Below are 1,153,433 nucleotides of genomic sequence, written 5' to 3'. Positions count from 1 at the left end.
ATGGAGGTCCGCTTTCAGCTCTTTTTCTGACCATTTAAAGAGGAAAAGATTGCCGAGTCGCTCCTCTTGACTCGTTAAACGTTAATAAGGGGCGGTCGTTTTAAGTTCTTTTTTTCGACCATTAAAACATAAAAAGATTACCGGGTTTTTGTCGTTTCAAACTCGTTAATGGTTACGAAACGACGTGATTTTGATCGCTTTTTTACTTTTTCAGGTCGAAATCACTATTTATGAAAAGTACTCCTCGATCGTAATGGTCGGGCGGTTCTTTCGGGCATTATTTTATACTTTTTCGGGCCCGAGAGACACAACTTTACGAAAAAGGACACCCCTGGAGTTTCCTTTTCTGCTGTCTTTTCAAACTCTCTAAACATGAAAAGACGCCGAGTTCTTCCTTTGTCAGACTCGTTAAAACCTGATGACATCGGATTTTGTCGAAATGAAACACCACAAGCATATTCTATCCCCATCAAGCTTGTTAAAAATAACTGGGGTACTCACCAGAAATGGTGGGGGAAAAGAAAATTTTGGAACCATAATTATTATCGTGTCGGCAGTATGTCGCTCTTGAACATGGCATTTTTCTGCTTTCGTGTCCAGGGTGGGGATATCTCATCTCATATTTTTCACTTGCTTCCATGGACTTGGGTACCCTATTTGACCTCTCATCTACTCATTGCCTCGTCATCATGACCTTTGATACATTGATGTTAAATACTGCCAATTCCATTAATGTGCCGCTGATATGTTCAAGAGAAGTTGACCTCTAAAAAGAAACAACCTCCATCTGATAGTTCACATAATCTTGATTCACGACAATATCTCTCTGTCTCGTGTCAATGATGTGGGAAACATTATGGCCCACCTTCGATCAAGGTCACTTCCTGTCGACTTCAGCTCATTATCCAGGAAGCTGATCTAGAGACTCCCTTCCGGTGGCTTGGAGCCTGCATGCCTCAATGGCAGGTTCTTCGCGTTCGACGTGAGGTTTTCATCATTGGCCTCCGATCGAATGATTCTACGGGTGTTCGATGCCAGCTCATTAATTCGCACGCCGTAGATTGTACCTATAGTACCTTGAGGGCCATTGTCATTATTGGTGGTACCTCTCGCGTCTGTTAACAGTTTCCACTATTGACTGGTAATCAGACGATGTTCATGCATGTTTGACTTCAGCTCATATATTCGCATGCTTGAACTTGTACTCTTGTTCGGGCTGAGATGGAGCGCAAGACCCTGGATTGTGTCTGTTGTAATCCAGGCGTGATTCTTGATACATGACTCATTCACTGGATGGCTGCGACCATGCCTGAGTCTAGTCATTGATCCTAACTAGATGGCTGCGTCCATACTATGGATCTCGATTATTTATGTACTCTCTTATGGATGGCTGCGACCATACCACTTACATCATGTAATTGAACTATCAGTCGTGTCTCTCAATGCAGATCCTCGGCGGCAGCTATATGTGTGTTCTTGTGTGTTCCTATAAAGAATTTCACCCCTCTCTCTCCCTCTCGGACTTCATGCTTTAGGGGGCATCTGTTACACAGTAATTTGTCACCATTGGTCACCGTCCCTATCGCCCCGTTTCCATACATTGGAGGACGCATTCCGGGACCTGTGAGCAGTGACATAACCCAACAGCACTTGCATTATGTTCCCCTGAGTATGTACTTCATGTTCCCTGAAGACACCTTCTGCAAATTATCCCTGGAAAGTACTCTTTTTCCATTGGCACAGGTCCACAGTATCTTACCCACGCCAATCACTGAGATCCTCAAAAGAGGGCGCGACCATTGGCGCTCTGTCATAGAACAACACCCGCGCCAGCCCAGTTTGGTAATGATTTTTGACAAACGCACGCCCATCTGCTTTTTCCTTTCAGATCACGAAGTCTTTTGAGGGTAAAATCCATCTGATAGAGGTCGAGAGTCATCATCTATCCTTGACATCTATCCACAGTGGCTTTTCAGAGATAATGCCAATCCACAATGGGTGTCCTCGTTCATCGAATCTTTCTCCCTTGTCCATCTATAAATATCTGTCCTCATGCATTAGACAAGCTAGTTGTTGAGTTCTAAAGTTTTTGAAGGAATGCTAGTTGTGGTTACACTTGTCGTGAGTGATAGTGAAGCATAGAGAGGTTATGCTGCCGGAGACGAGGTACATTGCAAGACACATATAGTTGCTCGCCCAGCCAGAGGAGAGGTTCAACGTCAGAACCTTGGTTGTAACTTTTCTTGTCTATTATTCATTAATGAACGACTGCTATTATAGTTCCAATCTCATTGTCTATTATAGTGATGTTTGATTTATTTCCTTTCTGACTGAAATGTAGTTGTGCTTTGGTGGATTTTATGCTTGTATCTGTTTCTTCCTTTGCATGTGCAGGTGTCCGTTTGCAAGGATTGAAAGGATTGTGACCTGCCGGAGCGAGGGAGTGGGAATACCAACTCTGCTTCAACTATAGCGTTGGATTCCAGGTTGGTCTTCTTAATTCACCTTTAATGTACAACTAGGAACTTGCGTGGCAGCGTGAATTGATTGTGGCTAGTTCTGTTTTAGGCTAGTGGGATCGCCTCTATCCGCAGAGGGGATTTACCTATCCAACAACGGGTTATCCGCTTTAGAGAATGCAGAGATCAAGAAGCAGGTACAAGAGCTGCTCGAGAAAGGGTTCATAAGACCAAGAACATCACCATGTGGATCTCCAATCGTGTTAGTGAGGAAGAAAGATGGTTCATGGAGGATGTGCATTGATTATAGAGCACTGAATAAAATAATGATCAAGAATCATTATCCCCTTCCTCGCATTGATGATCTATTAGATTAGCTGAAAGAAGTTGTTTACTTTTCCAAGTTGGACATGCGTAGTGGTTACCACCAGGTCAGAGTAGCAGAGCAAGATGCATGGAAGTCTGCTTTCAAAACAAAGCAAGGGTTGTATGAAAGGCTAGTTATTCCTTTTGGCTTAACTAATTCTCCTGCCACTTTCATGAGAGTTATGAATGATGTACTCAGGCCTTCTATTGATGATTTTGTAATTGTATATTTGGATGACATTCTTGTTTTCAATAAAACATGGGAAGAACATTTGAAGCATGTAAAGCAGACTCTAGATGTTTTGAAGAAAGAAAATATCTATGTTAAATTATCAAAATGTGAATTTGGTAAAACATCTTTGAATTATTTGGGCCATATTGTAGGGGGTGGTGAATTGAAGATAGATCCCTCTAAGGTTGCAGTCATTGTAAACCAGCCTAAACCCAAATCTGCTGCAAAAGTTAGAAGCTTCTTAGGAGCAACATAGTATTGGAGAAAATTTATTGCTAACTTTTCCTTAATTGCAACTCCCTTACATGCTTTAACAGGATTGAACAAGGTGTTTCAGTGGGGAGGCAAATAGCAGAAAGCCTTCAACACCTTGAAAGAAAAAATTAGTACAACACCAGTACTAGCATTACCAAATCTTCAACAACCATTTGAGATCGAAACCAATGCCAGTGACTATGCCATGGGAGCAGTGTTGATGCAACATGGTAAACCCATATGCTACCATTCTGAGACTTTTAATTCTGCAGTAGTTAATTATCCTACATATGATAAACATCTGTATGCATTAGTCCAGAGTGTGAAAAAGTGGAAACATTACTTAATGGGCAAAGAAACAATTATACATACTAATCATCAGCCACTTCAGTATTTTCACTCACAAACTAAATTGCAGCAATCAAGACACTATAGGTGGATGGGTTTCCTACAGCAGTTTCATTTAGTCATTAGATATAAAAAGGGCATACATAATAAAGTTGCAGATATGTTGTCCAAAGCAATCATAAATCCATCTACTATACTTAAGCATAACTCAGTCATGCATGAAAGCTACATTGAACAATATGCTCAAGATATAGACTTTAAAGATGTATATGCAGCTTTAAGTAATGGCAGAAAGATAGAAGAATTGGATTACTATGTTAAATACCAACTCTTGTATCATTTGGGAAAGCTATGCATTCCCCAAACTAAAAGAGTCAACATAATTAGGGAAGCACATACTTCTTTGATATCAGGTCATTTTGGTGTAAGTAAAACAGTTGCACAGCTGCAAAGATACTGCTATTGGCCAAGGATGCATTAAACAGTTTCTAGATATGTAAGAGGGTGTACCATGTGTGCTAAAAGTAAGCCAAGCAATAGAAAACTAGGCTTGTACACTCCATTACTAGTTCCTTCCCGTCCTTGGGAAAGTGTTTCCATGGACTTTGATGGGGGATTGCCAAAATACAGAAAGGGACATCACTATTTATATGTTATTGTGGACAAGTTCAGCAAAATGTGTATTTTAATACCTTGTAATAAGCAGATTACAGCTGAACAAATAACGAAGTTGTTCTTTCAGCATGTGTTGGGTGCATTTTGGATTACCCACTTCCATAGTATCTGATCGAGACTCCCAATTTGTTGGGAAGTTTTGGTCAAGTCTGTGGGAATTGATGGACACCAGACTGAAGAAGAGCACAACCTTTCACCCACAAACCGATAGCCAAATAGAGGTAGTCAACAGGACAGTGATCCAGTTGCTTAGGGGTTATTGTAGCAAGCATCCCAAGCTTTGGGATGAACATTTATGTTATGTGCAGCATGATTACAATTGTGCTAAACATTCTTCTACACAGAGATCTCCTTTTGAGACCTGTTTTGGTTTTATACAAAGGTCTCCCTTGGATTTTGTCTTTGAAAAAGAAATAGCAGTTGCTGGACACAGTGATGTGGGCAAAGCAACTAGATTCATTGAACAGATCCAATAAATTCACCAGGCAGTGTAGGAACAGTTGGAAAAGAGCCAAGCCAAATACAAGGCAAGGCATGATAAACATCAGGTGGAGCACAGCTTCCAAGTTGGTGATCAAGTCTGGCTGTATATCAGCAAGGACAAAATGCAAGGTGAGAGAAAGAAACTGAAGACAATAAGGTATGGGTCTTTTAAGGTACTCGAGAAAATTGGTGAGAATGCTTTCCACCTTGATTTGCCAGCATACATGCACATCTATTTAGTAGTAAATGTATAAAATTTAAGCCTGTTTGAACCTTCATTAATTGAAGATCCCGAAGAGCAAAGTCAATTGCCTTCTATTGATGATATGTTGCCTGAATATCTCAATGAGTTGCAAGAAGATAGAGTTCTGGACAGGAAGGTGAGAACTACGCGCAGAGGGAATGCTGAGTACCTAAGAATTGGACTCAAAGGTTCAAAACCCAGCAGTGCAAAATGGATAGAGATTGGGCACGTGAGGTAGTTGTATCCTCACTTAAGCAATGCTTGAAAACCAACTTTTTGTGGTCCAAAATCCTTTTTTAGAGGGAAGGCGTGATCCAAATGGATCCAAGAACACTCTCTAAGTCTTGAAATCTCTGAAAAACATGCCAAAGATCAAAACCATCGCATGCCAAGAGCCCTTCGAATGGCTGAAAAACACTATTGGGAGGTAAAAACCAGAGAAAACCATGAATAAAATAGAGTTTGGAGGCGTAGAACAATGGATGCACAACAGCCATCAGATCTGGCCGATCAACAGTCCAAATCTGATCGGCAATCACAGTTGGCATAGGCAGACAGTGGGTATCGTCATAGACCACATGACACTTGTGACGGCGATTGGTGGAGTTAATTTGGACCGTCGATCAAGCGCGCAGATCGATGGCCCATATTACATCGTAGGATCACTATCAGGGGTTGCAAGAGTGCTTACAACGTCTCGGGGGTTATTGCGATAAGTGATTGCAATATCGCAATCAAAGCAACCATTATGTGCGATCCGATGAACCGGACCTGACGAGTTTATCAGTAATATTTCATAAGATTTGAGGTCCATGGAAAAGCCAGTTTTAATGTATTTTCGCAGTTTCGGTTATTAAATGAAATGCGAAGGATGAAGGTCGATGCAATAAGCAGACCCGAAAGGGTCCCTTAAGGCTATTATATATTGTTTCAAGTCTAGAGAAAGGCCATTTTAATGCATTTTCACGATTTTTAACATATTTCAAAAATACAAAGGGGAACCTTGGAGCAAGGCCGAAGCGACTTGCGATAGCGATGGAGGGCGGACCCGATAGGGGAATAGACCATGTTTAAGGACTTTTGAAGTCCGAAATGAATTATGTTTGGTGGCATTTCACAGTTATGCATGCATTTTCCTATGTTAAGTAGAAAATGACCGCGTTCGGGATTCTGAAGGATTTTAAGGGCCGAGGCACTCTTATGTTGCGAATAGGTGGCCACCTCCCCTTTAGGCATTATGCCATGATTATGTAATGCTAAAAGAGGGATTTGAATGGACAGAGGTCTGGGAGACAGAAAGCCAAGAAGGAGAAACGAACAGGAAGCTCTATTTTGGCTTTAAAGCCATAGCAAACAAAAGAGAGGGTAGGCAGTGCCGAGAGAGAGTTGACACAGAGACAAAGAGTGATTTGGAGAGTCTGTGTACTCAGAGAAAACTTGAGAGGTTCAAGCAAACTCTTACTATTCCATCTGTTGTGTATTGAGTCTCAAACTAAGCTCGTAGTATTGTAAAAACTTTGGTTGAAGACATAATAGAGAGGCCACCACTGAAGGATGGACCAGGAGACGTAGCCCAGGAGTATTGGGTGAACTCCTTATTAAATTTGTCGTGTTATGCATTGTCTATTATGTTTTGTTTATTGCTTCATTGTCTGTGTTTTTCGCAATCTTATCGATCCATTGCATAAAATAACATAGACAAATCCATGCACATGAGTCTGTGAAACCTTATTAATTGTCTTAGATCTCATTAACAGATCAAGTGTAGCACACTCGTTCGGCTGGGTCTAGCGGAACTACTACGCGTAGGGACTTTTTCTCGAATATCATCTTCCGCTTCTTCAGGTTGATCACTCCATTCATATCACTGGCCCAGTCTATTCCTAGCAACACGAGATAAGGATTGTTGTCATCAACAATCTCTATCACTTCAAAGTCTGTCTGTGTGCTCGTGCCTTCGATATCAACTATTACCCCTTGCAACCTCCCCATGGGAAAAATCTTCTGTTGGTTTGCCATTCGTAACTGGATAGGGGACCATTACAATGCGGGCCTGCCCATGCGTTCCCATGTCTGCTTTATTAACACATTCACGTTTGAACCCAGGCCTAGGATTACCTGATCCATTTCATATTCGCCATTCTACGTCGTCAATCTCATTTCCCTCCCGTTGTGCAATGCATGCTTTCCCAGTTTTCGGACTAGGTGCGGTTCCCCTATTCCTGCGCACCTAGTTATCAACTCTTGTAGTCCTTTAACAACCCTATTGTTGCGCAGTGATTTCATGCAAGTCTCTAAAAAGGTAGTTAGCATAGAAGGATCCATTCCTGGCTTTGGTTGATCCTTACTACCTGAAGTAGAGGCCTCCATGAAGCTCTTCTTAGATTCCATAAATGTCTCCTTTGTGCATTCCAAGTCAAACTCAGGTTCCTTTGTAGGAGCCTTGCGAACCCATGTATCTTCCTCAGGCTGCTTCCCCTTATCTTCCCCTGTGGTTGCGCCACTTCTGAGCATCATGTTCACGTTGGGGTCTTCTTCGCGCAGTTCAGACCTCATCATTTGGATATTCTGAGTCAGAGTAGGCTGTAGTACCCCTTTCTCATGCATCTGTGCGATCAATGTAGGACAATCTATCCTTTCGTGATCAATTTGAGAACAATACGAACAAGATATTCTTGTTTGGTTGGTACAATTGCAAGCGTAGTGCCCCGGTCCTCCGCAATTGTAACAGATTAACTAACCTCGGCCCCTTCCTAGCCCCATTCCTCCCCGTCCTCGACCTCAGCCCTGAAATCTAGCATGCGCCATCCCAACAGCTGGGTCAAGGCCTTGCATTTCTATCTGCATTCTATATGCTAGGGTCTGCTCCATCATTAACTTGTAGCTGTGACAAGTACGCTCGTTGTGGCCCACCGATCTACAAAAATTGCAAAACAGTTGTTGGGGAGTCTGTGTATACTTCTACAACAAATGACAATTATCCTTCATGTGCTTTCCTCCTATCTGATAGATCGCGCACCATAGCGTGGGCGCCGCACTTGGCCCTGCCTGTGCCTCTAGTCTCAACAGCATTAGCCCCCCTCTTGCCAAGTAGTTCGCGAATACTGGACAGTGGTCTTTGTCATGGCCCTCGCCTTTTCATTTTATGCACCACACTTCTTTGCATGCCTCTGGCCGTGGCGCCCTATCCTGCTTCAAACTCTGCATCTCCAAGCATAGATTCTGCAATTGTGCGTGGATCTGTTGGACTCCCAATCACGGATCCTGTATCGGTGCTTCATGAAACCTCATCGCCATTTCCAATGCTTCAGCCTGGGTTGAAAGCTTCTGTTGTGATAATGTCATTCTCAGGGGTGGTGTTAAAGATGCCACAAACCATGCGCGGTGTTGTGCATCCATTAGTGTCATATTAGCCTCGTGGATCGTACTCTTCAGCCTCTGATCCAGGTCCCAGGGGGTCTTGCCTCGAAGCATCACGATTTTCTTAAATGTGATGATGGACTGTGTCTCTGATTTTGGCCGGCCAAATTCTCTATTCAGCGTATTTTTGATCTCTGCTATTCCTGCATTTGGGTGATCATTAGAGTGCTTGATATACCATGTTAGCATACGATCCTGCAATGCGCTTACCAATGTGACCTTCTTAATGTTGTCATCCATGACCCCTTGTGCTTCCCACACTACTCTTACCACAAATGAGAATTGGTCCGGATCCTCATTCCCTACTCCTCTAACTACGGGCAGCTTGATTGCGCTTGCCATGCTGAACTGTGGGGGTGGTGGAGGTGGGGTGGGTGAAGATGGAGGTGAAGGAGGTGAAGTGGGTGATGGCATAAGTGGAGGTGATAACTGTGGAATGTGCTGCCTTATCAAATTGACCATACTTCTCAGAGAAACCCGAGCGCTCTCTTCCTCGCTCTCTCACGAAGGTGAAATTAAAGGACTACTCCCTAATCCCTCGGTGCCTTTGTAGATCTTTCCGCTCCGCATCATTTTGAACATTAATGTATTTGCATCACCCATTTTTCACATAACGACATCTTAATCCAGGTATTCAGGGATTTAATGTACCTGCCTCTTGGTCCCTTGAGAAAACGTCTCTCTGCTTCACTATAGCTCATTGTCGCGTCTACCACGAACTCAGTGATAAATCCCCCTATTATCCAGTTGAGCCAATGGTCCATGGCCTGTGTGATCTTATCTTCTGATGCCTCTAGTTTGCGCACTAACTCTGGAGTCCACACTAATGGTTGATCGAGCTTGTACCTTCCCTGGCTATCGGCTAACCTCGCGATCCACTCATACAGTTCAAAAGAGAAGGACACGAAGAAGATCTCGTGGATTTCCATATATATGTAGCGATTCAGCCACCTTTTCTCAGATATCTACAGAGTTCTATTTTCCTATGTCACGAACTCATGAAGCTTATGATCCAACCAATCTTCAGTTTCCTTCTTCGTAGGATTCCAGTGTTTTGACATCAAACATCCCTTAGGCAGATCCCAGTCTCGGCAACTGAACCATTCGTTGGCTTGTTGGGGCCTGACCTAGGTTCAAAAGTGATTTAGCCAAACAAATCCCGAAACTACTGGCCCTTTCAGCAACAGTCCACGATGCTGGACTGAGGTCTCACCTGAGGTAGTATGGGAGGGTGCTGGAACCAAGTTTCCGCACCCTAGGGATGTCTTGATGAAGGCTGGGAAGTTCGCAAACCAATCATGCGCACTTGTGCTACTCCGTGCAGCTGTCGAACCTTCAAGTAGCTCTGTAATGAGCGCGAAGAGGCATTGTCTAGATCCCTTGTCCTTACTGTGTTATTATTATAGATCTGACTTAATTTTGTGGGCCCAGTATTCTCATCAATCATTCATTATTCATAACAAGTACGCGCAATCATAAACTGTAAATAGATGAATAAAAATATTACAGAAGCATAAACACCCAGATCTACGAGCAGATGCCCAATATTTCAGAATCAACTTATCTTTTATTAAACCTCTGTTCAGTTACAATCCCAACTCTACCCTTCGCACTCAATTGCAGGGGTCCACGCACACAACTGCGGACTCTACCAGGCCTCTGTGCACACAGCTACAGAGCCTCTCCTTACTACTACAACCCAAGACTCATACTTACAGACTCAGAACGAAATCCTTATTCAAAAACCCATAATACTAATGATCAATACTACCAAAAACTTACTTCTACACTTAGAGCCTCGCTCTATTTATACATTCCCATGGTCCGCGGACCATGGGTAGGCTGACACATTCTATATTAAATTACAACATGTTAGGGCAGACAAGCCTAGACTCTCATGCTTCGCGCCTGCATTTTGTGGGGTCTTTACATTATATTGACCAAAACTCGACTTTAAACCCCAAAAACCCACTATGGGGGGATCCGCTACCTAACATCAACACCATCTCATTATCACATGATTGAGAATCATACACTTGATGGTCCAGTGATCCAGATGATTGTGCCAGTGATTCCTGGGTGTGTGTGAGATGTTCTAGACCTCATGAGGAGGTGTCGCTTCAGGCAACCTCCCACATGCTCAGATGTCTGCAAATGTTGATCCAACCTCAAATGCAGTTTCACAGATTTGATGGGTTTGGTTTCATTCTCTTGCAGCACCCACAACATGCATGTCTCATTTAGATGATCCATTCAGATCTTCAGAGCCCCTTCATGTTCAACAATGCTTCTTTGGTTGTGATCCCCCCCTTGCATGTCAGCTTGAGGGGCATTTTGTCTCATGTACTAAGATATTATTGTATAAAGTCTTGGCCTCTCTTTTTCCAGGCACATTATGTATATGGGATTCATTATATTATCTTTTGGCCCATTAATACCAACGTATGATGTATCATGTACTTTGTATATCAGTCCCACATTGTTGGGTTCACCATTATTCTTTGTACTTAGTTATCTTGGCAGGTATGGGTATGCATCCCCCACCTCATTTGAGATTATGTACTCCAAAATAAAAAAAGTCTTATATCAGTTTAGTAGCTCTCGCCCCCTTCATTTTGTCCTTCCTTGCATTACTTCAACTGTATCTCTCTCTCTCTCTCTCTCTCTCTCTCTCTCTCACTCTCTCTCTGACTCCCCTTTGGTGTCTCATGGAAGTGTAAACTACAACGTATTTCGGTCATATGATTTTCTCTAACACTCATACATTAAGGGGAAATCTCTTATCACCAAAAAATGATCACCTAGCCATTTCTAACTAGGTGGATCGAAATACACCATGTAGGATTAATTTTACCATAGTAAAATTATTTTCACCATGGGAAATAATTTAATAAACCATTTTTATTAAATGATTTCTGATTAAAATTAGAAAACCCCATGGGAGTAATTGAATAAATCATTATTTATTTAATTTTATCTAGGAATAATTATTAAATCATTATTTGATAATTATTCCTTGTCACATTTGACTAAATCAACTAGGAATAATTAAATAAATCATTATTTATTTATTATTCCTTAATTCTCTTATTGGAATAATTGTTAAATTATTATTTAATAATTATTTCAATTTCACACAATTCTTGATCCTCGTGAAATAATTAATAAATCATTTTATTTGTTAATTATTTCTAAATAAAGATATTTGACCATTTTAAATATATTTTCCCTCTCCAAAAAATATAATAAAGTATTCCTAAAGGTTAGATCTTGATGTGGTCAATATTATTTTATTATTCTTTGTTTTCGAGATCAAGCTAATACTTTGTTATAAATAAGAGGGTTTTCCATTCATTCTTCACCATGATCATTATCATAGTCACCACTATCATCTTCTTGCATTTGAGCTCCCACTTGAATTTTTCTCAATGTTTCTAATTTTTCACATATTGAGAGAGAGAACTGATCACTTAAGCGTCAAGGACATCAAAGGACCCATCCTACGGAGGGGGATTTGTTGAGATATTTAATAGGTGTATTAATTCTCCCACATCTATATGTCAATCCGGGCTCGTAAACACGAGTTGTACTGCACTTTCTAAATTTAGTTCTTGGTCAGAGTTCTAATGGTTTCCTTTATGAAATGATTTAACTGAATCTAACACACAATTAATCAAACCCTAGCTAGCAGAATCAATAATCAAATTCTAACATGAAACTCTTAATGAATCTATACTTAAATGAAATCCCAACCTGAATCACAAGACATATGCTAAGCGAAAACTTCCAATTAAAACACTTTATCGAATAACTCAAATCCCATTAAAACCCTAACAAACCCTAATTCTATTACCTATGCTACTCTTAAATGAAAAGTTGCAAATTCTAATCTATTTCAAGCATGTTTAGAAGGCAAGTAAACTTGAAACTAAACTTTCCAAAGGTAAGTTCAAATCTGTGGTAAGCTTCACTCTTGGACACAACTCAGAAGAATCTCTGACTAAAAACCTATTCAATCCTCTTGCTTGTTTAACTAAGTACAAATCTAAATCCTCTAATTGAAATTAAAATAAACAATTACTTCAAATCAAAATACAATCTTCTAGCATTCAATCATTATGAAAGGAAAACTTAACTCAATGAACTACCAACTCTCCTTGTCAAACCAATGAAAGCTTGTCTGTAAACTGATAAACTTAAACCTATACTCTATTTCACACCCTTAACCAGGCAACTTGATCTCTCACACTAATACATATTCCTAATCTATCATAACCTTAAGAACAAACTTCAAGCCTTAACTCTATTCTTAAGAATGACAACAAATAAAACAACTATAAATTGGTATCAGGCACACAAAACTGTACTCAGGAAACTATCCTACAGTTGCATAAATCTCAAGCAAACTTATTCAAAATCTCAGCAAACCAACACTCTGCAACCTAACTTCAAAATCAAATCAAGCACACCTTTGATGGAAACTACCTTAGGCTGGAAGCTCAACACTCAAAACGAAGGGAAATCACACTGGAAACTAAAACTAAATCGTTTACCAAAATCGATCTTTGATTTTATTAAGGAACTGAGAATCTATTTGAGAAACAAGACAAAATCAAACGATGTTAAGCTAACTTAATTAATCAATCTGGAAAGCAATATTTCTATGGCACATGCATCTATGAAAATAATCTAGCAAGAAACCAACCAATTTGATCACTGAAAGAAATAAGCAGATGTGATTTATTTGGAATCAAATGAAATCCACTTCAATGCATAACTAAACTCAAACCATACCAATCCTAATTACTTAATGGGTTATCTCGACTTCAGCATCTAAGGATTGTTCTACGTTTCCAATGGATTTATAATGTGATTAAGACAAATTTTTATATAACTATGACAGCACAATTAGGGCAATACGGTTTGTGGCTCTAGAGCACATAATATGACTCTTCCTTAGAAGTAGGAGCGCCAATCACATGAGAACCATACATTCAAATTGCTGAAGTAAAGGATCTGAAAATGCATCACATAGTCGGCATACCAAAATCATTTCAAATTCAATAGAAACCTCACACAACATATAAACAGTTGAAAAACCAAAGATAAACAAAAAGCAGTTATGACTATCACATAGCTATGTTCCTAAGAAATGATACAAAGTTGATCCCAGAAAGTGGTGGGCCCAGCCACACCTAGGGAGATACTCACCTCCAAGAAATGAAAAGTTTCAATCACAGCTAATTCATGAATTCATAGTGAACCATCCAACAAATTGATCTAAACTCAATACATTGCCATCATAATAGTCTTTTAATCAAGAATATATGTCTAGAGATAAAGGATACAAATGGTAGTATATCCCTCTATTCCCTACCTTCCTAATTATTATAGAGCAACCTTTATAGGCATCGACTTGGTTAAAAACAAACTGAACCATACATAGCAAATTTAACAGCTTGGCTAAATCGATCTTCCAGATTAGATTGCTGGAACAACTTGTTCTATTTAGCATGAAAAATCCTCAACTAATCCCAACATAGGACAAGAACCTTATCAAACCATAACTGTGGCACAAAAATAGGCATATCCGAATTTGATTGTTAAGTACAAATCTGACTATTTTATATAAACTGGCCTTAGATAACTCCACATATCTTCCAAACCGTAAGGAATTTTAGAAAATTGTTTCACGGTTAGTAAAATGGATATATGGGGACCAAAACCCATGTGCCATATTTTCTTCATTCACATTCACCTACACGGAAATTGAACTGGAAGTGGGAAGTTCGAAAATTATTGCAGATTTGGGCAAATTTGTGAATTTCCTTCTATAGACCCATATGAGTGACCTGGGTGCAATCCAAGTTATGGAAAGGTATTAAAAAATTATTTCTGACAGTAACCTCTCTCGGTTTCTCCAGATGCATGCTGAAAGTGTCAAAGCCCCAAATTGGTCATTTTCGTACTGTACTGGATTGTGAAGAAACTCGACGCTAGAACCTTGTGAAAATGAGCTTAGCAAAACCGTTGTTAGTAAATCATGGCATCATAGAAAATATAATAAAACTAATGATAATAAACCATGAGGCATAAGATGTGATATGGCGATAAATGATGGAATTATGATGTGAAATGAGTATGCTGGTGTCGAAATTTAGGTTATAAATGGCGGTTTTGTATGATGGAAAAATGAGCATATTCGAGACCCAACACCCCCCCATGCCTGAGAGTTTTCATGTCCTCATATAAACAAATCTGTTTCTCTTTGATAGGTTCTTGTGGGACAACATTACTTGGATATTTGAAGGTGCTAGTTCTTATTGAGCAGCACTTACTTGAATGTTTGGAGGTGTTGGTTCTTGTGGTGCAACACTCTTCATACTTAATAGGTCACACTAATTTACTGAGCAATATAAATTGAGGAAAAGAAAGGGATGATTGAAGGAGATATGAGTGATGGAGATGGTGAAAGGGCAATTGATACTTCGTCTGTGTAAGACCAGTGTTTATAGGCAATTTCCTTTATCATTTCATGGTAGTAATGACTTCATCTAATGTTTTTCATCATGGAAGGAGAAGACATCACAGAGGCTACTTTATCAATTCACCATAAGGTTTTTTCTCTTAACATGTTCTTGTAATCAGAGTATATGCGGAGTTTGTTATCACCTGGATTAAACCTCAGGCTAAAGGAAGGAAATGCCACGGTAACCACAAACCACGCTTAGCCAAGTGCTAGCCCTACTAGGTCGGGAGAGGGCTCTCTCCGTAAGGATCTTAGCCAAGATGACTGGATTAGGAAAAGGATTTTAGGCTAGGTACAGTAGCACAAAGTTTTGATTGGATTTTGAAGGGGTTTTGCTGGATCGGGAGGAGCTCGACAGTTTAGGGCTAGGGAATTAGGTCAAAATTGCAGGGTGTTCAACGGGGCAAGATAGGCATAAGTCTTAGCACTCTATGGCTTGATGGGTGAGGTGTTTTAAGACTGGTGAGAGGCTAGGAAGAGCATGTGATTACCATGGATCCTTCCCAAACTGTAGAAAACATATAATGGTGAATATTTCCCCAAAGCAGAGTAGTGATGTAATGAATTCTGCCTATCAACTTGAAAACATTCACTTAGAAGCAATGAAATGATTAACAAAATACTAAAAACATACTAACATATTATCGCAAGAGAAGAAACTATACTAAAACTCCATACCACATGGATCCTAGAAAAATAGCTACAATTCTTATTAATCTCCTGCTAAACTGCTACAAAATGATGTACAATCAAGGTATGAGCATCCAGCTGAGTCCAACCCTCTACAATGAGAAAGAAGAAGAAGATATAGGCATTGTTTCAACCTCCTCCCATCCTCAAGGGTCAAATCCCTAAGATGAGGAGCTAATCTAACGAACACCAAACAAGAAACAGGAATATAGGCATCTTAACAACTTGCCTCTAAAAGTGAAAAACTGATTCATTTGAGCTCAAATTGATTTTGAATGTAATGAATCTACCCTCTACTACTAATTACCTATCATATTTACAAGCCAAGTGATCATTTACATCAGTAAAACATCCTCCATGAGATAAAATCCACGAACACAGTCAAAACATAGAAAAATAGCCATCCTGTGCAAAATTTGCCCTACATGCAGTGCCACTAGCCCAATGCGTAGTGCCACTTTCAGGTCCTTTTTGAAAACCTTCCCAGCATCCAAATTGAGCTCCTAATAGCTCATTGGAAATTTCTTCAAGTCTAGTTTCCAAAACAACTAGAATTTCTTCATTTGAAGCTCATTTTACCCCTCAAAAGTTGATTCTCCCAAGACTGCTTTTGTGTGTCCAAAAAGTGGCAGAAAGGTCATTTTTAGGGTGTTGTTTGACCTTTTGGTGGACCAGTTCTGCCCCAAAAACTTAGCAAATCCATAGGATGCATGTACTCATCGCTCTGAATCCAAAAATTCAAGCCATTTTTCCATTAGATGCCCCTAGGAAAAGCGCAGTGCCAGTGGCACTGTGCGTTGAGCTAAATTTTCTGTGTGTGCAATTTCCAAAATTTGCAAAAAGAAAAATCTCCTCCAAACCTAACCAAAATTGGTGAGCAGCACCACCATCAAGCATCTTGATGAGCCAAGGAAGCTTCAGCAAGAAAACTAAGCCTATCCTCCTCTTTTTTTCCCTTTAGAGCCCGCCTTAGCCTAGCTTTCATCTTTTTGACCCTCATGTTGCAAATTTTGTTTCGGGTCCTATAATGGTAGGCTATGTGCCTGATCATCTGATTGTCCATATTGGCCTTTTGCAACAACTTTTCTAGGTGAAAATTGACTCCCGCAATCCAAGTCTCTCTATCATCCTCAATTTCCTTCTCAATAGGAAACAAAGTGATGATGCCTCCTTGTCATTTTGTCGTTTTACCTTGAGAAGTTCCAGCTCCATGAAGACCTATTTGTCATTCAACTGATTGTTCTCTTGTTCCAAATATGTGATGACATACTTGGCTCTCTCCAAATTTTCCATTAATTCTTGGACTTGAGCCTCCTTTTCCCATATGATGATGTCTTTTATTGTTTCTTTATCCTGAGCCTCTAAGTCAATTGTTTGAGTATAATGCTGCTCCAGCTCATCGTGCTCTGTCAAAACAAAGTCTCTCTCTTCCTCCTCATCATCAAAACTTTCCTCTGGCATCTTTTCTTTCCCTTTTTGCAGTTGCTGCACCTAGTGCTGTGTTGACGAAGAAGGCAAAGCCCCTTCCACATCCTGTGGAGCTAGCATTTGCCTATGAGTTGATGAAGAAGGCAAGGTCCCTTCCACATCCTGTGGAGAAAACACTTGCCTATCAGCTGCAAACAATCTCCTTGTGCCCCTCTAATATGTCATGTAGGTCTTGGGCACCTCAATAGCTCTAGTCTCTTTGGCTTTCTCAGTTGTCTTCACCTGAGAACTGCTAGAAGGTCCCCCTGATTCTTGAGACACTGGTGGAGGAATTTGAGGACCCCTGAAGATGTCATGAGCAATAAATGTCTCCCAAGAGATGTTGAGGAGGCTAAGATGATGAAGCACAATCATCTTGATCAGGGAATAATGATAGAGACTGCTCATCTACTGAGGGTATGGCTTTTTTTGCACAAAATGGGCCATCTTCTCAATATTCTTGAATAAGAAATAAGGGAGGTTTAACATCCTCACCCTGGTAAAATGCATGAGAAGCTTGATGTGATACGTGTACAACCTGGAAAATTTGCCCTCACAAGTAAAATATTTCATGATGATTTTCATCATGGGGGCATACTTGTCCTCAAGGAATCTGAAAGGAAAAAGTATTTTCGCCTCATTTCTGTACTTGGGTTTGATATAAGGCTCATAATAATGTTCATCTAGGTCCTGTGCCTTGTACCATTTCTCCCCTACATCCAGAATCCTGGTTGCATCTGCAATAATGGAGGGTGAGACTGTGAATGTCACCCCAGCAAGAGTCACCCTGTTGTCCTGAAGATTGGCTACAAAGAGCCTGGTGAGCTCAGGATGGTGTTGAACTCTCTCTACCTGCTCACAGAACTCATAGCACCCTAGATGTCTGAAACAAGTGACAGTTAACTAAGAGGCCTGCAATTCTCTGAGGTTTGATGGCTCTTCCCTAATAATTCTACCTCCATTGTGTGGTTTTCTCTGATGCCGAGGTCTATTTGTTGAACTGTCACTGCTTGTTTTTTCCTCCTCCTCATAGTATCAGTCTTCTCTATCCATTTTTGCAAGATTTGAGGCTTTACACTCCAAGAAGAGGGATAAAGGGAATGAGTAAGAGTGATTTAGGAGTGAGGGAATGGGAGATGACCTTGTGAGGTATTTTGGTAGGCTAGAAAATGAAGGGAAGGATATGAATTATGAAAGTGAGGGAGAGGGGTTTGAGCCCTTTTTGAAATATAACTTGTGGGATGAAGGATGAGGGGATATAGATGTTATGGAGTGATGTAGGGAATGCGTTTAGGGTTTAGTGATAGGTGGTGGGAAAAATAGAGGGGATTAGGGTTTCTAGAATGTCATTGAGGGAAAAACTAGGGTTTTACATTTGTCATGGTAAATTCCTTCAAAGCCTGCAACTGCAAATTTAATGATGAGGTAGAGGGAGTTCACTTACTTGTTTAAGAGATGAGACAGTTGTTTGGAAGCTTTTACGAAGTTTGGACGCTTTCTAGTCTTTCTGCTCAACACGCAACGCCAACCATAGATGCGCATCACCACCTCTCAATGCACAACGCAAACCTCCAAATGTGTAGCGCTGAGCTCATATGCACAGCGCCACCTCTCAACGCGCAACACCAACTCTCTTGCCTGAAATGCATAGCGCCAGACTGTAGAAGTGCAACGTCACTTCACCACTGCTCCAAACGTGCAACGCCAACCTCCAAAAGTGTAGCGCCACTTCTCCTTTGCCCAAAGCTCACTCAACCTTTCCTCTTTTCCTCACTTTTTGACTCCTTCTTTGCCAAATGAGAATGATGAACTTGAAAATGAAATGTGACACCTTATATAGGAGTAGATTTTGATTTTTCACTAGAAAAACCCACTTTCTAATGTTTCTTGACCTTTTTCAAAACTCTATTTTTAATGCCTTTCCTTCTTTGTTTCTTTTCAGGTGGATAATGCTCAACTTGAACTGATTTTTGTAGTGTTTCTTTGTCTTGCGGCAAGGAGAGATGCATTTTTGTAGCTGGGATCATTTATTACATAAAGTGACTTAAAATTACATAATAAATACAAATTAACTCAAAATACTCTGTTTTCACCTCAAAAACAAGTTTTTTGAGGTGAAAATTACATTAGTTTAAAAGATAATTATATAATGACTATGACTTATTAGCCATCATGCTTGACTTATTTATCATCCTCATACCCTTGCTGCCCTCTATTTACACTTTTAAATCATGCTATTGACCTTGGAAATGAAACCCTAAGACCTAATGAAACATGCCCTATGACCTAAGGAAAGCATGATTGCAAATTGACCGTGAAACCATAACTGAAGACAACCTGAAGAAGGGTCAGCAAGTACACTCTATGAGGGAGAAATTAGATTTTTTGAAGAGAATACAACCATAAGTGGATCAGTTTGACATTACCTAATGAAATGATGTAAAAATTCCAGTATGGGACGCCTAAAATTAAAATGCAAAGAGAAAATTTGATCCCTGATGGAAGTATGCAAATATTGACACTAACAGAGTGAATGGAAGGATAATAAAAGGATGATGGTTTATGAAAGATGAAATGCATGGAAGGAGAGGTGGTGAATCATTAAGTTTCTTTAACCTTCTAATGAATGAGAGAATCATAAGCCAAATTTACCTCAAGTTTTACCTTTATCACTGATGTGCCCAGTGTTGCAAGATGAAGTGGAAGATGAATCGAAACATGACTGAAATTTGGAGTTGGAATGACTGTTGCTGATGTGTATATGGATCTGCTAAAGAAGGTTGAACTAGAGATAGTAAAGGAGGCTAAAAAATGAAGGTCCCCTTCTCCCCCATGCTTGAGGAGTTTTATGTCCCCAAACAAAGAAGGAATATGACTGTTGAAAATGATGCTCAAGCTGCTATATGGCAACCTTTATTTCAACAAGATGACTACTACAGGAAAAGGAAATGCTACTACAAATGTCCATACTACTGCAAATCTATGCTGAGATCACAAAACCATATAGTCTTCAACTGCTACACACTGTGTGTAATCCTGCTTATGTGAATAAACGGTGTCGATCTTGAACATAAGCAAGAATCATTGGATTACCGACCATTGACGAGATCGTTAACCAATGTGAGATATCCCACCTTTGATGTTAATGGGAATCAAGGCACCAGGTACATTCTACTAGCCATGAATGAATTTGTCGAAGTCGAATGGACTGCAGAATTCATCCACCAAGAAACATTGATGTATTTCCTTAGTAGAGGACAAGGATACCTGCCATTAAGGCATGCAGGCTCCTAGGTACCTTATCTAACCCTAACCTTGGTCCCAGATGATGTGCTGATGTCGATGGGACAAGGCTCATTGGTAGGTGGGCCTTAAGGAATCCCACATCAACTAACTCGAGTACAAACATAATGACTTGAAAGATACATGATTTAAAGAACTCATACAAATTTACAAACTTTATTTGGAACTTTGCCTGCCAGTTACTTGGTTTTCAAGCAAAGTCTCTGTCCAATTGCTCCAGACACGTAGGTTTTCACAAAAGGACTTATTTTTCTCTTTACTATTTTCATTTGTTTATTTACAATACTAACTTTACTACTATATTGCATAGAATATGTCTTCCTTCAAGTGAAAGAGAACTTCCAATGAAGCCATGTGCAGATCAAGTACAAAGATATAATCATGCCCAGATTTAACATATAAACTCTAGATGGTACATGAGCATGAACAATCAGCAGCTTTGAAAGATATGATGCAAAGAGTATTTGAAGATGAGAGTGGTACTTTGACTGAATTGTAACTTGGAACCAATGCTCGATGTAATCCTGGTGGTATTGGCTCATTTCTTCATTTGGACCACTCTGAAAGTCCTCCTCAGTTGTGCCAGGAAAACTTGAATAATTGGTCTCTGGAATGCATACAAGGCTTGTTGCTGGACATGGTGAAAGTTCTTCGATCTCAGGTTTAGCTAGATGCTCCCCATCATATTTGGTATATGATTCATTGATCTCCTTGGTAGATAGGCAAGAGGAATCAAGGGAGGCTTCCAAATCATTTTCTGGTTGTGGAGAGGTAGATAATTTCTTGAATGTGGTGAAGATGAACTCTTCCTGAGAGGTAGATATCCCAGCTACTGCTAGGATTTGAGAAATTATTTCGAGGGACATTCATCAAGTTCTTAGTCATTCTTGAACTTCTCCTGTTGGTTGATGATCCCTATCTCACAACATGGATTAGTAAAAAAAAAGGGGGGGGTTCTTACAGCACCCCAAAAATGTTTTGTCATTCAAAGCTTGAATTAAAAACTGCTAATTGCAAGAAAACTAGCACTAGAAATGAACCTACCTTTACTATTCCTGGGTCTACCTTTGCATAAAGAAAAAGGAAATAAAAACTCAAGAACAAGTAGTAATAGGTTAGACTTTGGAGCAACCCCACAAAAGTGGATGCATGGCTCTTCACTCACGTCTTACCTTACACTCCCTGCCCTCTGACAGCCCTGGATGATCCTTAAACTCTGATAATAGTTACCTGAATAAAAAATTACAACTCCCTGGCAACGACGCCAAAATGTTCAGAGATTTAGTAGGTGTATTAAATCTCCTTCATCTATATGTCAATCTGGGCACATAAACACAAGTTGTACTACACTTTCTAATATCAGTTCTTGTTCAGAGTTCTAATGGTTTCCTTTATGAAATGAGTTAGTTGAATCTAGCACACAATTCATCAAACCCTAGCTAGCAGAACAATAATCAAATTCTAACTTGAAACTCTTAATGAATCTATACTTAAATGAAATCCCAATCTAAATCACAACACATATGCTAAGCAAAAACTTGCAATTAAAGCACCTTATCGAATAACTCAAATCTCATGAAAACCTTAAGAAACCCTAATTCTGTTACCTATGCTACTCTTGAATGAAAAATTGCAAATTCTAATATATTTCAAGCATGTTTGGAAGGCAAGTAAACTTGAAACTAAACTTTCCAAAAGTAACTTCAAATTTGTGATAAGCTTCATTCTTGGACACAACTCGAAAGAATCTCTGACTAAAAACCTATTCAATCCTCTTGCTTGTTTAACTAAGTACAAATCTAAACCCTGTACCTGAAATTAAAAGACACAATAACTTCAAATCAAATACAACCTTCTAGCATTCAATCATTATGAAAGGAAAACTTAACTCAATGAAATACCAATTGTCCTTGTCATACCAATGAAAGCTTGTCTGTAAACTGATAAACTTAAACCTATACTCTATTTTACAGCCTTAACCCGGCAACTTGATTTCTCACACTAATACATATTCCTACTCTATCATAGTCTTAAGAACAAACTTCAAGCCTTAATTCTATTCTTAAGAATGACAACAAATAAAACAACTATAAGTTGGTATTAGGCACACAAAATCGTACTCAAGAAACTTATCCTACATTTGCATAAATCTCAAGCAAACTTTTAAAAATCTCAGCAAACCAACACTCTACAACCTAACTTCAAAACCAAATCAAGCACACCTTTGATGGAAACTAACTTAGGCTGGAAGCTCAGCACTCAAAATGAAGTAAGGGAAATCACACTGGAAACTAAAACTTAATTGTTTACCAAAATCAATATTTGATTTTATTAAGGAACTGAGAATCTATTTGAGAAACAAGAAAAAATAAAATGATGTCAAGTTGACTTAATCAATCAATCTTGAAAGAAATATTTCTATGGCACACACATCTATGAAAATAATCTAGAAAGAAACCAACCAATTTGATCACTGAAAGAAATAAGAAAATGCGATTTATTCAGAATTAAATGAAATCCACTTCAATGCATAATTAAACTCAAACCATACCAATCCTAATTGCTCAATGGGTTATCTTGACTTCGACATCCGAGGATTGTTCTGTGTTTCCAATGGATTTATAATGTGATTAAGACAAGTTTTTATATAACTACGACAACACAATCAGGGAAATATGGTTTGTGGCTCTATAGAATAGAGTATGACTCTACCTTAGAAGTAGGAGTGCCAATCACACGAGAACCATACATTCGAATTGCTGAAGTAAAGGATCTGAAAACGCATCACATAGTCAGCATACCAAAATCATTTCAAATTCAATAGAAACCTCACACAACATATAAACAATTGAAAAACCAGAGATAAATGAAAAGAAGTTATGACTATCACACAACTATGTTCCTAAGAAATGATACAAAGCTGATCCCAGATAGTGGTGGGCCCGGCCACACCTGGGGAGCTTACTTACCTACAAGAAACGAAAAGCTTCAATCACAGCTAATTCATGAATTCACAGTGAACCATCCAACAAATTGATCTAAACTCAATACATCGCCATCATAACAGTATTTTAATTAAAAATATATGTCTGGAGATAAAAGATACAAATGACAGTATATCCCTTTATTCGCTACCTTCCTAGTTATTACAAAGAAGCCTTTATAAGCATCGACTTGGTTAAAAACAAACTAAACCATACATAGCAAATTTAATAGCTTGGCTAAATCAATCTTCCAGATTGGATTGCTGGAACAACTTATTCTATTTAGCATAAAAAATCATCAACTAATCCCAACATAGGATAAGAATGTATCAAACCGTAACTGTGGCGTAAAAATAGGCAGATCTGAATTTCACTGTTAAGTACAAATTTGGCTATTTTATATAAACTAGCCTCAGGGAACTCCGCAGATCTTCCACACCATAAGGAATTTTAGAAAACTCTTTTAGGGTTAGTAAATTAGATATATTGGGACCAAAACCCATGTGCAATATTTTCTTCATTTTCCTTCACTTGCACGGAAATTGAGGCAGAAGTGGGCGGTTTGAAAATTATTGTAGATTTGGGCAAATTTGTGAATTTCCTTCTAGAGACACAAATGAGTGACCTGGGTGCAATCCAGGTTATGGAAAGGTATTAAAACATTATTTTTGACAATAACCTCTCTCGGTTTCTCCGGAAGCATGTCGAAAGTGTCAAAGCCCCAAATTGGTCATTTCCGTACTCTACTGGCTTGTGAAGAAACTCGGCGATGGAACCCTGTGAAAATGAGCTTAGCGAAACCGTCATTAGTAAATCATGACATAATCATCTTTAATCATATAAAATCTAATAAAACTAACAATAATCAACCACAAGGCATAGGATGTGATTTGGCAATAAATGATGGAATTATGACGTGAAATGAGTATGCTGGTGTCGAAATTTTGGTTATAAATGGTGGTTTTGTATGATGGAAAAATGGGCATATTCGTGGCCCAACAGGATTTGTAGACCCTTTTGTAGATATCCTTCATTAGGTGTTATCAATAAATATTATTATTCATTTAAAAGTCTTTCCATATTGGGTTATTACATTAGATTTCTATTGTTGTTTGCTCTTTTGGATCACATATATCTTTTTATCGCAAATTTTTCTCGTTTTATTATTGCAGATATGAAGTGTAAGCAGGGACAAACTGTTGTTAGGGTCACTTTTCATGAGTGACTTAAGTGAAGTATTTTTGGTACACCTTCAAAGAAATTTCATACCAACAATACATATCCCGAACAGTCATCTACTCTCTGCTCATTCTTCTTAATCTTCAACAATACTCCACTCAACACTCTTCCCACTATTTCTCTCATAGCCACACTCAGCAATTCATACTCACTACAACATACACAACACTTGGCTCTCGATCCTCATACAATCTATATATCATCTTTTGGCCTTGGTTGTTCCACAAGCTCCCTTGACCTCTCTCAGCAATTATCTACATCACACTTGTTGAACACTTTGTTGCATTCCCACTTTGCACTACTACAATCCATGGTTTTGTTCATCTGCTACACAAATAATGATGTTCGAACTTATGAACATCACTCTTTGCGAGTTTGCTCTCACCATGGCTCACCATTATGTTGATATGTACTGTTTCTTAGCCACTACAGGTAAATTAAATCAAAGAATGGGCTTCAAAGTGTTTTCTGATGCTGAGAGATAAATCTTCTTCCACCTTCACACTCAAGGAGTATGACCATTAAATTCACCCCATTTAATCATAAAACATCTGTATGAATCAACATTGCTGCTCTTTAAGGCACCTAGGTCTCAAAATGTACTCTAGCATGGATCATTGAGCTTTAGTCTCATCACAATACTCCTAGGACCATTTTCTGATTTATCTCTTTGTGACATGAGGAGCACTTAGGTTTGACTTGTTCAATTTGATCCTCGTAATCCATTAATTCTATTTGTAAATCACAGTCCTTCATGTTGGTCTAGAAATAACCACTGAGACATTTTTCCTATTTTAGTTGTTGGATTTGGAACTTGATTATCTTCCTGATTCAAAGGTCTTATTTTAGCCATGTTTAGATCCATATCCCCGAAAAGGGGGGGGGAGGAGTGTGGGAGGGCTTCCCTCCCCCACCCCCCCCCATTGTTGCCTAGGGGTCCCCGGGGGGTTCGGGGGGCAATTGCATGTTTGGAGCCCCCCCCTAGTGGGGGTTTAGGGGAAGCGCCCCCGAAGCTAAAAATAGATGAAAAGTTGCCTTGTAAAATATTGTAATTTCGTGATCAATATAGGTCATTCATTAGGTGGAAGATCTGACGGTAGAAGTTATGTTTAATTTAGGTTTTTTTCCCTAGAAGGAAACCCTTTAGTTTATATGAGGGAATTGTATTGCATATGTGGATTATTATTTTGAGAGAGAAAGAGAGAAGAGACTATGTGAGAGTGAAGAGGAAATTACAGGCGATCTATTATAAGTTATATCTCTTCATTTTGTTGGTTAATATAAAGGGAAGGATTGGTTGTTTCTCTATGGACATAGCCAAAATTAGGTGAACCACGTATATCTGTGTCTCTCTTATTCTAGGCATTTTTGTATTTGTGGTTCCGTAATATTTTGTGTATTTCATTGCTCCGTTAATTAATTTCTAACATTAGCAATTCAAACATGCTACAGGATTTAGAGGAGGCTCTATATTTAACTTGTTGATGAATTTGGAGAAATCCCTCAAATATGGCTCCTACACTAAAACTATTGTCAACCCATTCATTCTCCTTTTAACTCCAAGGATGGTGGAAAACCAATTTTGGCATAGCTACCAAATATGCCACATAGTTCTAAAGTAGTAGTCGATCTGTTCATTCCTCATTAAACATAAGCCCATAAGCCTAAGCTGTCTACAAATATTTGCCTACAATGCCTTTTTGAATGACTCTTCTATATAATAACCTAAAGGCCCTTAGTTACTTAACACATAAAAAATTTTCAAACGAAACTCTTGGGCACGCCTACTAATACCTTATAGAACTTTAATGGATGGGAAATTATCTATCTCTTTCCCATCTCACTAGAGATTTCCAATGGAGCACCTTAAAAACATTTTAGGGTATAACCACCAGGGTGATGTGTCAAGGTGGGAACTCTATTGGAAGCACTGAGGTGATGTGTCCTATGGGGTCCCACCTACAAAATTCCTCCTAAACTTTTACACTACACCACATGTATGTTGGTGGGTCCTAGATGGCATCGTGCTTGTCACCATGTCCCACTGCTCCATCACCCCATAAATTCAAACTTGAGTTGCAATGGAAAATGTCAAGGGATAAATATCGAGGTGATGTGTCCCATGAGACCATGAGGAATTTGACATGCACCAATCACCTATTGTCGACCTTTTCCATAGTGTGCCACCTCATCCCCCCGGAGATTTAGGCTTGAGTCCCCTTGGGAACTTTCAAGAAAATATTAGCTAGTGATGTGTCCCATGGGGTCTAGCCACTACAAGCATGTGCCAACCAAAAAAATCGTCGGGGTGACTATACATGCTACCATGTCTACCGATTATGCACAATTGTCTACAACTAGTTCCTACTGCATTGTCTCACTTTGTAGGTGGTCCACATCACCTCGATATTTTGTACTACTGATTCCATCCCAAGCCCTTTCAACTACTTATGTCACAGCTACGTCACCATGCTGACTAAGCATGCAAATTGTCTACCACCTGTACCAACTGTCATTTGTCAAGCTCTGAGTCATGCCACATGTCACCTATTTTCGCCTCACTTGGCCACCTGAAAACCCCAAATATGCATGCCACATGTCTTCATCCTTTCATATGCTGACATCATGTTGCCAATGTATTCTATCAGCCAATAAAAGTGCACCATGTGGCCTTACGCCATGTCACCAATACAAAGCAGGAGGGGGTTTGAGCCTTTCTTTTCATGATTTTTTTGTTATAATTTTTTGTCCGAGATGAGAAATCCGTCTGGAAATATATAGGGATTTTCCTATTTCTCTGAAGTCGTCTCCTTAGAACATTTCACATGAGCTTCCTTTGAAATCGTTGAGGCAAAGATTACAGGGTGATGTGTCCCTATGGGACCACCTGCACCATCTCTCCTGAGCTTTGATTGGTCCAACTCTATGCCACCTGTATGCTGAAAATCCTACGAGGTCCATCCACCAACTTTAGGGAAACTCTAAACTAATTCCAGTTTTGGAGACCACCAAAACTATCACCAAACTTGACTTGAACCTTTGACCCTTTTCGTATGCAAACTTTGAATGGAAATAAATTTTGATCCAGGGGGGGCTTTTCCAAACTTCAACATACCATTGAAAAGATCTTTTAGATCACTATCCAACTATTCCATTTATAGAAGCATTTGAGCTAATCTCCTAAGGCACACATTCCCTCAATTCCTGGGCCATTTAACCACCATAGTTATAATAATTATAACTTCTTCACTTAACATGCTACTATGATGGTTCTTTATTAAAGATTGAAGCTACCAGAGCACTCCCCCCTATTATCCTAGCACTAGTTGACAGGCTACAAGTCCAACTAAAATAGGAAACAAGCCTCATCAATGCCCCATCACCATGACATAGCCATCTCATCCATGCACTAGGGCTGCACTCAGGTTGTCATCAATGCCTATCACACCAATGCATCAAGTTGGCATCAATGCCAACATACTGATGCCAACACACTGATACCATATTCCATCCTAACAAAGACAATAGTTCAAGATGGGGTATGAAGCCTTATCTGTTAATGATGGCTTATTAGGCTAAAATCAAATTTAAATTTTCCATGCATATCAATACAAAAATTTCTTCACTACTCCCTGGGGTATATTCATGTATAGAGTAGTGCCTTTTGGCCTTAAAAATTATGGCAACAATGTCAATTAATCCATGAATTATATTGTTATTGATCTATGTCATATTATTATCACCTATTTCAATGACCTCACATCTTGTTCCAAACAACAATCTCAACACCTCGAGGATCTCCACACTGTATTCCAGTGGTATCAATAGCACAAAATCCACTTGAACCCTCTCAAGTGCATATTTCGTGTCTTTGCTAGATGCTTGCTTGGATTCATCGTTTCCTAGAAAGGAATTATGATGGACCCCTTTAAGGTCCAAACCATCTAGGAGATCCCCCCACCGAAAAATATACACTAATTACATAGTCTTCAAGGAAAGGCCAACTTCTTACATTGCTTCATCACAAACTATGCTACTTGTGCTCATGGGTTCCTTCTTCTTCTTTGTCAAGATATCCCTTTTCAATGAGATGACTAAGTGCAACAAGATTTTGATGCTTTGAAGGATGCCTTATCAAACAAACCATTTATCAGTCCTTCTGATTACCACAAAGAATACACCCTCTACTTATCATCTTTTGGGGTAGCCATTGTTGAGGTGCTAGTCCAACATGAAGATGACAAACGAGAACACATGATCTATTACATAATTTTTTTTATTGGGGCTTTCTCTTAATTATGAGTGAGAGGGAAGAAAAAGTCCCTTGCATTAGTGCATGCAGTACAAATATTATAGCATTATATCATCCTCAAGACTACAAAAGTAGTTGCAAGTTCAAACCCCATGTGGTACTTGCTCACTTATAGGATGAAAAATCATAAGTTTTCTCAATGGATAGTCATTCTCTAGGAGTTCGACCTTGAGTCTGCTTCACCCAAAGCAAGAAGGCCCTAATACTTATATATTTCATTGTTGACCTACCATAAGCTACCAAAGATACAATATTATAACACTTTCAATATTTTCCATTTTTGTGCTACTTTCACTTAGGGTTTCCAGCCCATGGTTTCAAGATACATCTTCAACCTGTCACAACTCCTCGAATACAAGGCAACAAACTCACACTTAAGGTATCATTTTTTTAACTAGAATGATATATTCTCCCTCCGAGATATTTGCATAAACCAATTCACTACCCTTTATCTCACCATAAGAACCCCATATCATGACCATGTTCATCCACACCTTCCTCTTGTAATAGGTGAATGTTCACACATGGTCGGTAGTTCTTTCATCCTCATGGATTTCCCCACATAGTAGTATCCTTTGCATTACTGACATCCATGCTATCATACCTCACTCAATAATCACATGTTTTATGACTTGAACCATGGCCCCATTCCCCTTTCTTGGCTCATTGCTTATTAACCCTCTACACTCTCATATACCCATCATTTTGATTATTATTAGTGTTCCACCAAATTTACATTTGGCCTATTACACCTCCACAATGTAGTAAATCATTTGCATATCACCATCCACTCATTCCACCCACACCAAGGCCAGCTAATGGGACCCCCACTCTTTGTAGTTATTCCCCTGCACCATCACACATGTTATCGCACATTGGGGCACCCATCTCTATGTTTGTACATCCCAAACCATTATCACATTCTTTTGGAAAGTGTACAATGATTCTTCTTAGAAGCAAAAAAATCACTCATTTTCTATAACTACTACTTGGAAATAATCCCATGTTGATCTTGATTGGAGCACACATTTTACATCATGTCTACTTAGTATTGGCTTCATGTGGTGACCCTATGCCACTTCTAGCTAGCATATCGTATTATTGCAAACCCAATCCACCTAGTCAAAGCAACCATTTGCCACTCCCTCGAATGTCCTCCCTGCCCCAGGGTCTTTCCTACCTTAGGTTGTTTTTCCTGTTGCCACTAGCATCATGCTCCAACCTCAAGAATTATATAATATACATATCATTATGTTGACCTCACTCATCATGCATTTTTTCATTATTCCATGGTTTTTTATCTATATTAGCTTCAAGTGGATTTCTTGGGGAACCTCCTTTTCTGGACAATCGTGTCTTCCTTCCTGTAGACGTCAACTTTCATTTTACAGGAAAGAAGAAGTATCTTGGTTCTCATTCCCATTTAATGTGGACGTCAGATGCAACAATGGATTCATCATTTCCCATTTATTTCATTGACACCCCCACCCACCATTCAATGTCAACATTGTTTCACATTGGGAAATGGCATACTTTGTTACAGTTGTACTTTTGCATTTTGGTCAAAGACTCATTTACCGAGCCACACCTCCACTAGTTGTATCATCATCACTTATCATACCTAGTACATTTGGGCATGTGCATTGGCCATACTACCTTCTATTAGAGATGCTCCCAAGGGCGAAGCAGTCATACACTTTAGCAGCAACAATTGTGTTACTAGCATTCTTGAAAATATTCTTCTTCGTACCAATATAACCATCTTTGTCAAAGTCACAACCACGAGCATGGGACATGCTCGACTTGTATGTTTATTGTAAATAATTCCTATCAATAGTGGATTCTATTGTCTCCCATTCAAGCCCCCCTCTACTCTCCCCTATCAATATATCTCTCCCAAGAAGTACGAAAGACTCATCATCAAGTAGAAAATCATGATGTACTTCATCTATGCAGTTTCTCCTAACCTCACACATCAGGGGGCAACTTTGATCATGGAAAAATCATGCACCTAAATGCACTAGCCAGGGCACTCAATACTGAAGAATGGGTTATGCAAATGCACTAGTGATTGTTGGAAAACATAAAAAATCAAGAAAAAAAATTAAAGATTCATAAGGTTTCCATTTAAAAAATCAAACTGCACAAAGTCACCAAAATAGTTTTGCATGGATCACCACGATTGTTTCTTTGATAGCCGTGAAGATCCATAGAAGTGACATCTCAGTAGTCTATGAGCTAAAACAACTTAAATGTGAAACCACAAAGGGAAGGGATACGGTCAAGGATCCCAGTCTTAAGCCACTACACCATTGAATTTGAGTTAAGGAACCTCCAAAGGACTCCTTTTGTCTCCCACAGATTCACTAAAAAATCAAATCTCATTAATGAGCCAAGGGGAGGCAATGCATGAGCTTGCACTTATAAATACCATTGCATTTGGTACCATTAGAAAAAGGAAGTTTAAAGAAAGGCTATGTTTCCAAATTGTCTCATAATTGACACAACTTTGTGTTCTTAGAGTTTGCCATTAGAGAGCTATCAAAGGACTTTCTAAAGAGAAATCATTCTTGCAAAGAAAGGGGGAAAGGGACCCCTTTAGGAGAGTCATAGGGTTAATGTCCCTATCAATTCCATTTAGTGTTTCTAAGAAAATATTATAACTCTTTTCATCAAGCAATACAAAAATTTCTTGCTTTTGAAACCCATTACTTGTTTTCTTTGTTTTACAGAGAAAACTTATAATCTTGTTTAAATAAAATTACATTCATTTATTTATAGATGGTATAATTAGATTTAAAGACCAGAAGCAGAAAGTATAAAAAGATTTGACATATACCCGGAAAAATTAGATAGCATTCAATTAATAGCAAAATGTCCAAGCGCTGAGTTAAAACATTCCTTTTCAAATTTTAAATGTTGTAAGCAGAACTTCGGCGAAAATCACATGAGGAAAGACCTTTGTCGACGCGTTTCGAACCAACCAGTGTGGTTCATCGTCAGGACAACTTGTCCTGACGATGAACCACACTGGTTGGTTCGAAACGCGTCGACAAAGGTCTTTCCTCATGTGATTTTCGCCGAAGTTCTGCTTACAACTATTATGGATCACAGAAGCCTCAATTCAATAATTTTAAATGTTATCATGGTTTGCATTTTTCTTTTTCGGTGAATGGCAAAAAAAATAAAATGTATGTTTCCATGATAATTTTATGGTGGTTTCTATAATTGTTTATTTATTAATAAAATAATCCCGATATAAACATAATAAAATGTATAATTTTAAATTTAAGTGAATTTAGGACATGGTTATGAAAATGGCTTTACTTTAATAAGTTTTTCTTAATATTATATTTTAAGATAAATGTATGAACTATATTAGCATGTTGGAAAATAATTTTCGGAATAATTTTAAGTTGTTTTAAAACTTTGATAAAATTTATTTATTATTTTAATTTTAATTTTAATTTTAATTTATAGTTTTAAATAAAAAGGTATATTTTTATTATTTTTTATATTAAGAAAATGGATTTTCAAATATTATTTAGCTTAGTAATATAAATTTAATGGTTAATAAATGTTGATAAATATCAATCCATAATAAATATCAAAATATTTACTATATTATATATTTCATGTTCTTAAAGTAAAATAAAAAAATCATAAAAAACTAATTAATTTATAGCTTTTATTATTATTATTATGCATGGTATTACACATTCAGTTTTTCCTTCACTGCCTATTAGTTTGTCTTTGACCAAAAAATTATGCCACTTATTCATAGTTTAACCTTGGGAATTCATTTTCTGTTATTTTTTATTATTATTTAAATTGATTTATTTATAAGGTGATTGGTTGAGGCCTTATTATGGACTTTTTAGTAACTTCCATTTCTATTAGTTACTGTTTTTTATGTCTTTTTTATTTAACCTTTTAGATTTATTATTTTTTATTATTTCCATTTTCAGGAATTATAGTTTTTTCTCCACATTTTCAATTTAAAATAACAAATTTTAAAAAGGAAAAAATAATTTAAAAAATCCAATAATTATTTTTTAAGTATATTGTTTTTTTTTTAATCTTTTTTATGTTTTTGTTTTAAGATGACAAATTTTAAAGACAAAAAAATAACTAAATAGAATTTTCTAATTTCTATGTTTTTTAAGTTTTGTTACTTTTTAATTTGACTTATACTAATTTGTGTCATTTTCTATTTTTTTCTTCTCTATTTTTAATTCCAATTACATTAATTGTAATTTTCTTTTCTTGTTTACACATAGCCTTTATAATTAATAAGTATTATGATAATTAGTCATTAGTTTTTAGAATTGTGCACATTTCTTTCCTAATTTTTTTAAGAAAGTTTTATTGATGTATAGTTACTAATTTTTAGGATCTAGTGAGCACTTTTTTCCTAACTTTGTTGAATTTGTTTTATTTACGCATAGTTTTTATAATTCCTGCCTCCAAGCATATCTAGAATTCACGAAATTGATTTTATAACAAGAAATTGTTGGAAATAATACTGAGAGGGGGGGGGGGGGGGTGAATCAGTATTATCTAATTCTTTTGATCAATCTTCCTTATTTGTTCTTTGAATTATTTTTGCATGTCAGTACCATAAAATAATGAGCATGAACAAAGAAAAAACAGATAGTCACACCAAAGAACACAAGATGTAAGGTGGAAACCCAATGTGGGTGAAAACCACCTGCTGCAATATGTCTCTATCTTCTTTCAACTTAGAAACTTCTTTTACAATGGTTTTGTACTGGTGCAGTCCTTTACCAATACGCAGGCTGCAACCTGCAGAGAGCTACAACTCTCTCTCTCTCTCGTTTTCCAGTCTCTCCTAGAAGGAAGCTACAACCCCCTACTTCTTTTCATAAAGCATCAAATGATCATCAAGTACATAAAGGTTACAGTCCACTACAGTTATCAGATCAGCAATAACAGAACTAACCCAGAACACTTTATCAACAGAAAATTTCAGTCAACAGAACATTTTAATACAAATACGCAGTTTTCCCTTCTCTGGCCTGTGTCGCTACGCTGTTCACCTTCTGCTTTCCTGCGTATACCCGCAGGAATCCTTCTGCCGAACTGCGTGCCCACGCACTGTACCTTGAACCGCGCTGCGTATTATTACTGCAGGGACGCACCCAGAGACATTATCGCGCCGCGTACTGTTACTGCAGGGACGCACCCAAAAATACTATCACGCCGCGTACGGACGCACCTGGAAATACTATCGCATTGCGTACTTTTACTGCACGGACGCACCTGAACCTTAGTCAATCTGCGTACCCACACAGGTCTCCTTCTTCTGCTCTACGTACCGACGTAGGTCTCTTGTTTCTGCTCTGCGTCCCCACGTAGATCTCCTGTTTCTGAACTGCGTACCCACGCAGCTCTTCTGTTAAACACCTGCGTCCTTCTGATTAGGGCCGAATAGGCAGTCCACCAGAGTGGCACAGTTGCTCAGATCTGATCATGCGCTCGAGAGATCATCCTTCACAGATTCGCCTTCAACTTCCCTTTCATATAGATCAAACTTTTAAGACCATAACCCAATATTTCAGATCTAAAGATATTCAATTGCAAAGATGCTTAGCCAAGTGATCTCCTTTGCTTTATATAGGCAAGCTCCTCCTCAAATCATGGAACAATACCACAAGCCGACACCATAATAACACAATATCGTCGGCTAGATACCAAGAGTAAAACATAAGAAACCCCCACGTGTGCTTTTCTCTGCCTTGAAATGTGTGCACTGGGGGTACGCACCTCCTGAACGGCTGGCCTGCGTATCTGGACGCGGTCCCTGCATGGTGTACCTGCGTGTACGCACCTTTTGAACTGCTTTCCTGCGTACTTCTTAATTTTCAACAAATTGAGAGCCTTGCCACAGGAGTTGCCATCAAGTACAACATCTGTAACATATAGCCATACCAGAAACATAATGCCAACAATCTCCCCCTTTGGACTTGATGGCAACCTCACAAACTTCAGCTTCATTCTCCCCCTTTGACATCAAGGGCAAAGGGGTATGCTCCCCCTGAAAAATGAACCAGATCTGCAACAAAGAACCATAATCCACCATGAAAGAGATAGAGACATATTGCAGCTATTTCCAAGATCTCCTTCTGACCATCCTCCATAATGCCAACAATGCATTATATGCTCCCCCTGAACCTGTACCATCAATCAGAAAAGGTTCAACAATAAGATGATGCATCAACAACTCCCAGCTTTTGCCTGAGGTATTCAAAAGTGTCCCTGGGCAATGGTTTGGTGAGAATATCAGCAACTTGTTCCTTAGAAGGAACATACTCCAACTTGACCTTCTGTTCAAGTACTTGTTCCCGGAGAAAATGGTACTTGATTGGTATGTGCTTGGTTTTTGAATGCATAACCGGATTCTTTGAGATGCTGATTGCACTTGTGTTATCACATAAGATGGGGATAGGTGGAGTACAAGTGATTTGAAAATCCTGCAAAGTCTGCATCATCCAAAGGAGTTGAGTGCAACAAGATGCAGCAGCAACATATTCCGCTTCAGCTGTAGACAAGGCAATCGAACTCTGTTTCTTGCTGAACCAAGATACCAGTCTGGAACCCATAAAGAACGCACCACCACTTGTGCTTTTCCTGTCATCCACGCTTCCGGCCCAATCTGCATCTGTATAAGCATGAAGTGTAAGATCTGTATCTCTAGGATACCATAAGCCATAATTTTGAGTCCCTTGAAGATATTTGAAAATTCTCTTCACTGCCTGAAGATGAGTCTCCTTCGGATTTGCCTGAAATCTTCCAACTATTCCAACTGCATGCATGATGTTCGGTCGGGTACCTGTCAAATAAAGTAAGCTTCCAATCATAGATCTGTAGGTTGGTTGATGTACTGCTGCAGATTCATCATTTGCACTGAGGCTACATCCTGTGACCATGGGTGTACATACTGGTTTTGCATCTTCCATACCATATTTCTTCAAAATCTGTTTGAGATACTTGGTTTGAGATAAAAAGATTCCTCCTTCTTTTTGTTGGATTTGCAAACCAAGGAAATATGTCAGTTCTCCTAGCAAAGACATTTCAAATTCTTTCTGCATTACCGAGGCAAAGCTTTGACTCATAACTTCTTCATTGCTCCCAAAAATAATGTCATCTACATACACAACCAGTATTAGCAATTTGTCATTTTCAACTTTTATATAAAGATTGCTATCCGTTGATCCTTTTGAAAAACCTTGTTGATGAAGATATTTGTCCAAACGGTAGTACCAAGCTCTTGGAGCTTGTTTGAGACCATAGAGAGCCTTTTTCAATCTGCATACAAGATTTGGATCATTTCCAAGAATGAACCCATCTGGCTGTTCAATGTATACTTCTTCTTCCAGGTCTCCATTCAGAAAGGCTGATTTCACGTCCATTTGAAATACTTTGAAGTTTTGAAAACTTGAGAGAGCAAGGAACATTCGGATGGCCTCAAGTCTTGCAACCGGAGCAAAGGTTTCTTCAAAGTCTATTCCTTCTTGCTGCGCATACCCTTTACAAACAAGTCTGGCTTTGTTTCTAATTACTTCTCCATTTTCATTCAATTTGTTTTTGAAGACCCATTTTGTTCCGATAACATTCTTATCCTTTGGTCTAGGAACCAGCTCCCAAGTGTTATTCTTTTCGATTTGCTCAAGTTCTTCATCCATTGCTTTCACCCAACATTCATCTTTGCATGCCTCTTTCACACTTTGTGGTTCAGTAGAGGAGAGTAATGCCAAATAGCTTGAAGCTTCTGCAACTGTTCTTCTTGTTTGTACACCTGCTTCTTTCTGCCCCATAATCTGAGATTCTGGATGATTCTTCTGAACATATCTGGATGGAGTCTTTTCTTCTATTCTTGTCTGCTCCTCTGGTTCTTCTTGAGGTTCTTCTTGAGGTTCTTCTTCTTCATCATTCTGTCTTTGAGGGTAGCCTTCATCTTCTTCGATGTCTTCATGATGTACTTGCCTGGGAATGTATCCTTTCTCATCAACCACTACGTCAATACTGTCAACAATTCTGCCAAGTCTTTTATTGTAGCATTTGTATACTTTGCTATGTGAAGAGTAACCAAGAAGAATGCCTTCATCTGCTCTAGGTTCAAGTTTGCCAAGCTGCTCATCAGTATTCTTGATATAGCATTTGCTCCCAAAGATTTTGAAGTGCTTTACCGAAGGAATCTTACCACTCCAGAGCTCATGAGGAGTTTGAGTGCTGTTCACCCGGACATTTGTTTTGTTAAGAATAACAACTGCAGCATGTGCAGCGTCACCCCAGAAAGTTGCGGGAGTTCCTGATTCATCAAGCATAGCACAAGCCATTTGTTGGACTGTTCTGTTCATTCTTTCCACAACTCAATTTTGCTGAGGAGTTCTAGCTGTAGAGAATTCTCTTCTTATCCCATGTTCTTCACAGAAATCGAAAAATTCATTTGAGGTAAACTCCCCACCTCTGTCGGATCTGAGGCACTTAATTTTGTGACCTGATTCATTTTCAACCAAGGCTTTGAAGGACTTGAATTTTTCGAATGCTTCATCTTTGTGCTTCATAAGTCCTAGCCAGACAAACCTGGAGAAATCGTCAATGAATAGTATCAAGTATTCTTCTCCTCTAGGTGTTCTTTTCCTGAATGGACCGCATGTATCTGTATGTACTAGCTCGAGAGGCATGCTAGCTGATCCTTCCTTCTCTGGAAAGTTAGTTCTGGTTTGTTTTCCAAACTGACATGATTTGCATATGGTGTTGTCAGGAATTTTGATATCTGGAAGATCGTGAACTGCCTGATATTTGCATGCTTTCCTTATTTGTGAAAAGCTTAGATGCCCCAACCTCTGATGCCATAACTAGTGCTCATCATCCTTGCTCAGATAGCATTGTTGTTGTCCTTCTTCAAATATGTACAGATTATTTGGAGTTCTTTTGCCTTTGATCACTGTTTTACCTGTATCAAGATCACGAACAAGACATCCATTTGATCTGAATATAACCTCGGTTCTTTGATCACACATCTGGCTGACACTTAGAAGATTATGCTTCAATCCATCAACATACAAAACATTTCCAGCCTTGACTTTTTCTTTTAACTGAGCAATGCCCTTTCCTTTTATAATTGTAGGAGTATCATTTCCAAAAGAGACTTTCTTTCCCTTTTCTAGAGCAGAATAAGACTCTAGTTTTTCTTTATCACCTGTCATATGCTTCGAACATCCACTGTCAATGTACCATAGATTTTCCTGTCCCTCTGCATAAAATGCTATCCCACATCTTTCTGTTTGAGGTTCCTTTATTCTCCATGTTTTGGTGCTTGAGGCTTGTTCCTTTTTCTGCTGAAACCTGCTCCTGCATTCAGAGTCTTCATGACCAAAGTTATTGCAAATAGAACATTCAACTTCATTTTCAAGAACCGAAAAGTTGTTATAGGTCCCTTTTGTAATCCCTGTCATACTTCTTTGTTTTTGAGCTTCCCTAGTCATGATCGTTTTATATGCAACACATTGAGCTGCTTTGTGACCAAAGTTATGGCAAGAAAAACATTGTCCATTGAAGAAACTTCTTCGGTTATTGAATCTACCAGCCAACTGATTGTAATTTCTATTTTCATCTATTCTTGAACCAAATTGAGAAGATTTTACCTGTGGCTGGTTGTAGCTTTTGTTCACCCTTAAGATGGATTGCCCTTGATAGTTTCTGTTTGTAATTCGTTCCTGCTTTACCTGTTGATCTTCATTGTTCTTTTGCTCATTTCTTCTTGCTGCATCAAGATAACTTTTTGAGGTGGATGCTTGAGAAGTTTCTCCATTATAGCCCAGACCTGTCTTGTTTAGAGGAGACCGCTGCACATTGATAATCTCATCCAAAGTTTCAGATCCTTTGACAAACTTGAGATTAATAGCTTTTGTTTTCTCAATCTCTTTTCTAAGACCAACAATTTCACCTTCTAATTTTTCAAGATGTTTTTCCTTTTCATCAATTTGAAATTGTAGAGTATCAATGATCATGTTCTTTTCTTCTATACATCTCTTGAGTCTAGTAATTTCATCATAAAGGTTATCCACATCTACAGCATCCATATAATCATCATCTTCAAATGCCATTAACAACTTATATTCATTACCTTGTTCATCTTCATCACTGTTTGATAAACCATCACTATCTTCATGAGTGTAGTAGCTTTTCTTATTTGCGTTCTGTTTCTTGTTCCAACTAGCAGGTTCCTTTCCTTTATCCTTATAAGGACATTTTGCAGCATAATGACCTACTCTTCCACAAGCAAAGCATTTAAAAGGTAACTTACCTCTGAACCTTCCAGAACCCCTTTGAAGATTTCTGACAAAATTTGATTCTTCTTCCTCTTCTTCTGGGACGTGGCTTGCTTCATAATAATCTCCTTTGCTTGATGCCTTGAAAGCAGCTTCTCTTCTGTCTGATGGACCTCCCTTTCTCATTTCATAAGCAGTTAGAATTCCATGTAGCTGAGACATAGTAAGAATTCGTAGATTTTCCTTTTCTTCTATTGCAGATACTTTAGATTCAAACTTGGGGGACAATGATCTTAGAACCTTTTCAACCACAATAGCCTCTTTTATTTCTTCACCCAAATTTTTCATACAATTAACAACCTCATCTACCCGAAGAAAATAGTTAGCCACACTTTCATCATTATACATTTTGAGAGTCTCATACTGAATTCTGAGAGTTTGAAGTTTAGCACGCTTTACCTGTTCATCTCCTTCATAGCTCGTGACAATTTTGTCCCATATCTCTTTTGCGGATTTATAGTGCATTACCTTCATGAATTCTGATTGAGATATACATCCTAATAGAGTACTGACTGCTTTCGCATTTGTTTCATACTTCTTTTTCTCGGCTGCATCTGTAGGAGTAGCTGAAGGAAAAGCATAGCCTGTCTCTACGATGTCCCAAACTTCTGTACCAAGAGATTGAAGATAGGCAGTAACTCTTACCTTCCAATAATTGAAGTTTGTCCCATCAAAAACCGGTGGCCTGATTGATGCTTCTCTCTCGTAGTTGCTCATGATGAACGATCTACCTTCAAGCGATCAAGCTTCTCTGAAGGACCTGCTTTGATACCAATTGTTGGAAATAATACTGAGAGGGGGGGGTGAATCAGTATTATCTAATTCTTTTGATCAATCTTCCTTATTTGTTCTTTGAATTATTTTTGCATGTCAGTACCATAAAATAATGAGCATGAACAAAGAAAAAACAGATAGTCACACCAAAGAACACAAGATGTAAGGTGGAAACCCAATGTGGGTGAAAACCACCTGCTGCAATATGTCTCTATCTTCTTTCAACTTAGAAACTTCTTTTACAATGGTTTTGTACTGGTGCAGTCCTTTACCAGTACGCAGGCTGCAACCTGCAGAGAGCTACAACTCTCTCTCTCTCGTTTTCCAGTCTCTCCTGGAAGGGAGCTACAACCCCCTACTTCTTTTCATAAAGCATCAAATCATCATCAAGTACATAAAGGTTACAGTCCACTACAGTTATCAGATCAGCAATAACAGAACTAACCCAGAACACTTTATCAACAGATAATTTCAGTCAACATAACATTTTAATACAAATACGCAATTTTCCCTTCTGTGGCCTGCGTCGCTACGCTGTTCACCTTCTGCTTTCCTGCGTATACCCGCAGGAATCCTTCTACCGAACTACGTGCCCACGCACTGTACCTTGAACCGCGCTGCGTATTATTACTGCAGGGACGCACCTAGAGACATTATCGTGCCGCGTACTGTTACTGCAGGGACGCACCCAAAAATACTATCGCGCCGCATACGGACGCACCTGGAAATACTATCGCGCCGCGTACTTTTACTGCACGGACGCACCTGAACCTTAGTCGCTCTGCGTACCCACGCAGGTCTCCTTCTTCTGCTCTGCGTACCGACGCAGGTCTCCTGTTTCTGCTCTGCGTCCCCACGCAGATCTCCTGTTTCTGAACTGCGTACCCACGCAGCTCTTTTGTTAAACACCTGCGTCCTTCTGATTAGGGCCGAATAGGCAGTCCACTAGAGTGGCACAGTTGCTCAGATCTGATCATGCGCTCGAGAGATCATCCTTCACAGATTCGCCTTCAACTTCCCTTTCATATAGATCAAACTTTTAATACCATAACCAAATATTTCAGATCTAAAGATATTCAATTGCAAAGATGCTTAGCCAAGTGATCTCCTTTGCTTTATATAGGCAAGCTCCTCCTCAAATCATGGAACAATACCACGAGCCGACACCATAATAACACAATACCGTCGGCTAGATACCAAGAGTAAAACATAAGAAACCCCCACGTGTGCTTTTCTCTGCCTTGAAATGTGTGCACTGGGGGTACGCACCTCCTGAACGGCTGGCCTGCGTATCTGGACGCGGTCCCTGCATGGTGTACCTGCGTGTACGCACCTTTTGAACTGCTTTCCTCCGTACTTCTTAATTTTCAACAAATTGAGAGCCTTGCCACGGGAGTTGCCATCAAGTACAACATCTGTAACATATAGCCATACCAGAAACATAATGCCAACAGAAATTGAATTCAAGAATTCAAGAAATTGATCTTGTTGAATTCAAGAATTCATTTTTTTAAATCACTTTGTGTGTCTATGTTTAATGATTAATGTATGTTGTTCTGGCATGTTAAATGATTTGTTTGAAGTTATGGGACATTAGCCTTCAATTTCTCATCTGTTTCAATTGGCTTTTTAAAGTTGTTTTATCTCTTTCTTTGAACCAAACATAGAAGATTGGTCTCAGTTACCATGCAAAAAGTTAATGTGTGAATTTTGTTAAAGCACTTTATTCTTGGCTTTATTCAAAGTGACTGTGTCAAATTCATCCATTTTAATACTAAATCACAAATCATAGACAAAAGTATAATATTTAGAAAATATTTGAAAATGGCTATATCTATATATATATATATATATATATATATAATATATATATATATATTATTTTATAATTTTTTTCACTATACAAAATGTTTTAGGAACTAAGTATTTTGATTAGAAATTAAGTGTTTTGATATATGTCTATAGTTACTAGTGATTTAATTTATACAACTATGCTAGTCATAATTTAGTTGTTAAATTAATAGTAAAACAATTGTTATTACGAATTATTGATAAATATCAATTAACTTGTTTTTACAATTTAATTTAAAAATTTATTTAATACTAAATCATAAATAATAGATCATCCTAACTTCGAAGAAAGTCATGTTTACAACGGGATGTCATTTGAGAGATAACATTAAAAGTTTTGTTCCATATTCCCATGCCTTCACTGCCACAAACACAATTGCATTCAACTCTATATCAATCATGTACAACATGAACTTTGTAGGAGACAATTGGTTGTACAAAATAAGTTTCTTGGAATTGACATCTCATTGAGTTGAAACTAAATTTCTCCATATCAATTTGAACCAAACACTACCAAAGAAATAAAGTTATAAAGCTTCATTACAACCAATGAAGTAGAGCGCTCACCAAAAAACAACATTTTAGCACAACATTTTCACTTTCATTTCTATTTTTTTATGAAGGCTTTAATTGATCATCTCACATCATGTCAGCAGTTCATACTCCAATTAGCTATATTTAAACTAAGCGGCAGGTACTAGCTACTACGTAACACTTGTTATTATAAAAAAATCAATATATATAAGCTAAACATTTATACATTTAAAAAACATGGAACAAGATTCTTAATCAAGGAAATCTATCCCCACTTTATTATGGAGATTTTTAATCTGTAAATAGGTTTTGTTACAATACTATGGGTCAATACCATGGCTTATCAATAACACATGCCCAAAAAATCATAGCTCACTTCAATGACACTTGATCATGTGAGATTTTTTTGTTAATTGATCAATTTAATTAAAAAAAGACATAACTACTTTGATGATAAATCTAGTGAAGATTAAATCCCTACTATTCCTCTAATAAATATTAATATTTAAATTAAAATTCTAAAAATCCTATTTCAAAATAGATAACCCTATTAGTATAACTAACTTACTTCTCTAAAATCTATATTTATTTTTCCACATTTACCTAATAAAAAATAAATTTAATAATATTTATTTTTTATAAATTTATTTTATTTTTTAATTAATTATTTAAAGTGCAAAATTCTATAAAATTTAGATATTTCCCTCTCAAATCTTTTTCCTACCATTTAAAAATAATACTTTATAAAAACTAAATTCCACACAAATCAATAATATAAAAACTAAATTCCACACAAATCAATAAAATATTATCTTATGTATAAATCTATTATCGACTTAATAATATATTAAACTAATCAACTTTATTTTCCTAAGACAATCTAACAATGTGAAAGGCTACCAACTCCATTTCTATTCATATCTGTTGATAAACTTTTTACTGTACTTCATATCTGTTGACGAATCTTTCACTGTACTTCATGTGTAAAGTTCGCTTTGGGATTTGTAAGCATCTGTGGACCCTTAAAAAATTGTACACCCTACTGTTAAAATACATTAATTTGTAACATTTTAAATGATGTCTGTTTCTAAGAGTGTTTGATATTTGTCTTTTCAAGAGGAGTTTATTTATTTATATTTTTTTGAAGGTTTTTGTGAAGCCAGTAATATTTGATTTAATATTTTTCATTTTATTACATTATGTTTTTGAGTACAATTTTTTTTATTTTATTTTATTTTTTTTTTATTTTTTTATTTTTTTTTCCGAAGGTGGCAAAACCTATCAAACTCAGGTGTCAAACCAACAGTGAGGACAGCCATCTCTGGCTGCTATCCGCGAATGTCGGTTTGACTCATCACTGTTATCAAGGAAAACCACGCCACCTGTAATAACCCGCTGGTGGTCCGTAAGGGAGCAGGCTTTCACTCCTGCCAGATGCCTCTGGGTCTTGGGCCGTTAACCTGTTTCCTTATGTCCGAGGAAGACGAGCTCTTAGCCAAGCAGAAGCAGTTTTACGGCATACTCTAGGCCGGATTTTTGAGTACAATTTTGTTTATTAAAATGTTTATTGAAAAATATAATAGGATAAAATAAAAAAACATTAAATCAAAAAAAAATATTTCACAATCAAATTCATTTATATATTTATACACATCAAAATTATATAAAAATATAATAATAATTGATCTATACATTATTTTTATAAATTATTATATATATATATATATATACATATAATTGTTGTAATTATTATTATATATTTAATGTTATTGTTTTTAAGATATAAAATTATTATAGAGAAATATTTTTTTATAAAGTGTTTTGATGGAATTGTGTGATTTATTTTATGATATTTTTAATAATTAACATAGATTTATCTTAATATTAGATTTAGCAAGAAATTAAGGGGATCAAATGCTTTCACTTTGAGAGATTTGATTCCTCTGATTGTTTGATAGATCCTTAGTTAAAATAAATGTATGCTTATTGTTAATAATGTTATTTAAATTATATAAATTTCACATCTCTCTATATAAAATTATTATCATTTTTACTTTTATTAAGACCTTGATTTAATCTCTATGGAATATCGAAAGGTTAAAGGGTTTAATATATCTCAAAGTAATTATAACATTTTTGTTTTTACAATTAATGTAACATACCAAAGTCACACACACCAAGGTTAAAAAGAATGGATCATTTTTTTTAAACTTCATAATTAATAACCTTCCCAAACATATGACTCACTCATCACCCTTGTGGTGACATTATTTATGATTAAACAAATTTAACTGCATTGACGACATTTTCTTACCCATTTATTGCTCGTTGAATATGGTTATGATTTATTGAGGGTTTCTTTTATGTTAACAAACTTTGGCGTATAGTTGTTATGAATGGCTTTACTATAACTCACATTGCAATCGGGAGCTCCTCTACCTGAGTCGACTGAATCTTCTAGATATGGGCTAATCACTTGCCAAGTGGCATGGTTTCTCCTCGGGATTACCATAGTTAGGAATCTATAGCTACCTAAGTACAAGGTTTGATCGATGACTAAGAGAAGAGATGGTAGGGTAACCTCTCTCCCCTTTGGTGCTAGGCAGGAGTGTCTCATTCTATTGGGTTTCTCTACGACTGGGGAGGGTTCTTCCACATTGGCGACTAAGGTTTTACCTGTTAGATGATACATCTATATCTGGGTAAAGTAAACTCTGGTCTAAAACCCTCCTTATTCAGCTTATTTACTGGTATGAAATACTACACTTTCATCAATTGGAAACTCATTGTGTTTTGGTAAGCCTTCCAGAGGATACGACTACAATCAGGTCTTCAATGAGTTCATCGTGCCACTCTCATCATAGTTTTCACTGGAGACTTATTTCACTTGGCTCGCTGCACAATCCAGTAAGAATCTAGCCTTTCTGGTAGACTAATTCTAGATTCTGTTAAGGTTCCTTTCTTTTTAGCTTTTAAACATGAAAGGTTTTGGTTGCATGATACAGATGTCGAAATAAGATCTAAGGGTTCTCGTTGATGAGCCCTAGTATTGCACCAAGAGTGTTACAACTGCTAGAGGCTCCTCAACTCTATTTATCAACTTGGGGTTCGTACAAACTTCAAGGTGACAGTGTTGCATAAACAGTAGATGGAATTCTACTCATGCCACCCTCAACTAGGTCATTTGATCATTAGGGTTCCAAGACCATTCTTCTACTAAATTAGGGGGAATTAACTACTGAAAGTGCAATTCAAAAGCTATCCCTAGTGTAGAAAAAGTAAATGCTTTTCAAATCCAACTTGTAAAAGCTATCCACTTGTAAATGTTATTGAAACAATTCATGAAAAAAACACAAGAGTTATGCTACCTATAAAAAGGAAAGTACACTAATTGCAATCAACCATCTAGCTATCAAATTCACTTGAAAGCAAAAGATTATTATTATTATTCTATCAACTCACAACTCAAGATTTCATGCATCATTTATCTAATTCACACTTGCATATTAAGTAATGTCCTATTTGCCAAATTTGTGATGAAGAAACTAATGTTATTTTCTCTTGCAGTGAAGGAAAAGGAATGGAGGGAATGGCCTAGGTGGTACCTCTAATCATGGAGTCCAAGATGGGGGGTCAACCCACTCCTAAGATAAGCTACACTGGCATTATAGGTCAAAACAAGGGAAAAATAGGCTGCTACAAGCATGATATAAGAAGCTGCTACATGATTCTTGTATTGCTACAAGAAGTCTTGTAATGCTACATGAAGTTTTCCGAGAGGATTTAGAGGGTAAGGATGATGGGATAAAATGATGGCAAGATGGATGAAGCTTTTGGTGGATGGATGGAAGGTGACCAACACCTTCAACCAAGCTCAACACTTCAGGAAGGGAAGCTTTGGACTAAGAGGGTTGCTCATGGTGACCAAAAACTAGAGATCAAGAAAATTGTTGGGATTCATCAAAAGAGAGTGGAGAAGTCCTAAATGGAGATGGTGAAAAGGTCCCTTGCCTACAAGTCCAATAGTCCCGCAACATCACATGCACCTATTCTTCTTTTCATTTGCAAAATATTATAACCAATGGTGGAAAAGATGAGTTGAATTCAGAAACTATCTAATTGATGCTAAAAAAATCTGATTTATGCAATTAATTAACCTCTAAGCTACAACAAGATAACTAATGTAGATCTTTTCCAAGAAATCATAAGAAATAAATCATCACATGATGTTTTTCGGTTGTGATTATGGATTCCTCTAGTGAGGCTCCCATGAGAGAGATGAGATAGAGGCACAATCACAAGCTTTTTGAGGAATTATATTCTACTAAAATGCAACAACTAATAAACATTCTAAGCTAAAGAAGAATATCAATACACAAGAGGGACCTAAGCTATTGGGGTTGGGCCCAAACCCAAGAGCCTCAGCCCTATGAACTAACTCAATGATGGATCAATAAGAAACTTCTCATTATCATTACAGAAATGTCAAATACATCACATAATAAGTCAAAAATAGTAGTCACAAGTGCTTGATCTCAATAGCTTCTTAGCTGCAAACAAAATTCGAATCCTAATGAGTTCCATGACATGTTAATTTATACAAAAGGGTAGCTACCAAAAACTCCCTATAAAATAGAGATGTCTGTCTCCCAAAACTTGAGAAAGGTAGATCTAGATCTTCCTTGAACTGCACTAGCTTGGCTACGAATGACCTCGTCCTGCTTTGCTGCCAATGAATCCGAGTTGATGAGAGACAAAGTGGTGATCTTGGCTAATTGAAGGAGTTAAGGAGGTAGATAACCTCCTAGAATATCTCCATGTTGTCTACTCCAAGCTCCTGTATTGAAATTATCTCAAAATTGTCCCAATTCTTGCATTTAAACTATGTTAGGCCACATATCATAGCAACACATATTTTATCCTCCTTAGTAAGCATAATATAGAAAAAATTGTAAATAAATGTGAGAAAGAGATTGTTCTAAATCTGGAGGATGAAATTAAGACCCTTGTGATATACCTATTGATGAGCCTAATCAACACCCCCTACTGAAGTTGTTGCTCATCCTATGAGAAACTAAGTCATCTATGTCCATGTCTTTCATGGCCTTGGTGGCCTCTCTAACATCCCAAGGATCTTCAGATGGTGTGCCTTCTTGAGAATAGGAGCATGCATCCTTTTCTATGTATGTCCACTTATTCCTCTCCTCTTCCTCATCCCTTCCTTCCTGTAGGCCTAACAACAAAGGTGGATTGAGCTTGAGTCTAATCCAGTTGATTTTTAAACTTTGCATGATTATTTTGTACAGGGGTGTCCTTTAAAATGTATTCCTCAACCTTTCAGGAGAGTGATACTCCCTGATATGGAGACTGTGGGATAAGGAATTCCATCTTCTTTGGTATGCTTGCTAGTTTTTTGTCCCTAACAGTCTGAGTGTGTCTTCAAAATGTGAGATGGCATGCTCTTGGGTGGCAAGGTATTTGGGTGCTAGATTAGCATAATTGGAGATGATGCTATGATTACTAATGACAACCACTAGGCTTATCTACTCTGCCCTAATATATAGTGGTTATTTTTCTTCCTTTGCCATTACTTCCTTTACCTCATCGTCTATGACCTATTCATGAGTCATCCAAGATGCTAGGGCCATCAGTTGCATGTTCCCCAACTTTGCATTGGGGTCCCAAACATTCATATCAATTAAGGTGAGGTTATGCATCTAGAACTCAACCAATTTCTCTTTGTCTTCTATGCTACTTTGGTCATAAAATTCAGTGAATTGTTTGTAGTCTTGAAATGGCATGGATCCATGTTGTGCTAGGGTCTTGATTTTGAATTGCATCCATTTCTCTTTGAGAAAGAGTGCATAAGACTTGGATGGTTGTCTGCACTGTAATGCCTCCATGGGGAGGCTTGCCATTGTGGCTAGTTGGGTTTCCTTCTCCTATATCTTCTCCCTCAACCATCTGTTCTCTGCCTATAGTTATTCCCTCATTGTGGTCTCTCTCTCTCCTAGATCACTCAACTCTTTGCCCATTTCAAGGACCTTATCTTCCATGAGGCCCACATCTTCCACCTTTTTGGACTTAGTGATTGACATCCATTTGTTGGTTCTTCCTCTTTCTGCTTCAAGTTCAAAGAAAAGTGGGATTGCAAATTTTTGGGGAATAACTCTCCCTCCTTCAACTAATTTATAATAAGAGCTCAAATTAGGTTGTGGACTAGGCTCTTATAGCTCTGGGAAGTCCTTCTCAAATGTTTTTGGGGAAGTTTCCCCCTCCTATAGCACCTTCTGTTTTTCCTGTAGCACCTTTTGTTCTTCTTGTGGCACACATTAGTTTTCCTGTAGCACACTCTATTTTTCCTATAGCATGCTCTATTTTTCCTATAGCTTATGCTTTCCTTTTTGTTCAAGGGTGGTAGGTGTCTTAGGTTCTTTAGAGGAGGTTGATCTAGTGGTGGGCCTCCTTAAATATGCTATCGGAGTCTTTGAGATGTTTTCTGGAGAGGTGACCTCCTCAACTTTCCTTTCAGTGGGCCCTACCTCCTCCTTTTTACTTGGGGACTCTTCAATTGTGATAGGGGCCTTTGTGGGAGTTTGAAGCCTTCCTTGCTTAATCCTAGTGCTTTTCCTCATCTTAAATTAGAGGGCATCTTGCATTTTCCTTTTAGTTTTTGGTTTGACTGGAGTGCTCGAGGTGGCTAAGGTGGAAGCTACCTCTATTTCACTAGACCCTGGAGATAGAATAGTTTGCTCTGGGGATAACCCTTCTTCTCTATATTTAGCTATTTTCTGAGGGCTTGGTTTTTCCTGTTGCTTCCACTCTTCCTATTCATCTTGCTCTTCCTCTACTTCTTCCTCTGGTTCTTCCTCTGTCTTCTTTTCCTTTGTCTCCCTTTCCTCTTTCGCATCTGCCTCTCCTTCACAGGAGATGTATTTTATGATATGGTAGGCCACCTCATTCTAGGGATAGGGTAGGCTTTCCCTCCTAACTCCATTCTTATCTTCAATAAATTTTTCAGTGGCAATGAAGAATTTATTTTTAGCAATGGCACTGGTGGTTTTCTCTTCTCCTTTCCATTGGACCCCTAGGGGAAGGGTTGTCACCCTGCTAATTAACTCAATATTGATTGAAATAGCTAATCCCTTCACTATAGTGGTGCCACTGACTTTTGTCTGAGAGATTAGGGCCATGGAAAATTCATATGCAATGTCATCATCATATCCCCTTAACAGTTCAAAGAATCCTAGCCACTGATGTCTTCTAAAAATGTCTAATATAGGAGGGTGAAGATGAATTATTTTAGTGTCTGAGGGTTCCCTTCTATTGAATCCTCCCCCCATCTCTTTTCTCTATTTTCAACTAAGTGAAGGAGGGATTCTTCCTGTAATAGCTCTGATGTGTAATTCAGTGGAAGTAGAGGGTTGAAATCTCTAGTTGATGACAATTTTCTATATTCCCTCTAATCTATAGCCATAAAAGTTCTTGCAATCCACAATTTGACTGATATTTCCTATAGACTTTAGGGTGCACTAGCATACAAGTTATGGACAAATGAGGGAGAGGATGCACTTACTTTTACCACATGGCCTGGGATAAATATGAAAAATTGGAGATCAATTCGACCCTTGGTGGTGTTCTTTCACTCTTTCAAGCTTCCTGTAGCAGTTCCTCAAGCTTCCTGTAGCTTTTGCAGGCTTCCTGTAACTTTTTGTAGCTTCATGTAGCTTCCTCCTATAGAAATGTCAGAGCGGGGTTTGATTCTCCTTGATGGCTCCCTAAGCTCATCCTCACATTAACTATTTTTTAAATGAGTGTAAATGTAAGAGAATTCGAGCCCCGGTACAATATATGCCATTTTTGGCTTGGGCTTGGAGCATTGTGATGACATGGTAGAGGCACGAGGTTTCTTCTTTTGTACCATTGTCCCCACCTGAAATAATCATTCCCTCATACCTCGTAACCAATACCCACTCTCTGTGATCATATCTTGACTGATGTGACACACCCACATTGGATGAGGGATCATAATCAATTATTGTTTACTGATCGAGGGTGGCCAAGTTAATTGGCCACCTCCAACTTATAAAATACCTCCTCTCGACATTCATACATTTTTCATTATTTACACTTAGGGAGGATATGAGAGGTTGCCATACCTGTGCCTACCTCGTGATCAACTGATGCATGGATGTGCATGCTGGAGTGCTGAACCTTTGTATTATCACCAAGGGAGTTGTATTGTTGTGTTTTTCCTATTCCTGTGTATATCTTCTCTGCCCCTCATGGTATTTGACTGTTGTTGCTATGTGTTCAAGTCCTTTGTTGATGCCCAAGGTGGTGTTGTTGTTGGTGGAGAGTCCTACTTGGAGTGATAGAGTGCCTCATGAGTTGGTATCATACCCTATACTTGATAGGCAAGGGAAAAAAATAGGATTATGGCTTTCTGTAATGGTTTCATAGGCTCCTACAGGATGATGTTTTCTTCCTGTAGTAGTCTTTTCCTTCTCTTTTAGGGTATTTTAGCTGCATGGGAGTGATGAGAAAGGATGTAGAGGGTTTGGAGGATGATGCTAGGGCTATGAGGGAGTAGTGTAGGTTTTTGAAAATGGATAGGATGTGCTATTTGTGTTTTTAAAGAAATTTTTAAGGGTGAGACAAAGTGGAGGGTTTGTTATTGAAAAATATTAATTTTTATTGTGAACTAGGATGGATGAATGATGGATAGAAGGTGGACCATGGTGTGATAACCTTATTTACCTTTGTTTTGATGGTGTTGGACCCACCAACATTCAGGGGATCACCCCGATATGAAGTCCCAACTAGACCTCACACTATTTGGTGTGGGAGTCCCATCTGGTATGATGGCCCGGTTTCCATTGTCTTAAGTATTTGCCTCAACTCTTGCTTATCAGCACAGTAGAGTGGTTTGCTTTGTCTTCAAGAAGTGACGTTCACATGCTTGGTGAGTGTAAGTGTCACTTGTGTCAATGGTTCTTTCACTGTCTAGGGAGAGGGTAAGAGTGAGTTCCAGGTCGATTGGGAGCAGTCCCAACAATGTTGGGAACACACAACACAATAGGACATGCATAGCTTCCGAAGGAGCAGTCCAAATGGACGTGGCAGTCACAACATACAAGGTAAGATAACATGTAAAACACTCAATGGATCAGTCTGAACAGGTGTAATGGTTGTTACAACAAGCTTCATGTGAAAGGTTTGTCTGATGTCCGGGAGAGCTGTCTACATGGGCGAGACAACATTAATAGCATATAAAATAAATTTCCATTAATAGATTATGAATTACAACAAATGAAGTAGTTCATATGTAGAATACAGGTTAAAGCAACATGCATTACAAGTGCTAAAGATCAGTCTTACAACAGATACAATACATGTGTGAAAACATGTTGTCTTGTTAGCAGGATTTTGAATTAAGCAAAAGTTCCAAGACACATCGTTACACCATACATCACTAACCTCGAGTGTGGGGTGTTGGAGCCACTACTTACTCCTCAAAGAAAAGGTTACATACTCTCTTGACTATATGGGAGGAGTTGAGGTGAAAAGTCCATGTACAAATGAGGGGGTATTTATAGCCAAGGGTGAAATTGACCCCTGTGGCTATTCAACTACCCTCATGAACATTTTACTTCCATGACGTTTCGACTTACATGACTCTTTATTCAACAAGTGGGTCTCTTGGACTTCCATGTTACATCACATTGATTGACAACAAGCCCATAGCGGAGATGTGGGTGACATGACTCATAATGTGACTCGACATGACTTGACATGACAGTGCTGGTACATTCGTGTTGCTGCTATAGTGCATGTCGAGCTATAGTGATGCTAGGTGATGGATGTCTTCATGGTGTATCATAGCTTCACCTCTGCATGGCGAATTGCGTGGAGTCTTTGATGGTACTTGGTTTGCTTGATGAAGCTTTAACATGTTGTTCCTTGCTTGCATGATGGAAGGTTTGACAGGCTCATCTTTTTGCAAAGGTGCATGTTCATCGCATTCGTCCATTTCGCATGCATCATTCGTTCATCTATTGGTGAACCTGTCTTTCTTCATGTGCTCCCTTCGTTCATCCCATTCGTTTTCTTGCCATGTTTGTTGGTGTACCTATACCTGTTGTCACTCATGACGAGATAACATCAAATCCAAAACCTCCTAGTCTACTATGACACATGATTATTTCGGATGCAGGTGACCAGGAGAGGCAGCAAGGTTGTGAAGCGAGATGATGGCTCTAGGCACCGCTGATGAAAACTGTGCAAGAGTCATTGAGTGATGGAGATGGAGAGTTTGAGTCGACAGTGACTGTCTGCGAGGTCTGGCTTGGCTGGGAGGAAAAACTGCACAAATTTTGGGAGGGACAGTCCGAGCTACTAGAAGGAAAGGTAGGCATGCTTTGTGCATTTTTTAGAATGAATGGGCAATGGGGGCTGGAAAAACCAAATTTGCACAATTTTCCAGAGGAACAGCTCAAGCTACATGAAGGGTTAGCAGGCAGGGATTGCACATTTTTTGGGGGAACTGCCCAAGAGATTGGCAGCCAAAACTGTGCAATTCCTAGAGGGAATTGGTAGCTGGCTGCTAGGATCACTGGCAGCCAAAATTGCACAATTCCAAGAGGGAACTGCCAGTTCGCTGTTGGAGACACTAGTAGCAGAAACTGTGCAGTTCCTGGAGGGAACTGGAAATTTGCTGCTAAGGGTTGCTGGCAAGGGAAATTGAACTGAGGCTGGGAGGTTGGCCTGTTGATCATCTCTACACAATTTCTTAGCTAAGTTGACTGATGGTCAGCAGAAGGCTTGGTCATGAACATTGCACAATTTCCGAGATGAACAGTCGGTCGACTGTTGGGATGATTGACTGGGGAAACTACACAATTTTCTGAGGGAGACAGGGATGGGCACTTCATGTTTGTCTGTCTTGTTTGCACAATTTTCTCAGTTAGTTGAACGAGTAAGGTCAGTGGCCTCTATGCAATTTTTGAGGGTAGTAAGTCCTGGGGTGACTGTCAGGTCAGACTGTCCAGGTGGTCAGCATGGAAGTTGATTTGATTTCTTGTAGGTAGCACATCTTGAAAAGACTAACTTAGCGCTTCTGCGTTGTTCTGGTTGACAGTCAATCGAGTCGAAAGTGGGGTGAGGGTCTTGTTAGCCTTGCTGGCGAAAGGCCCACAAATGGATCCATATAGGCTCTTAGAGTCTCCAAATTTGCTTAAAATCATGCCAATGGATCCATTAATGCTCTTGAAATCTTCAATTTTTTCTTAAAGATCATCCAATGATCAAAATTCGCGCAAGAGGAGAGCCCTTGGAAGGGCGGAAATACACTATTGGGAGGCAAAAATTCTTAAAAAACCATGAAAAACCCACAAACGTAGGCTTAAACAGTGAAATAACAGTTGTCGTTAGATCTGGCCAATCAACGGCCCAGATCTAAGCAGCTAATCGCATCGGCAGTGGCCATCGGAGGTAGTTGGAGCAAATTCGTAATGATATCAAGCCGAGCGATATGTCGATCATTGATATCGGTGATATCACTATTGGCAGGGAGCATGTGACATGTATTATGAAGGCCCGGGCATTGAGCGATTAGTGAATGCAATTTATTACATCGCTAATATCGCATCGGCGCTATACCAAGGGGCGAGTCCTATGCACATACATATGGGCGACACGATAGCCGGACCCGACGGCATTATAGTTGGGAATTCATAAATTTTGAGATCCGCACCCAAGAAATTTTCAACGTTTTCTGTGTATTTTTGGTGTTTCAACGAAATACAAAGGGAATGGGGGACAGTGCTGATGCGATAAAACCCAGGATCGAAAGGGTTTCAAAATAAAAATATATATATTTTGAAGTCCGCAAAAGCCCATTTTTAATGTATTTCACGTATTTTTGTTGTTTTAACGAAATACAAAGGGAATCAAGGAACAAGCCGAATGCGACTTGCGACGGTGACAAGGGTAGACCCGATGGGTTTCAAAATGAAATTGTATACATTTTCAAATCTGAAGAAAGCCATTTTTAATGTTTTTTGGTGTTTTTCACGTATTTCATAAATACAAAGAAATACACAGGGCCAGGCCAAATGCGACTTATGATAGCAACGAGGGCGGACCTGATGGATAATTAAACCATATTTTAGGACTTTTGAAGTCAAAAATACATAGAGAAGGATAGATTTATCAGTAATGGCTATGTTTTCTGTTTAAAATAGAAATATACATTGTTTTCAATAGAGGTCCACCATAGGGTAGCACTATTCTGCTATAACAGAGGCATGCATTGTTAAATCATTGAAAGGGCCATAGCACACTTAGCTCCTCCCCAAATCGACATAGAGGCTGAGAAGAAGCACAACGCATCAATAGCCTAGCACATATCATCAAAAAAACATCATGGAGCATCTCTGGCACAAGAGAACTCCCAGACAGTGCAACAAGCTACCAAAAATATCTGAAAGCAGTTACTCTGATGTCAAAAGAAGAAAACTTTGATCCCATGCTTGCCTAGAGGGCATCAAATTAGTTAACAATGCATATCAGGCAAATTAAGACTTCGAGCCCCTTAGAGCTCAGGAGCATTGTAAATAGGTTATAAATAGCTGAAAGTAAGATGTAATAGAGGTTCAACTTCTGGATATTATTCCTCCTCTATTCCTTCAAGCTTCTCATCTTCATTCTAGAAATATAAGCTTCTTTTGCCATTATATGTTCAATGTCCATTCTCTTTGCTGTTTTATGCTTGTAGTTGAACAATTTGTTCATGTTTTCTTCATGTCTAAGGCTAGATAACTATCATCTTATCTCTGCTTTGATAAATTATATTTGCAAGCTTCTTTGCTGCCTGTAGCTAGCCATCCATATGTGGTCATATATGCATCTTCCAGTACAGTTAATATTCTCTTTTGCTTCTTGTAGCTAGCCATTGACTTATGTTTATGTATGCAATCTGCTGGTATAGTCAGTATTCTCCATCTATCCACTGAATTTGTAACTTATTGAGCATTAGTGGTCTAAATCCTTGTATTGGTGAGAGCGTTCATGCATGCCTTGAGTGAAAACAAAGCTGAAATGGTTATCTAAATTGATCCAAACCATCATTTATTCCAATAGTTTAGAGAACAATATTGAAGATTATATGTTACCAGGCATCTTCGAACTACAACCTAGGAGAGTTTCCTGGAGTGATAACATAATTGGCGCCATTTCCAAGGACAAGAAACTAAAGCTCAGCTTCCCTGGGAAACGACACAGATCCAACTTTGATGATAGACAATGTCTAGGCACATTTTTGGTTGTAATCATCTATCTAGCGACTCTACTGGAGGCCAAACCTCTTAGTGACTCCACTTCATAGTTCTGGCTCAGTTTGTGAGGCATACTTGGAGAAATCCTCAAAAGTCAGAAGCTGACCCAATACTTGACCCTGAAAAGATCATCAAAGAAAGAAAGGTATTGCAGAAAGGAGCATCAGGTTCAGGTAAACCTAAACAATCTTCTATATCTCTTCAAGAAAGGCTTGTAATAGAAAAAATACATGTTGAGAGTATAGCATCTAATACTAGCAGTGAAGAACAACTCTCAGAGATTCATAAAGCTCCTTATTCTTTAGGTTATCCTTTTGATGTAAGCCCAAAGGAAACCTCACCTCCTATCCATCATAATCCTTTAGTCTTATCAATCACTCCTTAGCCCTCTATCATTTATACTGCCAGTGCTTTTTTAGCCACCACAACTATGGCAGGCCCACAAGCACCAACCAAAATGGAAAGAATCATAGTTGCTAGGTATGGACCTCTAATACTACCCACTTCTATGAATGCCATGCCTACTGGAGAATATCAGAAATATAGGCCTAAGTTCACTAGGACTGAAGGTGTTAATACTGAAGAACATCTTAAGTCATTTATAGCTATGCTGATAATCTGGACATTAGTGAAGATGATGTGTGGATGAGAGTATTTGTCCAAAGCCTAGATGGAGGGGCTAGAAAATGGTTCAGAGAACTAACCCCAAGATCTATAACAGATATTGAAGCTTTAGATGATGCATTCCTAAAGCATTGGGGGGGTAATAAGGATCTTCTCTACTACCATACTGAGTTTGGGAACTTAAAGAGGGAAAATGGTGAGTTGCTGTCTGATTTTAATAAGAGGTTTAACCATATGTACAACAAGATACCAGCTGAAGTAAAACTCACTACTACCTCTGCTAAACTCACTTATGCCAGTGATTTTGATTCTGACTTCTTCCTACTGTTGAAAGAGAGGCGATGTGCTACTTTGGCTAACATGTAGGATGCAGCCTTGGAAGTGGAATCAAACATCATGGCTGTAGAGAAGCTCAAGGGAAATGTTGATAGAAGAAGACAAAGGGGCAAGTCTTCATCATCCTCTGATCCTAAGATAGATAAAATGACCAAAATGATCGAGTCATTAGCCTCTGAAATCTCTAAATTGAAGGTTGAGCAACACTCGGGGAAAGGAAGAGTGCCTAATACCTTTGCTCCTAGAAATCCAAATCCAAATCCATATAGAAGAACAAATGAGCAGTTGCAGATTTTGCAAAGAAACAAAGATGCTAATGAAGACCAAAGGTTGAAGGCTCCTTTTCAAAATACAGTCATGGAAGAAGAGTGGTTTGAAGAAGATGATGAGATCCATTGTTTGGAAGACAAAGGCAATGCTTCCTTTTTAACCTCAACTGCCTATGAAAAGTCATTATGCAATGACCAGATCAGCCAAGAATGGGATGATGAAGTTATTCTACAAACTGTAGATCAACAAAGATATAATTTGAGGTCAAAGATAAATAATTCCAAGGAAACTCCTATTCAAAGAGTTGTTGTCCCTGCAGTATAGCAAGCTAATAAGCAAAAACAACTAGTAGTTGATCCCATCATCCTCAAAGCTCTAGCTCATGAGGTAAGAGGCTTTGATAAGTCTCCTTCTCCTTTCAGTTTTCAATCAGAAATTCAGAAGCTAAGAATACCTATGCCTCTGATTGAACTAGTGAAGAATGAGTCCTTCAAAAGATCCATCCTCGAGGCCATTGAGCCTAAATCCATCCAAGCCTCCACTGACTATGTAAATCTACAAAATGACAAGCTAGTTGTTATTCTTAGCCCAATGATTGAAAATTGTGAAGACAACTCCCCATCATTCTATGTCTCTCTGACTATTCATGAAAAAATCCTGCACAACTGCCTTTTGGACACTGGATCCAGCCATAATCTAATGCCCAAGGCTGTCATGGATGAGTTGGGTCTTGACATCACTAAGCCTTATCATGACCTGTTTTCTTTTGACTCTAGAAAAGTGAAATGTCTAGGATTAATCAAGGACCTAGCCATCACTTTGTCTGAGCTGCCTATGAAAAGCATGATCATGGATATTGTGGTAGCTGATGTACCCCCCAAGTTTGGCATGTTACATTCCAGAGGTTGGATCAAGAGATTAGGTGTATCATTACAAAATGATTTGTCCTATGCTATTGTCCTAGTTTTCAGAGGTGAGAGCAAGAGATTATACAGAGAGGTGCAGTTGGATTATATCATCAGCGATGAGAAGAAACCTATTAATCATCCCATCTATGCTGCTGACATTGATTTTGGAGCATGTATTCTTCATATTGAAGAATCCCAGTTGGCCTCGACACAGTTTAAAAATCCAGTTTGCCAAATCGTTAAAGAAGAAGGCCCACAGATTTGGGACATGTTCTTCGATGGAGCTTGTTCTAAAGAAGCTATAGGGGCAGGTGTATTCCTTGTGTCCCCAGCACAGGAATATATTCATTTATCTTTCAAATTAACCTTTCAGGTCACAAACAACATAGCAGAGTACGAAGCTTTGATTCTGGGCTTAAACACTGCTAAAGAAATGAGTATCAAAGGCCTGAAAGTGTTTGGTGATGCAAACCTCATTATTCAACAGGTCAATAAAACTTTCCAAGCTAAGCATCCAAGGCTGAAAGCATACAGAGATGAGGTATGGAGGCTTAAGGATTCTTTTAATGATTTCAACATTTCTTATATTCCAAGAATGAAGAATCAGCTTGCTGACTCCCTTGTTGTGTCTGCTAGCATGTTTATTCCTCCCTTGCCTCCTAAATTGACATATGAAGTTTAGGTAAAAAACAAATCATCTCTGCCTGACAATGTCAAATATTGGAGAGTTTTTGAAGATGATGAGGAAATTTACAGGTTTTTGCAAGTCATTGAGGAATTTTCTGAAACGCACATAGATCAGGAAAATGAAGCCATGGGAGAATGCAACCAGCCCAAGTTAAAAAACAAGATTGGCTGAGGAAGCATCGTCCAGCTGCCTAGTAACCATATACCAAAGGGATTAGTGCCTCTAGAGAAGCTGTTCGACCAAATCGATGTGCCATATAAGCCCGTCGAAACAGAAAATGAGTCTATTGTTCGTAAACACAATATAGGGAGCCCAACCCATTCGAAATACATAAATCTGTCCACTCAATTGTCCTCTGCCTAGAATTCCGAGTATTGCACCTTCATGAAGCAATTCACTGATATTTTTTCCTGGGAATATAGTGATCTCAAAACCACCCCTTTTAAGCAGAAATTAAGACCTATCAGCCCTCTCTTATTGCCTTTTATTGAGAAAGAAATCAAGAAGCTGTTGGATGCCAAAATCATAGTTCCCCTAAGGTATTCAAAGTGGATAGCTAACATCGTGGTAGTAAGAAAGAAAAATGGAGAAATTAGGCTTTGTGTTGACTTCAAAAATCTGAACAAGTTCTCTAAAAAAGAGAACTATCCCCTACCTAAGATGGAACACTTGCTGCAAAGAGTTTCAGGGGCTAGAGTAATGTCTTTCTTAGATGTATTTTTAGGTTACAATCAAATTGTTGTACATCCTGAAGATTAGGAAATGACTGCCTTCACTACTCCTTGGGGCACTTTCATTTACTCCAAGATGCCTTTCGGACTGATGAATGTTGGGGCTACTTTTCAGAGGGCCATGGACATAGCCTTCATGGGAGAGAAGGAAAAGTTTGTCCTTATTTATCTTGATGACATAACAGTCTTCTCTAGCAGCTACAAAGACCATTTATAACATTTGAAAAAGGTCTTCCTAAAGTGCAGATAGTTTGGAATTTCAGTGAAACTGTTGCACTAAAAATTGTCACCTTGACATTCTGCAATATGTGTGAGTCCATTATCACTCATACTTTCCTCCTTTACAAGTCTAAAGCCTTAGTTCTTCATATCAGGCCTTGAAAGTAAGAGAAAAGCCCTAAAAGTCTCTAAAACTCTGGTCCTGCACTTTCTCTTTGTATTACTTGCGGTCCCGCACCTAATGGTCATGTCCCCCGTGCACCTGACCGCTCTGTCTCTGTGTTATGGGTGCAGACCCCTATAAAAGTTAAAAAGGCATGAGTTTATTCTGAAAAACTCACTTTCAGTCATTTCTAGAAGCTTCAGGAAGGAATCTTGAGGTGGCAAGTTTGCTCTCTTAAGGTTCATGCATCCCATACCTTAAGGAGCTAACCCCTTGATGTAAGGAGCTTATCCCTTTGAAGGAGGATTCTATCCCTTCATAGATGGACCTGTAACCTCCTCCTCTGCATTATAAAATGAAGCATTGCGCTGGTTACTAAGGAGGTTGAAAGCTAAATATTTTTGAGGTGAAATGTTGCTGGAACTTAGTCTTCTTAGTTGAGCTTTTATGAGGAGAGATTACATACCTCTAAGATCTCGTTTGGAAGAGTGCAAGGCTTGTCAAAGTAAAGGAAATTCCTGTTTCGGACCCCAGGAAGAGCTTGTTCAACATCAAGGCTGAAAAGGTTGTAAGCTTCTTCTACTTCAAAGTTAATACAAATAAGTTTGTTTTTCTCAATAAGCTATTCATTTATGGTTTATATTATGGATTCCTTGATCACCATAATAGACATGATTTATGATATTTGCTATGCAGGTGCTATTTGATGTTTGCTTGTTTATGATTGCAGGTCTTAAAAGATAACTCTTTCGGACGATTGAGGGATGACTACAACGAAAAAGCGTTGGATCTAAGGTAGGATCGTAATGCCTCTATAGTCTTTATTTGTAAATTGTATATGTCTAGAGAAAGATAGATTCATTTGTCTATTTGTTGCTAGATTATCTTGTGATACTATGGAGATCGGTCTTGTCCACAAGAATGATTTATCCAGCCAACAAATTGGCGACTCCGCTGGGGAATAGATTTGGTGTTTGGTTTTCCATTGTTTTGACTTGAGAAAAGTGTTTTCATTTCTAGTTTTTGATTGATGTATACTGGCTTGGGTAGTTTTTACATCTGGGAGTATTTTTTTTTTTCGAAGTTTTCAAGGGATCGCACTTTCTCTTCACAGATAGTGTAGGCATCTCCACACTTTTCCTTTAGTAAACAAAGCAGGACTGCATCTATTATTTCTAGAGCCTGCGTACCTTGTGAAATTTTTTGAAAAAGCTAAAATACCTTTTTCCATTTAGGTTTAGGTTTGATTTATAAGCTTTAGGGTCTACCCAGATTTATGTTTTCCCTGTCAAAAACCTCTTGTGAGTGAGTTCCGATAGTATTTTTGTTTTGGATGATTTTCTAAGAAGTTTGCATGCTTGGAATGGTTTTCACTTGGTCTCTATAGTGACTCAAAGATCAGAAGCCTGAGAAACCTTAAATCACCCTGGTGTCTTTCTGTCTTCTTGATGAGTCTAACTTGGTTGTGAAATCTATCCTTTGTGAGAAATAGATTCAATTTTCTCATTGCAAATCTTTGAACAAACTTTTTCATAAGTTTTGAATTTCATTTTTACAAAAGAAAACATATCTAGATGTTTTTAGGTTGATTTGTTATTCTAAAAAAATGAATCCTTAGTTTGCTGAACAACTAATTAAAACGTCCTCAAAAAGACTTGAAGCTTTCATTTATTTAGATTTTAAATTTTTTAGATCTCAAAATTTGTTTTTGTAGTTTTGAGTGCTTTTCTAGAACTTATAGATCTCTTTTGAAAGGAAAATTGTTTTTCTTGTAGTTTCGAGTTTTGAAAAAGTGAAAGGGATTTATTGTGAGCATTAATTATTAGTCTCATTTTGAGTTCTTATTGAAAAATACAAAAATATTTTCTTTTCATTCTCATGTTGAAAGAAAGATTTGTTTCTTAAAGAATTGCATTCTCGAACTCTTTCTTTTAGCTAGAATTTCATTGAAAGAAAAATGAATTGCTTATCATTTTAGGTGCATCTTTTATTGTTTGGAGTCGAGTCTTCACACCATCAAAGTTTCATTTCCATACCTATTGACTTAAGGAACAACACTTAAAAGCAACGCTTAACTAAAATTGATCTAGCAATCCTTTTTATTTCTAGGGCTCTTATCACCAATATAGCTTAGGCTAGTATCTTGGAGTAGGGAGTAATTAACTCTCCAAGATAGTTAAAACAAACAAGTAGATATATCTTGTGGTAGGAAATAAATCCAATTGTAATTGATACATTCTGGGAAGCTTCTCTTAAAGGAGTTAATCATGAGATCATGTCCGAACCATTGAGACAATCAAGTCTGTTTCATTGGGAAAGATAGAAGATTTGCGCGTATTATAAACGGTAAACCTTGGATTAACCATTGTCAAGGAGCCTGGGGTCACTTGTTGGTAAACCTTGGATTGATCATGTCGAGGAGCCTTCAAGGGGATTGAGCTTTGTTACTCTACCCTTGCACGTAGATCGTATCGTCGACTATTCCCCCAGTTGTATTTGTTGTTGTTGGTAACCTTAGTGTCCATAAAATTAAGATTATTTCCTAAGGTGACGGTGAAGGACGGGTCTCACTGTACCTGGAGTAGACGTAGACTAGACTCACTTGGACTCTCTGGGGGGTTCTCTTCACTCGAGATGGTTTTGTGAAGAAACTTATGCCAGTCTATTTCATTAAGCAGGTTGTTGGGGTAACTGTTCCAACTGCCCTTTCTGTATTAAACTTCTACTACATTGGATTTCATCACCAACTAGTGTTTTTAGTACAGGAAGTTACTGTTTGTGTGTGGTTTGAACTCTTAGATTTTTTAGGCGTGTGATTCATTTGTTTGTTTCTTTAGAGACTTTGGGTGGTTTTATTGAAATTTTCTTTGGTTGCATGTGAGTAATTAATATTTAATCGTGGCTGAATTACTGAGACAATCTCGTAGACTTCAGGGGAAGCCTCCTGAATATTCACCAAGCCAGCTTGAAGGGCTACGAGCTCTTGTATCACCTAGTGACAGTAGGGTTGGATCACTAGAAGCCAGAGAGTCATCTTTAATTGTTCATCCTGATTACCAAATACAAGCAACAGAGTATATTCAAGAGCCAATTTCATTTTCCAAAGTTACTGGTAGTATTTCTCCTTCTAGTGAATTAGCTGAATAACCTGAAATTTCTGAGCCTGACACTGAACTTGCTGTTACTCCAACTTTAGGATTTGCTTCTCCAGCCTCTAGTAATCCTGGTTCACCTAGGGTAAGCAATATCATTACTCAAAATCTTCCTTCTAGCCTCATTTCTATTGAAGAACTTGTTAATCCAGAAGAAGACGTAACTTTTCCCGCAAACCAACAGATTTTAAATCTTAGGGAGTGTGAATCAATATTCTATAGTCCTTTTAGGAGTGATGCTTGGTATGTTTCATTGACAATTTTTTTAGAAAACTCGGGTCTTATTTTTCACCACCTCAAATTCCTTTTCATCCTACACCAAGAGGTTATTATCCATCATCCATTATGTCAAGACAGTCATCCATGTTTTCCCAAACACCGGAGACATTTTTATCTAGTGGTCCTTCTGTTCCTACGAGGTACCAGTCACTCTCTGGTACTTCTTCAGGAGCATCTCCTCGACCGATTAAACAAGTGTTATCATCTGGAAATAATGGAACTCAACCATTGAACGCAGAACAAATTGTTATGATGTCTAGTAGTATTCCAAATCCTCAACCTCAAGGTAGTTAGTTACCGCTTGGGGGACAACCTCAAGGTAGTCAGTTACTGCTTGGGGGGCAACCCCAAGGTAGTCAGTTACCACCTAGGGGGAAACCCCAAGGTAGTTAGTTATCGCCTGAAGGGCTACCTCAAGGTTTTCAACCTTCAGGACAGTACATACCCCAAGGTCAACCTCAGACTCAATACATACCCCAATGTCAACCCCAGTTTCAATACATACCTCAAGGTCAACCCCAGTTTCAGTACGTGCCTCAAGGTTATCAACCCCAAGGTGAGTACCCAACTCAAGGTTTCCAACCGCCTTTTGGTCAACATTTTTTTCAAGGAGCTGGAAATTTACCGCCTAATTATCAACCTTACGTTCAACCAGGTTATGGTCCTCCATATGCACAACCTTTTGTGGGTCCATACTCCGGAATGAACATGGTGTGGGATCCATCTCAAACTCAACAGACTTTGCAACCTAATGTGTAGTTAGTTAATCAACCTGGGCAACCTTTGGTTTTTGGTCCAACCCAGCAACCTGTCCAACCTACTATTCAAACCCCTGCATCTGGTACAATTCAGCAACTTGGTCCTAGTTCACCTCGTACTCCACCCCAAACTGCTACAACTACTGCAACCTCTGTTCAACCTACAACACCTGTTTCTGGAGTATCAGCAGCTCTGGTTTCTACTACTCCTGCATCAGTGCAAATTCCTCAAGTCTCTGTGCCTCAGTCAGGACCTACGGTTTAGACTTCGGTCCAAATGCCTGCGGGACAAGCTAGTACGATTGCTACAATTGCCACAAGTCAACCACAATTTACGTATCAACCGTACTAGTGACAGTATCAATTCGGTCCTACTGTAAAAAATCCAGTTTATCAGTATCAATTGTACCCTGGCTATACTTATCAACAGCCTCAATAACCCCAGTGTGGTCTAGTTAATCATGATTTCCTAGGAGGTTATAACATTCCTAATGCAAATCTGATTCCAGGTTATCCTGGATATCCTTCTCTTGGAACTGGTCTCACTACTCAAGGTTTTCGCGACCCTAACCATTAATTACCATTTATTGCAACTTTGGATTTACCTGATTTGTCGTGCCTTACAAACAACTTGATTTATTATATTCCGTATTGGCCGCCAATGCCTAATAAGTTGCCTAGTGATATCCCGAAATTCGAAGGTAAGTCAGGAGAGGATTCATCAAATCATGTTATGACTTATCACCTCTGGTGTGCATCTAATTCCATCATTGATGATTCAATTCGATTGCATCTTTTTCAACGAACTCTTATTGGTCTTGCTGCCAAATGGTACATTTAGTTACCATGAGCCTCTTTTTATAATTTCAATCAGTTAGCCACTGCTTTCTTAACTCATTTTTAGTTTCATGTTAGATATGATAATGGCACAAAACTGTTAACTTCACTAAAACAATCCATGTCTGTTGGAAATAATACTGAGAGGGGGGGGTGAATCAGTATTATCACATTAATAAAACTTTTTCATTTCCATAATCAGATTCATATATGCTACTTCCACAACTTCTTATGATTAAGTTAATTGATCTTCAATGAGTGCATTAGAACATTATCAACCATATTATCAGTTAACAGATGCAGTAACATAGAATAGATCATCACACATAAGGCACACACATGAACACCATGATATAAGGTGGAAACCCAATGCGGGAGAAAACAACCTGCTGCAAGTCATCTCAATCTTCTTCTTAATAAGAAAATCCTTTTACAATATTTGTACTGGTGCAGTATTATACCAGTACGGGAGCTACAACCCCCTTTGCTCTTGTACTAGCCGATCCATTTACTAGTACGCAGGCTACTACCTGCTACAATGCTCCAAAGATTTCCTTTAGCTCTTGTACTAGCTTAGATACTAGTACGTAGGTGCTGACCTACAATCTTCTCTCCTCCAGGTACCACGTTTCATCAATTTTCAGACTGGATACACTGAAGCACAACACATAATCTGAAAGGCCACTTTTCATCCAATTTTCATACTGGACCCAACAACATTGAAGCTCATAATCAAACAACCTTCTGAATTACCCAAGCACTAGATCAATACATATACAAGTGAGTCATCAATCAGATCTAGTCCATTAGATCACATAGAATGAGTCAATAAGAACCTGATCCATTCATCCATCAATGTATAAACATTTAATCAATCACTGCTGTTATCAGAACTTAATACCAGAAACCAGACATCACTTCAAAACCCAGAACACAGCAATGATAAATATGGACAGCTAAGTAGATTTCATGAGAAGTACGCAGCTTCACCCATATAACACCTGCGTAGAAGTACGCACTGCTTCCAACTGAGTTCCTGCGTACCCACGCGCTCTGTCTGACAGACTTCCTACGTACCTGCGTTCTGTGTCCAATGAACTGCCTGCGCCCTCCGCACCTGCAGCGCTTCTGAGCCTGCGTATCTGCGCACCTGCAGCGCTTCTGCGCCTGCGTATCTCCGCACTTTTCTTTCACTGTACTTGCATACCTGCAGGTATAGATAATTTCAAGACTTCAAGATTAACCCAAACTGTCAGATCTACAGATCTGAACATGCGCCGAGGAGATATCAACCCATTAGTAGATCCAACTTGTAGTTCTCATGTTTCTCCTGATTTAGATCTAGCTTTCTCTCATGAACCCATCACTAGAATTTCAGATCTAGCTTCTCTTAAGATCTTCTTATTTCTCACAAGTGTCTAGCCAAATGATCTCCTTTGCTTTATATAGGCAAGCTCTTCCTAAAATCATGGATCAATAGGGGCTCAATAATAATAATATAATAATATAAAACAATACCACGGGCCAAAACCATAGAATCAAGATCGGCGGGCTAAATACGACAGGCCAAACATAAGAAACCCCACGTGAGCGTACTTCTCTGCCTTGAAGTAAGTGAACTGGGGGTACGCACCTCTTACACGGGATGCCTGCATGTATGTACGCACCTTATGTATGACATGCCTGCGTGTACGCACCTTTTGAAAGGTGTACCTGTGTACCTCTTGTTTTCTTCATTATTTGTGAGCTAATCATCAATCTCTGCTACTGACCTGTTGGACAGTGATCCATCACTTGTATGAGTTGCCATCAAGGACAACACTTTAGCCATAATGCCAACAATCTCCCCCTTTGAACTTGATGGCAAAGCTTACTAAGAACTTGCCATTTGATTCCTTTGAACTGTCCTGCATCTATGTATTATGTCACATCTGATATCTCTTCTGTAGATTCATCTGAATGTATATAAGTGAGATGATCTTCTATGAGAGGGTTGCCATCAAGTACAACACATGCATCATAATGCCAACAATGTCCACATATATTTCTCATCATATTCATGAATGGCGACGTAGAAGGTGTTTAGTGAAATTTTTCATTCTAGATCAAATTTTAGTGGAATGGTTCATTAAATCATTATTACCCAAAATAACCGAAGATGTAGCTAAGGGAGGAGTTTTTATTGAAGAGCAAGTAATTGCTCAAGCCCAGTACCTTGACTTCGCCTATACGCAGTGAGGTACTTTACATGAAAAAATTCCTGATCTTCCAAAACACGATCAAATAACTGCAACTCCTTCAGGGTCTCATGCCGTTGGTGGTATGATTGGTACAGTTAGCACTAAAAGTAAGAAGAAATATTCAAATAATTCTTCTCCTATAATAACTTTACCTGATTCCCTGACAGGAGAATCTTCCGCTGAAATTTCTGCCGACATTCATATCGTAGAATCATCTATGGCCAAATCAAAATTCGGTAGTAAAAATAAGGGGAAGAAGAAAAGTAAACAAAATTCAAAAGATGAAACAGATAAAAATGAATCTACTGATGAAAAACGAAAACCTCGTTATCCTTGTTTCATTTGCGACGAGGATAATTTTACCAAAGACTGCCCACATCGAGTAGAGGTTTCAAAAATCGTTAAAGGTTCTCAAACGCCTACTGTCTTAAAGGATCCTTTTCCTACTCAAGATAGTAAGATGATTGGTTCTTCCTCGAATGCTTCAGAAGAACCCATTATGATGATGTCTCATGTCAGGATTGCGACGCGATTGCAAGATTATGGTAGTAAAAATCCTGTTGGTGGTAAAGAAGAAGAATCTTCTAATTCAAACACATCAACTACATCTCCTTCTGGTTCTGGTCCATTACAGATCGAGAAACCAAACCCTGACTTAGTAATCAAACCGCCTGCTAAAGGTATACTTCGGAAATCAGCTTTCAATCCACATGCGAGAGCTACTCAGAATTATAGCATTGTTGAATACTTAGCTATTTCCCCTTCAGTAATGTCAACTTTGGAAGTGTTGTAATTGTGCCCAACACAGCGTAAATTGCTATTGTATGCTATAGGAGCTATTGATATTCAGGATTCGAACCTAATAATCTTTGATTTAGAGAATAGTACACCTCGTCTCCCTCATCAAATGGCTTTCTAGATTCCAATGTTAGTAAAAAACAAACCTTGTTTTAGGACTGTGATTGATGAAGGGGCTTCTACGTGTATTATGTCGATCTAGTGTTGGAAATCACTTGGTTCTCCCACACTCAATCAGTCTCCGACAATTCTAAAGGCTTTTGATGGCCGCGGGTTCCATCCTTTTGGCATTTTGCAGGATTTACCTATAGGGGTCGAAGGAAAAACCATAAATCTAGATGTGGAGGTGGTTGATGCCCCTCTAGATTACAACCTTCTCCTGGGTCACAGTTGGTCTTATGCTATGATTGCTATTGTTTCATCGGTCTTTCGGCTTATCAAGTTTCCTCATAACGGAAAGATCGTTACAATAGACCAACTGACTTATTTCTCATTTGACCCAGCCTCTACAGATAGTATTCGACACATTGGTAAAACGACTATCCCTTACAAGGATGTTGGTGTAGGTTTGATCAAATATTCTAGTTTATTAGGAACTTTTTCCTTCCCTCCTCCTAACATATCGCCTCCTATTGCAACTATTCATATGATTTCATCGAATACTCTTACTTTTGATGATCCTTGGATCGTACCTTCCGATTCTGAGGTGGATTCATTTGGTGGCGCGAAGCCTCTGAGTCCCTTTGAAATTGCATATCAGGTTGTACAGTCGTTTTCTGATCCCTATTCAACCGAAATTGATCCAATGAATGTGGTCCAAGGGGAATCACTTTCAATATTGAACTCAGCTTTATCAACACTTTCTAATTCTATTCATTTTGAAGAGCAGATTCGTGAACTATTGTCTGTTGATGATTTACCATGGGAAGAACTACATCACCAATCTTCGTTTTTACCTGAGCTTGATCATTTTGAAAATGATTTTTCTTCTATTTTTATGACTGACTATGTCAAAGAACCGTAGAATCCATTACAACATTCTGATTCTAAGTTAAATTCGGAAAATATTTCTCAAATGGTTCCTATTCACATTTTAGTTAAGCCTGGACTTATTGAAAACATTCATATAGGTTCTTGTTGTACAGATGATGAAATCCAAACTTATAAAGCCCTATTTCAACAATTCCGTGAAGTGTTTGCCTGGTCATACGAAGAAATGTCGGGAATTGATCTGTCAATTGTTGTCCATGAAATTAAAACATACCCGGATGCTAAGCCTGTCCAACAATGCTTATGTCAGATACATCCGTGAAAAGTTGCTGCTATCAAAGCCGAAATTGAGAAATTACTTCGCGCGGGTTTCATTTATCCAATTCCTTTAACTGATTGGGTATCGAATATTGTTCCTGTCAACAAAAAACAAGGAACAATAAGAGTATGTATTGATTATAGGGATATTAAACGAGCTTGTCCTAAAGACAATTATCCAACCCCCTATATCGATCAAATTATTGATGATTGTGCCAGCAGTGAAATGTTCTCCTTTATGGATGGTTTTTCTGGTTACAATCAAATAAACATACTCCCTTCTGATCAAGCTAAAAAAACTTTCATTTGTCCATGGGGGACATTTTCTTATTTCAAATTACCTTTTGGATTGAAGAACACTGGAGCAACTTTTCAACTGGCTATGTCTTATGCATTTCATGACATCAAGCACATTGTGCAGCCTTATCTCAATGATTTACCTGCCCATTCATTACGTAGAGCTAATCAACTCATTCATTTACGAGCTATCTTTATGAGATGTAAGCATTATCGAATTCGGTTGAATCCACACAAATGTTTATTTTGTGTAGAAATGGGTCGCTTACTAGGATTTATCGTATCAAAGGCAAGCATTCATGTCGACCCTCGAAGGTGGAAGCTATCGTCAATCTACCTCCTCCTTCGACTCTTCGCCAACTCCAAAGTTTGCAAGGGAAAGAAAATTTTTTATGTCGTTTCATTCCTAACTATGCTGAGATAATGAAAGGTTTCACCAGGTTGTTAAAACAAAACATTCCATTCTTTTGGGATGAGATCACTGATCAATCCTTGTATGCACTCAAACACGTGTTGACCCATGCACCGTTACTGCATCCTCCCAATTACAACCAGGATTACTTTTTGTACCTCATCGCTTCTCATTCCACCATTGGCATGGTTTTAGTTCAGGAAGATGAATTCAACAGTGAACATGTGATTTACTATCTTAGTCGAACTTTGTATCCCACTGAGATTAAATATTCGCATGTGGAGAAATTGGCCTTGGCAGCTGTTCAAGCTGTCCAAATATTTTGTCACTACATCTTATTACACAAAACCACGGTAATTTTTGACTGTAACCCTATGATGTATATCTTGACCAAAAAATTGCTTAGGGGCAAGTATTCCAAATGGATAGTTATCCTGTAGGAATTTGACTTGGAATTTGAAAAATCCAAGGTAAAGAAATCTTTGGTTTTTGCTGAACTAATGTGCGATTTCCCACGTACTGATACTGAAACTTTGTCAGAAGAGCCCATTGTGGATGAATCCTTGTTTCTTATCAGTACTCTTGATCCATGGTAGAGAGATATAATTGTTTATCTCCAAACCCAATATTTTCGGCCTAAAATCTCACGATCTCAACGACGGAAAATACGTTTCCAATCCCAACAATACAATATTATTGGTGATACACTTTATTGTCGTTGAGAAGATTCTGTTTTCCGATGTTATTTAACTCATGAAGAAACTGAAAAGGTTCAGAATGACTGTCACTCTGGAGCATGTGGCAGTCATCTGTCTAGGTATGCCACAGTCCAAAAGATATTGCACGTTGGTTATTTTTGGCCATCCTTATTCAAATATTGTATCTATGCAGTCTGGAAATGCCACAATTGTCAAATTTTTGATCGTAAGATGCGTGCTCCACCCACTCCTCTTCACCCTATAATTGTTGTCGGTCCTTTCGCAAAGTGGGGCATTGACTTTATTACATGTAACCCTCACTTGGCCAGGGGGCATGCGTATATTATCCTAGCGGTAGATTATTTTACTAAGTGGGCCGAGGCGATGCCTACATTTTTGGCAGACGGCAAAACTGCTGCAACTTTCGTATTCAATCATATAATTGCTAGATTCGGTGTTCCTCAAGCTATTATTACTGATCATGGAAGTCACTTTCGAAACATCATGATGACTGAACTGACAGATCAACTTGGCCTGTGCCATGATAGTTCTACTCTATATTACCCACAGGCTAATGGTCTGGTTGAAGCTATCAATAAAGTTTTAGTCACTATGATCAGATGAATCATTGGTATTCATACGTTGAATTGGCATACCATGTTATTTTTAGCGCTTTGGGCATATCAGACCTCAGTAAAGACATCAATTGGTTTCCCTCCTTTTCAACTGGTCTATGGCTTGGAAGCAGTGTTACCTATTGAATGCAAAATTCCGTTATTGCAATTAGCCATAGAATTACTCCTAGCTACTTCTGAAGAGGAAAAACAATTTTTGTACTTAGCTCAGCTAGATGATAATCAATGCACTGCTGCAATAGCAAATGAGACTCATCTGAAATGAGTGAAAGCTCAGTACGATAGAAATGTTACACCTCGCAATTTTTCGGAAGGAGACCTAGTCTTACTATATGATCAAGAAAACGATAAGCTAGGGGCTGAAAAATTTGTACCTATGTGGCATGGTCCTTACATTGTTAAGCGAAAGCTGGCAAAAGGGGCTTATGAATTGATATATTTTGATGGTGTCTCTTTGGGTAAACCCAGAAATGGACTTTATCTGAAGAGATATTATGCTTAAATTTGGTGTGGATATTTTTTTGTTAGATTAGCTTCTTTACTGCTGGTGTGTTTTAGATTAAAAAAGTGTGCCTAGTTTAGAGAGTGCTCTTATCATTATTCCTGCTTATCTTGATTTTACTCTTGATATTGCAGATATCGACGTCTCTTCAAACATACATTGGTTTTGTTGATGGTGCTTGTTGTAATACACAGAACATTTCTTCCGCAACTTGGGTTATCTACTCACCCTTTGATGAGTTAGTATCTATGCATGGGGTAAGCTTGGTCAAATAACAAATAACATTGTAGAGTATAGTGCAGTGATTGAGTTATTATCTGAATCTATTTCATTTAGGATTTGGAGTTTGATTGTTAGGTTGGATTTTGAACTCGTTGTGTTACAGCTTAATAGGATTTATGCCATTAGAAATCCAATGTTATTAAGGTTATTTTTGAGAGTTCATCTCTTGGAACGTGAATTTGACTACATTGAATATCAACATATTCCATGACATTTAAATACATTAGTAGATGTAATTGCTTCTAGTATGATAAATAGACATTTGCGATAATCAAAACAATAAATTTAAAAACATTCGATAACATGTTACATGAGATAGCCAGTAATAATGATATATCATAGCATAGAAGTAGTGTTTCAAAATATACATCGTCTTCGATCATAGGTTGAAAAACACCTTATGATCGGCAAAAATGATAATACAAAAGTAAAAAATGTCATGAGTCTATAAAGTCAATCATCCTATCCCTGGCGATGATCACGATAAGAAACCATTACTCGGGCCACCCTACATAGGAACCTCCTAAAAGGTCTTGGGACCCCAATCACATATCTCTGTAACCTAAGTGGAATATCATCTATGTAGGAATTTACAGGGTAAGTTCCTCAGAAAGAATACCAAAAGGACACCGCTCACAACCAGATCACAGATCAATACACCAGTATTTTTGACGTGGTTAAAACCTTCAAAGAGGGAAACAGTCCACGGCCTGTCCCAACGTGGGTACTACAGGCAATTTATTAATCAAAGAATGAAAATTTACATAAGCTTCTCTCATGCACGGATTACCCGAACAATGACCCTCCATGCGCTTTAAATAGAACTCATGGACCAATCGGGTGTCAAGCCACGGATCAAGTGTCGGTAATACCGAGGAGAGAATGAACCGTCGGATCACTACATATCGTGACCGTCGGATTGTAAGTTACAAAATGTACAACGGTAAAACACACTTTACCTAACTCTATACCTAACTCTACTCTAGACCAAGTTGAACTTAACTATATCCTATGTGTCGGAATATCCTAACATCCCCCCTTAAGAATAACTTGGGATAGGATTGAAGGATTTACAAATATGACACAATAGGAGAAGGAAGGAGGCACTAGAGCCTATCCCCCCTTAGTGACAACTTCCTGAACTCCAAGCATATATCGAAGTTTAGTGAACTTCGCCTCTGTGAGAGCCTTTGTGAAGATGTCTGCAACCTGATCATCTGTTGGACAATATTGCACTTCAAGAACATGGTCATGAATGAGCTTTCTGATGAAGTGCATGTGTAGTTCAATGTGTTTGCTGCGCTGATGCTGGATTGGATCTTTGCATAGCTGAATGGCACTTTGATTATCACACCAAAGTGTGGTTGGATGCTGCTGCTCAAAGCCAAACTCTGATAGGATCTGACGAAGCCACAAGGCTTCCTTACTAGCTTCCACGGCACCACGATACTCTGCTTTTGCTGAAGAAAGAGAAATGGTAGCCTGTTTCTTACAAGCCCATGTAATAGGTCCTGAACCAAGAGTGAAGACATAACCGGCAGTAGACTTCCGATCATCAGGGTCACCAGCCCAATCAGAATCAGTGAAACCAACTAACAGAGGAGCTGCTTTGGCACTGTAATGAATCCCAAACTGTACTGTACCTCGAACATAACGAAGTATTCTTTTAGCTGCTTTCCAATGACTTTCACGGGGGTTTTGCATAAAACGAGCAACAAGGCCAACAGCAAAGGAAATATCAGGACGAGTATGGGTTAAATACAAGAGTTTTCCTACAAGTTGACGGTATAAGGTAGCATCAACTTCAGGAGAAGTACAAGAGACTGAAAGTTTGACTCCAGACTGAAAGGGAGAAGGGGCTGGCTTACAGTCTTCCATGTGAAAATGACGAAGAATATCACAAGCATAGTTGGACTGGGAAAGGAAAATACCCTCCTTGGATTGCAAGACTTGAAGACCGAGAAAATAGTGTAAGTGTCCTAAGTCTGTCATTTCAAATTTCTTTTTAAGGCTGGACTTCACATGGTTTATAAGGTTGGGATCACTACCAGTAAGAATAAGATCATCAACATAAAGAACAAGGATGATAAGAGAGTTGCCCACTTTCTTGGTGTAGACAGTATTGTCAGAATGACACCTAGAAAAGCCAGATTCTAAAAGAAAGCTATCCATTTTGGCATACCAAGCCCGAGGAGCTTGCTTGAGGCCATAAAGGGATTTCTTAAGTCGATAAACAAGGCTGGAGTCTGTTTGTATGAAGCCAATGGGTTGTTCCATATAGATTTCTTCCTGCAAGTCCCCATGCAAGAAGGCAGATTTAACATCCATCTGATGGACTTCCCATTTTAAAGAGGCAGCAAGGGAAAGAACAAGGCGGATAGAGTTCATTTTGGCAACAGGGGAGAAGGTTTCAGTGTAGTCAATGCCTTTAACCTGTGAAAAGCCCTTAGCAACAAGACGAGCTTTATGTTTATCAACTTTCCCATCTGGTCCATACTTTGTTCTGTAAACCCATTTACATCTAACAAGTTTGCGTCCCTTTGGTAGAGGAACAAGATCCCATGTATCATTTGTCATCAATGAATGATATTATTCATTCATAGCTGCTTCCCAATGTGGATGGCCTGAAGCTTCTGCAAAAGTGTCAGGATCATGATTTACTGGAGCTTGAGCCAGTAAAGAAGAGGCTCTTTCAAACTGAGAACGTGTACGTCGCTGATCTGTAGGATCACCGGCAAGATCACCTGCTGCATCCCGAGTAGCACGGACCCATCTTGGAAGTTGAGGATCCTGAGAAGGTGGGGGAGGATTATCATCCTCGCTTTCATCATCTGAAGAAGAAATGTTTTCAAAAGTAGAAGAGATGGGAAGAGGTGGCACATCCGCCGGACTAGGCTCGCAGGCCGATTTATTTTCATCAAATTTTACATCTCTTCTAATGATAACATTTTTGGACTTAAATGGAATAAGTCTATAACCTTTTACATCTTCAGAATATCCAACAAAAGTACATTTCTCACTCTTAGGTTCTAAAGCTTTATGCTTTTCATCTGGAATATGGGCCCATGCTTCACTTCCAAACACACGAAAGTGACTTACATCTGGTTTAATGGAACTCCAAGCTTCTTCTGGAGTGATATTCTCTAGAACCTTAGTAGGAGTGCGATTTATTATATAATTTGCACAATTAATTGCTTCGGCCCAAAAACTAAGACTGAGTCCTTTAGATTGCAGCATACAATTAGCCATTTCCTTTAAGGTGCGATTTTTCCTTTCAGCTACACCATTTTGTTGTGGAGTGTATGGAACAGTATGTTGCATTTGAATTCCATTTTCGGTGCAAAAGTTGATGAATGTGTTTTTAACATATTCTCCACCATTATCAGTTCTTAGCTTAAGAATTTGATGTCCAGATTGTTTTTCAACAAAGGCTTTGAAGGCCAAAAATGTGTTAAATACTTCGCTCTTGAGTTTTAAGAAGTATACCCAAGTGCGTCTGGAGAAATCATCAATGAAAGTTAAGAAGTACTTGCAGCCAGAGAATGAAGCAACAGGAAGAGGACCACATAAATCACTGTGCACAAGCTGTAAAGGGGCTGAGGCATGCCAAGAGGCACGTTTGTCAAAACTGTCCCGATGATGTTTTCCGAGTACACATCCGGAACAAACACCATCTCTGCAAGATACCATAAGAAGACCTGTCGCCATATTTTCTTTACATAGATGCTGAAGGGAGCGATAGTTTAAGTGACCAAATCGCTCATGCCAAAGTTTGCTCACTTCATCATTATGAGCAACAAATACTGAGGGAAGATTTGATGACCCAAAGTTGTGAAACTTATACAACCTTGTGGAATCATCAGCAAGACCAGTAGCTAGAATCTGTTTAGGATCTTTTAGATCCTTGATTACAACATCATGAGGTGAAAATTCAACAATTTTACCTTCACCTGAATGAGTTATCTGATAGACAGATAGAAGGTTGCAGGATAAGGTTGGAACACATAATACATCATTAAACTGACCATTGTCTAGATGAACAGTTCCAGTCCCTACAACATTAAGAGATCTATCATCACCAACATATATATTTTTGGTGTTACAATCATTTAAAGAAGAAAACATGGCTTGGTTTTTGGCCATGTGATAAGAGGCTCCAGAATCAATGAGCCACTCATGAGAATGAGAAGAAGAAGAAGATACATTTAATGCATAACCAGACTGAGATGATTGACAACGACATGCAGAAAGTGCCATTCCGGAAGTTGAAGTTGAAGTAGGCTCCACATGGATGTTATGTTTCTTCATTGCGGCTTCCATCTTCTTAAAGCATTTAGATTCTAAGTGGCCATCTCAATTACAAAAGTTACAATGTCTATCAGTCTTCTTCCATTTGTTTTTATTGGTCTTATCATTTTGCTGAAATGATCTTTCATTTTGAGGCTGAGTTGGTTTAGGACCATTCTTTTGAGGATATGACTTCTTAGGATTCTTTGAATTTGGTTGCTGCTGGGCGGCTAACGCTTTCGTGGAAGAGTTTCCAAGATTAAGAAGACCAAGGTGTAAGAGTTTTTCTTGTTCTCTTATTAAGGAATCACAAAAGGAGTCAAAGGAAGGGGCCTTGTAGTCTTTTCCTTGACAAATGAAAGCTTCCCTTGTAGAATGGAAAGTGGAAACAAATACAGAGTAGGCTGGTCCCAACTTAGTAAGGATGGAATAAATAAGGTTACCATCTTCTTTCTTAACTTTAACACCTTCCAAGAGATATCTAAGGGTCTTGAATTTGGACAAGAAATCTTCAATGCAAGAAAAATTATTAGGATCCAAAGTAAGTAACTCATTTTCAAGTTGATGGGCTCTAATTTCATTTTTAATCCTAAAAACTTTAGCGAGTTTTTCTAATGCTTCATGAGGAGTCTCAAGTTCTGCAATGTGGAATCTAAGATCAGGAGAAATAGACATCCCTATCAAACCACGTGCTTGATCTTGTCTATTTTCCCATTTTGCAGCCTTGTCTTCATCTTTTGGTTTCTTCTCTTGGTCTGTGGCTATTCTGAAGAGACCTTTACTTCTAAGTAAATATTCCATGTAGGCTACCCATTGGAAGTAGTTAGTGCTGTCAAGAATGACTTGGCATGGACTTTCCATTTTTTAAAAAAAAAACTGAAGTTGAAGATGCTGAAAGTAAGTGTTCCAATGGATAGATCTCGAAAAAATAGGCGGTTTTAAAAAAAACGGCTCTGAAAAAGGCTTCCGGATGAAGAAGTTATGGCTTTTTGAAAAAAAATTGTTGACGTTGCCGGCAAAGTGCGCAAATGTGCGGGAATGAAAAAAAAATCGGCCCCCACAAAATGGAGACTTGAACCCAAGACCTCTACTCTCTTAAAATAGCTTTGAACCAATTGATCTATACAAAAAATTTGAGAGAGAGAGAGAGAGAGAGAGAGAGAGAGAGAGAGGGGGGGAGCCTTGGTTTGCGTGCTTGCCTTGAGAAAGCTCTTTTTCCCTACAAAACACAACACACAAAACCCAACACGAATATGCAAAGAAAAACGAACCTTGCAGCTCGAAGTTAGCTTTAGCCAAAAAACTAGAAATTTAAAAAAAAATCTCAAAGTTAGCTTTAGCCGAAAAACTAAATATTTTTCTCAATGTTTCTGATTTTCCGAGATCACACTAAGGTGCAGGGAAAAGAGCATACACATGAGAAAAATCCTTCCTTTCTGTTTCTAATTTGCCCAGATAGCACAGAGTCACAGGGCAAAGAGCATACGCAGAAATGAAAGGTATAGATCCGGTTAAAAAAAAGGCTAAATAAACCGAAACCGAAATAAGCAGAGAGAAAATAACAGTAAACTGCAAAAAACACTGTATACCTCCCGATCTGAAAAATGACGCAGCTAGGGCTACCGGAAACCTTTTCGCGTGAAACGAAAGGGGTTTCTCACTGGAACAGATGCTCCGAATGCAACAGAGCAGTCCTCTCGGCCCGAAAGCAGTCAGAAACAGCAGATCTAGGAAACGACAGCCGCATGCAGTTCTACCGGCTTCAGATTTGGATCACCAACGGACGCGGCCCTCAAATAGCTCTGATACCATGTAGGAATTTACAGGGTAAGTTCCTCAGAAAGAATACCAAAAGGACACCGCTCACAACCAGATCACAGATCAATACACCAGTGTTTTTGACGTGGTTAAAACCCTCAAAGAGGGAAACAGTCCATGGCCTGTCCCAACGTGGGTACTACAGGCAATTTATTAATCAAAGAATGAAAATTTACATAAGCTTCTCTCATGCACGGATTACCCGAACAATGACCCTCCATGCGCTTTAAATAGAACTCATGGACCAATCGGGTGTCAAGCCACGGATCAAGTGTCGGTAATACCGAGGAGAGAATGAACCGTCGGATCACTACATATCGTGACCGTCGGATTGTAAGTTACAAAATGTACAACGGTAAAACACACTTTACCTAACTCTATACCTAACTCTACTCTAGACCAAGTTGAACTTAACTATATCCTATGTGTCGGAATATCCTAACAATCTATGCCAGTCTCTGGAATATCTACTGTCAAGTGCTCTAGATGATGCTCCAAGTCAGCCAGGATCTCTGTTGATTGGTCATGTGGGGCTAGTGCTGCTACAGCTGGGTGTCTCCTCTCGAAAGGCTGGAGAGTGGCTGGTCGTCGTGGACCCACATCTACATTTAAACTTTTGATTATCAGTTTTGGACGATTTAAAAATAAAAAAAATTAGAACTTAGAAAGTGTTGAAAATGATTTTACTTGAATCATCCCATTGTTCTCCTAGTGGGAGAATCATGTCTGGGTCACCACGATAATCCATCCCAGCATATTGAAAATCCTGAATCGCAAAATGTTGGTTGTTCAACCAACGAAAGTACTCGGGCAGAAATCGAACAACCTCTATACCCTCCTCAGGGTGGCGGGCCATCAAAGCAACCCAGCGAACTATCCTAGGTTCTCGAGGAAGACCAGCATCAACAGGAAGATGTTGCGGGGCTAGCATGGGGATCCTCTCTAGAGCAAAGCTGACCACGATGAATCCATATCCAAAATTTTTCAGCTATCCGTTCTTTGCTCTGGTTAGTTGGCCTTTCACATTTGCCAACACAACCTCGCACCAGTTGAATATTCTCCCTTGAAAATCGTCTACTGCCATCTACATTTGGGATCCTGTAGCCACATGCAATGCTGCACTCCCGCATAACCTGGTAACAGTGAACGCAATGACGTTGAGCTTAGGACTGTTGATAGTTTTAATGTCAATCCGTTTGTCCTTCGTTTGATCATCGCAAAACTCTAATCGGAGACTAGCAACAGACTGGCCACCTGGCCTAGTCCTGAAAAGAGATAATTTTTCACCCCTCTTGGACAAACCAGTCAAAAAATAGATGTCCTTTAGCTCTATTTCAAGCCGGTGGCCACCAATGATGAAACACTGGGCCTTTATGTTCCAACTGTCTACCAACCATTGCAAGAGGTCTACTTGGGCCCGCATACCCTGTATGCCCCAGAACTTTAGGAATCCGCATGCTTTCAATGCTTGCATTGTGGGCATATGATTTAATGCGGAAAAATCTACATCCTCATGCTCGCAATGTTGCCAAATAAACATTTTGAATGTCCTGCAATGCATAAAAGACATATTAGAACCAGCCAGTTCAAAAAATTTTGGGCAAAAGTGGAGAAAAATTGATTTTAAAATTAGTTTTCGCGGGGTTCGCACCCATCAGTTACAGACAGTGCATAGGTCTGCACGAGCTATGAACAACAGGTGCAGACCCATGACTTTTTTCTTTGTAGAAAAAATTCGGGGTCCGTAGGGTCCGCATGTTGCGCTTGCGGACCCCCGTGAGCAAATTTTTAAACCAAATTTTCCCTTCAAATTTAAATCTAAAGCCTAAAATCAAAATGTAAATGGATAGAATGCAAGATAAGGAGGTCATGGATTACTTGGAGCTAACAATTTTCGATTTCGACGGACGGATTTTCCAGAATCTTCATAGGAACTTTCTTACCCAAAAGCTCTCACTTTTCACTCTGAACTCAAATGGTAAAAATGAAGTTAGAAATCCCCTTTTTATAATTTTTTTCGAATAAATGAATTTTTAATTTATTTATTTTTCTCTTTAAAAAGGTAATTTTTAAAATCATTTTTATTTATCTTAAACAGGTATGTGTAATGTTTTGAGTTTTTGTGCAAAATATTGGATTTTTCAGGAAAATTGTTCATTTTTCAACAAAGAGCATACTTTTATCACTTTTTCGGACTCTTTCAAAAATTTACGAAAAAGAGAAACATTGGAGTCCTCTTTAAGCTCTTTTCAGACTCTCGAAAATTGAAAAGATTGCCGAGCACTTTATTGTTCAAACTCGTTAAAATAAATGAATAATCGTCCCTTCAGTATAAGTTTACCCTTTTACGCACTGTAATGGACTATTTACGAAAAAGGTACACATTGACTAATTACGGTCAATACAAGTCCTCTTTAAACCCTTTTCAGGCTCATTAAATATGAAAATATTGTCGAGTGCTTGTCTTTTTCAAGTCGTTAAAGTATCGAAAAGTCATCCCTTTTGTATTATTTTATCCTTTTTTGGGCCTAAGGGATTATTTTATGAAAAAGTACCCCTATGGAGTTTTCTTAAGTTTTTCTTCTAACTCCCTAAAATTGAAAAACACCGAGTTTTTCCTATACTGGACTCGTTAAAATTTAACAATAAAGGACTTGTTCAATTTCAAACAGGAACGAACCACTCCTTCTTAGGGTTCGAATTTTAAACTAAGTTGCACTCATCCGAAGGATGAACTTATAAACAAGAAAATGTTATCCTCCTCAAGCTTGTCAAAAATAAAGAGGTACTTTCCAGAAATGGTGGGGGAAAAGAGAGAAAAATGAACCTGTTTGTTACACTTTGTTTTATAAAAAACCCGTCAACCACTCTTGAACACGACACTTTTTGTTCACCTAGGTTGGGAAAATCCTTTGCCTAACAGTTAATCAAACCACATTGAAAGTCTTCAGCCGGTTTTTGGGTATTAGCTTTGGGTCAATTGTCACCAAACCATCTGCAGTGTCATTATGTGTTCAAGAGAATAGTTCAAACAAACCATTCATCTGAAAAATATCTGTCATCTATTTTGATCATCCCTGAGTCAGTCTTTGCAAATATATTTTTTCAAAACTTGATCTATGATTTCGTGTTGTGGGCTTGCCTACGATGGATCACTTTCTATCGACTTCAACTCATTATCTGGGAAGTTGATCTAGAAATTGTCAGTACCTTGAAAGTTGCATGCCCTAATGGCAGTTTTATCACCTTCAACGATAGGTTGCATCATTGACATTTGATTGAATAATTCCGTGAAATGTTTGACTTCGACTCATTTATTCACATTTCATGGATTGTACTAGATAGTTTGAGGGCCGTTGACATTACTGGTGATTTCTCTCACACTTGTTAACAGTTCACATCATTGACTGGTAATCGAGTGGTTTCTACCATGTTCGACTTCAACACATTCATTGACATGGATAGAATCGTACTAGTTCGGGAAGTGGAAATCAAGACCCTGGATCTAGTTTCTACCATCCAAGTTGCGAGGAATTTTGTTATTCATTATGCAGTGGACTATTCATAAATAGATGGCTGCATCCATACTGTGTCTACACATGTCTATACTCTTGATGTATTACAAAAATCATTCCTGTATCAGAACAGTTTAGTCAGTTTTCTAGTCAGTTTTGATCTGAGTATGGGAATGCCTACCTCAGTGATGATATGTCTATATATATATATTTTGCATTGAATGTTTTTACAGGTTCCGACTGGGGTGTCCACAGGATGATCCTTGAAATGATAAAGTACTTCACTCTTCATACATGAAAGACTTCATCTTCATCTATTACAGACTTTGCACTTTAGGGGGCAATCTGTTGCACTAAAAATTGTCACGTTGACATTCTGCAATCTGTGTGAGTCCATTATCACTCATACTTTCCTCCTTTGCAAGTCTAAATCCTTAGTTCTTCATATTAGGCCTTGAAAGTAAGAGGAAAGCCCTAAAAGTCTCTAAAACTCTGGTTCCACACTTTCTCTTTGTATTACCTATAGTCCCACACCTAATGGTAATGTCCCCCGTGCACCTGACCGCTATGTCTCCGTGTTATGGGTGCAGACCCCTATAAAAGTTAAAAAGGCACGAGTTTATTCTAAAAAACTCACTTTTAGTCATTTCTAGAAGCTTCTGGAAGGAATCTTGAGGTGGCAAGTTCGCTCTCTTAAGGTTCATACATCCCATACCTTAAGGATCTAACCCCTTGATGTGAGGAGCTTATCCCTTTGAAGGAGGATTATATCCCTTCATAGATGGACCTGTAACCTCCTTCTCTGCACTATAAAATGAAGCATTGGGATGGTTACTAAGGAGGTTGAAAGCTGAATATTTTTGAGGTGAAATGCTGTTGGAACTTAGTCTTCTTAGTTGAGCTTTTATGAGGAGAGATTACATACCTCTAAGATCTCATTTGGAAGAGTGCAAGGCTTGTCAAAGTAAAGGAAATTCCTGTTTCGGACCCCAGGAAGAGCTTGTTCAACATCAAGGCTGAAAAGGTTGTAAGCTTCTTCTACTTCAAAGTTAATACAAATAAGTTTGTTTTTCTCAATAAGCTATTCATTTATGGTTTATTTTATGGATTCCTTGATCACCATAATAGACATGATTTATGATATTGCTATGTAGGTGCTATTTGATGTTTGCTTGTTTGTAATTGCAAGTCTTAAAAGATAAATCTTTTGGACGATCGAGGGATGACTACAATGAACAAGCGTTGGATATAAGGTAGGATCGTAACACCTCTATAGCCTTTATTTGTAAATTGTATATGTCTAGAGGAAGATAGATTCATTTGTCTATTTGTTGCTAGATTATCTTGTGATACTAGGGAGATCGGTCTTGTCCACAAGAATGATTTATCCGGCCAACAGAACCCAAAGAAGTCACAGTTTGCTCTAGAAGAAGGCAAACTTCTGGGACATATTGAAGATTGATCCAGCAAGAGTTCAAGCCATTCCGACATTGTCCATCCCAGTGTCAAAAAGGGACATTCAATCCTTCTTGGCTAAGATTAACTTCGTAAGGAGGTTCATTCAAAACTTTTCAGAGCTTGTAAAGCACATCACTTCCATGCTGAAGAAATGATCAAAAATAAAATGGATAGATGCTTCAAGAAGCTCTTTTGAAGCCATTAATCAAGCTATCATGGAAGTGCCCACTCTAATCAGGCCAGATTACACTAAGGAGTTTTGTATCTTCTCTTTTGCCTCTTATGATACACTTGCAATAGTTCTGTTGCAGAAAAATGATGAAGGCATAGAGCACCCCATGGCCTTTTTCAGCAAAACTTTAAGGGATGTTGAACTAAGGTATGACCTTATTGAAAAACAAACTTATTCTCTCATAAAGTATTTAAAGGCATTCAGAATTTATATTCTCTATTCCAAAGTAGTTGCATATGTACCTTCAGCCTCAGTAAAAGATGTCTTAACTCAACCAGATATCGATGGGAAGAGAGCTAAATGGATTGCAAAATTCATAGAGTTTAACATATAGGTGAAGCCTACTAAGCTCATTAAAGGCTAGGGCTTGGCTAAACTTATGGCTGAATAAAATTGCAGCTTGTTAGACCTAAATTCTATGGGTCTAAATTCGCATGATGAGCAGACAAAGGGAGCAGCAGAAGAGCAAAAGAAGAATCAGTCTTTGGCTGAAAATCTAGCCACATGTGAATTGTATTTTAGCATAGTTCATTTTTGCAAAAGCTAGAAGTCCCTCCAAGGCTTAGCTCAAGTCAAGCTCATGCCATTAAACTCAGATCAACCAAATTCTACATTAATAAAAATATGCTTTATTGGAAAGACCCAATAGGAATCCCCTTGAGGTGTCTAGATAAAGAACAATCTGTGGAAGTCATACACCAATTCCATTCTAGCATCTGTGGAGGGCATCATTATTGGAAAACCACAGCTCACAAAATCTTGAGGGCTGGATATTATTGGCCTATTCTGTTCTCTGATGTGTTTTCTTTTGTAAAAGCTTGTGACAAGTGTCAGAGGTTTGCAGGAAGACAATAGCTAAAATCTCTGCCCTTGAAGCCAATACATGTCAATGGTCCCTTCGAGCAGTGGGGCTTGGACTTTATAGGTGAGATCAACCCACATTCCAGTGGCCAACACAAATGGATCTTGGTAGCCACTAATTATTTCACCAAGTGGATCGAGGCTATACCCACTAAGAATGCCAATCATGATTCATCAAGTTGTCATAAAGTTCTTGAATGAGAATATTTTCACTAGATTTGGTTTCCCAACCAAACTAGTCACTGATAATGCAACAGCTTTCAAGGCAAAAGAATTGATGGACATGACTAAATCCATGGGCATTCAATTGGTGCATTCTACCTCATATTATCCTCAAGGCAATGGCCTAGCAGAATCATCTAACAAGAGTCTGGTAAGCATAATAAAAAAACTATTAGAGGACAATAAACAGAGCAAGGATTCCAAGTTGAAGTTTGCACTATGGGCTGATAGAGTTACCATCAAAAAGTCCATAGGGAATTCTCCATTCAAACTGGTTTATGGCACTGATGTTGTTTTCCCCATCTAGCTGATTCTCCCTGTGGCTAAGTTCTTGCAAGAAGAATAAGATGAAGAGAATGATATGGTAAGAAGAATGAATAACCTCATTGAACTACAACAGATCAGAGAGAAGCTGGTTAAGAAGTCAAAATCTCATCAGAAGAAAATCAAAGAAACCTTTTACAGGAAGGAAAAAGTGGACAATTTCCAAGTTGGTGACTGGGTGCTTAAATGGGATGCATTTAAGGAAAAGAAAGGTAATCATGGCAAGTTTGAATCCTTATGGATATGTCCGTTTGTCATTGCTTAAATTCAACAGAACAATACATTCATTCTGCACAATCTGGAAGGAGGAGTTACTCTTGGTAGCCCAATAAATGGGCGGTTCTTGAAACTTTATTTCATTTAAGGCTTTAAAGCCTTCTAATTGTAAATATGTTTTTCCAGTTTCTATTTTCATTACAAAATAGACTCCATGCCCAATGGAACACTAGAAGGAAGATTTGGCTTTGTTTTCTTAGGAAAGGCATTGATTTGTGATCCTTGAAACCTCACAGGGAGGATTTCATCCCCAGAAGGAGCCATTGTTAGCCTTGCTGGCAAAAGGCCCACAAATGGATCCATATAGGCTCTTAGAGTCTCCATTTTTTCTTAAAATCTTGCCAATGGATCCATTAGTGCTCTTGAAATCTTCAATTTTTTCTTAAAGATCATCCAATGATCAAAATCCGCGCAAGAGGAGAGCCCTTGGAAGGGCCGAAATACACTATCGAGAGGCAAAAATGCTTAAAAAACCATGAAAAACCCACAAACACAAGCTTAAACAGTGAAAGAACAGTCGTTGTTAGATCTGGTCAATCAACAACCCAGATCTAAGCGGCTAATCGCATCGGCCATGGCCATCAGAGGCAGTCGGAGTAGAGTCATGATGATATCGGGCCGAGTGATATGTCGATCGCCGATATCGACGATATCACTATTGGCAGGGAGCATGTGCCATGTATTATGAAAGGCTCGGGCATTAAGCGATTAGCGATTGCGATTTAACGCATCGCTAATATCACATCGACGCTATACTAAGGGGCGGGACCTATGCACATACATATGGACGACCCGATAGCCGGACCCAACGACATTATAGTTGGGAATTCATAAATTTTGAGATTTGCGCCCAAGCAATTTTCAATGTTTTTAGTGTATTTTCGTTGTTTCAACGAAATACAAAGGGAACAGAGGACAATGCCGATGCGATAAAACCCAGACCCGAAAGGGCTTCAGAATAAAAGTATATATATTTTCAAGTCCGCAAAAGCCCATTTTTAATGTATTTCATGTATTTTCGTTGTTTTAATGAAATACAAAGGGAAGCAGGGAACATGCCGAATGTGACTTGCGGCAGTGACAAGGGCAGACCCAATGGGTTTCAAAATGTAATTGTATACATTTTAAAATCTGAAGAAAGCCATTTTTAATGTTTTTTGGTGTTTTTCATGTATTTCAGAAATATAAAGAAATACACAGGGCCAGGCCAAATGTGACTTGCGATAGCGATGAGGGCGGACTTGATGGATAATTAAATCATATTTTAGGACTTTTGAAGTCCAAAATACACAGAGAAGGTTGGATTTATCAGTGATGGCTGTGTTTTCTGTTTAAAATAGAAATATACATTGTTTCCTTAACAGAGGTCCACCATAGGGTAATGTTGTTTTGCTATAACAGAGGCATGCATCGTTAAATCATTGAAAGGGCCATAGCACACGCAGCTCCTCCCCAAACTGACATAGAGGCCGAGAAGAAGCATAGCGCATCAATATCCTAGTGCAACTCATCAAACAAACATCATGGAGCATCTCTAGCACAGGAGAACTCCCAGACAGTGCAACATGCTACCAAAAATATCTGAAAGCAGTTACTTTGTTGTCAAAAGCGGAAAACTCTGATCCCATGCTTGCCTAGAGAGCATCAAATTAGTTAACAATGCATATCAGGAAAATTAAGTCTCTAAGCCTCTTAGAGCTCAGGAGCATTATAAACAAGCTACAAATAGATGAAAGTAAGATGTAATAGAGGTTCAACTTCTGGAGATTATTCCTCCTCTGTTCCTTCAAGCTTCTCATATTCATTCTAGCAATATAAGCTTATTTTTCCATTATATGTTCAATGTCCATTCTCTTTGTTGTTCTATGCTTGCACTTGAATAGTTTGTTCATTTTTTCTTCATGTCTAAGGCCAGATAACTATCATCTTATCTCTGCTTTGATAAATTAGATTTGCAAGCTTGTTATCAGGAAAACTAGTGTCCATTCAGAGTTGCTAGTCCCACTAAGATGGGTAGCTATCTTAGAAACAAACAAACTAAAGTTACTTGTGTTTTCCTTTATGAGAGATAGATGAGAGAGAAGCAGAGACTACCAACCTCAGTCTTTCGCTAGTCTCCTTGCTTGTTTCCTCTCTCCTTTGATAGAGCTTTCACCATGCCTTTCTCACTTGTCCCGCTTCAAAGAACACCTGTAAAGTCAAGGTAGAAAAATACCATCAAAGCATAGAGATCTATAACCATAAACAATGTAGGATCAGATGTACATTAACCATATAAATGCATATACAAATACAAGATTCATAGATATACAAACATATGGAGGAAAACTCAAATAGCTTTATTGATAGAAGTAGTAGAAGAGAGGATTACAACCAAGCTGTCTAATCCAGCATCATCCTCCCAGCATGAAAGCCCTCTTCACCTCATACAAAGCAATATCACCCAACAATGTCTTCAAAGAGAAACCAACAACACTTCCTTGCAAATTACAAAATTCCAGCCTTTGGATCTCTTGGATGAGGGATCCATATATAGATGTTTATAGGAGAGTGAGTCAGCTTCTAAGATTTTGATTAGTTTCATTTCACTGATAGTTCTTGGTTCCACTTGGAGATTTTAGATCTCTTACTCATCCCTGGGCGAATTCAGAGAGGCAAGTGTCATATGAGCAGTTTCTAGAAGATTCTCTGGGTTTCCACCTAGCAAACTGCTTCTGCCATTTGTCTGCTCTTGCTCATTGCAACCTACAGAAGGGCTTTCTAATATGCATCACACCCCCCATGTGTAATAGGTGAGATGCATCGCACCCTATGTATGGAGCAGTCTGTATGGTCCAGTTTTGACCAGTTCTAAGTAGTTTTTCATGGAGAACTTCTGGGAGATGATGTAATCAGCTGACCTTGTTCCTTTAGGGTATGAAACAATACTTTTAGGGGTTTAGAAGCCTTTGGTTTATGGACATATGTGATTGGGGTTGCAGTGCCCAAATATGTCTATAACAATTGCCCCGTAAAGCATGAGGTCGTAAATCTTTTGATGTCGGGTGAAATGCTTTATAATGAGGATCCGAGGTTTTTCAAACTGTTAGGTGACCTGTAATAAGATACAATACAATACATTATCTTCACAATATTTTCATGATCTAACTGAGGTGGGAATTCCCATGCTCAACTTTATAAATTCATATTCATGTACATAAGACAGACAATCGTCTATGTGGTAGACTGATGATTCTGGTAGAGCCATCATCCTTTAGTTTGGATGATTATCTGTGCAACAATGATGTACCTTTGATGCCTTTATTTTCCTGAATATATCACAGTCTGGATGGATGAAACTAGATCTGGGGTCTTCAAACTCGTTCAATCTTCGCTCGAAGTACAAGTCGATCCATGTGAGAAGATGTTCTGATGTTGAACATGGAAAGACATCGCCTGATTACCAGCCAATGATGTAAGCTATTAATAGGCACGAGAAGAATCACTGATAATGATAATGACCCTCAAGGTACTACAGTACAATTCACGTGGTGTGAATACATGAGTTGATGTTGAACACCACGCAAAATCTTTTGGTCAAAGGCCATTGATGTAAACCTATCACCGGAAGTGAGAAACTTGCCATTGAGGCATGCAAGCTTCAAAGTACTAAAAGGGTTGTTCCTAAGTCAACTTCTTGGATAATGAGCTGATGTCGACAAGAAGTGACCCGTCATCGGAAGACCTTAATGAATCCCACATCTACGACACAGAACGAAGCAAATGATTTTGTGGAGGTGAAAATGATCTGTTGATACAAGGTTCAGGGTGGTGCTCATGAAAAATGGAGAGTGAAGGTATTGCAGCAGATGAAGCGTTAGCTAGGTTGGTGAATTCTCTGAGCGACTTCTCTTGAATATACTGGTGACATTGAAATGGATTGGTAGCGTTAACCCCAAGGTGGATGGTACGTGGACCAATGGTGATATGATCGGTGAACGAAATAACCCAACCTGACTCAATCATGGTGACGGAGTGAAAGTGTCATGTTCAAGAGCAACCTGCTACCAATGAAGCTATTCAAGTTTTCTTCCCTTTTTCCCCAGTCATTGCTGACCAGTACCTCTTTATTTTTGTCAAGCTTGAGGAGGATAACATATGCTTGTTCTATAATTTTCCCTTCGGGCAAACCTGTCGCTATGTTTTAACGAGCCTAGCGACAGTGAAACTCGCTCTTTTCTGCATGGACAAGTTTGTCGCTATTGTTTTAACGAGTTTAACGACAAAGATAACTCAGTCCTTTTCAATTTTAGAGAGTCTAAAAAGGGATGGAAAGGAAACTCTAGTGGTCCTTTTTCATAATGTAATCCCTTAAGTCTGAAAAAGTGTAAAACAATACGAAAGGGATGACTTTTCGATAGTTTTAACGAGCCGAACAAGACAAGCGCTCGATCTTTTTGTGTAATAATCCCTTAGGTCCAAAAAGATTAAAATCTAGAGGAGGGATGGCACTTCCGATCACTTTAACGAGCTGGAGAGGCCAATTGCTCGGAAATATTTTCATATTTTATGAGTCAGATGAAAAGAGCTTAAAGGAGACTCATTTTTTGAGGAATGAGTGATGTTTTTGGATAGCAACTGGTTCCAGGTAAGGTTTGGAACTTTTCAATCACAGTAGTGTAAAGTAGGTGGCTAATAGAATCACTCATCGCAATTGTTCCTCAAAAGGGTAAACAATCAAATGGAGGCGTATGATCGGCTAAAAAAGAGTGGAGGTGATGGTAAGAACACGACCAAGGTTCAAAAGCTGATAATTACGTGATTGTAATGGTTATTTACCAAAGGTGGGGTTCATTTTTTAATGAGCTTAAACTCTATGGGAACACTTTCTCATTGCTAGGTTTATTTTTTAACAAGCTTGAACTTTGCATAAAACTGCTCATGGTGAGGTTTATTTTTTAACGAGCTTGAACTTTGTGTAAAACTGCTCGTGGCGAGGTTTATTTTTTAACGAGCTTGAACTTTGCGTAAAACTACTCATGGCAAGGTTTATTTTTTAACGAGCTTGAACTTTGTGTAAAACTACTCGTGCCAGTAGTATAATAAGGATGTCTCATCAGTAGGTTCATTTTTTAGGGAGCTTGCCCCATGCGCAACTTTGCTCCGAAGCCTTTCGTTATGTAAGCTAGGAATGACCAACCTACGAGTTTAAAGGGTTAAGAGCCTACAAACTAAGAAAATAAATGGTCACTTTTCACTTGCATGCCAAAAGGTTTGCATGCCCCCAGGTATAAAGTAGAGTTTCCAGGTCACCATATGGAAGTTCTTGTATTAACAAGGTTGTTCCATCTGCGTTGCAGACGAAACACGTCCTTGGCAATGTCCATCGAAATGGACAAAGGTGACTGTTGTTAGTCCTAATCACATAACCTTTGACGAGGGAATCTTTTTCCAGTCCAAATCCATTTTGCTAAATGGACAGGGTTATCAGACTAGTCATATTCCTACACGGAAACCTACCTTATATCTGGGGTTTTCCTGCTAAAGCAGACCAGGGCGCATGCCTCCTGGGTTTCAGTCACAATCACCGAATCACTCGTGATCATCAGGTGGACAAACTAGAGATTGATTAGACATTCCTTATGCAAAAAGACTAGTTAGGGATGGTATTTGACTAATAGTTGTGTTTGAACAGGGAATGAAAGTTGATCAACTAGGTGGACCACTTTTCCTTCATGTGGAAAACACATCACTCAGAAGAGTGAGGAAACGATAGCTCCCATGCTATAAATGTAGTCATGCCCAAGGAGTAGATTGTAATATAGAGGTCCTTAGACTACCATCACGTTTAGATGAACAGTTTTCCTTCTCAAAGTTATAGGCAAATTTGGAAGGATCCCTAATGGTCGATTGGTTCCTTTATTGAAGCCTGTCAGATTTTGAATCTCAGGCAAAAGCGATGGTGAACCAAGCGCTTTCCAAGTAGTTGAGGAAAGCATGCTCACAGAAGCCCTTCATCTATAATAGTACCAACCATGATCATTCTGTAAGCTTGTACTATGGTTCAGAATGGTACATTAGATGGTAGGCGAGGTCTGCCTAGTAGATTCGAATCGAAGGAAACGACTAGATTGCTTGGAGGTGGGACCGAATAAACGACCAGATAAATCTCTGAAAAAATTCCTTCCTATGGTAAAGGAATGGGTATATTGCCCCCATGTTCATCGGAGTCTGTGTTTACGAAGAGTTTTTGAACGGTGTCATTCTCATTCTCTTTGGTGACAGTATCATCTGAAGGTGGACCCTCTTAAGACAAGATTGGGTCCACTACCATCTCGACTTGTTGACTTTGGTCTGGTGTGGACTCATAGGGTTTATCTTCAATGATAGGTGCTTCAACCAACAACAAAGGTGTGTCAGTTGGATTTTCAACTAGCGATGGACTCGGCAAGAGTTTCTTGTATCCGGGAGGAAGTCACTACGTTGAAGTAGGACGGTTATCCAAGACTTTCTTAGCTTCATCTAGGAAGGGACAACGGTGGAGGGCATGATCGCCCTCACACGGTCTATAAGGAAATTTGGATTTTCCTTTTTGTCCATTGACTTCGTTTTCACTAGTTGATGGTGTGCTCTCAACATGATCGTTAGCGGTTGAAGACACTAGATTGTGCAAGTGGGGAGACCAGTCCCTCAAGATCCATGGGATGTAGGGACAATCTCGATGATAGCGGTCTCCCTTGCAAATGACACATGGAGATTTAGGTTTGGAAGCTAGAGTGTGTGGATTTTCACCAGATGATGCACAGTTGCCCCCTCTTGCTGTTGCATTCTTCTTCTTCTTCTCCTTCCCTTTCTTCTTCTTCTTAGTTACTTGGTTTTTAGCGTTGCTAGCTTCACCAAGTGAAGAGGAAGAAGGAGAGGGAGAAACAAACGAAGTAGAAGGTTTGGGAGAAACTTCATCTAGTTGTTGATCGGATTGCTGAGGAATTACAGTGTTTTGAACAATAAAGGTCGAGAAAAGCCAAACTAGCAGGCCAATTGTGAGTCCTGGAAGGGACATGTAGCCATATGTGTAGCACCAACATCTCCCCAAGAAGAGAAGGGACTAGGATTTCCCCCAAAGGGAAATCCTTTATTGGTAGACTCCATTTCTCAACCTAAAGACCATGAGGGAACAGTGAAGTTATTCTGATTAAAATAAATTTTATGATGCTTTGACACAACTTGCTTTTTCAATTTTTAAGAGTCAAGAAAAAGCTAAAGATGACTCTAGTTGCCTTCGATTTTTAATGAGCCTGAAGTGACAAGTGCTCATATGGACCTTTTCTTTTAAGGAGTCTGAAAAGGAATGAAAGTGACTACTCTGGAAATCTAGATAGAGGGGATTACCAAACCAATCGCAAAACTGCAGAATACTTTTTATGGTACGACAGTCAGTCTTTCCGAATGTTGTGTTCAGTGCATTGCGATTGATAGGGCGGTAGACACGGCTTCCTAAGGATAAAGGATGTAGCCTATTGTGGTCTCCCAATATATACTCGACGGTACGTGGGAGCACAAGTCTGTACTGGCACTTGTCGTCTCAAAGAGGAGGAATCACCCAACCTATGATGAAAGCGATAGTTACCAGGCTTTACGATGCCGGAATACGTCTCTAGCCTAGACTTCTAAATGTTGTGCGTTAGGTTCCAAACCGTTTTTATGTTCGTTGAAGTTTATTTTACAGTTGATATTTCTTAAGAAGTTTTCCTTTAAGGTTCACCATGTGATGTAGATATACAACTCCTAAATATGCAATCTAAGATGATAAACAATCATTTATTTTCTTTTTGCAATGAGAATCCTAGCTACTAAGGAAAGAGAAATGAAATTCTTTCAACATAGAGCAGAGAGCACACACTAGATGCACTTTTCCTAAATCAACTTCAGCATGTAGTCTTAATGCAAATGCACATGCATGTATTGTTTTTTAGTTTCCTTAATGTGAGAATGACAAAAAGAAAACAAAGTATAGATCTGAACTATCTTCTTTCAAAGCGATAGAACTAACAATTTTATTTTCAAAAAACAAAAGTAAAGCCAAGACAACACTTTGTGATTTCGAATTTAAAATTGCTTTCGACACTTGAAATACTAATGATTCAAATCAGATACAATGGTAAAAGTGTAATCGACTATCTAAAAGAGGAATGCTTTGTGACACTCTTTTTCTTGACTGAAAACAACACTTATGACACTTTCAAATCAAAGGACCATAGTTCGATTAAGCTACTATTTGCAAAGGAGAACTGTAAATAATGAAAAATACATAAAAAACATTCACAATTCCTTCTGCTAGAGGCTAAACAATGCAAATGAAGATGGTTTCAACAGAGATATACTGATCATAGACAACAAAACTACTAAATAAAGCTGAAGACAATGAAGAAAAAACCAAAATTTGGAGGCAGAAACAGTCTCATTCAATCATCGCACCTATAACATAGGGAAACAGGGATGCATCTCACCTGCAACACACGAGAGATGTGATGCATCCAAGTTGCCAAGAAGAGACAATGCGATGGTCCAGGGACGAGACTGTGCTTGGTTTTCACTCACAATTTTCATCTAATTTCAGGGATTTAGGCTGACCTAATGATTGTCAGTAAACACAAAGTATAGGAGTTGATCTAATGAGGTTATTTGAGCTACCACCAAGGCACTTAGGATGTTTTCAAGCTAGATGTTTAGTTCATAAACCAACCCAGAGATTGACTGAAGCAGCATTGATCTACTTTGTAGTTGCATAACAAAAGTAGTTCGAAGGCTAGTTGGCTTAACTTCAGGCTTCGTTTGTGGTTTATAAAGCAAACAATAGTAACAAAACAAACAAACTATTCACTCCCCAGTGGAGTCTCCATTTTGTTATCGGGAAAAATAGTGTCCATTCAGAGCTGCTAGTCCCACTAAGATGGGTAGCTATCTTAGAAACAAACAAACTAAAGTTACCTATGTTTTCCTTTATGAGAGATAGATGAGATAGAAGCAGAGAGTACCAACCTCAGTCTTTCGCTAGTCTCTTTTCTTGTTCCCTCTCTCCTTTGATAGAGCTTTTGCCACTCCTTTCTCACTTGTCCCACTTCAAAGAACACCTCTAAAGTAAAGGCAGCAAAATACCATCAAAGCATAGAATTCTATAACCATAAACAATGTAGGATCAGATGTACATTAACCATATAAATGCATATACAAATACAAGATTCAGAGATATACAAGCATATGGAGGAAAACTCAAATAGCTTTATTGATAGAAGTAGTAGAAGAGAGGATTACAACCAAGCTGTCTGATCCAGCATCATCCTTCCAGCATGAAAGCCCTTTTCACCTCATACAAACCAAGATCACCCAACAATGTCTTCAAAGAGAAACCAATAGCACTTCCTTGCAAATTACAAAATTCCAGCCTTTGGATATCTTGGATGAGGGATCCATATATAGATGTTTACAGGAGAGTAAGTCAGCTTCTGGCATTTTGATTAGTGTCATTTCACTGATAGTTCTTGGTTCCACTTGGAGATTTCAAATCTCTTACTCATCCCTGGGCGAATTTAGAGAGGCAAGTGTCATATGAGCAATTTCTAGAAGATTCTCTGGGTTTCCACCTAGCAAACTACTTCTTCCATTTGTCTTCTCTCGCTCATCGCACCCTACAAAAGGGCTTTCCAGTATGCATCACACCCCCTGTGTGTAAAAGGTGAGATGCATCACACCCTATGTATGGAGCAGTCTGTATGGTCTAGTTTTGACCAGTTCTAAGTAGTTTTTCATGGAGAACTTCTGGGAGATGATGTAATCAGCCGACCTTGTTCCTTTAGGGTATGAAACAATACTTTTAGGGGTTTAGAAGCCCTTGGTTTATGGACATATTTGATTGGGGTTGCAGTGCCCAAATATGTCTATAACAAAGCTTCTTTGCTGCTTGTAGCTAGCCATCCATATGTGGTCATATATGCATCTACCAGTGTAGTCAATATTCTCTTTTACTACCTATATCTTGCCATTGATTTATGTTTATGTATGCAATCTGTTGGTATAGTCAGTATTCTCCATCTATCCATTGAATTTGTAACTTATTGAGCATTAGTGGTCTAAAGCCTTGTATTGGTGAGAGCGTTCATGCATGCGTTGAGTGAAAACAGAGATGAAATGGTTATCTAACTTGATCCAAACCATCATTTATTCCAATAGTTCAGAGAAAAATATTGAAGATTGTTAGAGCCTAGGTTTACCTCAGGCTGAAAAGGTAGGATCCAGGACCAACATCAAACCATGCTCAGCCTCGTAGCTAGCCCTACGAGGACAGGAGAGGGCTCTCTCCGGGTCAATCTCAGCAAATGATGATCGATTAGGGCTTGAGATGACTAAAATATCTTCTGATGTTAGGCTAGGTATGAAGTGCAAGGATTTGATTTGATTTTTTGGGAGTTTTGTTGGAATCAAGGGAAAGACAATTTTGGGTCCGGGGATGAAGGCCAGTTTTGTAGAATTATGATTGGGGCAAGAAAGGCAATCACTTTGATGCTTTGATTTGTAAAGGTGGAGGGTTCAGACCAGTGAGAAGCTAAAGAGGGCAAGAGGGTACCAAGAATCCTCTTCAAACAGAAGAAAACATTGAAAATTAAACAAAACCAACAGGCAGAGCACAACAAGCTAATGAATTCTACCTTTTGTCACTCATTTGTTTAATTTCAGAAGCAAAAGAGAAAAGGAAATGATGCACATAAATGTCAGTGAACTCACAAATTACATAGAGAGGAACACCATCAAAACACAGAGCCACAGGAATCCCAAAAAGTGCTACAAAACCTTGGTCTTTCCTTTGCCAAAAATGCAGAAATCAGATGTACAATGGAGTGCCCAGCAATCCCAAGTGTCCAACCCTGAAAATGACTGAGAAATTACATGATATAGAAAAAATTAACTTCTTCCCATGCCTTTAGGGGTCGAGCTCATTATTCTAGGAGTTGTTTCAACCATATCTAAACAAGGAACTGAAAAGTAGGCAATGAAACAACTTGCCTCTAAATAAAAGGAAACTGATTCATTCACTATCTTTTCACCTTTTAGTGAATGAATCTACATGGATGAGTATCAATGTTCCAAAATTACATCAAATTCATGAATTTACATCAAGATAAGTCAAAAGTTACATGAAAAAGTGAAACTAGTCAAAACTGGGTGAAATTCTGAGCTGCTAAGTGAAAAATAGGCCAAATTCCCCTATGCGTCGCGCCTGAAACCTGTATGCATAACACAACTTTGAGGCTGATTTTGAGGGTTTTCCCGAAGTCCAAATTGAGCTAAAGATAGCTTGCTAGAAAGCCCTGCCCGTCTACTTTCCAACCCCAATGGAATTTCTGGATTTGGTGTCCATTTTCCCCTCCAAAAATCCAATCTCCCAACACTGCTTCCTGTGGGTGCAAAAGGTGGCAGAGAGGTCATTTTTTGTGTGTTTTTGACCCTTTAGGCAACCCAGAACTTGATGAAATCATTAGGTAATTCATGAGCATGCATAAATTTTCATAAAAAATCCAAAAATATAAATTTTTCCTCCAGAGGATCTCCCAATTACAAGCGCGCGCCAAGTGGCGCTATGCGTTGGGTAAGAAAATCTGTTTTGAAGCCAAAAAATTCAAAATTGACAAAATTTTCTCCAAATTTGTTGAAATTTGGACTGAAGGTCCATCATCAAGTATCATGCTCAGCCAAAGAAGCTTCAGCCAAGATTTGGAGCCTATCATGCCTTTTGCGTCGTTTTAGTGCCCTCCTTAGTCTTGCCTTCAAGATTTTGATCCTTGCTTTGCAAACATGAGTTCATGCCCGATAATGATTTTTATGTGCCTGAGCATGCTCTTGTCTTTGTTTGCCTTCACCAATAGCTTCTCAAGATGAATATTGACCCTCTCAAGCCAAGTCTCTCGATCAACCTCTATCTCCTGCTCCAATGAAGTGAACTCTATCCTCCTCCTTTGGGCAGCTTGGCGGTTTTGCCGAATGTTTTGTAACTCCATCACTGTATGTTGATCCTCCACTTGTTTTTTTTGCTACTCCAAATAGTTTATGACCCATTGAGCTCTCTGTAACTTGTTGGTCAATGCATCTATCTCAAATTTTTGCTCCTGAATGACCTCCCTCAGCTTTGAGCTAGGAGATCTCACATCATCATCGATGAGTATGAAATCAGTGTCTAGGCCTCCTGAAGGGCCCTCATGCTGCATAGGCTTCCTTCCTCTGTCTAGTACCTGTACTACTGATGACGACAACGAGACCCCTTCCACCCTAGGTGGAGATAGTACTCGTCGGGCTGCTGCAAACAATCCTCTCATGCCTCTCTCATAGGTGACATATGTTGGCACACTAGTAGTCTCTGCCTCCCAACCTCCATGCTGATGTGAAGGTTCATCTGCATGATGGACAACCTCCTGATAAGCTGCTGAAGCTGTGAAAACTCACAGGAAATGAAGTCTTCCCATGTGATACCCTACAAGCTAAGTTGATATACAACAATGATCTTGATGAGTGCATAATGGTAAATGATATTGTACTGCTGTTCAGGAGTCTTCTTTTTCACAAGAGTAGTCATCCTCTCGATGTTTCGGCACATGAAATATGGAATGTTCATCATCTTCACTCTCATGAAATGCATCAAGAATTTGATATGGTATGCATAGAGGCATGAGAAGCAGCCCTCACAACTGAAGTATCTAATAATGAGTCTCATCAACGGTGCATAGGATTCTTTCAAAAACCGGAATGGGAACACCCTGCTGAGCTGTTTCACATAGCTGGGCCTGATGTATGGTTCATAATGTACTTTTTCTACCTGCATTCTTTTGTTCCACTCCTCACCTACATTCGGTATTCCTGTTTCTTGAGAAATGGTCTCTGGTGTCAAGGTGAAATTTACACCAGCAAGAGTTACCTGACCATCATGCAAATGCAAAACAAATAACCGAGCCAACTCCTGATGATGCTGAATCTGAGCAATCATTTCGCAATACTGAAAGCATGACTGTTGTTGGAAACATGCCATGGCAAGTGGGTAGGCTTGCAGTTCAGTCAAAGAGGTGGGCTCTTCTCTAACATGTTTGCCTCCTTTACGAGGCCTTCTCGGTGCATGAAGCTCTGTGGTAGAATCACTATCTTGTTCATATGATGAATCAGTGTCCATTTCCATAATGTTTCAAGCAAGTTGTATGTTTGTTTTGTTGAGAATGACTAATTGGTGACTTTGTTTTCAATGCCAAATGTGCCAAAGGGAAATGAGGGACTGTGAGGAATATGAAACAGTGGGAAAAGTGGAGTTTGTCAAGTGAAATTAAGGTGTGCAATAACAATCACTTGACTGTCGGGAATTGGGGATTTAGGGATTTTGCAAATGATATGGGGAAAGGGATAATGATAAGAAATGGTGGTGTTTAGGGATAGGAAAAAAAAAACAAAATGGGGACAAATGATATGAATGATTTTAGAATATAGGGGAGAAGGTGAGGGACTGTATAATGACGTGACAGTGAGGGGAAAGGAATTACAGGTAGGAAATGATAGTAAGACAATGAGTATTCAGCATGAAAATGACTTTTTAAAACACCATTTGAAACCCTAAGGAGTAGCTTCAACAAAAGGATAGGGTTTATGTTTTCACCATTCAAACCTTATATTCTTCTCTTTAAATCACAATAAACACCATTTAATAGCAATGGCAAAGGGTCACACACTTACTTGGATCATAGAAGACTGAGTCGATTTGAATAAATTTGGAAGCAGTGATGAAATTTCAGTTGGCAGCTCTGTGCGCCGCGCGCACAACCCAGTGCGTTGTGACAGTTATAAATTACACAGTGAAAAACCTCTGTATGTGCCACACTGTCTATGTGCACTGCGCCTTCCTCCCAATGTGTCGTGCAAGCAATTCAACACATAATTAGCCTTCAAAATCACAATTCCACCCTTCCACAATCTAACTTGACTTCTTGCTGTCTCCTTGTGTGCAAATGAATTGTTTGGACACCAAAATATCTTGTATAACCATTGGACTTAAATTTTTGATCTCAATAACCCACTTTCTAATGTTTCCACTTTGGCACTTTTCACTTTCTAATACAAACTCTGTTTTTTTGTTGTTTCCTTTGACTTTTGACAGAAATGATGAAAGTCTTGGCAATTTTTTGCAGGGATGATGGCCTTGGATTTTGGCAAAGGATGATCAGGGCTACACTGAAGAACTGTAGAACTTGAAAAACTTTAAAAATTACATATTTATTACAAAAAATAAATTTAACTATTTCTTCTTCAAAACAGAGTTTTGAAGAAGAATCATTCTTAAGGATTATTGATAATGAAAATTTTGGAATGACAACTTATTAGGGACATCCTCATGTGCCTGCTAGCATTATTGGACACTTTGAAGACAAAATTTGCGAAACCCTAGACCTAATGACTGAAATGACTCTTCGCTGACCAAAAGACCATCCATAATGACTGTAAAATTGATTTGATGAACTTTGATGATCAGACACAAACTAGCAGGTACATGACATGAGGGAAGTATGGAGACAAGACCCTTCCGTCAGAATATCGATGCTCCTAATGGAATGCAGATGATCGAGCTGAATGAGACACCTAAAATGAAATGCAATAAAAGAGGTTTTGATCTCTGATGGAGGGCTCAACAGACTGACTCTAACAATGATTATATGTTACCAGGCATCTCTAAGCTACAATCTAGGAGAGTTTCTTGGAGTGATAACAGGTCTGGCTATCAGAGGGGAGTCTGGTAGTCAGAACTTCAACAAAAATGACTAAGTTTGTGAACGATTGAAAGATGCATAGGTGATCATGCAAACACACACTCACATGACTCAACAATGAAACGACTCAAACCATCCAAACACACATGTTCAACATGACTGACTGATGGTGCAAGTGAGAAGTATGACACTCTTGATTGACCATTCGTTGATAGAGATGATGCTTGCATGACAATGAATGGGACTCTGTGTGTGAGTGCAATAGATTCTTTCATAGCGAACACAACAAGCACATACGAAGCGAAGACTTTGAGCATAACCAGAACATGGTCGCAAGCATGACTTAGACACCAACATGCAGAAACTTGAATGAAATGAACAAGCAAGGTGGATGCGAGGAATCACATGCGCTCACGGAGTGAACCTGTGTTTGTGTAGTCATCAAGTGAAACTCTCAAGGGAGGCTTCGAAATTGGTGCAGGACAAAATTTTGGAGGGTGGTTGTAGTTGCTACAACACTTGGTGACACACTGGTAGAACTCCAGCTTCTCTGTTTTGGTTCATTGCTAGCACAAGACCTTGGTCTTTTTGGGAATATTGAATCATTGTGTGGGTACTTTAGCTTTTGTGCTTACCCCATGGTCATACATAGTTCACCCTTTTCCAACTCAGTCAAACACAATCAAACATTCAACGTAGATCTCAGTGTTTCAAATTCAGGAAGGGTTGTTAAGCTCACGCGTTGAAGATTTTTAGAGTATAAGTTTTCATCTCTGGTGTTGCTCCACTGCCAGTCGGCCTGGACAGTACCTCGGCGGAGTCACACAAGAACACACACAATCCTCCACTACCAGCGAGCCTGGTTAGTACCCCGATGGAGTTGCATGCTTCACCTCTCTGTGCAGGAAGCCTTTCTCTTCTTTCGCCTTTGTATTTTTCAAGAGGACTGTGCATAGGCACTTATTTATTTTTGGGGTGGAAGAGGGATCCCAACTTATTGAGAGCAGAAGAGGTTGTTCCTTTAGAGAAGCATGTAAGACCTTTGACATAGGCATTTAGATTTTCCCCTTCTCTGTTTCTACTAGTTGGATGAGCTTAAACACACAAAGCAGAAGGTTCGGTACAGGCATGGGGCTTCCCAGTGTGGACATAGGTTCACGGTTGGACTGAGACTTCCCTTGCAGATGGTTCTTATTTTTTGTTAGGACTTCATCGGCTGAAGGTTACAACCAAGCATAGAGAAGGTGGACACAAAACTGGCCAAGTTCTACAGTGTCACAAGTTTTCCTCAAATTTGGTCACTAGGCATTAGGTCTAGGGTTTGCTTTTACTCCTATCAAAGTTGTCCAAATGTCGATCCATGTCACCATTCAGCCGAGTGTACCATCATTCAGAGGGTTGTCATCATCATGTCAGGTTCCAATGGGTCATTTTACACCTTGTTCATGCTTCAGTTGCGCCTAGCTACGGTCATTTCCCTCTCCTAGGGTTTTGAAGGCAATTTCTCTTGGACGGTCAAATCATTAGCAAACCTTGTATCCTGATGTTCATACACCTTCCCCAATCCTTAATATACCTTATTAAACACTTCCCATCACTGAGATCCCCCAAATTCCTCATTTTCGCACAAACCCTAGTTTCTTGCTACAAACTCTATTTTCAAGGCTAGGCCTGTGTTTTTCCCTTTTGGACCCCTTCCCCTCACTCAATTTCAGAGATTACACTTTCTCCTACTTCCTAACATCCCTCCCCACTTCCAAAAATTTTCTCAAGAATTTAGAAGTTTCCTATCCCCTTCATTTCGCTTCATTTCGACAAATCTCTTGTTCCACACATCGGGGTAGGTTTTACTAAAATGATGTTTCTGAGCAATAAAAGAAGAATTTGGAAAAATTGAGAATTTTTTTTTTCCACAATAGGCCAAGGAAGAAAAACCTCCTTCACTTTTTACACAGGTGTCATGGTTTTAGATAAATTTCAAAAATACAATTGCCTCGGGAGAATTGATGCACCTCTAAAGTGACCTTGGGAAAATCAAGTTTTCTCCTAGCTTCGTTGGCCAAATGACTTGGATGATGAGTCCAATGATAACTAGATACAAATAGCTTTCCAATGAGCTATCCTAAGCTCAATTTGGAGTTGAGGAAGACATTTAAAAGTTTACTGCAACAACACTCTGCCTTGAGGCAGCCTCATTTGGCACATTTTGACCAGTCTTGGGAGATTCGATTTTTGATAGGGCAAATGAACTCCAAATTGGAAAATTATAGTTGGGTTGGAAAGTAGACTCAAATAAATTTCCAACGAGCTATATTACGCCCAATTTGGACACCGGGAAGGCCTCCAAAAGGCTCCTGCAAAAAGGCATGGCGTACTGGGGAGGCGCGGCGCACTGGGAGAAATTTTCCAGTGTAAATTTACATTGGCGCGGCGCACTGGGGAGGCACGGCGCATTGGGCTAAAAGGCATAAAATTCATTAAAATATTCCTCCAAATTGAAAATTATTCATTCCACAAGTAGGTAGAGCCTCCATTTTTGTGTTTCATCCATTCTTGTGCTGAGTGATGGTGGTTTATGGATGCTAATGATTGAAACAAAAATTCAAACCCTTTCATTTTGAATTCCTCACATGCAAGCTGCTGCCTAGGGTTTCAAAACTTCATTGCCACCAAAGTTACTCTTTTCCATTATTTATCTTGTCCTTAATTCCCTTTTTTCCTTGACTCTATTATTTCCCATCCCCTAAAGTTACTAAACCCCTATCCTAAATTCCCTTTCCCAAAACTTTCAAAGGTGAAACCCTAAACCCTATCCCACACATAAAACCCCTCAAACCCTCCTACATTTCCCTAATAAAATTTGTCCCAATAGTCCCTAATCCCTCACTATTTTTCCCTCCCCTTACTGTCCCTCATGTCATTGTTTTCTCTTGGTGACAAAGGTCAAGCACATCATCAAAGGCATTACAAGACAGTGTGACATATCAACACCTATTTGTCCAAGACAGTTTGTCCACTAGCAGACATGACATCTGATCCATCATATGATCATGAAGAAGAGACACAGAGATTCACCACTAGAGGCACATGCACCCAGGAGGCCTCATAGAGGTGGCAAAACATCCGTGAAGACCAGCAGGCTGCCCAACGAAGCCTAAATGAGAGGACACCCATTCAGCAAGAGATAGAGGCTGATCGGGACGCTTGGCTCGAGAGAGTCAACATTCACTTGGAGGGACTGCTGGACAAGGCCGATAAGGACCTTGCATTGCTGAGACACATGGCTTTTCACTACATAGCACGGAATAAGGTATGCAAGGCATGAATCAGGAATTTAAAGGCAAAATTGAGGAAGGCAATAAGGAAGCAAAAGAGGCAAAGGGAGCTTGATCGTCTTCAGATATTGACCGAAGCCTCTTTAGCCCGGCATAACACTTAATGAAGAAGCTCCAGATTTTTTACATTTTGACAAATTTTGGTACAAAAAACAGGGTTTTTCTCCTTGTGCGCCTCGCCACCAGTCACGCGCTTTTGATAGGAAGCTCCAAACTGTAAAAAGTTTATATTTTTGGATTTTTCAAGAAAAATTATGATTTCTGGTGCATGGCCAAGAAGTTTTGGCAAGTTTTGAGTCCCCAGGAGGTCAAAAAAACTCAAAAAATGACCTTTCTACCCCTATTTTGACACACAGGAAGTAGTCTTGGGAGATTGAAGTTTTGGAGGGAAAAATGAGCACCAAATTCAGAAATTCAACTTGGGTGGAAAGTAGACAGGTAGGGCTTTCCATAAAGCACACTTGAGCTCAATTTGGACTTCAGGAAGTCCCTCAAACTCAGCCTCAAAGTGGCACAATGCACAGAGAAATTAGCGCGGCGCACAGAGGATTTTTGCTCAATTTTTCACCTTCCAGCTCAGAAATTCGGCTAGTTTGACTAATTTTGCTTCTTGATGTAATTTTTGATCTATCTTGATGTAATTGGATAAACATGATATAATTTTGGCACTTATTTACTTGTTCTAGAGGATTCATTCACTAAAAAGTGAAAATTTAATGAATGAATCAGTTTCCTACCTTATAGAGGCAAGTTGTTTTGATTGCCTAGATTTTAGTGCTTTGTTTAGAATTGTTTGAAACAACTTAGAATGATGAGCTCGACCCATAAAGGCAAGGAAATAGGTTTGGCTTTCCTATATCATGTAATTCCTAAGTCATTTTCAGTGTTGGACACTAGGGATTTCTTTGGCATATCATTGTATATTCTATCTCTGCATTTTTGGCTAAGGAAAAACCAGGGTTTTGCAACACTGTTTGGGATCCATGTGGCTTTATGTTTTGATGGTGTGCTTCTATAAGTAATTGTAAGTTCATTAGTGTTATTTGTATCATTTTCCTATCTTTTCTTCTGAATTTGAACAAATGAGTGATTAAGGTGGAATCCATTAACTGTTATGCTCTGCCTTTGAATTTGTTTAAATTTCCATGTTTTCATCTGTTTAAGGAGAATTCTTGAGACTCTCTTGCTCTCCTTAGCTCCTCTCCAGTACGATCTATTCATTCACTCAAATTAAAGCATCAAAACGATTGCCTTCCTTGCCCCAATCAGAACTCTACAGAAATTGTGCCTCATCCCCGAGCCCAATTTACCTTTCCCTGTTTCCAACACAAAACCCCCAAAAAAATCAAATCAAACCCTTATACTTCATACCTAGCCTAAGATTAGCTTTTATTATAGTCATCTCGAGCCCCATCGATTATCTTTTGCCAAGATTGACCCGGAGAGAGCCCTCTCCTGTCCTCGTAGGGCTAGCTACGAGGCTGAGCATGGTTTGATGTGGACCTAGAACCTTGTCTTTTCAGCCTGAGACAAATCTAGGCTCTAACATAGTGGCGACCGTACTGGGGAAGAAAACGGTTTTCTTGTTGATGTCATTTGTTTTATAGCTATAGACGGAGCCTGAAGTTATGCCAGGTAGCCTTCGAAACGCTTTTGCTTTGCATTAGCAGAAGTAGATAAACGTCGCTTCAGTCAATCTCCAGTCTAGCTTGTAAACGTGACATCTAACTTGTTAATTTGCCTAGTACATGTATCAAGTTCAGATCTGATTGTTGATGGTGGACAAAGATTAGACACTAGAAAGCCTGAAATCATTCACCTGGCGATTCCAAATCATTTTCGATATCAGATCCAAAGACTCCACTGGATGATGAACCTGGAAAGCAGAAACATGAAAAGACAATATGGACAGATTAGGTATTCAAGTTGGAGTTTCATCCAAGACATTTTGTTCTTTGTTCTAAATTATTTCTTCTCTTTTCCTGAGAATGTTAACAAGGCTTTGCAAAGTATACTATGCTTGAGAAAAGATCCCAGGCCTGCATTTGATCCCTTCCCTTTGAAGATGGTAAATACCAAAGATTTGCATGCCTTTGAGCTTGATCAAGACCCTTCTTCTGAATCTTGTGATGACCCTCTTCAGAGTGATGAACCTAAAGAAAACAAAACTAATCCTATAGCACTTGTATATACTCCTACACCTTTTATAATCCCAGATAGGTATAAACCTCTTGTTTTACCTTATGTTCTTCATGCTTTCCCCAAAAACTATGATCTATACTTGACAAGGTTTGATGGTGAATGTAAGAATGTCAACGCTAAGCAACATGTGCAGAATGTTGAGAATTTTCTAGATCTTTTTGAAGTTGATGAAGAAGATGTCAGTATTAGGCTTTTTGCTCTTTCTTTGCAAGGCAAAGTCAAGAGTTGGTTCAAAACCCTGCCTGATGCAAGCATCTCAGATTTCCAGCAGCTCGTCAAAGTTTTCCTCGAGAGGTGGATGATCAGAAAGAACCTTTTCTTGATTATGGAAGAGTATAACCATCTGAAAAGATTGCCAGGGGAGATAGTACAACAGTTTTCAGCCATATTTAATCAAGTTTATTATTCAATTCCAGTTGATATAAGACCTCCTCCTAGATCTGCTCTCTTGCACTATCCGGGTGCCTTTGATCAGGAAATGGAGTTTCAACTGAGAGAACAGAATCTTGCAACACTTGAGGAAATGCAGAAAAGTGCAGTAAATGTAGAGGCTCATCTGCTGATCCGAAGGGCAAGGTTGAAAGAAGAAGAGATTAAAAATATAGATCTGGAGGAATCGACATCTCTAGAGGTAAAGCTTGACATTTGGTAAGTGCAGTGGAAGGGATGATGCAAAGGATCACCACAAGGAATGAGAATAATGTTTAAGCCCATGGCTCGTTGATTGAAGAAGAACAAGTTGCTGATTCAAAACATTTTCTTTCTTATCCCAGTTGTTACAGATCTAATAATGATTGTCTTATAGATCATCTTGGAGAAGAGAGATCTGTTGATATGACATGTATGCTTGATGATGTCTTTTATAGTGATGATTTGCCTCAGTTTGATCAGTATGATGATGATTATGTCCTCCAAACAGAAGATAATCTTGCAGACAAATTAGCAGCTAGTTTGTGGGAGGAGGAGGTTCACTTACAACAACTCGAATACAATGTTTAGCCGATGCATATCAGTTATGACAATGACGAGGAAAGTGCAGCAAATTTTAAAGTAAGTGAAGGATCTTTGCCTTTTTGTTTTGCTTCGTTTCAGTTCATCAGAGACAACATTCATGCACTCAGAAATCAATTGTCCACAAGTCTTGATCTGGACCACCTTGAGAGTAATGAAAACCTTGTTCAAGGCTTCTCATATTCAGATATCCAGCCCCCAAATGCCATTGATTGTCAAGTTGCACATGAAGACTTGGAAGCTGGAACATATGCTCAGATGATGCAATATGATTCCATACCATTTTGTTTCAAATCATTTTAGTTTTTGAAGGGTAAATTGCACAGTAAATCTTCGAAAGAGCAGCCTGTAGGAAATCAACAATCTCTCAGCTTTAATGTTGAGGATAAAGGTCAGATTACAGATGAAGTTGTGGTAGCTAAAATACATTATCTAATGATGCAAGAGGATTCTGTACCCTTTTGTTTCGAAACATTTCAGTTTATAAGGCAGAATCTTCGTAATATCTCTCAAGAAAATGATGAACAACCAATAGGATGTCATACAGTTTTAATGGACACATTGCAGCAGTCTTTTCAAGTTTTTGATGATCCTATTGCTCATGTGTTGGATGATGTTTGTTGTAAAAGTTCTTCTCCATTAGCTAACCATGTGACAGAAGAGAATGTTGATAATAATCTAATTCAAAAGTCGCCTTCATTGTATTGTTTGACAAATTTTTCATTACAAAGCTCAGATCAAAGTTTGCAGTCATATGAGGAGATTGATAAAGGAGACTTTTGTTTTGTTTGGAATCAGCAACAGAGTTTGGTTATTCACGAAATTCAGGATCCTTTTATCAGTTTGTTGCAATCATCAGAGAAAGATAGTATAGATGTGAGGAAAAGTTTAATATCCAGCTATGAAGATTACTTGGACTAGAGCAGTAATGTGTTATTGGAAATCAATAGTGATGCTTATGAAGATCCTTTCGCAGTATTCTTAAAGTCATCCAGTCAATTCATGCTTTGCAAGTTTATCAGCAGCCAACTTGATTCCGACTTTCCATGGGAGTTGCTGTTCAGTAGTTTTATCTTGTTTTTCCTAAGCGAGCACTTGCAGAGAATTCAAATAACAGCCAAGATGTTAACATGGTTGCATTGGCTATTTCATTTCACTTGATCTGGCAGTGAAATAGAACTGTTAGAGTAGGTTTGATGAATAAGCTCAACCTTGAGCATCATTTCCAGTTTGTCGGTTGTGTTTAAGTATCGAGTCAGCTTTTAGTTGAGTGAGAGTCAATTTTTGTTGTCAACTCGTCAGTTTTCAGTCATGCATTTCAGCTTGAGTTTTTGACTCCATTGCCCAATGGATGAAGGCACTTGTCTGCTCTTCCAAAGATCTGTAGTTCTTGGCACCTCCAAGGAGCTACCATCCCCATTTAGGCCAATGTTAGTGTCAGTATTTGCAACCTTCCTCCAGTGATCAAACATGCTCTTACAAAATGATTTTAAGGTGTCAAGGTCAAATTTTGTCATTTCAGTGAGTCTTCAAGCAAAATTTGGTCACTAGGCATTAGGTCTAGGGTTTTCTTTTAAAGGAAAAATTGAGGAAGGAAATAAGGAAGCAAAAGAGGCAAAGAGCCCAGCATAACACTTAATGATGAAGCTCTAGCCCAAATTTCAAGAAATTTGGGACATTTTTTTCATTTTGACAAATTTTGGTACAAAAAACAGGGTTTTTCTCCCTGTGCGTCGCGCCACCTGGCGCGCGCTTTTGATAGGAAGCTCCAAATTGCAAAAAGTTTATATTTTTGGATTTTTCATGAAAAATTATGACTGCTGGTGCATGGCCAAGAAGTTTGGGCAAGTTTTGTGTTATATACCTAGGGGGGATAATATGGGGTACCAAGGGAGGTACCCAAGGTAATAATGTAATAATGGGATGGGCCATAGTAATAAATAAGGTGGTTAACCCATATCATGTAAGGGACCACAATTAGTTAATAATAATGTAATGGGCCCATGGTATTAGTTGATGGTATGAGGGAACCATGGTAATGACCCATGGTATTGTATGTATGAGGCCTATATAGAGGCTAGAGACTCCATGTCAAGGAATATTGTGTCAAGGATTATTGTATGAACAGGCATATGTCTTGTGGAGTGCTCTCCTTCCTTAAGGAGTGAATGTATGGTGTTGCCCTACCTTAAGGGTTTGATCAATAAAGTGAATCATTTCTATCTATTTTGATCTTGTTATTCTTGGGTTATTCTCCATTCTCATATATTTTTGGATTAGATCTATAACAAGTGGTATCAGAGCTATAACAATCCCTATTATGACCTATTTTCGGAAATGGAACAACCGTTCTGCATCTGCCCATGTGATAGAAGTCTTGATCCAGACACTGGAATTTCAGATCTGCGCTGCTACTCTCCCACCGTCACCACAATTTCTGCAAAAAAGAACTGATTTTAAATCAGCGATATCTCCCTCATCCGGACTCTGATTCGACCGATTTTTTTTTTGAAATCGGGTATTTTTTCACATAGAATCCAGATCTACAATTAGATTTTGCAGATCTTGCACCTAGATGTCCAGATCTGTGCCACAAATTCGCTGCCCCGAAAAATTGTCTGCAACACCCTGATTTTTAGATCAGTGATATCTCCTTCATCCGGACTCCGATTCAGCTGCTTTTTTTTTGAAATCGAGTATTTTTTCACCAAGAATCCAGATCTACAATTATATTTTGCAGATCTTGTACTAGGATGTCTAGATCTGCATCGCAAACTCGCTGCTCTGAAAAATTGTCTGCAACCCCACTGATTTTTAGATCAGCAATATCTCCTTCATCCGGATTCCGATTCAACCAATTTTTTTTTGAAATCAGCGATTTTTTCACAAAAGATCCAGATCTACAATTAGATTTTGTAGATCTTGCACCAAAACATATAGATCTGATCTGCAAACTCACCACCCCCGAAATCCTGCAAAAAATAAAAAAAATTTCCCCACTTTTGCCCAAGAAAGTGCTCTAATACCACTTGTTATAGCTCTGATACCACTTGTTATAGATCTAATCCAAAAATATATGAGAATAGAGAATAACCCAACAATAACAAGATCAAAATAGATAGAAATGATTCACTTTATTGATCAAACCCTTAAGGTAGGGCAACACCATACATTCACTCCTTAAGGAAGGAGAGCACTCCACAAGCCATATGCCTATTCATACAATAATCCTTGACACAATATTCCTTGACATGGAGTCTCTAGCCTCTATATAAGCCTCATACATACAATACCATGGGTCATTACCATGGTTCCCTCATACCATCAACTAATACCATGGGCCCATTACATTATTATTAACTACTTGTGGTCCCTTACATGATATGGGTTAACCACCTTATTTATTACTATGGCTCATCCCATTATTACATTATTACCTTGGGTACCTCCCTTGGTACCCCATATTATCCCCCCTAGGTATATAACATTTTGAGTCCCCAAGAGGTCAAAAGCACTCAAAAAATGACCTTTCTGCCCCTATTTTGACACATAGGAAGCAGTCTTAGGAGATTGAAGTTTTGGAGGGGCAAATGAGCACCAAATTCATAAATTCCACTTAGGTTGGAAAGTAGACAGGAAAGGATTTCCAACAAGCACACTTTCGCTCAATTTGGACTTTAGGAAGTGCCTCAAACTTAGCCTCAAAGTGGTGCGACACACAGAGAAATTGGCGCGGCGCACAGAGGATTTTTGCTCAATTTTTCACCTTCCAGCTTAGAAATTTGGCCAGTTTGACTAGTTTTGCTTCTTTATGTAATTGGATAAACATGACATAATTTTGGCACTTATTTACTTGTTCTAGAGGATTCATTCACTAAAAAGTGAAAATTTAATGAATGAATCAGTTTCCTACCATATAGAGGTAAGTTGTTTTGATTGCCTAGATTTTAGTGCTTTGTTTAGAATTAGTTGAAACAGCTCCTAGAATGATGAGCTCGACCCCTAGAGGCAAGGAAATAGGTTTGGCTTTCCTATATCATGTAATTCCTAAGTCATTTTTAGTGTTGGACACTAGGGATTGCTTTGGCATATCATTGTACATTCTATCTCTGCATTTTTGGCTAAGGAAAGACCAGGGTTTTGCAGCACTGTTTGGGATCCATGTGGCTTTATGTTTTGATGGTGTGCTTCTATAAGTAATTGTAATTTCATTAGTGTTATGTGTATCATTTTCCTATCTTTTCTTCTGAATTTGAAGAAATGAGTGATTAAGGTGGAATCCATTAACTGTTATGCTCTGCCTTTGAATTTGTTTAAATTTCCATGTTTTCATCTGTTTAAGGAGAATTCTTGAGACTCTTGCTCTCTTTAGCTTCTCACCAGTCTGATCTATTCATTCACTCAATTTAAAGCATCAAAATGATTGCCTTCCTTGCCCCAATCAGAACTCTGCAGAAACTGTGCCTCATCCTTGAGCCCAATTTACCTTTCCCTGTTTCCAACACAAAACCCCCAAAAAACTCAAATCAAACCCTTATACTTCATACCTAGCCTAATATTAGCTTTTATTATAGTCATCTTGAGCCCCATCGATTATCTTTTGCCAAGATTGACCCAGAGAGAGCCCTCTCCTGTCCTCGTAGAGCTAGCTATGAGGCTGAGCGTGGTTTGATGTGGACCTAGAACCTTGTCTTTTCAGCCTGAGACAAATCTAGGCTCTAAAACAACCTTAGGACAGCGAGGGCCTAACATAACCATCAGCTCGGGTTGAAGTGCCTCGACAGTCTGGGAGGTTTTGACCTCATTGACAGATAGATCATCGTAGACCAGTGCCTTGGATAGATTAACAACGGTTGGATCAATATCGTGATCGGATGAGGAAGTGAATAGATCACGAAAACCAAGATCAAAATATTCAGGATGTTTGTTGGCATCCTCATGATTTGATGAATCAGGCATAGGGGTAGATGAGAAGCAAAGATGTTCACCCTCTGTGTTTTCAAGAAAGATAAACGACAGATTGAATGGATTTTCCAAGGAAGATGTGTCCTCTCCGCATTGTAATGACAGACTAACATCTGAGATGTCTTGTGAATGATTGGAAGTAGAAACATCCAGAAATGGGTTTTCACAGGAGAAATTAGCAATTGCAGAATCACAAGAGATGTCAGGATGAAGCGGATGAGGCATGGCTAGAGGGGAGTTGTCCTTCACCGTGGGCTCTTCTTTAGATTCCCGTACACACTCATCATGAATGATGGCATAGGTTGGTTGCATAACACCAACTCTATCGACATCTTGATCCTCGTTCACAAAAGGTGAGGAGTCCAGCATGGGAGAACACATGACAGTGCATTCCGGAGGATCAACAGAATGCGAGGACAGAGGTCGAGGGAATGAGTCCACTTGACAACCAATAGGTTTGCAATCCAAATATGCACAAATCTTAGGAGCAGGTGGGGTGGGAGGATGTGACAGTCCAATAGAGGTGTGTGCATGATCTCCCACATCACTCTGCGGTGGTGGAGCTATTTGATGAGGTGAAGGTGGACAGTGACTTGTGACAACAACTATGGCTGCCTGTGATTGTACAGCTCCATCACCAAAGTTTGTTGATTCATCGAGTGCTTTCTGTAATTTTAGAATTTCTTTGTTGAGTGCTAGACGGTCAAAGTGATTGAAAGCATGGTCTATCTCTGTGACTAGATGATCAAGAGAATTAACAGATTTTTCAGGCAGCGTGGCACACCAGTGCATTGGGTGCCTTGAAGCATGTAGACGAACAACGCACAACTCATGTATTCTTCAAAGAATCCATGTCTTTCACATGAGCCTACAATGTTGACCATGTGCCTAACCAAGGCTACGTAGCCTCCACCATCAAATGTTTTATGGGACAAGTTATCTAGAGCTTTTCCGAGATGATGAAATCTTTTCCATAAGACATACATTCCAGGAGAGCAACTTGGTAGTTAGCCATGATAGATGTGTAGAGATTCAAAACAGATGTGAGGACTCAACTTGTCATCTGGCCCTCCTTCTAGTGCTAGAAATGTTGACATTGCTGGACCCGCCGACATTCAGGGGATCACCCTGGTATGAAGTCCCAACTAGACCTCACACCGTTTGGTGTGGGAGTCCCATCTGGTATGATGGTCCGGTTTCCATTGTCTTAAGGATCTGCCTCAACTCTTTCTTTTCAGCACAGGAGAGTGGTTTTCTTTGTCTTTGAGAAGTGAGGTTCACGTGCCTGGTGAGTGTAAGTGTCACTTGTGTCAATGGTTCTTTAATTGTTGAGGGAGATGGTGAGAGTGAGTTCTAGGTTGATTGGGGGCAGTCCCAACACTACTAGGAACACACAACACAGCATGACATGCACAGCTTCTGGAGGAGCAGTCCACATGGATGTGGCAGTCACAACATAGAAGGCAAGATAACACGTACAACACTCAATGGATCAGTCCGAATGAGTGCAATAGTTGTTATAGCAAGCTTCATGTGAAAGGTTTGTCTGATGTCCGGGAGAGAGGTCTACACAGGCGAGACAGTGTTAACAACATATACGACACATTTCCATTAATAGATTATGCATTACAACAAATGGAGCAGTTCAGATGTAGAAAATAGGTTAAACCAACATGCATTACAAGTGTTAAAGACCAGTATTACAGCAGGTACAATACATGTGTGAAAACGTGTTGTCTTGTTAGTAGGCTTCTGAATTAAGTGAAAGTTCCAAGACACATCGTTACACCATACATCACTAACCTTGAGTGCGGGGTGTTGGAGCCACTACTTACTCCTCAAAGAAAAGGTTACAAAATCTCTTGGCTATATGGGAGGAGCTGAGGTGAAAAGTCCTTTACATGCACAAATGAGGGGGTATTTATAGCCGAGGGTGAAACTGACCCTTGTGGTTGTTTGACTACCCTCATGACCGTTTGACTTCCATGACTTTTTGACTTACATGATTCTTTGTTCAACATGTGGGTCTCTTGGACTTCCACGTTACATCACATTGATTGACAACAAGCCCATATTGGAGATGTGGGCGACACGACTCATGACGCGATTTGACATGACTTGACATGACATTGCTGGTACATTCATGCTGCTGCTGGAGTGCATGTTGAGCTACAATGTTGTTGGATGATGGATGTCTTCATAGTGTATCATAGCTTCACCTCCGCATTGCAAAGTGTGCGAAGTCTTTGATGGTCCTTGGTTCACTTGATGAAGCTTTAACATGTTGTTCCTTGCTTGCATGATGGAAGGCTTAACAGGCTCATTTGTTCGTGAAGGTGCATGTTCGTCTCGTTTTTCCATTTCGCATGCATCATTCCTTCATCCGTTGGTGAACCTATCTTTCTGCATGTGCTCCCTTCGTTCATCCCATTCATCTTCTTGCCATGTTTGTTTGTGTACCTGTACCTGTAGTCACTCATGACGAGATGGCATTAAATCCAAAACCTCCTAGTCTACCATGACACAAGATTATTTTGGATGCAGGTGACCAGGAGAGGTAGCAAGGTTGTGAAGTAGGATGATGGCTCTAGGCACTGCTGATGAAAACTACACAAGAGTCACTGAGTGATGGAGACGGGAAACCTGAGTTGACAGTGACTGTGTGTGAGGTCTGGCTCAACTCTGAGGTAAAATTGCGCAAATTTTGGGAGGGGGACTCTGGGCTACTGGAAGGGAAGGCAGGCATGCTCTACGAATTTTTCAAAATGAACAGGTAGTGGGGGTTGGACAACCATATTTGCACAATTTTCCAGAAGATCAGGTCGGGCTGCATGAAGGGTCAACAGGCAGAGATTGCACAACTTTTTGGGGGAACTGCCCAGGAGGCTGGTAGCCAAAACTACACAATTCCTAGAGGGAACTGGCAGCTAGCTGTTGGGATCATTGGTAGACAAAACTGTGTAATTCCCAGAGGAAACTACCAGTTGGCTTCTGGAGACACTGGCAGTAGAAACTGCACAATTCTTGGAGGGAACTAGCAGTCTGTTACTAGGGGTTGTTGGCAAGGGAAACTACACTGAGGCCAAGAGGCCGCCCTGCTGATCATCTATGCACAATTTCTATGCTGAGCTGACCAATGGGCAGTTGAAGGCCTGCTCATGAACACTGTGCAATTTCTGAGATGAACAGTTGGGATGACTGACTAGGAAAACTATGTAATTTTCTGAGGGAGATAGGGATGGGCACTTGGTGTCTGTCCGGCCTGTCTGCGCAATTTCTTCAGTCAGTTGAGCGAGTAAGGTTAGTGGCCTCTACACAATTTTTGAGGGGATTTAATCCCAGGGTGATTGTCGGGTCAGACTGTCTGGGTGGTTAGCATGGAAGTTTTTTTTCTTGTAGGCAGTGCAACTTGAAAAGACTAGCTTAGTGCTTTTGCGCTGTTTTGGTTGACAGTCGATCGAGTCAAAGGCGGGGTGAGGGTCCAGCTGTCAGAGGGGAGTATTTTCATCAGAACTTTAGCAAAAATGACTAAGTGTTTGAACGATCAAAAGATGCATAGGTGATCATGCAAACACACACTCACATGACTCGACAATGAAATGACTCAAACCATCTAGACACACATGTTCAACATCACTGACTGATAGTGCAAGTGACAAGCATGACACTCGTGATTGACCATTCATTGATTGAGATGACACTTGCACGATAGTGAATGGGACTTTGTGTGTGAGTGCGACAGATGCTTTCATAGTGAACACAACAAGCACATACGAAGCGAAGACTCTGAGAATAACCAGAACATGGTCACAAACATGACTTAGACACTAGCATGCAGAAACTTGAATGAAATGAACAAGAAAGGTGGATGAGAGGACTCACACAAGCTCACAAAGTGAACCCGCGTGTGTGCAGTCATCAGGTGAAACTCTCAATGGAGGCTCCGAAATTGGTGCAGGCCAAAATTTTGGAGGGTGGTTTTAGCCACTACTACAATTTGGCAAGGTCATGTTGGGTGGTCTTTTCATTCCTATTTTCTTCATGTAGCTTTTTGGAGCCCTCCTATAGTGCTACAAGATCTTCTTGTAGCAATTATAGTCTTCCTGTAATAATCCAGAGAGGGGTTGAAATTTGTTTTTTTAGCTACTAAGATGATGAAGAGTGGTGAGCACATGAGTTTGGATGGTGGATATGAAGTGGATGCAGGGAGAGGTGAAGAGAATATTGAGTATGTCAACCCTGTAGTTTTGGAATCCGCCATTGCCTTCAAACCTGCAAAATGACAAAAGAAATTAACAAACATTCTATGGATCCATGTCCTAGGCTTTCTCTTTGTTTCCTTCATTGTTTTTTTTTGAGACACACAAGCTGCCTCACGAGAGGTTTTCAACCTGTGTGCCTACCCTTAGTGCCTCAAGAGAGGTTTTCACCCAGGGACATTTTTTCTTTTCCTTTACTCACGGGCTACCTCAAGGAGGTTTTTAACCCAAGATTTGGCCTTAGATGCCTCATCAAGGTTTTCATCCATACCTTTTATTATTTTTCCCTCTCTCTTTTTTTTTAACAGTATCTAGGAATGTTGTGACCTAGAATCTAAGACAATTCCAATCACATTAACCTCTTTGTTGATGGTGCTAATGAATTCTTCCTTAGACATAGGCTTCAAATATACCTTCAATCTGTAGCCATTGATAAGAAAGGGAATCCCTTCCTCATCAATGGTCATGATTTGAACAACTCCATTTTCATGACATTTCTCTATCAGGTATGGTCCTAACCATCTTGTCATCAATTTTCCCTTGAAATCCTTGAACCTAGAGTCATATAGTAAGGCCCAACCCCCTTCCTTAAATTCTTTGTCCTTGATATGCCTATCACACTAGACCTTGCTTTGTAATTTTATAACTTCAGTGTGTAGGAGGGCCTGCATTCTGAACTCATCCAATCCATTTAACTGGAGCAACCTCTCCTATTGTGCTTGTGTGACATCTAAATCCAATTGGGATGCCATTCTAAAAGTATTATACTCAAACTCAATAGAAAGCAAAGCTTTCTTTCCATAAACCAGATCATATGGAGTAAAACTAGTAGTTGTTTTCCAAGTTGTCTTATAGGCCCAATTTGCTTCAACTAATCTGTCTACCGAATCCCTCCTGTTGTTGCTCAAAACCTTGGTGAGGATGCCTTCTAATGCTATATTTCTAACCTCTACTTGTGCATTGGCCTGAGGGTGATAGGAAGTAGATTTTATGTGTTTGATATGATGTTTCCTTAATAGATTCTTGATCAGATGTGATGTGAATTGAGCTCCTATATATGGTGTTGGACCCGCCAACATGTCAAGGGGATCTCCCTAGTAAGGGGTCCCAATTAGACCTCAGACCGTTTGGTGTAGGAGTCCGAGCAGTGGGTTGTAAGGTAATGCCTTGACAGCGATGTCGCACAAAGGTAAGTAAGATAACTCTGTCACTAGTGAGGGTGTGACTACTGAGTGAGTCAAGGAAGGTAAATGAGAGGTTCTAACACATGGGGGGTGAGATGAGTGCACCTCTTGGCAACTTGTAGCATTACTCAGCTGAGAAAGGAACACACGAGTGAAGATGCATCACAAGATGGAAGGCATATCATTTAGCAATCCAAAGTGATGGTTAAACCAATAGAACATCTGCAACAAGATTTATATAATCGCATACGAAGCAGTTCATACACAACTACGTAAGTTAAACAACATATATTGCTAAGAAACCAGAGCATTCCAACTACAATAACAACATATGCATGAAAATGTGTTGGCTCTTATTATGTAAAGAATTATAATTCCCAATCATACAATACATCCATGTAAACATGCTAGCCCCAACAGTGGAATGTTACAGCCACATCCACCTGCTCCTCCAAAGAGATGAACTAGCTCCGTGCAGTGGAGAAGCTAATGCTCATTACAATATTGTCCAAGATTTCTCCAACATAGTCTTATCAGAAGTTTGGCTGACCAAAATCCTCTACAATGAGTTATAAGAGACTATTTATAGCAAAGGGTGGGATGGCCCTTGACATTCCCCTTTGTGATTGTTCAACTACCCTCATGACTCTTTGCCTACTCTATGACTGTTACATCCACTATTGACACTTGAATTACACTTGACATGACTCAACATTACAATGCACATGTACCCATGTGAACACAATGGCTTGAGTAAGCCAAACTAGACATCACTCTGACCTAGACAACTATAGAAGTCCAACTGCTCAACATCTTCATGTTGATCAATAGTAACATATTGATGCCAAGCTCTCTAGTCTCTAATAGTGTCCGTGTGCTCCGCGTTGACATCCATCTGAAACTTGACCTTCACCTCCATAGCATATGAGTACACTACTCAGGCTCCTCTGTCCAACTCATCTAAAAGCCTGCGAATCATTGTCTTCAATGCGGCTGGACCAACAACATACTTGTGCATGATGTCTGCACTGATAGGCAAGTCTGGGCCAGTGGCGATGCACATCAACTCGTCAAAGTATGAGTCAAGCTCTAGTCAGACCTGCTTCTTGGTCTTCACCTGGGTGAGAGTCCCAAGTGATGGGATTGCATGTTTGCGCACCACAACATCCATGGTCTTGAATACTCATACATGGGAAGCCTGTATTCTAGTGATGAGTTGCAGGAGGTCCTCATAGTTCCAGATCCGACTCCGGTTACATGCTTTCAGCTCGACCACATTTGGCCCCATCATCTTTGGCAAGTGAAGTGGCGTTCCCTTGTCCTTCATCGTCCACGTTTGCATGTCATCAACAACAACATGTATGTTTGTCATGATGCGTGCTCTCCTAGCACATCGCTGATACCATCCATTGAGATGAACGACTGCCTTGTGCATGGTACCAAACTCAAAGTACAATGCTCGCATAATTGTGTCAAGGGACAATACTTCATCTAGTATTGCCTTCTTTAGTTCAGCTTGGGCGGACATTGTCACCAAGTCTCCTCCTTTCTTGGCCACCTGTAGTTCCTTCACTATTCACTCATTCTCAGCTATAATAAAATGAACACTTGAGCTAGTGGCTTCGGCATACACTCTGGTTACATCAGCCAAGGCAGCTGGATGTTTGTGCACATCAGTCATGATCACTCATTCTTCAACTTGCGTAGGAGATGCTTGATCCTCCGGAGTTGACAATCTGTGAGACTGCACAACTCTATGTTGGGATTCATCAAATATTATGTTGTGTATCTCTTCTTCTGGCTAATCACTAAGGATCTCAGTGCCTCCTTGGTCATCTAAGACTTTCTCTTCTTCTGGATGCATTGAAGCGGGTGAGTCGACCTCTTTGTGGTGAGGCATGAGATTGGTGTCCTATTCCAATTCTTACTGCTCCATGTCTGCATCCAACTGTTGAAGTGCCTGTTCTATCTCATGAGAAAAGTCTTGCCCCTACGATGGTTCACCATGTTCACCTGATGCTCATTGTTCAGATGAATCAACTACTTGTATGGGCACTGCTTTGTCTGTTTGCACATGATGCGCTCCATGCTGTATCTGTTGTTGTTGTGCTTCCCTCTCATGTTTGCACAGCTCTTGTTCCCTTTGGAGTTGCTCTTTCATCTCATGCAACTCCTTCTTTGCTTCTTCCATTCTCTTCTTCTCCTTCTGCCTGCACACGATTTGATTTTCATGTTGCTGCCTCTTTGCCTCTATAGCCATAGTTGCTTTCTCTACAAGTGGATCTGCTCGAAACTTGCAGCTTTGCTCCTCCTCCATGCGATCGACAATCTTCCTCTTCCCTTTGTCACGCACTAGTATGCTCGGCTCTGCTGCCACTGCTGCTACTACTGGTGCTCTCCATGATGCTGCTTCATGTTGCTTCACTAATCACTCCACAACGAATCTGACTGGTTCATTAGGTCTGGAGAAACTATAACAATATCTCCATGGGTCCTCCTCGGTCCAATGAAATGCCCCGTAGATCCATTTGAACTGAACTCTTGTGCAGTGATCCTTCATAATGAAATGTGGGTCATACGGATTGTAGCTTCGGAGGTCGAACAAGTACTTCTTCATTTGTTCTACTTCAACATCCGCTTGCTTGATACTCCGGATCTCATGCAACCAAATCTGCAATAGAAGAGTGGGCCAAGGTGCCTTCTTCTTCCGCTGCAATCTAGCTATTAATCTTGCCAAGATGTGATAGGCTACTTCTTGTATGATAAATATGTCTAAGGCAAACTTTGGCAGAACATGCAGAGGCTTCTCCGCACTGAACATTTCGATGAAAGTGCTGGATGGTGAGACATACCAATCTGCAATGCCTATCAATGCCTCCAACAATTCCTTTGACATGGAGGGTGGATCTTTCTCAAATATAATATTGTACAAAGGGACAACAAAATGATCGGAAAAACCATGTGATTACTCCTTTGAAGCTACATTCGAACAACAACCTGAAATATGTCTTCACAGTAGTCTCTGCCGATGACCGTGCCCACTCCAAGCCTGGGAAATCATGTTGGGCATAGACTGCATCCAGGATGTAGGGAAACATGTAAATCTCTGCATACATACCTCTGGGTCACTATCGAGCCTTCGTGACTTGCTCCTTCAGCTGATGAGCCAGTATGCCGAACCAGTTACATGGTTTTCCTTCTCTAGCTACTTGGTCCAGTGTAACCACCCAACTATGTGGGAAGGTTTTTGTGCTTGCTTGGCCATACAGTTGAAAAGAAAATATGATCAAGTATTGGTACGCGTTCCTCAGTATCTTTGTCTTGTAGACTTGGTTGGGTGTCATCCCGAAACGAGCTCGCTCCTTTACCCAATCCTTCAAAATGTATCTAGAGTTAGCACTGCTGTTGGGTAAGCTGAATGGAGTCTCCATGATAGTCACGGGCTTTGAAATCTAATAAATTTGATCATAATCATGTTCCCAGAAGGTCGCAAACTTCATCCCACTGACACTGCTCAAGGTCATCATCTCGGGATTAGTGTGAGACACGATCCAGTGTATCATGTCTGTGCAAGGGAACACATGATATTTGCATGCAATCTGGTATAAGGACTTGTGAATATACACATACACTTGAAGGTCTTCGAGGTGTTCCCCAAAAGTTCCTACCAATGTTTCATTGACTTCTTTCCACTTTAGCTTGATGTCCTTGTCTAGATACATATTTGTATCTTCATAGATCGATAAACTAGAGGACACTTGTTCAACTACCGCTCCAGCTACATTTCCATCAGTGTCCTGAGATCCTATTCTCTTGGAATCCATTGAGATAGATGAACACCTGAAATATTTGGAGAAAACCACAATGCATGGCAAGAAATCTGTTAGTGAAAACAAAGAAAATTCAGGGGAATGACACAACACATACCTGGGAAACTGATGGGCAAGATTGTGCAATTTATTCTAAGAGGCTAGGTGACTGGCTGCCAAAACTGTGGAAAAGGTAGTTTGGGTTGTCTAGGAGGCAAGACTGGTTGTTGGATCTGTGCAATGTGCAATCCAGACTGGCTGCTAGCTGTTGGGATTGTGTAACGCGCAATTTTCGCTGGGAAGGACTATAGGCCCAAGGACTGAATTACACAATTTCCTGGGCCAGTAGTCACTATCCTCCAGAAATGTGAAAAACAACCCTAGAGGCTATTCCTTGGCAAAAATGTGCATTTCTAGAGAGGAAGACAAAGCCTTCCTTCACAAGATTTCACAATGAAGTCTCAGTGAGGGCAGAGTCTAGGCCAAGGTTGGCTTAACTCGCTGATGGGCAACTGAAAGAAAATAAGACAGTGAATGCATGGTGACACTAAGTGATAGCAGAAGTGATTGAAAGTGCATGAAAAAAATGAATGAAAGATTCAACAGACATATCAACATGCATGTGGGTGAAGCAGTTCGCTGGTTGGGCGAAGATTCGTTCAAAACAGTTTCATGCATTCAACAACAGTGAGATAGCAACGAAAATTGAAACAGAGCTAGGAAAAGCTAGTATACATATAAACGATAGGAAGCATTCAAAGAAATCAAGAGAACAACGCTCACACAAGCGAATACACAAAAAGTGACAGAAATGCTGAAAAATACAAGTTGAGACCACTTACTCGTGAATAGCTGAGTCGAATGTGTTGAATAGTCTTGGATGTTCTATGGGATGTCAGAGCTCCAAGATTGATGTGAATGAATGAGCTCTGATGTTTTGAATAAATAAGTTTGGGCTCACGACGTGCATGCCACAAATCTAGGAAAAAGTGACACTTGGAGAGAAACTTCTAAAACAACTTTGCATGTAACCTCCGGCTACTAAAAATAGCTCCCTGAATCATGGGATGCATTTTACATGTTACCTTTTGGTATTCTAGGAAGAGCAAGTCATGCATGCATGCAAGTCAAGCATGCATGCAAGTCAAGTTTCCTTGGTCTCGAGTAGAACTGGTCAACCAGACTGCTCATGCATGTAGCTTCTTAACTGCTTGAGAAAAATGCACATTTCTGGCTAGGAGTTGGGCTGACTGCCCAGGAGTTTGCGCAATTTGTGGGTAGAGAAGTTGACTTCTACCCAGATTTGTGAAAATTTTGGGCTGAGTAGCCCTGCTAGGGAAATTTGTGCAATTTCTGCTGGGAGTGTTGGCTGGAAGAATTGCGCAATTTTGGAGCCCAGCAGGCTGCCAAATAGAATTGCACAATTTCTGGAGGGAAGATTGGTTACCCTCCAAAAATGAACAATTTCTTGGGGAAGCTACTCAGCCTGTAGCTGGACCAAGTCTGGATGAACAACCTGTGAGGGAAGGGATCAAGCTATGATCAACAGGCTACCTTTGTGCATGGAAAACACTAAAGCTTGTGTACTTGATGAAGCAAGACAAAGTGCTATGAAAGGTTGGTAGGGAGTCTCCAAAACAGGCTAAGGAAGTTGTAGCCGCTACAACACCTGGTGACGCACTTGTAGAACTCCATCTCTCTGAATGGGCCTTGTTCGTGAAAAGCAAGTGTAACACCTCTGGAAGTATTGTTCAGTTCTCAGCTCATCTTGATTTCACATTGGCTTGGTTGTAAGATGTAGCATCTGCCAAGCTCTTGGTCAATTCACACGCATTCCAAGCCAAGGAAACATAGTTGTTTCGATTGGGGTTGAGGGGTATATTGATGCACAAGCAGTATAGTCATCAGAGTCATAGTTTTATCTTTGGTGTTGCTCCACTACCAGCAGGCATGGACAGTACCCTAGTGGAGTCACATAGGAACAAAAGCATGGCTCCACTAGCAGCAAGCCTGGTTAGTACCTCGACGAAGTTACTTGCATTACCTCCCTGTGCAGGAAGCCTTTCTCCTCTTTTACCTTATTCATTTTTCATTTTTCATTTTTTCAACTGTGCATAGTAGTTATTCATTTTAGAGGTGGAAGAGGGATCCCAACTTATTGAGAGCAGAAGAGGTTGTTCTAGTAGGGAAGTATTTCATTATATCTCTGACATGCCTTTTAAGGTTTTCCCCCTCACATTACTCTACTTGACTGAGCTGATAAGAGTTAACCCAAAAACAACCAACTAGAGAAGGTGACACTAATTAGCATGCAAGCATTGTGTTTTCACCAAGGTTCACTTCGAACAGTACGTATTTTCCTTCGACATATCACAGACTAAAAGTAACAAGCTCTTCATACATAGGCAAGATGACAGATAGCCAAGTAGTGATAGTTGTACAAGCCCTCTTATACTTCACCCAGATCGTTTCAAGAGTCAACATGGTTTCATGCAACACTAACCTACGAACAAAACAAACGAACTACAAAGATCAAAGCAAAGCAAAAGTAGAAGCAAAAGTGAAAGCAAAGAAAGTAAGCAGAAAATCAACCAAACAAACATGCAAGCAAACTGACTGAAAGAAAACACTACTCCTACTCCTACACTAACGGTGCATGGGCCTGATCACGTGAAGTGATATTTCCACTTCAGCTATTGGTGCATTGGTAGACCCATGTTGGTGAAGACTTGGTCCGCGAGCAACCCAGTTGTGCGAACCAGAAAGAAAGAAAGATATAACAATGAAGACAACCACTCTTTGTGTCTAATAGTGCCCACAGGACATAAGTGAGTGCAAGTGCATGACAAGCAGTTCATGGACTTATCATGGTGTTGTGTGACACTATGTGCAACTTTGAAGTACAAGCACACTCTTGACTGAGACATATAAGAAAACGAAAGAAACAAAGATAACTTGTGTCGTACACGTGTGCTTGCAATATAAGATTCCTCTAATGCATGAGTGATGGGATCGTGTAGTTTGAGTGGAGGAAGTGTGATATGTGTGTGAGATGGATCTTCAATGCATACAGATGAGTGATGAGGAGCCTTGGGTGATTGAACAATTTCCTGATCAGAAGTGAGACTAACCCCAAGAGAGCGAGGGCCTGATATAACCATCAACTCGGGCTGAACAACCTTGATAGTCTTGGGTGTTTCAACTTCATCATTAGGTAGATCATCATAAATCAGTGGCTTCGAAAGATCAACTGTGATAGAATCATGATCGTGATCAAATATAGAAACAAATGGATCGCGACTACCACGATCAGAGAAATAAATGGTTTCATTGGCATCCTCATGATCAGATGAATCAAACAGAGGGGTAGATGAAAAGTGAACAAATGCATCCTTTGTGTTTTCAAAAAAGACAGATGAAAGATCAAGTGGATTTTCAATGAATAGCTTATCCTCTCCATTGTCGAATGGTGGAAAATCATCCGGTGAGTCCTGCGAGTGATCAACAATGGGTGCATTCTTGGATGAAGACATACATGCAAAATCATGGATGGTAGGTTCACCAAAGATGTTAGGAAGGAATGGAGGGGGCTCAGATGGAAGGGAGTCATCCTTCCCCAAGTGTTGATGCTCAAGCTCCCACTCATACTCTTCATGAATGACAATGCATGTTGGTTGTGCAACACCACTCCATCAATGGGTTGTTCCTTGTTGACAACAAGTGAAGAGTTTGAAATGGATGAACACAAGACAACATCATCTGGATGAACACCCGAGTGTGAAGATGGAGGTTTGTAGAATAGAATGCATATGAGAACTCAAAGGACTTACAACCAAATCTACACGAAAATTGAGTGAAGTGATGTTGGGAGAATGTGAAAGCTGAACAGGCGTGTGAGCATGATATTTAGCATCACTTGGTAGTGGTGGAGCTGTTGAATGAGAGGAAGGCAGATAATCAGTAGAGACAGTGACTACATCCACATAATATTGCATAGCTCCATCAATGAAGAATGTTGAGTGAGGCTTGATTTCAAACTTCTTCTTGGGATGGGCAGATTTCTTAAGGCAATACTCGAACCAGTCCTAAAGACAAGAAAATTTCATCCAGCTCCTCAAAGGTTGAAATTGCAAGTCACGGAAGCGCTGCCAAAAATCAATAACGGATTCATGCAGAGCCTTCCATTGCTGTAACAATTTTCGGTCAATATGGTCTGGATCAAAATGATAGAAAGTGTCTTCAATAAGATCACAGAAGTGCTCAAGTGAGTGCACGCTGTCAGTTGGTAGGCTGAGAAGCCATCTACATGGAGATTCACGAAGTGTGTGTGCAAGCCAAAAGTTGTCATGTTCGTTAGAACACCCATCTTCCCCATGAAGCATGGAAAGAAAGTCATGTAAGTACTCAGGCCAGGCCACTTCACCTTCACCATCATACGTGAAAGTGGACAAGAGATCGAAAAACTCCCCCGTGATGGAGACATCTTGACGATTCAAAAAAAATCACAGGGGGAGAAGAGTGCAAGAATCCATGAAAGGTATGTAGAGGTTCAAAGTTAGATGAGAGGACATAGCTTGTCATTTGGCCCTCCTTCTAGCACTAGAAATGTTGACGGTGTTGGACCCGCCAACATGTCATGGGGATCTCCCTGGTAAGAAGTCCAAATTAGACCTCAGACCATTTGGTGTAGGAGTCCCAACAATGGGTCATAAGGTAATGCCTTGACCACGATGTCACACAGAGGAAAGTAAGATAGCTTTTTTAGTAGTGAGGGTGTGACCATTGTAGTGAGTCAAGGAAGGTGAATGAGAGGTTCTAACACATGGGGGGTGAGATGAGTGTGCCCCTTGGAAACCTGTAGTAGTACTCAGCTAAGAAGGGAACACACGAGCGAAGATGCATCGAAAGCTGGAAAGAATATCAGTCAGCAATCCAAAGTGATGGTTAAACCAAGAACACATCTGCAAAAAGATTCATATAATCGCATATGAAGTAGTTCATACACAACTACGTAAGTTAAACAACATATATTGTTAAGAAACCAGAGCATTCCAACTACAATAACAACATATGCATGACAATGTGTTGGTTCTTATTATATAAAGAAGTGTAAGTCCCAATCATACAATACGTCCATGTAAACCTGCTCGCCCCAACAGTGGAACGTTATAGCCACATAAGCCCGCTCCTCCAAAGAGATGAACTAGCTTCATGCAGTGGAGAAGCCAAGGCACGCTACAATATTGTCCAAGCCTTCTCCAAGATAGTCTTATCAGAAGCTTGGCTGAACAAAAGCCTCTACAATGAGTTATGAGGGGCTATTTATAGCAAAGGGTGGGGTGTGTTAGGGTCCTATAATAATAGGATTCATAATTTTTGAATTGGCTATGATTAGTCTTGTAATATTGTACATACTTTTGCTTTCTGTAAAATGTTTTCCCATATTAAAAATAAAAAATGTAAAGAGGGTAAGTCCTAAAAGAAAAATAAAAGGACTAAAAGAAAAGGATCAAAAAAGAAAATAAGATATGAACCCCACCAAAAAGAGATAAAAAATAGATTCTGAAAGTGATGCAAATTCAAATGCCACTACTTTTTACTTTGCCTTGCAAAAATAAGATTGTGTGCAGCTTGTCAAAAATGCCACAATCCATGATGGTCAAATAGTTTAATCTTGATTCATTCATGCTTTAAATTTCATGTTGATAGATAGAGAAGAAAGATCTAGCCAAACTGTTTAATCTTGGCAGATCAATAGTTAGGTAGAGAATAATAAGGAGCTCATTAGTTTAATATGAGCCCTTGGAAGTTATAAGGTTAGAATTAGATAGTTTGCTTATCAAAGAAAAAGAAATCAAGGGTCAGCAAGCTCAAATGCACCCAATAAATGAAGAGAAAATGCTAGGGTAAATAAAGGGTAGGTAGAAGAGGTTTTGAAATACACAAGGTTGCTAGCTCAAATGCACCTTCATCATGCTTAAATCCTATGTTTCATGTGCAGGAGGAACTATCAAAGGAAAGAGGACATTCACAAAAATTGTGTATTACTTGGGGTATTTACCCTAAAAAGTTCTATATGATTTTAGGCCTAAATACTAAAGCTCATTCACTAATTTCCCCTCATTTCACTCAAACCCTTACATGTCTAAATTTCCCTCCATTACCCCTTCATTACTTTTCATTCACTAATTTCCCCTTCTTGATTCCAAAGGACCCTTCCCTTTCACTTCCTCTTATTTTAACACATTCCCATTGTAAAAACCCTTTCCCTTCATTTTAACCCTTTTTCCCCTTGATTTCACACTTTTCCCTAGACATTACCCTTTAAAAATAATTTTCCCCTTATTAATTTCCCTTTTTCCATTAAAAACCCACTAAACCCCCTTATCCTAAGTTATTCCTAACCTATATTCCAACTTTATGTATATTAACCCCCCACTATATAAATACCCAACATTCACTAAACCTTTGATTATATGTAACCCGCCGCATTATTTATCCTCGGGCCCCGCCAACCACACCCCGACTCTGCCCTCACAACTCCACTACGCGATAGCCCTCTAATCGCTCACCTCCAGATCCGATGGCCCATACTCATATCGTGCACTCCCATTGTTTGACAGTTAAAATCCCAAATGCACACGAGATTTGTGGTTTTGCCTGAGCGCCCTTTTGCTACATGGTAGCCCCACGTTATATCGCATGCTCTCAAAAAACACTGCCCTCCACTCAAAGGTGGTGCGATATGCGATAAAACCACCTCCCTGTGTAAAATAAAATCGTCCACTGTGCGTTTATTAATCCCACGCCCAAATTTAACCACTGTTGGTTAAAAACAAAAAAAGCCACCTTTTCACTTTTTTCACTGATATTTCGTTACAAACACCTCTGTCAACCAATTCTAACACCAAGGAACCCTGCTCAACCATTTTTTACCCATTTACAACATGAAGACCCTACAGACTCCAAATTGAAGTAGCAAACAGACAATTGAAGCCTCAGAAGCCTCCGCTGCTACCATAGAACCCTGTCTGCACACCAAATCTCTATTTTTCCAAGTTTTCTTAAAGAACCAAATCGGCCCTCTACTTGAGCTTTGCACAGTAATTATAAAAGGTTAATTAATTGAATTAACTGAAAACCTTGCCAAGCTGAAGAAACCCTCTGTGCATTCGAAGAAATCATTTTCTACAGACTATATTCACCCTTCCCACCTTTCCTGAAGTCCTAAGCTTACTCCTTAAGCTAGATAAACAATAATTCAATAGGATTAACCAAATTATGGCTTCCCAAAGAATTCTAAATGAGAAACCCCTGCAAACCCCCCACCTGGATGTTGACCATCTCCCATTGGCTGACAGAGATTTCCAAATCAAAGACATAGTTTCCCCTAGCCATCTATTGAAACTCCACTGCTGGAGTAAAGATAGATTCCTGAACCAAAATGATGGCATTCATCTATGGGAATCAAATTTTCCAAAGTACTTGTTCCCACAGGTATATCAACTCCCTGAAATCAACCATCTATGCCAAAAATTCTATATCCCAAGCCAAAGAGCCATAGTCTCTCCCAACCAGTAGATTTTGTTTACAATCATGACATAGTCAATAAACCAAATGCTGCAAATCCAGCCAAACCCAAATGAAACCCCATTTTCCATTGAAAACCTACTTGAACTCTACTTGAAGCTGGACCTTCCCAAGAGGACTCAAATCTTTCAGAATTTCATCCTAGAAGAGTCTCATACTCCTACAGACAATCCTCCATACTTTGCCACCATTTTCTTTGAGAGGGCTAGAAAAATTGTAACCATGCTCTCTTGTATTCTAGGATACACCACTGATGAGCATGTGGATGAGCCTATACTTTCTTTCCTCTCTATTTTTTGCCCAGGCAAGCCTCCAGCTGCAATTTTCAATTTTGCCTAGTTCGTGGTAGACAGAATCCATGATCAATTGATCAGATTGCCAAATGAAAGAGCATTCAAATAATCTTCTGTATTGTTCCACATGTTCCTATATTTCTAGTCAGACAAGTTTCCAGTAAATATCCAAAATCTTGACACTAAGGGCCATCCCAAATCAGTCATCTTTTAGACACCCTTAATCCAAAAGTATTCCACTATTTTTAGTTACAAAGAGTTCATTGATTCCTTTGTTCATCCAGTTGTAAATATGCTAACCAGTAGAAATCGACCTAGGATCAATGAGGAGATAAAGAGAGTTTTACATCTGTCTAAAAAGAGTAGAAATGGAGACTGGTATCTATACTAGGACTACACTGAAATTATAATATATGGATGCCATATCACTCCTATAAGCTGCCCAAATATCTTCCCATGAGGATATTTGCATTAGAATATATAGGCAAATTATAAACTAAGATGATGTGAATTTCCTATCAACTAGGAAGAAAACCCAGTTCAAGATAAAAAACCAGCTTGGTCCTTTTATCTGTAATAATAGGGAGGTTGGAGAATAAGTAGAGAAGTGTTTACAGGAAATGAAGTTTAGTAGTAGTTTTAAATGGCAGTATGACCCTTTAGGAGTCATAAACAAACTAAGGCTCAAATTCAAATTGAGCCCTTTTATGCATGAGTCCAGGGTAGACATTGAAAAATATGCCAACCAATCAGAGTGGTTGGAAAATACCTTGATAGATATGGAGAAACAGATGGATACTAGTTCCATTCTACATACTCCAGCCCTGCAAGACAAAAGTACAAAAAGGACCAGGGAAGAGTGTTATTGGGAAATCTAGTGTCTATGGAGAGCTCCTAGTCCCACTAAGGCTAGTAGCTACCTTAGAAACAAATAAACTAAAACCACTTTCATTTTCCTTTATGAGAAGTAGATAAGAGGGGAAAGAAGGAGACCAACCTCTGTCTTGTGCTTGGTTCCTTGCTTGATTCCTCTCCCTTTTGATGGATCTTTGCCACTTGCTTCCGCTTCTACCCAGCTTCAAAGAGCACCTGTAGAATCAAAGCAGCATAACACTATCCAAGAACAAAGATCTACTATCATAAACAATATAGGACCTAATATATATTGACCACAAAAATATATATATCATCAATCATACAAGAATGTGGAGGAAAACTTGAATAGATTTATTAATAATCAAGAAAAGCAAAGAGGATTACAACCAATTGTTCTAACCCAGCATCATCCTCCTAGCAAGAGAGCCCTTCTTCACCTCATGAAAAGCTTAGATCACCCAACACTATGATGTTACACCAAGAAACCAGTAGCACTTCCTTACAAGATACAAAATTCCAGCCTCTGGATCTCTCGGATGAGGGATCCATATATAGATGTTTGCAAGGGGGGTGAGTCAGCTTTTGAGTTTTGATTAGTGTCCTCTCTCTGATAGTTCTTGATTCCACTTGGATATTGATGATCTCTTACTCATCCCTGGGCGAATGCAGAGAGGCAAGTGTCATAGGAGAAGTTTCTGGAAGATTCCATGATCCTCCACCTTGTAGATTGACCCTGCCATTTGTCCACTCTCACCAATCGCACCCCATAGAAGGGCTTTTCAAGATGCATCTCACCTCCCGTGTGTATTTAGGTGGGGTGCAGCGCACTTTGACCATGGAGCAGGTGAGATGGTCCAGTTTTGACCAGTTCTGAGTAGTTTTTCATGGAGAACTTTTGGGAGAAGATGTAATCAGTTGACCTTGTTCTTTTGGGGGTTGGAACAACACTTTTAGGGACTTAAGAGCCCTTGGTTTATGGACATTTATGATTGGGGTTATAGTGCCCAAAAATGTCTATAATAGTTGCCCCCTAAAGCATGAGGTCGTTAATCTTTTTTGATGTCAGGTGAAATGCTTTATCATGAGGATCCGAAGTTTTTTCAAGCTAGAAGGCGACCTGTAATAAGATACAATACAATACATTATCTTCATAATATTTTCATGATCTAGCTGAGGTGGGCATTCCCATGCTCAGCTTTATAAATTCATTTTCATGTACATAAGACAAACAATCGTCTGAGTGTAGACTGATGATTCTGGTAGAGCCATCATCCCTTGGATTGGATGATTATCTGTGCAGCAATGATGTACATTTGATGTCTTTATATTCCTGAATGTATATCGTAGCCTGGATAGATGAAACTAGATCCGGGGTCTTCAATCTTGTTCGATCTTCACTCAAAGTACAAGTCGATCCATGTGAGAGATGTTCTGGAGTTGAACATGGAAAGACATCACCTGATTACCAGCCAATGATGTAAGCTGTTAACAGGTGCGAGAGGAATCCCCAATAATGATGATGACCCTCAAGGTACTACAGTACAATTCACATGGTGTGAATAAGGGACTTGGCGTCAAACATCGCGCAAAATCTTTCGGTCGAAGGCCATTGATGTAAACCTGTCATCGGAAGTGAGAAACTTGCCATTGAGGCATGCAAGCTTCAAAGTACTGAAAGGGTTGTTCCTAGATCGACTTCTTGGATAATGAGCTGATGTCGACAAGAAGCGATCCATCATAGGAGGGCCTTAGTGAATCCCACATCAATGACATGGAACAGAGAAAATGATGTTAATGGAGGTGAAAACGATCTGATGACACAAGGTTCAGGATGGCAGTCATGAAAGAATGGAGCGTAAATGTATTGCAGTGGATGAGACACAGGTGAATTCTCTGAGTGACTTCTCTTGAACATACCGACGACACTGACATGATGGATTGGTAGCATTAACCCCAAATATGGATGGTGTGATAGAACCATGGTGATATGACCAGTGAATGGAACAATTCAACTTGACTCGGATGCAGAGTGAAAGTGTCATGTTCAAGAGCGACTTGCTACCAATAAAGTTTCTTCAAGTTTTCTTCCCAATTTTTCCCCAGTCATTGCTGACCAGTACCTCTTTATTTTTTTCAATCTTGAGGAGGATAACATATGCTTGTTCTATAATTTTCCCTTCGGGAAAACCCATCGCTATGTTTTAACGAGCCTAGCGATAGTGAAACTCGTTCTTGTCTGTATGGACAAGTTTGTCGCTATTCGGTTTTAACGAGTTTAACGACAAGGATAACTCGGTCCTTTTCAATTTTAGAGAGTCTGAAAAAGGGACGTAAAGAAAACTCCAACAATCCTTTTTCGTCATATAATTCCTTGAGTCCAAAAAAGTATGAAATAATACAAAAGGGATGAAATTTCGGTATTTTTAACGAGTCGAAAAAACAAGCGCTCGATCTTTTTGTGTAATAATCCCTCAGGTCCAGAAAGATTAAAATCTAAAGGAGGGATAGCACTTCTGGTCACTTTAACAAGCTGGAGAGGCCAATCGCTCAGCAATCTTTTCATATTTTACGAGTCAGTTGAAAAGAGCTTAAAGGAGACTTGTTTTTTGAGGAACGAGTGATAAATTTGGGTAGCAGCTAATTCTAGGTAAGGTTTGGAATTTTCCAATCACGGTAGTGTCACAAGGATGGCTAACAGGATCAATCTTCGCAAATTTTCCTCAAAAGGGTAAACAATCAAATGGAGGCGAATGATCAGCCAATATAGAGTGGAGGTGATGATGAGAACACGACCAAGGCTTCAAAGGCTAATGATAATACATTCACGATGGTTATTTACCGGAAATTGGTTCATTTTTTAATGAGCTTAAACTCTGGGGAAACATTTGCTCATTGCTCATGTTTATTTTTTAACAAGCTTGAATTCCGCGTTAAAACTGCTCGATCCAGTCGTATAATAAGGATGTCTCATATAAAAATGGCATTTTTTCAAAGCTTTGCCCCGCATCCTTTCTTTATGCAAGTTAGGAAACGACCAATCCTACAAGTTTAAGGGTTAGAGGACCTACAAATTTAAAAAATAAATGGTCGCTCTTCGCTTGCATGCCAAAAGGTTTGCATGCCCCCAGGCATAGTGAAGTAGAGTTCCTAGGTTACCCCTCAATTTGCAGACAAAACATTTGTTTTATCGGGAAAGGCCTACCTTATAACAGAGGTATCTTATTTCGGTCTAACCCCATTTCCCTAAATGGACGGGTGTATCAGCCAGTCATATATCCTTTGCGGAAACCTACCGTATACCCAAGGTTTTCCTGTCGAAACAGGCTAGGGTGCATTCCCCCTAGGTTTCAGTCATATCGTCCGAATCACTCGCGCTCATCAGGAGGATGGACTGGGGATTGATGAGACATTCCTTGCGTGAAAAGACCATTCAGGGTTGGTATATGACTATTTGCTATGTGTGAACTGGGGAATGAAAGTTGGTCTACGAGCTTGACCACTCTTCCTTCATGTGGAAAACACATTACTCTAAAGAGTGAGGAGACAACGGCTCCCATGCAATAAATATAGTCGCGTCCAAGGAGTAGATTATAATCCAGGGGTCCTTGGACTACCATTACGTTCATGTGAACGGTTTTCCTTCTCAATGTTATCGGCACATTGGGAAGGATACCTAACAGTCAAATGGTTCCTTTGTCAAAGGCTGTTAGATTTCTCATTTCAGGCAAAAGCGATGGCAAACCAAGCGCTTTCCAAGCGGTTGAGGAAAGGATACTCACAGAAGCCCCTTCATCTATGATGGTACTGGCCATGACCATTCTGTATATTTGAGCAATGATTCGAAATGGTACACTAGCCAGTAAGCGGGGTTTGCCTAGTAGATTCCAATCGAAGGAAACAACTAGGTTGCTTGGAGGTGGGACCGAATAGACGGCCAAATATGACTCTGACGAACTTCTTTCCTGCGGTAAAGGAACGGGTATACTGCCCCCATGTTCATTGGAGTCTGTGCTTACGAAGAGAATTTGAACGGTGTCATTTTTGTTCTCTTCGGTGACTGTATCATCTGAAGATGGATCCTCTGAAGGCAAGACCGGGTCAACTGCCGCCTCGACCTTTTGACTTTCGTGTGGTGTGGATTCAAATGGTTTATCTTCAATGATAGACACTTCGGCTGACCACAATGGCGTGTCAGCCGAATTCTCAACTAGTGATGGACTCAGCAAGAGTTTCTTATATGCAGGAGGAAACCGTAACGGTGAAACCGGACGGTCGTCCAAAACTCTTTTAGCCTCGTCTAAGAAGGGACAACGGTGGACGGCGTGATCGCCTTCACACAGTTTACAAGGAAATTTGCATTTTCCTTTTTGTCCAGGGGCTTCACTTTCACTAGTTGACAGTGTATTTTCAACATGATCATCAGAGGTTGGTAACACCGGATTGTGCAAACGAGGAGACCAGCCCCTTAAGATCCGAGGGATGCAAGGATAATCTTGATGATAGTGGTCTCCTTTGCAAATGACACATGGCGATTTATGCCTGGACGGGTGTGTGGATTTTCACTAGATGATGCTTGGTTGCCCCTTTTCACCTTTGGCTCCTTCTTCTTCTTTTATTTCTTCTTCTTCTCCTTCTTCTTCTCGGTTACTTGATTTTTGGCTTTACCACCTTCATCAAGCGAAGAGGAAGGAGGAGAGGAAGAATCAGACGAAGTAGAAGGTTTGGGGGTAACTCTGGTATCGTTTAGCTACTGACTTGATTGTTCAGGAATCACGGTGTTCTGAATGATAGAGGTTGATAAGAGCCATACGGGCAAGCCGATTTTCAATCCAGGAAGTGACAATGTGGCCATATGGGGTGCACCAACATCTCCCCAAGAGGAGAAAGGACCAGGATTTCCCCCAAGGGGAACTCCTTGGTTAGTGGACTCCATTTTTCTCAACCTAAGACCAATGTATGAAAGGTGATGTTTATTCCGATTAAAATAAATTTTAGATGCTTTAACACAACTTGTTTTTTCAATTTTTAAGAGTCGAGAAAAAACAAAAGATGACTCTAGTCGCCTTTGATTTTTAATGAGCCTGAAGTGACAAGTGCTCAGATGGACCTTTTCCTTTAAGGAGTCTGAAAAAGAATGAAAGAGACTACTCTAGAAATCTAGACAGAGGGATTACCAAACCAATCGCAAAACTGCAGAATACTTTTTACAGTATGGCAGTCAATCTTCCCGAATGCTGTGTTCAGTGCATTGCGATTGATAGGGCGACAGACATGGGTTCCTATGGATAAAGGATAAAGCCTATTGTGGTCTCCCAATATATACTCGACGGTACGTGGGAGCACAAGTCCGTACTGGCACTTATCGTCTCAAAGTGGAGGAATCACCTAACCAGTAATGAAAACAACAGTTACCAGGCTTTACGACACTGGAATATGTCTCTAGCCTAGACTTCTAAATGTTGTGCGTTAGGTTCCAAAGAATTTTTAGATTCATTAAATTTATTTTACAGTTGATCTTGTTTAAGAAATTTGTCTTTCAGGTTCACTGTGTGATGTAGATGTACAATTCCTAAAATGCAATCTAAGATGATAAACAATCGTTTAATCTTCTTTTTGCAATGAAAATCCTAGCTACTAAGGAAAGAGAGATGATATTCTTTCAACATAGAGCAGAGAGCACACACTATATGCACTGTCCTAAATCAAACCAACAAACAGTCTAAATGCAAATGCACATGCATGTATTTGTTTTCAACCTTCTTAATGTGTGAATGGTAAAAAGAAAGCTAAGTGCAAATTTGAATTATTTTTCAAAGTGACATTACTCACAAGTTTCTTTTCAAGACAAAATGAAGACAATGACGACACTTTGCGATTTGGAATTGAAAACTTGCTTTCGACACTTGAAAAACTACTAATTCAAATCAAATACAAGAGTAACAGGGTAATTGACTATCAAGAACAATCGGATTCTCTTCTATGACTGAAAACGACACTTGCGACACTTTCAAATCAAGAAACGACAGTTCAATTACGCTACTTCTTTGTAAAAGAGAATTGAAAATGGCTCAAAATACATAAAAAATTTACAGTTCTTTGCACAATAGAGGTGAAATAATGGCAAGGAAGGGGGTTTCAACAGAGGTATACTGACTACAGACAACAAAACACCTGAATAGAGCTGAAAAGAGTGAACACAAAAACAAAAAACTAAGAGCAAGAGAGGCCTTGTCTAATCAGCGCACCTGTAACACAGGGTAAGCGAGATGCAGCGCACCTACCACACTTGGGAAGTGCAATGCATCCAGATTCCAGAGAAGAGACAGTGTGATGATCTAGGGACGAGACTTCAACTGGGTTCCGGGTGACTGTTTGCAGCTCAGTTCAGGGATTTAGGCCGAGCAAGTGGTAATCAGTAAATAAATCACAGGGGTATATCTAAGGAGGTTACTAGAGCCACCAAAAGGGCAATTAGAGAGCTTGTAAATCAATTGTTTAGTTTATAAACAAAACCTGGAGATAGACTAAAGCAGTGTTGATTTACTTTGCACTTTCATAGCAAATGCAGTTCGAAGGCTAGCTGGCTTGACTTCAGGCTCCGTCTGTAAGTTTATAAAGCAAACAAATATAGACAAACAAACAATCTATTCGCTCCCCAGTGGAGTCGCCATTTTTTTATCAGGAAATCTAGTTTCTATGCAGAGCTGCTAGTCCCACTAAGGCTGGTAGCTACCTTAGAAACAAACAAACTAAAACCACTTTCGTTTTCCTTTATGAGAAGTAGATAAGAGGGGAAAGAAGGAGACCAACCTCTGTCTTGTGCTTGGTTCCTTTCTTGATTCCTCTCCCTTCTGATGGATCTTTTCCCCTTGCTTCCTCTTCTACCAAGCTTCAAAGAGAACCTGTAGAATCAAAGCAGCATAACACTATCCAAGAACAAAGATCTACTATCATAAACAATATAGGACCAGATATATATTGACCACAAAAATGCATATATCATCAATCATACAAGAATGTGGAGGAAAACGTGAATAGCTTTATTAATAATCAAGAAAATAAAAGAGGATTACAACCAATTGTTCTAACCCAGCTTCATCCTCCCAGCAAGAGAGCCCTTCTTCACCTCATGAAAAGCTTAGATCACCCAACACTATGATGTTACACCAAGAAACCAGCAGCACTTCCTTACAAGATACAAAATTCCAGCCTCTGGATCTCTGGGATGAGGGATCCATATATAGATGTTTGCAAGGGGGGTGAGTCAGCTTTTGAGATTTGATTAGTGTCCTCTCTCTGATAGTTCTTGATTCCACTTGGAGATTGATGATCTCTTACTCATCCCTGGGCGAAGGTAGAGAGGCAAGTGTCACAAGATAAGTTTCTAGAAGATTCCATGATCCTCCACCTTGCAGATTGACCTTGCCATTTGTCCACTCTCGCCCATCAGACCCCATAGAAGGGCTTTTCAAGATGCATCGCACCTCCCGTGTGTATTTAGGTGGGATGTAGTGCACTTTGACCATGGAGCAGGTGAGATGGTCCAGTTTTGACTAGTTCTGAGTAGTTTTTCATGGAGAACTTCTGGGAGAAGATGTAATCAGTTGACCTTGTTCTTTTGGGGGTTGGAACAACACTTTTAGGGACTTAAGAGCCCTTGGTTTATGGACATTTATGATTGGGGTTGTAGTGCCCAAAAATGTCTATAACAAAGAGGGTTCTTGCTCATGTATAGATACAACACATGGCAGATTTGAAATCATGTACAAGAAGAAGCCCAAGCTAAATCCTGTCAATGAGAAAGAAGAGCAAGCAGAGATAGTTGGGATAGTTGAGACACTTCAAATCATTGATAGAGAAACAGTAATCAAAGAAAATACGACTCCATTGGTTTAAGAGGAAACTCATCAACCTTCCACCTCTAATACTCAGAGCATTCAGAAACATCTTAGCATTGAGGTCTCATCATCAAGAAAACCAGTGGATAAGGAAAAAGACATAAAGGAGAAGTATAAAGAGATAAAATTAAGAAATGAGGCATTAAAAGCTGAAACATATGCCCAATATTTCAAATAGACTCCTAGCAATCAGAATAGGTTAATGTCATCTTTTGACATTAAAACTAGCAAAATGCAAATGACCTTTTTGCAGCCGACAATCTAGCAGCCTAAGTCATCAGCAGATTACAAGAAAACAAAATTTGAATTTTTGGTTAGGGATGTTCACCCTATTGATTAAATTCAATTTCATAACCAGGTAGGAGAGATGATCAACTCAACGATGACCAACAAGGCCATGAGTGTTTAGAAACTTCAAAATTCTCTAGACAACATCACAACATAGTTTAAGCTAGAGAAAGCATCATCACAGGCAAAAGATAATAGAATCAAGTCACTGGAAGACTTGGTTATTGAGATTGGATATAGTCCAAATGATACCAAGGCTGCAAAAAAGCTCATAAAGAAGAAAAATGAAGACATTGATGCACTAAAGAAGCAACTGAAGTTGCCTCCTTCTGAACATCCATAGACCAAGGAGGATATAGAAAGCCAAAGCCAGAAAGATGAAATGATGGACCTCGTTCTCTAGCTAAATTCTCAATTAAAATAAATGGAGAATGAATTGGAAAATTTAATACAGATGAAACAGGTCAGCATTGGGACAGCTACTTCCACTGAAATTCCTACAGTTACTACAGTAGCTCCTTCAACTTTGGCAGCTTCATTGGCCCCAACAGCTCTGGTAGCTACAACACTTCTAGCTGCAACAACAACTACATCAGCAACAGGTTCAACAACAGCAATACCTCTATTAGGTCCCTATACTACTAGTGTAACCACTTATTGTTATTAGTACAACCCCCTTATTATATTGTTGTGCCCATGTAGTCCCCATATTGTTATTATTGTGCCCCATAGAAGCCCACTACTATTATTATTGTGCCCTTACATTATTATTGTTATGTCGGCGCTGATTATATTATGACCCCTTAAACTCCTATATATAGAAAGGAAGTCTTTTCAATTGTATCATCTAAGAATTGTTCATTTGTGTAATGTAAAGAGGGTTTCCCCCTAGAAGAGGCTTATTTCTAAGGCATTCATCTGTATTTTCTATCTTTTTGTGAGCTAGTTTCATAACATTTGGTATCAGAGCTTTGGATTCTAGGGTTTCACTGCTCTAAACAGGTAATTGTGGAATATTTGCTATAACCTTCTTTCTGTGACGTTTTAGAAGCTAAAAAAAAACTCATTTGAGACGAAATCACGTTGAACCTCCGGTCCGAATTTCAAATCTCGTATCGCTATATGTTACGAGATATAATCTGAGGAAGTTGGGATTTGTGTAGACCCCCGAATTACATTCCAAACAGGTCACCTTGGGAAAATCATCATAACGTTCTCTCTGAGCATAAGATTGAAATTTCGTAAGAAGTTAGAGAAAGAGGATAGACTTTATTTTGTTTTGGCACAATTTTTAAAACCTAAGGTTGAAACAGTGACACGTGGCATGTCGTACAAGTTCACTCTACTGAACTAGTCTATGATTAGGTCATCGCAGGAGATTAGGAATAGATATTTCTTCAGGAATCCAATTGTGATCAAAATTGTGGAGATAGAAAGAGGACTCAGAGGGATATTATAGACCTAAATTTCAAAACATAAAGATCCGAAAGTAAAGAGTTATAGTCGTTTCAAGATCGAGTTCCTAAAATCAAGAAAAAGCGAGATGAGGAAGTTTGATGGCAAGGATCCAGTAAATTGGATTCTACAGATGGAGAAATATTTTGATCTACATGGTGTACCACTATTACAAAAGGTACGTTTTTCATCTAATTATTTAGAACCAAATCAATTTTTATGGTATAAAGGGCTTTGTTCTCATAAACCACTTGTCACGTGGTCTATTTTCACGGAGGAAATGATAGCACATTATGAGGATACAAAGAGAAACACCTTCTTTAGCCAATTGATAAATCTCAAACAAAAAGGTTCAATGGTGTTAGAGTCGGTCTGTTTAGCCCTCGGTCAGAGATCAAAACCTCTTTGTTGCATTTCATTTTAGGTGTGTCATTCAACTCGATCATCTACATTCCATTAGGAGCATCGATCTTCTGATGAAAGGGTCTTGTCTCCATACTTTCCTCATGTCATGTACCTGTTGGTTTGTGTCTGATCATAAAAGTTCATCAAATCAATTTTACAGTCATTATGGATGGTCTTTTGGTCAGCCAAGAGTCATTTCAGTCATTAGGTCTAGGGTTTCACAAATTTTGTCTTCAAAGTGTCCAATAATGCCAACAAGCTCATGAGGATGTCTCTAATAAGTTTTTCATTCTGAAATTTTCATTATCAATAATGCTTGAGAATGATTCTTCTTCAAAACTCTGTTTTGAAGAAGAAATTGTCAAATGTATTTTTTGTAATAAATATGTAATTTTTAAGTTTTTTCAAAGTTCTACAGTTCTTCAGTGCAGCGCTGGTCATCCTTTGCTGAAATCCAAAGCCATCATCCCTGCAAAAATTTGCCAAAAGTTTCATCATTTCAGTCAAAAACTCAAAATGGGAACCAAAACAGAGTTTGTATTAAAAAGTGGAAAGTGCCAAATTCCAAACATAAGAAAGTGGGTTTTTTCAAAATAAAATTCAAATCCATGACTGTACAAGATATTTTCACCATTCAAATTTCATTTGCACACAAGAGGTTGTCAAAGACCCAAAGGAAAATCGTGGAGGAGCGAATTTTGTGTTTGAAGTCGAGACTGTGTGTTGGAATGTTGCGCGACACATTGGGAGGTAGTCGTGGCGCATAGAGCCTCCATTCACAGTGCAAATTTGAACATGCACGACGCACTCACCTGGCATGGCACACTGGGTTGTGTGCGCGGTGCATAGGGCCGATACTCCAATTTTTTCACTGCCTTCAACGAAATCCCAAATTTCTTGGTTCTTCTGCTCCAAGTAAGTAAAATTGTCTTGTAAGTTGCCATTGATCAGTTTTGGGTGTGGTTTCAAAGATTGGTTGAAGATCTTGAATGCTAAACTACAAACCCTATCCTCTTATTTAAGCTGCTCCTTAGGGTTTTACAATTGGTGGTTTAAAAACAATTTTGTGCCAAGAATTTCATTACTCACTGGATTCTCCCTCACTGTTATACTATCATCATACAGTCCCTTCCCTTATTCCCTCACATCCCAAATCATTTATTCCTATCCTTATTCCTAAACCCTACAATATCCCATCCCTATCACTTTCCATGTCATTTGCAAAAAATCCCTAAATCCCAATTTCCAAACACAGTCAAGTGACTATCCTCACCTTCACTTGATTGAACCATACTTTTCCCACAGTCCACTATACCCACTGTCCCTATTTATCACAGTCTGTCATTTCCCTTTGGCACATTTGGCATTGAAAACAAAACACTCATTTATCATTTTCAAACCAAACCAAACACATACTTGACATACACCCTTGCAGCACCATGACAGACACTGATTCATCATATGAACAAGACAGTGATTCTACCACAGAGCTTCATGCACCGAGGGGGCCTCGTAAGGGTTGCAGACATCTAAGAGAAGAGTCCACCTCTTTGACTGAACTGCAAGCCTGCCCATTTGCCATGGCATGTTTCCAACAACAGTCATGCTTTCACTATTGCGAAATGGTTGCTCAAATTCAACATCATCAGGAGTTGGCTTAGTTATTTGTTTTGCATTTGCATGATGGTCAGGTAACTCTTGCTGGTGTAAATTTCACCTTGACACCAGAGACCATTTCTTAAGCAATAGGAATATCGAATGTAGGTGAGGAGTGGAACAAAAGAATGCAGGTAGAAAGAGTACATTATGAGCCATATATCAGGCCTAGCTATGTGAGATAGATCAACAGGGTGTTCCCTTTCCAGGTTTTGAAAGAATCCTATGCACCGTTGATGAGACTCATTATCAGATATTTTAGTTGTGAATGCCGCTTCTCATGCCTCTATGCATACCATATTAGGTTATTAATGCATTTCACGAGAGTGAAGATGATGAACATTCCATATTTCATGTGCCAAAATATTGAAAGGATGACTACTCTTGTGCAAAAGAAGACTCCTGAACAGCAGTACAACAACACTTATCACTACGCGCTCATGAAGATCATTGTTGTGCATCAAATTGGTTTGCAGGGTATCACATGGGAAGAATTCATTTCTCGTGAGTTCTTCACAGCTTCAACAACTCATCAGGAGGTTGTCCATCATATAGGTGAACCTTCATATCAGCATGGAGGTCGGGAGGCAAAGACTACTAGTGTGCCGACATATGTCACCTATCAGAGAGGCATGAGAGGATTGTTTGCAGCAGCTCGACAGGTACTATCTCCACCTTGGGTGGATGGGGTCTCATTGCCATTATCAGCAGCACAGGTATAGGTATAGGATAGAGGCAAGAGGCCTATGAAGGATGAGGGCCCTTTAGTAGGCCTAGACACTGATTTTATACTCATCGATGATGATGTGAGCTCTCCTAGCTCAAAGCTGAGGGAGGTAATTTAGGAGTAGAAAGCTGAGATAGATGCATTGACCAACAAGTTGCAGAGAGCTCAATGGGTCATAAACTATTTGGAGAAATGAAACAAACCACTAGAGGATTAGCATACAGTCATGGAGTTACAAAACATTCGGCAAAACCGCCAAGCTGCCCAAAGGAGGAGAATAGAGTTCACTTCATTGGAGCAAGAGATAGAGGCTGATCGAGAGACTTGGCTCAAGAGGGTCAACATTCATCTTGAGAAGCTGTTGGAGAAGGAAAAAAAAGACAAGGACATGCTCAAGAACATGAAAAATCAGTATTGGGCACGAACTCATGTTTGCAACGCAAGGATCAAAATCCTGAAGGTAAGACTAAGGAGGGCACTAAAACGACGCAAAAGGCATGATAGGCTCCAAATATTAGCTGAAGATTCTTTGGCTGAGAATGATACTTGATGATGGACCTTCAGTCCAAGTTTCAACAAATTTGGAGAAAATTTTGTCAATTTTGAATTTTTTGGCTTCAAAACAGATTTTCCTACCCAACGCGTAGCGCCACTTGGCGCGCGCTTATAATTGGGAGATCCTCTGGAGGAAAACTTTACATTTTTAGATTTTTCATCAAAATTTATGCATGCTCATGGATTACCTAAGGATTTCATCAAGTTCTGGGTTGCCTAAAGGGTCAAAAACACCCTAAAAATGACCTCTCTGCCGCCTTTTGCACCCATAGGAAGCCGTCCTGGGAGATTGAATTTTTGGAGGGGCAAATGACATCCAAATCTAGAAATTCCACTTAGGTTGGAAAGTAGACGGGTAGGGATTTCCAACGAGCTATCATGTGCTCAATTTGGACTTCGGGAAGTGCCTCAAAATCAGCTTCAAATTTGTGCTATGCATACAGGTTTTGGGCACGGCGCATAGAGAATTTTGGCCTATTTTTCACTCAGCAGCTCAGAATTTCGCCCAGTGTTGAATAGTTTCACTTTTTCATGTAACTCTTGATCTGCCTTGATGTAATTTCATGAACATGATGTAATTTTGGCACACATTTACTTGTTTTAGTAGATTCATTCACTAAAAAGTGAAAAACAACTGAATGAATTAGTTTCCTAACATATAGAGGCAAGTTGTTTCATTGCCTATTTTTCAGTTCCTTGTTTAGATATGGTTGAAACAGCTCCTAGAATGATGAGCTCGACCACTAGAGGCATGGGAATGAGTTAAGCTTGCCTATATCATGTTATTTCTCAGTCATTTTTAGGGTTGGACACTTGGGATTGCTTGGCACTCCATTGTACATCTCATTTCTGCATTTTTGGCAAAGGAAAGACTAGGGTTTTGCAGCACTCTTTGGGATTCTTGTGGCTCTGTGTTTTGTGGTGTTCCTCTATATGTAATTTGTGAGTTCACTGATATTTATGTGCATCATTTCCTTTTCTCTTTTCTTCTAAAATTAAACAAATGAGTGATAAAGCTAGAATTCATTAGCTTATTGTGCTCTGCCTGTTAGTTTTGTTTAATTTTCAATGTTTTCTTCAGTTTGAAGAGGATTCTTGGTACCCTCTCGCCCTCTTCAGCTTCTCACTGGTTTGAGCCCTCCATATTTACAAATCAAAGCATCAAAATGTTTGCCTTTCTTGCCCCAATCAGAACTCTGCAAAACTGGCCTTCATCCCCGGACCCAAATTTTCCTTTCCCTTGATTCCAACAAAACTCCCAAAAAATCAAATCAAATCCTTGCACTTCATACCTAGCCTAAAATCAGCTTTTATTTTAGTAATCTCAAGCCCCATAGATCATCATTTGCTGAGATTGACCCGGAGAGAGCCCTCTCCTGTCCTCGTAGGGCTAGCTACGAGGCTGAGCGTGGTTTGATGTTGGCCATGGATCCTACCTTTTCAACCTGAGGTAAATCTAGGCACTAACATAGTGGTGACCATACTGGGGAATAAATTATTTGTTTGTTGGTATTCTTCATTTTATAAACTACATATGGAGCCTGAAGATTAGCCAAGTAGCCTTCGAAACGCTTTTGCTTTGCATTAGCGCAATTAGATAAACACTACTTCAGTCAATCTCTGGTCTAGTCTTATAAACGAAGTATCTAACTTGCAGATCACCCCAGTACATCTGAGAATTCTAAGCTTTTGGATGATAAGTTTAGAATTTGATAAGCTGAACGAGTTGTTAATTTCCATTTGATTTCTTGAAATAATAACACACTGGGTTGCAGAAGACATACCAGATAAAATCCGGATCCTGATCCTCCTCCTGTCTACAAAAATACCAATATTATTCGAAGAATCGTCCACCAAGGAAGCTCTATCATTCCCGTGTTCAAAGCTCAATCGTGTCCTGTTGGTTTTGAGTATCTTGAGGATCAAGAATTTGATGAGTAGTTTGAGTTGTCTTTGTTTGAAACCAAATCTGAAAGCACTGTCACTTCCACTGTCTTAAATCCTGAGTTTGTTTGAAACCTTGAAACTGAAAGGGCCAATAAATCCATTAATGATTATATCCTAAATCGGCTCCAAAATTCCATTGTGGCTTCTAATATCTCTCATTTTTTAGAGACTGCTTTTGCAACCCTTGGGTCCTCCGTAATTGCATCTAGTTCAATAATTCCCACCAAACCTACTTTCATTCCTACCCTTCCCCCGCAGCCTTCTATCTCTGATCAAAAATCTGCAGTCGTATCACCTCCATCTACTCCTTCTACTCCTAAAATAGCCAATATTGCTTCACCCCCACATACACCTCATACTCCCCATACATCAGCTCCACCTACTCTCCCAACATCACCAAGACTGATTACAAATCCACCAAGAGCAATGGCTGCTCATTTTGCACGTCTTGTACTGCCTCAAAATTTGGATGATATTCCCGCCGACTACCAAAGCAAAATTCCTTTGTTTGATGGCACTCCTCATGGCATCACAGCTCAGCAACATGTGGACAGAATGATGGATTTCTTCGATCTTCATGAGATTGATGCAGAAAATGTAACCATGAGACTGTTTGTACAAACATTTTGGGGTGAAGTAAGGAAATGGTTCAGGGCCTTGCCGGCTGCAAGCGTCACTACATTGGCCGATCTGCAGAGATAGTTTTTGAACTGCTAGGAAGTGAAGAAAAATCCTTTGCAGATCCTTTCTGAGTATGAGCACATCAAGTGGAACGCTGGTGAGTCTGTTCAAGATTATTGCATAAGATTCAATTCAGTTTATAATGCAATCCCTAATCACTAAAGCCACCCATGGGGCTAGCCTTGATAAAGTTTCCGGATGGTTTTGACACTGATATGGCTTACCAATTAAGAGAAAGAGATCTAGCTACTTTAGAAGACATGTAGAAAATCGCGGTTAGCGTGGAAGCTAATCTGCTGGCCAAAAGAGCTAGAGCAAGAGCTGAAAAGAGAGTCACAATAAAAGAAGAATCTTCCTCATCAGATCAAGTGCTTCGAAAGGTGGAACATATGTTAAATAGACTGAAACTTGACAAGCCTGAACCGCAGATCAGAAATCCTAACTTTCGTGGCCAACAACAGCCCTAATACAGGATCAAACAAAGAGAGCAACGAGCCCAAGATCAAACAGCGCAGCAGCAAGTGCAGACACCTCTCTAACAAAATGTTGTACTTGGTCCGGAATCAGAAGAGGAGGAGAATGTGATTGGAGAAGAAAATCATTTCTTTACACCCAATGACATGCCAATTTACATCACTGAAGATGAGGAGTATTCCGAGAATCCAGCTGAACGAAGGGATGAAAATTTTATTTTGGCAAATGAGACAGTGCTTGAGGAAGAGTTCGATGATTACCAAAGAGGATACATGAATGCTTTGTCAGCTCATCAGTGGCAATATTCACTTCGAAACAGAGATGTGCCTATAAATCCAATTCAGAAAAGGAAGGAAAGAGCAGCTTCAAAGAATGATCCTCCTAATGTGTAGAAAAAGGGAAAAGAGATAACTGATCCTAGCAGCAGCAAATCGACATCAGTAAGTGAAAGACCAAATCAGTCCAATGTGTCAAAGGAGAAAGTAGAAAAGAAAAATGTTCCAGCAAAAGTGGTAGATAAAGTTTCAGTGTTTAATTTAGAAAATGAAATTTCTAAGTTGAAAATATCCATTCCTTTGATCGAGCTGATGAAGAACAACAATTATAAAAGTCAGGTGTCTAAAATTTTGAGCTTAGATCCATCATCAGACATGGTAAATGTGGAGGATGATAGTCCCGAGTTGATCTTTGGGCCAGCGTTGGAAGGTCAGTCCCAAGATAGTGATGTTGCTCCTTTCTATATCAGTCTCAGGGTGCATGACTTTGTTTTACATAATGCTATGTTTGATTCCGGAGCTTCTCATAATCTTATGCCGAAAGCCATCATGGAGAAATTGGGATTGGACATCACTAGAAAATACCATGACCTTTACTCTTTTGATTCCGGTAGAGTAAGGTGCATCGGGCTTATCAAATATTTGGTGGTCAGTTTGGATCAGATTCCGGCTAAAAATGTTTTGATGGACGTGGTGGTGGCAGATATACCTCCTAGATTTGGCATGCTTCTTTCCAGATCTTGGGGAGAAAAGATTAAAGGGAGAATGCAACTTGACTTCTCCTATGTTATGATTCCCGTGTTCGGTCAGATGAGGAAATTATACTGGGAGCAGAAAATGAAGTACATGATCACTAGCAAGGAGAAACCTGTAAATCATCCGATCAACTATGTACATACTGATCTAGAGTCATTTGTTTTGTATTCAGATAGTTTTATTGATGTAAATATCCAATTAGTGTAAGTAGAAGACATTCCTGAGATTACTGAAAATTTTAGAGAATTTTTGAGAAAAGAACGACAAAGACTTGATGGCACCGATGAAAAATCAGTAGTCCGACAGCAGCAACATATTGCTGGACAGCAAGGGAAAGAAAAAGAGTTTCAGCATTTGGAAGAGGATGAAACAGGCCTATGGAGTATGGAATTTGATGGCGCTATAGGAAGGGAAGGTGCTGGAATTGGCATTTGGATACACAGCCCGGTTTTCATCTCAAACAAAGTGCCGAGTAATGTAAGGGTCTGCTATTATAAATTAGCTTTTGATTGTTCAAACAATGAGGCTGAATATGAAGCTTTGATTGCTGGCTTGAAAGTTCTTAGAAAATTGAATGCTAAAAGGATTTCAGTGTATGGCGACTCTGAGTTAGTCATCAAGCAGGTGAAAGGCAAGTACCAAGGAAAGAATCCTCGAATGCGGGCCTATCGCAATGCAGTGTTGGATATCTTGAAGGTGTTTTCTGATTATACTATCACTTGTGTGCCCCGTGCTCAGATTGTCATTGCAGACTCACTTGCAACAGCAGCAAGCAACTTTAAGATTCCTATGAACTCAAACAATAAGTTCGAGATTCACATGAAGCATCACCCAGCTATGCCTGACAATCAAAGGTATTGGCAAGTGTTCCAAGATGATGATGAGATCGATGAATTTCTACAAAACAAAGGTAAATTCAAGGACATTTCTATTGATATGGAGTATGATGATGGTGATGAGAATATAGAAGTCAATTAGATGGAAGTTTTGCAGCTCAAAGACAACATCAATCCAAAAGGTCTAATAGCTTTAGAGGAGCTCTTTGATCAAGACGATGTGGCTAGAAAACCAACCTTGCTACCAACTGAAAAAGGATTTGAGGAAGTGAACATTGGATCAGCTGAAAATCCCAAGATGGTGAAATTATCAAAGGCACTTCCCCCACAGGTGAGAGAAAATTTTATCAGTTTGTTGTCCTCTTTTACTGATGTATTCGCTTGGGATTATTCAGATTTGAAGGCTTATGACACAAGCATAATTCAACATGTGATCTCGATCAAGCCAAATCAAAAAACTTTCCACCAAAAGATAAGAAGAATCAATCCAAAGCTACTGCCCTCAATCGAAAAGGAGGTGAACAGGTTGTATAAAGCTGGTATCATAGTCCCTATCCGATTTTCAGATTGGATATCAAACTTGGTTCCCATCCGCAAGAAGACAGGTGAGATTCGGTTATGCATTGATTTTAGAAATCTGAACAAAGTCTCCTTGAAAGACAATTATCCATTGCCCAAGATGGATCACATACTTCAGCGAGTAGTTGGAGCATCATGGATGTCACTACTTGATGGTTATTCAGGTTATAACCAAATTTTGGTCCATGAGGATGATCGTGACAAGACAGTGTTCACCACTCCGTGGGGCACTTTTCATTATGCAAAGATGCTGTTTGGATTGAAAAATGTTGGTGCAACCTTTCAGCGGGCGATGGATATAGCATTTGCCAATGAAAAAGATGTTTTTCTTGTTGTTTATCTTGATGACTTAACAGTTTTCTCCAATACAGATGAAGAGCACCTCTATCATTTGAAGATTGTCTTTCAGCGGTGTAGGAAGTATGGCATCTCGCTCAATCCAAAGAAAAGCTTGTTTGCCATGGATGAAGGCAAGCTTCTCAAGCATATAATCTCAAAGGAGGGCATCCGAATCGATCCAGCTCAGGTGGAGGCCATTCAAAAGATTGATCTCCCACGAAGTAAGAAAGAAATCCAATCCTTCAATGGTAAGATAAATTTCCTACGTCGTTTTGTTCCCAATCTTGTAGAACACTTAAGAGAGATCACAAATATGCTGAAAAAGGATAGTGCAGTAAGATGGACAGAGGAAGTGGTTAAGTCTTTTAACTTGGTGAAATTATCTCTTTCTTCAGCTCCGGTTTTGATCAGCTCGGACTATACTCAGGATTTTATTTTGTTTTCCTTTGCCTCAGATCATACTTTGGCAGCGGTCTTGATGCAGAAAAGAGACCAGCTTGAAAAACCAATTGCATTCTTCAGTAGAACCATAAGGGATGCGGCATTGAAGTATAATACTATTGAAAAATAGGCCCTTACATTGGTAAAAGCATTGAAAGATTTTTGGGTTTATATTTTGCATTCTCACATCCTTGCCTATGTTCCTAATGCTGCTGTAAAAAATGTCCTAGTGCAAACAGATCCAGAGGGAAGGAGAGGGAAATGGATTGCTGCCTTGCTGGAATATAATGTAGAAATCAAACCGACAAAGCTCATTAAAGGATAGGGGCTGGCAAAACTTATGGCTGAGTCAAACCTCCACGCCTTGGACATTAATTTAATTGCTGCTATGTCTGAGGAAGATGAAGAAAATCTGCCCACTCAGGTCTCAAAAATTTTCCTCCTTTCTCCTTGGTATTCAACATTGTTTTTGTGCTTCACAATTTGTCATCACCTCCCGGAATGGCCAAGAAAAAAAGTAGAACATTGAAGTTGAAAGCTGCTAAGTTTTGTATTTTGAATTCTACACTTTATTGGAAAGATCCTGGTGGTGTTTTGTTGAATTGTTTGGTGGAAGAAGAAGCTAATCAGGTCATGGAGGATTTCCATAAAGGAGATTGTGGGGGTCACCATTTTTGGAAAACAACGGCCAACAAGATTTTGAGAGCTGGATACTATTGGCCGACACTTTTTGCTGATGTGTATAAGATTGTCAAGAGCTGTCATAAATGTCAGATTTTTGAAGGAAGATAGAAATTACAGCCTTTGCCACTTAAACCTATTGAGGTAAGCGCCCCTTTTCAGCAGTGGGGTTTGGATTTCATTGGTGAGATCCATCCTCCTTCCTCAGCTTAGCACAGGTGGATCCTCATAGTGACTGATTATTTCATGAAATGGATCGAAGCAATTCCCACCAGGCAGGCTACGGATGTGGTAATAATTTCATTCCTTGAGAATAACATTTTGTCTCGTTTTGGTTGCCTGAATAAGTTAATCACTGATAATGTAGCAGCTTTCAAATCAAAAAGGATGGTTGATTTTTGTCATAAGTATCACATCACTTTGGGACACTCAACCGCTTATCATCCACAAGGCAATGGATTGGTGGAGTCTTCCAACAAATCTTTGGTTAACATCATTAAAAAGTTGCTGGAAATAAATAAGAAAGGTTGGCATAAGAAATTAGTTAATGCACTTTGGGCAGACCGAGTGAGTCAGAAGAAATCCATTGGTATGTCCCCCTTTGAGTTAGTATATGGAGTTGACACAATGTTCCCTACCTCTCTCGCAGCTCCGGTAGTCAAACTTCTTCAGGAAGCTGGCAGTGAAGAAGATCATATGCAGTGGAGATTAAATCAAATGATTCATTTGCAGCAAATGAGAGAAGAGGTTTTCCAAAACACATTCAAGCTACAGGAGAGAATTAAGAAAATCTATGACAAAAAAGCAAAGGCGGACAAGTTCCAATTGGAGGACGTGGTGCTGAAATGGGATGCAAGGAATGAGGAAAAGGGTAAGCACGGTAAGTTCGAGAATCTCTGGAAAGGTCCCTTCAAAATTGCTACATATCGGGGTCAGAATGCTTTTCTTCTGAAGGAGATGAACGGGGAAGACTATCCAGGAGGGCCGGTCAATGGTCGGCTGCTCAAGCGGTATAATTTTTGAGATGTTTTCTGCTGATTACATTGTCATTGTATATACCATTTTATTTCAGTTTCATTGCAAGAGTGTGCTGTGATATTTTCTTTAGTTTGGGGCCCAAAGTGAAGGCTATAATTTTGAAGAATGATTTCAGCTTTGGTTTGAGTGTGTCGAGTCATGTGTTTAAGTAATTTTGGTTTCAAAAGTCAGTTTGAGTCAAATTTTAGTCAATAAATGAGTCAAAGGTCTTCTATCAGTTTGTTAAGTTATCGACTCCATAGCCCAATGGACGAAGGAACTGTCTATCTCTCCCAGAGATCTGTAGTTCTTGGCACCTCCAAGGAGCTACCATCCCCATTGGAGCCACTATTAGAGTCGGTCTGTTCAGCCCTCCGTTAGAGATCAAAACCTCTTTGTTGCATTTCATTTTAGGTGTCTCATTCAATTCGATTATCTGCATTCCATTAGGAGCATTGAACTTCTAACGAAAGGGTCTTGTCTCCATACTTCCCTCATGTCATGTACATGCTGGTTTGTGTCTGATCATCAAAGTTCATCAAATCAATTTTATAGTCATTATGGATGGTCTTTCGGTCAGCCAAGAGTCATTTCAGTCATTAGGTCTAGGGTTTCACAAATTTTGTCTTCAAAGTGGCCAATAATGCCAGCAGGCTCATGAGGATGTCTCTAATCAGTTTTTCATTCCGAAATTTTCATTATCAATAATGCTTGAGAATGATTCTTCTTCAAAACTCTGTTTTGAAGAAGAAATCGTCAAATGCATTTTTTGTAATAAATATGTAATTTTTAAGGTTTTTCAAAGTTCTACAGTTCTTCAGTGCAGCCCTGGTCATCCTTTGCCAAAATCCAAAGCCATCATCCATGCAAAAAATTGCCAAGAGTTTCATCATTTCAATCAAAAACTCAAAATGGGAACCAAAACAGAGTTTGTATTAAAAAGTGGAAAGTGCCAAATTCCAAACATAAGAAAGTGGGTTTTTGCAAAATAAAAATCAAATCCATGACTGTACAAGATATTTTCACCGTTCAAATGTCATTTGCACACAAGAGGTTGTCAAAGACACAAAGGAAAATCATGGAGGAGAGAATTTTGTGTTTGAAGTCGAGACTGTGTGTTGGAATGTTGCGCGGCGCATTGGGAGGTAGTTGTGGCACACCGGGAGGCCATGGTGCATAGAGTCACTGTTCACAGTGCAAATTTGAACGTGCATGGTGCACTCACCAGGCGCAACGCACTGGGTTGCGGCGCACAGGGCCGATACTCCAATTTTTTCACTGCCTTCAACGAAATCCCAAATTTCTTGGCTCTTCTGCTCCAAGTAAGTTGAATTGTCTTGTAAGTTGCCATTGATCAGTTTTGGGTGTGGTTTCAAAGATTGGTTGAAGATATTGAATGCTAAACTACAAACCCTATCCTCTTATTTAAGCTGCTTCTTAGGGTTTTACAATTGGTGGTTTAAAAAACAATTTTCTGCCAAGAATTTCATTACTCACTAGATTCTCCCTCGCTGTTATACTATCATCATACAATCCCTTCCCTTATTCCCTCACATTGTTGTTGGGAAAAGTATCCAATACGGAATGACCCTATCCCACTCTAAGGGTGATAGTACCTCAGCAACAACCGAAGCAAAGCTATCTAAGATTTCTTCTTTATGAAAGTAAAATAGGGGAGAAAGAGATCCACTAACCGATGTCTTTCGCTAATGGTTGATCCAATCTTCTCTCCTTGCTAGTTGCTCCCAGCTCTTTGCTCTTTCGCTGGCCCAGCTACACCAAGATCCTGCAAAATTGCAAGAGAGGGAAACTACAAGAAGCATACATTCATAATTGATTCAAGGATTAGAATAAATCAAATACACAAGTATGACAATACATCATTGAGACACATGCATATAGAAGAACCTCAAATGCTTTATTAATGGAAGAAGTAAAGTTCAGGAAGTGATACAACCATAAGAGGCCCAATCCAGCATCACCTTCCCAGCAGAAAGAAATCTCCTCTTCACCTCCTTCAAAGCAAATCACCCAATAGTTCTAAACTCAAACCAACAACACTTCCTTACATTCACAAGATTTCAGCCTCTGGATCTCATAGGGTAGAGATCCTTATATAGAGTTTTGGAGAGAGCATGAGTCAGCTTGATGTGTGACTAGTGTCCTCTCTAACTCCAGTTATTCTTCAGTTCTTGAGTCCACTTGGAGGTTCTTGCTTCCACTTGGAGATCTAGACCCTCTTACTCATCACCAGGCGAATTCCTTGATCCAAGTGTCATTTTGGAAGCTTCCTGGGTGCTGACACCTTGAGGAATGACTGTGCCACTTGTCCAAGTACGCTCAGCGCAGGTGGCCTTCTTTGCAGTTGACATTCAGCGCAGGTACAGAGTGGAGCACTTGACATTCAGCACAGATGCTCAGTGGAGCAGTTGACATGATCCAGAATTTGCTTGTTTCTGAGTGTTTTCAGGTGGAGAACTGTTATTCAGTGCTGTGGTTTGCTGACCTTGTTCCTCTAGGGGTAGGAACAACATGTTTAGGGACTTTGGATCCCTTAGATTATGGACATTTCATGCTTCATGCTGTAAGGCACAAAAATGTCTATAACAGTTGCCCCCTAAAGTATGAGGTCGTTTATCGGGTGAAATGATTTATCAGGAGGATCCGAAGTTCATTCAATCGCTGAGAGGTGACCTGTAATAAAATACAATACAATACATTATTTTTCATTCTGCTTTCATGATCTAGCTGAGGCGGGCATTCCCATGCTCAGCTTTATAAATTCATTTTGGTACATAGAACAGACGATCGTCTGATGGTAGACTGATAATTCTCTGCTGAAATTATCATCCTTTGAGTAGGATGATCATCTGCTGCAATGATGTACATGTCAAATGTCTTTATATTTCCTGAATATATATCGCAGCCCGGATGGATGAAACTAGATCCGGGGTCTTCAAACTCGTTCGATCTTCACTCTAAGTACAAGTCGATCCATGTGAGAATTGCGCTAAAGTCGAACATGGAAAGACATCGCTTGATTACCGGTCAATGATGTAAACCGTTAACAAGCGCGAGAGGAATCACCGATAATGATAATGACCCTCAAGGTACTGCAGTACAATTCACGTGGTGTGAATAAAGGACTTGGCGTCGAACACCACATAAAATCTTTCGGTCGAAGGTCATTGATGTATACCTGTCGCCGGAAGTGAGAAACTTGCCATTGAGGCATGCAAGCTTCAAAGTACTGGGGGTTTTGTTCCTAGATCAACTCCTTGGATAATGAGCTGAAGTCGACAAGAAGCGATCCATCAAAGGAGGGCCTTAATGAATCCCACATCAGTGACACGGAACGAAGCTAATGATTTTAGTGGAGGTGAAAACAATCTGTGACATATGATTCAGGGAGGCGGTCATGAATGGATGAAGGATAATGTATGGCAGTGGATGGGACACGGTTGACTCTTTCTGAACGACATCTCTTGAACATATAACGACACTGATGCAATGGATCAGTAGCATTACCCCAAATGTGGATGGTTTGGCGAGACCATGGTGATGAGATCGGTGAATGAAACAACCCAACCCGATGTAGTACGGAGGAAAAGTGTCATGTTCAAGAGCGACTTGCTACCATTAAAGCTTTGAGGTTCTCCCAATTTTTCCCCAGTCATTTCTGACCAGTACCTCTTTATTTTTGTCAAGCTTGAGGAGGATAACATATGCTTGTTCTATAACCTGCCCTTCGGGCAAGCCCATCGCTATGTTTTAACGAGCCTAGCGATAGGGAAACTCGTTCTCGTCTAAAGACAAGTTTGTCGCTATTTAATCATTTTAACGAGTCTAACGACAAGGAAAACTCGGTCCTTTTCATTTTTAGAGAGTCTGAAAAGGTACAGAAAGTTAACTCCGAAATTCCTTTTTCATCATCTAATCCCTTAAGTCCGAAAAAGTGTCAAACAATACAGAAGGGATGAGTTTTCGATAACTTTAACGAGCCGAATAAAACAAGCGCTCGACCTTTTTATGCAATAATCCCTCAGGTCCAAAAAGATTAAAATCTAGAGGAGGGATAGCTCTTCCGGTCACTTTAACGAGCTGGAAGGCCAAAACTCGGCAAACTTTTCATATTTTACGAGTCAGATGAAAAGAGCTTAAAGAAGACTCGTCTTTTGAGGGACGAGTGATAAACAACTGATTCCAGGTACAGGTTGGAATTTTCCAATCACGGCAGTGTCACAGGGATGGCTAGGTGAAATCACTCTTCGCAGCTGTTCCTCAAAATGGGTAAACAATCATATGGAGGTGAACGATCGGCCAAATGACGGTGGAGGTGGCAGGTGCAAACACGACCAAGGCTTTTATGGTTGATCAGGTTACATACTCAATAGTTATTTACCGGTATGGGTTCATTTTTTAACGAGCTTGAATGCGCCAAAACACTGCTCAACCTTATGTTTATTTTTTAACGAGCATGAACTATGTGCTAAAACTGCTCGGATCTTGCGTTTATTTTTTAACGAGCATGAACTTTATGCTAAAACTGCTCGATTATACCAGTCATAAGATAAGAATGTCTACTGTGAGATAGCTATTTTTTATGGAGCTTTATCTCACGAAGCTATGCTACTCATCCTTTCTTTATGCAAGTTCGGAAACGGCTAATCCAAGAAAAAGATAAATAACCGCTCTTTTATTGCACTCCAAAAGGTTTGCATGCCCCCAGGTATAAAATACAATTTCAAGGCTGCCCCTCCTCCTTCCCACCCCTGTTTTTCTTTGGGTGTTCACAGCTACTTGTCATCTTTCCAGTCTAATGTTAACGATACTTGTCTTCTCGTTATTTTTAACGGGTCTTACGCGATACTTGTCTTCTCGTCAGCCCAACTTTTAACAGATCTTTTGCAAGATCGCAAGAGAACAGCTACTTGCGACAAGAGAGCAACTACTTACGACAAGAGAAGAACACTACTCAAAGACAAAACATTTGTGTTATTGAGGGAGGCTTACCTCTTTCTAGTTACCCAAAGATTGTCTCGTTAATATTTCAAACAAAACACTTCCTCGGCAATGTCTACCGAAATAGACAAAGGTGAGAGACTCCGTCTGTCAACTCACATAACTTTGACAAAAGAATCTTATTCCAGAACAACCCCTCTTCCATCCACGGATGGGGTACGGACTAGTCATATTCCCTCGCGGAAATTCTACCTTATACCCAGGGTTTTTTCTGCCTGAAGCAGACCAGGATGCATGCCCCCTGGGTTCCAGTCCCATCTTTCCGAATCACTCGCACTCATCGGGAAGGAGGACTGGGGGTGGAGACATTTCTTGATTGAATAGACCATTCAGGGTTGGTATGTGAGTATTTGCGATGCGTGATCCCGAAATGAAAGTTGGTCTACGAGCTTGACCATTCTTCCTTCGTGTGGAAAACACATTACTCTAAAGAGTGAGGAGACTATTGCTCCCATGCAATATATATAGTCTCGTCCAAGGAGTAGGTTATAATCCAAGGGTCCTTGAACGACCATCACGTTCATTTGAACGGCCTTCCCTTTCAATGTAATGGGCACATTAGGGAGGATCCCTAATGGTCGACTGGTTCCTTTATTGAAACCCGAGAGATTTCTTATCTTAGGCAAAAGCGCCGGGGAACCCAGTGCTTTCCAAGCAACAGAGGAAAGGATACTCACAGATGCCCCTTCATCAATGATTGTGCCAGCCATTACCATTCTGTATATTTGGACTATGATTCTGAATGGTATACTGGCTGGCAACCGGGGTCTGCCTAGTTGGTTCCAATCAAAGGACACAACCAGGTTGCTTGGTGGTGGGACCGAATACACGGCCGGATATGACCTTGACGATGTTCCTTCCTGCGATAAAGGAATGGGCGCATTGCCCTGATGCTCATCAGAGTCTGTGTTGATGAAAAGAATCTGGATGGTGTCATCCTTATTCTCTTCAGTGAGGGTGTCATTTGAAGATGAGTCTTCAGTGACGGTGTCATTTGAAGATGAAACTTTTGAAGGGAGAACTGAGTCAACTGCCGTTTCGACCTTTGGACTTTCGTCCGGTCTGGATTCAGTAGGTTCATTTTCAGTGACTGACGCTTCAGCCGACCACTTGAGCGGGCCAGCTGTATTCTCAACCAACGAAGGACTTGGCACAAGTTTTTTGTATCCAGGAGGAAGTCTCAACGGTGAAACCGGATGATCTTCCAAAACTCTCTTCGCTTCGTCTAAGAAGGGACAACGGTGGATGGCGTGATCGCCCTCACACAGTCTGCAGGGGGATCTTACTCCCCCTCTTTGTCTTGAACCTTCACTTTCGCTGGTTGACGGTAAGCATTCAACATGGCTATCAGAGGTTGATGCTCCCGAATTGTGCAAACGTGGGGACCAGTCCCTTAGTATCCGGGGAATACAGGGACAATCTCTATGGAAGTGGTCTCCTCTACATATGACACATGGCGATTTAGGCCCGGTCTGTGCTGTGTGTGGATTTTTGTCAGATGTCTTTTGCTTGCCCCCAGTCGCCTTAGGCTCCTTCTTCTTCTTCTCTCTCTTCTTCTTCTCTTTCTTCTCCATGGGAGCTTGGCTTTTGTCGGCTCTACCTTGCGAAGATGAGGGATTGGAGGAAGAATTATAGGAAGTAGAAGGTTGGTGGGCAGCTCTAGACTGATCTAACTGTTGACTCGACTGTTCAGGAACCATGGTGTTCTGAACTACATTGGTTGAGAATAGCCAAATTGGCAGGCCAATTGTCAGTCCTGGAAGCGACAATGTGGCCATGTGGGGCGCACCAACTTCTCCCCAAGAGGAGAAAGGACTAGGATTTCCATTATGGGGAATTCCTTGGTTGGGGCGTTCCATGTTCTCAACCTACAGATCAACGCAGGAATAGGAGGTGATTATGTTCTGTTTAAAATAAATTTTATAACGACGCTTTAGACACAACTTGCTTTTTCACTTTTTAAGAGTCGAGAAAAAGCTAAAGATGACTCTAGTCTCCTTCGATGTTTTAACGAGCCCGAAGTGACAAATGCTCCGATGGACTTTTTCAGTTATAGAGTTTGAAAAAGGCCAAAAGAAACTGCTCTGGAGATCTAGGCAGAGGGTGTGCCAAACCTTTCGCAAAACCACAGAATACGTTTTACGGTATGAGTGGTCGATCTTCGTGAATGCTGTGTTCACTGCATTGCGATCAGTAGGGCGGCCGACACGGCTTCCTATGGATAAAGGCTTTGTTCTTATAGGGGTCTCCCAATATATACGCGACGGTACGTGGGAGCACAAGTCCGTATTGATACTTATCGCTTCACCGTGGAGGAATCACCCAACCACTCAACGCTAAGATATCACGTTTAACGATGCCGGAACACGTCTCTAGCTTAGACCTCTATGTGTTTGCGTTATGTTTCAAAGCATTGTTATGTAAATTCAATTCATTTTAAGTTGATCTTGTTTAGCAGTTTGCCTTTATGGATCACCACGAGATGTATAATACAACTTCCTAAATGCAGTCTAAGATGATAAGCAAGCTTTTCAATCTTTCAACTTTGAAAATCTTAACTACTGAGGGAAAAGAAAGACATCATCTTTTCACACAGATCATAGAGCACACACTAATGCACTTTTCCCTAAATTAACATACAAATTGTCAAAATGCACATGCACAATGCAGGTATTTCTTTTCTCTTTCTTAATGTTGATGTATTACAAAAAGAAAGCTGTTGTATAATTTTGAATTCAATTTCAAGTGAAAGCAAACAAGCTTTGTCCAAAATCAAAAGACACCTTAAGATTTACTTGTTTCAACACTAGAAATACATAAATTCAAACCATATGACGAAAGCAAAAGCTCAATCAGCTATGAACAGCAAATAAACTAACTCTTAAGATCAATACGACACTTATCACAGGTCTAGATCTAAGAGGCCACAGCAAGACTAGTTCACTTTTCGTTATGGGAAACTGCAAATGATATAAGAAATACAAAGAACAAATACAGTTTCTTTATACAACCGAGGCGGAATAGTGGCAAGGAAAGATGGTTTCAGATAGGTACATTGACTGATAACAGGCTGCAAAAACAAGGATGAAAACAGGGCAATAAACAGCAGGGAACCCCAGTTGCACAAGGCAAAACTGGTTCAGCGCAGGTAGTACACTGTCAGTTTGACATTCAGTGCAGGTAGCCCCTTCGGGACCTACGATGAAATGTAGACTGCCTTCACAGTGCCTGCAATGAAGAGAGAAACTCTCGTTTCTCTTGGTTTCCGGGTCACAGATTGCTCAAAAATTCACAGTTTTTGGCCAAATCAAAAGCTATCAATCAAGTACACACTAAAGGGTAATTAGGAGGATGAAAAGCTATCACTAAGAGCTGTTCAGAGTCCTTGTGGATCAGCTCTTCAAATCATAAACATGCCCAGAAACTGAGCTAGAGTAGCTACCCTCTACTTTGCATTTGAAAGATCCAAATGCAGTTCGATTCGGTACTCCCTGTGTTTATGAAATGAATAGCAAAAACACGAACAACCAACAAGATACGTTCCCCAGTGGAGTCGCCAATTTGTTGTTGGGAAAAGTATCCAATACGGAATGACCCTATCCCACTCTAAGGGTGATAGTACCTCAGCAACAACTGAAGCAAAGCTATCTAAGATTTCTTCTTTATGAAAGTAAAATAGGGGAGAAAGAGATCCACTAACCGATGTCTTTCGCTAATGGTTGATCCAATCTTCTCTCCTTGCTGCTTGCTCCCAGCTCTTTGCTCTTTCGCTGGCCCAGCTACACCAAGATCCTGCAAAATGGCAAGAGAGGGAAACTACAAGAAGCATACATTCATAATTGATTCAAGGATTAGAATAAATCAAATACACAAGTATGACAATACATCATTGAGACACATGCATATAGAAGAACCTCAAATGCTTTATTAATGGAAGAAGTAAAGTTAAAGAAGTGATACAACCATAAGAGGCCCAATCCAGCATCACCTTCCCAGTAGAAAGAAATCTCCTCTTCACCTCCTTCAAAGCAAATCACCCAATAGTTCTAAACTCAAACCAACAGCACTTCCTTACATTCACAAGATTCCAGCCTCTGGATCTCATAGGGTAGAGATCCTTATATAGAGTTTTGGAGAGAGCATGAGTCAGCTTGATGTGTGACTAGTGTCCTCTCTAACTCCAGTTATTCTTCAGTTCTTGAGTCCACTTGGAGGTTCTTGCTTCCACTTGGAGATCTAGACCCTCTTACTCATCACCAGGTGAATTCCTTGATCCAAGTGTCATTTTGGAAGCTTCCTGCGCGCTGACACCTTGAGGAATGACTGTGCCACTTGTCCAAGTACGCTCAGCGCAGGTGGCCTTCTTTGCAGTTGACATTCAGCGTAGGTACAGAGTGGAGCACTTGACATTCAGCGCAGATGCTCAGTGGAGCAGTTGACATGATCCAGAATTTGCTTGTTTCTGAGTGTTTTCAGGTGGAGAACTGTTATTCAGTGCTGTGGTTTGCTGACCTTGTTCCTCTAGGGATAGGAACAACATGTTTAGGGACTTTGGATCCCTTAGATTATGGACATTTCATGCTTCATGCTGTAAGGCACAAAAATGTCTATAACACACATCCCAAATCATTTATTCCTATCCTTATTCCTAAACCCTACAATATCCCATCCCTATCACTTTCCATGTCATTTGCAAAAAATCCCTAAATCCCAATTTCCAAACACAGTCAAGTGATTGTCCTCACCTTTAGTTGATTGAACCATATTTCTCCCATAGTCCACTATACCCATTGTCCCTATTTATCACAGCCCCTCATTTCCCTTTGGCACATTTGGCATTGAAAACAAAACACTCATTTATCATTTTCAAACCAAACCAAACACATACTTGACATACACCCTTGCAGCACCATGACAGACACTGATTCATCATATGAACAAGACAATGATTCTACCACAGAGCTTCATGCACTGAGGAGGCCTCGTAAGGGTGGCAGACATGTTAGAGAAGAGCCCACCTCTTTGACTGAACTGCAAGCCTGCCCATTTGCCATGGCATTTTTCCAACAATAGTCATGCTTTCAGTATTGCGAAATGATTGCTCAGATTCAGCATCATCAGGAGTTGGCTCAGTTATTTGTTTTGCATTTGCATGATGGTCAAGTAACTCTTGCTGGTGTAAATTTCACCTTGACACCAGAGACCATTTCTCAAGCAACAGAAATACCAAATGTAGGTGAGGAGTGGAACAAAAGAATGCAGGTAGAAAGAGTACATTATGAACCATATATCAGGCCTAGCTATGTGAGACAGCTCAGTAGGGTGTTCCCTTTCCGGTTTTTGAAAGAATCCTATGCGCCGTAGATGAGACTCATTATCAGATATTTCAGTTGTGAAGGCCGCTTCTCATGACTCTATGCATACCATATCAGGTTATTGATGCATTTCACAAGAGTGAAGATGATGAACATTCCATATTTCATGTGCCGAAACATTGAAAGGATGACTACTCTTGTGCAAAAGAAGACTCCTGAATAGCAGTACAACAACATTTATCACTACGCGCTCATCAAGATCATTGTTGTGCATCAGCTTGGTTTGCAGGGTATCACATGGGAAGATTTCATTTCCCGTGAGTTCTTCACAGCTTCAGCAACTCATGAGGAGGTTGTCCATCATACAGGTGAACCTTCATATTAGCATGGAGGTCGGGAGGCAGAGACTACTAGTGTGCCGACATATCTCACCTATCAGAGAGGCATGAGAGGATTGTTTGCAGTAGCCCGACAGGTACTATCTCCACCTGGGATGGAAGGGGTCTCGTTGCCATCATCAGCAGCACAGGTACAGGTACAGGATAGAGGCAAGAGGCCTGTGTAGGATGAGGGCCCTTCAGGAGGCCTAGACACTGATTTTATACTCATCGATGATAATGTGAGCTCTCCTAGGTCAAAGTTGAGGGAGGTCATTCAGGAGCAGAAAGCCAAGATAGATGAATTGAAAAACAAGTTGCAGAGAGCTCAATGGGTCATAAACAATTTGGAGCAAAGAAACAAACAACTAGAGGATCAACGTACAGTCATGGAGTTACAAAACATTCGGCAAAACTGTCAAGCTGCCCAAAGGAGGAGAATAGAGTTCACTTCATTAGAGTAGGAGATAGAGGCTGATCGAGAGACTTGGCTCGAGAGGGTCAACATCCATATTGAGAAGTTGTTGGCAAAGGAAAACAAAGACAAGGACATGCTCAAGCACATGAAAAATCATTATTGGGCACGAACTCATGTTTGCAACGCAAGGATCAAAATCCTGAAGGCAATACTAAGGAGGGCACTAAAATGACGCAAAAGGCATGATAGGCTCCAAATCTTGGCTGAAGCTTCTTTGGCTAAGAATGATACTTGATGATGGACCTTCAGTCCAAGTTTCAACAAATTTGGAGAAAATTTTGTCAATTTTGAATTTTTTGGCTTCAAAACAGATTTTCCTGCCCAACGCATAGTGCCACTTGGCGTGGGCTTATAATTGGGAGATCCTCTGGAGGAAAACTTTAAATTTTTGGATTTTTCATCAAAATTTATGCATGCTCATGGATTACCTAAGGATTTCATCAAGTTCTGGGTTGCCTAAAGGGTCAAAAACACCCTAAAAATGACCTCTCTGCCACCTTTTGCACCCACAGGAAGCAGTCTTGGGAGATTGAAGTTTTGGAGGGGAAAATGACATCCAAATCTAGAAATTCCACTTGGGTTGGAAAGTAGACAGGCAGGGCTTTCCAACGAGCTATCATGTGCTCAATTTGGACTTCGAGAAGTGCCTCCAAATCAGCTCCAAAGTTGTGCTACGCATACATGTTTTGGGCACGGCGCATAGAGAATTTTGGCCTATTTTTCACTCAGCAGCTCAGAATTTCGTCCAGTTTTGACTAGTTTCACTTTTTCATGTAACTCTTGATCTACATTGATGTAATTTAATGAAAATTATGTAATTTTGGCACATATTTACATGTTTTAGTAGATTCATTCACTAAAAAGTGAAAAACAACTGAATGAATCAATTTCCTAACATATAGAGGCAAGTTGTTTCATTGCCTATTTTTCAGTTCCTTGTTTAGATATGGTTGAAACAGCTCCTAGAATGATGAGCTCGACCCCTAGAGGCATGGGAATGAGTTAAGCTTGCCTATATCATGTAATTTATCAGTCATTTTCAGGGTTGGACACTTGGGATTTCTTGGCACTCCATTATATATCTCATTTCTGCATTTTTGGCAAAGGAAAGACTAGGGTTTTGCAGCACTCTTTGGGATTCCTGTGGCTCTGTGTTTTGATGGTGTTCCTCTCTATGTAATTTTTGAGTTCACTGATATTTATGTGCATCATTTCCTTTTCTCTTTGCTTCTGAAATTAAACAAATGAGTGATAAAGCTAGAATTCATTAGCTTGTGCTCTGCCTGTTAGTTTTGTTTAATTTTCAATGTTTTCTTCAGTTTGAAGAGGATTCTTGGTACCCTCTCGCCCTCTTTACCTTCTCACCAGTCTGAGCCCTCCATCTTTACAAATCAAAGCATCAAAATGATTGCCTTTCTTGCCCCAATTAGAACTCTGCAAAACTAACCTTCATCCCCGGACCCAAATTTGCCTTTCCCTTGATTCCAACAAAACTCCCAAAAAATCAAATCAAATCCTTGCACTTCATACCTAACCTAAAATCAACTTTTATTTCAGTCATCTCAAGCCCCATAGATCATCATTTGCTTAGATCGACCTGGAGAGAGCCCTCTCCTATCCTCGTAGGGCTAGCTACGAGGCTGAGCATGGTTTGATGTTGGCCCTGGATCCTACCTTTTCAGCGTGAGGTAAATCTAGGCACTAACAAATGGCAGAGAACATTGAGGACTTCCAAAAATTGAATATAAGGGTAAATGATATTGCAGAGAAGAAAATGGTTGATGTCTTCATAGGGACTTTAAAGCATAACATTCAACATGAGGTCCGTCTTTGGGAACTTGATTCATTGGAGAAGGCATTCAGGTGGGCAAGAAAAATTGAAAGTGAAATTATGGAAACAAGGCCCACCACTCACAACTATAATTATGGAAGTGTTTTTTTCTCCTAGCCTTCCACAACCTACAAGGTTTACACCACAACAATTGGAAGAAAAAAGATAAAAAAGGGATTTGTTACAATTGTGATAACAAATACACTAAAGGTCATGAATGTGCTGAGAAGAAATTATTTTACATAGATTATGAAGAGGAGGAAGAAAAGGATCAAGAAGCATCAAAAGAAGAGGATATACACCAGGAACCCACCCCAGATAAAGAAGAAATGAATCTGACCATATCTTGTAAAGCATTGGAAAGAATTACCACTCCTCAAACTCTCAAGATAGAAGGACATATCAAGAAGAAAAAGGTTCAAGAAGTGAAAGATCACATCGAGAAAGAAGAAATGAATCTGAGCATATCTTGTAATGCATTGGTTGGAATTACACTCCTCAAACTATCAATAAAGAAGGACATATCAAGAAGAAAAATGCTCAAGAATTGAAAGATCACATCGAGCATTAAGAAATGAATCTGACCATATCTTGTAATACATTGGAACAAATTACCACTCCTCAAACTATCAAGATAGAAGGACATATCAAGAAGAAAAAGGCAATAGTGTTGATTGATTCGGGCAGTACCCATAATTTTATTCATTGTAAGATAGCCAAGGAATTGAATTGCTTCCTATATCCAGCACTAGAGTGTCAAGTGATGGTTGCAAGTGGAGGAACCATAAATTTCTCTAGAAAGTGCCATAATATCAAGCTATCCATGGGAGAATATGTATTGAATAGCCCAATGCTTTCCATTCCAATGGGTGGTGCTGATATTTTACTAGGCGTCCAATGGCTGCAATCTTTGGGTATGATAGCTTTTAATTTTCAAGAACTTTTCTTGAGATTTGTTTGGGAAGGAAAGGAAGTTGAATTGAGGGGTATCGAAGGGAAACCTAGAAAGATAATCAACTCTAACAACATGATAAATCTTATCAATAAAGAAAAACGTGGCATAATTGCACAATTATGTTCACTAGAGGATCCCACATCGAAATCATGTATTTCTCCATATCTCCAAAACGTTTTGTACAATCATTCCAAGGTATCTGAGACTCCCAAAGGCCTCCCACCGATTCTTGATCACACTCATGCTATTCATTTGATTCTAGGAAGTGTTCCTCCAAACATTAGGCCTTACAGATATCCATATGCCAAAAGGAGTGGGAACTCATTCAAAAGTTGCAGAAGATCCTAGTTTAAACAGTATTGTGAGAACTTGACAATTAAGGAAAAATAATATTGGAACCTGAAGCAATCACAGAACCGAGAAATTGACAGCTACAAAATAGATCAATTTCATAGTATCTCATCAAGTGGAAGAACTTACCCATTGAAGATTCCACATGGGAGGACAAGAATTTATACATAAGCATCAAGAACTACTCAAGCATTGAGGACAACACTTTTTGAAGGAGAGGGGCATGTTAGGTCCCTATACTACTAGTCTAACCCCTTATTGTTATTAGTACAACCCCCTTATTATATTATTGTGCCCATGTAGTCCCCATATTGTTATTATTGTGCCCCATAGAAGCCCACTATTGTTATTATTGTGCCCTTACATTATTATTGCTATGTCGACTTTGATTATATTATGACCCCTTAGACTCCTATATATAGAAAGGAGGTCTTGTCATTTGTATCATCCAAGAATTGTTCATTTGTGTAATGTAAAGGAGGTTGCCCCCTCGAAGAGGCTTATTTATAAGGCATTCATCTATCTTTTCTATCTTTTTGTGAGTTGGTTTCATAACAAGCTCATCCTAGTGACGAAGTAACTAAACTGGTCAAAGCCATGGAAGATATGTCCATCCAAACCACTGAAATAAATAGACTTAAGGAACAAATAAAAAGTCTAGAGGATGAGAAGAAACTAGCTCAAATTATGCATAAGAATGAAGTTCAGAAGACAAACAGGTTGAATGAAAGGTTACAGAACTTAGAGAAAGAATTGACACTCAAAGAGCCACTAGCCCAATCAAAACAAATTTTATGGGCCAATATCATTGACTCAGTCTATGATATTTGGCCATCTATATAGGTGATATTTGAGCAAAATGACTTGGTCAAAGAGGCTGGTGAGGAAATTCAAAGGGTTAGCGCTGAACTTGGAAATATGCCAGAAGAAGCCTCAAGAATAATCCAATTCCTTAACTCAAAGAACAAATATGAATTGCAAGAGCTTGGAATAGCTAACAGAACTGGGACCATACTAGAAGTGAAGAAGGTAATCACCAAGAGGAACCTGATGACACAACTTGAGGATAAATGCCATACAATGGAGCAATCAATAGCCAAGTTCAGGTCATATTTGATACTTTGAGGTAGAAAGGTCTACCTAATCCACTGGGGATTAATGACAGATTAATGCCACATGAAGACTATGATAAGAGAATCAGAGAAGTGGCAAAGGAGTAAGCCAATGTTTCCTCCATGAAAGGGATGCCTACAGGAAAAGTCCTTTACCAGACTTTTGAGAACCTCTTTTACCTCCAGCATGAGGTAAAACATCTTTTTGTAAACAAGCCTACCTTTGCAAAATACATAGAAACAAATGAAGTCTACAGAAGAATGGTAAAAATTATGTTACCAGATATAGAGACTTGGGAAAAGTTGAATGATTTCTGTGAAAATGCAAGGTAAATAGTGAATATAGAGCAGTGAAAGAAAAGTAGCATATCAACTAAGTCAAAGAGTATCAGTCAAAAGGAAAAGTAAAAGAATAGCCAGCGTAGAGCAAAAACAAAGGAGAGAAAGCAGCAAAAGATCAAAGAACAAAACAACAAAATCAGTAAAAGAAGGGACAACTAGCCTGTTAGTTTCCTAGGTGTCTCTATCTTCTTGCATGAAGATATTTATTTTCCTTGAATAATTCCTAAAATAGTTTAGGATATTTTGTAACTATTTTTTTTTTTATAAATATTTCATAATTCGAAGTATAGAGTGTGGATTGCTAAACATTTCTATAGTTACATTGATATGAAAACCTGAGGGTTTATTGTAAACATTTTCAAGTCAGTAAACTGGACTGAGTAATAAAGGCATTGCATTACAAGATTCATGTGTTGGGTCACTTCAGTGAAGTATCTTTCATTTGTCAAATTGTTATTTTCTTAAGTATTTCACAAACATACATGTGTTTCCAATTTGAATGAAATAACTGGAATTTTACTTCAGAATTTTTCTAAGTACACTCTGTCTTGAATAGTTATTCATTTTAATGTTTTCTTTTGATATCCAAATTAGGGAATTATTCATTGCTCCCTAGTTTCAATTGACCTCTTCCATTTCCTTCATTATCTGGTTTGAGGAATCCTCGATTGCTCCTTGACCCTGATTGAAAAACCACTTCACCATCCAGCCTAAAAGATCTGAAATTACTCAGCTACCTTGCCCTGTGAACACTATCTTTAGAACTTGATTCAGTTTAGTTTTCTTGACATTTGGACTCCATGGCTCAATGGTAAAAATACATCTATCTATCCATCTAAATTAGTGATTCCACCACCAAATCAAATCAAAAACCAACCAAGATTAAAGAACTATCCTAAAATCAATTAACTCAACAAAGTTAAATCATTAATAGAGAGCCCTCTCTGAGCATTAGGAAGGCTAGATCCTGATCTCGAAAGTAGGTTTGTGGTTACCTCTATTATTTCTTTCATGAAATCCCTAGGGAAATTTTAGAGTGATAACATAGTGGTGACCATATTGGGGAATCAGTCCTCGGTTTAATAAACCTTAAAGGAAATCCTAAATCTCATCTTTTCACCTTAAGGCCATTTTAGGCTTGTTAAAAGGTTTCATTAAAAACTTAAAATTCTGGCTTCCAAAAGAACATACTATACCAGGGTACACCCAAATCCAAACCCTGCTATAATTGTTGATAATCCAGACAAAATCTTAAGAAAAGACAATAAAGTAGAAATTCAAGAGAGCATTAGTCAGCTAAGCAAAGAAATATCACTTCCTAAAGAGTTATCAAACTTAGAGGATCTTCCATTTGATTTATCATTTGAGCATTCATTGTTTCGTACCAAATCTAAAACTTCATTCCATGATACTGTAATAGACCCTACTTTTATTCAATTTATTTAATCAAAGAAGACTACTATACATCCTAATTTAGATCAACATATTCTAGACACTTTTGACAAACTTGATGCTTTAACCTCAAATTTGATAAGACACATAGATGAAGCATATTTTCAACAGTCTGCTGAATTAGCTACCCTAATTGCTGCTACTCCTAAACCTTCTACCATTCCTTCAGAGTCTGTAAATTCATCTTTATTTAGTACCACCTCATCTATTATTTCCACTACACCTCATTCCACATAATCATTCATCCCCAAGCTTCTTCTTCAGCCTAGAGTTTTATTTCCATCAGTAAGCCCTTCAAGTTCATCTTCAAGCATTACCAATTTACCTCCTAGCCAAGCTAGAATCTTAGCCATGGCTGCTAGATATGCTCCTTTGACCTTACCAACTCAAGTACATGCCATGCCCCAAGACTATCAGAGTAAAATCTTTCAGTTTGATGGTACAGGTCAATATACTGCACAACAACATGTAAATAAAATGAATGATTACATTGAATTACATGAAATTGATGAAGAATATGTACAAATGAGATTATTTGCACAAACACTAGCAGGAGATGTCAAGAAATGATTTAAAGGTTTACCTACTAGTCATATTGTTGATTTACCTGCTTTCCATAGACTGTTTATCAATAGATGGGAAAGAAAGAAAAATCCTTTACAAATATTATCTGAATATGAAAACATTAGAAGAGCTCCTAATGAATCTGTTCAGGACTATTGTACTAGGTTTAACAATATTTATAATGCAATCCTTGCAAATATCAAACCTCCACAGACTTGGCACTATTCAAATTCCCTGATGGTTTTGACACTGATATGTCTTGCCAATTGAGAGAAAGAAACCCTCCAACTCTAGAACAAATGCAACGTGATGCAGTTAGTGTAGAAGCTAACTTGTTGGCTAAAAGAGCTAGGATGATAAATGAAAGTAGAGTTACCATTAAGGAGGAACCATCCACTTCAGATGTTAAGATAGATACTTTGGCTAAAAATTTAGAAAATTTAGTGGATAGATTATAAATTATGGAAAGAAAACTAGAATGGGATAATCAACAACAAGGCCCTCAAATAAGAAATCCAAACTTTAAGAAGAATCCCAATACTGGTAAGCCTAGGTAAGGGCCACCTGATCAACAGATTAGACCACCTTTCCAAAAAAACTATGCTAAAAGGTCTCACCAAAATGAAGAAGATCAAGACACTCAGATTAATCTAATGGGAATAAATGATGGTAATACTATTTTTCTTACCCAAGAAGAATAGGAATTATGCATGTTACAACAATTACGGTTACAATCTAGAGAGTCTTTTAATTATAAACAAGGTTATGAGTTTGCCATTAATGAAGTTCGTAAGCAATATAACCTTAGGAGTATGAAAAACATAGAAGCCCCTACTAATAAAACTATCCAAAATTAGACCAAGAAAACAGTGGGAGCTCCTGCAACCAATGTGCTGCAAATTCTCTCTAGGGAAACCCAAAAAACTTTCACTCCAAAGATTGCAGCCAGTCCAAAAATTGTAGACATCATAGATACTACTGTCAAAACTTCAGCTGATATTCAAAAATCGGTTGCTGTGAAAACTTCAAAGGATGACCAAAAATCAACTGATCCTCAAGCTTCAAAAGCTATTCAGATTTCAACTGCTTCCCAAACTATTCCAAATCAAAGAATTGAAAATAGTAAAGTAGTAGACACCCAAACAAAAACTGAATTACCAATTGAAAATAAGAAAGAAAAAACTACACAAACTCCAATTGCCAAGGAAGAAGTCATTCAATTAGGCAAAACACAGACTCCATTTAATATCCAAAATGAAATTGCCAAATTAAAAATATCAGTTCCTTTAACAGAATTGATAAGAAATGATTCCTACAAAGCCCAAATCACTGAAACACTAAATATAGATGAAGGAGAAGACTCTGTTAATCTAAATGATGACCAACTAGAGTTAATATTTGGTCCTAAGGTAAATGGAAAACATGAACAAAGTGGTATTCCTCCATTCTACATTAGCTTGACTATTCATGATCAAATCTTACACAATGCTATGTTAGATTCAGGAGCATCTCACAATTTAATGCCAAAAGCAATCATGGAGACATTGGATTTAGATATAACCAAACCATACAAAGATCTTTTCTCTTTTGATTCTAGTAAAGTCAAATGCCTGGGCCTAATAAAAGACTTGTGTGTTACTCTAGTTCAATACCCAGGTAAGAGTATAATCATGGATATTGTAGTTGCTGACATCCCTCCAAATTATGGAATGCTATTATTTCGCTCATGGGGAGAAAAATTGCAGGGATATCTACAATTATACATGTCTTATAACACAATTTCGGTATTTGGCCAACCCAAAAAGCTTTATAGAGAAACTTTAATGAAATACATGGTCAGTAGTACAAATAAACCACAAAACTATCCTATTTATTATGTACATTCTGATATGGATTCTTTCATTTTATGTAATTTAGACACTGAAAAGGACAATAACACAGTTGTCAAACAAGAACATAAAGAACCTGACAGTGAAAATATATTTCATGAATCTAGGTGGCACTTAGACTTTGATGGTTCAGTGAACAGATTAGGAGTAGGTGCAGGAGTTTGGATTCATAACATGGAAAATAATCATTCTGAAGGTCATGCCTTTAGATTAAACTTTAAATGCACAAACAACATGGCAGAATATGAAGCTTTGATCTTAGGATTGCAAATTGTAAGAAACCTTGGAGCCAAGAGAGTTTCTATCATGGGAGACTTTGAATTGATCATAAAACAAATTAGAGGAGAGTATTTTGTGAATAATCCAAGACTTAGCCAATACAGAGAAACTGTTCTAGATCTGATTAAAGAACTTCTTGAAATTGATTTTGTTGTTATTCCTAGGAAACAGAACATGCAAGCTCATAGTTTGGCCACTTTTTCTAGCACTTGCAGATTGCCTTTTCAGCCCAATCACCAGTACACTGCAAATGTAAGACACGGGCCTATTATACTTGATAATTTGAAATATTGGTAGATTTTTTCACAAGATTCTCAAATCTATGATTTCATGAATGCTGAAGGAAAATTCCAAAACTGTAACATAGATACTGACTGTACAATAGATGACACTATGGATAGTGAAATAGATATAAATTCTTTAGATGTAAATAAACCCACTAAATTCACTAAAGCAGAAATAGATAACTTAGATAAAGTAGAAATAGATAACTTAGAAAAAGTAGAAATAGAAGAATTAGTTAATGATAATTATGAGATTTTAAACCTTAAAAATAACTTTTTGCCTAAGGGATTAGTCCCATTAGAAGATCTATTTGATTCAAATGATGTAGCTAGGAAACCAAAGATGGAGCATTTAAGATCAGACATAGAAGAATGCAACCTAGGAACAGAAGAAAAACATAAGCTTCTTAAGTTATCCAAAGCATTACCTCCAACTGAAAAGCTAAAATACATAAGTCTGTTTAAAGAATTTCAAGATGTATTTGTCTGGAGTTATGAAGACCTTAAGTCTTATGACTCCAGCATTATTCAACATAAGACACCCATAAAAGAAGATTAGAAACCCTTTAAAAAAAAGCTTAGGAGAATTAATCCAGTTCTTATGCCATTAATTGAAAAATAAGTAAAAAGGATGTATGAGGCACAAATCATAGCACCTATTAGATATTCAGATTGGGTCTCTAATTTAGTCACTACAAGAAAGAAAATGGGAGAAATCAGACTCTGTGTTGATTTCAGAAACTTAAACAAAATATCACTAAAGGATAACTATCCCCTCCCTAAAATGGACCATATTCTCCAGAGGGTAGTAGGGTCATCTAGAATTTCATTACTTGATGGATTCTCTGGATACAACCAAATCCTTGTTCAGCCAGAGGATCAAGCAAAGACTGCATTTACCACTCCCTGGGGTACTTTCATGTATTTGAAAATGCCTTTTGGATTGATGAATGCTGGAGCAACATTCTAAAGAGTAATGGACATAGATTTTGCAAAAGAAATCCTTGACTTTCTAGTTGTTTACCAAGATGATATCACAATCTTTTCCAAATCAGATAATGAACATCTAGATCACCTAAGAACAATATTCATAAAATGTAGAAAATTTGGTATTTCTTTGAATCCCAAGAAGACACTCTTTGGTTTAGAAGAAGGTAAACTATTAGGACACATAATTTCAAAAGAGGGCATTAGAATTGATCCAGCTAGAATAGAGGCAATCCTAAACATTAGTCACCCTAGAAACATTAAAGACTTGCAATCATTCTTAGGAAAAATAATTTTTCTTAGAAGATTCATTTCTAACTTAGCAGAACTAATCAGAGAATTGAATAACATGTTAAAGAAAGACTCAACACTTAAGTGGATAGTAGAGGCTAAGCAGTCTTTTGAGGCAATCAAAGAAGCCCTTACTAAAACACCTATCCTCATAAGTCCTGATTTCAAAAAATATTTTATAATTTTTTCCTTTGCTTCAGAACACACTATTGCAGCAGTCTTGTTGCAAAAGAATGATCAGGGTTATGAGCAGCCTATTGCATTTTTCAGCAAATCTTTAAGAGATGCTACACTAAAGTATAATATAATGGAAAAAAAAGCACTTGCTTTAGTGAAGGCTATTAAAGATTTTAGAGTGTACATTTTATACTCACACATCACTGCATATGTTCCAAATTCAGTGGTAAAGGACATTCTAACATAGAATCGACCTGAAGGAAAGAAAGGCAAATGGATTGGCACTATTTTGGAATATGATATTGAAATAAACCCCACAAAACTAATCAAAGGCCAAGGTTTAGCCAAACTCATGGCTGAATCAAACTGTCAGGCCTTAGATATAAATTTCATTGGTGCTCTAGATGATCAAGCAGAGATGGTGACTCAACAGATTAGTGAATCTTTTTTAGATTCACCTTGCTATACAAATATCATATTTGTTTTACTAAATTTACAAGCTCCTCTTAGTTTATCTAGAACTAAAGGTAGATTCTTGAAAATGAAATCAATGAAATATTGTATCATAGACAATGCTTTATTTTGGAAATATAATGGTGGCATTTTGTTGAATTGTTTATTATAGGATGAAGCTGACAAAATTATGCAAGAATTTCATGCAGGAGATTGTGGAGGACACCTATACTGGAAAACAATTGCTGATAAGATTTTAAGGGCAGGTTTTTACTAGCCCACCCTTTTTGCAGATGTCAAGAAATATGTGACCTCCTGTCATAAAAGCCAAATATTTGAAGGCAAGAAGAAACTCTTACCTTTACCCCTCAAACACATCTCCACTGAGATCCCATTTTAGCAATGAGGTCTAGACTTCATTGGTGAAATTCACCCATCCTCATCAGCCCAACATAAATGGATTTTGAAAACCACTTACTAAATGGATAGAAGCCATCCCTTCTAGACAAGATACTAATTCTGACATCATCTCATTCCTTGAAAACAATATCCTTTCAAGATTTGGATGCCCACAAAAGCTCATTATTGATAATGCAATTGCCTTCAAATCCAAGAAAATGGTAGACTTTTGTAACCGATACCACATTACCCTTGGCCATTCCACAGCCTATTACCCTCAAGGTAATGGACTTGCAGAATCCTCAAACAAAAGCCTTGTTAATATCATCAAGAAATTGTTAGAAGACAACAAGAAGACCTGGAACAAAAAGTTGGTTAATGCCTTATGGGCAGACATAATCACTACAAAAAGGTCCATTGATACATCTCCTTATCAACTAGTATATGGAATGGATACTATTTTTCCATCCTCTTTAGGAGTGCTAGCAATGAAAATGATTCAAGAACTACAAGTGGAATCAAATGATATCCAAAGGAGGATAAATCAGATAATACATTTGAAACAAAGCAGGGAAGAAGTCTATGTCAAATCCCAAGTGATCCAAGATAAAATAAAAAATATTTTTGAGAAGAAAACCAAAGCTAATGAATTTTACATAGGTGACAAAGTACTAAAATGGAAGAGAAGAAAAGCGTTAACATGGGAAATTTGATTTCCTATGGTAAGGTCCTTATATCATTTATTGTTATAAAGGTAACAATGCATTTTTCTTGAAGCAGTTAGATGGAACAAATCTACCAGGTGGACCAATTAATGGTAGAATGTTGGAGCATTAATTATCCCTAGATTAACATTAGTTCAGTTGTTTACTTTGCTCATTGTACATAACATTGCAAAGTTTACATTGGATTGGATGATTATCTTTTGAAGTTGAAGCCCGAAGAGAAGGCCCTAAGCTTTGAAAGGTGTATCATCATATGTATGAATAAAGCAGATCACAAAGAAGCAGTTACTAGGCAACCATAGTCAAAGTTTCAATGGCTACTGATCTTAAAATTCTTGACATTTCACCTGGAAATTCCATCCCCATGTGGAGCCACTGTTAGGGTCCTATAATAATAGGATTCATAATTTTTGAATTGGCTATGATTAGTCTTGTAATATGGTACATACTTTTTCTTTCTACAAAATGTTTTCCCCAATACTTTTCATTCACTAATTTCCCTTTCTTGATTCCAAAGGCCCCTTCCCTTTCACTTCCTCCTATTTTAACACATTCCCATTATAAAAACCCTTTCCCTTCATTTTAACCCTTTTTCCCCTTGATTTCAAACTTTTCCCTAGACATTACCCTTTAAAAATCATTTTCCCCTTATTAATTTCCTTTTTTCCCTTAAAAACCCACTAAACCCCCTTATCCTAAGTTATTTCCTAACCTATAGTCCCACTTTATGTATATTAACCCCCCATTATATAAATCCCTAACCTTCACTAAACCTTTGATTATATGTAACCCGCCGCATTATTTATCCCCACACCCTGCCAACCACACCTCGACTCCACCTTCACAACTCCGCTGCACGATAGCCCTCTGATCACTCACCTACAGATCTGATGGCCCATACTCATATCATGCTCTCCCATAATCCAACAATTAAAATACCAAAAGCACGCGAGATTCGTGGTTTTGCCCGAGCGCCCTTTTTCTATGTGGCAGCCCCACATTATATCGCGTGCTCTCAAAAAATACCGCCCTCCACTCAAAGGCAGTGTGATATTCCATAAAACTCCCTCCCCATGTAAAATAAAACCATCCACTGTTCATTTATTAATCCCGCGCCCAAATTTAACCACTGTTGGTTATAAACCAAGAAAGCTCCCTTTTCACTCTCTTCACTGACATTTCGTTGCAAACACCTTTGTCAACCAATTCTAACGCCCGGGAACCCTGCTCAACCGGTTTTTACCCATTTACAACCTGAAGACCCTATAGACTCCAAATTGAAGCAACAAACAAACAATTGAAGCCTCAGAAAGCTCCGTTGTTACCAGTCTGCACACCAAATCTCCATTTTTCCAAGTATTCTTGAAAGAACTAGAATGACCCTCTACTTAAGATTTTCATAGTAATTATAAAAGCTTAATTAATTGAATTAACTAAAAACCTTTCCAAAGTGAAGAAACCCTCTGTGCATCCGAAGAAACCCTTTTCTGCAGACTATATTCACCCTTCCCACTTTTACAGAAGTCCTGAGCTTACTCCTTAAGCCAGATAAACGATAATTCAATAGGATTAACCAAATTATTACTTCCCAAAGCATTCTAAATGAGAAACCCTTGCGAACCCCTCACCTGGATGTTGACCATCTCCCATTGGCCAACAGATATTTCCAAATCAAAGACACAGTTTCCCCTAGCCATCTATTGAAACTCCACTGCTAGAGTAAAGATAAATTCCTGAACCAAAATGATGACATTCATCTATGGGAATCAAATTTTCCCAAGTACTTGTTCCCACAGGTATATCGGTTCCCTAAAATCATCCATCTATGCAAAACCTGCTATATCCCAAGCCAAAGAGCCATAGTCTCTCCCACCTAGTAGATTTTGTTCACAATCACAGTAGATTCAATAAACCAAATGCTGCAAATCCAGCTAAAGCCAAACGAAACCCCATTTTCCATTGAAAACCTACTTGAACTCTACTTGAAGCTAGACCTTCCTAAGTGGACTCAAATCTTTTATAATCTCATCCTAGAAGAGTATCAAACTCCTACAAACAGTCCTCCATACTCTGCCACCATTTTCTCTGAGAGGGCTAGACAAATTGTAACTATGCTCTCTTGTATTCTAGGATACAACACTGATGAGCATGTGGATGAGCTTATACTTGCTTTCCTCTATATTTTTTTTCCGAGGCAAGCCTCCAACTGCAATTTTCAATTTTGCCTAGTTCTTGGCAGACAGAATCCATGATCAATTGATCAGATTGCCAACTGAAAGAGTATTCAGATACTCTTCTGTATTGTTCCACATGTTCCTATATTTCTAGTCAGACAAGTTTCCAGTCAATATCCAAAAGCTGGACACTAAGGGCCATCCTAGATCAGTCATCTTTTGGACACCCTTAATCCAAAAGTATTCCACTATTTTCAGTTACAAAGAGTTCATTGATTCCTTTGTTCATCTAGTTGTAAATATTCTAACCAGTAGGAATCAACCTAGGATCAATGAGTATATAAAGAGAGTTTTACAACTATCTAAAAACAATAGAATAGGAGACTGGTATCTATACCAGGACCACACTGAAATTAGAATATATGGATGCCAGCTCACTCCCTATAAGCTGCCCAAATATCTTCCCATGAGGATATTTGCATTAGAATATATCAAGCAGATTATAAACTCAGATGATGTGAATTTCCTATCAGCTAGGAAGAAAACACAGTTCAAGATAAAAAACCAGCTTGGTCCTTTTATCTGTAATAATAGGGAGGCTGGAGAAGAAGAAGAGAAGTGTTTACAGGAAATGAAGTTTAGTAGCAGTTTTAAATGGCAGTATGACCCTTTAGGAGTCATAAACAAACTAAGGCTCAAATTCAAATTGAGCCCTTTTATGCATGAGTCCAAGGTAGACATTGAAAAATATGCCAACCAGTTAGAGTGGTTGGAAAATACCTTGATAGATATGGAGAAACAGATGGATACTAGTTCCATTCTACATACTCCAGCCCTGCAGGACAAAAGTACAAAAAGGACCAGGGAAGAGGGTTCTTGCTCAAGCATAGATACAACACATGACAGATTTGAAATCATGTACAGGAAGAAGCCCAAGCTAAATCTTGTCAATGAGCAAGAAGAGCAAGAAGAGATAGTTGGGACAATTGAGACACTTCAAATCATTGATAGAGAAACAATGGTCAGAGAAAATACAACTCCATTAGTTTCAGAGGAAACTCATCAACCTTCCACCTCTAATACTCAGAGCATTCAGAAACAGCTTAGCATTGAGGTCTCATCATCAAGAAAACTAGTGGATAAGGAAAAAGACATAAAGGAGAAGTATAAAGAGATAAAACTAAGAAATGAGGCATTAAAAGTTGAAACATATGCCTAGCATTTCAAATAGACTCCTAGCAATCAGAATAGGTTAATGTCAACTTTTGACATTAAAAATGGAAAAATGCAAATGACCTTTTTATCATCCTATAGTCCAGTAGCCTAAGTCATCAGCAGATTACAAGAAAACAAAATTTGAAGTTTTGGCCAGGGATGTTCACCCTATTGATAAAATTGAATTTCATAAGTAGGTAGGAGAGATGATCTACTCAACAATGACCAACAGGGCCATGAGTGTTCAGAAACTTCAAAATTCTCTAGACAACATCACAACACAATTTAAGCTAGAGAAAGCATCCTCATAGGTAAAAGATAATAGAATCAAGTCACTGGAAGACTTGGTTATTAAGATTGGATATAATCCAAATCATATCAAGGCCGCAGAAAAGCTCATAAAGAATAAAATTGAAGACATTGATGCACTAAAGAAGCAACTGAAGTTGCATCCTTGTGAATATCCATAGACCAAGGAGGTTTTAGAAAGCCAAAGCCAGAAACATTTGACCCCGATTGACAAACCACTTCACCATCCAGCCTAAAAGATATGAAATTACTCAGCTACCTTGGCCTGTGAACACTAGCTTTAGAACTTGATTCAGTCATGTTTTCTTGACATTTGGACTCCATGTTCCAATGGTAAAAAGGAATCTATCTATCCATCTAAATCAGTGATTCCACCACCAAGTCAAATAAAAAACAACCAAGCTTAAATAACTATCCTAAAATCAATTAACTCAACAAAGTTAAATCATTAAGAGAGAGCCCTCTCTAAGCATTAGGAAGGCTAGATCCTGATCTCAAAAGTAGCTTTGTGGTTACCTCTATTATTTCTTTCATGACAACCCTAGGGAAATTTTAGCATGATAACATGGTGGCCCTTGACATTCCCTTTTGTGACTGTCAACTACCCTCACGACTCTTTGCCTACTCTATGACTGTTACATCCACTATGGACACTTGACTTACACTTGACATGACTCAACATTACAATGCACATGTACCCATGTGAACACAATGACTTGAGTAAGCCAAACTAGACGTCACTCTGACTTAGACAACTATAGAATTCCAACTCCTCAACATCCTCATGTTGATCAACAGTAACATCTTGATGCCAAGCTCTGTAGTCTCTGATAGTGTCCATGTGCTCCATGGTGACATCCATTTGAAACCTCAGCTTCACCTCCATAGAATCCAGGTACACTTCTCGGGCTCCTCTGTCCAAATCGTCTGAAGGCATGCACATCATTGTCTTTAATGTGGCCAAACCAGCAACATACTTATGCATGATGTTTGCACTGATAGGTGAGTCTGGGTTGGTGGTGATGCACATCAACTTGTCGAAGTATGACTCAAGCTCTAGTCAGACCTGCTTCTTGGTCCTCACCTCGGTGAGAGTCCCAAGTCATGGGATCACATGTGTGAGCACCACAACATCCATGCTCTTGAATACTCATGAATGGTAAGCCTGTATGCTAGTGATGAGTTGCGGGAGGTCCTCATAGTTCCAGATCTGACTCCAGATACGTGCCTTCAGCTCAACCACATTTGGTCTCATCATCTTTGGCAAGTGAAGTGGGGTTCCCTTGTCCTTCATCATCCACGTTTGCATGTCATCAACAACAACATGTATGTTTGTCAAGATGCATGCTCTCCTAACACATCGCTGCTGCCATCCATTAAGATGGATGACCGCCTTATGCATGGTACCAAACATGGAGTACAGTGCTCACATAGCTGTGTCAGAGGACAATACTTCATCTAGTATTGCCTTCTTCAGTTCAGCTCAAGTGGACATTATCACCAAGTCTCCTCCTTGCTTGGCCACCTGTAGTTCCTTTGCCATTCACTCATTCTCAGCTATAGTAAAATGAACACTTGAGATAGTGGCTTCAGCATACACTCTGGAAGCATCAGCCAAGGCAGCTGCATGTTTGCACACATCAGTCATGATCACTTGTTATTCAACTTATGTAGGAGATGTTTTATCCTCTGAAGTTGACACTCTACAAGACTACACAAATCTATGTTTGGATTCATCAAATGAGATGTTGTGCATCTCTTATTTTGTCTGATCACCAAGGATCTCAGTGCCTCCTTGGTCATCCAAGAATTTCTCTTCTTCTAGATGCATTGAAGCAGGTGATTCGACCTCTTTGTGGTGAGGCATGAGGTCGGTGTCCTATTCCAAATCCTGTTGCTTCATGTGTGCATCCAACTATTGAAGTGCCTATTCTATCTCATGAGAAAAGTATTTCCCTTGCAATGGTTCACCCTGTTTGCCTGATGCCAGATGTTTAGATGAATCAACTACTTATACAGGTGCTGCTTCATCTGTTTTCACATGATGTGCCCCTTGCTATATCTGTTGCTGCTATGCTTCCCTCTCCTGTTTATGCAGCTCTTGTTCCCTTTGAAGTTGCTCTCTTAGCTCATGCAAATCCTTCTTTGATTCTTCCATTCTCTTCTTCTCCTTCTGCCTGCATGAGATTCGATTGTCGCACTGATGCCTCTTTGCCTCTATAGCCATAACTGCTTTCTCTAGAAGTGGATCTGCTCGAAACTTGCAGCTTTGCTCCTCCTCCATGCGATTGACAATCTTCCTCTTCCCTTTATCACGCACTGGTATGGTTGGCTCTAATGCCACTACTACTACTGCTGGTGCTCTCCGTGATGCTGCTTCACGCTCCTTCGCTAACCACTCCACAACGAATCTGACTGGTTCATTGGGTCTAGAGAAACTACAACAATATCTCCATGGGTCCTCCTCGGCCCAATGAAATTCCTTGTAGATCTAGTTGAAATGAACTCTCGTGCAGTGATCCTTCACAATGTAATGTGGGTCATACAGATTTTAGCTTCGGAGGTCGAATGGGTACTTCTTCATCTATTCTTCTTCGACATCTGCCTGCTTGATACTCCGTATTTCATATAACCCAATCTGCAACGGAAGAGTGGGCCAAGGTGCCTTCTTCTTCCACTGTAGTCTAGTTATTAATCATGTCAAGATGTGATAGGCTACTTCCTACACGACAAGTACGTCCAAGGCAAACTTTAACAGAACATATGAAGGCTTCTCGGCACTGAACATTTATATGAAAGTGTCGGATGGTGAGGCATACCAATCTGCAATGCCTATCAATTCCTCCATCACTTTAACATGGAGGGTGGATCTTGTTCGAATCTCATCTTGTACAAAGGGATGAAAAAATGATCAGACAGTTGTTTGATTACTCCTTTGAAGCTACATTCAGACAACAACTTGAAATATGTGTTCACAACAGTGTTTGCCAGTGACCATGCCCACTCGAAGCTTGGGAACTCGTGTAGGAAACACACTGCATCTAGGATGTAGGCAGACATACATCTCTGCATGCATACCTTCGAGCGACTATCGAGCCTTTGTGACTTGCTCCTTCAGCTGATGAGCCAGTATGCCAGATCAGTTACATGGTTTTCCTTCTCTAGACACTTGGTAGTGAAATCACCCAACTCTGTGGGAAGGTTTCCATGCTTGCTTGGCCATACAGTCGACAAGAAAATATGATCAAGTATTTGTATGCCTTCCACAGTATCTTTGTCTTGTAGACCTGGTCGGGTGTCATCCTGAAACAAGATGGCTCCTTTACCCAATCCTTCAGAATGTCTTTGGAGTTAGCACTGCTGTTGGGTAAGCTAAATGGAGTCTCCATGACAATCATGGGCTTTGACACCTGATACATCTCATCATAATCCTATTCCCAGAAGGTCACAAGCTTCATCCCACTGACATTGCTCAAGGTCATCGTCTCGAGATTAGTGTGAGAGACAATCCAATGTATCATGTTTGTGGATGGGAACAAAGGATATCTGCATGCAATTTGGTATAAGCTGGAGTTGTGAATGTTCACGTACACCTGATAATCCTCGAGGTGTTCCCCAAGAGTTCCTAAAAATGTTTCATTGGCTTCTTGCCACTTCAGCTTGATCTCCTTGTCTAGATAAAACTTTGTATCTTCATAGATCAACAAACTAGAGGACACTTGCTCAACTGCTGCTCCAGCTACATTTCCATCAGTGTCCTGTGATCCTTTTCTCTTGGAATCCATTGAGATAGATGACCACCTGAAAGATCTGGAGACAAGAAACATGCATGGCAAGAAATCTGTCAGCGAAAACAAATCAAATTCCGGGGAATGACACAACACATACCTGGGAAACTGATGGGCAAGATCGCGTAATTTCTTCTAGAAGGCTGGGTGACTGGCTACCATAACTATGAAAAAGGAAGTTTGGGCTATATGGGAGGTAGGACTGGCTGCTGGATCTGCGTAATGCGCAATGAAGACTGGTTGTTGGCTGCTGGAAGTAGGCAATGCGTAATTCCAGCTGGGAAGGACTACAGGCCCAGGGACTGAATTGCACAATTTCCTGGGCCAGCAGTCACTAAAATTTAGAACTGTGCTAAACAACCTTGGAGCTGAGTGTTAGTAAAAAATGCACATTTCTAGAGAGGAAGGTAGAGCCTTCCTTCACCAGATTACACAATGCAATTTCAATGAGGGCAGAGTCTGGGCAAAGGTTGGCTCGACTTGCCGATGGGAAACTAAAAGAAAATAAGACAGTGAATTCATGGTGACACTAAGTGATAATAGAAGTGATTGATAGTGCATGCAAAACATGGATGAAAGATTCAACAAACAGATCAACATGCATGTGGGTGAAGCGGTTCACCAGTTGGGCGACCGTTCGTGTAAAACAGTTTCATGCATGCGACAACGGCGAGATAACAACAAAAATTGAAACAAAGCTAGGAATAGCTAGTATACATGTAAATGATAGCAAGCGTTCAAAGAAATAAAGAAAATAACACTCACGCAAGCGAATACACAAAAAAGCGACAAAAATGCTAAAAAAGACAAGTTGAGACCACTTACCCGTGAATAGCTAAGCCAAATGTGTCGAAAATTCCTAGATGTGCTATGGGATGTCAGAGCTCCAAGATCGATATGAAAGAATGACCTCTGATGCATCAAATAGATAAGTTTGGGCTCATGACGCGCATGCCACAAATCTAGGAAAAAGCGACACTTGGAGGGAAACTTCTAAAACAACTTTGCATGTAACCTCCTGCTGCTAAAAATAGCTTCTTGAATCATGGGATGCCTTTTTCATGTTGTCTTTTGCTATTCTAGGAAGAGCAAGTCATGCATGCATGCAAGTCAAGTTTCCTTAGTCCCGGGTGGAACTAGTTAACTAGACTGCTCATGCATGCAGCTGCTCAACTGCTTGAGAAAAAAGCGCATTTCTGGCTGGGAGCTGGGCTAACTGCCCAGGATTTTTGCGCAATTTCTGGGAAGAGAAGCTAACTACCACCTAGATGTGTGCAAATTATGGGCTGAGTAGCCTTGCCATGGAAATTTGTGCAATTTCTGCTGGGAGTGTTGGCTAGTAGAATTGCACAATTCTAGAGCCCAGCAGGCTGTTAGACAGAATTGCGCAATTTCTAGAGGTAAGGCTGGTTTCCCTCCAGAAATGCGCAATTTCTTGGGGAAGCTACTCAGCCTACATCTAGACCAAGTCAAGGTGAATAGCCTATGATGGAAGGGATCAAGATGTGATTGACAAGCTACCTTTGTGCATGAAAAATGCTGAAGCTTGTGTACTATGAAGCAAGACAAAGTGTTGTGAAAGGTTGGTAGGGAGGCTCCAAAATGGGCTAAGGAAAATTTTTGGAGGGTGGTTGTAGCCGCTACAACAACTCCCTAATTAGCAACTATCTCTCTGGGGTAAACAAATTTGTAGAACACTTTCTCCCTTAAGAACTCAACCACTTTATCCTATGTTGCTACCTTGACAACGTTTGTCTCAACCCACTTTGTCAAATAATTAGTGCACATAATTATGTACCTTTTTTGCCCTTATGGTGGATCAATTGGATCAACGAAATCCATGCCTCACATGTAAAATGACTCCAAATCCACCTAGGGTTGTAGGGGAACTTCATCCTTGGGTGTGGGTTTCCCCATCCTCTAGCACTGATCAGATTTGCTGGTATACCTTCTTGCATCTTGGTGGAGAGTGGGTGAATAATAAACAGCTTGTAGAGCTTTGAAAGTTTCTCTCTTGGCAGAAAAATGACCTCCACAAGGCCCATCATGATAGGTTGAGAGGATTTCACATACTTCCTCTTCCCTTACACACCTCCTTAAAATCTTATCTAGTCCCAACTTGAAGAGATTACCCCCTAATCCAAGTGAAAGGGGTCCTCTTCCTTACAATTCTTCTCTTCTCCCTAGATGATATATTTGGAGAAAATCTTGCAGCTGCTAGGTATTTTTCTATGTCAGAAAACCATGGGGAGGGCACTGAGATAGCAAATAAGTGCTCATCTGGAATCTGATCATCGACCATCCCTTCATCACCTGCAGGCAAAGCAAGTCTAGACAGAAAATTTGCAACTACATTTTCTTTTCCTGGCTTGTCAATGGTAGTTAAATCAAATTGTTGTAACAATAGCAACCATCTAATGATTCTAGCATTCACATCAGGCTTGTTCATCAAGTATTTGATAGCTACATGGTCAATATGCACAAAATTTTTGTATCTAGTGATGTAGTGTCCGAATTTGTTCAAAGAGTGTACAACAACTAGGAGTTCTTTCTTAGTTATAGTGTAGTTCAATTCATCCTTACACATATTCTTACTAATGAGGTAAACGACATAAGGTAAATTACCATCTATTTTTCCTAAAGCTTCCCCCACACCTTTGTTGGATGCATCAGCATGGATATGGAAAGGCAGAGCCCGATTTGGGCCTATAAGTATGGGTGCAATGGTTGATTTCTATTTCAAGATGTCAATGGCCTCTTGGCATTTATCTATCCAATAGAATTCAGAGCCCTTGGCCATGGTGAATCCACTTCGCTGAAGTCCTTGATAAACATCCTATAGTATCTAGCTCGGCCCAAGAAACTCCTAACATCCCTCTTCTTTTGGCGTGTAGGGACCTATTGACGGTGCTGGACCCGCCAACATGTCAAGGGATCTCCTTCGTAAGAAGTCCCACCTAGACCTCAGACCGTTTAGAGTAGGAGTCCCAGCAGTGGGTAGTATAGTATCACCTTGACTGTGATTGCGCACAAAGGTAAGTAAGATGTCCTTGTTGGAAGCAAGGGTGTGACCTTGCAACAAGTTAGGGAAGATGCATGGAAAGGTTATAACACACAAAAGGGGAGAGGAGTTGTTACACAGTAATTTGTCACCGTTGGTCACCGTCCCTATCGCCCCGTTTCCATACATTGGAGGACGCATTCCGGGACCTGTGAGCAGTGACATAACCCAAAAACACTTGCATTATGTTCCCCTGAGTATGTACTTCATATTCCCTGAAGACACCTTCTGCAAATTATCCCTGGAAAGTACCCTTTTTCCATTGGCGCAGGTCCACAGTATCTTACCCGCGCCAATCACTGAGATCCTCAAAAGAGGGCGCGACCATTGGCGCTCTGTCACAGAACAACACCCGCGCCAGCCCAGTTTGTTAATGATTTTTGACAAACGCACGCCCATCTGCTTTTTCCTTTCAGATCACGAAGTCTTTTGAGGGTAAAATCCATCTGATAGAGGTCGAGAGTCATCATCTATCCTTGACATCTATCCATAGTGGCTTTTCAGAGATAATGCCAATCCACAATGAGTGTCCTGGTTCATCGAATCTTTCTCCCTTGTCCATCTATAAATATCTGTCCTCATGCATTAGACAAGCTAGTTGTTGAGTTCTAAAGTTTTTGGAGGAATGCTAGTTGTGATTACGCTTGTCGTGAGTGATAGTGAAGCATAGAGAGGTTATGCTGCTGGAGAGGAGGTACATTGCAAGACACATATAGTTGCTCGCCCAGCCAGAGGAGAGGTTCAACGTCAGAACCTTGGTTGTAACTTTTCCTGTCTATTATTTATTAATGAACGACTGCTATTATAGTTCCAATCTCATTGTCTATTATAGTGATGTTTGATTTATTTCCTTTCTGACTGAAATATAGTTGTGCCTTGGTGGATTTTATGCTTGTATTTGTTTCTTCCTTTGCATGTGTAGGTGTCCGTTTGCAAGGATTGCAAGGATTGTGACCTGCCGGAGCGAGGGAGCGGGAATACCAACTCTGCTTCAACTATAGCGTTGGATTCCAGGTTGGTCTTCTTAATTCACCTTTAATGTACAACTAGGAACTTGCGTGGCAGCGTGAATTGATTGTGGCTAGTTCTGTTTTAGGCTAGTGGGATGGCCTCTGTCCGCAGAGGGGATTTACCTATCCAACAATGTGGCGACTCCACTGGGGAAAAGCTATTTGGAGTTTGTCTTGCATGTCAATTTTCTCTTTCTTGCTTGAGTGAATGAGCTTTCTGGGTCAGTTTCGAGATTGTTATTTACTATTTGATCCATCTGAACACTGTCGGCCCGACCTGGGGTCGTGTTATTTTTTTTTTTTTAAGCCGGCAAGCTTTGTTGGCGCGGTTTTTTATCTGACAGTCGCGCCAGTTGGCGCGTGTTGCCTGATAGACGCTCGCGCCAGTCGACTGTTAGGGCAAGTTTCAGGCTGACAGTCGTGCCAACCCTGTGAACTTGTTCATTTTGCTTGTTTACAGCCTCCCAAGCTTGGGTTTCCTGTTTTGCTCAAACATCTGAATGTATCAGAGTCTTTTTTGACTGGTTTTGAGTCTTTTTCTGGAAAATTATTAATTTGATTTCCTTTGATCATTACTTGGAGGTTTGTCTCGATCTTTGCACAATTTTGCATCTTTTTGCTTTTGTTTTTGCAAAAAAATTTCCCCCTCATTCGCCGGGGGGGGGCTAAATTGTGTATGAGTGTTAATCGCCTTTGAGTGTTTTTAGTTTATGATCTTTGGAACTCTCACCCATTTTCTTGGTTTGCACTTGATTGGTTCCTAGATTACATTAGAATCATCGTGTGTTTGAGAATTCTCTTGCATAGATCACACTTGCATAATTAGAATTCTCATTTTCAGGATATGAATGGAAAGTGTGCATAGATTACATTTGCATACTTTGGGTGTTTGCCAGTTTCTGTTTTGGTCTTCTCTTAACCCAGTCAACTTTTTGGATACTCTTTTGCATTTGTTTGGTGGTTGTTAAAGCTTGGTATTCTATGCTTCGAGTGATTCACTTCTAGCTTGTTTGAATTTTGCTTGACTTCATTTGAACTTAGATCACATGGTTCATTGAAAGTCTTTATGTTTTTCCTTGCTTGGACAGTTCATCCTGGTGTTTCAGAATTGGTTCTATTTCCATTGAGTGAATTTTGTTTGTTTATTCTTGTGAATATCTCTTAAGATTTGTTTAAATGCATCATGCCATCTTAAAAGAAAAAAAAACAAAAGATCTTTTTGCATCATATTAGTTAGCATTTATTGTTATTTGTTGCTTTTAAAAAGAAAAGAAAAAATTTATTTCTTGTTATTAGCTGCATTGGGATCTTTGTTGATTGCTTTTTGATCATTTTGTTTGTGTAAAAATCTCAACCTTCCCGTAGATAGAATTCATTGAATGAAATGATATAGTTTTGGCATATAGTTTGCATTTAGGAAGCTTTGAGATATCACATGCGGTAGGACCAAAAACTGAAACATAATTGAAGATAAACTTTAAAATCAACTGAATGAACATAACAATGCATTGGAACCTAACGCAAACATTCTAGAGGTCTAGGTTAGAGACGTGTTCCGGCGTCTTTAAACCTGGTAGCTTACCGCCGAGTGGTTGGGTGATTCCTCCACGGTGAAACGATAGGTGCCAGTACAGATTGTGCTCCCACGTACCGTCGTGTATACATTGGGAGACCCCTATAGGATTAAAACCTTTTATCCATAGGAAGCCGAGTCTGCCGCCTTACAAGCCGTAATGCACTGAACACAGCATTCGGGAAGATTGACTGCCGTACGGGAAGTCCTTGGTTTTCATCTGATTGCCAAGGTGTATAAGCAGTTTTACAGATTGTTTGGTAAACCTCTTGCCTAGTTCTCCAGAGTAGTCACTTTTGATCCTTTTCGGACTCTCTAAAAGAAAAGGTGCCAGTGAGCTTCTTGTCACTTCGTGCTCATTAAACATTCGAAGGAGACTAGAGTCATCTTTTGTCATTTTCTGGACTCTTAAAACATGAAAAGGTCAAGTCGTGTCTTTGCGTCTTAAAATTTATTTGGTCACGATAACATTTACCCAATTAGATTTTGTTTGCGTTAGCTTGAGTAGGATTCTTTCTCGCTCAATGGCACCCTTCCCTGAGTCCACCGGCCAAGGTGTTCCCCCTGATGGAAACCCTAGTCCATTTCCTTCTGTTGGAAATGTCGGTGTTCAGTATATCGCAACTTTGTCTTTGCCTGGGTTAACCATCGGTTTGCCCGTATGGTTGTTTTCAACCTCGGTGGTCCCGAGTGTGATGACTCATGTTCCACCATCTCCTCCGCCTGAACAACATCATGTTGATTCCAAGGTGGACCTCTCCCCTTCTTCGCCTGTTTCTGCGTCCTCATCTTCTACTTCACCTGGCAAAAGTCTGGATTCAAGTAACCAGGTGGCTAAGAAGAAGAAGAAGAAGACGAAGAAGAAGAAGTCTCCTAAACAAGAGGTTAAAAGTATAACTCAAGTCGAGCCACCTTGTGCTCCTCCGCGGACGGTCAAATTTCCTTGTAAATTGTGCAAGGAAGACCATCTTCTTCGCGATTGTCCTGGCATTCCCAGGGTTCTAGAAGTATGGTCTCACGATCCGGATCGCCCTACATCGTCCTCTGGAGATCATGGCAATGTTACCTTATCACCTGTAAGTGTTAAGGGAAAAGGGAAGATTCGATTCCCCTGTAAACTTTGTGAAGGCAATCATCCCCTTCACCTTTTTCCATTCATGGATAGAGCCTCCATTGTCTTGGGAAGTCTTACAGCTCCCCCACCCCAGGTTCCTGTTGGTTATCAACGTCTTTCTGCACCCGCAGAACGTTCCCCTGCTGACAAAGAAATCAACCAAGGTTCCTCTCTTGTCCAGCCTCCTCTTCCTGAATCTGGCTCTGCCAAGCCTGTTCCAGACCAATCATTGGTCGGAAAGAGTGTCGACTCGAGTTCACCACCCGCCGACCACTCTATTTCAGAAGAGCATCATTCTCATGTTCTTCTCGTCTCCTCAGATTCTCCTACGTCTGGAAATACCCCTACACCTGAGAGTCCTACTACGCTCTCTACCGAGCAGGGGGGCAATCATACGATTCCCCCATCAAGTAGTTCAGTCGCTTCCTTCGACTGGAGACGTTTGACTACCTTCCGCCTCCCATCTCATGTGCCTTTTTGGGTCACGGTACACGCCTATGACAAGGCAATACCTGGCACTGTTTTGGATGAGGGTGCATCTATTAGTCTTATGTCTGCCACTACTTGGCAAGATTTGGGTTCCCCACAGCTTGTGCCCATAGCATCGAATCTGACTGCTTTTGACGGAGGAACTAGCCCACCATTAGGGCTCCTTCCAAAGTTACCTCTTACTTTGGGAGGTAAAACCATCTATATAGACGTAATGGTTACCCAAGGTGCTTTAGATTTCAGTCTTCTCCTTGGCTGCGACTATGTTTATGCCATGGGGGCCCTTATTTCTTCACTTTTCCGTGTGGTTTGCTTTCCACACGATGGAAGAATTGTGACTATCGATCAATTATCGTTCGTTCGTCCACGGGTCCCCCCTGCGCAGTCGTCATCCCCTCTTGGTTTACATCCACCAGTTGCATCTGCCCCACCGCAAGTCAACTATGTGGGCACCCATCCCGTGCCTGTAACCAGCGATGCCACCGTCGTGCATAGTGTCCTGGGCGCATTGGGCGCTGATTTCCAAGATGTTGGCCTTCCCTCCAGAGCGACACTCTTGGAAGTCCCGACTTCCTATTCATTATGATGAAGGTCGGGCGGAGCATAGTTCCTTTCTTGTGTCAAGCTCCTTAAAAAATGAAACTAGGTGCCCGAGGATAGTTTTGATTTGTGGCGACCTCGTTAAAAAATGAAACAAGGGTTATGAGGATAGTTCTTTTACTGCGTCAACCTCATTAAAAAATGAAACAACTCCCTTTCCAAATCGAGTTTTTTGCTTAAGATCTCGTAAAATACAAGTCGAGTCTTTCATCGATCTCGAGAGTGAACCTTCATTCCATCCACTTTGTTGAATGCAATGAAGCTTGGGGGGCATGCACCTCGATTTGCGTCATTATGCTGGGGGCATGCGAGCTTATAACAAGCATAGTTTTTCGTTTCAAGCTTGTGTAAACATGAAACCGAATCCAAGCAGAGTTCTCCATGGTTCAAGCTTGTGTAAAAATGAACCCATACCTAATTTACATCTCGTGATTGCCTTTTATCTGCTAAATTCTGCTAGATGAGCCTTGGTTGTTTCATTCCATCACCTCCATCTCTTTGGCCGATCATATGCTTTCACTTGGTTGTTTTCCTTTCCTGAGGAACCGCAGCGATGAGTGGTTTCTATTAACCAGCCTCTGGACCATTACGTGTTTTGAGCAGTTCCACCATTACCGGAACCAGTTGCTACCCTTTATACCACTCGTTCCTCTAGGACGAGTCACCTTTAAGCTCTTTTCTAACTCGTAAAATATGAAAAGATTGCCGAGTATTTTTTCCTTTTTGACTCGTTAAAGAGAATAAAAATGGAGGTCCGCTTTCAGCTCTTTTTCTGACCATTTAAAGAGGAAAAGATTGCCGAGTCGCTCCTCTTGACTCGTTAAACGTTAATAAGGGGCGGTCGTTTTAAGTTCTTTTTGTCGACCGTTAAAACATAAAAAGATTACCAGGTTTTTGTCGTTTCAAACTCGTTAATGGTTATGGAACGACGTGATTTTGATCACTTTTTTACTTTTTCAGGTCGAAATTACTATTCATGAAAAGTACTCCTCGATCGTAATGGTCGGGCGGTTCTTTCGAGCATTATTTTATACTTTTTCGGGCCCGAGAGACACAACTTTACTAAAAAGGACACCCCTCGAGTTTCCTTTTCTGCTGTCTTTTCAATCTCTCTAAACATGAAAAGACGCCGAGTTCTTCCTTTTTCAGACTCGTTAAAACCTGATGACATTGGATTTTGTTGAAATGATGCACCACAAGCATATGCTATCCCCATCAAGCTTGTTAAAAATAACTGGGGTACTCGCCAGAAATGGTGGGGGAAAAGAAAATTTTGGAACCATAATTATTATCGTGTCGGCAGTATGTCGCTCTTGAACATGGCACTTCTTTGCTTTCGTGTCTGGGTGGGGATATCTCATCTCATTTTTCACTGGCCTCCATGGATTGGGTAATCCTATTTGACCTCTCATCTACTCATTGCCTCGTCATCATGACCTTTGATACATTGATGTCAAATACTGCCAATTCCATTAATGTGCCGCCGATATGTTCAAGAGAAGTTGACCTCTGAAAAGAAACAACCTCCATCTGATAGTTCACATGATCTTGATTCACAACATTATCTCTCTGTCTCGTGTCGATGATGTGGGAAACATTATGGCCCACCTTCGATCAAGGTCACTTCCTGTCGACTTCAGCTCATTATCCAAGAAGTTGATCTAGAGACTCCCTTCTGGTGCCTTAGAGCCTGCATGCCTTAATGGCAGGTTCTTCGTGTTCGACGTGAGGTTTTCATCATTGGCCTCCGATCGAATGATTCTACAGGTGTTCGACTTCAAATCACTAATTCACACACCGTAGATTGTACCTATAGTACCTTGAGGGCCATTGTCATTATTGATGGTACCTCTCGCGTCTGTTAACAGTTTCCAATATTGACTGGTAATCAGACAATGTTCATGCATGTTCGACTTCAGCTTACATGTTCACATGCTTGAACTTGTACTTCTGTTCGGGTCGAGATGGAGCGCAAGACCCTGGATTGTGTCTGTTGTAATCCAGGCGTGATTCTTGATATATGACTCATTCACTGGATGGCTGCGACCATGCCTGAGTCTACTCATTGATCCTAACCAGATGGTTGCGTCCATACTATGGATCTAGATTATTTATGTACTCTCTTATGGATGGCTGCGACCATACCACGTACATCATGTAATTGAACTATCAGTCGTGTCTCTCAATGCAGATCCTCGGTGGTAGCTATGTGTGTTCTTGTAAAGCATTTCACCCCTCTCTCTCCCTCTCGGACTTCATGCTTTAGGGGGCATCTGTTACACAGTAATTTGTCACCGTTGGTCACTGTCCCTATCGCCCCGTTTCCATACATTGGAGGACATATTCCGGGACCTGTGAGCAGTGACATAACCCAAAAACACTTGCATTATGTTCCCCTGATTATGTACTTCATATTCCCTGAAGACACCTTCTGCAAATTATCCCTGGAAAGTACTCTTTTTCCATTGGCGCAAGTCCACAGTATCTTACCCGCGCCAATCACTGAGATCCTCAAAAGAGGGCGCGACCATTGGCGCTCTGTCACAGAACAACACCCGCGCCAGCCCAGTTTGGTAATGATTTTTGACAAACGCACGCCCATCTGCTTTTTCCTTTCAGATCACGAAGTCTTTTGAGGGTAAAATCCATCTGATAGAGGTCGAGAGTCATCATCTATCCTTGACATCTATCCACAGTGGCTTTTCAGAGATAATGCCAATCCACAATGAGTGTCTTGGTTCATCGAATCTTTCTCCCTTGTCCATCTATAAATATCTGTCCTCATGCATTAGACAAGCTAGTTGTTGAGTTCTAAAGTTTTTGGAGGAATGCTAGTTGTGATTACGCTTGTCGTGAGTGATAGTGAAGCATAGAGAGGTTATGATGCTGGAGAGGAGGTACATTGCAAGACACATATAGTTGCTCGCCCAGCCAGAGGAGAGGTTCAACGTCAGAACCTTGGTTGTAACTTTTCCTGTCTATTATTTATTAATGAACGACTTCTATTATAGTTCCAATCTCATTGTCTATTATAGTGATGTTTGATTTATTTCCTTTCTGACTGAAATATAGTTGTGCCTTGGTGGATTTTATGCTTGTATTTGTTTCTTCCTTTGCATGTGTAGGTGTCCGTTTGCAAGGATTGTGACCTGCCGGAGCGAGGGAGCGGGAATACCAACTCTGCTTCAACTATAGCGTTGGATTCCAGGTTGGTCTTCTTAATTCACCTTTAATGTACAACTAGGAACTTGCGTGGCAGCGTGAATTGATTGTGGCTAGTTCTGTTTTAGGCTAGTGGGATCGCCTCTGTCCGCAGAGGGGATTTACCTATCCAACAGGAGTGCACCCCTCAGAAGCCTATAATAGTATGCAACTTGAAAGGGAACACATGAGCTAAAAGACATCACAACATGGAAAGTAGAATAGTCGACAATCCAAAGTGATGAGTTAAACCAACAACATGCTTTGATAAGATTCATACAAACACATATGGAATAGTCCATACATACATGCATAAGTTACAACTACATACATTGTTAGAGTAACCAGAATAGTTGAACTACAATAACAATACATGCATGAAACATGTTCGTTCTGTTATATTAAAAGAGTGAAAGATCCAATCATACATACAACCACAACAACCACTAGTCCCAATAGTGGAATGTTACAGTCGATGTTGCTTGCTCCTCCAAAGAGATGTACTCACTCTACACTATGGAGAATCCAAGGCTCATTACAATACACTCCAAGATTTCTCTATGTTTAGACCTATCAAAATCTTGGCTCCCAAAATCCTGTATAATGAGTTATGAGGTTCTATATATAGCAAAGGGTGAGGTGACCCTTGACATTCCTCTTTGTGACTCTTCAACTACCCTCATGACTCTTCAAATTACACATGAATGTTTACATTCTACTATTGACACATGGTCTTTCACTTTACAACATGTTTACAATACATTCTGCACATGTACCCATGTGAGACAAAAATGGGCTTGAGTAAGCCATGCAAGATGTCACTGAGACTCAGATAGTTGTGGGAAGACTAACTTGTTGAGATCCTCTTGGTGATTGATGGTGGTGAACTGATGCCAAGCTTGGTAGTCTACTATGGTGTCCGTGTGCTCCGTGGTGACATCCTTCTAAAAGAAAACTCTTGCCTTTGTTGCATACGGGTACACTAACTTGGTACCTTTGTCCAACTCGTCATATAGCATGTGCATCATGTTCTTGAGTGCAGCCACACCAAGTACATACTGTTGCATAGTGTCTACACTTATCTGGAAATCTACGTTGGTGGCTATGCACATCAATTGCTCGAAGTACATGTCTAGCTCCAGTTGGACTTGGTTCTTTTTTTTTTTCTTAGGTGAGTATGCCAATGGATGGGATCAAATTCGTGTGCACAACAATATCCATGCTCCTGAACACTTGTGCATGTGAAGCCTGTAAGATGGTGATGAGCTGTGGGGGTTCCCCATAGTTCCGTATCTGACTCCAGATGTGTGCCTTCAACTCCACTGTCTTTGGCTTCATCATCTTTAGCAAGTACAATGGGGCTCCCTTGTACCTCATTGTCCATATTTGCATGTGATCGAAAATAGTGTGTATGTCTATTAAGATGTGTGCTCTCCTAGCACACCATTGATTCCAACCATTAAGATGGAAAACTAACTTATGCACAGTGACGAACCTGAATTACAACTTCCTCATGATTGTCTCGAGAGATGATACTTCATTAAGTATCGCTTTCTTCAACCCTACTCTGGTGGATGTTGTAGCTTGCTCTTCTCTATGCTTGCCCACTTGAAATTCCTTAGCCATGCGCTTGTTCTCAACTATCTAGAATCTCACACTTGAGCTAGTGGCCTCGGCATATGCCTTTGTACCATCTGTTATCACTCAGGTTGTCCTTAAGCTCCGGAAAAGGATATGGCCGAGGTAACCACAAACCAACTTTGGACTACAGGTTCTAGCCCACCTGCAGTCAGAGAGGGCTCTCTCTTTTTGATTTAGCTTTGTTGATAATGATTTTAGGCTAGCTATTGAGATCAGGGGTTTTGTTTATGCTTTGGTGGGAAGGAGAATGTACTCAAAGTAGGGAGGCAAAGTATAGTCTGGTAAGTTTCAAACCATTGGGCGTGGAGTCATGGAGTAAGACTGTAGGTGCGTTTTCTTGGTCACAAGACAAACATGGAGCCAGATAGCAGCATATGGAACAATCTTTCAAACTAAAGGATGGAGTGAAAGCTAAGGCATGTGAGGCAATGAAGAATCTCTCAAACATATTTAGCAGAGGGAAGATGAATGAGCTCTGCCTAGGAGCAATTAAGAATTCCTAGTTAACAGTCATTCATATGTGAAATAGGTTAAACATGAGCCATAAAGGAATTCATATTCATGCCTGAATCAAGAGGAAAACATTAAGAAACCACAGAAACTGAGCATAGAGTGCAGATATGCAAATTCTAAACCAACCTTTATTTCTGTGATTTGAGCATATATGTAGATGAAGTAACAGAGATATAGAACACTTATTGTTTCATATAGCCACGCAAGAATTCCACATTCAATCCTTCAGAAACCAGTAATAACAAATCATAGTCATTTATCCAAGCTTGTAAGCAGTCTCTGATTATAGAAAAGTATCAGACATACAGTGCGAGTCTCTCTTGCGATACATAAGCCGACCAACCCTTTAAACAATGCAGAGGGCGGTATTTATACAAAATTGAACACAAAAAATATCTAGACGAGAAGTTAATAGCTGATAACTTCTCTACCAACTCTTAAGGAGTGGTTGATGAAAAGTAAATGCTGAAATAAATACAAGTGCAACAGCTGTTCTCTTCTGGCAGTAAATGTTGACTTTTGAGTCGGCTGGGCTGCGTTCTTAGAAATCCACGCTCTTAGGTTCGCCATCTCAACGCTTTTGCTTTGTGACTGCCTCAACCGGTTCTGCGTGCTCTGTAACTGCTCTGTCCGGTGCATTCTGCGCCTTATCCTATGCTTCTTGCTGACTTGTACCTGACATAGATTTTGAAATGAACAAAAAGAGGCAAAAACTGAAATCACCTGGGCAATACGGCTAGCATTGCCTGCCACCAATTCTCAAAAGGCCACTGATGTCTTTGTATTTTGACAAGTGTTTCATCAGCCTCTGTGTACTTGTAATAACTAGGTGGCATCTCAAACAAATGATTGACCTCATGCTCTAGGTAAAATAGGCTTTCCAGTTTGTCGTAGAGCGTCTGTCCTGTAGGCGGCCCTGCCTCTGCTGTAGAACTTGATGCAGCAGTAAGCTGATTAGTGACAAAATTATTGAGCCTGGTAGAATACTGGTCACATGTCAATAGTTTTCCAGCACTGGTCAACAGGCTGGGCAATCCTCTAATTTGTAGTGCTGCAAGCTTTACGTCAAAATTGTCCACATCCCTTTGTATATCCCGGCATCTTGCCTCCAAAGTCTGCACAAAGCTTCTCAATGTAAGCACACTTTTTGCTGTCAGTATGGCATCTGTTTTGTTCATGATATGGAGTGCTGCCAGCTCTTCCCTAGTCTGATGATTCAGAAAATTGATCATTCTGTTGGCCTGGTCAGGCATATTTCCTAATGCTGCCTTGGCTCTATGAGTTTCAAACTTAGCACGGCCAAGCAGTTCCACCTGTTCATATATTGCCTGAATTGACCTCCATTGGCCAGTGATTGACTGATTTATTTTGGCCCACAGAATTCTCTTTATTTCAGTCAAGGTCTTGTCCAATGCCAGCTCTTTCTCCAATGTTTTAATTTTGTCCTTCAGGGTCTTGATTTCCCTTGATTGCTCACCCACTGTCATTTTGGACTTGTCATATTTTTCTTCCAATTTGGCCAGCGTTTCTTTGGCCTCTTTTATTTCTGTTGCCTGAAGTTTAAGTTTATTGACAGCTTCTGTCAAATCATCCACGCTCATGCTTGCTTCAGGGGCTGCTGCTGTTGATTTTGTAGCTTCCGTGGCTGTAGTGGTTGCTGGAATAATTGGGGGTGGCACTGCTACTTGTATAGGTGGAATAGTGGCAACAGTTGGAGCTGTTTGGGGTGGCTGGGAGGTCGACTCTCCCTGCCTACCCTGCAGTGCTTTCTCCAATTCTCCCTCCAAATCAATTACCCTCTGGTTTAATTTCATCAACAAGTCCAATTGATCTTCAGCTTCTTTTTCTTTCTGCAGTTCTCCTGTTTGAGGATGCTCAGTAGGAAGCAACCTCAATCTCTTCTTTAATGCAGCAATGTCATCGTCTTTCTTTTTCATAAGGGTCCTCACACCCTTAGGATCTTTAGGATCATGACCTAAGTCCACAATAATCTCCTCCAGTGTTTTAATTCTATTATCTTTGGCCGTGGAGGACAGTCTTTCAAAATCCAGCTGAGTGTTGGTATTCTTCAATGATTCTTTTAACTCATGGGCCAATGTGGCCTTTTCAGCAAGTGTAGCATAAAGCATTTCAGCCGTTTGCTTGTGTAATTCTATTTGATCCATTGGGTGGATGTCTTTGGATAGGACCTCCAACCTCGTTTTAACAAAATCTGCAGCCGACTGTGGCTGCTGAACCTTGGGCTTGAAGTGGGTCAGAAACATCTTTTCTTGCTTTATATAAAATGCTGCCATCAGTCTTTCCTGTTTGGCAGGTGTTGCCATCAGGAAATTCTCATACAATTGCACTCTTAGAAGCTCATTTTGAGCTTTGATTTCTTTGAAGCTGGCCTTGGTGCTCGCTGGTTTCTTGCCTTTTTGTGTGGAGGAAGACACCTCCATGCCTTGTTGTCTATCTTGCTCTTGCTGTCTCTGTTGCTCTTGCTGAAAAGAGCTTGTTGGTGTATGCAGGCTTGCTTCCCTTCTTGGGCTTTCTATAACTTCTTCACTGACCTCCTCCTCAATTGGAGAGTCCCCTCTTTGCCTTTTTGACTCAGGCTGCTGTGTAGACCCACTGGCAGGTGTGGAGTCTTCCCGGTCTCTTTTCCTGCCTCTCTCTTCATGGGCAGGAGTCTGCAAAATTGGTATTTGGGCTGCCTCTGTTTGTTGTGGAAGGGCTTGCCCTTGAGTTTGTTCCATTGAGGTGACCGACTGTTCTGTAACTATCTCTTGCTCTGTCTCCATCGGCTCCTTTCCCTTGGCTGTTCCTGCTTCTAATGTAGATGTCCGCTGGGTAGCTTGTGAAGATGCAGTTGTAGATGGGCCCTCTTCCACTTGGTAAGGCAGCTTGAAATTTACCTGGTCATCAGAATCCAAGTCAAGAGTTTTTTCAAGATCTCTAGCAGTTTGTTCCAAAATTTCCTCTTGAGTTAATTCTTCAACCAAAGTTCCTTGTGCCCATGCATCTTGATTAGCATATGGTTCAACTTGAGGGTTTTTGCAGTGGTCATATGGTGTCAATCTATACTTGACCCTTCTGGCATTAATAAAACCAAGCGGGTCATAAGGGACCCACCAGAAACTCCTCTTCAACTTAAATTGATCTTTGAGTATCAGGTCAGCATCTTGCCAACCATCCTTCTTATTCATGATGAAGGGGCCTAGGCGGTCTCTGAATTTCAGTTGTGCCCTTTTCTTAGTGCTGTGGAAGTGAGTCAAATATGAATTTATAAGTTGCCTGTAGTATTCTAATGCAAACAACCTCATTGGCACATATCTCGGAAGCCTGTAAGGACACAGCTCACAACCATAAATTCTGATGACAGTATGGTTTTGATATAGGTACCAATCACCTAATTTGAAATTCTTAGACAGCTGTAATATTTTTTGCATCTCATAGGTTATTCTGGGGGGAGGAACCTTCATCAAGAGGCAAGACACAGGATATACAAACTAGTCAATGAACTCACAGTATGAATAAGGAGAGTGCTGGACTTGATGAAACACGGACGACCAAAAGACGACAGACCTCCTTTTTCCCTTTGAATCCAGTTTCTTGATAGGGCATTGGAAGATCTCAGATTGATAAAACATGAACAAATGATAGATGTAGGAGGAATATTTGAAAATTCCATGCCTATCTAATCTTGTGAGCTGGTCATGGAGTTTGTCTGATATGAACCTGGCATAATTATACTTGATAGCAGGAGGCTGTCCTTGGCTGAAAGAAGACAATATAACCAGCACTGTCTCGTCTACAAGTTTAGTTGATGTGAATCCCAACACATAGGATATCATATCTACCAGTAATTTGCCCACCTCATTGAAATGGTCATAAGGAAATGGAGGTGGTTCCTTTGGTTGGCAATCTGCCCTCATAAATGTCTCAGCAATCATTTCAATCTTGGTTCCAGGGAACCAAGAGGCCTCTTCCAGCAAATTATTTATGGAGAAGGGCAAAAGTGTCTCAGTCTTTTTGAAGTTCAACATCTGGTTGATGGAGTCGGGAGTGGTGTAGAAAAGTATGCTTCCAGATGAAGACTTGACAGCCCTCTGACTTGGTTCATAATTTGCAGCACAGAGATGAATAATCTCAGGAAAAATATTCACAGAAGGGAGGAAATAATGGGGCAGATTGGACTCCCATATGCAATACTTGTCAGTTTTGTCTATGAAACAGTTTCTCAGCTGGCAGTAGGTGCGTAGATGATTCCTTTTGGCAACAAAGTCTTGAATCAGATAATCTGTATCGGCCAAGGGCATGGACTCAAGCTCTTTACTTGGCGGGTCGATGGGGGTAATGTTCAGAGCAGACGGAGTGGCCATTATGCAACTTTGGATGTTTAAACTGAAAGGAGGCCAACGCAACAATGGGCTATCAATCTTGCTGGGAATAATCAGCAAATAGCGGGCAAACTGAACTCGAATGTAACCGCAACTAGACAGTTTTAGAGCTTATGCTGTAAGGGACCAATTTTACGGAGCCTTGGGTCAACTTCCCCTTTTTTCAGTGAATTTTCTGGAGCTTAGAGACAGTGAGGACCAATGCAGAGGAGCAGATGACAAATGTGGTTTCAGTGGATGGATTTAAATTAGCGGAATAGGGAAAAATAGGGAGATACCGTGCTACTGGGAAATTTTTGCTGGGGCCGAGCTTTGAACAGAATTTGCCAGTAAAATTGCAAATGGGCACAAGGTTTCCAAGGCTTTTCTGAAGTGAAGGGTTTCCAGTAGGCTTAATGGAGTCTCAGGCGCAGCACAACTACGAATTGGGGAACTTCACGGGTTTACAGTGAGTGCAGTGGATAAAATGAATGAATAGGAGTGAAAAAGAGGAAGATATGACAAATACCTGGTTTAACAGCGCCGAGAATGGCCGAACTGGTGCGCAGGTAGGCAATGAAGTCGAAACGCAGGCCGCAGCAGCTTAGTTGCTCACTCTGAAGCTTTGGGAGTGAGAAAATGGATGAAATAGGGGACCAGAGCGTTCAAATGAACCAATAAAATGAAATGTAACAGTCATTAGCATGCTTCTTTTAAGCAAAAATGGACATTTTGGCATTTTTGACGCTTTTTTTTGGATGACGTCAGCATGACGTCATCGGCGGGTCTCGGGGTACGGATGGATGATGTGGCGGGATGACGTCATTATGTACGGATGAGTGACGTGGCAGTGCGGTGGCAGGGACACGCTGGCAGTGCCACGGTGGCAGGGCGCAGGTTCAAAAGGGAGGAGGTGGCAACGACGTGGCACGGCAGCGGAACGCGGAAGGTGATGTCATAGGGGAGGACGTGGTGCTGACGTCACAGAGGCAAGGGTGGTAAATGGTTTTGGGCGCACCGCCTTAGCGCCTGGGCGGTTTTGGAGGGAGGAGCTCCGCCACACCCGAGAGCTTGACGCGTGGCGGGAGTACGACGACAAAACCGCCGAAATCCCGGACGCCAAGCCTCGGGCAGTTGGCATGTGAAAAGGCCCGCCCACCGTAGATCTGGGGCGGGCCAGATCTAACGGCTGGCGGGGAGGGTAAGGTGATGGAGGGTTATGAACGGGCCCCGCGCGTTATTATATTTGATTATTGATACGGCGGGGGGGGGGGGGGGGGTGGTAAACATTAATAAAATGGGTTTTTTTGGTTTTATACAGCGCGCGGGGTTTAAACGGTGATTTTAATGCCTTAACAAAGGATTTAGACATTTAACCTTTGGAAATAATGACTGCGGAGGGGAATGAAATGGTTATCAGTTCGCCAGAGGTTAACTGATCCCAGGGGAAACGAAGAAAGGCTAAATATAAGTCCCAGATGGACTTAATATTTCCCTAAATTTAGAACATATGGCTATAATGCCTAGGGAAGGGGGATATTAATTCTTCTTTGGGATTTTTATATAGTTTTTTGCAGTAAATAGGGATAGGGGAATGATTTAGGGAGCTACATAGTAAAATTAGGAGTTAATATGGATTGTGAGGTGAAAGAAGATCAAAGGGCTAAGTTTCAACAGTAAAACTTAGATATAGGGGCAATGAAAGTGAAAAAGTGATTTTTAGACAAGAAATGTGGCTTCTTTTCATTTAAGAAATCCCACTTTACCTTGATGCTTCACAGAAATGGAGTGGAACCAGGATTTTTTGGGCGAATCCCAAGGTCCTTTAAGGGGATGTTAGTAAGGAACTTTGAGGGGGAGTGAAGGGAAATTAGACATATACCCAGATTCCTGTCATTACAACACTGCTTTGGTACCTCTGCCACTGATAGGATGATCTTTCTTTGTCGAAGCTAAAACTGCAGGTGATCCTGCTTCTGCAACTCCAAGCTACCTACCCAGCCTAATATATCTAGCATTTTTTGTTACTTCAGGAAGGGTGCACTTAGACTTGCAAACCCTGATTACTCTTTTCTTTTAAACTACCTTCCTAACTAAAAACTACCCTTATTTCTGCCACGGGCTCAGCTTAAACTGTTGAGCTCCCAAGATTCTCTACCTATCTGCACATCTGCCAAGCTTGAACTGTTTGGACAGATATTATTCTCTATATTCTAAGACAAGCAATTTAAACCTAGGGAAACCAAGCTTAGGCTGTTTGGCTTTCCTTTAACTGAGCAATCTTTCAAAAATGGAACTTTTGCAGTGTGGAAAAGATGAACATTTTTGGTACTTCCACTGTCAATCATGAAATATGAAACCTGTTGCAATAGGAGGCTAACACCATCGACCAATGAAGCTAGATGTCTGCGTACATTAGCCATGATCACTTGTTCTCGAACTTGCATAGGATATGCACGGTCATCCAGAGTGGGAACTCTGCGCAACTTCACAGCTCTGTGTTGTGACTCATCAAAGGATATGTTGTGCACATCTGCTTTCGGATTGTCCTCAAGGATTTTAGTGTCTCCTTGATCACTTGGAACTTTCTCTGCTCCTAGATCTGGTGAAGCCAGTGGAGTGACCTCTGGGCTTTTGGGCATGAGATATGTATCTTGATCCTGCACTGGATGAACCACATCAGTGTCCATCTGCTCCAACACCAGTTTAATCTCTTGAGAAAAGCCCTACTCCTACGACTGCTCATCCTGTTTTCTAACTACCATATATTCTAATTCAATAACCTGTATTTGCACAGTTTCATCAATGTGTACACACTGCACTTCCTACTACGTTTCCTTATCCTTTTTGCGCAACTCTCGTTCTTCCCTTAGTTGTTGCTTCACCTCCTGTAACTTATTCTCTGCCTCTTCCAGCTTCTACTTCTCCCTCTATCTTTGTACAATCCTTCTGTTGTGTTGTTGCTTCTTTGCTTCAATCTCCAAAGATGCTCTTAACACAAGTGGATCTGCCTTGAACTTGCAGCTTTTCTCTACCTTTGCACTGTCGGAAGCCTTCCTCTTGCCTTTTTCATGTGTAGATATGCTACCCTCTATTGTTGTTGATGTTGTTGCCCTGTCAAGTGATGTTTCCTTGTGCGCTGCTAACCATTCTACAACCACTCTTACTAGTTCATTAAGCCTTGAGTAGTTGTAGCAATATCTCCATGGGTCTTCCTCAGGCCAATGACATGCCTCGTGGATCCAAGGATGATACACTCTCACACAATGGTCCTTCACTAAGTAGTTCGGGTCGTATGGATTGAAACTGCTGGTGCCGAAGGTGAACATCTTGAATTCCTCCATCTTGGCCTCCACATGCTTGAGATTATGGATCTCATACAACCCGATCCACAAAGGAGGAGTGGGCCAAGGTGCCTTCTTTTTCTTGTGTAGTCTCACTGAAAACCCTATCGAGATGTAGTATGCAACCTCTTGCAAGACCAACTTTTCCATGGAAAAATTAGGTAACACATGCAGAGGCTTTTCCACGATGTAAATCCGGATGAAAGTGCCAAGGGGTGAGGCATACCAACCTGCTATGTTAACTAATGCCTCCATCATTTCCTACGACATGCAAGGTAGATCCTACTCAAAGATCGTCCTGTACACCAGGGTGACGAAGTGGTGTAATAACTATAGTATAACTCCACTGAAGTTGCACTCAGAGAACAACCTGCAATAGATATGCACATAGGTTTCTGAAGGTGTCCATGCCCAACCCAAGCTAGGGAACTATTCGCAGGCACAGATTACATCAAGAATGTAGGTGGAAATGAATAGATTTTCTTGTTGGCCCTTGGGTGGATGAAGGGAATTTGTTACTTAACCCTTCAGCTAGAGAGACAACATGTCATACCAATTGAAAGATCTTCCTTTGTTCACTAGCTGATCCAACATAATCACCCAACTCTGCGGGAAGGTTCTTTTACTCTCCTGACCATACAAGCAGCATGTGAAGATGACCAAGAACTAATAAGCCTTCCGTAGTGTCTTTGTCTTGTATACCTGGTTGGGTGTTGTATTGAACTTAAATGGCTATCTCACCCATCTCTTCAAGATGTCTCTTGATTTTGCACTATTGTTGGGATGGGTGAAAAGTGAATCCATTTTGTTTACTGGATGCGGTAAGTAATGCATCTCCTGAAATTAATTTGCCATGAAGGTAGCAAGTTATGTTCCACTGACACTGCTCAACATTATTGTCTCTGGATTAGTATGTGAGACAATTCAGTGGATCATGTTTGCACATGGAAATGTGGGATACCTGCATGCAACCCAGTACAAGCTAGACTTGCGTATGTTGACATAGACTTTGCGGTCCTCCAGATTCTCCTCAAAGGTGCCTGAGAAGATGTCATTGATGTCCTACCATGTGATCTTGATCTCCTTATCTATAAAAACCTTGGTATCTTCATAAATGGGCAATATCATAGACACTTTCTCGACCACATCTCCATTTGTTCTCTCAATGGTGTCCTTCGACCCTACTCTCTTAGAAGCCATTGTACCGATACTGTTGAGAGACTAATGAACACCTATGATACCTAGAGGCATAGCAACACTCATGGCAAGAAAAATGTCAGTTGAAAACCAAAAGAAACTTGAGGACTAACATGCAACACACCTGATTGATTAACTGGGAAAATTGCCCAGTTTTCTTTGGGAGAGGCTGGGAGACTGACTACTGACACTGCAAAGAGCACAGTCGAGGCTTCAAGTGAGCTAACTAATTACTGAAAATACGCAGAGCACTATCCAACTTAGCCTGTTGAGGATCAGAACTATGCAATGCATAGTTTCAATCAGCGTGACTGCAACCTAGGAAATTGTACTGCGCAATCCTGGGTGCCAACTAAGGCACTGCCACTCAAAATTGTGTAGAGCATATCTTGGGAGGCCAGTATGGGGCAACCTCTATGCAATTCCTGGGAGCAAGGCAAGCCCTTCAATCCCATAAATGTGCAGTGTAAGCTAGGTAAGTAAAGGTTCGGGCCAAGGCAGCTCAGACCTGCCGATGGGCGACTAAAAATAGTAAGGAATGAATGCATGTGTAGATATGGTGCAGACATAAGTGAATGAACATGCATGTGATTACAATCAGTGCAGGATTCAAAAAAAGGGAAAACAATGGAGTGTGTGAAGTGAGTCGCCATAATAGTGACTGTTAGTCTAAAAACAGTGTCATGCATGCGATAGTAAGGAAATGCAAAGAAAAACTTGAAACAATGCTTCTACAAGCTAACACACATTGAAATGATAGCAAGCATTCAATAAAACCAAGAAAAAAACATTCACACAAACTGAAATATGAAAAGTGACAGAAAAGAAACAAAGGACATGAGAAGCGGACTTACCAAGAAAACATTGTGATGAGCATGACGAAAGTTCCTAGATGTGTTGGGAATGAAAAAGCTCCAATATTGAAAGTGAGGAATGAGCTCTAAGGCGTCGAATAAATAATTTTGACAAGATCGAGGCTTATGACGTGCATACCACAAATCTACGAAAAAGCAACACTTGGCGGGAGGTTTCTAAAACGACTTTTGCATGTAACCCCTAGCTTCTAAAAATAGATTCCTAAAATCTAGGTATGTTTTTTGTTTTTTTTCTTTTTCCTTTTTCGAGAAAAGTTTCCCATGCATGCAAGGCAAGATTGCATAGTCCTGGAGGGAACCTGTCAACTTGTGAGCACATGCAATGGTTAGCAAGCCTTGGGATGACTTCTGTGTAGTTTCTGGGTTGAGTAGCTTTGGCTGCCCCTCAAGCTCTGTGCAATTTCTAAACTGAAGCTAAGGCTTCTAGCCAGAACTACACAAATTCTGAGAGGAAGCCCGATAATGGGCTACTCTACGTAGTTTTCTTGGCAAAGGTAGCCTGCCTACTCTGCACAATTCTGGAGAGCACTGTTGGCTGCCAGGATGCACTGCAAAATTCCAAAGAGCAAGGCTGGTTGCCCTCCATTGTTGTGTAGTTTTCCAATTCAGCACAAGAACCAGTTTGAGACCAAGTAATGGGAGGTCAGCTTGTAGGTGAAAGCCAAATAGGTTAGCAAACCCAAGCTATTTTACCAAAGAAACTCAGCTGAAAGCATAAGTACCTAGGTAGTGCAAGACATGCTGCTATGGATGGTTGGTAGGGAGGCTCTAAAATGAAGCTAAGGAAAAATTTTGGAGTATGTTTGTAGCCGCTACAACATTTGCGACAGACTGGTAGGATTCCAACTCTGTAAATGGACCTTGTTTCATGAAAAGAAAGTCTAACTCGTTTGAAAGTATTGCTCAATTCTTCGATCATCATGTTTTCCACACTAGCTTGAGTGAAAGATGTAGCACCTGCCATTTTCTTGATTAGCCAGCACACATTCCAAGCCAAGTCAACTTAGTTGTTTCAATTGGGGATGAAGGGTATATTGGTGCACAATTAATATGACTGTCATAGTTTAAGTTTCATCTCTAGTGTTGCCCCACTGCCAGCAGGCCTGGACAGTACCCCGACAAAGTCACGCAAGAACACAAGCATCGCTCTGCTGCCAGCGAGCCTAGTCAATACCCTGATGGAGTTACTTGCATCACCTCTCTGTGTAGGATTCATTTCTCTTCTTTCAGCTTATTCATTTTTCATTTTTTTATTTTTTCCATTTTCAAAAACCTTGTGCATAGGCACTTATTTATTTCATAGGAAAAAGAGGGATCCCAACTTATTGAGAGAAGAAGAGGTTGTTCCTTCAGAGAAGTATGTTATATATACCTCTGGCATACTTGCTAATGTTTTCCCCCTTACCTTACCCTACTTAACTGAGATGACAAGGATTAACCCCAAAACGACTGACTAGAGTAGGTGGTACTAGTTAGAATGCAAGTGTTGTGTTTTCACCAAGATTCACTTCGAACATAACATATTTTCCATTAGTGTATCATTGACTAAAGACAACAAGTTCTACATAAAGAGAGAGGACAACAGATAACCAAGTGTTGATAGTTGTACAAGTCCTCTTTCACTTTACCTTGCTTGTCTTAAGAGTCGCACACGGTTTCATGCGAAACTAACCTATGTACGTAAAAAAGAAAACAAAACAAAAAAGAAAAGAGTAGAAGCAAATGAAAAAGAGAAGCAAGTATGAAATGCAAGAAAGCAAGAAAACAAACAAATTAAAAAATCAAACATGCATGCAAGCAAACAAGACACAAAGAAAACACTACTCCTACTCCTAAGCTCACAATGCATGGGCTTGGTCATGTTAAGTGATATTTCCAATGCTGCCACTGGCACATTGGTTGACCCATGTTGGTGAAGGCATGGTTCATGAAAAGGATAGTCATACGAACCAACAAACATGAAATATATAACAATGAATACCAACACACTCTAATTTTGAATGCATCCACAGAAAAGAAAAGAGTGAAAGCGCATGACAAGAATTTTGCGGACTTAACATGGTGGTGTGATACACTACGTGCAGATGGTAAGCATGCACACTCTCTTGACTATGATAAACAAGAAAACATGAAAAAGAGAGAAAAATTATGCCTTTTAAGTGTGCTTGCTATGTATGAGTCCTCCAATGCATGAACGATGGGATCATGTGATTATAGTGAAGGAAGCAAAATCTGTGTATTGGATTTATCTTTAATGCATATAGATGAGTGATGAGGAGCCTTGGGTGTTTCAAAAATTTCCTGATCATAAGTGAAACTAACCTCAGGACAATGAGGGCTTGACATAACCATCAGCTAGGGCTGAAGTGCCTCGATAGCCTGGGGGGTTTTGACTTCATCGACAGATAGATCATCATAAACATGTGGACTTGAAAGATCAACAACGATTGAATCAACTTCGTAATCGAACATAGGAGTAAAGAGATCATGACAACTATGATCCAAAAAATCAATGAGTTCATTGACATCCTCATGGTATGATGAATCATATAGAGGGGTAGATGAGAAGAAAGAATGTTCACTGTCTGCGTTTCCGGAAAATGTAGATGCAAAATCGAGTGGATTCTCAATGAAAAATTTGTCCTCTCTACTATCGAATGATGGAATGACATAGGGTGTAATCTGAGAATGATCAGAAGTAGATGCATCCATGGATGGATTTACACAAGGAAAATCAGAGATAGCAGAATCACCAAAGATGTGAGGAAAAAGCAAAGGAGGCGCAGACAGAAGGAGATCATCCTTCACCGCAGGTTCATGTTCATATTCCCAGTCATACTCATCGTAAATGACAACGCAAGTTGGTTGTGCAACATAAACTACGTCGATAGCTTGATCCTCGTTCACAATAAGTGTGGAGTCCAGAATGGAAGAACATAAGAAATTGCAATTCAGACGATCAATAGAATGTGGGGACAGAGGTTGAGGTAAAAAGTGCATATGACAACCCATGGACTTCCCAACCAAATATGCACAAAAATTGAGATTAGTGGGCATGGGGGGATGTGATAGTTGAACAAACATATGTGCACTCTCTCCCACATCACTCTTATGGGGTGGACATGTTTGATGAGGGGAAGGTAGACAGTTACTTGTGACAGTAACTGTGTCCACTTGTGATTGCGTAGCTCCATCACCAAAGTATATTGAGTGGGGTTTGAGCGTTTTCTTCACTTTTGGATAAAGTGATTTGATACAGACATGCTGATATCTTTCAAAAAGATATTGGAACTTCATCTTACTTTTCGGAGCTTCAAAAGAGAGAAGACAAAAGTGCTCCCAAAATTCCAATAGAGATTCATGCAGGGCCTTCTGTTGTTGTAACATTTTCTTATCAAGTGCTTCAGGATCAAAATGTTGAAAAAAATATTCTATTAGATCACTGAACGATTTGAATGAGTGCACAAAGTTATGAGGAAGCATGGCACAACATAGCAATGGGTAGTCACAAAGTGTGTGTGCAAGCAGTATACAGGCATGTGTTTTAGTGGGACCTTCCAACCTCCATGAGTGCATGGAAGTCATCTAAGTGGTCATGCCAGGCTACCTCACCTTCACCATCATACGTGGTTTCTGACCAGTTATTCCAGAACTCACTCTCGACTTCAAAGATACGTTTGTTGGAAAAACATTTCCAAGGGTGAACTGTAACAAACTCCATGATAGATGTGCGAATATTCAAAAAATATTGTGAGGACTCATATTTTCAACTAGCCCTCCTTCTAGCACCATCAATGTTGACGGTGTTGGACTTGCCAACATGTCAGGGGATCTCCCTGGTAAGAAGTCCCAACTAGACCTCAGATTGTTTGGAGTAGGAGTCCCAACAATGGGTAGTACAATATTGCCTTGACCGCGGTTGCATGTAGAGGTAAGTAAGATGTCCTTGTTGGAAGCAAGGGTGTGACCTTGCAGCAAGTTAGGGAAGATGCATGGAAAGGCTCTAATTCACAGAAGGGGAGAGCATTGTGCCCCTTAGAATCCCGTAATAGTACACAACTTGAAAGGGAACACACATGCTGAAAGACATCACAAGATGGAAAGCATAATAGTCAACAATCCAAAGTGATGAGTTAAACCAACAACACGCTTCGATAAGATTCATACAAACACATAAGGAATAGTCCATACATACATGCATAAGTTACAACTACATACATTGTTAGAGTAACCTAAATAGTCGAACTACAATAACAGTACATGCATGAAACGTGTTGGCGCTGGTATATTAAAAGAGTGAAATATCCAATCATACATACAACCATGACAACCACTAGCCCCAATAGTGGAATGTTATAGTCACTGCCGCCTTCTCCTCCAAAGAGATGTATTCGATCTGCACTGTAGGAGAAGCTAAGGCTCATTACAATACACTCCAAGCTTTCTTTAAGTTTACACCTATCAGAAGCTTGGCTCCTAAAGCTTGTATAATGAGTTATGAGGTTTTATATATAGCAAAGGGTGGGGTGACCCTTGACATTCCACTTTGTGACTCTTGAGATACCCTCATGACTCTTCAACTTACACATGACTATTTACATTCTCCTATTGACACTTGGTCTTTCACTTACAACATGTTTATAATACATTCTACACATGTATCTTTTAGCCTTGCTGGCACTAGGCCCACAAAGGGATCCATATAGGCTCTTTAAGTCTCTAAATTTGCTTAGAAGCATGCCATTGGATCCATTAATGGGCTTGAAATCTTCAATTTTTTCTCAAAGATCATCCAATGATCAAAATCCGCACAAGAGGAGAGCCCTTGGAAGGGAAGAAATTCACTATTGGGAGGCTAAAATGCTTAAAAACCCATGAAAAACCCACAAACACAGGCTTAAATAGTGAATGAATAACCACCGTTAGATCTGGCCGATCAATGGCCCAGATCTAGGTGGATAATCGCAATCAGCTGAGAAGAGGGGACAGTCTAAAGGCGCGAGCATGACACTATTGATTAGCGATCTCCGATGATTGGATCGGCGGGTTGCATCGGTGGGGGGGCATAGGTTATGTTATATAAAGGACCCGAGCACTGGCTAGTAGCAATTGCGATTTATCGAATTGTCGATATCGCATCAGCGCTATATCGAGGGTTGGGGCCTATGCACATACATATTTGCGATGCGATAACTAGACCCGACAGTTGTGTAATACAATATTTGATAATATTTGAAGTCTGCGCCCAGGCCATTTTTAATGTATTTTCCTGTGTATTTCGTTATGTAATGAAATACAAAGGGAAACAGGGACAACGCTGATGTGATAAAACCCGGACCCGAAAGGGTTTCGAGAAGCAAAATGGATATATTTTCAAGTCCGTGGAAGGCCCATTTTTAATGTATTTCATGTATTTTCGTTGTATAACAAAAATATGAAGGGAGCATTGGCCAGTGCAATTGCGATGAGCCCCAGACCCGAAAGGGTCTGGGAAGTGGAATATATGATATTTGAAATCCGCCAGGGCCATTTTTCATAAATTTTCAATGTTTCGACATATTTCCAATATGAAGGAAAAATCACAAAATAGGCAGGATTTCGGGTGGGCCATGGGCGGTAAGTGGTTTAGGCCGAGCTCCGCCCGATGCCATACAGCTACTGCCATGTGTCTAAGACGAGGAGATAGAAAACTACCCTCATCAGGTGGTTAACTCCAGTACAAAAGAGGCACCCGAAATGGATCATCACCATTGGATCTGGGACTCCCAGATCAATGGTGGATATGTGTTGTCACTGCAAAGGCGGACCCAGGAGGAGAATAAGCCATTTCTTAGGATTTCTTAAGTCTGAAAAGGATAAAGGTGGGCGAGATTTCCACAGTGTCACTTCGTTTTTTGTTTAAAACAGAAAATAGTCATGTATTAGCAGAAAGGGGCCATTTAAAGGGATTATAAGGGCCCGAAGACCCATTCCACCATATAACAGAGCCCGAGAGACATATTGCCAGGAAACAGGAGCTCGGAAAGGGAAAGAGAAGGGCCACAACATGCTGCAACCCGAATCAAACAAGATCAGGGAGCATCAATAGTGCAACATAGCCAAATCAAACAAGATCAGGGAGCATCAATAGCTCAACACAACCAAATCAAAGAAGATCAAGGAGCATCAACAACATAGGCAGTGCAATAGCCACACCCAAAAACGTTATGGAGCATCTTTGGCATAGGATAACTCCCAGATAGTGCAACAAGCCACCAAAAACATCTAAAAGCGGTTACTCTGTTGTCAAAAGTAGAAAACTCCGATCCCATGCTTGCCTAGAGGGCATCAAATTAGTTAACAATGCATATTAGGTAGATTAAGGCTCCGAGCCTTCTAGAGAGCTCAGGAGCATTGTAAACAGGCTATAAATAGCTGAAAGTGATATGTAATAAAGGTTCAACTTTTGGAGATTATTCCTCCTCTGTTCATTCAAGCTTCTCATCTTTACTCTAGCAATATAAGCTTCTTTTGCCATTATATGTTCAATGTCCATTCTCTTTGTTGTTCTATGCTTGCACTTGAATAGTTTGTTCATGTTTTCTGTGTGTCTAAGCCTAGATAACTGTCATCTTATCTCTGCTTTGATAAAATAGATTTGCAAGCTTCTTTGTTGCCTGTAGCTAGCCATTCATATGTGGTCATATATGCATCTGCCGTTATAGTCAGTTCTCTTTTGCTGCCTGTAGCTAGCCATTCATTTATGTTTATGTATGCAATCTACTTGTACAGTCAGTATTCTCTATCTACCCATTGAATCTATAAATTATTAAGCATTAGTGGTCTAAAACCTTGTATTGTTGAGAGTGTTCATGCATGTCTTGAGTGAGAATAGAGTTGAAATGGTTATCTAACTTGATCCAAACCATCATTTATTCCAATAGTTCAGAGAACAATATTGAAGATTATATGTTACCAGGCATCTCCGAGCTACAACCTAGGAGAGTTTCTTGGAGTGATAACATAGTTGGCGCCGCTACCAGGGAGAGGAAACTAAAGCTCAGCTTCCCTAGGAAATGACATAGATCCATCTTTGATGATAGACAAAGTCTAGGCACCTTTTTAGTTGTAATCATCTATCTGGCAACTCTACTTGAGGCCGAACCTCTTGGCAACTCCACTTCATAGTTTTGGCTCAGTTTGTGAGGCATACTCGGAGAAATCCTCAAAAGCTACAAGCTAGCCCAGTACCTAACCCTGAAAAAATCATCAAAGAGAGAAAGGTATTTCAGAAAGGAACATTAGGTTCAGGTAAACCTAAACAATCTCCTATATCTCTTCAAGAAAGGCTTGTAATAGAACAAATACATGTTGAAAGTATAGAATCTAATACTAGCAGTGAAGAAAAACTCTAAGAGATTCATAAAGCTCCTTATTCTTTTTGTTCTCCTTTTGCTTTAAGCCCAAAGGAAACCTCACTTCCTACCCACCATACTCCTTTAGTCCTGTCAGTCAGTCCTTAGCCATCTATCATTCAGACTGCCAGCACTCTTTTAGCCATCACAGCTATGGCAGGTCCACAAGCACCTACCAAAATGGAAAGAATCATAGCTGCTAGGTATGGACCTCTAATACTGCCCACTCCTTTGAATGCCATTCCTACTGGAGAATATCAAAAATATATGCCTAAGTTCACTGGAACTGAAGGTGTTTCAGCTGGAGAACATCTTGAGTCATTCTATAGCTATGCTAATAACCTGGACATTAGTGAAGATGATGTCTAGATGAGAGTCTTTGTCCAAAGCCTAGATGGAGAGGTTAGAAAATGGTTCAGGGAATTGACCCCAGCATCTATAGCAAATATTGAGGCCTTAGATGGTGCATTCCTAAAGCATTGGGGGGATAAGAAGGATCTCCTTTACTACCACACTGAGTTTGGGAACTTACAGAGGGAAAATGGTGAGCTGCTATCTAATTTCAATAAGATATTTAACCGCATGTAGAACAAGATACTAGCTCAAGTAAAACCCACCACTACCTCTGCTAGACTCATCTATGCCAATGCCTTTGATTCTAACTTCTGTTTGCTGTTGAGGGAGAGGCAATGTGCTTCTTTGGCTGATATGAAAGATGTAGCCCTAGAAGTAGAATCAAACATCATGGCTACAGAAAAGCTCAATGGTAATGTTGATAGAAGAAGACAGAGGGGCGAGCCTTCATCATCTTCAGATCCTAAGATAGATAAAATGACCAAAATGATTGAGTCATTAGCCTCTGAAATATCTAAATTGAAGTTTGAGCAGCACCTAGGGAAAGGAAGAATGCCTAATACCTTTGCCCCAAGAAATCTAATTCCAAATCCATATAGAAGAACAAATGAGCAGTTGTAGATTTTGCAAAGAAACAAAGATGCAAATGAATACCAAAGGGTGAAGGCTCCTTTTTAGAATGCATTCGTGGAAGAAGAGCAGTTTGAAGAAGATGATGAGATCCATTGTCTAGAAGACAAAGGCAATGCTTCCTTTTTGACCTCAGCTACCTATGAAAAGTCATTATGCAATGACCAAATCAAACAGGAATGGGATGGTGAAGCTATTCTACACACTGTATATTAGCAAAGATATAATTTGAGGTAAAAGATAAATAATTCCAAGGAAACTCCTATTCAAAGACTGGTTGTCCCTTCAATACAGCAAGCTAATAAATAAAAACAATTGGCAGTTGATCCCATCATCCTCAAAGCTCCAGCTCATGAGGTAAGAGGCCTTGACAAGTCTCCTTCTCCTTTCATTTTTTAATAAAAAATTCAGAAGCTAAGAATACCTATGCCTCTGATTGAACTAGTGAAGAATGAGTCCTTCAAAAGATCCATCCTCGAGGCCCTTGAGCCTAAAACCATCCAAGCTTCCACTGACTATGTAAATTTGCAAGATGACCAACCAACTGTTATTCTCAACCCAATGATTGAAAATTGTGAAGATAGCTCCCCATCATTCTATGTTTCTCTATCTATTCATGATGAAATCCTTCATAATTGTCTTCTAGACACTAGAGGAAGCCATAATCCAATGCCCAAGGCTATCATGGATAAGCTCGTTCTTGACATTACCAAGCTTGATAAGTTGGTCTCTACACAACTTAAAAAGCTAGTTTGCCAAATCACAGAGGAAGAAGGCCCACAGATTTGGGACATGATCCTTGATGGGGCTTGCTCTAAGGAAACTGTAGGAATAGGTGAAGTCCTTGTGTCCCCCATAGAGGAATACATTGATTCATCTTTTATATTAACTTTTTAGGTTCACAAATGACACACTCTAGTATAAAGCAGACTTTATCATTTAGTGGGTGTACAAAACCTTGCAAGCAAAACATACAAGGCTGAAAGCATACAGAGATGAAGTGAAATATAGACCATCTTTGCCTGATAATGTCAAATGCTGGAAAGTTTTTGAAGGAGAGGATAAAATCAATAGGCTTTTGCAAGTCTTTGAAGAATTGGCTGATATGCACATTGACCAAGAGAAAGAAACCTTTCATAGAAAGGTAAAAGGGGTCAATTTTAAGTTTGATGGTTGTTTTCTCAAAAGGAATGCATTAAAGGAAGGAGGACATGTTTTTGATGGCCCATTCAATGGGCTGTTCTTCTAACTTTATTTCAATTAAGGCTTTCAAGCCTTGGTATTGTAAATATGTTGTTTCTGAATGTTTATTTCATGCTAAATATACTTCATGCCCAATGCAACACGAGAAGGAAGATCTGACTTTGTTTTTTCAAGAAAGGCATTGATCTGTGATCTGAAACCTCATATGGAGGATTTCATCCCCAGAAGGAGCCAGTGTTAGCCTTGCTGGCACTAGGCCCACAAAGGGATCCATATAGGCTCTTGAAGTCTCCAAATTTACTTAGAAACATGCCAATGGATCCATTAATGGGCTTGAAATCTTCAATTTTTGCTCAAAGATCATCCAATGATCAAAATCCACACAAGAGGAGATCCCTTGGAAGGCAAGAAATGCACTATCGGGAGGCTAAAATGCTTAAAAACCCATGAAAAACCCACAAAAGAATGAACAGCCACCGTTAGATCTGGCAGATCAATAGCCCAGATCTAGATGGCTAATCGCAATTGGCCGAGCAAAGGGGACAGTCTAAAGGTCCAAGCATGACACCACCAATCAGCTATCGTCGATGATCAGATCGGCGGGTCACATTGGGGGGGGGGGGCATAGGTTATGTTATATAAAGAACCCGAGCACTGGCCAGCAGCGATTGCAATTTATCGCATCGCTGATATCGTATCGGCGCTATACCGAGGGTCGGGGCCTATGCACATATGTATTGTGATGAGATAACTGGACCCGACGGTTGTGTAATACAATATTTGATAATATTTGAAGTACGTGCCTAGGCCATTTTTAATTCATTTTCCCGTGTATTTAGTTATGTAATGAAATACAAAGGGAAACAGGGACAGCACCGATGCGATAAAACTCAGACCCGAAAGGGTTTCAGGAAGAAAAATGGATATATTTTCAAGTCCATGGAAGGCCCATTTTTAATGTATTTCATGTATTTTCGTTGTATAACGAAAATATGAAGGGAGCATTGACCTGTGCAATTATGGAATATATGATATTTGAAATCCGCCAGGGCCATTATTCATAAATTTTCAATGTTCCGACATATTTCCAATATGAAGGAAAAATCACAAAACAAGTAGGATTTCAGGCGGGTCGTGGGTGGTAAGTGGTTTAGGCTGAGCTCCACCCGATGCCATACAGCTGCTGCCACGTGTCCAAGATGAGGAGAGAGAAAACTGCCCGAACTCCAGTACAAAAGAGGTGCCTGAAATGGATCATCACCGTTGTATCTGGGACTCCCAGATCAATGGTGGAGATGTGTTGTCACTGTAAAGGCAGACCCAAGAGGAGAATAAGCCATTTCTTAGGATTTCTTAAGTCCGAAAAGGATAGAGGTGGGCAGGATTTTCATAGTGTCACTATGTTTTTTGTTTAAAACAGAAAATAGTCATGTATTAATAGAAAGGGGCCATTTAAAGGGATTATAAGGGCCCGAAGACCCATTCCACCATATAACAGAGCCTAGGAGACATATTGCTAGGAAACATGAGCTCGGAAAGGGAAAGAGAAGGACCACAACATGTTGCAACCCGAATCAAACAAGATCATGGAGCATCAACAACTCAACACAACCAAATCAAGCAAGATCAGGGAGCATCAACAGCACAGACAATGCAACAGCCACACCAACAAACGTTATGGAGCATCTCTGGCACAAGATAACTCCCATACAGTGCAACAAGCCACCAAAAATATCTAAAAGCAGTTACTCTACTGTCAAAAGTAGAAAACTCTGATCCCATGCTTGCCTAGAGGGCATCAAATTAGTTAACAATGCATATCAGGCAGATTAAGGATCCGAGCCTTCTAGAGAGCTCAGGAGCATTGTAAATAGGCTATAAATAGCTGAAAGTGATATGTAAGAAAGGTTCAACTTTTGGAGATTATTCCTCCTTTATTCATTCAAGCTTCTCATCTTCATTCTAGCAATATAAGCTTCTTTTGCCATTATATGTTCAATGTCCATTCTCTTTGCTATTTTATGCTTGCACTTGAACGATTTGTTCATGTTTTCTGTGTGTCTAAAGCCAGATAACTGTCATCTTATCTCTGCTTTGATAAAATAGTTTTACAAGCTTCTTTGTTGCCTGTAGCTAGCCATTCATATGTGGTCATATATGCATCTGCCGGTACAGTCAGTATTCTCTTTTCCTACCTGTAGCTAGCCATTCATTTATGTTTATGTATCCAATCTGCTGGTACGGTCAGTATTCTCCATCTACCCATTGAATCTATAAATTATTGAGCATTAGTGGTCTAAAGCCTTATATTGTTAAGAGTGTTCATGCATGTCTTGAGGGAGAATAGAGCTGAAATGGTTATCTAACTTGATCCAAACCATCATTTATTGCAATAGTTCGGAGAAAAATATTGAAGATTATATGTTACCAAGCATCTCCGAGCTACAACCTAGGATAGTTTCTTAGAGTGATAATAGTACCCATGTGAGACAAAAATGGGCTTGAGTAAGCCATGAAATACATCACTGAGACTCAGAAAACTTGGGGAAGACAACTCGTCGACATCCTCTTGGGGATCGATGGTGGCAAATTGATGCTAAGCTTGGCAGTCTATTATGGTGTCTGCGTACTCCATGGTGACATCCTTCTGAAAGTGAACTCTTACCTTTGTTGCATCTAGGTACACTGATTTTGTATCTATGTGCAACTCATCATATAGCATGTGCATCATTATCTTGAGTGCAGACAGACTAGCTACATACTGGTGCATAGTGTATGTGCTCATCTGCAAATCTGCGTTGGTGGCTATGCACATCAACTGCCCAAAGTACATGTCTAGCTCCAGTCTGACTTGGTTCTTTTCTTTTGGCTCAGTGAGTGTGGCAGTGGATGGGATCACATCCATGCACATAATGATATCCATGCCCTTGAAAACCTGTGCGTGTGAAGCCTGTAAGCTGGTGATGAGTTGTGGGAGTTCCTCGTAGTTCCAGATCTGACTATGGATGTGTGCCTTCAACTCCACTTCCTTTGGCTTCATCATCTTTGGAAAGTAAAATGGGGCTCCCTTGTACCTCATTTTCGATATTTGCATTTGATCGACAAAAGTGTGTATGTCTGTCAAGATGCATGCTCTCCTAGCACATCACTGCCGCCAACCATTAAGATTGACAACTGACTTATGTACAGTGATGAACCTAAAGTACATCTTCTGCATGATTGTCTCGAGAGACGATACTTCATCAAGTATCACTTTCTTAAACTCTTCTCTAGTGGATTTTGTAGCTTTCTCTTCTCTCTTCTTGGCTGCTTGCAATTCCTTAGCCATGCGCTCATTCTCAGCTATCAAGAATCTCACACTTGAGCTGGTGGCTTCGGCATATGATTTTGTAGCATCAGCCAATGTAGCTGGATGTCTACGCACATCGAATACGATCACTCATTCTCGAAACTGTGCAAGAGATGCATGGTCATCTGGAGTGGGAACTCTGTGTGACTGCACAACTCTGTGTTGTGACTCGTCAAAGGATATGTTGTGCACATATGCTTCTAGATTGTCCTTAAGGATTTCATTGTCTCCTTGATCACTTGGGACTTTCTCTGCTCCTATATCTACTGAAGTCGGTGGAGTGACCTCTGGGCCTTTTGGAATGAGATCTATATCCTGATCCTGCTCTGGCTAAAGCACATTCATGTCCATCTACTCCAATACTTGTTCAATCTCTTAAGAAAAGTCCTACTCCTACTCCTGCTCATCCTATTTTCAATCTACCAGCTAGTCTAATTCAATAATTTGTATTTGCATAGTTTCATCATTGTGTACACATTGCGCTTCTTACTATTCATGTTCCTACTGTGCTTCCTTCTCCTTTCTGCGTAGCTCTTGTTCTTCCCTTAGTTTTTGCTTCACCTCCTACAACTTATTCTCTGCCTCCTCCAGTTTCTGCTTCTCCCTTTGTCTTTTCACAATCCTTCTGTTGTGTTGTCACCTCTTTTCTTCAATCTCCAAAGCTTCTCTTAATACAAGTGGATCTTCCTTGAACTTGCAGCTTTTATCTGCCTTTGCATTGTCAGAAACCTTCCTCTTTCCTTTGTCATGCGTAGGTCTATTGCCCTCTACTGCTGCTAATGTTGCTTCCCTGTCAAGTGCTGCTACCTTGTGCGCTGTTAACCATTCTATAGCCACTCTGACTGGTTCATTGAGCCTGGAGGATTTGTAGCAATATCTCCATGGGTCTTCCTCAAGCCAATGACATGCCCCGTGGATCCAAGGATGATACACTCTCGCACATTGGTCCTTCACTAAGTAGTGCAGGTCATATGGATTGAAACTTCTAGTGTCGAAGGGGAACCTCTTGAATTCCCTTGTCTCAACCTCAGCATGCTTGAGATTCTAGATCTCATACAACTCGATTCGCAAAGGAAGAGCAGGCCAAGGGTCTTCTTCTTCCTATGTAGTCTTGCTGAAAACCTTGTCGAGATGTGGTGTGCAACCTCTTGCATGACCAGCTTGTCCATGGAAAACTTTGGTAACACATGCGAATCCTTCTCCATGTTGTACATTCGGATGAAGGTGCCAAGGCGTGAGGCATAACAGTCTACTATGTTAACCAATGCCTCCATCTTTTGCTACGACATGTAAGGCAGATCTTACTAAAAGATCATCCTATACACTAGGGTGACGAAGTGGTCTGATGGTTGTAGTATAACTCCACGGAAGATGCACTCAGAGAACAACCTGCAATAGATATGCACAGAGGTTTCTGAAGGTGTCCATGCCCAACCCAAGCTAGGGAACTATTGATGGGCACAAATTGCATCAAGAATGTAGGTGGACATGAATAGCTTTGCTCAATGACCCTTGGAGGGATGTCAATCATTTGTTACTTGCCCCTTCAGCTGGAGAGCTAACATGTCTGACCAATTGAAAGATCCCCAGGTAGACCCATAAACCAGTGCAAAGCTGCATCGTTAAGGGTAGATGGTAATAACTTCAGCTTCTAGTCATCAAAGGTACAATCATAGGTCCTACAAACAACAACAAACTCAAACATAAAAATATCAGTGTTCTCAGAAGTTAATCCATGGAAGTGAGGAAGAGAAGTAGGGCTTATATTCTTCATTTTGGCCTCTCCATTAGTTTCTTTGATAGGGAAAAACTCCTTATTCCTATTTTTAGACATGGTTTGGGAAGGTGAAATGGGTTCTTGTTCTTCCCCAATAAGTTCTTCAAAAATCTCAGATTGTTCACCTAAGTGGTCTTTTAACTCCCCTGTAGTCAGAGGGGGAAGTTGGCAGTCACCAAAGAAGAGTGAAGGTTGACTGTTTGATGGTGTGGGGGTGTTTGGTAAGAATTTTCCTCGTGTATCTCTACTCCTACGAGGCATGAAAGAAAAATTTTATTTTATGTGATTTTTTCGAAATTGAATGCAATACAGAAAGAAATTCTTAAGAAGAAATAACATCTACCTAGACACCTCCCTGACAACGATGCAAAAAAGTGGTGAGCATTGGTATTGTACCAAGAGTGCTACAACTTCCAGAGGCTCCTCAACTCTATTTATCAACCCAGGATTTGTAAAAACATCGAGGTGACAATTTTGTATACACAGTAGATGGAATTATACTCATGCCACCCTTGACTAGGCAATTTGATCATTATGGTTCCAAGACTATTCTTCTACAGAATTAGGGGGAATTAACTAATGAAAGTGCAATTCAAAAACTAGCCCTAGTGTATAAAAAGTAAATTATTTTCAAATCCAACTTGTAAAAGTTATCCACTTGTAAATGCTACTGAATCAATTCATGAAAAAAGCATAAGAGTTATGCTATCCCCAGAAACGAAACTACACTAATTGCAATCAACCATCTAGCTATCAAATTCACTTGAAAACAAAATATTATTCTACCAACTCACAACTCAATATTTCATGCATCATTTATCTAAGTCACACTTGCATATTAACTAATGTCCTATTTTCCAAATCTATGATGAAGAAACCAATGTTATTTTCTCTTGCAGTGAAGGAAAATGAATGGAGAGAATGGCATAGGACGTACCTCTAATCATGGAGTCCAAGTTGGGGTGTCAACATACTCCTAAACTAATCTACACTGGCATTATAGTTCAAAAAAAGGAAAAATAGGTTGCTACAACCATGCTAAAGGAAGCTGCTACAGAATTCATGTATTGCTACAGGAAGTTTTCCGAGAGGGTTTGGAGGGTAAGGATGATGGGATAAAGTGATGGCAATATGGATGAAGGTTGTGGTGGATGGATGGAAGGTGGCCAACACCCTGAGCTAAGGTCAACACTTCAAGAAGGCTAGCTTTGGACTAAGAGGGTTGTTCATGGTGACAAAAAAATAGAGATCAAGACAATGGTTGGGATTCATCAAAAGAGTGTGGAGAAGTCTTGGATGACATGGTGAAAAGGTCCCTTGTCTACAAGTCCAACAGTCCCACAACATCACATGCACCCATTCTTCTTTTTTTTTGAAAAGTATTATAACCAATGGTGGAAAAGATGAGTTGAATTTGGAAACTATCTAACTGATGCAAAAAATTTTGATCTATGCAATGAATTAACTTCTAAGATACAACAAGATAGCTAATGTAGATTTTTTCCAAGAAATGATAAGAAATAAATCATCACATAATACTTGTGGTCTGTGATTGTGGATTCCTATAGTCAGGCTCCCATGAGAGAGATGAGATAAAGGCATTATCACATGATTTTTGAGGAATTATATTCTACTAAAATGAAGCAACTAATAAACATTCTAAGCTAAAGAAGATTATCAATACACAAGAAGGACCTAAGCTATTGGCGTTGGCCCAAACCCAAAAGCTTCATCCCTCTGAACTAGTTGAGCGATGGATCAATAAGAAACTTCTCATTATCATTACATAAATGTCAAATAAATCACATAATAAGTCAAAAATAGAAGTCACAAGTTCTTGAGCTCAATAGCTTCTTAGCTGGAAACAAAATTCGAATCCTAATGAGTTCCCTGACATGTTTATTTATACAAAAGGGTAGCTACAAACAACTCCCTATAAAATAGAGATGTTTGTCTCCCAAAACTCGAGAAAGGTAGATCTAGATCTTCCTTGAACTGCACTGACTTGGCTGCTAATGACCTCATCCTTCTTGGTTGCCAATGACTACGAGTTGATGAGAGACAAAGTGGTGATCTTGGCTGATTGAAGGAATTAAGGAGGTATACAACCTCCTATAATCTCTCCATATCTACTACTCTTGGCTCTTGCATTGAAATTATCTCAAAATTGCCCCAATTTCTGCATGTAAACCATGTTAGGCCACATTTCATAGCAACACATATTTTATCCTCCTCATTAAGCATAAAATAAAAAAAATTGTAAATAAATGTGAGAAAGAGATAATTCTAAAGTTGGAGGATGGAATTATGACCCTTATGATATACCTATTGATGAGCCTCATCACTCGCCACAGGTAATAATTTTTTTTTTTTTATTCTAAGCATGCTTGGGAATTGCTTTTCCTTTCACCCTCAATCTCTTACTAACTCAAAGAGTTAACTGGGCTAATTCCTATGTAGGTGAGCTAGATTCCTCAATTTATATTATGAAAATATTTAGTCCTCAAGAAGGGAAAACATATTCTTAGTTGATTATATGGTTTATGACTGGCTTCATTCTTACATGTGCTCACCATTAATTCACTGCTTTACTCATGGGGTTTATCCCAAGCTCTTTGTATTAGACTTACAGAAAGGAAAACCTAGTTTTTTCATTAACCCAACCTAGGGTTTTGTTGATGGTGTTGGACCCATCACCATTCAAGAGATCTTCCCAGTATGAAGTCCCAATAAGACCTAACATTATTTGATGTAGGAGTCCCATATGTATAAAGGCCCAGTTGCCAAATCCTTAAATATTTTCCTTGGATATAGCTGTTAGCATGTTAGGCTCCTATACTACTAGTGTAACCCCTTATTGTTATTAGTAAAACCCACTTATTATATTGATGTACCCATGTAGTGCCCATATTGTTACTATTGTTCCACATAGAAACCCACTATTGTTATTACTGTGCCCTTACATTATTATTGTTATGTCGGCTCTGATTATGTTATGACCCCTTAGACTCCTATATATAGAAAGGAGGTCTTTTCATTTGTATCATCCAAGAGTTGTTCATTTATGTAATGTAAATGAGGTTTCCCCCTCGAAGAGGCTGAATTCTAAGGCGTTGATCTATCTTTTCTATCTTTTCTTGAACTGGTTTCATAATATTTTGTATCAGAGCTTTGGATTCTAGGGTTTCGCTGCTCCAAACAGGTCATCGTGGAAGTTTCACTATAACTTTTTTTTTCTGTGATGTTTCAGATGCTATAAAAAAACCCATTTGAGAAGAATTCGCGCTGAATCTCGGGTCCGAATTTTAGAGCTTTTTGCACTATATTTGTGGAGATATGATCTGAGGAAGTTGGTCTTTTTGCAAACTCCTGAATTACATTCCAAACAGGTGACCTGGGGAAAATCGTCATAACTTTCTCTCTGAGAATCGGATTGAAATGTCGTAAGAAGGTACAGAAAGAAGACAGACTGTAGTTTCTTGTATATATTTCTCAAAGCCAAAGGTAAAAAAAGTGACTCGTGGCATGTCGTACAAGTTCGCTCTACTGAACTAGTCTATAATCAGGTCACTGTGGGAGATTTCTCATAGCTCTTCCTTGGAGAACCCAATTTGGATAGACTGGTGGCATTGGAAAGAGGACACAGAGGGCTACTACAGGTCACAGTTTCAGAACTTAAAGATTTGAAAGTACAGAGTTACAGTCGTTTCAAGATTGAGATCCTAAAATCAAGAAAAAGCAAGATGAGGAAGTTTGATGGCAAGGATCCGGTAAATTGGATACTTCAGATGGAGCAATATTTTGATCTACATGGTGTACCACTGTTACAAAAGGTATGTATTGCATCTTCATATTTAGAACTGGATCAATTTTTATGGTATGAAGGGCTTTGTTCTCGTAAACAACTTGTTACGTGGTCAATTTTCACGGAGGAAATGATAGCACATTATGAGGATACAAAGAACAACACCTTCTTTAGAGCAACACCACAATAATTGGAAAGAGTAAAAGGGATTTGTGACATAGTGGAAAGCAAAATTATGGAAGCCAGGAAGCATAGCCCTCACAACTATAAAGATGGAAGTGTTGTTTCTCCCAGCCTTCCACAACCTACAAGGGTTACACCACAACAATTGGAAGAAAAAAGAGAAAAAGGGCTTTGTTAAAATTGTGATAGCAAATGCACTAAAGGTCATAAGTGTGCCGAGAAGAAATTATTTTATATAGAATATGAAGAGGAGGAAGAAAAGGATCAAGAAACATCAAAAGAAGAGGATATACGCCAGGACCCCACCCCAGAGAAAGAAGAAATGAATCAGACCATATCTTGTAAAGCATTGGCAAGAATTACCACTCCTCAAACTCTCAAGATAGAAGGACATATCAAGAAGAAAAAGGTGCAAGAAGTGAAAGATCACATCAAGAAATAAGAAATGAATCCAACCATATCTTGTAATTCATTGGTCGAAATTACCACTCCTCAAACTATCAAGATAGGAGGACATACCAAGAAGAAAAATGTTCAAGAAGTGAAAGATCACATCGAGCATCAAGAAATGAATCCGACCATATCTTGTAAAGGATTGGAAGAAATTACCACTCCTCAAACTCTAGAGATAGAAGGACATATCAAGAAGAAAAAGGTTCAAACAGAGAAATATCACATCGAGCATCAACAACAAGTTCTCCAACTTTTAAAGGATAACGCCACTTCAGCGCAAAATCAAATGAAACAACAGGTGGATCAACATCATAGTGAAAAATGTTTTGATGTAGCTGATTGGGTATTTTTATTGCTACATATCAAGCAAGCTATTTATGAGAATGAAATGTTGGCAATACTACATACACTTAAAAAATGGCGACCTTACTGTTGTGGGGAAAAGTGTCTATTCAGAACGACCCTATCCCACTAAGGTGTGACAGTGCCTTAGCAACAAACAGAGAAAACTACTTTTGTATTCTTCTTTATGAACTATAAACGAAGAGGAATAGGATGAACCAACCTGTGTCTTGCGCTAGTCCTTTGATCCAATCTCTCTTCTCTTTGACAGCTTCCAGCTATCTGCTCCCTTACTTGCCCAGCTTCACCAAGTTCCTGTAAGATCACAGAAGAAGAAAACTACACAAAGACATGGATTTATATTCATAAATAGCTTAGGATCAGATTTAAGCTAAACATACAAATGTAACAAACATCAATGATACGCAAGCATGTAGGAGAAACTCAAATAGTTTTATTGATATAATAAGAAGATCCAGGAGGAGATACAACCAATGATTCCCGATCCAGCATCAACCTCCCAGCAAAGGAATCCCTTCTTCACCTCCAACAAAGCATAAATCACCCAATACTCTGATATCAATCTCAAAACCAACAACAATTCTCTGCAAAATACAAAATTCCAGCCTCTGGATCTCTGGGATGAGGGATCCATTTATAGATGTATGCAAAGAAGATGAGTCAGCTTGTCATCTGACTAGTGTCTTCTCTCTGTCAGTTCTTGCTTCCACTTGGAGACTGAGAGCCTCTTACTCATCCTTGGTCGAACTCAGTGAGGCAAGTGTGATTGGGGAAGATTCTGGAAGCTTCCATTGTCTGTCCACCTCGCAGAATGACACTGCCATTTGTCATTTCCCGCTCAGCGCACCCTGGTAGTGCATTTAGGTGCGTTGCAATGCACCTAGCTAGTGTGCTGGGGTGCTATGCAACGCAGGTAGCTAGTGGAGCAGCTGAAATGATCCTGATTTGACTGATTCTGAGCAGTTTCTGGTGGAGAACTTCTGGGAGAAGCTGTAATTTGTTGACCTTGTTCCTTTAGGGGAAGGAACAACACTTTTAGGGACTTTGGATCCCTTGGTTTATGGACATTTCATGCTTAAAGCTGTAAGGCACAAAAATGTCTATAACAGTTGCCCCCTAAAGTATGAGGCCGTTTATCGGGTGAAATGCTTTATTAGGAGGATCCGAAGTTATTTCAATGCTGGGAGGAGACCTGTAATAAGATACAATACAATACATTATCTTCATACTGTTTTCATGATCTAGCTGAGGCGGGCATTCCCATGCTCAGCTTTATAAATTCATTTTTATGTACACAGGACAGACAATCGTCTGATGGTAGACTAATGATTTTGATGAAGTCATCATCCTTTTGGTAGGATTATTATCTGTGTTGCAATGCTGTACATGTCAATGTCTTTATTTTTCCTGAATATATATCACAGCATGGATGGATGAAACTAGATCCAGGGTCTTCAATCTCGTCCGATATTCACTCGAAGTACAAGTCGATCCATGTGAGAAATGTTTTGAAGTCGAACATGGAAAGACATCGCTTGATTACCAGTCGATGATGTAAATTGTTAACAAGCGCGAGAGGAATCACCGATAATGATGATGACCCTCAAGGTACTGCAGTACAATTCACGTGGTGTGAATAAAGGACTTGGCGTCGAACACCACACAAAATCTTTCGGTCGAAGGTCATTGATGTATACCTGTCGCCGGAAGTGAGAAACTTGCCATTGAGGCATGCAAGCTTCAAAGTACTGAATGGGGTGTTCCTAGATCAACTTCTTGGATAATGAGCTAGTGTCGACAAGAAGCGACCCGTCAAAGGAGGGCCCTAATGAATCCGACATCAATGACATAGAACGGAGCAAATGATTTTGATGGAGGTGAAAACGATCTGATGATATATGGTTCAGGATGGCGGTCATGAAGGAATGAAGTATAATGTATGGTAGTGGATGGAACACGGGTGACTTCTCTGGATGACTTCTCTTGAACATGTCGGCGACACTTATGTGATGGATTGGTAGCATTTACCCCAAATGTGGATGGTATGGCGTGACCATGGTGATGTGACCGGTGAATGAAACAACCCAACCCGACTCAGGCACAGAGTGGAAGTGTCATGTTCAAGAGCGACTTGCTACCAATAAAGATTCTTTGAGTTTTTCCCAATTTTTTCCCAGTCATTGCTAACCAGTACCTCTTTATTTTTGTCAAGCTTGAGGAGGATAACATATGCTTGTTCTACAATTTGCCCTTCGGGCAAACCCATCGCTATGTTTTAACGAGCCTAGCGATAGTGAAACTCGTTCTCGTCTAAAGACAAGTTTGTCGCTATTAATGTTTTTAACGAGTCTAACGACAAAGATAACTCGGTCCTTTTCATTTTTAGAGAGTTTGAAAAGGTACGTAAAGTTAACTCCGGAATTCCTTTTTCGTCATCTAATCCCTTAAGTCCGAAAAAGTATAAAATAATACAGAAGGGATGAATTTTCGATAGTTTTAACGAGCCGAACAAAACAAGCGCTCGATCTTTTTGTGCAATAATCCCTCAGGTCCAAAAAGATTAAAATCTAGAGGAGGGATAGCACTTCCGATCGCTTTTACGAGCTGGAAGGCCAAAACTCGGCAATCTTTTCATATTTTACGAGTCAGATGAAAAGAGCTTAAAGAAGACTCGTCTTTTGAGAAATGAGTGATAAAACGGGTAGCAACTGATTCCAGGTAAGGTTTGGAATTTTCCAATCACGGCAGTGTCACAAGGATGGCTAGTGAAATCACTCTTCGTCGCTGTTCCTCAAAATGGGTAAACAATCAAATGGAGGTGAATGATCGGCCAATGAAAAGTGGAGGTGACGGTGCAAACACGACCAAGGCTTTAATGGCTGATAATGCTACATTCACGGTGGTTATTTACCGGAGGATAGTTCATTTTTTAACGAGCTTAAATGCGGATTGAAACACTTGCTCGGTCTTATGTTTATTTTTTAACGAGCTTGAACTATGTGCTAAAACTGCTCGATTAATTCAGTCATATGATAAGAAAGTCTCATATAAAATGGCAAAATTTAGATTTTTTCCCCACATCCTTCCTTTATGCAAGTTAGGAAACGACTAATCCAAAAAATAGATAAATAACCGCTCTTTGCTTGCACTCCAAAAGGTTTGCATGCCCCTAGGTATAAAATATGGTTTCAAGGTTACCCCTCAATTTGCAGACAAAACATTTGTTCTATCAGGAAAGGCCTACTTTTTACAGGTTACCAAAGATTGTCTCATTCGCGTTATAAATAAAACACTTCCTCGGCGATGTCTACCGAAATAAACAAAGGTGAGCAGAGACGCGCGCCACTCACATAACTTTGACAAAAGAATCTTATTCTAGAATAACCCTCTTCCAGCATGGGTGGGGTACAGACTAGTCATATTCTCCCGTGGAAACCTACCCTATACCCGAAGTTTTCCTGCCGAAGCAGACCAGGACGCATGCCCCCCGGGTTTCAGTCATATCCCTCCGAATTACTCGCGCTCATCGGGAGGATGGACTGGGGGTTGAGACATTTCTTGTGTGAAGAGACCATTTAGGGATGGTATATGACTATTTGCGATGCGTGATCCGGGAAATGAAAGCTGGTCCATGAGCTTGAGCACTCTTCCTTCGTGCGGAAAACACATTACTCTAAAGAGTGAGGAGACGATGGCTCCTATGCAATAAATATAGTCTCGTCCAAGGAGTAGGTTATAATCCAAGGGTCCTTGAACAACCATTACGTTCATTTGAACTGTCTTCCCCCTCAATGTTATGGGCACATTGGGAAGGATCCCTAAAGGTCGACTGGTTCCTTTATCAAAGCTTGTCAGATTTCTCATCTCAGGCAGAAGCGATGGTGAACCAAGCGCTTTCCAAGCAGTAGAGGAAAGGATACTCACAGAAGCCCCCTCATCTATGATGGTACCAGCCATGACCATTCTATATATTTGGACGATAATTCTGAATGGTATGCTTGCTAGTAAACGGGGTCTGCCTAGTTGATTCCAGTCAAAGGAGACAACTAGGTTGCTTGGAGGTGGGACCGAGTAGACGGCCGGGTATGGCTCTGATGAACTTCCCTCCTGCGGTAAGGGAATGGGTAGATTGCCCCCATGTTCGTCAGAGTCTTTGTTGATGAAGAGAATTTGGACAGTGTCATCCTTGTTCTCTTCAGTGACTGTATCATTCGAAGATAAAACCTCTGAAGGCAAGACCGGGTCAACTGCCGCCTCGACCCTTTGACTTTCGTCTGGTATGGATTCAGCTGGTTTATTTTCAATGATAGACACTTCAGCCGACCACTTGAGTGGGCCAGATGGATTCTCAACTAACGATGGACTCGGCAAGAGTTTTTTATATCCAGGAGGAAGTCGTAACGGTGAAACCGGATGATCATCCAAAACTCTTTTAGCTTCGTCTAAGAAGGGACAACGGTGGATGGCATGATCGCCTTCGCACAGTTTACAGGGAGATCTAGCTCTCCCTTTTTGTCCTGGGGCTTCACTTTCGCTAGTTGATGGTGTGCTTTCAACATGATTATCAAAGGTTGACGACACTGGATTGTGCAAATGGGGAGACCAGTCTCTTAGTATCCGGGGGATGCAAGGACAATCTCTGTGAAAGTGGTCTCCCTTGCAAATGACACATGGTGATTTAGGCCTGGTCAGTGCAGTGTGTGGATTTTCGTTAGACGACACTTGTTTTCCCCCATTCGCCTTTGGCTCCTTCTTCTTCTTCTCTTTCTTCTTCTTTCCCTTCTTCTCCTTAGTAACTTGACTTTTGGCTTTGCCAGCCCCATCAAGCAAAGAGGAAGGAGGAGAAGAAGAATTAGAGGAAGTAGAAGGTTGGTGGGTAACTCTGGATTTGTCTAATTGCCGATTCGATTGTTCAGGAATAGTGGTGTTCTAAATGACATTGGTTGAGAAGAGCCATACCGGCAAGCCAATTGTCAGTCCTGGAAGCGACAATGTGGCCATATGGGGTGCACCAACATCTCCCCAAGAGGAGAAGGGACTAGGATTTCCACCAAGGGGAATTCCTTGGTTGGTAGACTCCATTTTCTCAACCTAAAGATCAACGTAGGAAAAGGGTGATGAATATTTCGTTTAAAATAAATTTTTAGACGCTTTAGACACAACTTGTTCTTTCAATTTTAAAGAGTCGAGAAAAAACAAAAGATGACTCTAGTCTCCTTCGATTTTTAATGAGCCTGAAGTGACAAGTGCTCAGATGGACCTTTTCTGTTAAGGAGTCTGAAAAGGAACGAAAGGGACTGCTCTGGAGATCTAGGTAGAGGGAGTACCAAACCAATCACAAAACTGCAGAATATGTTTTACGGTACGACAGTCAATCTTCCCGAATGCTGTGTTCGGTGCATTGCGATCAGTAGGGCGGCCGACATGGCTTCCTATGGATAAAAGGTTTTAAGCCTATAGGGGTCTCCCAATATATACTCGACGGTACGTGGGAGCACAAGTCCGTGCTGGCACTTATTGTCTCACAGTGGAGGAATCACCCAACCATCAGTGAGGACAACAATTACTAGGTTTTACGACGCCGGAACACGTCTCTAGCCTAGACCTCTATGTTGTGCGTTAAGTTACAATGCGTTGTTAGATTCATTCAATTTATTTTAAGTTGATCTTTCTTAGAAGTTTTCCTTTTGGGATCACCACGAGATGTAGATGTAATTCCTAAAATGCAATCTAAAGATGATAAGCAAGCTTTTATCTCTTTTCAGCAATGAAAATCCTAGCTACAAGGGGAAAAGAAAGACACAATCTTTTCTCAAAGAGAAAAGAGCACACTGTAAATGCACTTTTCCTAAATCAAGCCATACAAACTATCAATATGCAAATGCACAAGTGCATGTATTTGTTTTCCACTTTCTTAATATTGATGCCTAAAAAGAAAGTTGATGTGCAAATCTGAATTCGCTTTCAAATGACAAACACAAACAAGCTTCTTTTCGAAATCAAAAGGTATAGATGATTACGACACTTTATGATTTTGAAATAAACACTCGTTTCGACACTAGAAAGTCACAAATTCAAACCAAAGGCAAAAGTAAAAGCATAATCTACTGTCAAAAGCAAATGAACTTTCTCCTAAGATCAAAATCGACACTTACGACAGATCTAAATCCAAGGACGACAGTATGATTATTCTACTCTTTCAATGGAAAACTGTAAATGATGTAACAAACACACAAAGAACATCTACAGTCTTTTTGTACAAAGGAGGCGGAATTAAGGCAAAGAAAAGGAGTTTTCAGACAGGTACACACACTGATCACAGACTGCAAAAATCAGAGACAAAACTGGACAAAATGAAGCAAAGAACCTCAGCTGCATAAGGCAAGGCTGATCAGCGCACCTGTTGCACAGAGAAACTGAATTGCAGCGCAGGTAGCCCTCTCAGGAACTGCGTTGAAATGCAGAACCTCTTCACAGAGCCTGCGCTGGGGCAGAAACGAGACTTCTATCCGGGTTCTGGGTCACGGTTTGCAGTTTAATCTATGGTTTTTGGCCGAGTAAAAGCAATCAGTATGGTACAATCAGAGGGATGATTTAAAGGAGGACTAAGAGCTATCACAAAGGGCAATCAGATCATTTGTGAATCCACTGTTCAAATCATAAACAGATCCAGTGAATGGATTGAAGTAGCAGGTGTCTACTTTGCATTTGTAAATGGCAAATGCAGTTCGATTGCTACTTCTAAGTCTATGAAACAAATAGCAAGAGAAACACAAATAAACTAATTAGACAATCTTCCCCAGTCGAGTCACCATTTTGTTGTGGGGAAAAGTGTCTATTCAGAACGACCCTATCCCACTAAGGTGTGACAGTGCCTTAGCAACAAACAAAGAAAACTACTTTTGTATTCTTCTTTATGAACTATAAACGAAGAGGAATAGGATGAACCAACCTGTGTCTTGCGCTAGTCCTTTGATCCAATCTCTCTTCTCTTTGACAGCTTCCAACTATCTGCTCCCTTACTTGCCCAGCTTCACCAAGTTCCTATAAGATCACAGAAGAAGAAAAATACACAAAGACATGGATTTATATTCATAAATAGCTTAGGATCAGATTTAAGCTAAACATACAAATGTAACAAATATCAATGATACACAAGCATGTAGGAGAAACTCAAATAGTTTTATTGATATAACAAGAAGATCTAGGAGGAGATACAACCAATGATTCCCGATCCAGCATCAACCTCCTAGCAAAGGAATCCATTCTTCACCTCCAACAAAGCATAAATCACCCAATACTCTGATATCAATCTCAAAACCAACAGCAATTCTCTTCAAAATACAAAATTCCAGCCTCTGGATCTCTGGGATGAGGGATCCATATATAGATGTATGCAAAGAAGATGAGTCAGCTTGTCATCTGACTAGTGTCTTCTCTCTGTCGGTTCTTGCTTCCACTTGGAGACTGAGAGCCTCTTACTCATCCTTGGTCGAACTCAGTGAGGCAAGTGTCATTGGGGAAGATTCTGGAAGCTTCCATTGTCTGTCCACCTCGTGGAATGACACTGCCATTTGTCATTTCCCACTCAGCGCACCCTGGTAGTGCATTTAGGTGCGTTGCAACGCACCTAGCTAGTGTGCTGGGGTGCTATGCAACGCAGGTAACTAGTGGAGCAGCTGAAATGATCCTGATTTGACTGATTCTGAGCAGTTTCTGGTGGAGAACTTCTGGGAGAAGCTGTAATTTGTTGACCTTGTTCCTTTAGGGGCAGGAACAACACTTTTAGGGACTTTGGATCCCTTGGTTTATGGACATTTCATGCTTAGAGCTGTAAGGCACAAAAATGTCTATAACACTTACCGAATGGGAAGACTCTTCAAGGATGAGGATGTGGAAGCATTGTTCTGTGCTATTTCTATTATCCAACCAGATTGGATAAATGAATCAAGGGATGAATGGAAGAAGGACGAAGATGTATGGCCACTTATTCAAAAGTTGCAAAAGATCCCAATTCAAACAATATTGCCAGAAATTGAAGAGGAAGGAAAAATCATATTGGAACTGGAGCAGTCACAGAAATAAGAACCCAACAACTATGAAATCGATCAATTTCAGAGTATCTCATCAAGTGGAAGAACTTACCCGCTGAAGATTCCACATGGGAGGACAAGAATTTTATACAGAAGCATCAAGAACTACTCAAGCGTTGAGGACAACGCTTTTTGAAGGAGAGGGGAATGTTAGGCTCCTATACTACTAGTGTAACCCCTTATTGTTATTAGTACAACCCACTTATTATATTGATGTACCCATGTAGTGCCCATATTGTTACTATTGTGCCACATAGAAACCCACTATTGTTATTATTGTGCCCTTACATTATTATTGTTATGTTGGCTCTGATTATGTTATGACCCCTTAGACTCCTATATATAGAAAGGAGGTCTTTTCATTTGTATCATCCAAGAGTTGTTCATTTATGTAATGTAAAGGAGGTTGCCCCCTCGAAGAGGCTGAAATCTAAGGCATTGATCTATCTTTTCTATCTTTTCTTGAGCTGGTTTCATAACACAGCACGAGAGAGGGACACATTGGTATCTTCAAAAACAAGGGAGGTGTGCTTGGTGAGTGTTCAGTTGCAACTGTGTCAAGGTTCTTCTATTGCAAATGGGGGCAGAAATGTGAGCCTATAAGTGAGAGGTAATATTACCATCTAGGAAGAGACACACATGAACTATAAGGATCCATCTAAAATCCAGTGGAATAGTCAGCAATGGATGTGATGGTCATTACAACCAACAAACAGAGAAGGATCTATTTAACATCCAGTGGAATAGTCCACAATGGATGTGACTGGAATTACAACCAAAAAATAGAGAAGGAATTGTCTAATATCCCCTGGAATAGTCCACAAAGATGGGACAACAATAAAAACCATTACAACACATTCTTAATAAGATAAGCACTAAAATAAATTAAATAGTTCAACTATCTTAGCACATGTGAAAGAAAATATGAAATACAAGCGTCAACAGAATATTCTTACAAACATTCATAGTCCATGCATGAAGAACCTGTTGGCCTTAAAGGCTTCTGTTATTAAGAAAAAGTCCCAAGACACGTGTTTATAATGTACATCACTAGCCCCAATAGTGGAACATTGGAGCCACTCCTTGCTCAAAGAACTAGATGATGTCTCTAATGCCTTGTGGGAGGAGCCAAGCTGAAAAGTCTTTTGCTTATACAATGAAGGGGTATATATAACCAAGTGGTGATGCTCCCCCTTTGTGACTCTTTGACTACCCTCATGATTGTCCAACATCCTATGACATTTCAACTTACATGACTCTCCATATTCATGTGTGGACTTTGGAATTCCTTTTACAATACATTTGAATACAATATACAAGGTCCAAAATAGTGATGTCGCATATGACCACTCACGACATGACATGAGATGAAACTGCTAACATGGACTGCTCGGTGATGTGGCAATGTCAAGTCACTATTTTTGTTGAGTGCTAGATTTCTTCCTAGATATGCTTTCTCTTCACCTCCGCATGGCTTGGTGATGCGAAGTCCTCAGTGATCTTCAACCTTGGATGGTAGTTGCAAACTTGTGTCCCTTTGATTTATCTTGATTGATCCACTTGTGAGTTCAACTACATGAAAGTCTTTAGGCATGCTTCCCTCCTTCTTCTCCTTCTTCATCATCTCTCCATGACATGATAGTGTACATGTTCCAGAAATTCACTCATGACAGGACAACATCAATATGAAAACCCCTTAGTCTAAGATGATGCATTCTTATCCATCAACTGAGCCTGGGACAAGTGACATACTGGCAAAGGGGCTCAGTGACTGTGCATTGTGCAATTCCAGCAGTCAGGGGGAGATCTTGGGCTCTGATAATGTGCAATGCACAACTCAAGGAGGCTTGAAGGACATAACTGTGCAGTTTCTAGAGGCAGTGGGGTCTGGCTGAGGGAAAGGATAGTGGGAGAATCATCTACATAGTTTTGGATGCCAAAGGAGGTTGGGATTTTGTGAATTGTGCAGTTCCATCATACAAGGGAAAATATTTAGGGTTTGAGATGTGAAGTGCGCAGTTCAAGGTAGACTCGGAGACACAATTGTGAAATTCTGGGGGTTAAGATTGAGAGCTGTGAACAAGAATTACACAAACAAGTAGCCTTGGGGGATAGGGACTATGAATTGTGTAGTTCCAAGTAGCAAGGTCACAACTTAGAGGGATGAGACTGCACAGTGTACAGTTCAGTTGGGGCCCAGTGAAGCTAAGTTTCTTGGTCGGTAGGAATCTCCAAAAATGGTTAAGTGTGGGATGGGTAATGAACTATGATGAACTTTGACTGTGATCACACACTAGCATACTTTTATGACACAACTGTAGGTTTTAACCCCGTACAGAAATTAACTGCATACGAATTCTAAAACACAGAAAATAAACAATGCAAGAGCATAACACATAAAACACATATACATAGAGATTTTCCCCTGGATCCCAAAACCAGGACTACTAGCTTGATTTTTCATTATATTCCTTTCAATGTTACAATAAATATTTATACATGCTGAAACATCCAATACCATGGACCAAAAAACCATCACATCCAAAACCATGGACCGAAAACCATGTGCGAAAACCATGCACAAAACCATAGGTAGGTCTGCCCAACCTAGTCGTGGAAAGAATGTAACACAATCCAACATTCTCCCACTTATTGTTTTATTTCCACAGGGGACCACAGGAGAGCTTAGTCATTTATCCAACACTGCAATGCCCATTATTTCTCTACACCAAGAGAACACATCAGAGGTCACAAATTTTGTCAATGCATCTACAATATTCTTCAAAGTGTCCACCTTTACCAGCAACACCTTTTTGTCTTCTATCATATCCCTCACAAAGTGATACTGAACATCGATTTTCTTTGTCTTTGAATGGTAAGCAGGGTTCTTTGCCAAGAAAATTGCACTTTGGCTGTCACAGTCTATCCTTATAGTTCCCTATACTAACCCCATACTTGAACACAATCTTTGCAACCAAACTACTTCCTTGCTTGCATGAGTGGCTACCATGTATTCTACCTCTGTAGTTGATAGTGCCACTACAGATTGTTTCTTACTCATCCAACTGACTGCACCTCCAAATAGGTTAAACACATACCCACTCATAGATATTCTCTGATCCAGATCTCCAGCCCAATCCACATCTACAAAGTGACAGATATCCAAAACTCTATCCAATCCTGGTCTTCCTTGGTAGCACAAACCATAATCACTAGTGCCACACAAATACCTAAAAACCCGCTTCACTGTTGTCCAGTGCTCCTTGCCTGGTTTTGACATAAACTTGCTCAATACTATAGAAATTGTGAATAATATGACACATATTCACAGATATTATCCCAATTATACACTATTGCAGAATACATGCATAATACATAACCTCCTCTACGTTGACCATCAATTTAGCAGCATCAAAAACAATGAAACATCAATCGCATGCACACATTAACACAGTATGTAACCCGGGGAAAGCTTACAGCTGAAAACCCCACACTATCTGTATATTAATGATTGAGAACATGTAACATTACATAGTACAATACTCCTCACAAGTATCCAGCACTATCTCCACCTGTTACACATAATACAGCTCAGATCTGATCTCCAAATCTCCTCCGCTGCTTGCCTGCCTCCACTGCATAATCCTGCAAGAGGATGAATGAATCCAAACTCGTTCCAAGTTCTATTTACCTTGGAGAATCACTCACACTGGAAATCACGTGAGCACAGGCTATATCACTGGGCATATGCAATTCTCATGGGCATACTCAATCCTTTGATTGTGCAAGATCTTATGCACAACTATAGTCACAACTGATAGCAATCTCAACCTCTAACACCTGTCTCCACTGAACTATACATGCACTGAGTTAACTAATGTATTCTTCAGTTGCATTATGAGTTAATAATTAGTGAATTAATTAATAACTAATTCACACAACTCATCACTTAGTCTATTGGCCAGTTAGACTAAATACAACTAGTTTAACAAAGTCAAACTGAACACAACTCCATCAACTCAACATCCAACTCCACAGAACTCACATGCATGAGTTCTAACTAATGTCCTGCATGCAATAGCTCAACTGACTCATAAAGAAAGCGTATTTCCTTCTGATAGCTACATGTGCCACATCTGTAGCTCAAACTGAAGTGCTCCAAGAGGATAAGATAAAGTTTATAGTCTAAATATTATTATGAGACAATAATATTTGACTTTTCTATTTTTGACTAGCAATCTAAAAATAGACTCTGATCACTCCTACTGTGATCCAAAAATAGAAGTCCATCTATTTTTCCCAACATGACCAATCATCCATAAACAGAAAACTGCAACTCATAGACCATGATCCATATGTCTAAAAATAGACATAGTCTAAAAATAGACTTTGCGCCAAAACTTGCCTACGGGACCACTTAGTGAAGGCGACTCCTTTCCACTAAGCTCCATCATCTTGTTGCATTCTCAACAAGCATTTCTTGTTGCACACTTTTCAACACTCCCTCTCAACAAGAAAGGCTTCCTCTCAAACCTGATCCTATAACTCTAGAATGTTCTGCATGCAACACATCTGCCCGGTCCAGTTGCTCCAACAATACTTGGAACAAAAACACTCCCAACTGACCACTCTGTTGGGCTAGGAGCATACTCTAATGCTGAGACTCTACCTGCTGCTGACAAGTGCTCCCTCTCTGACATCTATGCTATTGCAACATCTCCATGCATCTCGCATCATTGCACACCTCTCTGTGCCACCTAGCACTATGCAAAACACTTGTGCCTCTCGCATTGCTAAAGCCTGCATGTTATGTGTTGTCCTGGGATTCCTTGCAATTTCGTTCTCTCTGCTGCTCCATCCGCATCTGTCTCTACCCAATCAATCAATTCCTTCTACTCCACATCGAGGCTCCCGTAGCAAGGTCTCATCCAAGAGGTTGGGTACCTCAAGGATCTTGCCCCTCCTCCTTGGGACGATCACTCTATATCACCCCACCTCCTACCTGGAGGTATGGCTGCATGCAATCCCTCAGCCCACCTGGCTCAAAGTTTCCCCCTACTGTAGGTCTCTACATGAGTAGATTTCTCTACTCGATCTCCACTCAGCTTCCCTTGTTGTGGCTGCTCCACAACCTCCTGAAGCTGTTGCACCAATTGTGGCTCCTCCACAATTGTCTGAGACTTCTTCTGGCTCTGCATGTCGAGAGGTAATATATGCTCCCTCTCAACCACCAAGTCTCCATCAGTTGCCTCACTGCTCAAGGCTTTGCATGCATCTTGAACCTCAAGAGCATACAGGTTCTTGACCCGTGAACCAATCTGCTTCACCTGTCTAGTGACGATGTGTCTAAGGAAAACCTTTCCCTTACTGAAGACTACATCATAGCCTCTATCTTACAGCACTGCGATCGACACCAAGTTTCTCTTCAGTCCTGGTACATACTTGACATCGGTCAAGGTAAGGCGAGCTCCATGCTTCCTCTGAAAAATAACCGTGCCTACACCTGAGACACTATACTTCTCATCATTACCCATCGCTATGAATATCTGGAGATCTTTCTCCTCCAAAGTACTGAACAAACTTTTGTCACCGGTCATGTGGAAAGAAGCTCCACTGTCAAGAAACCAACCACTCCCCATCATGGATGAAACCATGCATGCGAAGAGTGTGAAATACAACTCAAATTTTGAAGCAAGTGCCTCACCTTCATATCCTTCCCCGGATCCCTTCTTGGACTTCTTCTTTGGGCAATTAGTAGCATAATGGCCCAACTCATGACAACGAAAGCATCGCACCTTCGACTTGTCAACCTTCTTCCCATCATTGGAAGAACCGGATTTGGAAAGAGAACCCTTCTCCTTCCCCTTCTTCGCCTTAATCGCTAAGGCACATTTCTCCTCATCATGCATAGATGAAGAACTGTCTCTGGTGCGCCGTCTAATCTCCTCTTGCACAAGATCTGACCAAAGTCTCTCCATCCTGGCAATTTCTCCCTTCCATTCACCGAGTCCTGGTAGCTATGCCAACTCTTAGGAAGGCCAAGGAGTTCTAGGCTCACCATATCCTCATCCTCAACAGTTACCCCCACACTTCCCAGCTCATCCCGACATTGGGTGAACTTCGTGAGATACTGGGGCATACTATCTCCATTCTCACACCTAATGTTTCTGAGTTTATCCTTGAGTGCCAACTTCCTCTGGTCGCTCTTGCTTTGGAATAATCTTGTCAATGTTTTCCACATCAAATATGGAGAAGCCTTTCCATGGAGGCTGGACACAATGTGATCCCTCATGCCCTCCAACAAAATCCTTCGACACTTTGCTATCTTCTTTTGCCAATCCCCGACTTGAGTAGCATCAGTAGGTTTTGGGACATCCGCATCTATGAAATCCTTCAACCCATTATCATCTAACACTACCTCCATCCTATCCTTCCATGCAATATAGTTCGAGCTGCCCTCAAGGGCATACTCCAATCGTAATCTGTTGAAAGACATTTCAACTTTGACACCAAGAAAACACTGCTGCAAATTCGAATTCCACCAGCTCAAAAAAAACTCAACCGCTTCTAATCTAAAATTCGTGAGAACAAAGTATTTCTCGTATAGAGATCAACTGTATGGGCATTCACCAGATATCTCACCTTCCAAAAGAAGGATGAATCCAGAGGCTACCTGACCCGATCATAGACTCTGCCTGAAGAAATAAAATGTAAACACTTTATGAATAATAGATCTGATAATCAATACAGCTCTGATACCATGTAGAAATTTTGAATAATATGACACATATTCACAGAGATTATCCTGATTATACACTATTATAGAATACATGCATAATACATAACCTCCTCTACGTTGATCATCAATTTAGCAGCATCAAAAACAATGAAACATCAATCGCATGCACACATTAACACAGTATGTAACCCGGAGAAAGTTTATAGCTAAAAACCCCACACTATCTGTATATTACTGATTGAGAACATGTAACATTACATAATACAACACTCCTCACAAGTATCCAGCACTATCTCCACCTGTTACACACAATACAGCTCAGATTTGATCTCCAAATCTCCTTCGCTGCTTGCCTGCCTCCACTGCACAATCCTGCAAGAGGATGAATGAATCCAAACTCGTTTCAAGTTCTATTTACCTTGGAGAATCACTCACACTAGAAATCACGTGAGCACAGGCTATATCACTGGGCATATGTAATTCTCATGGTCATACTCAATCCTTTGATTGTGCAAGATCTCATGCACAACTGTATTCATAACTGATAGCAAGCTCAACTTCTAACACCTGTCTCCACTAAATTGTACATGCACTGAGTTAACTGATGTATTCTTCAGTTGCATTATGGGTTAATAATTAGTGAATTAATTAATAACTAATTCACACAACTCATCACTTAGTCTATTGGCCAGTTAGACTAAATACAACTAGTTTAACAAAGTCAAACTGAACACAACTCCATCAACTCAACATCCAACTCCACAGAACTCACATGCATGAGTTCTAACTGATGTCCTGCATGCAATAGCTGAACTGACTCATAAAGAAAGCATATTTCCTTTTGACAGCTGCATGTGCCACATCTGTAGCTCAAACTAAAGTGCTCCAAGAGGATAAGATAAAGTTTATAGTCTAAATATTATTATGAGACAATAATATTTGACTTTTCTTTTTTTGACTAGTAGTCTAAAAATAGACTCTGATCACTCCTGCTGTGATCCAAAAATAGAAGTCCATCTATTTTTCCCAACATGACCAATCATCCATAAACAACAAACTGCAACTCATAGACCATGATCCATATGTCTAAAAAAAGACATAGTCTAAAAATAGACTTTGAGCCAAAACTTGCCTACGGGACCACTTAGTGAAGGCGACTCCTTTCCACTAAGCTCCATCATCTTGTTACATTCTCAACAAGAATTTCTTGTTGCACACTTTTCAACAAATACTCCCACTGCATGTGCAATGTCAGGTCTAGTACAGACCATTGCATACATCAGACTACCGACTGCACTTGCATATGGAACATGAGACATCTCCTCTTCCTCTTCTTGTGTCATGGGACACTATTCGACAGATAACTTTACACCTACAGGAATAGGAATCTTCACCGGTTTACTATCCTGCATATTAAACATCTGCAATATTGTCTCAACATAATGCCTCTAGTTTAACCAGAGCTTCCTCTTTTCCCGATCTATTTTAATTTCCATGCCCAAAATATAGTTTACAGCACCAAGATCTTTCATGTTTAATTTGGAGGACAATTCGGTCTTCAAATCCTAGATAATTTCTTTGTCGTTTCCAACCAGCAACATATCATCCACATACAAGACTAGATAAATAACACAGTCACCAATTAATTTAAAATACACACAGTGATATCCTTTTAGTCTGGTGAAGCCAAGTCCCCGTATAAATGTATCAAATTTCTTATACCACATCCTTGGTGACTGTTTTAACCCATACAGATACTTCTTTAACTTGCATACCAGTTCTTTCTTACCCTTCACTGCAAAGCCTTAAGGTTGCTTCATGTAGATCTCCTCTTCCAGATCCCCATGAAGAAATGTTGTCTTGACATCCATCTGTTCTACCTCAAAATCAAAAGTAGCAGCAATAGGAAAAAGTAATCTAATAGAAGCTGCCTTGGTAACAGGAGAAAAAATATCACCAAAATCAATTCCCGGCCCCTAGGAATAACCTTTTTCTACCAATCGAGCTTTGTATTTCTCCACCTTTCCTTCTACATTTGTATTCTTCTTGAACACCCATTTGTTTCCAATGGGTTTCCTTCGAGCCAACAACTCCACTAGATCCCATGCCTCATTTTGTGCAAAGATGCCATTTCTTCAACCATGGTCACTTTCCAGAGTTTTCCATCCTCTGAATCTACTGCTTCCTTCACAGTTCTAGGATCATCATCAGTATTAGATAAAGAAAAATTTGAACAGAAAGCATATGGACTATACCTTTCTGGCTGCTTTCTTTCTTGAACTGATCTTCTCACACCTAGAGTTTGTGGCTCTTCATCTTCTGATTCCTCCTCTACTGTAGAGTCTGATTCTTCCTCCTTAAGCTCAAACTCTATCTTCTCAAGTTCCTTTGGTTGGACTTCATGTTTAATAACATCTTTAACCTCTCTGAACACCACATCTCGGCTATACACAACCTTCCTTGTTACTGGGTTCCAAATCTTATAACCCTTTAAACCATCCTTATACCTAATAAAGATGCACTTTTCAGATTTACTATCCAACTTTGTTCTTTTCTCCTTTGGAACATGTACATATTCATCACATCCAAATATCCTGAGATGTGAATGAGAGGGTTTCTTACCAGTCCATACCTCTTGTGGAGTCTTATCCTCCAACACTGATGAAGGTGACCTTTTGACCAGGTAACATGCAGTCTCCACTGCCTCTGCCTAGAATTCATGTCCTAACCCGACACCACTGAGCATGATTCTTGCCCTTTCCATCAACGTCTTGTTCATTCTTTCTGCAACTTCATTTTGCTGAGGTGTATATGGAGTATTCCTATACCGTGCTATACCACACTTCTAACAGAATTCTTAAAATTACTTACTACAAAACTCTCCACCATTATCTGTCCTCAGCACTTTTATCTTCTTCTCTGTCCGGTTTCCCACCAGAGCCTTAAATTCTTTAAACTTGTCAAAGAATTCTAATTTCTTCTTAAGGAAATATATCCATGTATTCCTTGAGAAGTCATCTATAAATGATACATAGTACATAGACTTACCCAATGATGGAACCTTCATAGGTCCAAACACATCACTATGCACAAGCTCTAATATATGTTTCACCCTCTTACCACCAGGGGGGGAACTCACCCAATTCTACTTCCCATATACACAATTTTCACAGAAATCAAAATCCAAAGAGCTATTACTCATACCTTCTACCATAACTTTACCATGAAGTATTTGAAGGCCCTTCTCTCCAAAATGTCCAAGCCTTTGATGCCACAGCATGGTCTTCTCTCCAGAGACTACTAGATTTTCTACTCCACTTTCAGGAACCACATAATTGTTGCACCCATCAACAACAGTGCTACCTTGCATCTTGTACAGAGTTCCAATCCGAACTCCGTGCATCAATACCAGTGCTCCCTGAACCATCTTGCAGGTATCCTTCTCAAACACTATTTTTACACCTGCATCATCCAGCTTGCTTACAGAAATCAGATTTCTAGCCAATGCAGGAATATGTAGAACACCCAGAAGTGTTCTAACCCTTCCACCTTGCAACATCAACTTGACTTTTCTGCGGCCAACGATTCTAGCCTTCCTATCATCCCCTAAGAAGACATTACCACCATCGTATTTCTCATACTCGCAGAACCACTCTCTATGGGGAGCAAAGTGAAAGGATGCACCTGAGTCAATCAACCATGCCTCATGATCTACATGTGTACTTGAATAAGCCAAGTACACATCCCCACCTTCATCTGAGGTGGTTTTCGCCTCTACAGAAGGAGCATCATCAGATCCCTTTCCTTTTTCAAGAGCTTTAGAATTACAGTCCCTTTTGTAGTGCCCTTCCTTTCCGCATTTCTGGCACACCACCTTTATAGGTTTTCCTAGAGATTTAGATCTCCCTCTAGATTTGGATCTCCCACTCGATGACTTATTTTTGTTTCTGTTCTGGGACCGTCCTCATATAGACAAGGCATCACCATTCTGGCTCTCCATATTTTTCCATCTCATCTCCTCCGTCAGCAAGGATGAGACTATTTCATCAAACTGCAAGGCAGTTGCATTGCTACCTATTGTAATAACCAAACTATTCCACAAATCTGGTAGAGAACACAACAAACTAATGCACTTATCTTCATTTGAAATTTTGATTTCAACAGATGATAACTAACTTACCACAGTATTAAACGCATCAGATGCTCTATCACCGAGTCTCCATCTTTCATCCTCAGGTTATACAACATTTTCCGTAGGAACAGTTTATTCACCAGAGACTTAGATTGGTACAAAGTCCCTAACTTGTCCCACAAAGCCTTCGCCGTAACTTCCCCTGATACATTCAGCAATACTTAATCTGAGACACACAATCGTATTGTGCTCTTTGCCTTCTGATCCAACTTCTTCCATTCTTCATTAGACACTCATGTTGGTTTAGTACCCAGATCTACCGCGATCCACTGATCTTTATCCACCAACAGATCCTCCATCTTGAGTTTCCACAACTCAAAACTCTGACCATTAAATTTCTCGATCTCTATCTTTCCACTGCTCGCCATCTTCTTTCACCACCAGAATCAATCTTGTAGATCTCCCACTGAACAGGGTCTACCATAGGCCCAAGCGAAACCCCTCAGCAATAAAGTCGTCCCCTTGAAGCCAAAACAGCTCTAATACCAAATGCAGGTTTTAACACCATACATAAATTACCTGCATATGAATTCTAAAACACAGAAAATAAATAATGCGAGAGCATAACACATAAAACACATATACACAGAGATTTTCCCCTAGATCCCAAAATCGGGACTACCAGCTTGATTTTTCATTATATTCCTTTCAATGTTACAATACATATCTATACATGTCGAAGCATCCAATACCATGGACCGAAAAACCATCACATCCAAAACCATGGACCGAAAACCATGTGCGAAAACCATGCACAAAACCATAGATAGGTCCGCCCAACCTAATATAGGGTCCAAAAACGTATGCTAGTCATGGAAAGAATATGACACAACCCAACAACAACAATAACATAGATCATCAGAACACAGGAACAAAGGATTTCCCTCTGTTTGATTGCCTCACAAAAAGATACGACAAGTGCGACACTTAAGATAGGATTTAGGACGACCGTGATGACACTTGTGTGACAGTGCTCAAGACTTTTTGTACGAATGTGAAAGATGTTTACATGGTTGGGAAAAATCACATACACAAAGACTGACCTTAGAAACCATCATAAAAATCTTGCATTCATTGTACAACAACCAAACATGCCAAAAGACGACAACCAACCCAACATGCCAAAGGGACCAAAGCACTATAAGAAAGCTCATGAAATGAGCTCTGGTGTTTGCAACAATAATATAAAAGACGAAGGAAGGCTCTGAAATTGAGTGCAAGCCAAAATTTTGGAGGGTGTTGTAGAAATTACAATAGGTTTCTAAAGGATAAGTGGAACAATGTTATTTCTTGTGTAATTACTATGACTCTTCCCTCCTTTGAGTGGTTTTATAGTGAATACTACTACCCATTATCTGGTTGTAACTTGGTGCGTAATAATCGACCAAAATATTGTGGATCTTGAAAGGAAATATTTACCATAATGTTTATGGCTTCTAAATAGTTTGTCAGCAATGACAGTGTTATGATATTTAGACAATAGCGATCATAGGCCCCCTATTATATATGATCACTTTCACTTCATTTTGGTTTCAAGTTATGATATTAATTACATGGTTTAGAATTATGTTTCTCCCTTTCTTCATATGTATCGTTATATTTTAGCATAGGATAATTTTGTTGTTTTCTGTGAATTGTATTTAGTTTTCTGTAATGTTTGATGAAAAATGTCATTGTATGTGCTATTCATGAACTATATTTCAATTTTTTGTATTATAGAATAATAGTAATTTGTTTTTCTCTCTTTTTTTCCTTTTATTTTACTGAAAGGTTTGCCTATGGAAAAAATATTCCTTAACCCGTGGGAGCTGAGGGACTGTCTAGGGCTGCTAAAACTTAGCTTGGCCCCGGACTAACCCCAAGCCTCCCAAGCTTAAGAAAAAACATTTCTTTGATAAATGTTATGGGCAGGGTATACCTCATTTCTTCCAACATGACACTAAGAGGTCAATAGAGTTTGTCATATCTTAGTGTATACTTTTCTTTTTCCTACAGACAGTTCCACACTGCTTGGTTTCTCCAATTTATTTATTTTGGACAGAGGAACTGGCCTTAGATTGTTTGGGGAATTAACCTAGACACTAACTCGAATTCTGAAAGGGAGGCAATCATATTAGACTTATGCCTACACATGTGTATATGTATGACTTATTGTTTATTTCCTTTTTAAAGCACAAAACTCATTAATCTGTAGCGAAAGAAACATTCTACTTTACCAGAGTCCTATCTGAATTAGCCTATCTTATGAGCAAAGACACTGCACTCATCTGTTATCCCTTTAGTACTCATTTGTGGAACCACAAACCCATAAGAAAGCAATGCCCCACCCAACCTCTGAGACCAGTCATTACTGTGTCTCCCCATCAGCCAACTTCATACCTTGTGGTTTGGAAATTTTTTCTCTGCAATTTCAAGACTATCTAGATCTAACCAGACATAGCCTTGCACACTCAATCACGTACCCAGCTGAATTATAATTCCAATAGTTCTTCCAGCTCAAAAAATCATTGTAGGTTTGTACTTCATTCGTTGTTCTTCCCTTAGACAACCTTAAATTCCTTAACCCTCTTGCCCTCTTCCTCCTTTTTTAAAAGAGGTCCCTTTCCCCAGGGAGGTTTGGGCAAGTAACCACCTTTCCCATAAATGTTCCAACTTCCTCTGGTGTGAGCCCTCTAAGCATAGCTTTCACTGTGGATTTTGTGACTTGGCTACATACAATATCACACATATAAAAATAAATATTTCATTAAATAAATATAACCAACCAAATATTTTTCCCTTATCAATAGTAAAAGTAAAAACAAAAGACTTGCCTTGATGTCACAAGCCTCTTCCAATGGTATCCAATCTTCTCCTTAGATGAAAAGCCTTCTAGCAATATTTCAGCAGCATAAGTTAACCTTCAGTAGTCCTCCCTAACCCTCTAGTCTTCGTTTCATTTATAGGCCAAGAGGAGGAGGTTTTAAATCATCTTCTCAAGGGATGAGATTCTCAAAAGGAGGGATTAGGGTTCCACAAAGAGAGGTAATTAGCTCCATGAACAAATGGATTAGGCTCGAGTAAGCATAAGCTCGAAGATTTAATTTTGGAAATATTCACTCAACAAAGCTTCTAGAATTTACTTTTTTATTTTTACTTTCATTTAGTCATGTGTGTAGTTCATAGTGAAAGACAAAGTGCAAATTTGTGTTGGCTTTAATGGTGAAATATGCGTATGCACATAATCTAGCTAGGGAATAGTGCATGTACTCAAAAATAGGTTTTTGGACCATATAATAAAAAATTCTCATTCTCTTTCGGATTGTTTATCTTCTAGCCTTGCAATAGAGTGCTTTGGAACACTTTGATGGATAGCGAAAGATCTGGATTGACATTCATTTGCCTAATGGTGGAAAAAAGACGTGTAGCAAAGAGGGTTCGACATTGTATGTGCAACAAACACCTTCCTCTTCCTAGTATGACTCCCCTTGATGCAAGTGAAAGAAGGAAATTAAACAACTTCAAACTAGAGAAGATCTAAGAAAGTCATCTATCTTAAGTTGTAAAAGGTAAATAACAATAAGAAAACCTATTGTACTTTTGTTGGAAAGTAAATGACAGAAAATAAATCTATTCTATTTGAAAAAAATTAAAACACAATGACAACCAAGGAAATATAATCTATCTTTCAGGAAAGGAAATGGAATTAAAGAAAATCTACTCTATTTTGTAGGAAAGAAAAGTCCTAGATTTCTTTTGCAAGAAGGAAAGCACATTTTGCCGAAAGTAAATTGTGGAAAGGAAATCTAGACTAATTCCATAAATCAACATTCAAGAAGAAAACGATGTAAGAGCTAAATGATGACTTAACCAAGCCTAAGATAAAACAAAGTGGTCTCATAGCATTCATAGGCTATAAATATACTTCTACCATGAATTTAGGGTTAATATGGGCAAGGAATATCTCGAAAACAAATTGCTACAAGATTGCTATAAGATTGTTGTTTCTTGAGTTAACTTGCCAAATGCATAAGAAAATCAAATGAAATTATCTAGGGTAATTTTTCTATTAATTAGGATGTCCTAGGATTCCAATCAGAGTGGAATCACTGAAAAATACAATTGTTAACATGTGTTAAAATTTGGCAGAAAATTACTATTCTAAAAACTAGAAATTCAAGAATTAGTGAGCTAGTTAACCTATCAAATGCCTGACCTGATCAAGTGAAAATGATACAGAGTGAATATTTTTATTAAGTAGGATTTTTTTAGGACTCAATCCAAGTGGAACCAACTCAAAAGAGCTTCGTTAACACATGCTAAAATTCAGCAGAAAATTACTACTAAAAACCAGAAATTTCAGAGCAATGAACTAGTGAGCTTATCTAAGTGCCCAAATGCCTAAGCCAATCAAGTGAAAAATTTGTGGGATAATTTTTGTTATTAATTTGAATTTTTTTAAGCTTAAATCCAAGTGGAATCAACTCAAAATAATATCATTAGCATGTGCTCAACTTTAGCATAAAATCATGACTATTTTGCTACAAGATACTTCTAGGAATTCTAGAATTGTGAACTAGTAAGCCAATCCAAGTAGCTCAATGATGAACAGGACTTTGCAAGGATGATATGAAGATGTATCATACTTGCAACTATATAAATGAATTTAAAAACAACTTATTTCAATCATTTAACCAATCTAACCTACAACAAATGAAACATGAATATTAAGTGCAAAAATAGGAAATGCAAGAAGAAGAAATGCAAGTGAATAAGAAATGCAAAGAAGATAAAGAAATTCTACAGCATGGCTCTAAGGCTCTTTGGATGGCCAAGACCAAGTATACTCAAGGTACTATAAAGGAAACTAATATTTAGAAGCTAAAAATGGCACCAAACTTCATTATTAGAGTCAATCCAAGTACATCCATACTAGAAATGAAAGTAAAGCTGCTAAATGACAAGTTTTCTTCACAAGAAGACTAAGAAAACCATGCCCCCAAAGAAAAATTCGAATTGGTACTTATATAAATTGACAGGGAAGGATCCTCCTTGAAAGGAGGCAAGTTTCCTCTCCAAAGTCCTCAAAAAGTGGATTTGGTTCTCAATAATAGGAATCTGCATTAAATTATAGGGAGCACATTCCTATATTTTCTCAATTATTTGAGCTACAAATTTGTTCAATAATTTCATAATATCATGTTCATTTATTATCCAATCTTGATCCATCCTGTAGAAGGGAGAAATTCCCTATATTATCTCATTCAAAATTTACTCAATATTCTCTCAAAATTTTGCAAAAATAAATAATATTAGGCACATAATATGCAATTATATCCAAACCTTCCTTAAATGTGTTGAAGGATGGTTAAATGGGACTTAAATTATATCTAATTTAGAGTCCCATCAGGCATGATATTGAAACATCCAAGATAAATTGTGTAACATCATGAGATGTTGAATAAGTTATGTTTAAAGCACTAGCTCCTCAAGCTTCCTACAAAGTGTTTTGGCTGTTGACGAACAACACCAAGTGAAAAATGATATGAAGACCAACTGTTAAAGATAAGTCATGCTCTGTTGTCACATCTACCATACCATTGCTAAAAAGAGAAGTCTTCTCAAGAGAACAATCATTCATCCTTCTTATTCACCATGGTATGTCTTTTTATATTCCTTCTTCTGATCTTAATAATCCATCCATGTTGAAGTCCAAATTTTCATTTCTACTACTACCAAAATATGACTTCAACCCATTTTTCCTTTACAATATTTCCATGCCTTCCTTATCCATCCACCACTAACTCATGAATAAAGTTACTTAGTTCACTTACATGCTAAGTCACCTATCTATGCTTTTCGAATGCCAAATAAACTCTTGGTTGATAGTGAACATCTTTCATCTATGGTTCTTCAAATCATTTGGTTCTATGCTCGATTTGGATGATGTGGGATTTCTTAAGGCTCTCTTTCTAACAAATATTGTCCCATTGACATCAAAACATTATCTGGGATCAATATTAGAGATATCTTATAGTACCTTGGGACTTGCATACCTTAATGGTAGGTCTCCTCATTGTCAACAATGTAAATTCATCAATGTCTCATGATTGATAGATTTTGTAGGTGACTCGACTTCAACACATATATTCATATGTGTTAATATGTACTATGGTATATTAATGCTCATTTCCATTAATGGTGATTTATCTCACATTGGTTAACTATATCTATTAGTGATTGGTAATCCAACGAATTCTTCCCGTGTTCGACTTCAGCATATTCATTCACATGGATGGAATTGTACTACATATTTGGATATGATTAAAGAATTTATGGTTTCATATAGCTAAAAATAGTTTGCAACTCTCGTATTATTTTCCAAACAAAATTTCATCTCCAATAGACTAGTTGTGGCAGTAAGAAGATCCATGATCTAGTAGTAACAACCAAAAGATTCATACTTTATCACAAGATCTCTCATACGCATAATTCATGGACTTCTTAGGTAGGTGCAAGTATGTTGTTTTCTAATTTTTAATCAGTAATTTCTTATATTCTCAAAGAAATTCACTTGGAAAATCTCCATGCCTATATGCTCTTTTTGATGTCCCCATATGCCTTTCCCTCTTTGTCAAGTTTTTCTAAGGACAAGAAACACCTTCAATTTGGGGGTTTTGGGGGGTGAGGGAGGGGGAAGGTGTGGAAGGGGAGGAAGGGGTAGTAATCATTAATCATTTCTTTTAAAGACAATTTATTAATGTGCATTCAATGCCTTAACTCCTTGGAGGATTCCCATGTACAATTTTTCTTCCACACATATTTGTTGTTGCTACAGGAAATTTAGCGCCTTATTGGTTTGTATATGAGCATAACTCTAAATTCAAATTTGGTGGTTGGATGTTATTTCACATGACAAATACATAAATTCAAATATTGAAATAAATTCAAACTGGTTGATCAAGGGGAGGCTAGTCAATGTTAATTCAAAAACAAGTCTATAACTACCGAAATTCCTATAGAATAGTCAAGACATTTTTCAAGGCACCTTTTGCACATCATTTGCAAGCATGTAATGTCAAATTAAGAAAATTTGAGACATGGGTTTTGTGCATAATATAACCATTTATGTAAGACTCAATGAAATTCTCAAAAAATGCACTTTTAGGAATATTTGAGTAGGTTTTAAAGAAAACTTCTTGTAACATTCTTGACCCCCAGTCAGGCAACACTACCACACCCACACTGCTTAAATTTGAATAAATTTATTGTAGAAGTGAGAAAAATCTAATAATTACATAATTTCTCTTATACTTGGAAGTTCCAGTTAGCATGAATGTAGTTCTAAATGCCATTACTGTAGTATTCACACATATATTTTATGTACACATGAATGCACAACAAAAAATACAAGCTAATAAAAAACAACGAACATAGAACCATGAAACTAGGGTGTTTCAACATAAATTAAATGTAAAACATAACAAATAAATATAAGTCAATACACATGAATATAGACACTTATCTTGTAAAATAAATCCAACTATTTGTGGTCTCTCCATGTTCCACCCAACCATAGACCACATGGTTCATAAATTTCAACCATTAATCACCCTCGAGTTGGGACTGCAACTCTAGAGGCAACAATTTGTAAACCAAGAATCATATAACATCTATTGGAAAAGGAACGAAACCCAACAACCTTAGTCGTCAGCTAGAAGCTCACATTCCCATCACCTGCACCCAAGTGGCACAACCCGAGTCAACAAACAGTGCCCACCTTTTAGGGTGGCTTACAGTTAGCCAAAAATGGTCTTAGCCTACAACTCTAAGAGATTTGTTTCTCTCTAGGGGTCTAGGATCCCTACAAACAAAACCAAATAACCCTTAATCAGTATCAGAGTCTGAGCCTAGGACTCACCGACTATCTCCAAAATGATTTTCTCCAAAACTCCATGTCTATCCAATCCATAAACTAGAGCCACCAAGCTCTTAGAGCCTCTAGGGCCCACAAACTGGGATGCATCCAATTCAGTGTGATTAACTGAATAACCACACCTTAGTCAGTTGTAAATTCCAACCCCAGGACTCCCTCACTAAACTAATCATCCAACCATGAATGGCTAAATGATTCTCATCACTCCCCTCATAGGAAAAAAATACACTTCTTATAAATGCGTGGCTTTGACTAACCATATGGCACTCAAGAGCCATGTGGGCCCTAGGTGTCTTTTCACCAAAACACCACACAATTATTGTCCTTGTCCATCGAGTGGCACCCGCATACTCTTTTTCGTGGAGTTTACTTTGCAACTAGTCATTATTTTATTAATATATGTATATGTATCATATTTACATCACAATTACATCTATGGGCTCTCCGGTATCACATTTATTAAAGGCATATCTACCTAAGAAAATTGGCCCCAAAACATGTATACATATATACATGGGCATGCAGGCCCCTAAAATAACCATAGCTGAATATCCTCGTAGTCACATCCATATGACTCACAAACCTAATATCATATCCACACATATTTATACTATCATAAATAGATAAGGGTATTACATTCCTCCCCCCCTTATTTAAGAATTGTCCTCAGTGCATCATATATACATGCATATACAACACATTAGTTAAAAAGATGAGGGTATTACTCTCTCATTACATATTCCTTCACTGAGGTCACATCCTGGGGACTGAGGGTGGTCCATTGCACCTTAACATACCAATGGCTCAATTTCAGAGCACTTTGACCTTCCTATCCAAAATCTGCACCAGCTGGACCTAGAAGTCTCCCTCGGGCTCCACCTAAATCATGTGCCAATCAATTACATGATTAGTACGAGGAACATACCTTTTAAGCACAGAAATATGTAATACAAAATGAAAATGAATAGAGGCAAGCAATGCAAACCTATATGAAATTGGTTCAGCTCTCTCTATGATCTCAAATGGCCCATAGTATCTTGTTGTGACCTTGGCACAATTTCCCAATTTCACTGCGCTCTTATTTTCTTTCACTTTTAAGAATACATGGTCCATGATATTGAATTCTCTATTAATTTTGTGCTTATCTGCATAACATTTCTACTTGTCCTAGGTAGCTTTCAAATTCTTCTTATTTTTCATCACCTTCTCTTCCATATCCCTAAGAAATTCTTGATCAACCATCATCATCTCCACCAAATTACTCCAACTCACAGGAGTATTACATCTCCTACCAACAAGGCCTCAAACAAGATATTTTTCAACGATGTTTGATACCTATTGTTATATGTGAACTCTACTGTCGAGCTATAAAAAGGGTCTCTTTCACCTCTAATTACCTCACATTAGTTTGTCAATCCAGGAACGTTTTGTTATTTCAAAGAGTGTCTCAGTCTGAGGCTATCATTTGCCAGAGTAATGGTAGTAGTACAGTGCTCAAAAACACAAGAGTAAATGGATGCCAGCTTACAACAAACTACTTTGAAAGACCAAACCACACATTCAGAAAACTAAGCAATTTATCAGTCAAGGGTTCAGTAGCAGTAACTCATCCCTTTGTAAACTGATGGGGTCAAAGGAAATCAGAGAACAGATCATGGATCTGGGGACCAGAAAGTAAATGTCAACGCCCGCTACAGTCTTAGATCATTCTTCACACCCAAAATAACAATAATGCAAATGACAAGAAATGGAACGACAGATAAGAAATGGAACAACAAATAAGAAATAGAACAACAAACCTGAAATGGAACAACAAACAGGAAACTGTAACAGCAATTGAGTCTAATAAACAACAACACCTTAGTCTACAAGATCAAATGCAATAATCGTGTCCTACAGGAATCAAATGGCAATCCTTCACTTTTAACACGCAAAAATGGAACAACACTAATTAATGATGGATTATAGAACAACGCTCGAAAACCATACATATATGCACACGGCACACCTTAATAGTAACCCGATCTTGGTAAACCAATTATCAATCTCAGTTATAAAGATTACGACTGTATTTCAGAATGGAACAACAATGTCTATAGATTCAAAAATCGCAAAGAACATAATTCCTAAGATGAGTTCAGTAATACCAATGAAATAAATGTATAGCACAGATACTATGTAATTGAACAGCAACAGTATTCTGTAAAGATCAGCAATATCATATCAACACTTAAAGAGACAGTAATACGTTGCAAAGTTAATACAATGGTTCTGTCTTCAGAAACTTTAGTAAATCGAACATAACAGAGGGTGTGATGTAAACTAACAAAACATATCAGATTAACGAATAATGCTGATAAGCAAACCACGCATAAACAAAAAGTAATAGTACATGAGCAAGTGTCGTCTAGGGTTGGGCCCTTAGCCTCCAGGGGTACACTGCTTGAAGTTATTCCAGACTCAGAGATGAAATAGCAACTGAGTTTGTATTAATGCATAAGACAAAATTATAGGAGATCAGTTCTCAATGAGACTCGATGATCAAAGTTTCAATCTTAGGAGAAATTACATAAAACAACATAATAGACTCGACCGACCCCTCGGGCTAACAGTGCTGCCCCTTTTATAATGGTGAAGGCAGAGATGTCTAGGTGCAAAAATAGTTAAAGCAACGATCCCTCAGGATCAAAGGATCCTGAGGGATTCGCCGAACCATTAGTCCTCAGTTATCCCTTTTCTTTCTTGCGCCGAGCCGATATCTCCACTTCCTTTCCAGGGCTGATACGCTTTGATTTGGTTTGCCTTGTTTGCATATGGTTCCCCGTCAAAGGGATAGCGGTTAACCCATCCTTGTCCTTTCCTTTGGAACGACAGTTTTTTGTTTTTCCTTCTTCCTGCATAAGAAAATGACAATTGTCAGCATTTTTGATCTGCACATTAATCTTACAGGTTTTATTACAATTCCTTATCATTTACCTAGTTCATGATGCAAAAGGTTTGTAAGTTCTAATGAAAAGATGCTGAAACAATTACCAAAAATATACCTTCTTTAGTACTCCACACACCCCCTGCTTACCCTTTTTCATGCCCTCATGAAAAAATTGTAGTTGACATGTAAGGCAGTGAGAGAGTAGGCTGGAGATGGAATCTCATGTGGAGGTCTACAGCCATGATACATAACTAGGTGTTCAAAGAAATGGCCTGTTTGACCCTCAGGCATCTCATACAGGGCTTGGTATCTAGGTGCAGGGTGCCAAATGATTGGACTCTGGAACCTATATCCTAACCAGGATGGCCCTGCCCTCAAAATGACTTCGCCATAGAGGTGCAAGCGGTTGGCGGCTAACTTAAAATTTTCATACTTAAATGGTTCCCTAAGTTGGATATTTGGATTAGAGATCTGATATCGAAATTTAGTTGCATCAATGGCAAGGTCTTTAATAGTGAGAAAGTATTCTATTCCTTGTCGATTGAGTGTTGTATGAATGGGTCCTAATGCTTCAAGTACACCTGGAGTCTTCATGAGGTTCTTATGTTCTCTCCACAACTATACTGGATCCCTAGGCTCAGCTCTTACCCACAAATCTAATCCGTTTTCTTGCCTTTGGAAAGCATTATAGGCTTTAAGACATTTAATTTTATTAACCCCAAATGAAATAAATGCCTGTAATTGGATATCCCCAACAAAAGGGCCAGGGTTTAGCTCAGCCTCCTGGTCTAATACAAGGTTATGTGAATAAAACTCACATAGTAGTCTTTGAACTTTTACCCCGTAGTTCTTACAGTAGTTTATAAAATCATCGATGGTATTAATTTGTATAGGAGCACCTGCTTTAACAGCCTTTATTTTCAATTTCAAATATCGTTCCATTAAAAACAAGGCATAATTCTTAGCAGGGGCTCTACATGCTAGGACGTCATTGTACAAAGAACATAAGGTATCCATCTGCTTGATAAATATATCTAACCTACGAGTTACCTTCGTGACTTTTTCTTCTTCCCTTTGCCACCCTTCAAAGGCTTGGCTTTCGGATAGATTGACGTTCCTTAGCTGTTGCTGTAGCTCTTCATACCTTTCTCGAGGGACCGTTTTCTCTATGAGCTTTTCTGCTGCTTGCTGAGCTTGTGTCAAACCCTCTTGTAGGGTTACTATTCTTGGATCACTTTCCCATACGGTGGTGGAGACCAGGAGATTTACCTGAATTTTCCTATTGCGTTGTCTTGCGTTCATGGCCCGTATCACTCCCAAGGGTGGTGCCTCTATCTGAATTTCTTTATCGCAGGTCAATATATCATCCATTTGTATTTCAACATGGGTAATAGTCAACTGCTATTCCTTTTGATTTTGAACAGCAGACTGTTCCTCAACAACATTTGGAACAACAGCCTGCTTTTCAATAGGGTTTTGAATAGCAGGATGGACTCTGGTCCCCCGATCTTTTGTTTTGAGGGGTTTTGCTGGAGTGGTTGCATGTTTCCCTCCCAAAGTCCTTTTTACCCTTTTCCTTGCTTTCAAAATCCTGATCTGTTGTCGAAGCTGAACTATTACATTCAGTAGTCTTTGTTGTTCTTTCCGTAATTTCTTAATTTCCTCAATTTCCTTAGAAGGAACAACAGACTGTTCACTGCGGCCTGGACTATGACCTGGATCAATTCCCTAATTTTCTCTTTGGGGTGCTTCTTTGTTGCTCTGCTCTGGTTGCTCCTGGGCAAGAACCCTAACCCGTTCTATTATTTCTTGGGTGACTTCCTTTTCTGCCCCCCCCTTTTTCCGGAATTTCTTCTGGTGTCGTCTGGCTAGGAACAGATTGTTCCTGTTCTGCATCACTTCCTTCTCTTGTCATACTTTCATCATGAACAGGCTGACTCTCCTCTTTTGCCTCCTCGGTATGTAATTCTTCAGGTGCATTTCTATCCTGAGCAAAGTGTTCTTTTGGTTCTTCTTCATCATGGAGATCTGGTGGGCTAGAGAGTTGGCCATATTCGTCCATATTGGCCAAGATTTTGGCCAATTCGTCTTCTCTCAATGGATTCTGCAATGTGCTACCTTCCTGTTGTTCCGTTTCCTCCTCCTGCTTAGGTTGTTCAATTTCTTCCTCCGTTTCTCCTTCCTCGTTTTCCTGCATTTCTTCTTCCTCATTTTCCTGCAATTCTTCTTCCTCATTTTCCTGCATTTCTTCTTCCTCATTTTCCTGCATTCCTTTCTCATTTTCCTCTCCTTCTAATTGTGGGGGTTGTTCATCCCCTATATCATCTATCTCTATAGGTTTGTTGGTGTCTCCTTGGGAATTTTCTAGCCTCCCTTTTAGCCGTGCTAGTCGGACCGATTTCCTTCGTTTTTCTGGACGCTCAAGTGTATTGGTGGCATGTTTACATTTTGGGGATGGTGTGGGCAATCCTCCATCTATCATGGAAATTAGCTCTTCCCAGCTACTCTGCTGCTGGGTTAGGCTATGGATAACTATTAACCATATCAACCCATGATGACTAACAACTGATTCTACATGTTGTGCCCTTTTCATGCTCCGTGCAACGTCATGAAGTAATGAATTAAAAAGTGTAGGCAAATTTACAGAGAATTTTTGCTTTAATACAGCTAAAATTTTAAGGTGTCGTGGTCTTACCACATCTTTTCTTCCTTCACAGGTGATGTAGCTTTGAATGGTCTTTGCCAATTCTGCCCAAGGTTCTCCTAATGCTGCTGGTAGAACCCCCTTTCCTCTAATTGTCAGGCTCTGGCCTTCCTCCTGGAAGGTTTTTATGATCTTCTACAATCTCTCCTTCTTTAACGTCCATACAGGTCCACCGGCTGGTAGTCCCGAGACCTCTGTGATTATGTCATCGATGACTGCTATGTGTCTCCCCCTCACTGTGGAGTGATCCTCTTGCAAGTTCTGCAATAATTCAATTGCTACAGTTTCGTTGGATTTTTGTAAGCGATTGAGATAAGTTAGCCACCCTGCTCTTGCCAGGATTTCCCGTGCAGCATCAGAGACTTTTAACACCTGCAGTTCTCTCTGAATCGATCTTCCTCCCATGTTTATGGTTTTGCTGTAAAATCTTAGAATTTGACAATGGAACAGTAGCTGCTAAAACACAGAGAGGCTGACAAACGCAGGACTTTGCTCAAAATCTAAAGGGTTTTACTAATGCCGCAGAGCATACTATGGAAATGGTTTAGGAATAGCAAGCCATGCAAAAATAAAAAATAGTATACCATTGAGCCGTGCTATTCCCAAGTACGCAATTTCCCGAATAGCGGTCTGACACGTAATCCAAGAAATGATGAGGTTAACCTCCCCCCCCGCAATGTGATAGGCCATCCCGGTCGTCAAATAAAGGAGCGGCGTGCCATTCTGTTCTGAAGCAGAGTCATAAAGGAACAACGTATGGCAATATGCCATGTTTACAAAAGTAGCAGATTACCGAAATCAAGGTGTAAAGTTGGATCGCTTAATACGTAAGAGACTGCTGTGATATGATTGGAGACTGGGAGGATAGGACATTTGCTGTGCATACCGAATCTCATGCGGTCATTATCAATTGTTCTATCATGATTGGTGATAATAGATTTTCATGCGTTGTATGGTTCGGGAAATAATATACATTTATGTGATTTATTACTAAGGTATAAGAAACAGAAGGGTGCTGATACCTACCTATTGGTGTAAATAATGTGACTTCAATACCATTAACAGTGCTCTACTGTCGACAGGTGTCCATAACCTTGGCAGAGTTGTTTATTTCACCCATGGAACCATGATCCTTTGTGTATGCTTAGGAAATGTTGTGTGATGTCAAAATGTAGGCCATTATGCTGGCTTGGTGACCAGTTAGCCATAATGCCATTCACGAGGAAGGAGCGAAAAGTGGGCAGGCCGGCTCATGATGAGACCTCCTGTTCCAAGGGTTCTTTTATTTGATATACCTTTTGGACCATATCCCTGGTGTGGTGGCCATAGTGGGAATGCCACTTCACTTTCTTCCTCATGATCATGGTAGGATGGCTCTTGATGAGACCCCCTATCCTGCATTTGAAAACTTATATAAACAAGTCAGTTTGCTCTTTTTTCTTTCTTTTTCATAAAATACTTTCCGATTTATACACAAAGGGTGGTTCAACACTCCTTAAGAGTAGGAATGGTGGAAGAAGTCTTAACATCTCAATAGGAAGATATAAACCCTTTGCTCTTATTCCTGAATAATAATCAAAGAGGATTAAAAAGAACCAACATGATAAAGATGACCAATCAGAGCAGAGTTAGTGGAATAACGACAACAAAAGATAATGGGTAAGTGTGTTCTTCCCTCTGTCCTCTTACCAATTTAGAGCAATTTCTTATAAAAATAGCGATTTTATAATTCACCGATTTCAGTATGTTGTGATTTTGTATCCATTGCATAAGTGCATAGCTGTATTCCAAAAGACTTGAAAGAACAAGAACAGTAAGCATCCTTAATTTAGAACAACAAGGGGAGGAAGCATAAGTAAAAGGAATACGAGGATGTTGCTATTTCAAAAAGGAAGAGCAAAAGAATACAAGCGGTGTTCCTTTTGGAAAAAAGAAGAGTAGAAAGCATAAATTCCGTTCCTTTGGAAAATGAACAACAAAAAATCGAAAAAGTTGTTCCTTTGGAAAAGGAACAGCAGAAACCCAAATGTCGTTCCTTTGGAAAGGGAACAACGAAAATTGAAAATGATGTTCTTTTGGAAAAGGAACAGCAAACACACAAATGCCGTTCCTTTGGAAAAGGAACAGCAAAAATTGAAAATGTTGTTCCTTTGGAAAAGGAACAACAGAACACACAAATGCCATTCCTTCGGAAAAGGAACAACAAAAATCGAAAATGTTGTTCCTTTGAAAAAGGAACAGCAGAACACACAAATGTCATTCCTTTAGAAATGGAATAGCAAAAATCGAAAATGTTGTTCGTTTGGAAAAGGAACAGCAGAACACACAAATGCCGTTCCTTTAGAAAAAGAACAGCAAAAATAAAAAATGTTGTTCCTTTGGAAAAGGAACAACAGAACACACAAATGTCGTTCCTTTGGAAAATGAACAACAAAAAGCAAAAATGATGTTCCTTTGGAAAAGGAACAACAAAAAGCACAAAGTAAGGAAAAAGAACAAAATTAAAGCAAGATGAACGGCTGATCCAAAAGGTGTTGTTCCTTTGAAAAAGGAACAACAAGACGGAAATGTTGTCCCTTTGAGAAAGGGAACAACAAAAAAAAATAATAAAATTGCTGATGCTCGGAAAAGTAACAACAAGGTGTTAATACATAAATAATTCAACAAAACAAAGAAATTATGTACAAAGTGTAAAAAGAAGTAAATGACTTAATGAATCATAGGTGAGGAAAATTTCTCTCCCTCCCCCACAATTTCCATATCAGAGTCTTGGCGTAGCTGCTGACAGAAGGACTCCCGAGTGAGTGGTTTGCGATAAAGACGAACTCGGTGGCCATTTGCCTTGAAGGCATATCCAGAACCATCAATAGTGATTAGAGTAAGAGTACCATTGTCGTGTACCTTCTGGATTTCGTATGGTCCCAACCAATGAGTCTGGAGTTTCCCAGGAAAGTCCTGAAACCTAGAATCGTACAAAAGTGCCTAGTCTCGTTCGTGGAAGGCTTTATTTTTAATGAGAGCATCATGCCATTTAGCTCGCTACTGTTGGATCAGTGCAGTGTTTTGGAGTGCAGAGAGCCTGATTTCATCGAGCTCATTGATCTGTTGTAATCGATTAATCTGTGCCTTAGTTAGATCCAAGCCAACTTCCTGTGCTATTCGCAATGTTTGGATTTCGAATTCTATGGGAAAAATAGGTTGCTTTCCAAACACTAATTGATAAGGTGAGTAACCAGTGGTGCTTCTCCATGTTGTTCTGTAAGCCCACAGTGCTTCTGGTAGTCTGGCAGCCCAATCACGTCTATGTGACACAATGGTTTTTGTTAGGATTGCTTCTATTATTTTATTGCTCCTTTCTACCTGACCATTTTCCTGTCGGTGGTATGGAGTAGTGATTTTATGCTGGACATGGTAGTTTTTTAGTGTTGCAGATATTTTGTTCCCAGTAAACTGTGGTCCACCGTCTATAATTATATCTCTTGGAAGGCCATAATGCACAAATATGTGGAACAAGAACTATATGACAGAATCTTCTGTAGCTCTCGGCAATGCCTCTGCTTCGACCCATTTGGTGACATATTCTGTTGCCACCAAAATATATGTTTTCTGGTTCGAGGGTGGGTTAATTGGTCCAACGAAATCAAGGGCCCATCATTCGAATGGTTCAATGACTAGCTATGGGTTCAGGGGCATCTCATCGGACTGACCAGGGCGTCCTACTCTCTGGCAACTGTCACAAGCTTGGACGAATTTCTTTGCATCTTTGAAAATTGTAGGCCAATAATACCCTGTTTGCAGCACCTTGTGTCCAGTTCTGCGATCGGCGAAATGTCTGCCACATGGTCCGTCATGGCAGGCTTTTAAAATGTCAAAGATTTCATCTTCGCGAACGCATCTTCTGATATGCATATCTGCCCCTGTGTGGAACAGGTAGCCTCCAACCTAAGAGAATTGAGCACTCCGCTGAAAAATCTGTTTCTGCTCATTAGGGGTTAGATGTTTCAGTAGTTTACCTACTGCTAGGTAATTGGCAACATCAGCATACCAAGGTGTTTTAACAGCAACAACAAACAGATGCTCATCTGGAAATTGATCTTCAATTGTTGCTGCATCAATTAGCTTTGGCATTCTTGAGAGAAAATCGGCTACAAAATTTTCTCTTCCAGGTCAATCCTTGATTGTAATATCAAATTCCTGCAATAAAATCAACCATCTAGTTATTCTGCCATTCGTGATAGGCTTGTTTGCTAAATATTTTATGGCAGAATGATCTGTATACAAGATAACAGGATATCCAGTAATGTAATGTCTGAACTTATTGACAGCATGTATTACAGCTAGAAATTATTTTTCAGTAACAGTGTAATTTAGTTTAGCAGGGGATAAGTTTTTGCTAATATTATAAATTGCATATGGTTTTTTATCCTCTTCCTGCCCAAGGACTGCTCCAATCGCTATATCTGAGGCGTCAGGTGATATCTGAAATGGAAAATCCCAATTTGGTCCTCGAAGGACTGGGGCTGTGGACACAAGCTTCTTCAGATCCTAGAAAGCACGTTCACATTTTTCTGTCCAAAGAAAATCAACATTACCTATTAGTGCATACAAGGGTGCAGCAATATGCGAAAAATGTTCTATAAACCTCCTATAATAACAAGAAAATCCAAGAAAACTGCGTACCTCCATTTGAGTGGTAGGGGTAGGAATAAGCAAAATTATTTGGATTTTGGCTGGGTCTACCTGAATGCCAGCTGCTGAAATATAGTATCGTAGAATAAGTCCTTCAGTCATCATCATATAGAATTTTTCATGGCTTAAACAAAGCCTGGTAGCGATGCAGCATTGTAGGACTTTTTCCAGTGTATCCAATGCTGGATCGAAATCGTCTCCATATGGTGTAAAGTCATCCATGTATACTTCAAGTCCTTCATTTATTAAATCTACAAAAATGCTGAGGATAGCCCTTTGGAATGTTGCAGGAGCATTGCATAAGCCAAAAGGTAGAACTTTGTAGGCAAATGTTCCCCAAGGACAAGTAAAAGTGGTTTTGTCTTGGTCTTCAGGGGCAATTTGAATCTGATTGTATCCACTGAAGCCATCTAGGAAAGAAAAGAATTTCTTTCTTGCCAAAGTGTCTAATACTTGATCGATGAATGGGAGAGGGAAGTGGTCTTTTTGTGTTGCTTTATTTAGTTCTCTGTAGTCCACACAAATTCTCCATTTCCCATTCTTTTTTGGTACCACCACAAGCGGAGAGACCCATTTACTATCAGAGATAGGATAGATGAAATTGACATCTAAAAGTTTTTGAAGTTCAGCTTTTACCACATCTTTTAGATGAGGGTTAAGTCTCCTTTGAGGTTGGTGAATAGGTCTCGCATCTTTTTCTATGTAAATGTGGTGTGTACATAATTGGGGGTCAATTCCTTTCATATCAGGGTAGTCCCATGCAAATGCTTCTTTATATTTCCTCAATAAATGGATGAGCTTCATTTCTTGTTCGGAGGTGAGGTTGGCATTAATGTTTAAGGTTTTTCCCGGTTCAATTTCCACAACTTTACTATTTGCAACAGAGGTAACAGGTATTGTTTGATCATGTGTATCTTTAAGAGGATCTTCTTCTAATTCATTATCGAATGCTGCCTCTATCATGTGACATTGTGTGCGGGATCTGAGTTCAGTTTGACTAATAAAATTATTAATGGCATCGTCTTCTGTCTGGTCTTTAAAATCAAGTGCCTCTTGTATAGTTAATGGAGATCTAATGTTATCAGTAAGGTATGATACAGGGTGCTTATTAGTTTTGATTATTGTGACACTTGGCTGTGCTGGAGGATATAAAGCTAAGTTCTTGATATTTTCTCCTCTCGTTATGGTCATATTCCCTTGTCGGCAGCCAATATAGGCATTGGCAGTTGCAAGCCAAGGTCTACCTAAAATCAATGGGTGTCCATCAAGTCGGCTTTTGGGATTTATTATCAGAAAATCGGTCGGATATTCCCAGGAGTCAACAGATACCATGACATCATGTAGTGTGCCCTCTGGCCTAACCACAAATCGGTCAACCAGTTCTAGTAAGGTAGAGGTGGTTCTACAAATGTAATGCCTAGCTTTTGGCAAGTAGTAGTTCTTAAGATGTTAATTGCTGCTCCTAGATCAACTAAGGCATTGGGGAAGGTTTGACCATAAATTTGTAGGGTGACTGTTGGATTTCCTGGGTCTTCGTATTTAATGGGTGTTTCTTTTCCTAATAATAAGTCAGATAGAGTGCCAACTACTTGGAATCTTGGATTTTTTGCTATATTCCTCCTTGGTTTCTTTACACACAATTCTTTGATAGTCTTTGCATATATCGGAATGTCTTGAATTGCTTGGAGGAATGGAATTTTTATGTACAAATTTTGTAATTCTCCTAGAATGTCAAAATCAGGATATTGTGTAGGCCGAGGTATGATTAATTGTTCTGGGAATGGGGGAGAGGATGTGGTAGCTTGGTTATGAGTTTGTTGTTTGCTCACATCCTTTTCTTATGACCATTGTTCTCTGGGTAACTGATTTTCAACATGGGCTGTCTTATCTCCCTCAGTTTCGATAATATGCCTAGATCTTAGCTGAAGATCATTACACTCCCTCAGATCGGCTCCTATTTATGATGTTTCTACTATTTGGATAGATTGGACCGGTCTGTTATTTGGATTGGGGTTGGGTTGGGCTAGGAGTTGCGGTCTCAGATTAGACTGGGGATTTTGTTGTAAGGCTGGCAGTGTAGGTTGAGGGAGTGGAATGGTTCCTACTGGCTGATGCATCGGTCTTTGCCAGTTTGTCTGCCAGGCTGGACTTTGTGAAGTAGGGGGAGTCCATTGTGGTGGGTATGCATTACTTTGCCAATATGGTGGGGCATAGGGAAAATTCGGCCAACTAGATTGGCTTGCCTGATTCGGCCACGGGGTTGATGAAGGAAACGACTGTGGTGACCAATTTGGAAATGGAGGTTGATTTTGCCACATATTATATTATTGAGAATTATACTGTGGATACTAAAAAGAAGAAGTTGGGTCCGAAAACATACCAGACTGTCGTGGTTGCCACTGACCGTGCTGGTTGAGCAGATACACCGATTCTAGCTCTTCTTCTGCTTCCTTATGTACTGCTTTTAATCCAGGAAGTGAGGGACAACTTTCCGTAAGGTGATCTTTTGTGTAGATGGCGCATGTTTGGGCTACATCTAGTAGACATTCCTTATGGCTATGTTTCTTCCTGCATCGGGGATAGAAGATCACCAAATTCTGTTCTGCCTCCATTTGCTTCTGTTTGGCCTGCATAATATCAAGTTGTGTAGTTAGTGTCCCTAGTATATCAGTTTTAAAATTTTCCAATAAATTTCCAATTTCTGCACGCGTTACTCCTTCTGTTGAAATTTTATTATCTCTTACAAACTGATCATGTTCTGCCGGTTTTAATCTTGTGCTACCTCTCGAGCTCCTGATACATAAATCAATAATGTCAGCAAAATTTTCCTGATAAATATCTCCTTTTCCCATAATGTTTAATGTTTCAATCCATTGTTCCTTCATGCCCCTAATTAATGTTGTTTTCAACACATTATCAGGTAAAGGTAGTGATGCATAAGGAGATCTTTGAAGATTATACTGAAAACGTTCCACATACTCCTCTAATGTTTCATTTGGTCTAGCTACCATTTGGAATATTTCGTCCTTCAGTTCTCTAGACTTGCAATAGTCCTGATATTTTTTTAGAAAAGATTCTTTCATTTGATCCTAGTTATTTATAACCCTGCCACCTAATCCCATAAACCATCTTAAGGCAACCCCTTTTAATGTAGAGGGAAATAATTTTAGTTTCTGGGGGTCGGTGGTGTAATCATATCCCCTACATAGCACATCAAACTCAAATAGAAATGCATCCGGATCTTCTGATGTAAGACCGTGGAATGTAGGGATATGTTGAAGAGGGATTGCTTTCATAGGCGCATTTGCTGCAGTATCCACTATGGGGTATTGCAATGTAGAGGTTTGGGTGTTTGGCTGGTTTTGAGCCATTTGGTCAAATATATGCCAATAACCTTCTGGGATATCTAGGAGGGTATTCCTAGGTTGAGAGGGAATGGCTTTAACAGGAATGGTTTTGATAGCACTTCCTCTATCTGGGATAATGAGAGTGCCTAATGTTTGAGGAGCTTGAGTTTCTTCCAAAATGATTTTTGCAGCACTTCCCTTGTCTGGGCTGTTCAATGGTTGAGTTGACCCAAGAGGAGACCTTGGTTCCTCAGTTTCCCCTATCTCTCCTCCTCCTTCACAAAGATTGCTGAAATTCCCTTCTTGCAATAGTTCTAGAGTAGAATTTTCAATTTCTTGAAAGTCCTGCTCTTCAGTTTGACTATGCACCTCAACAAAGGCTACAGATGGTGATCCTATGGCCTGAAGGGAACTAGTAGGCTGTCTAGAGATAACTTTTATGGGTCCTACTAAAGGCTGAGATTATGATTTCTTGAAGATTTCGTCTATGAAGGTTGATCGGCCAAGGGTCACCGGCCCCTTAGCTTTTTCTGGCTTGGGTAGAGGTTTGGGATTCTTTTTTGGCTGTTTCTGCTTAGTCATGCACACAAATCAACTGCTATGTTCTATCAAAACAAAACAACAACAAATCCGTAGGAAAGCAGGCAGGGGAGCAGGGCTGTTACCTTCCGTTTTTAAAAACCAATTCTTCCCTAGCAGGTTCTTACACTACTCTGAAAAGGAACAAATGGCTACACTCTTTCCCCGGCAACGACGCCAAAATGTCAAGCTATAAAAAGGGTCTCTTTCACCTCTAATTACCTCACATTAGTTTGTCAATCTAGGAACGTTTTGTTATTTCAAAGAGTGTCTCAGTCTGAGGCTATAATTTGCCAGAGTAATACTAGTAGTACAGTGCTCAAAAACACAAGAGTAAATGGATGCTAGCTTACAACAAACTACTTTGAAAGACCAAACCACACATTCAGAAAACTAAGCAATTTATCAGTCAAGGGTTTAGTAGCAGTAACTCGTCCCTTTGTAAACTGATGGGGTCAAAGGAAATCAGAGAACAGATCATGGATCTAGGGACCAAACAGTAAATGTCAACGCCCGCTACAGTCTTAGATCGTTCTTCACACCCAAAATAACAATAATGCAAATGACAAGAAATGGAACGGCAGATAAGAAATGGAACAGCAAATGGGAAATAGAACAGCAAACCTAAAATGGAACAGAGAACAGGAAACTGTAACAGCAATTGAGTCTAATAAACAACAACACCTTAGTCTACAAGATCAAATGCAATAATCGTGTCCTACAGGAATCAAATGGAAATCCTTCACTTTTAACACGCAAAAATGGAACAACGCTGATTAATGATGGATTATAGAACAGTGCTTGAAAACCGTACATATATGCACACGACACACCTTAATAGTAACCCGATCTTGGTAAACCAGTTATCAATCTCAGTTTAAATATTACGACTGTATTTCAGAATGGAACAACATTGTCTATAGACTCAACAATTGCAAAGAACATAATTCCTAAGATGAGTTCAGTAATACCAATGAAATAAATGTACATCACAGATACTCTGTAATTGAACAGCAACAGTATTCTGTAAAGACCGGCAATATCATATCAACACTTAAAGAGATAGTGATATGTTACAAAGTTAATACAATGGTTCTGTCTTCAGAAACTTGAGTAAATCGAACATAACAGACCGTGTGATGTAAACTAAAAAAACATATCAGATTACCGAATAATGTTGATAAGCAAACCACGCATAAACCAAAAGTAATAGTACAGGAGCAAGTGTCCTCCAGGGCCGGGCCCTTAGCCTCCAGGGGTACACTGCTTGAAGTTATTCCAGACTCAGAGATGAAATAGCAACCGAGTTTGTATTAATGCATAAGACAAAATTACAATAGATTAGTTCTCAACGAGACTCGATGATCAAAGTTTCAATCTTAGGAGAAATTACATAAAACAACATAACAAACTCGACCGACCCCTCAGGCTAACAGTGCTGCCCCTTTTATAATGGTGAAGGCGGAGATGTCTAGGTGCAAAAATAGTTAAAGTAGCGATTCCTCGGGATCAAAGGATCCTGAGGGATTTGCCGAACCGTTAGTCCTCAGTTATCCCTTTTCTTTCTTGTGCCAAGCCGATATCTCCACTTCCTTTCCAGGGATGATACGCTTTGATTTGGTTTGCCTTGTTTTCATACGGTTCCCCATCAAAGGGATAGCGGTTAACCCGTCCTTGTCCTTTCCTTTGGAACGACAGTTTTTTGTTTTTCCTTCTTCCTGCATAAGAAAATGACAATTGTCAGCGTTTTTGATCTGCACATTAATCTTACAAGTTTTATTACAATTCCTTATCATTTACCTAGTTCATGATGCAAAAAGTTTGTAAGTTCTAATGAAAAGATGCTGAAACAATTACCAAAAACATACCTTCTTTAGTACTCCACATCTACCAAATGTAGGTAGTCCTCCCATCTTAATGGCTTGTCCATCACATACATCCACAACATATCCTCAATTATCTAATTAATCCACTCTGTTTGTCCATCAGACTCTAGGTGGCATGTTGTGCTAAAATTTAAATTGGTACCCACATCTTTAAATAACCCCATCCATAAATTAGATGTTAACTTCATATCTCTATCTAAAATAATTTCCCTAGGAACTCAGTGAAGCCTAGCAATTTCCCAAGTATAAATTTTAGCTATATTAGTTGCCTTATGTACTTAATTTACTAGAATAAAATGGGAAACTTAGGTGATTTTATCCACCACCACCATTATAATTCCATGCCCTTTCATTGTTTTGGGAAAAATGGTAATAAATTCAATTGATACCACATCCCATTTCCACTCATGAATGGGGATTGGTTGTAGCAAGCCAACTAGGTGCTTGTGCTCATCCTTAAGCCAAGGACATTCTAAGCATACAGATATGTAATTATCCACTTCTCTCTTTAAACATGGCCAAAAATATTGCTTTTAATTGTTGTAAGATATTTTTGGTAACTTGCGTGACCAACATATGGTACTACCCTATGCACTTCCTTTAAAATTAATTCTTTCATTGTTGGTACATCTAGCACATAAAATTCAACTTTATAGAGACAAATCACATCTTTTTCTAACTCATAATCCTGGTAACTTGACTGTATATTACTTTGTTGTAGGTTACTTTTAATTTCCACATAATGATGGTCTAAATTCTAGAATGCTACTCATTAAATTGACCCTACAAATACTTATAATTGTAGCATGCATGGTGTTATAGACATATTTGGGCACTTCAACCCAAATCTTATATGTCAATAAACTAGGGCTCATCAACCACTAAAAGAGTGGTTTCATACCCTAAAAGAACATGGTCATCTGATTACATCATTCCCCAAAAGTTCCACCTAAAAAACCATCAAGAAATGGCCTAAACTGAACCATATTGGCTGCTACACTGGCCAGGTATGATGCATACTGAGTGATACACTACTCAGGTGTGATGCATACTATTTGGGCCTTCTATAGGGTGCGATGGGTGAGGATGGACAAATTTTTGAGACAGTTTGCTAGGTGGTTGCTCATGGAATCTTCTAGAAACCTCTCCTATGACACTTGCCTCTCTGAATTCGCCTAGGGATGAGTAAGAGATCCAAGAAATCTCCAAGTAGAACCAATTGTAACAACTGGAATGACACTAATAAAAACCCCAGAGATAACTTACACCCTTGCACACATCTATAAATTGATCCCTCATCTAAGAGATCCAAAGGCTGGAATATTGTGAATTGCAAGGAAGTGCTGATAGTTTGTATTTGAGGAAAGAGCATTGTATTGTTGGTGTGATCTTGCTATTTCATGAGGTGAAGAGGTATTGATGCTAGGAGGATGATGCTAGATCAAACAACTGGGTTGTAATTCTCACTTCTATTTAATAAAGTTCTTCAAGTTTTCTTCCATATGATTGTGCAATTGTGAATGTTATCATTTGTGAATGCTATTGTATGTTCATTATATATCTGATTTTGTAATGTTTATGATATAATAGATCAAGATGCTTTTATGGTTCTTTGCTACTATGTTTCTACAGGTACTCTCCAAGCAAGATATGTACGGGTAGGAGTTACAAGCTCTGTCAAGGGGGAGAGAGATCAAGCAAGGGATCCCCAACGGAGTTGCCAATTTGTTTCTGGGAAAACTAGTGTCTTTTTGAATGACTAGCCCTCTAGGTTTGGCAGCTACCCTAGAAACAACAGTTTAAAGCAATTCATGATTTCTTCTATGTATAAGATAATAGGACCAACCTGGAACTTCTGCTTAATCCATTGCTTGATCTCTCTCCCCCTTGACAAAGCTTGCAACTCCTCCCCATACATATCTTGCTTGGAGAATTACAACCCAGTTGTTTGATCTAGCATCATCCTCCCAGGATCAAGACCTCTTCACCTCATGAAATAGCAAGATCACACCAACAATACAATGCTCTTTCCTCAATTACAAACTATTAGCACTTCCTTGCAATTCATAATATTCCAGCCTCTGGATCTCTTAGATGAGGGATCCATTTATAGATGTGTGAGATGGTGTGAGTCATCTCTGGGATTTGATTAGTGTCATTCCACTTGTTACATTTGGTTCCACAAGTGAAGAGATAACTGAAGTTTAGATCTCTTACTCATCCTGGGGCGAATTCAGAGAGGCAAAGGGTAGAGGGGAAGTTTCTAGAAGATTCTATGAGCATCCACTTAGCAAACTATCCCAGACATTTGTGCATCCTTGCACATCGCACCCTATAGAAGGCCTAATTAGTATGCATTGCACCTGATCAATGTAGCACTTAGTATGCATCACACCTGGCCAGTGTAGCAATCAATATGGTTCAGTTTAGGCCATTTTTGGATGGTTTTTCAGGTGGAACTTTTGGGGAATGATGTAATCATATGACCATGTTCTTTTAGGGTATGAAACAAATATTTTAGGGGTTGATGAGCCCTAGTTTATCAACATATAAGTTTGGGGTTGAAGTGCCCAAATATGTCTATAATAGTTGCCCCCTAAAGCATGAAGTTGTAAATATTGATGTCGGGAGAAATGCTTTATCATGAGGATCCGAGGTTTCGAAACTTGAAGGTGACCTGCATAAGTTACAATACAATGCATTATCATATAATAATTTTCATGAGCTAGCTGAGGCGGTCATTTCCATGCTCAGCTTTATAAATTCATTTCATGTACATAGATCAGATAGTCGTCGGCAGATGCAGACTCGTGATTCTTCAGATGTAGAGTCATCATCCTTGGTTTGGATGACCATCTGTGCAGCGTCTTTGTACATTTGATGTTTTTTTTACATCCCTGAATATATTGTAGCTCGGATGGATGAAACTAGATCCGGGGTCTTCAAACTCGTTCAATCTTCACCCGATGTACAAGTCAATCCATGTGAAGAGATGTTATGAAGTCGAACATGGAAAGACATCGCCTAATTACCAACCAATAATGTGAGCTGTTAACATACGCGAGAGGAATCACCGATAATGATGATGACCCTCAAGGTACTATAGTACAATTCACGTGGTGTGAATATATGATCTGATGTCAAACACCGTGCAAAATCTTTCAGTCGAAGGCCATTGATGTCAACCTATCACCAAAAGTGAGAAACTTGCCATTGAGGCATGCAAGCTTCAAAGCAGTGAAAGGGTTGTTTCTAAGTCAACTTATGATGTTGACAAGAAGTAACTCATCGTAGGAGGGCCTTGATGTATCCCACATCTACGACATGAAACGAAGAAAATGATTTTCTGGAGGTGAAAACAATCTGACGACACAAGGTTCAGGAATGGCAGTCATGAAAAATGAAGGTTGAAGGTATTGCAGTGGATGAGACATTAACTGGATTATGGTTTCTCAACTAAATGACTTCTCTTGAACATGTCAGTGACACTGAGATGGATTGGTAGCGTTAACCCCAAAAGATGGATGGTGTAAAAGACCAATGGTGAGATGACCGGTGAACGGAATAACCCAACTCAACTCAATAATGGTGATGGAGTGAAAGTGTCATGTTCAAGAGCAACCTGCTACCATAAAGTTTTCAAGTTTTCTTCCCTTTTTCCCCAGTCATTACTGACTAGTACCTCTTTATTTTTGTCAAGCTTGAGGAGGATAACATATGCTTGTTCTATAATTTTCCCTTTGGGCAAACCTGTCACTATGTTTTAACGAGTCTAGCGACAATGAAACTCGTTCTTGTCTAGAATGGACAAGTTTGTCGCTATTGTTTTAACGAGTTTAATGACAAGGATAACTCGGTCCTTTTCATGTTTAGAGAGTTTGAAAAGGGACGAAAAGAAAACTCCAAAAGTTCTTTTTCATAGAATGATCCCTTAGGTCCGAAAAATGATAAAATAATACGAAAGGGATGACTTTTTTGATCACTTTAACGAGCCTAAAAAGACAAGCGCTCGAAATTTTTCATGAGATAATCCCTCAGGTCTGAAAAAGATTAAAATATACAGGAGGGATGACACTTCCAATCACTTTAACGAGTCGGAAAGGTCAATTGCTCGACAATCTTTTCATTTTTAACGAGTCTAAAAAGGGTTTAAAGGAGACTCAATTTGAGGAACAAGTGGTGTCTAGGGTAGCAACTGGTTTCGGTGAATTTGGAACTTCTCAAAACATGGTGGTTTTTGTGAAGAGGTTGGCTAATAAGACCACTCATCGCAATTGTTCCTCAAAAGGGGTAAACAACCAATTGGAAGCGTGTGATCAGCCAAAAGAATGGAGGTGATGGGAGGTACACAACCAAGGCTCAAAAGGCTAATAGAACGACAATCACAAAGGGTATTTACTCCAAGGTGGGTTCATTTTTTAATGAGCTTGAACCCTGGGGGAACTATGCTCAATGGGTTTTAGCTAGAAACAACAAAACTAAAAAGCTAGAAACGTCAAAACTAAAAGCTAGAAATGTCAAAACTAAAAAGCTAGAAACGACAAAACTAAAAATTAAAATGAAATTGAAAAAAAAAGGTTTGCATGCCCCCAGCATGATGAAAAGGAGGGTCTCCTATAACCATAAGGAAACTACTGAGTTTAGGCAGGACATTTTGTCCGCAGAATAGACAAAACACTTCCTTGGCTTCGTTTGCAGAATAGAAAAAGGTGAATGGTGTGTCAGACCAATCACATAACCTATAGGGAAACTTATCTTTTCAGCTGGGTTCATCCGCAAAATAGACAAGGGTCCATGCCCCCTAAGCTTTGTTACATTCACCAGACTACTCATGGCAATTAGGTGGATGGAATGAAGGTTCAAGAGATACTGCTGATATAAAAGGACCATTTAGGGATGATGATTGACTTGGAGCTATGCCTGAACCAAGAAATGAAAGCTGGTCAATGGTGACAATCTTGCCTTCATACGAGAAACACATCACTTGGAAAAGTGTTGAAACCATAGCCTCCATGTTATAAACATAGTCACGTCCAAGGAGTGGATTGTTATCTAACAGTCCTGGGACTACCATCACATTTAGGTGAAAGGTTTTCCTTCTCAAAGTGATCAGTAACTTAGGAAGGATCCCTAACGGTTGACTGGTTCCTTTGTTAAAGCCTAACAGATTCTATGTGCATAAGCAATGGCGAACCAAGTGCTTTTCAAGCAGTTGAGGAAAGGATACTCACTAATGCCCCTTCATCTATGATAGTGCCAGATACGATCATTTTGTAAACTTGTACTATGATCTAGAAAGGGACATAAGATGGAAGGCGGAATCTTGCTAGTCGATTCCAATCAAAGGAAGTGACTAGACTACTTGGAGGGGGTACTGAATAAATGGGAGAAATAACCCCTTGAGTTTCAAGAACTGGAGGATTTTCCTCTTGTTGCGAAGGAACAGGTGGATTTCCCCCAAGTTCATTGGACTCTAAAGTAACAAAAAGAATTTGAACAATATCATTCTCACTCTCTTTGGGAAGGGTGCGATTTTTTGAAGGTAAAACCAAGTCAATTGTCACCTCGACCTGTTGATTTTGGTCAGGTATGGACTCATAAGATTCACTTTCAGAGAGAGTGGTTTCGACCAAAGGTTGATTTAAGTCAATTGGTTTTTCAACTAGTAAAGGACTTGGGGAGAGTTTCTGGTAACCAAATGGAAGCCGCTGTGGTGAGGTAGGACGGTTATCCAACACTCTTTTGGCTTCATCCAAAAAAGGACAATGGTGAAGGGAATGATTACCTTCACATAACCTACATGGAACTTTGATCTTTCCCTTCTATTCGTGAACTTCACTATCACTAGTTGATGGTGTATTACCAACATGATCACCAGAGGTTGATGACACCAAGTGGTGCGAAAGGGGGGACCATTCTCTCAAGATCCAAGGAAAGCAGGGACAATCTCGATGAAAATGGTCTCCTCTACAAATTATGCAAGGAAATTTGTGTTTAGGAGCTTTAATGTGTAGATTTTCACCAGATGATGCATTCAAAGCAATGGTTGCTTGGTTGCCCCCTTGCTAAATTGACTTCTTCTTCTCCTTCCATTTCATCTTCTTCTCAGCCACCTGGTTATTAGCATCACTACTTTCACCAAGTGAAGAGGAAGAAGGGGAGGGAGAAACAAACGAATAAGAAGGCGAAGGGTCAATTTCAGTATCAACTAGATGTTGTTTCAATTGCGAAGGAATCACAGTATTTTGAACCACAGAGGCTGAGAACAACCATACTGGCAAGCCAATGGTAAGTCCCGGGAGGGACAATGTGGCCATATGAGGAGCACCAATATTTTCCCAAGAAGTAAAAGGACTAGGATTCCCCTCAAAAGGGATTCCCGGGTTGGTGGACTCCATATATCTCAACCTAAGATCAACTAAGGAACAGGGATGTTATTCCGAATTCAATTAATTTTAATGACGATTTGGCACAACTTTGCTTTTTCAGCTTTTAAGAGTTGAGAAAAAGCTAAAGATGACTCTAGTCCCCTTCGATTTTTAATGAGCCTGAAGTGACAAGTGCTCAGATGGACCTTTTCTTTTAAAGAGTCGAAAAGGAACGAAAGTGACTACTCTGGAAAATCTAGACAGAGGGATTACCAAACCAATTGCAAAACTACAAAATACACCTTGGTGATGAATTAAAGAGAAATTACCAAGGACTTATGTACGACAGTCAATCTTCCCGAATGCTGTTTTTAGTGCATTACGATCAATAAGGCGGTAGACTTAGCTTCCTATGGATAAAGGATATAAGCCTATTGTGGTCTCCCAATATATACGCGATGGTACGGGGAGCACAAGTCCGTGCTAGCACTTGTCGTATCAAGGAGGAGGAATCACCCAACCTTCGATGAAAACGATAGTTACTAGTTTTTACGACGTCGGAACACATCTCTAGCCTAGACCTCTAGATGTGTTGCGTTAAGTTCCAAAGCGTTGTTAGATTCATTGAAATTTATTTTAGAGTTGATCTTGTTTAAATTTTTCCTTTCAATGGTTCACCATGTGATGTTGATTTGAAATTCCTAAAATGCAATCTACAATGATAAACAATCTTTGTTTATTTTGATCAATGAAAATCCTAGCTACTAGGGAAAGAAGATTACAATTCTTTCAAACAAAGAGCAAAGAGCACACACTAGTGCATTTTCCTAAATCATTTTTCGCACACAAACTAAAAAATGAAAAATGCAAATGCATGTATTTGTTTTCATTCTTCTTAATGTGAAAAATGCCAAAAAATAAAACTAAATGCAGCAAAGATCTGAAATATTTCTTTCAAAGTGACATTTTCGACAATTTCTTCTTCAAAAGAGAAAGGAAGACTAAACGACACTTTTCAATTTTGAATAAAAACAGTGCTTTCGACACTTCGAATATCAAAAAATCAAACCAAATACATGACGAAAAGTTCAATCGACTATTCAGGGAAGGAAGAATCCATGACACTTCTCTTTTCAACACAAAATGATAGTTACGACACTTTTTGCATCAAAGCGACAAATCGATTTAAACAACTTTTCGACAAAGGATTGTAAATGATGAACAAATACAAAAAACATTCACTAATCCTAATCAATGGAGGTTGATCTATGTGATGCAAGTAGGCTTCAGTAAGGAGGCACTGTTCATAAGCAGCAAAACAACTAAACAAAACTAAAAACAAGGACAAAACCCCCAAATTTCTAGAATGGAAATAGGTTCAGTCAGTCATCGCACCTGGGCTTCATAGAAACAGGGATGCATCACACTTTACACACTTGGGAGGTGCGATTCATACTGGTTTACAGTGACAGACAGTGCGATGGGCCAGGGAGCGCAACTGAAGTGGGTTTTGGCTCAGATGTGTAGCTATTTTCAATGAGTTAAGATGAGCTATGATGGACAGTAAAGAGAAAAGTATAGAGGAATGTCTTGAGAGGTTACTGAGTTACCAAAAGGGCATCTAGAATGCTTGTAAGTCAAATGTTTAATTCATAAACTAAACCAAAGATTGACTGAAACAACATTCATCTACTATGAAATTGCAAAGTAAGAGCAGTTCGAAGGCTACCTGGCTGACTTTAGGCTCTGTCTATAGTTTATAAAACAAATAATAACAACAAACAAACATCTATTTGATCCCCAGTGGGAGGAAGAAATCCATCATGACATATGAATACTCTGCAAATACCATCTCCTGACAGTGGAACCACTCAAAAAAGGCATCAGAGAAGGAAATCTATGACTGGTCGGCATGTCTGGCCATAAGATCAACCCATCTCTGCATCAGTGGTTCCCTCGGTGCTGGCAATCCCAGTGAAATGTTTTGAGGCTACATTAGTGGAATCCTCTCCAAAGAAAAAGTAGTCAATATGGATCTGTAGCCAAAATTCTTGGTACTTCCATTTTTTACTTTGGAGAGTTGTTCTTTTATGACAGGAAGTATTGCCTCACACCAATTGAACACCTTTAGTTCTAGGCATTCCAGGGCATGTTGCATGTAAAATATGTTTACCAAGTGTAAGGCCGCACTGCCAGCCAATCTAGCAAAGGTAAATTAAATGGTCCTCAAGGGTCAATCAATGACATCCCGGATATTGATCTTGCCATCTCTACTGGGCTGAGATCCATCCATGCAGAACTGACGAATGTAATCTTTCATGGATTCACCCCCATGAGCGAATCCTGATAGTGAAAGAGGGGCACGACACCTCGACAATGATCGTCGAAAGAATCTGATGTGCTAAACAGTGAATTGAACATCTTTGACCACTTATTCAAGAATAATTTGTTCATTTGAAGCTTGTGTAAAAATGAAACTAAAACCGAGCATAGTTCCCCTAGGGTTCAAGCTCGTTAAAAAATGAACCCACCTTCGAGTAAATACCCTTTGTGATTGTCGTTCTATCAGCCTTTTGAGCCTTGTTTGTGTACCTCCCATCACCTCCATTCTTTTGGCTGATCATACGCTTCCACTTGGTTGTTTACCCTTTTGAGGAACAGTTGCAACGAGTGGTCTTATTAGCCAACCTCTTCACAAAAACCACCATGTTTTGAGAAGTTCCAAATTCATCGAAACCAGTTGCTACCGTAGACACCACTCGTTCCTCAAAACCAAGTCTCCTTTAAACCCTTTTCAGACTCATTAAATATGAAAAGATCGTCGAGCAATTGGCCTTTCTAGCTCATTAAAGTGATTGGAAGTGCCATCCCTCCTATATATTTTAATCTGTTTTGGACCCGAGGGATTACCTCATGAAAACGTTCGAGCGCTTGTATTTTCGGCTCGTTAAAGTGATCGGAAAAGTCATCCCTTTTGTATTATTTTATCCTTTTTCAGACCTAAGGGATTATTTTACGAAAAAGAACTTCTGGAGTTTCCTTTTCGTCCCTTTTCAAACTCTCTAAACATGAAAAGGACCGAGTTATCCTTGTCATTAAACTCGTTAAAACAATAGTGACAAACTTGTCCATTCTAGACAAGACCAAGTTTCACTATCGTTAGACTCGTTAAAACATAGCGACAGGTTTGCCTGAAGGGCAAATTATAGAACAAGCATATGTTATCCTCCTCAAGCTTGACGAAAATAAAGGGGTACTGGTCAGCAATGAATGGGGAAAAAGGGAAGAAAACTTGAAGAATTTATGGTAGTAGGTCGCTCTTGAACATGACACTTTCACTCCATCACCATTATTGAGTCGGGTTGGGTTATTCCATTCACCAGTCATCTCACCATTGGTCTTCCACACCATCCAATTTTGGGGTTAACGCTACCAATCCATCTCAGTGTTTCCGACATGTTCAAGAGAAGTCATTCAGTTGAGAAATCACAATCTAGTTAATGCCACATCCACTGCAATACCTTCAACCTTTATTTTCCATGACCGTTGTTATCACTCAGGTTGTTCCCTTTGACTCCTAAGGGAATACGGCCAAGGTAACCATAGACCAATCTTTGGATTGCAGGTCCTAGCCTACCTGCAATCAGAGAGGGCTCTCTCTTTATGATTTAGCTTTGTTTTAGGGGTGATTTTAGGCTAGATATGATGTGCATGGGTTTGTTTTAAGTTTGGTGGGATGGGTGGTGTTTTCAAACAGAGATGGCATGCAAAGTGTGAGAAGTTCAAACCATTGGGCATGGAGTCAACGATAAGGGCTGCTGGTGCGTTTTCTTAGTCACAAGAGGAATACAGAGCAGGATAGCTACACATGGCACAATGTTAAATGCTGGAATTAAGATGAAATGGATGTCAGGGGATGAGAGGCAATTAAGGATCTCTCATCCAGCCAAAGAGGGAAAATGGATGAAGGCTAAATAGGAGCAATGAAGGATTCTTAGACAGCATTCAGAAATGAGAGAAATAGCTTAAACATGATCAATTAAGTATGCGTATTCATCACTAATTCAGAGTAAAAAATATAAAACTACAGAAATTGAACACAGATCATATAGAAAGAGTTCTGAGCTATTATTTCTTTCTATAGCTTAGATTGTGATATATAGATGATACAGACACATATAAACTAAAAAACAGAGGTAGGAAAGACTTATTGAACCATGAGGAAGCACGAGAATTCCATATTAAGCTCTTCAGCCATTAAAACCACAACCAGCCAGTTCAGAAGCAAATATTCCAGCAATCTTTGATTATAGAAACTCTCAGGCTTACAACGCAAGTCTAGAATGAGAAAACAACCAACCAACCAACCCTTAATACATTGCTCAGGGTGGTTTATATAGGCAAAATATCTACAAAACAGATCTGATAAAAGATCTAGAGCAATAACTCTGATTAACCTAACTTATCCTACATTTAAAGCAAAAATATCTATTTTGAGCTGCGTTGGAGGCAGCTGCATCAAAATTGAGGCTTGAAGGTGTCCTTTAGCTGTGTGCTGGCCATTTTACAATAACTGCACTTTTAAACTCTTATCTGCACTTCTTAGTCAGTTCTGCTACTCTTGGTGGGTTTTAATGTGCATTAAACTGATCTGATGTAGCTTTAAAGTATTCACTGATACTCTTTGACCTACGGGGATCCTCTTTAATGCTTTGCTTTGGCTTTTACGCCCACTGATACACTTTTCGCTGAATCGGGACTCTTTTGCCTCACTGATACTCTTTGCCGCTACTCTGATACTCTTTAACTGCAAAATCACACTTGGCTGCCACTTTATGGCAAGATTTGACTGCTGCTGTGCTTTCCGCGGCCTTTAGAACTGTATCGGCGCTTGGCCGATCAAAATATTATAAAAAAAAGGAGGAATACTCATAATGGCTGAGGTTTTGCAAAATGATGACTGTGTTGAGGCCGAGCTCATTGTTCGGAGCTATTCTGGGCTGAAGCGATCAAAGAATGGTTGAAGAATGACTTGCATCCTTTGAAGACGAAGCACGCACAGGCGCCGAATTGAAAACATGAGAAAATGGCCCTTTTCCTCATATCAAGCGAAAAATCACTTTACACAGAAAAATCGATGAAAAATACGGCGGGAGCGACACTGTAGCACAGAATAAATCAGGGCCGTTGGATCTAGTGATGGTAGATCCAATGGTTGTGCTTTAATCGCAATATCGCTATCAGCGGGGATCGGAGGATGAGTAGACGGTGGTAAGCGGTTTTATTGGATCGCTTATTGTACGGGGGCGGTAAATGGCAGAGGAGACCCGATGCAATAAAAACAGGGCATGTGTCCCTGTGTACGGCGGCAAAACCACCCTCCATCGGATGCTAACGCACTGCCAGCTCACTGGTTCCGTCCACCGTCGGATTGGGGAGAGCGAATCGGACGGCTGAGATTAAATCGGTGATATCGCATCGGGGGGGGGGGCGATCGAAGCGGAGGCTTTTATATATGCGATGATGAAATGGGGGTTGTGACACAATGTGGACCATTGATTTGAGGGCAGATCGGACGGTAGCGATTAAATCGGCGATCGACTATCGGTGGGGTGGAGGGTTTATATATATGTGTGATGTGATATGGCGATCCCTGATATCGCTATCGGCGATCGGCTATCGGGGAAGGAGTGTTATATTATAGCGATGGAGCGATGCGATGGGAGCGATGCGACGAGATCTGGGCTGTTGATCTAAGCGGGGGCGATCGGACGGCTGATATTGAATCGCAATATCGCTATCGGGGGAAACCCGGGGGCGGGCCTTTTTATTATTATGCGATATTTGGAAATGCAGGCTTTTGCGATAAAACTTAGGTTATAACAAGAAAGCAGGTTTATATATAAAAAGGCAGATATATAAAAAAAAGGGAAAATATGATGGGGGGGGCTTCCGATAGCGATATCGAATCGGAGGAAGGGGAATGGAGGCATATATGTAAAAGGGCCAATATTGCTGCCACCTCCGACAGCGATATCACGTCGGAGGGGGGGAATTCCAATCGGAGGAGGGTTTTTGAAGGAAAATGAGGGATTTTTACATCGGAGGAAGGGTTTAGCGTATTAAAAAAGGTTTTTAATGCATCGGAAGGGTTTCCAAAGGATGGAAGAGGGTTGTTAATGCATTGGAAGGGGTCCAATGCATGAAAAAGAGGGTTTTATGAAATAATAAAGGGGTTTTGTTCTTTTGGAAGGGGTCCAAAGCATTGGAAGATGGTTTAAGGAGGAAAATGAGGGTTCTTACTAAGTTTCAAGTAAACTTAGTAATTCCCAAGGCATATTTATGGTTATATTTCAACCAGAGGGAGGGGATATGTATATAAAGGGGATTTATAACATATTTTTAGTAGGGGAAGGGGAAACAGATAGGGATTTACATAATAGAGTTAGAAATTAATATGGACTTTGTGAAGAAAGCGCTAAGTATAGAAATCTTAGGCTACAAAGGGGAATTAGGACTTTAGAAGAAATATGAGCACTCCTAAGTAAAGCAGATCTTTACTTAGGCAAATGTTTATGAATATGATGATTTTTTAGAGATGTCAAGCAGATCTTAACATATTTAGGGGAAGTTAGTGAATGATTTAGGGAAAAGGAAGAAGGGGAAGTTAATCATGCCTCGTTTGATCTGCTCCAAGGGAAAAATTGCCTTGCACATGTGATCTGAAGTAGGTTTAACACTTTGTAACACAAAATTGATCACAATTCTTCATTTTGCAACCTCAAAACTGCCTACCCAGCCTACTTACCTAACATTTTTTCTTCTTTTTGTTTGGGTGCACTTGAACTAGCATACCCAGCTTTCATCTTTTCTTTTGGCTATCCTCTTATCTAAATTTACCCTTATACCTTCCTGGGGCTCAGATTAAGCTATTGAGCACCCTTGATTCTCTACCTATCTACTAATCTGCCAAGATTAAATAGTTTGGACAGATTTTTATTTTCTATCTCTACAACAAGCAATTTAAACCTAGGGAGGCCAATATTAAGCCGTTTGGCCTTCCCTTAACTGAGACATCCTTCAAAAATGAAACTTTTGCAGCATGGAAAAGATGAACATTTTTGGCACTTCCACTTTCAATCATGAAATATGAAACCTATTGCAATAGGAGGCTAACAACTGCCATTCCTGAACCTTGTGTCGTCAGATCATTTTCACCTCCAAAAAATCATTTGCTTCATTTCGTGTCGTAGATGTGGGATACATTAAAGCCCTCCTACGATGAGTCACTTCTTGTTGACATCATCTCATTATCCAAGAAGTTGACTTAGAAACACCCCTTTTAGTGCTTTGAAGCTTGCATGCCTCATTGGCAAGTTTCTCACTTCCAGCGACAGGTTGACATCAATGGCCTTCGATCGAAAGATTTTGTGTGGTGTTCAACATCGGATCATATATTCACACCACGTGAAGTGTACTATAGTACCTTGAGGGTCATTATCATTATCAGTGATTCCTCTCATGTCTGTTAACAACTCACATTATTGGCTGATAATCAAGCCACGTCTTTCCATGTTCGACTTCAAAACATCTCTTCACATGGATTGACTTGTACATCGAGCGAAGATTGAATGAGTTTGAAGACCCTAGATCTAGTTTCATCCATCCGAGCTGCAATATATTTAGGGATATAAAAACATCAAATGTACAAAGATGCTACAAAGATGGTCATCCAAACCAAGGATGATGACTCTACATTTGAAGAATCATCAGTCTGCATTTGTCGATGATTATCTGATCTATGTACATGAAATGAATTTATAAAGTTGAGCATGGGAATGCCTGCCTCAGCTAGATCATGAAAAAATATATTATGATGATGTATTGTATTGTATCTTATACAGGTCACCTTCCAGTTCGAAACCTCAGATCCTCATGATAAAGCATTTCACCCGACATCAAGATTTACGACTTCATGCTTTAGGGGGCAACTGTTATAGACATATTTGGGCACTTCAACCCCAATCTTATATGTCGATAAACTAGGGCTCATCAACCCCTAAAAGAGTTGTTTCATACCCTAAAAGAACATGGTCATCTGATTACATCATTCCCCAAAAGTTCCACCTGAAAAACCATCTAGAAATGGCCTAAACTGAACCATACTGGCTGCTACACTTGCCAGGTGCGAGGCATACTATTTGGGCCTTCTATAGGTTGAGATGGGCGAGGATGGACAAATGTCCGAGACAGTTTGCTAGGTGGTTGCTCATGGAATCTTCTAGAAACCTCTCCTATGACACTTGCCCCTCTGAATTCGCCCAAGGATGAGTAAGAGATCCAAGAAATCTCCAAGTGGAATGACACTAATCAAAACACCGGAGATGACTCACACCCTTGCACACATCTATAAATGGATTCCTCATCTAAGAGATCTAGAGGCTGGAATATTGTGAATTGCAAGGAATTGCTGATAGTTTGTATTTGAGGAAAGAGCATTGTATTGTTGGTGTGATCTTGCTATTTCATGATGTGAAGAGGGATTAATGCTGGGAGGATGATGCTGGATCAGACAACTGGGTTGTAATTCTCCCTTCTATTTAATAAAGTTCTTCAAGTTTTCTTCCATATGATTATGCAATTGTGAATGTTATCATTTGTGAATGCTATTGAATGTTATCTGATTCTGTAATGTTTATGATATAATAGATCAAGATGCTTTGATGGTTCTTTGCTACTATGTTTCTACAGGTACTCTCCAAGCGAGATAAGTACGGGGAGGAGTTGCAAGCTTTGTCAATGGGGAGAGAGATCAAGCAAGGGATTAAGTGGAAGTTCTAGGTTGGTTCCATTGTCTTCCTCTTATCTATTATACATAGAAGAAATCGTGAATTGCTTTAAACTGTTGTTTCTAGGGTAGCTGCCAAACCTAGAGGGCTAGTCGTTTGAAAATACACTAGTTTTCCCAGAAACACATGGTGTGCACTCTCTCGCTGTGTTATCACAATTATAGTCAATAATTTTAAAGTGCTGATAGTTTCAACATCATAACCGATTTAAAAATAATTAAATAAATAAATAAAATAAAATAAAAATTAAAGCACTAACAGTTCTAGTGTCAATGTCGATTTGTAAAAAACAAGGTTAAAGCGTTGAAAACCAGAGTAATAACACAATTTTGTAAAAATGGGCAGTTAAACACTAACAACTGGAGTATTAGTGCCAAATGAAAAAATTCAAATTTTTTATGTGCAAAGAAAAGTGTTTATAGAGCACACATCAACAAAGGAGCGATAATCTATCAAATGAGTGTTGACTAAGCAGATGTCAGCAAAAAAATTTGTTTTACTCTATTTTTTCCTATAAAAAGCAGTAATTCTAGGCACGGTTTCCGAACAGATGGAAACAAAGTTTCCAAATCTGAAATAGTATTTTGTCAAAAATGGATACATTAACAAAAACCTCTCTCATTTTTTACGCAAGTGTAATGGTTTGAGAGATACGAAGGAATATTTGAGGCCTAGTTTTCCAAATTTTTCAATTCATTTTTTTTCTTGTTTTAGTCACTGTTTTAAAAATATGTTTCCAAACAACTGGGGATGAATTTTTGAAAACCCAAAGACATTTTGGAAGGAACGAACCCATTAACAAAAACCTCTTTTAGTTTCTGCACAGATATCATGGTTTGAGAGTTTTGAATGGATATTTGAAGCCTATTTTTTAGGAATTTTCTCTAATTAATTTTTCTACTTTTAGAAAGAAAAAAAATTCCCAAATAGTTGGAAAGCCGCCTCATCAATTTGACTTGGGGTTAGATATTATCTCCTTGATTATTTGATTTATTAAGATATAGATAGATTAAGAGGTTTGAGATTGATTATTTTTGGATCTTGAATAGCCTGTAAATAGTCTATAAAGACTATCATTTTGTAATGAACAAAGGTTGGTTTTTGATCAAAAACTTATTGTGCTCTACGTATTTTCTGAAATTTTAGTAAAGGAAGACAAATTCTGTAGCAGCAATTATCGTGTTGAGAGATTTTGGATATGTATTTTCCTATTTTTTTTTCCTTTTACGTTTTCATATGTGTATTATTCTATGATTGATAAGAGTAAATAAATAGAAATCATATTTACTATGCTTTGTTTATATGATCAGTGATTCACAGATTTTTGACTTAGGCTTTATGGAATTCATCCTTGCGGTGCTCTTATAAGTATATCATTGCCTTATTATTTTGCATTCCATCTCAACAATTTTAAATCTCAGAGTATCTCAGATACCCTACCTCTGTGAAGGTTTTAGTTTGCTTCCTTGTTAAGCCAATTATTTGACTTTGTGCCCAATGGAAATCTATCAAACCCTTCCGCAATTTTGAAGCTTTGTTACAACAGACCTAGTCAGTGTATTAAGTACATAACCAATCATTTTTACTGAGTTATAGAAGGTGTCCCCCTTTTGATTGAAAGGGCTATCTTTCAATTCAAGAGATTGGTTAGAGGTTACCTCAGTTATTTCCTTCCACAAACAGGGAAATTTTTTAGTGATAACATTTTGGGGTTGTTGCAGGGGAGGAAAATGCTTCAAGAAAATATTTCGGAACAATGAAAATAATCAGATTTGATTGCTAATGGTGAACAATATTTAGAAACCATTGAGGTTTACATCATTCACCTTGCGACTCCATTGTCAAACAGTCTAGAGTTTAGAACATCCATGGAGACTCCACTGCCCAAAGACTTAGTATCCTGAAGATTTTCTTGGTGAATCCAATGCTTCAAGATGGATCATGGATCTACATGGTATTCTCCAATGAATCACTCTCACATTCCTAGTTTTCCAAATCATTTTCCTCATATAGATTGACAGACCTATTTTCCAAGATTTAAAGGTTAGAACGATGATGATGTTGCTCTTCATTTGATTAGATTTCATATGCATGTTGAAAGCTAGGGGTTGAATTTCATGAAGACTGCCTGATGAAAATGTTTATGGCAACCTTATAGGAAAAGGCAAGATGCTAGTATGAAAGGTTGCCACCTGCTAGTCCTTGTTCTCTTAAAAAATTTCATACCGTTTTCTATAAGAATTATAAGGAATGCTCCCAATCTTCATCACTTTTTGGGAACTATTGTGAATATTTCAAAATATTTATTCATTATGTGGGAATTGACATTGATAATGAGTATTTAATGGATGAAGAAATCAAAGAAGCCCTGTTTGAAATGTATTTTCATCAGGAAGAACTAGTAGATACTAGCTGCCATAAATCTTAGGAGTGTTTTCAGTGAAAAGTAACCTATCCCTTAGCTAAAAATTAAATTGAGAAAAATGTTAATGATGGCAGTAATATGCCATCCCATGAGTTTAATTAAAATGTATAGCAACCTTGCTAGTATTTGTGTGACCAAGATAGAGATCAAGATAGTTAGTAGTTTTTTCAACATTGTTCAAATAGTCAAGAAAATGATAGGGAAAACCATCTAGATATATTTTTAAATCAACCATTTTCTAGGTTTTTGTCTCGTGATGAAACTAGTGAAAATTAGAATTTTAAAAGTGCACACATGGAAACTCTAAGCAGTGAATCCAGTCATGAGGATAGCTACCTAGATTTGGAAACTCCTTGAATGACACTGAAACTACTCTTGATTTTACATCCTTGGAAATGGAAAAATCATAAATTTTTAAAGGCAAAGATAATAGTCTCATTGAATCACAAGAAAGGGAAATTTTAAATGTTTTGGATGCACATGATGTGTTTGTTTCGTTTGAACTTGTTCAAGAATGTATAGAGGTTTTTTCTTATGCGAATGGTGAACCTGCTCCCATATTTTTTGAGAATGATGTTGAGAATAAATATATAAAACAAGAACAATTAGCATCTAATCATGAAAATAATGTTTTTTTCTTGGTAGATCATTGAGGTGAATTTGCATGTTTTCTATTATCCTTTGGCTAGCCTATTAGAGTCATCAGTGTAGGAAAAGTTTCTATTGTCCATGGACCATGGGTTTCAGTTTCAGCTGGAGTTTGAGTTGCCATTTTCCAAGTTTTTCTTTTTTCAGAATAATAAAAACAAAGTCTAGTCATTAAGCTAGTTGCTTGCATGGTTGCATTGGGTTTTTTCTTTCACCTGATCAGCAGTTCGTTTAGCACTTAGAGTAGTTTGGAGGTGTGGATAAACATTTTGAAGGACTTGAAGCCCAAGGAGAAGGCCCTAAAGTTCTGATAAATGGTTATCAGAGAATAAAAGTTGTTTTACTTTATTTATTTTATCTTCTAGTTCCAAAAGTGTTTGTAAATGAATACGCTTGAGAAAGTGGTTTTCTTATCAAAATAGAGTCAGTCAAAGTGTTACTTTAAGCAAATCTATTGTAATAAATAGATTGCTCGTCTATGGGGTTCTTATCGCCATCTATGATCGACAACATCCTCATGGAGCCAACTGTTATCACAATTTTAGTCAATAGTTTTAAAGCACTGACAATTTCAGCATCAACGCTGATTTGTAAAAAACAATTAAAGCGCAGAAAATTTAAGTGTCAGCACCAATTTGTAAAAATCAGGGTTAAAGAATTGACAACCACAACAACAACGCCTTTTTGTAAAAATGGTCAGTTAAACACTAACAACCAGAGTATTAATGATAAATGAAAAAATTCAAAAATTTTATTTCCAAAGCAAAGTTTTGATGCAACAAACATTAGCAAAGGAGTGATAATCTTTTAAACGAGCATTGACTAAGCAGATGTCAGGAAAAAATTTGTTTTACTCTGTATTTTCCTACAAAAGGGAGTAACTTTAGTGTTATAGACATTTTTGGGCACTGCAACCCCAATCATATATGTCCATAAACCAAGGGATCCTAAGTCCCTAAAAGTGTTGTTCCAACCCCTAAAAGAACAAGGTCAGCTGATTACATCATCTCCCAGAAGTTCTCCATGAAAAACTACTCAAAACTGGTCAAAACTAGACCATCTCACCTGCTCCATGGTCAAAGTGCGATGCATCCCACCTAATGCACACGAGAGGTGCGATGCATACTGAAAAGCCCTTCTATGGGGTGTGATGGGCAAGAGTGGACAAATGGCAGAGTGAATTTGCAAGGTGGATGATCATGGAATCTTCTAGAAACTTCTCCTGTGACACTTGCCTCTCTGAATTTGCCCAGGGATGAGTAAGAGATCATCAATCTCCAAGTGGAATCAAGAACTATCAGAGAGAGGACACTAATCAAATCTCAGAAGTTGACTCACCTCCCTGCAATCATCTATATATGGATCCCTCATCCCAAAGATCCGGAGGCTGGAATTTTGTATCTTGTAAGGAAGTGCTACTGGTTTCTTGGTGTAACATCATAGTGTTGGGTGATCTAAGCTTTTCATGAGGTGAAGAAGGGCTTTCTTGCTGAGAGGATGACACTGGGTCAGAACAATTGGTTGTAATCCTCTTTGCTATTCTTGATATTAATAAAGCTATTCAAGTTTTCCTCCACATTCTTGTATGATTGATGATATATGCATTTGTGTGGTTAATATATATCTGGTCCTATATTGTTTGTGATAGTAGATCTTTGTTCTTGGATAGTGTTATGCTGCTTTGATTCCACAGGTGCTCTTTGAAGCTGGGTAGACGAGGAAGCAAGTGGCAAAGATCTATCAAAAGGGAGAGGAATCAAGCAAGGAACCAAGCACAAGACAGAGGTTGGTCTCCTTTGTTCCTCTCTTATCTACTTCTCATAAAGGAAAACGAAAGTAGTTTTAGTTTGTTTGTTTCTAAGATAGCTACCAGTCTTAGTGGGACTAGCAGCTCTGCATAGACACTAGATTTCCCGATAACAAAATGGAGACTCCATTGGGGAGTGAATATCTTGTTTTCTTTTCTATACTTGTTTGTTTTATAAACTTACAGACGGAGCCTGAAGTCAAGCCAGCTAGCCTTCGAACTGTATTTGCTATGCAAGTGCAAAGTAGATCAACTTGCTTAAGTCTATCTCCGAGTTTTGTTTATAAACTGAACAGTTGATTTGTAAACATCCTAATTGCCCTTGTGGTGGCTCTGGTAACCTCTTTAGATCTACCCCTGTGATTTATTTACTGATTATCACTTGCTCGGCCTAAATCCCTGAACTGTGCTGCAAACTGTGATCAAGAACTAGACCAAAAGTCTCGCACTATACCATCGCACCCTCTCTTCAAGGATATCAGTATGCATCACACTTCCTGTGTGCTATAGGTGGGATGCATACTGGAATCCCTGTGTAAAAGGTGTGATGGTCAGAGAAGGCTAATTTTGCCTCCAGAATTTGGTTTTTCTTCACTCTTTTCAGCTCTATTCAGGAGTTTTGCCGTCTATAGTCAGTATACCTCTGTGGAAACCCCCTTCCTTGCCATTATTCCACCTCCATTGTGAAAAGAACTGTAAATGTTTTTATGTATTGTGAGCCATTTTCAGTTCTCTTTTACAAAGAAGTAGCGTAATTGAACTGTCGTTTCTTGATTTAGAAGTGTCACAAGTGTCATTTTCAGTCATAGAAGAGAATCCAATTATTCTTTATATTCGATTACACTGTTACTCTTGTATTTGATTTGAATTAGTAGTTTTTCAAGTGTCGAAAGCAAGTTTTCAATTCCAAATCGCAAAGTGTCGTCATTGTCTTCATTTTGTCTTGAAAAGAAGCTTGTTAGTAATATCACTTTGAAAAATAATTCAGATTTGCACTTAGCTTTCTTTTTATCATTCACACATTACGAAGGCTGAAAACAAATACATGCATGTGCATTTGCATTTAGACTGTTTGTTGGTTTGATTTAGGACTGTGCATATAGTGTGTGCTCTTTGCTCTATGTTGAAAGAATGTCATCTCTCTTTCTTTAGTAGCTAGATTTTCATTGCAAAAAGAAGATTAAACGATTGTTTATCATCTTAGATTGCATTTTAGGAATTGTATATCTACATCACGCGGTGAACCTGAAAGGAAAATTTCTTAAACAAGATCAACTGTAAAATAAATTTAATGAATCTAAAAATGCTTTGGAACCTAACGTACAACATTTAGAAGTCTAGGCTAGAGACGTATTCCGGTGTCGTAAAGCCTGGTAACTATTGTTTTCATTGCTGGTTGGGTGATTCCTCCACTTTGAGACGACAAGTGCTAGTACGGACTTGTGCTCCCACGTACTGTCGAATATATATTGGGAGACCACAATAGGCTATATCCTTCATCCATAGGAAGCTGTGTCTTCCGCCCTATTGATCGCAATGCACTGAACACAGCATTCGGGAAGATTGACTGTCCTACCATAAAAAGTATTCTGCAGTTTTGCGATTGGTTTGGTAATCCCTCTGTCTAGATTTCCAGAGTAGTCTCTTTCATTCCTTTTCAGACTCCTTAAAGGAAAATGTCCATCTGAGTGCTTGTCACTTCAAGCTCATTAAAAATCGAAGGCGACTAGAGTCATCTTTTGTTTTTTCTTGACTCTTAAAAATTGAAAAACAAGTTGTGTCAAAGCATCTAAAATTCATCTAATTTGGAAACATATTTCCCCTTAATTTTTAGTTGATCGAGTAATCCATAATCATGGAAGAAAGTCAATTAAAACCCCATCATTCATGGAGGCTTACGAGTCAACCGTCTTTGTCTCTAGAATCAAAACTGTTACGGACAAAGTGAACTCATTTGACCGGTTCAAAATCCCCTGGTAAAGTTGGAACAAGTGTTCCGACCCCATCGGAGACTCCAGTTACTCCAAACATTTCTGGTATCCCTACCTTTATAGAAGAAGTTCCGTAGCCACCAAAGGACAGTAGAGCTGATCCTAGTGTGAAGATAAACACTTGTATTACTGAACCAGCTCCATCTACAGCTGATTCAGAAGGTGTTATTCCCCAAACATCTGTCGTTGCAGAATCTATACCTTCTTCGACACTAGAAATATTTTATGGACCTGACGGTCTACCTCTTCCACCCAGTCTGATTGCTATAGAAGAGATTGTGGAGGATCCTCCGTCTAGTACTCCATCACAATTAGGAGTCGGGATCACCCTATATCCTTCTTCATCAGAAATTAGTCTACCGTTATCGGAAGCTCCTGTAGAATTGCTAGGAAATCTTTTGGATAGACTAGAAATGTCTGAACAGCCGTCGATATCTAGGACTGTGTCATCTGACACAGCGATGGCAGAACTTCCTACTATCACTCCAACAATGTTTGCCGGCATACCATCTGTCCCAACTAACTCTCAATCGCTAGATGGGGCCCACTCAGGGGCTATTTCGACAGTATGGTCCGTTCCCGTTTGTTCGTCTGGAATAATATCCGAGAACTCTTATGTTGAGTCTCAGCAAATTGATCCTTCATGGTGTCAATTTAGGCAGTCCGGTCCTCAAGGACAAATCATTCCTTTGAGTACCAGATTACCACCGTATGGGGGAAATATACCCTTTCATTGTCTCCTTCGGGAGAACAAACATACGAGAATTCACAACAAAATTCAAGTTATGCTGGAATTACGTCTAGCGGTTGGGTGCCAATACTGCCTCAACAACCAAGAGTTGTATACTCGATGCAACAATGTTTACCTATGTCAAATGTATTAACTACGTCGGCTATTGTGATGGTGTCACAAGTACAAGTGTTTCCTGTTGTATGTCAACCTCAGGTTACTCAGGTCGTAATGCAACAGCCTCTTATCCCTGCGACTCAACCACAATCGCCAAATAGTGGAATGACACAGGCCCAAACAGGTACAATTACCCCTCATCTTGGTCAAACAGCTAGTATTGGACAACAGCACATGGCTTCACAACCATGGCTGGTGCAATATCAAAAACCATAATTCCAACAAGTTTACCAAGGATTTGAGCAACAAATATTTGCAAATAATGGGCAGCTATATATTCGAAACGGTCAAAATCAACCATTCTATAATGGTTATGCCCATCAACCTTACCAAAGTTACCAACATCAAATCCATTATGCTGGTATGCAAAGACCAACTGCTCAGGCAATTCCATCTTATCCTGGGTATGCTTCGCCAAACCTGAATCAACAGTTACCCTTCATGGTGACTTTAGAGTTACCGGATCTAAATCGGCTAACAAATGATCCAATTGCTTATGCCCCTTGGTGGCCAGCTATTCCGCATAAAATTTCGTCAGATATTCCTAAATTTAATGGAAATCCGAGTGAAGATCTGTCGAATCATGTGATGACCTTTCATCTGTGGTGCTCATCAAACACCCTAAATGATGATTCGATTAGGCTTCACCTTTTTCAGAGAACGTTAACTGGTTCAGCAGCAAAATGGTATATCGAATTACCTAGAGCTTCGTTTGATAACTTCAGTACCCTAGCCACAACCTTTTTAACCCATTTTCAGTTACCCATAAGGTACGAAACGGGAATAGAACTTCTTACCAATTTTAAGCAAACAACGGCCACTCACATATCCGATCATATTCATGAGTGGTGACGTCATTGTAGAATGGTAAAAATGTACGTTCCTGATCAGCTTTTAGTTGAATGGTTTATTAAGTCATTATTACCTTCCATTATAGAAGATGTTGCAAAGGGAGGAGTCATCACTGGAGAGCAAGTTATTGCTCGTACGCAATATTTAGACTTGATTTATACTCAATCTGGCATGCTCTACGATAAAATCCTTGATGCTCCCAGACAGGAATTTTCCTTTCCTCCTCCTCCTAAATCAAACAATGACTCTGATGCCGGCGATGGCATGATTGGTACGACAGACACGAAATCAACAAAGGCTACATCTAAAAAGGCCCGTAAGATTTCTAGTCAAAATGCAAATGAGGAACTTCTTGCCTCGGAAGTAAATGCTGTCTCAACTGACAAAGGCAAAGAAACCAAGCAACCAGGAGGCAAGAAGAAAAACAAAGGGAAGAAGAAGAAATAGGAGGAACCATCACCTGAAAAATCTTCTGCAAACCCTTTTGGAGATAAGAAATCAAATCGTCCATGTCTTATATGTGATGAGGATCATTGGATAAGAGATTGTCCATATAAAGCTGAGCTTAAAAAATTCTTCAAGAATTCAAAAACCTTGGCGGTATTAACTGATCCGTTTCCAAATCCAGGAACAAATCTGGTTTCTAGTGACAATGCTTCCCCGTCCCAAGTGCTGATGTTGTCGGTTTCGAAGCAGCAAAATGATGCTTTGATAACGACAAGGAATAAATATTACGGGAATCCACAGCTATCGAACAACAAGGATAAAGATCAACCTAGTAGTTCGACAACAACTTTGACAGAAGTTGTGTTGCCCATCATTCCAGAGCTAACAATAAAACCGCCAAAGGGAGTAGTACACAAGTCGACATTTAATCCTCATGCCAGAGCAGCACAGCATTATAATATAGTGGAAGATCTGGCCCAATCGCCATCCGCTATGTTGACGCTTGAGGTACTGCAAAATTTCCCCTCCCAAAAGCAAGCTTTATTATCAGCAATAGGTGGGATTGACCCAAAGGATTCTAATATTGTGTCCTTTAATCACAAAGGATATGATCCTTAGTTACCAGCTCAACTAGCTTTCCTCATTCAAGTGAAAGCCCTCAACAAAACTGTTCATCGAACAATTATTGATGAGGGGGCATCTACATGTATTATGTCAATGAGTTGCTGGAAAACTTTAGGATCTCCAACCTTGTCGCGATCTTCGACAACATTAAAAGCATTTGATGGATGAACATATACCCCATATGGGATTTTAAGTAACTTGCAAGTTGAACTGGGGGGGAACTAGTAGAAATAGATGTTGAAGTAATCGACGGAAACCTCAATTACAACATCCTACTAGGAAGGCCCTGGATATATGCTATGGCTGCGGTTGTTTCGACCTACTTCAAGAAGATTGCATTTCCCTTTCAAGGGGGAATTACAATCGTTGACCAACAAACATTTCTCCCCAATAGTTCCCAAGTTACGGGAAGCATTCCGATGATCCATGGAAGCCCCCATTCACTTCAAAATATTGGAGTAGGCCTACTAAAAGACCCTATATTAATGGGGACTTTTGCCCTCCCACCTCCAATCAATCTGGCGGAAGTGGCAACGGTAGGAACCTGCAATATGATATCTTCTATTCAAAAGATCTCAGAAAACGATATTAGCATGGATCATCTGCAGGTATTGCCTCCAAGCCCAATAGAAATATTGTAGCAATCAATGTTTTTGGCATGGGAGGCAAACCCAAATCAATGCTCATCAAGCATTTGGATAGATAGGTCTAAGGAATATGGCACCCCTTCAGATCCTTGGTCGCGAGTACATTACAAAGACGAAGGAATTGTTCAGTCAATGATAATTGCCAGGGCGCCATGGGAATATTACCACCATCGTTCCCATCTTCCGGATTGTCAAGAAGATACTCCTGATGACCTTCATCATCCTTCAGTTTTTGATTTCCTATCAAATACTGTAAAAACGGTGGATTCCGAGAGAAACTTGTCCAATATCGAAGAGACTATCGCCATAAATATCTCGACCAAAATAGATGTTGTAGAGAATATTTATGTTGGCAAATGTTGTTCTCCTTCAGAACTGGAAATATACGAAGTTCGTTTTCGCGAATTCAGAGATGTCTTTGCTTGGTCATATGATGAAATTCTAGGCATTGAATCGAGTATAGTTGAACACGAAATAAAGATGTATCCAGATGTCAAACCAGTACGACAACGGCTACGGCAGGTGCACCCCAAGAAAGCCGCTGCCATCAAGGATGTGAAATGCGCCAGATGTGAAATCTTTTCATTCATGGATGGATTCTCTGGGTATAATCAAATAAATATCCGCCCACAGGACCAGTCAAAGACTGCATTTATTTGTTCGTGGGGCACATTTGCATATCGCAAGTTACCCTTTGGTTTAAAGAACACAGGGGTGACATTTTAAAGGGCAATGAATTATGCCTTCCATGACATTAAAAACATCGTTCAACCATATCTCGATGATCTTCCGGCTCATTCATGAAAGCGGACCGATCATCCGCAGCATTGGAGAGCGATATTTCTATGTTGCCGACACTACAAGATATGACTCAATCCACACAAATGTGTGTTCTGTGTCAGTTTTGGTTGTTTGCTTGGCTTTGTAGTCTCAAAGGATGAGATTCGTCTTGACCCATGTAAGGTTCAGGCAATCATAAATTTGCCTCCACCTTCAAATTTGCTTCAGATTCAGAAACTCCAAGAGAAAGCAAATTTTCTGAGGAGGTTCATTCCAAGTTACGCCGAACTTTCTAAAGGTTATACGTGTCTATTGAAAAAAGAAGTATCCTTCGTCTGGCATCAGGTAGCGTAAGCTTCCTTTGATGCTTTAAAGGAATCCCTAATAAAAGCATCATTAATGTACGCTCCTGATTATCAAAAAGACTTTAACCTGTATCTGGCTGCAGCGGATACAACCATCGCAATGGTTTTAGTTCAAGAAGACAATGGAATTGAACATCCTATATATTATTTGAGTAGAAACTTAAATGATACAGAAAGCAAGTATTCCTACATTGAAAAGATGGCTCTCGTAGCTGTTCAAGCGATACATAGATTTTGACACTATATCCTCTTTCGAAAAACTATCATTTTGTCAGATTGCAACCCCATGACTTATATATTTTCCCGACAGTTGCTGGGGGGAAAATATTCAAAATGGATAGCAATTCTTCAAGAGTTTGATCTAGAATTTGTAAAATCCAAATCGAAGAAATCTCTGGTTTTCGCGGAATTACTATGCGATCTCCCATCGTCATCCAACGATGAAACATACGAAGAAACCATCGTGGATGAATCTTTGTTTCTGATATCTTCAAGCAATCCGTGGTATGGGGATATAATAATCTATCTCCAAACCAAAAAATATAGGTCTAATACCTCTCGCTCGAAACAAAGACGTATTCGATACCAATCAAAAGACTACATGATCGTCGGTGATACGCTTTACTATCGTGGTGTCGATACAATTCTGAGGAGGTGCCTCACCCATGAGGACGCCAAAAAAGTCCTGAATGATTGCCATTCAGGCGAGTGTGGGGGGAATCAATCTGGTTACGCTACGGCGCAAATTTTTTTATGAGCGGGATACTTTTGGCCAACAATGTTCAAAGATTGCATAACCGCAGTCAGAAGTTGCCATGCATGTCAAATTTTCGATAGCAAAACCAGAAGACCACCCACACCCCTGCAACTAGTATTTGTTGATAGGCCATTCGCCAAATGGGGCATAGATTTCATGACATGTAACCCCATCTTGACCGGGGGGCATGGGTATATCATAGTCGCGGTAGACTATTTTACCAAATGGGCCGAGGCGATGCCTACATTAAACAACACTGGCGAAATGGCTGCCCTTTTCTTTTTCAATCATGTAGTCGCCAGATTCGGCGTTCCATAGGCCATAGTCACAGATCATGGATCACATTTTCGCAATCACATGATGGTTGAATTGGCTGCCAAATTAGGGTTGTCCCACGACAGCTCTACTCCATATTACCCACAGGCCAATGGACAAGTTGAAGCAATCAACAAGGTCCTGAAGCGGATGCTGCAAAGGATGATTGGAGTCCACAAAAGGAGTTGGCACCTGATCCTATACTCAGCCTTGTGGGCATACCTAACATCGGTAAGGAATGCAACTGGGTTTACACCCTTTCAACTGGTGTATGGCCTAGAAGCAATCTTACCAATTCAGTGTGAAATCTCGTCCCTCAAACTCACGGTTGACCTTCTCCCTGGAACTTCAGAAGAGGAGGCTTGTTTCTTGGAACTAATCCAATTGGATGAAACCCGTCGTGATGTCGCTTTGGCTAATGAAGCCCATAAGAAATGAGTCAAGGCGCAGTTCGATAAGAATGTCAAACCCCGTGTCTTCTCAGAAGGTGCTTTGGTCTTACTTTATGACCAGGAATCCGATAAATTGGGAGTAGGTAAATTCAAGTCTTTGTGGATGGACCCCTATATTGTTAAATGTGTATTAGCAAAAGGGGCCTACGCGTTAGTGGATTATGATGGGATTCCACTGGCGTAACCCCGTAATGGGTTGTATCTTAAGCATTACTAGGCATGATTCAGTGTAGTAACCCCTATGCTTTTGTTAAATTTTTGTTTTCTCTAAGGGTAACTATTTTGGTCAGGTAATCCATTTTTTACATTTGTTGTTGATGTCGAACCTATTGGAATCATTTGTTGGATATGCCAACGGAGCGAGTCATAGTTTGCGGAACCTATCTTCTACGGCCTGGGCCATTTTTTTATCCAAGCGGCAAGTTAGTAAGTTTCAGAGGGGTATGTATTGGTCGGTCAACAAATAACATCGTTGAATATAGCGCGTTGATAGAAATCCTCTCTGATGCCATCACACATGGCATACACTGACTTGTCGTCAGGCTAGAATCACAACTCGTCATCCTACAACTCACTGGTATCTACTCCATTCGAAATCCAGCTATCTATCACATGTTCCTAAGGGTCAAGATTTTGGAAAGACAGTTTGATTCTATTCAATATCAGCATATTTCCAAAACCTTAAACATATTAACAGACTCATTGGCAAATTATGTGTTAGATAGACATTTACAACATTTATAAAAGAAGCATTTCATCAATATGTGCATCAGGATCATGTAACTTAACCAAAATAAAACTCCGAAAATCAAAAATATATATATAACTGTTTGTGGTTTACACATGATGTTCTGTAACTAAGACAAAATTGGTCAGATGACCCAAAACTCAAAATGCTAGGGGGCACCCTAGTCTAATGGTGCTGATGATAACAAGTCGCCGCATGTGCAATCATGCGTAAAAGCCGAGTCCATCGACTTGGCACGCCAGTAGTATGTTGCTGCAGCCTAAGAGGCAGCTCGTCGATCCTCACATCCGGAATGCCAAGAGTGAGACCCTCGACCTGATCCTGTAATGCTAAAAGAGTCTCGGCCACATCAAGGTCATGAAGGATAGCCCTCCCCACAGCCTCTCTTGTCGGAGTGGCAGCTGGTGCTCTCGGACGTACTGTTGGTCGAACTGGTCCAATGTCTGCATGAGCGCATAAGTTTTGATTAGTCTTGAGTAAAGAAAATATAAGAACATCATGAAAAGAAATAAACAAGAATTTGGTCATAGAATTTACATATGCCACCCCACTACTCACCAGCCGGCAATGCCAAATCTGGATCACCCCGGAAATCCATACTAGCATATGGACACTCGACAAAAACCATCTGCTGATAGTTGAACCACTCAAAGAAGGTATCAAAGAAAGAAATCCGGGATTGACCCGCATGTCAGGCCATGAAGTCAACCCATCTCTACAACTATGGCTCAGTTGGTGGAGGTAAACCAAGTGGAATATACTGTGGCTGCATCAATGGATCTTTTCCAAGGCAAAAGCGGTCAAAATAGAACCGTAACCAAAGTTCTTCAATCTTCCGTTTTTTACCTTGGTCAATTGTTCTTTCATCACAGAGAGTACTGCATCACACTAGTTGAACACCTTTGGTTTAAGGCATTCCAAGGCATACTTCATGTAAGACCTGTTGGCCACATGAAGAGCCGCACTACCAGCCAGTCTAGAAAAAGTGAATTGAATGGTCCTCAAGGACCTGTCAGTGATGTCTCAGATATTGATCTTGCCGTCCTTACTCAGCTGAGATCCCTCTCTGCAATACCGGCAAATGTAATCTCTCACAGATTCACCCCCTACGGGCCGAACCTAATAATGAGATAGGGGCACCATGCCTCGATAAATCGGTCAAAAAATAGATGTCCACGATAGTCAAGGGGATGGATTTGCCCCTAATCTGGAACACCTGGTCGGTAGGATCCCATGCATCGAGAAAATATTGCAACAAGTTGATTTGTTACCACATGCTAGAGATGCGAAAAAACTTCAGCAGGCCATAGTTCCGCAGTGCAGTTACCGTACCCAGATCATGTAAAGCAAGAATGTCCTCTTCTTCATGTTCACATTCTCACCATGTAACAGGCATTTTGCTCCGATGAATCTCTGAAAACAAACAAGAGAAGAGTCAGGATCCTGATTTGGTGAAAAAAAGGCAAAAAATTCCCTGAAAAACTGTGCACAAGTTTCCCTCCTTGCGCCCATCACACCCCCAGCAATGTACTGGGTGGGATGCATGCTGACTGGCCAATGGCCAGGCCAGTATGCATCGCACTTTTCGATATAGGAAAGGTGCGATGGAGCCAGGGTGAATTCTTCAAACCCTAGGGGCTCAGAAAAACCAGGAAACATGCTCAAAATTCAAAAAGGAAAGAATGAAACTGAAGAGCTCAGGTTTAGCTCTTACCTGGTCCAGACGGTGCCGAGAATCATCCACAGAATCTCCTGGAATTAGCTAGTGAAAATCAAGGGGGAAAGCACCTCCAAAGCTCCAAAAAACCAAAGTTCAAATTAAATGGTAAAATGAGAGGTAAAAACCACTTTTAAATTACTTTTCACGTAATTCAAGTAAAATATTAGTGTTTTGACTCATTTTTCAAGCATATATTATTCGTTTCTAACTAATTTGATGAAGCAATTGAATAGGCAGTACAACCTTTGAAGGAACAAAGTTGTCAATGGTAGGATCAAGGTAATCAATGACCATTATATCAAGTAGTTTTTATGTGGAGTTCAAGCTCGTTAAAAATTAAAGATAAGCAATGAGCAAATGTTTCCCCCAGAGTTTAAGCTCATTCATTAAAAAATGAACCAATTTCCGGTAAATAACCATCGTGAATGCATTATCATCAAACTTTGAGCCTTGGTCGTGTTCTCATCATCACCTCCACTCTGTTTTGGCCGATCATTCACCTCCATTTGATTGTTTACCCTTTTTGAGGAACAGCTGCGAAGAGTGATCCTGTTAGCCATCCTTGTGACACTGTCGTGATTGGAAAATTCCAAACCTTACCTGGAATTAGCTGCTACCCGAATTTATCACTTGTTCCTCAAAAAACGAGTCTCCTTTAAGCTCTTTTCATCTGACTCGTAAAATATGAAAAGATTGCCGAGTAATTGGCCTCTCCAGCTCGTTAAAGTGACCGAAAGTGCTATCCCTCCTTTAGATTTTAATATTTTTGGGCCTGAGGGATTATTACACAAAAAGATTGAGCGCTTGTTTTGTTCGGCTCGTTAAAATTACTAAAAATTCATCCATTTTGTATTATTTTATACTTTTTCGGACTTAAGGGATTATATGACGAAAAAGGATTGTTGGAGTTTTCTTTACGTCCCTTTCAAACTCTCTAAAATTGAAAAGGACCAAGTTATCTTTGTCGTTAAACTCGTTGAAACCGAATAGCGACAAACTTGTCCATACAGACAAGAATGAGTTTCATTATCGCTAGGCTCGTTAAAACATAGCGATGGGTTTGCCCGAAGGGAAATTTATAGAACAAGCATATGTTATCCTCCTCAAGCTTGACAAAAATAAAGAGGTACTGGTCAACAATGACTGGGGAAAAATTGGGAAGAAAACTTGAAGAAACTTTATTGGTAGCAAGTCGCTCTTGAACATGACACTTTCACTCCACATCCAAGTCGGGTTGGGTTGTTCCGTTCACTGGTCATATCACCATTGGTCCATCACACCATCCATATTTGGGGTTAACACTACCAATCCATCATGTCAGTGTCACCGATATGTTTAAGAGAAGTCACTCAGAGAATTCACCTGTGTCTCATCCACTGCAATACATTCACGCTCCATTCTTTCATGACCGCCACCCTGAACCCTGTATCATCAGACCGTTTTCACCTCCAAAATATTTACTCCATTCCGTTCCGTAGATGTGTGATTCATTAAGGCCCTCCTACGACGGATCGCTTCTTGTTGAAATCAGCTCATTATCCACGAAGTCGACTTAGGGACAACCCTTTCAGTACTTTGAAGCTTGCATGCCTCAATGGCAAGTTTCTCACTTCCGGCGACAGGTTTACATCAATGGCCTTCGACCAAAAGATTTTGCATGGTGTTCGATGCCAAGTCCCTTATTCACACCACGTGAATTGTACTATAGTACCTTGAGGGTCATCATCATTATCGGTGATTCCTCTCGTGCCTGTTAACAACTTACATCATTGGCTGGTAATCAGGCGATGTCTTTCCATGTTCGACTCCAGAACATCTCTCACATGGATCGACTTGTACTTTGAGTGAAGATCGAACGAGATTGAAGACCCCGGATCTAGTTTCATCCATCCGAACTGCGATATATATTCACGAAAGTAAAGACATAAAATGTACATCATTGATGCACAGATAATCATCCAATCTAAGGGATGATGGCTCTACCAGAATCATCAGTCTGCACATAGACGATTATCTGTCTTATGTACATGAAAATGAATTTATAAATCTGAGCATGGGAATGCCCACCTCAGCTAGATCATGAAAATATTATGAAGATAATGTATTGTATTGTATCTTATTACAGGTCACCTTCTAGCTCGAAAAAACTTCGGATCCTCATGATAAAGCATTTCACCTGACATCAAAAGATTAACGACCTCATGCTTTAGGGGGCAACTGTTATAGAAATTTTTGGGCACTACAACCCCAATCATATATGTCCATAAACCAAGGGCTCCTAAGTCCCTAAAAGTGTTGTTCCAACCCCTAAAAGAATAAGGTCAGCTGATTACATCATCTCCCAGAAGTTCTCCATGAAAAACTAATCAGAACTGGTCAAAACTGGACCATCTCACCTGCTCCATGGTCAAAGTGCAATGCATCCCACCTAATGCACATGGGAGGTGCGATGCATACTGAAAAGCCCTTCTATGGGGTGTGATGGGTGAGAGTGGACAAATGGCAGAGTCAATTTGCGAGGTGGATGATCATGGAATCTTCCAGAAACTTCTCCTGTGACACTTGCCTCTCTGAATTCGCCCAGGGATGAGTAAGAGATCATCAATCTCCAAGTGGAATCAAGAACTATCAGAGAGAGGACACTAATCAAATCTCAGAAGCTGACTCACCTCCCTGCAATCATCTATATATGGATCCCTCATCCCAAAGATCCGGAGGCTGGAATTTTGTATGTTGTAAGGAAGTGCTGCTAGTTTCTTGGTGTAACATCATAGTGTTGGGTGATCTAAGCTTTTCATGAGGTGAAGAAGGGATTTCTTGCTGAGAGGATGACGCTGGGTCAGAACAATTGGTTGTAATTCTCTTTGCTATTCTTGATATTAATAAAGCTATTCAAGTTTTCCTCCACATTCTTGTATGATTGATGATATATGCATTTGTGTGGTCAATATATATCTGGTCCTATATTGTTTGTGATAGTAGATCTCTGTTCTTGGATAGTGTTATGCTGCTTTGATTCCACAGGTGCTCTTTGAAGCTGGGTAGACGAGGAAGTGAGTGGAAAAGATCTATTAGAAGGGAGAGGAATCAAGCAAGGAACCAAGCACAAGACAGAGGTTGGTCTCCTTTGTTCCTCTTTTATCTACTTCTCATAAAGGAAAATGAAAGTAGTTTTAGTTTGTTTGTTTCTAAGATAGCTACCAGTCTTAGTGGGACTAGCAGCTCTGCATAGACACTAGATTTCCTGATAACATTTAGGCACGATTTTTGAATAGCTGGAAATGAATTTTTCAAATATGAAAGAGGATTTTGTCAAAAATGGGTCCATTAACAAAAAAATCTCTTCGTTTTTACACAACTGTAATGGTTTGAGAGATTCAAAGGAATATTTGAGGCATAATTTTCCCAATTTTGCAATTCAGTTTTTTTCTTGTTTTAGTCAATGTTTTAAAAATTGGTTTCCAAACAACTGGAGATGAATTTGTTAGGTCCTTATAATACTAGCGTATTCCCTCATTGTTATTTTCATTCTATCCCCCTTATTGTTATTTTTGTGCCCATGTAGTCCCCATATTGTTATTATTGTGCCGCATAGAAGCCCACTAATGTTATTTTTGTACCCTTACATTATTATTGTTATGTCGTATCTAATTATGTTGTGACCCCTTAGACTCTAATATACAGAAAAGAGGTTTTGTATTTGAATCATCCAAGAATTATTCATTTGTGTAATGTAAAGGAGGTTTCCCCATTGAAGAGGCTAATTTTGAAGTCGCTGATCTATCTCGTCTTTTATTTTGTGAGTTGGTTCCATAACATTTGGTATAAGAGCTTGGGATTCTAGGGTTTCACTTCTTCAAATAGGTCATCTTGGAATTTTTGCTATAGTGTTTCTTCTACAAGCCTTCAGAAGTTGAATTGTTTACCATGTGGAACCAAAATCTTGGTGAACTTCGTGTAAAAATTTTAGATCTTGGTTCGCTACATTTTTTGAGATATGATCAAAGGAAGTTAGGGTTTTTGTAGACATCAAAATTCTGTCTCAAACAGGTGACCTAGGGAAAATCGTCAGAAATATTTTTTAAGGCATCAGATTTGGATTATGTAAAAAGTGGCTAAAAGTGCACAGAATATAGTTTTTCATGAAACAATTTTAGGGTAGAAAGTCGAAATAGTGACACATGGCACTCCATACAATTTCCCTCTACTAAACTAGTCTATAATCATGTCATTGTGGGAGATTGGGCATAAGGCTTTCCTAAAGACTCCAATCTTATGTTGACTTGTGGGGTTGGAAAGAAGATGCAAAGAGCTACCGTAGGATGAAATTTCAGACCTTAGAGATCCTAAATTATAGAGGTACAATAGATTCAATATCGAGCTCCTATAAAGAGAAAAAAAGGTGTGTAGTTTTTAAAATTTGCATAAGTTTTGTTTGAAAAATTAGTTTGAAGTGATTTAAAGGACATAGTGAAGCATAAGTATCATTAATTGATTCCTTGAAGAAAGAAAATGGAAACACCTAGTAAGAAACCTGAAAGCTCTACTATGACACATGAAGAAGAGTAAGAAATGAAACATGATATATCAAAATTACAAGACCAACTGCAACAAATTTCGCTCTCATAAAAAGTAATATAAGCTAAGATGGATGGTTTGAAGAAATACATGGAAGGTTTGAAGGAAGGTTTGACAAAGTTGCTACAAGAAATGATTCCTAATGGCGAAAAGGTAGTAGAGGAAACTCATTATGAGAATAAAATAAATGTTAATCGTGATTTCATAGACTCTAATGTTGGATTGAATACCAACCATATTCCAAAGATCGATATGAGGAAGTTTGATGGCAAGGAGCTTGTAACATGGATACTACAAATGGAGAAATATTTTATCTCCATAACTGCCAAAACACACAAAAGGTATGCATTACAACTTTATATTTAGAACCCAATCAATTTATATGGCATCGACATCTTTTCTCTCATAAATGAGTTGTCACTTGGTCAATTTTTACAAAGGAAATGATTGCACATTATGAGGATACAAAGAGAAACACCTTCTTTAGCCAATTGATAAATATCAGACAAAAGGGTTCAATGGTAGAGCACATTGAGGACTTACAAAAATTGAATAAAAGGGTATATGATATTCTAGAGGAGCATAGGATTGATGTCTTCATAGGAAATTTAAAGGATAACATCCAACATGAGGTTCGCCTTTGGGAAATTGATTCATTGGAGAATGCATTCAGGTTGGAAAGAAAAATTGAAATCAAAATTATGGCAACAAGGAAGCCTACCACTCATAACTATAAAGATGGAAGTGTTGTTTCTCCTATCCTTCCACAACCTACAAGGTTTACACAACAACAATCGGAAGAAAAAATAGAAAACTGGCTTTGTTAGAGTTGTGATAGCAAATACACTAAAGGTCATAAGTGTGCTGAAAAAAATTATTTTATATAGATTGTGAAGAGGAGGAAGAAAAGGAACAAGAAACTGATGAGCCTCAGTATTGCAGCAAGGATGCTGCAACTCTTAGGGCTACCAATTTTACTTTATTAACCCAAGGTTTAGTACAAAATTGGAGGTGATAGTGCTATATACACAACAAATGCAACATTCTACTCATGTCACTTCTCAACTGGGGTGCTAGACCACTAGGGTTCTATATCAATCTTCTATTGACTAGGAGTATGATCATTGACAGTGAATGTAAAGCTAGTTATAATGCAGGAAAGTAAATGCTTGCCTATTTAGGAAATGAAAGTTGTTGAATGATAAATGCTATCAAATGCCACAAATGATCTAGCTCAGAAATAACACAAATTACTTGCAAAAAATAACTAGGCTAACTGTGAAATTGATCATCTAGCTATTTGGACTATTTGGACATGGGAAGTTGTTCTATAATTCTATTATTTACATATGCATGCACTAACTATTTCATTTTGTATTTGCATAAAAAGAGTCTTTTAATTTCTAAATTCATAAATGTAAATGCTATGCTTATTTTGTTTGATCTTGCAGGGGGGGAGGTATGGGAGAGATGATCTTAGGTGGAAATGATAGGCTGGAATCCAAGATGAGAGCCTAACCTACTCTCATACTAGCATTTATGGTCAAAATAGGGTCAAACACACTGCTATAGGAAACTACTATAGGATGTCTTAGTTTGCTACAAGATGTCCTTGTTTTCTACATGAAGTTAGATGAAAGATTTAGGAGGGCAAGAATTGTGGAATGAGGTTATGGAGAGATGTATGACAGTGAGAGGAGGTGTAGGGAAGGTGCATATTTACCAAGGCTAATCCCAAGACTTCAGGGAGTTTGGATTTTCCTAATGTGGCTGCAAAACAGAGATTTGGACTATGGGCTAGTATGCCTTGGTAGAAAGCGGAGAAGACTTAGGTGAAGATGGTTGGATGAGTTCCTCCTTATAGATCAACGATATCTACAACAAAACTTGTTTTCATCTTCATTTATGCATCTCTACATATCAACATGGTAAATATGAATTGAATTGAGAAATATGATCTATCTATTTCTAATGACTAGATCTATGAAATGGAATTACTTTTTAAGCTATAGAAAACTCATGAAACAAAACAACAACTGTAGGTCTTTCCAAGAAATCATGAAAAATGATCTATCTAAAAATGAACCCTAAGTTATGGAATGACCCAAGGCCAACTATGTTTTTGGGGTTGTGAGAATGGGAACATCTAATCCTGATCCCACGAGGGTGATGAGGAAGAGGCCACTGTCACAAGATTTTCTGGAGTACCTTCCTTCACTACTGCACTTCTGATCTACTTCTTCAAACTAATGGAAACAAGATTAAGCAATCATTCAATTACTTGTTAAGCAAAATTAAGCATAAACAAATTCAATAGCTAACTATCATTTTAATCTAAGAATACAAATACAAAAAGAGGAACTTCTGCTACTAGGGTGGGGCCCTAACCCAAGAGCTTCAGCCCTCTAATTCAACTCAATGGTGAATCAAGGTAAAATTTCACATTATCATCAAAATGTAAAATACAACAATATAATAACAATCACAATGTTTTAGTTCAAATTGCCTCTTGGATACATCAAAAAATTGAATCCTAATGAGTCCCTTAGCTCTCTTATTTATACAAAACTGGAGCTCCCAACAACTCCCTGGAAAATAGGAAGACTTGTATCCCTAACTCGAGAATGACTCTTTCTTAATTATCATTGGCTTGGCTTCCAATGGATTCAACTTGCTTGGCTTCTAGTAACTCCGAGTTGATGAGATATGGTGGTGGAATCTTTGAATGATTTGAGGAGTTAAGGAGGGAGACCAATCTCCTAAAATCTCTCTTTCTTTCCCACTTCGAGTTCCTGCACTTAAGTCAACCCAAAACTGCTCCAATTCCTGCATTTAATACATATTAGGCCACATGATATAGTAACTCACCTTCACCCTTCTCACTAAGAAAAATATAACAAAATATGTAAATAAATGTGAGAAAAGTCAATTTTAATAAGCTGGAGAGTGGCAATGTGACCCATATAGTTTACTTATTGATGGGCCTCATCATCACCCCCCTACTTAAAGTGTTTCTCATCCTATGAGAAACTTAGTCTATATCCATATATTTCATAACTCTTGTGGCCTCTTTGACATCATAAGCCTCTATTGATGGAATTTCCTCTTGAGGATATAACCCTGCATTTTTCTCTATCTCTTCCCACTACTTTCTTTCCTCTTCTTCCTTCCTACCTTCTAACAGACCCAACAGCAAGGGTGGATTGAGTTTTAGTCTAATCCAATTGATATTTAGTTTATACATGGCACTCTTATACAAGGGGGTCCTTTCCATTAATTTCTCAACCTCTCAGGGTTGTGGTACTCTCTGATCCTTAGATAGTGTGGCAAGTTGCTCTATCTCCTCTGGCATGCTTCTTGCCTTTCACTCCTTATCAATCTTAAAGTGTTATCAAAATGGGACATGGCATGTTATTGTGTAGCAAGGTATCTTGGTGAAAGTTGGGCATCATTGGAAATGATGTTGTGGTTACTAATGACAACCATGGAATTTATCTATTCCTCTCTAATGTAGAGGGGCTCTCTTTCCTCTTTCTCTACTATTCTCTTTACTTCCTCATCCCCAGACTTCTCATGACCCATCCATGATTCAAGGGCCATCAGTTGCAAGTCCCCCAACTTTGCATTGGGGTCCCACACATTAAAAGTTGTCAAGGCAAAGTTGTGTTGGTAAAATTTAGATATTTTCGCCTTATCTTCCAGGGTGCTCTTGTCACATAGTTCTATGAATTGTCTATATTCTTGGAATGGCATGGTCCCCTGTTGTGCTAATGTATTCATTTGAAACTGTAGCCATTGATCCTTGAGGTATAGTGCATATGATTTGCATGGAATCCTACACTGAAGTTCCTCCATGGAGATGTGTTCCATGGTGGCCAATTGGTTCTCCTTTTCTTGATCTGCCTCCTCAGCCATGTGTTTTCTGCCTGTAATTGAGATTTCATGATATGTTTTTTATCTCTCAACTCACTCAACTCCCTTCCCATATCTAAGAGTTTTTCTTCCATATGGCCCTATTGATGCCTCGAAAATCATAGCACCAACATTGGGGGATAACCAACCAGTCCGGATCTTAGTGCAGTTCCTTATCCATTTGGTATGGTGGCTCTGACTGGATATTATGGGACTAGTTTCCCATTAAAGTATGATTTTATGAATGGGTGTTTTAAATATGTAAAAAGATGATAGGTGGTTTAATATTTATTCTCTAAAATATACAGATATATCTATATAACTCAGGTGGTCTCATAATAATGCAATTCTTGATGATTTCTAGCAGACAAATAATAATATAGATTATTTACTTATCTATAGAAAGATGCATTTAAATAATGATTACTTTGTTTAAGAAATTAAACAAAGTAATATGAAAGTATATTGCATAACATACTAATATTTATCACTAACATATGTATATAATATAACAATTCTAATCATTCAAAAGTAAAATAATACAGAGTTGTTTGAAAACATGTGAATACATCAACAATAGCAAATCAATGGAATTTTAATTACATAAAACAAGACAAAAGAACAGCGATAGAAGTACCAAATGCATTTAAATCTCATTTATGCAAGTAACACTTTGATTCAATCTTCTTATTTTGGAAACTCCAAGGAGATACAAAAATGCAAGTCTTTATGAATCTCTTTCACAAAAAGTCTGAACCTCAATCCATGACATATAACAAATAAATTAAGAAGCGCAAAAGTGCAAACTTCTCAAGTCTAGTTTTATACAAATTCAGGACCCTTTCTAAAGTGACATGAAAGGGTCTTTATAGTAAAATTAAAAACCAACTGTCCATAAAAATTGCTGAGTTGTTGGAACTTCCTTTATCAAAATATGGGATTTGTATTTCAAAAATAGAATTGTGATAAGCTTTGAAGAGATTCATCGCATCTAGGCTTTCTCTTGCATCTTTAACCGACAAATTGAGAGCATGCTTTGGATCTCTGGAGGATGACTCATCCTGGAGTGTAACTGTCCTGTGTATGTGGCATCTGAGAGCTCGGGCATCATGCGATCAATGGCATCAACAAGGCACTTGATAGTCATCTGTTGGCTATGCGGATTGACCAGAAAGGACCAATGCACATCCCAGTTAAGACCTTGTATTATGTTAGGCCGCTCTTCCTTGGTGTCCAAATCTTGCTTCCATTGCTTCTCTAAAAATTTCGCCTTCGGAAGTTTTCCTGGGGAACAATCAGAAATTAAATTGGCACCATATAAGTTATCATTTACCAACTCAATAACATTATTCATTATAGCCTTGGCCCTGGAGGTAGCTCTTTCTGCTTTTATCAAATGTGTTTCCAATTCTAAAAACAATATCTCTTTATGAGACTCTTTAATCTTAGGTAATTTAGTAGCTCTTCCATCTTCTGTGCTTTGCCAGGAGAGAAAATTTGTGACTTTATCATCCGCATCTTTAAATTCTAACCTAGTATTAACTTCTTTGTCAATCAGTGATGTTGTTATGATGCATAATGGATTAATAAAATATATCTTCTAGCAGAGTAGATTCAGCTATTGAGATAAAACCCTACTTACCTCTAAGGCTTCCTTTTTGAACTCTTCAACCTTGGGATAATATTTGAATTGTCCCAAGGAGAATTGTAGCAGTGTGATTTTCTTTTCTTTAGACTTAATCTCTTGCTGATGCATAATTTTAAGCTACTCGAGCTCTTGAGATAGTTGGTGTCGTCTTTGCATGGCCTACGGGTCAATTTTCTATTTTTATAGATTTAATTGTTCTTCGAGCTGCTCATTCTTCTATTTCTCTGTTGTTAACTATTCCTCAAGCCGATTAACCTTTTGCTGCTCTGTTGCCCACTGTTTTTCAAGCTTATTAATCTTTTGATCCTTTTCTTTGATCAATTGATTCACTTTAGTTGCCTTATCAATTGTAGCAGCTGTGTATGCGCCTGCAAATTGAGATAACTTAGTCAAATCCTCAGAAGGATTGACCTTTGAATCTTTCCATATGGCATTCATAAATTCAGATTGAGGAGCTGTGGATGATGTTTGATCTATTTTTCTCTTTTTCCTCTGCCTCTTGACTACAGCCCTGTTGATGAGCCCCATAAATGGGTAATTATATGGGCTCATTTTTCCTCTTAATTTGACTTAATCCACCATTCTCATTAGTTTATTGCATGTTTTTTAATATATTTATGCTAATAGAGTGAATTGGGTTAGTCATTTTGCCATGTAGTCTAATGTGTGCTTTATGAAGATTTTTTGGTCAATTTTGGACAAATTCAAGGGATTTATGAGCAAATGGCAGCAAATACTCGAGGGAAATAGGGAAGAGGATTTGTAGTGGGGTGTCTCCTTCATCTATGAACCCTTTACTCGAATCCTCCATTAGCAACTCGGAGCGCAAAGGTCCACATTCCAAGGGGTATCCGAGCAAGTAAAGAAGGACTGTTGTTTATCTCAAGTTCTGGGAAGCCGAGCTCCTTGATTTTAGGAGGATTACTGGAGGAATCCATTTGTATAAATAAGGGGGCTTAGAGAATCAGTAGGTTAGCCAGTCATTATTAGAATTTTTACACTTTTGTGTAGTACTTGTTCAGCTTATTTTCGAGCTTCTTTTTTAGAACAATTCATGTAATGTGACTATTATTTTTGATAATGAAGATGAAACAGTTTTTGGGCCAGCACTGATCTCTTTCAGAGGGCTGAAGCTCTTGGGTTAGGGTCCAACACAAGCTTCCCAGTACCTCTTTCCTTGTACTTATATGTTTTTGCTTCAGTTCATGAGTTAATTTCTGTTACATAGATTCATTTTGCTTTGTTAGAGTAGGTTGCTTTTGATGGTTTGCATAGCTGTTTTTGTTTCAGTTTCTCAAGTAGGTTAATGCAGTGACAGAATAAGATTCAAAAAGGCCAACAGTAGGCCCTGATCTCCTTTCTCCCTTTCTGAGACTATGATTTGAGGTCAAGGCACTACTGCTGCCACCAAAAACATAGTTTTGCTCTTCCATGCAATTTCTAGTGTGATGACTTGATTTGACAGTTAAATGTGTTGCTTTAGATTTAGTTGCCAAGATCATTTCCTATTATCCAATAGATCTCTTTGCATGTTTTTCTGTTCATAGGTTATTGTTCAACATTTTCTGTTTCTAGGTCAGGAATTAGGTTAAGTAGAGATATTTTTGTTTTCGTAAGTACAACTAGTTTTTTTCCGCTCAGTTTTGATGAGTAGATGCGCAGATCTCTCGCAAGACACCTTAGATCACCAACCATCCATAAAGCAGTCAGCATCAGCTCACTTCTCCCAAATTTCCCAAGTCATTCGCAACATTTTTCCAATCTGCCCTAATTTTTGTGTTTCTCCATAAACTGCCCTCTTGCCATTTGAACAAATCCAACCATCATGTTCCCTCTTGATCTTCCTTGATAAGCTCCAGACACCTCAACACCTTCATCTAGCCTTCAGTTACCCTTTTCCATCATTTTTCCACCTTCAAAACTTCCAAAAATAGCTCTCAGCCTCCTCCTGTAGATCCTCTTGTAGATCCCCTACAGCCTCCTATAGAATTCCCTGTAAGTGGTTTTTGGAAATCCAATTGCAATGGAAGTCTTCAGCAGGGTACTAGGGGCTCCTTAGGACCTCTCCACACCTTCCTCCACCTCTGCAAAAACCAAGTCCATCTTCCTTCTCCACCAAACCTCTACACAGTCACAACTAGATAAATTACAAGCATAATAATTTCACATAAAAACACTCAAAAGCACAAAAAGATGTTTTCTTCTCATTTCTTTTCAGAAGTAGCTTGAATAAATGCAATTTACCTTTTCAATAGACAATGGCACTCATTTCAATAGTTTTCATCTCTTTTCCTACAAAAGTAGGGTTAGTGGGTAAATTAGGGTTTGCTAGGGTTTGCTTTTATATTCTAGTCTTCTTTCTTTTTCTGCAAGTAGAATAGTCCTCGTAGAGTTAGCTTTCTTTCATCACAGTTAAAAGGTTCTTCTGAGAATTCATAGAAGTTGGCTTAAGCTCCTAGTGACCTTGTGCCAGCTAACCAAGTGACAACCTGCAGTAAGAGCGAGTACTTGTGCATACAGCACTGTCGCTTCCAAGTTTGTTACGAATTACCGGGTTGATAAAAGTAAAGTAGGAAGCCCTAGGAGTTGCAGCATTATTGCTGCAATACTAGTACTCACCACTTGTTGGTGCCGTTGCTGAGGAAGTGTCAGAGTATTTTATGATTACTACTTTCTTCTTTTTTCTACTGCAACATTATGCTAAGTAGTTTATTTAAGCAAAAGTAGAGTAGTTGTTTCATTTCAATTCTGCAAAAGTAGATTAGGCATTTCCTGCTTTCATTTCAATTCTATAATTTCCATTTCAGCAAAGTAGATTAGGCATTTCCTACTTTCATTTCAATTCTGCAATTTCCATTTCAGCAAAAGTAGATTAGTCATTTCCTTGCTTTCAATTCAATTTTGCAATTTCCATTTCAACAAAGGTAAATTAGTCATTTCCTCGCTTTCATTTCAATTCTATAATTTCCATTCTAGCAAAGTAGATTAGTCATTTCCTTGCTTTCTTTTCAATTCTGCAATTTCATTTCAGCAAGTTCATTTCAGTTAGCTGCAATTTGTTGTTCAATCCATTTCAGTTTTGTAGGTACAAGCAGAGAAAAAAACAAAAATCACCCAAAAAGAGATTTCCTTTCATGCCTCATAGGAACAGAGATAATTCAAGAAAATTCCTTCCCAACACCCCCACCACATCACAAAGTCACCCTTCTCTCTTCTTCAGTGGCAGTGATCCAGAAGAACATATAGGCGAACCACCAGAGATATACAAAGATCCTATAGCAGAAGAAGAGCAAGAAACCATCCCTCCTGAGACCATGGTTGAAAATAGAAACATTAGAGGGAATGGGGAAAGATAGAGGGTACCTTTCCCATCCGAGAGACCAATGGGGACATTAAAATGAAGAACATAAGTCCTTCAGCCTTACCTCACTTCCATGGGTGGACTACTGAAGATCCTGATACCTTTTTGTTTGAATTTGTTGTTATCTGTCAAACCTATGACTATGTAGAAGATGAGCAGAAGTTGAAACTGTTTCCTTCTACTCTCAAGGATGTAGCATTGCGCTGGTTCATGGGGTTACCTGGCAACAACATCACAGCCTGGGCTCAGATGCAGCAAGCATTTAATAACAAATATCGGGACTACTGTAGGTCAAAGGATACCAAGGAAGAAAACTTCCAAATGACCATGGGAAGCAATGAACCCTTGGAAGATTATGAAGAGAGGTTTCAGCTCAGTTATAAAAGGGCCAGGTGCACACTTGACCCTGAATCTCTAAAGTTGGTCTTGCTCAGAGGAGTCCCGAAAAACTTTCTAGATACCCTCCATTTGCTAGCTGGGGGGGACATCTACCAACTACCTTATGAAGACATAAAGACTGTGTTTAGAAACCATTCTAGGACAACCAGAAAGAGAGGTAAGGGAAGTCAACCCCTAGCTAGTACATCCTCATCCAGTTCATCCCTTAGAGGTGAATTTGGAAATCTGCTGGAAGATTTCAAGAGTGAGATGATGCAGACTCTTGCCATGCAAATGGATACCTTGCATATCAAAATAAAACAAGAGGAAGCAGAGAGGGCTTTGGCCATTTTTTGCCCTAGATTCACCAGAAGGCACCCTAGGAATGAATTTCCATTGAACTCTATAGAAGTGTGTTCAGTCTGTGAAGAAGACCATTCTACGAATCAGTGCCCTTCCTTGCCCGGACTTAAAGCTGCATACCAGGGGGCCGAAGGAGTCACTGGACCACTCTATTTCATGAACCAAAGGAGGCCACATGGGCCCAAACCTTACCAACAGGGAATACAAGGGACATCCCAAATATATTACAACCCAAATCAAGCCACTTCCATGCCTTCTTGGGGTCCCCCTGCTCATCCTTCCTGGTCCACACCTCCTCCTTGGTCATATCCATCTCAATACCATGCTCAACTAGCTGCTCATTCATTTCACTCTTATGTTCAGCCTCAGCCTCAGTGGAATGCACCTCATCAGGGGTGGAGGACCTAGTACAACTCTCCTCTCGCTCTTTTGCCTCCACCACCTGCTCAACCACAACCATTGCCTCCTGCTCCACCAAGGCAACCCCAAATACCTGCTCAACCGAACTCGAACCCGAATAACAGACAGGCCCAGCAAGTATATAGTGGGGAACCATCATGCTCGACCTACACTGTGGAGATTCAGGAGATTAGCCTATGATCTGGGAAGGTTCTCCCAAATAACCAACCGCCCCCTAAGGAGGATGAGGAAGAAAAAGAGGGAAGTGAACCAAAAGCCACTCCACCCTTTCCTGAGAGATTAACTGGAACAACACAACCTACCCCAGAAGAAACTGAACTTCTAGGAGAATTGAAACAATTACGTGTAAAGATACCACTTCTCCAAGCCATAAAGGATGTGCCTATCTACAACAAGATGATCAAGGAGAAGTGCTTCAGGCACCCAGGTAGGCATAGGAGAGATGCTCCAACTATCAATGTCATAGGAAAACTATCCGACCTAATGTTGGGGCAAGTAATCTGTCTGAAATATCTAGACCCTAGAAGCCCTATAGTCAATGTCGACATCAATGGCACTATAATCCCCCATACCTTGATTGATCTAGGGGCTGCCATTAATGTGATGACCAAGGACACTATGCTCAAGCTCAACCTTTAGGGATCCCTGAGAAAGACCACAACAGTACTACAGTTAGCAAACTGCTCCACCATGACCCCTGAAGGGATTGTGGAATATGTAATGGTCTCCATCGATTCTTGGGAGTACCCTACTGATTTCCTAGTTCTCCAACCGAAGGCAAAGCTCACTGGGTGTCCTCTCATCTTGGGAAGACCCCGGTTGGCTACTGTAGATGCTTACATCAGTTGTCGAGCTGGGAATATGACAATCAAGAATGGGCATATGTCCAAGCAGTTAGTCCTATATCCTCCTACCCAACCTTTGTTAGAACATGATTTACCTCTCTGGTTAGAGGAGGAAGATGAGGATGAATTCTATTCCACACCACTGTGTGCAATGGAAGCTACCTTAGGGGGGCCCACAAACCAAGGATGATCTTATTGAAAAATTCATTCAGAATCCACCCCCCAGTGTGTTGCCATTAGAAGAGCTGGTGGAAGAAAACCAAGCCAATCCTTTAGTTGATCTTTGTGTGGCTGACCTGACCTCTCTCCATGTTAAGAATATATTCGGCCCAGAAAGAACCTTGAAAATCGACTCATCCCTATCCACCTCTCAGGAGAAAGAACTGTGTAGCTTATTAAGAAACCACTTGGATGCTTTTGCTTGGAGCTATAAGGAGATGAAGGGAGTGCACCCTTCAGTCTGTACTCATCACATTTACATTAAGGAAGATTGAAAACCAGTCAGGCAGCCTCAAAGGAGGATGAATCCAGCCCATAAGGACATTGTCAAAGAAGAACTGCAAAAGTTACTGGAAGCAGGATTCATCTACCCTATCTCTGACAGCGAATGGGTCTCTCCTTTGGTGCTAGTGCCAAAGACAAATGGGAAGTGGAGAATATGTGTTGATTATCGAGAACTAACCAAGGCCACCAAGAAGGACCATTTTCCTTTGCCTTTCATAGATCAAGTGTTAGATGGCCTAGCAGGGAAGAAGTTTTTCTCCTTCCTAGACGGATTTAGTGGGTACAACCAGATCCAAATCAGCCCAAAAGACCAAGATAAGACCACTTTCACTTTTCCTTGGGGTACCTTTGCATATTGGGTCCTCCCTTTCAGATTGTGCAATGCTCCCGCCACTTCCAAAGAGCAGTATTGAGTATATTTTCTGAACTGGTTCATGATGCAGTGGAAATCTATATGGATGACTTTACCCCTTATGGTTCTAACTTCCAGGAAGATTTGTCTAACCTGGGAAAAGTTTTGGACAAGTGTATTGAAATGAACCTGTCCCTCAGTCCTGGAAAATGTGAATTCTTGATGACTGAAGGGACCATGCTAGGTCATGCAATCTCTCAGCAAGGATTACAGGTGGACCCCAACAAAATTGCCATCATCCAAAGGGTCCCACCTCCTCAAAAGGTCAGAGATGTTCAAAGTTTCCTAGGTTTAGCAGGGTATTATAAAAGATTCATTAAGGATTTCAGTAAGCTAGCCTCTCCATTGTTTGGTCTTTTGGGAAAAGATGATGAGTTCATATGGACTGACAACTCTTAAGAGGCTCTGGATACCTTGAAAAGTAAACTGTGACTGCCCCAATTTTGAGAGGTCCAAACTAGGCCCTACCTTTCCACATTCATACATATGCCTTGAACAAACCGATAGGAGTAGCCTTAGGGCAAGATGATGAGAAGCTTCCTTATGCCATATATTTTGTAAGTAAAAACTTATCCAAGGAAAAATTAAACTACACTGTAATTGAAAAGGAGCTCCTAGCTATAGTCCATTCCCTAAGTAAGTTTAGACACTACATCACCGGCTATCAAAAATTTGTACACACTGATCATGCTACAATTAGGTATTTAATGAACAAACCAGATGTAAATTCTCACATTATTAGATGGTTTCTTTTATTGCAGCAATTTGATTTAACCATTATTGATAAGCCGGGTAAGGAAAATGTTGTTGCTGATTTTTTGTCTAGAATAGATCTGCCTGCAGGTGAAGAAGGAATGGTGGATGATCAAATGCCAGATGAACACCTATTTGCTATCTCAGTACTCTCTCCATGGTTTGCTGATATAGCAAATTACTTGGTTTTCGCACAATTCCCGCCACACCTGTCCTTAAAAGAGAAGAGCAAGATCGTGAGGAAAAGTGCCCCTTTCACCTAGATTGGGCGCAATCTCTTCAAACTTTACCTAGATCAGGTTTTGAGGAGATGTGTCAGGGAGGAGGAAGTTTTTGACATTCTCCTAACCTATCATGATGGGCCCTGTGGGGGCCATTTTGCAGCAAAGAGGATTGCCTTCAAAATCTTGCAAGCAGGTTACTATTGGCCCACTCTTCATCAAGATGTAAGGAGATATATCAGCCAATGTGATCGATGTCAAAGGATGGGGAAACCTACTCCAAGGGATGAGATGCCCCTGCAACCTCAAGTGACTTTCAAGCCATTTGAGAAGTGGGGCATGGAATTTTCAGGTCCTATCAACCCTCCTTCAAAGCAGAAATATTACATCATTGTGTGCACTAATTATCTGACAAAATGGGTAGAAACGAAGGTGATCAAGGCAAAAATATAAGAAAAAGTAGCTGAGTTTTTGAGAGAGAATATATTCTACAAGTTTGGATATCTAAGAGAATTAGTCACAGATCAAGGGAGTCAGTTTACCTCCAATCTGATTGAATACCTACTCACACATCACAAAATTAAGCATAGAACTTCCACCCCTTATCATCCACAAGAAAATGGATAGGTGGAAGTCACTAACAGAGCTTTGGAAGGGATTTTGACCAAGGTCGTGAGCAGCAGCAGAAAAGATTAGGCAGATCAATTGGTTGAGGCCACTTGGGCCTATAACACCACCTGGAAGACCACCACAGGGTTCACACCCTATGAGCTAGTCTATGGGAAGAAGGTTTTGCTGTCAATAGAATTTGAATATAACACACTAAGGATGGTAGCTCAGCTAGACCTAGATCTCAGCCATGCACAAAAGGAAAGGTTACTTTAGCTAAATGGATTGGATGAACAAAGATTGCAGGCCCTTCTCCACTCAAAGGTAGTCCAGCTTCAAAGGAAAATATGGCATGATAGACAGCTCAAAGAGAAACAATTCCAGGAAGGAGATTGGGCACTGATGTATGATTCAAGGTATAAAGATTTCAAGGGAAAACTAAGGACAAGATGGCTGGGACCGTACACAGTAGAAAGGTGCAATGAAAATGGTTCAGTTCTGATCAGGACCATCGATGAAGAAGCCATCCCCATGCTTGTCAATGGGCATAGGTTGAAAATCTACAGGAAGCCCCTCTCCAAGCAAGAATTCATTGAGAATTTGAGTAAAATAGTATTGCTAGCAGAGCAAGTCTCTTCCTCCACTCCACCCACACCCTAAAAAAAAAAAAACAGAAAAGAAAAATGAGGAGAATAAAAGATCCCTAGGTGAAAACCTCCCCTTGGAGGTGCCACAATTGTCTCTATCAAAAAAAAAAAAACAAGAAGAGAAAATTAACTTCTTTTGAATGCATTGCAGATTGCAGGAGGGTCATAGAATAAAAAGGGACATGGCCAAGCTGAACACACCTCTGATAGATCATTTCTCCAATGCCATTATCTTTTCCCAGTCCCCGGTCTCACTTGTTCTGGAAAACTATGCATCCTACAGGAGGCTCTGTGCATTCTACAGGAGGCTCCTGTAGAAATCATAGAGAGCTCAAAATCAAGTCCAGAAAAGGATTAGAGGGCTAGAAACTTGTCCAGAAGACCTGTGGACCCCCTACCACCATTCATCCTCCTAACTCTCCATTCCATACTTGCACCACTGCATTTCCACTCGCTTCTTTCCTCCCTGCACATAAAACACATAAATCCTGTTTCTTTTGTTTTTTTTTTTTTTTTTTTTTTAAATGAAGAATAAACAAGCAGCATCCCTAACTTAACTCTTACCTAGTGCATACTAGCTACTTTCCTCGACTGATAGAACCTTCCTTAGCTATCTCTCCAGCCCCTGCTCAAGCCTTAGCCAAAAGTTTTAGAGGGAGAAGCAGTTACAAGAAATCCTGCAGGATTCCTGTAGCAGCTGATCCCCTTAAAATTCAAGCTCCAGAGGCAGGGTCAGTGCAGCCACAGATGTATAAAACGCGCAAGGAGCTAGTCCTGATTAGAGATCACTAGTATGAGGTAGCCAAGCCACCAATTCAGAAGCCACAGGCACCAGCAGCAGCAATCCATGAATAGAATGCCAAAGTCTAAGCATTCAACAACACAGTAGTGACTAATAGGTAAGCGACTAAACCCGTTCCTCTGTTGCATGAGTATAATTTAAAAACTGCATGGACAAGTGAGATGGTTGCGATTAAACGAGATCGGTGGCTAGCTAACTGGCCACCCTCGTCTAGTTCAAACAACACCCCTCGTCCAGTTCAAATAGCACCTCGTCCAGTTCAAACAGCACCCCTCGTCCAGTTCAAATAGTGCCTCATCCAGTTCAAATAGCGCTCAGTGGGTGCAATCAGCACGTGTGATTAGTCCACTTGAGAAAATCTCAAAACAGTAAGGGTGGCATCTAACAGGAATGATTGAAATAATTATGGCAGGCGGCATAAAGGTTTCATCATGACACTGAAGTAGGGACCAACAGTCTGAATGAGGGTAATGTACCCTTCCTGCCACCTCACCTCGTCACCGTAGATCACTCCTGTAAGCTTAAGTACGCTGCAGTCGACCACCTCCACCACCTTTTTTTTCATTTTATTGACGAGCTCTTGGCTGTAGCAACCTACCTACCACCTCCAGAGCCTTGAAACAGTCGCTCTCTGTTAGTTTCATAACCCTTCCGCTTGTTGGGCTCTACAGGAGCATTATCGGACTCTACAGGGGTGGAAACACAGTCCTACAGGAGCCTTTCTACAGGAGGGCCAGTGAGCAGCATCGCAGAGGAAAATTCAGGATTTCTAGTAAATTCGAGCTTGAAGAGGTAGGCTTTGTGTAGACCCTCTCTGCATTTCCGTCTCTATAAAGGGTGGTGTGATTCGAAGCAAAGTATTGAATTGAAAAAGGGAAGGAAAGTGAGAACGAAGTCTGTCTGTGTTTATATATATATATATATATACAATTTCTCCATTTACTCTTTGCACTGAAATACTATTTCATTCTCCTCCATGGTATTCTCCTCGATAAAGAGATGATGCAGCTCTAGAAAATTAAGCCTAAAAAAAAAGAGTGAACTCGCATTGGGTAGTCTGCTTATTTTGTGAAAGGGAAAAAACATTGTTCTGTATACTCTATTTTTTTAAGATATTGTTTCCCTCAAATAGACCGAGAAGTAATGTAAGTTTAAGAACAAAGTTTAGGAGGAAGGAAAGTTGCAATTTATTTTTGTTAAAAAGGAAGAACATGAAAAACTCTCTCTCTAGTTCCAGAAAGAAAACCTCAGCTATTCCTCTGTTTCCGGGTTTGAAATTTGTTTCCTTCCTCCTCACCTGAGACATTTCAGCAGTCTCTGAACATCATGATAGGGGGTTTTATGAGTAATGACCCTTTGAATTCAACTAAGTTGCGTGAACATCCAAAAGTGGTAGCCCTCTCCAACAGGGAAAATTGGATGCCTTTCTTTGAAAAATTTCATGGGTATGATGAGGAAGTCACAGAGGAATTTTTATTGTCTTTAAAACCTCACTCAAAAATCCATGCCACTGTCAGTTTCAGGGGTCTAACCATAGAACTCACACTAGAATTCATCAGTAGGGTCACCGGTCTCCCACTTGGGCTACCCTGGAGCAAAGAAGAAAAACGATTGGGTCAAGTTGCCAAGAAGACCTTTTTCCAGCCTAATGAACATCCTGTGGAGGATAAGAATGGCATCAAGAGGACAAGTATACCTTATCCCTAGGGTGAGGTCAGTTATCAGATCATGAAATACATCTCCTGTGAAGGAAGATACAACATCATTTATGGGTACCATTTCAGACTGTTACATGAACTAATATATGGCATGGACCTTTCTGCATCTAGAAAACTCAGTGTTCCATATTTTCTCCTCCAATCCTTGATAGAGTATAGCACCAAATTGAAGACAGGGGTTCCAGACCAATTAGCTCACCATGGGCTAATTAAATTGCTGGTGGAGGATGCCCTCCACACTTACACAATTCCCATAGCCTGAGAGATTTTCGGGAACATGATTAAAGAGGATGATATAAAAACTCTCATCGAGGACCTTAGCCCATCTAGAAATGAAGAGAAGGAACAAAAAGGGGAAGCTAAGAAGGGAATCCATGAAGAATAAAAGAACACTCAATTGGAAGAAGAGGAACCCCACACATAAGAAGAAGGAAACCTGATAGGAGAGGAGAGACATGACACCATCAAAGATGAGCCTAAAGTAGAAAAGAAGAAAGAACCAAAAGCAGAAAAGGGTAAAACCACAGCAGAGAAGAAGAAGAGACCAAGAACTAAAAGGAAGAAGCCTAAGACAATGCAGAAAAAGGTTGCCATAAGAAAGGCAGAAAAGCAAGCAGAGGAGAAAACAAAATCAGAGATAGCAGAAACAAAACCAATAGAAATAGGAAAAACAGCTAATGAAGAAGAAGAAGCAAAGAAAGAGGAAGTGTCTCCTGAGACACTGGAAAGAGAGGCAGCAACTATTCTTGCTGCACTTAGTACTCCAGCCAAGCCCAAAGGAAAAAGGAAGAGACAACCATCTATGTACTTCAAAGCTTGAAAGAGCACCAGAATAAAGATGGGGAAGCCTTAGCCACCTTCAAAGGAGCACATCATCATTGAGGATGTCCCTAATACAACAAAGGAGGAATCTCCATCCAAAACCCCCATCACTTATGAAAGAGGAAGTCCTAAGACCTCTACCTGGAAAGAAAGGATCGAACTGATGGACTCTAAAACAGTCCTACAGGAGGCGTAGACCTCTCTACAGGAGACATTGGCAAAGCTCCAAGAGACTAAAAAGCTTGAAAAGAAGGCAGAAGAACAGACCAAGGAGGAAGACAAGGCAAAAGAGATACCAGAGCCTGGACCTTAGCCTAAGTTAGGCTCTTACTACAACCTTCTGGAAGGGGGGAAGATCATTCCACAAAAGTTTGCAGTCCCTCTTTTCTTTGAGCTGGAAAAGGAAAGAGTAAGGACCCATACATGGATGCAGATTGCAAAATCAAGAGGGGTGGAAGACATTGGGCACATGGAAAACAAATTGAGGGAAATGGGCAAAGAATTGAGCATGGTCAGACATACAGAAAGCATCAGAAGAGCTCAATTGGAGGCAGAAAATGACATGTTAAAGAAGCAACTGCAGGAAAGGGAACCCCAGGGAGGAAATGAGCTGTCAATATTAAAAAGACAACAACAGGAAGAGGAACCCCAGACAGTGAGACATTAATAAGACAGCAACAGGAAAGGGAATCCCAAGCAGAAAGTGAGGTGTTGATCTTGAGAAGACAGCTATAGGAAAAGGAAGCCCAATTAGCCTACATGGCTAGCTAGGCTATGGAGGCATTACAATGTAGGCAGCTAGTCAAATCATAGGCAGTGTACCTCAAGGATCAGTGGCTCCAATTTCAGATCAAGACACTGGCCCAGAGGGGCACAATACCTTTCCAGGATTATGGCCAATTCCTACATCCATGTGATCATAGGTCAGCTGAGGACAAAGCGAAGCTAGCAAAATTTTACTTGCACAACATGGCCCTTGCTTATATGAACCTATGGGATCCCAATGCTATGTTGGGAGACTTGCAGCTGATGGCCATGGCATCTTGGATGAGCCATGAAGAGAAAAGGGCAACAAAGATCTAGAAAATGATGGAAAAAGAGCCGAATCAACCCCTGATGGTAAGAGAAAAACCAATAGACCCCATGGCTCTCATCTATGCCCACCAACACCTTGCAACTAATCCTCAAGTTGTCCCCAACTATGTTGACAAGCAGGCCCAGGCTATTGCACATTTCGAGGACATGGAGAGATTGTTTGGAGATGACTACATTCATGTCTGCATGAGAAGGTGGAACACATTGCCACACAACCTATGAATTAGGGAGTATCACTCCCCAAATAGGATGAGGGAAGCCATGAGGAGAGTGCCACTATATTTAGTCCTCCACTGCTGCTAGGACTATTGGAAGGAGTGAAAGAGGAGGAAGAACAGAAACAGTGGGAGGAGATGGATAGAAAGGCAGGATTCCATTATAAAGAGGAAGACATCACATCAGAAGCATGGGATGTCAGGGAATCTATCAAAGCCATAAAGGATGAAGAGTTAGACTATTTGCTCAGAGGATGAGCAACCCATTCAGTAGGGGGGTGATGATGAGCCCCAGAAATGGGTAATTATATGGGCTCATTTTGCCGCTTAATTTGACTTAATCCACCATTCTCATTATTTTATTGCATGTTTTTGAATATATTTATGCTAATAGAGTGAATTGGGTTAGTCATTTTTCCATGTAGTCTAATGTGTGCTTTATGCAGATTTTTTGGTCAATTTTGAACAAAGTCAAGGGATTTATGAGCAAATGGTAGCAAATACTCGAGGGAAACAGGGAAGAGGATTTGTAGGGGGGTGTCTCCTTCATTTATGACCCCTTTCCTCGAATCCTCCTGTCGGCCAGATAAGTTGTTCTTACGGACAAGACCGACCTCCCTAGTATCTAATGATATCTAGCGACAAGCAAACCAAACAAATTCTATCTTTCTCTAAATATGAAATTTATAAATAAAGGCAAACAAGTGTTTTAGGCCTACCTTGGGTCCAATGCAAGTTTGTGGAAGCCTCGCTCCATTGATCCAAATGAGCTCCCTTGTAGAGAATCTGCAAACACAAACAAGCATACACATTAAATAGCACTTGAAAAGCCAATATAATAAAGCATACTTATCATGATGATCAAGGAATTCATGAAACAAATCACATAAGACAATTTGTTGAGAAAAATGAATATGATTGTATTAACTTAAATCAAAGAAGAACTTTACAACCTGTGCCTTGATGCTGTACAAGCTCCTCCCAAGGTCCAGCAAGAAGTCTCCTCTACTTTGACAAGTTTCACTCTCTTCCCAATGAAGCCCAAAGGTATGTAAACTCTCCTCTCAAGCTTAACTAGGAAGTCTCAATTCCAACAGCGTTTACCCTAAAAAATGTTTAGCTTCTAACCTCCCTAGCAACCTGTTATCACAAAACCCGTACTAGGGACTGCAACCAAGCAAGGTCTCATGTAACTGTTTCAGACCATACTTTAGATTAGGAATTAGCCTTCCTAATCAGAGAGGGCTCTCTCACGACTCTTGACAAAATCCTTCAAACACTAGAGGGCTAACTCTTCACACATTTATAAAAATATAACTGGCTGGACATACATCAAATTAGTCTTCATTGGGCTATGGAGTCTCTCACAGTTAATAAACCAAATCACAGTCATCTCATGGAAGCCAAGGCTCTTTGCATCATCAGATGTTCAAACATAATTTACCTAAATCAAAGCCTGCTGAACATACAGGAAGTCAGAGCATTAAAAAAAATGAATTCTGAGTGATGTTCTAACATGCTTCACCAAAACCCACAGCTTGTCAAGCACACAGGAAGTCAGAGCATATAATATGAATTCTGAGGGATTGTGCCATAACAAGGCTGTAAAAAGAACATTAAGAAACTAAAACCACCATCACATTTGAACAAAAAGATGCATTGAGAATCTTGGGAAGAAAAAACTCTGTTTGCCATTACTGTAACAGTCTTTTCATAAGCTCTAAAAAACTCTGTTTTTGTATATACAGTCCAACCCTTTTTACATTCTGATCTGATCCCTATATAGGCAAGCAAACTCACCCACCTCGAGCTTCCTCCTCCAGCATGAGGGGAGCCTCGAAGGTGGCTATTCATTATCCCTATCTATTGCATAACTAATCTATTAATTACATAATGGCTAAACTGAAATCACAAATGGTTTTCATTTAATCAAAATCCTAAATCTTTGCTCCTTGTCGCATGATGCTTTTCTGGCTTTTGACACATGTCCTTTGGCTGTTTAGGTTGAAGTATCTTTGAAGGAAAGTACACAGAACGAACTAGCTTTGGATTCTAGTTACGTGTATGCTTATTAATTGATCAAGAGGAATGCTCTGTTTTCACGGTCTTTGTCTCCCACATTTTCCCAAAGTATAGCAGCATGTTCTCAAATCTTTTAATCACCCCATGCATGGAATGCTGCCATGTTTTAGATGTGCTGTAAGTAATATTAATAGACAGGTGCTTCTCTTCCTTAACTCCCGCTCACAGTATCACACTAGCTGCGCTGCACTTTAAACTCATCACCTACAGCAGTTTCGTAGCGCGCTACGAAACTGCTGTGTGATTTAAATAAACCACAGTCTCCCTCACTGGTTTTCTGCTAACACTGTGCTACATTTATTAATGATCTTCCTCATTCCAACAAATGAACAACAACTTGCAAATAATCCTGTTTAGCTGCCAGGCTTCAATGTCAATAGCTTTTCTTAAAAACAAACTCAAACAGCATGCTCGGATTCCTCTGCTTTCTGGAGATACTTTTAGGCCTGCCGAAAGGTTCTTGTAAAACTTATGAAATTCCAAGGTATCACCTCCAGCCTTGCGGACTTCAACCATAAAAAGAGAAGAAGCTACTTCAAATACCTCTGTAGCTACATTCAAATGACCCTTTCTTCCAGTCTTTGGACCTTGCATCTTCATCTTGTAATTTCTCTTTTGCACCGGAAGAAAACCATGAAGGGCATGTAAAATCTGATTTATATATCTTTTTATACAATGTCATAAGGCTTGGATCATCAAAAGGCAAGTAACCTGCTATTAAAACAAATAGGATGACACCACATGACCACAAGTCTGCAGTTGCCCCATTGTATATCTACCCTTTTTCCAGCCACTATAGTGAGCAAATGACTTCAAATCTGAGATCAACATGAAAATATCAGTCCCTAAGACAGATTTTTGGCCCACTAGTTGTAGTAAATTCGACCACAAGTTCAGCTCCACATTTTGAAGATAGACTTGGCACAAATTCTTGAAATGCAAGTAAATCATTTGTCCTCCTCTAGGGTGTAATTAGCTGATCGAAACCTTGCTTTGAAAGGCAGCAATATGGACAAATATTCCAGAACTTGGCTGAGCGAATGATTTCTAGGAATACCCTACACGGTCTCTCCAAAATTGGCACAACAATTCAACCTCAACTCCCTAAAAATGCACTTCAACTTCAACTACAGGAATATTACTTCATTCTCGGCTGTTGTACAAGCCCAACCTTGTCTTTCAAATTTTCACAAAGCAATCGAAGTGCCTTTTCGCAGACATTTGCATCTGAGTGTTTCAACAAGGATGTGATGCCCTTAGAGTAAGCTGATGGAACCATCAGTTTTGTGACAGTATTCAATAAACTATATGCAGCTTCTCTTGCATCATTCTTGAGACCAGAAGGAACAATTGGTTTTTTAGTTTTTCTATCAATAATCTGCAATTGTAAGACTACTTGTTCCATAAGAGCTCCTAGTGCTTCCTGCAAAGCTGTCTGATCATGTGCAATTTCAAGCTCAAAAGCCAATTCAGAATTTCTCAGGTAATTTGTAATAAAACTTGTAGCTTCAATTTGTAAGGTCCATAAAAATGAATCATCTCCTTTGCACTCTGGTTGAAGTAGGTCCAGAATATATACATCTGTTCTTGCTCCTTGCAAAAGGCTTAACTAAAGCTAGAAGCCATATTCTAGATGTGTATTGCCCACTCAGTTGTACAAAAAACTCAATTTCCCATTTTGAATCCAACGGTATGCCTTCAAGATTTTGTGCTTTCTGAGAGGATATTAAAGTTCTTGAAACCATCATCTCAATTAGTAATAACAGAAGGACAGGCAAACTTGGTTCTTCACCTACAACCCCTAGCAGATGTTTCATGATAGCCAATCTGCGATGCTGTGACATTTGTGGCAATGCATTGACGAAAACCTTCAACAACTTTTTAGGATCTTTAGTAGTCATTAACCAGCATGTAAACTTTGAGCTCGAAATCTGATGAAGCCTTGCTTATAGCTTGAGAAGTTTCTTGGTCGCCAGCTGGAGCATGTAACCGGCACGTTACCCCGTTTGTAGAAGACAGCATCTAAATAATACCATCCACCTTGACAAAAGAAATTTCATCTATTTCGAACTCTGCCACTTTGCGCCATCCTTCTTTTATTTCTATTTAATGCGCACTCACCCTTTTAACGACACCAGTTAACCTAAAACCAGCTCTTGTGCCACTAATAATGGCGGCCTTGTAGCATATAAAACTACTCGACACTTGGCATTAATCACCGTATTTGATAAGAGCACTTTCATGTCTTTAATACATACATTAATAATGAAACAGCGTGCTTAACAACGTTCACGACATTTCATTTATATCAGTCATTTTATAAGCCCGTGTGCCTTGAAGAAACAACTGCCATGTATTTCGCATAAGCCATGAGAGAGAAGTTGTTTGATTTTTTAGATAGCACAGTGTGACTTAAATCACAGATAAATCCCTTTTCTAGCAAAAGCTTGGCTCGCAAATTCTTAAACAATACCGCTCGCCCTTCAAGAATTCAATTACTAAACTCTTGAATAAAGGATACAGCAGCTCCAATTCCTCTGTAGTGTCAACAGGTGCCCACCGCCTCATCTAATTCAGCGCCTGCTTGTCTTCCTTATCATATAATGAATATATCATTTCCACTGACAAATTGTCCAGCAACCAAAATAAATAGATAACATGGCTTCTGTCTCGGTTCTGGACCACCGCGGGGAACTACACCATCGAGTGCATTGAGAGAATTAACAATCAACCCTTTCCAAACAATGAGAGTCACGAGAGGATGAATTTAGCATGTTTAGCGAAAGCGCGAACACAGTCATGAAAACCCATATGACATATGAGGCATTTCTCGATCAAATGTTGAACCATGCGAATGTACATGAGGCGCTGTTTGTATTTTCATGATGACGAGCTCTCCCTTAAATAAAATTCTTGTTCTTCTGCACTTTCTCCATGGCTTTGACCTACAATCCCCTCTTCAATCTCAATCATGCCATTAGTTTGAACTCTCATTTTCCCAACTTCGTTGCATGATTGATGGAGACGCTTTATGAAGAAATTAAGTAGAAGATGACGATGACAGTATATATTGGACAGACGACAGTAGGGAGAAACTCATTTGTTGATGAGGAGGATAAGATGAGGTGAATGGATGGAGAACAGAGCACATGGTGAAGTGGCATCCGTATGTAGTGACCTTGATGCATGTATGAGATTCTTCGTGACATGTCATTCTATCTCTGCTCTTCTCTCGTTATATCATCCATCTTTGGATATTTTGAGTTCATAATGCCTAAGCACAATGTTCTCTAGAAGTAGCTATTGCAAGGAACGATGATATAACCCAGCTAAAACTCAAAACTTTTATCAAATTAACCCATGAGAGTTTCAAGTTTTCTTTCATTGAACCTGTTTTGCAAAATCCATAGATAAGAACATTGTATGCAACAACACCAGAGTTATATCCTTTAATCAACATTAGACCTTTAAGCACATCAACCTCATCCACAGCAGTTGTAGTCAGTGTACAACAGACATGCTATGATTCGGGCCTCCACTGAAAACTCGAACAAATCCCCAGTTTCGTAGCACGCTACGAAACCACTCAAACAGGTAGCGCTGCGAAACTGCTAAAAAGAATTCTGGCGCTGCGAAAATACCCTGACTTTAAGCCAAGCTAAAAAAATTTTAACTACAGCATTTTCAGTGATAACAGTGGCTCCACTTGGGATAGTGTGCCCCTGTGGTGCACTAAGAACATGCAGCTCCAGTGCCTTATCCATTTGTGACAAACAAAAATTTGCTTGACAAGCATGACTGTAGGAGAAAGAAACTACTGCTACTGAAAAATAAATGCTCAGCCAACCTTGAGCTTATTTGCAATCTACCTACCTACCTACCCTAACAATTCAAACTCTTCAGCTCAATCAATATGAAACTTCCAATGCAGCCAATTATTTGCTTTATCTGACATTTGACTTCTTTGCCTGTCCCGGAGTTCAGCGCCAATGTGATAGTGAGATGACAGCTGCCACTGAAACTGTCTCTGATCTTCATAGGTAAGCTGAAACACTGGAGAATAAAACTCTTCCATGTAATCAGCTATAGGATCCCAAAACACATGATCAGCTTGTCTTTTCTCGAAACTTTCCAGCTGTACAAACTGATCTTCAACCACCGTGTTCAGTTCCTCAATCGTGAAAGAGAAAGGAACCACCGTAGTCTCCTTGTGTTCTGTCATAGAAAACTGCTGAAAATAATGATCATGATAACACTCTTCATTTTCAGGCCCCTGATTCTCAACCACACAAGACTCCTCTGATGTACTATCCACTTTTCTATTTGACAAGCTATCCAGTTGCTTTTCTGAATCATTCCAACAAACAATGGAATTTTCCTCACTATTATGATTATTATTTGGGGTAAGCTGCTGCAAGGAATTACAAAATTGAGCAAGCTTTTCCTCTGCCTGAGGGTCATAGAAAATTTCCTCCAATATTTCTTCTTGCTGAGTGCAATTAATTCCGTCTTCATTATGATCTGAAGCCTGACAAATTTGCTGCATCTCTACATCAATATCAAAGGATAAAACATGGTTTTCACAGGTAAACTCTTGTTGCTCTTCATGCGGCGCTTCATGGAGTGTTATACCTTCTTCTTGGTGCTGAAAAACATTGTCATGAAGAGCCTCTAAAATTTCTTCATCTGTAAATTCATCATCACCATAATAATCCTCCAAGCACTGAATAAGATTCAAAGAATGCCTACAGCAATCTTTGAGCAGCAACAAAGAAGGATAACATTCTTTAAACATTTCACAGAACGCATCATGGAAATCAGCAAGAGAAGATAATGAATCATTTTCCAAACCTTTATACCAAGACCATGCCTCTCCTTCTAAAGTAGCCATAAACATCCTCATGAGACAATCTTCAGGGAAATGAACCTTAAGACTGCGTACATGTAAGTGAAACTTAACCAAATGGAGAGCAGCATCATCCTTCTTTTCATCTTTGAATATTGGAAGATCATCCACCCAATCAACCTTTGGCATAGGATTTGGAAAACCAGGGATGTGAGACCGATTCATAGGAGCATACCTGGCATTCTTTCTTGCAGTGGAATCCATCTTGAAACTTCATCAAGCTACTGATCTTCTAGCAGTGGAGTCACCTTCTAATTTGTTCTTTGCTGTGTGGAGTCGCCAAGGTAGTTTTGCAGCCTTTAAAATCATTTGAACTCCTGCTACCTTCAGAAATCCAATCTTAAGCTCCCGGCAGACGCACCAAAATGTTATCACAAAACCCGTACTAGGGACTGCAACCAAGCAAGGTCTCATGTAACTGTTTCAGACCATACTTTAGATTAGGAATTAGCCTTCCTAATCAGAGAGGGCTCTCTCACGACTCTTGACAAAATCCTTCAAACACTAGAGGGCTAACTCTTCACACATTTATAAAAATATAACTGGCTGGACATACATCAAATTAGTCTTCATTGGGCTATGGAGTCTCTCACAGTTAATAAACCAAATCACAGTCATCTCATGGAAGCCAAGGCTCTTTGCATCATCAGATGTTCAAACATAATTTACCTAAATCAAAGCCTGCTGAACATACAGGAAGTCAGAGCATTAAAAAAAATGAATTCTGAGTGATGTTCTAACATGCTTCACCAAAACCCACAGCTTGTCAAGCACACAGGAAGTCAGAGCATATAATATGAATTCTGAGGGATTGTGCCATAACAAGGCTGTAAAAAGAACATTAAGAAACTAAAACCACCATCACATTTGAACAAAAAGATGCATTGAGAATCTTGGGAAGAAAAACTCTGTTTGCCATTACTGTAACAGTCTTTTCATAAGCTCTAAAAAACTCTGTTTTTGTATATACAGTCCAACCCTTTTTACATTCTGATCTGATCCCTATATAGGCAAGCAAACTCACCCACCTCGAGCTTCCTCCTCCAGCATGAGGGGAGCCTCGAAGGTGGCTATTCATTATCCCTATCTATTGCATAACTAATCTATTAATTACATAATGGCTAAACTGAAATCACAAATGGTTTTCATTTAATCAAAATCCTAAATCTTTGCTCCTTGTCGCATGATGCTTTTCTGGCTTTTGACACATGTCCTTTGGCTGTTTAGGTTGAAGTATCTTTGAAGGAAAGTACACAGAACGAACTAGCTTTGGATTCTAGTTACGTGTATGCTTATTAATTGATCAAGAGGAATGCTCTGTTTTCACGGTCTTTGTCTCCCACATTTTCCCAAAGTATAGCAGCATGTTCTCAAATCTTTTAATCACCCCATGCATGGAATGCTGCCATGTTTTAGATGTGCTGTAAGTAATATTAATAGACAGGTGCTTCTCTTCCTTAACTCCCGCTCACAGTATCACACTAGTTGCGCTGCACTTTAAACTCATCACCTACAGCAGTTTCGTAGTGCGCTACGAAACTGCTGTGTGATTTAAATAAACCACAGTCTCCCTCACTGGTTTTCTGCTAACACTGTGCTACATTTATTAATGATCTTCCTCATTCCAACAAATGAACAACAATTTGCAAATAATCCTGTTTAGCTGCCAGGCTTCAATGTCAATAGCTTTTCTTAAAAACAAACTCAAACAGCATGCTCGGATTCCTCTGCTTTCTGGAGATACTTTTAGGCCTGCCGAAAGGTTCTTGTAAAACTTATGAAATTCCAAGGTATCACCTCCAGCCTTGCGGACTTCAACCATAAAAAGAGAAGAAGCTACTTCAAATACCTCTGTAGCTACATTCAAATGACCCTTTCTTCCAGTCTTTGGACCTTGCATCTTCATCTTGTAATTTCTCTTTTGCACCGGAAGAAAACCATGAAGGGCATGTAAAATCTGATTTATATATCTTTTTATACAATGTCATAAGGCTTGGATCATCAAAAGGCAAGTAACCTGCTATTAAAACAAATAGGATGACACCACATGACCACAAGTCTGCAGTTGCCCCATTGTATATCTACCCTTTTTCCAGCCACTATAGTGAGCAAATGACTTCAAATCTGAGATCAACATGAAAATATCAGTCCCTAAGACAGATTTTTGGCCCACTAGTTGTAGTAAATTCGACCACAAGTTCAGCTCCACATTTTGAAGATAGACTTGGCACAAATTCTTGAAATGCAAGTAAATCATTTGTCCTCCTCTAGGGTGTAATTAGCTGATCGAAACCTTGCTTTGAAAGGCAGCAATATGGACAAATATTCCAGAACTTGGCTGAGCGAATGATTTCTAGGAATACCCTACACGGTCTCTCCAAAATTGGCACAACAATTCAACCTCAACTCCCTAAAAATGCACTTCAACTTCAACTACAGGAATATTACTTCATTCTCGGCTGTTGTACAAGCCCAACCTTGTCTTTCAAATTTTCACAAAGCAATCGAAGTGCCTTTTCGCAGACATTTGCATCTGAGTGTTTCAACAAGGATGTGATGCCCTTAGAGTAAGCTGATGGAACCATCAGTTTTGTGACAGTATTCAATAAACTATATGCAGCTTCTCTTGCATCATTCTTGAGACCAGAAGGAACAATTGGTTTTTTAGTTTTTCTATCAATAATCTGCAATTGTAAGACTACTTGTTCCATAAGAGCTCCTAGTGCTTCCTGCAAAGCTGTCTGATCATGTGCAATTTCAAGCTCAAAAGCCAATTCAGAATTTCTCAGGTAATTTGTAATAAAACTTGTAGCTTCAATTTGTAAGGTCCATAAAAATGAATCATCTCCTTTGCACTCTGGTTGAAGTAGGTCCAGAATATATACATCTGTTCTTGCTCCTTGCAAAAGGCTTAACTAAAGCTGGAAGCCATATTCTAGATGTGTATTGCCCACTCAGTTGTACAGAAAACTCAATTTCCCATTTTGAATCCAACGGTATGCCTTCAAGATTTTGTGCTTTCTGAGAGGATATTAAAGTTCTTGAAACCATCATCTCAATTAGTAATAACAGAAGGACAGGCAAACTTGCTTCTTCACCTACAACCCCTAGCAGATGTTTCATGATAGCCAATCTGCGATGCTGTGACATTTGTGGCAATGCATTGACGAAAACCTTCAACAACTTTTTAGGATCTTTAGTAGTCATTAACCAGCATGTAAACTTTGAGCTCGAAATCTGATGAAGCCTTGCTTACAGCTTGAGAAGTTTCTTGGTCGCCAGCTGGAGCATGTAACCGGCACGTTACCCCGTTTGTAGAAGACAGCATCTAAATAATACCATCCACCTTGACAAAAGAAATTTCATCTATTTCGAACTCTGCCACTTTGCGCCATCCTTCTTTTATTTCTATTTAATGCGCACTCACCCTTTTAACGACACCAGTTAACCTAAAACCAGCTCTTGTGCCACTAATAATGGCGGCCTTGTAGCATATAAAACTACTCGACACTTGGCATTAATCACCGTATTTGATAAGAGCACTTTCATGTCTTTAATACATACATTAATAATGAAACAGCGTGCTTAACAACGTTCACGACATTTCATTTATATCAGTCATTTTATAAGCCCGTGTGCCTTGAAGAAACAACTGCCATGTATTTCGCATAAGCCATGAGAGAGAAGTTGTTTGATTTTTTAGATAGCACAGTGTGACTTAAATCACAGATAAATCCCTTTTCTAGCAAAAGCTTGGCTCGCAAATTCTTAAACAATACCGCTCGCCCTTCAAGAATTCAATTACTAAACTCTTGAATAAAGGATACAGCAGCTCCAATTCCTCTGTAGTGTCAACAGGTGCCCACCGCCTCATCTAATTCAGCGCCTGCTTGTCTTCCTTATCATATAATGAATATATCATTTCCACTGACAAATTGTCCAGCAACCAAAATAAATAGATAACATGGCTTCTGTCTCGGTTCTGGACCACCGCGGGGAACTACACCATCGAGTGCATTGAGAGAATTAACAATCAACCCTTTCCAAACAATGAGAGTCACGAGAGGATGAATTTTAGCATGTTTAGCGAAAGCGCGAACACAGTCATGAAAACCCATATGACATATGAGGCATTTCTCGATCAAATGTTGAACCATGCGAATGTACATGAGGCGCTGTTTGTATTTTCATGATGACGAGCTCTCCCTTAAATAAAATTCTTGTTCTTCTGCACTTTCTCCATGGCTTTGACCTACAATCCCCTCTTCAATCTCAATCATGCCATTAGTTTGAACTCTCATTTTCCCAACTTCGTTGCATGATTGATGGAGACGCTTTATGAAGAAATTAAGTAGAAGATGACGATGACAGTATATATTGGACAGACGACAGTAGGGAGAAACTCATTCGTTGATGAGGAGGATAAGATGAGGTGAATGGATGGAGAACAGAGCACATGGTGAAGTGGCATCCGTATGTAGTGACCTTGATGCATGTATGAGATTCTTCGTGACATGTCATTCTATCTCTGCTCTTCTCTCGTTATATCATCCATCTTTGGATATTTTGAGTTCATAATGCCTAAGCACAATGTTCTCTAGAAGTAGCTATTGCAAGGAACGATGATATAACCCAGCTAAAACTCAAAACTTTTATCAAATTAACCCATGAGAGTTTCAAGTTTTCTTTCATTGAACCTGTTTTGCAAAATCCATAGATAAGAACATTGTATGCGACAACACCAGAGTTATATCCTTTAATCAACATTAGACCTTTAAGCACATCAACCTCATCCACAGCAGTTGTAGTCAGTGTACAACAGACATGCTATGATTCGGGCCTCCACTGAAAACTCGAACAAATCCCCAGTTTCGTAGCACGCTACGAAACCACTCAAACAGGTAGCGCTGCGAAACTGCTAAAAAGAATTCTGGCGCTGCGAAAATACCCTGACTTTAAGCCAAGCTAAAATTTTTTTAACTACAGCATTTTCAGTGATAACACAACCAGCCCAATGTCTTAATTTATAGTGCAATGGAGGGAAGTTACTAGGTCCTCCTTCAAAGGGATAAAGCCCTCCTTCAAAGGGATAAGCTCCTCTCATCAAGGAATTAGCTCCTTCACTTTTGGGATGCATGAACCACCTAGGAGCGAACCATCCACGTCAAGATTCCTTCTAGAATCATCTAGAATTAACCCAAAGTGAGTCTTTAAGAATAAACTTGCACCTTTTTGACTTTCATAGGGGTCCGCACCCACTCCTTTACACACAGAGCGAGCAGGTTCACATGTAACATGAACAGGGGGTGCGGGACCGCAGGCAACAGTGAGAGAAAGTGCGGAACTAGAGCTTTATTGATTTTTAAGGCCTTTCTCTCATTTTCAAAGCTTGACATGAAGAGCTGAGGTTTGAGACTTGCTAAGGAGGACAGTATGAATGATGATAGACCCATACTGACTGCAAATAGTCATGGTGACAATATTTTGTGTAACACCTCCATCAGCAACTCGAAGCACAAAGGTCCACATTCCAAGGGGCAGTCAAGCAAGTAAAGAAGGACTGTTGTTTATCTCCAGTTCTGGGAAGTCGAGCTCCTTGATTTTAGGAGGACTGTTGGAGGACTCCATTTGTATAAATAAGGGGGCTTAGAGTGTCAATAGGTTAGCCAGTCATTAGTAGAATTTTTCACTTTTATGCAGTACTTGTCCAGCTTATTTTCGAGCTTCTTTTTTAGAACAGTTCATGTAATGTGACTATTATTTTTGATAATGAAGATGAAACAGTTTTTGAGCCAGCATTGATCTCTTTCATAGGGCTGAACCTCTTGGGTTAGGGCCCAACCCAAGCTACCCAACACCTCTTGCTTTGTACTTATATGTTTTTTCTTCAATTCATGAGTTAATTTCTGTTACATAAATTCATTTTACTTTGTTAGATTAGGTTTCTTTTGATGGTTTGCATAGTTGTTTTTGTTTCAGTTGCTCAAGTAGGTTAATGCAGTGATAGAATAAGATTCAAAAAGGCTAATAGCAAGCCCTAATCTCCTTTCTCCCTTTCTGGGACTATGATTTGATGTCAAGGCACTATTTCTACCACCAAAAACACAGTTTTGCTCTTCCATGAAATTTCTAGTGTGATGACATGATTTGACAGTTAAATGTGTTGCTTCAGATTTAGTTGCCAAGATTATTTCCTATTTTTCCAATAGATCTCTTTGCATGTTTTTCTGTTCATAGGTTATTGTTCAACATTTTCTGTTTCTAGGTCAGGAATTAGGTTAACTAGAGATATTTCTATTTTCATAAGTACAACTAGTTTTTTTCCTCTCAGTTTTGATAAGTAGATGTGCAGATCTCTCACAGGACACCTCAGCTCACCATCCATCCAGCATCAGCTCACTTCTCCCATATTTCCCAATTCATTCGCAACATTTCGCCAATCTGCCCTAATTTCTGTGTTTCTCCATAAGCTTCCCTCTTGCCATTTGAACAAATCCAACCATCATGTTCCCTCTTGATCTTCCTTGACAAGCTCCAGACACCTCAACACCTTCATCTAGCCTTAATTTACCCTTTTCCATCATTTTTCCACCTTCAAAACTTCCAAAAATAGCTCCCGACCTCCTCCTGTAGATCCCCTGCAGCCTCCTGTAGAATTCCCTGTAAGTGGTTTTTCGAAATATGATTGCAATGGAAGTATTCAAAAGGGTACTAGGGGCTCCTTAGGGCCCCTCCACACCTTCCTCCACCTCTGCAAAAACCAAGTCCATCTTCCTTCGCCACCAAACCTCTACACAATCACAACCAGATAAATTACATGCATAATAATCACATAAAAACACTCAAAACCAAAAAAAGATGTTTTATTCTCATTTCTTTTCAGAAGTAGCTTGTATAAATGCAATTTACCTTTTCAGTAGACAATGGCACTCATTTCATCAGTTTTCATCTCTTTTCGTGCAAAAGTAGGGTTAGTGGGTAAATTAGGGTTTGCTTTTATATTCCAATCTTCTTTCTCTTTTTGCAAGTAGAATAGTCCTCATAGAGTTAGATTTCTTTCATCACAGTTAAATGCTTCTTCTGAGAATTCATAGAAGTTGGCTTAAGCTCCTAGTGACCTTGCACCAGCTGACCAAGTGACAGCCTGTAGTAAGAGCAAGTACTTGTGCATACAACACCATCGCTTCCAAGTTTGTTACGAACTATCGGGTTCATAAAAGTAAAGTAGGAAGCCCCATGAGTTGCAGCATTATTGCTGCAATACTGGTGCTCACCACTTATGTTTTGGGTTGTAAAACACATCCAAGGGTGGAATCTCCTCGATATTCAATGTAATCTCTCCCGAAGTATTTTTAGGGATTATTTCTATCTCTTTTCTAGCTGTTTCTTTGTTGGGTGTCTCTTCAATCACAATATCAGGAATAATGTTTCGAGGATCATTTTGACTTTTGATCTGTTGATCAAATTGCTCCCACTCTTTAATCAATATGGGATCAATGTGAACATCAGTATTTAGTTGTTCAATGGCCTTATCACTTGTCTCAACTTCTTCAGAAACCTTCTCAATTACCTGCTCTCCGTTGTGTTCTGCTTGCTGAATGATTGTTGTAGTACTTAACAAATCTAGAGGTACCGTCAGTAACCTTTGTGTCCTATATTCAATGAATTTGCCTATTTTCTCAACACTCAATTTGAATTTTTCCAAATGACTTACTGTTGAGAATAATTCTGCTGAAGCAAACAAGTCATCGAACTCATCTTCCTCATGCAAGAATTTATTAACTTTCGTCTGAGTGGTGAAATTGAAAGCAACCTTCTTTGGCTCATATTGTCTTTTAGGGATAACTTCTAGACTCAGATCCTTTGTCTTTTCTACTTCTTTCTCAACATGTTTAAAATCGTGTAATGAGTAAGTGATGTAGCGAAGAAGAAAGGCAAGCCACAAATGCTTCTTGGAGTCTTTAAGATTTCTAGTCATCTCTTTTTCTATTATCTGGTAGGATACCTCCCTGGCTAAAAGCTTATCTGGGATGTAAAGTGGAAGGACACGAGGATCTGTAATATTGCAAAAAACCCTAACAAAGGTAAACATCTCTTCCCTGAACCAACTGCCGATTGAGGTTAAATCAATGGTAGCCTCGTCAAACAGTTGAGGAACAGGTTTATTAAAGATGGCTTGATGGACAAGCAAAATAAAACCATTGCAAATCTTGTATAAATGATTCTTGTATTCAGACTTCTATAAGTATTTATGTTAAATATGAATGAGGGTTGGGTCCTGAACAGTCCATTTCCAACCTAGTATGGGAAAGTCAGAATTAAAACAAATTGTGTCAACTATGAAAGCACTCATATAGAATGGGGGCATGACTCGAGTAGTGACAAATATGTTCTTTCTATAATCCAGTATTTGACTAGCTATTTTGTCCAATAGGATAGTTTCCTAGTCCATGACAAAGGATTTTATTTCTGCTTCTATTAATGGAACCATCTCAATAGAAAACCTAGCAGAATCGGGGCTTCCGAAGAGTCTACACATCATAGCAACAACATAATAATATGGAGATGCCAAGGAGTCCACAGAATACATACCAGATGATTCATGTTTGTGCTTGTTAGGAAAATGTCTCCATTGCTTGATAGGGTCTGATTCAATGTCATTCTCCTTGGTGAAATCTTCCAGGAATGCTTTGTTGTAGTGTCATTGGGGATCTGGCAGATGATACATTCTCTTGACATCTTCTGGCTTGAAGGATCCAAACATCCTTCCATCAGCTATGAAGAAACATCTATCCGTTATGTTAATTCTCTCAATTACCCATCTTACCATATCATTATATGGTAAAATATTTACACGGGTCGCTATTCGATGGAGGAAAGAGTTGTCTAAATCATTGAGCGTGTTTTCTAATTTATCAGTTCCATCAGTTGTTGCTTCTTCCTCTATCTCCTTCAGATCTTCATTTTCAAGAAAAGTATATATGCCTTCCCACGAGGTCTTGCCAAAGCCTAGACAAGTGGTATTTGAGATTAACGTCAATTTTCCTTGTCCTTCTTCCATTGTAAGTGGAACCTTTGTCTTTCGAGTTCTCTTAGACATCTTAACTACCTGCGTGATTCTGGATTTACACTGCAAAATGAGAAAGAGGAGAGTGATAGGCAAAAAACTTTGAGAGGAGCCAATATTACTAATTACAGACTAAAAGCAGTTATGCGCATCAAAAGATAGTACATAGTCACAAAGGATGAAATCCTTAAAGGATTGTAACCATAACTACCTTGAAATGCATTACCGTATCCTCATAACGTGAACTTTAATGCCAAATTAATATATCTCGCATCGCAAGTTTTCCAGTTGTCCTTTTAGAACAGGTGTCACAACTCTGCGATTTTGCGATTAGCGATTGTATTATTTTAATACGTGCAAAGCCATTGCATATCGCAAATCAAGAGTTACAAGTGCTATGTCCGAAAGAATTCCTTGTATTGTTGAAATTGCGATGAGTAGTGAGCTGCCATGTACAGTTGGCAGGTTGGTTTTAAACTTGGAAAATCATGTTTTTCTTTATACTTGGTTTAGCTTTATATCATGAGTGCACATAGTATATGGTACTCATTTCTATTGGGAGCATGGTATGTGATATGCGATTGCGATAGTCACATCGCATCGCAAAGTTTCAACAGAATCATTTCAACATTTTCCTATGGATTGGCACAATGTGATATGCGATTGCGATATCGCATCGCAAGGTTTCAACAAAAAGCCCTAACTTATTCCTTAGAATTACTGATATGCGAAATGTGATAGTTATATCACATCGCATGTTTATAAATGGATTTTTCAATTTAAAACTTTTGATGAGGCATTTGTGATGACTTTGATCGCATCGCAACTTTTCAAACGAATGTTCATTGGTCTTAAGCAATTGCGATTTGTGATGAGCGATTCCAAACATTTGTAAAACAACTTTTATATGAAAAGTATGGAAAATCTATTTTACTCAAAAGGTTTTATTGCTTTTTATATCCTAAAGGGGACCTATTTCTTATTTAGCATCTTTATACTAAGATTAAAATTTTGAAATGGGGGGGTTGTTGTATATCACAACAATTGGCATTCACTGGAAGAACTAGTTATCTCTGAATAAAATAATGAAATTTCTAATGCTTTCCTAAGTAGAATCAATTGAGGAAAAGGGAACTATCTTGGAATTGTTTAGATAAAAATTTTACTCTGAATAAAACAAAGAGATCAATTTTGCAGTTTCTTCTACAAACCCTTATCATAAATAAAAACATTTTTTGCTTTCTTCAAGCTTTGATTGGTTGTTAAAGATAAAGTAGGAGGCTCCTCCAACTTAGCTTTTAAATTTACTCTTTTGTCATAGGTAGTGCCACTGCTGCCAGCAAACATCTATAGTCTTCACAGGGTTACCTTTTATCCTTCAATTATTCATTGTCCCATCCATCTAAGAGTACAATCTTTTAAAGATAAATTCAGAAAGATATATCGACATATATATATTTTTTCATATTCTATTTTATTATTTGATTAAAAGCCATTGCCCTGGTTTGGTAGCCAGAAGATGACAACACCATTCACTAGTTGTAATTAAACTAAACAAGCTGGCTCGTGATGAGACCCCTTGTCTTTTGATTTTAAGCCATTACCCTGTGTTGGTATGCAATATTGCTAATGTCAGCTTAACTAACTCCCTATGATCATGGTAAGCAGGCTCATAATGAGACCTCTTATCTTTTAAATCAGATATATTTTAGAATTACACTGAAAAATCATAAACCTAGTGGATGGGGTGAATGTTTGACTCCTTAAGAGTTTACAGATGACAATTAGAGAGTTGTAGATGCTTAGTTGGAGGATGTTTGAAAGATTTCACAAATTTAAAGATGATTTCAGAGTTTCCTGTTTTTTATCTAATTTCCAAAACTGTAATCATTTCCTTAAAAGTTTCTAGTTTTTAAAAGCAAGAAGTCACAATATTCTTTCAAAGATCTTTTCAATAGTATAAAGCTAATGGTAGACTATTTACAATCTTATTTCTAAAAGAAACCAAAATTTGCATAAAGAATATGTACAGGTAAGAAGGGGTTACCTCCTTAGGAAAATAATTTCTTTAAGATAAGCCCATTCACAAGAAGAGAATCTCTCTTTCCTGATAGGTCTTGTAGTAGAAACATTGATGAGCCTATCTTTTCAATGATCTAAAATGGTCCAAGCCACATCTTCTGAAATTTGGTATGCTTACCTTTGTCTTCATGTGCTTTGTCCCATTTCAAAACGAGATCACCAATTTGTAACATTTTTGAACTGGCTGAACTTGCATCAAAAGAGGATTTAATGACTTGATGTTTAGCATGAGTAATTTTTGCCTTTTCCCTTTCCTCATCCAATTTAATAATTTGATCAAACCTTAATTGAATAGAGGAAGAAGGAGTTTCTTCAATAAATTTTACTAGAGCTAGAGATGGGAGGGCTAAATTTGGTGGAATTACAACTTCTTTCCCATAGACTAAGTTAAAAGGAGAAATACCTATTGAGGCCTTCTAAGTTATACGATTTGCCCATAATGAAAATATTATAGATTTATGCCAATTCTTTTGGTTTTGATCAACAGTTCTTTTAATAATCTTGATGAGATTTTTGTTAGTTGACTCTGCTAAGACATTTACTTGAGGATAGTAATTTGCAGAGTATTTTAACTTAAAACCTCTCTTAAGAGCAAATTCAACTATATTATTTCCATAAAAATAAGATGCATTGTCAAAGATAAGCGCGTTAGGTAAACCAAACCTTGTAATGATGAACTGATCAATAAATTCGATAATCGCATCAGAATTGGCTACCTTTAGTGGAATTTCTTCTACCCACTTTGTGAAGTAGTCTATGGTTGTGAGGATGTATTTGTGTTGCTTGGAAGAATGTGGAATGATCTCTACTATAATATCAATCCCCCACTGTTCAAATGGTTGCTCAATGTTAATTGGTTGTGAAGGAAAAGCTAGTTTCCTTTGTCTCCCACTAGCAGTTTGGCATATCGTACATTTCCTCACGTAGTCATGGGAATTGTTGAACAAAGTCAGCCAATAATACCCAACATGTAGTATTTTGTGGGTTGCAGTGTCTCCTCCAAAATGTCCACCTGCTGGGCCATCATGTAGTTCCTGCAAAACCTTCTGTGCTTTAGATTTTTCAAGGCATCTTAATAGAACAGAATCATAATTTCTTTTGAATAACACATCATCAATGATTTCATAGTGTTTGGAATTTAACCTTAAGGAACATTTTTTTTGTAGCTGAATTCAGGGGGAGCATATCCATTTTCTAAGTAAAAGATCAGATTAGAATATTGAGATTCAAAATCAATGATACTTATCTCATTTACTTGTGCAGTACTATCTGAATCTTCATGATTTGGTATATTGGAGGCTCCTGTCAATAACCTGCAAAAACCTTTCCCTCTAACAATTTTTGTTGGTTTAATATCAATATCATACTCTTGTAAGGCTGTTACCCAGTTAGCTCTTTTCTCTCCTACTTCTCTTTGAACTAGCAATTGTCTCACTGCAGGGAATGGGACTATTACTTTAGTGTGTGTTTTTAGGAGGAATGGTCTAAAATGTTTAACAGACTTAAACACAATGAATGCTTGTTTTTCAACTTCAGAATAATTAAGCTCAGCACCCTACAAATTATAACTAAATAATGATATTGGTGCTTCTACATGTTGATCGTTGATTTGTGTTAAAACAACAGCATAAGATGTTTCAGTGGCCAAAGTATACAAAATAAAATGACTAGAAAAATTCAGCGTACTCAATGCAGGAGCATTAATGATCGGTTGTTTGATCGAGTCAAAAGCCTCTTTTTTGTTATGCCCCCATTTGAACACTAAATTTTTCTTAATCATGGATTGCAAGGGTAGAACAATATGAGAAAAATCAAGAACAAACCTTTTTACAAAATTTATCTATCCCAAGAATGATTGCATAGACTTTTTATTATGTGGCAAAGGGATATCAGAAATTTCTTTTATCTTGTCAGGGTCAATGTATATGCCATTTTTGGATACAATAAACCCTAAAATTTTACCTTCATCAAGAGCAAAGAATGATTTCTTGGGATTTAAGGAAATCCCATATTTTTTGCAACGTTCAAAGATCTACTTTAAATCATGTAGATGATTTCTCTTTTTCTTAGAATAGACAATTATATCATCTAAGTAGACAACGATCGTCCTATTGATCAAACCTTTGAAAGCTATGTCCATAGCTCTTTGGAAAGTAGCTCCAGTGTTTATCAAACCAAAAGGCATTTTCTAATAAGCATATGTTGCCCATTTGGTTCTGAATGTCGTCTTTAATCTATCATTTGGATGTACCAAGATCTGATTATATCCTGAAAAACCATCAAGAAAAGACATTAACTCTGAGCCTGCTACTGATTGAAGTATTTGCTCCATTGTTGGTAATGGGAAATTATCTTTCTGACATGCTTTGTTGAGATTTCTAAAATCTATGCAAATCCTAATATCACCATTCCTTTTCCTTACAGGTACTAAATTTGAGGCCCATTTAGAATATCTGACAAGAAAGATTATTTTGGCTTTAAGGAGTTTATTCAATTCTGCTTTGATTTGGCTTTCAAGATTTGGGTGAATTTTCCTTAGTTTCTGTTGTACAGGTTTCTCATCAGAAATCATTGGAATTGTGTGTTGAATGATAGAGGTATCATAAGTTTTCAGATCTTCATAATTCCAAGAAAAAACATTTTTGTATTTCTTCAATAAACTGATGAAAGAAAATCTTTCAGGTGATGAAAGTCCAAGTCCAAGATTGAAATTTTGTGGTTTGGCATCAGTGCCAAGATTTACTAATTCAAACCTTAAAGTTGAACTTTGAAGTTTTGCATTAGTGACCTTTTTGAATCTATCCTTAATATCATAAAGATCTTCTAGCTTGACCACAAATTTAGGAATAGGATTTTCATTGAGTCTCTGCTTTAATTGAAGATCATGATCACTTTCATCAGTAATTTTTTCGCCATAAGATCCTTAAGATGTCAAGAAATTTAGGGTATCCTCATCATGATTGAACACATGCCAATTGGTAACATTATCTGGGACAGATGGTTGAAAAATTAATTCAATAGAAAATCTATCTGGACTATAATCTTCGGATGGAAGGAGTTTAGAAGCAACATTAGCCAAAAGATCTACTACTGCATTCTGTGATCCAGGAATAGGAGAAATCTCAAATGCCAGAAAATGAGTTATGAGATCTTGAACAAGTGAGAGATAATGTTTCAAATGTCTCGAAAGACAATGGATAGTATTTCTCACTTGTTTAATGGCAATTTCAGAATCACCAAATACTTTCAAATATTGGATATTCAGGCCTATTGATTTATAGAGACCTTGAATTAATGCTTCATATTCTGCAGTATTGTTGGTACATTCAAATTCTAATATACATGATAGCATCATTTTTTCTCCTTCAGGAATGACTAAAATACATCCTGCTCCTACACCGTCATTAGATTTAGATCCATCAAAATACAAAGGCCAAAATAAAGGCTTATTTATAGGTTTATCTACAAGTTCATTTACAACACTAACACACTTAGAAGTATCGGTACTGGAGAAATTTTCGACTTGTGATATCACACTATTAATAGGAAACGAGGATTGTTGAGCATTGAAATTCCCAAAAATGATTCAGCCGAATAGTTTCCAAGAATGTTATTATTGAAGGCTACAGGTTGATTTTCTTCTTCAAAATCAGTTACTGTGTGAGTCAAATGTTTTTCACAATCAATTCTGATTTGATTTGGTTTCCCATTATAGGGAAGCCACATGTGAGAACAATCAGTTGAAATATAACCATGAAGTTTTTCAAACCAATCTCTACTTAGGATCAAACCATAAGACTCAGGGATGTCAGCAATTAATATATCAATTCTTTGGACAACCCTGGGATCAACAGATAATCTGATAGTAATTGAATTTATTTCTCCTAAAACTTGAACCTTAGTTTGATCTAATTGAACAAAATGAACTGCAGATTTTTGAGGTTCAATATTTAATTTGGAGCAAACTGATGCTAGCATTATATTTGATGAAGCCCTGAATCGATCAAGTATTTATGAAAATTTCTATTGTAGATCTCATAAGTCAAGAGAAAAGGAGGAGTATGAGAATTTTACCTATCCCCAATCAAAACGGCATCAATAGCATCTACCTTATTAGATGGTGGCTTACCTAATCCTCTAGCATCCTTTGATAATACAGTAGTTGGAAGAGGAGAAGAAGGTACTACATGTAATTCTTTAAGCAACAACTTTTGTTGATGTTTGAGCTTGCTAAGTTCATGCAGAGAAATATTTGCTCAAGTCTTCTTCATATATTCCACGATGTTATAATCCATGGAATCTGAAACTACTAGCGTTTTAGACGATGAGGGAGGGTTGGAGGATGATGGTTGATTGTGGGGAGATACAACCAGAGCTTTCTTTGTGGGAACTTTCTCTTTAGTAACAGGATTTGAGTTTTTCTTCTTTTGATTTGCTTGACTAGGCTTTACTATACTTTTACTTCTGGTATTTACTGGAAGAGCTTCCTGTTCACTTTCATTATCAGAGTTGGGTAAGATAAAGTCCCACATTCCATGACATTCAACTGTTTCATCTTCTTCCGTTTCTTCAGTTGATAAAACTATATCTTCTTCTTCTTCATCATCGAGGTCAAATTTTGCATTAGATATAGCATTGGGTGGTTTGGGATCAGTAGGCTGATTTCCTTTAAATTTCCTAAATGGTCTTTTCGTAAAAATTTTAGCTACTTGCTTTTTTATTTCAACCATTTCATTAGACATAGTTTTAAGAAATTTTTGTAAGCCTTCCATATCATATGGATCCTTGGTTGCCTTCTTCTTTGAATCATCTCTAAAGGTAACTTTCTTGGATTTCCTTTCTTTTAGAGCGTTTTTCTTTTCCAAAGCAAGGATGCATTTTTCAACAGCTATTGCTTCCTTCATATTTTCTGCTAATGTTGGTTTGGCAGCCCTATCAACAAAGATGTCTATGTTTGAAGGAAGAGCATAAATGTACCATTAATTTTGGACCACTTCACTAGGCTTGGATGGCGTAGGTATTTTATTCAACAACTTATTGAAGCATGAGTTGAAGTCCTTAATGGGTTCTTTTGATTCGGCTTTCAGGTTGGAGAGGTCATTAATGAAAGTTGTTGTAGAGCTATCGTCTCCAAACTTAGTTAGAAATTGCTCTTGGAAAGCATCCCAGCTATTGATAGAACCTGATGGTAACGAAAAGTACCATGATCTTGTTGCTCCTTGTAGAGTATATGGAAATAGTCTAACAACAACATCTTCTTCCATTACTGCATTCAAGTTAATTGATAACATGAAATTGTTTATGTGTTCTTCCGCTAACAGGCCATTGTCAGGATTAAATTTAAGTAGCCATTTTTCAGGATGTGTTGGCAATTAGGTCAAAGGTGCAGGCATTCTAATAGCTCCTGCGTTGGTCCATGGCCTTGGTTGAAGTTGATTATGTGCCATTGTTGAGCTAATAGCAAAAGAGGGTGTCAAAGGAGTTGAAAGTGATTGGGTAGAGGATGTTGAAGTTCTCGTACCTGTTTGGACTATGATCTAAAGTTGGGAAACGGATGGATGACCTTGCAATGGTATGGATGGAATGGAAGATGAGGAGGATAAAGTCTCATTGCGAGATTCCGATGGTGTCTTTCTAGCCCTTTTTTGACTTGGTAAAGGGAATTCAACTGGTGGAATGCCAAGCTTTTCACTCTTTGCCCTAGTAAGCAGCTGCGATGCGATATATTGGGAAGTAACACTACCTTGGGATAACTCAGACTCTTCTTTGAATAATGATATCCCCTGGAGTTTATGAATCAAAGATTGTACTTCAAGAGGTTTAGGAGAATAGTTGTCTAGCGTGTTTAGGATTTCAGTAGTGGGTTTCATATGTTTCTTTTCAACTTCTTGCTTAGGAATAGGGGATTTAGAATGTGAAGGAGAAGTTGGTGATGGTGAGGGGGAATTACTCTTGGAATGGCCTGTAGATTTAGATTTACTCGCCATTCACAGTTTGGCCCTCCTTCTAGTGCCAAAAATGTTGATGCCTCTAAAATTGTAGCACCAAAATTGGGGGATAGCCACTCGGTCCAGACCTTAGTGCAGTTTCTTATCCATTTCGTATGGTGGCTCTGACTAGATATTATGGGACCAGTTTCCCAATAAAGTATGATTTGATGAATGGGTGTCTTAAATATGTAAAAAGATGATAGGTGGTTTAATCTATCAGCTCTAGAATATACAGATATATCTATATAACCCAAGTAATCTCATAATAATGTGATTCTTGATGATTTCTAGCAGACAAATAATAATATATATTATTTACTTATCTACAAAAAGATGCATTTAGATAATGATTACTTTGTTTAAGAAATTAAAAAAAGTAATATGAAATCATATCGCATAACATACTAATATTTATCACTGGCATATGTATATAATATAACAATTCTAAATCATTCAGAAGTGAAATAATACAGAGTTGTTTGAAAACATGTGAATACATCAACAATAGCAAATCAATGGAATGTTAATTACATAAAAAAAGACAAAAGAACAATGATAGATGTACCAAATGCATTTGAATCTCATTTATGCAAGTAACACTCTGGTTCAATCTTCTTATTCTGGAAAGTGCTGTAGTGAAGAGGAAAGGCAGGCCACAAATGCTTCTTGGATTCTTTAAGATTTCTAGTCATCCCTTTTTCTATTATCTAGTAGGCTACCTCCCTGGCTAAAAGCTTATCTAGAATGTAAAGTGGAAGGACATGAGGATCTATAATACTACCAAAAATCCTAACATAGGTAAACATCTCTTCCCCGAACCAACTGTCGATTGAGGTTAAATCAATGCTAGCTTCGTCAGACAACCGAGGAGCAAGTTTATTAAAGATGGCTTGATGGACAGGTAAAATAAAACCATGGCAAATCTTTTATAAATGATTCTTGTATTCATACTTCCATTAGTATTTATGGTAAATATGAATGGGGGTTGGGTCTTGAACAGTCCATTTCCAACCTAGTATGGGAAATTCGGAATTAAAACAAATTGTGTCAACTATGTAAGCATTCATATGGAATGGGGGCACGACTCGGGTAGTGACAAATCTACTCTTTCTATAATCCAGTATTTGACTAGCTATTTTGTCCGATAGGATAGTTGCCCAGTCCATGACAAAGGAGTTTATTGCTACTTCTATCAATGGAACCATCTCAATAGAAAATCTAGCAAAATCGGGGCTTCCGAAGAGTCTACACATCATAGCAGCAACATAACAATATGGAGATGCCAAGGAGTCCACGAAATACATACCATATGATTCATGTTTGTGCTTTTTAGGAAAATGTCTCCATTGCTTGATAGGGTATGATTCAATGTCATTCTCCTTGGCGAAATCTTCCAGGAATGCTTTGTTGTAGTGTTGTTGGGTATCTAGCAAGTGATATATTCTCTTAACATCTTCTGGTTTGAAGGATCCAAACATCCTTCCATCAGCTGTGAAGAAAGCTCTATCTGTTATGTTAATGCTCTCAATTACCCATCTTACCATATCATTATATGGTAAAATCTTTGCACGGGCTGCTATTCGATGGAGGAAAGAGTTGGCTAAATCATTGAGCGTGTTTTCTGATTTATCAGTTCTGTCAGCTATTGCTTCTTCCTCTATCTCTTTCGGATCTTCATTTTCAAGCAAAGTATATATGCCTTTCCACGAGGTCTTGCCAAAGCCTAGACAGGTGGTATCTAAGATTAACACCAATTTTCCTTGTCCTTCTTCCACTATAAGGGGAGCCTTTGCCTTTCGGGTTGTCTTAGACATCTTAACTACCTGTGTGATTATGGATTTACACTGCAAAATGAGAAAGAGGAGTGTGATAGGAAAAAAAACCTGAGAGGAGCCAATATTACTAATTACAGACTAAAAGCAGTTATGCACATCAAAAGATAGTACATAGTCGCAAAGGATGAAATCCTTAAAGGATTGTAACCATAATTGCCTCTAAATGCATTACCATATCCTCATAACGTGAACTTTAATGCCAAATTAATATATCTCGCATCGCAAGTTTTCCAATGGTCCTTTTAGAACAAGTGTCACAACTCTATGATTTTGCGATTAGCGATTGTATTATTTTAATGCGTGCAAAGCCATCGCATATCGCAAATTGGGAGTTACAAGCGCTATGTCCGAAAGAATTCCTTGTATTGTTGCGATTGTGATGAGTAATAAGCTGGCATGCAGAGTTGGCGGGTTGGTTTTCAACTTGGCGAATCATGTTTTTCTTTATACTTGGTTTAGCTTTATATCATGAGTGCACATAGTATATGGTACTTATTTCTATTGGGAGCGCAGTATGAAATTTGCGATTGTGATAGTCACATCACATCTCAAAGTTTCAACGGAATCGTTTCAATGTTTTCCTATGGATTGGCGCGATGCGATATCGCATTGCAAGGTTTCAATGGAAAGCCCTAACTTATTCCTCAGAATTACCGATATGCAAAGTGCAATAGTTATATCACATTGCATGTTTATAAATGGATTTTTCAATTTAAAACTTTGCGATGAGGCATTTGTGATGACTTTGATCGCATCGCAACTTTTCAAACAAATGTTTATTGGTCTTAAGCAATTGCGATTCGTGATGAGCGATTCCAAACACTCGTAAAGCAACTTTTATATGAAAAGTATGGAAAATCTATTTTACTCAAAAGGTTTTATTGCCTTTTATATCCTAAAGGGGACCTATTTCTTATTTAGCATCTTTATACTAAGATTAAAATTTTGAATTGGGGGGGGGGGTGTTTGTATAGCACAATAGGCCCACATCTTCTACTTTCTTTGACTTGGTAGTCTACATCCAGTGACATGTTCTTTCCCTTTCTTTTTCAAGCACAAAGAAGAGAGGGATTACAAATTTCTGTGGTATTACTCTACCTCTCTCAATTAACTTGTAGTAAGAACTTAGATTTGGTTGTGAGCTAGGCTCCTGCAACTCTAGAAAATCTCCCTCAGATGCTTTTGGAGAAGTTTCCTCCTCCTGCACCTGTGGTGTTTCTCCCCTTCCTTCTTTCTATCCCTGTTGTCCTTCATGTATCTTTTTCTATGTTTCCTGTAGCATTAATATTGTTTCTTGTAGCACTGTTTGAGGATCCTGTAGCAGGATTTTTCCTTTCTATAAGAGGGTCACAGGTGCCTTGGTTTGATTTTTTGATGTTAATGTGGTGGTGACTAGCCTCCTAACATTGGTGATGGGAGCCTTTAGGGTTGCTTGTTGTGATGTGCCTTCCTCACTTTTCATTCCCAAGAAACCTAGCCCTTCCTGCTTGCTTGGTGACTCTTCAATTAGAATGGGAGTTTTTATAGGTGTTTGTGGCTTCCCCTGCTTGATCCTAATGCTTCTTCTTGTTTTAAAATAAAGGGGAGTTTGCCTCTATCTTTTTCCTTTAGACTTGATGGGTGTGCTTAAGGTAGCCAAGGTAGCCAATGCCTCCTTTTCAGTGTGCTCATGTGATAATCTTGAAAATTTCTTCCCTTCTTTGGTATGTTCCTCAAGGCTGGTCTCTGCCTTCTGCTCCTCCTCCTCTTCTCCCTCTTCTTCCTTTTCTTCTTCCTCTCCTTCTTCCTCCTCTTCTTTGTCTATTATTGCCTCCTCTTCTTTTAATGCTTCTTCTTCTTCCTCTTCTCTTTCTCCCTCTTCATCACTAACGGTTGGGTTCCCACCATATTCAAGGGCTTAGATTTCATGGACAACCTCTCAGTCCATGTCTCTAAATTTGGACCAAAGAATAGGAATTCTCAAAATTTGGCTCAAGACATCCTCCAATATCAATTTAATGAGTCCATGATGTGCCAATTGCTGCTGTTTCCCTTCTTGTACCTTCTGGATCATGTTTATCATTGACTAAAATAGGAGATAAGGCACATTGAGCCTTTGGTTTATGGGTAAATCCTCTCCAAATCTCAACTCATGGAGGAGTATGAATTGGTAGCCATAGACTACACTGAGCCTCCCTTCACAAGAAATGTATTTTTGGATGTGGTAGCTCATCTTATCCTAAGGATAGGGAAGGCCCTCCCTCCTGACCCCATTTTTGTCTTCAATTGGCTCTTCATTATTTAGGAAGAAATTTTTCTTAGCAAAGGTGATGCTAGGCTTGTCCTCCCTTCTCCATTTTACCCCTTGAGGAAGTGTGGTTACTGTGTTGATCACCTCAAGGTTAATTGTAATTAACAAACCTCTCACCACAATGGCAACACTTGTTCTTTCCTGAGGCTTGAGTTCTATGGAAAAATCATGGGCTATATCATCATCGTACCCCCCTGATCAACTCAAAGAAGCCTAACTAGTGATGCCTCCTAAATATATCTGCCACAGGGGGATGTAGGTGAATCCTTGATGTATCTGTGGGTTCTCTTCTATTTAATCCTGCTCCCATTTATTTTCTTTGATTAGCTAAATGTGGGAAATTATGTAAGCTAGATTAAGTATGAGTTCAGGATGGCTGAGAGTTTAAAATATTTTTGGGAGATGATTGCAATTTATACCCTGTACTATATCCACACAATTCTCTTAAATTCCCAAATTTTTGTCTAAATCTCAAGCCCGCTGTAATTGCTAGAAGATTTTATAGTCTTTTCCTTTTTTTTTCCTTTCTTTAGTTATTAAATCATGAACACGAGAGAGATGGGCCACTTACTTTTCACTGTGATGCTTGGGATGATGATAATTACTAACCAATTTGTCCCTAGTCATCCCCTTGCAGACTTCCTTTAGAATTCTAGTGCTTCCTATAACTTTCTATTTTTCTTGTAGCTTCCTATCACTCTATTTCCTATAGGGTGGCCAAAATAGGGTTTGCTTCTCTGATGGCTCTCCAAGGTGGTCCCAATCTCTTTTGACATTGAAATGAACAACTATTGCATGAAATTTTGGAATTTTATGTTATTTATGGTCAATTTTTTTGGAGCATTGTGTTGGCTAGTAGTGGTATGGGATTCCCTCATTGGGACCATTGGCCCACTGTTGGTGATCATGCACTCTCCCTCATAATCATCACCCACTCTCACATAACTAAATAAACCACCTTTTTTATTGATGCTCATTGATTTGACACTCCAACGTGGCATGCTAACTAGCAGTTCACTTTTTGATCTTGACCTAAGGGTGGCCAAGTTAACTGGCCACCTCCAACTTATAAAAAAGAACTTTTTCAACATTCATAAATTTTTATGATATCGTTACTCGAGGAAGACTTGGATGAGGTTCCATACCTATGCCTACCTTTGCTGATCAATGCATGATGGAGGATGATTTGTTGTTCTGCTTGCTTAGGTAAGTGTTCCTATTTGGTCATTTTTTTGTTGATTTCCTCCTGCTTATGTAGTTGTCTGCTTGTTGTTTCATATGTGTAGGTGCTTGGTGTTACCCTTATGCTGCAGAGCTCTATTGAGGAGAAATAAGGTATTCAAAGATGTTGGAGCTCCTTTTTTATTTGATTATGAAGGATGATGCATTCTTAGCTTGGTTGCAGTGATGCCATAGGCTGCTACAGGAGATCTTGTAGCTACTATAGGAAACCTTGTAGCTACCTTTTTCTTCATTATCTATTGATTTTTTTCTTAGAGGGAGGTTGGGTAGTGGTGTACGAGTTGATGATGGTGATGAAGGCTCACATGGAATGGTGGATGGTTAAGGCCAGTGAGGACATGTCCTTTGGACCCTTTTTTTAATTTTTTTACATTTTCCTGTGTTTCGTTTTGATGGACACAGAGGTAGGTATGAATATGACTTGATTTTGGGTGAGAGATGGTGAGGTGTAGGGTCCCAAATTAACCTAGAATAGGCATGCATAGTTGTTTTCCTATCGGGATCCCTTTCTTATAGTATTTTAGGACATCTTGTAGTGCTATAGGATCTTCTTGTAGCAGCTACATGGCATTCTATAGCAAGCTAGAAAATTCCCAAAAAAATTGATGCCTAGAAGTGGAAATGAGTGATGGGGACATGGTAGGAATTAATGAGATGGAGTAGATGGAGGAATAAGTGAGGTGATACTTGGCATGATGTCCTTGTAACTTTGAGTTCTTTATTTGCTTCAAAAATCTGCAAAATCACAGAATTTATTAGTGGGTAGGTTTGAGGTCCCTGCCATTGCATTTTTGGTTTTTTTTTTCTCTTTTTTATTCTTGAAAGACACACAGGTTGCCCCAAAGGATGTTTTCACCCAGGGATCTTTTTATTTTCCTTTCTTCATTTGCAGGCTACATCAAGGAGGTTTTCAACCCAAGAGTTGGTCTCAAATGCCTCATAGAGGTTTTCACCTAGGCCCCTTGTTATTTTTTTCTCCTTTTTTTTCTTTTTTTTCAAAAATAAAAATAGTCTTCAAGAATTGTGTGATCTAGAAGCTAAGACACTTCCAATCACATTTACTTCCTCATTTATGGTACTCGTGAACTCCTCCCTTAACAGAGGTCTTTTGTAGGATTTCATTCTATATCCATTGACAAGCAAGGGAATACCTTCCTCGTTAATGGTCCTGATTTGAATAGCCCCATTGTCATGGCACTTCTCTATCAAATATGGGCCCAGCCACTTGGTCATTAATTCACCTTTGAAATCCTTGAACCTAGAGTCATATAGCAGAGCCCAATCCCCTTCTTGAAAAACCTTGTCCTTTATGTTCTTGTCATGTCAAACCTTCCTCTCTACTTGAATAACTTCAGTGTGTAGGAGGGCTTGCATCTTGAATTCATCCAAACCATTGAGCTAGAGAAACCTATCTTATTGAGCCTTTGTAACATCCAAGTCCAACTGTGTTTCCATTATCAAAGTACTATATTCAAACTCAATGGAGATCATAGACTTCTTTCCATAGAACAAGTCATAAGGGGTGAAGCGAGTGGTTCTCTTCCAGGTTGTATTATAGGCCCAAGTGGCATCCACAAGTCTGTTAGCCCAATATTTTTTTATTTTTCTCACAACTTTGGTGAGGATTCCTTCCAATGCTCTATTAGCGACTTCTACTTGTCCATTGGCCTGAGGATGATAGGCAGTTGACTTCCTGTGTTTGATCTTATGTTGACTCAACAAATTGTCAATTAGATGTGATATGAATTGAGATCCCTAATCGATGACCAGTTCTCTAGGGTACCCAAACTTGTAGAATACATTCTCCCTTAACAACTTAGTCACTTTCTCTTTTGTTGCTACCTTAACAACCTTGGTCTCATCCCACTTTGTCAAATCCATGCCCCACTTGTCAAATGGATCTAGAGTAACCTGAGATTGCAAGGGAATTTAACACTTGGGAGTAGGTATCCCCATTATCTGGCACTTATCACATCGACTGGTGTATCTTCTTTCATCTTGGTGGAGAGTGGGCTAGTAGTAGCCAACTTGCAGTACCTTGAAGGTTGTCCTCTTAGTTGCAAAGTGGCCTCCACAAGGCCCATCATGACAGGCCATAGGGATTTCAAAGACTTACTCCTCCATGACACATCTCCTCAAAATTTGATCTGGGCCTAGCTTCAAAATATTTCCCCCAATCCAAGTGAATGGGGTACTCTTCCTTACAATTCTACTATTTTCCTTCGATGAAAAATTTGGAGGGAACTGTGCAACAAATAGGTAGTTGGCTATGTCAGCAAACCACGGGGTGAGAGCTAAAATAACAAATAAATTCTCATCTGGAAGTTGATCATCAACCATTCCTTCCTCAGCGGTAGGCAAAACAAGTATAGGAAAAAATCTGCAACTACATTTTCCCTACTTGGCTTATCAATGTTAGTTAAATCAAACTAATGTAATAAAAGAAACCATCTAATAATTTTGGCATTCACATCAGGTTTGTTCATTAATTATTTGATGGCAACATGATCAGCATGCAAAAATTTTTGACAACCAATGATGTAGTGTCTAAATTTGTTCAAGGAGTGGACAACAACTAGGATTTCCTTTTCAGTCACAATGTAGTTTAATTCAACATTGGACATATTTTTGCTAATGAAGTAAATGGCATAAGACAACTTGTCATCTATATAGCCTATATTTTCTCCTATAGCTTTTTCAGAGGCATCAACATGGATGTGGAAAGGAAGAGCCCAATTTGGGCGTTAGAGTATGGGTGCAGTAGTGAACTTGTCCTTCAAGATTTCTAGGGCCTCTTGGCAAATTTCTGACCAACAAAATTCAGAGTCTTTGGCTAGGAGTCCAAACAATGGTGAGGCTAATTTGTTGAATTCTTTGATAAACCTACTATATTATCCTACCATGCCCAAGAAACTCTTGAAATCCCTCTACTTTTGAGGAGTAAGGACCTTTTTTATGATATAAATTTTCTTTGGATCCACTTGTAGTCCTTCCTGGGATACTGAGTGACCTAGAGTAGTCCCTACATTCATCAAGAACTCACACTTCTCAGGACTAAGGGATAGGTTCATTTCAATGCACTTATTTAATAATTTCCCCAAGTTAGAGAGAGCCTCTAGGAAATCACACCCATAGGGAGTGAAATCATCCATATAGATTTCTACAAAGTCATGGACTAGCTCAACAAAGATGCTCAGAACTTCCCTTTGAAAAGTGGCAGGGGCATTACATAATCCAAAAGGAAGGACAATATAAGCAAAGTTACCCCAAGGAAAAGTGAATGTGGTTTTATATTGGTCCTCTAGGCTGATATGGATCTGATTCTAACCACTGAATCCATCCAGGAAAGAGAAAAAATTCTTCCCTACAAGACCATCCAGGACTTGATCAATGATAGGTAGAGGGAAATGGTCTTTTTTAGTGGCTTTGTTTAACTCTTTGTAATCCACACAAATCCTCCATTTTCCATTCTTCTTTGGGACCAGAACTAGAGGAGACACCCACTCACTATCTAAGATGGGGCAAATGAATCCCACATCCAACAACTTCTGCAGTTCTTCTTTGACTATGTCTCTCAGGGCTGGGTTCATTCTCCTCTAAGGTTGGCACACTAGTTTTCAGCCTTCCTTGATGTAGATGTGGTGAGTACACACCGAAGGGTGCACTCCCTTCATTTCCTTATAGCTCGAGGTAAAAGCATCCAAATGCTCTCTCATCATGTTGCACAACTTATCTTCCTGATGGGATGAGAACAAGGAGTTGATTTTCAATTTTTTAGATGGACCAAATTCTACCATTTTTATATGAGAAAGACTTGAGTCAACTACGCATAAATCAGTCCAAGGGTTATCTTCATATTTGTTCACTAGCTCATCAAGAGGCATGGTGTTAGGGGTTGGTTCTGGAGGATTTGATCAATTAGGTCATCTTCATCAGGTTTCCCTCCTCCTATAATAGTATCTAGGGTACATATTTTGTAGGATATGGTATGGTACACTTCATATTCCTCTTCCTCTTCCAACCATAATGGTAAGTTATTCTCTAAGGATGGTTGAGAAGGAGGATACAAGACCAACTATTTTGACAAATGCCTATTCTTAATGGTCATGTTCCCAACCCTGCAACTTATGTAGGCATCAACAGTGGCTAGCCATGGCCTTCCAAGGATGAGAGGACAACCATTGAACTTGGTCTTGGGCTGGAGAAATAAGAAGTTAGCAGGGTACTCCGAGGAATGAATAGAGGCCATCACATCCTCAACAACTCCCTCAGGAGCTACTGTGTATATGTCTGCAAGTTGCAATACTGTTGTGGTCTTCCTCAATGATCCTTGGAGATTCCGTTTGAGCATGGTCTCCTTAGTCATGACATTGATGGCAGCCCCAAGATAAATCAAGGTGTGTGGGACAATGATGCCATCAATGTGCACATCTACTACAGGAATTCCAAGGTATAGATACTTTGGGCAAATCACTCTCCCCAACATTAAGTCAGACAAATGTCCAATGACATTAATGGTGGGGGTGTCTTTATTTCTCCTCCCAGGACTTTTGAAGTATTTCTCCATGATTAGCTTGTTGTAGATGGGGACATTCTTGATATCTTAGAGGAGTCAGATTTTAACACACAAGTTTTTCAATTCTCCCAAAAGTTCAGTCTCTTCTTAGGTGTGCTTACTAGAATGGATCAATCTTTCAGGAAAAGGAGGTGGATTGGCTTTAGGAACAATCTCTTCCTTTTCCTCTTCAATCTCCTCAGGTGGAGATGGAGGTTTTTTATCTAGAAGCACTCTTCCAGACCTAAGCTTGATTTCTTGAATTTCCATAGCATAGGTAGGGTAGGATGTCTCTCCACTATAGACATGTTGTGTATGTTTTTTTTTCCAAGTTCGGATTTGGTTAAGAAGGAATCTGAGGTTTCTTAGGTGGAGCAAGATGAAGGAGTTGTGGTTAATATGGGGGTGGACATAGTAAGGCTAGGGATTGGTTGAATTGGGGCCTCCACCCCTATAAAGGGGTATTCCATTGAGGATGTGGGGGAGCATATGGCTTAAATGACTGATTGGCAGGTTGAGAAGGGTATTGAGGTGCATAAGACCAAGGAGAAGGTGTCAACCATGAAGGATGATCAAGAGAACACCAAGGGGGAAGGGATGCATTCTGATTTGGATTGTAATATGAATAGGATTCCCCTTTCATTCCCTTCTAGTATGGTTGAGGTCCTTGAGACCTCCTTTGGTTGATATAACAGAGTTGTTCATCCCTACCTTCAGTTCCTTGATATACATCTTTCAATCCAGGCAAAGAAGGGCACTTATCTGTGGAGTGGTTTTCCTCATAGACCGAGCAAAGCTCTATATCATTCAATGGACATTCATTTCTAAGGTGCCTTCCGGTGCATCTAAAGAAAAAGATAGTTAAGGCTCTCTCTGATTCCTCTTACTTCCTCTTGATCTACATGGTGTCCATTTGCAGAGAAAGGGTATGCAACATTTCACTTTTAAAGTCTTCAAACATGTTTCCAATTTCACTTTTGATAGATGTGTTGGAGGAAGAGGAATTAGCCAAAGCTTGACTGACCCTACCCTTCTTTTTGGTAGCCCTAGAGTGATTTTTGAAAACTGTCTTGATATCATCATAAGATAGTTGATAGATGTCCCCTCCAAATAAAATGTTTAGGATTTCTATGATATCTTCCCTGATCCCTCTAAGAAGGACTAACTTGAGTGATTTAGGATCAAGGGTGCATCTGTCCCTTTTATAGCTGAGTTAGAACCTTTCCTCATAATCCTCCAAGGATTCATCATGTCCCAAGGTCATTCTAAATATTTCCTCTTTGGTGTCCTTGGACCTACAGTAGTCCCTATACTTGTCATTGAAGGATTGTTGCATTTGAGCCCAAGTAGTGATGTTGTCCCCAGGTACAGCCATGAACTAGTGTAAGGCTGCATCCTTAAGGGTGGATGGGAACAACTTCAACTTCTGGTCATCAAAGGTATAATCATAAGTTCTGCAGATGACATCAAACTCAAACAAAAAGGTATTAGGGTCTTCTGAGGTTAAGCCAAGGAAGTGAGGAAGGGCAGAGGGACTTATGTTTTTCATCCTAACATCTCTATTAGTCTATCTAATGGGAAAAGCACATTCATTTCTATTTTTATCTCTATTTCTTTTTTTAGCCATGGCGTCAGTGTGTGGAATGGTTTCTTCTTCTTGTTCTTCTTCCCCAATAGGCTCTTCAAAGATCTCTAGTTGCTCAGCTAATGGGTCCTCTAACTCCTCCGCAGTCAGAGAGGGAAGCTGACAACCACCAAAGAAGAGGGAAGGTTGAGTGTCTAATGGTGTGGGGGTATTTGGCAAAAATTTCCATAAATTATCTCTACTCCTACGAGGCATGAAAGGAATTTTTTCCTTTTATGTGTTTTTTTCAGAATTAATTGTAAAACAAAAAGGAAAGCATAATAACATCTACCTATTGAATGTAAATTAGGAAGAAAGGAAAATTAAATACACCTAGACACCTCCCCACAACGGCTCCAAAAATTGATGAGCCTTATTATTGCAACAAGGATGTTGCAACTCCTAGGGCTACCAACTTTAATTTATCAACACGGGGTTTCATACAAACTTGGAGGTGGCAGTGCTATATACACAACAGATGCAACATTCTACTCATGTAACTTCTCAACTAGAGCGTTGGACCACTAGGGTTCTAGATCAATATTCTATTGACTAGAAGGAGTTTGACCACTGACAGTGAATGTAAAGCTAGTTCTAATGTAGGAAAGTAAATGCTTGCCTATTTAGGAAATGAAAGTTGTTGAATGATAAATTCTATCAAATTCCATAAATCATCTAGCTAGGAAATAACACAAATTAATTGTAGAAAAGAACTAGGCTAACTTTGCAATTGATCATCTATCTATTTGGACTATTTGGGCATAGGAAGTTGTTCTATCATTCTATGATTTAAATATGCATGCACTAAATATTTCATTTTGTATTTGCAGAAAAAGAGTTTTAATTTCTAAATTCAGAAATGTAAATGTTATGCTTATTCTATTTGATCTTGCAGGGGGGAAAGGTATGGGAGAGTTGATCTCAGGTGGAAATGATAGGCATGGAATCCAAGATGAGGGCCTAACCTACTCTCATACTAGCATTTCTGGTCAAAAGAAGGTCAAACATGCTGCTACAGGATGTTCTAGGTTGCTACAGGATGTCCTGGTTTTCTACAAGTTAGCTGAAAGTTTTAGGAGGGAAAGAATGGTGGAATGAGGTGTTGGAGAGATGTATGACATTGAGAGGAGGTGTAGGTAAGGTGCACATTGCCCAAGACTAAGGCCAACACTTCAGGGAGGTTGGTTTTTTTGAGGTGGTTGCTCACAGTGACTGCAAAATAGAGATTTGGACTATGGGTTGGTATGCCATGGTAGAAGGTGGAGAAGACTTAGGTGAAGTTGGTTGGATGAGTTCCTCCCTACAGATCAACAATACCTACAAAAAACTTGTGCTTCTCTTCATTTATGCATCGCTACATATCAACATGGAAAAGATGAATTGAATTTGAGAAAGCTGATCTATCTATTTCTAATGACTAGATCTATGAAATGGAATGCCTTTTTAAGCTATAGAAAACTCAAGAAACAAAAAAACAACTACAAGTTCTTCTAAGAAATCACAAATAGTGATCTATCTAAAAATGAATCCTAAGATATGCAATGACCAAAATACAACTTTTTTTTTGGGGTTGTGAGAATGGGGCCCTCTAATCATGATCCCATGAGGGAGATGAGGAAGAGGCCATTGTCACAAGATTTTCTGGAGCACCCTCCTTCACTACTGCACTTCTAATCTACTTCTTCAAACTAATGGAAAAAATATTAGGAAATCATTCAATTACTTGTTAAGATAAACAAAACATAAACAACTTCAGCAGCTAACTATCATTTTACTCTAATGAAACAGATACAAAAAGAGGAATTTCTGCTGTTAAGGTTGGTCTCTAACCCAAGAGCTTCAGCCCTTTGAGTCAACTCAGTGATGAATCAAGGTAAAATTTCTCATTATCATCAAAATGTCAAATACAACAATAAAATAACAATCACAATATTTCAGTTCAAATTGCCTCTTGGCTACTGTTGTGGTATTCAACAACCCCCCATTTGTTAATAATAGTAGTTAACGTTACATTAACTAAATGGGGACCCTTTAAAAATTTTCATTCAAAAAAAAAACTTAGCATTTAGTCATTTCTTTTATTTTTTGAATAAAGCAAAGATAACAATCAAAAACCTTTTTGGGAACTACTAAAGACTTACCTTTTCATATATAACATGTCTAAAACCCACTAAAGGACCTTTCTAAAAAACCTCCAAAATCAAGAAAAGCGTTTAAAATAAGGGCTCCATGGTCTAAATTATCATAAAATCTGATGAAAACGAAAGTCCTTAAGCTTTTTAGGCTTAAGTCTCGCATCGCATATCACGACCCATAAAAGAGCTCTCTCTTAAATACGATATAGCAAGATTTGCATGTTCCAGAACCACGATGGTTCTTTGGCTTGTATCGCATTGTATTTCAGGTATTCAAGCAAACACTTTGCACTTACCATAAGTCAATATTGCAAAATGCGATTCGCACCCGGACCCACACCTTAGAGTATTAAAAGAAAATATTTCGAGTCTATCAAGTCTATTACATAGGATGAACCTAGCAATTAACCATACATAAAATAGCTAATGGATGACTCACATCTCACATCTCGCAGACACACAACAGGAGGCAAGAATGATAAAAGGCACATATTGCGATATTGCGATCTATGATATTGCTTTGCAAATCGCACAATCGCTATCATGGCAGTGTAATGGCTCGCCACCCTAGAAGATTTCATCCCGTTTTTCGATGCAAGCATTTATGAGCAATAAAGCTAAGGCATAATGAATCATTAGTGGGCATTAGTGGGAAATAACTGCATTGATGTGTGAAAATCCATTTAGCTTGATATGATATCTTGTTACATGCATCTGAATAATGCTTCTTTTACCACCTTTACAAGCTATCTTCATTATTTCATTTTTACGTTCATCTTTGAGTGTCCAATAGATGTTGTTCTACATTTCATGAAAAACCCACAGAGCAGAGCATTAAGAAAAATGGGGAAGAAAGGTAATATTGTAGCCTCTGAAAAGACAGAGATGACTTCCCTATTCGCAAACACCACATGCAGCAGAGAGGGAGGAACCTCTACGTGGGAGACTATGTACAACATACTGGAGGAGGAACAACTAAGGATTATGGAAACAAATGTTATATTTGACGGACAAGATTCCTCAGACACTTCCATGTTAGAGACAGCTTGCTCGTTTTTGCACCGTATAGCCACTCAACTGAAGATAATCCCTTATACCAACATGGTAAAATGGGTTATTGATGAAGTAGACATCTCAGATAGGGAATTCAAAACAAGAAGCCAAGGAGTCATCGAATCTTTTACCCCAGACAATTTATGGGTTGTGTACCACCTACAAGAGCCACAAGTCATCTACAACAGGCAATTCGTATAAAATTTTGCTAAAGAGAATAGCGACCAAGCGGATTGCACCCGTGCTTGGTCGAATAATCAAGAGAAAATCAAAAAAGACAAAAATCGTATGTACATTACTGCATCTATTTGTCCCCCTTATAGTTTTGTTGTGACTATGTTGTGTAGTCTATTTGGAAGACCTGATAGTACCAAGTTCTCCCGGGAGTTGTTGTCATTAATAGACGTAGTCGTTAACGCAACTATTATGAATTGGGCCCAAATCTTGTTAGGCAATTTAGAAAAAATAATTATCGAGTATAGAAGGAGAAGAAGTATTGCTTTGAGGGTTTACCCTCCATTTTTTATGAGCACCTATGGAATGGACGCTATTTGTTTTAGTTCAAAGTTCCCCATCATGGGCTGGAAATGGACTATTCGAAATCTGCTCCCCATTCACATGTACCACAAGGTCATGTAGGAATCCAGTTTTCAACCACATTTTTTCAGGATTTGCCATGGAGTTATGCTCCCTATGTACAAGCAGTTGTATAATCGAGACCCCCCCAGGTTTTCCCAAGAAGTTGAAGTTGAAATCCTCCCAGTGGCTAGATGGTTTAGGGAGGAAACATTTACATATATCAGAGTTTTTGGCAGCATCACCTCCCCCCACATGCTCCCATACTTTGTTCCAAATAAATTGATGGCTAGGGAGATAGCCTACCAGACAGCTATTGAGGGAGGAATGATCCATACATTGAAAGAGTCAAAGAAGGCCATTTGGCTTGAATTCCCTGTACAATGTGGGGAATTTTCACTACACAACCTGGGACATGCATTCAAAGAAATAGATAACATGCTATCTCTACAATTACCCAAATTCCATGGATGACAGTATGACCCATTTGGCACTATCAAAAATTTCACCACTTTGGTGAAAATAAAAGTATTCACCAATGAGGAGGAATTTTTTGATGATATCTTTTTGTAGAAAAACACCTTTGCAGAGGTGAAGCATATGGCACAACTACTTTTTGACCAAGAAGATCTGGAAAAGTTTTACAGTTACAGAGAAAGAAGGCTAGCAATGGTCCCATTGGACCAATTGTTAATTGAACCAATAAGGGAGCCTACTCCTAGTGTGACTATAGAAGGTGACTCCAAAGAAAACTCCAAATCTGATTTTGGAGTAGAGTCTCAAGAAAAATCTATCAAGGAATCACAACATTCATCACAGAATGGAAAAAACAGGAGCATTGAGGATATGGCCCAATCTACACAAAAGATAGCTAAAGAAGCTTCAACTAGCAAGCAAGTTGAAATCCCTACTACCTCTGCACAACCAATAAAACCCACAATAATTGATTTAGAGGAAGAGTGGGATAATTTTAATAAAAGTCTTAATATAGAGGAACAAGTACCAGAGTCGCAAACTCCTCAAAAGAAAAAAGCTCTGGAAATTACAGTCGAAGAAACTGAAAAAGAACCAGAAGTAGAGCATATCCCTGTTACCCCCACCTCCGAAATAATTCTGAAGATTGAAGAAATACCCCCTCTCGATGTATTCTATAGCCCAAAGCATTAGGCCGTGGTGAAAAGCAAAGAAAGAAAAGAAAATTGGACTTTATAGCTGCTACTACCCCTGAAAATGGATTAATGGATGTTCTATGGAAGGACTCACCTGTTGATCCATCCGCCAACTTAACTAGACTTTCGCAGTTTGCAGGTGCTTATGCTACAATGACCATAGACAAAGAAACAGAAATCCAAATGTTGCTTAGAGAAAAGGAAAATAAAATAATGTCGCTTGAGCAACAATTACAGTAGGTCAAATCCAACCAACAGGCAGAGATACAGTTGGCCAAGCTTCAACAGGAATTTGAACGGATGCAAATAGAACTTCGAAATAGCTTAGACAAGAGGAAGCACAGGTGTAGGCAATAACTGATCTTCATAAAGATGATCCAAAAATTGATTAGTTTATTACCGAAGCACTCAGATTTAATTCCCAGTTGACACATCAGGTAGAATTACTATGCCAAAAGATTTCACACTAGAAATCTTATTGCGAAACAAGTGATAAACTAACAAGTCAAGTCATAGAAATGCGACTTGAATATGATGAGATCTTTAAAAAGGTCTCTGATCACATCACCTGGAAAAATACAAAGGAAGGGAGAAAATCCGACCTGCCCAAGCTAGAAGAATCAAATAAGGAAATTATGTTTGAAAGCTGGGATTCTCAGCTAAAAGAAGTAGACAAGGAAATAGTGGACGTGGCGGCAATAGAAAACATTATCATAGAAAATATCAATGAGAATTTGCATGGTGTTGATCTAGTAGCAGAGTCCATTCCAGGGTTCCTTCTAGATGTGAAACAACTCGAACAACAATAGAAATAGGCAGTGGAGGAAAAAGTGGAAGTAATAAGGAAAATGGCCAAGCTAGACTGGGAGGCATATTGGCAACATTTGGTCAAGCCTCATAGCCAATGGATGACCCTGCGATGCCTAACCACTTCTACCGAGAAAATGGCGCCAACACTAACTGATGTCGTATTCGATGGACAGTTGAAAGTTGAAGTTGGCCAGCCTACACAGCTGAAGCCTATGGTGGATATTTATGATCTGAAGGATCGAATGCAACATAGTTAGTCACCTTGTTTACTTTAATTTTGATTTTATTTTTGCATAAATTGAGGCAGGTCGTTTAAACCTCCTCAACTATTTTTGTAATAATCTATTTTTAGTTTTATAGTTTTAGTATTTAAACCCCTCTCATGCATTTAGAGAGGGGTCCAGAATTTTATCAAAAACTCTCTTCAAAACATGCACTTCTATCCCTTTGAGGAAGTTCTGGTGAAATATATGGAACAAGATTTTTTTTTATCTGACTTAGCATCTTCTACTGAAATTTCACTTTTTCACTCTTAGATGATGTTGAATGGATTGAAGATAGATCAATATTGTTGAAACACATGAGTAGGACGTATTATAAATGGTACTTTTATCTCATAATCATTTTTACTTATGTATTAAGCAATCTTTTCTTTTCAAATTATTTATGTATGAAAGTCTGAATTTTTATTATAGTTATTGCACTTTTGTATGATGATGATCTTTATTTTATGCTAAATATATGAATAACTCTGTATGTGATATATTTCTCACAATCGTTTCAACTAAATTTTTATACGAAATGATTATTGTTAAAACAGATTCACTTCTAATCGTAATTTAATGATATTTATTACAAATTGATTTTAGTAGTTATTGTAGATCACATACATCAAGTTTATCCCAGGTATATTATGATTAGATAGCTTTTAGAAATTAGAAGTTAAATGCATTTGCGATTGATTAGTTTATACTAGATTACCGTTAGCTTAAAACGTTACTCTAAACACATCACACATCACCCCATTTAGCACAAGTATTAAACAGATTAAGAAATTGGTCCCATTATCCCCAATCAAAGCCACTACTCTAAACGGAAAAGGCACTGCTTTAAGGTCCAGACCAGGTGCTTTTCCCCCATGTTGAGGTAGCGATTTTCGAGGCTTCAACATTTTGGTGCTAGAAGGAGGGAATGAACTGTGAATGGCAAGTAAATCCAAATTAATAGGCCATTCTAAGAGTAAAACTCCCTCACCCTCTCCTCCAACTTCTCGAAAGTCTTCTAAATCCCCTAACCCCAATTGAGAAGTTGCATAGGATATTATACAACCCATTACTGAAAACCCAATCGATCTAAAGATTTCTTCTCTTACCAAAGCCCTTGAAGTTCAATCTTTGATTCACAAATTACAAGGGATTTCTCTATCACAAGAAGGATCTGAGATATCTTAGGATAGTGTTACTTCTCAGTTCACTCCATCTCAGCCATTAACTAGAGCACAGAGTGAAAAGTTCAAAATACCTTTATTCAAATTTCCTCTTCCAAGTCATAAGAAAGCTAAGAAGACACCATCTGAATCTCACAACGAGGTTTTATAATCATCTTCATCCATCCCATCTATACCCTCACAAGATCAATCATCCATCTCACCACTCCAAATAATGATTCACACAAGTACATGAGCTATATCTTCCTCTACCTAATCACCTTCAAAACCTACAACAACACCTTCCCCTACCCACATACCAGCAATGGCACATAATCCCCCAAAAAATCCTCCAAGGCCATGGAAAAACCGAGGGGCTATTAGGATGGCTACTCCTTTACATCAATTACCAACGCATCTAGAAAAATGGCTACCCAAATTCAATCATGATAATGGCCTATTGGCTGAGGAACATATAAATAATTTTATGTTATCCATTAACTTGAATCAAGTAGACGAGGAAGACACAGTTGTAAGACTATTCCCATATACTTTGTAGGGAGCAGCAAGATCATGGTACTTTTCATTACCATCAGGTTCTATTAACAGTTGGGATGCTTTTCAAGAGAAATTTTTAACGAAGTTTGGAGATGATAGATCTACAACTACCTTAATTAATTATCTCTCCAATTTGAAAGCTGACCCAAGAGAACCTATCAAGGACTTCAACTCTCACTTCAATAAACTATTGAATAAAATACTAGCGGCATCTAAGCCTAGAAATGAGGTCCAATATTAGTGGTACATCTCTGCTCTGCCCTCAAACACAGCTATTTTTGTCGATAGAGTTGGCAAACCAACCTTGGCAGAAAATATGAAAGAGGCAATAGCTGTAGAAAAACGCATCCTAGCTGTTGAAAAATGAAATGCCTTAGAATAATGGAAATCTAAGAAAGTAACCTTCAGAGATGACTCTAAGAATAAACCACCAAAATATCCTTTTGATCTTGAAGGATTACAAAAAGCTCTCAAAACCATGTCTAATGAAATGATTGATATTAAGAAATAGGTAGCAGAGGCTTCCTCTAAAAAATCTTTCAGACCATTCAAAAGGAATTCCCCTGCTGATCCTAAGCCTCCAAATGCCATATCAAATGCTCAGTCAGATGAGGATGAAGTTTCACCTAGCAAAGAACAAACAAACGAGGAGGAAGTAGCAGAGTTACAAGGGATGTGGTATTTTATACTTCCCGATGAAGAAACTCAAGAAGCCTTACCTGTCACTACCTGAAGCAAAAATCTTGTCGAAATGTCACAAACAAATCCAAAGCAGAAGGCTTCAATGCCACCCCCTAGGGATAAAGCAATAGGTAAGAAATCTGTATCAAATCCACTCAGACAACACCTACTCAATTGGATCCTTCTCCTTCATCTAAAACTTTGAACATTTCTGATGAAATGGAATATAACATTATCGATGATATGAAGAAAATTGGGGCAAACATTACATTTCATGAGCTTAGCAAATTGAAACATCAACAAAGTTACTTCTGAAAGAACTTAAAGAAGTACCTGCTACACCACCTCTTGCTGCTGTAATCTCGCAAGCTGCCCAAGAAATGGGAAGACCCCCTAATGATTCTTTGAATAAAATCGATCCAACTGATATAGCTTTAATTGGAGGAAGAAAAAATCACACACTCCTCCCTTTCTTCTTACTTTCGAAATCTTTAATAAAAACTTACACAATTGTCTGGTTGATTCCGGAGCTTCATCTAACATATTGCTGAGAATAGTTTGTGAGAAGTTGAATGTTCAGCCTCAGAAATTTGTTGTATGAATAGTTCAGCTAGATCGCTCTAAAGTCAAAGTTGTCAGGGAACTTAATCAAGTAACCATTAGACTTTCATCAAACCCCAAAAGTTTTCCAAGTCATCGACATACTCGTAGCTGACATTCCTAAGTTCTATGGTTTAATCCTTAGTAGAGACTAGTCAGAAAAACTTCATGGTTATTTTGCAACTAACTGGTCTCACCTATGGCTTCCCTATAATGGTAAACCAAATCAAATAAGGGTTGATCACGAGAAACATCATAAGTTAATAGTGACAGAATTAGAAGGAGAAAGTGAACCAATTGTGTATAGCAACAATATCATCGGAAATTATTCTGTAGAATCATTTCTAGGGAATTGCAATGCTCATACTTCACATTTCTTAGAAAACTCTGTTGTCTCTCAAATTGAAAAAAATTTCCCAAACAGACACTTCTAAATGTGTAAATTTTGTAGATAAACCTATAGTTAAATCTTTATTTTGGAAATTATTTTTTGATGGATCAGGAGCAAGTTGCATCTTAGTTAGCCCAGAGGGGGAGAAAGTTATGCTAGCATGCAAACTTGAATTTGATTGCACCAACAATACTGCAGAATATGAGGCACTACTTCAAGGTCTGTATAAGGCAATTGACCTTAATGTAAAATATCTCCAAGTGTTCGGGGATTCAAAAATTTTCATAAAATAGGTAAGAAATACTATACATTGTTTATCATGACACTTGAAACATTATCAGCCATTAGTTCAAGATCTGACTCTCCACTTTACTGCGTTTAATATTTCCCCTATCCCAAGAATCCAGAATGCTAGTGCCGATCTTCTAGCTAATGTTGCTTCCAAGCTTATCCCTCCAGAAGATTATAGCCCAGATCGATTCTCCATCGAATTAATCTTTAGGCCTTAAATCCCTGATCATATCACCAGCTAGAGAGTCTTTAATAACGATCCGAATATCATAAGCTTCCTGACCTCAAAAGGTTCATACGATGACCAAATAGTTGATGAAGACTAGCATGATAACCAACTTAAACAAGAAACTATCATTAATGCTATACCAAAGTCTGTAATTAAGTTGGAAGACTTATATGACCTCAGAGATAGATTTAAACGATCTACTAATTCAAACTTTAGAGTTCAACTCTGAGATTTGAATTGATCAATCTTGGGACTGATTTAAAACCTCAAAACATTAACTTAGGTCTAAGTATTACGTCAGACGAAAAATCATCTTTTATAAGTTTGTTGAAAAGATATAAGAGTATCTTTTCATCGAACTATGAAGATCTCATGACATACAACACCTCTATTATCCAACACACTATTCCTATGATATCTGATGAAAGACCTATCCAGCAGAAATTGAGGAAAATCCATCCTAATTTAGAATTTCAAATTAAATCAGAGTTGAATAAACTGCTGAAAGCCAAAATTGTTTTTCCTATCAGACACTCCCGATGGGTTTCCAATCTTGTCCCAGTCAAGAAAAAGAACAGCGATATTTGGATATGTATAGATTTCCACAACCTCGATAAAGCTTTCCAAAAGGACAATTTCCCATTACCTCCTATGGAGCATATTTTGCAATCAGTAGCCGGCTCTGAACTAATGTCTTTCCTGGATGGATTATCAGGTTATAACCAAATTTTAGTACATCTAGATGACCAGCTGAAAACTACATTCAGGACAAAATGGGCCACTTATGCTTATCAGAAGATTCCATTTGGGTTGATCAAGGTTGGTGCTACTTTCTAGAGAGCCATGGATATAGCCTTCAAAGGTTTGGTAAATAAATCAGTAGTGATCTACTTAGATGATATAATAGTATACTCCAACAAGCACAGTAATCATCTAAGAGACTTGAAATAAATCTTTGAACGTTGCCAAAGGTATTGAATTTCTTTGAACCCCAAAAATTATTTTTTCACATTAAGTGAAGTGTTGGCTTGTTGGGACCTGACCCAAGTTCAGAAGTGATTTAGCCAAACAAATCCCGAAACTACTGGCCCTTTCGGCAACAGTCGCAGTGTGCAGATTGAGGTCTCACCTGAGGTAGTATGAGAGGGTGCTAGAACCAGGTTTCCACACCCTAGGGATGTCTTGATGAAGTCTGGGAATTTCGCGAACCGATCCTACACGTTGGCGTTGCTCCGCACAACTGTCTGACCTTCGCGTAGCTCTATAAAGAGTGCGAAGAGGCACTGTCTAGATCCTTTATCCTTAATGTGTTATTATTATAGATCCTAACTTAATTTTGTGGGCCCAATATTCTCATTAATCATTCAACATTCATAACAAGTACGTGCAATCATAAATTGTAAAGAGATGCATAAGAATATAATAGAAGCATAAACACACAGATCTATGAGCAGATGCACAATGTTTCAGAATCAACTTATCTTTTATTAAACCTCTGTTTAGTTACAATCCCAACTCTGGCCTGCGCACTCAACTGCAAGGGTCCGAGCACACAGCTGTGGACTCTACGAAGCCTCTGCACACACAGTTGTAGAGCCTCTCCTTACTACTACAACCCAAGACTCAGAACGAAATCCTTATCCCAAAACCATATTACTTCAAATCAAGACTGAAAACTAACTTCTACTCTTAGAACCTCACTCTATTTATACAATCCCATGGTCTGGTAGATCGACACTTTCTATATTAAATTACATTATTTTATGGTGGACAACCCTAGACTCTAGTGCTCTGCACCCACATTTTACTGGGTCTTTACATTACATTGACTAAAACTTGGCTTTAAGCCCCAAAAACCTGCTATGGGGGGATCCACTGCCCAACAGGCCCCCAACACAATCATCGTGACTCATCCCAAGTCACTCGACTGGTGTGGTGATCTTTGCTCAGAGTCCATCCAGCAACTTCTACGCTTCGCTGACATCTGCCACACATTCCTCCGTTGTCTGTTGTATCAGTTGTGTTCGACTCTCTGATGCATCATTGCCAGAGGCACCTTCTTGCCTTAGCGCATATGTATCCTACATCTGGGCCAACTTCCCCTCGATTATGGTGGTGACCGTGAACACGTCCTCGAGCCAAGGTTGGATGCATGCTTTAAGCCCTACTTCTTTCTAGCATGCAGCATCCACATGTTCCTTCAGGGCCTAGGCCTCCCTCATCTTGGCCAATCGCTGAGTAAGGGCAACTGTCTACATGGTCCCCTAGACATTGCCATAGCCCTGCTGCAACTCCCGCACTTCTGTCTCTAACTACTGTAGCGTTGGGTATTCTTGTAGTGAAGTGAGCATGAAGAGGGATTGATCCAACAATCCCATGCAGTCCTATACAGCGTGCTCTATCACTTCCAACCCTGATCGAATGGCACGGTGGTGTTGCTCTCTGACTTCCGGGGGTGTAGAGGGTTGTGCCTTCAGTCACAGCTCTGCGATCTACAAGTTCAGCTCCAACTGAACCTTCGTGGCCTCCTCTTGGGTCTTGCGGACTCTAGCTGCTAATTGGTGAATCTTTTCCGCAGTGGGGAGTGTTGCCGGCATGGCCAACTCCAATATGCTACTATAGGCCTCCTCCACAACCTGTTCTAATCCCTCGTTTTGTGCAACCAGGTTGTCACGCTGCAGGCTAAGCTGTTCAAAATTTAACTTCTACTCACTCAAGACTTAGAGGGTGCACCCCTCCCTGGCGCAGAGCTCAGCAGTTACCCCATCCTACAGCTAGTATAGGGTTTCTCTGGGAAGGGCGGCCAAATTCAACCCCCAGCCCCTCATGTCACCTTCGGCTTCTACTAAGACTGCACCTTCTGGTAACACCAAAGTGTTCATTGTGCAAGCGTGCAACATCTGCTCAGCTTCGGATGCACCTTCCACAAGGTGCGGTGTCATCATTTCTGGGGGTTGCACCTATAATGCCTGCAATTGTGCTCTGAGCACCCCCAAAACAATTGTCTACTCCATCATTAATTCTTCAAGATCATCCTTAGTGACATCGTGAACTAGTTCGCCACTATTAAGAAGGGCTCCCTTAGAGGTCTTCGTTGCCTTTGTCTTTTTCCGTGTAGTTGGCTTCTCCTGGATGGACGGCCTCTTGAGTTGTGTCGATTTTGTTGTAGGGTCTGTGTGTTCCTCTGTCTCAGCCTCCCCCTGTATGTCCTATTCCGTGGAAGTTTCCCTACCTTCCTTGGTCTCTTCGATGGGCATGGATGTGGTTTGTGCCATCTGCGCTGTCATTACTACCTTAGCTGCCTTCCATTGCATGGCCACTTCCTGTTCCTGGCGCTTTCTCTCCGCCAGCTTCAAGATGCACAACTTGGTTTCCTTCTTTCGCTGTTGTGTTGCAATCTTTTCCAGTTCTACCAAGTATGGAGTGCGCCACTCCAGAGACCTTGCCACCATTATATTGAAAATTGCATCATCCATTGCAATTAATAGAAGCTTCACCCATGTTCGGGCTAGATCCTTTCGTGCCCGGATATACAAATTATGCATATCTTCCTTGAATTCTGCCGCGCTTTGCAAACTGTTATAGACTGTCGGGGACAACCGCAACCTACAGTTGATCCATGTTTAGATGCTAACCTCCATGAACACCCAAAACACCTTGATCTCGCAAACCCTCATCGCGTCTTTCGTTGCCCAGAGCGAGGTGTACCTCGTGCCTTTAGGTAGGTTTCTCTCAATGGTGGGAAATTGGCTATCCTCCGGAAGCTCCCCTACAACCAACAGGATAGATAAGAGAAACCACGCGTAGTGGAAGGTCTTACTCTGCTCCTGGACCTCCCTATAATTTGTCAAAAACTCATCGCAGAGAAACTGTGCCCAGTTGAACTGGACCCCCTCTGCACACTGCTCTGCCAACACAATTACAGATGCTAGTACCTCGTCTGTGCAGCGTTTCCTCATGAGCTTGTTGGCTAGTAGCTAAGTGTCTATGCACACCCCTTGGTCCTTGATGCTCGTTATTACATACCCTTGCTTCCTCAACTCCAGCTTATATTTGGCCTTCATATCTTCTGCAAGGGCCAAGTCACTGCTCTTTCCTGCTATGGCTGTGGGATTGTTTCCTTTGATGGGTAGCTGAGAAATCTGGTGAATTAAATCATCCATGATGGGAATCGGCTCCTCCAACCAGAGATACCCATCATGTACTAGACATAGTAGCTACCAGATGAAAAAAATTGTGATGGGTGCGCGGTGGTAGTGTGGTATCCACCGCAGATGGAGTAACCCAGCCTTCTCCACACCGCGTAACCATTTATGATGCACTGATTTCTCCATGGCCAACTGTGGGAACTTCTCACTGTTTGCGAGGTCCCAGTCTTCAAAATTTATATTAGGTACCCGTCCCAGTGGTGGACCTTCAAACCTTATTTCATCCAGAAGAAGCGGGGTCTCAAGCACACTCTTCGTGGCCTCCAGGTCCTTCGGTATCTTGGCAGTCCCTTTCCACGGGGGGATGTAGGGTAGTAAATTTATCACCGAAGGTACTTGGGAAACATTCTCCACCTCATCGTCCTGTGCTTCAATTTGGGTGATCAGGGCTTGCAAATCTTCCTCCTCCTCCTCTGTTTCAATAGTGACAGCTTTGCCCTTCTTTGCCATTGACAATTTACTAAATTGTGGGTTTCGTGGTGATACTCGGACTGGCCCCATTGTCTGCTTGTATTTTTATGGTCGCAGCATGCATGGGGACCTTGGAACCTCTAGTGAAGCTGTCACCTCTCCAAGCTCCTCTTGGGTCACACGGTGTTCTGGGGTAACTTCCACAAATCGCACTCTGGTTCTCGCAATCGTCATCATTTCTACATTGGATCCATTTGGTCGTGTACTCATGGGTGGCAAGGTAGCTTGGTGCTCAATGCTTTGTACTGGCTCAAATATTAAACAACCAAGTGTTGCCTCATGGGTCCACCAAGGGATTTTATAGTAACGTTTAAATTTGAATTCGACCATTCCTTCCACTTATGAGTCATTAATACCTTCTCGGTGGAAGATCGTCCATGGTAGTAGGGTCGCAACTTCTTCTAATGTAGTAGGAGGGTTGTCTAGACTTTTTTCCATCATGCTTAGTTTCTCGGCACGGCCTACTTGCATGACTTCGGAGTTCAGTTTGTTGATTTCTTCATCCAATGTCATGCTTTTCTTCCTCAGTCGTGCCCAATCTTTGTCGAGTTCGCAAAGTTTCAAGCTCCCTCGCCGAATGGCTTCCTGTAACTACCTAATTCCTTTACCCAGGTCCTCACGTCCTATCCCAACTGTGGGAGCTGTGGTCTGGGGATTCTTCTCTACTCTCCTAGTTTCATCTCTTCTTGTCAATGTTGGGGTCATTTCCATGCTCCGGTTTTTGCTTATGGTCCTATAGGCCCATTGAACCACTGGTATGCGCAGGTCCCAATCAGTTCATCTCACCTGGTGAATGCTATTCATGACTCTGCATAACTTTTTGAATGCTCCACCACGGAATATTTGTGGAGTGCGTTGCCTTCCCTACTTCATGTCAGGTTCTGATTTTCGATCCTTAGTCTAGGAGGTGCTTGCACAACACTCGTTTGCACCCATTGACACAAGTGGGCACGCAAACTACTTCGTCCTAGTTGCCCAGCTCGTGTTCGTCACTTGGGACTTCCAAATCGTAAGCGCATCCGTGTTCTAAATTCACACCAATTTCCAATATTCTTCTAGTGTGTATTCCACCATCGTGCAAGTGTCGCATGCAATGCCCATTCTAGCGCACTGTACCACTGTTGTTCCGGTACTGCACTTTCAAATTTGTCTAAGAATTCATCCACTCCTATTACCCCATCATATGTTTGCAATTTCTTTGCTTCAGTTGTCATGCACCATAGTGATCTAATCATCATGTTTCATTTCAGCGTTGTTACTTCGTGCAATCGGTTCTGCCAATGTTCTATTTCTTCATCTGAATCCAAAGTAGAGGAACTGTCGCACTCCCATGAGATTCTCCCATCTATAGTCAGGTTCACCCGGTCCTAGTCTTACGCCATTATCTGGTAAATGCAATCCAGCTCATCTTCGCTGTCATCGTTGCGCATAGGTTCAGTGTAGTGTGCTCCTTCAGCTGGATCTAGCGGAACTACTATGCGTAGAGACTTCTTCTTGAATATCATCTTCTGCTTCTTCAGGTTGATGACTCCATTCATATCCGTGGCCCAGTCTATTCCTAGAAATGCGGGGTAAGGGTTGTTGTCATCCACAATCTCTATTACCTCAAAGTCCATTTGCGTGCTCGTGCCTTCGATATCCACTGTTACCCCTTGCAACCTCCCCTTGGGCAAGATCTTTTGTTGGTTCACCATCCATAATTGAATAGGGGACCACTGTAATGTGGGCTTGCTCATGCGTTCCCATGTCTGCTTTGGTAATACATTCACGTCTGAACCTAGGTCTAGGATTACCTGATCCATTTCATATTTTCCAATCTATGCCGTTAATCTCATTTCCCTTCCGGTGTGCAATGTATGCTTTCCTAGTTTCCAGACTACGCGGTTCACCTGACCCTACGCACCTAGTTATCAGCTCCTATAGTCCTTTAAGTGCCTTATGATCGTGCAACAGCTTCATGCATTTTTCTACAAAGGTAGTAAGCATAGAAGGATCCATTCCTGGCTCTGGTTGATCCTTACTACCTGAAGTAGAATCCTCCACAAAGCTCTTCTTAGCTTCCATAAATGTCTCCTTTGCGCATTCCAAGTCAAACTCAAGTTCCTTTGTAGGCACCTTGCGAACCCATGTATCTCCCTTGGGATACTTCCCCTTATCTTCCCCTATAGTCACGCCACTTCAAAGCACCATATTCACATTTGGGTCTTCTTCGCGCGGTTCAGACCTCATCACTTGAATATTCTACATCAGAGTAGGCTAAAGTACCCATTTCTCGTGCATCTGTGTGATCAAGGTAGGACAATCTATTGCTTCATGATTAAATTGAGCATAGTATGAAAAAGATAGTCTCATCGGATTGGTACAATCGCGAGTGTAGTTCCTTGGTCCTCCATAATTGTAGCAAATTAACTGTCAGCACCCCTTCCTGGCCCCATTCCCCCTCGTCCTCGACCTCGCCCTTGAAATCCACCATGTGCCATTCCTGCCGCTGGGTCGAGGGCTCTCATTTTTGTCTACATTCAATAGGCTAGGGTCCAATCCATCATTAACTCATAGCTTCGACAAGTACGCTCATCGTGGCCCACCGATCTACAAAAATTACAAAATAGTTGTTGGGGGGTCTGTGTATACTTCTGCAACAAGTGACAGTTATCCGTCGTGTGCTTTCCTCCTATCTAACAGATTGCACACCATAGTGCAGGCACCGCACTTGGCCCTGCCTATGCCTCTAGTCTCAATGGCATTGGCCCCCCTCCTGCCAAGTAGTTCACGAATATTGGACAACGGTCTTTGTCATGGCCCTGGCCTTTGCATTTTGTGCACCACACTTCTTCGTGCTCCTCTGGCCATGGCACCCTATCCTACTTCAAACTCTGCATCTCCAAGCATAGATTCTACAGTTGCATGTGGATCTGTTAGACTCCCAATCCTAGATCCTGTATCGGTGTTTCATGCAACCTCATCGCCATTTCCAATGCTTTGGCCTGGGTTGAAAGCTTCTGCTGTGACAGCGCCATCCTCAGGTGTGGTGTCAAAGACGCCACAAACCATGCGCGGTGTTGTGCATCCATTAACATCATATTAGCCTCGTGGATCGTACTCTTCAGCCTCTAATCCAGATCCCATGGGGTCTCACCAGGAAGCATCGTGATCTCTTTAAATCTGATGATTGACTGTGTCTCTAATTTTGGCCGGTTAAAGTCTCTGTTCAACACATTATGGATCTCTGTTATTCCTGTGTTTGGGTGATCATTCGAGTGCTTGATATACCATGTTAGCGCGCGATCCTGCAGCGCGCTTACCATTGTGGCCTTCTTAATCTTGTCATCCGTGACTCCTTGTGCTTCCCACACTACTCTTACCATGAACTAGAACTAGTTCAGATCCTCATTCCCTACTCCTTTGAATACGAGTAGCTTGATCGTGCTCGCCATGCTAAACTATGGGGGTGGTGGAGGTGGGGTGGGTGAAGATGGAGGTGAAGTAGGTGAAGCGAGTGAAGGCGTAAGTGGAGGTGATAATTGCAGAATGCACTGCCTTATCAAACTAACCACACTTCTCAGGGAAACCTGAGCACGCTCTTCCTCGCTCTCTCGCAAAGGTGAAATTAAAGGACTATTTTCTAATCCTTTGATACCTTTGTAGATCTTTCTGCTCCGCATTGTTCCAAACATCAATGTATTCGCATAACTCGCTTTTCACATAACAACATCTTAATCTAGGTATTCAGGGATTTGATGTACCCACCTCGCAGTCCCTTGAGAAAACATTGTTCTGCTTCGCTATAGTTCACAGTTGTGTCTACCACGAACTCAATGATAAACCCCCCTATTATTCGGTCAAGGCAATGGTCCATAGCTCGTGCAATCTTATCTTCTGATGCCTCTAGTCTGCACACTAACTTTGGAGTCCACACTATCGGTTGATCAAGCTTGTACCTTCCCTGGCTATCGGATATCCTTGCTATCCTCTAGTACAGTTTAGAAGAGAAGGACATGAAGAAGATCTCATGGATTTCTGTATATACGTAATGATCCAGCCACCTTTTCTCGGATATCTGCGGAGTTATGTTTTCCTATGTCACGAACTCGTGAAGCTTCTGATCCAACCACTCTTCAATTTCCTTCTTTGTGGGGTTCAAATGTTCTAACATCAAACATCTCTTAGGCAGATCACAGTCCCAGAAACGAAACCATTTGTTGGCTTGTTGGGGCCTGAACTAGGTTCAGAAGTGATTTAGCCAAACAAATCCTGAAACTACTAGCCCTTTCGGCAACAGTCCGCTGTGCGTGGACTGAGGTCTCACCTAAGATAGTATGGGAGGGTGCTGGAACTAGGTTTCTACACCCTAGGGATGTCTTGATGAAGTCTAGGAAGTTCACAAGCCAATCCTGTGCACTGGTGCTGCTCTGTGCAACTGTCTAACCTTCGCGTAGCTCCGTAAAGAGCGCGAAGAGGTGCTGTCTAGATCCTTTATCCTTACTGTGTTATTATTATAGATCTTAACTTAATTTTTTGGGCACAATATTCTCATTAATCATTCAACATTCATAACAAGTGCGTGCAATCATAAACTGTAAAGAGATGCATAAGAATATAACAGGAGCATAAACACACATATCTACGAGCAGATGCACAATATTTCAAAATCAACTTATCTTTTATTAAACCTCTGTTCAGTTACAATCCCAACTCCACCCTACACACTCAACTGCAAGGGTTCGCACACAAAGCTGCAGACTCTTCTAGGCCTCTGCGCACGCAGCTGCAAAGCCTCTCCTTACTACTACAACCCAAGACTCGGACTTACAGACTCAGAACGAAATCCTTATCCCAAAACCATATTACTTTAGATCAAGACTAAAAATTGAAGGAAAGCTCCTTGGATTCATTGTTTCCAAGGTAGGAATTCATATTGACCCTGACAGAATTAGAGAAATTTCTGAAATACCTTTACCACATAACAAGAAATCAATGCAATCTTTCCTAGGTCAAATAAATTTTGTTAAAAGATTTGTCCCTGACTTCTCAAGAATTGTTTTACCTCTTCAATCCATGATAAAGAAAAATTCTTTGTTTAAATGGGGACATTCGGAACATGAAGCTTTTGGCTTGATAAAACAAGCAATTATTAACGCCCCATCTCTAGCAACCCTGAATTTTCCAATCATTTCATTTTATATACTTTCACTTCCAAGAAATCATATGCAACCATATTGACACAAGCAAATCAAGATAAGGTTGAAGCTCCAATCTCTTTCTTTAGCTCCAATTTGCAAGGAGCTGAATTAAATTACTCAGATGTTGAAAAACAGGCTTTTGCTATTTTCAAATCTATAAAACACTTCAGACCTTTTCTCCTCAAGACGCACACTAAAGTCATAGTACCCTTCTCAGCAGTAAGAAATATTTTAATACAAAGGGATGTAGGAGAAAAGAGAGCAAATTGGGTCACTGACCTGCAAGAATATGACATAGAAATTAAACCAGCTAAAATTGTAAAAGGTCAAGGTTTTTGCAGGATGTTGGCGGGCACTTCAAATCTATCAGAGTTGCAGCATTCAGGTGATGATGTACAAATATATGAGGTAAGCCTCAATGACACAGAATCAAGGTATGCTGATATCATATTTTACTTGAAAAATGGATATGCACTAGCCCAATTGAATTACACAAAGAAAAGAACCCTAAGATTAAAAGAAAGGCAATATCGGATTGTCAACAATGTGCTTTTTAGAAGAAATTATGATTCTATTTTACTTAGATGTCTTGAAAACCCTGAGGTAGAGAAGGTTCTACAGGAACTTCATGATGGACCGGCTGATGGTCACTTTGGAGGTGACACTACAATACATAAAATCCTACATGTCGACTATTACTAGCCAACTTTGTTCAAAGATGCACACAATTATGTAAGAAGATGTAAGGATTGTCAAACAGTTGTTGGAAGACAAAGAAAACCCGTGCTACCATTACAACCCATCAACATCAACCAACCATTTGAACAATGGGGATTGGATGTAATAGGTGAGATCGTTCCTCATTCTTCTAAACAACATAGATACATTCTTATAGCCACTGATTATTTCACCAAATTGGTAGAGGCAATCCCACTAAAGGTAGCCAATTCGGAAAACATTATTGAATTTATAGAACAATTTATCATCACCAGATTTGGCTTACCATCTTCTTTAATGTTTGATAATGCATCTTATTTTTCAGGCAATGCCATGATAGAATTTGCTCTTAAAAGAGGTTTTAAGCTTAAGTATTCGGCAAATTATTATCCGCAAGAAAATCGACTAGTTGAATCCACAAACAAAAATCTCATCAGGATCATTAAACATACTGTTGACCAAGGCCAAAAGAACTGGCATAAGTCTTTAGTGTTTGCTCTATCGGTAAATTGAATAACTCAGAAAGCCGCCATCGACACTTCTCCTTTTAATTTGGTCTATGGGAAAGAAGCAGTCTTACCAATAAGCGTAGCCATTACCTCCTTAGCCTTAGTTCAATTCATTGGAGAAACCCCTTCCTCATCTATGCAGGCTAGACAATTACAAATTCTTAAGCTTGAAGAGGACAGGGAAAAATCCAGGACCACGCATGCACATCATCAACAATTAGTCAAAGCCTCCTTTGATTCAAATTTTGTAGCTTCAAAATCTTTCCAACTCGGAGACCTAGTATTAAAATGGGATAATTCCCATGAAGAGAAAGGTCATACCAAGTTCCAACAAATGTGGCTCGATCCATTTCAAATTGTGGAACAGTTAGGCCCGTCAACTTTTCTGCTACAAGATTTATCAGGTAAGAGAGAATCTCTACCTGTTAATGGACAGGTCCCAAAGAAATACTTTCCATAGAAGACGATTTCTTCTATTCATTGTATATTATTTCCCATTAGTTAAAAAATTTTCCTTTATAAATAATAATACCAATTCAAAAGCATTCACTTTTGGTCTAAAAAAGAAAAGTCTCTTTTCAATTTTGACTTTTCGCTTGTATAAGTAAAGATTTTTATGAAAGTAATTTTCACATATGAAATGTATAGTTAAGTTTGATTACTTTTAAATTGACTGTCTTCCTCCTTAATTATCTAATTTTGATGAAGCTTAACTTTAAAAGAGAAACTACTCCTCTATATTAGTCTAGAAAAGTATCTATACAAAACAAATTCTCTTTCCAGAAAGGCATCTCTAAAAACTCTACAACTGTCGTCCACAAGATCTTAAGGGGCCAATGATCCTCCCCTCTTAGTCAGTTTTCATTTTTAGAGTGTAATTCTAAAATATACCTAAACTTAAAGGATAAGAGGTCTCATCAAGAGCTGGCTTACCATGATCATAATATTATAATTGAACTGACATTACCAAAACTGCATATCAAAACAAGGTAATGGCTTATGATTATAATAATCAAAAGACAAGGGGTCTCATCACGAGCCAACTTGTTCAGTTAAGTTATGAATCAAGTGAATGGCATTGTCAATGTTGGTTGCAAAACCAAGACATTGTCCTTTAGGAAATACAGATGAAAAGCTGAAGCAACAAATGAATTACTTCAGAAAATATAAAGAGAAATAAGTATACTTACGAGCTTATCTTTAAAATTGCATTATGATTTAAATGGAATACTGGGTCATTTCTGCTTAAAAGGTAACCCTGTCAAGGTTATGAACGTCTGCTAGCATCAGAGCCTCTACCTACGACAACGGAGTAAACCAAAAACCAATCTGGGGAGAGACTCATGGCTTTTATCTTTAAAAAGCCAAGTAAAGACTGATGTAGAAAATGTTACTTTTTATAAGAAAAGAATAGTCAAAAGAATGGTAGTTAGGCAGATGATTGTTTTATTATGAAAGCAATAATTCTTCCCTTATATTCCATATAATTTGTTTTATTTTCAAAACTATCTTTATTTCGGAAGTTTTAGAAATTTCAAAAAACTCTCAGAGATAATTGGTTCTTCCAAGTGAATTGCCAATTGTTGTGGTATTCAACAACCCCCCATTTGTTAATAATAGTAGTTAACGTTACATTAACTAAATGGGGACCCTTTAAAATTTTTCATTCAAAAAATAAAACTTAGCGTTTAGTCATTTCTTTTATTTTTTCAATAAAGAAAAGATAACAATCAAAAACCTTTTTGGGAACTACTAAATACTTGCCTTTCATATATAGCATGTCTAAAACCCACTAAAGGACCTTTCTAAAAAGCCTTCAAAATCAAGTGAAGCATTTAAAATAAGGGCTTCATGGTCTAAATTATCATAAAATCCAACAAAAACGGAAGTCCTTAAGCTTTTTAGGCTTAAATCTCACATCTCATATCATGACCCATAAAAGAGATCTCTCTTAAATACGATATAACAAGATTTGTGAGTTCTGAAACCACGATAGCACTTTGACTTTTATCTCATCGCATTTCGAGTATTTAAGCAAACACTTTGCACTTACCATAAGCAGATATTGTGAAATGTGATTCACACCCAAACCCACACCTTAGAGTATTAAAAGAAAATATTTCAAGTTCGTCAAGTCTATTGCGTAGGATGAACCTAGCAATTAACCATACGTAAAACAACTAATGGACGGCTTGCATCTCGCAGACACATAGCAGGAAGTAAGAATGCTAAAAGGCACGTCTTGTGATATTTCTTCGCAATCGCACAATCGCTATCATCGCAGTATAGTGGCTCGCCACCCTAGAAGCTTTCATCACGTTTCTCGACGAAAACATTTATGAGCAATAAAGCTAAGGGATAACATATCATTAGTGGGCATTAGTGGGAAATAACTGCATTTATGTGTGAAAATCTATTTAGATTGATACAATATCTTGTTATGTGCGTTTGAATAATAATTCTTTTATCACCTTTACAAGCTATCTGCATTATTTCATTTTTACGTTCATCTTTGAGTGTTCGATAGTTGTTGCTCTTGATTTCAGGAAAAACCCACAGAGCAGAGTGTTGAGAACAATAGGGAAGAAAGGCAAGGTTGTAGCCTCTAAAAAGACAGAGATGAATCCCCTGTTCACATACACCACATGCATCAAAGAGGGAGGAACCTCTACATGGGAGACTATGTACAACATACTAGACGAGGAAAAACCGAGGATTATGGAAACAAATGTTACAGTTGACGGATGAGATTACTCAGACACTTCCATGTTAGAGACGGCTTGCTCGTTCTTGCACTGCATCGCTACTCAGCTGAAGATAATCCCTTATACCGATATGGTAAAATAGGTTATCGATGAAGCAAACATGTCAGACAGGGAATTCAAGATGAGAAGCCAAGGGGTCATCGGATCTTTTACCCCGGAGAATTTACAGCTTATGTACCACCTACCAAAGCCACAGGTCATCTACAATAGGCAATTCATAGAAACATTTTCTAAAGAGAACAGCGACCCAGCGGATTGCACCCGTGCCTGGTCGAATAATGAAGATAAAATCAAGAAAGACAAAAATGGCATGTACAATACTGCATCTATTTGTCCCCCTTATAGTTTTGTTGTGGCTATGTTGTGTAGACTGTTTGGTAGACCTAATAGTACTAAGTTCTCCCCAAAGTGGTTACCGTTAATAGATGCAGTCATTAACACAACTATTATGAATTGGGCCCAAATCTTGTTAGACAATTTAGCAAAAATAATTATCGAGTATATAAGGAGAAGAAGCATTTCTTCGAGGGTTTACCCTCCATTTTTTATGAGCACCTATGTCATGGACACTATTTGTTTTAGTTTAAAGTTCCCCATCATGGGATGGAAATGGACTGTTCGAAATCCATTCCCCATTCATGTGTACCACAAGGTCATGTGGGAATCCAATTTTCAACCACATTTTTTCAAGAGTTTCCATGGAGTTATGCTCCCTATTTACAAGCGGCTGTATAATCGAGAACCCCCCAAGGTTTTCCCAAGAAGCTGAAGTTGACATCTTCCAAGTGGCCAGATGGTTCGGGGAGGAAACATTTACATATCTCAGAGTTTTTGGTAGCATCACCTCCCCCCACATCCTCCCATACTATGTCCCAGATAAATTGATGGCTAGGGAGATAGCCTACCAAATAGCTAGTGAGGGAGGAATGAGTCATACATTGAAAGAGTCAAAGAAGGCCATATGGCCTACATTCCCTGTATAGTGTAGAGAATTTTCACTACACGACTTGGGATACACATTCAAAGAAGCAGAGAACATGCTATCTCTGCAATTACCCAAATTCCCTGGATGACAGTATGACCCGTTTGGCACTATCAGGAATTTCACCACTTTGGTGAAAATAAAAGTATTCACCAATGAGGAGGATGTTTTTTATGATACCTTTTTGTAGAAAAACACCTTTGCAGAGGTGAAGCATATGGCACAACTACTTTTTGACCAATAAGATCTGGAAAAGTTTTACAGTTACAGAGAAAGAAGGTTGGCAATGGTCCCATTGGACCAATTGTTAATTGAACCAATAAGGGAGCCTACTCCCAGTATTACTATAGAAGGTGACTCCAAAAAAAAATCCAAATCCGATTCTAGAGCAGAGTCTCAAGAAAAATCTATTAGGAATCACGACATTCATCATAGAATGGAAAAAGCAGGAGCATCGAGGATACGGCCCAATCTACACAAAAGATAGTTGAAGAAGCTTCAACTAGCAAGCAGGTTGAAATCCCTACTACCTCTACAAAACCAATAAAACCCACGACAATTGATTTAGAAGAAGAGTGGGATAATTTTAATAAAATTCTTAATATAGATAAACAGGTGCTAGAGCCGTAAACTCCTCAAAAGGAAAAATATCTGGAAATTACAATCGAAGAAACTGCAAAACAACTAGAAGTAGAGCATATCCCTATTACCCCCACCTCCGAAATAATTCTGAAGATTGAAGAAATACCCCCCTCTGGATTTATTTTATAGCCCACAGCATAAGGCCGTGGTGAAAAGGCAAAGTAAGAAAAGAAAATTGGACATTGTAGCTGCTACTACCCCTGAAAATGAATTAATGGATGTTCTATGGAAGGACTCGCCTATCGATCCATCCGCCAACTTAACTAGACTCTCGCAGTTTGCAGGTGCTTATGCTACAATGACCATAGACAAAGCAACATAAGTCCAAATGTTTCTTAGACAAAAGGAAAATAAAATAATGCCGCCTGAGTAACAATTACAGCAGGTCAAATCCGACCATCTGGCAGAGATACAATTGGCCAAGCTTCAACAGGAATTTGAACAGATGCAAATAGAACATTGAATTAGCTTAGCCAAGAAGGAAGCATAGGTGTAGGCAATAATTGATCTTCGTAAAGATGATCCAAAAATTGATTAGTTTATTGCCAAAGCACTCGGACTTAATTCCCAGTTGACACATCAGGTAGAATTACTGTGCCATAAGATTTCACACTGGAAATCTTATTGCGAAACAAGTGATAAACTAACAAGTCAAGTCGTAGAAATGCGACTTGAATATGATGAGATCTTTAAAAATGTATCTGATCACATCGCCTGGCAAAATACAGAGGAAGGGAGAAAAGCTGACCTGCCTAAGCTAGAAGAATCACATAAGGAAATTTTGTTTGCAAGCTAGTATTCTCGGCTAAAAGAAGAAAAAAACGCAACAACGGATGCAGCGGCAGCAGCAAACATTATCATAGAAAATATCAATGAGAATTTGCATGGTGCCAATCTAGTAGCAGAGTCCATTCCAGGGTTCCTTCCAGATGTGAAATAGCTTGAACAACAATGGAAATAGACAGCAAAGGAAAATTCGGATGTAATAAGGCAAATGACTAGGCTAGACTGGGAGGCATATTGGTAACATTTGTTCAAGCCTCATAGCCAATGGATGACCCTGCAATGCCTAACCACTTCTACTGAAAAAATGGCGCCAACGCTGACTGATGTTGTATTCGATGGATAGTTGAAAGCTGAAGTCGATTGGCCTACATAGCTTAAGCCTATGGTGGATATTTGCAATCTGAAGGATCGAATGAAGCATAGTTAGTCACCCTGTTTACTTTAATTTTGATTTTATTTTGCATAAATTGAGGCAAGTTGTTTAAACCTCCTCAACTATTTTTGTAATAATCTATTTTTAGTTTTATAGTTTTAGTATTTAAACCCCTCTCATACATTTAGAGAGGGATCTAGAATTTTATGAGAAACTCTCTTCAAAACATGCACTTTTGTCCCTTTGAGGAAGTTCTGGTGAAATATATGGAACAAGATTTATTTTTATCTGACTTAGAATCTTCTACTAAAATTTCACTTTTGTACTCTTAGATGATGTTGAATGGATTGAAGATAGATCAATATTGCTGAAACACATGAGTAAGACATCTTATAACTGGAACTTTTATCTCGTAACCCTTTTTACTTATGTATTAAGCAATCTTTTCTTTTCAAATTATTTATGTATGAAAGTCTGAATTTTGATTAGCATTATTGCACTTCTGTATGATGATGATCTTTATTTTATGTTGAATATATGAATAACTCTTTATGCGATATATTTCTCACAATCGTTTCAGCTAACTTTTTATACGAAACGATTATTGTTAAAAATGATTTCACTTATAATCATAATTGAATGATCTTTATTACCATTTGCTTTTAGAAATTATTGTAGATTGCATACATCAAGTTTATCCCAGGTATATTATGATTAGATAGATTTTAGAAATTAGTATTTAAATGCATTTGTGATTTATTAGTTTAGACTAGATTATTGTTAGTTTAAAACGTTACTCTAAACACATCACACATCACCCCATTTAGCACTAGTATGAAATAGATTGGGAAACTGGTCCCATTATCTCCAGTCATAACCGCTACTCCAAATGGAAAAGGAGTTTCTTTAAGGTCCGGACTGGGTGGTTTTTCCCCCATGTTGAGGCAATTATTTTTTAGGCTTCAACAGCTACATCAAAAACTCAAATCATAATGAGTCCCTTGGGTCTCTTATTTATACAAAACTGGAGCTCCTAGTAGCTCCCTAGAAAATAGGGAGACTTGTCTCCCTAACTCAAGAATGAATGTTTCTTAACTGTCACTGTCTTGTCTACCAATGGACTTGGCTAGCTTGGCTACTAGTAACTCTGAGCTAATGAGATATGGTGGTGGAATCTTCAAATTATTTGAGGAGTTAAGGAGGGAGACCAATCTCCTAAAATCTCTCGTGCTTGCCCACTTCGAGTTCTTGCACTTAGGTCAACCTAAAACTGCTCCAATTCCTACATTTATGATATGAACTTAAACATGAACAAAAAAAATTACATATATAATCATAAATGCAAAGATGCAACAGAAAAAACACTTCATTTGATTAATAGAAAAATACTGAACTATGCTTACAAACAGAATGGAAATAAGATAGCTCGAGTGATGGTAGCTTATCTCTGAAAAGAGATGTGGTGGTTACATGCCTCTGAACTGTGTTACAATGAGGCTCAAGGACCTATTTGTTATTGGAAAACCTGAGAAAGCCCTAAAAAACCAAAACCATAACCCCAAGAGATGTAACACCAAGAGTTTGTGGACCTCGTTGGGTTTAGTTGGGCAGCCAACTTCCCGAGGTCGTAACTTGGTCATATTATCTCCGTTTGGTGTGTACAATACCTTGTTGGAATGGTCTCGTTGAGTACTATAGGTTTAACCATGGGCCCCTTCCTAAGGCTATGGGCTTGCCACAGACCCTAAATAATGATGTCTAGGGGGTCACAACTGCTCCAGAAGTTTAGGACTCAAAAAACTATTAAAAATAGTAAATGCTTAAATGAATAAGGAAACAACTGAAACTGACTAGAGGGTCTAGGTGGAATAGGTGGGTGACCACCAATATCTACCCAGAGCATTCCTCCCCCCTTAGGAAGCAATGGTCCCCATTACATGCAGAGCCTCCATGAGGTGAGGAAATTTCTGTTGAACCTGGTCCCTGGTGAACCACTTACCCCGGTGAAGGAATTGGCCTGTTTTGAAACTCAATATAATTATATCCTCTATTAGAAAGTGTTCTTGATATGTGTGTCCATGATCTGATTAGTTGTGGCCTGTTCCATGCGGTCTGGGTTGAGCTTTGTTGGTGTGAGCTGTTCTACAATGTCATATGTGTCTAACAATGGTGGAAAGTCTCGCCAAAGGCGATCTACATTGAATACTAGGTGCAGACCAAGGAACGATGGGATGTTGAGCTCGAAAGAATTGTCACCGATGGACTTGGTCATTGTGTATGGCCCATATCGGAGCGAGTGAAGCTTGCGGTGGGGTCCAAAAAGGCGCTCCTTCTACAATTATAGCCAAACTTTGTCGCCCACCTGGAACTTGTGTGGCACTTGATGTTGATCATGGCGTTGCTTGTACTTAGCATTAGCTTTTTCCAACATGTCATGGACCTATTGGCGGATGTGTTGAATGCACTCAATGAAGCTGTTAGCCCTTTTAGCTTTAGACTGAACGTGAGTCGAATCTACCTGAGTGGCTGCAAATCATATAGCCACATCAATGGGGCATAATGTTGAAATCTCATCCCTACCTGAAAGGGGTTGTGGCCTGTTGGGCTATGGAGAGCTTTGTTGTAGTTGTGTTGGACATAGGGGAGACTTTCATGCCATGTGTGTGGATGCTTCAAGTTGTACATGTGCAAAATGTGTACGATCATATTTTTGACAACCTCTGTTTGGCCATCATTTTGAGGATCAAAAGTCATGGACTTAGTAAGTTTTGTATCCAGCATCGAATAGAGACTTGACCAAAATGAACTCAACAATGTATTGTCCCAATCTGAGACAATGGACTGTGGGATCCCAAAGTGTACCCACACTCGCTCAAAGAAGAGTTTAGCAGTGGCCTCTATTGTGATACTCTTCTTGCAGGCTACCATGATGGTCATCTTAGAGTATCTGTCAATGACCACGAAAACACAATCATTGTCGTGCTTAGTAGAATGAAGGCCCGATATTTAATTCATGGAGAGAGATTCCTAAGGCTGGCTAGGAGTTGGTAGAGGAGTATACATGCCTTGCTTATTGATGGTTGGTTTGGAAATGGTGCAGGTGGTGCAGGATCTAATGTACTTACCAACATCCCGACGAAGTTTCAGCCAATAAAAATTCTTCTGCAATACCTCCACTATTTTCTCTACTCCAAAATGTCTAGTGACCCGACTATAGTGCGCCTCCCAAATAATCTTGGCACGCTCACTTGAAGGAACACATATGTGTCCCAGGTGGCATAATAATGCATCCTAAAGGTGAAAATTTGGAATTCTAGGAGTGTCTGGTATATGTTGTCAAATTATGGATCACTCTTGTAAAGATGTAGCCAACCTGATGTCTCGTGCCCACAAGAGTCGAGCATAGTGATCAGCGCCATGACCAGTGGTTGGCTAAGGCAACCAACGATGTTATTGGTGCTACCCTTATTATACTTAATTTTCAAATGGAACTGTTGCATATAGGTGGACCATTTTTTATAGCGATTTTTCTACAACTTCCATTGTGTCTGTATGAACTTGTTGACTATGGCGGACCTACCAACATGTCAGGGGATCTCCCCGGTAAGAAGTACCAATTAGACCTCAGACCATTTGGTGTAGGAGTCCCAGCAGTGGGTTGTACAGTAATGCCTTGACCACAGTTTTTCACAAAGGAAAGTAAGATGTCCCTGTTGGTAGCAAGGGTGTGACAGTTGCAGTAAGCCAAGGAAGGTGCATGAGTGGTTCTAACACATGAAGGATGAGGTGAGTGTGCCCCTTGGAAACCTGTGATAGCACGGAGTTAAGAAAGGAACACATGATTAAAGATGCATCACAACATGGTAGGCAAGTTAGCTAGCAATCCAAAGTGATGGTTAAACCAACAACGCATTTCAAAAAGATACATACATACATATATAGAAAGCTACACATGCATGCGTAAGCAAATAGATACATATATCATTTAGAGTACTCAAGATAGTTGAAATACAATACAACATATGCATGAAACATGTTGGCTCTGTTATATTAAGAAGTGTAAGTTCCAGTCATACAATACATCCATGTCCAACCACTAGTTCCAACAATGAAACGTTATAACCACAACTACCTGCTCCTCCAAAGAGATATACTAGCTCTGCATAGTGGAGAAGCCAAGGCGTGTTATAATACTGTCCAAGCTCTCTCTAAGATAGTCTTATTGGAAGCTTGGCTGACCAAAATCCTATACAATGAGTTATGAGGGATGACTTATAGAAAAGGGTGGGGTGGCCCTTAACATTCACCTTTCTAATAGTTGCTATGGGGTAAAATGCACCGTGTATGGAGAATGAAAACTACCCTCAAAGGCCTTCCTAGGACCTTCGACAGACTGTAAGATTATCCATAGAAGCTACCAAGTTATACACATGTTCATCTATCGAATATAAGTTGAAAAAGTATGGAAAGAGGATTACCTCAAGTCTCCTTCTAGATTTGTTTGGAGACACTATGCAGCCAAGAAGAACTCCTTCAAAACTGACTCAAAGACAATTCCTGCACAAAGGAAAGGCAAACACAATCACAGCATACAATATTGAAAACTAATATAAGAATGCACAATGAACATATACTTGTATACAACTTAAACTACTCAACTCAACAAGTATCGAAATGAACAACTCAATGAACAATGTTACCGACACTATGGAGTAGGGAACACAACTACAGTTCTGTATTTATAATGGAAGAGTGATTACAACCATCTATTGTATTAGCCTTCCCTTGCCCCTTCTTCTTCTCTCTCTCTCTCTCTTTCAGCTCACTTCTTCAAGTGTATGATAGTTCACAATAGCTTAGTGGGTTATCCTTTCAAATGTTGTGACCCCTTTCACAATGGCCCTCTCGCTACTTATGTAATAATCAAATTAGGGCTGCCAAGCTCCTCCTAGAGTTCATTAGGTCAAAAGCCATGAACCTGCCCTGTTTTTAATATTTTTCCCATTTGCCTTCATTCTCAAATTGGAATTTCCCCAAATAGTTCGATTTTTGAGACTTTCCCTGCTTCTCTTGAGCAAATGTAGGGATAAATATCTAGATATTTGTGATCAGATTCATTGGCTTGACCCATTGATTATCTCTTAGTTTCACTAACGCTCCCCCTGGTCTAACAACTTGAGTTAGTAGGGTGACTAATGCTCCTCTATGCTTGGTAACAAGCTTTATAAAGCAGGTTAGCAGTAAAAAACTAGCGTTAGTGTGGATTCAAGGCCTGCAATTGTGGTCTATGCTTTAGTCATGCTGTCTTTCACTTCTGAGTTGATGAGGAGGTCATTTTGTCCTATAACAACAGTTCATCTACCCTCATAACTCTTCATCTACTCTATGACTGTTACATCCAACTATCGACACTTGAACTTACAATTGACAAGATGTTACATTACAATGCACATGTACCCATGTGAGACAAAATGGCTTGAGCAAGCTATGCAAGACATCACTATGACTTGGACAACTATTGGAAGACCAACTCTTCGACATCCTCACAGTGGTCGACCGTAGCAAACTGATGCCAAGTTCGATAGTCCACGATGGTGTCCATGTACTCTAAGGTTAAATATTTCTAAAACCTGACTCTTGCCACCATAGCATTCAGGTACACTGCTCGGGTTCCTCTGTCAACTTGTCTGATAGCATATGCATCATTTGTTGGAAATAATACTGAGAGGGGGGGGTGAATCAGTATTATCAGATCAATCAAACTTTTCAATGCTCAGAAACATATACGCTACTTCAGTTAAGTGAACCAGCGTGTACACGCTACTGTGACTAAGTAAAACAGCGTATAAGAAGAAAACTCAAAATTTAGTTAGCTTATTCTTCAGTTAAGTGCATCAGGACATTATTCATCACATTAACAGTAAACATGTGCAGTATAACAGAACAGATCAAAAGCCACACACATGAACACCAAGATATAAGGTGGAAACCCAATGTGGGTGAAAACCACCTGCTGCAAGTTGTCTCTATCTTTCTTTAATATGAAACTTCAGTTTACAATCTTTTGTACTGGTGCAGCCTTATACCAGTACGCAGGCTACAACCTGCAGAAGGCTACAACCTTCTCTCGTTCTCCAAACTTCCTTGGAAGGGAGCTCCAACCCCCTTTGCTCTTGTACTAGCCAAGATACTAGTACGTAGGTGCTGACCTACAATCTTCTTTCTTTCAGGTATCACTTTTCATACATTTTCAGACTTGGATATCCCTGAAGCACAACATTACAATCTGAAGACCACAATTCATTCAATTTCCACAACAGATCATTGAAGCATAAAACAACCAAACTTTGAATCACTGAACCACTGAACCCTGTTAATCACCAGTTACCAGAACACAGAGCAGACTACAGAACTCTGCAATAACAGTCAGACCCCACTGTAAACCCAAAATCAAGCTTCAAAAGATATACGCTACTTCAATGAGCAAAACCCGCGTATACACGCGCTTTTACCGAAGCCAACCTGCGTACAGATCTAAAAACAAACTTTCTCAATTTGCAGCTGTACCAGACATTAGTTAGACCCAGAACATAACATTGTGACAATATGCAGATCTAGAAATACGCATAATCAACCATATCATGATAGTGCATTTCAAACCATTAGATCCCGATCTATCCTTAGATCTAGTCTTCCATCAACCGATGTGATCTCTCCTTGGCTTAGATCAAGCAACCCAGAACCTGCATATCAGATCTCTTTCTCTCTTAGATATTCAAGCCTTGTCGAAAGATATCTTTGCCTAATGATCTTCTTCTCCTTATATAGCCTTAGGCCTTGCTCAATACCAAGAGCCAAAACCATAGTAACACAATACCATCAACTTCAAAACTAGGGATCGACACGCCCGTCGAGACACAATGGTCCGAAATCATAGGCACAACTTCCAAGGACTAACCACCATGGACCAAAAGGTACTTTTCCACATACACGCGCTTTTTCTGAATCCAACTAGCGTGTACACGCGACTTGGGCTTAACGAACATGCGTATATGAACTTCCTTGGCATGCTGTACTAAGATCTGTCTTCTGATTAAGTTGCCATCACCTGTACCAACCTCTGAGCACCTGTACCAACCTCTGAGTGAGTTGCCATCAAGGACAACACTTGAATCATAATGCCAACAATCTCCCCCTTTGGACTTGATGGCAACCACCACACCAAGTCACTCTCCCCCTTTGACATCAAGGGCAAAGGGCTGTGCTCCCCCTGAGGACATGCTGATACCTCTGCTTGGCTGTGCTGCAAAAGATGTGCTTCAACAAGAACCAAGACTTATACACCATAAGGGACCTTCCTATCACCAAAAAACTCAATACATACATCCATACTCCCTACCAAGAGGGGATATAACAGAAACAACCAATTATATTACAGCATTCATCCCAGGCATAGTGGGGAAACCAACATAGGCCGTTACATGACCTTGACACCATAAAAGAGACATCGCAAGAGAGATACATGACATAGAGACAACAGATCTAGACCAAGACTTATGAAAGTCACCAGCAGCATATGATAAACATCTTTTTAGATCAGCAACCAGGATTTCTTTCTGAGCTCCTTTTCCTGAAATCAACAACCAAAACATCTGAATGCCAACAATGCTTTATGAGACTTTTAAGCTGCTCCCCCTGAACCTGTGCCTGCTGCACCCCCTGAAACCGTGCCTGAAGAATTCTGACATACCCATTGTTGTTCAGAACTCCAGAGTTTGCCCTTGCTGTTCAGAACTTCATATACGCGATTTCTCCTGCATGAAACAGCGTATGTACGCGGATATAATCTCTGCAACAAGCGTACACCGTACACGCGACTTTCTCACCATAAATCCGCGTGTATACGCGGATATACCTTTCGTAACTTGCGTATACTAACTTTTCTGTAGAACAGACAAGCTTCAACAGCAGGATGAAGCATCAACTACTCCCAGCTTTTGTCTGAGATGTTCAAAAGTTTCCCTGGGCAGTGGTTTTGTGAGAATATCAGCAACTTGTTCCTTAGAAGGAACATACTCCAACTTGACCTTCTGCTCAAGCACTTGTTCCCGGAGAAAATGGTACTTGATTGGTATGTGCTTGGTCTTTGAGTGCATGACTGGATTCTTTGAAATGCTGATTGCACTAGTATTATCACATAAGATAGAAACTGGTGGAGTGCAAGTGATTTGAAAGTCCTGCAAGGTCTGCATCATCCAAAGAAGTTGTGTGCAACAAGATGCCGCAGCCACATATTCTGCTTCAGCTGTAGATAAGGCAATCGAACTCTGTTTCTTGCTGAACCAAGATACTAATCTGGAACCCATGAAGAAAGCACCACCACTTGTGCTTTTCCTATCATCCACACTTCCAGCCCAATCTGCATCTGTGTAAGCATGAAGAGTGAGATCTGTATTTCTAGGATACCATAAGCCATAGTTTTGGGTCCCTTGCAGATATTTGAAGATTCTTTTGACTGCCTAAAGATGAGTTTCCTTTGGGTTGGCTTGAAATCTTCCAACCATTCCTACTGCATGTGTAATATCTGGTCGAGTACCTGTCAAATAAAGCAAACTCCCAATCATGGATCTATAAGTGGGTTGGTGAACTGCTGCTGATTCATCATTAGCACTGAGGCTGCATCCTGTAACCATGGGTGTACAAACTGGCTTTGACTCTTCCATGCCATACTTCTTCAAGATCTGCTTGAGGTATTTGGTTTGAGACAAGAAGATACCTCCTTCATTTTGTTGGATTTGCAATCCAAGAAAATATGTCAATTCTCCAAGAAGTGACATTTCGAATTCTTTCTGCATAACCAAGGCAAAGTTTTGACTCATAGTCTCTTCATTGCTGCCAAAAATAATATCATCTACATAAACAACAAGAATTAGCAATTTGTTATTTTCAACTTTTATATAGAGATTGCTATCTGCTGATCCTTTTGAAAAGCCTTGTTGGTGAAGATATTTGTCCAACCGATAGTACCAAGCCCTTGGAGCTTGTTTGAGCCCATAGAGTGCCTTTTTCAATCTGCATACAAGGTTTGGATCATTCCCAAGAATGAAACCATCTGGCTGCTCAATATATACTTCTTCTTCTAAGTCTCCATTCAGGAAGGCTGATTTCACGTCCATTTGAAATACCTTGAAGTTTTGAAAGCTTGAGAGAGCAAGGAACATTCGGATGGCCTCTAGTCTTGCCACAGGAGCAAAGGTCTCTTCAAAATCTATTCCTTCTTGCTGTGCATACCCTTTACAAACAAGTCTGGCCTTGTTTCTAATTACTTCTCCATTTTCATTTAATTTATTCTTGAAGACCCATTTTGTTCCTATTACATTCTTATCTTTTGGTCTAGGAACTAATTCCCAAGTGTTGTTCTTTTCGATTTGCTCAAGTTCTTCATCCATTGCTTTGACCCAACATTCATCTTTGCATGCTTCTTTCACATTTTGTGGTTCAATGGAGGAGAGTAGAGCCAAGTAGCTTGAAGCTTCTGCAAGTGTCCTTCTTGTTTGTACTCCTGCTTCTTTCTGCCCCACAATCTGAGTTTCTGGATGATTCTTTTGGACATATCTGGATGGAGTCTTCTCTTCTATTCTTGTCTGCTCCTCTGGTTCTTCTTGAGATTCTTCTTCTTCTTGAGGTTCTTCTTCTTCATCATTTCGCCTTTGAGAGTAACCTTCATCTTCTTCAATGTCTTCATGATGAACTTGCCTAGGAATATATCCCTTCTCATCAACCACTATATCAATACTGTCAACAATTCTGCCAAGTCTTTTATTGTAGCACTTGTATGCTTTGCTATGTGGAGAATAACCAAGAAGAATGCCCTCATCTGCTCTAGGTTCAAGTTTGCCAAGTTGCTCATCAGTATTCTTAATATAACATTTGCTCCCAAAGATTTTGAAATGCTTCACGGAAGGAGTTTTACCACTCCAAAGCTCATGAGGTGTTTGAGTGCTGTTTACTCGGACATTTGTTTTGTTAAGAATGATAACAGCAGCATGTGCAGCTTCACCCCAGAAGGTTGCAGGAGTACCTGATTCATCGAGCATAGCACGAGCCATTTGTTGGATAGTTCTGTTCATTCTTTCCACAACCCCATTTTGCTGAGGATTTCTAGCTGTAGAGAATTCTCTTCTTATCCCATGTTCATCACAGAAATCGAAAAATTCATTTGATGTGAACTCCCCACCTCTGTCAGATCTGAGGCACTTAATTTTGTGTCCTGATTCATTTTCAGCCAATGCTTTGAAGGATTTGAATTTTTCGAATGCTTCATCTTTGTGCTTCATAAGCCCTAACCAAACAAACCTTGAGAAATCATCAATGAATAATATCAGATATTCTTCTCCTCGAGGTGTCCTTTTCCTAAATGGACCACATACATCTGTATGGACTAGCTCAAGAGGCAAGCTAGCAGATCCTTCCTTCTCTGGAAAGTTAGTTCTGGTTTGCTTTCCAAACTGACAAGATTTGCATATGGTGTTGTCTGGAATTTTGATATCTGGAAGATCGCGAACTGCCTGATATTTGCATGCTTTCCTTATTTGTGAGAAGCTTAGATGTCCCAACCTTCGATGCCATAACCAGTGCTCTTCATCCTTGCTAAGATAGCATTGTTGTTGTCCTTCTTCAAATATGTACAGATTATTTGGAGTTCTTTTGCCTTTGAGAACTGTTTTACCTGTATCAAGATCACGAACAAGACATCCATTCGATCTGAAAATAACCTCGGTTTTTTGATCACACATCTGGCTGACACTTAGTAGATTATGCTTCAATCCATCAACATACAAAACATTTCCAGCCTTGACCTTTTCCTTCAAAGGAGCAATACCTTTTCCTTTTATAGTTGCAGGAGTATCATTTCCAAAAGAAACTTTCTTTCCCTTTTCTAAAGTAGAATAAGATTCAAGTTTTTCTTTATCACCTGTCATATGTTTCGAACATCCACTGTCAATGTACCATAGATTTTCCTGTCCTTCTGCATAAAAAGCTATCCCACATCTTTCTGTCTGAGGTTCCTTTATTCTCCATTTTTTGGTGCTCGTGGCTTGTTCCTTTTTCTCCTGAAACCTGCTCCTGCATTCAGATTCTTTATGACCAAAATTATTGCAAATAGAACATTCAACTTCATTTTCAAGAACCGAAAAGTTGTTATAGGTCCTCTTTGTAATCCCTGTCATACTTCTTTGTTTTTGAGCTTCCCTAGTCATGATTGTTTTATATGCAACACATTGAGCTGCTTTGTGACCAAAGTTATGGCAAGAAAAGCATTGTCCATTGAAGAGCTTCTGCGGTTATTGAATCTACCAGCCAACTGATTGTAATTTCTATTTTCATCTATTCTTGTGCCAAACTGAGAAGATTTTACCTGTGGTTGGTTGTAGCTTTTGTTCACCCTTAAGAAGGATTGTCCCTGATAGTTTCTGTTTGTAATTCGTCCCTGCTTTACCTGATTATCTTCATTGTTCTTCTGCTCATTTCTTCTTGCTGCATCAAGATAACTTTTTGAGGTGGATGCTTGAGAGGTTTCTCCATTATAGCCCAAACCTGTCTTGTTTAGAGGAGACCGCTGCACATTGATAATCTCATCCAAAGTTTCAGATCCTTTGACAAACTTAAGATTAATAGCTTTTGTTTTTTCAATTTCTTTTCTGAGACCAACAATTTCACCTTCTAGTTTTTCAAGATGTTTTTCCTTTTCATCAATTTGAAATTGCAAAGTATCAATGATCACACTCTTTTCTTCTATGCATCTCTTGAGTCTAGTAATTTCATTATAGAGATTATCCACATCTACAGCATCCTCATAATCATCATCTTCAAATGCCATTAACAGCTTATATTTATTACCTTGTTCATCTTCATCACTGTTTGATAAGCCATCACTATCTTCATGGGTGTAGTAGCTTTTCTTATTTGCACTTTGTTTCTTGTTCCATCTAGCAGGTTCTTTTCCTTTATCCTTATAAGGACATTTTGCAGCATAATGACCTACTCTTCCACAAGCAAAGCATTTGAAAGGTAGCTTACCTCTGAACCTTCCAGCACCCCTTTGAAGATTTCTGACAAAATTTGATTCTTCTTCCTCTTCTTCTGGAACATGGCTTGCTTCATAGTAATCTTCTTTTCCTGATGCCTTAAAAGCAGCTTCCCTTCTGTCTGATGGACCTCCCTTTCTCATTTCATAAGCAGTTAGAATTCCATGTAGCTGAGACATAGTGAGAACTTTGAGATTTTCCTTTTCTTCTATTGCAGATACTTTAGATTCAAACTTGGGGGATAATGATCTTAGAATCTTTTGAACTACTATAGTCTCTTTTATTTCTTCACCCAAATTTTTCATACAATTAACAATCTCATCTACCCGAAGAAAATAATTAGCCACACTTTCATCATTATACATCTTGAGAGTCTCATATTGAATCCTGAGAGTTTGAAGTTTAGCTTGCTTTACCTGTTCATCTCCTTCATAGCTAGTGATCATTTTGTCCCATATCTCTTTTGTTGATTTGAAGTGCATGACCTTCATGAATTCTGTTTGGGATATACTTCCTAATAGAGTACTGACTGCTTTTGCATTTGTTTCATATGTCTTTTTCTCAGCTGGATCTGTAGGAGTAGCTGAAGGAAAAGCATAGCCTATTTCTACAATGTTCCAAACTTCTGTACCAAGAGATTGAAGATATGCAGTAACTCTTACCTTCCAATAATTGAAATTTGTTCCATCAAAAACCGGTGGCCTGATTGATGCTTCTTTCTCGTAGTTGCTCATGATGAATGATCTACCTTCAAGCGATCAAGCTTCTCTGAAGGACCTGCTCTGATACCAATTGTTGGAAATAATACTGAGAGGGGGGGCTGAATCAGTATTATCAGATCAATCAAACTTTTCAATGCTCAGAAACATATACGCTACTTCAGTTAAGTGAACCAGCGTGTACACGCTACTGTGACTAAGTAAAACAGCGTATAAGAAGAAAACTCAAAATTTAGTTAGCTTATTCTTCAGTTAAGTGCATCAGGACATTATTCATCACATTAACAGTAAACATGTGCAGTATAACAGAACAGATCAAAAGCCACACACATGAACACCAAGATATAAGGTGGAAACCCAATGTGGGTGAAAACCACCTGCTGCAAGTTGTCTCTATCTTTCTTTAATATGAAACTTCAGTTTACAATCTTTTGTACTGGTGCAGCCTTATACCAGTACGTAGGCTACAACCTGCAGAAGGCTACAACCTTCTCTCGTTCTCCAAACTTCCTTGGAAGGGAGCTCCAACCCCCTTTGCTCTTGTACTAGCCAAGATACTAGTACGTAGGTGCTGACCTACAATCTTCTTTCTTTCAGGTATCACTTTTCATACATTTTCAGACTTGGATATTCCTGAAGCACAACATTACAATCTGAAGACCACAATTCATTCAATTTCCACAACAGATCATTGAAGCATAAAACAACCAAACTTTGAATCACTGAACCACTGAACCCTGTCAATCACCAGTTACCAGAACACAGAGCAGACTACAGAACTCTGCAATAACAGTCAGACCCCACTGTAAACCCAAAATCAAGCTTCAAAAGATATACGCTACTTCAATGAGCAAAACCCGCGTATACACGCGCTTTTACCGAAGCCAACCTGCGTACAGATCTAAAAACAAACTTTCTCAATTTGCAGCTGTACCAGACATTAGTTAGACCTAGAACATAACATTGCGACAATATGCAGATCTAGAAATACGCATAATCAACCATATCATGATAGTGCATTTCAAACCATTAGATCCCGATCTATCCTTAGATCTAGTCTTCCATCAACCGATGTGATCTATCCTTGGCTTAGATCAAGCAACCCAGAACCTGCATATCAGATCTCTTTCTCTCTTAGATATTCAAGCCTTGTCGAAAGATATCTTTGCCTAATGATCTTCTTCTCCTTATATAGCCTTAGGCCTTGCTCAATACCAAGAGCCAAAACCATAGTAACACAATACCATCAACTTCAAAACTAGGGATCGACACGCCCGTCGAGACACAATGGTCCGAAATCATAGGCACAACTTCCAAGGACTAACCACCATGGACCAAAAGGTATTTTCCACATACACGCGCTTTTTCTGAATCCAACTAGCGTGTACACGCGACTTGGGCTTAACGAACATGCGTATATGAACTTCCTTGGCATGCTGTACTAAGATCTGTCTTCTGATTAAGTTGCCATCACCTGTACCAACCTCTGAGCACCTGTACCAACCTCTGAGTGAGTTGCCATCAAGGACAACACTTGAATCATAATGCCAACATCATTGTCTTGAGTGCGGCCAGACCAGCAACATACTTGTGCATGGTGTCTGCACTGATTGACAAGTCTGGGCTGGTGGCTATGTGCATCAACTCATCAAAGTACAAGTCAAGATCTAGTCATACATGTGCCTTTGTCTTCACCTGGGTGAGTGTCCCAATAGATGGGATCACATGTGTGCATACAACAACATCCATACTCTTGAATACACATGCCTGGGAAGCCTGTAGACTAGTGATGAGTTGCAGGAGCTTGTCATAGTTTTGGATCTAACTCCAGATGTGTGCCTTTAGCTCGAATGCTCTAGTCTTCATCATATTAGGCAAGTGAAGCGAGGCTCCCTTGTATCTCATCATCCATGTTTGCATGTAATCAATGACATCATGCACATTCGACAAGATACACGCTCTTCTAACACATCATTGTTGCCATCCGTTGAGATGGACAACTACCTTATGCACGGTACCAAACTTGGAATACAATGCCCACATGACTGTGTCAAGGGACAATACTTCATCCAGTATTGTCTTCTTCAATTCTGCTCGGGCAGATGTTGTAACCAATTCTCCTCCCTACTTCGCCATCCATAGCTCCTTAACCATTCACTCATTCTCAGCTATCAGGAAGTGAACACTCAAGCTAGTGTCTTCAGCATATGATCTGGTATCATCAGCCAATTCTATTGGATGTTTGCATATATCAGACACAATCACTCATTCCTTGAACTCTGCAAGATAAGTATGATCATCCGGAGTCAAAACTCCACGAGATTGCACAACTCTATGTTGAGACTCGTTGAATGAGATGCTGTGCATCTCCTCCTCCGGATTGTCTCCAAGGATTTCTATGTCTCCTTGGTTGCTTAGGACTTGCTCCTCTTCTGGACACGCTGAATCTAGTGGATTGACCTCTTAGTGATGAGGAATGAGGTCGAAGTCTTGCTCCAACTCCTGTTGCTACATATCAGTATCCATTTGTTCAAGCACTTGCCATATCTCCTGAGCGAAGTCCTGCTCCTGCAATGGTTCACCCTGTTTGCCTGATGCCAACTGTTCTGATGAGTCCACTACCTATACAGGTGCAGTTTCATTTGTATGTACAAGTTACTCCCCCTGTTGTACCTATTCCTATTGCACTTCCTTATCCTGTCTGCATAGCTCCTATTCCTTCTGGAGTTGCTCCTTCAACTCATGTAACTCCTTCTTTATTTCCTCCCTTCTCCATTTCTCTCTCTTCCTTTGCACATTTCTCTTGTCACGCTATTGCCTCTTCACCTCTATGGGCAAAGATGCTTTCTGCACAAGTGGGTCTTCTTGGAAATTGCAACTTTGCTCTTCCTCCATGTGGTCGACAATCTTCCTCTTGCCCTTGTCGCGCACTGGTATGTTCACCTCAGCTGCTTCTAGTGCTCTCTGAGATGTTGCTTCACGCTACTTTTCTATCAATTCCATAGCAAGGTCGACCAATTCATTGATTCTGGAGGAGTTGTAACAATATCTCCATGGGTCTTCCTTCGCCCAATGACATGCCCTGTGGATCCAGTTGAACTGTACTCTTGCGCAGTGATCTTTCACAAGACAATGTGGGTCATATGGATTGTAACTTCGGAGGTCAAATGGATTCTTCTTCATCTGCTCTACTTCAACATCTGCATGCTTGAAACTCTGTATCTCATATAACCCAATGCTCAAGGGAAGAGCGGGCCAAGGTGCCTTCTTCTTCCGGTATAGCCTAGCTATCAATCCTGCCAAGATGTGATATGATACTTCCTGCATGATGAGCTTGTCCAAGGCAAACTTCAGTGGAACATGCGGAGGCTTCTCCGTGTTGTACATTCATATGGAGGTGCTAAATGGTGAGGCATACCAATTAGCTATGTCAATCAATGCCTCCATTGCTACCTTTGACATGCAGGGTGGATCCTATTCGAATATCATCTTGTAAACCAAGGTGACAAAATGATTAGACAACTGTGAGATAACTCCTATGAAGCTGCATTCAGACAAAATCTTACAATAAGTGTTCACAACAGTCTGTACCAGTTTCCATGCCCACTTCAAGCCCAAGAACTCCTAATGGGCACAAATTTCATCCAAGATGTAGGTGGACATGTAGATTTCTGCTTGCATACCTCTGGGTAGCTGGCGAGCCCTTGTTACCTATTCCTTCAGTTGATGAGCCAACATGTCAGACCAGTTGCATGCTTTGCCTTCTCTGGCTAGTTGGTCCAATGCGATCACCCAACTCTATGGGAAGGTTTCCATGCTTTCTTAGCCATACATTCGACATGCAAAGATGACCAAGTATTGATATTCCTTCCACAATATCTTCGTCTTGTAGACTGGTTGGGTGTCATCCTGAATTTAGCTGACTCCTTCACCCAGTTCTTCAAAATGTCTCTAGTGTTGGCATTGTTGTTGGGTATGCTGAAGGGAGTCTCCATGATGATCACAGCTCCAACATCTGATACATCTCATCATAACCCTGTGCCCTGAAGGTAGCAATTTTCGTCCCACTAACACTGCTCAATGTCATCGTCTTAGGATGAGTGTGCGAGATGATCCATTGTATCATGTTCGTGAATGGGAGCACGGGATACCTGCATGCAATCTAGTACAAGACGGATTGTGGATGTTCACATAGACTTGGCGATATTCGAGGCCTTCCCCAAATGTGCCTATACATGCATCATTGACCTCTTTCCGTTTCAGCTTGATGTCCTTGTCTACAATGATCTTGTTATCTTCATAAATCAACAAACTTGTAGACACTCACTCAACTATTGCTCCAGTTGCACTTCTGTCAGTGTCCTTTGATCCTGCTCTCTTGGAGGCCATTGATCTTGAACTGCTAAGAGGTGGATGAACACTTTCTAGATCTGGAGACAAAGAGACATGCATGGCAAGAAATCTATCAGCGAAAACCAAAGAAAACTTGAGGAACGAGAGGCAACAGACTTGGGGATTTACTGGCAGGGATTGTGCAAATTTTTATGGGAGGCTAGGAGACTGGCTGCTAGAATTGCACAAAAGGAAGTTTGGGTTGTATGGGGAGGCTGGCTGGCTACTGCAACTGCACGATGTGCAATCCAAGCTAGCCTATAGGTTGTTGGAACTGTGCAATGCGCAATTTCAACTGGCAGTTGTTGCAGGCCCAGTGATTGCATTGTGTAATTTTCTGGGCCAGCAGTCACTGTCCCTTAGAACTGCGTAATGCAAGACTGGAGGATAGTCACTGGGTAGAAATAAACATTTACTAAGGGGAATACATAGCCTTCCTTCTCAGGATTGCGCAATGCTATCTTGGTGAGGCATAGTCTAGGCCAAGGCTATCCAGACCCGCCGACAGGCAACTAAAAGAAAATGTGAATATGAATGCATGGAAATACTAAGTGTAAGTAGGAGTGAATGATCGTGAATGCAAACAGTGAATGAAAGATTTAGAAAATGGAACAACATGCATGTGGGTGAAGCAAGTCACCGAATTGGCGACCGTTCGTGCAAAACAGTTTCATGCATGTGACAAGAGTGAAATGCTAATGAAAACTAAAACAATGCTAGTACAAGCTAGTATGCATGTAAATGATAGCAAGCATTCACAGAAATCAAGCAAACAACACTCACACAAGTGAAAACACAAAAAGCGATAGAAATGTTGCAAAATACAAGTTAAGTCGAGTTACCCGTGAATAGCTAAGTTGGATGTGTCGAAGACTCCTGGATGTGATGTGGGATGTCAGAGCTCCAACATCGATGTGAATAAGTACGCTATGAAGAATCGAATAAATAAGTTGAGGCTCATGACACGCATGCCACAAATCTAGGAAAAAGTGACACTTGGAGGAAAGATTCTAAAACAATCTTTGCATGTACCTCTAGCTACTAAAAATATCTCCCTAAAATCTAAGGATGCTTTTTGCATGTTTCTTTATCTATTCTGGGAAAAAGCAGCCCATGCATGCAAGTCAAGTTTTCTTGGTCACGGTGGAACCAGTCAACCCAACTGCACATGCAATAGTATACTCAGCTGAGGGGGAAAAATGCTTATTTCTAGGAGGGAGCTGGGCTGGCTGCCTAGAGGGATTAGGCAATTTCTGGGCAGAGCAGCTAACTACTGCCCAGAATTACATAATTTCTGGATTGAGAAACTCTGCTGGGAGGAATTGCACAATCTTCTCAATGAACAATGACAGGCAGATTTGTGCAATTCTAGAGCCCAGCAGGCTGCTAAACAAAATTGCGCAATTTCTGGAGGGAAATTTGGTTTCCCTCCATAATTGCACAATTTCTTAAGGGATCTGCTAAGCCTGCAGTTGGACCAAGTCCAAAGAAACAACCTGTGAGGGGGACGCAACAAGATTTGATGGACAGGCTATCATTCTACAAGAAAATCATTGAACATTGTGTACTTGACAAGGCAAGACATGCTCCTATGAAAGTTTAGTAGGGAGGCTCCAAAATGAAGGTAAGGAAAAATTTTGGAGGGTGGTTGTAGCCACTACAATAGAACTATAGAGGTCAATGGTCTGTGTGGATGACTGTTTCCTTCCCCAGAATGTAAGGCTTCCATTAATGGCAAGCCTACACAATAGAATACATTTCTTTGTCGTAAGTGGGGTACTTTCGGACTATGTCTGAAAGTGTCTCACTGTGGTAAGCCACTAGATGCTCATGCTAAGTAAGAACCACACCAATAGCATAGTCAGAGGCATCTGTCTCAATCTCAAATGGTTGTTGCAGGTCTAGTAATGTGAGCACTGGTGTAGGACAGAGACGATTCTTCAACTCAGAGAATGATTTTTGTTGTGTTTCCGACCAAAAAATAATTGCTTTCACTCCACCCTTGGTGACTTGACTTAAAGGCCAAGTGATGTGAGAGAACCCCGACATGAACATATGGTAGAAATTGGTAAGACCCAAAAAGTTGCGATGTTTTGTTAGAGTGGTTAGGGTTGGCCAACCCCGAATGACTTGTATCTTGGATGGGTCCACATGTATACCCTTCTCACCAATGATGTATCCTAGATATTGAACCTAGGTCAAGCCAAAGGTGCATTTCTCCAAGTTAGCACACAGCTTGTGTTATCGCAGGGTTTGAAGGGCCTGTTGAATATGGTGGAGGTGCTCTTCCCAACTATGGCTAAAGATCTAGATGTCATCTAAATACATCACCACGAATGCATTGGTGAAGTGTCGTAAGATGTCGTCCATCAGTCTCATGAAGGTTATAGGGGCATTCATCAATTTGAATGGCATGACCAACCATTTGAAAAGGCCCTCCTTGGATTTGAAGGCAATATTCCACACATCAGAGGGTTCAATAGGCACTTGGTGATAACCTGACTTCAAGTCAATCTTGTTGAAATATTTGGCCCCTTTGAGTTGGTCCAAAAGGTCATCGATACGTGGGATTGGGTACCTATTCTGGTCAGTGATCTTGTTCAGCACCCGATAGTCAATATAGAGCCTTGGAGTCCCATATTTATTCTATACCAATATAATTGGGCTCCCACAAGGTGATGATATTGGCATGATGTGCCATTCCTACAATAGTTCCTAAATCTACCTCTTGATCTCATCGTTCTCTAGAATGGAGCATCGATAGATCAGTCCATTGGGCAACAACGTGCCCGGGGTCAGATTAATGCAGTGCTTGACCTAACATTGTAGAGGTACCCCTGTGGGTGAGGTGGAAATATCCCTGTACTCCACGACCTTGTCCATCTATTGTTGTTGTACAGAGGAGCCTTGCTTGGAAGTCATGGCCACAACCTTCTTCTTGCCCTGGGGACGAATCATAAGGAAAACAAATTTCCTGGTATGGGAAATGATCTTACTGCATTGCTTTGCAGTAATCAAAGAGACATCAATAGGCGGGGTTACCTATGGTATCCTATAAAACTTATTAGCCAAAGTAATAATCACAAAGTGAGGTCTAGACTCATATACAACATGTGACTTCCACAAGTATGGCTTTCCTAACAATACATCACAAACTTCAAGATGAGAAATGTCACACAGTACCTCATCCATGAAGGGCTTGTTGTTGTAGGGAAGGAGGCATTACTGGCTGATGCGAAGATCTCATCCTTGGTGAAGCCACCTGATGGTATATGGTTATGCATGCGTTGTAGTCTTTAGGCCCAACTGCTTCATGAACTTTGCTTAAATGAGGTTCTTTTGGCTCCCACTATTCACAATGAACTGCAGCGAAGAACCCTTCACCCACATCTGTGAGTGGAAGAGTCATTCCCCCTCCTCTGGATCTTCAAGCTCAATCATCTGGATCTTAGTGGTGGCCATGGTGGCACTGCGATCCTCATCAATGATCTACTTCCCTTTGTTAGTTCCCTTATTAGGTTTTGATTTAGAGTTGAAACCTGTGTCTAACTTGAAAGCCTTCATCTCAGCCACCAGTGACTGCTTGGCCCAACACTCACTTGTATTGTGAGTGGAGCTCTTATGGAACTCACACCATTTTCCTGTGTCCTTCTTCATGTTCATAGTGTTTTTCTTTTCTTGTAGCTTCAGCAGGCTATCCTGTGTAGCCCCACCTTGGCTTGGTCCTTTGTTCTATGGTTTGGGGGTGCCTTTTCCTTGCTTTGGATTTGTAGATCCAAAGTCCCACTTCTTCTATTTAAAATTCTTCTCAATCTTGACAACGTATTGATATGTTGTGTCGAGCGAGGAAATTTCTAGGAACTCCATCTCATCCTGGATGTAATTATGTATATAGTTTCCATACTTGAGCACCAAATGTCACTCAGTGTCCTTGATACCTAGTGTTGTGCGAAGGGTATGGAAAATATTTGTGAACTCTAGCACATACTGGTCCCTTCCCTACCATAGCATGTTCCACTTTATGTATTTGTCTTCATAGCTCCCAACAGGGTAATATTATTCCTTGATGGCATCTCAGAAATAATTCCAAGTGGGTGCAGCCTAAAACAATGAGGGTTCACTCTCTTCCTTTTGTTCATAGAAGGTTTCCCACTAGTCCTTGATGTGTGGGGTGACTTTGAGAAGTGCAAAAGTAATATTTTCCCAATTGGAAAGGTCATGAACTAAAAAATATCCTTCCAACAATTTAACCATTTATCTATGGCATTTGCATCTATTAGGCCTTCGAATATGGGAATATAGAAGTTAGCTTGTACCTTAAAAGGATTGGCACCTCCAGAGTGGCTATTGGATGAAGATGCATCACCTGTGGCTAACTGTTGAAGGAACTGGGCAAAGTTATCCATCATCGCGTCCCTTTGTCGCTCAAGGGCTTCCTCAAGCAACATTTTTAAAGGATCTCCTAACCCTTCGCCTTTATTTTCTTTCACCATGGGATTTCATCAGGTTTTGTGATGTTGATCTTGAAGTGGTTCAACTAGATTAAGCCCTAACTCCTTATACCCTGACCTCATTGGGGACATGCAAAGAAAAACAAAGAAATATCGGACTGCTTTGATACCACTGATCCAAAATTAAATAAGAATGCAACAACTTATAGATATAATCATAAACAAAGAGATGCAGCAGAAAAAACATTCCATTTGATTAATAGAAAAATATTGAACTATGCTTATGAACAGAATGGAAATAAGATAGCTCGGGCGATGTTAGCCTATCTCTGAGAAGATATGTGGTGGCTACTGTTGGAGATCAGATGCACAGCAGAATTAAATCAAATACACAACAGCTGAATCAAGCACATAAAGACACAGAGAATTAACGTGGTTCACCCAACCAATCTGGGCTACGTCCACCAAACTAAGGCATCGGCAATATTATTAATCAAACAGGAGATTACATCAATTCTCACACACACTACACCCAGCTATCCGTATGACCACCTATTTTATAGCAAGGAGAATCTAACTGCTTCTCACATCAGATTTAGGATGCATTAAATCTCTCCCAACAACCTGGAGATAATCCAGCAACAGATTTTCTATTGTTGTCACACACTGGGATTTTGCCTATTTTGACTAAAACAGAAAAATCTCAACAATCTCCACCTTGACAATAATTAGCCTGATGCCCGGTTTGTTTATTATTTTCATCTTTTCTGCAAGCCAAGAGAAGCCAAACACCAACGTAGCTTCTCTAACAAAACTGGTTTCGTGAACATGTCTGCACAGTTTTCCTTTGTATGCACCTTTTCAAGAGAAACTCCCCTTTCAGTGATAACCTGTCTTACAAAATGATATTTGATTGGAATATGCTTTTATTTACTATGATAGGCCGGATTCTTAGCCAAATGTATTGCACTTTGACTGTCACAAAGTAACCTGATGTTGTCCTGTAACCTACCAAATTCACCAAGCAAACCTTTCAACCAAACCGCCTCTTTGCAAGCATGCGAAGCAGCAATGTATTCTGCTTCAGTAGTGGATAAAGCAACAATGTTTTGTAGCTTTGACATCCAGCTAATAGCTCCACCTGCAAGAGTAAAGACATACCCTGAAGTTGACCTTCTCTTATCCAAATCACCTGCAAAATCATAATCAACATATCCGCAAACAGATTCACTACTCTTATTGTAAGAAATACAATAATTACTTGTGCCTCTCATATACCGAAGCACCCATTTTACTGCTGACCAGTGCTCTTTACCAAGATTTTCCATGTACCTGCTGACAACCCCAACTGCATGTGAAATATCTGGTCGCGTACACACCATCGCATACATCAAACATCCTACTATATTGGCATATGGAATTCGAGACATATAATCCTTTTCTTCATTTGTATTAGGACATAAACTGGAAGAAAGCTTGAAATGGGAAGCTAAAGGGACTGACACAGGCTTCACATTATTCATACCAAACCTCAAAAGTATTTTCTCAACATACTTCTATTGTGATAGCCAGAGCTTACCATTATTCTTGTCTCTGAAAATCTCCATGCCCAAAATCTGTCTTGCCGCTCCTAGATCTTTCATATCAAACGTCCTTGCCGTCTGAGTCTTCAACCTGTTGATTTCTTCAATGCTTTTGCTTGCTAAAAGCATATCATCAACATACAACACTAAGATAATGAACATGCCATTATTTAACTGCTTAAAGTAAACACAATGATCATATTCACTTCTTACATATTTCTGACTCAACATGAAAGAATCAAACTTCTTATACCACTGCCGAGGCGACTGCTTCAGGCCATATAATGACTTCTTGAGCCTGCAGACAAATTTCTCATTGCGATGCTGAACAAACCCTTCCGGTTGTTCCATATATATTTCCTCATCTAAGTCTCCATGTAGAAATGCAGTCTTAACATCTAATTCCTGCAACTCTAAATCAAGCAAAGCCACTAATGCTAACACAATTCTAATTGAAACAATTTTAACCACTGGTGAAAATATCTCATGAAAGTCTATGCCAGCTTTCTGAGAAAACCCTTTAGCAACCAGTCTCGCTTTGTACCTGTCTTCCGTATCATTCACACCCCGTTTCACCTTGAACACCCACTTGCATCCCACAGTTTTCCTGCCTCTGGGAAGTTCAACCAGATCCCATGTGCCATTCTTACCTAAGGCCATCATTTCTTCCTTCATGGCTGCTTTCCATTTGTCACTATTTGAACCTTCTACAGCTTCCTGATAACACAAAGGTTCATCATCATTAGCAGTCAAAGCAACTGAAGTAACATAATCATCATACCTTCTCGGAGGACGTTTGATCCTTGTAGACCTCCTTAAGGATATTTCTGGTGCTTCCACAATTGGCTGTCTATCATCTGTAGGAACTTCTTCATGATCGCCATCTGAGACCTGTCCATGTCCTCCATCTGAACCCTGTTCAAAATCTGATTCTGAAACCTGTTCATGACTAGAATCTGAACTATGATCATCACGACTATCATCAGAAGTGTTGTCAAACTGAATGTGCTAGAAATCAGATACATCATCATGTTTCAATCTACTATCTACATCTAACTGTACAAGAAAGGATTCATTAAACTTTACATCCCTGTTGATGATGATTTTGCGGGTAGTAGGATCCCACAATCTATATCCCTTTGTTCCGTCACCATACCCAACAAAGACATACCTTTTCAATTTCGGATCTAGTTTAGTTCGCTGATGTTTAGGCACTAGAGCATATGCATCACAACCAAACACTCTGAGTTTAGAATAGTCACAAGGGTGTCCTTTCCATACCTCTTGAGGAATCTTGCAGCCTATCGCCGTTGATGGAGATCGGTTTATCACATAACAAGTTGTTGCCACCGCTTCCGTCCACAACTCCTTCTGCAACCCGGTGTTACTCAGCATACACCTTGCTCTCTCTAGAAGAGTCCTGTTCATGCGTTCAGCAACTCCATTTTGCTGAGGAGTATAAACCGTGGTCTTATGTCTCTCGATCCCTGCATCCTTGCAATAGCTGTCAAAATCCTTGGAAGTAAACTCACCACCATTTTCAGTTCTTAAACATTTTATAGTTCTACCAGTGCTGTTTTCTACCAATGCTCTAAACTACTTGAAAACTGTAAAAACATCAGATTTCTTTTTCAACATGTAGACCCATACTTTCCTAGAAAAGTCATCAATAAGCGACACAAAATACGACAAGCCACCATATGACGCTGTAGGGGCTGGACCCCAAACATCTGAATGAATATAATCAAGTATCCCTTTACTAGTATGTTTGCCTGTTTTAAACTTTTGTTTACTTTGTTTTCCAAACAAGCAATGTTTGCAGAAATCTAACTTTCCAGATCTTAGATTAGGAAGTAACTTGCGATCAGCCAAAATTTTCAACCCTCGTTCGCTCATATGGCCCAACCTTTGATGCCATAGGCGAATGGAACTACTGTCCTGTTCAGACACCGACACATGATCTGACCCAGTTCTACCTTCTAATTGAAAAAGATTTCCTACCTTCTTAGCCTTCATTACTAGTAAGATACCTTTATAAATTTTCATAACTCCACCTTGAATTACAGTTTTATATCCATTCGTATCCAGTGCTCCTAATGAAATTAGATTTTTTCTTAGATCTAGGACATGTCTCACATCAGTTAACAATTTGGTTGTACCATCTAACATTTGCAGTTGTATACTTCCTATTCCAACAATATTGCAAGTAACATCATTACCCATGTACACGACTCCATCATCAACCGATCTATATGTCTTAAACCAGTCTCTATGTAAACACATGTGGTTAGATGCCCCGGAATCTAACAACCAATGTTGATCATGTTTTGAAACATTAACAGACAATACCTCATCACTCATACCTGAACCTGTATCTGTGGTGTTGGCTTCCTTCTTTTCTGTCGAAGAGCCTTCTTTAGCAACATGCTTTCGCTTCCAGCAATCCTTTTTCAGATGTCCAGCCTTGCCACAATGCCAGCACTTCACTTTTGTCTTCTTTCCTTTGGACTTTGAACGAGAGTCGCTATGCTTTCCCCCGGAGTGTCTCTCTCTTGAGCGACCTCTGGCCATCATTACCTCTGATGTAGAGGTGTCTGCATTCGACCTCTTCCTCGTCTCCTCAGCCAACAAGGCTCCAACAACATCGTCAAACTCAAGGATGTCTGTTGTACTAAAGCTTATGGAAGTAACAAAGTGATCCCAGGATTCGGGCAATGAACACAATAGAGTTATTGCCTTATCCTCTGAATCAAATTTCACATCTAGACTGTCTAATTGCACCAGTAAGGTATTAAAAACATTCAGGTGATCAGTAATTGAGGTACCTTCTTTCATCCGCAAACCATAAAGCTGTCGTTTCAGGAGAATCCGATTTGTCAAAGATTTCGTCATATAGAGCTTCTCAAGCTTCGACCACAGGCCTGCGGCGGTTTTCTCTGACACAATGTTGAACAGAACATCGTCCGCCAGACATAACCAAATTGCGCTCAGAGCTCTATCGTCCATCTCATCCCATTCATCCTCCGTCATGGAAGGAGGCCTTTTGTTTTTCCCCAACAGTGCTTTCGCCACACCTTGTTGAACCAGCAGATCGTGCATCTTCACCTTCCAGATCTCAAAATTATTCTTCCCATTAAATTTCTCTATTTCAAAATGGGCACTTTGAGTTTTCGCCATTTTGTATCAGCAAAAACAAAGAATCTCCAATTTTAAATAAAAAACAAAATTGAATCTGAATAAATGCCTTTGCCTCACAAACCTCTGTGCTTTGCTGTATAAAACTCAGATTAGCATGTAAAATACAAATGGCGCTTGCTAATAATTACAAGGACCGCGCCAATTAAAAAACGCTTTAAGGGATGACAAATTGGCGTGTTTATACCTTTAAAATCCGCGCTAACCAGAGAATTGGCGCATTGGCGCCCTTAAATAATTAGTTTCCGCGCTATTTCAGTTTGTTGGCGTGACTGCTTTTGCATTACCCGCGCCAATCCCAAAACAAAACAATAAAAAAAAATATATCGGTTCTGCGCATGAAGGTTCAGTCCACCCGGGTTTAACAACAAACACATTTAAAATTTACGTGACACGAAGCTGTTTAACACCCACGCTGGTATAATATATATCCACGCTGGTCATAAATTCATCACACCGTTTGTAAATATGTATCAACGCTTTTTCAAAGATATATATTCACGCTGTTTGGTCATATATATTCACGCTGGTCATATATATCCATGTATATTCACGCCTTTTTTTTTTTTTTAAATAATTCACACCGTTTGTAAAATATATTCATGCTGTTTTTAAATACATACCCACGCCATTTTTTTTAAAAATATATATCAATGGTTTAACAAGTAGAGCAATGCCTCGATCATCGAGCAGCACCTCTTGTTATATAAAACACGCATTCATGCATGGAAACGCAGGTATATTAGCGCTCACGCAGGTCCACGGTGTCTCCCTTCATTTAGCACACCGGTAGCAATACAGCAGGCAATTCAAAACAGCAATCCAGTGCATTCCATATGCTCCACCACGTACTCAAACCAGCTCCACCTCCAGTATGCAAGTCTAATCTTGCCTCCAACATGCTCTGATACCAATTGTTGGAGATCAGATGCACAGCAGAATTAAATCAAATACACAACAGCTGAATCAAGCACATAAAGACATAGAGAATTAACGTGGTTCACCCAACCAATCTGGGCTACGTCCACCAAACTAAGGCATCGGCAATATTATTAATCAAACAGGAGATTACATCAATTCTCACACACACTACACCTAGCTATCTGTATGACCACCTATTTTATAGCAAGGAGAATCTAACTGCTTCTCACATCAGATTTAGGATGCATTAAATCTCTCCCAACAACCTGGAGATAATCCAGCAACAAATTTTCTATTGTTGTCACACACTGGGATTTTGCCTATTTTGACTAAAACAGAAAAATCTCAACAGCTACATGCCTCTGAACTGTGTTACAATGAGGTTGAAGGGCCTATTTATTATTAGAAAACATGAGAAAACCCTAAACAACTAAAACCCTAACCCGAGGAGATGTAACACCAAGAGTTTGTGGGCCCGTTGGGGTTATTTGGGCAACCAACTTCTCGGGGTCGTACCTTGGTCATATTATCTTGGTTTGGCGCATACGATACCCTTTTGGAAATGTCTCACCGAGTACTACAGGTTTCACTGCAGGCCCCTACCTAAGGCTACGAGGCTACCACAAACCCCAAAAAAAATCCGTTTAGGGGGTCAAAACTGCTCTGGAATTTCAGGACACAAAAAACTTCTAAAAATAGTAAATGTTGAAATGAACAAGGAAACAGCTGAAACTGACTTGGGGGTCTAGGTGGAATAGGTGGGTTGCCACCAATATTCACCTGGATAAATTTACTACATATTAGGCCACATAACATAGTAACTCACCTTCACCCTTCTCACTAAGAAAAATATAACATAATATGTAAATAAATGTGAGAAAAGTCAATTTTAATAAGTTGGAGAGTGGCATTGTGACCCATATAGTTTACCTATTGATGAGCGTCATCATGAATGTCAAAAGAAGAGGATATACACGAGGAACCAACCCTAGAGAATGAAGAAATGAATCCGACCATATCTAGTAATGCATTGGTAGGAATTACCACTCCTCAAACTCTCAAGATAGAAGGCCATATCAAGAAGAAAAATGTAATAGTGTTGATTGATTTGGGTAGTACCCATAATTTCATCCATTGTAAGATAGCCAAGGAATTGAATTGTTTCCTATATCCAACACCAGAGTGTCAAGTGATGGTTGTAAATGGAGGAACCATAAATTTCTCTAAAAAGTTCCATAATATAGAGCTATACATGGGAGAAGATGTATTGAATATTACAATGCTTTCCATTCCAATGGGTGGTACTGATTTTGTACTAGGAGTCCAATGGTTACAATCTTTGGGTAAGATAGCTTATAATTTTCAAGAACTTTTCTTGATATTTTTTGGGAAGGAAAGGAAGTTGAATTAAGGGGTATCGCAGGGAAACCAGGAAAGATAATCGGCTCTAATGGCATGACAAAGCATATGAATAAAGAACAATGGGGTGTAATTGCACAATTATGTTCACTAGAGGTTCAAACACCGAACTCATCTATTTCTCCAGATCTCAAAAAAGTCTTGGACAATCATTCCAAGGTATGCGAGACTCCCAAAGGCCTCCCACCTATTCGTGATCCTGATCATGCTATTCATTTGATTCCATGAAGTGTTCCTCCAAACATCAATCCTTACAAATATCCCCATGCCCAAAAGAGTGAAATTGAATGTATGGTTGTAGAAATGATATAGGTTGGTATAATTCAACCTAGTCAAATTTCTTTCTCTGCTCTAGTAGTATTGGTGCACAAGAAGGATGGATCATGGCACATGTGTCTAGATTACAGGGAGCTCAAAAATCTCACTATTAAAGATAAATTTCCCATTCTTGTCATTGATGAATTATTGGATGAATTACATGGAGAAATTTACTTCACCAAGTTGGATCTTTGTTCAGGATATCATCAAATAAGAATGAAGACTGAAGACATTATGAAAGCAACATTTAGAATTCATGAGGGTCATTATGAATTTTTGGTCATGCCTTTTGCCCTTACCAATGCACCTTCTACATTTCAAGGTTTGATGAAATCCAATTTCAAACCCTTACTTAGAAAATTTGTGTTAGTATTTTTTGATGATATACTAATCTATAGAAAGTCTTGGAAGGATCATGTTCAACATGTTGACAAGGTGCTCAAATTATTGGAGGAGAAGCAATTATATGTGAAAACCTCCAAATGTTTCTGTTAGCCTCCTATTGCAATAGGTTTCATATTTCATGATTGACTATTTTAAATGCCAAATATGTCATCTTTTTCATGCTGCAAAGGTTCCATATTTCCAAGAAAACTCAGAAAAATTTAAAAAATGTAAAGAGGGTATGCCCTAAAAGAATAATCAAAGGTTAAAAAGAATGAATTGGCCAAAGAAAAAAATGAAAGAAATGAACCCCAAACAAAAGGCCAGGAAAGTGTGCAAGCTCAAATGCCACTACTTGTTCCATTTTTGATGAATTGTTGCATTTTTTAAGAGTTTTTCAGTTAAGGGAAGGCCAAATAGCTTAATCTTGGCTTCCCTAGGTTTAAATTGCTTGTTTTAGAAGATAGAGAATGAATATCTATCCAAACTGCTTAATCTTGGTAGATTTGTAGATAAGTAGAGAAGCAAGGGCACTCAACAGCTTAATCTGAGCCCTTGGAAGAAATAAGGATCGATTTAGATAGGAGGATAGCCAAAAGAAAAGTTGAAAAGCTGGGTTTGCTAGTTCAAGTGCACCCAAACCAAAAAGAAGAGAAAATGCTAGGCAAGTAGGCCGGGTAGGTAGTTCTGAGGTGGCAGAATAATGATTTGTGATCCATTTCATGTTTTCAAGTGTTATATCTATTCAAATCACAATTGCAAGGCAAAAATCCATTTGGAGTAGCTCAAGCGAGGCATGTCTAACTTCCCCTTCTTCTTTGTCCCCAAATCATTCACTAACTTCCCCTAAAGAGGTCAAGATCTGCTTGACATCTCTTAATTTCATCATTTTTCATGACTTTTGCCTAAGTAAAGATCTGCTTTACTTGGGAGTGCTCACATTTCCTCTATAAGTCCTATTTCCCCTTTTAAACCTAAGATTTCTAAACTTAGCGCTTTCTTCACCAGTTTCATATTAACTTCTAACATTATTATGTAAATCCCTTCTTATTTCCCCTTCCCCTTACTAAAATATGTTATAAATCCCTTTTATATACATATCCCCTCCCTCTGGTTGAAAAATAACCATAAGTACGCTTGGGAATTACTAAGTTTGCCTGAAACTTAGTAAGAACCCTTAGTTTTTCCCCTTAACCATATTCCAAATGCTTTGGACCCCTTCCAAAAGCATCAACACCCCTTCCAAATGCAAAAACAACCCTCATCCACCCTTTGAAAATCCTTCTGATGCATTGAAAACCCTTTTAAATGCACTAAAATCCTTTCTCCGATGTAAAAATCCCTCATTTTTCCTTCAAAACCCTCCTCCGATCAGAGAGGCCTTCCTCCGATTGCAATAACCCTTGGCCAAATTAAAAAGCATGCCTCCGATTGGAAATCCCCCCCTCGGACACGATATCGCTATCGGAGGTCGCAGTGAGCATTGTTGGCCCCCTTTTATATACCTCCAATCCATTCCCCGGCGATGTGATTTCGCAATCGGCGTATTACAACTCATATGTGCACATATATATGCCCCTGACCCCTTCCGCCGATGCGATATTTCTATCGGGAGCCTTCATATCACATTTTCCCATATGTCCTGCAATATATGCTTTCTATCGCAAATCCCCTTTTATTTGTTTTATCATTTAAACTTAAGTTTTTTATAAAGCTTAAGTTTTAACGTTAAAGCCCGCATTTTTCAAAAATATCACATCGGCATTCGCATATGTATTAAGCCCCGCCCCTCGGGTTTCCCTGATAGCGAAACATCGACCAAATCTCAACCGTCCATCACTCCCGCCCAGATCAATGGTCCAGATTTCATCGCCCCATCCCATATCGCTATCGCATATCACATATGTATTAAGGCCACCCTTTGGTTCTTCGCCAACGCGATACACCGATCGCTCGGCAACCGTCGGATCTTCCCCCAGATCAACGGTCCAGATTAAATCGGTGGCCCCCCATTTCGCTCGCCCATTGCATATGTTTAAAGGCCCTCCCCGATAGCTGATCGCCGATGTGATATCGGCGATCGGCCCATCGCTGATCCCATATATATAAAGTCCTCCGCCCCGCCGATAGCGATATTGCGAGTAGATCTCAGCCGTTGGATTTGCCCGCGCTAGATCCAACGGCCAGGATTTAATCTCTGCTACAGTGCCGCGCCCGCCCATATTTTTCACGAATTTTGCATAGAAATGGGTCTTTTTCTGTGTGAAGGAAATAAGGCCATTTTTGCACTATTTTCACAACTACGCCTGTGCGCGCCCAGTCAAAGGGAGGCATGCATTTTTAGCCATTTTGATCACTCCAAAGCCCAGTATTTCTCCAAAAAGCCAGCCACGGCCCAGCACAGTTATCAACAAGCCATCCTCTACCATTTTTTGCAGGATTTCTTCATGGAGGTTGATATTTGATCGGCCAAGCACCGATAGCATTCCAAAGGCCACAGAAAGCATTTGCAGCAGTTATTTTTGCATTAAAAAAGGTAGGAAAGGGGCGATTTGACAGTTCAAAGAGTATCAGAAGAAAGATAAAGCCCAGATTCAATTAAAAGAGTATCAATGAAGCGGTGAAGTGTATCAGTGGAAAATATCAGTAGCCCACAGCAGATGAACATTAAAGAGCCCCCCATCAAAGTCAAAGAAAGCGATAAAGCCACTTAAGGCTCTTAGGTCAGAGTTTAAAGCATTAAAGCCACATAAAGAAGAGTGGATCAGAGACCAATGCGCAGTTATGATAAGTGAACAGCACAGAGCCATAAGGATAGATTTCAACTCATTTTTGAGGTGGCTGCCCCAGCGCAGCAGTTAGATAGATATTTTATGCATTCATTTTAGGATAAGTTAGATTAAAGAACTCATTTCCCTCAGATCTGTTTAAGATATGTTGTAATAGATATTTTTAGGATATTTTCTCTATATAAACCACCCTGATTCATTGTTTAAAAGGTTGGTTGGTTGATAATCCAGAGTTTAGACTTGCGCTATATACTTTGAGAGCATCTATAATCAAAGACTGCTAGAATGCTTGGATGTTGAACTGTCTGTTGTGTTTTTAATGGCTGAAGAGTGACTATGGAATTCCTGTGCTTCTACATGGCTCAATAAGTGTTTCTTACCTCTTTTTTCAGTTTTATGTTTTCCATATCATCTATGTGCCATGATTTAAATAGCAAGAAAGAAGAATAGCTTAGGCTTTGCTTGACAACACTCTATGCTCAGTTCTTGTTATTTCTATATGTTTTCTTCAGAAATAGTTATGAATATGCATACTTAAATGATCATGTTTACACTGTTTCTTTCACATATGACTGTTATTTAGGAATTCTTGACTGCTCCTAGATAAACATTCATTCACCTTCCTTCTCTGTTAGCTGATGAAAGATTCTTAGTTGCCTTTCATCTCTGGCCTTCATTCCATCTTTTTCAGCAATTGGTATTGTTTTATGTGTAGCTATCCTGCTCTGTATTCCTCTTGTGACCAAGAAAACGCAACAGCAAGCCCTAATCCATGACTCCATGCCCAATGGTTTGAAATTCTCACACTATGCATCCCAACTTTGCTTGAAAGCATCATCCTTCCCACCTGCAGCCCAAAGATTGGTTTGTGGTTACCTTGGCCATATCCCTTAAGGAGCCAAGGGACAACTTGAGTGATAACATCATTGGTGACTCCACTGGGGACAATCTTAGAAAATTCCAAAAAACAAGTTAGAAGCTGGCTCCCAAGAAGAAAACTTGCAATACTAGGTCAAATCCAAACCCAAATCCCCCAGCTGTTGTTGAAAATCCTAATTTAATCCCAAGAAACCTTAGCAAACAAAAACAAGAATATCTTGCTGATTCTAGTCCTGAAACAGTTCAGCCAAGCTGTTTTCCAACCCCTATTAAAGTTTTATTTCGTTCAGCCCGTACTTCCCCTTGTTCATCATCCACCTCTCCAAGCACCTTTTCCACACCTCCATTCACTGCACATACTACCACTATCACCACTGTTATTACCGTTGTTCCAGTCGTTGCATTTATCCCTGCTGTTCCACTTATCCCTATAAATATGGCTAACAGATATGCCCCTTTACAGCTACCTACAAATCCTGGGGCTATGCCTCAGGATTATCAAACCAAAATCACATATTTTGATGGTACTGGTTCTAACACTGCCCTTCAACATACCAATAAAATGTAGGACTATTTTGAGAATTATGAAATAGATGATGATCATGTAAGAATGAAGATTTTTGTCCAAAGTCTCACAGGTGATGTAAGGCCCTGGTTTAGAGCTCTCCCTGCAAATTCCATAGCTGACCCAGAGGTCCTGTACCAAACATTTCTTAACAGATGGGAGAAAAAGAAAGATCCAGTGCACATATTATCTGAGTATGACACTATCAAAAGAGGCCCTCAAGAAACTATCTTAGACTATTGTGCTAGGTTCAACAATGTTTACAATGCTATTCCACAAAACCTTAGACCTCCACCTGATCTAGCTTTATACAAATTCCCTGATGGATTTGATTCCGACATGGCATATCAATTGAGGGAAAGAGCCCCTCAAAGCTTAGCAGACATGCAGAATGTAGCTGTTAGTGTGGAGGAAAATCTGATTGCCAAACGAAATAGAGCAAGAGCTGAGAGAAGAACTACTTTTAAAGAAGAGCCTTCAGCTATTGAACAAAAACTGGATGCAATCATTAATAGAGTGCACAGACTTGGAGATAGAATGGGAACTATTGAAAGAAAGACATCATGGGATGGACAACAAGCTAATACTATCAGAAACCCAAATTTTAGAAAAAACCAAAATCCAAACGTTGGAAGGGCTAGCCCCGACCATGATATAAGACCTCCTTTTCAAGATAACTATGCTGAGGCATCGACATCTAATGAACCAGCCGAGGATTCTCACATAAACTTGATGGGTTTGAAAAATGAACAACATGTTTTCCTAACTAAGGAAGACCAAGATGACCATGACATAAATCAATTTCAGACCAAGTCTGGAGAGTCATTTGACTTCAAAGAAGGCTATGATTCAGCTGTCTACGAAGTCCATAAACAATACAAATTGAGAACAAGAACCATTGATGTGTCTGATCCCATCAAGCCAAAGGATGCCAAGCAGCCTAAGAAAGTAAAAGACAAGGCTGCTATCACAGAACCTGCTGATAAAACAGACCCAAAATTAAAAGAAGTGACCATAGAGGATGTATCTGACATGCAGCCCTCTAAAAAGCAGCCTTTTGTATCCTTTCCCTCAAAAGACAATGTAAACAGCACTCCTGAAAGCCTTCCCAAAACAGAAAAATCTCAAGAAATCACTGATAACCAAGAGAAGATCATTGAAGATCCAATTGAAAAGGGAAAATCTGCTAGTCACAACACAAAGACCCAGTCAGAAAAACCTTTTGATTTAGAGGCAGAAATTGGCAAATTGAAGATATCTATTCCTCTCTCTGAGCTTGCCAAGCATGATGTATATAGGCAGCAAATCAAAAGATCATTGCACATACCAGAGAATAGGGATGATGTTAATGTTTTAGATGATCAACCTGAGCTCCTTTTCGGTCCTGAAGTTGATGGCAAATCAGCACATGGAGCTGTTCTACCCTTTTATGTCAGTTTGCACATACATGATAAAGTGTTACACAATGCTATGTTTGACTCAGGTGCTTCACACAACCTAATGCCAAAAGCTGTAATGGAGAAGCTAAACCTTGATGTCAGTAGACCCTACAAAGACTTATTTTCATTTGATTCTAGTCAGGTCAAGTGTTTAGGCTTAATCAAAGATTTATGTGTGTCTTTAGTCCAATATCCCAACAAAACAATCCTAATGGACGTGGTGGTTGCTGACATTCCACCAAAGTATGGCATGCTCTTATCAAGATCTTGGGGAGCAAAACTCCAAGGATCTCTCCAACTAGACCTCTCTTATGCCACTATTTTAGTCTTTGGGCAACCAAAGAGACTGTATAGGGAAACACTTATGAAATATGTGGTAAGTAGTGAGGAAAAGCCCCAAAATTTTCCAATTTACTCAATCCATTCTGATATGGATTCTTTTATCTTGTTTAATGCTGATATGTCTCCTCCCATTGATGATAAGCCTTTGGCTTTAGAACAAGAAACATGCATAAGTGAGGAATCGGTTGCCCATACCCAAGAAACTATCAAAACAATCAATGCAACCATCACACAAGAGGAACTCAATAAAACAGAAAAATCAAACCTGCCCACTCCTAAAATGGTTGAAACTCTCAATACTAGTCAAGAGCAAGAAATCCTATGGTATTTAGAGTTTGATGGTTTAGTTAATAAACTAGGAGCAGGGGCAGGAGTATGGATCCATAATACACAAAACAATCATGCAGAGGGTCATGCTTATAGATTAAACTTCAGATGTACTAACAACATGGCAGAGTATGAAGCCCTCCTTTTAGGCCTTAAGCTAATCAAAGATCTAGGAGCAACAAAAGTTTCTATTCTAGGTGACTCCGACCTGATTATTCAACAAATGAAAGGCAATTTTGTTACAAATGACAATAGGCTAAGAGCTTATAGGACTGCTGCCACAGAAATACTTGATACCTTCACCGAATGCAAGCTTGCCAAAATTCCAAGAAGCCATAACTTACATGCACACAGCCTAGCTACTTTTGCCAGCACATGCAAGCTGCCATTTGAGCCCAATCACCATTTCTCAGCTGAAATAAAAAATAGGCCTACTGTCCCAAACAATGTCAAAGACTGGAAAGTCTTTGAAAATGATGCACAGATCAATAATTTCCTCACCTTACAAGAGGAATTTTCAAGTTTAAACATTGATGAAGATGCCATGGATGACCCACAACAACAAATGAGCCAAAATGAGCAGACTATAACAGCTGAAACAGCAAAACAAATGCTGCACCCAACTATTTTTGATGACAAGAATATATAAGAGCTGAAAGAAGTGAATTTTGAGGAAATAACTGAGGCAGAGGCTGAAGTTATTGAACTGAAAGACAACTTTCTGCCCACAGGCCTGACTCCCTTAGAAGACATTTTTGATTCAAATGATATCCCCAAAAAGCCAAAGATGCAACCATTAAACGCTGCAATTGAAGACTGTAATATTGGGACAGCTGAAAAGCCCAAAATGATAAAACTGTCCAAGTCTTTGCCTCCCGATCAAAAGCCAAAATATGTTGACTTGTTTAAAGAGTTCCAAGATGTCTTTGCTTGGAGTTATGAGGACCGCAAGTCCTATGACACCTCTATTATTCAACATACTATCCCTTTGAAACCAAATCAAAAGCCTTTCAAACAGAAATTAAGGAGAATAAATCCTATGCTGCTCCCTTTGATTGAGAAAGAAGTGAAAAGAATGTTTGAGGCTGGTATCATAGCACCCATTAGATTTTCAGAATGGGTATCCAATCTTGTTCCCACAAGGAAGAAAACAGGTGAGATTAGACTATGTGTGGACTTAAGAAATCTGAACCAAGTCTCCCTTAAAGACCACTACCCATTGCCAAAGATGGACCATATTTTACAAAGGGTTGTAGGGTCTTCAAGAATTTCTTTGCTTGATGGCTTTTCAGGTTTTAATCAAATACTTGTTCACCCGGATGACCAAGACAAGACAGCCTTTACAACACCGTGGGGAACCTTTAAATATGTGAAAATGCCTTTTGGGCTAAAGAATGCAGGTGCTACCTTTCAAAGGGCCATGGACATTGCATTTGCCAAGGAGATCCATGATTTCTTGGTTGTCTACCTTGATGACTTAACCCCTTTCTCAAAATCTGATCAAGAGCACCTTAAACACCTAAGGCAAGTATTCCTAACCTCTAGGAAATATGGCATTTCCTTAAACCCCAAGAAGTCTCTCTTCGGCCTAGAAGAAGGCAAATTGCTAGGACATATCATTTCAAAAGATGGTATTAGAATCGATCCTGAAAGGATTCAAGCCATTCTTCAAATCCCCTATCCAAGAAACATCAAAGAGTTGCAAGCATTCCTTGGAAAGATCAATTTCCTAAGGAGATTTATCCCTAACTTGGCTGAGCTGATAAGAATGCTAAATAACATGCTAAAGAAGGATTCCAAGGTAAAATGGACTTTAGAGGCCAAGCAAGCCTTTGAGGGCATAAAATCTGCCTTAACCCAAGCCCCAGTCCTCACAAGTCCTCAATTTGATAAAGATTTCATCATTTTTTCCTTTGCTTCTCAACACACCATTGCTGTTGTCCTATTACAGAAAGATGACCAGGGAAATGAAAATCCCATTGCTTTCTTCAGTAGAGCCCTTAGAGATGCTCCCTTGAAGTACCAAATCATGGAGAAGCAGGCCTATGCCCTTGTTAAAGCAATCAAAGATTTTAGAGTTTACATTTTATATTCACATGTGATTGCTTATGTGCCAAATGTTGTGGTAAAAGACATATTAACTCAAGAAGGCATAGAAGGCAAAAGAGGCAAATGGATTGCCAATATCCTTGAGTATGACATTGAGATAAAGCCCACCAAGCTCATAAAGGGACAAGGTTTAGCCAAACTGATGTCTGAAACCAATTTTCAAGCCTTAGACATTAATCAACTGGATAATGAATAGGAGCTGGCGACTCCACAGATCAGTGAAGCTTTTTTGCAATCCCCATGGTATGCTGATATTTGTTTTATATTGTTAAACCTGTTTGCTCCCCCAGGGTTGTCCAGAACCAAAAAGAGATTTTTAAAGATGAAAGCATCAAAGTTTTGTGTCTTAGATAGTGCCCTGTTTTGGAAGAATCATGAAGGAATATTGCTTAATTGTCTAACTTCGAATGAAACTGACAATGTTATGAAAGAATTCCATGCAGGGGACTGTGGAGGGCATTTATATTAGAAGTCCACTGCTGACAAGATTTTGAGGGTTGGTTTCTATTGGCCCTCCCTCTTTGCTGATGTGAGAAAGTTTGCTATTTCATGCCATCAATGACAAATCTTTGAAGGCAAAAGAAAGCTGCTGCCCTTGCCCCTTAAGCCCATTTCAACCGAGAAGCCTTTTCAACAATGGGGTCTTGACTTCATTGGAGAAATCCATCCATCCTCTTCAGGCCAGCATAAGTGGATTCTAACAGCCACAGATTACTTCACCAAGTGGATTGAAGCCATCCCATGTAGGCAAGCCAATGACTCCACCATCATCCAATTCCTTGAAACCAACATTTTGTCCAGATTTGGCTGTCCTGAGAAAATCATTACAGATAACTCTGCTCCCTTCAAATCCAAGAAAATGATCAGTTTTTGCCATAAATTTCAAATTACCTTAGGCCACTCCACAGCCTATTATCCTCAAGGTAATGGCTTGGCCGAATCATCCAACAAGAGCCTAATTAACATCATTAAGAAAATGTTGGAAGAAAACAAGAAGAATCGGCACAAAAAGCTTGTGAATTCCCTATGGGCAGATAGATTGTCAACCAAGAGATCCATTGGGATGAGCCCATATGAGTTAGTCTATGGCATGGAGGCCAAGTTCCCTTCTTCTTTGGGAATCCCTGTTATCAAATTGCTGCAAGAAATTCAGGCTAAGCCCAATGATATCCAAAGAAGAATTAACCAAACCATTCATTTGCAGCAAACAAGAGAGCAAGTGTATGACAGAGCTCAGACTTTACAAGAGAAGCCCAAGAAGATGTTTGACAAAAGAACCAAGGATGAAGATTTCTACATATGCAACAAAGTGCTAAGATGGGATTCAAGAAGAGAGGACAAAGGAAAGCATGGCAAGTTCGATTTCCTGTGGAAAGGCCCCTTTATTATTTCTGTTGTTCAAGGCAACAACACATATTTTCTGAAGAGTTTAGATGGCAGCATAGCTAAAGAAGGCCCTGTTAATGGCAGAATGCTAAAGCACTATCATGATCCCTTTTGATGTATATAACTCAGCTCTATTTTTGTACATTAATATTTGTATTTTCAGCACTTTTATTTTTCAACAATCAATAAAGGAACAACGCAGCAAATTTTGAAGGAAGGATCAAAGCAAATGCACTATTCAGATCTCTGTTTTGAATTTATCTCAAAAGGCAAGCTCTCAAGCAGATTTGAACATATTTTCAAGCACCCAAAAGGCAAGAAGCAGAGCTGTAATTTTCTGCAATTCGGCTAAAAAAGGATACTGCATATCAGCTTATAAAAATTCAGTCAAAGGCATTAAGAAGAAGGAGAATTTCAGTTTACAGCAACAATTAAAGATCAAGGCATTCTAACCTCCTGTTCTTGGCTTTTCACAAGGAAAAGACATCCCCAAGTGGAGCCACTGTTAGCCTCCTATTGCAATAGGTTTTATATTTCATGATTGACTGTTTTAAATGCCAAATATGTCATCTTTTTCATGTTGCAAAGGTTCCATATTTCCAAGAAAACTCAGAAAAATTTAAAAAATGTAAAGAGGGTATGCCCTAAAAGAATAATCAAAGGGTAAAAAGAATGAATTGGCCAAAGAAAAAAATGAAAGAAATGAACCCCAAACAAAAGGCCAGGAAAATGTGCAAGCTCAAATGCCACTACTTGTTCCATTTTTGATGAATTGTTCCATTTTTGAAGAGTTTTTCAGTTAAGGGAAGGCCAAACAGCTTAATCTTGGCTTCCCTAGGTTTAAATTGCTTGTTTTAGAAGATAGAGAATGAATATCTGTCCAAACTATTTAATCTTGGTAGATTTGTAGATAAGTAGAGAAGCAAGGGTGCTCAACAGCTTAATTTGAGCCCCTGGAAGAAATAAGCATCGATTTAGATAGGAGGATAGCCAAAAGAAAAGTTGAAAAGCTGGGTTTGCTAGTTCAAGTGCACCCAAACAAAAAAGAAGAGAAAATGCTAGGTAAGTAGGCCGGGTAGGTAGTTCTGAGGTGGCAGAATAATGATTTGTGATCCATTTCATGTTTTCAAGTGTTATATCTATTCAAATCACAATTGCAAGGAAAAAATCCATTTGGAGCAGCTCAAGAGAGGCATGTCTAACTTCCCCTTCTTCCTTGTCCCCAAATCATTCACTAACTTCCCCTAAAGAGGTCAAGATCTGCTTGACATCTCTTAATTTCATCATTTTTCATGACTTTTGCCTAAGTAAAGATCTGCTTTACTTGGGAGTGCTCACATTTTCTCTATAAGTCCTATTTCCCCTTTTAAGCCTAAGATTTCTTAACTTAGCGCTTTCTTCACTAGTTTCATATTAACTTCTAACATTATTATGTAAATCCCTTCTTATTTCCCCTTCCCCTTACTAAAATATGTTATAAATCCCTTTTATATACATATCCCCTCCCTCTGGTTGAAAAATAACCATAAGTACACTTGGGAATTACTAAGTTTGCCTGAAACTTAGTAAGAACCCTTAGTTTTTCCCCTTAATCATCTTCCAAATGCTTTGGACCCCATCCAAAAGCATTAACACCCATTCCAAATGCACAAACAACCCTCATCCACCCTTTGAAAATCCTTCCGATGCATTGAAAACCCTTTTAAATGCACTAAAATCCTTTCTCCGATGTAAAAATCCCTCATTTTTCCTTTAAAACCCTCCTCCGATCGGAGAGGCCTTCCCCCGATCGCAATAACCCTTGTCCGAATTAAAAATCATGCCTCCAATTGGAAATCCCCCCCTCCGACGCAATATCGCTATCGGAGGTCACAGCGAGCATTGTTGGCCCCCTTTTATATACCTCCGATCCATTCCCCGCCGATGCGATTTCGCAATCGGTGTATCGCAACTCATATGTGCACATATATATGCCCCCAACCCCTTCCGCCGATGTGATATCACTATCGCAACTGATGCGATATCGCTATCGGGAGCCTTCGTATCACATTTTCCCATATGTCCCGCAATATATGCTTTCTATCGCAAATCCCCTTTTATTTGTTTTATCGTCTAAACTTAAGTTTTTTATAAAACTTAAGTTTTAACGTTAAAGCCCGCTTTTTTCAAAAATATCACATCGACATTCGCATATGTATTAAGCCTCGCCCCCCGAGTTTCCCCGATAGCGAAACAACGACCAAATCTCAACCGTCCATCACTCCCGCCTAGATCAATGGTCCAGATTTCATTGCCCCATCCCATATCGCTATCGCATATCGCATATGTATTAAGGCCGCCCTTTGGTTCTTCGCCGATGCGATACGCCGATTGTTCGACAGCCGTCGGATCTTCCCCCAGATCAACTGTCTAGATTAAATCGGCGCCCCCCCATTTCGCTTGCCCATTGCATATGTTTAAAGGCCCTCCCCGATAGCCAATCGCTGATGCGATATCGGTGATCGGCCCATCGCTGATCCCATATATATAAAGTCCTCCGCCCCGCCGATAGCGATATTGCGAGTAGATCTCAGCCGTTGGATCTGCCCGCACTAGATCCAATGGCCAGGATTTAATCTCTGCTATAGTGCCGCGCTTGCCCATATTTTTCACGAATTTTGCATAGAAATGGGTATTTTTCTGTGTGAAGGAAATAAGGCCATTTTTGCACTATTTTCACAACTACGCCTGTGCGCGCCCAGTCAAAGGGAGGCATGCATTTTTAGCCATTTTGATCACTCCAAAGCCCAGTATTTCTCCAGAAAGCCAGCCACAGCCCAACACAGTTATCAGCAAGCCGTCCTCTACCATTGTTTGCAGGATTTCTTCATGGAGGTTGATATTTGATCGGCCAAGCGCCGATAGCATTCCAAAGGCCACAGAAAGCATTTGCAACAGTTATTTTTGCATTAAAAAAGGCAAGAAAGCGGTGATTTGACATTTCAAAGAGTATCAGAAGAAAGATAAAGCCCAGATTCAATTAAAAGAGTATCAGTGAAGCGGCGAAGTGTATCAGTGGAAAATATCAGCAGCCTGCAGTAGATGAACATTAAAGAGGCCCCCATCAAAGTCAAAGAAAGCGGTAAAGCCACTTAAGGCTCTCAGATCAGAGTTTAAAGCATTAAAGCCACATAAAGAACAGTGGATCAGAGACCAATGCGCAGTTATGATAAGTGAACAACACAGAGCCATAAGGACAGATTTCAACTCATTTTTGAGGCGGCTACCCCAGGGTAGCAGTTAGATAGATATTTTATGCATTCATTTCAGGATAAGTTAGATTAAAGAACTTATTTCCCTCAGATCTGTTTAAGATCTGCTGTAATAGATATTTTTAGGATATTTTCTCTATATAAACCACCCTGATTGATTGTTTAAAAGGTTGGTTGGTTGATAATCCAGAGTTTAGACTTGCGCTGTATACTTTGAGAGCATCTATAATCAAAGACTGCTGGAATGCTTGGATGTTGAACTGTCTGTTGTGTTTTTAATGGCTGAAGAGTGACTATGGAATTCTTGTGCTTCTACATGGCTCAATAAGTGTTTCTTACCTCTGTTTTCAGTTTTATATTTGCCATATCATCTATGTGCCATGATCTAAATAGCAAGAAAGAAGAATAGCTTAGGCTTTGCTTGACAACACTCTATGCTCAGTTCTTGTTATTTCTATATGTTTTATTCAGAAATAGTTATGAATATGCATACTTAAATGATCATGTTTACACTGTTTCTTTCACATATGATGGTTATTTAAGAATTCTTGACTGCTCCTAGATAAAAATTCATTCACCTTCCTTCTCTGTTAGCTGATGAAAGATTCTTAGTTGCCTTTCATATCTGGCCTTCATTCCATCTTTTTCAGCAATTGGTATTGTTTTATGTGTAGCTATCCTGCTCTGTATTCCTCTTGTGACCAAGAAAACACAACAACAAGCCCTAATCCATGACTCCATGCCCAATGGTTTGAACTTCTCATGCTATGCATCCCAACTCTGCTTGAAAGCATCATCCTTCCCACCAAAATCAAAACAAAACCCAAAGAACACCATAACTAGCCTAAAATCAACCTCAAAACAAAGCTATATTTTAAAGAGAGAGCCCTCTCTGACTGCAGGTAGGCTAGGATCTATAGCCCAAAGATTGGTTTGTGGTTACCTCGGACGTATCCCTTAAGGAGCCAAGAGACAACCTGAGTGATAATAGTTTCTTTGGAGTACAGGAGGTGGAATATCCGGGTCATATTGTATCTCATGAGGGTGTTAAGGTATAACCTAACAAAATTGAAGCCATTAAGGAATGGAGAATCCCCAAATTCATAAAGAATCTGCGAAGACTTATTAGTTTGATAGGGTATTATTGCAAGTTTGTTAAGAATTATGGGAGAATAGCAACACCTCTAACAACATTACTGAAAAAATATGCATTTTCTTGGACTCTAGAAGAAACTAAAGCCTTTGAACATCTTAAAGAGGCAATGTGACAAGCACCAGTCTTAGCTACGCCAGACTTCAAAAAAACCTTTATTGTGGAATGTGATGCCTCGGGAAATGGAATTGGTGTTATTTTAATGCAAGAGGGAAGACCCATTTCTTTTGAAAGTCACCCAATCAAAGGAAATTATTTACACAAAGATATTTATGAGAAGGAAATCTTGGAAATAATACATGCACTTAAGAAATGGTGACCTTACCTAACAGGAAGACACTTCAATGTAAAAATGGATCATGATAGTCTTAAGTGCTTTTTAGAACAAATATTATCTTCAGAACATAAAAAAAAAAAAAAATGGGTCACAAAGGTGATGGGTTATGACTTTGAAATCATCTACAAAAAAGGGAAGCAAAATGTTGTTGTAGATGCACTCTCAAGAAATGATGAGGATGTCAAATCATTGCTTTGTTCCATTTCTATTATCCAACTAGATTGGATAACCGAGGAAAGGGATGAATGGAAGAATGACGAAGAAGTGTGGGCACTCATTCAAAATTTGTAGCAAGATCCCAGTACATCTGATACATTATGGTACAAATATCACTTATAAATTTGTAAGAATTCCCAACTCAAACAAAAGATTCTTCTGGAATTGCACACCTCTCCCTTAGGAGGGCACTTGGGATTTAAAAAAAAAATTATGATAGGGTTAAGAAGGAATTTTTTTGGGATGGCCTTAAATCTAATATTCAAAATTTTTTGGCAGAATGTATGGATTGCCAACAAAATAAAGTTGAGACAATTAAGACCACGGGTCTGTTACAACCTTTATCCATTCCAAGTCAACATTAGGAGGAGGTTTAGATGGATTATATCACAGGTTTACCCAAGTCTGAAGGAAAGAGTTTCATCATGGTGGTAGTTGATAGACTTACCAAGTATGTAGACTTTTGTGCATTATCTCATCCATTTAAATCCAATACAATTGCTACTGCATTTATGGAAAAAAATTCAAAAGCTACATGGAAACCCAAAGATTATTGTAAGCAACAAAGATCCCATTTTCACTCGAAATTTTTGGACAAAATTATTTTCTTGTTTGGGTACTCAATTAACTCATAGCTCATCTTATCATCCCCAATTTGATGGAAAAACTAAGATAGTGAACAAATGTTTGGAAGGATATCTTCATTTCTTTGTATCTGATAAACAAACACAATAGGTCAAGTGGTTACCTCTGGCTAAATGGTGGTATAACACTTCCTTCCATTCTACAGCAAAAATGACCCCATTTATGGCAGTTTATGGATATCATCCACTATCCATCACATCATATTTAAGAGAAAATTCTAAGGTTCAAGCACTAGAAGATCACATTGAACATCAACAACAAGTTCTCCAACTCTTAAAGGATAACCTCACTTTAGTGCATAATAGAATGAAACAATAGGCATATCAACATCGCAATGAAAGAAGTTTTGATGTAGGTGACTAGGTATTTTTACGGATACAACCATACAAAAAAAATCTCCCTAAAGCAAGCTAAGAAGGATAATAAATTATCACCAAAGTATTATGGTCCTTTCAAGGTGTTGCAAAAGATTGGTACTATGGCATACAAATTGGAGCTTCCTACATCTTCTCAACTGCACCCCGTTTTCCATGTTTCATGCTTAAAGAAGGCTATAAGTGACAAGCTATTAGTTCAAAAATATTTCTGGAACTTGACAAGGAAGGAAAAATCATATTGGACCCTAAAATAGTCACCTAAACAAGAACTCAACAGCTATGAAATCGATCAATTTCATAGTATCTCATCAAGTGGAAGAACTTACCTGCTGAAGATTTCAAATGGGAGGATGAGAATTTTATATAGAATCATCCAAAACTACTCAAGCGTTGAGGAAAACACTTTTTTGAAGTAGACAGTCATGTTAGGTCCCTATAATACTAGTGTATTCCCTCATTGTTATTGTTAGTGTATCCCCCTAATTGTTATTGTTGTGCCCATGTAGTCCCCATATTGTTATTATTGTGTCCCATAAAAGCCCACTATTGTTATTGTTGTGCCCTTACATTATTATTGTTATGTCAGTTCTGATTATATTGTGACCCCTTAGAATCCTATATATATAAAGGAGGTTTCGTCATTTAAATATTCAAATAATTGTTCATTTGTGTAATGTAAATGAGGTTTCCCCCTTGAAGAGGCTAATTTTCAAGTCGTTGATCTATCCCTTCTTCTATTTTTTGAGCTGGTTGCATAACAAAATTTTTGAAAAACCCAAAGAGGTTTTTGGAGGGAATGGACCAATTAACAAAAAAAACTTTTATTTTTTACACATCTATCATGGTTTGATAGTTTCAAATGGATCTTGGAGCATCTCAAAAGTTTTCTTATTCTACATTCCATCTCAAAAGTTTTAAATCTTAGAGCATCTCAACTAACTTGCCTTTGTGAAGGTTTTAGTTTTCTTCCTTGTGAAGCCAAATATTTGACTTCGTGCCCAATGGAAATCTATCAAGCCCTTCCACAATTTTGAAGCTTTGTTAGAACAAACCTAGTCATTATGTTAAGTACATAAGCAATCATTTTGACTGAGTTGTAGAAGGGATCCCCCTTCGGATTGAAAGGGCTAGCTTTCAATTCAAGAGATTGGTTAGAGGTTACCTCAGTTATTCCTTCCACAACTAGGGAAATTTTTGAGTGATAACAGGTTGAGTGCATAAAATACCTTATTTTCTTTTCCCTTAATATACTTGATTTCAAATTCATACTCATCCAACAATTCCAACCACCTAATTTGTCGAGAATTAAATTTGGTTGCTCAAACAATTATCATAACCCATAATGATCAGTCTGCAGCTCAAACTTTCTACCCATGAGGTAATTTCTCCACATTTTGAGTGCATGAATTATAAATGCTAACTCCAAATCATGGGCAACGTAATTACTCTCATGTTATTTTGTGTTTCTAGACCCATAGTAGATTACTTCCACATTCTACATGAGCACTCCTCCTAGTCCTTCCCTACATTCATATGTACATAGGAGGAAATCCTCATTTGGATCTGCAATTTTTAATACTAGAGCTCTGGTCAACAAGGCCTTTGAATGTTGAGAGGCTTTTTCACACATAGCTAACCATTTGAATTTTACATCCTTTCTCTACAATGAAGTAATAGGATGTGATATCCTAGAAAACCCTTCAATAAATCTCTTGTAATAACCAACTAGGCCCATAAAATACCTCACCTTTGTTACATTCTTAGGTGTTTTCCATTCTTTGATGGCCTCATATTTTATTTGGGTCCACAATTATTCCATCATTTGAGATAATGTTACCCAAGTAATGTATTTTCCCTTGGTAAAATGAGCATTTACTCATTTTAGAAGACAATCAATGCTACCTAAGTAACTATAGAACCAACCTTAAATGTTGTTCATGCTCCTCTTCATATTTGGAGTATACCAAGATATCATCTAGAAAAAAATTAACATAATTTTATAAATATTTTCTAAAAACGCCATTCATCAAGCACATAAAAACTCCCAATGCTTTTGATAATCCAAAAAAACACCACTACGAACTCATAGTGTCCATAACTATTTCAAAATGTTGTTTTGTTGATAACCTCATCTTTAATCCACAACTAATGATATCATAATCTCAAGTCAATCTTATAATATATTTTAGCTCCTAGGAGCTAATCAAATAAATCATCTATCCTTGGGGAATGGGTATTTAGTTTTAATGGTAATTTTATTTAATTGTTGAAAATCAACACACAATTGTAATGTACCATCTTTATTTTTAACAAACAAAACTAGAGAACCCCACGATGATACACAGGGGCACATATATCCCTTCTTTAACAATTCCTCCAATTGCATATATAATTCTATGAGTTATGTTGGGTATGGAGCATGATTATCTTCTTTATTCAGAGGTATCACCGCATTGGACCCTAGTTCATAATGTGGAGGCAACGCCGCCCATAAAATGTATGCCGTTAGGGGGTTCCAGTGGGGGCGACAACAGAGATCTAATGATAGAAGTTATGTTTAATTTAGGGTTTTTTCCCCTTGAAGGAAACCCCTCGCTATATATGAGGGAATTGTATTTCATTTATGGAGATCTATATCTTGAGTGAGAAATAGAGAGGAGATTGTGTGAGAGAGAAGAGGGAATTATAGTGGATCTGTTGTAGGTTGTATCTCTTTAGTTTTCTAGATAATATAAAAGTAAGGACTGGCTGTTTCTCCATGGACGTAGCCCAAATTCGGTGAACCACATATATTTGTGTCTCTCTTGTTTTATGTGTTTTCTGTGTTTATATTTCTGCAATATATTTTATGTCTTCCATTGCTCTGCAATATATAATTTTCTAACAACTGGTATCAGAGCTGAAGGTCTATTTGGCTGATAAACTCACAAGAGAGAAGGGTTCTTGGTTCGAGTGGGAGCAATGGCAGAAGATGGTAGGTTTAGGGTTAAAAAATTTAATGGCCAAAACTACCAGCTGTGGAAGATGCAGATGGAAGATTATTTTTATCAGAAAGATCTGTACCTACCATTGAGCGGAAATACAAATAATCTAGCGAGTGTGAAAGACACAGAATGGGATATTCTTGACATAAAGGCACTTGGAACAATATGGTTTTGCCTTTAATATTTCAAAGGAAACAACAACAGAGGATTTAATGTCGGCATTGGAAAAACTATATGAAAAACCTCAGCCTCAAATAAGGTATTTCTTATGAAGCGTTTATTTAATATGAAGATGTCAAAAGGTGGATCTATTGTTAATCATTTAAATGAATTTAATACAGTTACCAGTCAATTAAGTTCTATAGGAGTTACTTTTGATGATGAAGTTAGGGCTCTATTATTTCTATGCTCATTGCCAAAAAGTTGGAATGGTTTAGCTATGGCCATTAGTAACTCTATCTCTGGATCTAGTACTTTAAAGTTTGATGATGTTGTCAGTGCAATCCTTAGTGAGGAAATGCAATGGAAAAGCTCTGGTGAGACATCAAGTAATGCTTTGACTGGAGAGACTAGGGGAAGAAAAATGGAAAGAGAAAAGAAGCCAGGATATCGCAGTAAGTCAAGGAAAGGCAGATCCAAGTCCAGATCGGGGATAGTGTGCTGGAAATGTGAGAAGAAAGGACACCTGAAGAAAGAATGCAAGTCTCGAAAGGGAAAAGAAGGAGACACGCAGAAAGAAAAAATTCATGAAGTGAATGTGATAGGTGATGTGTTGCAAGATGCTTTGATTCTTTCATTAGAAAATATTATTGATGCCTAGGTGGTTGGTTCAGGGGCCTCACTCCATGCCACACCTGATAGGAAACATTTTCATGATTATGTTCAAGGAGATTTTGGATAGGTTCGATTGGGTGATGATAAACCCTGTAAAATCATTGGAAGGGGTACAATTTTCATAAAACAACAGAATGGAAATCAATGGTTGTTGAAGGAGGTAAGGCATGTTCCATATCTAAAGAAAAATATGATTTCAATAGGGTAGTTGGGAGGTGAACGTTGTCTAACAACCTTTACAAATAAAACCTAGAAGGTCACTAAAGGAGCCCTGGATCGCAAAAGGAGAAAATGTTGGTACATTGTATTTATGCAATGGTATTACTAATTTTGTTAATGCTTTAACCTCTATAGGAGAAGATATGACATTGTGGCATCATAGGCTTGGGCATATGAGTGAGAAGGGGATGCAAATTCTTCACTCAAGAAATTTATTGCCAGGTTTGAAGCATGTTGATCGAAAAGTATGTGAGAATTGTGTTTATGGAAAATAGAAGAGAGTCATATTCCTTAGAGTTGGGAAAGAAAAGAAGAGAGAAACATTAGAGCTTGTGCATACAGATGTATGTGAACCTGCTCAGGTATCATCTCTCGGTGGCTCTTGTTATTATGTTACTTTTATTGATGATGCAACTAGAAAAACTGGGATTTATTATATTCGAAATAAATCTAATGTATTTGATACTTTCAAGAAATGGAAATGTTTGCTTGAAAATGAGATAGGAAAAATGTTGAAGTGTCTAAGATCAGACAATGGAGGTGAATATTGCAGAAAAGAGTTTGATAGGTGTTGGGACTCAGAATTGACCAATTTTGACTTTATATTTTTGCCATAATATTATCCTTTTTCAGTCATAGGTTGAAAGCTTTTGATTGTATAATGACTTAATCACCCCAAGGTACGAAGTAACTCTCCGCATATCTATATGTTTAACTGTTCATTGCATATTCATGAATATCTTTATATTTATCTGTGGAAAAGTCAATTAAGTTGCCAAATAATTGCTGGGTTGTTTAAAGACTGCAGGAATTATAATTATAGTTGCTGAAACACCAGAAACAGCAACTACGCAGTTGCTGCAACACCAGGAGCAGCAACTACGCAGTTGCCACAGCCAGCAACGGCAACCATCTAAAAGCAGGAGAACGCTATTTTGCAACAACTGGAAATAACAAACGGCAACTATCCGGAGATTGCCAGAATTCCACGATGACGCGGCATAATCAGCAACTACCCAAAAGAGCAAAACACAGTTACGATTGCTCAAGTATCAGGAACAGTACGGGTTTTCTAAATCAGTAACCATGGGGAAACGGTGAAGGATAATACAAGGATCCCAAGAGCACGGGCAAAGTTCAGGCACCAGCTGTGTAACAGAAATAAACTTAAGAAAGAATACACTGTTGCACTGTTATAACAGCATTTTGTAATTCTTATTTTTGGCTAACTGAATGAACCGTGATAATCTATTGTAATAGATGTCTCCTCTATAAAGAGGAGACATCTACATTAGAGGGACAATAATTCTGTAAGGGGAATTTTAAAGACGAACAGCAAAGTCTGAACTCTGATTGTACTAAATCTTTTGGCAGATGAATAGAAGATTGTTCTGAGTCTCTAATCCAACAGTTGTGTTCTGGGGAATCTTGTGAGAGGGACTGGGCCCACCTTCCTCACAAGATTCACCCATTTACTTTTCCGTCAAGTGTGTAAGTGTGTTTGGTGATTTCTTTATGCTGGTACTCTGTTTTGGATTCTGTGAGCATTACCTTTGGTAGTTTCCTTTTTGCTGGCACTCTGTTTCGTTAATCGTTTGAAGCTGTACTTCACCGGTGAATTAGACTTTCAGTGTGTATTAGCAATCTGGTTACAGGGGCAGGTGCTGAACGTCCTTGTTTGGAGGATAGGGTCCTGATCCTCTGATAACAGAGCATCCATCACTTTTCTTCTCGGATTTATTAACTGTTTTTATTTTATCTTTACAGTACACTGTTATAACATAACGTGAGAACTACGCATACTACAGCTTTTTAATGCTTTTAGAGTTAAAGTACATACAGTACGCAGTGGCCTTTGAAATAAAAAGACTTTCCCAGGTTGACAATTTAATGTGGTACTTGATTGTTAATTAATAAACAATTCAACTAGCCAACATTTTGGCGCCGTTGCCGGGGAAGGCAACTAGAGATTTCTAAAGGCATTAATGATTTCTTTTTGAGAATAACAGGTGCATGAGAGGACGCAAGAAACCTAATTTCACAGGCGGCAAAGGCGGAGGAGGAAGAAAAACTTATATTGACGAAATCATCTCAAAGGCTGAAACATCACAGAGGACAAGTTCCCGGAGACCTCAGATCCAGTATTCCTCACAAACAGATCGACAGACGGAGGAAGTACTAGGACCTGAAAGGAAGCTGGAAGTACCAGAATACACCAAGGAACCGATAGAAGAACCTGAAGAAACAAAAGATAAAGCAAGTGATTCAGGAAAAAGACCAATGGAGGATAACAGAACAGAAGGAAGAGGGGAAAATTCGCTCTCTACCCTGGAATTTCCTATTGGGGAGCTCTCGAGAGGAACAACTCCTATGAAAAATATTCCACTCTCAGCATTACCCAACTTTCATGGGTTATCCTCTGAAGACCCGGATGAATTCCTCTTTGAATTCGACATACTATGTAGAAGTTATGATTATGTGAGCCCTAATCAGAAACTAAAACTATTTCCAGCAACACTGAAAGGGAATGCGTTAAGATGGTTTATGAGCCTAGGAGCTCAGGCAATCACTACCTGGGATCAGATGAAAGAGAGCTTTCTGGCTAAGTATCAAGATTACTGCCGGACGAGAGAAAGGAAGGAAGAATTGTTTAAAATGGTTCAGAAAGAGGACGAGAATTTGGAAGATTTTGTGGAAAGATTACAGTATAATCTGCAGCGGTCTGACCATCCTAATATGAGTAAAGATATTCTGAAGACTATATTGCTGAAATGGGTACGAGATGACTGCTTGGACATGTTAAACATGCTGGGAAAAGGGGACATTTCCAAAGAACCATTTGATGAAATTATCAATCTCTGCTTGAGATGTTCAAGGGGAGCAGTAAGCAGATCAAAAAGCAGAGATAATGTATATTCAAGAGTTCAGAAGTCAGCAAGCGGAGGAGCAACAAGGGCTGAAATAGGTAATTTATTAGAAGAATTTAAAACTAAGATGTTAAGCTCTTTTGCTTCACAAATTGATGCTCTGCAGGTAAAGAAGAAACATGCAGAAGCAGAAGCTGCCCTAGCTATTTTTTGTTTCAAATGCAGAGAAAAGCACCCACTCAGGGAATGCTCGCTAGATAAGGTACCAATCTACACAATCTGCAAAAAGGACCATGAGACCCAGCAATGCCCCTCTCTGCCTGGAATTAAAGCAGCATTGCAATCAACTGAAGAAGAGGCTGAAGCAGTGTACCTGATGACATAGAGGAGGCAATGGCCACAAAGACAAGGTATGAATTCTAACACAACATTTAATCGTTGGAATAATCATTCTCCTTTTCAAACAAATTACCCACCCATGAACCAAATGCAGTACCCACCCTTTAACACAATGAGTTTTCCACCTATGCAACAACCAAATCTCCCTTTTCCTGATCCTACTATATGGAATCCTTGGGCTCCCCAGCAACCATATCTCAACCAATGGAACCCAGGCTGGGCAGCCCAACAGATGCCATTTCCTCAACAACAACAGTCTCTTTCTTTACCATCTAATACTCCTCCAAATAGCCAGGCAATTAGACCACAACTGCCTGTGCAACCCAACCCCAACCCAAATAATAATAAAGCTTTGCAAGTAATTGATATTCAAAATCAGCCTGTCTTCCCCATGCAATGTAACGATATCCATCTTCGTTCAGGGAGAATTGTTGAACCTATCATTGATGACATCACTGAATCTGATAAGGAGGAAGTTAGAAAAGAAAAACCTACTAACAATAATGCTGAAACAGTCGAATCGACATCTAACAACATTGATCAGACAGCAGATCCACCGTTCCCTGAACGATTGGCTCTCACTAAAACACTAGAGCAACCTGCTTTTAACCTTTTAGGTGAACTGCAGAATTTATACGTTAAAATTCCACTGTTGCAAGCGCTAAGAGATGTTCCCATTTATGCTAGGACTGTTAGAGATATCTGCATAAAAAAACCTGGAAGAAAAGCTAAGGACCCCCTCACAGTTCATGTGATGGGAGAGCTGACTGCTTTAATGACAGAGAAAGATCCTCCTGTGAAATATGGTGACCCTGGTCACCCTACAGTAACAGTGCAGGTTGGAAAAACCCTTGTCTCTAAAGTTCTAGTAGACTTAGGAGCTGCAATAAATATTATGACATTGGAAACAGCACAATTGCTTCAGTTGAAAAACTTTATTAGGGAAACACCAACCATCCTAGAACTGGCTGATCGCTCTACAATTAAACCTGAGGGGGTCATTGAAGACTTAATAATTTCTGTAGAATCCTGGAATTACCCGGCCGACTTTGTGGTGTTACAAACTAAAACAAAGTTGGGGGGTCATCTGCTGATTCTGGGAAGACCTTGGCTGGCTACAGCAGATGCTTTCATTAGCTGTAGATCAGGATCAATGACCATCTCCAATGGACAAGAAACAAAACAGCTTACCCTTTATCCTCATGCTACACCCATGATTAATAATGACAGCTCTGTATGGGTGGATTATGAGGATGAAGAAACCCAACCTATACTAACTGTCAGACAAGCTTTAACCTTCAAAGATTCTACCGAAGATGAATTAATCAGCAGCTTCATTTCTGAACCTTCTTTGGTCAACCCAGAAATGTACAGTCATTTTTCTGCAATCTTGGAATCTGAAACTCAGCAGAACCTGGAAGATAAGAATTTATTTCAGTCAGCAGTAGGTAGCCCCTCCAAAATCACAACAATAGAAATTGAGCCTGGCAAAACATTAAATATAAATCCTGATTTAAGTGACAACGAAAAACAACAATTAATAAAGTTACTCCAAGAAAATAAAGAAGCATTTGCATGGGACTATACAGACATGAAAGGGATCTCCCCTGAACTGTGCACTCACCGGATTTATATCAAAGAAGGATCCCGGCCAGTCTGTCAACCCCAGCGGCGAATGAATCCTAATCTAAGGGAAATTGTGAAGGAGGAACTTCAGAAACTCTTGAATGCAGGATTTATATACCCTATATCTGATAGTGAGTGGGTTTCCCCACTTGTAATTGTACCCAAGAAAAATGGTAAATGGAGAGTATGTGTGGATTATAGAGCACTGAATAAAGCCACTCAGAAAGACCATTTCCCTTTACCATTCATCGATCAGGTATTGGATAATCTGGCAGGTAAGAAGTTCTTTTCATTCTTGGATGGGTTCAGTGGATATAATCAGATTAAGATTGCACCCCAAGACCAGGACAAGACCACGTTTACTAGCCCTTGGGGGACCTTTGCTTACAGGGTACTTCCATTTGGGCTATGTAATGCTCCAGCAACATTTCAAAGAGCTGTGATAGGGATTTTTTCTGATATGCTAAATGATTCATTAGAAATATTTATGGATGACTTTACCCCTTATGGAGTGACTTTTGAGGATGCACTGCAGAATCTTGAAAAAGTACTTAAGCGGTGTATAGAAGCACACCTTGCCTTAAGCACTGAAAAGTGCCATATGATGATGAATCAAGGTATTGTATTGGGTCACTTTGTCTCATTCCTTGGAATTCAAGTCGATCCAGCTAAAATACAGGTAATTCAGACTCTCCCTATCCCCAAAACACAAACTGACGTAAGAAGCTTTTTAGGACATGCTGGATACTACAGAAGATTTATTAAGAATTTTTCCAAAATAGCTTCTCCTTTATTTGTGTTATTAACAAAGAATGTTGAATTTAAGTGGACTGATGATTGTGAAAAAGCCTTTAATGAACTTAAACATCAGTTGTCTGCAGCTCCCATTTTGAGAGGACCTGATTGGGCACTACCCTTTCATATATCCTCTGATGCCTCAGACACTGCAATTGGAGCTGTTTTGGGTCAGGAAGAAAATAATCTTCCCTATGCCATTTATTTTATTAGTAAGAACATGACACCAGCTGAATTAAATTATACAGTCACCGAGAAGGAATTCTTAGCAGTTATTTATGCAATAAATAAATTTCGACACTATATTACTGGCTACACTACTTTTGTGCATACTGATCACTCGGCCATTAAATATTTGATGAATAAATCAGTTACAAATGCCCGAGTCACTAGATGGTTATTATTATTGCAAGAATTTGACATCACAATTGTGGATAGGCCAGGAAAAGAAAATGTAGTTGCTGATTTCCTTTCTCGATTAAAAACTGATGAAAATGCTCCAGTAGATGATTCTTTTCCTGATGAATATTTATTTGCAGTATCTGCTCACTCACCTTGGTATGCAGACATTGCCAATTATCTAGTTGCAGGAAAATTACCATCACACCTATCACACAGGGAAAGAAGAAAGATCATTCAGCAAAGTGCTAGGTACAGCTGGATAAGCGGGTGTCTTTTCCATACAGGAATTGATCAGGAAATCCGAAGGTGCATTGGTGAAGATGAAATTTATGATGTACTAAAAGCTTGTCATGATGGCCCTTGTGGAGGACATTTTGCAGATAAAAGGACAGCACACAAGGTACTCAGAATGGGTTATTATTGGCCATCACTCTTTAAAGATGCTAGAAAATATGTCAAGGCCTGTGATAGCTGTCAAAGAATGGGCCATCCTAATCACAGGGATGAAATTCCTCTCAATCCCCAGGTAATTCTTGAACCTTTTGAGAAATGGGCATTAGACTTCGTAGGTCCCATTAATCCTCTATCCAATCAAAGAGTGTACATATTAGTATGCACAGATTACATGACTAAATGGGTAGAAGCTAAGGCACTCATTAAAGCTAATGAAGAAGCAGTATTAGCATTTTTATTTGAAGAAATCTTCGTTAGATTTGGACTGCCCAGAGAATTAGTCACAGATGGAGGACCTCCTTTCAACTCTCATGGCTTCAAAAATACGCTTCAAAAATATCATATTAAGCACAAAATGACTACACCTTACCACCCCCAAGCAAATGGGCAGGTAGAAAGCACCAATAAAGTCATAGAAGCCATCTTAACAAAAACAATAAAGGAAAATAGAAGGGACTGGTTTCAAAGGTTGCCCGAGGCATTGTGGGCCTATAGAACTACTTGGAGGAATACCACAGGTTTTTCACCCTATGAATTAGTTTTTGGAAAGAATGCTATTTTCCCTCTAGAGTTTGAGATCAAAACTTTAAGAACTGCTTTAGCTGTTAACCTTGATTTGACTGATGCACAGACAGCCAGGTTACAGCAACTTCAAGAATTGGACGAGAAAAGACTGGATGCCATCCATCAGACAACCATGATACAACAACAGAGGAGCAGATGGCATGACAGAACCATCAAGCAAAAGCAGTTTCAGAAAGGTGACTGGGCTCTACTCTATGATTCCCGTTTTGAGAATTTCCAAGGTAAGTTAAGAACAAGGTGGTTAGGGCCTTATGAAGTGGATGCTGTTTTTCCAAATGGGACAGTCAGACTTTTAACAATTGACGGAAGCAGAACACCGCTACTAGTGAATGGCTATCGACTTCGGTTATATCAGAGGCCTGTTTCTAAAGAAGATTTTAAAGCCACTTGCATGGCAATTAAACAGTATTCTTTTCCGGGGGAACTTGTTGTCCCTCAAAGCACTTAAATCTTTGTTTAATTATGCATTTTTTTAGATTAGATATTCTTTTTATTTAATTACTAATAATCCCTGCCAAGGGTTACCATATTATGTTTTAGTATTTTGCAGATGTGAAGCTGTGGGAAATAGCTGAGAACGAAAAGCTTTAAAGGAATACCTTTGCGGATTTTGGAATTCCTGTTGCTGCAACACCAATCCTCGTTGCTGCAACACCGATCCCCGTTACTACAACATCTTTTCCCGATGATGTAACATCATTCCTAGTCGCTGCAACACCAAACCCCGTTGCTGCAACACCACTTCCCGATCCCATAATACCTTTTTAGCAATCCTCTCATTTACAAAAACACCAGTCTTATCACCTCAGCTCCCAAGAAACGAGTTTTTATGAAATACACCACTTTTTGTGATGATCACAACCCTTCACTATCACTTCCCGTCATTATTATTAGAAATCGCCGGTATTCCCATGCTCCTAGACCCGTGGTAATCATTATGATCCAGCAAAAGATAAGACAAGACTTTTTGACGCAGCGACCCAAAAAGGTAAAACATAAAGGTACGCATGATTATGTATGGACATTAAATAATAGTTAATGCGGAGAAGCTGATAGGACTACCAAATAATTGTACTTCTAATCATACCACTTACGCGTAGGGGGGGGGGGATTACCAAAGCACTCTCATAATTACATACTACGCCAACTGCCGCCATCCTTAACTCTCCCGGCAATATGTAAAAGTCACCTTATCACAACATGTCACCATTTGCAACGGTTTACTCTGAACTGAATTCGGAAGCTCGGCTCTGAACTGTGAAATTCACTGAGATAACAGCTATGGGAGGAAACCTCATTACACATGAAACTGGCACAACAGCACTTCTCGAGCTCTATCTCGAGGCTTATCAGATCTTTCTGCAAGCGGGATGGATAGATTACTTTCGGAGACTTCCAGACTTCGACGAGCAGCAAGTCCTCGAATTTGCATGCAATTTAACAGAGGGATTCTCTGTTGTTCAAGGTGTCCAAATCCCAGTTATAGAGGAAGTCATAGCCCAAGTCACTGGGCTACTAGCTAATGGCATACGATGGTTCAGTAGAAAGCACTTGATCCTTAATGTGCAGTAGGATTTTCTTCAACCTGGCGAGCAGGTGGAACCGAAGGGCAGAGGTGTAGCACTGCAGTCATTGCCTCAACCATGGCCGAAAGTCGCTGAATTTGTAAAACAATACCTAATGTGCGAAGGCCGGTACCAGGTAATTTACCAGCACGATTTCGTATTGTTGAATCATTTGAGAAATCGTCAGTTGATAAACATGCCATATTATTTATTGGGATGTCTTAAAAATATGTCACGTTATACTGTTAATGCAAAGCATCTGCTTCTTTCCCTGAAACACCACCGCCTATCTCAATTGTTGATAAATAGAGGCCTTGCTTTAAATAACCCTCCACCTCCCATTAATCCCCATCAAGAGGCAGAAATTCCCCAGCCAGAACATGAAATTCCTCAGCAAGACGAAGAAGTCCCTCAACAAATAGAGGACATTCCTGAGCAAGTACCCGAAGAAATCTCTCAACAAACAGAGAATATTCCCGAAGAAACACTTGAAGAAACCCCTCAGCACGCAGACGACATCCCAGAGAAAATTCCCAAAGAAGACCCCCAGCAAACACCCCCGCAAGTTGCTGAAAATGAACAAGCAGCAGCAGAAATACCCGTAGAAACAACCCCATCCCCTGATAGAACTAATCCATCCATTCCCATACTGGGTATTTCTACCGATGACTCGGAGGATAACATCCCTATCACCTTGCTCAAACGAAAAATGCAGAGGAAAATAGAAACCCCACCAAAAAGAAGAAGAACTAGGGCTTCGGCTAAAGCAGTTCCTATTTCTGCCACTATCCCTAAGAAAGCCAGCCGGAAAAGAAAAATGACTGAATTCCCTGCCTCTCTACCAAAGCAAAGGACTCGGTCATCTGCAATAGCTGAATCTCCTAGCCATACCCCTCCCAGTTCACCGCCCATCACCCTGAAAACTCGCATTCCCACCAGTCCTCGAAACTCCTCTCCCTCACCCTCGGAGGCTGAGATGCAGAGTGTTCACAGTTTCGTGACATCATATTTTGAGGCAGCTGACACACAAGAACCAGCTGCCGACACCCAAGGTAATATTGGCCAAGACGCTGCAACACAGGGAACAGCCACTACCCCAGGTGACACACAAGAACCACCTGTTAAGGGTATAAGGGATCAAACCAATGATAAAGCACAACCTCTGCCTCCATTGGAACCTGCTACTCCACAAATTCAGCCCACCATATTGGCTCTGCAGGAAGAAATTGAATTTTTGAAAACTCAGATTCAGGACTACCAGGAGGAAATTATAAGGGTCAAGGAAGCCTACCAAAAGGAATTTAGCCTGCATATTTTAGCACGAGTAGCATCTGCAGCAGAAAAGAGTAAGGACAATGAATATGTGTGTACCGGTTGCGGTGAACTATATACTCAAGCAGGATACAAGATAGTGGCAGAACCAATGAATGAAGATCCTGCGGTTGTGGTTGAAACAAAAGAACATGTTGTGACACAGATGGAGACACCACAACCCTCCGCTCCGAAAGAAGAACCTGTTGTCACACAAGAACCAACAGGCTCTCCAGAAAAGGTGCAGGAGCAGATAGAGAAACCTGTTGTTACACAAGAACCAACAGGCTCTCCAGAAAAGATGCAGCAGTAAACAGAAGAACTTACTGACACACAAGAACCAGTAAGCTCTCCAGAAACTGCACCAGAGCAAACAGAAGAACTTACTGACACACAAGAACCAGTAAGCTCTCCCGAAACTACACCAGAGCAAACAGAAGAACTTACTGTCACACAAGAACCAGTAAGCTCTCCAGAAACTATGCAGGAGGGAACAGAAAATAAAGAAGAGGAAAAGTCACCACGGCCTACCCAAATTGCCATGGAACGAGAAGAAAAAGAAGCTACAACAGAGGATGAGGAAGAAGGCATACTCTCACCCCGGCCTACCCAAGAGGAAAAAATGCTTACAGAGGAAAACAAGGAAGAAAACAGGGACTCACCCAAGCCTATCCAGACTGCCATAGAAAAAGAGGAAAATGAAGAGGAAAATATAGACTCACCCCGGCCCACCCAAATCGCCACCAAACAAGAAGAGGAATCAAATACACAGGAATCAGTACAGAATATAGAACATGAAGAAGAAACAGTAGCTGGAAATGGAAAGGAAGACATTGGATCATCCCGGCCTACTCCAATAATCACAGAGCAGACTACCCTTGTTGATGCCTTTACACAAACAGAACTTCCTTCTGTTAGTGATGCATGCACAGAAACAGACAGTTTTCAAGAAATAAAAGGAGAATGGTGGAGAGAATATGAGAGGTCTCAAGGCAAAGCGTTCCAACAGCAAAAGGGGATCTGGTTCAATTATGCATATAAGAACTGGGAAGCACTTGAGCAGTGCAGAGCCCAGTACAAAGAAATCAAGGAACTAAAAGCCAGATTGACCCAGATGTTTGAGTTATTCCAAAGAATACTTGCCACAAGGAAACCCTCTTTTAATTATGCAACATTTTTGAGGGAAAGACTCACATTTTTACAGATAAAGGCTGTCAAAGAAGGTAGACCTCATCAGGTAGTTACATCAGAGCAGTTTATGCAAACCTTTGCAGAGGCACCTAAAAATGATCAAAATTTGTTATGCGAGCTCTATCTCCATAATGAAGCCATGTCCGAAGAAAGAAATATGAATATGATACCTGTAGTTGGCGACATACAGCTGAGAGCCTTTATCTCCTTTTTAGCTAACCAACTTACATGGCAGAACGCCTTTGCCTCAGCTCAACATAATGAACAGAATTGTCTTCTGTGGATTAGAGCTGAACCGCAGAACGCAGCCACCTTCATTGCACAACACCTAAGAATGGTAAGTGATCCTGAAATGAAGGACCACGTTAGGCAACTGCAAGCAATGGTCCTGAGAGACTGTCAGCATTATGTGAAGACTAAGGCATCCTTGGCTGTCAAGGCAAATAAACTGTTTTGGGAGAACTGCCCCAAGGAGAGGCAGGAATATCACCCTTATAATCCACCTAATTTGCAGGTAGCACTCTCAAGGGTACCTCATTATGTTAAATGCATGCAACACTGTGCTGAAAATTGGATGGGTTACAGATTTAAATTTCCACTTTTATGGCTATCTGGTGAACAATACAAGGGCCAGTTTGGATTATCCAACAGGGAAGAAGCAGCAGCATGGAGGAAAATACAGACTGTTTGTGGGTTCAGGAAGAAGTTTGATGCCACTTCCTATAACTATTGTCTCAGTAATCTACATTGTTCATCCCAGTACTCTGACTCAGACTCAGAGTAGGCATTGCATAGGGACATGCAATCTCTTCAGTTGGGGGGGATGTTGGGACTCAGAATTGACCAATTTTGACTTTATATTTTTGCCATAATATTATCCTTTTTCAGTCATAGGTTGAAAGCTTTTGATTGTATAATGACTTAATCACCCCAAGGTACGAAGTAACTCTCCGCATATCTATATGTTTAACTGTTCATTGCATATTCATGAATATCATTATATTTATCTGTGGAAAAGTCAATTAAGTTGCCAAATAATTGCTGGGCTGTTTAAAGACTACAGGAATTATAATTATAGTTGCTGAAACACCAAAAACAGCAACTACACAGTTGCTGCAACACCAGGAGCAGCAACTACGCAGTTGCCACAGCCAGCAACGGCAACCATCTAAAAGCGGGAGAACACTATTTTGCAATAACTGGAAATAAGAAACGGCAACTATCCGAAGATTGCCAGAATTCCACGATGACGCGGCATAATCAGCAACTACCCAAAAGAGCAAAACACAGTTACGATTGCTCAAGTATCAGGAACAATACAGGTTTTCTAAATCAGTAACCATGGGGAAACGGCGAAGGATAATACAAGGATCCCAAGAGCACGGGCAAAGTTCAGGCACCAGCTGTGTAACAGAAATAAACTTAAGAAAGAATACACTGTTGCACTGTTATAACAGCATTTTGTAATTCTTATTTTTGGCTAACTGAATGAACCGTGATAATCTATTGTAATAGATGTCTCCTCTATAAAGAGGAGACATCTACATTAGAGGGAGGATAATTCTGTAAGGGGAATTTTAAAGACGAACAGCAAAGTCTGAACTCTTATTGTACTAAATCTTTTGGCAGATGAATAGAAGATTGTTCTGAGTCTCTAATCCAACAGTTGTGTTCTGGGGAATCTTGTGAGAGGGACTGGGCCCACCTTCCTCACAAGATTCACCCATTTACTTTTCTGTCAAGTGTGTAAGTGTGTTTGGTGATTTCTTTATGCTGGTACTCTGTTTTGGATTTTGTGAGAATTACCTTTGGTAGTTTCCTTTTTGCTGGCACTCTGTTTCGTTAATCGTTTGAAGCTGTACTTCACCGATGAATTAGACTTTCAGTGTGTATTAGCAATTTGGTTACAGGGGCAGGTGCTGAACGTCCTTGTTTGGAGGATAGGGTCTTGATCCTCTAATAACAGAGCATCCATCATTTTTCTTCTCGGATTTATTAACTGTTTTTATTTTATCTTTACAGTACACTGTTATAACATAACGTGAGAACTACGCATACTACAGCTTTTTAATGTTTTTAGAGTTAAAGTACATACAGTACGCAGTGGCCTTTGAAATAAAAAGACTTTCCCAGGTTGACAATTTAATGTGGTACTTGATTGTTAATTAATAAACAATTCAACTAGCCAACAATAGGTATTGTTCAGAGAATGGAATTTGTAGAGAGAATACAGTTCTAGGAGCACCACAAGAAAATGGTGTGTCAGAAAGAATGAACATGTTAATCATGGAGCGTGCAAGGTGCATGAGATTGCATGCAGGATTGCCTTTACAATTTTGGGAAGATGTTGTAGATACTTCTATTTATCTAATAAACAGAGGACCTTCAAGTTCCTTGGATGGTGGTATTCCAGAGGAGGCATGGACAGGTAAAAAGGTAAACTACTCATTTTTAAAGACTTTTGGTTGTGAAGCCTTTGTCCACACTAATAAAGAAAATAGAACAAATCTTGAGGCAAAATCAAAGAAATGTACCTTTATTGGATATGGTGTTAATGATTTTGGTTATCGCTTTTATGATTATGAAAGACACAAAATCATTAGGAGTAGAGATGTCATATTCAATGAAAAGGTTTTGTATAAGGATTAGATGTAGGAAAAGAAACATGAAAAAGAAAATAGAGAATACATAGTGCTTGATGAGATCACAGAAAGAGTGAGGGTGCCTGAAAATCATAATGATCAATAGCTAGAACAACAACAACAACCACAACTACAAAAATCACCTCAAATGCATGAAAGTGGTGTTAGAAGATCTACCAGGATAAGTATACCCCCTGAATGATACTCTCCTTCATTATATTATGTATTGTTGACCGATTCTGGTGAACCAAAATGTTATGAAGAAGCAGTGAAAGTAGAAACCAAGAAGAAGTGGGAGAAAGCCATGAAAGAAGAGATGGATTCCTTAGCACATAACTAGACTTGGGACTTAGTCAAGTTGTCTGCAGGTAAAACAACATTGCAGAATAAATGGGGTTATAGGTTGAAGGAACAAGATGGAGGTAGAAAAAGGTATAAAGCTAGACTTGTGGTGAAGGGGTTTGCACAGAAAAAGGGTATATACTTTGGTGAGATATTTTCTCCTGTTGTTAAAATGACTTCAATCAAAACTATTTTAAGTCTAGTAGTAGCTAAAGATTTGCATCTTGAGGAGTTAGATGTAAAGACAACCTTTCTCCATGGGGATTTGGAGGAAGAGATATATATGCAATAGCCACAAGGATATGAGGTCAAAGGGAAGGAGAAACTAGTGTGCAGGTTGAAGAAGAGCGTGTATGGATTAAAACTGTCTCCAAGGCAGTGGTATCTAAAATTTGATAGGTTTATGTCTGAACAAGGTTATATTAGATGTCACTATGATCATTGTGTTTATCTCAAAAGGAAAAATGACGGAAGCTATATTATATTGTCATTGTATGTAGATGACATGCTTGTTGCAAGTACTAACATGCAGGAAATAAATGTGCTCAAAAGAAAATTGGCAAACTCATTTGCAATGAAGGATTTGGGTGCTGCAAAACAAATCCTTGGTATGAGAATAACTAGAGATAGGAAGAATCACAAATTAACATTGTCTAAGAGTGAGTACAAAGAAAAGGTGTTGAAAAGATTTAATATGCAGAATAAAAAACCAGTTAGTATACCTTCGGCTAGCCATTTCAAACTAAGTAAGGAGGTGTGTCCCAAGACTCAGGAAGAAATCGCTTATATGTCTAAAGCTCCATATGCATCAGCAGTTGGAAGTTTAATGTATGCAATGGTCTGCACAAGGCCTGATATTGCACATGCAGTGGGAGTTGTAAGTAGGTACATTAACAATCCAGGAAAAGAACATTGGATCGTAGTGAAGTGGATTCTCAGGTATTTGAGAGGTACCCCAAATCAAGCATTATGATTTAGTGGTTCAAACATTTCTCTACAGGGATATGTTGATGCGGATATGTTGATGCAGATATGGTGGGTGATAGAGATAACAGGAGGAGCACCACAGGGTATGTGTTTATTGTAGGTGGAACAACTGTCAGTTGGGTTTCAAAACTGTAAAGTGTTGTTGAACTCTCAACAATAGAAGAAGAGTATGTTGCTACCACAGAGGCTAGTAAAGAAATGATTTGGTTACAAAGGTTTCTAGATGAATTGGGTAAGAAGTAGGAGTTGGGCAGGTTATACAGTGATAACCAGAGTGCCATACATCTTGCAAAGAACTCTGCATTTCATTCCAAGACTAAACATATATAGCTCAAGTACCATTTCATACGGTCAGTGTTGGAAGATGGACAGTTGAAGCTGGAAAAGATACACACTAGCTAGAATCCTGCAAATATGCTAACAAAAGTTGTAACCAGGGAGAAACTGAGATTCTGCTCAGTTTCAATTGGTCTTCAAGTATGATGATGAAGATGAGAAACACCCAGGTCCAAATTGAAGTCATTTTCTAGCAAATGAACCAGCGGTGGAGTTGCTATAATCAGTCTCCAAGTGGTATATTGTTGGGTGTGGAGCCTGATTATCTTCTTTATTCATAGGTATCGCTGCATTGGACCCCAATTTGTAATGTGGCAGAAACACCACCCATAAAATGTATGCTACCAGGGGGATTCAGGGGGGGCGACGACAGAGATATGATGGTAGAAGTTATGTTTAACTTAGGGTTTTTTTTCCCTAGAAGGCAACCCCTTGGTATATATGAGGGAATTGTATTGCATCTATGGAGATCTTTATTCTGAGTGAGAAAGAGAGAGGAGATTGTGTGAGAGCGAAGAGGGAATTACAAAGGATCTGTTGCAGGTTGTATCTCTTCAGTTTGTTGGATAATATAAAAGGAAGTACTGGCCGTTTCTCTGTGGACGTAGCCCAAATTGGTTGAGCCACATATATCTGTGTCACTCTTGTTTTATTATTTTCTGTGTTTATATTTCTGCAATAAATTTTATGTGTTCCATTTCTCTGTAATATATAATTTTCTAGAAAGGTTTGGAGTACTCATTTGGTAAGTTTATTTACATACCAGAATAACTCCCAGTACCATATCAATAGAGAAATTGATATCCCTCTTAGGAGGTAATCTAGGAATCTCAAAAAATACATCAACATACTCCTTTAATATTGGGAATCCTCCAAATTAGTTTGTTGATCTCATTGAGTTCCTCCATATGAGTTGTCAAAATCTAGCATCCTTTTTCTAAAATTCTTCCTTAACTACAGAGTTGAAATCTCTTTGATAGATATCAGCCTATGTACTTCCTAGAATTGCATACGTTGTCCCCCATCATCAATACAAGTAAAGGACTTGTTGCAGTAATCTAGAATTTCATGGTGCTTCTCCAACCAATCCATGTTGATTAGATAGTCATAAAATCCCAATGAAATTACATTCAACGCATCCCTTGAACTCAGTCCCTTCATATCAATTAGACATTCCTTGATCAACTCTATAATTTTCTTCTTTGAACACATGGCTAGTTGTACTAACCATGCTTTACAACGTTTTGTTTTCTTTAAATTATTTTTCTCAACCAATTTTGGATCAATGTAACTGTGACTAGCTCTGAGTAAATTAAAATAGAAATAGGTTAGTTGTTAAGATTACCTTCAACTTCTATCATATGTGCCTAGTGCTCAACTTACCTTTTATCTAGTGCTACATAAATTTTGGGCATGCCCTTTCCCATATTTTTTATTGTATCAACTACTTGTATTTTCTGCACAACCCTCAATTTTCTATCTTTATGAGGACCATCCCTATATCTATGGTTTCCTTTATAGCTCCAACATTTAATGGGTGGAAATTGAAGTTTCTTGTCTGAGAGATCACCTCTTTATAGCTCTGTAAGGGATGGTATTGTCTGCTTCTTTACTTGGGAATTATTTTTAAAAGGTGAGGGATTAAACCCTTTCTTAATTTGTTCCTTAAAATTCCTCTTCTTTCTACTCATGGCCCTCTGCAAAAGTGATTTGTTCTTACTCTAGTCATAGAATTTCTATATCTTCCTCATGGTTGCTTCTACGGTTTTGGGCTCATCAAATTTAAGCCTATATCCATAAAAATATGGTAATCCACTGATATATCTCTCTGTTTTAACTTTTTCATATTTAATGAAGCTAACATACCTCAATATATCAAAAAAATTTCAATTATACTACTCCATGGCCATGTTTCCCAACTCGAGTTCAAATAATTCCTACATTTTTCATTCTTAGTATTTGATAAATATTTCCTTTGGAAATATTCCTTGAATTTATTGCATGTAATTCTTCTTTTATCTAAGTGCTTCACTTCCTTGATTTGCTCCCACCATAAATTATCCTTTCCTTTCAAGTGATAAGTGACAATTTTGGCTTCCAAGTTTGAGGAGTAATTGTGCAATTGTAGATATTTCCTAATCCCCAATAACTAAGCCTTAGATTCTTATTCTTTCTTATGCCCCCCATTGAATGTGGGAGGTTTAATTTTTCTAAGCTTACCCTAAAAATTTTCTCTCTATTATGTTATGTTTATATTTCTAACTAGTGATACACTTGGATTGTTCCCTGATTCTGAGGTTGTGTAAGCCTTTTTTCTTGACCTCCTTGCTGAGTGATAATGCTACTCAACAACATTCTTGGAATGCTTTGAGCTTCCAACACATTTTTCCTTGAATTGAGCATTATATTCATAGGATTTACTGGACTCAATTTACTGGTCCAATTTTCTCTTAATTTTGTTCAGACTTTGCAAAATTTGGTTGTTAATTTGTTGTTTCTCCTTCACCAGCCTCACATTATCAGCCATGTAGTTGGGTACTTCAATTTTGAGGCTTATTATGGTCTCTTCTAGATAAATTTCCTCTAGCGTGTCTACTCCATGTCCATTACACTCTGTCTTAACATTTTCCATGCTGATATTTATAACATTGACCTCTTCTTCTTCACTATTAGGTCCCTGAGTAACTTCAATACTTCTAGTTCCCATTATGAAATTTTCATGTTTAACACCTATAGATTTTCCTATAAAATTCTAACCAAATTTTCACCCCCATCTCAAAATTTCGGTTCCTCCAATGTGTTATCCTCATCAATAGATTTGTACTGAATATCTATTTACGTAATTCTGACATCTCGATTGAAAGTTATGCCCTCCAAAAATTTTCAGCCTATTAAGCCATTTTTATCCCTTTAAAAATCCTATAGATTTCTCCCATAATTTTAGGCGAATCTTGCCCTTAAATCAAATTTCTATATTAGTAGTTGTATTCTTCTTAGAAACAACTCTCATTTGACTACTCACTTTCCCAATTCCTACTTTCAGGCTGAAAGTTATGGGCCTGTGAAGTTCAATCTATTTTTCCAATTTCCTCATATTGTGATGAGCCTCATCATTGGATAATTATATGGGCCTTAATTCACCTCCTAGCTTAATCAAACAAACTATTCTCATAACTTATTGCATACTTTTGATTATATTTTGTTTATGAGATGAGTTAGAGTTGGATATTTTGCTTTGTGGTCTAATGTGCATTTAATGTAGGATTAAAGGAGAAAAGCAAGGAATTTTGGCAAACACCAAAGTAAAAACTCAAATGGGACAAGGGAGAGGGATTATAGGAGGTAAGTCCTCCTCATTTACTACCCCTCCATTCGAATATTCCTCCTTCAGCTCAGAGTGCAAACAGCCAAATCATGAGGACTAGAAGGCAGCCGAGCAAGTGAAAAACAAAGCACCAGTTTATCTCGAGTTTGGGAGCCGAGCCTCCCTAATTTTAAGCAAGTCATTGGAGACTTTAGGTGTATAAGTAGAGAGGCCTAGGACCTAAGTAGGGTTCAGATTTTTTATTGTAAAACTCTACTCTATTTATCGAGCTGCAAGACTTGTGACAGTTCTTTTGATGTAATCTGTTGTTTTGGTAATAAGAATGAGTTTTGTTTTGAGCCATCATTGAGTTAACTTAGAGGGCTGAAGCTCTTGGGTTAGGGCCCAACCCTACCAACCAAGGCTCCTCTTATTTGTACATGTACGCTTAGTGTAGATACATATCTTAGTTGTTAGTTTACTTAGTATATGCATTTCCATTACAAGTAGTGTAGATCAGATTGGTTGTGTGATAGTTTGCTTCCATTTGTGCCTTCTTTCAAGTAGCAGGTTAGCAAGGAGAAAAATGATCACCACAAGGTTGTCAATAGGTGTCTTGGTCTCACTTCCTCCCTCTGGGACCATGACTTGAGGAAGGGACCCTTCAACAACCCCAAAAACACAGATTTCTAGTTCTTTTATGAGCTTTGGAGTTTGTTGTCTCTAATTCAGTAGTTGCTTAATGTTTCAAGGAAGATTGCATTTTCATCCTTTTCCATCTCCATTTCTACAATATATCTCACTCATGCTTTCATTCCCTTCAATAACTTTCTTCATGCATAATATAGGCAGTTGATTCATGCTTTTCTAGTTTATGAAAAATGTATCTTGTTGCATAGTTCTTTTTGGAAGACACACATGTTTTATGCAAAGCAGGTACCTCAAGAGGAGACCAAGACTTCATAACCAGTAGCCACCTTCCACTTCATCCACCTTAGCCATCCCTTGTTTTACCATCACCCTCACTAGTTTTTCATCATTTTTCATTGAAATTTCCCTAAACACATTGAGCGAATCTAGCCATCTCTTATCTTGGATATTGACTCCTGAGTGCTCCTAGACCTTCTAACACTCCATTCCACCCATCACACACCTTTCCTAAGCTTCCCAACACCTCCAACACCTCACAATTAGCTCTCGGTTGTATCCTGTAGGTTTCTTGTAATTCCTGCAGGATCTTCCTATAGGTTTGTAGTACATCCTGTAGATTTTCCCGAAATGGCCTGTTTTGAGGCCGAATTGATGGGAAACCTCTAGGAATTCACAAAAAGCCTCCTACGACCCCTCCACACCATCCAACCACTCCATAAACCTTCTATCCATCCTCAAACACCTTCCATCCACCTGTCACATCCACAAAACAATTTGTTTGCATACTTGATTTTGCCTGAGAAACAAAAAAAATGAAAACAAATTTAATTTAGTTTCTTTTCTTGCACATTAGTATGGTTTGATGATTTTTACTTCTGCAACTTAGATAGTAGAATTTTTTTATTATTGTCTTATCAATTCTGCTTAGCATAGCTTCTTAAATGGTTAGCTAGGGTATGGTGTGGTTTAGCATTACATGTTGGCCTTTTCCATTACTGCAGTAGAGTAACTCTCTTAGAGTAGATTTTCCCTTCTTCCATTAAAGAATCAAGCTTCTTCTGACTCTACAGAAGTCTGGCTTGGAACCCCAGTGGTCTCTCACCAGCTGAACAATGACAACAGGCAGAACCATCACTTTTATTTGTGCATACAACACTGTTACCTCCAAGTTTGTATGAACCCCGGGTTGATATGTAAAGCTGGTAGCCCAAGAGTTGTAGCATCCTTGCTGGAATACTGGCGCTCATCACTTTTTGGCACTGTTTTCAGGGAGGTGTCTGAGTAGAATGTGATTACTGCTTCCTTTTCCTCTATTTCTTGTCTTCAATATTCTGCCATTAGTTTATTTCTACAAAAGTAATCTAGTTTTTTCCTTTCTTTCAATTTGCATTATTTGCTTTCCTTTCCATTCTGCAAGTAGGATTTCAATTCAGTAAGTAGCTTTTCCATTCTATCAGTAATTTTCATTCAATCAGCAATTTCAATTCTATAATTACTTTCCAAGTTTTAAAAATTATACAAAACCAACCCAAAAATATTTCCTTTCATGCCTCGTAGGAATAGGGACAACTTAGGAATATTTTTGAAAAATACCCCCACTGCATCCAACAACCAACCTTCTCTCTTCTTTGGTGGCTGTGAATTGGAGGAACCCTTAGGTGAGCAACCTGACATATTTGAAGAACCTGCAGGGGAAGAAGAAGAGGAACCCATTCCTACTGAGCCAATGGCTGAAAACCGAAATGACAAGGGGAATAGAGAGAGAGTTGAGCGTACCTTCCCCATCAGTGAAACCAATGGAGACACTAAGATGAAAAATATAAGCCCCTTTGCCCTACCTCATTTCCATGGCCTGACCACAGAGGACCTTGAAACTTTCCTGTTTGAGTTTTCTGTTATATGTTGAACCTATGACTATACAGATGATGAGAAAAAGTTAAAACTATTTCCACCTACCCTCAAGGATGTAGCATTGTGCTGGTTCAGGGGTTTACCTGGAGATAGCATCACAACTTGGGCTCAGATTAAGAAGGCCTTTAACAACAGATATTGGGACTACTGTCGATCAAAGGATACTAAAGAAGAAATTTTCAGGATGGCCATAAGCCATGATGAATCCTTAGAAGACTACGAAGAAAGATTCTAGCTCAGTTACAAAAGGGCCAGGTGCACACTTGACCCTGAGTCACTAAAGTTGGTCTTGCTTAGGGGAGTAAGAGAAGATCTTCTGGATACCCTACATTTGTTAGCAGGAGGAGATATCTACCAATTACCCTATGAGGATATCAAGACTATCTTTAGAAACCATTCTAGGGCAGCTAGGAAAAAGGGTAGGGGTGGTCAGCCTATGGCCAGTACATCATCTTCCAACTCATCCATCAAGGGTGAAATTGGAAACACGCTGGAAGATTTCAAAAGTGATGCTGCAAACCCTTGCCTTGCAACTAGACACCGTGAACATTAAAAGGACGTAGGAGGAAGTAGAGATAGCCTTGGCCATCTTTTGTCCTAGATGCACCAGGAGGCATCCTAGGAATGAATGTCCATTGAACTGTATTAAAATTTGCTCGATTTGTGAGGAAAACCACTCCACAGACAAGTGCCCATCTTTACCCGAACTCAAAGCTGTATATCAAGGAGTTGAAGGGGTCACTAAGCAACTTTGCTACATTAACCAAAGGAGACCTCCTGGGCCTAGACCATACCAACAAGGCATGCAAGGGTCATCCCATGCATATTACAACCCCAACCAAACTACAACTATACCTTGTTGGGGACCCCCTACCCATCCTTCCTGGTCTACACCCCCTCCTTGGTCCTATGCATCTCAATATCATTCCTAGCCAACTAGCTAGTCATTTCAACCTTATGCTCTACCACAACCTCAGTGGAATACACCACTCTAGGGGTGGAAGCCCCAATACAACAATGCTCTAGCTCTATTGCCTCCACCACCTTCCCAAACATAGCTCCTACACTTTGCTCCACCCAAGCAACCCCAAATGCCTACCCAGCTATTAACACTCAGGTTGTTCCCTTTGACTCCAAAGGGAATACGGCCAAGGTAACCACTAACCAATCTTTTAGCCACAGGTCCTAGCCCACCTGCAACCAGAGAGGGCTCTCTCTTTCTGATTTAGCTTTGTTTTGATGTAATTTTAGGCTAGTTATGATGCACAGGATTTTGTTTTGAATTTGTTGGGATGATGATTTCAGTCAGAACAGGTATGTTTTCGCAGAATGATCTAGGCCATTGGGCATGGAGTCGATGATGGTGAACTACTAGAAATGTTTTTTGAGGGAAAAGGTTATGCTACAGAGCCAGACAAGCATCTAAGGAACAATTTTTCAAATCTGTAATATGATGGGATGAAATCAGGGAGTGAAAGACAACTAAGGATCTTTCACTAAACTGATAGAGGGAATGGTGGGAACATTATTTAGGAGCATTTAAGAATTCCTGAACAACATTCATAATGATAGAACGAATACAAACATGAGCAGTTAAGAATTCATGTTTATGATTAATTCTGAAGAAAACACATTTAACAACAGAGATTGAGCATAGGGTGTATTCAAACAATTCCTGTACTATTCTTTTTCTCTATTGCTAAGCTAATGAAACATATATCTGAGTTAAGCAACATAGAAAGACAAAACATAGTTTAGGATAACTTATTGCTCCATTAGACAACGCGGGAATTCTGTAGCAGAACGCAGATCATCACTTTGACATCAAACAGTGCAGAGATCATGAATTTTTCCAGCCATTTGTATTAGATAGTTTGAAAATATACAAAATAGTGTCTCAGAGAGAAAATCACCAACCCCAAATACGTTGTGTGGGGAGGTATATATACAAAAATTAGATACAAAATATCTAGCTGATGAGTTAATGGCTCATAAATTCTATGCCAACCCCTGATGAATTACAGATGAAAGAGTAAATGCTGCAGTAAATATTTAGTGCATTAGCTATCCATCTTGTCAGAAAGTTTTGACTTTTGTGACCAACTGAGTCGGCTGGAGCTGCGCTGTCCAAAATCTGCGTGTTTCCCTTCTTTGGCTTGCTATCCCAGTATTTTGCTGAGTCATTACTCTCACCCGCTCTGCCTGTTGTCTTCATGCTGCATTAACTTTTGTTGACCTGAGGTTGATTAGAAGAGACCGAACTAAGATCATTGGGGCAAAATTTGCAGCATTGCTTGCCACCAATCTTCTTTAGGCAGTTGGTGTCTTCGTATTTTTATTATAGTTTCATCTGCCTCTATGTACCTGTAAAAATTTGGTGGGACCTCAAACAGGTGATTAATTTCATGCTCAATGTAAAATAAATTTTCCAGCTTGTCATAGAGGCTCTTCCCTGATGGAGGTCCTGCTTCTTCTGAAGTGTTGGTGGATGCTGTGATCTGATTTGCAATGAAATTGGTCATCCTAGTGGCATATTGCTCACGGGTGAGCAGTCTTCCTGCACCGGTCAATAGGCTGGGCAATCCTTTGCCTTGTAATGCACCCATTCTAAGCTTGTAATCATCTACCTCGGCCTACATTTCCTGACATTTTCTCTCCAAATTCTACACAAAATTTCTGAGGGTCAGCACTTTTTTGGCTGTTAGAACAGTATTTGTTCTGCTGCTGATGTCTAGGGCTGCTAACTCCTCCTTGGTGTGAGTTTTGAGGAAATGTATCATCCTGCTGGCCTACTCAGGCATATTTCCTAGTGCTGCTCTGGCCTTTTGGCTTTCAATTTGAGCTTGGCCTATTAACTCAATCTGCTCATGCACTGTTTTGATTGATTTCCACTGTTTGGTGATAGAGTGGTCAATCCAGGTCCATAAAATTTTCTTTATCTCAGCCAGAGTCTTCTCTAAATTCAGTTCCTTTTCCAAGGCCTTTATTCTGTCTTTCATGGCCTTAATCTCTCTGGTCTGCTCAGCTACTGTCATTTTGGACTTGTCATATTTTGTTTCTAGCTCAGCCAATTTTTCTTTGGCTTGTTTAATCTCTGTTTCCTGAAGCTCCAGCTCCTTGACAGCTTTGGTCAAATCATCCATGCTTATGCTAGCCTCAGAAGCTTTTGTTGTTGCCGCTGCAGCATCTATAGTTGTTGTAGCCGTTGGAGGGGTCACTGCTGCTTCTGTAGTTGCAGCAGTGGTTGGGGCAGTTTGGGGCAGCTGGGAGGTCGACTCTCCCTGCTTTCCTTGTAGTGCTCTCTCCAACTCCCCTTCCAAATCAATTACTCTTTGGTTCAGTTTCATCATCAAATCCAATTGATCCTTAGCTTCTTTCTCTTTCTGCAATTCTCCTGTTTGAGGGTGCTCAGTAGGAAGCAATCTCAATCTCTTTTTTAATGCAGCAATATCATGATCCTTCTTCTTCATAAGGGCCCTCACACCCTTAGGATCCTTAGGATCATGTCCTAAGTCCACAATAATGTCCTCCAATGTTTTGATTCTGTTGTCTTTGGCTGTAGAGGACATTCTTTCTAAATCAAACTGAGTATTAGTGTTCCTCAGAGATTCCTTTAACTCATGGGCCATTGTGGCCTTGTCTACCAATGTGGCATAGACCATTTCCCCTATTTGCTTATGCAGTTCTATTTGATCCATGGGGTGAATGTCTTTTGCCATAACCTCCAACTTCGTTCTGACATAATCTGTAGCCAACTGAGGCTGCTGTACCTTGGGTTTAAAATGGCTGAGGATCATCTTTTCCTCTTTGATGTCATATGCTGCCATCAACCTTTCTTGTTTGGCCGGTGTTGCCTTGAGAAATTGGTCATATAACTGCACTCTTAGCAGCTCATTTTGTGCCTTAATTTCTTTAAAGGTGGCCTTGATGCTAGATGGCTTCTTGCTTTGCTGAGTGGAGGAGGACACCTCCATGCCATGCTGTCTTTCCTACTCTTGTTGAAAAGAGCTTGTAGTTGTTTGTTGACTGTCTTCTCTATCTTTCCTTGGGCTTCCAAGGATTTCTTCACTGATTTCCTCCACAATTGGAGAATCAACCTTTTGCCTCTTGGCTTCGGGTTGCTGAGTGGACCCACTAGCAGGTGTGGACTCATCTCGGTCTCGTTTTCTGCCTCTTTCCTCATGTACAAGAGTCTGCAAGGCAGGCACTATTGGTGCTTCTGTTTCTTGTGGAGGAGCCTGTTCTTGATGTTGCTCTATTGAAGAGGCAGGCTGTTCCGTGACCACTTCCTTTTCTGCACCCATTATCTCCTTGCCCTTTGCTGTACCTGTTGCTGATGTAGATGGTCCCTGGGTGGCTAGTGTGGCTGCAGTAGTGGATGTACCTTCTCCAATTTGATGTGGCAGTTTGAATATTACCTGCTGCACAGAATCCAAGTCAAGAGTTTTTTCTAAATCCTTGACATTTTTCTCCATTATTTCCTCTTGAGTTAATTCCTCAACTAATGTACCTTGCAACCACTCATCTTGGTTGGCATATTGCTCAATATGTGGATATTTACAGTGGTCATAACCTAGCAGCCTGTATTTGACTCTTCTGGCACTGATAAAGCCTTTCGGGTCATAAGGGACCCACCAGAAGCTCCTCTTTAGCTTATATTTGTCCCTGAGAATTTGATCAGCATCTTGCCAACCTTCTTTCTTGTTCATGATGAAGGGGCCTAGATGGTCTTTGAATTTGAGGTGTGCTTTTTTTTTGGCACTATGAAAGTGGGTGAGGTTAGAACTAATGAGTTGCCTATAGTATTCCAAGGCAAACAATCTCATTGGTACATACCTTGGAAGCCTGTAAGGACAGAGCTCACAGCCATAAATTCTGATGACAGTATGGTTTTGATATAGGTACCAATCACCTATTTTATAGCTCTTGGACAGCTGCAAGGTATTCTGAATCTCAAATGACAATCTGGGAGGAGGGGATCTCATTAGGAGGCAAGAGACTGGGTATACAAATTGGTCAACAAACTCACAGTAAGAAAATGGAGAGTTTTGAACCTCATGGAAAACTGATGACCAGAAGATGACAGACCTCTTTTCACCCCTAGAATCCAATTTCTTGATGGGGCATTGGAAGATTTCAGACTGGTAATACATGAATAAGTGGTAGATATATGATGAATATTTGAATACTCCCTCCCTATCCACTTTCAATAGTTGATCATGTATTTTATTGGCTATGAACTTGGCATAGTTATACTTGTAAGCAGGGGGCTGGCCTGGACTATATGCAGCTAATAATACCAACACTGTTTCATCAATGTGCTCACTGGTTTTGAAGCCTAGCACATAAGATATCATATCAACTAGAAGCTTGCCTACCTCATTGAAATGGACATATAAGAAAGGAGGTGGCCCTGTAGGTTGGCGGTCTGCCCTCATGAATGTCTTGGTGATTTTTTCAATGTCAGCACTAGAGAGTTTGGAGCCTGCATCCAGCAAATAGTTCATGGAGAAGGGGAACAACAGCTGAGTCTGCTTGAAATTGAGAATTTGGTTGATGGAGTCAAGATTAATGTGGAAAAGTATGCTCCCAGATGGAGACTTAACAGCTCTCTGAGTTGGATCATAGTTCTCAGCACATAAGCGGATGATTTCTGGAAAAATATTAACAGATGGGAGGAAGTAATAAGGCAGATTAGACTCCCATATACCATACATGTCATTGTTGCTTAGATATCTATTTCTCAACTGGCAGAAAGTCTGCAAGTGGTTTCTATCACCAACAAGATCTTGGATAAGGTAATCTCTATCAGTAAGAGGCATGGCTTCAAGCTCCTTGTTTGGTGGATTCATAGGAGTGACACTAAGAGCTGATAGAGTAGCCATTACAAAACTTTCATATGTTATCTTTAGAATGAAGTTTTTGAGTATAACAGGCTGAGGATGATAGCTTGTGAGGATTTGAAGAGGAGTGGCAGAATGAGTCTAGCTGAAACCAAAGTCTTCAATATTTTGTTGCTATATTGAAAGGACAATTTGCAGAGTTTGATTTGAGCTTTAGTTTCTTTTGGCAAACTCTCTGAATTTAGAGACAGTGAGGGCAAAAGCAGAGGAGAAAAGGATTACAGATTAATGCACTGAGGGCTTGAAGCGAAACACGGCAAAAGGGAACAATGCCGGGCATGTGTGAGACTATATCGAAAATTCAAGCCCGAAAATGGATTCTATCATGGTGAAATTATGAACAGTGCGTGGTTCTCTTAAACAGGGGGTGCATTAGATTATTTAGGCCAACATTTACAGGACAGCACCATTAAATTTAGGAGTTTTGTAGGCAATTTAGAGAAAAAAATTGCAGAGAACGGGAAGAACACGGGCAAACAGGTTGAATTTGGCAAATACCTGGATTAGCTAGCGCTGAGGGTGGTCGAGCTGATTGAAGGGCGAAGATTGACGTCGAATTTGCAAGTGGCGGCGTCCAAAGTGATGAAATTTGAAATCTGGAGGCAGTTTGGAGTGAACAGCAGAACAGTGCAGTCGCAACTTTACAATGAAAATGACCGAAAGCGGTCACTTTCAGCATTTTTAACGAAAATTTGGCGCATACGCGCTTTTGGTGCTTTCCCGTGATGACGTCAACATGATGTCATCAGCGGGCCCCGGGTATGGACGGGTGACGTGGATGCTGACTAGGATGATGATGTGGCGGGACACGGTGGCACAGCGTGGGCGCGGGAGGATAGCATGGCGGGTGACGTGGGGCAGCGGCGCCGACCGGGTGTGACGTCATGGTGACGGGACTGCTGACGTAATGGGCGGAGGGCGGTTTCTTGGACGGTGGTTTCTGGTTTCCCCGCACCGCCTTTGAGCAGAAGCGGTTTCGGGGGGGAGGCCTTAGAACACCCCGGGCTGTCGACACGTGGCGGGGGTACGGCGGCAAAACCACCCATCCCCCGAATGTTAAAGCCTAGCATGTTGATGGCTGAAAACACCCGCCCATCGTTGGATCGGGCGCGGTGGGAGATCGACGGCTGGCGGGGCCTTTGGCGCGGTGTGCAAGTTCGGAGCGAGACCCGCCCGTAATTTAAATAATATATTGTAGCCGCGGGTTTGGAACTTTAGCTCGAGTGGGTTTTTGGGGGTAGGATTAATGCGGGTCATTGCGGCACAATGTTTAATCAAAAACATTTTAACATTTTAACATTGGGTTTAGACTGCGGGGGTAATTTGCAAGGGTTTAGGTGAGTGGGGGTTTAAGTATAGGCTATTAATCTTAACCAGAGGTTAGACTAATTCCGGGGTAAGGACGCAGAAGGGTTGATTATAGCCCCAGATGGAATAATGTCTCCCATAACCATGTTACTTAGCTATAATGCTAGGGGAGGGATAGTTAATATGTTTTTTGGGAACTTTATATAGTTTTTGTAGAAAATAGGGGTGGGGATGTACTAGGGAGCTATATAATAGGGTTAGGAGTTAATATGGGTATGTGAGGTGAAGTGTGAGGGAGAAATTGAGCTTGAGAACTGAAACTTAGAAACCAGAAATGGATGAAGTATGAAGTGAGGGCTTTACACAAGAAATGTGGCTTCTTTTTTGAAGAAGAAGGTCACAACTTGACATGACTTTCTCAAGGGAGAAATGTAAGAAGGACTGTTTAGGCAGATCCTAAAGTCCTCAAGGGGATATTAGTAAGAAACCTTTTGAAAGGAATGAGGGAAGTTAGACATGCTTTGATAGTTTTGCCATATAGACCATTGTTCTTGCCCTTCTCTTATTGATGAGATAAGATATGATTTTCAATATATCATGTGGTCAGACCTTGCTTCTGCAACCTCCAACTACCTACCCTGCCTAATAGACCTAACATTTTTTCTTCTTTTGGATGGGTGCACTTAGCCTTGCAAACCCTGATAATCCTCTTTTCTTTTGGCTACCCTCCTATCTAAATCTACCCTTATATTTTCCAAGGGCCCAGATTAAGCGGTTGGGCTCCTTCCTTTCTCTATGTAGCTACTCATCTGCCAAGCTTGAACTGTTTGGACAGGTATTCATTCTCTAGTCTAGAACAAGCAATTTAAAACATGGCATGGTCCAGTTTGAACTGTTGGGCCATCCATCAAGATAGCAGTGGCACTTTGGTCAGCCAGTTTCATGGTCTTTCTTTGGGGTTCATTTCAATTATTCTTTCTGACCAATTCATTTTCTTGCCTTTTGATTATTCTTTTAAGGCATAACTATCTGTTCCTTTCACAAAATATGGAACCTTTGTAACATCAAAGATGAACATTTTTGGCACTTCCACTATCAATCATGAAAAATGAAACCCTATTGGTATAGGAGACTAACAGTGGCTCCACTTGGGGATGGCTTTTCCAGATGAAAAGCCAAGAACATCAAGTCAGATCGGCTTATTTTTCCATTCTTGCTACAGTCTGAATTTTCTTTCTATTAGAGACCATCGATCTGAATTCTAGAAACTTGTATGAAATACCCTTTAAGCTGATTTGCTGTGAAATTACAGCTCTCTTTTTGCTTGTTTCTCTGAGTATTCCTCACACCTTGATAATTCCCAGGTGTTTTCTCTTGCTTTCCAACGATAGGATCAAAACATATATCAAAAAATGGTGCAGTACCCTGATCTTTCTCAAAATCTACTCCACTTGGTCCTTTATCTATCTATTGTAAATGAAAATACTGAAAATACAAATATTTATGTACAATATATAACTGTGCAGTGTTTCATCAAAGGGGGTCAAAATAATTCTTGAGCATCCTCCCATTGACTGGGCCTTCCTCAGTGTTTGAGCCATCCAAACTCTTTAGAAAATAGGTGTTATTACCTTGTATAGCATAAATGACATAAGGTCCCTTCCACAAGAAATCAAATTTACCATGTTTTCCTTTGTCCTCCCCCCTGGAATCCCATCTCAGCACTTTGCTTCCTATGATGAAGTCTTCAGCTTTAGTTCTTTTGCCAAATATTCTTTTGAGCTTCTCTTGCAGTACTTGGGTTCTATGATAGACTTCCTCTCTTGTTTGTTGTAAATGAATTGTCTGATTGACCCTTCTTTGAATGTCATTAAGCTCAGCTTGTATTTCTTGCAGCAACTTGATTACAGGAATCCCTAAAGATGAAGGAAATATTGCTTCCATTCCATAAACTAGTTCATATGGGCTTGTGCCAATGGATCTCTTGGTGGTCAATCTGTCTGCCCATAGTGCATTTACCAACTTTTTATGCCAATTCTTTTTGTTCTCCTCCAAGACCTTTTGATGATGTTGATAAGGCTTTTGTTGGAAGACTTAGCTAAGCCATTGCCTTGAGGATAATAGGCAGTGGAATGGCCCAGGGTCATGTGATATTTATGGCAAAAGTTGATCATTTTTTTGGACTTGAAAGCAGCAGCATTGTCTGTAAAAATTTTATCTGGACAGCCAAACCTGGACAAGATGTTGGTTTCTAGAAATTGTATAATAATGGAGTCATTGGCTTGCCTACAAGGGATGGCTTCTATCCATTTGGTAAAATAGTCTGTAGCAGTCAAAATCCACCTATGCTGACCAGAGGATGAAGGGTGGATTTCACCAATGAAGTCTAAACCCCATTGCTGGAATGGTCTCTCAGTTGAAACAGGTTTGAGTGGTAAAGGAAACAGCTTTCTCTTGCCTTCAAAAATTTGGCATTTGTGACAAGACATTACAAATTTTCTCACATCAGTAAACAAGGAAGGCCAATAAAATCCAGCCCTTAGGATTTTATCAGCTGTGGATTTCCAGTATAAGTGCCCTCCACAGTCACCTGCATGAAATTCCTTGAGGACATTGTTAGTTTCATCCAATGTTAGGCAATTAAGTAAAATTCCTTCATGATTTCTCCAAAACAAAACATTGTCTATGATACAAAAATTTGATGCTTTCATTTTCAAGAAACTTTTCTTAGTTCTGGACAACCCTGGAGGAGCTTGCAAGTTTAACAATACAAATCATATATCAGCATACCAGGGAGATTGCAAAAAGGCTTGGTTGATCTGTGGAGTCGCCATCTCCTCTTTGTTGTCCAATTCATTAATGTCAAGGGCTTGGAAATTGGTTTCAGTCATTAGCTTGGCTAGACCTTGTCCTTTTATCAGTTTGGTAGGCTTGATTTCAATGTCATATTCTAAGATATTGGCAATCCATTTGCCCCTTTTGCCTTCAATTCCTTCTTGGGTTAAAATGTCCTTAACCACTGCATTTGGGACATAGGCAATTACATGAGAGTATAAAATATAGATTCTAAAGTCTTTGATGGCCTTTACCAATGCATAGGCTTGCTTTTCCATAATCTGATATTTTAAGGGGGCATCTCTAAGGGCTTTGCTAAAAAATGCAATGGGTTTTTCACACCCCTGGTCATCTTTTTGTAATAGGACTGCAGCAATTGTATGCTCAGATGCAAAGGAAAAAATGATGAAATCTCTATCAAACCTAGGACTTGTTAGGACTGGTGTGTTTGTCAATGCTCTTTTGATATCCTCAAAGGCTTGTTTAGCTTCCATGGTCCATTTGACCTTAGAATCCTTCTTCAACATATTGTTTAACAGTCTTATGAGCTCAGCCAAATTAGGAATGAATCTTCTCAAGAAATTGATCTTTCCTAGAAAGCCTTGTAGTTCTTTGATGTTTCTCGGATGAGGCACTTGAAGGATGGCTTGAATTCTGTCTGGGTCAATCCTAATACCATATTTTGAGATTATATGACCTAGGAGCTTACCTTCCTCTAGGTCAAACAGTGATTTCTTTGGATTCAAAGATATGCCATATTTTCTACAAATTAAGAAAACCTGCCTCAAATGTTCTAAGTGTTCTTGATCTGATTTTGAAAAGGCAGTAAGATCATCAAGATAGACAACTAGGAAATCATGGATTTCTTTGGCAAAGGCTGTATCCATTGCTCTTTGGAATGTGGCCCCTGCATTTTTAAGCCCAAAAGGCATTTTGACATATTTAAAAGTTCCCCAAGGTGTTGTAAAGGCAGTTTTGTCTTGATCATCCGGGTGTACTAAAATCTGATTGAATCCGGAGAATCCATCTAATAATGAGATCCTAGAGGCTCCCACTACCCTTTGTAGGATATGATCCATTTTTGGTAAGGGGTAATGGTCTTTGAGAGAGACTTTGTTCAAATTCCTTAGGTCAACACATAGTCTAATCTCTCCTGTCTTCTTCCTAGTAGGCACTAGGTTTGAAATCCACTCTGAGAACCTGATTGGAGCAATGATTCCTGCTTCATACATACGTTTAACTTCTTTTTCGATGAGGGGAAGGAGGATCGGATTCACTCTCCTAAGCTTTTGTTTAAAAGGTTTTTGGTTTTCTTTCAAAGGTATAGTGTGTTGGATGACTGAGGTATCATAGGATTTGAGGTCCTCATAACTCCAAGCAAAGATATCTTGGAACTCTTTGAACAATTCAATGTATTTCAACTTCTGATCAGCTGGTAATGCCTTGGATAATTTTACCATTTTGGGATTTTCTGCGGTTCCAATGTTACAGTCTTCAATTTCAACATTCAGTGGTTGCATTTTTGGTTTCCTTGAGATATCATTTGAATCAAACAAATCCTCCAAAAGGGTTAAACCTATGGGTAGAAAATTGTCTTTTAGATCAATTACTTTGGCTTCTGTCTCAGCTATTTCATCAAAATCTGTTTGCTTCAGCTCCTGTACATTTTCGTTATTAAAGGTAGTAGGATGCAAAACCAGATTCACTGTTTCAGCTGATATATTCTGCTTGATTGCGTATGCCTATTGTTGATCATCTCTAGTGCTAGTATCAATGTTCATGCCGGAAAATTCTTCCTTTAAAGTGAGGAAGTTATTTATCTGTGTGTCACTCTCGAAGACTTGCCAATTTTGGATGTTATCCGGGACTGCAGGCCTATGTTTTATTTCAGCAGTGAAACTGTGATTGGGTTTGAAAGGAAGCTTGCAAGTGCTGGTGAAGGTTGCCAAGCTATGAGCATGTAAATTGAGCTTTCTGGAAATTTTAGTTAACTGAGATTCTGAGAAGGTGTCAAGTATTTGAATAGTTGCTCCCTTATAAGCTCTTAACCTTAGATCATTTGTGATAAAGTTTCCTTTCATCTGTTGTATGATCAGATCTAAATCTCCTAAGATTGAAACTTTGGTTGCACCTAAATTTTTTATGAGTTTGAGACCTAACAAAAGGGCTTCGTACTCAGCCATATTGTTTGTGCATCGAAAGTTTAACCTATATGCATGACCTTCAGCCTGGTCATTCTGCATATTGTGAATCCAGACCCCTGCCCCAGCTCCCAACTTGTTTACAGAGCCATCAAATTCTAAATACCATAAGGTTTCATGGTCAAGGTTTACATTGAGACTTTTAGAAAGTTGGACCATGGGCAGGTTGGTTTCTTGCCAGTCATTTGATGTATCATTCTCCTTTGTTGTATCAACTATATGAAAAGTTTTTTGATCTTGAGAAGCAAATTGTTGATTCACTCCCTCTGTCTGTGCTGCCACTAATAGTTTGGGATAAGCTTTGGTACACATGTCAGCATTATACAAAATGAATGAATCCATGTCGGAATGTATTGAATAGATGGGGAAGTTTTGGGGCTTCTCTTGACTACTCACCACATATTTCATTAATGTTTCACGGTATAATCTCTTTGGCTGTCCAAAGACTGAAATGGTGGCGTAGGACATGTCTAGTTGCAAAGATCCTTGGAGTTTAGCCCCCCAAGATCTGGATAAAAGCATACCGTACTTAGGTGGAATGTCAGCTACCACCACGTCCATCAGAATTGTTTTGGTTGGGTATTGGACCACGGAGACACACAAATCTTTAATTAGGCCTAGACACCTGATTTGGCTTGAATCAAATGAGAACAGATCTTTATAAGGTCTTGTGATATCTAGGTCTAGTTTTTCCATTACAGATTTGGGCATTAAGTTGTGTGAGGCCCCGGAATCAAACATTGCGTTGTGTAATACCTTGTCATGAATGTTTAAACTAACATAGAAGGGTGGAACCCCTCCATTGGCTGTCTTTCCGTTAACCTCAGGACCAAACAGTAATTCGGGTTGATCATCTAGAACATTCACAACATCCTTATTGTCTGATATTTGGAGTGACCTATTAATCTGCTGTCTATACACTTGATGTTTGGCCAATTCAGAAAGAGGGACAGCTATCTTTAGCTTACTTATTTCTGTTTCTAAGTTAAAGGGCTTTTCCATTTGAGTCTTGGCATTAAGTGCAGCAGATTTTTCCTTTTCAGCTGGATTTTCAGTAATCCTTTCTTCATGATTGGTATGATTTTGAATGAAATCAGTCCTAGATTTATTTTCAGGGATGTTGTTTGAACTTGCTTTTGAAGGGTGGGATGGGGATGGCTGGTTTCCAGAGGGCTGTGCATCTGATATATCCTCCACAGTGACTTCTCTTGGATGCGGGTCTGTTTTATCAGAGTATTCTGGAAGAACAGTTTTATCTTTTATCTTTTTTGGCTGCTTACTGTCCTTTGGTTTGAAAGGTTCAGGCACATCTATGGTTCTACTCCTTAGTTTATACTGTTTATGTACCTCATACACCGCTGCATCATAGCCTTCCCTAAAGTCAAAAGACTCTCCTGATTTGGTTTGAAATTGATTGCAATTATGGGCCTCTTGATCTTCTTGTGTTAGAAAGACCTGATGTTCGCTATCCAAACCCATTAGGTTGATGTGAGGGTCCTCAGTTGGTTCACCAGATGTTGAGGCCTCAGCGTAATTTTCTTGAAAAGGAGGTCTAATGTGCTGGTCGGGATCAGCCCTTCCAACATTTGGATTTTGATTCTTTCTAAAGTTTGGGTTTATAGCAGTGCTTGGTTGACCTTCCCATGATGATTTTCTTTCTATGGTTTCTACCCTGTCCCCAAGTCTGTCCATGCCTTTGATGATTGCATCTAGCTTTTGTTCGAATGTTGAAGGTTCTTCCTTAAAAGTAGTTCTTCTCTCAGCTCTTGCTCTATTCCTTTTAGCAATAAGGTTTGCCTCTACACTGACAACTATGTTTTGCATGTCTGCCAAGGTTGTAGGTGCTCTTTCCCTCAGTTGATACGCCATGTCAGCATCAAATCCATCAGGGAATTTGATTAAGGCTAAATCAGGTGGAGGTCTAATGTTTTGAGGGATGGCATTGTACACGTTGTTAAATCTTGCACAATAATCTAGGACAGTTTCTTGTGGACCTCTTCTTATGGTGTCATACTCAGATAAAATATGTAGTGGGTCTTTTTTCTTTTCCCATCTTTTCAGGAAGGATTGATAAAGGGCACCCGAATCGGCTATGGAATTTGCAGCAAGTGCTCTGAACCAAGTTCTTACTTCACCTGTTAAACTTTGGACAAAAATTTTCATTCTCACATCATCATCGTCTATTTCATAATTTTCAAAGTAGTCTTGCATTTTCTTGGTATGCTGTAAGGCAGTATATGTGCCAGTAGCATCAAAATAAGTGATCTTACTTTGGTAGTCCTGAGGCATAGCCCCAGGATTAGCAGGTAGTTGTAGAGGAGCGTAACGATTTTCCATATTCACCGGGATCAATGGGACAACAGGAAGGAAGGGAACAACTAGAACAACAGGGACAACAACGACAGTTTGTGCAGTGGATGGAGGTGTGAAGAATATGTTTTGAGAGGTGGATGAGGAAGAAGGAGAAGAAGGAGTTATGTGAGGACGAGCTGATGGTTTAGCAGGGGTTGGGATATAACTTTGCTGAACTGCCTCAGGGCTAGAATCAGCAAGATCTTCTTGTTCCTCTTGCTTCCTAAGAATCTTCGTGATTAAATTAGGATTGTCAAAAACAGCTGGGGGATCTGGGTCAGGATTTGACCTAGTATACCTAGTCTTCTTTTTAGGAGCCAGCTTCCGAATTTGTTTTTGGTATTTTTGGGAATGCTTTTAGAATTAACAAGGAACTACTCAAATTTTAGAACAACTATCTAGAGTCTAAAACTAGCATGAAGTTTGACTGAAGCATCTTTTATTTACTCCTGTAAATGCAAAGCAAGAACAGTTTCAAAGGCTTCCTGGCTGACATTCAAGCTTCATTTGTAGTTTTTAAAAGTAGACAGTAGTTGAAAAATTCGTTCTCTCCCCAGCGGAGTCACCAATTATGTTAACACTCAGGTTGTTCCCTTTGACTCCAAAGGGAATACGGCCGAGGTAACCACTAACCAATCTTTTAACCACAGGTCCTAGCCCACCTGCAACCAGAGAGGGCTCTCTCTTTCTGATTTAGCTTTGTTTTGATGTAATTTTAGACTAGTTATGATGCACATGATTTTGTTTTGAATTTGTTGGGATGATGATTTCAGTCAGAACAGGTATGTTTTCGCAGAATGATCTAGGCCATTGGGCATGGAGTCGATGATGGTGAACTGTTGGAAATGTTTTTTGAGGGAAAAGGTTATGCTACAGAGCCAGACAAGCATCTAAGGAACAATTTTTCAAATCTGTAATATGATGGGATGAAATCAGGGAGTGAAAGGCAACTAAGGATCTTTCACTAAACTGATAGAGGGAATGGTGGGAACATTATTTAGGAGCATTTAAGAATTCCTGAACAACATTCATAGTGATAGAACGAATACAAACATGAGCAGTTAAGAATTCATGTTTATGATTAATTCTGAAGAAAACACATTTAACAACAGAGATTGAGAATAGGGTGTATTCAAACAATTCCTGTATTATTCTTTTTCTCTATTGCTAAGCTAATGAAACATATATCTGAGTTAAGAAAATTAGAAAGACAAAACATAGTTTAGGATAACCTATTGCTCCATTAGACAACGCAGGAATTCTGTAGCAGAACGCAGATCATCACTTTGACATCAAACAGTGCAGAGATCATGAATTTTTCCAGCCATTTGTATTAGATAGTCTGAAAATATACAAAATAGTGTCTCAGAGAGAAAATCACCAACCCCAAATACGTTGTGTGGGGAGGTATATATACAAAAATTAGATACAAAATATCTAGCTGATGAGTTAATGGCTCATAAATTCTATGCCAACCCCTGAGGAATTACAGCTGAAAGAGTAAATGTTGCAGTAAATATTTAGTGCATTAGTTGTCCATCTTGTCAGAAAGTTTTGACTTTTGTGACCAACTGAGTCGGCTGGAGCTGCGCTGTCCAAAATCTGCGTGTTTCCCTTCTTTGGCTTGCTGTCCCAGTATTTTGCTGAGTCATTACTCTCACCCGCTCTGCCTGTTGTCTTCATGCTGCATTAACTTTTGTTGACCTGAGGCTGATTAGAAGAGACCGAACTGAGATCATTGGGGCAAAATTTGCAGCATTGCTTGCCACCAATCTTCTTTAGGCAGTTGGTGTCTTCGTATTTTTATTAGAGTTTCATCTGCCTCTGTGTACCTGTAAAAATTTGGTGGGACCTCAAATAGGTGATTAATTTCATGCTCAATGTAAAATAAATTTTCCAGCTTGTCATAGAGGCTCTGCCCTGATGGAGGTCCTACTTCTTCTGAAGTGCTGGTGGATGCTGTGATCTAATTTGCAATGAAATTGGTCATCCTAGTGGCATATTTCTCACGGGTGAGCAGTCTTCCTGCACCAGTCAATAGGCTGGGCAATCCTTTGCCTTGTAATGCACCCATTCTAAGCTTGTAATCATCTACCTCAGCCTGCATTTCTTGACATTTTCTGTCTTTCAAGGCCTTAATCTCTCTGGTCTGCTCAACTACTGTCATTTTGGACTTGTCATATTTTGTTTCTAGCTCAGCCAATTTTTCTTTGGCTTGTTTAATCTCTGTTTCCTGAAGCTCCAGCTCCTTGACAGCTTTGGTCAAATCATCCATGCTTATGCTAGCCCAGAAGCTGTTGTTGTTGCCGCTGCAACATCTGTAGTTGTTGTAGCCGTTGGAGGGGTCACTGCTGCTTCTGTAACTGCAGCAGTGGTTGGGCTAGTTTGGGGCAACTGGGAGGTCGACTCTCCCTGCTTTCCTTGTAGTGCTCTCTCCAACTCCCCTTCCAAATCAATTACTCTTTGGTTCAGTTTCATCATCAAATCCAATTGATCCTCAACTTCTTTCTCTTTCTACAATTCTCCTGTTTGAGGGTGCTCAATAGGAAGCAATCTCAATCTCTTTTTTAATGCAGTAATATCATCATCCTTCTTCTTCATAAGGGCCCTCACACCCTTAGGATCCTTAGGATCATGTCCTAAGTCCACAATAATGTCCTCCAATGTTTTGATTCTATTGTCTTTGGCTGTAGAGGACATTATTTCTAAATCAAGCTGAGTATTAGTGTTCCTCAGAGATTCCTTTAACTCATGGGCCATTGTGGCCTTGTCTACCAATGTGGCATAGACCATTTCCCCTATTTTCTTATGCAGTTCTATTTGATCCATGGGGTGAATGTCTTTTGCCATAACCTCCAACTTCGTTCTGACATAATCTGCAGTCGACTGAGGCTGCTGTACCTTGGGTTTAAAATGGTTGAGGATCATCTTTTCCTCTTTGATGTCATATGCTGCCATCAACCTTTCTTGTTTGGCCGGTGTTGCCTTAAGAAATTGGTCATATAACTGCACTCTTAGCAGCTCATTTTGTGCCTTAATTTCTTTAAAGGTGGCCTTGATGCTAGATGGCTTCTTGCTTTGCTGACTGGAGGAGGACACCTCCATGCCATGTTGTCTTTCCTGCTCTTGTTGAAAAGAGCTTGTAGCTGTTTGTTGATTGTCTTCTCTATCTTTCCTTGGGCTTCCAAGGATTTCTTCACTGATTTCCTCCACAATTGGAGAATCAACCTTTTGCCTCTTGGCTTCGGGTTGCTGAGTGGACCCACTAACAGGTGTGGACTCATCTCGGTCTCGTTTTCTGCCTCTTTCCTCATGTGCAGGAGTCTGCAAGGCAGGCACTGTTGGTGCTTCTGTTTGTTGTGGAGGAGCCTGTTCTTGATGTTGCTCTATTAAAGAGGCAGGTTGTTCCGTGACCACTTCCTTTTCTGCACCCATTATCTCCTTGCCCTTTGCTGTACCTATTGCTGATGTAGATGGTCCCTGGGCAGCTAGTGTGGCTGCAGCAGTGGATGTACCTTCTCCAATTTGATGTGGCAGTTTGAATATTACCTGCTGCACAGAATCCAAGTCAAGAGTTTTTTCTAAATCCTTGACATTTTTCTCCATTATTTCCTCTTGAGTTAATTCCTCAACTAATGTACCTTGCAACCACTCATCTTGGTTGGCATATTGCTCAATATGTGGATATTTACAGTGGTCATAACCTAGCAGCCTGTATTTGACTCTTCTGTTACTGATAAAGCCTTCCAGGTCATAAGGACCCACCAGAAGCTCCTCTTTAGCTTATATTTGTCCCTGAGAATTTGATCAGCATCTTGCCAACCTTCTTTCTTGTTCATGATGAAGGGGCCTAGATGGTCTTTGAATTTGAGGTGGGCTTTCTTTTTGGCACTATGAAAGTGGGTGAGGTCAGAACTAATGAGTTGCCTATAGTATTCCAAGGCAAACAATCTCATTGGTACATACCTTGGAAGCCTGTAAGGACAGAGCTCACAGCCATAAATTCTGATGACAGTATGGTTTTGATATAGGTACCAATCACCTATTTTATAGCTCTTGGACAGCTGCAAGGTCTTCTGAATCTCAAATGACAATCTAGGAGGAGGGGATCTCATTAGGAGGCAAGAGACTGGGTATACAAATTGGTCAACAAACTCACAGTAAGAAAATGGAGAGTTTTGAACCTCATGGAAAACTGATGACCAGAAGATGACAGACCTCTTTTCACCCCTAGAATCCAATTTCTTGATGGGGCATTGGAAGATTTCAGACTGGTAATACATGAATAAGTGGTAGATATATGATGAATATTTGAATACTCCCTCCCTATCCACTTTCAATAGCTGATCATGTATTTTATTGGCTATGAACTTGGCATAGTTATACTTGTTAGCAGGGGGCTGGCCTAGACTATATGCAGCTAATAATACCAACACTATTTCATCAATGTGCTCACTGGTTTTGAAGCCCAGCACATAAGAGATCATATCAACTAGAAGCTTGCATACCTCATTGAAATGGACATATAAGAAAGGAGGTGGCCCTGTAGGTTGGCGGTCTGCCCTCATGAATGTCTTGGTGATTTTTTCAATGTCAGCACTGGAGAGTTTGGAGCCTGCATCCAGCAAATAGTTCATGGAGAAGGGGAACAACAGCTGAGTCTGCTTGAAATTGAGCATTTGGTTGATGGAGTCAGGATTAATGTGGAAAAGTATGCTCCCAGATGGAGACTTAACAGCTCTCTAAGTTGGATCATAGTTCTCAGCACATAAGCGGATGATTTCTGGAAAAATATTAACAGATGGGAGGAAGTAATAAGGCAGATTAGACTCCCATATACCATACATGTCATTGTTGCTTAGATAGCTATTTCTCAACTGACAGAAAATCTGCAAGTGGTTTCTGTCACCAACAAGATCTTGGATAAGGTAATCTCTATCAGCAAGAGGCATGGCTTCAAGCTCCTTGTTTGGTGGATTCATAGGAGTGACACTAAGAGCTGATGGAGTAGCCATTACAGAACTTTTAGATGTTATCTTTAGAATGAAGTTTTTGAGTATAACAGGCTGAGGATGATATCTTGTGAGGATTTGAAGAGGAGTGGTAGAATGAGTCTAGTTGAAACCAAAGTCTTCAATATTTTGTTGCTGTATTGAAAGGACAATTTGCAGAGTTTGATTTGAGCTTTAGTTTCTTTTGGCAAACTCTTTGAATTTAGAGACAGTGAGGGAAAAAGCATTGGAGAAAAGGATTACAGCTTAATGCACTGAGAGCTTGAAGCGAAACACGGCAAAAGGGAACAATGCCGGGCAGGTGTGAGACTATATCGAAAATTCAAGCCCGAAAATGGATTCTATCACAGTGAAATTATGAACAGTGCGTGGTTCTCTTAAACAGGGGGTGCATTAGATTATTTAGGCCAACATTTACATGACAACACCATTAAATTTAGGAGTTTTGTAGGCAATTTAGCAAAAAAAATTGCAGAGAACGAGAAGAACACGGGCAAATAGGTTGAATTTGGCAAATACCTGGATTAGCTAGCGCCGAGGGTGGTCGAGTTGATTGAAGGGCGAATATTGACGTCGAATTTGCAAGTTGCGACGTCCAAAGTGATGAAATTTGAAATCTGGAGGAAGTTTGGAGTGAACAGCAGAAGAGCGCAGCCACAACTTTACAATGAAAATGACCGAAAACGGTCACTTTCGGCGTTTTTAACGAAAATTTGGCGCATACGCGCTTTTGGCGCTTTCCCGTGATGACGTCAGCATGACGTCATCAGCGGGCCCCGGGTATAGACGGGTGACATGGATGCTGACTGGGATGATGACGTGGTGGGACACGGTGGCACAGCGTGGGCGCGGGAGGACAGTGTGGCGGGGGACGTGGGGCAGCAGCGGGGACCGGGTGTGACGTCATGGTGACAGGACTGCTGACGTAATGGGCGGAGGGCGGTTTCTTGGATGGTGGTTTATGGCTTCCCCGCACCACCTTTGAGCAGAAGCGGTTTCGAGGGGGAGGCCTCCGAACACCCTGGGCTGTCGACACGTGGCGGGGGTACGACGGCAAAACCACCCATCCCCCGGATGTTAAAGCCCGGCATGTTGACGGCTGAAAACACTCACCCATCGTTGGATCAGGCGTGGTGGGAGATCGACGGCTGGCGGGGCCTTTGGCGCGGTGTGCAAGTTCGGAGCGGGACCCGCCCGTAATTTAAATAGTATATTGTAGCCGTGGGTTTGGAACTTTAGCTCGGGTGGGTTTTTGGGGGTAGGATTAATGCGGGTCATTGTGGCACAATGTTTAATCAAAAACATTTTAACATTTTAACATTGGGTTTAGACTGCGGGGGTAATTTGCAAGGGTTTAGGTGAGTGGGGGTTTAAGTATAGGCTATTAATCTTAACCAGAGGTTAGACTAATTCCGAGGTAAGGACGCAAAAGGGTTTATTATAGCCCCAGATGGACTAATGTCTCCCATAACCATGTTACTTAGTTATAATGCTAGGGGAGGGATAGTTAATATGTTTTTTGGGAACTTTATATAGTTTTTGTAGAAAATAGGGGTGGGGATGTACTAGGGAGCTATATAATAGGGTTAGGAGTTAATATGGGTATGTGAGATGAAGTGTGAGGGAGAATTTGAGCTTGAGAACTGAAACTTAGAAACCAGAAATGGATGAAGTATGAAGTGAGGGCTTTACACAAGAAATGTGGCTTCTTTTTTGAAGAAGAAGGTCACAACTTGACATGACTTTCTCAAGGGAGAAATGTAAGAAGGAATGTTTAAGCAGATCCTAAAGTCCTCAAGGGGATATTAGTAAGGAACCTTTTGAAAGGAATGAGGGAAGTTAGACATGCTTGATAGTTTTGCCATATAGACCATTGTTCTTGCCCTTCTCTTATTGATGAGATAAGATATGATTTTCAATATATCATGTGGTCAAACCTTGCTTCTACAACCTCCAACTACCTACCCTGCCTAATAGACCTAACATTTTTTCTTCTTTTGGATGGGTGCACTTAGCCTTGCAAACCCTGATAATCCTCTTTTCTTTTGGCTGCCCTCCTATCTAAATCTACCCTTATATCTTCCAAGGGCCCAGATTAAGCAGTTGGGCTCCTTCCTTTCTCTATGTAGCTACTCATCTGCCAAGCTTGAACTGTTTGGACAGGTATTCATTCTCTAGTCTAGAACAAGCAATTTAAAACATGGCATGGTCCAGTTTGAACTGTTGGGCCATCCATCAAGATAGCAGTGGCACTTTGGTCAGCCACTTTCATGGTCTTTCTTTGGGGTTCATTTCAATTATTTTTTCTGACCAATTCATTTTCTTGCCTTTTGATTATTCTTTTAAGGCATACCCTCTTTACATTTTTTAACTGTCTGTTCCTTTCACAAAATATGGAACCTTTGTAACATCAAAGATGAACATTTTTGGCACTTCCACTGTCAATCATGAAAAATGAAACCCTATTGGTATAGTAGACTAACACCAGCCAAATCCAAACTCGAAAAATAGTTATGCTCAACAAGTATACAGTGGAGAGACATCATATCCAGCTTATGCTGTGGAAATCCAGGAGATTAACCTGAAATCGAGAAGAGTTCTCCCAGATAACCAACCTCCCCCTCCACCTAGGTTGGTTGAGGAAGAAAGAAATGAAAGAAACCTTAAATTAAATCCACTCTTTCCTAAGAGATGAGCCCAAACACTCTAGCATACCCCAGAAGAGACTAAACTTCTAGGAGAATTGAAAAATATATGTGTAAAGATCCCCTTTCTCCAAGAAATAAAAAATGTTCCCATTTACAATAAGTTGATTAAGGAGAAGTGCTTCAAATATCCAGGGAGGCAAAAAAGGGATGTCCCTACCATTAATGTCATTGGGAAGCTGTCTGAATTAATGTTGGGGTAGATAATATGTCCAAAATATTTTCACCCTAGAAGCCCTGTAGTAGATGTTCACATTAATGGCACCATTGTCCCACACACTCTGATCGATATTGGGGCTACCATTAATTTGATGACCAAGGACACCATGCTCAAGCTCAACCTCCAAGGTTCATTGAGGAAGACCACAACAGTTCTGCAACTTGCAGATCATTCCACAGTAACCCCTGAGGGAATTGTGGAGGATGTGATGGTCTCCATTGACTCCTGGGAGTACCCTGCAAATTTCCTAGTTCTCCAGCCTAAGGCTAAGCTTACTGGTTATCCTCTCATCCTTGGGAGGCCATGGTTGGCCACTGCCGATGCTTACATTAGCTGCAGAGCTGGGAATATGACCATCAAGAATGGGCATATGTCCAAGCAGTTAGTCCTATACCCTCCTGCTCAACCTTCTCTAGAGCATGATTTACCTTTATGGTTGGAGGAGGAGGAAGAAGATGAAGTTTATTCTACCCAACTTTATGCTTTGGAAGCAACCATGGGAGGAGGACAGCAAGATGAGGATGACTTGATTGAACACCTGCTCCAAAGTCCAACTCCTGGTTCATTACCTTTAGAAGAAGCAGTAAAGGAAACCCAAAACAATCATCCAATTGACTTATTCTTAGCCGATTCCAACCCACTCCATGTCAAAACCATAGAATTCGGCCCAGAGAGAACCTTCAAAATCAATTCATCTCTTTTTGTGCTCGAAGAGGGGAAGCTATGCAACATGTTAAAGGAAAATCTAGAAGCCTTCACCTAGAGTTACAAGGAAATGAAGGGAGTACACCCCTTAGTGTGTACTCACCACATATACATCAAAGAAGGTTGCAAGCTAGTCTGGCAACCACAAAGGAGGATGAATCCAACTCTTAAAGATATAGTCAAAGAAGAACTGCAAAAACTGCTAGATGCAGGATTCATTTACCCTATCTCCGACAGTGAGTGGGTCTCTCCTCTGGTGTTAGTTCCCAAGGAAAATGGTATGTGGAGGATTTGTGTCGATTACAAGGAGTTGAACAAAGCCACAAAGAAGGATCATTTTCCTCTACCCTTCATTGACCAAGTGATAGATGACCTAGCAAGAAAAAGGTTTTTTCTCTTTCCTAGATGGATTCATTGGGTACAACCAAATCCAAATCTGCCCAGAAGACCAAGATAAGACCACATTCACCTGTCCTTGGGGTACTTTTGCCTATAGCGTCATTCCTTTTGGCCTGTGCAATGCTCTTGCCACTTTCCAGAGAGCAGTCTTGAGTATTTTCACCGAATTAGTCCATGATGCGCTAGAGATTTATATGGATGATTTTACACCTTATGGCTGTGATTTTCAAGAAGCCCTATCCAACCTAGGCAAAGTACTACACAAGTGCATTGAAATGAACCTGTCTCTCAGTCCTTAAAAATGTGAATTCTTAATGACTATGGGGACCGTGCTAGGTCATTCAATATATCAACAAGGACTGCAGGTGGACCCAAACAAAATAGGCATCATCCAAAGGGTCCCACCTCCTCAAAAGTAGATAGATGTCAGAAGTTTCCTAGGGTTAGCTGGATACTACCGAAGGTTCATAAAGGACTTCAGCAAGTTGGCCTCTCCTTTATTTGGTTTGTTGGCCAAAGATTCTAAGTTTATATGGTCAAAAATATGTCAAGAGGCCTTAGACATTCTAAAGGATAAGTTAACCACTGCACCAATTATCTAAGGCCCAAACTGGGCCCTCCCCTTTCATATTTATGCTGATGCCTCACACAAAGCCATAGGGGCAGCCCTAGGTTAGATAGATGATAAACTACCTTATGCTATATATTTTATCAGTAAGAACTTATCAAAGGCTGAACTAACTTATACAGTGATCGAAAAGGAACTCTTGGCTATTGTGCATTCATTAAAAAAATTCAAGCATTCTATCAAAAATTTGTGCATACTGACCATGTTGAAATCAAATATTTAATGAAAAAACCAGATGTGAATGCTCAAATTATAAGATGGTTACTTTTATTACAGAAGTTTTATCTAACCATTATTGATAAGCCTAGGAAGGAAAATTTTGTTGCAGACTTTTTATCTAGGGTAAATTTGCCTACAGGTGAAGAAGGAATGGTGGATGACCAGTTACTGGACGAGCACTTATTTGCTATTTCAGTTCTCTCTCCATGGTTTGCTAATATAGCAAACTATTTGGTATCAGCACAGTTCCCACCAAACTTGTCCTCCAAAGAAAAGAGAAAGATAGTCAAGAAAAGTGCCCCCTTCACTTGGATTGGGGGCAATCTTTTCAAACTTGGCCCAGATCAAATCTTGAGAAGGTGTGTCAGGGAAGAGGAAGTCTTTGACATCCTTCTGACCTATCATGATGGGCCTTGTGGAGGTCACTTTGCAGCAAATAGGACATCATTCAAAGTGTTACAAGCAAGCTATTATTGGCCCACTCTTCATCAGGATGTGAAAGAATACACTAGTCAGTGTGATCGGTGCCAGAGGATGGGAAGGCCTACTCTAAGAGATGAAATTCCTCTGTAGCCTCAAGTGACTTTCAAGCCATTTGACAAGTGGGGCATGGACTTCATTGGGCCTATTGACCCTCCTTCAAATAAAAAATAGAACATTATTGTATGCACTGATTATTTGACCAAGTGGGTTGAAACCAAGGCAATTAAGGTAGCAATAGAAGAGAAGGTGGCTGAGTTCCTAAGGGAGAATGTATTCTACAAATTTGGGTACCCTAGAGAGCTATTCACAGACCAAGGTAGCCATTTTACCTCCAACAAGATCGAAGACTTGCTCAACCATCACAAGATCAAGCATAGGACCTCCACTCCCTATCACCCGCAAGCTAATGGGAAGTGGAGGTGACCAACAGAGCATTGGAGGGCATCTTAACCAAGGTGGTCAGCAATAGCAGGAAGGATTTGGCAGAAAGGCTAGTTGAGGCCACCTAGGCCTATAATACCACATGGAATACCACCATTGGATTCACACCCTATGAGCTAGTCTATGGGAAAAAGGCCCTGTTGTCCATTGAATTTGAATATAACACATTAAGGATGGTAGCCAAACTAGATTTGGATCTCAGCAGTGCATAGAAAGAAATATTGTTCCAATTGAATGGCTTGGATGAATTCAGAATGCAATCCCTCCTACATACAAAGGTAGTTCAACTTCAAAGGAATATCTAGCATGATAAAAATATCAAAGAGAAGCAATTTTAGGAAGGCGATTCAGCATTGTTATATGATTCTAGGTATAAGGACTTCAAGGGTAAGTTAAGGACAAGATGGCTTGGACCTTATGTTGTGGAGATATTCCATGATAATGGTTCAGTGAAAATCAAAACCATAGATGAATAAGCCATTACTTTGCTCATTAATGGACACCGATTGAAAATGTACAATAGACCTTTATCAAAACAAGAGTTTGTTGTTGATATCAATAAAACAGTGATCATAGTGAAGCAAGTTCCAGCTCCTCCCTCATCAAATCACTAAGGAAAAAGAAAAAAGAATAAGGACTTAGGTGAAAACCTCCATGAGGCGTCTGAGTCCCATCCTTAGGTTGAAAACCTCTTGAGGCAGTCCAGTGATGAGAAAAAGCAAAAAAAAACAAAAAAAAGAGAATAAGAAGATCCCTGGGTGAAAACCTTCCTTGAAGCACCAACGGCAAACAACTAGGGTGAAAACCTCTCTGAGTCAACCTAGTTGTTTTTTTTTTTTAAATATATATATATATATATATATATATATATATATATATATCTATATATATATATATATATATATATATATATATATATATATTCATGAAAATTCCATTTGTAGGTGGGTGAGAAGGACAGTTTAGGAGCAAAAGAGGATCCAAAGGAGACCCCTGCCACTCACATATTCATTTTTTCACTCCTTACCATGCATCCCTCCATCATTTCGGTCATTTTCCCAATCCATTGCTTCGATTTATACAAAGACTATGTTTTCCACATGATCCCATGTATTCCTACAGGATCCCCTGAAAACCTACAGGATGATCCTGTAGGAATTACAGTGACCCAGAAATCCTAAAGGAAGCAATCCGAAGTCAAATGATGGACTTGTTAGGTCCCTAGAATCCACCCTCTCCATGATCTATCACCTCACCTCATCCACCATCATCCTCCCTGCACTCATCATTCAAAAAAAGAGATCAGTTTCAACAGTTTTTCTCAGTCTTCAAAGAAAAAAGGAAACAGAGAGGAGTAAAGACCATCGCCTGAGTATCCTTTACTCTCCACACTCCCACTCCTTCTTTCCATCCATGTCACCATCCTCACAGCCCTATCAAGCAAAATGATTAAAGAATATTGAGGGAGAAGCAACTACAAGACATCCTATAGAAAATCCTGTAGCAGCCTATCCCAGAGAATGATAATCACACCAGCAACAAGTCTTCACCAGGATGATCCAGGAGCTCCAAAGTAGTAGCACCAGATCTTAAACCACAGATACCCCCAAAAATAGAGAAACCATTAGTAGACAATAAGAGGGGGAATAAGAATGGCATGCAGCAAATATACACAGCAGCACCTCTAGTGTTCGACAATTGCAGCATAGCATTGTAAAAACAGGTAAGTATCTCGCTCGCTCTCTCATATGAATCATGTAGTCGGAAATTGTAAGGGTTACGAGATAGTTGGTTTATAAGTGAAAAGGTGGCCAGTAAACTTGGCCACCTTCGTTCAGTCAGCACATGCACAACTGGGTGTCCTATCACACGTGGTTACAGTAAACTTAAAGACAGAGAAGGAGTAGGAAAAAAAGCAGTTAAACTATGGATCTATGAGGTGGGAGTTGATTACGAGGAGTGGGAAATGATGAGGTGGTAGTGGAGACCAATGGTCCAAAAAGGGCAACGTACCTTTACTGCCAGCACACCAACTCACCCCGAATCATCATAAGAGGAAATAAAACATCATTCCCATGCATTCATGAATTTCACCTCCTTGAAACTCCCTCACTCAAGTTGCTCTCATAACCTAAGCCACCCAACGAAAGCAAAGATCCATCGTTCACTGCATAGGAATTCCTACATAAGCATGCACAGGAATTCCTACAGGATACAGTCTATAGGATACACAGAGACTGTCTACAAGATTGGCAGAGAAGAGTTCAAAAGAGATATCATGGGAGTTGGCCACTTCAACCAGTCTAAAGAGGTAGGCTCTAAAATTACATTCCCCTTTGCAAGTAAATGAACCAAGGATACTCTAAATTTGAGTGAATTTAGAAACTGTGTAAAGGGAATTAAATACATAGTCATCTCTCTTTTTCTCATGCATTTGAAAAGTTATTTCAACCCTCTCATTTTATCCTCAAGCTTCACCAGTAAGATGACAGGAGGGTTTAATAGGAGAGATCCCACAAACACTGTGAGAATCCAAAAACACCCCCAAGTGCTTGAAATCTTCACAAGACATGATCGGATGGGGTTTTTCAAAAAATTCAGAGGGTATGATGATGAGGTGGCTCATGAATTTTCTTTCTCACTCACTCCACACACTAGAATACATGCCATTGTTTTAATAAGAGGCCTCACTATAGATCTCACCCCTGAGCTCATCAACAAGGTCACCACACTTCCCCTAGGAGTCCCATGGAGAAAAGAAGACAAAGGAGATAGCCAGGTTGCCAAAAGAAAATTCTTTTTAGAAGGTGAGGTACCCACTGAGGACAAAAATGGAGTAAAGAGGGAAAGTCTACCATATCCATGGAGTGAGGTAGGTTACCAACTAATCAAATACATCTCATGTGAGGGTAGATATAGTGTTTTCTATGGCTATCATTTTAGGATCCTTGAAGAATTAAGATTTGGAGTAGAAACACCCCCTCACCAAAGGCTCAACATACCATTTTTCTTGCTTCAATCACTCATAGACTCAACCATTAAAGTGAAGGAGGGGAATTCCCAACATTTGGGTCACCATGGGTTGATTAGGATCCTCATTGAAGATGCCTCTAAAACCTCAGAACCGCTATAACATGGTCAATTTTCAGAGACATGCCAGTAGAGGATGACATCAAAGCTCTCACTTATGATGTTAGTCCTACTGTCAGTGAAGAGGAAGTAAAATAGGAAGAGGAAGATACAGAAGGAAATGAGGATGAGATGGATGAAGAAGGAATTGATACAGAGGAATAGGATGAAGATGAAGAAGAAGAGGGAGAAGAGAAGGATCATGATGAAGAAATAAAGGAGGAAACTAAGGAAGGAAACTGATAGAGATGATAAATATCTACAAGAAGAAGAAGACAACAAAGACAGAGAGGAAAAAGGCAATAAAATAGAGGGGACAAAACACAAGGAGGAGTCACTTAGGGTGTCTCTAGAGGCCACTGAAAGAGAGGCAGCAACTGCCCTCACTTCTATCAACACCCCAATCAAGCAAAAAGGAGAAAGGTAGAGGAAAACCCCACTATATTTTAGGACAAGAAAGAGCACAAGGCTAAGATAGGGGAAGCCATAAAAATCAACCAAAATTCCTATTTAGATTGAAGATTCCCCTACACAAAAATAAAAAATGCCTTCCCCTAAGTCCCCTATCACCTATGTAAGGAGGCCTACTACTAGATCAACTTCGTTAAAGGGTAAGGCAATCCTACAGGATCCATAGCAAAATCTACAGGAAGCAAAAATAGTCCTACAGGATACTTTGCTAAATCTACAGGAGGCACAAAAATTGGAAGGAAAGGTAGGGGAGTAGCAAGAAGCTAAAGAGGAGGACCTAGAGACAAAAGAACCCAGCCCCCAACCTAACCTGGACTCCTATTACTGGTTTATTGAAGGAGGCAGGGTCATACCTCAAAATTTTACCATCCCACTGTTCTTCGAGGTTGAGAAGGAGAGGGCCAGAACTCACCGATGGATGTAGATCACCAAATCAAAGGGGGTAGAAGACATTGGGCACATGGAGGAGAAAATCAAAGAAATAGGTAGAGAACTAAGTGGCTTAAGGGACAAAGAAGCTATAATGAGAAATCAACTAGAGATAGAAATTGCATGGCCGAGGGGACAACTATAGGAAAGAGAGAACCAACTAGCATGTATGGCTAGCCTCTCCTTGGAGGCAATCCAGTGTAGGATGCTAGCTAAATCCTATGCTCCCTACCTCAAAGAACAATTGGTGCAGTTTCAAATTAAGACACTAGCACAGAGGGGAAACATGCTATTTCAGGACTACAAGTAGTTTATTGATTTTTGTGATCAAAGTACACTAGAGGATAGGGCCAAAATGGTTGAGTTTTATTTACACAACATGGCCCTCACAGACATGAATGTATGGGACCCTAATTCCAAGCTAGGAGATCTACAATTAATGGATTTGGCATCATGGATGAACCATGAGGAGTTAAGGGCTACAGAGATGAAAAGGATATTGGCAACAGAGCAAACTGAACCTCTTTTGATCAAAGCTAAACAATAAAATCCCATGGCCCTTATCAGTACCCATAATTTGATTACAAATGACCCTCAGCTGGCACCTAGATATCTTGCTGCCCAAGAGCAAGCAATTTCACATTTTGAGGACATGTTTAGGCTGCCATGAGATGATAGTATACATGCTTGCCTAAGAAGATAGAACAAACTACCATACAACCTAAATATAAGAGAATATCACTCCCCTCAAAGGTTAAGAGAGGCACTCAACAGGACACCTATGTATAAGAAATCTATGCAAAGGTTGAAGGTCAATTGGATAGGCCTAAAACTCAGTCCACCACTACTCTTAGGGATGCTAGAAGGGAGAAAAGAAGAAGAAGAAAATATGCAGTGGGAAGAGGTAGAAAAGAAAGCAAGCTTCTATGAACAAGAAGAGGAGACCACAATAAAGGCATGGGATATCAGAGAGGATACTAGAGCCATGAAGGATATGGATATTAACTAAGTTGGTCAGAGGATGAGCAACACTTTAAGTAGGGGGCTGATGATGAGCCTCATCATTGGGTAATTATATGGGCCTTAATTCACCTCCTAGCTTAGTTAAACCAACTAATCTCACAACTTATTGCATACTTTTGATTATATTTTGTTTATGAGATAAGTTAGAGTTGGATATTTTGCATTATGGTCTAATGTGCATTTAATGCAGGATTAAAGGAGAAAAGCAAGGAATTTTGGCAAAGACCAAGGTCAAAAATTGAATGGGACAAGGGAGAGGGATTATAGGAGGTAAATCCTCATCATTTACTACCCCTCCATTCGAATATTCCTCCATCAGCTCGGAGCACAAAGAGCCAAATCATGAGGACTAGAAGGCAACCATGCATGTGAAAGACAAAGCACCAGTTTATCTCGAGTTTGGGAGCCAAGCCTCCCTAATTTTAAGGAAGTCATTGGAGACTTCAGATGTATAAGTAGAGAGGCATAGGACCTTAGTAGGATTCAGATTTTTTATTGTAAAATGTTAGAAAATTAGATATATTATAGAGCAATGGGACACATCAAATATTGTAGAAATATAAACACAGAAAACGCATAAAAAAAGAGAGACACAGATATACGTGGTTCACCCAGTTTGGGATACATCCACGGAGAAACAACTAGTCCTTCTTTTTATATTATCCAGCAAACTAAAGAGATACAACCTACAGCAGATCCATTGTAACACCCTCTTTGCTCTCAATCTCCTCTCTCTTTGTGACTCAGAATATAGATATTCATAGACGTAATACAATTCCCTCATATATAGTGAGGGTTTTCCTTCTAGGGAAAAAAAAAAAAAAAACCCTAAATTAAACATAACTTCTACCATCAAACCATCCACCTAATGAACGGCCTAGATTGACTAGAAATTACTAGACTTTTATAAGGCAATCTTACATCTATTTTTAGCTTCAGGGGTGCTGCCCCCGAACCCCCGTTGGCCTCTGGACCCCCCAGCCGGTGGGATTAGCCCCCTCGGACCCCCCGGGGGGGACAAGTCCCCCCCACACCTCCCCATGTGGAGAGGTGTATAGTCTTCTTGGGGTATACATCCGGCTAAAACCTCTGAATACAGAAGATAATCAGGCTCCACACCCAACATAAAACTCTACTCTATTTTTCGAGCTGCAAGACTTGTGACAATTCTTTTGATGTAATATGTTGTTTTGGTAATAAAAATGAGTTTTGTTTTAAGCCACCACTGAGTTAACTCAGAGGGCTGAAGCTCTTGGGTTAGGGCTCAAACCTAGCAGCCAAGGCTCCTCTTTATTGTACATGTATGCTTAGTGTAGATTCATAGCTTAGTTGTTAGTTTGCTTAGTAGATGCATTTCCATTACAAGCAGTGTATATCAAATTGGTTGTGTGATAGTTTGCTTCCATTTGTGCCTTCTTTCAAGTAGTAGGTTAGCAAGGAGAAAAAGGATCACCACAAGGTTGTCAGCAGGTGTCTCGGCCTCACTTCCTCCCTTTGGGACCATGACTTGAGGAAGGGACCCTTCAGTAGCCCCAAAAACACAAAATTCTAGTTCTTTTATGAGATTTGGAGATTGTTGTCTTTAATTTAGTAGTTGGTTAATGTTGCAAGGCAGATTTTATTGTCATCCTTTTCCATCTCCATTTATACAATAAGATCTCACTCATGCTTTCATTCCCTTCAATAACTTTCTTCATGCATAATATAGGCAGTTGATTCATGCTTTTCTAGTTTATGAAAAAAGTATCTTGTTGCATAGTTCTTTTTGGAAGACACACATGTTTTATGCACAACAAGTACCTCAGGAGGAGACCAAGACTTCATAACCAGCAGCCACCTTCCACTTCATCCACCTTAGCCATCCCTTGTTTTACCATCACCCTCACTAGTTTTTCATCATTTTTCATTGAAATTTCCCTAAACACATTGAGCGAATCTAGCCATATCTTATCTTGGATATTGACTCCTGAGTGCTCCTAGACCTTCTAACACTCCATTCCACCCATAACACACCTTTCCTAAGCTTCCCAACACCTCCAACACCTCACAATTAGCTCTCAGTTGTATCCTATAGGTTTCTTGTAATTCCTACAGGATCATCCTGTAGGTTTCTAGTACATCCTGTAGGTTTTCTGAAACAGCCTGTTTTGAGGCCGAATTGATGGGAAACATCTAGGAAGTCACAAAAAGCCTCCTAGGACCCCTCCACACCATCCAACCACTCCATAAACCTTCTAGCCATCCTCAAACACCTTCCATCCACCTGTCACATCTAGAGAATAATTAGTTTGCATACTTGATTTTGCCTGAGAAACCAAAAAAATGAAAACAAATTTAGTTTAGTTTCTTTGCTTGCACATTAGTATGGTTTGATGCTTTTTACTTCTGCAACTTAGATAGTAGCATTTGTTTATTGTTGATTTAGCAATTCTTCTTAGCATAGCTTCTTAAATGGTTAACTAGGGTATGGTGTGCTTTAGCATTACATGTTGCCCTTTTCCATTACTGTAGTAGAGTAACTCTCTTAGAAGTATATTTTCCCTTCTTCCATCAAAGAATAAAGCTTCTTCTGACTCTATAGAAGTATAGCTTGGAACCCTAGTGGTCTCTCGCCAGCTAAACAGTGACAACAGGCAAAACCATCACTTTGACTTGTGCATACAACACTATCACCTCCAAGTTTGTACGAACCCTGGGTTGATAAGTAAAGCTGGTAGCCTAGGAGTTGCAGCATCCTTGTTGCAATACTAGCACTCATCATATTACTTGGAATTAAATTTATGGGCTACTTGTAATAGTCCTATAACTTTTTTCTCTTTATGTTTTAATCCAATTTTTTGTGCTGGTAACTACATTTTCCTTCATATGGCTTCCTTCTTTGTCATTCCCAATACCGTCTCTTTTTTTCCTTAGTTCACAATGGTGACAAATTGACCTACTAGGCTTCTTTTTCCACTTGGCATGAATGCAAGTCACATTCGTGACTATAGGAAAATTTTTATTGTTATACATTTTTTTTTCTGCGTCACTAGCCCCCTAGCCCACATGTAGAGCCCTCAAACAACCAATGTTTATGACTAACCTCATTTGGCCCCAGGCTTCATTTGTTCGACCCTAGCCCATATCTAGCTCCTCAAACTCCTCCTTTCTCAGGCCTTGTGGAAAATGAGTAGCGTGTTCTGTGGGCCCTCCATGCATTCCTGACATATATATATATATATATATATATATATTATTTTTTTCATTTGTAACGAGTTAGGCCCCACCATAGCATGGGCCACCTCCATCAACTATGGAGATGGTCCATGATAATCAATGACCAAATTTGAATAGCAAACCCTCCTCCTTCCCCCTTGATGATGTCACGGGGGGGCGGGTGTTCGCTATAAGCATTCCACCTCCTGGCTCCATGTGTTGGGCCATGGAAAAGGTATATTTTATCCTCATAATAGCTTAAAGCAATCATTTGTCTACAACCAATTTTTAGGCCTGACCTCATTTGGCCCCAAGCTTCATTTGTTCGACCCTAGCCCGTATCTAGCTCCTCAAACTCCTCCTTTCTCAAGCCTTGTGGAAAATGAGTAGTGTGTTCTATGGGCCCTCCATGCATTCCTGACAATATATATATATATATATATATATATTTTTTTTTTCATTTGTAACGAGTTAGGCCCCACCATAGCATGGGCCACCTCCATCAACTATGGAGATGGTCCATGATAATCAATGACCAAATTTGAACAGCAAACCCTCCCCCTTCCCCCTTGATGATGTCACGGGGAGGGGGGGCGGTGTTTGCTATAAGCATTCCACCTCCTGGCTCCATGTGTTGGGCCATGGAAAAGGTATATTTTATCCTCATAATAGCTTAAAGCAATCATTTGTCTTTATGCATTTAACTTCATTTTAGGAATAAATATAGAAGAAACAATTGCATAAGCTAGATAAAATTGATCATTAACGAATTGGGTAAATTTGGGCATGAAGAACTAACTTTCGCTATCTTTATATGTAGGAACATAAATTGAAGGATTGATGTTCAAATGAAAAATCAACAACGACCAAGAAAGGAAAAGGACAATGTCTCGATTATGAAGGACATCGGAAGACCAGGAGGTTTAATTATATTATGTGATGAAATCATCTTGTTGGATGCGAAATCCTCAGGATCTCCTCATTCTGAGGATTCACTTTTATCCATTTATCTTTCCAAGATTATATAAAGCCATACAGTGAAATGAACAGTTAGTTAGAAATTTCAAGACTGTAACTATTCATTTTGGACACAGAGTATTTTGATTACTATGACATTGTAACTCTATTATCAAGTTTAATGAAGAAGACTGAGCTTTACCTATAATTTCATTCTGAGTGTCTTTCGGCAATGACTTCTGGAGACTTTGGGACCAGTCGATAGGAGATTTACTGCTTTAATTGTGTCATATTTATTTCTGCTTATTCTTATAATTGTTTATTATTGTTAGTCCATGAAATTAGAATTATTCTGATTGTTGTGAATATTGATTATCATGATTTTCTTTTGTTGTTCAAACTAGATTCTAGAGCTTGCTGTGTTTTACATATGAGTGTTAATCTTTACCAAATTGATCAGGTTGATTTAAGTATTCGATTATTATTCATTCTGAAGTAGTGCTACCAAAGATCTCAATCTTATAGTTGATTGCTTTCCGTGAGATGTTTGAATAGTTACTTGTTGTTCATTTGTTGTAGATTTTCTTAATGCTAAATGAATTATTGTCTATACCAGTTAGATTTGCTAAGAGTGATTCCTTTTACTTGCATTCTGATTCAGTTCTTTCCATAATAGATTAAAGTAGATTTGAAAATGCTTTAAATATTTCTTTCAAAATTGTTTTGGATTGAACTTCGAGAATTAGATATTAATCATTGCAACGATTCCAAATCATTTCATTATGAATTAGCCTCTGAATTCACTTGCATAGACAATGTTGAACACTCTTGAAATAAATAGACTTACCCTATGTTGATGATTAATGTAGGTATTAGGATTGCTTTTAGTAGCCATCTAGTACACCAACATTTTGGCGTTGTTGCCGGGGAGAGTGTTTCAAAGTGATTTCTTTTAGTTTTGCTGTAAAAGAATTGGGTTTTAAAAACGGGAGGTAAGAGCTTACGTAATCAACAAGTAAAGTTATTTCTCATCAGTCTACTTTTCAGCAAATGCATAGAGGTTAAATAAGCGTAGTGGTTTTTTTCATGAATGACTAGGAAGAAAAAGATAGAAAAAGATTAGAACCCCCCACCTAAATCCACAAAACCCAAGGGATTGGTGAACCTTGGGAGATCAACTTTTATAGATGAAATTGTAAGAAAAGCAGAGTCTCAGGCATCAGTAGGACCTTGGACTATATCTAGAAAAATCCCTACTGTAATCCCTCAGGCAACAGGCTCACCATCTGCAGCCTATGCTGAGATTCATAGCCAAATTGGAGGATCTGAACAGAGCTTTCAGGTTACAGAAAATTTACATTCTGATCCTTTACAAGAGGGAAAATCGTGCAATTTAAGAGAAGGAGAGGGAGAAACTAGTGGAACTGCTAAAACCATCTCGGATTGAGAATACTCCATTTACTAAAATAGCACCCCCTAAAGTCCCAGAAGGATATTGGCACATTTTCGAACAAATGGCGAATCAACCTCAAGGTCAAACCTCTACATTGGAATACCCCATATTTGACCTAGTAGTCAATGCCCCGATGAAAGCTATTCCCTTGTAAAACCTCCCAACATTTCATGGGATGACCACAGAGGATCCGGACGCCTTCTTATTCGAGTTCGATGTCCTCTGCAAAGGATACAATTACACCACCGATCCTCTAAAATTGAATTTGTTCCCTTCTACTCTAAAAGGAGCATCTTTGAGGTGGTTCAAAACTTTAGAAGAATATGTCGATTGGTTTCACTATAATTTGTATAGATCCCCTCACTCCACATTACCAAAAGAAGTCCTAAAAGCCAACTTAATTAAAGGAATGAAAGAAGAATGTATAGAAACTCTAAATTTGATGGGAAAGGTAGACATTTCTTAAGAGGATTATGATGAAATTGTTCGCTTGTGTATCAAGTGTTCACGAGTTAGTACACGCACTGGGTTAGGAAGCTGAGATCTTATGACTAGAGGAAGCAAACTACATAGTGGAGGTGTAACAAGAATGGAAATCGGTAACCTCCTGGAGGGCTTCAAGACAAACATTTGGGGCACCCTTATAACACAGTTGGATGTCCTACAGGCCAAACAGAAACAAGCCTTAGTAGAACAGAACTTGGCCGTTTTTTTCCCACTCTGCTAGAAGAAGCGCAACCAACTTGAGTGTCCATTGGACATGGTCTAGACATGCGATATCTACACCAAGGACCATGCCACTGAGCAGTGTCCATCACTTCGAGGGCTGAAATCAGCATTTAAAGAAGAAGAAGAAGAAGAGACAAAACTTTTATACCTAATGAATCAGCGTTGACAGTGGCAAGGCCGACCCACAGGTATGTCACAAGACACATCTCAGTTCTTTCCTTCTACGTCATTTAATCAGCAGCAGAATTCTAAAGAAGCGTGGCAAGGTCAATCAACTTTCTCGAATTGGTAGTCCCGACCATTTCCTATGTCACCTTGGCCAACTTAGTCCTTTCCAGGTAATGGTTAGTCAAATTCTCCTTTTTCTCCTTTTTAGCAAAGTAATCCATACTCATCCCAGTGGCTTGCCTCTACTTCACAAAATTCAAACTAGTCTCTGAATTGGCAGTGACCTCTAGGGATAACTAATCCACCTATGGAGACAAGTCCTCAACCTCAAGCTACATTATCAACCCCATATCCATTACAACAAAATACTCATCCCCTTCTGTGTCCCCAACTACCATCTCAACCAAATCCAAACCCCAATAATAGGTTGGTTCAGCTGATACAAATTGTTGAAAACTCAGACTATGAGACTGAACAAAAAGAATGCAATGAACTTAGACTGAGGTCAGGATGCATTATCACTCCTGAGGAAGATAGAGACCAGCCACCAATTGAGTTAGAAACCCCACCTATACATACACCATCGACTGTGACTGACACAGAAATAAAACAAGGAGAAGATACAGTTGAGCATAAAGATCCTGAAAAACTCATAGTTACTTCTCCCCCGTTCCCTGAAAGATTAACAATACCTAAACCAATTGTTTATCTAGACTTTGATCTCATAGGGGAACTGAAAAATATTTTCATTAAAATTCCTCTCCTCCAAGCCATCCAAGATATTCCTATTTATGCTAAAACAATTAAAGAACTATGTGTGAAAAATCCTGTGAGGAAAGTAAAAGCTCCACCCACTATTCATGTTGTAGGGACCTTGTCTGATTTTCTCTTGGGTGGGGAAACACCGATAAAATATGAAGATCCTGGGAATCCCATAGTTACAATCCAAATATATGGCCGCTCCTTTCCAAACACATTAGTTGACTTGGGTGCAGCCATTAACATCTTAACAGTAGAAACCTGTAAGACACTTGGTATCACAGCTCTGGAACCAACCACCACCCTACTAGAACTTGTTGATCATTTAGTGGTAAGACTAGAGGGAACTTTACAGGATATTATGGTTTCTATTGATTCATGGGAGTACCCAGTATATTTTCTCGTCATAAACCCAAAAAGTCGATTAGATGGGCACCCTTTAATTTTGGGCCGACCTTGGCTAGCAACAGCTGATGCTTACATAGGTTGCCGAGAGGGCAACATGACCATTTCTAAGGGGGACATTGTAAAAAATCTTGTTTTATATCCTCCTACCAAACCAAGTCCACCCATTGTGAAAATACATAAACAACCACCCTCATACCTGGAAGAAAGCATTCGTTCACCACTTACAATAGCAGAGGTGCTTGAGTTCAAGAATCAGACTGAAGATGATCTAATCAATAACTTTATCAATCAACCAACCACTACGAATAATGTCAAATTTCAAATGTTAAAAGAAATTCTTAACAATGAATTATTGGAACACCCTTTGAAAGATATTGATGACCAGCATATCCAGACAACTGCCATTCATAATAGCAAGCCTATTAAAATTGAACCAGGAAATATTTTAAACATTAATGATAGTCTAGATAGTGACCAACAACAAAAGCTCATACAAGTTCTGCAAAAATATAATGGGGATTTTACTTGGGACTATCCAGAAATGAAGGGCATAGACCCATAGTTATGTACGCATCATGTCTACACTGAAAAATATGCTCATCCTATCCAGAAACCTCAGCGAAGATTGAATCCGCATCTCAAAGATATTGTAAAAGAAGAGCTATAGAAGTTGTTCAATGTGAATTTCATTTATCCCATTTCAGATAGCAAGTGGGTCTCTCTGTTGGTAGTTGTTCCCAAGAAAAATGAGAAGTGGCACATCTGTGTGGATTATCAATAATTGAACAAGGCCACATAGAAAGATCAGTTCCCTCTTCCATTTATTGATTAAGTCCTTGAAACATTAGCAGGAAAATAGTTATTTTCCTTTTTGGATGGCTTCAGTAGCTACAATCAGAGCCATATCGCCTCTGAAGACCAAGACAAAACCACCTTTACCTACCCGTGGGGTACATTCGCATACAAAGTGTTACCATTTGGCTTATGCAATGCCCCAGCTACATTTCAAAGGGCCATACTTAGTATTTTTTCTGATATGATAAATGAAGGATTTGAAGTTTACATGGATGAATTTACCCCATATGGGGATGAGTTTGATCAAGCGCTACAGACATTAGAGAAGGTCTTGGAATGATGCATCACCACCAAGCTTTGTTTAGGCAATGTCAAGTGTCACATGATGATGATAGAAGTCGTAATCTTAAGACACTACATTTTTGCAACTAGGGTACAGGTAGATCCAATAAAGATACAGGTAATTCTCCTACTGCCTACACCCGGTACTCAAATGAAGGTACGTAGCTTCCTTGGATATGCAGGTTATTATCGTAGGTTTATAAAAAAAATAGCACAAATTGTTGCGCCTTTGTGTGCTTTAATAGGAAATGTTGACTTTAAATGGTCTGATAAATGCGACACGAATTTTACAGATTTGAAGAAATTAGTTTCGACGACACCAGTATTGTGTGGACCCAACTGGGAGCTGCCCTTTCACATATCTACGGACGTGTCAGATGCAACAATAGGCATTGTCCTTGGCCAAGAGGAGAACAGAAAGCCTTATGTTATTTATTATATCAGAAAAAATCTTCTGCTGCTGAACTTAACTATATAGTAACAGAGAAGGAATTCTTAGTTTTCATTTATGCCATAAACAAATATAGACATTATATAACTTGCTAGCAATTTTTTTTCTATACTGATCATTCTGCCATTAGATACTTAGCTAACAAACCCATTACAAATGGTTGAGTGACTCGGTGGTTATTACTTTTGCAAGAGTTTGATACAGCCATTAAAGACCGTCTAGGGAAGGAAAACCCAATCGCGGACTTTTTGTCTCGGGTCCCAAAGATAAATGATCTGTTGGTAGTAGATGACTAGTTTCTAGACGAACATTTGTTTGTCATAGCAATTAAAATGCCATGGTATGCAGTTGTAGCAAGTTATCTAGTGGTAGGAGAGTTTCCCAGACACTTGAAAACAAGGGAAAGGAAACAGATTTTCCAGCGCAGTGCTTGATTTTCTTGGATTGGCGGATACCTTTTTCATACAGGGTCTGATATGTGCATACGTAGATGCATTTGTGAAGATGAAATCTATGACATCTTGAAGGCTTTCCATGACGAGACCTATGGAGGACACCTCGTAGATCGTAGAACTGGGCATAAGGTACTACAAATGGGTTATTATTATCCCACTATTTTTAAAGACACTAAGAAATATGTCCAGGCTTGTGATAGCTGCCAAAGGATGGTTCATCCTAGTCAATATGATGAAATTTTGTTGCAGCCCAATTGGTAATAGAACCTTTCGAATGATGGGCATTTGATTTTTTTGGCCCATTTCATCCACCGTCAAACCAAAAATCCTACATACTGGTTGCTACAGACTATGTAACAAAGTGGGTAGAAACAATATAATTTCCAAGATCTACAGAAGAAGTTGTAATTAATTTCATTTTTGGGTTATTTGTGCGGTATGGTTTACATGGGGAAGTGATAACAGATGGAGGAGGGCAATCTGTAGGACATAATATTATAGCCACTCTATGAAACCACCACATCACACATAGAGTCACTTCCTCGTATCACCCGCAGGCAAACAGGCAGGTTGAAAGCACCAATAAGGTCATCGAAGCAATTCTGACCAAGACAGTTTCCACACATCGGCGGGACTGGGATAGTAGACTGCTAGAGGCCTTGTGGGCCTATCGCACAACTTGATGAAATACTACTGGATATTCTTCATACCAACTTGAATTTGGCAAAGAACCTATCTTTCCTATTGAATTTGAAATAAAGACTCTCATAATAGCCCAAAAAGTGGGATTGGATCTGACGGAGGCCCAAACTAAACAACTTCAAGAAATAAATGAATTGGATGAGGCTCACCTACTTTCTCTACAATGCACCACAATTATTCAGCAGCAAAGGGAAAAATGCCATGATAGTCTTATTAAAAAGAAGGTGTTTTAGAAAGGAGATTGGGTGCTCCTATATGATTCCAGATTCCAAGACTTTCCGGGTAAGTTACAGACACGGGTAGCTTGTCCATTATGAAATTCAAGAGGTACACAACAATGGCACTCTCACTCTGACTACCATTGATGAGTCTAGCCATTCTTTCAAGGTGAATGGACATCGGGTGCATCTTTATCATAAACCACTCACTAAAGATTCTTTTTGCCAACATGTACGTGACGATCCCACTATTCAAATTTTAGTTGCAGGGAGTAATGACCCGGTAGCTTTACTTTCATAGAAATTTATCCTTCTTCAGCTATAAATAATGTACATATTCTTTTTACGGTTGGTTGCAATTTAGTTTAGGCATCACTATGTAAATACAGGGATTTCTCTTGTTTTTTTTAGTGTATTTAATAATTATTGTTCAATCAATTGAACAATTGTTGTTCAATCCATTGAACAACTCCAATTTTTTCTTTTTGTGTATTGTTCTGTTCAATCAATTGAACATCCAATGTTCAATCAATTGAACAACACCTCTTTCTCTTTGTGTGTTTGTTTTTCAATCAATTGAACATCTGTTGTTCAATCGATTGAATAGTTGTTGTTCGGTAGAATGAACAACTGTGATTTCTTTTTGTTGTTCCATCACCAGTCATTCCTTTTGCCATTTGTTTCTCTCTTCCATGTTCTTTTTTTTAAACTATCTATTTGGATTTGGAATTTTTACCTAAGATAAAAGAGAAACAATAATATTAATACTATTATGATTTTTAAAACCTTTGATGGTCATCTTTATTCTGAAACTGACCTGGTTCATCTATATAATGACTGGCTGAATATCTTCTCTTTGGACACATCATAAAATGATTTATTATCTTAATACCATGTTGGTTTATCTTTCACACTTTCAATTGATAATTCCCTTTGGTATGATGATATAGGGATAAAAGAATAACCTTCATTGGCATTTTTTTACTTCTCACACCATCCCTGACTCTTAAGGAGTAAATGAGCCTCCCTCCCTTTACAATAAAAATATGAAAATATGAAAATGAAACATGCATCTTGTTATGCTCTTAACCTGCAAAGCAATACCCAAAAATAGAATTTGCGAAGAAAAGATACCGAGAACACAGAATATGCGAAGAAAATATACCCAAAACAGAGAATAGCAATGATTTTATTATTCAGAGAGAAATGTTCACAGGCCTCTTCGAGGGGGCAACCTCCAATAGAGCAGAGCTCGATTACAAAACAAGACACGATGCTCCTCGCAGGGAGTCTCTATCCTTTATATATGACTCATACATGCAATACCACGGGCCAATATCGTGGGTTTTATTAATACCATCTATCTAATACTACCGCCCATTTGCAACTAACTGTGGTCCCGTCATTAATTGCGGGTTAACCACTTACAAATATTAATATGGGCTTTATTGACTCTTGACTATGACGTGATCCCATGACATAAATAAGGGGGTTAGGGTGGGACCCTAACATGCCCTCCCCCTTAAGACTAGCCTTGTCCTCAAGGCTGAAGCTGCGGAAACTGCTGAAGAATAGTGGCTGGTTCCCAAGTTGCATCTTCCGGAGAGGTGTCTTTCCATTTGACGAGGACCTCCTTAAGCATGCGGCCATGCAGGTGCTTGTCTCGTGTGTCTAGAACCTGTTCCGGTTGAAGCCAGATTGATCCTTCTTCGTCCAATTCAGGTAGACTAGTTTGAACTCGGCAATTGTTCCCAATCACTTTCTTGAGGCACGATACATGGAAAACTGGGTGGATTTTTGCTGTAGGTGGCAAAGCCAACTTGTAAGCCACTTCTCCAATGCGCTGAAGTACTTGGTATGGTCCGTAGAATTTTGGAGAGAGCTTTTGACAACCCTTGTCTTTGAGTGATGTTTGCTTATATGGTTGCAGCCTCAAAAAGACCTGATCCCCTTCTTGAAATTGGCGCTCTGAGCGATGTTGGTCAGCCTGTTGCTTCATACGGTTCTGAGCTTGATGAAGATTCTCGCGCAGATGGGCAAGCATGGTTGCGCGGTGTTGTAGGAGTTGATCCATGGATTGTACTTTGGAGCACCCCTTGAGATAAGAAGTAGGGGAAGGTGGAAGTTGTCCATAGACTGCTTCATAGGGAGTCATTTTGGTGGTGGCATGATAGTTGGTGTTATACCACCATTCCGCCAGAGGTAACCACTGGACCCAAAGGTGTTTTTTTTCTGAAGTGAAACACCTAAGGTAGGTTTCTAGACATTTGTTGACGGCTTCGGTTTGACCATCTGTTTGCGGATGATATGAAGTACTGAGTTTGAGTTGAGTGCCTTGTATTCTGAAGAGCTCCTGCCAAAAATTACTGGTGAAGATTGGGTCGCGGTCAGACACAATAGAAGTGGGCATGCCATGCAATTTGAAGATCTGATCCATGAAAGTTTGAGCAACCAAAGTGGGTGTGAATGGTTGGGGTAGGGCGCATAAATGAGCATACTTCGACAGTCGGTCCACAACCACCATGATGACTGACTTGTTCCCAGACTTTGGAAGACCTGTAATGAAATCCATGGAGACCTCCGTCCAAATTGACGCCGGAATGGGCAATGGTTGTAATGTGCTTGGTGTGTTGACGGTTTCCCCTTTGTGGCGTTGACAGACGTCACATTCTGCTATGAAAGTAAGGATGTCCTGTTTCATGCCGGCCCAAAAAAATGATCTTCTGGTGCGAGCATATGTCTTCTGAAAGCCCGAATGTCCTGCAATGGGAGATGAGTGCAATTCTGCCAAAATGCGACTTTTGAGGGTGGATGTTGGTGCTATTACGACTCTGTCCTTGTAGCGAAGAATATCATTCTGCCATGAGTAGCCCTTGCTGGAATTAGGATCTATCTGCAATTGACAAATGAGTTGGGAGAGCCTGGGATGTGAAAACCATTCCCTGCGAGCCTCTTCAATCCAGCCTGGAATGGGGAGGGAAATTGCGAGCAGAGTACTTTCCTCCTCAAATTGGCGCGACAATGCATCTGCTACCCTGTTGTCTTTCCCTTTCTTGTAAATGATCTCATAATCATATCCCAGCATTTTGGCTAACCATTTATTTTGTTGTGGGGAAGATAGGCGTTGCTCCAAAAAATATTTAAGACTGTGATGATCTGTGCGGATTTGGAAACGTCGCCCCAACAAGTAAGGTCGCCAGGTCTCGACTGCATGTAAGATGGCCATCATTTCCTTCTCGTAGGTAGATTGGCCCAAATTCCTCCCACTTAGTTGTTGGCTGGTGAAGGCCAATGGTCGCCCTTCCTGCATTAAGACCGCTCCAATACCTGTTCCCGAAGCATCAGATTCAATGACAAATGATTTGGTGAAGTCCGGTAGTGCTAAGACAGGAGTGGAACACATGGTGGTTTTGAGAGCGGTAAATGCCTGTTGTGCTTCTTTGTTCCAGAAGAAGGAATTTTTCTTTAGGAGTTGCGTTAGGGGCTTCGCTATGCGGCCATAGTTGCGGACAAATTTACGATAATAGCCTGTGAGACCCAAAAATCCTCTCAAGCTTTTCAAGGTCTTAGGTTGAGGCCATTCTTGCATTGCCTGGATCTTTTTTGGGTCCACCTTGACACCTTCACGCCCCACAATGTGGTCCAAATACTCAACTTCTTCCATGCCAAACGAACACTTAGACATCTTGACAAATAATTTATGTGTGCGGAGCAGTTGCAAGAGTAGATCTACATGCTGAAGATGTGCCGCCCAAGTGCCACTATAGATGAGGATGTCATCGAAGAAGACAAGGACAAATTTTCTGAGATATGGTTTGAGGAGATGATTCATAAGGCTCTGAAAAGTAGAGGGGGCATTACAGAGACCAAATGGCATGACCAGGAACTCATAATGGCCTTCATGAGTTCTGAAAGCTGTTTTGGGAATGTCGACTTCCTTCATGCGAATTTGGTGGTAGCCTGAGCGAAGATCCAACTTAGTGAAGAATTGAGCCCCATTGAGTTCGTCCAGCAAATCGTCAACCACTGGGATGGGAAATTTATCTTTGACTGTTAACTTATTGAGGGCCCTGAAGTCTGGACACATCCGCCACTCCCCATCTTTCTTGAGGACCATGACCACTGGAGATGAATAAGGACTAATGCTGGGACGAATGACACCTGCTTCCAACAATTCCTTGATGATTTTTTCTATTTCATTCTTTTGGGTGAACGGATATCTATATGGCCGCACATTTGGGGGTTGGGCCCCTGGAACCAATGTGATGCTATGATCATGTTCCCCTTGCGAGGGTGGAAGCTCATGAGGCTTGTCAAAGACCGTCCGATGTTTATTTAAAATCTGTTGCATCTCAGGATGAATTGGCGGAGGCATGGTGTCTACTACCTGGATGGCATTAAATTGAGCTACCACTCCATGATGGCCCTTTTTTAACAATTTTTCCATCCTATGTGAGCTGATGATAGAGGGGGCTCCCGCCTGTAGTCCACGGAGGGTATGTGTGGAGTTGTTCTGCTTAAAACTCATATATAACTCCTGGAAATCCATTGTGATTGGCCCAAGAGTGCGGAGCCATTCCACGCCGAGGACAATGTTGCAACTCCCCATGTGTATTGCAAACATGTGGGTTTTCAATTGATAATCCCCCATTTGAATTTTGACATTTTCACAGCGACCTTCACATTTCATTGTGCCCCCATCTGCAATCTGGACTTGGAAGTTAGAAACTGCCCGGACGAAACAATGTGCTGCTTCAGCGATCTTTTGGTGGATGAAATTATGGGTACTTCCACTATCAATCAAGACTACTACTGGGCGATGTTTAAGAAAACCCCTGATTTTGAGAGTTTGAGGGGAAGAAATTCCTGCCAATGCATTTAGCGAAATAATTGGTTCATCAGATACAATCTCCTGTTGGTTATCTTCTTCGATCGCCTCCGGTTCCTCAAGTGGTGGATCTTCCTCGGTGGAGCTGTAGTCAGTGGCATCTATTTGAAAAAACTTGTGCTCTTTGCATTTATGACCCGGGGAATATTTTTCATCACAGTAGTAACATAGTCCTTGCTTCCTTCTTTCGGCCATTTCCGCAGGTGACACCTTTTGAATCTTAAGTGTCTGAGTCATATTGGGAGCCTGTGAGGGACGACCTTTAGCGGGGAAGTTGGGGCGGCTGGATTGGGCTGTTAATGCACGTTCCACCTTACGGGCTACCTGGCAAGCCTCTGTCCATGTGGGAGGGTGGTGGAGTAGAACCTGAGCTTTGATGGCTTCTTTAAGACCGCTGATAAAGCATTCCATGTAGAACTCATCTGTGAGACCCTTAGTGCGGAAGGCTAAGGCTTCAAAAGCAGTAATATATTCCTCCACTGTACCCGTCTGTCGGAGCTTAGTGAGACGCCCCAAAAAAGAGTCTTCCTGTTCAAAGCGACTGTGAAGAGTTTTGGCAAATTGGGCCCAATTCTGAAAATGTCCATTGCAACGCTGATGCCATTCCTTCCATTGCCATCATTCATTGTCCAAGTACATGGTGCCCACCATAAGCTTAGTCCCCTCATCTGTGATATGATTCAATTGGAAATACTGCTCCATTTGTGCTAGCCATGCGGACGTGTGAGAACCGTCAAATTTCTGCATATCCAACTTGGGAGGTCGCTGACTGGGTGGTGGACGGGAGTGCCAAACGTGAGGAGAGTGGCTAGACTCACCCTCATGGTATTCATGGCCATTATACGCCTCCTCGTGGGCTGGCTCCTTGCCCTTTAGGAGTGCCTCCTGTATCTGGTTACCTATTCCCTTAAGCTCAAGTTGTATGTGGTTACTCATTCCTTGAAGCTCAAGTTCGATCTTGTTCACCGCAGTTTGGAGGGAATGCACATGGTTTTCAATTTTGTCGATCCTTTCATTGGCCATCGCTTGAGCGCGAGTTTCTACCATACACCAACCTGATGAAAAATTGGGACCGCCTAAAAATTTTTACTAAGAAATTGAATGGTACCACCTTGCTCAGCTCGTCGTCCTGATACTGATGGGCTAGGTCACCAATAAGCGCCCCGGAAGATCTCAGACTCGTTTTTTTTTTTTTTTTTTGGAAAACTCCTAACGGAGTTTTACTCCTTCCTGATCAATACTGCAGTCGCCAAATCCTCAAAATATCAATGCCGCCAAAAGTCCTGCGAAAATTATATCCAGGTACATGAACCCTTCACAACTACTCTGATCTGGTGGATCTGAGAGATCTGAATGGTGGAACAACTACTGCTGCTGATCTGGAATATCCGATCTGGTGGATCTGATAGATCTGAATTGTGGAACAACTGTTGCTGCTGATCTGGAATAGATGATGTGTGATCCCCCAATAGAAAGGGAACTATGGTCTTGGGGAGTGTCAGGTGCTACAGATCGCAATATACATAAGGGTCTGACAGTAGTACTCGGCCCAATGTTTCAGGGCTCTAACTAAGGAGGATCGACCGTACCCTTAGCCGTACAACCCGACTACCCTATCGTACGGGCGAGTAATCTCTCCGAGTGCTGTTCTCGGTGTACTGTAGCCACAAGATGGCCGAAGGTTTATCTATGGCGAGGTTTCAAGGGAGCTAGGGGGCTTCCTATATACCCAGAGGGTATATGGAAGACAGTCCGTGCGCGGTTCTGTCTAATGCGCTACTACTCGAAGGGGTACCCACAGGGGTTACAAGGGAGTCCAATAGACGTGACCACCTCTTGTATTTCCTGCGTGCATGCCTCCCCAAATCCGCAGGTTTATGCGCTTAACGACAGATCCTGTGGTTTAAAGACGCCGAAACACATCTCTAGCCAAAAAAAAAATTTGCTAAAATTTAGAGATCCCACCGAGCCCTGGAAAGTGCTCTGATACCACTTGTTATGCTCTTAACCTGCAAAGCAATACCCAAACATAGAATTTGCGAAGAAAAGATACCGAGAACACAGAATATGTGAAGAAAATATACCCAGAACACAGAATAGCAATGATTTTATTATTCAAAGAGAAATGTTCACAGGCCTCTTCGAGGGGGCAACCTCCAATAGAGCAGAGCTCAATTACAAAACAAGACACGATGCTCCTCGCAGGGAGTCTCTATCCTTTATATATGACTCATACATGCAATACCACGGGCCAATATCGTGGGTTTTATTAATACCATCTATCTAATACTACCGCCCATTTACCATCTATCTAATACTACCGCCCATTTGCAACTAACTGTGGTCCCATCATTAATTGCGGGTTAACCACTTACAAATATTAATATGGGCTTTATTGACTCTTGACTATGACGTGATCCCATGACATAAATAAGGGGGTTAGGGTGGGACCCTAACACATCTTCTTAAAGAGGATAGGGGGTCTCATCACGAGCCAGCCTACCATGATCATAAGCATGTAACAAGTAACATTCCATTATGGCCACCACACTAGGGTAATAACTTTCATGATGGTTAAAATTGTCAGAAGGATAGGAGGTCTCATCACAACCTGGCTTGATCACTTTGTTATATCCTAGTGAATGGCACTATGATTATCTGGTTACCATGCAAGAATAATGGTCTCTTTATAGCAAGGAAAAGGAAAATCATCTAAATACTGAAAGGAGGACTCTGGCTCATTTTTGGGTTAAAAAGCAGCCCTGTCGAAGCTATGAACACCTGCTTGGCAGTAGTGGCTCTGCTTGTGGTATTGAAGTGCTATGTTACATTTCCAAATATTCCTTATTCTATTAGCTCCTATTGATTCATTTCCAAAGGTGAATTTACCATTTGAACATTATTTATAACTAAATTAACCAACATGCATGGTAAACTATATCTTTATATGCATTATATCAATATTTTCCAATCAATTGATACCAACAGTCATTAACAATTACTGTTGGTCATGCATCGTCACTTTTTCCACCTAAGATAAATATCTCTTCACATAATGATGTAATCTATGTTTTATTCCTTTTACGGGCATTTCAAATCTTGTGACTTGTATTGCTTTGACTGTTTTTGTCGTATTTACGTCGCTTTGATTGTTGTCCTGCTGCATTTATGAAATCCTGACACCCTTTTCCTTTCTCCCATGCTTTTTGGGTGTGGGAGCCCTTTTCTGATTGGAGGGGGGATGGTCTGCATTTAGGATAACATGTGTAATGATTATTAAACTACTTTCTGATTGGAGGGGGGAAGGACTGCATTATGAATGCGCATGCGTAATAATTATTAAACTGTTTTCTGATTGGAGGGGGGAAGGTAAGCATTATGGATAGCATGTGATGGAGTTGTGCCAAAAATTGCTAATGAGACAAACAACACAATTTCCTTTAATATTAATTCTAAAACAACGTCAATACTCTGTTAATAACTATAACGCTTTGTATACGGTTTATGGTGTTGTTCCAAATTGTGAAATTGTGAGAAGAGTGCATGAAAAATTGGAAGTGAACTAGTTACTAAGAAATAGCAACCATGGGAGGAAAAGCCATCCGTAGTGAACCTATAGTGCTCCGAGTATCATAACAGGTTCGTGAAATTCTTGACTGCATCGGCCGGCTTCAATACCTAACCAAATTATATGGGTTCCATGAGGAAATAACACTTGAATTTCTGTAGAATCTACAAAATGGACACACAACGGTGAAAGGAAAAAACATAATAGTTTCTGAAGTAGTTATAGCCAAAGTCTATGGACTTCTAGCAGAATGCATGAGATGGATGGATAAGCATGTTCTTCTGTAGGATGCAGTCATAGTATTCCAAGACCCAGATGAACAATTGGTATGCAAAGGAAAAGGGATTCACCGTATAGCTTTAAGGTAGCCATGGAAGGAATTGACGACCATTGTTCAGAGGTATATCACTTGTGACGGACATCAAGACATGGTAAAAACTTGAAAACTCAAACTGTTAGCTACTCTGAAGCAGAAAATTACAGTTAATTTGTCATTTTATTTAAATTATTTATTCCATAACGTTGCTAGTCAGGTTAGAAAGGTTAAGGACCCACATTTTGTCATCAGCCATCATGGGCTGATTAAATTAATCATTATTCATGGACTGGCCCAGCAGCAATTAACCTGGGATAACCTTGTAAATCCTTCTTTGACCACACCAAAAGAAAACCCAGAGACTAAACAACATGGGGTAAGAGTAACAGGTATAAAAAGGATAAGAAAAAGAAGGAATACTTCTTTGCCCTCGGGCCCAGTGAAGCGTAGGCGCTATGTGAGGATTGAATCACAGTAGCACACCCCAATTCCAATAGAAGAAGCAGGGTCATCTCACATGCCCTCTCCAAGTCCACAAGATGAACTTTTGTAGGAATATGAGGAAGAACTGGCTAAAGTATTGGAGAATATGGGGACATTCTGTGAGGAAAGGGAGCCATCTGGAAACTCTAAAGGGAAAAATCATGCCCTTAACTAGTCTGCCTCTTCTGACAGTTCCGGCCATGTTGAAATTTTTCCATTTGTTGATAATTTGGAGGGTCAGAGGGAACCAGACCCCTATATGAATGAGCCCCTTGAGAAAGAGGCCCATGCAAAGGAAACCCTCAGGGATGGAAATCAAATAGAGGTTATTGTTCAATTGACAAAATTAACAACTAGTTAGAAATTTCAAGACTGTAACTATTCATTTTGGACACGGAGTATTTTCGTTACTGTGACATTGTAACTCTATTATCACGTTTAATGAAGAAGATTGTGTTTTACCTATAATTTCATTCCGAGTATCTTTCAGCAGTGACTTCTGGAGACTTTGGGCTCGGTCGATAGGAGATTTACTACTTTAATTATGTCATATTTATTTCTTCTTATTCTTATAATTTTTTATTACTGTTAGTCCATGAAATTAGAATTATTCTAATTGTTGTGAGTATTGATTATCATGATTTGCTTTTGTCATTCAAACTAGATTCTAGAGATTGCCGTGTTTTACATCTGCATGTTAATCTTTACTGAATTGATCAGGTTGATTTAAGTATTCGATTGTTGTTCATTCTGAAGTAGTGTTACCAAAGATCTTAAGCTTATAGTTGATTTCTTTCTGTGAGATGTTTGAATAGCTACTTGATGTTCATTTGTTGCATCTTTCCTTCATGCTAAATGAATTATTTTCTATACCACTTAGATTTGCTAAGAGTGATTCCTTTTACTTGCATTCTGATTCAGTTATTTCCATAATACATTAAAGTAGATTTGAAAATGCTTTAAAGATTTCTTTTATAATTGTTTTGGATTGGACTTCGAGAATTAGATATTAATCATTGCAATGATTCTAAATCATTTCATTATGAATTAGCCTCTGAATTCACTTACATAGACAATGTTGAACACTCTTGAAATAAACAGACTTACCCTGGGTTGATGATTAATGTAGGTATTAAGATTTCTTTTAGTAGTTGTCTTAGTGCACCAACACCATGCAACTCATCCAATGGTGATCTACACCCCCAACAATCCAATAGTATGTTTTGAAACACATGCCCCTCCCCCTCACTCTTGCTGTGTCACAAGGGGGGTCTATTATTAGGGTTACACCCTCCTTCTTTCATGGTTCCAACTCCTCAGCGCTATGGCTGACCTTCGTGCCCATTAGCTCGGCTCCTTAGCATGGATCCACCCTACTTTTGTAGCTTCATGGCCTAATTTTGTGCCATATCACCATGGCTTGTGAACACATCTTTGCAACCTAAGACCTTACCACCATTTCTTGTGGTTCATGGCGCATGACAGGATTTTCCTAGACCCTTTTCAACAATATAATGAACCTTCGAGCCCCGAACTTCTTTTGGAATGATATTGCAAAATGTGCTCTATGGGTAAGTAGGGGTTCTGCTCTAGTCCCCTGCCCCATATATATATAAACAAACAGAGGCACCATATATGTTGAGATTAATTACCTTATTACAAGTACACAAATTCAACCCTTTAAGACAAAAATTATCAATTATTTCTTGTATGTGTTCTATTATCGCACTAATTTTATCTTTCTAAGCCTCTCCTAGTTCATGTGCCCTTTCTCGGGGTAAAATATTTACCATTCCCACCAATGTGACTTTCTTCAAATAGTTGGCGAGAAACCTATAACCTATAAAAAAATCTCATTCCTCCATCGAATCTAGCCTAATCAGGCCCAATATTGTAATCTGAGCTCTAATATCACCTTGTAACATTCCTGGCCCCTAGCTGGGCAATGCTACCACAACCACACTACTACAATCTAAATAAATTTATCATAGAAGCGAGAAAAATTAACCCTGTCATAATTTTTCATGTACTTGGGAGTTCCAATTAGCACGAATGCAGTGATAAATGCCATTAATGTGGTGTTGACACATATATTTTATGTACACATGAATGCACAATGGAAAATACAAGGTAATTAATTATAATGAAAACAAATTCTTGAAACTAGTGTTTCACCATAAATTCAATATACAACACAACACATAAATATAAATCAATACACATGAACATAGGAAATTATCTTGTAAAAGAAATCCAACTAGTTGCGGGCTCTCCATGTTCCACCTAGCCATAGAACACATGGTTCATAAATCTCAACCACACTTCACCTCTGAGCTAGGATTACAACTCCACATGAAACAATTTGTAAACTAAACATCAGATAATATATATTGGCCAAGGAATCAACCACAACAACCTTAGTCTCTAGCCACAAGCTCACATTCCCTTGACCTACACCCAAATGGCAAAGCCTGAGTCCCTTGGCAGTTCCCACCTTCGAGGGTGCCTTACAACCAACCAAAAATGGTCTCATCCTACAAATCCAGGAGCTTTGCTACTCTCTGGGTCTATAAGTGCCTTACCATCCAAACCAAATAACCATGGATTAGTACCAAAGTGTATGCCCAGGACTCACTGACTCTCTCCAAGCTAAGTTCCACAAAAACTCCATGTATATCCAAACCATAATCCAAAGCCACCAAGCTCTTGAAGCCTCCAAGGCTAAAAAAGCAGGATGCATCCAATTTGGTGTGATTAACTAAATAACCACACCTTAGACAATTCCAAAGTCCAACCCTAAGATTCCCTAACTAAACCAACCACCCAATCATGAATGGTTGAAGGACTCCCATCACTCCCCTCATAGGTAAAAAATATGCTTGTTATAAATGCATGGTTTTGTCTCACCATGTGGCACCCTTTAGATCCCTGTGGACCCTAGGTTCCTTTTCACTAGACCACCACACAACTATTTCCGTTATCCATGGAGTTTATCCCCCCATACTCTTTTCCATGGAGTGGGCTCTGCAACCAACCATTATTTTATTAATATATGTATATGCGCAATTATATTTATGGGTTTTGTGGCCTCACAACCATTAAATGCATATCTACCCATATACAGTAGCCCCAAAACATGTATACATATATACATGGGCAAGTAGGCCCCCAAAATAACCTTGGCCCACCAGCCTATTAGTCACATACTTCTAGTTCACCATCCTTGTGAGGTCCCTATAATACTAGTGTATTCCACCATTATTATTGTCATTGTATCCCTTATTGTTATTTTTGTGCCCATGTTTTCCCCATATTGTTATCAATTTTCCCCATAGGAGCCCACTATTGTTATTATTGTGCCCTTACATTATTATTGTTACGTTGGCTCTAGTTATATTATGACCCCTTATACTCCTATATATAGAAAATAGGTTTTTTCATTTGAATCATACAATAATTGTTCATTTATGTAATGTAAAGGAGGTTTCCCCCCTTGAAGAGGCTCATTTCGAAGTCATTGATCTATCTCTTCTTCTATTTTGTGAGCTGGTTGCAAAACATCTAGTATTAGAGCTTTGGATTCTAGGGTTTCCTAGCTTCAAACAAGTCCTTGTGGCATTTTCTTTATAAAAATAAATTCTACGAAGCTTCAGAAGCTAAACAAAAAACCCATTTGATAAGAAATCTTGATGAAATTCGTATCCAAATTTCATATCTTGTCTCACTATATTTTCAGATATATGATTCAAGGACATTAGGGTTTTTGCATGCTCCCAAATTCCATCTCAAACAGGCGACCTTGGGAAAATCGTCATAAATTTCTCTCTGAGCATCGGATTCAAATTTTGTAAAACGTTATAGAAATAGGATGGACTGAAGTTTGTTGGGTATATTTTTAGGTTCTAAGGTTGAAACAGTGACACGTGGAACTTTGTATATGTTTTCGTATATGTTCGCTCTACTGAACCAGTCTATAATGAGGTCATCGTGGGAGATTGGACATAACACTTTCTTGGAGAATACAATCTCAATCAGACTTGTGGGTTTGGAAAGATGACTTATAGTGCTACTACAATATGAAATTCTAGACCTTGGCAATCGGAAATTACATATATACAGTAGATTCAATATCACACTCCTACAAAAGGAAAAAAGAGGTGTGTATTTTTTTTAAATTTGCATAAGTTTTGTTTGAAAAAATATTTTGAGGTGATTCAAAGGGCATAGTGAAGCATGATAATCATTAATTTATGCCCCAAAGAAATAAAATGGAAACACCGAGTAAGCAACCCAAAATATTTACTATGACACATGAAGAAGAAGAAGAAATGCAACATGATATATCAAAATTATGAGACCAGGTGCAACAATTTTCACTCTCACAAAGAGTAACCAAAAATGAAATGGAAGCTAAGATGGATGGTTAGAAGAATAGCTTAAAATCATGCATGGAATGATTGAATATTGGCATGAAAGCTAATATGGATGACATGAAAGATAATATGGAAGATTTTAAGAATGGTTTAAAAGCATACATGGAAGGTTTCAAGGGAGGTTTGACAAGGTTTCTACAAGGAATCCTTCCTAATGGCGAAAAGGTATTACATGAAACTCATGATGAGAACCAAAAATATGTTTTTCATTATTTCATAGACTCTAACATTGGAGCGAAGACCCACCATGTTCCAAATACAAACATGAGGAAGTTTGATGGCAAGGATCCCATAACATGGATACTACAGATGGAGCAATATTTCGATCTCCATAATATGCAAAACACACAAAAGGTACGCATTACAACTTTATATTTGGAACCAAATCAGTTTTTATGGTATCGATGGCTTTTCTCTCATAAAAAAATTGTCACTTGGTCAATTTTTATGGAGGAAATGATAGCACAATATGAGGATACAAAGAGCAATGCCTTCTTTAGTCAATTGAGAAATCTCAAACAAAAGGGTTCAATGGTGGAGCACATTAAGGACTTACAAAAATTGAATATAAGGGTAAATGATATTCCAGAGGAGCATAGGATTGATATTTTCATAGGGACTTTAAAGGATAACATCCAACATGAGGTTCGCCTTTGGGAACCAGATTCATTGGAAAAGGCATTCAGGTTGGCAAGAAAAATTGAAAGAAAAATTATGGCAACAAGAAAGACTACCACTCACAACTATAAATATGGAAGTGTTACTGCCCCTAACCTTCGACAACCTACAAGTTTGACACCACAACAATTGGAATAAAAAATAGCAAAAGTGATTTGTTATAGTTGTGATAGAAAATACACTAAAGGTCAGCGTACTGAGAAGAAATTATTTTACATAGATTGTGAAGAGGAGGAAGAAAAGGAATAAGAAATGGTAAAAGAAGACAATATACTCCATGAACCAACCCTAGAGAAAGAAGAAATGAATCCGACCATATCTTGAAATGCAATGGCAGGAATTACCACTCGTCAAACTCTCAAGTTAGAAGGACATATCAAGAAGAAAAAGGTAATAATGTTGATTGATTCAGGTAGTACCCGTAATTTTATTCATTGTAAGATAGCCAAGGAATTGAATTTCTTCATGTATCCAGCGCTAAAGTGTCAAGTGATGGTTGCAAATGGAGGAACCATAAATTTCTCTAGAAAGTTCCATAACATCAAGTTATCCATGGGAGAACATGTATTGAATAGTCCAATGTTTTTCATTCCAATGGGTGGTGTTGATGTTGTACTAGGAGTCCAATGGCTCCAATCTTTGGGTACAATAGATTTTAATTTTTAGGAACTTTTCTTGAAATTTTTTGGAAGGAAAGGAAGTTGAATTAAGGGGCATCGCAGGGAAACCGAGAAATATAATCAGCGCTAAAGGCATGACAAAGCTTTTAAATAAATAACAATGGGGCAAAATTGCACAATTATGTTCACTAGAGGTTCCCACATCGAAATCATTTATTTCTCGAGATCTCCAAAACATCTTGGACAATCATTCCAAGGTATTTGAGTCTCCCAAAGGCCTCCCACCTATTCGTGATCATGACCATGATATTCATTTGATTCCAGGAAGTGTTCCTCCAAACATTAGGCCTTACAAATATCCCTATGCCCAAAAGGGTGAAATTGAATGTATGGTTGGAGAAATGCTAGAGGTTAGTATAAGTCAACCTAGTAAAAGTTCTTTCTTTGCTCCAATAGTATTGGTGCACAAGAAGGATGGATCATGGCACATGTGTCCAGATTATAGGGAGCTCAAAAAACTCACTATTAAAGATAAATTTCCCATTCAAATCATTGATGAATTATTAGATGAATTACATGGATAAATTTACTTCACCGAGTTGGATCTTCGTTCGAGATATCATCAAATCAGAAGGAAGACTGAATACATTCTAAAAACAACATTTAGAACTCATGAGGGTCATTATGAATTCTTGGTCATGCCTTTTGACCTTACCAATGCACCTTCTACATTTCAAGGTTTAATGAATTCCATTTTCAAACCCTTCCTTAGAAAATTTGTGTTAGTATTTTTTGATGATATACTAATCTACAACAAGTCTTGGAAGGATCATGTTCAACATGTTGACAGGGTGCTCAAACAATAATAGGAAAAACAATTATATGCAAAAACCTCCAAATTTTTCTTTGGAGTACAGAAGGTGGAATATCTGGGTCATATTGTATCTCATGAAGGTGTTAAGGTAGACCCTAGCAAAATTAAATCCATTAAGGAATGGAAAATTTCAACATCCATAAAACATCTACGAGGATTTCTCGGGTTGACAGGGTATTATCACAAGTTTGTTAAGAATTATGGGAGAATAGCAGCACCTCTAACAACATTACTGAAGAAAGATGCATTTTCTTGGACTCCAAAAGCAATGATGGCCTTTGAACATCTTAAAGAGGCAATGTGCCAAGCACCAGTATTAGCTACACCAGACTTCACAAAAACCTTTATTGTGGAATGTGATGCCTCGAGAAATGGAATTGGTGTTGTTTTAATGCAAGAAGGAAGACCCATTGCTTTTGAAAGTCATCCAATCAAAGGAAAGTATTTACACAAAGCTATTTATGAGAAGGAAATGTTCGCAATACTACATGCACTTAAGAAATTGTGACCTTGCCTAATGGGAAGACACTTCAAGGTAAAAACAGATCATGATAGTCTTAAATACTTTTTAGAACAAAGATTATCTTTAGAAGAGCAACAAAATGGGTCACAAAAATGTTGGGTTATGACTGTGAAATCATCTAGAAAAAAGGGAAGCGAAATGTTGTTGCAAATGCACTCTCAAGAAAAGATGAGGATGTGGAAGCATTGTTTTGTGCCATTTCTATTATCCAACCAAATTGGATAAACAAAGCAAGGGATGAATGGAAGAATGACAAAGAAGTGTGGGACCTCATTAAAATTCTACAGCAAGATCCCAATACATTTGACACATTTAGCTGGAAAAATGATTCGTTATGGTACGAAGATCGCTTATACCTTTATAAGAATTACCAACTCAAACAAAAGATTCTTACTTGAGATTTTTAAAAAGTTACCACAGGGTTAAGAAGCAATTTTTTTGGGATGGCCTTAAATCTTTTATTCAAAAGTTTGTGGTGGAATGTTTGGTTTTCCAATAAAATAAAGTTGAAACAATTAAGACCCCGGGTCTGTTACAACCTTTATGCATTCCAAGTCAACATTGGGAGGAGATTTCAAAGGATTTTATCACAGGTCTACCCAAGTATGATGGAAAGAGTGTCATCATGGTGGTAGTTCATAGACTTACCAAGTATGCACACTTTTGTGCATTATCTCATCCATTTAAAGTTAGTACATTTGCTTCTGCATTTATGGAAACAATACAAAAGCTACATGGAAACCCAAATATTATTGTAAGCGACAGAGATTCCATTTTCACTAGAAATTTTTGGATGGAATTTTTTTTTTCCTGGGTACTCAGTTAGCTCATACCTCATCTTATCATCCTCAATTTGATGGGAAAACTAAGATAGTGAACAAATGTTTGGAAGGATATCTTTGTTGCTTTGTAACAGATAAACAAACACAATGGGTCAAGTGATTGCCTTTGGTTGAATAATGGTATAATACTTCCTTCCATACTATAGCAAAAATGACCCCATTTATGGCACTTTATGGATATCATCCACCGTCCATCACATCATCTTTAAGAGAAAATTCTAAGTTTCAAGAAGTGGAAGATCACATCGAGCATCAACAACAAGTTCTTCAAGTCTTAAAGGATAGCCTCACTTTGGTGCAGAATAGAATGAAACAACAGGAAGATCAACATCACAGTGAAAAAAAATTGATGTATGTGACTGAGTATTTCTACAACTACAATCATACAAAGAAATATCCCTCAAGCAAGCTAAGAATGATAATAAATTATCACCAAATTATTATGGTTCATACAAGGTGTTGCAAAATATTGGTACTATTGCATACAAATTGGAGCTTTCTACATCTTCCCGAGTGCACCTAGTTTTCCATGTTTCATGCTTAAAGAAGGTTATAGGTGAAAAGATTCCAGTTCAAACAATATTCTCAGAACTTGATGAGGAAGGAAAAATAATACTGGAACCTCAAGTAGTCATAGAAACAAGAACTCGACAGCTATGAAATCAATCAATTTTAGAGTATCTCATCAAGTGGAAGAACTTACCCACTGAAGATTCCACATGGGAGGATGAGAATTTTATACAGAAGCATCCAAAACTACTCAAGCATTGAGGACAACACTTTTTTGAAGGAGAGGGGCACGTTAGGTCCCTATAATACTAGTGTATTCCCCCATTATTATTGTCATTGTAGCCCTTCTTGTTATTGTTGTGCCCATGTTGTCCCCATATTGTTATTCTTGTGCCCTTACATTATTATTGTTATGTCGACTCTGATTATATTGTGACCCCTTAGACTCCTATATATAGAAAAGAGGTTTTTTCATTTGAATCATCCAAGAATTGTTTATTTATGTAATATAAAGGTTTTCCCCCTCGAAGAGGCTCATTTTGAATTCGTTGATCTAACTCTTCTTCTATTTTGTGAGCTCGTTGCATAACAATCCTAATATCATATGTACACATATTTATATTATCATAAACATGAAGGTCTATTACACTTCTAGTTTTTACTAGTATGCGCAAATAAACCTAGAATTCAATATTTTCACACAACAACCTTTTTTCATCAAAATGAAACTCTGAAGGTACAAAATATGTAAATAAGTTAAAATTTACATTGTCTTTCTTTTGAAGCTCTTAATTTGGCTTTAAAATGAGTTTGTGGAGTATACTTTTGTGCAACTTCGACAAGATGGAAGATTAAATAGGGAATTTTTTATTTAAATATATATTTCAAACCATGAACTCGTTGGTCGCAAAATTGGAGCACAAATGAATCAAGGTATGAAGAATAGACAAAGTAAATTTCAAGCAATTCCAATTCATATTTTTGAAGAAATTGGTCGTTGTCACCTATAATAATTTCACATTTTCTAGATATTTGTGAATTTTTTGGCTAAGTGTTTTGGTGAGCATATGTATACAGGTAATGGTAACAACCTCATCAAATTTAATGCAAAACAAATTTTTAGTTTGAGAGAAAATGACTAGACAAGTATGTTACAGGAAGTTAGCTACCAGAATTGGTTGGCTTCATAAATTTTGTTCAAGAATTGGTATGTCTTAACATATTTTTCATATGTATGGATACATTCAAAGCATGATGATATTATTGATTTCAAATGATTTTGTATATCACTTGCATGGCTATTTGCACAAACTATTGGATTATAAATGCATGCACATGGGTTTGTTTTTCAAGCATGAGATTATTTGTTGCAACAAAAGAAGAGTACAAGGTGAAGTGCTACCACAAAAGAACCAACGCTCACAAATTTTTGGTTTCTACATAAGAACCAACCACATGAAATTCAGTTGCTACTCATATACTTTTCAAAGAAAGATTCAATCACATAGTTCAAGAGAATTAAATGCAAGGTTGCATGAGAACAAGAAACATCTTCTAAGCTAGGGGGAAATGTTTGGTCATTAAAATGCCATCATTTTACCAACCATTTCCTTGATTTTGAACCATTTTCCACTTCTTTGTAACCTTGAATTAGAACCATTTTAGTGATTTATGTATGATTAGGTTCTATATTTTCCAATGCAAGTATTTGAGTACTTTTAAGTGATTCTATGATTAAATATTAGAAAAATAATATGTTTTCACTTATATTTGAAAGTTGGGTGAATTTTGTGATGATTCTAGGCATATTAGAAGATTACAAGAACACAATTTTTTACCACTAAGGTCCAAATTTAAATTTCATCTTCAACCTTTGAAGATTTGATGAAGATTTCGGAAGACTACTCAAGCATCTTGGATAGAGTAAAATCATGGAGTATTTGTTATCAAATATTTTAGAGAGATTTGTGGATTTGAATTTACTATTGGTCATCTTAGGTTTTTTTGTTTATATAAGAGTTCATTCTCCATTTTAAAGGGAAGGGACTCTTGGATTATATGTCTATATTATGATGGAATAAATAAAACTTCTTAAATTTATCTTCACACAGTTTGTATTTATGATTTTGTGTGGCGCATAATGCATCTTATATGAACACAGTACTGAGCCTTTTATAGGAAACAAAGAACCTTGTAGAAAGGGCCCATTGTAGAGGGACTTTCATTACCATTCATTTTACTTTAAGTTTTGATTTTTCTATTTAAATTCTAAATTTATTTTCTCTTCTTACAATTTAGTTCATAGCTTACAATTTAATTTATGCAATGTGTGTAGTCTGATTTATTTATGAAAAGAGTGATCATTCAAAAATTTATTTATGTCTGAAGTGTTGTCTTAGTTGACTCCATTGGATAAGATATGTGATATGATTTCCGTTACTTTTAAGAATTTACAAAGGCCATAACATTTCACATGCTTAGATTAAAGTATTAACTAAATGTGATGTTTTTACATAGTTACAAAGGCTACATCATTTCATTTTCTTAGATTAAAACTATTAACTAAACATGATGTGGACTTGAGTCACAAAAGTAGGTTATCCTTTGTGGTAGAATGTATTTTAGTTTCATTTAGTAAACTAATTCCTACATATGTTGTGCTTATGCTTCATAAGATTACACACTCTAGTTGACTATTAAATAGAGGAATATAAATACGATTAAGTAACTTGACACCCATTGTTTTTATGAGTGGAGTATTATGTATTTAAATACTCCATCATTAAAACTATATGTTGGAACAACATTTTGAGTGTAATTTTTGCAGCACCGTGCATAAGGGTCAATGTGTTGGGAACAGGTTCCCCCAAGGACAGTTTTTGGGCTAAAAGCCCATGTTTTGGGACAAATTTTGTAATAAAGTTGTAAAGTCCCCGCATTTTGTGGTCGCAGAGTGCAAAGGTGTGAAGAGTCATAAAGGGTATTCTGCCCTTATTTTGTAAAGTGTAAAGTTGGCTGTAAAGATCCACCCATGGTCTGTGAACCATGGGATTGTATAAAAGGGAGCTAAGTAAGTAAGCTCTAAAGTAGTGAAGTGAAGAAAGTAGCGAAGAATGAAGTAAGTAATTAAGCATTGGAGTCTAAGTGTTCTCGGGTCTTAGCATAGGTAGAGGCTCTATAGCTGAGTGCGTAGAGGCCTAGGCTAGAAATCCGTAGCTAAGTGTGTGGACCCCTACCACTGTGTGCGCAGGGCAGATAGAGTCTGTATTAATATGAAGATATCAATAAAAAGAAGTATTCTGCAAATTTTGTGTACTTATTTCTTGTTAATCCATCTGGTTATATTGCATTTCAAGTTTAATTTACAATGTTCATGTGATGCGCAAATGTATGTGACTATATTGGTCAATTAAACACAAGTAAGGATATCAGTTTACACAATGCTAATTTTGGTTGATTAGTAAGATAAGTAAAACACTTAAGATAACTTGGGAACCTATACAATATGATGTCATAGCAGTGTGGAAGTACCTGGATCGTGGGTTAAGGCTGCGTGAAGGTCAATCGTACACCTTCGCAGAGGTACTGAAGGGTGAAATAAAGGGTAGATTAACAAAGCCCTAAAGCTTAGTGACCTATGGGAAAGTAGGAACAGAGGGTATAAACTGACATCACGACCATATCAGGGTGCGGAAACTTAGTTCCAGCATCCCCCCATACTACTTCAAGTGAGACTTTGGTCTGCAAGATGATGCCGAATGGGCCAGTAGTGTAGGGATTTGTTTGGCTAACTAACGATGAACTTGGGTCAAGCCCCACAAAGCCAACAAATGGTTCCATTGCTGGGACCAAAATCTACATGAGAGATGTGTGATGTTGTATCACTGGAATCCAACTAAGAAAGAGGTCGAAGACTAGTTGGATAGGAAGATTCATGAATTCACAGCGCAAGAGAATAGAAATCCACGACTGACCAAGGAATAGTGGCTGGATAGGTACCTATATACAGAAATCCACGAGATATTTTTTTTTTCCTTTCTAGTTGAGTTATACGAGTGGATCGTGAAGCTAGCGGATAACCAAGGAAGGTGGAGGCTTGACGGTCCTATTGTCTAGACCCCAGAGTTAGTACAGAGACTAGAAGCCTCTGAGGATAAGATTGCTCGTGTTGTCGATCATTGGCTCGATTGCATCATAGGAGGATTTGTGACTGAATTCATGGTCGATACCTCTATTAGTTATAGTGAGGTGGAGTGATGCTTTTTCAAAGGTCCACGAAGTAAGTACTTGAAGTCCTTAAATACCTCGATTAAGATGTTATTGTGCAAAAAATGGGTTATGCAGCTACATTAATGTTCGGAGCTAAGGGAAGTGGAAAGACTTATAGGAACGAAGGAAGAAAGGGTCATGAATATAGCTCACTAATTTCACCTCTGTTGGGTGACAAAGAGGGAGTAGCGCATGCTTATCCACGAAGCGCAGTTAAATTCATAAAATAGGGATTCCCGCGATTGCCGCCTTCACCTACACCACCTCCAACTTCATCACCGTCACCTGTGACTTTTCCCACACCACCTCCACCTCCACCGCAATTCAACATGGCAAATTCAATAAAGTTGCCTTTGTTTAAGGGCTTGGGAAATGAGGACCTGGACCAGTTTTGGTTCATCGTGAAAGTTGTATGGGAAGCTCAGGGTGTCACAGATGATCACATGAAGAAGGCAACATTGGTTAGTGCTTTGCAGGATTGTGCGCTAACTTGGTACATCAAGTACTCTAATGATAACCCAAACGCTGGGTTGGCAGAAATCCAGACTGCACTAAATAAAGAGTTTAGTAGGCCTAAATCCAAGGCACAGTTGATTGTGGGGTTCAAGGAAATCATGATGAAACCAGGTGAGACACCTTAGGAATTGGATCAGAGATTGAAGTGTAAAATCCACGAAGCTAATATGAACTTAACAGATGGACAACACTGCGAATGGTTCGTGGCTTCACTCCTGCCTCACCTAAGGGTTGCACTGTCACAACAGAAGATTATGACTCAGGCATAGGCCTTGGAGATTGCCATAAGACTGCATGAAATGTCAATGCAAGATCTGAATCTAGGGGTTCAACAGATCCATGCACAATTGCAAAATCTTTGCCTTGAAATGCAAAGTTTGAAGCAGGACAGAACAGTTCAACCAGAGGCGCGCGAAGAAATATGGTGCCTAAAATATAAAGGTCAAGGGCATGACAAAGACCATTGCCTGGTCTTTGCGAACTATATTGTAGGGGGAGGACCAATGCCTTTGAAGCTAGAAGCCCAAGCAAGACTGAGTGCAGGACCTACGTTGTGGTGCACTATATGTCAGATAGCTTGGAAACATAAAACTAATAATTTCCATTTGCTGCAGAAGTTTTTACAAACACCACAACAACTGTTTTGCAACTTCTGGAGGTTGGTAAGGCATGATGAGCACAACTGTCGAAGTGATGGACAAAACACCTGCCTATAGAGTTGTTAGGCCCCTATACTACTAGTGTAACACCTTATTGTTATTAGTACAACCCCCTTATTATATTTTTGTACCCATGTAGTCCCCATATTATTATTATTGTGCCCCATAGAAGCCCACTATTGTTATTATTGTGCCCTTACATTATTATTGTTATGTCGGCTCTGATTATATTATGACCCCTTAGACTCCTATATATAGAAAGGAGGTCTTGTCATTTGTATCATCCAAGAATTGTTCATTTGTGTAATGTAAAGGAGGTTTCCCCCTCGAAGAGGCTTATTTCTAAGGCATTCATCTATCTTTTCTATCTTTTTGTGAGCTGGTTTCATAACATTTGGTATCAAAGCTTTGGATTCTAGGGTTTTCGCTGCTCCAAATAGAACATCGTGGAATTTTCGCTATAGCGTTTTCGCTACGCATTTTCAGAAGCTAAAAAAAAACCCCATTTGAGAAGAAATCGGTCTAAACCTCACATACGAATTTCAGATCTTGTCTCACTACATTTTGGAGATATAATCTGAGACATTTAGGGTCTCTGCAGGCTCCTGAATTACATCCTAAATAGGTAATCTTGGGAAAATCATCATAACTTTCTCTCTGAGCATCAAATTGAAATTTCGTAAGAATTCAAAAAACGAGGACGGACTATAGTTTTCTGTGTATTGGTTTCAGGTCCTAAGGTTGAAACATTGACACGTGGCACTTCGTACAAGTTCTCTCTACTAAACTACTATATAATCCAGTCATCGTGGAAGATTTGACATAACGCTTCCTTACAAAATCCAATATTGATCAGACTTTCGGATTTAGAAAGAGGACTCAGAGGGCTACTAAACGACGAAATTTCAAAACTTGGAAATCTGAAATTACAGAGTTACAATCATTTCAATATCAAGCTCCTAAAATCAAGAAAAAGTGAGATGAGGAAGTTTGATGGCAAGGATCCGATAAATTGGATACTACAGATGGAGAAATATTTTGATCTACATGGCGTACCACTGTTACAAAAGGTAGGTGTTGCATCATATTTAGAACCAGATCAATTTTTATGGTATAAAGGGCTTTGTTCTCATAAACCACTTGTTACGTGGTCAATCTTCACGGAGGAAATGATAGCACATTATGAGGATACAAAGAGAAACACCTTCTTTAGCCAATTGATAAATCTCAAACAAAAGTGTTCAATGGTAGAGCACATTGAGGACTTTCAAAAATTGAATATAAGGGAAAATGATATTCTATAGAAGCAAAGGATTGATGTCTCCATAGGGACTTTAAAGGATAACATTCAACATGAGGTTCGTCTTTGGGAACCTAATTCATTGGAGAAGGCATTTAGGTTGGCAAGAAAAGTGGAAAGCAGAATTATTGCAACAAGGAATTCTACCCCTCACAACTATAAAGATGGAAGTGTTGTTTCTCCTAGCCTTCCACAACCTACAAGGGTGACACCACAACAATTGGAAGAAAAAAGAGCAAAAGGACTTTGTTACAATTGTGATAACAAATACATTAAAGGTGATAAGTGTGCTGAGAAGAAATTATTTTTCATTGATTGTGAAGAGGAGGAAGAAAAGGATCAAGAAACATCAAAAGAAGAGGATATACACGAGGAACCAACCCCAGAGAAAGAAGAAATGAATCCGACCATATCTTGTAAAGCATTGGAAAGAATTACCACTCCTCAAACTCTCAAGATAGAAGGACATATCAATAAGAAAAAGGTTCAAGAAGTGAAAGATCACATCAAGAAAGAAGAAATGAATCCAACCATATCTTGTAATGCATTGGCCATAATTACCACTCCTAAAACTATCAATATAGAAGGACATATCAAGAAGAAAAATGTTCAAGAAGTGAAAGATCACATCGAGCATCAAGAAATGAATCTGACCATATCTTGTAAAGCATTGGAAGAAATTACCACTCCTCAAAATCTTAAGATAGAAGGACATATCAAGAAGAAAAAGGTTCAAGTAGTGAAAGATCACATCGAGCATGAACAACAAGTTCTCCAACTTTTAAAGGATAACGCCACTTTGGTGTAGAATCGAATGAAATAACATGTAGATCAACATCGCTATGAAAAACGTTTTGATGTAGGTGATTGGGTATTTTTATGACTACATCTCAAGCAAGCTATTTATGAGAAGGAAATGTTGGCAATACTGCATGCACTTAAGAAACGTCGACCTTACCCAATGGGAAGACACTTCAAGGTAAAAATGGATCATGATAGTCTTAAATAATTTTTAGAACAAATATTATCTTTAGAAGAACAGAAAAAATGGGTCACAAATATGTTGGGTGATGACTTTGACATCATCTACACAAAAGGGAAGAAAAAATTTGTTGCAGATGCACTCTCAAGAAAGGATGAGGATGTGGAAGCATTGTTTTGTGCTATTTCTATTATCTAACTAGATTGGATAAATGAAGCAAGGGATGAATGGAAGAAGGATGAAGAAGTGTGGCTACTCATTCAAAAGTTGCAAAAGATCCCAATTCAAACAATATTGCCAGAACTTGAAGAGGAAGGAAAAATCATATTGGAACTTGGAGCAGTCACAGAAACAAGAGCTCGACAACGATGAAATTGATCAATTTTAGAGTATCTCATCAAGTGGAATAACTTAACCGCTAAAGATTCCACATGGGAGGACAAGAATTTTATGCAGAAGCATCAAGAACTACTCAAGCATTGAGGACAACACTTTTGAAGGAGAGGGCCATGTTAGGTCCCTATACTACTAGTGTAACCCCTTATTGTTATCAGTACAACCCCCTTATTACATTGTTGTACCCATGTAGTCCCATATTGTTATTATTGTGCCCCATAGAAGCCCACTATTGTTATTATTGTGCCCTTACATTATTATTGTTATGTCGGATCTGATTATATTATGACCCCTTAGACTCCTATATATAGAAAGGAGGTCTTGTCATTTGTATCATCCAAGAATTGTTCATTTGTGTAATGTAAAGGAGGTTGCCCCCTCGAAGAGGATTATTTCTAAGGCATTCATCTATCTTTTCTATCTTTTTGTGAGTTGGTTTCATAACAAGAGTCTAAGCAAAAACATGGCCTCCTAACCAAAGCGCCGGGATGGCATGAGTAGGCTCTCAGGGGCGCAGATGAGGCCGAGGCGAAGGAGGACCTAGCAGAGGTCGGGGACAGCTGATCTGTTACAATTGTGGAGGACCAAAACACTATGCCTGAAAATGAACTAACCCAACGCATCTGTCATGCAAATATTGTACTCAGTTTGATCATGAGATAGAGGACTATCCTGCGCTGATATCAAGGATACGCGACAAAGGGGTGCTACCATCTCAGCCAACTCAAAACTTGCAGATGATGACGGTTGAGCATAGTGAAGAGGATCCAAATGTGAATATAGTGCTCCAAAGTGGAATTGCAACGGGCGATGATAAGGGGAAACAAGTCGAAGACAATGCATGGGTTCGAAAAACTCCAGTGAAGGATGATGAATTTGATTTGGAGTGCGCTATTAACACCCAGGTTTTTCCCTTTGACTCCTGAGTGAATACGGCCGGGGTAACCACTAACCAAGCTTTGGATTACAGGTTCTAGCCAACCTGTAATCAGAGAGGGCTCTCTCTTATGATTTTTCACTATTTTCTTGGGAATCTTAGGCTAGCTATGAGGTGAGGGTTTTGGTTTTATATTTTGGTTGAATGATGTCTTTCAGTACCTAAGATGATATCTCCAGACAGTTTTATTTCATTGGGCAATGGAGTCTGTGGTTACAGGCTGTTTGAAATGTTTAAGTGGGATTGTTGAAACTGCAGGGCCATTTAAATATTTCATGAAACAAACTTGAAATTGAGATGATGAAGTGTGTTTAACCAGTGGAAGGCAATTAAGAACTTTCCACTAAGCTGGTGGTGTGAGAAAGAGATCTATTGCCTAGGAGCAAGTTTGAATTCCTGAGCAACAGTCCCTGTGAAAGTTTAGTATGAAGGTGCAGCAATTAAGAATTACACTATCATAACTATAACTGAGGAAAACATTCATAATAGCATAGATTGAGATCAGGGTATTCAATGAATAAATCCTGAAACTATTCTTTTTCTTTGCTATTAAACTGTGAAACATAGGACATGAATGGATTATGAAAGAATGAAAAACACATAACAAAGAGGTTAAAGAAACTTATTGGGCCATGAAATACGCAGGAATCCTGTAGCATTCAGCAAACACACCATAACGCATCAGACAACACAGAACTTTGGAAATTCCATCAGCTTTTTGTATTCAAACTCTGAACATTTACAGCATAGGATCTCTTGAAGAGAAAATCAACAACCCCTGCAAGCTTGTGCGAGGGGGAATATATACAATTGGTTTTACAAAATATCAGAACCGCTGAGTCATTTGATTAATAAATATATTTTACCAACTTTCTGAACAGCAGATAAGGAAGTTATTGCTGCTCTAAATACAAAATGAATGCTCTTTAATTCTGTCAGAAGTCTTTTTGACCTTTGGAGGCCACTGAGTCGGTTGAGCATTCTGCATTAATGCTGAATGATGTGTCTTTATGGCTGTGTCGTGCTGTAGATTTCTCGGCCCTGTCACCTGTAGCTGTCAGTGTTGCTGTGGTGGCCGAATCTGTCTGCTGAGTTGGCTCAGTCCACTCCTTTCTGGTCATACTGAATGCATAAAATTTTCTGAACATGATGACTTATATTTTGATGAAAAAACTTGATGAAAGCCTGTTGTTTACAGTAATAACTGTATCATGCTGGTCCACCATTCCTGAGTAGGCAATTGATGTCTCAAAATTGCACCTAAGGTTTCATCTGCCTCTGTATATTAGTAAAAATTTGGAGGCACCTCGAACAAATGCCTGATTTCATTCATAACAAAAAACAAATTTTCTACTTTTTCATAAAGGCTTTGCCCAGATGCAGGCCCTGCTTCCTCTAGAGTGCTTGATCCTGCAGTGATCTGATTAGTGGCAAATGCATTTACCCTTTTTGTATAGTTCTCATGTGATAGTGCTGTTCAGTAAGCTGGGAAGGCCTTTGTTATGCAATACTGTGAATTTTTCCACAAACTTATTTACTTCTGTTTGCATCTCCTGGCACCTTCTATCCAAGGTCTGCACCAGGCTTCTCAAAGTGAGCACTCTTTTTATCAGTAATATGGTGTCAGTTCTGCCAGAGATACCCATGGCTGTCAGCCGAGAGCCTGTACGGTTGTTGAGGACGTTGATCATCCTATTGGCTATCTCAGGCATGTTTCCAAGAGATGCCCTTGCCTTTTGAATTTCCTTGTGAGCCCTGCTGATGAGATCCATCTGCTCATGAATAGTCTCTATATACTGCCATTGATCTGTTATTGATTGGCCAATGTTGGCCCATAAAACTTTCTTGACCTCAGCCACCACCTTGTCAAGAGTGAGCTCTTTCTCTAGCTCCTTTATCTTCTCCTTAAGAGCCTTTATTTCTCTTCCTTTTTCAGCTACACTTTGTTTGGATTTGTCATATTTTTCATTAAGAGTAGCTAGCTTTTCCTTGGCTTCATTCAGCTCTGCCATCTGGGCTTCTAGGACTTGAATTTCATTCATCAACTACTGCATGTCAAGGCTTGGAGCCTGCTCTGATGTTGGTGCTGGTGTTGATGTTGATGGAGCTGTCTCAACTGTCTGTACTGTAGGAGGAGTGACAATTTGAGGGGGTTCCTCAAGGTTGATTACTTGCTGAGGGGGCTGAGATGTTTGGCCTCCTTCTTTCTGTTGTAGGGCTACCTGCAATGCAGCCTCTGTTTCTAACAATTTTCCCTCTGTCTGTACTAGTTACTTATGGAGTGATATCAGCATGGCTGCTACATCTTGGTCCTGCCTTCGCTGGGCAACCTCTTCTGTTTGAGGGTGAAGGGTTGCTGGGATTTTCACAATCTTTCTTAAAGCAGCAATGTCTGAATCTCTTATCTTTAGGAGCTCCTTTATAGCTTTGGGGTCCTTTGGGTCATGCCCAAGCTCTATAATTATATCCTCTAAAGACCTGATCCTGTTGTCTTTGGCCTGAGAAGATGCCTTCTCCAACTCAAGTTGGGCAGTTGTATTGTTCAGGCTATTTTCCAACCTATGTGCCAAGAAGGTCTTATCTGCAAGTGTCAAATAGACCATCTCACCCGTTTGCTTGTGAAGCTCTATCTGATCCATAGGGTGGATGTCTTTTGCAAGAACCTCAAGGTTGGTCCTTATATAGTCTGCAGCTGACTGTGGCTGCAGCATGGTTGGCATGAAATGACTCATGGTCATTTTCCCCTCTGTTATGTCATAAGCTGACATAAGCCTCTGCTGGTTTGTAGGGGCCATTTTAAGCAATTGATTATAGAGCTGGAGCCTGAGTGGCTCATTTCTCTTTTTGATGTCAATGAATTGTTGCTTGATGCCTATTTCAGCTCTCCTTTGCTGACTTGAGGAGCTGACCTCTCCTCCAAGGGTTCTTTCTTGTTCCTGCTGAAAGGAACTGGCAGATGCCTCCATGCTTGGTGGGCCCATGCCCAAGGATTGCCCAATAGGCATCTCTTCTTCTGAAAGGGGATTTATTCTCTGTCTTTTCTCCCCTTGATTTGTGGATGTGGTGAGGGGAGTCTCCTGCTCTCTATCCCTCTTTCGGTTTCTTTCTTCATTCTGTGGAGTTTGGAGCACCGAGGCCTCCACTGTCGTTTCTTTCCTAGGAGGCACAGTTTCTTGAGCCTGCTGCTCTTTGGATTTTGGGGCCTCAGCTGTTTCTTCTTGCTGCATTGGCTGCTCTTTTTGCTGTTCTGCTGTAGGAGGTGGTTGTTCCTGCTCCATCTGCTTTTCTTTACCCTTGCTGGAAGCCTGATGAACAGTTCTAGCTGCTTGCTGGTGGGCTGTAGAGGATGAGGCAGCTGCTCCAAGTTGCCTTTGATAGGAAGAGGAAACCTGCCCACAAGTTTCCAAGTCAGCATCTTTCTCAATATTCTTTGCCTCTCTTTGTAGCATTTTCTCTCTAGTAATTGCCTCTTCTAGAGTGCCCTCTTTCCAACTTAACAAATTGGCATCTTTCTCAATATGAGGCAATCTGATGTGATCATAGCTACCCAATTTATATTTTACCCTCCTAAGAGAAATGAAATGATTAGGGTCATAAGGTACCCAGTGGAAACTGGTTTGCAATTGGAGGGTCTCTAGGATCCTATCTGCTTCCTTCCACCCCTCCTCCCTTTTGTTGTAAAGAAATGGGCCTAGCTGGTTCCTGACTTTTAGTTGCACTTTCTTGTTTTTACTATGGAAATGGACCTGGTCTGCATTCCCAAACTGCCTGAAATACTCTAAGGCAAAGAGTCTCATAGGGACATATCTTGGCAGCCTATAAGGGTTCAACTCACAGCCATATATTCTGATTACTGTGTGGTGTTGGTAAAAGTACCAATCACCAATGCTGTAGGCCTTTGAGAGCTGGAGTATTCTTTGCATCTCATCGGTCAATCTTGGAGGAGGGACACCAAACAACAAGGTCATAGCTGGATGGATAAAAAGGTCTATGAACTCACAGTAGGTGTATGGTGAACAGGAGGTGTGATGAAAAACTGAAGTCCAAAATACCACAGACCTTGGGTTTCCCTGGGCATCAAGCTTCTTGAGAGGAATAGGGAAACTGTCAGGCTGATAAAATATGAACAAGTGATAGATGTATGAAGTGTATCTAAACACCTTTTCCCTTTCTAGATTCATCAGTTGCTCATGAATCTTTTTGGCAATGTATGCAGCATAATCATAGTGCACAGCAGGAGGCTTTCCAGGGGAAAAAATGGACAGCATGGCCATAATGGTTTCATCAACATCCTCACATCCCCTGTACCCCAGGACATAACTGATCAAGTCCACAAGCATTTTGCCCAAGTCATTGAGATATGGATTTCCAATAGGAGGTGTTCTCACAGCTTCAGAGCTTGGTTGAATAAATAATTGATTAATCTTGATGATCTGGGCGCTGGATAGCTTACCCCCTTTCTTTAGCAAATCCATCATGGAAAGAGGAGTTAGTGGCTTTGCAGTGTGAAAGTGCAGCATCTCATTTATGGCCTCAGGGGTGATATGGAACAGAACTGATCCTGAGGGGCTGAGAACAGCTCTTTGACATGGATCATAGTTGGCACAGCATCTATGGATCAAGTCTGGAAGGACATTGACTTGAGGAAGGTTGAAAATGGGCAAATTGGAGTCCCAAATTCCTAAAATATCAGCTCCACTGAGGTGTTGAGCCTTTAACTCATTAAGCATATGAATGTTAAACTTGGAATTCATTGAAAATGTCTCAGTCATCTGGTAATCTTTATCACCTAGGGCCTTCCACTCTAACTCTCTGTGTGGGGCATTCAAAGGTGGAACGTTCAGTGCTATTGGTGTTTCCATGGTTGACTAGTACTCTGAATTGTATCAGGACTTGTTTTACTGGACAGAGCAACACAGAGGGGTATTTTTGCAAGAGTGAGGCAAATTGCAAGGGAAAACGGGGTAACTTGTGGTGAAAGCAATTGAAATGCTCCAAAGAGAGTTGAGTGAGCAAATGCTGGGACTAGTAACACTGTTTTCACGGTGAATTAGTGCAGCTCAGGTTTTAAGTTCACGAATGCGCGAACTAACTGTGAATTTATGAAAACTTGACTCAATGTGGGCTCTGCAGGTGAATTTCGACCCAACAACTGAAAATGAATGCTTGTCACCGGGGATTTGCTGGTAAATACACTGTTTTTCACACTTTTTAAGCTAGCTTCGGGGAATCATGGACAAAACCAGGCTCGGAGGGAATGATTCGGATAAATACCTGGTAAATTGCCGGCAATGGTTACAAATGCAGGTGGATGGAAGTGCCCACAGTCTTTGGATCGATTTCTGCAGGTTGGCGGCCAAATGGTCGTAATTCGCATGTAGAGCGGAACAATAGTTCTTTAGGCAAAAGTGACAAAAAACACGAATTTTGGCGAAAATATGGACTTTTTGGGTTATTGGTGCTTTTTTTGGATGACATCACCATGACGTCATCGGGTGGGGTCGGGTACGGAAGGGTGACGTGGCGGCCTGTGAGTGGTCCACGAGGACTGGTGAGGTGGCGGACAAGTCAGAGCAGTGGCGGGCCAGGTGCTGACGCGGTACTGAGTGGCATGACGTAGCGGCGACGTGGGCAGGCGGTATACAAAGGGTGGTAAGTGGCTTCATCGGACCGCCTATGGTACAGTGGTGGTATTGGCAGGCGGCCTCCCGATAAGATTTGGGAGCGACGCGTGGCAGAGGCCTGACGTCACCCTCTGCCGTTTCTCGGGAGGTAACGTCCGGTCGTTGGGGACGACCCGATATGGATGTGGACCGTCGGATGGGAAAGCCCAGATGCAACGGTCGACGGGTCGATAAACAGCAAGGACAATACGGCAGCGGGGCGCGAATATTTTATTGTTTTTCTGGAAATGTGCGCCCATACTGAACTTTGAAACTTTGGCGGATTTGTGGGTTTTTCCATGTTTTTGCATTCAAACGCGCATTGCACCAAAACTTTGGATAAAGCGGAAAAATGGGTTTTTTAGTGTATTTTGCAAATAGCGCGGGTTAGGGGTAATAGTGGGTTTTTACAAGGCCTTTTGCGAATAAAGTGGGTAAATCATTTCAGAGGGTTGTAGAGGGAAAAAGGGGTAGGGCTTAGGTTATTAAACTAACATGGGGTTAGTTTAATCCCTGACTTTGAACAAAGCATCCTGTTTCAGACTTGGACTCAGCATGGTTGTCCAATATTTGGACATATGGCTATAATGCCAGGGGGAGGGAAAATACATATTGTGGAGGTTTTATACACCATGGTGTTATAGTAATAGGGAAATGGGAACATAGGGAATTAAATATAGATAGAGTTAGTAGTTGGTTTTGGATGGGAATAGGAATGGGAAGTGATAGATACTAAGTTGTAAGGAAACAAACTTAGTTAGGAAGTAGATCAAAATGAAAAGAATTTTACACAAGAAATGTGGCTCTTAAAGAAACAAGAACCAACAAAAGACTTTGACTTCTTCCATGAACATAGGTAGTATTGGGATGTTAGTAATGAATGTAATGGGGGATAATCAGGGAGTTAGACATGCTTCATTGTATTGCTGCAAAACTGCTGAATAAGAGACCTGCACTTGGACCATGTTTTTCCTTTGCTTGGGCCAGTGACATAAAAGAAATCATGCTTCTGCAACCCCATCTACCTACCCACTCTATTGCCTAGCATTTTTTGTTACTCCAAGGAGGGTGCACTTAGACTTGCAAACCCTTATGTGCCTTTTCTTTTCCTTTGGCTTTTTCTCTTGATTTTCTATCTAAGGCTAGCCTTATTGCTTCCAAGGCCCCAGATTAAACAGTTGGGAACCTTCATTCTCTACTTAACTACTTTATCTGCCAAGATTGAACTGTTTGGACAAATTTCTTTCTCTAATCTACAACAAAAAATTGAAACATGGTATGACCCAGCTTAGACTGTTGGATCACCCATTCAGAAGTGGGGCAGCATCAACCAACTGTAAACATGTGTCTTTCACCAAAATATGAGATCTTTGCATCACCAAAGCAGATCATATTGGCACTTCCCCTGCCAATCATGAAAAATGAAACCTATTGGTATAGGTAGCTAACAGTGGCTCCACTTGGGGATGGTTTTTCTTCTTGAAAGACCAAGAATAGCAGGTCAGACTGCCTTGGCTTTTGACTTCTCTTCAAAACTTGAAAACTTTCTCTTTGGACTTCAAAACTGGAATCTGCCACACTTGTGGAACTTGCTGATCTAAAAGCCTTTTCCTGCCTATATACAATACTTCTTAAACTGAGCTATTTACATGCTGAAATAAAATAGTATATACAACTGATTATGTACAGTGGAAAAGCTATGCTATACACATGGAAAGTAATCAAAGTAGTGCTTTAACGTCCGGCCATTTACAGGGCCCTCTTCAGCCTCAGTGCCATCCAGATTTTCCAAGAAATAGGTGTTATTTCCTTGTACTGCTTGAATAACAAAAGGCCCTCTCCAAAGGGAGTCAAATTTGCCATGCTTACCCTTGTCTTCTCTTCTTGAATCCCATTTAAGTACTTGATCCCCAATGAAGAAATCTTCAGCCTTGGTTCTTCTATCAAAGGCTTTCTTCAGTTTCTCTTGTAGGATTTGAACTCTGTTATACACTTGATCTCTGGTTTGCTGCAAACATATAATTTGGTTTACTCTTCTTTGCATGTCATTTGGTTCAGCTTGACTTTCCTGAAGCAGCTTCATGACAGGGATCCCTAGGGATGAAGGGAATTTGGCTTCCATTCCATAAACCAATTCATATGGGCTGACCCCTATAGATCTCTTGGTTTTTAGCCTGTCTTCCCATAAGGCATTTACCAGCTTCTTGTGCCAATTTTTCTTATTCTCTTCTAGTACCTTCTTGATGATATTGATAAGACTTTTGTTAGATGATTCAGCTAACCCATTGCCTTGAGGATAGTATGCAGTAGAATGGCCCAAGGTAATGTGGAATTTGTGGCAAAAATTGACCATCTTCTTAGATCTGAAAGCAGCGGCATTGTCTGTTATAATCTTGTCAGGACAACCAAATCTAGAGAGGATATTGGTCTCAAGGAATTGAATAATGGTAGAGTCATTTGCTTGTCTACATGGAACAGCATCAATCCATTTAGTAAAGTAATCTGTGGCTGTTAGAATCCATCTATGTTGGCCTGAGGACGAAGGATGAATTTCCCCAATGAAGTCCAAGCCCCATTGCTGAAAGGGTTTTTCTGTTGCAATAGGCTTTAAAGGAAGTGGTAGTAACTTTCTTTTTCCCTCAAATACTTGACATTTGTGACATGAAGTGGTAAATTTTTTAACATCAGAGAACAGAGTAGGCCAATAGTAACCAACTCTTAATATCTTATCCACAGTGGACTTCCAGTAAAAATGTCCACCACAATCTCCTGCATGAAATTCTTTCATTACATTGTTAGTCTCATCCATATTCAAACAGTTCAGCAGTATGCCTTCATGATTTTTCCATAGTAAATTACCATCTATAACACAAAATTTTGCAGCTTTCATTTTAGAAACCTACATTTAGTTCTGGACAATCCTGGGGGAGCACACAGGTTTTGCAACACATAACAGATATCAGAATACCAAGGGGATTGTTCAAAGGCTACATTGATCTTTGGAGTCGCCAACTCCGGTTCATTGTCCAGTTGGTTTATATCCAAGGCTTGGAAATTTGCTTGAGACATTAGTTTAGCTAAACCTTGCCCTTTTATCAGTTTTGTAGGTCTTATCTCAATATCAAATTCTAAAATGTTGGCAATCCATTTTCCTCTCCTACCCTCTAAGTTTTCTTGAGTGAGTATGTCTTTCACAATGGGACTTGGTACATAAGCTATAACATGGGAGTATAAGATGTACATCCTAAAGTCTTTGATGGCTTTGACCAAAGCATAAGCTTGCTTCTCCATGATCTGATATTTCAGAGGTGCATCTCTAAGAGCTCTACTAAAGAAAGCAATGGGCTTTTCATTTCCTTGGTCATCTTTCTGTAATAAGACAGCAGCAATGGTATGCTGGGAGGCAAAAGAGAAAATGATAAATTCTCTGTCAAATTGAGGATTTGTTAAGACTGGGGTTTGGGTAAGGGCCAATTTTATACCTTCAAAAGCTTGATTTGCTTCTACTGTCCATTTTACCTTTGAATCCTTCTTTAGCATGTTGTTTAGTAATCTGATCAGTTCTGCTAAGTTTGGGATAAACCTCCTTAAGAAGTTGATCTTTCCCAAGAAGGCTTGTAATTCTTTGATGTTTCTTAGATGGGGCATTTGCAAGATGGCCTGTATTCTGTCTGGGTCAATTCTAATGCCATCCTTTGAAATGATGTGACCTAACAACTTACCTTCTTCCAAATCAAATATAGACTTCTTAGGATTTAAGGAGATCCCATACTTCCTACATGTTATGAATATTTGTCTTAAGTGTTTCAGATGTTCTTGGTCAGATTTTGAGAAAGGTGTGAGGTCATCTAAGTAAATAACAAGGAACTCATGGATCTCTTTGGCAAAAGCAATATCCATTGCTATCTGAAATGTAGCTCCTGCATTTTTCAGTCCGAAAGGCATTTTAACATATTTGAAAGTTCCCCATGGGGTTGTGAATGTTGTTTTGTCTTGGTCATCAGGGTGGACTAGGATCTGATTAAAGCCTGAGAATCCATCAATTAATGAAATCCTTGAAGCCCCCACCACTCTTTGGAGAATATGATCCATTTTTGGTAAGGGATAATTGTCTTTGAGGGATACTTGGTTCAAATTCCTTAGGTCAACACAAAGCCTGATCTCACCAGTTTTCTTTCTTGTGGGCACCAAATTTGAAATCCAGTCTGAAAACCTAATTGGTGCTATGATACCGGCTTTAAACATTTTTTGCACTTCTTTCTCAATTGAAGGGAGAAGCATAGGATTGATCCTTCTCAATTTTTGCTTGAATGGCTTTTGATTAGGCTTGAGAGGGATGGTATGTTGGATAACCGAGGTGTCATAGGATTTTAAATCCTCATAACTCCATGCAAACACATCTTGGAACTCTTTAAAGAGGTCAACGTATTTAGGCTTCTGGTCAGGAGGTAAAGACGCAGACAATTTTATTATTTTGGGTCTTTCAGGAGTCCCAATGTTGCATTCTTCAATGGCAGCATTGAGGGGCTGCATTTTCGGTTTTCTAGGGACATCATTTGAGTCAAAAATGTCTTCCAATGGAGTTAGGCCTGTTGGTAGAAAGTTATCCTTTAGCTCTATAATTTCAGCCTCTGTACCAGCTACTTCATCAACATGCAATTGTTCAAGTTCTTGTATTTTCTCCTTGTCAAAGTTTGTTGGACGAAGCATTTGATTTGCTGTTTTGGGTGATATTGATGTTTGGTCATGTTCACTCAAGGGTTGTGTGTCTTTCACAGAATCAACATCAATGTTTAAAACTGAAAATTCATGCTGCAAGGTTAAGAAGTTGTTTATTTGGGTGTCATCCTCAAACACCTGCCAATCTTTGACATTGTTTGGGACAGAAGGTCTGTGTTTTATCTCAGCTGTGAAACAATGGTTAGGTTCAAAAGGCAGTTTGCATGTACTAGCAAATGTAGCTAAACTGTGCGCATGAAGGTTGAGGGTTCTAGCTATTTTGGTTATTTGAAATTCACTAAAAGTTTTGAGCATTTCAATAGCAGCAGACCTATATGACCTTAGTCTTTTGTCATTGGTGACAAAATTGCCTTTTACTTGTTGGATAATAAGGTCTGAATCTCCCATGATTGAAACTTTTGTGGCCTGCAATGATTTTACCAATTTGAGGCCTAGTAGAAGAGCTTCATATTCTGCCATATTGTTAGTACATCTGAAATTGAGCCTAAAAGCTCGGCCTTCTGCATGATTGCTTTGTTTGTTATGAATCCACACTCCAGCTCCTGCCCCTAATTTGTTGACTGATCCATCAAACTCAAGGAACCATAGGATCTCTTGATTTAAGGGATTTTCAACATTTTCTCTATGACTTGGGATTATAAGTTGGAGTTCTTGTCTTTCACCTGGTTTGCCTTTTAGAACAGTTTCATTACTTGATTGCACACCCTTGATTTCTTGGAAACTTGATTCCTCACTTATATGCAGGTCTTGTTCAAGTATGATAGATTTGTTATCACCCATTGGACTTACATCATCATTGAACAAAATAAAGGAATCCATATCTGAATGGACTGCATAAATAGGGAAATTCTGAGGTTTTTCTTCACTGCTCACCATGTATTTCATGAGTGACTCTCTGTATAGCCTCTTGGGTTGCCCAAATATAGAAATGGTGGCATATGACATGTCTAATTGCAGGGAACCTTGGAGTTTAGCCCCCCATGATCTTGATAACAGCATTCCATACTTGGGTGGGATATCAGCAACTACAACATCCATCAAGATTGTCTTATTTGGGTATTGGACAAGTGACACACATAGATCCTTTATCAGGCCTAAACACTTAACTTGGCTGGAGTCAAATGAAAATAGGTCCTTATATGGTCTTGTAATGTCTAGATTCAATCTTTCCATGACTGATTTGGGCATCAGGTTGTGAGAGGCGCCTGAGTCAAACATTGCATTGTGTAATATCTTATCATGAACATGTAAGCTGACATAAAAAGGTAAGATTCCTGTAACTGCTGTCTTTCCATCAACCTCTGGACCGAAAAGTAGTTCTGGGGTGTCATCCAACACATTGACATCATCTTTGTTATGAGTAAATTGAAGGGATTTCTTGATTTGTTGTTTATAGATGTTATGTTTGGCTAACTCTGAGAGAGGAATGGCTATCTTTAATTTTCCAATTTCAGCTTCTAAGTCAAAAGGTTTTTCAGATTGGGTCTTAGTGTTCTGGTTAACAATCTTTTCTCTTTCAATTGAATTCTTAGAGCTTTCTTCCTGATTCTCATCTTGATTTTGAGGCTTGTCCTTTTTACTCATCTTTTGAGAAGTATTGCTTGGATTAGGCTGTAAAGGAGATGTAACCACTGGTTGTTGATTTGAGGGAGATGCTTCAGTTATTTCTTCAACTGTTACTTCATTTGTAACTGAATCAGTTTTGTCAATTGGCTCTGTGACAATGGCCTTCTTGGGCTGCAGGCTATCCTTTGTTTTCTCAGGCTGTGTCACATTTATAGTTCTGCTCCTTAGCTTGTATTGCTTATGAACCTCATAAACAGCTGTTTCATAGCCTTGTTTAAAATCAAATGACTCACCTGATTTGGTTTGGAACTGCTTAATGTCATCATCCTTATGATCTTCTTGACTTAGGAAAATTTGCTGATCATTGTTCAGGCCCATTAGGTTAATGTGGGTGTCATCTATCTGCTCATTTGAAGTGGATGCTTCTGTATAATTTTCTTGGAACGGAGGTCTAATCTCTGGTTCAGAACTGGCCTTGCCAATGTTAGGGTTTTGATTTCTCCTAAAATTTGGATTCCTAATAGGGTTATTTTGCGGTGCTTCCCATGATGACTTCCTCTCAACTGATTCTACTCTGTCACCTAATCTCTGCATACCAGTGATTATTGCATCTAGTTTTTGATCCCAGCCTGAAGGCTCTTCTTTGAAGGTAGTCTTTCTCTCAGTTCTTGTCCTATTTCTCTTGGCTATCAGGTTGGCTTCTACACTCACTGCTATATATTGCATTTCAGCTAGAGTTCGGGGAGCCCTTTCTCTTAATTGGTATGGCATATCTGAATCAAATCCATCAGGAAAGGTATATAGGGCCAGATCCGGTGGGGGTCTAAGATTTTGGGGAATAGCATTGTAGACATTGTTAAACCGAGCACAGTAGTCCAAGATAGTTTCTTGTGGACCTCTTTTGATTGTGTTATATTCAGATAAAATATGAAGTGGGTCCTTTTTCTTCTCCCATCTGTTGATAAATGTTTGATACAGGGCTTCAGGGTCAGCTATTGAGTTTGCTGCAAGTGACCTAAACCATGTTCTTACATCTCTTGTTAGGCTTTGCACAAAAATTTTCATTCTTACCCCATCATCATCTATTTCGTAGTTTTCAAAGTAGTCCTGCATTTTCTTAGTATGTTGAAGGGCTGGATAAGAGCCAGTACCATCAAAGTATGAGATCTTGCTTTGGTACTCTTGAGGCATAGGGGCTGGATTAGCCGGTAACTATAGTGGTGCATATCTATTAGCCATGTTTGGAGGGATAATAGGGATAACAGGGATGAATGGGACAAGTGGAGGGGAGGGGATGACGGGGGTATGTGTAGTTGATGGAGGGGTTGGAAGAATACCTTGTGAAGTGGATGAAGAACTAGTAGATTGTGGACCAGTGGTATGAATATGTAGAGAAGCCTTAGCAGGGGTTGGAATGTCAGTTGGGAGACCTGCTTCTGAACTAGAATCTGAAAAAGTCCCTTCTGATTTGTGTCTCTTAAGGATCTTTGAGATCAAGTTTGGGTTCTGAAACTCAGGTGATGGGTCAGGATCTGGGTTAGATCTTGTATAGCGAGTTTTCTTTTAGGAGCCAGTTTCTGTGATTTCTTTTTAGGAGAATTTTCAAGGAAACTATGATATGTGACGAGGACTGATCCGGTAACACACTTGCATGGAACTTAAGACTGAATAAAGATTGACTGAGGCAGCTTTTATATACTCCTGCAAATGCAAAGCAGAGGCAGTTTCTAAGGTTGTCTGGCTGTCACTCAGGCTTTATCTACAGCATTAAGAATCATACAGGGGGTTACAAAGTTCATACAGTTCCCCAGCGGAGTCGCCATTTATGTTAACACCCAGGTTGTTCCCTTTGACTCCTGAGGGAATACGGCCAGGGTAACCACTAACCAAGCTTTGGATTACAGGTTCTAGCCAACCTGTAATTAGAGAGGGCTCTCTCTTATGATTTTTCACTATTTTCTTGGGAATCTTACGCTAGCTATGAGGTGAGGGTTTTGGTTTTATATTTTGGTTGAATGATGTCTTTCAGTACCTAAGATGATATCTCCAGACAGTTTTATTTCATTGGGCAATGGAGTCTGTGGTTACAGGGTGTTTGAAATGTTTAAGTGGGATTGTTGAAACTGCAGGGCCATTTAAATATTTCATGAAACAAACTTGAAATTGAGATGATGAAGTGTGTTTAACCAGTGGAAGGCAATTAAGAATTTTCCACTAAGCTGGTGGTGTGAGAAAGAGATCTATTGCCTAGGAGCAGGTTTGAATTCCTGAGCAACAGTCCCTGTGAAAGTTTAGTATGAAGGTGCAGCAATTAAGAATTACACTATCATAACTATAACTGAGGAAAACATTCATAACAGCATAGATTGAGCTCAGGGTATTCAATGAATAAATCCTGAAACTATTCTTTTTCTTTGCTATTAAACTGTGAAACATAGGACATGAATGGATTATGAAATAATGAAAAACACATAACAAAGAGGTTAAAGAAACTTATTGGGCCATGAAATACGTAGGAATCCTGTAGCATTCAGCAAACACACCATAACGCATCAGACAACACAGAACTTTGGAAATTCCATCGGCTTTTTGTATTCAAACTCTGAACATTTACAGCATAGGATCTCTTGAAGAGAAAATCAACAACCCCTGCAAGCTTGTGCGAGGGGGAATATATACAATTGGTTTTACAAAATATCAGAACCGCTGAGTCATTTGATTAATAAATACGTTTTACCAACTTTCTGAACAGCAGATAAGGAAGTTATTGCTGCTCTAAATACAAAATGAATGCTCTTTAATTCTGTCAGAAGTCTTTTTGACCTTTGGAGGCCACTGAGTCGGTTGAGCGTTCTGCATTAATGCTGAATGATGTGTATTTATGGCTGTGTCGTGCTGTAGCTTTCTCGGCCCTGTCACCTGTAGCTGTCAGTGTTGCTATGGTGGCCGAATCTGTCTGCTGAGTTGGCTCAGTCCACTCCTTTCTGGTCATACTGAATGCATAAAATTTTCTGAACATGATGACTTATATTTTGATGAAAAAACTTGATGAAAGCCTGTTGTTTACAGTAATAACTGTATCATGCTGGTCCACCATTCCTGAGTAGGCAATTGATGTCTCAAAATTGTACCTAAGGTTTCATCTGCCTCTGTATATTTGTAGAAATTTGGAGGCACCTCGAACAAATGCCTGATTTCATTCATAACAAAAAACAAATTTTCTACTTTTTCATAAAGGCTCTGCCCAGATGCAGGCCCTGCTTCCTCTGGAGTGCTTGATCCTGCAGTGATCTGATTAGTGGCAAATGCATTTACCCTTTTTGCATAGTTCTCATGTGATAGTAGCCTTCCTGCGCTGTTCAGTAAGCTGGGAAGGCCTCTGTTATGCAATACTGTGAATTTTTCCACAAACTTATTTACTTCTGTTTGCATCTCCTGGCACCTTCTATCCAAGGTCTGCACCAGGCTTCTCAAAGTGAGCACTCTTTTTATCAGTAATATGGTGTCAGTTCTGCCAGAGATACCCATGGCTGTCAGCTGAGAGCCTGTACGGTTGTTGAGGACGTTGATCATCCTGTTGGCTATCTCAGGCATGTTTCCAAGAGATGCCCTTGCCTTTTGAATTTCCTTGTGAGCCCTGCTGATGAGATCCATCTGCTCATGAATAGTCTCTATATACTGCCATTGATCTGTTATTGATTGGCCAATGTTGGCCCATAAAACTTTCTTGACCTCAGCCACCACCTTGTCAAGAGTGAGCTCTTTCTCTAGCTCCTTTATCTTCTCCTTAAGAGCCTTTATTTCTCTTCCTTTTTCAGCTACACTTTGTTTGGATTTGTCATATTTTTCATTAAGAGTAGCTAGCTTTTCCTTGGCTTCATTCAGCTCTGCCATCTGGGTTTCTAGGACTTGAATTTCATTCATCAACTTCTGCATGTCAAGGCTTGGAGCCTGCTCTGATGTTGGTGCTGGTGCTGATGTTGATGGAGCTGTCTCAACTGTCTGTACTGTAGGAGGAGTGACAATTTGAGGGGGTTCCTCAAGGTTGATTACTTGCTGAGAGGGCTAAGATGTTTGGCCTCCTTCTTTCTATTGTAGGGCTGCCTGCAATGCAGCCTCTGTTTCTACCAATTTTCCCTCTGTCTGTACCAGTTGCTTATGGAGTGATATCAGCATGGCTGCTACATCTTGGTCCTGCCTTCGCTGGGCAACCTCTTCTGTTTGAGGGTGAAGGGTTGCTGGGATTTTCACCATCTTTCTTAAAGCGGCAATGTCTGAATCTCTTATCTTTAGGAGCTCCTTTATAGCTTTGGGGTCCTTTGGGTCATGCCCAAGCTCTATAATTATATCCTCCAAAGACCTGATCCTGTTGTCTTTGGCCTGAGAAGATGCCTTCTCCAACTCAAGTTGGGCAGTTGTATTGTTCAAGCTATTTTCCAACCTATGTGCCAAGAAGGTCTTATCTGCAAGTGTCGAATAGACCATCTCACCCGTTTGCTTGTGAAGCTCTATCTGATGCATAGGGTGGATGTCTTTTGCAAGAACCTCAAGGTTGGTCCTTATATAGTCTGCAGCTGACTGTGGCTGCAGCATGGTTGGCATGAAATGGCTCATGGTCATTTTCCCCTCTGTTATGTCATAAGCTGACATAAGCCTCTGCTGGTTTGTAGGGGCCATTTTAAGCAATTGATTATAGAGCTGGAGCCTGAGTGGCTCATTTCTCTTTTTGATGTCAATGAATTGTTGCTTGATGCCTATTTCAGCTCTCCTTTGCTGACTTGAGGAGCTGACCTCTCCTCCAAGGATTCTTTCTTGTTCCTGCTGAAAGGAACTGGCAGATGCCTCCATGCTTGGTGGGCCCATGCCTAAGGATTGCCCAATAGGCATCTCTTCTTCTGAAAGGGGATTTATTCTCTGTCTTTTCTCCCCTTGATTTGTGGATGTGGTGAGGGGAGTCTCCTGCTCTCTATCCCTCTTTCGGTTTCTTTCTTCATTCTGTGGAGTTTGGAGCACCGAGGCCTCCACTGTCGTTTCTTGCCTAGGAGGCACAGTTTCTTGAGCCTGCTACTCTTTTGATTTCGGGGCCTCAGCTGTTTCTTCTTGCTGCATTGGCTGCTCTTCTTTTTGCTGTTCTGCTGTAGGAGGTGGTTGTTCCTGCTCCATCTGCTTTTCTTTACCCTTGCTGGAAGCCTGATGAACAGTTCTAGCTGCTTGCTGGTGGGCTGTAGAGGATGAGGCAGCTGCTCCAAGTTGCCTTTGATAGGAAGAGGAAACCTGCCCACAAGTTTCCAAGTCAGCCTCTTTCTCAATATTCTTTGCCTCTCTTTGTAGCATTTTCTCTCTAGTAATTGCCTCTTCTAGAGTGCCCTCTTTCCAACTTAACAAATTGGCATATTTCTCAATATGAGGCAATCTGATGTGATCATAGCTACCCAATTTATATTTTACCCTCCTGAGAGAAATGAAATGATTAGGGTCATAAGGTACCCAGCGGAAACTGGTTTGCAATTGGAGGGTCTCTAGGATCCTATCTGCTTCCTTCCACCCCTCCTCCCTTTTGTTGTAAAGAAATGGGCCTAGCTGGTTCCTGACTTTTAGTTGCACTTTCTTGTTTTTACTGTGGAAATGGACCTGGTCTTCATTCCCAAACTGCCTGAAATACTCTAAAACAAAGAGTCTCATAGGGACATATCTTGGCAGCCTATAGGGGTTCAACTCATAGCCATATATTCTGATTACTGTGTGGTGTTGGTAAAAGTACCAATCACCAATGCTGTAGGCCTTTGAGAGCTGGAGTATTCTTTGCATCTCATCGGTCAATCTTGGAGGAGGGACACCAAACAACAAGGTCATAGCTGGATGGATAAAAAGGTCTATGAACTCACAGTAGGTGTATGGTGAACAAGAGGTGTGATAAAAAACTGAAGTCCAAAATACCACAGACCTTGGGTTTCCCTGGGCATCAAGCTTCTTGAGAGGAATAGGGAAACTGTCACGCTAATAAAATACGAACAAGTGATAGATGTATGAAGTGTATCTAAACACCTTTTCCCTTTCTAGATTCATCAGTTGCTCATGAATCTTATTGGCAATGTATGCAGCATAATCATAGTGCACAGCAGGAGGCTTTCCAGGGGAAAAAATGGACAGCATGGCCATAATGGTGTCATCAACATCCTCACATCCCCTGTACCCCAGGACATAACTGATCAAGTCCACAAGCATTTTTCCCAAGTCATTGAGATATGGATTTCCAATAGGAGGTGTTCTCACAGCTTCAGAGCTTGGCTGAATAAATAATTGATTAATCTTGATGATCTGGGCACTGGACAGCTTACCCCCTTTCTTTAGCAAATCCATCATGGAAAGAGGAGTTAGTGGCTTTGCAGTGTGAAAGTGCAGCATCTCATTTATGGCCTCAGGGGTGATATGGAACAGAACTGATCCTGAGGGGCTGAGAACAACTCTTTGACATGGATCATAGTTGGCACAGCATCTATGGATCAAGTCTAGAAGGACATTGACTTGAGGAAGGTTGAAAATGGGCAAATTGGAGTCCCAAATTCCTAAAATATCAGCTCCACTGAGGTGTTGAGCCTTTAACTCATTAAGCATATGAATGTTAAACTTGGAATTCATTGAGAATGTCTCAGTCATCTGGTAATCTTTATCACCTAGGGCCTTCCACTCTAACTCTCTGTGTGGGGCATTCAAAGGTGGAACGTTCAGTGCTATTGGTGTTTCCATGGTTGACTAGTACTCTAAATTGTATCAGGACTTGTTTTACTGGACAGAGCAACACAGAGGGGTATTTTTGCAAGAGTGAGGCAAATTGCAAGGGAAAATGGGGTAACTTGTGGTGAAAGCAATTGAAATGCTCCAAAGAGAGTTGAGTGAGCAAATGCTGGGACTAGTAACACTGTTTTCACGGTGAATTAGTGCAGCTCAGGTTTTAAGTTCACGAATGCGCAAACTAACTGTGAATTTATGAAAACTTGACTCAATGTGGGCTTTGCAGGTGACTTTTGACCCAACAACTGAAAATGAATGCTTGTCACCAGGCATTTGCTGGTAAATACACTGTTTTTTCACACTTTTTAAGCTAGCTTCGGGGAATCATGTACAAAACCAGGCGCGGAGGGAATGATTCGGATAAATACCTGGTAAATTGCTGGCAATGGTTACAAATGCAGGTGGATGGAAGCGCCCACGGTCTTTGGATCGATTTCTGCAGGTTGGCGGCCAAATGGTCATAGTTTGCATGCAGAGCGGAACAATAGTTCTTTAGGCAAAAGTGACAAAAAACACGAATTTTGGCGAAAATATGGACTTTTTGGGTTATTGGCACTTTTTTTGGATGATGTCAGCATGACGTCATCGAGTGGGGTCAGGTACGGAAGGGTGACGTGGCGGCCTGTGAGTGGTCCACGGGGACTGGTGAGGTTGCAGACAAGTCAGAGCAGTGGCGGGCCAGGTGCTGACGTGGTGCTGAGTGGCATGACGTGGGCGTGACGTAGCGGTGACGTGGGCAGGCGGTATACAAAGGGTGGTAAGTGGCTTCATCAGGCCGCCTATGGTACGGTGGTGGTATTGGCAGGCAGCCCCCGATAAGATTTGGGAGCGACGCGTGGCAGAGGCCTGACGTCACCCTCTGCCGTTTCTCGGGAGGTAACGTCCGGTCGTCGGGGGCGACCCGATATGGATGTGGACCGTCGTATGGGAAAGCCCAGATCCAACGGTCGACGGGTCAATAAACAGCAAGGACAATACGACAGCGGGGCGCGAATATTTTATTGTTTTTCTGGAAATGTGCGCCCATACTGAACTTTGAAACTTTGGCGGATTTGTGGGTTTTTCCATGTTTTTGCATTCAAACGCGCATTGCACCAAAACTTTGGATAAAGCGGAAAAATGGGTTTTTTAGTGTATTTTGCAAATAGCGCGGGTTAGGGGTAATAGTGGGTTTTTACAAGGCCTTTTGCGAATAAAGTGCGTAAATCATTTCAGAGGGTTGTAGAGGAAAAAAGGGGTAGGGCTTAGGTTATTAAACTAACATGGGGTTAGTTTAATCCCTGACTTTGAACAAAGCATCCTGTTTCAGACTTGGACTCAGCATGGTTGTCCAATATTTGGACATATGGCTATAATGCCAGGGGGAGGGAAAATACATATTGTGGAGGCTTTATACACCATGGTGTTATAGTAATAGGGAAATGGGAACATAGGGAATTAAGTATAGATAGAGTTAGTAGTTGGTTTTGGAGGGGAATAGGAATGGGAAGTGATAGATACTAAGTTGTAAGGAAACAAACTTAGTTAGGAAGTAGATCAAAATGAAAAGAATTTTACACAAGAAATGTGGCTCTTAAAGAAACAAGAACCAACAAAAGACTTTGACTTCTTCCATGAACATAGGTAGTATTGGGATGTTAGTAATGAATGTAATGGGGGATAATCAGGGAGTTAGACATGCTTCATTGTATTGCTGCAAAACTGCTAAATAAGAGACCTACACTGGGACCATGTTTTTCCTTTGCTTGGGCCAGTGACATAAAAGAAATCATGCTTCTGCAACCCCATCTACCTACCCACTCTATTGCCTAGCATTTTTTGTTACTCCAAGGAGGGTGCACTTAGACTTGCAAACCCTTATGTGCCTTTTCTTTTCCTTTGGCTTTTTCTCTTGATTTTCTATCTAAGGCTAGCCTTATTGCTTCCAAGGCCCCAGATTAAACAGTTGGAAACCTTCATTCTCTACTTAACTACTTTATCTACCAAGATTGAACTGTTTGGACATATTTCTTTCTCTAATCTACGACAAAAAATTGAAACATGGTATGACCCAGCTTAGACTGTTGGATCACCCATTCAGAAGTGGGGCAGCATCAACCAACTGTAAACATGTGTCTTTCACCAAAATATGAGATCTTTGCATCACCAAAGCAGATCATATTGGCACTTCCCCTGCCAATCATGAAAAATGAAACCTATTGGTATAGGTAGCTAACATGTGCACGTGAAATGTTCATGGAAGCAAAGAAGATCTTCACTGAGGCCTCTACCTCAGGTAGCAAGGATAAGCCTGATCAGGAAATGGACCCTTCTATGCTTATGACCTTTCTAGAGACTTGCATGAAGCTTCTGCGTGATAGCATGGCTGTGAAGGGGTTATAGGAGTATATAAATAGATGCGCCAGAAACACTCCGGGTGAATTTCCAGTGATACGAAAGATTTCCAAGCATAAATCGAGGATAGGGTGTGAGATGACACTAACCACGTAGATAGGAGAATATGAAATGGATCAGGTTATTTTGGATCTGGGGTCAGACGTGAACGTTTTACCAAAGCAGACTCGGGACCGGATGGGGAGACCCACACTACAGTGGTCTCCGATTCAGTTAAGGATGGCGAATCAACAGAAGATCATCCCCATGGGATGGCTACAAGGAGTAATTGTAGACATTGAAGGCGCCAGCGCATGGCTGACTTTGAAGTGATAGAAATTGTGAATGACAACAACCCCTACCCTGCGCTTCTTGGCATTGATTGGGCTGCTAACATGAATGGAGTAATCAACCAAAAGAAGCAAAAGATGATATTTGAAAAGAAATCACTTCACGTAATAGTACCCCTAGATCCTGCTGAAGGATCGTGCTATACTGAACCAGTCCACGATTACGAAAGTGATGATGATTTGGATTGCATATATAAGATAACAGCATGAGACCAAGATTAGGTGAATTTGACAGTGGATGGACGAACTACATGGGATCATGAGAGTTCCTGCACCTCAGACTCTGATGAAGAATTAGAGCATTGGAAGAATTGGCTACATGAAGTAACTATGCTGAGTTACAACATGATGACCTAGTCATTGTGCCGTGTATCGTCAAAGGTAAGAAATCTACCCGCTTACGATGGCTTGAATGATGTAAATATATTTTTGGATGCATTCGAGAGGGAAGTACGAGAGAAGTAGTGCTTCTAGGCTTTAGACTGGGCACTGCGCACTACACATGCAAGATGGTGGGGTACGCATAGGTGTAGTTTTGATGATTGGCGTGAGTGTAGGAGGATGATGAGAACACACTTTAGGAGGCAGGAGGTATGAATGATAGACAAATATGATGGGAAGGATGATCCACACGCACACTTGGCCAAATGCGCTAAGGCCTATGGAGCATGTCAGGCCAGGGTAACTCCAAGATGAGCGGGAGAAAAAACTGATAATATTATTCATTAGCTAACTCATATTTATATACATAAATACAACGGATCAGTTCATCTTCTAGATGACTGTCCAGTTCACCCATCCGTTTCGGATTAGGTGTCAACATTCCCCCCCTTAATCTGAAGGGATGTTGGTGAGTCCAAGCATCGTTCTGAATCTTTCAAGCTTTTCTCTTCCAAGTGCTTTGGTGAAGATGTCTGCAATTTGCTCGTTTGTGGAACAATGACGGAGATGGATTGTTTTGGCCTCAACATGATGTCGGATCAGATGATATTTAGTATTGATGTGCTTAGTACGATCATGGAACTTTGGGTTCTTGGCCAACTTTATTGCAGATGTGTTATCAATCATGAGTGGAGTTGATTGTATTTGTTTTACCTGCAAATCTTCAAGAATTTTCCTGAGCCACACAATTTCTTTCGTTGCTTCAGCTGCTGCCACATATTTTGCTTCTGTTGTGGAATCTGCTGGTACTGATTGTTTGCGTGATCTCCAGGAGACAGCTCCCGATCCAAGACTCATAGCATATCCTGAAGTAGATACCCCAGTTTCTTTGTCTCCATCGAAGTCTGAATCAGAGTATCCAATCAAGTTGAAGTCGTCCACCTGTGTATACTTGATTCCAAGGTCTTGAGTTCCCTTCAAGTACCTTAGAACTCTTTTTGCAGCAGACCAATGTCCCTCACAAGGTTTTTGCATAAACCTAGAGAGGATTCCAACAGCAAATGAAATGTCTGGTCTGGTAGTAGTGAGGTAGATGAGACTTCCTACAAGCTGTCTATACTTTGTTGCATCCTCAAATTCCTTTCCTTCAATAGATGTGAGCTTCAAGTTTTGTTCCATTGGAGTAGAAAGGGGATTGCATTCTGTCATGCCAAATCTGTTTAACAAATCTCCAATGTATTTCTTTTGAGAAAGAAATATGGACTTTGGATGTTGGGTTACTTCAATGCCAAGATAGTAATGAACATAGCCCAAATCAGTCATTTCAAAATTTTTTCCTAATTCTTTCTTTATGGATGCAATATAGCTTTCATTATTCCCTGTCATTAAAAGATCATCTACATATACCACAAGATATACAACTGTTTTGCCAACTTTTTTGACAAATAAAGTTGCATCATCAATATCAAAATGATTGAAGTTGAGTTTCAGAAGATGCTCAGTTAGTTTTTCATACCAGGCTCGTGGTGCTTGTTTGATACAAGGACTTCACAAGTTTGCATACTTTATGTTCATATCCTTTCACAGCAAATCCTTCAGGCTGGGACATAAAAACATTCTCTTTTAGATCTCCATTCAAGAATGCAGTTTTTACATCCATTTGATGGACTTTCCAACCGTTCTGAGCAGCTAGTGCAAAGAGTGTCCAGATGGTTGCCCATTTTGCTGTGGGGGCAAAATTTTCCTCATAATCGACCCCTTCCTTCTGTGCAAAACCTTTTGCCACAAGCCTAGCTTTGTGCTTGTCAAGTGAGCCATCAGCTTTGTACTTGTTCTTGTAGACCCACTTGCAGCCAATTGGTTTGGTTCCAAATGGAGGATCAACCAGCTTCCAAGTGCCATTCTTTATGAGGGCATCATACTCCTTCTGCATCGCTTCTTTCCATTCATCATGAGAAGCAGCTTCTTTGAAGGAAGTTGGTTCAAAATCTGTAGACAAGTTCAATTCACAATCATAAGTAACATCCATATCAACAGGTGAATTAGAGTTATCTACATCACCTCCATCTTGTCGGTTTGTGTTTCTGGTTCCTGTTTTTCCAATTTCATCAGGATGAACACTTTCAAGTGTCTTTGTCAGCCATTTTGGAGGACCTTTCTGAGATGGTCCAGGCTGCTCTGTTGATTGAGTTGGGTTTGAATCAAGATTGAGTCTCCCAATTCTATCAATTACATCACTTAAAGCATCATCCGTTGTTGGAGTGTCATGCAGGGGAGATTGTTCTTCAGAAGAAGATTCCACATGTTGATCTAGTATAGGAATCCCCCCTTCAAGATGTGGAATCTGATTATCAAACTCTTGAAATGATTTCGGTTTTGTGAATCTATCCAAGTGATCAAGTTGCCGCTCAACAACACTATCAGATTTGGATGATTCAAGAAAAATGACATCTCTAGATAAAACAAACTTTTTATTTACTTCATCATAGAGGCGGTATGCTTTAGATGTGTTTGAATACCCCAGGAAGATACACTTACGACTTCTAGCACCAAGTTTGTTTCTATGTACCTTTGGTATTAAAGCATAACAGGTGGAACCAAAAATCCTGAGATGTTTTACCGAAGGAACATGTCCATACCACAATTCATAAGGAGTCTTGTTTCTTATAGCACTAGATGGACATCTATTCTTTATATATGCAGCACATAGAACAGCATCAACCCAAAACATTGTCTTTACATTTTTGAAGAAAAGCATGGATCGTACCATATTCAAAATTGTTCTGTTCATTCTTTCAGCTACACCATTCTGTTGAGGATTATAAGGCACAGTTGTTTGATGTTTAATCCCATGTTGGCGAAGATAGTGTTCAAATTCATTTGATGTATATTCTTTTCCATTATCAGTGCGAATAGACCCAATATGAGATTGTGCATCATTTTCAATCCACTTATGAAAATTCTTGAATGTTTGAAAAGCATCAGATTTGTTCTTCAATAAGTAAACCCAACACATTCTGGTGTAATCATCAATAAATGTCATGATATATTTATTTCCATTTGCAGAAGGAACAGGCATTGGACCACATAAATCTGAATGAATAAGTTCAAGCTTCCTATGTGCTCTTGAATGTGAATCATGAAAAGACTGTTTGCTATGCTTTCCTAGAATGCAAGCATCACATTGTTTATGTTTTCTAGGAATTGTAGGCAAACCAGCAACACCATTTTTCTTCAACAAGCGGAGACTATGATAGTTTAAATGTCCAAATCTAGCATGCCATAATAAACTTGATGGAAGTGTACCTTCTTCATGATGAGAAATATATGAAAAATGTTGTGCATGAGCAGAGGTTCCTTGCAGTTTAAGAAGTCTTTCTTCTTCTATACCCCTCATGACAAGTGAGTGGTCAGATGCCTTTCTTACCTCAAGCTTGCCATCAAACATATGAATGGAGTGACCTTGCTGGCGGATGTGGACCAGGGACAACAAGTTTCTCTTGAGCTGTGGGAGATATAGAACATGGTCCAGAAGAAAGTCTGGAAGACCAGGCAGTTTAAGCCTGACTGTGCCAAGCCCTCATGGCTTGATTTTTGACTGATCTGCAAAGTATACTGCTCCATCAACATTGTCAGTGAAATCTTCAAAAAAATCTTTCCTATGAGTCATATGACAGGTTGCTCCTGAATCAAGCAACCAGTCATTTTTCGAAGAAGTAAGTGAAGCATTAAACAGATCTTCATTTACTCCAATGTTACATTGTGCCTCAATATAGTGAGCGGATTCAGGTGCTTTACCTTTGTCTGTGTCATCAGTTTTACCTTTCTGCTGATTTCTTCTCTGCTCAATCTTTTCCCATGGTAGCTTGCATGTAGAAGCATCATGAGATCCATTTCGTTTGCAGCGAATGCAATGTAAGTCTGCCTTTTCTGCTTGAGAATGTCTGCCCCCCCTGCCTCTGAAATATCTTTCTCTTTCTTTTGAATGCATACTGTAACAAAAATTATTTTTGCTGATAGAAAAATAAATTTGCTGATAAAAAGAACTTCTACTGATGTACAGTGAAACTATACTCAAAAAGGGCAAATACTTTACTGTTTCTTCAAAGCCCTCCAAAGATCCTCACCATATTACATATGTAAAAACTCAAATGCTGGTTAATGTAACCACAGTGCACACATATATACAGCGTTAGTGCACATATAAAGCACCGCCACAGCAACAGTGTTAACTCAGCACTGCTATCTCAATAAAAGGAACACCGCATATAAAGTGATCAAAAAATTTCAATGTATTGTAAATACACCAACATGCAATCAACGCACATACAATCTCAGTTTAGCAGCAGAATCTATTACTGTAAACGCACTTGTTTTTCTACAAGTCCGAGAGGACCGAATCACCACAGGATCAAAATCTGAAAGAGATCCTCTGCGCCATTCAACTGTTCTTGAACAAAAGCGACATCAATTCATTTACATGCACTCTACCCAATAACTATTTCTTCATAAAAAAAACGACTTCTCAAATTCTGCCAGCCTCAACTCGCAGATTCCATCACTCCACAAAATACAAATTGCACAAAATGCAAACTGCGTTTCAAATACAAATTGCAAACTGCGTCTCAAATAGTTGGTAAACTCAAATCTGTAGCATAGCTTGGCTCCTTAACAAACTGCGCCACTGTCTCACATTAAAAATCGTGCGGATGCAAAGAACGATGTATATACTAACTATATTTAATAAGAGTTTGTTAATGCACACAGCATTGGCATTACAACGAACAAAACATTGATAAAGGTTTTCTACCTTCATTTATATGCTGATCAGCATAACTCCATATTAAGTAATCGGTTTCACCTTCAGAGTTCAACCCAAACTAAGCTTTCCAGATAGCAGGTAGCCTCCAGATTCGTCACAATGATTGATAATGCCAACCCTCGCGTGATCTCCACTCGGTGTAGCTTATACGACAGAAGCATAGACTCGGTGTTGGTATACTCTGTCACAATGGTCATGAGAGAGCATCCCAATGAGAATCGAATTATGATGGGAAGAAGTCTTTATCCCAAGCAATTTGAACGAGATGCAGATATTGGCGGTGCAGCAGTGGCTGCAAGGGGCTTTTATCAAAGTCTGAGGCCCACGGCTCAAGGGGCGCAGCAAGACACGGAACCCGGTGGCGTGATCGAACAAGCTGGGGCTAAAGAAGAGTCCGAGACGAAGTTGAATTGTTCAGAAAATGATGAAGTCGGGTCTCAAGCACAAGCTTCTGTTCAAGGCGATTTTGTCGAGAAGACAGAGATCAATATGGTTTACAGCAACGACATATCTTGGGACAAAAAATGGAATCATTAAGAGGCCACAGCCAAAGCCAGGTTGTGGAGAAAGAACAGCCTTAAATTTATGGCATTGGAGGAGCGCAGGGGCGGTACAAGCTTTGGATTATCGGCGGAACATTTCACCGCGTATCGGTCCAAGTTTCGACTGCGGTCATTCCCAGACTCCAAAGTTTGAACGTAGACCTATCCACAGACGGTGTTCTCAGAAATTCACAATAGTAGGACTGACAAAACAGGTGACCACGGAAATCAAATTTCTCATGACCGAGGACAATGGCACTCAGGCATAACTGATACATTCATGTCAGACAAACATTTATAAAAACAGTGCGCAGTCTCTGGCAGTCAGAGAGCGCAATACCGCCTTGAAAAACGCTTATAGTGCAGTCAGGGAATCGCTCAGGATGTCAGAGCAGAGCAGCGCTCAGAAGAGAGCAGCGCTCAGGTATGAGCAGCTCTCAGAACAACAGGAGTTACAACTATTTCAGGGACTGGGACCTGTGCTCTGATACCATGTCAGGCCAGGGTAACTCCAGGATGAGCGGGAGAAAAAACTGATAATATTATTCATTAGCTAACTCATATTTATATACATAAATACAACGGATCAGTTCATCTTCTAGATGACTGTCCAGTTCACCCATCCGTTTTGGATTAGGTGTCAACAGAGCAAAGCCCCAACTTGAATGGGTGCACTTGTTCTGTCATACCTTGGATGTCATCCCGATCAACTGGTACTTGGAGACAAAGCTCTGCCATGGCATAGGTGAATGGGATATTCTGTGAAAAGGATTCATAATGGCCTTCAACTTTGAAGACAGGTTTGACTGTATTGATGAAGCACTACAAGAAGTTAAAGAAGAAATATTTAGGATACCGTAGGCTCCTTTGGATTTGATTCAACCCAATTGGACTACTCAACTAAGCCATGCGCTGGAATGCTATAACATGACTACTGAAGAAGAATATGAGGATCCACAAAAGATTAGTATCTCTAAAACCGATGGTCACTGCAAGGTTGAGAGATCGTAGATTGAGAATCCTAATATAACCACGCCACTGAAAATGAAACAGGTAAATATTGGTACGGAGGCAGAGTCCAAATTTGTGAAGATTGGATATTATTGGGATGACCCAACGGTAGATAAGGTAGCTGAATTGCTCCATGAATACCAGGATTTATTCCCTACCAAGCTTACAGAGCTAAAGGGGATAATACGAGACCTGGGCATTATGAAGATCATGTTAAAACCTGACGCGAAGTCGATTAAGCAAAGACCTTACCATCTCAATCCGAAGTATAAGGAGAAGGTCCACTTAGAGCTAGATAAGATGCTCACGACAAGCATCATTGAGCCTGTAGAAGAATCTGATTGGGTATGCCTAATGGTGGTACAGGAAAAGAAGCAGAAGGATGAAATAAGGATATGCATAGATCTTAGGAAGTTGAATGATGCTTGCATACATGATCCCTTCCCGACTCCATTCACTGATGAGGTATTAGATAATGTAGGTGGACAAGAAGCATACTCCTTCATTGATGGGTTCTCTGGGTACCATCAGATCAAAATCTCACCTGAAGATAGAAGAAAGACGACCTTCGCGGCTGAGTGGGGATGTTTTCAGTACACTGTAATGCATTTTGGATTGAAGAATTCACCTACAATTTTTTTGCGCGTAGTCATTGTTGCATTCAAGGAATTTACTGATAAGTTTATGGAGGTGTACTTTGATGACTAGACTATGTTTAGGTTAGTAAAATGCCATGTGGCAAGTTTGTGCTTAATGCTAGATACCTGTCAAAGGTACCAGATTGCGCTCAATTTTAAGAAATGTCTGCTTTGTGTGCCTTTTGGGACTCTGCTGGGTCATGTGGTTTGTAGATAGGGACTGATGGTAGATCCTACGAATCACAGTGATACTTAACTTGGAGGCACCGAGGAGTGTAAAACAGTTGCACACAACCTTAAGACATACTGGGTATTACAGGAAGTTTATCAAGGGCTATGCCCAGATCACCTCGCCTATGGAGAAGTTGTTGAAAAAGGATGTCATGTTCTTTTGGAATGAGGACTGTTAGAAGAGCTTGGAAGTATTGAAAGGAAAAATGGTCACCATGCTGATTTTAGTCTTCCCAAATTGGAAGAAGGAGTTTCATGTACATGTAGATGCATCATGTATAGCACTTGGAGCAGTACTGACATGGGCTGGCGAAGGAGAATTGGACCATCCTATAGTATTTGCAAGCAGGAGGTTATCCAAGGCTGAGAAGAAATATTCCACCATCGAGCGCAAAGGCTTAGCCATGTTATATGCACTCCAAAAGTTTAGACACTATTTGCTGGGTGAACATTTTAAGATGTATACGGATCATTTTGCGTTGAAATACCTGGTCAATAAACCTGTGTTGGGAGGGAGAATCTATAGATGGTTGTTATTGTTCCAGGAGTATGATTTTGAGATTATTGTGAAGCTGGACAACTGAATGTGGGACCATACCATTTATTGCACATTGAAATGGGGGAAGAGCTATTAACGGGAAAAGTGTCTATTCAGAACGACCCTATCCCACTAAGGTGTGACAGTGACCTTAGAAACAAAAAGGGAAAACTACTTTAGTATTCTTCTTTATGAACTATAAACGAAGAGGAATAGGATGAGCCAACCTGTGTCTTACGCTAGTCCTTTGATCCAATCTCTCTTCTCTTCGAAAGCTTCCAGCTCCCTGCTCCCTTACTTGCCCAGCTTCACCAAGTTCCTGTAAGATCACAGAAGAAGAAAACTACACAAAGACATGGATTTATATTCATAAATAGCTTAGGATCAGATTTAAGCTAAACATACAAATGTAACAAACATCAATGATACACAAGCATGTAGGAGAAACTCAAATAGTTTTATTGATATAACAAGAAGGTCCAGGAGGAGTTACAACCGATGATTCCTGATCCAGCATCAACCTCCCAGCAAAGGAATCCCCTCTTCACCTCCAACAAAGCATAAATCACCCAATACTCTGATATCTATCTCAAAACCAACAGCAATTCTCTGCAATGTACAAAATTCCAGCCTCTGGATCTCTGGGATGAGGGATCCATATATAGATGTATGCAAAGAGGATGAGTCAGCTCATGATTTGACTAGTGTCTTCTCTCCGTCAGTTCTTGCTTCCACTTGGAGACTGAGAGCCTCTTACTCATCCTTGGTCGAACTCAGTGAGGCAAGTGTCATTGGGGAAGATTCTGGAAGCTTCCATTGTCTGTCCACCTCGCGGAATGACACTGCCATTTGTCATTTCCCGCTCAACGCACCCTGGTAGTGCATTTAGGTGTGTTGCAACGCACCTAGCTAGTGTACTAGGGTGCTATGCAACGCAGCTAGCTAGTGGAGCAGCTGAAATGATCCTGATTTCACTGATTCTGAGCGGTTTCTGGTGGAGAACTTGTGGGAGAAGCTGTAATTTGTTGACCTTGTTCCTTTAGGGGCCAGAACAACACTTTTAGGGACTTAGGATCCCTTGGTTTATGGACATTTCATGCTTAGAGCTGTAAGGCACAAAAATGTCTATAACAGTTGCCCCCTAAAGTATGAGGCCGTTTATCGGGTGAAATGCTTTATTAGGAGGATCCGAAGTTCTTTCAATGCTGGGAGGAGACCTATAATAAGATACAATACAATACATTATCTTCATACTGTTTTCATGATCTAGCTGAGGTGGGCATTCCCATGCTCAGCTTTATAAATTCATTTTCATGTACATAGGACAGATAATCGCCTGATGGTAGACTGATGATTCTGATAGAGCCATCATCCTTTTGGTAGGATGATTATCTGTGCTGCAGTGCTGTACATTTCAATGTCTTTATTTTCCTGAATATATATCGTAGCCCGGATGGATGAAACTAGATCCGGGGTCTTCAATCGCATCCGATCTTCACTCGAAGTACAAGTCGATCCATGTGAGAAATGTTTTGAAGTCGAACATGGAAAGACATCGCTTGATTACCAGTCAATGATGTAAACTGTTAACAAGCACGAGAGGAATCACCGATAATGATGATGACCCTCAAGGTATTGTAGTACAATTCACGTGGTGTGAATAAAGGACTTGGCGTCGAACACCACACAAAATCTTTCGGTCGAAGGTCATTGATGTATACTTGTCGCTGGAAGTGAGAAACTTGCCATTGAGGCATGCAAGCTTCAAAGTACTGAATGGGGTGTTCCTAGATCAACTTCTTGGATAATGAGCTGGTGTTGACAAGAAGTGACCCGTCAAAGGAGGGCCTTAATGAATCCCACATCAATGACACGGAACGGAGAAAATGATTTTGATGGAGGTGAAAACGATCTGATGATATACGGTTCAGGATGGCGGTCATGAAAGAATGAAGTATAATGTATGGTAGTGGATGGGACACGGGTGACTTCTCTGGATGACTTCTCTTGAACATGTCAGCGACACTTATGTGATGGATTGGTAGCATTTACCCCAAATGTGGGTGGTATGGTGTGACCATGGTGATGTGACCGGTGAATGAAACAACCCAACCCGACTCAGGCATGGAGTGGAAGTGTCATGTTCAAGAGCGACTTGCTACCAATAAAGATTCTTTGAGTTTTCTTCCCAATTTTTCCCCAATCATTGCTGACCAGTACCTCTTTATTTTTGTCGAGCTTGAGGAGGATAACATATGCTTGTTCTATAATTTTCCCTTCGGGCAAACCCATCGCTATGTTTTAACGAGCCTAGCAATAGTGAAACTCGTTCTTGTCTAAAGACAAGTTTGTCGCTATTAATCTTTTTAACGAGTTTAACGACAAAGATAACTCGGTCCTTTTCATTTTTAGAGAGTCTGAAAAGGTACGTAAAGGTAACTCCAAAATTCCTTTTTCGTCATCTAATCCCTTAAGTCCGAAAAAGTATAAAACAATACAGAAGGGATGAATTTTCGATAGTTTTAACGAGCCGCAAAAAACAAGCACTCGATCTTTTTGTGCAATAATCCCTCAGGTCCAAAAAGATTAAAATCTAGAGGAGGGATAGCACTTCCGGTCGCTTTAACGAGCTGGAAGGCCAAAACTCGGCAATCTTTTCATATTTTACGAGTCAGTTGAAAAGAGCTTAAAGAAGACTCGTCTTTTGAGGAACGAGTGATAAAATGGGTAGTAGCTGATTCCAGGTAAGGTTTGGAATTTTCCAATCATGACAGTGTCACCAGGATGGCTAGTGAAATCACTCTTCACAGCTGTTCCTCAAAATGGGTAAACAATCAAATGGAGGTGAATGATCGGCCAATGAAAAGTGGAGATGACGGTGCAAACACGACCAAGGCTTTAATGGCTGAAGTGCTTCATTCACGGTGGTTATTTACCGGGGGATAGTTCATTTTTTAACGAGCTTAAACGCGGGTGGAAACATTTGCTCGGTATCTTATGTTTATTTTTTAACGAGCTTGAACTATGCGCTAAAACTGCTCGATTAATCCAGTCATATGATAAGAATGTCTCATATAAAAATGGCAACTTTTAGATTTTTGCCCCACATCCTTTCTTTATGCAAGTTAGGAAACGACTAATCCAAAAAATAGATAAATAATCACTCTTTGCTTGCACTCCAAAAGGTTTGCATTCCCCCAGGTATAAAATATGGTTTCAAGGTTACCCCTCAATTTGCAGACAAAACCATTTGTTCTATCGGGAGAGGCCTACCTCTTACAGGTTACCCAAAGATTGCTCTATTCGCGGTGCAAACAAAACACTTCTTCGGCGATGTCTATCGAGATAAACAAGGGTGAGTGACGACGTCCACCAACTCACATAACTTTGACAAGAGAATCTTATTCTAGAATAACCCCTCTTCCACCGACGGACGGGGTATAGACTAGTCATATTCTCCCGGGGAAACCTACCCTATACCCGAAGTTTTCCTACCGAAGCAGACCAGGATGCATGCCCCCTGGGTTTCAGTCATATCCCTCTGAATTACTCGCGCTCATCGAGAGGACGGACTGGGGATTGAGACATTTCTTGCGTGAAGAGACCATTTAGGGATGGTATATGACTATTTGCTATGCGTGATCCGGGAAATGAAAGTTGGTCCACGAGCTTGACCACTCTTCCTTCGTGCGGAAAACACATTACTCTAAAGAGTGAGGAGACGATGGCTCCCATGCAATAAATATAGTCTCGTCCAAGGAGTAGATTATAATCCAAGGGTCCTTGAACAACCATTACGTTCATTTGAACTGTATTCCTTCTCAATGTTATGGGCACATCGGGAAGGATCCCTAAAGGTCGACTGGTTCCTTTATCAAAGCCTGTCAGATTTCTCATCTCAGGCAAAAGCGATGGCGAACCAAGCGCTTTCCAAGCAATAGAGGAAAGGATACTCACAGAAGCCCCCTCATCTATGATGGTACCAGCTGTTATAGACATTTTTATGCCTTGCAACACAAAGCATGAAATGTCAATAATCTAAGGGATCCAAAGTCCCTAAACATGTTGTTCCTACCCCTAGAGGAACAAGGCTAACAAACCACAGCAATTCACAGAAGTTCTCCACCTGAAACTGCTCAAAAACAAGTCAATTCAGGATCATGTCAACTTCTCCACTGACCATCTGCGCTGAATGTCAGTGGCTCCACTGTCTACCTGCATTGAATGTCAACTCCAACACTAGCTACCTGCGCTGAGCGAGTTTGGACATGTGGCAGACTCATTCCTCAAGGTGTCAGAGCCCAGGAAACTTCCAGAATGACACTTGGCTCAGGGAATTCGACTGGTGATGAGTAAGAGGTTCCAAATCTCCAAGTGGAAGCAAGAACCTCCAAGTGGACTCAAGAACTAACAGAGGGAGAGGACACTAGTCAGATCTCAAGCTGACTCATCCTCCCTCCAAACATCTATATATGGATCTCTCCTCCATGAGATCCAGAGGCTGGAATTTTGTTATTGCAAAGAATTGTTGTTGGTTTGAGACTGGAATCATTGGGTGCTTAATGCTTTGAAGGGAGGTGAAGATAGGAATTCCATTCTACTGGGAAGGAGATGCTGGATTGGAGCCCTCTGGGTTGTATCTCTTCCTGAACCTTGTTATTTGTCAATAAAGCTATCTTGGTTTTCTCCTATATACTGATGTATCTTTGATGTATGATTGCATTAGTGTATTTGATTTACTTCTAATCCTGAATCATTTATGAATATGAATATTTTCCTTTGTGTTGTGTTCTTCTCTTGTCACAAGTAGCTGTTCTCTTGTTGCAAGTAGCTGTTCTCTTGTGATCTCGCAGGAATCAAGTAGTTGTTCTCTTGGGCGAGCGAGGAGGCAAGTAGCTGTGAACACTCAAAGAGAAGAGGATCTGGATCGAGGGACAAATGGAAGACACCGGTAAGTCCATTGATCTCTCCTCTTTCACATTTCATAAAGGAAGAAACCAGAATAGCTGTCTCTGTTTGTTGCTAAGGCACTGTCACACCTTAGGTGGATAGGATCGTCCTGCATAGGCATTTTTCCCCACAACACCAGCCATGACCATTCTATATATTTGAACAATAATTCGGAATGGTATGCTTGCTGGTAAACGGGGTCTGCCTAGTTGATTCCAGTCGAAGGAGACAACTAGGTTTCTTAGAGGTGGGACCGAGTAGACGGCCGGGTATGGCTCTGACGAACTTCCCTCCTGCGGTAAGGGAATGGGTAGATTTCCCCCATGTTCGTCGGAGTCTGTGTTGATGAAGAGAATTTGGATGGTGTCATCCTTGTTCTCTTCAGTGACTGTATCATCTGAAGATAAAACCTCTGAAGGCAAGACCGGGTCAACTGCCGCCTCGACCTTTTGACTTTCGTCTGGTATGGATTTAGATGGTTTATCTTCAATGATAGGCGCTTCAGCCAACCACTTGAGCGGGCCAGCTGGATTCTCAACTAGCGACGGACTTGGCAAGAGTTTTTTATATCCAGGAGGAAGTCGTAACGGTGAAACCGGACAATCATCCAAAACTCTTTTCGCTTCATCTAAGAAGGGACAACGGTGGACGGCATGATTGCCTTCGCACAGTTTACAAGGAAATCTAGCTTTCCCTTTTTGTCCTGGGGCTTCACTTTCGCTAGTTGACGGTGTGCTTTCAACATGATCATCAGAGGTTGATGACACCGGATTGTGCAAACGAGGAGACCAGTCCCTTAGTATCCGAGGGATGCAAGGACAATCTCTGTGAAAGTGGTCTCCTTTGCAAATGACACATGGCGATTTAGGCCTGGTCGGTGCTGTGTGTGGATTTTCGTTAGACGACACTCGTTTTCCCCCATTCGCCTTTGGCTCCTTCTTCTTCTTCTCTTTCTTCTTCTTCTCCTTCTTCTCTTTAGGAACTTGACTTTTGGCTTTGCCAGCCCCATCAAGCGAAGAGGAAGGAGGAGAGGAAGAATTAGAGGAAGTAGAAGGCTGGTGGGCAACTCTGGACTCGTCTGGTTGCTGATTCGATTGTTCAGGAATAGTGGTGTTCTGAACGACATTGGTTGAGAAGAGCCATACTGGCAAGCCAATTGTCAGTCCTGGAAGCAACAATGTGGCCATATGGGGTGCACCAACATCTCCCCAAGAGGAGAAGGGACTAGGATTTCCACCAAGGGGAATTCCTTGGTTGGTAGACTCCATTTTCTCAACCTAAGATCAACGTAGGAAAAGGGTATGAATATTCCGATTAAAATAAATTTTTAGATGCTTTGACACAACTTGTTTTTTCAGTTTTTAAGAGTCGAGAAAAAACAAAAGATGACTCTAGTCTCCTTCGATTTTTAATGAGCCTGAAGTGACAAGTGCTTAGATGGACCTTTTCCGTTAAGGAGTCTGAAAAGGAACGAAAGGGACTGCTCTGGAGATCTAGGTAGAGGGAGTACCAAACCAATCGCAAAACTGCAGAATAATTTTTACGATACGGCAGTCAATCTTCCCGAATGATGTGTTCGGTGCATTGCGATCAGTAGGGCGGCCGACACGGCTTCCTATGGATAAAAGGTTTTAAGCCTATAGGGGTCTCCCAATATATACTCGACGGTACGTGGGAGCACAAGTCCGTACTGGCACTTATCGTCTCAAAGTGGAGGAATCACCCAACCATCAGTGAGGACAACAGTTACCAGGCTTTACGACGCTGGAATACGTCTCTAGCCTAGACCTCTAAATGTTGTGCGTTAAGTTCCAAAGCATTGTTAGATTCATTCAATTTATTTTAAGTTGATCTTTCTTATGAAGTTTTCCTTTTGGGATCACCACGAGATGTAGATGTAATTCCTAAAATGCAATCTAAAGATGATAAGCAAACTTTTATCTCTTTTCAGCAATGAAAATCCTAGCTACAAAGGGAAAAGCAAGACACAATCTTTTCTCAAAGAGCAAAGAGCACACTGTAAATGCACTTTTCCTAAATCAAGCCAAACAGATTGTCAATATGTAAATGCACATGTGCATGTGTTTGTTTTTCACTTTCTTAATATTGATGCCTAAAAAGAAAGTTGATGTACAAATCTGAATTTGCTTTCAAGTGACAAACACAAACAAGCTTCTTTTCGAAATCAAAAGGTAGAGATGATTACGACACTTTATGATTTTGAAATAAACACTTGTTTCGACACTAGAAAGTCGCAAATTCAAACCAAAGGCAAAAGTAAAAGCATAATCGACTGTCAACAGCAAATAAACTTTCTCCTAAGATCAAAATCGACACTTACGAGAGATCTAAATCAAAGGACGACAGTATGACTATTCTACAGTCTTTTTGTACAAAGGAGGCGGAATTAAGGCAAAGAAAAGGGGTTTTTAAACAGAAACATACACTGATCACAGCCTGCAAAAATCAGAGACAAAACTGAAAAAATGAAGCAAAGAACCTCAGCTGCACAAGGCTAGGCTGATCAGCGCACCTGTTACACAGAGAAACTTGATTGCAGCACAGGTAGCCCTCTCGGGAACTGCGTTGAAATGCAGAGTCTCTTCACAGAGCCTGCGCTGGGGCAGAAACGAGAATTCTATCCGGGTTCTGGGTCACGGTTTGCAGTTTAATCTATGGTTTTTGGCCGAGTAAAAGCAATCAGTAATGCATAATTAGAGGGTAGATTTAAAGGAGGTCTAAGAGCTATCACAAAGGGCAATCAGATCATTTGTGAATCAGCTGTTCAAATCATAAACAAATCCAGTGGATGGATCGAAGTAGCAAATGTCTACTTTGCATTTGTTAATGGCAAATGCAATTTGATTGCTACTTCTATGTTTATGAAACAAACAACAAGAGAAACACAAACAAACTAACTAGACACGATCCCCAACGGAGTCGCCATTTTGTTAACGGGAAAAGTGTCTATTCAGAATGACCCTATCCCACTAAGGTGTGACAGTGACCTTAGAAACAAACAGGGAAAACTACTTTAGTATTCTTCTTTATGAACTATAAACGAAGAGGAATAGGATGAACCAACCTGTGTCTTACGCTAGTCCTTTGATCCAATCTCTCTTCTCTTCGAAAGCTTCCAGCTACCTGCTCCCTTACTTTCCCAGCTTCACCAAGTTCTTGTAAGATCACAGAAGAAGAAAACTACACAAAGACATGGATTTATATTCATAAATAGCTTAGGATCAGATTTAAGCTAAACATACAAATGTAACAAACATCAATGATACACAAGCATGTAGGAGAAACTCAAATAGTTTTATTGATATAACAAGAAGGTCCAGGAGGAGTTACAATCGATGATTCCTGATCTAGCATCAACCTCCCAGCAAAGGAATCCCCTCTTCACCTCCAACAAAGCATAAATCACCCAATACTCTGATATCTATCTCAAAACCAACAGCAATTCTCTGCAATGTACAAAATTCCGGCCTCTGGATCTCTGGGATGAGGGATCCATATATAGATGTATGCAAAGAGGATGAGTCAGCTCATGATTTGACTAGTGTCTTCTCTCTGTCAGTTCTTGCTTCCACTTGGAGACTGAGAGCCTCTTACTCATCCTTGGTCGAACTCAGTGAGGCAAGTGTCATTGGGGAAGATTCTGGAAGCTTCCATTGTCTGTCCACCTCGCGGAATGACACTGCCATTTGTCATTTCCCGCTCAACGCACCCTGGTAGTGCATTTAGGTGCGTTGCAATGCACCTAGCTAGTGTACTAGGGTGCTATGCAACGCAGCTAGCTAGTGGAGCAGCTAAAATGATCCTGATTTAATTGAGTAATTGTTAGATGTATAATTTAATTCCACATGCAATGAGTTCATACACTTGAAATTTGTGTAAGCCTATAAGGAGACAAGCCAAAAATATAATTAAAAATATATATATTTTTCTTCTTTTGCCTCCAAAATTCATAACTCTTATTTTACTATTTTTCCTTAGGAGGCAACTTTAGGTTGAAATTTCCTCTAATGTCAAGAACTAGTTAGAAGCTCAAAAGACAAATACCAGGGGAGAAACAGCACATAGGAAAACCAAAACTAAGGGGACAAGGATATCAATACTGACATATGAAGTGCAAGCATAAATTCCCAAAGTGTATGTACCATCGAGAAAACTGAATGCATCAACAATCCTGAGATTTCATCACCACTATGCAAGGAAAGCTATCACGTAGAAGATCATTTCATTTCGATATTTTGTTCAACCCCCTTTCTAGTAGATTATTATATTTACCAATAAACATCTTGAAGATGGTCAAACATTGGATGATTACAACATTTAGAAGAAATAAACCCCACACCTTGTGCTTCATCTGAGAGTTTCCATGTATATCTTTGTGAAAAATTTAGGTGCAGTGGTTTGGGGACAAGTTGTAATGTTGGGCGTAGTCTTGAAAATCCAACAAGAAAATATTGATTTAATTTTGTCATTGAATTAAATTAGGAATAAAAGTGTAATTCCACATCACAAGACAACTTGTATGAGTTAACTAAGTTAATTTGACGTATTTAGCTCAGTTAATTTGATTTGAGGGTCTAACTTGAGTCATGTAGAGTGTCTCCTACATTATAGGATCCCTGATTGAGTTTATTTTGAGTTGAAATTAATTAATTCAGTCAAACTGAATTAAAGTCAGTTAAACTAGTTCCAACTGATGGAGGAACTAGTAGGAGGTCAGATAGTGGAGTATTGCCTCATGTTTTCAAACAGTTAACTGATGATTCACTCATAAATAACTCATGCATGTCAGATCTGAGAGCTACCCAGTTGAGATTGGAGTTCCAGGGAAGTGTTCTATTAGTTGTATAATCATATGAATTATACAGTTGGTGCATGCAGTCGGAGGAAGGCCTAGGAGGAATCCCCTCTTCACCTCCAACAAAGCATAAATCACCCAATACTCTGATATCTATCTCAAAACCAACAGCAATTCTCTGCAATGTACAAAATTCCAGCCTCTGGATCTCTGGGATGAGGGATCCATATATAGATGTATGCAAAGAGGATGAGTCAGCTCATGATTTGACTAGTGTCTTCTCTCTGTCAGTTCTTGCTTCCACTTGGAGACTGAGAGCCTCTTACTCATCCTTGGTCGAACTCAGTGAGGCAAGTGTCATTGGGGAAGATTCTGGAAGCTTCCATTGTCTGTCCACCTCGCGGAATGACACTGCCATTTGTCATTTCCCGCTCAATGCACCCTGGTAGTGCATTTAGGTGTGTTGCAACGCACCTAGCTAGTGTACTAAGGTGCTATGCAACGCAGCTAGCTAGTGGAGCAGCTAAAATGATCCTGATTTGACTGATTCTGAGCGGTTTCTGGTGGAGAACTTGTGGGAGAAGCTGTAATTTGTTGACCTTGTTCCTTTAGGGGCCGGAACAACACTTTTAGGGACTTAGGATCCCTTGGTTTATGGACATTTCATGCTTAGAGCTGTAAGGCACAAAAATATCTATAACAAGAGCCCACTAATTTGGAGGAGGGATTGCCTAACGTGCAGCTATTTGCAGTGCGCATCACGAATGGTCACTTTGAAGACATCATACACTTCCTAACGACAAGAACTACCCTAGAAGGCTACACCATCCACCAAAAGAAGGAGTTAGTGGTGCACGTGACATACTTTTCTTTCATTGTCGAACATTTATACCAAATGGGATCTGATGAAGTATTACGACGATATGTACTAGATTTTGAAAGGAGCAGTATCCTCGCGGACACTCATGGGGGCACCAAAGGAGGCCATTATGCCGGAAGAGATACTACACAGAATATTCTGTGCGTAGGGTTGTGGTGGCCAACCCTCTATCAGGATTCAAAAGCTTACTGCAAGGCGTGTGATGTGTGTTAATGGACTGGTAGGCCATCACGGAGAGATGAGCTGCCTCTGAACCCACAGATGACGTTGCAACCTTTTGAGAAATGGGTGATAGATTTTGTGGGACCCATTCAGTGCCAAGGAAAGAAGATAGGAGTGTGGTACATTATCACCGTGACTGAGTATTTGACTTGATGGGTGGAGGCACAACCTGTGATGGATTGCATAGGCGCGACTGCTGCGAAGTTCCTCTTTGAGTATGTACTGACACAATTTGGGTGTCCAAGGATTTTGATGAGTGATCGTGGTATGCACTTTCTGAATGAAATGTTTAGCGCGCTGACGGAGGAATTTCAGGTATATCACTAGAAAAGCATGCCTTATCACCCACAGGCTAACGAGATGGTGGAAGCATTTAATAAGGTGTTGGAGAATGCACTGACCAAGGTTTGCAACGTTGAGCGAAGTGATTAGGACCGATGCATACCCGCCATACTATGGGCCTATCGAATGACATGTACAAAGTTGACTGGAAAGACACCCTTTAGGCTTGTATATGGTGTTCAAGCAGTGATGCCCATGGAATACATTGTACCTAGTTTACGCATAGCAGAACTCATAGGTATGACAAATCACGAAGCCCTGGAAGAGAGGCCCGCACAGCTTGCTAAGATTGAGGAAGAGAGATTTCTAGCTGGATTTCACCAACAGGTCCAAAAGCAGCGTGAAAAAGCATGGCATGATCGACACATTAAGTTGCGCACCTTTAAGGTAAATGATATGGTTTTGTTATATGACAGTAAGTTTGATAAATTTACAGGGAAGTTCAGAATGCACTGGCTAGGGCCCTATGTCATTAAGGAGATTACCGATGATGGAGAAGTTCAGTTAGTTAAATTGAATCAAGATCCCTTCCTAGGAAAGGTGAATGGTAGCCAATTGAAGCCATACACCGGTGATCCGGCTAGGTGACTATATGAAGGTAGCATAGTCTTAGCACTCCAGGCAACTGAAAGGAGGCGCGGGACTATAAACTACACTTCCCGGGTTGGGGAGCTACGCGACTGGAGGATTGTGTGGGACAAGGAAATGTCACAGGGTTCGTAACAACGCAAAGAGAGTTGCGCTACCCAGGAATAAATCACGCAGGTCAGTCGGAAAGTGACGTTAAAGTCACTGTTCATGATTTGATGGTAGGAATATGGCCAAATGGAGTGGGCAATCGACATTTAAGACAAACATTATGGGTAATATCCTTGGAAATCTGCCGCCAATCCAACATTAATGAACCGAATGTGGTGGGAACGGTCAAATTTGAATTCAAAATTTGCTATAAATTACAGGTGGAGGCCCAACGAAAAACACTTGGCATTTTGAACATTGAGTTGGTGAGCTCTCAGACATGCATAATCCATGCATTCCTCGAAGCACTTCTTGATTTCCCAGTGTTTGATTGCTTTCCAAAATCCAAACACAATTTCATCCATGATTTTATCCCAAGATATGAAGCTATGGACACTGAAGTAGTGACAGCCGAGGGGGTTGTGCCGAAGGTTGTTAGGGAGGAAGAGGGAGCTGCTCCAGAGGTTGTATAGGTATTAGCTGAAGTCCCCAAATCACCACGGATTCCTAGACTGAAGCCAACCCCAACCAAGGAGAGTGCGAAGGATAAGAAGGGCAATTAGGTTGCGATACTGGTGTGCACGTAACCTAGAAGAAACCCACTGAAGGACAAGCCCACCACAAAAGAAAAGGGAAAAGCCATTAACTTGGAGTCAGAGGAGGAAGAAATTGATGACCTCCTGATGGATAATGAGGAGTTGGGCATGGAAGTGGAGGAAGTTGAAGTTGAGGGTTCTTACCCTATCACTAAGTTTCCCGAATATGTCCCTCCGTGCAAGGGAAAGACCAAGGTGCCAAATGACATTGACAAAAGCAAGGTTGCCTTGCACACACCTCTGCTACCAGACGAAATTGTCTTTGAAGGACCACGATTGGGGCAGGTTTTGTTGTTGAAACTTGAAGATTAGGACTTAGTTGACTATGAGAAGTTCCTACACTTGGCGATAGAGTAGCTAATGCACCACGTTGTTGACATAACCACTAGGATGATTGCATTGGAACCGTAGAAGTGGCCCAGGGGAGTAGACAAGGCAGGTCTGCTCAACCTGCTATGGGTGCTGCACTATAATCACACACCCATTATAGTATTGGTCATCAAGCAGCTGTTATGCTTGGTGCATGATGGGTGTCTCTAGCTGGAGGAGCTGATACCCATCACTAGCAGGCTGATCCATCAGATCACACGATTGCCCTATACAGGGGAAAATCCAGCCATGATGTTTGGCAGAAAAGGTGGTGAGCAAGCCCTCGTGGAGGCCATGAAGGAGAAATTCAAGCTCGTGAAGAGGCCGCAAGGCTATGCCATCTCAAGTATCTGCGACACTGTGGTCAAGGTGGCCACACAGATTTTGGCAGGAAAGGTTATGAGAAAGTGTCACATAGATGAAGTGTCGGCACCAATCGTTGCTCTAGTAGCTCAATGCGCCGAAGAAGTCTAGTTTAATTCATCACATTATCTCTACAGTGAGTTCCTTGCGAACTACTGCGAGGCATAGAAGCACAGCAAGACCTTCCATTATGCATGGCTCTTGTTGTTTATTGTTCTGGTAGCCTGGGAGCTGCCGGAAGACATGCCATTTCCCTCAGTCACGTCAGACCTACCAGAGGCAGCGAAGTATGCTTCATTGTGGGTGAATAAGTATGCTAAGTGCATCAAGGATAGCAATATCTTCTAGATCTTGATGGAAATGATCATCCCCATGGCTATTAGTTGAAAACCTTGATTGTCACCTACTGTGTTTGCCAAACTGCAGGAGTACACGGAGTTCAAGGTAGAATTTCACCACGTATCATTCAGGGCATGGAAGGACATGGTATGACTTTCCTTACTTGGCAACGAACGATGATTGATGCAGTACTTGATCGCTAGCTGGTAGAGTGGCACACTACCTCAAGCTTAGCAGTGGGGTTGAGCAAGTCCATCGTGCAACGCAAAAAGGAGGAGGCCAAGCTCAAAATGGTGTAGATGGTCAAGAAAAGGAAGAAGGAGGCCACTAACAAGGCCCAAGAAGAGCGTGATGCCACCCAGCAGGCAGAAAAGCAGACAGGCGAAACAGAGCGTGGCTCTGACAAAGGTGTGAGGTCACCTTCACTTGAAACAGAGGAAGAAACATATGAGCAAACAGAAAAGCATGGAGCAGACCCACAAATGACGTTGGACTGCATCAAGCATCTAAGGGAACAAAAGAAAGCGGTTTCAAGGAAGAAATCCAAGGCTAGTAAGGCATCGCTGGACCCAATCACCCTCACAGAGGGAGATTTGCATGACATTGGAGACACGATGCAGGATGTCACCGTGGAGGCACTACAACAGTTCGAGTAGCAGCATCAGCTACTATTGGGGCCCATCCAGATGTGTTTGTAGGAGCTGCAGACCCATGCATCATAGGCTGGCACAGTGTCCACTAGCCTCGCTATTGGTACTTCAGAAGCTGCTGAGATGCTACGTGCAAAGGTCTCCCGAGCGATAATGTTGCCAGATGGAGCATTGAACACAAAAAATGAAGCTGATAGGCCCACAATCAGTGCCCTCAAGGGAGTGGGGTTGAACTTGGCAGCGCTCCCTAGTGAGGCGCTCCACCTACTGCAAGATGGAGTGATGGCAGAGCTGAGGGCCCATGAAAACCACACTTTGTAGGTGATCAGTGAGCAGAAGATTAATAGTGAACAAATGACCCTACAACGAGACTCTTCCATTGCCATTGTGACCAAGGTAACTGACTAAAACAAATGCATAGTTTAGGTTGTGGAGGAGGCATGCCGAATGATCCCGGAGTTGGCCATTCCCGAAGGAGAACTGGTCGAGGTGTGCGTTCACAAGCTTGCTACAGGGGTGTGCGATGCTCGCACAAAGTTGGCTAAGGTTCAGCTGGAGCTGAGCCCACAGATTACAGATTTAGAGTTGAAGGCCCAGCCTTCAACTCCGCTAGACGTAAAGGAGAAATGTGCAACCACTGTCACAGAGGCAATAGCAGGGGTAGTCAGTGCAGTAGCAAACTGCATACGGTTGTTTGAACAGTCATTTGAGGTCTTAATGAGCTTGCAGGAGGACCCTAATGTACAAGGGCTAGAGACATAGGCATGAGAACTATAGCAGTGCTACAATGAAGTAAAAGGTATGGCGTGCACCGTCATTGTCACGCAAAGACTAGCAAAGCTGCAGGAGGCCAAAGCACTGAAAGAACAGGTAGATGCAACACAGAACAAAGAGGCAGTGTTGAAGGAGCGCTTGAAGCCCTGGTTGGATGAGGCTTACTCGATCATGACCTCCATTCAAGGCAAGCTTACTAATCTGCAAGTGATTCACTAGAAGATTCAGGTTAACAGTTCAGGACCAGCGACGGAGTAGTTGGTTGAAGAAGCGAAGCAGGTGACCGCATAGTGCACCATTGAGGTTATTGTCATATAGGTCAAACTAGGAGGTCTTCGCGCCAAGATATCTGCACCTGCAGAGTAACTCGAGGGTGATTCACCATGTTTGTGTTCGGGGCCTATTAGGAACAGGTTCCCCCAAGGATAGTTTTGGGGCTAAAAGCCCATGTTTTGGGACAAATTTTGTAATAAATTTGTAAAGTCTTCGCATTTTGTGGTCGCGGAGCACGAAGGTGTCAAGAGTCATAAAGGTTTGTCCACCCTTATTTTGTAAAGTGTAAAGTCAGCTATAAAGATCCACCCATGGTCCGCAGACCATGGGATTGTGTAAAAAAGAGCTAAGTAAGTAAGCTCTAAAGTAGCGAAGTGAAGAAAGTAGTGAAGAATGAAGTAAGTAATTAAGCATTGGAGTCTAAGTGTTCTCGGGTCTTAGCGTAGGTAGAGGTTCTATAGCTAAGTGTGCTGAGGCCTAGGGTGGAAGTCCACAGCTGAGTGCAAAGACCCCTACAGATGTGTGCACAGGGCGGATAGAATCTATATTAATCTGAAGATATCAATAAAGAGAAGTATTCTACAAATTATGTGTATTTATTTCTTGTTAATGCATCTAGTTATATTGTGTTTTGGGTTTAATTTACAATGTTCATGTGATGTGCGAATGTATGTGACTGTATTGGTTAATTAAACACAAGTAAGGATATCAGTTTACATGGTGCTAACTATGGTTGATTAGTAAGATAAGTAAAACACTTAAGATAACTTGGGAACCTATACAATACGTTGTCATAGCAGCGTGGAAGTACCTGGATCGTGGGTTAAGGCTATGCGAAGGTCAATCGTACACCTTCGTGGAGGTACTGAAAGGCGGAATAAAGGGTAGACTAGAAGAGCCCTAAATCTTAGTGACCTATGCGAAAGTAGGAACAGAGGGTATAAATCGACATCACGACCATCTCAGGGTGCGGAAACTTGGTTCTAGTATCCCCCCATACTGCTTCAGGTGAGACTTCAGTCCATGCTCCACGGGCTGATGTTGAAAGGGCCAGTAGTGTAGGGATTTATTTGGCTAACTAACGCTGAACTTGGGTCAGACCCCACAAAGCCAACACAATGCTTAGGAAGGTCAACCAAAGGTCAACCCGTGGGAAGGTGAAATATAAGGAAAGTTGTTTGAATTATTTTATAAGGTTTTCCCATGGTAATATTTACCTCCGATAATAAAAAGGGATTTTTGGTTGGCTTGTGCATAAATGTAAAACTATAAATAGCCTAAGGCCATGAAGGGAAAGTAAAACTAAGGTTTTGACTAGGACTTAATCAAGAAATTCATTGTATTCTTGTAAGATACAATATCATGTTGTAATGTTGATCTACTAGGCTAGTGAGTTGTGATGGTTGGGATTGTATTGAAGATTTTACATTTATAATAAAAGAGCTATTTTGGGTTGTATTATGTTCTTTCGAATTACGTGATTATCATATTTCTTAGTTATTATTATGTTAAATGATTGTTACTTATTGATTTACTATGTAGAATAAGGGTATAACTCAATTTATTTTTATGAATGCCTTGAGTGAGACTTCACCTACTCACAAGTGTTGCCAAAAAGGGTCGGCGTATGAGGACTTTTGTTGGCTAATTCATTCTAAATGTGGGTCTTCCCTCTACGTGCCGGCAAATGGTTCCATTTTCAAAAGAAGGGATCATGGAGGAGGAAGAATGTTGTAAGTGGTAGACAACATCTATCACACATTAACATGATGGAAAAAACAGGAAGGGAAAACAAGAAGAAGTGTTAGTATTAGCCATGTAGATGCACTTCATGGCCGAATAAAATGTGAAAACTCACTTCATTAATAACATAATAAGTGCACTATAATGTTAAGGATTTATTTAGACCGATGGATCTAATAGGAATGTTTGTGGATAGGACGTTCACTAGCCCGAGTATGCCCACTAAGCCAACATCTATTAGGGAAATTAAATATGATGGGATATGAGACTGGGTTTGACCAATTTGAAATTAGGACACATCATGGTAGTTAATGATAAATTGTGGACACTTAGAGTCAAACAAGCTCATCGTTTCTAAGGAAAATGGAGAACAAAGAGTGCCATAAGAAAGCCAGAGTGTTAAAAAATAAGAGTTGCAAAGATTAGAGGAAATTTCAGCCTAAAAGCACCCATGAAATCTTCATGTACATAATATGTAAATCAATCAAAATATTTTAAATTTAAAAAGAGATACATGTAAATATTTTGGAGGGAAAATAGAAAATCTACATCTATTAATTGTATTTTTGGCTTATCTCCTTATATGTTTACTCGAATTTCAAGTGTAGGCACGCATTATATGCGGAATTAAATTCCCCATCCAATGTAGTACTAATTATGCATATTTATGAGAATACTCACATTGATAAAAAATTAAGATACATTAAAAAACGTGTTGAACATGTTTTTTAAGTGTATCTTCAATTTTTGTCAGTGTGGGTCTTCTCATAAGTATGCATATTGGGTAATTGTTAGATGTATAATTTAATTCCACATGCAATGAGTTCATACACTTGAAATTTGTGTAAGCCTATAAGGAGACAAGCCAAAAATATAATTAAAAATATATATATTTTTCTTCTTTTGCCTCCAAAATTCATAACTCTTATTTTACTATTTTTCCTTAGGAGGCAACTTTAGGTTGAAATTTCCTCTAATGTCAAGAACTAGTTAGAAGCTCAAAAGACAAATACCAGGGGAGAAACAGCACATAGGAAAACCAAAACTAAGGGGACAAGGATATCAATACTGACATATGAAGTGCAAGCATAAATTCCCAAAGTGTATGTACCATCGAGAAAACTGAATGCATCAACAATCCTGAGATTTCATCACCACTATGCAAGGAAAGCTATCACGTAGAAGATCATTTCATTTCGATATTTTGTTCAACCCCCTTTCTAGTAGATTATTATATTTACCAATAAACATCTTGAAGATGGTCAAACATTGGATGATTACAACATTTAGAAGAAATAAACCCCACACCTTGTGCTTCATCTGAGAGTTTCCATGTATATCTTTGTGAAAAATTTAGGTGCAGTGGTTTGGGGACAAGTTGTAATGTTGGGCGTAGTCTTGAAAATGCAACAAGAAAATATTGATTTAATTTTGTCATTGAATTAAATTAGGAATAAAAGTGTAATTCCACATCACAAGACAACTTGTATGAGTTAACTAAGTTAATTTGACGTATTTGGCTCAGTTAATTTGATTTGAGGGTCTAACTTGAGTCATGTAGAGTGTCTCCTACATTATAGGATCCCTGATTGAGTTTATTTTGAGTTGAAATTAATTAATTCAGTCAAACTGAATTAAAGTCAGTTAAACTAGTTCCAACTGATGGAGGAACTAGTAGGAGGTCAGATAGTGGAGTATTGCCTCATGTTTTCAAACAGTTAACTGATGATTCACTCATAAATAACTCATGCATGTCAGATCTGAGAGCTACCCAGTTGAGATTGGAGTTCCAGGGAAGTGTTCTATTAGTTGTATAATCATATGAATTATACAGTTGGTGCATGCAGTCGGAGGAAGGCCTATGAGGATTGCCCAATTCATATTGAGGAATTTCCCTAATTAATAGGGGGCTAATTCCCAAGGAAACATCGCAATGAAATAGGGACATGGGCAAGCCAAAATTTGGTTAAGTATTGCCTCAGGCTTGTCTAGGAAGTTGTGAGACAGATAGAGATAGTGCAGAGGTTGTTCGGGCTTGAGCAAAGCATTGTAATCTTCTCATACTTTTTTACTAATGTAATATACAGATAGCAAGGGTTTTTTTGGCTATGGCTTTCCCCAAGAAATCATTGTGTAATTTGTTAATTGAATTATTTATCTTGTATGCTTCATGATTTTGTGATCTTTTAATTGTTTCCACTGATGAGTAGAGTAGATTCAAGTCTATTGTTTTAGTAAATTACAATTAGCAGTTTGAATCTACAAGGAATTTATACATGGTATCAAAGAAGAAACCACTCTAGAAGAGGAGAATACAAGTTTTTCTTTTGTAGGTGAAATCGAATTTCTAGTATCATTCTTCTGAGCCAGCAGTTTGTCATTCTATGGATTGAGACTCAAATATGCCCTTGTGGGTAGTTCGAACTATATTTCTTGGGACAATATGGAGGTAGTGTTGGAAGACAATAGGCAGAAGGAATTCATAGACAAAGATATGCCTAAGCCTCTAGCAATTGATGCTCAAGATTTGGTAAAGTGGAGGAAATGTGTTGCAAAGGAGAGAAGGATCATACAAGAAGGAATTCGAGATCATATTGTCTCAAACCTACATGGGAAGGATACACCATATGTAATGTGGCAAGCCTTGGTCGACTTGTTTCAGAGCACCAGTGATCACAGGAAGTTGGCATTGAAGGACAAGCTTCGAAAGATAAAGATGGATAAGGGCAACATAAAACCACAATACTTGAGAAGATTCACCCAATGTTGGGATGAGCTTGGGAGTGTCGGTATTATAGTTGTTGAAGATGATCTGGTCAAGTTAGCACTTCTAGGCCTTCCCAAGAACTAGTAAAACTACTAGGATTTGGCAAATGGGAGGGAGAATCTACTAAAGTGGGAGAAATTTTGTTCTGAATTGGTTCAAGAAGAGATAATGTGGAGATCTAGAGATGGAACCTAATCCAAGAATGATGATGAGGAGAAATGTGCCTTAGCTGGAAAGGAAAAGAAAGGGAAATAAAAGAAATTCCAATCCAAAGGGGATTCTAGTTAGGGAGGTAAGAAGAATGACTTGTCGAAGATTAAATGTTTTCACTGTCATGAGCTGGGACATTATGCCACGAAGTGTTTGCATGAGAAGGCCGACAAGAAACCCTCAAGAGGAGCGAAAGGTGAAGCTCTTGCTTCACAATTCGATTTGGATTTCACCCACATTACTTGTATGGTGACATTGGTGATGGGTAGTGTGTTGTATATGGATAGTGGAGCCTCATTCCATATGATTGACAAAAAAAAAATTCTTCAGTGACTTAGAGTAAAAGGACCTCCAAATGCACATCAAATGGGAGATGATGGAAGGTATAGCGCGAACAACCTCGGTACTATTACTTTTTAGAGGGAGTCTGGTTCTTGTCTTACATTAAAAGATGCCATGTATGTTCTAGGTATGAAGAAGAATTTGGTTTCAGTTTCTATGTTGGAGGACCGTGGCTACGATATGATATTTAGTAAAGGAAATTATTTCCTTTGTCACATAGCCTCAGGACAAGTGAAGCAGATAGGGGTTCAGGTAAAGAACCTCAATAAATTAGATGTGGAAGACTGTGTTGCTTTGAGCACAAAAGTAGAGAAGGTACAAAGCTAAGACATCAGTGAATTATGGCATAGAAGATTGGGCCATCTCCACCATGGAGCTTTGAAGATCATGCAGAATATTTCTACAGGACTTCCCAAGGGTGCACTAGAGCAAAGAGATACAAGCAAAGGGTGTACATTGGGGAAGCACACCAAAGCCACCTTTCATGATAAGGATAGTCAAGCGCAAGTGATCCTTGAAAGAGTTCACTTAGATGTGTGTGGACCATTCTCAACAACCTCCATGGCCAAGCACAAGAATTATGTAATATTTGTAGATGATTTCTCATGTAAGTGTTTGATTTTATTCACGCAAAAGAAAGACCAGACGTTCTCTAAATTTTTTGAATTTAAAGCACTTGTTGAGAAATACACTGGCAGGAAAGTGAAGGCTCTCAGGAGCGATAATGGTGGAGAATATGTTTCAAATGAATTCAATAAATTATGTGCATCAGAAGGCATTTGACGGGAGTTAATAGCACCCCATTACCCACAACAAAATGGGGTGTGTTAGAGTCGGTCTGGTCAGTCCTCCATTAGAGATCAAAACTCTTTATGCATTTCATTTTTAGGTGTCCCGCTCCATTTACTCAGCCGCATTCTACTAGGCTCATGCCATGATCTGATGGAGAAGGTCATGCTAGTCATCTCCCCTCATGTCTGGCTCCTACTGGCTTAGGTCTTTGTGTCAATAATCACCTGAGTCCATGACAGTCAAGGTCTGGTCCTTTAATGGACAAAAGTCATTTTTGGTCATTAGGTCTACGGATTAAATCAATTTAGTCTTTAAAAATGTCCAGTAAAGCCATGCAGGCCAGAGTGATGCCCTTGCAAAGTAATGATCCGCAGAGTTTCATCGTCATATTGATAAACTTCGATTGTTCTTCAAAACTCTGTTTTGAAGAAAAGTCAAACAGTGCTATCTGTGACAAAATTTTCAAAAGGGTCTTCAGTTGATTTCTACAGGTGCAGTCATGGTTTCCATGGCCAAATGCTCTATCATGCAATCCCCACAAAAAGTGTCGAAAATTTCATCATTTGAGCCAAAATTCAGAGAAAAAGTGAAAATCAGGGTTGTATTAAAGTCAGTGAAAAAAGTGTTAAACAGGACATTAGAAAGGTGGGTTTTTTGAAAAAGCAAATTTAAAACATGACCTCCAAGCCTATATACACAAGTTTCCATCATAAATCCAAGTCATTGTGCAATCAAAGAGCTTAGAGAAGCATTCCAAGGTCGTGGAGTGTGAAATTGCACGATTTGGAGCAGTGGGAGGAAGTTTCAAGGTGCACGGCGCACACAGGCAAGGGTGTGGTGCAGACAGAGCCCGCCCGCATTGTTAATTTCTAACCAGTGTGGCGCACACACAGTGTGCGACGCACTGGGCTTTGTGCGCAGCACACAGAGACAAAGCACCCAGAACATGCCAAAACTCCCTCAAATCTTTGGTGAAGCCCCTCTAATTGCAAGGTAGGCTCTCAAACTCACTTGTTCATCAAATTGGACAAAGATATGGTGGCTTTTATGCCCATGATTGAAATGAAACAAAACTCTTAAAGCAACCACAGAAAGACACCAAGAAACCATCTTACTAGGGTTGTGCCATTGTGTTGTTTCTGCCAAGGTTTTATTTTCCCTACCCTACCCCTGTTCCTTATTCCCTTATGCCATTTTTCCTATTATCACTACCCTAAACACTACCAAATCCTACTACCTTTCCCCTCCTCCTATTGATCAATAAAAACCCCAAACCCTACCTTATTAAAACTCCAAACCCTAACCTATCAAAATACGCAAAACCCCTACATATCCCTCCACGAAATTCTCCCTATAACCCCTATTCCCATTTCATTACTCCCCTCCTAATACTCCCTTGTTTCATTGTTCCCCTTGGTGGAAGATATCACAAAACAACCTCTAGCTTCACCATCATCAAAAGGCAGCCAAAATACAGTTTATAAACAGCAGTCATGGCATCCAAGGTTTCATTAGAGTATGAGGTGGAGACCCAGAGTGATATAGCTTCAGGAGAACAGGCTCCTCGGAGACATCATAGGAGTGGCAAACATGTTAGGGATGAGCCGAACACCCTCACTGAGTTGCAGGCATGCCCTCTTGCTATGTCATGTTTCCAGCACCTAGCATGTTTTGAATTTTGTCAAAGGGTGGCAAATGTTAGAGTTCATCATGAGTTGGCCCGTCTGTTTGTGCTTCACCTACATGGAGGTCAGTCTACCTTGGCCGGGGTCACCTTCACATTGACACCCGAAACTATATCAGTGGCAACAGGCATACCAAATGTTGGAGAATAGTGGCATAAGAAGAAGAAGGTAGATAGGCATCATTATGAGCCTTACATTAAGGCCAGTTGTTTGAGGTAGCTCACGAGAGTTTTCCCATTCAGATTTTTGAGAGATGAGTATGATCCGCTCATGAAATTGATCATGAAATACTTCAGTTGTGAGGGGAGGTTTTCTCGCCTTTATACCTATCTCATCAGGTTGCTCATGCACTTTACCAGGGTACGGATGATGAACCTCCCATTTTTCATTTACGGGAACATAGAGAGGATGAAAAATTTCAGGCAGCATAAGACCCCTCGGCAGCAGCTCAACAGTGTTTATCACTTTTCTCTTATCTGGATTTTGGTGGATCATCAGTTGGGATTGCAGGGTATTGCTTGGGAATACTTCATCTCCCATGACTTCTTCAGCGCTCCACAGGTAGTATCAGAGGAAGAACATGAGATAGGTGATCCTTCACATCAGTATGAGCGCCATGAGACTGCTACTATGCCAGTATTCATCACCTATCAGAGATGCAGTAGACATTTGTTTGCGGCAGCGAAGCGAGTGTTATCTCCACCCAGGGTGGAAGGGGCCTCGCTTCCTACATCGACGACTCAGGATCAGGATAGAGGTAAGGAGTCAGTGCAGGAGGAAGGGCCATCAGGTGAACGAGAGACCAAATTCATTCTCCTCCATGATGATGAGACAGATACAGAACCAACAAATGTAGAGCTTACAGAGATCATCCAAGAGCAGCAATCAGTGATTGAGGCCTTATCCCTTGACTTGGAGAGGGCTAAGTGGAACATGAAATACCTGGAGCAGAGGAACAAATAGTTATAGGATTAGTGGGTGATCGTGGAGCTACAAAACATTTGTGAGCATCGCCAAGCTGCACAAAGAAGAAGAGTTGAGCTCACGTCATTGGAGCAAGAGATCAATGAGGATCGGGAGGCCAATCTCGAGAGCATGAACATGCACTTGGAGAGGTTTTTGGACAAGGCCGATCAATACCTTGCCTTGCTGAGACACATGGCTTATCATTACAGGACACGAAATATGAGTGCAAACGCCCGGATAAGGAGCTTGAAGGCAAAATTGAGCAAAGCAACCAAAGAGGCAAAAGAGGAAAAAGAGCAAGACCAGCTTCAAATCTTGGCTGAGGCTTCTTTGGCACAACATAGCACCCCATAGAGAACCTCCAGCCCAAATTTCAAGGAATTTGGGGAAATTTTGGTCACATGACAAATTTTTGGGCAAAACACAGGTTTTTTCTCCCTGTTGCGCGGTGTTAAAAATTGGGAGCTCCAAATCAAGAATGGTTTACATTTTTGGATTCATCATGGAAAATCACGACTACTAGTGCTTGGACAAGAAATTTGGGCAAGATCTGAGTCTCCAGGAGGCCAAAAACACCCAAAAAATGACCTCTCTGCCCCTTTTTTGACACACAGGAAGCAGTCTTGGGAGAATGAAGATTTGGAGGGGCAAATGAGCACCAAATTCAGAAATTCTAGTTGGGTTAGAAAGTAGACAGGACAGGCTTTCCAACAAGCACACTTGGGCACATTTGGAAACACACAATTGCCTCAAATCGGGCTCCAAAGTAGTGCGGCACACAGAGAAAATGGCGTGGCGCACACAGGAAAAATTGCCAAATTTGCTTCCGTTTCGCGAAATTTCAATTCGCGACTTCTCCAAGTGGGCCCGCTCATCTACATTTCAGTTTTTTGGAACCTAAGGTGGCATTTAAAGTATTTTATCTCCAGATTGGCTTCTATCCAAGTGGCAAAGGAAGGCAAATAGTCACCCAAGCCATTTGTCATGTTTGTAATGCTGCACCTGTAGCTGATGGTTGGCTCTTCATCTCCATTTTGTAATGATTCAAGTAACTCCCGAGCCCTTCGGTGTTCTATCTCTTCATGGCACATTCTATATATTGTATGTAAACCATTTGCAAAGGGTTGGTTGGCTTGTAACTTCTGGGAGACTGTGGGCAAGAAACTCTGCTTCTTCACTGTATATTTTTCACAGAGAATTAATGAAAGGCAGCGGCTCTGTTTCATGAGATTCATGTGGTTGTGAGTGTAGAAAATGTGTCTCTTATGTTTTCACATGTATTTCGTTATGTTTCATAATCCAATTCATGTTCATTTCCAATGAAATTTTCTGAGTTAGATAAGGTAGAATTCAATTTTATTGCTCTGCCTGTGGGAAAATTTCATGTTCAGTGTTCTTCTTCTGTTGAAAAGGATTCATGTTCATATGCCCTTTTCACTCTCCTAAACAATCTCTCCATTCCGCGTTATTTCAAACTAAATTGCTACACTTTCCACCTGCCTTGCCTCACGAAGTAATCTGTGCCTTTGTATTAAATTCTCTGTTCTTTGCTGACTGTTGGTCTCATACCATCCCAAAACCTCAGTCATTCATAAAAATTGTTTCTTGTATCCCTATTCACTTACTAGCCTAAGATCAATACTTCACTGTAAGTTATCTCAAACCGTTTTTTGCTTATCTATTCACTGAGCGTGACTCGGAGAGAGCCCTCTCCTGTTCTGGTAGGGCTAGCTACCAGACTAAGCATGGTTTGTGGTTACCCTGAATTTTGCCTTCCTTCAGCCTAGGGCAGATTTAGGTGCTAACATAGTGGCGACTCCACTGGGGAAGCAAGACTGAAATCAAATCCCCATATTCCTTAATAATTCTAAACTTCTGGATGATAAGTTTAGGATTGGAAAGGCTGAGTAAGTTGGTTGTGTCCTGTGATTTTTCTCAATAGCACGCTGGCTTTGAGACGATATACCAGAGCCAATCCAGACCCGGATCCTCCTCATATCTACGAAAATCCCAATTTGATTCCAAGACTTCTTCGTCAAGAAAGCACCATAACTCCCGTGTTCAAGTCTCATTCATTTCCTGATATTTTTGAGTATCTTGAAGAGCTTGAATTTGACGAACGGTTTGAAATATCATTGTTTGAGTCTAAGTCCGAAAGGGCTGTTGATTATACTGTCCCCAATCCTCAATTTCTTGTAGATCTAGAAACAGAAAGAGCTAACCAATTAATTGATAATTATATTGCGACACAGCCTCAAACTCCAATTGCCAGCCCCTTACAAACTGTGCACGCTCCTCCAACACCTCCAAGGAAAAATCCACCGAGAGTGATGACTGCCCATTTCGTACCCCTTGTTTTGCCCCAAGTTCTAGATGATATGCCCTCAGATTATCAAAGCAAAATCCCGTTTTTTGATGGCACTCCTAACAGCATTACTGATCAGCAGCATGTAGACAAAATGGCAGACTTCTATGAACTTCATGAGATAGATGCGGAGAATGTGGCAATGAGACTCTTTGTATAGACATTTGCAGGTGAAGTGAGGAAATGGTTCAGAGGTTTGCCGGCAGCACGTATCGCTACCTTGGCTGAACTACAAAGACAATTTTTAAATCGATGGGAAGTGAAAAAGAATCCTCTTCAAATTCTGGCTGAATATGAGCAAATTAAACGAAACATTGGTGAGTCGATCCAAGATTATTGTGTTAGATTCAATACAGTTTATAAAAAAATTCCAGATCATCTAAAGCCACCTGTGGGACTGGCTATGATGAAATTTTCGGGTGGTTTTGACGCTGATATGGCCTACCAATTAAGAGAGAGAGAACCAGCTACAATGGAAGACATGCAGAAAATCGCGGTTAGCATTGAAGCAAATCTGATGTCCAAAAGAGCTAGAGCGAAAGTAGAAAAGAAAGTCACGGTTAACGAAGAGTCTTCTTTAATGGATCAATTACTCAAAAAGGTAGAGCAGATGCTTGAAAGGGTGAAACTCGACAAGCCTGAATTGCAAGTTAGGAATCCTAACTTTCCTGGCCAGCAGCAGCCACAATATAGAATAAGATAGAGAGACCAGCGAACCCAAGAGCAGGCAGCACAACAGCCAGTACAGACACCTTTGCAGCAGAATTTTGTGCATGGACCAGAGTCAGATGAGGATGGGAATGTAATAGGTGAGGAAAACCACCTCTTTACTCCAGATGAGCTGCCTACTTACATTACCGAAGAAGAGGAGTGTGTGGTGAGTTCAGCTGCACACAAAGATGCAGATTTCATTCTAGCAAGTGACACTGTTTTACAAGAAGAATCAGAAGAGTATCAAAGGGGATATATGAATGCTCTATCCGCACAGCAGCAGTGATATTCACTTAGAAACAGAGATGTGCCAGCCAAACCAATTCATAAAAGGAAGGATGTTGAGGCATCAAAGAATGATTCATCAGCTACACAAAAGAAAAGAAAGGAGGCGGTTGGTCCGGAGAGCAGTAAATCAACATCAACAGAACAATCACATCAGCAAGCCGCATCAAAAGAAAAGGAAAGAAAAGAATCCCAGTCAAAGAGGTAGAAAAAAGTCCCGCTTTTAATTTAGAGAATGAGATTTCTAAGTTAAAGGTATCCATCCCCTTGACTGAAATAATGAAGAACAACAGTTATAGAGGAAAAATATCTAAGATGTTGAATTTGGACCCAATGTCCGACATGGTAAATGTTGAAGACGATTAGCCTGAAATGATTTTTGGGCCAGCATCGAAGGTGAGTCTCCTGATAGTGATGTACCACCCTTTTACATCAGTTTAAGATTGCATGATTTTGTGTTACACAATGACATGTTCGATTCCAGAGCTTCTCACAATCTCATGCCCAAGGCTATCATGGATAAGCTCGGTTTGGACATCACCCGGCAATACCACGATCTCTATTCATTTGATTCCAGCAGAGTGAGATGTATAGGACTCATCAAAGACTTGGTTGTGAGTTTGGATCAGCTGCCCATGAAAAATGTTTTGATGGATGTGGTGGTAGCAGATATTCCTCCAAGGTTTGGGATGCTCCTTTCCAGGTCTTGGGTAGCGAAATTGAAAAGGACACTACGGCTATATTTCTCCTATGCAACGATTCCGGTGTTTGGACAAATGAGGAAATTATATCGGGAACAAACAATTAAATATATGATCACCAGCAAGAAGAAACCAATAAATCATCCAATTAACTATGTACATATAGATTTAGAATCTTTTGTTTTGTATTCAGATAGTTTAAATGATATAGATAGTCAGTTAGTAGAAGCAGATGATATTCCGGAAATAACAGAAAATTTCAGAGAAATTTTAAAGAAAGAAGGACAAGAACAGCAGAACAATGTTGGGCAATCAGTGAAAAGTAATGGACAACAAGCAGACAAGGCACAGCAAACAGATTTCCAGAACTTGCAAGAGGATGAAGAAGGTTTGTGGACCATGGATTTTGATGGAGTAGTGGGAAATGATGGCGCTGGAATTGGAATTTGGGTACGCAGTCCTTTCTCCGCCCAGAACAAAGTGCCTAGCAATGTGCGGGTATGCTCTTACAAGTTGGCTTTTGAGTGTTCAAACAATGAAGCTGAATATGAAGCTCTGATTGCTGGCCTAAAGATTTTAAGAAAGTTGAATGTTAAAAGGATTTCAGTATATGGTGACTCCAAATTGGTAATAAAGTAGGTCAGAGGCGGGTATCAAGCAAAGCATCCTAGGATGCGGGCCTACCATAATGCAGTTCTAGACATCCTAAAATTATTTTCAGAATACACCTTGACATGTGTGCCTCGTATACAAAATAGTATCGCTAACGCTCTTGCCAAGGCAGCAAGTAGTTTGAAGATCCCAATGAATTCCAGCAATAAATTTGAAATCCATGTCAAGCATCGTCCAACCATTCCAGACAATCAGAGATATTGGCAAGTGTTTCAAGACGATGAGGAGATTAAGGATTTTCTACAAAACAAAGGCAAGTTCAAAGAAACCTCAATTGATGTAGAAAATGACGGTGGTAAAGGGAATGGTACAGATGAAGTGCAGATCAATGAAATGGACGTGTAGCTGAAGAATAACTTTATTCCTAAAGGCTTGATACCTTTAGAAGAACTTTTTGATCAAGATGATGTAGCCCGCAAGCCAACATTGCAGCCAACAGAGAAGGGTGTAGAAGAGGTCAACATCGAAACAGCTGCCAATCCTAAGTTGGTAAAATTATCCAATGCATTGCCGAGAAAGATCAAGGACAAATACATCAGTTTGATGGCTTCATTTGTAGATGTGTTTGCTTGGGACTATTCTGATTTAAAGATATATGACACCAATATAATTCAGCACACTATACCCATCAAGCCCAATCAAAAACCATTCAGACAGAAGCTGAGAAGGATAAATCCAAAGTTGCTGCCATCTATTGAAAAGGAGGTAAACAAGCTGTACACGTCAGGTATCATTGTGCCCATCAGATTTTCAGATTGGATCTCTAACTTGGTGCCCGTACGAAAGAAGACAGGTGAGATCCGCTTGTGCATTGATTTCAAAAATCTTAATAAAGTTTCATTTAAGGACAACTATCCACTGCCCAAGATGGACCATATACTTCAGCGAGTAGTGGAGGCATCTTGTATGTCACTACTTGATGGTAATTCCAGATATAACCAAATTTCTGTCCATAAGGATGACCGAGACAAGACAGCATTCACCACTCCATGGGGAACCTTTCATTACGCCAAAATGCCTTTCAGTTTAAAGAATGCAGGTGCCACATTTCAGCGTGCAATGGACTTGGATTTTGCAAATGAGAAGGATATCTTTTTGGTGGTGTACCTGGATGATTTGACAATGTTTTCCAAATCTGATGAAGAACACATGCACCATCTAAAAATTGTCTTTCAAAAGTGCAGAAAATGTGGTTTATCACTGAATCCGAAGAAGAGCTTGTTCGCCATGGAGGAAGGCAAATTACTTGGGCATATTATCTCAAAATATGGCATTCATATTGACCCAACACGTGTGCAAGCAATTGAGCAAATCGATTTGCCCCGGAATAAAAAAGAGATACAATCGTTCAATGGTAAGATGAATTTTCTGCGTCGCTTTGTGCCTAATCTTGCTGAACACTTAAGAGAGATGACCAACATGCTCAAGAAGGATAGCCAAGTGAAATGGACATAGGAGGCTGTAAAATCTTTCAATTTGCTCAAATTGGCCCTTTCTTCAGCTCCAGTTCTAGTCAGCCCGGACTACAATCAGGATTTCATATTATTTTCATTTGCTTCGGAGCACACTATGGCAGCAGTATTATTGCAGAAAAGAGATGATCACGAAAGACCCATAGCATTCTTCAGTAGGGCTATAAGAGATGCATCTTTAAGGTACAACATCATTGAGAAGCAAGCCCTGGCACTGGTAAAGGCATTGAAGGATTTCCGGGTATATATTCTACATTCTCATATTCTAGCCTATGTTCCTAACGCTGCTGTAAAAGATGTTCTAGTACAGACCGATCCGGAAGGAAGAAGAGGCAAAAGGGATTGCAGCCCTGCTAGAATATGATGTGGAAATAAAGCCCACAAAGCTGGTCAAAGGACAGGGTTTGGCGAAGTTAATGGCCGAATCAAACTTGCATGCCTTGGACATAAATCTGATCACTGCTATGTTCGATGAGAACAAGGAAATATCATCAATTCAAGTATCTAAAATGTTTGCTCTGTCCCCATGGTATTCAGATATAATATATGTGCTAAAAAATCTATCACCACCACCCGGCATGACTAGAAATAAAGCGAGAACACTCAAGTTGAAGGCTGCCAAGTTTTGCATTCTAAATTCCGTGCTGTATTGGAAAGATCCCGGTGGTGTTTGTTAAATTGTTTGGTGGAAGAGGAGGCAAAGAAAGTCATGGAGGATTTCCATGGAGGAGAGTGTGGTCGTCACCTTTTTTGGAAGTCAACAGCAAATAAAATTTTGAGAGCAGGGTACTATTGGCCTACATTGTTTGCTAATGTGTACAAGATGGTCAAGCGCTGTCATAAATGTTAGATTTTCGAAGGAAAACAGAAATTACAGCCTTTGCCACTTAAGCCTATTGAGGTGAGCACTCCTTTCCAGCAGTGGGGGTTGGATTTCATTGGTGAAATTCATCTCGCTTCTTCCGGTCAGCATAGATGGATCCTCACAGCGACAGATTATTTCACAAAATGGATTGAGGCAACTCCCACCAGACAAGCTACAGATGTGGTAATCATTTCATTTCTTGAAAATAACATCTCGTATCGCTTTGGTTGTCCGAATAAGTTAATCACCGATAATGCAGTAGCTTTCAAATAAAAAAGGATGGTAGAATTTTGTCATAAATATCATATTATTTTGGGTCACTCAAATGCCTATCATCCACAAGGCAATGGATTGGTGGAGTCTTCGAACAAATCATTGGTCAACATCATTAAAAAGCTGCTGAAAATAAATAAAAAGAGCTGGAATAAGAGGTTGGTCCATGCACTCTGGGCAAATTGGATTAGTCAGAAAAATCCATTGGTATGTCACCGTTTGAGCTTGTTTATGGAGTTGATACAATATTTCCTACCTCTCTCGCTGCCCCAGTAGTCAGACTTCTTCAGAAGGTCGGCAGTGAAGAAGATGCCATGCAGAGAAGGTTGAATCAAATGGTCCACTTGCAGCAAACAAGAGAAGAATTTTTCAAGAACACATCCAAATTGCAGGAGAAGATAAAGAAAATTTATGACAGAAAAGCAAAGGCAGATAAATTTCAGTTGGATGATGTGGTGCTGAAGTGGGATGCAAGGAATGAAGAGAAAGGTAAGCACGGAAAGTTCGAGAATCTTTGGAAAGGTCCTTTCAAGATTGCAGCATATAGGGGTCAGAATGCCTTTCTTCTGAAGGAAATGAATGGGGAAGATTGTCCAGGAGGGCCGATCAATGGTCGGCTACTCAAGCGGTACCACTGTTGAGTTATTAACGCTGCTTCCACTATCATTGTAAATACCATTTTTATTTCAGTTTGGTTTCAGTCTGTCAAGATAGTTTTTGAGTCATTTCAATGTCAAGTTTGAGTCAATTTTTGGTCATTTTAATTTCATAAATGAGTCAGAGTCCTGTGTTGCTAGTCAAAATGATGACTCCATAGCCCGATGGACAAAAGGCACTGTCTAGCTCCTCCAGAGATCTGCTGTTCTTGGCACCTCCAAGGAGCTATCATCCCCCATTGGAGCCAATGTTAGAGTCGGTCTGGTCAGTCCTCCGTTAGAGATCAAAACTCTTTATGCATTTCATTTTTAGGTGTCCCGCTCCATTCATTCAGCTGCATTCTACTAGGGGCATGCCATGATCTAACGGAGAAGGTCATGGTAGTCATCTCCCCTCATGTCTGGCTCCTGCTGGCTTAGGTCTTTGTGTCAATAATCACCTGAGTCCATGACAGTCAAGGTCTGGTCCTTTAATGGACAAAAGTCATTTTTGGTCATTAGGTCCACAGATTAAATCAATTTGGTCTTTAAAAATGTCCAGTAAAGCCATGCAAGCTAGAGTGATACCCTTGCAAAGTAATGATCCGCAGAGTTTCATCGTCATATTGATAAACTTCGACTGTTCTTCAAAACTCTGTTTTGAAGAAAAGTCAAACAGTGTTATTTGTGACAAAATTTTCAAAAGGGTCTTCAGTTTATTTCTACAGGTGCAGTCATGGTTTCCGTGGCCAAATGCTCTGTCATGCAATCCCTGCAAAAAGTGTCGAAAATTTCATCATTTGAGCCAAAATTTAGAGAAAAAGTGAAAATTAGGGTTGTATTAAAGTCAGTGAAAAGAGTGTCAAACAGGACATTAGAAAGGTGGGTTTTTTGTGAAAGAAAATTTAAAACATGACCTCAAAGCCTATATACACAAGTTTCCATCATAAATCCAAGTCATTTTGCAATCAAAGAGCTTAGAGAAGCATTGCAAGGTCGTGGAGTGTGAAATCGCGCGATTTGGAGCAGTTGGAGGAAGTTTCAGGGTGCGCGGCACACACAGGCAGGGGCGCGGTGCACACACAGGGCGCGACGCACACAGAGCCCGCCCGTAGTGTTAATTTCTAACCAGCGCGGTGCACAAATAGGGCATGGCGCACTGGGCTTTGCGCGCGATGCACAGAGACAAAGCGTCCAGAACGTGCCAAAACTCCCTCAAATCTTTGGTGAAGCCCCTCTAATTGCAAGGTAGGCTCTCAAACTCACTTGTTCATCAAATTGGATAAAGATATGGTGGTTTTTATGCCCATGATTGAAATGAAACAAAACTCTTAAAGCAACCACAAAAAGACACCAAGAAACCATCTTGCTAGGGTTGTGCCATTGTGTTGTTGCTGCCAAGGTTTTATTTTCCCTACCCTACCCCTGTTCCTTATTCCCTTATGCCATTTTTCCTATTATCACTACCCTAAACACTACCAAATCCTACTACCTTTCCCCTCCTCCTATTGATCAATAAAAACCCCAAACCCTACCTTATTAAAACTCCAAACCCTAACCTATCAAAATACGCAAAACCCCTACATATCCCTCCACGAAATTCTCCCTATAAACCGTATTCCCATTTCATTACTCCCCTCCTAATACTCCCTTGTTTCATTGTTCCCCTTGGTGGCAGATATCACAAAACAACCTCCAGCTTCACCATCATCAAAGAGTAGCCAAAATACAGTTTATAAACAGCAGTCATGGCATCCGAGGTTTCATCAGAGTATGAGGTGGAGACCCATAGTGATACAGCTTCAAGAGAACAGGCTCCCCGGAGATATCATAGGAGTGGAAAACATGTTAGGGATGAGCCGAACACCCTCACTGAGTTGCAAGCATGCCCTCTTGCTATGTCATTTTTCCAACACCTAGCATGTTTTGAACTTTGTCAAAGGGTGGCAAATGTTAGAGTTCATCATGAGTTAGCCCATCTGTTTGTGCTTCACCTACATGGAGGTTAGTCTACCTTGGTCGGGGTCACCTTCACATTGACACCCGAAACTATATCAATGGCAACAGGCATACCAAATGTTGGAGAATAGTGACATAAGAAGAAGAAGGTAGATAGGCATCATTATGAGCCTTACATTAAGGCCAGTTGTTTGAGGTAGCTCACGAGAGTTTTCCCATTCATATTTTTGAGAGATGAGTATGCTCTGCTCATGAAATTGATCATGAAATACTTCAGTTGTGAGGGGAGGTTTTCTCGCCTTTATACCTATCACATCAGGTTGCTCATGCACTTTACCAAGGTGTGGATGATGAACCTCCCATTTTTCATTTACGGGAACAATGAGAGGATGAAAAATTTCATGCAGCATAAGACCCCTCGGCAACAGCTCAACAGTGTTTATCACTTTTCTCTTATCCGGATTTTGGTGGATCATCAGTTGGGATTGCAGGGTATTGCTTGGGAAGACTTCATCTCCCGTGACTTCTTCAGTGCTCCACAGGTAGTATCAGAGGCAAAACATGAGATAGGTGATCCTTCACATCAGTATGAGTGCCATGAGACTGCTACTATGCCAGTATTCATCACCTATCAGAGAGGCAGTAGACATTTGTTTGTGGCGAAAAAGCGAGTGTTATCTCCACCCGGGGTGGAAGGGGCCTTGCTTCCTACATTGATGACTTAGGATCAGGACAAAGGTAAGGAGCCAGTGTCGGAGGAAGGGCCATCAGGTGAACGAGAGACCGAATTCGTTCTCCTCCATGATGATGAGACAAATACAGAACCAACAAATGCAGAGCTTACAGAGATCATCCAGGAGCAGCAATCAGTGATTGACGCCTTATCCCTTGACTTGGAGAGGGCTAAGTGGAACATGAAATACCTGGAGTAGAGGAACAAATAGCTGGAGGATCAGCGGGCGATCGTGGAGCTACAAAAAATTCGTGAGCATCACCAAGCTGCACAAAGAAGAAGAGTTGAGCTCACGTCATTGGAGCAAGAGATCAATGAGGATCGGGAGGCCAAGCTCGAGAGCGTGAACATGCACTTAGAGAGGCTGCTGGACAAGGCTGATCAGGGACCTTGCCTTGCTGAGACACATGGATTATCATTATAGGACACGAAATATGAGTGCAAAGGCCTGGATAAGGAGCTTGAAGGCAAAATTGAGCAAAGCAACCAAAGAGGCAAAAGAGGCAAAAGAGCAAGATCAGCTTTGAATCTTGGCTGAGGCTTCTTTGGCATAGCATAGCACCCCATAGAGAACCTCCAGCCCAAATTTCAAGGAATTTGGGGAAATTTTGGTCACATGACAAATTTTTGGGCAAAATACAGGTTTTTTCTCCAGTGACGCAGCGCTAAAAATTGGGGGCTCCAAATGAAGAATGGTTTGCATTTTTGGATTCAGCATGGAAAATCACGACTACTAGTGCTTGGACAAGAAATTTGGGCAAGATCTGAGTCTCCAGGAGGTCAAAAACACCCAAAAAATGACCTCTCTGCCCCTTTTTTGACACACAGGAAGCAGTCTTGGGAGAATGAAGATTTGGAGGGGCAAATGAGCACCAAATTCAGAAATTCTAGTTGGGTTAGAAAGTAGACAGGACAGGCTTTCCAACAAGCACACTTGGGCACATTTTGGACACCTGCAAGTGCCTCAAATCAGGCTCCAAAGTAGCGTGGCGCACAGAGAAAATGGCGCAGCGCACACAGGAAAAATTGCCAAATTTGCTTCCGTTTCGCGAAATTTCGATTTGCGACTTCTCCAAGTGGGCCCGCTCATCTAAATTTCGGTTTTTTGGCACCTAAGGTGGCATTTAAATTATTTTCTCTCCAGATTGGCTTCTATTCAAGTGGCGAAGGAAGGCAAATGGTCACCCAAGCCATTTGTCATGTTTGTAACGCTGCACCTGTAGCTGATGGTGGGCTCTTCATCTCCATTTTGAAATGATTCAAGTAACTCCCCAACCCTTGGGCGTTCTATCTCTTCATGGCACATTCTATATATTGTATGTAAACCATTTTCAAAGGGTTGGTTGGCTTTTAACTTCTGGGAGACTGTGGGAAAGAAACTCTGCTTGTTCACTGTATATTTTTGACAGAGAATTAATGAAAGGCAGCGACTCTGTTTCATGAGATTCATGTGGTTGTGAGTGTAGAAAATGTGTCTCTTATGTTTTCATATGTATTTCGTTATGTTTCATAATCCAATTCATGTTCATTTCCAATGAAATTTTCTGAGTTAGATAAGGTAGAATTCAATTTTATTGCTCTGCCTGTGGGAAAATTTCATGTTCAGTGTTCTTCTTCTGTTGAAAAGGATTCATGTTCCTATGCCCTTTTCACTCTCCTAAACAATCTCTCCATTCCGCGTTATTTCGAACTAAATTGCTACACTTTCCACCTGCCTTGCCTCATGAAGTAATCTGTGCCTTTGTATTAAATTCTCTGTTCTTTGCTGACCGTTGGTCCCATACCATCCCAGAAGCTCAGTCATTCATAAAAATTATTTCTTGTATCCCTATTCACTTACTAGCCTAAGATCAATACTTAACTGTAAGTCATCTCAGACCATTTTTTGCTTATCTATTCACTGAGCGTGACTTGGAGAGAGCCCTCTCCTGTTCTGGCAGGGCTAGCTACCAGACTGAGCGTGGTTTGTGGTTACCCTGAATTTTGCCTTCCTTCAGCCTAGGGCAGATTTAGGTGCTAACAGGGTGGTTGAAAGGAAGAATAGAAGTATTTTGGGAGCCACACAGGTGATGTTACATGATCAAGGCCTACCATTTCACTTATGGGTTGAAGCATGCATCACAATTATATATGTGCGGAACAAGAGTCCCCGTGAGATTCTAGAGATGAGTACACCATAAGAATTTCTTTTTAGGTAAGAAACTAGATGTTGCACACTTCAGAATATTTGGTTCATCAGTTTACTGTAATGTTACCAAGGATGCAAGGAAAAATCTAGAGCCAACAACTAAGTTGGATATATTTGTGGGGTACACTGATACACCTCACAACTATCGGGTGTACCTATCATCTCACAGGATGACAATGGTTTGTAGTGATGTGAATTTTGATGAAGAGAAGGCCATGAGATGTTCCCTTGAGAGGAAGATTCAGTAGCATGTATATGAGGATATTTTAGCTCCAAAGGAAGAACCTGGGGATGATGTGGAGTAGCCACCTACAGAGGATCATAGAGTGGAAGCACCCACTCATCAAGAGACATCTAGAGATGGAAGCAGGCACACTAGAGAAGTTGATAGATTAATGCCTGATGGTAGAGAGAATGTGGGAGCACCCACATCATAGTGCAGGCATAGGATGTCACCAGATCGGTACATTGGCTACATGGTTCTGATGAGCGAGGGTTTAGAGATTGAGCCATCCTCATTTGAGGAAGCAGGGTAGAAACTAGTATGGGTTGATGCCATGGTAGAGGAGTATGTCTCCATTATTAGAAACAAAGTTTGGGAAGTGGTCCTAAGATGAAAAAACAAGTTATGGGTGAGTTCCAAATGGATTTACAAGGTAAACCAAGTAGCAGATGGGAGTGTGGAGAAACATAAATCCATATTTGTAGCCAAAGGGTTCTCTCGAGTGGAGGGAATTGATTACGAGGATACCTTTTCTCCAATAGAAATGTACTCTTCAATCATATCTATTCTAGAGCTTTCAGCGTAGATGGGATGGACAATACATTAGATGGATGTGAAGGCAATATTCCTCAATAGAGTGATTGAGGAAGAGGCGTAAATTTAGCATCTGGAATGATTTGATACCTTCAACAAAGAGTCACGCAGGCTCAAGCAAACATTCTATGGATTGAAACAAGCACCCCATGTTTGGTACACCAATACTAACAGCTATTTCACTAGGTTGAGCTTCACCAAAAGTGAAGTAGATGAAAACCTTTACCATATTGTGGTTGAAGGAAAATTATTGATTATAGTATTATATGTCAATGATTTAATTCTAATAAGTGATGAGAAGCTGGTAAAATCTTGCAAAGAGGATCTTGCAAGAGATTTTGAGATGAAGGACCTAGGGCTCATACATTATTTCCTTGGTATGGAAGTATGGAAAGGAGAGGAGGAATTGTTTGTGTCTCAAGGCAAGTATGCCAATGAGCTAGTGAAGAAGTTCCACATGGAGAGAAACAAACCCATGGAGACTCCTCTAGTAGGGAATTAGAGGAAGGAAGATACTTCAGGTGAAGTAGTGGAGGCTACTATCTATAGTCAGCTTGTGGGTTTTGTTGATCTAAAGATGATCTGAGGTTGTCACTAATGTCAACCCAAGCAGCACCAAGGGCTGCCCTGACCTTGCAAGCAAATTTTGACTTGAAAAGTTACTCTATTTTGAGTCAAGGATCTTCTAGATAGATTCTACTTGTCGAGTTATTTCTATCAATATATGGCACGCCGAGTAATTCTTCACAGTTTGAGAGATATTCATGTTTGACGTTAGTAAACCCATTTAGTGGGCTAAAACCCTATGGGGTTGTGGCATGGCACTCATAATTAGTCTTAGTCATTGAATAGTCATTAATTAATAATTTTTTAAGCTCCTAAAATCCCTCCAACATTCTCTATATAAGCCCCTCTCAACTCTATAAAAAGAAATCTCATATATCCTCCAAATGTAGAGATCGTGGAATTTTCACTATAACTTCATTTTCCTGAAGTCTTCGATTCTGAAATTAAAAACGATTTGATTCAAAATCCTGATGAACGTTGTGAAAAAATTTCAGATCTTGGTTCGCTATACTTTCGGAGATATGATCTGTGACCATTAAGGTTTTTGCAGGCTGCCGAATTTCATCTCAAAGAAGTGACCTTGGGAAAATCATCATAACTATCTCTCTGAGAAGAGGATTGGAATTATGTAAAAAGTGGTGGATAGTGCATGGACTGTAGTTTTCTGTATATCAATTTCAAAGCCAAAGGAGGAAATAGTGACACATGGCACGTCGTACAAGCTCACTCTACTGAATTATTCCATAATTAGGTCATTGTGAGAGATTGGGCATAATTTTGCCTTGAAGAGTCCAAATTGGGTCAGACCTGTGGCATTGGAAAGAAGACTCATAGCACTTCTACATGACTGAAGATCACATGTTGGGGATTTGAAATCACATAGATACATCAGATTAAATATCGTGCTCCTAGAAGGCAAGAAAAAATAGATCAAGTGTTGTCAAGGGGTGCAAAGAACCAAACTTTCTAGGGCAGCAAAGAGCAAGGTGCAGCAAAATTATGTAGTAGAGGTAAGCTACAGGTAAGTATCTTTTGTATATGCATGTTCATCTCTTAATTTCATTAGGTTATTTTTATTCTAATTTGTTGTTTTTGTTTAGCACTAACATATGCTCTGCAGGATGAGGTAAGTTTTGCTATTATCATGTCATGGGTATTTCCTTGAAGACTTTTTGTAGGTATTATATATTCATCAAGAGAAGACTCAATGCATATTAATCTAATGTTTTGAAGAATGAGAAAGGGTAGAATGACAAGAGTAGAAATCAAGGTGTAGAACAGCAGCAAGAAGTTCACCACATGAAGTATTCAAGTGGGCAGCACTGCATACAGACATTGTAAAAGTATCATTGTACAGAGTCATTGTAAAAGCATCTTTGTAAAATTTGTACAAGTGTCTATCTGCCAAGAGTTGAAGAGGAAGTGTCAGGAGGTCTAGGATCATCATTAGGTGGTTCTTTCATAGTTGGGGTTATGGTCTAGTGTGTCATCTTCTTCTACATCATTCTATATCATTGTAAAGTGGACAATTTTCCCTGGTACGGGAGTCCATTCTTCTTTTATTCTTCTATAGGGTGGTAGGGTGGTGCTAGGGTGAGTTGTAGCTCATTGGGTGTTGGGGTATTGTCATGTGGAAAGAGTCGATAATGCGGACAAAACCGACCTCCCTAGAAGCAAAAGCTTTCTAGTGACAAACAAGACAAATAAACACTACCTTTCTCTAAACATGCATTTAGAATACAAGTAATCAGGTGATTTTAACATACCTTTAGTCCAACGCTTTGTAGTAGTCCAGCCTCACCGATCTGGATGAGCTCCTCCTTCTCTTCGAAACCTGCATTCACTAACAAGCCAAAAGATTAAATAGCACCTGATAAACTCATAAAATAATACATATCCATCATACAGACCAAGGAGTATATGAAACAAATCATGAATAACAATCTGTTGAGAAAAATGAGTTCATTTGTATTAAGTGGAAACAAAAGAAACCATTACAACCTGAGCCTTGGTGTTGTGCAGGTCCCTCCTAGGGTCCAGCAAGAGTTTTCCTTTACTTTGATCAGCTCACCCACTCTCAAATAAGGCTAGGAAAGGATGGGAATCTCTCCTCTCAAGCTTTACAAAGGAGTCCTAATTCCAGCAGCATCTACCCTTAGGAATGTTCAGCTTTCAACCCCCTCTCCTTCTGGCCCAATGCCTATATTTATAGTGCTCTAGAGGAAGTTATTCAGGTCCACCATCAATGGGATAAGCCCCTCTTTGGATGGGATAGCTCCCCTCTTGATGGGATAAGTTCCTCTTTCATAGGGATACATGAACCATCTGGAGGCGCTCCATACACGTCAAACAAGCTTCTAGAATGCTCTAGAAATGACCACAAGTAACTTTTTTGGAGTGAAACTTGTGCCTTTTGACCTTTACAGGAGTACGCACCCTCCCCTTTACAGACAGAGCGTACAAGTACGCGGGTAATGTGAACTTGGGGTGCGTACACGCAGGTAAGGCTAAGAGAAACTACGTACCCAGAGATATATAGATTTTTAAATACTTTCTCTCTTTCTTGGAGTTTGACATGGAGAGCAGAGGTATAAGACTTGCCAAGGAGGATAGTATGACAGTTGATGGAGCCATACTAACTGCAAATAGTCATGGTGACAAATTTTAATGTAACAGATCATTTCACGGAATCCTTCGATCGAAAGTCAATGATGTAAACCATCGTCAAAGGCGAGAAACCTGCCATTGATGCATGCAGATTTCAAGGTACTGACGATTTCTAGGTCATCTTTCTAGATAATGTGCTGATGTCGATAGAAAGCGACCCATTGCAGGCAAACCCACAACACGAAATCATAGATCAAGTTGAAGAAATATAGTTGTAAGGACTGACTCAGGGATGGTCGAGATGGATGAAGAGTATTTTGCAGATGAATGGTTTATATGCAGAGACCTCTTGAACACATAACGACACAAAAGATGGCTTGGTGACATTTGACCCAAAGTTAATGCCCGGCTGAAGACTTTCAATGTGGTTTGATCAACTGTGAGGCAAAGGATTTCCCAACCTAGGTGAATGCAAAGTGTCGTGTTCAAGAGTGGTAATAAGGCTTCTTCTGAGACAAAGGATAACAAATAGGCTCATTTTCCTCTCTTTCCCCCCACCATTTTTGGCAAGTACCTCTTTATTTTTTACAAGCTTGAGGAGGATAACATATGCTTGATTATAAGCTCATCCTTCGGATGAGTCCAACTTAGTTTTGATTCGAACCCTAAGAAGGAGTGGTTCGTTCCTGTTTATAATCGAACAGGTCCTTTACTGTGAAATTTTAACGAGTCCAGTATAGGAGAAACTCGGCGTTTTTCAATTTTAGAGAGTCTGAAAAACTTAAGAAGACTCCAGGGTTGAACTTTTTCGTAAATTTGTGTCTCCCAAGCCCGAAAAAGTATAAAATAATACTTGAGAGAACCGCTTGATCTTACGACCAAGGAGTACTTTCATGATTAGTGTCTTTGACCTGAAAAGTAAAAAGCGATCAAGGACACGTCGTTTTATTTCCAGTATCGAATTTGAAACGACAAAAATCCGGCAATCTTTTCCTGTTTTTACGGTCAGAAAAGGGCTATAAGGGGACCGTCTTTTAATTCCGTTTTAACGAGTGTAAAAGAAATGCTCGGCAATCTTTTCATGTTTTAGGAGTCAGAAAAGGGCTTAAAAGATGACTCTGATGTTTTTGTATGTGAAAAATGACAATTTTCCCTGAAAATCCTTTTATCCTGCACAAAAACCAACACATTACTCATACCTCTTTAATATAGATAAAAATACTTTGAAAAATACCTTTTCATGGTGGAAAATAAACAAATTTAACATTCATTTACTCAAAAAACCTATAAAAAGGGCTTTTACCATTTCACTGTTGAGGAGAGAAAAAGGGCTTTTGGCAAGAAACTTCCCGTGGTCATTGCGGAGAATCTGACCGTCGAAATCGAATGCCATCTCATCAGGTATTCTACAACATCCTCCCTTGCATTTCCATCCATTTAGAATTTGTTTTTAGGCTTTAGATTTATTTTTTGGAGGCCTTGGGGCTTTCAAGGTCCGCTTTTCGGGGTACGCAGGTGCCCCATGGGTGACCTGCGTACCCCGACATTTTCTCCATTGGGAAAATGTCGGGAGTATGCAGCTTGCCTTAAGAGAAGGTGCGTACATACACCCTGTTTCTAAAGGCGGGCTGCGTACACCGTGGAGTGGATTTTTAACCTCCAAATTCTCCAAAATGAACCAAAAACTTTCATTTTTATGGACTCTAATAGATGTTTTATGGTGTGTAGATTGCCCACCATGCTTGATTGGCGTGAGAGGGAGCACGAAGATGTTGATTTGGCCACGATTAATCATCAACCTTCCATTGATGCTTTGAAGGCATGCGGTCTTTACAAATACTGGGCCATACCTGGCATGAGGGCCCAGGTGCGCTTTCTAGAGTGGCTGGTCGAAAGGTGGAACATTCAGGATCAGTGCTTTTACATCGGAGGGCACCAGCTCGAGATAGAGCCCTCAGACATATATTTTCTCACTGGTTTGCCCAAGAGGGGCGAACAATTATCTCTGTACGGGACTAGGCCGGGTGGCCAATCCCTTGCTAGTCTCCGTCTAGAGTGGTGCAATAACCAGAACCAGGAGAAGGGGATAGAGATCAAAAAGATATCCCGACCTGAACTTATGGTAATTGCCTTTACATTTACCAGACTTTGCGGCGCTGCCGCTTTGCACATTGCCATCGGGTCCCAAATGCAGATGGCGATTGACTGCTATCAGGGCACCATTTTCAACTGGTGTGATGCTGTGTTGGCCAATTTAAAGGGCCAACTGACTAGGGCAAAAAACGGGCAACTGAAGACTTTTGGTTATGGGCCTTTAGTTGTGAGTTTTGCTCTAGAGAGGGTTCTGATGTTGATCCCACAGCAGCTCACTGTTGAGGCTGGGCTTCCCCGAGAGCCTAAGTTGATGCTATGGGTTGCGGTGATGGCCCGTCATCCTGACGAGGGCACGGAGGGTGTCCGATTCAGACCGGAGTATTTTCACTAGTTAGAGAACCAGGTCTTCTGGATTCAGGATTTTCCGTATGCCGGAGTGGATTTTCGTGGAGATCCGGACATGATTCTTCCAGCGGGAGAACAGTGGGATGACACAGGTACTTCATTTTCCACAAGTTTTTTAAATTATTTACTTTTTTTTTGTGTTTATATCGTCTCAAAACTGACAGTGACAATTTTCAAAATGCAGATGTAGGTCCACAGCGTCCGGCCAATCTCCGGCCTTTCGAGAGGAGAATACCAGTTGCACCAGCACCAGCCCCACAGGATGCGGCCACAGAGACCCTAGCTGAGTTGGAATAGGACCTAGAGCGTCTTACGGCAGACATACCAGAGACTACTATAGATGATATTCCTATCAGACTTCAGCGCTATGTGGTTGCAGTCCCAGGACCTTTTAGGAGGTTCTTGTGTAGGGTAGCGCGTGCAGTGGTGTCGTATAGAGAGCACCACCAGTGATTGGCTAGTCACTTTTTGTAGACACATGTGACATTTTGGTTTTTTTTACTTATCATTTTTGCCGATCATAAGGTGTTTTTCAACCTATGATCGAAGACGATGTATTTTTTGACACACTCCTATCTATATATATCATTATTACCATCTTATCTTGTTAAACATGCGTGATGAAATGTTTTTAAATTTACATGTATGATTATCGCAAATGTCTGTCTAACATTCGAGAAGCAATTGCATCTGCTAATGTATTTAATGACCTTGGAATATGCTGATATTCAATGTAATCAAATTCACGTTCCAAGAGGCGCAATCTCAAAAATAACCTTAATAACACTGGATTTCTAATGGCATACACTCTATTAAGCTGTAATACAACGAGTTCAGAATCTAACCTCACTATCAAACTCCGAATCCCAAACGAAATAGATTCAGACAATAATTCAATCACTGCACTGTATTCTGCAATGTTGTTTGTTGTTTGACCGAGGCTCACCCCATGCATAGAAACTAACTCGTCAGAGGGTGAATAGATAACCCAAGCTGCGGAAGAGATATTTCGTGTACTACGACAAGCACCATCAGCGAATCCAATGTACGTTTGGAGAGGCGTCAACATCTGCAATATCAAGAGTAAAACCAAGATAAGCCAGAATAACGACGAAAAGCACACTCTCTAAGCTAAGCACACTGTCTATACTAACAAACACACCAGCTAGAAAGAAAAAACTAACCTAACTAAATCTCCATACCCATCATTTAAGCATAATACCTCTTTAGGTAAAGTCCATTTCTGGGCTTACCCAAAGAGTCCCCATCAAAATCTACCAGCTCATAGGCCCCTTTTGCTAGCTTTCGCTTGACAATGTAGGGCCCATGCCACATAGGAACGAATTTTCCAGCACCTAGTTTATCGTTAGCTTGATCATATAATAGCACTAGGTCTCCTTTCGAAAAATTCTGAGGGGTCACATTTCGATCATACTGAGCTTTCATACATTTTGCGTGAGTCTCGATTGCCAATGCAGCATCACGTCGAGTCTCATCTAATTGAGCTAAGTATAATAAACGCTTCTCCTCTTTGGAAGTAGCTGGAAGTAATTCGACAGCCATTTGAAGTGACGGGATTTCGCATTCAATGGGTAGCACAGCTTCCAAACCATAAACTAGTTGGGAAGGAGTGAACCCTGTTGATGTTTTCACTGAGGTTCCGTACGCCCAAAGCGCGGAAAATAACATGTTGTGCCAATTCGACCGATGAATACCAATGATTCGTTGGATCATGATAACTAGAACTTTGTTGATGGACTCAACCAGACCATTGGCTTGTGGATAATAAGGAGTTGAGCTATCGTGACGCAAACCAAGCTGACCTGTAAGTTCTGTCATCATAATGTTTCGAAAATGGCGCCCATGGTCAGTGATTATCACTTGTGGGACACCAAACCTAGCAATAATGTGATTGAATACGAAAATCGCAGCTGTCTTGCCGTCTGCCTCGAATGTAGGCATCGCCTCGGCCCACTTAGTAAAATAATCAACCGCAAGGATGATATACGCATGCCCCCCGCCGAGTGAGGGTTACATGTAATAAAATCGATACCCCATTTGGCAAAAGGACCAACGGCAATTATAGGGTGGAGAGGAGTAGGTGGTGTGCGCATCTTGCGATCAAACACTTGACAGTTGTGGCATTTTCGGACCGCAATGATACAATCTTTAAACATGGACGGCCAGAAGTAGCCAGCACGCAACACCTTCTGAGCTGTGGCATACCCAGACATATGACCGCCACACGCTCCAGAGTGACAGTCATTCAGAACCCTTTCTGCCTCTTCGTGAGTTAAGCAACGTCGGAAAACCAAGTCTGCCCCACGGCGATAAAGAGTATCTCCAAAAATTTTTTATTGTTGGGACTGGAATCGAATTTTCCGTCATTCCGACTTTGAAGCTTCAGGCCGAAAGGATTGGGTTTGGAGATAGACGATTATATCCCCATACCACGGATCTAAAGTGCTGATGAGAAACAGAGATTCGTCCGCAATGGGTTCCTCTGCCACAGTTTCCGTGTCAACACGCGGGAAATCACACATCAACTCCGCAAAAACTAAAGATTTCTTAGACTTAGATTTTTCAAATTCCAAGTCGAACTCCTGCAGGATAACGATCCATTTAGAGTACTTGCCCCCTAGCAATTGTTTAGTCAAAATGTAGATCATAGGGTTGCAATCCGAAATGACTGTAGTTTTACGGAGAAGAATGTAGTGACGAAAACGTTGGACAGCTTGAACAGCTGCCAAGGCCAATTTCTCCACATGTGAATATTTGAGCTCAGTGGGATTTAACGTCCGACTAAGATAATAGATCACATGTTCCGTTCTGAATTCATCTTCCTGAACTAAGACCATTCCAATGGTGGAATGAGCGGCGGCGAGGTACAAAAAGTAATCCTGGTTGTAGTTGGGAGGATGCAGCAACGGTGCATGGGTCAACACGTGCTTTAGCGCATCAAAAGATTTCTGAGCTATCTCATCCCAAGCAAATTGAGCATTTTGTTTCAACAACCGGGTAAAACCCTTGGTAATCTCGGCGTAGTTAGGAATGAATCGGCGTAAAAAGTTTGCTTTCCCCTGCAAACTTTGGAGTTGGCGAAGACTCGAAGGAGGAGGCAATTTGATGATAGCTTCTACCTTCGAGGGATCGACGCGAATGCCGGCTTTTGAAACTACAAATCCCAACAATCGTCCCACTTCTATGCAGAAGACACATTTGTGTGGGTTCAACCGTATACGATAATGCCTACACCTCATAAAAATTTCTCGTAAATGGACAAGGTGATCAGCTCGATGTAAGAAGTGAGCGGGCAAATCATCGAGATACGGTTGCACAATGTGCTTGATGTCATGAAATGCATAAGACATTGCCCTTTGAAAAGTGGCTCCGGCATTCTTAAGCCCAAAAGGTAATTTGCAATAAGCAAATGTCCCCCATGGACAAATGAAAGCCGTTTTTGGTTGATCGGCAGGTAGAATATTGATTTGGTTGTAACCGGAAAAACCGTCCATAAAGGAAAATATTTCACTGCCGGCACAATCATCAATTATTTGATCGATATAGGGCATTGGATAGTTGTCCTTGGGACAAGCACAATTGATATCCCTATAATCGATGCATATTCTTATTGTTCCCTGTTTTTTGTTAACCAAAACAATATTCAATACCCAATCCGTTAATGGGATCGAATAAATGAAACCTGCTTTCAACAGCTTCTCAACTTCTGCTTTAATTGCAGCTGCTTTTCATGGGTGAATCTGACGCAAACGTTGCCGGACGGGTTTAGCGTCCGGGTAAGTCTTGATTTCATGGACAATAATAGAGGGATCAATTCCTGGCATTTCCTCGTAAGACCAGGCAAACACGTCGCGGAATTCTTGAAATAGGGCCTTGTATATTTGAATTTCGTCATCTGAACATGAGGCACCTATATGAATGTGTTCAACAATTCCGGGCTTCACTGAAATGTCAATGGGAATAGTGCGAGAAATGTTTCCCAAATTCAGCTCTGAATCAGGATGTTTCATTGGACTCTGAGCGTCTTTGACATATTCAGCTGTAAAGATTGATGAGAAATCATTTTCAAAACGATCATCCTCAGGTAAGAACGAAGATCTATGATGAAGATCTTCCCATGGTAAATCGTCTACGCACAGGACTTCACAAAGTTGTTCATCAGATGACACAACTTCGGGAAATGTTATTAACTCTGAGGTTGACACGAAAAGGGATTCCTCACGGACCACATTCATTTGGTCGATTTGGGTTGAACGCGGGTCGGTAAAAGACTGCACAGCTTCATAGGCAATTTCATATGGACTCAAAGGCATAGCATCACCGAATGAGTCTATCTCAGATTCAGATGGGACAATCCAAGGATCATCATAAATAATGGTGTCTGATGTAATCATATGAATGAATGCAAATGAAGGGTCTGCGTTGATTGGAGGAAAAGGAAAAGTTCCCAGTAAACCGGCATCTTTAACTAATCCTACGCCAACATCCTTATAAGGGATAGTCGTTTTACCGACATGCTGGATACTCTCTGAAGAGGCTGGGTCGGATGAAAAGTAAGCCAGCTGGTCTATAGTTACGATCTTGCCATTATGTGGAAACTTTATTACTCTGAAGACCGATGAAACGACCGCTGTCATAGCGTAAGACCAACTTCGACCCAAAAGAAGGTTGTAGTCTAGAGGGGCATCAACCACCTCCACATCTAGACTAACGGTTTTTCCTTCAACCCCTATAGGCAAATCCTGTAGAATGCCAAACGGATGGAACCCACGGCCATCAAAGGCCTTAAGAATTGTCGGGGATTGATTTAGTGAAGGAGAACCAAGCGATCTCCAGCACTGTATCGACATAATACACGTGGAAGCTCCCTCATCAATTACAGTCCGATAATTAGGCCTGTTTTTGACTATCACTGGGATCTGGAAAGCCATCTGATGAGGCAAACGCGGTGTACTATTTTCTAGATCAAAGATTATTAGGTTCGGGTCCTGAACATCAACAACTCCTATAGCTGACAAAAGTAATTTTCGCTGTGCTGGACATGATTGCAGCACTTCTAAAGCCGACATTGCTAAGGGTGAAACAGCTAAATCCTCAACAATGTTGTAATTCTGGGCTGCTCTCGCATGTGGATTGGGCGGTTTAATTACTAAGTCAGGGTTAGGTTTCTCGATCTGTAGTGGATCGGAACCGGGAGCTGAGGTTGATGGATTTGAATGAGAAGATTCTGCTTCTTTCGATCCATCAACAGGACTTTTACTACCATAATCTTGCGATCGAGTTGCAATCCTTACATGATACATCATCAATATGGGTTCTTCACTGGCACTCGAGGAAGAACCTATCATCTTACTCTCCTGCTTTGGAAATGGATCTTTCAAAACAGCAGGAGTTGGGGAACCTTTGACGATTTTCACAACCTCGGCCCGATGAGGGCAATCTCTTGTAAAATGATCCTCTTCACAAATAAGACAAGGATATCGAGGTTTGCGCTTTTCGTCATTGGTTTCCGACTTTTCTGTTTTCTCCTTTGGAGTCTTGTCTGCTTTACTCTTCTTCTTACCTTTCTTCTTCCCACCGTTTTTTGATTTAGCCGTAGATGACTCTACAGTGTGAATATCAGCGGAAATTTCAGGAGAAGATTCTCCTGTCGGGGAATCTGGTAAGGTTATAATGGGCGAAGAATTCTTTGAAGACTTCTTCTTGCTTTTAGTATTTACCGTACCAATCATGCCATCAGCAGCATGAGATCCCGAAGGAGCAGCAGCGATTTGATTTGACTTTGGAAGATCTGGGATATTTTCGTGTAACGTACCTGACTGAGTGTAAACTAAGTCAAGGTACTGTGCTTGAGCAATTACTTGCTCCTCAGTAACTACTCCGGCCTTAGCTACGTCTTCAGTAATCTTCGGTAATAATGATTTAACAAACCATTTAGCTAAGATTTGGCCCGGGATAAAAACTTTCACTAATCCTCATCGACGTCTCCATTCATGTATATGATCGGAAATATAAGTGGATGTTGACTGTTTTAATGAAGTTAATAGCTCCGTGCCATTATCATATCTGACCGGCAACTGAAAATGAGTTAGGAACGAGGTAGCTAACTGACTAAAATTGTAAAAAGAGGCCCGTGGTAACTCAATGTACCACTTGGTTGCGAGACCAATGAGCGTACGCTGAAAAAGACGTAAGCGGATCGAATCATCCGAGATGGAATTTGAAGCACACCAGAGGTGGTAAGTCATCACATGATTGGACGGATCCTCTCCAGACTTACCTTCGAACTTGGGAATATCACTGGGCAACTTATTTGGCATTGGCGGCCAGAACGGAAGATAATTTATTGGATCGTTCGTTAGGCACGACAAGTCTGGTAAATCCAAAGTTGCGATAAACGGTAACTACCAATTAGGATCCCTAAAACTCTGGGTCACAAGACCAGTCCCAGGAGGAGGATATCCAGGATAACTTGGAATAGGAATCGCATTCGGGATATTGTATCCTCCTGGAAAACCAGGATTAACCGGACCGTACTGGGGTTGCTATGGTTGTTGATAAGTGTACCCAGGATACGGTTGATACTGGTAAACTTGTTGTTGGACAGCAAGCCCGTATTGGTACTGTCCCTGGTACGGTTGATAAGTGAATTGTGGTTGACTAGTGACAACCGTACTTAAACCAGGTTGTCCTACAGGCATCTGAACCGTAGTTTGAATCGTAGATCCAGACAATGGTAAAGATGTCTGAGGAGTAGTTGCAGAGACAGTAGAAACCGGAGCTGTCGATACTCCAGAAGTAAGTGCGGTAGACTGAACAGACGTTGCAGTAGTTGCAGCAGTCGTTTGAGATGGAGTACTAGGTGCAATTGGCGACTGTGAAACTACCGAAGTTACAGAAGTTTGAATATTAGACTGGACTGGTTGCTGGGGTGAACCAGAAACTAAGGGTTGTCCAGTTTGAGATGACAACTGTATACTTGGCTGCAACACCTGTTGAACTTGTGATGGATCCCACACTATATTCATTCCGGGGTATTGACCCGTAACAGGTTGAGGATATTGAGATCCATAACCAGGTTGAGGGTAGGATTGATAATTGAAAGGTACATTTCCCATACCTTGAACATAAGATTGACCTTGAGGTGGTTGATAACCTTGACTCAAGAACTGACCCTGGGGTTGATACCCTTGAGGCACGTACTGATACTGGGGTTGACCTTGAGGCATAAATTGATACTGAGGTTGACCTTGGGGTACATATTGAGGCTGGGGTTGACCTTGAGGAATGTATTGTACTATGGGTACATACTGTCCTTGAGGTTGCCCCCCAGACGCAATTTGTGTACCTTGAGGTTGCCCCCTAGGCGTTAATTGAGGCTGCCCCCCAGGTGGTAACTGGCCACCTTGAGGTTGAGAACCGGGAATTGAACCTGACATCATGTAAATGTCTCCTACACCCAACGGTTTATTACCATGGTTTCCAGTTAATAACCCATGTTCAATGGGTTGAGGAGATGCTCCCGCAAAAGTACCAGAAAGTGACTGATACCCAGAGGGAACAGCAGGACCGCCGTACAAGAAAGATTCAGGAGATTGAGTGAACACGGACGACTGACCAGACATATTTACAGGAGTATAAATACCTCCGGGTGGATAAGGAGTACGAGGTGGAGAAAAACTTGACCCTGAGTTGTCCAAATAATTAGTTAACGAAAGATACCAAGTAGTACTTCTAGGAGGACTGTAAAAGATAGATTCACGCTCCCTTAGATCAATAGTAGGTTGATCTTCAGGGATAGGGACGCATATTTCTTCTTCTGGAGCAAGTTCTTCAATAGCTATCAATCCAACAGGAAGATTTTCGGTGATGACTCTTTCTACCCTAGGTGAATCAGGAACACTAGAAGTTGGAGTAACAGGTTCAGATATTTTAGGTTCTTCGCCTATATCACTAGTAGAAGAAAAACTACCAGCAAGCTCGGAAACTGCAACAGCTTCAGGATTATAACCTGTTTCTAGACCTTGGTAATCTGGATGGACTACCAACGATGACTCTCCTTCTTCAGGTGAACCTACTTTACTGCCACTAGGAGTTACAAGGACCTTCAAACCTTCGTAATGACCCGAAACCTCTTCAGGAGGTTCGCCCCGAAGTCTACGGGACTTCCTCAACAAATCGGCCACGGTAACAATCTCAGGAGACTTGCCCTGAAGTCTACGGGACTGTCTCGGTAATTCAGCCACAGTTAAAAACTTTTAACTACTGCACACGCAAACAAAGTAAAATCTCAAAGCAAACCACCTAAAGTCTCTAAAGAACCAAACAAATTCGAATCACACACTTCAAGAATCTAGGGCATCAAACCATACACAAACAGTAGCCTTCCAGACCGAAAACACTAGTTGGAGATGAAACCCAACATCGCCGAATTCAGTACAGAAGTGGTGGGTGGAACAGTTACCCTGGCAACCTGCTTAATGAATAGACCGGCACAAGTTCCTCCACTTTAACCGTCTCGAGTGAAGTGAACCCCCCGGAAAATCCAAGTGAGTCTAGCCGACGTCTGCTCTAGGTACAGTGGGATCTTCCCTCCACCATCACCTCGGTAGAATCCTAAAGATAATGGTCACTAAGGTTACCAACAGCAACAAATATACCTGGGGGAATAGTCTACGACCCGATAGCACGCAAGGGCAGAGTAACAAGCTCAATCCCCTTGCCGGCTCCTTGACAATAATCCAAGGTTTACCGACAAGTGACCCCAGGCTCCTCGACAATAATCCAAGGTTTACCGTTTGAAGTACATGCGTATCTGGCGTCTTTCCCAATGAAGGAGGATTGATCCCCTCACTGGTTCGGACAAAGTCTCGTGCTTCTCCTTGAAGAGGAGCTTTCCCAGAGTACAAATGAAACAGTTGGATTTATCCTACCACAAGATGAGCTACTTGTTTGGTTTTACTGTCTTGGAGAGTTAATTACTCTCCTACTCCAAGACACTAGCCTGATCTATATTGGTGTTTCAGAGCCCTAGTAAATAAAAAGTTACTAAGTTGATTTTACTTTAAGCGTTAATTTTTATGGCTTTTCTTTTAAGACAAAAGGTAGTGGAGATGAAACTGATGGTGTGTAGACTCGACTCAAATCCACTAAAAAGATGCACTTAGGATGATTTATACTAATTTTCTTTTTCAATGAATTCCCTAGCTAAGAGAGTTGGAGAATGCAAAATTGATATTGAAAACAACTTTCTTGGCAATGAAAATCAAAGAAACAAACTCTTTATCTTTTCGAAACATACAACACATGACCACTAATCACTTCACGAAAATTCATTTTCCTTTCAAAGACTCAAATGCTACCAAAGCAAACTTTCCTTCAAAAGATATTTTTTGTATTTTTTTCTAATTAATAAAGCATGTAAAACTTACTTTAACGGAAATCAAAGTTAAAAAGGCTATGGCAATCAAATCAACTCAATTCCACTCAAACAAAAATACAAGAGAAATGCACCTAAAAACTAAATCTAACGAGGCAAAAGCCTACTAAAGATGATTCCCGGATGTTATAATTAGTCAAAATGTAACTAAGGACTAGTTAATGCAGAACCAAAAACCAGTCAAAAAACAAAAATCAAAATCTTTTGTTCTCTTTCTCAAGAATAAAATTCAAAGTTCAATCAACAAACCTTTTCGAGATTGGCAAAGAGAGGACACAAAGGTAGGTTTCTCACAAGGGTGGATTCTATGACAGGCCCGACTCCTAAGAAGACTGAACAAAACTAGGGAGATCCAAGGTTTGACGACTTCTAAAGCCAAAGTCACTACAGGACCAGTGCAAAAATCAAACCCTAGGGCAAAATCTCTATGAATTTCACTAAAACTCTTGACACTGACGAAACAAGCTTAGGTGAAGATTTATGGCAGAAAACCAGTGGATCTGGGCAGAAAAAACAAATTAAAACTAAAATCTAAAAGGAAAAAAAGGAGAAAATTGAAATTTTCTCAATTTTGACAGGGTACGCGGGCGACCTGTTTGCACAGGTGCGTGTACGCTCTGTGCACAAAGCGGCAGTGCGTACAAGTATGCACTATGCTTAAAGCAGAGGCTGCGTACTTCTAGCAAAATCAAGAAAACTAAAATCTAATTTAACCCTAAGCTAGCCCACCCAAAAACACAGTCAGACAGCCAAAAACCAGAAAACAAACGACTTTTCTCAGACCAAAGTTTCACACAAAGGAAAAATCATTCACATCAATGGATTCCCCAGTGGAGTCGCCATTTTGTCATGCGGAAAGAGTCGATAATGCGGACAAAACCAACCTCCCTAGAAGCAAAAGCTTTCTAGTGACAAACAAGACAAATAAACACTACCTTTCTCTAAACATGCATTTAAAATACAAGTAATCAGGTGATTTTAACATACCTTTAGTCCAACGCTTTGTAGTAGTCCAGCCTCGCCGATCCGGATGAGCTCCTCCTTCTCTTCGAAACCTGCATTCACTAACAAGCCAAAAGATTAAATAGCACCTAATAAACTCATAAAATAATACATATCCATCATACAGACCAAGGAGTATATGAAACAAATCATGAATAACAATCTGTTGAGAAAAATGAGTTCATTTGTATTAAGTGGAAACAAAAGAAACCATTACAACCTAAGCCTTGGTGTTGTGCAGGTCCCTCCTAGGGTCCAGCAAGAGTTTTCCTTTACTTTGATCAGCTCACCCACTCTCAAATAAGGCTAGGAAAGGATGGGAATCTCTCCTCTCAAGCTTTACAAAGGAGTCCTAATTCCAGCAACATCTACCCTTAGGAATGTTCAACTTTCAACCCCCTCTCCTTCTGGCCCAATGCCTGTATTTATAGTGCTCTAGAGGAAGTTATTCAGGTCCACCATCAATGGGATAAGCCCCTCTTTGGATGGGATAGCTCCCCTCTTGATGGGATAATTTCCTCTTTCATAGGGATACATGAACCATCTGGAGGCGCTCCATACACGTCAAACAAGCTTCTAGAATGCTCTAGAAATGACCACAAGTAACTTTTTTGGAGTGAAACTTGTGCCTTTTGACCTTTACAGGAGTACGCACCCTCCCCTTTACAGACAGAGCGTACAAGTACGCGGGTAATGTGAACTTGGGGTGCGTAGACGCAGGTAAGGCTAAGAGAAACTGCGTACCCAGAGATATATAGATTTTTAAAGACTTTCTCTCTTTCTTGGAGTTTGACATGGAGAGCAGAGGTATAAGACTTGCCAAGGAGGATAGTATGACAGTTGATGGAGCCATACTAACTGCAAATAGTCATGGTGACAAATTTTAGTGTAACAGGTATCCATTTAGTTGACTACTGAAGAATCTCAGGTGTTGGAGCGTCCATCCAGTGGGAGCTGGAGAAGAATGATTTTCTAGATTCTAGGAAGTTGGAGCTTTATTTTCAATTGGAGTTGAAGATTAAAGAATTATTAGAAAAGTGTTCAGTGGTTTTTCACCCAAAGGGGGTTTTCCACCTAAAATTTTTGTGCCTCCTGTGTTCTTTTATTCACTGTTGTTACTTCTTAAACATTAATGATAATTTAAGATTAACTAATGCTCTAAAAAGATTTAAAAGTGCTAATTGCTAAGGAATACTGATTCAACCCCCCTTCTCAATATTTTCTAACAATTTTTATCAGAGCTTGGTTCCTTCAATAGTAGTTTAACAACTAGAAGGAGATCATGGAGCATACCAAGAATGGTGTACCTCTATTCAATGAAAATAATTATGCACTCTAGAAAGGAAGAATGGAGGTCTATCTCTTGGGGTAAGGTTACGAAGTATGGGACACTGTTCAAAATGGCTTTACACCAACCGTGGATGAACAAGGTAAGAAGAATTTGGTAAATGATGCAAAATAAAAGAATATTATTATCAGTGGACTTATTGAATCTACTTATCATAAGGTGTTGGGTTGTAAAACCACCAAAAATGTATGGGACAAGCTTGAGAATATATATGCATGTGACTCAAATGTCAAAGAAGCAAAGCTTCAAATCTACAGAGAAAAATTTGAGCAACTCAGAATGAAAGAAGGTGACAACATCATTGCATACTTCCAACACGTTGATGAAATAACCAACAATTTCGAAGGATTGGGAAACCCCGTTGACGAGAAGACTATTATATGAAATATTCTTAGAACGTTACCAGGAAGATTCAACCCAAAGGTATCGTTCTTAGAATACAGTGAAAATCTGGACAAACTCAGCAAAGAGGAATTACATGGATTTCTCATAGCATATGAAATGAGACTTAATGAAGAAGAGGGTACTTCGCATCTAGAAATTGCGTTCGCTGCATCTAAGAAAACCAATAAGGATAAATGACCTTCAAAGGCAAAGACCTACACTTGCACCTACAAGTGTGAAGAAAAGGAAGATGATGAAGAAGGTTTTTCAGATGGAGAATATGTTTACTTTACAAGAAAACTAAAAATTGGTAAGGGAAAATTCAAAGGTAAACTTCCATTGATATGTTTCAGTTGTGTTGATGTTGGGCATTTTGCACCAAAATGTCCAAACATAAGTGATGGAAACTCAAAAGGAAAGAAAGGCTTTAAGAAATTCAACAAGCAAGGCAAGAAGAAAGGATTCAAAAGGAACTTTCTCTCTAAAGAAGATAGCTCATCATCCAATGAAGACAATGACAGTGAAGAAGAATCCAATGAGAGAGTATTGTTTATGGCCAAGCATAATAAACAAGAGGTATCAAACAACAAAGAAGAAGGATTGACCATAGAATAATTTTCTGAGGAAATCAAGCTTATAAAAGAGCTCAAGGCTGAGAAGATCTGTTCCAATACTCTTGAAGAACAAGTTCAAGGTCTCAAAATTGAATTTGAATAACACAAATGTATTGAAGAGTCACTTCAAAAGAGGTTGGAAGAAAGCAACTGAGAAAGGGAAGCATTAGAAGCTGAAGTAGTCTCATTGCGTAAGGAAGTGAAGAGGGGAAAAATTGTCCAAAACTATGCCAAGAGTTCAAGGGCATTGGAAGAAATCATCAACAATCAATGATCTTACAATGATAGAACTGGTCTCTGTTACAAAGAAGAAGAAGTAGGACCTTCTACAACAAAATACAATGAACCTATGAGATCTGACTGGCATGTAGACTTCATTGAATAAGATTCACAAGAACAGCCTTGGAAGACAATTCCCAGACGAAGATTTCCATCTAGGTACCAACATGTTTTTCATGGCTATTGTTATTAATGTGGGAAATTTGGTCATAAAGCTGTAGAATGTCGCATGTACCCTAGGAACCAATACAATTCCAGGAGATCTGTCAAATATGAACCTCCGAGGGCTCAACTAAACATCAATAGATTTTAAAATTTAAGAAGTAATATTGGATGTTACAAATGTAAAAACTTTGGACACATATCCAGAGACTGCAAACTTGAAAATCCTCTAGAAGAATCTTTGAAGCCACAAAACGAATGAACATGGAAGAAGAAGAACACTAATAATTGTGCTCTCGCTCTCAAGGCTCAAAACAATAAAGATGTGTGGTATGTTGATAGCAGTTGCTCAACGCATATGACTGGATATAGAAAGAAATTTGTATCTTTGAAAGAGAAGAAGGATGGAACCGTGTCCTTTGGAAATTATGGATCTTCAAATGTTTTAGGATCAGGTACCGTCAGTCTCAGAAGCAAAGAAGTTCTAGCCAAGAATGTTCTATTGGTTGAAAACATGAATCACAATCTACTCAGTGTTGGACGAATGTGTGATCAAGGACACACAATGCTATTCAACTCCGCAAAATGTGAAATCAGGAATTGCAGGTATGTTAAAATTGTGGCTACAGCAAGTCAAGCTCCAAGCGACATATATGTTATGGATGAAGCAACTAAAGCATGTTACTAGCTAAAGAAGATGAAAGCTTGTTATGGCACAAATGAATGGGTCACATAAATTTTGACAATATTGCCAGGATAAGAAAAAAGGAAGTAGTACGAGAACTTTCGAAAATCTCAAAAGCTTCCAACACACTATGTGAGGCTTGTTGGCATGGAAAGCAGACAAAAAGTGGATTTAAAACAAAAGAACACTTTGCATCACATCCATTGGAATTGATACATACATATCTATGTGGTCCTATGGGAACAAAATGCTTAGATGGAGAATTATATTTCATGTTAATGATAGATGACTATACCAGGATGATAGCCTTCAGTTTCCTAAAGAAAAAATCTGAAGCATTTGAGTGCTTTAAGATCTACAAGGAGTTGGTCGAAAATGAAATAGATTTAAAAATAAAGTTTCTAAGATCAGATAATGGCAGAGAATTCACTTCCAAATTATTTCAGCAATACTGTCACAAAAAGGGGAAAAAATACAATTTTCAGCAGCACGAACACCTCATCAAGATGGAGTTGTTAAAAGAAGAACAGAACTGTATAGGAAATGGGTAGAACAATACTGAAGAACTCAAAATTGGATGAAAAATTCTGGGTTCAAGAAATTGATACAATAGTCTTCATTATTAATAGAAGTCTTCTTAGAAATAATTCCAATAAGACCCCATATGAATTATGGAAAGGAAAACTAGCTAATGTAAAATATTTCAAAATCTTCGAAAGCAAATGTTATATCAAAAGAGAAGATCAAAAGATGGGTAAGTTTGAATCGAGTGTTGATGAAGGTATCTTTGTTGGTTACTCACACAAAATAAAGGCTTATAAATGTTATAATCTAAGACGAAAACAGATAGTGGAGAGCATAAATGTTACATTTGACGAAGATAGTGTTCTAACGAATAATGATGAGGATCTAGAATCTTTGAAACTTGAGATAGAGGCTGAAAAAAGTATAGAGAAAATTCTAGAACAAGAAGCAATTGTCAACCAGGAAGAAGTAAATAATGATCAACAAGATATACAAGAACAACAACAAGAAGCTCCTCCAAAGAGAACAAAAGAATGGATTCAAAATAACCATCCATCAAATCAAATCATTGGTGACATAAATGAAGGAATTGGAACAAGAAAAGGTCGACAGCTTCATTCATCACAACAAGCTCACATTGCTTTTCTATCAACATTTGAGCCTAGTAGTTTTGAGGAAGCCAGCCAGAATGAACATTGGGTAGTAGCTATGAATGAAGAATTGGATCAAATTGACAAGAATAACACATGGGAATTAGTTCCACAACTAAAAGATAAAAATGTCATTGGGACTAAATGGGTGTTCAGGAACAAATTGAATGAAGATGGACATGTTACCAGAAACAAAGCAAGATTGGTTTGCAAAGGCTATGCACAAGTGGAAGTAATTGATTTCGATGAAACATTTGGACCAGTTGCCAGAATGGAAGCCATCCAAATGTTTCTCACCTATGCATGTTCAAGAAAAATGAAAGTCTACCAAATGGATGTTAAGTCAACATTTCTGAATGGAGAATTAGAAGAAGAAGTTTACATCAAACAACCTAAAGGTTTTCTACTATCAGAAAAGGAAGACTATTTTTTTAGGTTAAATAAGGCTTTGTATGGTGTCAAGCAGGCTCCCAGAGCATGGTATGCTCATCTTGACGGATATCTACGTCAACAAGGGTTCAAGAAAGGTACTGTTGATAGAAATCTTTACGTACAAATAGTTAAGTGTTGGAAATAATACTGAGAGGGGGGTGAATCAATGTTATCAGATCAGTAATTTTATTTCCCAAACAAAATGATATATGCTACTTCAGTGAAGTGAACTAGCGTGTACACGTGACTGTGCTTAAAGAAACCAGTGTATATGCAAAGAACTTGTGATTTAGACAATTTATCATGTGTTGAGCTTAAACCAGTATATCAAAGATATATTAGACAGTGCAGTAAAACTAGAATAAATCATTACACATAAGCAACACACATGAACACCAATATTTAAGGTGGAAACCCAATGTGGGTAAAAACCACCTGTTGTTGTCGTCTCTGTCTTCTTTTAATAATAAGAAAATCTATTTACAATCTTGTACTAGTGCAGACTCATACCAATACGCAGGCTTCTACCTGCAGAAGGTTACAACCTTCTCTCGTTCTCCAGCTTCTACTGGAAGGGAGATACAATCCCCTAGCTCTTTTACTAGCCAATATGTTTACTAGTACGTAGGTGCTAGCCTATATAAAACTCCACTCTTCCACCAGGGACCACGTTTCATGCATTTTCAGACTGGATACTCCTAGATGACAACACCACAATCTGAAGGCCACGTTTCATCAAATCATCAAAGCTTTTAAACCTAAACTGCATCAACCAATATTCAGTTATTCTGAACAATCAGATCACTGACACTAGAACACTGTACTGATTAGGTTTTAACCCCATACAGAAATTACTTGCATATGAATTCTAAAACACAGAAAATAAACAATGCAAGATCATAACACATAAAACACATATACACAGAGATTTTCCCCTGGATCCCAAAACCAGGACTACCAACTTGATTTTTCAGTATGTTCCTTTCAATTTTATAATACATATTTATACATACCAAAGCATCCAATACCATGAACCAAAAACCATTAAGTCCAATACCATGGACCGAAAACCATCGCATCCAAAAAACATGTGCGAAAATCATGCACAAAACCATAGGTGGGTCCGGCCAACCTAACATAGGGTCCAAAACCAAAATTTTCTAGGGCTCTGCCCCAGAACCCATAAAGTGGGGTTACGGGTACACCTTAAACCCCCTGTGACCCCCCCCCCCCACCCCCCACTACACAATCGATGCAACGAAGGGGGGCTCTGCCCCCCCTCTAACCCCCCAGTTAACTATGTGGGCTAGTCGTGGAAAGAATATAACACAACCCAACATTCTCCCACTTGTTGTTTTCTTTCCACAGGGGGCCACAAGAGAGCTTAGTCATTTTTCTAGCCCTGAAACACCCATTGTCTCTCTACACCAAGAGAACTTCTCAGAGCTCACATATTTTGTCAATGCATCTGCAGTATTCTTCAAAGTGTCCACCTTTACTAGCAACACCTTTTTGTCTTCTATCATATCCCTCACAAAGTGATACTGAACATCAATGTGCTTTGTCTTTGAATGATATGCGGGGTTCTTTGCCAAGAAAATTGCACTTTGGCTATCACAGTCTATCCTTATAGCTCCCTGTACTAACCCCATACTTGAACGCAATCTCTTCAACCAAACTGCTTCCTTGCTTGCATAAGTGGCTGCAATTTATTTTGCCTCTATAGTTGATAGTGCCACTAAAGATTGTTTCTTACTCATCCAACTAACTGCACCTCCAAATAGGTTAAACACATACCCACTTGTAGATCTTCTCTGATCCAGATCTCTAGCCCAATCTGCATCAACAAAGCCACGAATATCCAACATTATATCCAATCCTGATCTTCCTTGGTAGCACAAACCATAATCACTAGTGCCACACAAATACCTGAAAACCCACTTCATTGCTGTCCAGTACTCCTTCCCTGGTTTTGACATAAACCTGCTCAATACTCCCACTGCATGTGTAATGCTTGGTCTAGTACAGACCATTTCATACATCAAGCTACCAACTGCACTTGCATATGGAACACGGGACATGTCCTCTTCCTCTTCTTGTGTCTTGGGACACTATTTAGCAGATAACCTCACACCTACAGGAATAGGAACCTTCACCAGTTTACTATCCTGCATATTAAACCTCTACAGTATTGTCTCAAAAAACTTCCTCTGGTTTAACCAGAGCTTCCTCTTTGCCCGATCTCGTTTAATTTCCATGCCCAAAATATAGTTTGCAGCACCAAGATCTTTCATGTTAAATTTGGAGGACAATTGGGTCTTCAAATCTTGGATAATTTCTTTGCCATTTCCAACTAGCAACATATCATCCACATACAAGACCAGATAAATAACACGGTCACCGATTAATTTAAAATACACACAGTGATATGCTTTGCTTCTGGTGAAGCCAAGTCCCTGTATAAATGTATCAAATTTCTAATACCACATTCTTGGTGACTGTTTTAACCCATACAGAGACTTCTTTAACTTGCATAGCAGTTCTTTCTTACCCTTCAATGCAAAGCCTTCAGGTTGCTTCATGTAGATTTCCTCTTCCAGATCCCCATGAAGAAATGTTGTCTTCACATCCATCTGTTCTACCTCAAAATTAAAAGCAGCAACAACAGATAAAAGTAATCTAATAGAAGTTACCTTGGCAATAGGAGAAAAAATATCACCAAAATCAATTCCTGGCACCTGGGAATAACCTTTTGCTACCAACCAAGCTTTGTATTTCTCCACTTTTCCTTTTGCATTTGTCTTGTTTTTGAATACCCATTTGGTGCCAATGGGTTTCCTTCCAGCCGACAACTCCACCAGATCCCAAAACTCATTTTTGTGCAAAGATGCCATTTCATCAACCATGGCCTCTTTCCAGAGTTTTCCATCCTCTGAATCCACTACTTCCTTCATAGTTTTGGGATCATCATCAGCAACAAACAAAGAAAAATTTGAACAGAAAGCAGATGGACTATACATTTTTTGCTACCTTCTTTCACAAAATGATCTTCTCACAGCCGGAGTTTGTGGCTCTTCATCTTCTGATTCCTCCTTTGCTGTAGAGTCTGATTCTTCCTCCTTTAGCTCAAACTCTATATTTTCAGGTTCCTTTGGTTGGACTTCATGTTTAATAACATCTTTCACCTCTCTGAACACCACATCTCAACTATACACAACCTTCCTTGTTATTGGGTTCCAAAGCTTATAACCCTTTAAACCATCCTTATACCCAATAAAGATGCACTTTTCAGATTTACTATCCAACTTGGTTCGTTTCTCCTTTGGAACATGTACATATGCATCACATCCAAATACCCTTAGATGTGAAAGAGAGGGTTTCTTACTAGTCCATATCTCTTGTGGAGTCTTATCCTCCAACGCTGATGAAGGTGACCTGTTGACCAGGTAACATGCAGTATCCACTGCCTCTGCCCAGAATTCCGGTCCTAACCTGGCACCACTGAGCATGCTTCTTTCCCATTCCATCAACGTCTTGTTCATTCTTTCTGCAACTCCATTTTGCTGAGGTGTATATGGAGTAGTCTTCTATCATGATATACCACACTTCTTATAGAATTTTTCAAATTCCTTGCTGCAAAACTCTCCACCATTATCTGTCCTCAGCACCTTTATCTTCTTCTCTGTCTGATTTTCCACGAGAACCTTAAATTCATTAAACCTGTCAAAGACTTCAGATTTCTTCTTAAGGAAATATATCCATGTATTCCTTGAGAAGTCATCTATAAATGATACATAGTACATAGAATTTCCCAATGATAGAACCTTCACAGGTCCAAACACATCACTGTGCACAAGTTCTAATATATGTTTTGCCCTCTTACTACCAGAGGGGAAACTCATCCGATTCTGCTTCCCATATACACAATTTTCATAGAAATCAAAATCCAGAGAGCTATTACTCATACCTTCTACCATACCTTTACCATGAAGTATTCGAAGGCCCTTCTCTCCAGTATGTCCAAGCCTTTGATGCCACAACATGGTCTTCTCTCCAGAGACCACTAGATTTTCTGCTCTACTTTCAAGAACCACAGAACTGTTGCACCCATGAATAACAGTGCTACCTTGCAGCTTGTACATAGTTCCAATTTGAAATCCCCACATCAATACCAGTGCTCCCTAGACCATTTTGCAGGTATCCTTCTCGAACACTGTTTTTACACCTGCATCATCCAGCTTGCTTACAAAAATCAGATTTCTGGCCAATGCAGGAATATGCAGAACACCCGGAAGTGTTCTAACCCTTCCACCTTGCAACTTCAACTTTACTTCATCCCCTAATGGTTGAAGGGAAAGTACCCCTAGGGTCCTTTGGGCTAAGACTCTACCAGACTGAAAATTGCTTATTCAAAGAAACACACACACACAGCCATCTTTTTTACTTTTAAGCAAATTCTAATGTTTAGGGTACATACCTAAGGTCCTACGTTCGAGAAGACCGTTAGGGTGCAAACCCTTCTTGGAGTTCCCTTCTTCTTTCTTTGACCTGCAAGACAAACAAATCAAAGAACACAACAGTACATGTATAGAAGTTTATGTATAAATCATCTTTATGCTATAAAGTTAGTTATAAAAATCTTTAAGTAACCACTTTCATAAGAATTCAACACAAGAATCTCATAAGCATAAAGAAAGATTATTCGGGAACAAAGACGTGTTTCTTTATATATAAAGGCAAATAAAGTACATATATCGGAAAGATATCACCTGAACACCTTCAGCAGGCTCCAAGCAAGCTTCCTCCCGGATTCGTTCCAGCCTCCAGCCTCCAACAAGAGCTCCTTCCAAGTCTTACTCAATGATGATGTCAAGGATGAATGATCACCAATACACATGGAAACAAGGGTTTCCTATGCAAAATGGGGGAAGTGCAGAATGCACTAAGGACTTCAGACCTGGTCTAAGGGAAAAATCTCAGCATAATAATCTTGCTCTCCTTTCTCTCCCTTTTGGCCTTCCCTTTGATGTCTTTTTATACCCTCTCCAAAGTAGTTTTTTAGTTAGGAGTTGGTTGGGAACAGTTGGGCCACGGGCACTAACAGGTGATCCAGCAGGTAAACCCGCGATCACCGCCCGAAAAAGAGGAAATTATATTTTTTTAAGTGTTTTAATAGATACACGCGGGTTGGGTATGACAGAACCGCGTGTACACGCGTTTAACACAGGGCAAAGTCGCGTATAGGGAATAAAACACTGTTTTTTAAATTTTTGGACCAGGTCTGGAAGGAGGGGTTGCCCTAGGCCATAAGTGCAGCATCACAAACCATAAGAGTGAGATTTGGAGCTATAACAGATGCCCCCTAATGTATGAGGTCAGAAGGGGAACATGATGGCCGAAATATATTAAGTAAGTACAAGGAAAGGAACTCTGCCGAAAAACCGAGGAGGACTTCACCAGAATTCAGCCTGCCAAGCCACCGAAAGGAGATCAGAAAGAAACACTGTCTGAGGCGGGCATACCCATGCTCAGGAAAAGTAAAGCATGTCCGCATATCAAGTACAAGCGGATCCACTAAGTATACAAGTATAAATGACTGTAAAATACATAATGGATCATCTGATCATAATGAGTAAGTACATGTCTGAATATCACATATAAAACTGTCAATGATGCTGAAAGATGCAACGGATCACTGAAATCAAAGACTGATCCCATAAGGTACCAACTGAACATGATGGAATAGGATGGTACTACACTGCAAACTCAGGTGCCAGCATATAGAATGTCGCCATGACTGACTGCAACATATAAGGTGGAGTGGTATCAACTAGCAGCAACAGGAGCAACTGTCAAGTGAACCAATGAATGCTGATACAACCTGAGGTCTTCACCGACCGCCGTGGTACATTTCTACACCATGGGAATAAATGATCTGAAGTCGACCATGTGAGAAATCGTTTGATTACCGGTCATTGATGTATACCGTTAACAAACGCGAGACTACTCACCGATAATGATAATGAGCGTCAAGGTACCCAGTACAATCTAACAAGTGTGAATAGATGAGCTGAAGTCGAACACCTGTAAGAATCTATCAATCAGGAGACAATGATGGTTTCCCACTGTCGATAGCGAGGAATCTGCCACTAATGACTGCAAACCCCAAGGTACTGCCAAATGGACTCTAGATCTTTGCCCCAGAGCAATGAGTCGGAGTCGATAGGGAAAGATCCGCTAGAAGGAAGGCATTAAGGCATCCTCCATCAATCTAGCGCGAGTGTAACCCGTAGGCCAATAATGTGGAAGGAATCAGACGAAAAAAATGTAGTAACCCAACCGAAGTACGTTTCCGGCGTACACAAGATGTGGCTAGCGCACGGCAGAAACCCTCTGAACCAACCAATAATGAAAGCTGACACAGAGGCGAGGTATCCACCAATAGGGTCAAATGGAAACCAAGGTACTGCACGAATCCCAATGTGTGATAATGTATGCTGATGTCGAACACAAGGGAAACCACTCAGTCAAAGACCCATGATACTGATCGATGCTGAGCACAAGGTGACCTATCAATAATGAAAATAGGGCCAGGGTGCGGTCTCTAGGTCTGCCCTCAGAGCAATGTGTCATCGTCGATAAGGACAAGACCCGCCAGCAAGAAGTCAATGGGGACCTTCTCAAACCGGCACGAGTGAAGGACCAATATAACTGATGTGATGATAGACATGACACTGACAACCAGGGATGGCCGACTGAAAAATGAGTCAAGAGACACCGCAGAAAGGCCGACTCAGGCTAACTTCCCTTGAACAAAAGCACGACTCAATGTGACTATGTGGCAGCATATAATGAATCTGTATAAGTTCGTCATGCAGGAGGCACGAACGAACCCTCCATATGATTGGAAGAGATAACCAATCGGGGGAGAACTGACTCGATAACAAGGTTATCGCTTGCCTAAGTCAAACTAAATCCCACCCATGCGGAGGAGACTTTGTTTTGAGTGCTTTGTTCAAGGGCGACACGACTGACTCTAGCTGCCAACAATAAATGGAAATAATGTCCCTGTTCCCGCTCTTTTTGGAATATTTAATTTTTTTGTCTTTTTCTGATAAGCCGGAAAAAGAATAAAAGAATGCTATGGTACAGTGGAAAGAACGAGTGTCGGTGAAACAGATGATCTAGTTCCTGGGAAAGGAACGTTCCTATGCTCAATGCAGGGAGGTGAAAAACTGGTCAGTGACACTCAGAGGTATGTCCCTTCCACGGATCTGGGTATGTCAAGCTGCAGAGGTCAAGGGTATGCAAGGTTGATTTTTGCAGACGTCATGGTCAAAAGTGGGCTTAAACACGAGTCCAAGTGAAGCCGGCTATAGGCCAAAAGGTGAAAATGGTCAACATGCAATGCAGAAGTACAACTCAACACACATAGGAGCCTCTAGGGTATAAGGCCAGAACGAAACGAAGAAGCAAAGAAGAATGAGTCTTCAACGCATAAGTCATGGCGGGACTACAGAGGACTCCCGAGCCTACTCAAAACGAAGCAGCATGGGCAACAAATGTCAGTGAGGTGCTAACTAGGATGCCCATGTAAAAGGATGGCTCTACCATCATGTCATGATTTAAAGAATCGGCGAGTGAAAATGGCTTGCGAACCATAACACGATGGGGTCGACCCTACGGCAGATGTATCGGTCAAATGGAGGCTAGTATGCATAATGCAACGGAAAAATGGTGTCCCTAACCTATATGCCAGTGAGAACACGATACCTGCCATGACGGGTCAGCAGTCATGGAACCGTCTCGAACCGTCGAAAAATGTCCAAAATGTCCTGAAAAACAACTCAATCTCGACATTCCAAGCTCCCAAGTTAAAAGTGACATGAAACCAAACAAAATAAAATTTTGAAAAAATTTTGCATTTTCAAAACTTATAAAAAGAAATTTTGGACTTACCATTTTCACCGTTTGACTTGGAGAGCAAATTGTGGAGCAAAAGGAGCAAACTTTCCCCGTGACTTATTCAACCGTTCAAACTTGCCGAAAACTTCCAGGTAAGCACTAAACTTGTCTTGCAATCAATTGTGATAGTTTTTAGGAAGTTTAATTAATGTTTCACCGTTAGATTTTTGCAAAAAATTGCTCTGCGGCGTACACGCGGGTTGGATGTATATAAATCGCGTATACGACGGCCCTACACGCGACTGTGTATAGGGTAAACCGCGTGTGCGCAGCGAAAAATTTTTATACAAAAAACTAATGGATGAAAATGATTTTTTCTTCCAGGATGACTCTCACATGGCGTGAAAGAGAGCACTCAGCTGTAGATAATGAAGTTATGGACAATGATGAGGCATTAGATGCCTTACGGGGATGCGGATTGTTAAAATTCTTCAAGTTGCCGAATATGAAAGCAAATGTGCGTCTGCTCGAGAGACTTATTGATTATTGGGATGTCGAGGAAGAAGCTTTTATGATTGATCAGATGCCACTCAGGATAGAAGTGGAAGATATATATTTCATCACGGGCCTTTCCCGAAGGGGAGAGGTAGTACACTCCCGGGGCAGGACCCGGAATAGTCTCAATGTGGACGACTATGTACAACTTTACTGCCCAGGTCATCGGAAGGTCGGGAGTCAGATCTCGATCCCACACGTGGCGAGTTTGTCACTGCGGATAATCCTGTTCACCATAGCTCGAGTGAACGGGTCATCTTCGCTACATCAGGCATCACGGGTAAACATGAGCGTAGCAGTGGACTGTCTCACCACGGTGTTTGACTGGTGTACTCCTCTACTTGCCAACATGAAGGAGCAACTTGCTTCTATCAGGAAGGGACAGACCAAGAACTTTGGGTACGGAACCATTTTATGCACTTTTTTCTTCGAGAAGGTTCCCGCACTCCGCCCCAGGGTAGCAGTTCCCATCAGTAGTCCACGTGATCCACGCATGGGCTGGTGGGCTGACTTGATGAAACGTCTGGGGGGTGGGGAAGTGCCCAGGAATGCATTCGACGACGACTTTTTTGCTTGGTGGGAGCAACAGATCATCGCCATAGACGACTACCCCTATGCTGGACTGGATTTCCGAGGAGATCCTGACCTAGTGTTACCACCAGACGCAGCATGGGGCGAGATCGGTAAGATTTTTTGATTTTTATGATTTTATGATTTTTAGGATTTTTCAAGCATAATGATGAACTTTGAAAAATATATTTTTTTTTGATGAGATTCAAATGACTGATATGATGATCATGTTCCAGACATTGGGCCTGTGCGACCAGATGGATTCCCACGGCATGGACGGCGTGGCCGAGGAGCCGAAGAGGAGGCTGCAAATGCGGAAAGGACGCTCAACAACGTCCAGCGACACTTGGCGAGATTGAGCTACCAAGTACCGATGGCCGAGATAGAGGACCTTCCTCCAGATATGCAGCGTCATGTGGTTGGGATGCCACGTGACTGGGTTCGCGTCTTTCGGCGCGTGGCCACTGCTATAGTTAGTTATTTAGATGCTCATCCAGAGCCGAGGCATTAGATATGCCTGACATGATTATGGGCATTTGAGTCCCAATTTTGTATATTTTGGACACGCATATGTACACTCGAGACGCTTTGCGATATATATATATATATACAGTTTGACTTTTTGATGCATGATTTTATGATGATGAATGATTGATATGCCAGTCTAATGCTTGATTAGCGATAGAATCAGCTAACCAATTTTGAGATCTTGGAATGTGCAAATAATTAATGTAAATAAATGATCTTTGCAACAACCTCACCTTTAAATATTGGCGATATAATGATGGATCTCTAACCCGATAAATGTTATTTAACTGAGACACTATCAATTGAGAATCAAGATATACTACCAACGAGTCGATCCCATAAGAGATTGCCTCGGATAATAAATTGATAACAGCTGTATACTCGGCCATATTGTTTGAAGCAGGACCGATACACACGCCTCTCGATGTCATCAACTGACCAGTTGGGTAATAAAGTACCCAAGCTGCGGAAGCAAGATTCCGAGTGTGCCGACTAGCACCATCGGCGAATCCAAAATAAACCAAATCATCCATCAACACCTGCCAAAGCAGACCAAAAGTGCTGATATCAGAAAATGCTCGATAAGATATGTACAAATATACATAAAATACAAAGAAGCCATTGCCTGGTAAAACTAAGCAAAATACTTCTTTAAATAGAGCCCATTTCGGGGCTCCGCCAGCTTGTTTCCTTCGAAATCAATTAACTCATACGATCCTTTTTCTAAGACTCGTTTGATAATGAAAGGACCGTACCACATAGGCTTGAATTTGCCTGCCCCCAAGGCGTCCTTATCTTGGTCATAGACCAAGACAAGGTCACCTTCAGAAAAGACACGAGGTCGGACAGACTTATCATACTGAGTTTTGACCCTTTTCTTATGGGCCTCATTCGTCGTGGCGGCATCTCGACGCTGCTCATCGAGATGTTCCAGGTGAACTAGGCGCTCCTCGAGACTCGAAGTCTCAGGAAGAAGCTCGACAGCCAATTTCAGAGATGGAATTTCACATTCGACCGGAAAGATAGATTCCACCCCGTAAACTAACTGAAAAGGAGTAAAACCAGTAGCCGTTTTAACGGAGGTTCGGTATGCCCAAAGAGCCGGATACAACATAATGTGCCAATTGGACCGATTTTTATCGATTGTCCGTTGGAGTATCGTCTTAAGAGTTTTATTGACCGCCTCGACCTGTCCATTGGCCTGAGGATAGTAAGGAGACGAATGCTCTTGACGGAAACCTAATTTAAAAGCCAATTCGGACATTAGATGATTTTGGAAATGACTGCCATGGTCAGTGACAATCTCTCTTGGGATACCGAATCTTGAGATAACTTGATTGAAAAGAAACAAAGCTGCCGTGTCACTGTCGTTCTTATAAGTAGGCATGGCTTCAGCCCACTTCGTGAAGTAGTCTACAGCCACGATAATGTACTTGTGATTTGCCGCTGAAGGCGGATTACAAGTCGTAAAATCAATACCCCACTTAGTAAAGGGACCGACGGTGACAACGGGAAAAAGGGGAGCTGGATGCGCGCGCATCTTGCGAGTAAAAATTTGACACGGGTGACAGCGTTTTACCGCTTCCACACAGTCCTTAAAGAGTGAAGGCCAAAAGTAGCCGGCACGTAAGATGCGCTGGGCTGTAGCAAGCCCGGATAGATGACCACCACAAGCTCCACTGTGGCAATCATTAAGAACAGACTCTGCTTCCTCTAAGGTTAAACAACGTCGAAGAATTGAATCAACCCCTCGACGGTATAAAGTGTCACCAATGATAACATAGTTTTTAGCCAGGTGACGTAACTTGCGACGTTCATCCTTGGAGGAAGTAGAGGGAAACTTCGAAGTCTGGAGATAAACAATGATATCTCCATACCAAGGGTCTTGTGAAGAGATGAGGAATATATGTTCGTCGGGTAAACTTTCCTCATAAACAACATCCTCTCCACAAGGAAGCTCAGAAATTAGCTCCGCGAAGACCATAGATTTCTTAGACTTGGCGGACAAGAACTCGAGGTCGAATTCTTGTAAAATGACTATCCATCTATTATATTTGCCCCCAATCACTCGCCTACTGAGGACAAATTGGAATGGATTGACCGCCGCTAAGACAAAAGTTTTGCGTAGCAAAATGTAATGACGGAGCCTCTGGACAGCATGGACTGCTGCCAAGGCCAACTTCTCAACTGGAGAATAGCGGAGTTCAGGGCCTATCAAGCCTCGGCTCAAATAATAAATCACGTGCTCGACAAGAGCATCGTCTTCCTGAACTAGAACCATACCAATGGTAGATTCTGCTGCAGCGAGATATAAAAGGAAGTCTCTACCATAATCCGGTGGACTCAAAAGCGGGGCAGAGACTAATGCCTTTTTCAAAGCATCAAACGACCGCTGCGCAAAGTCATCCCATAGGAATGGAACTCCTTTCCGTAGCAAACGCATGAACCCTTTAGTGATCTCGGCATAGTTTTCTATAAACCTTCTTAAGAAATTGGCCTTCCCTTGAAGACTTTGAAGTTGACGAATTGAAGACGGGGGAGGCAACTGAACTATTGCCTCAACCTTGAAGGGATCAACCCGAATCCCTTCATTGGAAACTATAAACCCTAACAACCGACCTGATGTAACCGCGAAAACGCACTTATTAGGATTCAAACGGATTTTGTAAAAACGACATCGCTCAAAGACTAATCGAAGATGACTAGGATGATCAGTTCTCTTTCGAGAACGAGCAGCGAGATCATCTAAGTATGCCTCGATGATATGTTTGATGTCGTGGAAAGCGTAAGACATGGCCCGCTGAAAGGTGGCTCCAGCATTTTTAAGACCGAAGGGCATCTTTCGATATGCAAAGGTACCCCAGGGACATATGAAGGCAGTCTTATGCTGATCCTCAGGACGAATAGAGATTTGATTATAACCTGAGAAACCATCCATAAAGGAGAAAATCTCATTACCTGCACACTCGTCAATGATTTGATCAATAAATGGCGTGGGGTAATTGTCTTTTGGACAAGCCTTGTTTAAGTCCCTAAAATCGATGCATACGCGGATTGTTCCTTGCTTTTTGTCCACAGGGACTGGATTCGAAACCCAATCCGTAAGAGGAACAGGGTATATAAAACCCGCCCTTAGCAGCTTCTCAACCTCAGCTTTGATAGCCGCTGCTTTTCTAGGGTTAACCGGCCGAAGCCTTTGACGAATCGGTTTCTCGTTTTCGTACGTCTTGATCTCATGTTGGACTATAGAAGGATCAATGCCGTGCATTTCCTCATAAGACCAAGCAAATACATCACGATATTCCTTGAATAGGTCGGTGTAAATTTGAATTTCTTCAGGGGAACACTCACTTCCGATGAAGATATTCTCGATGATGTTAGGATTCTTAGAGATGTTTATAGGTATCGTTTTTGAGATTACCGACATATTACCTTCGGCATGCACGTGTGTTGGAGCCAAAGGGTTCGACACCGTACAAACATCACTACCAACGAGCTCGGAGAATCTAGATTCTACTTCCTGCAATGGAGGAAGAAAATATGAGCGATGGTGTAAGTCTTCCCAAGGTCGATCTATACCCATCATAATTTCGAGGATTGCTTCTTCAGAAGGTAGAACCGAATCTAAGCAGTCCAAGGTAGAGTTAGAATCAAAGCTCCAAGCGGGGGCCACATGACCATCTAGCTCCTCTTCTAAAAAGGGAGTAGAATGGTTATCTGCAGAGTCTACGATAGCCTGATATCTAAGCTCAGCTGCAGATATAGGAAACGCCATTCCATTAACTTGCCCTTCAACTAATGTGGTCGTAGGTGAAGGCAAGGTCCAAGGGTCGGAAAAATGATGAGTTCGGAAGAACTCCTCTCGAGAAGATTCCTTGGATGATGAAATAGCATTGATTCTTGCAAAAGGAGAGGGAAGATCAAACGTACCCATCAATGAGGAATACATCCCTACTCCTAAATTCTCAGTCGGCGGGCGAGGGTTATCCACCAAAGGAACAGTAGAGTCGGAGGTTGCTTGAGGATCGATTGGAGCATAGTCCAATTGATCAACCTTAACGATTTTCCCCTCATGAGGAAAGCAAATGACACGAAACAGAGTCGAAACAACGGCTTCCATCTCGTACACCCAGTTCCTTCCTAATAGGAGATTGTAGTCTAGGTTAGCATCTACGACTTCAACTTCGATATTAACGACCTTCCCTCCAACACATATAGGAAAGGCCGGGATAATCCCATGCGGCTTGTGAGAATGGCCATCAAATGCAGTTAAGACGGTTGGTGAAGGAACAGCCGAAGGTGAACCAATAGCCTTCCAACAAGACATGGACATGACGCATGTGGAAGCTCCTTCATCTATAACGGTGCGAAAAATATTGATTTTCCGGTATGTTGACTTTACCTGAAAAGCCATATGATGAGGGAGTCTCTTTTTGACATTTGACATGTCAAAAGAGAGCACTAGAGAGTTAGCTGGATCGACTGCTCCAATGGCAGAGAGTAAAGCACTTCTCTGAGACGGACACGACTGGAGAACTTCCAAAGCGGACATAGCACATGGGCTTTGAGCCAAATCCTCCACAATGGAGTAATTTTGAGCAGCTCTAGCATTGGGGTTAATTGTCGCGCGTTTGGCGGAACCTTTCGGTATCCTAGGTACAGTCTCAACAGGAGGTCGCTCAATATGAAGGTCATTACTTCCGGGAACCGTTTTATCCTTAGATGTTTCGGCTTCACCATAATCACGTGACCGAGTAGTCACGTTAACGTTTGAACCCATCATAAAAACATTTGATGCTTTTTCCCCTTCCTGGTTGCCCCCTGAGGAGGTCCCAGGATTCGAATTTGCGCCAGCAAGAAGTTGCTGCCCTTGGGGAAACGGGTTAGTCAACACAGCTTGCGAACTAGAAGTCCCTTGCTGTGCTAACAAGCGCTGAGCGTCTTCGATTCTAGGGCAAAGATGAGTTAGATGGTCCCCACTGCATAACTTGCAAGGAAACTTGACTTTCTTTCTCGACTCACCTTTACCACCACCAGCGTTGTTGCCGGATTTATTTGCATCGGGCTTCCCATCCGAGTTCTTCTTTTTACCACGTCCTTTCTTTTTCCCATTGGAATTTTGATTTCCTTTGGGGTTCTCGGATTGGACGGCGTTAATGGAAGAATTTTGGGAAGCGGGAGGATTAGACATTGTGACTTGGTTGTTAGGAGCAGTTTGTAATGACAACTGCTGCAATTGATTCAACAAGTTCACTGTAGTCGAGTCTACTGACCCCACGATACCATCTGCGTGAGGACCTGGCTTTGGCTTAGCTAAATCAACCTTAGATCCAGGAGCATCAGGCAAGTACTTTTGGAGGATCCCAGACTGAGAGTAGATCAGTTCTAATTGCTGGGCCCTGAAAATGGCTTGCTCCTCAGAATAGACCCCAGACATGGAGACATCCTTGGAGATCTCGGGTTGCAAAGACTTCAAAAACCACTCTAGACGGTACTCCGGAGGGATTTCGGCTTTAATGAGCCTTTTTCTCCGTCTCCATTCCTGTATGTGATCAGAAATGTGGGTTGCCTTATCCTGACGAAAGGTAGCCAGAAGTTCAGTTCCGGCATCATAGCGGACAGGCAACTGGAAGTGATTTAAGAAGATATTGGCTAAGTCAGCGAACGATGTAAAGCTGCCCCCTGGCAACTCTATGTACCATTTAGCCGCATTACCAGTCAAGGTGCGTTGAAAGAGTCTCAACCTAACCGAATCTTCGATGAGGGAGTTAGATGAGCACCACAAATGGAATGTGGTTACATGATCGCCCGGATCTTCACCACTCTTCCCTTCGAATTTTGGGATGTCCAAAGGGAGTTTGGTTGGGACCGGAGGCCAGGCCAGATTGTATCTGATAGGGTCATTCGTTAGCTTAGTGAGATCTGGCAAGTTTAACGTTGCCAGAAATGGAAGCCTAGGAGGACCTAGGGGATTCCACCCAGACTGGGCAGAACTCCCCAAGTTCTGAAAAGATTGTCCTGGGATTTGAGAGGCACCAGGCTGCCCCAAGTGACCAGTAGAACCAGCTGAACCAAAAGGCAAGCCTTGTGGTCCAGCAAAATTCGGAGTTTGACCAACTCCTGCCGTATAAGCTCCATAGCTTGCAAAGTTTCCTCCTAAAGAATTGTAAGGAGTCGATAACCCCTGATATGGGTTCCAATCCGAAGCGAGGGGAGGAATACTTTGAAACATGCTAACCGTGGAATACGGCCTACTTCCTTGTTGGCCAATGAATGGATTCGCAGTTCCTGCGTTACTAACCCCAGGGTTATTCCAACCTTGGAAAGGATTGTTGCTTTGTCCTATTGAAGAAAAAGGCATGGATCCTACCATTGGGTTGGAATGTGGGATATGACCACTTCCAAAAGGAAAACCCTGAAATGAAGCCGATCCGCCCATCATGGACGTAGCGGCACTGAACGGAACTGACGGAATACCCTGTGATTGGGTGCCGAAAAGGAAGGAACCAGTACTAAAAGCATTGGTTTGGGCATTTCCACTCGTGGACGGAATGGAGGTAGACCCAACCAAAGATGTGCTAGCAAACGATCCGAACAAGGAAGCGGAGGGGATGGAAATGGTTCCTCCCCCTTGCACCGATGTTGGGGTTTGCATAGTCGCAGCACTCGTGGAAGCCATGCTTCCAGTAGAGATCATAAATGGTAAGCGCGTAGCGTAACCTGGACTCGCTGGTCTAAATAATGGAGGCCCAACGTATTGCAATACGTCTGGGTAACTAGATGGTAGTGGAGAATTTGGAATCACTAATGATTCTGAAAGTTCTTCTACCTCTACGTTATCCTCCGCTTGAAAGCGAACTTGAGAAAAGACTGGAGCGTCCCTCTCTTGTTCAAAAGTACCAGGCCTTGCTTGGCCGCTAATATCCCCGAGAGGAGGATCAATCCCCGATGCGTCAACCGGCGTAGGACAGACCCCACCGGTAGTATTCCCTCTGCGCCTTCTAGGAGAAGGCTCTAAACTAGGTGGCGAGAGACCACGAAGTCTTCGAGACCGTCTTGGAGACCGGTCAGCCACTTTGAATTTTCTGTTAAGATCTAACTAAAGACTCAAAAAATTAAAAGCTAAGCCGACTAGGAGCACAGAGCACACAGTATAAAGTTCCTAAAGATACAGCCAGTCAAACAACTTTCAAGTATTTCCGCTCCGGGTGATTGAAACCGGACACCAAAATACGAGAAAGTGAATCAAAGGGCCTTCCGAGGATAGTCTGGGATGATGAGGGCCCAGTCCTATCAGCGAAGGTATCAGAGGAAGTTACGCTGACCTCCTAACAACAGTCTGCGCCGGTGCAAGCCCCCAAGCTTCGCAAGGGTGCCCTCCGGAGGTACTGTCGAGAGTGATACAACGTCGACCTCAGGTGCCACGGGATTCCCCTCCGCAGCCACCTATGCAGATCCCTAGGAGAGGCAACTATGGGTACCAACTCGTCGCAGAAGCCAGGCGGAACAGTCGTGAGGTAAGTTCAGACAAGTAGGAGAGGGGGTATCTCTCTTTCCTGTCTTCACAAACCCTCGTGCTTAACTCCCAGATCCGGAGCTTTCCTGGTCTTCCTAACGCTATTGGATTTACTCTCTTTAATTAGACTCTTATGTTTGACGTTTTGTGTGGCCTTGGAGAGTTAACTCTCCACTCGCCTAATCCAAGGCCCTAAAATCCTAAACTTGTTGGTGAAATAACTAAAACAAAAAGTTCTAGTGGATTTTAATTAAGCGCTTGATTTTATTAGGCTGTTCTTTAAGTCAAAGGTAATGGAGGTGAAACTTGTGGTGTTTTATGGACGCAAAAGAAATTAATAAAACCTAGCTACATGCATATGCACTTTTGTTTTCGATGAATAGCAATTTCTATGAGGTTCAGAAGGCACTTGTAATATAAACAAAATTTTTTCCTTTTTCTTTTCAGACTCCACACTCACAAAAACTAACAAAACTAAATATGCCTAAAAAGAGATGCAAATCTTACCCTAATGCAAGAACTAAATGTGGATGCACGATTCAAAGACTACTCTAAAAACAAAGAAGGAAAGTTGCTGCTTTACCAAATTTTGTCTTGCCACTGAAATGCTTAGATAGAAGATGATTTGTTACTAATCATTTCGTCCAAACAATAAAAACAAGTTTAAGATAAAAAACAAAGCACTTTCACTTCGCAAAAAGGGAAATCAAATGAGAAGCAAGTTTAAGAAAGCGAAACTCAAAAACTTTCAAAATATTTTCTTTCAATCAAACCAAAAAGTCTTTTTCAAAGGAAAACTCTCAACAATACTGACACTAATGATTGATAAACAAGCCACCAAACACTTTCGTGAATTGACACCTTTCAAATGATGAAAACTCAACAAAAATAAAATGTGTTCGAAAACGCTTTTGACAATCAAGAGCAGCAATGAAAGTCCAAAATATCAAAAGACAAGTTTCAAGAAACTGGTAACAAACAAATTTCCCGAAACAAAGGAGTAAATGGTCATAAAAATGATTTCGTTAAGCAAACACAAATGTCATGAAAACAAAATGGACACAAAGATTTTAAGACAATCTTCCCACTCTGCCGAAACAGAGCGATCAAGATTCTTAAACAGAAATCTTGTGTGTCAAAAATCAATGACGCTTGCAATCAACGAAAAACAAGACTAGCACTCCTTATAACTAGAGAGAGTTCGAAACAAGATGCCCCTTGTTAAACAGAGAACTGTCACTGGAAATTGACTGTTTTAAACTGACCCAAACCACCAGACAGACATTCAGCAAAAGAAAAATTATAAATCTTGAAAATTATGTGATATACGCGCCTGCAATTATTTGCAGAATGCGTGTATACGCGACTGTAACTAAGGAAACATGCGTATACGTGGGTTTACTTAGTGCAACTTGCGTATATACGCTTCTGTAATCCAGAAAAAAGTGCGTATATGAAGTCTTTCAAGAAAAATAAAAAACACAAACTGAAAAACTGGAAAAGCTTGGAGTTCAAGAAAATATCAGACAGTCAGAACCAACAAACAGAGGGACTGAGCCTTGATTGGCTTGAGGACTACCCAAACTAGGAACAACAAGAGTGTTGTCCCCAGTGGAGTCGCCAATTCTGGTTGAAGGGAAAGTACCCCTGGAGTCGCCAATTCTGGTTGAAGACATCACCACCATCGTATTTCTCATACTCACAGAACCACTCTCAATGGGAAGTGAAGTGAAAGGATGCCCCTGAGTCAATCAACCATGCCTCATGATCTACATGTGTACTCGAAGAAGCCAAGTACACATCCCCACCTTCATCTGAGGTGGTTTTCACCTCTGCAGAAGGAGCATCATCAGATCCCTTTCCTTTATTAGGAGATTTAGATTTACAGTCCCTTTTGTAGTGCCCTTCCTTTCTGCATTTCCAGCACACCACCTTTACAGGTTTTCCTGGAGATTTATATCTCCCTCTAGATTTAGATCTCCCACTCGATGACTTATTTTTGTTTCTGTTCTGGGAACGTCCTCGTACAAACAAGGCATCACCATTCTAGCTCTCCATATTTTTCCGTCTCATCTCCTTCGTCAGCAAGGATGAGACTATTTCATCAAACTGCAAGGCAGTTGCATTGCTACCTATTGCAATAACTAGACTATCCCACGAATCTGGTAGAGAACACAACAAACTGATGCACTTATCTTCATTTGAAATTTTAATATCAACAGATGCTAACTGACTTTCCACAGTATTAAATACGTTCAGATGCTCTGTCACTGAGTCTCCATATTTCATCCTTAGATTATATAGATTTTTCCACAGGAACAGTTTATTCAAGAGAGACTTAGATTGGTACAAAGTCCCTAACTTGTCCCACAAAGCCTTCGCTATGGCTTCCCTTGATACATTCAGCAATACTGAATCTAAGACACACAATCGTATTGTTCTCTTTGCCTTCTGATCCAACTTCTTCCATTCTTCATCGGACACTCTCGTTGGTTTAGTACCTGGATCTACCACAATCCACTGATCTTTATCCACCAACAGATCCTCCATCTTGAGTTTCCATAACTCAAAACTCTGACCATTAAATTTCTCGATCTCCATCTTTCCACTGCTTGCCATCTTCTTTCACCAGCAGAATCAATCTCGCAGATCTCCCATTGAACAGGGTCTACCATAGGCCCAAGCGAAACCCCTCAGCAATAAAGGCATCCCCTTCAAGCCAAAACTTGGCTCTGATACCAAATGTAGGTTTTAACCCCATATAGAAATTACCTGCATACAAATTCTAAAACACAAAAAATAAACAATGCGAGAGCATAACACATAAAACACATATACACAGAGATTTTCCCCTAGATCCCAAAACCGGGACTACCAACTTGATTTTTCATTATGTTCCTTTCAATGTTATAATCCATATTTATACATGTCGAAGCATCCAATACCATGGACTGAAAACCATTGCGTCCAATACCATGCACCGAAAACCATCGCGTCTAAAAAACATGTGCAAAAATCATGCACAAAACCATAGGTGGGTCCACCCAACCTAACATAGGGTCCAAAACCAAAATTTTCTGGGGCGCTGCCCCAGACCCCATAAAGTGGGGTTACGGGTACACCTCAAACCCCCTGTGACCCCCCCCCCCCCCCCCCCCCCCCCCCCCGCGGCTACACAATCGGTGCAATGAAGGGGGGCTCCATCCCCCCTCTAACCCCCCGGTCAACTACATGGGCTAGTAGTGGAAAGAATATAACACAACCCAACAACTGACCCCAAAACCCTCATCATCATTCAGAACCAACTGTAACCTCAAAAATCATGCATTAGAATGTATACACTACTTGGATGCACCTAAACTGCATGTATACTCTACTTCCGTTAATTGAACCTGCGTATACCTTCAAAACTACTCCAAACATAAAATTTTGAATCAAGTCTGTACCAACTATCAATATACTGAATATCTACTGTCAACTTTCAGAGCTTTACACAGATAGGGACAGAGATCACTTCTTCTCACTTATACAATCAATCAATCAAATGCCATCCTCCTTATGTATTCAGTTTTACATTTAGATCTAAGAAGACTTCATTGACAGACAATAGTAAAACAACAGAATTTGATCAGATATTTTAGTCAGATCTGAAAAGAAGCTTTTCTTTTTTATATGCTACCTGAGATAATCGAACCTACGTGTATGCGCTCTTTGGCCGAGACGAACTTGTGTACAAATCTGCAAACATTGACTTAGAACTTAGCTACAATTCCAGACTTCAAACAAACCCAAATCTTGATAGATAATGAGTAAAGCAGGCACAAAACATCATATCTAGTCTCGACCAATATCAGATCATTCAAGAATAAGTTATTTCTTGTCTCATGATCCTGATCCAACATTGAACTCAAGGGGAACATAAATATTTTAGATCTAGCTCCACACACAACCCTGCAACATAAAAATATACTTCAGATAGAAGTATTCCTTAGAACCTTATTTCTTGCACTCTTGGACTAATGATCTTCTCCTCATTATATACTCTTAGGCCTTTCTCAATACCTTGGACCAAAACCACTTAGGACCAATACCTTGGACCAAATACCTAGGGTCAATACCTTGGACCAAATACCTCGGACCAAATACCTTGGATCAAAATACCTTGGACTAAAAACTTGGTTTTCCAACATGTACACACTTTTCCTCTTGTGAAAGTGCGTGTGTATGTTATACGCTCCTTTTGTTTTGTTCACCCGCGTGTATACGCTCCTTGGACAAAGTGAACCAGCGTATACCTCTATTTCTTCATTCTTTAGAGTCTGATCTGTAATCCTTTGTTGTTGACCTGCTGTACTGTGAACTATCAATTGAGTGAGTTGCCATCAAGGACAACACCTGTATTATAATGCCAACAATATCCCCCTTTGGACTTGATGGAAACAACAACACCAAGACACTCTCCCCCTTTGACATCAAGGGCAAAGGGCGGACCAAGATATTCTTTCCCTTTGACATTATGTTGTCTATGCTCCCGCTAAGTACATGTTGAATTCTTTGATTGAGCTCCCCTTTGTACATGTTGAGATGCATTGAAACTGTCCATGCTCCCCGTAAGCACATGCAGAGTCTGCAAAAATATTTTCCAAAAGAATAACATGACTCTATAACTCAACTATGTGAGTATGACCTTCCTATCACCAAAGACTCATACATACATCCATCTCCCAACCAAGTGGGGATATACCAAATTTGACTCATCCACCCAACCAAGTGGGGATATACCAATTGTTTATACATGACAGAAATAATAAATATTACATCATCCATCCCATGTAAAGTGGGGATACCAATTACATCATTTGTCCAAGAGGACTCATTCAAAAGTATGAGAAGACATATCACACCCTAGACTTTTACATGACTTGAGCAACAAATGGTATAAGTATCTGAAGCCATAGCTGGACTCAGCAACCATAATGCCAACAATTCTAAATGTACGTGAAGGCTAATGCTCCCCCTGAACCTGTGCTACCTGTGCATTGTTAACAAGTCAATGATCAAGGCATCTTTGTCAGTCAAATAAAAAATTAATGAACAAAGCATATCGATAGACAGTAATCATCAATATCAGTCAGTGCACCCATATCAAAGCCTGCACCACTGTTTTTTCTGCCTAAAAAACATATACGCTCCTTGACCCACAGCAACCCACGTTTGTACGCGACTATACTTCATGAAACACGCATATAATATCCTTTCGTTGAAAAAATTGGATTTAACAGTAGGATGTTGCAGGGACTACTCCCAGCTTTTGTCTGATATATTCAAATGTTTCTCTAGGTAATGGTTTAGTGAATATATCAGCAACCTATTCTTTGGAGGGAACATACTCCAATTTGACCTTTTGTTCAAGCACTTGTTCACATAGAAAATGGTACTTGATGGGTATGTGCTTGGTCTTGGAGTGCATGACTGGATTCTTTGAAATATTGATGGCACTTGTATTATCACATAGAATGGAGATGGGTGGAGTACATGTGATTTGAATGTCTTGCAAAGTTTGCATCATCCAAAGTAGTTATGTGTAGCAAGATGCAGTAGCCACATATTCTGCTTCAGCTGTACATAAAGCAATTGAACTTTTTTTCTTGCTAAACTAAGACACTAACCTGGAACCCATATAGAATGCACCACCACTAGTGCGTTTTCTATCATCAACACTTCCTGCCCAATCTGCATCTGTATATGCATGAAGAGTAAGGTCTGAATCTCTAGGATACCATAAATCATAGTCCTGAGTTCCTTGAAGATATTTAAAAATTCTTTTAATTGCCTAAAGGTGTGATTCCTTTGGATTTGCTTGGAATCTTCCAACTATTCCTGCTGCATGCATGATGTCAGGTCGGGTACTTGTTAGATACAACAGACTACTAATCATGGATCTGTAAGTTGGTTGATGTACTGCTGCTAATTCATGATTTGAGCTGAGACTTCATCCTATTATTATTGGGGTACATACAGGTTTAGAATCTTCCATTCCGAACCTTTTCAAGATTTTTTTGAGATATTTGGTTTGTGAAAGAAAAATACCATCTTTATTTTGTTGAACTTGTAGACCAAGAAAATAGGTAAGTTCACCAAGCAAGGACATTTCAAATTCTTGCTGTATTACTGAAGCAAAATTCTAACTCATGGATTCTTCATTGCTACCAAAAATGATATCATCAACATAAACAATAATAATTAGCAATTTATCAGTTTCAATCTTTGTATATAGATGTCTATCTGCTGAACCTTTTGTAAAACCTTGTTGGTGTAGATATTTGTCGAGGCAGTAATACCAGGCCCTTGGAGCTTGTTTTAGACCATAGAGAGCCTTTTTGAGTCTGCATACAAGTTTTGCATCATTTCCAAGAATGAATCCTTTTGGTTTTTCAATATAAACTTCTTCTTCTAAATCTCCATTAAGGAAAGCTGATTTTAAATCCATTTGGCATACTTTGAATTTCTGAAAGCCAGAAAGAGAAAGAAACATCCTTATGGCTTCAAGTCTAGCAACAGGTGCAAAAGTTTCTTCAAAATATATACCTTCTTGTTGAGCATACCCTTTACAAATAAGTATGGCCTATTTTCTAATGACTTCTCCATTTTCATTCAGCTTGTTTTTGAATATCCATTTAGTTCCTATAATATTTTTATCATGAGGTCTAGGAACTAATTCCCAAGTATTATTCTTTTCAATTTGCTCAAGTTCTTCATCCATGGCCTTGACCCAACATTCATCTTTGCATGCTTCATTTACATTTTGAGGTTCAGTGGAGGAAAGTAATGCTAGATAGCTTGAGGTCCCTGTAATAGCTCTTCTTATCTATACACCTGCCTCTTTTTCCCCTAAAATTTGAGTTTCTGGATGATTTTTTCTTAACCTACCTAGACGGAGTCTTTTCTTCTACCAGTATCTCTTCTTCTAGTGCTTCATTGGTTTCTTCTTCAATATCATTTTGATTTGATGTGGGAAAATAATCCCCATCTTCTTCATTGTCATAATCTTTTGTTTTTATCTGTTTTGGATTTTTGCATGCTTCATCAATTACAACATCAATTCTTTCAACAATTTTCCCAAGTCCTTTATTATAACATTTATATCCTTTACTTCTGGAAAAACAACCAAGAAGAATACCTTCATCTGCTCTGGGTTCAAACTTACCAAGTTTTTCATCAGGCCTTTTGATATAACATTTGCTTCCAAAAACTTTAAAGTATTTTACAGTAGGAGTCTTACCATACCAAAGTTCATGTGGAGTTTGAGTGCTATTTACCCGAACATTTGCTTTATTGAGAATAGTTACGGCAACAAATGCTGCTTCACCCCAGAAGGTTGCAGGAGTTCCAAATTCATCTAGCATAGCTCAAGCCATTTGTTCAATTGTTCTTATCATTCTTTCTACCACCCCATTTTGCTAAGGAGTCCTTGTGGTGGAGAATTGCCTTTTTATTCCATGTTGTTCACAAAAGTCAAAGAATTCATCCGATGTAAATTCCCCTCCTCGATCAGATCTGAGGCATTTGATTTTTCGATCTGATTCATTTTCAACCAAAGCTTTGAAGGCTTGGAACTTTTCAAATGCTTCATCTTTATGCTTTAGAAGACCTATCCAACACATTTTGGAAAAATTATCAATGAATAAAATAAAGTATTCTTCTCCACGAGGTGACTTTTTCCTTCATGGTCCACATAGATCAGTATGGACAAGTTCAAGAGGCTTACTCGCTGACCCTTCTTTTTCCATGAAGTGAACTCTAGTTTTCTTACCAATTTGACATGGTTTGCATATTGTATTTTCTGGGATGCTGATATCTGGAAGATCATGAACAACCTTGAGTCTGCATGCTTTTCTTATTTGAGAAAAGCTTAGATGTCCCAATGTTCTATGCCACAGTCAGTTTTCATCATTTTTGCTTAGATAACACTGTTGTAGTCCTCCCTTGAGTATGTATACATTGTTTGGAGTTCTTGTACCTTTGATCACGGTCTCTCCTATATCAATCTCACGAACAACACATCCGTTTGACCGAAACACCACTTCATTTCCTTGATCACACATTTGACTAACACTCAACAGGTTATGCTTTAAACCGTCTACATACATAACATTTCCAGCTTTAACCTTTTCTTTCAAGAAAACAAAGCCTTTACCTTTTATGACAGCAGGAGTGTCATTTCCAAATGAGACATTCTTTTCCTTTTCTAAGGCATTATATGAGTGAAGCTTTTCTTTGTCACCTGTCATGTGTTTTGAGCATCCACTGTCGATGTACCACTGATTTTCTTGTCCTTCTGCATACAAGGCTATACCACATCTTTATGTTTGAGGTTCTTTCCTTCTCCATATCTTTGGTTTTAATGGCATTTGCTCCTTTTAGATGTTTTCCAAAATTTGCTCCTGCATTCAGATTCTTCATGACCAAATTTGTTATGGATTGAGAATTCTATTTCATTTTCAAGAGGAGAAAAGTTATTATAGGAACTTCTCTTTATTCTTGTTACATTCCTTTGATTCTGTGCTTCTATAATCATGATGGTTTTGTAAGAAATGCATTGAGTAGCTTTGTGCCCAAAATTATGACATGGAAAAAATTGCCCATTAAAGAAGTTCCTGCAACTATTGAATCTATTAACCTGGTGATTGTAGTTTCTATTGATATTCATCTTTGGAGCAAATTGAGTATGATTTGCCTGAGGTTGGTTGTGGCTTCTGTTATGCTCCTATACCAATAGGTGTCATATATCATGATTGACTTGATGATGCTATGTAATATGTTCATACCTTTCCTTGCTACAAAGGTTTTCCATATTTTCAAAAAAAAAAAATTAAAATATAAAGAGGGTATACCCTAAAAGAAAAATCAAAGGGTAAAAAAATCAAAGGGTAAAAAGAATAAGATGGTCAAAAAAGTGAAAGAAAATGAACCCCACAAAAATAAAGACCAAGGAAAGTGTGCAAGCCTAAATGCCACTACTTGTTACTCTTGTATAATAAACAATTGTGTGCAGTTTGTCACCTATGCCACAATTCATGAATAGTCAAACAGTTTAAGTTTGGCTAGTTCATATTTCAATTTCATGTTGTAGAAATAGAGAATAAAGATCTGGCCAAACAGTGTAATCTTGGCAGATATGTAGATAGGTAGAGTCGAAAAAGGAGATCAACAGTTTAATTTGATCCCTTGGATGTAATAAGTGTAGACTTAGATAGGCATTGCCATGTAAAAGAAAAGAAAAGTTTGATAAGGGTTTGCCAATCTAAGTGCACATTAATAAAGAAGAAAAAAATGCTAGGCTAAAGTAGGTAGGGTAGGTAGTTGATGTTGCTAAATCATATGTGATGAATGATGTCTTTAAATGTGTTAATCTTTCACTTTCATCACAAGGCCAAATCATACTGTACATTGAAGCATTTCAAGCAAAGCAAAGTCAGCATAATTAACTCCCCTTCTCATTCTCCCTAATTATTCACTAATTTCCCCTAAGGACTAAGGCATTTGCTAAATTGGAGGGGCTCAGAGCATTTCTCTGACTTCTGGAGGGACCAGACCCTCAGCCCAATAATTTAAAAGCCTAAGTACTTAAAACCATCCATAAGTCATTCATTTACTTTCATAAGTCTTTTCCTAAGTAAAATCCTATTTTACTTAAGAAAATTACACAATACCCCATGAAAACCATTTTTTTCATTCAAGCCTAAGTTAAATACACAATTCTAATGTTTTTTACTTGGCGCTTTTTCATTACATTACCATATTAAATATTAACTTATATTATATAACTCTCGCACAAAAATTCACCCTGTCCTGTATTATTTAAACTATTAAAAATCCCAAATTTCTATATATCCCACCCCTTTGGTTAAGTTATAACCATAAATACATTTTAACCGGGATTAACTAGTTAACCCGTAACTAGTTAACAACCCTAATCCCCCGTTGCATTAATAAGGGATTAATTAACCCTCACGGTTAATTAAGAACCTCCCTGACCTATCATACCACCCCCGATATAATTAATTAAACCTTAATTGTGTTGGGCCCGCCATTGTTAAATCCCATCGCATCGCGCCTCCTGTCAGTCGTCCGATCACACCTCCCACATCCAATGGCTATCATCGATATCGCACACCCCTTTGTGACCGTGCATTAGCGCGCGATCACAAAGTGGTTTTCACACAGCGCCTCTGCCACGCGTCACAAAATCTATGGAATCGCTTGCTCCTGGCTAATTACCACCCATCCCCAAAAGTGGTGCGATATGAAACTTCTTACCACTTTCTCGCATATGACAAAAACATCACTTCACTCCCTGTTGATGTCATCCGCCCGAAAACCAAAAAACCTGCCAACCCTTGACTTTGTAAATAAAACAAACAATGTTATTTTCATTGCTTCGTACTGTAAACCTGTGTTCCCATGCAAAAGAATGTTGAGGTCAACAGTTTGAAGTTTTCAACCACCAACTTGCTCAAAAACTTGTAGCCGACGCAGCCCAGAGCCTGTTAGCCACTACCAGCACCTGTTATTTCACTGTTCATTCCCCAAACAGGTATTTATCCAATTTCCGTAGAAACCCTGCAATTTCTCGTTTTACACTATAAATTCCATAGGAAAAGACCAAAATTTGTTATAATTCAGTCCTTGTTTCATCATATAAGTTCCCAGACCCTCTGTTTTGCCCATTTTTAAAGAAAATCTAAATTCCCTTTCTGAACCCACAAAAACCAGAAATGGAAATCCCTGTATCTTTGAATGTTGTACCCATGAATGCTCCTCATAAGGATTTAGACTATCTGCCTCTTGCAGATAAAGACTTCCAGATAAAAGACTTAGCCACTAATAAAAATCATCTCAAAGTCTTTTGTCAAAGTAGAGATAACTACTTGAATGGCTCCGATGTCCTAGGACTGTGGGAATCTAACATTTCCATGTATTTTCTCCCCTCAGTCCATGTTTTCCCCGATATAATTCATCAATGCCAGGCCAATTATGACCCTAACTGCAGAGCAGTTATGTCTCCCAGCCAAACAGTCCTCTTCCCAATAATTGCTGAATCTATTAATGAAATGTTGCAATTCCACCCCAGTCAAGCTCCCACTCCCATTTCCATGGGATATCTACTTGAGAAATCAACTCAATTATCCCAATTAGAACTCAATCGCATCTGTCAGACTTTCATGTTACAAAAACATCAGCCTAATGGCCCACCTCCTTATCTGCAAACTTTATTCATAGATATGGGAAGACTCATTGTTGATATGATATCTTTAATTATGGGATTCAACATTAGTGAGTTTGTTGATGAGATAACCCTAGTGATGTTGTCAATTTTTACTCCTGGACAGCCCCCTACTGTTAAGTATGATTATGCCTCCTATATTTCTAATAAGATTCATGACCAATTCTTGAGACTAGACAATGAAGGAGTTTTCAAGTATACCACCTTCATATATCATCTCATGTTGTATTATCAATCAGAAAATTTTCCTTTCCCTGTCATGAAACTTGATACCAAAGGCAACCCAAGGTCTGTCATCTTTTGGAGTCCCACCTTCCATGCATCCTTAGATTCCCCTTACTCATACAATGAGTTCATTGATCAATTTTTTCATCCAGCAACCACCTTATTGACATGGATTTCCCCTCCCAGGATCAGTGGTGACATTAAAAGGATACTTCAACTCTCAAAGCAGTACAGAATAGGTGATTGGTACCTATACAAGAGCCATACAGAAATCAGGATATATGGATGTGAGCTCTGCCCTTTCAAGTTACCAAAAGACATTCCAATGAGACTGTTTGCATTGGAATATTTCAGACAAATGATAAATTCAGACTTGGTCCATTTTTATAATGCCAAAAAGAAAGCTCAACTCCGAATAAAAAATCAGTTAGGCCCTTTTGTCTGCAACACTAGGGAAGCATGGAGAGAAGCAGAGATAATTTTAGAAGATCACCTTAAATTACACAAGAGTTTTGGGTGGATGCCATATGATCCTAATAGCTTTATCTGTGATAGAAGAATGAAGTACAGGCTATCACCATATATACACCATAGAATCCCAGAGATTGAACAATTTGCCAATATGGATGAATGGAGGGAGGGGACCCTAGCAGAAACTGATAGTAAACAAGTCAATATAGAAAATGTTATGAGGGATCTTGAGAAAACACTTGACCTAGATTCTTTTGGGCAGGTACGATTTGAGTCTTCACAGAGGTCAGGGATTAGTGCGTCTACAGCTGAAACCTCTCAGCAGCATTCACAGGTACAGCAACAACAGGAATAGCACAGGAGAATACTTTAAGTTTGAGCACAGAGGAGCTAATAAAATCAATGGAGGAGATGAAACTCCAAGTTTCAGAGCTGAAAAAGGTAAAAGAACAATATGTTACCTTAGAACAGAGGTATGATCTCTCAAAGATAAATGTTGCAGAAAAGACAAGAGAAATTAAAGGATTAGAAAACAAGGTAAAATCATTAGAAAAAGACCTTACATCTGACAAGCCCTTGGCAGATATTAAAGAGATTCTTTGGGCCAACATCACTCAGTCAATAAATGATGTTTGGCCATCAATCCAAATAATTTTTGAACAAATTGATTTGGTAAAGGCAGCCCGAGAAGAGATTCAAAGGACAAGAGCAGAGTTAAGAAAGATACATGAGGAAGCCACCAGGCTCATAAATTTTTTAAATACCAAGAATAAGTACCAGCTTGAAGAACTGGGCATTGAAGACAAAACAGGGACAATTCTAGAGGTTAAAAGGGTTTTAACTAAAAGGACTCTGATGCAAAATTTAGAAAGAAGATGCCATGACATGCAGGAAGAAATTAATGCTTTTATGAAGAAATTTGATATTTTGCAGAGTAAAGGGTTGCCTAGTCCTTTAGTTATTAATGACGAATTAATGAGGCATATAGATTATGTGGAGAAATTGAATCAATATGCAGGCAACCCGGCAAGTTCATCAACAAGTACATCAGCATCAAAAGCATTGCCTACAGGTAGAGTTCTCTATGACAGTCTAGAGAACTTATTCTATGTCGAGCATGAAATAAAGCACTTGTTTCCAATTCAGCCTACCTTTTTCAGGTATACCGAAACTAATGAGACCCTGAGAAAACTTCAAAAAACTAGAATACCACAACCAAAATGGTGGGAAGAAATGTTAGAAATTTTGTAATTTATCCTTGGTAAAAGGTAAATTTTGGTTATTTACTATAGTCAATGATGGTAAAAAAAATAAACAGAGATAAAACACATAAAGAGTATCAGAGCAGGATAAAGTGTATCAGTAAAAAGATGAAAAGCAGAATAGCCAGCACAAGATTACATCAAAGACAGCAGGATGCCAAATTATAGGACCTAACTCCAGCACACTCTCAAGAATAGGGACAACAAACCATCAGTTTGCCTCTATATGTTACCTACGAGACCATCTGTCTCTATTTTCATGTACCCTATAGTTAATTATCTCAGAATATATCTCACTTTGTTATGAGATATTTTAGTGTAAAGTTTTTGTATAAGTACACCCTCATTCAGAGTATTGAGGGTGGATTCTTAGACATTGTTGTAAAAGTGATTATTTTGGAATAAAGTGCTATTGGACCAAATCTTGCATGGTTAGCTAGATGAAGAATTAATGCAAAGGACTTTTCACAAGATTCATGTGTCAAACACCGGATCAATAAGTATTCTATATCTCATGTGTTAATGTTTTCTAGTTTATTATATCAACTGTGTTCCATATCTGAAGAGTAAGTGAAAAAGAATAATTAAGAAAGTGCTTAAGTGAAATCTGTTTTCAATTGTTTTTATTCTTAATGTTTTCCTCTAAACTAGCATAAGCAGTGAATTCTTAATTGCTCATGTTTCCTAGTTTACTCATTTTGATCGTTTAGTAAAGAACTCTTAATTGCTCTTTATTGGTAATCATCCAAGTTCCCTCTTTTAAAATATGTTGAAGGATTCTTAATTTCCCTTCATCCCTTTTGAGTCCATTCCATCTATTTTAAGTCTCTATTTGTTCCCTATTTAGCTACCTTGCCTTGTGAAACCATCCTTTGTTGAGAAGCCAAATCCAATTCAGCCATTCTTTGACTCCATTAGCCCAATGGCCTAAACTATTCAGTCCTAGCCCTCTACTATTGAATTTCACCACCAAAACACAATCAAAACCTCTAAACTTTCATAACTAGCCTAATATCTTTCAAAACAAAGCTAAAACTTAAAGAGAGAGCCCTCTCTAGGTACAGATTGGCTAGATTTTGTACCTGAAAGTTGGTTTGTGGTTACCTCGAACCCCTTTCCTCTTCCCAACAACTTCAAGGAAAATCTGAGTGTTAACATAGTGGTGACTCCACTGGGGAATGAACAGTGAGTTTGTTACTATTGTTTACTTTATAAACTACAGACGGAGCCTGAAGTTAGCCAAGTAGCCTTTGAACTGCTCTTGCTTTGCAATTGCATATTAGATGAATGCTGCTTCAGTCTATCTCTGGTCTAGTTTATGGACTGAACATCTAGTTTCCAAACATTCGACCAGTTCCTCTTGTCAAATAAGTCTTTAAGAAAGTTCAAATCCATATCTAAAACCTCTTAAAGAAACCATAGACGTTGTGTTGTTAATACCAATTAAAGAAAAACCCAAAACATACCAAGAAATCTAGCTTCAGAAAGAACTCGTTAGACTAGGTCAAATCTTGATCCAAATCCACCACTTGTGTTTGAAAATCCCAATCTGATTCCCAAAATTCTTAGGAGACAGGAAATCCAAGAAAACACTGCTAGTTCTAGACCCCCTTTCAGATCAAGATCCTATCCTGTAAGGTGGATCTACCTTGAGGATGAACCCTTTGATGAGCAATTTGAGACCTCTTTGTTTGTAACATTTTCTGACTCTGAGCTGGTCCACTTGGTTCCAAACCCAGTATTTATTGAAGATTTACAACTTGAAGTTGTTACTTCACATCTTGATAGACATTTGCAGAACTCTATACAATCTGATCTTGCCTCTGAAGGAACACCCAACCTTTCTGTGATTACTACTGCTTCTTCGAGTTCATCACCATTTCCTCAGACATCTCAACCTCAAACCACCCCTCCTACCTCTCCATCTACCATTCCAACACCTATCGTTATCCCAACTCCAGTTGTTGTTTCATTACTACCTGTTGCAATGACAAACAGATATACTCCCTTGGTATTACCAGCCAATTTAGGGGCTATGCCCCAAGACTACCAAAGTAAAATCACTCCATTTGATGGTTCTGGTATTTACACTGCACAACAACATACCAAAAAAATGACTGATTACTTTGAAATATATGAAATAGATGCTGATGATGTAAGAATGAGAATATTTGTTCAAAGTCTAACTGGAGAAGTTAGAGCCTGGTTTAGAGCCCTACCTACAAACAATATCAATGACCTAGAAGCTCTATATAGGCAATTCTTAAACAAATGGGAAAATAAGAAAGATCCTCTCCAAATCTTACCAGAATATGAAAACCTGAAGAGAGGAACACAAGAAACTGTGCAAGATTATTACATTAGGTTCAATAATGTTTACAATGCTATTCCTCAAAACCTCAGACCTCCTCCTGATTTGGCATTAATCAAATTCCCTGATGGATTTGATTCTGACATGGCCTACCAGCTTAGGGAAAGATCTTCTCTAACTTTAGAAGATATGCAAAGTATAGCTGTCAGTGTTGAATCCAACCTGATATCTAAACGAGCCAAGGCTAGAAGTGAAAGGATAATACCATTGAAAGAAGAACCCTCAGCCTTTGAATAGAAACTAGATGCCATTATTAAAGGGATGGATAGGCTAGGAGATAGAGTAGAAACAACTGAAAGGAAAGCCCCTTGGGATGGTCAGCCAACCAGTACTGGAAGAAATCCAAATTTCAGGAAAAATCAAAACCAGAACACTAGAAAGAATGGTCCTGACCAAAACATCAGGCCCCCATTCCAGGAAAATTACGCTGAAGCCTCAAATTCTAATGAACCAATAGAAGATACTCCAATAAACTTGATGGGACTCAATAATGAACAACAAGTTTTCTTGACCCAAGAGGATCAAGAAGCTCATATTCTTAAACAATTCCAAACTCAATCAGGTGAATCATTTGACTTCAGGGAGGGATATGCTACAACCATTTATGAAGTCCACAAGCAATATAATCTGAGGAGCAGAAGAGTTGATGTCCCTGAAACCAATAAACAGAAAGCTACAAAATAGCCTGTCAAAGGTAAGAAGAATACTATACTTGTACATATTCTTTCTAGATTAGATCCTAATTCTGCTAATCCAATAATTGAAGATGTATCCGACAATCAACCAAATAAAAAACAACTCTCCACTCCTCCTCCTCCCAAAGGAAATGTGGAAGAACCTCCATAAGTTGATTTGGAAGAAACTTCAACTCATAACCCCACTCCTGAGAAGGAGAAAAATACAGAAAATACAGAAGACAAAGAGAATCCCACTGTTCGAAATACAAGAGCTCAATAAGAAAAAACTTTTAATCTGGAGACTGAAGTAGGCAAACTAAAGATAGTCGTTCCATTGTCCGAATTAGCTAAACATGATGTCTAACGAAGTCAAATCAATAGATCACTCAGAATCACTAGAAATGAAGACTCAGTCAATGTTTTTGACGACCAACCAGAATTGATCTTCGGTCCTGAAGTAAATGGAAAACCCTTAGATGGAAGAATTCCTCCTTTCTATGTAAGTTTGAACATACATGACAAAATACTTCATAATGCCATGTTTGATTTTGGGGCATCTCACAACCTAATGCCCAAGTCTGTAATGGAAAAACTAGACCTAGATATCACCAGGCCATACAAAGACCTCTTTTCTTTTTATTCAAGTCAGGTGAGATGTTTAGGATTGATAAAAGACTTGTGTGTTTCATTGGTTCAATACCCTGCAAAGACAATCTTAATGGACATAGTAGTAGCAGATATTCCACCAAAATATGGCATGTTATTGTCCAGATCCTGGGGTGAAAAGCTTTAGGGATCTCTTCAATTGGACATGTCATATGCTACTATTTCAGTTTTCGGCCAACACAAGAAACTATACAGAGAGACTTTAATGAAATATGTAGTAAGTAGTCAGGAGAAACCCCAAAATTTCCCCATCTACTCAGTACACTCTGATATGGATTCATTCATTCTTTACAATGCTGAAATTGATCCCTCCAATCAATTAGAAGTTTTAGCAGTAGAACCAAAAGAAATTAAAAGAGAAAAATCTAGTGTTCAAATCCAGGAAATCTCTGAAAACAATGAAATATCAGACACCCGAGGGAAACCAGAAGAAAATGAAAAAACAGATCTCACAATTAAACAAATTCCTGATACTCCTAATACCAATTATGAACATGAAATTATTTAGCATTTAGATTTTGATGGCTCAGTCAACAAATTAGGAGCAGGAGCAGGAGTTTGGGTGTACAATATTGAAATTGACCATGCTGAAGGCCATGCCTACAGGTTAGATTTTAAGTGCACCAATAATATGGCAGAGTATGAAGCTCTCTTGCTGGGTCTCAAACTTGTTAAAAGATTAGGAGCAATTAAAGTATCTGTCATAGGAGATTATGATTTAATTATTCAACATATCAAAGGGAAGTATCTAACTAATGATCCTAGATTAAGATACTACAAAGGAATAGTTATAGAGATTCTTAATACTTTTCTAGAAACTCAGCTTGCTAAAATCCCAAGAAAACACAACTTGCAAGCCCAGAGTCTGGCAATGTTTGCCAGCACCTGCAAATTACCTTTCGAACCTAATCATCAGTTTACAGCTGAGATTAGACACCGACCAGCCATACCTGATAATGTAAAGAACTCGCAAGTGTTTGATAGTGATGAGCAGATAAATAATTTCTTAACTTTAGATGAAGAATTTTCTAACAGTCACATAGATGTAGATACAGTTATTGAATTTGATCAAATAAATAAGGTAGAAACAAACATTTCAGACGTACAATTCAAATTCTTCATCCCACAAAATTTACCAAAAAAGAAGTGCAGGACCTTAAACAAATGGATCTTGATGAGATTATTGAAGGAGAATTAGAAGTCATTGATCTGAAAGACAATCATCTGCCAAAAGGATTAACTCCTCTAGAATACCTTTTTGATTCTAATGACATTCCAAAGAAACCCAAGATGGAACCACTAAAAGCAAACATTGAAGAATATAACTTGGGGACTGAAGAAAATCCAAAAATGATAAAACTATCCAAATCTCTGCCTCCTGACCAAAAGTTAAAATATGTTGAATTAATGAGAGAATTCCAGGATGTCTTTTCCTGGAATTATGAGGATTTGAAATCATATGACACCTCCATAGTTCAGCATACAATACATTTGAAAGAAAACCAGAAACCATTCAAACAAAAACTCAGAAGAATCAACCTTGTGTTGTTACCATTGATTGAAAAAGAAATTAAACATATGTATGAAGCAGGAATAATTGCCCCTATCAAATTTTCAGAGTGGGTGTCTAATTTAGTACCTACTAGGAAGAAAACTGGGGAAATTAGATTATGTGTTGATTTAAGAAATGTAAATAAGGAGCCCCAAGAGTTAGCTCAATCGGTCAAATCAAGTGCCTCGCCAATGGGAGGTCACAGGGTCGAATCCCGAAAGCTCTTGGGGTTAGGTCAGTAAATAGGCCGAGGGGTTTTGATGCCCTTCGGGTGGCGTCCACTCAGTGTTTAAAACCCTGGACGTAGCGGCTACCCACTGACCCGGGTATCCGTGAACCAGTAAGTGAAAAAAAAAAGAAATGTAAATAAGGTTTCTCTGAAGGATAATTACCCTTTACCTAAGATGGATCATATTTTACAAAGGGTAGTAGGTTCTTCTAGGATTTCACTTTTAGATGGGTTCTCAGGGTATAACCAGATTCTGGTTCATCTTGACGACCATGAAAAAATTGCTTTTACAACACCATGGGGCACATTCATGTACATCAAAATGCCATTTGGACTTAAAAATGCAGGGGCAACCTTCCAAAGAGCAATGGACATAGCATTTGCAAAAGAAATTCATGATTTTCTTGTTATATATCTGGATGACTTAACTATTTTTTCTAAATCAGATCAGCAGCATTTGGACCATCTCAGACAAGTATTCCTAAAATGCAGAAAATATGGTATCTCTTTAAATCCAAAGAAGTCCTTATTTGGTCTAGAGGAAGGTAAACTCTTGGGCCACATCATTTCCAAATATGGTATTCGAATTGATCCGGCTAGAATAGAAGCTATTCTGCAGATACCTTATCCAAGAAATATCAAAGAACTTCAAACTTTCTTAGGAAAGATAAATTTTTTGAGAAGATTCATATCTAATTTAGTTGAACTAATTAGGTTGCCTAATGATATGTTAAAAAAGGGTTCAAGTATCAAATGGACAGTAGAAGTCAAACAAGCATTTGAAGAAATTAAAATGGCTTTAACTAAAACACTGGTCCTTACTAGTCCACAATTTGATAGAGACTTCATAATTTCTTCATTTGCATCAGAACACACTATAGCAGCTATTTTATTACAAAAAGATGATCAAGGATGTGAGAAACCCATAGCCTTTTTTAGTAAAGCATTGAGAGATGCATCATTAAAATACAAGATCATGGAAAAACAAGCATTTGCACTTGTTAAAGCAATTAAATATTTCAGAGTTTATATATTATATTCTCATGTGATAGCCTATGTACCAAACGCTGTTGTCAAGGACATCCTAAGTCAGGATGGAATTGAGGGCAAAAGGGGAAAATGGATTGCTACCATATTAGAATATGATATTGAAATAAAACCTACATAACTGATAAAAGGATAGGGATTGGCCAAACTCATGACAGAAACCAATTGTCAAGCCCTGGACATAAATGAACTGGATAACGAATAGGAGATGGTGACTCCACAAATCAGTCAGGCCTTCTTAGACTCACCTTGGTATGCTGATGTAATTTATGTGTTACTAAACCTGCAGGCTCCTCCAAGGTTATCCAAAACAAATAAAAGGTTTTTAAAGATGAAAGCTTCAAAGTTTTGTATTTTAGACAATGCTCTTTTTGGAAAAATCATGAAGGAATTTTATTGAATTGTTTACTAAAAGAAGAAGTTGACAAGGCTCTCCGAGAATTTCATGCAGGAGACTGTGGTGGACACCTTTATTGGAAATCAACTGCAGACAAGATCCTGAGAGCTAGATTCTATTGGCCAACCTTGTTTGCTGATGTAAATAAATTTGTCACCACTTTCCATAAATGTCAAATTTTTTAAGGCAAGAGAAAACTATTACCTCTACCTCTTAAACCAATTTCCACTGAAAAACCCTTCCAACAATGGGGCCTTGACTTCATTGGAGAAATCCATCCTCCCTCCTCTGGCCAACACAAATGGATTCTCATTGCCACAGACTATTTCACCAAATGGATAGAGGCCATCCCCTCCAGACAAGCCAATGATACAGTGATCATAGGATTCCTAGAAACCAACATACTGTCTAGATTTGGTTCTCCTGATAAAATCATAACTGATAATGTTGTTGTCTTCAAATCAAAGAAAATGACCAATTTTTGTAACAAGTACCACATTACCCTAGGCCATTCCATAGCCTATTACCCTCAAGGGAATGGACTGGCTGAGTCTTCCAACAAGAGCCTCATTAATATCATTAAAAAATTATTGGATGAGAACAAGAAAAATTGGCACAAGAAACTGACAAATGCTTTATGGGTAGACAGACTTACCACCAAAAAATCCATTGGTACTATTCCCTTCATCATTAAGAGTTCCTGTAATGAAATTACTTCAAGAAGCTCAGGTGGAACCTAATGATATTCAAAGAAGGATAAATCAAACAATAAATCTATAGCAGACCAGAGAGGAAGTGTACCAAAGATCCCAAATGTTGCAGGAGAAGCTCAAGAAAATATTTGATAAAAGGACCAAGGCAGATGACTTCTACCTTGGAGACAAAGTGTTAAGATGGGATTCCAGAAGAGAGGATAAAGGGAAACATGGGAAATTTGACTTCTTATGGAAAGGACCTTATATTATCTATGCCTTACAAGGAAACAATACATATTATCTGAAAAACTTGGATGGCACAGAAACAGAAGAAGGACCAGTTAATGGTCGGATGTTGAAACATTACTTTGATCCTATTTATTAATGTATCATGATTATTAACATGTACATACTATATCCTCTGTACCGTAACAGTTTTGATTGAATAGTAACTTGTTGGAGTTGAAACCCGAAGAGAAAGCCCTAAGCTTCAAGAGTGTCACTATCATATATACAATAAAGCAACAAGAAGAAGAAGATTCCATAGTACAATCAAAATCATTCGGAGGCCATCTGACCTGCTGTTCTTGACTTTCCACCAGGAAAAGCGATCCCCAAGTGGAGCCAGTGTTATGTTCATATACCAATAGGTGTCATATATCATGATTGCTTGATGATGCTATGTAATATGTTCATACCTTTCCTTGTTGCAAAGGTTTTCCATATTTTCAAAAAATAAAATATAAAAACATTAAAAAAATGTAAAGAGGGTATACCCTAAAAGAAAAATCAAAGGGTAAAAAGAATAAGATGGTCAAAAAAGTGAAAGAAAATGAACCCCACGAAAATAAAGACCAAGGAAAGTGTGCAAGCCTAAATGCCACTACTTGTTACTCTTGTATAATAAACAATTGTGTGCAGTTTGTCACCTATGCCACAATTCATGAATATTCAAACAGTTTAAGCTTGGCTAGTTCATATTTCAATTTCATGTTGTAGAAATAAAGAATAAAGATCTGGCCAAACAGTGTAATCTTGGCAGATAAGTAGATAGGTAGAGTCGAAAAAGGAGCTCAACAGTTTAATCTGAACCCTTGGATGTAATAAGTGTAGACTTAGATAGGCATTTCCATGTAAAAGAAAATAAAAGTTTGATAAGGGTTTACCAATCTAAGTGCACCCTAATAAAGAAGAAAACATTCTAGGCTAAAGTAGGTAGGGTAGGTAGTTGATGTTGCTGAAACATATGTGATGAATGATGTCTTTAAATGTGTTAATCTTTCACTTTCATCACAAGGCCAAAGCATACTGTACATTGAAGCATTTCTAGCAAAGAAAAGTCAGCATAATTAACTCCCCTTCTCATTCTCCCTAATTATTCACTAATTTTCCCTAAGGACTAAGGCATTTGCTAAATTGGAGGGGCTCAGAGCATTTCTCTAACTTCTGGAGGGACCGGACCCTCGGCCCAATAATTTAAAAGCCTAAGTACTTAAAACCATCCATAAGTCATTCATTTACTTTCATAAGTCTTTTCCTAAGTAAAATTCTATTTTACTTAGGAAAATTACACAATACCCCATAAAAACCCTTTTTTCATTCAAGCCTAAGTTAAATACACAATTCTAATGTTTTTTACTTGGCGCTTTTTCATTACATTACCATATTAACTATTAACTTATATTATATAACTCCTGCACAAAAATTCACCCTGTCCCGTATTATTTAAACTATTAAAAATCCCAAATTTCTATATATCCCGCCCCTTTGGTTAAGTTATAACCATAAATACATTTTAACCGGGATTAACTAGTTAACCTGTAACTAGTTAACAGCCCTAATCCCCCGCTACATTAATAAGGAATTAATTAACCCTCACGGTTAATTAAGAACCTCCCCGACCTATCATACCACCCCCGATATAATTAATTAAACCTTAATTGTGTTGGGCCCGCCATTGTTAAATCCCATTTCATCGCACCTCCCATCAGCCGTCCGATCACACCTCCCACATCCAATGGTTATCATCAATATCGCGCACCCCTTTATGTCTGTGCATTAGCGCGCGATCACAAAGTGGTTTTCACACAGCGCCTCCGCCACGCGTCACAAAATCTATGGAATTGCTTGCTTCTGGCTAATTACCGCCCATCCCCAAAAGCGGTGTGATACGAAACCGCTTACCACTTTCCCGCATACGACAAAAATGTCACTTCACTCCCTGCTGACATCATCCTCCCGAAAACCAAAAAACCCCGCCAACCCTTGACTTTGTAAATAAAACAAACAATGTCATTTTCATTGCTTCGTACTGTAAACCTGTGCTCCCATGCAAAAGAACGTCGAGGTCAACAATTCGAAGTTTTCAACCACCAACTTGCTCAAAAACTTGTAGCCGACGCAGCCTAGAGCCTGTTAACCACTACCAGCGCCTGTTATTCCATTTTTCATTCACTAAACACAGGTATTTATCCAATTTCCGCAGAAACCCTGCAATTTCTCGTTTTACACTATAAATTCCATAGGAAAAGACCAAAATTTGTTATAATTCAGTCCTTGTTTCATCATATAAGTTCCCAGACCCTCTGTTTTGCCCATTTTTAAAGAAAATCTAAATTCCCTTTCTAAACCCACAAGAACCAAAAATGGAAATCCATGTATCTTTGAATGTTGCACCCATGAATGCTCCTCATAAGGATTTAGACTATCTGCCTCTTGCGGATAAAGACTTCCAGATAAAAGACTTAGCCACTAATAAAAATCATCTCAAAGTCTTTTGTCAAAGTAGAGATAACTACCTGAATGGCTCTGATGTCCTAAGACTGTGGGAATCTAACATTCCCATGTATTTTCTCTCCTCAGTCCATGTTTTCCCTGATATAATTCATCAATACCAGGCCAATTATGACCCTAACCGCAAAGCAGTTATGTCTCCCAGCCAAACAGTCCTCTTCCCAATAACTGCTGAATCCATCAAAGAAATCTTGCAATTCCACCCCAGTCAAGCTCCCACTCCCATTTCCATGGGATATCTACTTGAGAAATCAACTCAATTATCCCAATCAGAACTCAATCGCATCTGTTAGACTTTCATGTTACAGAAACATCAGCCTAATGACCCACCTCCTTATCTGCAAACTTTCTTCACAGATATGGGAAGTCTCATTGTTGATATGATATCTTTAATTATGGGATTCAACACTAGTGAGTTTGTTGATGAGATAACCCCAGTGATGTTGTCAAATTTTACTCCTAGACAGCCCCCTGCTGTTAAGTATGATTATGCCTCCTATATTGCTAATAAGATTCATGACCAGTTCTTGAGACTAGACAATGAAGGAGTTTTCAAGTATACCACCTTCATATATCATCTCATGCCGTATCATCAGTTAGAAAATTTCCCTTTCCCTATCATGAAACATGATACAAAAGGCAACCCAAGGTCTATCATCTTTTGGAGTCCCATCTTCCATGCATCCTTAGATTCCCCTTACTCATACAATGAGTTCATTGATCAATTTGTTCATCTAGCAACCACCTTATTGACAAGGATTTCCCCTCCCAGGATCAGTGGTGACATTAAAAGTATCCTTCAGCTCTCAAAGCAGTACAAAATAGGTGATTGGTACCTATACAAGAACCATACAAAAATCAGGATATATGGGTGTGAGCTCTACCCTTTCAAGTTACCAAAATACGTTCCAATGACACTGTTTGCATTAGAATATTTCAGACAAATGATAAATTCAAACTTGGTCCATTTTTATAATGCCAAAAAGAAAGCTCAACTCAGAATAAAAAATCAGTTAGGCCCTTTTGTCTGCAACACTAGGGAAGCATGGAGAGAAGCAGAGATAATTTTAGAAGATCACCTTAAATTACACAAGAGTTTTGGGTGGATGCCATATGATCCTAATAGCTTTATCTGTGATAGAAGAATGAAGCACAAGTTGTCACCATACATACACCATAGAATCCCAGAGATTGAACAATTTGCTAATATGGATGAATGGAGGGAGGGGACCCTAGTAGAAACTGATAGTAAACAAGTCAATATAGAAAATGTTATGAGGGATCTTGAGAAAACACTTGACCTAGATTCTTTTGGGCAGGTACGATCTGAGTCTTCACAGAGGTCAGGGATTAGTGCGTCTACAGCTGAAACCTCTCAGTAGCATTCACAGGTATAGCAACAGCAAGAACAGCACAGGAGAATACTTCAAGTTTGAGCACAGAGGAGCTAATAAAATCAATGGAGGAGATGAAACTCCAAGTTTCAGAGCTGAAAAAAGTAAAAGAACAATATGTTACCTTAGAACAGAGGTATGATCTCTCAAAGATAAATGTTGCAAAAAAGACAAGAGAAATTAAAGGATTAGAAAACAAGGTAAAATCATTAGAAAAAGACCTTACATTTGACAAGCCCTTGGCAGATATTAAAGAGATTCTTTGGGCCAACATCACTCAGTTAATAAATGATGTTTGGTCATCAATCCAAATAATTTTTGAACAAATTGATTTGGTAAAGGCAGCCCGAGAAGAGATTCAAAGGACAAGAGCAGAGTTAGGAAAGATGCCTGAGGAAGCCACCAGGCTCATAAATTTTTTAAATACCAAGAATAAGTACCAGCTTGAAGAACTGGGCATTGAAGACAGAACAGGGACAATTCTAGAGGTTAAAAGCGTTTTAACTAAAAGGACTCTAATGCAAAATTTAGAAAGAAGATGCCATGACATGCAGGAAAAAATTAATTCTTTTATGAAGAAATTTGATATTTTGCAGAGTAAAGGGTTGCCTAGTCCTTTAATTATTAATGACAAATTAATGAGGCATATAGATTATGTGGAGAAATTGAATCAATATGCAGGAAACCAAGCAAGTTCATCAACAAGTACATCAGCATCAAAAGCATTGCCTACAGGCAGAGTTCTCTATGACAGTCTAGAGAACTTATTCTATGTCGAGCATGAAATAAAGCACTTGTTTCCAATTCAGCCTACCTTTTTCAGGTATACCGAAACTGATGAGACCCTGAGAAAACTTCAAAAAACCAGAATACCACAACCAAAATGGTGGGAAGAAATGTTAGAAATTTTGTAATTTATCCTTGGTAAAAGGTAAATTTTGGTTATTTACTATAGTCAATGATGGTAAAAAAAATAAACAGAGATCAAACAGGTAAAGAGTATTAGAGCAGGATAAAGTGTATCAATAAAAAGATGAACAGCAGAACAGCCAGCACAAGATTACATCAAAGACAGCAGGATGCCAAATTATAGGACCTGACTCTAGCACACTCTCAAGAATAGGGACAGCAAACCATCAGTTTGCCTCTATATGTTACCTACGAGACCATCTGTCTCTATTTTCATGTAAGCTATAGTTAATTATCTGAGAATATATCTCACTTTGTTATGAGATATTTTAGTGTAAAGTTTTTGTATAAGTACACCCTCATTCAGAGTATTGAGGGTGGATTCTTAGACATTGCTGTAAAACTGATTATTTTGGAATAAAGTGTTGTTGGACCAAATCTTGCATGGCTAGCTGGATGAAGAATTAATGAAAAGGACTTTTCACAGGATTCATCTATCAAACACCGGATCAATAAGTATTCTATATCTCATGTGTTAATGTTTTCTAGTTTATTATATCAACTGTGTTCCATATCTGAATAGTAAAACGAAAAAGAATAATTCAGAAAGTGCTTAAGTGCAATCTGTTTTCAATCATTTTTATTCTTAATGTTTTCCTCTAAACTAGCATAAGCAGTGAATTCTTAATTGCTCATGTTTCCTAGTTTACTCATTTTGATTGTTTAGTAAAGAACTCTTAATTTCTCTTTATTGGTAATCATCCATTTCCCTCTTTTAAAATATGTTAAAGGATTCTTAATTACCCTTCATCCCTTTTGAGTCCATTCCATCTATTTTAAGTCTCTATTTGTTCCTTGTTTATCTACCTTGCCCTGTGAAACCATCCCTTGTTGAGAAACCAAATCCAGTTGAGCCACTTTCTTTGACTTCATTAGCCCAATAGCCTAGACTATTCAGTCCTGCCCCTCTACTATTGAATTTCAACACCAAAACACAATCAAAACCTCTAAACTTTCATAACTAGCCTAATATCTTTCATAAAAAAGCTAAAACTTAAAAAGAGAGCCCTCTCTGGGTACAGATTGGCTAGATTTTGTACCTGAAAGTTGGTTTGTGGTTACCTCGGACCCCTTTCCTCTTCCCAACAACTTCAAGGAAAATCTGAGTGATAACAACTTCTATTCATCCTTGGAGTAAATTGAGTATGATTTACCTGGTGATCTGCTTTATGCCTTTGTTAACGATTGTCATACTGTTCACTAGTCTTTGCACCATCAAGATAGCTTTTGGTGGAGGTTGATGGCTTCTGTGATTGAGATGCTTCTTCAGTATATCCAAGACCTATCTTTATCAGAGGAGAACGCTGAACTTTGATAATTTCATTTAAAGTTTCTGATAATTTAGCAAATCTAAGATTGAGAGATTTCATTTTCTCAAGATCCCTTCTTAGACCCACAATTTCACATTCTAGTTTTTCATTGTGTTTTTCCTTTTCAGCAAGTTGGTATGTCAAGGTATCTATAATCATATTCTTTTCTTCTAAACAGATTTTGAGTTTAGATATTTCTTCATGAAGGTCTTCCTCTTCTAAAGCATCCCAAAAATTATCATCGTCATAAGCCATGAGAAGTATATAACCATCACTATTAGATAAACCATCACTATCCTCTTCTAAACTATCCCAAAAATCATTGCTCTCATAAGCCATGAGAAGTCTGTAATCTTTTCCAGTTTCATCTTCATCACTATTAGATAAACCATCACTATCTTCATGAGTATAGTAATTCCTTTTATTCACAATTTGTTTCTATTCCCTTTTGCATATTCCTTTCCTTTTTCATATTTATCTTTATGAGAACATCGGGTAGCATAATGACCAACTCTACCACAAGCAAAGCATTTGAAGGGTAGCTTACCTCTAAATTTTCCAGAACTCCATTGAAGCTTCTTGACAAAGTTTACCTCATCTTCTTCTTCTGAAATATGTCCTTATTCATTGTGTTCTTCCTTTCCTTTTGTTGAAGCTTTAAATGCGGCTTCTCTCATATCTGATGGTCCTCCCTTCCTCATCTCGAAGGCAGTTAAGATTCTGTGAAGTTGTGTCATAGTGATATTCTGCAGATCCTCTTTTTCTTTTATGGTAGACACTTTGGATTCAAATTTAGCAAACAAGGATCTAAAAACTTTCTCAACTAAGGTAACTTCCTTTATTTCTTCACCCAAATTCTTCATACAATTAACAACCTCATGTATACGTAAGAAGTAACTAGCTATACTTTCATCAATATGCATCTTAAGAGTTTCATACTGAATTCTAAGATTTTGAAGCTTAGCATGTTTTACCTGAGAGTCTCCTTCGTAGCTTAGAACGATTTTGTCCCATATTTCTTTTGCTGATTTGAGCTGCATGACTTTGACAAACTCTGATTGTGATAGACTTCCCAATAAAGTATTGACAACTTTGGCATTGGTTTCATATTGCTTTTTACCTACCGCATCTGTAGGAATTGCTGTTGAAAATGTATATCCTCCTTCCACAATTTCCCAGACATCCATTCCAAGCGATTGTAGATAGGATGTGGTTTTATTTTCCAATAAACAAAGTTGCTCCCATCAAAGATTGGTGGTCTGATGGATCCCATGCTATTATGAAACCAGCTCAAGAAAAGATAGAAAAGATAGATCAAAGCCTTAGAATTCAGCCTCTTCGAGGGGGCAACCTCCTTTACATTACATGAATGAACAATTCTTGGATGATTCAAATGAAAAAACCTCCTTTATATATATAGGAGTCTAAGGAGTCACAATATAATCCAGCCGACCTAACAATAATAATATAAAGCCACAAAAATAACAATAGAGGGATTCTATGGGGCACAGTAATAACAATGTGGGGGCAATAGGGGCACAACAATATTAATAAGGGGTATAACTACAATAGTAATGGGGTAATCACTAGTATTATAGGGACCCAACATGCCCCTCTCCTTCAAAAAAGTGTTGTCCTCAATGCTTGAGTAATTCTGGATACTTATACATAAAATTCTCATCCTCCCATGTGGAATCTTCAGCGGATAAGTTCTTCCACTTGATAAGATACTCTGAAATTGATCGATTTCGTAGCTGTCGAGTTCTTGTTTCTGTGACTGCTTCCGGTTCCAATATAATTTTTCCTTCCTCGTCAAGTTCTGGCAATATTGTTTGAACTGGGATCTTGTCACCTATAACCTTCTTTAAACATGAAACATGGAAAACTAGGTGCAATCGAGAAGCTGCAGGAAGCTCCAATTTGTATGCCATAGTACCAATCTTTTGCAACACCTTGTACAGACCATAATACTTTGGTGATAATTTATTATCCTTCTTAGCTTGCTTGAGGGACATTTGCTTATATGGTTGTAGCCATAGGAATACCCAATCACCTACATCAAAACTTCTTTCACTGCGATATTGATCTGCCTGTTGTTTCATTCTATTTTGTGCCAACACGAGGTTATCCTTTAAGAGTTGGAGGACTTGTTGTTGATGTTCGATGTGATGTTCCACTGCCTGAACCTTAGAATTTTCTCTTAAATATGATGTGATGGATGGTGGTTGATACCCATAAAGTGCCATAAATGGGGTCATTTTTGTTGCTGTATGGAAGGAAGTGTTATACCACCCTTCAGCCAAAGGCAACCATTTGACCTATTGTGTCTGTTTATCAGATACAAAGCAACGAAGATATCCTTTCAAACATTTGTTTACTATCTCAGTTTGCCCATCAGATTGAGGATGATAAGATGAGCTATGAGCTAACTGAGTACCAAGACAAGAAAATAATTCTGTCCAAAAATTTCCCGTGAAAATGGGATCTCTGTCACTTACAATAATCTTTGGGTTTCCATGTAGCTTTTGAATTGTTTCCATAAATCCAGTAGAAACTGTACTGGCTTTAAATGGATGTGATAATGCACAAAAGTGTGCATACTTGGTAAGTATGTCAACTACCACCATGATGACACTCTTTCCCTCAGACTTGGGTAAACCTGTGATAAAATCCATTGAAACCTCCTCCCAACGTTGGCTTGGAATGGATAAATGTTGTAATAGACCCGGTGTCTTAATTGTTTCAACTTTATTTTGTTGGCAAACCAAACATTCCGCCACAAACTTTTGAATATCTGATTTAAGGCCATCCCAAAAAAATTCCTTCTTAACCCTGTGGTAAGTTTTTAAAAATCCTAAGTGCCCTCCTAAGGGAGAAGTGTGCAATTCCATAAGAATCTTTTGTTTTAGCTGGGAATTATTAAAGAGGTATAAGCGATCTTTGTACCATAACGAATCATTTTTCCAGCTAAATGTATCAGACGTACTGGAATCTTGTTGTAACTTTCGAATAAGTGCCCACACTTCTTCGCCATTCTTCCATTCCTCCCTTGCTTCATTTATCCAATCTGGTTGGATAATAGAAATGGCGCACAACAATGCTTCCACATCCTCATCCTTTCTTGAGAGTGCATCTGCCACCACATTTTGCTTCCCTTTTTTGTAGATGATTTCAAAGTCATAACCCAACATCTTTGTGACCCACTTTTGTTGCTCTTTAGAGGATAATCTTTGTTCTAAAAAGTATTTAAGGCTATCATGATCCGTTTTTACCTTGAAGTGTCTTCCCATTAGGTAGGGTCGCCATTTCTTAAGTGCATGGAGTATTGCCAACATTTCCTTCTCATAAATAGTTTTGCTTAAAAACTTTCCCTTGATTGGATGACTTTCAAAAGCAATGGGTCTTTCATCTTGCATTAGAACAGCACCAATTCCATTTCCTGAAGCATCACATTCCACAATAAAGGTTTTTGTGAAGTCCGTTGTAGCTAAGACCGGTGCTTGGCACATTGCCTCTTTAAGATGTTCAAAGGCCTTTGTTGCTTCCGGAGTCCATGAAAATGCATCTTTCTTCAATAATGTTGTTAAAGGTGCTGCTATTCTCCCATAATTCTTAACAAACTTGCGATAATGCCCTGTCAACCTAAGAAATCCTCGCAGATGCTTTATGGATGTGGGGATTTTCCATTCCTTAATGGCTTTAATTTTGCTAGGGTCTATCTTAACTCCTTCATGAGATACAATATGACCCAGATATTCCACCTCCTGGACTCCAAAGAAATATTTGGATCTTTTTGCATATAATTGTTTCTCCTCCAATAGTTGTAGCACCCTGTCAAGATGTTCAACATGATCCTTCCAAGATTTGTTGTAGATTAGTATATCATCAAAAAATACTAACACAAATTTTCTAAGGAATGGTTTGAAAATTGAATTCATCAAACCTTGAAATGTTGAAGGTGCATTGGTAAGGCCAAAAGGCATGACCAAAAATTCATAATGACCCTCATGAGTTCTAAATGTTGTTTTTGGAATGTCTTCAGTCTTCATTCTGATTTGATGATATCCTGAACGAAGATCCAACTTGGTGAAGTAAATTGATCCATGCAATTCATCCAGTAATTCATCAATGACAGGAATGGGGAACTTATCTTTAATAGTGAGCTTGTTGAGCTCCCTATAATCCGGACACATGCACCATGATCCATCCTTCTTATGCACCAATACTACTGGAGTAGAGAAAGAACTTTGACTCGGTTGAATTATACCAGCCTCTAGCATTTCTGCAACCATACGTTCAATTTCACTCTTTTGGACATAGGGATATCTGTACGGCCTGATGTTTGGAGGAACACTTCCTGGAATCAGATGAATAGCATGATCATGATCACGCATAGGTGGGAGACCTTTGGGAGTCTCAAATACCTTGGAATGATTGTCCAAGACTTTTTGGAGATCTAGAGAAATAGATGATTCCGATGTGGAAACATCTAGTGAACATAATTGTGCAATTGCACCTCTTTGCTCCTTTTTTAGAATCTTTGTCATACCATTAGAGCTGATTATCTTTCCTGGTTTCCCTGCAATAGCCCTTAATTCAACTTCCTTCCTTTCCGTAGAAAATTTGATGAAAAGTTCTTAAAAATTAAAAGCTATTGTACCCAAGGATTGTAGCCATTGGACTCCTAGTACAACATCAGCACCTCCCATTGGAATGGAAAGCATTGGGCTAGTCAATACATATTCTCCCATGGATAGCTTGATATTATGGCACTTTCCAGAGCAATTTATTGTTCCTCCATTTGCAATCATCACTTGACACTCTGGTGCTGGATATAGGAAGCAATGCAATTCTTTTGCTACCTTACAATGAATAAAATTGTGGGTGCTTCCTGAATCAATCAACACTATTACCTTTTTCTTCTTGATTTGTCCTTCTATCTTGATGGTTTGAGGAGTGGTCATTCCCACCAATGCATTACAAGAGATGGTCGGATTTATTTGTTCTTCATCTAGGCTTTGTTCCTAGAGTATATCCTCTTCTTTTGACCTTTCTTGCTCCTTTTCTTCTTCCTCTTCACAATCTATGTAGAATAATTTCTTCTCAGCACACTTATGACCTTTAGTGTATTTGCTATCACAACTGTAACAAAGCCCTTTTGCTCTTTTTTCTTCCAATTGTTGTGGTGTCAACCTTATAGGTTGTGGAAGACTAGGGGCAACAACACTTCCGTCTTTATAGTTGTGAGTGGTATGCTTCCTGGTTGCCATAATTTTGCTTTCCATTTTTCTTGCTAACATGAATGCCTTCTCTAATGAATCAGGTTCCCAAAGGTGAACATCATGTTGGATATTATCCTTTAAAGACCCTATGAACACATCAATCCTATGCTCCTCTGGAATATCTTTTACCCTTATGTTCAATTTTTGGAATTCCTCAATGTGCTCCATTATTGAACCCTTGTGTTTGAGACTTATCAATTGGCTAAAAAAAGTGTTGCTTTTTGTATCCTCATAATGTGCTATCAATTCTTCCGTAAAAATTGCCCAAGTGATAAATTGTTTACGAGAGCAAAGCCATTGATACCATACAAACTGATTTGGTTCCAAATATAAAGTTTCCATCGTACCTTTTGTGTGTTTTGCACATTATTGAGATCGAAGAATTGCCCCATCTGTAATATCCATGTGGCGAGATCCTTGCCATCAAACTTCCTCATATTGATTTTTGGAATATGGTGGGTCTTCGATCCAACATTAGAGTCTATGGAATCATGATTAACATTTCTTTTGTTCACATCATGAGTTTCCTTTACAACCTTTTCACCATTAGTAAGTATTTCTTGTAGAAAATTTGTCAAATCTGTCTTCAAATCTGTCATGTCTGTCTTCAAATCTGTCTTCAAATCTGCCATGTCTTTCTTCAAATCTGTCTTCGAATCATCCATATTAGCTTCCATGCCCTTTATCTTAGATTCCATGCCATTTATCTTAGATTCCACGCCATTTATCTTAGCTTCTGTTAGCTTTTGTGAGCGTGACATTTGTTGCACTTGTTCTTGTAATTTTGATATATCATGTAGCATTTCTTCCTCTTCTTCATGAGTCATGCTAGAGCTTTTAGGTTCCTTACTAGGTGTTTGCATTTTCTTTCCTCATGGCATCAGTTACCGATAATAATGCTTTACTATGCCCTTTGAATTCCTTAAAACCAAGCTTACACAAAAATTTAAAAAAAAACTACACACCTTTTTTCACTTTGTAGAAGCCTGATATTGAATCTAATGAATCTCTGTAAATTCAGATCCTCCAGTTTTGAAATTGCGACCTATAGTAGCTTTCTGTGTCCTCTTTCCAATGCCACAATTCTGACCCAAATTGGATTCTCCAAGGAAGAGTTAGGCGAAATCTCCCACAGTGACTTGATTATAGACTAGTTCAGTAGAGCGAACTTGTACGACGTGCCACGAGTCACTGTTTTGACCTTTGGATCTGAAAAATGCATACAAGAAACTATAGTCCGTCCTCTTTCTGTTCCTTCTTACGAAATTTCAATCTGATCCCCAGAGAGAAAGTTATGACGATTTTCCCCAGGTCACCTGTTTGGAATGTAATTCAGGAGTCTGCAAAAAGACCAACTTCCTCAGATCATATCTCTGCAAATATAGTGTGAAAAGCTATAAAATTCACACCTGAGGTTCAGATCGATTTCTTCTCAAATGGATTTTTTTTTGCAACTTCTAAAAGGTCGCAGAAAAAAAAGTTATAGCGAAAATTCCATGATGACCTGTTTGGAGCAGCGAAACCCTAGAATCCAAAGCTCTGATACCAAATGTTATGAAACCAGCTCAAGAAAAGATAGAAAAGATAGATCAACACCTTAGAATTCAGCCTCTTCAAGGGGGAAACCTCCTTTACATTACATAAATGAACAATTCTTGGATGATTCAAATGACAAAACCTCCTTTCTATATATAGGAGTCTAAGGAGTCACAATATAATCCAGCCAATCTAACAATAATAATATAAAGCCACAAAAATAACAATAGAAGGATTCTATGGGGCACAGTAATAACAATATGGGGGCAATAGGGGCACAACAATATTAATAAGGGGTATAACTACAATAGTAATGGGGTAATCACTAGTATTATGGGGACCCAACACATGCTTTCTTGATTATTCATGTTGATGGATCTTCCTTCAAGCGATCAAGCTTCTTCTGAAGGACCTGCTCTGATACCAATTGTTGGAAATAATACTGAGAGGGGGGTGAATCAGTATTATCATATCAATAATTTTATTTCCCAAATAGATTTATATACGCTACTTCAGTGAAGTGAACTAGTGTGTACACACGACTGTGCTTAAAGAAACCAGCATATATGCAGAGAACTTGTGATTTAGACAATTTATCATGTGTTGAGCTTAAACCAGTATATCAAAGATTTATTAGACAGTGCAGTAAAAGCATAATAAATCATCACACATAAGCAACACACATGAACACCAAGATTTAAGGTGGAAACCCAATGTGGGTAAAAACCACCTGCTGCTGTCGTCTCTGTCTTCTTTTAATAATAAGAAAATATGTTTACAATCTTGTACTGGTGTAGAATCATACTAGTATGTAGGCTTCTACTTGCAGAAGGTTACAACCTTCTCTCATTCTCCATCTTCCACTGGAAGGGAGCTACAACCCCCTAGCTCTTGTACTAGCCAATATTCTTACTAGTACATCGGTGCCAGCCTATAGAAAACTCCACTCTTCCACCAGGGACCATGTTTAATGAATTTTTAGAGTGGATATTACTGGATCACAACACCACAATATGAAGGCCACATTTCATCAAATCATCAAAGCTTTTAAACTTAACTGCATCAACCAATATTCAGTTAATCTGAATAATTAGATCACTGACACCAAAACACTGTACTGACCCCAGAACCCTGCATCATCATTCAGAACCAGTTGTAACCTCAAAAATCATGCATTAGAATGTATACGCTACTTGGATGCACCCAAACTGCGTGTATACGCTACTTCCGTTAATTGAACCTACATATACCTTCAAAACTACTGCAAACATAAAATTTTGAATCAAGTCTATACTAACTATCAATATACTGAATATCTACTATCAATTTTTAGAGCTTTACATAGGTAGGGATAGAGATCACTTCTTCTCACTTATATAATCAATCAATCAAATTCCATCCTCCTTATGTATTCATTTTTACATTCAGATCTAAGAAGACTTCATTGACAGACAATAGTAAAACAACAGAATTTGATCAGATAGTTCAGTCAGATCTGAAAAGAAGCTTTTCTTTTGTATACGCTACTTGAGAGAACCAAACCTGCATGTATACACTCTTTGGCCGAGACGAACCTGTGTACAGATCTGCAAGTATTGACTTAGAACTTAGCTGCAATTCTAGACTTCAGACAAACCCAGATCTTGATAGATAACGAGTAAAACAGGTGCAAAACATTAGATCTAGTCTCAACCAATATCAAATCATTCAAGAATAAGTTATTTCTTGCCTCATGTTCCTGATCCAACATTGAACTCAAGGTGCACATAAATATTTCAGATCCAGTTCCAAACACAACCCTGCAACATAAAAAATGTACTTTAGATAGAAGTATTTCTTAGAATCTTATTGCTTGCACTCTTGGCCTAATGATCTTCTCCTCCTATATACTCTTAGGCCTTTCTCAATACCTTGGACCAAAACCACTTAGGACCAAATACCTAGGGTCAATACCTTGGACCAATTACCTCCAACCAAAGACCTTGGATCAAAATACCTTGGACCAAAAACTTGGTTTTCCAACATGTATGCACTTCTCCTCTTGTGAAAGTGCATGTATACATTATACGCTCCTTTTGCTCTGTTCACCTGCATGTATACACTCCTTGGACAAAGTGAACCAGCATATACCTCTCTTTCTTCATTCTTTGGAGTTTGAACTGTAATCCTTTGTTGTTGACTTGCTGCACTCTGAACTATACACTGAGTGAGTTGCCATCAAGGACAACACCTGTATTATAATGCCAACAATAAGGATAATTTAACAATCATTGAGGTATATGTGGATGATATAATCTTTGGTAACAATGATGATTGACTAAGTAAGAACTTTGCTACAAAGATGCAAAGTGAGTTTGACATGTCTTTACTTGGTGAGTTGACATACTTCTTAGGGCTTCAAATATCTCAGCAAGAGAAAGGAATATTTATATGTCAAGCCAAGTACATCAAGGAAATGCTCAAGAAATTCAAAATGGAAGTTTGCAAACCCGTCCTTACTTCGATGGTAACAGATTGCGAATTGAGCATAAATGACTCATCTAAGGATGTGGATCAGAGGTTGTACAGAACTATGATTGGTAGTCTTCTATATGTAACAACCTCCCGACCAGATGTTATGCAAGGAGTTGGACAAGTAGCAAGATTCCAAGCAGCACCAAAAGAATCACATATTATTGTTGTCAAAAGAATTCTTCGATATCTAAAGGGCATAACAGAATATGGTTTTTGGTATCCCATGGGCAACAATCTCATTATTCAAGCCATTACAGATGCAGATTGGGCAGGAAGCATTGATGATCGTAAGAGTACTAGTGGAACAACATTCTATCTAGGTGGTTATATCGTATCATGTTTGAGCAAAAAACAAACCTCAATCTTGTTATCTACAGTAGAAGCAAAATACATTACAGTGGAAACTTGTTGTACTCAAGTCCTTTGGATGAAACAAATTTTGCAAGATCTTCAAGTACAATTTAGTGAGCCTATTCCCATGTTCTGTGATAACACCAGTGCCATCAGCATCTCCAAGAATCCTGTCATGCATTCAAAAACAAAACACACTCCGATAAAATATCATTTTGTTAGAGGGCAAGTCACTGAAAAGAATATCAAACTTGAATATGTTGGTACAAAAGAACGAATCACTGATATCTTCACTAAACCTTTACCTCGTGAAGTTTTTGAATATCTTCGCCAGAAGCTTGGGATTCTCCCAAGTTCTCATTAGATTTTCCTTATTCAGAAAATAAAGGGGGAGTGGAAGTGTGTACAGGTTAGCAGGATGGTTGTGTGTCAGGGGGAGTTACCCTTTGCCATTGATGTCAAAGGGTGAGAGAAGGTAGTAGGAAGAGGTGCCCTGATCGCAGGGGGAGTACTTGTCTTGCCATCAATGCCAAAGGGGGAGATTGTTGATCTAAAGATGATCTGAGGTTATCATTGTTGTCAACCCAAGCAGCACTAAGGGCTACCCTGATCTTGCAAGGAAATTTTGACTTGACAACTTACTCTATTTTGAGTCAATGATCCTCTAAATAGATTCTACTCATCGAGTTGTTTCCGTTGATATATGGCACACCAAGTAATTCTTCACGGTTTGAGAGATATTCATGTTTGAAGTTTGTAACCCCAGTTAGTGGGCTAAAACCCTATGGGGTTGTGGCATGGCACTCATAATTGGTTTTGGTCATTTAATAGTCATCAATTAATAATTTTTTAAGCTCCTAAAATCCCTCTAACATTCTCTATAGAAGCCCCTCTCAACTCTATAAAAGGAAATCTCATATATCCTCCAAATGTAGTGATCGTGGAATTTTTGCTATAAATTCATTTCTGTGAAGTCTTAGATTCTAAAATTAAAAGACATTTGATTTGCGATCCTGATGAACGTTGTGACCAAATTTCATATCTTGGTTCGCTATATTTTCAGAGATATGATCTGTGGAAGTTAGGGTTTGTGCACGTTGTCGAATTTCATCTCAAAGAAGTGACCTTGGGAAAATCACCATAACTCTCTCTTTGAGAAGAGGATTGGAATTCTGTAAAAAGTGACGGATAGTGCACGGAATATAGTTATCTGTATATCAATTGTAAATACGAAGGAGGAAATAGTGACGTGTGGCACGTTGTACAAGTTCACTCTACTGAACTAGTCCATAATTAGGCCATTGTGAGAGATTGGGCATAACTTCCCTTGAAGAGTCCAAATTGGGTCAGACCTGTGGCATTAGAAATAAGACTCATAGGGCTTCTACAAGACCAAATATCACATGTTGGGGATCTGAAATGGTAGAGATACATCAGATTAACTATTGTGCTCCTAGAAGGTAAGAAAAACTAGATCAAGTGTTGTCAAGGGGTGAAAAGGACCAGACTTTCTAGGGCAGCAAAGAGAAAGGTGCAAAAAAATGATGCAGCAAAGCTAAGCTACAGGTAATTATCTTCTACATATGCATGTCCATCTCTTAATTGCATTAGGTTATTTGTATTATAATTTGTTGTTTTTGTTTAGCACTGCCATATGCTCTGTGGGATGAGATAAGTTTTTCTATTATCATGTCATGGGTATTTCCTTGAAGACTTTTTGTAGGTATTACATATTCACCAAGAGAAGACTCAATGCATAATATAATGTTCTGAATAATGAGAAAGGGTAGCATGACAAGAGCAGCAATCAAGGTGCAGAACAACAACAATAAATTCACCACATGAAGTCTTCAAGTGGACAGCACTACATACAAACATTGTAAAAGTATCATTGTAAAAGAATCTTTGTAAAAGTTGTACAAGTGTCTATCTGCCAAGAGTTGAAAAGGCAGTGTCGGGAGGTCTAAGATCATCATTAGGTGGTTGTTTCATATTTGGGGTTATGATCTAGTGTATCATCTTCTTATACATCATTCTATATCATTGTAAAGTGGACCATTTTCCCTAGTACGGGAGTCCATTCTTATTTTATTCTTCTATAGGGTGGTAGGGTGGTGCTAGGGTGAGTTGTAGCTCATTGGGTGTTGGGGCATCCGTTCAGTTGACTAATAAAAAATCTCGGGAGTTGGAGCATCCATCCAGTGGGAGCTGGAGAAGAATGCTTTTCTATATTCTAGGAAGTTGGAGCTTTCTTTTCAATTGGAGTTGAAGATTAAAGAATTATTAGAAAAGCGTTCGGTGGTTTTTGACCTAGAGGGGGTTTTCCACCTAAAATGTTTATGCCTCCTATGTTCTTTTATTCACTGTTGTTACTGCATAAACGTTAATGATAATTGAAGATTAACTAATGCTCTGAAAAGATTTAAAAGTGCTAATTGCTAAGGAATATTGATTCAACCCACCCCCCCCCCCCCCCCCCCACATCTTGGTGTTTTCCAACAGGTTCACTTATGTATTTGGTGAAAACATGACTGAACATATGTTTTGCAGATAACTATCTTAGTTAAGAAATGGTTAAGCCAACAAAACTCTATTAGAAGGAAACTAAACATGTGTTGAGATACCTCAGAGGCACCACTTAGTTTGGTATTTGGTACATACAAACAGAGGGAGTGAAGCTGCAAGGTTTCACAGATGCAAATTGGGCAGGGATTTTATCTGACAAGAAGATCACATTAGTGGGAATATTCAGTATTAGGTCAGTGATAGTTTCTTGGTATAGTAAGAAGTAGAGACCCGTTGCACTCATTTCGGCAAAAGCAGAGTACATGGTTGTTGTTCAAGTAACTTGTGAGGATATCTAGATGAGGAAGATCCTTGTTGGGTTATTTGGTCAATAGATGGATCCTACATTTATTTACTATGAAAATCAAAGTTGTATCAAACTCTCTAAGAAACCATTTTTCATGATCGGTCCAAGCATATCAACATCCAGTATCACCATATATGAGATTATGTGCAGAGGAGAATCATGTTGCTAGAGTAAATTCCTACAAAGGAACGTGATGTAGACATATTGACTAAGACATTGTCAAGAGGAAAATTTCATTTCCATAGAGGCATGATTGGGGTATCTGATAATCCCTTCCTTGTTGAGAGGAAGTGTTGAAAATGCAACAAGAAAATCCTGATTTAATTTTGTCCTTGAATTAAATTAGAAATAAAATTGTAATTCCACATTAGAGGACAACTTGTATGAGTTAACTAAGTTAATCTGACTTAGTTGGATTAGTTAATTTGAGTTGAGGATCTAATTTGAGTCATGTAAAGTGTCTCCTACATTATAGGATCCTTGGTTGAGTTTATTTTGAGTTGTAATTAATTAATTCGGCTTAACTAAGTTAAAGTCAGTTAAACTAGTTCCAACTGATGGAGGAACTAGTAGGGGTTCAAACATTGGGGTGTTTCTTCATGTGTTCAACCATTTAACTAATGATTCCATCATAAATAACTCATGCATTTCAAATTTGAGAGTTACCTAGTTGAGATTGGAGTTCAAGGGTAGTGTACTATCAGTGGTATAATCCTCTGAATTGTATAGGTGTTGCATGTAGTTAGAGGAAGGCCTATGAGGATTGCACAATTCATATTGAGGAATTTCCCTAATTAATATAGGGCTAACTCCCAAGGAAACAATGCAAGGAAATAGGGACTTTGGAAAGCCAAAATTTTGTTAAGTATTGGCATAGGCTTGTCTAGGAAGCTGTGAGATAGATATAGATAGTGCAAAGGTTGCTCGAGCTTGCTCAAAGCATTTTAATCTTCTCATGTTTTCTAACTAATGTAATATAAAGATAGCAGGGGTTTTTTAGCTATGGCTTTCCCTAGGAAATAATTGTGTAATGTGTTGATTTAATCATTTCTCTTGTATGCTTCGTGATTTCACGATCGTTTAATTGTTTGTGATGATTTGTAGAGTAGATTCAAGTCTATTATTTTAATAAATTACAATTAGAAGTTTGAATCTACAAGGAATTTCTACATGCAGAACATCAAATAAAAAGGGAAGACCCTATAGTTATAGCTTTGATGGAAAGTGCCAAAAGGATGAAATTTTAATACTATTGCCACAATAGGAGTACACACTAAATCTTGGCCAAGATAGACAACATTAAGGGGAAGATCAAGATTGTGAGATAGACTTTCAAAAGGTTTATTGCAATGATGAAAAAAACAATATAGAATGACAAAAATATTGAGTGGCTTGAGGATGAGCCATAGGTGAGTGTTGGCAGCATATTGGAGCAATGGTTTGAGTGTAATTTTAGGAGCACCATGAAAACGGGTTAGCACACAAGAAGGTCAACCAAGGGTCAATGCGCAAGAAGGTAGAAAATAAGGAAACTTGCTAGGATTATTTTGTTGGGTTTTTCCCATGGTAATATTTACTACCCATATGAGAATGGGGTTTTTGGTCAACTTGTGCATAAATGTAAAAGTATAAATAGCTTAAGGCTATGAAGGGAAAGTAGGACTTAAGTGTTTGAATATGACTTAATCGAGCAGTTCATTATATGTTTTTGAGATATTATATTGTGTTGTAATGTTGATCTACTAGGTTGGTGAGCCATGACAATTGGGCTTGTAATGAATACTTTATAGTTATAATAAAATATTTGTTTTGGACTATGTCCTATTCTTGCACATTATGTGACTGTCTTCTTCTCTGTTATGATTCCATTGAATTTTTTTTACTAATGGGTTTATTGTGCAGAATAAGGGTTTACCTCCATTTATTTTTATGAATTATATTAGTATGATATGTTGAAAATAATACGAATAGCATAGGATCCATGTCTCCTTCATCATTGTAGAACTGTATAGGTTCCTGTAGTCCCTCATAAATGCCTTGAGGGAGACTTCACCTTCTCGTAGGTGTTTCCAAAAGGGATAGTGTCTAAGGAGTTTTGTTGGCTAATTCATTTTGAACCTGGGTCTTCCCTCTACACGCCAACACCAACAAATTAGGAGGAGTAGATGGGATTTCATGGACATGCAAAAGTCTCTCTCAAGAGAAGATGATGGGCCCTAATTTTGGTATCCCTTTTTGCACAGTCTTAACACTCTTCCATACTTTATTTTTCCCACCTTTCCCAATACATGCCACAAATTTATTTTTCACAAGATCCTACAACTAAATTATGCCAAAATGATAGGATTTTTGAGAAACTTCTTGTTATTGATGTCAAGGGTTATCCATATAAATAATATAATATTACAAGCTTTAATATCATCTCAATACCTTTCCAATGAGGTATTTATATCCCTCTATCTCCTCTTGGTTGAGGAGATATCAATTTTTCAAGATAAAGATTGAATTTTTAAACCTAGTCAAGTCGTCCCTCCCACAGATTAGGGTAGCCCTACTTGGGTCAAGTCAGCCTTGTTTAAGGGTTAACAAGGCCTATAACTAGGTTGTCTCCTCTACCATTTCAACCAAGTGATTTGGAAAGCAATGCAGAGAAGTCAAACACGATTAAGCGACAAAATAAGAGGTTTATATGTCATTAATCAATGAGTGAAGAAAGGGAAAAAGAAGTTATCTCTAAGAGTTATCTTTTCTTGTTCTAGTTAGGGCCCTTTGGAGATTTGTTTCCAATCAATTTTTGAGTATTTCTCTGGGAGAAATTCAACATAATTTAGGAAATTTTATGGCCTTACGGTAGGCCCTATTTTAGCCCTAAGATAGCTTCATCTTTGCCTCTATATTTCGGCCCTAAGATAGCCTCAGATCGACATCTATACTTAAACCTTCTGGTAGGCCCTATTTCAGCCTAAAGATAGCTTCAGCTTGGCCTCTCCATTTCGAGCCTAAGACAGACATATGATCAGTCTATATGTCAACCCTATATCAATATAGTAATAGATCTATCTTGGCCCTATTACAACCTCTATTCAACCAAATAAAAGACTTTGGGGCATGAATTTGTAAAAGAGGATTGGTGTCCTTATTATTGTATTTTGAGCTAAAATTATTCTGAAGAAATTTTTTATTTTTTTAATTCTTTTGTCCTGGCATGGTTTGTGCTTCTCACTTGTGAAATATTTTTAACTGACAAAAATTAACAATTGGATGAAATATTGATTCACCCCCCTCTTGGTATTTCTAACAAGGAAATGATTCCATAACATTAATAAGGATAGGTGCAAAAGGGATGGGTTCTAGGAAGCTTAAATAATCCCATAGAAGAATTGATGATGGGATATGGAAAATATACAAGTTTCCCATGGCCAAACCATCAGCTAATTATAGGAAACGTATGACACATATGTAGCCTAATTATTAAGGGATGACAACCTACCTGACAAGAAGAATTTTACTTCCTAATCATCATGACTAGTCATGTTGAACCAGAATAAGAAGATAGAGGATGAATATGTATCATAAAGATTCTTGAAGAATCTCACCAAAAAAGGATAATTACATTAGGAAGTTACTCTAATAGCTTAGAAAGAGTCACATATAGACAAACATCAAGCATAACCAGATGTAATCCTACTTAATAATAGAATTGTAAGCTAAGAAATTTAGGTTGGTCACATTGGTGATATGAAAAGATGAATAGTTTTGTTCAATAACCACTTATCTAATTGTAGAAAGAGCCTTAGTCTTGATTGAAGAGGTGTCACTATATAAGAAGTGGACCACCTATTTCATGAGAAGGAAAAGGATTGGATATTGTTACTCTTTCATTGTGTATTCTAATTTTCATTAATAAAATACTTGTTTGAGTATGATGAAATTATTCCTCTTTATATGAGTATGGATTTAGTAAGGAAGTGATTGCAAGTTTCTTAGTACTTTGTCTGAGGTAGGGACCCCTACACAAGATAGGTACTACTATATTATTTATTTTCTCTATAATTTTAGCACTAATCTTGGTTGTGTTAAAAAGTATAATTGATTATCTTAGTTCCATATTTTAACCTCAATGTTATGGCATTGTTCTTAGCATTCAATTGGTGATAAGAATTTTATTAGCATTATTTCATTTGAAGAACTCCTCCATATTCCCTTAGAATTCGATGTTGATAGATAATTAGAGTATTCTCTTATTATATTGTCATTGAATTTGGATGTGTATTTAACAAGTTGTTGGTTAATGAATTTTGAAATTCATGATTAAAGTTATTCTTTCAACTTGCAAACATTGATGTTATTACAGTGGTTAATACTTTGATATTTTAATTCTTATTTTTTTATTTCATAATGATAACAATCCTCTTAGTGATCTCATTTCTATTATTATGATTAATAATCTGAGCATTAACAAATGTAATCTGAGAAGGCTTAGCTATAGTGTTTTTATTCTTGCAATGAATGTGATTTATTACCAAGTGATTTCAATTCCCTCCAATTGTGATTTCAATTTCCGAAAGTGTTATTTCAATACCAACAAGTGTGATTTTCATTACTAGCATTTAGTTAGAAGTTATTTTATGTGCAAATGTAGTTATGCTTCATTATAATTCTTTCCAATACTCAGGAATATTTCTTTTCATTTATAATGTAATTATTACAAATACAAGACCAAGACCATTGTATGAAGACTTGTATTGTTTGCAAGTTCTAGATGAGCCATGGGTTGACATTTAAATGCAAAAACCCTTTGATCACCATTCTAATTAATTTGAAAGAGAGTTTAAAGGATTTTTAATATCAACACACAAAAATGTATAAATACTACCAATATATATTAAGGATGTTGATAAAGTGGCATTTACAAATTGCTATCAAATTTTAATTAAATTAAAAGAGGAATACCTTTTGGAAAATAAATTAAAAGAGGACAATATTATTCAATGGCCATGTTCCAACATGTAAACATTGAAACATCTTAAAGAAAATTGCTGTTTTTTAACCCCAAAATCTAGTAGTGGGAAACTAAGTACCTCTTGGGATTTAAATGTAGGTGTCAATCCCACTTTGACTCTCCTTAGCCCAAGTGGGTGACTGATAGTTGATAGTTGATTTGTTTGATTTTGGTTATAAACACTTTTCATGTTCTACAAAATTTGTATCATTTCGTTAACATGATTCTTATGATTATATTTATATAGTTATGTTGTGTATATTTCATTAATTAGTCATATAACCTACTATTAAAACTTAATTTGATATACATGCTTATGACAACAATTCATGTTAAACAGATTTTGGGTACTATGTCCTTTCTAGAGTCAAAATTCATGATGAGATATGAAGCCATGATTTGAGGTTATTTCAAAAGATTTTAGACTCGGTGTGTGTGTGTGTGGACTTTTTAGACTTGATAGATAGATAGATAGATATATATATATATATATATATATATATATATATATAATCATATGTCGAGGGTTAAAGTGAGGCCTCATGTCCCAAAAGTAATAAATTTGAAATCAAATTGAAATTTATAAATCCCTTAATCAATGAAATTGGAACTCTAATCCTCAGTGCCTTAAATGCTAATCTACTTCGTGAATAGTCAAACCATAATCCATAACCTTATATTTTGGCATTACACTCATAAATCATGCACTTAAAACTAACTGCGCATTTAAAATTCTGCTTAATGAAATTGTTCTACCCAAAATTCCTTTTTAACATCCATTATTCATCTCTAAGGATCAAATCATTTTTTAAGATATTATTGATATATTAGGTGACACTACATTTGGATTTTTAACCTAAATAAAGTTATATATTAGGAACCAAATCCTGATTATATATTAAAAATCAAATCCATGGTTCAAAGTTTGCAAGTCAAGTCCACTTACATGATATTTAATATATCAAATAAGGTTAAAGGCTTCCTATCTTTCTTTTTCAAATGAATATAGAATTTAAGTCTATATTTGTCTTTTACCTTTTATATTATTATCATTTAATATTATTCATCTCTTTATTCAAAAAATAATAACTTTAATAAATAAAAAATTAATTAAAAATTAACTAAAAATTAAAAGTAAAAGTAAATTAATTGTTATTTAATAAATTAATAAATCTCTTACTCTCAACTTCAACTTTAAGAAATACTTTAAAAAAATTATAAATCTCTTCCTACTCTACCTATCTAGCACTAAGATAGAGCTCGCTATCATGTCTCTCTTCTATAATAAATAAATAAATACAATATTATTAAACACAAATTAATTTTATTTAACACAAATTAATTCTTCGTTCTTCAACTTGCAGATACGTGACTTCTGCCCTCACTGTTATAGTTTTTGTAATATTCAAAATATATGGTTAGCCTATGACTCTTCTCAGAGCTGTCAGGTGCTATTATGTATAAAAATAATGGAAGGGTTTAAATAATTATAATATTAATTATTATTATTGATGTATTAAAAAATTATAATTAGTATAGATTTATTTTAAATACAGATTTAATAGGAGTTGAGAGGGATTTAATTTTTTTTTGTAATTTTTTATAAACATATATTATTTAAATATTTTGTATAGTTATTTAATGTTTTGTTATTTTTTTTATTTGGGTTGATATGGAAAATTTTCAAAATGAGCTTCTCGGCTCAATAAAGATTTTAAAATTTTAATTTAATTATTAATATTTATTAGGTGGACGAGAAATATTTATTTTTTATAGATTATTTTAGAATATTATTAATTATAGTGAGCTAGGAGGCTTTTCTCCAAGCTTTTTGAGCATAGGAATAAAATCTTAAATCAAACTAAATAATTTGTTTCTTTAGGTCAGATAGACCAAAGTTTGGTCTCAAGGGACGTTAACCATCATCATCATCATCAAATATGAGCCACAAAGTAGAGATTTATCTTAAAAATAGTTATGTACTTTCTAGTTTTTTACTTTAATTGATTAAATAAAGAAAAATGTCACATGAATATTAATTATGTTTTTTAGTCATTGTAGTAGTATTGTAACAAAGCTTATTCACAAGTAAATTTCCATTGTCAATTCCGATAAATCTGCATGGTTAAAAAACTTGTGACACACACACACACATATATATATATTCTTTTTATAATTATTTAAAATAAAATTACAACTTAGTAAATTTTCAAGATTTTCTTCTAAGTTTTTGACAATTTGAAATGTATTATTAAATGAGAATCTATAATAAAATGTGTTTTTTATTTTTATTTTTTTATTTTTATTTTTATTTATAAACATTTATCAATTTTTTAATTTTAAATAACTACTTAGTTTTATTTTTTATTTTTAAATTATGTATTTAGTATAAAAATGATAATGGATAAATATAATTGAAGCTCACTCTTTTAAACTCATCACAATTAATTAATATTAATTTTTTAACATTTATAAAACTTATCTTTTAACATATATTCTTTATATTAAATCACTTAAATTTCACCATTATCACAATCCGTATTATAACAAGTTTCTAAAACAAATTAATAACTGATCACTTATCATCAAACGAGATGATTTTGGAACTGGACAAGCCCTAATATTAATTAACAAAAAAATATATAATATTCTAAATTCAACATACCCTAGAAACTGTTACAACATACCATGAACATAAACATAGAAATAGGTTATCCGTTTTGGTAGAATGTATTTTAATTTTATTTAGTAAACTAATTTATTCCTATGTTGGGCTTATGCTCCATAAGATGTAGAATGTATTTTAATTTTATTTAATAAACTAATTATTAAACTAATTTAGGCATATGTTGGGCTTATGCTTCATAATATTACAAACTCTTATTGACACTTAAATACAATAATTTGGACATGATTACCCATTCCGATCCCGACCGATATGTGAATGAATAAATTCGTTTGTACCACACTAATTGTTTTTATGTGAATGAATAAATTCGTTTGTGCCACACTCATTGTTTTTATGATTATAGTACTACGTATTTAAAGACTCCACCATTAAAATTGTTAAATTAGGAATAGACAAGATTTCATGGACATGCAATAGTCTCACTTGGGAGAAGATAATGGACCATAAAGTTACAGGAAATAATCCCATAAAAGAAATAAGGATGGGTTGGGATGGGTTGTAGGAAGCTTAAAAAATCTCATAGAAGAATTGATGGTAGGCTATGGGAAATATACCATATTCGCACAATAAAACCATCAATTAGTTATAGGAAACTTACGACACATATGTAGCTTGATTCTTAAGGGATGATGACCTACTCACCAATAAGAACTTTACTTCCTAATCATCTTAAGGGATGATGACCTACCTAATAATAAGAACTTTACTTCCTAATCATCATGACTAGTTATGTTGAGCTAAATTAAGAAGACAAAGGATGAAGATGTATCATAATGAATCATGAAGAATCTCACCATCAGGAAGTTACTCTAAGTTACTCTAATAGCTTAGAAAGTGTCACATCTAGACAAGCATCATGCATGACCAAATGTAATCCTACTTAATAATAGAATTGTAAGATAACAAATTTAGGTTGGTCACATTGGTCATAACCACTTGTTTAATTCTAGAAATAGCCTTAGTGTAGATGAAAGAGGTGCCACTATATAAGAAACAAACAAACCACCTATTTCATGAGAAGGAAAAGGATTGGATACTATTACTCTTTCGTTGTACATTCTAATTTTCATTAATAAAATACTTGTTTAAATATGATGGTATTATTCTTATTTATATGAGTGTGGATTTAGTAAGTTCAAAGTTGCAATTTCTTAGCACTTGGTTTGAGGAGGTAAGGAACTCTACACAACAAGATAGGAATTATTGTATTATCTATAATTCTCTAGAATTTTAGCATTAATATGGGCTGTACTAAGAAGTATAATTGATTATATTAGTTGCATATTTTCACCTTACTATTATGGAATTGTTTTTAGCATTGGGTTGGTGATAACAAGTTTATTTAACTATCTTTGTTTTGAACAACTCCTTCATATTTCTTTAGAATTTGATCTTGATAGATAATTACAACATTATATTATTATATTGTCATTGGATTTAGCTGTGTATTTAGAAAATTGTTGGCTAATGATTTTTTCATTTTAGTATTAGAGTTATTCTTTAAACTTGCAAGCAATGATTTTATTACAATGGTTAACAACTATATATTTTAATTTTTATTTCGTAATAATAGCAATCCTCGTAATCATCTCATTTCTATTATTACGATTAATAATATGAAAATCAATAGATATAATTTAGCAAGCCTTAATTGTATTATTATTTCAATACTAGCAAGTGTGATTTTCATTATTAGCATTTAGTTAGAAGTTATTCTATCTGCAAGTGTAACTCTATTTCATTATAATACTTTTGAATACTCGTAAATATTTTTTTCTTTTATAATGTAATTATTGCAACTGCAAGATGAAGACCATTGTATGAAGGCCAGTAACTTACATATATAGTTCACAATTGTTCATAAGTTATAGAGGAGCCATGGGTTGACAATTAAATGTGTAAATCCTTTGATCACCTTTCCAATTAATTAAAAGATCTTCAATATGAGCACTAAAAAAATGTATATATACTAACAATATTTAGTAAGAATGTTGATAAAATAACATTTACAAATTGTTATCAAATTTTAAGTAAATTAAAAAGAGAATACCCTTGGGAAATATATTAAATGAGGATAATATTATTCAAAGGTCATGTTCCATCATGTAAACATTGAAAAATCCAAAAGAAAATTATTATTTTTTAACTCCAAAATTTAGTAGTGGGATATTAAGTACCTCTTGCGATTTTAACCTAGGTTCCAATCTAACTTTGAATTTTCTTAGCTCATGTGGGTGATTGATAGTTGATTTGTGTGATTTTAGCTATAAACAATTTTCATGTTCTACATAATTTATATTATTTTGTTAATACATATTTCTTATGATTATATTTATATAGTTACGCTATATCTATTTCATTAGTTAGTCATATAATATGTTATGAAAATTTAATTTCATATGTATGTTTATGAAAACAATTAGTGTTAATAAATTTTGAGTATTATATTTTTCTTAGTGTCAAAATTTATAGCAAGATATAATTTAAAATTATTCCAAAAAAATTGGAATATATATATCTATATATATTCCAAATTTTTTCGAATAATTTTAAATCATGTCTTTATAAAATTATATATGAAATATCAAAAGTCAGAGCCATGTCACATGTTCCAAAAGTCATAAATTTGAATTTAAATTTAAATTCAAAGATCAATGAAATTGGGAATCAAATCATTAGTTCCTTGAATCCTAATCTATTTTGTAAATAACTTTATATTTTGACTTTACACTCATAAATCACGTGTTTCAATCTAAATGCATATTAAAATTATTCATATCCTAAAAACAATTTAACGCCCATTAGTGATCTTCAAAGATCATTTTTAAGGGCTTTTTGATATATTTAAGGGAAAATACATTTGGATTTTTGACATATATAAAATTATATTTTAGGAACCAAATCCTTCTTATAAATTAAAATAAAATATATTAAAAATCAAATCTACGATTTAATGTATCAAAGCCATCTATATGATATGTAATATATTAAAGAAACTGGAAAGCTTTGTATTTTTTTTTCATAGAATACAGAATTTAGCTGCACATTTTTTTTTTACAATTTATATTATTATTATTAATTAATATGATTTAGCTTTTTACTTTAAAAAATAATTTAATAACCTAACAAATAATTTTTTATTAAAAAGTTAACAATAAATTTATTATTATTTAATAAATTAATAAATCTCTTAATTCATTTTCAATGTAGTTTATATTTATTTATTAATCTTTTAACATTTATTAAAAAAAATTTAATAACTATCACATATATATTATTTAATTAATAAAATTATTTAAAAATAAATTAATTAATATTTAATAAGTTGATAAATCTCTTACTCTCAACTTCAACCTTCGGAAACACTTTAAAAATATATAAATCTCCTAATATTCTACATATTTGGCACTAAGATAGAGGTTGCTATCATGTCTCTCTTCTATAAAAATATTTTTTTTATTAAATACAAATTTATGGAGAGCTTCTTTCTTCAGCTTGCATAACACGTGACTTCTCCCCTCATTGGTATCTATTTGGATGGCATTTTTGTAATATAGAAAATATATGGTCAACATGTGACTCTTTTTAGCCTCATTCAGGTGATGTTATGTATAAAATTATTTCAGAATATTATTAATAATCAATATAGTTAGAGATTTATTAAGTTATATTTTAAAATTAATTATGTATCTTTTAATTAAATTGATTAATAAAAAAAAAAATCATATGAGCTATATATAATATTGTAACAAAATTTATTTATAAATAAATTTTTATAAATCTTTAAAATTAAGAATTTTGTTTAACAACAATAACAATTTAGAATAAAATTACAATTTAATTAATTTTTATAATAAAAAATTCAAATATATTTAGAAATATTTACCAACTATTTAATTTCTATAATTACTCTAATTTTTTAAATATAATTAAAATTTATTCTTTTGACTTCATCACAATTAGTTAATATTAATCATTTAACATTTATAGAAGTTAAATTTTAACCTATAATCTCTCAAGGAAAAATTCTCCATTAAACCACTTAAAATTTAATCATAATTATTATTATCACTTATCATCAACCACATTGAATCAAGAACACAAACCTTTATACAAACCCTAATCAGAAAATACATAACATATTATCAAACAAATTAAATTTCAAATCTGATCAAGCCCTAATACAAACCCTAATATTAATTAACTATTATTATCACTTATCATCAAACAAGTTGAATCAAGAACACCAACCCTTATACAAACCCTAATCTGTAAATCTATAGCATATCACCAAACAAGTTAAATTTCAAACCTGGTCAAACCCTAATACAAACCCTAATATTATTAACAAACAGGGATACAATACGACCACATTCAACCAACCCTACCTACCCTAGAAAGTATTACAATATACAATGAACATAAACATTATGAAGATAGAAGATGCCATATGGAAGACCAATGCCTATCAACTGGTCCTATATCTGCATGCTTAGCCGTGTTAAACTTGTCTTCTTGATGCCGTTTTAGCTGATACAACTTTCTATATTATCCTTAGAAATATAAAAAAAATCTGGTTTGTCTTGTATTCTAGTAAGCTTTTAGCCAATGAAATGGTCAGGTCCACCCACTTACTTTTGCAGAGAGCACTTTCTTCTTCCAAATCCCTCCATACACATAACTACAAAAATAAAGCATGCTCTGTACTGAGGCGAGACCTTCATCATTATCATAATCAGAAAGCTATTCTACAGAATACCACCTTAATGACCAAAAAAAAAAGAGCCCACTTTCTGGGATCACTGAGTTACCAAATCCCACCAACTACAGAAAAGCAGCAGACTTTTGGTGGTATACATGAAAAGCAGCAGACTTTAATTTGTGCACGTAATGTCGCCTAGTATTTGAACGCAGGCTGGAAATTTTCAAAGTATTCAACTAACGACGGGGAGAAACATTATTCTCTGGAATTTCAGCTGATATAGTGTTAATAAAGTGAGGTTAGTTATGTATGCATATAGTAGTAAAATTTATTATAATAGTTGTCAAATCAGTAGTGGCATAGTTATTATTGGTTGATTGCTGTCTATTCGCAATTGTATGATGGTGAGAAAATAAGTTTTCACTTGTGTTAAATACTTTTTTTTAAAGCAATTAATTTATTCCTTTACTTCTAACTAAATCAATTCTTAACTAAACAAAAAAATTACTTTATTCCTTTACTTCTAACTAAATCAATTCTTAACTAAACAAAAAAATTAAAGCCTGCTCCAAACCCAATATAAATTAGTTACATTTCAAATTATTCAATGAATATTATATTTATTCTTATTTAAAAAAAAAAAAAAAAAAAAAAAATATTAAATTATTTATTAATTTTATTAAATTATTTATTAACTTATTACCTCTTACTTAATATTCAACATTATCATATATATATATGAATGCCAAGAGAGATACTGTAATAAGATTTAAATGATGAATTTAATCACTTAAGGAGGTTGAGGTATTGTCTAGAAGGTTAAAAGTGACAGTAATTTGGGCAAAACTAATTCAAAAATTCTTGTAGAGGCACAGTTTGAATCATATTTTTAATGGTGAAAATAGATTCAGCACCATGAAAAACTTATAGAGCACCCAAAATCTTAAAATTTGCCAACTATAATTTGGATTTACAAAAATCCCAACAAAATTTTATCAAAATATGACCCAAATTTCCATAATTATCAAGACAATAAATAATCTCATTAAACCATATATCCACATTTTAATATAACCATATATCCACCAACTTCAAAGCTTACGTGAAAATTATGCCTCTAATAATGTTTGTCATGTCCACCAACTTCAAAGCTTACGTGAAAATCATGCCTCTAATAATGTTTGTCATGTGCCAATATATTGTTTTTCCTTTTGGCAGGTTAACAATCACTAAAATGATTTTATGTAATTTATTTTATCACATTTATTTTATTTTTAATATAAATATAATTACTATTTAATAATTAGTATTAAATATTTATTTTATAATATATTAAAATTAATTAAATTATAATTTTATTTAAATTATTATTATTATATATCATTTATGTAATTTATTTTATTTTTAATATAAATATAATTACTATTTAATAATTTATATTAAATATTTATTTTATAATATATTAAAATTAATTAAGTTATAATTTTATTTTAAATTATTATTATATATATATAAGAGTTTGATGATATGTTTTTTTTAAATTAAATTGAAAAGTAAAAGTCATAGTTATACTTGAGATAAATCTCAATTATCTATCTTGATTACCACTAAAATATTATGTAGATATTATGAGGTTAAATACCTACCATCCATCCCATAATTATTGAAAATTATATTAAAAAATTTAAAGCCCTATTTCAAATTAGACATGGCTATGGCATAAATGTAGACATAATGGTTTGTGCATCATTTTAGTGGATAATTCACAACTTAATGGTATAGTTTAACTTCCATTTGGAATATTGCAGACCAAAACAAAGCCCTAATCCAACAACATGTTTTTTGGGAAATACAAACCAGAGGACTCATCAAGTTCTCGGAAATTACCAAAATTGAATGCCCCCAACTCATAACACGAATTAAAGAAAGGGACTTACTGAGGTGGCATAGTATTGGAAACTTCATCATGACAGATCTAGTTGGCAGGTTTGGAAAAATAAAGAGGCCTGAGACTTTGATATACATTTGGATGAATGGTCCTTCCTAGAAAAATCCCTGCATTAGAGGAGGATCCAATCTGACAAATTGAGGTGGGGATACAAATCATCACGAAATTTTTCTGTCAAGGAAGCATACTCTCTAACTTCTATTATCAATCAACCCCCAAAAGAGAAAATCTTGTCATGTATCTCGCAAACAAATATGTGGCCAAAATTAGTGCATTTCTTATAGATTCTAGAAAGAAGGAAAATGCTAACTTGGGAGTGCATACAATGATGAGGATTTGAGGGGCCTTCTTATTGTTATCTTTGCAAAGAAATTTTTGGCCACTTCTTCAATGGATGCTCATTTGTAGAGGATCTATGGACCATACTGGCCTTCGTGTTCCAACAATATAATCACCTCAACAATGCAGACATCATTGAAACGATCTCCTCTTAGAAACCTGTAGCTTTTAAAATATCAATCCTCAACTACACATGGGTCCTTGCTCCAGGTTTCGTTCTCTAGTCCTTATGGAAGGAAAGAAATAATATGATCTTTAAGGGATCCTACAAGAATGATCCACGAGGATCTCGTCAGATCAGTTGCACAGGTGTTCAAATTCAGTTCAGTGTTGTCATCATTCAGTTCAGTTCCAACAGTTTCGACAGTGTTGGTTATGGATCAGGTTGTTCAAGTAATATGGTTTTTCATGGCGTTCAGTTGACATACGTTTGTACCTGACTGTCGACTTGTGTTCATCGACAGTTCCACCAAGATTAGTCGACGACATGTGTCTTGTCATTCGCATCGAAGGATTTGGGTTGTCATTCACTTGCAGGTTTTGTTGTCGACAAGTTCGTCGTCATGTGACAAAAGTTGCTAATATTTCTTGTTGATGTTTGATTGTAAATGGGTTTTGATAAACTTTATATATTTAAACCTAAACAAAATCCTAATACAAAACCTAAAGCCTAAAACCCTAGCCCTAAACCAACTCCATTACAAAGATATGCATTACAACTCATGTAATAAACCTAATCCTAAAGTCCTAAACACCAAAACTATGCCTAAACCTAAGTCAGAACCCTTTGGTTAACTCTTGGCATATGTAATTGCAAACAAAAACATTATAAAACCATAAATAGTCACCTCTGACCACACGGGTAGCCTAACCACGTTGGAGGTCATGTGATCAAAGCATTGATAATCGTCGGAGTGTTAAAAACCGTGGGGTTAACAGTCAGTTGAAAACCATGTCAGAAGGTCATGTGAACAAGGTTTGGATAAGACCGCGGAGTTATCACCGCAACATTGAAACCGTCAGAGTATTAACGTGGAGGTTAGCCGCCAGATGGAACCACTGGACAAATGTCACATGCGGGCAGTTAGCGAAGCCATCGCCGGAACCGCCGGGGGAGACCATGGAGGTGGCATCTGGTGGTTAGATTGCCAACACTCACATGCAACGGTTTCAAACTCTGCCCGGTTAGCCTGACCGCCAATGGTTAAGTACTTATCCAATGTTTATTTTGGGTTTTTATGGTTTGTTTTGTTCGGAACTAATTCAAAGACCTTGTAACCATTAGCCTAGGTGGCACTAAACAACAAGGCCGATTTCTAAACCTATCCGAACTCAACCAAATGCATCTGCAAATCAGCCCAAGGTGGTTTCATGTACCTGCAAGCCTTTAAAAGTTGGATTTTCCTTCATTGTTTAGAGGAGAGTGGTTTTGACTTTTGTTTGCAGATTCTGGAGGTCATAGGCAGTTTTGTTTTCAGTGTAACAAGAGCATCCGGAGTCAGAATTGGGAACCATGATAGGCGTTGGAAAGTTGGTTCAAAGGGCTATTTGATGAAATTTATCATAAGTGCCTGCGTTCACATTAAGACCAATCAAATATCTGTGTAATTGACCTCATGTATTTCAATCCTAATAAAGCGACTGCCCATCTTGAAAGCGGACCCAAAGATGTAGTCCATCAGGGAAGAACTCTGTGATCAATTTTGTTGTCTGGTATCACTGTGTTTTTATTGTTTTCACTTCTGTTATGCATCTATCTTGTGTTTAATCAGTTGTCGTAAAGTCTTCTTCTCAAGTAGTTTTCCTCGATTTCCGTGCTTTGAGCTAACATTCAAATCATTAATGGTTAATCAATTCTACATCAGTTTAAGTCTATGATCATTTTCAGATCATGTAATTTGGTATCAAAGTAGGTTGCGTTTGTAGAATTTTCCATTGAATGTTAACCAGGTCAAAGTCACAATGAGGAGAAGGAATCCTTGAGCAGATTGATCTAGAGATTGGAAAGTGACGAGTCGTTCATAAGTCAACCATGTCAGGACCTGATGCAGGTGAAAACACTGAAACTAAGATGAGTGAAGAAAAATTTCAACAAGCATTCTTGACTATGCAGCAGATGTTGGGAGAACTGTACGAAGACATGAAGGCGAGAGATGCAACTTCTTCTTCAAAGACATCGAAGAAGGACAAAGGTAAAGGGAATACTGATAAACCACCTTCACCTTCATCATCTCTATCATCATCTTCTTATTCTTCTTCCAGTGTAGAATCTGAAATGGAAAAGAAACCTAAGAAAACATCTGAAACTTGATGTGAAATTTGAATTACCTATATATGATGGCGAAATGAATCCTGAAAAGCTAGATAACTGGATAAAGTAGTTAGAAGTGTATTGTCACATTCAAAACATTTCTAATGATAAAACTAAAATTCAGTTAGCTACACTTAGAATGGGGGGAACAACTTTAATCTGGTGGGAAAGTAAAACTCAGATAGATGTAAAGAGTAAAGGAAAAGTCATCTCTTCATGGTCTAAGTTTTTAAAAGCTCTTAGGAAACAATTCTATCCTTTAGGATACATGCAGCAAGTTGTTATTGATTGGAAGCATCTGAGGCAAGGTAAAGGGCAGAGTGTTCAGGAGTTTACTCAGGAGTTTAGAAAGAAAGAATTGGCGCTTGGTATTTCATTGGATACACGTGAAACTTTGTTAAAATGCATCGTTAGTTTACATTCATACTTGCAACATACATTATTGATGTTTAATCTTGATGATTTTGACGAAGTGTGTGTTCCGGCCATACATATTGAATTAGGTGGTAGACCATTCAAATTTTCATAGCAATCATCCAAAGAGTTGGAAATCAAAGATTCCAATGACAATAAGGGGAAGAACATTTCGAAGAGAAAGAAATCAGCGATAGCTCAGAAGGAAAGTTCTACTTGTTCTCATTGCCAGAGAATCAATCATGATGAATCTAAGTGTTGGAACCTTCATCCAAAACTTAAGCCCAAAAAGTTCCTTAAGAGTAAGGATGAAAAGAAGGCCATTACAGCAGTCCAGCAAGATCTAGGTTCAGATTTAGGTGATGAAAGGAGGATAACTGTCATGGTTACGACAGGTAAAACTTCTGACACTGGTTCAAGTTTGAAAATTATTGCATCTTCATCAAACATAAATCCTTCAAATGAGGATAAAAGAGTTGAATTGTTTAACATAAGGATAACTTCTAAGCATACAAATATAGATACAATGTTTGACAGTGGATCACAGGCAAATTTAATCTTTGAATATTTAGTTAAAAGTTTGGGTTTGGAAACACAGAATCATCCAATACCTTACCCATTAGGATGGATAAATAAATCAACTTAGATAAAAGTCACCAAATAGTGTCGATTAAGATTTGTCATTACAGCTAATTGCATTGATGAAGTGGAATTAGATGTGGTTCTAGTAGACATATGTGGAGTTGTCTTAGGAAGTCCTTATCTTTATGATCGTGATGCAGTATTTCACAGGATACCCTTAAGAAAGATCGGTTGAATTTCTTGTCAGGGCACATTAAAACAAAAATCACTTGAATTTAGTTAATTTTAATCCGATGAAGTGATTAATAAGTTCAAATAAGAGATTTGTAATCATGTGTGTAAAGGAACAACATAACAATCAACATGATGCTTGTTTAAGTTATGAGACTCAGCTTAAATATGGTTTGATTAAAGAGATAGAAACTATTCCAGTTCTATGTAAAACCAAACATCTTACTCATAAGCAGGGAATACAACATGAATTATAGTTTGTGCCTAAAGCTCCTCTTCCTAATGTCAGAATGAATCAATTCAATTCAAGTTTGGAAATTAACAATTATAGGGATACAGATCAGTATTGGGGAAAGTCAACATTCAATTTCTATTGTATTGTGTCACCATTTCATGTTTCAAATAGTTTGGAAACCTCTTTTCCAGTGGAGAGGAAACCTCTTTGTTTTCATATCAAAGCCTTTTCTAAAGCAGTGTCAAAGTATTTAAGGGAAACTTATACATTAGGGGAAAGTGATAATCAATGGAAACATCATTAAGTGAATAAGGAAAAAGTGATTCAAACAAATCAATAGCTAATTCAATACTTTCAAGGACAAACTAAGTTGCAGCAATTTTCACCTTACAGTTTGATGGATTTATGGTAGCAAGTTCACTTAGTAATTAGGAAGTAGGAAAGTATGTCAAGTCAAGTAGCTGGTTTGTTGTTAAAAGTATCTTTGATTGTCTCTATTATTCAGCAAAATAGATTGTTAATACATGTTGATGGTATTGATGGTATTGAACAATATCCTGTAGAGACTATTTTCAAAGATGATTATGAATCACTAATTCATGGTTCTTCATGGAAAGAATTCAATTTCCATGTTCATAACAGGTTGTTTGCCCATCATCGTAAGTTGTTCATACTGCAGATGGATGGAACAGTTCACCAACTCAAAATGTACCATGGTTAGCATCGTTAGGGTCATCACTTGTAGGTGATTGATTGAATGTATTAGTACACCATCAGGTCAAGGTGGAAAGAGAGGGAGTTCTACCCTCATCGACTATTTGTTTAGTCAAACTTTTGTTTTGTGGTCCAAAAGATTTCAAGTGGAGAGTATTGATCTAGGAGGATCTCATCAAATCAGTTGCACAGGTGTTCAAATTCAGTTTAGTGTCATCATCATTCAGTTCAGTTCTAACAGTTTCAACAGTGCTGGTTATGGATTAGGTTGTTTAGGTAATATGGTTTTTCATGGCATTCAATTGACACAGGTTTGTACCTGGCTATCGACTTGTGTTCATCGATAGTTCCACCAAGATTGGTCGATGACATGTGTCTTGTTGTTCTCATCGCAGGATTTGGGTTGTCGTTCACTCGTAGGTTTTGTTGTCGATAGGTTCATCATCATGTGACAAAAGTCACTAATATTTCTTGGAGACATTTGATTGTAAATAAGTTTTGATAAAATTTATATATTAAAACCTAATCTACATCTAAACCTAATCAAAATCCTAATACAAAACCTAAAGCCTAAAACCCTAGCCCTAAACCAACTCCATTACAAAGATATGCATTACAACTCATGTAATAAACCTAATCCTAAAGTCCTAAACACCAAAACTATGCCTAAACCTGAGTCAAAACCCTTTGGTTAACTCTCGACATATGTAATTGCAAACAAAAACATTATAAAACCATAAACAGTCACCTCTGACCGCACAGGTAGCCTAACCGCATCGGAGGTCATGTGATCAAAGCATTGATAACCATCGGAGTGTTAAAAACCATGGGGTTAACAGTCAATTGAAAACCATGTCGGAAGGTCATGTGAACAGGGTTTGGATAAGACCACGAAGTTAGCACAGCAACATTGAAACTGTCAGAGTATTAACGTGGAGGTTAGCCACCAGATGGAACCACTGGATAGTTGTCACATGCGGGAAGTTAGCAAAGCAATCACCAAAACCACCGGGTTTATACCACGGAGGTGGCATGTGGTGGTTAGACCGCCGACATTCAGATGCAACGGTTTCAACCTCCGCCTGGTTAGCCTAATTGCCAGCGGTTAAGTACTTATCCAATGTTTATTTTGGGTTTTTATGGTTTGTTTTGTTCGGAACTAATTCAAGGACCTTGTAACCATTAGCATAGGTGGCACTAAACAACAAGACCGATTTCTAAACCTATCCAGACTTAACCAAATGCATCTGCAAATCAGCCCAAGGTGTTTTCATGTACCTACAGGCCTTTAAAAGGCGGATTTTCCTTCATTGATCAGAGGAGAGTGGTTTTGACTTTTGTTTGTAGATTCTGGAGGTCATAGGTAGTTTTGTTTTCAATGTAACAGGAGCATCTGGAGTCGGAATTGGGAACCGTGACAGGTGTTGGAAAGTTGGTTCAGAGAGCTATCTGATGACAGTGAACAGAAGTTATTGTGTGCACATTCAGATTGATCAAATCTCTGTGTAATCGACCTCATTTGTTTCAATCCTAATAAAGTGGTTGCCCATCTTGAAAGTAGACCCGTAGATGTAGTCCATCAGGGACGAACTCCGTAATCAATTTTTTTGTTTGGTATCACTATTTTTTTTACTGTTTTCACTTCTGTTATGCATCTATCTTGTGTTTAATTAGTTGTTGTAAAGTCTTCTTCTCAAGCAGTTTTCCTCGATTTCTGTGCTTTGAGCTAACATTCAAATCATTAATGGTTAATCAATTCTACATCAGTTTAAGTCTATGATCATTTTCAGATCAAGGAACCTGAAGAAGTTTGGGTTGGAGTTCTTAAAAACATAAGAGAGACCACTCTCATTGTGAGATAGATGGAAGATGATTGGTTTTCAACCCCTATATAATCCACCATTCTATGCACCCTCTCTCTCTTTCCCCCTTATTCCTTCCCTTCGCCTCCTATCCATTATGAAATCCCCTCCTCCCCAGTGCCTTGGTGTCCCCTTCCACTGAGTTTTCTCAAATATAAATTTGATTGTGCTTCAAAAGGAAATCCTAGAACCTTAGGCTATGGAGGCATATTTTTTAAATACCAAGGATATCCCATCTTTGTCATTGTTAGTTAAATGGGAGTCAATAGTAATAATATATACAACTTTTTCTCTAAGAAAAGGACTCGACCTGGAAAAATTCAAAGGTTTTCACAAATTGCTAGTGAAGGGGGATTCTCATATTTCTATCAACATTCTCAAGCATCTTCAGAATGGTACCAAGCTGAATAAATTATCCTTTTGATGGAGATTGGAAAATTACATTTCCAGAATAGAAGAGTTGTTAACACACATCTAGGTAGTCATTCCAATTCATGTTCAATGCGCTAGTAATAAAGTGGCAAATTTTTTAGCCAATTTGGGTTGCACAGGTCCCGACCTCTCTTTGTCTCCCCCTTAGGAATCAATTCATTCCTCTGTTAGAGTCAAATATTACAACACCATTATACTCAATGATAAGGAGCAATTTACCCCTATCAAAAAGCAATCAAAAAAAAATTCCCCCAATCGAGTTGGTTCTATAGTAAAACATGTGAGGCGAGGGGGGACCTTGACCCTCCCTTGTCACTCCACTTCATAGAGGGGGGAGACAGGGCCAGATTTCCTTCCATCTAGCACTTAGCATTAATCACAATTAATCGTTGTATTCCTTTCAATTAATTCACATCCCAAGGCGCATAAGTGTTACACTAAAAAATGTCACCATGACTATTCACAGTTAGTATGGCTCTATCAACAGTCATGCGATCCTCCTGGGCAAGTCTTATGCCTCTGCTCTCCATGTCAAACTCCAAAAAAGAGAGAAAGTCTTTGTAAATGTGTTTATCTCTGGGTACGCAGATTCTCTCAGCCTTACCTGCGTATACGCACCTAATGTTCACAAAAACTGCGTACTTGTACGCTCTGTATGTAAAGGGGCAGGTGCGTACCCCTGTAAAGGTCAAAAGGCGCGAATTTCATCTTTAAAAAGTTACTTGTGGTCATTTCTAGAGCATTCTAGAAGGTTGTTTGATGAGTATTGAGCACCTCCAGATGGTTCATGTACCCCTATGAAAGAGGAACTTATCCCATCAAGAGAGGAGCTATCCCATCCAAAGAGGGGATTATCCCATTGATGGTGGACCTGATTAACTTCCTCTTGAGCACTATAAATACAGGCATTGGGCCAGAAGGAGGGAGAGGTTGAAAGCTAAACATTTCTAAGGGTAGATGCTGCTGGAATTAGGACTCCCATTTAGAAGCTTGTGAGGAGAGATTCCCATCCTTACTTGTTCCATTTGGAAGTGGGTGAGCTTTGTCAAAGTAAAGGAGAACTCTTGATGGACCCTGGGAGGGACTTGCACAACACCAAGGCTCAGGTTGTAATTGTTCCTTTTGTTTCCTACTAATGCAAATGAGTCCATTCTTCTCAATAACTTGTTATTTATGAGTTGTTTCATATACTCCTTGGTCTATATGTTAAATATGTTTTATTTTATGAGATTATCAAGTGCTATTTAATCGTTTGATTGTTAGTGAATGCAGGTTTCAAAGTGAAGGAGGAGCTCATCCGGATCAGCGAGACTGGACTACAACAACAGCGTTGGACTACAGGTAGGATCTAAACACTTGATTTCTTGTATGGTAAATGCATGTTTAGAGAAGGATTGCTCTTGTTTGTCTTGTTTGTCACTAGAGAGTCTTAGGCTCCTAGGGAGGTTGATTGTGTCCGCACTATCGAATCTTTCCACCTGACAAAATGGCGACGCCGCTGGGGAATCCATTGATGTGAAATTTTTTTCCTTTGTATGCAACTTTGATCTGAGAAAAGTCATTTATTTTCTGGTTTTTGGCTGTGTGACTTTGTATTTGGGTGGGCTAGCTTAGGGTTAAATTAGATTTAGTTTTTCTTGGTTTTTCCAGTAGTACGCACCCTCTAAGTATTGCACAGTGCGTACTTGTACGCACTGTTTCTGTGTGCACAGAGCGAGCCCGCACCTGGCTTAACAGGTTGCCTGCGTACCCTGCTAAAAATTAAGAAATTTCCTTTTTTTACATTTTTCCTCTTAGGTTTTGCTTTTTCTTAGTTTTTACTGCCCAGATCCATTAGTCCCCTGTCAAATATCTTCACCTGAACTTGTTTCGATAGCATTGAGTGTTTTAGTGGATTTCATAGAAGTTTAAGCCCTAGGGTTTGATTTTTGAGTAGGTCCTGTAGTGACTTTGGCGGTAGAAGTTGTCAAGCCTTAGATCTCTCTGGTTTTTTCAGCCTTCTTAGGAGTCGGACCTGTCATAAAAGTCTACCTGTGAGAGCGACTTACCTTTGAGTTGTCTCTTTGGCGAATTTCGAAGTGCTTGTTGACTGAGTATTGAATTCCATTTTACAAAAAGAGCAAAAAGATTTGAGTTTTGTTTTGACTGGTTTTTTGATTCTGCATTAGCTGGTCCTTGGCTTGATTGTGGTCAAGTAAAACAACCTAGAATCATCCTTGTAGGCTTTTGCCTCGTTAGGTTTGCTTTAGAGTAAATTTTCTTTTTATTTTCTTGTGAGTCAATTTGTCATAGATTTTATAGATTTTGAGGTTGTTTTTTGTTAAAATAGATTTATATGCTTTATTAAATAAGGAAAATACAAAAACATCTGCTTTGAAAAGTTTTGTTTCAAGTAGCTTTTGGAGTATTTTGAAAGAGAAAGAATTTTTCGTGCACGTAATGAGTGGTCATGTTTGTATGCTTGGAAAGATAAAGAGTTTTATTTCTCTGATTTTCGTTGCCAAGAGAGTTGTTTTTATATAAATTTGCATTCTCTAAACTTTCTTAGCTAAGAATTTCATTGAAAAAGAAAAGTAGTGTAAATCATCCTAAGTGCATCTTTGTAGTGGTTTGAGTCGAGTCTACACACCATTGGTTTCATTTCGGCTACCCTTTGTCTTAAGGAAACCATAAAATTAACGCTTAAAGTAAAATCAACGTAGTAATTTTTATTTACTAGGGCTCTGAAACACCAATATAGATCAGGCTAGTGTCTTGGAGTAGGAGAGTAATTAACTCTCCAAGACAACAAAACCAAACAAGTAGCTTATCTTCTGATAGAATAAATCCAAGTGTCTCATTTGTACTCTGGGAAAGCTCCTCTTAAAGGAGAAGCACGAGCTCGTGTCCAAACCAGTGAGGGGATCAATCCTCCCTCATTGGGAACGACGCCAGACACGCACGTATTACAAACGGTAAACCTCAGATTAACCATTGTCGAGGAGCCAGGGGTCACTTGTCGGTAAACCTTGGATTATTGTCAAGGAGCCGGCAAGGGGATTGAGCTTGATACTCTGCCCTTGCGTGCTGTCGGAGTGTAGATTGTTCCCTCAGGTGCATTTGTTGCAGTTGGTAACCTTAGTGACCATTATCTCTAGGATTCTACCGAGGTGACGGTGGAGGGAAGATCCCACTGTACCTGGAGCAGACGTCGGCTAGACTCACTTGGATTTTCCGGGGGGTTCACTTCACTCGAGACAGTTAAAGTGGAGGAACTTGTGCCGGTCTATTCATTAAGCAGGTTGCCGGGGTAACTGTTCCACCCGCCACTTCTGTACTGAATCCGGCGATGTTGGGTTTCATCTCCAACTAGCATTTTCGGTCTGGAAGATTACTGTTTGTGCATGGTTTGACGCCCTAGATTCTTTAGGCGTGTGATTCAAATTTGTTTGGTTCTTTAGCGACTTTAGGTGGTTTGATTTGAGATTTTACTTTGTTTTCGTGTGTAGTAGTTAAAAGTTTTTAGCTGTGGCGGAATTACCGAGACAGTCCCGTAGACTTCGGGGCAAGTCACCTGAGATTGTTACCGGAACTGATTTGTTGAGGAAACTCCGTAGATCGCGGGGTGGACCTCCTGAAGACGTCTCGGGGCAGTACGAAGGATTGAAGGTCCTTGTAACTCCTCCTGGTGGCAGTAGAGTTGGATCACCTGAAGGAGAGTCTTCCTTGGTAGTCCATCCAAATTACCAAAGTCTAGAGACAGGTTATAATCCCGAAGCTATTACAGTTTCCGAGCTTGCTGGTAGTTTTTCATCTACTAGTGATTTAGGTGAGGAACCTGAAATATCTGAGCCTGTTACTCCAACTTCTAGTGTTCCAGATTCACCAAGAGTAGAACGCGTTATCACCGAAAATCTTCCTACTGGTTTGATTGCCATTGAAGAACTTGCTCCAGAGGAAGAAATAGGCGTCTCTAACCTTGAAGATCAACTTACTATTGATCTAAGGGAGCGTGAATCTATCTTTTACAGACCTCCTAGAAGTACTACTTGGTACCTTTCGTTAACTAACTATTTAGACAACTCAGGGTTAAGTTTTTCTCCACCTCATACTCCTTTTCCACCTGGAGGTATCTATACTCTTGTAAATATGTCTGGTCAGTCGTCCGTGTTCACTCAATCTTCTGAATCTTTCTTACACGGCGGTCCTTCTGTTCCCACTGGGTATCAGTCACTTTCTGGTACCTTTGCAGGGGCATCTCCTCAACCCGTTGATCATGGGTTATTAGCTGGAAACAATGGTAATAGACCGTTGGGTGTAGGGGACATTTACATGATGTCAGGATCAATTCCCGTTTCTCAACCTCAAGGTGGCCAATTACCGCCTGGGGGGCAGCCTCAATTAACGCCTGGGGGGCAACCTCAAGGTACACAAATTGTGTCTGGGGGGCAACCTCAAGGCCAGTATGTACCTATGGTACAATACATGCCTCAAGGTCAACCCCAGCCTCAATATGTACCCCAGGGTCAACCTCAGTATCAATATTTACCTCAAGGGTATCAACCTCAAGGGTATCAACCTCAAGGGTATCACCCTCAAGGTCAAGGTCAACCCCAGTATCAGTATTTACCCCAAGGTTATCAACCTCAAGGTCAATACTCGAGTCAAGGTTATCAACCACCTCAGGGTCAGTCTTATGTTCAAGGTCCGGGAAATGTACCTTTTAATTATCAACCCTACCCTCAACCTGGTTACGGATCTCAGTATCCTCAACCTGTTATGGGTCAATACCCTGGAATGATAGTGTGGGATCCATCACAAGGTCAACAGATGTTGCAGCCAAGTATACAGTCGTTACCTCAAACTGGACAACCTGTAGTTTCTGGTCCACCCCAGCAACCGCAACCTGTCCAGTCAAATGTTCAAACTTCTGTAACTTCGGTAGTTACTCAGCCGCCAATCGCACCTAGTACTCCATCTCAAACGGCTGCTGCAACTACCGCAACATCTACCACACTTACTTCTGGAGTATCAACAGCTCCAGTTTCTACTGTCTCTGCAACCACCCCTCAGACATCTGTACCGTTGTCCGGATCTACGATTCAAACCACAGTCCAGATGCCTGTAGGGCAGCCTGGTTTAAGTACTGTTGTAACAAGTCAACCACAATTTACTTATCAACAACACCAGGGACAGTACCAATACGGGCCTGCTGTCCAACAACCGGTTTACCAGTATCAACTGTATCCTGGGTATACTTATCAACAACCTCAACAACCCCAGTACGGTCCGGTTAATCCTGGTTTTCCAGGAGGATATAATATCCCGAATGCGATTCCTGTTCCAAGTTATCCTGGATATCCTCCTCCTGGAGCTGGTCTTGTGACCCAAAGTTTTAGAGATCCTAACCGGCAATTGCCGTTTATCGCAACTTTGGATTTACCCGACTTGACGCGCCTAACGAACGATCCAATAAATTATCTTCCGTTCTGGCCGCCAATGCCAAATAAGTTGCCCAGCGATATACCCAAGTTTGAAGGTAAGTCTGGAGAGGATCCATCAAATCACGTGATGACTTACCACCTCTGGTGTGCTTCGAATTCTATCTCGGATGATTCGATCCGCTTACGTCTTTTCCAGCATACGCTCATTGGTCTCGCGGCCAAGTGGTACATTGAGTTACCACGGGCCTCTTTTTATAACTTTATCCAGTTAGCTACCTCGTTCCTAACTCATTTTCAGTTGCCGGTCAGATACGATAATGGTACTGAGTTATTAACTTCATTAAAACAATCGACGTCCACTTATATTTCTGATCATATCCATGAATGGAGACGTCGAAGACGTTTAGTGAAAGTTTTTATCCCGGACCAAATATTAGCTGAATGGTTTGTCAAATCATTATTATCGAAGATTACTGAAGATGTAGCTAAGGCCGGAGTAGTTACTGAGGAGCAAGTCATTGCTCAAGCCCAGTATCTTGACTTAGTTTACACTCAGTCGGGTACGTTACACGAGAAGATCCCAGATCTTCCAAAGTCAAACCAAATCGCTGCTGCTCCTTCGGGATCTCATGCCGCTGATGGTATGATTGGTACAGTGAACACAAAGAGCAAGAAGAAGTCTTCCAAGAATTCTACTACTCCTATAATCACCTTGCCTGATTCCCCGACAGGAGAGTCTTCTCCTGAACTTTCCGCTGATATTCATGCTGTAGAATCATCTACGGCCAAATCAAAAAACGGTGGAAAGAAGAAAGGAAAGAAGAAGACTAAAGCTGACAAGGCTCCGAAGGAGAAAACAGAAAAGTCGGAAACCAATGACGAAAAGCGCAAACCTCGATATCCTTGTCTTATTTGTGAAGAAGATCATTTTACAAGAGATTGCCCTCATCGGGCCGAGGTTGTGAAAATAGTCAAAGGTTCTCCCACTCCTGCTGTGTTGAAAGATCCTTTTCCAAAGCAGGAGAGTAAGATGATAGGTTCTTCCTCGACTGCCAGTGAAGAACCCATTTTGATGATGTCTCATGTGAGGATTGCGACTCGGTCGCAAGATTATGGTAGTAAGAATCCTGTTGATGGTAAAGAAGCAGAATCTTCTCATTCTAATCCATCAACCTCAGCTCCTGGTTCCGATCCACTACAGATCGAAAAACCTAACCCGGACTTAGTAATCAAACCGCCCGCCAAGGGTGTACTTCGGAGGTCTGCTTTCAATCCACATGCGAGAGCGGCCCAAAATTACAACATTGTTGAGGACTTAGCTGTTTCACCCTCAGCAATGTCGGCTTTAGAAGTGCTGCAATCATGCCCAGCACAACGAAAATTACTTTTGTTGGCTATAGGAGCTGTTGATATTCAGGACCCGAACCTGATAATCTTCGATCTAGAAAATAGTACACCGCGTCTCCCTCATCAAATGGCTTTCCAGATTCCAGTGATAGTAAAAAACAGGCCTATTCATCGGACTGTGATTGATGAAGGAGCTTCTACGTGTATTATGTCGATTCAGTGTTGGAGATCGCTTGGTTCTCCTTCGCTGAATCAATCCCCGACCATCCTTAAGGCCTTTGATGGCCGTGGGTTCCGTCCGTTTGGTATTCTACAGGAATTGCCTATAGGGGTAGAAGGTAAAACCGTTAGTCTGGATGTGGAGGTGGTTGATGCCCCTCTAGACTACAACCTTCTTTTGGGTCGAAGTTGGTCATATGCTATGACAGCGGTCGTTTCATCGGTCTTCAGAGTAATAAAGTTTCCACATAACGGCAAGATCGTGACAATTGATCAGTTGACATACTTTTCATCCGACCCAGCCTCTTCAGAGAGTATTCAGCATGTCGGTAAGACGACAATCCCTTATAGGGACGTTGGCGTAGGTTTAGTTAAAGATTCCGGTTTACTGGGAACTTTTCCTTTCCCTCCAATCAACGCAGACCCTTCATTTCAATCAATTCATATGATTACATCAGACACCATTATTTACGACGATCCTTGGATTGTCCCATCTGAATCTGAGATAGACTCATTCGGTGATGCTATGCCTTTGAGTCCATATGAAATTGCTTATGAAGCCGTCGTGTCTTTTACCGACTCGCGTTCAACCCAAATCGACCAAATGAATGTGGTCAGTGAGGAATCACTTTTCACACCAACCTCAGAACGGATAGCGTTTCCCGAAGTCGTGTCATCTGACGAACAACTTCGCGAAATCCTAAGTGTAGACAATCTACCATGGGAAGATCTCCATCATAGATCTTCGTTTTTACCTGAGGGTGATGCTTTTGAAAACGATTTTTCATCTATTTTTACCACTGAATATGTCAAAGACGCTCAGAATCCAACGAAACATCCTGATTTAGAGTTGAATTTAGGGAATATTTCTCGCACTATTCCCATTGACATTTCAGTGAAGCCCGAAATTGTTGAGAACATTCATATAGGTGCCTCGTGTACAGATGATGAAATTCAAAGTTACAAGGCCCTATTCCAAGAATTCCGCAATGTGTTTGCCTGGTCCTACGAGGAAATGCTAGGAATCGATCCCGCTATTGTTGTCCATGAAATCAAGACCTACCCGGATGCTAAACCCGTCCGGCAATGGTTGCATCAGATTCACCCTCGAAAAGCAGCTGCCATTAAAGCAGAAGTCGAAAAGCTATTGAAAGCAGGTTTCATTTATCCAATCCCGTTAACGGATTGGGTATCGAATATTGTTCCGGTTAACAAGAAACAAGGAACAATAAGAATCTGTATCGACTATAGGGATATCAATCGAGCTTGTCCAAAAGACAACTATCCTACGCCCTATATCGATCAAATAATTGATGATTGTGCCGGAAGTGAAATGTTTTCCTTTATGGATGGTTTTTCGGGCTATAATCAAATCAATATTCTACCTGCCGATCAACCAAAAACGACATTCATTTGTCCATGGGGGACATTTGCTTATTGCAAATTACCCTTTGGGCTTAAGAATGCCGGAGCCACTTTTCAACGGGCGATGTCTTATGCATTTCATGACATCAAACACATTGTGCAACCGTACCTCGATGATTTGCCTGCTCATTCTTTACATCGAGCTGATCACCTTGTCCACTTACGAGCAATCTTTATGAGGTGTCGGCATTATCGTATTCGGTTGAACCCGCACAAGTGTGTTTTCTGTATAGAAGCGGGTCGATTGCTGGGATTTGTTGTTTCAAAAGCCGGCATTCGCGTCGATCCCTCGAAGGTCGAAGCCATCATCAAATTGCCTCCTCCTTCGAGTTTGCACCAACTCTAAAGTTTGCGAGGGAAAGCAAACTTTTTACGCCGATTCATTCCAAACTACGCCGAGGTCACCAAGGGTTTTACCCGGTTGTTGAAGCAGAACGCTCAATTCTCTTGGGATGAGATTGCTTAGCAATCTTTTGATGCACTTAAACACGCGTTGACCCATGCACCGTTGCTGCATCCTCCCAATTACAACCAGGACTACTTCTTATACCTTGCAGCTTCTCATTCCACTATTGGAATGGTGTTAGTCCAAGAAGATGAATTCGGAACGGAACATGTGATATATTATCTTAGTAGGACGTTAAACCCCACTGAGCTAAAATATTCGCATGTGGAGAAATTGGCCCTGGCAGTCGTTCAAGCTGTCCAGCGTTTTCGTCACTACATTCTTCTCCGTAAAACTACAGTTATTTCGGATTGCAACCCTATGATTTATATTTTGACTAAACAACTGCTAGGGGGAAAGTACTCTAAATGGATCGTTATCCTACAAGAGTTCGACTTGGAGTTTGAGAAGTCCAAGTCTAATAAATCCTTAGTTTTTGCGGAATTGATGTGTGATTTCCCGCGTGCTGACACGGAAACTGTGGCAGAGGAGTCCATCGCGGACGAATCTTTGTTTCTTATCAGTACTTTAGATCCATGGTATGGGGATATAATCATCTATCTCCAAACCCAAACCTTTCGGCCTGAAACTTCAAAGTCGGAGCGTCGAAAAATTCGATTTCAATCCCAGCAATACAGAATTATTGGAGATACACTTTATCGCCGGGGGGCAGACTTGGTTTTTCGACGTTGTTTAACTCACGAAGAGTCTGAGAGAGTTTTGAATGATTGTCACTCTGGAGCGTGTGGCGGTCATATGTCTGGGTATGCCACAGCTCAGAAGGTGTTGCGTGCTGGCTATTTCTGGCCGTCCATGTTTAAAGATTGCATCATTGCGGTCCGAAAATGCCACAACTGTCAAGTGTTTGATCGCAAGATGTGCGCACCACCTGCTCCTCTCCACCCTGTAATTGCCGTTGGTCCTTTCACCAAATGGGGTATCGATTTTATAACTTGTAACCCTCACTCGGCCGGGGGGCATGCGTATATCATCCTCGCGGTTGATTATTTTACTAAATGGGCCGAGGCGATGCCTACATTCGACGCAAGCGGCAAAACAACTGCAGTTTTCGTATTCAATCACATTATAACTAGGTTTGGTGTCCCGCAAGCGATTATCACTAACCATGGGAGCCATTTTCGAAACATCATGATGACTGAGCTTACAAGCCAGCTTGGTTCGCGCCATGACAGCTCTACTCCTTATTATCCACAAGCCAACGGTTTGGTTGAGTCTATCAACAAAGTTCTCGTTATCATGATCCGACGAATCATTGGCATTCATCGGTCGAATTGGCACAACATGTTATTTTCAGCGCTATGGGCATACCGAACCTCAGTAAAAACATCAACAGGTTTCACTCCTTTCCAGCTAGTTTATGGCTTGGAAGCTGTGTTACCCATTGAATGCGAAATCCCATCACTTCAAATGGCTGTCGAATTACTCCCAGCTACTTCCGAAGAGGAGAAACGTTTATTATACTTAGCTCAATTAGATGAGACTCGACGTGATGCTGCATTGGCAATCGAGACTCACGCGAAGCGAATGAAAGCTCAGTATGATAGAAATGTGACCCCTCAAAGTTTTTCGGAGGGAGACCTAGTGCTATTATATGATCAAGCTAATGATAAGCTAGGTGCTGGAAAATTCGTTCCTATGTGGCATGGACCCTACATTGTAAAGCGAAAGCTAGCAAAAGGGGCCTCTGAGCTAGTAGATTTTGATGGGGACTCTTTGGGTAAACCTAGAAATGGACTTTACCTAAAGAGGTATTATGCTTAAATGGTGGGTATGGAGAATTTTTTGGTTAGGTTAGGTTTTCTTTCTAGCTAGTATGTTTGTTAGTTTAGATAGTGTGCTTAGCTTAGAAAGTGTGTTTTTTCGTCGTTATTCTAGCTTATCTTGGTTTTACTCTTGATATTGCAGATGTCGACGCCTCTCCAAACGTACATTGGATTTGCCGATGGTGCTTGTCGTAGTACACGGAATATCTCTTCCGCAGCTTGGGTTATCTATTCGCCCTCTGACGAGTTAGTTTCTATGCATGGGGTGAGCCTCAGTTAAACAACGAACAACATTGCAGAATACAGTGCAGTGGTTGAATTATTGTCTGAATCTATTTCATTTGGAATTTGACGTTTGATAGTGAGGTTAGATTCTGAACTCGTTGTATTACAACTTAATAGAGTATATGCCATTAGAAATCCTGTGTTATTAAGGTTGTTTTTGAGAGTGCGTCTCTTGGAACGTGAATTTGATTACATTGAATATCAGCATATTCCAAGGTCTTTAAATACATTAGCAGATGCAATTGCTTCTCGAATGTTGGACAGACATTTGCGATAATCATGCAAGTAAATTTAAAAACATTTCATCACATATGTTAAACGAGATAAGCTGGTAATAATAATATATAGATAGGAGTGTGTCAAAAATATACATCGTCTTCGATCATAGGTTGAAAAACACCTTATGATCGGCAAAAATGATAAGTACAAAAAACCAAAAATGTCATATGTGTCTACAAAAGTGACTAGTCAATCACTGGTGATGCTCTCTATACGACACCACTGCACGGGCTACTCTACACAAAAAACTCCTAAAGGGTCCCGAGACTGCAACTACATAGCGCTGCAATCTAATAGGAATGTCATCTATGGTCGTCTCTGGTATGCCCGCCGTCAGACGCTCTAGATCCTGCTCTAACTCAGCCAGTGTCTCTGCAGCTGCATCCTGTGGGGCCGGTGCCAGTGTAACTAGTTGTCTCCTCTCAAAAGCCCGGAGATTGGCTGGACGCCGTGGACCTACATCTGCATTTTGAAACATTTTACTGTCAGTTTGAGACGATATATATAAAAAACAAAAAAAATAGATAATTTAAAAAATTGTGAAAAATGAAAGTACCTCTGTCATCCCATTGTTCTCCCTGTGGAAGAACCATGTCCAGATCATTCCGAAAATCCATTCCGGCATAAGGAAAGTCCTGAATAGCAAAGACCTGGTTTTCCAACCAGTGAAAGTAACCATCAGGAAATCGAACAACTGTTGTTCCCTCATCAGGATGCCGGGCCATTACCGCAACCCATCTCGTCAACTTAGGCTCCCGAGGAGCCCCAGCTGGGACAGTAAGATGCTGGGGGATCAGCATTGGAACTCTCTCTAGGGCAAAGCTCACAACCAAAGGCCCATATCCAAAGGTCTTCAATCATCCGGTCTTTGCCCTAATCAGTTGGCCCTTCATATTGGCCAACACAGCATCGCACCAGTTGAAAATGGTGCCTTGGAAGCAATCTATCGCCATCCGCATTTGGGACCCGGTGGCATTGTGCAAGGCGGCTGCACCGCAAAGTCTGGTAACAGTAAAGGCTATCACCATAAGTTCAGGTCAGGATATGTATTTGATTTCTATCCCCTTCTCCTGGTTTTGATTGTTGCACCACTCTAGCCGGAGGCTAGCAAGGGATTGGCCACCCGGCCTAGTCCCAGACAGAGTCAGTTGCTCGCCCCTATTAGGCAAGCCAGTGAGAAAATATATGTCGAAGGACTCTATCTCGAGCTGGTTCTCTCCGATGTAGAAACATTGATCCTGAATATTCCACCTTTCAACCAGCCACTCAAGGAATGCTACCTGGCCCCGCATGCTAGGTATGGCCCAGTATTTATACAGACCGCATGCTTTTAACGCATCAATAGAAGGTTGATGATTTATTGCAGCCAAATCAACGTCCTCGTGTTCTCTTTCTCTCCAATCTAGCATGGTGACTGCCCTACACACCGAGAAACAGTAGTTAGAATTCATAATTTTAAATTTGGTTGGTTGATTTGGGAGATTGGGGTTTCAAAACATATGTTTCGCGGGGTACGCACCCCGCGTTCAGCACACAGAGCGGCGGTACGCAGCTGGGCTGAAGGCGGGCTGCGTACCCCGACCTTTTTCCTATGTAGAAAAAAGGTCGGGGCCCGCGGGTCACCCATAGGGCACCTGCGTACCCCGAGAAACATACCTCAAAACCCTAAACCCCCTAAAAAATAAAATGAAAACTGGAAATGAAATTCTAAATGGATGAAATTGAAGAGGAGGATGTTGTGGAATACCTGAAAGAGACGGCGTTCGATTCTGACGGTCGGATTCTCCGCAATGTCCACGGGAAGTTTTCTTGCCAAAAGCCCTTTTCTCAACCTCAACAGTGAAATGGTAAAAATGACATGGTAAAAGGTCTTTTTATAGGTTTTTTGGATGAATGAATGCTAGGTTTGTTTATTTTTTACCATGGAAAGATGTTTTTCAATGTATTTTTGCCCATCTTAAACAGGTATGAGTAATGTGTTGTTTTTGTGCAGGACAAAGGGACTTTAGGGTAAATTATCATTTTTCACGTCAGAGTCATCTTTTAAGCCCTTTTCTGACTCCTAAAATATGAAAAGATTGCCGAGCGTTTCTTTTACACTCGTTAAAACAGAATTAAAAGACGGTCCCCTTATAGCCCTTTTCTGACCGTAAAAACACGAAAAGATTGCCGGGTTTTTGTCATTTCAAACTCGATATTGGAAATAAAACGACGTGTCCTTGGTCGCTTTTTACTTTTCAGGTCAACGACACTAACATGAAAGTACTCCTTGGTCGCAAGATCAAGCGGTTCTCTCAGGTATTATTTTATACTTTTTCGGGCTTGAGAGACACAAATTTACGAAAAAGTTCACCTTGGAGTCTTCTTAAGTTTTTTCAGACTCTCTAAAATTGAAAAACGCCGAGTTTCTCCTATACTGGACTCGTTAAAATTTCACAGTAAAGGACCTGTTCGATTACAAACAGGAACGGACCACTCCTTCTTAGGGTCCGGATCTAAACTAAGTTGGACTCATCCGAAGGATGAGCTTATAATCAAGCATATGTTATCCTCCTCAAGCTTGTTAAAAATAAAGAGGTACTTGCCAGAAATGGTGGGGGAAAAGAGAGAAGAATGAGCCTATTTGTTATCTTTTGTCTCAGAAGAAACCTTATTACCACTCTTGAACACGACACTTTTCATTCACCTGGGTTGGGAAATCCTTTGCTTCACAGTTGATCAAACCACATTGAAAGTCTTCAGCCGGGTTCCGGGGATTAACTTTGAGTCATTTGTTACCAAACCATCTGTTGTGTCGTTATGTGTTCAAGAGGTCTGCAAATAAAACTTTCATCTGCAAAATACTTGTCATCCATTTTGACCATCCCTGAGTCAGTCCTTACAGCAATATTTCTTCAGCTTGAACTATGATTTCGTGTTGCAGGCTTGCCTGCAACGGGTCGCTTTCTATCGACATCAGCACATTATCTAGAAAGATGACTTAGAGATCGTCAGTACCTTGAAGTCTGCATGCATCAATGGCAGGTTTCTCGCCTTTGACGTCAGTTTACATCATTGACTTTCGATCGAAGGATTCCGTGAAATGTTCGACATCAACTCATTCATTCACATCTCATGGATTGTACTGGGTACTTTGAGAACCATTGACATTACTGGTGGTCTCTCTCACACTTGTTAATAGTTTACATCATCGACTGGTAATCAAGTGGTTTCTACCATGTTCGACATCAACTCATTTATTCACATGGCTAGAATCGTACCAATTCGGGAAGTAGAAATGAAGACCCTGGATCTAGTTTCCACCATCCAGGCTGCGAGGAGTTTTGTATTCATTATCTAGTAGACTAATCATAAACAGATGGCTGCGTCCATACTGTGTCTACAGAAAGTCTACGATTATGATGTACTGCAAGATCATTCCTGTATCAGAATAGTTAGTCTGTTAGTTAAAATTTTGATCTGAGTATGGGAATGCCTACCTCAGCGATGATATAATCTTATACATGTATTTTGTGTTGAAAATTGCAGGTTCTGACCAGGCTCTCCACGAGATAATTCTTGAAATGATAAAGCGCTTCACCCTTCCTAGATAATACAAAACCCTAATCTACTACAGGCTTCGCACTTTAGGGGGCAATCTGTTACACTAAAAAATGTCACCATGACTATTCACAGTTAGTATGGCTCTATCAACAGTCATGCTATCCTCCTGGGCAAGTCTTATGCCTCTGCTCTCCATGTCAAACTCCAAAAAAGAGAGAAAGTCTTTGTAAATGTGTTTATCTCTGGGTACGCAGATTCTCTCGGCCTTACCTGCGTATACGCACCTAATGTTCACAAAAACTGCGTACTTGTACGCTCTGTATGTAAAGGGGCAGGTGCGTACCCCTGTAAAGGTCAAAAGGCGCGAGTTTCATCTTTAAAAAGTTACTTGTGGTCATTTCTAGAGCATTCTAGAAGGTTGTTTGATGAGTATTGAGCGCCTCCAGATGGTTCATGTACCCCTATGAAAGAGGAACTTATCCCATCAAGAGAGGAGCTATCCCATCCAAAGAGGGGATTATCCCATTGATGGTGGACCTGATTAACTTCCTCTTGAGCACTATAAATACAGGCATTGGGCCAGAAGGAGGGAGAGGTTGAAAGCTAAACATTTCTAAGGGTAGATGCTGCTGGAATTAGGACTCCCATTTAGAAGCTTGTGAGGAGAGATTCCCATCCTTACTTGTTCCATTTGGAAGTGGGTGAGCTTTGTCAAAGTAAAGGAGAACTCTTGATGGACCCTGGGAGGGACTTGCACAACACCAAGGCTCAGGTTGTAATTGTTCCTTTTGTTTCCTATTAATGCAAATGAGTCCATTCTTCTCAATAACTTGTTATTTATGAGTTGTTTCATATACTCCTTGGTCTATATGTTAAATATGTTTTATTTTATGAGATTATCAAGTGCTATTTAATCGTTTGATTGTTAGTGAATGCAGGTTTCAAAGTGAAGGAGGAGCTCATCCGGATCAGCGAGACTGGACTACTACAACAGCGTTGGACTACAGGTAGGATCTAAACACTTGATTTCTTGTATGGTAAATGCATGTTTAGAGAAGGATTGCTCTTGTTTGTCTTGTTTGTCACTAGAGAGTCTTAGGCTCCTAGGGAGGTTGATTGTGTCCGCACTATCGACTCTTTCCGCCTGACAATAAGGGCAACCTCGATATGGTTACCACCATGAAAAATACACTCTAATGAGTTTTGTTTTATCTTGAGAGAAAAACTTATCACAACCTGTAGCCCTTCGCATCCAGCTTCCATTGTTCATTTTCGTTTCCATTTTTATGAGAGGGGAAGGTTTAGGTCCTCCTGACCTAGCCTCCCTTGGGTTCGAGTCTATTGCACTCTCGCTTGTTGAGAGAATTGCTCACTATATTGTCCTTGGAAATGCAATTGAAGGCTCACTCTCAATTTTAATAGGATATTGACTCCAATGTACGCCTAGTATCTACCTCACTTAATCGTAGGTGCTCTCATCCTCAGTCCCACTCAAGTCCATTCTAAAACATATTGTCATGGTAATTGGTTTATTAGGCATTAATTTATTTATTGTTTTCTCTTTAAGCTCAAGAACTGTATCTTTCTTCAATATTCATGCCACCCTACTCTGGTTATGTGTGGTTTCTAGTCAAATTCTATAGTGGGAGCATTATTTCTATGCCTAGTTGTCCTTGGGTCTCTCACAAAGCTCGATTCTCACTTGCTAGGTTATTACACTTAACCTTAATTACATTGGTATGTATCTTGCCCTCCTCATGCACCCAAGTATTCTCGCATAGAACTAACATTGTTAGCTTCTTAACAATGCCTTGCTCAAGCCATCATCCCTATTACACTTCTCCTTCATGGTCCTCATTGAGATCAATCTTTATTTTTCTTCATCCATGCCTCACTAATGAATGCATTAGCAAGGGAGAGGGCAACTCTCATGACCGTTCTCAAGCACAATCCTCAGCACATCACTCTAGCGAGGCTACACTTAAGCATATACAACATAGAATTAATCATGTGTAAATTGAATCTATGCACAAGAGAGAAGCTCACACAAATGATGACATCCTCTCACAAGCTACATAATGGATATTGGATCACGACCACACTAGTGGCTAGAAAAATAAATATTTGTTCATAGTATAACTCTTCTCGCACATCAAGACTCTCATTGGTAAGACTCTTTAAGACAAAGGTTAATAAGAGTAAAATCTCCCTCCAACTCAACATTATCCAGGCTGAAAATAGCTAGATGTGATTGGAACACAAAGATATGGCTATGAGGCTCTCTAAAATTGAAGCTTTGCTTCACAAGGGGAAGGGTACAACCTCTGAGGCACCCTTGATGCTCCTATAGATGTATCAACTTCAACCTAGACATCGTTATTGTTTCTTTCACAGTGGACAACAACATCTTGCTATGGTATGCACTTCTACGACTATTACTGACCACAGGAAGAGTACCTAACATTTTTCTCTAGCCAGTGATGCATATCATTTTCCTATGTATTCATGAAGAAACTATGCAAAGCTTTAGTTTTTGCAGTTTATATGTACTATTTTGGACAAAGAAATTATTTTTCCATCACTAGTTTGGTTTCCCTAGTGGCAAAAAACACTTAAAAAACTATTTGATATATGATTTTTCTAACTAATCAATAGAAAAAATTCAACTTAAAATAAATAATATAATGTAATTATTTAATTTTTTTTGTTAATTAAAATATAGATATACAATTTTAAATGAATTGTAACTCTTTTTATTTTAAAATACATTATTAAATATAAAAATAAATATAATATCTTAAAAAATCTTTAGGAACTTTAAATTTTACACATTATACCACTCAAATTTATATTTAAAAAAATTATATTAAAATTATAATAAATTTAAAAATAAATAAATAAATATACAAAACAAAAACATCATAGAAATTCCTTAGACATCCTAAAAACCAAATAAAACAAACAAACCTCTATCATTAATATGTGAGCGAATCCAAATAAAAGCAAAAGCATAAAACAAAACTTCACCTCTCCAAACATTAAGATTCATTGAATGAAATATATAACTTCAAATATGGGCAATTCCATTCACTTCTAATAATAGCTATGTTTTGTTTGTTAACCAAAATCATGTAATATGTTACTATTGAATATATAGTTTTAAACATGGTAAAGTCATGACAAATAATGGGAAAGCCTCACAAGTGTACGCTATGATGGGAAAGCCTCACAAAGTATCATGTAATGGTATTCAAATTGTCAAATGAGATATAGGTATCATGAGTTCTTGGTTTCGTTGTTAGATGTTTTCAAACATATATTAACCTACCTAAGTCTAATAACGTTGTAATAATTTTGTGTTATATAATAAATGTTTATGGTTTATATATTCTACTTATTATGATATAATTTAAGAAGTATAAGTTTTGATGGTTAGCTTAATTGATGAGGGTCTTATTGCTAAAGTATTTTACTACGGCTGGGATGTTATCGAGTTAACTTTTTTTTTATGTTCTCAGGGTTAGGCATTGATTAATTTGGTCGATCGAATTAGGTGGATATGCCCTACTTTTCCCTCAAAAAAAATTAAAAGGTATTATGGTTATCTAATGTCATAATCGTTATTAATTAGTATTATAATATTAAATCACTATATAATTTTTTTTTAATTTAGTTGATTATAATTAAAAGTTGTTTAATATAAATATAATGTGAAAATTGTGATACACCAACCATCCAAAATCATAAAAGGGAAAAGAGAAGTAACTTTATGCCTTGAGAGTGAAAGATAAACATGAATGTGAAACATCTTTACGGGGGAAACCTCATTTCATAATAAAACAAATGTACAAGAAGAGTTGATTTCTAAGACTAGGTCTCCTTGAGATACATTCAAGAAAAATGGTAGAATTACAATTAAAAGGTTTAGATGGAAACATTGATATAATAATATAAATGTAATAACTCAATATGTATATAAGGATTCTTCTAAGGTTTAACATGCACCTCCCCTTTAAACAAGTGTTTTGATCAATATTTGTTTAGTTCTATATGTTTTCGCATGTAGAGCTCATCTTCCCATTGTTGGGCCTTCATTTTGAGGCCTTTACTACTATTAGAAGTACCATATTTTCCCTTTTCACTCTCTCTGATAGCCTTTTTATCATTATCATTTCATTTTTTCATAACCAATTTTAGTATGGTCATCACAAGCTCATGATGTATGATGATGTTAAATTCAATGATTTCCCCTTATTTTTAATGATTTATTTTAGCTAGAGATTGCTTTCACTAATCTAGAATTCAAATCCTGTAACCCCAATATAAAATTGAGAACCAAAATCATTGGTTGACTTATCTGGTGCACATATAGGACAAAAATTTCAACATGGGCTTTGTTTCCAAGTTTCTTGAGATAGATCGATGTTGGTTAGATCACTCCCAAGTCAAATGAGGAAGGTGTCAACTCGCGGTCAACATCTCAGTCAAACATAAGGTAACATATGCATACTATGCAACAATAGTTGAAAAATTGATCGATTTCAAGATCTTTGTAGGTGACATGGATATTTTCATGCATTACATGTCATGAAAATATCATATATAAGCAAGAACTGATTATCCATATCAACAAGGAGTCATATTTATCATGGTGTTATGTCATGCTCTGATTTCAGTGTATAAATAGTTATCAAGTGTGTATTATTTTGGGAATAAAGAGTTGGTGGTGGTTCAACACACCCTCCCCTATCTTATATAAACTTTGTGTAATATAAATGAAGGTGCCAATGTTTGTGAGAACTACAGATTGGTTAATAAAGAAATCAGTTTATATATCTCAAATTTAGTCAATTACTCGAATGTGATGGTTGTATATTGGTGTGTATTGTGGCTACATGAAAGAGCATATGCAGGTCCATGCTAGGTTTGTCCATCCCTTTTAATAATTGTAATGTGAACTTGTTTATTATCCCTTTAACATAAAGGATGGTTTTTTGAGATTTATTGTGTAGCAAAGTACTTGCACTGTAGTTTACTTTGCAATGCAATTCAACAAGTAGTTTATTCAAATATATTTGTACCTAAGTTTATGTTGATAGATTAATATTTCGATTCTCGTCATTTTATGTTTTTGAACCCTTATATTCCTTTCGTCGCAAAAGTGTGGATTTCCCCTACAAAGTTTAAGCAATGAAGGTTAAAGAATGAAAGTGTGTCTCAAGGAATCATAGAACCATTTAATGTCTTTGATGCCAAACAAAGTACTAGGATCAAATCCTCTAAATTTGTCTTGTAGACATAATCGCAATGATCCAATAGACCCTTATGGCCTTTTATTTTATGCCTAATTAAATTTTAACCTTTAATTGCAAAGTGTGGATACCCCCATAGAAGTTAAGCATTGAAGGTTGAAGAATGAAAGTTCTTCTTAATGAATCAGGAAACCATTTGATGTTCTTAATGCCAAACAAAGGAATTTAATCAATGCTCATAAAGTGCTCTCATAAACATAAAACCAATGATCCAACAAAGTAGGATTTTACCTTTTGCTTTAAATTTTCATTACAAATGGTTGCAATTCCATACCAAAGTTATACATTGAAGGCTAAAGAATGAAAGTACTTCTCAAGGTATCATATAATTGTTTGATGCCTCCGATGTCGAATAAGGACTATGAATAATGCCTGGAAAGTGATCCTAAAAACATAATCCTGATGGTCAAATTAACCTCTATAGCCTTTTAATTTTCATTATGATTGAACTTTAATGATAGTGCTTTTCTTAGAGAATTATACTGTAAAATATCTTTCATATCTTAAGAATCATTTATGTACTAGTTTTGCATGTAAAATTTTTACGACCACAAATTGACAATTGAGTGTTAGTGATATCTTGTTAATTGATAGAGTTGTTGTAGAAGAGTTGCAGTAGATGTGAGGTTATGTGCCCTAGCTAATGTTTTAATATATGTATGATATGTTCATGAGAAGACAGTGATGTCAGTACATGGTGATTGATTGAGTTGTGCTCAAAACTTGTGTGATTATAGTCAACTACTATGATAATATTCTTTTTGGTGCTAGTTATACATATATAGTTTTTTGATTTTTCATGATGTTTATGAGGTGAATACAAAGATTTTGTGTTGCAGGGATATGTCATTTTGGTATATTTTTGAGCTATAGATTGTCAACTATCTACTGAGATGTTGAGGTGCTGACTAGTATTGGCCTAGCTATCGTGACAATGATAATATTGAGTTGGAGCATTTATGCACTATTGATGCCAAGGTGTATAATTATATTGTAATTAGTGAAGACCGTGTGTTGAAATAGTATAATATCTGGTGTCATGATTGGATTAATGTTGTTGCTAGGTTTTGAATGTTGAGTTAGGGTTTGTATTACAATCAGTGTTAGTATGTTGATGATTGAAGATATTTCTTGTTGAAGAGATTGTTGAAATAGTGATGATGAGATTGCTTCTAATAGATGATGCCTAAAGTGTTGAGCCAATGATGAGGGTTTTTTTCATGAAAAGACTAGTCATTTTACTTAAAATCCTAATTTTGTGATGGTGTGTTAGACTTTGTTGATGATAGGACATGTTGGTACCATAAGAAAATGATGATGTACATGAGGCATGTTGATTTTTTTCATTGAGATTGAAGTTGTATTATTTATTTCTACTAACCGTGTGTTGAAAAATGGAATTAATTATTGAAGAGTTTATACTAGTTTTGAATTCTTCCTAAAGGGAGCAGATCCAATCAAAATGCATGAAAAGGAGGTCCACACCGAATTTGGGGGTTGATGCCTCTAGCTAGTTGGTGACAAAAAACTGATCTAATTGAGTAGGTGCTTCCTATTGGTGAGTGCCAATGAAAAAGTGAAGGAAATGACTGCTTCTTACTAGTGAGTGAAAAAAAATAATGTAAGGGAGTGGGTGCTTCCCACTAGTGGGTGCTTGCAAAACAACGGAGGGGATTTAGTGCTTCCTATTGTTCGGTGCCAGTGAATAGATCTAAAGAAAAATTTAAAAAGAAAGGAAGAAGAATGGAAGTCTTCTCCCTTTATGGGTTTCCACCTGTTGACAATGTTGGACCTACCAACATGTCAAGGGATCTCTCCGGTAAGAAGTCCCAACTAGACCTCAGACTGTTTGGAGTAGGAGTCCTAGCAGTGGGTAGTATGGTATCACCTTAACTGCGGTTGCGTGCAAAGGTAAGCAAGATGATATTGTTGGAAGCAAGGGTGTGGGCTTGTAGCAATTCAACAAAGATGAATCGAAAGGCTCTAAAACATGGAAGGGGAGAGGAGTGCGCCCCTTAGAAACCTGTAATAGTACACAGCTTGAAAGGGAACACATGAGCTAGAAGACATCACAATATGGGAAGCGGAATACTTGACAATCCAAAGTGATGAGTTAAGCCAACAACACACTTCGATAAGATTCTTACAAACATATATGAAATAGTCCATACATACATGCATAAGTTACAACTACATACATTGTTAGAGTAACCAAAATAGTAGAACTACAATAACAATACATGCATGAAACATGTTGGCTCTATTATATTAAAAGAGTGAAATATCCAATCATACATACTGTTAGTGTCAGTCTTTGCAGCCTTCCTCCAGTGCTCAAACATGCTCTTACAAAGTGATTTTAAGATGTCAAGGTCAAATTTTGTCATTTCAGTGAGTCTTCAAGCAAAATTTGGTCACTAGGCATTAGGTCTAGGGTTTGATTTTACCCTTGTCAAAGTTGTCCAAATGTCAGTCCGTGTCACCATTCAACTGAGTGTACCATCATTCAAATGGTTTTCATCATCATGTCAGGTTCCAATGGGTCATTTTACACCTTTTTCATGCTTCAGTTGCGCCTAGGTAAGGTCATTTCCCTCTTCTAGGGTTTTGAAAGCAATTTCTCTTGGATGGTCAAATCATCGGCAAAACGTGTATCCTGATGTTCATACACCTTCCCCTATCCTTAAATTACCTTATAAAACACTTCCCATCACTGAGATCCCCCAAATTTCTCATTTTCGCACAAACCCTAGTTTCTTGCTACAACCTGGCAGTTTTGTAGGTTGGGCATTGTTTTGCCTTTTTGGACGCCTTCCCCTCACTCAATTTCAGATATTCCACTTTTCCCTACTTCCTAACATCCCTCCCTACCTCCCAAAATTCCCTCAAGAATTTAGAAGCTCCCTATCCCCTTCATTTCGCTTCATTTCTACAAATCTCTTATTCCATGCATCGGGGTAGGTTTCACTCAAACGATGTTTTTGAGCAAGGAAAGATGAATCTGGAAAAATTGAGAGAGGTTTTTGTCCACAACAGACCACGGAAGAAAAACCTCCTTCAATTTTTACACAGCTATCATGGTTTTGAAGAAATGTCAAAAATACAATTGCCTCGGGAGAATTGATGCACCTCTGAAGTGACCTTGTGAAAATCACGTTTTCTCCTAGCTCCGTTGGCCAAATGACTTTTATGATGCGTCAAATGATAACCAAACACAAAGAGCTTTCCAATGAGCTATCATGAGCTAAATTTGGAGTTGAGGAAGGCATTCAAAAGTTGACTGTAACAGCACTCTGCCTTGAGACAGCCTCACTGGGCACTTTTTGTCTAGTCTTGGGATATTTGACTTTTGATAGGGAAAATGAACTCCAAATTGAAAATTTCTGGTTGAGTTGGAAATTAGACTCAAAGATCTCTCCAACGAGCTATCCTGCACCCAATTTGGACACCAGGAAGGCCTCCAAAAGTCACCTGGAAAAGAGAGTGGCGCACAGAGAGAGCGCGGCGCACTGGGAGAGATTTTCCAATGTAAAATTTACACTGGCGCGACGCACACAGAGAGCGCGGCACACAGGGAAAAAAGGGCCTGAAATTGTGCCAAATTGCCTCAAATTTCTTTTGAAGCCCATCAAATTGCAAGGTATGCTCCATAAACTCACTTGTGCATCAAATTTGATAGAGATATGATGGTTTATTGCCTGTGATTGAATGCAAAAAGTTTCATAAAGCAAACACAAGAAGACATCAAAGCAAGACTGTTCTACCAGGTTTTTGCTACAGTGTTGTTGCTGCCAAGGTTATTCTTCCTAACACTACCCCTGCTCCTTATTTCCCTATGCCATTTTCCCCATAATCATTACCCTAGCATTACCAAGATCATACTCCCTTTCCCCTCCTCCTATTGCTCAATAAACACAAACCCTACCTTGCTAAAAACTCAAACCCTACCCTATCAAAATACCCCAAAAACCCCTATATATCCCTAAACAAAATTCTCCTATAAACCCCTATTCCCATTATATTATCCCCATCCTAATGCTCCCTATTAAATTTTCCCCTTGGTAGCAGATTGTCAAAGCAACTTCTAGCTTCATTTAAATCAAAGGGCAGCCCAAATTCAACTTTTAAAACAACAGTCATGGCATCTGAGGTTTCATCAGAATATGAGGAGGAGACCCACAGTGACACAGCTTTAGGAGAACAGGCCCATAGGAGAAATCAATGAAAATAGGGAGTTTTGGCTTGACAAAGTAAATTTCCATTTAAACAAGCTTCTTAAGAAGGCCAAAAGAGATAACAAATTTCAAAGACGCATGGCTACTCATTGCTACACAAGGAATCAGGTCTCCAAAGTCAAAATCAAGTAGTTGAAGAAAATACTCCAGGAAACCCTAATCAAGAAAAAAGAGAAGGTTAAGTTGGATTTGCTTGTTGATGCTCCCCTCAGAGCAATACAGGACAAGGACAAGAAACCTATGCATGATGAGGGGCCATCAGGTGAACAGGAGGTCGATTTCATCCTCATTTAGGATGATGATGCAGATGTGGAGAGGGCCAAATGGATCATCAAGTATTTGGAGCAGAGAAACAAGCAGCCTGAGGACTATCATGAGATCATGGAGCTGCAAAACATCCGTGAAGACCAGCAGGCTGCCCAAAGAAGCCTAAATGAGAAGACACCTATTCAGCAGGAGATAGAGGTTGATTGAGAGATTTGGCTCGAGAGGATCCACATCCACTTAGAGAAGTTGTTGACGAAAGCACACAAGGACAGGGACATGCTCAGGAACATGAAAAACCACTATTGGGCACGAAACAAGGTTTGCAAGGCACGAATAAGGAATTTGAAGGCAAACCTAAGGAAGGAATCAAAAAGGTAAAAGAGGCAAAAAGAGCATGATCGACTCTGGATATTGGCTGAGGCAATCCTTGGCCCACCATAACACTTAATGAAGAAGCTCTAGACCAAATTTCAAGAAATTTGGAGCACATTTTGAAATTTTGAAATTTTTTTGTGCAAAAAACAGGGTTTTCCTCCCTGTGCGCCGCGCCACTGGCGTGACCCTAAAATTCTAGAGCTCCAAATGAGGAATGGCATGCAGTTTTGGATTTAGCATGGAAAATCACGACTACTGGTGTCTAGGAAAAAAATTTTGACAAGATCTCGGTCTCCTAAAGGTCAAAAAACACCCAAAAATGGCCTCTCTGCCACTTTTTTGACACAAATAAAGAAGTCTTGGGAGAATGAAGATTTGGAGAGGAAAATGAGCACCAAATTCAAAAATGCTAGTTGGGTTGGAAAGTAGGCAGGACAGGCTTTCCAACAAGCCCACTTGGGCACATTTTGGACACCTGCAAGTGCCCCAAAACAAGCCCCAAAGTGGCGCGACGCACAGAGAAATTGGTGCGGCGCACAGGGGAAAAAACTGCCAATTTGCTCCCGTTTCGCGAAATTTCGGGTCGCAACTTCTCCAAGTGGGCCCGGTCATCTACAATTTGTTTTTTTGGCACCAAATGTGGCATTTAAAGAGTTTACTCTCCATATGGGCATCTATCCAAGTGGCAAAGGAATGCAAAGGGTCACCCCAGCCAAATGTCATGCTTGAGAACACTGCACCTGTAGCTGATGGTTGGCTCTCCATCTCCATTTCGAAATGATTTGAGTAACTTCCCAACCCCTGGGCATTCCATCTCTTCTCCACACATTCTATATATTCTATGCAAGTTATTTTCAAAGGGTTGGCTGGCTTGTAACATCTGGGAGACTGTGGGAAAGAAACTTTGTTTTTGCACTGTGTATTTTTGACAGAGAATTAATGAAAGGCAGTGGCTTTGTTTCATGAGATTCTTGTGGTTGTGAGTGTAGAAAATGTGTTCTTATGTTCCATATGTATCTTGTTATGTTTCATAATTCATTTCATGTTTCATTCCAGTGAATTTTTCTAAGTGAGATTAGGTAGAATTCAATTTATATTGCTCTGCCTGTGGGAAAATTTCATGTACAGTGTTATTCTTCTGTTGAAAAGGATTTATGCGACCATGCCCTTTTCACTCTCTTCAGCAATCTTTCCATTCCTTGTTACCTTAAGCCAAAATTTTTGCGCTTGCCGCCTACCTTGCCTCACGGAATAATCTGTTCTTTCATATTCGATTCTCTGTTCTTTGTTGAGCGCCAATCCCATATACATCCCAGAAGCTTCGGTCACTTCATAAAATCTTTTCCAAAATCCCTTTTCACTTACTAGCCTAAGGTAAATATTGCATTGGAAGTCATCTCAGACCATTTTTCCTATCCATTCGCTGATTGTGACTCAGAGAGAGCCCTCTCCTGTTCTGGTAGGGCTAGCTACCAAACTGAGTGTGGTTTGTGGTTACCCTAATTTTTTCCTTCCTTCATCCTAAGGCAGATTTAGGTGCTAACACATAAAACCATGATAGCCACTATCCCTAGTAGTGGAACGTTATAGTCACTATCGCCTACTCCTCCAAAGAGATGTACTCGCTCTATAGTGTGGAGAAATCAAGGCTTGTTACAATACACTCCAAGCTCTCTCTAAGTTATACCTATCAGAAGCTTGGCTCCCAAAAGACTCTACAATGAGTTATCAGCTTATATATATAACAAAGGGTGGGGTGACCCTTGAAATTCCCCTTTGTGACTCTTCAACTACCCTCATGACTCTTCAACTTACACATGATTGTTTACATTCTAATATTGACACTTGGTCTTTCACTTTACAACATGTTTACAATACATTCTACACATATACCCATGTGAAATGAAAATGGCCTTGAGTAATCCATACGAGGCATCACTAAGACTCGAACAGTTGTGGGAATACTAACTCGTCGACATCCTCTTGGTGATCATTGGTGGAGAATTTTTGTCAAGCTTGGTAGTTTTCTATGGTGTCCACATACTCCGTGGTGACATCCTTCTGAAAGTGAACTACTGCCTTTGTTGCATCCAAGAACACTGATTTGGAACCTCTTTCCAACTTTTCGTGTATCATGTGCATCATGGTCTTGAGTGCAACTAGACCAACAACATACTTGTGCATAGTTTCTTCACTCATCTACAAATATGCATTGGTGGTTATGCACATCAACTACTCGAAGTACATGTCTAGCTCCAGTTGGACTTGGTTCTTTGCTTTCACGTCGGTGAGTGTGCCAGTGGATGGGATCGCATGCGGGTGCAAAATGACATACATGCTCTTGAAAGCTTGTGCATGTGAAGCATGTAAGCTGGCGATGAGCTGTGGGAGTTCCTCGTAGTTCTGGCTCTGACTCTGGATGCATGCTTTCAACTCCACTTCCTTTGGCTTCATCATCTTTGGCAAGTACAATGGGGCTCCCTTGTACCTCATTGTCCATATCTGCATGTGATAGAAACCAGTGTGTATGTTTGTCAAGATGCATTCTCTCCTAGCACAGCATTGTTTCCAACCATTAATATGGACATCTAACTTATGCACAGTGACGAACTTGAAGTACAACTTTCGCATGACTGTCTCAAGAGACGATACTTCATCAAGTATCACTTTCCTCCACTCTCATCTAGTGAATGTTGTATTTTTCTCTTCTCTCTGCTTGGTCGCTTGCAAATCCTTAGCCATGCACTCATTCTTAGCTATCAAGAATCTCACACTCGAGTTGGTGGCTTCGGCATAAGCCTTTGTAACATCGACCAATGCAGCTAGATGCCTACATACATCAAACATGATCACTCATTATTGAAAATGCATAGGAGATGCATGGTCATTCGGAGTGGGAACTATGCATGACTGCACAACTCTGTATTGTGACTCATCAAAGGATATGTTGTGCACATATGCTTCTGAATTATCCTTAAGGATTTCAGTGTCTCCTTGCGCACTTAGGACTTGCTCTGCTCCCAGATCTAGTGAAGCTGGTGGAGTGACCTCTGCGTCTTTGGGCATGAGGTCTGTATCTTGATCCTTCTCTAGATGAACCAAATCCATGTCCATCTATTCCAACATCCGTTCAATCTCCTGAGCAAAGACTTGCTCTTGCAACTACTCACCTTGTTTGTTATTTGCCAGTTGTTCTAATTCAATAACTTGTATTTGTGCAGTTTCATCAATGTGTACACATTGTTCTTCCTGTTATTCCTATTCCTACTACGCTTCCTTCTCCCTTATGCACAAATCTTGTTCTTCCCTAAGTTGTTGCTTCACCTCCTACAACTTCTTCTCTGCCTTCTTCAGTTTCTACTTCTCTCTCTGTCTTTGCACAATCCTTCTATTGTGTTGTCACTTCTTCACTTCAATCTCCAAAGTTTCTCTTACTACAAGTGGATCTTCCTTGAACTTATATATTTTCTCTGCTTTTGCACTATAGGCAATATTCCTTTTGCCTTTGTTTGGCATAGGTCTGCTGCTCTCCACTACTGTTGTAGTTGTTGCTTTGTCAAGTGTTGTTTCCTTGTGTGCTGCTAACCATTCTATAGCCACTCTAACTGGTTCATTGAGCCTTGAGTAATTATAGTAGTATCTCCATGGGTCTTCCTCAGGCCAATGACATGCCCCGTGGATCCAAGAATGATACACTCTCACATAGTGGTCCTTCACTAAGAAATGTGGGTCATATGGATTGAAACTTTTGGTGTTGAAGGTGAACCTTTTGAATTCCTTTGTCTCGGTCTCAACATGCTTGAGACTCTGGATCTCATAAAACTTGATCCGCAAAGGAAGAGAGGGCCAAGGTTCCTTCTTCTTCCTATGCAATCTTCCTGACAACCCTATTGAGATGTGGTATGCAACCTCTTGCATAACTAGCTTGTCCATGGCAAACTTTGGTAACACATGTGGAGCCTTCTTTGTGTTGTACATCCAGTTGAAGGTGCCAATGGGTGAGGCATACCAATCTTCTATGTTAACCAATTCCTCCATCATTGCCTATGACATGTAAGGCAGATCCTGCTCAAATATCATATTGTACACTAGGGTGATGAAGTGGTTTGATAGTTGCAGTATAACTCCACAGAAGTTGCACTCGAAGAAAAACCTGCAATAGATGTGCACAGAGGTTTCTAAAGGTGTACATGCCCAACCCAAGCCAGGGAACCATTGACGAGCACATATTGCATCAAGCATGTAAGCAGACATGAAGAGCTTTGCTTATTAACCGTTGGGAGGATGTCAGACATTTTCTACTTGCCCCTTCAGCTAGAGAGCTAACATGTCAACCAATTGAAAGGTCTTCCTTCATTCACCAACTGGTCCAACACAATCACCCAACTCTGCGGGAAGGTTTTTGTACACTCTTGGTCGTACAAGCAGCATGCCAAGATGACCAAGAACTGATAAGCCTTTCGCAGTGTCTTTCTCTTGTATACCTAGTTGGGTGTCATCCTAAACTTAGATGGTTCTCTTACCCATCTCTTCAATATGTCTCTTGAGTTCGCACTGCTGCTGGGATTGGTGAAGAGTGCATCCATTTTTTTCACCAGCTGCGGCAAGTGATACATCCCCTCAAAGCTTTCTGCCCTAAAGGTATCAAGTTTTGTTCCACCAGCACTACTAAGTACCATTGTCTCTAGATCAATATGTGAGACAATCGAGTGGATCATGTCCGCGCATGGAAATGCAGGATACCTGCATGCAACCTGGTACAAGCCTGACTTGTGTATGTTGACATGGACTTTGCGATCCTCTGGATTCTCCTCAAAGGTGCCTGAAAATATGTCATTGATATTTTGTCATGTGATCTTGATTTTCTTTTCTATGAATAGCTTAGTATCTTCATAGATGAGAAAGTTCATAAACACTTGCTCGACCACATCTCCAGTTGTGCTCTCAAAGGTGTCTTTTGACCCTACTCTCTTGAAGGCCATTATACCTGTACTATTGAGAGACTGTTGAACACCTGTTATACCTAGAGATAGAGCAACACTCACGGCAAGAAAATTATCAGTTGAAAACCAAAAGAAACTTGAGGACTGATATGCAACACACCTAATTGATTGACTGGGAAAATTGAGCAGTTTTCTCTGGGAGAGGTTGGAAGACTAACGGTTGTAATTGCGAAGAGCACAGTGCAGGCTACCAGTGAGTTGACTGAATGCTGAAATTGTGTAGAGCACAGTCCAGCTTGTCCTGCTAAGGAATAAAACTGCATAATGCATATTTTCAGTCAGCATGACTACTACCTGGGAAATTTCACTGCGCAATCCCATGGGCCAACTGAGGCACTGTCTCTCAAAAATGTGTAAGGCATAGCCTGGGAGGCTAGTGTGGGGTAGGCTTTGTGCAATTCATGGGAGCAAGACAAGGCCTTCCATCCCATAAATGCGCAGTGCAAGCCGGGCAAGGCAAGGTCCAGGCCAAAGAATCTCAGACCTACCGACGGGTGACTGAAAATTAGTAAGGACTCAAAGCATGTGCAAAGTGGGTGCAGACATGAGTGGTTGAACATGCATGTGATTACAATTAGTGAAGTATTCACTAAAAAGGGAAAATAATGAAGTGTGTGAATCAAGTCACCGCAATGGCGATCGTTAGTGCAAAAATAGTGTCATGCATGTGACAGCAAGGAAATGCAATGCAAAACTTGAAACAATGCTTCTACAATCCAACATGCAATTAAATGACAACAAGCATTCAATAAAACCAAGAAAACAAAATTCACACAAACCGAAATGTAAAAAGTGATAGAAAAGCAACAAAAGACATGAAAAGTAGACTTAGCCATAAAAAGCAATGATGAGTGTGCTGAAGGTTCCTAGATGCATTGGGAATGTCAGAGCTCCAAGATCGAAAGTGAAGAATGAGATCTTAGGCATTGAATAAATAGTTTTGACAAGATTGAGTCTTATGACGCACATGCCACAATTCTAGGAAAAAGCAACACTTGGCGGGAGGTTTCTAAAATGGATTCTGCTTGTAACTCCCAGCTGCTAAAAATAGATCCCTAAAATCTAGGGATGCTTTTTTCTTCTTTCCTTTTTCTTTTTTGGGAAAAATTGCCCATGCATGCAAGGCAAGATTGCACATTCTTGGAGGGAATCGGTCAACTTCTGAGCACATGCAATGGTCAGCAAACCTTGGGATGATGTCAACATAGTTTCTAGGCTAAGTGGCTCTGGCTTCCCCTCAATCTCTGCACAATTTCTAGACTGAAGCTAGCATTTCCAATCAAAACTACACAAATTCTGAGAGCAAGCTTAGTGATGGGATGCTCTGTGCAATTTTGTTGGGGAAGGTAGCCTGCCTAGTCTGCACAATTATGGAGAGTAGTGTTGGTTGTTGGGATGTACTATGCAATTTTTGGAGAAAAAGGTTGGTTTCCCTCCAATGCTACGTATTTTTCCAATTCAGCACAAGAACCGGTTTGAGACCAAGCCACAGGAGGTTATCTTGCGGGTGAAAGGAAAACAAGTTAGCAAACACAAGTTGTTATGCCAAAGAAACTCAACTAAAAGCATAAGTACCTAGGCAATGCAAGACATGATGCTAAGGATGGTTAGTAGGGAGGCTCCAAAACGAAGCTAAGGAAAATTTTTGGAGGATGGTTGTAGCCGCTGTAACATTGGCAACACACTAGTAGAACTCTAATCCTTTGGAAGTATTGCTCAATTCTCCAATCGTTGTAGTCTCCACACTAGCTTGAGTGAAAGATGCAGCACCTTCCATTCTCTTGACTGGATAGCACACATTCCAAGCCAAGTCAACTTAGTTGTTTCAATTGGGGATGAGGGGTATATTGGTGCACAAATAATATAGTTGTCAGAGTTTAAGTTTCATCGCTAGTGTTGCTCCACTACTAGTAGTCCTGGACAGTGCCCTGGTGGAGTCATGCAGGAACACAAGCATCGCTCTGCTGCCAACGAGCCTGGTCAGTACCCCGGCAGAATTACTTGCATCTCCTCTCTGTGTAGGAATCCTTTCTCTTCTTTCACCTTATTCATTTTTCAATTTTTTATTTTTTCGTTTTTTTAAAGAACTGTGCATAGGCACTTATTTATTTCAGAGGCAGAAGAGGGATCCCGACTTATTGAGAGCAGAATAGGTTGTTCCTTTAGGGAATTATGTTATATATACCTCTAACATACTTGTTAAGGTTTTCCCCCTCACCTTACTCTACTTGACTAAGTTGAAAAGGGTTAACCCAAGAACAATCGACTAGAGTAGGTGGTACTAGTTAGAGTGTAGGTGTTGTGTTTTCACCAAGATTCACTTCGAACAAAACGTATTTTCCATTGGTGTATCATTGATTGAAGACAACAAGTTCTTCATAAAGAGATAGGACAATAGATAACCAAGTGTTGATATATGTACAAGTCCTCTTGTACTTTACTCCATTTGTCTTAAGAGTCACACATAGTTTCATGTGAACTAACCTATGGACATAAACGAGCAGACAAAACAATAAAGAAAAGAGCATAAGAAAATGTGAAAGTAAAGCAAGTAGAAAATAAATCAAGCAAGCAAACAAACAAACAAAGTAAGAAAGAAAACATGCATGCAAGCAGACAAAACAAAAGCAAACACTACTCCTACTCCTAAGCTAACGGTGCATGGGCCTGATCACGTGAAGTGATCTTTCCAATGCATCCATCGATGCATTGGTTGACCCATGTTTGTGAATGCATGGTTTACGGAAAGGATGTTTATGCGAACCATCAAACATGAAAGATATAACAATGAAGACAAACACACTTTGAGTTTAAACGTATCCACAGAAAAGAAAAGAGTGAAAGAGAAAGACAAGCATTCTGCATGCTTAACATGGTGTTGTGACACACTATCTTTAAATGATAAGCATGCGCACTCTTTCGACTGTGATAGACAAGAAAACATGAGAAAGAGAGACAACTTACACCTTGCAAGTGTTGTTGTTTTGTATGATTCCTCAAATGCATAAGCAATGGGATCATGTGATTAGGGTGGAGAAAGTGAAATCTGTGTATTGGATTGATCTTCAGTGCATACAAATGAGTGATGAGGAGCCTTGGGTGGTTCAACAATTTCCTGATCAAAAGTGAAACTAACCTCAGGGCAGCGATGACCTAACATAACCATCAACTCCAATTGAAGTGCCTCGACAACCTATGGGGTTTCGACTTCATCAACAAATAGATCATCATAAACGGGTGGATTTGAAATATCAACAGCAATTGAATCAACATCGTGATTGAATATAGGAGTAAAGATATCATGAAAGCTACAATAAAAAAAAATCAATGAGTTCATTGGCATCCTCATTATCTGATGAATCATACAGAGGGGTAGATGAGAACCAATAATGTTCACCCTCTGCATTTATGGAAAAAATAGATGCAAAATTGAATGGATTCTCAATGAAATATTTGTCCTCTCAACTATCAAATGATGTATTGACATCGGGTTTTTTCTACGAATGATCGGAAGTAGATGCATCTGTGGATGGATTTACACAAGGAAAATCGTAGATAGTAGAATTAACAAAGATGTAAGGAAAAAGTGGAGGAGGCGCAGACAGAAGCATGTCATCCTTCAGCGCGAGTTCATGTTCGGATTCCCAGTCATACTCATCATAAATGAAAGCGCAGGTTGGTTGTGAAACATCAAATCCATTGATAGCTTGACCCTTGTTCACAACAAGTGTGGAGTCCAGAATAGAAGAACACAAGACAGTACAATCCAGAGGACCAGAAGAACACGGAGATGAAGGTTGAGGTAAAAAATGCATATGACAATGCACGGGCTTCCAACCTAATCTGCACAGAAATTGAGAGTAGTGGGGGTGGGAGGATGTGTTATCGGGAAAAGTGTCTATTTAGAACGACTCTATCCCACTAAGGTGTGACAGCTACCTTAGAAACAAACAGAGAAAACTACTTTTGTATTCTTCTTTATGAACAATAAACAAAGAGGAATAGGATGAACCAACCTATGTCTTGCACTAGTCCTTTGATCCGATCTCTCTCCTCTTTGACAGCTTCTAGCTACCTGCTCTCTCACTTTCCCAGCTTCACCAAGTACCCGTAAGATCACAGAAGAAGGAAACTATACAAAGACATGGGTTTATATTCACAAATAACTTAGGATCAGATTTAAGTTAGCCATACAAATGTAACAAGCATCAATGAAACACAAGCATGGAGAAGAAACTCAAATAGTTTTATTGATATACAAGAAGATCCAGGAGGAGTTACAACCGATGATTCCTGACCCAGCATCAACCTCCCAGCAAAGAAGTCCCTTCTTCAACCCCAACAAAGCATAGATCACCCAATTCTCTGATATGTATCTCAAAACCAACAGCAATTCCTTACAATGTGCAAAATTCCAGCCTCTGGATCTCTGGGATGAGGGATCCATATATAGATGTATGCAAGGAGGATGAGTCAGCTCATGAATTGATTAGTGGCTTCTCTCTGTCAGTTCTTGCTTCCACTTGGAGACTGAGAGCCTCTTACTCATCCTTGGTCGAATTCAGTGAGGCAAGTGTCATTGGAGAAGATTTTGGAAGCTTCCATTGTCTCTCCACCTCGTGGAATGACTCTGCCACTTGTCATTTCCCGCTCAACGCACCATGGTAGTGCATTTAGGTGCATTGCAACGCACTTAGCTAGTGGACTTAGGTGCTATGCAACGCACTTGGCTAGTGGAGCAGCTGAAATGATCCTGATTTGACTAATTCTGAGCAGTTTCTGGTGGAGAACTTCTGGGAGAAGCTGTAATTTGTTGACCTTGTTCCTTTCGGAGTTAGAACAACACTTTTAGGGGCTTAGGAGCCCTTGGTTTATGGAAATTTCATGCTTAGAGCTGTAAGGCACAAAAATGTATATAACAGTTGCCCCCTAAAGTATGAGGCCGTTTATCGGGTGAAATGCTTTATTAGGAGGATCCGAAGTTCTTTCAATGCTGGGAGGAGACCTGTAATAAGATACAATACAATACATTATCTTCATACTGTTTTCATGATCTAGCTGAGGCGGGCATTCCCATGCTCAGCTTTATAAATTCATTTTCATGTACATAGGACAGACAATCGTCTGATGGTAGACTGATGATTCTGATAGAGCCATCATCCTTTTGGTAGGATGATTATCTGTGCTGCAATGCTGTACATTTCAATGTCTTTATTTTCCTGAATATATATCGCAGCCCGGATGGATGAAACTAGATCCGGGGTCTTCAATCTCGTCCAATCTTCACTCGAAGTACAAGTCGATCCATGTGAGAAATGTTTTGAAGTCGAACATGGAAAGACATCGCTTGATTACCAGTCAATGATGTAAACTGTTAACAAGCGTGAGAGGAATCACCGATAATGATAATGACCCTCAAGGTACTGCAGTACAATTCACGTGGTGTGAATAAAGGACTTGGTGTCGAACACCACGCAAAATCTTTCGGTCGAAGGTCATTGATGTATACCTGTCGCCGGAAGTGAGAAACTTGCCATTGAGGCATGCAAGCTTCAAAGTACTGAATGGGGTGTTCCTAGATCAACTTCTTGGATAATGAGCTGATGTCGACAAGAAGTGATCCATCATAGGAGGGCCTTAATGAATCCCACATCAATGAAACGGAACGGAGCAAATGATTTTGATGGAGGTCAAAACGATCTGATGATATATGGTTCAGGGTGGCGGTCATGAAAGAATGGAGTATAATGTATGGTAGTGGGCGGGACACAGGTGGCCTTTCTGGATGACTTCTCTTGAACATGTCGGCGACACTTATATGATGGATTGGTAGCATTAACCCCAAATGTGGATGGTATGGCGTGACCATGGTGATGTGACTGGTGAATGAGACAACCCAACTCGGGCACGGAGTGGAAGTGTCATGTTCAAGAGCGACTTGCTACCAATAAAGATTCTTTGAGTTTTCTTCCCAATTTTTCCCCAGTCATTTCTGACCAGTACCTCTTTATTTTTTTCAAGCTTGAGGAGGATAACATATGCTTCTTCTATAATTTGCCCTTTGGCAAACCCATTGCTATGTTTTAACGAGCCTAGCGATAGTGAAACTCGTTCTCGTCTAAAGACAAGTTTGTCACTATTAATCTTTTTAACGAGTCTAACGACAAAGATAACTCGATCCTTTTCATTTTTAGAGAGTCTGAAAAGGTACGTAAAGGTAACTCCAAAATTCCTTTTTCATCATCTAATCCCTTAAGTCTAAAAAAGTATAAAACAATATAGAAGGGATGAATTTTCGATTAGCTTTAACGAGCCGAACAAAACAAGCGCTCGATCTTTTTGTGCAATAATCCCTCAAGTCCAAAAAGATTAAAATCTAGAGGAGGGATAGCACTTCCGGTTGCTTTAACGAGCTGGAAGGCCAAAACTCGGCAATCTTTTCATATTTTACGAGTCAGTTGAAAAGAGCTTAAAGAAGACTCGTCTTTTGAGGAACGAGTGATAAAATGGGTAGCAGTTGATTCCAGGTAAGGGTTGGAATTTTCCAATCACGGCAGTGTCACAAGGATGGCTAGTGAAATCACTCTTCGCAGCTGTTCCTCAAAATGGGTAAACAATCAAATGGAGGTGAATGATCGGCCAATGGAAAAGTGGAGGTGACGGTGCAAACACGACCAAGGCTTTAATGGCTGAAATGCTACATTCATGGTGGTTATTTACCAGGGAATAGTTCATTTTTTAACGAGCTTAAACGCGGGTGGAAACATTTGCTCATGTCTTATGTTTATTTTTTAACGAGCTTGAACTATGCGCTAAAACTGCTCGATTAATCCAGTCATATGATAAGAATGTCTCATATAAATGGAAACTTTTAGATTTTTGCCCCACATCCTTTCTTTATGCAAGTTAGGTGACGACTAATCCTACGAGTTTAAAGGGTTAGAGGTCCTAAAAATTTAAAAAAATAAATGGTCGCTCTTCGCTTGCACGCCAAAAGGTTTGCATGCCCCCAGGTATAAAATATGGTTTCAAGGTTACCCCTCAATTTGCAGACAAAACATTTGTTCTATTGGGAGAGGCCTACCTCTTACAAGTTACCAAAGATTGTCTTATTCGCGTTGCGAATGAAACATTTCTTCGGCAATGTCTACTGAAATAAACAACGTGGAGTGGCGCCGGCACTCACCTAACTTTGACAAGAGTATCCTATTCCAGTCCAATCTTCCAATCTTGGATGGGGATACGGAGGTCATATACCCTCGCGGAAACCTATTCTATACCTGAAGTTTTCCTGCCGAAGCAGACCAGGACGCATGCCCTCTAGGTTTCAGTCATATCCCTCCGAATTACTCGCGCTCATCAGGAGGACGAACTGGGGATGGAGACATTTCTTGCATGAAGAGACCATTTAGGGACAGTATATGACTATTTGCTATGCGTGATCCGGGAAATGAAAGCTGGTCCACGAGCTTGACCACTCTTCCTTCGTGCGGAAAACACATTACTCTAAAGAGTGAGGAGACAATGGCTCCCATGCAATAAATATAGTCTCGTCCAAGGAGAAGGTTATAATCCAAGGGTCCTTGAACTACCATTACGTTCATGCGAACTGTCTTCCCTCTCAATGTTATGGGCACATCGGGAAGGATCCCTAAAGGTCGACTGGTTCCTTTATCAAAGCCTGTCTGATTTCTCATCTCAGGAAAAAGCGATGGTGAACCAAGCGCTTTCCAAGCAGTAGAGGAAAAGATACTCACAGAGGCCCCCTCATCTATGATGGTACCAGCCATGACCATTCTATATATTTGAACGATAATTCGGAATGGTATGCTTGCTGGTAGGCGGGGTCTACCTAGTTGATTCCAGTCGAAGGAGACAACTAGGTTGCTTGGAGGTGGGACCGAGTAGACGGTCGGGTATGGCTCTGACGAACTTCCTTCATACGGTAAAGGAATGGTTAGATTGCCCCCATGTTCGTCGGAGTCTGTGTTGATGAAGAGAATTTGGACGGTGTCATCCTTGTTCTCTTTAGTGACTGTGTCATCTGAAGATAAAACCTCTGAAGGCAAGACCGGGTCAACTACTGCCTCGACCTTTTCACTTTCATCTGGTATGGATTCAGTTGGTTTATCTTCAATGATAAGCGCTTCAGCCGACCACCTGAGTGAGCCAGCTGGATTCTCAAATAGTGACGGACTCGGCAAGAGTTTTTTTATCCAGGAGGAAGTCATAACGGTGAAACCGGACGATCATCCAAAACTCTTTTAGCTTCATCTAAGAAGGGACAATGGTGGAGGGCATGATTGCCTTCGCACAGTTTACAAGGAAATCTAGCTTTCCTTTTTTGTCCTGGGGCTTCATTTTCACTAGTTGACGGTGTGCTTTCAACATGATCACCAGAGGTTGATGACACCGGGTTGTGCAAATGAGGAGACCAGTCCCTTAGTATCCGGGGGATGCATGGACAATCTCTGTGAAAGTGGTCTCCTTTGCAAATGACACATGGCGATTTAGGCCTGGTCGGTGCAGTGTGTGGATTTTCGTTAGACGACACTCGTTTTCCCCCATTCGCCTTTGGCTCCTTCTTCTTTTTCTCTTTCTTCTTCTTTTCCTTCTTCTCCTTAGGAACATGGCTTTTAGCTTTACCAGTTCCATCAAGTGAAGAGGAAGGAGGAGAGGAAGAATTAGAGGAAATCGAAGGCTAGTGGGCAATTCTGGACTTGTCTAATTGCTGATTCGATTGTTCAGGAATGGTGGTGTTCTGAACGACATTGGTTGAGAAGAGCCATACTGGCAAGCCAATTGTCAGTCCTGGAAGCGGCAATGTGGCCATATGGGGTGCACCAACATCTCCCCAAGAGGAGAAGGGACTAGGATTTCCACCAAGGGGAATTCCTTGGTTGGTAGGCTCCATTTTCTCAACCCAAGATCAACGTAGGAAAAGGGTATAATATTCCGTTTAAAATAAATTTTAACACGCTTTGACACAACTTGTTTTTTCAGTTTTTAAGAGTTGAGAAAAAACAAAAGATGACTCTAGTCTCCTTCGATTTTTAATGAGCCTGAAGTGACAAGTGCTCAGATGGACCTTTTCCGTTAAGGAGTCTGAAAAGGAACGAAAGGGACTGCTCTGGAGGTCTAGGTAGAGGGAGTACCAAACCAATCGCAAAACTACAGAATACTTTTTATGGTACGGTAGTCAATCTTCTCGAATGCTGTGTTCGGTGCATTGCGATCAGTAGGATGGCCGACACGGCTTCCTATGGATAAAGGTTTTAAGCCTATAGGGGTCTCCCAATATATACTCGACGATACGTGGGAGCACAAGTCTGTACTGGCACTTATCGTCTCAAAGTGGAGGAATCACCCAACCATCAGTGAGGACAACAGTTACCAGGCTTTACGACGCCGGAATACGTCTCTAGCCTAGACCTCTAAATGTTGTGCATTAAGTTCCAAAGCATTGTTAAATTCATTGAATTTATTTTAAGTTGATCTTTCTTATGAAGTTTTCCTTTTGGGATCACCACGAGATGTAGATGTAATTCCTAAAATGCAATCTAAAGATGATAAACAAACTTTTATCTCTTTTCAGCAATGAAAATCCTAGCTACTAGGGGAAAAGAAAGACACAATCTTTTCGCAAAGAGCAAAGAGCACACTGTAAATGCACTTTCCTAAATCAAGCCAAACAGACTGCCAATATGCAAATGCACATGCATGTGTTTTGTTTTTCACTTTCTTAATATTGATGCCTAAGAAGAAAGTTGTTGTACAAATCTGAATTTGCTTTCAAGTGACAAACACAAACAAGCTTCTTTTCGAAATCAAAAGGTAGAGATGATTACGACACTTTATGATTTTGAAACAAATACTCGTTTCGACACTAGAAAGTCACAAATTCAAGCCAAAGGAAAAAGTAAAAGCATAATCGACTATCAACAGCAAATAAACTTTCTCCTATGATCAAAATCGACACTTGCGACAGATCTAAATCAAAGGACGACAGTATGACTATTCTACTTTCGCAATGGGAAACTGTAAACGACGCAACAAACACATAAAAACATCTACAGTTTCTTTCGTACAACTGAGGCAGAATATTAGTAAGGAAAAGGGGTTTGAAACAGTGAAATACTGATCACAGGCTGCAAAAATCAGAGGCAAAACTGGAAAAATGAAGCAAAGAACCTCAGCTGCACAGGGCTAGGCTGATCAGCGCACCTGTTACACTAAGAAACTGCATTGCAGCACAGGTAGCCCTCTCAGGAAGTGCGTTGAAATGCATAACCTCTTCACAGAGCCTGCGCTGGGGCAGAAACGAGAATTCTATCCGGGTTCTGGGTCACAGTTTGCAGTTTAATCTTTGGTTTTTGGCCGAGTAAAAGCAATCAGTAATACACAATCAAAGGTAGATCTAAGGGGGGTTCTAAGAGCTATCACAAGGGTAATCAGTTAGTTTATGAATCAGCTATTCAAATCATAAATAGATCCAGTGAATGGATTGAAGCAGCAGATGTCTACTTTGCATTTGTTAATGGCAAATGCAGTTCGATTGCTACTTCTAAGTTTATGAAACAAACAACAAGAGAAACACAAACAAACTAACTAGACATGATCCCCAGCAGAGTCGCCATTTTGTTATCTGGAAAAGTGTCTATTTAGAACAACTCTATCCCACTAAGGTGTGACAGCTACCTTAGAAACAAATAGAGAAAACTACTTTTGTATTCTTCTTTATGAACAATAAACAAAGAGGAATAGGATGAACCAACCTGTGTCTTGCGCTAGTCCTTTGATCCGATCTCTCTCCTCTTTGACAGCTTCCAGCTACCTGCTCTCTCACTTGCCCAGCTTCACCAAGTACCCGTAAGATCACAGAAGAAGGAAAATATACAAATGCATGGGTTTATATTCACAAATAACTTAGGATCAGATTTAAGTTAGCCATACAAATGTAACAAGCATCAATGAAACACAAGCATGGAGAAGAAACTCGAATAGTTTTATTGATATACAAGAAGATCTAGGAGGAGTTACAACCGATGATTCCTGACCCAGCATCAACCTCCCAGCAAAGAAGTCCCTTCTTCAACCCCAACAAAGCATAGATCACCCAATTCTCTGATATGTATCTCAAAACCAACAGCAATTCCTTACAATGTGCAAAATTCCAGCCTCTGGATCTCTGGGATGAGGGATCCATATATAGATGTATGCAAGGAGGATGAGTCAGCTCATGAATTGATTAGTGGCTTCTCTCTGTCAGTTCTTGCTTCCACTTGGAGACTGAGAGCCTCTTACTCATCCTTGGTCAAATTCAGTGAGGCAAGTGTCATTGGAGAAGATTCTGGAAGCTTCCATTGTCTCTCCACCTCGTGGAATGACTCTGCCACTTGTCATTTCCCGCTCAACGCACCCTGGTAGTGCATTTAGGTGCGTTGCAACGCACTTAGCTAGTGGACTTAGGTGCTATGCAACGCACTTGGCTAGTGGAGTAGCTGAAATGATCCTGATTTGACTAATTCTGAGCAGTTTCTGGTGGAGAACTTCTGGGAGAAGCTGTAATTTGTTGACCTTGTTCCTTTAGGAGTTAGAACAACACTTTTAGGGGCTTAGGAGCCCTTGGTTTATGGACATTTCATGCTTAGATCTGTAAGGCACAAAAATGTCTATAACAGGATGTGACAGTTCAATAGACTTATGTGCATGCTATCCCACATCACTTTGCAAGGGTGGAGTTGTTTTATGAGAGGAAGGCGGACAGTCACTTGTGACACCAACCTTGTTCACTTGTTCTTGAGTAGCTCCATCACCAAAGTATGCTGAGATGGGTTTGAGATTTTTTTTCACTTTTGGATAGATTGATTTGATACAGACATACTCAAATCTTTCAAAAGGATATTGGAAAGGTGTATTATTGTTTGGAGCTTCAAAAGAGAGAATACGGAAGTGATCCCTTATACTGACAAAGGGTTCAAAATCCCCTTGTCATTGGTGGTGGGTTCTTAGTTGGTTTTGAACATGATGTAAACCCGAATCTTTTGGTAGCTCCGATCATTTTTTCATTTGACTTGAAAAGTGCACCTCTGACCAAGTACTTTAATTTCATTATAGATTCATGCGTAGCCTTCCGTTGTTGTAACATTTTCTTATCAAGTGCTTTGGGATCAAAATGGTGAAAAATAGATTCTATTTGATCACTGAACTATTTGAATGAGAGCATGGAGTTATGAGGCAGTATGCTACACCAAAGTAAAGGGTAGTTGTGAAGTGTGTGTGTGAGCAGTATAGAAGCCTGAGTTTTAGTGGGAGCTTCCAATCTCTCCATGAGTGCATGGAAGTAATCTCAGACCATGTGTTGGCTTAGGGAGTCTTGACCTAGTTTCAGAGTTAGTTGTGCCAACCAACAAATCCCTACAGTACTAGCCCTTTTGGCAACAACTCATGTAGCGAAACTTGAAGTTTCACCTAAAGCAGTATGGGGGGATGCAAGAACCAAGTTTCTGCATCTAGAGACTAGTGTGATGTCTTTTAGCACCTCAAATATGCCTTCGCGTAGATCATTACACTCTTAGAGATCACTGCTGCAATTCTGTCGAAATGGTCTTTAGACCTTCACGAAGTTATACAATCAATCTTTGCAGACCTCTAACAGTTGATCTATATACTTAAGTGCATCAGAGAGTAGTCCTAAATTAGGGTTTGCATAGATTTACTTAAGTCATTAGTAAACATCATAGAATTATTCAAAGTCTTCACAAAATTACATGCATTGCATACATCATTAACACTTATTCAAGAGAATCGCACAACACTAATCAATAATTCATAAAACACATTATTCATTAACAACATATAGCGTTAACAAAAATAAATGGAAATACACAATAATTCTTCAGATATTGGTTTTATTGATCTTTAGGATTACAAACTCAAAAGTACCCTACGCACTTAATTGCAAGGGTCTGTGCACTCAGCTGCAGACTCTACCTAGGCCTCTGTGCACTCAACTGCAGATCCTTTCTTCTCCTATCTAACCCACTTCTTCTCGCTATTACCTTTAAGACTTCATCCTTTTTCCTCAAAAAACATGCCTTAAACTCTCAAAGACACCTATTTATAGCCTTTTGCATACAATGCCATGTTTCGCGGACCATGGCTAGATCTCAAAACTAACCCAATCTTTACATAAAACAAGGGGCTAAACCCCTTTGACTCCTAATCCTCTACGTGCTCCACATCCACAAATCGTGGAGACTTTAGATTAATTACAAAAACTAATCAAAACTTGGGTGATTTAACCCCAAAACTAACCCAGGGTACCCCATCCCAACAGGCCCCCTGTTATAGACATTTTTGTGCCCTACAACTCCAAGCATGAAATGTCCATAAACCAAGGGCTCCTAAGTCCCTAAAAGTGTTGTTCTAACCCCTAAAGGAACAATGTCAATAGATTACAGCTTCTCCCAGAAGTTCTCCACCAGAAACTGCTCAGAATTGGTCAAAACAGGATCATTGCAGCTGCTCCACTGGCTAGGTGCGTTGCATCTCACCCAAATGCACTGTGAGGGTGCGTTGCATTTCAAAACTCCCTTCTGTATGGTTCGATGGGCGAGAAATGACAAATGGCAGTTTCATTCCGCGAGGTGGAGAGGCAATGGAAGCTTCCAAAATCTTCTCCTGTGACACTTGCCTCACTGAATTCGACCAAGGATGAGTAAGAGGACCTCAGTCTCCAAGTGGAAGAAAGAACTGAAAGAGAGAAGACACTAATAAAATCACAAGCTGACTCATCCTCCTTACAGATATCTATATATGGATCCCTCATCCCAGAGATCCACGGGCTGGAATTTTGCATATTGTAAGGAATTGTTGTTGGTTTCTAGAGACAAACATCAGATTGTTGGGTGATTTATGCTTTGTTTGAGGTGAAGAGGGGCTTCTTTGCTGGGAGGTTGATGCTGGGTCGGAACCACTGGTTGTAACTTCTCCTGGATCTTTTCTTGTTTATCAATAAAAACTATTTGAGTTCTCCTCCATGCTTTTGTATCATTGATGCTTGTTACATTTGTATGGTTAACTTAAATCTGATCCTATGTTGTTTATGAATATAGATCCATGTCTTTGTATAGTGCTCCTCTTCTGTGATCTTACAGGTACTTTGTGAAGCTGGGCATGCAAGGGAACAGGTAGCTAGAGACTATCAAAGAAGAGAGGGATTGGATCAAAGGATTAGCGCAAGACACAGGTTGGTTCTTTCTATTCCTCTCTATCTATAATTCATAAAGGAAATACAAAAGTAGTTTTTCTCTGTTTGTTTCTAAGGCAGCTGTCACACCTTAGTGGGATAGAGCAATTCTAAATAGACACTTTTCCCTGTAACAAAATGGCGACTCCACTGGGGATGTCTAATTAGTTTGTTTGTGTATCATTCTTTGTTGTTTGTTTCATAAACTTATAAGTAGCTTTCGAACTGCATTTGCTATAACAAATGCAAAGTAGATAACTACTGCTTCAATCCATTCACTGGATATGTTTATGATTTAAACAGTTGATTCACAAACTATCTGATTGCCCTTGTGATAGCTCTTAGATCCTCCTTAGATCTACCCCTGATTGTTTCATTACTGATTGCTTTTTACTCGGCCAAAAACCAAGGACTGAACTGCAAACTGTGACCCAGAACTCGGACAGAGTCTCATTTTTGTCCTAGCGCAGGTACTGTTCAGAGATCCCGAATTTCAGCGCACTTCCCGAAGGGGTAACCTGCGCTGCATTTTAGATTCTGTGTGTTACAGGTACGCTGATCAGACTAGCTCTGTGCAGCTGTGGTTCTTGTGCTTCATTATTTCCAGTTCTATCCCTAAATTTTGCTGCCTGTGATCAGTATATGTCTGTTTGAAACCTCTTTTCCTTGCTGTTATTCCACCTCCTTTGTACAAAAGAACTGTAGATATTTTTGTGTGTTTCTTGAGTCGTTTACAGTTTTCCTTTGCAAAAGTAGCATAGTCGTACTGTCGTCCTTTGATTTGAATCTGTCACAAGTGTCGATTTCGATCATAGGAGAGAGTTTGATTGCTGTTGATGGTCGATTATCCTGTTACTATTGCCTTTGGTCTGAATTTGTAATTTTCTAGCGTCAATAACGAGTGTTCATTTCAAAATCGTAAGGTGTCGTAATCATCTCTATTTTTTATTTCGAAAAGAGCTTGTTTATATTTGTCACTTGAAAAGAAATTCAGATTTGTACATCAACTTTCTTTTTAGCATCAATACTAAGAAAGTCGAAAACAAATACATGCATGTGCATTTGCATATAGACAGTCTGTTTGGCTTGATTTAGGAAAGTGCATTTACAGTGTGCTCTTTGCTCTTTGTGAAAAGATTCTGTCTTTCTTTTCCCCTAGTAGCTAGGATTTTCATTGCACAAAAGAGATAAAAGTTTGTTTATCATCTTTAGATTGCATTTTAGGAATTACATCTACATCTCGTGGTGAACCCGAAAGGCAAACTTCATAAAAAAGATCAACTTAAAATAAATTCAATGAATCTAACAACGCTTTGGAACTTAACGCACAAAATTTAGAGGTCTAGGCTAGATACGTATTCCGGCGTCGTAAAGCCTGGTAACTGTTGTCCTCACTGATGGTTGGGTGATTCCTCCACTTTGAGACGATAAGTGCCAGTACGGACTTGTGCTCTCACGTACCGTCGAGTATAGTTTGGGAGACCCATATAGGTTTAAATCCTTTATCCATAGGAAGCCATGTCTGCCGCCCTATCGATCGCAATGCACTGAACACACCATTCGGGAAGATTGACTGCCATACCGTAAAAAGTATTCTGCAATTTTGCAATTGGTTTGGTACTCCCTCTACCTAGATCTCTAGAGTAGTCCCTTTCGTTCCTTTTCAGACTACTTAACGGAAAAGGTCCATCTGAGCACTTGTCCCTTCAGGCTCATTAATAATCGAAGGAGACTAGAGTCAACTTTTGTTTTTTCTCGACTCTTAAAAACTGAAAAAACAAGTTGTGTCAAAGCATCTAAAAATTTATTTTAAACAGAATATTCATTACCCCTTTCCTATGTTGATCTTGGGTTGAGAAAATGGAGTCCACCAACCAAGCAATTCCCCTTGGAGGAAATCCTAGTCCCTTCTCCTCTTGGGGAGATGTTGGTGCACCCCATATGGCCACATTGTCGCTTCCAGGACTGACAATTGGTTTGCCTTTATGGCTCTTCTCAACCTCTGTCATTCAGAACACCACTATTCCTGAACAATCGAATCAGCAATTAGACGAGTCCAGAGTTACCCACCAACCTTCTACTTCCTCTAATTCTTCCTCTCCTACTTCCTCTTCGCTTGATGGGGCTGGTAAAGCCAAAAGTCAAGTTCCTAAGGAGAAGAAGGAAAAGAAGAAGAAAAAGGAGCCAAAAGCAAATGGGGGCAAACGAGTGTCGTCTAACGAAAATCCACACACTGCACCGACCAGGCCTAAATCACCATGTGTCATTTGCAAAGGAGACCACTTTCACAGAGATTGTCCTTGCATCAATCTTAAGGGACTGGTCTCCTCGTTTGCACAACCCGGTGTCGTCAACCTCTGATGATCACGTTGAAAGCACACCGTCAACTAGTGAAAGTGAAGCCCCAAGACAAAAGGGAAAATATAGATTTCCTTGTAAACTGTGCGAAGGCGATCATGCCGTCCACTGTTGTCCCTTCTTAGACAAAGCTAAAAGAGTTTTGGATGATTGTCAGGTTTCACCGTTACAACTTCCTCCTAGATATAAAAAACTCTTGCCGAAGAAAATTGGGAAGAAAACTCAAAGAAACTTTGTTGGTAGCAAGTCGCTCTTAAACATGACATTTCCACTCCGTGTCCGAGTTGGGTTGGGTTGTTTCATTCACTGGTCACATCACCATGGTCACGCCATACCATCCACATTCGGGATTAATGCTACCAATCCATCACATCAGTGTCGCCGATATGTTCAAGAGAAGTCATCTAGAGAAGCCACCTGTGTCTCACCCACTACCATACATTATACTCCATTCTTTCATGACCACCACCCTGAACCTTATATCACCAGATCGTTTTCACCTCCATCAAAATCATTTGCTCCGTTTTGTGTCATTGATGTGGGATTCATTAAGACCCTCCTGTGACGGATCACTTCTTATTGACATCAGCTCATTATCTAAGAAGTTGATCCAGGAACACCCCATTCAGTACTTTGATGCTTGCATGCCTCAATGGCAATTTTCTCACTTCCGGCGACAGGTTTACATCAATGGCCTTCGACCGAAAGATTTTGTGTGGTGTTCGACGCCAAGTCCTTTATTCACACCACATGAATTGTACTGCAGTACCTTGAGGGTCATTATCATTATCGGTGATTCCTCTCACGCTTGTTAACAGTTTACATCATTGACTGGTAATCAAGTGATGTCTTTCCATGTTCGACTTCAGAACATTTCTCACATGGATCGACTTGTACTTCGAGTGAAGATTGGATGAGATTGAAGACCCCAGATCTAGTTTCATCCATCTGGGCTGCAATATATATTCAGGGAAATAAAGATATTAAATTTACGGCATTGCAGCACAGATAATCATCCTACCAAAAGGATGATGGCTCTATCAGAATCATCAGTCTACACTCAGACGATTGTCTGTCCTATGTACATGAAAATGAATTTATAAAGCTGAGCATGGGAATGCCCGCCTCAGCTAGATCATGAAAACAGTATGAAGATAATGTATTGTATTGTATCTTATTACAAGTCTCCTCCCAGCACTGAAAGAACTTCGGATCCTCATAATAAAGCATTTCACCCGACACCAAAAGGTTAACAGCCTCATACTTTAGGGGGCAACTGTTATAGACATTTTTATGCCCTACAACTCCAAGCATGAAATGTCCATAAACCAAGGGCTCCTAAGTCCCTAAAAGTGTTGTTCTAACCCCTAAAGGAATAGGGTCAACAGATTACAGCTTCTCCCAGAAGTTCTCCACCAGAAACTGCTCAGAATTGGTCAAAACAGGATCATTGCAGCTGCTCCACTGGCTAGGTGCGTTGCATCTCACCCAAATGCACTGTGAGGGTGTGTTGCATTTCCAAGCTCCCTTCTGTAGGGTGCGATGGGCGAGAAATGACAAATGGCAGTTTCATTCCGCGAGGTGGAGAGGCAATGGAAGCTTCCAGAATCTTCTCCTGTGACACTTGCCTCACTGAATTCGACCAAGGATGAGTAAGAGGCCCTTAGTCTCTAAGTGGAAGCAAGAACTGACAGAGAGAAGACACTAATCAAATCACAAGTTGACTCATCCTCCTTATAGATATCTATATATGGATCCCTCATCCCAGAGATCCACGGGCTGGAATTTTGCATATTGTAAGGAATTGTTGTTGGTTTCTAGAGACAAACATCAAATTGTTGGGTGATTTATGCTTTGTTTGAGGTGAAGAGGAGCTTCTTTGCTGGGAGGTTGATGCTGGGTCGGAACCACTGGTTGTAACTCCTCCTGGATCTTTTCTTGTTTATCAATAAAAACTATTTGAGTTCTCCTCCATGCTTTTGTATCATTGATGCTTGTTACATTTGTATGGTTAACTTAAATCTGATCCTATGTTGTTTATGAATATAGATCCATGTCTTTGTATAGTGCTCCTCTTCTGTGATCTTACAGGTACTTTGTGAAGCTGGGCATGCAAGGGAACAGGTAGCTAGAGACTATCAAAGAAGAGAGGGATTGGATCAAAGGATTAGCGCAAGACACAGGTTGGTTCTTTCTATTCCTCTCTATCTATAATTCATAAAGGAAATACAAAAGTAGTTTTTCTCTGTTTGTTTCTAAGGTAGCTGTCACACCTTAGTGGGATAGAGCAGTTCTAAATAGACACTTTTCCCTGTAACACCCCCAACACAAAGATCGTGACTCACCCTCAAGTCACTCGGCTAGTGTTGCAAGCTTACTGCGAATACCTCCCAGCTCCACCTAGATTACTACAACTTTGGCAATGCTCTATGTTGCTTCCTACCTGACTTCTTCAACCAATTTTTATGTGGCTAGTCCTTCTACGACGAGCCTCATCATCTGTTGTGTCTACTACAACCCTTTAAGCTTATCCTGAATAGTGGTTGTGACTTGATAAGCCTCCTTCAGCCTAGCCTTAAGTAAGGCCTCCTTCTTCTGTGCTTCCTCTACCTGCGCTAGGAGTTTCTTACCCTCTTGTAATTTGGCTAGGCATTGTGCTAGTGCTCATGGTTTCCCTTACTTCATCATATTTTCGTTGCAACTCCCTCACCTCTATGTTCAGTGTCTACAGGTTCGGGTCTTCCTGCAAATTAGTCACGACCTCCATGGCCTGCTCGAACAATGTTCTATAGTCAGTGACTGTGGCATCCAGGGTAGCCATTTCTTCCATGATCGTGGCTCTACACTGCTCCCAAACCTCAGGAAGAGTCGTGGGCTGCAACTTTAAATGCAACTCTATAATCTTCATGTTGAGCTCAAATGCTACCCATCTAACCTTTTCTTTAGCCTCATGCACACCAACGACTAATTTTCTGATCTTTAATTCTGACTGTGCATCCTCTGAGATATGAAGCTCATGCACATTCTTGCATGCCTCTATTACTGCAGACTCTAGACTAAAACTATGCATCTGAGGTGCCTTTTGCTTTAAATCCTGTGTCTTCTCAACCAACATCTACTCATTGTTCACTTTGTACTCACTGATAAGGTTGAAGCTGCACTGCTCCCTGGTTCTTAACTCATCTGCCACCCCTGCATGCAGTGCATGGAGGGTCTCGTTGGAAAGCGTCGCTATATTCAGTCCAATGTTCTTGATCATACTGAGTATGATACGTTCGTCAGCAGTCTCTGCATGAAGGGACCCATCTAGAAATTCCATAGTACGGAGGTCTAGAGTCCTTACTAGCTCCACTGCTTGGCTTTTCCCAATGGCTAGGCTCACTTGCTCTACGCTCAATTTTCTGGTGCCCACCTTTATTCTACTTGCTTGCGTCTGCAGCTCATGTAGATCCTTTTGGATGCTCCCTAGCATCTTCATATATTGTTGCTCGAACTATTGCAGCACTTCTATGGTGGTGTCCCAAATTTTATCCCCGATCTCATCGAGATCACCCTCTATTAACACCATGGTATCACCCTGCAACTTATCCGATTTATGCTTCTTCCTTTTCCCACCCTACTGCTCCTTGCTACATCTCTTTAGAATAAATGGGGTGCTCTACCCCTCATCCCCTCCGTCACCTTGTCCTGAAAGTTCTTCCTGCTCTATCTCCGGCGAAGGTGACTTGTCACCTTTCCGTGACTCACATTGTTCTTTTTCCGCCTGCTCCCTATTAGCGCGTTCCTGCTCAACAGGAGCCTTCTTTGTGGGTTCCTTATTTTTCTGCACTACCAGGTTATGCGTAGCCTGCTTAGCTTCCTCCTTCCTTTTCTGTACGGTAGAACATTCTGCACCTATGCTTGGTCCAGTAGTTAGATCTAACAGGGCATGCCACTCTTCAAGCCATCTTGCTACCACCTCCTACACATCTGTTTCCATCATCAAATATGGCAAGTCTTGTCATTTTTTCTTGAGATATTTCTACACATGGATGTATACTCGGTGGAAGTCAACCTTGAATTTCGCGTAGGCTGATATTTGTGTGAACAAGGTTGGGCACATCCTCGGACGCTGATTGATGGCCATGCAAAGACTCCTTTCCATAAGAACCCAAAATATCTTCATCTTTGTAATCCACGTAGGATCCTTTGTAGCCCATAAGGAAGTGAATTATGTTTCCTCCATCAATCCCTCCTCAAGTGGAGGAAATTGGCTGTCCTCCGGCAATTCCCATGAAACAAGCACAATCAACAGCAATAACCAAGCATAGTGAAATGGCTTGGTTTGATCCTGGGCCTCTCGGTAGTTCGTGAGGAACTCTTGATAGAGGTATCTGGAACAATTAAATTATACACCTTTTGCACACTGTGCATCTAGGGAAACTACAGGCACCAGAACTTCATCCGCATGGCATTTCCTCATCACCTTCCCTACTAAAATTTGGGCAACCAATTGAATTGTCGAGTCTATTATAGACAAAATTGAATATCCTCGTGACTTCTTCACAAGGTCGTAATCTCTCTTCATTATTTTTGAAATGTCTTTCTCCCTAGTCTTTTCTCTAAACTCCTTAGGTGGGTTCATGCCTTCATACGGTAGGTACATAATTCTATGAATTAGCATGTTTGTAATGGGTATAGACCCTCCTAGCCATAGACAACCATTGTGCACCAATGTGAGAAGCTTTCGTACACAAATTGTGTTAATGGGGGTGTGGTGATATTGGGGCACCCACAACAGATTAAGTAACCCTGATTTCTCGACACCGCGGACCCATTCCTCCATTTCCAAGGTTGTAACACCTGATTATGCATAATAGACCCTGTATATATACTCATCCGTCGCCAAGTGTGGAAACCTAGCATGATCTGCGAGGTCTCAATCCTCCATTTTCAACAGTGGGATTCTTGCAAGTCGCAGACCTTCGAAAGGGACCTGCTCAGGTAGCAGGGGCATGGAAATGGTGAACTTTTAAGAATTTGGGTTCTTTGTGACCTTTGCCTTTCCCTTCCGTAGAGTGATATACTCAAGTAGCCTTGTTATGGGCTCTTCTCCTTCAGCGTCAATGTCTTTTGTTCCCTGGGCTTCTTTAGCCTATACGTTGACTACTTTCTCCTACTGCTTATCTTTCTTCTGTTACCGGGTTTAAGTATGCTTCCTAGGGGATGTGTGCACCTGTTATAGACATTTTTGTGCCCTACAACTCCAAGCATGAAATGTCCATAAACCAAGGGCTCCTAAGTCCCTAAAAGTGTTGTTCTAACCCCTAAAGGAACAAGGTCAACAAATTACAGCTTCTCCCAGAAGTTCTCCACCAGAAACTGCTCAAAATTGGTCAAAACAGGATCATTGCAGCTACTCCACTGGCTAGTTGCGTTGCATCTCACCTAAATGCACTGTGAGGGTGCGTTGCATTTCAAAACTCCCTTCTGTAGGGTGCGATGGGCGAGAAATGACAAATGGCAGTGTCATTCCGCGAGGTAGAGAGGCAATGGAAGCTTCCAGAATCTTCTCCTGTGACACTTGCCTCACTGAATTCGACCAAGGATGAGTAAGAGGCCCTCAGTCTCCAAGTGGAAGAAAGAACCGACAAAGAGAAGACACTAATCAATTCACAAGCTGACTCATCCTCCTTACAAATATCTATATATGGATCCCTCATCCCAGAGATCCAGAGGCTGGAATTTTTCATATTGTAAGGAATTGTTGTTGGTTTCTAGAGACAAACATCAGATTGTTGGGTGATTTATGCTTTGTTTGAGGTGAAGAGGGGCTTCTTTGCTGGGAGGTTGATGCTGGGTTGGAACCACTGGTTGTAACTCCTCCTGGATCTTTTCTAGTTTATCAATAAAAACTATTTGAGTTCTCCTCCATGCTTTTGTATCATTGATGCTTGTTACATTTGTATGGTTAACTTAAATCCGATCCTAAGTTGTTTATGAATATAGATCTATGTCTTTGTATAGTTTTCTTCTTCTGTCATCTTACAGGTACTTTGTGAATCTAGGCATACAAGGGAGCAGATAGCTGGAGACTATCAAAGAAGAGAGGGATTGGATCAAAGGATTAGCGCAAGACACAGGTTGGTTATTTCTATTCCTCTCTATCTATAATTCATAAAGGAAATACAAAAGTAGTTTTTCTCTGTTTGTTTCTAAGGCAGCTGTCACACCTTAGTGGGATAGATAAGTTCTAAATAGACACTTTTCCCTGTAACAAAATGGCGACTCCACTGGGGAATGTCTAATTAGTTTGTTTGTGTATCATTCTTTGTTTTTTGTTTCATAAACTTATAAGTAGCTTTCGAACTGCATTTGCCATAACAAATGCAAAGTAGATAACTGTTGCTTCAATCCATTCACTGGATTTGTTTATGATTTAAACAGCTGATTCACAAACTATTTGATTGCCCTTGTGATAGCTCTTAGATCCTCCTTAGATCTACCCCTGATTGTTGCATTACTGATTGCTTTTTACTCGGCCAAAAACCAAGGAATGAACTGCAAACTGTGACCCGGAACCTGGACAGAGTCTCGTTTCTGGCCCAGTGCAGGTACTGTTCAGAGATCCTGAATTTCAGCGCACTTCCCGAAGGGGCAACCTGCGCTGCATTTCAGATTCTCTGTGTTACAGGTGCGCTGATCAGACTAGCTCTGTGCAGCTGTGGTTCCTGTGCTTCATTCTTTCCAGTTCTATCCCTGAATTTTGCTACCTGTGATCGGTATATGTCTGTTTGAAACCTCTTTTCCTTGCTGTTATTCTGCCTCCTTTGTACAGAAGAACTGTAGATTTTTTTGTGTGTTTGTTGAGTCGTTTACAGTTTTCCTTTGCAAAAGTAGCATAGTCGTACTGTCGTCCTTTGATTTGAATCTGTCGCAAGTGTCGATTTCGATCATAGGAGAAAGTTTGATTGCTGTTGATGGTCGATTATCCTATTACTATTGCCTTTGGTCTGAATTTGTAATTTTCTAGTGTCAAGAACGAGTGTTCATTTCAAAATCGTAAGGTGTCACAATCATCTCTGTTTTTTATTTCGAAAAAGAGCTTGTATATAGCTGTCGCTTGAAAAGAAATTCAGATTTGTACATCAACTTTATTTTTAGCATCAATACTAAGAAAGTCGAAAACAAATACATGCATGTGCATTTGCATTTGCATATAGACAGTCTGTTTGGCTTGATTTAGGAAAGTGCATTTACAGTGTGCTCTTTGCTCTTTGTGAAAATATTCTGTCTTTCTTTTCCCCTAGTAGCTAGGATTTTCATTGCACAAAAGAGATAAAATTTTGTTTATCATCTTTAGATTGCATTTTAGGAATTACATCCACATCTCATGGTGAACCCGAAAGGCAAACTTCATAAACAAGATCAACTTAAAATAAATTCAATGAATCTAACAACGCTTTGGAACTTAACGCACAACATTTAGAGGTGTAGGCTAGAGACGTATTCCGGCATCATAAAGCCTGGTAACTGTTGTCCTCACTGATGGTTGGGTGATTCCTCCACTTTGAGACGATAAGTGCCAGTACGGACTTGTGCTCCCACGTACCGTCGAGTATATTTTGGGAGACCCCTATAGGCTTAAATCCTTGATCCATAGGAAGCCGTGTCTGCTACCCTATCGATCGCAATGCACTGAACACAGCATTCGGGAAGATTGACTGTCGTACCGTAAAAATTATTCTACAGATTTGCGATTGGTTTGGTACTCCCTCTACCTAGATCTCCAGAGTAGTCCCTTTCGTTCCTTTTCAGACTCCTTAACGGAAAAGGTCCATCTAAGCACTTGTCACTTCAGGCTCATTAAAAATAGAAGGCGACTAATCTTTGGTTTTTTCTCAACTCTTAAAAACTGAAAAAACAAGTTGTGTCAAAGCGTCTAAAATTCATTTAATTCAGAAACATACTTCCCCTTTATTTTATTTGATCGAGTAATCCGCAATCGTGGAACAAAGTCAATTGAAACCCCGTCGTTCGCGGAGGCTTACGAGTCAACCATCTTTGTCTCTGAAATCGAAACCAGTATGGACAAAGCGAACTTGTTTAACCGGTTCCAAATCTCCTATTAAAGTTAGAACAAGTGTTCCAATGACATCAGAGACTCCGGTTACTCCAAACATTTCTGGAATCCCTGCCTCTACAGAAGAAGTTCAGCAGCCACATAAGGACAGTGATATTGATCCTAGTTTGAGAGTAAACACTTGTGTTACCGAACCAGTTCCATCTACAACCGGTTCGGAGAGTCTTACTCTTCAAACATTTGTCGCTGCCGATTTCACACCTTCTTCGGCACCAAAAATATTTTACGGACCTGGCGGTCTTCCCCTTCCACCTGGTTTGATTGCCATAGAAGAAATTGTAGAAGATCCTCAAACAAGTACTCCAATGCAATTTGGAGTCGGGATCACTCTATATCCTTCTTCGTAGGAAGTTAGTCTACCACCAGCGAAAGCTCCTGTAGAATCGCTAGGTAATATTTTGGATAGACTACAAATGTGTGAACAACTGTCAACATCTAGGACTGTGTCGTCTGACACAGCGACGGCAGAACTCCCTGCTATCACTCCGACAATGTTCGCCGGTATACCATCTGTCCTGACTAGCTCTCAGCCGCTAGAAGGAGCCCACTCAAGGGCTATTTCGACAGTATGGTCTGTTCCTGTTTTTTCATCCGGAATAATATCCGGAAACTCTTATGTTGAGTCTCAACAAATTGATCCATTTGGAAATCAATTTGGGCAGTCCAGCCCCCAAGGGCAAACCATTCCCTTGAGTTCTAGATTACCACCGTATGCGGGGCAGTATGCCCTTTCATTATCCCCTCCGGGAGGATATCCGTACGTGAGTTCACAACAACATTCAGGTTATACTGGAATTACCTCAAGCGGTTGGGTACCTATACTACCTCAACAACCAAGAATTGTATATTCGATGCAACAATGCTTACCTATGTCAAACATACCGACTACGCCAGCTATTGTGACGGTGTCGCAAGCTCAAACGCTACCTGTCGTATGCCAACCTCAGGTTTCTCAGGTTGTAATGCAACAGCCCCTTGACCCTGCAACTCAACCACAATCGCCGACTGATGGAATGACACAGGTTCAGACGAGTACAATTACCCCTCATCTTGGTCAAACTGTTAGTATCAGTCAACAGCACATGGCTTCACAACCATGGCTAGTACAATACCAACAACCGCAATTCCAACAAGTATACCAAGGTTCTGAGCAACAAATCTTTGCTAATAGTGGGCAGCCGTACATTCAAAATGGTCAAAATCAACCATTTTACAATGGTCATGCCCACCAACCTTACCAAAGTTACCAGCATCAAATGCATTATGCTGGTATGCAAAGACCAACTGCTCAGGCAATCCCATCTTATCTTGGGTATGCTTCACCTAACCTGAACCAACAGTTACCCTTTGTGGCAACTTTGGAGTTACCTGATTTAAACCGATTAACCAACGATCCAATTGCTTACGCCCCTTGGTGGCCAGCGATTCCGCATAAACTTCCATCGGATATTCCTAAATTTAATGGAAATCTGGGTGAAGATCCATCGAATCACGTGATGACCTTTCATCTATGGTGTTCATCAAACACCCTAAATGATGATTCGATAAGACTTCGCCTCTTTTAGAGGACATTGACGGGTCTGGCGGCAAAATGGTACATCGAATTGCCTAGAGCTTCGTTCGACAATTTCAGCACCTTAGCCACAACCTTTTTAACCCATTTTCAGTTACCAATAAGGTACGAAACGGGAATAGAACTTCTTACCAATTTCAAACAGACGATGGCCACTCACATATCTGATCATATACATGAATGGCGATGTCGTCGTAGAATGGTAAAAACGTATGTCCCCGATCAACTCTTAGCTGAATGGTTTATCAAGTAATTACTACCTTCCATCACGGAAGATGTGGCAAAGGGGGGAGTCATAACAGAAGAGCAAGTTATCGCTCGTGCGCAATATATGGACTTAATTTACACTCAGTCCGGCACGCTCTATGATAAAATACCTGACGCCCCTAGACCGGAATTCTCAATTCCTCCTCCTAAATCGAACAATGACTCTCATGCCGGCGATGGCGTGATTGGAACAACAGACACGAAATCGACAAAGGCTACATCCAAAAAGGCCCGTAAGATTTCAAGTCAAAATGCAAAAGATGAACTTCTTGCTTCGGAAGTAAATGCCATATCGACAGATAAAGGCAAAGAAACCAAACAACTAGGAAGCAAGAAGAAAGGCAAAGGGAAGAAGAAGAAACAGGAGGAAACGTCACCTGAAAAATCTTCTTCAAACCCTCCTAGATATAGGAAACCAAAAAACCCATGCTTGATATGCGATGAGGATCATTGGACCGCAAGTTGTCCACACAGAGCTGAGGTTAAAAAATTCTTTAAGAATTCGAAAACCTCCACAGTGTTAACTGATCCATTTCCAAATCCAGGAAAAAATCTGGTTGAAAGGGAAAATGCTTCCCCGTCTCAAGTGCTAATTTTGTCGGTTTCAAAACAGCAAGATGATGCTTTGATATCGACAAGGAACAAGGATTATGGGAATCCACTGCTGTCAAACAACAAGGATAAAGATCAACCAAGTAGTTCAACAACAACTTCGACAGAAGTTGTGCCACCCACCATTCCTGAATTGACGATAAAACTACCAAAGGGAGTAGCACACAAATCGACATTTAATCCCCACTCTAGAGTGGCACAACATTATAATATAGTGGAAGATTTGGCCCAATCGCCATCCGCTATGTCGACTCTTGAAGTACTATAGAATTTCCCATCCCAAAGGCAGGCTTTATTATCGGCCATTGGTGGGATTGACCCAAAGGATTCCAATCTTGTATCCTTCGATCATAAAGGATACGATCCTCAATTACCAGCTCAACTAGCTTTCCTTGTTCAAGTGAAAGCCCTCAACAAAACTGTTCATTGAATGATTATTGATGAGGGGGCATCTACATGCATTATGTCGATGAGTTGCTGGAAGACTTTAGGATCTCCAACCTTGTCGCGATCTTCGATGACATTAAAAGCATTCGACAGAAGGACATATACCCCATCTGGTATCCTAAGTAACTTGAAAGTCGAACTAGGAGGGAAAACAGTAGAAGTAGATGTTGAAGTCATCGATGGGAATCTTGATTACAACATCCTACTAGGAATACCATGGATATATGCCATGGTAGCTATTGTGTCGACCTATTTTAGAAAGATTGCATTTCCCTTTCAAGGAGGGATTACAATCGTCGATCAACAAAACTTCCTCCCTAATGGTTCTCAAGTTACTGGAAGCATTCCCATGATCCATGGAAGCCCCCATTCACTTCAGAATATCGGAGTAGGCCTACTAAAAGATCCTATACTAATGGGAATTTTCACTCTTCCACCTCCAATCAATCTGGCGGAAGTAGCGTCGATAGGAACCTGCAACATGATCTCTTCTAAAAAGATCTCAGAAAACAATATCGACATGGATCATGCAGTGGTTTTGCCCCCAAGCCCAACGGAAATATTGTAGCAATCAATGTTCCTAGCATGGGAGGCAAACCCAAGTCAACGCTCATCAAGCGTTTGGATAGATAGGTCCAGAGAATATGGTACCCCTTCAGATCCTTGGTCGCAAGTGCATGTCACCAACGAATGAATTGTCCAATCTATGGTAATTGAAGGGACACCATGGAATGATTCCCACCATCGTTCCCTTCTTCCGGATTGTGGAGAAGATAATCAAGATGACCTGTATCATCCTTCAGTTTTTGAATTCCTATCAAATACTGTAAACACGGTGGTCTCTGAGCGAAACTTGTCCAATATTGAAAAGACTATCGCCATAAATATCTCGACCAAAACAGATGTTGTAGGGAATATTTATGTCGGAAAATGTTGTTCTCCTTCAGAACTAGAGATATATAACGCTCTTTTTCGTGAATTCAGAGATGTATTTGCTTGGTCATATGATGAAATGCTAGGCATTGACTCGAGTATCATTGAACATGAAATTAAGATGTATCCAGATGTCAAACCAGTACGACAACGGCTACGGCAGGTGCACCCCAAGAAAGTCGCTGCCATTAAGGCAGAAGTTGAAAAACTTCTCCATGCTAGTTTCATCTACCCGGTTCCTCTAACCGATTGGGTATCGAATATTGTCCCCGTTATGAAAAAACAAGGAACAATTAGAGTGTGCGTCAATTATAGGGATGTAAATCAAGCTTGTCCAAAGGACAACTACCCTACACCCTTCATTGACCAGATAATTGATGAATGCACCGAATGCGAAATCTTTTCATTCATGGATGGATTCTCTGGGTATAATCAAATAAATATCTGCCCACAGGACCAGTCAAAGACTGCATTTATTTGTCCGTGGGGCACATTCGCATATTGAAAATTACCCTTTGGTTTAAAGAACGCAGGGGCGACGTTTCAGAGGGCAATGAATTATGCCTTCCATGACATCAAAAACATCGTTCAACCATACCTCGATGACCTTCCGGCTCATTCACGAAAGCGGACTGATCACCCGCAGCATTTAAGAGCGATATTTCTACGTTGCCGACACTACAAGATACGACTCAATCCACACAAATGTGTATTTTGCGTCAATTATGGTCATTTATTTGGCTTTTTAGTCTCGAAGGACGGGATTCGTCTTGACCCATGTAAGGTCCAGGCAATCATAAATTTGCCTCCACCTTCGAATTTGCTTCAGATTCAGAAACTCCAAGGGAAAGCGAACTTTCTGAGGAGGTTCATTCCAAATTACGCCGAACTTGCTAAAGGTTATACACATATTTTGAAAAAGGAAGTACCCTTTGTCTGGGATCAGGTTGCGCAAGCTTCCTTTGATGCTTTAAAAGATTCCCTAATGAAAGCATCATTAATATACGCCCCTGATTATCAAAAAGATTTTAACCTGTATCTGGCTGCAACAGATACGACCATCGCAATGGTTTTAGTTCAAGAAGTCGATGGAATTGAACATCCTATATATTATTTAAGTAAAAACTTAAATGATACAGAAAGCAAATATTCTTACGTTGAAAAGCTAGCACTCGCAGCTGTTCAAGCGATACAGAGATTTCGACACTATGTCCTCTTTTGGAAAACTACCATTCTGTCATATTGCAACCCCATGACTTATATATTGTCGCGACAGTTGCTGGGGGGCAAATATTCAAAATGGATAGCAATCCTACAAGATTTTGATCTGGAATTTGTAAAATCCAAGTCAAAGAAAGCTCTAGTTTTCGCAGAATTATTGTGTGATCTCCCATCGTCGTCCAACGATGACACATCCGAAGAAACAATCGTGGATGAAAGTTTGTTTTTGATATCTGCAAGCAATGAGTGGTATGGAGATATAATCATTTATCAACAAACTCAAAAATACAGGCCAAACACCTCCCACTCCAAACAAAAACGTATTCGATACCAAGCAAAAGACTACATGATCGTCGGTGATACACTCTACCGTCGTGGTATCGATACAGTTCTGAGAAGGTGCCTCACCCATGAGGAGGTCGAAAAAGTCCTGAATGATTGTCATTCAGGTGCGTGTGGGGGGCATCAATCTGGATATGCTACGGCACAAAAAATCTTATGAGCAGGATACTTCTGGCCAACAATGTTCAAAGATTGCATAACCGCAGTCAGAAGTTGCCATGCTTGTCAAATTTTCGATAGCAAAACCAGAAGACCACCCGCACCTATGCAACCAATAGTTGTTGTTGGGCCATTCGTCAAATGGGGCATCGATTTCATGACATGTAACCCCACCTAGACCGGGGGGCATGGGTATATCATAGTCGCAGTTGACTATTTTACCAAATGGGCCGAGGCGATGCCTACATTAGATAATACTGGTGAAATAGCTGCCCTCTTCTTTTTCAATCATGTAGTCGCCAGATTCGGCGTGCCGCAGGCTATAGTCACAGATCATGGATCTCATTTTCGCAATCACACGATGGTTGAATTAGCTGCCAAACTAGGGTTGTCTCACGACAGCTCTACTCTATATTATCCGCAAGCCAACGGACAAGTTGAAGCAATCAACAAGGTCCTCAAACGCATGCTGCAAAGGATGATTGGAGTTCACAAAAGAAGATGGCACCTAATCCTGTACTCAGCTTTGTGGGTTTACCGAACATCGGTAAGGAATGCAACCGGGTTCACACCTTTCCAACTGGTATATGGCCTGGAAGCAGTCTTACCAATCCAGTGTGAAATCTCGTCTCACAAACTCACAATTGATCTCCTCCTCGGAACTTCAGAAGAAGAAGCTCATTTCTTGGAATTAATCCAATTGGATGAAACCTGTCGTGATGCCACTCTGGCTAATGAAGCCCATAAGAAACGAGTCAAGGCGTAGTTCGACAAAAATGTCAAACCCCGTGTCTTCTCAGAAGGTGACTTAGTCTTGCTTTACAACCAAGAATCCGATAAATTGGGAGCAGGTAAATTTAAGTCTCTATGGATGGGCCCCTATATTGTTAAACAAGTGTTAGCAAAAGGAGCCTACGAGTTAATGGATTATGACGGAATTCCACTGGCGCAACCTCGTAATGGGTTGTACCTCAAGCATTACTATGCGTAATGGTAACCTGTGTGCTTTTGTTATATTTTTGTTTTCGCTAAAGTGTTTATTTTGGTCAAGTAATCCACTTTTTACATTTGTTGCAGATGTCAAACCTATTGGAGTCATGTGTTGGATATGCCGACGGAGCGAGTCATAGTTCGCGGAACCTATCCTCCGCAGCCTGGGCCATTTTTTATCCAAGCGGCGAGTTAGTAAGTTTCAGAGGTGTATGTATTGGTCAATCAATGAATAACATCGCTGAATATAGCGCGTTGATATAACTTCTCTCTGATGCCATCACACATGGTATACACCGACTAATTGTCAGGATAGACTCACAACTCGTAATATTACAACTCAATGGTATATATTCCGTCCGAAACCCAGCTATTTATCGCATGTTCCTAAGGGTTAAGATTTTGGAAAGACAATTTGATCTTATTCAATATCAACATATTTCCAGAAACTTAAACACATTAACTGACTCATTAGCAAACTATGTGTTAGATAGACATTTGCAACATTTATAAAAAGAAACACACCATCAATGTTTTGCATGTGGATCATGTAGCTCAACCAAAATAAAATTCCGAAAATCAAAAATAGATATAACTGTTTATGGTTTACACATAATGTTTTGTAACCAAGACAAAATCGGTCAAATGACCCAAAAACTCAAAATGCTAGGGGGCACCCTAGTCTAATGATGCTCGTGATAGCAAGTCACAACCTGTGCGATCATGCGTAAGAGACGAGTCCATCATCTGGGCACACCAGTAGTATGCTGCTGTAACCGCAAAGGTAGCTCATCGGTCCTCACATCTGGAATACCGAGAGTGAGGCCCTCAACCTACTCCTGTAATGCTGTGAGAGTCTCGACCACATCGAGGTCACGAAGAATAGCCCTTCTGACAGCCTCTCCTGCTGGGGCAGCAGCTGGTACTCTCAGGCGAACTACTGGACGAACGGGACCAGCATCTGCATGTACACATGAGTTTGATTAAAGTCTTGATAGAATAAAGCACATGGACATTATAAACAAGAAACGATAAACAGGAATATGGTCAAACATTTTACCAATGGCGCCCCACTGCTCGCCATCCGGCAGTACTAAATCTGGATCACCCCAGAAGTCCATGCCAGCGTATGGATACTCAAAATAAACCATCTCCTGACGATCAAACCACCTTAATAAGCAGTTGAAAATACAGTACGATCTTTGAAAGGACAAAGCTATTTATGGTAAAATCAAAACAAGGCCATTTAATCGAGCAGTTTTAGCACATAGTTCAAGCTCGTTAAAAAATAAACATAAGACATGAGCAAATGTTTCCACCCGTGTTTAAGCTCATTAAAAAATGAACTATTCCCCGGTAAATAACCATCGTGAATGTAGTACTTCAGTCGTTAAATCCTTGGTCGTGTTTGCACCGTCACCTCCACTTTTCATTGGCCGATCATTCACCTCCATGTGATTGTTTACCCGTTTTGAGGAACAGCTGCAAAGAGTGATTTCACTAGCCATCCTTTTGACACTGCCGTGATTGGAAAATTCCAAACCTTACCTGGAATCAGCTACTACCCGTTTTATCACTCGTTCCTCAAAAGACAAGTCTCCTTTAAGCTCTTTTCAACTGACTCATAAAATATGAAAAGATTGTCGAGTCGTTGGCCTCTCCAGCTCGTTAAAGGGACAGGAAGTGCTATCCCTCCTCTAGATTTTAATCTTTTTGGACATGAGGGATTATTACACAAAAAGATCGAGCGCTTGTTTTGTTCGGCTCGTTAAAACTATCGAAAATTCATCCCTTCTGTATTGTTTTATACTTTTTCGGACTTAAGGGATTAGATGACGAAAAAGGAATTTTGGAGTTACCTTTACATTCCTTTTCAGACTCTCTAAAATTGAAAAGGACCGAGTTATCTTTGTCATTAAACTCGTTAAAAAGATTAATAGCGACAAACTTGTCTTTAGACGAGAACGAGTTTCACTATCGCTAGGCTAGTTAAAACATAGCGATGGGTTTGCCCGAAGGGCAAATTATAGAACAAGCATATGTTATCCTACTCAAGCTTGACAAAAATAAAGAGGTACTGGTCAGCAATGACTGGGGAAAATTTGGGAAGAAAACTCAAAGAAACTTTGTTGGTAGCAAGTCGCTCTTGAACATGACACTTCCACTCCGTGTCCGAGTCGGGTTGGGTTGTTTCATTCACCGGTCACATCACCATGGTCACGCCTTACCATCAACATTTGGGGTTAATGCTACCAATCCATCACATCAGTGTCGCTGATATGTTCAAGAGAAGTCATCTAGAGAAGCCACCTGTGTCTCACCCACTACCATACATTATACTCCATTCTTTCATGACCACCACCCTGAACCTTATATCACCAGATCGTTTTCACCTCCATCAAAATCATTTGCTCCGTTCTGTGTCATTGATGTGGGATTCATTAAGGCCCTCTTGTGACGGATCACTTCTTGTCGACATCAGCTCATTATCCAAGAAGTTGATCCAGGAACACCCCATTCAGTACTTTGAAGCTTGCATGCCTCAATGGCAAGTTTCTCACTTCCGGTGACAGGTTTACATCAATGGCCTTCGACCGAAAGATTTTGCGTGGTGTTCGATGCCAAGTCCTTTATTCACACCATGTGAATTGTACTGCAGTACCTTGAGGATCATTATCATTATCGGTGATTCCTCTCGCGCTTGTTAACAGTTTACATCATTGACTGGTAATCAAGTGATGTCTTTCCATGTTCGACTTCAGAACATTTCTCACATGGATCGACTTGTACTTCGAGTGAAGATTGGACGAGATTGAAGACCCCGGATCTAGTTTCATCCATTCGGGCTACGATATATATTCAGGGAAATAAAGACATTAAATGTACATCATTGCAGCACAGATAATCATCCTACCAAAAGGATGATGGCTCTATCAGAATCATCAATCTACACTCAAACGATTGTCTGTCCTGTGCACATGAAAATGAATTTATAAAGTTGAGCATGGGAATGCCCACCTCAACTAGATCATGAAAACAGTATGAAGATAATGTATTGTATTGTATCTTATTACAGGTCTCCTCCCAGCATTGAAAGAACTTCAGATCCTCATAATAAAGCATTTCACCCGACACCAAAAGGTTAACGGCCTCATACTTTAGGGGGCAACTGTTATAGAAATTTTTGTGCCCTACAACTCCAAGCATGAAATGTCCATAAACCAAGGGCTCCTAAGTCCCTAAAAGTGTTTTTCTAACCCCTAAAGGAACAAGGTCAACAGATTACAGCTTCTCCTAGAAGTTCTCCACCAGAAACTACTCAGAATTGGTCAAAATAGGATCATTGCAGCTGCTCCACTGGCTAGGTGCGTTGCATCTCACCCAAATGCACTATGAGGGTGCATTGCATTTCAAAACTCCCTTCTGTAGGGTGCGATGGGCGAGAAATGACAAATGGCAGTGTCATTCCGCGAGGTAGAGAGGCAATGGAAGCTTCCAGAATATTCTCCTGTGACACTTGCCTCACTGAATTCGACCAAGGATAAGTAAGCGGCCCTCAGTCTCCAAGTGGAAGAAAGAACTGACAGAGAGAAGACACTAATCAAATCAAAAGCTGACTCATACTCCTTACAGATATCTATATATGGATCCCTCATCCCAGAGATCCAGAGGCTGGAATTTTGCATATTGTAAGGAATTGTTGTTGGTTTCTAGAGACAAACATCAGATTGTTGGGTGATTTATGTTTTGTTTGAGGTGAAGAGGGGCTTCTTTGCTAGGAGGTTGATGCTGGGTCGGAACCACTGGTTGTAACTCCTCATGTATCTTTTCTTGTTTATCAATAAAAACTATTTGAGTTCTCCTCCATGCTTTTGTATCATTAATGCTTGTTACATTTGTATGGTTAACTTAAATCTGATCCTAAGTTGTTTATGAATATAGATCTATGTCTTTGTATAGTGCTCTTCTTCTGTGATCTTACAGGTACTTTGTGAAGCTGGGCATACAAGGGAGCAGGTAGCTGGAGACTATCAAAGAAGAGAGGGATTGGATCAAAGGATTAGCGCAAGACAGAGGTTGGTTCTTTCTATTCCTCTCTATCTATAATTCATAAAGGAAATACAAAAGTAGTTTTTCTCTGTTTGTTTCTAAGGCAGCTGTCACACCTTAGTGGGATAGAGCAGTTCTAAATAGACACTTTTCCCTATAACAGCACCGACACTAGCTTCATCTGCATGTCCTTCTTTGATTTTGCTGTTTGGGTTTCTCTGGTAGGCATAGGCTTTGGTCTAGGTGACCTTAGCGCCATAGGTACATGAGCTAGAGCTTCCATACTTACAACCTCTAGGGCATCTCCCTCAGAGGAAACATCACCAGCACTCACAGTTTTAGTAGGACTTGGTGCGAGCATTTTCTCTAGAATAAACTTCTAGTTTAGCTAAAAAAACTTAGCAAATGTGAGGCTCGTGACTAAATCTTCGCAAGCCGATCGGTTCATAGGCGACAGACGACAAATCTTACTAACAATTCTGAGATGTAAAGTGTTCTCTATTGGATCAACACACATAATTTATAGGGAGTTTTGAATTCAAATTCGATCGTTCCCCCCAATTTCTAATAATAAATTTTGTTTTGGTGGCATATCTTCAAATATTTTTACCTTAAATGCCGCCATCTTTCTCCCCTTAACCGTCTTCTAGCCATAAAGTCATGAACAGTGACTCCAACGATCACTTTCCTGTTATGTTGCATGGTACCTTCCTTCATGGCACAGCTTCATAGGTTGCCTTTTGTCATGTTTTGTGCAGCCTTCTTGCTGTGTGGTCCTCTAAACTAGACAGTGTAGTTTATAGTCATGCACTCCCTTGCAACTTCCTAGAGCACTGAGACTATCCTACCGCCATATAGTCATTGTGCAGGATCCCCTGTATACAACTTCAATCTGCTCCCATTCACTCTTCCTGGAAAAGGTTCCCCATTCAGCTTCGCGAGCTGAACTGCACCTCCATCTGTAATTTCTTTGATAATATATGGCCCTAGCCAATGCATCTAGAATTTACTTGGAAATTTAGTGAATTTACTATCATACAATACGACAAGATCGTTTACCTTGAACGTGTGAATATTGATGTGGCAATCATTCCATGCTTTTTCGCATTCCTTCTATACTTGTTAATGAAATCCTGCCAAAAATCGATCCTCTTCAAGCTCCATCAGTTGTGCGAGCCATTCCTCCAAGGCCTTGTGATCCGCCATACCTGTAAGAGATGTTATGCGCAGATTAGGCATAATATAATCCATGGCCATTACAGCTTCGGCCCCATGTACTAGTCTGAATGGCGTTTTCCCTGTCATCTTTGTACAAGTAGTCCTATAAGCCCATAGTACTATAGGTATGCACACATCCCAATGATTCCACTATGCATTGCAGATTTTTGTCAGCGCATTCTCCAAAATCTTATTGAAGGATTCAACAGTTCCAGTGGCTTGTGGGTGATACGGTGTGCTCTTCTGATGGTAGATATGGAATTCTTTAGTCAAAGCGCTAATCATTTCATTTAGAAAGTGCATACCTCTGTCACTCATCAACACTCTCAGGTAGCCAAATCTAGTTAAGACATACTAAAAAAAAAACTTTATTGTTGTAGCCCCTGTACAGTCCTTAACTGGTTGTGCTTCCACCCATATAGCTAGATATTCTGTCATGGTGATGATATAGTGTGCACCTATTTTCTTTCCTGGTGGCTGAAATGGCCCAACAAAATCAATCACCCATTTCTCAAATGGTTGCAAGGATACTTGAGGATGTAATGGAAATTCATCCCTTCACAATGGTCTGCCCATTCTCTGACATGCATCGCATGCCTTACAATACGCCTTGGAATCCTTATGCAGCATTGGCCACCATAGACCTACGCACAAAATCTTTTGCGCAATTGCCTTGCCTACATAATTACCTCCTATAGCTCCCCCATGAGCTTTAGCTAGAATGTTATCCCTCTCAAAATCTGGCACATATCTTCACAATATTTCATCAGCATCCATCTTATACAAATGTCTTGCAATAACTAAAAAAAAATTCACGCGCACTACTAGTTCCTTCTTTTGCTAACTTGTATACCCTTCTTGTGCCATCCTCGTAGTCAAGAAGTGAATAATATCTACTATATGCACTGTAAAGAGTTGCGCATCTGGAAACCCTTCCTCCAGATTATTAGGTTCCTCACCTGTTTCAATTTGTGATAGATGGTTAGGTCCTGCATTCAACGTCCCTAGCTTCACAATGACTTCAAAGTCATACTACTAAAATAGTAGCATACATCTGCAGATCTTACCCCCCAACACAGGCTTATTGACTAGGTATTTTAAAGAAAAATGATCTGTGTACATCTTGAAATGCCCTCCTAATAGATAATGCCTAAATTTTTGCAGTGTGTACACCATAGCCAACCCTTCGTGCTCCATCGTTGAATAATTTTTCTCAGCCTTCGATAATTTCCTACTCACGAAGGCTATAGGATGGTCCATTTCTCCTTCACCAGCCTGTGTTAGCACTACACCCAACATGATGCAAGAGGCATACACATGTACGTGAAACTCCTTTTTCCAATCAGGGAATACCAAGATCAGCGCGGTGAGCATCTTTTCTTTCAATACATCTAAGATGTGCTGACATTATTCGTCCCAACAGAGTGTTGCATCCTTCTTCAGCATTTTCTCCATGGGCATAGTAATTTGAGCATAGGCTTTAATATTTTTTCTATAATATCTTATATGTCCTAGCTTCACACGCAGCTGCTTAACATTCCTTGGGGCCTCCAAATTCACAATTACTACAATCTTTGCAGGGTCCACCATCAATCCTTGTTTGCACACCACATGACCCAGCAAAATCCCAAAGGGAACACAAAATATGAATTTCTTGAAGTTTAGCGCGATCTGGTATCTATGTCACATATCCAACATCAGACGCAGACTTGTTACATGACATTTTACTAATCTGAACATTGTCCAGTCATAAAAGTACATTCCAGGAACTTATGAATGAACTCCTTGAATGTTGTGATGACTACGTGCAGCTGCATTCTCTTGTCCAAATGGCATCACAGTGTATTGAAAGCAACCCCATTAGGTTTCCAAGGTCATTCTTCTCCTATCCTCTAGCGTGATCTTAATATGATGATACCCAGAGAATCCGTCGGTGAAGGAATATGCCTCCTTCCCTCCAACATTGTCTAACACTTCATGTGTAAACAGCGTTGGGAATGGGTCATGGACACACACATCATTAAGATTCCACAGATCTACACAAATCCTTATTTCACTTTTTTGTTTCTTCTCCTAAACTACCATCAGGCACACCCAATCAAATTCCTCCATAGGTTCTATGATGCCCGCATCTAGGATCTTATCGAACTCCTAGCGAACCTTTTCCTTGTATTTAGGATTAAGGCAATATGAACTCTATTTAATAGGCTTCGCGTCTGGCTTTAGAGTGATCTTCATAAAGCCTAAGTCACCAACTATGCCCTTCAAATCCGAAAACTTAGTAGGAAAGAGGTCCTTGTATCCACGAAGTAACTTAGCAACTTTATCCATAGTGGCATCGTCCCAATAATCTCCAATTTTCGCAAACTTCGTTTATGCTTTAGTACCAATGTTTACTTGCTTTATCTTCAATAGCGTGGTGATGTCCAGGTTGTCTATTTGTGGGCCTTCGACTTGGCAATGCCCTTCTACCTCTAGAATATTAATGTTTTCTAGATCTTCATCCTCCTCTTTAGTGGTTACATTATAGCATTCCAGCGTATGGCGCAGCTGGCTGCTCCAGTCTAGTTGGACCCATTCCATAGGTTCTTGCAGCATTCTGAATATAACTACCTTAATCTCCTTTAGAGCTTCATCGATGTTGGCAAAGTCGTCTTCAAAGATGAAGGTCAATAAGAACCCTTCCCTCAAGATATCCCACTCTGTGGTGCCATGGTAGAGCTCCGTTTCCAGATACCAATCCATGGGAATTGTATCCAAAGTATGGAAAAATATGTGCACCCACTTTAGCTACGGTTCTGTCCCCCATGCTTTAGCCCATTTCGCTAGGTTATTGTGTGGATTGTCCCTTCCATTATATTTCTCAGTCAATCTAGTGTTATGCCTCCCAAACCTTAACCTCATCATTCTTCTGTAATCTCACCATCCATCAAAACTATCTTTATGTGTACCCCACCATCATGCAAGCGTAGCACGTAGGGCCAAGTCTAACGCTTAGAGGCAGTGATCCTCAGGGACTTCATGCTCAAATTCATCCAAAAATTATCTATGTCAGTTAAACCATCATAATATGGTATTTTCCTTACCTTTGACTAGACACAATTCAACGACTTCGTCATCATATTGCATTGCAGTGTAGATACTTCATGCAAGCAATTTTACCAATGACCTAACTCTTCGTCTAAATATAAGGTGCAAGAACTCTCCCAATCCCATGCAATTTGTCCATCTACCATCAGATTGATCCAATCCTGATCTCGCTTTGTTATTTTTTTAGATTTGATCCAATTCATCCTCACTTTATTCATAATCGCAGACTAGTTCAGTATAGCACGCCCCTTTTGCAAGGTCCAATGGTACTACAACCCGAAGTGATTTCCTTTCAAACGACATTGTCCTCTTCTTCAAAGTGATGACCCCATTCATATCAATGGCCTAGTCAATTCCCAGGAGCACGAGGTATGGGTTACTGTCATTGACGATCTCTATAACCTCAAAGTCGGCCATCATGCTCACACCTTCTATATCCACTGTTACCCCATATAATCATCCCATCATAATGATTTTTTGTTGGTTCATCATTCCAAGATGAATCAGAGACCATTGTAGCGTAGGTCTCCCCATTCTTTCACATGTTTGTTTTGTAAAAACGTTCGCATCGGACACCAGATCCAAAATGACCTGGTCCATCTCATAATCACCTATCTACACGGTGAGCCTTGTCTCATGCCCTAGTCTTACCTTATGTTTGCCAATTTTTCTAACCACCCAGTGTCTATCAAGGGCCTTCTCCTTGTTGGTACATTTTTTTATTAATTCTTGTAGGCCTTCCACAGCTTTGGTATCATGCAGCAGTTTTATGCAAGTCTCCAAAAACATAGTGATCAGAGGGATAAACCTCTACATGTGAACTGGTTTCTTGCACCTTCTTTTGGCTTCCTGAGGTGGAGGCCTCAACAAAGCTCTTCTTGGCTTCCATAAAAGTTTCCTTAGCACACTCCAAGTCAAAACCAACTTCCTTCTCTAGGGCCTTGCAGACCCATCCATCCTCTTCACGTTGTTTTCCTTTATCATCAACAGTTGTTATTCCACTCCTCAGAACTATATTCACACTTTGATACTCCTCGCGGAGCTTAGCTCTCATCATTTGTAAGTTCTACATAGGTTTTTGAGGTTGTTCTTTCTTCTCTTGCATTTTAGCTATCAACACTGGGCATTCTTCTGTGGTATTGTCAAACTAGCTACAGTATTGACATGATGGGAATGTCTGATTCTGACATTCTCATGCATAGTGCCCTAGTGTTCCGCAGTTGTAGAAGATGACTTGACCACAACCTCTACCAGGTCCTCCTCCTCCTCGACCCCGTCCCCATCCCTGATAACCTCTTCACGCTCCCTAGGCACCCTAATCTGGCGGCTAAGTTTCTTCTTGCATCCGATATGTAGGTGTTCTTTCCATCATCAACTCATAGCTTCGAAAGTGGCACTCATTGTGGCCCACCGATTTGTAGAAGTTACAAAACAACTGTTGAGGTGTCTGGATGAATTTTTGTAGTAAATGGAAATTATACGTCGCATGTTGTCTAGCAACCTAACAAATAGCACACCATAGCGCAACCCCCATGCTCGGTCTAGCTGGGGCTTCTAGTTTCAGGGGAATCGGTCCTCCTCCTATAATATAATTCGCATACACTGGAAAGTGGTATTTATCGTGCCCCTGGCTCTTACACTTCAAACACCAGACTTCCCTGAGCACCTCTGGTTTAGTCTCCTTGTCTTTTTTCAAACTCTATAATTCTAGGTGTAAGCTTTGTAGCTAAGAGTGAATTTGTTGTACCCCCTAGGCGGCATCTTGAATAGGTGTTGCATGTAACCTCATCGAGATTTCCAAGGCTTCTGCTTGTGTGCCTATCTTCTGTTGTGACAAGGTAATTCTTAGGTGGAGTAGAAGCGAAGCTATAAACCATTCGCGATGCTGAATATCTGAGAGTTTCATGTTAGTTTCTCAAATTTGACATTTCAACCTTTGATCAAATTCCTAAGGCGTCTCATTGACCCTTATCATGATTTCTTTGAATCTGATTACTGATAACGAGTTAGACTTAGGCTTACTAAATTCCTTGTTTAAATCTGCCTTAGTCTTTGTTAGTGATGCAAGAGGATTATCAAAACAATACTTAATATACCAAGTGAGTGCGCAATCCTGTAGAGCAGTAACCAATTGTGCCTTCTTTATATTTTCATCAGTAATCTGTTGCACTGTCCATAAAGCATTCGCAACAAACCATAACTACTATGTATCTTCACTCCCTATTCCCTTGAAAATTGGCAACTTCATCGTGTTTGCCATGTTGAGGTGGGGGTATGAGCGAAGGTGTATACAGTGGAGGTGGAGGTGGGGATGGAGTGGATGGGTGATTTACTCGAGGAATCCCCTCAGAGATTAGCTGAATAGCATTTCGCGGAGGATTCTATTTTTCCCCTTCGTCGTTACTTAAAGGAGGTCCAATCAATGGACTATATTCTAGTCCTGATCCTCTGTGATTTCTAAAGAATCGTCCACTTCACATAGCTCCAAAAATCAAAGTAATGGTATCACCCATTTTTCACATAATAGCATTTTAATCCAAGTATTCAAAGATCTTAAATACTTACCTCGCAATCCTTTTGAAAAAATTTCGCTCCACTTCGCTATAGCTGACTGAGTATCTACTGCAAATTTCATAACAAATCCTCCTATAATTCGATCAAGCTAGTGATCGATAGCCCACACGATCTTGTTTTTAGAAGCTTCTAATGGTCGCACTAATTCAGGAGTCCACACTATCGAATTATCATGCCTCCACCTTCCTTGGCTATCTGTCAATTTAGCCAACCATTCATACAGCTCAATGGGGAAGGTGTAGAAGAAGATATCATGTATCTCAATATACAGGTACCTGTTCAACTACTCTTCCTTCAACAGGCATGGATTCTTGTTTTCTTCTACCGTGAATTCATGAATCTTCCGATCCAACCACTTTTCAATTTGCTTCTTGGTTGGATTCCAGCAATGCGACATCACACATCTCTTTCAAGTAGATCCTGATCCCACAACGGAACTATTTGCTGGCTTAGGGGGTCCTGACCCAAGTTCAGAGTTAGTTGCGCCAACCAACAAATCCCTACACTACTAGCCCTTTTGGTAACAACCCACGTAGCGCAGGCTACAGTCTCACCCGAAGCAGTATGGGGGGGTGCAAGAACCAAGTTTCTACATCTAGAGACTAGTGTGGTGTCTTTTAGCAATTCATATCTGCCTTCATGCAAATCATTACACTCCTAGGGCTCACTGCTTCAATTTTGTCAAAATGGTCTTTAGACCTTTGCGAAAGTCTACAATCGGTCTTTGCGGACCTCTAACAGTGGATATATCTACTTGAGCACATCAAAGAGAAGTCCTAAATTAGGGTTCGCATTGATTTACTTAAGTTATTAGCAAACATCAGAGAATTCATTAGAGTCTTCGTGAAATTACATAAACATGCATTACATACATCATAAACACTTATTCAGGAGAATCACACAACACTCAATCAATAATTCATAAAACACATTATTCATTGACGGCATATAACATTAATAGAAATAAACGAAAATACACAATAATTCTTTGGAAACTATCTTTATTGATCTTCAATTTAGGATTACAGACTCAAAACTACCCTGCGCACTTAGCTGCAGGGGTCCACGCACTCAGCTGCGGACTCTACCTAGGCCTCTACGCACTTAGCTGCAGAGCCTTTCTTCTCCTATCTGACCCACTTCTTCTCGCTATCACCTCTAACACTTCATCATTTTTCCTCAAAAAACATGCCTTAGATTCTCTAAGACACACGTATTTATAGCCTATTGCATACAATGCCATGGCCCACAAACCATGGGTGGATCTCAAAACCGACTAAATATTTACATAAAACAAGGGGCTAAACCCCTTTGACTCCTAATCCTCTATGCACTCTGCATCCACAAATCACGAAGACTTTACATTAATTACAAAAACTAATCAAAACTTGGGTTATTTAACCCTAAAACTGACCCAAGGGACCCCATCCCAACACCATGCTACTTTGCCTTCACCATCATACATGGTTTGTGACAAGTCATCCTAGAACTCCCTCTCAAATTCAAAGATATATTTTTTGGAAAAAAAATTTGGAGGCTGAACTATAACAAACTCCATGAGAAATGTGTGAATATTCAAAACAGAGTGTGAGGACTCAGCTTGTGATCTGGACCTCCTTCTAGCACCAAAAATGTTGACAGTGCTGGACCCACCAACATGTCAAGGGATCTCCCCTATAACAAGTCCCAACTAGACCTCAGATTGTTTGGAGTAGGATTCCCAACAGTGGCTAGTACAGTATCACCTTGATTGTGGTTGCACGCAGAGGTAAGCAAGATGTCCTTGTTGGAAGTAAGGGTGTGACATTGTAGCAAGTCAGGGAAGATGGATGGAAAGGCTCTAACACCTGGAAGGGGAGAAGAGTGTGCCCCTTAGAAACCTATAATAGTACAGAGATTGAAAGGGAACACACCAGTTGGAAGACATCACAAGATGGAAAGCAAAATAGTCGACAATCTGAAGTGTTGAGGTAAACCAACAACATGCTTTGATAAGATTCATACAAACATATACGGAATAGTCCATACATACATGCATAAGTTACAACTACATACATTGTTAGAGTAACTAGAATAGTCGAACTAAAATAACAATACATGCATGAAACATGCTAGCATTGTTATATTAAAATAGTGAAAGATCCAATCATACATACAACCATTACAGCCACTAGCCCCAGTAGTGGAACGTTACAGTCACTATTGCCTGATCCTCCCAAGAGATGTACTCACTCTACACTATGGAGAAGCTAAGGCTCGTTACAATACACTCCAAGCTCTCTCTAAGTTATACCTATCAGAAGCTTGGCTCCCAAAAGACTCTACAATGAGTTATGAGGTTCTATATATAGCAAAGGGTGGGGTGACCCTTGACATCCCCTTTTGTGACTCTTCAACTACCCTCATGACTCTTGAACTTACACATGATTTTTTACATTCTACTATTGACACTTGGTCTTTCACTTTACAACATGTTTACTATACATTCTACCCCTATACCCATGTGAGACAAAAATGGGATTGAGTAAGCCATACGAGACATCACTGAGACTTAGACAATTGTGGGAATACTAACTCGTCAACATCCCGTTGGTGATCATTGGTGGTGAACTGATGCCAAGCTTGTGAAACTGCTATGGTGTCCATGTACTCCATGGTGACATACTTTTGAAAGCAAACTCTTGCCTATATTGCATCCGGGTACACTTATATGGCACCTCTGTCCAACTCGTCATGTAGCATGCGCATCATGGCCTTGAGTGCAGTCGGACTAGTGACAAACTTGTGCATAGAGTCTGTGCTCATCTACAAATTTGTGCTAGTGTCTATGTGCATCAACTACTCGAAGTACATGTCTAGATCCAGTCAGAATTGGTTCTTTGCTTTTGCCTTGGTGAGTGTACCAATGGATGGGATGACATGCATGCACACAATGACATCCATGCTCTTGAAAACTCGTGCATGTGAATCCTATAATCTGGTGATGAGCTGTGGGAGTTCCTCATAGTTCTGGATCTAACTCTAGATGCGTGCTTTCAACTCCACTACCTTTTCCTTAATCATCTTTGGAAAGTACGACGGGGCTCCCTTATACCTCATCTTCTATATATGAATGTTATCGACAGCAATGTGTATGTCTATCAAGATGCGTCCTCTCCTAGCACAACGTTGCTTTCAACCATTATGATGGACAACTGACTTATGCACGGTGACGAACCTGAAGTACAAAGTCTGCATGACTGTCTCGAGAGACAATACTTCATCAAGTATCACTTTCCTCCACTCTTCTCTTGTGGATTTTGTAGCTTGCTCTTCTCTCTACTTGGCCTCTTGCAATTCCTTAGCCATGCACTCGTTCTCAGCTATCAATAATCTCACACTTGGTTTGGTAGCTTTGGCATATGCCTTTGTAGCATTGGCCAATGCAGTTGGATGTCTGTGTACATCGGACATGATCACTCACTCTCAAAACTATGCAGGAGATGCATAGTCATCCGTAGTGGGAACTTTGCACCACTGCACAACTTTGTGTTGTGACTCGTCAAAGAATATGTTGTGCACATCTACATTCAGATTGTCCTCAAGGATTTCAGTGTCTCCTTGATCACTTGAGACTTTCTCTGCTCTGAGATCTGGTGAAGCTAGTGGAGTGACTACTAGGTCTTTGGGCATGAGATCTATATCCTAATCCTACTCTAGCTAAACCAAATCTGTCTCAATCTATTCCAACATCTATTCAATCTCCTAAGAAAATTCCTACTCCTACGACTACTCACCCTATCTGCTATCTGTCAGTTGTTCTGATTCAATAACCTGTATTTATGTAGTTTCATCAATGTGTACACACTACACTTCCAGTTCTTCTTGCTGTTCCTATTGCACTTCCTTCTCCCTTCTACACAGCTCTTGTTCTTCCCTTAGTTTTTACTTCACCTCCTACAACTTCTTCTCTAGCTCCTCCATTTTCTACTTATCCCTTTGTTTTTGCGCAATCCTTATGTTGCATTGTCACTTCTTTGCTTCAATCTCTAAAGCTACTCTTACTACATGTGGATCTTCCTTGAACTTATAGCTTTTCTCTACCTCTGTGCTATCAGCAATCTTCCTTTTTCCTTTGTCTAGAGCAGGTCTCTTGCTCTCTATTGTTGTTGTAGTTGTTTCTCTATCAAGTGTTGTTGCCTTGTGCGATGCTAACCATTCTACATCAACTCTAACTAGTTCATTGAGCCTTGAGGAGTTATAGCAGTATCTCCATGGGTCTTCCTGTTATGAAACCAGCTCAAGAAAAGATAGAAAAGATAGATCAACGCCTTAGAATTCAACCTCTTCGAGGGGGCAACCTCCTTTACATTACATAAATGAACCATTCTTGGATGATACAAATGACAAAACCTCCTTTCTATATATAGGAGTCTAAGGAGTCACAATATAATCCAGCCGACCTAACAATAATAATATAAAGCCACAAAAATAACAATAGAGGGATTCTATGGGGCACAGAAATAACAATATGGGGGTAATAGGGGCACAACAATATAAATAAGGGGTATAACTACAATAGTAATGGGGTAATCACTAGTATTATAGGGACCCAACATGCCCCTCTCCTTCAAAAAAGTGTTGTCCTCAACGCTTGAGTAGTTCTGGATACTTCTGCATAAAATTCTCATCCTCCCATGTGGAATCTTCAGCGGATAAGTTCTTCCACTTTATAAGATACTCTGAAATTGATCGATTTCGTAGCTGTCGAGTTCTTTTTTCTGTGACTGCTTCTGGTTCCAATATAATTTTTCATTCCTCGTCAAGTTCTGGCAATATTGTTTGAATTGGGAGCTTGTCACCTATAACCTTCTTTAAACATGAAACATGGAAAACTAGGTGCAATCGAGAAGCTGCAGGAAGCTCCAATTTGTATGCCATAGTACCAATCTTTTGCAACACCTTGTATGGACCATAATACTTTGGTGATAATTTATTATCCTTCTTAGCTTGCTTTAGGGACATTTGCTTATATGGTTGTAGCCGTAGGAATACCCAATCACCTACATCAAAACTTCTTTCACTGCGATGTTGATCTGCCTGTTGTTTCATTCTATTTTGTGCCAACACGAGGTTATCCTTTAAGAGTTGGAGGACTTGTTGTTGATGTTCGATGTGATGTTCCACTGCCTGAACCTTAGAATTTTCTCTTAAATATGATGTGATGGATGGTGGTTGATACCCATAAAGTGCCATAAATGGGGTCATTTTTGTTGTTGTATGGAAGGAAGTGTTATACCACCATTCAGCCAGAGGCAACCATTTGACCCATTGTGTCTGTTTATCAGATACAAAGCAACGAAGATATCCTTCCAAACATTTGTTTACTATCTCAGTTTTCCCATCAGATTGAGGATGATAAGATGAGCTATGAGCTAACTGAGTACCAAGACAAGAAAATAATTCTGTCCAAAAATTTCCAGTGAAAATGGGATCTCTGTCACTTACAATAATCTTTGGGTTTCCATGTAGCTTTTGAACTGTTTCCATAAATGCAGTAGAAACTGTATTGGCTTTAAATGGATGTGATAATGCACAAAAGTGTGCATACTTGGTAAGTCTGTCAACTACCACCATGATGACACTCTTTCCCTCAGACTTGGGTAAACCTGTGATAAAATCCATTGAAACCTCCTCCCAAAGTTGGCTTGGAATGGATAAAGGTTGTAATAGACCCGGTGTCTTAATTGTTTCAACTTTATTTTGCTGGCAAACCAAACATTCCGCCACAAACTTTTGAATATCTGATTTAAGGCCATCCCAAAAAAATTCCTTCTTAACCCTGTGGTAAGTTTTTAAAAATCCTGAGTGCCCTCCTAAGGGAGAAGTGTGCAATTCCATAAGAATCTTTTGTTTTAGTTGGGAATTCTTACAGAGGTATAAGCGATCTTTGTACCATAACGAATCATTTTTCCAGCTAAATGTATCAGAAGTACTGGAATCTTGTTGTAGCTTTCGAATAAGTGCCCACACTTCTTCGTCATTCTTCCATTCCTCACTTGCTTTGTTTATCCAATCTGGTTGGATAATAGAAATGGCACACAACAATGCTTCCACATCCTCATCCTTTCTTGAGAGTGCATCTGCCACCACATTTTGCTTCCCTTTTTTGTAGATGATTTCAAAGTCATAACCCAACATCTTTGTGACCCACTTTTGTTGCTCTTCAGAGGATAATCTTTGTTCTAAAAAGTATTTAAGGCTATCATGATCCGTTTTTACCTTGAAGTGTCTTCCCATTAGGTAGGGTCGCCATTTCTTAAGTGCATGGAGTATTGCCAACATTTCCTTTTCATAAATAGTTTTCTTAAAAACTTTCCCTTGATTGGACGACTTTCAAAAGCAATGGGTCTTTCATCTTGCATTAGAACAGCACCAATTCCATTTCCTGAAGCATCACATTCCACAATAAAGGTTTTTGTGAAGTCCGGTGTAGCTAAGACCGGTGCTTGGCACATTGCCTCTTTAAGATGTTCAAAGGCCTTTGTTGCTTCCGGAGTCCATGAAAATGAATCTTTCTTCAATAATGTTGTTAGAGGTGCTGCTATTCTCCCATAATTCTTAACAAACTTGCGATAATACCCTGTCAACCCAAGAAATCCTCGCAGATGCTTTATGGATGTGGGGATTTTCCATTCCTTAATGGCTTTAATTTTGCTAGGGTCTACCTTAACTCCTTCATGAGATACAATATGACCCAAATATTCCACCTCCTGGACTCCAAAGAAACATTTGGATCTTTTTGCATATAATTGTTTCTCCTCCAATAGTTGTAGCACCCTATCAACATGTTCAACATGATCCTTCCAAGACTTGTTGTAGATTAGTATATCATCAAAAAATACTAACACAAATTTTCTAAGGAATGTTTTGAAAATTGAATTCATCAAACCTTGAAATGTTGAAGGTGCATTGGTAAGGCCAAAAGGCATGACCAAAAATTCATAATGACCCTCATGAGTTCTAAATGCCGTTTTCGGAATGTCTTCAATCTTCATTCTGATTTGATGATATCCCGAACGAAGATCCAACTTGGTGAAGTAAATTGATCCATGCAATTCATCCAGTAATTCATCAATAACAGGAATGGGGAACTTATCTTTAATAGTGAGCTTGTTGAGCTCCCTATAATCTGGACACATGCGCCATGATCCATCCTTCTTGTGCACCAATACTACTGGAGCTGAGAAAGAACTTTGACTCAGTTGAATTATACCAGCCTCTAGCATTTCTGCAACCATACGTTCAATTTCACTTTTTTGGACATAGGGATATCTGTGTGGCCTGATGTTTGGAGGAACACTTCCTGGAATCAGATGAATAGCATGATCATGATCACGCATAGGTGGGAGACCCTTGGGAGTCTCAAATACCTTGGAATGATTGTCCAGGACTTTTTGGAGATCTGGAGAAATAGATGATTCCAATGTGGAAACATCTAGCGAGCATAATTGTGCAATTACACCTCTTTGCTCCTTTTTTAGAAGCTTTGTCATACCATGAGAGCTGATTATCTTTCCTGGTTTCCCTGCAATACCCCTTAATTCAACTTCCTTTCCTTCCGTAGAAAATTTGATGAAAAGTTCTTGAAAATTAAAAGCTATTGTACCCAAGGATTGTAGCCATTGGACTCCTAGTACAACATCCGCACCTCCCATTGGAATGGAAAGCATTGGGCTAGTCAATACATATTCTCCCATGGATAGCTTGATATTATGGCACTTTCCAGAGCAATTTATTGTTCCTCCATTTGCAATCATCACTTGACACTCTGGTGCTGGATATAAGAAGCAATTCAATTCTTTTGCTACCCTACAATGAATAAAATTGTGGGTGCTTCCTGAATCAATCAACACTATTACCTTTTTCTTCTTGATTTGTCCTTCTATCTTGATGGTTTGAGGAGTGGTAATTCCTGCCAATGCATTACAAGATATGGTCGGATTTATTTGTTCTTCATCTAGGCTTTGTTCTTAGAGTATATCTTCTTCTTTTGACCTTTCTTGCTCCTTTTCTTCTTCCTCTTCACAATCTATGTAGAATAATTTCTTCTCAGCACACTTATGACCTTTAGTGTATTTGCTATCACAACTGTAACAAAGCCCTTTTGCTCTTTTTTCTTCCAATTGTTGTGGTGTCAACCTTATAGGTTGTGGAAGACTAGGGGCAACAACACTTCCATCTTTATAGTTGTGAGTGGTATGCTTCCTGGTTGCCATAATTTTGCTTTCCATTTTTCTTGCTAACCTGAATGCCTTCTCTAATGAATCAGGTTCCCAAAGGCGAACATCATGTTGGATATTATCCTTTAAAGACCCTATGAACACATCAATCCTATGCTCCTCTGGAATATCTTTTACCCTTATGTTCAATTTTTGGAACTCCTCAATGTGCTCCATTACTGAACCCTTTTGTTTGAGACTTATCAATTGGCTAAAAAAAGTGTTGCTTTTTGTATCTTCATAATGTGCTATCAATTCTTCCGTAAAAATTGCCCAAGTAATAAATTGTTTACGAGAACAAAGCTATTGATACCATACAAATTGATTTGGTTCCAAATATACAGTTGCCATACGTACCTTTTGTGCGTTTTGCACATTATTGAGATCGAAGAATTGCTCCATTTGTAATATCCATGTGGCGGGATCCTTGCCATCAAACTTCCTCATATCGACTTTTGGAATATGGTGATTCTTCGATCCAACATTTGCATCTATGGAATCATGATTAACATTTCTTTTGTTCTCATCATGAGTTTCCTTTACTACCTTGTCACCATTAGTGACCCTTTCTTGTAGCAACTTCTTCAATTCTTCCATGTCTGTCCTCAAATCTATCTTCAAATCTGCCATGTCTCTCTACAAATTTGTCTTCGACTCATCCATCTTAGCTTCCATGCCCTTTATCTTAGATTCCACGCCATTTACCTTAGATTCCACGCCACTTATCTTAGCTTCCACACCATTTATCTTAGCATCTGTTAACTTTTGTGAGTGTGACATTTGTTGCACTTGTTCTTGTAATTTTGATATATCATGTAGCATTTCTTCCTCTTCTTCATGAGTCATGCTAGAGCTTTCAGGTTCCTTACTATGTGTTTGCATTTTCTTTCCTCGGGGCATCAGTTACCAATAATAATGCTTTACTATGCCCATTGAATTCCGTTAAACCAAGCTTACACAAAAATTTAAAAAAAACTACACAGCTTTTTTCACTTTATAGAAGCCTGATATTGAATCTGATGTATCTCTATAATTTCGGATCATCTAGTTCTGAAATTGTTACCTATAGTAGCCTTCTGAAACACACACACACGAAACTATAGTCCATCCTCTTTCTGTACCTTCTTATGAAATTTCAATCTGATCCCCAGAGATAAAGTTATGACGATTTTCCTCAGGTCACCTGTTTTGATTGTAATTCAGGAGTCTGCAAAAACACCAACTTCCTCATATCATATCTCCGCAAATATCATGCGAAAAGCTCTGAAATTCGGACCCAAGGTTCAGTGCGATTTCTTCTCAAATGGTTTTTTTTTGCGACTTCTGAAACGTCACAGAAAAAAATTTATAGTGAAAATGCCACAATAACCTGTTTGGAGCAGCGAAACCCTAGAATCCAAAGCTCTGATACCAAATGTTATGAAACCAGCTCAAGAAAAGATAGAAAAGATAGATCAACGCCTTAGAATTCAGCCTCTTCGAGGGGGAAACCTCCTTTACATTACATAAATGAACCATTCTTGGATGATACAAATGACAAAACCTCCTTTCTATATATAGGAGTCTAAGGAGTCACAATATAATCCAGCCGACCTAACAATAATAATATAAAGCCACAAAAATAACAATAGAGGGATTCTATGGGGCACAGAAATAACAATATGGGGGTAATAGGGGCACAACAATATAAATAAGGGGTATAACTACAATAGTAATGGGGTAATCACTAGTATTATAGGGACCCAATACTTCCTCAGGCCAATGACATGCTCTGTGGATCCAAGTATGATACAGTCTCGCACAGTGGTCCTTCACTAAGAAATGCGAGTTATATGGATTGAAACTTCTGGTGCCCAAGGTGAACCTTCTGAATTCCTTCATCTCGGCCTCAGTATGCTTGAGACTCTAGATCTCCTACAACCCGATCCGCAAAGGAAGAGTGGGCCAAGGTGCCTTCTTCATCCTGTGCAGTCTTGCTGACAACCCTACCGAGATGTGGTATGCAACCTCTTACATGACCAACATGTCGATGGAAAACTTTGGTAACACATGTGGAGCCTCCATCATTACCTGTGACATACAAGGAAGATCTTGCTCAAATATCATCCTGTACACCTCGGTGATGAAGTTCTTTGATAGTTGTATTATAACTCCATGGAAGCTACACTCGGAGAACAACCTGCAATAGATGCGCACAAAGGTTTCTGAAGGTGCCCATGCCCAACCCAAGCCAGGGAACTATTGATGGGCACAGATTGCATCAAGCATGTAAGCATACATGAAGAGCTTTGCTTACTGACCCTTGGGTGGATGTCAAGAATTTTCTACTTGCCCCTTCAACTAGAGAGCTAACATGTCAAACCAATTGAAAGGTCTTCCTTCATTTGCCAACTGATACAACACAATCACCCAACTCTATGGGAAGGTTTATGTACTCTCTTGGCTGTACAAGCGGCATGCCAAGATGACCAAGAACTGATAAGCCTTTTGTAGTGTCTTTGTCTTGTATACCTGGTTGGGTGTCATCCTGAACTTAGATGGCTCTCTTACCCACCTCTTTAAGATATCTCTTGAGTTCGCACTGCTGCTGGGATTGGTGAAGAGTGAATCCATTTTTTTCACTAGCTACGGTAAGTGATACATCTCCTGAAAGATTTTTTCCTTGAAAGTAGCAAGTTTTTTTCCATTGACACTTCTCAGTACCATTGTCTCTGGATCAGTATGTTAGACAATTTAGTGTATCATGTCCATGCATGGAAATGCAGGATACCTGCATGCAACCCGATACAAGCCTTACTTGTGTATGCTGACAGAGACTCTATGGTCCTCCAGATTCTCCTCAAAGGTGCCTAAAAAGATGTCATTGATATCTTTCCATGTGATCTTGATCTCCTTGTCTATGAGCAGCTTAGTATCTTCATATATGGGCAAGCTCATAGACACTTGCTCGACCACATCTCCAGTTGTGTTCTCAATGGTTTCTGTTGACCCTGCTCTCTTGGAGGCCATTGTACCTGTAGTGTTGAGAGACTACTAAAAACCTGTGATACCTAGAGACAGAGCGACACTCATGGTAAGAAAACTATCAGTTGAAAACCAAAATCATCTTGAGGACTTAAATGCAACACACCTAATTGGCTGACTGCTGAAACTACGTAGAGCACAGTTAAGGCTACCAGTGAGCTAATTAACTATTGAAACATCGCAAATAACAGTCCATCTTGGCTTGTTGAGGACTAAAACTGCGTAATCCGCAGTTTCAATAAGCATGACTGCTACTGGGAAATTGTACTACTCAAACTCGAGGGCCAAATGAGGCACTATCTCTCAAAACTGTGCAGAGCACAGTCTGGGAGGCTGGTGTGGGGTAGGCTTTGTGTAGTTCCTGGGAGAAAGGCAAGGCCTTCCATCCTTGAAATGTGCAGTGCCAGCCGTTCAAGGCAAGGTCCAGGCCAAGGCAGCTCAGACCTACCAACGGGCGACTGAAAATCAGTAAGGACTGAAAGCATGTACAAAACTAGTGCAGACATGAGTGATTGAACATGCATGTGATTACAGTCAGTGCAGGATTCAATAAGGGTAAACAATAAAGTTTGTGAAGCGAGTCACCACAACAGTGATCATTAGTGCAGAAACAATGTCATGCATGAAACAGTAAGGAAATGCAATGCAAAACTTGAAACAATGCTTCTACAAACTAATATGCAATGAAATGATAGTAAGTGTTTAACAAAACCAAGAAAACAACACTCACACAAACCGAAACATAAAATGCGACAGAAAAGTAGCAAAAGACATGAAAAGCGGACTTACTCAAAAAAAGCTACGATGAGTGTGCTGAAGGTTCCTAGACGCATTGGGAATGTCAGATATCCAAGATCAAAAGTGAAGAATGAGCTCTGAGGTTTCGAATAAATAGTTTTGACAAGATCAAGGCTTATGACGCACATGCCACAATTCTAGGAAAAAGTGACACTTGGCGGGATGTTTCTAAAATTGATTCTGCATGTAAGTCCCAGCTGCTAAAATCAGATCCCTAAAATCTAGGGATGATTTTTACTTCTTTTTTTATTTTTTCTTTTTTGGGAAAAACTACCCATACATGCAAGGAAAGATTGCCCAGTCCTGGAGGGAACCGGTCAACCTGTGAGCACATGCAATGGTCAGCAAGCCTTGGGATGAACTCTACGCAGTTTCTGGGTTTGTGTGGCTCTAGCTACCCCTCAAGCTTTATGTAATTTCTGGACTGAAACCAGGGTTTGCAGCTAGAACTACACAAATTCTGAGAGCAATCCTGGTGATGTGCTTCTCTATGCAATTTTCTTTGGGAAGGCAGCCTTCCTGCTTTGCGCAATTCTGGAGGGCATTATTGGCTATCAGGATGTACTGCAAAATTCGCGAGAGCAAGGTTGGTTTCTTTCCAGCACTCCACAGTTTTCCAAGTCAGCACAAGAACTGGTTTAAGGCCAAGTCACAGGAGGTTAGCTTGTAGGTGAAATGAAAACAAGTTAGCGAACACAAGCTGTTATGCTAAAGAAACTCAATTGAAAGCATAAGTACCTAGGCAATTCAAGACATGCTTCTAAGGATGGTTATGCTAAAGAAAATCAATCGAAAGCATAAGTACCTGGGCAATGCAAGACATGCTTCGAAGGATGGTTAGTAAGGAGGCTCCAAAACAAAGCTAAGGTAAAATTTTGGAGGATGGTTGTAGCTGCTACAACACCACCTAAAATCTCTATGTTCTTGTGTATGAAATTTATGACTTGTTTATGTGTTTCTCAATTATGAATATATAATTGAAAGGCGAATGAAAGTGAAAATATAAATTTGTAATAATTCATGAAATATTGATTCACCCCCACCCACTTAGTATTTCCAACACTCAAGTTTTTATTTGTTAATTGACCTCTGCTGCATATAATCTATAACACCCTCATCCCACATTTACCCAAGTTAACTGGTCCACTGGGGTAAACATGTGACGAGAGGCCACGATGATCTAATTCAATTCCATATGTATAGTAAGGAATTGGAACTAACACAATGCAACCAACATGAACTTCTACACATGCCACAAAACCCTCAGGAGCTAACCAACCTCCCTAGGTGATAAACCACTGAGACAACTTAGCATTTTACTGACCTAGGCCTCAGTCTCTCCCATGAAATGGGATTTCATGTGACTGGGACCCTCCTGTCACTCTCACATCAAGGGCATTTAAGTGACAGGGACCCTTTTCAGCTAGTTCAGAGCTAGTGCCCTAGGTTATCTGCCACTTTTTCATGGCCAGGTCTCAGGCCATTGCCCAAAACCTCATGGAACTTCCATAAATGAAAAGTAACATCAAAACAATAATGAAAATTCAAATACTTGAACAAGGACTAGACTGGACCCCTACTATCCATGACAAGAATTTCATCAAATATGTCTCAAATATGCATTCTACAGGTCATAACATCATATTTTAGTATAGGCGTCTCATACTTATCTGAAAATTGCTAAGAATCATTAATTCCTTATCACATTAGTTGTATTATCATCTATTAAGTCATATATTCATTATTCATTCATTTACAATCAAAACATAATGAGATCCATACATCATCACTGTCATAAATCATGCTCATAACCAACATATAACCAACAGAATTAGGAAGGATATAGTAGCCATAAAAACCACATATAAACAAGTATATTTACCCATCAATACAAGAGGAAATAATCGCTTATTAACATATTTAAAAATGAAACTAGGTATGGGACTTCCACGAACCACCCGACCATAGACTAGGCTTAACCAAATCTCTCTTTCATTCAATCACCCTCATGCCATATTCCAATCATGAATGTGGGATCTCATGAAACACATCCAATAAAACCAAACCATGGCTTCTAGAGGCCAAACCACCTCAACCTTCACCCAGTGATTCCACCTCATTGTCGGACATTACTAACCATCACTAGATTGGTCTCTACCCAAGCTATCCAAGACTCTATATTGTTTTTCCAACTAGGGCTTCATGGACTAGTAACTCAACCCACAGTTGTTGTCGAGCTTCCAGAGTGTTTGTCTGACCGGGGCTTCCAGGACTAGTAACTCAACCTACCAAGGGTTTCCAGAGCATTTTTCCAACCAAAGCTTCCAAGACTAGTAGCTCAACCCAAGTTTTTAAAGGGCTTCTAAAGCGTTTGTCCAACCAAGGCTTCTAGGAACTAGTAACTCAACCCACAGCAAAAGGAACATGAAAACCAACCAGAAAACAAAAGGAAAGAAACCCACAACACCATGGCTATCCAGAAAATGTTAAGGCTAAGAAAACCCATCGTCAATCCAAGCATTCCTCCATGCCAATTACAGATCATAGCCAATAAACCACATTCATATGCCATGCATGCCAAAAATAGCAAGGAAATCATACATGAAACTTGGTACCTACAAGGAAAACCCATTGTAGTTGTTGATCCCGATGTCCCCTTATGCTTTCCTGCTCTTCCTTTTCCTTCTTGCTCCAAATCCCAAGTATGTCACACTCCTCCAAGAGTGCAACAAGAAAAATATGTGTCCAAGAGTATGAGTGAGAGTATAGAGAGAGAGCTCCAAAACTGCATTGGCAAAAGGTTACAAATTGATCCTCATAAGACTTTTTATTAATGAGGTCTCTATTTTCTTCAATTTTCCATTATTTTCCTCCATTTTCCTCCTCACATGCAACATGTGACCTTTCACCTTCATCTTCTCCTAATTTCCATTATTTTCATAAATAAAATTCTAATTAATGCCTCATGCTTTTCCAAATCCTTCTCCATTTCATTTTCCAATTTACTTAGCCATTAATTCATCACAAGTGATCCCCATCACTATTTTTTTTCCCAACATTTAGCTTGGAATATGTGTCCCATGACCAAGATCTTATTTTTCCTTATTAAGTTTTACATGGATTTTTTACTAGGGTTGATATAGAACCCTCCCCCTTGGGGGAACACTATCCTCGGTGTTCAATGACACCTACAACCAGAAATACTGCTAAAAAAAAAATCAAACATATTTCCCATGGAGCTTTATAACTTAGCTTGATTCAGTATTTACAATGATCAACCTGTTGAGAAGAAAACCAACATGAGAAGCATAACAACATGACAACCATAATGACATGACACCCATACAATTTATTGAATATTTATAGCACAACTCATGGCGGTATTTACATTCATATACATATGTACAAAAACATTCACTCAACCAACGAATAGAGAAGGATCTATATCATGCATCTAATCCACCATCTCCCAAGTAGTTTCATCGGGCCCAAAGTTATTCCATTGCACTTGAACCTGCTTGATTGCTCGGTTTCAGAGCATGAGCATGTTTCTCTGTAAAATTCACTAAGGTTCCAACTAGAACTCTCCTTCTACTTCCACCTGAAATACAAACCAATCAATCACATTATCAACATATTTAACATACTTCTTAATCATGACACATGGAAAACATCATGGACTTTCACTATCGAAATGAGTGCAAGTGGATAGGCTACTAGCCCAATCCTTTCAAGAATATTGAAAGGTCCACAAAACCAAGGTCTCATATCAACACATGATACAATCCTCAAGGAGCTCTTCTTGGGCTTGATATGCAAGTACACTTGTTCCCCAACTTGAAACTCCTTAAACAACCTGTTCTAATCTACATAAGTCTTTTGTCTATCTTGTGTTGCCTTTAGATTCCCCTTGATTACCTGCATTTCTTGTTCCATTTCTTCCAACATCTCTGGTCTAATTAACACCCTATTCAATGGATCACTCCAACTGATGGGAGTATTACAACTCTTCCCATATAATGCCTTAAACAAACTCATCCTCAAAGATTCCTGCTACCCATTTTTGTAAGAAAACTCAACCAGTGGAAGTTACTCTTCCCACATCCGTTGTTGATGCATGACGTACATTCTAAATATGTCCTCCAAAATCCAACCCTCTTTGTTTATACATCTACTTGTGGATGATAAGTCATGCTAAAGGCCAACTCTGTACCCAAACCTGCAAATAACTCTTTCTATAACCTAGAAGTGAACTTGGCATCCCTGTTTGATATGATCTTCTTTGGTACACCATGCAACCTCACTATATCTCTGATGAATTCCTGTGCTACATCATTTGTTGAATATGTAAACTTCATTGGAAGGAAGTGCGCTACCTTAGTCAACCTATCCACAACAACCATGATAGAATCATGTTGCCTAGATGTCCTCAGCAAACTTGTAATGAAGTCCATCGAAATTACCTCCCAATTCCACTCTGCAATCAAAATAGGATGAATTGATTCACGTGGATGCGTACACTCTTCTTTTACCTGTTGACAATCCAAGCATCTAGCCACAAACTCTGCCACCTCTTTCTTCAAGTTTGGCCAATAGTATAACTTCTTCACCTGTATCAATGTCTTCTAATATCCCGAGTGACCTGAATATGGCTTAGCATGAAATTCCCTCAAGATAAGCCTCTTCAACTCACTATTGTCTGGCACATATATTCTATCCCTAAATCTGACCATGCCATCTACTATGAGACAATAGTCCACATCTTGATCACCTATACCATATTGTAACTTGTGCATAAGCTCCCTATAATTGTCATCCTGTTGACCTTCCTGCAAGATCTGATCTTGTAAATCTGTCACATAGGAACTCATAATTGTTATATGATTCACCTATATCCTCCTGCTAAGAGAAACTACAACCTTGTTCTCTTTTCCTTTGAAATACCTAGTCTCAAAGTCGAACTCACTAATCATGGCCAACCATCTCGCTTCAGTGGCATTCATATTCGGTTGGTCAAATAGATACCTCAATCCACTGTGATCACCCATCAAGACGAATCATCTACCAAGAATATAGTGCCTCCACATATTCAAAGCATGGATGATCATTTCCAACTCAAGATCATGTGTCAGATAATTTTAGTCGTGCTCATTCAATTTCCTTGATTCATAGCATACTACCTATCATTTCTGCATGAGGATTATGCCAAGTCCTCTCTTGCAAGAATTTGTACGTACCACAAATTCTTTGTCCGGATCTGCAATCTGCAACACTTGATAATTTGTCAATAACTTTTTAACTATTCAAAACTGGTTGCACATTCCTTTGTCCATTCAAATTTCTTACCTTTCCTTTGCAATGATGTAATAGGATAATTAATTTGTGAGATAGTCTCGATGAACCTCTTGTAATAACCTTCTAACCCCATGAATGATCTTATCTCATCCACATTTCTAGGAGCTTCCCACTCCATGATAGCCCTTATCTTTTCTGTATCTAATGTTATGCCTTCCTTGGAAACCACATGCCCAAGTAGTGTACCTTTGTATAAAAGAAGCAACATTTACTAAGCTTAGCATACAACTGATACTCTCTCAGCAATCTCAATACTCCTACTAAATATTCAACATGTTATTCCTCATTTTTATAATATTATACTAATATAACATCAATGAATATAATAACAAACTTGTCAAGATAAGGACACAACACACTATTCATCAAGCACATAAAATTAGTTGGAGTGTTAGTAAAACCAAATTTCCTCTTCTTTGATGTGTACCTAATGATATCCTAATCTCAGGTCAATCTTCGAGAACACTGCTACTCCCTTCAACTGATCAAACAAGTCATCAATCCTCATCAACGAATACCTATTCTTGATGGCCATCTTGTTCAACTACTTATAATCAATGCATATCTTGAGATTACCATCCTTCTTCTTCACGAACAACAATGGTTCACCCTAAGGCGATACACTCAGCATAATGTATCCCTTGTCAATCATTTCCTTCAATTGCAACTTCATCTCTACTAACTTTGGTGTGCTCATCCTATAAGGTGTCTCCAATGCTGGTGTTGCCCCTCATACCAACTCAATAGAAAAATCTACTTCCCTATGAGGTGACAACTCTGAAATATCTACTAGAACACATCCTTAAACTGTTGTAGAATTGGGTACCTGCTCAAGACATATGCATACTTAAGTTCCTTACCTTTGTCACTAGAAATATGCACTAAAAATAATACTCATCATTTCTTGCGGCTGCACTTTGTTTGAATAGTTGTAACCATTCTGACTGATGTTACCTTCTTCTAACCATGTGAGACTCTATGTTCTCCAGTTTCATCCAATCATTCAATGGATTTTTCATGAGAATATACTTCAATTTTATGAATATATAACCAGTCCATGCCCAACAACATGCTATATTGTTGTGTGTGGAGCATGATTGTTCAAAGGTCTTTGTTTCAGCCGGATGTATACACCAGGAAGTCTTGTACACCCCTCCATGCGGGGGGGTACGGGGGGGACTTGTCCCCCCGCGGGGGTCCGAGGGGCCGATCCCCCCCGGCTAGGGGGTCTGGGGGCCAGCGGTCCCCCAGCGGGGGCTCGAGGGCAGCGCCCCCGAAGCTAAAAACAAATGTAAATTTCCTTGTAAAAGTATAGTAATTTCTATTCAATCTGGGCCGTTCATTAGGTAGATGATTTGACGGTAGAACTTATGTTTAGTTTAGGGTTTTTTGCCCTAGAAGGAAACCCCTCTCTTTGTATGAGGGTATCGTATTTGAGGCTGTGAAATAGATGTGTTTTCTGTGAGCAAGAAACATAGAGGTGAGACTGTGAGAGAAAACAGAGGATATTACAACGGATTTGTTGTAGGTTGTGTCTCTTCATTTTGCTGGATAATAGAAAGGAAGGATTGGCTGTTCTGGGTGGACGTAGCCCAAACTGGGTGAGCCACGTATATCTGTGTCTCTCTTGTTTTGTGTGTTTTCTGTGTTTATATTTCTGCAATATTTTATGTGTTCCATTGCTCTGTAATATATAATTTTCTAACAACTGGTATCAGAGCCGAAGGTCTATTTGGCTGATAAACTCGCAGGAAAGAAGGGTTCCTGGTTCGAGTGGGAGCAATGGCGGAAGATGGTAAGTTTAGGGTCAAGAAATTTAATGGCCAAAACTTCTCGTTGTGGAAGATGCAGATGGAAGATTATCTGTATCAGAAAGATCTATACCTACCATTGGGTGGAAAAACAAAGATGCTGACGGGTATGAAAGACGAAGAATGGAACCTTCTCGATAGAAAGTCACTTGGAACAATACAGTTGTGCCTTGTTGCGTCAATTGCCTTCAACATTTCGAAAGAAACCATGACAGAGGGTTTGATGCAGACGTTGCCGAAACTATATGAAAAACCCTCGACCTCAAACAAGGTATTTCTTATGAAACGGTTATTTAATATGAATATGTCAGAAGGTGGATCTGTTGCAAACCATTTAAATGATTTTAATACAGTTACAAGTCAGTTAAGTTCTGTAGGGGTAAACTTTGATGATGAAGTTAGAGCTCTGTTATTCTTGTGCTCATTACCAGAAAGTTGGAATGGTTTGGTAATGGCCATTAGTAACTCCGTTTCTGGATCTAGTACTTTAAATTTTGATGATGTTTTCAGTGCTATCCTTAGTGAGGAAATGCGACGGAAAAGCTCCGGTGAGACATTGGGAAATGCTTTGAGTGCAGAGTCTAGAGGAAGAAAAATGGAAAGAGGAAAGAGCTCAGGATATCGGAGTAAATCAAGGAAAGGCATATCCAAGTCCAGATCGGGGATAGTGTGATGGAAAGGTGGAAAGAAAGGACACCTAAAGAAAGACTGTAGATCTCGGAAGGGAAAAGAAGGAGATGCACAGCAAGAAAACAATCATGAAGCAAATGTGACAGGTGAGGTGTTACAAGATGCTTTGATTCTTTCTTTCGAAAATATTACTAATTCCTGGGTGGTAGATTCAGGGGCTTCATTCCATGCCACACCTGATAAGAAATACTTTCATGACTATGTTCAAGGAGATTTTGGACAAGTTCGTCTGGGTGATGATAAACCCTATAAAAACATTGGAATGGGTAAGGTTCTTGTAAAACAGCAGAATGGAAACCAATGGCTATTAAAGGAGGTAAGGCATGTTCCAGATCTAAAGAAAAATCTGATTTCAATAGGGCAGTTAGGCGGTGAAGGTTGTGTGACAACTTTCACAGATAAAGCTTGGAAGGTCACCAAAGGAGCCCTGGTAATAGCAAAAGGCGAAAAGGTTGGTACATTGTATTTATGCAATGGTATTTCTAACTGTATTAATGCTTTAACTTCCAAAGGAGCAGATGCAACATTATGGCATCATAGGCTCGGACACATGAGTGAAAAGGGGATGAAGATTCTTCACTCAAGGAATTTGTTGCCGGGTTTGAAGAATGTTGATTTGGACTTTTGTGAGAATTGCATTTATGGAAAACAGAAAAGAGTCAGATTTCTCAGAGTTGGGAAAGAAAAGAAGAATGAAAAATTAGAGCTTGTGCATACAGATGTATGGGGACCTGCTCAGGTATCATCTCTTGGTGGCTCTCGTTATTATGTTACTTTTATTGATGATGCAACTAGAAAATCTTGGATTTATTGTATTAAGAATAAATCTGATGTATTTGATACTTTCAAGAAATGGAAAGCTTTGGTTGAGATTGAGACAGGAAAGAAATTGAAGTGTCTTAGATCAAACAATGGAGGTGAATATTGCAGCAAAGAGCTTGATAGGTATTGTTCAAAGCATGGAATTCGCAGAGAGAAGATAGTTCCAAGAACACCACAAGAAAATGGTGTGTCAGAAAGGATGAACAGAACAATCATGGAGCATGCAAGGTGCATGAGATTGCATGCAGGATTGCCTTTACAGTTTTGGGCAGATGCTGTAAATACTTCTATTTATCTAATAAATAGAGGGCCTTCAAGTTCCTTGGATGGTGGTGTTCCAGAGGAAGCATGGACAGGTAAAAAGGTAAACTACTCTATTTTAAAGCCTTTTGGTTGTGAGGCCTTTGTCCATATTGATAAAGAAAATAGAACAAAGCTTGAGGCAAAGTCAAAGAAATGTACCTTTATTGGATATGGTGTTAATGATTTTGGTTATCACTTATATGATTACGAAAATCACAAAATCATTAGGAGCGGAGATGTAATATTCAATGAAAAGGTCTTGTATAAGAATCAGTTGCAGGAAAAGAAACAGGAAAAGGAAAACAAGGAATACGCAGTTCTTGATGAAATCACTGAAAAAGGAAAGGTGCCTGAAAATAATAATAATCAACAACCACAACAACAGCAACCACCACAACAACAACAAGCACCCCAAACACCTGAAAGTGGTGTTAGAAGATCTACCAGGATAAGTAGACCCCCTGAACGATACTCTCCTTCATTATATTATTTATTGTTGACTGATTCCGGTGAACCCGAATGTTATGAAGAAGCAATGCAGGTTGAAAGCAGGAAGAAGTGGGAGGTAGCCATGGAAGAAGAGATGGACTCCTTAATGCATAACCAGACTTGGGATTTAGTCAGGTTGCCTATAGGAAAAACTACATTGAAGAATAAATGGGTTTACAGGCTGAAGGAAGAAGATGGAGGAAAACAGAGGTATAAAGCTAGACTTGTGGTGAAGGGGTTTGCACAGAAGAAAGGTATTGATTTGATGAAATATTTTCTCCTGATGTTAAAATGACTTCAATCAAAACCATTTTAAGTCTTGTAGCAGCTGAAGATTTGCATCTTGAGCAGTTAGATGTAAAGGCAACTTTTCTCCATGGGGATTTGGAGGAAGATATATATATGCAGCAGCCACAAGGATATGAGGTGAAAGGGAAGGAGAAACTAGTGTGCAGGTTGAAGAAGAGCTTGTATGGCTTAAAACAAGCTCCAAGGCAGTGGTATCTAAAATTTGACAATTTTATGTCTGAACAAGGTTATACTAGATGTCACTCTGATCATTGTGTTTATTTGAAAAAGCAAAATGATGGCAACTATATTATATTGTTATTGTATGTAGATGACATGCTTTTTGCAGGATCTAACATGCAGGAAATAAATGTGCTCAAAAGAAAATTGGCAAATTCATTTGCAATGAAGGATTTGGGAGCTGCAAAACAAATCCTTGGTATGAGAATAACTAGAGACAGGAAAAATCATAAATTAACATTGTCTCAGAATGAGTACATAGAAAAGGTGTTGAAAAGATTTAACATGCACAATGCAAAACCAGTTAGTACACCTTTTGCTATCCATTTAAAACTTAGCAAGGAAATGTGCCCAAAGACCCAAGAAGACATGGATTATATGTCTAAAGTTCCATATGCATCAGCAGTTGGAAGCTTAATGTATGCAATGGTCTGCACAAGGCCTGATATTGCACATGCAGTGGGAGTTGTAAGCAGGTACATGAACAATCCAGGAAAGGAACATTGGATGGCAGTGAAATGGATTCTCAGATATTTGAAAGGCACCACAAATAAAGCATTATGCTTTGGTGGTTCAAACGTCTCCCTACAAGGATATGTTGATGCAGATATGGTAGGTGATAGAGATAACAGGAGGAGCATTACAGGATATGTATTTACTATTGGAGGAACAACTGTCAATTGGGTTTCAAAAATCCAAAGTGTTGTTGCACTTTCAACAACAGAAGCAGAGTATGTTGCTGCTACAGACGCTAGTAAAGAAATGATTTGGTTACAAAGGTTTATGGGTGAATTGGGTAAGGAGCATGATATGGGCACGTTATACAGTGATAGTCAAAGTGCCATTCATCTTGCAAAGAACTTAGCATTTCATTCTAGGACTAAACACATACAGCTCAAGTACCATTTCATACGATCAGTGTTGGAAGATGGAGAGTTGAAGCTGGAAAAGATACACACTAGCAAGAATCCTACAGATATGCTAACAAAAGTTGTAACCAGGGAGAAAATGAGAACATGCTCAGTTTCAATTGGTCTTCAAGGATGACGATGAAGATGAAAAACAACCAGGTCCAAAGAGGAGTCATTGTCCAGCAAATGAAGCAGCAGTGGAGTTGCTACAATCATTCTCCAAGTGGGAGATTGTTGTGTGTGGAGCATGATTGTTCAAAGGTCTTTGTTTCAGCCGGATGTATACCCCAGGAAGTGTTGTACACCCCTCCATGCGGGGGGGGGGGGGGTTGGGGGGCGACTTGTCCCCCCCGCAGGGGTCTGAGGGGGCCGATCCCCCCCGGCTGGGGGGTCTGGGGGCCAGCGGTCCCCCAGCGGGGGCTCGGGGGTAGCGCCCCCGAAGCTAAAAACAAATGTAAAATTGCCTTGTAAAATTATAGTAATTTCTAGTCAATCTGGGCCGTTCATTAGGTGGATGATCTGACGGTAGAACTTATGTTTAGTTTATGGTTTTTTTCCCTAGAAGGAAACCCCTCTCTTTGTATGAGGGTATTGTATTTGAGGTTGTGAAATAGATGTGTATTCTGTGAGCGAGAAACATAGAGGTGAGGTTGTGAGAGAAAACAGAGGATATTACAACGGATTTGTTGTAGGTTGTGTCTCTTCATTTTGTTGGATAATAGAAAGGAAGGACTGGTTGTTCGGGGTGGACGTAGCCCAAAATGGGTGAACCGCGTATATCTGTGTCTCTCTTGTTTTGTGCGTTTTCTATGTTTATATTTCTGCAATATTTTATGTGTTCCATTGCTCCGTAATATATAATTTTCTAACATATATGATCCCAATGACAATACATTCAAATGTGTTGTAGTAGGCATACTATTCAACTCAAATGAACAAGATCTTACATAGTGATGAACTCTCTTCTTTGTACATGTAGCCAACTGCACTAACCAAGATTTTGCATTCACTTCTTTATTCAAACCACACTTATCCACTAGGTCAGGACTAACATAACTATAATTAGATCCAGGGTCAATCAAAATAGAAACAAATTGATCACAAAGCTTATCATCCATCTCGATAATAGACACATGGTGATCTGTCTAGATATTCTCCAATGCTGCATAGATACGTGGAATGCTCTTGCCAGCATCCCAAACTATATGTGCATCATTTGCAATGTAAATATGAGGCCTACCACCATGATGTTGTGGAAAATCTAACCTGCAATGTTCTCCTCCATAAGTCCATCATTGCAAGGGCTTCCAACCATCACCCTTGCTCTTCTCCTCAGACCGCAATCCATGTCCACTATCAGATGTATTGAACTTATTATGTGGGGTTTCATTCTATTTGTTACTTGTATCTTGAGGTATGTTTCACTTGTTGTCCCATTTTTCCTTTATTCTTATCGTTACCTTTCCAATCTGGCTTAGTCTCAGATCTGCACTTTGATTGCTCAAAACAACGCTTTAGCTTCCATATGGCCTCCTCTAATGATCTAGGCTCATCAAACTCAATCATGTCTTTGAATGTTACTAGAAACCCAATGATGAATCTCTGAATCATCCCTTTCTCCTCCTTTAGATAAGGTACATACCTCAATAACTCCAATAACCTGCTAATGTATTCCTCATCAGTCATAGATCCCATTTTTGGCTCATAGAATTCCTTTGCTCTATCATCATAGTATCTCTTTGATAGATACTTCTTCCTGAATTGTCTCTCGAACTCAGTCCAAGTCAAATCATGTTCATAAATACCTCTGACATTATTTACATCTTCCGAGTAGATATTTTCTTTACCTTTAAAACTAAATGTAGCTATTCTGGCCTTCATGTTTTCTGAGTAATAATGCAACTTGAAGAACTTATTCATACCAAGAAACCATGCTTCTACATCCCATGACTTCTTCATTTCCCCATCAAATGTAGGTGGCTTTGCTTTCTTTAACTCATATGGAAAATATCCCCTATCACTGCTCTTGTAAGGATGATAATGATGACAATCATAGTGCCTGTTAGAACCAAAACTAGAATAGTACCTATGTCCATCACCTCTTAGAACCTGTCATCTCTAATCGTGTCATATCTATCTAACCTATGCCCACCATGAGAGCTACTGCCATATTCCCCATTATTTTTGTCCTCCTACTCATGGTTGATCCAAAGTGACCCCTGTCTCTGCAATTCTAACAAACTCTAAAGAATTAATGCATTGACTTCTGCTTGTTTCTCCTATGCCTGAATGATTCTTTCATTACCTTCTTTACAACTTCTTATTTCTGACTTCAAACTTCTCAATGTGTCTTCTAAGTCAGAAGAATTCCCAATACCATGCTACTCATCTGATCCATAGGGAGAGTCGTGGGAACTATAATCTATCATCTTTCTAGTGATATTTGTTGTTTTCTTCCTACAAGGTATATCATGTTAGCTAAACCAAATCATAAACAAACCAACGTAACTCAATTTAGTTCAGGGGAGGATATCTAGTCTACAATATCAACTAGATTAGCACAATACATATATATAAACATAATCATAACAACATATAGATATCATCTTAACCATAGTCCAGTCATCAATGCATGACCATATCAACCACACACCATGACCTCACGCAAGACAACTAAAACCATATCCATGTATGCATAACAATATATAAGCGTTGACATGCATAACCGATGCATAATTGATATACACTCATGATGATCACATACAACAACACACCATTCACTTCCACATGGTGACTCCACTGCAACTATGGACACTACCATGCATATGAAACAAGTACATAGGCCACAAGAATATAGAACACATATATGCAACCGGCATGAATGCATGACCCACACACTGCCCATCAAGTACAAAGGATGAACCATGCTTTGATACAACTTTATAACAACCTCCTCCCACATTTACACAAGTTAACCTATCTGTTGAGGTAAACATGTGACAGGAATCTACTATGATCTGATTCAAATCCCCATGTACAATTAAGGAATTGGAACTAACATCCAAAGGAACATGAGAACCAACCAAACAAGAAAAGGAAATAAACCCACAACACCATGGTTATCTAGGAAACGGAAAGGCTAAGAAAATCCATCGTCAATTCAAGAGTTCCTCCATGCCAATTACATATCATAACTAAGAAACCACATGCATATTCCATGCATGCCAAAACTAGCAAGGAAATCATACATGCAACATGGTACCTGCAAGAAAAACTTGTTGTACCTATTAATACTGATGTCCCCTTGCACTTTCCTTCTCTTCCCTTTCCTTCTTACTCCAAATCTGAAGTATTCCATACTCCTCCAAGAATGATCCAAGAAAACTCTAGTGTCCAAGAGTATGAGAGAGAGAGAATAGAGAGAGATCTCCAAAACTAAAGTGATAAAAGATTACAGATTGATCCTAAAGAGAATTTTTATTAATGAGGCCTCTATTTTCTTCAATTTTCAATTATTTTCCTTCATTTTCCTCCTCACATGCAACTTATGACCTTTCACCTTACTTTTCTCCTAATTTCCATTATTTTCATAAATAAAATGCCAATTAATGCCTCATGCTTTTCCAAAGCCTTTTCCATTGCCATTGTCAAATTCCTTAGCCATTAATTAATCACAAGTGATCCCCATCACTATATTTTTTCCCAACATTCAACTTGGAATACATGTCCCATGACCAAGGTCTTATTTTTCCTTTATTAACTTGTACATGAACTTTTGACCAGGGTTGTTACATAACCTACCACAGTTGTGCCTTCACCAAATATGACATGTCCGGTTGTAGGTCCTATATTAGACAAGTTTTGCACAATGTTTAATCCTTCACTTTGGGGATCATGGGGTGTTGTTATTTTTTTTTTTATCCAAACATAATCAAACACAAATACATAGAATATTGGATTTTTTTCTCACCTAGTTATGTCATCGACAAAAATAAATAAGTCCTATTATTGCAAACAACTCGATTATATGTACTAAACACAACATAAAAAAATGGATTGAATGGAGCTATAATCCATATGTGTGTGTGTGTATATATATATATATATATATATATATATATATATATATCCAAATATTAAAAGGGAAAATAATAAATTCTTGCACATTATCACAATTCCCTCACAAACAAATATATTTCTTTAAGTCCTTCAAACTATCTATCTTTGTCTAATTTCTCTATTATTATATCTAATTACATATGAGACTCTTTGCTAATATATTTCTCATTCAATAAATCTAACAAACCAAATATGATTCCTATATTTTTTTTTAAATATTAATTATAGTTGCATTCCCCTTTTACATAGGAACTAAATGACACTTATGTAACTTCCTAACAAATTCTTTCCTTCTAGACTATATTAAATATTAAAAAATCAAATAGCTTAGGGAACCCAACTTCCCTTAGAAAATAAATCAGGGAACCAACTCCCTTGGTAGATGAGGTTTTGACCTAAGAAGGTCAAAAGTAATCTCAACTTGTAATTTCTCCCACATCATACTCTTTAGGAAGAAAATAATTGTTCATTAGCTCCTCAACATTGGCGCCATACTTCATGATGTTCACTTCTATCATCCATGTAGCATATTCTTCTGGTTGTTGCTTCCATTTAACCAAATACTATTGATACTCTTTACCTCTAATCTTCTTAATATATTTATGATCCAATATGGCTTTAGTTTCCTTTTAGTTACTTTAGGTAATTGCTTCTTTCACTTGCTAGTATGATCTTCATCACTTATAGGTGCGTCTGTTGTAACATTGTCTAATTCCTTAAAGGGGTATAGATATGATATATTGAAAATTGGTGATATTTTAATATCTTCTTGAAGTTTTATATCATAAGCATTTGAAGAAAATTTCCTCAAAATCTTACATGGACCAATTTTCTTGAGCTTTAATTTGTTGTATGTCCCTACAAGAAATATTTCCTTTCTAAAATATGCCATTAATAGATATTCAAATTTAAAATCCAGTTGTCTTCTCTTCAGGTCTTATCTTTGATTATACTTGTTGTTGTTCTCCATTAACTATTTCTTAACCCTACCCTACAATTCTTGCACTCTCGAGCTCTTGTTTTCCTAAGTTCCTTAATTAATACACTCCCCTAGGGTGCATTCCATATAAAATTTGTAATAGGATCATCCTTTGTAACACCCTCCCCCCACATCTACCCAAGTAACTAGCTAACTGGGGTAAACATGTGACTAAGGGTTACTATGATATGATTCAACCCCCTATGTAACAGTTAAGGAAGTGGAACTGACAGAACACAGCCAACTTGACCTTCTATAAAACCCCCGGGAGTCATCCAACCCATCCAGGTGATTAGACCCTAAGACAAACTAACATTTTGCTCAATTAGAACCTCATTATCTCCCTTGACATGAGAATACATTCGACTGGGAACCTCCAGTCTCTCCCACAGCAAGGCATGCCTGCGACTAGGGACTTTTCCAGGTAGTTTTGTGCCAACGACTCCAAATTTTGTGCCACATTTTCAGGGCCAAGACTCAAGCCACTACCCAAAACTCCATGAAACTTCCAAAAATGAAAAGTAAAATCAAAAAAATGATATAAATGCAAATACTTGAACAAGGACTTGACTAGACCCTTACTAGCCATGACAAGAATTTTGTCAAACATGTCACAAATATACATTCTACAGGTTTAAACAACATATTTGAGCATAGGGGTCTCACACTTATCTGAGGATCACTAAGAAGCATTTTTTCCTCATCACAATAATTGCATTACCATATATTAAGCCATATATTCATTGTACATTCAGTGATTAACCAAAATATGATGAGAGACACACATTTTCATTGTCATAAAACTCACTCATAACTGACATATAACCAACAGAAATATCAAGGATATAACAGACAAGTATATTTACCCATAAAATATTAAGGATGAAGAGAGCTCTTATTGATGATTTCATAAGCTAACTAGGTATGGGACTTCCATGAACCACCTGACCATAGACTAGGTTTAACCAAATATTTATTTCAGCATGAAATCAACATCATAACTATGGAACAACATGCAACCACATCATTAGACATTTATATACCCTCGAAACCCCATAGGGTGAAAACCAGTAAACATTTAATTTATTATTAAATTATCATGAGGGTGTTCACCCCTCACTCAATGGTTATAAGGGAGTCCATCCCTTATCCATTGTCATAATATATTACAAAGAAATAGCATCTTAAATGCAACATAACTAGTTATAAGCTACTACAATCATCATGATATCATTTACCCACAAAGCCTTGAACATTAATGTAACACCCTCCTCCCACATCTACTCAAGTAACTGATGAGCCTCATCATTGGGTAATTTTGTGGGCCTTAAGTCACCTCCTAGATTATTCAAATCAACTCTTCTCACAACTTACATGTTTTGATTATATTTTGTTTAATGAGATGAGTTAAAGTGAGATATTATGCCTAGTGGAATAATATGCATTAGATGCAGGTTTGGAAGAGAAAATAAAGGAATTTTGGCAAGACTAAGGTTTGAAACTTGAATGGTTTAAGGGAGAGATATTGTAGGAGGTAAATCCTCCTCATTTACCCCTCCCCAATTCAAATATTCCTCCATTAATCACACCAGCTCGGAGTGCAAGTAGCCAAGTCATGAAGATCAAAAGGCATCCGAGCAAGTGATAGACAAAGAGTTATTTCATCTCGCGTTTGGGGGCCGAGCCTCCCTTTATTTAAGGAAGTCATTGGAGACTTCATTTGCATAAGTAGAGAGGCCTAGAGCCTCATTAGAATTCAATTTTTTGTTGTAAAAACACTAGTTATTTTCAAGCTCCAGACTTGTGGAAGACATTGATGTAATTTTCGGGTTTGATAATGAAAATGAGCTTTTTCTTGATCCAGCACTGAGTTAACACAGAGGGCTGAAGCTCTTGGATTAGGGCCCAACCCTAGCAGCAAAGGCTCCTCTTCTTGTGTCTGTATTCTTATCTTAGTTTCATAGGTTCATGGTTAAATTGTCTATAGAAGTATTTCATTGCAAGCATTGTGGATTTGATTAGTTGTTTATTATTTTGCTTCCATTTGTGCTTTACTTTAGTAGTAGTCTAGAAGAGATAAAAGGAGCACCAAAAAGCTGTCAATAGGTGTCTTGGCCTCACCTCTTCCCTCAGGGATCATGATTTGAGGAAAAGACCCTTAAGCAGCCCCAAAAAGATAGATTTCCATTTCCTCATAAGATTTAGAGTTTGTTGTACTTAAACTAGCATTTGATCATTTTTGCAAGTGTAGGATTTAGATTCCATCTCTTCCATATTTAGTCTTTCAGTAGATCTCATCCATGATTTCATTTTGTTCAGCAATTTTATTCATGCATGAAGTAGACGGCTAGTTCAATAAATTCTTCTTTTCTAGCTTGTTACAATTCTTCTTGTTTACATGACTTTGTGGCAATTCTAAATGTTTGATGCAAAGAAGGTGCTTAAGAAATCAAAAGGGATAGTAGGCAACCACCTTCCAACTTCATCCATCCATAATCATTCCTTGCTTTCACCAATACCTTCACCAATCTCATCATTTCACATAGAAATTCCTTCATGCATGTTGAGTGAATCCAACCATCTCCTAACCTTGGTATTGAGTTCTAAGTTATCATGGGCATCTTCTCACTCCATTTCACCATCCACCACCTTCCCTAAGCCTTCCATCACCTCCAAAAACCATCGTTTTTCTCTCAGCTGTATCCTGTAGAAATACAGGGAATCCTGTAGGTTTGTAGTACATCCTATATGATTTCCTGTAGTGGCCTGTTTTTAGGCTGAATTGAGGAAAAACCTCTAGGAATCCACACTAGGTCACCCAAGGGTCTCCCAAACCTCCCAATCATCTCCTAAACTTCCCAACCATCCACCATCATCGCTAAACCACCTGTCACATCACCAAAAGAGATTAGTGCTTATACTTGACTTTCTAGAGAAAAGAACAAAAAGAATAAAACAGATTTATTTCAGTCCTTTACATGCATAGTAGTGATGTTTGATGTCTTGAACTTCCATGCTTTAAATAGTAGCATTTCATACATGTTGGTTTGGCATTTTTTTGAAGCATAGCTTCTCAGCAGTTAGTTAGAGAAGGGTGTGTTTTCAACATAGGATTTCAGTCATTTTCCTTATTTGTAGTAGATAATCTTTCTCCTAGAGTAGATATCTCTTTCTTTCATCAGCAATCAAGCTTCTTTTGAATCCATAGAAGTCTGGATTGAAAACCCTAGTGGTCTCTCGCCAACTGAATAGTGACAAAAGGTAGAACCATCACTTGTACTTGTGTATACAACACTGTCACCTCCAAGTTTGTACAAACCCCGGGTTGATAAAGTAAATTTGGTAGCTCCAGGAGTTGTAGCATCCTTGCTGCAATATTGGTGCTCATCACTTTTTGGTGTCATTGTTGGGGAGTTGTCTGAGTACTATGTGATTACTTCGTTCTTTCTTATATTTCTTGTTTCTAATATTCTGCTCTTAGTTTCATTTTTTCAAAAGTAATTTAATTTGCTTCCTTTTCATTCTACATTCTTTTCTTTCATTTCCATTCTGCAAGTTAGATTTCAATCAAATAGTTTATATTTTCATTCAGTCAATAGTTTTCATTCAGTCTGCAATTTCAATTCTGCAATCACTTTCAAAGTTTGAAAATATCACAAAACCAAACAAAAACATTTATTTTCATGCCTCGTAGGAATATGGATAACTTAGGGAAATTTTTGCCAAACACCCCCACTGCATTCAACAACCAACCTTCCCTCTTCTTTGGTGGTTGTGAAATGGAGGAACCCTTAGGTGAGAAACCAAACATATTTGAAGAACCTACAGGGGAAGAAGAAGAAGGAGACCCCATTCCTATTGAACCTATGGCTGAAAAAAGAAATGACAGGGGAAATAGAGAAAGAGTTGAGGGTGCCTTCCCCGTCAGGGAAAGCAATGGGGATACTAAGATGAAAAATGTAAGCCCTTCTTCCCTTCCTCATTTCCATGGCCTGACCATAGAAGACCCAAACACTTTTTTATTTGAGGTTGTTGTCACATGTCGAACCTATGACTATACAAATTATGAGCAGAAGATGAAGCTATTTCCATCCACTCTCAAGGATGCAGCTTTGCTCTAGTTCATGGGTTTACCTGGAGATAGCATTATAACTTGGGCTTAGATGCAACAAGCCTTCAACAACAAGTATCAGGTCTACTATAGGTCTAAAGACATTAAAGAGGAAATTTTTAGGATGACCTTACGCAATGACGAATCCCTAGAGGATTATGAAGAAAGATTCCATCTTAGCTACAAAAGGGCCAGGTGCACACTTGACCCTGAGTCACTGAAGTTGGTCCTGCTTAGAGGATTAAGGGAAGACCTTCTGGATACCATACACTTGTTATCAGGAGGTGATATCTACCAGTTACCCTATGAGGATATTAAGAATGTCTTTAGAAACCATTCTAGGGTAGCCAGGAAAAAGGGTATGGGTACTCAACCTATGGTCATTCCATCCTCTTCCAATTCATCCATCAAGGGTGAAATTGGAAATATGCTAGAGGGTTTCATAAGTGAGATGTTGCAGACCCTTTCCCTACATATGGACACTATGCACATTAAGAGAAATCAGGAGGAAGAAGAGAGAGCCTTGGCCATTTTTTATCCTAGATGCACCAAGAGGCATCCTAGGAATGAATGTCCTTTGAATTCTATTGAAATTTTCTTAGTTCGTAAAGAAAAACCACTCCACAGACAAGTGCCCCTCTTTACCTAGACTCAAATTTGTATATCAAGGAGCTGAAGGGGTCACTGGGCAGCTTTGCTACATAAACCAAAGGAGACCTCATGGGCCTAGGCCATACCAGCAGGGCATGCAAGGGTCATCCAATGCATATTACAAACCAAACCAGATGACATCCATACCTTCTTGGGGACCCCCTGCTCATCCTTCCTAGTCTACACCTCCTCCTTGGTCCTTTTCACCTCAGTATCATTCCCAGCCAGCCAGCTAGTCATTTCAACCATATGCTCTGCCACAACCTCAGTGGAATGCACCACCCCAGGGGTGGAGGCCCCAATACAACAATGTTCTAGCTTTATTACCTTCACCACCTACCCAACCACAGATTTTACACTCTTCTACAACTAAACAACCCCAGATGCTTGCCCAGCCAAATCTGAACCCGAACAATAGACAGGCACAACAAGTATACATTGGAGATACATCATATCAAGCTTATGTTGTGGAGATTCAGAAAATCAATCTAAGATCTAGGAGAGTACTCCCAAAAAACCAACCTCTACCTCCACCCAGGGAGGTTGAGGAAGAAAGAGAGGAAAGCGTGCTTAAATTGAGTCCACCACCCTTTCTTGAGAGATTAACCCAACCACCCCAGCCTACCCCAAAAGAGACTAAACTTTTGGGAGAATTTAAAAACCTATGTGTCAAAATTCCATTCTCCAAGCTATCAAGGATGTAACTATTTACAACAAATTGATTAAGGATAAGTGCTTCAAGCATCCAAGGAGGTGAAAAATAGATGCCCCTACCATTAATGTCATTGGACAACTGTCTGACTTAATGTTGGGGCAAGTAATCTGTCCAAAGTATTTGGACCCTGGAAGCCCTATCATAGATATTCACATCAATGGCACCATTGTCCCACACACTTTGATCGATCTTAGGGCTGCCATTAATGTGATGACCAAGGACACCATGCTCAAGCTCAACCTCCAAGGTTCATTGAGGAATACCACAATAGTTCTGCAACTTGCAGGCCGCTCCACAGTGACCCCTGAGGGGATTGTGGAGGATTTGATGGTCTCCATTGATTCTTGGGAATACCCTACAGATTTCCTAGTTCTCTAGCCTAAGGCTAACCTTATTGGTTACCCTCTCATCCTTGGGAGGCCCTAGTTAGCCATTGTCGATGCTTACATTAACTGCAATGCTGGAAATACGACCATAAAGAATGGGCATATGTTCAAGCAGTTAGTCCTATACCCTCCTACTCAGCCATCTCTAGAACATGACTTACCTTTGGGGCTGGAATAGGAGGAGGAAGATGAAGTTTATTCTGCCCAACTCCATACCTTAGAAACAACCATGGGAGGGGGACAACAGGATGAAGATGACTTGATTGAACACATACTCCAAAGTCCAACCCCCAGCACATTGTCCTTAGAGGAAGTAAAGAAAACCCAAAACAGCCATTAGGTGGATCTATGCTTAGCCAATTCCAACCCTATCCATGTCAAAACCATAGAATTCGGTTCTGAGAGAACTTTGAAAATCAATCCATCTCTTTTTGTTCTCCAAGAAGAAAAGTTGTGCAACATGCTAAAGGAACACCTCAATGCCTTTGCTTGGAGTTACCGAGAAGTGAAGGGACTACACCCCTCGGTGTGTACTCACCATATTTATATCAAGGAAAGTTGCAAGCCAATCCGAAAACCCCAAAGGAGCATGAATCCAACTCTTAAATATATAGTCAAAGAAGAACTGCAAAAACTGCTAGATGCAAGATTCATTTACCCTATCTCAGATAGTGAGTGGGTCTCTCCTTTGGTGTTGGTTCTAAAGAAAAATGGTAAGTGGAGGATTTGTTTTGATTACAAGGAGTTAAACAAAGCCACAAAGAAGGACCATTTCTCTCTACCTTTCATCGACAAAGTGCTAGATGGCCTGGTAGGGAAAACGTTTTTCTCTTTCCTAGATGGATTCAATGGGTACAATCAAATCCAGATCAGCCTGGAAGACTAGGATAATACCACCTTCACTTGTCCTTGGGGTACTTTCACGTATAGCATCCTTCCTTTTAGCCTATGCAATGCCACTGCCACTTTTCAGAGAGCAGTCCTGAGTATCTTTGTCGAGTTAGTCCATGATGCAATAGAAATCTATATGGACGATTTCACACCTTATGGAGGTGATTTCGAAGAAGCTTTGTCTAACTTAGGTAAGGTTCTACACAAATGCATTGAAATGAACCTATCCCTCAGTCTCGAGAAATGTGAATTCTTGATGACTGCAAGGATAGTGCTAGGTCATTCAATATCTCAACAAGGACTGCAAGTGGACCCAAACAAAATAGCTATCATCCAAAGGGTCCCACCTCCACAAAAGCATAGAGATGTCAAAAGTTTCCTAGGGTTAGTTGGATACTACCGAAGGTTTCTAAAAGACTTTAGAAAGTTGGCTTCTCCTTTATTTGGGTTATTGGCCAAAGAATCTGAGTTTTTATGGTCTAAAATCTATCAAGAGGCCTTGGACACCCTAAAGTACAAGTTAATCACTGCACTGATTCTCCGAGGCCCAAATTGGGCCCTTCCTTTTCATATTCATTCCTATGCCTCACACAAAGACATAGGAGCATCCCTAGGCCAAATAGATGAGAAATTTCCTTATGCCATTTAATTTATCAGTAAGAATATGTCAAAGGCTGAATTGAACTACACAGTGACCGAAAAGGAGCTACTGACTGTTGTGTATTCATTTAAAAAATTTAGGCATTATATTACAGGCTATCAAACATTTGTACATACTGACCATGCTACAATCAAATATTTAATGAATAAACCTGATGTGAATGCCCGGATTATTAGATGGTTACTTTTATTACAGCAGTTTGATCTAACTATTGTTGATAAGCCTGGCAAGGAAAATGTTGTTGCAGACTTTTTGTCCAGATTAACTTTGCCTACAGGTGAAGAGGGAATGGTTGATGATCAGTTACTAGATGAGCACTTATTCGCCATTTCAGTTCTCTCTCCATGGTTTGCTGACATAGCAAACTATTTGGTATCTGCACAGTTCCCACCAAATTTGTCCTCCAAAGAGAAAAGCAAGATTGTGAGGAAGAGTGCCCCCTTCACCTAGATTGGGGGCAACCTCTTCAAACTTGGCCCAGATCAAATTCTGAGAAGATGTGTCAGGGAAGAGGAAGTATTTGACATCCTTCTGACCTGTCATGATGGGCCTTATGGAGGTCACTTTGCAGCAAAGAGGACAACATTTAAAGTGTTACAAGTTGGGTATTATTGGCCCACTCTTCATCAGGATGTGAAAAGATATACTATTCAATGTGATCGGTGCTAAAGGATGGGAAAGATCACTCCAAGAGATGAAATGCCTATGCAACCTCAAGTGACTTTTGAGCCATTTGACAAGTGGGGCATGAACTTCATTGGACCTATTGACCCCCCTTCCAAGAAAAAGCAGTATATCATGGTGTTCACTGACTATTAACTAAGTGGGTTGAAACCAAGGCAATTAAGGCAGGAACAGAGGAGAAGGTGGATGAGTTATTAAGGGAGAATGTATTTTAAATTTGGGTACCCTAAAGAACTAGTCACTGATCAAGGATAAGAAATTTCAAGAAGGTGATTGGGACTTGTTATATGATTCTAGATATAAAGACTTTAAGATCAAGTTAAGGACAAGATGGCTGGGGCCTTATGTTATAGAGAGATGTCACGATAATGGTTCAGTGCAGATCAAAACCATAGATGTAGAGGTCATTCCTTTACTTGTTAATGGGAATAGACTTAAAGTTTGCAAGAGGCCATTGTCAAAACAAGAGTTCATTGATGGTATCAATAAAACAATGATGGTGGCAGAGCAAGTTTCATCTCCTGCCTCATCAAATCACTTAGAGAAAAAGGAAAAATAAGGACTCAAGTGAAAACCTCCATGAGGAGCCTGAGTCCCACTAGTGGACTAAAAACCTCTTGGGGCGGCCCAATGTTATCAAAAAGAAAAAAGAAAAAAAAGGAAATAAAAAGATCTCTAGGTGAAAACCTCTCTTGAGGCGCCCAGGGAAAACAGCTAGAATGAAAACCTCTTAGAAGCAGACTAGTTGTCTTCAAAAAAAGAAAGAGAAAAGTCATGAAAATTTTATGTTTGCGGGTCAGTAGGAGGACGATCAGAGAACAAAGGAGAGTAAAAAAGGGACCTATTTCACTCACACTTTTATTTTTCCACCCATCATCATTCATCACTCCACCATTTCTTTCATTTTTTTCACTCCTTTGCGTCAATTTACAAGGGTACTGTGTTTTCTACAGGATCCCCTGTAAACCTAAAGGATCCACTGAAAATGTACAGGATGATCCTATAGGAATTACAATGGCTTGGTAATCCTGCAAGAAGTGACCCTAGGGTGAGAAAATGACCTACCATGTCAAAAAAAATACCATCCCTACATCACCACTGCATTCATCATAAAAAAATTAGTTTTCAAAAAAAAAAAAAAATCACAATCCTCAAGAGAAAACACAAAGAAAAATTGAAACAAGAGGGCAGAAGGGAACAACACCTGAGTGTATTCCTCATTATTCACACTCCTATACCTCCTCTCTATCCATGTCATCATCTTCAAAATCCCAGCAGAGTGTATGATTAAAATTTCTAAGGGAGAAGCAGCTACAGGACATCCTATAGGAAATCCTGTAGCAGCTTATCCCACAGAATAAAAATAATGAGTAGTAGCAAGCTTCCAGCATGAAGATCCAAGGGCAAAAGAAGATCCATAGCAGTGCCACCCCCATCATCTTCAACACCAAGTACCTGCATATCAAAGGAATCATGAGAGAGCAATAAAAAAGGAAGCAAAAATAACATGCAGCAAACACACAGCAAGCACCTCATGTCTTCAGCAAACTGCAGCAAGATATTAGCACCATAGGTAAGTATCCCGCTTCACTCTCTCATTAGCATTATGTAGTCCAAAATGTAAAGGTTGTGAGCGAATTGGTTTGTAAGAGAAAGGTGGCCAGTTAACTTGGCCACCTTTGTTCAGTCAATGAAGACAAAACAATTGGTCCTCCCACACGTGGCAGTAGTCAAGTCAAAAAAACGAGAGCAGAAGGACAAGAGTAGTTAAGTCTATGGAGGCATGAACTAGGAGTTTATTATGAGGAGAGGGGAATGATGAGGTGGTAGTGGGGACCAAGGGTCCAAAAATAGAAAATGTACCTCCACTTCCAACACACCACCTCACTCAACTCGACCATAAGAGGAAATAACCATTGATCCCCATACACTCATGCATTCATATCCTCGAGGCTCACTCTAGGAAAGTTTCTCTCATACCCAAGTAAGCTACAAAAGAGAAAATTCCACCTTTCTCCTGCACAAGACTTCCTATAGGATTACATAGGAAATCCTACAGGATCACACGGGAATCCTATGGGATACAAAGATAGTCTACAGGATTGGCCGAGAGAAGTTTCTGAAGGGGATACACAGGGGTTCGCCACAACAAACACCACGAGGAGGTAGGCTTTATATTTACTTCCCTTTTTCCAAGTGAATTTCTTAGAAAAATCTCCTAGTTTGAGTGAATTTGGCAGTTGTGAAAGGGAATTGACTCCACAATTATTTCAGACCCATTTACTATTGCATTAAAATTTCTATCAACCATCTCTGCTCCTCAAAATTCACCAGCCAAAATGACGGGGGGGTTTAATAAAAGGGATCCCATTAACACTGTGAAAATCCACCAACACCATCCTGTGTTAGAAATCTTCACAAGGCATAATTGGATGGGATATTCTGAGAAATTAAGGGGGTATGATGAATGAGTGATCTGAGAGTTTGCTCTCTCCCTCATTCCACTGACCAAAGCCCATGCCACTGTTGTGGTGAGAGGCCTCTCCATATACCTCACCCCTAAACTCATAAGCAGGATTACCACACTTCCCCTAGGAGTGCCTTGGAGAAAGGAAGCCAAGGGGGATAGCCAGATTACCAAGAAAAAGTTCTTTCTAGAGGGAGAAGAGCCCATTGAGGACAAGGATGGAGTAAGGAGAACAAGCCTACCATACCCCTGGAATGAGGTAAGCTACTGATCCAAGTAGATGTTGGTGACCACCCACCTATCCCATTTGGACCCCCACAACTGTCTCTTTCAGTTTTTTAGTTTCCGTAATTGTAGCACAATTTACTATTTTTAGCAGTTTTTCGGGTCCTGAACTTCAGGAGTCGTTTTGAGGCCCTAAACGATGTTTTTTGGGAAATCTGGGAGAAACATGGGGCCATGGACCAATTTTTCTCTTCCCAAAGTTATAGTTCTCGGTTATATCTTTCTAACGAGCTATTGTACGCGTCAAACGGAGATCGGGTGCCAAAGTTACGACCACGGGAAGTTGAGGTACCAATTTACTCGAGACAAGACCCACAATTTGGAGTTTCATCTTCTAGGGTTATGTTTTTGGATGTTTATGGTTTTCCATTTTTTCTCAACAATAAATAGGCCTTCGAGCCTCATTCTAACACAGTTTAGAGGCATGTATCTTCCACATCTCTTCTCAGAGATGAGCTACCATCACCCTAGTTGGTTTATTTCCATTATTGTTTGTAAGCATATTTAAGTATTTTAAATTAATGAAATGAAGTATTATTTCTGCTACATCTTTGTGTTTATGGTTACCTCTGTAATTTGTTGCATTCCTGTTTAAATTTGGATCAGTGGTATCAGAGCAGTCTGCTTTTTCTTCATTTTTATTTGCATGTCCCCAATGAGGTCAGGATATAAAAAGTTAGGGCTTGAACTGGTCGAACCTTTGAAAGACCAGCCTCACAAATCCCGACGGCCTCCCATGGTGGATGAAAAGAAAGATGAGGGGGCAGGAGATCCTATCAAAATCTTGCTCAAAGAAGCCCTCGAGCGAAAAAGGAACACAATGATGGGCAACTTTGTGTAGATCCTTCAGCAACTACCCAGAGGCAATGCATCAGCTTCCAACAGCTCCTCTAGAAATGCCACACCGTTTAAGGTACAAGTTAATTTTTAAATCCCCATATTCGAGGGTCAGATAGATGCAAATGTCATTGATAAATGGTTAAATTTGCTAGAAGGGTATTTTTCTGTTCATGATTTGTTCAGTCAGGAAAAGATTATTTTCACTCTTCTCAAAGCAGTGCCCCGCGTCAAGGACTGGTGGGAAACCTACTACAAGTAGAAGGATGAAAGTATGGGCTAACTATTTTCAGCCGCACCCACTTGGGATTCCTTCTGGGATGCCATCAAGGAGTAGTACTACCCTGTCAAAAGCTATGAGGACAAATACATAAAGTGGACCACGCTACGGCAAGGAAGGGACCAAGATGTGCCAGAGTTCACAAACATTTTTTGTACCCTTCGCACACAGTTGGGTATCAAGGATTCTGAGCTACATTTAGTACTCAAATACTGCGGCTGCCTACACAAGTACATCCAGGAATAGATGGAGTTCCTTAACATCTCCTCACTTGGCACGGCGTACCAATACGCTGTCAAAATCAAGCAGAAGTTTAAACAAAAGAAGCAATACTTTGGATTTGAAAATCCGAAGACCAAAGGACAAAGCCAAGGCAGGGTGACACAAGACAACCCGTCAAAGCCACAAGAAAAGAACAACACCACGAAGTCAATGAAGGACATAAGAAAGTGGTGTGAGTTCCATAAGAGCCCCACTCACAACACAAGTGAGTGTCAGGCCAAGCAGACACTAGTGGCCGAGTTGAAGGCTTCTGAATCAATTACATGCTTCGACCCTGAGTCAAAACCCGACAAAGGGAATGGAAAAGGGAAGCAGATCATTGACATGGAGCCCAGTGCCACTGTTGCCACTACCAATATCCAGAAGAATGAGCTCGAAGATCCAAAGGAGGGGGCACGTCTTTTCCACTCACAAATGTGGGTGAAGGGTTCGTTGCTAGAATTCATTGTCGACAGTGGCAGCCAAAAGAACCTCATTTCAGTAGAGGTCGTGAAGTGGTTGGGCCTACCAACTACACCACACCCGCATCCGTACAGTATTGGGTGGCTACACCAAGGACGAGATCTTCAAGTTCACCAGCAGTGCTGCCTTCCCTACAGCATCAAGCCCTTCACAGATGAGGTATTGTGTGATGTTACACCTCTGGATGTTTGTGATGTATTATTAGGCTAGCCATACTTGTGGAGGTGACATGTTGTGTCTGAGTCAAGGCCTCACGCTGTTATTATTTCTTTGGGTAATTCATTATATAGGATATCGGAGGTAGCCCCACCTACCGCCACCTCTTTGATCGCTGCTAAGAAAGGCAGCAAGTTCACCTCCTAGACTAGGAAATTCATTTTGTATCTGGTTCACTCCCAAAGTAAGGGGAAGATCGTCACCACATCCATGACCCCTGTGAAGGGTTCTGCCATGCAACAGTAGCAGCAAAGGGATACGGTTATGACAGAACACCAGAAAAACTTCTCCTCACCCATAGGGGTACCACACAAGCTTCAGGTGGGCAACAAAGTCTGGTTGCATCTACAGAAAGAACGCCTTACAAGAGCCCATCAGAAGCTCCGACCACGCCGACATGGTCCTTACACCATTACCAAGGCTATCGGAAATAATGCTTTGGAGCACAACATTCCTCCATTCCTTCACTTGCATCGAGTTTTCAATGTGGAACGCCCTCGACCATGCTTCCCTTTGCATAACAGCTCACCAGGTACCAAGTTCAGCAAATGGAGGAACTCAATGCAATGAGGACCATTGCTTCCTAACGGGGGAGGAATGATCCAAGTGGATGTTGGTGGCCACCCACCTATCCCATTTGGACCCCCACAGCTGTCTCTTTCAATTTTTCAGTCTCCGTAATTGTAGCACAATTTACTATTTTTAGAGTTTTTCGGGTCCTAAATTTTAGGAGTTGTTTTGAGGCCCTAAACGACGTTTTTTGGGAAATATGGGATTAACATGGGGCCATGGACCAATGTTTCTCTTCCCAAAGTTAGATTTCTTATATAGATATTTCTAATGAGCTATTGTACACGTTAAACATAGATCAGGTGCCAAAGTTACGACCCCGGGAAGTTGATGTACCAATTTACCCAAAAAAGGGCCCAAAGTTTGGTGTTTCATTTTCTAGGGTTAGGTTTTTGGATTTTTAGGGTTTTCCATTGTTTCTCAACAATAAATAGGCCTTCGAGCCTCATTGTAACACAGTTGAGAGGCATGTAGCTGTTAGCTACCTATACCAATAGGTTTCATTTTTCATGATTGACAGGGGAAGTGCCAAATATGCTCTACTTTGATGATGCAAAGATCTCATATTTTTGTGGAAAACACCTATCTACAGTTGTTTGATGTTGTCCTACTTCTGAATGGGTGATCCAACAGTCTAAGCTGGGTCATGCCATATTTCAATTTTTGTTGTAGACTAGAGAAAGAAATTTGTCCAAACTGTTCAATCTTGGCAGATAAGTAGTTAGGTAGAGAATGAAGGTTCCCAACCGCTTAATCTGGGGCCTTGGAAGTAATAAGGCTAGCCTTAGATAGAAAATCAAAAGAAAATGGAAAAAGAAAAGAAAAAGAGCAATTGAGGGTTTGCCAGTCTAAGTGCACCCTCCTTGAAGTAACAAAAAATGCTAGGCAATAGAATGGGTAGGTAGATGGGGTTGCAGAGGCATGATTTCTTTCATATCACTGGCCTAAACAAAGGAAACACATGGTGGCCAGTGCAGATCTTCCTGTTCAGCAGTTTTGTAGCAACAAAGTGAAGCATGTCTAACTTCCCAATCATCCCCTATCAAACCCCTTTCTAACATCCCACTATCACCTTTGATCATAAGAGAAGTCAAACTCTTTTGTTGATTCTTGTTACATAAAGAGCCACATTTCCTGTGTAAAAATATTTTCATTTTGATCTACTCTCATAACTAAGTTTGTTCCCTAAAGGGCTTAGTGTTTGATCCCTCTCTTCCATATTTCCCACCCAATACTAACTACTAACTCCATTATTACTTAACTCCCTATACTTCCCTTTTTCCCTACTACTATATCACTATTGTGAAAAGGCCCCCTAAATATGTAAATCCCCCCCTTTTTTGGCATTATAGCCATATGTTCAAATATTTGGAAAATCAGGCAGAATCAAAGGTTTTGTTTGGTTTGCTTGTAGTTAGGGATTAAACTAACACTTGGTTAGTTTAATAACCTATTCCCAACCCTATCCCCTTCACAAACCCACTATGATGTATAACCCGCGCTATTTGTATAAACCCGGTTAAAACCCATTTCCTCCGCTTATCCTAAGTTTTTACATCTCGGCGCACTTACCACAAAAAACAAAGGAAAAATATTATTTTAATGCCACTGGGTCCCGCCGTATCATGTTGGCAATTTTCTCTCCCATCGTCCGTCGGATCTGGGCCCTCCCATCCGACGGCTCACATCAATATTGGACCGCCTCTGATGCCTGTACGTTAGCGCCCAAAATCTGTCAGAGGGTGACGTCAGGGCTCGGACACACGTCACTCCTGGGTTGTATCGGGCGGCCTCCTGCCAAAACCGCGCCCATACCTTAAGCGGTCCGATATTACCGCTTACCACCTTCTGTTTACCACCCGCCACGTTGCCCCTATGTCAGCTCCAAGTCATTGCCGAATCAGCACCATGTTAGCGCCCGACCCGCCACTGCTCCGACTGTTTGCCACTTCACCCATCCACGTGGACCACTTACAATCCGCCACGTCACCACTCCGTACCTGACCCCACCTATGACATCATGCTGATGTAATCCGACAAAAGGCGCCAAAGGCCAAATTTTCCATATTTTTGCCCGAAATCGCATTTTTTCACATTTTTTCCAAAAAAGCTATTGTGCTCCTGCATGAGCGATTACGTCGCTTGCTCACCAACCTTCAAGACCATTTCCTTATGGCTCGCGCCGTGGATTCACCTGCATGTCAACGCCATTGTCATAGTAAACCCAGGTATTTATCGGTATCCCTCTGTGTACCGTGGTTTTTGCATAATTCACCAAAATAAGCAAGAAACGAGAGAAAACACTGTAATTACCAGAAAATCTTCGGTGACCAGCGTTTCATTTCCCACTGTAAGCCGAATTCACCTACAGAGTTTCCGCATTGAGCCAAATTACCATGAATTCACTGTTTGTTTGCGCATTCGCAAATCTAAACCTCTGCTAGACAAATCCACCAGGAAGGCCACCCTCAAACCCAGCATTTGCTCATTTAAATATCTCCCTGGAGCATTTCAACTCAGTTTCTCCTCTGTCTACCCTGCCCTCTCTGAAAATTGCCCCCTCATTGGAAATTCACTGCTCTGTATCGCTGTGCTCAGAAAATCAAGTTCAAATCCAATTCCAAGTATCAGTGGACCATGGAAGCCCCAGTAGCTCTAAACATTCCACCTTTAAATGCCCCACAAAGAGAGCTAGAATGGTTGCCCCTGGCTGACAGAGACTACCAGATGGCAGAGGGAATCCCAGATTACAACAAATACCATATTCATGTACTCAATGAGCTGAAAGCCAAACATCTCAGTGGAAATGATATTCTAGGGATTTGGGACTCCAATTTGCCCATTTTCAATCTTCCTCAAGTCAATATCCTCCCATATTTAATCCATCGATGCAGTGCCAACTATGACCCATGTCAGAGAGCTGTCCTCAGTCCCTCAGGCTCAGTTTTGTTCCATGTCACCCCTGAGGCCATAAATCAAATGCTGCACTTTCATACTACAAAGCCATTGACTCCTCTATCCATGATGGATTTGATAAAGCAAGGAGGCAAGCTGTCCAGTGCCCAAATTATAAAGATCAATCAATTATTCATTCAATCAGGCTCTCAAACTGTGAGGACTCCTCCTATTGGAAATGTATATCTCAATGAGTTGGGCAAAATTATTGTGGATATGATCAATTATGTCCTGGGTTATAGATCAACTGAGGATGTTGATGAAACCATTCTGGCCATGATGTCTATCTTCTCCCCTGGAAAGCCTCCTTCTGTTCACTATGATTATGCTACATACATTGCCAATAAAATTCATGAGCAATTAATGAATCTAGAGAGGGAAAGGATATTTAGATACACTTCTTACATCTATCACTTTTTCCTATTCTATCAGCCTGATAGCTTCCCTATTACTCTCAAGAAGTTTGATGCTCAGGGAAACCAAAGGTCTGTGGTATTTTGGTCTTCAATCTTTCATCACATATCTTTTTCACCATACAGCTACTGTGAATTCATAGACCTTTTTATCCATCCAGCCATGTCCTTTCTGTTGAGCTCTCCTCCTCCAAGATTGACATCTGAGATGCAAAGAATCCTCCAACTCTCGAAGGCCTACATCATTGGGGATTGGTACTTTTACCAACACCATACAGTGATCAGAATATATGGTTGTGAGTTAGCCCCATATAGGCTACCAAGATATGTCCCTATGAGACTTTTTGCTTTAGAATATTTCAGGAAATTTGGAAATGCAGACATGATTCATTTCCACAGTAAGAATAAAAAGGCTCAACTCAAAGTAAAAAACCAGCTAGGCCCATTTATTTATAATAAAAGAGAAGAGGCATGGCAAGAAGCAAACAAGATCCTAAAGTGCCTCGGGTTGCAAACCAGTTTCCTCTGGATACCCTATGATCCCAATCACTTCATTAGTCTTAGAAGGGTCAAATATAAGTTGGCTAGCTATGATCATGTCAGGTTGCCTCATATTGAAAAATATGCAAATCTATTAAGATGGAAAGAGGGCGCCCTAGAAGAGGCAAGTACTAAAGAGGAAATAGCACAAAAAGAAGCAAAGAAACTTGAGAAGGAAGCTGACTTGGAAAATTGTGGACAGGTTTCTTCTTCTTATCATACTCAACTTGGAGCAGCTGCCTCATCTTCTACAGTTCCCCAGCAAGCAGCTCAAACCACTACTCAAGCAGCTAGCACAGATAAAGGGAAAGAAATGGAGCAGGATCAGCCGCTCCCAACAGCAGAACAGCAGAAAGAATAGACCGAACAGCAGGAGGACATGGCAGAGGCCCCTGTATCCACAGAGCAACAGGTTCAAGAAAGTGTGCCCCCAAGGCAAGAAACAGCAGTGGATACCTCGGTGCTCCAAACCCCGTTGAATCAAGAGAGAACCAGAAAGAGGGACAGACAGCAAGAAACTCCCCTCACTACATCAGTAAGTCAACAAGGGGAGAAAAGGTAAAGATTAAACCCTTTTTCTGAAGAAGAGATGCCTATTGGACCATCCATGGGTATGGCCCCCCCTAGCATGGAAGCATCATCCAGTTCCTTCCAACAGGAACAAGAAAGATCACTTGGAGGAGAGGTCAGCTCCTCAAGCCAGCAAAGAAGGGTAGAGTCCGGAATCAAAAAGCAATTTATGGATATAAAAGCTAGGAATGAGCCAGTCAGAATCCAGCTTTACAATCATTTGCTCAAAATGGCTCCCACCAATCAACAGAGGCTCATGTCCGCATATGACATTGCAGAGGGGAAGATGACTATGAGCCATTTCATGCCTACCATGCTGCAGCCACAGTCAGCTGCAGATTACATCAGAACCAACCTAGAACTATTTGCAAAAGACATCCACCCAATGGACCAAATAGAGCTACATAAGAAAACGGGTGAGATGGTCTACTCCACTCTTGCAGATAAAACATTTCTAGCCCACAAACTACAGAATTCTCTCCATAATACTACTGCCAACTGGAACTAGAGAAAGCTTCTTCTCAAGCCAAAGACAACAGGATTAGGTCTTTGGAAGATATCATTATAGAGCTTGGGCATGACCCAAGTGATCCCAAAGCTGTGCAGGCACTAATGAAGAAAAAGGATGAAGATATATCAGCTTTGAGGAGGATGGTCAAACTTCCATCAACCCTTCACCCCCAAACAGAAGATGTTGCTCAGCAGAGAAAGGATCAAGATGTAGCAGCCATGCTGCTGACATTACACAAGAAACTAGTAGAAACAGAAGGACGATTGGTAGCTACAGAGGGTGCATTAGAGGCAGCCCTAAAACAGAAACAAGGAGAGCAGATATCTCAGCCCTCTCAGCTAGTAATTAACCTTGATGAGCCTCCTCAAATTATAAGTCCTCCCACAGGACAAACACCAGAGGCAGGCCCTTCAGCAGCAGCCCCAGCAACAACATCAGGACAGACACCCAGCCTTGATATGCAAAATATGATGAAAGAACTTCAAGCTCTGGAGGCCTAGACGGCAGAACTAAATGAGGCCAAGGAAAAATTGGCTACACTTAATGAAAAATATGATAAATCAAAGCAAAGTGTAGCTGAAAAAACAAGAGAGGTAAGGGCTCTTGAGAAGAAAATAAAAGAACTGGAGAAAGAGCTCTCTCTTGATAAAGTTGTAGCTGAAATCAAGAAAATCCTGTGGGCCAATATTGGTCAATCTATAACAGATCAATGGCAATATATTGAAACCATCCATGAGCATATAGATCTCATAGGCAGGGCCCAAAAAGAAAGCCAAAGAGCAAGGGCATCTCTAGGCAATATGCCTGAGATAGCCAATAGGATGATCAATGTCCTTAACAATCGCACAGGCCCCTAGCTGGCAGCAATGGGTATCTCTAACAGAACTGATACCATTTTACTAGTAAAGAGGGTGCTCACTTTGAGAAATCATGTACAAACATTGGATAGAAGGTGCCAGGAAATGCAGACAGAGGTGAACAAATTCATGGAGAAATTTACAGCATTACATAACAGAGGCCTTCCCAGCTTAGTAACCAGTGCAGGTAGGTTACTATCTCATGAAAACTATGCCAAGAGGGTAAATACATATGCCACAAATCAGATCACTGCAGCATCAAGTGCCCCAGAGGAAACAAGGCCTGCATCTGGGTAGAGTCTCTATGACAAAATAGAGAATTTGTTTTTTATCATGAATGAGATTAGACATCTATTTGAAGTGCCTCCAAATTACTACAAATATACTGAGGCAGATGAAATCTTAGGCATAATTTTGAGACATCAGTTGCCTACTCAGGAATGGTGGACAAGCATGATACAGACATTGCTGTGAAGAAACAGATTTTTTCACCAAACTTTTGTACATCAATTATAAGTCATCATGTTCAGAAAATTGATATATTCACTATGACTGGAGAGGAGTGGACAGAGCCAACTCAGCAAACAACTTTGGCCACTAAAGCAACACCGACAGATGCAGATGATGGGGCTGAGATAGCTGTAGTACGACAAAGCAATAAAGGGCGTATTACTCAGAATCAATACAAAGCACCCAGCAGACCCAGTTGCCCTCAAAAGTAAAGAATTTCTGACAAACAGCAAACAGTGGTTGTATGTGTATTTAAGTAGCTTTTAATTTTGTAAGAAATATCTTAGAAAGTTGGCAGGAGCAGTTATTGTGCAATAACTCAGTGCTGAGATATTTTTGTGATATTTTTGTATATATGCACCCCCACATAGCTTATTGGGGGTTGTTGTTACTCATTTGTTCAAGAGAACTTGGCTGTATTTCCTCTGAAAGATATAATACAAAGGAGCTATTGGTTTCCAAAGAAATGAGTTTGGCTTGGAGCTGATGTGATGAAATTATTGACTGCTGCAGGATTCTTGTGTTATGGCGTGATACAATAAGTGTTTTCTAACTGTATGTGTGTTTCATCCCTTGCATAATCTGTCTGTGATGCATGGTAATTAGTCTTGGTAGAAAAGAAAAGGAATAGTTCAGGATTTGTCCACTAAAGACACCCTAAACTCAATCTTTACTACTAAATATGTTTTCTCCAGGGTTAGCTACAACTATGGAATTCTTAAATGCTCCTGTTTGCTCTAATCACATGATAAGTCTTTATTCAGTAATTCTTATTTGCTGCTGATTATGATTTGTCTGTTATTCTCTCTTACACTGTGAAAGAACTCTTAACTACCTTTTACTGGTGTAATTTATACTGTTTATTGTCTAAAAATCAAAGTTTTTATCATGAATACCCATCTGGCCCTGCAGTGAACCTCTCTTTATCACATATATTAAACACTTTCATTTCTGGACTCCACATGCCGAATGGATTGAACTCTCTTTGATATTTGCATGCCCTTCCTTGAACAATAGCCTGCAACCAAAATTCAAACAAAATCCCATCTCATAACTAGCCTAAAATCTTCAAAAAACAAAGTCAAAACCAAAAGAGAGAGCCCTCTCTGATTACAGGTAAGCTAGGACCTGTAATCCAAAGCTTGGTTAGTGGTTACCCAGGCCGTATTCCCTCAGGAGTCAAAGGGAACAACCTGGGTGTTAACATAAATGGCGACTCCACTGGGGACCTAAATGAAGTTCATAAACCCCTGTCTGATCCTTAATACTGTAGATAAAGCCTGAGTGACAGCCAGACAGCCTTAGAAACTGCCTCTGCTTTGCATTTGCAGGAGTATATAAAAGCTGCCTCAGTCAATCTTTATTCAGTCTTAAGTTCCATACAGTTGTGCTATACTTGATCAGTCCTTGTCAAACATCAATATCTCTTAGAAATTCTCCCAAAGAAAATCATAGAAGCTGGCTCCTAAGAAGAAAACTCGTCATACAAGATCTAACCCGGATCCAGATCCATCACCTGAGTTTCAAAATCCAAACTTGATTTCAAGAATCCTCAAGAAACAAAAATCGGAAGGGACTTTATCAGATTCAAGTTCTGAAACAGGATTGCAAACTAATATTCCAACCCCTGCTAAGGTTTCTATACATCCTCATACCACTATTCCACAATCTCCTAGTTCTTCGTCCACTTCACAAGGTCTCCTTTCAACCCCTCCATCAACTGCACATACTCTTCTCATCCCCTTTCCTCCACTTGTCCCATTCGTTCCTGTTATCCCTATTGTCCCACCAAACATGGCTAATAGATATGCTCCACTGCAGTTACCTGCCAATCCAGGGCCTATGCCCCAAGATTATCAAACCAAAATATCATATTTTGATGGTACTGGCTCTCATTTAGCCCTTCAACATACTAAGAAAATGCAGGATTATTTTGAAAATTATGAGATAGATGATGATGGGGTTAGAATGAAAATTTTTGTGCAAAGTCTAACAGGAGATGTAAGATCATGGTTTAGGTCACTTCCAGCAAACTGCATAACTAACCCCAAAGCCCTGTACCAAACCTTTATCAATAGATGGGAGAAGAAAAAGGATCCACTCCATATTTTATCTGAATACAATGCTATCAAAAGAGGTCCCCAAGAAACTGTCTTGGACTATTGTGCTCGATTCAACAATATCTACAATGCTATTCCCCAAAATCTGAGACCCCCACCTGATCTGGCTCTATACACCTTTCCTGATGGGTTTGATCTAGATATGGCATACCAATTGAGAGAAAGAGCTCCCCGAACTTTAGCTGAGATGCAAGATATAGCAGTTAGTGTAGAAGCCAACCTGATAGCTAAGAGAAATAGGACCAAAACTGAAAGAAAAACTACCTTTAAAGAAGATCCTTCAGGCTGGGATCAGAAATTAGATGCAATAATCACTGGTATGCATAGATTAGGTGACAGAGTAGAATCAGTTGAGAGGAAGTCATCATGGGAAGCACCACAGAATAATCCTATCAGGAATCCCAATTTTAGAATAAATCAAAATCCTAATGTTGGCAAGGCCAGCCCTGAACCAGAGATTAGACCTCCGTTCCAAGAAAACTATGCTGAAGCATCCACTTCTAATGAGAAGATAGATGATGCCCACATTAATTTGATGGGCCTGAATGAGGATCAGCATGTTTTTCTGAGCCAAGAAGATCATAAGGATGATAACATTAGTCAGTTCCAAACTAAATTAGGTGAATCATTTGATTTCAAACAAGGCTATGACACAGCAGTTTTTGAAGTTCATAAACAGTACAAATTGAGAAGCAGAACTATAAATGTGACACAGCCTAAGAAAACAAAGGATAGCCCGCAGCCTAAGAAGGCTATTGTCACACAGCCAATTGACAAAACTGATGCAATTACAAATGATGTAACAGTTGAAGAGATAACAGAAGCATTCCCCTCAAATCAACAACCGTTGGCTACACCTCCTTTACAGCACAATCCAAGCAACACTTTTCAAAAGGTGAGAAAAAAGGACAAACCTCAAGATCAGATAGAAAGCCAAGAAGAAACCTCTAAAAACTCAATTGAGAAAGAAAAAGTTGTTAACCAGAACACCAAAATCTAATCTGAAAAACCTTTTGACTTAGAAGCTGAAATTGGTAAATTAAAGATAGCCATTCCTCTTTCAGAGCTAGCTAAACATAACATCTACAAACAAAAAATCAACAAATCCCTTCAATTGACCCACAATAAGGATGATGTTAATGTGTTGGATGACACCCCAGAATTTCTTTTCAGTCCAGAAGTTGATGGAAAGACAGGAGGTACTGGGATCTTACCTTTTTATGTAAGCTTGCATATTCATGATAAGATATTACACAATGCAATGTTTGATTCAGGCGCCTCTCATAACCTGATGCCTAAGTCAGTAATGGAAAGATTGAATCTAGACATCACAAGACCATATAAGGACCTATTTTCATTTGACTCCAACCAAGTTAAGTGTTTAGGCTTGATAAAAGATCTATGTGTTTCCCTTGTCCAGTACCCTAATAAAACAATTTTAATGGATGTTGTGGTTGCTGATATCCCACCTAAATATGGAATGTTGTTATCAAGATCATGGGGAGCTAAGCTCCAAGGTTCCCTACAATTGGACATGTCATATGTCACCATCTCTGTCTTTGGGAAACCAAAGAGGCTATACAGAGAATCACTCATGAAATACATGGTGAGCAGTGAAGAAAAACCTCAAAATTCCCTATTTATGCAGTCCATTCTGACATGGATTCCTTCATTCTGTTCAATGATGATATAAGTCCAATATCTAATGACAAATCTGTCTTACTTAAATAAGATCTGCATAGGGATGAGCAATCAAGTTCCCAAGAAATCAAGGTTGGGCAATCAATTGATGAGACCGTTCTAGAAGACAAACCAGATGAAAAACAAGATCTCCATCTTATAATCCCAAGCCATAGAGAGGCTATTAAACCTCCCCTAAATCAAGAAATCCTTTGGTTTCTTGAGTTTGATGGATCAGTCAACAAATTAGGGGCAGGATCTAGAGTGTGGATTCATAACAAACAAAGCAACCATGCAGAAGGTCGAGCCTATAGGCTTAATTTCAGATGTACTAATAATATGGCAGAGTATGAGGCTCTTCTGCTAGGCCTCAAACTGGTAAAATCCTTATAGGCCACAAAAGTTTCAATTCTGGGAGATTCAGACCTAATTATTCAACAAGTGAAAGGCAATTTTGTCACTAATGACAAAAGATTAAGATCATACAGGTCTGCTGCTATTGAAATACTCAAGGCCTTCACTGAATTTCAAATGACCAAGATACCTAGAACCCACAACCTTCATGCACACAGTTTAGCTACATTTTCCAGTACATGCAAATTGCCTTTTGAACCCAACCATTGTTTTACAGCTGAGATAAAACACAAACCTTCTATCCCAAACAATGTTAAAGATTGGCAAGTATTTGAGGATGACACACAGATAAATAGTTTCTTGACCTTGCAGCATGAATTTTCAGCTTTGAACATTGATGTTGATTCTGTAAAGGACCCACAACCACTAAGTGAACAGGACCAAACAACTATATCGCCCAAAATAGCAAATCAAATACTTTGTCCAACAACCTTTGACAAGGAAAATATACAAGAACTCAAACAATTACATTTTGATGAAATAGTTGGTGCAAAGGCTGAAGTCATACAGCTAAAAGACAATTTTCTACCAACAGGCCTGACTCCGTTGGAGGACATTTTTGACTCAAATGATGTTCCTAGAAAACAAAAAATGCAACCCTTTATTGCTGCCATTGAAGAATGCAACATTGGAACTACTGAAAAACCCAAGATAATAAAATTGTCTGCATCTTTACCTCCTGACCAGAAGCCCAAATACATTGACCTCTGTAAAGAGTTCCAAGATGTGTTTGCATGGAGTTATGAGGATTTGAAATCCTATGACACCTCTGTTATTCAACACACCATCCCTCTCAAGCCTAATCAAAAGCCATTCAAGAAAAAATTAAGAAGAATCAACCCTATGCTTCTCCCTTCAATTGAGAAAGAGGTACAAAAAATGTTTAAAGCTGGTATCATAGCACCAATCAGGTTTTCAGACTGGATTTCAAATTTGGTCCCCACAAGAAAGAAAACTGGTGAGATTAGGCTTTGTGTTGATCTAAGGAATTTGAATCAAGTGTCTCTCAAAGACAATTATCCCTTACCTAAAATGGATCACATTCTCCAAAGAGTGGTGGGGGCTTCAAGAATCTCATTGCTTGATGGATTTTCAGGCTTTAATCAGATCCTAGTCCACCCTGATGATCAGGATAAAACAACATTCACAACCCCATGGGGAACTTTCAAGTATGTCAAAATGCCTTTTGGGTTGAAAAATGCAGGAGCTACATTTCAGAGAGCAATGGATATTGCTTTTGCTAAAGAGATTCGTGATTTCCTTGTTATTTACTTAGATGACCTCACACCTTTTTCAAAGTCTGACCAAGAACATCTGAAACACTTGAGACAAATATTCATAACATGTAGGAAATATGGAATTTCCTTAAATCCTAAGAAGTCTCTATTTGGTTTGGAAGAAGGTAAGCTATTGGGTCATATCATTTCAAAGGATGGCATTAGAATTGATCCAAACAGAATACAGGCCATCTTGCAAATGCCCCATCCAAGAAATATTAAAGAATTACAAGCCTTCTTGGGAAAGATCAATTTTTTAAGGAGATTTATCCCAAACTTAGCAGAATTGATCAGATTACTAAACAACATGCTAAAAAAGGATTCAAAAGTGAAGTGGACAGTAGAAGCAAATCAAGCTTTTGAAGGTATTAAATTGGCCCTTACCCAAACCCCAGTCTTAACAAATCCTCAATTTGACAGAGAATTTATCATTTTCTCTTTTGCCTCCCAGCATACCATTGCTGTTGTCTTATTGCAGAAATATGATCAAGGGAATGAAAAACCTATTGCTTTCTTTAGTAGAGCCCTTAGAGATGCACCTCTGAAATATCAGATCATGGAAAAGCAAGCTTATGCTTTGGTTAAGGCCATCAAAGACTTTAGGATTTACATCCTATACTCCCATGTTATTGCTTATGTACCAAATGCCATTGTGAAAGACATATTGACTCAAGAAAGTTTAGAGGGCAGAAGACGAAAATGGATTGCTAACATTTTAGAATTTGACATTGAAATAAGACCTACAAAACTGATAAAGGGGCAAGGTTTGGCTAAATTGATGTCAGAAGAAAACTTCCAAGCCTTGGATATTAACCAACTAGACAATGAACCGGAGCTGGCGACTCCAAAGATCAATGTAGCCTTTGAACAATCCCTGTGGTATTCTGATATCTGTTATATATTGCAAAACCTGTGTGCTCCCCCAGGATTGTCCAGAACCAAATCTAGATTTCTAAAAATGAAAGCTTCAAGATTTTCTGTTATAGATGGTAATTTACTATGGAAAAATCATGAAGGTATATTGCTGAATTATTTGAATATGGATGAGACAAAAAATGTTATGAACGAATTTCATGCAGGTGATTGTGGTGGACATTTGTACTGGAAGTCCACTGTGGATAAGATATTAAGGGCAGGTTACTATTGGCCCACTCTGTTCTCTGATGTTAAAAATTTTACCACTTCATGTCACAAGTGTCAAGTGTTTGAGGGAAAAAGAAAGTTACTACCACTCCCCTTAAAGCCTATTGCTACAGAAAGGCCCTTTCAGCAATGGGGCTTGGACTTCATTGGGGAGATTCATCCTTCATCTTCAGGCCAACATAAATGGATCCTAACAGCCACAGATTATTTTACTAAATGGATTGAGGCCGTTCCATGCAGACAAGCAAATGATTCTACTATCATTCAGTTCCTGGAAACTAATATTCTCTCCAGATTTGGTTGTCCTAACAAGATCATAACAGACAATGCTGCTGCTTTCAGATCCAAGAAGATGGTGAAATTTTGCCACAAATTCCATATTACTTTGGGCCATTCTACTGCATACTATCCTCAAGGCAATGGTTTAGCTGAATCATCTAATAAAAGTCTTATCAACATCATTAAGAAGATATTGGAAGAGAATAAGAAAAATTGGCATAAGAAGCTTGTAAATGCCTTATGGGCAGATAGGCTAACAACTAAAAGATCTATTGGGGTCAGCCCATATGAGTTGGTTTATGGAATGGAAGCAAAATTCCCTTTAGCATTGGGGGTCCCTGTCATGAAGCTACTTCAAGAAAGTAAGGCCGAACCAAATGACATGCAAAGAAGAGTCAACCAGATAATTTGTTTACAGCAAACCAGAGATCAAGTGTACAGCAGAGTTCAAGTCCTACAAGAGAAGCTGAAGAAAGCCTTTGACAGAAGAACCAAGGCTGAAGATTTCTTTATTGGTGATAAAGTGCTTAAATGGGATTCAAGAAGAGAATACAAGGGAAAGCATGGCAAATTTGACTCCCTTTGGAGGGGACCCTTTGTAATTCAAGCAGTACAAGGAAATAACACTTATTTCTTGAAGAATTTAGATGACACTGAAGCTGAAGAGAGCCCTGTGAATGGCCGGATGTTAAAGCATTATTTTGACTACTTTCCATGTATATAACATGGCTCTGCCCTGTATATTATCAGTTGTATATAGTATTTTCTTTCAGCATATAGATAGTTCAGCTTCAGAAGTTTTGTAAATAAGCAGGAAAAGGCTTTTTATTTCAGAAGTTCCACAATGGTGACAGATTCCAGTTTTGAAATCCAAAGAGAAAGCTTTCAAGTTTTGATAAGAAGTCAAAAGCCAAGGCAGTCTGACCTGCTGTTCTTGGTCTTTCAAGTAGAAAAACCATCCCCAAGTGGAGCCACTGTTAGCTACCTATACCAATAGGTTTCATTTTTCATGATTGGCAGGGGAAGTGCCAAATATGCTCTACTTTGATGATGCAAAGATCTCATATTTTTGTGGAAAACACCTATCTACAGTTGTTTGATGCTGTCCTACTTCTGAATGGGTGATCCAACAGTCTAAGCTGGGTCATGCCATATTTCAATTTTTGTTGTAGACTAGAGAAAGAAATCTGTCCAAACTGTTCAATCTTGGCAGATAAGTAGTTAGGTAGAGAATGAAGGTTCCCAACCACTTAATCTGGGGCCTTGGAAGTAAGAAGGCTAGCCTTAGATAGAAAATCAAAAGAAAATGGAAAAAGAAAAGAAAAAGAGCAATTGAGGGTTTGCCAGTCTAAGTGCACCCTCCTTGAAGTAACAAAAAATGCTAGGCAATAGAATGGGTAGGTAGATGGGGTTGCAGAGGCATGATTTCTTTCATATCACTGGCCTAAACAAAGGAAACACATGGTGGCCAGTGCAGATCTTCCTGTTCAGCAGTTTTGTAGCAACAAAGTGAAGCATGTCTAACTTCCCAATCATCCCCTATCAAACCCCTTTATAACATCCCACTATCACCTTTGATCATAAGAGAAGTCAAACTCTTTTGTTGATTCTTGTTACATAAAGAGCCACATTTGATTCTTGTTACATAAAGAGCCACCTTTGATCTACTCTCATAACTAAGGTTTTTCCTTAAAGGGCTTAGTGTTTGATCCCTCTCTTCCATATTTCCCACCAATACTAACTACTAACTCCATTATTACTTAACTCCCTATACTTCCCTTTTTCCCTACTACTATATCACTATTGTGAAAAGGCCCCCTAAATATGTAAATCCCCCCTTTTTTTGGCATTATAGCCATATGTTCAAATATTTGGAAAATCAGGCAGAATCAAAGGTTTTGTTTGGTTTGCTTGAAGTTAGGGATTAAACTAACACTTGGTTAGTTTAATAACCTATTCCCAACCCTATCCCCTTCACAAACCCACTATGATGTATAACCCGCGCTATTTGTATAAACCGGGTTAAAACCCATTTCCTCCGCTTATCCTAAGTTTTTACATCTCGGTGCACTTACCACAAAAAACAAAGGAAAAATATTATTTAAATGCCGCCGGGTCCCGCCGTATCATGTTGGCAATTTTCTCTCCCGTCGTCCATCGGATCTGGGCCCTCCCATCCGACGGCTCACATCAATATCGGACTGCCTCCGATGCCTGTACGTTAGCACCCGAAATCTGTCAGAGGGTGATGTCAGGGCTCGGACACGCATCACTCCTGGGTTGTATCGGGCGGCCTCCTACCAAAACCGCGCCCGTACCTTAAGCGGTCTGATATTACCACTTACCACCTTCTGTTTACCGCCCGCCACGTCGCCCCTACGTCAGCTCCAAGTCATTGCCGAATCAGCACCATGTCAGCGCCCGACCCGCCACTGCTCCAACTGTCTGCCACGTCACCCATCCACGTGGACCACTTACAAGCCACCACGTCACCACTCCGTACCTGACCCCACCTATGACGTCATGCTGACGTCATCCGACAAAAGGCGCCAAAGGCCAAATTTTCCATATTTTTGCCCGAAATCGCGTTTTTTCACATTTTTTCCAAAAAAGCTACTGTGCTCCTGCATGAGCGATTACGTCGCTTGCTCACCAACCTTCAAGACCATTTCCTTGCTGCTGGCGCCGTGGATTCACCTGCATGTCAATGCCATTGTCATAGTAAACCCAGGTATTTATCGGTATCCCTCTGTGTACCGTGGTTTTTGCATAATTCACCAAAATAAGCAAGAAACGAGAGAAAACACTGTAATTACCAGAAAATCTTCGGTGACCAGCATTTCATTTCCCACTGTAAGCCGAATTCACCTACAGAGTTTCCGCATTGAGCCAAATTACCATGAATTCACTGTTTGTTTGCGCATTCGCAAATCTAAACCTCTGCTAGACAAATCCACCAGGAAGGCCACCCTCAAACCCAACATTTTCTCATTTAAATATCTCCCCGAAGCATTTCAACTCAGTTTCTCCTCTGTCTACCTTGCCCTCTCTGAAAATTTCCCCCTCATTGGAAATTCACTGCTTTGTATCGCTGTGCTCAGAAAATCAAGTTCAAATCCAATTCCAAGTATCAGTGGACCATGGAAGCCCCAGTAGCTCTAAACATTCCACCTTTAAATGCCCCACAAAGAGAGCTAGAATGGCTGCCCCTGGCTGACAGAGACTACCAGATGGCAGAGGGAATCCCAGATTACAGCAAATACCATATTCATGTCCTCAATGAGCTGAAAGCCAAAAATCTCAGTGGAAATGATATTCTAGGGATTTGGGACTCCAATTTGCCCATTTTCAATCTTCCTCAAGTCAATATCCTCCCATATTTAATCCATCGATGCAGTGCCAACTATGACCCATGTCAGAGAGTTGTCCTCAGTCCCTCAGGCTCAGTTTTGTTCCATGTCACCCCTGAGGCCATAAATCAAATGCTGCACTTTCATACTACAAAGCCATTGACTCCTCTATCCATGATGGATTTGATAAAGCAAGGAGGCAAGCTGTCCAGTGCCCAAATTATAAAGATCAATCAATTATTCATTCAATCAAGCTCTCAGACTGTAAGGACTCCTCCTATTGGAAATGTATATCTCAATGAGTTGGGCAAAATGCTTGTGGATATGATCAGTTATGTCCTGGGTTATAGATCAACTGAGGATGTTGATGAAACCATTCTGGCCATGATGTCTATCTTCTCCCCTGGAAAGCCTCCTTCTGTTCACTATGATTATGCTACATACATTGCCAATAAAATTCATGAGCAATTGATGAATCTAGAGAGGGAAAGGATATTTAGATACACTTCTTACATCTATCACTTGTTCCTATTCTATCAGCCTGATAGGTTCCCTATTACTCTCAAGAAGTTTGATGCTCAGGGAAACCAAAGGTCTGTGGTATTTTGGTCTTCAATCTTTCATCACATATCTTTTTCACCATACAGCTACTGTGAATTCATAGACCTTTTTATCCATCCAGCCATGTCCTTGCTGTTGAGCTCTCCTCCTCCAAGATTGACATCTGAGATGCAAAGAATCCTCCAGCTCTCGAAGGCCTACATCATTGGGGATTGGTACTTTTACCAACACCATACAGTGATCAGAATATATGGTTGTGAGTTAGCCCCATATAGGCTACCAAGATATGTCCCTATGAGACTTTTTGCTTTAGAATATTTCAGACAATTTGGAAATGCAGACATGATTCATTTCCACAGTAAGAATAAAAAGGCTCAACTCAAAGTCAAAAACCAGCTAGGCCCATTTATTTATAATAAAAGAGAAGAGGCATGGCAAGAAGCAGACAAGATCCTAAAGTTCCTCGAGTTGCAAACCAGTTTCCTCTGGATACCCTATGATCCCAATCACTTCATTAGTCTTAGAAGGGTCAAATATAAGTTGGCTAGCTATGATCATGTCAGGTTGCCTCATATTGAAAAATATGCAAATCTGTTAAGATGGAAAGAGGGCACCCTAGAAGAGGCAAGTACTAAAGAGGAAATAGCACAAAAAGAAGCAAAGAAACTTGAGAAGGAAGCTGACTTGGAAAATTGTGGACAAGTTTCTTCTTCTTATCATACTCAACTTGGAGCAGCCGCCTCATCTTCTACAGTTCCCCAGCAAGCAGCTCAAACCACTACTCAAGCAGCTAGCACAGATAAAGGGAAAGAAATGGAGCAGGATCAGCCGCTCCTAACAGCAGAACAGCAGAAAGAACAGACGGAACAGCAGGAGGACATGGCAGAGGCCCCTGTATCCACAGAGCAACAGGTTCAAGAAAGTGTGCCCCCAAGGCAGGAAACAGCAGTGGATACCTCGGTGCTCCAAACCCCGTTGAATGAAGAGAGAACCAGGAAGAGGGACAGACAGCAAGAAACTCCCCTCACTACATCAGCAAGTCAACAAGGGGAGAAAAGGCAAAGATTAAACCCTTTTTCTGAAGAAGAGATGCCTATTGGACCATCCATGGGTATGGGCCCCCCTAGCATGGAAGCATCAGCCAGTTCCTTCCAACAGGAACAAGAAAGACCACTTGGAGGAGAGGTCAGCTCCTCAAGCCAGCAAAGAAGGGCAGAGTCCGGAATCAAAAAACAATTTATGGATATAAAAGCTAGGAATGAGCCAGTCAGAATCCAACTTTACAATCATTTGCTCAAAATGGCTCCCACCAATCAACAGAGGCTCATGTCCGCATATGACATTGCAGAGGGGAAGATGACTATGAGCCATTTCATGCCTACCATGCTGCAGCCACAGTCAGCTGCAGATTACATCAGAACCAACCTAGAAGTATTTGCAAAAGACATCCACCCAATGGACCAAATAGAGCTACATAAGCAAACGGGTGAGATGGTCTACTCCACTCTTGCAGATAAAACATTTCTAGCCCACAAACTGCAGAATTCTCTCCATAATACTACTGCCCAACTGGAATTGGAGAAAGCTTCTTCTCAAGCCAAAGACAACAGGATTAGGTCTTTGGAAGATATCATTATAGAGCTTGGGCATGACCCAAGTGATCCCAAAGCTGTGCAGGCACTAATGAAGAAAAAGGATGAAGATATATCAGCTTTGAGGAAGATGGTCAAACTTCCATCAACCCTTCACCCCCAAACAGAAGATGTTGCTCAGCAGAGAAAGGATCAAGATGTAGCAGCCATGCTGCTGACATTACACAAGCAACTAGTAGAAACAGAAGGACGATTGGTAGCTACAGAGGGTGCATTAGAGGCAGCCCTGAAACAAAAACAAGGAGAGCAGATATCTCAGCCCTCTCAGCCAGTAATTAACCTTGAGGAGCCTCCTCAAATTATAAGTCCTCCCATAGGACAAACACCAGCAACAACATCAGGACAGACACCCAGCCTTGATATGCAAAATATGATGAAAGAACTTCAAGCTCTGGAGGCCCAGATGGCAGAACTAAATGAGGCCAAGGAAAAATTGGCTACACTTAATGAAAAATATGATAAATCAAAGCAAAGTGTAGTTGAAAAAACAAGAGAGCTAAGGGCTCTTGAGAAGAAAATAAAAGAACTGGAGAAAGAGCTCTCTCTTGATAAAGTTGTAGCTGAAATCAAGAAAATCCTGTGGGCCAATATTGGTCAGTCTATAACAGATCAATGGCAATATATTGAAACCGTCCATGAGCATATAGATCTCATAGGCAGGGCCCAAAAAGAAAGCCAAAGAGCAAGGGCATCTCTAGGCAATATGCCTGAGATAGCCAATAGGATGATCAATGTCCTTAACAATCGCACAGGCCCCCAGCTGGCAGAAATGGGTATCTCTAACAGAACTGATACCATTTTACTAGTAAAGAGGGTGCTCGCTTTGAGAAATCATGTGCAAACATTGGATAGAAGGTGCCAGGAAATGCAGACAGAGGTGAACAAATTCATGGAGAAATTTACAGCATTACATAACAGAGGCCTTCCCAGCTTAGTAACCAGTGCAGGTAGGTTACTATCTCATGAAAACTATGCCAAGAGGGTAAATACATATGCCACAAATCAGATCACTGCAGCATCAAGTGCCCCAGAGGAAACAGGGCCTGCATCTGGGCAGAGTCTCTATGACAAAATAGAGAATTTGTTTTTTATCATGAATGAGATTAGACATCTATTTGAAGTGCCTCCAAATTACTACAAATATACTGAGGCAGATGAAACCTTAGGCATAATTTTGAGACATCAGTTGCCTACTCAGGAATGGTGGACAAGCATGATACAGACATTGCTGTGAAGAAACAGATTTTTCACCAAACTTTTGTACATCAATTATAAGTCATCATGTTCAGAAAATTGATATATTCACTATGACTGGAGAGGAGTGGACAGAGCCAACTCAGCAAACAAATTTGGCCACTAAAGCAACACCGACAGATGCAGATGACGGGGCTGAGATAGCTGCAGCACGACAAAGCAATAAAGGGCGTATTACTCAGAATCAATACAAAGCACCCGGCAGACCCAGTTGCCCTCAAAAGTCAAGAATTTCTGACAAACAACAAACAGTTGTTGTATGTGTATTTAAGTAGCTTTTAATTTTGTAAGAAATATCTTAGAAAGTTGGCAGGAGCAATTATTGTGCAATAACTCAGTGCTGAGATATTTGTGTGATATTTTTGTATATATGCACCCCCGCATAGCTTATTGGGGGTTGTTGTTACTCATTTGTTCAAGAGAACTCGGCTGTATTTCCTCTGAAAGATATAATACAAAGGAGCTGTTGGTTTCCAAAGAAATGAGTTTGGCTTGGAGCTGATGTGATGAAATTATTGACTGCTGCAGGATTCTTGTGTTATGGCGTGATACAATAAGTGTTTTCTAACTGTATTTGTGTTTCATCTCTTGCATAATCTGTCTGTGATGTATGGTAATTAGTCTTGGTAGAAAAGAAAAGGAATAGTTCAGGATTTGTCCACTAAGGACACCCTAAACTCAATCTTTACTACTAAATATGTTTTCTCCAGGGTTAGCTGCAACTATGGAATTCTTAAATGCTCTTGTTTGCTCTAATCACATGATAAGTCTTTATTCAGTAATTCTTATTTGCTGCTGATTATGATTTGTCTATTATTCTCTGTTACACTGTGAAAGAACTCTTAACTGCCTTTTACTGGTGTAATTTATACTGTTTATTGTCTAAAAATCAAAGTTTGTATCATGAATACCTATATGGCCCTGCAGTGAACCTCTCTTTATCACATATATCAAACACTTTCATTTCTGGACTCCACATGCCCAATGGATTGAACTCTCTTTGATATTTGCATGCCCTTCCTTGAACAATAGCCTGCAACCAAAATTCAAACAAAATCCCATCTCATAACTAGCCTAAAATCTTCAAAAAACAAAGTCAAAACCAAAAGAGAGAGCCCTCTCTAATTACAGGTAGGCTAGGACCTGTAATCCAAAGCTTGGTTAGTGGTTACCCCGGCCGTATTCCCTCAGGAGTCAAAGGGAACAACCTGGGTGTTAACATAAACGGCGACTCCACTGGGGACCTGAATGAAGTTCATAAACCCCTGTCTGATCCTTAATACTATAGATAAAGCCTGAGTGATAGCCAGACAGCCTTAGAAACTGCATCTGCTTTGCATTTGCAGGAGTATATAAAAGCTGCCTCAGTCAATATTTATTCAGTCTTAAGTTCCATACAGCTGTGCTATACTTGATCAGTCCTTGTCAAACATCAACATCTCTTAGAAATTCTCCCAAAGAAAATCATAGAAGCTAGCTCCTAAGAAGAAAACTCGTCATACAAGATCTAACCCGGATCCAGATCCATCACCTGAGTTTCAAAATCCAAACTTGATTTCAAGAATCCTCAAGAAACAAAAATCGGAAGGGACTTTATCAGATTCAAGTTCTGAAACAGGATTGCAAACTAATATTCCAACCCCTGCTAAGGTTTCTATACATCCTCATACCACTATTCCACAGTCTCCTAGTTCTTCGTCCACTTCACAAGGTGTCCTTTCAACCCCTCCATCAACTGCACATACTCTTCTCATCCCCTTTCCTCCACTTGTCCCATTCGTTACTGTTATCCTTATTGTCCCACCAAACATGGCTAAGAGATATGCTCCACTGCAGTTACCTGCCAATCCATGGCCTATAGCCCAAGATTATCAAACCAAAATATCATATTTTGACGGTACTGGCTCTCATTCAGCCCTTCAACATACTAAGAAAATGCAGGATTATTTTGAAAATTATGAGATAGATGATGATGGGGTTAGAATGAAAATTTTTGTGACAAGTCTAACAGGAGATGTAAGATCATGGTTTAGGTCACTTCCAGCAAACTCCATAGCTGACCCCTAAGCCCTGTACCAAACCTTTATCAACAGATGGGAGAAGAAAAAGGATCCACTCCATATTTTATCTGAATACAATGCTATCAAAAGAGGTCCCCAAGAAACTGTCTTGGACTATTGTGCTCGATTCAACAATATCTACAATGCTATTCCCCAAAATCTGAGACCCCCACCTGATCTAGCTCTATACACCTTTCCTGATGGGTTTGATCCAGATATGGCATACCAATTGAGAGAAAGAGCTCCCCGAACTTTAGTTGAGATGCAAGATATAGCAGTTAGTGTAGAAGCCAACCTGATAGCTAAGAGAAATAGGACCAGAACTGAAAGAAAAACTACCTTTAAATAAGAGCCTTCAAGCTGGGATCAGAAATTAGATGCAATAATCACTGGTATGCATAGATTAGGTGACAGAGTAGAATCAGTTGAGAGGAAGTCATCATGGGAAGCACCACAGAATAATCCTATCAGGAATCCCAATTTTAGAATAAATCAAAATCCTAATGTTGGCAAGGCCAGCCCTGAACCAGAGATTAGACCTCCGTTCCAAGAAAACTATGCTGAAGCATCCACTTCTAATGAGCAGATAGATGATGCCCACATTAATTTGTTGGGCCTGAATGAGGATCAACATGTTTTTCTGAGCCAAGAAGATCATAAGGATGATAACATTAGTCAGTTCCAAACTAAATCAGGTGAATCATTTGATTTCAAACAAGGTTATGACACAGCAGTTTTTGAAGTTCATAAACAATACAAATTGAGAAGCAGAACTATAAATGTGACACAGCCTGAGAAAACAAAGGATAGCCCGCAGCCTAAGAAGGCTATTGTCACACAGCCAATTGACAAAACTGATGCAATTACAGGTAGGCTAGGACCTGTAATCCAAATCTTGGTTTGTGGTTACCCCGGCCGTATTCCCTCAGGAGTCAAAGGGAACAACCTGGGTGTTAACAGTAGCCACCACAACTCTTCTCAGAGATAAGCTACCATCGCCCTAGCTAGTTTATTTGCATTGTTGTTTGTAAGCATATTTAAGTATTTTACATTAATGAAATGAAGTATTATTTCCACTACATATTTGTGTTTATGGTTAACTCTGTAATTTGTTACGTTCCTGTTTAAATCTGAATCAATGGTATCAGAGCGGTCTACCTTTTCTTTGTTTTTATTTGCATATCTCCAACGAGGTCGGGATATAAGGAGCTAGGGCTTGAACTGGTCGAACCTTTGCAAGACCAGCCTTACAAATCCCGATGGCCTCCCATGGTGGATGAAAAGAAAGATGAGGGGGCAAGGGATCCTATCAAAATCTTGCTCAAAGAAGCCCTCGAGCAACAAATGAACGCGATGATGGACAGCTTTGCGCAAATCCTTCAGTGGCTACCTAGAGGCGACGCATCGGCTTCCAACAACTACTCTAGAAACGACACACCATTTAAGGTACAAGTTAATTTTTAAATCGCCATATTCAAGGGTTAGATAGACAGAGATTCTATAGACAAGTGGTTAAATCTGTTAGAAGGGTATTTTTCTGTTCATGATTTTTCTAATCGGGAAAAGATTATTTTCGCTCTTCTCAAAGCAGCCCCCCACATCAATGACTGATGGGAAACCTAGTGCGAGAAGAAGGATGAAAGTACGGGCTCACTATTTTCAGCCGCACCCACTTGGGATTCCTTCTGGGATGCCATCAAGGAGAAGTACTACCCTGTCAAAAGCTATGAGGACAAATACATAAAGTGGACCACGCTGCGGCAGGGAAGGGACCAAGATGTGCCAGAGTTTACAAATATTTTTTGTACCCTTCGCGCACAGTTGGGTATCAAGGATTCTGAGCTACATTTGGTACTCAAATAGCACGGCTGCCTACATAGGTATATCAAGGAAGAGATGGAGTTCCTGAACATCTCCTCGACATATCGATACACTGTCAAAATTGAGCAGAAGTTTAAACAAAAGAAGCAAGACTTTGGATCTACAAATCTGAAGACCAAAGGACAAAGCCAAGGCGGGTTGACCCAAGACAACCCGTCAAAGCTGCAGGAAAATAACAACACCACAAATTTAAAGAAGGACAGAGGAAAGTGGTGTGAGTTCCATAAGAGCCCCACTCACAACACGAGTGTCGAAACAAGCGGACGCTGGTGGCCAAGTTGAAGGCTTTCAAATCAGATGCATGTTCTGACCCTGAGTCAGAACCCGACAAGTGGAATGGAAAAGGGAAGCAGATAATTGACAAGGAGCCCAGCGCCATTGTTGCCACCGTGAAGATCCAGAAGAATGAGCCCGAAGATCTGGAGGAGGGGGAGCGTCTTTTCCACTCACAAATGTGGGTGAAGGGTTCGCCACTACAATTCATTGTCAACAGTGGCAACCCCCATTTCAGTAGAGGTCGTGAAGCAAATGGGCCTACCGACTACACCACACCCACAGCCGTATAGTATCGGGTGGCTTCACCAAGGACGAGATCTTCAAGTTCGCCAGTAGTGTCACCTTCCCTACAGCATCAAGCCCTTCACATATGAGGTATTGTGTGATGTTACACCTCTAGATGTTTGTGATGTATTATTAGGCCATCCATACTTGTGGAGGCGACATGTTGTGTATGAGTCAAGGCCTCGCGCTGTTATTATTTCTTTGGATAATTCATTATACAGGATACCGGAGGTAGCCACACCTACCGCCACCTCTTTGATCACTGCTAAGAAAGGCAGCAAGCTCATCTCCCAGACTAGGAAATTCATTTTCTGTCCGGTTCGCTCCCAAAGTAAGGGGAAGATCGTCACCACAGCCATGACCCCCGTGAAGGGTTCCTCCACGCAACAGCAGTAGCAAAGGGATACGGTCATGACAGAACATAGGAACAACTTCTCCTCACCCACATGGGTACCACACAATATTCAAGTGGGAAAAAAAGTCAGGTTGCATCTGCAGAAAGAATTCCTTGCAAGAGCCCATCAGAAGCTCCGACCACGTCGACATGGTCCTTCCACCATTACCAAGGCTGTGGGAAATAATTATTTGGAGCACATCATTCCTCCATTCCTTTGCTTGCACCGAGTGTTCAATGTGGAATGCCCTCAACCATGCTTCCCGCGATTACTGGACACATCAAAGATTGCAGAACAGCTCACTAGGGACCAAGTTCAACAGATGGAGGAACTCAACGCAATGGGGACCATTGCTTCCTGGGGAGGGGAATGATCTAGGTGGATGTTGGTGGCCACCCACCTATCCCATTTGGACCCCCACAATAGTCTCTTTCAATTTTTCAGTTTCTTAGAGATAAGCTACCATCACCCTAGCTGGTTTATTTCCATTGTTGTTTGTAAGCATACTTCAATATTTTACATTAATGAAATGAAGTATTATTTCCACTACATCTCTGTGTTTATGGTTACCTCTGTAATTTGTTGCGTTCCTATTTAAATCCAGATCAGTGGTATCAGAGCAGTCTACTTTTTCTCTGTTTTTCTTTGCATGTCCCCAATGAGGTCACGATATAAGGAGTTAGGGCTTGAACTGGTTGAACCTTTGCAAAACCATCCTCGCAAATCCCAACGGCTTCCCATGGTGGATGAAAATAAAGATGAGGGGGCAAGAGATCCTATCAAAATCTTGCTCGAAGAAGCCCTTGAGCGACAAATGAATGTGATGATGGAAAACTTTGCGCAGATCCTTCAGCGACTACCTAAAGGCGACGCATCGGCTTCTAAAAGTTACCCTGGAAATGCCACACTGTTTAAGGTACAAGTTAATTTTGAAACCCCCATATTTGAGGGTCAGATAAATGCAGATGTCATCGATAAATGGTTAAATCTACTAGAAGGGTATTTTTCTATTCATGATTTTTCTAGTAGGGAAAAGGTTATTTTCGCTCTTCTCAAAAGAGACCCCCACGTCAAGGACTAGTGGGAAACCTACTGTGAGCAGAAGGATGAAAGTATGGGCTCACTATTTTCAGCCACACCCACTTGGGATTCCTTCTGGGATGCCATCAAGGAGCAGTACTACCATGTCAAAAGCTATGAGGACAAATACATAGAGTGGACTACGCTGCGGCAGAGAAGGGACCAAGATGTGCCACAGTTCACAAACATTTTTCATACCCTTCGCACACAGTTGGGTATCAAGGATTCTGAGCTACATATGGTACTCAAATACTGCGGCTGCCTACATAGGTACATCTAGGAAGAGATGAAGTTCCTGAACATCTCCTCGCTCGGCATGGCGTACCGATACGCTCTCAAAATTGAGAAAACGTTTAAACAAAAGAAGCGATACTTTGGATCTACAAATCCGAAGACTAAAGGACAAAGCCAAGGCGGGGTGACCCAAGACAACCCGTCAAAGCTGGAGGAAAAGAACAGCACCACGAAGTCAAAGAAGGACACAGGAAAGTGGTGTGAGTTCCATAAGAGCCCCACTCACAACACAAGTGAGTGTCGGACCAAGGAGGTGTTGGTGGCCGAGTTGAAGGCTTCCGAATCAGATGCATGTTTCGACCCCGAGTCAGAACCCGACAAGGGGAATGGAAAAGGGAAGTAGATCATTGACGCAGAGCCTGGCGCCACTGTTGCCACTGCCAAGATCCAGAAGAATGAGCCCGAATATCCAGAGGAGGGGGAGCATCTTTTCCACTCACAAATGTCAGTGAAGGGTTCGCCACTACAATTCATTGTCGATAGTGGCAGCCAAAAGAACCTCATTTCAGCAAAGGTCATGAATCGGCTGGGCCTATAGACTACACCACACCCATAGCCATACAATATCAGGTGGCTTCACCAAGGACGAGATCTTTGAGTTTGCCAACAGCACCGCCTTCCCTATAGCTTCAAGCCCTTCATAAATGAGGTATTGTGTGATGTTACACCTCTAGATGTTTGTGATGTATTATTAGGCCAGCCATACTTGCGGAGGTGACATGTTGTGTATGAGTCAAGGCCTCGTGTTGTTATTATTTCTTTTGGTAATTCATTATACAGGATACCAGAGGTAGCCCTACCTACCGCCACCTCTTTGATCACTGCTAAGAAAGACAATAAGCTCATCTCCAAGACTAGGAAATTCATTTTTTTTCTGGTTCACTCCAAAAGTAAGGGGAAGATCGTCACCACATCCATGACCGCTGTGAAGTGTTCCTCCACGCAGCAATAGTAGCAAAGGGATACGGTCATGACAGAACACAGGAACAACTTCTCCTCACCCACATTGTTATTGGGAAATCTAGTGTCTATGCAGAGCTGCTAGTCCCACTAAGGCTAGCAGCTACCTTAGAAACAAACAAACTAAAACCACTTTCGTTTTCCTTTATGAGAGGTAGATAAGAGGGGAAAGAAGGAGACCAACCTCTGTCTTGCGCTTGGTTCCTTGCTTGATTCCTCTCCCTTCTGATAGATCTTTGCCACTTGCTTCCTCGTTTACCCAACTTCAAAGAGTACCTGTAGAATCAAAGCAGCATAACACTATCCAAGAACAGATATCTACTATCATAAGCAATATAGGACCAGATATATATTGACCACACAAATGCATATATCATCAATCATACAAGAATGTGGAGGAAAACTCGAATATCTTTATTAATAATCAAGAATAGCAAAGAGGATTACAACCCATTGTCCTGACCAAACGTCATCCTCTCAGCAAGAAATCCATTCTTCACCTCATGAAAAGCTTAGATCACCCAACACTATGATGTTACAACAAGAAACCAACAACGCTTCCTTACAAGATACAAAATTCCAGCCTCTAGATCTCTTGGATGAGGGATCCATATATAGATGTTTGCAAAGGGGGGTGAGTTAGATTTTGAGATTTGATTAGTGTCCTCTCTCTGATAGTTCTTGATTCCACTTGGAGATTGATGACTCTTACTCATCCCTGGGCAAATGCAGAGAGGCAAGTGTCACAGGAGAAGTTTCTGGAAGATTCCATGATCCTCCACCTCACAGATTGACCCTGCCATTTGTCCACTCTCGCCCATCGCACCCCATAGAAGGGATTTTCAGTATGCATCGCACCTCCCGTGTGCATTTAGGTGGGATGCAGCGCACTTTGACCATGGAGCAGGTGAGATGGTCCAGTTTTGACCAGTTCTGAGTAGTTTTTCATGGAGAAATTTTGGGAGATGCTGTAATCAGTTGACCTTGTTCTTTTAGGGGTTGGAACAACACTTTTAGGGACTTAGGAGCCCTTGGTTTATGGACATTTATGATTGGGGTTGCAGTGCCCAAAATGTCTATAATAGTTGCCCCTAAAGCATGAGGTCATTAATCTTTTGATGTCGGGTGAAATGCTTTATTATGAGGATCCGAAGTTTTTTCAAGCTAGAAGGCAACCTGTAATAAGATACAATACAATACATTATCTTCATAATATTTTCATGATCTAGCTGAGGCAAGCATTCCCATGCTCAGCTTTATAAATTCATTTTCATGTACATAATACAGACAATCGTCTGCGTGCAGACTGATGATTCTGGAAGAGCCATCATCCCTTAGGTTGGATGATTATCTATGCAGTAATGATATACATTTGATGTCTTTATTTTCCTGAATATATATCGTAGCCCGGATGGATGAAACTAGATCCGGGGTCTTCAATCTCATTCGATCTTTGCTCAAATTACAAGTCGATCCATGTGAGAGATGTTCTGGAGTCGAACATGGAAAGACATTGCCTGATTACCAGCCAATGATGTAAGATGTTAACAGGCGCGAGAGGAATCATCAATAATGATGATGACCCTCAAGGTACTACAGTACAATTCACGTGGTGTGAATAAGGGACTTGGCGTTGAACACCACGCAAAATCTTTCGGTCGAAGGCCATTGATGTAAACTTGTCGCCGGAAGTGAGAAACTTGCCATTGAGGCATGCAAGCTTCAAAGTACTGAAAGGGTTTTTCCTAGATCGACTTCATGGATAATAAGCGGATGTCGACAAGAAGCAATCCGTCATAGGAGGGCCTTATTGAATCCCACATCAATGACACGGAACGGAGCAAATGATTTTAATGGAGGTGAAAACGATCTGATGACATAAGGTTCAGGGTGGCGGTCATGAAATAATGGAGCGTAAATGTATTGCAGTGGATGAGACACAGGTGAATTCTCTAAGTGACTTCTCTTGAACATATTGGTGACACTGATATGATGGATTGGTAGCGTTAACCCCAAATGTGGATGGTGTGATGGACCAATGGTGATATGACCAGTGAACGGAACAACCCAACCCGACTCGGATGTGGAGTGAAAGTGTCATGTTCAAGAGTGACTTGCTACCAATAAAGTTTCTTCAAGTTTTCTTTCCAATTTTTCCCCAGTCATTGCTGACCAGTACCTCTTTATTTTTGTCAAGCTTGAGGAGGATAACATATGCTTGTTCTATAATTTTCCCTTTGGGCAAACCCATCACTATGTTTTAAGGAGCCTAGCGATGGCGAAACTCGTTGTTGTTTGTATGGACAAGTTTGTCGCTATTCGGTTTTAACGAGTTTAACAACAAAGATAACTCGGTCCTTTTCAATTTTAGAGAGTCTGAAAGGGTTGTAAAGAAAAATCCAACAATCCTTTTTCGTTTTATAATCCCTTAAGTCCGAAAAAGTATAAAATAATACAAAAGGGATGAATTTTCAGTAATTTTAACTAGCCGAACAAAACAAGCGCTCGATATTTTTGTGTAATAATCCCTCAGGTCCAAAAAGATTAAAATCTAAAGAAGGGATAACACTTCCGGTCACTTTAACGAGCTGGAGAGGCCAATTACTCAGCAATATTTTCATATTTTACGAGTCAGATGAAAAGAGCTTAAAGGAGACTCATTTTTTGAGGAACGAGTGATAAATTCGGGTAGCAACTGAATCCAGGTAAGGTTTGGAATTTTCCAATCACGGCAGTGTCACAAGGATGGCTAAAAGGATCACTCTTTGCAGATGTTCCTCAAAAAGGGTAAACAATCAAATGGAGGTGAATGATCGGCCAATACAGGGTGGAGGTGATGATGAGAACACGACCAAGGCTCAAAGTTTGATGATAATGCATTCACGATGGTTATTCACCGGGAATTGGTTTATTTTTTAATAAATGAGCTTAAACTCTGGGGGAAACATTTGCTCATTGCTTATGTTTAATTTTTAACGAGCTTGAACTCCACATAAAAACTACTCGTGGCGGGTTTATTTTTTAACGAGCTTGAACCCTGCAGTAACACTGCTCGTGATAAGTTTGCATGCCCCCAGCATAATAACACAAATCGAGGTGCATGCCCCTCAAGCTTCATTGCATTCAACTTGGTGGTTGGAATGAAGGTTTACCTTTGAGATTTGGAAAGGGATTTGTTTCATTTTTTAATGAGGTTGACACAGTAAAAGAACTTTCCTCATGGCTCCTTGTTTCATTTCTTAACGAGGTCGACACGAGATAAGAACCGTCCTCGGAATCCACCGTATTTACAGTATTTGATAGAAAATCAAAAATTGAAGGATGGTTAAGGTTGCTGGAATAATCTTCGTGGTAATCCGGAAGATGGGAGCGATGGTGGTAATCTTCCCATGGTGCCTCTACTATCATCATTGATTGAATGGTTCCTTCGTCTATAGAATGTACGTGTGACCAAGGATCTGAAGAGGTGCCATATTCCTTAGACCTATCTATCCAAACACTCGATGAGCATTGATTTGGGTTTGCCCCCTAGGCCAAGAAAATTGATTGCTACATGTTGGATAGGTAAATCCCCTCTGCGGACAGAGGCGATCCCACTAGCTTAAAACAGAACTAGCCACAATCAATCCACGCTGCCACGCAAGTTCCTAGTTGTACATTAAAGGTGAATTAAAAAGACCAACCTGGAATCCAACGCTATAGTCGAAGCAGAGTTGGTGTTCCCACTCCCTTGCTCCGGCAGGTCACAATCCTTACGATCCTTGCAAACGGACACCTGCACATGCAAAGGAAGAAACAGATACAAGCATAAAATCCACCAAGGCACAACTATATTTCAGTCAGAAAGGAAATAAATCAACATCACTATAATAGACAATGAGATTGGAACTATAATAACAGTCGTTCATTAATTAATAATAGACAGGAAAAGTTACAACCAAGGTTCTGACGTTGAACCTTTCCTCTGGCTGGGCGAGCAGCTATATGCCTTGCAGTAGACTTCCTCTCTCTCGGACTCCCGGCAGCATAACCTCTCTAGCATTACTCCAACAACTCAAGAACTCAAAACTACAGCACTTCGGAACTCATAAACTTGGAACTAGCTTGTCTAATGCATGAGGACAGGCTTTTATAGATGAAGAAGGGAGAAATATTCAATGCACCAGGACACCCATTGTGGAATGGCAACATCCATGAAAAGCTACTGCAGATAGATATGATGAATCTTTGAGCTTTATCAGATGGATTTTTCCCTCAAAGGACTTCATGATCTGGGAGGAAAAATCATACAGTCGTGCTTTTGGCAAAAAACATTACTAAACTTGATTGGCGCGGGCATTGTTCTAAGACAGAGCGCCAATGGGCGCGCCCCTTTTTGAGGATCTGAGTTATTGGCGCGGGTCAGACATTGGGTACCTGCGCCAATGGGAAAAGGGAACTTTTCAGGGATAATTTGCAGAAGGTGTCTTGAGGGAACATGAAGTACATACTCAGGGGAACATAGTGCAAGTGTTTTTAGGCTATTTCACTGCTCACAGGTCCCGAAATGCATCCTCCAATGTACTGGAATCGGGTGATAGGGACGGTGACCAACGGTGACAAATTACTGTGTAACAGATGCCCCCCAAAGCATGAGGCCCGAGCGAGAGAGAGGGGTGAAATGCTTTGCAAGAACACATATAGCTGCTGCCGAGAACCTTTATTGAGAGATACTATTGATAGCTCAAATACATGATGTACGTGGTATGGTCACAGCCATCCGTAAGAGAGTACATAATAATTTAGATCTATAGTATGGATGCAGCCATCTGGGTAGGATCAATGAATTGACTCAGGTATGGTCGCAGCCATCCAGTGAATGAGTTATGTATCAAGAATCACGCCTAGATTACAACAGACACAATCCAGGATCTTGCGCTCCATCTCGACCCGAACAGAAGTACAAGTTCAAGCATGCGAATATGTGAGCTGAAGTCGAACATGCATGAACATCGTCTGATTACCAGTCAATATTTGGAACTGTTAATAGACGCGAGAGGTACCACCAATAATGACAATGGCCCTCAAGGTACTATCGGTACAATCTACGGCGTGCGAATTAGTGATCTGACGTCGAACACCCGTAGAATCATTCGATCAGAGGCTAATGATGAAAACCTCGCGTCGAACACGAAGAACCTGCCATTGAGGCATGCAGGCTCCAAGGCACCGGAAAGGAGTCTCTAGATCAGCTTCCTGGATAATGAGCTGAAGTCGACAGGAAGTGACCTTGATCGAAGGTGGGCCATAATGTTTTCCACATCATCGACACGAGACAGAGAGATGATGTTGTGAATCAAAATTGTATGAGCTATCAAAGGGAGGTTGTTTTTATGCAAAGGTCAACTTCTCTTGAACATATCGGCGCACGACGGTGGAGTTGGCAGTATTTGACATCCATGGATCAGAGGTCATGGTGACGAGGCAATGAGCAGATGAAAGGTCAAACAGAATTACCCAAACCCACGGAGGCAAGTGAAAAATGAGATTAGATATCCCCACCCAGACATGAAAGCAGATAAGTGCCATGTTCAAGAACAACATACTGCCGACACGATAATAATTATGGTTCCAAAATTTTCTTTTCCCCCACCATTTCTGGCGAGTACCCCAGTTATTTTTAACAAGCTTGATGGGGATAGCATATGCTTGTGGTGCGTCATTTCGACAAAATCCGATGTCATCAGGTTTTAACGAGTCTGACAAAGGAAGAACTCGGCGTCTTTTCATGTTTAGAGAGTTTGAAAAGGCAGCAGAAAAGGAAACTCCAGGGGTGTCCTTTTTCGTAAAGTTGTGTCTCTCGGGCCCGAAAAAGTATAAAATAATGCCCGAAAGAACCGCCCGACCATTATGATCGAGGAGTACTTTTCATAAATAGTAATTTCGACCTGAAAAAGTAAAAAAGCGATCAAAATCACGTCGTTTCGTAACCATTAACGAGTTTGAAACGACAAAAACCCGGTAATCTTTTTAAGTTTTAACGGTCGACAAAAAGAACTTAAAACGACCGCCCCTTATTTACTTTTAACGAGTCAAGGGGAGTAACTCGGCAATCTTTTCCTCTTTAAATGGTCAGAAAAAGAGCTGAAAGCGGACCTCCATTTTTATCCTCTTTAACGAGCCAAAAAGGAAAAAATACTCGGCAATTTTTTCATATTTTACGAGTTAGAAAAGAGCTTAAAGGTGACTCGTCCTAGAGGAACGAGTGGTATAAAGGGTAGCAACTGGTTCCGGTAATGGTGGAACTACTCAAAACACGTAATGGTCAAGAGGCTGGCTAATACAAACCACTCATTGCTGCGGTTCCTCAGGAAAGGATAAACAACCAAGTGAAAGCATATGATCGGCCAAAGAGATGGTGGCGATGGAATGAAACAACCAAGGCTCATCTAGCAGAATTTAGCAAATAAAAGGCAATCACGAGATGTAAATCAGGCATGGGTTCATTTTTACACAAGCTTGAACCATGGAGAACTCTGCTTGGATTCGGTTTCATGTTTACACAAGCTTGAAACGAAAAAACCATGCTTGTTATAAATTCGCATGCCCCCAGCATGATAATGCAAATCGAGGTACATGCCCCCCAAGCTTCATGGCATTCACGGAGTGGATGGAATGAAGGTTCACTTGGAAAGACTCGATTTTGAAAAGGAGGATGCATGCCGCCCGGGCTTCAGTCACGCGCCCGGGTCAGCTGCCGTCATCAGAATGACGGACTGGATGTTGAGGCATTTCCTGTGGAAATAAGACCATTTAGGAATGGTAGATGACTATATGTAAAGTGTGAACCGGGGAACGAAAGTTGGTCTACGATCTTGATCGTCCTTCCTTCGTGCGGAAAACACATCACTCTGAAGAGTGAGGACACAATTGCACGTATGCGATAAATATAGTCTCGCCCAAGGAGTAAATTGTAATCTAACGGGCCTTGGACTACCATGACGCCCATTTGAACGGTCTTCCCTTCTAATGTGATAGGTACATGGGGAAGAATTCCTAAAGGTCGACTGGTTTCTCGATGAAAACCTGTAAGGTTTCTCATCTCAGGCAGAAGCAGTGGCGAACCAAGTGCTTCCCAAGCTGTGGAAGAAAGGATGCTCACAGGAGATCCCTCATCAATAATGGTACCGGCCATAACCATTCGATAGACTTGGACTATAATTTGAAATGGTCTGGAAGCTAGTAACCGAGAATTGCCTAGTTGATCCCAATTGAAGGAAACAACTAGGTCGCTTGGAGGTGGGACCAGATAAACGGCCGGGTATGACTCTGATGGACTTCCTTCCTGCTGTGAAGGAATGAGGGGGATACTCACTTGATCATTAGAGTCTATGTTTATGTATAGAATTTGGACGGTGTGATCTTCATCCTTTACAGTGATAATATCATCTGAGGATGGAACTTCTGAAGGCAAAACCAGGTCAACTGTTATCTGGACCTTTGGAAAGACGGGTCACTTGTCATCTGGACCTTTGGACTTTCATTTGGTTTGGATTCAGGTGGTTCATCTTTGATGACAAACGTTTCCGGAACAAAGTGGTGTGTAGATGAGGAAGGTAAATCAACAGCGTTTCCGACCAGGGACTGGTCTGGAACAGGCTGAGCACAGCCAGGTTCGGGAAGAGAACGCTGAACCAAAGAGGAAGCTTGCTTGATTTCTTGGTCAGTAAAGGAACGTTCTGCAATTGCAGAGAGACGTTGATAACCAGCAGGAAGTTGAGTTGAGGGAACTGTAAGACTTTCCAATACAATAGAGGCTCTATCCATGAATGGAAAAAGGTGAAGGGGATGATTGCCTTCACAAAGTCTACAGGGGATTCAAATCTTCCCTTTTCCCTTAACATTTCTAGCTGATAGGGTAGCATCACCATGATCTCCAGAGGACGATGAAGGCAGTTCCGATCGTGAGCCCATACTTCTAAGACCCTGGGGATGCCAGGACAATCTCGAAGAAGATGGTCTTCCTTGCATAATTTACAAGGAAATTTAGCCTTCCGCGGCGGAGCAGGAGGAGACTTTACTTCAGGTATATTCGGGGTAGATGGGACCTTTCTTTTGGGAGACTTCTTCTTTTTGGTCTTCTTCTTCTTCTTCTTAGCCACCTGGTTACTTAAATCCAGAGTTTCACCAGGCGAAGTAGAAGATGAGGACGCAGCAGTAGGCGTAGAAGGGCAGGGGTCCACCTTGGAATCAAAATGATGTTGCTCGGGTGGAGGAGGTGGTGGTGGAACAGGAGTTATCACACTCGAGACCACCGAGTTTGAGAACACCCATACGGGTAAACCGATGGTGAACCCAGGTAAAGACAAAGTTGCTATATACTGAACACCAACATTTCCGACAGAAGGAATCGGACCAGCCGGGGGACCACCTTGGCCGGTGGGTTCAGGGAAGGATGCCATTTGAGCGAGAAAGAACCCTACTCAAGCTAACGCAAGCAAAATTTAACCGGGGTATATGTGATCGTGGTCAAATAAATTTTAAGACACTGAACTTTGAACTTGACCTTTTCACTTTTTAAGAGTCGAGAAAAGGACGAAAAGATGACTCTAGTCTCCTTCGAATATTTAATGAGCACGAAGTGACAAGACGCTCACAGGCACCTTTTTGTTTAAGGAGTCCGAAAAGGATCAAAAGTGACTGCTCTGGAATTCTAGGTAGAGGGTGTGCCAAACTTTTCGCAAAACCACAGAATACTTTTTAGGGTACGGGTGGTCGATCTTCGTGAATGCTGTGTTCACTGCATTGCGAATCGTAGGGCGGCCGACACGGCTTCCTATGGATAAAATCTTTATTCCTATAGGGGTCTCCCAATGTATACGCGACGGTACGTGGGACCACAGTCCGTACTGGCACCTATCGTTTCATCGTGGAGGAATCACCCAACCACTTGACAGTAAGCTACCAAGTTTAACGACGCCGGAACACGTCTCTAACCTAGACCTCTAGAATGTTTGCGTTATGTTCCAATGCGTTGTTAGGTTCATTGAGTTTATTTTATAGTTTATCTTCAATTATGTTTCAGTTTTTTGGTCCTACCGTATGTGGTCTCTCCAAACTTCCTAAATGCAATCTATATGCCAAAATTATATCATTGCATTCGATGAATTCTACCTACAGAAGAGCAGAGATTTTTTTTTTACACAAACAAAATGATCATCAAGCAAGTAACAAAGATCCTAATGCAGCTAATAACAAGAAATAAAAGTTTTTTTTCTTTTTCTTTTTAAAAGCGACAAATAGCAATAAATGCTAACTAATATAATGCAAAAAGCTCTTTTGTTTTTTGATTTTTTTAAATGGCATAATGCATGTAAACAAACCTCAAGAGATATCCATGAGTACAAACACAATTCACTCAATGGACATAGAACCAATTCAGAAACATGAAGATGAACTGTCAAAGCAAAGGAAAACACAAAGACGTTCAATGAACCATGTGATCTAAGTTCAAATGAAGTCAAGCAAGATCCAAGCAAGCTAGAAGTGAATCACTCGAAGCATAGAATACCAACTTTTAACAACCACTAGATGAGTGCGGAAAACAACCAACAAGCTGACTGGATAATCAAATCACAAGATCCCACAGAAGGCTCGACATGCAAAGCCACTAGGTACTCTAGGGCTGGGATACAAAATCGATAGAAATAAGCAAACAACTGAAGGATGAAGGTAACAACCAGTCACACAGAGGTCCAACACACTCCCAGAAGCAGCAAAAGATGTGGAAAAACAAAAAATCCGAGTTTAAGGAGCTTTCAAGTACCAAACTGGCAAAATTCACAGAGCTGGCGCGACTTTGAATCTGCAACTCGCTCTAACAGTCAATTGGCGTGGGTCTTTATGGAGCAACATGTGCCAACTGGCGCGACTGTCAAAAGAAAAAAACGCGCCAGCCGCGTTTACTGACCCAAAAAATAAATATAACAACCCAGGGTCTGATTGACAGTGCCCAGCAGATAACAATTTCAAAACTGACCCAGAAAGCGAGAGAAAACTAATCATGCAAGACAAACTCCAAATAGCTTCTCCCCAATGGAGTCGCCAAATTGTTGGTGAGGTAAATCCCCTCTGCGGACAGAGGCGATCCCACTAGCTTAAAACAGAACTAGCCACAATCAATCCACGCTGCCACGCAAGTTCCTAGTTGTACATTAAAGGTGAATTAAAAAGACCAACCTGGAATCCAACGCTATAGTCGAAGCAGAGTTGGTGTTCCCACTCCCTCGCTCCGGCAGGTCACAATCCTTGCGATCCTTGCAAACGGACACCTGCACATGCAAAGGAAGAAACAGATACAAGCATAAAATCCACCAAGGCACAACTATATTTCAGTCAGAAAGGAAATAAATCAACATCACTATAATAGACAATGAGATTGGAACTATAATAACAGTCGTTCATTAATTAATAATAGACAGGAAAAGTTACAACCAAGGTTCTGACGTTGAACCTTTCCTCTGGCTGGGCGAGCAGCTATATGCCTTGCAGTAGACTTCCTCTCTCTCGGACTCCCGGCAGCATAACCTCTCTAGCATTACTCCAACAACTCAAGAACTCAAAACTACAGCACTTCAGAACTCATAAACTTGGAACTAGCTTGTCTAATGCATGAGGACAGGCTTTTATAGATGAAGAAGGGAGAAAGATTCAATGCACCAGGACACCCATTGTGGAATGGCAACATCCATGAAAAGCTACTGCAGATAGATATGATGACTCTTCGAGCTTTATCAGATGGATTTTTCCCTCAAAGGACTTCATGATCTGGGAGGAAAAATCATACAGTCGTGCTTTTGGCAAAAAACATTACTAAACTTGACTGGCGCGGGCATTTTTCTAAGACAGAGCGCCAATGGGCGCGCCCCTTTTTGAGGATCTGAGTTATTGGCGCGGGTCAGACATTGGGTACCTGCACCAATGGGAAAAGGGCACTTTTCAGGGATAATTTGCAGAAGGTGTCTTGAGGGAACATGAAGTACATACTCAGGGGAACATAGTGCAAGTGTTTTTAGGCTATGTCACTGCTCACAGGTCCTGAAATGCATCCTCCAATGTACTGGAATCGGGGTGATAGGGACGGTGACCAACGGTGACAAATTACTGTGTAACACTACAATATTTCTAAAATGGTGATGATCCATGCTGACAAAATGTTTAGGAATATTCTGAATCCATTAGATATAGAAGATTTCATATTGCAGGTTTCCACTATGGCCACTTCCGCCAGATTACTCGGAGGCGGTAAGGCAAAAGTACCCATTAAGGCAGGGTCTTTTAGGAGGCCTACTCCAATATTTTGAAGCAAATGATTGCTTCCATGGATCATTGGAATGCTTCCCGTAACTTGTGAACTGTTGGGGAGAAATGTTTGTTGGTCGACGATTGTAATTCCTCCTTGGAAGGGAAATGAAATCTTCCTGAAGTAGGTCGACACAACTGCAGCCATGGCATATATCTAGGGCCTTCCCAGTAGGATGTTGTAATCAAGGTTTCCGTCGATTACTTCAACATCTATTTCTACTGTTTTCCCCCCCAGTTCAACTTGCAAGTTACTTAAAATCCCATATGGGGTATATGTTCGTCCATCAAATGCTTTTAATGTCGTCGAAGATCTTGACAAGGTTGGAGATCCTAAAGTTTTCCAACAACTCATCAACATAATACATGTAGATGCCCCCTCATCAATAATTGTTCGATGAACAGTTTTTTTGAGGGCTTTCACTTGAATAAGGAAAGCTAGTTGAGCTGGTAACTGAGGGTCATATCCTTTGTGATTAAAGGATACAAGATTGGAATCCGTTGGGACAATCCCACCTATTACTGATAATAGATCTTGCTTTTGGGAGAGGCAATTTTGTGGTACCTCAAGTGTCAACATAGCGGACGGTGATTGGGCCAGGTCCTCTACTATATTATAATTATGTGCTACTTTGGCATGAGGATTAAATGTCGATTTGTGTACTACTCCCTTTGGCGGCTTTATCATTGGTTCAGGAATGATGGGTGGCACAACTTCGGTCAAAGTTGTTGTCGAACTACTAGGTTGTTCATTAGCCTTGTTATTTGACAACTGTGGATTCCCGTAATCTTTATTCCTTTTCAAAGCATCATTTTGTTGCTTTGAGATAGAAAACATAAGCACTTGGGATCGGGAAGCATTTTGATTAGCAACCAGTTTGGTTCCCCAGTTTGGAAATGGATCAGTCAATACTGCTGAGGTTTTTGAACTCTTAAAGAGTTTCTTAACTTCAGCTTTATGTGGACAATCTCTCGTCCGATGATCCTCATCGCATATCTGACACCTTGCAGGGGGTTTCCGTTGCCCATAAGGGTTTGCAGAAGGTTTTTCAGGATATGACTCATCCTGCTTCTTTTTTCTCCCTTTATTTTTCTTCTTGCCCCCTGGTTGCTTTAGTTGTTTGCCCTTGTCAGTCGACACGACATTTACCTCCAAGGCGAGAAGTTCTTCATTTGCATTTTGATCAGAAATCTTACGGGCCTTTTTAGATGTAGCCTTTGTTGATTTCATGTCTATCGTACCAATCACGCCATCGCCGGCATGAGAGTCATTGTTCGATTTAGGAGGAGGAGGAACGGAAAGTTTTGGCCTGGGAGCATCAGGGATTTTATCGTAGAGCATGCCAGACTGAGTATAAATCAAGTCTAAATATTGTGCATGAGAAATAACTTTCTCTTCAGTGACGACTCATCCCTTTTCCACATCTTCTGTAATGGAAGGAAATAATGACTTAATATACCATTCAGCTAAAAGCTGATCAGGACATATGTTTTTACCATTCTACGACGACGTCGCCACTCATGAATATGATCGGATATGTGAGTGGTTGTCGTTTGCTTGAAATTGGTAAGAAGTTTTGTTCCCGTTTTGTACCTTATGGCTAACTGAAAATGGGTTAAAAAGGTTGTAGCTAGGGCACTGAAGTTATCAAACGAAGCTCTAGGTAATTCGATATACCATTTTGCTACCGGACCAGTTAACGTTCTCTGAAAAGGGCGAAGCCTAATCAAATCATTGTTTAGGGTGTTTGATGAACACCACAGATGAAAGGTCATCACATGATTCGACGGGTCTTCACCTGGATTTCCATTAAATTTAGGAATATCTAACGGAAGTTTATGCGGAATCACTGGCCACCAAGGGGCGTAAGCAATTGGATCATTCATTAGCCGATTTAGATCCGGTAACTCTAAAGTTGCCACGAAGGGTAACTGTTGATTCAGGTTTGGCAAAGCATACCCAAGATAAGATGGAATTGCCTGAGTAGTTGGTCTTTGCATACCAGCATAATGCATTTGATGCTGGTAACTTTGGTAAGGTTAATGGGCATAACCATTGTAGAATGGTTGATTTTGACCGTTTTGAATATATGGCTGCCCATTATTTGCAAAGATTTGTTGCTCGGATCCTTGGTAAACTTGTTGGAATTGCGGTTGTTGATATTGCACCAGCCATGGTTGTGAAGCCATGTGTTGTTGTCCAATACTGGCTGTTTGACCAAGATGAGGGGTAGTTGTACCCGTTTGGGCCTGTGTCATTCCACTAGTTGGCGATTGTGGTCGAGTCGCAGGGACAAGAGGCTATTGCATTACAACCTGAGAAACCTGAGGTTGGCATACAATAGGCAACACTTGTACTTGTGATACCGTCATAATAGCCGGCGTAGTTGGTATATTAGACATAGTTAAACATTGTTGCATCGAGTATACAACTCTTGGTTGTTGAGGCAGTATTGGCACCCAACCGCTAGATGTAATTCCAACATAACCTGAATTTTGTTGTGAACTCTCATATGGTTTTCCTCCCAGAGGAGACAATGAAAGGGTATATTGCCCCCCATACGGCGGTAATCCGGTACTCAAAGGAATTGTTTGTCCTTGAGGACCGGACTGCCCAAATTGACACCGTGAAGGGTCAATTTGCTGAGACTCAACGTAAGAGTTCTCGGATATTATTCCGAATGAACAAATAGGAACGGACCATACTGTTGAAATAGCCCCTGAGTGGGCCCCATCTAGCGATTGAGAGCTAGTTGGGACAGATGGTATGCCGGCGAACATTGTTGGAGTGACAGTAGGAAGTTCTACCGTTGCTATGTCGGATGACACAGTCCTAGATGTCGACGGTTGTTCAGACATTTCTAGTCTATCCAAAAGATTTCCTAGCGATTCTACAGGAGCTTTCGATAACGATAGACTAATTTCTGATGAAGAAGGATATAGGGTGATTCCGACTCCAAATTGCGATGGAGTACTAGATGGAGGATCTTCCACAATCTCTTCTATAGCAATCAGACCAGGTGGAAGAGGTAGACCGTCAGGTCCGTAAAATATTTTTGGTGCCGAAGTAGGTATAGAATTTGCAGCAACCAATGTTTTGGGAATAACACCTTCCGAATCAGCTGTAGATGGAGCTGGTTCAGTAATACAAGTGTTTACCTTCACACTAGGATCAGCCCTACTATCCTTTGGTGGTTGTGGAACTTCTTCTATAAAGGCAGGGATACCAAAAATGTTTGGAGTAACCGGAGTCTCCGATGGTGTTGGAACATTTGTTCTAACTTTACCAGGGGATTTGGAACCGGTTAAACGAGTTCGCTTTGTCCGTAACAATTTTGATTCTGGAGACAAAGATGGTTGACTCGTAAGTCTCCATGAACGACGAGGTTTCAATTGACTTTCTTCCACGATTGCGGATTACTCGATCAACTAAAAATCAAGGGGAAATATGTTTCTGAATTAAATGAATTTTAGACGCTTTGACACAACTTTTTTTTTCAATTTTTAAGAGTCGAGAAAAAACAAAAGATGACTCTAGTCGCCTTCGATTTTTAATGAACTTGAAGTGAAAAGTGCTCAGATGGACCTTTTCCTTTAAGGAGTCTGAAAAGGAACGAAAGAGACTACTCCGGAAATCTAGATAGAGGGATTACCAAACCAATCGCAAAACTGCAGAATACTTTTTACGGTACGGCAGTCAATCTTCCCGAATGTTGTGTTCAGTGCATTGCGATCGATAGGGTGGCAGACACGGCATCCTATGGATCAAGGATAAAACCTATTGTGGTCTCCCAATATATGCTCGACGGTACGTGGGAGCACAAGTCTGTACTGGCACTTATCGTCTCAAAGTGGAGGAATCACCCAACCAGCAATGAAAACAATAGTTACCAGGCTTTATGACGTCGGAATACGTCTCTCGCCTAGACTTCTAAATGTTGTGCGTTAGGTTCCAAAGCGTTTTTAGATTCATTAAATTTATTTTACAGTTGATCTTGCTTAAGAAATTTGCCTTTCAAGTTCACCACGTGATGTAGATATACAATTTCCTAAAATGCAATCTAAGATGATAAACTATCGTTTAATATTCTTTTTGCAATGAAAATCCTAGCTACTAAGGAAAGAGAGATGATATTCTTTCAACATAGAGCAGAGAGCACACACTATATGCACTGTCCTAAATCAAACCAACAAACAATCTAAATGAAAATTCACATGCATGTATTTGTTTTCAGCCTTCTTAATGTGTGAATGATAAAAAGAAAGCTAAGTGCAAATCTGAATTATTTTTCAAAGCAACATTACTAACAAGTTTCTTTTCAAGACAAAATGAAGACAATGACGACACTTCGTTATTTGGAATTGAAAACTTGCTTTCGACACTTGAAAAACTACTAATTCAAATCAAATACAAGAGTAACAGTGTAATCAACTATCAAGAACAATAGGATTCTCTTCTATGACTGAAAACGATACTTGCAACACTTCCAAATCAAGAAACGACAATTCAATTACACTACTTCTTTGTAAAAGAGAACTAAAAATGGCTCACAATACATAAAAAAAATTTACAGTTCTTTGCACAATGGAGGCAAAATAATGGCAAAGAAGGGGGTTTCCAACAAAGGTATACTGACTACAGACAGCAAAACTCCTAAATAGAGCTGAAAAGAGTGAAAAAACCAAAGTCTAAAGGCAAAATTAGCCCTTTCTGATCAGCGCACCTGTTACACAGGGATTCCAGTATGCATCCCACCTACAGCACATGGGAAGTGCGATGCATACTGAGATCCTTGAAGAGAGGGTGCGATGGTACAGTGCGAGACTTTTGATCTTGTTCTTGATCATAGTTTGCAGCACAGTTCAGGGATTTTGGCTGAGCAAGTGGTAATCAGTAAATAAATCACAGGGGTAGAGTCTAAGGAGGTTACTAGAGCCACCACAAGGGCAATTAGAGAGATTTTAAATCAATTGTTCAGTTCATAAACAAAACTCGGAGATAGACTGAAGCAGCATTGATCTACTTTGCACTTGCATAGAAAATGCAGTTTGAAGGCTAGCTGGCTTGATTTTAGGCTCTGTTTGTAAGTTTATAAAGCAAACAAATATAGACGCACAAACAATCTATTCACTCCCCAGTGGAGTCACCATTCTGTTATCGGGAAATCTAGTGTCTATGCAGAGCTGCTAGTCCCACTAAGGCTAGTAGCTACCTTAGAAACAAACTAACTAAAACCACTTTCTTTTTCCTTTATGAGAGGTAGATAAGAGGGGAAAGAAGGAGACCAGCCTCTGTCTTGCACTTGGTTCCTTGCTTGATTCCTCTCCCTTCTGATAGATCTTTGCCACTTGCTTCCTTGTTTACCCAACTTCAAGGAGTACCTGTAGAATCAAAGCAGCATAACACTATCCAAGAGCAGAGATCTACTGTCATAAGCAATATAGGACCAGATATATATTGACCACACAAATGCATATATCATCAATCATACAAGAATGTGGAGGAAAACTCGAATAGATTTATTAATAATCAAGAATAGCAAAGAGGATTACAACCCATTGTTCTGACCCAACATCATCCTCTCAGCAAGAAAGCCCTTCTTCACCTCATGAAAAGCTTAGATCACCCAACACTATGATGTTAAACCAAGAAACCAGCAGCACTTCCTTACAAGATACAAAATTCTAGCCTCTGGATCTCTTGGATGAGGGATCCATATATATATGTTTACAAAGGGGGGTGAGTTAGCTTTTGAGATTTGATTAGTGTCCTCTCTCTGATAGTTCTTGATTCCACTTGGAGATTGATGATCTCTTACTCATCCCTGGGCGAATGCAGAGAGGCAAGTGTCACAGGAGAAGTTTCTGGAAGATTCCATGATCCTCCACCTCACAAATTGACCCTGCCATTTGTCCACTCTTGCTCATCGCACCCCATAGAAGGGCTTTTCAGTATGCACCGCACCTCCCGTGTGCATTTAGGTGGGATGCAGTGCACTTTGACCATGGAGCAGGTGAAATGGTTTAGTTTTGACCAGTTCTGAGTAGTTTTTCATGGAGAACTTCTAGGAGATGTTGTAATTAGTTGACCTTGTTCTTTTATAGGTTGTAACAACACTTTTAGGGACTTAGGAGCCCTTGGTTTATGGACATTTATGATTGGGGTTGCAGTGCCCAAAAATTTCTATAACACACATGGGTACCACACAAGCTTCAGGTGGGCAACAAAGTCTGGTTGCATCTGCAGAAAGAACGCCTTACAAGAGCCCATCAGAAGCTCTGACGATGCCGACATGGTCCTTACACCATTACCAAGGTTATGGGAAATAATGCTTTGGAGCATAGTATTCCTCCATTCCTTTGCTTGCACCGAGTCTTCAATGTGGAATGCCCTCAACCATGCTTCCCACCATTACTTGACACATCAAAGATTGAGGAACAACTCACCAGGGACCAAGTTCAGCAGATGGAGGAACTAAACGCAATGGGGATCATTGCTTCCTAAGGGGGGAGGAATGATCCAGTTGGATGTTGGTGGACACCCACCTATCCCATTTGGACCCCCACAACTATCTCTTTCAGTTTTTTAGTTTCCGTAATTGTAGCACAATTTACTATTTTTAGCAGTTTTTCGGGTCCTAAACTTCAGGAGCCGTTTTGAGGCCCCAAGTGACGTTTTTTGGGAAATATGGAAGCAACATGGGGACATGTACCAATTTTTCCCTTCCCAAAGTTATATCTCTCGGATAGATCTTTCTAACGAGCTATTGTACGTGTCAAATGGAGATCGTGTGCCAAAGTTACAACCTCGAGAAGTTGATGTATCAAATTACCCGAAACAGGGCCCACAGTTTGGCATTTCATCTTCTAGGGTTATGTTTTTGGATGTTTAAGGTTTTCCATTATTTCTCAACAATAAATAGGCCTTCGAGCCTCATTGTAACACAGTTAAGAGGCATGTAGCCGCCACATCTCTTCTCAGAGATAAGCTACCATCGCCCTAGATGGTTTCTTTCCATTACTGTTTATAAGCATATTTCAGTATTTTACATTAATGAAATGAAGTATTATTTCCGCTACATCTCTATGTTTATGGTTACCTCTGTAATTTTTTGCATTCTTGTTTAAATCTGGATTAGTGGTATTAGAGCAGTCTGCTTTTTCTCTGTTTTTATTTGCATGTCCCCAACGAGGTCATAATATAAGAAGTTAGGGCTTGAACTGATCAAACCTTTGCAAGACCAGCCTCGAAAATCCCAACAGCCTCCCATGGCAGATGAAAATAAATACGAGGGGGTAGGAGATTGTATCAAAATCTTGCTCAAAGAAGCCCTTGAATGACAAAGGAACACGATGATGGACAGCTTCACAGATCCTTTAACGGCTACCCAGAGGCGACGTATCGGCTTCCAACAGCTACTCTAGAAATGCCACATCGTTTAAGGTACAAGTTAATTTTGAAATCCCCATATTCAAGGGTCAGATAGATGCAGATGTCATCGATAAATGGTTAAATTTGCTAGAAGGGTATTTTTCTGTTCATGATTTTTCTAGTTGGGAAAATATTATTTCCGCTCTTCTCAAAGCATCCCCCCATGTCAAGGACTGGTGGGAAACCTACTGCGAGCAGAAGGATGAAAGTACGGGCTCACTATTTTCAGCCACACCCACTTGGGATTCCTTTTGGGATGCCATCAAGGAGCAGTACTACACTGTCAAAATCTATGAGGACAAATACATAAAGTGGACCACGCTGCAGCAAGGAAGGCACCAAGATGTGCCATAGTTCACAAACCTTTTTCATACCCTTCGCACATAGTTGGGTATCAAGGATTATGAGTTGCATTTGGTACTTAAATACTGCAATTACCTACACAGGTACATCCAAGAAGATATGGAGTTCCTGAACATCTCCTCGCTCGACATGGCGTACCAATACGCTATCAAAATCGAGCAGAAGTTTAAACAAAAGAATCGAGAATTTGGATCTACAAATCTGAAGACCAAAGGACAAAGCCAAGGCGGGGTGACCCAAGACAACCCGTCAAAGCCACAAGAAACGAACAACACCGCAAAGTCAAAGAAGGACACAGGAAAGTGGTGTGAGTTCCATAAGAGCCCCACTCACAACACAAGTGAGTGTTGGACCAAGCAGACGCTGGTGTCCGAGTTGAAGGCTTCCGACTCAGATGCATGTTCCGACCCTGAGTCAGAACTTGACAAGGGGAGTGGCAAAGGGAAGCAGATCATTGACATGGAGCGCAGTGCCATTGTTGCAACTGCCAAGATCCAAAAGAATGAGCTTGAAGATCCAGAGGAGGGGGAGCATCTTTTCCACTCACAAATGTGGGTGAAGGGTTTGCCACTACAATTCATTGTCGACAGTGACAGCCAAAAGAACCTCATTTTAGCAGAGGTCATGAAGTGGTTGGGCCTACCAACTACAACACACCCACAGCCGTACAGTATCGGGTGGATTCACCAAGGATGAGATCTTCGAGTTTGCCAGCAGTGTCACCTTCCCTACAGAATCAAGCCCTTCATAGAGGAGGTATTGTGTGATGTTACACCTTTGGATGTTTGTGATGTATTATTAGGCCAGCCATACTTGTGGAGGCGACATGTTGTGTATGAGTCAAGGCCTCGCGTTGTTATTATTTCTTTGGGTAATTCATTATACAGGATACCGGAGGTAGCCCCACCTACTGCCACCTCTTTGATCGCTGCTAAGAAATGCAGCAAGCTCATCTCCTAGACTCGGAAATTCATTTTCTATCTAGTTCGCTCCCAAAGTAAGGGGAAGATCATCACCACATCCATGACCCTCGTGAAGGGTTCCTCCATGCAGTAGCAGCAGCAAAGGGATATGGTCATGACAGAACACAGGAACAGCTTCTCCTCACCCACAGGGGTACCACACAAGCTTCAGGTGGGCAACAAAGTCTGGTTGCATCTACAGAAAGAACACCTTACAAGAGCCCATCAGAAGCTCCGACCATGCTGACATGGTCCTTACACCATCACCAAGGCTGTGGGAAATAATGCTTTGGAGCACAACATTCCTCCATTCTTTCGCTTGCACTAAGTGTTCAATGTGGAATGCCCTCGACCATGCTTCCCACCATTACTGGACACATCATAGATTGCAGAACAGCTCACCAAGGACCAAGTTCAGCAAATGGAGGAACTCAACACAATGGGGACCATTGCTTCCTAAGGGGGAGGAATGATCCAGGTGGATGTTGGTGGCCACCCACCTATCCCATTTGGACCCCCACAACTTTCTCTTTCAGTTTTTTAGTTTCTGTAATTGTAGCACAATTTACTATTTTTAGTAGCTTTTCGGGTCCCGAACTTCAGGAGCTGTTTTGAGGCCCTAAACGACATTTTTGGGGAAATTTGGGAGCAACATGGGGCCATGGGCCGATGTTGTTCTTCCCAAAGTTATAGTTCTCGGATAGATCTTTCTAATGAGCTATTGTATGCGTCAAATGAAGATCGGGTGCCAAAGTTACGACCCTGGGAAGTTGATGTACCAATTTACCCAAAACGGGGCCCACAGTTTGGCGTTTCATCTTCTAGGGTTAGGTTTTTGGATGTTTAGGGTTTTCCATTGTTTCTCAACAATAAATAGGCCTTCAAGCCTCATTGTAACACAGTTGAGAGGCATGTAGCCACCACATCTCTTCTCAGAGATAAGCTACCATCGCCCTAGCTGGTTTATTTCCATTGTTGTTTGTAAGCATATTTCAGTATTTTACATTAATGAAATGAGGTATTATTTCTGCTACATCTCTGTGTTTATGGTTACCTCTATAATTTGTTGTTTTCCTGTTTAAATCGGAATCAACTACCACCTTATTAAATACATATCATGTGAAGGTAGGTATAGTGTGGTTTATGGGTATCATTTTAGGCTTCTTGAAGAATTGAGGTTTGGAGCAGAAACACCTCCTCACCACAGGCTCTGCATACCATACTTCCTTATGTAATCACTGATAGATACAAGCATAAAGGTGTAGGAGGGAAACCACCAACAGTTAGCCCACCATGGGTTAATTAGAATCATCATAGAAGATGACCTCCATAACCTCAGAATTCCTATCCAATGGGCAATTTTCAGAGACATGCAGACAGAGGAGGATATGAAAGCCCTCACATATGACATTAGCCCTACTGTCAGTGAAAAAGATGAGGAAGAAATTGAAACAGATGGAGAAGAAGCAGAGGGGGATGAAGATGAGATAGATGAGGAGGAAGAAAAGGAGAAAGAGAAGGAAGGTGATGAAGAAACAGAGGAAGATGTCAAGGATGAAACTGATAAAAAAGATGAGGATCTAGAAGGAGAAGAAGAGAGGAAAAACATAGAGGGAAATGGAAATGGAAAAGAGGAGGCAGAAGAAAAGAAGGAGTCACCTAGGGTGTCTCTAGAACTCACTAATAGAGAGGCAGTAGCTTCCCTCACTTCCCTTAGCACCCCTATCAAAAAAAAAGGCAAAAGATAGAGGCAGACCCCATTATACTTCAGAACAGGGAAAAGCACAAGGATAAGGCAGGGAAAACCTCAAACTCCAACAAAGGTTCCCATTGTTATTGAGGACTCACCTAAACAGTAGGAGAAGTTGGATCCTCCCATAAAAACTCAAGAATAAGGATCCTCAACCCAAAGCTCCCCTAAGTCTCCTATCACCTATGTGAGAAGGCCTGTAACTAGATCTACCTCATCCAAAGGAAAAAGAATCCTACAGGATACACAATAGGACCTACAGGAAGCAGAGGCAGTCCTACAGGAAACTCTGCTAAACCTACAGGAAACTCAAAAATTGGATGAGGAAAGAAGTAAGTAGCTAGAAACAAAGAGAGAGGACCAAAGCTAGAGGAGCCTAGTCCTCAACCTAAACTTAACTCCTACTACATATTTATTGAGGGGGGCAAGGTCATTTAGCAAAAATTATGCATTCCATTATTCTTTGAGCTTGAGAAAGAGAGAGCCAGAACTCATAGATGGATGTAGATTGCCAAATCCAAGGGAGTCGAGGACATTGGTCACATGGAACAAAAGCTCAAAGAGATGGGTAGAGAGCTAAGTAGCTTGAGGGACAGAGAGGCCATCATGAAAAAAAAAATAGAGGTAGAAAATACATGGTTGAAAGGATAGTTGCAATAAAGAGAAAATTAGTTGGCATCCATGGCCAGTATCTCTTTGGAAGCAATCCAATGCCGGATGCCATCTAAGTCCTATGCACTATACCTTAAGGAACAGTGGTTGCAGTTCCAAATCAAGACCCTAGCACAAAGAGGCACTATGCCATTCCAAGATTATAGATAGTTCATTAATCTTTGTGATCAAAGCACATTGGAAGATAGGGCCAAGATGTCTGAGTTTTATTTGCATAACATGGCCTTGACAGACATGAATGTATGAGACACTAATGCAAATCTAGGGGATTTATAGTTGATGGATTTGGCATCATGGATGAACCATGAGGAAGAAAGGGCTGTAGAAATGAAGAAGGTATTGGCAAGAGAACAAACAAAGCCTCTTATGATCAGAGTTGAGCAGTCCAATCCAATGGCACTCATCAATACACATAATTTAATTGCAAATGATCCTCAACTTGCACCTACGTATCTTGCTTCCCAAGAGCAAGAAATTACACATTTTGAAGACATGTTTAGATTATTAGGGGATGAAAACATGTAAGATTGCCTAAGGAGATGGAATACATTGCCATACAGTTTTAAGTTCAGAGAGTATGACTCTCCTCAAAGGATGAGAGAATCACTTAACAGGACACCCATGTACAAGCAATCCATCCAAAGGCTCAAAGTTAATTGGATTGGCCTGAAACTTAGTCCCCCACTACTCTTGGGGATGTTAGAAGGAAGAGGAAGAAAGAAGGCAACGGGAGGAGGTAGAAAAGTAGGTAGGATTCTATGCACAAGAAAAATAAACCACAGCAGAGGCATGGGATGTCACGGAAGCCACTACAACTATGAAAGACATGGATATTGATTGAGTTTCTCAAAGGATGAGAAACACTTTCAGTAGGGGGGTGATGATGAGCCTCATCATTGGGTAATTATATGGGCCTTAATTCACCTCCTATCTTAGTCAAATCAACTCTTCTCACAACTTATTACATGTTTTGATTATATTTTGTTTAATGAGATGAGTTAAAGTGAGATATTATGCATAGTGGACTAATATGCATTGAATGCAGGTTTGGAAGAGAAAATCAAGGAATTTTGGCAAGAATAAGGTTTGAAACTTGAATGGGACAAGGGAGAGAGATTGTAGGAGGTAAATCCTCCTCATTAACTCCTCCACCATGTGAATATTCCTCCATTAATCACACCAGCTCAGAGTGCAAGCAGCCAAGTCATGAAGATCAAAAGGCAGTCAATCAAGTGAAATACAAAGAGTTAGTTCATCTCGAGTTTGGGAGCCGAGCCTCCCTATATTTAAGGAAGTCATTGGAGACTTCAGTTGTATAAGTAGAGAGGCCTAGAGCCTCATTAGGATTCAAATTTTTGTTGTAAAAACACTAGTTATTTTCGAGCTCCAGACTTGTGGAAGACATTGATGTAATTTTCTATTTTGATAATGAAAATGAGATTTTTCTTGATCTAGCACTAAGTTAACTCAGAGGGCTGAAGCTCTTGGGTTAGGTCCCAATCCTAGTAGAAAAGTCTCCTCTTCTTGTATATGTATGCTTAGCTTAGTTTCATAGGTTCATGGTTAAATTGTCTCTAGAAGTATTTCATTGCAAGTATTGTGGATTTGATTAGTTGTTTATTAGTTTGCTTCCATTTGTGCTTTACTTTAGTAGTAGGTTAGAAGAGATAAAAGGAGCACCACAAAGTTGTCATTAGGTGTCTTGGCCTCACCTCTTCCCTTAGGGATCATTATTTGAGGAAAATACCCTTAAGCGACCCCAAAAAGACAGATTTTCATTTCCTCATAAGATTTGGAGTTTGATGTACTTAAGCTAGCATTTCATCATTTTTGAACGTGTAGGATTTAGATTCTGTATCTTCCATCTTCAGTCCTTTAGTAGATCTCATCCATGATTCCATTTTGTTCAGAAATTTTCTTCATGCATGAAGTAAACAGCTAGTTCATTAAATTTTGCTTTTCTAGCTTGTTAGAATTCTTCTTGTTTACATGACTTTGTGACAATTATAAATGTTTGATGTTGAGCAGGTGCTTCAAAAATAAAAAGGGATCTCATATCAGGAAACCACCTTCCAACTTCATTCATCCATAATCATTCCTTGCTTTCACCAATACCTTCACCAATCTCATCATTTTACATAGAAATTCCTCCAAGCATGTTGAGTGAATCCAACCATCTCCTAACCTTGGCATTGAGTTTTGAGTGATCCTGGGAATTTTATCACTCCATTCCACCCATCTTCCACCTTCCCTAAGCCTTCCATCACCTCCAGCAACCATCTTTTTTCTCTCGGTTGTATCATGTAGAAATACAAGGAATCCTGTAGGTTTCTAGTACATCCTGTAGGATTTCTTGTAGTGGCCTGTTTTGAGGCCGAATTGAGGGAAAACCTCTAGGAAGCCACACCAGGTCACCCAAGGGTCTCCCAAACCTCCCAATCATCTCCTAAACCTCCCACCTGTCACATCACTAAAAGAGATTAGGGTTTATACTTGACTTTCTAGAAAAAAGAATAAAAGGAAAAAAAAAAGATTTATTTCAATCCTTTACATGCACAATAGTGATGTTTGATGTCTTGAACTTCCATGCTTTAGATAGTGGCATTTCATAGATGTTGGTTTTGCATTTTTGTAAAGCATAGTTTCTTAGAAGTTAGTTAGAGAAGGGTGCGTTTTTAGAATAGGATTTCAGTCAATTTCATTACTTGAAGTAGATAAGCTATCTCCTAGAGTAGATATCCCTTTCTTTCATCAAAAATCAAGCTTCTTCTGAATCCATAGAAGTCTGGCTTGAAAAGCCTAGTGGTCTCTCGCCAACTGAATAGTGACAAAAGGCGGAACCATCACTTGTACTTGTGTGTACAACACTGTCACCTCCAAGTTTGTACGAACCCCGGGTTGATAAAGTAAAGTTGGTAGCTCTAGGAATTGCAGCATCCTTGCTATAATACTGGTGCTCATCAGTAACCAGCCAACTAGGGTAAACATGTGACGAAGAGTTACTATGATATGATTCAACTCCCTATGTAATATTTAAGGAAGTGGAACTGACGTAACACAGCAAACTTGACCTTCTACACATGTAACAGATCCCCCAGGGGCCATCCAACCCATCTAGGTGACCAACCCCTAAGACAAACTAACATTTTGTTGCATTAAAGCCTCATTCACTCCCTTTAAATGGGCATGAATGTGATTGGTAACCTCCAGTCACTCCCACAGCAAAGAATGCCTATGGCTGGGGACTTTTCTAGGTAGTTTTGTGTTAGCGACTCTAGATTCTAGGCCAATTTTTCAGGACCAGGACTCATGCCACTGCCCAAAAATCCATGAAATTTCCAAAAATTAAAAGTAACATAAAAAAAATGATACAAATGCAAATACTTGAACAAGGAATTAACTAGACCCCTACTAGCCATGACATGCATTTTGTCAAACATGTCACAAATATGCATTCTATAGGTATAAACAATATATCTAAGCATATGGGTCTCACATTAACAAGCCTTGTTGCCTCATCACAATAACTGCATTACCTTCTATTAAGCCATATATTCATTGTACATTCAGTGATTAACCAAAACATGATGAGAGCCATGCATTTTCACTGTCATAAACTCACTCATAACCAGCATATAACCAATTATAGAAATATCAAGGATATAACAGCCATATAAGCCACACATAAACAAGTATATTTACCCATAAAATAACAAGGAGAAAGAGAGGTCTTATTGATGATTGGATAAGCCAACCAGTTATGGGACTTCCACGAACCACCCGACCATAGACTAGGTTGAACCAAATATTTCTTTCAGCCAGCCACCCCCGTGCCATATTCCAAGCATGAATGTGGGATCTCATAAAACAAATCAATAAAAACCATCGAGGGCTTCCAAAGGCCAGACCACCTCAACGAGTGATTCCACCTCACAATTGGACATCCCTAAGCATCACTAGATTGGTCTCTACACAAGCTATCTAGGTCTCTAGAGAGTTTGTTCCAACCAGGGCTTCCATGACTAGTATCTCAACCCACAATTGTTGTTGGGTTTCCAGAGCGTTTGTCCAACCAGAGCTTCCAAGACTAGTAACTCAACCCACCAAGGGCTTCTAGAGCACTTGCCCAACTAAGGCTTCTAGGACTAGTAACTCAACCCAAGCTATTACAGGGCTTCTAGAGCATTTTTCCAACCAAGGCTTCCAAGAACTAATAATACAACCCACAACCAAAGGCACAAGAAAACCAACTAGAAAACAAAAGTAAAACCCACAACACCATGGCTATCTAGGAAATGGAAAGGCTAGGCAAAACCACTGTCAATCTAGACAATCCGCCATGACAATGACAGATCATGACCAAATAACCATATGCATATTCCATGCTTGCCAAAACTAGCAAGGAAATCATACATGCAACTTGTTACTTGCAAGCAAAATCCGTTGTAGTTTCTTATCCCAATGTCCTCTTACGCTTTCCTACTTTTCCTTTTCCTTATTGCTCCAAATCCAAAATATGCCACACTCCTCCAAGAGTTCTCCAAGAAAACTCTAAGTGTACAAGAGTATGAGAGAGAGAGAGAGAGAAATGAGAGCTCCAAAACTGAAATGATCCTCACAAGCCTTTTTGTTCATGAGGCCTCTATTTTCTTCAATTTTCCATTATTTTCCTTCATTTTCCTCCTCACATGCAACCTGTGACCTTTCACCTTCCTTTTATCCTAATTTCCATTATTTTCATAAATAAATTCCAATAAATGTCATTTTTCCTTTCCAAAGCCTTAGCCATTGTCTTTGCCGATTTCCATAACCATTAATTAATCACAAGTGATCCCTATCACTATGTTTTTACCCAACATTCGGCTTGGAATATGTGTCCCATGACTAAGGTCTTATTTTACCTTTAGTAATTTTTACATGGATTTTTTACCAGGGTTGTTACAAAACCCTCCCCGTTGGGGGAACACCATCCTCGATGTTTAATGGCACCTACAACCAACAAGAATACTGAAAGCAAAACATATTTCCCATGGAGATTTATAACTTAGCGCATTGCAGTATTTATAATGATCAACTTGCTGAGAAGTAAACAAACATGACAACATAATAACATGACAACCATAATGACATGACACCCATACCACTTATTGGAGCTTTATAACACAGCCCATGGCAGTATTTACATCCATATACATATGTACATATTCCCAAAATACCATACCAAGAATATACCAAAGATATATATCAAGGACATTCGCTCAACCAACAAATAGAGAAGGATACATAGCCCGCATATGATATGCCATCTCCCATGTAGATTCATTAGGCCCAAAGTTATTCCACTACACTTTAACTTGCTTAATTGATCATTGCCAGGGCATGAGCGTATTTCTGCAATATACACTGAGATTATAGCTGGAATTCTCCTTCTATCTCCACCTGCAATACAATCCAATCAATTATATCGTCAACATATTTAACATATTTCTTAAGCAATGACACATGGAAAAGATCATGGACTTTCACTATCAGAGGTAGTGCAAGTCGATAGGCTGCTAGTCCAATCCTTTCAAGGATCCTGAAAGGTCCACAAAACTAAGCTGTCAACTTGGCACATGATCCAATCCTGAAGGAGCTCTTCTTGGGCTTGATGCACAAGTACACCTATTCCACAACCTGAAACTCCGTAAACAACTTGTTTTGATCTGCATAACTCTTTTTTTTATCTTATGTTTCCTTTAGATTCTTCTCGATTATCTGCATTTCATATTCCATTTCTACCAACATGTTTGATCCAATCAACACCCTATTCACTGGAACAATCCAAGTGATGGGAGTATTACAACTCCACCCATACAATGCCTCAAATGAACTCATCCTCAAATATTTTTGATACCCATTGTTGTAGTCAAACTCAACCAATGGAAGATACTCTTCCCACTTTCGATGTTGATGCATGACATACATTATCAACATGTCCTCCAAAATATCATGTACCCTCTTTTTCTGTCCATCTTTCTGCGGTTAATAAATTGTGTTGAAGGCCAACTTTGTACCCAAACTTGTAAATAACTCTTTCCAAAACTTAGAAGTTAAATTGGCATCCATGTCTGATATGATCTTCTTTGGTACACCATGCAACCTCACTATATCCCTGATGAATACTTGTACTACATCATTAGCTGAATAAGTAGACTTCACTGCATGGGGGGTTCACTGGGGAAGCAATACCATACCATGTGGTTTCATATTGGGGGATATATATTAAGGAAAAAATTACATAATATATTGGGGGATACATAGGGGGTAAAAGATTTTTATATTTGCAGGTATAAAAAATGGAACTCAAAGTTAATGAAAAAATATAAAGGGGTATAAAAAATGTTAACGAAAAAATGGATAGCTACAGTATCTAGTGAAAGTAAGGGTTTTTAAATTGGGAAGTTGTATTGGATTCGTATTGGTATGGGGTTAAATAATGTGATTTTTAGAGGTATTTTCCAATATGTAGTCGAATTAAGGGTAATGTTTAATATGCCATGTGTTTGGTAAATTTAGAGTGTCCTAAATTGCTATATTAATTGTCAATCCGGGAGTCGTAAACTGCTGAAGTGAGGTGCACTATATATGCAAGATAACCGATTTCTTTCTTTTTGCCGTTTTTGATTTTTAGTTTGTTTTTGGGTTTATCTTCGTTGATTCCCTAATGTGAGATGGAAATTCTAAAATTCAAGTATGGATATAAGTGTTCAAGGCAATGGTGTCCTTTAAAATGATTTCCAAACTTCAAAATTTTCAAAAATGCTTTAAAACTTGCAATGATAAAATTAATTCCTAAAAGAGAATGAAAATGTACCACTATTCTAATTAAACAAACAATGAGCTAATGATCATGAAACCCAGTATCCTTGCTGCTATATGAAAAGAAACTGAACTCAAAGAAATTCAAAAATTGTAAGCAAAGTAAACTAAAATCACATTACATCAACTCATATTCTGACCCCTCACCATTCGACTCGCTCTGGCTTTAGGATGTAATCATAAACAAATTGAGCAATCTGATATCTAATTTGTAGTAAAAGAAAATAATATTAAACTACACACTCATACTCCAATACCTCACCATTTGTCTCGCTCTGGTTTTAGGAGGTAACTAAAAATGACATGAGCAATTCAATAACTAACTTGCAGAAAAATAAACTAATATCAAACTACGCATTCATACTTCAATCCCTCACCATTTGACTCACTCTGGATTTCGGAGGTAACTGAAAATGACATGAGTAATCTAATATCTATCTTGCATAAAAGTAAATGAACAAAATTGAAAGAAATACAACAGTGCTGGAATTGGAACTAAGGAAATAAATCAGCAGAAGGACAAGAATAATTCCATGTCATTAGTCATTATAAAGCTATGTGTGAATGCCCGAGCTACCTATTGCAATCTGAAACAAAGAAACTGATCAGTTAACAGCATTAGAAAGCATACAAATTATGGACAGCAATCAACGTGAATACCATGCAGTGCAATATATATACAAATAAATGATTATGGCATAAGGAACAAAAAGAAATAAAGCATGAAACTATACAACAATTAACAAAACCTTGGTGTGTATAGGGGCCCTCTGCACAACCTCTGCCAATTAGCAATCAACCACGAATTGAGCTTATAAACAGTGTCTTCTCATGTATTAAAATGCAGTCATAACACAGAAATAAAGTTACGGCACAGTGGACTCGTAAACAGTCAAAATTACATTCAAAAAGCTAGCTAATATGCATATGAGAACGCTTTATTTATAACAGAGGATGACATAACTACTTTCCTAAAATTTGCGCTGATAAAAAGACACGTGAATAACCATGTCCAGAAATCTAGCATTATGGTAGCCGTGAAGATTAAATCCAAGGAGGGTGGCTATTAAAATCAGTTCATGGAGCAGTCCACAGGTGTCAACACGTCTCCTGAGATTTAGGAACGGCCACGCAAGTCTTCACGTGGTGAAAAACAGAGTTCTGCCACCGTAGGACTCTTAGGTTGACCACCGCTTGAATATCTTTAACCACGGCCTTCTGTGAGGGATTCGGCTGAACCAATAGGACACGGTCCATGTCCATGTCATTTGCAACTTGCCCATGTGGTTGGATTCACCTGAAGACACCTGTAACATAGACTTGAACAAAAAGGCTGCGGAAAGTGACAAGATTTCGCAGCTGAATGAGCAAAAATCTAAATCAAACAGCAGACACAATATATAGTTAGGAAACCATTTTATATGCTCTTTTTAAACTAATATGCAATGATTTGATAGCTTAGGAGGTCCAGGTAAATGGAAAAAGGCTAGAAAGGTGTATAGGGAATATGCAAGTTTGGGACTCAACATACCCCCACTGTAAAGGTGTTGCATGTCCTCATGCAACCAAAATTTTGATCATCCCCCCTTTAGTCCATGTGTTCTGAAGCTTCTGCCAGTACATCCAATCCTCTTCTCTTCTTCCTTGGTGCTACTACCATCCTGGGCTTCCTCATCAAACATCTAAATTTGAGATTGATTAATTCCCTACTCAACTTCTTGCACTTTTTCTTTAATTTCTTGTTCTTTTTCTGCCACAGTCCCAGATGTAACATAGTGTTGTCATGAATGATTTTGTCCACTTTTCTTTGCTCCTTTAATGCTTCATTTTCTTGTTTAATGTGTCTGTTTAAGACCTCCAATTCAAACACTTCTTGTTTCAATGATTGGACTTGTGCTTCTTGTGTTGTGTGAGGCAGAGTGGATGACGTGCTCGGGCCTGCAGCTGTCTTCTCTAAGGATTCTAGATAATCATACACCTCTTGCTGATTTGGATCTATTTCGGGTGTTTTCCTTGGGTTGACCTCAAAGTCTTGTTGAGGAGGAGGACTGATTTCTAACTCTGGCCGAGAAGGACTCATATCAACATTTGGAGGACTGGTTTCAATATTTGGCTGAGAATGAGGTGGGCTACGACCAGCTGGAGGTTTCTCGGGTGTTTCCCCACCCAATTCAATGAAGTGGGGTCCTTTTACTTGTGTTTTCCTCCACTTTCCTCTAAGCCTGCTGCTTCTTCTTAAATTATGTGGGCTAGTACTCTCTTCTTCCATACTCTATTTTCCTTTTTCTTTCTTCTTGGTTGTAGCCACTTGTTTTCAAAGATGCACTAGTCTTTCAGACAACACTTGATAGTCTTCCTCTACAGTTGGTTCTGGTGATTGGTAGACATCCTCTATGCTTCTTTTTCGTTTCAATTTTCTCTTTTTTCTATCCTTGGTTCTTTCCTCCTCTTTTTGATCAACTTCTTTAGTTTTGCTAATAGGAGAGTCTTGAATTATTGCACTTTTCTCTTTTCTCCTACTCCTTCTTGGTGTTTTTGGTGTACTTCTTTTAGGTGCCTCGGATGGCTCTTGAAAGTAGTTTCTTACTAAAAATCATTCCCAGGTATCCCTATTTTTCTTCAATTGGTCTTCAATTAGAATTCTCACAAGCCCATGATGATATAAATGAGGCTCAATGTCTTCTATGTTCTTTTGGACTATTGTGCACATCTTTTTCAAGCTCAGCAATAAGAAGTAGGGCAGATTGAGGGTTTGGTTCTCTAAAAAGTTCATCAATAACTGAGTATGATACATGTACATTGCTCCAAAACCGTATTCACAAGTAATGAACTTTTGAATGATTAACAGTAAGCTGGCCCACTCTTCTTTTAATGCATGAATAGGAATTCCTCTTGTGAACACAGTTACGTCCATACCTGGGTTACATAATATGACTCTCCACCCTGCTTGTCCAAACTCTTGTTCTTGAACCAGCGTTCACCTTCCTAGGGCAGGTCTGTAGCAGCTGCTATGGATGCTTCGGTGACTGTGAATTTAAGGTCCCCAATTTCCACCACCTGGCTGTTAAAAGACCTTGCAAAAGCTTTTGTTATCTCCTTATTGTGGCCCTTAAATTTTTGAATGAAACGTAGCCATTTTGCCTTCTTCAATAAGTCTTTTACTTGAGGGTATCCTTCTAAGAACTTGGGCCCTTCCGGTTCTACCCTCAATAACCGACCCATCCTTTCTTCTGTTTGAAATTCGTCTGCTAAGACGGCTAGGTTACGGGGTTTATGGAGAAGAAAACAGTGGCTGAAAATGGAAGCTGGAGAACAGGTAGCGGGAGTGTTCAGGGACTGTAAGCGGAAACAGAGGACAGGCAGCCGAGGTGAGTTCACGAAATAGAGTGGAGACGTATGTGAATGAGGTGGTAATGTAGCAGTGGCTTCAATAAAATGGCAGGGGAGTGAAGTGAACCCGGAATTTTTAAACTGAACGGTTGCGTAGGAGATGTCAACACGTTTATGAAATGGCTACGAAAATTATGCAGTGGAGAGGAGTCGTAGTTAAATGGGTCACGTCTCATGATTACAAGTGGAGTGTGAAAGTGTAGTCAACTACGAGTTAAACCCGAAAATTAATCAAGAGACCGTTTAGGGAATAAATGCATGGTTCGTGGAGGAATGTTGTGGAATGGTAATGGAGCTATCGTGGTAATCATTGCATATAGTGGAGCTTATGGTTTAATAACTATGCAAAATTGTGCCTTTGATTGCTATTTGAAAGAAATTTTTACTCATACCTTGGAATCATTGTTATTTGTTGTCCATTAGCCCTTAATCAACTGCTCCTTATTCATGCCTTTAGATGCTCCATGTCTTCATAATATATCCTCAGTCATAACTACATTTTCATGATTATTGAACTAACATCTTGACTGTCAATTTGAAAAACAGAGTGGTGGCTGCGGAAATTACTTCTGCTGCGGAAACTGATTCTAGCTGCAGAAACTAACACAGCAACCACTTGGCTGAATAAAGATAGTTAGATAATAACTAACTGAATGAAATTAGTCATGAAAGAGACTTTTATTGATGAAATGAAATGAAATGGAGTGGAGTGGAATGAAAATGAAATGGAGTGGAATGAAAATGAAGTGAAGTGAAAATGGGAAAGAAAGAGAGAGATTTTTTTTTTGGAAAATATAGGGTGTCAGGTGTTCCTGATTTTCGCTCTATATTTTCTGTATAAGACCGCCAATCAGTGATTGGTTTTCAGGCTTATACAATTTTCTTTTTATTTTTTATTTTTTTTACAAGAAGGAACAAAGGTAGGCTGGTGGACAAGAAGGATTCTTCTTCACCAACCTTATTGCAGAATTATCTTGAAACATTTTGACAAATTCCTCTTTTGAAAGTGGCTTATGATACATCTTTAATCTGTGGCCATTCACAATAAGAGGAGTTTGAAATTCATCAATGGTCTTGATTCTTACTGCCCCATTGCTAAATACTTTGTCAATCTCATATGGCCCAAGCCAATGAGTCTGAAATTTACCTTTGAAGTCTTTAAACTTGGAATCAAATAGTAATGCCCAATCTCCCTCTTGAAACTTTTTCTCTTTAATGTATTTGTCATGCCACTTAGCTCTTTGATGTTGAACTAGATCAGTTCTTAGGATTGCTTCTTGTCTGATCTCATCTAGCTCATTCAACTGCTCCATTCTGTGCTTTTGGGCTTCTGATAGATCCATCCCCAACTGAACTTCCATCTTGAAAGTTTTGACTTGAAACTCAATGGGGAGCGGGACTTCTTTCCCATAAACAAGTTCTAGGGAGAATGTCCTGTTGTATTCCTCCATGTAGTTCTGTAGGCCCATAAGGCTTCAGGAAGACTTTCTGCCCAATCTCTTCTGTGTAGATGAACAATTTTGGTGATGATGCTTTCAATAACTTTGTTTGTAGACTCCACTTGGCCATTTGCTTGCGGATGGTAAGGAGTAGATTTTCTGTGCTTGATTTTGTATTCTTCCATCAGCTTCTCCATCATGTTGGATGTAAATTGGCTTCGCTGTGGTTGTAATGGCATTTCATTTGAAAGAGTCGGTCTCCCTACTCTTTGGCAGCTATCATACCTTTTGACATATTCTTTTGTATCTTTGAAGAGGGAAAGCCAATGATATCCTAAAGAAAGGATTTTATAGGCCGTCCTTTTGTCAGCAAAGTGTCCACCGCATGGTTCATCATGACACACCTTGAGTATGTCAGGCATTTCATCTTCCCTAACACATCTTCGAATCACAAAATCTGGCCCTATTTTAAACAATTCATTAGAAATCCATGAATATTTTGAACTCTCCTGAATAATCTTTCTTCTTTCACTAGGAAATAGATGTGGAGGTAGTTTCCCTGTAACCAAATAGTTAGCAATATCTGCATACCAAGGAGTCTTAATAGTTACTGCAAACAAATATTCATCTGGAAACTTATCCTCTATAGGAGAATCTTCTTTAGCATTTTGGATCCTAGACAAGAAATCAGCTACTTTATTTTGTTTCCCTGGTCTATCCAACACAATAATATTGAATTCTTGTAAAAGTAAGAGCCATCTTGTAACTCTGCCATTAGTAACAGTTTTGTTCATTAGATATCTAATCGTAGAATGATCAGTATGGACAAAAGTTTCATAGCCTGTTATATAATGTCTAAACTTATTGATTGCATGAACAACAGCTAAGAACTCTTTTTCAGTCACAGTATAGTTCAACTCAGTGGGAGTCAAATTTTTACTGGTATAGTAAATGGCATAAGGAACTAAATCCTTTTGACCCAACACAGCTCCTAGAGCTGTATCTAAAGCATCTGTAGAAATATGGAAAGGAAGTTTCCAATTTGGCCCTCTCAAGATGGGTGCTTCAAATATTCTTGTTTTCAAAGTTTCAAATGATGATTGACAATCATGATCCCATTTGAATTCACAGTCTTTTGTAAGCAATTTGAAGAGTGGAGATGCTATTTTGGTGAAGTTTTCTATAAATCTTCTATAGTACCCAGTAAATCCCTGAAAAATTCTAACATCGTTTTGACAATTTGGAATAGGCAACTTGGAGATGACTTCAAATTTTGATCTATCAACTTTAATCCCATCCCCTGAAATGTGATGTCCCAAAACAATACCTTCAGTAAACATCATAAAGCATTTTTCATGACTCAATGAAAGGTTTGTTTCTTTACATCTTATAAGGACTTTTTCCAAATTCTCTAATGCCTCTTCAAATGAATTACCATAAACTGTAAAATCATCCATATAAACCTCTACACAATCATGGATTAGATCAGAAAAGATTCCTAGTACTGCTCTTTGAAATGTTGCGGGTGCATTACATAATCCAAAAGGAAGCACTCGGTAAGCAAAAGTTCCCCATGGACAGGTAAATGTGGTCTTATCTTGATCTTCAGGTGCTACCTGAATTTGATTATAGCCACTAAAACCATCCAAAAATGAAAAGTACTTTTTGCCTGCTAGAGTATCTAATACCTGATCGATAAAGGGCAAAGGAAAGTGATCCTTCAAAGTTGCTTTATTCAATTCCCTGTAATCAATGCATACTCTCCATTTACCATTCTTTTTAGGTACTATAACCAAAGGAGAAACCCATCGGCTATCTGAAATTGGATAAATGAAGTTTACATTGAGTAGTTTTTGGAGCTCCTCTTTCACTATCTCCCTAAGGTTTGGATTCATCCTTCTCTGAGGTTGTCTGATTGGTCTATTGTTTTCCTCAATGTAGATGTGATGAATGCAATTCTTAGGGTCAATACCTTTCATATCAATATACTCCCATGCAAATGCAGTAGAATGTTTTTGCAAGATTTTCGTTAGTTATTCCTGTTGTGATTTTTCCAATTTTTTGTTGATATTCAATGTTTTACCTGGAAAAATTTCAATGGCAGAACTACCAAACTCTTCCATAGAGTAAAGAGACATTTGTCTAGATGATAGTTACTCAATGTCAGAATCTAACTGAAATTGTGTGTGGTCATATTCTGAAGATGTTTCAAAATTTTCTAATGTGTTCAAAATTTGACTATCTTCACTGATTTCAGAAATGGTAAAGACAGGTTGTATAGTGTCCTCATCATCGACCCATTCATTATCTCCTACTTCTGTAATTGCTTTTGCTGGATGATACAAATTGAATTTCTTTGTCGAATTACCATCAGAAATGTACATATTCCCAGATCTACAACTGATGAAAGCATCAGTTGTGGATAGCCAAGGTCTTCCTAAGATGAGTGGGTGCCCTCCTAGATTACTCTTGGGAGTTAAAATCATGAAACCTATTGGATATTCCCAAGAATCTAAGGAGACCGAAATGTCTTCTAATACACCATCTGGTTTGATAATTGATCGATCTGCAAGTTGCAGTAGAGTAGGTGTAAAAAGAAGATTAGGAAGTTTTAGCTGTTCCATAGTCTGTCTACTCATAATGTTGATAGCAGCCCCTAAATCATTCAAAATATTTGGAATTTCTACCCCATTAATATGTGTTTTGACAATTGGACTACCTACATATTTCTGCATGGTAATTTTTCCCATCATGATATCTGCAATTTTTCCTACCAGGTGGATTCTTCTTGTATCTCTTGGTTTCCTTCCTGGTCTTTTGAGACTCAACTCCTTTATTGTTTTTTCTAGAATAGGAATCTCTCTAATGGCTTGTAGCAAGGGAATCTTGATACAGACATTCTTTAATTCATCTAGAAAATCATAGTTAGGCAACAATATTTGTTTTTCCACTCCTTTGTCAATTTGTAATCTTTCAGGAAAAGGAGGTGTGGATGAAGATGCAGGTTGCTCAACTATAGGAGTTGTGGGGGTTGATTCTTTTTCCTTTTCTTTTTGAGTGCTTGGGTTTTGAAGAGATGCTTCAGAACCTTTATTGGCTTCAAGAGAATCTTCCTCAGAAATGCTTTGCTTTTGAGCATCTATAGAAGGCTTTTCTAAAACTCTACCAGATCTAAGTTGTACATCATTGAGAGGAACAATCATATAGGTAGGAAATTGTTGTCCTTCTACCATGTAAGCATTTTGAGGATTTTTATTATTGGGATTTGGCAATGGCTGGGAAGGTAGTTGATTTGTCTTTTTTTGGAATGGAAGCAAGAGTTGGGAATTTGGATTTTGTTGAGAAGGTTGTTGTTGTTGTGGAAATGGCAATGAAAGTTGTGGATTTTGATTTGGAAGTTGTGGAACTTGTTGATTTTTAAAATATGGAGGATATTGATAAAATTGAGCAAATCTCCCATAAGGATTTTGCATACCTTGTACCCATCACTGAAATGGATTTTGAGGTTGGGACCAAGGTTGTTGCCAAGGATTCCAATTTGGTGGGGGTTGAAAGTTCGTGGGGTTGTTAAACCCTTGATTTTGTTGCCCCTTCCAAGGTCTCCTTGAAACAAAGCAGAGAGACTCAATTGAATTTGGATATTCTTGAAAGACAGCTTTGAGCCCAGGAATTGAAGGACAATCCTTGGTCTCATGGTTTTCTGAACAAATCATACATGTTTCTACAACTTTTGCATCCAAGGGGCATTCCCTTAGAGCATGTTTCTTCCTACATTTTAGACAAAAGATGGCTAAAGCTTCACCTTCTGCTTTCTTCTTGTTTTGTATTTTAAGGGTGTCTAGTTGCTCACTAAGGCTCCCTAAAATATCAGTTTTGAACTCATCAAGCATGTTGCTAATCTCAGCCCTACTTACTGATCTAGTTGCAGATTTGTTTGCTCTAATGAGAAAAGGATCTCTAGGCCCTTTTCTAGTCTTAGATTTTCCCCTTGAGAGATGGACACATAGTTCTGCTATATCATGAAGTGGAAGCTAAGAAATATCTCATTTTCCCATCATGTTTAAAATATCTATCCATTCATCTCTAATGGCTTTTAATAGAATGGATTTCAAGGTTTCCTCATCTAGGTTATTCATTTTTGCTCTTTTCAGGTTGTATTGAAATTTTTCAAGTAAATCCTCCAAGTTTTCATCTTCTTTTTGCACCATTTTGTATACCTCATCCTTATGATTGGTGGGCATACAATAGTCCAGGTATCTATCCAAAAATGTTTGTTTCGTATCATTCCAAGTCCTAATAGATTGAGTGACTAATCCCATGAACCATTTTAGAGCAGCTCCCTTCCATGTTGAAGGAAACAATTTGAGTTTTTGAGAGTCTTCCATATAATCATAACTTCGGCACATGACTTCAAACTTAAATAGAAATGTTTCAGGATCCTCACTTTGCAACCCATAAAAGTTTGGGAGGACAGATGGTGAAATTTTTTTCATTGTTGTATGAGATTCCTCATCAAATATAGGAAATCCAAATGAGTTATCTCCATCCCTATTTCCCCCGTTGTTACCTCTACCTCCTCCATTGTTTCCTCCTCCTCTACCTCTACCTCTACCTCCTCCTCCAAATCTGTTTACTACTTCCTCTGTCATGATAGTTTCCTCAGAGTTTTCAGAGTCCTCTGGTTCTTCATCTAATGGCGAACGAGGAGGAATTTCTCCCTCTTCCTCTATAGGTGATTCTACTTCCTTGATTACAATTTGTTCTCCTGTAGAAGTAAAGAAAGGGTCTTTTCCTAATTCAGATTCGGTGGATAGTGTGGCAGAGTCTCCTAATTCAGCTGCTGCCCCTTGAATTCCAGGAATCCTAAGGCTAGGAGTGTGAGTTGGAGATTATGGAGGTGTATCTTGTCTATGTCTTGAAGTATATGGAGTTGTAAAAATCGAAATTTTTTCCCTAGCTATAAACCTTCCCCTAGAATCTCTTGCTCTATGCATGTTATTTTTTTTTTCTTCAAGTCGGGCTAACAATTCTCTTTTTGATCTTCCAGATCACTCTAGGTGCAAGAAGAGAGCATACTCAAGAAATTATTGAACCAATAACTCTCTTTTCTGATCCTCTAGATCACACTAGGTGCAAGAGGAGAGCATACTTTGAGAAGTTATCAATTTTTACCTTCCTTGAAATTTTCTTGTTTTTTTTTTAAGAAATTGGCTACCTAGTTTCACTTCCTCGGCAACGGCGCCAAAATTTTTGGTCAATTTAGAGTATCCTAAATTGCTATATTAATTGTCAATCCGGGAGTCGTAAACTGCTGAAGTGAGGTGCACTATATATGCAAGATAACCGATTTCTTTCTTTTTGTCGTTTTTTATTTTTAGTTTGTTTTTGGGTTTATCTTCGTTGATTCCCTAATGTGAGATGGCAATTCTAAAAGTCAAGTATGGATATAAGTGTTCAAGGAAATGGTGTCCTTTAAAATGATTTCCAAACTTCAAAATTTTCAAAAAGGCTTTAAAACTTGCAATGATGAAATTAATTCCTAAAAGAGAATGAAAATGTACCACTATTCTAATTAAAAAAATAGTGAGCTAATGACCATGAAACCCAGTATCCTTGCTACTGTATGAAAAGAAAATGAACTCAAAGAAATTCAAAAACTGTAAGTAAAGTAAACTAAAATCACATTACATCAACTCATATTCTGACCCCTCACCATTCGACTTGCTCTGGCTTTAGGAGGTAATCATAAACAAATCGAGCAATCTGATATCTAATTTGCAGAAAATGAAACTAATATTAAACTACACACTCATACTCCAATCCCTCACCATTTGTCTCGCTCTGGCTTTAGGAGGTAACTGAAAATGACATGAGAAATTCAGTAACAACTTGCAGAAAAATAAACTAATATCAAACTACGTATTCATACTTCAATCCCTCACCATTTGACTCGCTCTGGCTTTCGGAGGTAACTAAAAATGACATGAGTAATCTAATATCTATATTGCAGAAAAGTAAATGAACAAAACTGAAAGCAATAAAACAGTGCTGGAATTAGAACTAAGGAAATAAATCAGCAGAAGGACAAGAATAATTCCATGTCATTAGTCATTATAAATCTATGTGTGAATGCCCGGGCTGCCTATTGCAATCTGAAACAAATACATTGATCAGTTAACAGCATTAGAAAGCATACAAATTATGGACAGCAATCAATGTGAATACCATAAGCAGTGAAATATATATACAAATAAATGATTATGGCATAAGGAACAAAAAGAAATAAAGCATGAAACTATACAGCAATTAACAAAACCTTGGTGTGTACAGGGGCCCTCTGCACAACCTTGGCCAATCAGCAATCAACCATGAATTGAGCTTATAAACAGTGTCTTCTCATGTATTAAAATGCAGTCATAACACAAAAATAAAGTTACGGCACAGTGGACTCGTAAACAGTCAAAATTACATTCAAAAAGCTAGCTAATATGCATATGAGAACGCTTTATTTATAACAGAGGATGACATAACTACTTTCCTAAAATCTACGCCGATAAAAAGACACGTGAATAACCACGTCTAGAAATCTAGCATTATGGTAGCCGTGAAGATTAAATCCAAGGAGGGTGGCTGTTAGATTTGGTTCATGGAGCAATCCACAGGTGTCAACACGTCTCCTGAGATTTAGGAACAGCCACGCAAGTCTTCACGTGGTGAAAAATAGAGTTCTGCCACCGTAGGACTCTTAGGTTGATCACCGCTTGACTATCTTTGACCACGGCCTTCTGTGAGGGATTCAGCTGAACCAATAGGACACGGTCCATGTCCACGTCATTTGCAACTTGCCCATGTGGCCAGAATCACCTGAAGACACCTGTAACATAGACTTCAACAAAAAGGTTGCGGAAAGTTGAACTGGCTACGGAAAGTGACAAGATTCCACAGCTGAATGAGAAAAAATATAGATCAAACAGCAGACACAAGACATAGTTAGGAAACCATTTTATATGCTCTTTTTAAACTAATATGCAATTATTTGGCAACTTAGGAGGTCCAGGTAAATGGAAAAAGGCTAGAAAGGTGTATAGGGAAGATGCATGTTTGGGACTCAACACCATGAACACAGGGATATGTTAGAGGTTCATTGAGTGAATCCCTCGTGCTTCACTAGTGTTATCCTCCACAATATCCCAAGGATGAGAAATGAGATCGAAGGAGATAACAATTTGGCACTGTTGTCGGGAAAATGAGTGATATATCTTCCCTAGGATTAGTTTTGCAAGCGCATTCAAGACTAGTCATGTGGGTGACAGGTTCCAGTACTCAAAGAAAGCTAATCCAAATCACATCAAGTTAAGGTGCAAAATTTTGGCTCCTAAAAGACACACGAAGTCAAATCTTGACCCAAATCCACCTCCTGTTGTTGATGATCCAGAGAAGCTACTAAGGAAACTTTAATCTCCTCCTCCTGAAAGTGGAGCTCGTAAATTGGTAAGAACTACTTCTTTGCCTGATCAATTGCTTACTGTCAAAGATATTTATTTTGATATCAAATTTGAGCTATCTCTTTTCCAATCAAAGTCTGAATCATTCCTTTCAGAAGTAGTATTTGACCCTATCAAGTTTGATTCTTACTTGCCTTCTTCTAGATCTCTATTTTCTAAATTTGATCATAAGATTTGGTAAAACTTTAACAAGATCCGAAGTCTAGCTGACCAGCTTCAGATCACCACCAAAAAGACCTTCATTCAATATCAGCTTGAGAATTTGTCTGTTGCTACTTCTTCTGCTATACTTCCAAATACATCAGCCACATCATTTGTCATTGTTAATCCACCACCATCTCCATTGATATCATCATCCCCATCGAAACAACTAGTTGTAGTTCCCATACAACCTCCTCCAGAAGTCATGGCAAGGTTTTCCCCTCTAGTATTACCTACTCAACTAATTGCCTTACCTCAAAATTATGGCCAAATGATTCCTCTTTTTTATGGAACATTAGAGATCACAGCTCAGAATCATGTTGACAAATTGGTGGATTTTATCGATCTTGAAGAGGTTGATGATGAGGATGCTAAAATGACAATCATAGCACAAAGCTTTTCTAGAAAGTAGTGGTTTCGTAGTTTGACAGCTGCTTCCATCACCAGCTCTCGACAATTGACAGACTTTTATTTAGCCTGATGGGAAGAAAAGAAGAATCCATTACAGATTTTGGCTGAATACAACTCCATGAAGAGACAACCAAATGAAACAGTGCAGGAGTTCACAACTAGATTCAATAAGGTGTACAATTCTATCCCTGATGACATGAAACCTCCCCCTGGCTTAGCACTCCTCCACTATCCTGATGCCTTTGACCCAGACATGGCTTATTAACTTAGGGAGAGAAGCCCTGCCACCTTAGAAGACATGCAGAAAAATGTAGTGAGTGTTGAAGCTAATTTTCTAATTAAGAAATCCAAAATGAAGCTGGAGAAGAAAGTTACCATAAAGGAGGAGTCCTCCTCTTCTTCTAATGGTAAACTTAAAGCTCTTATAAAAACCATGGAAAGAATGACCATTGCAGACCGACAGGAGGAACCTTCAATAAGGAATCCAAATTATAGGGGTTGGTAGTAGTCACAATTCATAAATAAGCAGAAAGAGTAGAAGAATCAAGATCCTCGGGGACATCAGAAAATTAGAACTTTATTTCAACAAAATTACACTCAAGGCCCGAAAGAAGAAGAAGAAGAAGAGATTGCTGAAGCAAACCATTTCTTTGAGCATGATCAACATGATCATCTACCTATTTTTCTAACTGAGGAAGATCAATTCTCTCAAGATTCTTTTGCACCAAGTGATCAGCAACTTGTCCTCTCAAATGATGATGTATTGGCAGTGCAGACTGAAGAATACCAAAGGGGCTATCAGAATGCTCTCAACCATGTGCAAAAGTAGTACAATTTGAGGAGAAGAAATGTGCATGTTACATTGAATCAAAAGAGGCAAATTGCTCAAAGAGATGCCCAAGACAAAGAAACAACCCCTGTCGATCAAAACAAAGAAAAGGAGATTGTTGTTATAAGTCGAGACAAGACCAATGAAGCCTCTACCAGCAATGCAAGGAAGGATAAGGAGACTCAAAGTGAAGGTCAGAGAAAGGAGTCTTCTACCAAAGGACAACCCGAAAAGAAGGACACCACTTCAAAAGAGGTAGAGAAGCAATCTAACTTGTTTAGTTTAGAGAATGAAATTTCTAAGTTGAAAGTTTCTATCCCTCTAACTAAACTAGTCAAGAATGATAAATATAAGTTTCAGATTGCCAAGATGTTAAAGGTAGATCAGATGTCAGATATGGTTAATGTCACTGATGATCACCCTGGAATTCTGTTTGGTCCAGCCATAGATGGGAGTCTAGAAGATAGTGAAGTCCCACCATTCTACCTTAGTCTAAAAATCCATGATTTTATCCTTCATAATGCCATGTTAGATTATGGGGCCTCACACAACCTCATGCCTAAATCCATTATGGAAAAGCTGGGATTAGATATCACTCGACCATATCATGATCTTTATTCTTTTGATTCAGGAAAAGTGAAGTGTCTCGATCTTATCAAAGACTTGGTAGTGTCTCTGGACTAGATTCCGACCAAGAATGTGTTGATGGATGTGGTTGTTGTTGATATTCCTCCAAGGTTTGGCATGTTGCTATCTCTTTCTTGGGGAGAAAAGTTAAAAGGCGCCTTACAACTTGATTTCTCTTACGCTACTATACCATTGTTTAGGAAGCTTAGAAAACTGTACTGAGAGAAAAATATGAAGTTCATGATTAGTAGCAAAGAGAAACCTAATAATCACCCTATTCATGTTGTACATACCGATTTGGAGTCTTTTATTTTGTATAATGATATGAGTTCAGTAGATGATGATAGTCATATTGTCAAAATTTCATAAGTTTCAGAAGTTATAAGTAGTGTACATAAGGATTTGATTGCAGAAAAAGAAAAACAGGATGTAGACATTTTGCAGCTGGGAAGTTCACCTGAAAAGAATGTTGAATCAGTGCAAGAAAAAGAAATTGTTGAGACTGTGAGTTAGTGTCCAACAAGTAAAACATATTAGCCCTCCAAATTTCAATTTCCTAATGAAGGAGATGGCCTTTGGACCCTGCAATTTGACAGCGCATTGGGAAAGGAAGGAGCTGGGATTGGCATGTGAATTCATGGCCCCTTGAATCAATCAGGTAAAGTCCCTTGCAAATATTAAGCTCATATAAGTTGGATTTTGATTGCTCAAATAACGAGGCAGAGTACAAAGCATTGATTGTCTGCCTTAAAATTCTCAAAAAGTTGGGAGAAAAGAAGATTTCAGTTTATGGCGACTCCGAGTTGGTGATTAAATAGGTAAAATGGGAGTACCAAGCCAAGCATCCAAGGTTGTGAGCATATTGAAATGTCGTCCTTGATATTCTCACAACTTTTTCATAATATACATTGTCTTCGATTCCTAGAAGTCATAACTTAATGGATGATTCCCTTCCCACTACATCAAGTAGATTTAAGATCCCAATCCATGCTAATAAGAAGTTTTCAATTAATTTCAAGCATCGTCTAGCTGTCCCTGACAATATGAGATATTGGAAGGTGTTTTGGGATGATAAGAAAATTAATAATTTTCTACAAATAAAAGATGAATTCTTGCAGTCCCATATTGATGATGTATATGATGAGAATGATCAGGTAATTGAGGCCATTGAGGTTGAAGTGTTGCAACGAAAAGACAAGAACATTCCACAAGGTCTCGTGCCTTTGGAAGAGTTATTTGATCATGATGATGTCGCCAAAAAGCCAACAATAGTCCCCACCACAACAAGTGTTGAAAATATAAATATTGGCACAACTGAAAAGCCATAAATGGTCAAGTTTTCGAAGTCTCTATCCCCATAAGTATGTTGCTTTAATGGCTGAATTTTCTGATTTATTTGCTTGGGAATATTCAGATCTGAAGGTGTATGACAAGAAAATCATCCAGCATACTATACCAATCAAGTATGATCAGAATCCATTCCACCAAAAGATAAGGAGGATTAATCCCAAATTGCTTCCCTCCATTGAGAAAGAGGTAAATAGACTTTACAAATATGGTATCATAGTTCCTATTCGTTTTTTTGAATGGATGTCTAATCTTGTGTCGGTGAGAAAAAGACGGGGGAGATTCGTGTTTCTATTGATTTCAGGAATTTGATCAAAGTGTCCTTGAAGGACAATTATCCTCTTCCAAAGATGGACCACATTTTGTAGAGGGCAATTGGGTCTTCAAGGATGACACTTCTTGATGGATACAACCAAATTTTGGGGTACTTTTATGTATGCCAAGATGCCATTTGGGTTGAAGAATGTAGGAGCTACATTTCAGCGAGCAATGGATATTGCTTTCACCAATGAAAAAGATGTATTTATGATTATTTACTTGGATGACCTTACTATTTTTTCTAAATCTAATAATGTAAACTTTGAAACGGGAACTATAAACTCAAAACAAGAACTATGGCCAAAAAACCCCGTAAAACATCAAAAATAGTGCTAAAAATGAAAAGTGTTGATGCTGGAATAACACCCTTTTTTTCCTAGGGTAAATTTTGAACATGTTTTAAAAATGGCGGTGAAAACCAATTTTTTGTGCAAAAATTGTCCAAAAAACACCCTCAAAACGAAGTGTTGATATTCAAATAACACCTTTTTTTTCCAATGGTAAATTTTGTGCAAAAAAACCCTCAAAACGAAAAGTGTTGATGCTGGGATAACACTTTTTTTTCAAGGATAAAATTTCAACATTTCGAAATAATAGTGTAAAATATTTTATCATGACCCTGCAAAACATTAAAATTTCAAAAAAATAATGATAACATAAAATTAAATTAAAAATTAAAACAATGAAAAAACACAAAACAAAACAAAAAAAGTTTAAAAAAAAATAGCAAAACATAAATTAAAATATATACTAAAAAAAAAATCAATCATAAAAATGTAAGAAAAGAAAAAAAAAAATAACCTAATAAAAGATGAGAATAAAAAACTTAAAAAAAAAAAACTTAAAAATTATAAACAAATAAATAGTAAAAAGACATATTTGAAAAAAAAATGGATATATATATATAAACCATAAAAAAATATTGGCAAAAGAATAAAATAAACTATAAAATTAAGTAGGTAAAAATAGAAAAATTTTAAAAACATTAAAAAAAAAAAACTAAAAAAAAATGAAAATTAAAAACAAACTAGATTTAAAAAAAAAATAGAAAATTAACAAACAAAAAATTAAAAGCTACTAAAATTAAGATTAAAATGTTGATTAAAAATACAAATATAAAAATATATATAAAAAAGAAAAAATTATAAAATAAAAATAAAAATAAAAAATTATCTCATAAACCATAAAAGAATTTGGAAAAAAAAAACAAACAAACAAAATTTATCTATATATCTATATATATATATAATCAAGTAAAAATAGAAAGATTAAAAAAAACATTAACAAAAACTATGAAAAAAAAATTTAAAAACAAACTAGATTAAAAAAATAAATAAATTAAAAATTAAGAGAAAAAAATTTAAAAACTAATAAAATTAATATTAAAAACATTTAAAATAAACTAAAAAAACAAAAATAAACTCAAATTTTATATATATATATATATATATATATATGAAAATTTTAAAAATATATATCTTTTCAAATTTAAAAAAAATATAAAACAAACAAACAAAATATATATATATATATATATATATATATATAAACCTTTAAAGTTTATAAAGAAATATGTATTTTTGAATATATATATCTATATATATATATATATATATATATATATATATAATCTTTTATTAAGCTTTCTTTTTATTTAAAAACACAAAAAAATTAAAATTAAAAAATTTTAAAAAGTTTTTATTTATGAGGAATTTAGACTTCTGTGATCCATAATATTGTAAGATAATCTTCGGCAAAATCACATAGCGAATCTTTTGTCGACGCGTTTCGAACCAACCAGTGTGGTTCATCGTCAGGACAAGTTGAAGAACCAATCTAGCTTAGCGTGAATAAATAGAGTGTGCAGAGATCCCAACGGCTACATTTCTAAAATATATATATATATATATATATATATATATATATATATATATATATAAACAATTTGCTTTTTTAATTAAAAAATAAATAAATAAAAATAAACAAATTAAACAAATTTTTTTATTTAAAAAAATATATTAAAAAAATATTTTAAACGATTTTTTTTATTGAAAAAAAATAATAATAAATACATAATATATATATAATTCAAAATTTTTTAATAATTTAAAAAAAATAATAATAATAAATAAATAATTTTTTTTTTTTTTTTTTACTCACTTAATTTTATATATTTTTTTTTAATTTTGGTTTTTTTCCAAATTCTTTTATATTTTATGAAATAAATTTTTTTTAACATTTTTTATTTTTTTTTGTCTTTTTCTATATATATATTTTTATATTTGTTTTTTTAAGTAATCAACATTTAAAAAAAGAAAAATAAAACAACTTGAAAATTCATTAAGTAATCATAATTTAAAAAAAAAATGGACATAATAAATTTTAAAGTGTGAAAAATAAGTCCTCTAAAAAAAAAGGTATGCTACATCAACACGTTTCAAAATCAGCATGAAAATCACTAACATTTAAAAACAAATATTTATATTTGATACATAAGAAAATTTAAAGTGTCAAAAATATGCTCCCAAAAAAAACAGTGTACTCTGCTTCACCACTTTTGAAAATCGGGTCACGTTTTTACTACCCCTACAAAACGGGTAATCGTATCGGTTATTTAAAGTGCCAAAAACTATGCTCTAAAAAAACTATGTGTGTTTTGCATCGCCCCTTTTCAAAATCGAGTCAATTTTTTTCTATCTGTACGAAACAGGTAACAGTATCAATTCCCGTTTCAAAGTTTACGTTGTTATCTGATGAAGAGAATTTACATCATTTAACGATTTTTTTTCAGAGGTGCAGAAAATTCGGCAATTTGTTGAATCCAAAGAAGAGCTTATTTTCCATGGAGGAGGGAAAATTGTTGGGGTACATAATTTTAAAGGATGGTATTCGTATTGACCCTGCAAGAGTTGAATCAATCCAACAGTTAGATTGCCTGAGAAACAAAAGAGAGATTCAATCTTTCAATGGAAAATCAACTTTTTGAGGAGATTCATCCCCAACCTTCTTGGACACCTGAGAGAGATGACTAATATGTTGAAGAAGGATAGTGAGGTAAGATGGTCAAAATATGCAAAGAAAGAATTCAATTAAGTTAAATTTTCATTGTCTTGTGCTCCCACTTTGATCAGCCCTTATTATAATTTAGATTTCATCATATTTTCATTTGCTTCTGAGCACACTTTGGTTGTTGTCCTAATGTAGAAAAGGGACCAAAAAACTAAATAGCCCATAGCCTTTTTCAGTCAAACTATAAGATATGTAGCGCTAAAGTATAAAATTATTGAAAAACAAGCTTTAGCCTTGGTGAAAGCTCTAAAAGGTTTTTGGGTATACATTCTTCATTCGCACATTCTGTCTTATGTTCCAACTGCAACAGTGAAGGATGTTCTCATGCAGACAAATCCAAATGGTACGTGGGGAAATGGATCGTAGTGATGCTAGAATATGATCTGGAGATAAATCTGACAAATTTGATCAAGGGACAAGGTTTGGCAAAGCTCATGGCTGAATCTAACTTTCACACATTGGATATCAATCTAATTGTTACCCTCTCTGAAGAAGAAGTGGAAGACTTGCCGATACAAGTATCACAGATTTTTATTTCATCTCCTTGGTATTCTGACATTGTTTATGTACTTCAACATTTGAATCCTCCGCCAGAAGTGCCAAGAAGTAAGAGTAGATCATTGAAATTAAAAGCTTCAAAATATTGCATCCTTGATAGTGTCTTATATTGGAAGGATCTGGGTGGTGTGTTATTGAATTGTCTTGTCGAAAGTGAGGAAAAAGAAGTAATGAATGACTTTCACAAGGGAGATTGTGGTGGTCACCTCTTCTGGAAAACCATAGCCAACAAAATTTTGAGGGCTAGTTTTTATTGGCCGACTCTTTTTGCTTGTGTATATAAAACTGCGATGAGTTGTCATGAATGTCAGATTTTTCAAGGGAAAATAAAATTTCTACCATTGCCATTGTATCCCATTTCAGTCTCAGCACTATTTCAGCAGTGGGGTCTTGATTTTATTGGAGAAATCCATCCTTCATCTTCATCCCAGCACAAATGGATCCTAACAGTCACATATTACTTCACAAAATGGATTGAGGCAATCCCAACCAGGCAAGCTACTAATTCGATAATCATTCAATTCATTGAATCTAATATCTTGTCAAGATTTGGTTGCCCGTAAAAAATAATCACTGATAATGTTGTTGCCTTCAAGTCGAAAAAGATGATGGAATTCTGTGAAAAGTATCATATCAAATTGGGGCATTCAACTGCTTATTATCCACAAGGTAATGGACTGGTTGAATCTTCGAATAAATCATTGGTCAATATAATCAAGAAGATGTTGGAGGTCAACAAGAAGAACTGGCATAAAAATCTTATCAATGCTTTATGGGCGGACAGAGTAAGTAACAAGAAATCCATAGGTATGTCGCCTTTTCAGTTGGTATATGGGATTGATATTGTCTTTCCTACTTCTCTTGTTGTCCCTTTCATGAAGATTTTGCAGGAAGTTGACAGTGAACCAAATGATGTACAATGAAGAATAAATCAGATGATTCATTTGCAGCAAACCAGGGAGGAAGTATTTCAAAATACTTCTAAACTTCAGGAAATAATAAAGAAGATTTATGACCACAAGACCAAAGAAGATGATTTCAACATGGGGGATATAGTTCTTCATTGGGATGCACGGAATGAAGAGAAGGGTAAGCACGGTAAGTTTGAAAATCTGTGGAAAGGACCATACAAAATCTCATCTTTTAGAGGCAAGAATGCCTATTTGCTAGAAGAAATGGACGGACAAGATTATTCAGGAGGAGAAATCAATGGTAGGCTTCTCAAGAACTACCTTACTTGATGAATTTTTGAAAATTTTCATTATCATTGTACATACCAGTTTACTTTCCTGTCAGAGTGTGAAGTAGCTATCATGGGAGCTTGAAGCCCGAGGAGAAGGCCATAAGGTTTCTTTGACTAGCTGTTGGTTTGAAAGGTTCAGTTTGTTTTTTATAGTTGAAGTTAGGTTCAGTTTGTTAGTTAGTTTACAATTTTGAGTTTAAATTTTTTATTTTCAACTCCATGCCAAATGGATGAGGCTACCTATTCTATAGTGTTCTTGACACCTCCAAAAGGAGCTACCATCCCTAGCTGGAGCCAATGTTAGTGCATGTCAGTCCTCTCAGTCACCAGTGATCAAATACTCTCTTACAAAGTTTTTGTTAGGGTCCTACTACAAATTTATATGGTTTCAAATAGGTTTTCAATAAAAATTTGGTCACTATTTAGGTTAGGTAAGTCATCACTACTCCTTTCACCTTCATGGTCAATGGATATCATCATGGTCAATTCATTCCTTGTTGTAAGGGTTTCATAGTCATTATGGTCATCATTCTTCTCATTCATTTCATGTCAAGTCACCATTAGGTCATTAGATCAAAATTATAAAAAATCAGTGATTTCACCATCAAAGTCATCATTTCAAGTAGTGGTGGAAAAAGTTTCAATAAAATTTTCAAAAAGTGTTTTATATTTTCAATAAAATGTATTATGATTAATAAAGATCTAAGGCTGCATTTCTTTAACAAAACAAATCAGATTATGGAAGTACATGGTGGGTCCACTACACCACCATAGGAGAAAACGATGTTTTCAAAGCTACAAAATACCAAAACACAAGTTCATTTGCTCATTCCACATTCAAAAGGTATCTCTCTACCAAGAAGACTCACTCCCACTCTCAAAAAGCCATTTCTTTCCATCTAAAAGCTTGTTTTCCTCTTGCGTTGCACTTTTCACTGGCAACGCTGCACTTTTGCTAGAAAGAGTTGTGCTTTTCCAAGGAAAGCCAAATCATCATTACAAATATTTCTTCATCAATTTCAGGTTCCAAACTATCATTTGCAAGTAAGTGGGTCAATCTTACTCCTCATTTCAATTCATTTCATGCTTGGAAGGATCAATTCCCTCTTCTAGGGTTTTGATTGCATTTTCTTGGTTTCATAATCTCATTTATAAATTGCTAAGAAAATCCTTAATTTTATAGCTCACTCACTTCCTACATGACCCATATCCCCATATACACATTCCCACACCCCTATCCCTCATCTACTCCCTTATTCCCGAAACCCTAGCCTAGACCCTACATTCTTAGGATAAGAATGTTTTTCTCTCTTTTGGACCCCTTCACCTCATCCTTTCCCTGAAATTCTACTTTTCCCTACTCCCTAACATCCCTCCCTATCTCCCCAAATTTTACCAAGAATTTAGAGATCTCTTAACCCCTTCAACTCCCTCAATTTCAAAAATTGCCTAAATCCCTTGTTTTTCCCTTCACAAACCCCTAATCTCCCCTTCCATTGAGCTAGGGTTAGCTATGGATTCAGAGACCACTAAATAGAGGAAACATATGGGAGGTCTAATTAGTAGATATGAGCCAATTTCAGCACAAGAAATCATGTCATCTCCTTATCTCTTAGAGTCTTTTCAAGATGTTGGTTGCCTTACCTTTTGCCAGAAAATTGAAGAGCTTGGTTTTCATGATAAACTTACCAACATTTTTGCCACTAAACTAAGGAGAGATAAGGTGACCATTGGTGGAGTGGTGTTCATTCTCTCAGCAGAGACCATTGCTACAGCTACAGGGATCCCAAACACTAGAGAATTATGGTTCAAGAAGAAATACCTCGACCTTGAAAACTACAAGATGTATTTGAAACCTCCATACAAAGTTGCTCCAAAACACATCTTTCCTTTCAGACATCTGCTGGAAAAGTATGATCCCGTCATGAAAATGATCATGAAGTATTTTACATGTGAGGGTATATTCTCAAGATTGTATCAGTATCATGTGAGTCTTTTGATGCATTTCACCAGTGTGAAGTCCCTCAACCTACGCCATTACCTTTACAGAACCATGGTTAAGATGGCAGAGAAGGTACATAGGTTGGGAGAAGATCATCATGCTAGTTTGTTCCATCATGGCTTAGTGAATATTTTGGTTTGCCATCAATTGTCCCAAATTAACTTGTCTTGGGATGGTTTCCTTCAATCAGCATCTTTATTGCCTTCTCCAGCTCAGTCAAGTAATCACTCTACTCATTTGTCTTATCCAGCAAAACAAGAGGTGGCTTCCACAAGAATACCTATCAAAAGAACTCCTAGGGAAAAGGTGACCAAAACCTACTCAAGAGGGAAAAGTCTTGTGTTTTCTCCAGACATTGTTGAAAGGGCCAAGCCTACTTCATCACAGCATCATGAGAAACCATTGGATGAAGAAGCACAGATTCATATTGACACTAAAATGGAAGATTTAGAAGTTCATGAAGAGGCCAAACCTTGAGAGAAGATTCTTCAAGAGAAAGAGACTGAGATTAGAGAGTTGAGATATAAGTTGTCAAAGGATGAGTTTTTGAATTTCTACCTTCAGCAAGAGAACAAACAACTCAAGGTCAAGCAATTCTTGCTTGAAAAACCTAAAACAGAGGTAGAAAAAGGTGATGCCAAGGGTAAGACATTCATAAACCTAGAGAATATTGAGGCCATAGGTTTTTAGCTCAAGCCTAGGAGGCATAAGACAAGAGGATTGAGGAGGAAGGAAGAGCACATCACTGAGTTATCTTCTCCCATGAAGCAGTCAAGTTGTGTCAAATATCTTGAGGAAGACTTTGGGGAAAATAAGGCATACTGGTTAGAAAGGATTAATAATCACTTGGAGGAGCTCCTTAAGAAGGCCAATAGGGCCACTAAGCTTCACAGGCACATGGCCATGCACTATTGCACTAGAAACAAGGTCTCCCAATTCAGAATTAAGCATCTGAAAGACAAGCTAAGGAAAACCATAAGGAGGCAAAAGGACAAGGAAAAACTTGATTTTCTTGTTGAGGCCTCCCTCATTGTTTGACATATCATTCTAGGGTGCCATGGACCAATTTTTAGCAAATTTTGAGGAAGTTTTGAAAAACTTTGGTTAGAGGGGGGACAGAGCCCCCCCTTCGTTGGCCAATTGTGCAGTCAAGGGTCACAAGGGTTTTGAGGGGGTGGGTAGCCCCCCTCTATAGGGTCCGGGGCAACGCCTTGGGGAAAAAAATTGGACCCTATATTAGGTTGGGCGGACCTACCTATGGTTTTGTGCATGGTTTTCGCAAATGGTTTTGGACGCAATGGTTTTCGGTCCATGGCTTTGGACACGATGGTTTTCGGTCCATGGTATTGGATGCTTCGGCATGTATAAATATGTATTGTAACTGTTAGCCTTATCGGCATGTGGCCCCAAAAATGAATCCAAAACACTCCCGAAGTCTTCAAAATTTTCTTAAGGATCATTCAAAGATCAAAACAATCGCATGCCAAGAGCCCTCAGAATGGCGGAAAAGCACTATCGGGAGGCAGAAAACTAGAGAAAACAATGAAAAACCAAGTACTAGAGGCATAAACATTGAAACACATAGCAGTCATCAGATCTGGCCGATCAACGGTCCAGATCTGATCAGTGGGTTGCAATCGATGGAGGCAATTGGCGCGAACCGTATGGAACTTGTGACGGCGATCGGTGATGCAATGTGGACCATCGATCAAGCGCACAGATCGATGGCCCATATCACATCGCAGGATCGCTATCAGAGATTAACGAAGAGCGCTATCAATGGCCCGAGGCATGAGCAATATGTGATTGCGATCAGATCGCATCGCTACATCGCATCGGGGCAACACCATGGAGTGGAGCCTTTACACATATATGTGTGTGACCCGATGAGCTAGACCCGATGGTATTCTAAATATTATTTCATAAGATTTCAAGTCCGCAGGAAAGGCCATTTTTAATGCATTTTCGTATTTTTCATTATTTAATGAAATACAAAGGGAACCTTGGAGCAGCACCGATGCGACAAGGCCCGGACCCGAAAGGGTTCGGGAATGAAAGTATATAATATTTCAGGTCCGCCAAATCCATTTTTTAATGATTTTAAATGTTTTAATATATTTTTGAAACACAAAAGAAATCACAAAACAGGCAGGATTTCGGGCGGGCTGTGGGCGGTAAATGGTTTTGGTCGGGCTCCGCCTAATCCCATACAATGGCTGCCATGTGTCAGGGCTGAGGAGAGAGAAAACCACCCTCATCGGGCGATTAACTCCCATACGAAGAGACACCCGAAATGGATCGCAACCATTGGATCTAGAGCTCCTAGATCAACGGTGGAGATGTGATATCGCTGCAAAGGTAGACCCAATAGAGGAATAGGCCATATTTGAGGACTTTTGAAGTATGAAATAAACAGAGATGGGCGGGATTTCACAGTGTTGCAACATTTTCTATGTAAAAATAGAAAACAATCATTGGAAACATTTAAAGGGATTACAAAGGCCCAAAGACCCATTCCACCACATAGCAGAGTTCGGGAGACCAATTGTTGGGAAACAGAGACGAGAAAGAAAAAAAAGGGGGCCAGATCATGATGCAACTTGAAACAGAATCGATCATGGAGCATCAACAACACAACATAGCCAAAACCAACAGAAGTGATTGTGGGGCATCTCTGGCACAAGAGAACTCCCTGCTAGCATAGCAAATTACCAGAATGCGGTTACTCTTTTGTTGGAAGAAGAAACCTCTGAGCCCATGCGTGCCTACTCATGGCATCAAGTTGTTGAAAAGACAAAGAGGATAGATTAAGACACTCTGAGCCTTTGAGAGCTCAGGAGCATTGTAAAAGGCCTATAAATGGTTGAAAGTTAGAAGTAATAGAGGTTCAACTTTTGGGGACTGTGGATACTTTGCTACTCAAGCTTCTCATCTTCATTCTAGCAATATAAGCTTCTTTTGTTGTTACATGTTTAATTTCCATTTTCTCTTATTTTCTAAGCTTTCACTTGAATAGGTTTTTCATGTTTTCTTTTGTGTCTAATGCCAGATAACTGTCATCTTATCTCTGCATTGATAAATTAGATTTGCAAACTTCATTTACTTCCTGTAGCTGGCCATTCATAGGTGTTTATGTATGCATTTGTTAGTACAGTCGATATTCTCCATCTATCCATTGAATCTACAAACTATTGAGCATGAGTGGTCCAAAGCCTTGTAAGCTGAGGGTGTTCATGCATGTCTTGAGTAAAAACCAAGCTGAAACAGTCATCCGACTTGATCCAAACCATCATCCATTCCAATAGTTCAGAGAACAATATTGAAGATTATATGTTACCAGGCATCTCCGAGCTACAACCTAGGAGAGCTTCCTGAAGTAATAACATAATTGGTGCCATGGCCAAGGAGAGGAGACTGAAGCTCGGCTTCCCTGGGAGATGACATGGATCCAGCTTTGATGATAGACAAAGTCTGGGCACTTTTTTGGTTGTAATCATCTATCTGGTGACTCTAATGAAGGACGAACCTCTTGGCGACTCCACTTCATAGTTCTGGCTCAGTTTGTGAGGCATACTCGGAGAAATCCTTAGAAGCCACAAGCTGACCCAGTACATGACCCTGAAAAAATCATCAAAGAAAGAAATGTATTGCAGAAATGAGCATCAGGTTCAGGTAAACCTAAACAATATTCCATATCTCTTCAAGAAAATCCTGCAATAGAACAAATACATGTTGAGAGTATAGCATCTAATACTAGCAGTGAAGAAAAACTCTTAGAGATTCATAAAGCTCCTTATTCTTGAGGTTATCCTTTTGTTCTAAGCCCAAAGGAAACCTCACCTCCTATCCATCATACTCCTTTAGTATTATCAATCACTCCTTAGCCCTCTATCATTCAGACTGCCAGTAACCTTATAGCCACCACATCTATGGCAGGACCACAAGCACCTACTAAAATGGAAAGAATCATAGATACTAGATATGAACCTCTAGTATTGCCCACTCCTTTGAATGCCATTCCTACTGGAGAATATCATAAATATAGGCCTAAGTTCACTGGGACTAAAGGTGTTTCAGCTAAGGAACATCTTGAGTCATTCTATAGCTATGCTGATAACCTGGACATTAGTGAAGATGATGTGTGGATGAGAGTCTTTGTCCAAATCCTAGATGGAGAGGCTAGAAAACGGTTCAAAGAACTAACCCAAAGATCTATAGCAGATATTGAGGCTTTAGATTATGCATTCCAAAAGCATTGGGGGGATAAGGAGGACCTCCTCTACTACCACACTAAGTTTGGGAACTTAAGGAGGAAAAATGGTGAGTTGCTGTCTGATTTTAATAAGAGGTTTAACCGCATGTACATCAAGATACCAGCTGAAGTAAAACCCACCACTACCTCGACTAAACTCACCTTTGCTAGTGCTTTTAATTCTAACTTCTACCTACTGTTGAGGGAGAGGCGATGTGCTACTTTGGCTGATATGCAGGATGCAGCCTTGGAAGTAGAATCAAACATCATGGCTGTAGAGAAGCTCAAGGGAAATGTTGATAGAAGGAGATAGAGGGGCGAGTCTTCATCATCTTCAGATCCCAAGATAGATAAAATTACTAAGATGATAGAGTAATTAGCCTCTAAAATCTCCAAATCAAAAGTTGAGCAGCACTATGGGAAAGGAAGAGTTCCTAATACCTTTGCTCCCATAAATCCAAATCCATATAGAAGAGAAAATGAGCAGTTGCAGATTCTGCAAAGAAGCAAAGATGCCAATGAAGACCAAAGGGTAAAGACCACTTTTCAGAACGTAGTCATGGAGGAAGAGTAGTTTGAAGAAGATGATGAGATCCATTGTCTTGAAGACAAAGGCAGTGCCTCCTTTTTTACCTCAGTTGCTTATGAAAAGTCATTATTTAATGACCACATTAACCAAGAATGGTTTGGTGAAGCTATTCTCCAAACTGAAGATCAGCACAGATATAATCTGAGGTCAAAGATGAATAATGTCAAGGAAACTCCCATTCAAAGAGATGTTGTCCCTGCAATACATCAATCTAATAAGAAGAAACGACTAGCAATTGATCCCATCATCCTCAAAGCTCCAGCTCACGAGGTAAGAGGCCTTGACAAGTCTCCTTCTCCTTTCAGTTTTCAATCAGAAATTCAGAAGCTAAGAATACCTATACCTCTAATTGAACTAGTGAAGAATGAGTCCTTCAAGAAATCTATCCTCGAGGCCCTTGAGCCTAATGCCATCCAAGCCTCCACCGACTATGTAAATCTGCAAGATGACAAACCAGCCATTGTTCTCAGCCCAATGATTGAAAATTATGAGGACAGCTCCCCATCATTCTATGTCTCTCTGACTATTCATGATAAAACCCTTCACAACTGCCTTCTGGACACTGGAGCCAACCATAATCTAATGCCCAAGGCTGTCATGGATGAGCTGGGTCTTGACATTACCAAGCCTTATCATGACCTATTTTCTTTTGACTCTAGAAAAGTGAAATGCCTGGGATTAATCAAGGACCTAGCCATCACTTTGTCTCAGTTGCCCATGAAGAGCATGATGATGGATATTATGGTAGCAGATGTACCCCCCAAGTTTGGCATGTTACTTTCCAAAGGTTGGATCAAGAGATTAGGTGGATCATTACAAAATGATCTGTCCTACGCTACTGTCCCAGATTTTGGAGGTGAGAGCAGGAGATTATACAGAGAAGCTCAATTGGCTTATATCATCAGTGATGAAAGGAATCCCACTAATCATCCCATCTATGTTGTGGACACTGATTTTGAAGCTTTTATTCTTCAGATTGAAGAATCTCAGGTGGCCTTCATGCAGCTTAAAAACCCAATTTTCCAGATCATAGAGGAAGAAGGCCCACAGATTTGGGACGTGTTCTTTGATGGAGCTTTCTCTAAGGAAGCTACAGGGGTAGGTGTAGTCCTTATGTCTGCCACACAAGAATGCATTCATTTATCTTTCAAATTAACTTTTCAGGTCACAAATAACATAGCAGAGTACGAAGCCTTGATATTGGGCTTAAACACTGCTAAAGAAATGGGCATCAAAGGCCTGAAAGTGTTTGGAGATGTAGACCTCATCATTCAGCAGGTCAATAAAACTTTCCAAGCAAAGCATCCAAGGCTGAAAGCATACAAAGATGAGGTATGGAAGCTCAAGGACTCTTTTAATATTTTCAGCATTTCTTACATCCTGAGAATGAAGAACCAGCTTGCTGATTCCCTTGCTGTGTCTGCTAGCACGTTTATTCCTCCTTTGCCTCCTAAATTGACATATGAAGTTCAGGTGAAATATAGACCATCTCTGCCTGACAATGTCAAATACTAGAAAGTTTTTGAAGATGATGATGAAATTAATAGGTTTTTACAAGTCGTTGATGAATTTTTTGAAATGCACATCGACCAAGAAAATGAAACCATGGAAGAATGCAGCCAGTCCAAGATAAAGGACAAGATTGGCCAAGGAAGCATTGTCCAGCTACCTAGTAACCATATACCCAAAGGATTGGTGCCTCTAGAGAAGTTTTTCGATCATAACGATGTACCTTATAAGCCTGCCAAAAAAGAAAATGAGTCTATTGTTCGTAAACATAATATAGGGAGCCCAGCCCATCCAAAATACATAAATTTGTCCACTCATTTGTCTTTTGCCTAGAATTCTGAGTATTGCACCCTCATGAAGCAATTCGTTGATATTTTTGCCTGGGAATACAGTGATCTTAAAGCCTATGACACAAACATCATTCAGCATAAGATTCCACTAGGAAAGAACACCATCCCTTTTAAGTAGAAATTAAGACCTATCAGCCCTCTCTTATTGCCTTTGATTGAGAAAGAAATCAAGAAGCTATTGGATGCCAAAATCATAGTTCCCCTAAGGTATTCAAAGTGGATAGCTAACCTTGTGGTAGTAAGAAATAAAAATGGAGAAATCAGGCTTTGTGTTGACTTCAAAAATCTAAACAAATGCTCTAAAAAAGATAACTACCCAGTGCCTAAGATGGAACACTTGCTGCAAAAAGTTTCAGGGGCTAAAGTCCTGTCTTTCTTAGATGGATTTTCAGGTTACAATGAGATTGGTGTACATCTAGAAGATCAAGAAAAGACCACCTTCACTACTCCTTGGGGCACTTTCATGTACTCCAACATGCCTTTTGCACTGATGAATGTTGGGGCTACTTTTCAGAGGGCCATGGACATAGCCTTTGTGGGAGAGAAGGACAAGTTTGTCCTTAGTTACCTTGATGACATAACAGTCTTCTCCAATAGTCACAAGGACCATTTGCAACATTTGAAGAAGGTATTTCTAAAGTGCAGACATTTTGGAATTTCGGTGAACCCAAAGAAGTCACAGTTTTCTCTAGAAGAAGGCAAATTTTGGGACATATTGTTTATGCTAAAGGTGTGAAGATTGATCTAGCTAGAGTTCAAGCAATTCAGACATTGTCCATCCCAAGGTCAAAAAGTGACATTCAATCCTTCCTGGGTAAGCTTAACTTTGTAAGGAGGTTCATTCCAAACTTTGCAGAGCTAGTGAAGCACATCACTTTCATGCTGAAGAAAGGATCAGAAATAAAATGGGCAGATGCTGCAAGAAGCTCTTTTGAAGCCATCAAACAAGCTATCATGGAAGTTCCCACTCTAATCAGCCCAAATTACACTAAGGATTTTTGTATCTTCTCTTTTTCCTCTTACAATACACTTGCAGTAGTTCTATTGCAAAAAAATGATGAAGGCATAGAGCACCCCGTGGCCTTTTTTAGCAAAACTCTAAGGGATGTTGAACTAAGGTATGACCTTATTGAAAAACAAGCTTATGCTCTCATAAAATCTTTAAAGGAATTCAGAATTTATATTCTGCATTCCAAAGTGGTTGCATATGTACTTTCAACCTCAGTAAAAGATGTCTTAACTCAACCAAATATTGATGGAAAGAGAGCTAAATGGATTTAAAACTTCATATAATTTAACATAGAGGTGAAGCCCACTAAGCTTGTCAAAGGCCAGGGCTTGGCTAAACTTATGGCTAAGGAAAATTGTAGTTTGTTAGACATCAATTGCATGGGTCCAAATTCAGATGATGAGCAGACAGAGGAAGTAGTAGAAGAGAAAAAGCAGAATCAATCTTTGGCTGAAAATCTAGCCACCTGTGAATGGTATTCCAGCATAGTTCATTTTTTACAGAAGCTAGAAGTCCCTCCAGGGCTTAGCTCAAGTCAAGCCCGGGCCATTAAACTCAGATCAGCCAAATTTTGCATTAATAAAAATCTACTTTATTGGAAAGACCCATCAGGAATCCTCTTAAGATGTCTATATAAAGGAAAATATGTGGAAGTTATGCACCAGTTCCATTTTAGCATCTGTGGAGGGAATCATTATTGGAAAACCACAGCCCACAAAATCCTGAGAGCTGGGTATTATTGGCCTACTCTGTTCTCTGATGTGTTTTCTTTTGTGAAATCTTGTGACAAATGTTAGAGGTTTGCAGGAGACGGCAACGAAAATCTCTTCCCTTGAAGCCAGTACATGTCAATGGTCCCTTCTAGCGGTGGGGCTTGGACTTTATAGGTGAGATCAATCCACATTCCAGTGGCCAACACAAATGGATCTTGGTAGCCACTAATTATTTCACCAAGTGGATTGAGGCTATACCCACTAAGAATGCCAATCATCAAGTAATCATAAAGTTCTTGAATGAGAATATTTTCACTAGATTTGGTTGCCCAACCAAACTAGTCACTGATAATGCAACAAATTTCAAGGAAAAAGTGAACATGACTGAATCCATGGGCATTCAATTGGTGCATTCTACCTCATATTATCCTCAAGGCAATGGCCTGGCAGAATCATCTAACAAGAGTCTGGTAAGGGTAATCAAAAAACTGTTAGAGGACAACAAAAAGAGCTAGGATTCCAAGTTGAAGTTGGCATTGTGGGCTGACAGAGTTACCATCAAAAAGTCCATAGGAAATTCTCCATTTAAGCTGGTTTATGGCAATGATGTTGTTTTCCCTATCCAACTGATTCTCCCTATGGCTAAATTCTTACAAGAAGAACAAGATGAAGAGAATGACATGGTAAGGAGAATGAATAACCTGGTTGAACTACAGTAGATCAGAGAGTAGTTGGTTGAGAAGTCAAAAACTCATCAAAAAAGCAAAAGTGGACAATTTCCAAGTTGGTGACTAGGTTCTCAAATGGGATGCATTTAAGGAAAAGAAAGGTAATCATGTCAATTTTGACTCCTTATGGACAGGTCCATTTGTCATCGCTTAAATTCAGCAGAACAATACCTTTATTCTTCACAGTCTGGAAGGAGGAGATGTTTTTGGTAGCCCAGTCAATGTGCGGTTCTTGAAACTTTATTTCATTTAAGGCTTTAAAGCCCTAGTATTGTAAATACGTTTTTTCAGTTTTTTATTTTATTACAAAATAGACTCCATGCCCAATGGAACACTAGGAGGAAGATTTGATTTTGTTTTTACAGGAAAGGCATTGTTTTGTGATTCTCGAAACCTCACAGGGAGGATTTCATCCCCAGAAGGAGCCAATGTTAGCCTTATCAGCATGTGGCCCTAAAAATGAATCCAAAACACTCCCGAAGTCTTCAAAATTTGCTTAAGGATCATTCAAATATCAAAACAATCGCATGCCAAGAGCCCTCAGAATGGCGGAAAAGCACTATCGAGAGGCAGAAAACCAGAGAAAACAATGAAAAACCAAGTACCGGAGGCATAAACATTGAAACGCATAGCAGCCGTCAAATCTGGCTGATCAATGGTCTAGATCTAATCAACGGGTCGCGATCGGTGGAGGCAATCAGTGGATATCGGCGTGGACCATATGGAACTTGCGACGGAGATCGGCAATGTAATGTGGATCGTCGATCAAGCACGTAGATCGATGGCCCATATCGCATCACAGGATCGTTATCGGAGATTAACAAAGAACACTATCAATGGCTCGAGGCATAAGCGATATGCGATTGTTATATCACATTGAAGCAACACCATGGAGTGGGGCCTTTACATATATATGTGTGCAACCCGATGAGCCAGACCCGATGGTATTCTAAATATTATTTCATAAGATTTCAGGTCTGCAGGAAAGGCCATTTTTAATGCATTTTCACAATTTTTCATTATTTAATGAAATACAAAGGGAACTTTGGAGCAGTGCCGATGCGATAAGGCCCGGACCCGAAAGGTTTCAGGAATGAAAATATATAATATTTCAAGTCTGCCAAAGCCATTTTTTAATGATTTTAAATGTTTTAATGTATTTTTGAAACAGAAAAGAAATCATGAAATAGGTAAGATTTCAGGCGGGCCATGGGCGGTAAATGGTTTTGGCCGAGCTCTGCCCGATCTCATACAACGACTACCACGTGTCCAGGCTGAGGAGAGAGAAAAACACCCTCATCGGGCAGTTAACTCCCGTACGAAAGAGCAACCCAAAATGGATCACAACCGTTGAATCTAAAGCTCCAAGATCAATGGTGGAGATGTGATATCGCTGCAAAGGTGGACCCAATAGAGGAATAGGCCATATTTGAGGACTTTTGAAGTCTGAAATAAATAGAGATGGGTAGGATTTCATAGTGTTGCAGTGTTTTCTGTGTAAAAATAGAAAACAGTCATTGGAAACATTTAAAGGAATTACAAAGGCCCGAAGACCCATTCCACCACATAGCAGAGGTCGAGAGACAGGTTGGCGGGAAACAGAGACCAAAAAGAAAAAAAAGGGGGCCATAGCACGATGCAGCCCGAAACAGAAGCAATCATGGAGCATCAATAGCGCAACACAGCTAAAACCAACAAAAGTGATTGAGAGGCATCTTTGGCACAAGAGAGCTCCCTGCCAGCATAGAAAACTACCAGAATGTGGTTACTCTTCTATTGGAAGAAGAAACCTCCGAGCCCATGTGTGCCTATTCATGGCATCAAGTTGTTGAAAAGACAGAGAGGATAGATTAAGACACTCCAAGCCTTTAAGAGCTTAGGAGCATTGTAAAAGGCCTATAAATGGTTGAAAGTTAGAAGTAATAGAGGTTCAACTTTTGGGGACTGTGGATACTTTGCTACTCAAGCTTCTCATTCATTCTAGCAATATAAGCTTTTTTATTGTTACATGTTCAATTTCCATTTCTCTTCTTTTATAAGCTTACACTTGAATAGGTTGTTCATGTTTTCTTTTGTGTCTAATGCTAGATAACTGTCATCTTAACTCTGCGTTGATAAATTAGATTTTCAAACTTCATTTACTTCTTGTAGCTGGCCATTCATAGGTTTTTATGTATGCATCTGTTGGCACAGTCAGTATTCTCCATCTATCCATTGAATCTACAAACTATTGAGCATGAATGGTCTAAAGCCTTGTAAAGCTGAGGGTGTTCATGCATGTCTTGAGTAAAACCCGAGCTGAAACAGTCATTTGACTTGATCCAAACCATCATCCATTCCAATAGTTCAGAGAACAATATTGAAGATTATATGTTATCAGACATCTCCGAGCTACAACCTAGGAGAGCTTCCTGGAGTGATAACAGTAACATTGAAAGGAACATAATGAAAAATCAAGCTGGTAGTCTCGGTTTTGGGATCCAGGGGAAAATATCTGTGTATATGTGTTTTATGTGTTATGTGCTCGAATTGTTTATTTTCTATTCTTAGAATTCACATGCAGGTAATTTATGTATGGGTTTAAAACCTACATTTGGTATCGGAGTTGTTTTGGCTTCAAGGGGACGCCTTTGTTGCTGAGGGGTTTTGCTCAGGCCTGTGGTAGACCTTGCTCAGTGGGAGATCTGTGGGATCGATTCTGGTGGTGAAAGAAGATGGGGAGTAGTGGAAAGATAGAGATCGAGAAATTTAATGGTTAGAGCTTTGAGTTGTGGAAACTCAAGATGGAGGATCTGTTGGTGGATAAAGATCAGTGGATCGCGGTAGATCCGAGTAGTAAACCAACAGGAGTGTCCGATGAAGAATGGAAGAAGCTGGATCGGAAGGCAAAGAGCATAATATGATTGTGTATCTCAGATTCAGTATTGTTGAATGTATCAAGGGAAGCTACAGCTAATGCTTTGTGGGACAAGTTAGGGACTATGTACCAATCTAAGTCTCTGGTGAATAAATTGTTCCTATGGAAAAAGTTGTATAACCTGAGGATGAAATATGGATACTCGGTGACAGAGCATATGAACACATTTAATACTATGGTAAGTCAGTTATTGTCTGTTGATATTAAAATTTTAGATGAAGATAAGTGCATCATTTTGTTGTGTTCTCTACCAAATTTGTGGGATAGTCTGGTTATTGCAATAGGTAGAAATGCAACTTCCTTGGAGTTTGATGAAATAGTCTCATCCTTTCTGACAGAGGAGATGAGACGGAAAAATATGGAGAGCCAGAATGGTGATGCCTTGTCTATATGAGGATAGTCCCAGAACATAAACAAAAATAAGTCATCGAGTGGGAGATCTAAATCTAGAGGGAGATCTAAATCTCCAGGAAAACCTATAAATTTGGTGTGCTGGAAATGCGGAAAGGAAGGGCACTACAAAAGGGATTGTAAATATAAAGCTCCTGACAAAGGAAAGGGATCTGATGATGCTCCTTCTGCAGAGGCGAGAACCACCTCAAATGCAGGTGGGGATGTGTACTTTGCTTCTTCAAGTACACATGTAGATCATGAGGCATGGTTAATTGACTCAGGTGCATCCTTTCACTTCACTCCCCATAGAGAGTGGTTCTGCGAGTATGAGAAATATGATGGTGTTGATGTCTTCTTAGGGGATGACAGGAAGGCTAGAATCATTGGTCTCAGAAAAATAAAGTAGAATTTGCAAGATGGAAGGGTTAGAACACTTCTGGGTGTTTTGCATATTCCTGCATTGGCTAGAAATTTGATTTCCGTAAGCAAGTTGGATGATGCAGGTGTAAAAACAGTGTTCGAGAAGGATACCTACAAGATGGTTTGGGGAGCACTGGTAATTATGTGTGCAGTTTGGATTGGAACTCTATACAAGCTACAAGGTACCACTGTTGTTGATGGGTGCAACAGTTCTATGGTTCCTAAAAGTGGAGCAGAAAATCTAGTGGTCTTTGGAGAGAAGACCATGTTGTGGCATCAAAGGCTTGGACATATTGGAGAGAAGGGCCTTTGAATACTTCATGGTAAAGGTATGGTAGAAGGTATGAGTAATAGCTCTCTAGATTTTGATTTCTATGAAAATTGTGTATATGGGAAGTATAATCAGGTGAGTTTCACCTCTGGTGGTAAGAGGGCGAAACAGATATTAGAGCTTGTGCACAGTGATGTGTTTGGACCCGTGAAGGTTCCATCATTGGCTAAGTTTATGTACTATGTATCATTTATAGATGACTTCTCAAGGAATACATGGATATATTTCCTTAAGAAGAAATCTAAAGTCTTTGACAGGTTTAAAGACTTTAAGGCTCTGGTGGAAAATGAGACAGAGAAGAAGATAAAGGTATTAAGGTCAGATAATGGTAGAGAGTTTTGCAGCAAGGAATTTGAAGAATTATGTAAGAAGTGTGGTATAGCATGGCAGAATACTACTCCATACACACCTGAGAAAAATGGAGTTGCAGAAAGAATGAACAAGATGTTGATGGAAAGGGCAAGAAGCATGCTCAGTGGTGTCGGGTTAGGACGGGAATACTGGGCAGAGGCAGTGGAAAAAGCATGTTACCTGGTCAACAGATCACCGTCATCAGCACTGGAGGATGAAACTCCACAAGAGGTATGGATAAGTAAGAAGCCCTCTCTTTCACATCTGAGGGTATTTGGATGTGATGCATATGTACATGTTCCAAAGGAGAAAAGAACAAAATTGGATAGTAAATCTGAAAAGTGCATCTCTATTGGGTATAAGTGGTTTAAAGGGTTATAATCTTTGGAACCCAGTAACAAGGAAGGTTGTGTACAGCCTAGATGTGGTGTTTAGAGAGGTTAAAGATGTTATTAAACATGAAGTCCAACCAAAGGAACTTGAGAAGATAGAGTTTGAGCTAAAGGAGGAAGAATCAGACTCTACTGCAGAAGAGGAATCATAAGATGAAGAGCCACAAACTCCAGGTATGAGAAGATCAATTTGAGAAAGAAGGCAGCCAGAAAGGTATAGTCCATATGCTTTCTATTCAAATTTTTCTTTATCTTTTACTGATGATGATCCTAGAACTGTGAAGGAAGCAGTAGATTCAAAGGATGGAAAACTTTGGAAATAGGCCATGGTTGATAAAATGGCATCTTTGCACAAAAATGAGGCATGGGATCTAGTGGAGTTGTTGGTTGGAAGGAAACCCATTGGCAGCAAATGGGTGTTCAAGAAGAAGACAAATGTAGAAGGAAAGGTGGAGAAATACAAAGCTCAGTTGGTAGCAAAAGGTTATTCCCAAGTGCCGGGAATTGATTTTGGTGATACTTTTTCTCCTATTGCCAAGGTAGATTCTATTAGATTACTTTTATCTGTTGCTACTGCTTTTGACTTTGAGGTAGAACATATGGATGTGAAGATAGAATTTCTTCATGGGGATCTGGAAGAGGAGATATACATGGAGCAACCTGAAGGCTTTGCGGTGAAGGGTAAGAAAGAATTGTTATGCAAGTTAAAGAAGTCTCTGTATGGGTTAAAACAGTCACCAAGGATGTGGTATCAAAAATTTGATACATTTATATGGGGACTTGGCTTCACCAAAAGCAAAGCAAATCACTTTGTGTATTTTAAATTAATTGGTGACCATGTTATTTATCTGGTCTTGTATGTGGATGATATGTTGCTGGTTGGAAATGACAAAGAAATTATCGAGGATTTGAAGACCCAGTTGTCCTCCAAATTTGACATGAAATATCTTAGTGCTGCAAAATATATTTTGGGCATGGAAATTAAAAGAGATAAGGGAAAGAGGAAACTCTGGTTAAACCAGAGGAAGTATGTCGAGACAATATTGCAGAGGTTTAATATGCAGGATAGTAAACCAGTGAAGGTTTGTATTCCTGTAGGTATAAAGTTATCTGTTGAACAGTGTCCCAAGACACAAGGAGAGGAAGAGGACATGTCCCATGTTCCATATGCAAGTGTAATCGGTAGCCTGATGCATGCGATGGTCTGTACTAGACCAAACATTGCACATGCAGTGGGAGTATTGAGTAGGTTTATGTCAAAACCAGGGAAGGAGCACTGGAAAGCAATGAAACAAGTTTTCGGGTATTTGCGTGACACTAGTGATTATGGCTTGTGCTACCAAGGAAGACCAAGATTGGACAGAGTGTTGGATATTCATGGCTTTGTTGATGCAAACTAGGATAGAGATCTAGATCAGAGAAGATCTATAAGTGGGTATGTGTTAAACCTATTTGGAGGTGCAGTCAGTTGGATGAGTAAGAAACAATCTGTAGTGGCACTATCAACTACAGAGGTAGAATACATGGCAGGCACTCATGCAAGCAAGGAAGCAGTTTGGTTGCAAAGATTGTGTTCAAGTATGGGGTTAGTATAGGGAGCTATAAGGATAGACTGTGACAGCCAAAGTGCAATTTTCTTGGCAAAGAACCCTACTTATCATTCAAAGACAAAGCACATCGATGTTCAATATCACTTTGTGAGGGATATGATAGAAGACAAAAATGTGTTGCTGATAAAGGTGGACACTTCGAAGAATATTGCAGATGCATTGACAAAATTTGTGATCTCTGAGAAGTTCTCTTGGTGTAGAGAAACAATGGGCGTTGCAGGGCTGGATAAATGACTAAGCTCTCATGTGGCCCCCTGTGGAAAGAAAACAACAAGTGGGAGAATGTTGGGTTGTGTTATACTTTTTCCACAACTAGCCTATGTAGTTAACCGGGGGGTTAGAGGGGGGGCAGAGCCCCCCCTTTGTTATGCCGATTGCGCAGCGGTGGGGTCACAGGGGTTTGAGGGGGGTGGGTAACCCCCCTCTACAAGGTCTAGGGCAGCGCCCCGGGGAAATTTTTTTTGGACCCTATATTAGGTTGGGCAGACCTACCTATGGTTTTGTGCATGGTTTTCGCACATGGTTTTGGACGCGATGGTTTTCGGTCCATGGTTTTGGACACGATGGTTTTCGGTCCATGGTTTTGGACGTGATGGTTTTTGGTCCATGGTATTGGATGCTTCGACATGTATAAATATGTATTGTAACATTAAAAGGAACATAATGAAAAATCAAGTTGGTAGTCTCAGTTTTGGGATCCAGGGGAAAATCTCTGTGTATATGTGTTTTATGTGTTATGCTCTCACATTGTTTATTTTCTGTTCTTAGAATTCACATGTAGGTAATTTTTGTATGGGGTTAAAACCAACACTCATGGCTTAAAAAGCCTAAAACTTTATATGCCTAGATAGATATTGCCCTAAGGATCTCATCTGTCAATGTTTTGAAGCATGATAACAAATTGGTTAGGAGAAAAAGCCAAAAAGAGGTAAAAAAACTACTTTCTGCCACAATTTCAAACCAAGTGCTACACTTTTTGAGTGCTTTTGGGAGAATGAGTTTTTCTCTATGATGGAAGCTCCATTTTGACTGCTTAAGGTGCCTAATGATAACTAGACATCCTAAGATTTCTAGTGGTATGCTCAATTTTCAATTTGGAGCAATGGAAGGCCTTCAAAAGGGAGCTGGAAAATGGAATTGTTCTTTTGCAGAGATGTGTTGTGCTTTTGCCTGAAGGTCACATTTTTTAGTTTCTTTAGTAAAATTTGGTTTTTCATGATGTAAATATTCTTGTTTTGAGTTGACCTTATGTAATTGAATGTAAATATGTTTGTTAATGTCATTTTTATGTAATTATGAAGCTCATTTATGATGGGTAGGTCAGTCAAAGTCTAAATGGAAGGTTTGTTACAACCTCCCTAGTCATTAGGTGTTGGTTGAGATATTCTTGTAATCAGTTCCTATACTGAGGGATTTGACCCCTGAGAGTGGGGAAGTTTTTTTTGGTCTATATGTATCTAGCTTTTAGTCAAACAAAAGTTTGGACATCAGAGAGTGGAAGTCTTGTATCTTGTACTTTAATCACACTTTTACAGCAAATCAAAGGCCAATTGCAGCGATTATCTAGGAATTATTGTGGTATGAGTTTCTGATAATGTTTTTCTTCTATTAATAGATTATATGAATGATAATTTCATCTCCTTTACATATATATGATCTTTAATGATTTTCCTAAGAGTTTTTAAGCAAAATTCTTAAGCTTAATCTTTGTTTTGTTAGGAATTTCATGTTTATGTTATTTTATCTTCTGATAAATGAATTCATGCTTGCCATGCTCATTTTGAATATTTTCTTTTCCACCCTACACTACATCAGCAAAGCCTCAAAGTATCACAAAGTCATATCTACCCTACTCCTTTTTATCTCTTGCAACTGAACCCTTGAGACCTGACCTAGTTCCTTGCTTTTGACTCCTGATCCAGCAAAACCCTAAAATTTTCAAACCCTAGAGCTTAAACAGGCCTAGCCTAATATCTTTTCCCACTCAATCATCATTGACTGTGAGATCATAGAGAGAGCCTTCTTTGGTTTAGAAGGGCTAGCTGCTAAACCCTATGTGGTCTGAGGTTACCTCCTTCGATCTCCTTTCTCAGCCTTAGGATATCGTGGAGGATAACAACTGGAAGTAAGTGCACTACCTTAATTAACCTATCTACAACAACCATGATAGAATCATGTTGTTTAACTGTCATCGGAAAACCTATAATGAAGTCCATGGAAATGACCTCCCACTTCCACTTTGGAATCAGAATAGGGTGAAGTAATACACCTGGATACTTACACTCTGCTTTTACCTATTGACAATCCAAGCATCTAGCCACAAACTATGCCACTTATTTCTTCAAGTTTAGTCAATAGTATAACTTCTTCACCATTGTCAATGTCTTTTGTATCTCGGGTGACCTGAATATAGTTTTGCATGAAACTCTCTCAAGATAAGCTTCTTGATCTTGTTGTCATCTAGCACATATATCCTATCCATAAATCTAACCAAGCCATCTAATCTGAGATGATAGTCCACATCCTATGTACTTGTACCTACACTTGTACATGTACATGTACTTGTGCTTGTACCTGTACTCTATTATAGCTTGTGTCTAAGCTCCATGTACCTGTTTTCATGCTAACCTGCCTATAAGCTCTAAGCTTGTAAATATGTCCCATAAGAACTCATAGTTGTTATGTGGTTCACCTATGTTGGAAATAATACTGAGAGGGGGGGGGGTGTGAATCAGTATTAGCAAATCAATAACTTTTTTATTTCCATAATCAGATTCATATACGCTACTTCAGTGAAGGTAACTTGCGTGTACACACAACTTTATTTAAGGCAACTAGCATATATCCAACAAACTTATGATTTAGTTAATTCATCATATGTTGATCTTTAATCAGTGCATCAGCACTTCATTAACCATATAAACAGTGACTAGGTGCAGTAAAAACAGAATATACCATCACACATAAGAAACACACATGAACACCAAGATTTAAGGTGGAAGCCCAATGCGAGACAAAAACCACCTGTTGTTGTCTTCTTTTAATATAAGAAAAACCTGTTTACAATCTTGCACTGGTGCAGACTCATACCACTACATAGGCACCCACCTGCAGAAGGCTACAACCTTCTCTCATTCTCCAGCTTCTACTGGAAGGGAGCTAAAACCCCCTAACTCTTGTACTAGCTGATCCATTTACTAGTAAGTAGGCACCGACCTACAGAAGGCTCCAACCTTCACTCGTTTTCCAGCTGCTACTGGAAGGGAGCTCCAACCCCTTGGCTCTTGTACTGGTTTATATGTTTACCAGTACGTAGGCACTGGCCTACAGAAGACTATGACCTTCACTCATTTTCCAGCTACTACTGGAAGGGAGCTCCAACCCCCTCACTCTTGTATTGGCCGATATGTTTACCAGTACATAGGCGCCAACCTACAAAAGTCCACGACCTTCACTCTTCCTCCAAGGACCACATTTCATAAATTTTTAGACTGCATACTCCTGGAACACAACACCATAATCTGAAGGCCACGTTTCATCCAATTGTCATACTGGACCCATCAACAACATTGAAGCTAAAAAGCAATCACCACTGAACATTCAGAATATTGTCATCAAAACACAGTCACCAGAACACTTAGCGGAACCCAGAAATCTGCAACAACCACTAGAACCAACTACAAATTCAGATATCATATTTCATCATGCATACTCTACTCTGATGAGCCGAACCAGCGTGTATACGCGCTTTTATCAAAGCAAACCCGCATACAGATCTGTAAATATTAACTTAAAATCTTCACAGCTATTTCAGAATTCAGTCATACCCAAATCATAACATTTGCAGAATAAAACATGCATCAGTATTTAGATCTAGTCTATCCATGATCAAACCACATAATGATAATACATTCCAAGCCTTAAGATCTTGATCCATCATCCATCATCATCCACATAGGTGCATCCTTGGTTCAGATCAAGCAAAGCATCACAAACCCATAACCTGCATACTGGATCTCACACTTCATCAAATATTCAATACTTGCACACATGGCCTAATGATCTTCTCCTCCTTTTATAGTTTTAGGCCTTTCTCAATACCATGGACCAAAACCACTTAGGACCAATACCTTGGACCAAATACCTAGGGTCAATACCTTGGACCAGATACCTTGGACCAATACCATGGATCAAAATACCATGGACCAAATACCTTGGACCAAAACTTAGTTTTCCAAGATATATGCGCTTTTCCTTCTGTGAAAGTGCGTGTGTACGTTATATGCTCCTTTTGGTCTATTAACCCGCGTGTATACGCTCCTTTGTCAAGGTGAACTTGCGTATACCTCTCTTTATTCATTCTTTGTAGTCTGATCATTAATTCTTTGCTATTGACCTGCTACACTATGATCTGTCATCTGAGTGAGTTGCCATCAAGGACAACACTTGTATCATAATGCCAACAATCTCCCCCTTTGGACTTGATGGCAACAACAACACCAAGTCACTCTCCCCCTTTGACATCAAGGGCAAAGGGTGGACCAAGATATTCTCTCCCTTTGACATACATTATGTTGTTCATGCTCCCCCTGAGTACATGCTAAAATCTCTGATTGAGCTCCCCCTTTGTACATGCTGAGATGCACTAAACCATCCATGCTCCCCCTGAGCACATGTAGAGTCTGCAAAAATATTTCCAAAAGAATAACATGACTCTATATCTCAACTATGTGAGTATGACCTTCCTATCGCCAATGACTCATACATACATCCATCTCCCAACCAAGTGGGGATATACCAAATTTGAGTCATCCACCCAACCAAGTGGGGATATACCAATTGTTTATAAAATATTTTCTTTGAAGAATATCTTTTCTTGGTTGTTGATGGGGTTTTCCTCTCATCTCCTTGTTGGGTATTTCATATTTTGCATTAGAGTTCCTTGCCTCATCTTGTAAGCTAGATTCACCTTAAACAGATTCATGAAAACCAAGACCAGTTTTGATGGTAGGAGACCTTTGACTACTAAGGATATTATCCAAAATCTTAATATTGTCTTGAAATCGTAACAGTTTATCCTTTTCTTCTAATTTACCTTTTAAGATATTTACCTCAGCCTGATGTTGTTCTTCCATTTCCAGATATTGCTTCTTCAAGCTTTCTTCAGACTTTCTTCCTTCTTCCACTTGTTTCCTTAATTTGAGAATCTCATGTTCTTGTTCTTCATTCTGCTTATTTTCAAGATCCTCTTTTAGAGAGAGGATATCAGCTACATAGTAACTCTGATCATTTATTTCATTTCTTAATGATATCACTTCATCCTACAGCTGCTTCCTTACTTTGTTTCCTTCCTACAACTGAGATTTTAATCTGGTAACTTCTTCTTTGAAGGCACACTCCCTTTTGTTAAATAGATCTTGTTGATCTCTGATTTTATCTTATGCTTCATTAGCTTGTTCATCTTCAATTTGAGGTGATTCAGAATCTGAATCCTTGCTTGCACCTAATGGCCAAATGTGTCTCCTACTGTCACTGTTCCTTTGAGTTGTGTTCTTCTTCAGAGGTGCTTTCTTCTTTAGCTTCTTTACCATTGTTTCTATGGATCTCCTTCAAGCGATCAAGCTTCTACCAAAGGACCTGATCTGATACCAATTGTTGGAAATAATACTGAGCAAGGGGTGTTAGTGTCAGTATCTTCATCCCTCCATCAGTGATCAAAATACTCTTGTTTCATTGCATGTTAGGTGTCTCATCCAATCATCTGCATTCCATTAGGATCATGGATCATCTGATGGTAGTGGTATATTATAAATTTTCCCTCATGATCTTTACCTGCTGGCCCATTTTCATACAATCAGGTCATTTGTAGTCATTTTTTGTCTTTACATTTGCAAAAGTCACTTTTAGGGTTTTAGGTCTCATTAGGTCTAGGGTTTTGTCAATAAGGTCTTGTAAAAGTTCAATAATGGTCAGCAGGCACATGAGGAGGTCAAATAAAGTCTTAGCAACAAAAATTTCAATAATCACATGCTCAGTGATTGATTTTTCCTCAAAACCCTGTTTTGAGGAAAAACAGAGTTTTTCATGTTTTATGTACAAGATTTCATGTAATTTCATTTTTCCTATATGTAATAATTTTGAGATGCAACCTTGGTCACCTTGCCAAGCTCCTGCACTCCAACTCCTGCAAAAGAGTCAAAAATTCAAAGCATTTAGTCCATCAAAGGCAAAGAAACAAATCAAATTGCCAAAACATAGTTTTAAAAGCAAGTGAAATCTAAACATTAGAAAAGTGGGTTTTTATAAGTGAAAAATTAAATTGGTGGGTATATAAAGTCTTTTTCATATTGAAGAAGTTCATTTGTGTCCAAAGAGTGAATGAGAACAAGAGCCAAGTCATTTCGAGCCTAAGGAGCGAATTTGCAACCAAACTGTGAAAATTTTGAGGTGCAGAGCACCTAGCTAGCACGACACGCGCAACACAGGTTTTACACTAGAATTATAACTGGTACGCCGCACTAGTGAGGCGCGGCGCACCAGTCTTCTGAGCTCGAAATTCATCCAAATCACCTCATCTGCCTTCAAAACTTGCAAAATTCCTCTTTCACAAGTAAGTTAACAATCCCAAGTGCCATTGTAAGGATTTTGGTCAGTTCTTATGGTGTTTCAATAGGAGAAAAATTAAACCCTAGTTTCTTGCACAATTAATTGAAAAAGCTGCCTAGGGTTTGCAAAATTACGGTTTTTGTTGTCTAATTCCCATCCTCCATTTTCATTTTTCTCTCACTGCACTTCACTCATATCACTTTCCCCCTCTTCTTCCATTCACACTCACCTATCCCCTTATTCCTAAAACTAAAAACCCTAATTAACATCCCTAAGCCCTAATCCTTATTCCCCAAACCCTGCCATTCCCAAAGACCCTACAGTCATCACAAACTTCCATATTCACAATCCCTATTATCAAATCCCTATCACTTAGTAGAAAATACCTATTGTCCCTATAAAATCTCTTCATACTCATCTAAGAAACATCAAACAATGGCAAACATGGAGTCAAATTCATATTATGATAGAAATGAGGAAACAGTAAGTGATTCCTCCAAAGAAATCCATGCACCAAGGAGACCTCACAAGGGAGGAAAACGTAGAGGAGCCCACTACACTTACTGAGTTGTTGGCTTTCCCTCTTGTTGTAGCAAGCTTCAAACATCAATCTTGCTACCAATTTTGTGAGATGGTGGAAAGAGTCAAATACCACCATGAGGTTGCCAGACTTTTTGTGCTCCATCTTCACAATGGCCACGTCAATTTGGCAGATGTGACATTCACTTTGACACCTGAGACTATAGCTAAAGCAACAGGAATTTCGAATGTGGGTGAGCAGTGGAACAAGGGACAGCTGGTGGACAGAGATCATTATGAGCCTTATATCAAGGCTGGTTTTCAGAGGCATATCAGTAGGGTCTTCCCTTTCAGGTACCTACAGGACACATATGCTCCCCTTATGAAACTCATAATCAAATATTTCAACTGTGAAGGCAGATTTTCTCGCCTATACACCTATCATATCATATTGTTGATGCATTTTACTAGGGTGAGGATGATGAACATCCCCTATTTCATATGTCAGAATATTGAGAAAATGACCACATTGGTGCAAAGGAAACCTCCTCATCAGCAGTATAACAACATCTATCACTTTGCATTGATCAATATTGTGGTTTTGCATCAGCTTAGTTTACTGAATGTTTCATGGGAGGATTTCATTTCACATGAGGTATTCACAAACTCTCAAGTACCCCCACTAGTTTTTCATGAGGCAGGAGAGCCTTCACATCAGCAAGAGGTGCATGAGACTCAAACCACCAGTGTGCGACTATTTGTCACTTACCAAAAGGGCACAAGAAGATTGTTTGCAGCAGCAAAACGAGTACTATCTCCACCTAGGGTGGAAGGGGTCTTGTTTCCTTCAACAGAAAAGTAGGTACAGGACAAGGGTAAGTATCCATTGCATGATGAGGGACCTTCAGAAGGTCAAGAGAGAGACTTCATTCTCATTCAGGATGATGACACTGATTTGGGCTCCCAAAGCTCAAAGCTCAAGGATATCCTTCAAGAACAACAATCTAACATTCATGACTTGTCTCTCAACCTAGAATGAGCCAAGTGGGTGATAAATTATCTTGAGCAAAGGAAAAAATAGTTAGAAGATCAGCAAACTATCATGGAGCTCCAAAACATAAGAGAAAAATGGCAAGCTGCCAAGAGGAGGAAAGTCAAGTTGACACCACTTGAGCAAGAAATTGAAGCTGATCAAGAATCTTAGCTTGAAAGGGAAAACATGCACTTGGAAAAGATGTTGGAGAAGCCCAACAAAGAGAAAAAGATGTTGAGGCACATGGCCTATCACTATTTGGCAAGAAATAAAGTTTGCAAGGCAAGAATAAGGAATTTGAAGGCCAAATTGAGAAAAGCTTTGAGGAAGAGGAAAGAGCAAGACAAGCTCAAGATTTTGGTTGAGGCTTCCTTAGCCCAACATAACACTTGATGCAGGACACTCACTTTTTGTCAATTTTGAATTTTTGGAGCAAAACACAGAATTTTCTGCTTGGTGTGCCGCGCCACCTGGCGCTTGCTTTTGCTAGGGACCTCCTTTGGAGGAAAACTCAGCATTTTTGGATTCCTCATGCAAAAATATGAATACCCACAAATGGCCAAGAAATTTTGTCAAGTTTTGAGCTTCCAAAAGGGTCAAAAACACCTCAAAAATGCCCTTTCTGCCCCTTTTTGGCCACACAAGAAGCAATGTTGGGAGAACTCACTTTTGGAGGGGAAAATGGACACCAAATTCAGAAATTCTACCTGTTCTGGAAAGTAGACAAATAGACCTTTCCAACACGCTCACTTGGAGAAAATTTGGTGCATGGAAAGGCCTCCAAAATAACCTGAAAATATGCACTACGTACAGGGACAGTGGCGCAGCGCACAGGATGGAAAATTAATTTTTTTTTGCCAAAAGACTCTATTTTTAGCCTAGTTTTTTCTCAGTTTGACTTTTCTCTCTCTCATAGTCAAAATCATGATGTAATTTGACGTAAATTAATGGAATTTGATGTAAAAATATTGAAATTTCACTCATGGAGGTAGATACATCATGAAAAGGTAGTTTGAAACTGAATGGATCAGTTTCCTAGGTTTTAGAGGCAAGCTGTTCCACTGCCTACTTTTCAATTCTTAGTTTAGATCTTGTTGAAACAGCTCCTAAACTCATGAATTCGACCCCTAAAGCCTAGCATGAGTTTTTTGTTGCCTATATCTAGTATTTTTTCAGTCATTGGTAAAGGTTGGACTCTTGTGAATGCTTTGAGCATTATTCTACATTCATCTCTGCAATTTGGCAAAGGAATAGACTAGGGTTTGCAGCATTTTGTGGGATTCTTGTGGCAAGTTGATTTGGTATTTTTTTTTCCTTCTATAATTCAAGTTTACATGTGTTTATGTATGCCATCATCTCTCTTTGTTCAACTTAACTAAATGAATCAAGGATAAAGGTAGAATTCATTGATGTTGCAATGCTCTACCTATGGTTTGTTTAGTTATTTATGTTTTCAACTATTTGAAGAGGATTCCTGAGACTCTCATGCCCTCTCCAACTCCTCACCAGCCATAAGACTCTCCATCTCACTTATTTCAAAGTACTAAACCATTTGCCTACCTCGCCCCACAGAAACCTCTGCAAGACTATGTCCATTCCCCAGACCTAAATCTGCCTTTCACATTTGAGCCAGCAAACCAACATTAAAGTCAATCAAACTCCTCTGACCATATACCTAGCGTAAAATTAGTCTTTATATCAGTCATCTCAAGCCTCATTTGCTATATTTTCCTGAGATTGACAAGGAGAGAGCCCTCTCCCGACCTAGTAGGGCTAGCTACCAGGTTAAGCGTGGTTTGATGTTACCCTAGTCCTGCCTTTCTCAAACTGAGGTAGATTTAGGCCATAACAGGGGCGCGGGCGGGTGAATCAGTATTAGCAAATCAATAACTTTTTCTTTTCCATAATCAGATTCATATACGCTACTTCAGTGAAGGAAACTTGCGTGTACACGCAACTGTATTTAAGGCAACTAGCATATATCCAACAAACTTATGATTCAATTAATTCATCATGTTGATCTTTAATCAATGCATCAGTACTTCATTAACCATATAAACAATGACCAAGTGTAGTAAAAATAGAATAGACCATCACACATAAGAAACACACATGAACACCAAGATTTAAGGTGGAAACCCAATGCGGGACAAAAACCACCTGTTGTTGTCTTCTTTTAATATAAGAAAAACCTGTTTACAATCTTGTACTGGTGCAGACTCGTACCAGTACGTAGGCACCCACCTGCAGAAGGCTACAACCTTCTCTTGTCCTCCATCTTCTACTAGACGGGAGCAACAACCCCTAGCTCTTGTACTAGCCGATCTGTTTACTAGTATGTAGGCACTGACCTACAGAAGACTCCAACCTTCACTTGTTTTCCAGCTGCTACTAGAAGGGAGCTCCAACCCCCTAGCTCTTGTACTAGCTGATATGTTTACCAGTACATAGGTGTCGGCCTACAGAAGGCTACAACCTTCACTCGTTTTCCAGCTGCTACTGGAAGGGAGCTCAAACCCCCTGGTTCTTGTATTGGCCAATATGTTTAAAATACGTAGGCGCCGTCCTACAAAAGGCCACAACCTTCACTCTTCCTCTAGGGACCACATTTCATAAATTTTCAGACTGCATACTCCTGGAACACAACACCATAATATGAAGGCCACGTTTCATTCAATTTTCGTACTAGACCCATCAACAACATTGAAGCTCAAAAACAATCACCACTGAACATTCAGAATACTGTCATCAAAACACAGTCACTAGAACACAGAGCAGAACCCAGAACTCTGCAACAACCACTAGAACCAACTATAAATTTAGATATCATATTTCATAATGCATACGCGACTCCGATGAGCTGAACCAGTGTGTATACTCACTTTTATAAAAGCGAACCCACGTACGGATCTGTAAATACTAACTTAAAAACTTCACAATTATTTCAGAATTCAGTCATACCTAGATCATAACATTTGCAGAATAAAGCATGCGTCAGTATTCAGATCTAGTCTATCCATGATCAAACCACATAATGATAATACATTCCAAGCCTTAAGATCCCGATCCATCATCCATCATCATCCACATAGGTGCATCCTTGGTTCAGATCAAGCAAAGCATCACAAACTGATCTAAATTTGAAACTACTTGAAATTTGTTTGCAAGGTATTCAATTCAGAATTAAACATGTTTAAAAGATTTCCATGTCTTGCAGAAAGAAAACACATGAAATTTTCAGTTGTTCATGACCCATTTAAGCATAGAAGAGTTATTTCCTTTTACTATTTAACACATTAAAATGAATTTGTTCTGCAAAATAAATCAACCACAAATGCAAAAGAATTTGATAAAGCAGTTCACCCCCTCCAGGGCTACATCTGCTAGGTCCAAAGCTCCCAACCGGGCTTGTCCTTGTTTTTATTAAATGCTCAAATTGAAAATACAGCTAAATAGAAGCACATACAGGAGAAATAGATGGTAAAAATGGATTTAGAACACTTGAATCCTTCAATATTGACTATTGGATCACCTCCAATGGATACCTGCAACCCTATACAGTCTTCACAAAACTGGGCCCTGGTGACTCCTAGAACTTTCACGGCTCCAAAACCTCTGCAAATAACCTCAGATGGATGTAAGACCTACACCAATGGCTTTTGAAGGTCGAAAATACCCAAAATCAAAAAAAAATTCGTCCAAAACCGACTTTCCTAGCCAAAGTTATGGCCATTTAAAGTTTCTACAGTTTGCCCCTAGAAAAACTCCAGCTAACTTTAGTTAACTCCAGATAGCTCCGCCAATTATGGTGGGTCCGCCAAATTTGGCGCTCCTACCAAAATTCTGCCAACTTAACTGCAGTTACATTTAATGTTTGGTGGTTGCCTCGGATTTCGTGCCCGGCGGAATATTCCTTCTTTAATTTTTTTTTTTGAAAAATTAAAATTTCTATTGTTATGGGCAAATTCTTATTTTTGCCATAACTTCCTCATATGGCGACCCTTTTTCGAACCGTTTGCGGCGCCAGAATCGGGAAGACGAGAACTTTCCAGTCATTCAACTTTGAACTAGTTCTAAGCACTTTAAATTTTGAGCATTTTACGACACTTAGGACATGAGCACCTGATCACACCTCCCCATTGGGAAGCTTTTGGACCCCAAAAGCCTTCAACTACCTGTTAAAGAGGTGAGGGTACAGCTCCCTCACTCTGTCCACCTCCATCCACTTTGCCTTGTTCGGTTTGCTGCCTTTGAAACCAACCCGAACATAATCTACACTGCCCCTCCTTGAAGTGCGTGTCCTTCTGTCAAGGATTGTATCTTCTTTCAACTCATCTAAGAATTCTGGCGATAAATCTTCTATAGATGGCAGTTGAACAGCATTTTCATGATCAGCAATCAAAGGAGATTCATACAAACGTAATTTCTCCACATTGACAACAGAATACATTTGCATGTAGGAAGGCAAATCTAATTGAAAAGAATTATTTCCAACCTTCTTGAGGATTTTGAATGGACCATAATGAATAGGCTTCAACTTTTTACCTTCTCCTTGCATCCTTTCCTTACTAATGTACATCCATACCTCATCTCCTTCTTGAAACTTGTGATCGACTCTATGCTTGTCATGTCTTTCCTTGTACTTGCCTTGACTCTTCTCAAGCTGTTCTTGAATTTGCTGATGTATTTGCTGAATTCTTTCAATGAATGAACGAGCTTTGTCAATGTCACTATGTCCCTCAATGGCGACATCTTTCTCAAGAATGAAATCAAGAGGTGATTTTGGCAAGTAACGAAAACAAGCTTCAAACGGTGAGGTGTTTGTGGAAGAGTGCTTGGCACGATTGTAAGCATGCTGTATGTAGTGCAAATGTTCATCCCAAAGCTTCGAATGCTTGCTGCAATAACCTCTCAAGAGGTGCACAATGGTTCTGTTCACAACTTCGGTTTGTCCATCTGTTTGCGGATGGAAAGCAGTACTTTTCTTCAACTTTGTGTCCATCATCTCCCATAGGTTGGACCAAAAATTCCCCACAAATCTGGAATCCCTGTCACTAATAATGGAAGTAGGCAAACCAAAGTGAATCCATACATGATGAAAAAATAATTTAGTAGTTTGTTCAGCAGTTATAGTTTTCTTACAAGGCATAAGTATACACATTTTGCTGAAACGATCAACTACTACATATAAATAATCATGTTGCTTTCAAGATTTTGGCAAACCTCCTACAAAATCCATAGAGATGCTCTCCCATGGTCTAGAAGGTATCGACAAAGGAGTATACAAACCAAGCTTCCTGTTGCTAGGCTTGCTTGTAGCACATAATGAACAACCTCTTATGAACCTTGAAACAGAATCTACCATGCGAGGCCAATAGCAATACCTCTGTAGATGTGCAATTGTTTTTCTTACACCAAAATGGCCAGCAATAAGAGAAGAATGAGCTTCTCTTATGACATTTATCCTCTCCCCCTATGGTATACACAACTTGCCCAAATGAAACAGCAAATTGTTACGCATGTGATAGTCCTTTTCCTCTACATGATTTCCTTTGCTCCAGTTAGCATACACATATTTAAAGTCATCATCAGATGCATATTGTTCTATGTAACTATCATGTACAATGGAATCATTCTTAAGTAACAGCACCAATAATAGGCCTTGAAATCATATCAGCAACCTTATTCAAAGTACCTTTCTTGTACCTTATTACCAAATGGAACTGTTGCAAGAAGCCCATCCATCTGAAATTTCGTGACTGTTGTAACTTGCTTTGTGATTGCAAGTACTGTAAGGGCTGATGGTCGGTATGTATAACAGTTTCTTTGCCCATCAAGTAGTGTTTCCACTTTTTGATGCTTTGAACCAATGCATACAACTCCTTATCATATGTAGGATAATTTACAACAGCACCATTAAAAGTTTCGGAATGAAAAGCAATAGGCTTACCATGCTGTAGAAGAACTGCACCCATAGCATAATCACTAGCATCAGTTTGTATCTCAAATGGCTATCTCAAATCCGGTAATGCAAGGACTAGAGCTGAACTAATCTTCTCTTTCAAAGATTCGAAAGCTTTTTGCTGCTTGCCTCCCCATTGGAAAGCATGCTTCACACTTGTCACTGCATGCATAGGAGCTGCTATAGAAGAGAAGTTAGAGATAAACTTCCTCCAATATTGAGCCGCACCCAAAAAAATTCTTACCTCTGTTATGGATTTGGGAGTAGGCCACTTCACAATAGCCTCAATCTTAGCAGGATCAATTCTCAAAGCACCTCCTCCTACTATGTGTCCCAAATAAACCAAAGAAGTCTTTCCAAATTCACACTTTGACATTTTAAGAAATAACTGATTCTTCTTCAAAACATCAAGTACTTTTCTAACATGCATGACATGATCTTCTCTAGACTTGCTGAAAATTAAGATGTCATCTAAGTAGACAATAACGAAATCATCAAGAAAAGGACGCAAGACATCATCCATTACCCGCATGAAAGTTGCAGGTGCATTGCACAAACCAAACGGCATCACAAGCCACTCAAAGAGTCCTTGTTTGGTTTTAAAGGCTGTCTTCCAAATGTCACTTTCTTCAATTCTTACTTGATGATATCCACTGCGCAAGTCTAGCTTAGTGAAATATCGAGCATCTTTCAGCTGGTCTAGCAAATCATCTATCCTTGGGAGTGGGTAACGATTCTTTACCGTTATCTTGTTCAAGGCCCTGAAATCAACACACATACGCCAAGTGCCATCTTTCTTTGGAATCAATACAATTGGTGACCCACATGGCGAAGTACTTGGCCTTATGAAACCCTTGTCCAACAAGTCCTTGATTTTCTTCTTTATTTCAGCATTCTCCATAATAGACATGCGGTACATGCCTATGTTTGGAAGAGGACAATCTGGATGCAAATGGATTTCATGCTGAATCTCCCTCTTAGGAGGCAAACCTGTTGGCTCCTGAAACATCTCATGATATGCATCAACTACATCATACAGATCTGATTTAAGTTTTGGATCACAATTGTCAAATGACTCATGATTCACATCAACCTTGGGCTTAATCATAAGAAGAACAAAATTCTTACTTGAATTGACCAGCCTTTTTACCTGTCCTGCATTCACCATCGCTATATTTGTCTTCTTACGATGAGCTCTAACAATGAACTCCTTGCCATCTTTGAACAGATGATATTTGTTTTCATGGTGATGAAAGATAGCTTTCCTGTCAAACAAGTAAGGACTTCCCAAAACAATTCCTGCTATATCAAAAGGTACCACATCAAGTTCAACTGTGTCAATAAAATGTGCAGTAATTGCAAAGTGCAATGTGCACTTTCTTGAAACTTGTAAATTTGCATCCTTGTAAATCCATCCAAGTGGATATGGCTTCAGATGTGGAATGGTCTCAAGTTTAAGCTGCTTTACCAAGTCCTCTGATATAAGGTTTGCTTGTGACCTGTTACACAGTAATTTGTCACCGTTGGTCACCGTCCCTATCACCCCGATTCCAGTACATTGGAGGATGCATTTCGGGACCTGTGAGCAGTGACATAGCCTAAAAACACTTGCACTATGTTCCCCTGAGTATGTACTTCATGTTCCCTCAAGACACCTTCTGCAAATTATCCCTGAAAAGTGCCCTTTTCCCATTGGCACAGGTACCCAATGTCTGACCCGCGCCAATAACTCAGATCCTCAAAAAGGGGCGCACCCATTGGCGCTTTGTCTTAGAACAATGCCCGCGCCAGTCAAGTTTAGTAATGTTTTTTGCCAAAAGCACGACTGTATGATTTTTCCTCCCAGATCATGAAGTCCTTTGAGGGAAAAATCCATCTAATAAAGCTCGAAGAGTCATCATATCTATCCGTAATAGCTTTTCATGGATGTTGCCATTCCACAATGGGTGTCCTGGTGCATTGAATCTTTCTCCCTTCTTCATCTATAAAAGCCTGTCCTCATGCATTAGACAAGCTAGTTCCAAGTTTATGAGTTCCGAAGTGCTGTAGTTTTGAGTTCTTGAGTTGTTGGAGTAATGCTAGAGAGGTTATGCTGCCGGGAGTCCGAGAGAGAGGAAGTCTACTGCAAGGCATATAGCTGCTCACCCAGCCAGAGGAAAGGTTCAACGTCAGAACCTTGGTTGTAACTTTTCCTGTCTATTATTAATTAATGAACGACTGTTATTATAGTTCCAATCTCATTGTCTATTATAGTGATGTTGATTTATTTCCTTTCTGACTGAAATATAGTTGTGCCTTGGTGGATTTTATGCTTGTATCTGTTTCTTCCTTTGCATGTGCAGGTGTCCGTTTGCAAGGATCGCAAGGATTGTGACCTGCCGGAGCGAGGGAGTGGGAACACCAACTCTGCTTCGACTATAGCGTTGGATTCTAGGTTGGTCTTCTTAATTCACCTTTAATGTACAACTAGGAACTTGCGTGGCAGCGTGGATTGATTGTGGCTAGTTCTGTTTTAAGCTAGTGGGATCGCCTCTGTCCGCAGAGGGGATTTACCTCACCAACAATTTGGCGACTCCACTGGGGAGAAGCTATTTGGAGTTTGTCTTGCATGATTAGTTTTCTCTCGCTTTCTGGGTCAGTTTTGAAATTGCTATCTGCTGGGCACTGTCAATCAGACCCTGGGTTGTTATATTTATTTTTTGGGTCAGTAAACGCGGCTGGCGCGTTTTTTCTTTTGACAGTCGCGCCAGTTGGCGCATGTTGCTCCATAAAGACCCGCGCCAATTGACTGTTAGCGCGAGTTGCAGATTCACAGTCGCGCCAGCTCTGTGAATTTTGCCAGTTTGGTACTTGAAAGCTCCTTAAACTCGGATTTTTTGTTTTTCCACATCTTTTGCTGCTTCTGGGAGTGTGTTGGACCTCTGTGTGACTGGTTGTTACCTTCATCCTTCAATTGTTTGCTTATTTCTATCGATTTTGTATCCCAGCCCTAGAGTACCTAGTGGCCTTGCATGTCGAGCCTTCTGTGGGATCTTGTGATTTGATTATCCAGTCAGCTTGTTGGTTGTTTTCCGCACTCATCTAGTGGTTGTTAAAAGTTGGTATTCTATGCATCGAGTGATTCACTTCTAGCTTGCTTGGATCTTGCTTGACTTCATTTGAACTTAGATCACATGGTTCATTGAACGTCTTTGTGTTTTCCTTTGCTTTGACAGTTCATCTTCATGTTTCTGAATTCGTTCTATGTCCATTGAGTGAATTGTGTTTGTACTCATGGATATCTCTTGAGGTTTGTTTACATGCATTATGCCATTTTAAAAAATCAAAAAACAAAAGAGCTTTTTGCATTATATTAGTTAGCATTTATTGCTATTTGTCGCTTTTAAAAAGAAAAAGAAAAAAAACTTTTATTTCTTGTTATTAGCTGCATTAGGATCTTTGTTACTTGCTTGATGATCATTTTGTTTGTGTAAAAAAAAAAAATCTCTGCTCTTCTGTAGGTAGAATTCATCGAATGCAACGATATAATTTTGGCATATAGATTGCATTTAGGAAGTTTGGAGAGACCACATACGGTAGGACCAAAAAACTGAAACATAATTGAAGATAAACTATAAAATAAACTCAATGAACCTAACAACGCATTGGAACATAACACAAACATTCTAGAGGTCTAGGTTAGAGACGTGTTCCGGCGTCGTTAAACCTGGTAGCTTACCGTCGAGTGGTTGGGTGATTCCTCCACGGTGAAACGATAGGTGCCAGTACGCACTGTGCTCCCACGTACCGTCGCGTATACATTGGGAGACCCCTATAGGAATAAAGCTTTTATCCATAGGAAGCCGTGTCGGCCGCCCTACGATTCGCAATGCAGTGAACACAGCATTCACGAAGATCAACCACCCGTACCCTAAAAAGTATTCTGTGGTTTTGCGAAAAGTTTGGCACACCCTCTACCTAGAATTCCAGAGCAGTCACTTTTGATCCTTTTCGTACTCCTTAAACGAAAAGGTGCCTGTGAGCGTCTTGTCACTTCGTGCTCATTAAATATTCGAAGGAGACTAGAGTCATCTTTTCGTCCTTTTCTCGACTCTTAAAAAGTGAAAAGGTCAAGTTCAAAGTTCAGTGTCTTAAAATTTATTTGACCACGATCACATATAACCCGGTTAAATTTTGCTTGCGTTAGCTTGAGTAGGGTTCTTTCTCGCTCAAATGGCATCCTTCCCTGAACCCACCGGCCAAGGTGGTCCCCCGGCTGGTCCGATTCCTTCTGTCGGAAATGTTGGTGTTCAGTATATAGCAACTTTGTCTTTACCTGGGTTCACCATCGGTTTACCCGTATGGGTGTTCTCAAACTCGGTGGTCTCAAGTGTGATAACTCCTGTTCCACCACCACCTCCTCCACCCAAGCAACATCATTTTGATTCCAAGGTGGACCCCTGCCCTTCTTCGCCTACTGCTGCGTCCTCATCTTCTACTTCGCCTGGTGAAACTCTGGATTTAAGTAACCAGGTGGCTAAGAAGAAGAAGAAGAAGACCAAAAAGAAGAAGTCTCCCAAAAGAAAGGTCCCATCTACCCTGAATATACCTGAAGTAAAGTCTCCTCCTGCTCCGCCACGGAAGGCTAAATTTCCTTGTAAATTATGCAAGGAAGACCATCTTCTTTGAGATTGTCCTGGCATCCCCAGGGTCTTAGAAGTATAGGCTCACAATCGGAACTGCCCTGCATCGTCCTCTGGAGATCATGGTGATGCTACCCTATCAGCTGGAAATGTTAAGGGAAAAGGGAAGATTCGAATCCCCTGTAGACTTTGTGAAGGCAATCATCCCCTTCACCTTTTTCCATTCATGGATAGAGCCTCTATTGTATTGGAAAGTCTTACAGTTCCCTCAACTCAACTTCCTACTGGTTATCAACGTCTCTCTGCAATTGCAGAACGTTCCTCTGCTGACCAAGAAATCAAGCATGATTCCTCTTTGGTCCAGCGTTCTCTTCCTGAACCTGGCTGTGCTCAGCCTGTTCCAGACCAGTCCCTGGTCGGAAAGAGTGTTGATTTACAGCCTGTTCCAGACCAGTCCCTGGTCGGAAAGAGTGTTGATTTACAACCTGTTCCAGACCAGTCCCTGGTCGGAAAGAGTGTTGATTTACAGCCTGTTCCAGACCAGTCCCTGGTCGGAAACGCTGTTGATTTACCTTCCTCGTCTACACACCACTTTGTTCCGGAAACGTTTGTCATCAAAGATGAACCACCTGAATCCAAACCAAATGAAAGTCCAAAGGTCCAGATGACAAGTGACCCGGTCTTTCCAAAGGTCCAGATAACAGTTGACCCAGTTTTGCCTTCAGAAGTTCCATCCTCAGATGATATTATCACTGTAAAGGATGAAGATCACACCGTCCAAATTCTATACATAAACATAGACTCTAATGATCAAGTGAGTATCCCCCTCATTCCTTCACAGCAGGAAGGAAGTCCATCAGAGTCATACCCGGCCATTTATCCGGTCCCACCTCCAAGCGACCTAGTTGTTTCCTTCAATTGGGATCAACTAGGAAATTCCCGGTTACCAGCTTCCAGACCATTTCAAATTATAGTCCAAGTCTACTGAATGGTTATGGCCGGTACCAATATTGATGAGGGATCTCCTGTGAGCATCCTTTCTTCCACAGCTTGGGAAGCACTTGGTTCGCCACTGCTTCTGCCTGAGATGAGAAACCTTACAGGTTTTCATCGAGAAACCAGTCGACCTTTAGGAATTCTTCCCCATGTACCTATCACATTAGAAGGGAAGACCGTTCAAATGGGCGTCATGGTAGTCCAAGGCCCGTTAGATTACAATTTACTCCTTGGGCGGGACTATATTTATCGCATACGTGCAATTGTGTCCTCACTCTTCAGAGTGATGTGTTTTCCGCACGAAGGAAGGACGATCAAGATCGTAGACCAACTTTCGTTCCCCGGTTCACACTTTACATATAGTCATCTACCATTCCTAAATGGTCTTATTTCCACAGGAAATGCCTCAACATCCAGTCTGTCATTCTGATGACGGCAGCTGACCCGGGCGCGTGACTGAAGCCCGGGCGGCATGCATCCTCCTTTTCAAAATCGAGTCTTTCCAAGTGAACCTTCATTCCATCCACTCCGTGAATGCCATGAAGCTTGGGGGGCATGTACCTCGATTTGCATTATCATGCTGGGGGAATGCAAATTTATAACAAGCATGGTTTTTTTGTTTCAAGCTTGTGTAAACATGAAACCGAATCCAAGCAGAGTTCTCCATGGTTCAAGCTTGTGTAAAAATGAACCCATACCTGATTTACATCCCGTGATTGCCTTTTATCTGCTAAATTCTGCTAGATGAGCCTTGGTTGTTTCATTCCATCGCCACCATCTCTTTGGCCGATCATATGCTTTCACTTGGTTGTTTATCCTTTCCTGAGGAACCGCAGCAATGAGTGGTTTGTATTAGCCAGCCTCTTGACCATTACATGTTTTGAGCAGTTCCACCATTACCGAAACCAGTTGCTACCCTTTATACCACTCGTTCCTCTAGGACGAGTCACCTTTAAGCTCTTTTCTAACTCGTAAAATATGAAAAGATTGCCGAGTATTTTTTTCCTTTTTGACTCGTTAAAGAGGATAAAAATGGAGGTCCGCTTTCAGCTCTTTTTCTTACCATTTAAAGAGGAAAAGATTGCCGAGTTACTCCCCTTGACTCGTTAAAAGTAAATAAGGGGCGGTCGTTTTAAGTTCTTTTTGTCGACCGTTAAAACTTAAAAAGATTACCGGGTTTTTGTCGTTTCAAACTCGTTAATGGTTACGAAACGACGTGATTTTGACCACGTTTTTACTTTTTCAGGTCGAAATCACTATTTATGAAAAGTACTCCTCGATCGTAACGATCGGGCGGTTCTTTCGGGCATTATTTTATACTTTTTCGGGCCCAAGAGACACAACTTTACGAAAAAGGACACCCCTGGAGTTTCCTTTTCTGCTGTCTTTTCAAATTCTCTAAACATGAAAAGACGCCGAGTTCTTCCTTTGTCAGACTCGTTAAAACCTAATGACATCGGATTTTGTCGAAATGACGCACCACAAGCATATGCTATCCCCATCAAGCTTGTTAAAAATAACTGGGGTACTCGCCAGAAATGGTGGGGGAAAAGAAAATTTTGGAACCATAATTATTATCGTGTCGGCAGTATGTCGCTCTTGAACATGGCACTTATCTGCTTTCGTGTCTGGGTGGGGATATCTAATCTCATTTTTCACTTGCCTCCGTGGGTTTGGGTAATTCTGTTTGACCTCTCATCTGCTCATTGCCTCGTCACCATGACCTCTGATCCATGGATGTCAAATACTGCCAACTCCACCGTCGTGCCGCCGATATGTTCAAGAGAAGTTGACCGTTGCAGAAAAACAACCTCTGATAGCTCACATAATCCTGATTCAAAACATCATCTCTCTGTCTCGTGTCGATGATGTGGAAAACATTATGGCCCACCTTCGATCAAGGTCACTTCCTATCAACTTCAGCACATTATCCAGGAAGCTGATCTAGAGACTCCCTTCTGGTGCCTTGGAGCCTGCATGCCTCAATGGCAGGTTCTTCGTGTTCGACGCGAGGTTTTCATCATTAGCCTCCGATCGAATGATTCTACGGGTGTTCGACGTCAGATCACTAATTCGCACGTCGTAGATTGTACCGATAGTACCTTGAGGGCCATTGTCATTATTGGTGGTACCTCTCGCGTCTGTTAACAGTTCCAAATATTGACTGGTAATCAGACGATGTTCATGCATGTTCGACTTCAGCTCACATATTCGCATGCTTGAACTTGTACTTCTGTTCGGGTCGAGATGGAGCGCAAGACCCTGGATTGTGTCTGTTGTAATCCAGGCGTGATTCTTGATACATAACTCATTCACTGGATGGCTGCGACCATACCTGAGTCAATTCATTGATCCTACCCAGATGGCTACGTCCATACTATGGATCTAAATTATTATGTACTCTCTTACGGATGGCTGCGACCATACCACGTACATCATGTATTTGAGCTATCAATAGTATCTCTCAATACAGGTTCTCGGCAGCAGCTATATGTGTTCTTGCAAAGCATTTCACCCCTCTCTCTCGCTCGGGCCTCATGCTTTGGGGGGCATCTGTTACACAGTAATTTGTCATCGTTGGTCACCGTCCCTATCACCCCGATTCCAGTACATTGGAGGATGCATTTCGGGACCTGTGAGCAGTGACATAGCCTAAAAACACTTGCACTATGTTCCCCTGAGTATGTACTTCATGTTCCCTCAAGACACCTTCTGCAAATTATCCCTGAAAAGTGCCCTTTTCCCATTGGCGCAGGTACCCAATGTCTGACCCGCGCCAATAACTCAGATCCTCAAAAAGGGGCGCGCCCATTGGCGCTCTGTCTTAGAACAATGCCCACGCCAGTCAAGTTTAGTAATGTTTTTTGCCAAAAGCACGACTGTATGATTTTTCCTCCCAGATCATGAAGTCCTTTGAGGGAAAAATCCATCTGATAAAGCTCGAAGAGTCATCATATCTATGCGCAGTAGCTTTTCATGGATGTTGCCATTCCACAATGGGTGTCCTGGTGCATTGAATCTTTCTCCCTTCTTCATCTATAAAAGCCTGTCCTCATGCATTAGACAAGCTAGTTCCAAGTTTATGAGTTCCGAAGTGCTGTAGTTTTGAGTTCTTGAGTTGTTGGAGTAATGCTAGAGAGGTTATGCTGCCGGGAGTCCGAGAGAGAGGAAGTCTACTGCAAGGCATATAGCTGCTCGCCCAGCCAGAGGAAAGGTTCAACGTCAGAACCTTGGTTGTAACTTTTCCTGTCTATTATTAATTAATGAACGACTGTTATTATAGTTCCAATCTCATTGTCTATTATAGTGATGTTGATTTATTTCCTTTCTGACTGAAATATAGTTGTGCCTTGGTGGATTTTATGCTTGTATCTATTTCTTCCTTTGCATGTGCAGGTGTCCGTTTGCAAGGATCGCAAGGATTGTGACCTGCCGGAGCGAGGGAGTGGGAACACCAACTCTGCTTCGACTATAGCATTGGATTCCAGGTTGGTCTTCTTAATTCACCTTTAATGTACAACTAGGAACTTGCGTGGCAGCGTGGATTGATTGTGGCTAGTTCTGTTTTAAGCTAGTGGGATCGCCTCTGTCCGCAGAGGGGATTTACCTCACCAACATGACCCACTATCAAAAAGTGTGTCAATTTTAGTATTTTTTGAAATCACCCTCACATGAAACAGTTCAATTCTTTCTTCCTCATTAGGAGCTTGTACATGGCAGTTTGAGGTACTAGTGCTGGCTTGAGTTTCAATTTCTTTTTCCTTCAAGTTTTTCAAACCCATGGCTGCAATTTTCGTTTCATCACCTGAATCTTCCCCTAAATCTTGTGGTGTAGATGTAGTAGCAGCAGTTTTCTGTTTCCCTTTGGATTTGTTAAATTGAGGTCTTTTTTAAGGATATAATTTCCAACAGTTTTTCTCCTCATGGCCTGGTTTAGAACAGTTTTTACAGATCACTTTCTCACTCTCGTGTTTGACAGATGCATTCTTTTTGCTCTTTCCCTTGGAGGTTTTCTCTTTGTTTTTCCCCTTGGGGGGCTTGTTTCTACCCTCTTCAAATGTGTTTTTTCCCCTTGCCTCTAAATGGGTAGCTTGGACACAAACCTCGTCCAGGCTAGTAGGGTTAAACATCAAGATGGTGTGTCTAAGGTAGCTATGCAAGCCACCGATGTATTTCAGCAAGGTTTCTTGGGTCTGTAAATCTACCCCTAACAAGAGAGCTCTTCTCCTGAATTCTTGGGTGTAGTCTTGGACACTCTGACCCTTAAGTTGTCTGAAATTTTGCCAATTCATAATGGCCTTCTGCATATGAGCAAGAGGATAAAACTATTTTTTAATGGCTAACAGAAATTCAGGCCATGTTAAGGTAACCTTACCAAATTTCTTGATCTCCTCTTTAGTCTTGGCCTCCCACCAGACCAATGCTGCTCCATCCATTCTCAAAGAAGCCAACTGAATCTTTGTGGCATCATCATGCATATTTTGGATCCTCAAGTAAACTTCCAACTGCCTAATCCAGTTGTCAAGCTTTTCTGCATTCACTTCACCATTAAACATAGGTAATTCGAATTTTACATCAAGCTTCAAAAAAGGACTTTCTCCAGAGGATCTATGCTTATGAACAGAAGAAGACGAGGAAGAAGAGGAAGAAGGTGAAGATGGGGGTGGTGGATCACCATTTCCTCCATGTCCTTTCTTGGAATGATCATCATCCTTCTTACCTCCTGAAGAGCCCTCTCCTTCATGTGGATGTTTGGACCCTTCTCCAGCCAATTTCTCATTTCTTTCTTGGTACAATATCCTCACCATTTCAGTGAGGTCCAAGAAAGCCTTTCTGAAGACTCTTTCTTCTTCTCTTGGATCTGTCTCTATAGGAATTTCTCCTTCATGTTTAGACATCCTTGAAGCTTCTGCTGAGACTCTTGAGGGTGAAATTGAAGGTGGAGGTGATGGCTCTCTAGCCTTCCTTGACTGAGGATTCTCTCGTTCTCTAGTCAACTGTCCTTCCCCTCTTTTGAGTTTCAACCTGGTAAGCATCAATACTTTGCAAGACAGTTAGAAGATATTTTCACAAAACCCTGACCTCTGATACCAACTTGATCTGAATTTGAAACTACTTGAAATTTGTTTGCAAGGTATTCAATTCAGAATTAAACATGTTTAAAAGATTTCCATGTCTTGTAGAAAGAAAACACATGAAATTTTCAGCTATTCATGACCCATTTAAGCATAGCAGAGTTATTTCCTTTTACTATTTAACACATTAAAATGAATTTGTTCTGCAAAATAAATCAACCACAAATGCAAAAAGAAGTTGATAAAGCAGTTTACCCCCTCCATGGCTACGTCTGCTGGGTCCAAAGCTCCCAACCAGGCTTGTCCTTGTTTTTATTAAATGCTCAAATTGAAAATACAGCTAAATAGAAGCATCTACAGAAGAAATAGATGGTAAAAATGGATTCAGAACACTTGAATCCTTTAGGATTGACTATTGGATCACCTCCAATGGATACCTGCAACCCTATACAGTCTTCACAAAACTGGGCCCTAGTGGCTCCTAGAACTTTCACGGCTCCAAAACCTCTACGAATGACCTAAGATGGTTGTAAGACCTGGACCAATGGCTTTTGAAGGTCGAAAATACCCAAAAAAAAAAAAAAAAATTCGTCCAAAACCGACTTTCCTAGCCAAAGTTATGGCCATTTAAAGTTTCTCCAGTTTGCCCCTAGAAAAACTCCAGCTAACTTTAGTTAACTCCAGATAGCTCCACCAATTATGGTGGGTCCGCCAAATTTGGCGCTCCTGCCAAAATTCTGCCAACTTAACTGCAGTTACATTTAATGTTTGGTGGTTGCCTCGGAATTCGTGCCCAACGGAATATTCCTTTTTAAATTTTTTTTTGAAAAATTAAAATTTCTAATGTTATGGACAAATTCTTCTTTTTGCCATAACTTCCTCATACGGCGACCGTTTTTCGAACCGTTTGTGGCGCCGGAATCGGGAAGACGAGAAATTTCCAGTCATTCAACTTTGAACTAGTTCTATGCACTTTAAATTTTGAGCATTTTACGACACTTAGGACATGAGCACCTGATCACAAACCCATAACCTGCATACTGGATCTCACACTTCATTAGATATTCAATACTTGCACACATGACCTAATGATCTTCTCCTCCTTTTATAGTTTTAGGCCTTTCTCAATACCATGTACCAAAACCACTTAGGACCAATACCTTGGACCAAATACTTAGGGTTAATACCTCGGACCAGATACCTTGGACTAATACCATGGACCAAAACTTAGTTTTCCAAGATATACGTGCTTTTCCTTCTGTGAAAGTGCGTGTGTACGTTATACACTCCTTTTGGTCTGTTAACCCGCGTTTATACGCTCCTTTGTCAAGGTGAACCTGCATATACCTCTCTTTATTCATTCTTTGTAGTCTGATCATTAATTATTTGCTATTGACCTGCTGCACTATGATCTGTCATTTGAGTGATTTTCCATCAAGGACATCACTTGTATCATAATGCCAACAACCTGTATTTGCCTACTAAGAGCATCTGCAATGTTGTTTTGTTTACCTTTAATGTACTTGATCTCAAAGTCAAACTCATTGATCGTGGCCAACCATCTAGCTTTCTTGGTGTTCAAATTTGGTTGGTCAAATAGATACCTCAATCCACTATGATCGCTCATCAGTACAAATATCCCGCTAAGAAGATAGTGCCTCCACATCTTCAAATGCATGGATGATCGCTGCCAAATCAAGATCATGTTTTGGATAATTCTGCTCATGCTCATTCGATTCCTGTGATTTTGTTGACAGTATTGTACCTGCAAACATTCAAGGGATCTCCCCAATATGAAGTCCCATCAAACCTCACATTGTTTGGTGTAGGAGTCCCATCCTATATAAAGGCCTCGTTTCCAAATCCTTAAATATTTGGCTTGGCTCTAGCTGTCAGCACAAGAGAGTGACGCAATGGTATCTTCAAAAAGCAACGTGAGTGTGCCTGGTGAGTGTTTAATGCAACTATGTATAGGTTTTCTTACTACAAAAGGGCGTAGAAAAGTGAGCCTCTAAATGAGAGGTAGTAGTACCACCCAGGAAGAGACACACATGAACCATAAGGAACTGTCTAGCATCCAATGGAATAGTCCACAATGGACGCGACAGTCATTACAACCAACAAATAAAGGAAGATTCGTCTAACATCCAGCAGAATAATCCACAACAGATGTGATGGTCATTATAACCAATAAGAAAGGAAATATTTGTCTAGTATCCCACATAATAGTCTACAAGGATGAGACAGCAATAACAACCATTATAGCACATTCTCAACAAGATAAGCACTAAAATAATTGAAATAGTTCAACTATCTTAGTACATGTGAAAACAAACATGAAATACAAACGTCCACAGAATATTCTTACAAACATTCATAAGTCATGCATGAAAAATGCATTGGCCTTAAAAGGCTTATGCTATTAAGAAGAAGTTCCAAGACACATATTTACATTGTACATCACTAACACTAGTAGTGGGACATTGGAGCCACTCCTTGCTCCTCAAAGAACTAGTTGGTCTCTAATGCCTTGTGGGAGGAGCCAAGGTGAAAAGTCCTTTGCTCATACAATGAGGGGGTATATATAACCAAGGGTTGATGCTTACCCCTTGTGACTCTTTGACTACCTTCATGATTGTTCAACTTCCTATGACTTTTCAATTTACATGACTCTTCATATTCATGTGTGTTCATTGGACTTCCAATTTACAATACATTTTATTTACAATATACATGGCCCACAATAGTGATGTGGCATATGAAAACTCATGACATGACTTGGCATGACACTACTAACATGGACTGGCTTAATGATGTGGCAATGTCAATTCGTTATTGCTGTTGAGTGCTAAATGTGTTCTTGGATATGCTTTCTCTTCTCCTCTGCATAGCGTGGTAATGTGGCGTCTTCAATGATCTTCAGTCTTGGAAGGTGGTTACACACTTGTGTTTATTTTCTTTCTCTTGGTAGGTCCACTCATCCGTTTAGTTACAAGTGAGTATTTAGGCATGCTTCCCTCCTTATTTTCCTTCTTCATAATCTCACCATGGCTTGATAGTGTCCCTATTCCTGCAATTCACTCATGACAGGATGACATCAATCTGAAAACTCCCTAACCTAAGATGATTCATTATTATCCATGAACTGAGCTCGGGACAAGCAACACTCTAGGAGAGGGGACACAATAACTGCACATTACACAGTTCCAAGTGACAGGGAGAGAGCTTGATCGTTGATACTACATAGAGTGTAGCTGAGGCTTGACTAAGGAACTTTTCAACACAGTCCCCACTTGGGAGAAAATTTACGTAGTGGCCACTGAGAGTTAGGATTGCACAGTTCAAGCCAACAGTGGCTAAGGTGGGATGAAGCTCTGAGAGGTTAGTCCTGCACAGTTTTCAGAGGCAAGGGGGATTGGACAGAAGAGAGGCATGGAGAAAACATCTGCGTAGTTCTTGAGGGAAGTGAGCTCTAGTTGAGGGAAGGACATTGGAGAACACATCTGCGTAGTCCTGGAGGCCAAGGGAGGTTGGGATCTCTATGCATTATGGGGTTCCAGTAGGCAAGGGGAAAATATTGAGGGCTAAAAGTCTGAAGTGTGTAGTTAAAGGGATCTAGGAGGCACAACTGCGCAATTCTGGGGGGGTCAAGGAAGGTTGTTGGGCTCTAGTATTGCGTAGTACAACAGCCCTGGAGGACAGTGACTATGCACTGTGCAGTTCTAGGCAACAAGGTCACATCAACAAGGGTTGAGACTGCACAGTGCATAACTCAGTTGGGGCCCGGTGAAGCTAAGTTGTCAGGTCGGGAAGATTTTCTGAAAATGGCTAAGTGCAGGGGGAAGATAGACATTTGATGAACTTGAAATGTAATCACACACTTAGCATACTTTGATGACATGACAACATAGACCACCAGAAAAACAAACAAAGCATTACCCTATCTATGGATGTCTCATGACAAGAAGTAACAAGTGTGACACTTGAGATAGACTTTATGACGACCGTGACGACACTTGTTCAGCAATACTCAAGACTTTGTGTATGAGTGTGACAGGTGTTTACATGGCTAGGAAAACTCATATCCATGAACATCAACCTTCGAAACCACTAGAAAAGTTTTGCAAACATGACATAACAGTAAAACATGCCAAAAGACAACAATTAATCCAACAAGCAAAAGGGTTCAAAGAACGTGGGGAAATCTTGTGAAATGAGCTTAAGTGTTCGAAAAAATCAAGGGAAAGACCAAGGAAGGCTATGAAATTTGAATGCAAGCCAAAATTTTGGAGGGTTTTGCAGTAGCTACAATAGATTCATACCATATTACCTATCCATCCTATATAAGAACTCCACCAAGCCCTATTTTTCAAGCATTTGTACATACCACAAATTCTTGGTCCGGATCTTCATCTTTAGCACTGGAGCATGTGTCAACAATTACTTCAACTTCTAAAAACTTGTTGCACATTCTTCTATCCATTCAAACTTCTTACCTTTCCTTTGCAGTGATATGATGGGATATGCAATTTGTAAGAAGTTCCTGATGATCCTCCTATAATAACCTACTAACCCTTTAAAGGACCTTACCTCATCCACATTCCTAGGATATGTCCACTTCATGATAGCCCTTTTCTTCTCTAGATACACTGCTATGCCTTCCTTAGAATCCACATGTCCTAAGTAATGTACCTATGTCTGAATGAAACTACATTTTCTAAGCTTAGCATATAACTGATGCTCTCTTAGCAATCTCAACACTGTTGCTAAATGTTTAACATGTTATTCCTCATTTTTAGAATATATCAAGATGTCATCAATGAACACAATAAAAAACTTGTCCAGATAAGGACACATCACACTATTCATCAAGAACATAAAGGTAGTTGGAGCATTAGTCAAACCAAATGGAACTAAAACAAACTCATAATGTCTATACCTAGTCTGGAAGATTGTCTTACGAATTTCATCTTCCTTAATCAGTACCTGATGATATCCCGATCTCATATTAATCTTCGAGAACGTTACAGATCCCTTCAACTAATAGAACAAATCATCAATCCTTAGCAACAAATGCTTATTCTTAATGGTCACCTTGTTCAACTACTTGTAATCAATGCACAACCTGAGAGCACCATCCTTCTTCTTCACAAACAATACTGGTGCACCCCATAGTGATACACCTGGCCTAATGTATTCCTTTTCAAGCATTTCCTTCAACTGAAACTTCAACTCTACCAACTCTAGAGTGCTCATCGTGTATGGTTCTTTTGATGTTGGTGTTTCCCCTAGTACCAACTCAATAAAAAAATCCACCTCCCTATGAGGTAGGAACTTTCAAATATCTGTAGTAAATGCATCCTAAAACTTTTGTAAAACTAGGTACCTACTCAAAACATTTGTATCCTCAACTTCCCTACCTTTGTCACTAGAAATATGTATCGCAAATAACACACACCTTTCCTGCAACTACACTTCACCTATATAGATGTAACCAATCTAACTGATGTTTCCTTCTTCTTACCTTGCAAGTCTCTTTGTTCTCCATTGTCATCCAAGCACTCAATAGATTTGTCGTAACAGTCCACCTTGGTCCTCTAGAGATTGAACCAATCCATACCCAAAAGCACATTATATGAACCCAATGGAAATACATTCAAATGTGTTGATGTAGACATACCATTCAACTCAAATGCACAAGCTCTTACCCAATGATGGACTCGCTTATTTGTACCTATAGACAATTGTACTAACCAAGATTTTGCGTGCACTTATTTATTCAAACCACACTTATCCACAAGGTTAGGATTAACATAACTATAATTAGATCCAGGGTCAATCAAAATAGAAACAATTTGATCACAAAGCTTGCCATCCTTATCGAAAATAGATGTCTGGTTATCTGCCTGCCTGTTATCCAACGCTGCATAAATCCTAGGAACACTTTGTCCAACATCCCCCATTGTCCGCACTTCTTGAGCACCGTAGACTTACGGTCTACCACCCTGATGTTATGGACAATCTCTCCTGCAATGATCTTTGCCACAAGTCCAACATTGTATAGGCTTCCAACCTACACCCTTGTTCTTCTCCTCAAACTAAAATACCTACCTTTTGTCAAATGAATTGAACTTCTTGTGTGGTATTGCATTCTCTTTGTTATCTGTGTCCTGAGGCCTTACTCAGTTCTTATACCATTTCCCTTTATTCCTTGAATTACCTTTCAAGTCTGGTTTGGTGTTATATTTTCACTTTTATTGCTCATAACAATGCTTTAGCTTTTGTATGGCCTCCTCCAATGATCTAGGATCATCAAACTCAATCCTTTCTTTGAACAATATCGGCAACCCACTGATGAATCTTTGAATCATGGCCTTCTCCTCCTTGAGGCAAGGCATATATCTCAAAAACTCTAGCAATCTTCTAGTGTAATTCTCATCGATCATAGATCCCATCTTTAGCTCATAAAACTCTTTTGACCTATCGTCATAGTACGTCTCCAATAGATACTTCTTCCTAAATAGTCTCTCAAATTCACTCCAAGTCAACTCCTCCTCATAAACATCTCTGACGTTCTTTACATCTTCCCACTAGATATTTTATTTACCTTTAAGACTAAATGTAGATATTTTGGCCTTCATGTTCTCTAAATAATCGTGCAATCTAAAAACTTATTCATTCCAAGAAACCATGGTTCTGAATATTGTGTTTTCTTCATTTCCCCATTGAATGTAGGTGGATTTTCTTTCTTGAACTCATTTGGAAAATATCCCCTATCACTCCTCCTGTAAGGATGATAACGATAATGACCATGATACCTGCCATAACCAGAACTAAAATAGTACCTATGTCCATCACCCCTCCTTTCTAGAGTATCCAAGAACCTACCATCTCTGGTCGTGTCATCTCTATCCGACATGTACCCACCAGGAAACCTACTACCATATGCCCCATTAGTTATGTCCTCCTATCCATGGCTAATCCAAAGTGGTCCCTATCTTTGCAGTTCTAACAAACACTAAAGGACTACTACATTAACCTCTACTTGTTTCTCCTGTGCATGCATGACATTATCTACTTTACAACTTCTTATCTCTACCTTCAAACTTCTCAATGTGTTTTCTAAGTCCGAAGTATGGCCAACACCACGCTGCTCATTTGATCCATAAGCAGAGTCTTGGGAACTGCAGTCTACCATCTTGCTAGTCATATTTGTTGTTTCTCTTTTTGCAAGGTATATCATTTCATTTAAATCAAAATATAAATAAAACAACATACCTCAATGTAGTTCATGGAAGGATATCTTGTTTGTAAGAGCAACTAGATTAGCGCAACCTATATATATAAACATAATCATATAAAAATGTATTCATCATCCAATCATTATCCAGTCATCAATGCATGACCATACCAACCACATGCTATGACCTCATGCATGACCATACCAACCACATCAATGTATGCATAACGATATATAAGCACTAACATGCATAACCGACATACACTCATGATGACCACACAACAACAACACTATCAACTTCCACATGGCGACATCACTACAACCATGACCAACACCATGCATATGAAATAAGCACATAGACCACAAGCATAAGAAACACATATATGCAACTGGCATGAATGCATGACCAACACACTGCTCATCTAGTCCAAGGGGTGAACCATGCTCTAATACCACTCTGTAACACCCTACTCCCACATCTGCCCAAGTAATTGGCCGACCAGGGTAAACATGTGATGAAAAGTTATATTGATATGATTCAATTCCCTATGTAACAGTTAAGGAATTGGAATCAATGAAACACTACCAACCTGACCTTCTACAAATGCAACAGAACCCCCAGGAGCCATCCAACCTGCTAGGGTGCTATAGTCTAGGAATCAATGTGTGTTTGCCTCTTATTATTCATCTTGGGGGTATGTTTGTCAATTTTATCCTATGAGTCACTATGTGTCATAGTCTAAAGAATCCCTTGTGTAAAGAGGTCAAAATAGTCAAATGCTTGTAAATATATGGGTCATGAAGGGGATATTTGACCAAAATCGAGTTTGTGAGAGTCTAAAGTTCATGAGGGGGTCAGTTTTTCAATTTCTCACTCATAGAAAGAAAAAGGGGTCATTTCATGAGGTTTTATCATAAATCACATTTTGGGCTCATGTCAGTCAGGTACAATTAGTTAAAAATGGCTATGGGTCTGTTAGTGGTATACCTCATCATCATTGGAATATTTTCACCATGTCACGTCACTCCCTCTACTCAAAATTCACCATCATTGCATGAAAGGGACATGTGAAAGACATAAAACTAAAATTTTTCAAGAACCATCCTTATTTATCATTCATCTCAAGAAGAATTTGAGCTCTAAAGTAGTCTGAGGCCCCAAGAAGGTTGTAGACACATGAAGGGAGGTGTTTGAAGCTCAGGTGAAAGAAGGCATTGTGCATTTGCTGTGCAAGTTAGAGTCAGCTATCTTGAAGGTTTGCAAGAGTTGGAGATCCTACTTCAAGAGTTCTACACATCACACAAAAATTTCAAGCCTACCCATTTGATCCATTTTGCTAGAGGAGGTGTGCAACCATACAGAGCATGGAGGGCTACTTGGACTTGCTACGAATTTGCTGCGAAATTGACTGTTTTTGTTATCATTTTCAAAAGCGTTTTATGACCAAATGGAAACGAAATTCAAGAAACTGAAAGAGATTTTTTCCAAGAACGAGCCAAAGAACAAAATCCACCTTTCATTTTTTCACAGGTGTTATTTTTTTAGATATGTGAAATGCTCTTGGAGGCCTATTTTTCAAAAAATAAAATTCTATATTTTCCTCTTGTTTCAATAATTTTTTTAAGCACTTTTCTAACAAATGGAATTGAGTTTTTCAAAACTAAAAGAGGTTTTTTTTCAAGAATGGGCCAAATAGAGAAAAAACTCTCTCATTTTGTGCACAGGTGTCACAGTTTGGGAATTACAGGTGTCACTTGGAGACCAATTTTCCACAATTTCTTGCTCACAAAATTCTGAATTTTTTTCAAATTTGATTTGTAAATTTGAAGTTTTGGGAGGTTTGAAGTATGTTGGATAATAAAAGGTGAATTTATATGTTTAATTTGTCACTCTAAATCTTTTTGGGGCAAGAGAATTCAGTACAAGTTTAAAATTCAACATCTGCTGCACAAACTGAAAAAAGTCATGTTGAAGGCCTATAAGCATGGAAGGAAGCACTCAGTGGGTTCTACACCAACACACCGTCATCTCAAGCACATACATCTTCTCATTTTTGTCCAAAGAGATATGAAACCATGCCAAGTTTGAAAACTTGTACCCTCTATTGTGCAAGCATATCAGTTAACTCTATTTTGGAAAATTTCGAAATTTGGAGCTTCTAGAAGTCATTTTAGTTATTGGATAAGCGTAGATAAGTTTAAAGTCGTGTATTTTTAAGTTCAAAATCACGTGTCGATAATTTCCAACTTGGTTTATGTTTCTAAAGTGTATTAGTCTTTATACAGTAGTTTCTATTTTTTTGCATAACAAGTAAAGATGCATTGCATCTAGACCATTCGACTTTTATGAAGTGAATTTGATCACCTAGAGTGATAATAGGAATTCATCATTGTATATAATGATGTAAAGACATGCAAAATGGTTGTTGGTTAGTGTGTGGAGAAAAGACTCCTTTTTTGTACTCCTTATCAGAATTTTCAATGAAATACAAGGAAGGTTGTTTTTATTAGCAAGGATTCATGTGACAGTCCCCATTGGTAATATGTTGAAACTTATTTTCTATTTTTCCATGTTATTTGACACAGATATCATGTTTTGTTTAACAATTAATTGATTCGAAATTCACATGGTTGTGCTCTGCATCTTGTTAACTAAGCATTTTATGCATTTCTCCTAAGTCCTTTTTCGCCCTACTCTATAGTGAATTTATATCAAAATATCATCATGTTGTCTATCTTTCCCTTGTTTAGATATAACCATCCTTGTCCTTTTTTTCACTGAAGGCTATTACTAAGGTGACTCCATGTCCAGTAGATGTAATTTCCCACACCTACCTACAACTCAATCAAATCAACTTGTTTCAATGATTAGCATAAATAGCATAATATCTTTGGTGTCTGCCCATTCATTTATTGAGAATTTTGTATGAGAGAACCCTCTCCAAGGCTAAGAGGATATATCTTAGCCTAAAAGTGGTTTTTGGTTACCCCTGTGATCCTTTTTTTAGCCTAGAGGTTAATTACAAGGTGCTAACATATTGGCATCATTTCCGGGGAGCGAGAGGTCACCTTTAACCCAAGTGTGAACGAAAAGAATCAAATCTAATTGTTGATGGTGAATATTAGTTGGACATCAAAAGGTTGTACATATTTCACCTTGCGACTCAAATTGCAAAGGATTAAGAAGATCAAACTTTCATGGCAACTCCACTATTCAAAGGTCAGTAGTTTCAAGAAGTCCCTGGTGACTTAAATGTTTTGAATATGGATTAAATTACAAGCAAAAATGCTAGGTATGCTCCTATGGATAGGTCTCATACTCCTGGCTTTCCAAATCCTATGCCTTGTGTTGATTAGTTAACATATCTCCCAATATTCGATATAAAAAAAGGAGAAGATGTTGCTCTTCATTTAATTAAGTTTCACATGCATGTATGTAGACTTGGAGTTGAGTTTCATGAGGATTGCTTAATGAAGATGTTTATGGCAACCTTAGAGGACAACACAAGATCATGGTATGAAGGATTTCTAGCTACTAGTCTATGTTCTCTTAAGGATTTCTATGTAGCATTTTATAAAAATTATAAGAAAAAATACCCTTCTATAGTGTTGATAGAAAGATTTTGTGGAAAGTTTGATGATCTTATTCAGCATATGGGAATTGAAATTTATGATCAGGATTTAATGTATGATGAAATTGAAGAAGATTTGTTTGAGTTATCTTTTCATCAAGATGGAATAATAGAAACTATTTGCCATCACATTCAAGAAAACTTACTATAGACAACAGTTTCTCTCTTAGGTGCTGGAGATGAAATCAATAAAGAACTTGATGTAAATATTCATGTCATTTATCCTAAGATAGGTGAAGATTTGCAACCATTTTGTCAGTTTTTGTGTGATCAAGATGCAAGTAGTGAACTAGTTCATGTTGGTAGCATTCCACATTTACAAGAGGATCAGGTGCCAGAAATTGTCTCCTATCATGAAAATCAAAATGATAGTTTTCAAACAAAGTTATCTAATGAGACCAAAATAGAATTTTTTGATTAAAAAAATGATATTCCCTACAGACATAATATAGCTATCATATTTGAAGATTCTAAAGAAAGTTTGGACACTTTATAGACAAACATGTTGATTCCATTTCTTTGAAGTTGAACTTGAGCATGACAGGATAGAACAAGGGCTAGTTATGAATGAAAATTATCCTTTGAATCATTAAGATAGGATAATATTTCATGTTTTCAAGGATCCTTTTGTTGATTTGTTGCAGTCATTAAAAAGGTGATTTTTCATGATTTTCAAGATTCAATGGTAATTTTGTTGTACTTATCAGTTAAGGAAATTTTTGTGTTTTCTATGGAGCATGGATTCAATTTTTATTCTAAGTCGCTAATAGATGGTCCACTTAAGCATAGTCAAGGAACCTAGGTAGTGGATTAGCTCTTTGATTGGTTATATTGGAGGTTTCATATTGCTTGAATCAAGCATTTGGTTCTAAATTGTTAGGGTAGACTAGTACGTACATAAATAAGCTCGTTGACCGAGTAGTTATTCAGTTTGGGATGCAATATTTTCAACTTTATTTTAGGAGTTAGTGAGCAGTATCATTTTCATCTTGTACGGTGGTTTTGGTTGTAGAATAGGGTTGTAATTTGCATGCGGTGTTGTTAGTTTGTCACTGGTCAGCTAGTTCTTTGGTGCCTCGCAGGGAGGACGCCATCCTACTTTGCTGCTTTCCATGGGAATAATGCTTACTTGCTGAAGGACCTAAAAAATGAACTACTTGGAGGAGGGCATGTCAATGGCAGGCTGCTAAAAAACTATCTCACTTGAGATTCAACTAATCCAACACTCTGTGTTCATACCATTCTATTTTCAATATTGCAAGTGTGGGTGGTCATCATTGGAACTTGAAGCCCGAGGAGAAGGCCCAGAGGTTCCGGTGATCTACTACCATGTGTAAGGTAAAGGTCAAAGTTCAAATCATTCAGTTAGTTGAGTTTTAGTCTTTTTTGTTTGAATCCATTGCCCAATGGTTAGGCTACTAGTCTACAATGTTCTTCATACCTCACTAGGAAGTTTTCATCCCCATTGGAGCCAATGATAGGTGTTAAGGGAATAAGTCCCCTATGGCTTTGGGTCAGAACCCTATCAGATAAGGAGTAATCTACAGTAATAAACATGCACAAAACTCAAGCAACATGCTTTAACAAACTAACTATGCGAGGATGAACATACCTGGATGTCCTTCGTTTGGGTAGTTCCAGCCAGGGTTCAAACCCTCTGCAACTCCTGACGATCTTCGAATCTACAAATCAACCAATTCGAGTACACGTAGCAGCATATAGATAAATCATTTTAGTGAAATCAACTTTATATTATATAAAGAGATGGTTAGTTATACATTGAAATAGTCATTCATATATAAACCATAAAAATAATATCTAATGCATAAACAAAGTCGATCTCAGGAACAAGGCAGCATTTCTTTTATTGTATAAAACTATAATAAACAAGGAAAGATTTCACCTCAGTCTTCTCCTTCAGGCTCCAAGCGAAACCGTCCTCCAAGTCCGTCCAATCCTAGTCTTCAACAGCCTCCTTCCATAACCAATACCATGATCTCTCAAGCAAGTAAGAGAAGATCAACACTCAAGGAAACAAGGGTTTCCTAAACTTGGGGAAGTGCTTGAGGCACAAGGATACTTCAGACTTGATCAGGGGATAATCTCAGTATAGTAATTCTATCTCTTCTCTCCTCCTTAAGGCCTTCCCATTGAAGTCTTTTTATACTTCTCCCAAATTATTTTTTTAGTTGGGAAACAGTTGGGAATAGTTGGGCCATGGGCACTAATAGGTAATCAACAAGTAAAACCTGTGATCTCCACCCATAGTTAAGGAAATTTAATTTTTTTAAGTGTTTTAACACATATACACAGGTTGGGTATAGATTGACCCACGTGTACATGCTTTTAACACAGGGCAAAGTAGTGTACAGGGAGTAAAACACTGTTTTTAAAATATTTGGACCAAGTCTGGAAGGAGGGGTTGCCCTAGGCCATAAACCAAGCATCACAAATACCAAGGGTGATATTTGGAGCTATAACAGATGCCCCCTAATATATGAGGTCAGAAGGGGTACATGATGGCTGAAATGTATTAAGTATATGGAAAGGAAACCTGTCAAAAACTGAGAAGGACTTCACCAGATTTCAGCCTGCCAAGCCATCAAAAAGAAGATCAGAAAGAAACAGTTGTCTGAGGTGGGCATACCCATGCTCAAAGAAAGTAAAGCATGTCCGCATATCAAGTAGAAGCGGATCCACTATGTATACAAGTATAAAGAACTGAAAGTACATAATGGATCATCTGATCATGATCGAACAAGTACATGTCTGAATATCACATATAAGAAGATGATCAATGAAGCTGAAAGATGAAGCTGATCACTAATGTCAAAAACTGATCCCAATAGTACCAAATGAACATGATGGAATAAGATGATACTACATCGCAACTCGGATGCCAGCATATAGGATGTCGTTGTGAAGGACTGCAACATATAATGTGGAATGGTGTCAACTAGTAGCAATAGGAGCAACTGACAAGTGAACCAAAGAATGTTGATGCAACCCGAGGTCTTCACCAACCGTCGTGGTACATTTCTACACAATGGGAATAAATGATCTGAAGTCGACCATGTGAGAAATCATTTGATTACCGGTCATTGATTTATACTGTTAACAAATGCGAGACTACTGACCGATAATGATAATGAGGGTTAAGGTACCCAGTACAATCTAACAAGTGCGAATAGATGATCTAAAGTTGAACACCTGGAAGAATCTATCAATCAAGAGACAATGATGGTTTCCCACTGTCGATAGTGAAGGATCTGCCACTAATGACTGCAAACCCCAAGGTACTGCAAAATGGACTCTAGAACTTCACCCCAAAGCAATGAGTCGTAGTTGATAGGGAAGATCCACTAGAAGGAAGGCATTAAGGCATCTTTCATCAATCTAGCACGAGTGTAACCTGCAGGCCAATAATGTGGAAGGAATCAGACGGAAAAAGATGTAGTAACTCGATCGAAGCATGTTTCTAGCATACACAAGATGTAGCTAGCGCACGATACAAACCCTCTGAACCAACCAATAATGAAAGCTGACACAGAGGCGAGGAATCCACCAATAGGGTCAAATGGAAACCAAGGAATTGCATGAATCCCAATGTGTGATAATGAAAGCTGATGTCAAACACAAGGGAAACCACTCAGTCAAAGACCCATGAGACTGATCGATGTTGAGCACAAGGTGACCTATCAATAATGAAAATAGGCTAAGGTGCGGCTCTAGGCCTATCCTCAGAGCAATATGTCATCGTCACTAAGGACAAGACCCGCCAGCAAGAAGTCGATGGAGACCTTCTCAAATTGGCATGAGTAAAGGACCAATATAACTGATGTGATGATAGACAAGACACTGACAACCAAGGATGGCCAACTGAAAAATAGGTCAAGGGACACTGCAGAGAGGCTGACTCAGGCTTACTTCCCTTGAACAAAAGCACAAATCAATGATGACCATGTTGCAGCATATGATGACTCTATATAACCTCGTCATGCAGGAGGAACGAACAAACTCTCCATATGATTGGAAGAGATAACCAATCGAAGGAGAACTGACTCAATAACAAGGTTAAGGCGTACCTAAGTCAAACTAAATCCCACCCAAATGGAGGAGAGACTTTATTTTGAGTGCTTTTTTCAAGGGCGACACAACTGACTCTAGCTACCAACAATGTATGGAAATTTTGTCCCCTTCCTGCTCTTTTTGGAATATGTATTTTTTTTGTCTTTTTCTTTAAGCCGGAAAAAGAATAAAAGAATGTTACAGTATAGTGGAAAAAATGAGTTTCAGTGAAACAGATGATCTAGTTCATGGGATGGGAACATTCCTATGCTTGATGCAGGGAGGCGAAGCTGGTCAAGGGCACTCAAAGGGATGTTCCTTCCACCGGTCTGAGGGTGTGTCAAGTTGCAGAAGCTAAGGGATTGCAAGTTTGATTTTTCAGAAGACATGGTCAAAAAGTGGCTTAAACACGAGTCCAAGTGAAGCCAACTCAAGGCCAAAAGGTGCAAATGGTCAAAATGTAATGTAGTAGTACAAATCAACACAAAGGAGCCTCTAGGGTACAAGGACAAAATGAAGCGAAGAAGCAAAGAGGAATGAGTCTTCAACGCACAAGTCATGGCGAGACTAGAGAAGACTCCCGAGCCTACTCAATGAAACAGCATGGGCAACCAATGTCAGTGAGATGCTAACTACAATGCCCATGTAAAGGATGGCTCTACCATCGTGTCATGATTTAAAAATCGATGAGTGAACATGGTTTACTAACTATAACACGATGGGATCGACCCTATGGCAAGTGTATCGACAAATGGAGGCTAGTATGAAAAATGAAATGGAAAAATGGTTTCCCTAATCTATATGCTAGTGAGTAAACCATACCTGCCATGATGGGTCAGCAGTCATGGAACCGATGTGAAATTTCCGAAAAAGAGTCCAAAATGTCCTGAAAAAACAACCTATTCCCGACAATCCAAGCTCACAAGTTAAAAGATTCATGAGACGAAAAAAATCAACTTTTGAAAATTTTGACATTTTCAAAGCTATAAAATGACTTTTTGACTCACCATTTGTAACATTTGTGTTGAGAGCAAAAGCTATGGAGAAAAAAGAGCAAACTTGCCCCCCAAAGAATTGGACCATTCAAATTGGATAAAAATCATTAGGTAACTCCCAATTCTATCTTGCATTACTTTATGATTGTTTTTAGAAATTTTTATTGAGATTTTACTGTAGAAATTTATGTTAAAAATTTCAACGCGGTGTATACGCAGGTTGGATATTATAAACCCACGTACACGTAGGCCCTACACATGACTGTGTATGAAAGGGACTCGCATATATGCGGTTTGAAATTAAACACAAAAAACTAATGATTGGAAATCAATTTTCTTTTAGGATGACAATCACCTAGAGAGAGAGGGAGCATACTACCATTGATAATGAAGTTATGAATGATCAACAGGCCTTAGATGCATTGAGGGGATGCGGCTTATTGAAATTTTTCAAAATGCCAAATATGAAGGCCAACACCCGCTTGCTTGAAATGTTAATCCACTATTGGATTATCGAAGATGATGCTTTTACAATTGATCAAATGCCTTTGAGGATAGAGATAGAAGATATTTACTTTATCACTGGTCTCTCTCAGAGAGGAGAAGTTGTACATTCTACTGGCTGGACACGAGGTAGTCTTTCAGTAGAGGACTACGTACATATATACTATCTGGGGCATCTGGAGAAGATTTGAAGCTAGATTCCAATAAAACATGTGGAGAGCTTGTCCCTAAGGATCTTACTATTCAGCATAGCCAGGATAAACGGATCAGCCTCATTGCACCAAGCATCACGACTAGCCATGAGCTTGGTCATGGAGTGTCTCACTACTGTTTTTTATTGGTGTACACCTCTTCTTACCAATATGAAGAGCCACTTGTCCTCCATTCAGAAAGGATAGACCAAAAATTTTGGATATGGGACCATTTTGTGCTCCTCCTTCTTCGAGAAGGTTCCAAGGCTACGTCCCAGAGTATCAGTAGCCCTCGAGATCCTCGGATGGGTAGGTGTGCCGACTTGATGAAATGCCTTGGAAGTGGGGACGTACCAAGCACTGCTTTCGATGATGAGTTCTTCTCCTGGTGGGAACAACAAATCATTGTTTTGGACAACTATCCCTATGTTCGCATGGATTTTAGAGGAGATCCAGATTTGGTGCTGCCACCAAACGCAGCCTAGGGAGAGATAGGTAACCATTTTTTTTTAAGTTTTTTTTTTTTTAATATGAAAATGAACTTAAAGATATTTTTGATGGGATTAAAATACTGATATAATGATCATGTTCTAAATGTGGGTCCAGTATGACCAAATGTATTTCTGTGGCACAGGCGTCATAGAAGAGGTGTCGAAGAGGTGGCTGCAGAGGCAGAGAAGGTCTTATACACAATCTAATGAAACTTGGTGAGATTGACTCACCGGGTACCAATGGAGGCCATAGAAGACCTACCTAAGGAGAAGCAGCACCGTGTGGTAGGAGTGCCACAAGACTGGGTTCGCCTTTTTCGGTGTGTGGCCAAAGCTATAGTTACCTACTTAGTTGCTCATCCTGAGCCAGGTCATTAGATGGACTGGACATGATTATGGGCATTTAGTCCCAATTTTGTATATTATTTTTGAAACATTTTATGTACACACAGGCGATTTTATGCTATATGTATATAGTTCCAAATTTTTTATGTTTGTTTTTATCTTGATGAATGAATGATATGCCAATCTAATGCTTGATTAATGATAGAATCTGCTAATGAATTGTCATATCGTGGAATGTGCAAATAAGTAATAAAAACAAATGATCTTTGCAACACCCTCACTCTCAAAAATTGGCGATATAAATAAGGATACCAAACCTGATAAATGTTATTCAATTGTGACATTACCAGTTGTGAGTCAAGATACACTACCAACAAATCAATTCCATAAGAAATAGCTTCAAATATTAAATTAATGATGGCAGTATATTCGGAAATATTATTTGACACAGAACTAATACATAGTCCCCTTGAGACCATCAACTGACCAGATGGATAATAAATCACCCAAGCTGCGGAAGCAAGATTCCGAGTGTGTCGACTAGCACCATCGACGAATCCAAAATAGACCAAGTCATCCATCAACACCTGCCAAAGCAGATCAAAAAAATGTCGATATCACAAAAACTCCCAATAGAAATATGTACAAAAATACAAAATATACAAAGAATCCATTGCTCGGCCATAACCTAAGCAAAGTACTTCTTGAGGTAGAGCCCATTTCAGGGCTCCGCCAACTTGTTCCCTTCAAAATCGACTAATTCATAAGCCCCTTTTCCAAAAACTTGTTTCTATACAAAGGGACCATACCACATAGACTTGAATTTGCCTACCCCCAAGGCGTATTTATCTTAGTCATAGATGAAGACAAGGTCGCCTTCAGAAAATACTTGAGGACGAACAACTTTATCATACTGAGTTTTAACCCTTTTCTTATGAGCCTCATTGATTATGGCGGCATCTCGATGCTGCTCATCGAGATGTTCCAAATGAAGGAGGTGCTCTTCGAGACTAGAGGTCTCTGGAAGGAGCTCAACAGCCAGCTTAAGGGATGGAATTTCACACTCAATAGGAAAAATAGATTCCAACCCATAAACTAACTGAAAAGGTGTAAAACTGGTGGCAGTCTTTACTGAGGTTCGGTAAGCCCAAAGAGCCAGATACAACATGAGATGCCAATTGGAGCGATTTTTGTTAATCATCCTTTGTAGGATCGTCTTAAGGGACTTATTCACGGCTTCGACTTGCCCATTGGCCTGAGGATAATACGGAGACAAATGCTCCTGCCAGAAGCCCAATTTAAGAGCCAATTCAGACATCAGTTGGTTCTAGAAATGACTACCATGATTAGTGACAATCTCTCTCAGGATACGAAAACGAGAAATAATCTGATTAAAGAGGAACAATTCTGTTATTTCACTATCGTTTTTATAAGTGGGCATGGCCTCAGCCCACTTCGTAAAGTAGTCTACGACCACTATAATGTACTTTTGATTCACTGTTGAAGGCGGATGACAAGTAGTAAAGTCAATACCCCACTTTGTAAAAGGACCGACAGTGATGACAGGGAACAGAGGAGCTGGATGCACATGCATCTTCCGAGTATAGACTTGACAAGGGTGGAAACGTTTGACTGCTTCAATACAATCTTTGAAAAGCGAAGGCCAAAAGTAGTCGGCACGCAAGATTTTTTGGGTTGTTGCAAGCCCAGATAGATGACCACCACAAGCTCCACTGTGGCAATCATTAAGCACAGACTCTGCTTCCTCTAAGGTTAAACAATGCCTAAGGATTGAATCAACCCCTCAGCGATATAATGTGATGACATAGTTCTAAGCCAAGTGATGTAATTTTTCAGGTTCATCCTTGGAGGAAGTAAGAGGGAACTTCGAAGTCTGGAGATAGATGATGATATCTCCATACCAGGGGTCTTCTAAAGAGATTAGGAATAGATGTTCATCTAGGAAACTCTCCTCATCAACAGTATCTTCTCCATAAGGCAGCTCGGAAATTAATTCCACAAAAACCAATAATTTCTTAGACTTGGCCAACAAGAACTTGAATTTGAATTCTTGTAAAATAAAAATCCATCAATTGTATTTGCCCCCAATCACTCGCCTACTGAGGACAAATTGGAAAGGACTGACCGCTGCTAAGACAAATGTTTTGCGTAATAGAATATAATGGCGAATCCGCTGGATAGCATGGACAGCTGCAAAGGCCAATTTCTCAACTGGAGAATAGCATAGTTCAGGGCCTACCAAACCTCAACTCAAGTAGTAAATCAAATGCTCTATGAGAGCATCTTCTTCCTAAACTAGAACCATACCTATGGTTGATTCTGTGGCTACAAGGTATAAAAGGAAATCTCTACCATAATCCAGTGAACTCAAAAGCGGGGCAGAGATTAACGCCTGCTTCAAGGCATCAAAAGATCATTGTGCAAAGTCGCCCCATAAAAATGGAACTCCTTTCTTGAGCAAACGCATAAATCCTTTAGTTATCTTAGCATAATTCACTATAAATCGTCTCAAGAAATTTGCCTTCCCCTGAAGACTTTGAAGTTGTCGGACGGAAGACGAGGGAGGAAATTGAACTATTGCCTCCACCTTAAAGGGATCAACTTGAATCCCTTTAGTTGACACAATGAACCCTAACAACCGCCCAGATGTAACCGCAAAAACACACTTATTTGGATTCAACCGGCACTTGTAAAATCGACATCTCTCAAAAACCAACCGAAGGTGACTAGGATGATCGATTCTCTTTCGAGAACGAGTAGCTAAATCATCCAAGTATGCTTCAATGACATGCTTGATGTCATGGAAAGCGTAATACATGGCCCGCTTGAAATGTGGCTCCAGCATTTTTAAAACCAAAAGGGATCTTTTTGTACGCAAAGGTACCCCAGGGACATATGAAAGTTGTCTTAAGCTAGTCTTTTGGACAAATAGATATTTGATTATAACCAGAGAATCCATCCATGAAGGAAAAAATCTTATTACCCACACATTCATCAACTATCTAATCAATAAACGGTGTGGGGTAATTATCTTTCAGGCAAGCTTTGTTCAAATCCCTAAAGTCAATGCACACTCGGATTGTTCCTTGTTTTTTATCAACTGGGACTGGATTAGAAACCCAATCCGTTAGAGGAACGGGGTATATGAAACCCGCCTTGAGCAACTTTTCTACTTCAGCTTTAATAGTTTTGCTTTCCTAGGATTGACCGGCCGAAGCTTCTGACAAATCGGCTTAGCGTTTTTATACGTCTTGGTATCATGCTGAATGATGGATGGATCAATACCAGGCATTTCTTCATAATACCAAGCAAATACATTTCGAAACTCTTCAAAGAGGTAATTGTAAATTTGAATCTCTTCAAGGGAACACTCGGCTCCAATGAAGACATTTTCTATCACATTAGGGTTTCTAGATATGTTTATCGGTATAGTTTTTGAAATGACCAACATATTACCTTCGGCATGGATGTGTGCTGGAGCCAAAGGGTTTGACATTGTACAAACATCGCTAGTAAGAAGATTGGAGAACCTGGATTTGACTTCCTGCAATGGGGGAAGAAAATATGAACGATGGTGTAAATCTTCCCAAGGTCGATATACACCCATCATAGCTTCTAAGATTGCTTCCTCAGATGGTAAAACCATATCTAAACAATCCATAGCAAAAGTAGAGTCAAGGGTCCAAGTTGGGGCCACATCACCATCTAACTCTTCCTCTGAAAACGGAGTAGGATGGTCGTCTGCAGAGTTAACGATTGACTGATATCTAATCTCTGATGCAGACATAGGAAATGCCATTCCACCAACTTTTCCTTCATATAATGTGGTTGTAGGCGAAGGCAAGGTCCAAGGGCCTGAAAAATAACAAGTCCGCAAGAAATCTTCCCATGAAGACTCTTTGGAGGACGAAATGGCATTGATTCTAGCTATAGGAGTGGGAAGATCAAATGTACCCATCAATGAAGAATACATCCCAACTCCTAGATTCTCGATAGGTTGACGGGGGTTATCCACCAACGGAATAGTAGAATTCGAAGTTGCACGAGGGTCAACTGGAGAATAATCCAATTGATCAACCTTAACAATTTTCCCCTCATGAGGAAAACAAAGGACTTGAAACAGAGTCGAAACTACGGCATCCATTTCATAAATCCAATTCTGTCCTAAGAGGAGATTGTAATCGAGGTTGGCATCAAAGATTTCTACTTCAATATTAACGACCTTTACTCCAACACATATAGGAAAGGCCAAGATAATCCTATGTGACCTATGAGAATTCTCGTCAAATGTTGTCAATAGAGTGGGTGAAGGAACAGCTGAAGGCGATCCAATAGCCTTCCAACATGACATTGACATTACGCACATGGAAGCTTCCTCATCTATAACTGTTCAAAAAATATTAGTTTTCTGATAAGTAGACTTTATTTGAAAAGCCATATGATGAGGAAGTCTCATTTTGACATTGAGCATATCAAAAGTGAGCACTAAAGACTTTTTTGGATCGACTGCCCCAATCACTGAAAGCAAAGCACTTTGTTGAGCAGGACATGACTGGAGTACCTCTAAAGCAGACATAGCGCAATGACTTTGAGCTAAATCCTCGATGATGGAGTAGTTCTGGGCTACCCTAGCATTAGGGTTGATACTCGTGTGCTTAGCGGAACCTTTCGGTATCCGAGGTATAGACTCAACAGAGGGTTGCTCAATATGAAGTGGATCTATAGTTCCAGGAACAGATTTATCCTTAGATGTTTCTGCTTCACCATAATCCCGTGACCGTGTAGCCACATTCATATTAGAACTCATCCTGAAAACATTTGAGGAATTTTCCCCCTCCTGGTTGCCCCCTGCAGAGGTACCAGGGTTTTATTTCGCGCCAGCAAGTCGCTGCTGCCCTTGGGAGAAAGGGTTAGTTAACACGGCTTGAGAGCTAGAAGACCCTTACTGCACTAACAAGCGTTGAGCATCTTGAATTTTTAGGTAGAGATGAGTCAAATGGTCTCCACTGCATAACTTCCATGGAAATTTAACTTTCTTCTTAGACTCTTTTCCACCCTCACCGGCACCATTTCTGGGTTTTTTCACATTACCCTTCCCATCTTGATTCTTCTTTTTACCTCGTCCCTTCCTCTTCCCATTGAAATTTTGATTTCCTTTGGCGTTAGAAGCCTGAATGGCATTTATGGAAGAAGGTTGGGAAGGTGAAGGAGTAGGCGGTGCAGCCTGATTTGAAGAAGTAGTTTGTAGAGACAACTGCTGCAATTGGCTCAAAAGGTTCACCGCATTTGCATCAATCGATCTAACAATACCGTCAACATGTGGGCCTGGCTTCAGTTTGGCTATATCAACCATGGATCTAGGAGCATCAGGCAAGATTTTCTGAAGAGTCCCAGACTAAGAATATATCAGTTCTAATTGTTGGGCATGAAAGATAGCCTACTCTTCAGAATAAACTCCGGACATAGAAACATCCTTGGAGATATCGGGTTGTAATGATTTTAAAACCATTCGAGGTGGAATTCAGGTGGAATTTCGGCTTTAATGAGCCTCTTTCTTCGTCTCCATTCCTGGATATGATCCGAAATGTGAGTAGTCATGTCCTGATGAAAATTGGCCAGAAGTTCAGTTCCGGCTTCGTAATGGACAAGCAACTGAAAATGGTTTAAGAAAATGTTAGCCAAATCGGTGAAAGACATAAAGGTGCCCCCTGGAAACTCTATATACCACTTAGCCACATTCCTAGTTAAGGTGCGCTGAAATAGTCTCAACCTAATCGAATCATCGATTAGGGATTTAGATGAGAACCATAAATGGAATGTGGTTACATGGCCACCCAGGTCTTCACCACTCTTCCCTTCAAATTTTGGAATATCCGATGGAAGTTTGGTTGGGACAGGAGGGCAAGCCAGATTGTATCTGATTGGATCGTTCGTCAACTTAGTCAAGTCTGGCAGATTAAGCATGGCCAGAAAAGGAAGTCTCAGAGGACCTTGGGGATTCCACCCAGATTGGGCGGGGTTCCCAAAAGTCTGAAAAGAATGACCTGGATTTTGAAAGGCACTAGGTTGCCCGAAGTAACTAGCAGAACCTGTTGAACCAAAAGGTGACCCTTGTGGTCCAACAAAACTCAGAATTTGACCAAATACAGCCGAAAAACCTTCATAACTGGAAAATTTTCCCCCTAACGAATTATTGTAAGGAGCTGACAGCCCCTGGTAAGGATTCCAAGCATTAGCTAAGGGTGGAAAACTTCGAAATGAATTGACTGAGGAATACGGCACATTCCCTTGTTGGCCGAAAACAGATTCCCAGATCCTGCCCCACCAACCGCAGGGTTAGTCCAACTCTTAAAAGGATTGCTACCTTGACTCGTGAAGGAAAAGATATAGATCCTACCGTCAGATTGGAATGTGGTATATGACCACTTCCAAAAGGGAAACCTTGAAAATAAGTCGATCCACTCATCAAGGATGTGGAGATGGTTGATGATACATTCAATGGAGCTGAAGGAATACCTTGAGAGGGCATTCCAAAAGGGAAGAATCCAAAACTGGATGCATGGGCTTGAGAACTTCCACTCGTTGACGAAATGGAAGTAGACCCAAATAAGGATGTAGAGGGGATGGAAATAGTTCCTCCCCATTGCACTGATATGGGAATCTGCATACTCTTAGCACTCATGTAGGATTCCATGCTTCCAACAGTGGTCATCAAAGGGATAGATGTGTGTGGACCTGGGCTTGAAGGCCTATGAGTCGGAGTTCCAACGTATAACAATACTTATGGATAATCAAAAGGGAGAGGAGAATTCGGAGCCGAAATTGACTCTGGAAGCTCTTCTACCTCAATATTATCTTCTGATTGGAAGAGCACTCGAGAAATAACTGGTGTGTTCCTCTCTAGCTCCGTAGTAGTACCAGGTCTACCTTGTACACTGATGCCCCCAAGTGGAGGATCAATCTTCGATGTGCCAGCTACCACTAGTTGAAAACCACTGGTAGAATCACTCCTACGCCTTCTAATAGAAGGCTCTGGACTCGTAGGTGAAAGCCCATGAAGTCTACAAGACCGTCTAAGTGATCGGTCAGCTGCTTTGAATTATTTTAATAAGATCTACTAAAAGACTCAAGAAAATAGAAAGCTAGGCCGACTAGGATCACAGAACACACACTAAAAATGTCCCTAAATAATTCAGCAGTCAAATAACTTCCAAGTATTTCCACTCTGGGTGATTAGGACCAGACACCAAAATATAAGAAAGTGAATAAAAAGGGCCTTCCGAAAATAGACTGGGGCAATTATGCCCCAGGTCTACTAATGAAGGTATCAGAGGTAGTTACGTTGACCTCCAGACAACAGCCTTTGTCAATGCAAGCCCCCAAGCTTCACAAGGGTGCCCTCTAGAAGTGTTGTTGAATGTGATGCAACGTCAACCTCAAGTGCCAAGGGATTCCCCTCCGCAACCACCTTTGTAGATCCCTAGGATTGGAAACTAAAGACACCAACTCGTATCAGAAGCTGGGCGGAACAGTCGTGAGGTAAGATCCGACAAGTAAGAGAGGGTATCTCTCATCCTTATCTTCACAAACCCTCATGCTTAACTCCCAGTCATGGAGCTTTCCTGGTCTCCCTAACACTATTGGATTTCACTCTTCATTCAAACTTCTATGTTTCACAATTTAGAGTTTTCTTGGAGAGTTTACTCTCCTCTCGCCTAATCCAAGGCCCTAAATAAACCTAAAACTTATTGGTGTATACTGATTGACAATATAAAAAGTTCTAGTTTATTTTATTAAGTGCTTGATTTTAAGTGGCTGTTCTTTTTAAGTCAAAGGGACAATACAAAAGTGAAATTGATGGTGTTCCTATGATGCAAAAGAAATTAATGAAAAACTAACTTATATGCAATGCATTTGTTTGTTCTTCGATGAAAAGCAACTTCTATTTGGGTTCTAAGAAACTTCTATAAAGAAAAAACTTTTTTCGTTTTCTTTTCTTATAGCAGACTTCACACTCACAAAAACTAAAAATACTATTGATGCTCTAATGATGCAAAACTACCCTAATGCAAGGTGTATATGATAATGAAAAATTCTAGATTACTCTAAAAAGAAATGAAAGCAATTTGTTTATAGGCCAACTTAATTATTTGAAAGGAATATGAATCTTGAACACAAAATCTTTCCAAAACAAGAAGAACTAATCAAAAAGATCCCAAATCGCTCTCAAAAACCAAAAGAAACCAAACTCAAATTTGGCAAAGAAAGAAAAAACAATGTTTTTGAAGGACTTTTCTTTTTCAAAAAACAATAAAAACAACTTTTCGAAAGCACTCAAAATGCCACCAAAGACTCAAAGACCAAAAGCAAATCACAAGGAAACTTTGGAAGTTATTAATTCAACATGAATGAAAACTTGAACAAAATAGGTGTTTCAACTTGCACTAAACGATCCAAAAGGAGAAAAAAGAGTTTTGAGAGACTGATCAAGAAATCAAGAAAGGCACACTTTCAAATTCATCAACAAGAAACAAAAGCGAGAAAAAGATGTATGGCCACAAAATGGCAAAAAGTAAAGCAAGTAGACCATAAAAATGAAGTTTGACACAAAGATTGCAAACAATCTTCTATTCCGGAAGACCAAAACAATCAAGAACATCTATAAGAAGCATTGTGTGTTCAAACACAAATCATAAAACTCACAATAAAGCAAACCGAGGCCAAAAACTTTTCAAAGCAGGAGAGAATTCGTAACAATAAGCTCACTGAAAAATTAAATTCTGAAAACAAAAACTAACCACTCAGAAACCACATAGACCAAGAAACAAATCTTTCTAGGCAGAAAGATTTGAAAAAATCATGCAAAAAATTGTATACGCGACTATGTCTCTACACAGCTACATGTACACGCGCTTCTGCCAAAAGAAACTCGCGTATACACGGTTTCAGTTTATAGAAACAAGCGTGTGTACGCTTCTGTAAACAGACAAAGGTCTGTATATGAAGTTTTACAAGAAAAATAAAAAAAATGAGGCCTAATGAAAAATATCATACTTGAAGTTTGAGTTCCTATAGGAGCAAGAAGCACTGACACAGCAAGCAAACAGAGAATTAAGCCCTGATTGATACTGAACAACCCAAACTAGGAATAACAAGATTGTTATCCCCAATGGAGTCGCCAATTTTGTTAAGGGAATAAGTCCCCTAGGGCTTTGGGTCAGAACCCTATCAGAGCAGGAGTAATCTACAGCAAGAAATGTGCACAAAACTCAGGCAACATGCTTTAACAAACTAACTATGTGAGGATGAACATACTCGGATGTCCTTCGTTTGGGTAGTTCCAGCCAGGGTTCAAACCCTCTACAACTCCTGAAAATATTCGAATATGCAAATCAACCAATTCAAGTACACATAGCAGCATATAGATAAAGCATTTTAGTGAAATCAACTTTATATCATATAAAGAGATGGTTAGTTATACATTGAAATAGTCATTCATATATAAACCATAACAATAACATCTGATGCATAAACAAAGTCGATCTCAGGAACAAGGAAGCATTTCTTTTATTGTATAAAACTATAATAAACAAGGAAAGAGTTCACCTTAGTCTTCTCCTTCAGGCTCCAAGCGGAACTGTCCTCCAGGTCCGTCCAATCCTAGTCTTCAACAGCCTCCTTCCATAACCAATACCATGATCTCTCAAGCAAGTAGGAGAAGATCAACACTCAAGGAAACAAGGGTTTCCTGAACTTGGGGAAGTGCTTGAAGCATAAGGATAGTTCAGACTTGATCAGGGGATAATCTCAGTATAATAATTATATCTCTTCTCTCCTCCTTAAGGCCTTCCCATTGAAGTCTTTTTATACTTCTCCCAAATTATTTTTTTAGTTGGGAAACAGTTGGGAACAGTTGGGCCACGGGCACTAATAGGTAATCAACAGGTAAAACCCGTGATCTCCACCCATAGTTAAGGAAATTTAATTTTTTTAAGTGTTTTAACACATATACGCGGGTTGGGTATAGACTGACCCGCGTGTACACGCTTTTAACACAGGGCAAAGTAGCATACAGGGAGTAAAACATTGTTTTTAAAATATTTGGACCAAGTCTAGAAGGAGGGGTTTCCCTAGGCCATAAACCAAGCATCACAAATACCAAGGGTGATATTTGGAGCTATAACAATAAGGTCCTATAGTCTAGGAATCAAAGTGTGTTTACCTCTTACTATTCATCTTGCGGGTTTGTTTGTTAATTTTAACCTATGAGTCATTATAGTCTAAATAAGTCCTTGTGTAAAGAGGTCAAAATAGTCAAATTATTGTAAATATATGGTTCATGAAGAGGGTCTTATACCAAAATTCGAATTTGTGATTAAAGTTCATGAGGGGGTCAATTTTTACATTTTGCACTCACAGAGGGAAAAATGGGTCATTACTAGAGTTCAAGGGGTCATTTCATGAGGTTTTATCATAAGTCACATTTGGGGGTTATGTTAGTCATGTAAAATTAGCTAAAAATGGTTATTGGTTTGTTAGTGGTATACCTCATCATCATTGGAAGATTTTCCCCATGTCACCTCACTCCCTCCACTCAAAAGTCACCATCATTGCATGAAAGGGACATGTTAAAGACATAAAACTCAAAATTTTCAAGAAAAATCCTCATTTCTCATTCATATCAAGAATAATTTGAGCTATAAAGCAATCTAAGGCTCCAAGAAGGTTGCATACAATCGAAGGGAGGTCTTTGAAGCTTGGGTGAAAGAGGGCGTTGTGCATCCACTGCAAAAGTTGGAGTCAGCGATATTGAAGGTTTGAGCATTAGAGAGCCTACTTCAAGATTTATACACCATCACATTGACATTTCAAGCCTACCCATTTGATCCATTTTTCCATAGGAGGTGTGAAACCATACAAAGCATGGAGAGCTACTTGGACTTGTTATGAATTTGTCATGAAACTGACTCTTTTTGTTATCATTTTCAAAATAGTTTTCTAACCAAATGGAAACGAATTTCAAGAAACTAAAAGAGGTTTTTTCTAGAAAAGGGCCAAATAACAAAACTCCCCTTTCGTTGTTGTACAGGTATTATGGTTTTGGAGATATGAAATTCTCCTGGAGGCCTATTTTTCAAAAAATAAAATTCTATACTATTCTCCTATTTTATTCATTGTTTTTTGGCGTACTTTTCTAACATATGGAAGTGAACGTTTCAAAAATAAAAGAGTTTTCTATCTAGCATGGACCAAATAGAAAAAACCTCTATTATTTTGTGCAAAAGTGTCACGGTTTTGGAATAACAGGTGTCACATGGAGACCCATCTTCCACAATTTCCTACTAATAGAATTCTGAAAATTTTTGAAATTCGAAGTTTCGGGACATTTGAAGTATGTTGGGTAATGCAAGGTGAATTTATATGGTTGATTGGTAACTCATAATCTTTTTGGGGCAGGAGAATTTAGTACAATTTTAAAATTCAATTTATGTTGTGCAAATGCTACGCAAACTGAAAGCGGACATGTTGAAGGCCTGTAAGCATGGATCAGACACAAGAAAGGTTGTTCATCTTTCACCTGGTGACTCCAGTGTCGAGGAATCCAAAGGTTCAGAAATTTCATGGTGACTCCACTGTTAAAAAACTGGTAGTTTGAAGAACTTCTTGGTGTCTTAATTGTTTTCAATATGGATTCAACTTCTCGAACGTATGCTCATATGAATTGAGCTCATATTCTTGGTTTTCCGAATCAAATTCCTTGCATAGATTGGCAAAATAATTTGCCCAAATTCATAGATGGAAATGAGGATGAGGCCATTCTGCATCTAATCAAATATCATTGGCATATACATAAGCTCGGGATTAAGTTACATGAGGATTTTTTGATGAAAATGTTTATGGCTACCCTAGAAGGAAAAGCAAGATCACGGTATGAAGGATTGAAGCCATGTAGCTTATTCTCTCTTAAAGAATTCCACACAACATTCCTTGATTTTTATGGAAAGTATCATCATTCATTCTTGTTGTTCGAAGATTGTTGTGAATCCTGTGAAAACTTCGTTCAATACCTTGAAGAAACTTTTGGTGATGAACAGTGTCTAGATTATGAGATCATAGAGGCCCTTTATGAATATTCTTCCCAACAAAAAATAACAGAGATTAGCTACTTTGATACAAAGGATAATTGACAACACACATCAACTCCTTCTTTGCTTGAAGATGAAATAGATCTGCATCCTAACAGTCAAGAAGAAATTGGTCCAAGTGAGAATTCTGAAATTGCATGTATAGAAAACTTAAGCAGTGAACCATCTAATGACAATGATCATCTACTTTTGCAAGGAAATAGTGAACAAGAAGTTGTTTCCCTTTATTCTTGTGGCAGTCAAATTGATATTCTTCCTATTGAAGCACATGAGGAATCAAATATACTTGAAGTGGTTGCTGCATTTAAAGTTTTCCATGAGCATCCAAAACCCAGTCTTTTGGATGAGAGGTATGAAGATAGTCATTCACTTGTTCTTTCAGATTGTTCCTTCTCTAAGGTTTTATTTCAAGATCAGGTTCATAAAGACCAAGATGAGGTTTCTGATGAAATGTATAAACAAGGATCTCTAGAAACTCACCACTCATATGTCTCTCCAGCTCATCCATTTTCTGAAACATTATTTCAAGGGCAAATTCATGCAAATAAAAATTTTAAATTGGCATGTGTGAAGTTTTCGGACAATCTAATTATGGTAGAGAATAATCATCAAACATTACAAGCAGATTATGAAGAGGAGAGAAGTGATAAAGAAGAGGTTGTTTTAGAGCCACTTGCACATGATGGTCTTCCTCCAGATTCATAAAACGAAGAGTGTGCTTGTATTTCTTCTGACTTTCAAGATATGCAAATGTTCTAGATTATTATAGAACATATTGCCAATTTGTTGCAGCCATTGGGAAAGATGAATTTTCTTGTATTAATGGATCATGAGCACATATTTAGTGGTCACTCGGAGTTCCCTATCTTTTGTTTGTTCTACCTGCTCAAGGAAAGTACAAGCAGAATTCAAGTAAGTAGCCACTTGCTGGATTGGTTACACTGGAGGGATCATTACACATTATTGTATATACATCTTCAGCAGGTGGGCGGTTATCATCAGGATTTGAAGCCCAAGGTAAAGGCCCTAAGATCTCGATGGTCTGCTGCCATAAGTAAGTTCAGTCAGTATGTTTTTTATAGTCATGTCAGTCAGTTAGTCAATCAGTTTTCAGTTTTAGTTTAGTTTTTTGCATTTTGACTCCATGCCCAATGGATAAGACTACTTGGTCTATAGTGTTCTTGACACCTCCAAGGAGCTGCCATACCCATTTGGAGCCAATGTTAGTGTCAGTCAGTTCAGTTTGTCAAAAGTGATCAAATATGCTCTCACAAGGTGTTGCTAGGGTGTCAAGTCAAATTTTTGTCATTTCAGTGAGTCTTCAAATAAAAATTTGGTCACTGGTTATCGTGACTAGGTGACTGCTACTCCCTTCACTTACTCATGGTCTTCATCACTCATCATTTTCATTGTCTTCTATGAGGTATCATATCTTCGTTTAAATGTCTTGGGTCATGAAATGGTTAAATTCCTCATTTTAGGTCATGGTCTAGGGTTTCACTTCATGTTTCATCATGATACCATATGTTGCAAAAAGTATGTCCATCATGTGATTAAGTGGGTAAAGGGAGTTAGCAGCTTAGGGAAATAAAAATAAAGGTAAAGGTAATATTTAATTTCAAATAAGACAATGTTGCAGTACACTACCTCACCTCATCATTTCTCATAAGGATGTGTTTGCCTCAAAATATGTTTCTGACAAAATGGAGAATAATTTTACAAAAGTGAAAGAGATTTTCTCCATTATAGTCCAAGGAAAAAAAACTTCCTTCATTTTATGCATAGGTGTTATGATTTGAAATATATTCCCAAAATACACTTGCTACGGGAGAGTTAATGCACTTCTAGATAACTTGACTTCAAGACCGTTTTTTAGGCGTTTGGAGCAGGTGTTGGCAGTTCTTAAGGACTCTATTATGTAGCAGACATCCTAAGCATTCCCATGGTACCTTCAGATCATGATTTGGATTAGTGAAAGACATCCAAAATTTCTTTGCAAATTGGAGCTTCTCTTTGTCAGAGAAACCCTGAGTTTTTGGAGTGACCTTGGGAAAATCAATTTTTCTCCCTCATGGATTGTCCCAATTACATGCTTGAGGTGTCCATATTATAGAAGACCTCAATAGCTTTTGAACGAGCTATTAAGCTCTCAACTTGGAGCAGTTTAAGGCTTCCAAAAGTGGTTTTGAAGATGGCACTGCACTTCTATGAACTGCGCTATGCTTTAGCGCTGCGCATAGGAACACTGCGCTGTGTGTAGGACAGAGTGCCCAGAAATCATTCAAAACTCTCCCAAATCTCAATTTTTCACTTTCAAGCTTGATTTTGTTGACTTCTAAGCCAAGGGAAAAGTAATTACACCATCATTATCCCTCTTTTTTTTTTCCAAATTCATCTCATGTCAATGATTCTTCACGTTAGGGTTTGTAGTGAAATTTGCATGGGAAATGATAGGGTAAAATGGCCATATTTATTTTTTGGTTTCTAAAACATGTAAAATGGTTTCCTACACCAGCATACATGTTTAATAAACCATTTTAACCATTCAATTCACCTCAAAACAAAGTTTTACCTCTCAAAAAGTAAAACCCTAGCTCATTCCTAGAGGTTTTTGGGCATTTTTCATTACAAAACCTGTTTTTCCTCCTTGCAAGTAGATCACTCTTCCATTGTTTCTTCACTCATTTTCATCACCTTCAAAATTTCATATCCACCTTTTTCAAACCTCCTCTATCATTTTGTCAAAATCCACCTTCACATCACTTCATTTTCATTCATTCCTCACAGTTTGTTTTTCATTCAAATAGAGGTGGGGTCATCTATCAAAACAATGGAGAAGACTCAACTATCCAAACTTGAGGTGACTAAAGTGTATAAGAAGGGCCAGAGGCTTGTGTTTTCTTCTCATAAAGAGAAAGGGGCCAAGCTTTCTTCATCGACAAAGTAGGAATCGGCAGTAAAGGATAAAGACACAGTTTAACATGAGTTTGAACTAATTGATCCAGAGACTAAGGATCATACCATAAACATGAGACAGACTATCAGGGATAAGGGCTACCAAATCAAAGAGTTGGTGATCAATTTCGAAAGGGCAAAGTATGTTATATCATTCCTCGAACAGGAAAACAGTCAACTCAAAACAAAGGAGTTGATCCTAGAAAAGGAAAAAGCCAAGTTATTGCAGCAAGTCGGTAAAGGTAAGGAGACCATGAAATCAAGTGAGCCCAAAGCATCAGCGGTGAGAGGAAAAAGGAAAAGAACAAGAACAAGAGGCCTCAAGAAGCTTTGCAAGAGGAACAAGAACAAATTATGATTAATAAGGATCTCGACCTAGAAGATAGGATCGCCATAGAGGTTCATCAAGATAAAGAATATTAGCTTAATAGGTTGAATGAACACTTGGAGAAGCTCCTTGAGAAGGAAAACAGAGACAATCAATTACTTAGACACATGGCACATCACTATCAAGCTCAAAATATGATCGCCAATGTCAAGGTAAACAACTTGAAAACAAGCTCAAGGAGGCCAAAAAAGACCAAAAGGATGAGGGAAACTTGGAGATGCTCGCTGAAGCATCCATGAAGCTATAGAAAACCTATTATTACACCTTCCCTCCAATTTTCAGCAAATTCTGAGCATTTTGAGTTTTTTGAGAATTTTTTGTCTAAGTTCAGAAATTCAGCTGCTCCGCTTTTTCCTCGGGGCTCCATTTGAGGAAAGGTCTACATTTTTGGAAAGGTCTTGACATCCTCTAAAAACCCATTTGCCCAGATTTTGTAGAGGTGGCTTAGTTTTGGAGAAAAATTCAAAAAAGTGGCGAAAAACTAGAATTCTGGACCATTTTTTGATAGGTGTTGTGCTTCTAGAGTGACCTTGAGAGAATGGATTTGTGAAGGTCTTCCCATGCTGAAAATTCAGAAATTCAAACTTTTCTAGAAACTAGACTTGAAGGGATAGTTTATTGTTCTCTCAGATTTGCATTTTGACCCCTAGAAGGCACCTAAAAATCAGCTCAAAGTCAGCGTTGCGCTTCTGCACTTTCTGTGTTTTTTATTTGGAAAATTTCACTATGTAAAATTTCTAGTTTTCAGTCTGACTTGGTCAAAGTCAAGATTCTCTATGTAATGGCACTAGTTATGAGGCTAGGTGATGTAGGCATGAATAAATGTACATCATAGGTTGTTTTTGATGTTTATTAGGCCTCATAAAAGAAGCAAACTCCTAAACAAACTCTTCATGAAGTGATTGAGTTGCACCTTCTCACTCTCACCTGTTGGTTGAGAGAATCTTGGAGTCAGTTCCTCCACCAAGGAATTCAACTCCTGAAGGTGGGTAAGTGGTCTAGGAGAGTCTATAAGTATCATTTCACTTTAGGAGAAGGGGGTTGAACTTTTTGTGAAGGAGGCTTGCATTATAATCATCTTTCAACTAATACAGATACAGGTTACAGCGATTTTCAAGGAACTCTAGCCCAGTGAGTTCATGGTGCTTGTACTTCATTATTCTTGTTTCCTCATTGTCTAAACATCTTTATCTACATTATATATCTTCTTTCTATGAATGCCTTGTGATAAAATACTCAGAATTCTTGTTTTTCAAGCTCTGTTATCTGGTTTTCGTGGTTATGTGTTTTGTCTTCCTAAGCTAATGAAATCATGTTTAATTATGCTCATTAGATTCTTCCACACTATATCCTCTATACTACACTAAAAAATACTCAAATTACACCATGGCTTCTTATATCTAGCTCCTTCTTATGTTTTCTCCTGCATTCCCACAACCTAGACCTACTTGTGGCTCCAAACCCTAAGTTTAGAAAATCCTTAAGAAACCAAATTTTCACAAGAAAAATACACATATCTAGCCTAAAATTAATTTGCTTTAAAGTCATATCACTGATCAGAGACTTAGAGAGATCCCTCTCATGCTCAGTAGGGCTAGCTACTAAGCTGAAGTGGTTTGAGGTTACCCTTGTTGATTTCCTTTTCAGCCTAGGAGATTGTAAGGACTAACATTTTTGGCACTGCTACCGGGGAATGAAAGATCATATCTTCCCTGGGAAAGAACGACAAGGATCAGATCTGATTGTTGATGGTGAATAGTGATCAGACACAAGAAAGGCTATGCATCTTTCACTTGGTGACTCCAGTGTCGAGGAATCCAAAGGTTCAGAAATTTCATGGCGACTCCACTGTTCAAAAACCAGTAGTTTGAAGAACTTCTTGGTGTCTTAATTGTTTTCAAGATGGATTCAACTGCTCGAAGGTATGCTCCTATGAATCAAGCTCATATTCCTGTTTTTCCAAATCAAATTCCTTGCATAGATTGGCAAACTAATTTTCCCAAATTCATAGATGGAAATGAGGATGAAGCTATTTTGCATCTAATAAAATATCATTAGCATATATATAACTCGAGATTAAGTCTCATGAGGATTGTTTGATGAAAATGTTTATGGCTACCCTAGAAGGAAAAGAAAGATCATGGTATGAAGGATTGAAGCCATGTAGCTTATTCTCTCTTAAAGAATTCCACACAACATTCCTTGAGTTTTATGGAAAGTATCATCATTCATTCTTGTTGTTCGAAGATTGTTGTGAATCCTGTGAAAACTTCATTCAATACCTTGAAGAAACTTTTGGTGATGAACAATGTCTAGATTATGAGATCATAGAGGCCCTTTATGAATATTCTTCCCAACAAAAAATAATAGAGATTAGCTACTTTTATAGAAAGGATAATTCACAAAACACATCAAATCCTTCTTTGCTTGAAGATGAAACAAATTTGCATCCTAACAATCAAGAAGAAATTGGTCCAAGAGAGAATTCTAAAATTGCATGTATAGAAAACTTAAGTAGTGAACCATCTAATGACAATGATCATCTACTTTTGCAAGGAAATAGTGAACAAGAAGTTGTTTCCCTTGATTCTCGTGGTAACCAAATTGATATTTTTCCTATTGAAGCACATGAGGAATCAAATATACTTGAAGTGGTTGTTGCATTTAAAGTTTTCCATGAGCATCCAAAACCCTGTCTTTTGGATGAGAGGTATGAAGATAGTCATTCACTTGTTCTTTCAGATTGTTCTTTCTCTGAGGTTTTATTTCAAGATCATGTTCGTGAAGACCAAGATCAGGTTTTTGATGAAATGTATGGACAAGGATCTCTAGACACTCACCACTCATATGTCTCTCCAACTCATCCATTTTCTGAAGCACTATTTCAAGGGCAAATTCATGCAAATAAAAATTTTAAATTGGCATGTGTGAAGGTTTTGGACAATGTAATTATGGCAGAGAATAATCATCAAATATTGCAAGTAGATTATGAAGAGGAGAGCAGTGATAAAGAAGAAGTTGTTTTAGAGCCACTTGTACATGATGGTCTTCCTCTAGATTCATAAAATGAAGAATGTGCTTGTATTTCTTCTAACTTTAAAGATATGCTAATGTTCCAGATTATTATATAACCTATTGTAAATTTGTTGCAGCCATCTGGAAAGATGATCTTTCTTGTATTAATGGATCATGAGCACATATTCAGTGGTCACTTGGAGTTCAATAGCTTTTGTTTGTTCTACCTGCTCAAGGAAAGTACAAGCAGAATTCAAGTAAGTAGCCACTTGTTGGATTTGGTTACACTGGAGGGATCATTACACATGATTATATATACATTTTCAATAGGTGGGCGATTATCATCAGGATTTGAAGCCCGAGGTGAAGGCCCTAAGATCTTGATGGTCTGCTGCTATAAGTAAGTTCAGTCAGTATGTTTTTTATAGTCAAGTGAGTCAGTTAGTCAATCAGTTTTCAGTTTCAGTTTATTTTTTGCATTTTGACTCCATGCCCAGTGGATAAGGCTACTTGGTCTATGGTGTTCTTGACACCTCCAAGGAGCTTCCATCCCCAGTTGGAGCCAATGTTAGTGTCAGTCAGTTCAGCTTATCACTAGTGATCAAATATGCTCTTACAAGGTGTTGTTAGGGTGTCAAGTCAATTTTTTGTCATTTCAGTGAGTCTTCAAATAAAATTTTGGTCACTGGTTATCATTTCTAGGTGATTTTTTCTCCTTTCATTTACTCATGGTCTTCATCACTCATCATATTCATTGTCTTCTTCGAGGTATCATATCTTCGTTTAAATGTCTTGGGTCATGAAATGGTTAAATTCCTCATTTTAGGTCATGGTCTAGGGTTTCACTTCATGTGTCATCATGATACCATATGTTGCCAAAAGTATTTCCATCATGTGATTAAGTGGGTAAAGGGAGTTATCATCTTAGGGAAAGAAAAATAAAGGTAAAGGTAATATTTAATTTCAAATAAGACAATGTTGTAGTACACTACCTCGCCTCATCATTTCTCATAGGGACGTGTTTGCTTCAAGACATGTTTCTAACAAAATGGAGAATAATTTTACAAAAGTGAAAGAGATTTTTGTCCATTATATTCCAAGGAACAAAAACCTCCTTAATTTTATGCACAAGTGTTATGATTTGAAAGAAATTCCCAAAATACACTTGCTACAGGAGAGTTAATGCACTTCTGGACAAATTGACTTAAAGACCCTTTTTCAAGGGTTTGGAGCAGGTGTTGGCCGTTCTTAAGGACTCTATTGTGTAGCAGACATCCTAAGCTTTCCAATGGTACCTTCAGAGCATGATTTGGATTATTGAAAGGCATCAAAAAGTGCTCTGCAAGTTGGAGCTTCTCTTTTGTCAGAGAAACCCTGAGTTTTTGGAGTGACCTTGAGAAAATCATTTTTTATCCCTCATGGAGTGTCCCAATTACATGTTTGAGGTGTCCATCTTATAGTAGACTTCAATTTCTTTCCAATGAGATATCACACTCTCAATTTGGAGTAGTTTAAGGCCTCCAAAAGTGGTTTGGACGATGGTGTTGTGCTTCTGTGAACTGCATTGTGGGTAGGAACACTGCACCGCATGCAGGACAGAGTGCTCAGAAATCATTCAAAACTCTCCTAAATCTCAAGTTTTCACTTGCAAGCTTGATTTTTTTGACTTCTAAGCCAAGGGACAAGTGCACCATCATTATCCCTCTTTTTCTTTTCCAAATTCATCTCATATCAATGATTCTTCAAGTTAGGGTTTGTAGTGAAATTTGCATGGGAAATGATAGGGTGAAAATGGCCATCTTTAGTTTTTGGTTTCTAAACCATGTAAAATGGTTTCCTACACCTGAATACATGTTTAATAAACCATTTTAACTATTCAATTCACCTGAGAACAAATTTTTACCTCTTAAAAAGTAAAACCCTAGCTCATTCCTAAAGGTCTTTGGGCATTTTTCATTACAAACCCTATTTTTCCTCCTTGCAAGCAAATCACTCTTCCACTGTTTCTTCACTCATTTTCATCACCTTCCAAATTTCATATCCACCTTTTTCAAACCTCCTCTATCATTTTGTCAAAATCTACCTTCACATCACTTCATTTTCATTTATACCTCATACTTTATTTTTTCATTCAAATAGAGGTGGGATCATCTAGCAAAACAATGGGAGGGCTCAACTATCCAAACCTGAGGTGACTAAAGTGTATAAGAAGGGCCATAGGCTTGTGTTTTCTTCTCACAAAGAGAAAGGGGCCAAGCCTTCTTCATCGACAAAGCAGGAATTGGCAGTAAAGGATAAAGACACAGTTGAGCATGAGTTTGAACTAATTGATCCAGAGACTGAGGATCGGACCACAAACATGAGACGAACTATTAGGGATAAGGAATACCAAATCAAAGAGCTGGCAATCAATTTGGAAAGGGAAAATTATGTTATATCATTCCTCGAACAGGAAAACAGTCAACTCAAAGCAAAGGAGTTGGTCCTAGAAAAAAAAAGCCAAGTTTTTGCAGCAAGTTAGCAATGGTAAGGAGACCTTGAAATCAAGCGAGCCTGAAGCATCAGAGGTGAGAGGAAAAAGGAAAATACCAAGAACAAGAGGCCTCAAGAAAGCTTTGCAAGAGGAACAAGAACAAATTCTGCTTAATGAGGATCTTGACCTAGAAGATAGGATCGCCCTAGAGGTTCATCAAGATAAAGAATATTGGCTTAATAGGGTGAATGAACACTTGGAGAAGCTCCTTGAGAAGGAAAACAGAGACAATCAATTGCTCAGACACATGGCGCATCACTATCAAGCTCAAAACATGATCGCCAATGTCAAGGTAAAACAACTTGAAAACAAACTCAAGGAGGCGAAAAAAGATCAAAAGGATGAGGGAAACTTGGAGATGCTTGTTGAAGCATCCATGAAGCTATAAAAAATGTATTTTTACACCATCCCTCTAATTTTGAGCATTTTGAGTATTTTGAGAATTTTCCTTGGCACTGCGCTTTTTCCTCAGGCCTCCATTTGAGGAAAGGTTTACATTTTTGGAAAGGTCTTGACATCTTCTAAAAACCCATTTGCCCAGATTTTGTAGAGGTGACTTAGTTTTGGAGAAAAATGCAAAAAAGTGGCAAAAAACTAGCATTCTGGACCATTTTTTGATAGGTGTTGTGCTTCTGGTGTTAGGGTCCAACCCTAACCCCCTTATTTATGTAATAGGATCGAGTCATAGTTATAGTTAAGTAAAGAGTCAATAAAGCCCATATTAATAATTGTAAGTGGTTAACCCGCATTTAATGAAGGGACCACAGTTAGTTGCAAATGGGTCATGGTATTAGATAGATGAACCATGATATTGCCCCATGGTATTTCATGTATGAATCCTATATAGAGGATAGAGACTCCCCTCCAGGAGCATCATGTCTTATTTTGTAATTGAGCTCAACTCTATTAGAGGTTGCCCCCTCGAAGAGGCAAGTGAACATTGCTTTCTGAATAATAAAATATTTGTTGTTATTTCTCATTGTTCTATGTTTTGGGTATATTTCTTCACATATTTGGTATTCTGGTATCGTCTTGCAAGTTAAGAGCATAAAAAGTGGTATCAAAGCGCTTTCCAGGGCCGGTGGGATCTCCAATTTTTAGCAATTTTTTTTGGCTAGAGACGTGTTCCGGTGTCTTAACCATGGGATCTGTCGTTGATCGCATAAACCTGCGGATTTGGGGAGGCATGCACGCAGGAAATACAAGAGGTGGTCACGCTTGTTGGACTCCCTTGTAACCCCTATGGGTACCCCTTCGAGTACTAGCGCATTAGACAGAACTGCGCACACATTGTCTTCCAAGTACCCTCTGGGTATGTCGGAAGCCCCCTAGCTCCCTTGAAACCTTGCCATAGATAAACCGTTAGCCGTCTTGCTGCTATAGTATAGTGAGAACAGCACTCGGAGAGATTACTCACGCGTACGATAGGGTAGTCAGGTTGTACAAATAAGGGTACGGTTGACCCTCCTTGGTTAGTGCCCTGAAAAATTGGGCCGAGTACTACTGTCAGACCCTTATGTATATTGCGATTTGTAGCACCTGACACTCCTCGAGACCATAGTTCCCTTATCTATCTCTGGATCACACATAATCGTTGTCAGATCAGATCTTACAAGTGGGGTTTTGTCGTAGCAGCAGCAATCAGTTCCGCCAGATCAGCCATTTAGATCTATCAGATCCATCAGATCCGCAGCAACAATCAGTTCCACCATTCAGATCTATCAGATCAGCCATTCAGATCTCTCAGATACATCAGTTCTGCCATCCAGATCTAGCAGTTTGGCCTCTATAGCCATCGCAAGAATCAGATATGCCATTCAGATCTGACTAATTGTGTGGGTTCCTATACCTAGAAATGATTTTCGTAGGACTTTGGGCAGCATTGACATTTCTAGGATTCGGCTACTGCAGTATTCCTAAGCAAGGAGTAAAAATCCTTTCGGAGTAAAAAATAAAAACAAAAAAAACAAAAACAAAAAAAAACAAGTCTGAGACCCCCCGGGGCGCTTATTGGTGACTTAGCCCATAAGAATTAGGTCAACGATTTGAGCAAGGTGGTACCATTCAATTGTTAGTGCCAAAAATTTCGGGCGGTCCCAAATTTCAAGTACATCGGATCGGTGCATGGTACAAACTAGAGCTCAAGCTATGGCCAATGAGAGTATTGACAGGCTTGAATCACAATTGAAAGATGTCATCTTGCAGCTAAAGAACTTAAATGAAACACCCTCTAAGGGCAAGGTGGAGGAACGCACAGAGGCATATATTGTCATTGAAAACATTGAGGGCGAGTCTAGCCAGGCTCTTCACCTCTTTGGCACCCACCAAAAATCCCATCTATGACCACCCAAGCTGGACATGTATAAATTTGATGGCTCTCACTCGGCCGCATGGATAGCACAAATGGAGCAATATTTCACATTGAATTACATCCTGGATGATGCAACTCAGCTTAGTGTGGGTATCATGTACTTGGACAATGAAAGATGACAATGGTGGCAATGGCATCAACATTGCTATGGAAGGCCCTTGACTCAGCAGACATTAAAAAAATCTCTTACAGATCACTTTGACCATGAATCTGATTTTTTGGGTCGTCTCACTAAGCTCCGACAGACAGGAACAGTGAACGAATATATTATAGACTTTGAAGCCTTAGCTTTCCGCACTGGAGGTCTAAACAATGAGTTCTACACGGAATGTTTTGTCAGTGGTCTCAAAGAAGCCATACAAGCCCACGTCTAATTGCACCACCCTAGCTCATGGCTGCATGCTCGCAGGATAGCTTGTGAAGTAGAACGTGCATTAGCGGCCCAGTCCAATTGCCCAAATTTCATCGCCAAGGGTTGCCCCACATAGGCTCAAAGCACTACCCAAACACTCAAGGTTCAAAAGGCGTCACAAGAAAAAATGGCGGAAATAAGAAAGCAAGGATTGTGTTACTACTGTGATGAGAAATACTCCCCCAGGCATAAATGCAAGGAGCCCAAATTCTTTCAAATTGGTGCTACTGATCACAGTTCGTCGGAGGAAGCCCCACCACTTGAGGAACCAGAGGAGGAAGAAGAGGACAACCAACAAAACAATGTACCTAAAGAACCAGTTATCTCGTTGCATGCTTTGGCAGGAATTTCTTCTCCCCAAACTCTCAAAATTAGAGGTTTTATTAAGCATCGCCCAATAGTAGTCTTGATTGATAGTGGTAGTACACATAATTTTATCCATCAAAGAGTCACAGAAGTAGTGCATTGTTTTGTCTGAGGAGTTTCTAACTTCCAGGTCCAAATTGTTGATGGGGGGACAATGAAATGTGAAGGCCGCTGTGAAAATGTCAAACTTCAAATGGGGGATTATCAGTTAAAAACCCAAATGTTTACCATACACATGGAAGGGTGCGACATTGTCCTAGGTGTTGAATGGCTTTGCACACTTGGCCCAATCACAATGGATTTCCAAGAGCTATATATGAGCTTTAAGTAGAATAACCACACACATACCCTCTGCAGACTCCAGGCGGGAGCTCCCTCTATCATCAGCTCACATTGGATGGAAAAAATTGTTAAAAAAGGGCCACCATGGAGTTATAGCCCAATTTAATGCCATCTAGGCCTTCAAACCCAATTCTCTTCATATTCATCCTGAGATGCAACATATCTTAAACAACCATCTACCAGTCTTTGACAAACCTCATGAGCTTCCACCCTCGAGAGGGGAACATGATAATAGCAATACTTTGGTCCCAAGGGCCCAACCACCAAATGTGCACCCATATAGATATTTGTTCGCCCAAAAGAATGAAATTGAAAAAATAATCAAGGAACTCCTAGAAGCAGGCATCATTCGTCCCAGCATTAGTCCTTATTCATCGCCAGTGGTCATGGTTCTCAAGAAAGATGGGGAATGGCATATGTGTCCAGACTTCAGGGCCCTCAATAAGTTGACAGTCCTTTTGGCATTCTACAGGATTTACCTATAGGGGTTGAAGGAAAAACTGTTAATCTAGATGTGGAGGTGGTTGATGCCCCTCTAGATTACAACCTTCTCTTGGGTCGTAGTTGGTCTTACGCTATGACAGTTGTTGTTTCATCCGTCTTTCAGCTTATAAAGTTCCCTCATAATGGAAAGATCATAACTATAGACCAGCTGACTTACTTTTCATCCAACCCAGCCTCTTCTGAAAGTATTCAACATGTCGGCAAAACAACTATTCCGTATAAGGATGTTGGAGTAGGACTAGTTAAAGATTCTGGTTTACTAGGAAATTTTCCTTTCCTCCTATCAACGCATCGTCTTCTACTGCAATCATTCATATGATTTTGTCAGACACTATTATTTATGATGATCCTTAGATCGTACCTTCCGAATCTGAGATAGATTCATTTGGTGATGTTATGCCTTTGAGTCCATATGAAATTGCGTATCAGGCCGTGCAGTCATTTTCCGACCCTTCTTCAACCGAAATTGACTTAATGAATGTGGTCCATGAAGAATCACTTTCAACATCAAACTTAGATTCAACGACGTTTTCCGAACTTGTCCACATTGATGAGAAAATTCGTGAAATCCTATGTGTCGATGATTTACCATGGGAAGATCTTCATCATAGATCTTCGTTTTTACCTGAGATTGATCGCTTTGAAAATGATTTTTCATCTATTTTTACGACTGAATATGTCAAGGAACCTCATAATCCAATGAAAAATTCTGATTCTGAGTTAAATTTGGGAAATATTTCTAGAACTATTCCTATTGATATTTCGGTTAAGCCTGGAATTGATAAAAACATTCATATAGGTGCCTCTTGTATGGAAGATGAAATTCAAACATATAAGGCCCTATTTCAAGAATTCTACAATGTGCTTGCCTGGTCATATGAGGAAATGCCAGGAATTGACCCAGCAATTGTTGTTCATGAAATCAAAACTTACCCGGATGCTAAACTCGTCCGGCAATGTTTCCGTCAGATTCACCCGTGAAAAGCTGCTGCTATTAAAGCAGAAGTTGAAAAATTACTCAAAGCAGGTTTCATTTATCCGATTCTATTAATGGATTGGGTATCGAATATTGTTCCTGTTAACAAAAAGCAAGGGACAATAAGAATATGTATCGATTATAGGGATATTAATCGAGCCTGTCCAAAAGACAATTACCCAACTCCCTATATCGATCAAATCATTGATGATTGTGCCAGCAGTGAAATATTCTCCTTCATGGATGGTTTTTCCGGATACAATCAAATAAATATTCTACCTGCTGATCAACCAAAAACGGCTTTCATTTGTCCATGGGGGACATTTTCTTATTGCAAATTACCTTTTGGGCTCAAGAACGTCGGGGCAACTTTTCAAAGAGCCACGTCTTATGCGTTTCATGACATGAAGCACATTGTGCAACCCTATCTCGATGTTTTACCTGCTCATTCATTACATCGAGCTGATCATCTCATCCATTTATGAGCAATCTTTATGAGGTGTAGGCATTATCGAATTAGGTTGAATCCACACAAGTGTGTTTTCTGTATAGAAACGGGTCGGTTACTGGGGTTTGTTGTTTTGAAAGCCGGCATTCACGTCGATCCCTCGAAGGTTGAAGCTACTGTCAAATTGCCTCCTCCTTCGAGTCTTCACCAACTCCAAAGTTTGCAAGGGAAAGCAAACTTTTTACATCGATTCATTCCTAACTACCCCGAGATGACAAAGGGTTTTACCCGGTTGTTGAAATAGAATACTCCATTCTTTTGGGATGAGATAGCTGATAAATCTTTTGATGCACTAAAACACACGTTGACCCATGCACCATTACTACATCCTCCCAACTACAACCAGGACTACTTCTTATATCTCACCGCCTCGCATTCCACCATTGGAATGGTGTTAGTTCAAGAAGATGAATTCGGTAGTGAACATGTGATATATTACCTTAGTCGCACTTTAAATCCAATTGAGCTAAAATACTCACATGTGGAGAAATTGGCATTGGCAGCTGTTCAAGCTATCCAACGTTTTCGTCATTACATTTTACTATGCAAAACTACAGTAATTTCCGATTGCAACCCTATGATATATATTTTGACCAAAAAATTGCTAGGGGGAAAGTACCCCAAATGGATTGTGATCCTGCAGGAGTTTGACTTGGAATTTGAAAAATCTAAGTCGAAGAAATCTTTAGTTTTTGCGGAGTTGATGTGTGACTTCCCATGTGCTGACACGGAAACTGTGGTGGAGGAGCCCATTGCGGATGAATCCTTGTTTCTAATTAGCACTTTAGATCCATGGTATGGGGATATCATAGTTTATCTCCAAACCCAATCCTTTCGGCCATAAATTTCAAGGTCAGAATGTCGAAAAATACAATTCCAGTCCCAACAATTCAAAATTATTGGAGATACACTTTATCGTCGTGGGGTGGGCTCTGTTTTTCGACGTTATTTAACTCATGAGGAAGTTGAAAGGGTTCTAAATGACTGTCACTCTGGAGCGTGTGGTGGTCATATGTCTGGGTTTGCCACAACCCAAAAGATATTGCGCGCTGGCTATTTCTAGCCATCTTTGTTTAAAGATTGTATTAACGCGGTCCGAAAATGCCACAACTGCCAAATTTTTTATCGAAAGATGCACGCTCCACCTGCTCCTCTCCACCCTATAATTGTCGTCGGTCCTTTTGCAAAATGGGGTATCGATTTTATTACATGTAACCCTCACTCGGCCGGGGGGCATGCGTATATCATCCTTGCGGTAGATTATTTTACCAAGTGGGCCGAGGCGATGCCTACATTTGAGGCAGACGGCAAAACTGCTGTGATTTTCGTGTTCAATCATATAATTGCTAGGTTTAGTGTTCCACAAGTGATTATCACTGATCATGGGCATCATTTTTGAAACATTATGATGACTGAACTTACAGACCAACTTGGCTTGCATCACAATAGTTCAACTCCATATTATCCACAGGCTAATGGTCTGTTTGAAGCCATCAACAAAGTTCTAGTCATCATGATCCGACGAATCATTGGGATTCATAGGTCGAATTGGCATAACATGCTATTTTCAGCGCTTTGGGCATATCGAACCTCAGTTAAAACGTCAACCGGTTTCACTCCTTTCCAACTAGTTTATGGTTTGGAAGTTGTGTTACCCATTGAATGTGAAATCCTGTCATTGCAAATGGCCATCGAATTACTTCCAGCCACTTCTGAAGAGGAAAAACATTTGTTATACTTGGCTCAGGTAGATGAGAATCGACGTGATGTTGTATTAGCGATCGAAACTCATGCCAAACGTATTAAAGCTCAGTATGATTGAAATGTTACCCCTCGAAATTTTTCTGAAGGAGACCTAGTATTATTGTACGATCAAGCAAATGATAAATTAGGCGTTGGAAAATTCGTACCCATGTGGCATGGTCCTTATGTTGTTAAGCCAAAGCTAGCAAAAGGGGCCTATGAATTGGTAGACTTTGACAGGGTCTCTTTAGGTAAACCCGGAAATAGCCTTTACCTGAAGAGGTATTATGCTTAAATCTGGGTGTGGAGATTTTTAGTTAGGTTTAGTTTTCTTTCTAGCTGGTGTGTTTTAGTTTAAAAAGTGTGCTTAGCTTAGAGAGTGTTTTTTGCCATTATTCCTGCTTAACTTGATTTTTCTCTTGATATTGCAGATGTCGACGCCTCTCCAAACATACATCGCTTTAGCTGATGGTGCTTGTCGTAATACACGGAACATTTCTTCCACAGCTTGGGTTATTTATTCGCCCTCTGACGAGTTGGTATATATGCATGGGGTAAGCCTCGGTCAAACAACAAACAACATTGCAGAGTATAGTGCAATGATTGAGTTATTATCTGAATCTATTTCATTTGGGATTCGGAGTTTGATAGTGAGGTTAGATTCTGAACTCATTGTATTACAGCTTAATAGAGTATATGCCATTAGAAATTCAATGTTATTGAGATTATTTTTAAGAGTTCGTCTCTTGGAATGTGAATTTGACTATATTGAATATCAGCATATTCCAAGATATTTAAATACATTAGCAGATGCAATTGCTTCTCAAATGTTAAGTAGACATTTGCAATAATCATACAAGTAAATTTAAAAACATTTCATAACATGTTTTACAAGATAAGCCGGTAATAGTGATATAGTATAGCATAGAAGTGTGTCAAATATACATTGTCTTCGATCGTAGGTTGAAAAACACCTTATGATCGACAAAAATGATAGTACAAAAAGCAAAAAATGTCATATGTGTCTACAATAGGCGATCATCCTATCACTGGTGATGATCACGATAAGAAACCACTGTACGGGCCACCTTACAAAGGAACCTCCTGAAAGGTCATGGGACCCCAATCACATAGCGTTGTAGCCTAAGAGGAATGTCATATATGCTGGTCTCTGGAATATCTACTGTCAAACACTCTAGATGGCTCTCCAATTCGGCCAAGGTCTCTGTGGATTCGTCCTGTGGGGCTGGTGTTTCTGCAGCTGGTTGTTTCCTCTCATAGGGTGGGAGAGTGGCTGGTCATCATGGACCTACATCTGCATTTAAAACTTTTACTATCAATTTTGGGACGAGATAAAAACAAAAACAAAAAAAATTATAAAATGTTGAAAATGATTTTACCTGAGTCATCCCATTGCTCTCCTGGTGGAAGAGCCATGTCCGGGTCACCACGATAATCTACCCCAACATAAGGAAAGTCCTGAATAGCAAAAATTTGGTTCTCCAACCAATGAAAATACTCAGGAGTGAATCGAATGACTTCTGTCCCCTCCTCAGGATGATGGGCCATAACTGCAACCCAACGCATCAGTTTGGGCTCTCGGGGAAGTCCATCTCCAACAGTGAGATGTTGTGGGACCAACATTGGGACCCTCTCTAGACCAAAGCTCACGACTAAAGCACCATATCCAAAGGTCTTCAGCTGTCCGTTCTTTGCTCTAGTCAGTTGGCCTTTTATATTAGCCAACACAGAATCACACCAGTTGAAGATGGTGCCTCGAAAGCGGTCTATTGCCATCTGCATTTGGGATCCAGTGGCTATATGTAGTGTTGCGCTTCCACAGAGCCTGGTAACAATAAACGCAATCACTTTCAGTTCAGGAAGGTATATGGTTTTGATATCTATCCCTTTGTCTCTAGTCTGGTCGTTGCAAAACTCTAGCCGGAGGCTATTGACAGACTGGCCACCTGGCCTAGTCCCGAATAGAGTCAAGTGTTCACCTCTCTTAGGAAAACCAGTCAAGAAGTAAATGTCTTCCGGCTCCATTTCGAGCTGGTGACCACCAATAAAGAAGCACCGGTCTTGTATGCTCCACCTGTCTACCAGCCACTGCAAAAAGTCCATCTGGGCCCTCATGCCGGGTATGGCCCAGAATTTGTATAAACCGCATGCCTTCAATGCATCAATCGAAGGTTGATGATTTATCACGGCAAGATCTACATCCCCGTGCTCCTGTTCTTGCCAATCAAGCATGATGTATACTCTACATTGAATAAAAAGGTGAATTAGAATATCTAAAAGCAAAATTTTTGGGTGGAATTTGAGAAATTTAGGTCCCTTGCTGCGGGGACTGCACCCTCTCTATTAGAGACAGTGCATGGGTCCGCACTTTGCCTTCACGGCAGGAGCGGACCCCTGACTTTTTTCCTTTTACGAAAAAGTCAGGGTCCGCAGGTTACCTGTGCTATGCCTACGGGCCCCCGGGCACGGGTTTCTAACCTAAAAATTCCTTAAAAAATGAAATCAAAGCCTAAAAGAAAATTTGGAATGAATGAAATAAAAGAGTAGGATGATGTAGATTACCTAGAGGAGACGGTGTTCGATTCCAACGGATGGATTTTCCGCAATCTTCAGGGGAAGTTTCTGACCAAAAGCTCTCTTTTCTCACTCTGAAGTCGAACAGTAAAAATGAATTTACAAAAGCCCTTTTTATAAGATCTTTTAAATAAATGAGTTTTAATTTGTTTATTTTTCACTTTAAAGAGGTAACTTTTGCAGCATTTTTGTCTATTTTAAATAGGTATGAGTAATGTTTGAGTTTTTGTGCAGGATAACGGATTTTTCAGGCAAAATTGGTCATTTTCGACAAAAAACATTAGAGTCACCTTTAAGCTCTTTTCTGACTCCTAAAACATGAAAAGATTTCCGAATTTTTTTTCTTTTTAAACTCGTTAAAACGGAACTAAAAATACGGTCCACTTACAGCGCTTTTCTGACCGTAAAAATATGAAAAGATTTCTGGATTTTTGTCATTTCAAATTCGATATTGGTTATAAATGACGTGTCATTGACTGCTTTTTTACTTTTCGGATCAAAGGCACTAATTATGAAAAGTACTCCTTGGTCATAATGATCAAGCGGTTCTCTCAAGTATTATTTTATACTTTTTCGAGCTTGGGAGACACAAATTTACGAAAAAGGACAACCATGGAGTCTTCTTAAGTTTTTTCAGACTCTCTAAAATTGAAAAACATCGAGTTTCTCCTATACTGGACTCATTAAAATTTAACAGTAAAGGACCTGTTCAATTACAAACAGGAACAGACCACTCCTTCTTAGGGTTCAAATTTAAACTAAGTTGGACTCATCCGAAGGATGAGCTTATAATCAAGCAAATGTTATCCTCCTCAATCTTGTCAAAAATAAAGAGGTACTTGCCAGAAATGGTGGGGGAAAAGAGAGAAAGATGAGCCTGTTTGTCATACTTTGTAACCACTCTTGAACACGACACTTTTATTCACCTGGGTTGGGAAATCCTTTGCCTAACAGTTGATCAAACCATATTGAAAGTCTTCAGCCGGTTTCTGGGTATTAAATTTGGGTCAATTGTCACCAAACCATCTGCTGTGTCGTTATGTGTTCAAGAGGTCAGTGAACATAAACCATTCATCTGCAAAATATTTGTCATCCGCTTTGACCATCCCTGAGTCAGTCCTTGCAACTAAATTTCTTCAAACTTGATCTATGATTTCGTGTTGTGGGCTTGCCTACGATGGATCGCTTTCTATCGACTTCAGATCATTATCTAGAAATATGATCTAGAAATCATTAGTACCTTGGGATCTGCATGCCTCAATGGCAAGTTTCTCGCCTTCGACGATAGGTTGCATCATTGACCTTCAATCAAAGGATTCTGTGACATGTTCGACATCAACACATCTATTCACGTCTCATGGATTGTACTGAGTACTTTGAGAGCCATTGACATTACTTGTGGTTTCTCTCAAACTTGTTAACAGATTACATCATTGACTGGTAATCAAGTGGTTTCTACCATGTTCGACTTCGACACATTCATTCACATGGTTAGAATCGTACTATTTCGGGAAGTAGAAATCAAGACCCTGGATCTAGTTCCCACCATCCAGGCTGCAAGGAATTTGTATTCATTATACAGTGGAATATTCATAAACAGATGGCTACGTCCATACTGTGTCTACATGTGTTTATACTTGTGATGTATTACAAGATCATTCCTATATCAGAGCAGTAGTTAGTTTTCTAGGCAGTTTTGATCTGAGTATGGGAATTCCTACCTCAACGATGATATGATCTCATATATATATGTATTTTGCATTGAATGTTTTTACAGGTTCCAACCGGGCTCTCCACAAGATGATCCTCGAAATGATAAAGTACTTCACTCTTCTTAGATGATAAACAAAATCCTCATCTACTACAGACTTCGCACTTTAGGGGGCAATCTGTTACACAAAATATTGTCACCATGACTATTTGCAGTCAGTATGGGTCTATCATCATTCATACTGTCCTCCTAAGCAATTCTCAAACCTCAGCGCTTCATGTCAAGCTTTGAAAATGAGAGAAGGAATTTGAAAATCAATAAAGCTCTGGTTCCGCACTTTCTCTCACTATTGCCTGCGGTCCCGCACCCCATGTTCATGGTACCTGTGGACCTGCCTGCTTTGTGTGTAAAGGAGTGGGTGCAGACCCCTGTGAAAGTCAAAAAGGCGCAAGTTTATTCTTAAAAACTCACTTTGGGTTAATTCTAGATGATTCTAGAAGGAATCTTGACATGGATGGTTCGCTCCTAGGTGGTTCATGCATCCCAAAAGTGAAGGAGCTAATCCCTTGATGAGAGGAGCTTATCCCTTTGAAGGAGGACCTAGTAACTTCCCTCCATTGCACTATAAATTAAGGCACTGGGCTAGTTGCTAGAGAGGTTAGAAGCTGAACATTTTTTAAGGTAAATGCTGTTGGAATTGAGACTTCCTAGTTAAGCTTGAGAGGAGAGATCACATACCTTTTGGCTTCAATGGGAAGAGAGTGAAACTTGTCAAAGTAGAGGAGACTTCTTGATGGACCCTGGGAGGAGCTTGTACAGCATAAAGGCATAAGGTTGTAAAGTTCTTCTTTGATTTAAGTTAATACAATCAGATTCATTTTTCTCAACAAATTGTCTTATGTGATTTGTTTCATGAATTCCTTGATCATAATGATAAGTATGCTTTATTATAGTGGCTTTTCAGGTGCTATTTAGTTTGTGTGCTTGTTTGTGTTTGCAGATTCTCTACAAGGGAGCTCATTTGGATCAACAGAGCGAGGCTTCCACAAACTTGCATTGGACCCAAGGTAGGCCTAAAACACTTGTTTGCCTTTATTTACAATTTGCATATTTATAGAAAGATAGAATTTGTTTGGTTTGCTTGTCGCTAGATATCATTAGATACTAGGGAGGTCGCTCTTGTCCGCAAGAACGACTTATCCGGCCAACACGGTCAAAGATAAATTTCCCATCCCGGTTGTCGATGATTTGCTGGATGAACTAAATGGGGCTCAATTCTTTACTAAGCTCGACCTTCGCTCGGGCTACCACCAAATTCGCATGAAAGAAGTAGACATTCCAAAGACTGCTTTCTGAACTCATGAAGGCCATTATGAGTTCCTGGTCATGCCATTTGGTCTTTGTAATGCCCCATCCACTTTTCAGAGCCTTATGAACCACCTGCTCAAACCATATCTCAGAAAAATTTTCCTTGTTTTCTTTGATGACATCCTCATCTACAGTCGCACCTGGGCCACACATCTTCAGCATGTAGATCTGCTCTTGCAACTGCTCCGCAAGCATAAATTATTTGTCAAGATGTCCAAGTGCTCTTTTGGCATGGAAGAAGTTGAGTATTTGGGCCACATTGTGGGGCGTGAAGGTGTCAGGGTGGACCCCAAAAAGATCCAAGCAATGCAGGATTGGCCTCAACCAAAGACCTTGAAGAGCTTGAGAGGATTTTTGGGTCTCACAGGCTACTATCGCAAATTTGTCCGCAATTATGGTTGCATTGCTAGGCCCCTCACTCAACTCCTCAAGAAAAATTCATTCCTCTGGAATGATGAAGCACAACAGGCCTTTACAGCTCTCAAACATGCCATGTGTTCCACTCCAGTCTTAGCACTACTCAACTTCACCAAATATTTTGTGATTGAATGTGATGCTTCTGGTACAGGTATTGGGGCGGTCTTAATGCAAGAAGGTTGACCCTTGGCCTTCACAAGCCAACAACTAAGTGGGAAGAATCTGGGACAATCTACCTATGAGAAGGAGATCATGGCCATCTTACATGCAGTAGATACCTGGCGACCATACTTTTTGGGGCAACGTTTCCAAATCCACACAGACCATCAAAGCCTTAAATATTTTTTGGAGCAACACCTATCCTCACCACAACAAAATATATGGCTCGCCAAAATGCTAGGATATGATTATGAGATAATTTACAAGAAAGGGCGCGAAAATATTGTAGCAGATGCGTTATCCTACCAATTTGAGGAGGAAAGTACCCTGCTCGCAATTTCCCTTCCCATTCCAAAATGGATTGAAGAGTCTCGCAAGGAATGGTTTTCACATCCCTGGCTCTCCCAACTCATTAATCAATTGCAGGCGGATTCAAATTCCACAACGGGCTACTCGTGGTAGGATGAGATTCTTTGCTACAAGGATAGAGTCGTAATATCACCAACATCCACCCTCAAAAGCCGCATTTTGGTGGAGTTGCACTCATCTCCCACTGCAGAATATTCAGGCTTTCAGAAGATGTATGCTCACACTCGAAGATCATTTTTTTGGATAGGCATGAAAAAGTAAATTCTTACTTTTTTAGCTGAATACGACGTCTGTCAGTGCCACAAAGGAGAAACAGTCAAATCCCCAGGCACATTACAGCCATTACCCATCCCGGCCTCAATCTGGATCGAGGTTTCTATGGATTTCATTACAGGTCTTCCAAAGTTAGGAAACAAGTCAGTCATCATGGTGGTTATGGACAGACTTTCTAAGTATGCTCATTTTTGTGCCCTACCCCACCCTTTTACACTGACTTTGGTTGCTCAATATTTCATGGATCAGATCTTCAAATTGCATGGCATGCCCACTTCCATTGCGTCTGATCGTGACTTGATCTTCACCAGCAACTTTTGGCAGGAACTCTTCTGGCTACAAGGTACCCAACTACAACTCAATACTTCCTATCATCCATAAATTGATGGTCAAACTGAAGCAGTCAACAAATGTCTGGAGACCTGCCTTAGGTGTTTCACTTCAGAAAAGCAACATCTCTGGGTACAGTGGTTACCTCTAGCCGAATGGTGGTATAACACCAACTATCATGCCACCACCAAAATGACTCCATATGAAGCAGTTTATGGTCAACTCCCTCTTTCCCCTACTTCTTATATCAAGGGATGCTCAAAGGTACAAGAAGTGGATCAACTCCTATAGAACCGCATAACCATGTTGGCCCACTTAGAGAGAATCTTCATCAAGCCCAAAACCACATGAAGCAACAGGCAGATCAACATTGCTCAGAACGCCAATTTCAATAAGGGGATCAAGTATTTTTGAGGCTACAACCATATATGCAAACATCACTCAAAGACAAGGGTTGTCAGAAATTATCTCCAAAATTCTACAGACCGTATCAGGTACTTCAACACATTGGAGAAGTCGCCTACAAGATAGCTTTGCCACCCACGACAAAAATCCATCCAATCTTCCATGTCTCATGCCTCAAGAAAGTGATTGGGAACAATTGAAGAATTCAAACCAGTCTACCTAAAGTGGATTAAGAAGGGTCAATCTGGCTCCAACCTGAACAGGTTCTTGACACACGAGAATGGCACCTGCGTGGCTGCATGATCAAGGAAGTCCTCGTCAAGTGGAAAGACACCTCTCCAAAAGATGCAACCTGGGAACCAGCCACTATCCTTTAGCAGTTTCCGTAGCTTCAGCCTTGAGGTCAAGGCTATTCTTATGGGGGAGGGCATGTTAGGGTCCAACCCTAACCCCCTTATTTATGTAATAGGATTGAGTCATAGTTATAGTTAAGTAAAGATTCAATAAAGCCCATATTAATAATTGTAAGTGGTTAACCCGCATTTAATGAAGGGACCACAGTTAGTTGCAAATGGGCCATGGTATTAGATAGATGAACCATGGTATTGCATGTATGAATCCTATATAAAGGATAGAGACTCCCCTTAAGGAGCATCGTGTCTTATTTTGTAATTGAGCTCATCTCTATTAGAGGTTGCCCCCTCAAAGAGGCAAGTGAACATTGCTTTCTGAATAATAAAATATTTGTTTTTATTTCTCATTGTTCTATGTTCTAGGTATATTTCTTCGCATATTTGGTATTATGGTATTGTCTTGCAGGTTAAGAGCATAACATCTAGAGCGACCTTGGGAGAATGGATTTTTGAAGGACTTCCCATGCTCCAAATTTATAAATTCAAACTGTTATGGAAACTAGACTTGAAGGGATAGTTGACCATTCTCTCAAATTTTCATTTTGACCCCTGGAATTCACCTAAAATTTGGCTCAAAGTCGTAGCTGCACTTCTACACTTTCTTCTGTGTTTTTTATTTGGAAAAATTCACTATGTAAAATTTCTAGTTTTCAGTCTGACTTGGTCAAAGTCAAGATTCTCTATGTAATGGCACTAGTTACGAGGCTAGGTGATGTAGGAATGAATAAATGTACATAATATGTTGTTTTTTATGTTTATTAGGCCTCATAAAAGAAGCAAACTCCTAAAAAAACTCTTCATGAAGTGATTGAGTTGTACCTTCTCACTCTCACCTATTGGTTGATAGAATCTTGGAGTCAGTTACTCCACCAAGGAATTCAACTCATGAAGGTGGGTAAGTGGTCTAGGAGAGTCTATAAGTATTATTTCACTTCAGGATAAGGGGGTTGAACTTTTTGTGAAGGAGGCTTGCATTGTAATCATCTTTCAGCTAATACAGATACAAGTTACAGTTATTTTCAAGTAACTCTAGCCCAGTGAGTTCATGGTGCTTGTACTTCATTATTTTTGTTTCCTCATGGTCTAAACATATTTATATATATTGTATCTCTTCTTTCTATGAATGCCTTGTGTTAAAATACTCAGAATTCTTGTTTTTCAAGATCTGTTATTTGGTTCTCATGGTTATGTGTTTTGTCTTCCTAAGCTAATGAAATCATGTTTATTTATGCTCATTAGTTTGTTCCACACTATATCCTCTATACTACACTAACAAATACTCTAATAACACCATGGCTTCTGATATCTAGCTCCTTCTTATGTTTGCTCCTGCATTCCCACAGCCTAGACCTACTTGTGGCTCCAAACCCTAAGTTCAGAAAATCCTTAAAAAACCAAATTTTCACAAACAAATACACATATATAACCTAAAATTCATTTTCTTTGAAATCATATCACTGATAAGAGACTTAGAGAGATCCCTCTCATGCTCAGTAGGTAGCTATTGAGCTGAAGTGGTTTGAGGTTACCCTTGTCGATTTCTTTTTCAGCCTACGATATTGTAAGGACTAACACATAGAAAGAAATGACTAACAATAAATCTAGTGAGAAAAATCGTACTCATGCTAGCGATCTGACATTAACCTTGGCTCAAGTTGAGATTCTCTTTATTGCCTCTGCGTAGTCACTACATCAGACTACGTAGTACTACGTCCCACAAATAGGAATTGCTTCCTTCTCACTACCTAATCAGTTTCTATCTGGAAGATGGATCCTCCTAGCCTCCAAACTCTCTCTCCAAATTATGGCACTGAATCACTCCTTCCCATAAAAATATGGAATCCCCTCTGAAGCATTGTGTTTCCTTTGCATGGATCTACACTGCTTCTCTGTGGCATTCACTTCCTCTCTACAATGTACGCACTGGAGCTAGAAAAACTTCCTCTGGCCTTACTATCCATGCCCCTCTCTCACTACTTCGAGCTCACTAGCTCTCTCTCCAACAAATCAGCACTATTCCTCTGGAAATTGATTTGCCAATGAAATCGAACTACAAATGTGTGTTCTCCAAGCCCCATCAAGCTTCTTCTTGTAATCTCTCATTGAGACATCAACGACCATGATTAAAACTTAATTTATGGTTAAGTTTAACCAAAACTCGATCCAAGTATTCTTCTAGAAGATTCTCACCATAACTTAATTAATACCCTTTAATTAATCATATTTCCTAAGTTTATACTTAGGAAAAATTAAAAACTGATTAATTATTTTAATTAAGTCGTCTCTAGGTGGAATTTCCAAAAATGATTTCTAGGTTTTGGAGAATACATGTATTCTAGCCTATCCACCAAATTTCATGTCTAGAACACATCCAATGCTACAAAAACTAGCACTCCCTCTTAGCAAAGAATGTGTTTTAGCACTACAACCCACTGAAGCAATATCCTATCTCTACACCACCTCCTATCACGTTGCTAATTTCTAGCTGTTGCTACCCACCAACTACTACGCAACTCTGATATACACTAATCTGTGTTGCTTCTAGCCCTGTTGAACTGTTTCCAACACTGCATCTGCACTACAACTCCCTCTCCATCCATTTTTGTTGTGATTGCAACAACTGCAACTAAAAAGCACCCAAAATACTAAATCAATTGTGATCAGTATGATGCATTTGTCTCTCGAGTCTCTAACTGTTGCTAGTCTCTACGTTGTCACTGAACCATCTACGCTACTATTGACTTTGCTCTGTGCCAACTACACTGCTGCCAACTTTGCACTGTGTTTCCCAGTATCTGACCACTACTAGCCACTGCATCTATCACTCTAGCATCTAACTGCACCATCTACCACTGATCCATCCTACTACTGCATGTTATGGGCTCCCATGGCAAGGTATTTATTCATGAGGTGGACCTACTCAAGGATCCTTCTCATCTTGTAGCTCTCTGGGCCACAAAACCAAATCATCCCACCTCACTCCTGGAGGTATATTGGTGATCATGGCAAACTCTTCCTCCAATCTATAGGATAGCCTATCGAATTCTTTATGAGCTTCCATTTGGTCATGCTTCTCCTCCTTGTCCTTATCTTTTAGAGGAGACTGATTTTTGTAGTCTCCAAGCTCGCCACATCTAAAACATTTGACCTTGTAAAGGTCCTTCTTCCTCCTACGCTGCTCTTGATGCCCCTTTGATGTGAGGGCAACATTTTCCTATTATTTCACTTGCTTTGTCCCACTTTTATTGTTTTTGCCACTAATGGTGCTCTTCACCAAATCTCACCTCATCTCCTCATGTTGCAGATCAACCCACATTCGATCCCAATCAGGCATCTTGTCTTTACCCAAAATACTTTGGACGAATACCTACCAGTCTTCAAAAAAATTGTTTAGAGCTAACCACACCAATTCTATAGGTTGGGACGCTGACCCTACTGAAGGTAGTTGGTCTCAAACATCCTGAATCCTAGTGAGGAAGGGGTCTATTTGTTCCCCTTTCTGTATCCTTGTACATCTCAGCTTCTCCTCAAGATACATCTTCCATTGTTAAGAAGATCCTTGGTATAGAGTAGCGAGAGCTTCCCACATCTCCCTGGCAGTATATTTTCCCATTATGTGAGACACCACGTGATCTCGAACCCCATCGAGAATCAACCTCTTTTATTTCACCATATCCTTCTTGTAGACATTCATATCATATTTATCCATGGGTATAGCAACCACACTATCGATGTAGGCTTTGAGATCATATTCATCTAGAAGACAGGAATTTCTTGCCTTCCAGATCACGTAATTGGAGGCTTCGTCCAACCAATCCTAATCTCTAAACCGTGTTGATGTCATCTCTGTAAAAAATCAAAATCCTACTCTTTTCTTTTGCGTAACTACTAAATGGCTCTATGTGCTTCCTACTAGAGTGGGAAGATCTGCTCACAACTATTGCTGCTCTACAGTAAAAAATTGAACTTCTGGACTAGAAATTCCCTAAGGAAATAATTCCCTCAGTGATCTGAACTTAAACAAGAATGCAACAACTTACAAATATAATCATAAACACAGAGATGCAGTAGAAAAACACTTCATTTCATTAATAGAAAAATATTGAACTATGCTTACAAACAGAATGGAAATAAGATAGCTCGGGTGATGGTAGCTTATCTCTGAGAAGATATGTGACGGCTACATGCCTCTAAATTATGTTACAATGAGGCTCAAGGGCCTATTTATGATTGCAAAACAAGAGAAAACCCTAAACATCCAAAACCGTAAGCCTAGGAGATGTAACACCAAGAGTTTGTGGGCCTCATTGGGGTTAGTTGGGCAGCCAACTTCCCTAGGTCATAACTTGGTCATATTATCTCCATTTGGCACCTACAATGCCTTGTTGGAAAGGTCTCTCCGAGTACTACAAGTTTTTCCACAATCCCCTACCTACTACTACAGACTTGCCGCAGACCCAAAAACAACGTCGTTTAGTGGGTCAAAATTGCTCCAGAAGTTTAGGACCCGAAAAACTGCTAAAAGTAGTAAATTCTTAAATGAAAAAGGAAATAGATGAAATTAACTAGGGGGTCTAGGTGGAATAGGCAGGTGGCCACCAATATCCACCTGGATCATTCCTCCCCCCTTATGAAACAATGGTCCCCATTGCATGCAGAGCCTCCATGAGGTGAGGAAATTTCTGTTGAACCTGATCCCTGGTGAACCACATGCCCTAGTGAAGGAGTTGGCCTGCTTTAACAACTCGATATAGTTGTATCCTCTGTTGGCAAGTGTTCTTGATCTGTGTGTCCATGATCTGATCAGTTGTCGCACATTCCATGCAATCCGGATTGAGCTCTGTTGGTGTGAGTTGTTCTGTAATGTCAGATGTGGCCAACCATAGTGGAAAGTATGGCCGAAGGCAATCTACTTTGAACACTAGGTGCATACCAAGGAACGGTGGGATGCTGAGCTCGAAGGCATTATCACCGACGACCTTGGTGATGGTGTGTGGCCCATATCGGAGTGAGTGAAGCTTGCAGTGGGGTTCAACAAGGCACTCCTTCTGCAAATGTAGCCAAACTTTGTTGCCCACCTGGAACTTGTGTAGCACATGATTCATGGCACTGCTTGTACTTAGCATTAGCTCTATCCAATATATCATGGACCTACTGAAGGATGTGTTAAATGTGCTCAATGAAGTTGTTAGCCCTTTCAGCTTCAAACTGAACGTGACCCAAATCTACCTGAGTGGCTGCAAATGGTATGGGCACATCAATGGGGCATAATGGCTAAAATCCCAGCCCTACCTGAAAGGGGTTATGTCATGTTGAGCTATGGAGAGCTTTGTTATAGCTGTGTTGGACATAGGTGAGACTTTCATCCTACATGTGTGGATTCTTTAAGTTGTACATGTGCAAAATGTGTATGATCATCCTATTGACAACCTTTCTTTATTCATCAATTTGGGGATGGAAAGTCATGGACTTAGTAAGTTTGTATCTAGCATCGACCAGAGACTTTACCAAAATGCACTTAGGAATCTGTTATCCTAATTTGAGACAATGGACTGTGGGATCCCAAAGTGTACCCATATCGAACAGAAACTTGACCAAAATGCACTCAAGAATCTGATGTCCTGATCTGAGACAATGGACTGTGGGATCCCAAAGTGTACCCATACTAACTCAAAGAAGAGCTTAGTAGTGGCCTCTACTATGATACTCTTCTTGCAAGCTTCCATGCGCAGGGGCTTCACTCATTGAACCTATGACGTAGCACGTTCGTTCGTGGAATACTAAACAATACCCTTAATTTGACTACATATTGGAAAATACCTCTAAAAATCACATTATTTAACCCCCTGCCAATATAAATCCAATACACCTTCCCAATTTATAAAACCCCTATTTTCACTAAATATTGTATGTATCCATTTTTTTATTCACAATTTTTATACCCTTTTGTATTTATATCCCTGGTATAGTGACATGATGCCTCTCGTATGACCCCACATGAATTCTACAATGCACCTTTCTTCTTTTGATATAAATTGTAAATGCATATTAGTTGCACCTTTCTTCTTTTGATATACATTGTAAATGCATATTAGTTCTCCCACAATGCAATTACTTAATCCACACTCAAGCACATCTCACTATGATTTGTGGAATTTAATGGTCTAAGGCACACAAATCTCAACCATGTTTTAGGAATATTGATTATGTGGCATGTATATAAAATAACATATAAATTGATCTATATGATGATGAAAAACCAATTGATGAATCTTTATGAATATTTTTGCAACAAATAAGGTGTTCAAGCACAAGTCTAGACCCTCTAGATGCAAGACAACTATCTACAACCAAGGTTGGGGCCCCAAATCTCAAATCAAGGGTGCAATCCCAACCTACATATGCTTAGAAGAAGAGGATGGACAAGTCCCAAAACATGTGCTCTTAAATGAATAACGTGAAAGCATGAAATCACCTTTTGACTCACTGTCATCTCACCAATGAGATACGGCTATCACTCATAGACTATGTAAAATGCAACAATGGATTGGAGATAACACAAAGGCATTAAATGAATGGACTACAACTAGAACATAAGACAAAATTTTGGTTGTAGAGGTGATCTACTCCATTTGGCTAGCTCAAAACAATGGTGTATTCCAAAATAAACCTCCAAACGTCTACAATATTTTCTACATGTTGAAGGAAAGCATTACCTTATCATGCACCTCACTAAATACAAGGCTTCCTTGCACTCTCATAGCTTTGAAATTCAATTCTAAAATTTCTAGAGGATATTTTAATTATCCAATTTTAAGGTCACAACCAAGCTAGACACCACATTGTTCTATGAGACCCCCTTACTTGTGGGACAAGGGACCCACCTCCGCACAATGATTTGACCTCTAAGTCAATGAAGGCATACATACTCTACCCCCTTTAACTTTGAACCTATGGCCGCTTAGGAGGAAACATATCCTCTTAACCATTAGGCCCACTCAAGCTAGATATAGTGGATTTCTCCTTAAGATCTCTTTTACATAATGAGCGATTACATTGGAAGTAACATCATATAGGAAATAGAAACGACCATGGAAACAATATTAAGAACTAATATCACTTCCTTGAAATAGGAATGACCCTGTTATTTCTATAATCAGAAGATCACTTCAAACTTTAGGCTAAACAATATTAAAGTAATGTCTTGAACACCAAGAACCAAGAGCCCTATCGCCCTATAACAAAGCGACCTATGCAAGATAAAATTTACAAAGAAGATCTACCAGGGAACATCCATGTACACAATTCTGCCAGAGAAAACATCTATAATACCAAAATTAGTTGAAAAGCATGATATGGGACTTTCAAATTTGAAAACTAGTTGAGAAGCATGGGATCAGACTTCCAAGATTTTATATAACGATTATCTGAACGGAGGTTCTCGCAAGATGGGCTTAAATGTCCAAGGATGAAATGATATGAGAAAATCTTTGCCAGAAATTGAAAATAATCTATGTTACCCTTATCCACACAACCAGATCTCTTTTGTTGTCCCTTCTAGGCCTTCCCACTCACTGTTTTAGTCTTTGGAAACCTACACAAGGCACCCTACAACCCACGGTTTCCTACAGAAAGAGCTCCAAACTTTGTTCAAGGGTTAACACCCTTTTCTCCACCTGCGCTAGTCTCTGTGCACCTGCAACTTGAAGAGAATGCCCTACAGTAGGCCTCTCGGCCCTCAAACAGTCCTCCATGCAATGTTGCACCTACGGCCCTAAAACCTTACCTCAGACCTGTTATCACATATAGATTTTTGTTAAAAATTATTTATATGGGAAATTTTTGTTTTGGTGTTTAAGGTTGCAGTTGCTCTCAGGATTTTATACAGGATTATTATTATGATGGTTTGCAAATCTCCAATTATCTCCCAAGTATACTAGTTCTCGGCCACACTCCAAATCACAACATAGATCATCAAAGAGACCACCGATTCTTTCCACCTCTCATGGTTTTGTTTTTCCTGTTAACTGCAACCCAATCAAAATCTTGTGTTGGGTGGGCTCTGTCATTTCCACAATTTTGGGCTTTTGAACCAGATTCGAGGTGTTGTGAAGAAATTATATGGGGAAAGGAATATTTTATCTGGATTCAAAGGAAATATGAGGCTAAATCTAGGCAGTACACATTATTGAGCAACATTCCTCTTCTTCAAATTGGGATAATTTTGTTTCAGGGAACTATTCATGCACTTCAGATCCTATACTGGTGCCATCAGATGATCATTGTACTCTAGGTTTACAAGGAATGATTAAACATGAGGTTGGATGGTGGGCTGGTTTGGTAGAGGGTGCAAATGATCCATATGGAAGAACTATCCATATTGATTCTCAACATGAGATATATGTTGCCAAGAGTTACAATGCAAGGCAGCTGGCTGCAAGAGCTCCAGGCGTTCCTTTGTTTGAAATTTTCGTAACAAAAGACAATGATCAGAAATACAAGGAGAAGGTGGTCTACTTGCAACAGAATGGACAATATGTAGATGCTTCCTTTTCAGTATCACCTAAAGCTATTGAAGACTCAGATACTAACACAAAGAAAAATGATGATGTAGATGTGGGAGATGAGGGATTGAGATGATTTCTTAAATTTCTTAAAGTTGGGATGCCTGGCCTAAAATTCAAGGTGTTGAAAGCTGTCACTCCAGAACAGGCAAACACGGATATACTCTCGGGGGTTTTTGAGTAGTTAATCCAAGATGTCAATAAGAGAAGGATGAAGAAACTACTGGTGAAGATAAAACTGGAGGTGGTCTACATAATGATAAAGCAAATGTAAGAGGCAATAGTGATTTTATGCAGCTTATTAAAATTGCTGCTACGAAAGTTTTCATTGGTACTCTTTTACAGAGTATTGCAGAAGATGCACCTCCAAGCCTTCCTGTACTTTGATTATTTTCTCATCTGTAGCAAATCATGAAAAGAACACTTTAAACACAATTAACATGTATTGACCATCTTGGCAGAAACTAGAATTTATTTTGATTTGTTCTTTTGTTAAAGTGAAGATGGAATACCTAGGCCACATAATCTCAAAATAAAGAGTCAAAGTTGATCTTAACAAAATTAAAACAATCACATAAAGACCATAACTAAAAAACATCTCTTTTATATATCAGACTATTTTATATCCGAATTGGAATAAAAATCAGAATATAACTTATCTGATAATGTATGTCATTTTATAGTTTCAAACATAGCTTAGCATGTTGAGTGGCTTTCCTCTCAAAGGGATGGTTATGCTTTAAAAAAGTTGCAAAACCATGGAATCTTTTATCATTATGAGTTATAAAAATGAGCACCGAATTCTCTACCACAATCTTTTCCTATACTGATAGGAAGAGAATTGAATAATATGTCCAACTGAATCAGTATATTGTTAACTACCATACCCCTAGCCATAGGTAGTTGTCTCATGTGTAGCATCTACAATTATGTACACTATCTAAAATTGATCTAAGCCCACAAGTTGAAATATAATATCCAGTCAATATATCATGTAAATTTGTCCTACAAAATAAAGAGTGACGCAGAAGCCTTCTAACGTCCATTCTCACCATTCACAAGACAAGTTTGCTTGTCAGTTCCATGAAGAAAGTTGGTAAACCAATGAGAAGATGACTTTACTTGAGTTCTAATTCAATATTTACTTGAGTTCTGATTCTCTATAGTGTGCATGTTTCTAGCAGTCTTGTCCAAGATGGCATCCTTTGCAGGATGTGTTGTGCCATGTATATAGTTAAGGTTGTCAGCATAGATGGTTTCCATTTCAATGCTTCATGCTCAACCAGGCATAGTTCAAGAAGATAGAATGCCATCTTCTCAAGACAATCCATGGAAACAAACCCGAAAGAGCATTAAATTTATAAATATCCCATTTATGGAAGCTTACAGTTAGAACAAAATAGTGCATGATCCCTCTAGTGCAACACATCGAAAATATAATGCATTTCATAGCATAATTGAGTCTCAATGCCATTTGAATATTCATCAAAATTTCAAGAAAAGTAGAATACCTATTTATTAGCCTGAGCAGCCTTTAGAAACCTTTTCATGAAAACAAAGGGAGTTGGTACAGCCAAATTGAATCTTAATTTGTTGAGCATCAATTTCTCCTGAAGAAAATGAAACATACCATAAACATGAGAAAAGATAGCAATTCCAAATATGAATTATTTAAACAATTAGAAATATAAAGCTTGAAATATGGGAGACAAGTATGACATAATAATGTGAGAAAACAAAATCTCATCATGGAGAGAAATTCACCACGTGTGTAAACATTGTTTGAGATTGTAATCAGTTCCTTAACCTATAAAGCCCTTAAGGAAAATGAGTTAGAATGTGAAGCCTTATTCTAGATGCCAAATCAAGGGCATAGGAAACAATTTTTTAGTCAAAACAAATCAATACAAAATTTCATCTTAACAACGAACTTTCCCTCCTGTCATTGTTTACCACCTTGGGAGCCCAAATTTCTTCATATTTGGTAGCAACTAGCATGGAAGTCAACCCCACTAGTTGAATATCCTTTCTCGTAATAGTGTACACCACAGAAAGAAATCTATTAATCAGGTTAATCATGAGAAAAAGTGTCTCAACCATTAAGTCAAATTTTAGATGCACCTATAAGTGCAAATTGTTTATGTTAGAAAATTATCAACGAAAAGGTACAAAAAAAAACTATTATTATAGAAACAGATAGATATCGATATTTATTAATCAAGTACATCAATCAGCCAGTCAATAAGTATTTCCCGCATCTTCTGGTTGATATCAACTTGGCTTAACATATATTTCTATGAGAGATTGTTGCATGCCTACAATACAACAAACACAACATACCAAAATAGAAACAAATTAGACATACATTTATTTATTCAGAGTTGAATCTAAACTATAAACATGGATCAAGGCTCACGTCAATGCTTGACCTAATGTCCTCATTCATAAATTATAACCTTCCATGATGCTTAAGTGGGCACTTTAATTCTCCAGTGGAGATATTCATGTATGGCACAGACACACGCTACTCACATGTAATCACTGCATACTATATGTAGTGAAAAGCTAGTGTCTGATTAAATTGTTTAAATGAAGTGTATTCTTCCAAGACAAGATGATTTTATTTCGAATAGAACAAAAACAGTTTGCAAGGCTCCCATGAAAAAAGGGACATACCTCGGTATACCAATAGAAATGGTAAATGTCTTGAACATATTCAACTACAGCAAGTTGATTTTCATTATCTGCTTTGTCAATGTTGGGCAAGTCCCCTTCCTCTTCCTTGACATCCCACTCAATGGCTCTAGATGCAAATTGTTTAATAGAAACCATTGGATGGCAATTGGAACTATGGATTAGATAAACCCTTCACTTGCTTTTGCAAAAGAACAGAGTAAAAATTTGTGAATAAAAAGCACCATCTACACATGCTAAAATAAGAGCAGTGGACCAAATGCTCCTAACCTCACTTCTGGTAGTCAGTGTTGATGTAAAATCTTGTGGAAGCCTTGTCTTCCTTTTTGATGCATAAGTCATTGGCATTCTGCTTGAGACACCTTTAGCTACAGGTGGAAAGAACCTAGACTTGGATGCATTTGAAGCAGCTTTGCCTGAGATGTCAACATTTGAAGGCCTTGGTGGTCTCCCTGAAGCTGAAATGTTTTTACTAGAGAGACAGTAGTAGAAGGCATGCATTGTATCCTTGAACTCGATGGATCATTACTTGAGACCTCAACATTCGAAACCCTGGGCAGTTTGCCTGAAATTGATTCACGTGTATGTAAGGGTCCAACATTGGAAATCCCAGGTGCTTTTCCTGAACCTGCTACATGCTTGGATTTTGAAACCAAAGTTGATCTAATGCTTCCCTTTTCATCTTTGTTCCTCTGTGGCCCCAGTGGCTGAATGGCAGGAAAACAAAACCAACGAATGTAAAATAAATACATGTAAACCATCCCAACTAAATAGGCAAGCAAAGAGCCCTATTATTGATCTTAATATATCCACACGCAGTTACCGATTTGAAACAGAGCCCAATGTATAAATCCCAGTAGTAGTGAACTCAAATCACTCACCTCATGTTGCATACTAACTTCTGGGAATTGATATATGATAAATAAATCAGACAGTTGTTTAATCACACACAATTTATACAACCATGGATGATGTACGTTCCATGGATGATGACTTTGTTGTAGCACTCGTATTCTTGACATCGACACCAAACCTCCTACACAACCAATTCTAATTGTTAGCTCTAATTGGTAAAAACCCCAAAATATATGCAAAAGACCAGAGCATCATATTGGGAAGCTGAATCTACCTTGGTATTTGCTTATCAGCAAGTTGATTCTACTTCCTAGATTTCATGTGGACATAGAATTACACACCCAAAGCGTCACATATAGCATTTTTCTTCACCACCCCCTGCCAGAAGAGGGTTTAAAATGCCTGAATAAGCATATGTCTAGAGAAAAATGCTTGACCAAAGAGGCTAAGATCACAATCAAAACTTCTTTATAAAACTGAAGTTTCCACTATGTGCTGATAAAACATGAGTACTACATAAGGGTTTTGAAAATTTAAAAGAAAATGCATATGTTCTAGGAATGAAAAAGCCTGCTTACTCTGGCTTGATCTCATCAGCCCCATTGGGTTTTGAAGCATGTCTAATAAAACCCTTCTAGGCCTCATTTCGGCCCGCCTCACCACTACATCACAGAGCATGCATATAACCTCTATCAAATTGATCTTTTTTTTACACTAGTCATATAGATCCATTGATATTCATATAAACACTAATAAAGATGTATTACATATTTTCTGATATTAGGTTTTGGTATGGGGTTTGGACAATAAAATACTGTAAAATACCTTTGCTAGCCATGGGCCTGTTGGGCTTCGCCGCCCTATTTTCGATTCCAATTTTGGTTTGCTGAAAAGAAAAACACAAAGCATTCAGTAACTATTGAACAATCAAACCCCTCCAAAACTGATAAGGAAGCCATAACTAAGCGCGATCCTGACCTTAAACATAAAATCAAATTGAAATTTAAGAAAATACACCAATACCAGTAGTGAAGAGAGATCTTCTCTTGAGATGGCCAATAGTAGACTTCTTGTAATTGTTTTAGAAGCAAGGCATGATTTGATTATAGCAGTCATTTCCTTACATGCTTCTATCATTTCTTTGAATAATCCCTTGATCAGTCCTAGTTGCAACTCTAGAAAGGTCTAGATATAGCTCAACAAACCCTTCAAATTTGGCAGAAATGACAAATCTTACAAAACGTGAGGATAAGGCTACAAACAATCTGCCTTGGATGTATTTTGAATATATATTGATTGCTTTCAGAAGAGACCAGAATAGAGTTTTAAATGAGTATCATACTATTCTAGAAACCATAGAGAGATAACACAATAATTTCCTCCAAATTCACTCAGAATAATCCCAAATTTTGTCCACAGAGATGCCATTAAAATACTTAGGTCAAATACTACTGAAGTCTACCAAGAAGAGGACCCAAATAGGTCCCATAACAGGCTTGAAATTAATACAAAAATGCCTCGTACAAGGGGGTCTCAGAAAGGTCGAGAAGGGCCTTAGGAAAGGGCTAGTCCTTAAATGAGCCAAAAGGGAATGCAAGATAGATACGAATTAGCCTCATAACATAAATCATTTCATAATGACCCAAGATCCTTTCAAATTGATTCAGAAGTGCCTAGTAACAAGGGTATGAACTACATGATATTCAAAGTGTGATATTCAAATTTGAGATAATAGAAATATCATTTTCTTTGTCCCACTTTTGCATACCACTATCAAACTTCTCAAAATCTAAAATCAATCCTTAATTCCAAAATATAAGAAAACATTGTTCCAGAGATGAAATAGTGTCTGACAAGCATTTTTCCTAAAATATTTTAGGGAATTGTAATAGACAAATTCTTGAAAATTAATATCTCCATGAATAGTAGAACAACGTTTGTCATAGACAACAAGAAAAAATGAAACATGACCAATTTCTTGCGTTGAATATGATTAAAGGGGCACGATAATGCATTTGGTTGATTGAAAACTTATGTGAGAAGGCTTTTCTTCCACCACTCATTGATTTCATTGGTAATGCCAACCCCTGGAAACAACCTCAAATTATGAAGGCCATAGTTGTATATTCAAATAAAGAAGAACATATAATCTAGAATCTCCAATTGTGTCTTACATATATCCCAAGTTCAATTAAAATCAAGTTCCTAGCTGATTAATTGTAGTGAGTGACTGTTATTTTATATTTTTACCCAACAACACTATATTGGAGATTAAGGATATGGGCGTTGAAACATACCAAGCTTCCTTGGCCAGCAGGACACTGACTTGATCCAAATAATCTTTGATAATGCTCTATGAATCCTATCGTAGAATTTTGTCTACTTCATTACCAATTACAAGATTTAAGTGTGCATTCCACAAAATATCTAATCCATAACATAAAATACAATACAGTTCTTCATTCAAAATTTGCAATAAACAAAGTCATAACTGAATACTAATCTTTAAAACTAAGTTAAACATGTGGAATACTTGCGAAGTAGTGATTTTATAACCAGTTGTAATCATCCATTGTGGATGCTACCCACGAACTGGGATATGAGATGACAAGGTATGGGAAATTTCACCCACTGCTCTCTCCCTAAATTCACCATTAGAGCTCTACAAAGAATTTTTCACTATTGTTTGGCCTTTCACAATTGTTGTCCTTGTATAGCTACTCCAGTTATTAGCCATCGTGTTTGCCACAGAACCTTTGTTCTGCATCCTCTGTCGATTTGTTTTGGTAACCTCAAAATGTGGTGAAAGTTTGCAGTATTTATTTATTTTGTTAATCAAACTAAGGTCAAAAGGTCAACCTATCTCGTATTCTTTAATGTCACAACTAAAAAAGTACAAGTTAGCAGGTGATTGACTTTGTTCTGTAGATGCAACTAATATATTTTTACGCCATTGTAGTTTTAATTGCACACTTTGAAATCTCTCCTGAAATCTAACTCAGAGTTAGAGTATCCTTGCCCAAATACATACCCAGAAGTCAGGACCTACAAAATAGATTGTTTTGTGAGTGTATAAATACCTGAACTTGAGACAATGGACCCTCCCATCCTTTGATCAAGTCCGATCCCTTCCAGATCCAGAGCACACCAATAGTTGCAGCTAGAAAAAAGTCCTCTTTCAATAATAAAAAAACATAATGAAGAGCAGAGGTGCGCTTTCAATAATAAATAAACAAAATGAAGAGTTGTTATCGAGAAATATAGTGTCCACTCGGAGCTGCTAGTCCCACTAAGACTGGTAGCTATCTTAGAAACAAACAAATTAAAACTACTTTCACTTTCCTTTATGAGAAGTAGATAAGAGGGGAACAAAGGACACCAACCTCAGTCTTGTGCTTGGTTCCTTGTTTAGTTCCTCTCCCTTCTGATAGATCCTTACCACTTTTCCTTCGTCTACCCATCTTCAAAGAGCACCTGTGGGATCAAAGCAGCATAATACTATCAAAGAACAGAGATCTACAATCATAAAAAATATAGGACCAGATATATATTGACCACACAAATGCATATATCATCAAACATACAAGAATGTGGAGGAAAACTTGAATATCTTTATTAATATCAAGAATAGCAAAGAGGATTACAACCAATTGTTCTGACCCAGCGTCATCCTCTTAGCATGAAATCCCTTCTTCACCTCATGAAAAGCTTAGATCACCCAACATTATGATGTTGCACCAAGAAACCAATAGCACTTCCTTGCAAGATACAAAATTCCAGCCTCTGGATCTCTGGGATGAGGGATCCATATATAGATGATTGTAGGGGGGTGAGTCATCTTCTGGGATTTTTATTAGTGTCCTCTCTCTGATAGTTCTTGATTCCACTTGGAGATTGATGATCTCTTACTCATCCCTGGGTGAATTCAGAGAGGCAAGTGTCACAGGAGAAGTTTCTGGAAGATTCCATGACGATCCACCTTGAAAACTATCTCTGCCATTTGTCTACTCTCGCCCATCGCACCCTACAGAAGGGCTTTCCAGTATGCATCGCACCCTTTTCACTGAGCAGGTGAGATGCATCGCACCCTCTGCACTAGGCAATCTGTATGGTCCAGCTTTGACCAGTTCTGAGCAGTTTTCAGTGGAGAACTTCTAGGAGATGATGTAATCAGCTGACCTTGTTTCTTTAGGGTGTGAAGCAACACTTTTAGGGACTTAGGAGCCCTTGGTTTATGGACATGTATGAATGGGGTTGTAGTGCCCAAAAATGTCTATAATAGTTTCCCCCTAAAGCATGAGGTCGTTAATCTTTTGATGTCGGGTGAAATGATTTATCATGAGGATCGGAAGTTTTTTCGAGCTGGAAGGCGACCTATAATAAGATACAATACAATACATTATTTCCATAATATTTTCATGATATAGCTGAGGCGGGCATTCCCATTCTCAGCCTTATAAATTCATTTTCATGTACATGAGACAGACAACCGTCTGTGTCGCAGACTAATGATTTTTATAGAGCCATCATCCTTTGATTCGGATGATCATCTGTGCAGCAATGATGTACATTTGATGTCTTTATTTTCCTAAATATATCGCAGCCCGGATGGATGAAACTAGATCCGAGGTCTTCAAACTCATCCAATCTTCACTCGAAGTACAAGTCGATCCATGTGAAAGATGTTCTGGAGTCGAACATGGAAAGACATCGCCCGATTACCAGCCAAAGATGTAAGTTTTTAACAAGCACGAGAGGAATCACTGATAATGATGATGACCCTCAAGGTACTCTAGTACAATTTGCATGGTGTGAAAAGGGACTTAGCGTCGAACACCACGCAAAATCTTTCGGTCGAAGGCCATTGATGTAAACCTGTCGCCGGAAGTGAGAAACTTGCCATTGAGGCATGCAAGCTTCAAAGTACTGAAAGGGTTGTTCCCAAGTCAACTCCTTGGATAATGAGCTGATGTCGACAAGAAGCGACCCATCATAGGAGGGCCTTAATGAATCCCACATCTACAACACGGAACGAAGTAAATGATTTTGGAGGTGAAAACGATCTGATGATACAGGGTTTAGGGTGGCGGTTAGGAAATAATGGAGCGTGAATGTATTGCAGTAGATGAGACACAGGTGAATTCTCTAAGCGACTTCTCTTGAACATACCAGTGACACTGACATGGATTGGTAGCGTTAACCCCAAATATGTATGGTGCGATGGAACAATGGTGATAGGACCGGTGAATGGAATAACCCAACCCGACTCGGACATGGAGTGAAAGTGTCATGTTCAAGAGCAACTTGCTACCAATAAAGTTTCTTCAAGTTTTCTTCCCAATTTTTCCCCAGTCATTGCTGACCAGTACTTCTTTATTTTTTTCAAGCTTGAGGAGGATAACATATGCTCGTTCTATGATTTGCCCTTCGGGCAAACCGGTCGCTATGTTTTAACGAGCCTAGCGACAGTGAAACTCGTTCTTGTCTATATGGACAAGTTTGTCACTATTTGGTTTTAACGAGTTTAACGACAAAGATAACTCACTCCTTTTCAATTTTAGAGAGTCTGAAAGGGACGTAAAGGAAACTCCAATAATCCTTTTTCGTCATATAATCCCTTAAGTCCGAAAAAGTATAAAATAATACGAAAGGGATGAATTTTCAGTAATTTTAACGAGCCGAAAAAAACAAGCGCTCGAACTTTTTGTGTAATAATCCCTCAGGTCCAAAAAGATTAAAATCTAGAGGGATAGCACTCCCGGTAGTTTTAACGAGCTGGAGAGGCCAACTTCTCAGCAATCTTTTCATATTTTACAAGTCAGATGAAAAGTGCTTAAAGGAGACTCGTTTTTTGAGGAACGAGTGATAATCTTGGGTAGCAGCTGATTCCAGGTAAGGTTCGGAATTTTCCAATCACGGCAGTGTCACAAGGATGGCTAACAGGATCACTCTTTGCATCTGTTCCTCAAATGGGGTAAACAATCAAACGAAGGTGAATGATCATTTAAAACAGAGTGGAGGTGATGGTAAGAACATGACCAGGGCTCAAAAGCTGATGATAATTCATTCACAATGGTTATTTACCGGGGATTGGTTCATTTGTTAATGAGCTTAAACTATGGGGGAATGTTTGCTCATTACTAAGGTTTAATTTTTAACGAGCTTGAACTTCGCATAAAAACTGCTTGTGCCAGTCGTATAATAAGGACATCTCATCGATAGGTTCAATTTTTAGGGAGCTTTCACCATTCAAAAATTTTCTCTGGATCCTTTCATTATGCAAGCTAGGAACAACCAATCCTACGAGTTTAAAGGGTTGAGAAACTACAAAATAAGAAAATAAATGGTTGCTCTTTACTTCCATGCAAAAAGGTTTGCTTGCCCCCAGGCATAGCGAAGTAGAGTTTTCAGGTTACCATATGAAAGCTCTCGCATTTGCAAGATTGCTCCATCCGCGTCGCAGACAAAACACTTCCTTGGTGATGTCTATAGAAATAGACAAAGGTGAGTGGCGCGGTCGCCTCCACTCACATAACTTTGACGAGGGAATCTTATTCCAGTCTAATCCCATTTTCCTAAACGGACAGGTGTGTCAGACTAGTCATATATCCTCTGCGGAAACCTACCCTATACCCAAGGTTTTCCTGCCGAAACAGACCAGGATGCATGCCCCCTGGGTTTCAGTCATGTCCTCCTGAATCACTCGTGCTCTCCAAGTGGACGGACCGGAGATTGATGAGACATTCCTTGCGTGAAAAGACTAGTTAGGGATGGCATTTGACTATTAGCTATGTGTGAGCCAGGGAACGAAAGCTGGTCTACGAGCTGGACCACTCGGCCTTCATGTGGAAAACACATTACTCTAAAGAGTGAGGAGACAATGGCCCCCATGCTATAAATATAGTCGCGCCCAAGGAGTAGATTTTAATCTAGAGGTCCTTGGACTACCATTACATTCATATAAACGGTTTTCCTTCTCAACGTTATGGGCACATTGGGAAGGATCCCTAACAGTCGACTGGTTCCTTTGTCGAAGCCTATCAGATTTCTCATCTCAGGCAGAAGCGACGGCGAACCAAGTGCTTCCCAAGCAATTGAGGAAAGGATACTCACAGAATCCCCTTCATCTATGATGGTACTGACCATGATCATTTTGTAAGCTTGTACAATGATTTGGAATGGTACATTAGCCGGTAAACGGGGTCTGCCTAGTAGATTCCAATCGAAGGAAATGACTAGGTTGCTCAGAGGTGGGACCGAATAGACGGTCGGATATGACTCTGACGAACTTCCTTCCTGCGGTAAAGAAACGGGTAGATTTCCCCCATATTCATCGGAGTCCGTGTTTACGAAAATAATTTGAATGGTGTCATTCTCATTCTCTTCTGTGATTGTGTCATCTAAATATGGACCTTCCGAAGACAAGATCGGGTCGACTGCCACCTCAACCTTTGAATTTTGTCTGGTATGGATTCAACAGGTTTATCTTCAATGATTGATGCTTCAACCGACCACAATGGCGTGTCAGTCGGATTTTCAACTAGCGATCAACTCGGCAAGAGTTTCTTGTATCCAGGAGGAAGTCGTAGCAGTGAAGCAGGATGGTTATCTAAGACTCTTTTAGCTTCATCTAGGAAGGGACAATGGTGGACGACGTGATCACCTTCACATAATTTACAAGGAAATTTACATTTCCTTTTCTATCCAAATGCTTCGCTTTCACTAGTTGATGGTGTACTTTCAACATGATATTCAAAGGTTGATGACAACGGGTTGTGCAAACAAGGAGACCAGTCCCTTAAGATCTGAGGGATGCAAGGACAATCTCGATGATAGTGGCCTCCTTTGCAAATGACACATGGAGATTTAGGCTTGGATGGTGCAGTGTGCGGATTTTCACTAGACGATGCCCGGTTACCCCTTTTCGCCTTTGGCTCCTTCTTCTTCTTCTCTTTATTCTCCTTCCCCTTCTTCTCCTTCTTAGTTACTTGATTTTTGGCTTTACCAGCTTCATCAAGTGAAGAGGAAGGAGGAGAGGGAGAATCAAACGAAGTAGAAGGTTGGGGGGTAACTTTATTATCATCCAATTGCTGACTCGATTGTCTAGGAATCACAGTATTCTGAACGACAGAGGTTGAGAAGAGCCATATTGGCAAGCCAATCGTCAATCTTGGAAGTGACAATGTGACCATATGAGGTGCACCAACATATCCCCAAGAAGAGAAAGGACTAGGATTTCCTCCAAGGGGAAATCCTTGGTTGGTGGACTCCATTTTCCTCAACCTAAGACCAACGCAGGAATGGTGATATTATCCCGATTAAAATAAATTTAGATGCTTTCACACAACTTGTTTTTTCAATTTTTAAGAGTCGAGAAAAAACAAAAGATGACTCTAGTCACCTTCGATTTTTAATAAGCCTGAAGTGCCAAGTGCTTAGATGGACCTTTTCCTTTAAGGAGTCTAAAAAGGAATGAAAGAGACTACTCTGGAAATCTAGACAGAGGGATTACCAAACCAATCGCAAAACTGCAGAATACTTTTTACGGTACGGCAGTCAATCTTCCCGAATGTTGTGTTCAGTGCATTGCGATCGATAGGGCGGCAGACACGGCTTCCTATGGATAAAGGATATAGCCTATTGTGGTCTCCCAATATATACTTGACGGTACGTGGGAGCACAAGTCCGTACTAGCACTTGTCGTCTCAAAGAGGAGGAATCACCCAACCAACAATGAAAGCGACAGTTACCAGGATTTACGACGCCGGAATACGTCTCTAGCCTACACTTCTAGATGTTGTGCGTTAGGTTCCAAAGCGTTTCTATGTTCATTAAATTTATTTTACAGTTGATCTTTCTTAAGAAATTTTCCTTTCAGGTTCACCGCGTGATGTAGATATACAATTCCTAAAATGAAATCTAAGATGATAAACAATCGTTTAATCTTCTTTTTGCAATGAAAATCCTAGCTACTAAAGAAAGAGAGATGATATTCTTTCAACATAGAGTAGAGAGCACACACTAGATGCACTATCCTAAATCAAACCAACAAGCAGTCTAAATGAAAATGCACATGCATGTGTTTGTTTTCAGCTTTCTTAATGTGTGAATGACAAGAATAATGCTAAGTACAAATCTGAATTATCTTTTCAAAGCGACAGTACTAACAAATTTCTCTTCCAAAATGAAAGGAAGATAATGACGACACTTTGCTATTTTGAACTGAAAACTGCTTTCGACACTTGAAAAACTAATAATTCAAATCAAATACAAGAGTAACTGTATAATCAACCATCAATAACAATAGAATTCTTTTCCTTGACTGAAAACGACACTTGGGACACTTTCAAATCAAAAGACAACAGTTTGATTATGCTACTTCTTTGTAAAAGAGAACTGAAAATGGCGCACAATACATAAAAACATTCACAGTTATTTGCACAATGGAGGTGGAATCATGCAAAGGAAGGGAGTTTCCATAGTGGCATACTGATCACAGACAGCAAAACTCTTGAATAAAGCTGAAGAGAGTGAACACAGAAACCAAAATCTGAGAGCAGAAGAGGTCTTGTCTGATCAGTGCACCTGCAACACAAGGAAAGTGCGATGCAGCGCACCTACTGCACACGGGAGGTGCGATGCATCCAGATTCCCAAGAGGAGAAAGTGCGATGGTCCAAGGACGAGACTTCAACTTGGTTCTGGATCATAGTTTGCAGCTTAGTTCAAGGATTTAGGCTGAGCAATTGACGTTCAGTAAATATAAATCACCGGGGTTGATCTAACGAGATTACTAGAGCCACCACTAGGGCAATTAGAAGGTTTGCAAATCGATTGTTCAGTTTATAAACAAAACCCGGAGATAGACTGAAGCATCATTGATCTACTTTGCACTTGCATAGCAAATGCAGTTCAAAGGCTAGCTGGCTTGACTTCAGGCTCCGTCTGTAAGTTTATAAAACAAAAAAATATAGACAAGCAAACAATCTATCCATTTCTAGTGGAGTCGCCATTTTGTTATCGGGAAATCTAGTGTCCACTCGGAGCTGCTAGTCTCACTAAGATTGGTAGCTATCTTAGAAACCATCAAATTAAAACTACTTTCACTTTCCTTTATGAGAAGTAGATAAGAGGGGAACAAAGGACACCAACCTCAGTCTTGTGCTTGGTTCCTTGTTTAGTTCCTCTCCCTTCTGAAGATCCTTGCCGCTTTTCCTTCGTCTACCCAGCTTCAAAGAGCACCTGTGGGATCAAAGCAACATAATACTATTGAAGAACAGAGATCTACAATCATAAACAATATAGGACCATATATATATTAACCACACAAACGCATATATCATCAAACATACAAGAATGTGGAGGAAAACTTGAATAGCTTTATTAATATCAAGAATAGCAAAGAGGATTACAACCAATTGTTCTGACCCAGCGTCATCCTCCTAGCATGAAAGCCCTTCTTCACCTCATGAAAAGCTTAGATCACCCAACACTATGATGTTGCACCAAGAAACCAACAACACTTCCTTACAAGATACAAAATTCCAACCTTTGGATCTTTGGGATGAGGGATCCATATATAGATGATTATAGGGGGGCGAGTCAGCTTCTGGGATTTTGATTAGTGTCCTCTCTCTGATAGTTCTTGATTCCACTTGGAGATTGATGATCTCTTACTCATCCTTGGGCGAATTCAGAGAGGCAAGTGTCACAGGAGAAGTTTCTGGAAGATTCCATGACGATCCACCTTGCAAACTGTCTTTGCCATTTGTCTACTCTCACCCATCACACCCTACAGAAGGGCTTTCCAGTATGCATCGCACCCTTTTCACTGAGCAGGTGAGATGCATCGCACCCTCTGCACTGGGCAGTCTGTATGGTCCAGCTTTGACTAGTTCTGAGCAATTTTCTATGGAGAATTTTTGGGAGATGATGTAGTCAGTTTACCTTGTTTCTTTAGGGTGTGAAGCAACACTTTTAGGGACTTAGGAGCCCTTGGTTTATGGACATGTATGATTGGGATTGCAGTGCCCAAAAATTTCTATAACAAGAGCAAAGACGCAAAGGCTCTGGTCAGGTAAGGTCCTGCGTCAAGCAACCCAGTCAAGTCCTGAGAAACTCAATAGCTAAAGGCTATTAGGGTTCAAACGAGTGCTAGGGTTCAAATGAGCAGAAGCAGGTGGGTTGCAACTCCAAAATGCAACTCTTTCCCTCCGCCCGTGAAGTGTAGCCTGATTTTTTCCCTTTGCTTGGCCAAAAAAATGTATAAACAATACCTTAGGTTATATATATTATTGTATAGTATATTAAAACCCTTTAGGCCCTCATTATAACCCCAATATATTATTTTGTGATTTTTCCATTTTTAATGCCCTAATATGAACACACGTGATATAATATTGGTTTGTCAGTGACGCCCCCGTGCCGCCATGATGGCCATCGTAGAGAATATGTCTACGAACACGAAAATGCAATTGTTGTCGTACTTAGTAGAAGGAAGGCTCAACATGTAATCTATGGAGATAGATTCCCAAGGCCAGCTAGGAGTAGGTAGAGGAGTATACGTGCCTTGCTTCTTGATGGTTGGTTTGGAAATGGCGTAGGTAGTGAAGTATCTAATGTACTTCCCGATATCCTGGCGAAGTTTTAGCTAATAAAAATACTTCTGCAATATTGTCACTATTTTCTCTACTCTGAAATGTCCAATGACCTGATTGTAGTGCACCTCCCAAATCATCTTAGCATGCTCACTTGAAGGAACACAGATGTGTCCCAGGTGGCATAACATTACATACTGAAGATGAAAATTTGGAACTTGCTTCCCTTCCAGGAGTGTCTGGTATATGCTGTTGAATTCTCGATCTCTCTTGTAAAGATGCAGCCACCCTGATGTCTTGTGCCCACAAGAGTCGAGCACAGTGATCAGTGCCATGATTGGTTGTCGATTGAGGCAATCAACAACATTATTAGTGTTTCCCTTCTTATACTTAATGTTAAAATGGAACTATTGCAGATAGGTGGACCATTTCTGATAGCGATCATTCTGCAACTTCCCTTATGTTTGCATGAACAATAGGGGTCGGTGGTCTGTGTGGATGACTGTTTCCTTCCCCAGAATGTAATGCTTCCATTAACGGCAGACCTGCACAATGGAATACATTTCTTTGTCGTAAGCGGGGTAATTTCGGACTGTGTCTGAAAGTGTCTCATTTTGGTAAGCCATTGGATGCCCATGCTAAGTAAGAACCACACCAATAGCATAGTTAGAGGCATCTGTCTCAATCTCAAATGGTTGTTGCAGGGCTGGTAATATGAGCACTGGTGCAGAACAGAGGCGATTCTTCAACTTGGAGAATGCTTGTTGTTGGACTTCTTACCAAAAAAACTTTTCTTTCGCTCTGCCCTTAGTGACTTGAATTAAAGGCCAAGTGATATGAGAGAACCCAAACATGAACCTATGGTAGAAATTGGCAAGACCTAGAAATTTTTGGAGCTCTGTTAGATTGGTTGGGGATGGATAATCCTTAATGACCTGTATCTTGGGTGGGTCCACATGTACACCCTGCTCATCAATGATGTACCCCATATGTTGAACCTGGTTGAGGCCAAAGGTGCATTTCTCCAAGTTAGCACATAGCTTGTGTTGGCGTAGGGTTTGAAGGACCTGCTGTTTGGTCAATTTAGTGATATCTAAATTGCAACTTTTAAATGTCAACCCGGGGCTCGTAAGCTAATGAAGTGAGGTGTACTATATGTACTTAGATAACCTTTTCTTAATCTTTTGTCGTTTTTATCTTTTTAGTTTGTTTTTGATTTATCTTTCCTAATGTGATGTGATGGAGATGTAATCAAGCGAGTGAATGTGTGTGTTTGTGGCGACTTCTAAATGATTTCTTGAAATTTAAAGAGTATTCTAAAGAAAGCTTGAACAATAACTGAAATGAAATCAAAGCTTTAAAGGAAAGTAAAGGCATCAAATAAAAGACCAATGGCATCGGCCCAGTACCTCTACTGCTGATGAAAATGAAAATGAAAATGACATCTACATTAACTCAATTAAAAACAAGAACAACTACTTTAACTCTTCAATTAAATCTTAAGCAATGTAAAATCTAGGTGACAAATCACACCACTTAATTTTCCCTTAACCATTTTGCCTTCAGCTGGATTGATCATGTAAGAAAGAGTTATGAGCAAGTTAGCAATGTGAGTCTTAAAACAAAATAAACCAAGCTGCACTAAGTGATATTTTGGCTATACTAAAGTTAGTTGATTATGATAAAAAGAGCCATCAAAAGATGAACAACTTGATAAGCTATGAGCAGAAAGTAAAGTGCAAACTAAAGCAATGATACTAATGAAAATCAAAAATAAAGATCAGCAGTCTAGATAAGACGATCACAAATGCCACTAGTTGTAAAAAGAGAAGAAAGAAAACTGTCCCGGGCTCCTAAGAAATCTGCAAAAACACACTGATCAGTCATGAACAAAAGTGCAGAAATGTAAATCAGCATAATTCAAAGTTTATGTACAATAATATACATGTTAAAAGAAAATAAAATGCAGCAATTCAAACTGTACATTAATATACATGAAAATCAGAAAAAAAAGAAATGCAAGAAAATAAAGTAAAGACTACTGTACAGTGGCTGTAGCAAACAGGGGCCCTCCGTCTACTTCAGCCAATCCAAAAGATCAGTTACACGCTTAGAAACAGAACGGTCTTCTCATGTATTAACAGCACATATGAAAAATACAGTGGGGAGTTTACAAAATGCTTATAACAATATGTCTCAACAGAGTTTACAACTGATTACAAAGACTAAAAAGACTAACTATCCAGCGTTTAGAGACGCTTTATTTATAGCAGAGAAAGCAAACTAACTTAACGCAAACTGGGCTATTCTATCAGCTGTGTAAAAACACGTAATCTGGCACTGTCCTCGGATTTAGGCAACGGTCGTTATGGGCTATCAATCTTCTGTTGGATTCTTGTTTCCCACGGTCCTCGTGGCTGAGGAAGAGGCCAGCTGTTCTTTACGTGCTCCAAACCGAACACGCAGAGCCGTGCCACCGCCAATGACCTCCGTTTGACCGTTTTTGCTTCCGCGTTGACCACGGGTTTATATGACAAGTTTGGGTGAGCTTGAAGGACACACACCATGTCCTTGGTTCCACGAACTTGCCCATGTGGCTCTTCTACCCAGAGGACACCTGGAACATAGCATTTAAGAAAACAGCTGCGAAATCCGGGGTTGGCTGCGGAAACCCTGTGTGAGCTGCGGAAACGCAGCACTTTGTACCAAAATTCTAAACCAACAACAGTCGTTAGCATAATTAGCAAATCATGTAAAAAGTCCTATAATACAATGATTTGAGCAATTTGATGAAGGAAATGAGTGGCAAAAGAAGGAAATGAGTAGGAAAAGGAGGCTGAGAGGATGTGTAAAGAAGTGCAGGTTTGAGGCTCAACATACCCCCACTGTGAAGATGTTGCATGTCCTCATGCAACCAAAACTTTGTCATTTTTCAATCCATATGCTCAAATGCTTCTGCCAAAACATCCAGCCTTCTTCTCTTTCTTCTTGCTGCCAAAATTGTCCTTGGTTTTCTAACTAAACACTTGAATTTCAAATTGATCAAGGCCCTGCTCAGCTTCTTACATTTTCTCTTCAATTTTCTGTTCTTCTTCTGCCAAAGTCCTAAGTGAAGCATGGTATTGTCATGGACAATTTTGTCCACCTTGCTTTGTTCTTTCAATGCTTCATTTTCTTGTTTAATATGCCGGTTCAGGACTTCTAGCTCAAACACCTCCTGTTTTAAAGATTTGACCTGTTCATCAAGGGGCAATATAGTGCTCGGACCTGCAACTGATTGCTCTAAGGTCTCCAAATAATTGTATACCTCCTGCTGGTCAGGGTCAATGTCAGGTGTTCTTCTTGGGCTCTGTTCAAATTCAAATTCTGTTTGAGGCTCTGGCTGAAAGGGACTTTCTTCACGTGGAGGAGTGGACTCAACACGTGGGGAACTTGATTCTATAACTTGCTGAGCTGGACCTTTTTCAGGTGTTCCTAAGTCAATGAAATGTGATTGTTTAGTCACACTCGTTTTTCCTTTAAGTCTACTGCTTCTTCTCACTTGTGCACTAGTGCTCTTTTGCTAGGCACTTTGTTTTTCTTTTTGTTTCTTCTTTGAGAGGGCAGCAGCTTGAAGTTGTGCTAGTCTATCAGCCAAGGTTTGAGAGTCTTCTTCTACTGAAGGTTCAGGTGATGGATGTGATTCTTGAACAATTGTTTTCCCTTTATCCTTTTTCTGCTTCTTAGTTCTGGCTCCCTCCTCTTCTTCTTGAGAAATTTCTTGGGTTTCTACTATAGGAGGATCTTGGGCTGCAACATCTTTTCCTCTTCTCCTACTTCTTTTTGGGATTCTAGGGGAGCTGCTAGAGGCTTCAGTTACCTCTTGGAAATGGTTTCTGATTAGAAACTTTTCCCATGTATCCTTGTTATTTTTCAACTGTTCTTCAATCAAAATTCTAATGAGCCCGTGATGATACAAGTGGGGTTCAATATGTCCTACATGCTTTTGGACAGTGGAACTCATTTTCTTTAGGCTTCTTAACAGAAAGTAGGGTAAGTTGAGGGCATGGCCTTCCATGAAATTCATCATAATTCTTGCATGGTACATATACATAGTGCCAAAGCGGCCCTCACATGTGATAAACTTTTGAACAAGCAATAACAATGCAGTCCATTCTTCCTTAATTACATGCACAGGAATCCCTTTAGTGAATATTGAAGTGTCCATACCTGGGTTCTTAAGCATGTTTTTCCATTCCTGATCTTCCACTACTCTGTTCTTGAACCATCGTTCTCCTTGCTGAGGTAAACTGGTTGTTGTGGCTATGGTGGTCTCTGTTATTGTGAACTTCAGGTCCCCTACTTCCACGGTATTTCCATTGAAGGACCGGGAAAATGCCTTCGTTACCTCTTTATGATACCCTTTGAATTCTTGAATAAACTTTAACCATTTTGCTTTCTGTAGTGCCTCCTTCGTCTGTGGGTACCCTTCTAAATACTTCGGACCCTCAGGTTCTGCTCTAAGCAGCTTCCCCATCTTCGGCTCTCAACTTCGGCTGAAGCTTTGACTGTGTATGGATGCTCAAGGAGGATGCTCACGGGAAAAATGGGTGGATTACGGCTGTAAGTGGAGTAGCCGTAACGCAATGCAAGGTGTAGTGCAGAACTGTAATCGGGGTTTGAACAGAGATGTGGAGTTTGCAGCGGAAACGAGAGTGGAAATGGTGTGAGTACGAGAGAGTAGAAGACAAACACGGGAAATGAGTTCATGCATGCGGTAAATGGAGTGATAAGTAGATGGAATAACGGCCGAATCCTTAAGAGTCGGGTGGCTTGCACACGTCTTCAATCGTTGGCTGCGGAAATGATGGTAAGGAGAGCCGTGGTACATTGGGTTACGTCACAGAGGTACGGCCAGTAATGGAGGAGCAGCCTCGTCTCAAGTTTTGAATAAATGATGATTAGGGGACCGTTAGAGAGGTATGAGGTGGATTAAGCATTACCGTGGAAGAGGAGTGGGGTGATCTTGCCAAATCATTGTATTTAGTGGCTCTTACCACGATTCAATAATTATGCATAAAACGACATTAAATTGTTGTTTGGAAAAGAATTTTGATCATACCTTCATGAGTTTGCCATGTGTTGATTAAGGTTGCTGATCCATTATTGCTTTCTGACCTTGCAGGTGCCTCATATCCTTGCTGCCCTTTGGTGATGATGATACCTCTGACTGTGATTTTTTTCTTTTTTTTGAAAACAGAGTGGTCCTGGTTGTAGAGACAGAGTGTGCTGGCTGCGGAAATCGTTTCGAGCTGCGGAAACTGGTGTTAGCTGTAGAAACGGTTCCCAGCTGCAGAAACTGAGACAACACTCTGTTCACTTCACAAAATAGTTAGAAAAAGAACTAACTGAATGAAATAGTCCTGAGAGGGACTTTTATTGATGGAATGGAGTGAGATGAATGAAATGGAATGAAAATGAAGTGAAATGGAGATGATGGGATGGATGAACTGAAATGGCGAATGATATGGAAAGAGAGAGAGAGAGATTTTTTTGGAAAATACAAAGTGTCAGGTGCCCCTGATTTTCACCTTATATTTTCTGCATAAGACTGCTAATTCAAGATTGGTTTTCAGGCTTATACAAGAGACTTTCTTTTTTTCTTTTTTTTTTTTTTTTTTTTCTTTTTTTTTCTTTTTTTTTCTTTTTTTTTCTTTTTTTTTTCTTTTTTTTTTTTTCAACTGAAAGAAACAAAGACTAGGCTGATGGAGGAGAAGAATTCTTCTCCACCAGCCTCATTGCAGAATCTTCTTGGAACATTTTAACAAATTCCTCCTTTGAGAGTGGCTTGTGGTAAACTTTTAATCGGTGGCCATTCACAATGAGAGAAGTCTGAAACTCATCAATGGTCTTTACTCGAACTGCTCCATTGCTAAAGACTTCATCAATCTCATATGGTCCAAGCCAATGAGTTTGAAATTTTCCTTTGAAGTCCTTAAACTTGGAATCAAACAATAGTACCCAATCTCCCTTCTAAAACTTTTTCTCTTTGATGTATCGATCATGCCACTTAGTTCTTTGGTGCTGAACTAGATCAGTCCTTAAAATTGCATCTTGTCTTATCTCATCTAGCTCATTCAGCTGCTCCATTCTGTGCTTTTGGGCTTCTGATAGATTCATCCCCAACTGAACTGCCATCTTGAAGGTCTTGATTTGAAACTCAATGGGGAGCAAGACTTCTTTCCCATAAACAAGTTCATAGGGAGAATGTCCTGTTGTGTTCCTCCATGTAGTTCTATAGGCCCATAAGGCTTCAGGAAGCCTTTCTGCCCAATCTCTTCTATGGAGATGAACAGTTTTGGTGATGATGCTCTCAAGAACTTTATTTGTGGATTCCACTTGACCATTTGCTTGCGGATGGTATGGAGTAGATTTTCTATGCTTAATTTTGTATTCTTCCATCAGCTTCTCCATCAAGTTAGATGTAAATTTTCTTCCCTGATCTGTTACAATTTCTCTTGGGACACCAAAATGAGTAAAAATATCCTCAAAAAGAAATTGAACAACTGAATTTTCAGTGGCAGAAGGCAATGCCTTGGCTTCTACCCATTTAGTAACATAATCAGTGCAAACCAATATATACTTCTTTTGTTTAGATGGTGGATTGATAGGTCCAATGAAATCTAAAGCCCGTTTTTCAAAGGGTTCGATGAGTTCCTGTGGTTGTAATGGCATTTCATTTGAAAGAGTTGGTCTCCCACCTCTTTGGCAGCTGTCACACCTTCTAACATATTGTTTTGCATCTTTGAAGAGAGAAGGCCAATAATATCCCAAAGAAAGGATTTTATAGGAAGTCCTCTTGTCAGCAAAGTGTCCACCGCACGGTTCATCATGACATGCCTTAAGGATGTCAGGCATTTCATCTTCCCGAACACATCTTCTGATCACACAATCTAGCCCTGTTTTGAACAATTCATTAGAAATCCATGAATACTTTGAACTTTCCTGAATGATTTTCCTTTTCTCATTAGGAAATAAGTGTGGAGGTAGCTTCCCTGTAACCAAATAATTAGCAATGTCTGCATACCAAGGGGTTTTAGTAGTTATTGCAAACAAATATTCATCTAGAAACTTATCCTCTACAGGAGAATCTTCATTAGTATTTTGGATTCTAGACAAGAAATCAGCTACTGTATTTTGTTTCCCTGGTCTATCTAACACAGTAATATTGAATTCTTGTAAAAGTAAAAGCCATCTTGTAACTCTGCCATTAGTAACAGGTTTATTCATGAGATATCTAATTGCAGAATGATCAGTATGGACAAAAGTTTCATAGCCGGTTATATAATGTCTAAACTTGTTGATTGCATGAACAACGGCTAAGAACTCTTTTTCAGTCACAGTATAATTTAACTCAGTGGGAGTCAAATTTTTACTGGTGTAGTAAATGGCATAAGGGACCAAATCCTTTTGTCCCAAGACAGCTCCTAGAGCTGTATCTGAAGCATCTGTAGAAATATGGAAAGGAAGTTTCCAATTTGGCCCTCTCAGAATGGGTGCTTCAGATATCCTTGTTTTTAAAGCTTCAAATGCAGATTGGCAGTCAGGATCCCAATTGAATTCACAGTCTTTTGTAAGTAATTTGAAAAGCGGAGATGCTATCTTGGTGAAGTTTTCAATAAATCTTCTATAATATCCAGTAAATCCAAGAAAACTTCTAACATCTTTCTGACAATTTGGAATAGGTAATTTGGAGATGACTTCAACTTTTGATCTATCAACTTTAATTCCATCTCCTGAAATATGATGTCCTAAAACAATCCCTTCAGTAAACATCATGAAACATTTTTCATGACTTAATGAAAGATTTGTTTCTTTACATCTTATAAGGACTTTTTCCAAATTTTCTAATGCTTCTTCAAATGAGTTACCATAAACTGTAAAATCATCCATATAGACCTCTACACAATCATGAATTAGATCAGAAAAGATTCCTAATACTTCCCTTTGAAATGTTGCGGGTGCATTACATAATCCAAAAGGAAGTACTCGGTAAGCAAAAGTCCCCCATGGACAGGTAAATGTGGTTTTGTCCTGATCTTCAGGTGCTACCTGAATCTGATTGTAACCACTAAAACCATCCAGAAATGAGAAATACTTTTTACCTACTAAAGTATCTAATACTTGATCAATAAAGGGCAAAGGAAAGTGATCCTTCAAAGTTGCTTTGTTCAATTCCCTATAATCAATGCAAACCCTCCATTTACCATTCTTTTTAGGTACTATAACCAAAGGAGAAACCCACCGGCTATCTGAAATGGGGTAAATGAAGTTTACATTAAGTAACTTTTGGAGCTCTTCTTTCACTATTTCCCTAAGGTTTGGATTCATCCTTCTTTGAGGTTGTCTGATTGGTCTACTATTTTCCTCAATATAGATGTGATGAATGCAAGTCTTCGGGTCAATACCTTTCATATCTGTATATTCCCATGCAAATGCAGTAGAATGCTTTTGCAAGACTTTGGTTAGCTCTTCCTGTTGTGATTTTTCCAAGTTTTTGTTGATATTCAGTGTTTTTCCTGGAAACATCTCAATGGCAGAACTACCAAACTCTTCCATAGAGAAAAGAGACATCTGTCTAGATGATAGACACTCAATGTCAGAATCCAACTGAAATTGTGTGTGGTCATATTCTGAAGATGGTTCAAAATTTTCTAATGTGTTCAGAATTTGACTATCTTCACTAATCTCAGAAATGGTAAAGACAGGTTGTATAGTATCTTCATCATCAACCCACTCATTATCCCCTATTTCTGTAATTGCTTTTGCTGGAGGATACAGATTGAACTTCTTTGTCGAATTACCATCAGAAATATACATATCCCCAGACCTACAACTTATGAAAGCATCAGCTGTGGCTAGCCAAGGTCTTCCTAAAATAAGAGGATGTCCTCCTAGATTACTCTTGGGGGTTAAAATCATGAAATCCACTGGATATTCCCAAGAGTCTAGGGAGACTGGAATGTCTTCTAATACACCATCTGGTTTAATAATTGATCGATCTGCAAGTTGCAATAAAGTAGGTGTAAAAAGAAGATTAGGAAGTTTTAGCTGGTCCATAGTCTGTCTACTCATGATGTTGATAGCAGCCCCTAAATCAATCAAAGTATTTGGTATTTCTACCCCATTGATATGTGTTTTGACAATTGGACTACCGGGATCTACATATTTCTGCATAGTAATTTTTCCCATCATGATATCTGCAATTTTTCCTACCAGGTGGATCCTTCTGGTATCTCTTGGTTTCCTTCCTGGTCTTTTAAGACTCAACTCCTTTATTGTTTTTGCTAGAATAGGAATCTCTTTAATGGCTTGTAACAAGGGAATCTTGATACAGACATTTTTCAATTCATCTAGAAAATTATAGTCAGGCAACCAAATTTGTTTTTCCACTCCTTTATCAATTTGTAATCTTTCAGGGAAAGGAGGGGTGGATAAGGATGCAGGTTGCTTAACTATGGGAGTTGTGGGGGTTAATTCTTGTTCTTTTTCTTTTTGAGTGTTTGGGTTTTGAAGAGATGCTTCAGAACCCTTATTGGCTTCAAGATATTCTTCCTCAAAAATGCTTTGCTTTTGATCATTTATAGAAGGTTTATCTAAGACTCTACCTGATCTAAGTTGTACTTCATTGAGAGGAACAATCATATAGGTAGGAAATTGCTGACCTTCCATCATGTAGGCATTTTGAGGGTTTTTATTATTGGGGTTTGGCAATGGCTGAGAAGGAAGTTGATTTGACTTCTATTGGAATGGAAGCAAGAGTTGAGAATTTGGATTCTGTTGGGAAGGTTGTTGTTGAGGAAATGGCAATGATAGTTGTGGATTTTGATTTGGAAGTTGTGGAGCTTGTTGGCTTTGAAAAGATGGAGGATATTGGTAAAACTGAGCAAATCTCCCATAAGGATTTTGCATACCTTGTACCCATGATTGAAAAGAATTTTGAGGTTGGGACCAAGGTTGTTGCCAAGGATTCCAATTTGGTTGGGGTTGAAAATTCATAGAGTTGTTAAACCCTTGATTTTGTTGCCCCTGCCAAGGTCTCCTTGCAACAAAACAGAGAGATTCAATTGTATTTGGATCTTCTTGAAAGACAGCTTTGAGCCCAGGAATTGAAGGACAATCCTTGGTCTCATGGTTCTCTGAACAGATTACACATGTTTCTACAACTTTTGCATCCAAGGGACATTCCCTTAGAGCATGTTTCTTTCTACACTTTGGGAAATAGATGGCCAAAGCCTCAGCTTCTGCTTTCTGCTTATTGTGAATCTTAAGGGTGTCTAGTTGCTCACTAAGACTCCCTAAGATATCAGTTTTGAATTCATCAATCATGTTGCCAATATCAGCCCTACTTACCGATCCAGTTGCAGATTTATTTGCTCTGATGAGAGAAGGATCTCTAGGCCCTTTTTGAGTTTTGGATTTCCCCCTTGAGAGATGGACACATAATTCTGCTATATCAGAAAGTGGAAGTTGAGATACATCTCCTTTTCCCATCATATTCAAAAGATCTATCCATTCATCTCTAATGGCTTTTAGTAAAAGGGCTTTCAAGGTCTCCTCATCCAAGTTACTCATTTTTGCTCTTTTCAGATTATATTGAAATCTTTCAATTAATTCCTCCAAGTTTTAATCTTCTTTTTGCATCATTTTGAATACCTCATCCTTGTGATTGGTGGGCATACAATAGTCCAGGTACCTATCCAAAAATGTCTGTTTCATATCATTCCAAGACCTAATGGATTGAGTGAGTAATCCCATGAACCATTTCAAGGCTGATCCTTTCAATGTTGAAGGAAACAGTTTGATTTTTTGAGAGTCATCCAGATAATCATAAGTTCGACACACTACCTCAAACTCAAATAGAAATGTTTCAGGGTCCTCATTCCTAAACCCATGGAAGTTTGGGAGGACAGATGGTGAGATGTTTTTCATTGTGGCTCGGGATTCCTCATCAACTATAGGAAACCCGAATGAGTTATCCCCATCCCTATTTCCTCCAATGTTACCTCTACCTCCTCCATTGTTTCCTCCTCCTCCTCTACCTCTACCTCTACCAAATCCAGTTGCTCCTTCCTCTGTCATGGTAGTTTCCCTGGAGACTTCAGAGTCTTCTGGTTCTTCTACTAAGGGTGTATAAGAAGGAATTTCTCCCTCTTCTTCAGGTGATTCTACTTCTTCAATTACAATTTGTCTCTCTGGAGAAAGAAGGAAAGGATCTCTCTCTAATTCAGATTCGATGGAAGGTATGGGAGAGTCGACTCCTGCCTCTTGAATTCCAGGAATCCTAGGGCTAGGAGTGTAAGTTGGAGATGATGGAGGTGTCTCTTGTCTATTCCTTGAAGTAGATGGAGTTGTAAAAATCGAACTTTTGGCTCTAGCTAAAAACCTTCCCCTAGAATCTCTTGCCCTATGCATGTCATTTTTTTTTTTTTTTCTTCAAGTCGGGCTAATAATTCTCTTTCTGATCTTCCAGGTCACTCTAGGTGCAAGAAGAGAGCATACTCAAGAAACTTTTAAACCAATAACTCTCTCTTTTCTGATCCTCCAGATCACATTAAGTGCAAGAGGAGAGCATACTTTGAGATGTTATCAATTTCCTTCCTTGAAATTTTCTTATTGTGTTTTTTTTCTAAGAATCTGGCTACCTAATTTCACTTCCCCGGCAACGGCGCCAAAATGTTTGGTCAATTTAGTGATATCTAAATTGCAACTTTTAAATGTCAACCCGAGGCTCGTAAGCTGATGAAGTGAGGTGTACTATATGTACTTAGATAACCTTTTCTTAATCTTTTGTCGTTTTTATCTTTTTAGTTTGTTTTTGATTTATCTTTCCTAATGTGATGTGATGGAGATGTAATCAAGCGAGTGAATGTGTGTGTTTGTGGCGACTTCTAAATGATTTCTTGAAATTTAAAGAGTATTCTAAAGAAAGCTTGAACAATAACTGAAATGAAATCAAAGCTTTAAAGGAAAGTAAAGGCATCAAATAAAAGACCAATGGCATCGGCCCAGTACCTCTACTGCTGATGAAAATGAAAATGAAAATGTCTACATTAACTCAATTAAAAACAAGAACAACTACTTTAACTCTTCAATTAAATCTTAAGCAATGTAAAATCTAGGTGACAAATCACACCACTTAATTTTCCCTTAACCTTTTTGCCTTCAGCTGGATTGATCATGTAAGAAAGAGTTATGAGCAAGTTAGCAATGTGAGTCTTAAAACAAAATAAACCAAGCTGCACTAAGTGATATTTTGGCTCTACTAAAGTTAGTTGATTATGATAAAAAGAGCCATCAAAAGATGAACAACTTGATAAGCTATGAGCAGAAAGTAAAGTGCAAACTAAAGCAATGATACTAATGAAAATCAAAAATAAAGATCAGCAGTCTAGATAAGACGATCACAAATGCCACTAGTTGTAAAAAGAGAAGAAAGAAAACTGTGCCGGGCTCCTAAGAAATCTGCAAAAACACACTGATCAGTCATGAACAAAAGTGCAGAAATGTAAATCAGCATAATTCAAAGTTTATGTACAATAATATACATGTTAAAAGAAAATAAAATGCAGCAATTCAAACTGTACATTAATATACATGAAAATCAGAAAAAGAAATGCAAGAAAATAAAGTAAAGACTACTGTACAGTGGCTGTAGCAAACAGGGGCCCTCCGTCTACTTCAGCCAATCCAAAAGATCAGTTACATGCTTAGAAACAGAACAGTCTTCTTATGTATTAACAGCACATATGAAAAATACAGTGGGGAGTTTACAAAATGCTTATAACAATATGTCTCAACAGAGTTTACAACTGATTACAAAGACTAAAAAGACTAACTATCCAGCGTTTAGAGACGCTTTATTTATAGCAGAGAAAGCAAACTAACTTAACGCAAACTGGGCTATTCTATCAGCTGTGTAAAAACACGTAATCTAGCACTGTCCTCGAAATTAGGCAATGGTCGTTATGGGCTATCAATCTTCTATTGGATTCTTGTTTCCCACGGTCCTCGTGGCTGAGGAAGAGGCCAGTTGTTCTTTACGTGCTCCAAACCGAACACGCAGAGCCGTGCCACTGCCAATGACCTCTGTTTGACCGTTTTTGCTTCCGCGTTGACCACGGGTTTATATGACCAGTTTGGGTGAGCTGGAAGGACACACACCATGTCCTTGGTTCCACGAACTTGCCCATGTGGCTCTTCTACCCGGAGGACACCTGGAACATAGCATTTAAGAAAACAGCTGCGGAATCCGGGGTTGGCTGCGGAAACCCTGTGTGAGCTGCGGAAACGCAGCACTTTGTACCAAAATTCTAAACCAACAACAGTCGTTAGCATAATTAGCAAATCATGTAAAAATTCCTATAATACAATGATTTGAGCAATTTGATGAAGGAAATGAGTGGCAAAAGAAGGAAATGAGTAGGAAAAGGAGGCTGAGAGGATGTGTAAAGAAGTGCAGGTTTGAGGCTCAACACCTGCCGAATAAGGTGGAGAATCTCTTCCCAACTCTGGCTTAAGATCAAGATGTCATCTAAATACACCACCATGAATGCATTGGTGAAGGGTCACAAGATGTCGTCCATCAATCTCATGAAGGTTTTTGGGGCATTCGTCAATCTAAATGGCATGACCAACCATTCAAAAGGGCCCTCCTTGGATTTGAAGGTAGTATTCCACACATCGGAGGGTTCGATAGGCACCTAGTGATAACCTGACTTCAATTCAATCTTGCTAAAATATTTGCCCCCCTTAAGCTGGTCCAGAAGGTCATCAATCTACAGAATTGGGTACCTATTTCAGACAGTGATCTTGTTTAGCACCTGATAGTCAATATAGAGCCTCTAGGTCCCATCCTTCTTATGTACCAATAGAATTGGGCTCCCACAAGGTGATGAACTTGGCCTAATGTGCCCTTTATGCAATAGTTCTTAAATCTTCCTCTTGATCTCATTGTTCTCCAGAACAGAGCATCGATAGATCGGTCCACTGGGTAGTAGTGCACTCGAGATCAGATCGATGGAGTGCTTAACCTAATAGTATAGAGGTACCCCTGTGGGTGAGGCAAAAATATCCCTGTACTCCTCCATGACCTTGTCCATCTATTGTTGTTGTGCAAAGGAGCCCTGCCTGGAAGCTGTGGCCACGACCTTATTCTTGCCCTGGGGGTGAATCATAAGGAAAACAAATTTCTTGGTCTGGGAAATGATCTTACTGCATTGCTTTGTAGTGATCAAAGAGATGGTGTTAGGAGGGGCTACCTTTAGTATCATGTACAACTTATTAGCCAAAGTATGGTTGTCCTAACAATACATCACAAACTTCAAGAGGAGCAAAGTCACACAGTACCTCATACATGAAGGGCTTGATGCTATAGGGAAGGTGGCACTACTGGCTGACACAAAGATCTCTTCCTTGGTGAAGCCACTCGATGATGTACAGTTGTGGATGTGTTATAGTATTTAGGCCCAACCAATTCATGACCTTTGCTAAAATTAGGTTCTTTTGGCTCCCGCTGTCGACAATGAACTGTAGCAGAGTACCCTTCACCCACATATATGAGTGGAAGAGGCATTCCCCCTCCTCTGAATATTTGGGCTCAATCTTTTGGATCTTAATGGTGGCCACGGTGGCACTGGGCTCTACATCAATGATCTACTTCCCTTTGTTAGTTCCCTTATCAGGTTCTGATTCAGAGTCAGAACCTTCGTCTGATTCGAAAGCCTTCATCTCGGCCGCCAGTGACTTCTTGGCCCGACACTCACTTGTATTGTGAGTGGAGATCTTATGGAACTCACACCATTTTCCTGTGTCCTTCTTCCTCTTCAGGGCGCTGTTATTTGCTTACGGCTTTGGTAGGTTGTCCTGGGTAGTAATACCTTGGCTTGGTCCTTTGTTCTGTGATTTGGGGGTGCCTTTTCCTTACTTTGGATTCGCAAATCCAAAGTCCCTCTTCTTATGTTTAAACTTTTGCTCAATCTTAACAGCATACCGATATGTCTTATCAAGCAAGGAAATGTCCAAGAACTCCATCTCGTCCTGGATGTACTTATGTAGACAGTCGTGGTACTTAAGCACCAAATTCCACTCAATATCTTTGATACCCAGCTTCGTGCGAAGGGTATGGAATGTATTTGTGAACTCTGGCACATATTGGTCCCTTCCCTGTCATAGCGTGGTCCACTTTATGTATTTATCTTCATAGATCCTGACAGGGTAATATTGTTCCTTGATGGCGTCTCGGAAAAAATTCCAAGTGGGTGCAACTGAAAATAGCGAGGGTTCACTCTCGTCCTTTTGTTCACAGTAGGTTTCCCACCAATCCATGACGTGTGGGGCGGCTTTAAAAAGTGAAAAAGTAATATTTTCCCGATTGGAAAAGTCATGAACTAAAAAATATCCTTCCAATATATTTAACCATTTGTCTACGGCATTTTCATCTATCAAGCCTTGGAATATGGGAACATTGAAGTTAACTTGTACCTTAAAAGGAGTGGCACCTCTAGAGTGGATACTGGATGAAGATGCATTGCATGTGGGTAGTCATCGAAGGCTCTGGGCAAAGTTATCCATCATCGTGTCCCTTTGTCGCTCGAGGGCTTCCTCGAGCAACATTTTGAAAGGATCTCCTACCCCCTCATCTTTCTTTTCTTCCGCCATGGGAGGTCACCGCATTTTGCGAGACTAATCTTGCAATGGTTCAACCAGATCAAGCCCTAACTCCTTATACTCTAACCTCATTGGGGACATGTAAAGAAAAACAGAGAAAGAGTAGACTGCTCTGCTACCATTGATCTAAACTTAAACATGAATGCAACAACTTATAGATATAATCATAAACACAGAGATGCTGCAGAAAAACCATTCATTTCAATAATAGAAAAATAATGAACTATGCTTACAAACAAAGTGGAAATAAGATAGCTCGGGCGATGGTAGCTTATCTCTGAGAAGGGATGTGGCAGCTACATGCCTCTGAATTGTGTTACAATGAGACTCAAGGGCCTATTTATTATGGGAAAACATGAGAAAACCCTAACCCCAGGAGATGAAACACCAAGAGTTTGTGGGCCTCGTTGGGATTAGTTGGGCAACCAACTTCCCGGGGTCATAACTTGGTCATATTATCTCCGTTTGGCATGTATGATACCTTGTTGGAAAGGTGAATTTGAGTACTATAGGTTTCACCATAAGCCTTTGCATATGGCAATAGTCCTACCGCAGACCCAAAAAAAAACGTCATATAGGGGGTCAAAACTACTCCAGTAGTTTAGGACCTGAAAAACTGCTAAAAATAGTAAATGCTGAAATGAACAAGGAAATAGATGAAACTGACTAGGGGGTCTAGGTGAAATAGGCAGGTGGCCACCAGTATCCATCTGGATCACTGAGTGTGTGCTCTTCCTTCCTCCTGGCACTATTTAGCACCAGCAAACTGCTGCAAAATAACTGCATCCTAGCTGAAGATCTACTCTGCAAGGAAAATATTGTTACTCCCTCTGCCTTTGGTAAAATTTGATATGGAAAATTTATTCTCTATCGACTCTCTCAAAGAAATAAACTTTTCCTCAAAAATTGACCCTCTTGGCCAAGAACTACGTTGCCTCTGAGTGTTTCGAACTGCTGCCTACACAGAGCTTCGAAATTCCTCTTCCCTTCTGATACTATAAGCTCTATGGATTACAAGTTGTGCTCTGATCCCATGTGAAAATTTGCCAAACCCCAAATCCTATTACAACAACTGATGTTAATGCTTCTAATTGTTAATTCGATTAAATAATTTACTTGTTGTGTGCTACGACAAATATCGAATTAAATACACTGCAACCTTCACAAAATAAATATTGCAAAAGAAATAAAAATGATGGAAGGATAGATGCACGCATACACAAATACATAGTTATTTTTGGACTAAGTCCCTGGAAAAACCAAACTTGGGAAAATCGGTGCAACAGCTAAGAGTTTTAATATTATGCAGTAGTAAATCTGAGTACAAGACTATCGATGCTCAAATCTAGCAATCCATATAGAGAAATGACTGACAATAAATATAGTGAGAAAAATCTCACTCCCACTGGCGATCAGACACTAACCTTGGCTCAAGTTGAGCTACTCTTTGCTGCCTATGTGCAGTCATTGTGTCAGCCTATGCAGTACTGCATCCCACAACTAAGAACTGCTTCCCTCTCACTATCTCATCATCTATTGTCTAGAAGATGGATCCTCCTGGCCTCTGGACTCTCTCTCCAGCTTCTGGCACTGAATCACTCCTTCTCCCTAGCAAAATGTGGAATCCCCTCTAAAGCACTACATTGCCTCTGCGCTACCTCTCTGTGGCATTCACTACCTCTATACAGTGTACTAACTGAAGCTGGAAAAAAAATCCCCCCTGACCTTACTATCCTTGCCCCTCTCTCATTGCTTTGAGCTCACTAAATCTCTCTCTAGAAACTCAGTGTTGCTACTCTGGAAATCGATCTACCAGTGAAATCGAAATGCAGGTGTGTGTTCTCCAAGCCCCATCGAGCTTCTTCTTATAATCTCTCGTTGAGACATCAACAACCATGATTAAAACTTAATCGATGGCTAATATTAACTAAAACTTGATCCAAGTCTTCTTCTGGAAGATTCTCACCATAACTTAATTAATACCCTTTAATTAATCATATTTCCTAAGTTTAGACTTATGAAACATTAAAAATTGATTAATTGTTTTAATTAAGTCGTCTCTAGGTGTAATTTCTAGAAACTATTCCTGGGTTTTAGAGAATACATGTATTATAGTCTCTCCACCAAATTTCGTGGCTAGAACTCATCTAATGCTATAAAAACTAACACTTATCAGAATTTTCAGTGAAACACAACGAAGGTTAGTTTGATTAGCAAGGATTCATGTCACATTCTTTGTTGGTAATATGTTTCCTCATGTGTTGAAACTTCTTTTTCTATTTTTCCATGGTATTTTACACAGATCTCATGTTTGGTTTAACTAGTAATTGATTCGAAATTCACATGGTTGTGCTATGCATCTTGTTAACTAAGCAGTTTATGTATTTCTCCTAAGTCTTATTTCACCCTACTCTACAGTGAATTTAGATCAAAATATCATCATGTTGTCTATCTTGCCCTTGTTTAGATATAACCATCCTTATCCTTTTTTTCACTAAAGACTATTACTAAGGTGACTTCATGCCCAATAGATGTAATTTCCCACACCTACCTGCAACTTAATCTAATCAATTTGTTTCACTAATTAACATAACTAGACTAAGATCTTTGGAGTCAACTCATTCATTTATTGGGAATTTCAAGTGAGAGAGCCCTCTCCAAGGCTAATAGGGTTATATTTTAGCCTAAAAGTGGTTTGTGGTTACCCCTGTGATCCTTTTTTCAGCCTAGAGGTTAATTACAGGGTGTTAACCCAACCCATCCAAGTGACTAGCCCCTGAAACAAACTGACATTTTGTTGCATTAAAGCCTCGGTTTCTCCCTTGACATGGGCATGCATGCGACTGGGAACCTCCAATTTCTCCCACAGTAAGCTATGCCTACAACTGGGGACTTTTCCAGGTAGTTTTGTGCCAAGGACTCTGGATTTTGTGCCACTTTTTCAGGGCCAAGACTCAATCCATTGCCCAGAACTCCATGAAACTTACAATAATTAAAAGTAACATCAAAAGAATGATAAAAATGAAAATACTTGAACAAGGACTTGACTGGACCCCTAGTAGCCATGACAGGCATTTTGTCAATCATGTCACAAATATGCATTCTACAGGTTAAACAACATATCTAAGCATAGGGGTCTCACACTTATCTGAGGATCACTAACAAGCCTTGTTGTATCATCACAATAACTGCATTACCATATATTAAGCCATACATTCATTGTACATTCAACTATTAACCAGAACATGATGAGAGCCATACATTTTCACTATCATAAAACTCACTCATAACCAGCATATAACCAACTGAATTATCAAGGATATAACAGCCATATAAGCCACATATAAACAAGTATATTTACCCATAAAATACAAGAAGAAAGAGAGCTCTTATTGATGATTGCATAGGCCGACCAGGTATGGGACTTCCATGAACCACCTGACCATAGACTAGGTTGAACCAAATCTTTCTTTTAGCCAGTCACCCCCATGCCATATTCCAAGCATGAATGTGGGATCTCATAAAACAAATCAATCAAAACCATCCAGGGCTTCCAGAGGCTAAACCACCTCAACCCTCAACTAGTGATTCCACCTCACGGTCATACATCACTAACCATCACCAGATTGGTCTCTACCCAAGTTGTCTATGGCTCTAGAGTCTTTTTTCCAACCAGGGCTTATAAGACTAGTACCTCAACCCGCACATGTCGTCGGGCTTCCAGAGCGTTTGTCCAACCAGGGCTTCCAAGACTAGTAACTCAACCCACCAAGGGATTCTAGATTGTTTTTCCAACCAACAATTCCAAGACTAGTAACTCAACCCAAGTTGTTACAGGGCTTCTAAAGCGTTTGTCCAACCAAGGCTTCTAGAAACTAATAACTCAACCTACAACCAAAGGCACAAGAAAACCAACCAGAAAACAAAAGTAAAACCCACAACAACATGGCTATCCATGAAATGGAAAGGCTAGGCAGAACCACTTTCAATCCAGGCAATCCTCCATGAAAATGACATATCATAACCAAATAACCACATGCATATGCCATGCATGCCAAAACTAGCAAGGAAACCATACATGCAACTCAGTACCTAAAAGCAAAATCCATTTTAGATGTTGATCTCGATGTCCTCTTGCGCTTTCCTACTTTTACTTTACCTTCTTGCTCCAAATCATATGTATGCCACACTCCTCCGAGACTGCTCCAAGAAAACTCTAAGTGTCCGAGAGTATGAGAGAGAGAGAGAGAAAAAAAAAATGAGAGTTGTAAAACTGAACTAATCAAAAGCCATAAACTGATCCTCATAAGCCTTTTTATTAATGAGGCCTATATTTTCTTCAATTTTCCATTATTTTCCTTAATTTTGCCCCTCACATGCAACATGTGATCTTTCACCTTCCTTTTCTCCTAATTTCCATCATTTTCATAAATAACTGCCAATAAATTCCATTTTGCCTTTCCAAAGCCTTAGCCATTGTCTTTACCAATTTCCATAGTCATTAATCAATTACAAGTGATCCCCATCACCATAGTCATTAATTAATTACAAGTGATCATCATCATTATTTTTATTCCCAACATTCAACTCAGAATATGTGTCCCATGACCAAGGTCATATTTTACCTTTATTAATTTTTACATGGATTTTTGACTAGGGATGTTACAATTGAGTCTTTGCAGCCTAGTTCTTCCCATCAGTGGATTATCCTGTAGATGACATTCCTTCAACCTACATAAACCACTAGTTTATTGCCTGCCACAATGTTAAGTACAATTCATCTTTCGCATATGTCACAGTCTTTTCTGCAACTACTACTGTCTGTGAACTTCGATATCATGATTAGATCAAATAATAATCAATCCAATAATTAATATTTACCAGTGATGCTTCAACATCTATTTGCATGCATACATAAAACATAAATATAATATCATGTCATGCCTTCTTTGGCATCATTGCACACATATTAATAAAAACCATATAACTATCAAGAATCACATTAATTGTTATTCCCCTCGCCCATAAGCCCACATTTTTTTTCCAAAGCACTACAATTATCCTTATTCTTTTAAAGGAAACTAGCACATTAGCTATGGTTTTTTTATGCGAATACATAAACTTTTAACAATAGTTGTTATTCCTGCATGCAAATACATAATATTTTCTCAAAAGGAGGCTAGCATACTCTTGCATGCAAATGCACAATCTTTCCAAAAAAAACACTAACATAATCTTATATGTACATGCCTAATCTTTCCAAAGGATAGTTAACATAATCTTGCATGCAAATTCATAATCTTTCCAAAGGAAAGCTAACATAATAGATATTGTTATTGTGCATGCAAATGCATAACAATCTTTCAAAAGAACTATCCCAACCACCATCATCTTAGGGCATGTAGACAAATACTCCTTTCAAAAAGGAAACTAGTACCATAGTTAGTGCATGAAAATATATATTTTTCTAGCACAATAGTTATGATCTTTATGCATGCAATTACATAAACTTTATCAATAAAAACTAACCCCCTTGGCTATTACTTTTAGTGCATGCAATACATAAAAGGAAGCTAACACAATGGATAATTTTCATATGCATGCAAATGCATGCTATTTCCAACATCTTTTCCAAAGGAAAGCTATTCACAATAGTGATTGTAAATGAAAATACATGCTCTACTCCAAAATAAAGCTAACATAATAATTGTTATTTCTTCCATACAACTACTTGTTCTTTCCAAAGGAAATTAATACGACAGTTATTCTTCTTACATGCAAAACACATCTTTCATTCCGAAGAAGGCTAACTAAATTTTGCATGCAATCACACTTTTCTCTTTTCAAGATGATGACAAAACACATATTCTTTCTAATAGAAATGAACATGGGAACTATTGTTTTGTGCATCTCACACATATTCATTTTCAAGAACTTAGTAATATAATTGTTATGTATGTGCATATAAGCACATGTTCTTCTTTTTAAGAAATTAATAAAAATAATCATATTTTCTTTTAAAGAAATATAGTTGAATAATTGTTCTATCCTTGCATACAAAAACACATTTCTTTCAAGAAATTTAACATGCTATTTTTATTTTTCAAGCATGTAAGAACTTATTTATTTTCAAGATTTCAAACACAATAGCATGCAATCACCTATTTACCTATTTTTTCAAGAATTCAAACTTAACAACATGCAATCACATATTCACTTTTTCATTTCAAGAGGTCAAACATAATAGCTTATAATCGCATGATATTTTTCAAAAGAATATTGTATGTGCAATGTTCAAAAGCATTTTTCTTATATATCAATTATTTGCATTCAATGTAGAAACTTATATATGCATCTCTCATGCGTCAAGTATTTGCATTTAATATGAAAGCCTATATATGCATTGAATAATTGCATTCAATATAAAAGTTTGTCTATGCATATTTGTTTTTTTCCAAGAAATTAAAAGCATGGTAGCTATACCCTTATGTATGCAAACAAATGTTATTTTTTCAAGAATTCAAATGTGTACTAGCTAATTTTTCTTGGATGCAACATTTACTTCTTTCCAAGAAATTCAAATGCATAGTAACTATTTTTCTTGCATGCAACTTTTTTTTCACAAAATTATTCTTTTAGTACATGCAAATATATATTTTTTCTTTCCAAGAGATTATTCTTTCACTGCACATATATGTATGTGTGTGTGTGTGTGTCTAGCTTAATAGTTATTTCTTTCAATGCATGCAACTTCATTTTCAATAAAATCTATTACATTTAATTATTCTTTTTATACATGCAAATGCATATTTCTTTCTCAATAACTAACAATAATTTATTTTTCCCCATGCATACAATTTCACATATTCATTTCCAAAAAGATATTATTTATATCCACATAAGCGGGTATGCTTTTTAAGAGTCTAATGTTTCTCTTTAGGAATCTAATGCATAGGCATCATATGAATATCTCTTGCAATCTTTTAATGAAATAACTTAGTTTCTTTGTCTTTTCATCAGCAAAGTTCACATGCATTTTTTTTCATGGAGAATGTTATGAATTCTTAAATCTTTTTGTGTGCAAGGTTCGCATTCTTTTCAAGAAAACAATAAAGCTAGCTTATGCACAAGATTTTTATGCAGTCTTCCTCCAAATAATAAAGCTAACTTAACTTATCTTTTCTTGGGCATATGAACCTTTTAAATCTTTTCAATAAAATTAACTAAATACTTATCTTTTGTGTGCAATAACCATGAAATCCCACGTGAATATCTCATGTTCAGGTATACCTTTCGTTGGAGCCATAACATTCATATTAAAATAAATGTAATTATATATATATATATATATATATATATATTCAATCACTACAATTTTTCCAAATTTATAAACATTTCATGCCCAATCAATCCAAAAAAACGCTAAGATTATGATTTTAATTTATAAATGAATTATATATATATATATAATTGGCTGGAATATGTTCTAGAACTATGTTACTTTGTTTAAAAGTTTTTTATTCTTCAATTTAAAGAAGAAATCTGGACCATTTACAGACCACCCACAAATAATTTCAAATGATCTATTTTCTTTTATTTTTCCATATATACACAATAATAATAATGATAATAATAATAATTAAATTTAAATTATAACTAAGAAAATAAATATAATAATTTAACTAATATTAAATATAAAGAATTCAGCGAAAGAGATGACACGGAAAACCACGAGCCACGCATCTCATGCGGACGGCCGTTGATTTGTCAACATCATCTTGCGGACGGCCGCTGATTAAATTGAACAATTTTGGCAAAATTGTTGTGCGATATTAATAAATATATAACCTAGACGTATTTAAGAAGTGCAATTTAATTAATAGATGGTTTTGAATTTTTGTTCGACCTTGCTGATAGAATTTTTGTGAAATTCTTAATTTACTAAGTACAATATAATTTGATATTTTAAGTTATTTCTTAAATTTTGATTTAATTGAAATTTTTAGATCCATAAATTTAAGTTTTGTAATTTATTGGGAAAGTTTTGAAATTATGATTTTTTATTTTATTAAAATTGATGTATTTATAATATAGAAAATCTTAAATACATGAGGTTATATAGATATTGATATTGTTCTAGGTGGATTTATGAATTTTTAGTAGAATTCTATAGACACTTTTAATAAGGGAGATTAAGAACTATAGAGACTTAAATGCCAAATCTCCAAATTTCGCTAAACAGAGACATGGATTAGAATACAAAATTTTATAGTCTCGCATAGAAACCAAAGTGTGTGCATACAAATAGACCCATCTGAGTTCCATGCTTTAACATCGAAAGGGACACTTCTTCTATTATATCCATAAACAAAAACATAGATAAGTGGTGGAACCCAATTGCATATTTAGAACAAAACTTAACCCAAAAATTATGGACCAAGAAACATTAGAGCATGAACCATACGTGAACCATATAAGCCACCAAACAAACTAGAGGTGAAGAGACACTCCACACACCCAACCCAACTCGTCGTTAGGCAATCCAAAGAGTCCCCCAGCCGCCATGAATCCTATTGCATTTTCTCATCATTGTTGCATGAAGAAATATTGGTCAGATCCCTTGCATTAAATCCAGAAGGATCCATTAGGTCTCCTCCACCATAATCACATGGAACATGACTTTCAATATGATCCAATTGAGAGTCAAATTGGTTTAGATAAAACCTTTGATTTCTTAACATCCTCTTTACATCTTCCAGAGAAGTGAAGATGTTATACATCTCCACTTGTTTATCCCACGGGACCAGGCTAAGGAGGGTCTTAATTTGCCAATGAAGAGCTACCAGGTTGAGGTATTGCTTCTTCCTACCCTAGTATGCCCAGGGTCAAGAACAAAAGTTGCATGTCTTGCGTCAATTCCGAGTTTGAAATTGATTATCTCTCGATGTTAGCCTTTGTGTCCAACTTGTGGATCTCTCCATGTTTCTGACGGGACAACATTGAAAAAGGTGACAGTTGAATTGCAGGTAAAAAGACGAGCACCACGTTGCCCTAGAAAGGCACGACCACCACCCCCCCTTATGTTTCTCCCCATTTGTCTCGACATCGTGGCAGAAGCAAGGTCAGTTTCCCAGCACTTTCTATGTGAGCCTCTACCTGCAAAGGGAAAAAAAACCAAACTAGATGCAAAACCAACAAAACCAGAAAAACAACAAGCTAGATCGTCATGCAATAACTCCAAGAAATTGAACCCAACTCAAGTCTTGACCCTGAAATTGATAGAGAATGAGCTATTAAGTCCTTGCTAGACTCAATGCCATTAACCATTGAACTTCCAACAACACAAACCAAGACCAAAACTTTGCAGTATCTCAGAGGACATGCTCACCCCATTACTTCAAAACCCCCAATTTTAACCATCCAAGCACCAAACCAAACCCCATAGAGCACAGAAATTCGACCAGCATTTACAATTTCAAAATTATACCTAATACCCAGATCCCTGACAAAAACTCAAGAGAAACTATACTCAAGAGTTCGAGCTAAGAGCCCCACCCAGAGCTACAGAAAACCAAAGACTTACAACCAATATATTCTAGACTAACCACAAATACAACTCAAAAGACAAAAACCAAGGCAAACTTGTAATTCACCTGAGAATTTGCTCCCCGGATTAGCTGAGTGTCACCCTCAACTTTCAAGCAGAGCGAGCCTCTGACAACCCCGCAAGAACTCGAACATGGAATTTAGTGCCTTTCCCCTTGCTCGCACCAAATTTACACAACCCAAATTGCTAGTTACATAGCCTCCCCACCAACTGATGAGGTTTTAAACACCTAAAAACAAGCCCAACACAGAAATAGGAGGTCGAGGTCCACTCCTTGGCTACTCTCTCATTGCCATTGAATGAAATCATCCTCATGCATGCCAAATAAATAAAAATTCAATTGTAAACTATTCAATGCATGCACGTGCCTGCGAAAGGAAGTTGTTTTCCACCTCCATAAATGCTTGATGGAACTAAAGGGTGCCAAGCACATCCTTCGAGGCATCCCTTAAATTCCCATTATCACCCCCAGCAAAGATTGAAATTATAAATTTTCATTATTTACAAAGTATTTTAAATATATAAAAAAAATCATTATTTACAAAGTATTTTTAAATATATAAATAACCCCTCTACAAATTAAAAAGCGCAACATCATTCTAAGGTTGAAGAAAAATTGAAAGGGCAATAGTCTATGTGTTATATGTTTTGGAGGATTTTCTGGCATATTTTCGACAACATGATTTGTTGGAATCACAAGTTTTAGTTGTGAACTCTTCACAATCTTAGTCTCTTGGGTTTTTCAAGGTGTTGAATCCACACATATACAGTTGAAAACTAATTTTAAACAATAAAATCCCAATTTGACAAAAAAACACTAAATTCCAGATAAAAACTCCAAAACATATAATGATTAACAGGAATTGAAAAGGTGATTTAATATAATTAGAGGAGGGGTGTGGAAAATGTACTCTTGCAAGAATGATGGAAGAGGAAGAGAGTCTCAAGCATTATATTCTCTATCTGTGCTCTCTGCATTTAATTCTCAATATCACACCATTAATGTTGTTTAAGTTAGTGCTAACTATTGAGATGAAGAGATTGGTGTTGGTTGCACAGTCGATTGGTGAAGAGAGAGCCAAGATGTGTTCTGTCTAAATACAAAGAGGAAGATGATTATGAATAAGGCAGCAACTGGCACAAGTTGGGACTATGTTTTTGGTTTATGTAATCTGAAAAGGAGGAGACACATTTTATGATATTATGGAGCAGTAGACAAGCTTAAATTTTATTAATTAAATAAATATGTCATAAAAATTTATCCACTTGATACCATAAGCACTAACAATTTATATTTACATAAAAAAAGGAAATAAATCTCATATTCAAAACAAAAATCTATTATATAACAGAACTCATTGTTTAAACTCATCCATTCTCGTTCACCATTTTTATTCATGAATATTAATTAAAATTCTATTTCTGTATCAAAAGTTCACACACTTATACCATATAAATAACATATATCAAATGGTACAATTAATGCCACTATAGGTCTTTTTATATAGTTTTGGTTAACTGTTGCAATCATTTGTTTTAAGGAGAGGTTGCACCCTAATTTTTTTCCCAATTGGTGGTGTTCCATATGGTTCAATGTTATTTTAGTTACACGCTTATCATCCCTAATTACCAACGACCACTAGTTGGGCGATGTTACTCACAACTCACCATATCTATGTACAAATCATGAAAACAAATAAGATGTACATATAACATAATTCATACACAATAATAAATAGCAAAATATAAAAAGCAAACAACATAAAGATGTTAGCGTCTTATTGGTAAAATCCACCTTTTAGTTGTGGGATTTGAATGTGCCACCCGATTGTAGATCACATTATTCTAGTTATCTTAGTATTCGGTCACCCTCAAGGTCGGGCTATGACTCTACTCAACGTCGGCTTTTCAATTCAATTACATGTCTCATACCAAACATAAAAAGTCATAGTACCAAACTCGAGAACCTTCAACTTACAGGCACATCCCCCATCAACCCTTATTTTGGTCACCCAAAGATGTCCAAAGTCTTACAACTCCAGGTGTTTCTACTGCCCTCGCAAGTCTCCATGATCAAAATGGAAATTGGCATCCACTCATGGTATTCATCAACCCATGGTATTTATCCACACATGGAATATACCCATGGTATTGTAAGTGGCATCCACCCATGGTATTCATCTACCCAAGGTATTTATCCACCCATGGAATTTAACCATGGTATTGTAAGTGGCATCCACCCATGGTATTGTAAGTGAGATCCACCCATGGTATTCAATCTCCCATGGTATCTACACACCCATGTAATTTACCTGTGGTATTATAACTAAAAGAAGATTATAAGTAACAAGTCACATTTTATAAATGGACAGATCGTCTTCCACAATGTAGCTTTTACAGTTATTCTGTATTTTAATAACAAAATTCGTAGTGGTTTGTTTAATGTGTGTTCTCCTATTTTCTTCTACTATTTGAATTTTTCAGATCTTGGGGGCCTCCCCATCCAAGATCCCTTTCAATCTTTTAGATCTTGGGGGCCTCCCCACAAGATCTAGATCAATGGTATCATAGCCAAGTAACGGCTCCATGGGAATGAGGGTTTGATGCATATTTCAGTTTCAATTTTTTGCAGAAATCTTCAACAAACTTCATGCACGTGCTACAATCTCCACAAAGCACTCTCTTGGGCAAAGTGGGAATTTTTTTTTTTCATTTTTTTGCAGGAATTTTTTATGCGGCGAGTTTGCAGATTAAATCTAAAACTTTTGGTGACAATTTTACTAAAAAAATAACATATCTTGATTCCTTGCGAAAAATACCCAAATTTAGAAGGAAAAAAAAAACAGTTGAATTGGAGTCCGGATGAGGGAGATATCGCTTATTTAAAATCAGTTGTGTTGCAGAAATTTTTCTAAAGAAAATTCGTGGATGGCGACTCTCTTGTCTTTTTTTGCAGTTTTTGTGCAGAATTTCAAAAAAATGATTGGAGATCTCAACTCCTTTTGAAAAATAACCCAATTTCAAAAAAACAAATTGGTCGAATCGAAGTTCTGATGAGGGAGATATCGTTGATTTAAAATCAACTATTTTTTTAGAATTTTTGTGACGTTAGGATAGTTGTAGCGCAAATCTGAGTTTCTTGAGTGTTTAGATAGGGATTCTAATCACATGGAAAGATGCAAAATGATCATTATATTTCCAAAAACAGTTTATAATAAATATTATAAGTTATATTGACCGAGTTATGCCCATTTTAAATGTTTTTATATCTGGAGCAGCAATCGGAGTGGGTTCCGTTTGAAGACGTGCCCTCCCACCCCGCTTTAGTAGGCACCTGCTTCACATTCATCATTTTCAACATAGAAGCATTTGGCTTGGGTTCTTTGGAGACGTGCCCTCCCACCCAGGGTATGTAGGCACCTGCTACTTCATCAACAGTAAGCATCACGGTTATGGGTCAACTGCACAAAATCCTTGTCATCGAAGTCCATTTGCTAGGTTGCACAATGTTAGTATCACAGTTGGTCACAAGCATTACAGGGTATCTTTATCTTCGAATCTTCATTTGTCATTGTTATGGGTTATCCACAAACCCACACTTCATCAAAGTCCATTTGCTAGGCCACACACTATCAGTATTACAGTTGGTCACAAGCATTACAGGGTATCTCTATCCTCAGATCTTTGTTCATCACGGTTATGGGATAACTACACAAAACCCTTCTCTTCAGTGACTCTTCATATTCAACAAAGGCTTCTTAGGAGGGAACTTCATGCAATGGGGACCATTGCTTCTTAATGAGAGAGGAATGATCTGAATGGAAATTGGCATCCACTCATGGTATTCATCAACCCATGGTATTGTAAGTGGCATCCACCCATGGTATTCATCCACCCAAGCTATTTATCCACCCATGGAATTTACCCATGGTATTGTATGTGGCATCCACCCATGGTATTGTAAGTGAGATCCACCCATGGTATTCAATCACCCATGGTATCTACTGTTGGAAATAATACTGAGAGGGGGGGTGAATCAGTATTATCAAGTTCTTTTAATAAATCTTCCTTATTTATTCTTTGAATTATTTTTGCATGTCAGTACCATAAAATAATGAGCATGAACAAAGAAAACAGATAGTCACACCAAAGAACACAAGATGTAAAGTGGAAACCCAATGTGGGTGAAAACCACCTGCTACAATATGTCTCTATCTTCTTTCAAATTAGAAACTCCTTTTACAATGGTTTTATACTGGTGCAGTCCTTTACCAGTACGCAGGCTGCAACCTGCAGAGAGCTACAACTCTCTCTCGTTTTCCAGTCTCTCCTGGAAGGGAGCTACAACCCCCTACTTCTTTTCTTTCAAGGACCACTTTTCATAAATTTTCAAACTGGATCCAAGAACATCAAAAGCCCATCAACTACACTTGCATCATCAATCTCTGATTTCACCAAAGCCAACCCGCATACAGATCTGCAAATATTTCCTTATAACTTTGCAGTTGTTACATCAGACATACCCAGATCATAACATGTGTAAAATAAAACATGCATCAATAATTCAGACCCAGATTATTAGATTTATAGATCAAGTGTATGCCACATATCACAGATCAAAATCATATAGAAATACCACTATTCCAGCCTTAAGATTTTGACCCATCAATAGAACTTATCCTTCTCCTTACGCTCAGGTTCCTTCTTCATTCAGATCCAGATCTGCACCAAAACCCAATCACAATATTCCAGATCTAGCACTTTATCAGATATTCGATAATTCAGAAGATGCTTTGCCAAATGATCTCCTTCCTCTTTTATAGTCTTAGGCCTTTCACAATACCACGGGCCAAAACCATAGGATCAAAAAACTGTTGGACTAATACCATGAACCAACCATGAAAGTACATGAGATCAACACTTTTGGATGCAATACCACGGGCCAAAACCATAGGATCAAAAACTGTCGGACTAATACCATGAACCAACCATGAAATTGCGTGAGATCAACACTTTTGACAAGGTACCATGGTCCAAAACCATAGGTTCAAATACCAAGGACTAACTACCATGGACCAAAGGTAAGTTCTCCAACATATACGTGCTTTTCCTTGCATGAAAGTGCGTACCATGGTCCAAAACCATAGGTTCAAATACCAAGAACTAACTACCATGGACCAAAGGTATGTTCTCCAACATATACGCGCTTTTCCTTATAGGTTCAAATACCAAGGACTAACTACCATGGACCAAAGGTAAGTTCTTCAACATATACACGCTTTTCCTCATAGGTTCAAATACCAAGGACTAACTACCATGGACCAAAGGTAAGTTCTCCAACATATACGCGCTTTTCCTTGCATGAAAGTGCGTGAACTTTTCTCTACATGAAATAAACTTTTCTCTGCATAAAAGTGCGTGAACTTTTCTCTACAGAAATAAACTTTTCTCTGCATATAAGTGCGTGAACTTTTCTCTACACTCTAATTTATTATCTGAGATGAGTGGGTTGCCATCAAGTACAACATATGTATCATAATGCCAACATCTACCCACCCATGGAATTTACCTGTGGTATTATAACTAAAAGAAGACTATAAGTAACAAGTCACATTTTGTAAAAGGACAGATTTTCTACGACATTGTAGTTTTTACAATTATTCAGTATTTTAATAAAAAAAATCTTGGTGGTTTTGTTTAATGTGTTTTCTCCTATTTTCTTCTGGCATTTCAATTTTTTAGATCTTGGGGGCCTCCCCCCAAGATCCAAATCACTCCAGGTACCCTCCAAACCCTTACATATCCAAGGTACCAAATCAACAGCATCTAACCAACAAGCTCACATAACCCATCAATCCTTATCTTGGTTGGACAAGAATGTCCAAAGTCCTAGGGCTCCAGGAGTTTTTGTTTCCCTCACAAGTTTCAAGGTCTCATGCAAGTCCTCGAACGGTAAAGGTACCAAACTCGACAACCTCTAACTAATAAGCTAACATCCCAATCAATCCCTATCTTAGTTGGCTAGGAATTTATAGAGTCCTGCGACTCCAAAAAATTATGCTACCTCATAGGTCTTCAATACCCTCAAGGCCTTCACTGAGGGACATATCTCCCTTACTAATGATTAGGATGTTATTTAAAGAATCCTTTAAATATACAATATAATAATAAAAAAATGTTTTGACTTTTTTTTTGTAAGTTAGAACTTTCTATTAAATACAAATGTAAACATTTACATGGTTATTCCATAGAATCCTATTGGACCCACCCTGACCAGGTTTGTTGACAAGTACTACTAGACCATGATAAACAGTCCAAAAAATATGCAAACTAGCTGGCCATAACCAAAGAGGTCAAAAATCCCAAAAAAATAACAAAACAAACAAAACACCAATGGACATACTCAATCATCGGAGGTGACAGAAGTTGGATTATCTGGCCCCATCCCTGGTGGAGGGGGAGGGCAGAAAGGGCAGCTGACATGTTGCTCCAGGTGAGTCATCCAGGCTTCTAGTTGTTCAAATTTCTCAAATATGTGCATGTGTCCATGCCACACCACCACAACTCACTCTCACAGATGACACTGGAAGTATTGGATTTGGGTCAAGGTCGCCATCACTGCTTCAAGCTCCTCCTGGTGGTTTTTCTCATAGTTATCAACATTCAATTTAATTGAATTTCATGGTTGTATATGGGATACATGGGGGGAATATCCACGCTTCCTTTGGGTTGTCTGATGACCTATGTGAGGGCCCAGAGTGTGCTCCCTTCCTTTCATGCTTAGGCCAGCAAGATCCTTCATCTGGTGACAACATCAAGGCATAGTAGTTGGGGATTTGTCCCTGGCACTGGTTCCTAGGTGGGAGTTACTTCGCAGAGCCATGGAGGGAGAATTCAGAGGAAGGCTCCCCTGCAATGCCACCCACATTGTGCCACAAGTCACCCCCAACCTCACCACAATGCTTGTTCATCCCACAGTCGCAGACTTCCCCTCGACCATCGGAAACGACACAGCTCGAGCTCGTCTGCTCCAAAACAAAATGGATTCTTCCAAAGGGTCTAACACCCAGACCAAATTTAACCACGAATGGGCTAAATTCAAACCAGTGTACACCGCTCATCAAGGCCAATGTGCTCACTCCCACAATTTGAACCACCATCTCCTGGTTCGGCTTCTTGGAAGCACACCACCTCAAGAGGAAATTCTAAAACCCGTGAACAAATGCCAACCAAATGTCGACCACCACTGCACCAATAGATCTCATAGACACAGGAAAACAAGGCACTAAGGGGATAACAATAAATTGGAAAAATATCCCTACCATTTGCCCTTTTGCACTCCTTCCAATTCCAATGACACCCCAGGGAGCAGACGTTAAGACATGCCACAATATATGAAAAATACCAGATGAAAACCTAAATCTGGCTAATGTTGAGTTACCAGGCCATTATGAAGGTCGCCATAGGATGTGTTGGGGGGCAAGCAAGAGTTAGAGTAGCATTTAGCTCGCTTCTGCAAGCTCTCACCACCTCAATCACCCACTGAATTATAATACACCTCTCATTCAAGCCTCCATTCACTGCCAGTGAACTGGATGGTAGGCCTATGGCACTGGTATGACTCACTCTCCCTGAACTACAGCCACAATAATACCATTTTGAGACCCATAATCCACCTTATGAAACACTTAACCCGCTTGCAAATGCATAAATGCCTTCCTCCGCCAATGATTATGTTCGCACGAACAACCTTATGCATGTACCACCACATAACTATCTGCCTTCTCTCACACATGGCTGGTCTTGAAGGAGGCCAGGCATAGCTCCCAATGATTTCGGTTTATCTATCCCATTGAGATATTTTTAAAAACTTTTAATTAAAATTATTATATTTTAAAATTTTATTAAATTAATAATGTTTATTTTTAAATAATTAAATTAGTTGTTATTATAATTCACAAACAAAAAATATATATATATATATATATATATATATATATATATATATAATATTTTAATAAGATATAAAAATTATTTAAATGTTAAAATTTATTTTTTTAATTTAATACATTAGAGTTGGAATATTATATAATATTCATTTGTGCGTTGTGAACATTTTGAGATGTATAGAAAAAGTATGATATATTTTGATTATATGTATGGGGGCTTTGAAAGAGGAAAATTTTAATACACCTATATGTTAGTTGGTAGGTTTTAAAAAAATTATAATTATGTAATAACTTTTCAAATATTAAGGTTGTTTAAATTTATTTTGGAATTTATAAATTATTTTTTATAATATAAAATTATTCAATTCATATAATTATAATTTTTAAATTTCATTTTAATTTTTTTAAATTATATAATATATTTTTATTTTTATTTTTATGTTTTATAAACAATTTTTTAAATAACAACATTTTTTAACTATATTAAATTTATATTTTTATAAACAAACGTGTTTAAATAATAACCTTTTTTTAACTATTTTAGTTTATAAATTATTTGTTATGATTTAAAATTTATTAAATCTATATTTATATATTTTTTGGAAACTTAATTTTAAAAGGAAAAAGATATTAAATCTTGATAAATTAAAATGGCCAATTTATCAATACTATATATACTCATAACTTAATATTTATAAGAAATAATATTAAAACATATTTATATTTCGATATAAAACTTAATTTTATATATAGTTATTAAAATTGAAATCTTTTTAGCCTTTTCAAAAGGGTCTAGTCTTTTATCAAAAGTATATTTTCTAAATTACCTTTAAAAAAAATCAATGTTTTAATTTACTTTAAAAATAAAATAAAAATCTTTTATCAAAAGTATATTTTCTAAATTACCTTTAAAAAAAATCAATGTTTTAATTTACTTTAAAAATAAAATAAATGTTTATAAATTTCCAAAAAAGCTTGAGTTTCTAAATAGCTCTTCAATGTCAAAAAATTATATAAAAACTAATTATTTGAAATTACTTAATTAAATTATTTAAAAAATAATTATTTGGAAATGCCTCATTCTAAAAATCTAATTGTTTGAAACTTACCTAATTGCAAAAATGAAAATATGTACAAAAATCAGTCTAATTATTTGGAAACTTGAAGTTACCTAATTACAAGCACTAAAAATTGTCTTATTTTAAAAATCAAGGCAAATGAAAATGAGGTGTTACACCTTAAATGGAAGTTGGAATGATAATATATTAATAAGGTTATAACATGGATTTTTCTTTCTATAAGTATCACATGATTCACATCCCTTAATAAATTAAAATGGTAATAAGTTATTAACTTGGATTTATTTTTTTAAGTATAGAGATTCACATGTATCACTAAATTGGAATGGTGATAAGTTATTAGTTAATAAAGTGACTTTTCTGCATAAGTATTGTTGGAAATAATTATTGACTTCATCAATAGACATGCTCAATAAATAAGTCGTTAATAGTTAGTGGCTTGATATAGTTAAGTTAGCAATTTGAGAAAGTAGATTTACATGGTCATAGTGTTATTAGATCTTGACATAGTCAAGATATCGATCATCCTCTGACACTTTGCAAGTTAAATTTGGGTCTTCAAAAGTTAACTTAGTCCATAATTTTTTCAACCATGAATCGTTAAGTTTTCAAATAACTTAAAGATGAAACAAAATCATGTCTAACATAACATGATGAAAATGAAGAAGATAACAACCATGTGATAATGAAGTTCACCCCTCCCAGGCTACATCTTCTGGCCCTGCTCCAATGGCTAGGCCGCTTTATTGATCTCAGCAAAAAAAGGGTACATCACAAATATTTGACTCATAGAATAAACCTCCATCTAGAGTGGCACTTGTTTCTCCTTCAAAGAAACATTCTCCTTTAGAGAACTCTCACCCACAAGTTAACTCCCTTTTACACGAAAATGTCTGTGTCAAAAGAAAAAGGACTCCCTCACTGGATGTAGTAATAGGTCCTTGTACACATTCTAAGATCAAAAAACACAAAACCAACTACTTCATCATGAAGTGTTGAAATGGTATTTTCTCACAAACAAACTGAGAATAGACTGAAAATGACTGCTCTAATGAAGAAACAAAGGTTGCAGCTGAGTCTAGAAAGATTGAAAACCCCTAGCTAGGTTGTTTCCATGCTCAAAAAGGTCTCCATATGGCTTCAAAAATCCAAACACAATCTTTTCCTGCAATACAAAAGGACTTGGCTCTGCAAAAAGTCCAACATGCAGTGCTCAAAAAAAAAAAATAACACTTCCACAAAAAGGTTGAAGAATGACCAAGTTAGGCCTCTTTCTCCATTTCACTAATATATATCCTGCAAATTTTCAAAACTTGCTAACTGAGCAACGAATTTCACCTTTTCGCTAACCTCCAAGCAACAATTTCTCCTGGGACTGATGTTGATTCCATCACAAACGGTGCAATTTGTTGCCTACTTAAATGTGTTGATAACCATTAAGCGCCAAATTTTTGGCCCCTCTCTCAGGCACATGGGTGTCAAGTGGCCAGGGGCCGAGCTACGTTCCCACCCCTCCGCTGAGCCCTCCGACTTCGCGCTAGCGTGGGTCATGTGGCATTAATATGGCTTGGGGTTGGGCTAACCACCTACCCCCTTTGGTGGTGGTATAATTGTAGCGAGAACTGGGGGATGGGGCCTATCATCCCACCCCCCCTACACCAAGCCTCTCCACCGTGGTCATGTGTGATGCCGTAGAATGGGGGCCAGGGCTAACTACTCGACCCCTCCCTCTAATTGCGTCTACCACATGTCATTAAATATAAATGCTAACATATATATATATCAAGAACCAAAGTGGTGGCATGGTGGTTATATGTTGGACTTAATGTGATGATATCAAGGGGTTGAACCCCACCAAGGTCGGTCGGTCAACCTATAAGAAATTTAGCCAATCACCGAGGGCCAGATGGCACCCTCTCATTGGGCCACATGGTACCTCAACATTGGTCCATTATGAAATCCAATAACCAATCACAAATTGCCAACCTTGTATGTACGATACTGCCACATGTTAGTATGAGATTATCTCGTCTAGTATCATACCCTACACAGTCAGTTGATGATGTCAGTTTTACGACCTACCCAATCAGCATCCTAATCAACAATGCAAGTTGACTTTTAGTTGTTTGCCAAAAAATTCATAATGTCATAACTTTTTCATACAATATCAGATTGAGGCGATTCAAGCATTGTTGGAATCAGAACGATGAGATCTACAATTTGGCATTAGTTTTGGGCAATTCTAAGAACTTTGATTTTTGAGCATATTTTAACCCCTAGATCATTCTAAATCACCTTCCTTTGTAAAAAAATTGTCAAATGTAACATATTTACATGCATGAGTCTATGTAACACACGGATGATGAATCTATCCAATCTATATATATATATATATATATATATATATATATATATATATATATAGAGAGAGAGAGAGAGAGAGAGAGAGAGAGAGAGAGAGAGAGAGAGTGTAGTGTGTTCAAATTTGGGAGCCCAAAAGGAATTTCTGAGTGGATAAAACGCACAAAAAAAGGCCATGTGGGAAAAGTGCCCAAGTTTAGGGGTTTTGGACCCAAAGTGTGGGCTTAAAATCAAGCAAAAAAGAATTTAAATTAATTTTGGTCAGGTAGGTTTAGGTTGGACAGCAAGGCTGAGGGACGTCATCTGTTGGGGTTTACACCCCATGATCAAGTATAAATTAGATTCCTGTGAGAGGTCATTTCGCATCATAGCAATCACACTTGTGAGGACAAGAAAGCCTAAGAGAGAAAGAGAGAGTCGCAGCTAGAAGAGGATGAGTTAAGAGGTATGTTTATGAGATTGGTAAGGAGATTTATGTCTAAGAAAATAAGGAGGTTGAGCATTGTATTCTAGGAAAGGCTAAGTATTCTATTTTTTTGAAGAAAAGAAGAGGTTGTCGCGTTATGTTCTTTGCTCAAAGAGGGATGTAGAGGCCGCAGAGGGCCACAGGAAGTCATAGAGGTTCGCAGCCTGTTTTGTGGATAAGTTGTAGGTAGAGAAGGGGGGGTCGAGAGGCCTTGTACCCTGTGGAAGAGAGTCTTGAAGATCAGGCCTAAAAAGGCCCCAGTAGAGTAAGCAAGGAGAGCTAAGAGGCCTTAGCATTATGCGTAGAATAATCATTGTAGGGCATATCTTATCTAAGGCTACGCCAAAATCCTAGAAGGGGTCGAAATGCCTCAGACTCTTATGAACAGGGGGTCTGAGGTGCCTCAAATTATAGAGAGGTCAGCAAGAGTTATGAATGAGGTTGTTTTTCTATGTAGGAGGATTGTTGAGTTGTTTTAATGGAGTCTAGTTGGTGAAAGAGTATCAACTAAGTGGGTTTATGCTAATAAGTACAGTTGACTGAAGGGAAGTGTACACTATGAGTTTGAGAATCCTGCCAGGTGGGAAACAAGAGGAAAATAACTAAAGGAGTTGATCACTACGTGATTTTGGAGGCAAAGGATAGCAAGGTACATCAAGGGAAAAGAGGACTAAAATGGATGGAGGTAAAGGACTGCTACAACAAGTAAGTCAATCTATTTTGTCTTTTTCCTAATGGGCATATTGAATATCTAAAGGATTAGACCTCAAGCCCTAGATTTTATATACTGTGTATACTAGTTTGTATCAAGGGTTGTAAATGGCCATAATCCCTAGTACAAGAACCCTAGTTTTTTTCTTATTAAAGGACTAATGAGAAATATGATTTGGGCCCATATATTCTTATGTACTATTGTTGATTTCACTATTGTTTATTTCCATTGTGAAAAGTGATTTCGATTAAACATTACTATTTTGTTTGTGTGCTAAGTTTAAACATAGAATATACATAGGGTGTAAGGAATTTCAACATAGTGGAATTCGAATTTAGATCCCCTTGAAACCATGGAAGTTATTGCTTCTTAATGTTTTTATTTGTTTGAAAATGGTATTGTGTATAGAATAATTTTTTAATTATTTTTCTTATGATGATGACAAATTGATAATTATAGTATGAGATTTTTATGTTTTCCTTTCATGACATAATCTCGGTTAATATTGGTAATCATGTTTGTTTTGCAGATTTCACAAAGTATCTAAAATTTGGAGAGCTAAGAAGGAGTTTGATCATTTTCATTGGAGAGTTTTTCATCAATTTTTTGCAAAAGATTGGGATTTCCAATATCAGAGGTTGATCGGCATTTGTTGGCAAGGTATGTTACATTTACGTCCATAAATATGTTCTCATGGTTATGGAGTTATCTATTAACTCAATCATTTCTCCTTGTTGAGTATTTTATTTTTTCAATCTAAAACTATAATTTTGGATCATTTGAATGAATTTAACAGCCATGAAAAATGGTTAGATTATAGTTTTAAATTTCTTAAGTTATAGTTATGAGTTTATTATGATTTCATCTACAAAATTTAGGTAAAATCCCCCTCTAAACCACAATTTAGTTAATAAGTAACACATGCCATTAGTGGAAAGTGCGTTAGTGGAAGTGCTCTAGTATCAACAATCCTTCGACTAACACATGATCAAGAAAAGAAGGTTTATCCTGAAAAGTGGCTTTATTACATATCATCCAGACTCCCCAACAGGTGATTAACATAAGTGCTTTGAAAGCACGAGTTGTGGGATTAGTATATCATTGTATACTGTTATAGCTCTGATACCACTTGTTATGGATCTGATCCAAAAATATAAGATAACAGAAATAAACCCAAGAAATAACAAGATCTGAATATAGATAGAAACGATTCTTTATTGATCAAACCCTTAAGGTAGGGCAACACCATACATTCACTCCTTAAGGAAGGAGAACACTCCACAAGCCATATGTCTGTTCATAAAATAATCCTTGACATCTCTCAATGGGGAGTCTCTAGCCTTTATATAGGCCTCATACATACAATACCATGGGTCATTACCATGGTTGCCTCAATACCATATATCTAATTGGTGGGCTCCAGTATTGCAACAATAATTCTGCAACTCCTGGGACTCCCTTCTTTAATTTATCAACCTGGTAGTTCATAACAAACTTGGAAGCGACGGTGCTATATGCACAAGTACTAGCTCTTGTCGCAGGCTGTCACTTGATCAGCTGGCACAAGTCCGCTAGGAGCTAAGCCAACTTCTATGAGCTCTTAGAAGAAGCTTTTAATTGTGATGGATGAAAACTAACTCAACCAGAGGCTAATCTACTTGCAGAAAGAATTTGAAAGCTAGAAAGGAACGCAAACCCTAACAAACCCTAGTTTTAACGACTAACCCTACTAGTGCAAGTAAAAGGATGAACGCTACAGAAATGGATGCCATTGACTTCTATAAAGGTAAAATGCATGTGACTAAGCTTCTTCTAAAGAGAAATATGAAGAAAACATCTTTCTGCATTTTTGAGTAATTTGTCAAAATTATTTTTCATGTGCTTTAATTGTTTTTGATTGTGGAGAGGTTGATTGGAAAAAGGAAATGGAGTAGGTGCTTGCAGGAGGTTGGGAAGGTTAGAAGAGGGCATAAGGGGTCCCTAACACCCTTCTAGAGAGTTTCACAGTGCTAGGATCTCAAGAAACCGCTTTCGTGAGCTTCTACAGGGAGTCTGCAGGGGTTCTACAGGATGTATTGTAGCTTCTACAGGATGTTTCTACAAGATGTTCTAAAAGGGAATTTTGAAGGGCTGATGGAGGAAAAAAGGTGAATAAGTGGGTATGGATGTTGGATGATGATGTGGAGGGGTCCAGGACCTAGCAAACGAAGCGGGTGAGTGATAAGGATGGTTGGATTTGTTCAAGGAGGAGTAGAGCAATGTTGCACAAAAATATGGAAATTAGGTCAAAGTGAGGGAACGTAGCAGATGTGAGGCAAGAATCAAAGTTGGAGGACGGAGCAAGTGGTATTGATGGAGTAGGTGTAGGAAAAGAGGTATCGCAAGTGCTTTGCAAGTTATTTTCCAAACTATTCAAACAAAGACTCGGAAAACCAAAGACCTAGCTACTTTAACCTAATCTGACCTAAATATCAGCAAAGAAAATGAACAGAAGTTTATTGGCAACAGAATCATGTGAAATAGCTATGCAGACTAAGCAATCATGGACCTGAACATGTAACCACAACTGGTATCAACTTCCACAAATGAGAATCTAACACTAACAATTGCATGATGAAGCAAAGACAGTGTTTTTGTTGGCGGCAAGGACACCTTGGTCCCAGCGCATGGTCCCACGGAGGGAGAGGTGAGATCAGGGGTGCTTGATAGCTTTTTTCTGAAGATCTTCTCTGTTATCAACCTATCAAACCAATCTAAACATGAAAAGCCTATTTAATCATCAATAATGACCTAGGTAACCAAGAAAAACTGTAATCTACTTAATAGAAATTATTTGATAAAGACATCAACAACACATAACAGTACACAAAGGAAGCCTTGGCACTTGGGTTGGGCCCAACCCAAGAGCTGCAGGCTCCTAAGAAAAAGCTCAGAACTGGTGCCAAATGAAACTGCTTTCCATTACTCAAAAATAACCATGTCACAAAAAAACGTTGTACAGCAGAAGCTACAAAATGAGCTGAGAAACTAATAACACTATAGTGCAGAATACAACTGTTCAAAAAAGTAACCTACGAAGGCTGGAAGCTTTCATATTTATGCACCACGAGGACCTCCAACAGTCCTCCTTGATTCGAGGGGCTTGGCTGCCCAAACTGCTAGTACTCAATCCCTTTATAAAAGCTGCTTGACTGCCCTTGGGAATCAACGTTGGTGGGCTACTGAACTTCGAGCTGATGGTGGAGAACTCGAGGAAGAGGCCATTTAGTGCAGGAGGCACCCTTCCTACGAATCCTCAACCTTGTCCCCTTGCATTCGGCTGTCAAATGGCTCATAAATGCTTGCCCTTGGTCCAAAAGTTGTCCAAAAATCTGCAATAAACACGTATTAGTCTTCATGGTCAAGTGAATATCCTCATTCGTTCAATCAACGTAAATATACTCAAAAGCATGCATAAACTATGAAGAATGGTGGATTAATTGAGAACAATAGGCAAAATGAGCCCAATAAGTTACCCATTTTTGGGCTCATCACTAATACCATGGGCTTATTACATTATTGCTAACTACTTGTGGTCCCATACATGATACGGGTTAACCACCTTATTTATTACTATGGCCCATCCCATTATTACATTATTCCCTTGGGTACCTCCCTCTGTACCCCATATTATCCCCCCTAGGTATACTAAATTCCACCCCCCTTAACATGTTTCATCCCCGAAACATAAGAAGAACACAAATAACAAAATATACTCAAAAGAGTAGTCCATTGGTACCCTGCACGTGCATCTATCCATCCTAGAGAAAGGTGAACCCTCGATCTAGCTGGTGCCTCACTCGCTTGAGATGGAAGTTGACCCTAGTGGCTCTTCTGTTTTGATGTGTAGGAGGTGGATCAGTGCCCTTCTCTATCTGTCATGCGGGGGTTGTTGTCCTTGTGGCTAATTCGTTGCCATCTTGTTGGTTGTTTTCTTGCAAGGTGATGTGGGTGGTGATATGCTGAAGTGTTAACCAACAGTGTATCTTTCTTTAATTCACCATCTAATGGAGCTTGATTGGTATCTAGTACATGTTGTGGTGCCTGTTGTTGTTTCTTATCTTCCAATATTACTTCAACCACTGAGTCCTCATCTGATGTATCAATACTTGTAACATTTTCTGCTTCAGCTTCCTTGGACTCTACCTATTTTTCTGGTACTTGGTTTGATGTTTGTGTTTGGTTGTCAACCATCAAGGGCTCATCATCTGATGTGTCAGTCCCTAGAACATCTTCTGCTTCAGCTTCCTTGGACTCTACCTGTTTATTGATGGAAATATCCTGTAAGGTAATTTTCTTCTTTTTATAACAAAGCTTCAGGAATTTCTTCTACACGTTAATATTGATAGTACCCATTGATTCCATCCAAGGGTATCCCAAAACAACATCCATGTTACCCATATCTGAAGTATAAAAATCGGAATGCAATACATACTTATCCATAGAAATCTTCAAATATTTATAAACTTGCACCTGCTCATTATTAACCTGTGTGTGCTCCATTTGTTTTGCTAGAACTTGCAATTTTTTTGCCAAATTGACATTTATAAGATTTTGCTTACAACTAGGATTTATAGACACAATGATTTTCTCCTTCTGAATACATCCATGAACCTGCAATAAGGAGATACAAGTAGAAAATAACCCCACATGTTTTTCATTATCTTGTTTTCTAGCATGAGACCATCGGTCTAAAAGGAATTTTTCAAATTCTTCATCGGGCAGGTCAGAACACTTCTTTTTGTTAAGTAATTCCCACCATGTGGCCGCCTCATCTTTAAATTGTTCCACTACCAAAAATTTCCAATGTTTTTCCCATAATGACTTTTTTCTTTTTATGTATTCTTCAATAGTAGGACCATTATCTTTTCTTGTAAAATATAAAACCGCCATGAAGAGGGTTTTGAAAAAAATACACTTACTTGGCAAAAATTTGAAATGGCCACAATTTAGTCAATATTGCTCAGAATCCCTATTATAACCTATTTTTTGAAATGGAACAACCATTCTGCTTCTTCCCATGTGATAGAAATCCCGAGCTAGGCACTGGAATTTCTAATTCGCACTGCAACTGTCCCGTTGTCACAAAAATTTCTATAAAAAAAGAGTTGATTTTAAATCAAAGAGATCTCCCTCATATGGACTCTGATTCGACTGTTTTTTTTTTAATTGGGTATTTTTTCTCCAAAAACTCAGATCTATAATTAGATTTTGCAGATTTTGTACCAGAATGTACAGATCTGATCTGCAAACTCGCTGCCCTGAAAAATGTCTACAACAGAGCTGATTTTTAAATCAGCGATATCTCCCTTATCCGGACTCCGATTCAGCTGATTTTTTTTTTGATTGGGTATTTTTTCACAAAAAAACCCAGATCTGCAATTAGATTCTATAGATCTTGCACCAAAACGTACAAATCTGATCTGCAAACTCGTCGCCCCAAAAAATGTCTGCAACGCAACTGATTTCTAAATCAGCAATATCTTCCTCATCCGGACTCAGATTCGGCCGATTTTTTTTTTCAAATTGGGTACTTTTTCGCAAAAAACCAAGATATGCAATTATATTCTACAAATTTTGCACCAAAATATACAAATCTGATCTGCAAACTCGCCATCAAAAAAATTCCTACAAAAAATTTAAAAAAAAAATAGATATATATATATATATATATATATATATATATATATATATATATATATACACACACACTCTGTTTTGCCCAAGAAAGTGATATGATACCACTTGTTATAAATCTAACCCAAAAATATATGATAATAGAAATAAACCCAAGAAATAACAAGATCTGAATATAGAAATGCTTCACTTTATTAATCAAACCCTTAAGGTAAGGCAACACCATACATTCACTCCTTAAGGAAGGAGAACACTCCACAAGCCATATGCATGTTCATTCAATAATCCTTGACATCTCTCAATGGGGAGTCTCTAGCCTCTATATAGGCATCATACATACAATACCATGGGTCATTACCATGGTTCCATCAATACCATGTATCTAATACCATGGGCTTATTACATTATTGCTAACTATTTGTGGTCCCTTACATGATACGGGTTAACCACCTTATTTATTACTATGGTCCATCCCATTATTACATTATTCCCTTGGGTACCTCCCTCTGTACCCCATATTATCCCCCCTAGGTATACTACATATACATGTGCCTTCCACTTCATCCCCAGCTGAGTCACAAGTTTTCCCTAGTACGAAGCTATAGAAATGCCAAAATTGCATGGTGAAAGGGTAATGTATAAAAATATGTGTGGTTGTTTCTTCACTCCCTTTACATAGAGCACTCCAACCTAGAAAAATATTATAATTTCTTTACATACATCTTAGGTAGGGACCCTTTTTTCCATCAAACACCCCATAATTACTCGAGTCTTTGTCAATCATTTGGATCTTTAGAATAGTTACCACAACCATTTCAAGACTTCATTGGCTCCGGATAAATTTAGAAGAGTGTATCTAAGTTTTGGAGTGTATGGTCTAAATGGAGTGGTTGTGTCCTCAATGATAATTGGCTCCTTTGACTGCGGCTGGGGTCTGCCTACTTTGATCCGTGTGCTCCTTCTTGCTTTAAAGTACATGGAGGTTTGCCTCTTTCGCTTCCCTTTTTGTTTTGGATGTGTTTTTAAGGCGGCCAGCATAGCTGCTGCCTCTCTTGCCAATATTTCTGGTGATTTCCCCCTTTGTTGTTTTGTTTCCATGCTTCCTGTAGAAGCCTCTGTGTCAACTGTTTCTGCCTGTATTGTGGCCATTTCAGGATCTTTCTTTACCTTTTGTTTTGGTGTGACTATTGTGGCTGTGCCAACCTTTACTTGGGATGTTTTTGCCTTCTCTGCTCTCCTCTGCAGTCTCTTTTCCCTTGGTGTTTGTGTTGTTGTTCCTTGCTCTGTTTTAGGCTCAGCAATTTGGCCCTTTCCCTCTTTCTCTTTTTGTCCTGCTTGTGCTTGTTTGTCCTGTGTTTCTTTACCACTGGTTTTATCTCCTGCTTCAATGTGTTCTCCTTCTTCACTACTGAATGAGGTGATCTCCTCGGCCAGAATTCTGATATCGTCATCTCTGGACATGTTTCAGAAAATTTCCAAAGAGAGGGGGACAGTGTATGTGTGGAGGGAATCTTCCACTAAAAGTTTGATGAGCCCATGATGGGCTAACTGATCTGGTGTCCCTTCATTCAATTTTGTGCCACATTCACTTAATGATTGTAGAAGAAAATAGGGGATGCTCAACTTCTCTTCTGGAGGTAAATCCATTCCATGTCTTAGTTCATTCAGCAACCTGAAATGATAGCCATAGACAATGTTGAACCTCCCTTCACAGGTAATTTATTTCATGATTTGGAAACTGAATTCGCTCCAGAGAGGAGGTAAGCTGGTTCTCCGGACCCTATTCTTGTCTTCTACAGGATGTTCCTCAGGGAGGAAGAATGCTTTCTTGGCTGCCTAGCCCAATTACCTTTCTTCTTTGCTCCAAGGGAGCCCTAATGGGAGACCAGTAACATGACTGATGAGCTCAGGGGTAACTTCTAAGGTCAAACCCCTAAAATTCACTGTGGCCTGTGTCTTTGATTCAGGTCTTAGGGACATTAAGAATTCCTCCTTTATCTCATCGTCATGACCCTGAATTTTGTCACAAAAGGACATCCAATTGGCGCGGGTGAAGAGGTCCACCACCTCCGAATGCTCACATAGCTTGTTGGGATCCGAAGGTTCTTTCCTGATAAACCCTCCTGGCATGGTGAGAGTGCCCTGTTTTATGCTCTGATTAGAAAAGGGAATGTTGTTTATGGATTTCTCTCTTGAATTTTGGGAAGGGATTTCAACTATCAATTAGCACCAATTCCCTGGCTTTAAGGTTGTTGTTGCCCAGAACTCGGTTATCTGTTTATGAAGGAAGAAATTGGGTTTCCACAGATAGAGTACAGAGCTCAATGTTTATTCTCAGCATACATACAAACATGCAAATTCAAATTCTTCATACACAGGCTAGCCCTCACAGTTGTGTATCTTTGCTACAGGATAATTTTCTCTTCTTCTTTTTTAACAGGAACTGTGGAGGAGAATTTTGACGCAAAAACGACTGAGAAATATCGTGCAACACACAGGAAAACTATTATTTCCAACTCACAGGCGGATTTTTCTCGGACTCCCCAATTTGAGACAGTTCAATTCACCACCTTTTCGAAACATACCATGCATGGAAGAGTGTTTTCGAGCCTACCTCTCTCGGAACTCCAAATTCGACAAAGAAAAGTCCAGGCTTCCCTGCTCCGGAAAGCTGTGTCGTACTTCCTGTAGAACTCTTGTCGGCTTCTGTAGGATGTCACTGTGCCTCTGAACAAGCCCGATATGCGGGAGATTTTTTTTTGAAACAGGCCGAAAAACTTGGTGGAGGACGACGGGTTAACAGATTTCAGAAGCAGAGGACACGTACTTCGGCTGAGGACATTGCAAGTGCGAATGATTAGACAGTGGTGAGAGTCTTCAGCCGAGTATCTTTTGACTGTGGTGGAATTTGTGGCGAGGGGATGAGGTAGCCGGACCAAACCATTGATCCAACGTCATGGCCATCATTTCTCTGCGTGTCTCTGACCGCCATCACCTCCCCTCCTACCATTAACCGCCGCCACCACTGCCAGTCATGACAATTTTCCCCGACTAAACACTCCACACGTGTCGGCTATACATTTCGTCAGCAAATTTGAAGGTAACTGAGCTTGTTCAGATCCCATGAAACTATGTAACTGGCTGAGATCCCATTCAATCCAAACCATTTTCATAGGCATGCAGCTTTCGAATATAGTTTATGCAATTGACGAATGGGTTTAGAGACTTACCTACGTGGTCATGGACGCATTATACAGACTTTGGGTCTCGAGACCATTCCTTCGCTTGTTGCTGCCTCATGCACAGGTGTTAGACCCCATTCCTTCATTCTTTGATGTTGTATGCACGGGTTTTGGAACCCGATCCTTCGGTTGTTAACGCTGCATGTACAGGCTCTGTTTGGTTTCAGCTGCTGAGGGTGTTTTCACATCCAAGAGGAGCTTTTTGCATGTTCCCTTTGTTGGTTTCGACTGTTCTTGCTTCCAGAATATGTCTCCCAGAGGGATCAACTGCTACAGGATTCCTGTAGGATGTCCTGTAGTTGCTTATCCTCCTAGAATGCAAGCTAAACGAGCAAGGTTATGTTGCTGACAAGGGATTCAGTTGATGAAGAGTCTAGATGGAGATTGACAGGTAGGGTGAGCTCGACATTATTGCTTGGTTTGTCGCTGAAAAATTCTTGCTGGCAATCTGAGGAAAACAGGGTTTTTTGTATGACTGTGCAGGAACACATAACCAGGTGGGTGACGGAGGTGTAAGGAGATGGAACAGGGTGCCATATGGTGATGGGTGGAAACAGGGGTGGCTACAGGCCTAACAAATAGATTCCAACCTTCATATTCCCCTCCAAGATCGATTTTGGCTTGCCCAAAGGTTCTATAGGATGTTTCCTATAGAAGACATAAACTGCCTGTAGAATAGGCAGAACTTCCTCTAGAAGGTGAAATCTGCCCCCGAATATGATCAAATCCTAGGAGAGGCGAGTGGTCATGGAGGAAGTATCTGTGAGGGTGTCCTGTAGCCTGGTGTGGACCCTTGTCCTTGTTTTGCACGACCTTCCTATCATGCAATATATTCCCTGCAACCTGCAATTATTCCACAGAGATTAGGCCTGTTTTTCTTTCTTTTTTTTTCTTTTTTTTTTCGAGAGAGAGAGAGACAGCTGGAGCACCTCCATGAGGTTTTCACCCTCACTGTCTACCCTGGGTGCCTCTAAGAAGTTTTCACCCAAGGATCTTTTTATTTCATTTCTCTGTTTTCTTTTTTCTTTTTTGATGCTCAAGGTGTGGGTGGAGTAGAGACAAGTCCCTGCTCCACTACTAGCACTGATTTGTCCAAAGTTTCAATGAATTCGTGCCTCGAAAGGGGTTTCCTATAGATTTTCAATCGATGCCCATTGACGAGCATGGAGATGGCTTCTTCATCAATGGTCCTGATAAGGACTGAACCATTGTCGTTGCATTTCTCCACTGTATATGGTCCTAACCACCTTGTCCTCAGATTCCCTTTGAAATCCTTGTATCTTGAGTCATACAGCAGCGCCCAATCTCCTGGCTGGAATTTCTTTTCATTAAGGTGTCGGTCATTCCATATCTTCGTCTGGAGTTGAACTACTTCTGAGTGGAGGAGGGCCTGCATTCTCTGTTCATCTGATCCATTCAGCTACAGTAATCTTTCCCGTTGTGCATAGCTGAGATCTAGGTCCAGCTGAGCTGCCACCCTCAATGTGTTGTACTCGAATTCTATGGACAGCAGAGCCTTCTTCCCATAGACCAGCTCATAAGGTGTGAAAACTGTTGTAGTTTTACAAGTGGTGTTGTAGGCCCAGGTGGCTTCAACCAAGCGATCTGCCCAATCCTTCCTGCTGTTTCTCACCACTTTAGTCAAAATCTCTTCCAACGATCTATTAGTAACTTCCACCTGCCCATTAGCTTGCGGATGATAAGGGGTGGAAGTTTTGTGCTTGATCTTGTGATGAGCGAGCAGGTCTTCAATCAGGTTAGAGGTGAACTAACTTCCTTGATCGGTGACTAGCTCTCTTGGGTAGCCAAATTTGTAGAAGATATTTTCCCTTAAAAACTCAGCCACTTTTCCTTCTGTCGCTGCCTTGATTGCCTTGGTTTCTGCCCACTTTGTCAGGTAGTCTGTGCACACAATGATGTAAGACCTTTGCTTTGAAGGAGGGTTGATAGGACCCACAAAATCCATGCCCCACTTCTCAAATGGCTCGAAGGTCACTTGAGGTTGGAGGGGAATTTCATCCCTTGGAGTCAGTTTCCCCATCCTTTGACATCGGTCACATTGGCTGATGTATCTTCTGACATCTTGATGAAGAGTGGGCCAATAGTAGCCTGCCTGTAGAATTTTGAAGGCAATCCTTTTCGCTGCAAAGTGACCTCCACAAGGCCCATCATGACAGGTCAAGAGGATGTCGAAAACTTCCTCCTCCCTAACACAACGCCTCAAGATCTGATCTGGGCCAAGTTTAAACAGGTTGCCCCCGATCCAAGTGAATGGGGCACTTTTCCTCACAATTTTTCTCTTCTCTCTTGAGGATAGGTGTGGAGGGAACTATGCTGAGACCAAGTAATTTTCTATATCAGCAAACCATGGAGAGAGTACTGAAATAGCAAACAAGTGTTCGTCTGGCATCTGGTCATCCACTGTCCCTTCTTCACCTACAGGCAAATCCAATCTAGACAAAAAGTCAGCAACAACATTTTCCTTACCTGGCTTGTCCACAATGGTCAAATCAAATTGTTGCAACAAGAGTAACCATCTAATGATACGAGCATTTACATCAGGCTTATTCATTAAATATCTAATCGCAGCATGATCAGTGTGTATGAATGTTTGATAACCAGTGATGTAGTGTATGAACTTGTTTAGGGAATGGACTACAACCAAGAACTCTTTTTCGGTTACAGTATAGTTCATCTCTGCCTTGGACACGTTTTTGCTGACAAAGTATATGGAATATGGTAGTTTCTCCTCAAATTGTCCTAAGGCTGCCCCTATGGCCTTGTTCGAGGCATCGGTGTGGATGTGGAAAGGTAGGGCCCAGTTTGGGCCTCTCAAGATCGAGGCGAACACTAGCTTATCTTTCAACTCATCCAAAGCCCCTTGACAGTCGTCAGTCCATTTAAACTCAACATATTTCCCTAAGAGGCCAAACAATGGCGAGGCTAGCTTACTGAAATCTTTAATGAATCTTCTATAATATCCTGCTAAGCCTAGAAAACTCCAAACATATCTTACCTTTTGAGGAGGTGGAACCTTTTGGATGATAGCAATTTTGTTATGATCCACCTGTAATCCTTGCTGAGAAATGGTATGACCTAACACGGTCCATTCAGTCATCAGGAATTCACATTTTTCAAGGCTGAGGGACAAGTTCATCTCAATACACTTGGTTAAAAACTTTTCCCAGGTTAGACAATGCTTCTTGGAAGTTAGACCCATAAGGAGTAAAGTCATCCATATAGATTTCCACCGAATCGTGAACCAGCTCAGCAAATATGCTCAATACTGCTCTCTGGAAAGTGGCAGGAGCGTTGCATAGCCCAAAGGGAAGGACCCGGTAGGAAAAGGTTCCCCAAGGACAAGTGAAGGTGGTCTTATCTTGGTCTTCCAGGCTGATTTGGATTTGATTATACCCGCTGAACCCATCTAGGAAAGAAAAGAACTTCTTCCCTGCCAGCCCATCTAGCACTTGATCTATGAAAGGCAAAGGGAAATGGTCCTTCTTGGTGGCTTTGTTAAGTTCTCGATAATCTACATAGATTCTCCACTTCCCATTTTTCTTGGGTACAAGCACCAGAGGAGAAACCCATTCGCTGTCCAAGATGGGGTAGATGAATCCTGCATCCAACAACTTTTGCAATTCTTCTTTAACGATGTCCTTAAGGGCTGGATTCATTCTCCTCTAAGGCTATCTGACTGGCTTACAATCCTCTTTAATGTAAATGTGATGGGTATAGACCGAAGGGTGGACTCCTTTCATCTCCTTATAGCTGCAAGCGAAGGCATACAAATGGTGGCTCAATAAGCTACAGAGCTCCTTCTCCTGAGAGGAAGATAGGGATGAGCTGATCTTTAAGGTTCTTTCAGGGCCAAATTCCACATTTTTAACTCTGGGTGAGGTCGGATCGGCCACACAGAGGTCCACTAAAGCGCTGGCTTAGGTACCTTCCACTAACTCCTCTAACGATAGTGCACTGGGAGGTGGATTCTGAATCAAATTCTCGATCAAGTCATCCTCGGTCAGAGGACCTCCCCTAGCAGCTTCTACTGTGCACAATGGTGCAGAGTAGACTTCACCCTCATCTCCCTCCCTCAACCAGAGTGGTAAGTCGTGTTCTAACAGAGGTTGGGCAGGAGGGTATAGGACTAGCTGTTTGGACATAGGCCCATTCTTGATGGTCATGCTTGCAGCTCAACAACTGATGTAAGCATCCGCAGTAGCTAACCAATGCCTTCCCAAAATGAGGGGGTATCCAATGATTTTTGCCTTTGGTTGAAGGACCAAGAATTCCGCAGGGTACTCCCAGGAATCAACAGAGACCAGGACATCCTCCACAATCCCTTCAGGAGTCACGGTGGAGCAGTCTGCCAACTGCAGTACTGTCGAGGTCTTTATTAAGGAACCTTGGAAGTTAAGTTTAAGCATAGTGTCCCTGGTCATCACATTAATGGCAGCCCCTAGATCAATCAAGGTGTGGGGGATTATGGTGCCATTGATGTGGACATCAACTGCAGGACTCCCAAGGTCCAAATATTTTGGACAGATTATTTGTCCCAACATCATATCGGATAGTTGTCCTATGAAATTGATAGTCGGGGCATCTCTCTTGCGCCTGCCTGGGTGCCTGAAACCCTTCTCCTTGTTCAATTTGTTGTAGATTGGTACATCTTTTATGGCCTGGAGAAGTGGGATTTTCACACACAACTGTTTAAGTTCTCCCAGAAGTTCAGTCTCCTCTAGGTTTAGTTGCGTGGCTACTATTAGTCTCTCAGGAAAGGGTGGAATGGCTTTGGGTTCACTTTCCTGTTTCTCTTCCTCTTCCTCCGGGGGAGGAGGCTGGCAATCTGGAAGGACCTTTCCAGATCGTAGGTTGATCTCCTAAATCTCCACAGCATAGGTAGAGAATGTTGTCTCTCCAGTGTATACCTACTGGGCCTGTCTATTGTTGGGGTTCGGGTTCGATTGAGCAGGCATCTGGGGTTGTCTTGGAGGAGCAGGAGGTAATGATTGTGGTTGAGTAGGAGGTGGAGGCAAAATAGCGGGAGGAGAGTTGTATTGGGGCCTCCACCCTAGTTGAGGTGCATTCCACTGAGGTTGTGGCTGGACATGAGAGTGAAACGAATGAGAAACAAGTTGAGTATGGTATTGAGATGGATAAGACCAAGGAGGAGGTGTGGACCAGGAACGATGAGCAGGGGGGCCCAGAGAAGGCATGTGAGCGGATTGGTTGGGGTTGTAATAAGTTTGGGATGTTCCTTGCATCCCCTGCTGGTAAGGTCTGGACCCATACGGCCTCCTTTGGTTAAGGAAGTAGAGTGGCTCAGTGGCCTCTTCAGCCCCTTGGTACATGGCTTTAAGTCCATGTAAGGTTTGGCACTGGTTCGTGGGGTGGTATTCCTCACAAACAAAACATACCTCCACTCAGTGCAATGGACACTCGTTCTTAGGATGCTTCCTTATACATTTGGAACAAAAAATGGCCAAAACCCTCTCAGCTTCCTCTTTCTTCTATTGGATCGGAAAGTATCCAGTTGCATGACAATGGTCTGTCTCATCTCACTTTTGAGGTCTTCCATCTGATTAGCAAACTCATGCTTGGAGAAGGTGGTATTAGCTGAGAGTGGATTCCCCCTACCTCGTTTCCAGGCTGCCCTAGAGTGGTTTCTAAACACAGTCTTTATGCCCTCATAAGGCATTTGGTAGATGTCTCCTCCAGCTAGCAGATGGAGGGTATCTAGAAGGTCTTTAGGGACTCCTCAGAGCAAAACCAGCTTCAGAGATTCAGGGTCAAGCATGCACCTGGCCCGTTTATAGCTAAGTTGGAACCTTTCCTCGTAGTCTTCTAAAGACTCATCACTTCCCATGGTCATTCGAAAGATCTCTCCCTTTATTTCCTTTGACCTACAATAGTCCCGGTATTTGTTGTTAAAGGCTTGCTGCATCTGAGCCCAAGTTGTGATACTGTTTCCAGGTAGCCCCATGAACTAGCGTAGTGCTGCATCCTTGAGGGTAGAGGGAAAGAGTTTCAACTTTTGCTCGTCTTCTGCATAGTCATAAGTTCGACAAAGGACAGAAAACTCAAACAGGAAGGTATTAGGGTCTTCAGTGGTCAATCCATGGAAATGAGGTAAGGCTGAGGGACTTATGTTTTTCATCTTCACGTCCCTGTTGGTCTATCGGATGGGGAAGGCACCTTCTATTCTCTCCTCATCTTCTCTACCGTTTCTATTTTCAGCCATGGTCTCAAAAGGAATGTTTTCTTGCTCTTCTTCTGTTATAGGATCTTCGTATATCTCAGGAGGTTCACCTACAGGTTATTCTGGATCACTGCCACCAAAGAAGAGAGAAGGGTGACTCAGTGATGTGGTGGGGGTGTTGGGTAGGAATTTTCCAGTATTGTCTCTATTCCTACGAGGCATGAAATGAAATATTTTCGTTTGCTTTTGTTTTTTCTGCTTGTACCTGCAACACTGAAATAGATTGAATTGCAACTAACTAAAATCTATCTTGCTGAAATGAAAATGCAAAAGTGAAATAAAAGCAGGAAAGGACTAATCTATTTTGTTGAAATGAAATTGCAGGAATGAAATGCTAGGCTACGCTTGCAGAATTGAAATTGCGGATTTGAAATGCGAATCTACGCTTGCATAATTGAAATTGCGGAATTGAAATGCTAATTTACGCTTGCAGAATTGAAATGCTAATCTATGAAAGCAAGAAAGGTCTAATCTACTTTTTCAGAAATGAAATTGCAGAATGGAAATGAAATAAACTACTTAGTAGAAGGTTGTAGTAGAAAATAGAAAAAAAGCAGCAATCACAAGTACTCTGATGCTTCCCCAGCAACAACGCCAAAAAGCATGGTGGGCTCCAGTATTGCAGCAATAATGCTGCAACTCCTGGGACTCCCTTATTTACTTTTATCAACCCGGTAGTTCATAACAAACTTGGAAGCGACGGTGCTATATGCACAAGTACTAGCTCTTGCCGCAGGCTGTCACTTGATCAGCTGGCACAAGTCCGCTAGAAGCTAAGCCAACTTCTATGAGTTCTTAGAAGAAGCTTTTAACTGTGATGGACGAAAACTAACTCAACCAGAGGCTAATCTACTTGCAGAAAGAAGTTGAAAGCTAGAAAGGAACGCAAACCCTAACAAACCCTAGTTTTACCGACTAACCCTACTAGTGCAAGTAAAAGGATGAACGCTACAAAAATGGATGCCATTGACTTCTAGAAAGGTAAAATGCATGTGACTAAGCTTCTTCTGAAGAGAAATATGAAGAAAACATCTTTTTTCATTTTTGAGTAATTTGTCAGAATTATTTTGCATGTGCTTTAACTGTTTTTGACTGTGCAGAGGTTGATTGGCAAAAGGAAATGGAGTAGGTGCTTGCAGGAGGTTGGGAAGGTTAGAAGAGTGCATAAGGGGTCCCTAGCACCCTTCCAGAGAGTTTCACAATGCTCAGATCTCAAGAAACGGCTTTCGTGAGCTTCTACAGGAAGTCTGCAGGGGTTCTACAGGATGTATTGTAGCTTCTACAAGATGTTCCGAAAGGGAATTTTGAAGGGCTGATGGAGGAAAAAAGGTGAAGAAGTGGGTATGGAGGTTGGATGATGATGTGGAGGGGTCCAGGACCTAGCGAACGAAGCGGGTGAGTGATAAGGATGGTTGGATTTGTTCAAGGAGGGGTAGAGCAATGTTGCACAAAAATATGGAAATTAGGTCAAAGTGAGGGAACGTAGCAAATGTGAGGCAAGAATCAGAGTTGGAGGATGGAGAAAGTGGTATTGATGGAGTAGGGGTAGGCAAAGAGGTATCACAGGTGCTCTGCAAGTTATTTTCCAAACTATTCAAACAAAGACTCGGAAAACCAAAGACCTAGCTACTTTAACCTAATCTGACCTGAATATCAGCAAAGAAAATGAACAGAAGTTTATTGGAAACATAATCATGTGAAATAGCTATGCAGACTAAGCAATCATGGACCTAAACATGTAACCACAACTGGTATCAACTTCCACAAATGAGAATCTAACACTAACAATTGCATGATGAAGCAAAGACAATGTTTTTGGTGGCGGCAAGGACACCTTGGTCCCAGCTCATGGTCCCACGGAGGGAGAGGTGAGATCAGGGGTGCTTGATAGACTTTTTCTGAAGATCTTCTCTATTATCAACCTATCAAACCAATCTGAACATGCAAAGCCTATTTAATCATCAACAATGACCTCGGTAACCAAGCAAGACTGTAATCTACTTAACAGAAATTATTTGATAAAGACATCAACAACACATAACAGTACACAAAGGAAGCCTTGGCACTTGGGTTGGGCCCAACCCCAAGAGTTGCAGGCTCCTAAGAAAAAGCTCAGAACTAGTGCCAAATGAAACTGCTTTCCATTACTCAAAGATAACCATGTCACAAAAAAAGTTGTATAGCAGAAGCTACAAAATGAGCTGAGAAACTAGCAGCACTATAGTGCAGAATACAATTGTTCAAAAAAGTAACCTACAAAGGCTGGAAGCCTTCCTATTTATGCACCACAAGGACCTCCAATAGTCCTCCTTGATTTGAGGGGCTTGGCTGCCCAAACTGCTAGTACTCAATCCCTTCATAAAAGTTGCTTGGCTGCCCTTGGGAATCAACGTTGGTGAGCTGCTGAACTCCGAGCTGTTGGTGGAGAACTCGAGGAAGAGGCCATTTAGTGCAGGAGACACCCTTCCTATGAATCCCCAGCCTTGTCTCCTTGCATTTGGCTGTCAAATGGCTCATAAATGCTTGCCCTTGGTCCAAAATTTGTCCAAAAATCTGCAATAAACACGTATTAGTCTTCATGGTCAAGTGACTATCCTCATTCGTTCAATAAACATAAATATACTCAAAAACATGCATAAACTATGAAGAATGGTGGATTAATTGAGAACAACAGGCAAAATGAGCCCAATAAGTTACCCATTTTTTGGCTCATCACTAATACCATGGGCTTATTACATTATTGCTAACTACTTGTGGTCCCTTACATGATACGGGTAAACCACCTTATTTATTACTATGGCCCATCCCATTATTACATTATTCCCTTGGGTACCTCCCTCTGTACCCCATATTACCCCCCCTAGATATACTACATTCCACCCCCCTTAACATGTTTCGTCCCTGAAACATAAGAAGAACACAAATAATAAGATCTACACAAAAGAGTAGTCCATTGGTACCATGCACGTGCATCTATCCATCCCAGAGAAATGTGAACCCTCGATCTAGCTAGTGCCTCGCTCACTTGAGATGGAAGTTGACCCTAGCGGCTCTTCTGTTTTGATGTGTAGTAGGTGGATCAGTTCCCTTCTCTATCTATCATGCGGGGGTTGTTGTCCTTGTGGCTAATTCGTTGCCATCTTGTTGGTTGTTTTCTCGCAAGGTGATGTCGGTGGTGATATGCTGAAGTGTTAACCAACAGTGTATCTTTCTTTAATTCACCATCTAATGGAGCTTGATTGGTATCAGGTACATGTTGTGGTGCCTGCTGTTGTTTCGTATCTTCCAATATTACTTCAACCACTGAGTCCTCATCTGATGTATCAATACTTGTAACATTTTCTGCTTCAGCTTCCTTGGACTCTACCTATTTTTCTGGTACCTGGTTTGATGTTTGTGTTTGGTTGTCGACCATCAAGGGCTCATCATATGATGTGTCAGTCCCTGGAACATCTTCTGCTTCAGCTTCCTTGGACTCTACCTGATTATTGATGGAAATATCCTGTAAGGTAATTTTCTTCTTTTTATACCAGAGCTTCAGGAATTTCTTCTACACGTTAATATTGAGAGTACCCACTAATTCCATCCAAGGGTATCCCAAAACAACATCCATGCTACCCATATCTGAAGTATAAAAATCGGAATGCAATACATACTTATCCATAGAAATCTTCAAAGATTTATAAACTTGCACCCGCTCATTATTAACCTGTGTGTGCTCCATTTGTTTTTCTGGAACTTGCAATTTTTTTGCCAAATTGACATTTATAAGATTTCGCTTGCAACTAGGATTTATAGACACAATGATTTTCTCCTTCTAAATACATCCATGAACCTGCAATAAGGAGATACAAGTAGAAAATAACCCCACATGTTTTTCATTATCTTGTTTTCTAGCATGAGACCATCGGTCTAAAAGGAATTTTTCAAATTCTTCATTGGGCAGGTTGGAACACTTCTTTTTGTTAAGTAATTCCCACCATGTGGCCGCCTCATCTTTAAATTGTTCCACTACCCAAACTTTCCAATGTTTTGCCCATAATAACTTTTTTTTTTATGTATTCTTCAATAGTAGGACCATTATCTTTTCTTGTAAAATATAAAACCGCCATGAAGAGGGTTTTGAAAAAAAATTCACTTACTTGGCAAAAATTTGAAATGGCCACAATTTAGTCAATATTGCTCAGAATCCCTATTATAACCTATTTTTTGAAATGGAACAACCATTCTGCTTCTTCCCATGTGATAGAAATCCCGAGCTAGGCACTGGAATTTCTGATTCGCACTGCAACTATCACGTCATCACAAAAATTTCTGTAAAAAAAGAGTTGATTTTAAATCAGCGAGATCTCCCTCATATGGACTCCAATTCGATTGTTTTTTTTTTTTAATTGGGTATTTTTTCTCCAAAAACTCAAATCTGCAATTAGATTTTGCAGATTCTGTACCAGAATGTACAGATCTGATCTGCAAACTCGCTGCCCCGAAAAATGTCTACAATAGAGCTGATTTTTAAATCAGCGATATCTCCCTTATCCAGACTCCGATTCAGCTATTTTTTTTTAATTGGGTATTTTTTCACAAAAAAATCCATATCTGCAATTAGATTCTATAGATTTTGCACCAGAATGTACAAATCTGATTTGCAAACTCGTCCCCCCGAAAAATGTCTGCAACATAGCTGATTTTTAAATCAGCAATATTTCCCTCATCCGGACTCCGATTCGGCCGATTTTTTTTTCAAATTGAGTATTTTTTTCACAAAAAACCTAGATCTACAATTAGATTCTACAAATTTTGCACCAAAATGTACAAATCTGATCTGCAAACTCGCCACCCAAAAAATTCCTGCAAAAAAAATATATATATATATATATATACACTCCGTTTTGCCCAAGAATGTGCTCTGATACCACTTGTTATAAATCTAACCCAAAAAATATGATAATAGAAATAAACCCAAGAAATAACAAGATCTGAATATAGAAATTCTTCACTTTATTAATCAAACCCTTAAGGTAGGGCAACACCATACATTCACTCCTTAAGGAAGGAGAACACTCCACAAGCCATATGCATGTTCATACAATAATCCTTGACATCTCTCAATGGAAAGTCTCTAGCCTCTTTATAGGCCTCATACATACAATACCATAGGTCATTACCATGGTTCCATCAATACCATCTATCTAACACCATGGGCTTATTACATTATTGCTAACTATTTGTGGTCCCTTACATGATATGGGTTAACCACCTTATTTATTAATATGGTCCATCCCATTATTACATTATTCCCTTGGGTACCTCCCTCTGTACCCATATTATCCCCCCCAGGTATACTACATATACATGTGCCTTCCACTTCATCCCCATCCGAGTCACAAGTTTTCCCTAATACGAAGCTATAGAAATGCCAAAATTGCATGGTGAAAGGGTAATGTATAAAAATATGTGTGGTTGTTTCTTCACTCCCTTTACATAGAGCACTCCAACCTGGACGAATATTATAATTTCTTTACATACATCTTAGGTAGGGACCCTTTTTTCCATCAAACACCACATAATTACTCGAGTCTTTGTCAATCATTTGGATCTTTAGAATAGTTACCACAACCATTTCAAGACTTCATTGGCTCCAGATAAATTTAGGAGAATGTATCTAAGTTTTGGAGTGTATGGTATAAATGGAGAGAATCTCCATACTAGTTAATCTTCCAAGTTTGTCACTATTATGTGACTAGCTACTAGAGCGGTTAGGTACCCATTCCAAACTGCATGATACCCCACTGCCAACCCCGTCTATTATGTATACTTCCAACCTTGCCTCCATATGGTTGTGATTGTTGGGTTATCAATATGCACAAGTTTAGAGATTCCTCTATCTAGAAGGAATTTAATGAGTAGTTGAGGAAGGACATATCTCTCACCACATCCAGGCTAGGGATCAGTTCCAATTCTCACTCTGGAGGCATTGCTGACTCTCCAAGATAATATGTTAATGATTAGGTCGAAGGAATTCATTACCACTCTCTAGATCACTAAAATATTTCTTTGAGGTTTATCATCCTCCCAAGAACTCAGAGCAATATACTTTTGTGAAGCTAAAGTGGTCCAAAGGCTCTAAGTAGAAAAATCCTCTAGCCACATTTGGTAACTAGTGCTTTTGAGAACATGAATATATTTTTGAGGCCCCAACCTCCTAGGAGCTTTAGCATTGTAATTTTGTCCCATATTACCCAATGAAGTACATGTTTTTCTCGGGTCCCTTCTCAAAGAAAATTGAAACAAATTATGGGAAATTTTTCCATAATACATTTGAGTATATCCATGCTAATGACATATATTAAACAGAAATGGCTTCTAGGACCAATTTTACGAAAACTAGCCACCCTATCTTGGAGATCCACCTTAGACTCCAACTCTTTAGTCGTTTCTCTAACTTGTCTATTAGCCAGAACCGATCCATCTTGTTGTAGCAGTTTGGCTTAAGGTGAAAGCCCAAGTACTTTAGGCCATCTCCTAGTAGCTTTGTAACATAAGGAAAGATATGATTTATTTGTTTAGTATCCCCTTCTTCCAAATTGTGAAGGGAGATTATATACTTCCTATCGTTTATGACCATTCATGTGGCTTTGACAAAGAGTGTTAATATCTCCATTAATTTGTCTATGTCTCTTGGGGAACCATTGGAGAAAATGAGAATATCATCAACAAAAAGTAAATGTGTTATTTCCATGGTGTATGTTATTAGTGTACCTTGAAACTCACCTCGTGTTTTGGCCTCATCCCGTAGATGACTCAAACCTTTAGCCACTAGAAATAATAATAATGGTGAGAGAGGGAACCCTTGATGCAACCATTTGTGAGCATGAAAAAAGGGATATGTTGATTCATTAATCAAAATTGCAAAAGAAACTTTCTAGAGATAGCTCATCACCCAAGATATGAAACTTGGACTAAAACCTACATGAATCAGAAGAAGTCTGATGTACAGCCAGCTGACCCTATCGCATTCTTTCGAAAGATCAATCTTGAATAAAAACCTTTCAGATTATGTACTTTAATGTTGTTTAAACCTTCCTTAGCCACTTGTATTGCTTCATGGATTTTTCTTCCTTCCAAGCATCCAAATTCCTCCTTTGATATTGATTTTGAGAGGATGGGATTGAGCCTGTTGGCTATCACTTTAGCTATTAACTTGTATATGAAATTGAAAAATTAAATAGGTTTAAAGTCTTCAAAGGACATTAGGGATTCCACTTTTAGGATTAGAGCTATAAATCTAGAGTTGGAAGCAGGTAGAATTCTTCCCTCCCTTCTAGATTCTTCAAAAATAAACAAATTATTCTCGATAATATCAAAGAGGCCTAGGAATAATTTCAATTCCAAACCATCAAGGAAAGGGATTTTTCCTTTTCAAAATTATGGAGAATAAATTTAAGCTCTTCCTCTAAAATATTTTCCATTAAAGACATGTTTTCCTCTTCTTCTACAAATCCTGGAAAATTTTGAGATATTCTAAGAGCTTCTACTATGGTGGTCTCTTTTGATTCAAATAAAAGATTTTGAAAGTGATTCTTACCTAGTTCTACTAGGCCTTCAAAGTTTGATACCTCCCAGACACTCCAGACCCTGCAGCTCTAGATAGTGTTGCATAGCTTCCTGCCCTTGGCATATTCTTGAAAGGACTTGGTGTTCTCGTCTCCACATTCCAGCTATATTTCCCTATTTTTTAAGTGCCACTCAGCCTTATTTTCTTCTAATAGTATTTTTTCCTTACTTCCAACTTAAGGAGGGCCTCTCTTGTTTCAAAATTTGTGAACCAATCCCCCTCTTTTCCTAAAAATTCCTATATCTGCCTCTCGACGTCTACAAGTTCTTGTTCAGGTGCAAGTTTTTTTTTTCTATTCCTTCGATATTTCTTTAATGGATTTTAAGTTGGCTTCAAACTAGCCAATAGTTGAGGATCCCTCTTGAGGATTGAAGGTTCTCCAGTTTTGTTTGACTAAGAAGATGATTTTTTATTCTTTTATTTAGGAGGAGTTCATTTTGAAGGGGCTTGCTGGCTTTCATTATGTTCCCTTCATCTCAAAGAAAATTGGAGAGTGATATAACTCTCCACTGCTCCCTACCCACTATCTAATAAGGTTGAAACGTTATGTTAGATCCCTATAATACTAGTGTATCCCCCTTATTATTATTGTTAGTATAGCCCCTATTATTATTGTTGTTCCCTTGCATCCCTAATATTGTTATTCTTGTGCATTATAGAATCCCACTATTGTTATTTTTGTGCCCTTACACTATTATTTTTATGTAGGCTTTGATTATATTGTGACCCCTTAGACTCCTATATGTACAAGGAGGTCTTATCATTTGTTTCATCTAGGAATTGTTTATTTATGTCATGTAAAGGATGTTTCCCCCTTAAATATTATAATCTTTAAGTCATTGATCTATCTTTTATTTTGTTTTGTGAGCTGATTGCATAACATTTGGTATCCGAGATTTGGATTCTAGGGTTTTGTTGCTTCAAACAGGTCATATTTCCATTTTCTTTATAACATTTTTTCTACGAAGCTTAAGAATCTAATATTTTGATAACTTGGAATAGAAATCTTGGTGAACTTTGTGTAGAAATTCCAGATCTTGGTTCGCTATATTTTCTAAGATATGGTTCAAGGAAATTATGGTGTTTTGAATGCTCCATAATTTAGTCTTAAACATGTGACATAGGGAAAATCATCATTTCTCTTCAAGCATCAAATTTTAATTTCTTAAAATTTATTGAAATATCATGGAATGTATTTTTGTGGATCATTTTCAAGGCCGAAGGTTGAAACAATGACACATGGCATTCCGTACAAGTTACTTTACAAAACCAGTCCATAACCAAGTCATTGTGGGAGATTGGGAATAACCTTATCTTGAACAATACAATATCAATATGACTTATGGCATTGGAAATAAGACACTGAGGACTACCTCAGTACAAAATTTCAAACCTTGGAGAGTTGAAATTATAGAGTTACAATCTTTTCAAGATCGAGTTCCTAAAAGTAACAAAAAGGTGTGTATTTTTTAAAAATCGCATAAATTTTGTTTGAAAAATCAATGGAAGTTATTCCAATGGCATATTTAAGCATAGATATCATTATTTGGTTCTAAAATTTCTATTAAACAAAAGAATTTTACACCCATTAAGCCCTCATAAATCTCTACTATGACGCATGAAGAAGAAGAATTGCAACATGATATATCAAAATTATGGGACCAATTGCAACAAACTTCACTCTCACAAAGAGCAATCAAATATGAACTAAAAGGGGAAATGGATGGCTTAAAAGGGGAAATTTATGATTTAAAAGTAGAAATAAAAGTTTTGAAGGATGGTTTAAAAGTAGACATGGAAATAATAATGAATGTCAAGATCGAAGGAGTGACAAATTTGTTGCAAGAAAGGCTTCCCAGTGGTGACAAGGTAATCCATGAAAATCATGATGAGGACAAAAGGAATATGAATTATGATTTCAAAGACTCCAATTTTGGATTTAAGATCCACCGCATTCCAAATATCGATATAAGTAATTTTGATAGCAAGGATCAGATAACATCGATACTACAAATGGATCAATATTTTGATCTCCATGATGTGCGACAAACACAAAAGTATGAATTTCATATTTATATTTAGAACCAAATCAGTTTATATGGTATCGATGGATTTTTTCTCGTAAACCACTTTTCACTTGGTCAATTTTAATGGAGGAAATGGTAGCACATTATGAGGATACAAAGAGAAACTCCTTCTTTATCCAATTGATAAATCTCAAATAAAAGGGTTCAATGGTAGAGCACATTGAGGACTTACAAAAATTGAATATCACGGTAGTGCATAAGATTGATGTCTTCATAGGGACTTTATAGGATAACATCCAACCTAAGGTTCATCTTTTTGAACCTAATTCATTGGAGAAGGCATTTAGGGTGGCAATAAAAGTTGAAAGCAAAATTATGGCAACAAGGAATTCTACCACTCATAACTATAAAAATGGAAGTGTTGTTGCTCCTAGCCTTCCACAACCTACAAGGTTGACACCACAACAATTAGAGGGAAACATAGAAAAAGGGCTTTGTTACAGTTGTGATAGAAAATGCACTAAAGGTCATAAGTGTGTTAAGAAGAAATTATTTACATAGGTTGTGAAGAGGAGGAAGAAAAGGAACAAGAAACATCAAAAGAGGAGGATATACACCAAGAACAAACCCCAAAGAAAGAAGAAATGAATTCAACCATACCTTGTACTTCATTGGCAGGAATTACCACTCCTCAAACTCTAAATATAGAAGGATATATCAAGAAGATAAAGGTAATAGTGTTGATTGATTCGGGTAGTACTAATAATTTTATTCATTGTAAGATAGCTGAAGAATTGAATTGCTTCCTATATCCAGCATCTGAGTGTCAAGTGATGGTTGCAAATGGAGGAACTATAAATTGCTCTGGAAAGTGCCTTAATATCAAGCTAACCATGGGGGAATATGTATTTAAGAGTTCAATGTTTTCTGTTCCAATGTGTGGTGTTGATGTTGTACTAGGAGTCTGATGGTTACAATCTTTAGGGATGATAGCTTTTAATTTTCAAGAAATTTTATTGAATTTTTTTTGGGAAGGAAAGGAAGTTGAATTAAGGGGTATCGTAAGGAAACCAGTAAAGATAATTAGCTCTAATGGCATGACAAATATTCTAAAGAAAGAACAATGGGGCGTAATTACACAATTATGCTCACTAGAGGTTCAAAAATTGAAGTCATACGTTTCTCCAGATCTGCAAAAAGTCTTGGACAATCATTCCAAGGTATTTGAGACTCCCAAAGGCTTCCCACCTATTTGTGATCATGATCATGCTATTCATTTGATTCCAGAAAGTGTTCCTCCAAAAATTAGGCCTTACATATATCCCTATGCCCAAAAGAGTGAAATTGAACGTATGGTTGAAGAAATTCTAGAGGTCGGTATAATTAAACCTAGTCAAAATTCTTTCTCTACTCCAGTATTATCGATACACAAGAAGGATGGGTCATGGGATATGTGTCTGTATTATAGGGAGCTTAACAAGCTCACTATTAAAGATAAATTTCCCATTCTTGTTATTGATGAATTGTTGGATGAATTACATGGAGAAATTTACTTCACCAAGATGGATCTTCATTTCGGATATCATCAAATTAGAATGAAGACTGAAGATATTCTGAAAAAATCATTCAGAACTCATGAGGGTCATTATGAATTTTTGTTCATGCTTTTGGCCTTACTAATGCACCTTCCACATTTCAAAGTTTGATGAATTCCATTTTCAAACCCTTCGTTAGAAAAATTGTGTTAGTATTTTTTGACAATATACTAATCTACAACAAGTCTTGGAAGGATCATGTTCAACATGTTGATAGGGTGCTCAAATTATTGGAGGACAAACAATTATATGCAAAAAGCTCCAAATGTTTCTTTGGAGTAGAGGAGGTGGAATATTTGGGTCATATTGTATCTCATGAGGGTGTTAAGGAAGACCCTAACAAAACTAAATCCATCAAGGAATGGAAAATTTCCAAAAACATAAAGCATCTTCGAGGATTTCTCGAGTTGACATGGTATTATTGCAAGTTTGTTAAGAATTATGGGAGAAGAGCAGCACCTCTAACAACATTATTGAAGAAAGATGCATTTTCTTGGACTCCATAAGCAACTAAGGCATTTGAAAATATTAAAGAGGCAATGTTCCAAGCACCGGTCTTAGCTACGCCAGACTTCACAAAAACCTTTATTGTGGAATGTGATGCCTCAAGAAATTGAATTTGTGTTGTTTTAATGCAATAAGGAAGACCCATTTATTTTGAAATTCATCCAATCAAGGGGAAGTATTTACACAAATCTATTTATGAGAAGGAAATGTTGGAAAAACTACATGCACTAAAGAAATGGCGACCTTACTTCATGGGAAGACACTTCAAGGTAAAAACAGATCATGATAGTCTTAAATACTTTTTGGAACAAAGAGTACCTTCAAAAGAGAAGAAAAAATGGGTCACAAAGATGTTGGGTTATGACTTTTAAATCATCTACAAAAAAGGTAAACAAAATTTTGTTGCAGATGAACTCTCAAGAAAGGATGAGGATGTGGAAGAACTACTTTGTGCCATTTCTATCCAAACTAATTGGATAACCGAAGCAAGGGATGAAAGGAAGAATTACATATAGGTGTGACACTCATTCAAAAGTTGCAGCAATATCCTAGTACATCTAATACATTTAGTTGGAAAAATGATTCATTATGGTACAAAGATCACATATATCTTTGTAAGAATTCCCAACTCAAACAAAAGATTGTTTTTGAATTGCACACCCCCCCCCCCCCCTTAGAAGGGCACTTAGGATTTCTTAAAACTTACCACAGGGTCAAGAAGGATTTTCTTTGGGATGACCTTAGATCTGATATTTAGAATTTTGTGGCAGAATGTTTGGTTTTCCAAAAAAATAAATTTGAGATAATTAAGACGCTAGTTATGTTACAACCTATCCATTCCAAGTCAGCATTGGGAGGAGTTCTCAATGGATTTTATCACAAGTTTACTAAGTCTAAAGGAAAGAGTGTCATCATGGTGATAGTTGATATACTTACCAAGTATGCACACTTTTGTGGATTATCTCATCCCTTTAAATCCAATATAGTTGATACTGCAGTTATTGAAACAATTCAAAAGTTACATGGAAACCCAAAGATTATTATAAGTGACAGAGATCCCATTTTCACTGGAATTTTTGGAGAGAATTATTTTCTTGTCTTGGTACCCAATTGGCTCATATCTCATCATATCATCCTTAATCTGATGGGAAAACTGAGATAGTGAACAAATGTTTGGAAGGATATCTTCATTGCTTTGTATATGATAAACAAACACAATGGGTCAAGTGGTTACCTATAGTTGAATATTGGTATAACACTTCCTTCCATATTGTAGAAAAAATGACCCCATTTATGGCACTTCATGGATTTCATCCACCATCCATCACATTATCTTTAAGATAAAATTATAAGGTTCAAGTAGTGGAAGATCACATCGAGCATCAAAAACAAGTCCTCCAACTTTTAAAGGATAACTTCACTCTGGTGCAGAATCAAATGAAATAACAAGAAGATCAACATCGTAGTGAAAGAATTTTTTATGTAGGTGATCAGGTATTTTTACGGATACAACCATACAAACAAATGTCCCTCGAGCAAGCTAAGAAGGATAATAAATTATCACCCAAGTACTATGGTCCTTAAAAGGTGTTGTAAAAGATTGGTACTATGGCATACAAATTGGAGCTACCTGCATCTTTTCGAGTACACCCAGTTTTCCATGTTTCATGCTTAAATAATGTTAACGGTGACAAGCTCCCAATTCAAAAAAAATTCCGGTGTTGCTTGTGAGAACGACGTTATGGAGTGAACAAGCCACGTTGATCGGTTTTAGAGCAAGGTAGAGTAGATTGTTGTTACACTCTATATGTTGTTACAAATTGTTGTTACACACTGTATGTTGTTAAAGGTGTTGTTGTTACACGACGTGCTGTTAAAGATGATTGTGGTTACACCTCGAATCTTATTACAAGGATGTTGTTACCTAGTGATTTATGTTACATCCCAAACCTTCATTTGAACACAAGACGTCGTTGGACCGTAGCTAGCAAAGTCGGGGGTACTATTCCACACAACAGCTGTCGGAAGTTATGAATTGTTTATTTAGAAGTAACAGATCCAAACGGTTGTGATCTTAACCAATGTATCTAAATAGAATTTGTATTTAGGAATAGGTTATAACAATTTCTATTTTATGATCAGCATGAGAATTGTGAGATTCTCATGACTGATCTATTCCTGATTTTGGGTATGTAATAACTATAAAAGAAACTCAATTTCTCATGTACGAGGATGACATAGAGAAAGAATTGTTACTCTGATCTTGTAACTTTTAATTATTTTTAATATTGAAGGCACTACGGTGATGTTGTTACTGTTTCTCATTTGATTCTTTAACTAATCTCGTGTTCATTCCTGTGCCCCTACTAGGGAACAAGGGCCCTCCTCTTTAGCAGGGACTGCAGCGGTAGAAGTATTTGTATATTATTGTTTCGTTTATTATTTGCATGGTTTTTTACTGTTGTTGTATAAATTTTAGAATATATCCTCTTCAGTTTCAATATTATATTATGTTGTTACACTGGTTTGATTAAACAGAATGGTAGTTGACCAGCTAGTGTAGTTATTAGTTCAGTGTGTGGCACGCCCTTGCTCTGGTAATTGTGAACTGTGATTTAATTTTTGTAGAGTGTTTTAATTTCTACATGAATAATTTAATTTCTGCAATTGATTCAGCGGCATTTTTATTGTTTCTTTCTATTTTCATTCTTGGCTATAGTGTATCGGCACAGATAGTGCAAACTCCATTGAAACAACAAGACCTGCCCTGGGTTGACAATTAAATGGTTGCAGTCTTGGTCAATTAGGATTGATTAAAATAGCACTACACAGCCCATTGGTATGGTTCCAACATCGTGACTCCACTTTCTGGGTACTGAACCTACTTCAGATATCTACTTGGTTCAAATTGAGGGCATTTACTCTAATCGTTAAAGTCCCAATGTTATAGGATCATTTCTCACCCTTGTATACTTGATTCTCTAAGTCATGGACTCGGGCAGCCCTTTCCCTTTAGACTTGGTCCATTTACTAAAAAACATTATTTTAAATTCCATATGTGACTCTTCCCTTCAAAAATCACTTGCACAAGCGGGTTCAGTTATACCCAACCAGCGTATATAATATAAAATATAAAATCCCTATTTTATGGGCAAGGTTTACAGGTTCCATTGGAAGCCTACCTAGAGGAGCTCATGGCCTAAATGTATCTGTTGTGGGGAAAAATGCCTATGCAGGACGATCCTATCCACCTAAGGTGTGACAGTGCCTTAGCAACAAACAGATACAGCTACTCTGGTTCTTTCCTTTATGAAATGTGAAAGAGGGGAGATCAATGGACTTACCGGTGTCTTCCGTTTGTCCCTCGATCTAGATCCTCTTCTCTTTGGGTGTTCACAGCTACTTGCCTCCTCGTTCGTCCAAGAGAACAGCTACTTGATTCCCGCGAGGTCACAAGAGAACAGCTACCTGTGACAAGAGAACAGCTACTTGCGACAAGAGAAGAACACAACACAAAGGCAAATATTCATATTCATAAATGATTTAGGATTAGAAGTAAATCAAATACACTAATGCAATCATACAAATACACCAGTATATAGGAGAAAACCAAGATAGCTTTATTGATTGATAACAGGGTTCAGGAAGAGATACAACCCAGAGGGCTCCAATCCAGCATCTCCTTCCCAGCAGAATGGAATTCCTATCTTCACCACCCTTCAAAGCATTAAGCACCCAATGATCCAGTCTCAAACCAACAGCAATTCTTTGCAATAACAAAATTCCAGCCTCTAGATCTCATGGAGGAGAGATCTATATATAGTTATTTTGGAGAGAGGATGAGTCAGCTTGAGATCTGACTAGTGTCCTCTCCCTCTATCAGTTCTTGAGTCCACTTGGAGGTTCTTGCTTCCACTTGGAGATTTGGAACCTCTTACTCATCACCAGTCGAATTCCCTGAGGCAAGTGTCATTTTGGAAGCTTCCTGGGCATTGACACATTGAGGAATGAGCCTGCCACTTGTCCAAACTCGCTCAGCGCAGGTAGCTAGTGCTGCAGTTGACATTCAACGCAGGTAGACAGTGGAGCAGTTGACATTCAGCGCAGATGCTCAGTGGAGCAGTTGACATGATCCTGAATTGACTTGTTTTTGAGCAGTTTCAGGTGGAGAACTTCTGTGAATTGCTGTGGTTTTCTAGCCTTGTTCCTCTAGGGGTAGGAACAACATGTTTAGGGACTTTGGATCCCTTAGATTATTGACATTTCATGCTCAATGTTGTAAGGCACAAAAATGTCTATAACAGTATCCCAACTAAAAAAAAATGTTTTGGGGTGATATAAATACACCTCATGGGAAGCCCTAAAGGGAGAAGAAAGATAGGATATTGATATTATATCCAATTGGTCCCTGATCAAGTTTGATTTATCCCTGTGCCTCTTTCACTCCCATCTATAGGAAACCCTTGTTTCCTCATAGATATTTCCATCTCCTTTATATGGAATCTATATGTATGCATTTGAAAGAGGATTGTTGAGGCTTGGGTTGGAAAGATCCAGAGGAAGGTTTCACTTGGAGTCGTGCTCAAATCAGGTTGTATTCTTCCATATTCTTTGCAGTGATCAATAAAAAAGCTTTGTCATTAGGGGAATTTTGATGTCTAAAATGGGCCTCCTAAGGAAAATGTACAACCAAAATAAACTTTATAAGGACCAATAGGATTCAAGATGATGATATCAACGAGGGGGGTGATTCACCATTTTTGGAGTAAAAAAGTACAAATATTAAAAAATAATAAAATATTAAAACTACTTTTTCAACTCGTATTTTCAACTTATCTCCCTAAGGTTTTACTCGAATTTCGAGCAGGAGTACTCGTTGGATGCAAAATTTAATTCCTCATCCAAGGAGTACCCATGTTGCATACTTTCGATGGACCATGCTACATGAAAAATGAGAAATACATGAAATAATGTGATTGCAATCACGTTTTTCATGTATTTCTCATTTTTCATGTAGTATGGTCCATCGAAAGTATGCAACATGGATACTCGTTGGATGAGGAATCAAACTTGGCATCCAACAAGTGTTTTCACTCGAAATTTGAGTAAACCCATAGGGAGATAAGTTGAAAATACGAGTTGAAAAAATAGTTGTTTTTTTTCCCTTCTAAAATTTGATGATGTAATCTAATCTTATTTTATTATTTCCACTATTATTTTATAATTTCCTTAGGAGGCCCATTTTAGACCTAAAAAGTCCCCTAATTCTTGTTCCTGATGTTATGATATTTATGCTCTAACTCATGTTATGATCTAGTTATGTATGATCTCACATTTTATATCTATATTCTTATATCATCTAACATTTATATCTCTAACATGCTTTGAACTACAGCTAGTATATATGATTTTCTGAAATGAGTTAAAGGTTTTGAAGCATTGGAGGAAGTAGAGGGTTTGGACCCTACAGGAACATCCTCAAACATAGGACCTATGGATACTATCTCTTTATCCCACTTTAGTATTTTAAGCATTAAGAATGCTTGTTTGCTTGCTTCTTATTGGTGTATGCCATTCAATCTGTTGGGGTTCTCAACCCAGCCCTAGGGTGTGATATTCCTGTAACAGAATTGGCAACTCCTCTAGGGAATACAATCTTGTATTTCCTTGTTTGAGTTGTTTCTCTCTTGATCTTGGCCTTTTTGTTTAGTTTCTTGGTTTTTCCAGTATATTTGACTTGTTTGCAATCTAGGCAAAAAAGTCTGATCTTTTGGATCAAACCTAAATTTGTATTTTTCTTTGTTGACTTTTGTATATGTAGCTTTTAATTCACACAGTCGTGTATACACATGTTTTTGTCCAAAGAAACACATGTATACGTAGGTTTCCTTAGTTACAGTCGCATATAAATGTTGGTCTACCATACCCTAGGAGAGTCTTGCTTCTTGTAGATTTTCAGTTTCCTATCTCTTTTTGTGGAAAGACCTAGTCAACCTAGGGTTTTCTTTTTGGTGAAGTGTTAGTTTCTGTGTTTGGGTTCAAGGCTTCTCAGTGAATTTCTTGGTTGTTCTGAGCTTTTGGAATAGGGAATTGGTTTCAATTCACTTATAACCCAGCCTTTACATTGCTTTGCCTTGCTTTCTTGAAAGTTGACATATTTGGTTTTTTCTTGGTTTTTGAGAAAGTCCTTGCAATCTTGAAAAGTTTTTTTGGTCTTCTTGAAATCTTTCCTGTTTGAGGGAGTTTTTACGCTGATGTTCAGATCATTTTTTTGAGTTTGTATCCTCTTTTCACTTTAAGTCTTTTCATGCTAATGATTCCTATGGCTAGTGAAATTTGAGGTCCTTTATGCTTGAATTTGATCTTGAAGCCTTTAGTAGATTTTGTTTTCTCAAGAACTCTTCTTGTCCTTAAAAAGAAAAAGGAGAAGAACATTTTGTTGTTGCCTTTCTTTTTCTTGTTGGTTTTTTTTGGTCTTTTTATCATTTTTGAGCAAATGTGAAGTCTTTTCATTGGGTTGAATTTGATTGATTTTGGGGAAAAGTTTGTGATTAAATTTGTTCTTCCTTTTGTAAATTTTTGGCCTTTTAATCTCTTTGAGAAACACATTTGCTTGCTTTAAGAGCAATCCTTAGAATCTTGCATTAAGCATTTTTAGTTTGCATTAGGATAGTTGCAATGTAAGAATTTTTGGTCTTTTTGTAGATTTTGAGTGTGTGGGCATGTGTTTTGAAAAAGAAAGGAGAATTTTTGCTTCCATAGTTTGTTCATAGAACCTTGTAGAAATATCTTTCATCAAAGAAAAAAGAGTTGCATCTGCATGTAGCCAGATTTTCCATTGATTTCTTCTTGCTTCAAATAACATCATAAGTTGCACTTCCATTTTACCCTTGACTTAAAGAATAGCAATTAAAATCAATAGCTAAAATTAAAATGAGCTAGAATTTTTTGATTTGTCATAGTTACGTCAACTAGTCTAGGTCATTTAGGTCCTTGGAATAGGTGTGTGGAGAGTTAACTCTCTAAGGCCACTCTAAATTTAAACATAGAAGTTGATTAAAAGAGTGAAATCCAGTGTCGTTAAGTTGTCTGTGAAAGCTCTTCTCTTCTGAGAGTTAAGCATGAGGGCAAGTGAAGGTAGGAAATAGAGATACCCCCTCTCCTACTTGTTGGATCCCAACCAAAGATTGTTATGCCCGGCTTCTAATATGAACTGGTGACCTTGTTTTCCATTCCTAAGGACCACATAGGTGACTACAGGGGGGAACACCTGTGGTACCTGAGGCAAACATTGTATCACTCTCACTAGTACTTCTGGAGGGTGCCCTTGTGAATCTAGGGTATTTGCACAGGCAAAGGATTTTGACTCGGGGTCAGCGTAACTGTTTTTGTTACCTTCGCTGGTAGGTTGGGGCCGTAATTATCCAAAACTATCTTCAGAAGGTCCTTTACTTTGCTTTCTTGTATTATTGTGTCCATTCATAATCACTCGGAGCGGAAATACTTGGAATTTGCTTGATTGATTATATCTTTAAGGACATTTCAATGAGTGCTCCTTGCTCCTAGATTGCCATAGCTTTATAATTTTTTGATTCTTTACAAGTTCTCCTAATAATTGAAAGTGGTTGATCGACTAGTTTGTCAGTCCAGGAGGCTTCTTGGGATCTCACCTACGAGTGTCCAATGTTTTCTCTCCATGTCACACCAGGTACATCATAAAATGGTAATATCGTTATCCTATTTTATTCAATAATTATGGAAATATAACGTGATATCCCTTTTGATGGTCGAGGTCGGCTGTCAGATTTAAGCAGGCGGGATGAATTACATGATGACTTGACCTTTTCCATGACCTATGAGCATTTAAAAATCACAACCAAAGCATGATGATCTTGTAATAATTTTCATTTAATGATCGATCATGCCAAAAAATGGAATTGTACCTCAGACTAGACCTACCATAACTTAGCATTAATAAGGAAACGTTACTTCTCAGTATGAATCTTACCTGCAAATCCTAATTTTAAATTCTTTCCTTCATCACCCTACCATTTACCCATTACTGAAGCATTGCATCTTCATTCAAAGTGCTCAGGGAGAAGAGAGGAGAACAGTTGCAGGGCTAGAATAGTTGAGTATTATGCAGACCGCTTCAGATCTTCTCAAGGGGAAAAAGAGGGTAGAACAACATTGAATTTGTGTATAGATGGGTGGAGTGAAAATTCGACATGAACTAGGATCAACAAAGGCCTTGGAAAACTACCCCAAATCATGCCAATTTTTTAAATATGCAGGTTGGTTTGAGTTTTTCCAAAGGCTGGAAGGATCAAACGGGGCAATTTCTATGGAATTCGTGAAGAATTTAGAGAGGAATCTAACGGAGGTGAGGGAATTAAAGTTGGAAGTTACAGAAGAGGTAATTGCTCGAATGACGGCATTACCAATAGAGGTTAAAAGGAGGTTTAATAGAAAACCTAATCACCCCTCCTTGAAGAAGTATTTTCTCCAAGGGGAGGAATGGCTGGTGAAGAAAGGAAGGGGGATTGACAAGTTGTCCCTTCCCCAGCCATGGGCCGATGTCGCCCCTTACCTCATTAAGTATATTACATGTGAGGGAAGGGAAAAAATCTTATTGAATTACCACTTCACGTTGCTAAACTGCCTTTGACATCGACAGTTGATAAACCTTCCCTACTTTTTGCTGGAAAATATCAAGCATATGGTTGTGGCCGTAAAAATAGTTGCGCATCCAAAGACTTGCATCAAAAACCACGTCCTCATCAAGCTAATTGTGTTGGACGCCCTAAGTCACCAAGGTAGGAGATGGGAGGAATTCATGAGAAAGAAGGCTAGGACCACCCGCATGAAGCAAACTGGGACGTATGAGGAAGCTTCGATAGAAACCAAGGAGCAGCCCAAGCCCTTGAAAGGAAGGGTTGGAAAGAGACTTGTTCACAAGCCATTGGTGATAAGCGGTCAAAACAAAGAATAAGGATTAGCGGGCACCCAGAGTCCCCATCCATGTCTAAGAAGAACAAGGAAGAAGCAAGGCAGAAGGATGAAGAGCAAGCTCGGCTGAAGGAACCTTCCTCACCAGGAAAGAACGAGACCCAATCCTTGTTGCTTAAAATTGAAAGTTTAGAAAAATAAAATGAAAACCTAAGGAACCAGTTAGCAGAGGATAAGATAGAGGTAAGGGCCCCGGGGTTAGATACTTCGGTTGAGGATGTAGACAGGGCCAGGAAGGTAAATGTTCTGGGTGTTGTGTGCACGGCCTGTGCTAAGGGGCTAGTGGTAAGGGGTATAGAGTCTGTGTAGTGGACACCACCTCAAGGGAAACACAAACTGAGTATTGGGAAGTTGACACACAAAAACCCATTGAATACGATGTTGTTACACAAGAACCATCATCTTAGACATAGCATTCCACAGAAAGTAATTTGGTAGCTGATACATAGGAACCCTTAGTTGACACTGTTGTTACACAAGAACCAGTAGTGGAAACAAAATCTAACCAAGGGGAAAAAGAAGAAGTTGATATACATGAACCTATGGTTGACATTGTTGTTACACAAGAACCAATAGTGGAAATAGAAGCTCACCAAGGGGAAAATGATACACAAGAACCTATGGATGACATTGTTATTACACAAGAACCAGCAATGGAAGTAGAGGCTAAACAGAGAGAAAAAGAAACTATTACACAAAAATCCATTAATGATGTTGTTGTGACACAAGAACCAGCAGTTGAAATGGAGTAGTTTCACCCTCGGGAGGTTGTTACACCTTCAATTGTTAGTGCATGTGGGAGAAAATTGGGTCATGATGAAGGATGGTGTTCTGAAAGAATGTTATTGATACTAGAGTTACAAAAATGGAAGCAGTAGGCGCTCTCTCTACAAGAGGGAATGATCATGCTCAAGGCACATAAAAGGATGATGGATTCACTCAGGGAGAAATGGTTAAAGGAAGAATGGGAAAGAGAATGGGAAGCGAGGAAACATAAGGAAGCTATGAAGAAGAAGGACAAATAGTTCCAGTTGTTACAACGGCAGGTTCTGGATCTAACAAATGATAATACAAAGCTTCATGAGCTTGCCTTGAACCTGCTAGGATGCAAGCGGCCTTCCCCATCACATCCAGTGTTCCTTTGGGAACGTTATTATTTATTTCAGTTAAAAGTAGTCTTTGAGAACAGACCTTATTTGGGTTCTTCTTCCCGTTCTTTTCTTGAAATTTTTCGTACTTGTGATTTTGATGAACAAAACTTAATTTGTGAGCTATTTTTGCATAACATAATGTGTGAATATGTCAACACAAAGATGATGGCAAGTGTTTTCTCCTATATGTGAGATTTGCAGTTGTGGGTCTTCCTTTCTTTTAGGAGAAACCAAATAGAATAACATATAGTCATGAAATTAGCTGAGACCAATGAAGAAAGGGCAGCTTTATGGGTCAGAGAAGAGCCAGGAATGGTTTATGAACTAAGACGTGAGTTTAAGTTGTTCTTGGGTACCTCGGGGATTAGGGAACAGTCAGCCACTTATAGAAAAAGGATTGTGGGGATTTGCCTCAATTTGTATGCACAAATGAAAAGTCGAGCATTAGCAGGGTGCCTTAAGCGCACCGAGGCATGTAGTGCTGAATTACAAGAAGGAGATCCTTTTGAGTATAGGAATTTCATGGTTGTTGTTACATGGGTACCCAAATATGCCCAAGTAATGCAAACATTTGGAGAATTCTGGATCAGACTTAGAATTGAATTTCCTCTTATTTGGTTACCAGTGGAAGAATACCAGTCGATTACCACTTGTATGACTATGAAGAAGAATCCTAGCCGTGACAGCTAGTGGCTACTCAGGGGTACAAGGCTCCTAGTGAAGACACTACTAGTGCCTATAATTTTACAGACTTGCATCGGGGGTATAGCAAGAGAAGCTGAGGTTTTGCATGGGGACATGCAATTGCTTCAGTTGGGGGGAGATGTTGGGTGTGGTTTTTATACCTATTTCCTACACTTTATTTCCCCAATTTTGATCCTCTTTCCCTCTAAGCCAACGAAACTTCACATGTTAATCACCCTTTTTCTCATTATATACAACCTATTTCGCCATCATGTTATTTTTCCATGTTTTGTTGAATATAACGATACAATATTCCTTTTTGTGGCTAACTAGGGTAAGCATTGGAGAAGTCTTTTGGATCCTCTTCTCTTTTTCAGGTGTTTCTTGCGAGAATGAGGTTATGGAGTGAACAAGCTGCGTTGATCGGTTTCAGAGTAGGGTAGAATAGATTGTTGTTACACTCTATATGTTGTTACAGATTGTTGTTACACACTTTATGTTGTTATAGGTGTTGTTGTTACATGACGTGATGTTAAAGATGACCATGGTTACACCTCGAATGCTATTACAGGGATGTTGTTGCCCAGTGATTGATGTTACATCCCAAATTTCCATTTGACCGCAGGACGTTGTTGCACTGTAGCTGGCAAAGTCGTGGGTACTATTCCACACAACAGCTGTCGGAAGTTATGAATTGTTTATTTAGAAGTAACAGATCCAAACGGTTGTGATCTTAACCAATGTATTTGAATAGCATTTGTATTTAGGAATATGTTATAATGATTTCTATTTTATGATTAGCATGAGAATCATGATATTCTCATGACTGATCTATTCTTGATTTTGGGTATGTAATAACTATAAAAGAAACTCAATTTCTCATGTACGAGGACGGCATAGAGAAAGCATTGTTACTCTGATCTTGTAACTTTTAATTATTTTTAATATTGAAGGCACTACGGTGATGTTGTTATTGTTTCTCATTTGATTCTTTAACTAATCTCATGTTCATTCTTGCGCCCCTGCTAGGGAGGAAGGGCCCTCCTCTTTAGCAGGGACTCCAGCAGTGGAAGTATTTGTATGTTATTGTTTCTTTTATTGTTTGTATGATTTTCTACTATTGCTGTATAAATTGTAGAATATATTTGCTTCAGTTCCAAAATTATATTATGTTGTTACACTGGTTTGATTAAACAGAATGGTAGTTGACCAACTGGTGTAGTTATTAGTTCAGTGTGTGGCATGCCCTTGCTCTGGTAATTATGAAGTGTGATTTCATTTTTGTAGAGTTTTTTAATTTTTGCATGAATGATTTAATTTTTGCAATTGATTCAACGACATTCTTTACTGTTTATTTCTATTTTCATTCTTGGCTATAGTGTATCAGCACAGATAGTGCAAACTCCATTGAAACAGCAAGACCTACCTTAGGTTGACAATTAAATGGTTGCAGTCTTGGTCAATTATGATTGATTAAAATAGCACTACACAACCCACTGGTATGGTTCCAACCTCGTGACTCCACTTTCTGGGTGCCGAACTTACTTCAGATATCTACTTGGTTCAAATTGAGGGTATTTATTTTGATCATTAAAGTCCCAATGTTATAGCATCATTTCTCACCCTTGTATACTTGATGCTCTAAGTCATGGACTTGGGCAACCCTTTCCCTTCAGACTTGGTCCATTTGCTAAAAAACATTATTTTAAATTCCATACATAACTCTTCCCTTCAAAAATCACGTGCACAAGCGGGTTCAGCTATACCCAACCCACGTATATAATTTAAAATATTATCAAAATTATAAAATCCCTATTTTATGGGCAAGGTTTATAGGTTACATCGGAAGCTTACCTAGAGGAGCCCGTGGCCTAACTGTATCCCAACTAAAATAAAAAATAAAAAATGTTTTGGGGTGATATAAATACACCTCATGGGAAGGCCTAAACAAAGGAGAAATATAGGATATTGATATTATATCCAATTTGCCCCTGATCAAGTCTGATTTATCCCTATACCTCCTTCACTCCCAACTATAGGAAACCCTTGTTTCCTCATAGATATTTCCATCTCCTTTATAGGGCATCTATGTGTATGCATTTGAAAGAGGATTTTTGAGGCTTGGGTTGGACGGATCCAGAGGAAGGTTTCACTTGGAGTCATGGTCGAATCAGGTTGTATTGTTCCACATTCTTTGCAGTCATCAATAAAGAAGCTTTTTCTTGTTCCTGATCTTATGATCTTTATTCTCTAACTCATGTTATGATTTATTTATGTATGATCTCACGTTTTATATCTATATTCTTATATCATCTAACATTTATATCTTGAACGTGATTTGAACTACAGCTAGTATATATGCTTTTCTGAAATGAATTACAGGTTTTGAAGCATTGGAGGAAGTAGAGGGTTTGGACCCTACATGAACACCCTCAAACGTAGGACCTACGAATATTATCTCTTCATCCCACTTTAGTATTTTAAGCATTAGGAATGCTTGTTTGCTTGCTTCTTGTTGGTGTGTGCCCTTTAATCTGTTGGGGTTCTCAACCCAAAACCTAGGGTGTGATATTCCCATAACAAAATTGGAAACTCTAGGGAATACAATCTTGTATTTCATTGTTTGGGTTGTTTCTATCTTGATTTGGGCCTTCTTTGTTTTTCCAGTATATTTGACTTATTTGCAATCTAGGCAAAAGGTCTAATCTTTTGGATCAAACCTAAATTTTTATTTTTCTTTGCTGACTTTTGTATACACAGCTTTTAATTCAAATAGTCACGTACACACATGATTTTGTCCAAAGAAACACGCGTATACGTAGGTTTCCTTGGTTACAGTCCTCTATACATGTAGGTATGTCATTACACAATCGCATATGCTTGGTTTTGAATGAATTTTTCAAATACTGAGTCTAATAAAGGGTTTTTCCTGATTTTTATTACTTCTATTTAGTCATTGATTATCTGGGAGAGTCTTGCTTCTTGTAGATTTTCAATTTCCTATCTCTCTTTGTGGAAAGACCTAGTCAACCTAGGGTTTTCTTTTTGGTGAAGTGTTAGTTTTTGTGTTTGGGTTCAAGGCTTCTCAGTGAAGTTCTTGGTTGTTCTGAGCTTTTGGAACAGGAAATTGGTTTCAATTCACTTATAACCCAGCCTTTACATTGCTTTGCCTTGCTTCCTTGAAAGTTGACATATTTGGTTTTTTCTTGGTTTTTGAGAAAGTCCTTGCAATCCTGAAAAGTTTTTTTGGTCTTCTTGAAATCTTTCTTGTTTGTTGGAGTTTTCATGTTGATGTTCAGATCATTTTTTTGAGTTTGTAGCTTTTTTTCACTTTAAGTCTTATCGTGTTAATGATTCCTATGGCTACTGAAATTTGAGGTCCTTTATGCTTGAATTTGATCTTGAAGCCTTTGGTAGCTTTTGTTTTCTCAAGAACTCTTCATGTCCTTAAAAAGAAAAAAGATAAAAACATTTTGTTGTTTCCTTTCTTTTTCTTGTTGGTTTTTTTTTGTCTTTTTATCATTTTTGAGCAAGTGTGAAGTCTTTTCATTGGGTTGAGTTTCATTGATTTTGGGGAAAAGTTTGTGATTAAATTTGTTCTTCCTTTTGTCAATTTTTTACCTTTTAATCTCTTTGATAAACACATTTGCTTGCTTTAAGAGCAATCATTAGGATCTTGCATTAAGCATTTTTAGTTTGCATTGGGATAGTTGCACTGTAAGAATTTTTAGTCTTTTTGTAGATTTTGAGTGTGTGAGCATGTGTTTTGAAAAAGAAAAGAGAATTTTTGCTTTCATAGTTTGTTCATAGAACCTTGTAGAAATCTCTTTCATCAAAGAAAAAAGAGTTGCATATGCATGTAGCCAGGCTTTCTATTGATTTCTTCTTCCTTCAAATAACATCATAAGTTGCACTTCCATTTTACCCTTGACTTAAAGAATAGCCATTAAAATCAAGCGTTAAAATTAAAATGAACTAGAATGTTTTGATTTGTCATAGTTACATCAACTAGTCTAGGTCATTTAGGGCCTTGGAATAGGTGTGTGGAGAGTTAACTCTCCAAGGACACTCTAAATTTAAACATAGAAGTTGATTAAAAGAGTGAAATCCAGTGTCATTAAGTTGTCTAAGAAATTTCCTCTCTTCTGGGAGTTAAGCACGAGCGCGAGTGAAGGCAGGGAAGAGAGATACCCCCTCTCCTACTTGTTGGATCCCGACCAAAGACTGTTCTTTCCAGCTTCCAATATGAACTAGTGACCTTGGTTACCATTCCTAATGACCACATAGGTGACTGCAGGGGGGAATACCTGTGGTACCTAATGCAAATGTTGTATCACTCTCATTAGTACTTCTGAAGGGTGGCCTTACGAATCTCGGGTACTTGCACGAGCAAAGGATTTTGACTTGGGGTCAGCGTAACTGTTTTTGTTACCTTCGCTAGTAGGTTGGGGCTGTAATTATCCAAAATTATCTTGAAAAGGTCCTTTACTTCGCTTTCTCGTATTTTGGTGTCTAGTCATAATCACCCGGAGCATAAATACTTGGAAGTTGCTTGATTTATTGTATCTTTAATGACATTTCAGTGAGTTCTCTTTGCTCCTAGATTGCCATAGCTTTATAATTTTTTTATTCTTTACAAGTTCTCTTAATAATTAAAATTGGTAGATCAACCAGTTCCGGTCCAAGAGGCTTCTTGGGATCTCATCTACGACTGTCAAGCCTTATTCTAGAAGGCATAGGATCAATTCTGCTGGTGATTTTCAATTAGTACCAGTGAACGCATAGGAGATTGATCCTCTACTTCAGGCTATAGTTTCACAGGGTGGACCTAGTGTAAGTCATGATTTGGATAGGGACACTCAAGCCCTTTCTAGGCTTCTCTTCCAGTCAAAAGACGAAGTTGAGGTTGAAGATATTCCTAAGTCCCCAGTGACTCCTTGTTCGCCTCTTCCTCCCAATTATCTAGACGTTCTATTATATGTTTGGACCCTGACTGACAAGCCAGCAAGCCCTATTTTTTATCATCCTTTTCTTTCTATGGCCACTATTGGGAGCATGAATCTAGCTATGAGTGCTACCAGTGAGCATACTCCTCTTTCAGTTCAAGGAGGAGGCATTATTTCTATATCTATTATCACTCCTAGTACTCCAATATTTGGCTCTACCTCCATTCCATATTCGAGTGGGGCCACCTAAGCTTTTTCTTCCCACACTGGTTCCTTCCACTTTGGGATGCCTTCTAGTGTAATTCCCTTGATTCCTCTAACTGTCTCCTCCATTGTTTCCATAACTATGACTTCTATGGCTATTGGTTCAGCCTCTTTCCAGGGTTTTCCTTTTGGAAGTGATCATATACCTCATTCTAACCCTTCTTTAGGATCACTACCTTTCTCCGCTCAAGGTCAAAGTTATAATCCTTTTCAAGGATGAACTAACCCTACTTTTAGTGGTTTAGGAGCCAAGAATCAGTTTTCTTTTAGTCAACAGGAGAACATGCCTTACTCCTCCGTAAGTACCTTTCAAGGTTATTCTCCCTTCTCCAATGCGTGGAACCCTTACCAAGGGCTCTCCTCTCCTTTTAATACTTCGCTTGGGGGGAACTTTCCTAGTTATGATAAGCTTTCGGCAAGAGGTTGTCAAACTCTGAATTTTTCTAGACCACAAGGTTTTCCTTATGATTTAGTTTCTTCTACAAACAATCCTCGGCAAACTGGTGCCTCTACAAATCCATGATATTCTTTTCAAAATATTGGTAATCCTACTTATGGTGGGTGGAATTCTCAATCTCCTCCACACTCACCATTCTTGGCAACCCTAAATTTTCTAGATCTCTCAAAATTGACAAACGATCTGATCCGATATAATTCGTCTTGGCCTCCAGTTCCCACCAAACTTCCATCAAATAAATCCAAAATTCAAAGGAAAGTATGGGGAGGATCCAGGTGACCACATAACAACATTCCATTTATGGTGTTCATCTAACTCCCTAATTGACGATTCAATCAGGTTGAGAATGTTCCAACGCACCTTAACTGGAAATGTTGCTAAGTGGTATATAGAGCTTAGTTTGGGTACCTTTGCTTCATTTTGTGAGTTTGCTATTATGCTTTTGAACCACTTTCAGTTGCTTGTTCAATATGATGTTGGAACTGAGCTATTGGCTAGTTTCCAACAAAATAAGGAAACTCGCATTTCTGACCATATTCATGAATGGCAAAGAAGGAAGAGGCTCATCAAAGCCTATATTCCTAATGAAATCCTTCTATAATGGTTTTTAAAATCTTTATAGCTAGAAATTTCTAAGGTTATATCGCTCTCAGGGGTATTCACTGAAGAACATCCTATCTTTAGAGCCCAATAGTTATAACTTATATATTCTAAATATAGGATTCTTGAAGATATTTGTCCTAATGCTCCTTGATCTAATATCGATTTAGCCAAACCGAAGCCAGATCCCCATGCCTACGAGATAGTCGGATTGATCGATAACAGCATGGCTAACCTATTAAGTCAATTACAACAGTTATCTTTACAAACTGCTTCTTCGATTCAGGCATCACCATCAGTGCCTATGCCTTCTCAAATGTCAACTATTAATGTTGTCCAATCTTCTAACCCCAAAGGAAATCAACAATCTGATGGGAAGAAAATGGACGTTGTAAGAAGAAATATAAGGATGGGAAGTGTAATGCAAAAAAACCCAATAATAATATTGGGGACGGTAAAAAGGAGTCCAAAAAGAAAGTTAAGTTTCCTTGCAAATTGTGCAATGGAGACCATTTAATTCATCTTTTCCCTAAGATTCAGGATGCTCAGTGCTTGTTAGTGTAGCAGGGTTCTTCTAGCTCCCAGGTTGTTCTAACTAAGCCTTTACCCCAAGGGCAGTATTTTTTTGCTGGTGCAAATGCTAATATTGGAACCCCCACAGGGGGCAACCAGAAAGGGGAAAATCCATCGAATGTATATATGATGAATTCTCATGTTGATGTTGCTACAAGATCACATGATTATGGTGAACCAAAATCCTCTAAGGCTAAGGCCACTCTCAATTTTCCAAAGCCGCTCCATATTGAGAGGCCCACAATTGAGCCTCTATCTTGGATGTTGAAAGGCTCTGCAAAATGTTCGACGATTAACCCTAATGCCAGGGTTTCCCGAAACTACTCCATTGTTGAAGATCTTACTCAAAGTCCTTGTGTGATGTCTGCGTTAGAGGTACTCTAGTCGTGTCCATCAAAAAGGAGTGTCCTACTCATTAAGATCGGGGCAATAGATCTGAAAAACTCTCTTATTGTTACATTTGACATGTCAAATATTAAGAAGAGATTACCTCATCACATGGCTTTCCAGATTAAATTTGCATATCAAAAGATCAATATCTTTCAAATTGTAGTTGATGAGGGAGCTTCCACATGTGTCATGTCGATTTCATGTTGGAAAGTTATTGAATATCCTCAATTTTTTCCTTCACCTACTCTCTTAACTGCATTTGATGGTCATTTACATAGGCTGCATGGAATTATTCTAGCCTTTTCAATCTGTGTTGGGGGCAAGGTGGTTAATATCGAGGTAGAAATAGTCAATGTGAATTTGGATTATAATATTCTATTGGGACGAAAATGGATTTATGAAATGGATGCCATTGTATCATCATTATTTCGCATCCTATGCTTTCCCCATGAAGGGAGAATTGTTACTGTTGATCATGTTAGAGTCCTATAGTGATAGGATTCATAATTTTGAATTGGCTAAGGTTAATGATCCAAAATGGATTTTGGATAGACTCCTAATTCTAAGTGTTCCTCATAGAGGAAAATGAAATTCCAAGGAAGTTCCTGGAAATAGCCCCATTTCAAAGATCTTTTCATTCTGAATCTATTGCAACTTGAATCGGCAAAAATGGACTTAGGATGCAGAATTTATCGCTCAAAGAAGATGCCCTTTATTCTTTGGAAAAAGAGGCAAAATCCCCTAAAAATGGCAAAAAAAACCCTTATAAAGGGAAATCACATCAAAGAAGGGTCAAAGAGGCAGACTTAAGCAGAAAGGGGAGAAACCCCTGATTGCCGATCTCTAATATATCAGGTCGGAGATAGGCCTGTGCGCAATGGAAGGACCCCAGGAAATGGGATTGTAATCGCCGATATCGACGGATCAGCATCGGAAATGCCATGAGACAAAGGATGGACCCCCAGGCCTACGCGACTTGCGATTGCAATACATCGCATCGCAATGTCGCATCACAGCGATGTACAAGGGGCAATAAAAGTCGAATCCAAAGGGATTTAAAAGCTTGATTCCATAGAATTTGAGTTCCCTAAAGGTGGAATTTTGGGCGGGCCTTAGGCGGAAAGCAGTTTTAGGCTAGCTCCACCCGATCCGACAGACTGATCAACACGTGGCTGGCGGAGGAGAGAGGAAAACCGCCTTTTCGAGCGGGTAACCTTCGTACCCTTAAGCCGCCTGAAATCGCATGATGATTGTTGGATCGGAGATCACCCAAATCGACGGCGGAGCTGTGAAAGTGACCCAAGGTGGACCCAATGCAATATTAGGGTGGATGCGATAATATTTGAAATCCGATAAAAAAGATTTTGACGAGTTTTTAATGATTTCCCATGTAATTGGGATTTTACCCATTATGCCTACGCAATGCGATATAATGCCTAATGGCAGACCAGATAGGGATCTAGGGGCGATTGAATGGAATTTCACATCCGAAATACACGCCCGATAGTGTATTTTCCAGAAAACTTTGTGTAAGGGATTTTTCTCAATTTTTGGGTTTTGCCTATGTAACGGCCCCGATTCCTTCTATAGCGCTCCTTATCATCATGCCACACTGAAGCAGACGTTTTTATAGGCAATGATGCATTTTTCAGCCACGAAATCACAGAGCTAGACGGCCAATCTAACCGAGAGGGAGCAGAGAAGCCACAGAGCCACAGAGGGATAATGAAACGCAAAGAAATGGCTAGGGTAGCCAAAAAGCCGGAAAAGTACCTCAAAGGAGGCAGAGAGCTCAATTGAGTAGGAGCCAAGAAAGGGCAAAAGCAGGAGAGCGAAAAGCTACTGTGCAAGCAACTGAGGGAGTCTTTGGGGTCATTTGGAGATCAAGTGAAAATCCAGAGAACTAAAGGTTGCAGAGAGCCAAAGAAGCCAGATCCAAGAGCTAGAGTCAGAGCCATGAGCCAGAGTCAGAGCCACAAGCCAGAGTCAGAGCCAGAGCTAGAGCCGAAGAGCCAAAGCCACGAGCTAGAGCTAGAGCCAAGAGCCAGAGCCACAAGCCAGAGCCAAGAGCCAGAGCCAGAGCCAAAGCCGAGAGCCAGAGCTAGAGCCAAGAGCCAGAAAGCCAAGAGCTTCAAGAGCCATGGATAAAATGGTGTCTAAACCCATTGTTTCTGTGTAAAATAGTGGAGTTGAGCCAAGATCTTGTAAAAAGGACCTTGCCATAATCTCATAGAGCCTAGTTGAGTTGACTATATCTCACGGAGACGTAGCCCAAGAGTTTTGGGTGAACTCCTAATTAAATTGTTGCCTTATGTGTTTGTTTTATGGCTGCATTATTTATTGTTAGATATATGTTGTATCAGCATAAACAATTGAATTTTAAAGCACATAAGCAGCAAAAAATAAACATAAGCATACACCTTTAATGTCAAGCACATATTTAATTCCACATTGGTTAATCATAAAGACTTGGGAATAATTAAGCTTTGGAAGTGGGAGAGGTTCTTCTAAGTCAGACAAGAAGCCTAAGTGCCCCATTTTCAGATCAGTTAAGTCTTGTAATATTGTACATACCTTTGCTTTCTACAAAAGTTTTCCATTTTAAAATTGAAAAATGTAAAGAAGGTATGTCCTAAAAGAAATATCAAAGGACAAGAAAAAAAAGAAAATATCAAAAAAAATGAAAAAATATGAACCCCAAACAAAAACAGATCATGAAAGTGTGCAAGTCCAAGTGCCACTACTCTTTACTTTACTGTCTTAAATAATGGTTGTGTGCAGCGTGTCATACATGCCACGACCCATGATATTCAAACTGTTGAATCTTGACTACTTCATGCTTTGAATTTCATGTTTATAGTTAGAGAATAAAAATCTGACCAAACAGTTTAATCTTGGCAGATTAGTAGATAGGTAGAGAAATAAAAGGAGCTCATCAGTTTAATATGAGCCCTTCGAAGAAATAAGGTTAGAAGTAGATAATTTGTTTCATAAAAGAAAAAAGAAAGAAAAGGGTTTGCTAGCTTAAGTGACCCAACAAAGTGAAGAAAGAATGTTAATGTAAGTAAAAGGGTAAGTAGAAGAAAGGTTGCAGAAATACAAGTTATTTGAGGCATAATCACATATATCATGTTTAATCATGTGTTTCAGTGTGCAGGAGAAATTGTGAAAGAAAAAGGATGCTCATAAGTTGATTTTCCTAACTTTCCCCCATTGCATTTCACCCCCCACTATATACTTACTAATTTCCCTTTTACCCCTTCATGGCTTGTGAAGACACCATTTCCCTTCATTTTGACTCCTAACCCTTGGTTTCACACATTCCCTAGCCAATTTACCTTCTAAATTCATTCCCCTTCCCAAAAATCCCTTTCCCCTAGTGTGAAACCCTTTCCCCTTGGAAAAATCACTTTCCCTTTGATTAATTCGCCTAAAAACCCCAAAACACTCATAAAACCCTTTGTCCTAAGTTTAAACCCCCCCCCACCCCCGCTTCATTAAATTCCGCTATAATACCATTTTCCGATAAAACCTTGGCCCCACTTCATAACCCGCAATTAATCATTGGTTAATTACAACTTAAGTGTAATTAATTCCATGGGCCCCGCTAACTTTCACCCCCATTCCCCATCGTGCTACTCCGCCATGCGATGACCGTTGGATTTTCCACCCCCAGATCCTACGGCCCTCGCCCATATCGCACCCGATCATCTCCTGATCTTTACCCGCCCAAGAGCATGCGATATGAGTGGTATTGGGAGGGGGGAACGGGGGGGGCCTTAGGTTACGTGGCAGCACCACGCTAAGTCACGTACTCTCGGGAAAATACCACCCGGCCCCCATAAGTGATGCAATATCCCCAAATACCGCCTCCCGGCCATATAGCAAAACCATCACTATCCATAAAAATAATTCCCCGCCAATTCCTAACCACTCCTAGTTAAAATCTCACAGACCCCATTTTCACCCTTTTCCGCTCGTTTGCACTATGACAACCTCCAAAGCATCCGTGCGCCTCCTGAGCTTCTGCAACCAGTTGCCAACCGCCGTGTACTATCTGAAACACCACCGGACACCCAATTCGGCCATCCACAGCACACTTGAAGCCACAAAAACTTCTGCAACCACCATTTAAAGACCAGTTTGCAGCCCCAACCATAAATTCCAGGTATTTCAACATAAAACCATAATGGCCCTCTCAGTTTAAAACGTACAGTAAAATTCATAAAATAATTGATTGAATTTAATTGAATTCCCTTAAATTGAGAGTATTCCCTCTCCTAAAATACCAAAACTACTACCTGCAGACTGCCAATACCCTACCCTTGTACCAGAGTTATCAAGACTTCAGTCCCACATACAATATAAGCCCAATTTCCACAACTTGTTACAAAAATGGCTTCCTAGACCTCTCTAGATGTCAGACCAGTGACAACCCCTCATTTAGACATTGACAACTTGACTCTGACAGACAGGGATTTCCAAATTAAAGACACAGCCACTCCAGGCCACATGCTAATAATCCACTGCTAGGCCAAGAATAGGTTCCTAAACCATGCTGATGATATAAACCTTTGGGAATCCAATTTTCCCAAGTATACATTCCCAGAAGTCCACCCATTCCCAGACATAGTACATTTTTGTCATGCATGTTATGTTCCAAGCCATAGGGCTATTGAGGCACCAAACCATGAGATATTATTCACCATCACTGTTGAATCCATCAACCAGATGCTGCAAATCCAACCTAGTCCTAATCTGACTCCTTTGTCCATTGGAAACCTATTGCACCTGTACATCACACCAGACCCAGTCAAAATCAAACAAATATTCCAGCATTTCATCATTGAGAAGAGACATTCTACCCTATGCTGCCACTATTTTTTCAGAGACTAGCAGGAGAATAATCACCATGCTCTCATGCATCCTAGGGTGCACATCAGATGAGCATGTAAATGAGGTTGGCATGGCCTTATTATCCATTTTCACTCCAGGAAAGCCTCCTACCATTATGTATGATTATGCCCAGTTCATTGCAGATAGAATTCATGAACAGTTCACTAAATTGCCCACTGAAAGAGTTTTCAAATACTCTTCAGTGTTGTTTCATATGTTCTTGTATTACTAGACAGATAAGTTCCCTTTGAGGATCCAGAAATTGGACACCAAGGGAAAGGAGAGATCAGTCATCTACTGGACACCCTTGGTCCACAAGTTTTCCACCTCATTCACCTACAAAGACTTCATAGACTCTTTTGTATACTCAGTCATGAACATGATGACTTCTAAGACTTAACCTAGAATCAACCCAGAGATCAAGAGAGTACTGCAATTGGCCAAGAACAGTAAGGTGGGAGATTGGTACTTGTACCAAAACCACACTGAGATTAGGATTTATGGCTGTGAGCTAGCCCCCTACAAGTTTCCCAAATACCTCCCTATGAGGATATTTTCTCTTGAATACTTCAAGCAGATCATCAGTTCTGATGAGATAAACTTCCTAGCTTATAGGAAGAAAACCCAGTTCAAAGTGAAGAACTAAATGGGCCCATTTATTTGCAACAATAGAGAAGCTAGACCAAAGGCCAACAGATTACTTCAACTAATGAAATTCAAAAACATTTTCATCTAGCACTATGACCCTCATGGGGTCATAAACAAGCTCAGACTCAAAGTCAAGTTGGCAGCATACATCCACCACCCAAGGCCTCACATAGAATAGTTTTCTAACCAGGATGAGTGGGTGGAGAACACCTTGATTGACATGGACAGCACTATTGTGGATATAGAGAATACACTTATTGATTTGGAGAGACAATTTGATCACAACTCTTTCCTGCAAGTTCCAGAACAAGGAGGGCCAATGAAGATTCCTCCTATCATACAGACTCCAGTAAATGAGGAGAAGAGTCCTAAAAGGAGCAGGGATGAGGCATCTAGCTCTACCATGGAGATTACTAATGAGCTGATGGAACCAAGCAAAAGGCCCAAATTGAATCCTATCTTTGAACAAGAGGATAACATTGCATCAGAAGAAATAATTGACACTGAAGCAATGGGATAGAAAGGTAAAGAACCAGCTGCATCAGAGGAGACATAATAGCCCTCAACCTCCAACACATAGATGATAGGAAGATAGCCGAGTATGGAGATTTCTTCCTATGTCAGACCAACTAACAAGGAAAAGGACATCAAAGACAGATTTAAAGAAATCAAAATGAGGAATGAGATACTGAATGCAGAGACATGCCAAATATCTCAAGCTCACACTGCCAAACCAAACTATACTGATGTCAGCCTTTGACATCAAAGAAGGAAAAATGCAGGTCTCATTCCTACAGCTCACTGTACAGCAACCAAAGACCTCAGCAGATTACAAGAATACAAATTTTGAGGTCTTGGCTAGGGATGTTCATCCCATTGATCAAATCGAATTTCACAAGCAAGCTGGATAAATGATCTATTCCACCCTCACAGAAAAGGCCATGGCTGCTTACAAGCTGCAAGATTCATTAGAAAATATAATAGCACAATTCAAGTTGGAGAGAACCTCTTCACAGGCTAAAGACACCAGGATAAAGTCCTTGGAGGACTTGGTTATTGAACTGGGCAATGACCCAAGTGTTGTAAAGGCCACAGAGAAACCGATCAAGAAGAAGAATGACGACATAGCAGCCCTCAAGAAACAGCTCAAGTTGCCTCATTTGCAGCACCCACAAACAAAAGAAGTCCTAGAAATTCAAACCAATCATGAGGAGATGATGGACTTGGTGTTGCAACTGAATGACTAGTTAAAGGAGATGGAGAAGGAGTTGGATAGCTTGATCCAGCTCAAACAAGCTAGCATTGATAATGCTCCTGCAACTATCATTCCAACAGTGACCACAGTTGTACCTTCTACTTTGGCAGCAGCATTAGCTCCCACTGCTCCAATGGCCACTGCACTACCAACATCTGCACAGACTACATCAGCAACAGGATCAACAACAACAGCCTCCACAAGTGAAGAAGCAAACAGGCTAGTCAAAGCAATGGAAGAAATGTCCATTCAGACCAATGAGATGAACAAACTGAAGGAGAAAGTCAGCAGCCTTGAGACAGATTGCAAGCTTGCCCAGATCATGCATAAAGAAGAACAACAAAATGCTGCAAGGATGACTGAAAGGATAAAAAGCCTGGAGAAAGAACTAACATTGACTGAGCCTATAAGAAAGGCTAAAGAGCAACTGTGGGCCAATATCATTGACTCTGATAATGATATTTGGCCATCCATCCAGGTCATATTTGAGCAGATAGATTTAATAAAGCAGGCTACATAATCCATTGAAAGGGTTAAAACAGAACTTGGATAATTGCCAGAGGAAGCAGAAAGGATCATCCACTTCCTCAACTCCAAGAATAAGTATGAACTGCAAGAACTAGAGATACCTGACAGGATAGGTACAATTTTGGAAGTCAGAAGAGTCCTCACCAAGAGGAATTTAATGGTGAATTTAGAAGATAAGTGTTAGAACATGGAGCTAGTCGTTGACAGGTTCATGGCTAAATTTGAACTTTTGAAGGAGAAGGGATTACCTAATCCCTTAGTAATAAATGGAAAGTTATTGACACAGGAAGATTACAACAAGAATATCAGGGAAGTGGCCAAAGAATAGGTCATTAGTTCATCCATGAAGGGCATGCCAACAGGAAAGTGTTGTACCAAACTTTTGAAAACTTGTTTTACCTCCAGCATGAGGTAAAACACATGTTTATTAATAAGCCCACTTTTGCCAAGTATATAGAGGCAGATGAGATATACTAAAAAATGCTCAATATCCAATTACCAGATGAAGAAAGATGGGAAAAACTCAATGATTTACTGTAGTAAAAGGACAGTAAATTATAAATCTACAGTAAAAAGTGAAACAGCAAGGTAAAAGGATATTGACAGGTCAGCAGGGTTAAATTGTATCAGATGAAAGAGTATCAGGTGAAAGGTTAAAGTAAAACAAAACATCCAGCATGAAAACCAAATAGCCAAGTAGCATAAAGGGAAAAAGATCAAAGAGCAAAGCCAGCAAAACCTTAATAACAAAGACAGCAAGCAACAGTTCAATAGTTGTCTCTATCTTCTTGCAAGAAGATATTCCTTTTTTCCTAGATTAATTCCGAAAGCAGTTTCATATATTTTGTAATTCCTTTTGTATAAATACTTCAAAATTCAAAGTATTATGGTGGATTATTTTACATTTGTAGAGTTATTTTGATCTGAAAACCTAAGGGTGATTGTACTATTTTCAAGTCAACAGACTGGAGCAAGTAATAAAAGCATTTCGCTATAGGATTCATGAGATGAGCCATTTGCAGTGAAGTACTTTCTTTGTGTGATTTTTTTACCTTCTTATGTGTTTCATAATCTTAAATGTGTTCTAAATTTGAATGAATTAACTAGAAATATCACTCAGAATTTGTTTAATTACACTCTGTTTTGCACAGTTAGTCATTTACATGTTTTCCTCTGATACTCGGATTTGAGAACCCTTAATTGCTCTCCCATCCTGGTTGACTTCTTTCATTCCTTCCAAAGTCCGACCTAGGGAACCCTTAATTGCTCCTTGGATCCGATTTGAAACCATTCCACCATTTAGCCTTTGAGATCTGCAGTAACTCATCTATCTTGCCCTGTAGACACTGTTTTTAGAACTAAATCTAGTCTTGTTTGTCTGACATCCAACTCCATAGCCCAATGGTAGAAACAAACCTCTTTTCATCTAAGTAAAGTGATCCCACCACCCAAAATTTCAAACCAAAACCCAAGTGCAAACAATAACTAGCCTAAAATCATCTTAACTAAAACAAAGTTAAATTATAAAGAGAGAGCCCTCTCTGAGCATCAAGAAGGCTAGGTCCTGATCTCCAAAAGTGGTTTGTGGTTACCTTTGATTTTTCCTTCTGCATTAACTTCAAAAGAAATATCAAAGTGATAACAGATCAAATGGAGTATTCTCTAAAAGAATCTAATGCATCCTCTGATTCTTTTGTTCCCTTGTTGAAGAATGGCAAGTAGCTTGTTGAGAATTTAGGAGTCGGAATGTATTCCTCGTTGATGGGTACTTTTGATCTTCCTTCTCTTATTGCTCGAATAAATGTCATTTCATCATCCAAGGCCCCTTCTCAAAGAGATTTCTTTAGAACTCGTTATTTTTTGGATTCTTGGTCCTTACCCTCTTCTACAACCAATTAGAAGAAGGGAAAGTGGGTGGAATGGCATATCCCATGTCTGCAGCTAAAATTTCTTACCAATTTATAGTTAATACTGCAGATTTTGATCCTACTCCTCTTTTACTAGAGGATTTCAATGGAGATGTGGCTTCGGATTGGACTCTTGACTCTACTTCTTCTATGGATTGGCTTGATACTATTTTACCATCTAAGGAAGCAATCCTAGAATCAATGACGGGTACAGAAAGACCGTGGGATGATTTGCATCATCGATCATATTTTCTCCCAGACTTGCATGAAGTAGAATTAAGTTTATCTAACCCTTCATCAACTGGTGGTGTTCACACAATTTTAAACCTTTTGGCTCCAGCAAATGATTTTTGCCGAAGGTAACATGTTTGTCATTTTGGAAACTGTTTCAATGAACATCTCTAGGAATCCCAATATAATTTAGAATGTTTTCATCAGAGTCAAATGCTCCCCTAAATAAATTCAAATTTATATTGATCTTTTCAAAGAGCTCTGTGACGTGATTCATTGGTCTTATGAGGAAATGGCTATAATTGATCCATCAATAGACCAACATGAGACTAAGACTTACGAGAATGCAAAGCCTATATGGAAAAAGCATCAGCCGATAAACCCTAGGAAAGCGGCAACTATCAAAGCGAGGTTGAAAAGATGCTTAAGGGGGATTTCATATACCCCGTTCCGTTGATTGAGTGGGTCTCAAATCCAGTCTTGGTTGATAAAAAATAAGGAACAATCTACATATGCATAGACTTTAGGGATCTAAATAAGGCTTGTCCTAAAGATCATTTCCCCACACCTTTTATTGATCAGATTATCGATGAATATCCAGGAAATGAGATTTTCTCCTTCATGGACAGTTTCTCTAATTATAATCAAATTACTGTCCATCCTAAAGATCTAAATAAGACAGATTTTATCTTCCCCTGGGGTACCTTTGCATACAAAAATATTCCTTTTGGCTATTGGGTTGTGTTATATTATTTCCACGACTAGCCCACGTAGTTAACCAGGGGTTTAGAGGTGGGGCGGAGCACCCCCTTCATTGCGTCGATTGTGTAGTGAGGGGGGTCACTGGGGATTTGAGGTGTACCCGTAAACCCACTTTATGGGGTCTGGGATAGCGCCATGGAAAATTGTGGTTTTGGACCCTATGTTAGGTTGGGCGAACCCACCTACGGTTTTGTGCATGATTTTCGCACATGTTTTTTTTTGGACGCAATGGTTTTTGGTCCATGGTATTGGACGCAATGGTTTTTCAGTCCATGGTATTGGATGCTTCGGCATGTATAAATATGTATTATAACATTGAAAGGAACATAATGAAAAATCAAGCTGGTAGTCCCGATTTTGGGATCGAGGGGAAAATCTCTATCTATATGTGTTTTATGTGTTATGCTCTCGCATTGTTTATTTTTTGTGTTTTAGAATTCGTATGCAGGTAATTTTTATACGAGGTTAAAACCTACATTTGGTATCAGAGCATATTTGGCTTCAAGGGGACGCCTTTTTTGATGAGGGGTTTCGCTCGGGCCTGTGGAAGACCCTGTTCAGTGGGAGATCTACGAGATCGATTATAGTGGTGAAAGAAGATGGCGAGCAGTGGAAAGATAGAGATCGAGAAATTTAATGGTCAGAGTTTTGAGTTGTGGAAACTCAAGATGGAGGATCTGTTGGTGGATAAAGATCGGTGGATCGCGGTAGATCCGGCTACTAAACCAACGGGATTCTCCGATGAAGAATGGAAGAAGTTGGATCGGAAGGCAAAGAGCACAATATGATTGTGTGTCTCAGATTCAGTACTGTTGAATGTATCTGGGGAAGCTACGGTGAAGGATTTGTAGGACAAGTTAGGGACTTTGTACCAATCTAAGTCTCTAGTGAATAAACTGTTCCTACGGAAAAAACTGTATAACCTGAGGATGAAAGATGGTGACTCGGTGACAGAGCATCTGAACGCATTTAATACTATGGTAAGTCAGTTAGCATCTGTTGATATTAAAATTTCAGATGAAGATAAGTGCATCAGTTTGTTGTGTTCTCTACCAAATTCGCGGGATAGTCTAGTTATTGCAATAGGTAGCAATGCAACTGCCTTGCATTTTGATGAAATATTTTCATCCTTGCTAACGGAGGAGATGAGACGGAAAAATATGGAGAGCCAGAATGGTGATGCCTTGTCTGTACGAGGACGGTCCCAGAATAGAAACAAAAATAAGTCATCGAGTGGGAGATTTGAATCTAGAGGGAGATCTAAATCTCCAGGAAAACCTGTAAAGGTGGTGTGCTGGAAATGCGGAAAGGAAGGCCACTTCAAAAGGACTGTAAATCTAAAGATCCTGACAAAGGAAAGGGATCTGATGAGGCTCCTTCTGCAGAGGCGAAAACCACCTCAGATGAAGGTGGGGATGTGTGCTTGGCTTCTTCAAGTACACATGTAGATCATGAGGCATGGTTGATTCACTCAGGTGCATCCTTTCACTTCACTCCCCATAGAGAGTGGTTCTCGAGTATGAGAAATATGATGGTGGTGATGTCTTCTGGGGGATGACAGGAAGGCTAGAATCATTTTTCGCGGAAAAGTAAAGTTGAAGTTGCAAGGTGGAAGGGTTAGAATGCTTCCAAGTGTTCTACATATTCTTGCATTAGCATGAAATCTGATTTCTGTAAGAAAGTTGGATGATGCAGGTGTAAAAATAGTGTTCGAGAAGGATACCTGCAAAATGGTTTGGGGAGCACTGGTATGGATGCGGGTAGTTCAGATTGGAACTTTGTACAAGCTGCAAGGTAGCACTGTTATTGATGGGTGCAATAGTTCTATGGTTCCTGAAAGTGGAGCAGAAGATCTAGTGGTCTCTAGAGAGAAGACCATGTTGTGGCATCAAAGGCTTGGACGTATTGGAGAGAAGGGCTTTCGAATAGTTCATGGTAAAGGTATGGTAGAAGGTATGAGTAATAGCTCTCTGGATTTTGATTTCTGTGAAAATTGTGTAAATGGGAAGCAGAATCGGGTGAGTTTCCCCTCTGGTGGTAAGAGGGCGAAACATATATTAGAGCTTGTGCACAGTGATGTGTTTGGACCTGTGAAGGTTCCATCACTAGGTAAGTTTGTGTACTATGTATCATTTATAGATGTCTTCTCAAGGAATACATGGATATATTTCCTTAAGAAGAAATATGAAGTCTTTGACAGGTTTAAATAATTTAAGACTCTAGTGGAAAACTAGACAAAGAAGAAGATAAAGGTGCTGAGGACAGATAATGGTGGAGAGTTTTGCAGTAAGGAATTTGAAGACTTCTGCAAGAAGTGTGGTATAGCACGGCAGAAGACTACTCCATATACACCTCAGCAAAATGGATTTGAATAAAGAATGAACAAGACGTTGATGGAAAGAGCAAGAAGCATGCTCAGTGGTGTTGGGTTAGCACAGGAATTCTGGGCAGAGGCGATCAATACTACATGTTACCTGGTCAACAGGTCATCTTCATTAGCATTGGAGGATAAGACTCCACAAGAGGTATGGACTAGTATGAAACCCTCTCTTTCACATCTGATGGTATTTGGATGTGATGCATATGTACATGTTCCAAAGGAGAAACAAACCAAGTTGGATAGTAAATCTGAAAAGTGCATCTTTATTGGGTATAAGGATGGTTTAAAGGGTTATAAGCTTTGGAACCCAGTCACACAGAAGGTTGTGTATAGCCGAGATGTGGTGTTCAGAGAGGTAAAAGATGTTATTAAACATGAATTCCAACCAAAGGAACCTGAGAAGATAGAATTTGAGCTAAAGGAGGAAGAATCAGACTCTACAGCAGAGGAGGAATCAAAAGATGAGGAGCCACAAACTCCAGCTGTGACAAGATTAGTTCGAGAAAGAAGGCAGCCAGAAAGGTATAGTCCATCTGCTTTCTGTTCAAATTTTGCTTTGTCTATTACTAATGATGATCCTGGAACTGTGAAGGAAGCAGTGGATTCAGAGGATGGAAAACTCTAGAAAGAGGCCATGGTTGATGAAATGGCATCTTTGCACAAAAATGAGGCTTGGGATCTGGTGGAGTTGCCAGCTGGAAGGAAACCCATTGGAAGCAAATGGGTGTTCATAAAGAAGACAAATGCAGAAGGAAAAGCAGAGAAATACAAAGCTTGGTTGGTAGCAAAAAGTTATTCCCAGGTGTCGGGAATTGATTTTGGTGATATTTTTTCTCCTGTTGTCAAGGTAACTTCTATTAGATTACTTTTATCTGTTGCTGCTACTTTTGATTTTGAGGTAGAAAACATGGATTTGAAGACAGCATTTCTTCACGAGGATCTGGAAGAGGAGATCTACATGAAGCAACCTGAAGGCTTTACGGTGAAGGGTAAGAAAGAACTGGTGCGTAAGTTAAAGAATTCTTTGTATGGGTTAAAACAGTCACCAAGGATGTGGTATCAGAAATTTGATACATTTATACAGGAACTTGGCTTCACCAGAAGCAAAGCAGATCATTGTGTATTTTAAATTAATTGGTGACCGTGTTATTTATCTGGTCTTGTATGTGGATGATATGTTGCTGGTTGGAAATGACAAAGAAATTATCTAGGATTTGAAGACCCAATTGTCCTCCAAATTCGACATGAAAGATCTTGGTGCTGCAAACTATATTTTGGGCATGGAAATTAAAAGGGATTGTACAAAGAGGAAGGTCTGGTTAAACCAGAGGAAGTATGTCGAGACAATACTACAGAGGTTTAATATGCAGGATAGTAAACCAGTGAAGGTTCCTATTCCTGTAGGTGTGAGATTATCTGCTAAACAGTGTCCCAAGACACAAGAAGAGGAAGAGGATATGTCCCGTGTTCCATATGCAAGTACAGTCGGCAGCCTGATGTATGCAATGGTCTATACTAGACCAGACATTGCACCTACAGTGGGAGTATTGAGCAGGTTTATGTCAAAACCAGGGAAGGAGCACTAGACAGTAGTGAAGCGGGTTTTTAGGTATTTGCGTGGCACTAGTGATTATGGTTTGTGCTACCAAGGAAGACCAAGATTGGACAGAGTGTTGGATATTCATGGCTTTGTTGATGCAGACTGGGCTGGAGATCTGGATCAGATAAGATCTACAAGTGGGTATGTGTTTAACCTATTTGGAGGTGCAGTCAGTTGGATGAGTAAGAAACAATCTATGGTGGTACTATCAACTACAGTGGCAGAATACATGGCAACCGCTCATGCAAGCAAGGAAGTGGTTTGGTTGCAAATATTGTGTTCAAGTATGGGGTTAGTACAAGAAGCTATAAGGATAGACTGTGACAGCCAAAGTGAAATTTTCTTGGCAAAGAACCCCGCATATCATTCAAAGACAAATCACATTGATGTTTAGTATCACTTTTTGAGGGATATGATAGAAGACAAAAAGGTGTTGGTGGTAAAGGTGGACACTTTGAAGAATACTGCAAATGCATTGACAAAATTTGTGAGCTCTGAGAAGTTCTCTTGGTGTATAGAAACATTGGGCGTTTCAGGGCTGGAAAAATGACTAAGCTCTCTTGCGGCCCCCTGTGGAAAGAAAACAACAAGTGGGAGAATGTTGAGTTGTGTTATATTCTTTCCACGACTAGCCCACGTAGTTAACCGGGGGGTTGGGGGGGGGCAGAGTACCCCCTTCGTTGTGCCAATTGTGTAGCGAGGGGGGGTCACTAGGGGTTTGAGGTGTACCCATAACCCCACTTTATGGGGTCCAAGGCAGTGCCCCGGAAAATTTTGGTTTTGGACCCTATGTAAGGTTGGGCGGACCCACCTATGGTTTTGTGCATGATTTTCGCACATGTTTTTTTGGACGTGATGGTTTTCGGTCAATGGTATTGGACGCGATGGTTTTTCAGTCCATGGTATTGGATGCGATGGTTTTTCAGTCCATGGTATTGGATGCTTCGGCATGTATAAATATGTATTATAACATTGAAAGGAACATAATGAAAAATCAAGCTGGTAGTCCCGGTTTTGGGATCCAGGGGAAAATCTCTGTGTATATGTATTTTATGTGTTATGCTCTCATGTTGTTTATTTTCTATGTTTTAGAATTTGTATGCAGGTAATTTATGTACGGGGTTATAACCTACATTGGCCTTAAAAATGTTGGAGTGACTTTTCAGTGGGCCTTGTCCTACGCTTTCCACGAGATCAATCATATCATCGAAGCTTATTTGGATGACCTAACTGCTCGTTCTCAAAAGAGAATTGATCATCCTCATCATCTTCAATTAATTTTTTAGCATTGTCGTCATTATAAAATCTGGTTGAATCCGAATAAATGTGTTTTCGCAGTCACGTCTGGTCAGTTATTGAGATTCATAGTGTCTAATGAAGGGATTTGTGTAGATCCTTTCAACATTGATGAAATACTTCAATTCCCCCCCCCCCCCCGTCTACCATTTATCAACTTCAAAGTCTCCAAGGAAAAGCCAATTTCTTGAGGAGATTTATCATCAATTATGTTGAGATCACAAAGGGATTTATGAGATTGTTGAAAAAAGGATTTCCATTTCTATGGGACGATTTCACTCAGCACTCATTCAATGCTTTGAAAAAATCATTGACCTCTACTCCTTTACTGAGTCCACCTGATTATAGCAGGGATTTCCTCTTATATCTCGTTGCGGCATAATCAACCATTGGTATAGTTCTAGTTTAGGAAGACAATGTTGTCCATGATCACGTGATTTATTATTTGAGCCGAGGCTTGGTAGGTCTTGAATTACGATACTCTCCTATAGAGAAATTAGCTTTGGTAGTTTTTCATGTTGTCTAGTGACTTTGACACTATATTCTGCTTAGAAAAACTTTTGTCTTAGCAGTTGTCAACCCATTTCAGTTTGTTCTCAGTAGGTGAGTGATTGGGGGAAAATATAACAGATGGATTGTTATTTTACAAGAATTCGATCTCGAGTTCTTGTCAGCCAAATCTAAGAAATCTTTAGTATTTACGGAATTAATTTCAGAGTTTCCTTGTGAAGAAGAAATAGTTTATGAGGAATCATTCCCTGATGAACATCTTTTCCTTATTTCTTCACAAGATCCTTGGTATGGAGATATTATAATATATCTTCAGACTTCGAAGTTTCCTCTCACTTTTTCAAAGGATGAGCGAAGAAAATTGCGTCACTTAGCTAAAATTTATGTTATTATCGGTGACACTTTATATCATCATGAGGTTGATTCAATCCTTAGACGTTGCTTAACCTTAGAAAAATTTGAGTCAGTGTTGAATGATTGCCACAGTGGAGCTTGTGGTGGTCATCTATCTAGGCTTGCTACAGCCCAAAAAATATTGCGTGCAAGTTATTTTTGGCCTTCGATTTTCAAAGATTGTGTTGAAGCGGTCAAAAAATTCCATCCTTATCAGGTTTATACTCGGAAAATGCATGCTCATCCAGCTCCACTCTTTCCTATTATTACCATTGGTCTGTTCACAAAGTGGGGCATTAATTTTACAACTTGTAACCCGCCTTCAGCAAAGGGTCATAAGTATATTATTGTAGCAGTGGACTACTTTACTAAGTGGGCGAAGCTATGCCCACTGTTGTGAATGATGGTGAAACAACAGCCCTGTTTCTATTCAACCAAGTCATTTCTCATTTCGGTATTCCAAAGGAGATTGTCACTAACCATGGCAGTCATTTCCAGAACAAGATGATGGTTGAATTGGCTCTCAAGTTGGGTTTCTGGCAGGAGCATTCATCTCCTTACTATCCTTAGGCCAATGGTCAAGTGGAAGCCATGAATAAATCCTTGAAATTTATCCTGCAAAGGACAATTAATAAAGCTCAATCCAATTAGCAGATCATGTTATATCCTGCGCTTTGGAATACCAGATTTCAGTTAAGACCGCTATAGGTTTCACTCCTTTTCAACTAGTTTATGGTTTGGAATCGATCTTCCCTGTGGAATGTGAAATTCCTTCTCTTAAATTAGTTGTAGAACTTATTCCAAACACTTCCAGTCTTGAATAACACCTCGTTTATTTGGAACGTCTTGACGAGCAGCGTCGAGATGCAGCCACAATTAACGAAGCTCATAAAAAGAGAGTGAACATCCAATATGATAAGGATATGCGTCCTAGGGATTTCTCTGAAGGTGACCTTATCTTGGTTTATGACCAAGACAAAGAAGCCTTGGGGGCAGGTAAGTTCAAACCCATCTGGTATGGTTCTTTTATCGTTAAAATAGTCTTGAAAAAAGGAGATTACGAATTGGTTGATTTTGATGGAAACGAGCTGGCGGAGCCCAAAAATGGGCTCTATCTTAAGAAGTATTATGCCTAGGATTTTGCCTAGCATTTGCTTGGTTGTAGATATTGTATATATTTGTGCATATCTTTCTATAGGTTTCATAGTGATATCGATATTTTTTATCTGCTTTGGCAGGTATCGATGGATGATCTGGTATATCTAGGGTTCGTCAATGGTGCTAGTCGACATACTTGGAATTTGGCTTTCGCGGTTTGGGTGATTTATTATCCATCCGGTCAGTTGTTGGTATCAAGAGGCATATGTACCGACCCTGCTTTAAACAATGTTTTCAAATACTTTGTTGTGGTTAACTTACTATCTGAAACAATATCTCTTGGTATTTATTCATTAGTTGTATACTTGGATTCACAACTGGTGGTGTCTCAATTAAACAACATCTATCGTGTGAGAGATCCTTATTTATATCGCCAATTTTTGAGAGTGCGTTTATTACAAATATCATTTAATTTATCACATTTATTCATATTCCATGATCAGAAAATTCATTTGTTGATTCCATAGTTAATCAAGAATTAGATTGGCATATTAATCATTCATCACATTAAAATCAAAAATAATTTATATATATGATTGTCACATCATGAAACCGTCTGTATATAGATAGAAGTTATAAGTCCAAGATATTATACAAAATCGGGACAAAATGTCCTACAAAATTAGGGCTTAAGCCCAATCATGTCTATCAAAAAGATCAGGACATCTCTAATTTATATATGTGGTCCCTGCTCTGGATGTGCATCTTGGAAGAAGATGATGTAAGTAGCCACCCATTGGAAAAGTTGCACCCAATCTCGTGGTACTCCTACCATGAGTCTCTGCATTGCCTCTGGTAGATCCTTTATTGCTTCCATAGGTACCTGGTCATTCAATCTCTCCAAGTTCCTCTGTACGGCATGGAGAACTCTCTCAGTCTCAGCTCTGGCACCCTCCGCGTCTCTTCCACGATGCCTATGCCTAGGTATACCCAAGTCTTACCTGTCCCACATCTGTATCATGATCAAAAAAATTTGTAAGAATTTTTGCCTCATCAAAAATAATTTCAATTCATTATTTTGAAAAGAAAAAAAAGTCAAATAACATTTAAAAAAAAAACTTAAAAATAATTTTACCAATGGCACCCCATGCAGTGCCGAGTGGAAGCACTAGATCTGGATCTGCTCTGAAATCCATGTCTACATAGGGGTAGTCCTCGATGGCAATGACTTGTTGTTTCCACCAAAGGAAAAACTTGTCATCAAATGTCATTCTAGGGACCTCACCACCCCCTAGTCCCTTCATCAAGTCATCCAATCTAACTATTCGTGGATCTCTTGGGTTGCTGATGCTGGAAATCACTTTGGGTCGAAGTCCTGGTAGTATCTCAAAGAAGAAAGAACAAATAATATTACCATACCCAAAAGTTTGGTATTACTCTTCTTGATGGAAGTAAGTTATTTTTTCATATTGATTAGGAGGGTTGTGCACCAAACAAAACATGTGATGAGGCAATCTACTGCCAAGCTCATTGTCACACATGAAGCTTGGTGCAATGAGGTTGATCCTGCTACCCTCACAATGGTAAAATGGAGAATCCTTAGGGGCAGACTCTCCACATTCTTGATTGGGATCTGTATCCCTACCTTCTCATTGTTTATGGGGAAAAAAATGAGAAAGTAATCATCCACACTAAGGCTTCCTCGAGCCTTCCCTTGCAAATTGACTAGCTCTCCTCTCGAGAAAGTCCAGTAATGAAGTAGATGTCTTCTACTTCAATACGTAGGGGCATCTGATCAATCATAAATGCATCTTCTTCTGGATCCCAGTAATTGACGAGAATTTCTAGTAATCTTGTGTTTGTTTTCATATTTGGCATTTTTGAAAACTTCAACAATCCATGTCATCTCAGTGGATCCAGTGCTAATGGATCATTCATCACTTCATTATGTATTGCATTGTGCTCTCTTTCCTTCCAAGTAATTGTCATCCTATATTTTCAAGCATTTTCATCCATTAAAATCCACGATTTAAAAATTTTCATTGTGCACACGCGAGTTCGCTTCATACACAATCGCGTATAGGGCTTACTAATATGCAACTTTGATATACCCAACCCATGTACGCACAGAGTAAAAATCCAAAAACAAATTTCTTACAGTAATATTTTTGAAAAAATATTTGAAATGCATAAAAATTCATTGAGAAAATGAATTTGGAAATTACCTAGAAGTTTGATGGTTGTTCTGGCTGAGAAATTTGGTGGATTGTGATTGTCGGTTTTTGCTCCAAAGCTATTGCACTGAATTGTCTAAAACAAAAATGAGGCTTGGTAAGTCAAAAGGTCTATTTATAAGTTATAATTTCAAAAACTTTAAATACCCACTTTTGCAAAGTTTATGTTTTATTTTTTAAACTTTGTGACCTTTTGGCTTTGAGTGTTGGGATAGGTTGTTTTTAATGTTAAATTGAGGCCTTTGAGATGTTTCTTATTGATCCAGGTAGATTTTGGTGGCCACCCACCTATTCCACTTGGACCTCCACCATTGTTTCTTTTAGTTTTTCAGTTTCCTTATTTGTAGCACAATTTACTATTTTTGGCAGTTTTTCGAGTCCTGAACTTCCAGAGCCGTTTTGAGGCCCTAAACGATGTTTTTTTGGGAAAACTGAGAGCAACATGGGTCCCTAGACCAACATTCCTAACTCAAAAGTTGTAGTTCTCAGATAGATCTTTCTAACAAGGTATTGTGCGCGTCAAACGGAGATCGTATTCCAAAGTTATGACCCCAGGAAGTTGATGTACCAATTTACCCAAAATGGGGCCCATAGTTTAGCACTTCATCTACTAGGGTTAAGTTTTTGGATGTTTAAGGTTTTCCATTGTTTCTCAACAATAAATAGGTCTTCGAGCTTCATTTTAAGATGGTTCAGAGGCATGTAGCCACCACATCTCTTCTCAAAGATAAGCAACCATCGCCCGCGCTAGTTTATTTCAATTTCTATTTGTAAGCATATTTCAGTGTTTTACATCAATGAAATGAAGTATTATTTTTGTTGCATCTCTATATTTATGGTCATATTTGTAATTTGTGGCATTCATTTTTAAATCTGGATCAGTGGTATCAGAGCAGTCTGCTATTTCTCTATTTTTCTTTCCATGTCCCCATCGAGGTCGGGATATAATGAGTTAGGGCTTGAACTGGTCGAACCTTTGCAAGACCAGCCTCACAAATCCCCACAGCCTCCCATGGCAGATGAAAAGAAAGATGAGGGGGTAGGAGATCCTATCAAAATCTTGCTCGAAGAGGCCCTCGAGCAACAAAGGAACGCGACGATGGACAACTTTGCACAGATCCTTCAGCGGCTACCCAAGGGTGACACATCTACTTCCAGCAGCTACTCTGGAAGCACCACACCCTTTAAGGTACAAGTTAAATTTAACATTCTCATATTTGAGTGTCAGATAGATGCAAACGTTGTAGATAAATGATTAAATCTGCTAGAAGGGTATTTTTATGTTCATGATTTTTCTAGTCAGGAAAAGATTACTCTCTCACTTCTAAAAGTCGCCCCCCACGTGAAGGACTGGTGGGAAACCTACTGCGATCAGAAGGATGAAAGTACAGCCTCAATTTTTCAGCCATACCCACCTAAAATTCATTCCGGAATGCCATCTAGGAGCAGTACTACCATGTCAGAAATTATGAGGATAAATACATAAAGTGGACCACGCTGCAACAGGAAAGGGACCAAGACGTGCCAGAGTTTGCCAATATTTTTCATACCCTTCGCACAAAGTTGGGTATCAAGGATTTTGAGCTGCATTTGGTACTCAAATATCGCGGCTGCCTACACAGGTACATCCAGGATGAGATGGATTTCCTAGACATCTCCTTGCTCGGCACGGCGTAGTGATACACTGTCAAGATCAAGCAGAAGTTTAAACAGAAGAAGCGAGACTTTGGATCTGCGAATCCGAAGCAAGGGAAAGGTGCACCCAATCCGCTAAACAAAGGACAAAGCCAAGGCGGGGAGGCTCAGGACAACCCGCCAAAACTACAAGCAAAGAACAACACCGTGAAGCCGAAGAAGGACATGGGAAAGTGCTGTGAGTTCCATAAGATCTCCACTCACAACACAAGTGAGTGTCGAGCCAAGCAGTCACTGGTGGTCAAGCTCAAGTATTCAGAATCAGATGCGTGTTCTGACTTTGAGTTAGAACCCGATAAGGGGAGTGACAAATGGAAGCAGATTATCGATGTGGAGCCCAATGCCACTGTTACCACCACAAAGATCCAGAAGGAGGAACCCAAAGATCCAGAGTAGGAGGAGCGCCTCTTTCACTCCCAGATGTGGGTAAATGGTTCCCCACTATAGTTCATTGTCGACAGCGGGAGCCAAAAGAACCTCATTTTGATAGAGGTCGTGAGGCAATTGGGCTTACCGACCACAAAACATCCACAACCATACACCATTAGGTGGCTTCACCAAGGTCGTGATCTTCGCGTGAGCCAGCAGTGTCGCCTTCCATACAACATTAAGCCCTTCACAGATGAGGTTTTGTGTCCCCTTGATGTTTGTGATGTATTATTAGGCCAACCATACTTGTGGAAGTGACATGTTGTGTACGAGTCAAGGTCCTGTGCTGTTATTGTTACTTTGGGAAATAAGTTGTACATGATACCGGAGGTAGCACCGCCTACCACCATCTCTTTGGTTACTACAAAACAATGTAGTAAGCTCATTTCCAAAACCAGGAAATTTTTTTTCCTAATAATACGCCCTCAAGGAAAGAAGAAGATTGTGGCCACGACCTCCAGACAGGGTCCCTCTTCATGACAACAATAGATGAACAAGGTCGTGGAGGAGTACGAGGACATCTTCACATCCCCCGCAGGGGTGCCTCTTCACTGCCAAGTCAAGCACTCCATCGATCTGACCCTAGGTGCACCGCTTCCTAATCGACCAATCTATCAACGCTCCATTCTAGAGAATGACGAAATCAAGAGGCAGATTCAAGAACTGTTGTAGAAAGGTCACATCTGACCGAGTTCATCGCCCTATGGGAGCCCGATCATGTTGGTACAGAAGAAGGATGGGACTTGGAGACTTTGTATTAACTATCGGGCGCTGAACAAGATCATTGTCTGGAATAGGTACCCGATCCCACCAATTGACGACCTTATGGACTAACTGAAGGGGGGAAAATATTTCAGCAAGATTGACTTGAAGTCAAGATATCTCCAAGTACTTCCGATGTGTGGAAGTCTGTCTTCAAAGTCAAGGAGGGCCTTTTCGAATGGTTGGTTATGCCTTTCGGGTTGACGAATGCTCCTGCAACCTTCATGAGGCTAATGGATTACAATTTGCGGCCATTCACCAACTCATTTGTAGTGGTATACTTGGATGACATCCTGATCTTCAGTTAAAGTTGGGAAGATCACCTCCATCACATCTGAAAGTTTCTCCAAACACTGCGGCAACAAAAGTTATGTGCCAATTTGGAGAAATTCACTTTGGCATGACCCAGGTTCAGTATCTGGGATAGATTATTGATGAAGAGGGGGTGCATGTGGATCTAGCCAAGATCCAAGTCATTCGAGATTGGCCAACTCCAACCACTCTGACAAAGCTCAGCAGCTTTCTAGGTCTTGCCAACTTCTACCACTGGTTCATGTTGGGATTTTCTCATATCACTTGGCCCTTGAGTCAAGTCACCAAGGGAGGAGCAAAAGCAAAATTCTTTTGGTCTGAATCTCAAAAGAAGGCATTCACAGAGTTGAAAGATCGCCTCTGCACAATACTAGTGCTCGCATTACCAGACTTGCAATAACTATTTGAGGTCGAGATAGATGCCTCTGACTATGCTATTGGGGCAGTCCTTACTCAACATGGGCATGCAGTGGCATATCATAGTGAGACACTTTTAGACACAATCCGGAAGTATCCCACTTATGACAAAGAGATGTATTCCATTGTGCAGGCCTGCTGACAATGGAAGCATTACATTTTGGGAAGGAAACGGTCATCCACACAGACCACCGACCCCTGTAGTTCATACAGACCCAAGGGAAATTTCAGAATGATCGCCATCAGAAGTGGTCCACATACCTGCAACAGTTCCATTTGAAAATCAAGTATAAGAATGATAGCACCAATAATATTGTAGATTTCTACAGCCGACCACCGATCATGGCGTTAACCACCGTGCTCAACTCTTGTGGGCATGAGACTTATGATTGGCCAATTCTCTATAAAATCGACCCAGAATTCGGCCACACATAGCAGACGCTCTTGGAGGGTCAACATGTTCCATATTTCCACCTCCAGGATGCCCTGTTATGCCACCTGGGTCACCTTTGTGTTCCTTCAAGCAAGCGTGCCAAGATGATTTGGGAAGTGCACTATTGTTTCAGGGAAAACTAGTGTTGATTCGAACTGCTAGTCCCACTAAGATGGGTAGCTATCTTAGAAACAAACAATCAAAGCAATTCAAGATTTCCTTTAAGTGTAATAGATAAGAGGGAAGAAAAGAGGACCAACATGGATCTTCCGCTTTGATCCTTGCTTGATTTCTCTTTCCCTTGATAGAATTTGCTACTCCTCTCTTAGTTGTCCCGCTTCAAAGAGTACTTGTAGAGTCAAAGTAACAAAAAACCATCAAAGAATCTCTATCTAAAACATCATAAACAATGTAGAATCAGAAACACATTGACCATACAATTGCATTAATAAACAATGAGATTCACAAATACACGATTATATGGAGGAAAACTCAAAGAACTTTATTAATAGTAGAAGAGAGGATTACAACCCAGCTGTCTGATCCAACATCATCCTCCCAGCATAGAAGCCCTCTTCACCTCATGAAAAGCAAGATCACCCAACAATACAATGTCTCTTCTCACAGATAAACCAACAGCACTTCCTTACAAATTACAAAATTCTAGCCTCTAGATCTCTTAGACGAGGGATCCATTTATAGATGTCTTGCAAGGGTGTGAGTCAGCTTTTGGTTTTTGATTAGTGTCATTCCACTGATAGTTCTTGGTTCCACTTGGAGATTTCATTGATCTCTTACTCATCCCTGGGCGAATTCAGAGAGGCAAGTGTCACAGGAGAAGTTTCTAGAAGATTCCATGAGCTTCCACTTAGCAAACTGTCTCTACCATTTGTCTATTCTCACTCATCGCACCCCACAGAAAGCCATTTCAATATGCATCACACCTATCTAGTGTGGTAGCTAGTATGCATCACACCTTTACCATGGAGCAGTTAGTATGGTCCAGTTTTGGCTAGTTCTGAGTAGTGTTTCAGGTGGAACTTCTGGGAAATGATGTAATCAGTTGACCATGATCCTTTAGGGTATGAAACAACACTTTTAGGGACTAAAGAGCCTTTGGTTTATGGACATATGAGTTTTGGGTTGCAGTGCCCAAATATTTCTATAACAACTATAGTTAGGTTGTTGGGCATTTCAGGGTCGAGAAAATGGTGCCAGTACTACAGAATTATTTCTATTGGCCGAATCTTCGACAGGATGTCTGGAAGTACATCAAATCATGCACTACCTATGCCATTGCCAAACCAACCATCAACAAGCAAGGCCTCTATACTCCGCTGCCTACCCCTAGTCGACCTTGGGAATCCATCTCCATTGATTACATGTCAGGCCTTCCTTCTACTAAGCATGGCAACAACTGTATTTTTGTGGTTGTTGATAGATTCTCGAAGATGGCCATTATGGTAGCCTGCAAGAAGAATATCACAATAGAAGCCACTGCTAAACTCTTCTTTGAATGAGTGTGGGTACACTTTGGGATCCCATAATATATCATCTCAGATTAGGATAGAAGGTTCCTCAGTGCATTTTGGTCCAGTATCTGGTCAATGCTGGACACCAATCTCACTAAGTCCATAGCTTTCCATGCCTAAACTGATGGCCAGACAGAGGTCGTCAACAGGATGATTGTACATATTCTGCACATGTACAACTCAAAGCATCCACACACATGGGATGAGAGCCTCCCCTATGTCACGCACCTATAACCGAGCTCTCCACAGCTCGACTGGCCACATCCCCTTTCAGGTGGGCTTGGGATTCCAGCCACTATGTCCTATTGATGTGGCCATGCTATTTGCAGCGACTCGGGCAGATTCGGCTCATGTCCAGTCCAAAACTGATAAGGCAAACAACTTCATTGAGCACATCTAACACATCTGCCAACAGGTGAATGAAATTTTGGAGAAACCAAATGCTAAGTACAAGTAGCGACATGATCAACATCGGGTGCCACACAACTTTTAGGTGGGCGACAAAGTCTAGATGCATTTCAAAAGGAACGCCTTACCGAAGCCTATCGGAAACTCAGACCACTTCGATATGGTCCTTACACCATTACCAAGGCTATGGGAGACAATGCATTTGAGCTCATCAAACACCCATTCCTTGACCATCACCTAGTGTTCAATGTGGACCACCTTCAACCATACTTCCCACCACTGTTAGACACATCAGACATTACAGAACAACTCACACCTACATAGTTAAATCCAGATTGCATGGAATAGGCCACAATGAATTAGATCATGGAAACGTAGAGCAAGAACACTTGACAGCAAAGGATCCAACTATATCGAGCTGTCAAAGCAGGCCAACTCCTTCACAGGGCAAGTGGCTCACCAGGGACCAAGTTCAACAAAAGTTTCCTCATCTCATGGAGGAACTCAACACAATGGTGACCATTACTTCATAAAGGGGGAGAAATGATCCAGGTGGATGTTGATGGCCACCCACCTATTCAACTTGGACCTCCACCATTGTTTCTTTCAGTTTTTCAGTTTCTTTATTTGTAGCATAATTTACTATTTTTGGCAGTTTTTCGAGTCCTGAACTTCCGGAGCTGTGTTGAGGCCCTAAACGACGTTTTTTGGGAAAACTAGGAGCAACATGGATCCATAGACTAATGTTTCTCACTCAAAAGTTGTAGTCCTCAGAGAGCTCTTTGGAAAACGGAGATCGTGTGCCAAAGTTACAACCCCGGAAGTTGATGTACCAATTTACCCAAAATGGGGCCCATAGTTTGACGCTTCATCTCCTAGGGTTAGGTTTTTGGATGTTTATGGTTTTCCATTGTTTCCAAAAAATAAATAGGCCTTCGAGACTCATTTTAGGATAGTTCAGAGGCATGTAGCCACCACATCTCTTCTCATAGATAAGCTACCATCACCTGAGCTAGTTTATTTCAATTTCTATTTGTAAGCATATTTCAGTATTTTAAATCAATTAAATGAAGTATTATTTATGTTGCATCTCTGTATTTATGGTCATATCTGTAATTTGTTGTGTTCATGGTTAAATCTGGATCATTGGTATCAGAGCGGTCTGTTCTTTCTCTGTTTCTCTTTGCATGTCCCCAACGAGGTCGGGATATAAGGAGTTAGGGCTTGAACTGGTCGAACCTTTGCAAGACTAGCATCGCAAATCCCGACGGCCTCCCATGGTGGATGAAAAGAAAGACGAGGGGGTAGGATATCCTATCAAAATCTTGCTCGGAGAGCCCTTGAGCGACAAAAGAACACGATGATGGACAACTTTGCCTAGATCCTTCAGCGGCTATCCAGGGGCGACACATCTACTTCCAGCAGCTACTCTGGAAGCACCACACCCTTTAAGGTAGAAATTAACTTTGACACTCCCATATTTGAGGATCAGATAGATGTAGACATTGTAGATAAATGGTTAAATCTTCTAGAAGGGTATTTTTATGTTCATGATTTTTCCAATCGGGAAAAGGTTACTTTCTCTCTTCTCAAAGCTGCCCCCCACATCAAGGATTGGTGGGAAACCTACTGCGAGCAGAAGGATGAAAGTATGGCCTCATTTTTTTCAGCCGCACCCACTTGTAATTCATTCCAGAATGCCATCAAGGAGCAGTACTACCCTGTCATAAGCTATGAGGATAAATACTTAAAGTGGACCACGTTGCGGAAATGAAGGGACCAAGACGTGCTGGAGTTTACCAATGTTTTTCATACCCTTCACACAAAGTTGGGTATCAAGGATTCTAAGCTGCATTTGGTACTCAAATATCGTGGCTGCCTACACAGGTACATCCAGGACGAGATGGAGTTCCTGGACATCTCCTCGCTCGGCACAACGTACCGATACGTTGTCAAGATCAAGAAGAATTTTAAACAGAAGAAGTAAGACTTTGGATCTGCGAATCCGAAGCAAGGGAAAACTGAACCACTAAACAAAGGAAAAAGACAAGGCAGGGTGGCTCAGGACAACCCACCAAAACTACAAGCAAATAACAACACCGCAAAGCCGAAGAAGGACACGGGAAAGTGGTGTGAGTTCCATAAGAGCTCCACTTGCAACACAAGTGAGTGTCAGGCCAAGCAGTCACTGGTGGCCGAGCTCAAGTCTTCAGAATCAGATGCATGTTCCGAATCTAAGTTAGAACCCAATAAGGGGAATGACAAAGGGAAGAAGATTATTGATGTGGAGCCCAACACCACTATTGCCCCCACGAAGATCAAGAAGGAGGAACCTGAAGATCCAAAGGAGAAGTGCCTCTTTCACTCCCAGATGTGGATAAAGCGTTCCCCGCTACAGTTCATTGTCGACAGCGGGAGCCAAAAGAACCTCATTTGGGCAGAGGTCGTGAAGTGGATGGGCTTACCAACCACAGCACATCCACAACTGTACACCATCGTGTGGCTTCACCAAGGACGGGATCTTCGTGTGAGCTAGCAGTGTCGCCTCCCATACAACATCAAGCCCTTCACGGATGAGGTATTGTGTGACGTTGCTACCCTTGATGTTTGTGATGTATTATTATGCCAACCATACTTGTGGAAGTGACATGTTGTGTATGAGTCAAGGCCTCATGTTGTTATTGTTACTTTGGGAAATAAGTTGTACAGGATACCGTAGGTAGCACCGCCTACCACCATCTCTTTGGTTAATGCAAAGCAATGCAGTAAGCTCATTTCCAAAACTGGGAAATTTGTTTTCTTGATGATACACCCTCAAGGAAAGAAGAAGACGATGGCCACGACCTCCAAACAAGGCCCCTCTGCACGACAACAAAATATGAACAAGGTCATGGAGGAGTACAAGGACATCTTCACCTCCCCCATAGGGGTGTCTCTGCACTTCTAGGTCAAGCACTCCATCGATCTAACCCCAGGTGCACCACTTCCCAATCGACTAATCTATCGGTGCTCCATTCTAGAGAACGATGAAATCAAGAGGCAAATTCAGGAACTTCTATAGAAAGGTCACATCCAACCGAGTTCATTGCCCTGTGGGAGCCCGATCATGTTCGTACAAAAGAAGGATGGGACTTGGAGACTCTGTATTGACTGTCGGCCACTTAACAAGATCACTGTCTGGAATAGGTACCCTATCCCATGAATTGATGACCTTCTAGACCAACTGAAGCGAGCAAAATATTTCAGCAAGATCGACTTGAATTCAGGATATCAGCAGGTACCAATTAAACCCTCTGATGCGTGGAAGATTACCTTCAAAGCCAAGGAGGGACTTTTCGAATGGTTGGTTATACCTTTCGGATTGATGAATTCTCCTACAACTTTCATGAGGTTGATGGATGACATCCTGATCTTCAGCCAGAGTTGGGAAGAGCACCTCCATCACATCTGACAGGGTCTCCAAATATTGCCGCAACACAAGCTATGTGCCAATTTGGAGAAATGCACTTTTGGCATGACCCAAGTTCAGTATCTGGGATACATTATTGATGAACGGGGAGTGCATGTGGATCTAGCCAAGATCCAAGTCATTCAGGATTGGCCAGCTCCAACCACTCTGACAAAGCTCTGTAGCTTTCTGGGTCTTGCCAATTTCTACCACAGGTTCATGTTGGAATTCTCTCATATCACTTGGCCCTTGAGTCAAGTCACCAAGGGAGGAGCGAAAGCAAAATTATTTTGGTCTAAATCTCAATAGAAGGCATTCAAAGAGTTGAAACATCACCTCCGCTCGGCACCAGTGCTCGCATTACCAAACTTGCAACAGCCATTTGAGATCGAGACAGATGCCTCTGAATATGCTATTGGGGCAGTCCTTTCTCAACATGGGCATCCAATGGCATATCATGGTGAGACACTTTCAGACACAGTTCGGAAGTATCCCACTTATGACAAAGAGATGTATTTCATTGTGCAGGCCTGCCAACAATGGAAGCATTACATTTTGGGGAAGGAAATAGTCATCCACAAAGACCACTGGCCCCTATAGTTCATATAGATGGAATGGAAGTTGCAAAACGATCGCCATCATAAGTGGTCCACATACCTGCAACAATTCCATTTGAATATCAAGTATAAGAAGAGCAACAGCAATAATGTTCCAGATTTCCGTAGCCGACCACCAATCATAGCGTTAACCACCATGCTCAACTCTTGTGGGCACGAGACTTATGATTGGCCGCTTCTCTACAAAAGAGACCCAGTCTTCAGCCACACATACCAAACGCTCTTAGAGGTTCAGCATGTTCGATATTTTCACCTCAAGGATGCCCTTTTATGCCACCTAGGTCACCTTTGTGTTCTTTCAAGCGAGCGTGCCAAGATGATTTGGGAAGTGCACTATAGTCGGGTTGTTGGGCATTTCTACATTGAGAAAATGGTGGTAGTACTGCAGAAGTATTTCTATTGGCCAAATCTTCGACAGGATGTCGGGAAGTACATCAGATCCTGCATTGTCTGTGTCATTGCCAAACAAACCATCAAGAAGCAAGCCCTCTATACTTTGTTGCCTACCCCTAGTCGACCTTGGGAATCCATCTCCATGGATTACATGTCGGGCCTTCCTTATACTAAGCATGGCAATGACTGTGTTTTTGTGGTCGTTGAAAGATTCTTGAAGATGGCCATTATGGCGGCCCGCAAGAAGAATATCACAGCACAAGCCACTGCTAAACTCTTCTTTGAATGAGTGTGGGTACACTTTGGGATCCCACAATCTATCATCTCAGATCGGGACAGCATGTTCCTGGGTGCATTTTGGTCCAGTCTCTCATCAATTCTGGACGCCAAGCTCACTAAGTCCACATATTTCCATCCCCAAACTGATGGTCAGACAAAGGTCGTCACCAGGATGATCATACACATTCTGCGCATGTACAACTCAAAGCATCCACGCACATGGGATGAAAGCCTCCCCTATTTCCAGCACAGCTATAACTGGGATCTCCACAGCTCGACTGGCCACAGCCCCTTTCAGGTGGGCTTGGGATTCCAGCCACTATGTCCCATTGATGTGGCCATGCCATTTGCAGCTACTCAGGCAGATTCGACTCATGTCCAGTCCGAAACCGATAAGGAAAACAAATTCATTGAGCACATTCAACATATATGCCAGCAAGTACACGACATTCTGGAGAAATCAAATGCCAAGTACAAGCAGCGACATGATCAACATCGGGTGCCACACAAGTTTTAGGTGGGTGAAAAAGTCTGGTTGCATTTGCAAAAGGAATGCCTTACCGGAGCCTATCGGAAACTCATACCACTCCGATATGGTCCTTTCACCATTACCAAGGTTGTGGAAGACAATGCATTTGAGCTCAGCATTCCCCCATTCCTTGGCTGGCACCCAGTTTTCAATGTGGACCACCTTAGACCATACTTTCAACTATTTTAGACACATCAGACATTACAGAACAACTCACACCTACAAAGTTGAATCCAGATTGCATGGAACAGGCCACAACTGATTGGATCATGGACACACAAAGCAAGAACACCCGACAGCAAAGGATCCAACTATATCAAGTTGTCAAAGCAGGCCAACTCCTTCACCAGGTGTTATCGGGAATAATGTCTATGTAGAGCTGCTAATCCCACTAAGGCTGGTAGCTACCTTAGAAACAAACACACTAAAAACTACTTTCGTTTTCCTTTATGAGAAATAGATAAGAGAAGAATAAGGAGACCAACCTCTGTCTTGCGCTTGGTTCCTTGCTTGATTCCTCTCTCTTCTGGTAGGTCTTTGCCACTCGCTTCCTTGTCTACCCAGCTTCAAAGAGTACCTGTAGAATCAAAGCAGCATAACACTATCCAAGAACATAGATCTATTATCATAAACAATATAGGATCAGATGTACATTGACCACACAAATGCATAAATCATCAATCATACAAGAATGTGGAGGAAAACTTGAATAGCTTTATTGATAATCAAGAAAGAGCAAAGAGGATTACAACCAATTGTTCTGACCCAGCATCATCCTCTCAGCAAGAAAGCCCTTCTTCACCTCATGAAAATCTTAGATCACCCAACACTATGATTTTGCAACAAGAAACCAACAGCACTTCCTTTCAAGATACAAAATTCCAGCTCCCCTGGATCTCTGGGATGAGGGATCCGTATATAAATGTCTGCAAGGGAGGTGAGTCAGCTTTTGAGATTTGATTAGTGTCTTCCCTCTGAGAGTTCTTTATTCCACTTGGAGATTGATGATCTCTTACTCATCCCTGGTCGAATTCAGAGAGGCAAGTGTCACAGGAGATTCCATGCTCCTCCACCTTGTGGATTGACCCTGCCATTTTTCCCTTCTCGCCCATCGCACCCCATAGAAGGGCTTTTTGACATTCATCACACATACTATGTGTATTCAGGTGGGATGCAACGCACTTTGCCTATGGAGCAGGTGAAATGGTCCAGTTTTGACCAGTTCTGAGTAGTTTTTCATGGAGAAATTTTGGGAGATGTTGTAATCAGTTGACCTTGTTCTTTTAGGGGTTGGAACAACACCTTTAGGGACTTAGGAGCCCTTGGTTTATGGACATTTATGCTTGGGGTTGCAGTGCCCAAAAATTTCTATAACAGTTTCCCCATAAAGCATGAGGTCGTTAATCTTTTTGATGTCGGGTGATATGCTTTATCATGAGGATCCGAAGTTTTTTCGAGCTAGAAGGCGACCTGTAATAAGATACAATAAAATACATTATCTTCATATTATTTTCATGATCTAGCTGAGGCGAGCATTCCCATGCTCAGCTTTATAAATTCATTTTCATGTACATAGGATAGACAATCGCCTGAGTGTAGACTGATGATTTTGGTAGAGCCATCATCCCTTGGATTGGATGATTATCTGTGCAGCAATGATGTACATTTGATGTCTTTATTTTCCTAAATATATATCGCAGCCTGGATGGATGAAACTAGATCCGGGGTCTTCAATATCGTTCGATCTTCACTCAAAGTACAAGTCGATCCATGTGAGAGATGTTCTGGAGTCGAACATGAAAGACATCGCCTGATTACCAGCCAATTATGTAAGTTGTTAACAGGCGCGAGAGGAATCACCGATAATGATAATGATCCTCAAGGTACTACAGTACAATTCACGTGGTGTGAATAAAGGACTTGGAATCGAACACCACGCAAAATATTTTGGTCGAAGGCCATTGATGTAAACCTGTTGCCAGAAGTGAGAAACTTGCCATTGAGGCATGCAAGCTTCAAAGTACTGAAAGGGTTGTTCCTAGATCGACTTCTTGGATAATGAGCTGATGTCGACAAGAAGCGATCTGTCATAGGAGGGACTTAGTGAATCCCACATCAATGACACGAAATGGAGAAAATGATTTTAATGGAGGTGCAAACAATCTGGTGACATACGGTTCAGGGTGGCGGTCATGAAAGAATGGAGCGAAAATGTATTATAGTGGGTGAGACACAGGTGAATTCTCTGAGCGACTTCTCTTGAACATATCGGCGACACTGACATGATGGATTGGTAGCATTAACCCCAAATGTGGATGGTGTGATGGAACCATGGTGATGTGACCAATGAATGGACCAACCCAACCCGACTCAGATGCGGAGTGAAAGTGTCATGTTCAAGAGCGACTTGCTATTAAAGTTTCTTCAAGTTTTCTTCCCAATTTTCCCCCAGTCATTGCTGACCAGTACCTCTTTATTTTTGTCAAGCTTGAGGAGGATAACATATGCTTGTTCTATAATTTTCCCTTCGGGCAAACCCATCGCTATGTTTTAATGAGCCTAGCGATAGTGAAACTTGTTCTTGTCTTGTTATGGACAAGTTTGTCGCTATTAGGTTTTAACGAGTTTAACGACAAAGATAACTCGATCCTTTTCAATTTTAGAGAGTCTGAAAAGGAATGTAAAGGAAACTCCAAAAATCCTTTTTCGTCATCTAATCCCTTAAGTCCAAAAAAGTATAAAATAATACAAAAGGGATGAATTTTCGGTAATTTTAACGAGCCGAACAAAACAAGCGCTCGATCTTTTTGTGTAATAATCCCTCAGGTCCAAAAAGATTAAAATCTAAAGGAGGGATAGCACTTCCGGTCACTTTAACGAGCTGGAGAGGCCAATGGCTCGGCAATATTTTCATATTTTACAAGTCAGTTGAAAAGAGCTTAAAGGAGACTCGTTTTTGAGGAATGAGTGATAGATTCGGGTAGCAGCTGATTCCAAGTAAGGTTTGGAATTTTCCAATCACGGCAGTGTCACAAGGATGGCTAACAAGATCACTCTTCGCAGTTGTTCCTCAAAAGGGGTAAACAATCAAGTGGAGGTGAATGATCAGCCAATACAGAGTGGAGGTGATGATGAGAACACAACCAAGGCTTCAAAGGCTGAAGTACTACATTCACGATGGTTATTTACCAGAAATTGGTTCATTTTTTAATGAGCTTAAATGCTGGGGGAAACACTTGCTCATTGCTTATGTTTATTTTTTAACGAGCTTGAATTCTGCGTTAAAACTGCTCGATTAATCCAGTCGCATAATAAGGAGGTCTCATCTAAAAACGACATTATTTCAAAGCTTTGCCCCGCATCCTTTCTTTATGCAAGTTAGGAAACGACCAATCCTACGAGTTTAAAGGGTTAGAGGGCCTATAAATTTAAAAAATAAATGGTCGCTCTTCGCTTGCATGCCAAAAGGTTTGCATGCCCCCAGGTATAGTGAAATAGAGTTTCAAGGTTACCCCTCAATTTGCAGACAAAACATTTGTTTTATCGGGAAGGGCCTGCCTTTTCAGGTTACCCCTCAATTTGCAAACAAAACATTTGTTTTATCGGGAAAGGCCTACCTTTTTCAGGTTACCAAATATTGTTCTATTTGTGCCACAAACAAAACACTTCTTTGGCGATGTCTACCGAAATAGACAAAGGTGAGTGGCGCAGATGCCTCCACTCACATAACTTTGACGAGGGAATCTTATTCTAGCCTAATCCCCTTTTCCTAAACGGACGGGTGTGTCAGACTAGTCAGATATCCTTCGCGGAAACCTACCCTATACCTGAAGTTTTCCTGCCGAAGCAGACCAGGGTGCATGCCCCCTGGGTTTCAGTCATGCCCTCCAAATCACTCGCGCTCATCAGGAGGACGGACTGGGGATTGATGAGACATTCCTTGTGTGAAAAGACCATTCAGGGTTGGTATACGACTATTTGCTATGTGTGAACCGGGGAATGAAAGTTGGTCTACGAGCTTGACCACTCTTCCTTCGTGCGGAAAACACATTACTCTAAAGAGTGAGGAGACAATGGCTCCCATGCAATAAATATAGTCTCGTCCAAGGAGTATATTATAATCTAGGGGTCCTTGGACTACCATTACGTTCATGTGAACAGTTTAACTTCTCAATGTTATCGGCACATCGGGAAGGATCCCTAATGGTCAACTGGTTCCTTTGTTAAAGCCTGTTAGATTTCTCATCTCAGGCAAAAGTAATGGCGAACCAAGCACTTTCCAAGAAGTTGAGGAAAGGATTCTCACAGAAGCCCCCTCATCTATGATGGTACTGGCCATAACCATTCTATATACTTCAGCGATGATTCAGAATGGTACACTAGCCAGTAAACGGGGTCTGCCTAGTAGATTCCAGTCAAAGGAAACAACCAGGTTGCTTGGAGGTGGGACCGAATATACGGCCAGGTACGACTCTGATGAACTTCCTTCTTGCGGTAAAGGAACGGGTAAACTGCCCCCATGTTCATCGAAGTCTGTGTTTACGAAGAGAATTTGAACAGTGTCGTTCTTGTTCTCTTCGGTGACTGTATAATCTGAAGATTGATCCTCTGAAGGCACAACCGGGTCAACTGCCACCTTGACCTTTTGAATTTCGTCTGGTATGGATTCAGATGGTTTATCTTCAATGATAGATGCTTCAGCCGACCACAAGGGCGTGTCAGCCGGATTTTCAACTAGTGATGGACTCGGTAATAGTTTCTTGTATCCAGGAGGAAGCCGTAACGGTGAAACTGAATGGTCGTCCAAAACTCTTTTAGCTTCATCTAAGAAGGGACAACGGTGGACGGCGTGATTGCCTTCACACAATTTACAAGGAAATTTATATTTTCCTTTTTGTCCAGGGGCTTCACTTTCACTAGTTGACGGTGTACTTTCAACATGATCATCAGAGGTTGACGACACCGGATTGTGCAAACGAGGAGACCAGTCCCTTAAGATCCAAGGGATGCAAGGAAAATCTCGATGAAAATGGTCTCCTTTGCAAATGACACATGGTGATTTAGGCCTGGTCGGTGCAGTGTGTGGATTTTCGCTAGACGATGCTTGGTTGCCCCTTTTCGCCTTTGGCTCCTTCTTCTTCTTCTCGTTCTTCTTCTTCTCTTTCTTCTTCTCAGTTACTTGATTTTGGGCTTTACTAGCTTCATCAAGCGAAGAGGAAGGAGGAGAGGAAGAATTGGATGAAGTAGAGGGTTGGGGGGTAACTCTAATATCGTTTAGTTGCTGACTTGATTGTTCAGGAATTACAGTGTTCTGAACGACAGAAGTTGAGAAGAGCCATACGGGCAAGCCGATTGTCAATCCTAGAAGAGACAATGTGGCCATATGGGGTGCACCAACATCTCCCCAAGAGGAGATGGGACTAGGATTTCTTCCAAGGGGAACTCCTTGGTTGGTGGACTCCATTTTTCTCAACTTAAGATCAATGTAGGAAAGGTGATGATTATTCCGTTTAAAATAAATTTTAGACGCTTTGACACAACTTGTTTTTTCAATTTTTAAGAGTCGAGAAAAACCAAAAGATGACTCTAGTCACCTTCGATTTTTAATGAGCTTGAAGTGACAAGTGCTCAGATGGACCTTTTCCGTTAAGGAGTCTTAAAAGGACGAAAGGGATAGCTCTGGAAATCTAGACAGAGGGATTACCAAACCAATTGCAAAACTGCAGAATACTTTTTACGGTACGGCAGTCAATCTTCCCGAATGTTGTGTTCAGTGCATTGCGATCGATAGGGCGGCAGACACGGCTTCCTATGGATAAAGGATAAAGCCTATTGTGGTCTCCCAAAATATACTCGACGGTACGTGGGAGTACAAGTCCGTACTGGCACTTATCATGTCAAAGTGGAGGAATCACCCAACCAACAGTGAAAACAACAGTTACCAGGCTTTACGACGCCGGAATACGTCTCTAGCCTAGACTTCTAGATGTTGTGCGTTAGGTTCCAAAGCATTTTTAGATTCATTAAATTTATTTTATGGTTGATCTTGCTTAAAAAATTTGCCTTTCAGGTTCTCAACCATCGCACCCCATAGAAGGGATTTTTGACATGCGTCGCACCTACTGTGTGTATTCAAGTGGGATGCAACGCACTTTGCCTATGGAGCAGGTGAAATGGTCCAGTTTTGACCAGTTCTGAGTAGTTTTTCATGCAGAACTTCTGGGAGATGCTATAATCAGTTGACCTTGTTCTTTTAGGGGTTGGAACAACACCTTTAGGGGCTTAGGAGCCATTGGTTTATGGACATTTATGCTTGGGGTTGCAGTGCCCAAAAATGTCTATAACACCAGGGCAAGTGGCTCACCGGGGACCAAGTTTAGCAGAAGTTTCCTCATCTCTTGGAGGAACTCAACGCAATGGGGACCATTGTTTCCTAAGGGGAGAGGAATGATCCAGGTGGATTTTGGTGGCCACCGGCCTATTCCGCTTGGACCTCCACCATTGTTTCTTTCAATTTTTCAATTTCCTTATTTGTAGCACAATTTACTATTTTTGGCAGTTTTTCGAGTCTTGAACTTCCGAAGCCATTTTGAGGCCCTAAATGACATTTTTTGGGGAAAATTAGGAGCAGCAAGGGTTCATGGATTGATGTTGCTCACTCAAAAGTTGTATTCCTTGGATAGATCTTTCTAATGAGGTATTGTGTGCGTCAAACGGAGTTCGCATGGCAAAGTTACGACCCCGGGAAGTTGATGTACCAATTTACCAAAAACGGGGCCCATAGTTTGGCACTTCATCTCCTAGGGTTAGGTTTTTGGATGTTTAGGGTTTTCCATTGTTTCTCAAAAATAAATAGGCCTTCGAGCCTCATTGTAATACAGTTCAGAAGCATGTAGCCGCCACATCTCTTCTCAGAGATAAGCTACCATCGCCCAAGCTAGTTTATTTCAATTTTTGTTTGTAAGCATATTTCAGTATTTTACATCAATGAAATGAAGTATTATTTCTATTGCATCTCTATATTTATGGTCATATATGTAATTTTTTGCATTTTGGTTTAAATCCAGATCACTTATCACTTTGATTCCATGATCGTTGACCCATCATGGTAGGTATCGTTTTCGTCACTGGCATATAGGTTATGGAAGATCACTTTTTCCGTTGCATTATGCATTCTAACCTCCATATTGTGATATGTTTCCATAGGGTCGACCCCATTGTGTTGTGATTCTTAAACCATTTTCACTCGCCGACTTATAAAATCATGACATGATGGTAGAGCCATCCTTTACATGGACTTCCTAGTTATATCCTCGCTAGCATATGTTGCCCATGTTGTAAAGATTAAGTAGGCTCTGGAGTCCTCTTTAGTCCCGCCATGACTTTTGTGATGAAGCTTCATTCTCCTTCTTCTTCGTTATCTTTATAGCTTTATACCCTAGAGGCTCCCACATGTTGAGTTGTACTGTTGCATTGCATGTTGATTATTTGTACCTTTTGGCCTTAAGCCAGCTTCACTTGGACTTGTGTATAAGCCACTTTTTGACCATGTCTTTCTAAAAAATCAACCTTGCAATCACTTAGCCTCTGCAACTTGACACCTTATGCCTATGGAAAGAACATTCCTTTGAGTGTCATTGACCAGTTTTGTCACCTTGCATTGAGCATAGGAATGTTCCCCTCCCAGGAACTAGCGCATATGTATTTGGACACTCGTTCTTTCCATTATACCATAGGAATTATTTTATTCTTTTTCAGGCTTTTTAAATATGAAAAGGACAAAAAATATATATATTACAAAAAAGGAGTGGGAACGAGACTTTACTTCCATAATTGATGGCAGCAAGAGTCAATTGTGTCGCCCTTGAACAAAGCACTCAAAGCAAGTCTTTCCTCCATCGGGATGGGCTTTAGTTTGACTTAGGAGAGCCATAACCTTATCATTGAGTTAGTACTCCTCCAGTTGGTTATCTCTTCCAATCATATGCAGAGTTTGTTTATGCCTCCTGCATGACAAACTTATACAATGTTATCATATGCTGCCATGCAATCACATTTAAGTCGTGCTTTTGTTCAAGGGAAGTTGTTAACACTCAGGTTGTTCCCTTTGACTCCAAAGGGAATACGGCCGAGGTAACCACTAACCAATATTTTGGCCACAGGTCCTAGCCTACCTGCAACCAGAGAGGGCTCTCTCTTTCTGATTTAGCTTTGTTTTGGTGTAATTTTAGGCTAGTTATGATGCACAGGATTTTCTTTTGAATTTGTTGGGATGATGATTTCAGTCAGAACTAGTACGTTGTTTCAGAATAATCTAGGCCATTGGGCATGGAGTCGATGATGGTGTACTGCTGGAAATGTTTCTTGAGAAAAAAGGTTATGCTACAGAGCCTTACAGGCATCCATGGAACAATTCTGCAAATCTGTAATATGATGGCATGAAATCAGGGAATGAAAGGCAGCTAAGGATCTTTCACTATGCTGATAGAGGGAAAAAGTGGGAACATTATCTAGGAGCATTTAAGAATTCCTGAATAACATTCATAATCATAGAATGAATACAAACATGAGCAGTTAAGAATTCATGTTTATGATTAATTTTGAAGAAAACACAGTTAACAACAGAGATTGAGCAAAGGGTGCATTCAAACAAGTCCTCAGCTATTCTTCTTCTCTTTTGCTAAGTTAATGAAACATATATTTGAATTAAGCAAACACAGAAAGACAAAACATGGTTTAGAATAACTTATTGCTCCATCAAACAACACAGGAATTCTGTAGCAGAATGCAGATCATCAATTTGACATCAAACAGTGTAGAGATCATGAACTTTCCCAGCCATTTGTATTAGATAGTCTGAAAATTTACAAGACAGTGTCTTAGAGAGAAAATCACCAACCCCAAATACGTTCTGTGGGGAGGTATATATACAAAAATAAGATACAAAATATCTAGCTGATGAGTTAATAGCTCATAACTTCTATGCCAACTCTTGAGGATTTATAGCTGAAAGAGTAAATGCTGCAGTAAATATTTAATGCATTAGCTGTCCATTCTGTCAGAGAGTTTTGACTTTTGTGACCAAATGAGTCGGTTGGGGCTACGCTGTCTAAAATCTGCGTTTTTTCCTTTTTGGGCTTATTGTCCCAGTATTTTTCTGAGTCACTGTCCTCACCCGCTCTGCCTGTTGCTTCCATGCTGTATCCAATTCCGTTGAACTGAGGTTGACCAAAAAGAGACAGGACCGAGGTCACTTTGGAAAAATTTGCAGCATTTCTTGCCACCAATCTTATTTAGGCAGTTGGTCTCTTCGTATTTTTATTAAAGTCTCATCTGCCTCTGTGTATCTGTAAAAATTGGGTGGGACCTCAAACAAGTGATTAATTTCATGTTCAATGTAAAATAAATTTTCCAGCTTATCATACAGGCTCTGTCCTGATGGAGGTCATGTTTCTTCTGACGTACTTGTGGATGCTCTGATCTAATTTGAAATGAAATTAGTCATCCTGGTGGCATACTGCTCACGGGTCAGTAGTCTTCCAGCGCCGGTCAATAGGCTGGGAAATCCTTTGCCTTGCAATGCTCCCATTCTCAGCTTGTAATCATCTACCTCTGCCTGCATTTCCTGACATTTTCTCTCCAAACTTTGCACAAAATTTCTAAGGGTCAGCACCTTTTTTGTTGTTAAAACAGTCTCTGTTCTGTTATTGATGTCTAAGGCTGCCAACTCCTCTTTAGTGTGAGTGTTCATGAAGTGTATCATCTTGCTAGCCTGCTCAGGCATATTTCCTAGTGCTGCTATGGCTTTTTGACTTTCAATTTGGGCTTGGCATATTAATTCAATCTACTCATGCACAGTTCGGATTGATTTCCACTGTCTAGTGATAGAGTGGTCAATCCTGGTCCACAAAATCTTCTTTATTTCAGCCAGAGTCTTTTCTAAATTCAGCTCCTTCTCCAAGGCCTTTATTCTATCCTTCAGGGCCTTAATTTCCCTTGTCTGTTCAGCCACTGTGATCTTGGATTTATCATATTTTCCTTCTAGCTCTGCCAACTTTTCTTTGGCCTATTTTATCTCTGTAGCTCGAAGCTCTAGCTCCTTAACAGCTTTTTTCAATTCATCCATGCTTATGATAGACTCAGGAGCTGTTGTTGTTGCTCCTGCAGCATTTGTAGTTGTTGTAGTTGTTGTAGTAATAGGAGGGGTCATTGTTGCTTGTGTGGCTGCAGCAGTAGTTGGGGCAGTTTGAGGTGGCTGGGAGGTCGACTCTCCCTGCTTGTCTTGCAGTGCTCTCTCCAATTCTCCCTCCATTTGAACTATTCTCTGGTTCATTTGCATTAGCAGGTCCAATGTATCCTCAGCTTCTTTCTCTTTCACCAGCTCTCTCGTTTGTGGGTGCATAGTTGAGGAGAGCCTCATTTGCTTTTTCAGAGGAGCAATATCATCCTCATTTTTCTTCATTAGGGCCTTGATAGCTTTGGGATTCTTGGGATCATGCCCCAGGTCCACAATAATGTCCTCCAATGTTTTAATTCTGTTGTCTTTGGTTGTGGAGGACATTCTTTCTAAATCAAGCTGAGTATTTGTGTTCCTCAGAGATTCCTTTAACTCATGGGCCAGTGTGGCCTTGTCTACAAGTGTGGCATAGACCATTTCCCCTATTTGCTTATGTAACTCTATTTGATCCATGTGGTGAATGTCCTTTGCCATAACCTCTAACTTTGTCCTGACATAGTCTGTAGCTGACTGAGGCTGCTGAACCTTGGGTTTAAAATGGCCGAGAATCATCTGTTCTTCTTTGATGTCATATGCTACCATCAACCTTTCCTGCTTGGCAGGTGTTGCCTTAAGAAATTGGTCATACAACTATACTCTTAACAGTTCATTTTGGGCCTTAATTTCTTTAAAGGTGGCCTTGATGCTATCTGGCCTCTTGCTTTGTTGTGTGGAGGAAGACACCTCCATGCCATGTTGTCTATCTTGCTCTTGCTGAAAAGAGCTTGTAGTTGTTTGTTGACTCTCTTCTCTATCTTTCCTTGGACTTCCAAGGATTTCTTCACTGACTTCCTCCTCAATTGGAGAATCAACCTTTTGCCTCTTGGCTTCGGGCTACTGTGTAGACCCACTAGCAGGTGTGGAGTCTTCTCAGTCTCGTTTTCTGCCTCTTTCCTCATGGGCAGGAGTCTGTAAGGCAGGCACTTGTGGTGCTTCTGTTTGCTGTAGAGGAGCCTGTACTTGAGGTTGCTCCATCGAAGTGGTAGGCTGCTCTGTAACCACTTCTTTCTCTGCATCCATTATTTCCTTTCCTTTTGTTGTACCTGTTGCTGATGTAGATGGTCCCTGGGCGACTTGTGTGGCTGCAGCAGCAGATGTGCCTTCTCCAATTTGATGTGGCAACTTGAATGTTACCTGCTGCAAAGAATCAAATTCAAGAGTTTTTTCTAAATCCTTGACATTTTTCTCCATTATTTCCTCTTGAGTCAATTCCTCAACTAATGTGCCTTGCAGCCACTCATCTTGGTTGGCATATTGTTCAATTTGTGGATATTTACAATGGTCATAACCTAGCAGCCTGTATTTAACTCTTCTGGCACTGATAAAACCCTTCGGGTCATAAGGGACCCACCAGAAGCTCCTCTTTAACTTATATTTGTCCCTCAAAATTTGATCAGCATCTTGCCAACCTTCTTTCTTGTTCATAATGAAGGGACCTAGATGGTCTTTGAATTTGAGGTGAGCTTTCTTTTTGGCACTATGAAAATGGGTAAGATCGGAACTAATGAGTTGCCTATAGTATTCCAAGGCAAACAGTCTCATTGGTACATACCTTGGAAGCCTGTAAGGGCAGAGCTCACAGCCATAGATTCTAATGACAGTGTGATTTTGATATAGGTACCAATCACCTATTTTGTAACTCTTGGACAGCTGCAAGGTCTTCTGTATGTCAAATGACAATCTAGGAGGAGGGGATCTCATTAGGAGACAAGAGACTAGGTATACAAATTGGTCAATGAACTCACAGTAGGAAAATGGAGAGTTTTGAACCTCATGGAAAACTGATGACCAAAAGATGACAGACCTCTTTTCACCCCTAGAATCCAATTTCTTTATGGGGCATTGGAAGCTTTCAGACTGGTAATACATGAACAAATGGTAGATATATGATGAATACTTGAATACTCCCTCCCTATCCACTTTCAATAGCTGATCATGTATTTTATTGGCTATGAACTTGGCATAGTTATATTTGTAAGCAGGGGGCTGTCTTGGACTATATGCAGCTAATAACACCAACATTGTTTCATCAATGTGCTCACTTGTTTTAAAACCCAGCACATAAGAGATCATATCAACTAGTAGTTTGCCCACCTCATTGAAATGGACATATAGGAAAGGAGGTGGCCCTGTAGGCTGGCGGTCTGCCCTCATGAATGTCTTGGTAATTTTTTCAATTTCAGAACTGGAGAGTTTGGAGCCTGCATCCAGCAAATAGTTCATGGAAAAGGGAAACAATAGTTGAGTCTGTTTGAAGTTGAGCATTTGGTTGATGGAGTCAGGAGTAATGTGAAAAAGTATGCTCCCAGATGGAGACTTAACAGCTCTTTGAGTTGGCTCATAGTTCTCGGCACATAAGCGGATAATCTCAAGAAAAATATTGACAGATGGAAGGAAGTAATAAGGCAAATTGGACTCCCATATACCATACATGTCACAGTGGTTTTGAAAGCTGTTTCTCAACTGGCAGAAGGTCTGCAAGTGATTTCTGTCACCAACTAGATCTTGAATAAGGTAATCTCTATCAGCAAGAGGCATGGCTTCAAGCTCTTTGTTTGGTGGATTCATAGGAGTGACACTAAGAGCTGATGGAGTAGCCATTATAAAACTTTTCTGATGTTATCTTTGGAGTGAATTTTTTGAGTAGAAACAGACTGAGGAGAACTGCTTGTGGGGATTTGTAGAGGGGTGGCAGAATGAGTTCAGCAGAACCAAAAATCTTTAATATTTGTAGCTGTGGTGAAAAGGCAACCTTTGCAGAGTTTGGATTATGCTTTGTCTTCTTTTTTAAAAAGTTGTCTGAATTGAGAGACTATGAGGGCCAAATGCAGAGGGGAAAGGGATTATCACAGCTCAATGCACTGAGGTTTTGTGGTGGAATGCGGAAAAAGGGAACAATGCCGAGTAGGTATGAAATTTTATCGGGAACTTGAGCTCGAAAATGGTTTTGGCATGGTGAAATCGCGAATGGAGCGGGGTTTGCTGGGCTCCTCTTAAACATGGGTGTATCAGTGAATTTAGGCTGAATTTGCGAGGGATAGAATCGTTAACTTAGGAGATTACAAGTAATTGAGTGAACGAATTCGAGAAAATGGGAAGAACAGGGGCGAACAAATGGAATTCTGCAAATACCTAGTTTAACTAACGTCGAGGGTGGTTGAGCTGGTTGAATGGCGAGTATTGACGTCGAATCTGCAGGTGGCGATGTCCCAATTGTTTAAATTTGAAATCTGGAGGTGATATGGTGTGAACAGGAAAACGTCGCTCTCCAAACTTTCCAATGAAAATGACCGAAAACGGTCACTTTGCGCGTTTTTTATAAAAAATTTGGTACATTGGCGCTTTTGGCACTTTTCTGCGATGACATCAGCATGACGTCATCGACAGGTCCCGGGTACGGCCGAGTGACGTGGACATTGACTCGGATGAAGACGTGGCGAGACACGGTGGCAAAACATGGACGCAGGCAGACAAAGTGGCAAGTGACGTGGGGCAGCGGCGGAGACGCGGTGGTGACGTCATAGCTGAAGTGATTGCTGACGTCAGGGAACGGAGGGTGGTATCCGGTTTCCCCACACCACCTTTAAGCCCAAGCGGTTTTGGGCGAGGGGCTTCCGAACACCCCGGGCGGTCGACGCGTGGCGGGGGTACGGCAGGGAAACCGCCCGTCCCTCGGATGTTAACCTCCGGCGTGTTGTGGGCTGAAAACACCCGCCCACCGTTGGATCTGGCGCGCTGGGGAACGGATGGCTGGCGGGGCGATTTGGGTAGCGTGCAGCTTTGGAGCCAGTCCCTCCTGTATAAAAAATAATATTTCACTGTGGCGGGTCCAAACTTTGGTGAATGTGGGTTTTGTGGGTTGGGTTAGTGCGGGGTAATTATAATTTAATGTTTAATTTAAAACATTTAAACATTAAACATTGGGAATTTGACTGCGGGGGCAGAATTGCAAGGTTTAGATGGGTGGGGGTTTAGGCATAGGTTATTAATCCTAACCAGAGGTTAGATTAATTCCAGGGTTAGGACGCGGAAGGGTTCATAATAGCCCCAAATGGACTAATATCTCCCATAACTATGTTACCTAACTGTAATGCTAGAGGGTGGGATAGTTAATATGTTTTTTGGAATTTTATATAGTTTTTTGTAGAAAATAGGGGTGGGGAAGTAGCTAGGGAGCTATATAATAGAGTTAGGAGTTAATATGGGTTTGTGAGGTGAAGTGTAAGGGAGAGGTTAAGCTTGTGAACTGAAAACTTAGATACAAGAAATGGATGGAATTTGAAATGAGGGTTTTACACAAGAAATGTGGCTTCTTTTTATTGAAGAAGGTCAAAACTTGACTTGATTTTCTCAAGGGGGAAGTGCAAGCAGGACTGGTTAGGCAGATCCTAAAGTCCTCAAGGGGATATTAGTAAGAAACTTTTTAAGGGGAGTGAAGGGAGTTAGACATGCTTTGATAGTTCTGCCATTTAGACCATTGCTTTGACCCTTCTCTTATTGATGAGATAAGATATGATTTTCAATACATCAGGTGATCAGACCTTGCTTCTGCAACCTCAAACTACCTACCCAGCCTAATACACCTAACATTTTTTCTTCTTTTTGAATGGGTGCACTTAGCCTTGCAAACCCTGATTATCCTCTTTTTTTTTTACTGCTCTCCTATCTAAATCTACCCTTATCTCTTCCAAGGGCCCAGATTAAGCAGTTGGGCTCCTTTGTTTCTCTATCTAGCTACTCATCTGCCAAGCTTGAACAGTTTGGGCAGATATTCATTCTCTAGTCTAGAACAAGCAATTTAAAACATGGCATGGTCCAGTTTGAACTGTTGGGCCATCCAGCAAGCTAGCAGTGGCATTTTGGCTAGCCACTTTCCTGGTCTTTCTTTGGGGTTCATTTCAATTATTTTTTCTGACCAATTCATTTTCTTGCCTTTTGATCATTCTTTTAAGGCATACCCTCTTTACATTTTTTAACTCTCTTTTCTTTCCACAAAATATGGAACCTTTGTAGCATCAAAGATGAACATATTTGGCACTTCCACTGTCAATCATCAAAAACGAAACCTATTGGTATAGGAAACTAACAGTGGCTCCACTTGGGGATGGCTTTTCCAGATGAAAAGCCAAGAACAGCAAGTCAGATCGCCTTATTTTTCCATTCTTGCTGCAGTCTGAATTTTCCTTCTGTTAGAGACCATTGATCTGAATCCTTGTAACTTGTATGGAGTACCCTTTGAGCTAATCTGCTGCGGAATTACAGCTCTGTAGTTACTGGTTTCTCTGAGTATTCATCATCACCTTCATAGTTCCCAAGTGTTTCTCTTGCTTTCCAATGATAGACTCAAAACATATATCAAAAATGGTGCAGTACCCTGATTTTCCTTAAAATTTGCTTCACTTGGTCCCTTATCTAACCGCTGTAAATGAAAATGCTGGAAATACAAATATTTATGTACAATATATAGCTGCGTTGTGTTTCATCAAAGGGGGTCAAAATAATGTTTGAGCATCCTCCCATTGACTGGGCCTTCCTCAGTATTTGAGCCATCCAAACTCTTCAGAAAATAGGTGTTATTACCTTGTACAGCATAAATGACATAAGGTCCCTTCCACAAGAAATCGAACTTGCCATGTTTTCCTTTGTCCTCTCTCCTAGAATCCCATCTCAGCACTTTGCTTCCTATGAAGAAGTCTTCAGCTTTGGTTCTTTTGTCAAACATTCTTTTGAGCTTCTCTTGCAGTACTTGGGTTCTATGATACACTTCCTCTCTTGTTTGTTGTAAGTGAATTGTCTGATTGATCCTTCCTTGAATATCATTAGGCTTAGTTTGTATTTCTTGCAGCAACTTGATTACAGGGATTCCTAAAGATGAAGGGAATCTTGCCTCCATTCCATAAACTAGTACATATGGGCTTGTGCCAATGGATCTTTTGGTGGTCAATCTATCTGCCCATAGTGCATTTACCAACTTCTTATGCCAATTCCTTTTGTTCTCCTCCAAGACCTTTTTGATGATGTTAATAAGACTTTTGTTGGACTCAGCTAGGCCATTGCCTTGAGGGTAATAGGTTGTGGAATGGCCCAAGGTCATATGGTATTTATGGCAAAAGTTGATCATTTTTTTGGATTTGAAAGCAGGAGCATTGTCTGTAATAATTTTATCTGGACAGCCAAACCTGGACAAGATGTTGGTTTCTAAAAATTGCATAATAATGGAGTCATTGGCTTGCCTACAAGGGATGGCTTCTATCCATTTGGTAAAGTAGTCTGTAGCAGTCAAAATCCACCTATGTTGGCCAGAGGACGAAGGGTGGATTTCACCAATGAAGTCTAAACCCCATTGCTGGAATGGTCTCTCAGTTGAAACAGGCTTGAGTGGTAAAGGTAACAACTTTCTCTTGCCTTCGAAAATTTGGCATTTGTGACAAGACATTACAAAATTTTTCACATCAGTAAACAAGGAGGGCCAATAAAATCCAGCCCTTAGGATTTTATCAGTTGTGGATTTCCAGTATAAGTGTCCTCCACAGTCACCTGCATGAAATTCCTTGAGGACATTGTCAGTTTCATCCAATGTTAGGCAATTAAGTAAAATTCCTTCATGATTTCTCCAAAACAAAACATTGTCTATGATACAAAACTTTGATGCTTTCATTTTCAAGAACCTTTTCTTAGTCCTGGACAACCCTGGAGGAGCTTGTAGGTTTAGCAATACAAAACATATATCAGCATACCAAGGAGATTGCAAAAAGGCTTGATTGATCTGTGGAGTCGCCATCTCCTCTTCGTTGTCCAATTCATTAATATCAAGGGCTTGGAAATTGTTTTCAGTCATTAGTTTGGCTAGCCCTTGTCTTTTTATCAGTTTTGTAGGCTTGATTTCAATGTCATATTCTAAGATATTGGCAATCCATTTGCCCCTTTTGCCTTCAATTCCTTCTTGGGTTAAAATGTCCTTGACCACTGCATTTGGGACATAGGTAGTCACATGAGAGTATAAAATATAGATTCTGAAGTCTTTGATGGCCTTTACCAAGGCATAGGCGTGCTTTTCCATAATCTGATATTTTAAGGGAGCATCTCTAAGGGCTTTGCTAAAAAATGCAATGGGCTTTTCACACCCTTGGTCATCTTTTTGTAATAGGACAGCAGCAATTGTATGCTCAGATGCAAAAGAAAAAATGATGAAATCCCTATCAAACCTAGGACTTGTGAGGACTGGTGTGTTTGTCAAAGCTCTTTTGATATCCTCAAAGGCTTGTTTAGCTTCCATGGTCCATTTGACCTTAGAATCCTTCTTCAACATATTGTTTAACAGTCTTATGAGCTCAACCAAATTAGGAATGAATCTTCTCAAGAAGTTGATCTTTCCTAAGAAGCCTTGTAGTTCTTTGATGTTTCTCGGATGAGGCACTTGAAGGATAGCTTGAATTCTGTCTGGATCGATCCTAATGCCATATTTTGAGATTATATGACCTAGGAGCTTGCCTTCCTCTAGGCCAAACAGTGATTTCTTTGGATTCAAAGATATGCCATATTTTCTGCAAATTAAGAAAACCTGCCTCAAATGTTCTAAGTGTTCTTGATCTGATTTTGAAAAGGCAGTGAGATCATCAAGGTAGACTACTAGAAAATCATGGATTTCTTTGGCAAAGGCTATATCCATTGCTCTCTGGAAGGTGGCCCCTGCATTCTTAAGCCCAAAAGGCATTTTGACATATTTAAAAGTTCCCCAAGGTGTTGTAAAGGCAGTTTTGTCTTGATCATCCGGGTGTACTAAAATCTGATTGAATCCAGAGAATCCATCTAATAATGAGATCCTAGAGGCTCCCACTACCCTTTGTAGGATATGATCCATTTTTGGTAAGGGGTAATGGTCTTTGAGAGAGACTTTGTTTAAATTCCTTAAGTCAACACACAGTCTAATCTCTCCCGTCTTCTTCCTAGTAGGCACTAGATTTGAAATCCACTCTAAGAACCTGATTGGAGCAATGATTCCTGCTTCATACATACGTTTAACTTCTTTTTCAATGAGGGGAAGGAGGACAGGATTCACTCTCCTAAGCTTTTGTTTAAAAGGTTTTTGGTTTTCTTTCAAAGGTATAGTGTGTTGGATGACTGAGGTATCATAGGACTTGAGGTCCTCATAACTCCAGGCAAAGATATCTTGGAACTCTTTGAACAATTCAATGTATTTCAACTTCTGATCAGCTGGTAATGCCTTGGATATTTTTACCATTTTGTGATTTTCTGTGGTTCCAATGTTACATTCTTCAATTTCAGCATTCAGTGGTTGCATTTTTGGCTTCCTTGAGATATCATTTGAATCAAACAAATCCTCCAAACGGGTTAAACCTATGGGCAGAAAATTGTCTTTTAGATCAATTACTTCGGCTTCTGTTTCAGCTATTTCATCAAAATCTGTTTGGTTCAGCTCCTGTATATTTTGGTCATTAAAGGTAGTAGGATGCAAAACCAGATTCGTTGTTTCAGCTGGTATATTCTGCTTAATTGTGTATGCCTGTTGTTGATCATCCATAGTGCTAGTATCAATGTTTATGCCAGAAAACTCTTCCTTTAAAGTCAGGAAGTTATTTATCTGTGTGTCACTTTCAAAGACTTGCCAATTTTTGATGTTATCTGGGACTGCAGGTCTATGTTTGATTTCAGCAGTGAAACTGTGGTTGGGTTCAAAAGGTAGTTTGCAAGTGCTAGCAAAGGTTGCCAAGCTATGAGCATGTAAATTGAGCTTTCTGGAAATTTTAGTTAACTGAGATTCTGAGAAGGTGTCAAGTATTTGAATAGCTGCCCCTTTATAAGCCCTTAACCTAAGATCATTTGTGATAAAGTTTCCCTTCATCTGCTGTATGATTAGATCTGAATCCCCTAGAATTGAGACTTTGGTTGCACCTAGATTTTTGATGAGTTTGAGACCTAACAAAAGGGCTTCGTACTCGGCCATATTGTTTGTGCATCGAAAGTTTAACCTATATGCATGGCCCTCAGCCTGGTCATTCTGCATGTTGTGAATCCAGACCCCTGCCCCTGCTCCCAACTTGTTTACAGAGCCATCAAACTCTAAATACCAGAAGGTTTCATGGTCAAGGTTTGCATTGAGATTTTTAGCAAGTTGGACCATGGGCAGATTGGTTTCTTGAAAGTCATTTGATGTGTCATTCTCCTTTGTTGTATCAATTATATCAAAAGTTTTTTGATCTTGAGAAGCAAATTGTTCATTCAAACCCTCTGTCTGTGCCGCTACTAGTAGTTTGGCATTAGCTTTGGTACACATGTCAGCATTATACAAAATGAATGAATCCATGTCAGAATGTATTGAATAGATGGGAAAGTTTTGGGGCTTTTCTTGACTACTCACCACATATTTCATTAATGTTTCACGGTATAACCTCTTTGGTTGTCCAAAGACTGAAATGGTGGCATAGGACATGTCTAGTTGCAAAGATCCTTGGAGTTTGGCCCCCCAAGATCTGGATAAAAGCATACCGTACTTGGGTGGAATGTCAGCTACCACCACATCCATCAAAATTGTTTTGGTTGGGTATTGGACCAGGGAAACACACAAATCTTTAATTAGGCCTAGACACCTGACTTGGCTTGAATCAAATGAGAATAGATCTTTATATGGTCTTGTGATATCTAGGTCTAGTTTTTCCATCACAGATTTGGGCATTAAGTTGTGTGAGGCCCCGGAATCAAACATTTCATTGTGTAACACCTTGTCATGAATGTTTAAACTGACATAGAAGGGTGGAACTCCTCCATTTGTTGTCTTTCCGTTAACCTCAGGACCAAACAGTAATTCAGGTTGATCATCTAGAACATTCACAGCATCCCTATTGTCTGATATTTGGAGTGACCTATTAATTTGTTGTCTATACACTTCATGTTTGGTCAGTTCAGAAAGAGGAACAATTATCTTCAGCTTACTTATTTCTGTTTCCAAGTTGAAGGGTTTTTCCATCTGAGTCTTAGCATTATGGGCAGCAGATTTTTCCTTTTCAGTTGAATTTTCAGTAACCTTTTCTTCATGATTGGTATGATTTTGAATTGAATCAGTCTTAAATTTATTTTGAGGAACGTTGTTTGAACTTGCTTTTGAGGGGAGGGATGGGGATGGATGGTTTCCAGAGGGCTGTACATCTGATATATCCTCCACAGTGACTTCTCTTGGATGTGGGTCTGTTTTATCAGAGGATTCTGGAAGAACAGTTTTATCTTTTGCCTTTTTTGGTTGTTTATTATCCTTTGGTTTGATAGGTTTAGGCATATCTATGGTTCTACTCCTTAGTTTATACTGTTTATGTACCTCATAAACTGCTGCATCATATCCTTCCCTAAAGTCAAATGACTCTCCTGATTTGGTTTGAAATTGATTGCAATTATGGGCCTCTTGATCCTCTTGTGTTAGAAAGACCTGATGTTCGATGTCCAAACCCATTAAGTTGATGTGAGGGTCCTCGGTCGGTTCACTAGATGTTGAGGCCTCAGCATAATTTCTTGGATAGGAGGTCTAATGTTCTGGTCGGGATCAGCCCTTCCAACATTTGGATTTTGATTCTTTCTAAAATTTGGGTTTCTAGCAGTACTTGGTTGACCTTCCCATGATGATTTTCTCTCTATGGTTTCCACCCTATTCCCAAGTCTGTCCATGCCTTTGATGATTGCATCTAGCTTTTGTTCAAATGCTGAAGGTTCTTCCTTAAAAGTAGTTCTTCTCTCAGCTCTTGCCCTATTTCTTTTAGCAATAAGGTTTGCCTCTGTTAGAGTCGGTCTAGTAGCCCTCCATCAGCGATCAAAGCTCTTTGCATTTGCATAAGTAGGTGTCTCATCAGTGTCATCTTATTGCATTCCATTAGGCATGCCATAACCCTGATGGAGGAGCGGGTGTCTTTATTCCCCTCTTGGCACTGCTGGATCAAGTTGTTTCAGTCATTAAACTTTTTCAAGGTTACTTGTTTTGTCTTGAGGTCAAAATTTCTAGGTCTATGGTTTAGGTCAAATTTGTCTTCAAGGTCATGTCTCTGAAGGTCAATAAGTGCCCAGCAAGCCAGAGGGATGATTTTCAAAGTGTTTCTTCGAAAGATTCTATCTTGTGCAGCTAATTTTCACCTTGGATTTAAAAACCCTGTTTTTAAAGCCAAGGTCATTTCTCAAAATTTTGTAAAAATTGTAAAAATTCAAAATGATTCAAAGGACAGCATACAACCCTGGCTCCCTTGCCAAGACCCCTTAGAAGCTATCCCTGCAAAAAATTATCAAGGAAAACATCAAATCAATCAATTTTAGGACAAAAGGAAACCAAAAGGACAACAGAATTCAAAGTTTAAAAAGTGTCATGGAAAAACATCAGAAAGTGGGTTGTGACATGAAATTTATTCAAAGCAAGGCTATAAAGGCTCTATTTCCCTCCATCAAGCTCCATTGTGCATCCAAGTGATAGAGAAATCAGTTGCAAGAGCGTTTGAGTGAATTCGGTGAGTTTGGGTGGTGCGCGACCCGTTGAGACTGGCGCGCGACCCGTTGAAGGCGCGCGACCCGTCAGGGCACCTCCAGCAGTGTAAAAATTACACAGGCGCGACCCGTTGAGGGCGCGCGACCCGTTGGGCAGTGCGCGCGACCCATCAGGGTTTCCTCCACAGAAAATTACCAGCAAGCTGCCAAGCGACCACAAATTGTTCAAGCTTGTCCGGTAGGCCTTCAATCATATAAATTATGGTTTGCTAAAGCTTGAGAAGATCATGATAATATTTTAAAAGCCTTCATTTGCAAGTAAAGACTCCATGTGCTTTTGCTTGAAAATATCAAAGTTGCCCAAATGCCCATCCATGTCACCATTCAGCTGAGTCTATCATCATTCATAGGGTTTTCATTATCATCTCAGTGTCTATTGAGTCATTTTACACCTTGTTCATGCTTCAGTTGCACCTAGGCAAGGTCATTTCCCTCTCCTAGGGTTTTGAAAGCTAATTTCTCTTGGACGGTCAAATCATCGGCAAAACTTGTATCCAGATGTTCATACACCTTCCCCTATCCTTAAAGTACCTTATCAAACACTCCCCATCCCTTAGATCCGCCAAATTCCTCATTTTTGCACAAACCCTAGTTTCTAGCTACAACCTGGCAATTTTCTAGGTTTGGCCTGTGTTTTGCCCTTTTGGACCCCTTCCCCTCACTCAATCTCTGAGATTCCACTTTCCCCTACTTCCTAACATCCCTCCCCACTCCCAAAAATTTCCCCAAGAATTTAGAAGCCCCTTATCCCCTTCATTTCGCTTCATTTCGACAAAATCCCTTGTTCCACACATCGGGATACGTTGCACTCAAATGATGTTTCAGAGCAATAGAAGATGAATTTTGGAAAACTGAGAGAGGTTTTTGTCCATAACATGCCAAAGAAGAAAAACCTCCTTCACTTTTTGCACAGGTGTCATGGTTTTAGAGAAATGTCAAAATTACAATCGCCGGATCCAAGGAGGTTGGCCAAGGCACAAAAACGAAGGAAAACGCCCGATCCACTCCAAATTTTGGCCAAAGCCTCTTTGACTGAGCATGGTACTTGATTGGGGGCTCCCAGCCAAAATTTCAAGAAATTTGGAGAAAATTTTGTCATTTGTGAATTTTTTATGCCAATTGCAGGTTTTCTCCATTAACGGGTCTCACCCCCCGCGCGACCCTTCATCATGGCAACTCCATTTTGCAAAAACTCAGCATTTTCAGATTTTTCATGAGAAGTTACATATTCTCATCAATGGAATTGATATTTTATGAAGTTTTGGGCCTCCAGAAAGTCAAAAAACAAGCAAAAAATGACTTTCTGCCACATTTTTGAGTTGCAGAAAGCAGTCTTGGGAGATTGCAATTTTGGAGGGGCAAATGACCACCAAATTCAGAAATTCCAGTTGGGTTGGAAAGTAGACTCATAGACCTTTCCAACAAGCCTACTTTTTCTCAATTTTGCCACCTGGAAGTACCCCAAATGTGGTCCCAAAGGCGCACGACCCGTCAGGCAGAGGCGCGCGACCCGTCAGGCAAACTTCTCCAGATTTTAGTGTACAGCTCAGAAAAACGCAGTTTGACCCTGTTTGACTTTTTGGGGTGGATTATTATCCTATTTGATGTAATTATTGTACTTTATTGACACTTTTACTCTTATGTACCTCTTCTAGAAGATTCATTCATGAAAAAGGTGAAAATTAAATGAATGAATTGGTTTCCTAGCTTATAGAGGCAAGTTGTTTTGACTGCCTAGTTTGTAGTGCTTAGTTTAGAAGTGGTTGAAACAGCTCCTAGGATAGTGAGCTCGACCCACGGAGGCAGGGAAAGAGGTTAGATGATCTATATTATGTACTTTCTTGCTCATTTTCATGGTTGGACTCTTGAGGGAGAAGCTATCATTGTATTATTCACTGTATCTCTGCAATTTTTGGCTAAGGAAGACCAGGGTTTTGCAGTCTTTTTTGGGATTCTTGTGGTTACATGTATTGATGGTGTGTTTCTCTATGTACCTGTAAGTGTGTTATGTGAACCATTTCCTTTCTTTTCCTTCTGCGCATTAAGCAAACGAAGTGTTAAAGTAAGAATTCATGACTGTCATGCTCTGCTTTTAAGTTTGTTTAATTTCAATGTTTTCTACTGTTTAAGGAAAATTCAAAGTTAATGTTTGCTCTCCTTAGCTCCTCACCTGTCATTCCTGACCATCCACCTCAATCAAAGGCATCACTACTGTCTCCTACCTCGCCCCAAAGAACCCCCTGCAGAAATTGTGTCCAATCCCCGCACCCAAAATTGCCATCCCCTCAATTTGCCACCAAAAACCCTAAAAACCCCAAATCAACCCTTTTGATCAGTTTACTAGCCTAAAATCAGTGTTACCCTATTGGTCATCTCATCCATTGAAGATCTCACCGAGATAGACCGGAGAGAGCCCTCTCCTGCCCCGTAGGGCTAGCTACGAGGCGAAGTGGTTTGATGTTGCCTTGAGGTTTACCTTTCTCAGCCTGTGGTAAAATTTCAAGCGCTAACATATTGGCGACCATACTGGGGAGAACAAACTTGTTTGTGGATTGATGTGTTTGTTTCATAAGTCTTAGACGGAGCCTGAAGTTATGCCAGGTAGCCTTTGAAACGCTTTTGCTTTGCATAAGCGGAAGTAGATAAACGCTGCTTCAGTCAATCTTCGTGAGCTTGTGAATACAGCACTTCATTTTCATTTCACCCCAGTACATGTACCAAGTTCAGATCTGATTGTTGACGATGGATAACGATCAGACATTGACAGGCTGAAATCATTCACCCGGCGACTCTAAATCATTTTCGAGATCAGATCCAAAGACTCCACTGGAGGATGATCCCGACCAGCAAAAACATGAAAGGACAACATGGACAGATCAGGTATTCAAGTTGGAATTGCATCCAAGACATTTTGTTCTTTGTCATAAATTATTTCTTCTCTTTTCCCACAAATGTCAAGAAGGCTTTACAAAGTATACTATGCTTGAGAAGAGATCCTTGGCCTGCAGTTGATTCTTTCCCTTTGAAGATTGTGAATACCAAAGAAGATCCTTTTTCCAAATTTTCTGATGACCATATTCAAATTGATGAACCTCAAAAGACCAAGACTAATTCTACACCTGTTGTACATACCCTTACACCTTGTAAAATTCCAGATCAGTATAAACCTCTTGTTTTACCTTCTGTTCTTCATGCTTTCCCCAAAAACTATGATCTATACTTGCCGAGGTTTGATGGTGAATGTAAGAATGTCAACGCTGAGCAACATGTGCAGAATTTTGAGAATTTTCTAGATCTTTTTGAAGTTGATGAAGAAGATGTCAGTATAAGGCTTTTTGCTCTTTCTTTGCAAGCTAAAGTGAAGAGTTGGTTCAAAGCCCTGCCTGATGCGAGCATCTCAGATTTCTAGAAGTTCGCCAAAGTTTTTCTCGACAGGTGGATGATCGGACAAAACCTTTTCTTGATTGTAGAGGAGTATAACCAGCTGAAAAGATTGCCAGGGGAGACAGTACAACAGTTTTCGGCTAGATTTAACCAAGTTTATTATTCGATGCCAGTTGATATAAGACCTTCTCCTAGATCGGCTCTCTTGCACTATCCGGGTGCCTTTGATCCGGAGATGGAGTTTCAACTGAGAGAAAGGGATATTGCAACACTTCACGAGATGCAAAACAGTGCAGTAAATGTAGAAGCTCATCTGTTGATCCGAAGAGCAAGGTTGAAAGAAGAAGAGATGAAAAACATAGATCCGGCCGAATCAACATCTCTAAAGGTGAAACTTGATATTTTGGTAAGTGTCGTGGAAAAGATGATGGACAAGATCAACGCAAGGAATGATTATGATGTTCAAGCTCATGGCTCGCTGATTGAAGAAGAACAAGTTGCTGATCCAAAACATTTTGTTTCTTATCGTAGTTGTCATAGATCTGATAATGATTGTTTTGTAGATCACCTTGGCGAAGAAAGAACTGTTGATATAACCTGCATGCTTGATGATATGTTTTATACCAATGATTTGCCTCGGTTTGATCATTATGACGATGATTATGTTCTCCAAACAGAGGCTAATTTTGCAATCAAACAAGCAGCTAGTTTGTGGGAGGAAAAAGTTCATTTTCAGCAGCTTGAATACAATGTTCAGCCATCACATATCAGCTATGACATTGACGAGGAAAGTGCATCAAAGTTTGAAGTAAGTGAAGGATCTTTCCCTTTTTGTTTTGATTCGTTTCAATTCATCAGAGATAACTACCATGCAATCAAAAATCAAATGTCAACAAGTTTTGATTTGGACCATCTTGAGAGCAATGGAAATTTTGTTCAAGACTTCTCATATTCAGATTTGCAACCCCCGAAAGCCATTGATTGTCAAGTTGCAGCTGAAGACTTGGAAGTGGACACACATGGTTTAATGATTCAAGGTGACTCTGTACCATTCTGTTTTGAATCATTTCAGTTTTTGAAGGGTAGATTGCATAGTATATCTTCAAATGAACAGCTTATAACAAATCAGCAATCTCTCAGTGTTAATGTTGAGGATGAGACAGATAACAAAATTCTTGAGCAGCCTGTAGCATCAGATTTGCAGCCACCAAATGAAATTGAAGGGCAGATTACAGATGAAGCTGTGGAAGACGAAATACATGATTTGATGATGCAGGAAGATTCTATACCCTTTTGTTTCGAAGCATTTCAGTTTATAAGGCAGAATCTTTGTAAAATATCTCAAGAAAAAGATGAACAGCTAGAAGGATGTCATACATTTTCAATGGATACATTACAGCAGTCTTTTCAAGTTTTTCATGATCCAATAGCTGATGTTTTGGATGAGGTTTGCAGTCAAAGTCTTTCTCCATTGACTACATGTGAGCTTGAAACATGTGCTGATATGAATTTGATCCGGCAGCCAGTTTCTTTCTTATTTTTAGCAGAGGTCTCGTCACAAGGCTCAGATCAAAGTTTGCATTCATGGTATGAGGAGAAGAGAAGTAATCCATTGGATGAGCTAAGTCCCAGTGTGCATGAACTTCAAGATCCTTATGCAGTGTTTTTGGAGGCGGATAGAGAATTCATATCATTCAACGGATCTGTTTCTAAGTTGTCATGGGAGTTGCCTTTCAGTAGTTCTCTCTTGTTGTTAATAAGTGAGGACTTGTGGAAAATTCGAACAACAGATGGAAAACTTACTTGGTTGCATTGGTTGTTTCATTTCACTTGATCAGGTGATGAATGAAACTGTTAGAGTAGGTTTTGATGAATAAGCTCCCCTTTGAGCATTTTTCCAGTTTTTCGGTTGTGTTTAAGTATTGAGTCAGTTTTTAGTTGAGTGAGAGTCAATTTGTGTTGTCAAGTCATCAGTTTTCAGTCATGCATTTTAGCTTGTGTAAATAATGACTCCATTGCCCAATGATTATGAAGCACTGGTCTACTCTCCCAGAGGTCTAAGGTTCTTGGTACCTCCAAGGAGCTACCATCCCCATTGGAGCCAATGTTAGAGTCGGTCTAGTAGCCCTCCATCAGCGATCAAAGCTCTTTGCATTTGCATAAGTAGGTGTCTCATCAGTGTCATCTTATTGCATTCCATTAGGCATGCCATAACCCTGATGGAGGAGCGGGTGTCTTTATTCCCCTCTTGGCACTGCTGGATTAAGTTGTTTCAGTCATTAAACTTTTTCAAGGTTACTTGTTTTGTCTTGAGGTCAAAATTTCTAGGTCTAGGGTTTAGGTCAAATTTGTCTTCAAGGTCATGTCTCTGAAGGTCAATAAGTGCCCAGCAAGCCAGAGGGATGATTTTCAAAGTGTTTCTTCGAAAGATTCTATCTTGTGCAGCTAATTTTCACCTTGGATTTAAAAACCCTGTTTTTAAAGCCAAGGTCATTTCTCAAAATTTTGTAAAAATTGTAAAAATTCAAAATGATTCAAAGGACAGCATACAACCCTGGCTCCCTTGCCAAGACCCCTTAGAAGCTATCCCTGCAAAAAATTATCAAGGAAAACATCAAATCAATCAATTTCAAGACAAAAGGAAACCAAAAGGACAATAGCATTCAAAGTTTAAAAAGTGTCATGGAAAAACATTAGAAGGTGGGTTGTGACATGAAATTTATTCAAAGCAAGGCTATAAAGGCTCTATTTCCCTCCATCAAGCTCCATTGTGCATCCAAGTGATAGAGAAATCAGTTGCAAGAGCGTTTGAGTGAATTCGGTGAGTTTGGGTGGCGCGCGACCCGTTGAGACTGGCGCGTGACCCATTGAAGGCGCGCGACCCGTCAGGGCACCTCCAGCAGTGTAAAAATTACACAGGCGCGACCCGTTGAGGGCGCGCGACCCGTTGGGCAGTGCGCGCGACCCATCAAGGTTTCCTCCACAGAAAATAACCAGCAAGCTGCCAAGCGACCACAAATTATTCAAGCTTGTCTGGCAGGCCTTCAATCATATAAATTATGGTTTGCTAAAGCTTGAGAAGATCATGATAATATTTTAAAAGCCTTCATTTGCAAGTAAAGACTCCATGTGCTTTTGCTTGAAAATATCAAAGTTGCCCAAATGCCCATCCATGTCATCATTCAGCTGAGTCTATCATCATTCATAGGGTTTTCATTATCATCTCAGTGTCTATTGAGTCATTTTACACCTTGTTCATGCTTCAGTTGCACCTAGGCAAGGTCATTTCCCTCTCCTAGGGTTTTGAAAGCTAACTTCTCTTGGACGGTCAAATCATCGGCAAAACTTGTATCCAGATGTTCATACACCTTCCCCTATCCTTAAAGTACCTTATCAAACACTCCCCATCCCTTAGATCCGTCAAATTCCTCATTTTTGCACAAACCCTAGTTTCTAGCTACAACCTGGCAATTTTCTAGGTTTGGCCTGTGTTTTGCCCTTTTGGACTCCTTCCCCTCACTCAATCTCTGAGATTCCACTTTCCCCTACTTCCTAACATCCCTCCTCACTCCCAAAAATTTCCCCAAGAATTTAGAAGCCCCTGATCCCCTTCATTTCGCTTCATTTCGACAAAATCCCTTGTTCCACACATCGGGATATGTTGCACTCAAATGATGTTTCAGAGCAATAAAAGATGAATTTTGGAAAAATGAGAGAGTTTTTTGTCCATAACATGCCAAAGAAAAAAAACCGCCTTCACTTTTTGCACAGGTGTCATGGTTTTAGAGAAATGTCAAAATTACAATCGTCGAATCCAAGGAGGTTGGCCAAGGCACAAAAACGAAGGAAAACGCCCGATCCACTCCAAATTTTGGCCAAAGCCTCTTTGAATGAGCATGGTACTTGATTGGGGACTCCCAACCCAAATTTCAAGAAATTTGGAGAAAATTTTGTCATTTGTGAATTTTTTATGCCAATTGCAGGTTTTCTCCATTAACGGGTCTCACCCCCCGCGCGACCCTTCATCATGGCAACTCCATTTTGCAAAAACTCAGCATTTCTAGATTTTTCATGAGAAGTTACATATGCTCATCAATGGACTTGAGATTTTATGAAGTTTTGGGCCTCCAGAAAGTCAAAAAACAAGCAAAAAATGACTTTCTGCCACATTTTTGAGTTGCAGAAAGCAATCTTGGGAGATTGCAATTTTGGAGGGGCAAATGACCACCAAATTCAGAAATTATAGTTGGGTTGGAAAGTAGACTCACAGACCTTTCCAATAAGCCTACTTTTGCTCAATTTGGCCACTTAGAAGTGCCCCAAATGTGGTCCCAAAGGCGCACGACCCGTCAGGCAGAGGCGCGCGACCCGTCAGGCAAACTTCTCCAGATTTCAGTGTACAGCTCAGAAAAACACAGTTTGACCCTGTTTGACTTTTTGGGGTGGATTATTATCCTATTTGATGTAATTATTGTAATTTATTGACACTTTTACTCTTATGTACCTCTTCTAGAAGATTCATTCATGAAAAAGGTGAAAATTAAATGAATGAATTGGTTTCCTAGCTTATAGAGGCAAGTTGTTTTGACTGCCTAGTTTGTAGTGCTTAGTTTAGAAGTGGTTGAAAAAGCTCCTACGATAGTGAGCTCGACCCATGGAGGCAGGGAAAGAGGTTAGATGATCTATATTATGTACTTTCTTGCTCATTTTCATGGTTGGACTCTTGAGGGAGAAGCTATCATTGTATTATTCACTGTATCTCTGCAATTTTTGGCTAAGGAAGACCAAGGTTTTGCAGTCTTTTTTGGGATTCTTGTGGTTACATGTATTGATGGTGTGTTTCTCTATGTACCTGTAAGTGTGTTATGTGAATCATTTCCTTTCTTTTCCTTCTCCACATTAAGCAAACGAAGTGTTAAAGTAAGAATTCATGACTGTCATGCTCTGCTTTTAAGTTTGTTTAATTTCAATGTTTTCTACTGTTTAAGGAAAATTCAAAGTTAATGTTTGCTCTCCTTAGCTCCTCACCTGTCATTCCTGACCATCCACCTCAATCAAAGGCATCACTACTGTCTCCTACCTCGCCCCAAAGAACCCCCTGCAGAAACTGTGTCCAATCCCCGCACCCAAAATTGCCATCCCCTCAATTTGCCACCAAAAACCCTAAAAACCCCAAATCAACCCTTTTGATCAGTTTACTAGCCTAAAATAAGTGTTACCCTATTGGTCATCTCATCCATTGAAGATCTCACCGAGATAGACCGGAGAGAGCCCTCTCCCGCCCCGTAGGGCTGGCTACGAGGCGAAGTGGTTTGATGTTGCCTTGAGGTTTACCTTTCTCAGCCTGAGGTGAAATTTCAAGCGCTAACAGCCTCTACACTAACAGCTATGTTTTGCATGTCTGCTAAGGTTAGAGGGGCTCTTTCCCTCAGTTGATATGCCATGTCAGAATCAAATCCATCAGGGAATTTGATTAAGGCTAAATCAGGTGGAGGTCTAAGGTTTTGAGGGATGGCATTGTAAACATTGTTGAATCTTGCACAATAATCTAGGATAGTTTCTTGTGGGCCTCTTTTTATGCTGTCATACTCAGATAAGATAAGCAGTGGGTATTTTTTCTTTTCCCATCTATTTAGGAAGGATTGGTAAAGAGCACCCGGATCAGCTATGGAATTTGCAGCAAGTGCTCTGAACCAAGTTCTTACTTCACATGTTAAACTTTGGACAAAAATTTTCATTCTCACATCATCATCGTCTATTTCATAATTTTCAAAGTAGTCTTGTATTTTCTCGGTATGCTGTAAAGCAGTATATGCATCGATACCATCAAAATAAGTGATCTTACTTTGGTAGTCCTGAGGCATAGCCCCAGGGTTCCTTGGTAGCTGTAAAGGGACATAGTGATTTGCCATATTTACAGGGATAAATGGGACAACAGGAAGGAAGGGAACAGCTGGAACAACAGGGACAACAACGGAAATTTGTGCAGTGGATGGAGGTGTGAAGAATGTGTTTTGAGAGGTGGATGAGGAAGAAGGAGAAGAAGGAGTTATGTGAGGACGAATTGATGGTTTAGCAGGGGTTGGGATATAACTTTGTTGAACTGCTTCAAGGCTAGAATCAACAAGATCTTCTTGTTCCTCTTGCTTCCTAAGAATCTTTGGGATTAAATTAGGATTGTCAAAAACAGCTGGAGGATCTGGGTTAGGATTTAACCTGGTATACCGAGTTTTCTTCTTAGGAGCCAGCTTCCGAATTATTTTTTTGGTATTTTCTGTGAATGTTTTTAGAATTAACAAGGAACTGCTCAAATTTTGGAACAATTATCTAGAGTTTAAAACTAGCATGAAGTTTGACTGAAGCAGCTTTTATTTACTCCTGTAAATGCAAAGCAAGAACAGTTTCAAAGGCTTTCTGGCTGACATTCAAGCTTCATCTGTAGTTTTAAAAAATAGACATCAATTGAAAAATTCGTTCTGTCCCCAGTGGAGTTGCCATTTATGTTAACACTGAGGTTGTTCCCTTTGACTCCAAAGGGAATACGGCCGAGGTAACCACTAACCAATATTTTGGCCACAGGTCCTAGCCTACCTGCAACCAGAGAGGGCTCTCTCTTTCTGATTTAGCTTTGTTTTGGTGTAACTTTAGGCTAGTTATGATGCACAGGATTTTGTTTTGAATTTGTTGGGATGATGATTTCAGTCAGAACTGGTACGTTGTTTCAGAATAATCTAGGTCATTAGGCATGGAGTCGATGATGGTGTACTGCTAGAAATGTTTCTTGAGAAAAAAGGTTATGCTACAGAGCCTTACAGGCATCCATGGAACAATTCTTCAAATCTGTAATATGATGGAATGAAATTAGGGAATGAAAGGCAGCTAAGGATCTTCCACTATGCTGATAGAGGGAAAAAGTGGGAACATTATCTAGGAGCATTTAAGAATTCCTGAATAACATTCATAATGATAGAATGAATATAAACATGAGCAGTTAAGAATTCATGTTTATGATTAATTCTGAAGAAAACACAGTTAACAATAGAGATTGAGCAAAGGGTGCATTCAAACAAGTCCTCAGCTATTCTTCTTCTCTTTTGCTAAGTTAATGAAACATATATTTGAATTAAGCAAACATAGAAAGACAAAACATGGTATAGAATAACTTATTGCTCCATCAAACAACACAAGAATTCTGTAGCAGAACACAGATCATCACTTTGACATCAAACAGTGCAGAGATCATGAACTTTCCCAGCCATTTGTATTAGATAGTCTAAAAATTTACAAGACAGTGTCTTAGAGAGAAAATCACCAACCCCAAATACGTTCTGTGGGGAGGTATATATACAAAAAATAAGATACAAAATATCTAGCTGATGAGTTAATAGCTCATAACTTCTATGCCAACTCTTGAGGATTTATAGCTGAAAGAGTAAATGCTGCAGTAAATATTTAATGCATTAGCTCTCCATTCTGTCAAAGAGTTTTGACTTTTGTGACCAAATGAGTCGGTTGGGGCTACGCTGTCTAAAATCTGTGTTTTTTCCTTTTTGGGCTTGCTGTCCCAGTATTTTGCTGAGTCACTGTCCTCACCCGCTCTGCCTGTTGCTTCCATGCTGTGTCCAATTCCGTTGACCTGAGGTTGACCAAAAAGAGACAGGACCGAGGTCACTTTGGCAAAATTTGCAGCATTGCTTGCCACCAATCTTCTTTAGGCAGTTGGTGTCTTCGTATTTTTATTAAAGTCTCATCTACCTCTATGTATCTGTAAAAATTGGGTGGGACCTCAAACAAGTGATTAATTTCATGTTCAATGTAAAATAACTTTTCCAGCTTATCATACAGGCTCTGTCCTGATGGAGGTCATGTTTCTTCTGACGTACTTGTGGATGTTGTGATCTAATTTGAAATGAAATTAGTCATCCTGGTGGCATACTGCTCATGGGTCAGCAGTCTTCCAGTGCCGGTCAATAGGCTAGGAAATCCTTTGCCTTGCAATGCTCCCATTCTCAGCTTGTAATCATCTACCTCTGCCTGCATTTCCTGACATTTTCTCTCCAAACTTTGCACAAAATTTCTAAGGGTCAGCACCTTTTTTGCTGTTAAAACAGTCTTTGTTCTGTTATTGATGTCTAAGGCTGCCAACTCCTCTTTAGTGTGAGTGTTCATGAAGTGTATCATCTTGCTAGCCTGCTCAGGCATATTTCCTAGTGCTGCTCTAGCTTTTCGACTTTCAATTTGGGCTTGGCATATTAATTCAATCTACTCATGCACAGTTCGGATTGATTTCCACTGTCTAGTGATAGAGTGGTCAATCTTGGCACAAAATCTTCTTTATTTCAGCCAGAGTCTTTTCTAAATTCAGCTCCTTCTCCAATGCCTTTATTCTATCCTTCAGGGCCTTAATTTCCCTTGTCTGTTCAGCCACTGTGATCTTGGATTTATCATATTTTCCTTCTACCTCTGCCAACTTTTCTTTGGCCTATTTTATCTCTGTAGCTCGAAGCTCTAGCTCCTTGACAGCTTTTGTCAATTCATCCATGCTTATGCTAGACTCAGGAGCTGCTGTTGTTGCTCCTGCAGCATTTGTAGTTGTTGTAGTTGTTGTAGTAATAGGAGGGGTCATTGCTGCTTGTGTGGCTGCAGCAGTAGTTGGGGCAGTTTGAGGTGGCTAGGAGGTCGACTCTCCCTGCTTGTCTTGCAGTGCTCTCTCCAATTCTCCCTCCATTTGAACTATTGTCTGGTTCATTTGCATTGGCAGGTCCAATGTATCCTCAGCTTCTTTCTCTTTCACCAGCTCTCTCGTTTGTGGGTGCATAGTCGAGGAGAGCCTCATTTTCTTTTTCAGAGGAGCAATATCATCCTCATTTTTCTTCATTAGGGCCTTGATAGCTTTGGGATTCTTAGGATCATGCCCCAAGTCCACAATAAGGTCCTCCAATGTTTTAATTCTGTTGTCTTTGGCTGTGGAGGACATTCTTTCTAAATCAAGCTGAGTATTTGTGTTCCTCAGAGATTCCTTTAACTCATGGGCCAGTGTGGCCTTGTCTACAAGTGTGGCATAGACCATTTCCCCTGTTTGCTTATGTAACTCTGTTTGATCCATGGGGTGAATGTCCTTTGCCATAACCTCTAACTTTGTCCTGACATAGTCTGTAGCTGACTGAGGCTGCTGAACCTTGGGTTTAAAATGGCTGAGAATCATCTTTTCTTCTTTGATGTCATATGCTGCCATCAACCTTTCCTGCTTGGCAGGTGTTGCCTTAAGAAATTGGTCATACAACTGTACTCTTAACAGTTCATTTTGGGCCTTAATTTCTTTAAAGGTGGCCTTGATGCTAGCTGGCCTCTTGCTTTGCTGTGTGGAGGAAGACACCTCCATGCCATGCTGTCTATCTTGCTCTTGTTGAAAAGAGCTTGTAGCTGTTTGTTGACTCTCTTCTCTATCTTTCCTTGGACTTCCAAGGATTTCTTCACTGACTTCCTCCTCAATTGGAGAATCAACCTTTTGCCTCTTGGCTTCGGGCTGCTGTGTAGACCCACTAGCAGGTGTGGAGTCTTCTCGGTCTCGTTTTCTACCTCTTTCCTCATGGGCAGGAGTCTGTAAGGCAGGCACTTGTGGTGCTTCTGTTTGTTGTAGAGGAGCCTGTACTTGAGGTTGCTCCATTGAAGTGGCAGGCTGCTCTGTAACCACTTCTTTCTCTGCATCCATTATTTCCTTTCCTTTTGTTGTACTTGTTGCTGATGTAGATGGTCCCTGGGCGGCTTGTGTGGCTGCAGCAGCAGATGTGCCTTCTCCAATTTGATGTGGCAACTTGAATGTTACCTGCTACAAAGAATCCAAGTCAAGAGTTTTTTCTAAATCCTTGACATTTTTCTCCATTATTTCCTCTTGAGTCAATTCCTCAACTAATATGCCTTGCAGCCACTCATCTTGGTTGGCATATTGTTCAATTTGTGGATATTTACAATGGTCATAACCTAGCAGCCAGTATTTAACTCTTTTGGCACTGATAAAACCCTCTGGGTCATATGGGACCCACCAGAAGCTCCTCTTTAACTTATATTTGTCCCTCAAAATTTGATCAGCATCTTGCCAACCTTCTTTCTTGTTCATAATGAAGGGACCTAGATGGTCTTTGAATTTGAGGTGAGCTTTCTTTTTGGCACTATGAAAATGGGTAAGATCAAAACTAATGAGTTTCCTATATTATTCCAAGGCAAACAGTCTCATTGGTACATACCTTGGAAGCCTGTAAGGGCAGAGCTCACAGCCATAGATTCTAATGACAGTGTGATTTTGATATAGGTACCAATCACCTATTTTGTAACTCTTGGACAGCTGCAAGGTCTTTTGTATGTCAAATGACAATCTAGGAGGAGGGGATCTCATTAGGAGACAAGAGACTGGGTATACAAATTGGTCAATGAACTCACAGTAGGAAAATGGAGAGTTTTGAACCTCATGGAAAACTGACGACCAAAAGATGACAGACCTCTTTTCACCCCTAGAATCCAATTTCTTGATGGGGCATTGGAAGCTTTCAGACTGGTAATACATGAACAAATGGTAGATATATGATGAATACTTGAATACTCCCTCTCTATCCACTTTCAATAGTTGATCATGTATTTTATTGGCTATGAACTTGGCATAGTTATATTTGTAAGCAGGGGGTTGTCCTGGACTATATGCAGCTAATAACACCAACACTGTTTCATCAATGTGCTCACTTGTTTTAAAACCCAGCACATAAGAGATCATATCAACTAGTAGTTTCCCCACCTCATTGAAATGGACATATAGGAAAGGAGGTGGCCATGTAGGCTGGCGGTCTGCCCTCATGAATGTCTTGGTAATTTTTTCAATTTCAGAATTGGAGAGTTTGGAGCCTGCGTCCAGCAAATAGTTCATGGAAAAGGGAAACAATAGCTGAGTCTGTTTGAAGTTGAGCATTTGGTTGATGGAGTCAGGAGTAATGTGAAAAAGTATGCTCCCAGATGGAGACTTAACAGCTCTCTGAGTTGGCTCATAGTTCTCGGCACATAAGCGGATAATCTCAGGAAAAATATTGACAGATGGAAGGAAGTAATAAGGCAAATTGGACTCCCATATACCATACATGACACAGTTGTTTTGAAAGTTGTTTCTCAACTGGCAGAAGGTCTGCAAGTGATTTCTGTCACCAACTAGATCTTGAATAAGGTAATCTCTATCAGCAAGAGGCATGGCTTCAAGCTCTTTGTTTGGTGGATTCATAGGAGTGACACTAAGAGCTGATGGAGTAGCCATTGTAAAACTTTTTTGATGTTATCTTTGGAGTGAAGTTTTTGAGTAGAAACAGACTAAGGAGAACTGCTTGTGAGGATTTGTAGAGGGGTGGCAGAATGAGTTCAACAGAACCAAAAAACTTTAATATTTGTAGCTGTGGTGAAAAGGCAACCTTTGCAGAGTTTGGATTATGCTTTGTCTTCTTTTTTAACAAGTTGTCTGAATTAAGAGACTGTGAGGGCCAAATGCAGAGGGGAAAGGGATTATCACAGCTCAATGCACTAAGGTTTTGTAGTGGAATGCGGCAAAAGGGAACAATGCCGAGCAGGTATGAAATTTTATCGGGAACTTGAGCTCGAAAATGGTTTTGGCACGGTGAAATCGCGAATGGAGCGGGGTTTGCCGGGCTCCTCTTAAACAGGGGGTGTATCAGTGAATTTAGGCTGAATTTGTGAGGGACAAAATCATTAACTTAGGAGATTGCAGGTAATTGAGTGAACAAATTCAAGAAAACGGGAAGAACAGGGGCGAACAAATGGAATTCGGCAAATACCTGGTTTAACTAGCGCCGAGGGTGGTTGAGCTGGTTGAATGGCGAGTATTGACGTCGAATCTGCAGGTGGCGGCGTCCCAATTGTTTAAATTTGAAATCTGGAGGTAATATGGTGTGAACAGAAAAACGGCACTCTCTAAACTTTCCAATGAAAATGACCGAAAACGGTCACTTTGCGCGTTTTTTATAAAAAAATTGGTACATTGGCGCTTTTCCGCGATGACGTCAGCATGACGTCATCGGCGGGTCCCAGGTACGGCCGGGTGATGTGGAAATTGACTCGGATGAAGACGTGGCGGGACACGGTGGCACAATGTGGACGCAGGCAGACAAAGTGGCAAGTGACGTGGGGCAGCGGCGGAGACGCAGTGGTGACGTCATGGCTGAAGTGATTACTGACATCAGGGAACGAAGAGTGGTATCCGGTTTCCCCGCACCACCTTTGAGCCCAAGCGATTTTGGGGGAGGGGCCTCCGAACACCCCGGGCGGTCGACACGTGGCGGGGGTACGGCAGGGAAACCGCCCATCCCCCGGACGTTAACCTCCGGCGTGTTGTGGGCTGAAAACACCCACCCACCGTTGGATCTGGCGCGCTGGGGAACAGACGGCTGGCGGTGCGATTTGGGTAGCATGCAGCTTTGGAGCGGGTCCCTCCCGTATATAAAATAATATTGCACTGTGGCGGGTCCAAACTTTGGTGAATGTGGGTTTTGCGGGTTGGGTTAGTGCGGGGTAATTATAATTTAATGTTTAATTTAAAACATTTAAACATTAAACATTGGGAATTTTACTGCGGGGGCAGAATTGCAAGGTTTAGATGGGTGGGGGTTTAGGCATAGGTTATTAATCCTAACCAGAGGTTAGATTAATTCCGGGGTTAGGATGCGGAAGGGTTCATAATAGCCCCAAATGGACTAATATCTCCCATAACTATGTTACCTAGCTATAATGCTAGAGGGTGGGATAGTTAATGTGTTTTTTGGAATTTTATATAGTTTTTTGTAGAAAATAGGGGTGGAGAAGTAGCTAGGGAGCTATATAATAGAGTTAGGAGTTAATATGGGTATGTGAGGTGAAGTGTAAGGGAGACGTTAAGCTTGTGAACTGAAAACTTGGATACAAGAAATAGATAGAATTTGAAATGAAGGTTTTACACAAGAAATGTGGCTTCTTTTTATTGAAGAAGGTCAAAACTTGACTTGATTTTCTCAAGGGGGAAGTGCAAGCAGGACTGGTTAGGCAGATCCTAAAGTCCTCAAGGGGATATTAGTAAGAAACTTTTTAAGGGGAGTGAAGGGAGTTAGACATGCTTCGATAGTTCTGCCATTTAGACCATTGCTTTGACCCTTCTCTTATTGATGAGATAAGATATGATTTTCAATACATCAGGTGATCAGACCTTGCTTCTGCAACCTCAAACTACCTACCCAGCCTAATACACCTAACATTTTTTCTTCTTTTTGAATGGGTGCACTTAGCCTTGCAAACCCTGATTATCCTCCCTTTTTTTTACTGCTCTCCTATCTAAATCCCTTATCTCTTCTAAGGGCCCAGATTAAGCAGTTGGGCTCCTTTGTTTCTCTATCTAGCTACTCATCTGCCAAGCTTGAACTGTTTGGGCAGATATTCATTCTCTAGTCTAGAACAAGCAATTTAAAACATGGCATGGTCCAGTTTGAACTGTTGGGCCATCCAGCAAGCTAGCAGTGGCATTTTGGCTAGCCACTTTCCTGGTCTTTCTTTGGGGTTCATTTCAATTATTTTTTCTGACCAATTCATTTTCTTGCCTTTTGATCATTCTTTTAAGGCATACCCTCTTTACATTTTTTAACTCTCTTTTCTTTTCACAAAATATGGAACCTTTGTAGCATCAAAGATGAACATATTTGGCACTTCCACTGTCAATCATGAAAAATGAAACCTATTGGTATAGGAAACTAACAGAAGTAAACCCGATTCGGCCTTTCTACAATGTCCATTGACTCATTTTCAGTCGGCCATACACAGTCTATCAGAATTATGTTCAATATCACGTTAGCTATTTGGTCCTTTGCTCGTGCTAATTAAGAAGGTCTCCATTGACTTCTTGCTAGCGGGTCTGCTCTTATCAACTTCAACAAATTGCTCTGAGAATAGGTCTAAAGCCACACCCTGGCCTTATTTCCATCATTGATAGGTGACCTTGTGCTCAGCGTCGATCAGTATCATGGGTCTTTGACTGAGTGGTTTCCCTTGTGTTTGACATCAGCTTACATTATCACACATTGGGATTTATGCAGTACCTTGTTTTTCATTTGACCCTATTGGTGGATTCCTTGCCTCTATGTCAGCTTTCATTATTGGTTGGTTCAGAGGGTTTCTGTTGTACACTAGCCACATCTTGTGTACGCTGGAAACGTGCTTCGGTATGGTTACTTCATCTTTCTTCATCTAATTCCTTCCAAATTATTGGCCTACGGGTTACACTCGTGTTGGATTGATGTGGGATGCCTTAAATCCTTCCTTCCAGTAGATCTTTTCCCATCGACTCCAACTCGTTTCTATGGGAATAAGGTCTAGAGTCCTTTTTCAATACCTTAGGGTTTGCAGTCATCAGTGGCACACTGCTTCACTATCGACAGTGAGAATAAATCAATGTCTCATAATTGATAGATTCTCTAAAGTGTTCGACTTCAACTCATTTATTCGCACTTGTTAGATTGTACTAGGGTACCTTGACTCTCATCATCATTATTGGTGAGTGATTTCACGTTTGTTAGCGGTATACATCAATGATCGGTAATCAAATGATTTCTCACATGGTCGAATTCAACTCATTTATTCCCATAGTGTAGAAATGTACCATGGCAGTTGGTGAAGACCTCAAGTTGCATCAGCATTTTTTGGTTCACTTGTCAGTTCCTCCAGTTTTCTACTAGTGACACCATCCACCTTATATGTTGTAGTTCATCAAAACAGCATTTTATATGTTGGCACCTGAGTTGCATGCAGTACCATTATTCCACTTTTTGACTTGGTACTTTGAGGATCAGTTATGTGACATTAGCGATCAGATATCTCCTTCAGCATCAGTAAT

The sequence above is a fragment of the Pinus tabuliformis genome, chromosome 8 (assembly GCF_031772625.1).
Source record: "Pinus tabuliformis cultivar Carrire ecotype Pingquan chromosome 8, CPIR1, whole genome shotgun sequence".
Classification (NCBI taxonomy): domain Eukaryota; kingdom Viridiplantae; phylum Streptophyta; class Pinopsida; order Pinales; family Pinaceae; genus Pinus; species Pinus tabuliformis.
This window is presented reverse-complemented; position numbering follows the sequence as displayed.